Source organism: Notamacropus eugenii, chromosome 4 (genome assembly GCF_028372415.1).
Source record: "Notamacropus eugenii isolate mMacEug1 chromosome 4, mMacEug1.pri_v2, whole genome shotgun sequence".
In the NCBI taxonomy this organism is placed as follows: Eukaryota; Metazoa; Chordata; class Mammalia; order Diprotodontia; family Macropodidae; genus Notamacropus; species Notamacropus eugenii.
The window spans coordinates 355,520,846-356,561,139 of NC_092875.1; the positions used below are offsets into that span (position 1 = coordinate 355,520,846).

The 1,040,294-nt window shown below is 35.6% G+C and overlaps 4 protein-coding genes, 2 long non-coding RNA genes and 2 pseudogenes across 12 annotated transcripts; 2 read left to right on the forward strand and 6 right to left on the reverse strand.

Moving 5' to 3' along the window:
• Nucleotides 1-76,122: 76,122 nt before the first annotated feature.
• On the reverse strand, nucleotides 76,123-77,112 carry LOC140502574 (E3 ubiquitin-protein ligase RING2 pseudogene; annotated as a pseudogene).
• A 55,741-nt stretch (nucleotides 77,113-132,853) lies between these two features.
• LOC140498509 (uncharacterized) lies at nucleotides 132,854-137,975 on the reverse strand. Its single transcript, XR_011965118.1, has 3 exons — nucleotides 137,798-137,975; nucleotides 135,531-135,609; nucleotides 132,854-133,822 (listed from the first exon to the last, which is right to left on the reverse strand). It is a non-coding gene; the product is annotated as an uncharacterized lncRNA (long non-coding RNA).
• Nucleotides 137,976-323,331: 185,356 nt separating this feature from the next.
• LOC140498510 (uncharacterized) lies at nucleotides 323,332-362,553 on the reverse strand. The gene is made up of 3 exons (XR_011965119.1): nucleotides 362,473-362,553; nucleotides 341,634-341,693; nucleotides 323,332-323,590 (listed from the first exon to the last, which is right to left on the reverse strand). It is a non-coding gene; the product is annotated as an uncharacterized lncRNA (long non-coding RNA).
• A 25,746-nt stretch (nucleotides 362,554-388,299) lies between these two features.
• On the forward strand, nucleotides 388,300-912,175 carry ADCY2 (adenylate cyclase 2). Its single transcript, XM_072605397.1, has 25 exons — nucleotides 388,300-388,545; nucleotides 410,308-410,505; nucleotides 553,077-553,238; nucleotides 664,645-664,794; nucleotides 778,269-778,417; nucleotides 783,811-783,922; nucleotides 785,761-785,888; nucleotides 795,197-795,355; nucleotides 795,985-796,117; nucleotides 797,211-797,387; nucleotides 798,956-798,999; nucleotides 801,449-801,529; nucleotides 810,425-810,494; nucleotides 813,447-813,544; nucleotides 821,598-821,682; nucleotides 836,876-837,013; nucleotides 848,480-848,596; nucleotides 855,641-855,810; nucleotides 865,605-865,689; nucleotides 869,810-869,968; nucleotides 887,393-887,539; nucleotides 889,934-890,041; nucleotides 902,353-902,467; nucleotides 905,737-905,861; nucleotides 911,337-912,175. The coding sequence occupies exons 1-25, from the start codon at nucleotides 388,300-388,302 to the stop codon at nucleotides 911,487-911,489; spliced, it is 3,309 nt and encodes a 1,102-aa protein (XP_072461498.1). The 3' UTR covers nucleotides 911,490-912,175.
• On the reverse strand, nucleotides 709,139-712,679 carry LOC140501596 (protein diaphanous homolog 3 pseudogene; annotated as a pseudogene).
• A 7,516-nt stretch (nucleotides 912,176-919,691) lies between the features above and the next one.
• On the reverse strand, nucleotides 919,692-943,930 carry CFAP90 (cilia and flagella associated protein 90). The gene is made up of 3 exons (XM_072605398.1): nucleotides 943,545-943,930; nucleotides 922,753-922,869; nucleotides 919,692-920,248 (listed from the first exon to the last, which is right to left on the reverse strand). The coding sequence occupies exons 1-3, from the start codon at nucleotides 943,692-943,694 to the stop codon at nucleotides 920,069-920,071; spliced, it is 447 nt and encodes a 148-aa protein (XP_072461499.1). The 5' UTR covers nucleotides 943,695-943,930; the 3' UTR covers nucleotides 919,692-920,068.
• Nucleotides 943,931-951,589: 7,659 nt separating this feature from the next.
• On the reverse strand, nucleotides 951,590-965,360 carry FASTKD3 (FAST kinase domains 3). Of its 6 annotated transcripts, none has more exons than XM_072605402.1 (8): nucleotides 965,223-965,360; nucleotides 962,751-964,228; nucleotides 959,957-960,042; nucleotides 959,752-959,805; nucleotides 957,896-958,070; nucleotides 956,418-956,487; nucleotides 955,213-955,327; nucleotides 951,590-952,015 (listed from the first exon to the last, which is right to left on the reverse strand). In XM_072605402.1, exons 2-8 carry the CDS (start codon nucleotides 964,183-964,185, stop codon nucleotides 951,920-951,922), a joined length of 2,031 nt encoding a protein of 676 aa, XP_072461503.1. In that variant the 5' UTR covers nucleotides 964,186-964,228; nucleotides 965,223-965,360; the 3' UTR covers nucleotides 951,590-951,919. The 6 variants fall into 6 exon arrangements, with proteins under 6 accessions (XP_072461503.1, XP_072461504.1, XP_072461505.1 ...); XM_072605403.1 differs by lacking the exon at nucleotides 965,223-965,360 and adding an exon at nucleotides 964,975-965,090; XM_072605404.1 differs by lacking the exon at nucleotides 959,752-959,805.
• On the forward strand, nucleotides 965,328-1,008,013 carry MTRR (5-methyltetrahydrofolate-homocysteine methyltransferase reductase). Of its 2 annotated transcripts, none has more exons than XM_072605400.1 (15): nucleotides 965,328-965,418; nucleotides 966,808-966,962; nucleotides 971,219-971,372; nucleotides 976,044-976,161; nucleotides 977,687-978,062; nucleotides 984,336-984,458; nucleotides 985,031-985,184; nucleotides 986,479-986,567; nucleotides 988,260-988,440; nucleotides 995,144-995,186; nucleotides 996,396-996,576; nucleotides 998,671-998,789; nucleotides 1,005,233-1,005,325; nucleotides 1,005,423-1,005,605; nucleotides 1,007,798-1,008,013. In XM_072605400.1, exons 2-15 carry the CDS (start codon nucleotides 966,834-966,836, stop codon nucleotides 1,007,940-1,007,942), a joined length of 2,088 nt encoding a protein of 695 aa, XP_072461501.1. In that variant the 5' UTR covers nucleotides 965,328-965,418; nucleotides 966,808-966,833; the 3' UTR covers nucleotides 1,007,943-1,008,013. The 2 variants fall into 2 exon arrangements, with proteins under 2 accessions (XP_072461501.1, XP_072461502.1); XM_072605401.1 differs by lacking the exon at nucleotides 965,328-965,418 and adding an exon at nucleotides 965,946-965,964.
• Nucleotides 1,008,014-1,040,294: the final 32,281 nt, after the last annotated feature.

Below are 1,040,294 nucleotides of genomic sequence, written 5' to 3' on the forward strand. Positions count from 1 at the left end.
TTAACAAATATAACATCATAAAAAGGAAAACGCTGCATGTTGATGGGGCTATAGGAAAACAGATAAACTAATGCAATGATGGTGGACCAGTGAATTTACTCAGATATTCTGCAAACCAATTCAGAATTACCCCCCCAAAGTCTTAAGTGTATATACCCTTTGACTCAATACCCAAAGAGATCCTAGAGGAAATATACTCAAACGTAGAGAAATGCTTATAGCAGTTCTTTTTTGTAACAGCACAGACTTAGAAACTAAAGGGGGTTCCCATCAGCTGAACAATTCATGGTATATGGATGCAATGGTGCATTATATAAAGGAATGAAAAGAAAAACCTGCAAAACCTTTTTATGAATTGATGCACAATGAAATCAGTAGGACCAGGGCAATAATTTGTAAGATAATATCAATTGAAGATAAATTTGAAAGGTTTACAAACTCTCATCAATACAGTGACCAACTGAGATTCCAGAGAAACAATGATGTTTTCTTGAATATGCATATTTGTTGCAAAGGTTTTTCTTTTTCTTTTTTTTTCCATAGGGAGGAGAGAAGGTGGGAGGGAGAGAAAGATAAGTGCTTTCTAATAAAAGAGTTCAAGGAGTTAATAATGAATGAACTAATGGGAAGTCAAATATACCATAGGTACTCAATAAATGTTGAATAAAGTTGGGTCAGTTTTATTTCACTATTTTCCATTAGCTTTATAGGAGGGAGAAGGAATCGATAGTTTAGAAATTGATATTATAATGGAAATAGAGGGAGTGTGTGTGTGAGGGGTTGGGGAGGAGTTTGAATGATTGATAACATAGTGGAAATAGCACTCACTCCAGAGTATGAAGTAATCTACGTTCAAATTCCACCTTGGACAAGTCATATTATCTCCCTGGGATTCTAACTGCTCACCTGTAAAATGAGGACTTAAACTGGATATTCTCTGAGGCCCTGTCTAGCTCTAGATCTATGACTCAATGATTCTCTAAACTTGAGTATTATGTTCTTGAAACTAGTACAAATAGATCTGAGCCAAAAGAATTCAAATTTAGAATAAAAAGATCTAAATTGGAGTTTTGTATCTGCTGGCTGCTTATTGATTTGTGCGATCATTGGTGAGTTAGTTAATGTATCTTTGCCTCAGTTGCCTTATCTGTAAAAAGAGACTTAGTGGATAGAGCATTAGCCCTAGAGTCAAGAGGACCTCAGTTCAAATCCAGCCTCAGACACTTCCTAGCTGTGTGACCCTGGGTAAGTCACTTAATCCTAGTTGCCTCAAAAGAAGAGAGAAAGAAGGAATAATAATGATATTACCTGAACTACATAACCGTGTAGATTGTTATAAGAATCGATTCAGCTATTATGTAGATAGCACTTTACAAGCTACAAGATATGAACATCTGTTGTACTGTTATTGTTATTCACTTGTTCTCATCTAATTCAATAATATTTAGATAGTCCTGGGGTAGGTCATCAATTTTGCTATGTTTTTTTCTTTTTAAGGCTTTTGGGGGGGTCAATTGTATATGTGGATAAAATGACTGCATTTTGTAATGGATTCCGTATTATTAGTATTACAATTACTCATGCTATTACCTTTTCGCATGGGCATTTCTTCCTCTTCTGTGATGTTTTGTGCCAAAAGATTGGTTTCAGTTTTGTCATTAAATTTTGTCATTAAAATAGAACAGAGAGTTCCTGCTTCTTGGTGCCCCGTTCTTGAACTTTCTAATCTTACTTGCTTCAATTGCTATCTCTTTCCAATGTGCAACAGAAGAAGGGATTCCCTAACTATTCTTTCCTGGATTTCTTCCAAAATGAGTTTTAAATAAATTAACATCTAACACTATCATCAATCATTAAGTACAATTTAAGCTTGTACTTATTTCATAAATGTTCATACTTTATCTAAGGTTCTCATCTCCATGCTTAAACTGTTCCTTTTGTGGCCATTTAAATGCATAAGGAAAGATCAATCTTGTCAAAACCTCATTTCAATTTTTATCCTGAATTATTATGGCTGTGGTGATACGCAAATCTGAGGCTTCCTGGGGAATAAAATGAGATCTATCTATCAGAGCCTGAAATTAACCCAGGGTTACCTCTGTATGCATTTGAGTACTTAATGTTTTCTCTATTTTCTTTATCTCTACCCTAAAGATAATTAATTACCTGACTCAGAGTTATTTATATATTAGTAGATCCCCCAAGACCATTGTATTCTGCCTACATTGGTTTGATTTTAGATTGTCATGCTTTAGAATGGAAATGTGTGTGTGTACTTTGCTGTAGATGATCTAACATTTGAATGAGAAAATGAAATTCATTATTTTTATAATCACTTCCACTTTATTGTGAAATCTGTTGGGAAGAGGGTATTACATGAGGTCATTCAGTCAATGAATATTAAAGGCAGAATTTGAACCTGAGTCCTTTGACACCATAGTCAATACTTTTCCCCTTATAACATCAAATCATGATTTGTACTCCTCCAAATAAAGCCAATTCAAACGAACTATGCATATCATGTGAGTATATAGTGTTTAATTCCATTCTATATAAAATAGAGAAAGAATAAAGGCTGAGGTGAAGTTTTGGTTAAAATAATTTATTTTCTCCAGATGGGACTTTTTTGACTATAGATTATTTAACTATAGGAACAGCCAATTCTATTTAATCCTATGGAAATATTACTGATTCAATGCAAAAGTAAGAATAAAACTTTTCATGCAAAACACATTTGTGCCATTACATTTAATTGAGGAAAAACCTACCTAATCTAAATTTCATATAAATGTGTCCATACTTTGCATACACATATACACACAAGCTCATACATGCATATATACATATATGTACATATTTTGTATGTGTGTGTACAAATATACACATTAATATGGAAATATATGCATACATATTTGTGCCTTAGAATTATTCCTTTACAATATAAACATGTGATCATAAAGTGAGGAGACAAAGATTCATTTTCTGAGCCTTATGGAAATAATTTTCAGAAATTTATAGTAAGGAGGGGTAGTATAGTATGGTAGCGAACAGTCCTATAAGCTAGGAAGATTTGAGTTCAATTCTCCTTTGACACATGCTCTCTAGACAAATCAGTAATCTCTCTGTGCTCTAGGTTACTAGCAGAGGAAAGGTTATTGCCAGTAATGTCTTAGTATACACTTTTCACTAAACATTTATACAAAAGTAAGGTCACTGTGTCCCAGCATCGGAAAGATATGCAACAAGGACAGACTGACACTTAGTTTCTCTAGCTTTATCATCCATCATCTCCATCTGGAAAGGTATCTGAACATCAGGACAGAAAATGGTAGGTCAAGTAGTCTTCAGAAATTCAGCAAGTTTAAGGACTCTAGACTCCACATGCCACATGGTTGGGGCTTCTTATGTCTTTATTAGATGATCAGGATACTGTGTCAGAAAAGTCAGGCCAATCAGATCCCAGGGGAGGAGAGACTTCTCTTAGATAAATCCTTGCCATTTTGTGGGTGGGAGGAAATAGGCTGCTGTCAGGGAGAGAGTGGTCCTGCCACAGTAACTATTTCATACTATGAGTGGGAGAGAAGGTGCTTTCTTGCACAAGAAGACAGTTTTCTCACTTGGGAGTTCCTCATAGCAGTGAAATCCAGTCCTTATTTTTACTTACTACATAATCATATTAGATCATATCTGTTTGATTTCCCACATAGATTTTTTAAGATATTCAAGAAGCTTTTTTTGTAGTCTCTACCATGCCTAGCATAGTACCAAGGATAATTATGTACTTAATTCATGTTGAGTTTCACCTTTCTCCCAAGTTCCCATTTCCTCCATCTATGGAAAATACTATCTGTCATACCTAAGGTTTTACATTATAACAATTGTCAGTATGTATTATTTGACTAAAAATTGTTGATTTGATGATCTCTTGATTTTTGGAGAAATACCAATGTCACACTCAAATTTAATCAATGAAGTAGTCAATAAGTATTTATTAAGTGTTGAAGTGTTGGCAACATATCAGACACTATGCTGAACAGTGGGGGTACAAAGAAAGGCAGAAGATGGTGAGCTCCAAATCTAATGGGGGAGAAAATTACACAAATATATATAAGCATGGCATTTGCAAGATAAATAGGAAAAAACTGAGGAATGTCTTTAGAATTAAGAGGGCTTGATTAAGGCTTCCTTTAGAAGGTCAAATTTTATTTGTGACTTGGAAGAAATGAGGGACATAAAGAAGTGGAGAAAAGCATTGCAGTCATGAGGGACAGACAGGGAAAATGTCCAAAGCTGAGAGATGGATTACCTTGTTCTTGGAACAGCAAAGAGTCCAGTTTCACTGGATCAGTGTGTGGAGTGTGTGTGGGTGTGTGTGTGTGTGTGTGTGTGTGTGTGTGTGTGTGTGTGTGTGTGTGTGTGTGTGTGTGTGTAGCCTAAAAACATGCTGGGAAGGGGTGCTGGATTGTAAAGGACTTTGAACACCAAACATTGGATATTATGTTTGGCCCTGTTTAGGGGTGGGGAGACAGAGCTTATTGACTTTAAGGGGAATATGGTGGACTTGTGCATTACAAAAATCTCTATTGGCTGAATGACAAATGGTCTATGGTGGGGAGAGATTTGCAGCAGGCAAACTAATCAGCAGTCTATTGCAATAGGCAGGCATAAGGTAATGAGGGACATTATCAGATTTAGTTGAAGATTTATTTCATCATTTTTCCTGCTACATAAATTGAACTGCCAGGTCTCCAATTTCAAAGACAATCTTCGTTCCCCACAAAACACACAATCCAATCTTTTCTTTAGAAATATAGAAGTAATACATTGACAATTCTAGTTCTAAGTAGGCACTGCAAATTAACATTTTTACTAGCATTGCCTTTTCCTTTAAACACAATTTTTTAATGTGATAGGTCTCTCTTTTAAACTTATCCTCTCTTTGTGGGGAAAAAAACAAACAAACAAAAATCTTTGAAATCGACATTGCCTTCTTCACCAAAGTAATTTCTCTTCAATTCTGTTTGTTGTTGAATTGGGTTCTAGTTATTTGTGTCAGTGTTCTTTGATCTTTGACAACAAGGTTTTTCTTTTCTTTTCTTTTTTTTCCCACTAGGTAGTATTAAATATCCACATAGAGATTTCACTAAGTTTCATTCTTGGTTCACAACCCAGTGGAATGATTATGCCAATTCTAGAGCACATGGGCTCAACATGCAGAATCAAAAAAATGGCTTTTGTTCATTTGGCTGGATGTTACACTTTTCTTTAGCTGCCATTGCTTGAAATATATGACTAGCCTTAGGAGATGTACAGTACAGGCCCACTGTGCCTCCTTGTATACTATTATCTACTAAGTACAAATACATATGTATGGTAGTCTTGAAAAGGAAAACAGTCACAAAAAGGCAAAAATGTAGCCTTTGAAGGAGGAGGGAAGATGGGAGAAGCAGACCCTCTGCTTTGCTTCTGTGAAATAGATGGAGTGGTAATTATTCCTAAGCTGGTTCTACTTATGTAATAATATATCAGTCATTAAGCATTCATTAAGTACCTATTTTGTTCCAGGCATAGTGTTAAGCATCAGGGTCACAAAAAGAGGCAGAAGACAGTTCCTGGCTTCAAGGAACTTATGATCTAATAACAATAGCCCACCTTTACATACTCTTTTAAGGCTTGAAAACTGACTCGCTATAATGGTACTTTAAAATGGGGAGATTTTTCATATTCGTTAATAGGCCCATGTGGCCTGCCTGGGTTACATGGAAGCTTGTGGTAGGAGGAGTTTGCTGAATGGTTGGAATAGAAAGAGGCAGAGCTAGAGCTAGAGCAGAGCTGAGAAGTAATTAGTCCTGAGAGCAGTCAGAGCTGGGAGGATGCAGGCAGCTGGTTAGTGTAAGTGAAAGAGCTGGTTTGTGGGAAGCCTAGCAGGGGAAGGCTTGGGGATGGTGCTGTTCTCTGCATTGTTTTTGTGTATAGATTGTTGTTACTATGATGGATTTGGCTTTCTGGTGTCTGAATAAATGTTTTGGTTCTGTCTTCCATGTGGAGAGTCTGTGGTATTTTGAGATTCGGAATTGCTCTGGGATATTCATGGCCATTGTAGCTGCTGTGCATATCATATTGTTGCTACACTTGCATTATCTTATCTTATTTGATCCTCACAACATTGTCATATACATTGTGTTATTATCCTCAATTTAGAAGTGAAGAAACTGAGTATGAGAGAGGTTATGGGATTTGTTTATGTTCACACAGCTATTAAGAGCCTGAAATAGGGTTCGAACTGGGTTTTTCCCGCCACTTGACAGCTGAGATGTCCTCTGTACTTACAGGTGTATATGAACCTATAGCCAGATCTGAGAACTGATGTAATTAGCTATTCCCTAAGAATAGGTCTGTGTATAAATAAAAGTACTCCTTTAATTAGGTAGATTCTTTTGATTCAAAACATTGCATGCCTGGCAGTGGGGATCAGCTATAGAGATTCAATATGATTTTCTAGTTGCTTCAATTTTAGTTAATAGATCAGCCTTTAGATATGTCATATACAACTTTGACAAGAATAGCAAGTCAATGATTTTCTTCCATGTCAGAAAACATGCATTCAGTAAGTGCTTACTGTGCCATAGGAACTATGCTAAGTGCTAAGGGTACATAGAAAGGCAAAAACAATTCCCAAGGGTATAATGTCATTTTCATTTCACATTTGAAAATGAAATTATCAGTTATAAGATGTTATTCAAGAATTATTGTAATATGAAAAATTTATTAATGAATATGAACATATTCTTTATCAACATAAAAAGTATATGTCCTTGCTTTTTGTTTAATGCACTGAGAATAACAGTTTTTCAAAGCTAGAAGTCTTGGTCACTCTCCAGTTCAATTCATAAGCAAGGAAAGATTTCCACTGTAACATGGTAGATAAGTGGTCATTCAGTCTTTACTCAGAGACCTTCAGTGAAGAAGACTCTCCTGAGGCATCCTATTCCATTTTGAGAGAGCTTTAATTGTCAGGAAATTTATCTTGACAACAAATCAAAATTTATCTTTTGCAGAGGTTGTGAATCTGCAAACTTGTAAATCTGTATCTGTTTCTATATATTTATTATTTATCTATATATTAAGATAGAGATGGAGATGATAGATAACTGTATTCAATTTTTTGTAATGTTATATACTTTGTTATTTGCATATAAAAACATTATTCTGAGAAAGTTTCCATAGAATATCTCCAGACAGCCGAAGGAATCCATGACAAAAAATATTCATTACTTTACCCAAATTTTATAGTATACATCCATTTACCCTGTGAGGACAAACGGAACAAGTCTTATCCCTCTTAGTTAAACATTATTAAAATAGCTAGATATTAAGGACTTGACAATAATTATCGTGTACCTCTTAGAGTCAAAGGTGGAGAACCTGCAACCTCGAGGCCACATGTGTCCCTTTAGGTCCTTGAGGGTTCCTTCGACAGAATCCAGACTTCACAGAACAAATCTCCTTAATAAAAGGATTGTAGGTGTTCTGTAGAGCCTAGAAGAAGCTTTTCTTCTTCTTGAATATCTTTATATATATATACAGTCTTTAATAATGTACTCCCTGATTTTCCCTATAGTTTGCAAATTTCACTTTCTTCTCTTTTTGAAAAATTGAGAGAGCTTTTGCTCTTTTAAATAGCATGGCTTTTCTCTCAGTCTCCAGAATCCTTCCAATATTACTTACAGCAACCCCATAGTCACTTTTAGTATCTGAGGAAGTTCTGGTTCAGATGACTTGACTTCATCAAGGATAGCTGAGTGATTTTTTTTTTTTATTATCTCCTGTAATCAAAAGCTGTTACCGGTAGACTGCACAGTACTTTACTTTAGGTTCTGATCTTAAGATACGATGACATGCACTAAAACAAACAATAGGAAATTAAGTTTTATTACTACAAATAGCCCAAGTTAGCATTCTAGGAATTTCTATGCTGCTTCCCCTGGCACTCCCAGGTAAGCATATCAATTTTAAGTTACATTCCTTATGTTAGGTCATGTGGTAGTCATGGAAGGGGCTGGGGAGAATCTTCCTCAGTTTCCACACATCTCCTTTATATTTAGGGGTATTAATTATTAATTTTTTCTTTTGTTTTTATTCCCTCCCCCAGAAAACATTCTTCTCAAATAAAAATTGTGAAACTCTATCTTATGTCCGTCATCTGTTATCATTGTCCCATTTACCTCCTCACTGGCTCTATATTTTCTTTCATTTTCCTCTTTTTCAAAAGCCAATTATAAAATCTTCATTACTGTCCTTAGCTTTTCTCAGTTCATTCTATGATTTATTATTCTTAAATTTAATCTTACAAGTTCCTAGAATGCTTTTTGCTTGTTCATTCTGAACATAACTGCTTTTTCTTCATTTCTGACACTCACTTATCTCCTGGATGACACACATTTTCCAAACTAGATATGAATAGCGACATGAATCATTGACATGAGATTCTAAACACCAGCTTCATGGAGAATTTTGTTGAATCCTTTGGCAAGATAGAAAGCATATATAATCATACACATATGAGTATACAAAAGACTTTTTTTAATTTACTGGGAAATAGATCTGCTGATTAGGGATAGGACAGAAATTATGAACTTGCCAGAAAGTCATTGAGTCTATGACTAAAAAGGCAGGTGAATTTCCAAAGGCTACATGCAGATCCATTTAGTTACAACTCAATACTAGTATATTGTCCTCCAAGTCAGGCAATGTTTCAAACAATTTTTTGTTAGATGAGTCAATCACTCAATATACATTTATCAATTGCCTACTATATAATAGACATTTTACTAAACACTGGAGGTTCAATGAAAGGCAAATGAAAGTTTCTACTTTCAAGGAATTTGCAGTATAATGGGAGAGAAAATGTGAAAACAATATATAATCACTACACACACATGTTACCAAATATACATATACATGAGTATATTTATATATACAATTTTACCTATACTGTATCTGTTATATTCTATATATATACATATATTAAAGATAATATACCATATACCCACTATATACATAAGATTTATATTTGTCTTATATATTTTATATATGTATACATACAAGATATATATGTATATATGTGTATATATAGGTACATACCTATATATATATTTTATATATATATATATGTATATATGATAAATTATCAGTAGAAGGAAATGACTAGAACGAAAAGGGATCAGGACAGACTTCTCACAGAAAATGGTATTTAACTGAGTATTGAGGGAAGTTGTGATGTTACGTTGGATCCTGGAAGTGATAGAGATCCATTGGTATGAATTAAATAGGGAGAACATGATCAGATACGTACTTTAGGAAGAAGAATTTGACAGTTGAATGGAAGATAAAAAGGACTGGAGAGAGACTTGAGGTAGGAGACTAACCAAGAGAATATCACAATAGTTCAGGTGTGAGGTGATAAGGGTCTGCAAAAGGTTGAAAAGAGTGTCAAAAGACAAAAGGAGACCTATCTGAGACTTATTTAAAAAGGTAAAATTGATAGATCTTGGTAATTGATTGCATTTGGTGAAAGCAGTAAAAGATAGTGAAGAGCTGAGGATGACACCAAGTTATAAGCCTGGATGACTGGGAGTATGGTGGTACCTTGGCAATAATAGGGAAGTTAGGAAGCAAGATGATTTCTTGGATAAAGATAAGTTAAATTTTGGACACTTTAAGTTTATGATGTCTATAGGACAACCATGTTGAGATATTTGAAAGGCAGTTGAGATTATAGAGTTTAGAAAAGAAGTTAGATCTGGATAAGTAGATCTGAGAATCATCTAAGATTATAATTGGGAATAATAGAATTGATTAGTCACAAGTGAAATAGTATACAGGGAAAAGAGGGCTCAGAACAGAGTCCTGGAAAACACTCTCCTTTTTTATGGTCATGTTCTGCATAAAGATTTAGCAAAGGAGATTGAGACTAATGGTGAGAGTAGAGTGAGATAGAACAATGTCAGTGAAACCTAGAAAAAAAGATATGAAAGAGAAGAGGATGGTTAACAGTGTAAGTAGCTACAGAGAAGTCAAGAAAGATGAGGATTACAAAAAGGCCATTTGATTTAACAGTTAAGATACTTGTTGAGACATTCAGTTGAATGATGAGGTCAGAAGTCATGCTGTAGAGATTGAAAAAGGGACTGACAAGAAAGGAAGTGGAGCTATCAATTATAAATGGCCTTCTCAAGGAGTTGAGTCACAGAACAGAGCAGAGATATAGGATGATATGTAGGGAGAATGGATAGATCAAGTGAAGGTTTTTTTTTTTTTGGGGGGAAGACATGGGTGTGTTTGTAGGTAGTAGAGGAAAAGCCAGTTGATAAAGAGAGTTTGTCAGTAAGTGAGAAGATGAGAGCATTGGAAGGGTCAATGTGCTAGAGAAGATGAGATAGAATTATATGACTTGTGTATATATGGTCATTTACTTTGGCAAAGAGAGTGTCTAACTCATTATGTGAGACAGGACTGAAGGAGGAGAGAGCAACAGAAGGCATTTGTCTGGGTGACATGAGATGAGGAGGAGAGGAGAAGACTCTTTCACTGAACAGTCTTCTTTTTTTAAAAGTGACATATGAGTAAAGGTTCTTATCTGAGAGGGTGATGGGAAAGGGAGAGCCAGGGGAGATTTGATAGAAATGAAAGAGTTTGGAAAGACTTTTGTGTTGAGTGGTGTAGTAAGTTAATTAAGAACATGTAAAAGGATTGACTTACTTCCGTGAGATTGTGACATACATTTGTAATGGATCCCAGTCAGCATAATATCCTGATTTCTCTCCAGCTTCCTTCCGAGGAATGTTTGTAGGAGTGAAAGCAATCAGTGGAGTGAGTAATGCAAAATTAAGTCTTGGTAGGGCAAATTTGGACCATCGTCCTAGACACTATAGACAATATATGAAAAATATAATGAGCTATTGTCCTCAAAGAGATAGCAATCTACCCTGCTGGATTGTTAGGACCAAATGAGATGTATGAAAAGCAAAATAAGCAGTACAAGTAAAACAATTTATGAGAATATATAATTAAATGCTAAATTGTATGATATAAATGCTAAATGTAGTATTGCAAAGAAGGGGAAGATAAATGAGGGCTAGTTTATCCAGAAAAAAAGCTTTCTAAAGAGACAGTCTGGGCCTGAACAACAAATAAGTTTGGGATTTTAAGAGTAGAATAAAGAAAAGACATTTCAAAGTATGGGAGCAACATAAGCAGAGGCACAGAGGGAATGTATAATAAGTGGGGGGAGGTTCCAGGATATAGAAAAGAATAGCCTGTCTAGTGTTAATACAAGACAAAGAAGATAGGGAAACAAGACTGGCGATGTACAGTGGACACACTTCAGGGAGCGCTTTTAAAGTCAAACTGAGTATGTTATATTTGACTTGGTGGGTAGTAAGGAGACTAAGAATATTTTGCACATGAGACTAGTGTGATAAAATATTATTTAAGGAATATTATTTTGATGCTATGTTTACATATAATATTTGTTCTAGTGCTGTTTCTGGTTAGTGATATTTTAGGGGGTGGCATGGTGGAGTGGATGGAGGGCCTGCTTTGGAATCAGTAAGATGAATTTGCTACACATTTACTAGTTGTGTGATCATGGGCAAATAATTTGGACTCTCAGTCAGGAAAATTTAAGAAATTGTAGTGGAAGTTCTCTATACTAACAAAATAACAGCTACAGACTTTTGTCCTCAAACTTTATTGTTCAAATAATTTTCATAATTTCATATCATTGATTGCGAACTCTCTTGCTATTGCTAATATAATTTAGAGTGACCCCCCCCTTTCTTTTTCAGTGATGTCTGCCATATTTATTCAGTTTTGGAAATCACTTTTTTTTCTTTTTAAACCAAATAGGCATCATGTGTAAAAGTGGTTTAATAAAAAAGGTGTTTTTCAAAATGAATAATTGTAATAACTCTCTCCACTGCCAACAAAATGCATCGCCACTTATATAAGTGGAGAGTTAATCTAATGTCTGGATACTTCAATTGCTGATTCAGGTAAGCTATCCCATGGATCCAATCAATTGTTCCATTTTAGTTCAACAAAATCAATCATTGAATCCTTTAACAGAAGGAAAAAAATAGGTACTTAGTTACATACCAACACAGTCTTTTCATTTCTAGAGTGCAAAATGTCACCTCAACAGGCTGCTGTTAATAGAATGTTTTAATCATCAACTCTATTACCTTTCTTTCACTACATACATATCTCTATCATTAACATCTAGTAACTCTTTCAGAATAAGTGAAAAATTCCCCATGGGTGGAAGAATTATTTCCCACAGCAGGACAATCTATATATTTTCACTTCTAGCCCTCCCTCCACCCTGGAGGACTACCTATATATACTTCATTATTCCTGGATCTATTTTTCAAGATTGTCAAGTTACTCCAAGGAGGCAATTGAGGCTTTTGTAAATGTTTCATTTTCCTTCTGACTTATCACATTTTTTTCAGTGATTTTCCCTCTCACATTTTTCTTTTAAACCATATTTATCCATCAGCTATTTTTCTCTCTAAGTTTAGCCTTTCCTTAGACCCATTCCCCAGAAAAAAAACATAATTTTTTTTGACATTACTCACTTTGGTGCCAATGGTTTTCATTCTTCATGTCATTTCCCCTCACCAACTCTGAATAGTTTTGTTAGCCTCACTTCCTATTTACACGGAGTACTAGTAAGAGGAAAAATACAAACTTCATTAGTAACTTCTGTTCTCCCAGGTTGGACAATGAGGTAATAATAATGATTGCAATGACATAGCTGGGTCAGCTCTGACAGTTTCAAAAGGACTGTGATTTGATTAGTTGTACTAAAGCTGTCAGGATTGTTCCTTCTTTGTTCCATTAAAAAAAAGGGATGGGGAGAGTTAGACTAAAAAGTCATAGGACCAACTTTTACCATTTCAGTCATACCAAAGGATGTCCTTAAGAGAGATTGATTTCCTTGGAAGAGAAGTGTCTTTTAAATGGAAGGTATTTGTATTTTATTTTGTTCCTCTTAAAAGGCTCTGAATTTTCATCTAAAGTGAAAAGCTATTTATTTGTCATTGTAACAAGTGTTCATATGCTAGGGCTGTATTAGTTGCTTGCTAATTGTTGCGAAAGGCTATGAATTTACTTTTTTTTTTCATTTTTGATACTAGTAATTTGTTTTTCTTTTTTATTTTTAAAAAAATCAAATTTACCAATGACATCTATTTTATTGTTTTTTCATAAAATCATCTCCCAGTTTCATTTATTTATTTATTTATTTTTCATATTTTTTTTAAACACAGTTTATAATTAAGTAAAACAATTCAAACTTTTGGTCAGGTGATATTTCTTTTTAAAGCATTTACAATATGGACCACAAAAGAATTTTTTTAAACATTAACCAACTGAGACACAAATAATATTAAGTTGCTAACTTCACAAGATCTTGACCTAATTGGCTCCACAGTATTGCTAAGAATTAAAGGACTCTAACTTATTGTTGTTGATCTAAAGTTATATGTCTAATAGCTTAATTTTAGACTTAACCTCAGATGTTCCCCTACCAATAATCTATAATTGAATAGATCTGGTATTAAGCTTGCAAACCTTTTGGCTATAGGAAACTGCCACCAAGAGTAGGGACATTGCAGGGATACAATATCTCCCCTACTTCATGTCAGTTCCAGGCAGGATTAGATTATCCACTTGCATTCAGTCAGGCTTAAGGTCTGGCAGGTGTCAGTGGGGAAATTGAGTCAGGAGAATCCTACCTCAGCCCAGGCTGAACAGACACTCTCCCACTCTTCCCATGAGATTACCTTTTGCAGTTCATACCAGCATCTCACCAGCTTACTGACATCATAGGTTGGAGGCTCAGATCGCCTTTCTTGCTACCCGTACCTGGAGTTAGACTCAGGAGAACAGTCACTTAATAGTCCTATAGCATCTAAAAATGGCAAGTTCCAATAACCAGGTTTCAAATATGATTATAATTTTCACTTTGGCTAAGGATCATCTTTTGAGGCAAGTCTTAAGTTGCTTACATGCCTTTCTATATATGTTCTAGTTCCTGATTAAATGGCAATCATTAAATCAAATTTACCATTAAAACCTTAACTTTTCCAACAATGCCAAATTTTACCCAAGGCTACCTTCCTCTAGGAAATTTAGACTGAAATTCTTTTCCCCAAACTAAAGATGTCATTGATTTATTCTCAGTAATTAGTTCAGTCAATTGTTTTGATACTAATTGCTTTTACCTCACTTTGTAACATGTCCAATTTTTCTCCCCATCACTCCCATCCCCCTGCTTCCTAATACCTTGCATTCTGATTACTCCTTCCCTCAATGTATCCTCCCTTCTATTGCACCCCACCCTTCCCTTATCCCCATCTTCTCTTTTTTCTTGTAGAGCAAGAAAAATTTCTATACCCCATTCCCTGTAGTTCTTATTTCCCAATTATATGCAATAAAAATTCTCAACATTCGTTTCTAATACTTTGAATTCCAACTTCTCTCCCTCCTCCCCTCCCTCCCCAGCCCCACTGAGAAAGGAAACAATTCAATACATACTAAATATGTGTTCTTTTGCAAAAGACTTCCATAATAGTCATGTTGTGTAGTACTAACTATATTGCCTCTGTACTATTCTGTTCCCCCTCATTTTTTCCCCTAAAATTGACCTTGTCCCTTCTCAAAAGTGTTTATTTCTAGTGACTCCCTTCTCCCATTTGCCCTCCCTTCTAATAATCCCTTCACCCCACTTGTCACCTCTTCTCCTTCTTTCCTGTGGTGTGATATAAATTTTCATATCAGATTTAGTGAGCATGTTATTCCCTCCTTCAGCCACATGTGGAGAGAGTAGCTTTATTCCCCCCCCCCTTCTCCCTTATCTCCTCCATTGAACAAGATTTTTCTTGTCTCTTTTATGAGTTATAGCCTGCCCGTTTCCATTTCTCCCTTTCTCTTCCTGGAATTTTCCTCCTTCATCCCTTAATTTTTTAATTTTGTTTTATTTTTTTTGTGTGGATATCATCTCTTCTGATATAACACACCCTGTACTCTCTATCTATATGTGTGTGTGTGTATGTACAATCACTCTATCTACCCAAATACTGAGAAAAGTTTCAAGAATTAAAAATATTTTCTTTCCATGTAGTAATGTAAACAGTTCACTGTAGAGAGTTTTTTATGATTTTTCTTTCCTGTTTACCATTACATGCTTTTTTTGATTCTTGTCTTGGGAAGTCAAATTTTTCTATACAGATCTGGTCTTTTTCTCAACAAAAATGATTTAAAGTCATATATATCATTGAATGACCATTTTTTCCCTTGAAGTATTATGCTCAGATTTGCTGGATAGGTGATTCTTAGTTTCAATCCTAGTTCCTTTGACTTCTGAAATATCCCACTCCAAGCCCTTGGATCCCTTAATGTTGAAGCTGCCAGATCATGTGTTACCCGGATTGTATTTCCACAGTACTCAAATAGTTTCTTTCTATCTGCTTGCAGTATTTTCTCTTTGATCTGGGAACTCTGAAATTTGCCTGCAATAGTTCTAGGAGTTTCTCTGTTAGGGTCTTTTTCAGGAGGTGATCAGTGGATTCTTTCCATATTAATCTTGCTCTCTGATTCTAGAACATCAGGGCAGTTTTCCTTGATAATTTCATGGAAGATAATGTCTAGGCTCTTTTTTGATCATGGTTCTCAGATAGTCCTATAATTTTTAAATTATTTCTCCTGGATCTATTTTCCAGGTCAGTTGTTTTTCCAAGGAGTTGTTTCATATTATCTTCTATTTTTTCAAATTTTTGGTTTTGTTTACTAACTGTTTGACTTAACTCATAGACATTCACTTCCCTGAACTCAATTCTGTCTTTCAACGAATTATTTTGTTCAGTGAGCTTTTGAACCTTCTCCTCCATTTGGCTAATTCTGCTTTTTAAAACTTCCTTCTCCTCATTGGCTTTTTGGACCTCTTTTTCCAGTTGAGTTAACCTCTTTTTAAAGCTGTTATTTTCTTCAGCATTTTTTTGGTTCTCCTTTAATAAGCTGCTAACTTGTTTTTTAAGGTCTTCTATTGCCTGAGCCCAGTTTAAGTTCCCTTTGGAGGCAGGGGCCTTGACTTCCTCCAGCAGGATGCCTTGTTTTTCCTCATCTGAAAGGATGGGGGGAGACACCTGTTCCCCAAGAAAGTAATCTTTTATGGTCTTTTTTCCCCCTACTTTGGGCATTTTCCCAGTCAGTTATTTGACTTCTGAGTTTCTTCTCCACAACCATCTGGCCTCCAGTTCTGCCAAGCTAGCACTTGAGGACCAAGATTCAGATGAGCTACTCCCAAGCCTCAGGGGCTTTTGGAGGGGGCAGGGCTGTTATTTAGTGTGAGATTAAGATCAGCTGCTCAGGTGGGGGCAGGGCTGCCATACAGGGCTCAGTTCCCTCAGGGGCTTTCTGATGAGGCCTTCAACAATGGATGTAGGCTACTACCTGCTTTGGGAGCCCTGTCTGCTGCTGCCTCTACTTCTGCAACCTGAGGAGGCCCGAGTTAGGGGGACACCCTGCTCCCCTCTTGGCTAATTGAAAAGACCCTCTCAGTGACCTTTGGCTCCTGTGGGTTGAGGGATCTGTGCTGCTGCTGGAGATTCTGTCCCTGAAGCCTGCTAGGATCTGCTCATTTTGGTGGTACACGGCCAAGGCAGGGCTGGGCTCTGCTCAGCCTTTGGTGAGTGACAGACCTTTCCCATCAGTCTTTCAGGTCTCACTGGAACAGAAATCTTCTCCAGTCCATTGTTCTGTGGCTTCTGCTACCCTAGAATTTGTTGAGAGTTCTTCTTTATAAGTATTTTATGGGCTGTGGGGTAAGAGCTAAGCATATGTGCTTCTTTCTACTCTGCCATCTTGGCTTCTCCCCTCCCAATTTTATTCATTAAATCAATGGTTTTCTTGTTTTTAACTTCATCAATATATTTTTTAATTTTCAGGATTTTCAATTTGGTGTTTATTTGAGGATTTTTAATTTATTCTTTTTTTCTAGCTTTGTAGCTTTTTTAGCTTTGTTCTAGTTGCTTGGCAATTCATTGATCCATTCTATCTTTTTTTTTTTTTATTGGTTCAAGCATTTAGAGATAGAAACTTTCTCTTACTTATTGCTTTCACTACATCCCATAAATATTGATATATTGTCTCATTGTTCTCATTCTCTTTAAGAAGATTATCTATTGTTTCTATGAGTCATTCCTTTGTCTACCCATTCTTTGGGATTCAACTATTTAGTTTCCAATTAATTTTTTATTTATGTTTTCAGAGCTCTTTATTGGATATAATTTTATTGCATTGTGATCTGAATAGGATGCATTTAACATTTCTGCTTTTCTGCATTTATTGTATGGTTTTCATGTCCTAACACTTGGTAAGTTTTTGTGTAGGTGCCATGGAGGAAAAGGTATATTCTTTTCTATTTCTATTCAGTTTTTTTCAGAGGTCTATCATATCTAACTTTTCTAAAATTCTATTCACCTCCTTAACTTCTTTCCTGTTTATTTTTTCATCAAATGTTTTAAGTTCTGAGATGGGAAGACTGAAATCCTCCACAAATACAGTTTTGTTCTTTCCTCCAGTAATTCATTGAACTTTTAAAAATGAATTTCTGTGCTATACTATTTGGTACATATGTGTTTAATATTTACATTGATTCATCATCTGTAGCATCTTTAAGTAAGACAGTTACCTTGCTTATCTGTTTTAATTAATTCTGTTTTTTTTTATTTTTCCTTGTCTGAGATTATGATTGCTACCCCTGGATTTTTTGGTTAAGATAAAGTATAATAGATTCTGTGCCAGCCTCTTACCTCTACTCTGTGTGTCTCTTCTTCAAGTGTGTTTCTTGCAAGCAACATTCTGTTGGATTCTGGTTTTTAATCCCCTCTGCTATCTGCTTCCATTTTATGGGTGAGTTCATACCATTCACATTCACAGTTATAATTACCAAATGTATGATTTATCTCCATCCTTTTTCCCGTTATTTAAGCCTCCCTCAAAAGTTTTTTGATTGTATCCCCAGAGCTTATTAGATTTCCTGGAGCATAGTAGGTATTTAATAAATGATTGTTAATTAACATAAAGGAAGGTCCCATAACTTTAGTAATTCTCACTGTAGGTATTTTAAGTGTCAACATGGATAAGACTCACACAGCACAAGAGATTGTGGATTATGTGTTATTTGCATGAATAGGAAGATGTCTTCATCAGTGAGATCAGAAGATCTTTTAAGTATTGAAGTCCACAGAGATAGTGGCTGAGGTAAAGAAACTTCCTCTATTCATGTAGATCAACACAGTCTCTTTAACTCAGAGTTTTGAAGAAATGTTTAAAGCACTGAAACACACTTGTCTAGAATTGCACAGACAGTCTGTATCAAAGACAAGTCTTGAACCCCAGTCTCTCTGGGTCTGGGTCTTGGCTTTCTACATACTGTGCCATTTTTTTAAAGTGAAAATTACCCAACCACCTTACATTTAAGACCGACAGAATACAAATTTAGTTTATTTGGATAGTTTATTTTTTCAATTTAGCATTCCAAAAGTTGAATAAAGTCAAATTTAAAAAATAATGCAGACTGGTTGTAAAATCAGACAGTCAGGATGCTGAATCATAACCATTTCACAACATTAAATTATACACTATAGAGGTACTTTCTGTTTCCACCATTCATTGTCATTTTCATCAATGATAGTGCCAGCTTTCCAAATTAATGAGTTAAAACCATCCATCTGACACATACCATCTATTGGAAGATTGAAATTGCCTCTGAGAGTTGGGATGAGGAATTAGATTGCACAACACTGAGGTTGTTGTAGCAGTCAGCTACTGGGAGATGAAATCTTCTCAATTTAGAAAAAAAATTCTGGGTAGGCTCTGCATATAGTATGAATGCCAAGTATTTATTAGTGCCCAATAATAGAACACAGAAGAGGGGAACCACACCTAATGTTAAAGGGAAAATCATTGCTCATCTGGATCTGAGAAATTGAGTAGGAGGCATGATGAAGAAAAATACATCTTGTTAATAGAGAAGATGATTTAATTATAGAAACTTGATTGCTTCAGTAAGGAAAATTTCTAAGACCAAGTAAAGACAGAGAGAAATGATGCAGAAGACTCAACATTATATTCTAACCCTTTCCTTATCTGAGATCTTATGGGTTTTAATTTTGGAAAATTGAATAAAAATGGTCATACAAAGTTACATTATGGGAAATAAGACTCTTTGATTATGTTGATAAATAGGAGGCTACAAGAAGCTAGAGAAGGTGTAAAAGGAGTAAGGAGAGGAAAAGAAAATCATACTAGCTATCTGTAGGGATTTCTGGTCCTCAGGGATCTCTACCTCAAAGATGCCATACTTTCTGTTCTCTATCTCAGCAATCACTATTGCCCTCTCTCCCAAACAAACTTATAGTTAACTACTTTGAATTTATTAAAATATAATTTCTATATGTATTCCATTTATATTTAGGTTGTTATCTTCGGAGTAAGTTCCTTGAGAGTAGGTATTATTTCATTCTTTGTTGTTTTATCCCGTGTCCTGAATAGTGCCTAGTGCATTATGAATACTTGTTGATGAATTCTTTTCTGCCTGGGCTAGTGGCTCTTTAGCAGGTAGAAGCACATTCTCTTATCCAAGAAATTTAGTAGCAAAATGATGTGAAGGCAGTTGCATGATAAATAGAACCCAATCCAAGGCCAAGGGAAGTCCAATCAACATTTGGGGATGAGTTAATCATTCATAGTAGGACTGATAATATCTATTGAGTTCTACAATTTTCTGGATATTTTTGCAAGATCTAACCTACTGAATAAACTTTGCAAATGCAACTTTTCATGGGGCTCTGCTTCTTTTCTCCTTTAACAAATTTATTCTGTTTTAAGAGAAACTCTTTTGACACTCAATTTGCAATTAAATCTAACTACTACTCTTAGTCTTTTTCTTCTCTTTTATGAGATCTCCATTGGATATGATTAGCTTTCAGATTGTAAAAGTGGGCTTGTTCACCATATTAGACTCTACATGTAATTCATACCCATGTAGTTCAAAAGTGCTATTTCTACATATCAGAGCTCAGCTTTTTAAGTTTACCCTAAACACTGATGTGCTCTTAATTCTCAAATCAGCCCACTTAAAATTTTATTGGGTATTGTGGACTGTTGTTGGTTTCTTTATGTTCCCCAGGGAAACATTTAGCTACACATATATTTAGAATATTGTCTACTGGAAAAAACATCATTGATTTCATCCACATTAGCTCCCTACTGTTACCAGTTTCTGCCTTTATATTTTAATTATATGCAATCTTCTAATGATGTCTAAACTTTTAAGAGGCTTTGTGATATACTATATGAAGGAATTCTCACAGATTTCACGTTTGCTATTTTTCCTTTTTAATCAGCATAAAATGACAGCGTTTGTAAGGTGTTACGTGCTTATAATACATTTTTCAAGATTTTTCCCCTTAAAATACCCTATTTAACCATCCTACAAACTGAGACTGATATTCATGAATAATTACAATTTATGCTTTAGGGTGTTCCTACCAAAATTTAAATATTTGTACATATATTGCGTATATACTTATATGATATACATGTTATATGTGTATGTTTATAGAAACTTTATACAAAGTATTCACGAGTTTAATACTTTGATTCTTAGTTAAGTACAAAAGTAGCATGAATTTTAAGGTAAGGGGCTTTAAAAAAACTGCCAAAATCAGTCTTCAGTTGGGAAAGTTAGGAAGGGTTCTAATCAGTGTTTTAAATATATTTTCTCCTGTGTTCAATTTGTACATCCTGGTCAATAAAAAATAACATTCAGAAACACTGGACTAGTTAACTCTCTGTATGCATATAGCATCTGTAGAACAGATAGGGTAGACTATGGTACAGAGGACGAGGACAGGAGGGAAGGGGCAGAGAGTTTTAGATTTTGCCCTAGGTACATTAAGATTTCTATACCAAGGTGATTTTTTTTTTAACCTCAAAGCTGTCTTGAAGACTGATTCAACCTCCTTAGACCTTTTCTTGTTGTTTTGTTTTCTTTTGTATATGAATTATTTCCTCTTTAAAAAAAAAAAAAACAACAAAACTTGTCCCAGTGAATTTTTTTCATGTAACAAAGAAAAACAGATTTACACATAGCCAACTAACACAGCAACCATATCTGACAATGTGTATTTGTCTTCACAAATATATTCTCCGTGTCAGAGAAGTATATTTCTTATAGTTTTCCAGGACCAAGCTTGTATATTACATTTAAGCAGTTGAACTCTTTTTTTTAATGTTATCCCTTAAGTTATTATAGTAGTCATGTATATTGTCTTCAATCTGCTTTCCTCACTCTGCATCACTTCATAAAATTCTTTTCATATTTCTATGAATTTCTCACATTACTGATTTAATTTCTTCTTGGTCTCTTATGCTTTGATTAGTCCAGCCAATGAACTTACTTTCTCTTTTTCACTAGAGTAAGGACCTAGATTGGAATTCTTAAACTTTTATGTGCTGTGGATCTCTGGTCAGCTCATGAAGCCTATGGGCCCCTTCCCAGAATGATGTTTATAAATTTCTAAAATAAAAATAGGTGGGACAGCAAGAGAAAATCAATTATACTGGAATAGTTATCAAAATAGATTTTTAAAAAAAAAAATCCAAACATTTCTGTGAAGGATGGATCCAAGAGGGGAGAGACTTAAGGATAGGAAACCAATTAGAAAACTGTAGCTGAACAGACAAAAAATGATGAGGACCTGAGCTTGGGTGGTGGTTCTGTGAGTGGAAAGAAGAGGATATAGACAAGAGATGTCATGAAAGTAGAATCAACAAGACCTGATAACTAATTGGATATATATGATGAGAGGGAGTAAGAAGTCAAGGATAAAGTGACTGTGAAACTGGGTGATTGAGAAGATGGGAGAGGTCTCAAAAGTTACTCAATTTTGAAAGAGAGATTATGTTTTAAGGAAAAGATATGGATTTCTGTCTTGAACATGTTGAGTTTGAGATATTCATGGTTCTTCTAGGTCATTAAGAAATTGTTCAGGATTGGTGATGTCAATTTTATCAGAACAAATCAAGAGCAATAATGGGAGAAAATAATGTGTTGAATGAATAATTGAATGAATGAAAATATGATATTTTGTACTAATCATACTTAACTTGTCCTAAAAGGACACACAAAATGTTAACAGCTCCTGGAAGAAGAATTTCCACCTGAGTTAAGGTTGGGGGTAGATGAAAGAGGAAATGAGACATTTCTACTAAAGAAAAGTTTTCAGGATTGAAATAATAAAGGCACAAAGAAAATGAGAAAATATTTTGATGAGGAAGAAAAGAGGAAGTTATCAAAAGAGACTTATGGGTACAAAGCCAATTCAACAACCAGCTTCATATTCTTAAGGTATGAATAGAAAATGGAAGTGGGGACGTGTAGGAGAATGAGTAAAAAATTATGCCAGAGTCCTAAAATAATAATGTCAGGAGTATGAAAGAAGACTGAATTGAAGAAGATATTATTTATAGTTTCCCCCTTAGTAAATTGATAACTTGGTAATTCCCAAGTTTCTGTCCTAGGTCATTTTCTCTCCTCTCTTTGTATTCTTTCAGGTGTAACATTGTCTATTGAGATTACACACAGACGCAGACACACAGACACACACGCACACATACAAAACTTAAAACAATTCATATACATCAAAGAATGAAATGGCCCTGAGGGAGATAAAACCGTCTTGGGCCTGGTATTTGAAATACATACTTACCGTAATTATAAAATGTATGGTACATGTGTATGTGTGTATGTATGTAGTACATATATATATGTGTGTGTATGTATATGTATGCTTCCCTGTTATATGTTTATATGTGTATAAATATATGTGTACATGTATGTATACACACATACATATGCATATACATAAACATGCATATATACTCATATGCATACCATCCCACACTCTATCTCTACCTACCTATCTATCTATCTATCTATCTATCTATCTATCTATCTATCTATCTATCTATCTGTCTGTCTGTCTATCTGTCTATCCATCCATCCATCCATCCACCTATCCATCTATCCATCTATCTATCTATCATGTATCTATCTATCTATCATCTATCATCTATCATCTCCAACCCTAGTCTCTCCTCTGAACTCCAGTTTTGCATTACAAGTTACCTATTGGATATTTCAAACAGTATTTCCCAAAGACACCTCAAACTAAATATATTCAAGATTGAACTCACTATTTTATTTATTTATTTATTTGACATTCATTTTAACAAAATTTTGGGTTCCAAATTTTCTCCCCTTTTATCCCCTCCTCCCCAAACACCAAGCATTCTAATTGCCCCTATGACCAATCTGCTCTCTCTTCTATCATCCTTCTCTGCCCTTCTCTCCATCTTCTCTTTTGTCCTGTAGGGCTAGATAACTTTCTGTACCCCTTTACCTGTATTTCTTATTTCCTAGTGGCAAGAACATTACTCGACAGTTGTTCCTAACACTTTGAGTTCCAACTTCTTTACCTCCCTCCCTCCCCACCTCTTCCCTTTGAAAGGGAAGCAATTCAATATAGACCAAATCTGTGTAGTTTTGCAAATGACTTCCATAATAGTTGTGTTGTATAAGATTAACTATATTTCCCTCCATTCTATCCTGCCTCCAATTACTTCTATTCTCTCTTTTGATCTTGTCCCTCCCCGTGAGTGTCGACCTGAAATTGCTCCCTCCTCCCCATGCCCTCCCTTCTATCACACCCCCCACCCTGCTTATCCCCTTATCCCCCACTTTCCTGTATTGTAAGATAGGTTGTCATACCAAAATGAGTGTGCATTTTATTCTTTCCTTTAGTGGAATGTGATGAGAGTAAACTTCATGTTTTTCTCTCACCTCTCCTCTTTATCCCTCCACTAATGAGTCTTTTGCTTGCCTCTTTTAATGAGAGATAATTTGCCCCATTCCATTTCTCCCTTTCTTCTCCCAATATATTTCTCTCTCACTGCTTGATTTCATTTTTTTTTAAGATATGCTCCCATCCTCTTCAATTCACTCTGTGCACTCTGTCTCTATGTGTGTGTGCGTGTGTGCATGTGTGTGTGTGTAATCCCACCCAGTACCCAGATACTGAAAAGTTTCAAGAGTTACAAATATTGTCTTTCCATGTAGGAATGTAAACAGTTCAACTTTAGTAAGTGCCTTATGACTTCTCTTTGCTGTTCACCTTTTCATGGTTCTCTTCATTCTTGTGTTTGAAAGTCAAATTTTCTTTTCAGCTCTGGTCTTTTCATCAAGAATGCTTGAAAGTCCTCTATTTCATTGAAAGACCAATATTTCCCTGCAGTATTATACTCAGTTTTGCTGGGTAGGTGATTCTTGGTTTTAGTCCTAGTTCCTTTGACTTCTGGAATATCCTATTCCACGCCCTTCGATCCCTTAATGTAGAAGCGGCTAGATGTTGTATTATCCTGATTGTTTTTTCACAGTACTTGAATTGTTTCTTTCTAGCTGCTTGCAATATTTTCTCCTTGACCTGGGAACTCTGGAATTTGGCCACAATGTTCCTAGGAGTTTCTCTTTTTGGATCTCTTTCAGGCGGTGTACTGTGGATTTCTTGAATACTTATTTTGCCCTCTGGTTCCAGAATCTCAGGGCAGTTTTCCTTGATAATTTCATGAAAGATCATGTCTAGGCTCTTTTTTTGATCATGGCTTTCAGGTAGTCCCATAATTTTTAAATTGTCTCTCCTGGATCTCTTTTCTAGGTCAGTTGTTTTTCCAATGAGATATTTCACATTATCTTCCATTTTTTCATTCTTTTGGTTTTGTTTTGTGATTTCTTGGTTTCTCATAAAGTCATTAGCCTCCATCTGTTCCATTCTAATTTTGAAAGAACTATTTTCTTCAGTGAGCTTTTGAATCTCTTTTTCCATTTGGCTAATTCTGCTTTTGAAAGCATTCTTCTCCTCATTGGCTTTTTGAACCTCTTTTGCCAATTGAGTTAGCCTATTTTCAAGGTGTTATTTTCTTCAGCATTTTTTTGGGTCTCCTTTAGCAGGGTGCTGACTTGCTGTTCATGCTTTGACTGCATGTCTCTCATTTCTCTTCCCAGCTTTTCCTCCACCTCTCTCACTTCATTTTCAAAATTCTTTTTGAGCTCTTCCATGGCCTGAGCCCATTGAGTGGGCTGGGATACAGAAGCCTTGACTTCTGTGTCTTTGCCTGATGGTAAGCATTGTTCTTCCTCATCAGAAAGGAAGGGAGGAAATGCCTGTTCTCCAAGAAAGTAACCTTCTATAATCTTATTTCTTTTCCCTTTTCTGGGCATTTTCCCAGCCAGTGACTTGACCTCTGAATATTCTCCTCACACCCACATCGCCTCCTGATCCGCCCAGCCAGCACTTGGGGTCTGAGATTCAAATGCTGATTCCCAGCCTCAGGGCTTTTGGTGGGGGCGGGGCTTCTATTCAGTGTGAGATTAAGTTCAGGTGCTCATGTGGGGGCAGGGCCGCCTCTCAGTCTCAGTTCCCTCAGGGGGTTTATGCAGAGACCTTTAACAATGGATCCAGGCTCCTGCCTGCTTGGGGAGCCCTGGTCTGCCACTGTCTCAGCTGCTGCCTCCCTTGGGGGCCTGAGTTATGGGGGCACCCCACTCCCCTCTGTACCCAAAGAGACCCTCTCACTGACCCCCGTCACCTGTTGGTGGAGGGACCCACGTGGCCACTGGAGATCCCGTCCCTGAAGCCCACTTGGCTCTCAGTACCGCGGGCGCGGCAGGGCTGTGCTTGGCTCCCAGTCCTGGCACCCAGTCCGCGGCACGAAATACCTTTTGCGAGAAGTTTGCAGGTCCCTCTGGAACAGAAATCTCCTTTGCTCTACTGTTCTGTGGCCTCTACTGCTCCAGAATTCGCCGTGAGTTCCTTTTTACAGATGTTCTATGGGTTGTGGGTTCGGAGCTATGTGTATGTGCGTCTTTCTACTCAGCCATCTTGGCTCTGCCCCTGACCTCACTATTTTTCCTCTTCAATGTGCCCCTCTTTCAAATGTTTGTATTTTCTGTGGAAAGTGTCAATATGTTTGCAGTGTAATGGGATTATAAATCAGCATTGTCCTCAGCTCTAGACTTTTCCTCAAATATTCATACAGATGCCAAATCTTGCTGTTTCTTCTTCCAACACATCTCTTCCATCCAACTTTTTCTTTCTGCTCACACCCTGCTATGGATAATAGTCCTCTCCCTGGTCTCAATGATTCAGGCAAACTGACCTGTTCTTGGTTTATCTCATGCATTTACATTTTTAATCTCCATGTGTTTGCACTTGCCATCCTCAATGTCTGGCATACATCCCCTCTTTACCTCTGCTCTTAGAATATTTTTCTTCCTTCAGCATGTTGCTTAAGTACCAATTATTATGCAAAGCTTTTCCTGAAGCCCCTAGTTACTAATATCCCCCATCTCAAACTATCTTTTCATGGAAAAGAGTGAAAGATCAAAAACAACTACAGCTTAAGGAATGTGGGATAATGATAATGATGGATATTTAGAAGGCAGAAATGCTTCTTTATTTTATTTCTATGCTCTTCGAATCAGAAAAGGATAGAACACCAATAGCTAATGGGAAATTGCAGCTGAATATAATGATGGCAATACTTACATTACTTTGAAGAGTTTAAGTCCCTACACCCAGAGTTCTAAAAGAATGAACACATGTGATTGCTGAGCTACTGTTATTAGTCTTTTAAAAACAGTAGGAATTTTTTTCAGAAGTAGGCTCAGAGAAGACCAAATGGCCTGATTTGCAATAAAAGGAGCATTGTGGAATCTGCAGATTATATCATCTTATTTCAATTTCTCTCAGAAACAGAAAATGTATTAATAAAGGATTCTTAATATGTTCCTAGAAAAGGAAAATAGTGATCAAAAAGGCTAACAGGACGTTATCAAGAGCAAATCATAACAGATTAGCCTCATTTCTTTTGGATAGGGTCACCAGATTGGTGCATTACAGAAATGTTGTTCACTTAAGTTTTATTGAAATATTTAACAACATCTTTCATCTTACTCCTGTGGATAAGGTTATGAATAGACCAATCAAGAGTAAATTAGGTAGATTTGGAATTGAATGGTGTGCCATCACCAAAGGAGATGCCATGCTCTATGAGCAAAACAGAATTGAAGTAGCTCAAAAGAAATGTGAAATGTGCAAATCTAGGGAATCCACCACATATGTTCACATGAACTCTTTGTTCCCAACCATTCTGAGATGATATACAGTCAGTCACACTGTAATTTGAGTCTCTTCAATCATGAAGGACAAAAGTCAACTAGGTAGATTTGGAGATGTTTGAATCTCCCAACACAAAGTCTATAGTGAATTACCCCAGGATTCCATCTTGGTTCTGCACTCTTTAGTACTTTTATGCATGGCTTGGATAAAGGCACAAGTAGGACATTTATTGAATTTCAACAGAGGCAGTGTAAAATCTTCCTCTTGAGTTAAAAAAAAAATAAAGGTCAGATTTACAACATGGTTGAGAAGTAGCTAAAACGCAATTGAACTGAAAAGATCAGGGATTTATAGTATACTGTCACTTAGTAATTTATGCAGTAACAGACTTGGCTGCCTGAATTGGGGAGAGGGTAGGCATCTTACACTTCATTAAGAGGAGTATAGTATTCTGGACCACTGCAATTCCACTGTCATTTGTTCCAGTTATTACATTTGGGAGTCATGTTCAGCTCTGGGAACCACATTTTAGTAAGCGCATAGATTATATGAAGAGTATCCAGGGGAGTTCAAAGAAGGGCTTTCAGGATCATGACATACACAAACTAATTGAAAGAATAAGAAATATTGGGGGCAGAGCCAAGATGGCGAAGTGAAAGCAACGACTCACCCAAGCTCCTGGAAAAACTCCTCTGGATATCTCTGGGGGGAGAGTCTGACCAGACTTTGGAGGTATAGAATCCAGTGGGTGACGAACTTTGATGGATTCGGAGCCCAGGTTGGACTGGAGGGTCCACGGGAGGGATCTGTTCCACAGGGGTAAGACCCCGGCACACAGCGCAGTGGGTCGGCGCGACAGGGCGGAGGGGACCTGAGGGGCCCGAGAGTGGCCGAGCCGAAGAGAGCTGCTGAGCACCAGATATCAGTGCAGCAGCCCTTAAAACCTTCAGCCTGAAGACTGGACTTCGGTGGGTCAGCTACTTGAACTTCCAGGAGTTGGGATGGCGGAGTGATCAGTAAGTGCTCTCTCCTCCCCCCTGATGACCGTGAGGGAACCATAAAATTCTTCCCCTGATTAATCCTGGATCAGCGGGAACAGTAGAAGGAGGCGGGTGGTCTCACAACACCAGAGGCTGGAAAAGTGGCAAGGGGGGATTCTTCCTACTGTGGCGGAGGCGATCTGGAGGGACAGACAACCCAGGGCAGAGAAAATTCGCACTGAGACCCAGGCAAGCCTCAGAGCCGGGAGACAAGCCCCAGGAGGGGCGGGAACACGCATTAACTTCTAGGCGTACGCCAGCCCTCCAGGGGAAAAGGGAAGACAATAAGGAAGCTGGGATCACCATGCCCTGACCTTGCCTTTGCCTCAAGTCAGCTGAGGAGATCTCCTGAGACCAGACCACCCCTCCCACACACCTAACAAGCTAACCCCAGGGTTGATCTGGGAAACAACAACAACAACAAAAAAAAAAGCCTGCTTTCAGCCTAGACACACAACAGCCCAACTTAAAAGATCTGTATCTTCTGACTGAAAGAACCAAAAGCTACAACACTCAGCCAACATCATGAATCGGAAAAAGCAGACGAAAAGTGAAAAAACCATAGAATCTTTCTATGGGGATAAGGACCAAAACACAAACACCAAAGAGGTCAGAGCTGAGACTGTACTTCCATCTGAAACCTCAGATGGGACTATGAATTTCTTGCAAGCACAACTAGATTACCTGGAACATCTGAAGAAGAATATAAAAGAAAAACTGGCCAATGATTTTAACATTATAAAAAAAGAATTCACTGATGAGAACATCACTCTGAAAAAGAAAATTGAAGAAATGGAAAAGGAAGTTCAAAAATTAACTGGAGAGAATAACTCCCTAAAAGGAAGAGTTAATCAAACGGAAAAGGAAACCCAAAACCTAATTGGGAAAATTGAACAGATGGAAAAGGAAACCCAAAACCTAACTGGGAAAATTGGTCGAATGGAAAAAGAAATACAAAAATTAAATGGAGAAAATAGCTCCTTAAAGGGAAAAATTGGTCAGATGGAAAAGGAAATGCAAAAGCTAACGGAAGAAAACAATACGATGAAGATTAGAATTGGGTAAGTAGAAACTAATGACTCAATGAGGCAACAAGAATCAGTCAAACAAAATCTAAAGAATGAAAAGATAGAAGAAAATGTAAAATATTTAATTGGAAAAACAACTGACCTGGAAAATAGATCCAGGAGAGAAAATTTAAGAATTATTGGCCTGCCAGAAACCCATGATGAAGAAAAGAGTCTGGACAACATCTTCCAGGAAATCATCAAGGAAAACTGTCCAGAAGTACTAGACTCAGAGGGCAAAATAGTCATCGAAAGAATCCACCGTTCCCCTCCCGAAAGGGATCCCAAACTCAAAACCCCAAGAAATATCATTGCCAAATTCCAGAGCTATCAAGTGAAGGAGAAAATACTACAAGCAGCCAGAAAGAAACAATTCAAATATCAAGGACACACAGTCAGGATCACACAGGACCTTGCAGCTTCTACATTAAAAGATCGAAAGAACTGGAACCCAATATTCCGTAAGGCAAAGGAGTTGGGACTTCAACCAAGGATCAACTACCCAGCAAAGTTCAGCATAACATTTCAGGCAAGGAGAAAGTCATTCAACGAAATAAGGGATTTCCAGAGCTTCCTGACCAAAACACCAGAACTCAATAGACAATTTGATCTTCAAATGCAAGTCTCCAGAGAATCATAAAAAGGTAAACAGAGGGGAAAAAACAAAAACAAAAACTTGCTACTCAATTAGGGCAAACTGTTTACCTCCCTATAAGGGAAGATGATACCTGTTAATCTTGAGAACTGTGCAGCTATTATGATAAAAGGGATATATGTAGAGGGAACGGGCATAAAGTAAATGATGTCATGTCAAAAATATGATTTAAGTATGAGAAGGGAATGTAATAGGAGGTGTGGAAAGGGGTAAGCAGAAAATAACAAATTATATCACAGGAAGAAGTACAAAACTATAGTAGAGGGAAGGAGGGGAGGGAGATGAGCATTGTTTGAGAGGTACTCTCATCTGATTTGTTCAAAGGAGGGAACAATAATCTTAAGTAGATAATCCTAACTAGCTCTATAGGTAGTAGGAGGGGAAGGGGGAAGAAAGGGGAGGGTGGCTAAAAGGGAGGAAAGAAGCAATAAGAGTAAAGGGGAGTAAAAGGGAGGGGGGCTAAAAGAAGGAGGGGAAGGCTGCAGGAGGAGGGGGAGAAAAGTGAATACTATTGAGGAGGGGAAGGGAGACGGGAGAGCTAAAAGAACAAATGGTGGGAAAGAGGTTGGAGGGAAATACACAGATTGTAATCATAACTGTGAATGTGAATGGAATGAACTCTCCCATAAAACGGAGATGGATAGCAGAATGGATTAAAAGCCATAATCCAACAATATGCTGCTTACAAGAAATACATTTGAAATGGGGGGGTACACATAGGATAAAGGTCAAAGGATGGAGCAGAATATATTGTGCTTCAGCTCATGTAAGAAAGTCAGGAGTAGCAATCCTAATCTCAGACAAAGCAAAAGCAGAAATAGATGTAATCAAAAGGGATAAGGATGTAAACTATATCCTGCTAAAAGGCACCATAGACAATGAAGCAATATCATTACTAAACATGTATGCTCCAAGTGGTATAGCATCCAGATTCTTAGAGGAGAGGTTGGGGGAGTTGAAGGAAGAAATTGATAGCAAAACTATACTAGTGGAGGACCTCAACCTCTCCCTCTCTGAACTCGATAAATCCAACCTCAAAATAAACAAGAAAGAGGTTAAGGAGGTAAATAAAACTCTGGATAAGGTAGATATGATAGATCTTTGGAGAAAATTAAATGGTAATAGAAAGGAATATACCTTTTTCTCAGCAGTACTGGAACATTTACAAAAATTGACCATGTACTAGGACATAAAAATCTCACAATCCAGTGCAGAAAGGTAGAGATAATCAATGCATCCTTTTCAGATCATAATGCATTAAAAATTACATGTAATAAAAGGCCATGGAAAGAGAAACCAAAAATCAATTGGAAACTAAATAATCTAATTCTAAAGAAGGGTTGGGTTAAAGAAGAAATCATAGAAACAATCAACAATTTCATTCAAGAGAATGACAATAGTGAGACAACATACCAAAACTTATGGGATACTGCAAAAGCAGTTATTAGCGGAAGTTTTATATCTTTGAATGCTTACATAAATAAAATAGAGAAAGAGGAGATCAATGACTTGGGCTTGCAGTTGAAAAAGCTAGAAAAAGAACAAATTGAAAATCACCAAGTAAATACCAAATTAGAAATACTGAAAACCAAAGGAGAGATTAATAAAATTGAAATTAAGAAAACTATTGAATTAATAAATAAAACCAATAGTTGGTTTTATGAAAAAACTAATAAAATTGATAAACCTTTGGTCAATCTGATTAAAAAAAAGAAAGAAGAAAACCAAATTACTAATATTAAAAATGAAAGGGGTGAACTCACCTCCAATGAGGAGGAAATTAAAACAATAATTAAAAACTACTTTGCCCAACTTTATGCCCACAAATTCGATAATCTAAATGAGATGGATGAATATTTTAAAAAATACAAATTGCCCAGATTAACAGAAGAGGAAGTTGAATACTTAAACAACCCCATCTCAGAAAAAGAAATTGAACAAGCCATCAATGAACTCCCTAGGAAAAAATCTCCAGGGCCAGATGGATTCACAAGTGAATTCTATCAAACATTTAAAGAACAGTTAATTCCAATACTATATAGACTATTTTTGAAAACTGGGGAAGAAGGAGTCCTCCCAAATTCTTTCTATGATACAAATATGGTTTTGATACCCAAACCAGGAAGAGACAAAACAGAGAAAGAAAATTATAGACCAATTTCCCTAATGAATATAGATGCAAAAATTTTAAATAAGATTTTAGCAAAACGAATACAGCAGCTTATCACGAGATTAAGACATTATGATCAGGTAGGATTCATACCAGGACTACAGGGCTGGTTCAATATTAGGAAAACTATTAGCATTATCAATCACATCAACAACAAAGGTAACAAAAACCACATGATTATTTCAATAGATGCAGAAAAAGCTTTTGACAAAATACAACATCCATTCCTACTAAAAACATTGGAGAACGTAGGAATAAAGGGAACTTTCCATAAAATAAAAAGCAGTATCTATCTAAAACCTTCCGCAAGCATTATATGCAATGGGGATAAGCTAGATGCATTCCCAATAAGATCAGGGATGAAACAAGGTTGTCCATTATCACCACTATTATTCAATATGGTACTAGAAATGTTAGCTGTAGCAATTAGACAAGATAAAGATATTCAAGGAATAAGAATAGCCAAAGAAGAAACTAAGTTATCACTCTTTGCAGACGATATGATGATTTACCTAGAGAATCCCAGAGATTCAAGTAAAAAATTACTTGAATTAATAAACAACTTTGGCAAAGTTGCAGGTTACAAAATAAACCCACACAAATCTTCTGCGTTCCTATATATTAGCAACAAAGTCCAACAGCAAGAGATAGAAAGAGAAATCCCATTTAAAGCTAGGGTAGACAGTATTAAATACTTAGGAGTCTACCTTATTAAGAAACTTCTAATTTGCTAAAATTATGTTTTATTGAGCATTATTTTGTAGTAGTTTTTGATTCAATCACTATTTTCATGTATTGATGGAGTGATTAAGTGTTTAAAAAGTGCTCAAAATGAACAGAGAAGCACATTAAAATGAGCCACTTTTGAATATTTTCACTGACTGAGTATAGTCACAAATGAATGTCAGTTAGGTCAAAGCAGAACAATACAGAAGAGATGACAATAGATATCTATTTTCTCCAATCTATATTTGATTCTAGGAAATTAAATTCAAGAGTGTAATTCTTGGTGGGGGGGATTGGATGGGAGAGAGCTATAATACCTCAGAGAGTCTTTTTAAAAGCAGTGACTTCCCTTCAAAAATTGTCCTTCTATGATTAATGACTATTAGGGGGAAGCTTATGGGGTGGTGGTGTTCTCTGAGTGTCTTAGCCTTGCTATACATATACCAACTGCTTTTGCTTTGAAAAATGATTTAAGTAAAAAAAAATATATATTCTTCTGACAAGCTTTACCATCCTTGCATTAAAGCCTCTTGTTTTCCAACTTAGCAAAATTTCGATGTGGGCCAGCTAAAAGCTACTTCAGGTTTGGAGAGCTTCAAGGATTAAAAATTTCTCCAAGGACATTCTCTGTCCTCTATTATTGATGGTACTCTCTCATAAGGAAGAGCTGTCAGCCAGACCTTTCTGAGGCAGTCTTTTTAATGAGAGGAATAAGTGGCCTCTTAATCTTATGTACATATGCACTTCTCAGATGAGTGCACATTGATGAATTAGATGCAAAACCATATTGGAACTGAGTAGACTCTCACCTGATCCCTGTTATTGGTGGATGTGCATATGAGAAGGGTTGGAAAGTTCATTCATTGCTGGTTCACAAAATCTTCAGTGAGTACTTACAATAAGCAAGTCACTGTGCTATGTGCTATGTGTCTTGAATGTGATACTATCAGCATAAATCTGCCATAAATTAAACAATGGCCACTGCACAAGTAGGAAACATTCTGGTGTCAATTCATGGTATGATGATTTGGGGATGTATAGAAACGTCTGTGATGTACCAGATGGGTATTTTGGTGTCATAGATAAAGGGGTAACCTGGAAGTCCACCAATTTAAATCCTGCTTCTGACACACATTGTCTGTTATGTTGTGGAAGACACTTAACTTCTTATTATCCTAAGGAAACTGAGATTATAAGTCCCACCTCCAAAAAAAATCTATATCAGAGAAGGGAATTCCTGTACTGGGAATTTTCTGATATTAAATGAAATCACAAGACTGTGAGAGAGAGGAGGGGGGAGAGAGAGACAGAGAGACAGAGACAGATAGAGACAGAAAGAGAGAGAGACAGAGAGAAAGATAAACATTTTCTGTTATACTTTATATCATACCCTTACTAGAATATCTCAAAGGTGTACACACACACATACACACACATTATATTTTTTGTATTTTATTTTTTCCAGTTACATGTAAAGACAATTTTGATAGTCATTAAAAAAAAAGAAACAACTGAGTTCCAACTTTTCTTTCTCCCTCCCTCCCCTCCCCTCCCCTCCCCTCTCCCTATGATGATAAACTATTTGACACAGACACAAACACACAGACCCACAGACACACACACACACATATATATGCACACACAAAATCATGCAAAATATATTGCTATATTAATCATGTTGTGACAGAAGAAACATACAAAAAGGGAAAAAACCATAAAAAAGAAAGTGAAAAATAATATGCTTCAATTTGCACTCAGATTCTATCAGTTCTTTCTCTGAATGTGGACAGCATTTTTCATCATGGGGCCTTTGGAATTGTCTTGAATCATTATATTGCTGAAAATGTCACTTGTAGTTGATTGTCATGCAATATTGCTGTTAATGTGTACAACATCCTCCTGGTTCTACTCATTTCACTTTGCATCAATTCATGTAAGACTTTCCAGGTTTTTCTAAAATCGGAATGCTCATCATTTCTTACAGCACAATAGTATTCCTTCCACTAAATTTCTAGTTCTTTGTCCCCACAAAAATATCTGCTATAAATATTTTTGTACAAATAGATCCTTTTCCCTTTTATTTTCTCTCTGGGATACAAACCCAGTGGTGATATTGCTGAATCAAAGGGTATGCACAACTTGGTGACCTTTGGGCAAAATTCCAGATTGCTCTCCAGAATGATTGGATCAGTTCACAACTGTACTAACATTGTATTAATGTGCCAATTTTCCTATATCTGCTCCTACATGTATCATTTTCCTTTTCTGTTATATTGGTTAATCTGATAGGTGTGAGAAAGTATCACAGAATGATTTTAATTTGCATTTCACTAATCAACACTTCAGGGATTTTATATGACTATAAATATCTTTGATTCATTTATCTGAAAAGTGCCTGTTCATAACTTTTATTGGTCATTATATTTCAGAAAGGAGATAGAGAAAACTGATGAGATTAATGGTAGAGGAGTTTATGATGATGACTTAATAACGAAGAAAGGGACTTAAAGAAGTCTTCTGAGTTGGGATTAAAAAGAACTTAATAAAAGGCAGAGTATTTGTAATTATTAGTTTTGTGCATTGTAGGTAAGGCTCTATGGTAATGGATTTTAAGCTTTGCCTCTTTACTGGGGTAAACAATAATGCCCAAGATTAAGTTAAAGTAGGAAAAAAACAGTTAGAATTAAGGAAGAAATTGTTAACCATCAGGATACTAAATAAAACTGAAGAAACTACTGAAGGAGGGCAGAAGATTTTCAAAAAAGAAAATGCAAAAACAACTCCTTTCTAGTTCTGGCCTCTGATGACCATATAGCAGAAGAGACTAGAGAAACTTAAGGGGTTGAGCTAAATAAGGAGAAAGAAATTGTTGAAGCAATGCGGAAGACTGAATTTCTGAAGAAGTCAGAGACAAAGAAGGGAAGGAGAAATTCCGAAGAACTTAGGAAAAGTTTAAGAATTTTTCAAGCTGAAGGAGAAGGGAAAGAGATGAACTCAGTCATCAGGGATCCTTCATGCTTTTTTGTGTCATAGATTCCTTTGGTAATTTGGTCAAGTCTATAGAATCCTCAGAGGAATGTTTTAAAATGCATAAGATAAAATCTAATTTACAAAGTAAATAAATTACATAGAAAAGCGATTATCTGAAAATAAACACATTTTAAATTCATGGACTTCAGGTCAAAATCCTATGTAGGAAAACTCAAATTTAGAGGAGGAAAAGAATTCACTAGAAGAACTCAAGGAAGGGATGGAATTCAAAGAGGAAAAGATAATTGGTAAGGGATGGTAAATAAGAAAAAAATAAAATAAACTGATAATATCTAAGGGGGCTAAAACTGATAAAGCACTGAACTTGGGGTAACAATTTCTTGAGTTCAAACCCTGCTCAAATATTGACTAATTGCATGATTTTGAGCAGATCATAATATCTCCAGACCTCATTTAATCTATCTTTAAAGTGCCATACTTAGACTGGATGACTTCTAAGGTCCCTTCCACCTCTAAATGTACAATTCTACCATATATTCTGAGACAAGATAATAGTTTAGTGAGATAAAAGAAAAAAAAAAGATGATTGTAGTTGTCAAGTTGCTGAGAAACTTATTAAGGAGGTTCTAAAGACAGCTAGGGATCAAGTAAGTGTGCATGGGGATGTTTTCAATCATTTAGTTTTGTGGTGGAATGTTTATATTTTAGCAGATGCAAAAAAAAAATTTCTATTCGTATTCATAGTGCAAGCTTAGTTCTCCCCTCAAAGAGGTGAAGAGACATGAGAAATACTTCTACAATTCTCCAGGATATCAAAGGAAAAAAAAACTTGTTTATTTCATTCAATAGAAAATTTATTACCGTTGAAACAACTTGTAAAACTCTGGAGAAGTGGATACCTGGTGGATATCTGCTAAATCATGAAATAAAATCTCAGCTTTCCCTCAACCCCTGACATTCTTTTTTTATACTCAAAAAGAACCTGAAGTTTTTCTAAGTACACACAAAGGCTTAAAAATAAAAGTTGTAATGAGGACTTAAATCTATGACAGAGATCTCCTCAGTTTATCAGTCCTCCCATTAAATTCTCCCTTGATGCAAATAAAAAGAATTAAGCAAAAATACTGGTACAGTTAATATGAACAATATTCAATCCTAGTAACCCCTCTGATAGAATTTAAGTACATTTCATTATCTCTTCTCTAGTTTCATTTCTTTTCAATTGCTGTTTGGGTTCCCTTTGTGATCTTTTTTATTTAAATTATTACAATCATTCTTTACATCATGCTTCTGTTTCTGTTTATTTTTCTCTGCCCAAGATCATAAAAACTTGTCATGTTTCTCTGAATTCCCTCATGTTTGTCATGTATTGCACAACAATATTTCATTACTTTCATATACTGCAGGTTTGTTGTTTTTGTTTTGTTTTATTTGTGGCAATTCACCAAACAATGGATGCTTATCTTGATACCCATTCTTTGTTCATTCCAAGAGAGATGTTCTCTATTATTTTGGCATATGTAGTATGTAATGAATCTTTTTATTCTTTGCTGTCTTTGATTTCCTTGGAATCTATGCCTAGTAGTGAGATTACTGGGTCAAGTGCAGACAGTTTAGTCCCTTGTTTTGCATAATTCTCAATTGACATCCAGCAAAGTTAGATCTCTTCACTGATCCACCAACACTGCATCACCAAGCTTGTCTTAGGGCAACATCATCAACATTAAGCTCCTAATTTGCATTGTATGATGTGCTTCAACCTGCTTTTCTCTTGCTATCAGTGATTTAGTACATATTTTCCTTTGGTAATTCATTGTTCACTTCTAATCAAATTCCCATTTCCAATCTGTCCCCTTCTCATTTCATCTTTCATACCAATATCAAAATTACCTTCCTGAGTTTGTCCCTGACCTTATTGAAACTTTCAGTGTCTCTTTACTGAACACAAGATCAAATGCAAAAATCTTAGTCTAATATTTAGTCTTTCACAACCTGGTTCCATCCAATCAATAAACATTTATTAGATGTCTACTTTGTGCCAAGTACTGTGCTACATGCTGAAGATACAAAAAAAGGGCAAAAGATGCCCTCAAAAAGCTCACGTTCGAGTGGGGCAGATAACAAGCAAATAGATATATGCCAACATTGCTGCAGGCTTCTATCCCTTTCCTCCATATTAGTTGTTCTATATTCTAACCAAAGTGGCCCAGTGTTCTGAGAAATCCTCACTCCCTGTCTTGCCTTCCTGCCTTTGCAAAGGCTATCCCCTGTTAATGAAATGCACTCTGTCCTTATTTCTCACTTTGAAAATTCCTGGCTTCCTTTAAGGATTAGCTCGTATGCAGTCTCCCATAGGATGCCCTTCTTGATTGCTTTAGTTGTAAGGCATTAGGGAATATGGCAAAATGGATAACAGTATTGGACTTTATGTCAGGGAGAGCTACCTCAGTCACAAAAGAGCTCAGGGACTATGGGCAGTTTGCTTAAGCTCCTGGAGCTTGAGATTCTTCATCTTTAAAATAATGGAACTAATAACCATAGTACTTCCCTAGCAGTGTGTTCAGTAACAAATGAAATAATTTGCATAACATTCTTTACTAAGGCACTGAATACATGCCATTAGTTATTTCTTCCTCTTCAAATAAAATGCATAAACATATATGTATCTGCTTGCATGTTTTATGCCCCAACCCCTAGTTAAACATAGCCTCCTTGAGGCCAGGAATAACATTTCATTTGTCCTTTTAATCCCCAGCACCTAGCTGAGTACCTTGCAAATAGCACAGGCTGTAAAAGTGAATGTTGGATTCAATCAGATTCAATTTTTTCTTGACATTTTTCTGGGGGTAGGTTAGCATTTTTAATTCACAATTTCTGGCTAAACAAGCAAGTTTAAAAAAGATACATGGATTTACAAACCAGTTCCTGACTTTGAAACAGCAGTGCCCTCCCTCTCCCAGCCCACAAATTATAGAATCTTCTTCTAGCTGTCCTGGAAGTCATTATATTGAGGAAATGACCTCTGTTGGGAAGGGTCCCTATCACCTTCTATACCAACTGCTACTTATCCTTATTTGGCCTAGTTGAACTAGTAAGACATCCTAAGTGAGAGAAAAGGAGAGGTGTGTCAAATAACTGGCATGCCTGAAAACTTCCTCCTCAAAGATATTCCAGGACCCTCTGCCCAAGAGCATCAGAAATAGAAGTGCTTTTTATCCCTTATCCCCAGAGAATCTGATTCCATACCAACCCTAGTGGGCATAATCTCAGGAAATAACCCTTGCAGAGAATGGGTCAGCCATGCTCAAAGCTAACTGTACCAACTGCATCATATGAGAAGGTAAGCCCAAGATCCTTGAAAAAGCCATTGCCCACCTTCATCCTTACCAGCCTTGATTTCACTCTGAGCCTGAAGACAAAATATAGGGAAGGAAACCTTGAGGAGATGAGACTTGACTAGTGCTTCTATAGATATTCCATGCCCTGCTTCTTACAACTGCAGTTAGTGAAAACCAGGAAAAGAGTGCTCATTACCAAAGTCCTTGGCATTGTCAAATGGCCCATCATCAGAATTAAATATGATTTCATAACTGGTCGTCATACCAAAGAGGACATATTATCATCTTCTTTGCTGTTGAACCCTAAGGATCTCAGAGCCTTTCCTTCCAGCTTGTATCTGAAATCTCCTTTATGTATTGATCTCTTTATTTTGTTTTCATTTTTTAAAGATAGGTGAGAGGAAAAATAAAAATATTTTTTCTTTATTTCAAAAGTAAAATAAAACTTTAAAAGAATGTGATTTCCTATATATTCCTAAAACTTAACACTGTCCTGTTTTACATAGTAAGTGTTTAACTTTTTTTATTCATGCATACACTTAAAGAAAGAAAAATTATCACATAAATTCAAACAATGGGTATTTTAAAAAGAGCTGTCCACGAACTGATTGGACATGTAGGTGGTAAAGTGGATTGAGTGCTGAGACCTGAAGTCAGGAAGATTCATCTTCCTGAGTTCAAATCAAGCCTCCAATACTTGCCTCAACTCCTTCATCTGTAAAATAAAAGGGAGAAGGAAATTGTAAACCACCCCAGAACCTTTGCCATTAAAACCCCAAATAGAGTCAAAAGAGTTGGACATAACTGAAGCAACTGTACAAAAACTATCAACTAGTTAGTAAATGCTTTACGGAATTCTATCCACATTTTAAAAATTCCACCCAAATTACATATTTTTTAAAAAATATTAGATGCATAGATTGTGTGAATAAACAGACTCATTCCTCATACTCGATCACAGAATAAGTGACTCGTGGAAATCAGCATGTAAAGGCACCTTCTTTAAATTTCTAATTCATTATTGATTCGATCACTGAGTCATCACATGGGAAAAATGAGGCAAACATATTAAGTGAGACAAAAGCACAAATGGAATGTTAGTGATAGTAATAACTTAAAAAATGGGTATGTCATTAGCATCTAATTCATTTTCTTCTAATTCTTGGATTCTGAAGAAGCACTGACTCTATGAGGTCTTGTCCAAGGGGTCACTTAGTGCATTACTGTTTGGCCTAGATTGACTTGGTACCATGCCAGGGGGCTGAGCACATTCTGCTCCACTGGTGGAACCAGCTCACTTCAGAGAATGAATAAAGCACTAGGGAAATCTGGGTCATTGATGTATATAGCCTGGGAGCCTGGAAAATCAATTAGGAGTCAGGCAGGAGAAAAAGTTAGAATTCTGAGTCCTTAGAGCATTGAGAAATAGGCAGAGGGGAAAATAAAAACGCTAGTCTAAGCAGAAGTTGGCAGAATCTAGATGTTAGTCCCTATGTGTTCAGAATGAAAAAGCAAGGTGACCAAGAGCAGCAAAGATGCAAATATCAATTCTCCAGGTAGAAAGCAAAAATAGCCTGAAATCTCAATTTTTCTTTCTTTTATGTTAAACTTGAGGCATATATGGGTTGCCCTTTAAAATGTTATTACACTGAGAAAAGGTTACATGGCCTCAGAAATAATGGTGTGTGTGTGTGTGTGTGTGTGTGTGTGTGTATGTGTGTGTGTAAGAACAGACACAGCCAATCATCTATTTGTGGCTGTTACTTTCCTATGTTAGATTTCTAGCAAAATCTAAACAATAAGTACAGGATGGAATGACAATTTGCTAGAGGCCCTTTCCTAGTCTAGGGCAAATCAATTCTGACGCTATGAAAATATTCCTATACTTGTCAAGTGTTACCCATAGATTTCTGATCTGAACTTGGCCATGTTATTGTCATTTTTCCTTGTATTTAACTAAATGCTATTTATTTGTGCCACACTTCTTTGTAAATTTTGGGAATTCCAACAGCACATATTGGTTTTAGCCTCCTACCTGGCAGTCTTTTTTTCTTTTAATTTAGTTTTATTCTAAACTTAATGAACGTTACACACTCTAGCACCACTGCGATATTCACAGTGTCTATGGAGATGGTGAATATCCTTGCACATTCTGAATCGCAGAATACCACAGACTCTCCACATAAAAGACAGGACCAAAACATTTATTCAGACACTAGAAAGCCAAATTCATCGCAGTAACAAAAATCTATATACAGCAATAATGCAGAGAATAACACATTCCCAAGCCTTCCCCCTGCTAGGCTTCCCACAAACCAACTCCATTAAACAAAATCACAAGCAAGCTCTTTCACTCATTCAAGCCAGCAGCCTGCATCCTTCCTAGCACTGACTGCTCTCAAGACTAACTTTCTCTCAGCTCTGCTTTAGCTCTTCCTCTTCCTGTGCCACTCATTAAGTAAACTCTTCCCACCACAGGCTCCATGGGACTCAAACTTCCATGTGTCCCAGGGATCTCCCCATTTAAATTACACACACGTGCACATGCACATACATACATGGGACATGTACAAACACACACATACATACACACATGAGCACACACACACACCCCCTCCAAAAAGGGCCTTTTTACATCCAGTAAAAGAGAAAAACAGGTTTGCATATGAAATTGTTCAACTCAATGTTTACTGCTTATTATTCTTTTTAAGTATTTAATAAATTTTTCCTGTAGCTTTCAAAACTATCTTGCTTTTTTTCTGTGTTTCTTTCTCATCTACCTCATGTTCTCTTCACACTTTAAAAAGATGTCTCAATAATAATGTTTTTGCTATCCTATCTCTTTCCTCCCATCCATCTCTACCTTAAAAATACAAATGAAAGCCTTGTAATTATATTTATAAATATAGTCAAGTGAAACACATTCCCACATTTTAAAGCTTTGTACTCCTCTTTAGGAATGAGAATCCAGGCCCAGCTCACCTTGTACAACATGAAGATGTAACCAGGGCCAGTCCATTTTAAACAATTTGAAGAGGCAGCTGTAGACTAGATCTGACCACAAGTGTGAGCATTCTTCACTCGTCCTGTTCAGCTGAATGCTCTGTGTAACCTTTTCAGCAGTAGAATTCATGGGCTCTCACTAGTGACAATAAAAAAGGGAGAACGATCAAACTTTTCAGATGGCACAGCCACATTACTCCTTTGTTTTCTTACTGACTGTCTATGCTCTCTTAACTGTTTCATCCCAAGCGATATGGCTTCTTTTTCATTATCTTCTTCCAATCAATGAGTAGAATTGCAAGTGCATTCCATCGCCATTATCCCAGCTGTTTGCTCATCTGTCTGATCATCCCAGTTCATGTTTCTGCAGGAGGTACCGCTATGCCTCTCTTACCTCTACATTCTCTGTGGCTCATTCTTTATCTGATGCTAGCATTATATGAGGCCAGACCAATAGCACATGGACTTCGCTGATGGGTACCTAAAATTAACATTCAAATATGGTGATAGAAACCATGAAAAAATATAGATAAAATCCCAGAGAATATATATTTGCATAGAGCTGAAAGGATTCTTAGGTGTTCATGGTCTTTTTTACCCTTTGTGGGTAAATTACGGTGATCACCATATATAATGTTACCTTTGGCAGGTAGGTGAGGGTGGTGGGTCCAGATGTAGAAGTTCCCAGATAGTTCTCTTTCTTCAAAGTAAAAAAGAATAGTCCTATATAGAGGACCCATGATTTTACTCTGTGTAAGAAGCTAAAGATCAATATTGCTTATGAAGCTCAGAGTGTTGATTTTATCACGGACAAACAGCTAGAAGGAACCTCAGGAAACATCTAGCGCAACTCCCTCATTTTACATATAAGAAAACTAAAGCCCCGAGTGGATAACTGGATTGTGCACTTAGTCACACAAAAAGGCCACTCTGGTAATATGGAGCAGACCTAGGAACCAAACCCAGATTCTCCAGCATTTTTGTAATGCACCAAAGAGAGGCATATGGCTTCTACAGGGCTATGAAAACTTTGTTCCTTTGGTGTGTCAGGATTAGGGTTTATACCCTACTTATGTAGTTCATACATGAGATCTCAGGAATTCTGCACTAAAGCCCCCCAAATTGTCTTTATGTCCTTTTTGTTCCAAAGAACTCATTGTCGGGTCCCAGATTAATCCACCTAGGATCAGCATTCACACAAACTGCCAGAGGTCCTACTCTGCAGTTTTGGGTTATAATAGTTCCTTAGTAGTGTGGAAGTAGGAGAGTTAACTCAAGTGGTCTTAGCTCCACTAAGATCCTGGTCCACAACAATCCTCTTCATCACTTTCCTGAAAATTAAAGGATTGGATTGGATTACTTCTAAGGGTCCATCTTAAAAAACATTTTATCAGTGACTTGGATAAATGTATGTGACATGAAGTTAGGAAGCATAATTAATGCATTAGATGCCAGAATCAGTTTCCATAAGGATTTTCACAGAGTAGTGTGTAGGGCTGAATTTAAGGAGATTAAATTGAATAGAGAAAAGTATTAAGTTCTATGCTTAGGTTATAAAAATCAGCTTACTCGAATAGAGGTTGGGGACAAGAGGTAAGAAGGAACAAAGACTAGTTAATGCAGAAAGGATCTAGGGAGTTTAGTGGACAATAAATTCAACAGTGTGAATTTTATGGAAGAAACTTAATGGAATCTTAGGCTGCATTAATAGAGACATAGTGTCCATAATGAAAAGGTAATAGTCACTTTGAATTCTTCCCTGGTCAGATCACATTTTGATTACTGGGTTCAGTCTGGAGCACCACATTTGAAGTGTGTTCAGTCAAAGAAGAACAGCCATAATGCTTTATGACTCTACTTTGAAAACTGAGGGATATTTAGCTCAAAATATAAAGACTTGAAAAGAATAGGATAATTGTAATTAAATATTTAAGGTTTTAACAAATAGAAAAGAGATTAGATTTGTTTTACTTGGGCTCAAAGTGCAAAACTAGGAACCATGAATTGCCGTTGCAGAAAAACTGATTTTAGACTCATACAAGGGAACATTTTCTAACATTTAGATGTATCTCAAAGTGGCATGGGTTCCTTCAGATGTTGGTGAATGGTTCTCAGTATTCAAATGAAGGTAAAGTACCACAATGGGGATGATAGAAAGGTGATGCTTCCTCAGGTACAGGTTAGCCTGAGACTACTTCGGGGTCCTGCTCAATTTTGCATATGATTCTAATATCAATAATTATTATTGATAACTGATTATTATTATTATTATTATTGACTATTATTTATTATGGACTGTCCTTGAAAATGTCCTATAGAAAGGGCTGCAACTAGTGGATTGAGAATAAAATGAAATTTATACAAAAAGTATATCTCTGCCCCCAGAATAGTTATAGCAATTGTCTAGAAGAAGCAACCTAGAATGTATTTTAGACCTCTCACTGGCATCCAGTGTGATCTTTGGGAATTCTTTTCATAAATCTGGGCAAAAAAAAATAGCTTGAGTAATGAATAATTCAGCCTGCAGGTTCTTATGAGACCAGGTTTATTGCCTCTCTTATTTAAATAAAACAGCCAGGTGGTGATATAAATAGTACCAGGCCTATAGTCAGAAAAACTCATTTTCTTGAGTTCAAATCTGGTCTCAGACATTTATTTTCTATGTGGCCCTGGGCAAGTCACTTAACCCTGTTTGCTTCAGTATCCTCAACTGTAATAGGTCCTACAAAAGGAGATGGCAAATCACTGTAGTATCTTTGCCAAGAAAACCCTCAATGGAGTCACAAAGAGTCAGATATGCCTAAAATGACTGAACAACGACATTGATCTATAGCTACTCTCTTCATATCCTTGACTAGAATGAACAATCAATAGAGAATGCTCAGGCTAGAAAGCTGAGAGAAGATATAGGTTCTAATGTCCTCCAGTGAGGCTTTAGGGACAGACGTTGTGACTTTTATTTAAAACCTAATTTATGAGGACTGAGTCCATTCAAAGAAGTTAACCCTGAGAACATTTTAACTTTTAAAATTTTGGCCACAGCAACTCATGTCAACTGTCTACTAATTTAAGAACTGATTCTATTTGTATGGATGCAGGGTGAACTCATTCTAATTAAATTATACTTTTTTTCCAATTGTTGTCCTTCATAATCAAAGAGGACCAGAATGACATCGCTATGTTGGAGTCAATGTACAGTGTGGCTGACTGTGACTGATCACACCAATATGAGCTCAGAAGTCTCTACCACAGGTTGGATAAAAATAGCCTATATGAAAATTTGAATGAGAATATGTCTAAGTTTATGCATCTCATGTTTCTTTGACACTACTGCAATTCTCCTTTGCTCATACAGCATAGTACCATCTTTGATGCAGCATGAAGTTCTATGTGGTCTTGTGCCAGTGTTTACTGTATCTCACAATCAATTCCAACATTCTTCAGAGAGACCTTGAAAGTGTCCTTGTAGAGATTCTTCTGACCTTCATGTGAGTGTGTGCCTTGAGTGTGTTGTCCATAAAATAGTCTTTTAGGCAAACATACATTTGGCATTTGAACGGTGTGGTCAACCAATCAATATGCTCTTTGCAATAGAGTTTGAATGCTTGGCAGTTCATCTTGAGAAAGGACCTCAGGGTCTGGTAGGTTATCCTGCCAGTTGATCTTCAGAATCTTACTAAGACAATTCAAATGGAAGCGATTCAGTTTTCTGGCATATTGCTGGTATACTGTCCAGGTTTCACAGGCGTAAAATGAGGTCAGCAAAACAACTCTGTAAACCTCCAATTAGTTTGGTAGACAACCTAATTCCTCTTCTCTTCCATGCTTTCCTTCATAGCCTCCCAAACACAGAGTTAGCTCTGGCAATGTGTGAATCAACCTTATCACCTATAAGGACATCCCTGGAGAGTAAACTTCCAAGGAAAGTAAACTTATTCACAGCATTTCCTGTAGCCAATGATTCTAAGTATGGATGGCGTGGTTCTGACTGGGGGAGACCCTGTTTTCTTGGTCTTAATTGTCAAGCCAAAATTATCACAAGGAGCAGAAATTTGATCCATACTCTGTTGAATCTCAGCCTCAGATACTGCAATGAGTACACAATCATCTGCATACTAAAAGCTGCAGATCAATTCTACAACTTTAGTTTTGGCTTGTAACTCTTTCAAATTAAATAATGTATTATCAGTGCGGTAGTGGACCTGGATGCTGCCTTTGTTCTCATTGAAAGTGCTTGACAACACCACTAAGAGCATCATGCTAAAAAGTGTGTGAGCCGATGCACACCTCTGCTTCACTCAACTGATGACTGTGAAAATGAGACAGCATTGTCCATCATGTAGAACCCATGCAAGCATGCTGTCATGGGATGGTGTACAATATTGATAATTCTTTTTGAAGCATCCCTAGATGACCCTAGGGCCTGCCTGAGTCAGTGACATTTACCCATTAGTGTGTGTACCAGTAAAACTGGTGCTGTAAGACTGTTGCATAACAATTTTGGCGTTCTTGCTGACATGGAATATATGGTTTTGAGTGTATGGAGTATTCTTACAGATTTTATACCAGCCTTACCTCCACATGGAGATGGCATTTCCTTTACCACTGTAACTAAGAGCAAAAGAAAGAAAATAAAAGTTGAGAGGGTCTGTGATTCCTTGTTGTTTACAGGCAATCTCAATGGTTTGCACTAAAGAAATGAGTGGAGTCATGGTTTAAAAAATTCAGAAAATCTAAAAACCATCTGCATTTGACTTTTGACTACACTTTGGTGCTCACGTTGGAATGTGGGTGTGTCAGATGTTCCTGGATTCCATGGTTCTTCAGACTAAATCATGAAACCACAACAGCACTTGGGAAGTTATCCAACATTTTAAAATTTATGTTTTGACTGGTTCTCTTCAATCTTGGGGTATTTTATAAGGGAGTTGGATTTTCTTGGAACCTTTCTTGGAATTCTGATCAAATCAGGGTTTAATCGAGACTTCAGACTACTGATGATGAAGCATAATTCCAATAGCTTGGCAGAGAAGCAATGGACTAGGCATTCAGAGTGAGTCATGAAATTTCAATTATGGGCAACCTATTTATTTGTTATGCTTGACTTTGTTTTGTTTGTTATCATGGAAGGCTTCTATTTAAACTTGAGGGTAGGAGAAGATAAATTAGTGTAGTAATAAATATACCTACCAATGCATGTTAATAACATATTAAGAAATACATAGGAGAAAATTTAAAAGGACAGAAGAGAAACCAATAAAGCAATTTTGTTATTCATATATATATATATATATGTACACATATGTATATAGGTAGATACATATTTAAATATATATTAGCTTCTTGACATGTCTCTTGCTCTTTGTATTTTGAAACATTTGTTATTAGTTATAACAATTAAATTTAAAAAAATGACAACCAATGTGTCCATAATAATATCCTTGTTGAAAGTTATGTGAAAAATACCCCTCCCCAAAATGTTCAGTTCCTTTTTTTATTTACTCCACGAATGAGATATCAAAGACCAGCTAATCCAGCACTCTCATTTTACAGATGAGGAAAATATCTCAGAGAGGGAAAGTGAGCTGCTCAAGGTCACACAACTACCAAAAGGTGGAACCACAATTAAATTATGGGTTTCTGACTCAAGCTCCAATGTTTTTAGGAATTCAGAAAGGAAGAAGGATGTATGGTTGAGCAAAATGTTACAGGATTGAGAGTCTTTCAAGAGTTAGGAAGTTCTGGCACTAGAAACTTTTAAGTTAAAATTAATGACCTCAAGACTGTAGGATGCATTGTAATACTTGTAGCCTAAACTTAAACTCACAGGCTATAGCTGGCGTCTTGGCAAAGACATCTAATGTATTTGTCTGGGCTAAGGGAAATAAGTTGACTGAATTGTGGGTAAAAGAAATAAGTGCAGAGATAGAGATTAAGTCTCACAGGTTGTGTAGTATGCAGGATGGGGAGTCAGGATGAGTGGAGTTTGAATCCTGACTCAGATACTTGATAGCTGTGTGGCCCTGGGCTTGTCACTTATTTTTTTTGTGCCTCAACTTCCTTACCTTTAAAATGGGGATAATAATCAAATTTTAAGAAGAAGAAAGGAGTACAAATGGGAATATTGGACTCTAATTCTAATTGGGTTGTGGTCCCAAAGTCAAAGTCTAAAGGGGAGGAATTCTGGAATTCTTTGGGGAGAGAGGTGAGGCATAGTAAGCATGAAACTGACCATAATTTCATCTTAGTGAACTACACCATTATTACTTTCTAAGTAGAGGCAAAGAATTAGTATCAGAAAAACTGTCCTTTCTTTTGTTTGATTGACTATTTGGTGTGGGATGTTTGTTGTGTGTTTCATACTTTCCTGGAGGAAGGTGCATTCAGATATGTTATGATAAGACTAAAAAATTATTCTTACCTATTCTTGTTGGGCTAGAGTTAGCAAAAAAAAAAATTGATGTTGTCGTAGAAAGGATAGCATTATCACTACTGTCATCATTCATTGTAATTAAACTAAGAATTAGAGATAATTAGGAGCTACTTTGATTATTAGCTCTCTATCTTGTACCCTTTAAAAAAGTATTGAGTGGGAATTCATTTTTAAAAATTTTCTTTATTATCACAACTGCAATAAGCATCCTAAATATTTGTCTGATTTTGCACCTTGAGTTCATTACCTCTCCATTAGCATGTGAATAGTGTGCTTTTTCATCAGTATTCTAGAATGGTCATTACATTTATCATATTTCTTACAGCCTTTAAAGTTGCTTATTTTTCTCCAGTCTTGTTATCATAAGTTGCTTTTCTGACACTGCTCATTTCATCCATCAGTTTATATAAGTCTTAAAAGTTATTTTAATAAAAGTACTATTGATTGTACACCATATATAGTTTCTCTAGTTTTGTCCAGTTCACTCTGTATCAGTTCAAATAAGTCTCTCTCTGATTCTGAAATCATAAATTTCCTCATTATACTCAGTAGTATTCTATCATATCCATATACTGATTTTTGTATCACCACATAAGGAGCTACTTACATATTTTTTCCCTTTTATGCTATCTTTTGGGTATAGACTTTGCAGTGATGTAAACTGTTGCAAAGCTTAGAAACATTTTGTGTATAATTCCAAATTGTTTTCCATTACGGTCATACTAACTCATAAATCCACAAACAATGCAGCAGTTTTCCCACTGTTCCTCCAACATTTGTCATATTTCCTTTTTTAAAATCTTTACCAATTTGATTGGTGTGAGTTCAAGCCTTAAATTTGCTTTAATTGCTCCAATTATTAAAGATTTGGTGCATTTTTTGTATGGCTATTGATAGCTTAGATTTCTTTCCGAGAGTAATAGTAATTCATGTTATTAAACAATTATTAACCATTAAACTGAGGAATTCTTTTTTTTACTAACATAAATTTGAATCATTTCCTTATTAAAATGTTTTGCATTTTCTTTGTCTTGGAAATAAGACTTTTATCGGTAGAATTTGCTGCAAAAATTTCCTCAGGTGATTGTTTACCTTGTAATTTTTGAATTTATATTTGAAACATTCTGGTTTTTAGTGTAGTGGGGGGTTCATTAATTTGTTCCTCAAGATCACTCGCTTATTGGTTACCTATGTTTGAATCCGTCTGCAACATGATCAGTGACTGAGAACAAGGATGTTGGATTCTTTCCAGTAGTGCCATCTCCCCCATTGTTTTCTTTAGCTTTCCTTTTCAATCTTAGCTACACCACATAATTATGTTAATCATTTTTACCTAATCTTGTTTCCTTCCTCAGTGAATTTCTTTTTTAAAAGTTTGTGTGTGTGTGCCCACGTGTGAGTTCCCTGTATATACACATTAGTCCCTTCAGATGAATCCTGTTTTTCATGTCATTAAAACTGTTTATCTGAGCTATTTTTTTCTCAATGCATTGGATCCTACTCATCTTTCTTGTCCGCTCATTGAAATTTGCTTTTCTAGAATATGAGATGTATCAGACTGTGCCTAGATTTTCTCACAACTTATTTCATAAATTCAGGAATGGAATAGTCACTTTATCCCCAACATTTCCATCATATCCACCCCAGCAAATTGTTCTTCTCTGTTCATGAGAGTCAGAACCAGACCACAATTTCTACTTGTTGGTTCCTTAGCCTTTTGAAGGATATATCATCACTGAGGCAAGTCAAGAAGTTATTTACTATAGAGAAAGAGAAAGGGGAAAAAGAGAGAGAGAGAGAGAGACAGACAGACAGACAGACAGAGACAGAGACACAGAGACAGAGACAGGGAAACAGAGAGAGACAGAGAAATACAGACACAGAGAGGTGTAAAAAGAGGTGTGGTAGGTTTGTATTGTATGTTAAGAAGATAAACTCATATAAAGTAATTTAGGAAACTGAATAGGTGGAGAGGTTGGGTGAAGGTCAAGGACTGGAAAAGCAGAAGTGTGTGTGTGTGTGTGTGTGTGTGTGTGTGTGTGTGTGTGTGTGTGTGTGTGTGTGTGTGTACTATAGGTCACTCTGACAGAAGAGAATAAGTTTGAGAGACAGATCACAAGTCTGATATAGAGGCATGATATAGTAGTGATATTGGATTTTAATTATCCATACATTTACTAAAGCAGGCTAGGTTCCTTTTGGAAGAATCTTTCCTTTTCACATAAATCATATAGATAGTTATTATACATTTTCATAAGTCTCAGGAACATATCTGTTATGTTTTGGATAAAAAAAAAATTACAAACAAAAAAATAAGACATTTTAAAAAATGTTATCAGTTTGACCAAAAAACAAAGTTACCTCATTATCCCTGAGTCAGGGAATCATCATCTATTAGAATTCTTCTTTTCTTCTGTTGTTCCTTACTGAATGTTTGCTTTACCTCCTAGATCTTGTGGCTCTTCTATATCAGTGAATCAGAAGCTTCTTTATTCTCAGAACATCAAGCTGTCTCCTCTTTAGGAAGACACTCGATGTATTTTCAAGCTTCATTTGTGCAGATATCCTTTCCCTTCCCTTTTTTGTTTGGGTACCACCATTCAATTCTCCATCATCCTGACATCTGATAAAGGTCAAGCCTCTTCTACTCCACCCCAAAACATGCTTTCCTCCCATTGAAGCTTTTCATCTGTTTCCTTTAGGAATTCTCTATCCTCACTGATAACCTGGGATATAAGGAAATATATCTCTTCTCTTTATCCTTTCCTCCATGGAGGAAATCAGGCTACCTGTGAAACAAAGAAAAAAAATTCTCCACTCTGACAGAAAAACAACGTGGCACATGCAACAAAAGTTACTGCACAATTTTCCTTCCTTTCCCTAATAGGTGGATTTTTCACCCTTCTTTCTTAAAACTACTTGTTGATGTGTATATCTCAACACTAAGCACATGGTTGAGCTTTGTATAGACAATCATTCCTTGTAAAGACTAAAACTTCTAAATGAATTTGCTCTATCCACCAATTCAATTTATATCGATTTATTTAAACTCCTATTTGACTACTTAACTTTTCTTGCTTAAATTGTCTTGTCATCTTCTTCCTCTACTTCTTGAGCCTACCTCTTCAGGTTCAATTCTATAACTTTTCCTTAATTCACTTATATCCTCCTTAATTATCCTTGATATTGATTCTCTCTGCCTAGAAATAAAAATCTGGGCATAGAGATTGTTCTTAATTTTTTAAGTTCTCTCAAATTTTGCAAAATCACTCCTGCATCACTTCAGTCTCTGATCTAATTCACTAGTACAAAACTCTCAAAGTCCCCTATATGATTTCCTTCTTCTTATTTGCCTCAAGTTCTTTCTTCTTCTTATATGTCTCCCACAATTTCTTCTCCTTGAAGAATCTGATGGAACTAAGAAATGAAGGGAAATCTGTAGTAGTCAATCTATATTTTAGCAAAGCTATCTTTACAATATGTCATACTAGAATTGTTGAGAAGATGAAGATGTGTATAATATATACAATTAGATATAATAGATACAGTTAGATGCATTCAAAAGCTGGTTGTAGAGACAGGCTAAAAGAAGAGTTGCTAATGATTAAATGCTAATGTAGTAGGTAGTCTCCAGTGGAGTACCACAGGCATCTGTGTACCTGTAACATTATTATCAATGACTAGAATAAAGACATAGATGACATATTGAACACATTTGAAAATTACCCAAATTTTGGAGGAACTATTAACATAGAGAATTACAAAGTAATTATCTAAAATAATCTTAATAAATTAGAGCACTGGGCTGAATTGTCCAAGATAAAATTCTATCAGAATAAATGAAAATCTTGCATTTCAATACAGAAAAAAAATCTTCATGAGTGTAATATTTGGAAGATATAGTTAGATACCACTTGATCTGGAAAAACATCTGCAGATTTTAGTGAACCACAAGCTCCATTTGAGTCAGCAGTGTGATATGGCAGTCAGAAAAATGAATTCTGAAGTAACAGGAGCATCACTTCCAGGAACAGGAAAATGATAGTCCCATTGAGTTTTACCCTTGTCAGACCCTATGTGCAATGTGGTGTTCACTCCTAAATTCTATGCTTTAAGAAGGACATTGGAAAGCTGTAGGATGTCCAGAGAAGAACCATCATGATCCAGTTGATTTTTTAAAATACTTACAAGAAATCCAGTTCTAAAATAATAGTAACAATAATAAGACAATGCCCCTGTTCAGTATGAGCTTCTGACCCTAATGGAGGAGATAAAACATTTAAACAGGTGAAAAAGTGTCTGTAGGATACACTGAACTTGGAATCAAATGAGCTGGGACCATAGCTTGACTCCACCAATTACTAACTGTGTGACCTTGAACAAATCATTTGCTTTCTGGCCTTTACCTTCATCAGCTGTAAAATGAGGGTGTTAAATTAGATGATGCCTAAGACTTCTTCTTGGTCTTCCATACCATGAGTATGGTTCTGATAAGGGAAGTAGTTTGTCTGATCTCCCTCTTAGATGTTACACTCCAAGAAAGCAGGAATTGGTTAGGGTTATATCTTTACATCTCTGACCCCACAGGAAATTATTCCACATAAAAAGCTTTAATGAAATCCTTGGAGAATTTCATTGAATGATACAATGATCACAAAATACAATTCTAGCCAGATAGATTTGAATGGGTGAAGGAAACAAAATGAGACTCCTTGCAAGGGAAAAAATATACTTATTGCTTCTTTATAATTGATATAATGTCAAGCATTTTCCAGTATGTAAGTGGTCACTGAACATGAAGGGTTTAAAAGATCATTTGAAAAATGTAAATGGCCGTATGAAAATAAGTAAATCACTAACAGTAAGAAAAATGGAATTTAAACCACCTTGAGGTGCACTTTATTTATTGAAAACTTACAAAGATGAGAGCCATCGGTGTGAGAATGAGTGTAGGAAGACAGGTACAAGAATGTTATGCTGATTGTGTTTCCAAGTGGTCCAACCACTCTGAATTTTCAACTTTAATGCAAGAAAACTCACTTAAGTCTCAATACTTTTGACCTAATGTTCCCAAACTGGTCATATACCTCTTAAGAAAGTAAAAAAAAATAGAAACATTGGTCTAATAGGGAAGTGTCAAATGAGATCTGCAACACTTCCAAGTGCTTAGAAACAAGGTTAAAATGTAATTGGGGAATAATTTACAAAAATATAAATAAAATAGAAGATAGATAAGGTTAAAATGCATTTTTCTAAATAAATTTGAGGATCAGCAGGGGTTCTTATATATGACTTAGTCACCCCGTTTCTATTTGAGTTTGACACCACTGGTCTGATAAATATCAGAATTTTCACAAGTATTTCACAAGTATTCTTTATGGGAGAAAGAAATTGAAAATAATATGTATGCCCATAGACTGGGAAAAAATGAAAACAAAGCTGTGGCATATTAAATTATGGAATATTGCCATACAATAAGGAATGATGAAGATGAAGAATTCTGTAAAAGTTGGGAAGATGTGTATGCATAATATGGAGTGTAATGAAGAGAACCAAGGAATCAATATCCATGAGTATTGCACAATGAAAAATTGTAAATATCACTCAAAGTAAGTTGAACTCAGTAATAATAAGAACAGTGAAAATCTTGAAGAAATAAAACATTTCTCCCCTCTTAGTTCAGATAGCTGAAGGATAATTAGAGCAAAATATTGTATGATATATTGGTTATTAATGTGTAATTGTTCTTTCTCACAAGAGGAGGTGTAATTATTCATTGATTAAGGGTGAAATAATAATGAACTAAAGCCAAGTCATCATTAAAAGATGTTTGAATGTATAAGTGCTCTATTGACTTCATAAGTAATTAATATCTTTAAATCTGGGAAAAAATTAACCTAATGTGAAATTTTTATCCAAGTAAATGATTGGATTCTTGCTTCTTAATTGGTTTTTTAATTTTAGAATTACATAATCATATTCTTATCATATTTTAAAGGAAAGGATTATGTATTCATCTGAAAAGGAAACGCATAAAGATTTTTATGGATATGTTGGATTTTTTTCCAGATGTTCATATGTATCTCCTTGAATAAAGAGGACAAGAAAAAAAGGTTAGGCCAAAAAAAATGACTGTCTATTCCTTACACCAAAAATTTGAGGGCCAATATTCTCATCACTGGAAAATAGGGACAAGAATATTCGAGCAACCGTTGCATAATAATATTGAAATAGAAACACCATTTAACTCCATCATCCACTTAACTCCTAATAGCTTATAAAGAGAAGGTCCCAAGAGACATATAAATGCACCAGTATGGAATTGCTTCATCTCCAGTTTAAATCATTCCTTCCTTCAAGATCTCATCAATAAGGCAATGGTTTAAGTACCTACAATACAAGAATAGCCATTATAAGTAGATTGAATTTGAAGGGTGCCCTTTATCCATCTCTGTCCCCCACAAAATCTTCTCAATTATTTCTGCCCTCATCATCATTATCATCACCATCTTCAGAACTCCTCATTATCAGTCACTTTCATTTAGAAAGCAATAGAAAAATATTATTTATATAGTGTCATTGTATGGTGCCTCTTAATTGAAGCTTTCCTTTAGATTTCTTCTATGAACATAATAGTATAAAATCATTTTTCATGTCAGTAATTTAGAATGTAGAAAAAGGTCCAACTATGAAGAAATGAATTTTAACACAGTGGTAGCCATAGGGCAGATATTGAGGAGGGAACATGACAGAGCAAAATTCCAGGAGGTCAGGAAAGTGAGTCTACCTAGGAAGGTTTTGTAAGCATGGGATATCCAGACAGATCTATTACTTCAGGATTTGATGCTGAAATGAAATGAAACACTCAAGAAAGATATGGTCATTTGGCAACTAAACTGATCTCTCAAAGAGATCATAAAAAAGGGGAAAAGATCTATATATGCAAAAATATTTGTAGCAACCCTTTTTTTAGAGGTAAAATATTGGAAACTGAGGGGGATGCCCATCAATTGGGGAATGACTGAGCAAGCTGTAGCATATATAATGGGATACTATCGTTCCATAAGAAACGATGGAGGCAAAATTCAGAAAAACCTGGAAAAACTTATATGAACTGATGCAAAATGAAATGAGCAGAAGCAGGAAAACATTGTCCAGGGTATCAGCGACATCATGTGATGATCAACTATGAAAGACTCAGCTCTTCTCAGAAGCACAATGATCCAAGACAAGTACAGGACAATTACAAAGAACTCACAAAATAAAATACTATCCATATCCATATCTGATAAAAGACTTATGGACTCTAAATTCAGGCCCAAGAATAATTTTTCCTTTCCTTTATTCTTTCTCATTTTTAAGTTTCCTTTATGTATATCTTCTTCTATGACTGTTTACATGATAGTATATATATATATGTATATATATGTGTGTGTGTATGCATACATACTTATATGTGTGTATGTATATACATATATATATACATGCACATACACATATATGTATATATACTTATATATAAGTATACAAGCATATTGTATATATATATACTGTATGTATATATGTATATGTATATATATATACATATACATATATACATACAGTATAAGCTATATACTGCCTACCATTTTCTAAAGAAGAGAAGGAAAGGAAGGAGAAAGTTTTGGAACTCAAAATCCTGTAAAAATGAATGTTAAAATTGTCAGTGTTAAAAATTTTCTGGATATGAAAATGGGGAAAATAAAAATCTATTTGAAATTTAAAAAAATAAGGTCATTAACAAAGTAAGGGTTTGTGTTACCATAAAAAAATTTTTGATTCATCTGAGCTGAGGTCCCCTGCCTCTGATGCCCATGGTCCTCGAAAGATCAAACACTGGGAGAAACTAGGGTTTCTTGTGACTTTTTTTTTTATATTTAGTTGACTAGGAAATCACACAACAACCTGAACTTAGTTCTCTGAGCTAATTAAATCACTGAGATAGTTTTAAGTCCTTTTAAATTAAACTAGCCTAGACCACATGGGGTGGAGGGATTTATCATTTTAGCACTGAAGGCTTCACTCTCAACATCTGACCTTACTTCCTACTGAACTAGGGAAGTTGAGGTCATTTGATATTAATTTGATATAAATTTATATAAATATAAATTTAGGTCAGTTGATATAAATTAATTTGATATAGATTCCTATAAGTCCTTCCTTTTAAACTTTTCAATTTTTTCTCACCCATTCTTCCTCCTCCTCCTCCTCCTTTTCCTTCTTCTCTTCCTCCTCCTCCTCATTCTATTTCTTTTTCTTCTCTTTCTTCTCCTTCTCCTTCTCTTCCTCTCCCTCCTCCTCCTCCTCCTCCTCCTTCTTCTCCTTCTTCTTCTTCCTTTTCTTTTCCTTCTTCTTCTTCCTCTTCTTCTTCCTCTTCTTCTTCTTCTTCTTCTTCTTCTTCTCCTTCTCCTTCTCCTTCTCCTTCTTCTCTTTTTTCTTCTTCTCTCTCTGTGCAAACATTCGTCTATGACTTGTGCCTCAATTTCCTTAGTATGTAATCATTCTCCAATGATATTTGTGTTCTCATCATACAACTGAAACAACTTTTTTTCCAATACGTTAATTAATGACCTTTCTCTTGCCAGATTTGGGGTTTTTATTTCCCTTTCCTCATTGTACTTGACTTCTGTGTAGTATTTGACACTGCTGACCACTGCTATCTAGTTTGGCTTGCATAAAACTGCATTTTTGTGGTTCTTTCCTTCCACTGAACATTTTTTCCTGCATACCTTTGCAGGCTCTTCTTCTCCTCCGTCAGTCAGGCATTCAGTCAACTTGTATTTATTAATTGACTGTTATGCGGCAAGCCCTGCGCTAAACCAAAAGTGCAGGCTTTCCCTTCTGTACTTGCTCTCAGGTTTTGTCCTGAGATGTTTTCTTTTCACATTATCTTATGTGATGATCCTATTTACTCTCTCCTTTGTAGATTTTATCTACTCCAGTGGTTTCATTTGTTACTTCTAAGCTGACAACTCCCAGATCCCCCTTTCCACAGGATATTTCTCTCTCTCTCCTCAGAAAACAAATTCTATATTTCTAGCTGCCTTCCCAACATCTCTTCCTTACCTTCCAGTAGGGCCTGGAGGCAGCTAGTGGCACAGTGTGTAAGAATACTGGTCCTGGAAACAAGAAGACCTGAGTACAAATATAGCCTCAAATACCTCCTAGCTGTGTGACTATGGGCAAGTCACTTAACCCCTATTTGCCTCAGTTTACTCAACTGTAAAATGGGGATAATAAAACAGTACCTACCTCCCAAGATGGTTGTGAGGAAAAAAAATATTACTTTTAAATCACCCTGCAGAGAACCTGTCATATGGTAGGTATTTAATAAAAAATATCATGGCAACCTCTCTAGCTCAGGCCTTCTCTCCTCCCATGCTGTAGCCATCTCCTAGCTTGTCATTTTGTTTCCAACATTTTCAATCTTTTCAATCTTTCCTTCACAACAGTGCTCAGGTAATCTTCCTTATGCATAGTTCTGATCATGTCATTTCCCCATATAACAACCTTCAGCAACTCCGGCATAAGTTGCGGGTACTGGCATTGCTAGTCTTCCAAACCTTATTCACATTTAACATTTACAGACTCATACTCTTTTAAAGTATTCTGCCTTCCAGCCAAACTGACCTACTGTCCATCTCTCATTCTTATCCTGCTAGGATTCCATTCTGTCCCTACCTTTGCTCATACTGATTCATATGCTTAGACTGGAATCCATATATCCTTACTTTTTTTCCAATTCATTCTATCTTTAAAGGCCCTACTGAGATGCGACTTTCATGATTGTCTTTCCTGATCACCAAGTTTTCCTTCCTAAATTTCTCATCGATGTTTGTTTATAACTCTTCTACAGTACTTATAATACTCTCCCTTGTATTGTAGCTAGTTGTATATATGTTCCACCCACTTCCCATCACTAGCTTATAAGTTCCCTCAAGGTAGAATCCATCATATCTATCTTTGTTTTATTAACTGATCTCTTGAATGCTTTCAACAACACAAGAAGAGAGGAATTTTAAAGTAGGGATTTTGGAAATCAAAAGCAGAATGGATGAGAGGATTACTTAAGCTTCTTGACATCAAGATAGATTCATGTAAAACTTTAGAAGATGTGACTGAAAGCTTGTTGAAGGGGATATTTAAGCAGAAAACCAAAGAATATAAAAAATGTTTTCTAAAAAAAGCAATAACACCTGGCTTAATTGAAAAGGAGAATAACATTAAAACTGCAACACTTACTTTCATTAGGTCATCTATCTAATTTCTTTCCTCTTTTAAACAAGTAGGAACATACTTGTTTTGAGGGAAGGTTTAGTGCAGCGTAGGCCTAAATAAAAGGTGAGATTGATTTTTCTCCCACAAGCAAGATCATCCTATTTTCACAGATAGACTCCAGAAGGCCCACAGTAAGAGGTGAAAGCTATTTCTATTTCTGTCCAACTCTTCCCAGAGCTAATTTTGCCCATCACAGTTTGCAATTTCAGCCAAATATCTAATGATCTGAGTAGGCTTTGGTGAAAACTTTATTACAGTCTATGACATTAGTGAACGATTAAAAAGTAAAATGCCCGCTGTGTCTTCTAAGTGTCCACTACATGTCCACAACGTAACCTGATAGCTAATATAGCAAACTAGTCCGAATGTCTGCTCTGTAACTTGAGTCATTTAATTTGAGAAGCTGCGCCCTGAGCATGGCAAGGGAATGAAGAACAGATCTGCAAAAGGAATGAAAGAGCTTAGCTGGCAAGTCCTACCATTACAATGCTGTGAAATCAGTAGCAGAGTATAGGAGGATGATAGTGATAGAATAAAAAAAATGATGTTTAGTAACAAATACTTAAATGGATCTGTAATCTCAACTGGGATTTTCCCTCTGATTACATAGCTCACAACCCATCATATGTGACTGTTGTTCATGGCTTTTAGTAAGTTTACTTTAGGGGATTCATATACTGGGGATTTTCTTCAATTTCTCTTGAAATTATAAATATGATTCTGGAGCACATAGATTCTCTGTTATCTTTCCCTCTTGTCATGTGAGCCACTCATCTTATTTTTAATTCATACTTGTTCTTATTCCTATTTTTATATGTTGCAGCCTGCACACCACAAGCCTCTCTTTGGGCTTTTGAGAAATCATCTGTTTACTTAGGAAGGCAGCATAAACTTTTTGCAAATTTTCTCTTTCAATGACAAGTTGTAAATTTATTTTAAAATATGTTTATAAATTAAGAATAAAATCATTAACAACAACTTTAAACCGATTTTGAAAAGGGAATGAATGAATGTTTCCTAGGGCCTGACTCTTATTTGATATGATGTCACCTGGATTTCAGAGTAAAAATCTTAAGTGAAGAAACCAACAGAAAAGAAATGAAAAAAGAGAAGGGATTGAGACAAGAAGGAGGAGAAAAGGAAGAGAAAAAGAAAGAAAAAGGAATAGAGAGAGGGAAAGAAAAAGAAACAAAAGATCAAGAGAAAAGAGAGAGAAAAAAAACTGAGGGGGAGAGAGGGAAAAGGGAAGAGAGAGACACAGGGAGGAGAGAAAGGGGACAAGAGAAAGGGAGACAAAGAGATGGAAGGAGGAGGTTGGAAAAAAAGCAGGAGGAGAGGAGGAAATAAATAAGAAAAACTACAAAGCTATACCAGGGAATAGTCTGGGAAAGAGGTATAAACTGCCCTGGTCAGGTTCTTTCATTTAACAAGTATTTATTAAGAACATCTTATATCACCAGCACTGTGCTAAATTCTGTAAAGCTAGAAAATACAAAGACTATAGTATTGTACAGAGTGAAAATTTCGGATTTCTGTGTTCTGGGCCTGGTTGTAGCTCACAGTAATCTGCATTCTGTTCTAAAAGAAAACCAGACCTAGTGAGAGCAAACACCAGGACTTCTCCTCTGATGACATAAAAGAAAGTGTAAGTGCTGTACGTAGCTATAAGAAGCCACTACTTGTTGTCTAATCAGAGTAGATGGAAGGGAAAAGTTACCTTTCCTGTCACTATCAACTCTTTTGCCTTCTACTAAGTTTCCACCAAGGGTTGGAGACAGAGATAGAGCATTTTCTGCATTATAAATTCTATGCCAGATTGAATTAACATTGGTTCTGTTTGGGGAAGGAATATTGTCCCCTTTGAAGGAACAGAGCAGTGTTGATTAGACATAGTCCCATTCTTTTAACAACAGAAAGTTGTCTTCTTTATACAGTTAAATACTTCATCATTGTCCCCTTATCCAAGAACAATTTTTTCTGGTTGTAACTAAGGGGTAAAGCAATATAACACCCCTTTCCAAATTGCTAGAAGGTACCAAAGTATTGAACAATAATTATATCCTTAAGAATCTGATCATGACCTCTACCATTTATTTCTAATGAGCCTGGTAGAATGCAATTTAAGGTCAGAACAATTTGTGTTTTATGAAATTAATGACTGATTTTTAAAGAGTTACAAATCCTCTACTTCATGCTAAGAAAAAGATAATCTTGTAAAGTAAGTTAATTTGCAATTTAAATAGAAGAATGAGAGGAGGCTGGGAGAGAAAGGAACCTGTATTCATAAGAGAAAAAAAAACATAAGCATTATACAGTTTATAAAGAAAAACAAAAATTTTCCAGACCTTCAAGTAAATAAATGGACAGAGCTTAATTCCCTTTTGCTTTGGAATGACAAGATAAGGTAAAGTATGCTCCCTAGAGTTTGGGGACTTTTCTAATGATATTCCAATGATAATGCATCTTCTGTGAAACTTACCTCATACAGTGGCTACGAAATGAATTTATTGGGAAACATAAATGGATAAATTTTTATTAATGTTGTTTTTAGTTAAGCATCTGGACTAGTTCATTCATATAACCAGGAAAATTGAATCTTAAAATTTTAAATCTTTTTCTTATCCAGTCGTTCAATGACTCAGCAAGCATTCATTAAATGTATCTTTGATGTAAAACATCATGCTAAAATACTTTGGTAAGATGGAAAAGAATGAAATAAAAACACAATTTATATAGTCTGATACAAAGAGAAACAGATCAGAAGAATCGAGATCTATGGCCTATACTTGGCTCTGCTATTAATGGACTGATTTATGTCAATCATGTGATGTAAAATGAGGCTATTTGGATTAGGTAAAGTTCCTTTTAGGCTAATTTCAGCATGGACTTCATTGGGTGATCACTGCGGTCTCAGACAAAATTTCTCCTCTTTCATGAAGTCTTTCCTGATTTCTACTCCAAGTAAAAGAGATAATTCTCTACTCAAATGATTCCAGAACACTTTGTTTTGGTCTTTCTTTATGCCCATTACCTTGCACTTTTAAACATATTGACTGGCTGCCACAGGAGAGAGGGTGAGTTAGCATAGCTAAAGTAAGAAACAGGAGTCTTCATGTACCAGACTGGTCAAACCCTACTTCCACCAGCACTACCACTACCTCCTTTCTGAAACAAATCGTGATAGCCCAACAGCTATACCTGAAGATCCTGGGAACAGCAATGCCAGAGGACCTCTCACCAATCTTCTCCCTGGCCAATGAACTTACTTCATTTTATCAAATGGAAAAATTTTTATAAACCACTTAACACAGTGCCTGGCATGAAGTAGGTGATTAATAAATTCTTCTTCTCTCTCCTCACCCCATTCTAACCTATCCCCATTACCATCACCTTGGGGAATAAGCATATAGAGATATAGATACATAGATAGATAGATAGATAGATAGATAGATAGATAGATAGATAGATAGATAGATAGATAGATATAGGTATATAGATATAGATATTACCTTCCCCATGAGATTATGAATTTCTTGAGAACAGGGACTGAAAAAATTATTTTATTTTAATTTATGGAATAAAATAAGCATTTCCATAACATAGTGTGATTTAAAGAAAAGATGATTGCACGTGACACTGCAGATATATTATGTACAACTTACTGTTCCTTTTAATCACGTCAATTTTATCATGTAAATTTCTTTTGTCTCTTTTTATTCCCCTGTCGAAGAGATGGCTACCATGAGACACAAATATGTGTGTTTGTGTGTGTGTGTGTATGTATGTATGTATATAAAATCATTTGCTTCTTATTTTCATTCCCAGAAACTGGTACAGTGCTTTGTGCATAGTACATACTTAAAATGCTGTTTCATTCATTTATGCTAATTTACTGCTCATTTATTGCAATAATTACCCACCTGAGCATCTCTTCTATATTTTTCCCTACTCTACTCCCTCTTGAACAACAATGAGAGATTCATGTTCCAGAGAGTAAATCTTTCTGATCATAGAATCATTGGCTATGAGCCCTGGAAAAAGACCTTATAGATCCAAGACAAGTCCATATGATTTTCCTCCTTAGAAAGTATCAGACAGCCTTCCACTCACTTTCATCATTGCCAGTATAATAGAATTCAAGTTTTTTGACCAAAAACAGTGCAGGATATAAGAGATATGTTTAAATTATAGTTCATATAGGAATACATACACCCACAACTATGAATCATAAGCTGCATGTGTGACAACCATGTGATATATGGCCATCCCAGATGTGAGTGGAATATTAGGCTGTATTAATCTCCTATTAACAGAAGAAAATGAGGGGAGATCAAATCCCTTAATCAAGTACTCAGTTCTTATTAGACAATACCTGGAGTGCTGTATTTAACTCTGAACAACAGTTTAGGAAAGATGTTGACATGCTAATGAGTATCCAACAGAGCAGAAGCAGAATATCTGGGACATTCAAAACCATGCCATCCAGGGATTGACTGGAGGAACTGGGAATGTTCAACAGTGCATCTGAGTGAAAATGGAAATTGATTTGCAGCCAGATTTGATTTATAATTCTAGATTTAATACTCATGGCTTTTATAATATTAGAGAAATCACTTAGCTTCCTGTAGATTGTTTCCTCATCTATATAATGACAGATTTGAACTAGAGAAACTATAAAGTTCCTTCTAGCTTGAAACTCTATGATTCCCTGACTTGCTGGGTGGAAGTATTTGAACAGCTGCCCTGCAGGGGAAAAAAATAAGTAAAAAATGAATTAACACTGTTTTTATTTTTTTATTTATTCATTCATATATATATATATATATATATATATATATATATATATATATATATATATATATATATATATATATATATATATATATATATATATATATATATATATATTCATCTATTTGTTCAGTTAGTTCCAGAGGATCAATTTAAGAACCAAATAGGTGTAAAATTTAGAATAGTAAATTTTGGCTTAACATAAAGGAAAAGTTCCTAATAGTTACAACTATTTAAAATGTAAATAAAATTTAGATAAAATTCATTAAATTGAGACTTAATTTTAAGAGCTTAAAATTTCCATTTAAAATTTAAATGGAAATAGTAAGTTTTTCCATCATTGAAGAGATTAACAAAAAAAAGGGTTGTACACAAAGATTTTTGACAAAAGGTTGGTTGAACCAAGTGCCCTCAGAAGTTTCTTACAATGCTTATCAAATCTCTCTAATATTGCTTTCTTCACAAGTTTAGGCCTGTCAGAAACAAAGAAAGACTTCCTGGAGCCAAGATGGAGGAGTAAACAGTAAGTCACCAAAAATCTCCCTTATTCACCTCCAAACAACCATAAAATAGTGCCCCCAAACAAATCCTGGAACAGAAGAACCAGCAAAAATAGGGGGGTAAACAATCTTTGAGCCAAAGATACTTAGAAGATCTGCAAGAAAGCTCTGTATCACTCAATTAAAAGAGAAGTGCAGTCCAGAACAGAAATACCCCAGAAAGCCAGCAGCGAGCCCCATTTCAGCAGACCAGCAGTGTATTCCAAGCCCTAGTATGGTAGAGCAGGCAAAACCAACACCAGGACCTCCCACCTGCCTCAGCATAGCCAGGAGAATAGGAAAACTTCAACTCTGAGAACCACCATTTACTTCAGGATAGCTTCTGGCAAAGAGGCAACCTCAAATTGTCAGACTCCATTACTTCAGGATAGCCCTTGGCAAAGAGGTAACCTCCAGCTGACAGATCTCCACAGCAGCCAGCATCCAGACCTCTACTGGTTTCAGGCCTCAGCACACACCAGAAACCACCACTAGAACCCCAGCTCAGCACCAGGTAAGCAGCTAGATATCTATGGCCTCCAGCAGTGCCAGCCACCTCCCACCCCACACCCTCAGCACAGCATCAGACACAAAGGTCCCTGTGGACCTCTGAGAAACATCAGTATAATACCAGGTAAACAGCTAGTGCCTTCAACTACTGGCAAAAAAAAAAATCCTGAAACAGTGCCTCTTCTATCTCAGGGCCAGACTCAAATTTAAAGAAGAAAAAAAGACCAAAAATGATGAGTAAACAACAACAACAAAAGAATATATAACATTATTATGGTGATAGGCAAGAGCAAGACAAAATTCAGAAGAGGATAATAATAGCAAAACACCTATGGGAAAAACTCCAAAGAAAAATAGGAAGTAGTGTTATACCCAGAAAAAACTCATGGAAGAGCTCCAAAAGGAGATTAAAGATCATCTAAGTGAGGTAGAAGAAAAAATGGGAAAAGAGAGTTATGCAGGAGAATTATGCAAAAAAAAAAAAAAAGTCAACAGCCTGGAAAACTGTTCAAAGAGTGTAAAATTGGCCAAACGGAAAAGGAGATATATGAATCCACTGAATAAAATATTATTGGACAAATGGAAAAGAAAATACAAAAGCTAATTGAGGAAAACAATACCTTAAAAATGAGAATTGGGCAAATGAAAACTAATGACTCTTTGAGACATCAAGAATCAATCAAAAACATTCAAAAGAATGAAAAAAATAGAAGAAAATATTAAATACCTCATGCAAAAAACAACTGACCGGAAAAATAGATGCAGGAGAGACAATACCAGAACCACTGAATATCTGAAAGTCATAATCACAAGGGTATGGACATTGTCTTTCAAGAAATCATCAAGGAAAAGTGCCCTGAGGCAAAATAGGTATTGAAAGAATCCACTGATCACCTTAAAAAAGAGATCCCAAAATAAAAATTCCAAGGAACATTATAGACAAATTTCAAGGAAATTGCTATATAAGATCAAGTAAAAAGTACTTATAAGTGGCCAGAAAGAGACAATTCAAATTTCAGGAAGCTATTATGAGGAGTACACAACACTTGGCAACTTCAACATTAGCACATCAGAAGTCATGAAACATGATATTCTGGAGGCAAAGGAGCTAGGTCTACAATCAAGAATCTCTTGCACAGAAAATTTAAGTATTAGACAAGAAGGGAAAACATGTTTTTTAATGAAATGTAAGGATTTCCAGATTTCATAAGGAAAAGAACAGAAATGAATGAAAAATTTGACCTTCAATATCAAGATCCAAGAGAAACATAAACAGCTAAAAAGAGAATACAAAGCATATGGGATTCAATAGAGTTAACTACATCTCTGTACAGGATGACCTTTGTAATTCTTAGAATTGTGTTACTAAAAGTACAAGAAGAAGGAGTATATATAGAGGCTCTGAGTATAAGGTGCATAAATTTAAGGAATAAGAAGTACACTAGGCACAGAAGGAAAGGAATAGTAGAATGAGGTATATTATTTCACATGAAGAGGTGAAAAATACCTGTTCAGTGGAGGGGAAGATGGGAGGGTGGGTGATGAGCATCATTTGAACTTATAACTTGTTGTTTACAAGAAACGCAACTGAAGCAGAGAGACATACACGGAGTAAAGGGAAGGAGCTGGAGCAGAATCTATTGTGCTTCAACTGTTTATTTTTTAAAAGCAGGGGTAACAATCCTGATCTCAGACAAAGTAAAAGCAAGAATAGATCTAATCAAAAGAGATAAGGAAGGAAATTGCATCTTGCCAAAAGTTACCAAATACAATGAATCAATACCAACATATATGTACCAATTGGAATGGCATCCAAATACTTAAATGGGGTTTTCCTTAAAATAAGTAGTATCTATCTAAAACCATCAACAAGCATTATCTGTAATGGAGATAAGCCAGAAGCTTTTCCAGTAAGATCAAGAATGAAGCAAGGATGTCCATTGTCACCCCTATTATTCAATATAATACTAGAAATTTTTGCTATAGCAATAAGAGAAGAAAATGAAATCAAAGGAATTCAATAGGTAATTAGGAAAAAAAGATCACTTTGAAGAAGATATGATGGCATACTTAGAGAATCAAATAAAATTACTTGAAATAATTAATAACTTTAGCAATGTTGCAGCATATAAAATAAACCTAGATTAATCATCAGCGTTTCTTTATATGATCAATAAAATGCAGCAGTAAAAGATAGAAAGAAAAATTCCATATAAAATAACCGTAAACGATATAAAATACCTTGGAGGATATCTGCCAAGACAAACCCAGAAAATTATAAGAACACAATTACAAAACACTTTTTACACAAATAAAATCAGATCTAAACAACTGGAAAAATATCAATCAGTCCTGGGTAGGCTGAACAAATATAATAAAAATTGCAATTCTGCCTAAACTAATTCACTTATTCAGTGCCATACTAATCAAACTACCAAAAATTATTGGATAGATCCAGAAAAAATAACCAAATTCATCTGGAAGAAAAAAAGTATCAAGAATATCAAAGGAATTAATTTTTAAAAAACACACAGAAAGGTGACCTAGCAATACCAGATCTCAAACTATAGTATAAAACAGTAATCATTGGAATAGGCTAGGTACAGAAGACATTGTAATCAACAACCACAGTAAATTGGTGTTTGGTAAATCCCAAGATCCCAGCTTTTGGGATAAGAACTCATTATTTGATAACCAAAAAAAATACTACTGAGAATGCTGGAAAATAACAGAACACAAACTAGGTATAGACCAATATTTCACACTGCATACCATGATAAGATCAAATTGGGTGCATGATTTAAACATAAAAGGTGACAACAAACAAATTAGAAGCATAAGAAATAGTCTACCTGTCAGATCTATGGAGAGGTAAAGAATTCATGACCAAGGAAAAAGTAGAGAGCATTACAAAATGTAAAATAGGTAATTTTCATTATATTAAATAAAAATATTTTTTTACAAAGAAAAACAATACAATCAGTTTTAGTAAGCTGGGAAATGATCTTTATAGTAAATGTCTCTGATAAAGGCCTCATTTTTCAAATGCTATAAATTACTTTAGTTAGAGGAATGCAAATTAAAACAACTGTGAAGTGCCACCTCACACCTGTCAAATTGGCTAATATGACAAAAAAGGAAAATGATAAATGTTGGAGAGGATGTTTGAAAATTGGGACACTGTTGCATTGTTGGTGGAATGGTGAACTGACCCAACTGGAGAGCATTTTGGAACTATGCCCAAAGGGCAAGCCAACTGTGCATACCTCTTGGATTCAGCAGTATCACTACTAGGTCTATATCCCCAAGAGATTATAACAAAGGGAATAGGACTTACATATACAAAATATTTCTAGCAGTCCTTTTTGTGGTGGTAAAACATTGGAAATTGAGGGAATGTCCATCAGTTGGGGAATGGCTGAATAAGCTGTAGTATGTGAATATAATGAAACATTGTTTTGCAATAAGAGATGATGAACAAGCATATTTCAGAAAGAAAAAGCTAGAAAGACTTATACTATCCAATACAAGGGGAAATTAACAGAACCAGGAAAACATTGAACACATTATCAGCAACATTGTTTAATGATCATCTTTGAATGACTCAGATCTTCTCAGCACCACAATTATCCAAGACAAGTACAGAGGACTTATGAAGGAAAATGTTATCCACATCCAGATAAAGAACTGATGGACTCTGAATGCAGATTGGAGCATATTTTTTTTTACTTACTTTATTCTTTTTCATGTTTTTTAAAATCTGTTTCTTATTTCACAATTGTGACTAATATAGAAATGTGTTTGACATAATAGCACATGTATCCCCTATATCAAATGCCTACGATTTTTTGGGAGAAAGGAAAGAAGGGGAGGGAAGGAGAAAAATTTGGAACTCGAAATCTTGTAAAAAATGAATGCTAATAATTGTCTTAATGTATAGTTGGGAAAAATTAAAAAAAACAATTAAAATAACAACTACTTCATGCCATTCTTTGGTAGTTTTGGAACTTCTTGCCCTGGTACACAGCTGCTCCTTGAATTGGAATCCTTAGCACAGCTTTTCCTGGATATACCTTGTGCCCAACTTACGTAGACCTCCCCTTCTGTCTCCCAATGCTGATCTGGGCTCATTTTGATATTTTTTTCTTGGATTTTCTGTCCATGACGTAATTTGGTGCATTTACTATTTCTATTTGGAGGAGATGTGAGGCAAAGATCAGTCATAATGTTTTCTTCTACTCTGTCATCTTATTTTATTCACTTTTGTATATTTTCAAATAGCTATCACAGATACTTGCATATAGTAGGCATAACAATGTATTAAATTGATGATGGGATGAATGTAGGAATATGAAGTAAAACAGATTCTACTAACCTGTGAGATGTGTAAGCACATTGAACAGTATGTCATCCAGCTTTCCTTTTTTGTTTTTATGATTCTAGATACAGCTACAAGTTTTGTTGAAAAAATCATGGAAAAATTGAGACAAAAATTGAGCTACAGAAGTTTTTTCTCCAGCAATTTGGCAGCTAGCTGTTTCATAGTATTTTCTGATAGGCTGACACGAAGCAGAAATTTGCTTTATCCCTAAGAGGAGTAGGATGTTTTCAGAGTTTTATGATTTTTACATCCCAGTATGATTAACCTATACTTGCTTATCTGTGATGCAAATGAGTTGACAGATCAAGCATAAAATCCAAATAATACTTTGCTTGCCAGACATGATACTATTTTTCCAAATTAGAGCTGTTCTGTGCAGCTCTGCTGAGCTATGTTATTTGTTTTTCAAACCCTGCGCTTTTTTGGTGAGGTGTGGATAAGCAGATTGTATTGGATCAGAATGTTAATAGGGTAGCACTAATAAAAGCAAGATCTCTCTGCAAAGCCATCTCACTGTATTGAAATGGTGGTAGCAGTCTTACAGTTTCTTACCTTTACTCATGAATACCATGAACCTCAAGGGAGAAGCTGCAACACCGGAAAGGCAATATGGTATAGTTCAAAGAGTGCAAGATTTAGTGTCTCAAAACTTGGTTTCCAAGCATGACTCTCCCAATTTTTAACTATGTGATCTTGGGCAAGTCTTTTGGCCTTTCTGAGCTTCCATTTCCTCACATGTAAAAAATGAGACTGGGTGGACTAGATGAATGGTGTCAAACTGCAATAGAAATGAGAGTCACTAAACCATAACATGTGAGTTATGTCAGTATGCTGCATATTGACTTAGAAAACCATATATGAATATAATATATATTTTATTGTGTTTTATTTTTAAACTATTTCCTAATTACATTTTAATCTGGTTTAGGCCTCACCAAAAAGTTATATGGGCCCCATGGAGTCTATGAGCCGTAAGCCTGTGATTGACCTCTGGACTAAATGACTTCAAAGATCCCTTCAGTTGTAAATACATAACCCTATGAATTTCAACTTATTCAATTGTAAATTTCTTAAATAGGGTTACAAATGATATGAACAAGAATGGCATATTCTCAGAATTTATGGAGAAATTTTGCAAGACTTCAAAAGATAGATAGAGATGTCTAGGAATTTAAGTACTGGGATAGCCTGATATGATGAATGATTGAAATTATATGCAGCAGACAATACTTTCAGGAAAAATGGAGCTCAGCATTTCCTTGTACAACAACAACAAAAAGGAACATTCTTTATATGAAATATACTAGTCCTTTGTGGAGGAATTCCTGAACTTAAGTTCTTGAGTATTGCTTGAAGGAATTGACAATGATAATCCTAGAAAGAGAAAACTCTTAGATGATACAATCCCCATTTTCAAATATTTGAAGGGCTCTTATGATGAAGAGGGTTAGGATTCCAGCTGCTTGAGAAATATATTCAGAGTATTAATAGGAGTAATACTGATGAACTTCAAAGAGACAAAATTAGACTTATAAAGGAAAGACTTTCTAACATTTGGAGCCATCCACAAGTGGATATAATGACTTCCCTCTCATTAGATTATCAAGCTGAATCATCACTTGTTAAGTAGGTTGTAAAAGACATCCTTTTTTAGATGTGGCTTAGCCTAGAAACCAGAAGTTTTTTGAAGTCCCTCCCAATTCTGCAAATCTGTAATTCTAATGTTGGAGCATTCCCTTCTTATCCTCAACATCTGTGAGTTCTGCCATCAAGACTTGGTTGGCGTTTCCAGAAAGACAATTCGCATTCTCTTCAGCAGTTTCTCTTGGTGAACAATGGCTCATGCTTCTTAGATGGGGATATTGGGGATGAAGAGTAACTACAGTCTGTGATGACTAAAGATTACAGAGTGAACTGACACACCTTTATTTTAACCTATGACCTCAGCTTTATTATCATTGTTTTCTAACAATTCAAATTAACCAGCTGTGCTACATTTCCCATTATATTCAGATATACTATTCTGGAACCAACTTTTTTTTCTCCATGCCAGTTATAAGTGTGTTTCACTTAGATGAAATAGAATTCCTGTGGACAGCAGATATCAAATGACAGATAACTTGGATTAGTTGATACACAAAGGCCCCCTTGCTACTAAATTCTATGGTCCTCTGATCATAAACATATTCCCTTATCATCTTTGACTTTTTGTTTTTAAACTCAACTGTATTTTGAAATAATTCAATTCTATAAGCATGTCCTAGGTAATTATTTTAGAGATAATCCTCTTTTTTTTGGCTCATGGGGTTCATAAGCCTCATTATGAATACAAGTGTCAAATTGGATAGATCTAACTCTCTGGGCCTGGAATCAGGAAGGTCTGAGTTCAAATATGACCTGAGTTCAAATATGATTCCTAGCTATGTGACCCTGGGTAAGTCACTTCACTTCTATCTACCTCAGTTTGCTCAACTATGAAATGGGATAATAATAGAACCTATCTCTCAGGGTTGTTCTGGGGATCAAATGAGATTACGTTTGTAAAACACATAGCATAAAGCCTGGTATATGGTAGGCACTTAATAAAGGTTTGTTCCCTTCCCTTCCCCTACTCATAATATGGATCCACCCACCTCTAATTAATTTAAACTACTATTCCATAATTGTGTTATGATTAATATAATTGACTTTTCATTGTTCCTTTTACTTGTCCTATTTGCAGTTATTCAATGAAAGTTATATTACACAAATTGAGGATTTCGGGGTTATCTCTCATATCTCTGTGGACCAACCCTATACATAGCTGGTTTATATTAGGATCTACGTGGCATACTTTTAGGGGATTACAAATTATTTCATTGAAGGGGCAGAGCCAATAGGGCAGAGTAAAAGCACATGCCTTATAGAGCTCTCCTCCCAAGCCCAGCCAAATACCTGGAAAAAATGACTGTAAACCAATTCTGCAGCTGCAAAAATGGCAGAGTGAAGCAAATCTTCAGCCCAAGACAGCTTGGAAGGTCAATGGGAAGCATATATCACATCACACCAGGAGCTGAGCACAGTCTAATATGAGCCATCCCAGCACAGATGGGACCTGAGCAGGTCTTGTGGGGACTGAATCTCTGGCACCTGTGGTGGCTTCCAGACTTCATGACCCAAAAACACTGAAGACAAATTGGAAGATCAGTGGAAAAAACCTGTGGGACCTGTGTGAGAAAGTAGAGTGGTCTGGCCCCAGCCCCAAGGTGATGGAGGGAGCAGAGGAGCCTACAGCAGCCACAGCAGCAGCAGGGTCAGCAGGGCTGTTTCTGGAGCTCTAGGCCTAGTCATTGTGGGGGAATCAAGCAGGTGACAGAACATCCTCGCATCCAGCACGGGAAAAGGAAAACTACCTTGAGAAAGAGCTCAAAAGTCAAATAAATAGCTGGGAAAATGAGAAAAAAAAACAGAAAAACAATCAAACTATAGAATCTTACTTTGGTGACATGGAAGACCAAAATACACAAAGAGAAGGAGGCAACAAAGTCAAAGCTCTTACATCCAAAGCTTCCAAGGAAAATATGAATTGGTCTCAGGCCATGGAAGAGCTCAAAAAGGATTTTGAAAATCATGCAAGAAAAGTAAAGAAAATATTGGGAAAAGAAATGAGAGTGATGCAAGAAAATCATGAAAAGCCACTTGCTGAAAAGACCCCAAAATGCTTTAAAACAGTTTAAAAAATAGACTAACCCAAATGGCAAAAGAGATCCAAAAAGCCAATGAGGAGAAGAATGCCTTAAAAAGCAGAATTGGCCAGATGGAAAAGGAGTTCCAAAAGCTCACTAAAGAAAATAATTCCTTAAAGATTAGAATGGAGCAGATGGAAGCTAATGACTTCATTAAAAATCAAGAAACTATAAAACAAAAACAAAGGAATGAAAAAATAGCAGACATTGTGAAATACCTCATTGGACAAACAACTGACCTGGTGAATAGATCCAGGAGAGACAATTTAAAAATTATTGGACTGCCTGAAAACCATGATCAAAAAAGAGCCTAGATAGCATCTTTCAAGAAAATGTTAAGGAAAAACTGCCCTGATGTTCTAGAACCAGAGGGTAAAATAGATATTGAAAAAATCCACTGATTTCCCTCCTGAAAGAGATCCCAAGTGAAAAACTCCTAGGAATATTATAGCCAAATTCCAGAGTTCCCAGGTCAAGGGGCAAATATTGCAAGTAGCCAGAAAGAAACAATTAGAGTACTGTGGAAATACAATCAGGATAGTACAAGATCTAGCAGCTTCTACATTAAGGCATCAGAGGGCCTGGAATATGATATTCCAGAGGTCTAAGGAGATAGGATTAAAATCAAGAATCACCTACCCAGCAAAACTGAGCATAATACTTTGGGAGAAAAAATGATCATTCAATGAAATAGAAGACTTTCAAGCATTCTTGATGAAACGACCAAAACTGATTAGAAAATTTAACTTTCAAACACAAGAATCAAGAGAAGGATGTAAAGGTATACAGGAAAGAGAAATCATAAAGGACTTACTAAAGTTGAACTGTTTACATTCCTACATGGAATGATCATATTTCTATCTCTTCAGACTTTTCTCAGTCTTAGGGTAGTTGGAGATATAATATACATATAGACAGAGGGCATAAGATGAGTTGAATCAGAAGAGATGATATCTAAAAAAATAAAATCAAAGGGTGAGAGAGGAATATGTTGGGAGGAGAAAGGGAAAAATCGAATGAGGCCAATTACCTCTCATGCAAAAGAGGCAAGAAAAAGGTTTCTCTTTTTTCTTTTTCTTTTTTTTTTGATTTATAAATGCTTACGTTATATTTTATAAAGGACAACAATCAATAAATTCACTATTTCTTCCACACTGACATATAAGCACACACATATATTCTCTAAACATAAACATAGTTTAAATTCACAAATACCTCTTCTGCTTTAAGACTAAAGTTCTATTAGAAATCATGCAATGGTAATTTACTTATTTAATGCAACCACTAATCTAGTATTTTTCCAACAAAACCCAAGTATTTATATCACAAAACCAAGGTTTATAGTCAGTGGACATGTATTAATATACAACTGAACATTTCACCAAAAAAAAGTACCAAATGCAAAATTTCTCTTAGTCTTGGCGGCTCCCAATTTCATGGCACATTACAAAAAAAATTGTAAAAACAGATTTTAAATATTAGAAAGAAATGGCAAAAAAGGAATTATTTAATAAAACTACTGAGTTTTCATGTAGGGCTGAAGCACTTAAAACCGACCCCAACTGTCAAAATACATGGTTAAATATTTACAAATATTAGACTTTGATTACAAGGGAAGTAGAGGATTCCTTTCCTCCTCCCAAAACCTTACGGGTTTGGTTTATCGATGTTAATAATTTTCTGTAAATACCATAACAATAAAAAGTCAGAAATATATCTGGATATGTGGCAAGAATGAGAAATAGCACAGAAACCTTTTTATTTTTGACCACCAGTACAAAACCTTGTCACTCCCAAACATCTAACACTGTACCTCATATTGCAGTAGCACCAAATGAAGAACAGCAAAGTATAGCTTCCTCTTAGGTGGCTCTATTACTCCTTTAACAAAGCATCCTGCACTCCAGCAGAGCAGAGCTCAAATTCTGACAGAGCTTAATATATTTTTCTGTGGCTCAAGAGAAGTTGCAAATTATGCTCTAACAACAACAACAACAAAAAAACAAAAAAATCCAAACCCCCAAAACAAACATGGGGGTAAAGTTAGAAAACAAAATGATAAATACAAACTTTTGAATAAAAAAGTATAGCCTTGTTTTCTTTCTGTCAGTGTCAGGCTGATCTCAAAACTTATAGCCCCAAAAAAAGGAAATGAGGGCAGCTTATTGAAATAGTACAGTATTTTTCATCAAGGTTAAAGTGTAAGTAAGTATATCCTAGAATCTCTGGTATTATAAGAGGGTTATCAAATACTATAAAAAAATGACCATCACAAGGGACTAAAAAAGATGTTTCAGCTGTGATAAAAAAAAAAAAAAGTGATCCTTTCAGTTTTACACATGAAGACTACCTATTTAGGGCTAATTTAACTACCATGCCTAGAAAGATTTTTGCAAATTTTATAACAGTGTCTCTTTATAATGCTGATTTGTGTAATTCACTAAGTATAGCAAGAGTTCTAAGGCTGGTAACAGAAGAAAAGTGAACAAATAAAATGACACTGCTTGACAGTAAAATAAGGAACATCAATTTTTAAGCAGTAGTACTAGTTAAGAAATTTAATAAAGAGAATCCCATAATACAAAAATTTAGTCATATTTATTAAGCCCTGATCTTCAGGTGAAGTAGATAAACTATTTCATCAAGGATTGTATTAAATAAATCAGATCTTTGGGAAGGAGATTGTATCCTAAATTATATATGTTCCTCAAAAAGATGCCCAATCCACAATTATACCCTTAGCTAGCAAAAATATCACCATAAACCAACCTTGACGTTCTTTAGCTTTAAAAATCTTGAGGAAAAAAACCACTAATTAAAGGTTGCCATTAAGTATGAAGACCCATTAAATCTTCCTTTGCCAGATGAGAGCCTCAAATAGATCCACTGCTTCATCAGTGAAAAGAAACAAGTTATTTAACTGTAAAAGAACACACTGGATAGCTTCATTCAGTCCCTTTGAAAAAGAAAAGCTTAAATAAAAAACAAACAAAACAGAAATTCTAATAGTGTAAACAAGTCTGGCTCAGCAAGGAAACTGAAGGAAAATCCAAAATTATGTCCATGAAAACAATGATGGTGCATCTTTAATATTAAAGAAATCAGAGCTATAAAAAAGTTCATTTTCAAAGCCATCTTTCCAAAGCATCTTTGTGCTCCTTTGTTGGTGCATAGTAAAATTCAATGGCTTTGTTCACTTTCCAGTATTTTTCACTGACCATTTTCAAGGAGAAAGAACCATTTAATACAGTGAACTGTCCATTGGCTGTAGCAGTGTAAATCCTGTACTGCTTCTCAGTGGCTGTGTCAAGGTTCATCTGCTTTGATTCTTCCTTGCTCCGAAGCTCTTCTAAAGCTAATCCCACAACTAGGTACTTGGATCGACTGTGGCATTGCCTAAAGTCTATATCTTGTCTGTGCACTGTCATCTTTCTCCATAAGAGCGGGATGAGGTCTGAAAATTAATTCAATTTCATTAGCACCATCCATTACTGGATCTATTGCCACAGTGGCATTGCTGTTATCAAGTTCTGATGTTTTGGTCCTTTTGTTCCTAGGCCCTGCTTCTTGATTACTGTGTCTTGACGCATTGCTACAATATGAACTGTCCCCATTATGCTTCACTCCACCGCCATTTTCAATCTGTTGTTTCTTGCCTGGCTGCAGCCTGTTCATGGCCTGTACCTTCAGTGCCTCTTCGATACTGTGACTGAGAACTTATTGATTGTTGCGTTTGGTGATTCTTTCCAACACTCTCTCTTGGTGAGCTTCATATTCATCACGACTTGGATAAATTTTACTGATGAGAGCGTCAAAGTTTGGATCTGGCCTTAGTGATCTTTCGGAAACCAACTTTTTCCCACAAGTAGGATATTTTTCGTTCCCACTTCTGAGGGCTGTGATGATACCGTCTGCACAGATTTTGTGGTCATGGTATTCTTCAACATATCCAAACAGATTGGGCTCATTAATTCACTATGTAGACTTCTAGGTGATACCACAATTTCCAGGCCATCAGTTATTGCTTCCTGAGTTGTTCGCTGTAATTCATATAAACTTAGTTCCTGTGTTTTGCTTAAAGGTTGAGTTCCATTTGTCTGTACAGCTTGAGACATTGCACCGCCCACCCCGAGCCTCCACGGCCTCTGCTCCCTGCAGCAGCTGTGGGGAGACGCAGAGTGAGCGAGGGGTCCAGCCTCCTCTGCACAATATGGTGAGCCTTTTTCAATGGAAAGAAAAAGAGTGGGGGAGGTGAGAGGGAAAGAGTGAATGTTACTCGCATCGTACTTGGCTTAAGGAGGAAATAACATACACACTCAATTTGGTATGAAAATATTACACTACAGGAAAGTAAGGGAGAAGGGGACAAGGTAGGGTGGGGATAGTAGGGAGGGCAAATGAGAGGAGAGAGTAATTAGAAGTAAAGACTTTGAGGAGGGACAGGGTCAAAAGAGAGAGTAGAATAAATGGGGGGCAGGTCAGAATGGAGGGAAATATAGTCCTTCATAACATGATTGCTTTGGAAGTGTTTTGCATAACTACACATATAACATACTGAATTGCTTGCCTACTCAGTGGGGATGGGAGGGAGAGGGAAGAAGGGAGAGAAGTTGGAACTTTAAGTTTTAAAAATGAATGTTAAAAATTGTTTATATATGCAGCTGGGAAATAAGATTTATAGACAATGAGTTATAGAGATCTATTTTGCCCTACGAGAAAAAAGAGGGAATGGACGTAAGGGAAGGAAGGGGTGTGATAGAAGGGAGGGAAGATTGGGGAAGCCATAATCAGAATGCATGCTGTCTTGGGGTGGATGTAGGGGAAAGATGAGGAGAATGTTTGGAAATCAAAATCTTGTGGAAGTGAATAGTTGAAACTAAAAATAAAGAAATAAATATACTTTAAGCCTACCACCCAAAAAACAAAAAACCCTCCAAAATAAAATTATTTCATTGAGGCAAAATGTTATACTTAACCAAATTCCACTAGTATTCTTCCTTAAGCATTTTCCTTGGCCAATTTTCCTTTAAAATGTACTTCTGGGAAGATTAGTACCAAAATTTTCAATCATAAGTTGCTGACTTCATTAGCTGTCCTTGACAGGTGGTGAGGAATATTAGAATGCCAAGTACCTGGGCCTGGGGCTGGAAAGGTATTATAGGAAGGCAAGTAAGAGATGTGCTTAAGGCAATGAAACAAATTTGCAATGAGTTGTCCCTTTCCTATGTAATGTTAAGGTAAGTAGAACTAACCTATAATTTCTTTTTCTTTGAGTTGATAACCTATTCAGACTCAAAAAATTTTCTGAAGATTTTTTTCTAACTATTGGGAGGATAAAATAAGACAATGCCTGCAATGTTCACCAGATTTTAACCTATTCCTTTTTGTTTCCTATAAAGAAGATTTTGACTTGACCTATTTTCCTTAGCATTTTTCCCTTTAATAATACCTTTCAAAATTAAAGCAAATGCTTGAAATTTGGCAGAAAATAGACATGAATTTACCATTTATGTATTTAATGCCTCTGATTCTTTAAAACTGGCTTTTAACATTAACTATATACATATTTATGTGTAATATACACACATGTTATATTTCATTATTATGATGATAACTAATTTTCAATTGACATGAAAAGAATATAAAGGAAAGCATTCAGAACTATAAGATTATATGATCAGTTTTTTAATGAAATTTAGGAGACCTTGAATCAATAATAAGCTTAATCAACCAGAGTCCAAACTCTGCTGCAAGGCGCAAACCTCTGCAGAACAAACAGCATTCATATCTTTGATTCAGGTACTCTATTGTGAGGTTACTATCTCTCACCAGCTATTAAGTATAGGAACCCTAGAATTCCATTCTCGGGCATAAATCTAGCCATCAGAGTCTAAGGCAAGACAAGTGTTCTGCAGCTCTTCTCTCCAGTCACTGCCTGCCGTAGACAGACACCAATGTGCTTTCAGTGCAGATCAATGGTTGCAAAGAAATATAGAAGAAAAGTCCCATATTCAAGAGATGAGTGCTTGGGGAACTGATCCACAGGTGAGCCCATACACTCGTACAGAAGGACAGGGCAGAATCATGTTCAAAAGGAGCAAAAAAAAGTTCTGCACAAGTTCCTATATTTTATAAACAAACAGAATTGCTACTCTATAATAGTCCACCAGCAAGTCTGGAAAGGGTAGGAGTTAAGAAAAAGCACTCCCATCATCAGCACTAAAATATTTCTGGTTCTGGGTTATTTTGCATCAGTGTTTTTTCTTCTTCTATGGGTAGGGCAAAAAACTGAATAATCTGGGAAATGGGTCCAGCTCTGTTGAGTCTAAGGTTAACTACAATCTATATCAGAGTCTAAGGTTAACTACAATCTATATCAGAGCCTCTGGGTCTCTCTAATAAGATGCCGCAGTTGTTAGTTGTCTCTTATGAAATCTCTAAGCCGCTGACATTCATGGTCTTTGCTTTTGTGCCAAAGAAAATACATAAATTTAGTTTACGAAGGAGCTAGCTAATTCTGATTCTCCATGTGTCTTTACAAACTATCGTCACTGAATGAAAGGTCATTAGTCTGGAAGTCATATATATTCTAAGCCTAGAGTTTACGGGGATTAACAACGTGATTCTAGCCTAGTAACTTCACTTCTGTCCATAAGTGTCTTAATCAGTGTCATTTGGAAAGTAAGATCTCTCTTAGAGTTAATAGGATCAAAGAAGTAATAGGCTAGAAGTACATTTAATTCTGCTTGTACATATGTATGTGTGTGCTTAAAACTGCACTGACTAACCCTTTGTTATTTTAAATATTTCCTTTCAATAGAGCTGACATGTTTTACTTTCTTCCTGATGAACGTCTTGAGGTGTGCCTTGTGTTCCCCGGTTCTGCGCCTTGGAAGCCCAGACCTTACAGGATCTGTATTAAGATAAAATTCCCAAAGTCTCTATACATGAGGCAGCTTTCTTGAAGATTCTAAATAGCTAGAAGTAATTAAGGAAAACAGCAACCAGTGAGAAATAAACTGACATAGAATAGCTTGGAGTCTCAGTCATTATTACTTGACCAAGCAGAATGTTCAAATGTGATCCATATCAGCTTTGCCTAGCCCCTTGGTTATTTTTATTATTATTATTAAATTTTATTTTTAACTTATGGAATAAACCAAGTACTTCCATAATGTAGTACAATAATAAAGTTGATTATACATGAAACTGCAAATCTTCTATGAACAAACTGCTATTCCTTTCCAATACAGTACACAACAAAAAGATCATGTAAATTTCTTTTTTTTCTCCCCCCACTCTAGAGATGGCTACCATTAGTCACAAGTAGATATATATATATACATATATATATACATATATACATATACACACATATATACACATACGTATATGTAAAATTATTCCATACATGCTTCTATTTTTCAATTCTTTCTCTGGACACAGTCTTTCTTCATATGTCCTTTTCAGTTAATTTAAATATTTATAATAGTCAAAATAACTTATTTTTCGAAGTCTTTCTTAAAACAGTATTATGATATACAATGCTTTCTTGGTTCTGCCCATTTCACTCTTCATATAATAAAAATATGTGCGTCTTTCCATGTTTTTCTAAAATCATTTAGCTCATCATTTCCTGTAGTACAATAGTTTTCCATTACAATCATATACTACAACTTGTTCAGCCATTCCCCAAATGATGGGGGAATCATCCATACAATTTCCAATTTTTTGCTGTCCCAGAGAGCTGCTATAAATATTTTAGAACATTTCTCTTTTTCCTATCTTAAGAAATAGACCAAGTAGTGATATTGTTGATCAAAGGGTATAGGCAGTTTAATAACATTTTGGGCATAATTCTAGATTGCTGTCCAAAATGGTCAGATCAGTTCACAATTCTGCCAAGAAAGAATTAGTATCCCAATTTTTCCACATCCCTTTCAACATTTGTCACTTTCACTATTATTCTTTTAACAAGTAGTTCATATAATCATCTAAATTTTGGTATATGAATCCTTTAAATGAAAAAAATAGTTATACCCCCTCCTGCTTAGTATCACCTAACCCCAGCTGTTTTCTACCTGCTTGTTTTCTTGCTGAGAAAATAGATGCTTAGCTATTTACTTTAGTTGCAATCTGGCATTCAAGTAAATAGATAAGAGAAAATAAGCCATAATGAAGTTAGAATTGGTTGACCTTATGTTGGTATTTTGGCATCCATAAACCTGCCTTATAGACAGAGATATATAGTTAGAGATATTTGTATGCATATATACGCATATAAGGATAGATAGATAGATAGATAGATAGATAGATAGATGATAGATAGATAGATAGTTGGATAGTTGGATAGATAGATATAAACACACATATACATGTGTTTATCACTATAGGTCATCATTGTAGATATCACTAGAGGTAAATAGCCATGGCTATTCATTGCTCATAGGGAATGAAAATCCTCAATCCTTCCTTTTTATTTCTATTCCCTCCTTTTTTCTTTCCTTTTTTCCCCTTTCCCACCCAAAGTTTTATAAATTAGATGCTGTCTCCAGAAGCTCTTTAACTAGATTCCCCCTATGAGGGACCTTTTTTTTTTTTTTTTCATTGCTTGAAAAATAAGAGGGCAAGCCCTGGGGAAGGGAGAGGAAGGGAACTGTGTAAGAAGATAAAACTAAGGTCTGGTTACTTTTTGTTTTTCCTGAGTTCCTGACTTAGTGGCTGTGAAGGCTGGAGTAGATTAGCATTTTATATCCTTTGAACTTTGAAGTCGACTCTTTTGATCTCTTAACTAGCGTTTTCATTGCATTTTATGGTTCAAGAATGTCTTGTTGTATTTTAACCCTGGAGTCCAAATCACTTGATTGGCTTAGACCTTGTCCAGAGTACTATGTTAGAATACTTTTTACCATCTTTTTCCCTGTGCTTAATTAACATCCTAGCAATCCTGCTAATTTTTTTTTTTGGTGTATGATTAGCAATCAGACACACTCCAAACTCCCAAACAGCCGAATACAAGCTGTCTATGTTTAGATAATACTTTTCTTAAATAGAAGAGGTGCTTTGATTAAATCCAAGGAAGAGTTTACATGTTTTGTCTTTCACTCCTTGCTTTGTGGAACTTTATGGACTCAAAGTATAACTTGTTATAAATAACTTTGTGTCAAGAGAGGAAAATATCCATTTGGACTTGAATACGGTGGGGAAGAAAAATACCTCTTTCAAGGAAGAATTGCTGATAACAATAATAATATTTAATTTCCATAGGATTTGAACATTTAGCACTTGCTTCACAAGAAAACACTCTAAGTCACATAGATAAATCCAAGCACTGAAAAGGTCTGATGTGTCCTCCCTTAATATATCATTGTGGTTGGGGTACATTATTCAGAAGAAGGTTATCTAGTGTTTAGAGTCAGTACATCTTCTCTTTTCCTCCTGAACTGTGCGAGGGTGGAGGTTCCACAGAGGGAAAGGCCCAATTATTTCCCAATTTTTTTCTTTGAGAAGAAGAAACACTAGGAAAACAAAAAGAAATGGTACAAAATTGTGTTATCTGTAAGTTGAAAAAGCAAATGATGAAAAAGTGAATGACTTGATCATTTGTTTATTTCTACCAATATTGGGCTGATTCTTTTTTCTGCAAAATTGGCCACTAATTTGGTGCTGCAGAAAGAAAATCACTGCGTATTTTAGTGGAAAACTTCCAGATCTTCTCTCCTTTGCCCTTCTCTTTTCTCCATGTGCATTTGTTTTTCTGACTTCTCCCTCTACAAGGGGAATATTCTACTTGGAGCTACCTTTTGAGCACATGCCAAAGTTCCCATGTATACTGAATAAAAGACAAATATCATTTGAAATAAACTGAGGATACAGTTTTCTTATTGATTCTGCATCCACCCCATTCCCCAAATGTGAGAACATATCAACAACCATTGACCTGGGTGTCTGTTCTTTGATTTATGAAAATCATTATATTGGAATCATCTATACATGAATAGAAGGTATCATTGATGGAAGTATAAATAGGAAATAAATAAATTTCCATAAATGATGTTTAGTGATTTCACAATTGATTGGAAGATTTAGAGAATATAAGATCCTTTATTTTTATAGAACAAAAGACAACCTTAAAAGTTTTTTTTTAATGTTGATGTTTTTTCACAACCTCTCTGTATCTCATCTCTACATCAAGAGAATTCAAAATTCCTTGGAAGATGTAATAGCAGAAATAACCCTGTTCAATTACCCACTGATAATGAACATTACATGAGTCGTAAAACAGTGAGATGTGTGATCAACACAATTTTCAAAGCTGAAATTGAGAAGATCCAGAAGAGACCCGTTTGAGAAAATATTGCCTGCGACAGTTGAGGACTCCTGAGTGCTTTTGTTTGAAGATGACATTAAACTAATTTCATCTAGTTCCAAGATACTACATAGCCTTCAAAGTACCTGTAATCACTCAAGAGTGTATGGTCATCATACAGGAAAGATTATATGGAGGAAGAAAGTTTATTGTCCAGATATCAACTTGCATCTGAATAGAAATTCTCGAGAACTTGTCCAACAGTATGAATATATTTGGGATAGACAATGGACTTACGAGCTGGATCCCAAGCTGAGAAGGAAAGTGGGATAGATTTGGCAAATTAAAATCAATTTTAGTAACCTTAAGCTTCTCATAATAGCAAGAGTCTCTCCAGGTAAATAAATATTGATGGATTACAGTCCGCATCATTACAGTGAACTTCTTGATAAATGAGAGCAATTATTTATTATCTAATTGAATTTTGAGGAAAGGACACAAATTAGAGATCTTAAGAAGGTAGACATGAACATATTTAAGAAATGACTATTTTGAACAATAGAAAGAGAATCTATTCTCTGGGATTTAGGAGGGAACAAGAAATAGAATAATAAAATTAGAGTGCAAAAATGAAGATAGGAAAAACAAAATTAATAAGACATAATTTAAAAAATAAGTTTTGAGGAATACATGGAACCTCTATAAAATATTGAGAAATTGGAGATCAGATGTTGAAAAATATCTAAATGCTAGAGATTCTCTAGGGAAAAATAAAACATGGGAAAGGAAAAGCTGAATATCAGACTCCAGGAAATCATACAGAATATTGCTCATAAGTATTATAGGCATGCAAATCATTAAAAGAATAAAACAAATTTCAATTTTAAATAACAAAGAAATATTTTAATTTAATATAAAAGTTATAACATTAACACGAAATCTTCCAACAACCTGGATAAAGAAAACAAAAACAATTCATAGGAGATACAATCAGAATATCACAAATTTACTCTATTACAAGAAATCAAGAGAAAAGATTAGAGAATGATATTCCCAAAACCAAAAGAAGCAAACTGACATCCAAAAGTAATATTCCTGAAAAACTGAGCCTAAACTTCAAAGTTAATGACTCAACTTTCAAGAAAAAAGGAAAAAATAAAATAAAAGAGTTAGAGGTGAGCAGGGTCCTCCAAAGTGATTAAACTATAGGAAGTTAAATACTTTCATAAAATAATCACAGACTGAGAAATGAAACGTTTATTTTCATATGTCTGGGATTTCATGACTATATAGTTGCAAGGGTTGGGCAATGTTTCTTTATGGTATTTGATTTTCCTTTTCCTTAAAGAAAACTCATAGACATTGTCAAGGGACAGTGGTATCATAGATGGTATGAGAAGGTAAAGAGAAAATAAGTGGCCTGAAGAATCTAGAAAGTAAACCAGAAAAAATCAGGAAGACAAAAAGTAGTAGAAATTAATATTTCAGGGAAAAAGTATATTTCCCTCAATAAATCAATATATAAGAGGCATGCTAATATTGGTGAATGCCTCTTGAATGAGTTATAAACCCAAGGAGATTGGAGTTGGTTAGGGTATAGAAGGAAGGGGAGTTAGAGGAAATTAGCTTACATTTATATAAGAAAAACAAATACCAGAGACTGTGTTGATATAAAAAAGGAGTTTTTTACATCTGTATATGTGGGCAAACATGTATATCATACAATATATCCAGAGTCATATGGGGTATTCCAAAAGTCTTAGTGCCACTTTAAGTTTTAATAGTTTAAAAATATATTAAGAGTTTTGTAACACCCTGTAAATAAACATCCAATATCTCTATTGCAAAGAGCTTTGCATATTTTACCTCATTTGATTCCTCACAACAGTGTGAACTATTTTGATTGTTTCCATTTTAGAGATAAGGAAACTGTATCTGGGAGAGCTTAAGTGACTTTCCCAGAGTTACATATGTAATTAGTACCTTAGGCAGGAATTTAAATGTAGGTCTTTCTGATTCCAAGCCCATTTGCCTACATATGTCTAAAGGGCTTCCGTATCTACTTATCTATCTATCTATCTATCTATCTATCTATCTATCTATCTATCTATCTTTCTTTCTATCTATCTATCTATCATCTATCTATCTATCTATTTATCTATCTATCCACACACATATATATACGTATATACATATATATGTATCTATACACATACATTTATATATACATATATGTATCTATACATATAGATACATACACATATGCATACATTTATATGTATGCATATGTGTATAGATACATATATATATATATATAGGATATAGATATAAATTAAACCTATTTAAAATAATTTGTGGAAATAAAATCAGTTTTACACAGAACCACAGAATCACACACTTTAAGAGTTAGGAAAGAACCTAGAACTGTAACTCCTACTTGTTAGTCCCTTCCATGACATACACAGTAAGTCATCATCTAATCCCTTCTTGAATAATCATAATAATAGGTATTTATAGAATATTTTACATTTTCAAGCTAATCCCATGATATACACAGTAGAGATATTTTTGTCCTATTACAGAAGGGAAAAAAGTCTCAGAGAGGGTATCAAAGGCCCATATCTAAGAGGTATTTCAAGCCATGACTCCCCCAATTCTAGGTACAATGTCTTACCATTATCACACCACCTCTTAAGAACCTCAACAGTGAAGAGCTCACTAACTTCTGAGGCAGTCAAGTTTCCTTTTGGCCACTCCTATTCATTAGGAAGGTTTTCCTTAAACTGATTTTTTTTTTCTTCTGTGACTTCTGCCCTTTGCTCCTAGTTTTGTCCCCTGGAGATAAGGCAATTTTTTTTTCTAACGCTAGTCCTTCATATATTTGAAAACACTATGTTCCTTCTATACTTCACTCCCACAGATATAAAACATGCCCAATTCCTTCAACCTCCACCAAATATTTAGCATTTTAATGAGAAGATTTTGTGTCCCCTTTTGCCTGGTTGGTCTCCACCGAAATCATTTCAGCTGGGAAACCATGGCATCCAGAATTCATAACAATACTCTACACAACAGATGTTCTATAGACAGCTATGGAACTGAATTAAAATGGATCTGATTAAATTGAGTTGAATTTATGGTAATATGATCTGGTCTGGTGTGATGTGATATGACCAGGGCAGAAGAGAGCAGACCTATGGCTATCATATTGCACATATGCAGCAAAAAAAGCACATAGGAATCCAAACAAATTGAAAATGATGTCCAGGCATACTCAATTGAAGAATAAGAAAATCAATCCAAAAATATTTCATATTTTCTAGAGGCAGAACCAGCACCTGCTAGATAGTCCAACTACTCTATCAAAACCTGAGTCTATGTGGTCATCAAAAAATTAATCAACACATGTTTATTGAATACTATGCTAGGCTGTGAGGAATACACACATACACACACAGCACAAGACCCATTTTAATTCCTTAAATAATCTAATTATATTTTTATTTTATGTTTCAATAGTCATAATTTGTTCCACTGTATATATTCAGTCCTTTTGTAAATATTCTTGAGGTTAAGGAAATAGAGGCAAGCTCCACTGTGTCCATGAATCAAATGAGCTGTACAGGTTGGGGATCTTAAAACTCCTGAAGGAGCTTGTCTTGTACTAGTACCCTGGTATTTGAACCCAAATCTTCACACTTTCAAAAAACACAAAACCCTCATTCTCCAACACATACAACACAATGACTAAATAGGAGGAAATTCAAGGCAAGCATATAGTGGTATATAACGAGGACTTCTTAGCCCTACTAAGTGCATATCACCTGTAGCTCAGGAGCCACTATGGACCCTTGGCTCATGTGGACCCATATTTAGTGTTCTGATCCCAAATCTTGGAGGCGTGACCCAAAATAGATGAAATTTTGGCTAGATCATTATTTCCTTCCTCCTTGAATTTCTCTAGAAAAATATCTAAAAAAGAGGTTAGATATACTTTCCTAAATATAAGTCACAATGACCCCCTCCCACAAAGGCACTTCTTGTGCAATATGGGTATCAGGAATGCAACTTAAAAAATTCTTTCACTTATAAGATACAAAGGACTCACCAACAAAGTGGAAATTTACAAGAAATATAAAACACTTACACAGACAAATTTATGTATATTTCCTTTACCTCTGAAAATAAAGACCCTTTGTGGGACTGCTGAAGGGAAGGCTGTAAAATCTGTATTTCTTGCCCATTCATTCCATGACTTTTGCCTGCATCTAAGGGGTGATTTTGTTGATGTCACAAACATACTATTGTGAAAATCTTGTCACATTGAATCTCTGATACCTGACATTCAAACACAGGGACACTTAAAGTTAGGATTGCCCATGACTGTAAATGTTCGTTTATTAGATTACTCATCACTAACCTATGTGTAGTAGAGGAAATTCAAAGGCAAAAAAGCAGTTAGAAATAAGGAAACTAAAGAAATTTTGTCTCAGGTTCACTTGGGCAAATATATGTGAGTCACTCTCACATGCTTCTAATAATCCTAATTAATAATAATTAATTCTATTATAAATAAATAATTCTAATCATCCTAAATAATCTAATAATAATTAATAATCCTAATAGTTCATAACACTTACACAGCACTTCTTATGTGTCAGGTACTATGCTAAGAATTTTTATAATCATTATCTTGTTTGAACCCTCACAACTACCCTGGGAGGTAGGGACTATTAATATTTTATATAAGAGAAAATTGAGGCAAACAGATTAAGTAACTTGTCCAGGGTCACACTCGTAGTATGTGTCTGAGGTTGGATTTGAACTCTGATCTTCCTAACTCCAGGACTAGCACTCTAGCCATTGCATCACTTAACTGCCCCTATTGTAAGTTACCATTGCTTCTAGGTTATAGAGGAGCAAAAAAACTTCACTCTTTTCCCTTGATCCAAGATGCTCCTTAGCCACATTAGTTTCATATCAACTACTTTGATTATATACTGATCATGTTAAAGATATTCCTCCGGACAAAATTGCAATTATAGGTCCAAATGCTGTCCAATCTGTTGTCTTCACCTGACAGAATGTATAACTAAAAATCAGAAAGCTTTAGTGACTTTCCCCAGGTTACACAGACTGCATTTGGTAGAGCCAAGATTCAAATCAGTGTCTTCTGCTTCAAAATCAAACGTTTTTCTTTCCATTACTCATTAACACTCCCTTAGGTACCTCCAAAGTATTGTGAACTGTGGAGGGCATCTCTTCATGAAATATCAGCAGTTGGTGAGGTTGGAATTACCTGCTATTATGATCACATCTTGGGAAAGGTGTCAGGTAGAAACCTTTGAATTTGGTCTTGGGAATGAGGATTGCTGAGGTGGCCCATTGATTTGGGGGACAATATTTCCTATGGCAACAGTTCAGGGAACTTGAGCTCCCATATCACAAAAATGGGCCCAAGCAGGCCAGCGCTGCTGCTCCCTGGGAAACTAATATCTCTGAATGACCTCTAGTGATAGCTTATTACCATCTTCTGGCATACTACCTATAAGTTTTACCTCCTCATTATGATTCTAGGACCACTTATACAAATAGAATCGATGATCTAGAATTATACAGCAAAAACTGAGTCTATCGTATGCCCTTAAATGCCAACTGTGGGAAGCCTGTCATTATCTTTTGGACGTAACTATGTGGGTTCAGGATTCTGAACAGTCTGTACCCTGTTGCTCTTTGTGTATTTGCCATTTCTACTAGTGTTCCATTCTATTCTTGCTAGATAATTCATAGGCTTTAGACCTGGAAAGTTTTATAAAGCAGAGCACAATGTTAAATAATCTTATATGTCCCTGTTCAAGACCTTAAAGCATACTACTCCTACAACCACCACTTCCTAGCCTTAAATGTTTCTTGGTTTCTGGGAATGATTGATATACTTAAAGAATTCTTCCTTTCTGATGTAACTATCATTAAAACTAGGATCTTGTACTTTGTATGGGTATCTGTGTATGTAAAAAGATTTTTGCTTTAGAACATCAATAGTCCCTAATAATAAGCTTCCATTCATTTTCAAGGGAAATACTTAATCAGGTAGAGTCCCATCTAACAAACCGACAACAAACTGTGGCTAATTACTAGAAAATCAAGAAAGTGTTTTTTGGTTGTTCTGTTTTCAATGAATTCTGTCTATTATGCCCTACTTGGATACCATAAACTGTACTGGTAAGAGGGGAAGGGTTGACTTTTGCTTTAACTTTCTTTTATCTAAGTTCTGAGAAATGTGTCTGGTGATGTTGGTTTCTCTTCCATGCTATTTGTCCTCAATTTCTAGTGCTAGAGGTGATCCTCCTGGGACTGAGAGTTTGAGTAATGTTGAACTTGGGGCCAGAATTGACAGGGTGGTCAGTCAGACAGTCCTGTAGTGGAAGCCCTGAGAGGTTAAGGTGCCTGGGACTTGTGCTCATGGTGTATTTTGACTTGAACTGGGATGGTGCTATATGACAACCAAACTAACCTATGAACCTTATCCTCTTCCCCTCCCCCGAGATTAAGGTAGTGAATAGGAATAAGGGGATTATTCCTTCCATTCATTGGAGATGGGGGAGAGGGAATATATGTTCATAGGGTTTTGGAAAGTAAGATATTATAAACCATTTAATTGCATTGGGAAGGCAAGATTCTGTTACCAACAAGGTTGAACTCATTTATTCACAATAAGCTTGTCCCCTTAAAAACTGGCAGTATGGAAAGGTGGAGGATGGCAGATGGCAGAGAAAAGGCAGAGACTCTTCTGAGCTCTTCTCCAAACCCCTCTGAACATCTTTAAACAATGCCATAAGAGAATTCCTGAAGTGGTGGAACGCACAAAAGGGTAGAGTGAAATAATTTTACAGTCGAAGACAATGTAGAATGTCATCAGGAAAAGTCTGTTGCACCTGGGTGAGCGTGGAGTACAGTCCAATACAACTGTGCCAGCACAGACTCAATCCTAGCAAATCAGGAGCAGGCCTTTCTTGGGAGCCACTGAGTCAGCAGCAGCAGCAGCAGTAGGAGTTGCTTCTACAACTCTCAACACACAGACAGTAAGGGGGTAGAATAAGTGGTAGAGGTCTCTTCGCTAGTACTGAGGCAAGTTTCTATTATTTTACCCATACCCGGATCTGAGTCACAGTTCTGATTCTTATTGCCTTAGCAAGGAGAAGTACTATCATGCTAGAGTTTGTGACCTTCTTCACAATTCTAGGGCAGAAATAAAGTGCTTCTGGTCACACACAGGTCAGAAGAGTAGTAAATTCACCTTTCCTCAGATCATTCCACTTTGGAAGAGCTGAAAACTTATAGTTCCCTAGAAGTATCTCTGCAAACAGCTGTGCAAAACTTCTGAAACTTGAGATAGTGCCCCTTCCACCCTGGGAGCAGAGTCCTACTTTAACAAAGAGTTAAAAGTCAAGAAATAGACTATAAAAATGAGCAAAAAACAGAAAAAACATTCAAGCCATAGAAAGTTACTATAGTGATAAGGAAGATCAAAACATACATTCTTGAGATGAGAGCCAAAATTCCAAAAGTTAAAGCCTCCAAGAAAAATATGAGTTGTCTTAGGCCACAGAAGAACTCAAAAAGAATCAAGAGTGGTAGAAGAAAAATTGAGAAAAGAAATTAGAGTGATGCAAGAAAATCATGAATAGAGTCAACAACTTGGTAAAGGAAACATACAAGAAAAATTACTGAAGAAAATATCACTTTAAAAAACATACTAGGCCAAATGGTAAAAGAGATACAAAAAGGTAATGAGTAAGAGAATGCCTTGAAAAGCAGAACTGGCAAGAGGAAAAAGGTGCAAAAATTTAGTGAAAAAAATACTCCTTAAAAGAAGAATTGGCCAAATGGAAAAGGAGGTACAGAAGTTCACTAAAGAAAATAATTCTTTTTTTTTTTTATTTAACTTTTAACATTTATTTTCACACAATTTTGGGTTACAAATTTTCTCCCCTTTTATCCCCTCCCCCCCCAGACCCAAGCTTTCTAATTGCCCCTGTGACCTATCTGCTCTCTCCTCTATCCTCCCTCCCTGCCCTTGTCTCCGTCTTCTCTTTTGTCCTGTAGGGCCAGATAGCTTTCTTGACACCTTAACCTGTATTTCTTGTTACCCAGTGGTAAGAACATTACACTTGGTCCTAACACTTTGAGTTCCAACTTCTTTAGCTCCCTCCCTCTCCACAGCTTCCCCTTGGAAGACAGGCAATTCAATATAGGCCATATCTGTTTAGTTTTGCAAATGATTTCCATATTAGTTGTGTTGTATAGGACTAACTATAATTCCCTCCATCCTATCCTGTCCCCCATTACTTCTATTTTCTTATGGTCCTTTTCCTCCCCATGAGTGTTGACCTCGTATTACATTCTCCTCCCCTACCCTCCCCTTTATCCTCCCCCCCACCCTGCTTGTGCCCCTGTCCCCCACTCTCCTGTATTATGAGATAGGTTTTCCTATCAAAATGAGTGTGCATTATATTCTTTCCTTTAGTGGAATGTGATGAGAGTAGACCTCATGTTTTTCTCTTGCCACCCCTCTTTATCCCACCACTAATAAGTCTTTTGCTTGCCTCTTTTATGAGAGATAATTTGCCTCATATAACTTCTCCCTTTCTCCTCCTAATATTTCTCTCTCACTGCTTGATTTCATTATTTTTTTAAGATATGATCCCATCCTCTTCAATTCACTCTGTGCACTCTGTCTCTATGTGTGTGTGTGCGTGTGTGCATGTGTGTGTGTGTGTGTACTCCCACCCAGTACCCATATACTGAAATGTTTCAAGAGTACAAATATTGTCTTTCCATGTAGGAATGTAAACAGTTCAACTTTAGTAAGTCCCTTATGACTTCTCTTTGCTGTTCACCTTTTCATGGTTCTCTTCATTCTTGTGTTAGAAAGTCAAATTTTCTTTCCAGCTCTGGTCTTTTCATCAGGAAAATTTGAAAGTCCTCTATTTCATTGAAAGACCATTTTTTCTCCTGAAGTATTATACTCAGTTTTGCTGGGTAGGTGATTCTTGGCTTCAGTCCTAGTTCCTTTGACTTCTGGAATATCCTATTCCATTCCCTTCTATCCCTCAATGCAGAAGGTGCCAGATCTTGTGCTATCCTGATTGTATTTCCACAATACTTAAATTGTTTCTTTCTAGCTGCTTGCAATATTTTCTCTTTCACCTGGGAATTCTGGAATTTGGCCACAATGCTCCTAGGAGTTTCTCTTTTTGGATCTCTTTCATGCGGTGTTCTGCGGATTCCTTGAATATTTATTTTGCCTTCTGGTTCTAGAATCTCAGGGCAGTTTTCCTTGATAATTTCATGGAAGATGATGTCTAGGCTCTTCTTTTGATCATGGTTTTCAGGTAGTCCCAGAATTTTTACATTGTCTCTCCTGATTCTATTTTCCAGGTCAGTTGTTTTTCCAATAAGATATTTCACATTATCTTCCATTTTTTGAATCTGCGCGGTATGTTCTGAGATATCTGTCTTTCTCATAAAGTCCTTAGCGTCCATCTGTACCATTCCAGTTTTGAAAGATTTATTTTCTTCAGTGAGCTTTTGAATCTCCTTTTCCATTTGGTTAATTCTGCTTTTGAAAGCATTCTTCTTCTCATTGGCCCCTTGCACCTCCCTTGCCAGCTGAGTTAGGCTAGTTCTCAAGGTGCCAATTTCTTCAAGATTTTTTTGGTTCTCCTTTAGCAGGGAGCTGATCTGCTTTTCATGCTTCTCCCTCATCCCTCTCATTTCCCTTCCCAGTCTTTCCTCCACCTCTCTAACTTGATTTTCAAAATTCCTCTTGAGCTCTTCCATGGCCCGAGCCCATTGGGTGGGCTGGGACACAGAATCCTCGATTTCTGTGTCTTTGCCTGATGGCAAGCATTGTTCCTCCCCATCAGGAAGGAAGGGAGGAAGTGTCTTTTCTCCGAGAAAATACCCTTCAATAGTTTTATTTCTTTTGCCTTTTCTGGGCATTCTCCCCAATCAGTGACCTGACCTCTGAATGTCCTCCTCACACCCACCTCACCTCCTGGTCCTCCCAGCCAGCATTTGGGGATTGAGATTCAAATGCTGCTTCCAGCCTTAGGATTTTTGGCGGGGGCAGGGCTGCTAATCTGTGTGAGAATTAAGTTCAGGTGGTCAGGGGCAGGGCTGCCTCTCTGGCTCAGTTCCCTCAGGGGGTTTATGCACAGACCTTCCACAATGGATCTAGGCTCCCACCCGTTTGGGGAGCCCCTGTCTGCAGCCGCCTCTCATCTTCTATCTCCTTGGGGGGCCCGAGCTATGGGGGCACCCCACTCCCCTCTCAACCCGCCAAAGAGACTCTCTCACCTACCCCCATCAGTCACCTGTTGGTGGGGGGGGCTTGTGCCGCCCCTGGAGATCCTATCTCTGGAGCCTTCTCGGATCTGTACTTCTCGGAGCTGCGGCCGCTTCCGCCGCCGCAGGTCCGGGCTGGGCTCTGCGTCTGCAGCGCGATGGACCTTTTGTGAGAGGTTTGCAGGTCCCTCTGTGGGTGGGGGGACCCGCGTGGCCGCTGGAGATCCCATCCCCCTAGCCCTCTCGGATCTTTTCCTCACGGTGTCGTGGCCGCGGCAGGGCTGCCCTCTGCTCCCCGTCCTGGCGCCCAGTCCACGGCGCGAAGGACCCCCCGCGAGAGGTTTGCAGGTCTCTCCGGAACAGAAATCTCCCTTGCTCCAATATTCCGTGGTCTCTGGGTGCAGAATTCGCCCTGGGTTGGTCCCCTCTAGCCGTTCTGTGGTTTGTGGGTTCAGAGCTATGTGTATGTGCATCTTTCTACTTCGCCATCTTGGCTCCGCCCCCCAAGAAAATAATTCTTTAAAAATTAGAATGGAACAAATGGAAGGTAATGACCTTATGAGAAATCAAGAAACAATTAAATAATACCAAAAGAATGAAAAAAAAAGGAATTCAGCATGTAACATCTCAATGGAAAAGCAACTTACCTGGGAAATAGATACAGGAGAGATAATGTAAAAATTATTGGACTATATGAAATTCATGATTAAGAAAAAAAAGCATTGATATCTCATTTCAAGAAATTTTGAAAGAAAACTGCCCTCATAATCTAGAACCAGAAGTTAAAATAGAAATTAAAAGAATCCACCAATCACCTACTGAAATTGTTCCCCAAATGAAATCTCCCAGGAATATTATAGCCACATTTCCAGAACTCCCAGGTCAAGGACAGAATATTGCAAGCACCAAAATAGACAATTCAAGTGTTGTGGTGCCATAGTCAGGATAACACAAATTGCGGCAGCTTCAACATTAAAGGATGAGAGGACTTGAGATATGATATTCCAAAGGGCAAAGGAACTAAGATTACAAGAATCACCTACCCAACAAAACAGAGTACAATCCTTCAGAGGGAAAAAGAGACATTCAATGAAATAGAAGACTTTCAAGCATTCTTGATGAAAATACCAGAGCTCTATAAAATATTGGACTTCTGGATATAAGATTAAAGAGAAGCATAAAAATGTAAACAGAAAAGGGAAATCATAAGGGGCTTAAAGTTAAACTGTTTGCATTCCATCATGGAAAGACAAGATTTGTAATTTATAAAAAATTCTCACTATGAGGGGAGTTGGGATTATATATGTATGTATGTATGTACGTATAGACAGAGGGAACAAGTGTGAGTCAAATATGAAGGGATAATATCTAAAAATTAAAATTAAGGGGTGAGAAAGAGGAACACATTGGGAGAAATGGAAAGGGATGGGTAGAATTGAATAAATTATCTCACATAAAAGAGTCAAGGAAGAGATTTAATAGTGGGTAGGAAGGTAAGGGAAATAGGGGAAGGAGTGAGTGAACCTTACTCTCATCAGAATTGGCTCAAAGAAGGAATAATATGCACATTCAGCTGGGTGTAGAACTCTATCTTACCCTGCAAGAAAGTAGGAGAGAAGGGGATAAGACAAAGGGAGTGATAAAAGGGAGGAGACATTGGGGGAGACAGTACTTAAAAACAAAACATTTCTGAGGAGGGGCAAGGTGAAAGGAAAGAAAGAATAGAATAAGCTGAGGGGGAAGAGGAGGGAGGGAAATACATTTAACAATCATAACTGTGAAAAAAATGAAGCAAGTTTTTTTGATAAAACTCCCACTTCTCAAATATATGGGGAACTGAGTCAAATTTATAAAAACAGGAGCCATTTCCCAATGGATAAATGATCAAAAGATATGAACAGGTTTCAGATGAAGTAAACAATACTACCTATATCCATATGAAAAAGTTCTCCAAATCACTGTTGATTGGAGGAAAATAAATTAAAACAATTATGATCTGCTAACTCATACCTATTACATTAGGTAGTAGGACAGAAAAGGAGACTGACAAATATTGGAAGGGATGTTGGGAAAATGAGACATTAATGCATTGTTGGTAGAATTGTGAACTGATTCAACCAATTAATTTTTTCCCAGTTACAGTTCAAGAAAAAATTTAACATTCATTTTGAGAAGATTTTGAGTTCCAAATTTTATTCCCTTACCCTGACCCTCCCATTTTCTAAAAATTGTAGTCAGTTTGATATAGTCTATACATATGCTAGCATGTAAAAATCTTTTCACATTAGTCACAGTTGTAAAAGAAAAAACAAATCAAAAGGAAAAAGAAACAAATAGAAAAAAGAATTAAGTAAATAAAAAAAAAATATGCTCCCATCTGGATTCAGATTCCATCAACTCTTTATCTGGATATGGATAGCATTTTCCTTCCTGAGTCCTATTGACTTATCTTCGATCATTGTGTTACTGAGAAGAGCTGAATCACATGCTGCTGATATTGTGAATGATGTTTTCATGGTTCTGCTCATTTCAATTTGCATCACTTCATATACGTCTTCCAAGGTTTTTCTGAAATCTTTATGTTCATTATTACTTGTTACAAAGTAGTATTCCATTACATTCATATACCACAACTTGTTCAGCCATTTCCCAAGTGATGGACATCCCCTCAATGTCCAATATTTTGCCATCACAAAAGGGCTGCTACAAATATTTTTGTACATGTAGGTTCTTTTTCCTTTTTCACAATCTTTATGGGATACAGTCATAGTTGTGGTATTGCTTGATCAAAGGTGTGGTTGCCTTTTGGGCATAGTTCCAAATTACTCTCCAGAATAGTTAGATCAGTTCATAACTAAACAGTGCATTAGTGTCCCATTTTTCCCACATCCTCTCCAACTGTGAGGGCAAGCAAAGTAGGATCTTTTACTGTTTTTGTCTATACCGAAAAGTATAATGCCTCTGAATAATGTGATTAAAGAACTTCAAAGCCCATTAATGGGCCTGCCCATTAAGGGGAGTTTGATTAGGGAAGATTTGTAGAAAGGCCCACACCTTTTGTTAATGAGGCACTAGCTCTCAAGAGTTGCGATGCTCTCTGGCTCTAAAAAAGGTATAAATACTCTGAGTTGAGGTTTTACATCTGGGCTTAGTTTTTGGAAGAAGTTTTGTGTGCCAGGTGAGACTCTGGGAAGCCAGTGAGGAGGACTTAGAAAATCCAGTTGTTGGTGCTTTCCTTTCTGGCAACTATGTTCAGACAGCTGGACCTGTCTATCGATTTGTGATATATGTATTGTTTATGTCACACAGTTTGGAAGCATTGTTTGTTGATTTCCTGAACTAAGTGAATGATAAAAGTGCTTGATTAAAGGAGATTGTTAACCTCTCAAAAGTTGCCTTTCCTAGGGGTGGAGCCAAAATGGAAGAGTAGAAAGACTGACCTGCTCTAACACTCTCCCTGTAGCCCATAAAATACCTGTAAAAAATGGCTCTAAACAGATTCTGGAGCAGCTGAAGCCTGCAACAGAGTGAAAGAGATTTCCAGCCCAAGACAGCCTGAAAGGCCAACAGGAGAGGTCTATGGCACTGGGCTCAGAGTGGAGTACAGCCCAGCCTGGGTCACGCATCAAAGACAGGAATGCAGCAGGCGTCAGGGTGCAGAATCAGAGGTAGCAGCTGTAGTTCCCAGGTTTCTCAACCGACAAACAACAAATACAGCTTCAAAGGTCAGTGAGAAAGCTCTTTCACCTGAGTGAGAGGGCTGTGTGGTCTGGCCCCAGCCCTGGCCCTGGGCAGCAGCCACTGTGGCAGCTGCATCCACTTTTGGAGCCCTCTACTTAAAGACCCTGGGGGAATTTCTCAGCTGGTTGAGTCTCAGTCCTGAGTGGTGGTTCTGTGGTAAGGAGGAACACTGGTATGATGTATCTGGTAGAGGCTCTGGAAAGGAAAAGCTACTCACAGATCCTGGGCAGAAAATAGTGCTAGTGGTTACTCCCAGAGCAGCGTGCAGTCCAGGAAAGAAGTAAACTCCTCTCCCTTGATTGTGCCACCTTGGAGGAACTGAAAACTTACAGGTTGTTAGATTATACCCTTCAATTGGCACAGGACTCCAAATTCAAGTAAATGACTGGGAAAAATGCCCCAAAAAGGAAAAAAATAAGACTATAGAAGGTTACTTTCTTGGTGAAAAGGTATTTTCTTCCATCCTTTCGATTAAGGAAAAACAATGTATACCATCAGAGGAAGATATCAAAGTCAAGATTTCTAAAATCTCCAAAATATATGCAATGTTCTCACATAATGGAAGAGCTCAAAAAATATTTTGAAAATCAAGTAAGAGAGGTGGAGTAAAAATTGGGAAGAGAAATGAGAGTAATCCAAGAAAATCATGAAAAATGAGTCAATGGCTTGCTAAAGAGAGACACAAAAAATACTGACGAAAATACTATCTTTAAAAACAGACTAATCCAAATGGCAAGAGAGGTCCAAAAAGTCAACAAGGAGAAGAATGGAAATGGAGGTTCAAAATCTCACTGAAGAAAATAGTTCTTTATAAATTAGAATGGAGCACATGGAAACAAATGACTTATGAGAAACCAAGAAATTATAAAACAAAGCCAAAAGAATGAAAAAAAAAAGAAGACAATATGAAATATCTCATTGGAAAAACAACTGACCTGGAAAGTAGATCCAGGAGAAATAATTTTAAAATTATTGGTCTACCTGAAAACCATGATAAAAAACAACAACACAAAAATGCCTAGATATCATCTTCCAAAAGTTATCAAGGAAAGCTGCCCTTATTTCTAGAACCAGAGGGTAAAACAGAAATGGAAAGAATTCACTTATCACCTCCTAAAAGAGATCCCCAAAGGAAAATTCCTAGGAATATTGTAGCAAAATTCCAGAGTTTCTAGGTCAAGGAGAAAATATTACAAGCAGCCAGAAAGAAACAATTCAAGTATTGTGGAAATACAATCAGGATAACACAGGATTTAGCAACTTCTATGCTAAGGGATAGAAGGACTTGGAATATGATATACCAGAGGTCAAAGGAGATAGCATTAAAATCAAGAATCACCTACCCATCAAAACTGAGTATAATACTTTGGGGGAAAAAATGGAATTTCAGTGAAATAGAGGACTTCCAAGCATTCTTGTTGAAAAGACCAGAGATGAATAGAAAATCTGACTCTCATATACAAGAATCAAGAGAAACATGAAAAGGTAAATGGGAAAGAGAAGCCTTAAGGAACTCGTTAAAGTTGAACTGTTTACATCCCTACATGGAAAGAAATTATTTGTAACTTGAGACCTTTTTTCAATATTAGGGTAGTTAGAGGGAATATATATATACACACATATATATGTGTGTGTGTATGTACATGTATATTATATATGTGTAGGTATGTATATGCACATGTGTGTATGTGTGCTTGTGTGTGTGTGTATATATATATATATATATATATATATATATATGTATATATATATATGCATGCACACATAGACAGAGGTCACAGGGTGAGCTGAGTATGAAAGAGAGAATACCTAAAATATAAAATTTACTGTTGATTGGAATGTACTAGGAATAAGAGAAAGGGAGAGTTAGATTGTACCAAATCATTTCACATAAAAGAGGGAAGAAAGAGCTTCTACAATGGAGGGGAAGAGGGGGGAGATGAAAGGAAATTATTGAGCCTTACTGTCATGGAATTCAACTTAAGGAGAGAATAACACATTCCATTGAATATGGAAATCTATTTTACAATGAAGGAAGGCAAGGGGAAAGGGAATAGGCATTTTTTTTGGTTTACCTCTGTTTTTCTTTCTCTGCCTTTCTTAATCTCTCTCTCTCTTCATCTTTCTTTGTCTCTGTCTCTCAGTCTCTCTGTCTCTGTGTCTGTCTGTGCGTTTGTGTGTGTGTCTCTCTCTGCCCTCTCTCTGTCTCTCTGTCTTTCTCTCATTCCCACCTCCAGTATTTCAGGAAGCAATTCAGTTTGGGTGGAACAAAACATAAAAGCCATGGTATGAAGTAAAACTGGGTAGGTAAATGGAAAATAGATCATGGTGTACAATGAAAATTTTATCCTTAAGAAAATGGGGTGCCATTGCACAATTTTTAAGTATGAATGGAAAGAGATGAAACATGCAGATATACCTTTATTATAAATGAATGAAATTGAGTTGAAATGAATTTTAGATCAGTGATCAGCAAAGTCATCTAATATTAAGCATGAAATGAGAAAATGCAGAACAGATCAAAAGATAGCCAGTTTTCATTCCAAAACAAAGAAGAGTCATTGTCTTATTGGTCCTACCACCAATGAAGCTCAGAGAACTTGGAGAACAGTGCAGAAGCTTCCATACAGCCAATGGAACTGGTGAGTCTGAAATGACTGAAACTTACTTATATTGATAAAAAGTTAATTTAATGGTCATTTAAAAAAACACAAGCTATAACATTTTGGAAAGGTCTCAACATTTTTGAGTTTGAAGTACCTTAGTTTCTGCTCAATATTGTAAATAAATGTAACTTCCATTGGCTTAAGAGACCTTTCCCCTGAATAAATGACTTGGTGAAATGAGATAATTCTCAGATGTATTGGGAGCTCCTAAAGAAAACATAGAATCCAACTCCAATAAAGAGTAGAACTTCATTAACTTTCAGCAATAGGGGTATCTTTGTTTTAAAACTCCTCACACATCCTATTCTCTTTCTTCTTGCAAGCTTTGTTTTATCAGTCTATAACGAAGGTATTGAGTGCTGGCACAGGCCCTCCCAGTGGGAGCTGAGGAAGATTTCTGTGATTCTCTAATTATCACTTTGACATCGTGCTGATTCAGTCCTTTTGCCACTGCACACAGGTGACAGAAGAAGCCCCATGTGACAAGAAACACCAGAAAAAGACACACATATGTTTGAATGCAGAGTACTCTAAGAGCAGAGATGAGTGACTCTATGTGTAAGCCATAGATTCTTACTTCATAAACTTGGGGAAAGGGGCATCTTTGGGTAACCCCATAATTAGAGAAATTCTGTGGTGATTCAACCAAGGACATCAATAACAATGATTTCTAAAACTTTCTTTTGAAAGGGATGGGTGTTATAGTGCTAACTGCATTTTTCAGACAGTTCAAAGATGTACACCTATATTCCCTGTGTCACACAGTAAACCAATGTGAAAACAGGGCTAGACTGTAGATGAAAATTTTTACCTATCAGTGGTGGTAATACCACCTACTTCTCATTTATATTGAGTTATAGTATACAAAGCATTTTATATACATTATTTCATATGATTCTCATAAACATATAAAGGGCAAGGGAAGATTTTTTTATCTATTGGTAGAGACAGTTGGGGTTAGGACAAGTCTTTGAAAGGTATATAGATGACAAAAATTGAATTTAACTTAATGAGGACTTACTAGGTCCTCATTATTATGATAATCATTGAGGGTTCAAACACAAAAATGAAATAGTACCTGCCCTCAAGGAGTTTATAGGAGAGGGAAGATAATATGAGGCACAGCAAATTGAGGAAAGGGATAATCAGAAGCAAATACTATTGTGGGAGGACAGGTCAAGGGAGAGAACGGAATAAATGGAGGGCAGGATAGGACAGAAGGAAATGTGGTCAGTCTTTTACAACATAAATATTACGGAAGTGCTTTGCATTGTTACACATGTATGACCTGTATTGAATTACTTGTTTTCTCAATGAGGGTGGAAGGAGAGGGAGGGAGAGAATATGGAACTCAAAGCTTTAAGAATGAAAGTTAAATATCATTTTAGCACGCAACTGGAAATTAAGCTATACAGGCAATGAAGTATAGAAATCTACAGGAAAGTAGAGGGGAAGGAGGATGGAAGAAGTTTGGGTAATAGAATAGGGAGGACAGACTGGAGGAAGGGGTGGATGGGGTGCATGATATCCTGAGGTGGGGGGTGGGGAGAGATGGGTAGAAAATTTGGAATTCAAATTCTTTTGGAAGTGATTGTTAAAAAATGAAAAATAAATAAAGTATATATTTTAAAAAGTTGACTTTCCTTTTAGAAAAGTAGATCAAAGAACCTGTGATAGGAGGCTCTCCAGTGTATGTTGGGGTGCTTACTGATACACCAACATTCATCACTTTCCTTTTAGGAGTGACGTGGTATTAGGGTTCTTTTAATTTGAATTTCCCTAATCAAAAGTGTTTTAGAGTGCTTCCTCATTTGCCTATGGATAATTGTGCTTTTTTTGTCTGAAAACTGCTTTTTCATATGCTTTGACAATTTGTGAATTGGATAATGGCTTGCATTCTAATAAATTTGACCCAGTTCTCTATAAATTTGAGAAATGAAGACTTTATCAGAGACACTTGCTATAAAGATTGTTTCCTGCTTTCAGCTTTCCTTTTAATTTTGGTTACATTGGTTTTGTCTGTACAAAAGCTTTTTAATTTAATAAAAATTACCTACTTCATAATTTAAAACGCTCTCTACCTCTTGTTTGGTCATGAATTCTTCCCCTCTACTCTGTCTCTCTCTGCTTCAATTGTATTTCTTGTAAACAACACACACAATATATTGTAGAATTTTTATTTTGAACCATTCTGCTATGCACTTCTGTTTTATGGGAGAGTTCTTATTTACATTCACAGTTAGTGTTACTAACTGTATTTGCCTCCATCATATTCTTCTGCCTGTTTGTCCTCTCTCATTTCACCCTTTCCCTCCTCTCTAGTAGTTTGAGTCTGCCTAGCACCTTGCTTGACCTTCCTTCATTTCTGTCAATCCACACCCTTCTTTACTTGACCTCTTCCCTCCCTACTTCCCTGTGGGATAAGATAGATTTCTACATTCAACTGATTGTGTGTAGTATTCCCTCTTTGAGCCAACACTGAGGAGAATAAGATTCAATAAATGTTCATCAACCATACTCCCATTTTCCCCTCCACTATGGTAGATTCTTTTGCACTTCTTCATGTAAAATAATTTATCCCATTCTACCACTCCCTTCAGCACCCATTGTACTCCTCTTTCTTATTCCTTTTTTATGCCACTCCCTCAAATTCACCTTATACCTATGCCCTCTATGTATATTCCTTCTAGCTATATTATTAGAGATACAATTATTAAGAATTACAAATACCATCCCATGTAGGGGTGTAAACAGTTTAGCTCTATTGAGTACTTTGTTTTCTTTTCCCTTTTTACCTCTTTATGCTTCTCTTAGGTCTTGATATTGGAAGTCAATTTTTTTTCTTTAATTCTGGTTTTCTCCTTATGAAAACTTGAAATCCTTCTATTTCATTGAATGCACTTTTTTTGCTTCATAGATTATGCTTGATTTTGCTGGTTAAGATTCTTGGTTATAGTTCTAGCTCCTTTGCGTTCTAGAATATTATTTTCCACGATCTCTGGTCCTTTAATGTTGCAGCTGCCAAGTACTGTGTAATACTGATTTTGGCTTCTCAATATTTTAATCACTTCTTTCTGGACACTTGTAGTATTTTTTCCTTGACCTGATAGTTCTGAAATCTGACTCTAATATTCTTCGGATTTTTTTGGGGAGCGGTGGGGGTGGGCGATCTTTTTCTTGAGGTGATTGGTGGATTCTTTCAATGCCTATTTTGCCCTCTGATTCCAAGACATCAAGGCAGTTTTCCTTGATAGTTTCTTGAAGCATGCAATCCAGATCCTTCTTGTGATTTTGGATTTCAGATATTCCAGTAATTCTGATATTAACTCTCCTGGATCTATTTTTCAATTACTTTTTTTCTCCATGAGGTACTTTATATTTTCTTCATTTTTTCATGCTTTTAAATTTGTTTGACTGATTTCTGATGTCTCATAGAAACAACTTCCACTCACCCAATTCTCACTTTTAAAGTGTTATTATTCCCAATTAGCTTCAGTACTTTCTTTTCCATTTGGCTAATTGTGCTCTTTAAGGAGTAATTTTCTTGAGTTGATTTTTGTATCTCCTTTTCCATGTCTGTTCTACTTTTTTAGCAGTTCTTTTCTTTTTTCAAGCTGCTGACTCTTTTTTCATGATTCTTTTGTGTCACTTTCATTTGTTTTCCTAACTTTTCCTCCACCTTTCTTATATGATTTTTAAGCTCCTCTTTGAGTTCTTCCATAAATTCTTTCTGGACTTGAGACCATTTCCTCTTTTCCTTTTGAGTTTTTCCCATAGGTGTTTTGACATTGTTGTCTTCTTCTGAGTTTGTGTCTTGGTCTTTCTTGTCACCATAATAGTTTTCTATGATCATATTATTTTTTCTTTGTTTTTTTTTTTTTTTTGCTCATCTTCTTTATGCCTTTTTCATTTATTTTACATTTGAGCTCTGATTCCAGGGTAGAAAGGACACTGTCTCAGGCTTCTTGTACCATGGGCTGCACACATAGGATGTTTACTTGGTGCTATGCTAATATTGCCTGGAGTCCCATGGGGAACCTTCATGTTTGGTGCTGTGCTGAGTGGGTGGGGATGGTGGTGACTGGGACTGCTGGAGGCTGTGGGAGTCTGGTAGCTTACCTGGTACTGAGTGGGATGTTAGTAGTGGTTTGTAGTATGTTCTGAGGCCTGGTGGGGTTTTTCTCTTTCCCCAGAGCTGTACAAAGCAGGTAGATGTCTGACCACTGCAGATGTGCTGAAAGCAAATTGTGCTCTAGTTGCTGGAAGATTCCTGTTAATTGATTCAACCATTCTTTAGATCAATTTGGAACTCTTCCCAAAAGGGCTATAAAACTCTTTAGCCTAGCAGTACCATTACTATGTCTGTATTGAAAAAGAGATAAAAAAATAAAATGGAAAAGGACCTATATATATGGAAATATTTATAGAAGTTCTTTTCTGGTGGCACAGGGATGGAAATTGGGAGGATGTCCATCAAATGGAGAATGGCTGAACAAATTTTGATATGTGAATATGATGGAATGATATTGTGCTATAAGAAACGATGAGTAGAATGCTCTCAGAAAAAACTGTACCAACTTAGCGTGAGATGACACCAAGTGAAATGTACTATGTACAAAGTAACAACATTATTGTGAGATGATCAGATGGAAATGATTTAGCTATTCTCAGCAGTATAATGATCCATGATGTGTCTGAAGGCTTTATGATGAAAAATGCTGTTTCCTCCCCCAAAGACATTATTGAATTGCAGTGTATTTAAATGATCCGCACCAGAGTCCAGTGCCTTTTTTTTCTCTTACTCTTTATGATCTGTGGAACATCCATAAATGTTTGAAACAAAATGAGGTCCTTACTTTCTAGCTGACTCAAAGATCTCAGAGCCAAGGCATTATTATGAATCATTCTCAGTAATAATTGTAAAGATGCAGTGACATGAGGATGTATACAAACACACATGTACACACAAATGTATGTATAAATGGAACAAATGATAAAGTTGAAAGAGTTTTTGATTTGAAAGAAAACAAAGAGACTGCCCCTAGAGATGATGATTTTTTCCCCAGGAAATTCTGAGGTGTCTTCATGATATGAGAAGAGAGATTTTCTGTCAATAGCTTAAATCCACACTGCAAGCAGGATGAGTATATCTAGAATGTAGGAGCCAAAAGGAGAAGAGAGAGAAATTAGGACATATTGGAAGATAATGGCTTTTTAACTACAAGTAGAGCTACAGAACGTTCAGTACCTGATAAAAATTGCCCAGGAGCCTATATCTGTTGAGATGACAAATTTATTCACTGCAAGCAATTATATTGAAAATGTAACTGTTCAGGGAAGGAAACTGTCTCTTGGGTGGAAGTCCCTCCCCAGAGAATGGGGAATACTGCAATTATTTTAAAGTTTTATTTTACAGATCCTGGAAGACTGGTATGCATTTAGAAATGTAGTTTAAATTACTGTACAGGGGCATTCTTATAATTTGTGTCTTACACTTAACTAATGCAAATCTTCATAAATAATATGAAATTTGATAGATTTAAAAATAATTGGGTAGAAATTGTATTATATTTACCTGGACATATTCTAGATTTTGTTATAGAATATTTTTTATTAGTGATATTAGATAGATGTTAGTTGACATAATATTTAATAACTACAGTGGATACTGAAGGGTGGATAATAATGTGTTTTTATGACTGTTGTTTGATAACTACTAATACTCTTTTATGGGTTTTGAATGCAGTCAATTAAAATTTCAATTATAGAGATGTATGACATTTGGGAAATACAGGAGAGAAACTTTTTTCCATATTTGACTTTGACACCTAACTTTGGAGGTAATACATTTGGTTTAGAGAGTGATTAAGTCAGTTCCAAAAGATTTCCAAAGTTTTTGTCTCTCAAGAAGACATCATGTTTCCTTTGACCCAGCAACACCAGTGCTAGGTCTGTGTCCCAAAGAGATAAAAAGGAAACACACAAGAAGGACTTGCATGTATACAAAATATTTGTACCAATTCTTTTTGTAGTGGCAAAGAATTGGAAATTGAGGGTATGTCTGTCCATCAATTAGGGAAAGTTGTGGTATCTGATTATGATAAAATAGTATTGTTGCACTGGAAGAAATGATGAGCAGCATGGTATCAGAAAAACCTGGAAAGACTTCTATGAACTAATGCAAAGTGAAGTGAGCAGAACCTGGAAACCGTTGTACGTAGTGGAAATAAAATTGTACAATGATAAATTATGAATGATTTTGCTGTTCTCAGTAATACAACAATTCAAGACAATTCCAAAGGAATTATGATGAAAAATTCTATCTTCCTCCCGAGAAAGAACTGATGGAGGCTAAATGCAGACTAACACATACCTCTTTTAAACTTCGTTTTTCTTTTCTTGCTATTTTCCTTGGTTTTCTGTTTGGTTTGTGTTTCCTTTTACACTATGGCTAAGATAGAAATATATTTTTCCATGAATGCACTTGCATAATCTATATAAAACTTCTTTGATATATGATGAGGGGATAGAGGAAAAGGGAAGGAATGAGAGAGAATTTGTAGCTCATTAAAAAAAACTGAGTGTTAAATTGTTTTACACTTAATTGGAAAAATGAATATGAGAAAAATTAAAAGAAAAGATTGTGTCTCACTGAATTTTTTTGGTGTTTGGGAATGAAAGTACTATATTTTGAGAAAACATTCACGTAGTACATAACCAGAAGTAAAGAAATTTGAACAATATGTGTTAGGATTGGAACTATAGAAAGCATGATTTATGCTTTTCCACATCCTCTATTAAGGAAGCAAAATGTTAGTCCTGCAATGTTCCTGAGGTTTCATACAGAGAATTCATTTTAAAGGTATGTTAGTGAATGGAGAGAATGTGTTTCCTCTTTCTTCATCTTGATTTTTCCATTACTTGAGAAGTTCTTCCTACTTTTCTGTACGTTAAGAAAATTGTTGAACTCTATGGTACTAAAGGTGAACTAAGTAAACTTTTGATATATTGTCTATCCTGACTGGTATCAACAATACATAAACTTAGGCAACGGAGGAAACTGAGAGGTTTCTAGCAACACTAATATAAATTTACAATGTTTTATCTTTCATTTAAATAAAGGAATACCATTTTCTCTGATTTTGCAAAGGTCAACCTTAAATTGTCCTTGTCATCAAACTGAGGAAGTGACTTTTTATTTTTTATTAGGACTAGACCCTCTTGACTTAAAAATGTATTTGTCATTTTAAAATGATTAGGACCTCTGTATGTACCATGAAACTTGGAAAAGAGAAAGTATGATTTTTGTCTACAAGGGAAGCCAAGGAATTATTTGTAGGTCACTCCAGTGACATATTAACAACACAGTCAGGGTTTCTTGCTACAGAGAGCCCATACTTAAAAATTCACCCTGGGGAGGGAGGAGGGTGGAACCAAGATGGTGGAATAGAAGGATACACATATAATAGCTCTTCCCCCACAGCCCATACCTGTAAAATACCTGTAAAAAATGACTCTCAATAAATTCTAGAGGAGCAGAAGCCGCAGAACAAGAGAATAAAAGAGATTTCCAGCCCAAGGTAACTTGGAAGGCCGACAGGAAAGTGCTATCACACTGGACATGGAGCGGAGCTCAGCCCAGGCTCGGCCATGCAGCACCAAGAGGAACAGGACTGGAACAGGCCTCAGGGGTGAAATCCCCAGCAGCAGTGGTTCTCAGATCCCTCAACCCGCAAATGCCAAAGTCAGCTTCAAAGTTCAGTGAAAAAGTTTTTTCAACTGGGTGACAAAGGAGAAGCATCCTTCCCTAGCCCTGGCCCCAGGTGGCAGCGATGGTGTGGCAACAGCATCAGCAGGAGTAACAGTACCAGCATCCATTTGTGGAGCCCTCAGCCTAAAGCCCCTGGGAGAACTTGAGCTGCTGATCTGAAGGAATTCTACTACTCACAGATTCTGGGCAGAAAAGATTTTGGTTGCTTCCAGACCAGTGTGCAGGCCAGGAGAGGAGTTTACTCTTCTCCCTTGATTGTGCCACCTTGGAGGAACTGAGAACTTACAGGTCCCCAGAATATACCCTCCTCTTGACAAAGGACATAAAAGTCAAATAACTGGCTGGGAATAAGCCCCAAAAAGAGAAAAAATAAGATGATAGAAGGTTACTTTCTTGGTGAACAGGTATTTTCTTCCATCCTTTCCAATGAGGAAGAACAATGCATACCTTCAGGGGAAGTCAAGGCTTCCAATACCACCAAAATAAATATGTAGTGGTCTAAGGCCATGGAAGACCTCAAAAAGGATTTTGAAAATCAAGTAAGACAGGTGGAGGAAAAGTTGGGAAGACAAATGAAAGTGATGTAAGAAAATCATGAAAAACAAGTCAACAGCTTGCTAAAGAAGACCCAAAAAAATGCCGAAGAAAATAACACCTTTACAAATAGGCTAACTCAATTGACAAAAGAGGTCCAAAAAGCCAATGAAGAGAAGAATGCTTTAAAAAGCAGAATTAGCAAAATGGGGGAGTTTCAAAAGTTCACTGAAGAAAGCAGTTCTTTAAAAATGAGAATGGAGATTGCAAGACCCAGAAACGCAGCACCAGCAGCATCTAGTGGGCCTGAGCAGCTGTCTCTGGGCTGCTCCCAGCCTCTCCAAAGCCGGCAAACCATTCTCTCCTCCTCCTTTTGGGAGCAGGAGCTTATGCTTCAAGTCTGGCAGGGAGGCCCTCCAGAGTGCGCTCCCTGGAGCCCCGGGGTGCTAGAATGGGTCATGAGCCTCCTGGGTGGCTTTGGCTCTTCTCCTCTTTCCCCACTACAAGCTGACAAGCCCAGGATGAAAAGCCCCCAAAGAAGAGTCAGAAGGAGAAGTACCGGCTGAAGTACCTCCAGCTGTACTCTGGCTGGGCAAGGCAACCAAGGCCACGGTGTTTGAAAATGTAGCTATTTGTGGTGAAATTGCCCACCTTGAGGAAAAGTTTATCAAAGCAAAAGAAGAAAGAAGGTATCTCCTGAAAAAACAACTTCAACTACAAACCCTGATTGAAGGGGAGACCTAGACTGTAGCAACCACCCACAGTTCTAACCTGCCTTTGAGTTATGGTGTGGCCACTTCCATGATTTCATTCAAGGAGCCAGACCTGTTACTGTATCTAACTCTGTGGTTGAAGAACCATTTGGGAAGAAACCCAAGAAAGGTTTCTGGGGACGGTCAGATCCCCCAAGGGCTGCCTGACAATGATGCAACTATGAGCTCTGAGGTCTTTCAGAGACAGGCCTTTGAAGAAGATGATGATGATCCTATTCTACGAGGATCTCTGGATCTCCCAGGGCTCCAATCTGCATCATTTGTGTCATCCTATCATGTTCCTGACGCATGAGCCCCTGCCAGCCACTCACCTGCAGCACATTAAGTCTCCATCCCAGTGCAGCTCAGCCTAGTCTTCAGACTGAATAAGGCAACAGAGACTACACCAGGCTTATCATGGTGAAATTTTTAAGTGAAGATAAAACTTAGAATGTATGAAAAGTAGCAGAATCCAGCTAGGATAATGGAAGATCTCTTGGCAATGATTTTCCCTGGTAAAAACTGTGACTGTTTTTATCTTTTGTAATAAACTTTTCTTGTCATTCCTGCTTTGTTTTCAAAATGTTGTAATTAGGGTCTCACTTTGCTTCTGTTGTTATTGCTTCTGCCTAAGGCTAAAATGAATTTCTCTCTTTTATCTAATTCATTTTGCTAAAGCCCTTGTTATAGAAAAAGATAATGATTTTGACTTAGCAAAGTTAACCAGCTTATCATTTAGTTTTGTACATGTTGATCTGAATCTTTCCTTTGGCCCAAATTGCTATTTTATTTTTATAGTAAGACTTCATTGAAAGCAAGGTCCTTGTACACATAGATGCTAGAGAAGTCTGGCCCATGATGTACAGTCAACATTTTACTTATCTTTCTTCCACTTCCCTAGAGACAGTCCTAAAGTCTGAACTTGGGCCACCCCTATCCTAGCTCTAGCTTTTTGATTCCTAGACTGCCATTCTGTTCTAGACATCACTAGGTACTGATAAGAATAGATTCCTTGGTCTTGCTGCATGAACTAACAAGCCTCCAGCCTCCACTGCCTCCTCCATATTTCTCATAGCAGTTCTATAGATTTGCCCTCTTACTAATCCTGTTAGCTAACAGCCCTTGGTGCCTGTTTATTCTGAATACCACCAAAAAAGTTGGGATACTTTTCCTATTTCTGTAGTACAATTTCTGCTAAAAATAAACATTAGGAATAAATATAGTATCCTGTCATTCATCAGACAACTTTAAATAGGACTTGCTAAAACCTGACTTGATAAGGTTTTAAGTTAACTAGTAATATAAGAAGTATCTAATCTATGGTTTGAACAGGGTGCTAGACAGAGCATTACATCTGGAATCAGAAGACCTGGGTTCAACCCAGCCTGACTTGTTACTTGTGTGACAACGTGAGAGCCTCACAATTTCTTCATTTATAAAACAAAGATATAAGGGTTATAAGGAAAATATTTTATAAATCTTAAGAAAATCACATAAATTGATATTAAAGCATAGATTCCTAATAAAATAAGGAATTATAATAAAAAAACCTAGAATAATGAAAATAACTTTATTTTTATATTCTTCTAATCCTGTCATCACCTTACTTTAGAAACATAATATACAAAAATTCAAAATTTAGAGACAGATGAAATAGTTTCACTTCAAATGTTTTCTTTAAAGCAGTTTTTGTTAAGTATTCTGCTTTCCTACAGCATTTAAATTTTAAATTTAGAATATTGCCTCCCAAACTATTTCTTGCAATGTGAATATGAAGAACTTTCATGAGAAAGCATCAATGCTAGTAATACTTTGCTATCTAAAATATTAAATCTGCTCAGTTCTGAAAAAAAATGAGAATGAAGCAGATGGAAGCTAACAACTTTATGAGAATCCAAGAAATTACCAAACAAAACCAAAAGCATGAAAAAATGGAAGATAAGGTAAAATATCTCACTGGAAAAACAACTGATCTGCAAAAGAGATCCAGAAGAGACAATTTAAAAATTATGGGACTACCAGAAAGCCATGGTCCAAAAACAGAATCTAGACATTATTTTTCATGAAATTATCAAGGAAAACTTCCCTAATATTCTAGAACCAGAGGGCAAAACAAATATTGAAAGAATCCACTGATTAGCTCCTGAAAGAGACTCAAAAAGAGAAACTCCTAGGAATATTGTAGCCAAATTCTAGAGTTCCCAGGTAAAGGAGAAAATATTACAAGTAGCTAGAAAGAAACAATTCAAGTATTGTGGAAATACAATCAGAAGAACACAGGATCTGGAAGTTTCTACATTAAGAGATTGAAGGGCTTGGAATATGATATTACAGAAGTCAAAGGAACTGGGATTAAAACCAAAAATCACCTATCCAGCAAAACTGAGTGTAATACTTCAGGGGAAAAATGGTCATTCAATGAAATAGAGGACTTTCAAGCTTTCTTGATGAAAAAAACAGAGCTGAATAGAAAATTTGACTTTCAAACACAAGAGTCAAGAGAAGCATGAAAAGGTAAAGAGGAAAGAGAAAACATAAAGGACTTTCTAAAGCTGAACTGTTTACATTCTTACATGGAAAGATAATGTTTGTAACTCTTGAGACTTTTCTCAGTATTTGGGTAGTTGGAGGGATTATACACACACACACACAGAACAGGTTGAGTTGAATAAGAAGGGATGATATCTAAAAAAATAAAATTAAGGGGTGAGAGAGGAATATATTGGGAGAAGAAAGGGAGAAATGGCATGGGGCAAATTATCACACATAAAAGAAGCAACGGAAAGCTTTTTCAATGAAGGATAAAGGGAGGAGGTAAGAGGGAAACAGTGAAGCTTACTCTCTTCACATTGGGCTTAAGTAGGGAATAAGATGCTCACTCAATTTGATATGAAAATCTATCTTACACTACAGGAAGGTAGGGGAGAAGAGGACAAATGGAGTGAGGGGGATAATAGAAGGGAGGGAAAATGGGAGAAGGGAGTAATTAGAAGTAAACGCTTTTGGGGAGGGACAAGGTCAAATGAAAGAATAGAATAAATGGGGGACAGGATAGGATGGAGGGAAATATAATTAGTCTTACATAACATGACTATTATGGAAATGTTTTTCAAAACTTCACATACATAGCCTATTTTTAATTGCTTGCCTTCTCAGTGCAGATGAAGTAGGGAGGGAGGAAGTGAGAGAAGTTGGAATTCAAAGTATTAGAAATGAATGTTGAGAATTGTTTTTGCATACAACTGGAAAATAAGAAATACAGGTAATGGGGTATAGAAATCTATCTTGCCCTACAAGAAAAGAGAGATGGGAATAAGGGGAGGGTGGGGTGTGATAGAAGGGAGGGCATATTGAGGGAAGGGGTAATCGGAATGCAAGGTGTTATGGGGTGGGGAGGGAAGAGATGAGGAGAAAATTTGGAACTCAAAATTTTGTGGAAATGAATGTTGAAAACTAAAAATAAATAAATAAACATTAAAAAAAAGGAAAAAAAAAAAGGAAAATTCACCCTGGGACATATGAGGAGAATGCAAGATTCTGCCTCAGAATATTCAAACCCTGGAAATAGACATTCAGACCACAACATTCTTCCTCGCTTCTTCCCAGCCAATAAGTGCTCTGGGAAATATACACAAAGATGCAATCATTTTGGAAACGTTTTTCTCCCTATGTAAACACAAGGAATACAAATGGGCTAAAACTTGAAAGGTTACTTAGATCTTTTTTTGTTGTTGTTCTCACTTTAAGAATGATTTAAGCTGACAAAAGACATGTTAGCTTCCTTAGTTAAATCTACCATAAATGGTAATTTTCTTTTGTCCTCCTTAAGATCCAAACTAACATTTCAGGGGTGGACCATAAGAGCTTAGCTAACCTGCCCCATTTCTTTACCAATCCTTTGTGTAGACTATGGTAGCTTCTATTGCTAACCAAAGTACTGACATGCTGCTGGAATAACAGGTAAGCTCTTGGAAGACAAATGCTATGTTTTTCTTTGTTTTTGTAAAGTTTCTCATCCTCAGCAAAACATGATGCTGCATGTAGCATTCAACAAGTAAACAGCATCAGTAATAACAGGAGCAAACTCTAGAGAATCTAAGAAGGGCAAAGATATTTTGTTGTTCTGGTTGATATCACTTGCAAATGACCTGAATGGAGTGAAAGTTATAGGAAGGCAAAGAAGAAAACACAAAGATATTCTTTGTCTTTCTCTGTCTCTGTCTCTCTCTCTCTCATAAGTCAGACAACTCAAGTCTACATTTCTCAGCCACCTGTGACTCTGTATTTCTATATAAAGCAGGTGAAACTGGGATTCATTCATATCTCTTTTGTTAATGAGATTCCCCTGTACCCCATGTTCTGTTGACCAAATGATCAAATTCATGGTAGTTGCTCCCTGGGAAGGAAAATATTTCCTGAAGCTTTGTTTATAATACAGAACAGATAAAGAGAAACCTAAGATGCTATAAATGTCACATTGCTCACTGCTCAAATTGGCTACTTCTTGATTTCTAGAAGCAATTTTAAGTTGCAAGTGTTAACAAGTAGACATATCCATGCACATCTTTCCACTCGCCGAGATCAGATGTTGTTATCTGAAAATGTCCTTAGAGTTGTTAGATATTAATTATGCAGAATGGAGACTAGCACTCACAGTGTTTGTTTGCTTACCTGCCTGTCTACCTGCCTCCCTGTGTGTCTGTCCATCTGCCTCTGATTCTGCTTCTCTTACCCTCCAACCCTCTCTGTCTGTCTCCCCTTCTTTATATGTCCCTTTGTATGTGTGTATATATGTATTTTACATATATACACACATGTGCACACATGTATACATATGTATATGTATCTACATTCATATACTTTATATACATATATACACATTTTGTTGTATTCCATTCAGCAAACCTGTTCTCTCTGAATTATTAAAGAATGTGAAGAACTGACTGTTTTCAAATTAGAGAACATGATTCATTGGAGGAGACCATCATTGTCAACCACTTATTTAGGCAGGGTCCAATTTATTTTCTGAATTTATATGAACACTTTCAAAATCATATATTGAAAAGTCCAAATAAGAGACGTTCTGTATGTAAGAACATAAGTCAAACATTGATTTTTACTGTTCTTGAAAAGATTTAATTTGAAATATTTTCAAATAGTAGAACTTCCTTTACTTTTCCTAGGAGACTGACTTTTAATCCAGTAATTCCCATTATCAGGAAACATTCATAGATATTAACCCAATTTTTAAAATCTTTTTAATGGCATTATGTTACTTATTTACAGGAATTACCCTATTAGAAGTCTGAATATGATATTCATCTTATCCATTTTCTTTTTTTGTTTGTTTTCATGCTTATGGGTATCAAAAATCCAGTGGGTGGTAACAAGATGATCTTTCTGTTTTATTTCCTTTTTTGTAGACATGGAAAGAGAAAGGCACAAATAAATGACCTCTAGCACTATAATAGATGAACCATGATTTCACTCATCTCTATTTTAGTGACTAAGATTTAACTAAAAGGCTATCAATAACAACATGCTTTTAGGGTTGGCTGGTTTCAGGGAGGCTTTATATAATGTGAGTTCTGGGGCTTACTCTTGACTAAGATTAGGAAAAAATAACGGAATTTCTTTCCACAAGTTCCCTAATAGAAGGTCCTGTGGAATACTCTCTATTTAAGGACACTTTAGGAATTAGTTGTCTAAAATAGTCCTAGGCACCCAAAGAGAATATGTACATTTAGGGTAGTTGAATTTTTGATTTTTTAATTTCTAGAAAGTCTCTAAATTATGTATGGGAAGTAGTAGCATTCCCTCAGTTTTCAGAGATCTCTGACAGTAATAGCATTGACGCAACAACTCTTTGATCTTTGTGGGTTTTTTGTTGTCACTGGAGTCTACAGGTTGGAAATAGCATCTTGATCTGAGTATCTAATACATGGAGTTGTTGAACCCTACTTACAGCCTATCAAACTGCCTCAGTTGAAGACTGTGACATTCAAGGAGACAAGTCTCAGGGAGTCTACAGAAATTCTTGGTCAAGAATATTATTGATATTTTCCAGGAAAGTAAATGGATATTTGAAGGCTTTAAAATTGTTTTTGTTTCTATTACTTGGCTTTGGTCTACCTGAAGGGTACCCAAGGGACCAACTCTACGAAATTGACTCAAGGACTAGTTGCAGAAGAATGGGCTTTTAGTATAGTAAGGTTAGTTCTCAAAAAAGATTTCTTGATAAGAGCATTGAATTGTGTATATGTATCTCAAGCACCTAGTTTAGAATCTGGAATTCAGTAAGGTACTTATTAACTACTTGCTGATTGATCACTGACTAATTGGATGGTTGAAGTACTTATTTTGACAATCCTACTTCTCATGAACATATGACTGCTTTGGATACAAATCCCATGACCTATGCCATGATTTTCCATAGTATCTATTCTTGGCATCATTAAATTAGTATCCTCCTACCATCCTCTATTTGGATCTGTCATATTTACTCTTTTTTATGTGTTGTATGTTTTTGTGTTATGCTTCTGTTTGTTTGGAGACTGGGTCACTCATGGACTCAATCCCATTGCTGATTGGCACAGGAGTTTGACCTGTGTCTTTCCAATCTGAATTGTTTCACCACTGCTTAGGCAGTCTAGTGGTCTCCTGCTTCCTGGAGTTAGCCTATCATATTGGTGTTAGACTTAGTATGGACATATACCTGGTTTAACTCACTACAGTTCAGAACTTCTGAGCTTAAATGATCTACCATCCTCAATCTCCCTAGAAACAGAGATTACAGATATGCCCTACTATGTTTATTCATGTTTACTCCTCCTACTGGAGGACTTTTCTCCACACTCCTGATTGACTATTTTAGCTAAAAGTAGTCTGTTCATCAAGTGAGGCCTTAGAAAGGATTCCTAAAATCTTCTTAAATAGGAAACATTATCTTTTGACTTTTGGGGAAAGTCATTGAAATATCTTTTCCTTTCCAACTTCCCTTCTCTAAGTGTTGAATTTGTTTTTCCTGAAGCAACAGTTATCCAGAAATAGGGGAAGCAATGGATAATCTAATTGGACTGAGAGGGCAGCTTCTGTTGCTAATGGGGCAAGACATCTTTAGTCCAAATGTGAACTACACTTTTAAAAAAGGACAACATCTCCTAAGTAATCATCAGTTCTTTAGTAGAGTGAATTTGGTAAGCTGCAAAATATAATTTTGCATTAAACCCTCAGTGAATGTTGAAGAGTCATTGGGAAAAAGGACTATAATTACAAGGAGCTTGAACAGAAGGGAAAAAAAAAACATAAAATAGAGTTGCACAAGACTTTTTCCTTCTTTTGGGGGAAGGAGAATATTTTTTCTTCTGTAGTGGTAAAAGAAGTAAACATTTGAAAAAAATTATTCCTTTGACTCCCTGCCAAAGTCTAGAATTCTCTCCAAACTTGTCTCTATATGTTTACTCTTTTATTTTTTTCTCTACAATTTTCTTCTATTCTTCTCTAGTTCATCTCTGCTTGCTTTTGATTTAGTAGACCCAAAATGCTAACGTTAAGGAAACTGGCTCTATGCATGAGTAAGAGTTATAAAAATGTATAAATTGAATCCATCCTTATTACAATGGTTTTTTAATGTTTCTAGGTTATCATAAAGTAGTGTATTTTCACATAGAGTCAAAAAGACCTAAGTTCAAATCTAACCTAAGACACTGACCATGGGCAAATTACTTAACCCTTTTTGTTTCAGTTTCCTCATCTGTAAAATGAGCTGGAGAAGGAAATGGCAAATCACTCCCTTACCTTTGCCAAGAGGGGATCATGAACACTTGGACATGATTGAACATCAAAAAGTGTACTTTCATTTTAATAGGAATATTTTTGATAGACATATGTATTTGTATTGAGCCAGAAACTTTACATGGTGTTATAAGTGATTTTAAGTAGCTTTAACCTACTAAAACTTAAAATTTAAGAATTAAAGCTTGGAAAAACTCAAAACTGAAGACTTTTAGGGCACCTGGTATATTTCTTTCACTTTGGGGATGATCATAACAAAGCTATGTCTATTTTTAAATGAAATTTTATCAGTTTGGAATTCTAGTGGGAACTTTCTAAAAGATCCCAGTGAGGACTAGTTGAGATAGACAGTCAAATGAACCCTGAAATTCTTTCCGGGAGCAGTATTGACTATAATCTTTTTCTTTCTGAGGCTAAAGTGAAGACCAAAAGCTTCTGTTTTCTTTTTTGTTAACCGTCAAACCCAGTGCCCCATGGGATTACAACACTGAAGAATTTAGCACATTTATACTCATGAACCTTTCTCCAGAAACTCAGGCTAATTTGGGGGCAAATTTTCAGTTAGTTGGAATACTTTTATGGAAAGATGACCTTTTATTCTGAGGAAAAGTAACTTTGGTCTGGTGAAAATAAGTTGAGAAATGGTGGTGGTGAGTCTAAAAGTTTCCATAACAGTTCAGAGGCCTTCTAGTTAAAAAAAAAAACCATTCTTTTTGTTAACCCATGTTGATATTATTTTCTTTTGTGGAGCTTAATCACTTTTGAAACTGTGGATTTCTTATTGGGTTTCTCATTTGGTTCTTCAAGACAGTGAAGAACAGAAGGCATTCTCTTTGCTTAAAGAGCATATTCAGGTCACCAAACATTATCTGATTTCTGACTATCAATGTAGATCTTAAACAAACAAGTATTTCATTTTTAAAATTGAATCAATATATGCCTTATTAAAGAGGTTATTTCCTGGCTACTTCTTAAAGAGGCCTATTCACTGAATGGGCATTACCTCACCCTAAGTGAGTTCCTGAATAGATCTTGACCAAAAAGGACCAAGGTCTCCTACTGCGTCCTGGGTCATCTCCAGTCATCCTGATGAATATCTGGTCACTGGATTCAGATGACTCCGGAGGGGATGTGAGACAGGTCATCTTACATAGCCCTCCCTCACTCAAAACAAAGTCAAGTGTAAGTCATATCATTATTTCTCTGATGGCATGGTGTTCTTCATCAACGAAAGATGAACACAACAGATTAATTACAAAATATTTTATAATGATCAAGGAAAACAAGCTTAAAATATTCAATGACTTTCTCAAATTCCTGACATACCTTCTAAATGTTTGTACAAAGGTAGAATTCCTTTTATTTTCAGATTAGGAAACCTACAACCAGTTGGTATTGTCTCTTGACACTGCATGATATAGTGAGAAGAACTCTGGAACGGAGTAAAATGACTTGAAGACCCAGCTCTTCCAATACCTAGCTATGTAACCTTGAGAGATTAATTCCTTTGAATTTCAATTTCTTTATGCATAAAATCAGTAATATCAATATTGCTGATACCTACCTCATGGAATTTTTGCATAAATGAAAGAAATAGTGCATGTCAAAAGTTTTGTGATTATATAATTACACAAAATGTAGCCTATTTTTATACTTAGAGGCATCTGAGTGTCTCAGTAGAGAGAGGACTGGGCCCCTAGTCAGGAAGACGGGAGTTTAAACTTGACTTCAGACACTTATTAGCTGTGTAACCCTTGGCAAAACACTTCATCTCTGTCTGTCTCTGTTTCTTCAACTTTAAAATGGGAATAACAATAGTACCTAACTCCACAAATTGCTGTGAGGATCAAATGGTATATTTGTAAAATGCTTAGCAGAGTGCCTGGCATATAGTGGAGAAGAGCTTAAAATACTTCTTTCCTTTTTTGTTTTAAAACTTGACCTAGCCCTGCCTTAGGATTTATCATTTATAGTGTAGAGTAACTTCGTAGGCCATTCAGTTCAACCTTCTCATTTTATAGATGAGAACAGAGTCCCAGAGACCTTATGTAACTGACCAACTTATCACAGGTCATCGGTAAGGCCAGGGGCTATCATTTGCCCTTTGTTATAAACCTAGCACTTACCCTTGTAACTGGCACATGCTTAATTAATATTTATTGATTGATTGATTGAAATAATGGAGGCAGTGTTTGATACCAGATGTTCTGCCTCTGAAATCAGTGTTTTTTTCCATTCCAGTATATTGCTTTCTCCCTCTAATGCAACAGACTTAGACATTTCACATGAAATGAATTGGATAAAGCATTTTAAAAGACTTTTATCCATACCGCAAATGAAGGACACCATGCACAGTTTTCACTCTAAAAAGTTAGACAATAAAAAAATCCATTAAAATGATGGTGGAAAAATCTTTTTTCATTGTGGATGAGAAAAGCAGAGAATCTCTTTTAGACATCTCAGAATTATAGTCACAGAACTTGGGATCTTTCATCTCTGTCACCAAGGAAATTCTTAATTAAATTTCTGGAATCTTTACAAATAACAAGTAGTTACCAGTCCCTGAGGTTCAATGTATGTCAGAGAGCAAAGTTTTTATCCACATTTCCCCTTCTGATTGCTTTACTAATATGTAGCACACTCAGATATTATTTTAGTTCAATAAGTGACTTGTTTAGTGAAAACTTTTCACAATTACTCATTCAATATTGCAGCTAAGCATATGATACCAGTTAAGAGAAGAGGAAAGTCCAGAAAATAAGAAATTCAGTTCTTTTCCAACCCTGTCTACCCCAACAAGAATGAACACTAAACATACATCCATAAGTAGTTTTATCAATATACAAAAGATGGAGAGACTAATATTTGTTCACTTTCCATTCAATATGAATTTGAAATTCACTTAGGGATCACATCTAGGATTTATAGGAATGATATAACTTACCAAAGGTCCCAATTAGAATGTAACAGTGCTATGACTCAAGTCTGTCTTCATATCTCACATTCCAAGCTCTATTACACTATGCTGACACCATATTTGCTTCAATATGTCAATGGATCTGGGATGGCATCTATGTACTATTCCCTTTCCTAGTGTTGATCACTATCTCTTTATGCTCCTTAATACTGTGAAATTCTTGTCAAAGTAGTCCTCTAACGCCTTCGTAGAGCATCTGCCCAACATGACCTAGAGCCTTTCTTTTAAACCTCTAGACATGGTATTGAAAGGAGGTAAGAGCAGAATGAGATGGAAAATCCCCTCCCTTTCCTGCTCAGTTTATGTAAACTGGATAGTTAAGTGTATTAACAAGGTGTTTACAGTATATAAACAGAGGTGAAGTATGTTAACAAGGTGTTATATCCTGCTATCCTTTTATATTCTTGCCAGAATCCAAAGGGGCAATAGCTTTTGGTATCGAAAAATGAAATATTTTTAGTAGTGATGGTACTTGTTGAGAGGCACACACCCCTTTTGACAAGTGGAGAGTCAGTTGTAGAGAGTCTGAGACACAGGGAACAGAGAAACACACTAGAGAGACACTGATCCAGGGAGGCAGGCTCTCAGTAACAGAAGCAAGGAACACGACCTCTAAAGCAACAGAGAGTTGGCCCTATCAGTCAAAACCTTTCTGCAGAAATGATCAGCCCTTGGTATCTCAGATAAGCAATGTACTGGGTACATCCATTGCACTAAGTGGAAGGTTTTGTAAGGACTTTCCTAGAAGAGAAAATACATCAGTCTTTCAGCACCATAATTGTTAGTTAGTGACTTAGGGTCACTTGGTGTTTTTCTTTATTTTATGAGGTATTATGGTCAAATTGTTTATCAACATGTATCCCCCTACTGATGATGAGCCTGTCTATTCATAGCAAGGCCCATTAGACATTTTCATTTCCTATTTGTATGCCTCTCTACCACTGTACTCTGGGTAGGCCCATTTTTCCATTGATACTAGGTGTACTTTGGGAGCATGTCACCAATTTATGGGGAGAATATTTTTATAGCTTCTGATTTTGGTATGTCATTTTAATAGGTAATGTTGTATCCTTGAGTTAATTGTGTCTAGTGACTGAATGCTAATGGCACAATTAGAGGGGTGGTTTTATGAATACATTTCCACTAGGTTGTGAGACTAGCTGTTCATTTACATACTTCACCCTTATACCTGTGAGGATCAAGTAGGAGGAAGTAGAACTGAGAGGGTGCTCTGTATAAATAACAAAGAATTGTCCTTCAGCTGTGATTCATAATTTTTTAAATTTGTTTTATTTCATTTTTATTTTTGAATTTTCTCTCCAATTCTCTCCTCACTTTCCCTCTTTCATCATTTGTGAAAGCAAAATCCTTTAAAATATATAGTAAATCAAAACAAATTCCTGCATTAGCAAGGCCCAAATCTCTCTCTCTCTCTCTCTCTCTCTCTCTCTGTCTCTGTCTCTGTCTCTCTCTGTCTCTTTCTCTGTCTCTCTCTTTTTGTCTCTCTGTCTCTGTCTCCTGTCTCTCTCTGTCTCTGTCTCTGTCTCTCTCTCTCTCTCTCCCTCTCTCTCTCTCTCTCTCTCTTCCTGTAGTAAATAATTAAATAATTTCATATGTCTTCAGATTTTTCTATGAAACTTCCCTCTTCCTTTACACACATATACCGTAACATGTTCAGTCACTTCCTAAATGATAAATGCCCTCTTCAGTTTTCAATTCTTTGATATCACAAAAGAGCTGCTATGAATGTTTTCATACATATAAGTCCTGTTCCTCTTTCTTTGATCCCTTTGTAGTATAGACCCAGTAGTGGTATCAATGGGTCAAAAGATATGCACAGATTAATAATAAAACTACTTTTTGAGTGCAAGTTTCAAGTTGTTTTCCAGAATAGTTAGACGTTTATAGCTCTACCAACAATACATAAATATACCTGATTTCCCCCCCAAATTTGTCATTTTCCTTTAGTGCAAACTACTAATCTGATGAATGTGAGGTCCTATCCAGAGATGAGTTAGTTTACTTATCTAAATATTAATGATTCAGAACTTTTTTATAGGACTATTTTTTTTGCAGCATATATATTTCTTCCTCTGAAAAGTACTTTTGAAGATTTATCAGTCAAAGAATGTATCCCTCACTCTCACTACATAACAAACCCATCTTATTTGCCAGTCACGAATTTCTCAAAAGATACATTCAACCCCATTTCTTCTGATAATGTATTGTCATTTCTGTTTTCTACTTCCAACAACAATAAATTGAGAGTCCTGCAGTAAAGAAGTCCCTTCTCTAAACCTTAGCTTTGTACACTGAGATTTAATGGTGGATGAAGCAAATTCCATAATACTGTGATACTAATTATCTAAAAATTAGAAAGTAATGGTGAAAATATTAATTATGTAGATTAAACTTAAAAGTACGTCATGTGTGTATTTCCCCCCAGGGAGTCAGTTCTTATACATTTATCAACACATCTCTGAGTCTAAAACCAAAAGGACCCTATGTAACTTCTTAATGGCAAGGAGATAGTCCTGAAATTTCAGTTACTACAACAGGAGACCATATTCTGGAAAGGGTTCAAGAAGAATCTCAGAGTAGAGAAGGAAGTGGTAAACTGCTCCAGTAACTTTGCCAAGAAAAGTGAATAGACAGTCTTGACCTGCAAGTTGGACAGGACTAAACAACCAAACCACAGCAAGTGTTTGAGAAGCAAAGTTTGCTTCCTGAGCACCAGCCTTGTTAAGTATAAAGAGGCTCATCCTCAATAGAAGGCTACATGGTTTGACCATGATAACTCATAAAATAAAGAAAAACCACCAAATGACCTTAAGGCCTCTATGATGCCCTTCTGCTTCTTACAGTTATTGTGGCAAAGTGACCGGAAACTATCAGCATGTATACATGCAAATATATGTGTATATATATATATATATATATATATATATATATATATATATATATATATATATATATATATATATATATATATATGTATATATATGTATGTATGTATGTATGTATGTATGTATGTATGTGTGTCTATGTGAGTGTGCATTTGTCTAGATAGATCACAAAATGTGATATTATAAATATTTTGGGCTGGTTACAACCTTCCTTTCTGTATTTGATACTCTTGAGCATAAGTCCAATAAATCTTTTGAGTCAAAAGATGATCAGTTTGGCCACTTTTCTATAATAACTCTCACTTGATTTCCAGAACAGTTGGAAATTTCTAGATTAATTCCATCAAAAGTCTATTTGTGTGGTAGTCTTCCCAGAGACCTTCCAATGTTGATGAATTCCATATTTTGCCATTTCTGCCTACTTATTCGATATGAGGCAAACTTCAGAATTATTTTAACTTGTTTTCCTCTTTTTGTTATTGATTGGAATTATTTTTTTTCATGTGGTTGTTGATAGTCTGCAATTTTTCTTTTGAAAACCATTTGATTATGTCCTTGGATCAATTAACTACTGGGAAATAGCTCTTGATTTTAAATATTTGTGTCAATTCTCTGTATGTTTTTTATATAATTCCCCTTGATTTAGAGCTCCAAGAAACACCACCATATCGCACATATACATGCACTGCACCCTCACATTTCCCTATACATTCTGTCCTTGGGATTACTCTTATTGGCCTTTTAAAGTAGCATACTTAATCAAGTTGTTTTTTGTTTGTTTGTTTTTTGTTTTTTAATAACTGGCCATGGTTCAAAATTTAGCTTCATTTGAAGCATTGCCTACCAACTCCTGGTGCTCTGTAGTGTACTTTATTTTAAGGTTCCTAATGTTTCCGATGTAATATTGAGTATGAGAAAGATTTTCTCCTGGCGCTTTAATAATGTGACCCATTAGGATCAAACGTACTTCCTTTCTTGGAACATGGATTTGCTTTGTTATTGGGTTGTTTATCTTCCCCCCCACCCAATCCTCACCAAAAAACTCCCCAGAGACATTTAATTGGGTTGCACAGCTCAATACAAAGCATGTTCCTTTCTCCCTTTGGGGCCACCATTAAACACAACATGTACTATATTGATGGAGATGAAATCTAGAAAACCTGTTGACTTGAAGATTAGCTTTTAATAACACCTACAGCCATTTTCTGTACTTCCTAAGTACACTAAGCAGGCAGAAAAATGCCTCTAGCTATGACAGAATGGAACAAAAGCATCTCAGCTGGATAGGTTCAGTTCCAGCTGGTCCTGACTTGTCCATTTTTTATTGCCCTGGGAAGAAAAAAAGATCAGAAACTTTTTTCCTATTATTATTATTCTTAAAAAGAAAACATGAATGTAGTTATGCTGTATATGAGCAATAAAAATATCAGTATAATTATTATTTCATTTTAAAATGAGATACAGTTTTGTTTCTTAAGTCAGGATAAGGATGACATTCCTCTCTTTTCAGTTAGTGTCTACAAAATAGCCTTAAATCCAACATGCACATCAAATGTCATTTTTATTATTGTCCCATCTCCAAAACATTGGCAAAAGTGGTGGTACTATTTTGTCAGGCTTCTTTTATTGTAGTTATAAAAACTTATGGTTCAAATAAGTCATGAATGTTTGTGACTTCTTAATGATTTAGGCATGTTTTGGGTTTGAAAGTTTCAATACTTATCTCCAGAGACCCAGTTTTGAGCAATCATTCTCCTGTTCAGTCAATAACATGAACATATCTATATTCATAAACAAAATGTTATGTGAGATATTGGAATACAGCTGAGTGAGGCATACATAGTCCCTCTCTCAAAGAGCTTGCCTAGTAGTATTGGAGATAAACTATATCAGATAGTCAGTGGGAAAACATTTATTAAGCTCTAAGTGCCAGACAGCATAGGAAGAACTCTAGTGCATGCCACTCAGTGAAATAAGGAGCTTTGCAAATTAATAAGGAGAGAATACTTGTGACTGAGACTTTCAGATAATGTTATATTGAGGAGGTGGTATCTGAGCCAGAATTTGAAGGACTGATAAGATTTATGTAGATATAAACTTAGACCTAGAGCAGGGAAATGTTTTAGAGCCTCATATGTTGTCCTTGTTGATAAGATGGAGATATGTGAACTAGATAATCATATAGCTAGGCAATTTACTAACTGGTTATATAGCAACACCCTTAATAGATATTAATCGTTTGATATCATTTTGGAAGGAGGTATTCAACCAAATGTCTGCAGAAAGGAATTTGTATTTTACCATTTTAAAAAAATTGATCATGCTTGTCAGATTTTCAGATGACACAAATCTGGGAGAGAGAAGTAACTCAGAAGATAATAAAATCATGATCCTCAAAGATCATGACAGACTAGAATGTTAGATTGATTCTAGGCATTTAAATAGTATAGTGCATACAGCAGTAGACATGGAGTCAGAAAGAAATAAGTTCAAATCTAGCTTTAGACTACAACCCCAGGCAAATCATTTACTCTCTTTTAGCCTCAGTTTCTTCAACTATAAAATGAGGACATAACAGCACTTACCTCCTTACTTCAGATAATATTTGTAAAGCATTTAGCCCAATATCTGGAACATTGTAGTTATTATATAAATTCTGGTTATTATTATTAAAATGAAATGTATTGGGGGTGAACAAAAAGTCTAACAAGTTAAAAATCAACACAAATATAATATAGAATAAACACAACTAGACAGTAGATCCTTTGAAAATGATCTGGTCTTTTTAGCAGCATACAAACTAAGTATGAAGTAATGTTGTCATCTAAAGTCACATTATAAGAGGCATAGTATCAGACAGCAGAGAGGTGGTGATAATTCTGTGAAAATCTGCCCTGGGCAAACCACTTTTGAAGTGTTATATTTCAAGAATGACCTTGATAAAGCAGAATTATGCACAGAGGAAGTCAATGATGGTGTAGGACTGCCTCAAGATCACCTGGAGGAATTAGGGGTGTTTAGCCTAAAGAGAAGATTTGAGCATAGTATGGCAGCTGCTTTCAAGGATTTGAGAGCTGTTTTGTTGAGAAGGTATTCTTCCACTTGTCTATGGAGAGGTTGAGGGGTCTGGAACTTACAAGCAATATGATAATTTGCACAGAGAAATTTGGGTTCAATATAGGCATAAACCTCCTGAAATCAGAACTCTTTAAATATAGAATGGGCTGCCTCAGGAAGTAGTAAGCTACCCTTCATTGGAGGTCTTTAAAAAATGCTTAATGTCTACTTGTTGGGTGGCTTGAAGAGGGGAAGCTTGTTCAGGTGTATATTGGAGTAGATGACCTTTGAGATGGTTTCTATTCAATCTAGGATTGGGGGATTCCATGTGTGATAGAAAAAAAGCATTCTACATAAATGATTCCCTCTTTGACCCCTTCTGAGTCTTTACTTTTCATCCTCAAAATGGTGGAAGAAGCCATGACAAGAATTTTTTTCAGTGAAAAACAAAATGAAGCAATTTCAGTCCCCTTGCCCCACCAACTCACTCAAAACTAAATTAAGGAGAATCAAACATGTAATAGGTAGAACAAATCAAAAATATCAATCACTTCTCTGGATGGGATTATTCAAATTATTTAAACACTTTCTTATATTCTTTGGAAATGGAACTTTTGCTCCTTAAAAGCTGAAGTCCAAGTAAGGACAAATAATATGGAACTTTGTTCTTTTTTTTTTAACAGTAGAGAAAATGTTCATGCATGAGTTCATGAGTCAGCCCACAGAAATTGTAATCTGACGCTCCACTGGGTGAAAATGACCTTAAATTTTTAAAGTTCAGAACAATGGGTCACAAATTCTGATAGGACTGCTGAAGTTACATTTAATAAACATTAAGTGTGAAGCACTATGGTAAATCCTTTGGGATACAGATGCAATAATGGGACTCTTTCCCCGAGGAACTTTCTTTCTAAAAGGAGATGACAACACATATAAAGGAGTTTTGACAAGGAAGGACTAAATAGATTAAGGTGTTATATAAATGATGCTCTTGATCCTTTTAAGGGCTATTCCAATATTGATTTGATTGTAGTTTCAGAGTTGGAAAAAAGATGAGGGGACAGGAAGGATGGTGAAGAGATGGCCAGAGAGAATGTCAGAAGTTGGTCTTGTTTGATTATAACAAACTAATTTTTAGTTTGAGCCTACTGTATTGATACAACCCAGGCATTTTGTGAATATTAAGAATTTGTGGCTTGTAACTGCTGGAATGTTGCAGTCATGTTTCATTGTTTTGTGCCAATGGCCCAGATTTTTTGAAGCTTATGCCAAAGCAACAGAGGCCCTGGAAAGCACTGCCATGGTGAAAAGGATATGAGTCCCTCCCTGTGAAAGATTCTTTAGACATTCTGAGGCCCAGCCAAGTTAAACATGGAAAGACTTCACAAGTAGGCTGGTTACTTATTGATGAGTTGGTCATGGTTGAATAGGGCATCAAGAAATTAAAGAATGACCCTTGGTCATGTATGCCCCATTCCACTTCTGTGATGATGGAAGAGTGGCAGAAAAGGAGACAAAGAGAGGGCTAACTATCTTGTAAACTATTTATAAATATTAACTGTTGGTATTAAAATTGAGATATTCTTGTACAATGGATTGATGAGTATTGTGCATAATAGAATAGGAATTCTGTGTGTGTGTGTGTGTGTGTGATGGACACAATGGGAAGTCTGGTTAAGCCTCTGGAACACTTCTCATGATAATTATTTTAAATAATTGAAAGAAACTTATTTTAAACTAAATCTCCATATTGCTATCATCTGGAAGATTGGTGTCAGAGTGGATACAGCGCTAGACCAGGAGGCACGAAGACTTCAGACACTTCCAAGCTATGTGATCCTAGGCATGTCACTTAATTTCTGACTACCTCAAATTCTTCACCTGTAAAATGAGAACCTATCTCATAGTGCTATTGTAAGGACTAATTAAGATAATGCCTCTATTTTTCTTTTCTTCCTGCCTGTCTCATCTCTGTCTTTTTCTCTCTCTGTCTCTGTGCCTACTTGCTTCTTCCTCTATCTCAATATTCTCTCTCTCACTCTCTCTCTCTTTGTTTTTCTCATTCTCTCCCTCCATCTCTTTCCTTCTCAATAGGTACTGCTTAGAAAGAAGCAGGATAACATAGTTGAGGCCACACATGTAGGAAATGAACTCCCCAAACAAACCCTAAATCCAACCCCTTCCAGCTATTTTTCTCACTGAGTATCTTTATGCTACTACTTCTTTGTGAATCTAAATATGTATGATCTGATAACCCTTCCTCCCCAAAATTATACCCTTTCATTGAAGAGTAGTCTTCACTGTGTTCTCTTCAGTACAAGACATGGAAAATAAGTGGGTTTGGATATGAAAGCCATTTTACTACGTGGTTGGTGGTCGTGAGATACAAACAATATACAGAAGGATAATCACAAGCATAATCTTATTATTTGGCAAACATTAGAACAATAAGGATGATTTTAACTGTCTCCTAGTGTCTTCCTAGTACACCCTTATGCCTATTCCAAATGACAAGTAATTCTCACAGCTCCTTTGGCCACAAAAGAAGCAAGATTCTTTCAGCATGGTCTCTAAGTACACTTTTTAGTCCTAAGTTGGCAGAAATGTTCCAGGAGTCATCCAAAAAACCACATACTCTGCTGTTTCACTAGGTTGTCCATAAAATTGCCCTATGTTAGACTTTTGGGAAAATAATTCAGGGAATACAATAAAGCATAGAAGAAAAAGCACTCGACTAGGAGTCAGGACTTGGGGTCTTGTAATACTACTAACATTAATTGGATGTGGGAACTTCAGAATAGTTATTATTAGACATCTAGGTGTCTCTTTTTTTCTTGCTAGCACATAACATCTCTAGGTCTCGATTTACTCCTCTTTAAAATGAAGGAACTGGGCTCATTCAATGTTTACTAATTATAATCTGTGGTCAAATTTTTACCAGTCCTCAAACGTATGCTATTAAAGATTCTTACTACTGAAATCTAAAAGAAGCAAACATTAAAATCAGTGACTCTTTTTGATTTTCCTACCCAGTTACCTCTTTCTATCCCATTCCCCTATCCCCACCCCTAGCCCAGACAATAAGAGCCTATACTGAGGTTTCAGAGGTAAGAGTGCTCTTCAGGGGAAAAAATGCTGCCTTACTTTTTATTTCACAGTATGGTTTGGATCCAAAAGCAATGCACAATCTGACAGTCATGCTTGAAAACTTATGTTTCTATGAAATATCTGAATGACTTCTGTGAAACATCATTCATTCATCTAAGTGAATTATTTCTGTGTTTGAATGGATTCTCAGTGTGCTCGTGAATGGATTTCTCTAATTATCATACATTTCTTTATATCTCTTCCTTCTTTTCTGCTAATGCACCAGCTCATTTTGAATGGCCTAGGACTCACATACATTCATGGATTTACACTTAATTGTCCAGTTCATTCTAGATTTTATCACAGTATACACATCAGCATTAAAAGGTGCAGCTCGGTGAAAATGGATACAGTGCCATGCCTGGAGTCAGGGATATTAATCTTTGTGAGTTCAAGCCTGGCCTTAGACATTACCTATCTGTTTGACCTAGGGCAAGTCAATTACCCCTGTTTATTTCAGTTTCCTCATCTTCAAAACGAGTCAGAGAAAAAACATGGCAAACTACTCCAGTATCTTTACCAAGAACACCCAAAATGGGGTCATGAAGAGCAGGACACTCCTGAAAATGACATTTTAAAAAATGGTTTTTTGGTTGACTACTCCAAACTCAGTGGACTCTAGTTACTCTCAGAGAACCTAGGGTGGTTTTAGGGAAGCTGAACCATACCTATCTGTGAATGTTTTCAGTGTAGAACCCCTCTGTCCTTTCTCATATCTGGTCCTCTCATGCCCAGAAATGCCATCTTACTCTTAGGCAATTTCACACACAGATAAATTCTGGAAACCCGATGAAATAACCACTGAAGAAATGCAGTGAAAAGGGTTGTAACTCAGTTGATTTCATCTTGGAAAATCAGTCACTACATTATTTTATATTAACATAAAAATCTCCCTTTGAGGGCAAAAGAAAAGAAAGAAATTACCGACTCTCCCTTAATTTCTGGTGCTTTCATTTTTCTCCAGACCTGAGTTACTTATTAGAAATACAATGAATGAGGACGCAGGAATTTTATTTATGTACTTTATTTGAGTCTTTCATATTTGTTCTAAATAGGGCCTGATCAGACAGTGGTTGAAATATCACAGGGAAGCTTGTTGGCTTCCCAGTAGCAAATGCGATTTCTGGGACTAAGTGTACTTTCCCTGACAAACACGAGGTTATTTGATCTCCACTTGCCGGATGGAAAGGCTGTTTTGTAGAGAAAATAAATCTCTTGAAATTGGCTTTGACCAGTAAACTGGAACCAAGCAAGCTTATATATTTTTTCTTTTTTGTAATCTGACTACCATAATTACACCCATTATCTTGCACTTGTGGGTGAAGTTGGGTGAAGTAGCAGAACTTTCAGAAATGCTCTTGTGTTAGGCAAAACTTAGAAAATATCAACCATCCTCCCTGTCCCTGAATTTTATTTGCACTTGGTTCTTGCACATATGCAAGAAATACTTTCCTCCTGTGCACACCTGATTCTCATTATCTTTGGGAGCCGTGCATACATCTGATTTCTAATGTTAATTCTGGTCATTTATTCAATTCTAAAGGGAAAACAACCTTGTCATACTGCCAGCATCATGTGACATCAGGAATGAGATGATCAGTTTAGAGCTCTAAGACACCTTAGAGATCAACTGGTACAATCATTGTAAAGACATATTTTTTTTCAATCCAGCAAGCATTTATAAGGGCCTACTCTGTACCTGGCACTGGTTACTGAAGATACAAAGACAAAAATTGAAAACAGACCTGCTTCAAGGATCTCATAATCTACTAGGTAGCCATGGAAATGGTATTCCATGGAGGGGTTACCATTGGAGAAGGGGTATTGGTTTTGTAGAAGCTGAGAAAGGAATTATAGTCCTTTGTTAAATAGCATGTGCATTCCTCTGGACCTTCTCCTCCTCACCATGAGGGGATGCTGTGCCAAAGGATTGCCTCCCCTACCGTGAACAATATCCCACCAGTAGATCCTAAAAGGATAGAAGCAGCCCTTTGATTCATTTTCTTTCATTTGTCCAGGAAGTAGAGGCCCAGAAAGTCTTTTTCTTGTATTTTTTTTCCATGATAGCGGGAAAGATATCCATTCACTGCATCTATACAGCATTCACTAGGTCACCATGCATTTATTAAGTACTTACTATCTTTCAGGTATAAGGCTAAGGGATATAAATAAAGGTAAAAAGGATGGTTACTGCCCTCAAGGAGCTTATATTTTACTAAAGGAAACAGAATTTCAACATATCAAATACATACAGTGTAAATGAGAGGTGATCTTGGGGGGTGGGGGAGGCATTGAGGTAATTATGTAAGTGTGTGCTAGTAAAGGCTTCTAATAGAAGTCAGGATTTGGAACCATCCTTTCAGGAATTCTGGGAAACTAGGAAGCAAAGGTCAGTAGGGACAACATTTGTTGTGTGGAAGGAACAACAAGAAGGCCAATGATGCACGTAGGTGATGCACTTGATCTGCCCAGGGAAACCTGATCCTGGACCATCCCTGGATGCTTTCATTTTTTCCTGCAGGTGATTAAACAGAAAACAAAAGAGATGAACTTCTGGAACATGGCTAATTAGGGAGTTCACGAGTTACTGGGTTCTTCAGTTAAAATTGCCTGAAAGAAATTGGAATTTTCTATAAAAACACCATTCTCAGAGAAGTTGACCACCAGCATCATTATGAGCCCAAGTCATGCCTTGGTTTGTCAATTGATTTGGTCCTTGACCGAGTTATTCAGAAGAGACAGAGCAAAAGAAAAAATGAAGTAGCTGCATAATCCTACAAATTACTTTGTATTTTGGTGTTTTAAGTATTAGCCTCTGGGAAGAGTATAATATAAATTATTACAGGTTACTATTTAATGATTTAAGTTTCTATTCACATGTACTTTTATCTTTTAAGTGTTTCTTTTGTTTGAAGGAAATAAATAGCTCCCATATAGCTAATCTATATTAACACCATTCTAATCTCTTTTTGGAAGATGACTTGAATCAAATTTAAGCTTTAAATGATTTTCCCTGAGTCTCTGGGATAGGGATATAAAGAGCTAAACATAGTGAAAAAGAGCCTGGTCCTTGTATTTAAATGCTAGCCTCCCCCAGGGCCTGAACCCAGTGGGTTCATGAATTAAGAGCTGGGGTTGCATAGGAGGAGAGGATATCCCCTGGCCAAGGTGTCTTCAATAAGGTGATTAAAAATACATCTAAAAACCATAAAAGAATATTGGGGAGAAAGCAAACTATATAATAGGATTAGGAAGAGCTTCCTGCAGGAGGTGATCTCTGAACTGAGCCTTGACCAATCAAATGCTTTATGTAGGTGAGTTTTGCTGTCACACAGAGAACACAAAAGAAGGTGAGGTGAAACAAGCCTGGAAAGGGTAACTGGAGGCAGACTATGTAAGGTTTCAAATGCCGAAGAGGGGAACTCAGAATCTTGTTACAGAAACACAAGGGAATCCTTGAATTGCTATGAGCAGGGTAGTCATAGGCGGATCTGTGAGTTTAGGAATACCCCTTTGGCATCTATGTGAAGGATGAGTTAGATAAAGGAAGAGGTTTAGGTGAGGAGGCTCTTAGAAATAGTTCAGGTGAGAAGTACTGATGGCTTAAACTAAAACTATGGCCATGTGAAGTAGGGGTAGAACTAAAAAGGAGAAAATATGGGAGACGAATCTGGAAATTAAGGATAATGAAGAATAAAGAGTAATTGAGGATAGTGAACATGAGTGGCTAGAAGGAGGATAAAATTCTTTATAGAAACAGAACATTTAGGAATATTTTTATTATGAGAAGAAATGAATACTTTAAGATGATTAGAAATTGAAGCATTGGCATAGCATATAGATATGACATTACTATGTTTGACTATTTTGTATTGGTGTACAAGGTTCCATCAATACTATATTTTATTGTTATCAAGTAAGGACTAGAATCATTTTCACTACCAAACTGCTTTCTTTTTGAGCAGACAATGAGCTGTTAGTGACTGAATCACCTCTTCCAAATGGTTCAATAATTCCATATCCAGCTACAGGCTTGCCATAATACATGGTCATCTAGTGATATGAATTCAGAAGTGTTACAAAAGAATCCCACCTCCCTCACTGGCTAACTTATGAAATTTCACCCTTAGAATTTTTTTCTTCATCAATAAAGCTTAGATTCTTGTTAACATGTATGTATCTCTGTGAGGTATGAGACTTTAGACTGTTCTTAATCCTTTATTCCATACTGTAGAAGAGTGTTAAACATTTTTCCTGACGTTATGTTTTGAGAAGACATTGAATGCCCTGTGTTAAAAAATTTAACATCTACTAATTAAACATCTATTATGCCAGGTATAGAACAGCCATAACCATAGAAGGTTTAAAATGTAGTCCTGCCCTCTAGGAGCTTATAGTCTAACTTATAGCCACTAGGCAAGGAGATATGTGAGACATGACTATTTAAGCAAGTAATGTATAAATACCAGCAACATCTGTGGAGGGCAGGAGTGGGATATCAGAGCAAGGGAGCAGAATTTGAAGATGATAGCCACTTATGACAAATATGGCCTATCACTTGATTTTGTCTAGAGTTGATCCTAGCTTACATCACAAACCACATCACTTTTTCTCCTGTGTTCCTCCTTGACTAAACTAAAATGGAAACCACATTCAAAAAGGACAAAATGTGCATAGTACCAGATGACATGCAACTAAGTTATGAAGACAGGATCAGGCTGGGTATTCTGCACTCTTTCCAAATCCTTGAATAGCCTACTTTATCTCATTCCCATAGTTTCAGGGGGGATTGCTCCCTCCTCTCTCTGAAGCTTGGGAGGCCTGTAAAGGGCAAAAAGAACATGTTAGAATTAGCTTGAATTCTGGTGCGGCTCCTTGGCAAACCCCCTGTTCATGATGGCTAGTTACTAAAGGCTGGATGCACTGCTCTGTCACACAGAAGCTTCCACAATTGGATGTTATTTAGGCCACAGTTAAGATAAATTGGTTTTTCCTGTGTTTTTCATCTGTTATTTGACTCTACTATTCAATCTTGCTCTCCCTTGGATATTTTGTGTTTGAAATCCTAACCTGGGACCAAAATATTTCTTAAGTTGGCAAATTAAGCAAAATAGTCAAACTTAAGAGTATTTTAGTCCTCAAGTGGAATCAGATGGAATAATGCCTGTTCTTTATCCTAAAGTACTTTCTGAAGGAATCAATGGCTAAGATAGATGAAATCTTTATTTCCTCTTTATTCTCCCAATACATGTAAAGCTGTCTCAGTTCACCAATTAGGAGATCCTACTTCCCTTCTACACAACCCCATCCTACCAGATGAACTCCTCTAATCTGGTCCTCATTCCTCTCTCTGAAACTTTAGGAAAACCAGTGTTATAAAAGATATTCCTTATGATATGAGAATTAAATATAGTAATATTCCACTACAGAATTCATAAATTAGGGAAATGTTTCATATTAATTCTGACCTTCAGCAAGTCACTTAGCTTGTTTCCTCATCCGTAAAATGAGAGTAATACTACTTTCATTATATACTCCACAGGGTTGTTCTAAGGCTCAAAAAAGATAATAAATATGAAAGGACTTCAAAAACTATGAGGTATTATGTACATAAGAATTATTTATTGCTAAAATACATACATATATGCATCTTATATCTTAGTTCCCCAAGTAATCAGATCTCTTAAAAATATCCCATTACAACATAAATCTGCTATTACTTCATTTATACATGTGGTAGCTATTCTTCTAATGCTGAGTCAACTTCTTGGTCATTGCATAAAATCTCACATTCAGAGTACTGACAACTTAAATCATTTTTAAACGTGGTCTAAGAATTGTGCGATTCTTAGAAAACTTTACCCTTTCTACCACACCCCTTCCTAAAAAAAATATCATAAGCTGCTACTCTAATCTTTCTCTAAAAATATTGAAAATCTCCTGAAGACTTAAAATGGCTCAAAGGAATAAGACCTGAACCATTTCTTGGTGGCCTAATTACAAAACTTAACAAATGAGGGGTTAGGAGTTCTTACTTCAGGCTCTTGCCTGGTGGACCAACATGGCCAACACAGAGACCAACAAGTTGTGCCCAACTAAATAAATTCTGTTTCCTCACTGAATATCTCTTCCTTGCTATGGCTGAGTAAATTTCCATTTATAAACTCTTAGATGTTTTGTAAGTTCTAAACATGAAGCAATAGGTCAACCTGAATCAGCCCTAGTTTATAATAACTCCATTTCATTGTTAGTAAAATTTTATTGATATCTTATATTTTCACATTACCAAAATTTCTCCCTGTATCCTTAAACCTAACCCCCTCCAAAAAGTCATCACATAGAATACAATTTTCAAAAGAAAAAAAAATAAAGGCAAAAGAGGAAAAAAAACCTCATAACCAAACCAACCAATAAAACAAATAAACAAAAATTAAAGCAAAACTGATCGACACATCAAAAAAAAATAAAAAGACTGGAAAAAAATACAGTATCTCATGTCTACAAAACTCCTTTCTCTGCAAAGACCTACCTCTTTGAGGCATGTCCTCTCATTTGTCTTCTTTGGGGTTATGCCATTTTCTTCTCCAGCTTACTTTACAGATGAGGAACTGGAGAAAACAAGGTTAAATGGTTGCCCAGGGTCACATAGCTAGTAAGTGTCTGAGGCCATATTTGTACTCAGGAAGATGAGTCTTCCTGATTTGAGGCCAGGTGCTCTCTCTACTGTGCCACCTACCTGCATCTACCCAGAGCACTAGAGCTATATATAATACCTAGACTGTCCCTCGCTTTTGGCTGACTCTGACTCTGTAAATGATTAAGTCCTTTTCTAATCATATTCTGGTGAGAATTTCATAGATTTCGACCCTGAACCAATCTTAGAGATAATCTAGGCCAGTAGTATCAAACTCATATGGAAATGGGGTCTAGTAATCCATATTTAAGGATTCCTGGAGGCCACACATAAAGTTAGTTTTAAATGTAATGATATCTGTGCTTTATTGGATTTTATTTATTTTGTCAAATAATTCCCAATTGTATTTTAATGTTCTAGAGAACTACAAATTAATCTGATCTATGTTATATTGCATTTTTATTTCCCAATTACATTTTAATCTGTTTCCCTTATGTACTTTGTGAGCTGCAGATGGCCAGTGAGTTTCACATTTCTTTCTAAAGCACTGAGAATGGCTTGTCCAGGGTTACACAATCAATATGTCAGAGGTTACACTTAAACTGACATTTTCTTGACTCTCAATATGGTTTTCTAACTACTGCTTCATATGACTCTCCTACATAGAAAAGTACGAATGAATACAAGATAGTTAAAAATAAGGTAATTTGGGAGGGAGGCCAGTAACATTTGAACAGTGTCATGAAGGAAAGAGAGGACTTCCAAGAGCTTTGGGTATGGAGGAGGTGAATTTCAGGCAGAGGTGACAGATGGCAGATGGAAAACCATGTGAGAAGAACAGAGAGAATGTCAGTTTGATTGGACCCTCACGTGGCAGAAGGGGAGCAATGTATGATGGGGGTTGGCAAGAGAGATTGGAACTTGGTTCTGAATATCTCCTTTTCCCATGTATTTACTTACTATGGCATTTTAAATTGTTGCCTGCACATAACTTCATTCTTTCAGCCCAGAACAAGTTGTTCATGCCTAAAAGCCAATGCTTTTCACAAGGTAGTGGTTAAAGGATCTATAAAATTTAAAGAGAGGAGCAGGATGCTTGCTTGCTGCAGAACATTTGAAAATAGAGTTCAATAGAAACTGATTGACATTTTAGTTTATGGTTTTCTTTTCAGTCCTTTTGTCATTGTTCTTCTTTAGACTTTTACCCTGGAATAACAAATCTAAAAATAATATATTACTTTGCAGACTTATTTTGTGACTAATTCTAAGATATTACTGGGAGCAGAAAATTCTTACCCCACTTTAAATACCTTAGTGATCTGCAGGCTTATTGGTGGAAGAGTCTGCTCAGCAGATATCAATCTCAAACCCTTTATGGCTTTGTAAATAGACTTTTCTATTTGTTATGACCAAAAATATTCATCAGCTGGTGTCCAACTTTTTGATAAGCTTCTCCAAAACTAGATTCTCTCTCTGATATCCAGGCCACTTTTATAGGACTTGAGAGGGTTTACATTCTATGACACTTAGCCTTTTAAGAATGTAACAGCAGCATGGCCATGCCATGATGAGGCATTCAGGCAGGATTTCAGTAGTGATTCCTTTAACTAATCTGGACATGACAGCTCCCTATATAATTATTCTGATTCCTTCTGAGAGAGAATTATATTTACCCAATATCAAAATGTCTGATTTTTTAATTACCTACCTGTCCTCAGGGGGAAAAATAGTGTTATGTAAATAAATAATTTAGCAATCAACTCCTTTTCCTCTTGAGCCCTGACTTTAGTTTTTGTCCCAAAGTAACTGTAACAATGCCTTAGGAATGAATGCTCTGCAGTATGGATAATATGTGAGCCTTCAATTCCACCTCATCTTCCCCTCTAGCATCAACCACATTTAATTCCTTGACTTTTGAGCACAAAGACCTAAAGTTTCATGACTTGCATGAATATGAGGCCATATTTTTCTCATCTTTTAGTATTAGACAGAAGGCCTGGAATAACACCCCTTTATAGAATGTAAGCTCTTTGAAGGAAGGAAAGAGGGAAGGGACTGTCTTCTTTGCTTATATTTATATTCCATAGCATTGTGTCTGGTACATAATAAATTCTTGGTAAATGTTCTCATTTATTTTTTCTCTCTCTCATCTAGCTACTTACCTACATGTATATTCATATGTGTGTGTATACACATATACATGAAAAGCATCTTCTTATCACTTGGGGTGAGGAGTCTGAAGTGATTAATTTTTCAAGGAATACTCTCTGTAAGTTGTAGAAAAATTACTGATCTGATTTGGTTGAGCCAGTTTTCTCATACCTTTCACTAATGAAACCATCAGTCCTTGTAGAGAGAAAAAAGTCAAATAACAAAAGCATGAAAATATATGAGGATAGGGCAGAAAGGAAGAAGACAACATTTCATAACCAGACCTAAAGTTACCTCCAGTTCACCTACCTCACAGAATTTTATAGTTGCCCTGCCACTATCACGATTATAGCTCAGTTGAAATAGCCTTTTAGAATTTATAAGTAACTAGATTCAATTATCAATTTTTATCCTTTCAAAAAGATTGTAAGGTATAGGACAGATATCATTTTCCCCATTTTAAAGATGAGGAAATTGAAACTTAAGAATTATAGATTTATCTCTGGAAGATACGTTAAAAGACATTTAGCTTAATTTCTTCATTTTACAAATAAGGAAACTGAGGTCCAGAAAGATTAAATGGTTTGCCCAAAGTCACATAAATATAGCCATGAGAAGTCCTTTAACTCCAGAGTCAATGCTTTTTTTCATTCTGCCACTTTGACCCCTAGGGAGTTCAAAGTCATTTAACCAGTAAGAAAAAGACTATATATTGTATCCACATTTTCTGATTCTACATCCAATGGTTTTGGGGTTTTTTTAGCTCTCCCATGCTATCTATTTAACACTGACTGTGGGGTGTTGGGAAGTCAGTCATGGCAGCACCCCTGAGGACTGCGGCTGTGAATGATTTCCAAGGTATAATCACGTAGTGGAATGAACTCTATTTATTCAGCAACAAACTAATCATTGTTCAGTAAAGTAAAGGATAACATTCATAGCAACATCCTGAAGGAAATATCGTTTTATATATATATATATATATATATATCACATAACAATAGCAGCATCTTTAATCAATTTCAAGTATCGAACTCCTTGTTCAAAATACATCTTCCACCCCTAGGTCATAGTAATAACAATAATAACAATAACAATAACGGTGTCCAAGTAAAGTCCTCTCTCATCTTGACTCCAGGCTGACTTCCACACCCTGCAGTTCCTCCTCTGGGGGCCAACCACTCCCAGCTTTTGCCTGGCTCCACAGGCAGACAGTCTCTGCTCCTGGGACCTGTTCTACTCTACACTCTTCCTTCTTTTACCTGACAGCAAGCTCCAGGGGCTCCTGTCCACAGCTTCTGTTTCTAGAAAAATAAGGCCTAACAGGCTTATAGCAATATTTATACACATTACCAGCACCTTCATCTCAATTCACTCATAAAGACCAATAGACAGGGCTGAAAAATCGACACAGATCGAGACAGGACTTTGACATCAGAAACATTCTTTCTATTAGGCCTCCCCACAGGCAAGTTCCCCTAGCCTGCTCACAGTTGCTTCTCTCTGAGCTCTGCTTCTGATTGCTCTCTCTCTCCAATTATATATATATGTATATAGATATATATGCACTGTTTCTAATCAAAAATTCTTGATTGATTGGCTAAAACTCAAACAACAAAAACTCCTACTTGCTTGACATTATGGGTGTAAATAATCTCTTACCCTCGATGGATCTCCCCCAAAGGTGTCAGTTCACATTAATTCAAGTCTATCAAGTTAAATTTAATGTCAGGAGTCAGTGCTAGATGAAGTTCACACTGTTCCCTTATCTTAAATTCCATCCACCCTTCTCCATGCCTTTGCACAGACTGTTCTCTGTCACAACTTACCCTTCACATTCCTGGATCATTCACTTTCCTCATCTCTGTCTCTTATAACTTTAACTCCTTTCAATGCTCAAATTATCTTCCAATAAGTGCAATGGATGGTGCGATGAATAGAGTACCTGGCATGGAGTCAGCGGGGTGTGAGTTTAAATCTGGCCTCAGGCACTTCTGAGCTCTGTGACTTTGGGTAGGTCACTTAACCTCTGTCTGCCTCAGTTTCCTAACTGTAAAATGGGTATAACATTAACTACCTACCCCCACTCCCAGGATTGTTATGAGGATCAAATGAGATACAGCTCAAATGAAATAAAGCACTTAGCACACTTCCTGGCACCTGATAGATGCTACGTAAATGCTTGTTTCTTGACTTCCAAATGTTACAAAACACATTTCTCCAGAGATTACTGCTAACTTAAATATGTATATGTGTGTATGTGTATTTGTACAATATGTTTCCCATCTCTCAATAAACTTTCAGTTATTTCACATCATGGCTTATTTCTTTTTCAGTATTTACAAGCCTATATCTAGCCCATAGTCAGGTCCATGATCTTCTCTCTCTCTCTCTCTCTCTCTCTCTCTCTCTCTCTCTCTCTCTCTCTCTCTCTCTCTCTCTCTCTCTCTCTCTCTCTCTGTCTCCTTTCTCTTTTCTGTTTGTTTTCTTGTTGTTATTCACTTATTTATGTATTCATTCATTCTTTTTCTTAATTTGCTTATCAACTTTTTTTAACCACATCTATGATTTCATGAATATAGAGAATTCCCATTCAGGAAAACCTAAAACCTAACAATGCAGATCAGGACCTATTCTGCAACTTACAGTTTTAGACAGTACCACAGGACATATACTGGTTAAGCAATGCCAAAGAACTTCTCTCCAGAGACATCTCAGTCTTACTAAACATTCATTGAGTGGAACTGAACTGGAATGAACTGGGGTGTTAGAGTTAGGCTTGCCAAGAATACGACTCCCAGCCATGCTTGGGCAAACAAGATTGCTCTGCACCTTAGCTTTTCATGACTTTCCATCTGACTCTCTTGGAACTTCTGGACTTCTTTTACTCCAGTCCCATGAATTTGTTAATGGTAGTGACCTGTTCCTCTGAGCGTGTCATGCCTTCTGAGCACAATGCCCAGCATATATCAGGCACTTAATAATCTTTTCCTTAGTTCAACTAAATTTCTACAACTAAAAATTGGGGGGGGGGGAGGTTGTTTTGTTTTGTTTTTAAGAGCAAAGGACCTTTAGCTTGTACTTGAGAGTACTTGATCTTTCTCCATCCTCCATTCCTCTCCCTCACATATCGTGCCTTCATTGCCCTGGTGAGACAATTTCCTGATCACACCAGGAACCCCATTCTTTCCACCATCCACAGCAGCAGCAAGCTCATGCACTAAAGATCTGACCAGAATATTGTAACTAAAAAATTAAAAGGAACAAAACACAGCAACAAATATGGTGGGCAGTAGAAGGGTGAGCTATGTGAAAAACTCTACAAATGAAATTAAAAACTAAATATATCTTTTCTTAGTATAGGTTACTTCTGAAGGGAAATGCTTTTGGGTTACTTACTGCTTATTGGAATAGTAGATTGTCTGCTCCATCCCCAAATCTATTTCCAAGTCTTAGTTTCTATTTTGGATCCTATAGTTCAGAGGCTCTTAACTTAGAATCTAGAAGCTTTCTTTTCCATTATATTTTAATTTGGTTTCCTTTATAATCCTACATATTTTATGCATTTAAAAACAAAAACCTGAGAAGAAATCCATAAATTTTACCAGATTACTACAGAGGCCCACAACTCAGAGAAAGCTGAGAACCCCTTTGTGTTCAGGTTAAGCTAAAGCTGCTACTGGTAATGTGAGACCTGTCCTGATCCCAGGAATCCAAGACAAAGAAGGCACTTTCCTATCTGATCATTAACTACTGCTTCCCCAAGTTACAAGGCATTCAGCAGTGGCTTTCTAATCACTTCCTTATAGTTCCCTGGGAAGTCTATTTCTTTCCCTCCATATGCTGCTACTTAACCTATTTCTCTTGGTTTTATTCGATTTCTCTGGGTCATGTTCACTAACCCGCTATTAAGAATCATTCTACCCCTTGGTTAAACCATTGCTCCAAATTAACATTTTGGCTTTGGCTCCTGAGTAGCTAAGTGGCCTAGAGAGAAGGACCCTTGGAGCAGCAGGCCTGATTTATGCTAGTGACCTATCTAAGACAAAAGCAGACTTCCTGTCTCTTTCTATTTCAAAGCCTGTGCTAGTTACATATGTTGCCTTCCTCTCCTTGAGGGCAAAGAATATTTTACTTTTTTATCTTTTTATCAACATTGTTTAATATATTCTTATGGACTAATAAAATGCTCTCCACTTTAATTAACACTGCATATTCAGATACATAGTCATTCTAACCTCCATATTCCTTGGTGATTTAGAGCATTCTGATCAGATATGTTTGTATGATATTTACAGGTTTAATTCAGAATATAAATCTCTTACATTGATAAGGAAGGAAATTGGCATCAAACTAGGGCTTATTATGTGCCAGAGCTTTTACTAAGCATTGGGGATATAAAAACAATAAAATAAACAAACAAAAAGAGACCTGCCCACAAAGAGCTTACTTCAGAAAGGAGAAAGGCAACATCCGAGAGACAGCTGATGGGAGGGAGGGGAAGCAGCACAGAATGGGCTTTTGAAATCTATTAACCTAAGAGGGCAGCTAGCTGGTGCAGTAGATAGAGTGCCAGACCTGATGCCAAGAAGATTCATCTTTGTGAGTTAAAGTTGGGGCCTCAGATACTTACTAGTTGTATGATCCTGCACAAGTCATTTGATCCTGTTTACCTGGATTTCCTTACCTATAAAATGAACCGGAGAAGGAAATAGTAAATGACTCTAGTGTCTTTGCCAAGAAAATCCCAAATGGGATCATAAAGAATCAGACATGACTAAAGTGACTGAACTCCAGCAACTGACAAAATCAAGAGAGGAGAAGGGAATTGAAATCTGCCCAACTGAGCCACTCTGCAAAATGGAGGTCATAGATGGAACTCACTAATGGGAGAAGGGGGCTAGTGTTATGAAGCGATATTTCAGGTAAGAAGGGAACAGCTCAAGCAAGTGCTAGACACAAAGAAAATTCAATGCGATTGCAGATAAGGAATGATTTTGTCTGTAAAGTCAGGAGCAAAACAGGGAGGGTAATGAAGAGAAATCATATTAGAAAAATCACTTGGGGCACCAAGAGCATTATTGCAGCTGCAATTACGATTAACTCATAGCATTTCTAGGTCATAGTGTCTCATATGACAGGAAGGTCTTTCCTTCACAAGTACACATTATGCCAATACTAACTACACTGTAACTATGCTTTTAAAGCCAGAACTTTGCAATTTGGATTGGAAAAGACAATGGAAAGGATAAATTAGGGACAATTTGTACCCCTTTGCAATCAATCCATCAATTATTCAATATTTTAAAAATATCTTCTGTGGAATAAGCATAGTGCTACTTGCTAGAGGTACCAATATAAAAGTTATTGCCTTTAGGAAATGTGTCAATTAATTAGTCAGCCAATTAATAAGCATTTCTTAGATGTGATACTAAGTACTGTTTATGATGCTAGGAGATGGGGACACAAAGATAGAAAGTGAGAATAGTCTCTGACCACAGGAATTGCCAGTCTAGCAATTTTATTAGGATACTTACAACATATAAGTAGTAAATACAGTCCTCCCTCACTCAAAACAAAGTCAAGTGCAAGTCATGTCATCATTTCTCTGATGGCACAGTCTTCTTCGGCAATGAAGGACGAACACACACACAGTAAATATATGACATATAAAATAAATACACAGTGATTTGGGTGAGGGGACCCATTAACAACTGGAAGAGTTGACCTGGAAGCTCTGTGAAGTATGGCTTGGCAAGGACAGAAATCAGAGTAGGGGGACCAGTTAGAAGGCCATTTCAAAAGTCTAGGAAAAAAGAGGCATGAGGACCTACTCTAGAGTAGTGATAGTATGAGTGGAGAAAGGACTGGTTGTGAGGCATAGGAAGCAGGACCAATTTTTAAAGTGGAAACCAAAATTAAAGTCATCTAAAGCAGAATGAGATCTCTTCTTGCCAGAATTCCCCCTTTCAAAGTACTGATTACATTTTATTTTATTTGTTCAGATTTTTAAAGAAAGGAAGGTTTGGACACAAACATCCTCTTCCCCACTGCTTCATTTTAACTAAAAATGTGGACCATAGGATCCTATATATAAAGCTGGGAGATCAGAGACAGTCCATGCTTATTTCACTCCACAAACATTACCATAACTTCAAAAAGTGTATCCCTATTAAATGAAAATGGCAATCGCTTGTCTTTTTCTTTATTAATTTGTCAACATAAGAGAACATTGATTTCTGATTGTCCAGAACACAATGCACAGCAGAAACAGTAACCCTAAAACTTAAAAGCAAACAGTTGAGTTTGCAAGGCCTGACAATGATTCACTATATAATGACAGAAAATCCTCTAAGCACAGGGCAACGTCTGGATTTCAGGCTTTGGGCATGACCATGTCTGTGTGATGGGCTCCTCTGTAGCTTCTCCTCTTGCTCCATTCCAGTTGATTTTTTTTTTTGTAAATAACTTGATTTTAGCTTTGTACTTTTATTAAAAATAGAAATTGATTTGGAGCCAATTTCATAAAATGGTTGGGGTTTACTCAATACTTTTGCCCTACAGAATAACAAGTCCTGTTGACATCACAGGCAACTATCATTGGATCTGCCCACAGGTCTCACACATTACCACATACAAATTCTCATTCACATATTTTCATACTCTCCAGCACATAGCCTCTCCATCTCTTTTCGTCTCATGTTCTTTGCTCTCATTCTTATTTTGAACAACTGGGCAATGTAGTGGGTAGAGGTCTGAATTTGGAGTCAGCAAGATCTGACTTCAAGTCCTATCTCAGATACCTCCTAGTTATCTGACTCTGGGTAAATTACTGTGTTGGTCTTAGTTCCCTTTTCTGTAAAATGAAGAAAATAGCACTGACCCCACAGGATTGGTGTGATAATCAAAACATGTAAAGCACATCGTGAACCTTAAAGTATGATACAAACTGAATGCTACCATTATACCTGTACTCTGCCTCTCAAGGTACATGACCCTGACCACGATTTCATTCTGTAAAGTCTGTGGATGGAGTTTGTCTATGTATGTGAAGGCTACATGAAACTACAAGTTCATACTCTTTTTGCCTTCCATTGATATCCACTATATTTTATTCCCAGAATATAATGAAAAGAACTATGGAACAAAATATTACTTTTGGCTGATCTATGAGACCTTTCTAAGAAATAATATTGAGGGCAAAAATAGGAGAGAATTTTTTTTAAAGAGAATGTTACGATAATAGCATGCTGATTCAAGGACACAGTGTGACCTCCTACTTTAATCATTCTTGGGCATGGAGGTTGTAGGGGGCGTTTCTTCTTCCATTACTTGGAGTTTCATTCACTTCGGTGACTCAGAAATGTCAGTAGGAGGCAAGGTAAAAGTAATATCCTTCATGCTCTTCCTTTGTGTCTTATTGCTTCTGCTTCTTTCTTCTCTGTTTTCTTACGTAGGAGCTAAGGTGTGCCAAGAGGTCAGGCTACAAACATAACGTTAAGTGTCACTATGATAATGTGGAACAATTGCAATATCAATGTTTTTATTTAGATTATTCAGATTTTTAATGTTATGGTTGTGATTTTATTTTTGTAATCATAAAATGCCAATGAGGCTTTATCTGTCCATTTGAATCTCAAGTTTTAACCAACGTAGTTAGTTTATGAATCATTTTTAAAGCAGAGCCAGGAAATAACCACATTGGATTGGTAAGATCTTCTTTAGAACAAGACCCAGAATGACTTCAGGTTTAATTTTTTTTTTTTTTAATTTTCACGAACTAGGACTAAATGATCTCCTTAAGTTCCTTCTTAACTAGTGTTCTGCCCAATGCTTATTCATGGCCCCCATATAAAACCAAACACTCAAATGAAAAACGAAAAGCAAATGAAAATCCATATTTTGGTCAATCTTATTTTTCATTTTTAAGTTGGATTTCACCTACTGAGGAAACTAACTTCTAGTTTTTCTATATGAATAACTTAATTTAAAAAATGGGTTTAAGATATTTTAAAGATAATTCCAGCTAAGAGACTTAAATATTTAAACCTAGGTTCTTTTGGGAAACCCTCTCTATCCCTTTTCTTCTCTCTCCCAGAAAGCCATTCTATACAATATTTTTAAATGAGAAAAAAACAGCACATCTCATCAATATACAAAGGAAAAAATCCAAAAATGTATGCAATGTTCTACAACAGTTCTATAACAGTGGTGTCAAATGGCTCTAGGAAATAATATATTGACTTAGAAAGTCATATATATATATATATTAAGAATCTGTTTTTTTCTTTGAAAACAAAATGTTAATACTATTAGATAATTTGATTTAAAAAGAGGAAAATCATGTTACTTGTATCAAAAAATGAAATTTCACAACTAATGGAGAACAAAAGGCTATTACTACAAACTATTTTTTCCAATTATATACCAAAGAAATTCACCACTTATATTGCTTAAAAGAGTATATAAAAATATAGAATAACAAGATACAAAGAGTTTAGACAACCAAGTCTCAAAGAAAGAAATTGAATAATATGAACTTCAAAAGAATAAAAGTAATAAATGAATTTCAAAAGAAAAATAAATCCAGAACCAAATAGATTCACAAGTCAATTCTATCCAAGGGTAATTAATTCTGATTTTTCTTTAAATGCTTATAATAATAACAAATCAAACGATCCCATGAAAATCCTTCTATGATACAGATGTGGATTGGATACATGAATCAAGGAGAGTCAAATTAGAAAAAGAAAACTACAGATAATGTCCTGGATGAATATTGATGCCAAAAATGTTAAAGTATTAGCAACAAAACTAAAGTAGCATATTATAAAAGCAAGCATCCCGACATACACTGGAGAGTGTGATATACAGGTTCTTAGACCTGTTTTTCTAAAAGAAAAGCAACTTTTGAGGGATCAACAATTACTTTAATCAAGCACATTTTAGTTTAGGGGAAAAATCAACATCCTGATCTTAAGAGAAAATATAGAGAAACACAGATCAACAGACAGGGCTCCCAACTGTCTGACCATAAGCAATACATGTGTCACAGATCAGCAGACAAATCCCACTGTCTGACCACACACATAAAGTTACCAGAGAGAGAATCACCAACTTCTGGGTTTTCAAAGGGGGCTCCTTAGCGGCTGCCCAGAGTCTTTTCTGGCCAGACAAACACTTCCAATGATTAAGCTCCAAAGTAAAACCCCTCTGAGAGTATTTATGCACTTTTCAGAGTCAGAGGGCTTCACAACCCTTGAGATTCAATGCCTCATTAGAAAATTAATAAAAGGTGTGGGACTCCCTTAATCAAACTTCCCTTAATGGGCAGGCTCAATAATGTATGGGAAAGATATTTGACTTTCATTAACATTATACATATTACAAATATTTGATGCTATGACTAAATTATATTTCTATGAGGAATACAGGATTGGTTTAATATTAGGAAATCTATAAACCTACTTAACCATATTAATAATGATTGACAAAAATCATATGATTATCCATAAATGCAATAAAAACTTTGAAAAAAATACAACACCCATTTATGTTAAAAAGGCTAGAAAACATAAGAATACATTGACCTTTCCTTAAAATGATGAATGGATTGTAGCTAAAACCAAGAATTAGCATTATTTATATTTGAAATAATTCAGAATCCCTACCAAAAAAATGAGAGACAAATAAAGATGTCCACTGGCACCACTTCTATTTGACATAGTACTAGAAGTAGCTTGGTGGTACATTGGATACAATGTTGGGTCTAGAGTGAGGAAGACTTGACTTTCAATATGGCCTCAGATACTTACTATCTAACTGATGCTGGGGAAGTGACTTAACCAATGTCTCCATCAGTTTCCTCATCTATAAAATGGGCATCATAATAGCACCTACCTCATGTTGTTGTGAGAATCAAACGAGATAATAATTGCAAAGTGCTCAGTCACTATCATATAAATATTAACTCAGCTATTATTACTTGAAATGTTGGCAAAAGAAATAAGATGAGAAAAGCACCTTAGAGAATAAGGATAGGTAAAGAAGAAACACATTTTTCACTTTTGCAGATATCATGGGATAATTAAAGAACCCTAAAGATTTAACTAAAACAATAACTTCAGCAAATTTGTAGTATACATTGTAAATCTTCATAAATTAATAAGCATGTGTATATAATAGCAACTCCCCCAGTAAAATGAAGAAATAAATTCCATTTAAAATACCTCCAGAATGTACAAAGTACTTTGAAGTTCACCAAACCAATACACAAATGCAATGTAAAAATGGCAACAATTACAATCCAAAAATACAGACCTAAATAATTGGGAAAGCATTAATTGCTTATTGTACTGAAGAGTCAATCTAATAAATGACAAATCTACCTAAATTAATTTACTTATATCATACCATATTTTATAAAAAAAAGAAAAAATAAAATAAAATTCATATAAAGGCAAAAATATCAAGAATCAAAATGAAAATAATGAAAATAAAAGAAGAAATGAAGGGGGTCTAGCAGGATCAGATCTCAAATTATGCCATAAAGCTGTAATTCTCAAAATAATCTGGCACTGGTTACCAAATACAGAGATTGATTAGTGAAACAGAAGAGGATCACAATATACAGAAGGAAACAAATCTAGTAGCCTAATGGCCAATAAACCAAAATAGCTACTAGGAAAAAGACATTATTTTACAAAAAAAAAAAAAAGTCACTTTGGAAATTAGACACCAGAAAGAAATTAAATTTAGACTAACACCACACACAAAATGCTAAGACCAATGCTGAATGGCTACATGACAGATATATAATATATCAAATCACAAAGAAATTAGAGAAGGTTGGAAAAAAGTTATCTATCACATCTATGGATAAAAGAATCATTTGTGAAGAAACAAGGAATGTAGAGGTTCACAGAACATAATATGCATTGTTTCAGTGACATAAAATCAAAAAGGTTTTGCATATAAAAATTCAATATACTTAAAAAGTCCTTTATTTCATTAAATAATACCCCTCTCGCAAAGGATTATACCCAGTTTTGTTGTGTAGGTTATCCTAGGTTGTAACTCCAGCTCTTTTTTGCTACAGCATTTCATTTTCCAAACTCTCTGCTCCTTTAACATGGAAGCTGCTAAATCTTATGTGACCCTGACTGTGGCTCCATGAGATTTGAAACATTTCTTTCTGGCTGCTTGTAATGTCTTCTCCTTAACCTGGAAGTTCTGGAATTTGGCTATGATACTCCTAGGAGTTTTAATTGCGGGATTTCTTTCTGGAAGTGATTGGTGGATTATTTCAATTTCTGTTTTACACTCAGGATTCAAGATACCAGGGTAGGTTTTCTTGATTAATGAAATATGATGTCTAGGCTCTTTTTTTTTACTCCAACAATTCTTAAGTTATCTCTTCTCTCTTTACTAGGTCAGTCATTTTTCCAATGAAATATTTCATATCTTCTATTTTTCAATTCTTTTGACTTTAATTATTACTTTATGCCTTTAGGACTTAGCTTCCACTTCCTCAATTCTAATTTGAGGAATTATTTTCTTCAGTGAATTTCCATAACTCTTTTTCCATTTGTCCAGTTCTGCCTTTTAAGTGTTAATTTCTTCAGTATTTTTAGTGTCTCTTTTACTAAGCTGTTGACTCTCTTTTCATAATTTTCCTGCATCACTCTTATTTTTTTCCCAGTTTTCATCTAATTCTCTTATTTGAGTTTTAAAATCTTTTTTTGAGATTTTCCAATTCTCCTTGAATCTGTGTCCAATCCAGTTTGTTTTTCTTCCTTTGAGGCTTTGCTTGTAGCTATTTTGACATTGGTGTCTTCTTCTGTCTTCCTGCTACCATCGTAGTTTTTTATATTGATGTTCTCTTTTGTTGTCTGCTTATTTTTCCAGCCTATTTCTTGACTTTTAAATTTGACTTAAAATTGGGTTTTGCTCCTGGGGTGGAAGGGGCACTATCCCAAGGGGGTCTGTAGGTTTTCAGTGCTTTCAAGGTGGTATGATCCAAGAAGACTGTGATCACTGCTCTCCTGGCTTGTGTTCTGGTGTTTATCCAACATGGGACTTTGCTCCCCTGTAGTCACAAGGGTTAATGCTCCTCTTGGCTGTGGAGTTGTGACCAGGTTCTTTGAACTTCTACAGGCACATGCAAATACTCCTTTATGCCTTGGAACTTAGACTAGGGTACCTATTCCTTTATAAGTCACCACAAACACTCTTCACCCTTGGAATGTGACCAGGTCCCAACTCCCTCACAGAAGTAAGTACTAGTGCTATTCTTGGTCCTGAAACTGTGTGTTCTCCTGTGGTTACAAGCACTAGTGTTACTTTCCACCTTGTACCTGAGACCAGACACCTTGATCCCCTGCAGATGCAAATGTGGATTCTTCTCTTCACCTTGGAACTTTAACCTAGAACTATGAGTGGACAATGCAACAAGGTCCTACACTGAATGCCAGCAGAGGGTCCCTTGTAATCACTTTCTGAGCAGTCGTCTGATCCTTCCCATCTCTGATCTGACAGTTCCTGAAGATGCTGCTACCACTGTCATAACTGTCTCCAAAGTCTGGGGCTAGTGTTATCTCCTTATGTAATATATTCTGGGCCAACCCTCACCCTGATGTCACAGACCTCTCCTGATAACCTCCTAAGGTGTCTTGGGCTAGAAAAATGTCTCATCCCAAATTTTTGTTGGCACTGCCACTCCAGAATTTGATTTGAAGCATTATTTTAAAGTTCCTTGGAGTTCAGCTGAGTTGCTGCCTGCACTCCGCCATCTTGGTTCCAACTCCCTAGGCAGTTCTCAAAAGAAGTAACCCAGAAGTATCTTAGCCATATGAAAAAATGTTTGAAATCATTAACAATTAGAGAAACAACAATTAAAGAAATTCTGAGATCCCATCTCATACCAATTAAATTGCCAAAAAAGGAAAATGACAAATGTTGAAGGCCTGGGGGAAAAGAGACACATGTTGGACATATGAAGGGATAGAACTTTTCTGGAAAGCAGTTTGTATTGATACATAAAATATTCCTAAACAGGACTTGCCCTTAGACCCAGTTATAACACTGCTAGTGCTATGTCCCAAAGAGAGAAGAGTGGAAAAGCCTCTATGTGTACAACAATATTCATAAAAGTTCTTTCTATGATGACAAAAGAAAAATCCAGAAAACCGTAAACTTAGGGAGCTGTTCATCAATTAGGGAATGGCTGAATAAGTTGTGTTATGTGACTATGATGCAATACTGCTGTGCTCTAAGAAATAAGAAAAAGATCAGTTGAAAGAAATATTCAACTACTTTGTAGGAACTGATGCAAAGTGAGCAGAACCCGAACAATATACATTATAACATCAATATAATAAAAGTGACCAGCTTTGAATATTTTTTAAATGATGAAAATGAAATGAGAATAAGAAAAATGTATATAATAACAAATTGTAAAAACAAACAACTTTAAAAATTATAAAACCTATGTCTTGTAGACATAGTCAATCCAGTGACTATTTGTGATTTCAGAGATGATAAAACATGTTGTCCATCTCCTTACAGAAAGGTGATGGATTCAGCGGAAAGAATGAGACAAATATTTTTTGAGCTTGACTAATTAGGGAATTTGTTTTTCTTAATTATGCATATTTGTTTTAAGGGAATTTATTTTTCTTTCCTTTATCCCAGTGGAGTAGAAATTATAGGAAGAAAAATTATATTTCCCTTAACTGAAATATTTTAAAAAATAAAAAGACATTAACTATCAACAAAATTCAGATTAAACACAATAAATGATGCAATGACACTAACTTGTTAAGGCTGAGATGCAATCTTCCTTTCTTTTACTAAAGAGACACATGTACCAGCATACAAAGTCACTCTTTAGTGTCATTTTGCTTGTCTCCAGAAAATGGTTGTCCTCACTTGTTAAATACAATTTTATCAATATCACTGACACATTAAAAAAAATAAATCATGAGAAGCAAAAGGAAATACAACAAATCTGAGATTTTATGTCATTCCATGCAATTTGTCAATGATAAATGATGAGAATAGTCAATGTTAGAGGGTTTGGGGGATGATTTATATACTGAAGAACTCTTGGTGGAGCTAAGTAGTCATATCAGTCTTGATATCAATTGGTAATGATGCGAAAAAAATTGGAAAATACCCCAAAGGAGGTAAAAGAGAAGTAAAAGTCCAAAATAAACTCTTTGTGGTTAGAAAAAAAATTAGAAACAAAATAATTGTTCATTAATTGGGGAGGGGTTAAAATTGAGTAGTGCATTAAAAATGTACAATAAGAAGTGATAACTTCAAGGAATTCACAGAAATGAGAAAGATTTGTAAAAAGTAATGAAAAGCAAAGTAAGCAGAACCAAATTAAAATATACACAATATTTGCAACAAAGTAAATGAAAAACTCACTGAAACTAAACAATTTTCAGTAACTAAAAAGAGTATGGTTCACGGAAAGAGATGATGAAAGATTATTCCCTCTTTATCACAAAACTCGGGGGACTACTGGAGTAGAACACTCTATACTTTGCCAGAAAAGGTGACTATATCTGGTGCTTTTTTTTTAATATGTCAAAAGTAAGGGTTCAGTTTGGGGCAAAGTAGGTTTTTACATTAAAAAATGAGAATGAGATAAAAATGAAAAAGAATCAAATATTTTAAAATAAAACTTTTCTAAATATTTTGGCAATAGAACACAATGAAACAAAAGACAAGGCTGAGGAAATATGTAGCTCTTTTTAAATATTTGAAGATTTTTTAATTTTTTATATAGTTTCCTTTGCTAAGAATTAGGTATGTTCTTTACCATTTCAGAAGGCCAATGAGTAGAAATTAATTAGAGAAATATTTCAGGAAAATATAAGAATGTCCCAATAATTAGAGCTCTCAATAGTGAAAATATTTTCTCCTTCAGCTATTAAGTGATAACATGGAGATATTTAAGAAGAGACTGTATAACTGCCTATCAAAAATACTATGGACAAAACATCTTGCATTGGATAGGTGGTATTACTAGGTATACCCTAGAATCCTTTCAAGTTCTAACACTTTCAGTCCTCTGAAGAACTATTAGTCTACTGTCAACTTTGATTGGGTTCATATGGCCATTTCAGGATAGATATTCCTATATTCACAGGGCAGTTTTCTAAATCTATACCTTTATATATTTTTTTATTCCAGTGACAGGATTTTCAGGCATGTAGGATATTTGTTGGACTTCATATATAAAGCAAAAATAGATGTGGGAACCACTAGGAAGGTAACCTTATAACTAAGTCTACCCTAAGTAGAAGAAAAAAATACCTTTCATTTTTATTTTGCATAGTAGATCAAAAGTAAGGGAATGATTTAGGTCAGTATCATTAAAATTCTAGTAACCTCAGGGGTAATATTCTAAAGGAAAAATTAGTTCTCTTACATTCATCATGGAAATTTCCACTTGATTTCTCTTATATAACAATAGCTAGAGTTAATGATATATTATGTACTGATTCCCCATTCTCAAAATTTTTTCACCTACTAAAGTATCAGGGAAGGGGAGAAAAACTTCTCAACTTTTATAAAATAATGCATTAGGATAGAACTTTATTCAGTATAGCATATATACTATGTGCTCTTATCAGTAATTTTTCTCCAGTGTATTTTTTACCCTAAAGCCCCTAAATATGTCAATGAAAACCAAAAAAATAAAATAACCTAAAAATCCATCATATTTTCAAACATTTACATAGTTCTCAGAAACCACCCACATGGATTCTTTGAAAACTATCCCAAGTTTGAGGTTCTAGGTGGTACAATGTTCAATCAATGTAGCTTACAAACTCCTAATAATGTAAACATGTCTATAAGTAGGTTCAACTTGGCCGTGATTTCCAAAGTATCTGTATTGAACTACTGGAGAGCAAAATCATCCCCTTGAGTCTTTAGAGGTATGAGAAGTAAATGGAGATCCATATGGAAAAAAAAAGAAAAATGATAAAAGAGATTTCATGTGAATGTGACATTTCTGCTTTGATAAATTAATAACCCTTTAGGTTAAGATCCCAAACATAATCTGTCCCATCTGGACTGATATTTACCCCTCTCGTTTTCTGTATTTCTCTGGGGAGAATCCAAAAGAGAGGAAAAAAAGTCATTTTGGTTAATCCCTGAAGCATGAAGTAGAAAGTAATGCTTTATGTTTTTATATGTAAATGTCTAGATACTGTCCTTGTGCATTCTCAAAATATGTAATGAAACCAATTTTGGGAGTGTATATCTGAGCCAAGTTCTTCCTATGTTAGAGAATTCAAATTATTGCCAAATTGCTTTTGGATGTAAAGGTTTCTGCTGAGAGAAACCTCCCTTGATACTTTGAAAGAAATGAATTAGCTGGTGTTGGTTCATGTTTAAGAAATGAATCAGCCTATGAAAGGAGTTTCATGGGGATTTTAACCACTTTGATCCTTTCTGATGTGCTTATTTATCTAAGAGTGGGATTTCAACCGTAGCTACAGAGTTAAGGAATGTGTGAGCTGGGGAGACAAATGCAGCAGGCTTCCTTTCCAAAAGCAAAAGCTGCTTTTATCTTTACTATTGGAGACACTGAGCTTCAAAGCAACTGGTAAATTTACAACCCTTAGACCATCAGGCCCACAGTCCTCCTAACATTGGGGGAGAGAAGAACCACTTTTCTCTTACATTTCATCATTCATTCAAAGGCTTGAATCTCAGAAAGGTCTATTTTTGAAGTGTCCAGAGATACTTCCTTAGCAATAGGTTAAACCAAAAGCTATAAGAAAAGAGGAAGACAGATCTGTTTGGAGTGGCAAAGCTACTGAATAAAGAAGCTCTTGGGAACTTTGGAGAGTTGCTTTCCTTCCCTCAGCTGATGAAGCAGCATTTTTCATACGGTAGTTTCATACATATAGCATACCAATCCCACACTATCCCTAGCTTTTCTCTAATTCTTCATTTTCTATACGAAGCATAATTTCATGTCGGTGAAAATACAACCATTGTTACAAAGGATTATTTGTATCTTAATGTTCTCTTTCAATTTCTAAATCATTTACAATAAAAGCATGTACAATAGTTGTATGCAGATTGACATATGCTAAGATGCAGAAGAAATATTCTCAGACCTATAGGACTTTTGCAGTCCTCTTATACCTTACTGCCTGAGATGTATTCTATGATCCGGTGACCTTTACTATTCCTATCGCAGGACTCTCTGTCTCTTACCTGTCATTTTCACCTACTCTCTTCCATTCCTGGAATTGTCTCCTTCATCTTAGTCTCCTGGCCTCCATGGAATCCTTCAAGTCCCAGCTAAAATCCCACTTTCTGTAACAATCCTTTCTTCATTCTCCTTAATACTAGTACCTTTTGTCTTTTGATTACTTCCAGTTTATCCTGTACATATCTTGTTTATACATAATCATTTTCATGCTATCTCCCCCAAGAAACTGTGAGCCCCTTGAACATAGGGGCTTTTGTTTTGACTCCATTTGTATCTTCAATGCTTAGTGCACTGCCTAGTACAGAGTAGGTGCTTAATAAATGATTTTTGGATGTCTAACCTCTTTCTCAAGTGCTTATTCAGAGTCCATTGTCTCAAATTTTATATATAACTCTAATATGTTTTGTTATCTTGTTTCATATTCTGATTATCTTGGTTTTCTGCTTAAAATAAAACTTTAGTCACGTGGAAAGTTCTTTTTATTTTGTGTATGGAAAGGCCCATACCGCAACAATGCTAAGTAAAGCATTACTATGAGTTTGAATGGATAAAACCATTATTGAATATAAAATTTTAAATATGTTTAGAAGACAATTAATGTGCATAATGTACACTTAAACAGAAAAAAAAATAGCAGTGATCACCCTCTGAGACAACCATCATATGAAAATGAAAGAGAAAAGGATACCATAAAGCTTCTCTAAAAAGCAAGTCTAGTCTTCTCAGAAAGAACTGTGCTTAGTTCAGAAGAGGATGTAAGCCTTACTGATGATTAAAGTTTTCTGTGTCTATATGTTTTACCAAATAATGGAACATGCCTAATGTTACACTTGATACACAATATGCTTTGGTGCCTGTTAGGGAGAGAGGTGAAAAGACTTCGAGGTAGATGTGGATGCTAATTCCTCAGAATGACTGAGTTTTCAAGGAGGAAGTAATAGACTCTATTCTGCATCATGGTTAGGAAGCTTGAAAATGTAGATTAGCAAAAGATTAATCAACATGCCACAGTCCTCAGCCATGAAAGTCTAGGATGCTTTGAGAGTGGTACAATGTTCTTTCCCTGCATAATTCCAGAGAATTCTAAGTAAATTCCTGGGAAAGGTATGTATAGATCAACTTTTTTCCCCAAAAGTTTCATCAAAGACCCAATGATGACCTAGGACAAATTAATTTTAACTCTCTGAACCTCATCTATGACTGTAAAATTTTAGTTCATGAGATCCTACTTATTCACCTTTCAAAACTGGCAAAATGTGGGCTATGTGTCTGTCTACAGCCAGTTTTTGCCTATTCTATTCCGAATTATAAGAGGAAACAGTCACTTCCCTGTGAGTTTCCTATCATTTCCACCCCCAGAAAGTAGGTCCTTCTTGTTAGTTAGAATCAGATACAGAACAGAATTCTCCTTTGCTATTTCTTCTCCCTTTTAAAGAATGAAATTATCATTAGAGCAGGTACAGAAGTTATTATCTACTATGCTTTTGGCAGAGAGCTTCAGCATATGCTTAGATAATTTAAATCCCTCATTACCAATAAAATGTCTCTGTGCCAAGTTTTTGATCTGTTTCTCAAACCACTCATCCATTTTCTCTGTAGGCCAGGTCTGCACATAATCTAATGGCAAAATTACTTATGTCTCTTCCTAGACTTATCTTCACTCCTATGCTTTACACCATATTCCCAGTTTCTGGTTGCTGGATTCCAGTGTAATGTGGCAAGGAGTGCTATAAGTGAGGTTTAGGCAAAATTCCCCTGCTGTAGAGGTCTCACACCTTTCACCAGGCCTGGCTTATTCCCTATAAACTCTCCTAATGCTATCAGGTCCTTTGAGAGAGACTACAACCACTACAGAGTTATATTTAAACTTTCTCAGAGTCCCAAAGTGAGGAGAAATACACTTCCCATATTCACCATTTTATTCTAAAATTCTAAAATTTACACTTTAACTCCATCCCATTCACAAGATGATGTACCCTACATAATATTTACATAGCCCACTAACTTGTAATAATGTCACTTTAGATATCTCATAAGAATAATTTATTGAATCAGATAAATGAAGTAATAATATTACAGATACAGACAGAGTAAAACAAAGGCTTAAATAATAAGCCTCATCTCAATTCAGACAGGGGTTCAAGTTTAGTTTTTTGAAAAAGTTGATTTTCTTGATGACTCTTTTTCCTTCATTGCTGTTACTTTCTATCGTAGAGAAAGACACAGACAGGTTTGGTAGATATATTTAAGCAGTTTTCTCTCTCCTATTTTTTTTTAAATTTTAAGTGCTTTTACTTTAAGTTTTCAAGGTATTAGGAAAATACATTCTCCTTGTTCGGAGCACTAAATTCCTGGCCAGGTACTCTAAGTACTTTATTTTAGACCATCCCTAGAAGTCCAAATCCATTCATCACACAGCATCCCCTTTGCTAGTTGTTCCTGCCCCAAATTTATTTTACGTTCCAAAATTTCTTGCCTTCAGTGGGAAGTTTAGGAAAATACAACCGGTAATCCTATGATCTATTTCTTGCTTATGATTTATTGCTTGAAGGATCCTAGGCAGTATTTCCAAAGATAGATATTTTTGCCCTGTGGCTAGTAGTCATTCATTTTAATAAGCATTGAGAGCTTCTTTGTTGTTTTGGATACATGACCAGGAAGAAAACAGAACTTGCTACTGTTTTTTTTATCGTATCTAGAAATAGGAGTCTCAGCCACTGTTGCTGTCCAAAGACCACTGAACACCCTTGTCCATCCATCTGCTGTTGCCATTCACTCTGAGCTTAGAAATGTTCAGTCAATGATAAAAATAAACTGCTACAGACGACCAAATGGGCTGAGCAGGATGAGAGATACTATAACATGGAAGCCTGCATGAAGTCTGTAACTGAGCAAGAAGCTGGATTGTCCAATAAAGAGAAGAGTCTGTGGCTTACAAAAATGTCATAGGGGCTCAAAGGTCATCTTAGACGGTCATTTCAAGTACTGAGCAAAAGACAGAAGGTGCTGGAAAAAAAAAGTTAGAAGATGACCTGGGAATAGAGAGAAAAAATAAAACTAAACTAAGATATCTATAATGATGTGCTGTCCCTATTGGAAAAGCTCTGGATTCTTAATGTTTCAGTCAGAACACAAAGTTTTCTGCTTGAAAATGAAAGGAGGCTGAGATTGCTGCTGAAAAAAATAATGGGTCAATCACAAAAATCGTATCAAGAAGCATTTGAAATCAACAAAAAAGGAGATGCCACCAACACATACTGTGAGATGGGTCTGACTTCAATCTTCTCTGTGTTCTATGATGATGTCCTGAACTCCCCAGGAGAAAGCTTGCTCGCTTAAAAAGCCAGCTTTGGAAGAAGCCATTGTTGAACTTGATACAGTAAGCAAAAAATCATTCAAAAACAGTACAGTAATAATGTAACTACAAAGAGACAACAGCATTATGGACATTGAACACCCAAAGAGATTAAACTGTAGCAGGAGGAGGGAAGGATTAACTAGCCTTCTACCTTTTTTCTGCCGTGTTCTAAAATTTACACAGTAGAGCATTTGTCATCCATTCTGCCCTACAAATAGTTTTTGTTTATGATTTATGACAGGTTTATAGTGCTTCTATTTGGATTTTTATATTTCCCATGTGGTTTTTAGGTTTAATATTAGGGGAGTAGAGCTAGTTACCATTGGGGGAGTTACTTGCTTTTATCTGAGGTGCCCAATATGGGAATGTGGAATTTTTATACATGGCGGGAAGAGGGAGGGGAAGTTGGAGGCAGGTAGGATAATTGGTTCTCAACCACAGGTGTAGTTCTTGTGAGGATTGGAGCACTTATGGTTATGGCAGAAAGAGATATTCCACATAATTGAAGGTCTTTCTATGTATATCTATATATACATTCTAAACATGTGCACTTTTATGATTGCAGTTGCAAAAGTGTTCCCTAAGATAAAGTTTTAATTCAATCAATTTATTCTGGAGAAGGGTAGAAGCAGTTCACATTTCATTATTGGTAGAGTTACCTGCTTTCCACTTTCATTATTTTTACTACACTCATTTTATTTGTATTTGAAGAGTTCAGCAACCTAAGAACAAATGTTCAACTAAAGATGCAATAAAAATGAATTATTTGATATTCATAAGGTCACTGTATATCAAGTATAGTAGTAAAACATTCTTTTTTGCTTTTGTGATTTTTTGTTGGTACTTGCTTAGTATGTATGTACGTAGTTAAAAGGAAAATAAGAAAATTGAGATGATTCCTTTGTTGAATGTCATGAAATTTTCATAAACAACCTAAGCATAATTGTTAAGAAAGTGTATATTAAGTTGACGTAAGTAGACTAAAAGTTTTCTGAATGGAAAAAAGAAAAGTAACATCAGTCTCAGAGCTCTTCATCTAAGCAAGCAATCACCTATCACACTACTGTTTTACTTGTTTCAAATTTGCGTATTAGTTCCAAGTGTACAGTTGTCTCTTTCATTTTTTTTCTTCTTCTGTGTAACATTTTTCATACTCCAAACATCATAAGGGTCAAGTTTCTTCTGTGTCATTTCAGCTCCTTCTCCTCCTCCTTTCTCTTCTTCTTGTTCCTCTTCTTTCTCTTCTTTTTTCTTCTCCTCCTCTTCCTGCTCTTCCTCATCTTCTTCTTCTTCTTCTTCTTCTTCTTCTTCTTCTTCTTCTTGTTCTTCTTGTTCTTCTTCTTCTTCTTCTTCTTTCTCCTCCTCCTCCTCTTCTTTTCAAGGAACACTTCTTAATATCTGTTAGTCTGGAGTATGTCTAGAATGTGGACAAAAGGCTATCATGGAGGCCTTTCATCTTCTCTCAAGTATAGCAATCAACTCACACTAGGAAACTAACTGGTAATCACCTGGCTATGTAAATTACAAACATCTAACTCTTGATGAAAGATGCTGAATATTTGTCCCATGTTCCATATGAGTTGAGAATTTCAGTTATCCTTTTAGAATCACTCATAAATACTTACAGCACATCTCCTAAAAAGCATATAAAAACTTTTATTCCTTTTCTCACCACTTAACAATTTGATGGCTAAGTCCAACTTTATTTCCTCTTTTTTCAGTTCCATGGCTGGAATGCTCTGACTCCTCACCTCTGATATTTAGAATCATTGGATTCCTTTAAGACTCAGCTTTAGTGACACCTCAGTCTTCAAGAAGCCTTTTTTTTTTAAGGTTTCTGAATTTGCTGTGCTTTCCACCTACTCTATATGTATGCAGGGTATGTACATGCATATGTGTGTGCATGTATGTGTGTGTGTATGAGTATTTGTTGTCTCCACATTTGGATACAAGCACTTGGAAGACAAGCAATGTTTTTGCTTTTTCTTTGTATCATGAGTACTTAGTATATTCCCCAGCACATAGTAAACACTTAATAAATTATGTTTGTTTGATTGATTTTACTCAACAGTTTCCTTCCTTTTCCTCTATAAGCTCTTATACTCCAGTTTATATGTTATTAGGGTGATTGGAACATGTTCACAGATACAAAGTGTATAGAGATACATAGTATGTACAAAATAAATACACAGTGATTAGGTAAGGAGACACAATAACAAATGGGAGAGTCAAAAAAGACCTCTTGACAAAGGTGGCACTTAGACTGAGCTTTGAAGGGAATCCAAAGTGCCAAAGGATAGAGATAAGATGGAAGAGCATGCCAAGTATGAGCGACAGGTTTTGCAAAGACATGGAGGTGAGAGACCAATGTTGTGTATGGGGAAAAACAAGTCGGATATTTTGGTTGGAGTATAGAGTATGTGAGGTTGCCATATGGTTAAGAGCCAGTATGTGCCTCTTCCACTGCTTTTGTAGAACTTGGTTCAAGCATCTAGAGTCTAAGATTGAGAACCCAAACAGTCTTCTGCTCCTATCATCTCTTGGGCTGTGATCTTCTTCCCACTAGGATGGAAATGGGGATGGCTGGATGGTCCCTAATGAATCAATATTCAAGTCGTTTCTTCCCCCACCCCCCACCTTAAATTCAAAAATTCACTCTCAAAAATCTAGTCTCTGACAAGTTCTCAGAAAAGGGGAAATGACAAAAAAGTCATTACACAAAGAGGCAGTTTCTTCTACATCATTCTGCCCTATGATTATCTGAACCAAGGAATGCCCGCTTCCTTTGCATTGAACTGATGGTGATTCAAATAGGCATATAATGTTAATTATATTAATGAGAGTTAAAGATCTTTCTCACCCATTAATGGGCCTGCCCATTAAGGGAAGCTTGATTAGGGGAGATTTATTTTGTAGGAAAGCCCACATCTTTTGCTGATTTCCAAAAAGGCACTGGTTTTCAAGGGTTGTGATGCCCGCTGACTGAAAAGTGTACATATACTCTGAAGTGAGGTTTTCTTTTGGGGTTTGCCTATTGGAAGTGTTTGTTTGGCCAGATGAGACTCTGAGTAGCCACCAAGGAGTCCCCCTCCATCTTTGAAAACCCAGATATTGGTGCTTCTCTCTCTAGTAACTATGCATTGCTTATGGCCAGACAGTTGGAAGCCCTGTCTATTGTGTTTATTTCCCTGTTTGTACTCTCTCTGAAATTCAGGGTGCTGACTTTTTCCCCTCTGCTAAGTGAATGATATATGTGCTTGATTAAAATAGATTGTTGATCTCTCAAAAGTTACTTCTCCTTTAGAGAAGCAGCTCTAAGAACCTGTGCAGCAGGCCCTCCTGTATATGCCTCCTGTACATGCCAGAGTCCTTGCTATTACAAGGCATTGCCAAACACCTCATATAAAGATGTAAAATACATCTCACTAAGATTCACTGGTCTGTAAGATTATCTGGTTGATCAGAGAACTATCTTGAACAATTTGTTAAACCTCCCAAATTAGACTATAGGCAATGTTCCTTAGGAACATCGTGGCAAGAAGACTAAACTACAAATGTGTTCTTTTTGGATAGAAAAATTGAAAAAAAATTTGAAAACGATCAATAAGCATAAAAACTGCTATTTTAAGTAGAAGGTCCTAGAAAAATCATTTTTACTTAGGTTTTGAACCATATACTAGCTTCTTCTATTTTCTCATCCTCTTACTTCTATTGTCATTGTTACTTCTAATTGCAGATTTTGTATTTTACATTAGCAGGACATAATGCTTTGCTTTTAATGTAGGAAGTTGAAATGTGTCATAGATAGTTTTCTACAAAAATTAAACTTTTAATGTATAGACATAAAAAAAATCTAAGGGTCAAAAGCAAATTAAAATATTGGAGAGTTGATCTCTTGCTAGTGTAAGATAGCAGATAATGTTTCTAATTATCTTTATAGCTCTAAGTCTATCCTCCAGTTCCTTATTACATATCAGAGGATGATTTCTTCCTTGAAAGCCTTTGTATTTTTTTTTTTTAGAGAAACAAACTCAAATTTAAAAGGAGTACATGAATTCAAAATTTTCAAGCATTGTAGATATTCAACACTGACTCTTGCTTTTGGAGGTACAAAACCCATATGCCTTATTCATATTTTAAAAGAGTAGTTTTAGGATTGGAATTAGGAAAATTTGTATTCAGATCTCTCTGTAATGTTTAGCTACGTGATCTCGAACAGATCACTTACCCTCTATGTGTTTCAGACAACCCTTTAGGATCCATACCTCTAATTCATAGATCGGTTACCTATTGTCTCATCAGTAGGAATTCATTTATTGATAGTTTCACTTACCAGGAAAATGACAGATCTTTTGCACATACAAGTAATAACAATAGCTGACATTGTTACAGCATTTTCTATTCCATTCCATTGAAGTCAGCAAGCATTTATCAAACTCCTATTATATGACATGCACTTTTTGATGCACTGGGGATAAAGAGATACAAATTGAAATAGTCTTTGCCCTCAAAGAGCTTCAATTCCATTATTTAAAATTGACGAAGAATTTGATATAAACTATTCTACTTGATCTCCACAGCAATACTAATGAGATAGGTATTTTTTAGAGGTCAGAAGGCTTAACCGATGATTTCATTGTTTTGGGAAAATCTTAGTGATTGAAACTCCTATTTAGTCAACAAACATTTCTTAAATAACTTCTGTGTGCCAGGCACTATGCTAAAGCTCCAGATGCAAAGAAAGGGTGGGGAGAAGTCCTTTTCTCAATGCATATCTGTAACTGTTCTGCAGCTTATACTTTTAAAGGATTGCTGTGGGCACTGAGAGTTTAAGTCACTTGCCCAGGATCACATAGCCAGTATAGTTCAAAGGCAATACTTGATCCCAGGTCTTCCTGACTCCAGAAGTCAGCTTTTCATTCTGTTACAATACCTCGTCAAGGCAAGTATTTCAAGAAATATTTTTTCCATTTTACAAATCATAAAACTGAGGCTAAGATGAGGTCATGAGTCATTCATGATCATGTAGTTAGTATGCATCAAAGGCTTGGTTTCAAACTTAGACACTCTCTCCCTTATGCCATGGTTCATCAAAAAGGTGCCAGGAACTTGGAATTAATTAATATTTGTTGATGGGTAGCTGATACTCCTTATGTGCTTTAGATACATATTGTGTCATTATACTTTTGTCATACAGTTATTCCCCAAACGTTTGCCACTATGCTCTGAGTTCTCTTTCTACAGCCACACATAAACCAATGTCCAACAGGCAACTGGTGATGTGTGCCTGAAATTGAGGTGTGACACTGGCTCTGCATAGACAATTGGGAATCATCCACTCAACACTAGGAAAGTAAAAATTTCTCACTCTTTCCTTTGGCTTTTTATTAAACCCTCCTCTTGTTCTTTTTATTAACTTTGGGAGAAAATACAGTTTTCTCTACATTTATTGAAAGCAAAAATGGAAGCAAAGAATTTGAATGAAAAGTTTTTTAAAATCACAATTGCTTGCTTAATTTTCAATGAATGTGATCTTAAAGTATTATTAAAAGCATATTAAAATTACAACTATGTTATCTCTTCTACCATAAATCTGATAGTTATGATAGGAAGAATTTGACTTTAGAAGAAAAATGTTTCCAATTATATTTCAGTGAATGAATCAACTTTGAAATGTCATTGTTCCTAGGAATGTACTGGAACCAAAGGTAGTCATGGGCACAATGTCTGATTTCTAATGTAGCCAGTACAGGTCAAGTAAAAAACTGTCACACAGATATTTGAATTATTGATGGTAAATAATGGCACTGATGAAAAATCTTTTTATTATATATACATTAAAAAATTTCTTCATGAAACAACTGTTCTAGAGTGATCTATTCATTAAAAAGGTGATGGATCTTTTTGTTTTTGTTCAATAAGCTCTGGCCTTGAGAAAGGCTGTATTCAGGACTCACCAGGGAATATCATTGAATGAGTCTCACATATAACTGACTGAATCCTTTCCTATTTGAGAAGAGAGGGATAGATTTGAACCAGGCATGGATAAAATAAACTGGTGCAAACATCCAAATTGTATAAGCAATCAGAGTTTTGTGACCTCAGGTAATGATCTCAGAGCTAAAAGGGGCAGAGATTTGAAGGGGAAAAGCAGTAGCTGAAAAGGAAATAGAGGTCATTATCAGGGATTATGAATCAGGGAGCTGTGAGGGCAGGAGGCAAAAGCAATGGGGCAGAATCTGTCAAAACTGGGATTATAATCTGATTAAAGGAGCCAAGGTGTTGGTTCAAGAGTCAAGAATTAGATACTCAGTAACTTCTCTTCACTCTAGGTGAAAGCTTAACACAACTCAATGGGTTTATATTATATAAATGTCGATCACTATCAAAACCTGAGTTTGGAAAGGGCATTAAGATCAAAATTTGTATTTACCATCAGTGAACTGGAATAAAATTCTCTGTTGTATTTTATTTTTTATTGGACACTAACCTTTGTTTAGCAAGTTTTTTTTTTCTTTCTAAGAAAAATGAGGAAATGCTCTAGATTAAGCTCTAGTTCAGAGACTTGCACATAGTTATTTTCTGCATGGATAAATATTATGTAAGTAATTTTTGCAACATGCTTAAAAACTAATTATTTGAATGGCCAGGACAGTAGCCACAGTGGAGCTTCTGCCCAATCTCAACTGAATTTTCCACAGATCTGAGAATTACTGTGCATCTCTGTAAATGTCTAACCCAACCAAAGCCTTCTTGTTTCTGGATCGTGGGCGAAGCTTCATCCTGGGTGTGCCTGAAGAAGCAGAGGGGAGATTTCAAAAAAAAAAAAATCATAGAATGAGTAAATGCAGATTGTTGGTGGGTATATAAACCTCAGAACCAAAAGAACTACTTTATGTTACTACCTCCATTGCCACCTGCCTCTCATACACTTATACACAATAATTTTTAAGATCTCTCATGGATTTTCTGAAGTAGTCCTAATTCAATGCAACTGAAAACTCTCCAAAGTCCAAACAAAATAAAGTATCCTCATTTATTAAGCTCTGTCAAACTCAGAGAAAAACTTAGGCAAGCCTGAAAAAAAGAAAACTAATAAATCCTAGGACTGCTGATGGTGTGACCTAAAAGCACTTGCTTTAAAAGCCCATGTTTAATTAAATAGCACTGTTTCTTGAACAGAGTCCAGGTATGAGGGAAGAAAATCTGCCTAAAATCCACTTAAAGTTATTTTATGATGAACAAAGTTTCTGCTTGATGCACTAGATATCTCTAAGCATTGTTGTATGAATAAAAGTTTTCTTTTAGTTTTAATGGTCTCATACTCTTAACTGAACATGTCAAATGTTAAAAGCCTGAGGGTTATTGTTCTGATGAAAATCTACCTCATTTATCATGGCAATTAGTGACCAAAGAGAAGGATGTGAACCCATAATTTTATTTTATTGTTTGCTACCAGACAGAAAAGAGTCTAACTCTGTCCATGGTTACCTTTGTGGAGTGGCAAAAGGCACAAAATTGGAACTGCTCACATGTCTGCACATATGAAAGGGCCCTCATTTATTTTTCTTGAAATAAAATGGCATATGATCTGTCACATTCCAACCAGTCTGAATTTATCATGTTTTCCTTATGTTTCTACTGAACAAAGAAAAGAAACCTCACAAGACTGACATTTGACTATGCTCTGTATGCAATATAAGTAGATAATCTTTAAGAAATAGTAATTTAAAGTAAAACAATGCAATGAGTAAATTATCCTGATATACTCTTAATCTAGTAGAATTGTTAAAGTTAATTATATATGTGAATTTGCAAAAAATCTGGGATTTTTTCATTTTAGTCATTCCTAGTATAGTGATTCCCTCCAATACAAATTGTTAAAAATTCTCAGTATTTACCAGATTTATGTTAGAGAGTTGCAGAAGGCACATGAAAGTCAAATGACTTTCCCAGGATCACAAAGCTAAAAAATGTCACTGTTGGAATTTGATGCAACTTATTTCTGATTCTAAGCCAGTCTTTTATCCTCTGTTTTGCACTGTCTGTCACACACTAAGACACAGGGCAGTTGTAGCTATCCCATATGATTTATCTGTTCAAGAGCATTATCATTGTTGATAAAGGGATTGAAATATCATGCATACTGTTACCACTTACAGACAAGAAGTTTTAACCAGGAAATGGGCTTAAAATTGTATAGAATTTAGTGTTTATATTATTATGATTGGTGGAAAACATAAATCTTGACCTCTGGTACATCACAGGGCAGGAGTCTATGTATTCCATAACGTAGTCTAGCAGAGCCTTTACTAATATATGCTACCCTAGTTCCCACCATTTGACAATTAAGATGCTCCTCAGGACTCTATTCCAATATGGGCATCATGCTTATTTTAAATAAAAGTCATTTAGAATCTAAAAGAGAAGTTATTAAAAGGTGAAGCATGATATATACTGTGGAAAATTCAAAAAAGAAAAAAGCAGCCAATATTTTAAAAATTTTATCAGTCATGTTCTAGATATAACTAAATCTGAACCGAGGAGCAGAGATCATTGTACAAGGTAATCAGTATATCACACTTGTTACTCTAGAGAAATTGTATGCGTGAAAAACAAATTTAAGAGAGAAATAAAGCTGGTCTTACCATAAGAAATATTAGAGATATTTAATACACTTCCCAGTCACTTGAGGTTGGAGTGTGTGTGTGAGAAGAGTGGGATTGAGGCAACTGTCACACATACTCAAAAAATAGCTATCATCATCATCATCATCACCACCACTACCAAGAATTTCATCACCACCACCATCATCATCATCATTGTCATCATCATTATCATCAGAGATACATGACCTAGGTGGGTCACTGGTCTGATCCAATAGGCAGTTCTTAGCATCTTATATCCATGACTGCTTTAATCAGCAGAAACATGTATAGTAATAAGTAACCCACCATCACCTGCAACAGCATTTCCCTTTGTTTGGTTAGTTCTAATTATTAGGAAGCTTTTCCTTAAAATAGTCAAATCTGCATCTATAGGGTCAGTCAAAAATCAAACAGAGAAAACAGAAGCTACAAAATAACAGAGTGAAAGACAGCCTGGAAGGCTGATAGGAAAGGCTTATTGCACGCTGGGCTCAGAGCCGAGTGCAGCCCAGCTTTGGCTGCACGGCTTGGTAGGGACAGGACTGGAGAAGGCTTCAAAGAAGCAGAATCAAGGGTAGTAGCTGTGGTTCCAAGATTTTTCACCCCACAAATGCCAAAAACAGCTTCAAAGTTCAGTGAGAAAGCTCTTTCACCTGGGTGAGAAGGGAGCAGGATCTGGCTCTAGCCTTGGCCCCAGGTGGTGGAAGCATCCATTTTGGGAACCCTCAGCCTAAAGACCATGGCAGAATTGAGCAACTGATCTGGGTCTCAGCCCTGAGTGGTGGCCCCTGGGGTGAGAAGGAGCACTGGCATGGTGGAGCTGGTAGAGGCTCTGGAGAGGGTATTCTACACCCAGATCCTGGGCAGAAAAGCTAGTTGTTGCTCCCAGACAAGAGCACAGGTCAGGAGAGGAGTAAACTCCTCTCCCTTAATTGTGCCACCTTGAAGGAACTGAGAACTTACAGGTCATTAGAGTATACTCTCCACCTGACAAAGGACTCAAACTCAAAATTCAAGTAACTGCTTGGGAAAATGCCCCAAAAAGGGAAAAAATAAGACTATAGAAGGTTGTTTTCTTGATGAAAAGATATTTTCTTTCATCCTTTTGGATGAGGAAGAACAATGCATACCATCAGAAAAAAACATAAAAGTTAAGACTTCTGCATCCAAAATTGCCAAATATGAAATGTTCTCAGACCATGGAAGAGCTCAAAAAGAACTTTGAAAATCAAGTAAGAGAGGTGGAGGAAAAATTGAGAAGAGAAATGAGAGCAATGCAAGAAAATCATGAAAAGAAAGTCAACAGTTTGGTAAAGGAGACCTAAAAAAATGTTTGAGAAAATAACACCTTTAAAAATAGGCTAACTAAAATGACAAAAGAGGTCCAAAAAGCCAATGAGAAGAAGAATGCTTTAAAAATCAGAATTAGCCAAATAGAAAAGGAGGTTCAAAAGTTCACTGAAGAAAATAATTCTTTAAAAACTAGGATGGAGCAGATGGAAGCTAATGACTTTTTGAGAAACTAAGAAATTACAAAACAAAACCAAAAGCATGAAAAAATAGCAGACAATGTGAAATATCTCATTGTGAAAACAACTGACCTGGAAAATAGATTCAGGAGAGACAATTTAAAAGTTATGGGACTACCTGAAAACCATGATCAAAAAATGAGCCTAGACATCATCTTTCATGAAATTATCAAGGAAAACTGCCCTGAGATTCTAGAACCACAGGGCAAAATAAATTTTGAAAGAATCCACTGATCACCTCCTGAAAGAAATCCAAAAAGAAAACCTCTGAGGAATATTGTAGTCAAATTCCAGAGTGCCTGGGTCAAGATAAAAATATTTCAAGCAACCAGAAAGAAACAATTTGAGTATTGTGGAAATACAATCAGAATAATGCAAGATCTAGCAGCTTTTACTTTAAGGGATTGAAGGGCTTGGAATATGATATTCCAGAAGTCAAAGGAACTAGGATTAAAACCAAGAATCACCTACCCAGCAAAACTGAGTATTAAAACCTTCAGGGGAAAAAATGGTCATTTAATGAAATAGTGGATTTTCAAGTACTTTTGATGAAAAGACCAGAGCTGAATAGAAAATCTGACTTTCCAACACAAAAATAGAAGAATGAAAAGGTAAGCAGGAAAGAGAATTTACTAAAGTAGAATTGTTTACATTCGTACATGGAAAGCTAATATTTGTAACTCTTGAAACTTTTCTCAATATTTGGGTAATTGGAGGGATTATACACACACACACACATATATACACACACATATACATACATATATAGACTTGTATGTACATGTATACATACATACATACATACATATAGTATAGACAGGGGACACAGAGTGGGTTGAATAGGAAGGGATGATATCTCAATATATATATGTATATATATACATGCACATTATGTATATATATACATATATATGTATATGTAATTAAGGGGTGAGAGAGGAAAATATTTTGAGGAGAAAGGGACAAATGGAATGGGGCAAATTATCTTTCTTAAAAGAGGCAAGAAAAAGCTTTTTCAATGGAGTGGAAGGGGGGGAGGTGAAAGGGAAAAAGTGAGGCCTACTCTCATCACATTTGGCTTAAGGAGGGAATAACATGTACACTCAAATTGGTATGAAAATCTATCTTACACTGCAGGAAAGTTGGGGAGAAGGGGATAAGCAGGGTAGGTGGGGATGATGGAAGGGAGGGCAAATGGGAGGAGGGAGCAATTAGAAGTAACACTCTTGGGGAGGGACAAGATCAAAACAGAGAATAGAATAAATGGGGAGTCAGGATAGGATGAAGGGAAATATGGTTAGTCTTTCACTACATGACTATTATGGAAGTCTTTAGCAAAACTACATATGTATAACCTATATTGAATGGCTTGCCTTCTCAGTGGGGATGGGTGGGGAGGGAGGAAGGGAGAGAAGTTAAAACTCAAAGTTTTAGGAACCAATGTTGATAATTGTTTTGGCATGTAACTGGGAAATAAGAAATACAGGTAATGGGATACAGAAATCTATCTTGCTCTACAAGAAATGAGAGAAGATGGGGATAAGGGAAGGGAGGGGTGTGATGGAAGGGAGGGCAGACTGGGGAAGGAGTAATCAGAATGTATGGTATTTTGGAGTGGGAGGAGGGGAGAGATGGGGAGAAAATTTGGAACTCAAAATCTTGTGGAAATGAATGTTGAAAACTAAAAATAATTTAATTAAAAAATACAACAAAATAAATTTTTAAAATTAAAAAAAAATATCATGAAGCAGAGAAAGCATACTCTCTTCCAAATAACAGACCTTTGGACACTTGAAGACAACTGTCATTTCCCACGCAGTCTGATCTCCTTTGCTTTCTTCATCCTTTTCTCCTTCGCTGGAATGATCCCAAGTCTCATAACTCTCCTGGCCAGCGCACTGCAGAGCTGTTCCAAGCTGTCAAAGCCCATCCTAAATTCTGGTGCCCAGAATGAATCCTTTTAACTTCTCTAGGTCATCTTTAAAATAGAGAATTGTACTCTCTAAGCTCAGCTTTCTATCTGCTTCTGATGCAAGGGAGTATCCACAAAATTCCTGGGAGCTCTAAGTCAAAAACCAGGAATGTAATCCAGCAAATAACAGAGACAAAACCTCTTTCTCTAGGTTGGACATTATTTCTCTGGGCTTATCTCTATTGTATTCTTCAGAGAAGAACAAAAAGATTTAGAATTGGAAAAACTGGAGTACCCAGAACCCCAAAATTGTTGGTAATTATTTTGGAAATAACTATTGTCTATTCTATACCTAGCTGCAGAGGTTGAAAATTTGAGAAATATTTTGAGTGCTCACAATGTACACCACCATCATCAACCACAGTAGTGAAAACAAGGAATTATGAAGTGCTTATATGACAGATATTGTGCTAAGCACAGGATATAAAGAAAAACAAAAATATGCCCTCTTCTTAAGGAGTTTACAATCCAAAGAGGGGAAAGATATGCAAATAACTGCATACAAAGTAGATACATACAGGAAAAAATGAATATATTTCAAAGATAAAGGAACAGAATTAAAGGGGGACTGGAAATTTTTCTTGTACAAAATAGAATACTAGTTGAGACTTGAAGAAAGTCAGGAAAGCCAAAAGACAGAAAGAAGGAGAAAACTCCAGATCTGGGGGACAAGCAGAGAGCACAACAGAAGGCTCATGTAGTGTTTGGTTGAAACTTTGGTGTGGGAACATTGAGGGATATGGGAACAAGGAATTAGGTGATGAGTATGGGGAATTTGGGTTTGGAAGATGATCTATAGGGGTTTGAAATCACTGAGATGTGAAGGATAAATAGACATTTACAAAGAAATATAATGTTATGATAAAGTAATCTGAAGAGGGCAGCTAGATGGTGCGGTGGATAGAGTTCTGGACTTGTAGTCACGAAGACTCCTCTTCCTTCAGGCCTCAGACGCTTACTTGTTGTCTGACCCTGGGAAAGTTATTTAACCCTCTTTGCCACAGTTTCCTCACCTGTAAAATGAGCTGGAGAAGGAAATGGAAAACCACTCCAGTCAAAAGGGATCATGGAGAGTCAGACATGATTTAAAAACAACTAACCAACCACCACAACAACGATGTAACACGAGATTAAGAGAAATGAAGCAATTTAACCTTGGCCTTCAACAAACTAATCCCAGAATTTAGACTGGGGGTTGTCATTCTTCTAGTTCTATTACCTACATTTATCAACTTAGCTGCTTGACCTCTCTTTTTTTTTTTCCTATAACTCAGCAGAAATTGAGTCCAACACCACCCTTACTCTTGACAATCCTTACAGCATTCCTGATATACTTCAAAGAGGAATGTAAACCCATATGATAATTTAGCTTTCAGCATCTCTTGTATCATTGACATGGTAGTATATGTCAGTTACCTCTAGACAATTGCTTAGTTTACTTTGTTTTGTGGGGATTTTAAAAGTGATAGCTTTTGGTTCTTTAGCATAACAACGTTTGATTAGAAAGAAAACTAAATTTATTTTTCACACCTTGTATACTTCTTGAAGAGTATGTCAGACAACAATGTCCTAATCAGCTAATTGTAATTTGCTATTGAGATGCTGTAATAATAGCCTATATATTCAGAGATGTAAGGTTTAGAACACATACACATATATGCATGTTTCCACAAGAATCAATATTCCTGTTTTAGAAATGAAGGAAACTGGGACAAAAGAAGCAGAGACTCAGAAAGGCTAAATACCTTGTGCATGGTCATTGAGGTAGTTTACATTGGAGGTAGAATTTGAGTCTATATCAGGCTTGGTTTGAGTCCAAAACTTGTCTATTATGTCATGATACCAGGCACTGTGCAATATTTTTATTTGTCTGGGAGACTTCATGGGACTTAAATGAGTGACAGAAATGGAGAAATTATCCAAAATTTTTTAAGGTGTAAATATAAATCTAGGAATCACTATAAAGCCTGAGGACCTCAATGCCCTTAGTAAATCAAGTACCTGAGTTACACAGCAATACACTAGGTTAAAGCTCATTGTTAGATGAGGCAAACTGAAAAGGCCTAGTTTCATAGTAATTCTACCCTTGGGAGTACACTTCTGAAATACATGGATGGTTCAGGATTATATCCCCCCTTAGAATTCTTTAACAATCAACTGGCATAAGCATTCCAGTCCTGTGCTAGTCTCCTGTGTAGCTCTCGGAGATGTTTGCATGCTCTCATGGACATAAGGAAATACACATGCATGGGTTTCTCGAGAAATGACTTTATAAAAAGTCCGACTAATCCTATGAAACACAATTTATAATAGAATAATAGAACACACTCAAACACAGGGACCCGTTGCTTCCAATGGAAGGAATAGGGAACCAGAGTATTTCAGTTCACAATCAGCCACCAACTATTGAAATGATCTCTACATTTTTGGAAAATCCCCCTTCATCTTTCCTTCTTTCTTCTATGGCTAGAGTGGAGAAAGTCTTCTTCTTCAGCTCTGCTTCCAAGTCTTGCTCCCAGCACCAGTCCCCCTGCTTGCTATGGACTTTAAAGCTCCATGGCCTTCTTTGGGAAGCACTGAATCCTTTCTCTACTTGTATTTTTTCCTATGCTTTATCATAGAGACTTCTTTTAGTGCTACCTCAGTTTCAAAGCAGGTGATATTTCCTTGTCTCAGGAGATGAATGAATAACTTTAAACCCTCAAATTCTACATGATTTCAAGCCATTTTTCTGCTCCTCTAGAGGAGGTATTTTATGAATATCAGACCCTAAATATAAAGATTGGTAACAAAGATAGAATTTCTATATTTGAGCTTATAGCTTGATTAGATAGTAAAGATGTCAAACTATTTTTAGACAATTGTTAAACTTTGTGTTTTTGTAAAGATAAACTATCCTTCCTATATCATCAGATCATTAGCTAAGAGCTGGCTCAATCCAATACACACATATTTTTAAATTTTATGTTTTCCTTAGAGTATTGAACTCTTCTTATTAGGATATAGTGGTGATGCGGTACTTGGGTACATGTGCTTCTAAAATCACATTTTTCTCAAAATAGTATCTCAGACAGTTTCTCCCCAGCCCAAGGACACAGCCTGCCTCAGCAAAAGCCATTATCTTCCCTCTTGCTTCAGTAGCCACTTGCACCTATGTAACTTAATAGTCTGAGCCAGCTTTGTTTTGACTGAGTTGGCTGTGTGCTGGGTGATGACATTTACTACTCACTGACCAATCATTACATATCCTAGATTTAGACATATGCATACTCCCTTACATTTATCTTATCTAACAAGACACTGATGAGAGCAGCCTGGTATTCCTTAGTCAGTCTTGACTGCTAGTTGACTTAGTGACATTTCAGGCCTAAAACCACACCTCTATGTAACCCTCCCCCTCTTGGGTTATTTCTTAATGAGCTCTGAGTAGTAAATACCAAAAATCCATGTTTCTTTAAGAACTAATCTTTCCTTAATCACTCCCTAAACCCATCCTGAATCACCTAGTTAGCCTATTTGACATATTTTACTATAGAATATCCTATATAAACTTTATGTGTACCCCTCTAAGGTTGCAGGTTCCCTAAGAACTCTTGCCTGCTGAAAAGTGTAATAAATCTTTACCTTGACCTCAAGAATGCTTGAGTCCATGAATTCATTCCAGGTGACCGGCCCCTGCACTCTGGTCTTTGCAGGGGTCTCCCACCACCCCCTTCCAATCTTCATCAGTGGGACCATTTTGGGTTACTTAGAAAAAATATATGGTTTACTTGAGAGTTGCTTTTATCAACAATGTATAGATAAGATAGAATGAAAGATTATTGGAAGTACGAGGCACACAGAAGGACAAAATCCTTCCAAGTCTGGTTCTTGCTTATTTTTCTAATGTTGCTTCACATTATTCTCTTTCACATTATTGCTGTTTCTGTCAGGGAAAGAACTATTTTTATTTATTTAATTAAATATTTCTCAATTACATATAACAAAATTTTAAACAATCTGTTTTTTTTTTTATTTTGAGTTCTAATTTCTCTCCTTTTCTCCTATTCTCCTCCCTTCTTGTGAAGGTAAGCATTTTATCTTGATTATACATGTAAGACCATGTAAGGCATGTCTCCATATTAGTCATGTTGCAAAAGAAAACCCAAATAAAATAAAACAATAAAAAGTTAAAAAGTAGGCTTCATCTGCACTCACAGTTCATCAGTTCTCTCTCTTGAGATGGATAGCATTTTTTTTCATCCAAAGGAAAACAAAGTTTATTAAAGATTCCTCATTTTGGGTTGACTCTTAAGATGTCTTACCATTTGTGACACTTGTATTGACAAGAGGGCCAGAACAATCTGAGTGCCTTCATGGAAGCAAGAAAGATCATACATATATATGTGTGTGTGTGTATGTGTATGTGTGTGTATATATATGTGTGTGCGTGTGTATGTGTATGTGTGTGTGTATGTGTATGTGTGTGTATATATATGTGTGTGTGTATGTGTATGTGTGTGTGTGTATGTGTATGTGTGTGTATATATATGTGTGTGCGTGTGTATGTGTATGTGTGTGTGTGTGTATGTGTATGTGTGTGTATATATATGTGTGTGTGTGTATGTGTATGTGTGTGTGTGTGTATGTGTATGTGTGTGTATATATATGTGTGTGTGTATGTGTATGTGTGTGTGTGTGTGTGTGTGTGTGTGTATGTATCTATATCCTATGTACAAGACTGTGGGAGGGATCTGGGAGTGGACAAAACTACTAGACAGTAGTTTGGGGTGATGGGAGGAGGGATTTAGAGAGGTCTTGAGGAGGAGTCTAAGGAGGGTCTTGATGGGCCTGGGCTGAGTAGAGGTAAGAACGTAGAGAAAGTGGGATTTTTATGTGATCAAGGGTGGGAAACTGCTGGAGGCAATAGGGAGATAACTGACAATAAAGGGCTGGGGGGGGTCAGGGCGTTAAGGGTACTTTATACAATCAAGGATGGGAAGCAACCAGAGACAATCTGGAGGAAATAGACAATGGAGGACCAGACTATGTTAAGGGTAACAGGTTTGTGTATAAAAAGTCACATTAAGTGGGAATGTTCAAGGAGAGTTCAAGGGGATTCCTAGAGTCTGTACCCCATCATTCCTCCCTCAAACAAATTCTTTTCGGTAAGGGGCAAAGGCCTTGGCTGCTGAAACTGTTTCCTTCTGGCAAGGTTCATAGAGCTGTCCCTGCCTCTCTGGGTCCTGTTCAAGGGGTGCATAGCCTGAGTTTTCCTCTGGAAGTTTATGGCTTCAGTTGTACAGGAGACAAATCTGGCAAGGAGGTTAAGCAAACAAGGACCCAACAGGCACTAAAGGAGTGTGGAAAAAAGACAATTTCCCTGGCATTAGACAATTTCCTTTGGAGGGAATTAAAGATGACTATGGCAAGATCAAAGCATAAAAGGGCGTGGTTGATTGGGAGTTTTTACTGTCAGATATCCCATTTCTTTCCAAATTTCTCCGTGGACATGTAGAACATGGAGAGCATATTTTGAGTCAGTAAAACCTTTTGCTCTTATTTTCCCTTAGCTCTAGGGTTCTGTTGGGCTTATAGCAGACTGTCTGTTGGGCGTCTGTCGGGCTGCTATAGCAGCCGCAGAGGCTAATTGTTTTGAAAAATAGGCAACTGGCCTAGTATCAAGTCCTAAGGACTGGGTTAGGACTCCCAAAGCCTGTCCTTTCCTTTCATCAACATACAGAGCAAATGGGTCAATTTAGTTTTCAAAGTGTCAAGCCTGGTCAGGGCTCTACCCCAGAAGGAGTGAATAGCCTTGAATAGCAATTAATGGCTGCTGTCCCTCCCAGGCCTTGGGCTTAATTGGATATAGACTGTGATGGGGGAACACTTCAGAATCTAGGAGGTTAACAATGGCTTGGGTGTCAGAATTAACTGGCCCAGGAATTCCCTGATCTGAAGCAATTGGCTAGACTGTCTCCCACACTTCTGGGGGAGCATGGGGAAGTCTCGTGAACAGAGAGAAAAGAAAGATGGGAAGTTTAGCTAGAGAAAATTTGCTCCTCAAATTCACCATCCGATCCCTTCCCAACAAGGGGGCAGGGCAAGAGGAAAACTGAAGGAGGGAATGTTCATACAACAAGTCCTCAAATACACAGGGGAGGGGTTATGTCTAGAAACATCCCTTAATTTCCCCTTCCCTTTCTATGACCCTGATTGGTCAAGGTGTGAGTAGGGTCAGAGTAATTGGTTAAAACAGAGAACATAGACATGATAAAGAGGGTTGGTTACTTTCTGACTCGATTTTTGCCCAGGGCTCAGTGAGACAGAGAGAGATGGAGAAAGTAAGAGCGCTGCTAGGCTAGAGGCTTTCTCATTCTTCCAAGTCTTGAGGAAGACTGGAGGACAGAGTATTGGAAGGCAACACCTACCTCAGGGACAATCCTTCCTCCAGTGTCCAGTCTGATCACATGGACACAGTTCCACAGACATTGGTTCCTGGGGTTCCCTTTGGGGGGACACCTTGGAGGGGCATTCCTTGGACCAATGACCCTCCTTGTGGCATCAAAAGAAAGTTTTCCCACTGCTTAAGTAGCAGGGCCTCCTCCAAGGGTGTGCCCTGGAGGGGGTACTCCTTGGATCTCTTCCTGGCCATAGCAGCAGCCAAGAATTGGGCATATTCTCTGTCTCTAGCCCTTACACTTCATTTTCTTTCCTTTGGTTCAACTAGGTCTCTGTGGTTAAAGACTCTAAAGGCTGTCTCCAATAATTAGGCCTGAGTTATTTGCAATCCCATCACCAATTTCTGCAGTTTCTTCCTTATATCTGGGTTAGACTGATTAATAAAATATTTGTGAAGGATTGCTGCCCCTTCTATAGAGTCAGAATCCAAATTTGTATATTTTTCAATAGCTTCTACTAGCCAGTCTTGAAAAAGAGCAGGGTTTTCCTTTTCTCCCTGAGTAATTTCCCTAATTTTCGAAAATGTATTTTCTTTTGAAGTGCAGTTTTTAGGCCTTCTATCAGGTAAATTATCATATGATCTCTCTTTCCACTATCCTCACTCTTTTGATAATCCCATTCTGCATCAATAGGGTGAACAGCAGCTGTTCCAGGGGGATATTTTGTGGGGTCATTGCTAGCCAAATGATCCCCAAACTTTTGGTCTTGTTCCCAGATTCTCCTGTTCTTCTCAGTGCCACAAAATGTGGAGAAGAAGATATGCGAATCACCCCAAGAAAGCTTGAATTGTAGAGCTATGTCCCTAAAACCCTCAGTAAGTATCTCCCCAGTTTCTTTTTAACCTGAATGAGGTGTGAGATGGAGAATGGGATATGCTCTCTAATTGTCCCACTAGGCTAGGCAGACACTTCCCTCAGGGGAAGGCTCTGTGAGGACCTAGACTTGGGAAGAGAAATAGAAAATCTCACTTCTTGTAAGGGAGGAGCTGGAGAATGCTTGCAAGGCCAGGAGATCCTGCTGGTGAGGGGAAAGATCAGCAGGCACCTAAGGAGGGTAAGAGGTCAGACATGGAGATACCTCAGAGACTGCTGTGGTGGTGGGTCCTGAGGACTGAGTGAGTGTCACCTCAGGGGGAGGGCTACAGAGGTAGGAACCTTAGCAAGACTGGTAGCTGGAGCTCTGGAAATTGGGGTGGGGCAGGAACTGGGGAGATGGTGGGAATGGAGGCTGGAGGTAAGGTAAAGCCCTGGGGGCCATAAGAAAGAAGGCATTTAATTGGTCCCCATTTTCACTTTGTGGGGAGGCTCTAGCTACAAACATCTTACAATCTTTCCTGAGAATAAGATTCTGAGAGACCTTGATGGAGGTCAATATGTAGGAAACTTCTATCCATTTTCCTTCTCAACAACAGTATAATTCTAACGGCAAGACAGTATTAATTTGTAAGTAGTTCCAAGTTGTTCTCCAAAATTTTTGTACTAGTTCACAATTTAGGCAACAATGCATTAGTGTTCCAATTTTCAATCACCTCCAGGATTTGTGAGTTTCCTTTTCTGTCATGTTTGCCAATCTGATAGATCTGAGGTGCTATGTTAGAGTTGTTTTAAATGCATTTCTCTAATCACTAGCAATTGAGGGAAAAATGTTTCACTTGGCTATTGATAATGGTAATATCTTCATCTGAAGGTTACCTGTTCATATCATTTGGCCATTTATCAAATGAGAAATGGCTCTTACTATGAATAATTTTGTCACAGTTCCATATATATTTGAGAAATGAGGACTTCATCAGAGAAACTTACTGCAAAAGATTTTCCAAGTTTCCTGTTTTTCTTCTAATTTTGGCTGCATAGCTTTGTGCAAAGCTTTTTGTTAGTTTTATGTAATTAAAATTATCTGTTTTACTCCCTGTAATAATCTCTATCTCTTGTTGTAACATGAACTCTTCTCTTGTTCATAGATCTGACAGGTACATTTTCCATACTCCCTTATATGTAAATCATTTATTCATTTTGACCCCATCTCAGAATGTGGTGCTTGCAATTATAAAATATTAGATTACTATGGTCATTTACTACTGTATATCCAATTTAGTCCACTGATACACAAACATTATTTCTTAGCCAGTATCAATTTGTAATATAGTTTGAAATCCAGAACTGCTAGCCATCTTTCTTCACAGTACCGTACCAATCAAACTACTCAAAAATTATATTATAAAGAAAATTAAAAAATCTGGAAGAAGAAAAGGTCAAGAATATCAGGGGAATCAATTTTTAAAAGTTTGAAAGAAGGTGACCTAGTAGTATCAGATTTTAAACTATATTATAAAGCAGAAATCATGAAAACAATCTGGTTAAGAAAGAGAGTGCTATATCAGTAGAATAGATTGGCTAGAAAATGCACAGTACTAAATGCCCTTACTAGTTTAATTTTTAAAAACTTAAATTCTAAGCTTTGGGGCAAAAACATCATTTGACAAAAAAAATTATTGGGAAAAACTGTAAAGTAGTTTTGCATAAATTAAGCATAAACCATCATCTCATATTGTATACCAAGAAAAGGACAAAATGGGTAAATGATTTAAACATACAGGGCAATATCATAAGTAAATTAAGGGGACATGGAAAAATTTATCCGAAAGATCTATGGATAAGGGAAGATTTTATGACCAAACAGAAAATAGAGAGCATGAAATTGGAAGAGAAGAAATAGACAATTTTAATTGTAGGAAATTAACAATGTTTTGCTTAAGCAAAATTAATGTGGCCAAAATTAGATAGAAAACAGGAAACTGGGAAAAATCTACAGAAAAAGTTTCTATGATGAGTTTCACTTCTCAAATATCTGTTTCCTATATACTTGTAAATTTGTAAAAAATAATAGCCATTCCGCAATTAATAAATAGTCAAAGGATTCAAATAGGTAATTTTCAGAAGTCAAAACTATCTGTAGCAACATGAAAAAATTTTCTCAAACACCATTGACTTGAGAAATGCAAATTAAAACAACAATGAGATATCATCTCACAACTATCAGATTGTCTAACATGGCAGAAAAAGAAAATGATAAATACTGTAAGGGATATGGAAAAATAGATACACTAATGCAATGTGAATAGAATTGTGAACTGGTCCAACCATTGTGGAGAACAGTTTGGAACTATTCCCATAGTACTGCAAACTCTGTATACCCTTTGAATCTAGCAATGCCACTGCTATGGCTGTATCCCAAAGAGATCAAAGGAAAGAAAAAATATGCTAATGTTGAAAAACATTTATAGTAGTTCCTTTTGCAGTGACAAAAGAAATGGAAATTGAAGAAATATCCATCAATTGGGGAAGAGCTGAAGGAGTTGTATCATAGGATTTTATATGATTGTGTAGAGAGATAATTGTACTGTCAGGATGATTTCAGAAAATTTATGAGCTGCTACAGAGTGAAGTGAGCAGAACCTAGAGAGCTTTGTACATAATAAGAGTAACATAATTGTAATGATAATGAACTGTGAAAGACTTAGCTATATTATCATTACAGTGATCCAAGAACATTCCAAAGGACTCATGATAAAAATGTCATACACTTCCAGACAGAATACTGATGAATTCTGAGCAGAGACTGAAGCATACATTTTTCATTTTTTTCCTTGATTTTTCTTTCAGCATGGCTTGTAAATATATTTTGCAGGACTGCACATGTTATGATTGACATCATATTGCTTGACTTCTCAATGTGTGTTGGAGGGGGGCATTAGGAAGGAAAAGTATTTGTAACTCAAAAAATTGTAAATGAATGTTAAAAATCAATCAACAGATGGAAAATTTAAAAAAAAGAGAGAAGCAACACCAGGTTACTGCCCTTATTTTTATCCTAATTAGTGCTTACTATAAGGCCTGGCACATAATAAGCACAATAAATGCTTGTTGACTGACTAGTACTTGCTTCTTTCTATATTAAGTACCTTTTGGCAAGGGACCCTATTTTGTTTTTCATAGAAGCAAGACATGAGCCATTTTAAATCTTTAAGTTTTTTCTTCTGAATTTGGGGGGATTTGTGATACTAGCTTTGGAGGAGAGGCAGAATGAGCCAAGGAGTATCAAGGAAAATAGGACTGATCCCCTCATTTGAGGTCAGCTCAGAGCCAGGTTACCCATGTAGTAGAGGAGTGCACTGGGGGCATGGATAAGAGCAGATAAACGTATTGATTAGATTAATTTGAGGCTTGAACTGAACCAAACAATGAAGAAGTAATCAGAAGCAACTCTATTAGGTTGATGAATCCTCAAAACCCCCAGTTTTCATTTTCTCCCATAATTTCAAAATAAATCTGGGTCTAAACTGAGTTAGAGACATTCAACCTTTTCCTTTTTGGTGTTATTCTTCCCTTCTGTTCCTACTTCCCATCCTTCTCTACCTTGTCTATGTTATTTTTTTTTCCTTTTCTCTTAATCTTTTCTGTTCAAGTCAAGATGATAAAAAATGTGACCAGGATTTAATGAGAAGGATCTTTTTGGGTGACTCATAACATAGGTCTGGAGGCAATTCCAGATGATAAATTACTCTCAATGTCTTGAGCAATGACATGAGAGTTGAAATGAGTCTTTCCAAAGTGACTGCTTTGGGAGAGAAGGTTCATTTTGATTTTTAAGTTATGGAACTTAAAATCAATCTCCTTATTTGATAGTCAGATCCTGTATATTTCCTTATTCTCTCTCCTCTCCTCAAACATGATAACTTATTGATTACTTCATATGACCATTTGCCTTTGTTTACCATTTTGTATTATCAACAGAGGGATTATTGCATGTTCTTAGAACCACTGGATAAAAGAAGTTAGTTGTCAGCTTTCCAGCTGTTTCATAAGCAATGCTATTTCCCTTTGGCATCATCAGACTTAGTAAAACTGCAAAAAGACACTTGTATGACAATAATTCTCACTGTTGCAAACATAGGCCAGTGCAAATAGACATAAACACCAAGGATATTCCTTTTCTTTGTACTCTGGACCTATACCTCATTAAAAGTCTCCAGAAAAACAACTCACCACATGTGAGTCCCTTTGTGTATAATAATACCTCTACACCTATGTGTATGCGCATGCACATATGTGTGCACATGTGCTTATCATGGAAGGAGGCTAAAAATGAGTGGCAGGGGGAAGTTATGGTTATTAGAGAACCTTATAGTAGTTGTAGTGGTCTTCAAAGAAAGGAAAGATCAGGGTTGTTTCAGATAAGGTATTTGGGGGTCTTTTCTATTTCTGTATCCTTATCCATCTCTGTAAACCATTCCCTGGGATTGATAGGAACTTTCAATAAAAAACCCAACATTCTAATACCCCATCACTCCCCATTACAAAAAAAATTAAAGCTGACATGTTGTGTTTCACTAATCCTATTCCTTCCAGTCCCATTAAAATTCCCATTCATGTGACCTATAATTAGTCCCATCCAACAGACTTTTCTGCTGTACCATAACTATAGTTGTACCTTAATAACTTAACTTATCAGGAACATTCCCTTCTTCTCTTTTCCCTGGAATTGGTATTTGAAAAAGAAGAAACCTCCCCAACCTCAAGAGTCTTTTTTTCTATTGGTTCCCACCAAGGGTAGTTATCTACTGTCACATTAATCTTACCACATTACCCTAGATGCAATTCTTGGAGCAGCTATTTTCTTTTCTTCCTGGAGGACTGAATCAAGGAATGGCTAGGACTGACAAATTATTCTGCCCACAGACACTAGGGAAAGAACAGACATATCCTGGAGTCCAGTGATTACTTAAGTAGAATCTCTATGGTAAGGGAAGAAAAAGGGAAGTGACCAACTCCACTCTGTATCAAGGACAAAGTTTATGTATCATAAAGTCTCCTTTCTTATCTCCTCACCTCAAATATTTCTTCTTTCATGGAGTGACCATAGAAATATTTGATCTTATAATAAATGTTTATTGATTGATTTACATAAACCCACTTATTATTTTCATTTGTACAAATTTTTACCTATTTATGTCCTACCACTACGTACAATAAAAACAGTTATGCATGCTACAAAGTCTTACTCAGATGCCTCCTTTTCATAGCTTGGTGTAGTGTTGGACCTTGAATCAGGAAGACCTATGTTTGACTCCAACATCAAATTTACTAGATTGTGTTCACTGACAAGTCACTTACCTCTTGGTCTCAGTTTCCTCATCTGTAAACTGATGGAGTCAAACTCAATGATGACTAAATTTCTTTCCAGGTCTACAGTTATGACCTTCAAATACTAAGACCCTGAATTCTGTAAAGCCTTGTTAACATTCTTACATATGTTTCTCTTCAGATTTTATAATTCTGAAAGGTTTCTGATCAAATGGCAGTAAAACTATGTGGGCATTCTGAGTACAGAGAAATTCATGACTGGTAAGCTGACCACTTGGTAATCAGTTCTTTTGCCATGGCAGCTCAAGAAACAAAGACAAAATATACAGTAGTCCTCTAATTTTTATGACCCCTTCTACTTCCATACTGACAATGGCAGAATTTTAAAAAGAGGTAAGAAGATTCTAGGCAGTTTTTAAATAGTCTATAATGTTGTATTTGCCTTTTTGGTACGTGAGAGAAGGGATCTTTGCCAGTGACCATGAAGTATAAGAACTGAATCATATTGATCTTAGCGTTCTACCTATGAATGAAGTCAGAAGAAAAAAGACAATGGCAGCTATACAGAAGGATAGCTCACAGGTTCTCCTTGGAGAAGCAAATAAAGAAGGCGGTAATGTTAATTTTATCATGTGTCCAAAATGGGAAAAATACATCATTTCATGGGACATTTGGTCATCTTATATTACCATGGATATCAAAGACAAACAAAAATAAGTATAATGGGATTGTGTATTCTCAGTACCTTTCAGCTATGTTCCTGAAATATGATCTGCTGTAAATATTATTTATGAATTCCTGCTCATTCTTTTTCATTCCTCCATCATAAATTCTTACAGTACACAGATATGTTTATTCTCTCAGGAAGTAAAATGGTGTGATTCAATTAGAAGAGCACTAGATGTAGGGTCAGAGGAAGTGGGTTTAAATATTACCTCTGTGACTATGAGCAAATCAAGGAATCTTTCTTACTTTCCCTCATCTATAGAATCAGGGCATTCAGTTAGATGGCCTCTGAGTTCCCTTATAAACCTATGATACCATAGTATTATAAGCTTTAGAAGAATTGAGAATATAGGCATATGTTGACGTAGTTATTGATACTATCTCATTCACTTTTTTAGTTTAATATAATTTATTTATTTTCAGTTTTCAACATTCACTTTAATAAAATTTTGAATTAAAAATTTTCTCCCCATTTCTTCCCTCCTCCCACCTCAGGATAGTGTGCACCCCAACCACCCCTTTCCCCAATCTTCTTACCCTTCTATCACCTCCCTTCTCCCATTCCCCTGCTGTCTATTTTCCTGTACGGCAAGATAGATTTCTATACCCCATTGCCTCTACATCTTATTTCCCAGTTGCATGCAAAAACAATTTTTAACATTCACTGTTAAAACTTTGAGTTCCACATTCTCTTTTTTTTTCCCTCCTCACCCACGCTCATTGAGAAAATAAATAACTTGATGTAAATCATACATGTGTAGCCATGCAAAACACTTCCATAACAATCATGTTGTGAAAGACTAATTACATTTCCCTCTGTCTTATTCTGCCCTGCTCTCCCTTGACCTGTTCCCCCACAAGAGTGTTTGCTTCTGATTACTCCTTCTTCCAATCAGCTATTCCTTTTATTATCTTCCCTCTCCTATTATTTTCCTCCCTGGCTTCCTGCAGAGTGAGATAGATTCCCATACCCAATTGAGTGTGAGTCATTACCTGATCAAGCCAAGTCTCATGAGAGTAAGGCTCACTTATTACTTCTCACTTGCCCACTTTTTTCCTCCATTATAAAAGCTCTTTCTTCCCTCTTTTATGAGATGATTTACTACAGCCTGCCTTTCCCTTTCTCTTTCTCCCAGTACATACTTTTCAACACTTGATTTTATTTTTAGGTATCCTCCCTTCATATTCAGCTCACCCTGTGACCTCTGTCTCTGTCTCTCTCTGACTCTCTCTCTCTCTCTCTCTCTCTCTCTCTCTCTCTCTCTCTATATATATATATATATATATATATATACACATACATATATACTGACACATATGTACTATATTCATAATCACATATATAAATACATATTATAAATATATAAATATATAAATGTATTTATGTATGTGCATATGTATATAAGTAAATTTACATATGTGTGTATATGTACTCCCTCTAACTACCCTAATAATGAAAAAGGTCTCATGAGTTACAAATAACATCTTTCCATGTAGGAATGTAAACAGTTCAACTTTGATGAGTCTGTTATAACTTCTCTTTCCTGCTTACCTTTTCATGTTTCTCTTGATTCTTTTAGCAAAAGTCAAATTTTGTATTCATCTCTAGTCTTTTCAACAAGAATGTTTGGAAGTCCTTTATTTCATTGAAATTCCATTTTTTTTCCTCTGAAGTACTATACTCAGTTTTGCTGGGTAGGTGATTCTTGGTTTCAATCCTAGCTCCTTTCACCTCTGGAATGTCATATTCCAAGCCCTTCTATCCCTTAGTGTGGAAGCTGCTAAATCCTGTGTTATCCTGATTGTGTTTCCAAAATACTTGAATTGTTTCTTTCTAGCTGCTTGTAATGTTTTCTCCTTGGCTTGGAAACTTTGGAATTTGGCTACAATATTCCTAGGAGATTTACTTTTGGGATCTTTTTCAAGAGATGATCAGTGAATTCTTTCCATTTCTATTTTACCCTCTGATTCTACAATATCAGGGCAATTTTCTTTGATAATTTCTTGAAAGATGATATCTAGGCTCTTTTTTGATATGATTTTCAGGTAGACCAATAATTTTTATATGATCTCTCCTGGATCCATTTTTCAGATCAGTAGTTTTTCCAATGAGATATTTCACATTGTCTTCTATTTTTTCATTCTTTTGGTTTTGTTTTGTAATTTTTTTGGTTTCTCATGAAGTTATTATCTTCCATTTGTTCCATTCTAATGTTTAAGGAATTATTTTCTTCAGTGAACTTTTGGACTTCCTTTTTCATTTTGCCAGTTCTACTTTTTAAGGCATTCTTATCCTCATTGGCTTTTTGGACCACTTTTGCCATTTGTGTTAGTCTATTTTTAAAGGTGTCATTTTCTTCAGCATTTTTGAGTCTCCTTTAGCAAGCTGTTGACTCAATTTTCATGATTTTCTTGTATTACTCTCATTTTTCTTCCCAATTTTCCCTCTACTTCTCTTTCTTGATTTTCAAAATCCTTTTTGAGTTCTTCCATGACCTGACATCATTTTATATTTTTCTTGGAGGCTTTTGGTGTTTGAGCCTTGACCTTGCTATCTTTTTCTGGTTGTATGCTTTGATCTTCCTCATTATAAGAAAAGGCTTTTTCATCAAGAAAGTAGCCTTCTATAGTCTTATTTTCCCCCTTTTTGTCATTTTCCCACCCAATTACTTGACTTTTGAGCTCTTTTTTTTTTTAAGTGGAGGATGTACTGCCCCAAGTTTCAGAGATTTTGTTCAGCCGTTTTCAAAGATATCTCTTGGTACCTATAAATCTTCAGTTTCTCCAAAGTGGTATGATTGAAGGAGAGGTGTTTACTCCTCTCCTGGCCTGTGCTCTGGTTTCTAAGTAACCAAAAGTACTCTTTTCTTCCCTGAAACTCTGTATAGGATTTCCTCTCCACAGCTGCTACCAGCTCCACCAAGTAAGCACTACTCTTCACCCCAGGACCACCACCCAGGACTGAGATCCAGATCAGCCATTCAATTTCCCCACCATCTATATGCTGAAAGCTCCAGAAGCAGCATGCTGCTGTGGCAGTGGCTGCTGTGGCAGTAGCTGCTGTTTCCTTGGATCTGGGGCTAGGGTGGTATTACATTCCTCTCTCACTCAGGTGAGAGAACTTTGAAGATGTCTTTGGTCTTGCTGTGTTGAGTAGTCTTAAAAACACTACAGCTTCCAGTGATTCAGCACCCTGAGACTTGCTTTCAGTGTTGTCTGCTGGGCTGCACTCTATTCAAAGTCAGTGTAATAGACACTTTCTGTTGACCTTCCAGTTTGTCTTCAACTGGAAATCTGTTTTGATCTATCATTTCATGGCTTCTGCTTCTCCAGAATTTTTAATGGGTATTTTGAGGGGTTTGGGGGCACAGCTCAGGCAAGACACTGCTTCTACTCCACCACCTTGGCTACACCACTATCTCATTCCTCTTTAAGTTAAAATAAGGTATAGTCCCTTCCACCACGTGTTTAGTCCCCTTCTGTGAGATATTTTAAGAATAAATTTAACATTATCTAAAAAATTGTATTATCTCTGGAATGGACCTCTTCCATAAGTACCTGATCTCATTCAAATGTTTTCTCTGTCTTTGTTTTCTTTAATGGCATGTCTACATGGAGAATATTGGGAAATATGATGCCAGAGTCTAAATATGGCAGCTTCACTATAATTTATTTTTTAAAATTTATTTGTTTTGAATTTTCAACAATCACATAAGTTTTAAATTTTCTCCCCCTTTCTCCCCCCAACCTCCCTGAGATGGCATGCAATCTTATACACATTCTACACATACATTCTTATTAAACACATTTTCATATTAGTCATGTTGCACAGAAGAATTAAAACTAATGGGAGAAACCATGAAAAAAATCAAACCAAAACAAAACATAATACAAGAGAAAATAGTCTTCTTCATTGTGTGTTCTGATTCTATAGTTCTTTCTCTGCATGTGGATGACATTTTGCTACAAGAGTTCTTTGGGAATGTTTTAGCTTCTTGCACTGCAGATAAGGGCTAAGTCTATCAAAAATATTCCTTGTACACTGTAGCTATTACTGTGCATAATATTCTCCTGATTCTTCTCATTTCACTCAACATCAATTCATATAAGCCTTTCCAAGTTTTTCCTGAAGTCTGCCTGTTCATCCTTTCTTATAGCACAATAGTATTCCATTACATTTATATATATCATAACTTGTTCAATCATTCCCCAATTGATGAGCATTCCCTCCATTTATGGTTCTTGGCCATCACTTAAAGAGCTGCTATAAATATTTTTGTACATATGGGACATTTTCTCATTTTTATGATCTCTTTGGGATAGAGCCCTAGAAGGGATATTGCTGGGTCAAAGTTTATTTACATTTTATAGCCCTTTGGGTATAGTTCCACATTGCTCCCCAGAATGGTTGGATCAGCTCACCAACAATGAATTAGTGTTGCAACTCTCCCACATCCTCTCCAATATTTATCATCTTCCTATTTTGTCATGTTAGCCAATCTGACAGGTATGATGTGGTATCTCAGAGTTGTTTTGATTTGCATCTCTCTAATCAATAGTGATTTAGAGCATTTAGAGCATCTGAATGTCTACAGATATCATTAGTTTCTTCCTCTGAAAACTATTTGTTCATATACTTTGACCATTTATCAGTTGGGGAATTGCTCAGGGCTTGCCCTGAGCTGTCCCCTGGAGCTTACCTCTCCAACTGCTCCAACTGCTTTACCGGTCTTCCAACGGTTCTGGCCCCCTCCTGTGGGGGAGGGGAATGACCAAACAGTTCACTCGAGGAGCTGCTTACTGCACTTTATTGCTTACCCCAATCCTCCCGACCTTCCTGTGTTCCCCCTTATATACCCTGCCGTAGCTCCTCCCATGTTCCACCCTGGAGGCAGAGCTCAGCTCTGGAAGGGGCGTTCCCAGGACCCGAAGGCAGGTTCTCACCCCCGGGCGTCTCCGGGTTCACCAGGGGGCCATGGTCTAGAGCTCGGCCCTCTACAGGGAATAACTTGTTTTCTTGTAAATTTGACTCAGTTATCTATATATTTTAGAAATGAGACCTTTATAAGAGATACTGGTTGTAAAAATTCTTTCCCAGTTTTCTGCTTCCCTCCCAATCTTGATTGCGTTGGGTTTGTTTGTGCAAAACCTTTTCAATTTAATTTAATCAAAATTTATCAATTTTGCATTTTATAATGTTCTTTATCTCTTGTTTAGTCATAAATTTCTCTATTCTCCATAAATCTGACAAATAAACTATCCCTTATTCTTCTAATTTGTTTGTAGAGTTAGACTTTATACCTAGATCATGTTCCAATTTGGACTTGATTCTTATGTGCAGTGTCAGGCATTAGTCTATGTCCAGTTTCCACCACACTGTTACCCAGTTTTCCCCACAGTTTTTGTCAAATAGTGTATTCTTATCCCAGAAGCTGGGGTCCTTGGGTTTATCAAACAGTAGATTGCTATAATCATTGACTAATGTGACTGTGTACCTAACCTATTCCACTGATCTACCCCTATATTTCTTAGCCAGTACCAAGTGGTTTTGATGATTGCTGCTTTATAAATAATCTGATATCTGGTATGCTTAGGCCACCTTCCCTAACATTTCTTTTCCTTAATTCCCTTGATAGTCTGGACCTTTTGTTGCTCCAGATGACTTTTGGTATTATGTTTTCCAACTCTAGAAAATAATTTTCTGGTACTTTGATTGGTATTTCACTGAATAAGTAAAGTAATTTAGAGAGAATTATCATTTTTATTATATTAGCTTGGGCCTACCCATGAGCAACTGATGTTTTTCCAATTATTTAGATCTGACTTTATTTGTGCAAAAAGTGTTATTTAATTGTGTTCATATAGTCCCTTGGTTTATTTTAGCAGGTAAACTCCAAAATATTTTAAACTGTGTATTGTAACTTTAAAAGCAATTTCTCTTTCTAACTTTTTCTATTGGGCTTTGTTAGTAATATATGAAAATGCAGTTGATTTATGTGGATACGTTTTGTATCTTACAACTTTGCCAAAGTTGTTTATTATTTCAGGTCGTTTTTTACTTGATTAACTTGGATTCTCTAAGTATATGATCATATCATCTGCAAAGAGTGATAGTTTGGTTTCTTCTTTGCTACTCTAATTCTTTCAGTTTCTTTTTCTTCTCTTATTGTTAAAGCTAACATTACTAGTACCACATTAAATATCAGTGGTGATAATGAACATCCTTGTTTCACCCCTGGTTTTACTGGAAATGCATCTAGCAGGTCACCATTACATATAATGCTTGCTGATGATCTTAGGTAGATACTACTTATTATTTTATTGAAGGCTCCATTTATTCCTATGCTCCACTGTGTTTTCAATAGGAATGGGTGTTGTATTTTTTCAAAAGCTTTTTCTGCATGTGTTGATATAATCATATGGTTTCTATTAGTTTTGTTGTTTATATGATCAATAATACTGATAGTTTTTCTAATACTGAACCAACCTTGCCTTTCTGGTATATATCCTACCTGATCATCATGTATTGTTCTTGTGAAAAGTTGCTATAATATTTTTGTTAATATCTTATTTAAAATTTTTGTATCTATATTCATTTCCTCAGTTGGTCTATAATTTTCTTTCTTTATTTTGGCACTTCCTTGTTTAGATATCAGAACCATATTTGTATCATAAAAAGAATTTGATAGAACTCCTTCATCAATTTTCCCAAATAGTCTATATAGTATTAGAATTGACTGTTCTTTAAATATTTGATAGAATTCACTTGTAAATCCATCTGACCCTGGAGATTTTTTCCTAGGGAGTTCATTGATGGCTTATTCAATTTCTTTTTCTGAGATGGGGTTATTTAGGTATTTTATTTCCTCTTCTGTTAATCTAAGCAATTTATATATTTTTTTAAAATATTCATTCATTTCATTAAGATTGTCAAATTTATGGACATACAGTTGGGCAAAGTGATTTCTTATTCCACTATCATTTATTGAAAAAAACATAGGTTTTGGTAGAATAAAGTGTTACTGTACAGCCTATCCTCTAATAAAGTATTTCCCATATAGTATAGCAAAGTTTAATCATACCCAGAGAGAGGAGGTCACTGATAATTTCAATTTCACTTTATTGATGGACTTACTCATAACATCATATATTTTGCTTTTGAAAACTTTTTTTTGCTATTTTGTAGATAAGTACAATTTTGTTTTTTGACAAAAATATTTTAATCACATATTTGTCTATAGCCTTGGTTTATGTAATTTTTATATACATAGATTTAATTTATTAGTTGTAAGTCTGAGTGACACAAGTGGCCTTTTCCATATGCATTATACAGTTAATTGTGATGCATGCCATGTTAAAAAAAAATACTTAATGTGAACCTAAAATTAATTCAGCTCCATGTTTCAAAAATTAGAACTTTTGCTAATTTTAAGTTCTTCAATAATTTTAGAAGAATAATAAAGTTAAGATTGTTATTAAAAGGAACATTATAAAAGGTCATCTTTAAGTTTAAATAATCAGTAGATCATAAAGCATCTACTGGGTCACTAAGCTAGTAAAATAAAATATTGTACATTGGAAGAAAGAAATATTTGAAATATTAGAAATTGACTTTTAAAATTATAAAATATATTTTCTGAGATTGTGAATAACTGCATATTATCAGGATTTTTATTCTGTGAAAGACACACCTGTACTAGAGACTTATAAAAAGCAAATACAAATGAGAAGAAAAGACAAGCTGCCAGACTGATTTTGTCTAAATGGCAGATCTGATCATATCACTCAATTATTTACTAAACTCCAATGGCTTCCTATTTACTCTCACCTTTATATTTTTCTTTTAATTTATATTTTTGTACACACTTTTTCAATGTACAGAATTATAAGTACAGGCATATGATTTTCAGTATACGTATGTAATTTATAAGTAAACATATACATTTATGTTATGTGTACACATATACATACATGAAGAGCATTGTACCCAAAATTATTGGTGGAGGTACATAATCAAAAAAGTTTAGGGATCATAAATTTAAAATAACCACTTCTAATGAATTCTTTTTTAAAATTTTTATTTAATGTTTAATTAATGTAATAAAACAAGCATTTTCATAATATAGTATAATAAAAAATGATTGCACATGATGCACATGCTGTTTCATGATGCACATGAAACTGCAAATCTATTATATACAACTTGCCATTCCTTTAAAATACATAATAAAGTTCTCATGTAAATTTATTTTTCCTCTATTTTCTCCCTCACCCATGTCCTAGAGATGGCTACCATTAAACACAAATATGCATATGTATGTAAAACTATTCTATATATACTTCTATTTATCAGTTTTTTCTCTGGATGCAGGTGTATATCTTTCTAGTTAGAGTATTTATATTAGTCAAAATGACTTAATTGCTCCAAATTGTTCTTAAAACAATATTGCTGTTACTGTATACAATATTGTCTTGGTTCTGCTCATTTTTCCTTTTCATTATTTCATGCAACTTCATTAATGTTTTTTTCTAAAAATCAATGAAATCATCATTCTTATAACACAGTAGCATTCCATCATGATCATATGCTTCCGCTTGGTATATATAATTAATTAAGTTAATTCTTCTTGCAGTCTAGAAGTTGCTTGCTTTTTAATACCCTCTGTTCTTATTTTCTAGTAGTCTGTCATTATCAGTGTTAAAATAAAAGGGGACTGCTGACGACTGGGGAGGGTATTTAATTTTGTTTCTGACAGAAATGTTGGAGAGAATGGGGTAGGATTTGAAGGATTTTGAACAGGCAATTGGATCCCTCAGGAACTAAGCCCAGAACAAGACCTGGTGATGAAGTGGAATCTAATGTTGGGCTAGACACAGGGCAAGAAAAGAGGCACTACGTAAAACTCTCACTTTTCCTGTTCATCGTCTCTATTTTGAAGCTAAGTCCTTTAGGAGGGACAGAGAAAGTCAAGAGATGATACAGAACTGGATCCAGACTTTCCTGTGACAGCATTTTTTCCCCATCCCAGAAACCTTTTCCTTTCTCAAGTTTGAAGGACAAAGGTCTTATGTTCATCAGTGAGCAACTGGGCCTCCTAAAGGAGGATTTTGGCTATAACAAGATGATGAATGGGAAATAAAGTACAGACTACATGATACAATATAAAGAATATTGGATTTAAATAAAGAATACTGGATCCAATCTTTATTTTATATATAAATAGTACACTGAATATAGAGAAGTTTTTTTTTTTTTTCAGGGATCCTAGAACTGTTCTCCAAGGCCTAGGAGTTCCCCACAAATGTTTAACACTATCTACCATGGAAGTAAGGAGTGGCAAAGAATCCAGATCTTTAAAGGAAAATTCTCCTACTATACAGTGTCCCATAGTTGCCTGTAAATCTGATCTTCTATCCATTTGATATAGCCCAAGGGCCCAGAGAGCAAGGTTTTGGATGGAAATGACAAGGAGTTCCTTCCTATTTCTGTACTTTCTGCATATTTGAGTCTGGAGAATAAGGATGACTGCTGGAGAAGGGTCATTACCCTAATCCATATTAGGAAGAACATGTTTAGATAATGTGACTGAGACAGTCCTAGCCTGCATGTTAAAAGGACTAGATTTGAATCCCTTCTCAACCACCAACTCTGGCCCCTGCTTCCTCTTTTGTAAAGTGAAGAGACTGGACAAAATGAATGTGTGGTCTCTTCAATCTACATTAGTTGATGATTATATGAATATGGTCTCTATTCAAATTAATTTCATCTTTGCCTTGTTATGATGAATGAATATTCCTCTGTGAACTTACACAAGTCACTTCTCTCCTCAGATGTCACAGTATCCTTTCACAAAAAATCAAGGACTAAATCTGAGGTCCTTAAATATTTTTGTGTTGTGGGCTTTTGGGAGAATCTAATTAAAACTAGAATGAATAGAATAGAAACTAGAATAAACAGAATAGAAACTAGAATAAAATTATTATGAATTCCTTTTCATAATAAAGGTTTTAAATACATAAAATAAAATAGATTTCTAGGGAAGCCAATTGTTTTAAAATAATGACATTATTTGCTTTTCCACTAGATCCCATAAAATATATCCTGACCCCATAGGGGTTTTGTACTACCTATGTATAGAATCTAGACAATGCCTAATGTCTATGTCAGACCTAATGTGATATTTTGAAGGGTAGAGTTGCAAAGATAATTGACTTGAAGTCCTACTTTTTTCCCCTCCCTAAAGCATCTGTTAGTTGTAAAAGTTACCATGCAACTCTACCCCTACCTAAGTAATCAGATTCCTTGGATCCCAAATTTCCATCTGTTAAAGATGGTTTAAATTGGAAACTTTTGGAAGCTACCTAGTAAGCTTTTCTTCTGTGGCTGGAAGTGGGTTTCTGTGGTCAGTGTCCTTTACAATGGTCTTGTAGTAAGTTGGAGTTTCTTATTCTCCACCACAAAGTGGTTTCCACCCCTTCTCTAAGTACGAGGCTTTTTATGCTTCTTGGCCTAGTTCCAAGTTTTAATTCTAGCCCCAGGTGCCAAACTGCCTACTCACAACTTTGATTTTTTTGATGTGTTGCTATGTCTAATGATGAGTTGCTATGTCTACGTCACCAACTGGACAGGCTGCTAATTATGCTTATGTTCATGCTCAGCAAGTCCGTCCCTTAGAAGAAAGAAAGGTTTTGTTACTAATACTAACCTCAAAGCCTTTCCATCATGAAGGATTCTGTAAGTTCTCCTATCTTGTCAGCATAGGCTTAAAGAACCTAGGCTCACTTTCATGTCATGATGAGGGATCAGATGGGTGCATTTCTTAGACTTGAAGAAAGTAAATATGAAATATGCAGCAAGTCTCCATCTTCTCTTTACATGAAAAGGTAGTAGGTCCTTCTCTTTACATAGAGGGTTACAGTGCCAGAGCCTAGGTTATGATTCTGAGATAAGTTCTATATGCATCCATTCATGCTTTGATCATATTCCTATGTTAGTATAATTCTCTGTATTTTGGCCTTCCAAAAATATAACATGTTTTGCTTCCATTAATTTTTTTTTCTTTTTTGTTAAATGGACAGCTCATGATTGCATTATGCTTAGGTATAATTGCATATGACTGGGTATGAAATGTAAATAACCAATAATATAACACGACAGTCAATTGTCACACAGACATTTAAAATGAGGCAGTTATAAATGGAACAAGCAGAAGAATCCCCTCAACTACACATAGGAGCACAAGTCAATGTAATATGACTTAGCTTTGGACTACTCAGAAACAAGAGGAGGTAGTCATACTTACATGAAGAATTAGAAATATCTTCATTCTATTCTTAGAGTTTAACTCCAGAATGCTGAGATATGAGTGGTATTGGATACTGCAATTAGTATCTGTAGTTACAAATGCAAGCAATGTTAATAATAATTCAGTCCACTTAAAACAAAATATTTCTTACATGTCTGTCTTTTCAATCAAAAAGAATAGGAATGATTACCATCTAAGAAAGCTTCATTGGCTATTCTAGACAACAAGTTGTCTTTATTAAACCTTTATGCAAACTACCGATTTCAGTGGTAACAGGTAGAGAATTGACCTTGCAGTCAGAAATCCAACATTTTATGCCAATATAGGTTTTGTGATCCTTAACAAGCCACTAACATTTTAGTGCCCAAGGCAATTCTCTCAGACTATTAACTAGCAAATGGGTCTGCATTGATGGAAGTTCTCTCTTTGAGAATTCCCCAAAACCAATAAAATCATAGCATGGATTAAAAAATCTATAACCTCAACCACATTGCCACATTTGGGAAAGATTTCTAGACCAAATAGCTACTAATTTACTATTAATGAATTCCACAAAATCAACGAAATGAAGAATCAAAATACAAGCAAGTTTTTCTGTCTATTTATCCCTTGATTAAAATTTTAAGGTACTTTGTTATAGGTAAGAAGAGAATGCAGATAGAAATAGGATATTCATTCTGGAAGGTACTTATAGGACAGAGTACAGTTTGAGAGATGGTTGAGTTGGAAATCTTTGTGGCTTGAATTTGAAAGCTGGGAGATGGGGTTTATGACTTTTAGCTTAAACATAGATCATGAATTTAGGGATAGAAAAAGGGAGGTTATCTAGACCAGTTCCCTGTTTTCAGGAAACTAGAATTCAAATAACTTGGTCAATGTCACATGGGTTATAAGTGACAGATCTGGAATTAAAACCACACTTATCCCACCTCTGAAAATATGTTCCAGTAAAAAAGAAAATAAAAACAAAAAGCAAGAAACAGAAACAAAAGGTAGGAGTCTAACCAATTAGGCATATTCTTCTTTTCAAATAGGGATATATTTGAAAAATCAGTGAACTCTGATAAAATGTCTCCTATTACTAAAGTAGCTCAGTCCATTCTTTTGCAATATTATATATTAATATTATATTATTACTATGTTAAAAATATAATCCAAGTCATTCTTTATTTTTAGTGGATCAAGAAAGAAATAAACATTTCAAATCAAACAGAAGAAAAAAATAACAAATGAACAGAATTTGAAATGAACATTTTTAAAATCTTATCAAACACTAAGCAAATTCTCAGTGTCCACAGAGCAAAAAGGAAGTATTTGAGTGTCATCATAGAAAATATACATAAAGAGCTGTGATAGAAAACAGAAATCACTACCCATGAATCAAAGGAGCAAAGTATAAAAAAGATTAAAATTCAGCCAGGTCCTATATTTTCATGGCATGTTTGGGTTTGAGAGGACAGAGAAAGTTAGCTGCATGAGATCATTTCTGTTTAGTATTTTATTTTTCCCCATTTACATGTAAAAACAATTTTAACATTCATTTTTAAAACTTTGAGTTCCAATTTCTCTTTCTCCCTCTCCCACCTCCTCATTGAGAAGGCAAGAAATTGAATATAGGTTATACAAGAATAGTCATGCAAAATGTATTTCCATATTAGTCATGTTGTGAAAGAAAACATGGCAAAAAAATTCAAACAGTTTTAAAGAGTATGCTTCAATCAGTATTCAGGCACCATCAGTTCTTTCTCTGGCAATTGATAGCATTTTTCATCATAAATCTTTGATAGTTGACTTGGATCATTGTATGGCTGAGGATAACTAAGTCATTCATAGCTGATCACCTTCCAATGTTGCTATTTGTTTGTACACAATACATGTCACTTTGCATCAGCTTCTGTGAGTCTTCTCAGGTTTTTCTGAGAGTATTCTGCTCATCATTTCTTGTTTTTGTTGTTGTTTGTTCTTCATTCTCAAAGAGGAATATGACATCAGGCAGGTGATGACATAACTTACAAGTGAATTGGATTAAAGTGAGGAAGGGCTGTGTGAAGTCATCAGCCTCACTTTCTCCTCTGCATGAAAGCTAATGACTTCATGAAAAATCAAGAAATTATAAAACAAAACCAAAAGAATGAAAAAAATTAGAAGACATTGTGAAATATCTCATTGGAAAAAAAAACTGACATGGAAAATAGATCCAGGAGAGAACATTTAAAATTATTGGACTACCTGAAAACCATGATAAAAAAAAGAGCCTAGACATCATCTTTAAGAAATTATCAAGAAACACTTCCCTGATATTGTAGGACCAGAAGGTAAAATTGATATTGAAAGAATATACCAATATCCTCATGAAAGAGATTCCAAGGGGAAAACTCCTAGGAATATTGTAGCCAAATTCCAGAGCTCCTACATTTAAGGAGAAAATATTTCAAGCAGCCAGAAAGAAACATAAGAGTATTGTGGAAATACAATCAGGAAAACACAAGATGTAGCAGGTTCTACATTAAGGGATCACAGGGTTTAGATTATGATATTCCAGGTGTCAAAGGAACTAGGGTTAAAACCAAGAATCACCTACCCAGAAAAACTGAGTATAATACTTCAGGGGAAAAATTAGAATTTCAATGAAATAGAAGATTTCCAAGCACTGTTGTTGAAAACACCAGAGTTGAGCAAAAATTTTTCTTTCAAACGCAAGAATCAAGAGAAGCATGAAAAGGTGAACAGGAAAGAGAAATCATAAGGGACATGCCAAAGTTGAACTGTTTACATTCCTAAATGGAAAAATCATACTTGTAACTCTTGAGACTTTTCACATAAACAGATGGCACAGGGTGAGTCGAGTAGGTAGGGATGATATCTAAAAATAAAATTAAGGGGAGGAGAAAAGGAAAAATGGAATGGGGCAAATTATCTCTCATAAAAGAGGCAAGAAAAAGTTTTTCAATAGAAGGGAAGAAGAGGAAAGTGAAAGCAAAAGAGTGAACCTTACTCTCATCAGATTTGGCTTAAGGAAGCAATAACATGTACACACTCAATTTGGTATGAAAATCTATCACACTCCAGGAAAGTAGGGGAAAAGGAGAAAAGTGAGGGGTTGAGGAACGATAGAAGGGAGGGCAAAAGGGAGGAGGGGTAATTAGAAGTAAAGACTTTTGAGGAGAGATAGGGTCAAAGGAGAGAATAGAATAAATGGGGGGCAGGATATGATGGAGGGAAACATAGTTGATCTTTCAAAATATGGCTGTTATGGAAGTGTTTTGCATAACTACACATATATAACCTATATTGAATTACTTGCCTTCTCAGTGGGGATGGGTGATGAGGGAGGAATGGGGAGAAGTTGGAACTCTTAAGTTTTAAAAACGAATATTAAAAATTGTTTTCACATGCAAGTAGAAAATAAGATATACAGGAAATTGGGCATAGAAATTGGTCTTGCCCTACTAAAAATAGATAGGGATAAGGGAAGGAAGGAGTATAATAGAAGTGAGGGCAGATTGGAGGAAGTGGTAACCAGAATGCATGCTGTCTTGGGTTTGGTGGAGGGGAGAGATGGCAAGAAAATTGAAACTCCAAATCTTGTGGAAGTCTCTGTTGAAAACTAAAAGTAAATTAATTCATTAAAGCAAACCAAGAGACAAAAATAATGAATCCTTTATCAGAGAAACTTGCTTCAAAAACATTTTCAGAGTTACTATTGTTAACTATATTTTCCTCAGTCCTATTTCCCTCTGTTTATTAATTCTCTATCTCCTTTCCCCTTGTCCCTCCTCAAAAGTCTTTTGTTTCTGACTACCACTCCCTCAATCTATCACCCTCCCTCTTTTCTTATCCCATTCCCTTCCTACTTTTGTATAGCGTAAGATAGATTTCTCTACCCAACTGAGTGTGTGTTATTCTCTCTTGGAGCCAATTCAGATGACAGTCACTCCGTTTTACCTCCCCAATTTGTGAGATATGTGAGATATTTTGCCATGTTCTACCTTGCCCTTTCCTTTTCTCTGAGTGCATTCTTCTCTCTCAACCCTTAATTTTATTTTATAGATATCATCCCTTCATTTTTAACTCACATCTGTGCTCTTGTCTGCATATATTCCTTCTAACTGCCCTAATAATGTGGAAGTTCAAATGAGTTGTACATATCATCATCCCATGTCGGAATCTGAATAGTTTAACCTTTTTAAGTTCTTTATGATTCTCTTTCCTTTTCACTTTTTTATGCTTCCCTTAAGTCTTATATTTGAAAGTCAAATTTGCTATTTAGTTCTGCTCTTTTCATCAAGAATGCATAAAAGTCATCTATTTCATTGAATACCCATTTTTCCCCTGAAGGATGATACTCAGTTTTGCTGGGTATGTGATTCTTTGCCCTCCTTTAGCTCCTTTAGCCTCCACAATATCATATTCTAAGCCCTCTGATCCTTTAACATAGAAGTTGCTAAATCTTGTGTTATCCTGACTGTTGCTTCATGATATGTGAATTGTTTCTTTTTGGCTACTAAAGGACTCATTTCTTTCTGTTTGTTTGCTTTAATGAATTAATTTATTTTTAGTTTTCTTATTTGATTTTCAAAACCATTTTTTATTCCTTTCATTACCTGAGATCAATTTGTAATTTTCTTGGAGATTTTGGGTGCAGGAGTTTTGACTTTGTTATGTTCTGAGTGTATGTTTTGATCTTCTTTGTCACTATAGCAACTTTCTATGGTGAGAATTTTTTTCTGTTGTTTGCTCATTTTTCCAGTCTATTTCTTGACTTTTAACTCATTGTTAAAGTGGTGTTCTGCTTCCAGACTGGAGAGCACTTTACCAGGCTTCAGAGTTTTTTGTGCATCTCTTTTCAGAGATAGTTCTTGAGTTCTGTAAGTTTTTGCTTCTTCCAAGGTGGTATGATTTAGGAGAGGAATTAATTACTTTTCTGGCCTGTGCTCTGGTCTGTGACCGCAAACATGAGTTTCTTCCCTGGAACCGTGATGACAGTCCCAGTTCCTCTGTGGTCCCTTAAACTCTGATGTACTAGTGCTCTTCCTTGCCCTGGGACTGCCACCCAGAAATGTGATCCAGTTCTGAGTATGGACAAAACAACAAAGTCCTGCCCCCAGCACCAGCAAATAGACCCTCCTAATCTCCTTTTGATCAGTAGAGTGGCACCCTTTACATCTGTGGGCTGAGAGCTCTGGAAGCAGCTACTGCCACTGCAGATTCTCAGTGGATCCCAAGACCTGTTCCTGGTTTGCTAAAGCCTGGTCTGTGCTAACACAGTCTGTATTGGACTGTGCCTCATCTCAATCTGGTGTGATAGACCTTTCCTGCTGACCTTCTAAGTTGCTTTTGGCTGGAAAATTATTTCATCTTGTCCTTTTGTAGGTTCTTCTACTCCAGAAATTGTTTTATAGCATTATTTAAAGGTGTTCAGAAGGGTTTGAGGGTGAGCTCAGGCAAGTAGCTACCTCTTCTCTACCATCTTGACTCTGCTTCTTAAATGAAACCATTTAGCAGGACTGTGTCATTAAAAAAGGAAATGTCAAAAGATGTCAGATTTTTTCTTCATTCATTTCTCATATATTTTCTATTTTTAGGGTGCCATTATTGCCTCTCCCTTGTGATATTTGTGAGTATTTTTTATATTCCATGATTAAATTTGCTTATATCTTTGAAAGTTTTCCTAACAATGTTATGTAATAAATCTTCAAATGTACTGCCACTAAATCTTGACTGGAGGTAAATCTTTGGTGGCCATCACTGAGAAGCCAAACGAGAACACATCAAGATTTCCTTGAACTAGAAGCACTGAGAAGACTAAATACGAATAAAATGCCAAAAAATTGGAGAAAATGTTTGTGTAGATTACATTTACCACAAGGCTTGAAGATTAAAAAATCCTTCCTCATTGGGAAAAATTATCTGCACTACATTTCCAATGATACTGTATGTAAGCATGAAACATGGTTACAACAAGTGAAAATGCTCTAATCAGTGGCAAAACCCTTCACATGGTAGATTTACAGTTTCTTGAAAGTCATGAAAAAGGAAGTGCATGGGAGACATCCAAATTCCACAAGCACAGGTAATACTGAGAATGGAAAAGAAAAGAAGGGTAGCCAGAGGAAGAGAAATCAAGTGACATGGACCTGGCTGTGGAATCCTCAAATTTGAAATACTGCCTGGACCATGATAATGAATACAAGTGCTGAATCCAGAAGTTTTGACATTTGTCCACCCCCAAGATCTCAGTTCTGTCTAACCTCCCATGTTTAAACTCTAAGAGTGTATTTGTATTCTAAGTTTTAATATAGTTGCATGAGTTTGAAATGATTTCTATCTAAGATCTTAATATACTAGACACACACACAAATTAAATGGGAAGTTATCTCTCTTTTCCTAGAAGAGTAGAAAATGACAATGCCTTATATATCAGTTCCAAACATGTTTGCTACATGATTCATTTTCTTTTTCTTTACCTCGCTAATTTCCTTTTCAAAGAATTCCTTTGGCTTTTGAATGTATATGTGATTAGTCGTGTTGTTACTTGTTCATTTCAGTTGTATCTTACTCTTAATGACTCTATTTGGGGATTTCTTGGTAAAGATACTGGGGTGTTTTGTCATTTCCATCTCCTGCTCATTTTACAGATGAAAACTAGAAGCAAACGTGGTTAAGTGACTTGCCCAGGGTAACACAACTTTTAAGTGTCTGAGCCCAGATCTGACATCATGAAGCTATCTTCCTTGCTCCAGGTACTGCACCACATAGTTGCATAATATGTCAAAAAGTTGTATTGCTGAAGGATTCAAGTCATGAATTTTAGTGGAAGGTGATTCAAATAGGACTCAGTTTGAATATGTTTAAGAGAGGTAATACAAATTAATTAACAAAAGGACTTAGAGTCAGTCCTCAACATTTGCTTATTTAACTTTCAGTGATTTTATTAGTAGACTCATTTTCACTTTCACATTGGCAAATGGGTACATTCATAGCTATGTGTAGCACAGAAACAAATGAGAGATGCAAGGGATGAGTTTTGGGAGCAGCTAACATCTTGCTAGGGTCTTCCCCGGCCTTGTTCATCCTGCTATTGTAACATGCCTGTGTTACATATTTTCATTGTTTGTCTTAAAAACTCAAGTTTTGTGTTGCAATCATGCCCCCAATGTGTAATGCAAGTCCTTCGGTTTATAAGCCAAAATGTGCAGAGTCAGTGATGCGACTTAATGAGAAAACAAAGGTGTTTGATAAACTTTGTGCCAGAATGTCTGAAGCTGCTGTTGATCAGCAGTGTGGTGTTAACAAACAGATGATTCCTTATACACACAAAAAAGGAGAAAAGAATTTGCCAAAAGTGTTTGTGAATCTGCTCCAGAAAGTGCTAAAATAACCTCTCAAGTGCATGATGGTAGAATTAAAGAAGAAAGAAAATGAGCTAAGTTTATGGATAAATGAGATAATAATGGTCACCCCTGTGCTCTCACCAGTGCTTGGGCTGATGAACTAGAGTCCCACCTCACCTGCCACCTGTACCTTGATGGTCCTATGTGCCCAGCATGGCACATCGCAGCAGACAGGGGAGTAGCTCAATTTGCCCAGGCCGCATCAGGTTGGCAAGAGAGGCTCCCTGGATCAAGTCTTCTCCCCAGGTGGGAGTTTGAGCTCAGATGGAAAAGACGGAGGGCACTGAGACTCAATATGAGTCATGTATTTTTAATGGGGAACAATTTAACCACTTAATCTAAAAGACGTTAGAGAAGGCAGGTTGTCATTTTCCCTTTTTTAGCTCAAGGTTCTTCTGATATGTTGAACTTGCCCTTCACTGACTTGTATTCCATTACTTATTTCTCTCTCTTGCATTTTATGGGTTAATTCATGGTTACCTTGTTAGGATAAGTACATTTTATCAGAATTAATACTTTGTCATAAAGAATTTTACACAGGTGGGGGTGGAGCCAAGATGGCGGAGTAGAAAGATGCACATACACATAGCTCCGAACCCACAACCCACAGAACGGCTAGAGGGGACCAACTCATGGTGAATTCTGCACCCAGAGGCCACGGAATATTGGAGTGAGGGAGATTTCTGTTCCGGAGAGACCTGCAAACCTCTCGCGGGGGGTCCTTCACGCTGCGGACTGGGCGCCGGGACTGGGAGCTGAGGGCAGCCCTGCAGCGGCCACGACACCGTGAGGAAAAGATCCGAGCGGGCTTCAGGGACGGGATCTCCAGCGGCCACGCGGGTCCCTCCACCCACAGAGGGACCTGCAAACCTCTCGCAAAAGGTCCATCACGCTGCAGACGCGGAGCCCAGCTCAGACCTGCTGCGGCTGCGGCTCTGAGAGGTACAGATCCGAGCAGGCTTCAGGAATGGGATCTCCAGTGGCGGCACAAGTCCCTCCACCCACAGGTGACAGGAGTCAGTGAGAGAGTCTCTTTGGCGGGTTGAGAGGGGAGTGGGGTGCCCCCATGGCTCGGCCCCCCCCCCCGGGAGATAGAACCTGAGAGGCGGCTGCAGACAGGGGCTCCCCAAGTGGGCGGGAGCCTGAATCCATTGTGGAGGGTCTGTACATAAACCCCCTGAGGGAACTGAGCCTGAGAGGCGGCCCTGCCCCAACCTGACCACCTGAACTTAATTCTCACACTGAATAGCAGCCCTGCCCCCACCAAAAGCCCTAAGGCTGGAAGCAGCATTTGAATCCCAGTCCCCAAACACTGGCTGGGAGGACCAGGAGGCGAGGTGGGTGTGAGGAGAATATTCAGAGGTCAAGTCACTGGCTGGGGAGAATGCCCAGAAAAGGGAAAAGAAATAAAACTATTGAAGGATACTTTCTTGGAGAACAGACATTTCCTCCCTTCCTTTCTGATGAGGAAGAACAATGCTTACCATCAGGCAAAGACACAGAAATCAAGGAATCTGTGTCCCAGCCCACCCAATGGGCTCAGGCCATGGAAGAGCTCAAAAAGAATTTTGAAAATCAAGTTAGAGAGGTGGAGGAAAAACTGGGAAGAGAAATGAGAGAGATGAAAGAGAAGCATGAAAAGCAGATCAGCTCCCTGCTAAAGGAGAACCAAAAAAATGTTGAAGAAATTAATACCTTGAAAACTAGCCTAACTCAATTGGCAAAAGAGGTTCAAAAAGCCAATGAGGAGAAGAATGCTTTCAAAAGCAGAATTAGCCAAATGGAAAAGGAGATTCAAAAGCTCACTGAAGAAAATAGTTCTTTCAAAACTAGAATGGCACAGATGGAGGCTAAGGACTTTGTGAGAAAGACAGATATCACAGAACATAGTGAGAAGATTGGAAAAATGGAAGATAATGTGAAATATCTTATTGGAAAAACAACTGACCTGGAAAATAGATTCAGGAGAGACAATGTAAAAATTCTGGGACTACCTGAAAACCATGATCAAAAGAAGAGCCTAGACATCATCTTCCATGAAATTATCAAGGAAAACTGCCCTGAGATTCTAGAACCAGAGGGAAAAATAAATATTCAAGGAATCCACAGAACACCGCCTGAAAGAGATCCAAAAAGAGAAACTCCTAGGAACATTGTGGCCAAATTCCAGAATTCCTAGGTGAAAGAGAAAATATTGCAAGCAGCTAGAAAGAAACAATTCAAGTATTGTAGAAATACAATCAGGATAACACAAGATCTAGCAGCCTCTACATTAAGGGATCGAAGGGAATGGAATAGGATATTCCAGAAGTCAAAGGAACTAGGACTAAAACCAAGAATCACCTACCCAGGAAAACTGAGTATAATACTTCAGGAGAAAAAATGGTCTTTCAATGAAATGGAGGATTTTCAGGTTTTCTTGATGAAAAGACCAGAGCTGAAAAGAAAATTTGACTTTCAAACACAAGAATGAAGAGAACCATGAAAAGGTGAACAGCAAAGAGAAGTCATAAGGGACTTACTAAAGTTGAACTGTTTACATTCCTACATGGAAAGACAATATTTGTAAATCTTGAAACGTTTCAGTATCTGGGTACTGGATGGGAGTACACACACACACATGCACGCACGCACACATATATAGAGACAGAGTGCACAGAGTGAATTGAAGAGGATGGGATCATATCTTAAAAAAAAAATGAAATCAAGCAGTGAGAGAGAGACGGGACAAGAGAGGAGAAAGGGAGAAATTGAATGGGGCAAATTATCTCTCATAAAAAAGGCAAGCAAAAGACTTATTAGTGGTTGGATAAAGAGGGGAGCCGAGAGAAAAACATGAGGTCTACTCTCATCACATTCCACTAAAGGAAAGAATAAAATGCACACTCATTTTGATAGGAAAACCTATCTCACAATACAGGAGAGTGGGGGACAAGGGCACAAGCAGGGTGGGGGGGAGGATAGAGGGCAGGGCATGGGGAGGAGAATGTAATCCGAGGTCGACACTCATGGGGAGGGAAAGGATCAAAAGAGAATAGAAGTAATGGGGGACAGGATAGGATGGAGGGAAATATAGTTAGTCCTATACAACACAACTAGTATGGAAATCATTTGCAAAACTACACAGATTTGGCCTATATTGAATTGCTTGTCCTCCAAAGGGAAGGTGTGGAGAGGGAGGGAGCTAAAGAAGTTGGAACTCAAAGTGTTAGGATCAATTGTAATGTTCTTACCACTAGGAAATAAGAAATACAGGTTAAGGGGTAAAGAAAGCTATCTGGCCCTACAGGACAAAAGAGAAGAGGGAGACAAGGGCAGAGAGGGATGATAGAAGAGAGAGCAGATTGGTCACAGGGGCAATTAGAATGCTTGGGTTTGGGGGAAGGAGGGGACAAAAGGGGAAAAAATTTGTAACCCAAAATTTTGTGAAAATAAATGTTAAAAGTTAAAAAAAAAGAATTTTACACGGAAAAGAATATTTTCTACAATCTTTAGTGAAAGATTACAGTTTTGGGTGGTCAAAAGAACCTAACCTCCAGTTTCCAAAAAGTTAAATGTATAAGCATTCACTTTTTGGTTTTCCTTTTTGAAGTATGTTTTTATTTGTGGCTCATTGAATTGTATCTAGTTTTCCCCACTTAACAGTTTCTTATTTTTTCCCAATTACATGTAAAATAGTTTTCAACATACATTTTTATAAGATTTTTATTTCCATTTTTTCTCCTTCCCTCCCTCCCACCACCCCTTCCCAAGATGATATAGATTATACTAGTATAATCACATTATATGACATTAGTGTGCCACATTAGTCATGTTATGAAAGAAAAACAAGAACAAAAGGGAAAAAAAACATGAGAAAGAAAAAAAACAGAAAAATTAAAATAGTATACTTCAATCTTCATGCAGACTCCATAGTTCTTTCTCTGGATGTGGATAGAATTTTCCATCATGAGTCTTTCATGATGAGCTAAGTCTGTCATAGTTGAGCACTGCATAGTGTTCCTCTTCCTGAATACAATGCTCTCCTGGTTCAGCTCACTTCATTCAGCATCAGTTCATGTAAGTCTTTCAAGGTTTTTCTGAAGTCCACCTGCTCCTCCTTTTCCTATGGAATGATAGTTTTCCACTACATTCAGATACCACAACTTTTTCAGTCATTCCCCAACTGATGGGAATCCCTTTAATTTCCAATACTTGGCCACCACAAAAAGAGATGCTATAAATATATTTGTACATGTGGGTACTTTTCCCTTTTTTGTGATCTTTTTGGGATACAGACCAAGTAGTGGTATTGCTGGATCAAAAGGTATGCAGTTTGGTTGCCCCTTGGGCATAGTTCCAAATTATTCTCCAGAATGGTTGGATTAGTTTACAACTCCACCAATAATACATTAGTGTTCCAATTTTCCCACATCTTCTCCAACATTGATCATTTTCCTTTTCTGTCATGTTAAACAATCTGATAGCTATGAAGTAGTGCCTCGGAAGTGGTACTTATTTTAATTTGCTTTTCTCTAATCAATAGTGATTTAGAGCATTTTTATATGACTATAGATAGCTTTAATTTCCTCCTTTGAAAACTGTTCATATCCTTGAATCATTTATCAATTTTGGCATGACTTGTAGTCTTATAAATAAGAATTATTTATAAGAATACAATAAGAATACAAGTTCAGTTCACTATATATTAAAAATGATGCCTTTATCAGAGACATGAGATGTAAAAACTTTTTCCCAGCTTTCTTCCTTTCTAATCTTGGTTGCATTACCTTTGTTTGCATGAAAATATTTAAAAATTTTAATGTAATCAAAATTTTCTATTTTGCATTTCATGATATTCTCAATCTCTAGTTTTGTCATAAATTCTTTCCTTCTCCATAGAGATAATAGATAAATTATTCCTTGCTCTCTTAATTTGCATGTGGTATCATCCCTTATATTTAAATCATGTACCCATACTGATCTTATCTTAGTGTAAAGTATAAGATGTTGGTCCATGTCTAGTTTCAGCCATCCTATTTTCCGGTTTTTCCAGAATTTTTTTATCAAATGCTAAGTTCTTATCCCAGAAGCTGGAGTCTTTGGTTTTATCAAACAGTAGATTACTATAGTCATTTGTTACTGTCTCGTGTGTCTTGTGTACCTAACCTATTTAATGATCCACAATTCTATTCTTTAGTTGGATAGTCTTGATGATTGGCACTTTATAATATAATTTTATAACTTGTATGACTAAAACACAGTCCTTTGCATTTTTTTCATTAATTGACTTGATATTCTTGACATTGTTTTTCTTCCAGATGAATTCTGTTATTGTTTTTCCTAGTTCTATAAAATAATTTGGTAGTTTGATTGGTATAGCACTGAATAAGTAAATTAGTTTAGGGACAATTGTCATTTTTTATTATATTAGCTAGACCTACACATAAACAATTGATATTTTTCCAGTTATTTAGATCTGACTTTGTTTTTGTGAAAAATGTTTTGCAATTGTGTTCTTATACATAGTTCCTGCATTTGTCTTGACAGATAGACTCTCAAATATTTTATGTCTACAGTAACTTTAAGTGGAATTTCTCTATCTCCTGCTATTGGATTTGTTGGTAATATATAGACATGTTCATGATTTCTGTGGGTTTATCTTATATTCTGCAACTTTACTAAAGTTGTTATTTATTTTAAATGATTCTCTAAGATTCTCTAAGCATACCATCATATCATCTGCAAAGAAGGATAGTTTTGTTTCCATGTTGCCTATTCTAATTCTTTCCATTTTTTTCTTCTTTTATTGCTGACATTTCTAGCAAAATATTGAATAATAGTGCTGAAAACAGGTATCCATGATCTTACTAGGAAAGCTTCTATTTAATTCTTATCACATATAATACTTTTTGATGGTTTTAGATAGACAGTACTTTTTATTTTAAGGAAAATTTCATTTATTTCTATGTTCTCTAGTGTTTTCTAAAAGAATGGGTGCTATATTTTGTTAAAGGGTTTTCTTTTTTCTGTCTCTATGGAGATAATCATAAGATTTCTGTTAGTTTGACATTGATATGGTCTATTATGCTGATAGTTTTTCCTAATATTGAAACAAACCTGAACTCCTGGTATAATGTGTTATCCTGGTCATCATGTACTATCCTGGTGATAAATTACTGTAATCTTCTAATATTTTATTTAATTTTTTGCAACAATACTCACTAGGGAAACTAGTCTGTAATTTTCTCCCTTTGTTTTGACTCTTCTTCATTTAAGTATCAGCATAATATTTGCGTCATAAAAAATTGATAGAGCTCCTCCTATTTTTCCTAATGATTTATATAGTATTGGAATTAATTTTTTAAATGTGTGATAGAATTCACTTGTAATCCATCTGGCCCTGGAAATTTTTTCTTAGGGAATTCATTGGTGTCTTGTTCCATTTCTTTTTCAGAAGTGAGGTGATTTAAGTATTTTATTTCCTCTTCTGTTAACCCGAGCAATTTAAAATTTTGTAAATATTCATCCATTTTACTTAAGTTATCAGATTTGTTAACATACAGTTGGGAAAAATAGCTCTTAATTATTGCTTTAATTTCTTCTTTATTGGTAGTGAATTCACACTTTTCATTTTTGATACTGGTAATTTGGTTTTCTTTTTAAATAAAAAGTTTATCTCTTCTATTGTTTTTTAATAAAACCAGCTCTTAGTTTTATTTATTAGTTCTATAGTTTTCTTACTTTCTCACTTTCAATTTTATTAATATCTCATTTTCTAAGTTGATATTTAATTGGGGATTTTTCTTTTTTTCTTTTTCTAGCTTTTAGTTGTATGTCCAATTCATTGATATCCTCTTTCTCTAATTCATTCATTTAAGCATTTAGAGATATAAAGTTTCCTCTAAGTACTGCTTTGGATGTATCCAATACATTTTGATATGTTGTCTCATTATTATCATTATCTTTGATGAACTTACTGATTGTTTATATGATTTGTTGTTTGACCCCTCGCTCTTTAGGATTAGATTATCTAGTTTCCAATTAATTTTTAACCTATCATTCCATGTCCTTTTATTAAATGCATTTTTTTTATCACATCATGATCTGAAAAGGATGCATCTAATATTTCTGCCTTTCTTCATTAGACTATGAGGGGTTTTTTTATCCTCTACTACATGGTCAATTTTTGTATAGGAGCCAACTACCACTGAGAAAAAGGTGTATTCCTTTCTATCATTGTTCAGTTTTCTCCAGAGTTCCATCATATCTAACTTCTGCAAAATTTTGTTCATCTCCTCAACTTCTTTCTTGTTTATTTTTAGTTAGAGTTATCGAGTTCTTAGGGAGAGGTAATTGAAGTCCCCCATCAGTATAGTTTCAGTGTCTACTTCTTCCTGTTATTCACTTAACTTCTCTAAGAATTTAGACGCTATAGTGCATCCTTCGTTTACCCTCCATTCCATCCCTCCCTTTTCTTTTCCCTTTCCCCTCCTACTATGTCCAACTGAGTGTGTATGTTACTCCTTTTTTGAGGCAAATCTGAGGAGAGTAAGGTTCAGTGATGCTCACCCTCTTTCTTTTTCTCTCTCTATTATAAAAGATCTTTTGCACCTCTTCATGTGATGTAATTTACCCTACTCTGTCTCCTCCTTTCTTCTTCTCCAGGTAAATCCTTTCTTTATACCCTTTAGTTTTTTTTATATCATCACATCAAAATCAACTTATACCAACACTGTGTATCTATGTATACCCCTTCTAAGTGCCTAAATAAGGAAACAGTTCTTAAGAGTTACAAGTATCATCTTCCCATGTAGAGATGTAAAAAGTTTAATGTTATTGAATAATATGGTTTTTTCTTTCCTCTTTACCTTTTTCAGCTTCTTTTTAGTCTTATATTTGAAAATCAAATTTTCTGTTCAGTTCTTGGCTTTTTTTCAGGAAAGTTTGAAAGTCCCCTATTTCATTGAATTGTCCACATTTTCTCCTGAAAGACTGTGCTCATTTTTTCTTTGGCAGTGAATTCTTCATTGTAATCTAAACTCCTTTGCTCTTCAGAAAATCATATCCAAGCCTGCTGATCCTTTAGTGTTGAAGCTGCTAAGTCCTATGTAATCCTGTTTCTCCTTGATATCTGCATTGTTTCTTTCTGACTTCTTGTAGTATTTTCTCCTTCAAATGATAATTCTAGATTTTTTTCCTCAGAAAAGAAGTCATAGAATGATAGAGTTTAGAGCCAGGATATTAGATCCTATCATGTGTCATATGAGAATATCCAAGCTCAAGTAAATAAAATGATTTATTATCAAGGTTACTCGGGAAATACATAATGGAACTACTGAGTCTCTGTCAGAGACTCGGTGATTTATTGTATTCTTTGAAAGGCTAGATGGTGGAGAAATTTCCAGTCTCCTTAAAATATTTATTATTTAATTTTCATATAATTCATCTCATCTAAACACTAAGAGAAGCCTGAAAAGCTGTAACTTGAGCTCTAGAAGAGCCTTAAAATCTGACTGCCACTGCTTCTTCTTTCCAATGAAATCATCCATTGATCACCCTAGCTTTAGTATATCACAAGGGAGGCTGGATGCTGTCTAGATGTTAGAAAGTGGCGGGAATGCCAAAAAACTTGACTGGTGGGAGTGGGTAAGAAGGTGAAATATAAGTCAGCTGCAGAGATACTGAATGACCTATTATGTCCTAGCCAAGGTTATGGCTCAGTCAAAATGATTACACAGGTAACGGAAACATTTTCCCCTGTATGTTTATCGAGCATGGTAATTAATTTTTCCGGCAAATTCTTATTAAGGTGCCTTCCTAGTTTTACATGAGGAACTGTTCCACTATTAAAAACTGGGTAAATTTTCACTGATTATCTATGTTCAGTGTCTTCCTTGTGTATTCTGTATCTTGTCCGTTCTCTTTAGCCAGGTTGGTTTTATTTACTATTTGAGATGCTCATCTTTTTTATGCCTTGGGCCTTGGTGCACATTCCTTTGCCTATAAAATTCTCTCACCACCTTTCCAGCACATCTGTTATACATTATTTTAAAATCATCCAAGTATGTCTATTTCCAGTCACCATCCCTCATAACCTCATAATACTCTGAGTGCTAGTAATGATTAACAACTTGATAGTAGACATTATCCAGTAACATTTAAGGTTTCTAAAGTGCATTACATGTATTATCTCATTTTTCCACACAATAGTTCTGGAAGGTAGGTGCTATTATATCCACTTTAAAGACAAGGAACCTGAGACTAAGAGATTTTAACTGACTGTGCAGGATCACATAACTAATGAGTGTATTTGATTTGAAGTGGGATCTTCCTAAGCCCAAGCTCAGCATTTTATTTAATATTGCCCTGTTGTGCATATCTCATTATTACCATTTATATTATTTATGATCATTTATCTCTTTACTTCTTATGCATTTTGTGTTTATTTATATAGGTTTGATTTTCTATCACCAATTACTCTGGAAAATTTATGGAAATCATGTATAAAATTTCAAGAAAATAATTATTAACAAAGAGATCAATACATGGACTACTATTCTGTTGAAAAGTAGAACTTGTTTAGTTTTTCCTTCTTTTACATTGAACCAGAATCTGCTGGCTTGAAACTTGTCCTACTTCTGCTCTCAGGGACAAAATTGAATAAATCTAATCCTTTTACTCTAAGACAGTCCTATAAATGCTTAAAGATAGCTATTATGTTCTTCTCCTTTCCCATCCCTCCACATAAGCACATATACATCTTCTCCTCTCCAGGTTAATTATACACAGTTTCTCCAACCTGTCTTAATATGGCATGATTTAAAGGCTCTTACCATCCTAGTTGCCTTCCTCAGAGTGCTCTTCAGTTTCCTCCCAAAATATAGATCCTAGAACTGAAAAAGGTCTCCAGATTAGGCTTAACTAGGACAAAGTTCCATATGGCCATCTGTTGCTACTGCTGGCATTTTCTTCCCCTTAATGCCATAGGGGACCATTTTAGCTTTGCTAATTATTATGTACCCAACTCATCCCAGCAAATACAGATAAGGAAACTAAAGTGTGAAAACTGAACTGCTCCCCTCCCTCCCATGCACCACACAGTGAATATCTGAGACCAGATTTGAAATCAGGCCCCATGATATATCCACTTTTCTACCTTGCTACCCCAAATTGCTTAAAGAATTTTCTACATCTATAAGTCCATAATGTGAGTAAATTCTTGTTGAATGAGTTGAGCATTGCACTTTTTTTCTAATATAGTATCTAGACTACTGTACAATAAATATTCAACAAATGGTATTATCGTAATTCTAGTATACATGCATATATATATATATATACTTATATGTATATATAATGGTATACAGATGGTGCCATTTTATTCATTTTAATAAATCATTCAATAATTTATAGTTAGTTCAACAACTGGGACTGGTGGCCAACTGAAAAATATGATCATAATATCAGTTTTGAGCTGGAAGAGATTTCTGATGTCATATAGACAAAGTCTCTCTTTTTGCATATGAGGAAATTGAGGCCCAGAGAAATAAAGTAATTTGTTGAACATCTCAACTGGTCAGTTTAGCATGATGCCATGGGAAGTCAACAGAAATATATGTGTGTGTGTGTGTGTGTGTGTGTGTGTGCATATATACATACCTATATTACATATAAATATGTACACACATATATAGATATATAGATATTAGAAAGTTTCTTTGCATAGTACATAGTTATAAGATAAGGTAGCATGATACTGTGCCAAGAGAACTTACTGTGCAGCTGGAGAACTTGGGATCAATTCTGATGCTTACTACTTGGGTGACTTGGACACGTCACTTAAGTCATGAGACCTCACTTGCCTCATTTATGAAATGAAGGGGACTAGACTGGTTAAGGTCTCAGGTCCTCTCCAGTTCTAGATCTATGTTTCTAAGTTTAAGAAATTTCCAATTTCTAAATTCAATTTCCATTCAAAATTGAACTACTTTCTCAGGTCCTCTCCAATTCTAGATTGATGCTTCTAAATTTTAGCAACTTATATTTGATTCAGATTTTTTATAATAATTCTCTAGCTTTTGTTCTAAACTAAAAAGTTGATTATATAGCTATTGTTTGAGATTTTTGAAAGAGAAAAAATGTCTTATAGGAGGAAAAAATACTAAAAAAGTTTGATATTCATATTTTCGGGAAGATACGATAGTGGTTTTTCACACTTTCTTCCACAGTCACATGCCTAATTTAGAGTAGCTCTTGTGGCGAGTGGAAGCTGGATTTGTTGTTAAATTCAAGGTTTTAAAAAAATCATACACCAAAGTCATTAACCAAGTGCATGAACTTTTCTCTTAAAATAAATAAACACATGGGATAAATGAGTTAATGTGGAAACTATTGTAGTAGAGATGCAGTAAGGCTTTCACATTTTTATGTGAATTTAAGGAAAATACAAGTTTGAAAACAGTGTTTTCTGACAATGCCTCAGGAAAATCTTTAGTCTGTCAAGGAATACTTTGTTTTCCCTGTACTATAATTTAATAGATTCATTACACAACCTAATCTTAGTCTCCCAAATCAGTGTTCCAAATCCCAATGCTAATATTGGACAACGAATTTAAATATTAGCATCATCGATTAAAATATAATGGCTTCCCACCACTTATAAAATACTTTCAGGAGCATATGACCTTTGATAAAAATTTTCTACAAATGAACCAGGAATAATAACAACATAGAAAGCCTTTAGTAAGTAGTATAAAAGCAAGACAGAAGAATTCTCTCATCTTAAGAAATCTTGTTGCTTGTTAATTATTCTTTTTATTATCATTAAGACAATAAAATTTTGTTGAAGTGACTTATTGTTTATAATTAGATGCCATAATTAAAACAGTTTTTACATTACCCTGGAGCTCCTTTTTTAATAAGGAGTTGTTACTTTAATGAGGACAGTGGGAGCTTTGGAAAAAATGCATTGGCTGGCTCATAGGATCCAGTTTTTCCATTAGTAGAAGTGCTTAGAATTAACTTTTAGATCCCCTAAAGATTCAGCTCTGTTAACTAAATGAGACAGACCCAACTTACAACATGAATGTAACATTTCCATAACATCTACAGATACTATCCTGTGGAATATTATATATATATATATATATATATATATATATATATATATATATATATATATATATATATATATATATATATATGTATATATATATATACATATATATAATATGGTATATACATTTTTTATATATGGTATATCAATATTAGCTTGATCTTTAGTGGTGGAGATTTAGATCAATATTTATATATCTACATCTATACACATATGTATGTATATATATATATATATGTATATGTGTGTGTCTATTTCATTTATCTTCCTAAAGCTTAAAGCTTTGAGGTCATCCACTCTGTATGCAAACACACACACACACACACACACACACTCATGCACTCACATATACACATTATATAATGAGACTTTTTAGGGCTTCAGATTCACTAGAAACAAAAACTTATATGTGTGTATCTTCATGGGTGTGAGTATAAGGAATGCTCTACTTATAAGCAAGGAAGGAAGGAAGGAAAGAAAAAATGGTGAAAAAGTCAGTCTTTGACGAAGATTCCTTTTTAATGGTCCACCACAAATATGTAAAATTTGGCAGCAACAACAAAGATCTGAATAAACCAAATTATTCCCAACCACTGAAACATCAATGAGATATGAATAAATCAACCAGTGCTAATGATCATACCCATATGCTCCACAGGAAGATGCAATTGAAGTTCCTGACAAAGACTAACCTTTATCAGGTGATAAACATGATGAGATTATTGATTTGATCAATGAACTCCCTTAAATAATCCCCTAAATTTGTATTTGCAAACACCACAACTAATAAGCAGATATACTATTACAAAACCTAAATTTAGATATCTGACAGAACAGTCATTCCCAAAGGGGCCTGTGTCTGCCTATAAGCTTTGCAGCTAAAAAGGGATAGCTCTTTTTGTGGTAGCAAAGAATCAGAAATTGAGGGGATGCCCATCATTTGTGGGTTGGCTGAACAAGTTGTGGTATAAAATTGTGATGGAATACTACTGTGCTGTAAGAAATGATGAGCAGAATACTTTCAGAAAACCTGGAAAGACTCACATGAACTGATGCAAGGTGAAATGAGCAGAACCAGGAGAACACTGTACATAGTAATAGCAATATTGTATGATGACCACCTGTAAATGACTTAACTATTCTCAGCAATACAACGATCTACAAGACAGTTTCAGAGGACTTATGGTGGAAAATGCCATCCACCTTCTGAGAAAGAACTGATGGAGACTAGAAGCATATTGAAGCCTACTTTTATTTTACTTTCTTTATTATTCCAAAGTGTTGCTTTGTTTTTGTTTTTCATGGGTTTTTTTTGTCTGCATTTTCTTTTGCAGCATGGCTAATAGAGAAAGATTTCCCATGAATGAACATGTATAATCTATTCCAAATGGCTTTCCTACTCAAAGAGGAAGAGAGGGAGAGAATTTAGAGCTCAATTTTTTTTTAAAAGAAGGAATGTTAAATATTTTTGTTTACATATAATGGAGAAAAAATAAATTAAAAATGAATAAGAAAAATATAAATTTTTGCAGCTACTAAATTCTCAGTTAGCATGATTAGAATGAATATACTGGCAGTGAGTGTGATATCTTTACACTCAGTGACAGGCATCACTGTTCTAAGTGGTTATGGTCCAGGGAGGACTATTAGTCTCAGATGAACAATTGCATCTGCACTCATGTTATGTACAAAGGTCACTCCAGATGAAGTTTGATTGGTAACGTTCCACCTTTGCTGTGACAAAATGGTATACAAACAGGGGCTGACCATCATTGCTCTCTCCTAGAGTTTTTCAACACAGAGGACCAGAGTACCATCAGATATAGTAAACAACCCACAACAAACCGACTGACCTTCCTAGAACTATTGGGAAGGGTTGCAGGTTGCTTCCTGCTAATTCAGAAAAATGTATCTTATGGCCTACTGCAGGGATTATCCTCTTGACTTTGCATCTATTCTGTGTTTCACTAGTCTTTGGTATGACAGACTTAATTTGACATCCAACAATTCTTTGCTTACTTTGGGTAGAAATTATTCATGATGACCTTGACTAACTAAGAAAATGAGACCTCCTCCAAAACCTGGTGGCCTAGAATATGAATGCAAGGCACAAAACTGGCTTAAGTTCTGATCCTATGGCATGAAAGTCTACTCTAGCAGTTCATTTCAGGTGACCAACTCAGGCCTATGGATTTCTGTGTTTCCTGATTCTCTGATGCCAATATCACATGATATTTTGAATTATATTTGTTAATTTCCCAATTTGGTCTCCAGTCCTCTTACTCCAAGCTAAGGTCCTGTTTATGTAATCATCTACATCCTTCATGCTAGCTTCAGGGAGGGTAAAATGTATTGCTTACGCATTTTTATCATTTGCTCTCTGGTGCTAAATCTTTGATACAGGATACACACCCAGTTGTTACGTCGTTCTATGGGAAAATGTGATTCACATTACTCTGAACTGTTGGGGGTTTTGGTTTCCAGGAAAGCATTGCAGCAAGTGAACTCAGCATGTACAATGGTAGTCTTATACACTGAGTTCCCTTTGTAGGTTTTATTTTGGTTTTGGTTTTTATAAGGATTAAATAAATCACCATGTCTCTAGCAATTGTCTTCCAGAACAAAACATCTTACTAAAAGACTCTGTGCAAGAGGAAAAACAAGACTGTAAAGTCTCATTTTCGAGAAATAATGCTGTTTAGAACTCAGAGTTTTAGCCTCTATGTTAATGTAATTTTCCCTTATAATTATGTTTCTTTTATAAGAAGGAAACAATAGAATATTTTTTTCTCTGCTTAATCTAGCACCTGTAAATTTCCTTTAATCACAGGCAAAGACCAAAGCTTAGTGGCTAAATTACCTGCCCCATTATGTGAAAGCTATGAGTTCAAAGGTTGTCATTTTGTTAAAATTACTATTAATTTTGAGCTTTTGGTGTGATTAGATTTCACAAGGGTAATGACTGCTGCAAAGTTCCCTTGAATTACTTTATAGCATAGGCAATATGTGGTTTGTAAGACAAAACTAAGAATTCTACTCTGCTCATAGAAAAGGGTAGATTTCGATTTTAAAGGCAATGCTTACACATGTATAATGATTTTGTAATTGTTGTGGAATTATCTCTTCCTTCTTATGTTTGTTTAATGAACTATGAAATTTGATTATCCACAAATGAATATTGTGTCATGCTATAGAGAAGAAAATACTAGATTTAGAGTCAGAACGTTTTGTGTTCATATAATAGCTTTGCTGCCTAATATTTGTAATCTTAACCAAGTCACTGAAACTGCTCTCATTTGACATCAGTTTCTACATATAAAAATGGAATTGGGACCCTCTAAGATCCTTTCCTTGCCTAAATCAATGATTTAACCAACTAATGAGTACTTTCATCCAAATGTTCAATAGAGAAGCATGTTAAGAATATTAAAAATTCATGCAGGCAGATAAACAACTGTCAACAGAACATACCTGGAAGAAAACATGTTGTCCCTTATAGGGAGATGAGCAATGGATGTGAAACAAGAAGACTTTGGTTTGATTTCAAACTCTAGTATTCCCTTTCTGTGATTGTAAGGACTTCCCATCATCGATAAAACAAATATATAACATTAGCAGCCTAGTCATAGGTAAAGAAAAACAGAGTCTCAGTGGTATACCGGTGCCTATAAAACATGAAAAGCACCAGAGAAATCTCTCCTTTGTGCCTCTTTGACCTACTGAAGATTTATGAGAAAATTCCCTGACAAAAAAAATTGCACAGACAATATGTGGAAAGATTACAGTCTGTTCCACTACACAGAGTACCTGTACCAATGAGATCAGAAACATGTACAGATTAGAGTATAAAATTAGAGGAGTAATGAGAAGCCTTCATCACCGGGCTGCTGTAAGAAAGACACCTGAGAAATGGTAATGTGCTGTGTTAACGTAAATGTGGTGATGATGTGGAGGTTCATATTATAGCTTTCTATTTTGTACTATTGACGATCACCACTTAAACGACTCGGTCCTTTGCAGCCCAGAAGGAGTTTATAAGAGTTGAACAAAGAAAAGACTAAGGGTGGGCTAAGAAAGGACAGGTGTAATATGGGATTTAGTTTTCCTTCTAGCCCATGCCCCAAGTCTATCCCTTCCCTGACCACATAGTCATCCTCAACTTGACCAAATTATTAGAGAAAGTGAAACCAAGCTTCCCTTAGCCAGGATATCAGCCAATTACTAGACTGTCCATGAGTAATTTGTATTAATGATTAGTGACTTTTGAACTCAATATGCAAATGCGTATAATTTGCAAATTATGTATGTCTCTTTGAATGAACTAAAAATAATAGTATTAATGATCTGATAACCTTTGGAGAGAGATTTTCTAACTGGTTCTAACTGGTTCAGAAGCCTCTAAATTCAAGTTTATTTTTGATGTTAAACTCTTTCTTACTCCTTATTGTCTGCTGAGTTTGGGGAAATTGATCTGCACAGTTCATGTACTTCTTTAACAGAAGGCAATATAAGAAGCCTTGGGTTCCACATTTTCAGAAATGAGCTAGGTGAAACTTCTATAGCTTCTAGCAAGTTAGTTACCAGGAGAAAAGAGCAAAGGTAATGGCTGTCTGAATGCATCATTGTGGTATCTGTTTTGTATACATTTTGATAAATGGAGGGCAGGAAAGAGGCTACTTCATTAGAACCAAAGCAAAGGCAGCGATGTTTTAATTAAAGAAAGTTTCTAAAGATCAACCCCGGTCAGCATCAACTAAGCCTTGTCTCAGTGTATTTATTTTCAAGTCCATTATTTAAAGTGAAATGGTTCTGGGGAATTGTATTTATAAAGCAAATATTTATCTATAAGAATGAAAACGTCTGCTAAGTATCAATTGTTTGGTGCAAAACTTTCCATGTGATTTCTAGAGTGATTTATGCAGTTTATGAAAGCTACCTTATGCGTTGAAAGCATTTTCTGTCCATGGTTCAAAAGTTTACACAAGAGAGTAAAGTCTATGAGGGCAGCAGACAGTTCATTTCTTATAGTTTTGGCTCTAATTCTAGCCCTTCTACTCATTACCCCGTGACCTAGGGGAAAGTCACCAATAATCTCTGATTAGTCCTAAAATAAAACAAACCTATCATGAGAAGATCCAGAAATACTGTTCCATCATACTTTTTTAATCACTCCTTGCTGTGCTTCATCTCAATGCTGGCTGCCTGGATTCTGCACAGATTGTGTCCTTCCCTCCCCACTCTCACTTTGTTGTCACCTCTAGTCTCTCCCCATTAGAATATAAGCTCAATGAGAGAAAGAACAATCTTGTTTTCTTGTTTTTCTAACCCTAATACTAAACACAGTTCCTGGCACATAATAAGAACTTAATATGTGTTCTAGCTAGCTATTTCTGAGGCTTAGTTTCTCATCTGTAAAATGAGAGGGTTGGAGAAGACAAGCTTGAAAGTTTCTTTTTGTTCTATATCTATGACACTGTTCTATCCTGTATTAGTGTTGCATCTATCATACTGTGGGAATGCAACATGTATTAATAAAAGAGGCTTCCAGTTAAGATGGCAGCATGAAAGGTCATATAGTTGTCTAACTCTCACAGATGCACTGCAGCAAAAATTTAAAGGGTAACCTGAACAAATAATTATCAAGAAATCCAAAGAGATATAAGAATATAGTCTCTTCTGCAGTTCAAGAATGCCCCAAAAGGCAGAGTACTCTGGGTCTCCTCTATCAGGAAAATAAGATCTTCTACAGATAAATAACCCAGAAACTTGGCCTCTCTGAACAGAGATCCTACAGAGGCACCTGAAATATGAAGCAAATTCTCTTTCTGAGAAGTAGAAAGCCCAAAGTTTTCCAACAGGAAAACTCTAGGGAGTTTAAAAGAAAGCCGTAATGCTTTCACCATCAACGTGAGTCACCTAGCATGTCAAACTGTAGAACTATGAGTGACATGCCCTGCAGGAACCAGAAATACACAGTACATAGAACTGTGATGCTCCACATGGTCCTCTAGTAATCTTAACCGAATGATCCAGGGAGGCCTAAAATGGACCAATGTTATGATCTAAGGTATGTGAAGGATGGTAAAAAACAACTACAGGAACATAGGAAGTTGATTTTATGACCAAAACAGACTCACCATCACCTTATTCAAAAGGGATCAATGGCATGAAGTCTCATGCCAGGAACTTAGGTTGGGTATTTGAGTAAACAGAAGAAGGAACTGTAAGCTGTAAAGATAAATTGTGAGTCAAATACGCCCAAGAGAGAAACCTATGAGAAAACTCCAAAACATCTATAACCACAGCCTTAAGTGGGAGGATGTGGAGTGGAGGGAGATAGCCAGGAGGACTATAAGAATGTCGTGAAGAAATAAAATAAGAGATAGCAAAAATGAAATTTTCATTGAAATAAGAACTCTGGGGGAATGAATCAATAGAATAAATAGCTTGTAACTGAAAGTGGAAAACCTTTCCCAGAGAAAAGACTCCTTGAAAATTAGAGGATGACAAACAAACCAATGGAAAAAAAAAAGAAATATTAGAAAAAAATCTAAAGATTGAAGATGTAGAGGACAGTGAATGTGTTATCAAAAACAAATAACCTGGGAGTTCTGTCAAGGAGAAACAATGATGACTACAACAACGATGATTACAACAGCAATGATATGATGATGATGATGATGATGATGATGATGATGATGATGATGATGATGATGATGATGGCATTTATATAATGCTTCAAAGTTTGTTTTATAAATATCATTTTATTTGATCTTTACAAAAACCCTGAGTGGTGAGTGCTATTATTATACCCATTTTCTAGATGAGTAAACTACAGGAGACATTACAAGACTTGTCCAGAGTCATATTTGATGGGGTGCTTGGGCCTCAATTCAAAGTTTCTCTCCAGCCTAATGACACAGCCTGCCCCAGCAATGACTGTAATCTCCCTTTGTGCTATAGCAGTCAGCTGCACCTGTAGAACTTCTTAGTCTAAACCAACTATGAAATGGCTGAATGAGCTGTGTGCTGGGTCATAACCACATTTACTACTCACTGATGAATTATATGTGTCCTAGACTTAGACATATTTATATTCCCTTACATTTATCTTGTCTAACAAGACATTGATGAAAGCAGCCTGGTATTCCTGAGTCAGCCCTGAATGCCAGTTGACTTAGTGATGTTTCAAGCCTAATGCCACACCTTCATGTAGCCCCATTCGCCCCTTGGGGCATTTCCTGATGAACTCTGGGTAAAATGCCTATACAGTAGATAGCAAAAGTGCATGTTCTTTAAGAAGTAAGCACTTCTTAACCACTCCTTAAATCCACCCTGAATCACCTAGTTAGCATATTTGATATGATTTACTACAGAATATCCTAAATAAACTTTACCTGTACCCCTCTAAGGTGGCAGGTTCCCTAAGAACTCTTGAGTGCTGAAAAGCATAATATGCCTTTACCTTGAACTCAAGAATGCTTGAGTCCATGAATTCATTCTAGGTGACCTGCCCCTGGTACTCCAGTCTTTGTGGGGGTCTCACTCCAACCTTTCCAGCCCTCTTCAATATAGCTATTAAGGTCCTGAATCTGTATATGAAATCAGACCTTTCTGACCATAGGACCATGGTCTATCCACTGTGTCATATAACTTCTTAGTGATAATTTAGGAATCATAGGATTCCTGAAAATTATGACTAGATTAAAACAAATAAATGCTATATCTTTGAAAAATTACATGCTATGGGAGAGAAATGACAAGTGTACTTTGAGGGACCTACATTTTTCTTTTTTTAATGTTTATTTATCTATTGTTAGTTTTCAACATTCATTTCCATAAAAGTTTGAGTTCCAAATTTTCTCCTCATCTCTCCCTTCCCCACAGTCCATAATGCCTTGCATTCTGATTGCCCCTTCCCTCAAATGCCCTCCCTTCTATCACACCCCTCCCTTCTCTTATCCCCATCTTTTCTGTTTTCTTGTAGGGCAAGATAGATTTCTATATCCCTTTATCTATATCTCTTATTTCCCAGTTGTATGCAAAAACAGTTCTCAACATTCGTTCCTAAAACTTTGAGTTCCAACTTCTTTACCTTTCTCCCTCCTCACCCATCCCCACTGAGAAGGCAAACAATTGAATATAGGCTATATATGTGTAGTTTTGCAAAAAGACTTCGATAATAGTCATGATGTGTAAGATAAACTATATTTCCCTTCATTCTACCTTGCCCCCTATTTATTCTATTATCTCTTTAGAACTTGTCCCTCCCCAAAAGTGTTTACTTCTAATTACTCCCTCCTCTCATTTGCCCTCCCTTCTGTCATCCCCCCAACCTACTTGTCCCCTTCTCCCCTACTTTCCTGTAGGGTAAGATAGATTTTCATACTAAACTGAGTGAACATGTTATTCCCTCTGTAAGCCAAATGTGAAGAGAGTAAGTTTCACTTTTGCCCTCTCACCTCCCTCCTTTACTCCTCCATTAAAAAGAATTTTCTTATCTCTTTTATGAGTTATAATTTGCCCCATTCCATTTCTCCCTTTCTCCTCCCAATATATTTCTCTCTCACCCCTTAATTTTATTTTTTTTAGAGATGTCATCCCCTCTGATTCAACTCAACCTGTGCTTTGTATGCATGTGTGTGTGTGTGTGTGTATGTGTGTGTGTGTGTATAATCTCTCCACCTACCCAAATACTGAGAAATGTCTCAAGAGTTACAAATATTATCTTTCCCTGTAGGAATGTAAACAGTTCAGCTTTAGAAAGTCCTTTGTGATTTTTCTTTCCTGCTTACCTTTTCATGCTTCTCTTCATTCTTGTGTTTGAAAGTCAAATTTTCTCTTCACTTCTGGTCTTTCCATCAAGAATATTGAAAGTCCTCTATATCATTAAATGAAGATATTTTTCCCCTTGAAGTATTATACTCAGTTTTGCTGAGTGGGTGATTCTTGGTTTTAATCTCAGTTCCTTTGATTTCTGGAATATACTATTCCAAGCCCTTTGATCCCTTAATGTGGAAGCTGCCAGATTCTGTTTATTCCTGATTGTATTTCCACAATACTCAAATTGTTTCTTTCTAGCTGCTTGCAATATTTTCTCCTTGACATGGGAACTCTGAAATTTGACCACAATATTCCTAGGAGTTTCATTTTTTGGATCTCTTTCAGGAAGTGATCAGTGGATTCCTTGAATACTTATTTTGCCCTCTGGTTCTAGAATCTCAGGGCAGTTTTCCTTGATAATTTCATGAAAGATGATGTCTAGGCTCATTTTTTGATCATGGCTTTCAGGTAGTCCCATAACTTTTAAATTGTCTCTCCTGGATCTATTTTCCAGGTCAGTTGTTTTCACAATGAGATATTTCACATTGTCTGCTATTTTTTCATGCTTTTGGTTTTGTTTTGTAATTTCTTAGTTTCTCATAAAGTCATTAGCTTCCATCTGCTCCACTCTCATTTTTAAAAAACTGTTTTCTCCAGTGAGCTTTTGAACCTCCTTTTCCATTTGGCTAATTCTGCTTTTCAAAGTCTTCTTCTTCTCATTGGCTTTTTGGACCTCTTTTTCTAATTGAGTTAACCTATTTTTCAAGGTGTTATTTTCTTCAGCATCTTTTGGGTCTCCTTTAGCAAGCTGTTGACTCCCTTTTCAAGCTCTTTCATGGCCTGAACCCACTGCATATTCATTTTGGACGTACTGGATGCAGAAGCCTTGACTTCCTCTGACTTTATTCATTGTCCTTCCTCATCATGAAAGGATAGAACTAAATACCTGTTCACCAAGAAAGTAACCTTCTATGGTCTTATTTTTTTTTCCTTTTTGGGACATGTTCACAGCCAGTTATTTGACTTCTGAATCCTTTGTCAAGAAGAGGGTCCTAATGCTCCTCCTCCCCCTGAGGACCCTGCTCAGGGCTGAGATTCAGATCAACTGCTCAAGTCCCACAGGGGCTTTAGGTTGAGTGCTTCACAGATGGTTGCTCCACCTGCCACCACCACTGCTGCTGCTTGGGTCCAGTGCTGGGGGGGACCCTGTTCCCCTCTTACCCAGTTGGGAAAGCCCTCTTGCTGACCTTTGAAGCTTTCCTTGGTGCTTGTGGGTTGAGGGATCTGACACCCTCGCTGCTGGGGATTCTGCACTGGAGGCCTATTCTGGTCCTGTTCCTTCCCAAGCTGCACAGCCAGGACTGTGCTTTACTCTGCTCAGCGTCCCATGGAATAGACCTTTCCTGTTGGTCTTCCAGGCTACCTTGGGCTGGAAATCTCTTTCACTCTGTTGTTCTGTGGCTTCTGCTGCTCTAGAATTTGTTGAGAGTCATTATTTACAGATATTTTATGGGCTGTGAGGGAAGAGCTAGAATATGTGCTTCTTTCTACTCCACCATCTTGGCTCTGCCCTAGGAGCTACATTTTTCAAGGGTCATAAAAGGAGTTAAATAAGGCAGAGATTCTGGGGGTTGTTGTTATGTTTTATTTCCTCATGAAAGGAAAGACAAAGAAAAGGGAAAGAAATTCATGAGGGATGAAATGAAGAAGAGGGAAAAAGTTTTCTCAAAATTGGGTTATGTGAGAATAATATATACTTTTGAAGGAAAGCACGGGAAGACTGAACATCAAATGAACTTCAGTCATCTGAACCAAAGAAAAAAGGAGGGTGGAGAGCACACACACACACACACACACACACACATACACATGCACACACACACACACACACACACGATATAGTGTATTGAAATTGTATCTTGTTGTGTATCCCCCAACCCCCACGTAGTAAATACCCATATAAGTAGCCACAGTTAGTTAACGATGAATGAGAAATAGGACTAAAGAATGTAAAGGGTAACAAACCTGCAACTTTCTCCAAACTGCCTCATAAATTAATTAAGGCCATGTCCAGAGACTTTGTGATAAATTAGGAAAAGTCAGCTAGGTCACAGTAATGGCGCCTTTGTCTATAAGCAATAGAGAATCTCTAGACTTATGCCATAAAATCTGAGAAAATACATTAATTTAGAAACTCTAGCTGGCACAGATAACTGACATGATATTGATATGTTAATGAGTAAACCCTAAGGTAGAACAAATAGAATTAAACTGATCCCTTCACCAGAATTCTATAAAATAGGACTCAAAAATCTTGTGTATTCTTCCACTTTTCATAGGTCCATGTTGCTCAATTGCTTCCAAACTGATTGTCAATTCATAGATTAGAATTAGTCAATAGATGCATATGAATCAATGAAGCATTTCTTGACATGAAAAGTAGTAACTAAAACCAAGAATAAACATTATCTCTCATAACAACATACATGAAGTCTTCTCAATAACAAAAGGGGTGAAGCAAGAAATTCCATTATCACTACTATTATTCAATATTGTACTAGAAATGTGAACTGCATCACTAGGACAAGAAAAAGAAATAAAGGAATAAAAATATGCAATAAGGAAAAAGAACCATCAATCTTTGACAGTGATATGATGGCATACTTAGAGAACCTTACAGAGTCAGCTAAAATAGTTTTAAAAAATTAACAAGTTTAGCAAAGTTGCATAATATAAAATAAACCCATGGGAATCATCAGTACTTCTATATACAATCAACAAAATCTATCAGGAAGAGACAGAAAGAAAAATTTAATTCAAAATAAATGCAGATAATATAAAACACTTAGGAGTGTACCTGTCAAGACAAACTCAATTAACAAAATTAAAAACAATTTTCACACAAAAAAAGATAGAATTAAACAATTGGAGAAATATTAATTGCTCATAGATGAACTGAGCCAATATAATTCAAATAGCAATTTTACCTAAATTAATTTATTTATCCAGTGCTATAGGAATAAAACTACTAAAAATATTTTATAGATCTAGAAAAAAATGACAAAATTCATCTGGAAGAATAAAAGATCAATACCAAGGGAATCAGAGAAAACAATGAGAAGGAAGGTGAGCCAAATTATATTCTGAAGGAGTAATTATCAAAACAATCGGGTACTGGCTATGAAATAAAGTAGTTGATCAATGGAATAGATTATTTAGAAAATAAATAGTAGGAATTGACCATACTAATCTACTATTTAGTAAACTCAAATATACAACTTTTGGAGGTAAGAGCTCACCACTTCACAAAAAGTAGTAGAAAAATTGGAAAGCTATTTGAGAGAAACTAGGCATAGCCCATCATCTCACACTATATACCAAAGTAAAGTCAAAATGTGTACAGGATTTAGATGTAAAAGTTGGTATTATAAAGAATTTAAGGCAACATGAAAACATTTACTTGTCAGAAATAAGAATGAGAAGAGTGTGAGACTAAACGAGACAGAAAGGATAAGTGGGAGTATGATGAGTAATTTTGATTATGTGGTATTAAAAAAATGCAAATACAAAAGCAGCCAAAATTAAAAGTTTAACAGGAAACTTAAATATATACAGCAAGTTTCTTTGATAAAAGTCCCATTCCTCAGGCATATAGGAAAATTGAGCCAAATTTAAATTTGAAAAAGTTAGGAACCATTCCTTAATTATTACATAGTGAAAGGATATGAACAGAAGTTTTCAGAGGAAGATTCAAAGTTATTGATATTCACATGAACAGTGCTATAAATCATTACTGATTAAAAAATTAAAATTAAAATGACTCTGCATATCAGACTGGCTAACCTAACAGACAAGGAAAATGATAAATGTTGAAGACGATGTGGAAAAGTTGGGACATCAATGCATTGTTGGTAGAGTTGTGGTCTGGTCCAACAATTCTGGAGTACAATTTGGAACAGACTAGAAACTTGAGCATAAACTCTTCTTTTGTCTTATTAATTAATTAATTTTTAGTTTTCAACATTCACATCCACAAGATTTTGAGTTCCAAATTTTCTCCCCATCTTGTCCCTGCACCCAACTCAAGACAGGTTGCATTCTGATTACCCCTTCCCCCAATCTGCCCTCCCTTCTATCACACCCTCCCTTCTCTTATCCCCTTTCCCTCTACTATCTTGTAAGGCAAAATAGATTTCTGTAACCCACTGCCTGTATATCTTATTTCCCAGTTGCATGTAAAAACAAGTTTTAACATTTGATTTTAAAACTTTGAGTTCCACCTTCTCTCCCTTCCTCCTCCCATTTTTACATTGAGTTGCAACTTCTTTCCCTTCCTCTCTCACCATCCATCACCATTAAGAAGGCAAGCAATTCAATATAGTTCATAAATGTGTAGTCATGAAAATCATTTCCATAACAGTCATGTTGTGAAAGAATAATTATATTTCCCTCCATCCTATCCTGTCAACCATTATTCTATTCTCTTTTTTGACCTTGCCCTTCCTCAAAGGTGTTTACTTCTAATTAGCCCCTCCTTCCATTTGCCCTCTCTTCTATCATCTTCCCACTCCCCTCTTAACCCCTTTCCCCTACTTTCTTATAGTGTAAGATAGATTTTCCAAATTCAGTGTGCATATTATTCCTTCCTTAAGCCAAATCTGATGAGAATAAATTTCAGTTATGATCTCACCTCCTTCCTCTTCTCCTCTATTGAAAAAGCTTTTTCTTACCTCTTATGTGAGAGATAATTTATCCCATTCTATTTCCCCCTTCCTCCTCCCACTATATTCCTCTCTCACCCCTTAATATTATTTTATGTATCATTCTTTCATATTCAACTCACCCTCTGTCCTTTGTATAGATAGATAGATAGAGATAGAGATTGATAGACAGAGAGAAAAATTCTATATCTGTCTATCTGTCAGTCTCTATCTCTATTTAATCCCTCCACCTACCCTAATACTGAGAAGAGTCTCAAGAGTTTCAAATAGTATCTTTCCACGTAGGAATTTAAACAGTTCAACCTTAGTAAGTCCCTTATGATTTCTCTTTCCTGTTTGCCTTTTCATGCTTCTCTTGATTCTTGTATTTGAAAGTACAATTTTCTATTCAGCTCTGGTCTTTTCATCAAGGATGTTGAAAAGTCCTCTATTTCGCTGAATGATCATTTTTCCCCTGAAGTATTACAATCATGTAATGGGTAGGTGATTGTTGGTTTTAGTCCTAGTTCCTTTGACCTCTAGAATATCATATTCCAAGCCCTTTGATCCCTTAACGTACAAGTCACTAGATCTTGTCTTATCCTGATTGTGTTTCCACAATACTTGAGTTGTTTCTTTCTGGCTGCTTGCAATATTTTCTTCTTTACCTGGGAGCTCTGGAATTTGGCTACAATATTTTTTAGGAGTTTTCCTTTTGGGATCTCTTTCAGGAGTTGATTGCCGTACTCTTTCAATATCTATTTTACACTCTTTTTCTAGAATATCAAGGTAGTTTTCCTTGACAATTCCTTGAAAGATGATGTCTAAGCTCCTGTTTTGATCATGGTTTTCAGGTAGTCCAATAATTTTTAAATTGTCTTTCCTGGATCTGTGAATGAGTAGCAGCCCCTCTCTTTTCTTCTTCTCTCCTCTCCTCTTCTATTCAGAGTACATCAAGTGAAATGTCAGGCTAGATTATCAAAAGCTAGCATTTAGTTTGCAGGGAGAAATATTGATAATCTTAAATTTGCAGATAATACCACTCTGATGGCAGAAAGTGAAGAGGAATTAAGAAGCCTCTTCATCAGAGTGAAAGAGGAGTGTATAAAAGCTGTCTTGAAGTTTAACATTAAAAAAAAAAACATCATGATATTGGCAATTGGTCTCATCACTTCCTGTCAAATAGAGGGAGGAAAAAAATGGAAGGAATGTCAGGTTTTATGTTCTTGGGCTCAGAGATTACTGCAGATGACAACTACAGCCATGAAATTAAAAGACACTTGCACCTTGGAAGGAAAACCATGGCAAAGCTGGGCAGTATACTAAAAAGCTAAGACACCACCTTTCCAAAAAACATTTATATAGTCAAAGTAATGTTGTTTCCTCCCCCCTCCCAGGCTGAGAGAGTTGGACTATAATGAAAGCTGAATGCTGCAGAACCAATGCTTTTAAATTGTGGTCCTAGAAAAGACTTTTGAAAGTCTGGTGGACAAGGGGAAGGTCAAATCAGTCAATATTTAAAGACATTAACTCAGGCCTTTTACTGAAGTGTCAAATATAAAAGCTGTAGCTTAAATACTTCAGCCACATATTAAGAGGATGAGACTCATTGGGAAAGTCACTGGTGTTAGGAAAGATAGAAGTGAAAGGAAAAGGAGACTACAGAGGATGAGATGGAGGGATAATATCTTGGAAATAATGAACATAAACTTGGATAGACTTCAAGAGATACTGATTCACAGAAGATTCTGGTGTGCTATGGACCATGGGGTCACACAGAATTGGATAAAATTGAATAACTCAACCACAACAACAGCAACAACATATTTACCCCCTTTCTATTTTCTTCTCTCTCTCTCTATCTCTCTCTCTCTCTCTCTCTCTCTCTCTCTCTCTCTCTCTCTCTCTCTCTCTCTCTCGCCCTTTCTGAAAACTCTTGCTTCTGATCACTTTTTCTTTTAGTCCATTTTCCATTTTATCACCTTCCCCTTTCTCTTATTCCCTTCCCTTCCTAATTCCATTTTTGGTAAGACAAAATTATATATCTTTGAACCCATTCCAATGAGAAACTTATTCAAGTATTGCCTGTGCATTTCTGTTCTCTTCTCCATAGTATTTTTCTTTCATGCCACTTTTATGTGAGACAATTTTCCCCATTCTACCACTCTTTTTCCCCATCTCCAAGTGCATTACCCTTTCTTACCTCTTTATAATTTTGGAATCATTCTAACATAATCTAACCACGCCCATGCTCTGTATAAATATATAGCTTCCTAAATATGTTAATAATGATAAAGTTCTTAATTAATAATGATAAGCTCTTAATCATGTTCCCATATTGAAATGAAAACAATTTAACCTCAATAAGCCTCTGATGATTTCTCTTTCACATTTACTTTTTTTATGCTTCTCTTGAGTCTTCTGTTTGAATGTCAGATTTTCTAATCAGTATTGTTTGTTTCATCAAGAATATTTGAAAGATCTCTATTTCATTGAATATGCATTTTTTTTCTCTCTGAAAGACGATGAAAAGTTTTTCTGGGTGGTTTTTTCTCAGGTTTAATCCTATCTCCTTTTCCTTTGGGGATTTCATATTCCAAGCCCTCCGCTGAAAAAAAGAAATGGAAGCTGCTAAATCTTTTCTCATCCTGACCATGGCTCAGTGGTATTTGAATGGTTTATTTTTGACTGCCTGCAATATTTTCTCCATGATCTGAGAGCTCTGAAATTTGGTTATAATATCCCTGGAAGTTTTCATTTTGGGATGTCATTTAGGAAGTGATCATTGGATTCTTTTAGTGTCTATTTTACCCTCTGGTTCTAAGATATTGGGACAGTTTTCCTTTACAATTTCTTGAAATATGTTTAAGCTATTTTGTAATCATGGTTTTCAGGTATTCCAGTAATTCTTAAATTATCTCTTCTTGATCTCTTGTCCAAATTGGTTCATTAACTAATGAAATATTACACATTTTCTTCTATTTTTCATTCTTTTGATTTTACTTTCTTGTTTCTTGACATCTCATGAAGTCATTAGGTTTCATTTTCTCTATCCTAATTTTTAAGGAATGTGTTTCTTCAGTGAGCTTTTGTAGCTCTTTCCATTCTGCTTTTTAAGGAGTTCTTTTCTTCAAGGAATTTTTGTGCCAATTGTATTGTTAAGGTGTTTTTTTTCAACATATTTTACTAAAATTATTACTTTTCTGTTACTAAGCTTAGTTCCCTTTTCATCATTTTCTTGCATCACTTTCATTTCTTTTCCCATTTTTTCTCTCACTCTTATTGCTTTCTTTACTCTTACAGGAGTTCTTGTTGGGCTTTTTCAATTTACATTCTTCTTTGAGGCTTTGCTTGTAGCTATTTTTCTTTCATTGTGTTCTCCTGAGTTTGGTTCTTGATCTACCCTAACCTGAGAGTTTCTTTCTGTGATTGTGTTCTGGTTTTGTTATTCATTCATTTTTCCACGCTGTTTCTTCACTTCGAACTTCATATTAAAGTTAGGACTTCCTTATCACCTTATCACCTGGGGTTATGACGGCATTGTTGCAAGCTTCAGACTTCTTAACATTACTATTTTTAGAACTAGTTCTTGGGCTTGGTAAGTTTTCAGGGCTTCTAAAGTGGTGTGATTTGAGGAGAGATGAGATCACCACTCCCTCTGCTTTGATCTCTATATAGGAAAGACCCCTTATTCCCTGCAGCTACAACTATATTCCTCTGTCCTGGAACTATGACCAGAGTGCCTGCTCCCTTATCACTGACCACAAGAGCTCCTCTTCACACTGGAACTTTGATCCAAAACTTTATATGGACAATAGAGTCTCCACAGTGCCTAGTCTTGCACCTAGTGTAAGCTGAGAGTCCTCTGTAATTTCTTATTACAATTGTCCCATCCTGGCCCCACTGTAGTTTCAAAACTGAGAGCTTCAGAAGCCTCTGCTGCTGTCACAGTAACATCACCGGTGTTACAGCCTTGTGCACTCTGACTAGTGTCACAGACTTCTTCTAACAATGTAAGGTATCTTAGGATGAAAAAAAATGTTTCACTCTCAATTTTCATTGGTTCTGCCACTCTAAAATTTGCTTTGAGCCATTTTTAAACTTTTCTGGATGGAAACGTTAGGAGAGTTCAGTTGGGTTGTTACTGCTACATGGTTGTATTTTTTCCATCCTCTCAAAATAATTTTCAACAGTGAAGGATAGGTCATAAAGGGGAAAAGTGGCAGGGAAGAAGAATGGATAATGATAAGCAATTAGAGTCTGAATAAAAATAACAGAGATACAACTGAGTGGAAGATGATGATTTCAATTTTGAAATGATTAATACTCATTATAATTTTTCCCATCATTTTCTCTTTCATAAAGATGGTGGGAGGAAACATAAAAAAATATTTAAGAGAAAGTGAGGTGAGAAATACAAAATTAACTGTAATATTTGTGAAAATAAATGAGATATACATACAACAGTGTGAAAACATATAAGAATGGATCAGAAAACAGACTCCAACTATATGTTCTTTACAAGACATGGATAGATAGCACAGTGGATAGAGTTCTGAGCCTGAAGTCAGGAAGTCTGAGGTCACATTTAACTTCAGACACTAGCTGTGTGTTTAATGTGTTTGACTCAGTTTCCTTATTTGTAAAATAAAGGACTAGAAGAGCATTCTATTATTATTCAAGAAGATAAAGCATTTATTAAGCACTTTTTACGTGCCTGGCTCAGTGTTAAACTCTAGGATACAAATCTAAACAATTGACAGTCCCTCTCCTCAAGAAATTTACATTTTAATGGAGGAAGACCACACATAAACAGTTACTAGGAAATTTGTGATTGGGTACATGTAGAAGTATGATAAAGAGACTGATGAAAAGAGATTAGCAGCCCTGAACCCTTCCAATATTAATTGAAACAATCTATCAGAGCCCTAGAACTCAGGGGAAAGTCAGAAGTTCTGGTTCAAAGAAAGATGAGACTTACTGGTAGCAAACATGGTTTTAAATAAGGCAATGAGGAAAAGCAGACAGTTAAAAAAAAAGTAAAGAGGGTAAATACATTATTCTTAAAGGTACTAGAAGCAATGAAATAATATCACCACTTAATATACATGCACTAAATGGTATAACATCTACAAAGAAAAACAATCTAATTATAATAAGAAAGAAAAAGCAAAGCAATAATAGCAAGTCCTTGTTATACATGCCCTCCCTTTCTAGACCTAGGCAATCTAAAAATACATAAAGAAGAAAGGACCTAAACAGTATTTTTGAAAAAAAAAATAGATAGCATGAATTTATGGATATTAATTAATAGACAGGAAAGAAATGTAAATATTTCTCAGCTATGCATAGAACCTATTGAACAAATGACAAAGGATTTAAAATTTCATAAAATGCAGAAAATAAGAAATATGAAATACATCCTTTATTGATCAAAATGTGATAAAAGTATACTCAATAAAGTGTCTCTGAAGAAATGATTTAAAGTCAAATGAAGACTAAATTTGATACTAAAGAAGTAGTGGGCACATAAATAAATTAAAATAATAATAATTCCACATGGAAAATTATAAAAATCAAAAAACATGCCAAAACTTCTGTAAAGTAGCTGGAGTAGTCCTTATGAAAAAAATTCATGTGTCTAAAACTTTCATTAACAAAAGTAAATAACTTATCAATGAGATGTGATAAATTAAAAGAAAAAGCAGTATATACTTATATATGCATATAGATACACACACACACACACACACACACACAGGGAGAGATTATTAATTGAGACCTGTTCAAGGTCAGAAAAAAAATGAAGAAATGAATGGACAATCTTGACGGAAAAACCCAATTCTAATGCTACTATCTTTGTGATTGACTTAACTTACCTGAACCTCAGTTTCTTCATCCTTAAAATAATAGCATTGGACCAGATCTACAGAACACTCCTCTGCAACAGGTCACTGTGAGCCAACTTGAGAACTGTTGATTTTGAGGCAACAAATTGCAGACTGCTCTTTGGTCTGGAATTTCTTGTATGGTATTCTTCTGTATGCTCCAGATTTCACTAGAAGTTGGAAATGAGACACTTATCTGCCCCTGGTGTTAGAGTCACACTGCTGCTCCTTGTTTCTGAACTTGCTTCTTTCAGGTCAGGGCCTGTGAATGTTTCATACAAACCCTTGGACACACATTCCCTTCTTGAGTCTGCTCTGGATCTATGACCAGGAATTGGGTGGTAAACCACAACGTTGTCAATTGACACCTATTCCCAAATCCTGTGGTGATCAGGGGACCTTCTCTTGCCCTGCTGGTACAGAGTATCTCCTTGGGTAGCAGAGGGCTCTACATTGCTGTTTCTGGTCTGACCCCAGTGTCCATACATTTCTCTCTCTCTCTATCCTAAGGTGGATGGGAATAATGACCTCTATAGCGAGTTCACAAAAATTTGTTGATTAGTTAAAAATTAGAGCTCCGTAAACTCTCTAAACTTCATGCTTCTGTTAATTATCCAAGAGTATTATTATAGCAGAGGCCGAAGACTTGACTTCAGATGAAATAGGAACAGCAATGAGTGTTTTATGATTCTGAAATTAAAGGTCTCTGAAGGAAGTAAATGTTATTTTTTTCCTTTGTATCTGCAGTATCTATCACAGTGTCTGACACATAGCAGGTCCTTAAAAAACTTGTTAATTGGTATGGAGAGAAATCATGCTTTTCTTAGCTAGCCTCTCCATTTGCATGGAGACCACACTTGTATCTCATTTAAAAGATCACGCTATACACATCTGTTGAAGAGAGATCTGGGAGAGGTGGTTCAAAATGCGAATGGATTCACTTAGACCTTCTCTGTAGCCATTGGGAGCTTTATTGACACGAAAGCAGCGGGTCTCAGATTTAGCAAGGAGCTAAGAAAAGGCAGTGATATAGGAAAAAGGTCAAACTTATATTGAATGATTTTAGGGTTTCCTTATAGGGGTTGGAGATCTAGGGTAAGTCTAGCAAGATAAAGACACAGAATGAAGAGTATGAATGACACAAGAAATAAGGAAATCCCATTCCCCAGGGTGAAGGGTGGGGACAAGGAATTGTATGATCCAGAATAAAGGGAAGTTTTGTGGTAAGGGAAGACTTTAGGGCACCTTCAGGTTAGAAAATAAACCAGGGGCTACACAAAGTCTATCTTTAATATTATTTTTAACTCTTAGGGCACTGTTCCTATCTACATCATTTCTACATGTAATACAGTGATAAACTCCCTACAGATTCAGCAAGTCCCCCAATAAACTTGATAAGATTTCACAGCATAGACCTTTGTCTGAAGACCATCTCCCATCTGCCCTGGCATACACACTGTCCCCTTGCTAAGGATAAAAGGAATTCCTCTATTTGGTACCAAGTGACAGGAATTTCTTCCAAAAAAGTTGTGAACTGGAGGAGCTTCCTTTTGGGTTTTTTCTTCTTTGGACTTTCAGACTACAGTATAGCAGAAGAAACTTGTCCCATATTTTGGGGAAATTTAGATACAAGACACCCCTAAACCAAAAAACCTCTTGGCTGAGATAGAGTACAGAGTTTAGTGAATATCTCTATGTTGTTCACATTGAATCTTGAAGAAGCAGATTTTACTAACAATCCTTCTGTTTCTTTCCCACATTCACTGGGATATTTTTTTTCTTACCTAGAAACACTCTAGACACAATTTTGAACTATTGTTTGACTTGGCACCACTAGATATAGAGGCTCCTGTTACTGAACTAGCTGAGAATGGAATCTGTCAGCTACAGCCAAGTCAAAGGCCTGAAAGTTTCTCCATTTTCTGATGATAGAAGAGAGAGAGAGAGAAAGAGACAGACAGACAGAGAGAGAGAGACAGAGGGACAGGGACAGAGAGGCAGACAGAGAAAGACAGACAGATATGGGAGAAATACAGTTAAAAAGGGAAATATATCATTTAGTTTGTTTTGTTTTACACTTTCCTCATAGCTTAATATTGAGAAGCAAAATGCAAGAGTAGCAGAGAAGTGAAGGTGATAGGGTACAAGCCTAAGTCAAGACCTTTGTCCCTTGGACTGGGAGAGTTTTGGACCCAATTTATCTGAACAACCCTGGAAAGTCTGGCCTTTGGGGGGGGGGGGAGGGCTCCTTGAATTCCCCTTCCATTTCTTCCAGCCCAGATACTCATACTTGCTATTTTATCAAAATCCTGTTGTCCAGACTATTTAGCATTCTTTTGATATTCCTCCCTTTGAGGATTCTCTTGGGGTCCAAGTGGGCCCAGCCAGGATTGTGGATTGTCTGACCTACCAACCACTTCCATCAGAATCCTCCCTGGGTTTGATCTACATTCCAGGCTGACTTCCCCTATCAAGAACATCCCTGAGACCCCAGACTACTTGGGGACACCTGGATTCCTCCCTCAGTCTTTTTCTGTATTTAGGTTCCATCTTGCCTCCATGAAGGCACTCAGGTTCAATCCAGTTCAGACTGTGTCTAGCTGAGATTCTATCTGACCTGCTTGTGAATACAAGTGTTACAAATGCTTAGACCCCTTAAGAGTCAACCCAGTATGGCAAATCTTTAATAAACTTTGTTTTTCTTTGGCTTTAAGAAAGTTTGTGTTGAATTCATTTGAGCAGAACCTGGCTTGTTGGTATTTCAGGGTGCATCCTCCCAAACCTCAACAAAGTTACCTAGGAAGTTATTCTTTAAGAGTAATTATGTACAACAGTTACCATAATGGCCAGAAAAGAACAAAGAGGGCAAGTATACTTAGACTAGTCAAAATTAGAAGAGAATTGAATGGAAAAGGATATCCAAATAGGCATTTTAAAAGCCACACAAATGGGCCATTTTGCTTAATTGGATTTCTTTCTTGTAAGAGAGGGACAATTGTAATAATGAGTATTACATAGAAAGTGACTGTGAGAAGAAAAAAAATAATCAGTAATTTTTTTAAGTCACAAAACTGTAAGCTCATTGGTGTGAAGCACTCCAATAAGACTCCATTGAATCAGAAATTTAAATCTTCTATATTTTGTATGTGGGTAAGATGACCCCCCCAGGGACCAAGTGGTACAAGTGTCAAAGGAGAGGTTTACTTAGGAAATGTTTCAAAGTCGAAATTCATAGGCCTTAGTAACAGATTGGATGTGGTAGTGAGAGATAATGAGGAGCTCAGGATTTACTTTTTTATCCTGCTTAGTTTATTTCTTTTAATTTATTGAAATATAGCTCTGAAAAGCAAGGTCTTAAAAACCCACTGCATTTTAAATGAAGTCATGTATAACTCCTCCTTAGAACCCAAAATCATTCTGGTTTTCATTGAATGGACAATAATAGACTTAACTCAAGTCTCAGTGGCCCATTGTTTGAGTTGTGTTGACTTTGAAAGAGTGTAAATAACAATTGTTTTCCATTCTGACCAAAACTCTGAGGGTGTTCCCCTACCAGAATGATATTGTTGTAGTGGTGAATTGAGCCATTTTTTGTCTCAGATCTTACCCAGTTCTTAGTCATTGAATGGGTGTAGCCTCAGACTAACAGACATGGGAAAGACCTTATATTAGAAAGGCCAATATCATTCATTGTATCCTGGTCTATAGCCAGTTGGCTTGACCTTTGTTCTTACCATTGGACCTCAATTAGGCTGAGGACTTTGCACAGGTCTGCCCAATTCATGTCCAATTCATGCACAAGTCAAGACATCACCTTCAAGATGTCATTGGTCCTCTTTGAGAACTAAGGACAATGAACAACCAACAACCACCAAAATAACAACAGAAGATAAAATCAAACTTGATAAATCAAACATGATAAAGAATTTTCCCCACCAAGTTTTCCCTTTCTTTTCCCTCAGAGGACAGGTGCAACAGGAGATGGAAGGTATGAAACGAAAGGATAAGATCCTCCTCTTTGCACTGGAGGTTGAATAGGACATAGAAACGCCTTATGCTATCAAAGATAGAAGTCATTGCTCTGGGGCAGATGGAAGATGCCAAACCTGGCACCTTGCTACTTTCCGTCAGCATTCAGCGTACATGCTGAGCATAGCTAGTATAACCTTATTTGCCTCAATTTCCTCATCTATATAATCAACTGGAGAAGAAAATAGCAAGCCATTCCAGTATATTTGCCAAGAAAACTCAAAATGGGGTCAGAAAGATTTGGACATGACTGACCGACTAAAGAAGGACAAAACTTATTGATATCTGTCAATTTCCTTGGTATGAGGTAAAACATAATTGTTTTACTTTTAATTCTTTCATTATCAATATTGTAGAAGAAATCTCTTATTTGCTACTTTGAAATTATTTCATAGGAATGGCTTGCTCCACTCAATTTAGTATGCATATCTATCTTACACTAAAGAAAAATAGGGGAGAGGGGATAAGTGAGGCGGGGGGATGATAGAAGGGAGGGCAAATGGGAGGAGGGAGTAATTAGAAGTAAACATTTTTGAGAGGGGATAAGGTCAAAAGGGAGAATAAAATAAATGGGGGCAGGATAGAATGGAGGGAAATATAGTTAGTCTTACACTGCATGACTATTATGGAAGTCTTGAATTGCTTGACTTCTCAGTGTGGATGGTTGAGGAGGGAGGAAGGGAGAGAAGTTGGAACTCAAAGTTTTAGGAATGAATGTTGAGAATTGTTTTTGCATGTAACTGGGAAAAAAGAAATACAGGTAATGGGGTATAGAAATCTATGTTGGCCTACCAGAAATGAGAGAAGAAGGGGATAAGGGAAGGGAGGGGTGTGATAGAAGGGAGGGCAGATAGGGGGAAGGGGTAATCAGAATGCATGGCATTTTTGGGGTGGGAGAGGCAAGAGAAGGGGAGAAAATTTGGAACTCAAAATTTTGTGTAAATGAATGTTGAAAACTAAAAATAAATAAATAAACATTAAAAAATGACTTGCTCATATCCTTTGACCTCTGAGGAGCTATTCTTAATGATATTTTTGTGCTTTGTCCTTTTGTATCTTAGTTATTAGATTTTAAGAGAGCATGTCATTCTTCTTTTTCCCTTGACAGTTACTCTTTTTATCAGAATTACATTAATTTTGTTTTTTTGCAAAAGTTTTTTTTATCATTAATAACTGTTCTCCTACAAATATTTGTGAAAGATATCTCCTTCAATATTCCAATTTGTCTGGTTTTGTTTTATGATTTGACCTTGAATATTTATGTTGAATATCCATTTTGAACTCATTGAACCTTGGAAATAGTCATGTTTCCAACCCAACAATCCAAACTATCACTGTGAGAAGCAGCTCCTTTGTACAAAGTAAATGTTTAATAGATGCTTCATTCATCGGCTCATAGTAGAATGAGGTGTAAGTTGCTGATCTAATCTTATTTCCTATCAAAACTTTTTCTAATTTTCCCTAAAGTTCTTATTAAATGGTTTGTATTCTTATATTTGTTGAATAATGGGCACTGTTTCATTGTTTCTGATTTTCATTCATCTAATGTGTTTTGCTCATATTTTATTTTTATTTAGCCAGTAGCAAAATACTTGGATAATTACTTGCTTTATTATATTTTGAGATCTGGAAGCACTGTTCCCTCTTCATTTCTCTTCCCTTCTCCCCACTGTTTTCCTTGAGATTCTAGACCTTTTGTTTCAAAAACTAGTTTTGTTACACATCATCTAGCTCTATTTAGTAACACTTTCACAATCTGAGTGCACTGAATTTTTAAATTAATTTCAGCAGTATTGTTATTAGATTGGCAAGATTACTGCTTGAGAAATTGATGCTCCTGCAATTATTTATATCTTCTTTTAATTCTGTAGGAGTTAAATCTTACTCGTGTCTTTTAGGTTGATAGGGAGATATTTCATATGCTTTGTAGTTATTTTAGAGAGTGTTTTGACTATCATTTTCTTTCTTTTTTATTTTTTTCTAAAAAAAAAAACCTGCTAATTTTTGTACATGTAATCATTTATGTACATATACATATATGCATGTATATATTTAGTATCCTACTGTTTTAATCCAGAACTTTTCTTTTTTTATTCTCTAAAACAGGTGTTCTTAAATATTTTTATATTTTCTCATAAATGACTTTGGCAGTCTAGGGAAGTTTCCAGATTAATTCTCAGAACAGTGTTTATTACCTACACACATAATTGAAGGGAATTCTCAATTTTGGTCATAAATTAATTATAATAAAGATGAAAAATCTTCCCATTCATGTTCCTATTTCCTTGAAATCTATCCACAGACTATCTTTAGATGCCAGATGAAGAAAACCCAGCTTTTGAGTTATATTAGTAAACTATAATGCTGTCTATAGATTAGGAAAACTCAGGATCCCATTTTCTAATGTTTATACATTAAATTTGTTTTTTCTGTCATATTGACAACATTAGCATTTCTAGATGATATAAAATAATGGTGATGAAAGTAATATACTGCTCTAGTTTACGGGAATGTTTCACACATTTCTATATGGAAAATGATTCACATTTTAGAATATTAAAAGAGTATACTCCCCTTCCCACTTTGCCTGAGTTTTAGCATAAAAGAAGGCTATATATTTGGAAGTTTTGTTTGTTTTTGAAATTTAATGGTTTTAATTCAACCAGATTAGAAGCACAGCAACCAGAGGCCTGATTCCACTGCTAGCTTTGACCTGCTTCATTTCTGATCTTGCTTGGGTCACCACTGAGGAAGCAGGCTGGTAGAACTGTGTTCCTAGAACTTCACTCTTTTGAGGTTCTGGACTGTGTGGATAACCTATTGTTGTAGCCCTACTTCATTTAAGAACTCCTAGAATCAAGATATAGACTAGAGTTAGCCTTCCCAGTGGTAGGAACTAAAAGGGTGTGGAACCACAGTTGCTAGTCTTTTACACATCTATAAACATAAGCTTATATTTTGGCTGGTTTTCTTTTAATATGATTACATGCAGTACTTTTTCCTATAATTGAACAATTTTTGCACCGCTGTTGTAAGTACAGTTTTATTTAAGTGATCAATTTACTTTGACTATATTGCTATAACATTGTTTTTTAAATACTTTTCTCTAAAATTATTGTGTTGATATTGATTAGTGATCAATATGGTTCTACATTTTTTTTCTCCTTTACCATCTCCTGGTTTAGGCATTACAAAAATATTCTTTTCCCCAAAGGGGGTTTAATAAAATGCCTTTTTTTCTCATTCTCAAATAATTTTTGTAGCATCTCTTAAAGAGTCTTTTAAGAGTTTGATATAATTTACTTGTAATTCTGGGGCTTGGAGCATAGATAAAGATAATATATTTTTATTTCCCTTTGATAGTTCATTTATGATTCAATTACTTTCAAGATTGAAATATTTAAGATTTCTGTATTTTATTTGGGTATTTTATATTATTGAAGAAAATCATGACTTATTTAAAGTTTTACTTTTGTGAAATGTTATTTTTCTTCCTGGTTCTGAAGATTTTTTTAAATTTTCTCCATTTTTCATGAATTTACAGTGATAAATTAATTTTTTAATTTTGGAAATTTTATTTTCATCTTTGCTTCTTTTCTTTTAGAAGTTTGCTATCACTTACCCATTTTGTATATACACATTAGTGTATATATGTATACATATACAATTACATGCATGCATATATCCACATACATCAACATACATATATGCATGCGTGTATGTGTGTATATGTTGAAAGGAGTTTTTTAAATAGGAAATCTATGATCCTAAAATTATCCCCAAGTATTATAGTATATTTGGGTGTTTTTGGCTTCTGTGGAATTCACGTGTTTTTTCAATGTTGCTTTTTGCTTTTATTCTTTCCAATTTTTTCCCCATTCTGAATTTCTGGATTCCAAATCCATTACTCTTCTCTTTTAGGGATTCTACTTTGGAAGAATTTTCTATCATGTGTTTTAAGTTGTCTATTCTCTGGATTGTCATATATTTCTTCATTAAATTTATTTTCCTTTTCAATTTACACCCACATCTTTTTGGTTTTTTTTTTTTCTCATTTGAGTCATTCTGGAGTTTTTTGCTGTTATTTTTTGGTCTCTATGGAATCTGAAGAACCACTTGAAGACTTTAGTCCAGGAAGCACTTTAAAAATTAGTCTGTCTGATCATTTACATTTGTTGCACTAATATACAAGATATGCCAGAAATGGTTCCAAAGATTTCATTGAAAGACTATTTTTCCCCTGAAGTATTATACTCAGTTTTCATGGGTAGAAGATTCTTGGCTTTAGTCCTAGTTCCTTTGACTTCTGGAATATCATATTCCATGCCCTTCAGTCCTTAATGTAGAAGCTGCTAGATCTTGTGTTATCCTGATTGTATTTCCACAGTGCTTGAATTGTTTCTTTCCAGCTGCTTGCAATATTTTCTCCTTGACCAGAGAATTCTGGAATTTGGCCGCAATGTTCCTAGGAGTTTCTCTTTTTGGATCTCTTTCAGGTGGTGATCAGTGGATTCCTTGAATACTTTTTTTTCCCTCTGGTTCTAGAATCTCAGGGCAGTTTTCCTTGATAATTTCATGAAAGATGATGTCTAGGCTCTTTTTCTCATCATGGCTTTCAGGTAGGCCCATAATTTTTAAATTGTCTCTCCTGGATCTATTTTCCAGGTCAGTTGTTTTTCCAATGAGATATTTCACATTATCTTCCATTTTTTCATTCTTTTGGTTTTGTTTTGTGATTTCTTGGTTTCTCATAAAGTCATTAGCCTCCATCTGTTCCATTCTAATTTTGAAAGAACTATTTTCTTCAGTGAGCTTTTGAAACTCCTTTTCCATTAGGGTAATTCTGCTTTTTAAGGCATTCTTCTCCTCATTGGCTTTTTGAACCTCTTTGGCCAACTGAGTTAGCCTATTTTTCAAGGTGTTATTTTCTTCAGCATTTTTTTGGGTCTCTTTTAGCAAGGTGTTGACCTGCTTTTCATGTTTTTCTTGCATCTCTCTCATTTCTCTTCCCAGTTTTGCCTCCACCTCTACAACTTGATTTTCAAAATCCTTTTTGAGTTCTTCCATGGCCTGAGCCCATTGAATATTTATTTTGGATGTTTGGGAAACAGAAGCCTTGACATCTATGTCTTTCCCTGATGGTAAGCATTGTTCCTTCCTCATCTGAAAGGATGGGAGGAGATAACTGTTCACCAAGAAAGTAACCTTCTATAGTCTTATTTTTTTTTCCCTTTTCTGGGCATTTTCCTAGCCAGTTACTTAACTTCTGAATTTCCTCTCCATGCCCACCTCACCTCCAGATCTGCCCAGCTAGTGCTTGGGGGCTGAGATTCAAATGTTGCTTCCCAGCCTCAGGGTTTTTGGCGGGGGTGGGGCTGCTATTCAGTGTGAGATTAAGTTCAGCTGCTTGGGTGGGAGCAGGGCTGCCTTATGGGGCTCAGTTCCCTCATGGGGTTTATGTAGAGACCTTCAACAATGGATCCAAGCTCCTGCCTGCTTTGGGAGCCCTTGTCCTCTGCTGCCTCCACTGCTGCCTTCTGAGGGGGCCTGAGTTATGGAGACACTCTGCTCCCCTCTCAGCAGGCTGAAAAGACCCTCTCACTGACCTTTGGCACCTGTGGATGGAGGGACCTGTGCAGATGCTGGAGATTCTGTTTCTGAAGCCTGCTCAGATCTCCTCCTCTCAGTGCCTTGCAGCCAAGGCAGGGCTGGGCTCTGCTCTGGGTCCCATGCATGACGGACCTTTCGCATCAGTTTTTCAGGTCTCTCTGGAACAGGAATCTCCTCTGCTCCATTGTTCTGTGGCTTCTGCTGCTCCAGAATTTGTTGGGAGTTCTTCTTTACAGGTATTTTATGGGCTGTGGGTTAGGAGCTAGCATGTGTGTATCTTTTAACTCCACCATCTTGGCTCCTCCCCCAGAAATGGTTCCAAAGATAAAGGAGCTATAGGAAAGTAAGATCCTTAATATGAATCTTATTCTTAAGACTTTGCCTTGTTTAGATGTGCTTCTCTCCTGATTATGTCATTGTAGAAATGAATTCTATAAAGTTAGCACACTTCTTCTATTTATGCCGATTAAGTTAGGGAATTGTGCTGATCATATGTATGATCACATGAACCTTAATAAAGAATTCTATAACAAGCTCTTCTCCATCAGTGAGTGACAGTGGTGACAATCTCATCTGAATTTGAAATCCACAACTTTCAATGTTAGGAAGTGGAAATGAAACTAAAAAGAACTGACAAAAAGAGCTGTTGGAGTGGAGCAACTATACACAGAACGTCATACTAAACAGCTAACTCAATTCTGGAGTGCTGAACAACTGATTCTTAAGAAAATTCCCCAAACTGGAACAATCTTAATGATTGGTGGAAAAAAGTCATATGTAATGTAACAGTAATAATGATAACAATGACAACAGAAATGTTTCAGATATGCCACTCTGGATGCCTGTTTTTCTATATTCACACAAGTTTTGTGAAAATCTATACAGTCACCTCAAATTTTAGAGAAATTTGAGATGGAAACTGACAGATCTTTGAAAACTAAATTCAATCACTATGTATTTATAGCTTATAACTTGACTGAAAATATCAGAGAAAACAATAACATTCTACTGTGTTTGTGGAGTATTAAAAGTTAGATTTAATAGAGCAAAATAGTGCTTTGAAGGTGAGCTTTGAAGAAATTTTATGAATATGATAAAATGATACTTTATACTTGGAATCATATGAAAAGAGATCATTTTAGTCTTTAAAAAATTTGGTTAGGAGGAAGGAGGAACAAAACAAGGATGTTTGCCAAACATATTTCACAGTATAGAGGAAGTTCAGTACCAAGTATAATGACAGCCTAAATGGCCAAAGCTCCTAGAAGTTCCTTTTTATAAATGAAATTCTCTTGATTGCATCATTTCCTAGAATTTGAAGAAAGTCTTAAAATGAGATCCATACTCACTCAAAAGGTTTGGTCCAATTATCTGCATAGGAAAAAAAAAACAAATAAAGCAGAACAACAAAAAATAGATAAGACTAGTTCTTGTGGAGAATAAGATATTCGCTCAGTTGGACAGCTTCTGGAGCTAGTAATTGGTACAGATAGCTTGGAGAGATATTTCAAATGAAAAGGGACAAAACTGAACAGGAGGAGGAAATTTAGCCAAATTCCCTTGGAAGACAGAAGCATGATTTTAATGAGTCTAACGTTTACCTTCTACAAAGGCCTGTATTTTAACATCAATATTGTTCTGCTAATGTTTTATGTCTGTTAGTTATGGTATACCACAATTCCTGAAGAATTCAACTTGAGGACCTTCCAAGAAACAAAGATAACAGATGTGAAAAGATTGCAGTGCATTATTATTGAAGTATAATACAATAATAATGATTGATGATAATGGTAGCATTTATATAGGACTTGAGGGTCTGCAATTGCCCATGTTATCTCATTTTACTCTCATCACAGCCCTGTGAATTAAGTATTATTAATATCCCATTTACAGATGTAGAAACTGAAACTGGCTGTTCATAGTCTAACAGCTATCTAGTAAGAATCTTGGGTAGAATTTGAACTTAGGTCTTCCTGACTACATCTAACTTAACAGTCATCCAACCAATATTGTGGAGGGTACACTAGAAAGACACAAAGAAAAAAGTCACTATCATATGATGAGAACATACAAATAGGTTGCTGTTTGCACTTCCTGAGGAAATATCCATATCACCTAAATCCTGTACATATACCACAGCACCATAGTATTAGTCTCCAAGAGTCCTGATCTAACTTTTGCCCTAAAGTAGGGCATTTGGACTAAAAAAGAGAATGATTTTGATTTCCATGTAACACCATTAATGCTCTTCTCTTCTCCCTTTATAACTCTTTATAATAACTGGGGACTATGAACTTTTTAAAAATATCATACCTATATTTCAACATAATTGTTTTCATTTTAGTTCTTCATCTTTTATTTTATTGATTTGAAAACATTATTCTGTGTAGAACTCCATAGGTTTCACCAGACCAACAAAAGGGTCCATGACTCACAAAAGGGTAGGAAAGGCTGCTCTGCTCTTTGGCCACACTCTAGATCCCTGCGTCTGAACAGATGTGTTATAAATGTGTAGATCTGATCTCAAAAGGAAGAAAGCAACAATTAATTTATTAATTTGAATTAATTTATCAGAACAAGTTTATCACTATTATTTGAAAAAACACATCAAACTTCTATGGATCTGTATTGTCATCTTCTATGAAGGGTAGTATAGTTTTCATTATGGAATGTCTAGGAAAAATGCTGTTTAACAAATGTTAGTGAAATGGGATTGAATATATGTCATTATTATAGTGTTATTTTTGGATAACAGAATAGGAACAAGTCAAGGTTGGGTGAATTCTCTTCTGTGTTGTGTTCTGTTTCTCCATTTGCCATTACTTCTTTAACAACCAGAATACAGTTGGTATGAAGCACATTGACACTATTTTGTTTCTGATATTTGTGCACCAGCTGAATAAGCAGGCTTAATGAATTAGTAATGTTGATGTCTTGATTTGGAAACCACTTTAAATAAGGTTTACAAGACCTAGGGCCAACAGGGACCTTACCAATTTTCAAATCTAATATTCTTATTTTATTGGAGAGGAAACTCAGGACTAGGGAGTTTATAACTTTACCACTACCATAAAAATAGTAAATAGCTGAGCTAGGAGCCACACCAGGTCCCCTAATTCCATTGGTGCTCCTTTTACTATACTATGTTGTCTAATTGATAAATAATAGAAATTACTATTTGCTTTGGTGATTGAAGAGTCTACCTTTTATCTTTGTAGCAGTTCCTAAAATATAATATAAGAAGGATGTTTCATACCCTGCAATCCAAATTAATATAATGTAAGGAAGTGCTGAGGCATCTGGGTGGTGTAGTAGAGGGAGTAAAGTCCCTAGAATCAGGAGGACCTGAATTCAAATCCAGCCTCAGACATTTGTGAATTGTGTGTAACCCTGTTTTCCTCAGAGTCTTCATCTGTAAAATAAGCTGGAGAAGAAAATGGCAAACCACTTCTGTATCCTTGCCAAGAAACTTCAAATAGGGTCATGGAGAGTCAGACATGAGTGAAAAGACTCAACTACTACAACAAAGCATTGTATTCCCTGAAATATTTTTAAAAAGCTATATTACAGAATAAGTCAACTGGATAGCATAGTTTCAAAGAATTCCTAGACATCTCTATTGAACTATTCAATAAAAGATATAAACTTGATGCAAAGAGAGATGTGTTTCTAGTCATGGATATAAATCAGTTGGAGAAAAGTATTTGGATTGGGCCAAGGTGTATAAAGACAAAGAATTCAAATAGAAAGGATTAAGTCTTTGGGAGACATTTGTGGAGACACAACCTTGTGCCTATAAACAGAAGACAGGAAGGAGAAGTGAGCCCAGAGAAAGTATCACACTCCCTCTTCACCCTTCGTTGGCTATGTTTTTGGAGATACCAGGTAAGAAACAAAAAAGGCAGCCAAGTAATATAGATAAGACAATTAAAACACACCAACGGAAAGAAGTTTCAAGGATCATGGCAAATTTGAGGCAATGAGAGCTGCAGCTTCAGGACTATAAGGATGTTAACACATGGACTATGCCTTCAGGGAAACTTCATGAGAATTCTAAACAAGAGACTTGGATGAAAAGCATTTCCATTCAATGAGGAGCTTTGAGTTACTTATTTGCTATTTTGCCTTCTGGTATCTGCATATTTTTATGGCATAGTATAGACCAGAAGTCGGGGGAGAATATTTTATGCCAACTGTTCTTAAATATGCCTAATTTAAATCTAATGAACCCTCATCATCTAATTGATATTAAAAGGATAATCAACAAGAAGCACACTAGTGGGGGCTTCTGAATGACAATATTAGAAACTAGTCCCTTACCTTCTAAAAGGCAGTAAATGAAAGGCAATATCTAAAGGGGGTAATTCTTAGCATCTGTGACCTTTATAACTACTAGTTCATTGATTTATCTGTCTATTCAGCAGTAAAATAAAGGCAGAGCATCTTGATGGCTAATTGACTGCCCAGAATTATAGCTGATATTGCTCTCTTCTTGAACTTGGCCCCCATCCCCTTCCTAATTTAGCAAATTATTTTGAACTGCTCCTAAAAATCCATCACTTTTCCTTTTACTGCCACTCTTCCTCCCATTGAAATTAGAGAGATCCAGCCCACAAAAGCCAGTGAGAGTTCAAGAGTAAACTTAGAAAGATTATTAAATTAGAATAATAGCTTTATAACTAGAAGATACCTTTAAAGTCATCCAGCATAACCTATACATTATGAGGAAACTGAAGCCAGAAAATGCTAAGCAATTTGCTCATTGTCACACAAGTAGTAAGTACGTGAGAAGGTACTTAAATCCAATTTTTTCCTGATTCCCAGTCCAGTAATTCTTTGTAACCCTTAGCTATTTCCTCAGTCACTCAGTTAGTCCAATACTTTAGGAAATATCCCTCTATTTACTTCTATATTCTTAGTGGAATTAATTTCAGCCATATGACACCAGTCTGCTGGAAGGAACCAAAGCCTGGTAGGTGGAAGGGAAGGTAGGAGGGGGATGTTCCCCTGTTCTCTATTTATAAAATAACTGAAAGAATGCAGAAGAGTTCTCTCTATTGTACTCATACATTCAATTTCCCATCTCCTACTTCCCTGGTAGCCTTCTGACTTTAACGAACATTTTCCATATGGAAAAGAGATTTAAAGATGAAGAGATTTAGCTTGTCTTTAAAATGTAGGGCTTTGACTAGGTGGTATCTATGTTCTTTTCTAGTATGCTCAAATTCTGTGCTATAGACAAGACCCAAATTGTTGCTCAGTATGCAGTAATTTCCTTTTAAAGGGAACCATATGGGTTCTTTTCCTCTGTGTTCTAAACAACCTTGCACACTTAGCACCTGTGGCCTTAATAACTACTTGTTGATTGGCTACTTGACTGCCTGTTCATCTATGAAAGAGGGGCAAAAGTTCTTGTTGACTGACTGCCCAGAAAAGCAATTGACATTTCATTTGCCTTGACTTTGCCCTACTTACTCCCCTTCCCAATTTGACAGATCAATTTGAGCCACTGTTAATAATCTATCAATTTTCCTTTCACTGTCATTCTTTCTCCCATGGAAGTTAACTACATTCAATACCTCAAGAGGAGAAAATATTGAGTACATCAGAGTGAATAAGCCTAAAACAGTGATTCCCACTGGGATTTGGCTTGTTTCAACTGAGGCTCTTGAAAATCTTGTTCTAACAGCAAATGTACATGTCATTCTCAGTAGAGTGAACCTTGATGAATAGAGATGAAAGCAGAAGAGCAATATCAATTGGTGAAAAGTCTGAGCATGGTACTTGAATACATTTTGAAGCAAATTTGTCACTACCATGTGTTGACAGAGAGGGATATTAAAAAACCTGTGGATGAAAAAAAATGACTTGGCAACTATTATAAGTACATGTTTTGTGTAAATAATGCACCTAAATATTTGGAAATAGCATGCTCCATTAAGAAACCTAGGAAACTCCATGTCATCAGATTCTTATCATTCTTTGTTCAGCAAGCTTTGCTTATTAGGAAAATTTTAGCTGAGCTCAATTATCTCAAGTTTTAAATTGATGGGTAAGAATTGAATGCTCTTAATTGGTCATCATTGATTTTTAACTCTAAAGATTCACTGCAATAATATATTAAGCACCTCAATTTTTGTATTTCAATTAAGAATTTATTTCCAGAAATATTTCCATATCACCTTTCTAATGAGGAAAAAAATATTTGTCAGTGTGCAGTGTTATAAAAATGTTTAACTACTCATATTTCCCTTGTAGTTAATTTCATTATTCATAATAGTCAAAATGACTTCTTAACTTAAAATTGTTCTTAAAACATTATTGCTGTTACTAACAAGGAGGATTTTTGCTAGCCAATAAAGGGAAAAAGCACTAAAATCTCTATAACTGACTTTCTATAAAATAATACAATCAAAACAATGAACGTCGTTAATTGAATACTATTCTGCACCTTTATGAAAATGATCCTAGTGACTTTACTGTTAGTGATTATGTGATCAACATTATCATTTCTTAGGATGATGAAGATGATGAATTCCATAATCTCTCTCTTCTTGCTACTTCCCTCTGGTAGCCCTCTCTCACTCAAAACAAGGTCAAGTGCAAGTCATGTCATCATTTCTCTGATGGCAAGGTCTTCTTTGGAAATGAAGGACGAACACACACTTCTCTCTGAAGTCCTACTCTCCCATGCTATTTTAACCTTTTTCTATTTTTCTTCTAAATATACTGTCTTCAAACTCTGCTCTTCTCAGAAATACTGTGGGAGTAGCAGATGGTGACTAGGCTTTTAGGCAGGTATCTTTTTAAGATTCAGAGGAGATGACTGAGTTTAGGGATTTAAGATTCTTGTTTAAAACAGGTGACATTTCTTTTTTATTTATATCAATTTTGTGGTTCCAAGAAAAAAAAAAGTTTTTTCTTGAACTTACAGCTAGCCCTTCACCTAAAAGAAAGCAAGCTAGAATTGCATAACTATCAGCAGTTCAGCATTAGTCATAATAATCCATATTTCTCATATCTTTCAGTTGTCCAGTGTTTAGAAAGTCAAAAGCCAAACGAATATTATTATGCTTTAGCAGGATCAAACAAGCGTTGATAGTAGTGATCACTTAAAATCTCATTCTTTTCTTCTTAGGTTTATCTTTGGAAACCACACTCAATCATGAATTCTTTTCTTATTTCTAGAGTGGAACCCTCTAAATGTAAAATTCAAATTACTAAATATATCAATAAATAAAAACTAAACAAAACATACTTTCTTTCCTAATGTTTTCCCACTCACATTTCTAATGTTAGAAATTTTCTGCCAAGCAAAATCATCTGGACAGTTTATAAAAGTGTTTTTAACATTTGTCTATTATGAGTAGTCAATCTCTGTTTTAGAAGTCATAATAGAAAGGTTAAAAGAAAGGGAAAAGGAAACATAATTGTGAACCAGAGGATTCATGAGACCAAAAATTAATTATTCCAAGATTTCTCTTTAGAGAAATGTGTTTTAATCATGTTTATAGAGTTCAGATATTTATAAAAGTTATTAATTGTAGCTAAATATTATAGATTTCTTATAAATGTGAATTTTAACATAACCATTGTTATACTTATCTCTTTTTCTTCAGTATTTATTTTATTTCCCTTTTCTTTAATACCCTTTTTGAGTATGCATAAAGACACAGGGAATATCTACACCACATAATCTCTCCCATAATTTCTATTAAGGAATTATACAAAATCATAAAAAACACACAAGAGTAAAATGTATGGTTGTTTTGGATATGGTCTGCTATAGAAAATTCCTAAATCAGCAGAATATTGAATCTGAAATCTGTTGAAATAGTAATTCATTACTTGAGTGCCCAGTTGATTTAAGGATATGCATTACTGAATACAAAACTAGGACTCCGAATGCTTTTGAGACTAATCAAAGTTGTGGGACATTGATGTCAAATTCTTTGAGTTTCATTTCACTCATTTATAAATTGGGAATTATAATAATTGCAGTATCTCATATCTTACATATCAAATGAGAGAATGTGCTTTGTAAATGTAAAGTGCTCTATAGATGTATGGTTTTGCTATTTGTGCGCCCAGTTATAAATGAGAAAGATAGATATGATTTATCTTTTATAAGGGTGAAAGTTAAGGATTAAAATCTACACAGTCATGGATGATTTAATGGAATACATTAAGCTTCTTCTTGGTAGTTGAACTTTTCTTAGCTATAAAAGGGTTGCCAAGATAATTTATTGTTACACTTTCTAGGTCATAGTTAGGAGTGGAAATTTGAAGGATCTTTACTGATGGAAGGTATCTCCTCTCTACGTTGTGAGCTCACTATATGCAGTCATTAGCATATGATCGTGTCTGGTATCATATGAAAAATTCAAGGGTTGTCTTGGAATGAGCTGTATCACATGATATCAATATTACATCATGAGTTCAGATTCTCTTGGAACATGAACAGGCATTTAACCAAAGAGTTCTGCTCAATGTAAGTGAATAACAACTGGATTGAAGAACTCTGATGCATTTGCCATGGGTAATTTGTTCTCTTGATCCTTTCAGAAGAAAAGTATCTCAGAAGAGAGATCACAAAGTTAAAAGAAATAATTAATTACATGAAGTTTTAAAAATAAAGTTTTTGTAGAATAAAATGATTTCCACAAGGATTTGATAGACTATTAGTGGGGAAAATATTTGCATCAAATATTTGTGACCAGGATGCTAGTGGAGACTCATATGCATTTAACAAAAACTAATAACACTAAAAATCACTCAACAATGGAGAAGTGGTCAAAAGATATAAATAAGTCATGCTCAGAAAATTTGGAAATGTTACAAACTATATACAATATTTCTCTAAATTAGTAATAATTAAAGAAACAAAAAGCAAAACATATTTGAAGTTTCACTTCACACCTAGAAAATTAACAAAAATAATAAAACAAGGCTAGATGTTGAAGAGCCATGAGGAGACAGGAGAAGTAACACACTTTTGGTAAAGCTGTGAATTGATCTGGAAAAAAAATGATGTGTCCTTCACATAATAGACTAATAATAGACTAAACAAAACTAATTTATCACACAATGTAGTGCCAAAACAATATTTACAGTGCCTACAGTGGCCACTAATATTCCAGTGCAATTGGGAATCAGGAAATACAATAGACTCTGAACATGGATGACAAAACCAAAACATTTATTCAGGCACCAAAAAACCAAACCCATCATAGAAACAAAACTCAATACACAATAACAATGCAGAGGACAACACCATCCCCAAGCCTTCCCCCTGCTAGGCTTCCCACAAACCAACTCCATTAAACAAATCACAAGCAGGTTCCCTTAAACAAACTCGCAAACATGCTCTCTCACTGACGCTATCCAGCTGTGTGCTTGCCTGCACCCTTCAGTTCTGATTGAATTCTGACCAATTTCCTCTCAGCTCTGCTCTAGCTCCACCTCTTCCTATTCCACCCTTCCTGCTCTACCCCTTCAGCAACTTCCTCATTCCACAGAGTCATGTGACTCAGACTTCCATATTATCCAGGCAGGTCATATGGGCCTATTAATGAATGGGAAAGATCTTCTCTTTTAAATTAGCATTACATATGATCCCAAGATGTTTTGTATTCATCACATAGGTCAGTGTGGCAACTGGTATCAACAGAACTTTACAAAAATATTACAGGGATCACACAAAATAAGCACATAAAACAGTATGTTAGGGTGAGGTTTGAATACAAGCATCCCAAGACTCCTCCCTCGAACAAATGGGGCCCAAAATCTTGGGGTAAAGCAGAAAAATCTCTTCTTCTATACCTTCTTCTTGCTGAGATTAAATGTAGAGCTGTCCTTGCCCCACGAGGTCCCATTTGAGTGGTCACCTCCTTAACTGGCATCCTGAGCTTGGTTGACACCAGGTCGAGGGGTGACACGTCACAGTTGTGGACAAGGGATGACATCCAGCTTAAGCAATGAGGCATCTGCAGGTGGAGGGTACTAAATATGCAGAAAACTAATCTAACAGACAAGATTAACAGACAAAAATGAAAAAAGAAACAAGGAGACAATAACCAGAAGCAAGGTAGATATAGGGTCAGCCATGCTTCTGGAGTCCATGAACTCACTATCATAGCATCATTCACTGTTATTTGCTGTTTTTTAATTTGCAGTTTTGGGGTCATCATTCTGTTTAACCCATTCATTCTTTAGGATTAGATTATTTAGTTTCCAATTAATTTTTGGTCTATCTTTCCATGGCCTTTGATTACATATAATTTTTATTGCATTAGGATCTGAGAAGGATGCATTGACTATCTCTGCCTTTCTACACTGGATTTTTATGCCCTACTACATGGTCAATTTTTGTATATGTGCCATGTACTGCTGAGGAAAAGGTATATTCCTTTCTATCCCCATTCCATTTTCTCTAGAGATATATCATATCTATCTTATCCAGAGTTTTATTCACCTCCTTAATTTCTTTCTTGTTTATTTTGAGGTTAGATTTATCAAGTTCAGATAGGGGGAGGGTGAAATCCCCTGCTAGTATAGTTTTGCTGTCTATTTCTTCCTGTAACTCCCTTGACTTCTCCTCTAAGAATCTGGATGCTATACCACTTGGAGCCTTTATGTTTAGCAATGATATTTCTTCATTGTCTATGGTGCCTTTTAGCAGGATATAATTTCCTTCCCTATCCCTTTGATTAGATCTACTTTTGCTTTTTGCTTTGTCTGAGATTAGGATGGCTATCCCTGCTTTTTTTTGCATCAGATGAAGTACAATATATTCTGCTTCAACCTTATATCCTTACCCTGTGTGTATCTCCTCATTTCAAATGTGTTTCTTGTAAACAACATATTGTTGGATTATGGTTTTTAATCCATTCTGCTATCTTTCTCTTTTTTCTTGGAGAGTTTATCCCATTCACATTCAGTTATGATTACTATCTGTGTCTTTCCATCCTCTGTCCCCCCAATTTGTGCTTTCAATTTTCCTGTCTCCCTTCCTCTCCACAATAGAGTTTTAATTTTTGACCACTGCCTCCTTCCTTCTTTCAGTCCCCTTCCTTTTACTTATCTTTTCCCTTACTACTTCTTCCCTCCCTTTTAGCTTCTCCTGCCTTCTTTCCCCCTTCCCCTCCTACTTTCTATAGAGCTAATTAGATTTCTATACTTAACTGAGTTTTCTGTTCCCTCCTTGAACCAAATCAGATGAGAGTATATCTCAAACAATGCTTATCTCCCTCCCCTCTTTCCCTCTATTGTAATTTACCTTTGTGCCTCTTCCTGTGATGTAATTTACCTTATCCTGCCTCCTCCTTTTCTTGTCTCCCATTACAATCGCTTTCAGTCTCTTAAATCATATTTTATCATCACATCATTTACTTTAAATCAACTTGCTGTGTCTATGTATATCTCTTTTACATATCATAATAAATATACAGTTCTCAAGATTAATAAGTATCATCTCCTCTTATAAGGATGTAAATGGTTTGTCTATATTGAATAGCAAGTTTTTTTTTTCACTTGTTTACCTTTCAATGTCTCTCTTGAGACTTCTGTTTGAAGATCAAATTTGAGCTCTGGCCTTTTCATCAAGAAGATCTGAAAATCCCTCTTTCATTGAATGTCCATCTCCTTGCCTGAAATATTATGCTCAACTTTGCTGGGTAATTGACCTTTTGTTGTTGTCCCAGTTTCTTTGCCTTACAGAATGTCATATTCCAATTCCTTTGATCTTTTAATGTAGAAGCTTTAAGGTCCTGTGTGATCCTGACTGTAGCTCCTTGTTATTTCAATGGTTTCATTTTGGCTGACTTCAGTATTTTCTCCTTCACCTGATAGTTCTGGAATTTGGCAATGATATTCCTTGGTATTTTTAGTTTGGGATCCCTATCAGGAGGGGAATGGTGGATTCTTTCAATGACTACTTTGCCCTTGGGATCTATGACCTCAGAGCAGTTTTCCTTGATGATTTCTTGGAAGATATTGTCCAGGGTGTTTTTTTCATCATGGCTTTCTGGTCAATTAATGATTTTTATATTTTCTCTCCTGAATCTATTTTCTAGGTCAGTTGTTTTTTCCAATTAGATATTTTACATTTTCAACTCTCTTTTCATTCTTTAGATTCTGTTTGACTGATTCTTGATGTCTCATAGAGTCGTAAGCTTCTACTTACCTGATTCTAATTTTTATCAAATAGGTTTCTTTAGTTAACTTTTGCATCACCTTTTCCATCAGTCCAATTGTTCCTTTTAAGGAGTTATTTTTTTCTAGTTAGGCTGTGTACTTCCTTTCCCATTTGTTCAATTTTCCTTTTAAATTCCTCTGTGATTTTTTTTCATATTTTTAAAATCATTGACCAGTTTTTGTTCTATTTCTCTAATGTGACTTTTAAAATTCTTCTTCAGCTCTTCCAAGAATTCTCTTTGGAGAGGGGGAGGAGCCAAGATGGGAGAGTAGAAAGATATATATATGCTAGCTCCTAACTCACAGCCCATAAAATACCTGTGGGGAAGAGCTTCCAACAAATTCTGGAGCAGCAGGGGTCACAGAGCAGTGTGGTGGAGGAGATTTCTGTTCCAGAGAGACCTGGGGAACCAACACCAAGGGTCTGTTGCACACTGGACCTGGAGCAGAGCCCAGCCCTGCCTTGGCCATGCAGTGCTGGGAGGAGAGCATCCAAGTGGGTTCCCGGGGCAGAATCTTCAGTGCCCATCCCAGTCCCTCCACCCACAGGCACCAGGGGTCAGCAAGAGGGTCTTTTCTGCTTGCTGATAGGGGAGCAGGGTGTCTCCATAACTCAGGCTCCCTCAGAAGGCAGCAGTGGAGGGAGCAGCAAACAAGGGCTCCCAAAGAAGGCAGGACCTCAGATCCATTGTTGGAGGTCTCCACATAAACCCCCTGAGGTAACTAAGCCCCGTGTGGCAGCCCTGCCCCAACCCAAGCAGCTGAACTTAATCTCACACTGAATAGCAGCTCCATCCCTGCCAAAAGCCCTGAGGCTAGGAAGCGGCATTTGAATCTCAGCCCCCAAGCACTAGCTGGGCAGATCTGGAGGTGAGGTAGGCTTGGAGAGGAAACTCAGAAGTCAAGTAACTGGCTGGGAAAATGCCCAGAAAAGGGAAAAAAAATGAGACTATAGAAGGTTACTTTCTTGGTGAACAGATATCTCCTCCCATCCTTTCAGATGAGGAAGGAACAATGTTTACCATCAGGGAAAGACATAGAAGTCAAGGCTTCCGTATCCCAAGCATCCAAAAATAAATGTTCAATGGACTCAGGCCATGGAAGAACTCAAAAAGGATTTTGAAAATCAACTTAGAGAGGTGGAGGAAAAACTTGGAAGAGAAATGAGAGAGATACAAGAAAAGCATGAAAAGCCGGTCAATACGTTGCTAAAGGAGACCCAAAAAAATGCTGAAGAAAATAACACCTTGAAAAATAGGCTAACTCAACTGGCAAAAGAGGTTCAAAAAGCCAATGAGGAGAAGAATGCTTTAAAAAGCAGAATTAGTCAAATGGAAAAGGAGATTCAAAAGCTCACTGAAGAAAATAGTTCTTTCAAAATTAGAATGGAACAGATGGAGGCTAATGACTTTATGAGAAACCAAGAAATCACAAAACAAAACCAAAAGAATGAAAAAATGGAAGAGAATGTGAAATATCTCATTGTAAAAACAACTGACTTGGAGAACAGATCCAGGAGAGACAATTTAAAAATTATGGGCCTACCTGAAAGCCATGATGAGAAAAAGAGCCTAGACATCATCTTTCATGAAATTATCAAGGAAAACTGCCCTGAGATTCTAGAACCAGAGGGAAAAATAAGTATTCAAGGAATCCACTGATCACCACCTGAAAGAGATCTGAAAAGAGAAACTCCTAGGAACATTGTGGCCAAATTCCAGAGCTCCCTGGTCAAAGAGAAAATATTGCAAGCAGCTGGAAAAAAACAATTCAAGTATTGTGGAAATACAATCAGGATAACACAAGATCTAGCAGCTTCTACATTAAGGGTTAAAAGGGCATGGAATATGATATTCCAGAAGTCAAAGGAACTAGGACTAAAACCAAGAATCACCTACCCAGCAAAACTGAGTGTAATACTTCAGGGGAAAAATTGGTCTTTCAATGAAATAGAGGACTTTCAAGCATTCTTGATGAAAAGACCAGAGCTGAAAAGAAAATATGACTTTCAAATAAAATGAAGAGAAGCATGAAAAGGTAAACAGCAAAGAGAAGTCATAATGGACTTACTAAAGTTGAACTGTTTACATTCCTACATGGAAAGACAATATTTGTAACTCTTGAAACTTTTCAGTATCTGGGGAGTTGGTGGGATTACACACACACACACACACACACACACACACACACACACACACACACTCACACACACCACAGAGTGAATTGAGTAGGATGGGATCATATCTTAAAATAATGAAATTAAGCAATGAGAGAAATATGTTGGGAGGAGAAAGGGAGAAATGGAATGGGGCAAATTGTCTCTCATAAAAGAGGCAAGCAAAAGACTTAGTGGAGGGAAAAAGAAAGGAGGTGAGAGAAAAACATGAAGTTTACTCATCACATTTGACTAAAGGAAGGAATAAAATGCACACTCATTTTGGTATGAAAACCTATCTTACAATACAGGAAAGTGGGGGAGAAGGGGATAAGGAGGGTGGGGGGGATGATTGAAGGGAGGGCAATGGGAGGAGGGAGCAATTTGAAGTCAACACTCTTGGGGAGGGACAGGATCAAAAAAGAGAATAGAAGCCGTGGGGGCCAGGATAGGATGGAGGGAAATATAGTTAGTCTTATACAACACAACTATTATGGAAGTCATTTGCAAAACTACACAGATATGACCTATATTTAATTGCTTGCCTTCCCAAAGAGAATGGGTGGGGAGGGAGGCATGAAGAGAAGTTGGAACTCAAAGTTTTAGGAACAACTATTGAGTACTATTCTTGCTACTAGGAAATAAGAAATACAGGTAATGGGGTATAGAAAGTTATCTGGCCTTACAGGACAAAAGAGAACATGGGGACAAGGGAAGGAAGGGATGATAGAAGAGAGGCCAGATTGGTGATAGGGGTCATTAGAATGCTCATGGTGTTTTGGGGTGGGGGGAGGGGACAAATGGGGAGAAAATTTGGAACCCAAAATTTTGTGAACATGAATGTTAAAAGTTAAATAAATAAATTTTAAAAAATAAATAAATAAAAAAAGAATTCACTTTGGGTTTGTGACCAGTTGATATTTCCTTCTGAAGTTTCATATGGGATTACAGTCTCAATGCTGACCTCTTTGGCATTTGTGTTTCTGTCCTCGTCCCCATAGAAAAATTCTGTGGTCTTTTCTTTTCTGCCTTTCTTCTTTCTCATAATGATCACCCTTTTCCTGACTTTTAAAGTAGATTTCTGCTTCTGGGGCACAAAGGGCTCTGTCCCACAGTTCTTGTGCCTTAAACTTGAGGCCTTGTGTGTTGTGGCCTCTGGTTCTTTCAGCTAGAAGCTAAAATTCTACAGCTTACTTGGTGCTGAGCTGGCTGGTGTTGAAAAGCAGAGACCAGGTTAGGTCTTTTTGGGTTTCCCTGCAGCTACTGGGAAGCTAATTCGCTGAGTGTGGGGGAAGGGTGGTCTGGCCACAGGAGCTCTCCTCTGCTGAGCTAGAGCATAGACAAGCTCAGCAGTTGGTGAACCCATCTGCACTAGCATCTTCCTGATTCCCTTCCTGATGTCCCTGGGACAGCTCCAGTCCTGAACTGGTCCTCTTCAGTCACAGCAAGAGGGACCCTTCTTTGCAATTTTCCTAGCCTCCCAGGCTAAGGGACTGTTTGCCTCCTCGACTGATCCCTCTGTTCCAGGATTTTTCCTGGGGAAATATTTTATGGGTCTTTCGAGGTCAACAAGGGGAGCAGTAGAGCACTTATTGATCACTCTGACATCTTGGCACCTGGAAGTTCAAGTAGGTGACTTACAGACATTTAATCTGAGGACTGATAGTCTCAGGAGCAGCTTCTGTATTTACCTGGAGTTCCACAGCTCTCAGTTACTTGGTTCCACTGGACTCTCATCCTGGGCTAATATGCCTGAGACCCTGCAGTGTGGCCACTGCCTCACACTGCTTGGGACTTCCTGTTTGGCCCTGCCACAGCGGGACTGTGCTGGTACAGACTGTGCACTATGCACTCCACCAGCCCTGCACAACAGACCCTTCCGATTAACCTTCTAGTCTGTCTTAGGCTATGAATCTGCCACAGTCTATCTCCTATTGTATTCTGCCCCTCCAAATTGTGTTCAGACTCTCTTTTTAGAGGTTTCTGAAGGAGTTTGTCTTAGTGCTTAGGTGAGTAATTGCTCTTGTTCTGCCATCTTGGCTCCACATCCTGGGATCATCATTCTGACTAGAAGTATACTTTCTTTAATCTGATCTGGGGCATGGACAATTCACCATTCTCCCTGCAAGTGTGATGAATTTGGACACAATCCTTCAAGAGGACCTGTAGGGGAAGTTCCCACTTCTCTCTTCAATCTAATATCAAGCCTCTTTCTTTAATATATTTTATATAATTCATTAGTTGGAAGGGCATCTTTTCTTCCAATCTACCCTTGATCTCAAGAGAGCAGTAAGCACTTATTTTCTTGTCAATCTATTGTGACTTTGAATCTACTAGCTATTTACTCTTCTCTCTCAAGGAAATTTATTTTTTTCACAGATTGGTGCCATCTAAGATACCACTGATTCTCCCCTCCTTTGGGTGAACAGACTCAAAATATATGTGACCTCCTACTAAGTAAAATCCTCAATTACTTCCCCAAACATTGTGGGGTACCCTGATTCTCCTGTTGTGCTTCACAGTTTTTCATTCTCCTAACTACACATCCTCCTGGACTGTATTTGAGACCCAATCAAGTCCAGCCTGTGCAAGGACTGCATTCACCTTCCTATTGCCAACTTCTTATCTCCTCCTACGAGCCACACCAACAACAAATTTTTCTTCTACCACCAAAAGAGATATGGAAAGAATACACAAATAATTCCACCTGACACTTTTTAGCTTGTTTTTCTAAAGTAAAGTCTACTATAGAAAGTTTCTCTTGAAAATCAACTAACTCCTTTTCTATCTAAGCTTTCTCCTCCAGTAGTTTGTCTCCGCTTTTACATATAATTCAATAGTTTGTTTAAAAGGCCCAGCCTCTCCTACACACCCTTGCTGTTTCTTTCCCTGGTTCTATTAGTATTCCCTGAAAACATCTTTCTAAGTTGCTGGATTCTCCCTTTTGTAGTCTTGGTTCCCAGTTTTCACAAAGTCCTATGCCTTTAGTGCATTCTCTTGCTAGGGAGAAATAAGGCAAATCCTCCCTCCTGGACGTCCGTTTCTTCCCACAAAGTCTTCCTGACTCCAAATAGAGGTTTGATATTTTGCAATTCCAACCTTGTTACCATTTGAAGGGCCAATCCAATATTCATAGCACCTGTGGTGACCATGAATATGCCAGTGTAATGCTGAATTGTGAAATACAGCAGACTCTCTACATGAAAGACAGAACCAAAACATTTATTCAGACACCAGAAAACTAAACCCATAATAGTAACAAAAATCGCTATACAATAACAATGCAGAGGACAACAATATCCCCAAGCCTTCCCCCCTGCTAGGCTTTCCACAAGCCAACCACCATTAAACAATCACAAGCAGGCTCTCTTATACAAAATCACAAATAAGCTCTCTCATTCATGTTAGCCAGAAACCTGCTTACCTGCACCCTCCAGTTCTGACTAGACTCTGACCAATTTCCTCTCAGCTCTGCTCTAGCTCCACCTCTTCCTGTTTCACCCTTCCTGCTCCTCCCCTTCAGTAAAATCTTCCTTCCAGAGACTCTTGTGACTCAGGCTTTCATGTGACCTAGGTAGGAAACATGGGCCTATTAATGAATAGTAAAGATCTTCCCATTTAAATTACCTTTACACACAGTCCAAGGCTTCAGGGTCAACTAATCTGCCTTTAATTTGTCTGGGAACAGGTTTTAGAAAGTAAGTTGTTTTTCTGCTACAAAGGTGAAATTTTATATAACTAGTAGAAAGGACATAAATGATGCTCATTTAAAAAACAGGATAATTTTGAAAATCAAGTAAAAGAAGTAGAGGAAAAATTGAGAAGAGAAATTAGAGTGAAGCAAGAAAATCATGAAAGTAAGACAACTGCTTGCTAAAAAGGGACTCAAAAATAGTGAAGAAAATAGCACCTTAAAAATAAACTAACCCAAATGGCAAAAGAGATTCAAAAAACCAACGAGGAGAAGAATGCCATAAAAGGAAGACTTGGTTAAATGGAAAAAGAGTTCCAAAAGCTCAGTGAAGAAAGTAATTCCTTAAAGATTAGAATAAAGCATATGGAAGCTAATGACTTTGTGAAAAATCAATAAAATCTAAAACAAAACCAAAAGAATGAAAAAAATAGCAGACAATGTAAAATATCTCATTGGAAAAACAGCTGACTTGGAAAATTAGATCTAGGAGAGATAATTTAAAAATTATTGAGCTACCTGAAAACTATGATTAAAAACAGAAGTCAGACATCATCTTTTAAGAAATTATCAAGGAAAACTCCCCTGGTATTCTGAAGCAAGAGGGTAAAATAGATATTGAAAGAATACATCAATCACCTCCTGAAAGAGATCCCCTAAAGAAAACTCCTAGGAATATTGCAGTCAAATTCCAGAGTTCCCAGGTCAAGGAAAAATATTGCAAGCAACCAGAGAGAAATAATTCAAGTATTATAGAAACAAAATCAGGATAATACAAGATGTAGCAGCTTGTATATTAAGGGATTGAAGGACTTGCAATATGATATTCCAGAGGTCAAAGGAGCTAGGATTAAAACCTACCCAGAAAAACTGAGTATAGCACTTCGAGGGAGAAAAGGGTCATTTAATGAAATAGAGGACTTTCAAGCACTCATGGTTAAAAGACCAGAGCTAAATAGAAAATTTTACTTTCAAATACAAGAATCAAGAGAAGCATGAAAAGGTAAACAGAAAACAGAAATCATAAGGGACTTAGTGAAGTTGAACTGTCTACATTCCTACATGGAAATAGAATACATGTAACTCTTGAGACTTTTCTTAGTATTAGTGTAGCTGGAGAGAATTTATATATATATATAGACATCGGACACAGGGTAAGTTGAATATGAAGGGATGATATCTGAAATATAAAATTATGGAGTGAGAGAGGAATATATTAGGAGAAGGAGAAAGGGGAAAATAGAATGGGGTAAATTATCTCTCACAAAAGAGGCAAAAAAAGTTTTTTTAATGGAGGGGAAGAGGGGGGAGGTGAGAGGGAAAGAGTGAACTTTACTCTCATTGGATTTGGCTTAAGGAAGGAATAATATGCACACTTAATTTGGTATGAAGGTCTATCTTACACTATAGGAAAGTATGATAGAAAGGAGAGCAAATGGGAGGAGGGGGTAATTAGAAGTAAACACTTTTGAGGAGGGACAGCGTCAAAAGAGAGCATAAAATAAATGGGGGGCAGGATAGGAAAAAGGGAAATATAGTTATTCTTTTACAACATGACTCTTCTGGAAGTGTTTTGCATGACTATATATGTATGCGCTATATTGAATTGCTTGCCTTCTCAATGGGGGTGGATGGGGAGGGAGGAAGGGAACTCCAAGTTGGAACTCCAGGTTTTAAAAATTAATCTTAAAAGTCGTTTTTATATGCAAGTGGGAAATGAAACATACAGGCAATGGGGTATAGAAAGCTATCTCCTACAAGAAAATAGAGGGGAAGGAGATGAGAGAAGGGAGGGGTGTGATAGAAGGGAGGATAGATTGGGGGAAGGGATCATCAGAATGCATTCTGTCTTAGGGAAGGGAAAGATGGAGAGAGAATTTGGAACTCAAAATCTTGTGGATATGAATATTGAAAACCAAAATTTAATTAATTAATAAAAATAATATTAAAAATAGGATATTAGAATTAGAATATATTTCTCAGTGTTTATAATGTGTGCATTACTTTTGTGGCATACTTTTGTTTATGTATACCTTTTTTTGACTTCTAACATAAAAAATGTTCAACTGGAGAATCATTGGGCTAAAATTAGAACATAAATGAATCTTGAAGTATCACCCATTTTAGTTTTCTAAAATTAAAGGAAATCTTGACTTAAAATGACGTGAAAATTCATGTTATTTCCAAAGATCTCTTAAGAATATTTCTGTTGTTATCTATAATAACTCTTTTCTAGGATGTGTCAAATCTCACTTTCAAGAATGTTTTCCTTAACAATTTTACTCATATCTTAGTTTAGGCCTATTTCAACTTGACTGGTCATAACTAGAATTTCAGAATCCTCATTAAAATCTGTATGCATATATATTATGGTCTTCTGTCAATAGATTGAGGAAGAAGTAAGTATATTTACAAAGACATCTATTCTCTCCTGAAAGCACCAATTACTAATGATATAATTATGAACAAGTCAGTCTAACTTTCTGAACCTCAAGTTCCTATCTGTAAACTTAGAAAAATAATCACTTAGTTTCTGTGAGAATTGATTGTAATAATGTACATAACAAAAATTTTAAAACCTGGAAGAATTACAAAAATGTAAGTCATTGCTATTTTTTTCCTTAGATATCTACCTTTTGGTTCTAGGGTAATCTTCATAACTCAACTTCAAATTTATTTCAGTTTTTCATGCTCTTAAATTGTAGTAGCCTAAGTTACACATATTCCTCTAAGGAATAATAATAAAGTTGAGTTTAATGGATAGATCATGGCATTTTATGATCATTTCTTTTTTTTTCACCACGTATTTATTGTTGGCTAAATTCAAAGCCCCATTTTAGGCTCCTACATGATGCAGGTATAATTAGAAACTGAACATCTGATTCTTTTAGGTTTTTATAGGGAAAATGTTAATTTTTTGGCTGATTTTGCTTTCTAGACATTCCTCCCCTTTTCCCTCAAATATAGTCATTTCTCTCTCTTTTTGTTTTTGTTGGCTGCCTTCATTTCTGTTTTACTTTTCTAATTCAAATATACTATTCTAGCATTTTATTAGTTTTTTTTAAACTACTTTTCAAATCAACAGCTAGAGATCACACTGGATAGAATGCTGGGCTTAGATTCAGGAAGATTCATCACCCTGTGTCTAAATCTGACCTCTGAAACTTATTAGCTCCTGTGATCCAGGGCAAGTCACTTAACCCCTTTTGCCTCAGTGTGCTCATCTGTAAAATAAACTGGAGAATGAAATGTCAAATCTCTCCATTATTTTTGCCAAGAAAACCCTAAAAGGGTGCAAGAAGAGTCAGACATGATTGAAACAACTGAACACAACAAACTAATCTACAAACCTAGTCATCCTTCAATATTCTGTCCCCCATGCATCCTTCACTGTTCACTTCCACATATTCCTATAAGATATCTAATACCTCCATATTTAATTTGCCTAATTTATATTACCTATTGAAGTCATTAATAAAAATTTAAAAGTCCATAGCTATCTATAGCTACAGGTCTGGGCAGAATATTATGTCTATGTCTATATCTATCTATCTATCATAGATTCCTTCCTACCAATTATTTCATCTTCCTATTAAATAGTTTTATAAGATATATTTCCTAAATATGTTGACTATTATAGCTTTTATATTGTAATAAATTGACCATTATCATATTTATTAAAAAACATAAAAAGGCAATTTAAGAACAACATATTTTTTATTTAAAAATAAATCAAAGATACTTTATATTTCTTTAATGACCAGAATAGACTATTCAATTTAATTCAATAAACAGTTATCAAGTGCCTGGTATATGCCTAGCAATGTGCCAAGTACTGGACAAGACTATATTTGCTATATATAGTTTTATTCCACAGGAATAGTGGATATCTAGAAAAGTTATGAATTTATTATATGTTTAAGGGTATTCCAGGTTTTGTTTCCAGTGCTCTATTTTTAAATACATTTAATACAAATTGAAATTGTTAATGCACAACCAAATTCTTGGAACAACTTGACTTCAATAAATAAATTCAAAACATACCTAATAAGAAGATTACTTGGTTTTTTTAGCTTTAATATTTTGAAACTCTGATTTCATTAGTGCCAGAACTCCCCAAATTGCAAATAGCAAAAACTTCAAGTCTTTTCAAGCTTTGTAATTTTATTTTTGCTATATGCTATCCATGTGACCTTGGGCAAATCATAGTTTCCTTGGCCTCGTTATCCTCATCTGTAAGGTCAGAGGATCAGATTACTGACTGTTAATATTTATGATCCTATTGGGTTTTTCCCATGATTTGATAATACAGATCTTTCCAATGAAAACAACACCTTCTTTGGCAAAATCTTGGTAGGGAGGAAGGAAATAAAGGAAGTGAAGATATGAAAGGGTAAGTATAGTACTTTTCACTTTCCATTTTTTGTCTTTTCCAGTAAATATGTACATATATGTCTTCTTTTACACAGAAAGGATGAGACAAGAGACAGATAAATTAAATGTATGGCCAGTACAAGTCCATATGATATCAGGGAGAAAAATATCATTTTTATCCACTTTGTAGATAGGGGACACTCTATGAATAGGGAGACCAGTTTCACCCAGTGCTATAGATTTTATGGAGGAAACTTTGTATCACTACAGAAATTGACACAGTTCTATTTTTTCTTTGAAGTACAGTTAGAAAACCAAGGTGTAAGTCACTCAAAGTTAAAAACCTAGTCCCAAGGGATCTTCCCGGTCTTGTTATAAATGTTACGCACCTTCATGACCAACACTCAACCAAAACTGATCCTTTGCTATTACAATCCATCTCTCATTTCGGTGCTATGCCTCATACATACATTGTAGTCTCCTTTCTTCTTCTTAGAATCCCTAGTTTCCTCTAAGAATAAGCTTAAGTATTATTATTTTCAATATAGGGTCTTTTTTCATACCCTGAGTTGCCAGTGCCTCCCTAAATTAATTATTATATATTTATTTTGCATACCTCTTTTATAAGCACTACATGGGTTTGCATCTATCTCCTTAAAATAATTTAATAACTCTTCCATTTTCATATTTATAACTCCCACATATTGCTGAGTGTCTAGGTTGATCATTAACTTCCTCTTTCTCCCAATTATTTACAAATAGTAATGAAAAACTCTAATTTCTCAAGAATTCTAGAAATAATTTGCCCAAATATTTAACTTAAATTGTTATAAAGAAAGTGATTCAACCTTCATTGAATTCATAGCAGATCAATCAACATGTATTTGTTAAGTACATACTATATGATAGGGACTGCTCTAGGCTGGGGAGATGTGAAGACACACAGGAAACATGTCTTTCCATCAATACATTTACATTTTAGTAGATGCTGCTCTGAACTTGCCATGACATGTCTAATGCCAGCACGGAAATGTAAGAGCTTTTGTTTCATACTCTATCTAATAAAAGTAATATCTATCATTCTTTAATAGAAACTCTCTTTGTCCATGAGGAACATGGATTGTGTTGCCTCTCCAAGGCAACCTAGTCACTAGAATCAAGTTCTTCCCTCTTTCTAATAGCTTTCTTCTAATTTCCATGGCATAAGACTGCTTTGTGTTATCATACCAAACTTTTGTAGTTAGATTGTATAAATTAGAGGAAAAGTTATAATCAAGGCATCTTAACTGAAGTAAACAACTAGTTTATCATGTACTTAATTTTGGATTATTTTGTTTTTATTTTCTTGCCTATGCAATGACTGGTTTATGAAAATATGGTAGTGGTCATTTACTTCAATATTGTGACAAATCCATGATGACCTCAGTGTAGATATTGCCTTGGTCAGTGGAGATCATATCCAACAATATCTTCTCAAATTGATTCTTGTCCTATATTTCCATAAATCCTCCACAGGGGATATACCCATTGCTATTTTATTATTTTGTGGATCCAAATGAGACAATGTGCTTGTCCTTCTGTTGTGCCTTTTTCCTGCTACAAAGCTGCCCATATTACTGCATCCAAGTAATTATTGGTAATCTGCTGCATCTTACTTATACTCAACATGTTTTTTATATTTATAATCTGAGTCATCTCCAGTTTTTATTCTTTTGAGATTTTTATTTTCCATAATTAAGAACCACATATTATTTCACAACACTTAGCTTTTCTTCCCCTGTTCTACTTTTGGGTTTGAATGATCATAATTTCTAAAGTTTTTTTGTATGTTGCATAATAATTCTATATTCTATCAAATGTTGCAAACTTAACAGAAACAAAGATTTTGTTTATTTGCTTTTGTTTAATTCCCAACATTCCTCTAGTTTGAAGTCCTAGTAAGAGAAATATAGCTGGGGGAGCACTGGAAAACTTTTTATACTTCATAGCCCTGATGATAAAGAATAAGGGAAAATTACAAGCCACTGCATGTTATTTTATATGGAAAGCAGAATTCCATTCAAAGATTGTATTTGTTTTTTAAATAGGACAGCAATATTTGTATGTTATATTGAGCAATATATGGCAAAATCTTATCTAACATGAATTAAGCATAATGAGAACTGATAGGAAGAAAAGAGTATTCCAGGAGCAGTTGGTAAATGGGAACAATTTTAGATGTTGTTTCCTCTACCAGTTTATCAGGTTGACCACACTCTGCCCCAAATCCCTTCGTATGTATTATCTAATTGTGAGAATATAACTATATAATATTTATTTTATTTGCATTATTACATCTTCATGTGAAAAATGCTTATAGTTTCTATAAATTTTGTAATAGGTAGGAATTGAGGTGAGAAGTGGAAGTACTATATCCCTGGAGAGGCAGGGTGTCATTGGCGACAAAATGTTGGGCTTTAGATCAGGAAAAAAGTAGGATAATAGATCTAGAGCGAAAAGAGAACACAAAGGTCTTATTGTCCAACCTCCTTACTGCTTTAATGAGAAAACTCAGGAAAGTGCCCAATGCCAAACAGCAAGAATGAGAAGAGAAATCAAGCAATTCCACTAGCCCCAACCTCCCTAGTATCAATGGTTACAGACATGCATCACCATACCCAGTTAACTCCTTCCTCTCTGAAGGCTAAATAGTTCTAAGAAAATGAGGTCCAGATTTTCACCACTCACCCTCTTGAACCTTTCCTTCTCAAGGATCTTCTACCTCAAATCTCACTGGAATAAACTCCTATCACAATCCATACCCTTTGATACACCTCAACATTCTTTCTGGGGTTCTGCTGGCTACTACCTCATTGGCAGAGTTGACATCAGAGACAATTCTAAAAATTATGAAACTTTGCAACATTTTCTTAGCACACTCACCTATGTTATATTCTTACATTCATGTGATTTGGCTCATAGCCCTATCCTAGGAGAAAGGTTTACTGAAATCCCTCTGTAACATGGGTTTAAAATAGAGAAGTTCATGGGAATAAGACCCATTCCTCCTTCACCATTGTGGTAAAGTAAATCATAGTATCACAGGTTGGACACTCTTCTACTCCCTTTGGATGTTACTGATGGTCACTGAAGCCACCTCGATGGTTGGAGCACAGATTTGGAACAGGGTGGCTCTGAAGCTACCAAAGAATCTATCTCTAACCAGGATTCAGGAGGTACAAAACTCTTACTGACTAGTATTCATTGTCCAAAAACAAATTTTGACTAACTGCCCTGGAAATTAGCAGCTCACAGAAATTCAAAGCCCAGCAGTTCCCCTGCCACTGAACAGATGCAGACAGAAAGATGTGAGTGATTTAGAATGTTTTAATCAATGGTTTTGTGTTTGCTGATTGCCCAGCTAATGTTTGCTTCTGTCTAGTGTTTGCATAAGGGAGAGAGGTTTAAGGAAACCAGGGAAGAGGGCAATTGTGGATTGATCACACCTGGTCCACTTAGAACAAAATGAAGCATGTTAGCTCCAGAAGGGAGTGGACAGGTGGCCACTATAAAGGCAGCATGCTCAAGAGCAGTAGCACTAAGAGCTGGGTTGGCAAACAAACAAATTTTCATGGCAGTCAGCAGTAGAGTTTATAGGGAAGGTTACTAAAGATCATATAACACCTAAACCTTCCTAAACGTGGAGGGAACGAACAATACCAATGATCAGTAAGAACTATGATGTGTTTGTCTTACTGCTATAGAAAGTCATCAGATAGCCATAATAATTCTCCTTGTTTAAGAGGAAGGTGAAGCGCTTAATAAATGATTTCCAGATGATTAGGAAAGATAGTCCTAATCAGATGGAATAAATGATGAATCTAATAAGCAAGATTTGGAGAGTGTAGTGGACTGAAACTATAGTCAATAATTCAATGAATAGAATATGACATGAGGGAAAGAGAAGATAGACTGAACAATTAGAACTGTTAGAGAGGCACCTATATGACACAGTGGAAGTGTTGACTCTCTGAGTTTAAATCCTGCCTCAGACACTTACTAGCTATGTGACACTAGGGACAGAATTTACTGCGTAGACAAACACTGTTGGCTCAGTTTCCTCATGAATAAAATGGGGAAAATACACCTACCTCTCAGAATTACTGTGAGGGAAAAAATGAGATAGTATATATAAAGAGCTGTATAAAGCTTAAAGTATAATAATGCTAGCAATTATTATTAATGACAACTCTTAATAATAGTGATGATGATGATGATGATGATGATAATGATGATGACAATAAGATCCTTTCCTTAGAAGTATCAGGAAAAGCAGCAGCAATTTTTTCCAGAGACCTGAACTCAGAGTCAGAAGAAACCTGAATTTGAATCCTGCCCTTGATACTAGCTATAACTATTACCTCTCACCTCTTACTCATCATCTGTAAAATGCATATAATTATAAGTAGATAAACTACTTCATAGGGTTGTGATGAGGATCAACTTAGATAAGGTATATAAAGTGCTTTATAAATCGTAAAATTTTATATAAATGTCTGTTAATCATAATAATATATTTATATGAAATTTTCAGATTTATAAAGCACAATAATGATAATGTTAATATATTATACATAAAAATGATGATAATGATGATGTTAATAGAATGAAACTATATTAACATCATCATTGTTATTATTATTATCTGGAGCTTTGAAAAAAAGAATCACTGTCTTCCTGTGTTGCATGGAATGATTTAAAAAATCTAGCTCATAAATGGAAGAAGTATTTTGAAGAAAATCTCTTATGGATCATATTATGGTGGGCAATGACTGCCTGCTGAGATAAGGTGGCATCCATGAATCATGTGGCCAACTGGAAAATATGCTGTCTAGTGAAGGCATGGATGTAAGACATCTTCACAGAATGGAAAATGAGCTGATATTCATCTAACTGTTATCCTTGTGTGGTTATGCATGTCAGGATTAGTGATATGATGAGAAGAAACTTGCAAAGGGTTTATGAATGAATTCATGAACAATGAAGATGAAGTAAAAGAAATTACCAGGAGATATGTTGTCCACCAATAAAAGTGGGTATCTTTTTTTTTATAATTAAATTTATTTATTTAACTTTTAACATTCATTTTCACAAAATTTTGGGTTACAAACTTTCTCCCCTTTTATCCCCTCCCCCCCAAACACCAAGCATTATAATTGCCCCTGTGACCAATCTGCTCTCTCTTCTATCATCCCTCTCTGCCCTTGTCTCCGTCTTCTCTTTTGTCCTGTAGGGCCAGATAGCTTTCTATACCCCTTTACCTGTATTTCTTATTTCCTAGTGGCAAGAACATTACAGTTGATCCTAACACTTTGAGTTCCAACTTCTTTACCTCCCTCCCTCTCCACCCCTTCCCTTTGGAAGGCAAGCAATTCAATATAGGCCAAATCTGTGTAGTTTTGCAAATGACTTCCATAATAGTTGTGTTGTATAGGACTAACTATATTTCCCTCCATCCTATCCTGTCCCCCATTACTTCTATTCTCTTTTGATCCTATCCCTCCCCATGAGTGTCGACCTCGAATTGCACTCTCCTCCCCATGCCTATCATCCCCCCCACCCTGCTTGTCCCCTTATCCCCCACTTTCCTGTATTGTGAGATAGGTTTTCCTACCAAAATGAGTGTGCATTTTATTCTTTCCTTTAGTGGAATGTGATGAGAGTAGACTTCATGTTTTTCTCTCACCTCCCCTCTTTATCCCTCCACTAATGAGTCTTTTGCCTGCCTCTTTTATGAGAGATAATTTGCCCCATTCAATTTCTCCCTTTCTCCTCCCAATATATTTCTCTCTCACTGCTTGATTTCATTTTTTTTTTTAAGATATGATCCCATCCTCTTCAATTCACTCTGTGCACTCTGTCTCTATGTATGTGTGTGTGTGTGCGTGTGTGTGTGTAATCCCACCCAGTACCCAGATACTGAAATGTTTCAAGAGTTACAAATATTGTCTTTCCATGTAGGAATGTAAACAGTTCAACTTTAGTAAGTCCCTTATGACTTCTCTTTGCTGTTCACCTTTTCATGGTTCTCTTCATTCTTGTGTTTGAAAGTCAAATTTTCTTTTCAGCTCTGGTCTTTTCATCAAGAATACTTGAAAATCCTCTATTTCATTGAAAGACCATTTTTTCTCCTGAAGTATTATACTCAGTTTTGCTGGGTAGGTGATTCTTGGTTTTAGTCCTAGTTCCTTTGACTTCTGGTATATCCTGTTCCATGTCCTTCGATCCCTTAATGTAGAGGCTGCTAGATCTTGTGTTATCCTGATTGTATTTCCACAATACTTGAATTGTTTCTTTCTAGCTGCTTGCAATATTTTCTCCTTGACCTGGGAACTCTGGAATTTGGCCACAATGTTCCTAGGAGTTTCTCTTTTTGGATCTCTTTCAGGTGGTGTTCTGTGGATTCCTTGAATATTTATTTTTCCCTCTGGTTCTAGAATCTCAGGGCAGTTTTCCTTGATAATTTCGTGAAAGATGATGTCTAGGCTCTTCTTTTGATCATGGCTTTCAGGTAGTCCCAAAATTTTTAAATTGTCTCTCCTGGATCTATTTTCCAGGTCAGTTGTTTTTCCAATGAGATATTTCACATTATCTCCCATTTTTCCATTCTTTTGGTTTTGTATTGTGATATCTTGCTTTCTCACAAAGTCCCTAGCCTCCATCTGTGCCATTCTAATTTTGAAAGAACTATTTTCTTCAGTGAGCTTTTGAATCTCCTTTTCCATTTGGCTAATTCTGCTTTTGAAAGCATTCTTCTCCTCATTGGCTTTTTGAACCTCTTTTGCCAATTGAGTTAGGCTAGTTTTCAAGGTGTTATTTTCTTCAACATTTTTTGGGGTCTCCTTTAGCAGGGAGCTGATCTGCTGTTCATGCTTTGACTTCAAGTCTCTCATTTCTCTTCCCAGCTTTTCCTCTACCTCTCTAACTTGATTTTCAAAATTCTTTTTGAGCTCTTCCATGGCCTGAGCCCATTGGGTGGGCTGGGACACAGAAGCCTTGATTTCTGTGTCTTTGCCTGATGGTAAGCATTGTTCTTCCTCATCAGAAAGGAAGGGAGGAAATGCCTGTTCACCAAGAAAGTAACCTTCTATAGTCTTATTTCTTTTCCCTTTTCTGGGCATTTTCCCAGCCAGTGACTTGACCTCTGAATATTCTCCTCACACTCACCTCACCTCCTGATCCTCCCAGCCAGTGTTTGGGGTCTGAGATTCAAATGCTGCTTCCAGCCTTAGGGCTTTTGGCAGGGGCAGGGCTACTATTCAGTATGAGATTATGTTCAGGTGCTGAGGTCAGGGCAGGGACGCCTGTCAGTCTCAGTTCCCTCAGGGGGTTTATGCACAGACCTTCCACAATGGATTCAGGCTCCCGCCCGCTTGGGGAGCCCTGGTCTGCAGCCACCTCTCAGCTTCTACCTCCCGGGGGGGCCTGAATTATGGGGACACCCCACTCCCCTCTCGACCCGCCAAAGAGACTCTCTCACTGACCCCCGTCACCTGTGGGTGGAGGGACTTGTGTGGCCGCTGGAGATCCCGTCCCTGAAGCCTGCTCGGATCTGTTTCTCTAGGTGCCGCGGCTGCGGCCGCAGCAGGTCTGGGCTGAGCTCTGCGTCTGCAGTGCGATGGACCTTTTGCGAGAGGTTTGCAGGTCCCTCTGTGGGTGGAGGAACCCGCGTGGCCGCTGGAGATCCCATCCCTGAAGCCCGCTCGGACCTTTTCCTCTCGGTGCCGCGGCTGTGGCAGGGCTGCACTCAGCTCCCAGTCCCGGCGCCCAGTCCGAAGCGCGAAGGACCCCCCGCGAGAGGTTTGCAGGTCTCTCCGGAACAGAAATCTCCCTCGCTCCAATGTTCCGTGGCCTCTGGGTGCAGAATTCGCCATGAGTTACTTCCCTGTAGCCGTTCTATGGGTTGTGGGTTCGGAGCTATGTGTATGTGCGTCTTTCTACTCCGTCATCTTGGCTCCGCCCCTAAAAGTGGGTATCTAAATGAAATAGTTGATAATATCTACAAAAACACAAATTTCCAAGATTAGCAGCACAGGAAAAATTGTAAAAAAAACCAAAAAAACCAAAAAAAACATAATCCTACTTTTTAAAGAGAAATTGAACAAGGCATAAATGAGCTCACGAAGAAAAAAAATCTAAATATTACAAAAACATTGGAGAAATAGATAAAGAAGTCCTACCACATTCCTTATAACACAAAAAATGGTCTTGATACCTAAATCTAGATGAGTCAAAACATAGAAAGAAAACTAGAGAGCAATTTTCAATGTTGATGTAGAAATTTGAAATGAAATTCTAATAAAGAGACAGTAGCAATATATTATAACCAGGGTGAATTTCTACCAGGAATCCAGAGCTAGATAACTGTTAAAAAAGAAACTACAAACATAATGAACCTATTGTATTAATAACAAAAGTATACGACTATTTCAAAAGATACAGTGAAATCTCCAGACAAAATATAATATACACTCTTTAAAAAAAAACAGCAGAAAGCATAGGAATAAAGAGAGTATTTCTTAAAATAATACGTAGTCTCTATCAAGCCAAGAGCAAGCATTATCTGTAATGGGGATAAACTAGAAGACTTTCCAATACGGTAAGGACTGAAGCAAGTATATCCATTACCACACTTACTTTTTCCAGTATCCTATGAAAAATGCTAGCTATTGCAAAAAGGAAAAAAAAAAGAAATCGAAGGAATTAGCATAGCCAAAACTATCACTTTTCAAAGATCATATAATAGTTGATTTAGAGAACTCTAGAAAATCAACTAAAAACCTAGTCAAAACAATTAACAACTTCAGCAAAATTTGCAGACTGTAAAACAAAATCACATACAACATTAGCACTTCTATATAGTATCAATAAAATTCACTAGGAAGAGATAGAAAGTGAAATTCCATTTAAAATCACCATATAGAGTACAAAATACTTGAGAGACTACTTACCAAGTCAGACATAGGAACTATGTGAATGAATAAAATTATAAAACACTTTTCACACAAAGAATTTTTGAAGAAATAATAGTAGCTCATGGTTAGGTCAAATCAACATAATAAAAATGTCAATATTACCAAAATCAATTTATTTATGTAGTTCCATATCAATTAAACTAACAAAGAATTAAATGATAAAGTTAGAAAAAATAAAAACAAAATTTATTTAGAGGAATAAAACATGAAGAATACCAAAAGAATCAATCTTTTAAAATGTAAGGAAATCCAGCCTACCAGTACTGGATCTCCAACATTGCTATGATATTGTAATCATCTAAACAATTCTGTAGTAGATAAGAAATAACATAGTTGATAAATGGAACACTTTAGGCATATAATATCCTGAAAACAATGGCACAATAACCTAGAATTTGCAAATTTCTAAAACCAATGGATTCCAGTTATTGGTATAAGAACTTATTGCTGGGAATATTGGAAAATAATTGGGCAGAAACTGGGTATAGACCAGCATCTCTCATTGCACATCAAGTTGAGTCCAAAACAGGCACTCAATTTAGACATAAAAGGTAATATATTCAGCAGATTAGTGGATCATAAAAAAAAAATTACATGTTAATTCTATAGATGAGGGAAGAGTTCATGACTAAATGAGACAGAAAGGTTTAGAGGAGGGAAAAAGAATAATTTTGATTACATAAAATTTTTTAAAAAAAATTTCAGAAGCAAGGCAGCTAATAACAGAAGAAAAGCAAGAAATTGAGGGAAAACGTTGGAGAAAGTTTTCCTGATAAAGTTCTCATTTTTCAAATACATAGGAAAACTGGCCACATTTATGAGAATGAGTCATTCCCCAACTTTTAAATCATCAAGGGATATCAATAGGCAATTTTCAGAGAAAAATATCAGTTATCAATAGCCTTATAAAATACTCTAAATCCAAATTCAAATGAATACAACTCTAAAGTATAACCTGAGACTCATCAGATTAGTTGGGGTGTCAGAAAAGGAAAATTAAAACCAATGGAGGGAATGGGGGGGAATCAGTACACTAAAGAATTGTTAGAGCTATAATCTACTGTCTGACCTTTCTGGAAAACAATTTGGAACTATGCCCCAAAGCTATTAAACTGTGCATAAGCTGTGATTGGACAGATCTTTTCCAAGCCACCATATCTAATTTCCTTTCAATATCTTTGGTTTTGGAGACTTGAATCATTTCAAAATCAAGATGGAATTAATTGAAGCCTGTTTTTAGAGTCCAGAGTTGTCAAAGAGTGGGCAATGGGGTAGGTTGATTTTATATTTTAAAAGTGACCCTTATTCTCTATTTGTCTTACAAACCTATCTGTTAATGTAGGTGGTAGAAATGAGATGAATCTTGGAGAAAACTTATTTTTTATATATACATGTATGTATATATGTGTATGTGTACATGTCTGTATTATGCAATTTTATATATGCAATTACATGTATAATTATATAAACATATATAAACACACATATACATATACATATATGTACATACATATATATGGTTGGTTGGTTGTTGTCCTTCGTACTCAAAGAGGACCAAAATGACATCACCATGATAAAGTGAAGTTTCAGTGTGTCTGATTGTGGCTGTTCAGAACAATATGAGCTTGGAATGCTCTACCACAAATTGGGCATAAACAATCCATGTGAATATTTGGGGGGGTTACTCCAAATTTGTGTATCCTATGTTTACTTTGTGCTGTTTCAATTCTGCTTTGCTCATGGAACACAGCACATTTTCAGATATGGGCACACCATATCGAGTGGTCCTATGCCAGTGTCTCACATGTCACACAGTCAAATCCAGACTTCTTGAGAGAGAACTTGGGAGTGTCCTTGTTTCATGTCTTCTAACCACCGTGTGATCACCTGCCCCATGTGAGTTCTCCACAAAGTAGTCTTTTTGACAAATGAACATTTTGCTTTCAAACAACATGGCCAGCCCATTCAAGTTGTGCTCTCTGAAGCATAGTTTGAATGTTTGATAGTTAGTGTGACCAAGGACTTCAGTATCTGGTTCCTTACCCTGCCAAACATTCACAGGCATACAACGATAAGGTCATCACAATGGCTCTGTAGACCTTCAGTTGTGTAGTCAGTCTAATACCTCTTCTCACCCAAACTTTTCTTCGGAGTCTCCCAAACACTGAGCTAGCTCTGGCAATACGTGAGTCAACCTCATTGGCAATGTGTATATCCTTGGAAAGTTCACTACCAAGGTAAATGAACTTATCCACAGCATTCAAAACTTCTCCATTTGTTGTAGCTGATGGTTCCATGTATGGATGGTGTGGTGGTGGCTGGTGGAGCACTTGTGTTTTCTTGGTGTTAATTATTAGGTCAAAATTAGTACATTCAGCAGAGAATTGGTTCATACCTTGTTGCATCTCAGCTTCAGAGGCTGCATTGAGCGCATAATCATCTGCAGACAGAAAATCATGCACCAACACTCCCTCCACTTTGGTCTTGACTTGTAGCCTTTTCAATTTGAAGAACTTTCCATCAGTATGGTAGTTGAACTTGATGCCATATTTATCGACATTGAAAGCATTTGATAACATGGCTGAAAACATCATGCTACAAAGCATGTGAGCAAAGACACATGCTTTCTTTCCATTGGTCACTGGGAAGGCACAAGAGCATTGTCAACTATCCAGAACCCAGGCAAACATGCCGTCATTGGGTGTGGGGTGTGTTCAGGGAGGACCAGTACCTTTGGTGTGATGGCTGTCAAACTCTTTTCAGGGTTCTTTCCTCCTTTGGTGTCCATCTGTTTCATCTATCACCTGTGGCTCCAAAAAGCTGAAGCATGAGCAACAGTCACACTCCATTAAACCATTTCAGCAGATGAACCAAACCAGGTTGAGGGTAACCAAGGGGGTTTCAAACCCATGGGAGAGTTAGTGGGGTCTCTACCCCAAACATGACTGAGAACAATTTGTTCCAACGGCCATGAAGGCAACTGAAGCAGGTGATATGGAGTGCTTACAGCTTGATTAGGCACAGAAGACACCAAGGTCATCCTCTGTATCCTGAGCCACTGCCAGTCATCTTTACTCTGTCCTGCCGCTGGACTTTGATGACTCTGGAGGAGAGAGTGAGGCTAATGACTTCTTGCAACTCTGCCTCACTTAAATCCAATTTATGCACGAATCAAAAGACATCACCCATACCATTTTAGTATTATACCTCCAAGTCCTGTGGTGATGGGCAAGTGATGCAAGTGCAGATACACTGGGAGCTGTAGTCACAACCCTGTACACAGGTGGCCCAGGTCATAGGGTCATTTCTCACTGGAAGCAGCAGTGGAACTCAGCAGCCCCCTGAGTATCTGAGCAACCTTTTAAAGATCACACTGCTCACCCCCTGGCGTGAAGCAGGGGGCTAGAAAAGGTGCCCTAAAAACTATCTGCTTACTCAACCCAATTCCCTGCAACAGACAGGGAATCTCACTATGCTGTTGAAACACAAAATAATGTACAAAATATACAAAAAAAATCTGCAAAAATTATTCCACTCATCATTGGCACATGGAATGTGTGCACGCTTATAATCAACACAAAAAATAAACTGCTCTTGTTGCAAGAGAACTCAACAGGTATTGCATCCAAATAGCAGCCCTGAGTGAAACACTCACCCAAGATTGAGAAATAAAACACATTTTATATATGTATATATATATATAATATATATACACATGTGTATAAATATGCATATGTGTGTCTATTACATCTTTAATGGGGTTTGACAGTTTATTACATTAGATTCAGTACTCATCTAGAGCACACAACCATATGCCCAACAAGATTGCCACAAAGATGTTTTCTTTCTTTAAATCTCTATGTAATCCAATTCCCATTCAAATTCACTGGAAAAGAGAGAACCTTGTGCTAAAAAGTACTTGAAAACTTACTTCAAGACTACTGGAGAGGATAACATTCCCCACTAACTCCATGACTATGTAAGCAGTGAAGTTGTTAAGCTTTGTAGAGGATAGACATTCTTCATCATTTTGACTTAGAAGCACACACACGATTCCAAACTTCCTTTCTGGAGAAAGAAAAAAGTCTTGGGCAAGCAGCAGCCATATAAAAGAGCCAGCTCTTTAATGTGTCCCATAATTTCAATGTTGCATCCCTAGAGATTCCTGCGAATTTCCTCTTAGGTAAGATCCTGGTCTCTTTCTTGGTTGAACTGAAATCTCATTGGAATCTAAAGAGATCATTCACTTACATGTTCACTAGAAAATTCTAACCTGTATAATTTCTCTAATTTTTGTTTTCTCTTTGGAGCTTTATTCACTATGACTTTATTTGTGACAGACTTTTGTGTGACTGCCATTTGGTGGGAGGAGTCAAGTTTGTGAATAGAGACTTAACCTTTTTACTTTAAGGTATAGATACCAAGAATATCATTTGAATATAAAAAAAATCCTGCTTGTAGACCAACAATATTTAGGGGGAAGAATAGGTAGAGAGATACTAATCTAGTCCAATATTCTTCTCAGTCAAAGGGGACTAGAAAAGCCAGCTTTGGAGTTCTTTCTCCTGTTCTTCTCCAGATACGGAACCTAATTTTCCCTTGGAAAACAGTAAGGAAGATTACAGAAATATCTATTAAAACCTCTCCATAAGCCCCTTTTCAACAAACCATGTAGACACATATAATCTACATAGATCATGCATACCTTATATATGAAAGGACAATGGACTTGACTCCTGTATTGTTTGTGAAGTTTTTTTTAAACAAACTTTAAATTAAGTCAGCTAGTATTTTTCATGATGTTCAATTTTCTCTTTCCTCCTTTTTAAAACATAACTACAAAATGTGGGGGAAGTGAGACAGAGATTATAAAATACTTTGTGCAATGAAATACCTTATTTTCAAAGATTGAGTAGAAATTGTATAGGATCAAAGCAGATGTCCCAATGAAAATGATCAGAGAAAAAACAGATTCATTTGAGGAATGAGGAGCCAAATGCAGCAGGAATCCTATCCAGATATTCATGACTGGTGGGATCTGATGCGACTTTGAACAATGGCACAGGCAGGGAGTCCATACACTCCTGGAGCTGGAGCCACCATTGACTTATAGTAAAGAAGTACGGATTGAAAAAGTTGTATGACCACTGTGATTTAGAGGAAAGGGTGATCTAATCTGGAGAAATATTGAAAAGGAGGGGATTCCTCTGTTACATTTGTGTGTATTGATAAAATCAGGCATTATCAGGATGAAGATTAAGCAAAGGAGACAGGGAAGGGGCAGTAATACAAGAAGAGAGCAAGCAGACAAGATTATCGTGAAAACCTAGAGATAATAAAATATCAAGGAAAAGAGGATGACTGAATGTCAGAGGCCCAAAAGAGGCCAAGAAGGTTGAGCATTGAGAAAAAGTTATTGGGTAAGACAATTAAGAGATCATTAGTAACTTGGAAAGAGTAGTTTCCTTTTAACGAAGAAGTCAAAAGCCAAAATGCAAAGAATTAAGAAGAAAGTGAGAGTAAAGTAGAAGCACTGCTTGTAGGTACCCTTCTTAACTAGTTTAGCCAAAAGAGGAGGAGATCTATAGAATAACTAGTGGGGATGGATGAATCAATTGAAGATTTTTTGAGGAAGGGTAACACGTGGGCATGTTGGTAGAAAGTAGTCAAACAGCTAATAGGTAAGACACAATTTAAATTTGGTGAGAGAATAGAGATGATAGAAGAGGTATTTTGGCGTGAAAACAAAATGGAATGGAATAAGAAAAACCTCTTCATGTGAAACAGGAATGAACAAGGAAATAATGGCATAAAGCTCTTGACTTATGCGAGACAAGGAACAAGGGAGAAAAGGGAACTTTCTGCAAATGGCATCAAATTTATCATTTAAATATGAAGTGATGTTCTTATCTGAGAGGATGAGATAGGAGGAGTTGTGGGACATTTAAAGAAGCATGAAATAGTTTGCAAGATCCATTGTGGTGAGTGGGATAGTGAATCACTTTTATTTTTGGGTCGTTTCAGCTGTGACTGACTTTCCACAAAGCCATTTGTTGTTTTCTTGACAAAAATTCTGGAGTGATTTGACATTTCTTTTGCCAGCTCATTTTACAGATGAGGAAACTGAGACTAGTAAAGTTACTAATAAGACTTACCCAAGGTCACACAGCTAGTAAATTTCTGAGGCCAGATTTCAACTCAGCAAGATGAGTTTTTCTGACTTCAGGTCCCCCACTCTAATCACTGTGCCACCTAACTGTCCTAGTGAATGAATCAGGAAGATGTAAAAGAATAGCTTTGCCATACTTTGAGCTCAGGTAAGATTATAAAGCAAATTCATAGGGTACCTGCATGTTCATCTAGGAAAAGGAAATGGGTTTCATCATCTGTCCTCTGGAACCAAGATTGGCACTTGAATTTAGTCCAAGTTTAGATATCCTTTAGTGTTGTTTCCACTTATGTTATTAAAGTTTTTGTGGGTATTTTTCTGATATTTCTACTTTCTTTGCTCTGTCTCTTCAGGCAAGTCTTCCCATATATCTCAATTTCTCATGTTCATGATTTCTGATATAAAATAATATTCAATTATGTCATAATTTCATAATTTATTATTCATTCTACAATGGGCAGCTACTTCCTCTTCTTCTTTTCATTTTCTTTTGCTGCAACTACAATTACAGTACCTTGCATATGATCAATACTTAATAGTTTAGAAAGTGAAAGAGACCAGTGAATTTTTGGCCTGGTTGTTTATAAGGAAAACAAGAAGCAATCTGTTAAGTATTTAAAAGCATCTTTATTTCCATAAGGGAATGTACAACACAGTGCACATACTTCATGAAGTGTGATTAAGAGCCTCTGTAGTAATTTGCTACATGCAATAGCCTAGGCAAGAAATTACCCAGGGGTGGACTAGTGCTGATGTTGCACAGAATTTCTCCAAGTTATTGCTCTGGCCTCACTGGACCCATTATGGAAAACAGGATGAGCAGTTTCTGAGAGTTCCTGAGAGCTCTATGTACTCATTGATGTTATTCAGGTTCACTCAGAACAGCAAGAAGAGAAAAGAAGGATGTGTTGCCTCTTGAGTTCTCCCCACCCCCAAATATTGTGTTATAGTATATCACAGAAAAAATATTGCAGCATGAAAGAGGAACTCAAATCACAAAAGAGCCATAGAAAATCTGGGGTAAGGATTTGACATTCTAGACGTCATAATTGTTAGCATTTGTTTTGTTTGGTTCAGCTTTAATTGCTTTCAGCTTGAATGTAGTTCTACCATTAATATTAATGAATTAGCTAGTAAGGTCATATCTTCTGAATGAAGCACCCAACTGAGAATTTGCAAACAAAGTAATATTTTATAAAAGCATGCATTGCCCTAAACTCAGGGTCTTTTCCTTTTCTTCTTTCTCTTTGCATAAATGTATTAGGGCAAGGGAAAGGAAAGGAATAAGCATTTATACAGCACCTACTATGTGCTTGGCACTGCCCAGGGCTTTCCAAATATCTCATTTGATGCTCATTATAACTCTGTGAGGTAGGTGCTGTTTGTATTCCCTTTTTACACTTGAAGAAATGGAGGCAAACAATTTAAATGAGCTGACCACGGTTACACAGCTAGCAAGTGTCTGAAGCCAGATTTGAACTGAGTTCTCCTTTCTTCCATACCCAGCAATCTATTCATTGTGCCACCTAGCTGATACTGCTTGTTGTTATTGTTATCAATTATTATTGTTAATGTAGTAAGGTGGGGAGACAATGAAACAGGAAAACAAACAAAACAAAAATCCCTGGCCTTGGAGATAGGGACTATGTTTTCATATGACCTCAGAAAAATCATTTAAATTCTCCAAATTTCAGCTTTATCTTCTACAAAATGAAGGGGTTGGATGATAGTAGATTTTCTCCTTAGGTGACTTTCACCACTAACATAATGTGATTATTTCCTTCTCATGAGATTTCATATTTTTCTATGAAGACATTTTTGAACTCTAGGCATCTAGCTCTTCTCTGGGTGTCCCTGAAATGGAAAAGAACTCTTCCAACCCACAGGCACAAAAGCCAATGGCCTCTTCAAACATGTTGCACCATTTGTAATAGGAGAGGCACCAGAAATATTCATTACATAAATTTTCTAAGAGTGTATGCTATATAAAGAATTTTTTCCAGGATTAAAAATATTTATCCTAGGGGGGGGAAGACCTGGGGTGGGGCACATAGTTGCTGTCTTCTTCAAGTTGTTGATTGGTAGTTATGTGGAGATAGGATTAGTCTTGTTTCACTCCAGAGAACATAACTAGAAAAAATAGGGATAGAGTTGCTAAACTGCAGACAGATGCTTAAACTGAAGAAAATCTCCCTGTCAGTAATCTACTCAAAGATGAAATGGATTTCCTTAGGAGAGAGTAGGACCATATTTTCTATATTTTTTTTATATTTTCTATTACTTGTGTGGTATAAATACTTGAGTACTTAATAAATGCTTATTGATATCTTTATTTAAAAAAAAATAGTTGACTTGGATTTTTATCTACCCAACTTTGCTAAACAAATCAACTGTTCATATCTTCTAGAATCAAAATTATGTTGAATATGTGTTGTACTTCTTTCTTTCTCTTTAATAGGAATAACATACATTGCCAAGTTGTGAAAAGTAAATACTGGACTCCTTCATTCCTTGTTATTGCTCCTCTGTCCTTGCCAATTCAGAGCCCTTAGAAGGAAGACTTATAAGAAAGGGACAAAAAGTAAAATAAACATTCATTAAAATTTTAATACTTACAGGTAAAGATAATGAATGAAAAAAATGGACTTTATGAAATCTGGCAATTCTGATTCCATGATTCATTCGATTAATGTCCTTAAGTAATTGGTAAATTTGCATTCAAACTGCATTTGGAACTATTATCAATGACAATAGTTATTATACTTTCTAATGGTAAGGAAGCCAAAGAAATCATAAATAAGATTCCACAATCAAGAAATGCCTTTTTATGGAATAGTTTTTAATTTTCTTATATGACTTTTGTTCAATAGATTTTACAAGTAGAAAATGAAATTATTTTACACCTCATCCATTCTTCCTTAACCATTTTTATATTATTGGAGAAGACTCATATAATGCCCAAAAGAGAGGCAGGAAAGTAAAACAAGACATCAATATGATTCAAAAACTGGTAAATCACCTCTTGAATAACTTACTTAACAAAACATGGTGCTAATATTAGTCAAAAGAAACCCTTATTGAACTGATCCTCTTTGTTCCCAAACCATCTCCACACTTATATTTTTGTTAATGGCTCAATTACTCTTCCAATCACCAGACTCATTTAACACTTTGCTAGGAGGCAAGTTGAAAGATAAAAAGCCTTTGAAGTTCAGTCACTAAGCTTGAGTCATTATTTCTTCATAATGTTTCTCTTATTTGTCTCTGCTCCATTCCCATTGCTACCCTCACCCAGACCTTTATTACTCTTTAAACACTTCTTCTATCTCTGACTTCTTCCCTCTTCTAAACGGCCTTGTATAACGCTATCATATTAGTGCATTTAAGAAGACTTCCTTGTTCAAGTGATTGTCATACTCAAAAGCCATCAAGTGTGCACTAGTGCCTATAGACCCATTCAAACTCCTTGTTCTAGAGGTCAATCCCTCCACAATCTGCTTTTATAGTGTATTTCCAACTCCAAACATACAAGTGATCACATGTGTTCATGAACATACACATAATGTAACACATGTGCATGCACGTATACACACACACACAGATGCCAGGCTTATGTCAACATCTATAACTTTACTCATTCTTTTCACCTCAATCATAACAGTTCCCCACACTCTATCTGTTCAAGTCATATCCAGACTTTAAGTTCCAACTAATATATTTAACTTTCTTGTTAAAGTTTCACTTAATTACTACTGCTAAAGGAATGTCAATCTTGGGTCAAATTCCTACAATACTGTGGGACTTTTGCCATAAAAAATAATTTGTGACTGTGCATTGTTTACAGTGTTCAATAATCATTGCAAAAGTAAGGTTTACATCCCAACTAAGTTATAAACTTATCAGGGTGAGGAACTACTTCTTATGTATTGAGACAGTGTGGATTCTTGGGAAAACCACAGGATTTGGAATCAGAGTGATTATTAAAGAGTGATTTTTTTGAAGGAGGGAGTATTTAAATTCTGGCTCTGATACTTGCTAGATGTATTACCTTAGGCATGTAATTTATTTTCCATAATCTTTAGTTAGTTTCCTCATCTGTAAAAAGTAAGACATAAGAATTGACTTTATAGGGTTGTTGTGGGATCAAATAAAATGATTTTTTCAAAGTGCTTTGCAAATTTATAAACAATCTAAATGCCATTTATTATTATTAAGATAATGGATGCCCATAGAACCTAGCCCAGTTTTTGGAATGCAGAGGAACAAAAACTCTTGTTGATTTGAATTTATTGAATCTATAATTTAGCCAGATATAGTCAAGTATATAATCCCCACTATTGGTAAAGATTGAAGCAGGGGAGGTCAGAGGTGGAACAAAAATGGTAAAAAAAAAGTAGGACAGACCTACTCTAGCTCTCCCCTCATGCCCTATAAATGCTTAGAGATATCTCAGAGAACAGCTGCACAAAATCTCTGAAGCCTTCGGTAGTATACCCTCCACTTGACAAACTACTCAAAAGTCAGGTCACTGGCTGGGAAAATGCCCAAAATAGGGGAAAAAATAAAACTTAGAAAGTTACTTTCTTGGTAAAAAGGTATTTTCTTCCATCCTTTCTGGTGAGGAAGAACAAAGCACACCATCAGAGGAAGACATAAAAGTCAAGGCTTGTATATCAAACCTCTAAAAACATATGCAATGGTCTCAGGCCATGGAAGAGTTCATAAAGGATTTTGAAAATCAAATAAGAGAGGTAGAGGAAAAATTGGGAAGAGAAGTGAGAGTGATGCAAGAAAATCATGAAAAGAAAATCACTAGCTTGATAAAGGAAATACCCCCAAAATACTGAAGAAAGTAACACTTTAAAAAATAGACTAACTCAAATGGCAAAAGAGGTTCAAAAAGATAATGAGGAGAAGAATGCTTTAAAAAAGCAGAATTAGACAAATGGAAAAGGAAGTTGAAAAGCTCACAGAAGAAAATAGTTCTTTAATAATTAGAATGGAGGAAATGGAAACTAATGACTTTATGAGAAACCCAGAATTTATAAAACCCAGAAATTATAAAACCAAAACCAAAAGAATGAAAAAATAGAAGACAATGTGAAATACCTCATTGGAAAAATAACTGACTTGGAAAATAGATCCAGGAGAGATAATTTTAAAATTATTGGTCTGCCTGAAAACCATGATATAAAAAGGAGCCTAGATATCATCTTCCAAGAAATTATCAAGGAAAACTGTCTTGGTATTCTAGAACCACAGGGTGAAATAAATATTGAAAGAATCCACCAATCACTTCCAGAAAGGGACCTCAAAAGGAAAACTCCTAGGAATATTGTAGGCAAATTCCAAAGTTCAAGGAGAAAATATTACAAGCAGTCAGAAAGAAATAATTAAAGTATTATGGAAACACAATCAGGATAACACAGGATTTAGCAGCTTCTACACTGAGGGACTGAAGAGCTTGGAATATGATATTCCAGAGGTCAAAGGAGGTAAGATTAAAACCAAGAATCAACTACCCAGAAAAACTGAATATAATACCTCAGGGGGAAAATGGAATTTCAATGAAATAGAGAACTTTCAAGCCTTCTTGTTGAAAAGACCAGAGCTGAATAGAAAATTTGACTTTCAAATACAAGAATCAAGAGAAACATGAAAAAGTAAATAGGAAAGAGAAGCCTTAAGGAACTCATTAAAGTTAAACTGTTTATATTCCTACATGAAAAGATGTTATCTGTAACTCATGAGACTTTTTTCAATATTAGGGTAGTTAGAGTGAATATACAGGTGTATATGTACGTATGTATATGTATATATGTGTATATATGTATGTATGTGTGTATATGTGTATAAATATGCATATATAGTACATATGTGTAGGTATGTATATGTACATGGGTATATATGTGTATGTATATATTATATGTATATACATAGACAGAGGGCACGGGGTAAGCTGAATATGAAGGGAAAATACCTAAAAAAATTAAAATTTACTGTTGAATGGAATGTACTGGGAGTAAGAGAAAGGGAGGTTAGACTGTAGCAAACCTTCTCAAATAAAAGAGGAAAGAAAGAGTTTTTGCAGTGGAGGGGTACAGGGAGGAGAAGGAAAATAAGTGAATCTTACTCTCATGGGATTTGAATTAAGGAGGGAATAACACACACTCACTTGCATATGGAAATCTATTTTACCCTGCAGGAAGGCAAGGGGACAGGGGATAGGAGAGGGAAGATAATAGAAGGGGCAGCAATTTGAGGAAAGGCGTAATCAGAAGCAAACACTATTATGGAGAACAGGTCAAGGGAAAGAATGGAATAAATGGAGGGCAAGATAGAACAGAGGGAAATGTGGTTAGTCTTTAATGACATAACTATTATGGAAGTGCTTTGCATTAATCCTCATATATGACCTATATTGAATTGCTTGTTTTCTCAATGAGGTTGGGTGGGAAAGGAGGGAAAGAATATAGAACTCAAATTTTTAAGAATGAATGTTAAAAATTGTTTTGGCATGCAACTAGAAATTAAGATATACAGGCAATGGAGTATAGAAATCTATTTTGCCCTACAGGAAAATAAAGGAGAAGGGGAATGTATGAATGGTGGGTAATAGAAGGGAGGGTAGACTAGAGGAAGAGATGGAGGGGATGCATGTTGTCCCAGGGTGGAATGTGGGGAGAGATGTGGAGAAAGTTTTGAATTCAAATTCTTGTGGAAGTGAATGTTGAGAATTGAAAAATAAATAAATAATATATTAAAAAATGAAAAAAAAAAAGATTAAAACTGATGGATCACTTGAACTCAGAAGTTCTATACTGAAGTGAGACCACAGCAAGCTAGGAAGAACTAGTCTCAAAACTGATGGTAGATATTTATCAAAACTGATGATAGCTAGCTAACCAGACAGACAGACAGACAGATGTGTGTGTACATATATATGTATGCATGTTTGTAATGTTAAGATATTAGGAGGCACCCTGTTTTCTGGACCTAATGCCCAACAAGCAGACTGTGACCCGAGCTTCCCATAACAATATTCCTTTGCACTCACCCTCTGGATGATCTCAGCCACAGCAAAGCCCCAGAATTAGGATTTGTGATTACCCTATTTCCTAGGAGATCCCTACCTGAGAGCTGGAACTACAAGATGCTCTGCAGAAGAAAGTGATCAATCACATTTCCTGACACTCTAACAATCCTGTGCGTGTAACTACTAAGTGAACCAAACCAGGTGCTGTACTCCTGTTCCCACCAAACTAATTCTAGTTCTGCACCCTGCTGAACAATCACAAGGACCTCTCAAAAATGCCTGTACATGTGGACCGACTATAAGAATTGTTTACTCAAGACCCAAGAATGACTCTGTTGGGTACTACCTTTGGGTGATTTTCATGCTTAAAAACCCTACTCCTACCACAAGTCACAAATCTTCCTTCTCAGGGGAGAGTATGGTTTGCAAACCTGTTTTCCTCAATCTAAATTGAACTGCTATTTGATTCCTGACTCACCTGCTTCTGGTCTGCTTTGTTCAGCTCCAGCCATCCACAGGTTAGAGACTGATCCCATCCAGATTACATTTGAAATTCTTTTGTCAATATATATGTATGTATACATATATTCTTTTTTAAAAAAATTTCCATTGCCTTTATAGCCAAAAGTAAGGGGTACAAGACATGGCTAATTTCTAAGTGTACTTCACATATATCAATTAATCAGTTGTCCTGCAATCACATAGACTGAAGGGTCTTGAAATGCAAAGATAGTGTGGTGGGTGAAAGATGAAATGACTGAAGAAACAAAAGTTCAATCTTATGAGCGTATCAATTTATTAAGCAACATATGCTCACCTTCAGTACTAGACCCCAGAAATGAGGAGAGACAGATTTTTATGCATTAAAAGAAATGAATCAAATAAGAACAATTAATTAAATGAAAACAATTAAACCAGGATAAAGCATTAGGTGATCTGATTTCTAATTGGAGGAAAGATTAGGGACTTTCTAAATTGGGAGGGAGAAGGCAAACAGATGCAATTCCCTGAAATCAGAAAAAAAAACAAAAACACACACACACACACACACACACACACACAAAGTAATGTCCCACTCCCTCCAAATGCCTATGAACAATCAAAGAAACAGGAAACAATAATTGATCAGTATGGGGCCAGTTGTCAGGTAAAACACATGGGTTGCTTGAGATGTATAATTGCACAGAAACTCCTTGGGTCAATCTTGGGATTTGATTGCATTTCTTATCAACATAACCTAGGTTGTTAGTTAAGGGTCTCTAAACACCGAGAGGTGGTCCAGCTTCCCAGTCAAGCAGGGCTAAATATAAAAATGCAATCAGTTTTTTTCACAATCACCACAATTCAATAGAGTTTTTTCATAAGACAGAAATTGGACTAGACCCATAAGTGAATAGAAAGGAACTGAGTTAGCTCCAGAATTGAGTCATAAAATGGAGTCAGTGTGGTTCATTCAAATTCCACTACCACTTGCTGTTCTCAATTCCCTCAATAGTCAACAGTCCTTACCCAAATGTATTGGGGGCAGTGAAGGGAGTAGAAAGCAGAGAGAGAAGGATTATTGATGAAAGTCCACTACAACATGCCAGTATTCACAACTAGAAATTAAGTACTTGCTTTGCTTTTGTTACCTGGGCACAAAATATGACCTGATATTGACATATGCTACTTGTACTAAACTCATTAATCTATTTTCTCTTAGATAGGAATTTTATAGGACTTTCACATTTTTAACTCAAAATTTATTGAAAGCAATTGATCTAAACTTTTTGTTTGTAAAGAATAAAATAACCCTTGTACTGGTAAACTGCAAGGAGACTCCTAAAGAAGTAAGGATAGTTATATGTACAAAAAATGACTAATTAAAACTCTGATCTAAACTTGCAATCATGACAACTCAAATAAGTATGTTAATTGCAAAAGCAACAGAGCTTTACTGAAATGTGGCCTTCTCTTTTTATGAAAGAGAAATTTGGGAGCTATTTGTTTGAGGTTTGGTAGGTCCATCCTTAAGTGCATTTAGAATCTAAAGCAACCCTTTTAGAACCCCCCTACCACTATTTTTTACAATAATGGCATCTGGTTGCCTCCAATGAAGTCCTACCCTACTGTCTCATCGTATCATTCAGTTCTTTCAAAGTTGTACGATCAAACGACAGGTGTTTTCTCCTCTCCTGGCCTGTGCACTGGTCTGTGAGTAACCACAAGCATTCTTTTCTGCCTTGGAGCTGTAAGGAGAAATCCTTCTCCACTGCCACCACAAGTTACACCATGCCAGCACTCCTCCTTGCCCCAGAACCGCCACCCAGAATTGCAACCCAGATCTTGGTAGGGCAAAGTAAGAGAATCCTGCCTCAGTACTGGGAAAGATATCCCTGAAATCCCCCTCTAATCAGCTGCTCACTCCCCCCGCAGTCTGTGGGCAGGTAGAAAGTTAGTTGCCCTGGGGCTTTGGCCATACTGAGCTCCTCTCTCACCCAGGTTTGACAAATCTTTCCTACTGACCTTCTAAGTTGTCATTGGTGTTTGTAGATTTAGAAGTCTAGAAATCGCCTCAGCTAACAGTGATTCAGTCCCCTGAGGCCTGCTTCTGGTTTTCTAGGGCCTTGTCTGTGCTGGCACAGTCCATGCTGCACTGTACTCTTCTTCGACACTGGTGCAACAGACCTTTCTTATCAACCTACCAAGTTCTCTTGAGCTGGAAATTCGTTTCACTCTATCATTTTGTGGGTTCTGCTGCACTAGAATTTGTTTAGAGTCATGTTTTACAAGTGTTTGGAGGGTTTTGGTAGAGAGCTCCAGCAAGTCCTTGCTTTTACCCTGCCCTTTGCTCTGCCCCTTGAGTTTTCTGGTCTATAGTTTCTCACCCTATCATGTTGCTATCTTTTTTTATTCATTCAACTAATTCTCACCTCATGATGGGATCATTTGGTATGACTGCATCTTTTTTTTCAGTTGATTTATTATCTCATTGCTTGTCTCTACTCTGTGATTAGCCTGTGGCCTCCCAGGATCATTTTTTACATACATGTACTATGCATATGAAAAATGTGTCCGTATCTCTCCAATTAAAATGTAAATTCCTTGAAGACAGAGAAAGTTTACTTTTGTCTTTTTCATGACTAGCCTTTAGGCAATGCCTGCTACATGCCATGCACTTGATTAATACTTCTTTAATAATTAATTGATACTATGAATTATTTTTTTAGAGAAAGTATTTAAAGAGGGAAGGCAGAGGCAATCATCAGAAAGAAATAAGCTATAACTATGGGAAATTTTGTTAAAAGCAGTATCAGGAAAGATACTATATTATGGGAAATGGTTCCGCAGTATGATCCAAGTCAGTGACCATGCTTATCAGACATCACAATATACATGCTCTCACTCCCCCTTCTCTTCCATAAAAAAACATAAGTACATTTCATTGTCTCTCCTCTGGGGCTAAATTGGTTAATATAATTGTTTACCTTCGTTTTATTGTTTTTGATGTATTCTTTGGTATGTTCTTTATTGTTATAGTCATGACCATATTTAAAAGTAGAGGGACTTTATTTCAATATCTTCCCTTGTTTTTTCCTGAATTTCTTATAATTATCTCTTATGATGCAGCAATATCCCTTTATATCCGTATACATCAATCTCTTTAGCCATTGAATTGTCTGATCTTGATGATTTTAGAGGCACATCCCATATAAAATTGACCTGAACAATATCATTGTACAATTATTCTATCAATAACTTATAACCAAATCCTACCAAAACAGTTCTTGAATTGTTTACTTATTTATAGGGCTGCCCTCACACAAGTGACTACCTCCTATGAAATTGTTTGTCCGCAGTTTTGTTCATAGAACCAGTTAATATATTGGACAGGTAATCTGTGTTAATTACTTTTGACATCTAAAATATTCCAAATTTTATGTAAGACCTGGGTTCAAATTTGCAAAATTCATTGATATTTCTTCAATACAATGAATAGTGATTATTTTCAGAGCAGTACTAAGGGTGAAGTGGAAAGACTGAAATATCAGAGTATAGGGACAAAAATGGAAGCCAGCTAAGTACTGTAGTTTTCCGGTGCCATTTCTATCAAGTAATAGTAAAAATAATGATAACATTTTTATTTCTGGTCATGATATCAGATAGTTCCCTTCTCTTGACCTAAAAACTCCTTGATATAATTCTCCATTCTCTTCTTAAATGACATTAAGGTGACTCTTCTCTTTGCCAAGACCAATCTCTCCTAAATGATCAAGCCAATTTAAGGCTTGTCTTCCCACCCTACACCTAATCTTTGACCTTTCCCCATTTGCTACTTCCTCATTCCTTCCCTATGCCCTTTATGCTTGCCCAACTCTCCCCAATCCTAAAACAAAACAAAACCAAAATAAAAACTGTTTGGTAGGCTCTATCAGGCTGTTAACCTATCATTCTATATCTTCCCTTGCTTTCTTAGTGAAATTACTAAGGGAGAAATGTTGTAGTAGCAATTTAAATGGCAAGATCTTTGCCATGCCTTAATAGGCCCATATGACCTGCCTGGGTCACAGAGAAGTCTGAGTGAAGGGGAACCCATGGTGGGAGGAGCTTGCTGAAGCATGGAACAGGAAAACACAGAGCTGGAGCAGAACTGTGAGGGAGTTAGTCATGAAAACAGTTAGAGCTCGGAAGGATGCAGGCAAACAGACAGCTGGCTAGTGTGAGTGAAAGAGCTTGTTTATGAATTTGGTTAAAGGAGCTGGTTTGTGGGAAGCCTAGCATGAGGGAGGCTTGGGGATGGTGCTGTCTTCTGCTTTGTTATTTACTGTGTATAGATTTTTGTTACTATGATGGATTTGGCTTTCTGCTGCTCGGATTTGACTTTCTGGTGTCGGAATAAATATTTTGGTTCTGCCTTCCACTTGGAGAGTCTGCTGTATTTCACAATTCGGAATTGTGCCAGGATATTCATGACCATTGTAGGTGCTGTAAATATCACATTGGCACTACCAATGTTGATACTTATTCCCTTTATTTCCTGACTATCTGACACAATTCATACTATTGACCAAACTCTCTTCTCTGAATTTTTATAACATGACTACTTCCTGGCTTCTTCATATTAATCAAAATGTTCTTTCTTGGTGTCCTATGTTGGCTCATCATTCTTATTATAGCACCTGCCTGTGTTTTCCTAAAATTTGTCTTATAAGATCATCCATTTAGAGTTGGAAAGACCCTTAGAAGCATTTAAGTTTAAACCCTTCATTTTAAAGATCAGGAAACCAAGACAGAGATAAAAGTTGCTTGGTATCTATTAAGTGAGGTTTTATTTGAACGTAGGTCTGCTTGATTCCAAGTTTACTTCAATATCCATTACATCACTCTCCCTCTTGAACTTTACCTCTCATCTTATTTCCTTTCCTTTTTTCTGCTTTCCTTTCACTGTCTCTTTCGGTCTGTTCCTCTATTCTTCTGTCTCTCTACCTGTTTCTCTCTTTTACACACACATAGGTAGCACCCTCTTAATTCCTATTTATCCTGTATATGATTTATTTGTATATAGTTTGCATGTTTCATCTCCCAATAGTGTGTGAGCTCCTGGAGGGCAGGGACAGGTTTATTTGCCATTCTTTGTATCCTCAGCAATTAGTCCAGTGCCTGACACGTTACAAGTTTTAAAAAATGCTTTTTAATTGACTGATAACCTTTACAATGGACATCTTCCATGCATAGAATACATTCCCTCTTCACCTCTATCTCATAGAATTTCTATCTTCCTTCAAAATGTTGCTTAAGTGCTACCACTTAAATAATGCCTTTTTCATTCCCCCCAACAACTTGAGACATACATTTGAAACTACCTTGTATTTATTCGTGCTTATTCTCTTTACATTTTTTCGTGTATACATACTTTCTATGTATAAGTACTTTTCTCCCACAATAGAATGTAAACTCATTTGTTGTAAGGATTGTTTCATTTTGGGATCCCTGACACCAGGGATTCAAACCAGCAGAGTGTTTGTCACATAGCAGTCCACGTTTTTTCCTCAATATATTTTTTATTTTATCAAATATTTTCCAATTATATGTAAAAAAAAAAATTAGCATTCTTTTTTTTCAAAACTGTGTATGCCCAAATCTCTCACTCTCTCCTACCCCTTACCCCACCTTGATAAGGTAAGCAAATTGTTATCAGTTGTACATATGTTGTTTTGCTGTTTCGGTCATATCTAACTCTTTGTGATCCTATTTGGGTGTTTTCTTGACAAAGAAACAGAAGTGGTTTTTCATTTCTTTCTGCAACTCATTGCACAGATGAGAAAACTGAGGCTAACAGGATTAAATGACTTGCCCAGGGCCCCATGTCTACTAAACATCTAAGGCCGAATTTGAGCTCAATCTTCTTGACTCAAGGCCTGAAGGTGTATCCACTGTGCCACCTAACTGCCCCAATTATACATATAAAGCCATGCAAAATATATCCCCATAATAGCCATAATAGTTACAAAAGGAAACAATAAAGAGCAAGAAAAAAAAGTTTTAAAAGTATGCTTCAATCTGCAGTCAGAGTTCATCAGTTCTCTCTCTGGATGCAGATAGCATTTCTTATCATGGATCTTTTAGAATTCTCTAGGACCATTGCTTTTTCTCAGAGATACTATGTAAGTCTTTCCCAGTTGCTAGTCCTTACAACATTGCTATTACTGTGTATAGTGTTCTCTTAGTTTGTGTTGTTATGTGTTTGTTTTGCATGTGTTGTTATGTCTTGCCAGGTTTCCTTGAAGTCATGTGACTCATCATCTCTTACAGCACAATAGTATTCCAGCACAATTTTATACCATGACTTGTTTACTCATTCCCCAATTGATGGGCATCCCTTCAGTTTCCAATTCTTTGCTACCACAAAAAGCTGATAGAAATATTTTTGTACAAATAAGCTCTTTTTCTCTTATCTCTTTGAGGTATAGATCTAATAACAGTATGGTTAGGTCAAAGTATTTGAAGTTTTAAAGCCCTTTAGGAATAGTTCCCGATTGTTCTCCAGAATGGTTGAACTAGTTCACAATCCCACTCACAGTGCATTAATGTCCTTAGTTAGTCAATCTGATAGGTATGAGGTGGTATCTCAGTTATTTTAACTTACATTTCTCAAATCAGTAGTGATTTAGAGTGTTTTTTTCTCATGATATTGATAGTCTTGATTTCTTCTTCTGAATAGTACCTGTTAATATACTTTCCTCATTTACCAATTGTAGAATAGCTTTCATTATAGTACATTTGCCTCTGTTCCCTATGTTTGAGAAATCAGGCCTTTATCAAAATTTTCCAATTTTCTATTTTCCTTTTATTTTGGGTGCCTTAGTTTTGTCCATGTAAAAGTCTTTTAATTTCATGTAATCAAAATTATCCATTTTATTGCCTGTGATCTTTATCTCTTGTTTGATCATAAACTCTCTTTTATCCATATATCTGACAGATACCTTTTCCATACTTCCCTAATTTTCCTTATATTATCCTTTATGCCTAAATAATTTGTCTATTTTTGAAGATCAAATAATATATGTAAGCCACTTTGCAAATTTTAAAGCATCTTATAATTGCAAGTTGTTAATAATTTTAATGATGGTGCTGATCCTGAAGTGCTTGTAAGAACTTGAAAAGTATTGATCCATAAAGAACAAGACATATGATTTTGGACCAAACAAAAAATGAGGAGATAAAGTTCCAGAGAAAAGAAGAGAAATAAGCCTAAGGTAACACATTAAATCATTAGCAGAAAGGGGATTCAAATTCAGTTATTCTGATTTCAAATCCAACACTCTTTGTACAGTACCACACTGGCCTCATTTCAAGTTTGCCACATTTGCTTTATTGAAAGATTTATTGACTGGTAGATGATGGAATTACAAAGATAAAATATACCTGCATTCCAATGAGCAAATTTACCAAAACCTTTCAAAATTTCCTTGTGGCCTACATGTGGATTAAGTTGATTCAAAACTGATTGAGGCAGTTTAATGTTCACTTATTGTAGTGACAGGCACATGGTAGGCATGTAATCAGTTCTTTTTTCCTTCCATCCTGAATTCAATTCTTTGGATTCAAAGCTAAATTCTATATCTAACATGCCAGACTGCTTCTAATATTGGATTCTCAGGTGTCTCTTTTTGTTTATATGAGATTGGTAACAACCTATATGATAGAACTGACACCTTTCTTATTAAAGTTTTAGATAGCAAGAAGGTTAGAAGAGCAGCTAATACATTAGATGGCAGAATCAGCATTCTAAAAGGTCTCAGTAGTTCATACTTAGTGGCATTATATAAAATTCACATGAATATGACAAAGACTGTACAAATAGACTACAAGTTATGCATAAGGAGAACATACATAGAGATTTTTGTAGATTGTCTACTCAGTGAGTCAAGAGTTATATGTCAAGCCTCTACCCTATAAACATACATACATATAATATTATACCGAATTAATGAATATTTAGTGTCCACATAAGACAAGTTTGGTATCCTATTGTTTTCTGACTTGGTCATTGTCACATATAGAATATTGTGTTCATTTAGAAGTCTGCCATTTTAAGAGAGGCACTGGTTTAGGAGCTTGGTCAGATGGAGAAGGGAAAACAGGATTGCAAGAGTACCTGGAACTCTTCTGTAAGAGGATAAGTTAAAGAACTGGGGATTTTCCATTTCTAGAGGAAAAGATTTAGGGAATATAATCCTTGTCTTGAAATCTTTGAAGAACTGTTAAATGGAAAGGAGATTCTAATTACTGCTTTTTACCTCATAAGGCAGAAATAATTAGGACCAGTGGTAGAAACAGGAGACAAATGTCAGTCATGTGTAAGGAAAAACAATTTTTAACAATTATGGATGTCTAAAAGTAGAAATTTGCTTAAGAAATGCTCTTATCTTTTTTTATTCTTCCTTTTTCTCCAACAAAGTCAAAGACCTCCCAACTGACTGGCAATAAATCTCTTTTTGTCTCATTTAACTGCTAAGCAGATTGCCTATTATTTGTCTTTGACATGACAATGTAAACAATTCTATCCAGTTGACATTGTCCAGGATGATTCCTTCTTTCCTGGTGATAGGGTCTGTAAGTAATAACAATAATGAAAACAATGTAAATCTAGAGCTGGGAGAGACCTTAGAGGCTATCTACACTAACTCTTCTTATATTATAGATTAAGGAATTGAGGATCAGAGAGCATAAGTGACTTGTCCAGAATCTCATAGGCAATAAGTGACAAAACCAGGATTTAAACTAAGATCATGTGATTATAAGTTGACTATGAGTTCACTGCTGTATTTTTTTAAGTTTCATTTTGCTTGGGTTATGTGAGGTGTGTGTGTGTGTGTGTGTGTGTGTGTGTGTGTGTGTGTGTGTGTGTAAACAGAGTTTATCATCTTGCTTGGCAATAGCCTATTTATTAGAATGAATATGTTTCTTTCTTATTTTTTATTGTTTAGTCACTAGAGTGAAGTTCCTATAATGAATGGTCACAAATCATTCCCTCTTTTCTTATTTGTAGATGAATAGTTCTTGTTGTTCAACTATGTTGAATCAACACAGTGTTCAGTCAGAAGGGTATAGCTCACCTATTCAAATAACTATTCCATTTGCTTGCCAGTGCAGCAGTGATTAAAGCTATCATCACCGAGGTGCTAGCAGCTGGGGATAACCATACATATTATTCATCAGTAGATGGTGGTTGCTGGAAACTGATTTTTCCATAGTAGGAAAATGTCTATAGTTTATTAGGTTACTGTGCCTTTTAAGAATTTCCCTTTCTCATTCATGACTCAAACAATAGCCTTATTTTGGTGCAATATAGAAATGTACCCTGGAATTTTATTTCCATTGAGACAGTAGTTCTCCATGATTCATCACCATATAGTATCACCAGAAGCATATTGGTGTTTAAAAGATGAGCTTTTGTAGCAAGTAGATTGGGATCTCAGATAATGCTGCACCATTTACAAAAGTGATTTAGCACTGTCTTCTCCCCTAGTCTATTCTGGAACCAGCTCTCTCACCATCTGTAGCACAACTGAACACATATTTACAAAGCACTTGCTTGATGACTGTCAACTGCATGTTATAATTGGAACGATGTAAGTTCCTTGTTTTTGTTTGCTTTAACCATTGTTTATTTTACTATTTATTTCTATGAGCAGTCACTCAATGCTAAATTCAAACATTCCCTAAATGAGATTGTTTCTAACAAACTTAGAAGTAATAGTATTTTTTCTTCTCTACATATTGGCAATCTAAGAGTATGAGATGTTCAATTAAAACTTTTTGTCTTTCCTGTAGACTTCAGAACATCTGATCCATTCGACATCATTTCTGGGATAATCTTTGATACTTTCTTTAGAACATATACTATTTCAGTTTCACTTGGGCCATTATTTTTTATCAATAAAGAAATTTCTTTTTCCAAAGTTTCGATCATTGAGGATCTAGAGTACAATGGTTTAGATTTTATGTTTTTATATGGTCTTTTGCCTACTTTCTTCCCATCTTACGAAATTTTTAGTGACACTTCATTTCTTTGGATTCTTTTTCTGTCAAAATTATTTCCAGCACTGGTTTTCTTTCCTCTTCTATCAAAAATATATTTTTTTCAAGTTAAACCCTTTATGGAGGAGGAAATATGAAAGAATGAGGATACAGGTGAATGTAGTGTAATTATACCCGTAATGATGTGTGACGTATACACATAATGTTAGATTGCTTTTCTTAAGATGAAAAGGTAATAGGTTAATAGACTTAAAGATGGAAAGAGGTAATCTAGATCAACTTCACATACATACACACTATACAGATGAGAAAATTTAGGCACAAGGAGGATAAGCAACTTGTCTTAACATGTTAAGCTTCAAAGATGTTTGAAGCTGACTCTCTGGATCTCCACATCTCTCTTGAAATATCATACTTTGGTGTTTGGTACTCTAACAGTACCAAGTTCATTTGGAGGTGTTCTGATTTTCTTATGTACTATTCTTATAGCACAATAACATTCTATAATAATCATATGTAACAACTTCTTCAACCACTCCCCAGTTTATGGACCTCCCCTCAATTTCCAGACTTTACTCCCACAAAAAAAGTTGCTATCAATATATTTGTACCCATAAGTCCTTTCCTTTTTCCTTTGATCTGTTTGGAAATATTGCAGTGTTATTCAGAGAGATAAAGATCTTCCTCACCCATTAATGGACCTGCCCATTAAGGGGAGTTTGATTAGAGGAGGTCCACAACTTTTGTAAATTTTCTAATAAGGTACTAGTTCCCAAGGGTTATGATTCCCTCTGGCTCTGAAAACTGTATAAATACTCTGAGGTGAGGTTTTGTTTTGGGGCTTACTTATTGGAACTGTTTGTTTGGTCAGAAGAGACTTGGACAATTGCTGAGGAACGTCTACCCGCCTTTGAAAACCCAGAGGTTGTTGCTTCTGTCTCTCGTAAATATGCATGTAAGGGTCAGACAGCTGTATCTGTCTGTTGATCTGTGATGTATATATTGCTTACATTCAGACAGCTGGAAGCCCTGTCTGTTGATTATTACTTCTTTGTATTTTCTCTGAAGTTCAGGGTTCTGACTCTTTCCCCTGAACTAAGTGAATGATATGCGTGCTTCATTAAAGTGATTGTTGACCCCCTCAAAATTTACCTTTCCTTTTAGAAAAGCAAATTTGAGAACTTGTGATAGCAGGTCATCCTAAATGTGTCAGGGGGTTCATTTTGCAAATATAGATATATTAGTTCTATTTGGGCATAGCTATAAATTGTTCTCCCGAATGGTTGGAACAGCTCACAACTCCAGCAGTCATTAATGTCTCCATTTTCCTTCTAGCATTTGTCAATTCTGATAGTTTTGAGTAAAACTGACAATCTAAAAGGTGAGTATTTTTCAAAATATATAAATTTTACAGACTAACAGAACAAGAAATAGAATACTTAAATAACACTGTATTAGAAAAAGAAATCAAATAGAACAAACATACATAAATTCCCAAAGGGAAAACAGAGGGAAGCAAGCCTACGACCAGATGGATTTCATGCAAATTCTGCTAAACATTTAAGGAACAATTTATTGCAATATGACATAAACTATTTGAAAATGAAAAGGTAATAAGGTGTCCTGCAATATTCCTTATATGACACCAAGATAGTATTAAAACACATAGGCCAATTTACTGAATGAGTAAAAAGCAAAAATTTGAAATGAAATACGAGTGAGGAGACTATAGCAATATATCACAAAGATCATATACTATACCTAGAGTGAATTTTGATCAGTAATATTAAAGCTAGCTGAACGTTAGGAAAAATATGAATGTAATTGACCATATTAATAACAAAGATAAAAAATTTTTCAGTACTTCAGAAGAATAGAAAAAGCTTTACATAAAGTAGAAGAAGCATTACTGTTAAAAAAAAAAACTATAGTAGATGGGAATAATGGAGCTTTTTCTTAAAATAAGTGGTATAAATCTAAAACCAAGAGCAAGCATATTCTATAATAGGGATAAACTAGAATCCTTTCCAATAAGATCAAGGATGAAGCAAGGACGTCTATTAGCACCTTTACTATTTAAAGTCATTCAAAAATGTAATCTATAACCCTAAGCTAAAGAAAATGTATTAAAGGAATAAGCAGATAGAACAAGGAAACCAAACTCTCTTTCTCTCTGTCTCTGTCTCTCTCTGTCTCTCTCTGTCTCTCTGTCTCTCTCTCTCTCTCTCTCTCTCTCTCTCTCTCTCTCTCTCTCTCTCGTGTGTGTGTGTGTGTGTGTGTGTGTGTGTGTGTGTGTGTGTGTGTAATTGCAAATACCATGGTAGTTTATTTGGAGAAAACTAGAAAGTCAATGATAAAACTAGTTAATATGAATAACAACTCCAACAAGGTGGCAGAATATTAAATAAACCCATACAAGTCATCTGTATTTCTATATACTACCAACAAAACCTACCAGGAACAAACAGAAAGAGAAATTCCATTTAAAATTATTAGAGACAGTATGAAATATTTTGGAGACTACCTGCCAAGACAGACACAGTAACTATTTGAACATGATTAAAGCAATCTTTTCACACAAAGACAGATTTAAATAATTAGAGAAATATCAATTGCTGGTAAGTAAGCCAAACCAATATAATGAAAATGACAATGATACCTAAAATAATTTACTTGTTTTAACAATTTAACCAAACAAAATATTACTTTATTGAGCTAGAAAAAAAATTATAATGAAATTCATTTGGAGAAACAAAAGGTTAAGAATATGAATTTTTAAGATGGGAGAGAACTTAACCTAACAATACCAGATCTCAAAGTATACTACCAAACTATAATCATTAAAAACTATTTGGTACTGGATAAAAAAAAAATTATCATCAGTGAAACAGACTAGGTAACACAAAATATATTAAACCAGGTACTGAATCAAGTGGACATAGTCACTTAGTGTTGGATATAAAGCCAAAGATATCAGGTACTTGGGCAAGAACTCACTATTCAACAAAATTTGGCTGAAGGAGAGTAGAAGTAAGTAGGCACAGACTTTTTATTTTAAACCGTGTGCCAAGATAAGCTCAAAATGGTTACATGATTTAGACATAAAGACAAAATCAAATTAGTGACAAGAAATAGGGAACATCATGAGAGGTAAAATTGATGATTTTGATTACACTTAGTGAAAAAGGATTTGCATACATACATGGGTGGACACACACACATACATCAAAACTACAAGGAAAGAAGGAAACCAGGAGAGAGAGAGAGAGAGAGAGAGAGAGAGTATATGTTTTTACATGTATGTATGTACATACATACATATACACATATATGTATATATACACACTTATATGTATACATACACACACACACATATATATACAGATAGATAGAAAGAAAGATAGATATAACAATTCTTGAGTGTTATCGTATAGTCATCATATTGGCTAACATAATTCTCACATCTATCATGGCAGCACACCTGAGGACTGCTCCTGTGAATGCATCATAATGAGCTCTCTATTTATTGAGCAACAAACTAAACATTATTCTATCAAGTAAACATAACATCCATATCAACATCTTTAAGTAAAACATTTCATATATATATATAGAGAGAGATACATACATATAGATATATAGATAGATATAGATATATACATAGATAAATATATATATAGATATGAATGTGTGTGTGTGTATACACACACACACACACACATATATACATATATATACATATATACATACATATTGTTTCTAAACAAAGACTCCCGATTGATTCAACCAAAGCAAGACTCAATCAAAGGCACGCGATTGGCTGAAACTCAAGCAGTAAAAGATCCTGCTTTGCTTGTCATTACAATAAAAGGAAAGGAAAAAGATAAATGCTAGAGGGGGTGGACAAAAATGGGTACAGGAATGCAATGGTGGTAAAACTGTGAACTGCTCCAACTATTCTGGAGAATTTGAAATTATGCCCCAAAGTCTACAAAACTATGCATACTCTTTGACTCAGCAATACTACTATAATTAGATCTGTACCTACCCCAAAGAGATTTTTTAAAAGGAAAATGATCCCTGTATCAATACAAAAATATTAATAGCAACTCTTTCTGTGGTGGCAAAGAATTAAAAATTGAGAGACTGCCTATCAGTTTGGGAATGACTAAAAAAATTGTGACATATGATTATAATGGAATAACATAAGATGCCATAAGAAATGATAAAGGCAATTCTTTTAGAAAAATGTGAGAAGACTTATATGAGCTGTTGCAAAGTAAAGTGAGTAAACCTAAGATAATACTGTGCATATTAACAGGAGTATATACAATGATGGTAAATATAAAAAGATTTAGTTACTGTGGTCAATACAATACTCTATGTCAACTCCAAAGGACTCATGAGGAAAATGCTACCAACCTCCAGAAAAATAACTGATGAGCTCAGGGTACAGACATTTTTTGCATTACATTTTTTTTTTGCTTTCTTCATGTCATGAGTCATGACAAAATATATTTTGCATGACTTCATTTGTATAACAGATATAAGATTTCTTTCCTTCTCAATGGGTGAGGAAAGGAGCTTAGATTTGAAAAACTAAAGACAAAAGCAAATTGTTGAGCAGAGAAATAATGGCCTGTCATATTTGTGGATAGCGGAAAAATTCATGACCAAACAACATAGAAGTTCATGGGAGATGATAATTTTTATTATATAAAATTAAAACAATTTTGCACAAATAAAATCAATGAAGCTAAAATAAGAAGAAAACATTAAATGGGTAAAGGACAGAAGGAAATACACAGTCAATAATCATAACTGTGAATGTGAATGGGATGAATTCTTCCATAAAACAGAAGTATATGAAAAATCAGAATCCTATAAGATGTTTTTGACAAGAATCACACTTGAAGTGGAAAGACACACACAGAGTAAAGTTAAGGAACTGGAGCAGAATTTATTATGCTTCAAGTGAAGTTAAAAAAAAAAAAAGTAGGGGTAGTAATCCTGATCTTAAAGTGAATGAAAATGGAAAGGAATATACATTTTTCCCATAGCACATGACACTTACACAAAAACTGACCATATAATAGGGAAAAAAATACCCTCAAAATCAAGTGTAGAAAGGAAGAAATATTAAATCTGTTCTTTTGGATCATAATGCAATAAAAATTGCATTGAACAAAGGGCAATGGTAATGTAGATTAAATATTATTGAAAACTAATCTAATCCTAAAGAGTAAGTGGGTCAAAAAAGAAAGCATAGAAATAATCAATAATTTCATTAAAGAAAATGACAATGATTAAACAACGTAACAAAATTTATGGTGTGCAACTAAAGCAGTATTTAGGGGAAAATTTATTTCTGTAAGTTTTTACATTAACAAAATGGAAAATGAACAAATCAATGAAATGGGCATGCAACAACAAAATAACTAGAAAATGAACAAATAAAAAATTCCCAATTAAGCACCAAATTGGAAATCCTGAAAATCAAATTTAATAAGAATAAAAGTAAAATAATAATAATAATAATAATAACTTTTGAGCTAACAAACCTAAGAACTGGTGTTATTAAAAAAAAAAAACAGTCTAACAGATAAACCACCGGTTAATTTAATTTAAAAAAGAAAGAAAGAAACCAAATATTCAGTATCAGAAAGGAAAAGAGTGAAATCACAACCAGTGAAGAAGGAACTAAAGCAACTGCTGTAATATTTTGCCTAATAATATGCCAACAAATCTGACAATATGATGTAAATGGATGAATTACCTAACTAAAAGATCAGGAAATAAAGTGTTTAAATGACCCCATCTTAGAAAAATAAATTTAATAAACCATTAAAGAACTCCCTAGGAAAAAATTCCCAAGGCCAGATGCATTCATGAGTGAATTCTACCAAACACTTAAAGAACATGTAATTCTAATAACAGATGAAGAATTTGGGAAAATAAGTGAAGAAAGAGTCCTTTAAACTCCTTTTATGACAAAATAATGGTTGATAGATAAAGAAGGATGAGCTAGAATTGAGAAAGAAAATTATGAAATAATTTCTCTAAAAATTATTGATGCAAAAAATTTGAACAAAATACTAATGAAGTGATTAAAGCAGTGCATCACAAGAATTATTCACTATGATCAGGAGGGATTTACACTAGCAATTCAGTGTTGGTTCAATATTGGGAAAACTATCGATATAATTGACCACATCAATAATAACAGCAACAGAAATCATGTGATTATCTCAATAGGTGCTTTAAAAAAAAACTTTGGTGAAATTTATTTTTAGTTTTCAATATTCAATTTGAAAAGATTTTTGCGTTCTAAATTTTCCTCCTTTCTCCAGTCTCCTCTCCCCAAGATAGAGTACAATTCAATATAGATTCTGCACATAAATTCTTATTAAAACTATTTTCACATTCATAATTTTGTATAGAAAAATCAGAATGTATAGAAAGAACTATGAGAAACAAAAAATAAAACAAAACAAAAAATAGGGCAAATAGTATGTTTCAATCTGCATTCAACTCCATAGTTCATTTTACTGGATGTGAATAGCATTTCCCATCATGAGTACTTTGGATCTTAGATCCTTGGATCCTTGCATTGCTAAGAAGAGATAACCAAGCTAATAGATCCAAGATAACAGAATAGAAAAGTACACCTACTGTAGCTCTCCCCCCATAGCCCAGGAATTGCACCAGATTCAGAGCTGAGTGCAGCCCTTGGAGAACAGCCCAGCCTTGGCCGTATGGCACCAGCAGAAATAGGACTGGAGTAGGCCTCAGGGACAGAATCCCTGGAAGCAGTTGTGGTCCTCCGATTACTCAACCCACAAATGCCAAAGACAGCTTCAAAGATCCTGGGCAGAAAAGTCTACGGTATCTCCCAGACCAGAGCACAGGCCAGGACAGGAGAAAACTCTTCCCCCTTGATTGTGCCACCTTGGAGGAACTGAGAACTTACAGATCCCCAGAGTATACCCTCCTCTTGACAAAAGACTCAAAAGTCAAGTAACTGGCTGGGAAAGTGCCCCAAAAAAGGGAAAAAAATACTTTCTTGGTGAACAGGTATTTTCTTCCATCCTTCAGATGAGGAAGAAAAATGCTTACCATCAGAGGAAGACCGGAAAGTCAAGGCTTCTGCATCCAAAACCTCAAAAATAAATATGCAATGGTCTTAGGCCATGGAAGAGCTCAAAAAGAATTTTGAAAATCAAGTAAGAGAGGTGGAGGAAAAATTGGGAAGAGAAATGAGAGCAATGCAAGAAAATCATGAAAAGTGAGTCAACAACTTTCTAAAGGAGACCCAAAAAGTGCTGAAGAAGATAAAGCCTTTAAAAATAGACTAACTCAATGGCAAAAGATGTCCAAAACACCAATGAGGAGAAGAATGTTTAAAAAAGTAGAATTAGCCAAATGGAAAAGGAGGTTCAAAAACTCACTGAAGAAAATAGTTCTTTAAAAATTAGAATGGAGCAGATGGAAGCTAATGACTTTATGGGAAACAGAAATTACAAACCAAACCAAAAGAATGAAAATATAGAAGACAATGTGAAATATCTCATTGGAAAAACAAGTGACATGGAAAATAGATCCAGGAGAGACAATTTAAAAATCATGGGACTACCTGAAAGCCATCATCAAGAAAAGAGCCTAGACATCATCTTTCATGAAATGATCAAGGAAAACTGCCCTGATATTCTAGAACCAAAGGGTAAAATAAATATTGAAAGAATCCACCTCCTGAAAGAGATCTGAAAAGAGAAACTCCTAGGAATAGTGTAGTCAAATTTCAGAGTTCCCAGGTCAAGGACAAAATATTACAAGCAGCTAGAAAGAAACAATTTGAGTATTATGGAAATGCAATTAGAATAACACAAGATCTAGTAGCTGCTACATCAAGAGATTGAAGGACTTGGAATATGATATTCCAGAAGTCAAAGGAACTAGGACTAAAAACCAAGAATCACTTACCCAGAAAAACTGAGTATAATACTTCCGGAGAAAATATAGCCATTCAATGAAATAAAGGACTTTCAAGCATTCTTGGTGAAAAGACTAGAGCTGAATAGAAAATTTGACTTTCAAACACAAGAACCAAGAGAAGTATGAAAGAGAAATCATAAGGCAATTACTAAAGTTGAACTGTTTACATTCCTACATGGAAAGATAATATTTGTGATTCTTGAAACTTTTCTCAGTATTTTGGTAGTTAGATTATACACACACACACACACACACACACACACACACACACATACATATGTATGTAGACAGAGATCACAGAGTGAGTTGAATAGGAAGGAATGCTATCTAAAAAAATAAAATTAAAGGGTAAAAAAAGGAGCATATTGCAAGGAGAAACGGAGAAATGGAATGGGGCAAATTATCTCTGATAAAAGAGGCAATAAAAAGCTTTTTCTATGGAGGGGAAAAGGGGTGAGGAAAGAAACAAAGTGAGGCTTACTCTCATTACATTTGGCATAAGTAGGGAATAACATGCACACTCAATTTGATATGAAAATCTATATTACAGTACAGGAAAGTAGGGGAGAAGGGGATAAGTGAGGTAGGGGCAGATGATAAAAAGGAGGGCAAATGGGAGAAAGGAGTAATTAGAAGTAAACACTTTTGGGGAGGGACAAGGTCAAAAGAGAATAAATGAGGAGCAAGATAGAATGGAGGGAAATATAGTTAGTCTTATACAACATGACTATTATGGAAATCTTTTGCAAAACTACACATACATAGCCTATATTGAATTACTTGCCTTGTCAGTGGGGATGGGTAGGGAGGGAGGAAGGGAGAGAAGTTGGAAGTGAAAGTTTTAGGAACAAATGTTGAGAATTGTTTTTGCATGCAACTGGGAAATAATAAATACAGGTAATGGTATATAGAAATCTATCTTGCCTTACAAGAAAAGAGAGATGATGGGGATAAGGGAAGGGAGAGGTGTGATAGAAGGAAGGGAAGATTGAGGGAAGGGGTAATTAGAATGCACAATGTTTTGGGGTGAGGGAGGGGAGACATGGGGAGAAACTTTGGAACTCAAAATTTTGTGGAAATGAATGTTGAAAACTAAAAATAAATACACATTTAATTTTTTTTTAAATGAAGGAGAGATAAGTCAATCAAAGTTAGTCATCACACATTGTGACTGTTCCTATGTACAGTGTTCTCCTGGTTTTGATCACTCCATTTAGCATCAGTTCATTCAAGTCTTTCAAGGTTTTTCTGCAGACAGCCTGCTCATCATTTCTTATAGTATCCTATCACAACAGTATCCCATCACATTCATATACCACAACTTGTTTAGCCATTCCCCATCCGATAAACATTCCCTCAATTTCCAATATTTGGCCACCACAAAAAGATGCTATAAATATTTTTGTATTTGTAGGTCCTTTTCCCTTTTTTATGATATCTTTGGGACAGAGACCTAGCAGTGGTATTGATGGATCAGAGGGCATGCACAGTTTTATAACCCTTTGGTATAGTTCCAATTGTTTTTTAGAATGGTTAGATCAGTTCACATTACACCAACAATGCATTAGTGTTCCAATTTTCCCATATCTTCTCCAACATTTATAATTTTCCTATTTTGTCATGTCAGGCAATCTGATTGATGTGATGTGGAACTTCAGAGTTGTTTTGATTTGTATTTCTATTTTGCTTATTCAGTGCCTTGATAATCAAACTACCAAAAATGTATTTTATAGAGCTGGAAAAAGTAAAAAAAAATCATCTGGAAGAACAAAGAGTAAAGAAATCAAGAATATTAATTAATAAAGATATAAAGGAAGGGAACCAAGCAATATCAGCTCTCAAACCAAATTATAAAGTATTAATCGAAGGGTAGAGCCAAGATGTCAGAGTGAGAGCAACTACTCACCTAAGCTCTTAGACAAACTCCCTCGGAAACCTCTAAAAAGAGAATCTGACCAAATTTTGGAGGTGCAGAATCCAATAGGAGTCAGACTGTGGCAGTTTCACAGCCCAGGACAGACTGGAAGATCGACAGGAAGAATCTGTTCCACAAGGGTGGAGGAGGATACAGCACATAGCACAGCTCTGCACAGCTAGCCAAGCAAGAAAGCCCCAGGAGGGTTTGAGGCAGCAACAGGGTGGCAGGATAGCAGCTCAGGGTGACAGTCAAGCAGAGCCAAGCAAGTGAGAGCCACGGAAGGAGGCCCAGGTATCTGCAGCAGCTGTGCCTGAGACTTTCAGCCCACAGATTAAATGTCTGTAAGTCTCCGACTTGAACTTCTGGTATCCAAAATGGCAGAGTGATAGGTAAATACTCTCTCCCCCTCCCTTTGTTGACCTTGAAAGAAACTTAAAATATTTTCCCCAGAAAAATCCTGGATCAGTGGGATCAGCTGAAGGGGCAAACAGTCTCTTAGCAAGTGAGGCTAGGAAAATCATTAAAGAATATTCCTCTTACTGTAGTGGAGGAACAGAACTCTTCCAGATTGCCAGAGCTCCAAGGGGGTGGAGCCTCACATTAGGACCCAGGCATGTCTCAGTGCTCCAGGGAAAGCAGGAAAACACTACAGCATCTGGGATCACCAAGCGCTAAGCTCTAGCTCAGCTGAGGAGATCTCTAGTGACCTCCCCCACACTTAACAAGTTAGCTCCAGGACTAATCCAGACAAACACAAACAGAATTCATCTTTGCTTTCTCACACCAGCCAGCTCAGCATCAAGTTCTTTAGCATCTACCTGAAGGAACCAGAGGTCACAACACACAAAAGCTCACCATCATGAGCAAGAAGCATAGGAAGAAGGAAAAGACCATAGAATCTTTCTATGGGGACAAGAACCAAAACATGAATACCAAAGAGGTCAGTATTGAGACTGTACTCCCATCTGAAGCTTCAGAAGAGACAACGAACTGCTTGCATACACAAAGAGCACTTCTGAAACAACTGAAGAAGGAAACAGAGGAAAAATGGCCAATGATTTTAAAAGTATAAAATAAAGTAGTAATCATCAAATCCCTCTGCTGCTGGTTTAAGAAATAGAGTAGTATATCAGTGGAATAGATTATGCACAGAAGACGCAGTAGTCACTGACCATTGTAACTTAGTGTTGGATAAAACCCAAGATCCTAGTTTTTGGGATAAAAACTTGCTATTTGACAAAAACTACTGGGAAAACTGGAAAACAATAGGATGTGAACTAAGGATAGATCAACACCTTATACTGTCTACCAAGATAAGGTCAATATGAATGAATGCTTTAGACATAAAGGGTGACATCATAAGCAACGTAGAAGAACAAGGAATAGTCTACATATCAGATCTATGGGAAAGGGATGAATTCATTACCATACAAGGGAGAGAACATTATAAAATGTAAAATAGATAGCTTTGTTTTTATTTAATTTAAAAGACAAACATTTGTACGAACAAAACAAAAGCAACTGAGATTAGAAGTAAAGCAGAAAGATGGGAGGCAATCTTTACAGCAAGTGTCTCTAACAAAGGCCTAATTTCTCAAAAATATAGAGCACTGAGTCAAATTTATAATACAAGTCATTCATCAATTGATAAATGGTCAAAGGTCATCTGAACAGACAGTTTTCAGATGAAGAAATCAAAACTATCTATAGATACATGAAGAAGTTTTCTAAGTCACTTTTGATTAGAGAAATACAAATTAAAACAATTCTAAGATACACTTCCCACCTAGTAGATTGAGGCATGTGACAAAAAAAAAAAAAAAGAACAATGATAAATTTTGGAGAGCATGTAGGGAAATTGGGACATTGGTGCACTGTTGGTGAAGTTGTGAACTGATCCAACCACTCTGGAGAGCAATGTGGAACTATGCCCAAAGGGAAACCAAACTGTGAGTATCCTTTGATTCAGCAATACCAATATTAGGTTTGTATCCCAAAGAGATCACCAAAAAAAAAAAAAAAAAAGGAGAAAAGGAACCACATGTGCAAAATTATTTACAGCAACTCTTTTCATGGTGACTAAATATTGGAAATTGAGGGGATGCCCTTCAATTGGGGAATAACTCAACAAGCTGTGGTATATGAATATATTTTGAATATTGAATATTATTTTGCTTTAAGAAATGCTGATCTGGCATATTTCAGAAAATCCTGGAAAGACTTGTACAAGATAATGCAAAGTGAAATGGGCAGAACCAGGAAAACATTGTGCACAGCATCAGCAGCATTGTGTGTGATCAGCTATGTGTGTGATGATCAATTATGAATGACTCAGCTCTTCTCAGCAACACAATGATCCAAGAGAAGTACAAAGGACTCATGAAGGAAAATGGTATCCCTATCCAGATAAAGAACTGATGGACTCTGAATGCTGATAGAAGTATGTTTTTTCACTTCATTCTTTCTTGTGTTTTTTCTTGTTGATCTGTTTCATCTTTCATAACTGTGACATGTATAAACTATATCAAACTGCCTACTATTTTCAGAAGAGAGTACGGGAAGGAGGGAAAGTGAATTTGGAACTGAAAATCTCATAAAAATTAATGTTAAAAATTTTTTTGACATGTAACTGGAAGAAAAATAAAATACTATTGAACTTTTGAAAATTAGGAGAAACTAGGGGAATAGGGGAAATCTTTATATTGAGTTTCTCTGATGAAAGTATCATTTCAAAGATATATAGGGAACAGATTCAAATTTATAAGAAGCAGTATCTAATTGCTAAGTAGTCAAATTATAGGAATAGACAAAAGGGGAATCCCAAGATATCAAAAGCCATATAAAAATACTCCAAATCACTAATAATTAGGGAAATGCAAATTAAACCAACTATGAGCTTCCCATCAATCTCATCAAACTGGATAAGGTGATAAAAAGGAAAAACATGATAAATTCTGGAAGGGTTGAGGTAAAATAGATGATTTAGTATACTGTTGGTAGAATTATGAATTGGTTCAAAGATTCTGGAAAGGAATTTGTAACTGTGCCCAACTAGCAACTAGCTAAAGTCTGTATATGTCTGACCCACTGATACAACTACTAGGAAGAGAGAGAGAGAGAGAGAGAGAGAGAGAGAGAGAGAGAGAGAGAGAGAGAGAGAGAGAGAGAGAGAGAGAGAGAAAGAACAAAAGAAAGGGAGAAAGAAAGGAGGGAGGGAGGGAGGAAAGATAGAAAGGAGAGAGGGAAAGAAGAAAGAAAGGAGGGAAGGAAGAAAGAATGGAGGGATAGAAGAAAGAAAAAAAAGAAAATGAAGGAAGGAAGGAAGGAGGGAAGGAAGAGATGGTTGTATTGCCCAGCTTGCAGTTCCAGTTGGATCCCCAGTGCCTATTTCTACTCACAGAGATTATGATTTCTCCTTTGTTCTTGAAGAGGACCATACCATCAGGGAGGTGATGCCATGACATGCAAGTGAGTTGGATTTAAGTGAGAGAGGGCTGTGCAAAGTCACTACCCTCACTTTCTCCTCTGGAAGCATCTGAGTTCAGTGGTGAAATATAGATCAGGAGAATTAGAGAGTGAGTGTACATGACAATTGTTTCTGTTCTGGCCAGAAACAGTGAAGGTCTTTACCTTCCAGACAGATTTTTTTCAGCTAGGTAAAGAGGTCATTCTCTGCCTTATTTCTTACCAAGCCTTAATCACTGAATGGGTATTGCCTCAGGCAAACTGAGATCTGTTAAAGACCTTAGCTTAAAAAGGTCAAGGTCTCCCACTGCATCCAGGGCCATCTCCATTTGTTCTGATCCATTTGTTCACCATTGCACCCACATGGCTCTGGAAGAGAAAGTGAGGCTAGTGCCTGCACAGTCCTCTCTCATTTAAATACAATTCACTTGCATGTCATGGCATCCCTCCCTGTTGTCATGGTCCTCTTTGAGAACAAAGGACAAATAACAACCTCTACTAGATCTATACTCCAAAGAGATAAAAAAGAAAGAGGCAAAGGATCCATGTGAATCAAAATATTTATAGCAGTTCTATTTGTAATGAAAAGAATTGGAAATTTAAGGGATGTCTATCTTTTGGGGAATGGTTGAACAAGTTATAGTATATGAATGTGATAGAATATTATTTCCCAATAAGAAATGATGAAGAAGATCATTTCAGAAAAACCTAGGAAGACTTGTATGAACTGATACATAGTGAAGTAAACAGAAACTGGAGAACAATTTATATAATACCACAATATTATAAAGATAATCAACTTTAAAGGATTCGGGAACTCTGATTAGCACAAATGTCCAACTACGATTCCAATGGACAAATGATGATATGCAATTGACCTCCATATAGATGTTGATAGACTCAGTGTAGATTGAAGTATATTTTCTTTTCATTCTTTCTTCTCTTTTTTTAGCGGGGGGGACAGTTGACATCACTAATATAGGAATTTATTTTCCGTGTCTGTACTAAGATAATATGAGATAGGGGAATAAAGGGGATGGGATCTAGCCATGTTTTACAGGATCTCTGGAAGCTCCAGGATCCCATCCAGCCCTCTCCAAGAGATACTTTGAAACTCTTCCTTAGAAGAATGGAGAATTGAGCCATGAAGTTGTTCTGTTTCATTCTTATCCGAAAGGGGAGTAACAGATCAGAATTGCATCTTCCTCCTAAATATATTTAATTTCATGGGAGAAGATTTTTTTTTTAATGTTCAAGCCACTTTTCCTGACCTTTCTACCTTTAAAGAGCAATGCCCCAAGATAATTTATGAAGGGTTGACTTCCATTCTGCTAAATGGCAGTTTCACAAGGCAATCACAACTAATGGATACAAAATAATCCTATTTTTCCAAGTAGATAGTAAACAATTAGAAAACTAGAATATGTCAAACAATAAACAGAGTGAATTAGCTCTCCCATTTTAAACAAGGTATCCCAGGTAAAGTGAATAACTATTCTCACCCAAGAGGTAATTCCTTAAAGTCTTGAGGAAAGCAAGCTGGAAATAGAGACATATTTAGAATCTAGCTACTCTCTAGCTCTCTGTAACTTTTTGAAGTCTTTTCTATTTCACCACACATCTCTCCCTAAAAAAAGCAAGGGAATATACAGTTGTCTTCTGTCAAATGTGGAAGCAAGGAAGTTCTTCATCTCTTGAGCTTTCTCTGACTTTACCTCTCATGCAGGAATGCCGCATAGATTAACCACTCTCTCCAACAATGAGAAATCATACAAACCCACCAGGTTACAACTAACGTTATGTCTAAATGTCAAATCTAATTACCATTCTATTTTATAATTGAATTTTATTTTCTGTCCAAATTCTCTCCCTCCCCCAGATCTCTTTCTCAACCATTGAAAAGGCAAGAAAAAATAGAATACATTACAAATATGTACAGACATGAAAAACAAATTCCCATATTAGCCATGGAAAAGAAAATGAGAAAAAAGGAAATAAAATAAAATACATTTCAATAAACTCTCTGATTACATCAGCTTTATGGATAATTTCATAACAAGTTTTTTTTTTTTTTTGGAATTGTGGTTAATCATTGCATTAGTCAGAGTCCCTAAATCTTTTGAAGTTGATTCCTTTATACCATTGTATTGTATAAATTGTTCTCATTGTGCTGCTCATGTCACTTTGTATCATTTCATTCAAGTAGTATGAAACCATCTCCATCATTTCTTAAAGCATAACAGTATTCCATCACATTCATATGCCATAACTTGTTCAGCCTTTCCCCAATCAATGGACAAGCCCTCAGTTTCTAATTCTTTGCTAAAACAAAAAAGAACTACAATAAAAAATGTATATGTATGGGTCCATTTCCTCTTTCTTTGATCTTTCAGCTGTATAGATCCAGTATTGGCATGAATGGATCGAAGTATATGTACTGTTTAATAGCTTTGGGAGACATTGTTCCAAATTGTTTTCCAGAATGTTTGGAGTAATTCACATTTTGGCCAACAGTGAATTAGTGTCCTTATTTCTCCATGTTCCCTCTAACACTTGTTATTTTCTAACAACTTAGTCAACCTAATAGATATGGAGGTGAGACAGAAGCTCAGATTTGTTTTAGCTCTTATTTCTTTAATTACGAGTAATTTAGATCATTTTATGTGATCTTTAATAACTGTTTTCTCCTCTGAAAATAGGATATTCATATCATTTGATTGATATGATTGATGTCAATGACATTAATTGACATCATTATGTCAATTAGTGTCATTGACATCAATCAGGAAATATCTATTACTTTTGAAAATTTGATGCAGTTCCCTATAATTTTTTTCAGAAATGAAACCTTTATCATATAAAAAATAGTTACATTTTTCTCCTATTTTCCTGCTTTTCTCCTAATTTTAAATGCTTTATTATCTTTTGTGGAAAAAACATTTTAATGTTATCATCAAAATTATGTGTTTTATATCCTGTGGACTCATTTGTCTCATTTTTAGTCATGAATTCTTCCTTTATCCATAGATATGATAATTAATTTCTTCCATGCTACACTAATTTGCTTACGACATCACCCTTTATGTTTAAATCATGTACCCATTATGGACCCAGTATGAGATACTGGTGTATGCCTAGTTTCTGCCAGGCTACTTTCTAGTTTTCCCAGCACTTTTTATCAAATAGTGAATTCTTACTCCAATGACTGGAATTTGGGGGTTTGTCAAAAACTAGGAAACTGTTCGGGCTGCTAGGTGGCACAGTAGATAGAGAGCTGGGCCTGAAGTTAAGAAGACTGATCTGATCTTCCTAAGTTTAAATCTTACATCAGACACTAGCTGTGTGACCCTGGGCAAGACATATAACACTGTTAGTCTCAATTTCTTCTTTTGTAAAATGAGTTGGAGAAGAAAACAGTAAACCACTCTAATATCTTTGCCAAGAAAGTCCCAGATGGGGTCATGAAGAGTCAGATACAACTTAAATGATTCAATAACAACAAACAAAAAGAAACTGCTAATTTGCTTCTCTGTATTGCATATCTAACCTGTTCCTTGGCTCAACCGCTCTATTACCCAGAATCAAATTGTTTTGATGCTAATAGCTATGTAATATAGTTTTAGTTCTGATACTTCTATTCTCTCCATTTCCCTATTTTAAAATTTTATTTCCTTTACATTATGAACCTTTTGTTCCTACAAACGAATTTTGTTGTCTTTTCTAGTTCCATAAAGTAATTCTTTAGTAATTTGAATTTAATGAATAAACAAATTAATTTAGGTAGAATTTGTAATATTTTTATTATATTGGCTCAAACTGTCCATGAGCAATTATTTTTCTCTAATGTTTTATGAATAAAAAACTTTTTTCTGAATTTCACGTAATCGAATTGGCTACTTTGTCTTTTATTGCTTTTCCTTGATGCAACAAGTTGGATAGAGCATGAGGCCTGAAATCAGGAAGAACTGAGTTCAAATAGAGCCTCAGACACTTCCAAACTAGGCAAGTCACAATCTCCATTTACTTCAATTACTGTAAAATGAGGAAAATAAATGATCCTTGGCTTACATGGTTGTTGTGAGTATAAAATTAGACAACGTTTGTAAAATTTTTTAAAAAGGCATGGCATATCATATAGGTGCTCTACAAATGCTTATCCTCTGCCTCTTCTCTATGTTTTGGTTAAGACTTCTCTGCACTGTGATTGCAAAAGGTACTAAATCTCATATTTTCAATTTTTTTAAGCTAGAGACTTTTATATTCACATTATATACCTATTCTCTTTATTATATGGTATAAAACTATTCTAAACTTATTTTTTTCAAAATTGTCTTTCATTTTTCCCAGTGGTTCTTTTTGAAAAATTATGAGTACTGTCCCTTTAATTATGGTCTTGGTTTTATTAAACACTAGACTATGAATTCTAATTGTTCCTCTTGCTTGCTTAGGTAGTTTGTTTTATTGATATATTTTCTATATTATAAGCTATAAGAAACACTTTTGACCATTAAAAATATGTAATATAAGAGGTTTAGTAATGGGATGCTATTTTCATTCATACAAGTTTCCTTATGAAAATTAATCTCTTTATCAGAGAATCAAATTTTCCACTTTCTTCTTAGATGCAATACTCTTTTGCTTAAGGGCTCCAAATTCTGCCCTTATTTCTTTAGTTGTTTAACATAATTCTTTTATCGCTCTTTTGGACCTTCTACTTGAAGTTCTTGTATTATCATTTCAGAATGATAAAATTTGGTGAGATACCTTCAACGTTCTCAGGAAATATGGATTCATTCCTCAGGGGATGTTTACTTCCTTTCTTTTGTTGTAAAGTATACGTTGTTGTTGCTGCTGCTGCTGCTGCTGCTGCTGCTGCACTTATTGTTTCATCATAGGTTCTTTTCCCTTTTCCCCCTCAGGGATGCTGAAAATGTCTATATACTGTCATCATCAATGTTACAATTACTATCAATATTTTGTTTCATATATACCAAATATTTCTATGCCATATCCATAGCTTTCTCCACTTCATTCCTCTTCTCTCAGACCACCAGAACTGGAAAAAATAATTGATTCTCTAGGAGTGGACAAGGGGAGACTTAGATTTCACTTTTGTTGGTCTTTTGTAAGGTTTTCTGACTTCAAATTCAAGTAATTAGATGATGGGTTATAATTTCAAAGCAAAGAGGGCATCTTAATACCTATTATTTCTTTCCTATCCTTTCCTTAGACAGGATTGCTTTATTTTTAATACTATTTCATTTTTTACCCCAGTTTCATGTCAAGAAAAATTTTAACATTCATTTTTATAAGATTTTGAGTTCCAAATTTTTCTCCTTCTGCTTCCCCTCTCTTCTAAAAATGGTAGGCAGTTTGATATAGTTTTCACATGTGCTATCATGTAAAAGTATTTCTATATTAGTCACAATTGTGAAAGATTAGATAAAAAGGAAAGTAAAAATATGAGAGAGAATAAAGTAAGTGAAAAAAACTATTTTTCAATCTGCATTCAGAGTCCATCAGTTCTTTACCTGAATATGGATAGCATTTTCCTTCATGAGTCCTCTGTATTGGTCTTGGATCATTCTGTTGCTGAGAAGAGCTGAGTGGTTCATAGTTGATCATCACAGAATGTTGTTGATACTATGTACAATGTTTTCCTGGTTCTGTTCATTTTACTGTGTATAAGTTCATTCATGTCTTTCCATGTTTCTCAGAAAGCTGCCAGTTCATCATATCTTATTACAAAATAGTATTCCATTACATTTACATACATTCATTTATACATTACATTCATATACTACAGCTTGTTCAACCATTCCCCAATTTAAAGGCATCTCCTCAATTTCCAATATTTTCCACTATGAAAAAGTGCATATGTATGTCTTTTCCCCTTTTTGTGATCTCTTTGGGATACAACCTTAGCAATGATATCACTGGATCAAAGGATATGCACGGTTTGTTGCCCTTTGAGCATTGTTGCAAATTGCTCTCCAGAGTGGCTGAGTCAGTTCTCTCTGTCACCATAATAAATTTCTATGGTCAGATTATCTTTTATTTTTTTTTCTCCTTTATTGACATTTTTTCTTTCGTCTTAATTTGAGCTCTGCACCCAGGGTGGAAGGGGCACTGTCTCAGACTTGTGTCTGAGGCTATGGATGTTGACTGTTTATCCTATGTGAGGTTCTTGGAGTACTCTCAAGTCTAGTGCTATGCTGATGGGTCGAGGTGGAAGGTGACTGGTATTACACGAGGCCATAGGAGTCTGGCACCTTATGTGGCGTTGAGCTGGGGTCCTGGTGGTGTCTGGCATGTGCTGAGGCCAGTTGGTGTATTTCTGCATTTCTGGGGCTATACTAAAGCACATGTAGTTCTGACCTACTTTCTATTCATTCGGAAAGATGCCTGTTTGCCCTGGCTGCACTGAAACACATAGAAGTCTGATCTCTGGAGGATGCCTGTTTATTTGGGGCTATGCTAAAGCACATGGTGGTTCTTAGAGCTGAAGTCTTCCCATTCTCCAGGCTATGCCTAGGTACAAGGTGGCGGAGGCAGTCCTGCTGTTGGCATTTGCTTGCTCCACAACACTGGGGCTCAGAATCTCCTGATGGTTTACTGAGATGGCACTTGTTGCTGGTTTGCTGGTTGTTTCCTGTCCAGAAATGAACTCCCCTTTCACCCAAGTGAGATGGCCCTTTCTTGCTGATCTTTCAAGTTTCCTGAGCTAAAAGATTGTTTCACCCTGTCTTTTTGCTTGTTCTGTTGTTTTAGGATTTATTTTGGGGTGCTATTTTCTGTTGGTTTGAAAGTGAATGGGGGAGAGTTATAGCAATTTACTGCTTACTCCACCATCTTGGGTCCCAAAAGCAAATATTTCTCCTAAGCAGGATATTATACATTTTGTTATTTAGTCATTTTCAGTAACGTCTGACTTTTCGTGATCCCATTTGTGCTTTTCTTGGCAAAGATTCTGGGGTGGTTTGACAGATCATTTTACAAATGAGGAAACTAAGGCAAACAGAGTCATGATTTGTACAGGATTACATAACTAGTAAGTGTCAGCCCAGATTTGAACTTAGCAAGATGAGTCTTCCTAACTCTAGGTCTATCATTTTATCTACCATGCCACCTACTTGTCCATGTTATGCATCAGATATGCTAAATAAATGGATGTGTGACCAAATCAAGGAGCTAGATAGGAAAATAAAAGTTTGAATAAAGTCAGTCATAAATGTTGTAAGCAATGGCTGGCATAGCAAAAATAATGTCATTCTCTAAACTTCTTTGTATTGGGCTTAGTTGGTGGCGGTCTTCGATGACTAGCCTGTGTTACTGAGTGATTAAGTTGTCCAAATGCCTGGTACCATTGCCTCATTCTCCATTTTCTCGTCTTGCAGTTGTGATTCCTTCATTATTATCCTCTTCAATGGGTAAATTCCCTTTCAGATAGTGTGTTCTTGTCCTATATAATCACCCTAACCTACTAGACTTTTCTTCAACTTTCCATGACCCATATTTTGGGAATCCACCTATTTCTCTCAGATCAATGTTTTTAGTTCATAGACTTATACCTAGGTCTTGCTCCAAAAGGTTTGAGGAAGAGTCCCTTGGAATACTGATGGAGAAACTTTAAGAAGTCTCATATTCCTCTTTCTATTCCAAGGCTTCCTCTTCTTTGCAAGGCTCCATATGTCTTTACTGCACCAACCTCCTCTTAATCTTCACAACATTGCCACAGGAGATAGAAGGACTTAGGGCAAGAAGATGTAGAGTGTTCCAAAATAGTAAGATGCTATTGTGTGATTATTCTGGTTATGGCTATGTTGTAATTTCAGCAGGAATTACATTTTGGCAAATTCTTTCAATTGATTGCTTCCTGTCATTGTTGCTTCTTGAATTTGGCAGTACTTTCTTGTTTATTTTGTTTTGGATTTCTTCCTTTCCTTCTGCCAGCCATTCCCTGAGTTCCCCCTAACCATTTTTTTTTTACTGTAAAAGTGCTTTATTTAGAAAGAGAATGCCTATTACATGGGGGGTGAGGTATTGGTAATATATTCAGTAGAAAGCAAGGCGCTTGAAGGCAGAGACTATTTCATTTTGTGTCTCTGCATTGCTGAAATAACTGATTATACAGTAGATACTGCACTAGCCCTGTAGTCAGGAAGACCTGAGTTCAAATGAGGACCCAGATACTTACTAATAGAACCAGGAAAACAAAATACATAAAATGGTTACAATAATAAAAATGGGAAGAATAAGAACAATTGAAGGTAAATACTGTCAAAGTATAATAACCAAACTTCACCCCAAAGAAGCGATATTATCAAGTATTTTCTCTTGGCATGTATTTTCTCTGCAAAGGGAGTAAGATAGGGGTTTCAAACACTGCATATAATGTCAGACTTGGTTAAAATTTCAGTTAATTTTGATAAGTGTCATTTCCTCTTAAATTTTGTTATAAGGAATGACTCTAAGAAAGGGATCAAGGAAGGGAATTTTGGAAAATAAAGGAGATTTCAAAATGGAAGATGACATTTTTAAATAAAATAAGAGATGAATAATAATAAAAATGTTTCTTGATCAGAAAGATAATTTCCATAGCTTCCATTAATTTTAGAGAGATGACAGAGAATGTCAAGAGGCTGGTCTTTTTTATGTTCACGGTTCAAGGGCATTTGCAAAAATGCTAGAAGCCTTGCTTCCCAAATGGGAGCTACTGCCTCCTAAAATGATTTGGGAAAGGGGGAGGGCAATAGCTTTGGGTACAACCGGGGGGCGTTAAATAAAAATGAGGGGGCAGTGGAAGCATAAGGAAAGAAGAGAAGAAAATATTGAAAAAAACATTCATATATTTCATCTGTTGTATTACAGAGTTAAAGTCATAGTGATTACATTATTTTCCAAATAAACACACAAAATGGAAGTTATAACTGATCAGTGGTCAAGTCCACCAATAGATCTTAACAAGCAAGTGTTGGCAAGCAAGCAGGTTGGGGCACTGTTGGGAAGGCCATCATGCATCAGCAGGGATATGTGCATGTAATGACTCTATTTTTTTTTTTTTACAATATGATACTATATGATTACATAACACAATGTTCTAGCACAAAAATTTCAGTGCAGGAAAAAAACCATGAATTTACAATAAATTATTAAAGATGTGTCTCATATATATATATACATATATGTAACACATATACATACATATATATACATATATATATTTGAAATGACTCAAATGTCAAAATAACATTAAAGGGTTAAAGAAAATACATTTCCAGGGGGACACTGAGCAATTATTCTTTGAAAAGGGGAGGTAGGCCAAATAAGTTTGGGAACCTCTGTGCTTGAGTATGAATCAAATGTTCATTGCTCCACCAACAGAAGGAAATACCTAATTCTACAAGTCAAGAAGTTTAATCTTTGTAGAAGTATAAATACAATGGTCTTCACATACTATGAAGAAACAGAAATATTTACCCTTCATTGTATTTGCTCTCATTATTTTCCCACCACTATCCATGCTTCGCACTTTACTCTAGAAGAATTTGTCTTTCTCTTCCCTTCCAAATGTTGAGAGAAAAACCAAGAGGGGAAATGTTTGACTTATGAAGTCAACACTGCCTCTTGCATGCACTCCACACTTTTATTGAAAACAACAGCTGCAACTGCCACAACAGGCTTCCCTGTGACCCTAATCATATCAATCAGTGAAAAGTCTTGGTGGAGTGTTTTCCTTAAGAAAATCTTAAGGCAAGACTTACTTACAGAAAATGGAGCATACTTTTTTCTCTCAAGAGTACAGACAGTAGGCTAAATCAAAGGAGCAATGCTCTCTTGTAATTTGTCTTCCACCCTCACTGATATACTGAAAGAACTTTTTCAACTCATTAATGTCCCCTAATCATCAAATCCAGTGACTGCCCCTTTCTTCCCCTCTTCATCTTGCCTGAATTCTGTGCAACTACTGACAGAAATCTTACTCCCTTCCAAGATACCATTTTCTTGTTCATACTCCTATTTTCTAACCCAGCTTCTTATCTCTGCTGTCTTCTTTTCCTCATTTGATACCCAGAAGTTCTGGGCCTCTGGCTGTCCTCCAAATGACATTTCTTGATTTCTTTATATGTACTATGTGAAAGGAGACAAGAATTATTGTGATGGTCGTAATGTTATTATGACTTTTTTTCAGATCATAGAATCAAGTTATTCTCTCAGTGCCTACCATGATAATAATCTATCTGTAGGGACACGTGTGCAAGCAATTTTATCCAATTTGACATTTATCAAGTACCTATTATGTGCAAGACACTGAGGAGTCAACGACCAACATGAAATGGTCTGTCCTCAAATACTTTCAATTCTACTAGAAAGGGCATACATAGCATTTGTGAGAGGAATAGACTTTCACTTTTCATTCTTCCTCATCTCTCACATTCAGTCTCTTATAAAGCCGTATCAGTTCTTCCTCCATAGCATCTCACACATTTATCACTGCCTTTCTCTTTCTTTTAACACTCTACATTTGTTTTTTAGTGCTCCACTAGTTTAAGCAATAGGTACCCTCACTTATATTACTGCAATATCTGGCATATAGGTTGTTTTGCCTCTACATTCTTACCCCTGCAACAAATGCTGCCTTCAGTTTCTAAACTAATCTTTCCTCACTCACAGATCAGGCCATATCTGCTGAAAAATCTTCAGTGGCTTCCTACTGCCTGTTTTATAATGCTCCAACTCATGAATGTATTATTTAATGCCTTCTAGTGAAGGTGTCAGCCTACCTTCCCAGTCTTTCTTGTACTACCATTCTATATAAGATATGTGAACTGAATAACCTGAACTCTTCTTGGTCCCTCAAACATATCCTGAATTTTCTCAGCTTCACATCACTGCTCACAGTATTACCTTTGTTTATACTATCCTTCTTTATCTATTTCATGTGTTGAATTTTTACCCTTCCTTTTAAAGCCAATAATTCATGAACAATTTCCTGATCTGTCCAGTTGTTAAAACCTCACTTCAACCTGTGTGGATAACACTTTTTTATCATTCCTTATAGTTCAGTATATGTGCAAAATCTCTACTAAATTTTAAGCTCTTTCGAGGCAGGAATCACACTTTATCTAAAATGTTTACCTTTTCCCCAGCACCTATTAAAACATTTGCCACACATAACAGACTTCTGAAATGTCCATTAAATATAATTCAATTTTAGATAAATAGCCTACCTTGCCATTGGTGGGTGGAATTGAAGGAAAAAAAGAGCAAAGTAGCTTTCTTACTTCTATTCCCAGGCATTGGTTTCCATCTCCCTTCCTTTGTGGTTATTACTTTTCTTTCTCTTATAGTCTTTCTTATTCTAGTCAAAAGAAATTTAAATAACAGTCATGAAACACGAAAACTAATTCCACATATAGATAATGCCATCTTACACTCACATTGTGATCTTCCCTTTTCTATTCCTTTTTATTGCTCTGTTTCCCTTTTAAATATTCTGAAAATCACAAACTATACTTTATATAGACTTTAATCAGAACTGACATGAGGAGAGCAGACCATGGTATTCATGTGTAAGCAGGCAGCATGATGTGGAGGGCAGAGGGCTGGCTTCAGTGTCAGGAAGATCTGGGCTCAATTTCTGCATTCATCTAGAAATAGAAACTACTTGCCTGATTTAATTCAAAGAATTTTCTTACCAAGGAGTTCTCAGTGTCAGTGAAATCACAGATTCACTCAATATCACTACTCAGTACATATTCAAAAAAGCATGAAGGGCATATAAATCTTCTCTTAATGACAGAAGAGAAGCAGCATAACGCAGTACAGATTATCAGAGTCTTTGCAGTCAGAAGACCTGACTACAGCACTGCTACATACAAATTGCGTAAAACTGTGCATGTCATTCCTCTCTGGGCCTCAGTTTTCCTATATACAAATTGGAAGTGTTGGACTAAATAACTTAATACATATATTATATATATATGTGCATGCAGATAAATACACATGTATATATGCATGCATGTATTGTATGAATATATGTATATAATGTATATATACATATGTGTATGTATATGTGTATATTTAAAATATATATATTATATTATAAACATAAATATATATGTAAAGTTATGTTCCAATGATGGGGCTCTCAAACTTTCAATAGCTATGAAAAGAATATTTATTTGCTCCCCGATCTTATTCTTTATTTCATATCCACTGATATTCCCCTGACAGAATGAGCTCCTTGAGAGCAGGGACTCTCTTTCCTATTTAGAGTCCCAGAACTTATAAAAATGTTGAGCACATTGTAAACACTTAATGAACATTTTTTTATTCATTAAGTCATTTTGATTGGTTGACATGCTCAGAAGGACTGACTGTTCAGAGAAACAGCTCGTTCTGTGGACTATAACAACATCTCTGAAATATTCCGTCCCTACCCCACTTTTTCTTTTGCAATGCTTTCTATCCCTTGGACTTCTAGAACTGTATTTCCTTTCTCCCGTTCCAATTTCCAGGAGCAGCAAGGGGGTAATTTGCAAGGGGAAGAATGCCATGGGCAGCCTGTGATTGCCAGAGGAGAATAATGGGGTAGTAATTGATCCTCCATTTCTTGACTGCCTTCCTAAAAGTTGCTGTTGAGTAATAAAAAATAAACTTCTTAAGTACAAAATGGGAGTATAGGTAAATTTGACTTATTAAGAAAAAGATCTGATGGTTTTAATAGACCCCAAGTTATCAGGGACATGATAAAATAAAAAAAGAATCCTTATATATAAAAACTAATAAAGACTCTAATATATATACACATGTGTGTGTGTGTGTTTGTGTGTGTTTTGGCCACATTAAAAAGGACAGAGTGTCTAAGAATAAGTAATTATTATCCATCTATGGTCTACCCTCATTTGACTGAATCTAAAGTGTTATATTCAAGTCTGAATATGATGTTTTAAAAATATATTAATAAGCGCCAATTACCCACTTAGAGTGCTGAAATTGGAGTCAAGAAGACCTTGGTTTAATATGTGTGTATGTATGTGTGTGTGTTTGTATATAGATATATATATGAAATTATAATATAATACATATATGTTTATTGTAGTACATTGTAAATTGTATGTACATTTATAGTGTACATATACACTATATAGACATACAGTCTACAATATGTACACATTCATACATAAAATCTAGAATGCACTTTTCTACTATTTCATATACTATTTCATATATCATGCATTGCCTATCAGTTTACAAAATTATCTAATATATTGAATCTACCTTTGATTTTATATATATCTCCATAAGATCTGAAAAGTTTTAAATACAATAAATACTAATTCAATTATGCTAAATTATACAATCAATATTTCCCAATTGCATGTAAAAATTTTATCATTATTTTCTTTTAAATTTTATTTCCAAATTCTGTTCCTCCCTGCCACCCCATGAGAAGGTTAAGGAATATGATATCAATTACATATGTGAAGTAATGCAAAACATTTCCACATTAGCCATGATGTGAAGAAATCACACACATACACACACACATACACACACACATACATACAGAAACACACCAAAAAAAGTAAAGAAAGCTTTAAAAAATTATATTTTATTCTGCACTCAAAGTTCATCAATTCTCTCACTGAAAGTGGATAGCATTTTCCATCCTGGGTTCTCCAGAATTGTCTTGGATGATTGTCTTAAACAGAGCAGCTAAGTCTTTCATAATCAATCATAATTAGAATGTTGCTATTACTGCGTACTGTGTGCTCACTTCACTCTTCAGCAGTTCACACAAGTTTCCTCAGGTTTTCTGAAACCATCCTACTTGTCATTTCCTATAGCATAATAGTGTTCCATCTGGAGAGATGACCCAGGATACACTAGGAGACCTTGGCCCCTTTAGGCCAAGGTCCATACAGTACTCACTTAGAGTGAGGTAATATCCATTCATTGAATAGGCCTATTTAAGAGGTAGCCAAGGTATGGCGCCTTTAATGAGGCAAAGAAGAAAAAGACATCAAACTGGGAGGGAAACAGCAACAGTTACTATTGATAATCACTCTTAAGCCAGGAGGGTCCAGAAGAGAGCCTTTAGGCAGGGTGCAGGGGCCCCATGGTGTCTGAGCTTCACAGTGCAGTGAGTTTAAGGTTCAGGGTCAGGGAAGGGAAGGGAAAGAAAGGGAAGGGAAGGGAAGGGAAACTAGCCAGTAAAACTCAAGTCAACTGGGCGTCTTTTGGCCATTCAAATTTACCTTCCTTTGGAAAAGAGAAGGAAGGGGAGGGGGTCACAGACAGGAGAGGAGGAGCTGAGCCTACTCACAGATTGTGTTCATCCTTTGTTGCCAAAGAAGACCATGCCATCAGAGAAATGATAACTTTTGACTTTTGACTCAATGACTTGACTTTGTTTTGAGAGGGATGACTGTGCAAGGTCACCAAACTCAGTGCATTCTGGGTCATCTCCAGTCATCCTGATGAATATTTGGTCACTGGATTTAGATGACTCTGGAGAAGAAGTGAGACTGGTGATTTCTTCAGCAGTGAATGACCAACACAATAATAGTGTTCCATCTACCACATCTTGTTTAACCATCTTCAATTTTCAATTCTTCAACACCATAAAAGTGTCTAGAAGTATAGTTATTTTCTTTGATCTCTTTGGGATATAGACTTAGTAGTGGTATTGCTGGATTAAAGGTTATGCACTGTTTTATAGCCCTTTGAACTTAGTGCCAAATCATTCTCCAGAATGGTTAGACTAATTAACAACTCCACCAAAAGTGCATTAGTCATCCCAATTTTTCCCCACACCCCCATCAGAATTTGTTATTTTCCTTTTCTGTCATGTTAACTAATCTGATAAGTGTAAACTAGTGTCTCAGAGTTGTTTGAATTTACATTTCTCTAACACAATGATTTAGAGTATTTTTTCATGTGACAATTTATAGCTTTCATTTTTTCTTAAAACTGCCTGCTCATATTCTTTGACCATTTATCAGTTGTGAAATGATTCCTGCTTTAATAAATTTGGCTCAGTTTCCTTTATATTGGAAAAATAAAGCCTTTATCACTGAAATTTATGATAAAGATTTTTTCTCAGTTTCCTGTTTTCCTTTTAATTTCACCACATTGGTTTTTTTGTGTAATTTTTTTAAATTTCACATATTTAAAATTATGTTTTACTCCTTGTAATTTTCTCTATCTCTTGTTTGATCATAAACTGTTTTCTTATCCATAGTTCCTAAAGTTACATTTTTCCATGCTTGCACTTGCTCAGTTCTAATTTTTAAGGGGTTATTTTCTTCACTATTTTTGCCTGTTTTGCCAAACTGCTAATTAGCTTTTCATAATTTTATTCTTTTGTTCTTATTTCTTAACCTATTTTATTTCCTTTACCACTCTTATTTGATTTTTAAAATTCTTTTTTTAGCTCTTTTAGGAGCTCTTGTCATTATATTCAATTCATTTTTTTAAAATTTGAGCTTTACTTTGGAGCTCTTTTGACTTCATTGTTTACTTCTGTTGTTGTGTCTTGATCTTCTCTGTCTTCATAATGATTTTTTATGGTCAGAGTTTGTTTATCTTCTTGTTGTTCTGATTTGTTCATTTTTTCAGCCCACTTCTTGCTATGAACTTTAGTTAAAGTTATCTCTAGGTACCTGAGGGGAAGGAGGTAGGGAATGGCACTGCTGTGTTGTACTGCCATTTTCAGAACTACTTATGGAGGTTTGGAAGTTTTGGGTGTTATGAAGGTGGTGTGGTTAGGAGAGAGAAGTAGTCATTGCTTCCCCAGTCTGTAGTCTGACCCTTACCTTAGACTAGCTCTCATTTTTTGTTATAAAAATATTAAGATGATTTAGAAAAGATATATTACATACAAAAATGTTTGACATTCAATAATACATATCCATAATGCACATAAGCTAAGAATCTAGACAGGATTATATGTAAAAGTAATTTTAAATCCAGACAAGAAGACACATAGACCAGACAGCAACAGTGGCAGGAAGAATTTTAAGTCTTGAATGTTGTGTAAGCATCATTGGTGGAAAACCTAAGTAGTCATATTATTTTGCTGGATTTCAAGATAACAGTCTTATATATGACCCTCATTCCTCTAGTCTTTTGTAGATGTCAGAATAAAAAAAATCCCTCTTGAGCTATTTCATTGACCTTCTCCAAAAAATGGACCCTAGTTGTACTACAGGATTTTATTGTGGAAATATCTAAGATTTTGAGTGAGCTTCTGAAGAAATTACTAAGTTACTGAAAGCTTCCTCCAGAGAGAAATATTCCACACTTTTGTCAAAGACCATGCCAGAGATTATGATTTTACCTTTACTCCAACCCATGAAGTTGTCTTTTTCTCAGAAGATGAAAAGAAAAGATTGAAAAGATTCAGCACAGAAACAGTTTGTCTTTCTCTAACGGCATTTTACATTAGAGTATTAGTTGTTATCCAGAATACTTCTCTGAAAATAAAGAAAAAAAGTACTATTAAAAATATTCTACTTAAACTCCTGAAGATTGTACTTCATAAATTAATTCAGCTAATTGAGTGTCTCAGATAATATAATGGCAAGAAGTGTTAGTAGTGACATTTTGCCTACACTAAGATAGTACTATCAGCAGCCCCTCTGTATCTTCATCTCATATGCACTTATCACACCAGCCATAGTCACAAGCTATCCACTGAGTATGCTCCTTTTAATGTACCTTGAATTTAAATAGAAAGCTCTTTTTAAAGCCATGGAAGATGTCTTTAAATTTATAGTAGTTTCACAGTGTACACAAAGACAGTAATTTACTTATTGATACTTAATAGTCTCATACAATTCCCATGATTTCCCAAGGTGACTTTCTTATACCCAGGCCAAAGTTAAAACACTAGCAAAATATAATACAAATGATAAGGAATTAAGTTGGACTAATATAAATATTCTTACATGTGGAACACATATAGGTACAGTCTATCTTCTAGTTCAACTCCACAATTATAAAAATATCTTTATTTAGGAGATAAGAACTCTCATCATTACTATGCAAAACAATAATGCCCATGAAAAGTAAGCTAGCCATTTTCATTTAATTATATAGAGGTTTATTGAGGAACTCTGTTCTAAATACTGTGTTAGTCATGGAGGACATGCCTCTGTTGGAGGACAGAGTTTACATTGTAATGGGACATGCATGCAAAAATAGAAGCCAAGACCATGTGATTTATCCATGTGAAAGTCAGTAATAAAATTTAGGACACTGAATTTAGCACAGACATTGGTAGCTGTTTCAAGAATCATATTGTTTTTGTTTAGTCTTTTTCAGTCATGTCTGACTCTTTGTAATAACTTTTGGGTTTTTTTTGGTAAAAATATAGAAACTGAGCTAAACAGGGTTAAGCGACTTGCCCAGGGTCACACAACTAATAATAATCTGAGGCCATATTAGAACTCAAGTCTTCCTGATACTATCCACTACACCACCTAGCTGCCCCAAATTGGGAGAAAGCCAAGAGTCTTGCCAATGTATTAATCCATTTCTATCATATCTTTCTATTCAGTGTTTCACTGGTAAAGTTAAGGGAAGAGGAAAGAAAGGAGTATTATTAATGTGTGGCAGGACAAAAGAGAGTCACTATGATAATATATGATAATAAGGGTGGTAATGGTTAAGCTCCTCAGGAAAACAAAAAAAATTGTGACCTATTTGTCATCATTGTTCTTCCTGCCTGACATTGCCAACCCCTACTCTAGCACAAAGACAAATATACTCTTCCTTTTGCTCTTCCACATGATAATAATGGCCATAAAATACTAATTATGATGTTTGTTCATATTTTATGTACATGAGTCTGTGTACTCTGATTCTACCATTGGAGGGGAGTGATAGCACAAAAACAGAGTGTGATATTCTCCCAAAATTTAGGGAAAGAAGACTTTAAAGAGTTTAGGGAAATAATGCTCAGCCCAAGGGGATAGGAAACACTCAAAGCTCTGATAGCATAAACAGAGTTCCACCAAGATATAATAGAAAGTACCTAAGGAGAGTTATATAGAGACTTAGAGAATTCATCCATCATCTTAGAAATTTAAAAGGCATATACAAAAGGCAAAAAGTGTTATTGCATAAATATCTGGCCTCAAAGTCAGAAAGACCTGGATTCAAATCCCAACCTTGACTCATAAGGCAATCACAATCTCCCAGGGCTCTAATCAATTGTCTAGTCAAATCCCAATGGCTACAAAGTCAGAAAATGGAGGATGAATTCCAAAGAGTGCTCCACTGTGGTGCAGTGGCAGGGGCTTACAAGGTCAACAATAAAAAAAGGCTTTTGTAAACAATGGTCAGGACAAGAGAAAGACAAAGAAGTGAGAGAGCCTTTTGCAAAGTAGATGAGTCACAGAAAACAGATGATGGAGAAGTGGTAGAATTATTCAACTTTTGTTTTCTCCCCCAAGGTGACTGATTTTTGAATGGAAGTTAAGTGATTGACAAAGTTGATTTAAAAGGACTTGGCATTCAGAATAACAGAGGACATTATAAGATAAAACCAAGCTTCCCTCACTAAGGTCATCACTAAGCCTGGATGAACTTCAGGCCAGAGTACTGAAAGAAGTGCCAGGTATGATTTCTGATGTTCTTTCACTAGGAAAGATTCTTGGAGGACTGAAGATCAGTAATATCTTGCCTCAACATTTAAAATAAAAGCATAGGGACCAGTATATGATTTCCTTGATATAAAAAATTTCTAGATACAAGAAATTTCCTCTATCAAAGCAGACCAGCAATTTCTCTGTGATGTAAAGTCTTGGAAAATTGTAGACATGGTCAGATTAAGTGATTCGCCCCCAGTCACATAGATAATATATGTCAGAAGTGGCCTAGAATCCAGATGTTCTTAGCTTCTCAGATTGATCTCTCCCCACAATGTCATGTTGCCCTTCCAAAAGACCAATGGGTTAGATCTCAACTTCTGGTAAAAATTCTAGAACATATTATTAATGTAAAAGTGAGTAAGCATTCATAAAAGGGAATGATCACAAAGAATTTCCTTGACTTCTAAAACACAGCATAGTTCTTGCCTTATTGTCTCATTTAATTGGGTTACTAGCTTAGGAGATTCTCAGGAAATTCTAACGATCCTATAGGAAATACTATATAAATTTCATCAAAGCCTTCAACAAAGTTTTTTGATAATCTCCTGATTGACAAAATGGAGACAGGTGGGTTGGCTTGATAGCACCGTGAGAGGAAGAAGTCTCTGTTCAGACCTATGCTTTTCAAAATTTTATTCGTGATCTGGATGAACAAGTCAAAGAATGGATGTCTTTTTACCTCTCCATTCTCTCAGAGATCTTTTCTACTCAAACACAACTCACTTATAATTTATATGAAGATGGCTCTGAGACATCCTTAGAAACCCAAACTTTCCCCTGATCTTCAGTCCCATATTCAGTGGAATCATAGAGTTGGAAGATACCTCAGCAGCATCATATCCAACCCATACCTGATTATGAATGCCCTCAACATCCCCTTCATGAAGTTCTCCAGCCTGTGCTCTCTAATTTCCTGTTGGACAACTTCACTTGTATGATCTTTCAGCACCTCCAATGTCTGTTAAAATGTCTTAAAACTGAATTCATTATCTCTGTCCACAAAACTGCCCCTCCTCTCATCTTCACTATTTCTGTTGATCATTGTCTCAATCAGCCAAAATCCAAACACACTCATATTTGATCCTACCTTGTACCAGTTTCTTTATCTACCACATGCATTCAGAGACCAAATTTCTTCATATCATTTCTCTTAATCAGTCTCTTCATTCCACTCATACACCAACCCTTATCATTACTCTCCAGAGCTCTTACAAATGCCTGCTAATGGCTTTACCTCCCTCCAGTATCTCTTGTTTCCAATTGATCCTTTACAAACCTGCCAAAAAAAATCTTCCTTGTGTCCAGGTTTGGTCCTGTTATTCCTTTTGTCAAAAATGTGGCTCACTATTGCTTCTAGAATGGGACTCTCCTTATCATTGTATTTGATGACCTCCACCATCTGGTTTCAACCTATCTGTCAAATAGTATTTCATGTAACTCCTCTCTACGTATTCCATACATTTGCCAAAATGAACTTCCTGCAAATTTAATATCTGGTCTCCTACCTCTGTATCTTTGCAGGCTATCATCTCCAGTGTTGAGATCATTTTATTTCATTTTGTTTTTTCCCCACGATTGCCTTTTATAATAGTTCTCTTCCTTCAAAGGTCAGGTAAGGTAAAATTTCTGTCATGAAACTTTCTTTGATTCTCCCTCAACTGTAACTTCTCTTTCTCCTTGGGTTTACAAGCTTTGTTCTCTCCTTTGCCCTTATGCTGTACACTATATTTCTCAGCTATGTTACCATATGCAAGTCATTAAATCCTCTCTTTCTCATGTTGCTCATCTGTAAAATGGGGATACTAATAGCATATACCTACCCAGTCTATTTTGAGAATAAAATGAGATAATATTTGCAAAATGTTCTTTATACTTTGAAGTACTATATAAAGACTAGTTATCATAATTTCATATTTCTAAAATTAAATATTGGAAAATATTAGCTCCTTCAAGTAGAAATTGTATGTTTATGTATATATCTATATCTATATATCTATATAATATCCAGAACAAAGGAGCTTAATAAAAGATTTCACCAAACTAAAATAATCCACCAAATATTTTGTTTAAAAAACAAACAAACAAACAAATTAATTGCTAAATTCCTGGAGAGAAGAGAAAATCAGAAAACAGTTCCCATGAACAAGACTGGGAAATTTCAGTGACCTGAAAGCTCGTTATGAGTCATCACAGTGGCATGCTCAGTGCATATCACAGTGCCTGGACTACAGCAAGTACTTAGAAAAAGATGGTTTATTGTCATTGATGGCAGTTCAAAAAGCTAATATGAGAAACTGAGTTGCACCTACTCTGTGCTGAACAAAGAAAATTATAGTTTTCCTGAACTCTGACCTGGTTGGATCATATCTGAATTACTGTGTTTGGTTCTAGGTGGCACATTACAAGAATGCAATTGATAGTTCTACTGTGAAGCATGGAGAGGAGGCCAACCATGGTGGTGAATATTGGTTGAAATAATTAGGGATATTTAACCTGGAAAAGTGAAAACTTGGTGAGAGGGTTATGATGGATCTCTTCAAGTACTTGAAAGGCTATTATTTCAATGAGTATTTGATTTATTTTTCTCATCCCCAGATAGAAGAACTAAAAGAAATGGGTGGAAGTTGCAGAAAAGCAATTTTGACTTACTATAAGATCATCTTCTTAACCATTAAAGCCATTTTAAAACAGTATCAGCTGCCTTGTAAGGTAATTCTTCCTACTGGAAATCTTCAAGTAGAAGTTCAATGACTATCAAGGATTTTAAAGAGGGGATGCTTTTAAAGATCTTGGTTGAACTGGATGACCCTTTAGGTCCCTTCCAACTCAGTCATAATGTAATATTTTCACCAAAATGAACATTTGGACCACATTTTATCACATCTTATCACTCGCTGTCCCTTTTTAGATTTGGGAGAGCAGATTTTAATGTTCCTTTTACATAATATTAAGCCTTGGTATTCTTGAGACATCCTCCATGTCAAACCTTGTCAGTACAAATTAAGCCTCAGTATTTGTCATTGGAACTTATTCCCATTTTATCACTGCATCAGGGGTTATAACCACTAGTATGTCAGAATCTCAGTTGTCCATGCAATTCTAGAAGATTTACAAAAACTTAAGCATCTGCTGGATGTTTTCTTTACAAAGCAAAAAGTAAAAAAGAGAGAAAACTTTCACACTTCCTCTTCAAGTCACCAAATCTGTCTATAAAACACATTTGCCACTGGTTTATGCATGTTTTTATCTGGGAGGTATTTGGATGGTGGGTGGGAGTGTAGGGAATTACTTTGTCCACACAGATTCTGTTGGCTAAATAGGTCTGGGAAATCTGGAACAAAGTAAGCATCTGTGTAGTTTTCTTTTTTTGTATATGACTCACCTTGGTGGCAGAGATATTTACTTTGAAGTCATTGGATATCAACTGCTCTATTTTATAATTACCAACATTCGTTATAATTATTTTTTAAAATGAGAGCACTTTGATGAATAAAAATATGATAATATTGTTATTACAGGATGCTCTAGAATTCTACTCTGCCATTTAATTTACCTTATATTCAGCACATAAATGTCTTAATAGAGGAAGATGTTTGTTTTAGACTAAAATATCTTATTAGTCAACAAAAAGCATAATGTGACTAGAAAAGTAATTTTACTTCTGAGTCTTAGTTTTTTTCAGTATAAAATGAAGATAATAATTCTACTACTTCTTTCAAGTATTGTTTGGTGAGCAAACTGCTTTGTAAATAATGAAATACCTCTTTGATGAACTGATAGTTCATACATATCCAGCCTTCTGTCATACATGAGTATTGACTATGTAACAAATTCTATGGAAGTATCTTGTTGTGGCAGGATCTATATGACTCCATAAACATAAGGAAATCCTAGTGAGGAAACCCCTCTTACAATGCCAGGCAGCACCTGATCTACATATGATAGTCTTAGATTTCTACTTAGGACACTATGAGGTTAAATGTCTTTCTCAGTGCCACAACAGAATCCAGTCTTAAACACAAATCTTCCTAACTCAGAAGGTACCACTCTATCCAATATGTCACGCTGCCTATTAGAGAATTGGTTACCTCTACATTTCTAGTAAGAGACTATTTTTATGAATAGTATCTCTCTGGAGGCAGAGCAAAGATGACAGAGAAAAGGCAGAGATTCTCCTGAGCTCTTTAAAATTCCCCTCCAAACAACTCAAAACAAATTCTGGAGCAGTGGAGGCCATAAAAGGACAGGGTGAAAATTTTTTCCAGTCCAAGAAATCTTGCAAAGTCAGTAGGAAAGATCACACTGGAGTGAGAGTGGAGCATTCCTCAGAGATGAGCACTCACAGGCCTTAGTAAAACACCTGTAGGCCTTGGCAATAACCAAGTCAATGGGGACAGTAGTGTTTTCTGGAGTTCTCAGTCCACAAGCAGTAAGGGAGTCAGACAACTGATCAAAAGATTACAAGGATTCCTTTGCAAGCGCTAGATTCAGGACTGTCTTTCATTACCCACACTTGGACCCAGGTTGCATTCCTGGGTCATGGTCCTGGATGGCAATCAGAGGATAAGGAGAAGCTCCAGCCCACCAAAGCTTGTAGCTACAGAAGAGCAGGGACCTTGATCACAGTTCCAGGGTACTCACAGACCAGGAGAGGAATCAACACAACTGAAAGCTTACAAACCCCCAGAACTATCTCTGAAAATAGCTACACAAAAAGCCTCAAGCTTGAGAGTCCCCCCTCTGCCCTAAGAGTTCAACTTTAATATAAAGTCAAAAGTCAAGAAATGGGCTGGAAAATTAAACAAGCAACAAAAAGAGAGCCTAATATAGGAAACTATTATGAAGACAGGGATGATCAAAATGCAAACTCAGAAGAAGAAAATAAAGTCAAAACTTGCTATGTCAAAAGCCTCAGAAAAAAATATGAGTTGTTCTCAGTCCTGAAAAAGGATTCCTGGAAGAGCTCAAAAACATTTTTAAAATCAAATAAGAGAGATAAAGGAAAAACTGGGAAAAGAAATGACAATGATTGTTAGGGCCCAGCTCTGGACCGTGGCCTCCTGTATGGAAAGTAGAGACACTTGGAGGTGTTAACCTGCCTACGTGGCATGCTAGCTGGTCTAGCAAGCTATGAGGTACTGGGACCAACTCAGTAACAGGGTAGGCTCCGCCTACGGGGAGGAACATGGGAGGAGCTCGGGTGCCTAAAGATATACTGGAGCATTGAGGGGATCCCCGGGGGAAGTGAATGAACAATTAAAGAGTGGACTGCTGCCAACTCGGGTGTTCTGTCTAGTTATTCCCCTCCCCCACGGGAGGGACCAGGGACGCCTGAGGACTGACAAAGACGTAGATCTTGAGGTAAGATTCCAAGCGAAGCCCAGGGAGGGAAAGTTAGTGTAGGGAGCCCGGGAGATTTAAATTAGTGAAGAAAGCCCGGGACATTTCAAATGCTAAAATAAAATCATGAAAAATAGACTTAACAGCTTAGTAAAAGATGCACAAAATATTGAAGAAAATAACACCGTAAAAAACAGAATAGTTCAAATGGTAAAAGAGGTACAAAATCAAATGAGGACAATTCCTTAACAAGCAAAATTGGCCAAATGGTTAAAGATATAAAAAAGTTCACTAAAGAGAAAAAACTCATAAAAATGCAGAACTGAGCAAATAGAAAATGAGGTATGAAGGCTCACTGAAGAAAATAATTCTTTAAAAATTAGAGTTGGACAAGTGGGAGACATCAACAATGAACAAAAATAGAACAAAATGTGAAATATCTTACTAAAAAAGACTGACCTGGAAAGGATATCAAAAAGAGATAGTTTGAGAACTATTGAACTACTTGAAAGCCATGATAAAAAAAAAAAAAAAGCATAGACATCATTTTTCAAGAAATTATTTTTTAATTTATTTTTTATTTGTTTTCAGTGTTCCACAATCACTACCATACAACCTAGATTTCTTCTTTCCCTCCCTCTTCCTCTCCTCCCACCTCCCCCCTCCCTCCCTGAGACAGCATACAGTTTTATATAGGTTCTACACATACATTTCTATTAAATACATTTTCACCATAGTCATACTGTATAGAAGAATTAAAATGAATGGGAGAAATCATATAACAAACCAAAAGGTAATACAAAAGAAAGTGATCTACTACAATCTTCAATTGAATTCCATGTTTTTTTCTCTGGATGTGGAAGGCATTTTGCCTTAAGAGACCACTGGATATTTTTTAATTCCTTGAATTGCAATGAAGTTCTAAGTCTACCAGAAAAAATCATCACACACTGTGGTTGTTGCTGTGTACAAAGTTCTCCTGGTTCTCCTCCTTTTGCTCAGCATCAAATCATATAAGTCTGTCCAGACCTTTCTGAAGTCTTCCTGTTCATCATATTTTATAGCACAATAGTATTCCATTACATTCATATACCATAATTTATTGACCATTCCCCAGTTGATGGATATCCCCTTGATTTCCAGATTTTGTCCACCACAAAGAGTGCTGCTATAAATATTTTTGTACATGTGGGACCCTTTCCCATTTTTATGATCTCTTGGGGATACAGTCCTAGAAGTACTATTGCTGGGTCAAAGGGTATGGACCTTTATGTAGTCCTTTGGGCATAGTTCCAAATTGCTCTCCAGAATGGTTGGATCAGTTCACAGCTCCATTAACAAAGAATTAGTGTTGCAACTCTCCCACATCTTCTCCAGCATTTATCATCTTCCTTTTCTGTCATGTTATCCAATCTGATAGATGTGATGTGGTATCTCAGAGTTTTTTTTTAATTTACATTTCTCTAATCAATAGTGATTTAGAGAATTTTTTCATATGAATATATTTATCTTTAATTTTCTTACTCTGAAAACTGTCTGTTCATATCCTTTTGACCATTTATCAACTAGGGAATGACTTGTATTCTTGTACATTTGATTCATTTCTCTATATATTTTAGAAATGAGGCCTTTATCACAGACACTAGATGCAAAAATTCTTTCCAGTTTTCTGCTTCCCTCCTAATCTTGCTTGCATTGGATTTGATTGTGCAAAAACTTTTCAGTTTGATGTAATCAAAATTCTCTATTTTGCACTTCATAATGCTTTCTATTTCTTCTTTAGTCAAAAATTCTTCCCTTCTACATAAATCTGATAAATACACTATTCCTTGCTCCACTAATTTGTGTATAGTGTCACTCTTTATACCCAGATCATGTATCCCTTTGGACTTTATTCTTGTGTATGGTGTCAGACATTGGTCTATGCCTACTTTCCATCACACTGTTATCCAGTTTTCCCAGCAATTTTTGTTGAACAGTGAGTTCTTATCCCAGAAGCTGGGGTCCTTGGGTTTATCAAACAGTAGCTGTGCTATATTCATCGTCTAGCCAGTACCAAGTGGTTTTGATAATTGCTGCTTTATAATATAATTTGAGATCTTGTAGAGCTAAACCACCTTCCCTAGCATTTCATTAGTTTTCTTGCTATTCTGGACCTTTTGTTCTTCCAGATGAATGTTGATATTATGTTTTCCAGCTCTAGAAAATATCTTATAATTTGATTGTTATGGCACTAAATATGTAAATTAATTTAGGTAAAATTGTTATTTTTATTGGCTCAGTCTACCCATGAGCAGCTGATGTTTTTCTACTTACTTAGATCTGACTTTATTTGTGTGAAAAGTGTTGTAATTGTGTCCATATAGTCCTGGGATTTGTTTTGGCAGGTAAACTCCCAAATATTTTATAGTGTCCACCCTAGCTTTAAAGGGGATTTCTCTTTTTATTTCTGGCTGTTAGCCTTTGTTAGTAATATATAGAAATGCAGATGTTTTGTGTGGGTTTATTTTGTAACCTACAACTTTGCCAAAGTTGTTTATTATTTCAAGTAGTATTTTTTTTTTTATCTTTCAAGAAATTGTTGAGGAAGCCTGCTGTTATATTCTAGAACTAGAGGATAAAATAGAAATTGAAAGAATCCACTAATCACCTCCTGAAAGACATCCCAAAGTGAAAACTTCGAGGAATATTATCCTGAGTTCCCACGTCAAGGAGAAAATATTGCAAGCAGCCAGAAAGAAACAATTCAGGTATTATGAAGTCACAGGCAGGATTATACAAGGCTTAGCAACTCTTGACATACTTCCTAAAAGAAACCTTACAGTGATTTTAATATATTAAGTGTTCCTTTCTGTTATATTTAGTGAAGACAACATGGAGTGAGATCTGCATCCTTTTAAAACCCTGGTCAAGTCACTTAAACTCTCTGAGCCTCAACTGCTTCATCTTCCAAATGAGAGATTGGAGCTGATGACTTCTTAGGGCCATTCTAACTTGAAATTGATGAGCCTATGATTTACTCAAATGAATTGAATAACTCAGAATAGCATAACACAGGAAAATGTTTGTCAGTTTGAAACCTAGCCAGTAGATGCTGATTAGTTAAATTCTAGTAAAGATAGAAAAGAAGCATTCATCAGAAGGGGCAAGAGTATACTTTAGATGGCCCAGAAATTTCTAGAGTTTTAGATTGTCATTGCTTTCTTTTCATGAAGATCATATACTTTCCTTTCATTTGTGGTTGTGTTCACATACAGTTGATTGCAAGTAAATCAGGCAAATTTTAAAATACAGTGCAGGAGTTGTTTATTAAAAAAAAAACAAAAAGAAAAAAAACCTTACAATGAATTTCTTTAAAAAGAGTTGCAGCCTAATTTGTCTGCTTTGTAAATCTTGGTTTGTGAATGTTGGCTGTAATGAAAATAAACCATAATTATTAACCTTCAGCACAAATCATAAAAACTAGACCAAGGTTCAGGATGCCAAGATTTACTGAAAAATTGGTTTGCTAGGTCTGACTCTCAAAACTTAGAGATAAATTTTGCAAAAAAAAATTCAATAAATTAGATGAACATCCTTTGAGAAGTATGAAGTAAAAACAAATATTTTAGTGATTATCACTTTAAATGTTGGTAGAAGGTGTCCTTTAGACTCTTGGTCTACACTGCCTTATCTCTAGTCTTTAATTCCGAAGGACAGAAACACACAACTCCATGACGAAATATGGGTAAATGTAACCTTTTAACATTTACTGTGTCTACTACATACAAGGCACTGTGCTAGACAATGAAGGATTAGAAAGAGAGGGAGGGAATAGAAAAAAGCAGACAAAAAGACAGAGAGATTGAGACAAAGAGACATAATGCTACACAAACAAATTTGGTTATCTTTGGGAAGTTGTGGAATTTTGTAGAAATTTTAATGCAATTTAACAAATTATTTAAGAACCCACTTAGGTGTGGACAAGAATAGTTATGTTTTAAAGCTCATAACATTAATCTGAACTTAAATTCTACATAAATTCCTTTTGTTTCATGAAGAAGCCTGAAATAATTCTATTTGTTATACTTTTTAAAAACTTATTCAATTTACAAAATGTATTCTCAAAGTGTTAGTGCGTACCAGCCTCTCAATCTGCCATTTTAAACTTATTCTGAGAATTTTTAACTGTGTGATCATAGAAGTTTGACCTCATGTTCTGATTCTCTATGGCCACTTCTGAGGTTGAATGTATTTTTAATAAAAACAGCATCTTCAGTGATTTTTCATATCCATAAGAATTAAATCTAGATAAAACAGTTAAGCAATTCCACTATCCCACTTGTAATTGCTTTCTCTCTCTATCTCTGCCTCTCTTTCTCTCTCTTTCCCTCTTCTGTCTTCTCCTCTCCTCTCCTTTTTCTATGTCTCATACACACACAAATGAGAATTATTGACTCAAAGTGAAAATTCTTTAACAAGCAAAGGAAGAACAATTAATCCCACGATCATTGTTTCTTTCAAATCAAACAAGACATTAGAAAAATGGATTACATTGAAGAAAAGCTTTTGTCAGGGCTATTCTGTGATGACTTGAAGGAAGGAAGAAATAAAACAAATATTTATTAAGAGCCTATTATGTGTCAGGCACTACACTAAGTCCTATTTGAATATTATCTCATTTGACCCTCACAATAACCCTGGGAGGCATCACAAGTACTTGAGTCCAGACTTGAGCTCAGATCTTCTTTACTCCAAGATGAACACTCTTATCTACTGTTCTACTTAAGTGTCTCAATGACATTTTTCATTACCAAATGATTCAGATAACAGCTCCATTCACAAGAAACACAAGCAAATACAAAGATGAAAGCGGTAGTGATTCCACAGTTACGTAAAGATAGTAGCAATGATTCCATACTTTTAATTTTTTTATACTTTGAAAAAGCACCTCTCTACTGATTATTATCATGAATTCTGACAATCAAAAAATTGCCTGATATATTTTTTCTTCCTGTAGCATATTTATGTCTCAGAAATCATACTTCAAAATGCCTGGAGTGTTTCCCATAAGTCTGAAATCCTCTGCTTGCAGATCAATAATTGAGAAAGATATAATTCAGAAAAAAATGAAATGGTTTCTTTTCAATTTGCTCCCTGGATTTAATAAGATCTATAGAACAAATTAATATGAATGTTTTTTCCTCATTGATGACAGAGGTTGTATGTATTTAATTTCCTGTATGTATCATCTAGCATTACATCTTTATAGGCATGTGTACTTAACTGCTTCTCAGTGAAGCTATTTTGTGAATCACAGAATTTTAGAGCCAAAAGAGGGGCAACATAATCAGTGTCAGTGGAAAGAACAGTGGATTAGAAACAAAAGACCTGAGTTCAAGTCCCACCTTTTCTACTTACTGCTTACGATGCTGCACAGGTCATTTATTCTCTCAGGACTTCAGTTACCTCATCCATAACCTGAAGGGGTAAGAATAAATGATCTGTAATATCTTTTCCACATCTAAATCCATCATCCCATTTTATGATTATATGAACTACTCCAAATATCAGAAAATGATACCTACTTTTAGTTTGTGGGCCCTACAAAAACACAGATTGGTCCATGTATAACCTGCAGGCCATATTTTGCCAATCCCAGAATTAGCAGTGTATGAGAGAGAAAAACTAATATTTATCAATGGAAAAATAAGATGCAAAAAGAAAAACAAATTCCTGTAAAAACTGGTATATTCATGCAAAAATAATTACCACATTGGTCATATCCTACATCTTGACTCCAATATCACTTTAACAAGAAGTGGCTAACATGATTCACCATAATTCCTCTGGAATTGTAGTTGACCATCTCATTGATCAGAGTTCTAAAGAATTTCAAAGTTATTTATTTTTTACATTATTGCTATTGTATAAACTGCTCCTGATTCTGTTCACTTCACATTGCATTAATTCAAACAAGTCTTCCAAGTTTCCCTGAAAACAGCTCTTTTGTCATTTTTAATACCATCATTTTCCATAATTTGTCCAAGCCATTCCCCAATCATTGAGCACTTCTCTACTTCTCAATTCCTTGCTATCATAAAAAGTTTTGCTACATATAATATATATATATGTATGTGTGTGTATATATATATATATTTGCATGTCTAGGTCCTTTTCCACTCACTTTGATTTCTTTGGGAATTTGACATAGTAGTAGTATCACTGGGTCAAAGCTGAATTTTTTAGTATAATTCAAAATTACTTTCCAGAACATCTGGATAAATCCTCAGTCCCAACCATATTGTGTCAATTGTTATTTTTCCCTTTTTGTCATCTTTCCCAAACTGATAAAAAAAAAAAAACAACAGAAACTTCTAGGCAAACTGGAAAGCAGTCTAGAAGAGAAATCCTTCATACCAAAACAAGTTCCCCATATCAAAAACAGCTCCAAATGTATCCATGTCTTAAATATAAAAAATGTCACATCACAAACATGTTAGGAAAACAAGGAAGAAATTCTCTTGTATATCTATGGATAGGGAAGAGTTTATGAACCAACAACAGAGAAGGAAGATTACGGAAAATAAAATGGATATTTTTATTATATTAGACAGATTTTGCACAAATAATACCAATTCAGTTAAATTAGAAAGAAAATAGTTAAGTGAGAAATATATCCAACAACTTGCTCTCTAAAAGTTTTATTTCCAATACATATAAGGACATAATTCAAATTTGTACGAATAAGTGTTACTTCTCAACTGATAAGTAGTCACAAAATATAAAAAGGCAGTTTCTTCCTTAGGGAAGAAAGGAAAGTGATCAACAGCCATATGAAAAAATGAAAGGTAATAAATAATTAGAGATTATGCAAATCACTAAATTAGAGACATGCAAATTAATCCTTATTCATTCTTCCTAATATCTCTTTTGTAAGGATCATTTCTTTTCCATTCCCACTACTACACTCTTTATCAGGCTGTTATCCTTATGCTTAGATAATTAGGAGAGTCTAAATTACTCTTCTTTCTCCAGTGTCTTTTCCTTCCTACTAATCCTTCACACAGCTAGTAAATTAATTTTTTAAATACTTCTCTGTACATATCACTTTCTGCATCAAAAAATCTTTAATGTTTTCCTGTTATCTACAGAATAAAGTCAAAATCTGGAAGTCATGGTCTTTCACAAACCTTTTGGATTCTTTTCAAGCCAGCATATAGGTAAGCATGTATTACGTGCCAGGTACTGTGCTAAGAGCTAAAATTTGCAAGAATAAATATACCTGTGTATATGTGTGTATACACACACACACACACACACACACACACATACATATGTTGGTATGTGTATACACATATTTAGTTTCATTGAAGGAAATGTTAAATTTCAGTTAATGTTAGTACAGCTAAGGACATTATATTTTCCCCATGTAAGTTCAGGTTTCCCCTGAAATCTATCCATGGAACCCTTTTCTGGATTCTCATTTTAACAACCCCTACCTTACATGCACTTGTCCTTCCCCACATTAAGGACCATGTTTGTGCCATTTACCATTGCCTAGAATTCTCTTTCTCCTCACACTTGTTAGTCTTAGGCCCACTCTTCCTTCAAGGCTTCAGTGGGTTAGCTCATAAACATTTATTAATTGCCTCACAGAGGTCCATACTAAGGTGAAAGACAGTCTCAGTTGCCAAGGAACTCACAGCTTAATGGCTTCAGTTCAAGTTTGATCTTCTCCTTGAAGGATCATTTACCCATCTCAAAGTCCACTGATTGCTTCTTCCTCTGAGTGACTTTAGCTTTTATTGTCTGTACATTTTATACTTAGCATATACTAAGCTGCATTGGTTTAGTGTGTATAGTCCACCTACTCACCTAGATCATGACTCCTTTCAAGACTACAGACATGATTTATGCACTTTCATATCATTTAGTGCTCACTCAATGTCTTAGATGTAACAGAAATACAATAAATATTTGTTTTTCTATAAATATAGCTATTGGGAAGCAAGAGCAACAGACAGGAATGGTGTCATATGACCACAACCAAAAGCATAATTTACTTTGACCCCCTTCATCTATTCACTTATTAGTTCCTAGTCTCTGCCAAGCACTATGTTAGGTTCTGGAGCTAGAAAGACAAAAATAAACAGACAAACATAGATAAAATAAAATTGAGTAAATAAATAGATAGATAAACGGATGAATGGATGGATGGATAAATGAATGGATGGAAGGATGGATGGATGGATGGATGGATGGATGGATGGATGGATAAAATAGGTCTTGCCTAAAAAGGTCTTAAAGTATATTGGAGAAAAGAACATATACCCAGAAAAATAAATACAGAATATATCCCAAGTTGTATGGAGGGAGAACACTTGCAGCTACAGGATAAGGATGGTCTTTCTATAAGAGATGAAACTTTATTGATTTTTGAAGGCAACTACAGTGTCTAAGAGGTTGAGCTGTGTAGGAGTATATTATAGAACCCTGTGCAATACAGCTTATCATCTGAAGAATTCCAGTTTCAGTGATGGGTCTCAGCCAAAAATGAGAGAATTGATTGCTTACAAGCAGGGCTGACGTTCAACAAAATGTCCAGTTACAGAAGGAATCAATATAATATAAAGATGAGTAAAATATTAGAGAGAATATTTACTTGAAGTCTTGGATCCCTTTTTTCTCATAGGAATTAGAATAATTTATGCATTTCTCATCTAAAGGTTCCTGTCTGATTACACAGAGGAAAACAAAGTCATTAAAGTTAATTACTATGTTAATAGGCAAGAGATTGGAAACACTGAAGGTTGGATAGGTCCAAATTCTGTGTCACTTTCTCTTTAGTATGTAAATGTTCAAATTAATATGGATTGCTAATCAACTTGCTTCCTAATCAAGGTGTAATCAAAATGCACAATTTATGAAAAACTTCATTTACTGTTATGGAATATATTCCTAAATGTAGCAATACACAGCTATGTGGTGATACTAATTGAGGGATATATGAAAAAAAGGCCTTATCTGGTTATCTACTCACTAACCAGTCTCACCAAGAATAACTGAACAGTAGATTGAAATTTAAAATAAATCAAATACTTTTTTATTAATTATTAGGTTGGTAATTATTTTTTAACATTTATAGCTTATAGGCATCAGCTATATCTATGTTTTAGGATTCTGAGTTTTTCTTGATTTTTTAATATCTCATCCAGCAAAAGTGTCCAAAAGATTGCATATGGTGGCACATACTTATAATTGCTGTTAGTGGGGAGATTTGAGTCAAGTTGATTATGTAAGTTTGGGGGTTCTGAACTACAATAGCTAAAAACTCATGGGGTATCTGCATGAACTCTGGCACTGATATGGTAAGACTCCAGAAGTATGGAGCCACTACTTTATCTAAGGAGAGGTAGAAAGGTTTATGTTTGAAACAGAGTGGGTTGTGGATGCTGGGACAATGAGGAATGGTGTTGGGAATATGAATAGCTATGGTGCTTTTAGCCTTAGTGAGATAGAGAGATGTAGTCTAAAAAAAATCAAGAAAGTATTATTTTTTTATATTCTTTATTTCCAATTATGGCATTATATAAATGTAAGGGAATACTAGAGTTCTGTAAGAAATGACTAAAGGGAAAATTTCAGAGAAACCTGGCTAGATTTATATGAATTAATGCAAAGTGAGCAGAATGAGAACAATTTACAAAATACCAACCACTTATAAAGAAAACAAATTTGTAAAACTTAATAACTCTCATCAACACATTACCCAATCAGAATTCCAAAGAACTGATGAAGAATGAAGAATGATGTCTTCCTTACAGAGGTGATAGACTATGTAATATGTAAAATGAAGCATATTTCTGGCAATAGTCAAGATGATAATTTGTTTTGTTTCATAAGGAATATTTTTAGAAGGGTTTTGTTCTTTTATTTCACTATGGAAGGGGGAGTTGAGAGATAAAATAAAACAAATAATTGGAGAATATACAATTTAATAATTTTAAAATAAAAGTATTTCAATCTCCATTTGTTCCAGTTCATGGCCCTTCCCCACCAAAAATTCTCCTCATCAAAGAAATGAGCATTCATTCTCTAATTGAAGGCCTCCAATGAAAGACAGCCCAATACTTTTTGGAGCAGCCATGGCTTTATTGTTGGGTAGTTTTGCCTCACAGTGAGCCTAAATTTCCTTTTATAATTCCAGTATACTGATCCTGCAGGCTTCTGCCCCTCTGGAATCAGGAACAAGAAAAATCCTTCTTCTACATGGCAGCCTTTCAAGCATTTGAACACAATTATAGTTCACTATACCTACGTGAAAATAAAGTGCTAGAGGAGGTAGTAGGGACGAGAATGAAGTGTTTGCGTATGGTAATTAATAAGAGCAACGTGTAGATAAGGACAGAAGGGAAGCAGGAGCAAAGGGCCTCCCTGAAAAGCTTTGAGGTATAGAAGATGTTGAATATAGGAATTCCTGTCAGATGAATTCTTTCTCTTAAGAGAAGTAAGAGGTTGCTCTGTTTTAAGTGTGGAACCTGGAGCATTTGTGAACTTGAGTGGAAAAGCTATAATGCAGTAACTATAGATACTGAGGTAAAAAATCAGTAAAAATAGGGTAAAAGAAACGTCACAGTAATTGAGGTTATGCCCCCCCAAAAAAATTTTAATGGATATAACAAAAGAAAACAGCTGCAAATTTTTTCCAACAAAAACTCTTAAAATCATAAAATCTTAGAGTTAGAAGGGACCTTAGAGGTCATTTAGCTCAACCTCTCATCCCATGTACTAGATTTCATGACATGAAATGAAATTTCTCTTTTAACTATATTTCATTTTGATTCATAACAGTATTCCAAATAGATAAAAACCATAATCAGATAAGACATATGGGAACATTTATCTTTTTACAAACAGCTCCAATGATCCAAAAGAAGAGTTTCTTTTTTTATTCACGCTCTTTTTAATAACATGAAAAGAAATTTTTGTGCTGAAAAGAAATGAACAAATATATTTACTTTGATTATAACCTATGTTATCTAAAATTTTTTATATATTTAGATATCATGGTCTTGTTCAATTGAGTTCCTAAGCTAAAAGAGAAAAAATACAATTGAATAGCTCTTATCATGAGAAACACTATTTAAAATTTTACTTCTCTGAGCCCTAAGATTTTATCTGTAAAATAATAGGGTTGGGATAACTTATTTAGAAGATGCTTTTTTATTCTAGTATTCTATAATTCTATCTTTCTGTCCAGGTTCATATCAAGGTAATAAACTCTTAAAAAAAAGCAAAAACATAAAATTATCATTAGGGTTTGATTTTTACATGATTAAAAAATATAAGAGAACCAGATTAGGAATCTTCCACAGATGACTGTTCTCAATCAAACAAAAGATGAAATTACAAAATATAAACTCAATAGTTTATCTCAATCAATAGTTTTGATTTTATGTCAGATTTTTAGAACCAGAATAAGAAATCAAGGCAACTAGAATAAAAAGAGAAAATGTTGATGGGGGAGGGGAGTATCTTTGCATGAAACATTCTGTTAAGGGTCTGATTTCCAAAATCTATAGTGAGCTGAAACAAAGATATGAGAGAGTCATGCCCAGTGGATAAATGGTCCAAAGATAAGACCAAACCATTCTCAAAAGGATTGCGAACTATTTACAACTACATAAAAGATTACACTGAATCATTTATAATAAGTGGAATACAAATCAAAACAATGCAGAAGTTTCAACTCACATCCAGGCAAGCATCAAAGATAAGACAAGAAAGTTAGGAATAAGTAATGTTGGAGTAGCTAAAACCATGCTAGTGCATTGTTGATGGAGCTATGGATTGGTCCAGATTTTGGAAAGCTGTTTGTGTGAGTATGTGTGTGTGTGTGTGTGTGTGTGTGTGTGTGTATGTGTGTAAAACAAAATCATTTGACCCAGAAATCCTAGGCATATGTCTTGAGGAAATCAATGCTAGAAAAAGCTTATACACAGTATACCAAAATAGGAGTACTTTTTTTCTAATAGCAAAGAAATAGAAACAAAGCCCATGCCAATCAACTGGAAAATGGATAATTTAATTGTCCTACATTAATGTAATGAGACATTACTGCCTGAAACAATGATGAATGTGATGATAATGTAGGAACACGAGGAAGGCATATATCAATTGATTCAAAGGCTGCAGAATTAGAAAAAGAAAATACAAAATAACTGAAACAATAAAAATGGAATAAATAATCAAAAATCTAAATATTGCATCATTGTAAAAACAAAAGTTTATCTCAAAGAAGATGTGAGAAAGTGTACCTTCCTCCCTTCTAAACAAGGGTAGGGAAAGATGGGTACATGATTTATATTAAAAAATACTGTCAGAATTGATTGATTGGTTGTATAGTTTCACTCATTTTTTTTTTTTCTTTTTTCCTTTTGTGTTTCAGGAAATGACTTGTATAAATGATTGTTTCATTGAAAGATTATCTCCTTATCCAGCGTAGGCTGGAAGCAAAGGGACTTTTTATGTGATCAGTCTCATTACTGATCAGCATAGGAGCTTCGATCAGCTCAGTTTTTGACTTGGGAAGGTTTGCTCTTCAAGCAATCTTCTAGTTCTTGAGGACTCACCATATTAATTCCAAAATATTAATTCAGATACCCTATCAACATGGGCCATTAAAACTTAGAAATTCTGACCTCAGAAATCTGTCAGCTTTAGATAGCTGAGAATACAGGATTACTACCTCCAGTCCCAAAGACTTTCAGTCCCAATGACTTTTCATTAGTTTGCAATTCTTTTAGCTATACCTTGTTGTATCTGAGTCAGTTACTTGATGTTTACGCTGTCTTCAGGTTATGAATTTAGGTTGTGTGAGATTAATACTAAAGGTAATGGTCTAGAAAAGGCATTATCTACCTTTTTATTCTGTACACTCCTTGGTAATCTGATGAAACCTTGGGAAAAATGTCAGAAAAATATCTTTAAATGCATGAAATAAAATACAGAGAGTTACAGATTATATTGGAATTCACTTAACAAAATATATATTAAAAATATTCATCAATCTTGGTTTGATAACTCCAGGTCTAAAAGCCTGGGGCAGTCACAATTCAAACATGAAAAAGCATAGCTTCTAATCTAAGTCTGAGACAACTTGAAAAATCTATAGGGCATAATCAGAGATCAGAAAGATTCCAAGCTATAGAATCTAAAGATCTACGACAGAAATTACTCTGAAAGCATCCACAAAGGGCATTTGCCTCCCTTTAAGATCCTATGAAGGATTCCATGTTTTTCCCTTCTTGTCCCTCTAGAAGTAGAGACTACATATATATAAGAAGAGATGAATATGTTCTCCTAGGAACTTGACCTACTGTGAATTTAACTCTGAAATTCCCCAGCTATTCACAAAGACACACTTTCTCATTTCTAATAAAATTACCACTATTCTTCCAATCACTCAGCTTTGAAAACTAGGCTCACATAAAGCTTTTCAACTCCCTCCCTAAACCCCACCTCCACATTCATTCATTATATCAGATTTCTATACCCTTCTATTCACTTGTGGTCACTATCCTGGTTCAGACTCACTTCAGCTCTAGTACAACCTCTTAAGTAGGCTCTCAGCTTCCAGGCCCTTTACCTTCTCAAATGTATCCTCTACACAGCTGCCAAAAGAACCTTCCTAAAGCAAAGTGAAGTCTTTTCTAATTCTCCAAATTGTCAGTGTTTTCTCCTACCTTAAATTATCTTGTACTTCCTTATCAGGAAATATTTTTTCTCATTTCCCCCCAACCAAATTGCTTGAGGGCAGCCACTATCTTTATTGTTAGTTTGTGTCCTCAGGGTCTGACAAAGTACCTGGTACTTAGAAGGCACTTAATAAATGTTTATTGAATTGAAGGTAATTCCATATTACTAGAGATATCTGATATAAAAACACTTCTGAAAGAAATCTGGAGCTGGTCAGAAACAAGACATGTGAAATGTGTAAAAATCCCCCCTAAAAAAGGAGAGGTCATAATCTTTCTCATAGTGTCAAAGCCTAAAGGTGATAAACATCCAACGCTAAGATGAAATGCAAGATTTCTGCCTTCTTGCTAGATTTTATCTGTTGGAGATCCTCCCAGATAAGCAGAAATGCAATTTCATGGAATTAATCTTCACTGTATGAAGATGATTGTTCTTTTCACAGTTGTAGGAAACAATCTGACCTGACTTTTGATAGCTGGTTCAGACCTTTAAACAGCAGGTAATATTAGTTCTAGAGTAACTATGGACTGCATGCTTTGGTTTGCTTTATGTAACCAACCCCTTGGTATTTAAAGAGATAGCACCTAGTATTGACTTTGCTTTCTCATTGACATTGAGGACTGTTCCCAGGAAACCCGGAGAGTCACAGCTTGACAGGAGTTCTTGTCTTTCAAAGTCTGGGGAATTTTAGTTAACTACAAATATAAGAAGAACAAATGACAAAATTTGTTTCCTAAATCCAAAAAATGATATCATCATCAATAACAACAACTCTACCAGGATGTATATTAATATAATGTTTAGTTCCTGGCAATTTAAAGCCCAATTCATTCCCACTGATCAGACAACATCTGGAATATTATATTCAATTCCAGACAAACTAGGATATATCAGAGAGTCATAACCAGGATAATATATCTGAGAATCATGTCAAACAAGTACAAATTAAAAGAAGTAGGTGCATTTACCAAGAAAAGGAGAAAATAAGGGAAGGCAGAAACACTACCTTCAAATACATCAAGGGTTAACATACTGAAGGCTGAAGAGACTTTTTTTTTTTATTTTTTGCTTCTCCCAAAGAGAAATCTTGAAGAACCAGACAAAAGTCTCAAGTTTAATATAGCAACATACTTTCTAACAATTGGAACTATGCAGCAATGGCTTGGGGTATTTTTAATAGAATGAACTATCCATCATTAAAAGTACTGAATTGTAGAAGAAACTTAATTGACCTCAGGACTGATTTAAATGAGATTTTCATACTGTATAGGAAAACTCCACAAAGACTTTCTCTAATGACCCATCTTGACATGTAGGTGACTTAGGATCAGAGACTTCATAGCTAGTGAATGGAAATAGGATAGAGTTAAGGTCATTGAATTAAATAGCATGTTTTACAGATGAGAAAACTGAGAACCAAAGAAGTTAAGTTGCCAAGAACATAGAGGAATTAAGTGGGATAATCATGAGCCTAAGTTCCCTCAATGCCAAATTCAATATTATTCCTGCTTTGTCATGGAGAAAACACACTTTTTTTAGGTTCAACAGATATTAGAAAGGTTTCAAGGACAATCCCAGTAATAGATTATGTGCCATGCAATGAGAAAGTAAAACAAAATTCTTCATTTTTATAAAACAATAAGAAATGATAAAATATGAATAGATTTGTCAAGAGGAGCAGCGGGAAAAGGCAGCCCTTGAAGAATGTATAGCCATTCCATTTCCTGCCTAATTTCCATCCAAGTTACCAAGTTGATGTTTGGGATTTCCAGTCATGTGTGATTGAGAGGCTGGTAGTATTCTGTGACAAAAGGTCTTCTATGACTGCAGAACTAGAATAATCAATGACTCAAGGGTTGCTAAGCTGAAATTGATTAGATAAATATGGAAAAAGGATGAGGTATCCTTCACCATTCTCTTTCCTGTGTGTCTTCAAAGTGGCAGGATAACTTTGAGTTACCTCTGAGAGTCAGGTAAGAAGAGAGATGGTCACATCTCCCATGTAGTCATAGTATCTGTAAACATAGAGAATGACTCTTCTCTCTCATGTTTGCCTTCCCTGATTTTGTGTTAATGAGTATTCTGAGACATCAGTATCCAAACAACCTTGTGAGTTCAGGAAATTCAGAGATCTCAGTAGGTTCCACCAGTAATCAGAACTGAACAGTGGTGGTAGCAGTAGCAATGGCCACAAGAATAGTAGTGGCATAGGTTTGCAAATGCTTTATATATGTTATTTCACTAAGGCCCCACAACAAGACTGGGTTTTAGGTACAATCACCTTCTTAGCCCATGACCAGCAGGGTTGCACCTTGGTTTGAAATTACAGGTTTGTGGCAATCTATGATATCAAGGAAAGTACAACATATACCTCTATCCTCTGCAGAACTATTTAGTTTCCACAGTCATTGTGATGGTTACAGAAGACAGAACAGAAAATTACGTGAGGCACATGGATTTTAAACGAAATATATAAACTTAGACATACATTTTTACTCTCAAAATGCAATCCTTATCTAATGGGTTAACCCTGACATTTTCACAATTGTCTGAAAGGTAAGTACAGAATCTCACCATGATTATTTTGGCTATTTTTAAAAAGTATTTAATTCAGTACAGCAAAATAGTATCTTGAATTCTCTTATTCAATAAAATGTATCCTATCTGTATATCAAAATCCTATAAAATCCTCAGAAAATGAAACAACAATGGAGAAATTTTTATAACACTTTAATTATTAGTACCAATCCAGGTATGGAACAGAGAATTCTCTGAAATTTTTTTTTAACCAAGTTTCTTGCCCTCATCTCCTCGTTCATTAATCTCTTGTACTGATTACAGAGTACAAAATAAAAGAGCGTTTTTATAGATGAGGTCTTCCAGATGTTCCTGTTTTAAATGGAAATTGTGATGATTACAACATTCCTAAGAAAATTGCAGTGTTTTAAATATGATCCATAATCACTCAGAAGAGTTCTAGTCAACTATCCTATAGAAAGTGGGAGGGTTGTAGGAGACTGTAAATGCATGAAAAGAAGAGAAAGCTTGATTCTATAATCTTCAGCATGACTGGCCTTTTTTCTCTGCTCCTGAGAACTGTTCCCCAAGATAAACTTCCTCTACTGAGTAACCAAGGCAGGGAGCTTGAACCACAGGTTGGTACAAAGCTTTATTGCTCTGACAATGTTGGGATTTCTAGCTGACACAGGAGGAGAGGAACCAGGTGATGCCCAAAACCAGGTGTGGGAGCCTACAAATCTGAGACTATCAGAGCGCAGTGATAAACTTTGCCCTAGAATAGAATACTCTAGATCTTGAAAGTATGTGGTTTCTTAGACTGAGCCTTCCTTAAGGTCCTGTAATTTATCTATCAATATATTAATCTTTAACAAGGAGCTCTTAGTTTTATGTATTAATTCCATATTACTTTTATTATTGATTGATTATTTGATTGATTTTCTTTATGCTCGGGTGGGATATTTTTATTCTGGTCATTTCTTAGTATTTAAAATGACATACTCAGTTAATCCTCTTTTTTTCTATTAATCACATTTATATTGATCAAAGAAGATGATAATGGTAAAGTAAGTGCTTTGTTTGTTTTTGTTGTTGTTTTGTTGTAAAACATACATTTTCATCCAAAGACTACCTACAAGCCATGAATTTTACTATATTTTCTTATTCTTATGATTATCTTTTAAATAAAAGTTATTATTTATATTATTTGTTCCCTTCCACTTATTATTTAGAATGTCTGTACCTACTCTTAATTGGGGTCAGCTAAACTATGTGACAACCTAAAGGTGTCAAGAAAGGTTTTTTTAAGAGCAGGTACTTAAGCAAAGACCTGAAGGGAGCTAGGAATTCAGAAAACTTTTTTATCAACAAAAGAAAATCTATTTACTAGCCATTATTCATTTTAGCTAACTTTTCTATAATTTCAATGAGTTGTACAGATCCATACATACTCTTGCTTCAGTTTCTCCTTAAGTTCAACTGCCTGTGCCTTAATAGTTGGATTTTTTTTCTTATTTATAAAATTGAAGAAATGAGGATGATAAAACTTTCCCTATATTTCTTACTGAATTGTAAAAATCAAATGAAATATTATGTCAAAACACTTTGAATTCTGAAAATTCCAGTTTTAAGACGTTGTAATTAGTGACCAGGGAACATAATTTTCTCTGGACAAAAGTATCCTGTCCATATCAATTTTCTTTTAGCCTAAAATAATCTATTTGATTTTTAACATATAATGACTTTTGAAATTTTAGAGAAAAGGAATGTTATATTCAAGTAACAAAGAAGGTGTTATACGGTGAAATGACAAAGTGCTCAACAGTTATCTATTGTATGATGGAAATTGCCAGGAACCAGTTGGTGCATGTTTATTTTTTCATCCAGAACTTCTTTTATTTACTTATTAAAGTAAATTTATTTTCATCTCTTTTTTTTTGCATTACAGAAATGGATTTAGCTGGTATTTGAGAGTAATTTGAAGAACTGAAATTGTAGAATGTCTCATTGGATAAGTGATTTCATTAAAATAGATTTTCACTCTAGTGACACAGATTGCTACTTTTTTCCACCAACATGATTCTTATCCATGGCCTCCAACTAATCCTTAATAGAGGACCTCCCATTCATCTGTAAGTCTTCTTTTAAGCTATCCAAAGGACTAGACCACTTCTTATGTGTAAATCATCGTTGGTAATATGCTTCAGCTTATCTAAATCCATATAGTGTCCCTTTGAATTTCCTTCAAAACTTTTTTGATTCTTTGGAGGTTGTGGTGGTGGATGATCCATAGACAGAGAGGAGCTTATTGACCTTTCATGATGGTTTGTAATATAGAAAAGTTTAAGCTCATTGAAAGCAATTGAAATTTTGTAGTTTTCCAAATGAAATCTGGTCCATTCTCTCCCTTCTATTCAATGGTAAGTTTAATCCATTGTTTACCTTCATTGTCTGTCCAAGTATATGCACCAATGGATCAGCACAGAGGTCAGTTGATGTAACTCTTACATTACAACAGTACAATTACAAAGAAATCAGAAACAAAGTTCTTTTTTTCACCATTATATTGTTGTTTTTAATCAGTCAATGTATAATGTTAAGGTTCCTGGTTTTCTTTTTCTCTTAAAATTTCAGAATTACCTCTTAAATGTCTTTTCCCCCATGACAAGCTTCTCCATTATTTTGGAACACTGAGAGTCATGGCTGCTCTGTTAGGCCCCTTTGCTTGACTCTGTCCCCCACAAAAAGCAATCACTAGTCCTCTGTTACGGTGTCTTTCAGTTGTTTAGTGAATAAGACAGTGTTTCTTTCTGTACCTTGTCCTTTTTAGTTTTCCCTATGAATTAAAAAATGATTCTTATGCATCATTAGGGAGATATAGTTCAACAGTCAAAAAAAGTATTGATTTGGACTCAGATGACCTGGGTTCAAATATCATCTCTGCCACTTACTACCAATGAAACTTTGGGAAAGTCAACTTCTTTTTGCATCATTTTCTTATCTGAAAATAAGGGAATTGGACTGGATATTCAATATCTTTTCCAGCTCTAAATCTCAGCTTCTATATATCTTTAGTCATCTTGTTGAGAATAAAATACTATATACCATATTTCATTCCACAATATTGTCCTACTTACCAATTTCTAGTTAAGCATGTTTTCTCCCAATCAACCCTGTATCATTAAGCTAAAACAATGTAGCCTTTTGCCAGTTCCAAATGCATTTTCTGATTCCCATAAATACAAATTGCCGTGAAAGGATAATCAAATGGTAATTAAAATGTAATGTGAGATTAATTAAATTTCTTTTATGTCTGCTGTCTATTTTTTTATAGATTCATTTCTTGATTTATTTTAGGCCTAGAATCGTTTCTTCCAGTGCTTGAAAATGTGCTAATTTCTATAGCTAATAGTTTTAAAGTATATACTTCTTTCTAATCTATGCATATAATGAGAAATACAGAAAATTTATTCATTCCAAATTTCACAGTCTGAAAATGTTGACTCTGGATGCAACTAGACTAGAATTTTTCTATAGTTGTCCTTAGCAGGTGCTTTAAAAATAATCTTTTTTTTTGCTCTAGTCAGCTGTAACATTGGCTCCACTTAAGCAGAGACATTTAAAAATAAGGCAAGAGAGATATGTATGAAAGTATTCAGATGCTAATTCAGAAAATCATAACTCTTTGTCAAATATTTAGATCCTCTAACAATAGTTAATGTTCATCTTCTACCTGAATTTACCATAGGCTTCAGACCAGACAAGATTTGAGATGTGGCCTCAGTAAGAAGAATTCTTGAAACCTTGATCCCAGCTCTAAAATGAATGGAACAGAAGATGGCAGAGTAGAAAGATGCATATACTCTAGCACTTCCCCCACAGCCTACAAAATACCTGTAAAAAATGACTCTCAACAAATTCTAGAGCATCAGAAGCCACAGAATGACAGAGTGAAAGAGATTTCCAGCCAAAGGTAACCTGGAAGGCCAAGAATAAAGGTCTATCCCACCAGAGGCTGAACAGAGCAGAGCCCAGCCCTGGCTGCACAGCACTGGGAGGAACACGACCAGTACAGGCCTCTGGGGCAGAATCCCCAGCAGGGAGGGTCCCAGATCCCTCAACCCACAAGTGACAAAGAAAGCTTCATAGGTCAGTGTGGGAGAATTTTCTCAGCTAGGCGAGAGGGGAGCAGGGTCTTCCCAGCACAGGCCCCAGGCAGAAGCAGAGGCAGGTGTAGCAGCAGCAGCAGCAGGCAGGTGGCTATGCTGGCCTCAGAAGTAGTCTGGGTCTATTGTCCAAGCAGCTCACTTTAAAGCTTCTGGGGAACTGAGTAGGGGATCTGAATCTCAGACCTCAGTGGTGGCCCCGCTCCCACCAAAAGCCACTGGGGGAATGGAGTAGCTGATCTGAACCACAGCCCTGATCAGGGTCCTGGGGGGAGGAGGAGCACTAGGACCCTCTTCTTGACAAAGGATTCAGAAGTCAAGTAACTAGCTGGGAAAATGCCCAAAAAAGGGGGAAAAAGTAAGACCATAGAAGTTTACTTTCTTGGTGAACAGGTATCTCCTTCCATCCTTTGGGATGAGGAAGAACAATGCATACTATCAGAGGAAGTTAAGGCTTCTGCCTCCAGTGCCTCTGAAATGAATATGAAATAGGCTCAGACCATAGAAGAACTTGAAAAGCGAGTTAGCAGCTTGCCAAAGGAGAACCAAAAAAATGCTCAGAAAAATAACACCTTTCAAAATAGGCTTACTGAACTGGAAAAAGAGTTGCAAAAAACCAATGAGGAGAAGAAGGCTTTAAAAAGCAGAATTAGCCAAATGGAAAAAGAGGTTCAAAAGCTCACTGAACAAAACAGTTCTTTAAAAATGAGAGTGAAGTTCAGGGAAGCTAATGACTATAAGATAAACCAAGAAATTGCAAAACAAAACCAAATTTGGGGCCAAATTTCAGAGTTCCCAGATCAAGAAGAAAGTATTGCAAGCAGCTAGAAAGAAACAATCAGGAAAACACAGGATCTGGCAGCATCTGCATTAAGGGACTGAATGGTTTAGAATAGGATATTCCAGAAGTCAAAGGAACTGGGATTAAAACCAAGAATCACCTACCCAGCAAAGCTGAGTATGATACTTCAGGGAAAAACATTTTCATTCAATGAAATAGAGGACTTTCAAGCATTCATGATGAAAAGACCAGAGCTGAATAGAAAATTTGACTTTCAAGCGCAAGAATCAAGAGAAGAATGAAAAGGTAAACAGAAAAGAGAAATCATAAAGAACTTTCTAAAGTTGAACTGTTTACATTCTTAACATTTGTAACTCTTGAGACTTTTCTCAGTATTTAGGTAGGTGGAGGGATCACACACACACACACACACACACACACACATATATATATATAGACAGAGAGTACAGGTTGGGTTGAATCAGAAGAAATGATATCCATAAAAAATAAAATAAAAAAATTAAATTAAATTAAGGGGTGAGAGAGGAAAATATTGGGAGGAGAAAGGAAGAAATGGAATGGGGCAGACTATCACTCATAAAAGAGATAAGAAAAATCTTTTTCAATGGAGGAGAAAAGAGAAGAGGTGAGAGGGGAAAAGTGAAGAGTTCACATATGGCTTAAGGAGGTAATAACATGCTCACTAAATTTAATGAAAAAGTCTATCTTACACTACAGGAAAGTAGGGGAGAAGGGGGCAAGTGGGGTGAGTGGGATGTTAGAAGGGAAGACAAATGAGAGAATAAAAAAAGGGGGGGCAGGGTAGGATGGAGGGCAATATAGTTAGTCATACAACATGAATCATGTGTATTATGGAAGTCTTTTACAAAATGACACATATATAGCCTGTATTGAATTGCTTGCCTTCTCAGTGGGGATGGATGGGGAGGGAGGGAAGGAGGGAAGATGGAATTCAAAGTATTAGAAATGAAAGTTGAGAATTGTTATTGTATATAACTAGCAAATAAGAAATAGAGGTAACGGGGTATAGAAATTTATCTTGCCATACAAGAAAAGAGAGAAGATGGGGATAAGGGAAGGGTGGGGTATGATAGAAGGGAGGGCATATTGAGGGAAGCCATAATCAGAATGAGGTGGGGGGAGGGGAGAGATGGGGATAAAATTTGGAACTCAAAATTTTGTGGAAATGAATGTCGAAATCTAAAAATAAATAAATAAAGTTGTTAAAAATCTTTAAAAAATGAAAAAAAATAAAATGAATGGAACAATAACAGGAAACAAGAGGAAGTTCCTGCAACACACAGAACACTATAATAAATATGAGAGACAACTCAAAGACCAGACCAGCAACTAAAATGTGGTTGTTTTCTTTTAAGGAGATTACAATCTAATACAGTTATAAGACATAAACAAATGTTTAGATAAAACAGAATATGGTAAGCACAATTACAAATAAAGCTACAGAGTTCTTTGGGGTACAAGGAAAGAAAGTTTATTTCCTATTAATGGGGAGGAAAGCAGAGCAGGCTTTTTGGAAGAGTTGATATTTAACTTGATCTAATAATATAGATAGACTATCAACAAATAAAGGAGGAAGAATTAGACTAATTGTATATTTAGAGAATGGTGTGAGCAGATACATAGAGGAGACATGGTAAAGGGCTGAATAGGGAGCATTGCCTGGCTGGAGCATAATTATGTGGCAGTGAGTAACATGATATAAAAAAGGATAAGCACTTTTCTCACTTCATGGGCAAAATAGTGGGAAGCCATAATAATAATGCCTCCAAAATTGTTCACATCCTTCCTAGAATGATAATGGAATATGAACAACATCCTAATATTAAATATGGTCTTCAGATAACTCAGGTATATCATACACCAATGGCCAGACAAAAGTGAAAATTGTCTCTGCTCTCCCTACACTAAAGTTGAATTATCTTTCCATGTTATTCATACCATTTTACCACACAGTCACACACTTGTGCAGGTCATTTAGATGAACAGTGCTGTCTTGTGGGTTATATAAGATTCTACCTAAACCAATATTAACTTCCCTCCAGCTCATTATTCTTTCTTAGAAGGATTGTGTACCTTCCATGTTGCCTCCTTTAAGCATTTAAAGTAGTATTTGTAAAATATTTAAATAATAAATGGAATGCATTTTATGTATTCTCTTTCACAATATTTCTACTTTGACACTTTACGTTGGTAAGCATATAACCCTTGATTCCTGAAGACTACAATAACAGAATTCAAACAGGTCTTGCCAAGTGAAAACTGTTCTGTGTCTGGTTCCAGAAAACAAAACATAACAACAACAACAAAACAAAAAAAAAACAAAAAAAAAAGCCAAAAATGTGTTGTGCGCATCTGTATCAATTTAGCTAAGAATAAAAATGATTTTTAAAGTATTTATTTTTTAGTGACAGAAATCCTTAGAGACTAGTTCCTAAGAGACATTACAATGTGTTGAGAGAAATGATTATTAATAACAAATTATTTGGGGAAATCCAAAGTTCCCTCACTTTATTTAAAACTTCAGTCTCTGAAGGTCAGCTAAACTTTTCCTCTATCTGACTCACCTCAATTTTACAAGGATTCTTTAGACCAAGGTAAATTCCATTTAATCAAATTTAGGTGGAGACAGACTCTTTTCTCTACATTATTCAAGGCTGGGGGTGGTCTGATAATAAAAATAGTTTCTCTGTCCAAGGGTGATATGATGTCACTGTCAGTCTCTCATTTTAATATTCTTTTTCTCAGTAATTGTTAAACTATCATAGTTGATTCTCACTCCTCTGCCAAAAGAAGGTGTACCTTCAGCACACCACCATAATTGCCTTTGGTCTAAAAGATATAGCCAAATGACCTTTTACTAATAAATGTATTGGCCTTATTAATAAAATAACTAAATTACCCAGACACCATGTCTCTTGACCTTTTTAATCATCACAGTATATTAATGTAAATAATACACATACTGTTGGAAAATAAGGACAGATCATTGAATTATTCAGTGAGTTCTTCTGATCTACCCTGTAAACAAAAACACTGTTAGCAACATTATTTCTTATGTGTGTTCAATGTTCTTATAGGATCATGGATTTGGTGATAGAAACAACATGATAGATTACCAAGTCACAGATTGACAGTATTTTAAGGTTGTTTGCATAGCATCTCAGGGACTATCTAAATTGGGGTTCATAACTTCAGGTCCCATTGACTTTATTTTTAAATAATTTTACAACCATATTTCAGCAAAATTGGTTCTCTTGTGATCTTACATATTTTATATTATGTATCCAAAACTATCATTCTGACAAGAGGATTCATAAGATTGGCAAAGTGGTCCATGATATAAGAAAGTTATCAACCATTTATTTAAGTCAACACATACCTACAGAAGGATTCCTGAAACGTTGTCTTCTAGACTTTGTTTCAAGCATCAAAAAGTAATGCTTTAACTCCTAGGCTACTTTTCCACCTTACAATAGTTTTAATTGTTATGAAGTTATTCCTTACATCAAGCCTAAATTTTCCTCTTTGCAATTTACTCATCATAGCTTCCATCTCACTTCTCTCTTCTAGGGTTAAGCAGAGAAAGTACAATTACTTTTCCACATAACAGTCCTTTAAATCTTTGAGGGTAGTTATCATGATCCTGCTAAATTTTCTCTTCTCCAGATTCTTTCCTATTTTCTTTAACTGATTGTTACACGGCATAAAAAGGCATTTCACCTTTGTGGGAATCATTATAGTGGCCAGAGTTTAGTTAAATCATCAAAATGTGATCTAATCAAGACAGAATGCTGACACAAAGAATAGTCATTAATAAGTCTATATCTGTTTAGAAAGAAGTCTTTAATGGAGTAACTCAGGGATCTGTCTTTGACACTATGCTATTGAATAATTTTACCAGCTATTTCAATGAGGCATAAATGACATATGTACATACATTTATATATGTATGTGTATGAAATGTGAAGATGACACAGTTCTCCCGGTTTTCATTGCTCTGGACTTTATCTTTCCCCTAGTATGCCCTACCTTATTAACCAAGAGCACATTAACCCTGGAATTCATAATTCATTAGTATCTCCAGCCCCTGAGGTCCTCCTCTTCCTCTTATTAACATAATGTAAAACAAGTACAAGTTGTATATACTACCTAAATTCTAAAGGAATTTGAGGTGGCATATAATTTAGAATTGAAAGCAGAGTTATGGGGCAGAGTCAAGTATGGCTGAGTAAAGTCAGGGTCTCACTTGAGCTCTCCTCCAAACCCCTCCAAATACATTTTTAAAATGACTCTGAACACATTGTAGAGAAGAAGAACAAATAAAAAGATGGAGTGAAACAAATTTTCAGCACAAGACAATTTACAAGGCTGGTAGGAAAGGTCTATTGCACAAGGCTAAGAGAAGAATGCAGTCCAGTTCAGGCTTCACTAGTATAGACCAGGCCCCAATAAGCCTGGAACAGGCTTCAGGGCAACTGAATTGTTGGCAGCTGCTGGGGTTTCTGGACCTCTCAGTACACAGACACCAGAGACAACTTAGAAGGTCAGAAGGAAGGTCTGTGAGGCCATGTTGTGAGTGGAGCACAGTTCAGTGCAGGCCCTGCCAGCCCAACACAGCATCAATGATACAGAAACAGGCCATGGGAGTGACTGAATCATCACTGGCAGCTGTTTCTGGGTTTTCCAGTCCACAAATGGTAAGGGGACAAACAATTCATCAAGAGGAGATTATAGGACTCTCTTTGCTAGTGTTGAGGCAGTATTCTGTTGCTTTACCCATACTCACATCAAAGTTGCAGTCCTGGGGGTCAATCCAAGGCCAAGGAACAACATTGGCATAGGAGAGCTTATAGCAGCAGTGGAGGGAGAACTTTCCTTATATTTTGAGGACAAGAAAGAGTGGTCATGGTGTCTCACAAACAAGAGCACAGGCCAGGAGAGAAGTAAAAACCTCTCCTTAGATCATACCACCTTGGAAAACCTGAAAACTTACAGGTCCCTGGAAGTACCTCTGGAAACAGCTGCACAAAATCCCTGAAGCTTGGAACAGTGCACCCTCCACCGTGGAAGCAGAGGCCTTCTTTAACAAATAGTTAAACGTCAAGTAGTAGGCTGGGAAAATGAGCAAACAATGGAAAAATAAAACTATGACTATGAACGTTACTATGGTGACAAGGAAGATCAAAACACAGAGTCAGAAGACAACAAAGTCAAAGCTCCTCCATCCAAAATCTCAAAGAAAAATATGAACTGGTCTCAGGTCATGGAAGAGCTCAAAAAGGATTTTGAAAATCAAGTAAGAGAGGTAGAAGAAAAATTAGGAAGAGAAATGAGAGTGATACAAGGAAATCATGAAAAAGTGAAGGACACACCCACCCACACACACAAATACTGAAGAAAATAATACCTTAAAAACAAACTAGGATAAATGACAAAAGAGGTCCAAAAAGCCAAGAAGAATGTCTTAAAAAGCAGAGTCAGACAAATGGAAAAAGAGGTCCAAAAACTCACTGAAGAAAATAATCCCTTCACAATTAGAATGGAGAAAATGGAAGCTAAGGATTTCAAGAGAAACTAAGAAGCAGTAAAATAAAGCAAAAAGAATGAAGAAATAAAAGACAATGTGATATACCTTAGTGTAAAAACAACTGACCTGAAAAATAGATCCCAGAGATATAATTTAAAGATTTTCAGACTACCTGAAAATCATGAGCCTAGATATCATCTTTTAAGAAATTATCTGGGGAAACTGCTCTGATATTCTCAAATCAGAGGGTAAAGTCAAATTGAAAGAATCCACTGATCACCTCCTGAATGAAATCCTGAATGAAAACAACCAGGAATATTATAGCCAAATTCCAGAGTTCCCAGGCCAAGGAGAGAAAATTGAAAGTAGTCAGAAAGAAACAAGTCAGGTATTGTGGAGTCACACTCAGGATAACAGATTTAGCAGTTTTTACATTAAAGGATTGGAGGGCTTGGAATATGATATTCCAGAGGGCAAAGGAGCTAGGATTACAAATGAGAACCATCTACTCAGCAAAACTGAGTATAATCCTTAAAGGGGAAAAAATGAATATTCAACAAGATAAAGGATTTTTACATATTCTTTATGAAAAGACCAGAGCTGAATAGAAAATTTCACTTTCAAATATAAGACTCAAGAGAAGGATAAAAGGTTCAACAGGAAACAAATTATGAGGATTTTCATAAGGTTAAACTGTTTACAATACTACATGGGAAGATGATATTTGTAACTCATTGTAGCGCCAATGTGATATTCACAGCCCCTAAGGTGACCATGAATATTCTGGCACAATTCTGAATCGTGCAATGCCACAGACTCTCCACATGGAAGGCAGAACCAAAATATTTATTCACATGCCAGAAAGCTAAATCCATCATAGTAACAGAAATCTATACACAATAACAATGCAGATTGCAACACCATCCCCAAGCCTTCACCCTTTCCATAAACCAACTCCATTAAACAAATCACAAACAGGCCTCCTTAAACAAAATCACAGACAAACTCTTTCACTCACACTAGCTAGCAGCCTGCATCCTTCCTAGCTCTGACTGCTCTCTCACTAATTTCCTCTCAGCTCTGCTCTAGCTCTGTCTCTTCCTGTCCTATGCATTCAGCAAACTTCTCCCACCACAGGCTCCATGTGTTTCAGACTCATGTGACTCAGGCTTCCATGTGACCCAGGCAAGCAAAATGGACCTATTGATGACTATGAAAGATCTCCCCATTTAAGTTACCATTGCACTCATAAGACCTTTCTCATTATTAAGGTAGTTAGAAGGAGTATATATAGACACAGGGAACAGGTGTGAGTTGAATATAAAGGGATGATATCTAAAAACTAAAATTAAAGGATAAGAGGAACGTACAAGGAGAAAAGAGAAAAGGAGGGACAGCATAAGGTAAATTATCACATATAAAAGAGGCAAGAAAAAGCTTTTACAATGCAGAGGAAGAGGGGAGAGGTGAGAAGGGCGTAAGTGAATCTTGTTCTCATCAGAATTGGCTCGAAGAGGGAATAAGATACCCAGCAAAGGGGCATAGAAATCTATCCTACCATACAGGAAAATAAAAGAGAAAGAGAATAGGGCTGGGGGGGAGGAGGGCAGTGAGAGAAGGAAAGGCAGATTGAGGAAAGGGATAGTCAGAGCAAAACACTTTTGAGCAGGGACAGGGTGAAAGTAGAGAGAGAAAATGGAATAAACAGGGAAAGAGAGAATAGGATGGAGGGAAATACAGTTAACAACAGTAAATGTGAAAAAAACTGAATCAAATTTCTCTGATAAAGACCTCATTTCTCTAACATATAGAGACCTGTGTCAAATTTATAAAAATAAGTGTCGTTCTCAATTGATAAATGATAAAAGATATAATCAATTTTCAGATAAAGTAATTAAACTCTCTATAGTCATGAAAAATATTCTAACTCACTACTGATTGGAGAAATGCAAATAAAAATAATATTGAGGTACTACCTCATACCTATTAGATTGTTTAATAGGGCAGAAAAGGTAAATGACAAATGTTGGAGGGGAAGTGGCAAAAATGAGACATTAATGTACTCTTGGTCAAGTTCTGAACTGATTCAACCATTATATAGAGCAATTTAGAACTATTCCCAAAGGGCTATAAAATCATGCATACCCTTTGACCTAACAATATTGCTTCTAGGTCTGTATCTCAAAAGACATTAGAAACAAAAAGGAAAAAGACATGTATGTACAAAAATATTTATAGTAGTTCTTTTCTGTGTGTAAAGAATTAGAAATTGAGAGAATGGACATCAGTTGGGGAATGGCTAAATAAGTTATGGTATGTAATAATGATGGAATGCTATTTTACTATAAGAAATTATTAGCAGGATGCTCTCAAAAAAACTTAATAAGACTTGCATGGATTGATGCAAAGTGAGATGTACTGAGTACAAAGTAGCAGCAATATTGTGAGATGTAGCTGTTCTCAGCAAAAATGCAAGACAATTCTGAAAAATTTAGGATGGAAAATGTATTCATCCTGAAAGAAATTGTGGCGTCTGAATACAGATTGAAGCACACTATTTTTTTTACTGTATTTTTCTTGAGGTATTTTTTTTTTTTTGGCTATGATTTCTTTCACAATATAACTATTATGGAGATGTTTTGCATGACTACACATATATAACTTACATGGAATTGCTCAGTTTCTCAACAAACAGGTGTGGGGAGGGAGAAAGGGAGAGAATTTGGAACTCAAAATAAAAAAATGTTAAAAATTGTTTTTACATGTAACTCGGGAAAAATTAAATACTAAAATACCAAAAAATTTAAAAGAAGGTCATATACACAAAAAAGGTGCTGGATTTAAAAAGTGATTGGCAATGTCTGCCTTCAAGGAGTTGTAATTCTATTAGGCAAATAGGCAAATTCAAACAAAAATTTGATAATTATGATTGTTACCTCAATGATGATGATGATTAAAATCAACAGTACCAGAAAAAAATAAGAAAGTATAGCTATTCAAAATAAAAGCACATGTGAGGACATCTAAACCAAAATTTCTTAGCTTAGATTATTTGAAAGCAATATAATGTAATATAATACAAAGCAATAACATACTATACTACCTTATATTATACTACACTATGTTATACTATGTCATATCATATCCTGTATTGTATTATATTTTGTTGTTATTTTATGTTATGTTATGTTGGATTATATTATATGGTATAGTACATTAAATTGCATTACATTATATTATGTTATGTCATATATTATACAATACTATATTACATTATGTCCTATTATATTATATTATATTATATTTTCCTCAATATCAATATTAATTTTCTTTGTAATCTTATGGACTTTATTTTACATTTAAAATATTATTCAGAAAATGCCATAAGAGTCCATGATGGCAAAAAAGTTAACAACCTGTGATCTAAAAGAAACAGATGAAGTATATGTAACAGGCACTAGAGACAAGTTTATTATACAACTGAATATTAAACATGGAGGCAGCTAGGTGATGCAGTGGATAGAATGGCAGGTCTGGAACCAGGAAGGCCTCAGTTCAAATCCTGTCTTAGTCATTTGCTAGCTGTGTGATCATTGGCAAGTCATTTAATTCTGTTTGCCTCAGTTCCTCATCAGCAAGCTGGAGAAGGAAATGGCAAACCACTCCAGTATCTTTGGGAAGAAAACCCCAAATGGGGTCATGAAGAGTTGGATTCACCTGAATGGAAACTAAATATGACCTCTAGTCACATTTAGTGCAAAGGGAAGGGATTGGAAGTGGGAAAAGTTAGAGTATGTACATATTAGACTATTACTGAATAAGTCATGTTACAAATCGGCATTGTATTCTAGAACCTTTTATTTGGGTATCTCTTCAACTAATTCCTACATATAAACATTATGTACTTATAAATGGTAAATCAGACTTTCCTTAATTACTGTAATCTGAACATGTGCTTCTTTAAAGAAATATCTAGAAAATGCATTAGGTAGCATGGTGCACTATGTGCTTCAAAGATTCTGTCCAGATCATGAATTACATCATGGTATTCATGAGAGCATGAAGGGAAAATTGTTGTGGCAAAATAATCAGCAGAATTTGGTGAAAATCATGTAGTATTAACTACTATAATATTTATTATGAGTCAACAAAAAATTATTGTGAAAAATAATGCCTCAAAAATGATAAGATACACTGCTTAACACTATGGGAAACGTATTTTTTGAGGAAAAATTAACAGTAAGACAGTGCCCACAACTGAAAGAGGCAACTCATGGTCCAGTTTTCAAAAGAGAAGGGAGACTATTTCTTCAAACTATAGATCCCTTGAAGAAATATTACACAGTTTACTAAAGGATTGATTTGTGATCAGTTGGTCAAACACAGCAATTGCTATAACAGTATTTCTCATTTTAATATGTGTTCATTAAAACCAAAATATCCTTCTCTGCTTTCACTCAAGAATTGAAGGTGGGTAGAGGGATAAAAAATATGAAATTACATATGATGTCAGATGAGGTACATGCATTGAAGAGTTTTTCTGAACCTTTTTTTTTTTCATTTCCCTAACAAGGGAAGGCTCATTTAGTAAGAAGGAAAAGGGGAAAAGTTCTACTCATAAATTAACATAATTTAAAACTGAAATTAATAGGTGAAGTGCAAAAGGAGAACAGAGGAGAATAAAAGAACATATGTCAGACCAACTATTAGAATGGTAGAACAGGAAATGCCCTACATATGCCAAACACCAGCAAGGCATTTGATAATGCCATTCTATATATCTTTGAGAACTAGATGGAAAGATAATATAAATAGTACTATTTAGGTTGAGTTGAAATTGATTAGATGATTCACCCTTAAATGAGAGCTCAAACTGATAGCTTTAGAGAAAAGACATGCTCACCTCTCAGGATTATCAATAAAATCATGACTGGAATCTGTAGCTAACTTCAGTCTAGGAAAGTGAGGCTAGAACATTGCCATTCTAATGTTTTGAAAGTATAAAGATTAAAAATGACAGACAAGAAACTTACAACATAAAAATTAAAACTACCGGGAAAAAAAGACAGAAGTCATACCTCAGAAAGTAAAGAATAATCAGTCAATGGAAAGTAATTGACCAAAGACTAGATAATCACCCATTGGAAATATTATAGAAGTAAGTTTTGCTCTAAATAGATGTTGGAATAGATTAACTTCTGGGATCCCTTGCAAGTCAGAGCCTGCATTTCCATGAGATCATGAGCAAACTATAGGACTGTTTATCATCAACATATGGCTAACAAATGAATCAAGAAATATATGATTACCAAGATATTAGCTGCCTGGTAAAGTGAATGCAATACAACATGGGCAAAAAGAGTAAGTCAAGTAGATGACTGTGTCTTTAGGTTGAGGGACACTGAAAAATCCCAACCAAAGGAGTATTTCTCATTGTGAAATCATTAAAGCCTATTCCTGTACTGCATGCCCTGGGGAAAGGGTCTTAGGCAAAATGTTCACCTCCTACTCATTACTTAGTGACTGTGCCAGCTTGATTTACATATCAAGTAAATACCAGTCACAGTTTCTGAATAATACCATCTAGACCAGAGGCTGTCACTGACTATACCTTGAAATAAGGACAATGCCAGTAGCAGAAATGAATTCACTGGAAAGCAACCATAAAGGATCAAACAGAAGAAATATTCTTTATGCCCAATAAGTGAACAGACCTTAGGTTTTCATTTCTCTTATAAGAACATTGCATCATTTCTGTTCTTCATGAAGTGTGTATGAGTCTGTGTGAGGACATAGCACTTTGAAAAATATATAGTACCTAATACCACTGTGAATCCATAGTGAATTTGTAAAGCAAATATGTAATCCTTAAAAACAGGGCTTCTTAATCTAGGGTCCATGACCTTTATTTAAAATACATTTTGATAACTATATTTCAATATAATTGGATTCCTTTGTAATCCTATTTATTTTATCTTATGCATTTTAAAACATTCTGGGAAGGGATCCACAAATAAGATTAAGAAGCCTTTCCTTAAAATGTTCATTAAAATATGAAGCTTCAGAAAGATACTATTGGCTGATAATTTCTTTATGTTTGTATAAAGATTCTATTTGTAAAGTTGGCCCATTTGATTCAAGTTATTTTTAATGCTTGGGGCATATTTACATTATTACTTGTAAAACTAGAAGAAAACAATGGAAAATAAATATGCATGTATATTGCCACCAAATAAAATATATAAAGTTCTCATAATTGGAGTCTTATTCTAAATCTTAACACATAATCGGACCTAAAGCCATTTGAACTGAATGTTTTTCTGCTATTTAAAATGACCTTTTTATCTTCATTTCATATTATGTATTCTTGTTTAAAATAAAAAAAAAATCACAGTTTATGGATGAGAATTATCTTTATTTGTTATCTGTGAGGGTCTATTCATAATAGCTGGGAGAATTCATAATTGACATTAATATAGCATTTCAGATACATAATCTCATTTGGTCCTTACAATCTTGTAAAACAGGGCAAGCATTACCATCCTCACTTTCAGAGTGCTCAGAGGCATTAAGGACTTTGTTCCATGTAGCACAGCAAGTAAACAGCAGAGCTTGGACTTAATTCCACTCCTGATTCCAAACCCAGTGCCCTTTCCACTACACCCTGGTGTCTTTCACATCACCTAGGTTAAAGAGCGATTGAATATTCATAGTCAAGCTATAATGAAATAATAAAAGAGCCAAGGTGAGAGTGTAACTTTTACCTCTGAGCCTGCTTGAGTGTGAAAATATCTAAAACATTTCCCAGTATCCATGTAAATACAACCTGTCTGGTCAGAGTTTGGACCTTATCTAAATGTGCCCATTTTAGGGTTATTTGGCTCAAAATAAAACATAAAAACTACTTTACCAAGTGAAGCCAGTTCCTTCCTCTACGATTCCTTCTCTAGTCATCCATGTCTAAGTCATTCCCTCATATAGATGTGAGGTAGGAAGGGGCATCAAGGCTTTCAGGAAACTCAAATAGTAAGAAAATTAGAATCCATTTTATGACATTGTTTTAAAGTAGAATTTTCTAATCTTATTGCAAATATAAAGAAGAATTGTAAAAAAAAGTTTCAATGTCAAATTAATATACATATAATAATGAACCACAAATATATGCAATTGTTAATAATCAATTAACAAAAGGGGATAAAACAGTTTTTTAAGCATCCTTCCATCAGTAGTATTCTATAATCATAGGATCAAAGATTTAGAGCATGGAAAGATAATCTAGATGTCATCTAGTCAAATCCCCTCATTTTATAAATAAGGAAACTGAAATGCTGAGTGTTCAAGGATATACAGACAGCAAGAAACAGAATTGGAATTGGAAACTGGAATTCCTGATCACAAATTTGGTGCTGTTTCCACTTAACTGAGACTAGAATCTTATGATTCAGATTTTTTTTGCTTTTCTAAAATAGTAAAGTACCTTGCTGACAAACTATCCTAAGTATAACTGATTTAAAAAAAAAAAAACAACAACTCCTCAGGTAACTATTTTAATAGTCTTAATGATAATGTTTTTATTTCAAATGATAGTTTTATTTTGTTAGTATGGTGAAATTTTTTCCCTTATATTGCTTTTCCCATGTATAAACTACACATTGAAAAATTATAGCCAAGAATTATTATTCATTTTTTCATTGAACAAAAATGTATTATGTCTATTCTGTGCTAGGTAATTTTTCCCAAAGTCAGTATTTTCAAATTGAAATAAACATATTTCTCCTTCAATGAGGTAGAACAGGCTTGTAAATACATGTTGATATGACCATAAAATAAAGAATTCATTACCTTTATTTTCTCTAAACGCTGTGATATTAACTCCTAGAATTGAAAATTTGGAAGAGACCTCAGATCTAGTCTAAATCCCTCCCCTGATGTGGTATATGAAATATGCTTAACATAATCCTTTGATTTTACAGATTAAGAAACCTGACTTCCTATTTATTTAGGTGATTTGCACATGATGCCAGTCATTTTATCCACATTAAATATGAATTAGATTAGTGCTACCAGAAAAATATGAACAATAAAATCCTTGACTGCAGATGGCACAGGATGTGATGAGCTATTTGCGAGATGCATTGTAAAACTGTAAATGAAGTACAATGGATGAGATGGTAGCATATTCATTTCTTTGTACATACAACATTGCAAGACAGTATGGAAGAAAGGAGATGCCTTTATCTATAGATCCACTGACAACCTCCAGTGAAGGACATGCTATTACTTCCCCAGGTAAAATCTATTCCACTTTTGATAGTTCTAATTGATAGGATTTTTTTTTCTTATCAAAGAGCTTCTTTGCAACTTCTACCCATGATTCTTGGTTTTACCCTAGAGGGAAATTGGGAGAAATCCTCATCAACTACTGTTCAAAATTCTTGAAGACAGATATTCTGCCCCACCCTGATTCTTCACTTCTCCAGCCTGTTCCTGAAACCAAGTCCATGTGATATGAACTCACCCTTCACCCTTTCAATGGTCCTACTCTGGATTATCTCCAGCTGACTGTGTCCTTAAACTGTTGTGATCAGAATAGAAGACAAAACTCCTGAAAAGTAGGGTCTAAAGATGGATTTTGTATCTGTATTCTGAGGATCATACTAGCTGATTTTATTCACTCAACAGGCATTTATTAAATGTCTATGTAGCAGATACTGATGTAGTCTTCATGAATAAAAAGACAGAAAGAAATCAACTCCTGTCCTCAAGGAATTTATATTCTATTGGAGAAAAACTATAGATAGATAGATAGGTAGATGGATAGATAGATAGATAGATAGATAGATAGATAGATAGATAGATAGATAGATGATAGATAGATAGATGATAGATAGATGATAGATAGATAGATATTTCAATATAAAATTCAAATACATTAAACACAGATTAATACCTGCTGAGCTACAAAAAGATGACTATTTCTTCCAGATCAGCTCTCAAAGATACTTATGTGCAGAAGAGTTGAATTCTATATTCATAAAAGAAGAATGCACACCAGACACATCACAGATCCTTAAAGTACTGAATATGGAATATATGACCCACATTGTATTTGGAGCTACAACGAATGTAAAGAAGAAAGGTCATCTCTACCCTCAAGGACCTTGAAACCTAATTGAGAAGACAAAATGTGTACATGTAAAAGAATAACTAAAAATACCAAGTACTGTAAGCTAAATATCAAATTAAGTGATACAGATAGTAAATTATATTAAGAGAAGAGATAGAAAGAGATGCAACATGGTGGAGATAGAAAAAGGAAGGAAGGAAGAAAGGAAGGAAGGAAGAAAAAGAAGGAAGGAAGAAAAGGAAGGAAGGAAGGAAGGAAGGAAGGAAGGAAGGAAGGAAGGAAGAAAAGGAAGGAAGGAAGGAAGTCACATGAGTGAATCAACTTATTTGAAGTTGCATGACCCAAGAACTCTCCAACTTCAGCATATTCCTAAAATCAAGAGAGCAAGGAGAGAAGCCTCGAGGTGTCGGACAGAGAATTAACTAGAACAGCCTGTTATCTTCAGACACTGTCTGTTCAGCAGCAATACCAGGGGATTTTACCCTGTAAGGCAAAAGTAAAGTGGCACCTTTACAGGTGAACATCCTGCCACAAAAGGGTTTCATACCAATGTAAGAAAAGATGCAGAGCCGTCATCAAAGTGGAGATCATTAAAAACTGTGCTTTACACTTGGAATTTGAGTCTATGGGATCAGACATATGTTTGTGTTTGGAGAGCTAAAGATGACTCTACTTTCTGATTTTAACTTTATTTCCCTTGAAATCTATTCTTTCTGAAATGCTTTGGTTATTTGATTTAAAAAAATAATTCTTACTAGCAGAGAACATCACTTTGTCCTTTGGGCAGTCCAGTCAAACTTCATGGGAGACCTATAATTCAAGCTGTGCTTTGAAGGATGGCTGGGATTTCAGAAGGTAGAGGGGAGATAAAAGGGCATACCAGGCATAGGTATCCATGTGAACAAAAGTGCAGAAGGCAGGAGAAAAGTTACTGTTGGGGGGTAAATTAATTGAGCTGAAGTTAATGATTTGTTTAGGCAAATAGAGGATGAGGCTGGAAATATCAAAAGGGACCTAACTGTGTAGAACCTTAAGGGCTAAGAAATTGGGGTTCTTTTTCTTACATGCAATGGGGAATCACTTGACATTTTTGAGTTATCACTGCCCAAGTATCTGAAATTTGTCAGTCAATATAATAGGCTTTCAATTGGTCATTGCTTTATAGCCATAAGTGTGTGCTGTCCCATTAAAAAAGTATAGAATCCAATCCTTTCGCATTTCTCAGTACTGGCATAAGCATATGGAAAGGAATAAAACTTTAATCTGTTTATCAGTCAGCAATGTTCAGTCCCATCCCCCTAAAATAGACATTCTCAAAAACAGCCCTAAGTAATTTGAATAAAAAACCCCCTTCCCAGTTTTCATCTGATAGATTTGTTGGTTGTAAGTTACTACAATTGAGGAAGTATTTGAAGATTCTGCCTAATCTCTAGGCCTATGAAGGTGCTACATGGATGGGACATTCTTCGTAGAGGCACTCCTTGAAGTGGAGACTCTTCTCATTTTTGTCTTTGTATCACCATTACCTAGCACATACCCTAGTATGTCATAGGTGCTTGATAAAGGCTTAGTGATTGATTAATTCTCTTCTCAGTCAAATATCTCCAGAGGTATGGCACAATCTCATGGCCTTCCACCGTACTAGGAGCTCTATTTTGGATGCCTTTCAGTTTAAGAATATCATTACTAAAATAGGACATGTAGAACTGAGCAAAATATTTCAGAAGTTGTCTAAGATCAACAGAGTACAGTAGCATTATCCCTTCCCATATCTGTAAAGCACTTTGCAAACTTTGGAGTACCATATAAATACCATATAAATTGTGTTCAGGGTCACAATAACATTTTGGCTGATATAGCACATTATTCCCTCGTACTAAACTTATTGTCTACTAAAAACACCAGATTTCTTCAAACAAACTGCTCTCCTACCATATTGTGAGTACTTGTGATGTTGACTTTTCTTTTAAATCTAAGCCTAAGTTTATCTTTCCAGTGGTGGATCAGCTACTGGCAGGGGAGGAGAGGAATTTCTCCTTTTACCTACCCATCATCCAGAATACATCTAGGCACCAGAGAACCTGGTAGAACAAATGCTATGGGGTTTTCTTCTACTTCAGCTTTCCTGTCAATATTTTCTCCTTCCCCTAACCTGGATGAATACTTACCTCCCCTCCATCTACACCTCTGTGAAAGGGAATCCAAAACTCTGTTCCATTTGGATCCTCAGACCCACTTATCCCTTTCCAGTGCTGCTTGTTGAGGCCTATTCAGCAATACCCCAAAAACAGATATGGATGCTAAAAGTACTTGGATAAGTAAGTAGTCACCAACAGCAATCCTGGTAAACCATGGGATTTCTTTATAATCTTCACTGCTGCCACATTCTAAGGTATTTTACTATCTGTCCTGATGCTACCTTAGTCAGCTACCTGAGCATACCATAAAGACCCTTCCTGGACTTTGGTATCAATCATGATGATACACTTAGGAATTCAATTTTTTTTTCTCTATCCCAAAGAGATTTTATGTTATACTCACGTATTAGAAAGCAAATACATAATAAAGAAAAGAAACAAAAACATATCATAAACTTAAGTATTGTAACTTAAATACAAAGTAAGAAAAAAAAGCATGTCATATGCATAGCAGAACATGAGAGGATTCAAAATATGTAACAATAAATTTTCATTTCAAGAAAGCCTGTATAAGTAACACACATTGTGTTGAGAACTGTCCATCTTTTCTTTGCTTCCTTGTAAGTTTTCTTTTATTTTCTGTTGTGCACTTTTTTACTTTGTTTTTTTTGCCCTCCCCCCTCCCCCAGAAGGCTACAATTAAATTTGGATCTCTCTCTCTCCCTCCTTCCCTCCATATGCATATAACTTATATGTGTATAATGCATATATAGACATATACTTTCCCAAACAAATTCTACTCTTATTCTTTATTTTGATGTTTGTGAATATCTCTTGTTTCCTATCCCTCTTGCCTCCTCTATTTAACTTCTAACTACAACTTTGCCATCCTGTTTCTTGCCTACACCCCTCCAAGGATCCCTCTCCTATCCTCCAAATCCTGTCAATCTAAACACCCCCCATTTACTTATTCCCTCACCCTCCTCTCTAAAGATCCCTCTCTTGTCATCTCCCCCCTCCCTGTCCCCTTATCATTTCATTTCTTTTGAATTTAGAAGACTTTTATGCCCTTCTAAATATATATACATATATATATATATATATAGTTCTCTCTTAAACCCATTCCCAATAAAAGTAAGTTACCACAACTACCAGACCTCCTCCCCCATTTAATTACTCTGTATTGATTCTTCCTCTTCCACCTCATTTGTATAAAATAATGACTCTTTTTAGCTATTTATCTTTTTCTGAATATATTGAAAACTCTATTCCAAAGGTCTAAGATGCATCTCAGGTTATATTCTAGTTCTCAAAGAGGACTGTGACATCAGGAAGGTGATACTTGCAAGTGAATTGGATTTAAGTGAGGGCAGGTTCAGCAAAGTCACTAGCCTCACTTTCTCCTCCACAGCCATCTGGACTCAGTGACAAGATATAGAGCAAAAAGACTGGAGATGACCTCAGATGAAGTGGGAGACATTGGTCTTTTTAAGCTAAGGTCTTTCCCAGGTCTGTTTGACTGAAGCAATGCCCATTCAGTGATTAAGGCTAATCAATTTATACCTGCAAAAAATTATTCAAAACCATTATGTCTCAGTGATGTCATATGGTTGCACATCATAAGATGTCATAATCTTGGAAGGATTAAAATTTAAAATAATCTAAAGAGTGATGGTAGTATGCACAGTGAGCATAAACACTCTTCAGAATATTACCAAGCAATTATCTCCATGCAAAAAGTAATATAAAGAATATGTACACACACAACAACAACAACAACAATGTAAGACTTCAAATGAAAGATTTATGGGAAGACAACATTTGTACAAAATGAAAAGGGTTGTTTTAGTGGTTACCTACCATTGTTGGAGAAAGTATCCACAGGAATGAAAACCACAGAACTATTAAAATAGCATAGTAATTTAATTGAAAAAGGAATTATATCAAATAGGATCAGAATGTGTAAGAAGTATATATTGGAAATACTAAAGAAAGCCAAGGAAGAACTTCAGTATTTTGAGTGGATCCTCTAGGAAGGATTTGTGGAAAGAGACTAAAATCATGCATATTGACAAGGCATAAAGAAATCCAGGTCTGTATCAGATAGCAAAGTGTTCATACCAATGAAATCAAGAATTCAACAATATATCAAAGGCTAAAGAATTCAAAAAATAGAAAATATCACTTTGCGATAGAATTAAAGAAATGCGGGATTCAAACTTTAAAAAAGCAAGGAAAGCTTGAGGGAAAGAGTGAGTAAAAGGCATGAGATGAAAATGATCTGGACAAATGAAATTAATTTTAAAGTAAATGGCTTGGCTTTAACACACGAATCGTGTGGTAGAAGAGTGAGAGAGATATCTGTTGGTGTAAGATGGGCTATGGATAAAGGTTCTTTAAGTAAGAAAGATAGATAGACAGAGACAGAGGAACACATACTACATGTATATACATGTGTGTATTACACATATAAAACATACATATGTATATACACACATATGTGTGTGTTTGTAGCTGCCTTTTTCTATAATCCCTAATGTTATTGTCATTGTTCAGTCACTTTCTGTCATGTCTGACTCTTTGTGACCCTATTTGAATTTTCTTGGCAAAAAATACTAGAATGGCTTGCCATTTCCTTCTCCAGCTCAGTTTACAAATGAGGGACTGAGGCAAACAGGGTGACTTGCCCAGGGTCACACAGTTAGTAAGTGTCTTAAGACTTGAACTCAGAAAGAATAGTCTTCATGATTCTAGACTTAGCACTTTATCCAATAAGTACCACCTACCTGCCCCTATATTTCCCTATAGCTTAATTAGATACAATTCTTTCATCTGAAGACATGTACTCCTTCAAAAAACAATATCTGCAATCTAACCCAGATAAAAGATATAATGGTAATCACTTTAACATGAAGGACTGTACAGCAATTTGTGGTCCTTTATGTTCTGGTACAAAAAAGAAGGTAAGATATATTGGAATAAATCAGAGATCCCAACACTCCACCTACTGGAATCCTTAGGTACAGTTGTATTGACTGCTAAAATAGGCACACAATATGCCTGAAGGCAATTAACTGAAGAGATGAGTGTTTTCATCATGCACCAGTACTGTTTTGGAAAAAAATTGTAAAGACACTTCACCAGGTATAGACAAGGGCTACGGACTGCATTTTCATCCGTGATATCGTCAGTTCCAAGTCATACAAGAATATAACTGATAGGTGGAAGACAACCGTAAAAATATGTCCCTAAACCCAGATTAGACAAAATAAGAGATGACATCAAGAAGATAATAAAATCTGAATTTATTAAATTCATTAAATTTATTTAACACAAACTTTGGAAAGTATATCTAATAATGAAATGACTGACAAAAAAAAGTACCAGCACCTCAAATGGTTTGAAAGGGAGAAGGACATACTTAGGCTATAACTCTGAGAAGCCCTTTTTGAGATTGATGGTATAAATATGCAGATCAATTATAACATTATAGAACAAAAAAAATATCAATATTGAGGAAATACAAAAGCTAAAATCTGCTACCATTGTCATGAGAGAATATATTCTCTTCCATGCTTTTGCAGGTATGAAAATATTTAAGAACTGGAACCCAGAAATATATACATACATACATACATACATATATAGGTATGTATGTATGTATCAGCCTTTAAGAAACACAGAGAAAAATTTAAAACTAAAAAAGAAGCATCCATGAGGATAGGTGCCAAACCCCACTGTGACAAAATTAGCCTGAGAGAGCTGTTGAAGTTCTGTAGAAAGGCATTAGAAGATCAGTTAGTCAGTCAAAAACATTTATTAAGCAGCTGCAATGTGCCTGGCATTGTGCTAAGCACTCTGGATACAAAGAAAGGCAAAAGAATATCTCTGCCCTCAGAGTCGGATGAGGAGACAACATGTAAATAATCATGTACAAACAAGTTATGTGTGGGACAAATTAGGAATAATAATATCTAACTGTTACATGCAGTAAATATCTTAAACATCATATTTCCTAATTAACAGAAAAGGAGTTTATATAAAGGAATTCAGTAAGCAAAAGGGTATCAGAAGTTATAGATTCCTTTATCAACAATTAGAAGCAAATCAAGAGGTTAAGAAGATACGAGTCACTATAGTACAAGAAAAAAACAAATATCAATTAAAAAATTTACTTCAGAGAACTGAAAAATCAGAAAAATAAAATACAAGTGAAAATGTCTAAAAAAGGAATGACTTTAAGTTTTTCTGGAAGGTATTCTTTCCTCAAATATTTATAAAAACTCAAAAACATTGCAAAGGGACTTCCAGGGCACAGCAAAAATGGTAGAATAGAGGAAGCATTCAGCTTCTTTCTTCAAATCAAATTCTGGAGTGGCAGAACCAACAAAAGGTTAGGGCAAGACATCCTTCTAGCCCTAAACAACTGAGGAGATTGGAAGGAGAGATCTGTGACATAGACATTGAAGGTGACCTAGAACTCACAGAGATAGTGATAGGACTAGGTGGTGGTAATAGAAATAGCAGCAACTTTGGGAACTCTCAGGTCAGAAATGGATCTGACAATTGGTCCAAAAGAGATTTCCATAGACCTGTGCAAGCATTAGATGCAGAATCTAGAAGTTGTTTGGTGACTCCACTCCTACATTTCAAATTTGTTATGAGAATCAAATGATATAATATTTGTAAAGTGAATGCCATACAGTACCTGGTATATAGTAGACACTATATAAATGGGAGCTATTATTATTTTTTTAAGTTTATCTTTTTTTCTATACTACCTCAATCTCTGAAGAAAAGAAATAGAGTAGGTTCATAGCTTAGCTTGCTTCCTGCATAAAGGAGCATAGTCCCACCAAGTTCCAAATCCAAAAGCCTCATTGAGCCTGAGTCTCCCAAGTCTCTTGACTCCTATGGGCTTCGTTGTTGTCCTGACAGTAATGTTAAGAACAAAACTTTCCTCCAAGGCCATCGTGGCTTGATTATATCTATGGGGATTCTACTGCCTGCACCTCCAACTAAAAAGGAGACAGGAAACAGGCCACAGGAAGGCCTTGCCTCCATAACAGTTCAGTTCATGGAGCCCATTTTGTGAGTGAGCTGGATTTTCACCATTTCTGAATACCACAGGATGGTATAGTAATGACTGTTCCAAGCTCATAATTTTTAAGAAGAAATCTGTTTCTAGCTGGTTGGTTGGTTCGTGTTCGTTCTTCATTGGTGAAGAGAATGACATCTCTATGTTAGAGTCAAGTTTCAATGTGTCTGATTGTGACTGATCAGACTAATACAGGCTCTGAATGCTCTACCACAGGTTGGGCACAAATAGTCCATGAGAACACCTGGGGTGGTTACTCCAAATTTGCACATCCTACATTCCCTTTGAGTTGTTTCTATTCTGCTTTGCTCATAGAGCACAGCACCTTCTCTGCTGTGGGCATGCCATGCTAAGCAATTCTGTGCCAGTGTCTCCCATGTTACACAATCAAATCCAGAGTTCTTAAGAAAGACCTTGTAGTGTCCTTGTATTGCTTCTTCTGACCACCATGTGAACACTTCCCCTGTGTGAGTTCTCCATAAAATAGTCTTTTCTGGCAAGTGTACAATTTTCATTTGAACAATGTGGGCAGCCTATCTGAGATGCACTCTTTGAAGAAGAGTTTGCATATTTGACAATTTAGTTCTAGTAAGAACCTCAGTGTCTGGTATCTTATCCTGCCAGGTGAGCTTCAGAATCTTCTTAAGATATAAAAATTATCTTAGGAAGATTCTTCAAATGAAAGGGATTCAGTTTTCCTGCATGGCACTGGTATACTGTCCAGGTTTCACAGGCTTACAACAATGAGGTTAGCACAGCAGCTTTGCAGATCTTCAGTTTGGTAGTCAGTCTAATATCTCTTTTCTCCCACACTTTCCTTTGGAGCCTCCCAAACACTGAGCTACGTCTGGCAATGTGTGTGTCAACCTCATTATCAATGTGTATATTGCTGGAAAGTACATTACCAAGGTAAGTGAACTTATCCACAGCATTCAAAACTCCATTTGCCATAACCAGTGGTTCTATGTGTGTATGGTATGGTGTCTTTCCAGCTACCTGGCCAATGAAAGCAACTATTGATTGTCACATGGTAGAGGAATTCAGATGTTTTCTCTCAGAAATATATCTCCATACTAAATGATATAGGCACGTACAACCCAGCCCCACAGGGGTGGAGAACCTGTACCTTGAAGTCACATGTGGCAGATTCCCCACCCTTGCCCTAGAACAATTAGATCGATGGGAAAAAGGAAAGGAAACACCCTTTGGAAAGGTGCTTACAATACCCTCCAAATTTTTTGACCTGGATAATTTCACAGCTGCTTTGACCTACTTAGATTTTGCTTTGGGGAACAGAGCTCTTTTTTTTTCTTTACTTTGGTAACACATAGCTTACTTCGTTAATTAAAAATTGATTACAAAAAACACATTGGAAATTATCTGAGGAGAAAGTTCCCAAACTCTGCAAGGCATATAGTGTGGTCAATTTCTCCATCTCTCTCTGATCCAGACTTGAATTCCCAACCATTCACACCACTTATAAACCATTCAAACCCAATGAGATTTCAGGGGGGGAAACTCAGTTCAATAACTTTTTTGAGTACTTGTTCTGTGCTTAGCAAAACAATTTCAATACTGCGCAATCCCTGTCCTCAATTCTTCTGATGCTCATCTAATGAAGAAAATGGCATTTCTTCTTTCCTAGCATTCCTTGACTTTCATATAAATTACTCCTCGGATTTCTATTTGTCTTATTCTGTTCATCATTATGAAAATCATAATCCTAGCACCTTTCTCTTTCTTACATGAAACCCCAAATTCCAAGGAGAAAATAATCAAGTAAAATGTTACTCCTGAGGATTATGGGAAAATGAGCTGATGGTTCCTATATGCACTGTTTCTATAGCACTTATATGGTTCATAATCAAATTTTCTTTTTTTTCTCAAATAGTACATGATTAATTTATATTCAGTTTGTGTTCTTTTTTAGAGACCAACTTCTGTGTTGCTCATACTGACCCCTTCCCCGACGTTCTTTAATTCTAATGCCTTCCATCTATAATTTCTTATTTATCCAGCATTGTCTATAGCTTACTTTGCATGAATCTGTTAACTTAGTAACTCCCTCATTAAAATGTAAGCTCCTAGAGGGCAGGGGGCTGTCTTTTGGCTCCTTTTCTATCCCTAACACATAGCATGGTGGCTGGCACATTATAGGTAGTGATTTGCTTGCAGTTCTCTGAGAGATAATGAAACCTAAGGACAGAGAAAAGAGCCTTGCCTAAGGTCACCCAGGGAGCTAGCAGTAGAACAAGTACTGGAATTACTTTAACTTGTATTAAGTTATTTGAAAATAGTTCACAGTGGAGGGAAATAGGTTGCTGGGGTAAAATGAAAGCAAATAAAAGGACATAGAAAGCAGCACATAGTTCCCACTTTTAAAGAGAAATTCCAAATCAAGCACTAAAGAAGTGTGGGGGTGTTTTTTTTTTTAAATCCTTTAGTTCTTTGTACTTTTGAAACTAAATTTTGAATATGATAATATGATTTAAAAAAAAATTCTTTTCTCTGAATTACTTGAAGGGTATCCATTTACGGGTTTCCATTATCCATTTAAAAGAGTAAATTCCTGATTCATTTCATTTACCACTCTAACCATATTTTCAATTCTGTAAAAATGTAATTTAAAGTATCTGGATATGTAAACTTAGCTCACAATACCCCTTCTGATTCAGCATGATGCTCAGGTAACAGGTCCTAAGCACACAATGTATGAAGGATAGGCTAGCTGAGTCATTGCTTTTTAGTCAGAACTTTCCCAGCCAGAGCCCAGGAAATCAATATCCTTTACAAGGCTCTGGAAGTGTTGGAAACAGTTTATCATTAACTTCCACCCACTGTTCTCACCGTCCATAAAACAGATTCTAGTCTCCCCAGTGTCTTTTGAAAAAGAACCAGTAATCAACTTGCAAATGGCACTCTTTTTTTCCAGAGACCAGCTCTCAGACATACCCTGGTGCTTCTCTCTTTAATGTGAACGAACTATCACCATACCCAACAAAACACCTGAAATCAAAACTTGATAGCAATAACATTTAAAATCCATTCCAGTTCTATTACTAAAAGAATAATTAGTAAGATCTATTAGGAGATAAGTATTTTCAAAAGTATATTAATACCTCTAAGAAGTGAAATTAATATAAATCTACTTCCTTCTTCTTTGTCAGCAACTCTGGGTATTGATTTTCTAAACAGCAGCCCAGTCTACAACTTACATGAAAGAGTTAATTTTACTTCTTAGAGTACCTGGCTGACTCTAGCAGGGTGATTTATATATTTAGAGAATCTAGTTCTATCAATTTATGAATGTTATCTGGGCACACAAAACATATTTCATGTTGATAATGAATCTGTTGACATTGTTAATACTTGATTATATAAATTTTAGTGATATATTTGCTAGAGAGAAAATTAATACACAGGAAAAGACTATGGACTGTGACAAACAATATGTTTCTGTTGGCACATGTCCCATTTTTGTTAGGTGGAAGATAGTTTTTTACTGAGCTTTTATTTGAACAATAAGAGCACTAAAGTCTTCATATTAAGTATAATGTCTGTTATTGTCTAAGGTATACTAGCTGCTTTGAGAACATAAATAAGAAACTTGTGTTATTCATTTAACAAAGTTCCTGAGTTCAAATTTTAGTGCTGTTGATGAAAATGGATAAATACGATTGCAGCCTATCATATTTGTTTTTGTTTTTGGTATAATGCCAAATAAAATGTTGTAGCAATTATCTGTTAGATTTTTTTTTATATTTTAGGCTAAATTTCTTCTACAAAACTAGGTATCACAGTGGATATAGTACCAACCCTGGAGTCAGAAAGGCCTGAGTTCAAATCTAACCTCAGACATATGCTAGCTGTGTGACCCTGGGCAATTCATTTATCCCTGTTTGCCTCAGTTTCCTCTTCTATCAAATGAACTGGAGAAGGAAATGATGAATTGCTCCAGGGTCTTTGCCAAGAAAGCCTCAAATTGGGTCATGAAGAGTCAGACAGGACAAAAATTACTAAACAAAAAATTACTTCCAACTAACTCTGCGCTTTCTGAAAAAATTCTAGTTTGAGAAGGTAGAGTCATGCTGGTCAAACATCAATAACATGAACCAGAAAGGCACCCACTCCTAATTGAATCTGAGTGTTACAGCAAGCAGGTAAGGACTCCCAAAGTCAGACTAGCCTCAGCCCCAATTTTCTGGATTCACATTGACAAGATCTGGCCTTAGTCATATATTGATGGTTCATTGCTGAATTTTCACTGAATCTTAAGAATTTTATTTTAATCTTACTGTTCAAAATGCTTGGTATGCTATAATATTTTGAATCATGTGAGTGTAACACTGCCCTCTCCTGCTGCAGGAAGGAAGATTCGGGTCCAAAGATAAAGCATCCAAGCTTTCTTTGGTTATGATGTTTTTGAATCTTCAATCACAGATAAACTGGTAAAGGGGATTTTTTTTTTTTACCATATATAATACATACATACATATATGTCCCCTTCAGGTGCTAGTATTATTCTAATTGAAGGCAGAGAAGTGAACTCCTTTTAAACTAAATCTTTGCTACACAGTTTGAATGGATAAAAATATGAATACTAGAAATTCTAGCTCTCTTAAATTCTGTAACATTAAACAAGTATTTTCCATTTCATTTTACAGTTATTTTCTGTCTGTATGCCTATCTTTCTCTGTCTCTGTTTCTCTGTGCTCTGTGCCTTCAAGAATCAATCCATTAGCTTGTGGGCAGGGAGGGGAGGTTTGCATTCACAACCCCTTGTTATGATTATTTGATACATTTATGAGTTGAACAGCCTCAACTGATACATGGTACATTAGTTCTCTGTTTTCACTTGTGTAAATAAATATATAAGACAATAAACAAAATGAACTCCCAGTAAGGAATCACAACAAAATTTAGAGAGTTGTACCAAAAAGACAGAAATGTCAGAAAAGGCACTTCTGAAAATGTCCATATAATCATGAAAGAACATCACTTTAAAAAGATTCTAACATGATAACATCATAGAACACTGTAACTGAGATGGATCTCATATGCCATTTAAGCTAACCTTAGCCCAAATATGAATTTCTTTTCACAATATCTTCCATGAGCCTGACTCTCTGCTTTTTAGATTTAAGTTCTTCTGCTTAAAAAAATGTTTGTAATTTTTTGTTTGGTCTTTTTGTTGTGATGGCATTGCATCCTGCCTGAATTTTAGCCGTGATTTTTATGCCCTCTTGGAAGTCATAAATCTAGCACCTCAACTTCCCCCGCTCCACAATTAGATGCTCCAAAAAAATGTCTTAAAACCATATGGCAGGATCCCCCAAAATATGTTTCTCGCTCAATCTCCCCCTTTCATCTCTATATTTTATAAGAATTCCCAAGATTTCAACTGGAGCCAATCTGTTCTCTTCTCTCCACATTATGTTAATTATGCAGCTTGGGATGACAGTTCACATTGCAGAAAGAGAGAGGGGCAGATGAGCAAACTTATTTACATTTTCCAAATCTTCTAAGTTCTCCCTCTCTCTCTCTCTCTCTCTCTCTCTCTCTCTCATCTAGTTGTAGTTTTGTGTATTGTTTTTGTCAGGGTAGGGAAGAGCAAAAGTACCAAAGATGTTTTCCTTGAGGAAAAGTTGAGTAAGAATGAGGAAGAATATCATATTACACAACAGAAACTCTTAGTAGGAGCAAATGTAAGAGGCTGAAAGGAAATGAAGAAGCAAGAAGAGTTGGGAATCTGAGGAATGTTAGTTGTCTAGTACTATGTACTTATCAAATGCGAGGATATATTTGAATTAACTCTCTTTCCTCTCCCAAGCCCACCCTAGCAGAAATCTCTTTATGGCCATGTCTATAGGAGTTGAGAGTGGTAATGGAATTTAGTAGATTGTTTATCAAATCATTTTTTTTTAAATGAGAGAAGAGATACATGGAAAGTTAAATGATTTGCCTAAAGTATATTAAATGGCATAAACAAGATTTAAATTCAGATTCTCTGACGCCATATCCATTGACCTTTCCTCAAAAGTAAAGCTTCACCAGCACCAACACATTACTGTAATAGAATATAGATCAGAAGCTAATCTTATTGACTGCACAACAGCTCTATTTGAAGTAGCAAACTTAATCTGCATACTTCTAATCTCTTCACTGGGGTTGAAGGAAGAAAGAAAAGAAGACAGAATCCAATCATTTGGAAAGAATATGAAGATCCTAGGGAACTGCTTTAGCAGAGCATTGAACCTGATATGATGTTTAACGGAGAGGGGGTAGATGCCATCAATTTGAATGAAACTTGATCTGACAAAACAGTTTTCCTTGGAAGTCATCAGTTTCATTAGCATGACAAACTAATTACATTTATCTTGTGTGGGGTGGCAAGGGCTTCTAGGAGTATCAAAAATCTAAATTCTGCTTATGAAGTAATGTCATTTCTGTTTCTGTCCAAAAAGGAAAAAAAAAAACCTGAGTGCTGTAAATGGATTTTGTGCTGTGTAGGACCTGCTCAGGCTGGAATAAAACCAGGTTAAGTTTTTCTTAAGGTGGAGGAAAGAAACATGCCTGCTGTTTGTGATAGAAATGGGTGGAAGACTAGAAGGATGAAGAAGAAAGAACTCATTTCTCTGCTCATGAGAAGTGGAAAGGTAGTGAACAGGGAGTCTTTCATTAGCTGAGTGATAATGTAAATAAATATTTTGTGTAAGATATAAATATGGTTTTGTCTAATAATAGGTTGCCTATTCGCCAAACTTTCCCTTCCTCCCTCACGTTATTGTGCACAGATAAAACATCACAAGGACCCAGGTGTGACATTGATAGCCCACATATAATCAACTATGCACAATTTCTTGAGATACCCCCACCCTATCTCATTTCCAATTTAAAAAATGGGTAGCTGAGCCAAAATCTAGACAATCACTGAGTTTTGCTTTCTGCTAGTCCTTAGCTATTAGCTTTCCCCGATGTCCCTACATATTAACTTAAATTCTATCCAATACAGCTTGTAATTTTACTATACTCCAGGTACCCAGTGAGTATATGAGGCCTTTTCTTCTACAAATAAGCAGACTTTCCTGTCAAATGGTGCCTAGCAATGCACACCCACTGAGGGAGAGGACTATATAGTGTGATGTTTAGATACCTGAGTCTTATTTATTAAGCAATTACCATGTATTGAGTAGAAACTATCAGGGATTTAACTTATCAGAATTCCTGCTTTCCTATTGGGAGAGTGAGTTTAGGGTCCTTGCCTTCAGAAGTTTAGTGCCCTACATACAGATACAAGATGAGAGTGTATATGTAATATGCAAGATAATTCAAAACATTATATATAGACAATTTACCAACCACTTTATGTGATAGAACCCGTTACTGCTTTGGGAATTACGGAGAGGAGAAAGATGATTGTAGATTGGAGTTGATCAGAGAAGGAATACCTGACACCCCAAAAAGCAAGTTCAGGATCTTTTTTGGGGGGGGAGGGGGCGGTGCAGAGGTAGCGGCGGTGGATTAAATGCAATCAACATCCAAAGAAATGATTTGTTTTGGACGCCAGCGTTTTCAGTCCATTCCAGTGACCTGCACGATTCTGGCAGCCTTTTCCCTGAAGATGTCTCCAGGAACTCAGACGTTCAGGCTTTGTTGTTGCCGTGTTTTTATTTTCCTTTTCCTCAGGTCTGGCTCTCTGCCTCTTGCCCCCAACTCTACGGTTTATGCTTTTTTCCAAGGTGCTTTAGCAGCGTGCTTTGAAGTGTGTTTCAAAGAACGGTTCTTGTTAGTCTCTTGCTTGGTAAAGGCTGCACTTGGAAGACGTGGCACGGGAGCCCTGGGAGGGCAGAAGTGGACGCGCCCCATCCTTCAAGTCCAGAACTGATCCTCCCTACTTCTCCAGCTCTTTTTGCATTAAGCAGGCAAGACACTTGACAGAATCATGAGTCCCTTAATAAATGATGCAGCTTTACTGAACTCCTCCGGTGAGGAGAACCTTTCGTGAAGCTAAGCTCACCCAACTGTAAATTACGCTCAAAGGAGAGCGCATACAATGAGGTTCTGTGAAGAAAAGAAAAAGATCCCCCTCTCCTTTTCTATCCATCCCCATTCTGGATCTCGTCTTTTTGTTTGTTTGTTTGTTCTGTATTTACCTAGAGGAGCTATCAACTATTTTCTCCCTCCCTCCCTAGGGCTCTCTGCCCCGCTCCCCTCAATCTTGTTGGTGGGGTGCTACACTCAAGTCTAACGATGATAAACTGTCCCAATGTCCTCTTGAGGGTGAGAACTCCCCCCACCCTCCCACCCCCGCCGCCGCCTTTCCCCAACCAGTCCAGGGAAGCGTCTCCATAGAAGCACCTCTCCCTCCTGCTCCCTTCCCTCCTCCCCTTCATCTCTCTCCTACCCCACCTCCCCTCGCTGCCAGGCGCTGACCACACCCCTCGCCGGTTGTCCACCGTCCTCGGGACGGTCCGCTGCCAGTCTGTCGGTGCTGAGGTTTGGGGGCCAGAGGCCGGGAGCTGTCAGAGCGCCCATGCGCGGAGTCAGCAGCCGCGGAGGCTGCGGGAGCGCGCAGGGGAAAGGCAGAAGGGCAGCTCCTCCAGTGTAACTCTGCTGCTGCCGCGGCGCGGGTGGTGGCAGGAGCGGCGGCGGCGACGGCAGCATCTCGCCGTCCCACAAGCAGCACCATGCTCCTAGCTGCCCGGCCACTGACCAGAGTCGGAAGGTCCCTTGTCTCCCGCCCCCCTGGCCAGAACCTCCAGGGCTGAGAGCTCATTCTCCCTGTCCACACCAGTTCTGAGAGGACTTCTCTCTTCTTTTTGGCTTTGGCATTTGAGCACCGGGCAGCCAAGTGGGAAGTGGGCTACAGAAAAAGGACTGAGGAAGCAGCTGCACAAGTCGGCGCCGGGTTCGGCCTGAGACTTGCACCGATGTGGCAAGAAGCGATGAGAAGGCGCCGCTATCTGCTGGACAGGGCAGAGGCTGCCGCGGGTGGAGGCGACAGTGGCTCCGGGGCCGGAGCTGGTGGCTGTGGTGGCCGGCTGCACAAGTCCCGGGACTGGCTCTACGAGTCCTACTACTGTATGAGCCAGCAGCACCCACTCATCGTCTTCCTGTTGCTAATTATCATGGGCGCCTGCCTAGCCCTCCTCTCCGTCTTCTTTGCTTTGGGGCTGGTAAGTCCCTTTCCTGTATCCCCGCACTCCAGCACCCCAGACCCTTACGGTCCTCTCTCCTCTTGGGTGCTATGGCTTTACCGTCCACTCCTTGCCTCTTACCCCTTCTGTAGAGTCAATCTCCTTAGACCAGACTGTCCCCGGTTGAAGCTTTTGCCTTTCAGTCTCGTCCTAGCTGAGTGTACATCTTTCCTTCTCTACTTAAATCCCCAGCCGTCCTCCCCTTCCTCTCTGGCTCCCTTTCTCTCTGCTCTCCTTGAATATTGGTCTCTCTTCCTGGCCCAGAGAAAGGCTTGTGGAAAGAAAAAAAGTTATCTTGGAAGGCATTAGACGAAAATAAAGTTGCAGAGTTTTCAGGACGACAGGACTTGCTTGTTCTGGTGCTTCTTCTCAAACACCATATTCCCATTTTACCAAGTCAGACAGCTTTGAACTTCGTGTTAGAATGGGATCAAACTCAATTGACAAATTCTTTGGGCTTGCTTCACTAATTCATTGGCTCTTAGGCTTTCCATTGGAACAATCACTATTGTGGCATTTTGTTATGTAAAAACATGACTTGAAAATGACAAAAAAAAAAAACCTTAAGTAAAAAGGAATGATAAGATTTTAGTATGGAAAGAAAAGGAAAGGTTTTTTCTTAATTTGTAATGCGCAAATAATTGATAATGAACTAATATTCAAAATAAACCATTACACAAATTTCATGAGGGGAAAGTTCATCCTCTTTACTATTTGTTTAGTGAACTTTTTAAATGTGGCTTTCAGGACTATGAGGAATATAATGCCTCGAAAAAATGATGTCAATTACCAGTTTATATTTCCAAGCAAAAATCTATAGGTCTGTACACTTGATGAATAGAAAGGGCGAGTCTGTAGAGGGCAGTAAATTCCTGTCACTGGTTCTTTTTCTTATTTACAGTTCAAAGTTTTACTCCATACAAGGATAAATACAGTATTTGTTCTAAGGCATTTATTGTTCTAAGACATATATTTGGTTACTCTATTATTTCTCTTTGTCTTTTTTCTTTCTCACTTTCTCTTTCTGTTTGCTTCTCTTCTTTCTCCTTCTGTCCCTTTTTGTGTGTCTGTTTTAGTCTTTGACCCTCCTCTTTGTTTCTGTTTGTGCTTCTCCGTTTTCTCTATCTCTTTCTGTCTCTTTCTATTCTAGGTGGTATTTTCTGAATTAACTCATGATGTTTGAAGCTCTGTCAAAGAAAAGGATACTTCTTATTTAGAAAGAAATGGGCCAACAAAGTGGTTGTTTACCTTTTATTTTTCTGTTAGGTGTAATTGAAAGCTTCCTTGGTGTTTGGAAATGTTTGGGTGTTTTTTGTTTTTTGTTTTTTTTTGAAACAGCTAGTGCTCCCTTTTTACTTATTGGTGATGCTGAACGTTTACCATTAGAGGGTTACTAGGTATTCCTTTGTGTTTGTTTGGTGAGGCAAGATAATCTATTTTATTGTCAAGATATGACACTTAGTTTCTTGGATAGGAGAAAGACAATATGACCATCAAAGCATAAGGGAGTGGATATTTTGGTATCAGTCCACACATGTGAGAACATAATAAAAAACTAAAAAAAAAAAAAAAAAAAAGACCCAACAGATCCCTACTGTCTATCTGCCTAGGGCAGTTCTTTCTGGTATTCATTCTCTAGGGTATTTTGGCCATGTTTTAAATATTTCTATTCATGGTACATTTATTTCTTTCACTGAGATATTCTTTAATCCCAGAATTAGAAAGGACCTCAAGTGGTGCTTCATTCTCTTCTTGAAAGACAGTCTTGAAAACCAAGTAGTTCTCTCTCTCTCTCTCTCTCTCTCTCTCTCTCTCTCTGCCTCTCTCCTCCTCCATGTGTGTGGTACATGTTTTACTGCCTCTAAGGGAGGAAAATCCATAACTTCCCTTACTAGCTCAACACATTAAATAGCCCTCACCTTCAGGAAGTTCCTGCTTAAATCCATTTCTAAATCCATAATGCTCATTTGTTTCCTTGTAAGTGGGAATGGAGATCAGGTGACCATCTATTTATAGCATACATGTTTAAATGTAAGTATGCAGTTGGGACTCCTTTTAATCTTGATCTTTTTCTAAATAAATATTATAATTATTTTAACATTTTATCATGGAAACTGATAAAAGGTTAATCAACTTTTTGCGTGGAAAAGCCAATCCAAGTTATTTCTTTAACTTCATTGCACTTGATTTGTGGACTGGATCACAGCACTAGAGCTGGGAGGAAATCACAGAGGGCATCTAGTTCAAAGCATTTGTCTTATAGAGGAGAAAAAGGAGGCCAGGTAACTTACTTAAAGTCATACAAGCCAAAGATAGGATTTAAATCCTGGTCCCTTCATGCCAGAGTGAGATGTGCTTTCCATTGTATCACAAGGCAAAATAATTTCTATATATCATGTTTTGTTTAACTATTATACACTTTTAAAAAATATTAGTGATAGCTTTGACAATTATTCTTTATTTAAAACCACTCATTTCTAACTTCTCATTTTTAATGCTTTCTGTTGCCTCTCCCTTTAGAATATTTGTAAAGAAACCTCAGAGCCAACGATGAGTAAAATCAAACATGGCAATACCAGCCTATTTCTTTATGGTCTGGTTCCTTTCTATGCCAATCATCATACCAATCCACCTTAGCGATCTCCTTTGTTGCAAGAACATAAGATTAAATCTACTTTGACAAATATAATTGCTCTATTTGACTACTGAAAGCAGAATCCTGAGTGAATTTTCTAACTGGATAATCAGATCAGAGAGAAACAACTCTTAAGTGCATTATTTTCTTATGCTAGACTCTTGGAAGGTGCTAAGACACTTATGGGAATTCTGTTACCTTGTGATTTTTTGTTGTTGTTAAGACGTCATATTAAACCTTATTATAACTCAAAGTCAGATGAAGTCTAGTTGGGGAGCTTCACAAGAAGAGGCAGTTTCATTTGAAGTTGTAGTGCTTTCATGGGCCTAGGATGATTTCTTTGTAAAACTGAAGCAAAGTTTGTCTTTGGAGACTTCCATCTCAGGATATTGAAATATTTCCTTTGGGATATTGCCCAGATTTCCACCTTAAAGCACTTTACTAGAATAGCTTGGCTGTGATGTAATTCAGGAGCTAAGATCTATTTTTTGCTGCCTGAAATCTTGGACTGTTTCCTTATTTTCCCCTGAATGTGTCTGATTTAGATTAACAGACTTTCATCAGGTCTTAGTAGTAGAAAAAGTCTGGCCAATTCCTTAATAAACAACTATAGTTTCATAGAATATTTGATTTAAAGCAGTCATTCTAGAATGTTTCTAGCACATAACTTTTGTCTGTGTGCACGCCTTTGCTTGTGATGCAAAATGAAATAAGTAATGAAAGAGACTATAACTTCATTTTAATTTAGCATTGTTTTAATTTTGCAGAATTCCAAAAGTATTTCACTTCATTTCAATAATCATCCCAATTTCTGATTCATAAATAATTTGGTTAAGACAATTTTCAAGTAATTATAGGTAAAATTTGCAAATAAATCTGAAGTGTAAACCACAAATCTTAATTATAATTTTTCTTGTTCCTTAAAATTAATTTGACTATTAGGATAATCTTTATTTGTTTAAAACTGTCTGAAAGTTTAAAATAATGTAAACAGAACTCATAGTTTATTCTGAATATTCAAATTAATAGACAATTTGCTCTTTACAAATGTCAATGCATTAATGCAATGAGATTGAATCTTAAGTTTTTTTCTCCATCTCCTCCTCATTCTCCTTTTTCTTACTTTTTTAAAACTTACTTTTACTTGCAGGAATGTGAATGATTTTCCACAAAACTAAAATCCTTATTTCCACATGTACATATTCATATCTTTTCTACACAGATTCAGGTTTGGAATAAAACCTTGACATGCTCTTTTGATAAAAAGATAAAATACCAACTGGACACACTTAGACTTGCTTTCAGACAAATACATTATACTAAGAGTCAGTTTATGTTCCAAATAGAGATTAGAAATATAATTTTCATGTTGACAAGATACATTTTAAACTATACTTTTTTAACACTTAAATGTTTTCTATTGCATTTCTTTTCTAAAAACCTAGAAAATAATTTATGTTTTCAGTAAATATAGGGTTGATGGAGTTTTCAAAAAGTCATTGGGTCTAGGCATAATAGAAAAATAATGAGAATACTAAGAAGTAAACTCCAAGTAATTTGGTAATCTGCCTCACCTCCACCTTAGATATTATTCCATCTTTCAAATCAATTTCTTTCTCTCCTTTTTCTCTCACATATATAGAAGATTTGGATGCAAGATAAGGTCTATCTTCTTCCTTTACAACTGCTAGATGGGATAATAATTAAATATTCACATTTGCTTTTAATATTTCATTACTAAGATGTCTCACTTTAGGGTTGTTTTTTTTTAATAGAATTAATTTGTTTTGCTTTGTTTTTTTTTAATATGAAGATTGAAACCTTATTGAAAGTATCAGTAGCTCCCAATAATAAAATTCTCTAAAAAACTATGATGTTCTTTCCGTAACAATCAGATGGATTTTCTTCCAGGTGAGTTATTGCGAGAATGAGGAAATAGAATTTTTTTTCCCAGACTCAAAGTGGGAGAGAAAAGGGAAAGACAGAGGGAGAGATGGGGGTACCATGCACAAAAATCCCTTATTGAAAAGAGTTCTATGTACAGTTACTCTTCCCTTGCTATTGTTGAGATATGAAGGCACAGGTGCATGTTCTGAGAAGTTCCACTGGGCGTGGGTAAGGGATAGGATTATGATTGTTACAGATACTTTTGTGATGCACTTTATCCAATTTTTGGAAAAAAACAGATGTGCTATTGGTTCCAACTGTGTCTCATCCATTCTCTTGCCTGAATACTTCAACTATCCTTTTTCATCTAATTGAATACTCCTTCCCTTGACACAATTTATAACCCTATTGTATCTCAAGACATAATCATGAGTGACTGTGGCTGAAAAAAGAAATGTTATTTTCCAGCTAGCTAATTGTCTGGCCAGGCCAGTCCTTGGATAACAGTTAAATACAGGTTTCCATAAGCTAGCTGGACCTGCTTAGAATTTCTTGGTATAGGTATTGATGGTATCCTCATATGTTCTACACATTGAGAAATGAAAGCTGAAATTTCTATAGATTGTTGCTTCTTAAAGAGTTAGGAGAATTGGACAGAACCACTTTGTGGTTTAAAAAATCTTGTTTTAATTAGTTTTAGAAATACTTTTGTTATACACTATTGGGGCATAAATAGGTTTATAATTGTTTACATTAATTCCATGCCTTCCTCATCTATTTTTTTTAAATTTCTGGATTGGACTTTTGTTTACATTAAAAATATACCTCAAAGCTTATCGTTGCACTTGTTCAGTTCATTCTTCCATTTTGTATATGTGTGAGGGGGTTTTGTGTGTGTGTGTGTGTGTGTGTGTTTTCAAAAATATGGTAAATATTTTCCAAAGTCATTATAGCAATTATCAACGTACCTTTGTGTTTTAGAAGGAGTATCTTCCACACCGTGTATATTCCAGTAAGATCTCCAAATAGGCTCTAAGTACAACCCAGTAATTCTCTCTAATTTAATACAACATTCACCTTATAACAATATTAAGTTAACAGTACCACAGGGGAAAATGTACCCCATTTTACTTTTAACATGACTGTGTCCATGACATTGATGTGACTTCATCAATAATTAGCAGTGACAAGAAATCCAAGGGTATAAGTTAGCATGTTTTCCATTCTATAATGAAACTATTCATTAGAAAGGGAAATTCACTGTAAGGTGGGTCTGTGTGGTGGGTCCACATCAAAGGAGATTCAATTACTGAAGTGCCAAAATAGCATCGTGTAATTACCCTAAGTATTTCAAGGGCAATGACCAATTATCTATATCTATATCTATTATTTATCTTTATAACTTCTAATTACCGTCTAATACATTTAGAACCTCAGAGGATTTTAGAGGTCATCTTATCAAACTCATTAATTTTATGTCAGGAAACTGAAGTCCAGAGAATTTAGGCAACTTCCCCAGGATCACAGATAGAAAGAGGGCAGAGTTTAGATTTGAACATAAGTCCACTGACTCTAAACATTGTATTTTTTCCAGTGCATCTTTTCATATGACACATTTTAACTGCAACTAGGCTAGTATGACTGAGGCTTTGTCCAGGGGTGCTGAAATTTTGGGGGTATGTACGTATGTATATACACACACACACACACACATATATATGTACACATAGGTATGTATACCTACATACGTATATGTCTATGTCAGCTATGAGGTATATTTTTAATGTAAACAACACACATCCTGTGTGTATGTGTATATACATATATGTGTGTGTGTCTGTGTGCATGTATATATATGCATACATATATACATATATATGTACAAATATATATTCAGTAGAAACAACTGAGCTCAGTTAACAAGAATAATTACTTTAAAATGGTCTTTCTGATCCTGGAAGTTGTTTTCAATTAAGTTCCTCAACAAACTGGACCTTCTCTAGAGCAGTAAACCAAGTGAGCTTTTCCTGTAAGTGATATTGCAGGTTCTTCTGGGATATCTGTTTTCTCTCCAAGTCACCATACTCCAATGCATGCCCATTTTTTCATGGTGTCTTAAGTTCTGAAATCTGATGTCCGTCTGTTATCCCATTCACTTAATCAGTATTCTTCTCTGTTTACCCTTTGGACCAGAAGCACTAGATATTGCAGTGCCCATAATTATATTCTGGCTGAAATTATTTGAATTGTTTTATGCGTTCTTCTTGCTTCTTGCCTAGAATATAAGTATCCTTGAGAGCAAATGTTCCATCTAATATTCTCTCATATCTTCAGTAACAAATAGCCCAGTTTCAGAAACATGGTAGATAATCATCCAATGATGATGAATTGATTGTGAGATATGTTTTCTTAAATTCCTAGCACCAATCAATTTTACTGGAGAAGAGGTTATTCATAAAGCTGCATACTACTGTGATTTGGGCTACAAAATGATAGTTATATGACTAATTTTAGAGTGTAGAGAATGGTAAATAGAGTTGTTTTACTGTTTGTGTGATAAGCATTTATGATTTTCTTGGAATAAGCAACTAATTACTGGTGAAGAAACCCTCTCCTCCAATGCAGTTAACTATCCTGCAACTTATAGTCTTAAATTGATGCCTAGGCCCCTGGAATTTAAAAGACTTTTCTGGTCACACTGCCGGTATGAGTAGGAAGTAGGATTTGAACCCAGCTTTTCTGGACTCCAAGATTTCATTGTGTATTCCATGTTGTCCCTCTGGTCTAGACCAATTGTAGCTGTTTAATAAAACAAACCTTCAGTTTTCCAGTGAAACAAGATCATCCTGAGTGTCAAAAATATTTTTAATTTCACCAATGTGAGGACTTGCTCCCTCCAGTGTGACACATTACAATCCCTCCACGTCTTAGAAAGGTGGTTTCACGAGTTTCTGAGGCCAAAAAAATCACCTTTTAATGACTGGCCTCTTGATGATAAATAGTTTTGTTTACTCTGCCAAGTCAGGTTTAACAGGTATAAAGTCATTCTCATGCAAAAAGCTCAGAACCTATCAGAATTCACTAACAGTGTTTAAAAACCCAGAATAACAAACCAGCACACTATAATAAAGTATAGTGTTTTAATGGAGACAAGAAAAGTAAATAAACGCTTATTAAACACCTACTGTTTGTCAGATACTCTGCTAAGTACCTTATACATATTATCTCATTTGATTTTCACAGCAGCTCTGGGAGTTAGGTGCTGTTTTTTTCTGCTTTTGACATTTGAGAGAACTGAGGCAGATACATGCTAAATAATTTCTACAGTATCACGTAGGTAGTGTCTAAGCCAAATCTGAACTGATGTCAGATTGAAGATGTTAGGAGATGACTGAAATTGAGAAGACATGCATTGTTTTTCAATTCTCCCCATCCAAACCTCTTCCAAAACTGTTAACAAGAAATAAAATTAATTGACTGGGGCTTGTCTCTTCTGGGGAGGAATATTGTATATCATTTTGATGTGGTACTTGGGTGCATGTGCTTGGGCCCCAATTCTAAAATCACTCACATTTCTTGCTAGCCTCAAAGTGCTTTTCTTGATATGGTAGCCAACTGCACCCGTAGAACTTATTAGTCTGAACCAGCTGTGTATTGGCTAAAAGGGCTGTGTACTGGGTGATAATGACATTTACTACTCACTGATCAATCATGTGTGTAATAGACTTAGACATGCCTATACTCCTTTACATTTGTCTTGTCTAACAAGCCATTGATGAGAGCAGCCTGGTATTCCTTAGTCAGTCTTGACCACTAGTTGACTTATTGATGTTTCAGGCCTAAAACCACACCTCCATATAGCACTACTTCCTTGGGCTATTTTCCAATGAACTCTGAGTAAAATACACAGTAGATACTAAAAGTATTTGTTCCTTTAAGAACTAAACACTGCTTAACTACTCCCTAACCTAATCCCATATTAGTTAGCATATTTGGTACATGTTTTACTATAGAATATCCTGTATTAGTTAGCATATTTGGTACATGTTTTACTATAGAATATCCTGTATAAAGTTTACTTCTACCCCATTCAAATCACAGGTTCCCTAAGAACTCTTTCCTGCTGAAAAGTGTAATAAATCTTTACCTTGACCTCAAGAATGCTTGAGTCCAAGAATTCATTCCAGGTGACCTGCCCCTGTACTCTGGTCTTTGTGAGGGTCTCAACCCCTCTTCTAGCCCTCATCAATTTGAAGTCAGTTTCAATAATTAGGAAACCAATAAGAAGGTACACAAGGAAGAAAAACAAACTATTGGGGTGAGTCACAAACTGGATAATCACTTTCTGAAAAATCAAATATTGACTGTTTATATAAGAATTTCCAATTCTATTTCAGTTGAATGAGGCACATAGCAACCTTAGTATTCCTCAAATCTATTGCTGTAAGATAATTTTATACAAATTGACTAAAAATAAGTAATTTTTTTATCTGCAGTTCATTAGTTTAGAATTTAAACATCAAACAACTGGTAATGTTGGATTTAACAGAGATTTTTTTTTTCAGCATACACCTGACTAATCTTTCACTAATCCAAACTATGCCCCAAATTTTACTGCCTTAAGAGCAAAATCATATTGCAGTGGGTAGAATGAGAAGAGAGCGGTTTTCAGGTAGATTGTTCTATTTGTATAGTACTACAAAAAAACATTTTCACACTTTCTTGTTGCTTTGTCCTAACTTCATGTTATCTCAAACAAATCTTAGATGAAAGGGAGATGTGTTCTGTGAGTATACTTGTTAGCTGCATTTTGAAGAGTCTTTAGGACTACATGCATAGAGCAAGGAAGAAAGGTAAGCACCAGAGAGTGAGACTAGCCAAGACTTCTCCTTAGAGCTTTTACATTTACCTTTATAAATGGGCTTCTTAGAGGTTCAAACAGAGATGAATTTTGTCGCCAGTACTAGATGCAGGAGGCTACATCTTCCTCTTACCTAGGTCTTTCTACCCCAACTCTTACTCACCTTTTGAATTCTTTCAAAGGGTTTGGGGATGAAGAAGAACAGAAGGAATGAGGAAGGAGGGAGATTGTCTACTGAACGACTCCATTTTTCCTACCATTTCCTAAGCTCTAAAGTGGTTTCCTGATCTGAAAGTGGAGAAGACTTCCCAGACCAACAAATTGACCAAAAAATGCATGGTAAACAATGATGCAGAAGTAGTCCCATAGGCCAAGATTTCATCAACTACGAAGTTTAAGGGGACACATGCTGAGTTTGTTCCTTGTTTTAGCAATTCCATCATTTTAAAATCCTGCCTGTTATGTTATTGTTGGTTTCTTTATTGACTTTCTTTAACTTGTTTCATTGAACTAAAATTATCATCTTTAACAAACATGAAGACTATAACAAGAAATGTTCAATCACTGATCCAGAATTCTCTTTAAAAGAATAGGACATATATAACAGGACATTTCCTTTGAAGCCAAGCATATTCAAGATTGTTAATGCAAGAAAACAAAAAAGCTCATAATGTTCACTTGATACATTTAATAAAGGGGGGGGGGGGAAATCCACTGAGTTACAAACTAAAGTATTGCACTAATCCATAAGAGAATTCCCTTTTTACATTGCTCTCCCATCATCTTAACCATTCTTAGATTAAGTAGACTGGTCTATCCTTGATGGAGATGACAAATCATTGTTCTTTATAACATGGGTACATGGTTATAAGGAACTGGAGGGAAAATTCCAAATGATTTTTCATCAGCCAGATAGGTTTTTGCATGCTACCGATAGAGTTACCTTTAAGGTGAATCAGAGCTCAAAACTCTTGTGTTTCATTCTTATGTTCTTGCCCCAGAGGATTATATTTTTTTTTCATTTCATGTGCCATTAACAAAACTATCAATATCAATGAAAGGAAAAAAAAATGAAATATTCTAAATTGTCAATGAGCTGTAGATATTACAAATGAAATAGAAAATAACAGACTCAAAATATTATTAGAACAAAATGAACAGTTTGGGCTGTGCAGGAACTGCAGAAGTCATCCAGCCTGAGAATCAAATGCAAATAAATTATTATGTAAAGAGGATGAGTGTGACTGAGAGGTTAATTAGTAGACAATACAGTGTTGAATATTAAGCCTCATTCCCTCATTGACTTACTGCAAGCCTGAGTGTGACCTTTCTGTGTGTCTATTGCCATAAAACATGGAGAATAAAACTGAAACAATGTCGTAGCTGTTAGAATGAAGTAACATACTACAGCAAAGAGGCTGAGCCAATGTTTTCAATTCCGTTTAATTTAGCAATGAACATTTATCAAGCCCAGCCTGCATAGAAAATTCTAAAAGCAAAGTGCTAGGAAGGGAATCAGAAGTCAGAGAACAGGGGGCAAGTTTTGTCATGAGAGTCTTTTGTCCTAGAGTAACCAGAGATAGAGACTTTGGCTAAGAGATGGTCTCCACTCCTGGAGCCTTGAGACTAGTAGAAGATTGTAATACATAAACAAAAGCTTTGCTAAAAATTAATTTGTAGTACGGTATATAGGTACAAATGAAGTATCATTTGATGACAAGGAAATGATAGTGAAAGTACTTTGAAAAATGCATAGGGCTATGGGCTATATGACTACCAAATTGGGGCAAGACTTTTACTATATATTTCAAGTGTCTGAAAACAGATTGCTTCTTCAAAACAGTCAATGTTTTCATTTCTGTCATTCTTCATGCTGTTGACAGCTCAGGGTCACAACTAATCATGATTTGAGCATAGAAAAAAACATTTCAGAAACAAAATATAATATAGGTCACAGATAAAGATTGAGCGTTACAAATCCAGGAAGACCTTCAAACTTATTGAGGTAAGCAAGAAAAAAGAAAAAGGATTATTGAAAATACAAAAATAGTCATCATTCTGGTAGTCAGAAAAGTCCTTGGGAGAAAGCTTTGAGAAAGGAGGCCAAAGGGAAAAAGGGATAGATGGATAAGAGGATTACAAAGAAACTGAGAAGACAGGAAAATAGTCATAAGTGAAAGAGAATGAAGAGCAGAGAAAAGCGGGGTTGTGATTGGAATTGAAAGAAAGAGAAATCAGGCGTTAGTTTTTCCACGTATTTAAGTGATCCTACATGATAATACAAATATATTTGTGGCACTTGTGCATTTTAATCCAGCTCATGAGTCATCCATGAAATGAATGTTTGTTTGTGTTTTATTATGCATTTTAAAAATATCTTTCTAAGTGCTTAGTTCCTTAGTTCCCAGGATGATAGTAAGTCTATAATAAAATATTTTGTTAAATTGAATCTTAGAGAGTTGATTGATCATTGGATAGAAATTGAAGCGAGAAATTGTAAAAAAATAAAATTAGACTACATTAATTGAATTTGTGTTAGTTGAAATCTTTATTAATTATCAGTGCTAGAAATATGGTGAGATATGGTATAGTACTATCCCAATTTTCAGAAATAAAACTGTTTGCTTTTTAATTCCCTTCTCCTACTACAAGGACTGTTTGCTAGCAAGCAAGCAAAGCGTAGACAAGACAATTAGGTAAGGTATGAAAATTGCAACTCCTCCCTGCTGTGCCCTAGTCTTACTGACCTAACTGAACCTTTGAGCCTTCACTGTACCTACCTCAAGTGAAAAGACTTACTTCTAAATAAATATGAAGGTGAATTTCTTGTCATCAAAAATATGGGTATCTCTAAAAAGTAATTTTGAGAAATGCCCTTCTTTGTACCATCTAATTTGTTACACCCTAGGTGTCCGTCTATTCCCAGTCTTGCAGTGGAATCATAATAGCAAAAACAACAGCAAAAGACAAACTCAAAACTGTAGGTAAAACAGTAGTTTAGTTCCAAGTAGCAGATGGGTGTTATAGCGTATAGAATACTGGACCTAAAGTCAGGAAGAATTATCTTCATGAGTCCAAATCTGGCCTCAGACACTTACTACTTGTGTGACCCTGGGCAAGTCACTTAACTCTATTTAACTCAGTTTCCTCTTCTGTAAAATGAGCTGGAGAAGGAAAATGAAAACTACTTCAGGATCACTTCCAAGAAAATCCCAAAATGAGGTCATGAAAAGTTAGACATGACTGAAACAACTGAATAACAACAGGAGTCCTGACATGGCAAGGAAAGTATAGCTTTAGTAGAAAGTGTCTATCCTTAGCAAAACCATGATGAGCTCTTTATTGTGTGGGTTGATTGGGTCTGAATTAAATGACAAATTCCTTGAATTCCACTGGAATGCTTTTTGTAGTGATCAACCAAGAACAATAAGATTTGAGAAATTATTTATTTTAAATGTACATGTGTACATGTGCATTTAATCATATATGTGTATTATTATTCAGGTAGTCCATTAATTATAAAATAAAATAATCTTATAATTTAGGTTTTAGGTGTCATTAAGGAAGTGAAGAAAAGGGTAGGAAAGGAAATAAGCATTTATAAATCACTTACTATGTGCCAGGCTTTATGGTAAGTTTTTGCAAATATTGTTTTATTTGATTCTTGCAATAACCCTGTGAGGTTAATGCTATTGTCATCTCCATTCTACTCTTGAGAAAATTGAGTCAGAGAGAGGTTTAGGGACTTTCCTAGGGTCACACATCTAGTGAGCATCTGAGGCTGGATTTGATATCAGGCCTTTCTGACTTTAGGCCCAGCACTCTGTTCATTGCACCAACTGGCTTCATTAGATTACAGGCAGATAGACAGACAGATAGACAGATAGATAGATAGATAGATAGATAGATAGATAGATGGATGGATGGATGGATCTGTCTCATCTCAACAACAACTGGAGGATGGAGACAACGGAGGAGGAGGAGAAAGAGAGAGATCTCTGCTCAACAACAACAACGGAGGAGGGAGGGTTGAGAAAGAGAGAGATCTCTCTCTACAAGCAAACAACGGAGGAGTGAGGTGAAAAGAGAGAGATAACAGAAAGTCAATCAATCCACAAGAATTACTTTAGCACCTACTATATGCCAGCATTCTGCTAGGTGCTAGGGATACAAAACCAATAATGAAATATTCTCTGCCATCAAGGAACTTATATTCTATTGGGGGAAATAACATGCCCATATAATAGATATAAATATTTGCATATGTAACTCATGATCTAAAGCCAATCTCCCAGCCCCTACTTATATTGGCAGGCTGAGCATGCCTGCTCCATCTCCACCCAAGAGCCCCAGGGGTAAACTTGAGGTATTTGGGACTTGTTTTTCTAACCTTCTATCAATAGTCTTCCCTCCATGATTATTGGTTGATACCAGTCACACAAACTTAGCAAAATGTATTACCTAAGTTATTATAGTTGGAACAACTGGCACTACGTCTACTTGCAAGTTCATGACATACTCTCCAACTAATATTTTATATAGATATATGTTATATCAACATATCTTTATATATAATATTTTCAGAAAACTGAGGCAGAGAGAGGGTAAAGACCTTATGGTTTACAGACCAAGAATAACAGGACTGGAAAAATAATTACATGTGTGTGTATAAATACATACACACACATATATATGTGTACAATTATATATACACATATATTTGTGTGTGCATGTGTATATATATATATATATGTGTGTGTGTGTGTGTGTGTATACTTGTCCAGATATTCCATTAATGTATATATATATTGATATATACATGTTAATGTATGTATCACATACATAGAGTATGAGAGAGAGGAAGGGACAAAGCAAGAGAGAGAGAAAGAGAGAGAGAGAGAGAGAGAGAGAGAGAGAGAGAGAAGAGAGAGAGAGAGAGAGAGAGAGAGAGAGAGAGAGAGAGAGAGAGAGAGAGAATCCATGTGGAATGGTCGAACACTTAGAAATAATATGTGGCAATGGGGTAATATATCCCTAGTTTCTGGAAATTTTTTCTGCTTCTCCTGGGATACTTATCAAGATCCCCTTGGGTAGTGTGTAGCTTTTTCCTAAACTACCTATAGAGCTCTTATTCTGATTGCCTTATAACATTCAGTCTGTCCTTTGTGAGGCTAGGTTCCAATTTTAACCACAAGCCCCTAGCCTTTTAAACAAAAATTTTACCCCTGGCATGTTGGGGTCTGAGCCCATGAAGATTGAGGGAACGTATGCTGATAAGGAACACCTGAACCAGTTATGTTGTGAAGAGCTGAAGGGGTGAGAAGAATCCTGCATTAGCCTGGTGAGTGTAGAAGCCATGGGGCAGGAAATCTCTGACTGTGGCACTTACAGGAGGCTGGAGATTTGACCTTCATTCTGAGCTACAACTGAAAATCTGGGGCAAGAGGCGTGATTTCCTATATCCCAGGGCTAGAGGTGATAACAAAAATTAATCTTTTACCACTAAAAAAATGCACAGGCTAAGGAGAAAGAATCAAACCATAGAAAGCTATCTTGGGAATAGAAATGACCAGGGTTCATCTTCAGAAGAGGATACTGAAATAAAGAAAGTGAAAGTGAGTAATATCAAATGGTCACCTGCCCAAAAAAGAATTCATAAAAGATCTTTAAAACGATTTTAAAAATCAAATGACAAAGACAGAGGAAAAACTAAAAAATAGAGAAGAATCCAAGAAAACAAGAAAGGAAAGTCAACCAATTAGAAAAGGAGATCCAGAATCTTAAGGAAAAAAATGACACCTTGAAAATTAGAGTTGGGCAAGGTGAAGCTAGTGAAATTATAAGAGATCAAGAAATAATAAAACAAAATATTAATAATGAAAAATAATAGAGAAAGTGAAACATTTTATAAGAAAAGCAAGAGATTTGGAGAATAGATGAAGAAGAGAAAATGTAAAAAATAATTGGATTAACTGAAAGTTATGGTACAAAATGAATCTTGATACAGTAATACAAGAAGTAATTAAAGAAAAATTGTCCTGAAGCATTAGAGTAAGGGGAGGGGGGGGAGGTAGAAATACAAAAAAAATTCATTGACCACCACTTAAAAGAGATCCTGTGAGGAAAACTCACAGGAATATCATAATCAAATTCTGAAACCCCCAGCTCAAGAATAAAATATTAAGAACACAGGATTACAACAGTTTAAATATGATGGAGTCACAATTAGAATTACCCAAGACCTGATAGCAAAGACATTAAAGGACTGCAGGTCTTGGAAGACAATACATTGAATATGAAAAGAACAGGGGCTCCAGCCAAAAATATCATACCCTGCAGAGTTAAGCATTATTTGTAACGAACAAAAGTGGAAATTTGATAAAATTCTCAGACTTTCTAGACCTCGTTAATAAAAATCCAGAACTTAATAGAAGATTCAATACACAAGAACCAAGAGAAACCTAAGGTATATACCAAAGACTGATTATAATGGATTCATAAAGACAGACTGTTTGCCTTTTATATATGTAAAATGGGTGTCCAAGAGTCTTATTAATAATTGGATAGTTCATAACAGATTGGGGTAAACCTGACTATGATATTAATTTTAAAAGTAAAACCATTTAAGAATAGCTAAAAAATGTAATTATTTTATACAAATCAAGTACAAGAGGAAGAATTGATACAAAGGAATTAGATGCAGAAGGAGGGCTGGTAGTTGTTGCATCAGGAATGTGTTTGTATATATTTGGAAGAATATAAAAATCTTTTAAATTCAGAGGAAAAAAAGCAGTAGAGGTATAGGGAGGAGGGAGGACAAGAGAGGGACTGGGGAAGGTGAGGAAATAGGTAAAAGAAGGGTATAGAAGGGTGTTTAGATTTATGGTAATGGGAGGATGGAGAGTATCCTTGGATGGGGGTAGGTAAGTAATAGTAGGGCAAGGTAGTAGAAGATAAATAGAGAAGGCAGGAGGAATAGAAAATGAGAGATATGCATAACCATAAAAACCAAAGATCGGGTGTAGAATAGGTTGGGGAAAAATATATGTATGTATATATGTATGTCTGCATCTATAGCTATAGAGAAACATATCTAAACTTCATTGTAGCCTTCTGAGGATGGGGGAGGGAAAAAAGAACAAAATAAAAAGTTGCACAGCAGAGAACAAAAGAACTCACAAAGAAGCAAAGAAAAGACGGACAATATTCAACACAACAAGTAATATTTATCTTACAGGCTTTCTTGAAATGAAAATATATTACTACATAATTTGAATCCTCTCATGTTCTGCTATGCACATGACATGATTTTTTTTTTCTTTTTAACTTTGTATTTAAGTTCCAATATTTAAGTTTATGATGTATTTTTGTTTCTTTTCTCTATTCTGTATTTGTGTTCTGGCATTTTGAGTTTAAAATATTTCTTTTTTAAAAAGAGACAGTTAGCAGGTTCTAATTACCGTCTGCAAAGCCTATCACCATATGATAGAAAGATCTGTTAAACTTTAGATTTGAGAGGAACTTTGGATCTTAACATTTGCTTGAAAATATGCTGAAATAACACTCCCCTTTTAAAAAAACTGAATTAGAAAAACCTTACAGAGAGTTCAACTGAAGCCACAGACTATTTGGGTTTTATTCTGCTAGAACAAACTGATAAAATATTTGTGGCCCAGTTTTGAACTGTCCTAAAAAGACTGAAGGAAAATTACCGTTGCAGCAAAAAAAACCCAAAAAAAAACAAAAAAAAAAAACACGAAAAACTGAAGACCACAGAAATCTATGAAAGGAGAGTGCTAAAATTCTGTAGAGCAGCCATTTGTTTGTATCGAGACAATTCATTACACTCTCTTTTCTCCAAAGGATAATTTTGTATAGCACTGATTCTCTGTTCAGTACCTTCTAAATGGAAGCTCGTATTATTTACAAGAAAATGCAAGAGTGAATATGGTTAAAGATGAAGAGGCAGGTAAAAAGGATAGCTTTGTGGAAAGGTCACAAAGAATGACTTCCCACCTAAAATAAGAGAGTTGTCAAACAATAAGTGAAAATGGTGAACTTTTAATTAGCCTTGCTATTAGGAGGAATACAACATTAGCAGAAAAAGCATTTGGAAAGGAAACAATTAAAATCTAAATCTAAAAGAACTATCCAGACAGACCAATGCATTAGAGGCATCATGCTAACAATTTCATTGTTTTCAATGCTTTTTAGTACATTTATTTCAGAGTACAGTGTTTCCAAAGACTAACCATTTTCCCCTTCTGTGGAACATGAGAAAAAAAAATTGGCTTTGAAAAGTGATTAACTTTGAATTGAAAAGTTTTAACTATTTTAGTATCTGTCAATTTTAGAATTATCTATTTTTTGTCCTAACATTTTAAAAGTGATAACTGTTACTAAAGATTATTTGAGAGAAAACTTTAAAAAAAAAAAAAAGCTTGTTTCTGTGTTAGCATGGCTTCATCTCTTTTCCTGTTCATTTTGGACTGTAAGGGGAAGGAGATTCAGAATCTTGCCCTCCCACATTTAAGGAAATGTCCCCAGTTAATTCTCTTAATTTTAAGAAAACACTTAATTGAACTGGCTGAGTCTAGGAACCCTTGAGAGAGAGAGACAGAGACAGAGACAGAGAGACAGAGAGACAGAGACTGAGAGACAGAGAGAGACAGAGAGAGAGAGACAGAGAGAGAGACAGAGAGGCAGAGAGAGAGAACACTCTGAACTCTTGATGAATACTCAACTGTATTTTCTTTCTGGCACATTTAAAAGCTTTTATCTCATCAAAGAGCCAACATTAGATCCCTTTCATAATTATAGCTCAAAAAGAAAATGTGGTCTAGGTTAAGGACTGCTCTTTTTTCTTGGGGAATTCTCAGTCCTTCAGTACACGATTCCTTCAGAGTAACCAATATGGACAAAGAGATGACCATACAAAATCATGGAGTCTTAGAGCTGAAAGAGATTTTAATGGTTACGTAGTTGAGGCCATATCTGATAAAGAATGTGATAGAGTATGTCCTGTATATCATGTCTGACAAATGGGCACCCAGTCTTTGTCTTAAGACATCCAGTGAGTACAACTGAAAGAGCTCAGGTCCTGGAGACAGAAGAATTGGATTCAGGTTCCAACTCTACAGCTTACTATGGTTTTGACCTTAGGCAAGTCATTTTACCTCTATGGACCTCAGCTTCCTCATCTATAAAATGAAAGAGTTGGTTATGGTGGCTTCTGAGATCACTTTCCACTTTAGATCTAGGATCTAATGAACCTCCTAAGGCATCTTTGTAGGCTTTCAGATTGTTCCAGTTCTTAAGCTTTTCCTTTAACTGTGTGTACTTTTCAAGCAACTTTCATCTTACATTATCTCAAAACTAGAAGGAATCTTAGCAATTATCTCCTCTTTTTACAGATGAGGTCACTGAAGCCTGGGAAGCTGAGTATGCCCAAGATCATAAAATGAGTTAGTAACTAACCTGGAACTTGAATCCAGCTTTCCTTACTTATAGTACAGTGATCTTACTCTTATTCCAGGCTGTTTCCTAGAATTCTAAAGAATTGTTTTTCTTCTTTTTACAAATAGGAGTTTCCTCTAGTTTTCAGAAGCAAAGCTTCAGCGTGTATTTTATACCATTTGTTCAGAAATGGCATTTGAAAACATGTTCTCCACTTAGAAAAAAGAAAGAGAAAGAATAATTTAAGGAAGAGAATGATTTTCCTTTTCATATATTTGACTATGTTGCTCAGCCATTTCAATCATGTCCAACTCTTTATGACCTATTTTGGGTTTTCTTGGCAAAGAGACTGGAGTGGTTTGTATTTTCCTTCTCCAACTCATTTTACAGATGAGGAAACTGAGGCAAACAGGGTTAAGTGAAGTGCCCAGGGTCATACTGCTGGTGTCTAAGGTCAGATTTGAACTCAGGTCTTCCTGATTCCTGGCCTGGTACTCTATCCATTGTGCCATCTAGCTGTCCCATATTTGATTATAGACTTTGCCATAACTGTTTAAGTATGTAAATTGCTAAGCTTGCCCTGTGATAAAATCATCTGTTTAACACTCTGCCTACTGAGTCACCCACCTGCTTACACAATAAGTATATTATATGTTTAAAAAAGTAATAGAAGCAACAAAGATCTCTGAAATGGAAGTTTCTTACTGATTTAGGAATATGACATGGTTGTGGGAAGAAGTGATTTTTGACAGGTTTGAGAGGAATTTAGTCAGAATTTGACCAAAGTGTTGGAGCACTTAGGGTGCAGAAGAGGTTAATATGGGGTTTGTGGTGGGCATCTACTGTCAAGTAAAGGCATTTGAATGATAATTGAGAGTCAATAGAAAACACCTAAAAAAAATATAAGTAGCAGATAACATGATATATGTAGGGATAATATTTTCTGGAAGTGATAAAGAGTATTAATTGACAAAGGTCAGAGCAAGGAGAGAAACTTAGGAAACTTCCACATTAAGGAACTACAAAAGGCAAGGGGAAGAAACAGAACCAGTGTATTGTAACAAAAAGAGCACTGAATACAAAAATCAAAGAACCTGGGTTGAAAGCAACACTATTGCTTACTGTGTGTCTTGGGGGCAAGTGACTTTTCCTTTCTAGGACTTAATAGATGACATTAAGGTGGTTCCTACATGTAAATCCTATGATCTTAAGAGGTAGGAGAATAATTAAGATCTACATTCATTTAACAAATATTAAGTTCAATGCACTGTGCTGTACGCTGATATACTTCAAAAATAATGAGAAAAGTAAGGATGACAGTAACAGTCATCTAAACAGAGAAGTATCCTAATTTTGTCTTAAATATTCTCTTCACTAAAATGAATTTTCTGAAACCAGTGATATGAACAGTATGGTATTTAGAAAAGTCTGTTGTTAAGCCACCTATAATATTACCAAAATTCTAATTCACTGATCTGATATTCTTCTCAATATTTTAAGTTTTATGAATTAAAAGGAAGGAAAGTGAGCAGGTATTTATTTAGTGCCCTCCATGTGCCAGGCACTGTGCTAGGTGCTTTACAAATATAATCTCATTTGATTCTCACAATACCTATAGATTCTATTATGAACCTCATTTTTCTGTTAAGAAATCTGAAACAAAGAGATATTCAGTAACTTTTTCAGGGTCACGCAGCTAGTAAGTGTCTGAGGCTGGAATTAATACTAAATAGCCCATACTTCAGGCCTAGCACTTTATCCATTGGGCTACCTAGTAGCATATACAAGGTTGTTAAGTATAGCACAAGAACCAAAATTTGGAATAATTATATGAAAAGATAATCAAAAGAGCTAAAAAAATGAACTACTAACAAAGTTTGAGGAAAAATACAATTGTATTTAAGCTCTACTAAACATGAAGTCCTGATCATATCACTCCACTACTGAAATCCTTGTTTTGCTACCTATGATCCATCAATTAAAATCCACTCTGTATATTCCCAATTCAGAACATCTACAATTTTGCTAGATTCCAGTTTTCCAGACTTATTTAATAGTTCTCCCCAACAATTACTTTATTCTATAGCCAAGCTTATTTCCATCCTCTAAATTTGTCCACAGTCTTTCTTTTCGAGTCTAGGTTTTTGCTCATGGTAGTCTTTGACCTGTTGGTGCCCTCTCTACCATCTTCATCCCTTAATATCCAATACTTCAAAAATATTTTTACTCTATGGTAGGCAAGAAGAGAAACCAGAAAATGAGCATGGCAGGAAATACCAGTAAAACTTTTGCAAATGATTCACAAACCCTGGGTTGCAAAAGTTGAGGAGAAAAGTAGCAAAGCAAGATGAACTAGAGTAGTTTATTCTTCTGTCTTCAATTTATGGCTATATTTCCAACTGCCATATGTCTATTCTCTTTTATCAACTTGATCACTTTGTATGGAGAGTAGCATAGTTTTATTTTTAGACCTGGTTGAGAAGCTTAAGATATTATTAAATGCAATATATAGCAGCATATTTTATACAAATGAATATTTTTCTTTAATGTAATTCTGATTCTGCTCTCCTGAATTGGGTTAGGTAGGTTTTATTTTCCTGAATTTTATACTTCTCTGTATTATTTTGAGCAAAATTACTCTCTTGATTAATTATTCAGTCTATGCATTTAGAATATATTTGCTTTTAGACTTTATAAAAAATATTTCATGTTATAATATTTATGCAGATGTTTCTCTTTCATATTAAACTTAGTTTTCAGATGTTCAAACCAGTTAACCCTTGAAAGAATAATTCTATTCCAATACTCTGTCATTACTTCTTGATTATTGGATTTTAACGGCATAAATCATTCTTGAATCCAAGTGTTTTTAAATTGCTACTTTTTTCCTTTCTTTTCTTAGGAAGTTGAAGAACATGTGGCATTTTTAATAACAGTTCCAACAGCCCTTGCTATTTTCTTCGCAATATTTATTCTTGTCTGCATTGAATCTGTATTTAAGAAGCTACTTCGCGTTTTCTCTTTGGTAATATGGGTATGCCTTGTTGCCATGGGATATTTATTCATGTGTTTTGAGGACTCCATCTTTCCTTGGGACCAGGTAAGATTTCCAATTCTTTTTTTATAATCTCTTTGTTCAATGATTGGTCATCACTTCTGCCCTTCTGCACCCTAGTCTAAACTGAATACCTCTGAAAGAGAATTACTTAAAGTAGACATCTTAGAACTAACCACGTTGATGGATAATACATTTTAATGAGACATGATTTCCAGTCAATATATCCAAAAGAGAAATAAAAACAAGATTGACAACTTAGTCACCATTACCTGAGCACAAGCCTGAGAGACAGAAGACATATTCAATATAGATTTAGGCCATCTATTTTCCTTTATACAGAAAGCTTTCTGTGGAGCTTCTGTTGTTAGCGAAGGAAAGAATTTCATAAACAAAGAGGTATTTCTGAGCTAAAAGTAGATAATAAAAATTTACCTAGGAGTTGTGATGCATAATTATAGTACTTACTACTATGGACTTGAGAGTGATGGATCACTTGAGTTTGGGAGTTCTGAGTTATAGCAGAGCTAAAGCCAATCAGGTGGCTACACTAAGTCCAGCACTAGTATGATGAGCCCTGGAAGTTGGAGAGAGGTAAACCAGGCTGCTGAAGTAAAGGTGAATTGTCTTATGTCAATAATAGAGTGGATCAAAGCCTTCATTTTGATCAGTAGTAGAGTCATGCCCATGAGTGGCTGCTGTACCTTCAGACAGGGGGAGATAGGGAGACACAAATAAAACAAAACTAAATGTAAATTATGAAATATTACCATGTATTGAAATATTTTTTCCAAGATACCTGCAGATACAATGAAGATTTTTAGTTTGTTAATTGACACACAATTTATAGATAAGAAGAATGAAAAGACTGATATACTTCCAGTTGAATGGCTGACAGGCACCTATTCCTCTTAGAGTTATTTATGTGAAGACTTTGGGAAACATTAATCATCAAGACAGTAATTAACCAGGAAGTAAGCCAAAGAGCAGAAAAAGGAAGAAAGAAAGAAAGAAAGAAAGAAAGAAAGAAAGAAAGAAAGAAAGAAAGAAAGAAAGAAAGGAAGGAAGGAAGGAAGGAAGGAAGGAAGGAAGGAAGGAAGGAAGGAAGGAAGGAAGGAAGGAAGGAAGAAAGAAAGAAAAAGAAAAAGAAAAAGAAAAAGAAAGAAAGAAATTTTAAAAATATGCTTCAATCTGTATTCAAACACCATCAATTCTTTCTCTGGTGATGGGTAGTGTGTTTCATCATAAGTCCTTCAGAGTTCTCTTAGATCTTTTTATTGCTGAGAATTGCTAATTCATACACATCTGATCATCATTCAATACTGCTGTTACTTTGTACACAACACATTTCATTTTGCATCAGCTCATGTAAGTGTTTTCAGGTTTTTCTGAGAGTATCCTGCTCACAATTTCTTATATCACAATAGTAATCCATCATAATCACATACCACAATTGGTTTAGCCATTCCCCAATTGATGGGGCGTCCTCTTAATTTCAATTTATCACCAGGAAAGAGCTGACATAAATATTTTTGTACATTTAGGTTCTTTTCCTTTTTTTTTTTTTTTGTCTCTCTTGGGATACAGACCTAGTAGTGGTCAAAGGATATGTATGGTTTTATAGCCATTTGGGCATAATTCCAAATTGATTTGCAGAATGGATGAATCAGTTCAAAACTTCACTAATAGTGCATTAATGTCTACTTTTCCACATCCTCTCCAACATTTTCATTTTCCTTTTCTGTCCTATTAGTCAATGTAATAAGTATGAGACAGTACCACAGAATTGTTTTAATTTGCATTTCTCCAATTAGTAGCGAATAAGAATAGCATTTTTTTCATATATCCATAGATAGTTTGATTACTTCAATGGAAAGCTGTTCATATCTTCTGATCAATTATCAGTTTGGGAATGGCTCTTATTTTTATAAATTTGACTCAGTTCTCTATATATTTGAGAAATAAGGACTTTATCAGAAAAAAAAAATTGCTTCTACATTTTTATCACAATTACTATTCCTAAATGTATTTCCCCCAATCCTATTCCCCTGTTTATTTCATTCTCTCCTTTCAATCTGTTCCTTCTCAAAAGTGTTTCACTTTTGACTGCTCCCTGCCCCAATCTGCCCTCCCTTCCATCATCACCCTCTTTTCTTATCTCCTTCCCCTCCTACTTTCCTGTAGAGTAAGATAAATTTTTATACCCAATAGAGTGTATATGTTATTCCCACTTTTAGTCAATTTTGATGAGAATAAGATTCACTGATTCCCCCCTTCCCCAATTTCCCCTCCATCATAAAAGTTTTTTCTTTCCTCTTTTAAGTGGGATTATTCACCCCTTAATTTTATTTTTTTTATATCATCCCTTTATATTCAACTCATACCTGTGCCTTCTATCTATATATACTCCTAACTGCCCTAATAATGAGATAGTTCTTAGGAATTACAAATATCATTTTCTCACATAAAAATGTAAACAGTTTTATCTTATTAAGCCCTTTATGATTTCTCTTTCCTGTTCATCTTTATATGTTTCTATTGAGTCTTGTATTTGAAAGTGAAATTTTCTTTTCAGCTCTGGTATTTTCATCAAGAATTCTTGAAAGTCCTCTATTTCATTTAATATTCATTTTTTTCCTTGAAGGATTATACTCAGTTTTGCTGGGTAGGTGATTTTTGGTTGTACTTCTAGCTCCTTTGTCCTCCTCCATATCATACTCTACCCTCTCTGATCCTGTAATGTGGAAGCTGCTAAATCTTGTGTTATCCTGGCTATGGCTTCCTGATACTTGAATTGTTTCTTTCTGACTGCTTGCAATATTTTCTCCTTGAACTGGGAGCTCTGTAATTTAGCTATAATATTTGTAGGAATTTTTATTTTGGTATCTTATTCAGGAGGTGATCAATATATTCTTTAAACTTCTGTTTTACCCTTGCTTCTAGCATATCAGGGCAGTTTTCTTTGATAATTTCTTGAAAGATGATGTCTAAGCTATTTTGCAATTGTGGCTTTCAGGTAGTCCAATAATTTTAAAATTATTTCTCTGGATTTTTCTAGTCAGTTGTTTTTCCAATGATATATTTTATATTGTCTTCTATTTTTTCATTCTTTTGGCTTTTGTTTTATTGTTTCTTGATTTCTCATAAAGTCATTAGATTCCATTTGCTCAGTTCTAATTTTTAAGGAATTATTTTCTTCAGTGAGCTCTTGGACCACTTTTTCCCATTCACCCAATTCTGCTTTTAAAAGTATTCTTCTCCTCATTGGTTGTTTCTTTTTTTTTGGACCACTTTTACAATTTGACCTAGTCTGTTTTTCAAAGTGTTATTTTCTTCAATATTTTTAGAGGGTCTCCTTTACCAACTTGTTGACTTGTTTTTTATGATTTTCTTACATCACTCTCATTTCTCTTCCCAATTTTTCTTCTACTTCTATTACTTGATTTTCAAAATCCTCTTTGAGCTCTGCTATGACCTAAGACCAATTCATATTTTTCTTGGAGGCTTTGGATGTAGCAGCTTTGACTTTGTTATCTTCTTTTGAGTGTGTGTTTTGATCTTCCTTGTCACAAAAGTAACATTTTATGGTCAGATATTTTCTGCTGTTTGCTAATTTTTTTCCAGCTTATTAATTACTTGACTTTTAAGTGTTTGTTAAAGTAAGACTCTACTTTCAGGGTGGGAAGTGCACCGTCCCAAGCTTCAAGGGTTTTGTGCAGTTGTTTTCAGGGATACTTCTAGGGACCTGTAAGTTTTTACTTATTCTAAGATGGTATGATCTAAGGAGAGGTGTTTATTCCTCTCTGACCTGTGCTCTAGTCTGTGAATGACTACAACCACTCTTTTTTTCCCCTGAAACTGTGAGGAGGATCCCTACTCAACTGTGGTTACAAACTCTGGTGTGCTAGTGCTCCTCCTCACCCTGGGACTGACACCCAGGACTGTGACCCAGTTCCAAATATAGATAAAACAACAGAGTCCTGCCTCAGTGCTAACAGAGAGACCACTGTAATTTTATTCTGATGGGTTATTTGACCCCCTTAACCATCTGTGGGAGGAGAGCTCCAGAAGCAACTGCTACCATTGCTGAATCAGTGGCTCCCAAGGCCTGTTCCTGGTTTGCTGGGACAGGGGCTGTGCTTGCACAGCCTGTATAGAACTGTGCTTCACTCTTACCTATGTCCAACAGATCTTTTCCGCTGACCTTCTAAGTTGTCTTTGACATCTGTGGGCTAAGAGGTCTGGAAACTGTCACTGCTGCCACTGATGCAGTCATCCCAAAGCCTGCTCCAGGTTTACTGGGACTAGGGCTGCGCTGGTGCAGCTCGCACAGGATTAAGCTCCTCTCTCACTCTGGTGCAATCTGACCTTTTAAGTTGTCCTGGGGTGGAAATTTTTTTCACTCTGTCTTTTTGTGTGTTCTACTGCTCTAAAATTTGTTTAGTCATTATTTAAAGGTATCTGGAAGGGTTTGGGGAAGAGCTCAGATGAGTTGCTGCCATAAATTCCACTATCTTGGCCTAGTTACGTTATTTCTACTGGGTATCTGTTAATCTGTGGTTGCTATATTATTCTTTGCTGCCATATGCTGGACTTCAGCTCTTCAAGCACTTCAGCCCTCTCTCCCCTGAATTCTGCTGCCATCTACTGTGATACATGGTCTCACATACTTCTCTTTGACAGAGACTGGTTAATTCTCTTTTAATGATGGGAGTGAAACCAAAATCACCCGGTTAAAAATTCAACCAAAGCTACAAGAAAGCCTCAAGATTAATTTTTTTTTTTAATTTTAGCTCGGGAAATGAGATTTCCCTCCTTCAAAAGATCCTTTCTGATTGGCATGAAGAAAAAAGTGGAGGAAAGAAAAAATGCTAGGTAAAGGAGGAAGGTCCAGAAATTTATATTCTTGTTTCACATTCCACCATTTGTTTACAATATATTCCAGTAATAAAATTGCTGTACTTTTGTGCCACATTCTGTTTAGCACACGTTACAGTTTTCCTACATGAGAAATTCAGACAATCATGGGAAGAATTGTATGAAATGTTGCTGAGTGAGGAGAAAAAAGCCACTAAAACAATATACATAATGATTCACAATACTAGAGATAATGTTTAAAGTCAGCAGAACTCAGATCACTTACAGTGACCATACAGCCGGTACAAAAGAATAGGTGATAAAGCACTTCCCCTTTCTAGGTAGAGGGGCAAAGAATTGTAAGTGTGGAATGTGGCATATGTTTTTAGAAGTGATTCCTCTGTCAGTTGGTTTTTCTTATCTTTATTTGTTCCAAGGGAGAGTTTACTGGAGATAAGAGGTGCATATCAGGAATTAATTGATGTAATTTTTTAAGAAAATATTTTTTTTTTTAAAAACCAGGATAGCTGCCATTAAGTCTATGCAGTTTATTAAGAGTGGAAGCATAGGAAGACTTTTGTTCTAGAACTATTGGTTTAGAATTATGTGTTAATTTTGATTAATTATTGCCCAAATTTGCTAGGTAATTATGATCTAGTTATCACTTAAATTCTTTTTAAGGCTGAAAACCAGAAGGAAGAAAACAACACCTTCTCTCTGATAATACACTGAAAATTTACAACTGAAAAGGAGAAAAGGAATGAGAAGAATCACCAATATCAGTCTAGTGCTGCTTCATATAGGATAGGATAAAAAAGTAATAGCATTTATTAAGTACATACTACATGTCAGGCACTGGGCTAAATGCTTTACCAAAAAAAAAAAAAATCTCGTTTCATCCTCACAAAAACCCTGGGAAACAGGTGATATTATACCTATTTTATAGTTGAGGGAACTAAGGCAGTCTGAGGTTGAGCGAGTCACTGAAGGTAACATAGCCAGAAGTATCTAAGACTGGATTGTCTTTCCCCAAATCATTTTTTTTAAAAATCAGGGAGGTATGTAATACAGTCTTGAATAGTTAAAAATTTAATTTATGTTTCAGGAGTTAAAAGGCTAAGTTTGAGTAATTTGGATAATTAATTTAGCTTTAATTAGATAGCACTATGTTCTTTTTCATTGAAGATCTTCAATCAAAGGCCAAATACTCATTTTCAGGAGATCATAAAACAGATTCCCATTCATGTATGAGTTAAATTAGATGATCTCTGGTCTTCCTTCCAATTTCGAGATTCAATAATTTCTGTTAATGTTTCATTACCTGAGTGAGATGAACAAATGATGGATAAAAGAACTTGCAAAAACAAAAGAAAAAAGCAAGTATTGACATTAAAATTTTCTTCTGTAATATTTCATTGTAGTCTGGTGCAGTACTTGAGAAAGAATGAAAAAGTTATAGAATAAAATCCTATCTATTAATATTAAAATAGAGATTGTCAGTTTACCACCAATGCCTCATTTCCTAAAATGTTAACAATGTCTGCCCAAATGAAAGTTATGCAGGATTAGAATGGGTTAGAATTAAAGTGACTTTGTGAAAGAGTCATTTTACTATAAAATAAGTTGATGGCCTATTTTTTTATAAAAATGCCATAATTTAAATAGACTTTGCTCATGAGAAAGCTGTTTTAGAATTTAAACCAATAACAAAATAAGAATGTGAATGGAGTGCTAGCTAGGTATCAAGACATAGGTTCAGATGCCAGTCCTAATGCTTGCTAATCACAGGACCCTCAGCAAATCATTTATTCTGTGTCCTTCAGACTAGAACTTTCCAATCAAATGGGAGAGGGGTTGCAATCTACATCTATGGAGAATTTTCCCTGTGTGGGTAAAGACACAGATCTTTTACATTTTAAGTAACAAATAAGTAAAAACTGATAGATTTTACTACCTCATTCCCTTGGCATTTATTCAGCCATGAGATATTTTAAGTGATTTTTTTTTCTTCAGAAAAAAATCTTTCTTCAGCTTCAAGTGAATTTAGGCATCTTCAATTGCTTACTTCAACTTTTTAAAAATAGAAAATATTTCTTAAATACGTTATTCCCTTTCCCATCTTCTAAAATAGAAGATAGCAAATATAATTTTCATACTGTTTGATACCAGCTTCATCATAACTACCCATATTATATTGCGTGTAAAATTGTAGGCCTTTGAAAGAGAACTGAGGAACAAAATACATGCCACTGGAGCAGAGGCTTTTGGGGAAGCTGTTTCTGGTATCCAGATGATTTTTTGTTCTTAGGTTCGCTCTATTCTGCAAAAGTTGAAGCTGCTGGTTGGACAGTCATAACTATTGAAGCTTTTTTCCTTCTGAAAGTTGTAAGGATTGAACCCAAATTCATAGCCTACACATAGGCAGTGTGATATGGCTGAAAAACCATGGGTAAGTCAACAAGGAAAGAATTTACACTCCATACAGAAGTTTATATTTCTATAACGGCAAGACAAAGGAAGGACACTAGAAATCTCCACCTAAAACAGAATGGCTTGGGAACAGGAAAAGTGCAGTAAAGGTGGGAAAAGGACAAAATTCCTCCAAAAGGGGAAGAGCAAGGCAGTGGCAAATGGAGCATTCTTTTACCTTGGGGCCTTCTAGACTATGAATGTAGAATGCTTATCTACATGGCCCCAAATGCACAAGCAATTTCTTGGCCTAGCACAGAGCGATTGGTCTTGACTCCTAAGGAAACACAAGGAGTCCAGCTTGGGGTACAAACAACAGATTATGTCAGCCGTGGGAGACTTCGTCTTTGACACACTCAGAGTCACGTACTTTTCTGGGTCCAGCATTCACCTCAAAAAGGAAATGCAGACTTCTGCTAGCCTTTGGAAGGACTTGTTTGCTTTTGTTTGAGGAAATTATTCAGAATATCACATGAGTATTAATTTACTGTAGGAATAACCTGGTTATCTATTGAATAAAGAGGAAGAAAGCCAAATAATGGTGTTATCATTTGGCCTCCAAGAATGCAATCATTTATAACTGAGCAATTAATCTTGTGTCATGATTTTAGAGACAAGAAACCAAAGAGAACAGGTCTGTTTTTTTAAAAAGTTTATACACAAAAAATGTGTCTTTCATGTAATGTAAGTTATGTAAATGAAACATCATAGATAAAGATGTTTGGCCAAAGATGAACTTGGCTTACGTTATATATAATGTGAAATAACTTTAACAGTGAAGTGAAAAAGTGATCTTTTTAACTTTCCTTACCATCATGTTATATTCAATTCACTAACTATGTATGAAGCCCCTACTGTTTACCCAACACTATACTAGGTGCTGAGAATAAGAGAAAAATTAAATTAACTCTGTCTCTGTCTGTCTGTCTCTTTGTCTGTCTCTGTCTCTGTCTCTGTCTCTCTCTCTCTCTCTGTTTACATTGTTGTCAGTGTTTACCACACACTCACCTTTTGTCAGTGCCTGGATAAGTCTGATCCCATTTGTACTTCTTGCAACCTTCCCTTGCTATGCTCACCCATGATGGGTAATAATTTCATTGATTATGGTCAGGATTGTTAGTGATGATCATCATTAATGACTATAAATTTATTTGTACAGTGATCTTTAGCACTTTTTCTTTGCTAAGAACTGAATGCTGAGATATTTTTATTTCTGACTAAAAATTTTTACTCAACGAATCCAAAAACTACAAAGGACATAATATAAATATATGGTACATAAACGTGTAGGTTTCTCTTTTCTCTGCCTCCATTTTCCCCTATATTTTCTTAGAGGCAGAAATTTTCTCCATATCCCAGTCTATCTTTACGAATTTTTTCTCCTAATGGCTGCAGGCATGCCCTCTACCTTCCCTCTCCCCTTTGTATTATGGAAATTTTAGAAATGCTTCTTTAGTTGGCAATGAGAGAAAAGAAGAGTTGAAAGGCATTGACTTGCAATGATCTTTTTAATGTTTTTATTAATATTTTAAAAAAATTAACAACTTTTATTTTCTCTCCTTACCAATTCTTCCCCTTTGGGGACTGGAAAGTTGTAACAAACATTTATAATCAGATTGCTATAAGCAAAGATGAAAAGAACAGATTCAGAGAAGCCTGAGGAGACTTGAATGAACTCATGCAGAATGAAGCGAGAAGATTCAGAGGAATTTCTGCAAAATCAAATCTGTTTTTTTCAACTCTCTGTAACTAGGTCAACTTTCTCGTCAGAAAAGACAAATAATCAATTAACTTATAAGGGATTTGAATGAAAAAGCATGCCCTTTGACTGGCATTGATAACACTTCACTCTGAGGGTTGTTGGAAGGAGAAAATGCTGTTTGCAAGCACTTAGCACCCTGCCTGAGAAGGCAGGAACTTAATAAATGCTAGTTTCCTTCCTTCCTCCCATTTAAGGCCCTCTACAATCTGATCAAGCCCTTTCATTCTACTCTTATTTCCCAGTTCACCCACCTATCAGAGAGACTAGAATCTCAGTTTTTTTCCAATATGATCCTGATCTGTCTTGCCAGCCCTCCCTTCATGCCTAGAACATGCTCCTTTCACAGTGATTACTGAACTATCCAGGGTTTTCCAGGAGATGGGGGGAAAGTGATTTCTAGGCTTCTTATATATGTTACTGATTCATTTTAAAGAGCAAAACTTTCACTATCATCTCAGTACTTTAGAATTTGTTGTGAATTAATCTTTACATTTAACAAGCGACTTTATGAAATACATACCTATCTTAGAGATAGTTCTGCTCCTGTCTGACTGGGAGACAGATTTAAGGATCAGTAGATTAAATAATTTGGGAAGCAAACAAAGTGTTCTTAACCTCCAGCAAGGCTGAAGGAGGAGGGGAAGACAGATTTTGGGTACAGCACCAACTTCCCAGGAAGGAATAATCCAGAGTTTAAAATATTTCCCATTAAGAGTTGCTAAGCAACATCTCACTCAGCCTCACCTGTATTTAGTATTTCAAATTTCCTTTTCTCAGCAGCAGCTAATATCAACTCCACCTACCTCATAAAATAAGGAGCAAAGTACAGACCTTCAAACCAAATAAAAACATTTTCATGGAAGAGTTTTAAGTCTTGATTTCTATATTTAGGGTAACAAAATAATGAAATATCAGCCACTTTTTCATGAGTCAGTTCTAAAATTAAATTCTTCTTCCTTAAAAATGTGTTGCAACTAACATATCTTTTCTTTCAGAGTCTCCCTCACCCTCATCGTGGACTACTTATATTCCTAAATAGATTTAATTTCTTCCCCCTCTCTCTTCTAGGCTTTCATCTTTCTCTGCTAGAAGAGTATAAGCTCCTTGAGGGCAATAATTATTTTTCATCTTTGTCTTATTATCCACAGTTCCTTGTAATCAGAAGGCCCTTAATAAGTGATTGCTGAATTTAATTACGTTTTGTGTACTCATCTCATTGTATCCCCAAAGCTCCTTAACATAGTACTTGGCATATTTTAGGTACTCAATAAATAGCATTTCAATTGTCTGACAGATTGCTACTGAAGACACTGGTGGATAACAATGCCATGCTTTATTCTTCAGTCTAACTCCTCCTAGGCAGTGGAAGCCTAATAAATGTTGGGTTGCACTCATCTTCTCCCTTCAAAGTGGTATTGGACTAAATAGCTTCACTTACTATTGTTTAATATAGTTCTTAAGAGTTCCCACAGGAGATTCTTTTAAATTTCCCTTCAGCTCTTCTTGATGTGCTTTCTACTCTTAAAAACACATGAGTAAAAAGAATTGGTGGTCATCCAGGATAAATTTATCTCCCACTAGACAATTTCTTTACTTCTGTCATGCACACTTTTCTTTGAATCATTTATCACTCAGGGAGTGTCATCAGGAAGAGATAAAAAAACCATTCCACAGATGTAATATCTATTACAGAATTTATTAAAGCTCAAATTGGTTTTCTAGCATCTGTTCAGAACAATGCTGCTCACCCTAGTGTGTAAAGAATTACTAATATTTCTAGTAGGAGAGTAACAAATGAAACTGCCTGTGAGAAGAAAGTTTACTTCCCAGATGTAAAAAAAAAAAAACCTGAAGCAAAGGGCTCATTCAATATAGTTCAAAAAACTTGGTTTACTCATATAACTGAAATCCCTAGTAGTCGTTTTTTCCTACAGAAGTGGAAGTTTTCAGGTGGATGAATCAGTCGAAATAATGTAAAGAACCTAAACGTCATTGATAGGACCAGAAAGAAGGTCTTTTCTGGTAATTACATAGAATACCCTAGTGGCATTTTTCCCTGTGGCTTCTTCTGGGGCCGACATTTTACCTTAATCCTTCAAGGTTTGTAGAAAAAGTTAAAGGCTTCCCTTAGACTACAGGGGAAAGGAAGGTTCTTGACTAAATACTCTTAAGAATTTTTAGCTAAAAGTGGAATAAGAAGACATTCCATTTTCACCCTTCATTTTACCACCTAATGGGACTTTGTTGTTATAAGACCCACAACTAAGCCTAAGTCTCACTATTAAAGAATGTTCATTTTCCCAGATGCATATCACAAAAGTTAGAACAAAGATATTAAGATATAAATAATAATATATTCTCAATACCATAGGATGGAGCCAGTTTTATCAAAATTTTCCCATTAGTACTGGTATAAAGAATTAGAACCAATAGGACACACCACAAGAAAGAAACAAGCAAAAAAAGCAAATAGTGTGCTTCAATCTGCATTCACACTCCATTGTTCTCTTTCTAGATGTGGACATCATTTTCCATTATGAGTCTTTTGGAGTTATTGTAGACCATTGCATTTCTAAGAAGAACTAAATGTACCAAAGTTAGTTATCACACAGTATTGCTGTTACTGTGTACAATATTCTGCCATTTCTGCTCATTTCATTTAGCATCCTGTAAGTCTTTCCAGGTTTTTCTGAAGTCTGCCTGCTCACCATTTTCTTGAAGAATGATAGTATTCCATTACATTCATATACCACAACTTGTTTATTCATTCCCCAATTGATGGACATCCCCTCAACTTCCAATTCCTGGCTACCACAAAAAGAACTGCTATAAATATTTTGTATCTGTGGGTCTTTTCCTTTTTTTATGATCCCTTTGGAATACACACCTAGAGGTGGTATTGTTAGATCAAAGGGTATGCACAGTTTTATAGCCCTTTGGGCATAGTTCAAAATTGCTTTCTAGAATGGTTAGATCAATTAACAACTCCCCCAACAATGCATTAGTATTTCAATTTTCCCACATCTTTTCCAACATTTATCATTTTCCTATTTTGTCATGTTAGCCAATCTGATAGACATGACGTCGTACCTCAGAGTTATTTTGAATTGCATTTCTCTAATCAATAGTGATTTAGACCATTTTTTCATATGACATTAGATATCTTTAATTTCTTCACCTGAAAACTTTCTGTTCCCTTCCTTTGACCATTTATCAATTGGGGAATGATTTGTACTCATAAATTTGACTCAGTTTTCTATACATTTTCAAAAACAGACCTTTATCAGAGATACTGGTTACAAAAAATGTTTCCCAGCTTTCTGTTTTCCTTCTAATCTTCATTGCATTAACTTTTTTCATGCAAAGCCTTTTCAATTTAATATAATCAAAATTATTCATCTTTTAATTCATAATGTTCTCTGTCTTTTGTTTGGTCACAAATTTTTCCATTCTCCATAAATCTGATGGGGAAAATATTTCTTCTTCCCCTAATTTGCATCAGCATTTATATCTAAATCATGTACCCATTTTGAGTTTATCTTGGTATAGAGTTTAAGATGTTGGTCTGTGCCTAATATCTGCCATACTATTTTCCAGTTTTCCCAGCTTTTTTAGTTAAATAGTGAATTCTTATCCAAAAAACTGGACAGACTGATGGATTCTTGACCAGACATTCATGATTTCCTATGTATAAATGTGCACCCAGTACAATTCTTCCCAGACACAATAACATGCTTCTATAAGGGAAAATGCCATATTATCGTATGTTGATAAAGGAGAAAGGAATTCCTGTTTTATAATTTATAGAGATTCCTTGAAGACTTATTTAAGAATGACTATCTTGTCTGCACCATTCATTCTTCAGGGCATGATCCTGGTCAACTAATAAGTTGCCAGCTGAAGAGCTAAATCTTTTGCTGTCCCTTTTGCCCTGAGCCAGTATTTGAGTTGAAACAGTGAATGAAAGTGACAAAAGCTATTACAGTGAAAGAATACCACTAGGTCTGCTGCCTGTCAGTCATTACATAATTAGTATGTCTATGTTTATACTTCTCCTTCCTCCTGGCCATATTCCTCCGAAGTGCTAGATGTGACATAAAATTTGCTCATCTCTTTCAAGACAGAATATTTGACTTTCAAAGGGATACCTGTACTCCATTAGCGCTGTGAGTTACTCTGTTTCCTTCTATTTGGTGACAGAGTTTCTCTGGATTTTCATTTGGTCTTATTGTGTACAGAGGATGGGAGAGTAGAAATTTACCAGAAACAATTAAAAGCACAGGAAAAAAATTAATTTAAACTCATAAGAAAGAGGATCTTTTTTTAAAAAAATAAAACTGTATTTCACCTTCATATTCTTATGTGATACTTGTTGCTGTTTTACCTTCTGTAACTCATGAAATTAATAGTAATCTTTATATGATAAAGTACAAATCCTTCTTAAGAAACATAATTTATCTGGGATACCCATGTAGTTTATGTTGCATCATATAGACATCATTCTTTGTTAGACAAAAAGTTTACAACAGGAGAAAAATCTTGCAGGACATTGTGGAACTCTGGCATGTTGGCTTTGAAGTTAGTTCTATGGTTTTATGAGTTTTCTGTCTACTCTGATAATAACATTTTATTATTTTTTTAAGTCCCATGGACAGTCAACTCTTAAAATTCAGGCACTAATCATATAATTTATGGATTATCTTAAGGTATTCAGTCTCTGTTATCCTTAACCCTCCTCCATGCCCAGTTGTGGAGCTTCTTCATTCTTTTTAGTGATTTCATCAGAAAGTAGAGAAGATAAATATGAAATGTTGAAATTCAAATTAGTGAATTTTGTGACATCACTAACTCTTCTAAACCACAGACTAAAAGAATTCTGCAATTTTCTGGATGAATAAATATATACTTTCATATATATATGTATACATATACATATATATGTACATAAAGCTAGATAGAGATAGATAGATAGATAGATGATAGATAGACAGATAGATAGATAGATAGATAGATAGATAGATAGATAGATAGATAGATAGATAGATAGATAGATGGTAGCATAATTCCACTACTTCTCTAAGCAATCCAGGACTATGGTGTTAAAGTCACTCCACTGTTCCTGGTGATTTAAAAAAATTGTTATGAAAATCCTTGAAAATCTTTTCTATTTTTCTTATGTTTCTTGTACTGCTTTCTCTTTTATCTTTAAAAGCCCTAGGTTATTAGAAACTAAATTGCATCTCTCACTAAAAGTCATGATTTTGTCCTCTATTTCTGTCTGTTTTATAACAGAAAGTTTCCCCCTTTATTTAATAAAGAGATAGTGGTCATTATGTTTATTCATTTTTCTCCATAATATTTTAACAAGTTTATCTGTTTAAACCAGTATGGTCCTGGGTTGTCATATATCTCCACTTGCCAAATTAACTTAAATGGTTACTGATCAAGGCAATTTTTAGGTTCATTTAGTCTCTTTGTATGACCAATAATTTATACCACTTTAATGCTAGTATGAAATTACATCAGTCAGTCTCTCTGTTTGTTCTATTTTCCATATCCCATTTTCATCATAAATTATGTTTTTAAAAGTCAGGATGGAGTTAAACATATACATTATATTTTTCTAACTTTTTTATTTGTTTCTCTAGTTTAGTACTAAATTTGGTCTTGTCCTCAAAAGTTGTTGACCTAATTATACATAGGCAGCTGATTCCCAAATTACCCCAACATCAGTAACCAGTGTTTCCCTATTAAAATATAATCAGTTTCATTTGGGGGAAAAATGGTGCTCACCATATTCAATGCCTTCTGTTTCTTTTCTTGAGCAAAGTATCCATGACATGTAAACCCCAGGCTTTTTTGTAGTCTACAAATTTGTTGTCTCCCTCAGTTTCCTTCCTCCTAATACACATTATTTTTTAACTATTTGTTCACCATTCTCACCTATCCTTACCTTTGCAATGAATTCACCCTGTGTCATAATATATACTGATATAATTTTAGTGTCTTCTTAAGTACTTCAAAGAATGTCTCTCCCTCTTCATTTTCTATAATAGATCCTGATGTATAAGATGTCATTATTTTCTTAATGGTCTGTTCTTCAAATTCTTATCAAAACAACTACAAAATGACCAAATATGGCAGGTAATAATATCTTTTGTTACCTTAGTACACAATAAAATTGTTTTATTTCCTTTTCACAAAGAACTTATGATCCCCTCTTGATTTTTGGTTGCCACTCCCTTCTCTTGATTTCATTTATAATGTTCCTGTTAAGATTGATATGATTCAGTTCATCTAGCAATACATTCACTCAATATTTGAATAAGGATTTCACATTTAAAATACCAACAGATAGATGAAAGTTTATCAATAGCCTAACTACCATGTGATTCTTTGCTCACTGTCCCCTTTTCTGTAACTCTACCATTGCTACTGCAGAGTCTGAAAAAGGGTCTTACACAAGTAAAGGCCATTTGGTATTTTTCTTACTGCACAGTTTGGCATGAAGCAAAAAATTATCAAGTAATTGATAACCTGCTGCTCTTGAGCCTTTTTTATAATATAATTATACCAGTTGGTTCTTGCAAAACAGACTCACTTTGCCACGGAAATCATGCTCCAAGCCTTTCTAGCTTGGGAGAAATTGCCACTACTTCCACTCCACACATATAGTGTTTAAGAACTCAAAATCACTTTCATAAATAAGAGATTAGACTAGGAATTCTGGGATAATGGAAATACTAAAGCTATTTTTCAGTATCATATCACCTTTAAAATTGGATTTCATTCCCAGGCATAGAGAACTAAGGAATAAATCTATAAAGGAATAAATATCCAACAAGCCTCCTATAAATATAGCAATAAAATTAAAATCAATAATGGAAATGTGAGCAAATTATTTGCTGGCAGAAGCTAATGTTAACATAAATAATAAATGGAACAAGCAACATGAAACAATAAAATAATTATAGCAAAGAAAATTATAATGATGAAATAACATAACCATAGTTTATGCAGCTAAAATTGCTCAGAATAAAAAGTAGATTTCTCCACAATAATAGTAATAAAAAAGGGAGACTGAAGAGCTGACCATGCAACTTAAAAATAACACACTAATGAGAATAGACATTTGCAGATGAAGAAAAGATAAATGAAATTGAAAACCAAAAGAAGACTACATTGATAAATAAAACTAATTTTAAGGATATATGCAATATGTACAACTATTACCTAATCTAATTTCATTTTAAGAGGCATAAATAACCAATTCATCAAATTAAAAATAATAAATTCATTGCAAATGAGAAGGAAATACATATTTGAATTACGTGTTATTCTAACCAGTGTACCTAATTATATGCCAAAGAAAACAGAAAACCTGAATGAAAGGAATGAATGTAAAATGCTCTAATTAATACAGAAAATAGAGTATCTGAACAATACCCATCTTAGAAAAGAAAAAGAATTAACACCTTAAAAATAAAATCTTATGTGGAAATGAATCACCATGGGATCAAATGGATTTATGAGAAAATTTTTTAAGCATGTAAAGAAAAGAATAGACCTGGTGCTACAGAAACTTAAGAAAAAGAGGTGGAGCCAAGATTGTAGAAGCACAGACCTGCTCAATTTCTCCCCCAAAGCCCTTAAAATACCTGTAAAAATGATTCTAAGCAAATTCTACAGCAGTAGAAGCCACAAAATGACAGAAATAAACAGATTTCCAGCCCAAGACAACCTGGAAAGGTGACAGGAAGATTCTATCATACCAGTTCGGAGCAGAGCACAGCCTAGTGTGGGCTGCATGCACAGACAGACTGGAGCAGGCTTCAAGGTGCTGAATCACAGGTCGCTGCTGTGGTTTCCAGATTTCTCATCCCATAAATGCCAAAGACAGCTTCAAAAGTGAGTGAGAAAGCTCTTTCATCTGGATGAGAAGGGAACATTGTTAGGCCTCAATCCCAGCCCCATCCCCAGAGTGGCTTTTGAAACTCTTGGTCTACACACCCTGGGGGAATCGAGCAGATGATATGGGTCACAGTCTTAAGTGGTGGTCCTCAGGTGAGGAGGAGCACTGGTATGGCAGATCTGGTGGCAGTAGTGGAGAGGGAATCCTATTCTCAATTATAGGATGGAAAAGAGTGCTTGCGGTTGCTCACAGACAAGAGCACAGAGCAGAAGAGGAGTAAACACCTCTCGCTTGACTATGCCACTTTAGAGAAACTGAGAACTTACAGGTCTCGAGATACGTGGAAGAACAGTTGCACAAAACCACTGAAGCCTGGAGTAGCATACCCCCGACTTGACAAAGGACTCAAAAGTCAAATAATTGGCTAGGAAAATGCCCTCAAAGAGGAAAAATAAGACTACAGAAGGTTACTTTCTTAGTGAAAGAAGTATTTTCTTCTATCCTTTCGGGTGAGAAAGAGCAAAGTATGCAATCAGAGGAAGATAGCAAGGTCAAGGCTCATACATCCAAAACCTCCAAAAAATATACACAATAGTCTCAGACCATGGAAGAGCTCAAAAAGGATTTTGAAAATCAAGTAACAAAAATAAAGAAAAATTGGGAAGAGAAATGAGAGAAAAGCAAGAAAATCATGAAACCAAAAAATCAAGTCAACAACTTGCAAAAGGAGACCCAAAAATGCTGAAGAAAATAACACCTTTAAAAATAGACTAACCCAAATGGCAAAAGAGGTCCAAAAAGCCAATAAGAAGAATGCCTTAAAAATCAGAATTGGCCAAATGAAAAAGGAGGTTCAAAAACTCACTGAAGAAAATAGTTCTTTAAAAATTAGAATGGAGCAGATGGAAACTAATGACTTTATGAGAAACCAATAAATTATAAAACAAACCAAATGAATGAAAAAAAAAAAAACAGAAGGCAGTGTGAAATATCTCATTGGAAAAAACAACTGCCCTGGAAAATAAATCCAGGAGAGTTCATTTTAAAATTATTGGTCTACCTGAAAACCATGATCAAAAAAAGAGCCTAGGCATCATCTCCCAAGAAATTATCAAGGAAAACTTCTCTGATTTTCTAGAACCAGAAAGTAAAAGAAAATTGGATAGACTTCATTGATTATCTCCTGAAAGAGACCCCAAAAGGAAAACTTCTAGGAATATCATAGCCAAATTCCAGAGTCCTGGGTCAAGGAGAAAATATTACAAACAGCCAGAAAGAAACAATTCAGGTATTGTGGAAATACAATCAGGTTAACACAAGATTTAGCAGCTTCTACACTAAGGGATCACAGGGCTTGGTCAAAGGAGATAGGATTAAAACCAAGAATCACCTACCCAGAAAAACTGAGTTTAATGTTTCAGGAGAAAAAAATGGAATTTCAATGAAATAGAAAACTTTCATCCATTCTTGTTGAAAAGACCAGAGCTGAATAGAAAATTTGATTTCCAAATATAAGAATAAAGAGAAACATGAAATGCTAAACAGAAAGAGAAGCCATAAGGGACTTATTAAAATTGAACTTTTTACATTGCTGTATGGAAAGATGATATTTGTAACTCATGAGACCTTTTTTAGTATTAGGATAGTTGGAGAGAATACATATTTATATATAGGTGTGTATGGGTGTGTGTGTGTGTATGTGTGTATGTGTGTATATACACTCTCTCTCATACACATACACACACACACAGCACAGGGTGAGCTGAATATGAAGGGAGAATACCTAAAAAATAAAATTTACTGGTGAGTGGAATGTATAAGGAGTAAGAGAAAGGGAGAGTTAGAATGTAGCAAATCATCTCACGTAAAAGAGGCAAGAAAGAGCTTCCACAATGGAGAGGAAGAGGGGAGGAGATGGAAGACAATAAGTGAGGCTTACTCTCTTGGGATTTAGCTTGAGGAGGAAATAACATACACTCAACTGGATATGGAAATCTATTTTACTCTACAGGAAAGTGTGGACAAGGGGATAGGAGAGGGAAGATAGCAGCAATAGAAGAATAATAGAACAAATTGGGGAAAGGGATAATCAGAAACAAACCCTGTTGTGGGAGGATGGGTCAAGGGAGAGAATGGAATAATGGAGGGTAGGATAGGACAGAGGGAAGTGTGGTTAGTCTTTCACAACATAGCTCTTATGGAAGTGTTTTGCATGGCTACACATGTATGGCCTCTATTGAATTGCTTGCTTTCTCAATGTGGGTGAATGGGAATGGAGGAAGGGAGAAAATATGAAACCCAAAGCTTTAATGAGTGTTAAAAATTGCTTTTGCATGTAACTGGGGAATAAGATATACAGGCAATGGAGCAGAGAAATCTATTTTGCCCTACAGGAAAATAGAGGGGAGGGGGATGTAAGAAGGAGGGAGTAATAGACAGGAAGACAGACTGGAGGAAGGGGCAGATGGGATGCATGTTGTCCTTGGCTGGGGGTGGGAAGAGATGGAGAGAAAGTTTTGAATTCAAATTCTTTGGGGAGTGAATGTTGAAAACTGAAAAATAAATAAATCATATATTAAAAAGAGAAGATAAAGACATTTTACTAAATTTTCTATGATAACTGTGGTCTATGAGATAACTGCTCAAATTAATACATGATTCAGAGAGTCTATAAACCAATACTACTAAGATATATTAATTAAAAAATACTAAATAAAAAGTTAGGAAAGAGGCTAGAGAACACATTAAAATAATTTATTTTTATCAGAATTAATTGATACTATAAATGCAAGGATGATTCAAAATTAGGAAAATTATAAAATAATGATAGTATAAACAAAAATAGCACAAAAATACATGAATAAATCAATAAATGACTTCAATAAAATATGATCCTCTTGTGCTTAAAGATGAAAAAGTATAAATCATATCTCCTCAATATGATTATAATTAAATCTCAAAAATCTCAAAAATCAAAGAGCCAAAGTTATTTATAATCAAGGAACAATTGAAATGTTTTTAATAAGATCAGGGACACTCATTATCTCCTTTATTATCTGGAAACTCTAATAACCCTAACTAACTATAGTAACTTAAAAATGCAAAAATAAGTGTAAAGATAAATGAGGCAAAATAACCTGGCTTCACATGGCTTACATAGAGAATCCTGGATAGTAACACTAATTTCATTTGGGAAATTCAAAGCTTAGCAATAGCAAGATGCAGAATGAAACTACAAAAATCAGCATTACTAGATATGATATTTCTCAAATACTCAGAAGAAAAAACTTACGAGAAATTCCTTTTGAGGTAACAATAAAATTACATTATCTAGGAATTAAAATTCCAAGACATATGTGAAATTTATATAAATCAAGCTGGAAAACTTTTTATTCTTTTAATGAAAATTTTTTAGCATTCTCATTAATATGGAAACAGACAACTTTCCTGGCTAGCATGCACTAACGTAATTTTCTTTTAAAAAAGGCCAAAGTGCTAAATAATGATTTTCTAATATAATTACTTATGCAATAATTTATTTTTAAAATTTTTTATTCATTGAAAACTTAAATACAAAGTGAGAAAAGAAAAAAAGAACATCTCCATGTACACAGTAAAACATGAGAGGATTCAATATAAAGCAATAAACATCAATTTCAAGAAAACCTACATAATAAATACTACATACTGTTTTCAAAGCCATTGTGTTTCCTTCTAGGTTTTCTTTTGCTCTCTACTGTGCATTTTTAATTTTTTTCTCACTTCTTGCCCTACCCTCCAGAAAGGTGCAATTAATTGTAAATTCACACATGCATAAATATCTATAAGCATACATGCACAGATATACACGTATACTATATACATGTATATGTATATAATATGATATTTAATATATAATTATAATTGTATAGTTAATATATAATTATAAAATATATTAATAAATTATATATACATATATATAATTTTACCTACACACAGATATTATATATACATATGTATATATATATATATATATATATATATATATATATATATGACCATACTATGCATTTGTAATGAGACTGTTAAGATTAAGACAATTCAGTTCCTCTAGCAATATGTTCACTCGATATTTGGGTAAGGATTTCACATTTAAAATAGCCACAGATAGATGCAAGTTTATCAACAGCCTAACTACTGTGTGACTGTTTACTCACTATCTCCTTTTCTGTAACTCTGCCATTGCTACTGCAGAATCTGAAAAGGGTCTTGTATAAGAAAAGGCCTTTGGTGTTTTTCTTGTTGTATAATTTGGTATGAAGCAAAAATTTATCAGCTAGTTGCTCAGCAGGAGCAGGTTAGAGATGGTATTGAATGAATAGATGAGTTAGATAAAATTTGCGTCTTTATTATATTGACTTTGCCCACCCATGAAGAATGAATATTTCTACAATTATCTAAATCTGACTTTATTTGTATGGCTCTCTGTAAGCCATGTATATTTATTTGTATGAAGTGTTTATTTGTATAAACACTTTATTTGTGTTTATGTTCATGCAGTTCCTGTTTCTGCTTTGGCAGTTATGCTCTCAGATATTTTATACTATCTAGTTATTTTAAATAGTCTAAAACAATACTGAATTATATTGGTGACACAAACTGTAGTTTCCTTATTTTCTCTATTAATTAAATCTATTTTAGCTTTAACTTTGTCTGAGATCATGAACACGACTTCCATTTTTTTCCATGATAAATTCTATGACAAACCCTTTATTTTAACTCCGTGCATATATCTCATTTTTATTATGTTTCCTGGAAGCCATGTAATTTTTTAAAAAGTTTTTTAATCCATTGTACTGTTTTTTTATATCCATTGTACTGTTTTCATTTTATGGGTAAACTCATCTCGTTCACATTCTGAATTATAAGTACTTATTCTGTATTTCCCTCCATCCTATTCTTCACTATTCTTCTTGCCCTATTCACCCTATTGTTTCTCACTTGTTCTACTTCATACCTTATCCTCCTATGCCTTAATCTACTCACATGAGTCCCTCCCTTATCCTCTCCCTCACCCTTTACCTTAATCTACCTATCTTTCTAAAAGTTTGTCCCTTATTTCGCCCCTTCCTTATTTGTAATCTATCGACCCTGTTAAAAATCCTTCACTTATCCTACCCCTTCACTGTCTCATTTATTTTTAAATTTATAAGACTTTTATACCCAACTAGATGTATGTCTTGTTTCTTCTTTAACCCATTTACAATGAGAGTAAGGTTCCAGTACTACCAGCTCCCTCCTCACTCCTTCTGTATCAGTTCTTCCTTTCATACCTCATTTGTATGAAATAGTTACTCCTTTTTATCTCTCCCTATAGTTTTATTTTTTAGTATAACTGCACAGGACAGTCCACAGAATTTTTTTTCAAATTAATCAAATAATGAAGAGTATTGATAACATTTTCATATATAAGAAGTACACAGTTTGACCTTATTGAATTCCCTATAATTTGTCTTCAACATTTACCCTATATTTCTCCTGGATGTTATATGTCAAGTTTTCCATTAAGTTTAGCTCATTTTGTCACAAATCCCTGAAAGTCTTTCAATTTTTTAAATACCTTTTTTTCATTCCAAATTATACTTAACTTTGCTGGGTAAGTTATCCTTGTTCATATTCCCAGCTTTTTTGCTTTATGAAATATAGTGTTCCAAGACTTATGGTCCTTCCACATAGAAGTTGCTAGATCTTGTGTAGTCCTTTGAGTACCTCCACAATATTTAAACATTTTTTCTTGTTTCTTACCATATTTTCCCTTTAACCTGGGAGCTCTGAAATTTGGCTATGATGTTCCATCTGGGATTTTTTTTCAGGTGGTAATCATTAGATAGCTTCTATTTCTGCTTTACCTTCTTGTTCTGGAACTTCACAGAATTTCCCTTAATAATTTCTTATAATATTGTATCAAGATTCTTTTTTCTATCAAATCTTTCAAGTAGTCCAAACTTGGACACTCTTCTCTACCCCTAAGCAAAGCTAGGGCCCCTAGCCAGGCTGTCCCACAAACCTTGCTCTCTGTGATCCCTCTGGTTAAGCAAATTTCAACTTTCCTCTGCATCTTAGAATGGAAACCAGAAACTCTGCTTTTGTGCAAGTTTCCACAGTCAACAGGATCTCCACACCTCTGCTGCTGTACTCATCAGGTGTGTGCTAGCTCCTTCTCCACACTTCACTCACCTCCACCCCTCGAGGTCAATTTTTTCCTGTAGTCTTCTCAAGTTGTTTAGGGGGACAACTGCTTTATCACAACTTTTATTTAATCCTGCTGTTCTACATTCACTTTGAGGTAATGTTCTGTCTTTATTTTTGTGGAGGAAATTTGGAGAGCCATTTTCCAACCTACTCTTCTATCTTCCCAGAATCCTCTCTCCAATAATTTAAATAAGTTAAAATAGAAAAATTCATTGAGGACTCAAAATTCTGGAACACCAGGGTATATGATTTAAAAATAAGGTGATTTGGTATGGCCAGATCCAAAAATATTCCAAAAAGCAGTAATCATCATACTAAAAAACAGCATAAGAGAGAAAACTATATCACAGTACAATAGACTAAGTAAGTAAGGCCTAGAAATAAATGTGAACAACTTCCTAGTTTTTGATAAACATAAGAATATGCATTTCTTAGGATAAAATTTTGGACTTTGAGTTTTCTTACTTGTCTAAACTTTGATAAGTAATATGTAAACATTTTGAAAAGTGAATTCATTCTATACAATGTCTCCTATCTGCCATGAAATGAAAATGAAGAATCTTTCAGTTTTCAATAACTAATAGTAGCCTTTTTCATGAGTTCTGGGAGAACGGCAGTGGACACTGAATTGAATAGGAATGGGATGATGGGTAGAATAGGATGATGGGTAGAATAAATGTGTCAAAAATATAGTCCACAATACTCTTAACATATCCTGAACCAAGATAAAACATGATTAGGACATATTTAAAAAAATAAAATTAAAACATAGATAATATTACATTTTAATATCATCAAATGCAGCTGATGGAGATCTTTATGCACATATTAGTGGCTGCCATTTCTATGTGAGTTTGAAACCATTGGAGTAGAAGGTATAGCCAAGTGAAAGGAAGGCAATGAATTGGGGTTTGTGAGAAGGTCATTTTTTCTTATCATCCTTCCTTTTCGGTGTTCTTTCTATTTTTTTTTTTCATCTTCATCAATGACAATGCTAATCATGAAAGAAGACTGTACTGTAATTGAGCTGCTATCATCTTCACAGTAACTCCTATGCTTTTATCCTTATTCTATTCTATTTTTCCAAATCAGTGAAGATAGCTATTTCTACCCCTCTCCCAATTTCAGTTTTGGCTAAATATTCAAGGTTCCATCTGTTTTAATATGTCAGTGGATAGGTGTTGAAGACCAGAGACACAGTCTGGCTGTGGTGAGGTAAGAAATATAGAGAGGGTGTATGAACCTAGAGATCAATGGAAGAAGGAATTTGCGAACAATTATAGAGATCCAAAAACTGAATGAACTCCTTTGATATTTGGTGAGGTTCTCATAAATCCAGGACTTTAGGAAACATCGGATTGTCACTTTTCTATGTTAAGTGTTCTATTGTAGAAATAAATCAACAAGTTGCTGAATAACAGGATGAGGTTGCAAAACCCTGATCTCATTTTAGCCTGATGCTTTAACTAGGCATGTATAATACTCAATCAATCAAAGGACTTTAAATAAATTTGGAAAAATTTTTGAAAGTCATTTGATGAAGTGAAAGGATGCCAGGCTAAATAAGTCTGTTCTAATTGGTCTTGGGATTTTATTATTCCCTCTGGCTCTGGTTAATTGGAATGGAAGTCTTTTTTATCAGTCAACAATAATTTATTAACAGCCTACAATGAACCAAGCGCTGTGCTATATTTTCCAGAAATTAGAGCAAGTGTGGCTTTCATGTATATTACTAAGGAAAAACTATCCTGTAGTGGGACTGAGGAAGGAGAGACATTAATTTTGGTCAAATCTTCTTCTCCTACCCTCTACTTGTGATTGGAGGGGGACTTTCCTCTTTGAATGGTCCAGAAAATATTCCTATTTTTGACCTAAATAGTGTCACTGGATTAGCTGGCAGCAATGACTACATCATTTTGGACAAAAGGACAGACTGGATGCGTAGCTATGCAAGAGACTCAACAAAAAGGTTACACCATTCTTAAGGGCTCTCCCACAATTGGGAAAAATGATACCCAGAAATCAAGAAGTATAAACCTTTTACCACATGGAATTTTTAAATTTGAGTTCACTTAACTCTAGGCATTACATGCACTTGTGCAAAAGTATGTCACACACCTTTGGGGAGAAGTTTCGTACTAACTGGTCTTATTTACTTAATTTACTTCTTTACTAAGATGTACTTTAGCAAATAACTCTCTTTCTTAAAGCTCCTTAAGCCTGACTGACTAAATGATTCTTGATTGATAATCTCTGAAGAAAGCACACTAACAGAGGTTCAAGTTAAAAGCATTAGAGGAGTATTCATAGAACTCTGAAGAGGAGATGCAGCCAAGCCCTGATAACTAGACTGTGCAGTGGAAATGGGAAATTGGTTGAAAGGCTTGCTCAGAACACATGTGTATAAGATTACCTCTCAAACATAATTTAAACTCTAAAAGTCCTCAGTATTTATATTGTGTTTAGTGAAATTCTCTTTTATATCACCTAGGCTAGTTGTAACATAATGCATTTTCATATTGTAAAACAGAAATCATATTTAGGTCAGGGTTTCAATTTCTTTTAAAATTTTCACTAAGGCAAAATGAAGACCAGCAAGATTTTTCAAACTTTCTACTCTAACTGTAATTAGAATGTCTTATCCTTTCAATTAAAATAACAATACACCATGAAGTACAGAAAACTTTAGTTGAAAGGAATGCTTATTTAAAAAAAACCAAACTTTTTTATTCTTGCCAAATATAAAAGTTATCTCTTATTTTCCATTTTCAAAGTGGATTTTCATCTAGACATAATTCCCTGATTGGGATGGAGTAATGGGAAAGTATTTATGAAGGAAGTGAAATGGAAGCATGATTTTCATGGGCTCCTGATAGATGAGATATGGGGAAGGACATCTTAGACATAGGCATCAAGAAATAAAAGGAGGCAATCTGTAAGCTCTGGGAATGGTAAACAGAGTAGTTTGACTGATCAACATGTGAATGATGAGAATATTATGAGATGATTTTGCAAAGCCATTCAGATGCAGATCATTGACTACCTTGAATTAAGGAATTTTTACTTTTTTCAATAGCCAATGGTGAACCAATGAATGATTTTTCAAAGGAAAGGAGGATAGGAGTTGGATGCATAAGGGGCTACTAAAATAATTCAGGTGAAGAGCACTGAAACTCAGTATAGTAGCAGGGAAATAGAAAAGAGATCATGAAGAAGAACATTACTGAGGAAATAAAACAATGGAGCCTTGGTGATGGATTAGAGGAGGGCAAAAGTGGTTCAAGTCAAACTATACCAATAGTTAGTCATGCACCTAAAGGATGTGTGCCATACTACAATAGGGTGAATGTGAGAAAGGGATTCTATGAAAGAAATCAACAAAAATGGGGGGGTGGGAAGGAAGACTGGAACTGTGGAATATAAGGATTAATAAAGAAAATCTCCCAATAATCATAATAAAAATGTTATTTCAGTATGATATAGGAGAAATAGAATCCACCCGGAAGACCTAGATTCTGCCATCGGCTGTATGATCAATTAGCCTCATGAACTTCGGCATATCTTCTAGCTTATTTGGACATCAATTGCTTCATCTGTTAAATGACAAGGTTGTCCAGTAAAGACTGTAGCAGAGACTAGAATGTCTCTTCTATTTCTATTTTTATAGCAACTATGTGCACTACTCTATACTATGCTTAAATAGCATAAAAAATGTCTGGTCCCTATCATTTCAGTTGCATACTGCATATCCAAATCATTCTAAATAGTAGCATCTTAAAACAAGCTTTGGGAGAGTCTTGTACTGGCAGGGAATAACCAGGATATTTACAAATCATCATTTCTACTGACACATTCAGCAGCAAGTTGATTTTTTAATGCTTATAGGCTTTGACAAGAAGCCAAAAGAAACTGTTTAAATAATCCATGTTTTGCATTTCAAAAGAAATGAGCTTAGTCAATACTTCAATGCTAATAATGCTAATAAAGAAAGATCACTCTCTGCAATTAATAAATATTTGATTTTCAGAATGAAGATATAAACAAAAGAATAGCCTGGTTTGGTGAATGTTTTCTACTATAGATCTCCACTGAGTTTTAGTGTGCTAATGAAACAATGTCTAATGTTAACAGAGGAACAATGCCAAGAAATTAATTGTTAGACAGTAATTAATTCTACAACATCATGTAGTAAAAAAAAAAATCACTGAAGCTGAAATCAGAAGACCTGGATTTGAATTCTGCCTATGTTATTTACTCTTTATGTGATGCTGCACATGTAACAAGCTCTGTGGGCTTAAGTTTCCTAATCTTTAAAGTGAAGTACTTCCCTTATGTGACTTCTAAGATCCCTAGTGGTTCTAAATCTATATTAGCTTGAAATATGTAGATAGTAGACATATACTGTAATAGACCATTGCGTAACATGGTGGGGGGTAAGAAAGGAGGAAAGGACTGAGATACATAAGTATAAGGTATATCCTGAAGGACCATATAATCTTGTTTAGAAGATAACATGAAAGTGTTAAATAATAGTACTAAAAGAAATACATGAAGATGTGATTAAATGAGTGATGGAAACACATGCTGGAGGAATTCAACGAGGGGAAAGACTACTTGAGACTGATACGATCAGGAAAATTTCATTGACCAGGTGGTGCTTGGTTATTGTCCTTCATTCTCAGAGGATCGAAATGATATCGCCATGATAAAGTGAAGTTTCAATGTGTACAACTGTGGCTGATCAGACCAATGCAAGCTCAGAATACTCTACCACTGATTGGGCACATATAGTCTGTGTGAACATTTTGGGTGGTTACTCCAAATTTGCACATCTTACATTCCCTTTGTGCCATTTCAATTCTGCTTTGCTCATAGAACACAGCACCTTTTCTGATATGGGCACACCATGCTGAGCAGTCCTATGCCAGTGTCTCCCATGTCACACAATCAAGTCCAAAGTTCTTGAGAGAGACCTTGAGAGCATCTTTGTATTATTTCTTCTGACCACCATGTGATTGCCTGCCCCGTGCAAGTTCTCCATAAAATAGTCATTTTGGCAAGCATACATTTTGCATTTCAACACCATGGCCAGCCCATCAGAGTTGCACTCTCTGAAGCATAGTTTGAATGCTTGCAAGTTTAGTTCGAGCAAAGACCTCAGTGTCTGGTACTTTATCCTGCCAGGTGATCTTCAGAATCTTCCTAAGACAATTCAAATGGAAATGATTCAGCTTCCTGGCATGGCACTGACTGACTGTACATGTTTTGCATACACACAGCAATGAGGTCAGCACAATGGCTCTGTACATCTTCAATTTGATAGTCAGTCTAATACCTCTTCTCTCCCAAACTTTTCTTTGGAACCTCCCAAACACTGAGCTAGCTCTGGCAATGCATGCATCAACCTCATTGTCAGTATGTTGGAAAGTACATCCCTGGAAAGTACACTTAAGGTAAGTGAACTTATCCACAGTATTCAAAATTTCTCCATTTGTTGTGGGTGGTGGCTGATGGAGTACCTGTGTTTTCTTGGTATTAGTTATGAGGCCAAAATTAGCACAGGCAACAGAGAATTGATCCACACTTTGTTGCATCTCAGCTTCAGAGACTGCATTGAATGCATAATCATCTGCAAACAGAAAATAGTGCACCAACACTCCCTCTACTTTGGTCTTGGCTTGTAACCTTTTCAAATTGAAGAACTTACATCAGCACAGTAGTTGACCAGGTAGAACTTGAATAAGAGCATATGCTTTTGAGGTCAGGAATAATTGATTTTTTTTACTTTTTGAAGGAAGGTCTATTGGACTTTGTCTTTGTCCCCAGTATGTAGTATAGTGCCGGATACTAATTGGATACTTAATAAAGTTACTTGAAATTACTGAACTGAGTTGACTGCTCCTTGAAACGTTAGTAATGTTTGGTTAACCAGATCAGTGGGAAGGAGGAAGGCTGTCAGAACAATCCATGATTGAGAGATTGGTTCTGCTATACATACATTTATATTATCAAATAGTAATTGTTTTAATAGGGTTATATCTGAATAAAGATGCTTAGTCAAATGGAAGTTATCAATCAATGAGCAAACATTTATTAAGTGCTCACAGCAATGCAGAGAGCCCTGTGGGAAATAGAAAGCTTAAATAAGACAAGATCCTTACTCTCGAGGAGTCTAGTGGGTAAAAGTAATTCAAGACTCATTTGAATTTATTTACTCTGAATATTAATATCAAAAACATATGCTAAGTAGTTATTTTCTGGGTACTAATCCTCCTATTAAGACAAAAAGCATGAAAGTTAAAACACAATAACTTTAAGATTGAAAATACAAAGAAGAGAACCTTTAAGAAAGTTGATAATGATTCTTTTTCTGTTTTGTACATTAGCTTGGTCCTTGATTTATGAAAACAATATGAAAAATTTGCATAAAATGTATTTGGCATCAGAAAAAACCCTGTGAAAGACATAAGATTTAGTCATGATTTATAATTACTTAATTATTAGCTAATATATAAATTGACATCCTTTTAGGGTTTTTAGGGTCCTTTTTTGACCCTGTGCAGAATATTAAACATGAGAGGTATGACAAATGGGAAATGCTACTGAAACTGACCTTTTTAGAAAAGCCTTCAGAAAGTAGTACCTGGACCATATATGCTAAAAACCTAAATGAACTCCTATGCCATAACTGTGATATCAGTAAATATTCTGTGTAATCATGTATTGCATAGTCACTAAGCAATGGCTGTTGCCTTCATTTATTTAAACAATAATAAAAACTATTGGTAAAGGAGGGAGGAATTGATGTATAGTTCCATGAATTTAGTGTTGAATTAAATGTGCCTTGGCAAAAAGCAGAGACTGTTTCTATCTAGTTTTAACATGACTATTTAGTTTATTTTCTTTTTGTTGTAAACAATTAATCCATTTAGATACTGTAGTACTAACCATTCCCAGAGCTTACTGACTGTCTTTTGTTCCCTGATGTCTATGCCTAAAATACCCTTCCCTGTATCTCATTTAGTCAGAGCTGGAGCTCATAAAGATCACGCTTACTTGTCATTTCCTACATAAACAGTTCTCTCTATTCATCCCAATCTCAGGCCCAAATAGAAGTAATTCCTCTCTTTTAAGAACTCTCACAGAGGAACTTACCCAGAGATATTTTGTGAATTTTTATATGTGCATTATTTCATTGGATTGTTTTATATGTGTATTATTTCATTAGAATGTTCACACCGACTATATGTGCCCAATCTGTGGTAGAGTATTCTGAGCTTGTATTGGTCTGATCAGCCGCAGTTGTACACACTGAAACTTCACTTTATCATGGCGATGTCATTTTGATCCTCTTTGAGAATGAAGGGCAATAACCAACCACCACCTGGTCAATGAAATTTTCCTGATTGTATCAGTCTCAAGTAGTCTTTCCCCTCACTGAATTCCTCCAGCATATGTTTCCATCACTCATTTAATCACATCTTCATGTATTTCTTTTAGTACTATTATTTAACACTTCCATGTTATCTTCTAAACAAGATTATATGGTCCTTCAGGATATACCTTATACTTATGTATCTCAACCCAATGTACATCTACATTGTAGATGTAGAGTCAGAAGACCCTTAAAACCATCTATCTCAACCTTTAATTTTAAATAGAGGAAAATGAAAGGAAATGGCATTTCACCCGTACTAGGTTGCAGGCTTATAAACTTCTTGAAGGCAAATACCAATTATTTTATCCTTTAGTGGAATCATATATAGCCCTTAAATAGCATATAATAAGTGCTTAATAACTACATATGGAATGGGATTATCCTGTGCACATTGGGAAGATAAAAGTAGGGACAATGGATAAAAGTTACAGGTATGAAGCTTTGACATCCAAAGAAGCAAATATTTTCAAAAAGGAAAATTGACCACCTCTGATTGCTTTTTAAGAGTATGAATGTGCCCAGCATAGAAGTGTTGAACCACAAGTTAGATAATCATGTCTCAGAAATGCGATATGATATGAGCAAAATAAAAAAAAATAATCAAAGTAAAGAGTGAAGATCAGATTTCGTAACTATGAACTATGATTAGGGCTAAATGAGAATCATACAGTATAGTCTAAAAATGTGCTTCAATTAGACAAATTATTATGAGGGAAATATCGTTTTAACTTTTTTAAAAACCTATTTCTGGATTTTATTTATAGAATTAATATTGAAATGTGAAAAATTTCTATGACTTTATGAGAAAAAATTCTTGGTTTTTAATTCATTTTGCTTTTTTGAATTGCCAAAAAAACCAATATAATAAAAGATTAAAAATTCTATGGATATTGATATTCTTTCACACTTGAATCTCAGTCATGTCTTTGACATATGTGTTCACAGAATAGTTATGTTACAATTAGATAATGTTTTTAACTATTTTGTCTAATGATCTATTGTATAACTAATCTAGGCTCCTATTGCAGGGGTAATTAAAATAAGAGTGTATTAATTTAATGCCAATTAATTGTTCCTGTATCTGCCTTACCTCTCTGTATGTTCACCTTAGCTTGAACAAATTATTTAAATGCAATACAATTTTAAAAGGAGTTCCTAGTGCATATGGCTAGTACTTAATAAATCCTCATCAAGCAATGAGTTGTGGTAAACATGAAAATAATTCCTTTATCTAGAGAAGTATTTTCCTTTATTTTACATATATTTTACATATATTACTGAATGTTTCCTTTTCTCCTTATTAAAAATGCAAAGAATTCCAGGACTATAGAGGAAGCAAAGAATCACCTTTGAGGATCTAAAAACTTAACAAAAAACATATAAACTTTTGAATCATACAAACGGTACTAATTAATAGTCCTCTGCATGGGGAAGAACTTGACTTTTGCAATAATTAAACCACAAAATACAAAGTCTTAGATTGCTTAATCTTAACTAAAAGAAAAAATTTGGGATAATTCTTTTGTTGTATGAGCAAGCTTTGTGTATTATAAGCTGGTTGGAGAGAGAGAGAAAATTTTGGAGATCATTAGGGTATAACTAAAAAATTATTGCATGAGGTTGTAGTTAGAGTGATTAGAGAAAGACTAACCTTGCTACTGTTTAGGGTAAAGTTCCCAGAAATGTCCCTACCTTGATGGGTTCATCCCAGGTCTAGAGTGTGGGATCATTCACCTGTGCATTTTCAAAAGCAGGATTACATCCCTTCGTCTGAGGATGACCAGGATTTGTACATTTGGTTTATAATAACAGAACTCCAAATAAATTTATTTATAAACCAGAATGACAATTGATTAATTCACAATGGAGAATTTACCTTTCTTTCAATAACTGAAGATACATGTTAGTCATTCAACTTTTTGACTTCCTGTCAAAATGGAATTATTAATTATTAATCAGAAGTTTCCTAGTGAAACAAATGGATTTCACTTGTTCTCATGACTATTTCATCAAGTCCATAGCACAGTTTTTGAATTAATTCTGTTCTAATATAAAGTACACCCTTATATTTTTTCAATCAAATAACAAGTGTTTATTAAAGCTTATTTTGCGCCAAGATTTGTTCATGTGTGCATACATTAATTCATTCAACAAAGTTATATTAACAACTCATTGTGTGCACAGCACTGTGAAAAACCCTAGAGTATGTTACAAATCTTAGATAATGTGGGGTCCTTGCTTTCACAGAGTTTAAAGTTTAAAGTTAGAGTTTAAAGGCAATGGGACCTTGATGGCAGAAGAGAAGGAAGAAATATATCAAAGTCCTCATCTAGAACTCCTTTAGAGAGATCTAGAAAATGCATAAGACACTGTCTTCAGTGAGAAATCCAAGAAAAAAAAATTACAGCAAGTCATTATTTTCCTGTACAGAAACACATTGGGATACTGAAAAACAGTAGTGAGGAAACTAAGGAAAGATTTTAGATAGGAACAGGGGAAAGAGTGGTGATGAAGGTAATAAGCACACAGATGTGATTTTAAAGTCTAGAAGAAGTCAGGGGCAACACGGGGTAGGGGGAGGAGAATAAAGGTAGGTCGGGCTCAAACCCTCTAAAAAATACAATCTCCTGGAGGAACCCACCAATGGGTAAAAAAAAAAAAAAGTAAAAGGCCAGCCAACAGGAGAAAGAATTAATTTAAGTAATTAACCAACTAAAGTTGGAATTCCCAACTTTACAGTTCATCTTAAATTAACCTTTAAGCTGTTGACTTTTTCCTAAGATATCAACATATGTACAAAGCAATATGCTAACACATCATCTATAAGAATGCAATTGTACATTTTTCTTGTACCTCAGTCCCACAGAACTTCCCCACCAACACTAGTTCAAAGAGAGCCTGCTTTTCCAAGTCGAAGAAGGGAAGAGGTATTTATTGGTACCACATAGGAATGATGTCCCTTGTGTCTTAACTAAGGAATGACATAAGGGGAAGAGATGCTTCTTAGGAGGAGGACAATGACAGATTGAGTCACAGGGAGGCAAAAGGAAAGCTTGCATGTCCACTCAGCAGAAGAGGAAAAATAGTGGCTGAACTCTTTCCATTTAAAGAGGTGCTATTTGAGAAAGTATCTCTCCTCTTCCACAACTCAATTTGTTCATCTTGACTGCTCATTTGTATTAGGTGCTTCTTCTACCCCACTCTAGGAGGTTGAGAATTTCAATGGAACCTTCATGGATTATCCTTAAGGAAAATCATTTTGGCAGCTGTGGGGAGGATGTCTGGGAAAGAGACAGGAAAAGAGTTTCAAGGAAGATGAAGTTAACTATGCTGCAGAAGCAGGTCAAGGAGACTGAAAATGAGAAATGGCTGTTTTCACTCTTGAAGGTTTAACTTGAACTGAAGTGGGAAGAGGTAGAGTATACTGCAGGATCATGTTTTTAAGTTATGCTTTCCAGACCTCTTGCAGCAATGCCACTAAAAGCTTTTATTAGACAAAAGATAGTTTTGAAATTTCTATTGCAGACAGGGAAATGGATTGATTAAAGTTAACTGTGTTATATATGTAAACCTTATAACAATGCTTTTCAACATTTAGTTATGGAAGCTGTTTAAGCCCCCTTTCCCTGAACATCATTTAAATTGGAAGTTTTTAACATTAACTTTGTATTTTGTGTGTGGATGTTGTAATCTCCTTTCTAGGTCAAATGATTGACCCTTTCTCAGAATGTTATTAAATGAATAAAAGTAAATACATAGGAGCATAAGGAAGACAATTTTTTGTGAAACAGTTGTCAAAATATGTTTTAAAAAGAACTTTATATACCTTAGATTAAGAAACTCTGTAAATGAATCACTATAAATGTAAATGATTATTCAAGACTACTTTAACCTAAACATGAAGGATTTAATCTGTTGGTTTAATTAGTCTATTCCTTACTTTATGTAGCAATTCCCATTTACATTACTGCTATAAATTCCCATTTACATTACATTCGCTCAGGATTTCTTGGGGACCCAAAACATTTAATGCAAAACACTTCTGGTAAGCACTGCTAGGTGCTTCCTAAGAAAAAAGACATATTGTAATTGCTCACATTTCAGTGGGAAAATGCATAGTGGGTACAATGCAAAGCAGAGTAGGAATAATGTAGGAAAATAAGACTGTATTCTAAGATGATGGATGAATAGCATTAAAATAATAAAAAAAATCATTAAATCATCATTCAAAAATGGTACATATGCTAAAACACAAACAGGTATCCCCAAATTTTAGGGTAGAAGTAGAAGGTAGAATTTTAGAGTTTCAAGAGTTGAAGAAGGATATCTACCCAATGCTTACCCTGAGAGAAGTGAAGGTATAAGATATGTAGGGAAAGTGTCTTTTTTAGCACATCTATAGTAGGTCAGGGGATATTCTGGTTTTGGAAGAATCACAAGATTAAGCAAGCTATATCCCTTCCTACTGCTACTTTTATCAATCACCTAACCAGGAGAACATTGAACCATTGGACACAAACAGTTATGAGCTTGTCTATCGGTTCCTTAGCAAAATCTTGTTTTTCTTTTTGTTCAATTAGAATTTACTTTTATAATTGAAGAGAAATACAGAGATCATCTGGGTCAACCCCCTCAATATACAGAGAAATTGGTAGTACAGATGTACAAGAAACAAGTAAGGAGATCTTACGGTCACACAGCTAGGAAATGATTTAGTCACAATCTGAATCATAGAGCTGGAGCCAGAAAAAGTCACTTAATCCAATTTCCTCGTTCTCCATATAAGGAAACTGAATCTGACCAAGGTTATATGACTTTCCCAAGGTCATGTATTTAGTAAGTATCAAGGACTGAATTTAAATCCAGGTTCTGTGACTTGAGCCAGTGAATGCTTTATTCCTAAATTACACAGTCCTATAACCCAAGTCTACCAGACTACTAGACCAAAACTCCATTACAGCTTGTTTTGCCCCTCAGATAGGCTTTGGGGGATTTCAAGGGCTCCTTGGTCCTCCAAGATCTCCATACCTGTTTCCTGGTACATTCCTTTAAGAAGGGGAGAAATCTTGCAATAATTAAAGTTGGCTTGAAATGAAAATTCCTGATTGACGTAATGTTTTAGCTAGTTTCCCTCACTAGTCAGTTAGCAGGATTAAATTATTAATTATTGCAATCCTATTAATCCTTGTCTGATTTCAAATGAGGGTTAAGAGAGTTGGGCCCCTGAAGTGAGAGAACAGTTTCTGCTGAAGGTAGAGTGATGCAGAAAAAGAGAAGGAAAGAGGGATGAATAAGACAAGTTTCTCTGACTTTAGGACTTTGCTTATGGTAAACACCTTTTATAGTCAATAAGGCCAAGCCATATATAAGATAAGCACTCTGGTATTTTTATTATGCAGCTGAAAGCCCAGGCAGCTCGTTCATATTGTTTGTGAAGGGTGTGTTTTATTTATTTTTCTTAACAAGTTATGTCTAATTTCTAAAGTGACTGATTATATCTAGGGAGAAGTTGACTTCCCTAGTATTTCTTGCCTACTGAATTTAATTCAATAGGTTCATTAAGATGGTTATAGATTTTGAAGTGCAGAGAAGTGGATGGATTTTGATAAAAACCTCTGGCTGTTTGAAACTTAGATTTTTATAGATAACTTATTATTTTTAATTTTTGTGTGGACTTTTCCCTCTATTCCTCTCTCCCTTCTCCCATAAAGTTGTGCTGCATATAAAAATACATACATATATATGTAAGTACATATATATATGTATATATATGTATATATGTGTGTGTGTATATATATATATACACACACATGGGGGAAGTCATTTAAAATGAAAAATACATTGAAAAAGATCTGACATTATATAAACATTCTATACCCAGGAAATCTTCACCTCTGCAAAGGATCAGTACCATAGGGGTGGGGAAGGGACAGGGTGAAGAGGTCTTCTCCTAGACCTTCACTGGAACCAAAATCTTGTTCCTTGAAATTTTTCAGCATTCATTTTCAGTTGTTCAGTGTTTATTGTTCTTTCCATTTCCATTGCTCTAAACATTGTGAATATTATTTCCATGACTCTACTTGCTTCATTTTACTTAAATCATATGTTTTGTCCTTAATTCCATTTCTGTATTTATCATGTTCATATTTTTAAATCCATGCTTACATCCCTTACATTCACATAATGCAATTTGCTAAGACATTCCCCAATTTATGGCTGTGTATTTGTTTATCATTCTTTGTAGCTTTAAAGTACTATGGAAGCTTTTTTTCTTTTTGGTCAGTGACCTCCAGAGTACATATGCTTACCTAATAGTAGAATTTTTAGGTCAAAGTGCATGGACATTTTAACCACAGCTCCACTGACTATACATTAGATTGTTGATATTTTAGCTGCCCCTCTAATGTTGACAATCTCCATATTTTGTCCTTTTCCTCAATTTGCTAGATTTGAATTAAAATTTCATATTTATTTTGATTTATATTTTTCTTATTACTGTCACTTACTATTTTTCCTATGGTTGTTAATAGTTTCTGTTTCTTTTGAGAACTGATTAGAACCACTAGAATTTTATTGACTTTTTAAGCAAACTTTCATTTCATTTAGAAGAAAGAAAAAAATGAGTCCTAACAATTTTTTCTATTTTCTCTTTTTTTGGGGGATTATTAAAATTTAAATGCTTACTTGATGTACCCTTACTGTGACATACTTTGTATGGAATCCTGATAACTCTTCTTCCATATTAGACAGTTCCAGGTTTCAGCACATACTTCCTCATGGAACAGGGTCTTGAAAAATTGATTTGCATAAACCTTTTTACCATACACTTTCACCTATAATTTGATGTAATAGTATTGAACTAAACAGACCAACTTATAGTGACATTCCACAGTGTTTCCAATTTCTTCTAAAAATAAATCTGCTCTTTGGATATTTCGGATATTAAGAGACAAGAGACAGATTCTAGTCCTGACTGACACTTAAATAACTAACAAACCATTTAAAATCTCTGGGCCTTGTCTTCTTTATCTGCTGGAAAAATAGGAAGGAAAATATTTGGCCTGTGTTTGCAATGGATGTGAAAGCACATTGAAAATATATAATGCAATACAATGGCAATAAGAGTAGTCTCTTATGCAGACATTATTGTCTGTCCATTCTGTGCTATTCTTTTCCATTTAAGAGGCTTTATAGTGAAAAAATGTGTGTATATCACAATCGCACAGTATTTATAATATGTAATAACAACATGTTATAATAGATTTTGTAATATAGTGGAAAGAGTGCTGACTCTAGAATCAGAGGAACTCAAATCCATCTCTTGATCTTTATATTGTTAGACAGGTCATTTAATTTCCCTGAGCCTCAGTTTCCTCGTGTGCAAAGTAATAGGGTAGACCAGATGGACTTTCATAGATTGAAGTCCCTTCCAATCCTACATCTATGATCCTTTGGCAGATTAACCATAGGTGGTTTGCCCAATGTGATATTGTGTCTAAAAAATATGATGTGATAAGTATTAGTGATTTCAGGACATCTAAGTGGCATAGTGAAAAGAGTACTGGATCTAGAATCAGGAAGACTCTTACTAGCTGTGGGACTCTCAGAAAGTCACTTAACTTTGTTTACCTCAGTTTCCTTATTCCTTATTATTATTTCCTTATTTATATCCTAAAATGAGCTGGAAGGAGAAGAAAATTGCAAACCACTTCAGTATCTTTGCCACGAAAACTCCAAATGGGGTCACAAAGAGTCAGCCACAATGGAAACAACTGAATAACAACAATTTGTCATTTTTGCCAAAGTGATATTGCTAAGACATATGATTGAACATATTACTCTGAATCAAGAAACACCACTGCCTCCCTATTACCTCTAGGAAAAAAAAAATAAAGACTTCTCTATTTGATTTAATGCTTGTTCTTGACTTATCACTCTTTCTATCACCTCCTATACCCAGTTTCTCTCTGAGTCCTATCAATTTTTCCCTCCACATTACCTTGACTATGTACCTCCTTCTTTCCTCTGACACTAACCTACTACACGCCTTCATTACCTTAGTCCTAGATCCTAGAACAGCCTACATGTTAGTCTCCCAACCTCAGGTGTTTCCTTGGTGATAGTTCCTTAAGTGCATGACTGACCATGTTATTCTCCTTTTCAATCAATTCCATTGTCTCCCTATCACCTGTAGGATTAAATATTAAATCATCCGTTTGGCATTCAAGGATGGCTTCCCCCTTCCTTTCTATTCTTCTTGCAGCCTACTCACCTCCAACTTACTTTGTGGTCCAGTGTCACCTGCCCCTTTACCATTCCTCAACTGGGACATTCCATCTCCCAACTGTGTAGTTTCACTGGCTGTCCCTCATGCCTGCAGTTCTTTCCCTTTTCATCTCATCTCACTTACTGGCTTCTTTGCCTTCTTCAAAGTCCTCAGTAAAATGCCACCTCCTAAAGGAAGCCTTATACAGCCCCCTCTTAATTTTAGTGACCTCCCTCTATTGATTATTTTCAGTTTAGCCTGTATATAACTTGTTTGCACATAGTTTTTTACTTGGGTCTTCCCCCTTAGATTATGAGCAACTTGAGAGCAGGGATTATCTAAAACATTTCTTTGTGTCCCCAGTATTTAGCACATCGCTTGGCACATAATAGCCCCTTAACAAATGTTCATTGTCTGACTGACTGACTTTCAAACAAGAAAGTCACTTTCCTACTCTTGCGGTTTTCTTATACTTGACTCACTCCATTAACTCTGTAACTCAGCTACATTCGTTCACTTGCTGTTTCTCATAAGGAACATTCTATCTCCAGTCTTCATGCTTCTACCCTGGCTGTCACCCCTGTGTAGAATGCTCTATATGTCCTCAGCTCCAACTACTTTAGTTTTCCTTTCTTCCTTCAAGACTCACCCCAAAAAAACCTCTTTCGACCAAGGAGACCTTTCTTGCTTCTCCCTACCCCTGCCCTGCACTCCACTCCCATCTAGTAGTACTTCCCCCTCTCTAGATACCTTCCATCTGCAATATGTGAGCTCCTTGAGAGAGGGGACTGTTTTTGCCTTCCTCTGTATCCCTGCTACTTTATAACAATGCCTAGCACATAGAAAGCACCTTAAATTCTTGGTGACTGACTATTCACATCTTTAAAGTTTGACTTGGAAATTGTCTATTTTAATAATTTCCTAATTATTCTCTGACACATCCACACTCTCCCATCTCTAATTTATTCTCCTTAGAACTGATAAAATATTCTTCCTTAATTAAAAAGATCATTTTGTGTCCCTTGCATGAAAATTCTCAGTGCCTAATTGTTTTCTGGAGAATAAAATGCAAACCCTTAACCTAGTTGTGTTCATCCTTCATTTTCAAAGAAGACCATGACATCAGAGAAATGATGACATGACTTGCACTTGTTTTGAGTGAAGGAGGGCTGTGCAAGGTCAGTTCAAATATGTTTTCATGTCATGACTGATTTGTTTTTTTAAATTTCAGAGTCATTCTCCCAGGTTCCTACCTTTCTCTCACATGTCCTTCCTATAATTAGCCAGATATATCTTCCTTATATTCCTCATGTCTCCCACTCTCCATAATACTAACATTACTCCCTTCTGAGTTACCAGAGCCTGAAACACAAGGCAGTTAAGCAGAGGAGGATTGGTGAGGAGTTAGAAAGGGGTTGGGGAGAGGGTATAATTATGTTTAGCATTATCTTCCTAAAACTGCTGGAGTAAAAGAACAAATGCAATAGGGAACATAAGACATCCCTGGCAAATGAGCAGAGCAGCTGTCAGCTATGAATGTTTCCTTTTGCAATAGATTTCCTCTGAAAGAATTCATAGCCTACATCTGAAGCACAGAGAATACCTATGAGACTTGTAGTGATGAAACTGTATCAAAAGATGAGTAATGCACAACTTTCTTAAAAGGGCCAGATATGTCAATTGATGCAAGAATTTTTAAAAATGCTATTTTACAACTTTACTATAATTTATTATAGTTTCTCCTTGATGTGAAACTCTACTTTAAATACCAATAATTAAAAGCAAATATTATAATTTTACTTTGAAATAAAAGTTTTCATCCATGGATGTATTTTTCTTACTTTTACATAAAAGTGCACTGGATTGATGCATCTTGGTATTTCAAAGAATCTTAAATTCTAGTCTTCTTCTTGGCAGAATGATGTGGGAGACTCCCTTTTCCTTTAACATATCTCAGCGTCAGAGATCAAAAGAACAAGAAAGTATTATCTTAACCTATGAGGAACTAGGGGGCAGCTAGGTAGCACAGTGTTTAGAGTATCAGGCCTGGATCTGAATGTGGCTTCAGATGCTTACTAGCTGTGTGAGCCTGCACACATCACTTAATCCTATTTGGCTCATCTATAAAATGAGCTAGAGAAGAAAATGGTAAACCACTTAAATATCTTTGTCAAGAAAACCCCAAATATGTTCATGAAGAATTCAATACAACTGAAACGACTGAGTACACACATACACACACACACACACAAACACAAAGGTAGCAAATTTTGTTACGTATTTCTAAGACCAGAAATTTAAAATATTTTGTATGAAATGCTGGTTTCATCATACATTCTGTTTCTGGGAGTTGTGGTGATAATGAGAATGTGAAGGTCATTAAAACATTAAAGTATCATGGCTGTTTTGTTGTTTTTTGAGCTTGGGATGGAGGAAATTTTAAATATCTTTGTCAGAAGGGAAAACAATAGAAATATTTTCCCTCTGAACTTAAGGGAGTTATTTCACATTATGGAAATGTCTTCACTGAATTCTTGATTCTTTTTTTATCATGTAATATTGAATATACCATGAAGAAAGGACCTTATTAAAACAGTAATCTATACTGTTACTGACTTTGCTGAGCAAAGAATTTTTGACGAGAAAAATAAAGCTAACCTCTAAATCAGAGATTGCCAAATTTTCTCAGTTCACAGTATCTTTCATGTCTTAAATGTAACAGTTTCATTTATTAAATAATTAGGTCCAAAAATTAGAATATTTATGCATTAACAGCTTAGTAACAGTTTGGAAAAAAACAGGAAATAAATTGGAAGTAAAATATTTTTATTTCTTTCTAAATAACCACAATTATCAACTAAAAGAATGTGTTTGCCTATTGGACACTGTATGACTTTTCAGACCCAAAGAACATACATTTACGATTCCACTTAGGTTTTTGCACAGACCTTGCTCTTTGTCACAGCAACTGACAAAAAAAAAAAACAAAACAGCTTTACCAAGAAATATCACAAATGAGAAAGTGAGAGTATATATATATATATATATATATATATATATATGCACACACACATATATATATATGTATGTGTATATATGCATATATACATATCCATATATGTATATATATATACACATATATATGTATATATACATATATATACATATATATGTGTATATATATAAAGTATTTTTCTGTACCCTTCAAAAAATTAAAATATTCCACTATATTCTCCGTGATTTGCAATTAAAAATTGGGCATTGAGGCCCTAAATCATGAATCTATGTCATTATTTCTAGTTAGACCAATAGATTAGGGTAGAGAACAAGTTTTGGAAATAAGAGTACTCAATTTAAGTCCTATATACAATAGTTATTAGATATGTGGCCCTGAATATGTGTTTTAACTTCTCTTGGCTTTATTTCCCTTAAAGGATATAATAATCCTTGTACTATCTACCCTACAAGATTCTGAGGAAAGAGCTTCTGGATGATTTTTTAAATGTGAGCAGTAATTTATTTATTTATGTCCGTACCTTGTAGAGGTTATCTTTAGATAAGGGGTGAAAGGCATTTACTGCTATTTAATTAAAGAGAATGCAAAATAAATAAATAAATAATGTGCTTGTTTTACAGTTTCCAAGAAGAACAGTAGTATTTTCTTTAGATTAACCTCTAAACAAAGTGGTAATTTTAAAAAATAGGCTATTTTGTCAAATGTCCCATTGGAGAAAGGCTTGATAATTCAATGGATATTCATTTGAAGTGAACAAGAGGGCACAATATTTTTAAACTAAAGGTAATTGAATAACATTTAAATTAATACATATTTTATGAAGTAAATAAGCCACTTGCTTTGATGAAGACCATGAGTAATAGTAGTTAAATTATTGTGTCTGTAAAGGTAACCAGCTCTTCAAAATATAATGAGAAAATTCTTGTACCTCCAAAACAACAAAGTTTGCACCCATCAACGGACCTAAATTTATATTCTTAATAATTTAGTTGTTGCTAAAGATAATTTCCTGAAGCAAGACAATTAGTGTAAAAGTTATGTATATATTTTGAATCATTATGACATTTGCTTTTAAAATAGCTTTCTTTAAAATAATGTTTGCAAAATTGTAGACCAAGTCAAGAAGATATTCCAGGAATAACCCTTTTAAGACTAGTGGAGTTAGGAGGAGAAAACCTATCTATTTCCATTAAATTATGCTTGTTCTTCAATTCAGGCCAGATTTTCAAGGTTTATACCCATGTGATTTAATTAGAGGATTTCTGGAGTCAAGAATGTCTAGGTTCAAATTCAGCCTCAGAAACTTTCTATCTATGTGACCCTGGGGACTAAATCTCTTTCTGACTCTGTTTCCTCAACTGTAAAATGGGGATAATAATAACATCTACCTCCCAAGGTTGTTGTGAGGATCAATTAAGATTTTATAAAGCACTTTGCACGGTGCCTGGCTTCATAAATAGGAAGTGTTTAATAAATACTTATTCCCTTCCTCCCTTTCCCACATTGAACTAGAGAGTTGGCCTCAGAAGCAATACTACCTAGGTTTTAAACCTGCCTCCAAATATGAAGAATATAATTGCTTTGTGTCCCTTGTGAAAGTTACATAGCCCCTCAGTGTTCTAGAAAATTCTCTACAATTAAAGTTGTTAAGAAGGTACTGATCTTCCTTGGTAGAATAAACTCCCTTCTTTATACTAATTCAGTCCTAGGTCCAGTCTCTTCCCTCTCCCTTAGGGAGATGAAACAGCTCAGGAGATAGATCCTGGCAAACACTTCTGCCGCAAACTTTACAATCTAATTCGGAGTGGCCTGGGGTAGTTAGGCTTTGTTGGGATTTATGCTGAATTAGAAAACACAAGTTGGAGCCTCCTGTAAATGTACCAATCAAGAAAGGGCAGAATCCACCTTTGAAAATACTGATCATGGTTAGGCTGATAAAAATAAACGTGTTGGTAGATTATTTTTTTTTGTAGCAGAAGTTGAGCTAAATAGATTCACCAGACATTCTTGCTGCTTCTGCCTAACGACTCCCTCCATATGCAACAATTCCATTGGGGAAGGAGTCCAGTCTATCCAGAGCAATGCCCTGATTGAATGTCATCTTTTCTCCCAAATATTGATGATAAAGCAACTTTTTCATATAAATTTTTTACTTCATCTAAATCATTGCTCAGAAAGTTTAACAGAGGATAGAACACTGAGGTATTGCTAGAAAACTCCCTCTGGGACAACATTGACTTCAGTTTTTAGTAAACCTAACTATATTACTGGCTAGGCAATATTTTCCTACCTTTTATACATGAATATTCCAAAAGGCTTTATATAGTGTTTTGTCTAAATCTAGGTATCCAGTTGCATTTCTCTGATCTATCTATCAGTCTAATAAGCTTGTCAATCTTGATGAATCAAATAAATGTTTTTTTTAAGTAGTGAAATATGATTTATATGCTCTAAATGACCCCATTTTGTTTCTTTGCTTTATATGTTTAGAAAAAAGCAAGATATACTGAGGAAGCTAATCAATATCCTGTAGCTTCCATTAAGTGAGCACTATATTCTTATCAAAAGGAGAGGGTCATAAATTTGATTAACTAAGCTGTTATTGAGTAATTTCTAAAGTCACAATGATAGAAGATACGATCTTGGCTCACAGCAAGCTTGCAGTCTGCAAGGGTAAACAAGATGTGCAAGAAGCAAATAGAGAACAATTCGACATGAATTTTAAGCAGAAAGGAAAATGGCAAGTGCTATAAGGGGTGTGGGAAAATAGGCTCATTAATGTACTTTTGTTGGAGTTGCAAACTGGTGTTTCTGCTTATTCCTGAGAAAAATTTGGAAGTATGCCCAAAGGGTTATAAATTGGTGCATACCCTTTGACCTAGCAATATTTCTACTAGGATTGTATCTCAAAGAGATCAAAGAAAAAGGACCAGTATGCAGACACACACACACACACACACACACACACACACATATTTTAACTCCTTTTGTGGTAGCAAAGAATTAGAAATTAAGGGGATCCTCATAAAGTGGGGAATGGCTAAACAAGTTGTGATATCGTATCGCGAAGGCAATATTCACAGCACTGATGGTGACTATGAATATGCTGAAGTAGTTCTCAGTTGCAAAGTGTAACAGACTCTCCTTATAGAAGGCAGAAGAAAAACAATTATTCAGAAAGCCAAATCTGTAATAGGAACCAAGAAATCGATAAACAATAGCATTGCAGAAGGCAACACTGTTCTCAAGCCTTTCTGTGCTAGGGTCTTCCAACAGACCAACTCCCTTAAACAAATCCACAAACAAGCTCCCCCACTCGTGCTAGTTGCTGCCTTTCCCAGGTCTGACTGCTCACTGACCAACTTTCTCTCAGCTCTGCTCCACCCTTCCTGCTCCACGATTCAGCAACTTCCTCCCACCACACACTCATGCTTCCATGTGACCCAGGCAGGTTACATGGGTCTCTTAATGAATGAGAAAGATCTTCCCAATTAAATTACAATTACATTCTTTAAATTACCATTACAGGTATATAATTGTGATGGGAGACTATTGTGTTATAAGAAATGACTAAGGGCAGAGCCAAGATGGTGGAGTAGAAAGATGCCCCTACTCTAGCTCTTCCCCCCACAGTCCATAAAATACCTGAAAAAAATGACTCTAAACAAATTCTAGAGCAGCAGAACTCACAAAACAACAGAATGAAAGAGAGTTACAGCCCAAGGTAGCCTGGAAAGCTAACAAGAAATGCCTATTGCACAGAGCCCAGAATAGAGGGCAGCCCACAGAACCCAGCCCAGCCTTGGCCACATGACACCAGCAGGACAGGAATCAGAATGGGCCTTGGGGACAGAATCCCTGGCAGCAGCTGTGGTTCTCAGATCTCTCAAACCACAAATGCCAAAGACAGCTTCAAATGTCAGTGAGAAAACTTTTTCACTGGTTGAGAAGGGAGCAGGGTCCTCCCCTAGCTCTGGCCCCAGGCAGCAGCAGCAGCAGCATCCATTTTTGGAGCCCTCTGCCTAAAGCCCCTGTGGGAAGTGAGCTACTAATCTGAGTCTCAGCCCTAAGTAGCAACTCTGGGGTGAGGAAGAGTGCTGGTGTGGCAGAGTTGGTGGAGGCTGTGGAAAGGGAATTCTACTTGGAGATCCTGGGCAGAAAAGCTTTGATACCTCCCAGACCAGAGCACAAATCAGGAGAGGAGTAAACTCTTCCCCCTTGATTGTGCCACCTTGGAGCAACTGAGAACTTACAGGCACCCATAGTATAACCCCCTCTTGACAAAGGACTCCAAAGTGAAGTAACTGGCTGGGAAAATACCCAAAAAGGGGTAAAAAATAAGAGTATAGAAGGTTAATTTCTTAGTGAACAGGTATCTTCTTCTATCCTTTTGGATGAGAAAGAACAAAGTTTACCATCAGAGGAAGACCTAAAAGTCAAGGCTTCTGCATCCAAAACCTCAAAATAAATATGCAATGGTCGCAGGCCATGGAAGAGCTCAAAAAGGATTTTGAAAATCAAGTAAGAGAGGTGGAGAAAAAATTGAGAAGAGAAATGAGAGCAATGGAAAAAATCATGAAAAGAGAATCAACAGCTTGCTAAAGGAGACCCAAAAAATGCTGAAGAAAGTAACACCTTTAAAAAGATGTGAACTCAATTGAAAAAAGAGGTCCAAAAAGCCAATGAAGAGAAGAAGGCTTTAAAAAGCCAAATTAGCCAAATGGAAAAGGAGGCTCAAAAGCTCACTGAAGAAAATAGTTCTCTAAAAATTAGAATGGAGCAAGTAGAAGATAATGACTTTATGAGAAACCAAGAGATTACAAAATAAAACCAAAAGAATGAAAAAATGGAAAATAATGTGAAATATCTCATTGGAAAAACAACTGACCTAGAATATAGATTCAGGAGAGACAATTTAAAAATTATGGTACTACCTGAAATTCATGATCAAAAAAAGAGCCTAGACTTCATCTTTTTCATGAAATTATCAAGGAAAACTACCTTTATATTCTAGAACCAGAGAACAAAATAAATATCAAAGAATCCACTGGTCATCTGCTGAAAGAGATCCAAAAAGAGAAACTCCCAGGAATATTGTAGCCCAATTCCAGAGGTCCCAGGTCAAGGAGAAAATATTGAAAGCAGCTAGAAAGAAACAATTTGATTATTTTGGAAATACAGTCAGTATATCTAGCAGCTTCTACATTAAGGGATCAAAGAGCTAGGAACATGGTATTCCAGAAGACAAAGGAACTAGGATTAAAACCATGAATCACCTACATAGCAAAACTGAATATAATACTTCAGGAAAAAAATGGTATTTCAATGAAATAGAGGACTTTGAAGCCTTCTAGATGAAAAGACCAGAGCTGAAAATAAAATTGACTTTAAAATACAAGAATCAAGAGAAGCATAAAAAGGTAAACAGGAACGAGAAATCATAAGGGACTTACTTAAGTTGAACTGTTTACACTCCTACATGGAAAGATAATATTTATAACTCTTAAAAGTTTTCTCAGTATTTGAGTAGTTGGAGGAATTATACACACACACACACACACACACACACACACACACACACACACACACACACACACACATAGACAGAGAGCACAGGGCGAGTGGAATAGGAAGGGTGGATATCTAAAAATATAATATTAAGGGGTGAGAGAGCAATATATTGGGAGGAGAAAGGGAGAAATGGAATGGGGCAAATTATCTCTCATAAAAGAGGCAAGAAAAAGCTTTTTCAGTGGGGGAAAGTTGGGAGGTGAGAGGGGAAAAGTGAAGCTTACTCTCATCACATTTGACTTAAGGAAAAATAACATGCACAGTTAATTTAGTATAAAAATCTATCTTACACTACAGGGCAGTAGGGGAGAATGAGATAAGTGGGGTGGGTGGGACGATGGATGGGAGGGCAAATGGGAGGAGGAAGCAATTAGAAGTAAAGACTTTTGGGGAGGGACAGGGTTAAAAGAGAGAATAGAATAAATGGGGGGCAGGATAGAATGGAGGGAAATATAGTTAGTCTTACACAACATGACTATTATGGAAGTCATTTACAAAACTACACATATATAGCCTATGTTGAATTTCTTGCCTTCTCAGTGGGGATGGGTGGGGAGAGAGGATGGAGGAGAAGTTGGAACTCAAAGTTTTAGGAACAAATGTTGAGAAGTGTTTTTTCATACAACTGGGAAATAAGAAGTACAGGTAATGGGGTATAGAAATTTATCTTGCCCTATTAGACAAGAAAGAAGATGAGGGGATAAGGGAAGGGAGTGGTGTGATAGAAGGAAGAACAGATTGATGGAAGGGGTAATCAGAATGCAGTTTTGGGGTGGGGGGAGATATGGGGAAAAATTTGGAACTGAAAAGTTTGTGGAAATAGATATTGAGAACTAAAAGTAAATTAATAAGCATTTTAAAAAGTAACATTAAAAAATGACTGAGAGGGGTTTCAGAAAAACCTGGGAATACTTATATGAACTGATACAAAATGAAGTGAGAAGGACCAGGAGAAGATGGTATACAACATGTATGCACAACATAATGATGATAATGGTGATGATAATGATATTAATACACTATGAAAGACAACTACTCTCATCAATAAAAGGATTCTTGACAATTTCAAAGGACTCAAGATAAAAAATCCTCCAAATTTCTCTCCCGAGTTCTCTCCAGAGAGATAACTGATGAACTCTAAGTGTACATAGAAGTTTATTTTATCACTTTCTTTGTTTTTCTTGTGTGGTTTATTTTTTTTTATCATGGCTAATATGGAAAGATATTTTGCATAACATTACATGTGTAAAAGGTATCTGTCACATTATTTGCCTTCTCGAGGGTGAAAGGAAGGCTTGTGGAAAAGATAAAAAATTTAGTTATTTTTTCAAAACACAGAATGTTTAAAGCAAATGTTGCATTTCAAAGTAAATAAATACTTTTATATCTTTTTAATTGCTAACAGGGTCCAGATAGTATGATAAGGGGAGTTTGAAAGAAAGAAGCAAATTAATGGATATCTGGGTGTAACTTAATTGAAGTATATCTCAAACATGTTTCTTCAGCTAAACCTCAAAAGAAATATAACACTTTTGGGAAAAGGGAAAAGGCATTTCTGGTCAAAGGATCCATATGTATGATTGAGGTTAAAGAGATAGAAATACTCTCAATGCATATTAGTGAAAGTTATGAGAATAGCCTGAATGAAGAGTTGTTTTAGGGAACTATGTATTTATGAGGGAGAAAAAAGTTGGATATTATAGGTGGAACCAGTTGATGGGGAAAAGGTAGGGATATATTGGATCTTGAATCCTAGGATGAGAATATTTTTATCATTTTTACATTTATCTATATGTCAGATGCTGTATTTGCTTTTGTTCCAATTTTGAGGGAAAAGACATGATGTTTTCCCCCCCTTTTTTTAACATTTTCTCTCAGTGGACTGCCATAATCAATAGAAGCAGATCTGATTCTGGGAAATCTCAGTAAGACTAGTGATTGAAACTTTGATATAGAATTTTCAAATCCTGTAATGGCAGCATTTTTTCACTTGTATTATTTCTAGAATTTTTTTTAAATGTAGCATTCCCCATTGTTCTTTGGAGATAAAGTTGTATCTCTCTTCACAGGTGAAACTATATTGACATGTTAACAAAGTAGTTGAGTATGGAAAGGTATTCTTCTTACAACTTTCCTAATGTTATTGAATTTTAAACAAATGTACAATTTTAATCCATTCCCCTCCCCCTGTGTTATCTTGAGAAGTTAATGAGACAAAGAGGGCAGATGGGGTACCTTTTCCATGTTCTTGATGCTATCTAGAAAGTTTTGGGGTTGAATGTATAAATTCTGTCATGAAAATCATCTAGTTGTGAAACATCCATAAAAACCTTTCATAATTTTTTAAACCATTGTCTCTCCTTTGGAAAAAAAAGAGGAGCATAATTCCACTACATTTACATGTTTAGCTGTGCTCTTTGCAATTCTGATGAGTAAAACTAATCAGCATGTACTGTTTCACCACTTAGAACCTGAAAAGTCTGATTGATACTCAAAATAATGAGGCAGAGGGTGGTGGAATTCATTTTATTGTTGTCTTCATATATTTCCAAGAAAGATCAAAATTTGGATTTTGTTGTTGATGAGGATGATTTGTTTCTTTGGGGTTTTGAGCATGTTTGAATCATAGTTGAAATAATATATAGAGAGGAAAAACTACAGAAAGGAAGAGAGGGAGCTCAGCAGGGAAAATAAAGGAGTAACCTTTTTCTATAGCTTTTCAAGTACTCTTATCAGGTTTTTAGAGTCCACTCTGAAACAGACATGTGGTGCTGAGAGCCCAGCAGCTTGCTAGGGGGGAGATTATCTGGATGGATGGAGTGACTTTGTGGGTTCTGCACTCCAGCAGATTTCCAGACCATCTATTTGAATAATATCCCTAAATCATTTTCAGTCACCATTGTTTTAGCAGTAAAAGTCAAGAGAAAATGAGAAAAATATGCAGGTAACTAACAAACTGTCCAGTATATTATCATTCAATTTTGCTCTTTAATCTATTGCTAGTCTTAAAATTGTCTCCATTTTTCTTCTTCATTTTTTCATTTTCACCCAGGTCTATCCTTGATCTGCATCATCTATAGAAAGAATAATCATGTAATGAAAAGGGTTCATATAGTACAAAGCATCAATTTGTAGAACCCAGCTTTAGAAAGGACAGAGGGAAAATGACAACAAAGGGCTTTTCTTGGTTGAAGGTATAGTATTAATAAAAAAAAGAAAGCATTGTATATTTTCAGCATTATAGATAGTCTATTATTGAGGTATTAGAATAATTATAAATATCATAGTATTATCTTTTGACATTTATTACTGAGTTATCATGGCTGGTTTGTTCTATAGGAGTATCTCAAATAAAAGTGTTCATAGTGAAAAGCATATGTCTCTTCAAAACCTTCATTTTACCTTTATAAATCTTTTTTATTACATATCAGTTGTTTCCTTATTCTAGACTGGAGTTTCATTCTTCTTGTATAGGTCAAAATGACTACCTACATTTCTACATAAGGATTATGCACTAGTAGTCATGAGACTATTCAAAATTCATGTTTTAAAGTGCAGAGAGGTTTTCCATAGTTTAATTGTGGTGGGGCATAGTATACATTGAAGATTTTAGCTGCTCCCCAAATATTGGCCAACAAAAAATGTTCTTTACTTTTATGTTTTAGTTGGTGCTAATATTCATATAGAAGCTTAAAGCTTACAAAATGCTTTTCTTACCACAACCCTATAAGCAGGTTAATGCAAGCATTATCATTCTCATTCTAAAGATGAAGAAACTAAAACTAGATGAAGTGATTTACCTATAGTTACATAGATTTGTAAGTGTTAGAACCAATACTTGAACTCAGATTTATTACTTCAGGGTAAGGGTTTTTATTAGAATTTGCATGCTCTTGTATATTGAGGGAAAAGAATGGGAGAAATTGTGTAACATACCATTAAAATTTCTGATATCTTCATAGATCAAAGAACTATTCCCCACAAATTGGGTCCTCAGAGCAATAATTTCCACCTTAAGTCAGTGGAATAATCTGTATGGCTGTATTTCATGGCTATACGTCTAACACATATCCATTAGTATTTTTTCATATTAACAAATAGTAGACTTAATTAGCATTTGGCAAATACATTTACTGTAATGGCATAGTAATTACTGTTATTACTAATTATTTTCCCTCAAAATTTTGGAGTTCACCTTCCCCTAAATATTCAGTTGTTAAGGGGAAGAGTTGACTTTAACTTAGAGTATGGTGTCTGTGTGTACACCAGCTTCCCATGACTAGAATAGACATAACCTCCTCCAAGGACCAGCACAATTGTCATCTACTCCTTGACTCCTTCTTCAGCCTTCCCAACTGGGAATGACCAACTCATTCCTTTCTATAGTGTTGGATCTCTGAGTTTCTTTAATATTCTCATTAATTTATTATGTAAACCTATATTGTTTAAGTTTTTGTATTTATTGGTAAGATGCCATGCATCATTTGCTATGTTGACTATTCATATTAGAAATGCAACAATTCTAACTTGAATTGAATATAAGTAGTTTTAAAATTTTCTTTTGAAAATTCTTATTTCAATGAATGTTATAAGGACAGCAAATTTAGAATTTTTTTTTTACCTTCATTATGTGCCATTTTAAATTTGTCAAAATTGAGAGTGGAATGAAATAAAATTTTTATAAAAGAAAACATTTTTGCTTTCTATAGATAACATAATTAAATATTTTGATTAAAAGTAAGACAAGAAAAATTCAAGGGTGCTGCTCCTCCTTTGTGGCTTTCTTTTCTACAAGTGTTGGTAATTACATGTATTCCTACACCTCATCTTCCTTTTCACACCACAACCCAGAATCAGTTGCTGAAAATAACCTTGTGTGGGAGAATGCCTTTATGTGCCTTTAGTTCAATGGGGTTTACTCAATGAAAGCCCAAGAACCTAAACATTGAATTTTGGCATATACAACTTATTTTGAAGCAATCATCAAAAAACAATTGGAAGAATCATAAATCTTTTGTACTAATTAATTAACAGAACTGTTTTAAAAATACTGGCATATGAAAGCTAACAATATGTCAGCTCCTCAAACTGTGATATTTAACTCAAATATTGATAATCGGTCAGATGCCAAGTTTTGATTTCTTGATTGAATAGCATGAACAATATTGTACTCATGGATAACAGAGTTAAGGTGTAGTATCTGGAATATTTTAAATCTCTTGATCTCTTCAAATCTCTGGAGAGATTTTCCGCAGTACAGAATAAACTGAAGATGGGAGAGCACAAACTCTATTACATTATTTAGTATTCAGTTAATGAGTTAGCTCTGTTAACTGACGGTTTCTCACACTTAGGGTACTTATGACAGATATTCTCAGCAGTAACCAGAATAATGTAAGTTACTGAAGTAACTTCAGAATAGCAAATAAAAAGATCTGATTAATTTTGAAAGTTCCATGTATTTTATTGTATTCTTTAAAAAAAAAATCTAGAATACATGTGCTCCAGTTTCCTACCAACCAATGAATCCTATTCTCTGTCTGAGTCAGATAGCAGAAAGTTTACTGTTTCATTTTTATATCATTTTATTTTTTTTATTTTTTATATCACATTTTTATATCACATGTATCATAATCCATATGTGGAAGAGTGATTTCCATATTTTACTATTTCACACACTGCATTAGCAGCAATGATAAAACCTTTTTCTAAATTGATTTATGATAGCCTACTTGTGGAGGAGGTAGGAGATCTAAGTTGATTTATTTATGTATCTTAGAGCTTAAAATAAAATAGCTGACTTTTCATCTTTCAAAATATATATTTGCTACTCCAAAATGACATCTAATAGATTACTGTTCTAACATGTTTCAAAGGCCAATAATTACTCTAAAATAATTTTCTTCTATTTTTTGACATATAATTTATTTATTTTTCAGATCTTAACATTCACTTCCACAAGAATTTGAATTCAAAATTTTCTCCCCATCTCTCCCCACCCCCCACTCCAGGACAGTATGTACCCCATCCACCCCTTCCTCCAGTCTGTCCTCCCTCCTATTACCCATCCTTCTTCCATTCCCCTTCCCCTCTATTTTCATGCAGGGCAAAATAGATTTCTATACTCCATTGTCTGTATAGCTTAATTTCCAGTTGCATGTTAAAACAATTTTTAACATTCATTCTTAAAACTTTGAGCTCCATATTCTCTCCCTCCCTCCCCATCCACCCTCATTTAGAAAATAAGAAATTCAATATAGGTCATACATGTGTAACAATGCAAAGCACTTCCATAATATTTATGTTGTAAAAGACTAACCACATATCCCTCTGTTCTAGCCTGCCCTTCATTTATTTCATTCTTTCTCTTTACCTGTCCTCCGACAATAGTGTTTGCTTCTGATTATCCCTTTCCCCAATTTTCTATCATTTCTATTATCTTCCCTCTCCTATTCCTTTCCCCCTTGCCTTTCTGCAAGGTAAAATAGATTTCCATGTCCAATTAAGTGTGTGTTATTCCCTCCTTAAGTCAAATCCCATGAGAGCAAGGCTCAATCATTTCCTTTTATTTCTCCCCTCTTTTCCATTGTAAAAGATCTTTCTTCCCTCTTTTATGTAAGATGATTTGCTACATTCTACCTCTCCCTTTCTCTTACTCCTAGTACATTACCTTCAATAGTAAATTTTATTTTTTTTAGGTATTGTCCCTTCCTATTCAGCTCACCCTCTGTCTATGTATGTATGTATATATATATATATGTATATATATACACACATATCTATACACATATATATACACATACACACATGTATATATACATACTTACACATATATAATGTATACATATATACATACCCATTCACACCTATCTATATATATTCCCCCTAACTACTCTAATACTGATAAAGGTCTCATGAGTTACAAATAACATCCTTCCATGGACGAATGTAAACAATTCAACTTTCATGAGTTCCTTAAGGCTTTTCTTTCCCATATATCTTTTCATGTTTCTCTTGATTCTGGTATTTGAAAGTGAAATTTTCTATTCAGCTCTGGTCTTTTCAACAAGAATGCTTGGAAATCCTCTATTTCATTGAAATTCTATTTTTTCCTTGAAGTATTATATTCAGTTTTGCTGGTAGGTGATTTTTGGTTTTAATCCTTTCTCCTTTGACCTCTGGAATATCATATTCCAAGCCTTTTGATGCCTTAATATACAAGCTGCTAAATCCTGTGTTATCCTGATTGTATTTCCACAATAATTGAATTGTTTCTTTCTGACTGCTTGTAATGTTTTCTCCTTGACCTGGGAACTGGAATTTGGCTACAATATTCCTAGGAGCTTTCCTTTTGGATTCTCTTTCAGGAGGTGATCAGTGATTTCTTTCCATTTCTATTTTACCCTCTGGTTCTAGAATATCAGGGCAGTTTTCCTGGATAATTTCTTGAAAAAGGGCTCTTTTTTATCATGATTTTAAGGTAGTTCAATAATTTTAAAATTATCTCTCTGGGTTCTATTTTCCAGGTCAGTTGTTTTTCCAATGAGATATTTCTCATCATCTATATTTTTTTATTCTTTTGGTTTTGTTTTATAATTTCTTGGTTTCTCATAAAGTCATTAGCCTCCGTCTGCTCCATTCTAATTTTTAAATAACTATTTTCTTCGGTGAGCTTTTGAACCTCTTTTTCCATTTGGCCACTTTTCCTTTTTAAGCATTCTTCTCCTCATTGACTTTTTGGACTTCTTTTGCCATTTAGGTTAGTCTATTTTTAAAGGTATTATTGTCTTCAGCATTTTTTGGATTTCCTTTAGCAAGTTGTCGACTTGCTTTTCATGATTTTTCTGCATTGCTCTCATTGCTCTTCCCAATTTTTCCTCCACCTCTCATAACTGATTTTCAAAATCCTTTTTGAACTCTTCCTAGGCCTAAGACCACTGTATATTTATTTCGGAGGTTTTGGATATAGAAGCCTTGACTTTTATGTCTTCCTCTGATGACATGCTTTGTTCTTCTTCATCCAAAAGGATGCAAGAAAATACCATTTCACCTAGAAAGTAACCTTCTATAGTAATTCCTTTTCGGGATATTTTCCAAACCACTTACTTGACTTTTGAGTCCTTTGTCAAGTGAAGGGTTTACTCTAGGAACCCATAAGTTCTCAGTTTCTCTATGGTGGCACAATCAAGGGAGAGGAGTTTATTCTTCTCCTGACCTGTGGTCTGGTCTGTGAGCAATCATACAACACTCTTTTCTGCCCTAAATCTCCGTGTAGGATTCTCTCTCTATTGCTACTACCAGCTCTACCAGGCCAGTGCTCCTCCTCTCCCCAGGAGCACCACTCAGGACTGAGACCCAAATGAGCTGCTCTATTCCCTGAGGATCTTTAGGTAGAGAGCTCCAAATGTGGTCACTGCTGCCACTTGGGGGGTTAGGCCTAGGGTCAGACTGTGCACCTCTCTCACCCAGGTGAAAGAGCTTTCTCACTGACCTTTGAAGCTGTCTTTGGCATTTGTGGGTTGAAAATTTTGGAAACTGCAGCTACTACCCATGATTCCATGCCCTAAAACAGTACTGTGTGGCATGCCAAGGCTGGGCTGAACTTCACTCTGAGTCAGCTGTGATAGACCTTTCCTGTTGGCCTTCCAGGCTGTCTTGGGCTGGAAATCTCTTTCCCTCTCATTTTGTGACTTCTTTTGCTCTAGAATTTGTTTAGAGTCATTTTTATGGCTATTTTATGGGCCATAGGGGAAGAGCTAGAGCAGGTCCATCTTTCTACTCACTCTAAAATTCTTAAGCAAATTGTATACTACATAAGATTTACATGCCCTTTGGCTCAAATTGGTTTACTGCTCTTTATTTTAGGTAGGAATTATCATGTTTCAGATGCCCTTTGTGACAATATAGGTTGTCAGTTGCTCTTTGTAGGATCATGGAATATACAAATAGCTAGTTAGTGGACAGGGAGGCACTCACCAAAATATTTCATTTGTAATTGTTAAATTTTTTAAAAGGGCAGGGATCTAAGTATTACCTTATCATCTCTAGTGGTTGGAGTTGGGGTGGAGATAGGAACTGAACCTATGATTTCATTAGAATAAAGAACTTCTGGATGGGTAAATCCTCTTACCATTTTAAGTCTGTACCTTCCTAGCAACTTATATTCTTAGAATTGCCTAGAGCAGTGATGCCAAACTCCAACAGAAACAGAGACTACTAAAGCATCCCAATGGGATACATATTAATTTTTTAAAAATGCACATTATCTATGTTGTAGCTTATTTGCATTTCTTTTGTTCAGCATTTCCCAATTACTCTTCATCTTATCTGACAGCATTCAAGAACAGGCCCCAGTTTTACATTTTTACCCTAACATACGGGGATACCAAGTTGCTTCCCCAAATTCACATAGTAGGAGAACTCAAAGTCACTATTTGAACTCAGAACTTCTTGACTTGAAGTTCATTCTGTGTTTGCTGTGTCATGTTACCTTTTGGGAGAAAGTATTTACAAATAATGTAAGTATCATGTAATGCAACACCTTTTTAAATTTTTTTTCCATCATTCTGCCATCATCACTGCAGAAGCACAAGATGGGAGGGTATATAGTTCTGAAGACGACTTTTTTGTTTGCTTATTTTTGTTATTGTTTTTGTTGTTCTTTCATTGATTGGCCTGTTCTTTCCAAAGCTACTATCATGGAGAAGATGTATTGCAGAGTTTAGGATGAAAAAGTATCCCCTTTGGATAGTGAAGTCTTTTGTATACTCCTATTTGCAATGACATTTTGCTGATTACATTAAAGTCTCCTGGATGGAATATGTAGCTACTGAAGGAATTTGTCCTAATTGTCCACAAAAGAAAATCTAAATGGAGGAAAAATATTAATTGATTAGATTATATATTTGGGAGAGGGGAAGGTGTGGTAGGAAGGAGATAGACAGTGCAAAAGCAATGTTGGGTCCAGAATTAAGCAGGAGGTGAAAAGTGGGCTGAGCTGTCTTTAGAAAATCAAAACTCTCTGTAATGACCCAAACTTTCTCTCAGAAACAAGTTCTGTGCCTTTAACATAAATAATCTAACCCTGTTCTTGTATGGCATTAAGTCAAAGAAGACCAAAAATGAGCATCACCAGGGCACAATGATGAGACAGAAGAAAGGGGTGAGCAGGTGTCAAGATGAGACAAGGTACTAGAGTAACACTATCACTGGGAAATTGTGTGACTGAAAAATTAGATGGGCTACTTTTATGCTGAGAAATAGGGTTACCAGCTTGAGTTTTCTTTGGTATCTTCTCAAAATGAGGAGAAAGTTAGGAAAGAATGTTAAAATTGTGTGTTGTTCTGTCCCCTTCTAACAACCCCCACCCATCTATTCAGTATACTAAATGTTTATAAGTAGCCAATAGAAAGGGTCAATAGTGGAAAATAAGATGGCATAGGGGAAGTTGGATGTCACATACAAACCATCCCAAATTGTCAAAGTAACATAATTTACAAATGTAATATATGTTAACCAAAATTCACATCCTGGTAATATGTGCTGAATTAGCAAAAGCTATCTAGGCAATGCCATCACAGTTCTTGGGCTTATGATGTGTAAATCCCAAACAAATTCCATACTTCTATGGTTCCAGACCATCAGTACATCAAAAGGTACTGATAACTTTGAGATGATATGGACATGTTGCTTTAAAGTTTTGCCAATAACTTTGAGATGATTTGTCTATGTTAATGAACTAATCCCAAGGTGCTACATGTAGGAGTTGGTCTATTCCCCTAAAATCCCCATGAAAATGAGACCTCAAACTCCTGCCTCCAAGCACTTTTCCATCTCCATTGAGTCCATGCTGCCCAGTGCTCCCAACTCTAATCCATGGTTACATGAGTGACATTCTCTGCCTATCCCCCTCTGCATCCTCTTCTCCCTACTACCTGATTCCCTTCACCTTCCCATACCACCTTCTTCCCCACATCATCTGCTTCTGTACCCCTTTTGGCACTTTACTTTGCACCCTCTGTGCCTTATTAAAGTATGGTTGTAGCCCCATTTTCTACTGCCATCATGGGCTTTCACAGAAAGTACCAGATTGCCTGCCCCCATTTCATAATCTCATAATTTCATAAAATAATTATCAATTCAGAAGGCCTTAGTTGACTATCTTTAGTGAACTTATGGAAGGGTCTAGAAAAAGTTGAAAAGGATGAGCAGGCATGAATTGGTTCTAAATTGCATTATTGGTGGAAACATAAAAATCAATAAGATCCATTTGAACATAATGTTGAAAGGATATATTTGAGATTATAAAATCATCTTTCTCTAATAAAATGATGCACACTTTTGATAATACTTAAGTCTATTGATGATAGATGTTATTGTATAATGGGAAAAAAGCATTTGGTTGAGATTATATAATCCAAGTTCTAGTTTCCACCACTCAAAACCTGTGATACTATGGCCCAGTCAATTATAATATTTCACAATTTTAGAGTGCTTTGAGATATACAAAGTTATTTATTCACAATAACAACATGAGGTAGGAATGTTAGGCTCACTTAACTTCTATGAGCCCCACTTTCATCATTGTCAAAATGTAGAGTTTGGACTAGATGATCCATAGGGTTTCTGGAAGCTATAATCCTATGAAACTCATGGATTTATGAACACTGTTATGCAGGTACTCTCTTTGCTAATGTAAGTAGTGATTTTTCCTCTTTTGACTCATCCCCTTCCGTTCAAATGCCTTCTCATCTTGTGGGATTTTTATCAATATCTTTCAACTTGGTGGCCTAGAAAGATCATGAGACTTAAGGACAGAAGAGACCTGGGTTCAAATTTTGCCTCTTCATCTTAGTAGACATATGACTCTTTGCATATCACTTAATTTTCCTGAACCTAGAACTTCCTTATCTGCAGAATATCTAGATTAACAACCTCATGAGATTGTTTGTGAGACTCAATTTAGTATGGCAAATCATATTGCAAATCTTAAAGACCCACCTATATAAATAACAGATACAGTTATAATCCTACCTCTGTTTTGTTTGTTTTGAATATTTCATGGATGCTGTGTAACACATAGTCTTTCTGTGTTAATTCTCTAACTACAGGATCTCTTTTTCAACATACATATCTCACATAATTCTTATATGTCATTTTATCCACTGAACAATTTAGCAAATAAATGTCCCCCTTTACAGACACAAAGAATACAAAGACAAAATCAAAACAGTCCTTGAATGTAAGTGAAAAAATATTCCTTAAATACTTACAATGTGCTAAATATTGTGGGACATAAACAGAAGAATGAGACAGAAATTGATCTGAAAAATATAATGTTATAATTAGACAAGATGATTTATGTGGGAGGGTTCTGCTATAGAAAGGTGGGAAAGACCTAAGGGTGAATCAGCAGGTAAGATGGCAAAGGCCAGGAATCTGAAAGATTTACTGGTAGGGCAGATGTTAAGACCTGGTGGTCTTCCATCTTACCAGAATGATTGTAATTAGTAGTTCCACACTTGCTCAAGAAATGTGAGTGGTGATATGGAGATGGAGTAGAGGCAATCAGGGCAAAGTGTGGTTGATGGGTTATGATGGGTTTTCTGAAGAGGGGAATAGGTCAAAGAGTATGAATAGCTGAAGAACTTTAGAATCTCTCTTTTCAGAGTAAAAGAGTGTCAGAATTCAGCTAGGAAAAAGACAAAAGAAAAGGAAGGATTTGGAGAAAGGTTGAAGGGAATGACTTCCCACAGTATGTACTCCACTGATCCAATTGAGCCCCAAGAAAATCTGGATCTAATGGCTCAGCTCTCCATAATGTTGGAGACTTTTCTTCCATCACCCTTGATGATCTTGTATTCTAATTTCTGAAAATAGTATGTGATAATTATATTTAATAGATAGAAAGTATTTGGGGGGGGGAGGAATAATACCCAGGAGAATCATGAAAGACACCTCACAGGAAGTACCGTTGATCTATGTCCTCAAAAGAATTAAAAATATCAGGAGGCCAAGATTAAGAGAGATGGCACTCTAGGCATGTGGGACAACCTGTGCAAAGGCATGGGGGGAAAGCAGGTTTTGTGTGTGTGTGTGTGTGTGTGTGTGTGTGTGTGTTTGCATGTATGTGTGTAACAGTAAGACACTTTTGTTGGAACATAGAGTACACAGGGAATTGTGTAAAATCATTCTGTAAAGATAGATTGGAGCTTGATTTTGAAGGGTTTTATATGACCAAATGTTATTTTATCCTAGAGTTAATAGGGAGCCACTGAAACTCCTCAGTCAGAGGAGTGCCCTGCATTGTTGTAATATGAATTTAGCAGCTGTATAGAGGATAGATGGAAAGAGGAATGGGGAACAATCAGAGACTTAAAAATCAATTAGAAAGTATTTGAAACACTTTTACGAAGTACAAGTCACCATTGATAATGATATAGACTACTAGAAGTCTTTGTACATTTCATATTTAATTTCTTTAAATTTTAATTCTTTTGAAATTATCTTGTTCCATGATTTACAGTCTTCTAAACTTCTCCAAATAAGTTTCTACAGTAGCTTACAGCAAGAAATCATTTACTGTCTGTGGAACTTCTTAATTTGGTCTATATTGTCATACAACTATGACAAATTACATACCTTGAAAGCTATAACAGCAGAGGTAACTTTGTTCCATAAAAATATAATTATTAATATCAAATGTGGTGTAAGATTAATAAATACATGCTCTCCAAAAGGATTTGCCACTTTTGGAAGAGAAATAATGCAGAATACAAATTGGAAAGGTATTCTAAATAGATGACGAAATATTCCACATGCTCATGTCTCTGTATGACATTGTGCTGATTGCCTCAAGTAGTCCAGGAATACTGCAAAGTGTACTGTTCGCTCTACAATCATTCAAATAAGTTCAACCATTGAGGGAAAGGAAAAAAAAGTGTAATGATAATGCCTGTGGTAAATGTTTAAAAACTAACTCTCTGGGGGAAAAAAATTAAGGATGACACACTTTCAAATTCAGTGTTCATTAATATTCTCTCCATTACTTTTTAAATGTACAGTCAAAAAAATAATAAATCACACCATGATTTGCAGTTCTGATTTTTGAGATACAAATGCTTACTATGAAAGTTAAACAGTTAGCTTCACAAGCTTTTATGAGCTTGCTTTAGCATGAACTCAGAGTGTGATGTGCAGTTGGATGAATAACTTGTAGAGAAAGTGTGTGTGTGTGTGTGTGTGTGTGTGTGTGTGTGATAAACAATGAGATGGGCTAAGAATAGAACAGAAGAGAAAAGACAACTGTTTGGGGAAATTATGAAGTTCTTTAAAAGTCTCTTGAAACAAAACCTCATCCATTTAGCACCCTTATTTTTCTTGGAATGTTCTATGGGTGACTATCGTGGAATATTATTCTCCAAAGACATGAAAGTGAAGTACACCCAAAATGTGACAGAAGCATGAACATCTAACAACACACATTAAAAACATAGAATTGCAAAGAGGAATCAGATTAAAGAATGCCATTCAAAAACGTATAGTAGAAAAATAACGTGGGAAAGTCATGCGGTGAAAGCCTGGTGTGTTGTTGTCTTCCCAACCAAGAACAAAACTCCTAATATGTTGGATGAACTTTCTGTGGTGAATATTATGGAGGACATGGACAGGAATTGAACAGGATAATCTGTAAGCAAAGATAGACTGCTAACTGTACTGTTGGAGTGAATACTCAAATCCCTCTGAGTGTTGCCACTTGGCCCTATTCATTTTCAGTCTAACATACAACAAGTCCATGAATCCTCAAAACTACTCTTTATTATATGTTGCTGGATCTTGGAGATAGTAAGATGTATCATGTTTCCCCTAATATTTTGTGGTCTGCTGAAATGTCTAGCTGCTTTTGTGTGGCTGTTTTTCAGGGTAGTATTTTTAACTGACCAGAGAAGAGATAGTTAAAATTTAAAGGTTAAGTAAGAAATCACCTTAGTTTATTTGAGAACAGAAAGTTCCACTGATGATGAACCACACAAAGAAGTGTATTCTAAACAAAGAAGAAAGCATAAGCTTACCCTTGTACAAATGCAATCTTGCATAGATTCTTAAGGTACTCCCTGTACAGCTCAATTGATGTGACGTGGAAGGGGTTCAGGTAATAGCAACTGAAATCAAGGTGATGGAGGACTCCAGACTTACTTTTAAAAATAAATTAATATTTCTTGAGTCTGGAAAAGCCAAAGGTGAGAAGGCAACTTCTCAAAGAGCATAAAAGCACAAAATTTGAATAGGGTGAATATTATTCAGTAAATCCTAGTAAACCAGAATTAATAGAACAATATTTGAAGCTAAGGGAAAACTTGGGATAATTAAAAGCAAGTTGGTCAGTCAGTGATCTAGCATTTATTATACTCTTACCATGTTTTAAGTACCTCCCTAAACACTGGAAACACAAATACAAGTAGAAGGAAATACAACATCTGCCCTAAAGGAACTTACTTTCTTTATTAAAAAAAAAACCTTAGGAAATAAAACAAGCATTTCTTTAGCTTAGTAAAATAGAACAAAAAAAGATGATTGCACATGAAATTGCAAATCTGTTATATGTAACTCATTCCTTTCAAATATATAATAAAATTATCATGTAGCTTTCTTTTTTTTTTTCTTATCCCTCCCTCCATCCCCTGCCTAAAGACAGTACTATTAGGCACAAATATATGAGTGGAGGCATGTATGTGTGTATATGTGGTATAAATGTCTATATATGTATATTTGTATGTATGTGTGTAAATCTTCTATCCATTTTATTTATCATTTGTTTTTTTCTGTATGCAGATAGCTTCTTAATTCATGTAAGAAGGCAACACATAGAAGGAAGCTGTAGAGGGTGGAAGGAACAAAATCTGTCTGGGAGCATGGTAGAGGAATTCTCAGAATCTGACCTAAAAAGGCATGAGTTATGTCTGGAATCTCCAGGAAGAGTGAGATTCTCCTTAGAGAATCCAGGAGAAATCATCCAATCAAATCGAGAGACAAGAGATGCTTTTAATTGTGAGAATTCCAGGCCTGGAGTAAGGCTACATGATGAACAAATGGAGCATGGTAGGACTTCAGATGAAGAGCTAGGACACAGTATAGGAAGTCAGAGTGCAGGAGTACAGCTTGTACCTGGCAGAGGTTTAATTGTACATTAACCAAAAGCTCTCTAATTTCCTGAGTGTCAGGAACTCCTAATGTGGGAACTCCCTAGACCAATCCATCTATAACTTAGTAGATAAGTTCCAGGGAGTGGCTTGAGGCACATAGAAGTTATGGTATTTCCAGTCTGACATAGCTGGTGTCAGAGGTGGGAATGACACATACTCTGCCTCTGGGGTATAAGTAGAAAAACAAGTAATTATGGTCAATAATGGATTATATAAAAGTTAATATTTTGAATATAAAATGAAAGAATGATATCAAACCAAAGATTTGTTAATGTTATTATCAGAGATAGCCTTTAGGTTTCTTGAAACATCAGTTTGAAATACTGTTGCTGTGATCCACAAATAAGTCATCAAACATTTATGAGCATCTACTGTATGTATGACATTGTTTCTGATAAAAGTTATAAAGCTAAACATCACATGGCCCCTGCCCCCCAAAATTTAAAATAATGATTAAATAAAATGATTTTAAAATTAATTTAAAATATTAAGAATGTACATCAAAGTAATGATATACAGCAAAGGACATATGATTAATTGTAAAATAAATGGGATTTTTATAGCATGGTATTTATCCTCCAAACTTGATATCACTGAAGTCATGACTCTGTCAAGTGCCGTCTGTCCATATAGTGTCCATATAGTACATCTAGGGTGCAAACATAGGCAACTGAGTCTTTTTTTTATTTTTCAAAATATCAGTCCTTGGATTTGAGGTATTCCTTATGCAATTAGGATTCTAAGTTTGCTTTGGTGTGCTGGTATGTCTAGAAATTAAAGAATCCAGTCAGTCTCTAATACCCGACTTCCAACTCTAAGAAAGCAAACTTTAAACCCGTTTTTAAAGAAATAATAATGTATGTTCCTAAAGTATACTTTTCCCCTTCTTTACATATTTGATTGGACAAATTATATACTCGTTCTTTGCTGACTTATTGCAAGATTTCATGCACTACTTTAGTAATGCTATATCGTAATCTTGGGGAGAGAAGGAGTGACGTATGTTTTCAGCAAGAATCATGAAAGCAATTTTGAAGTCCAGTGAATAATACATAACACTTTAATAATCAAAAGCAAAATAGGACTTATCTCAACTCCTTGGAGATCATCAACTAAGGAAATCTGGAACCCAAGTAATACATTGCTGAAATTTTGCTTTCAGGTTTGCGAAGTATTTTATATAAGTGATGCCTTTTGGAACTTTCAACAACTCTATGAAGTAGGAATCTAAAAGTCATTATCCTCATTTTATGAAGAAACGGAAGTACAGAAAAGTTCAGTGATTAAGCCTTCATTCCATAGCTAAAGTGCCAAAGGTAGAGTATGAGCTCAGGTCTTCCTTATTTCTAGTCTACAGTTCCATCCACCAGACTATGATGTCCTTCTGAATCCACCAGACTCTTGTCATGATGGGGAGATGGTGTTAAAGTGTTCTGTCATCAAATAAAAACCTAGGAACAAGTTCATGAGTTTACAGATACTGAAAGCCAGAATTCATGTTGCATGCACACATAGAGTAGATGAACCCCACAGAATTTCCCTCTTGGTCCTCCCATCCTCAGACTTTCTGTCCACTTACCTCATTTTAGATCAGAGATTAACACAACTTCATCTGAAGAGCTGTTGCTAGAGGGCAGTATAGAAAAAGTAATGTTAGGCAACATTGCCTTAAGTAAACCAATCTGAAAAAATTAAGGAAAGCAGGTACCTATTGTTTCACAGATAGAATCACAGATGAATGTAAGGCCTTGAATGCTAATGCTGATGGCATTTGCTAGCTTGCAATGAGCATTCAAACACTTGTACTATTTTGTTTTAGACTGGAGTTGTTTTTTATTATACCAATTTTAAAGTTTTCATAGTGATTCCTTTAGGACAATATCATATCATGGTGACATTACATATTTAAAACTATAATCAAATGAACATTCCAAGCCATCAAGGTTATTTGGGCAAGCCTCTTCATGTACATATTAATGGCTATTTTTCTAGATATGAGAATCAGAATCCTCATTTAGTGGGAGCCTAGCTTCTGGACTAACCCTGCAATAATTTAAGGTCACTTTGGGAAAGCAATGTATTACATATTGATAGATTTGGATCTGAAAGACATTTGAGGTCAGTTATCATCTTCATTTTACAGTTGAGGAAATTGAGGTCCTGAAAGCTTAAATGATGTCTCTGAGGTTACACAGGTAATAAGTAGTGCAGCCAAGATGTGATTCTACCTCCAGCATCTTTCCACTTCACCACAGGGCCAACCCTTTCCTTTTTTCCAACCTTGCGTAAAATCGCTCCTCACATCCTGGCTTACAGCTGTCTGACAGAACATATTCTTCTCCAAGAACAGACTCTACAATGTAAAGTAAATAAAAATAAATAAATGGATAGTGAGATAAAAAATAGCTATATAAAATTACATTTGAATCCACAAAAAAGAGAGATGCTGGCAATTTTTCATTTGCAAAATTACTTTGAATTATCATTTAAATCTTATATTTGATGGATTGATTAAATGGAAGAGAAGTAAATATCCAGGAAATAAGAAATATACAAGAATTTTATAATCCTTGGGAATTTAAGAAAAAACAAACTCAGGAGATATGTTCATAAGACTAAAGTATAAAGTTCATTGTTAAAGGCTTCTCTCTACTAAAGCTCTGAGTTATGATGACATAAAGTAGAATGTGAATAAAGAAAGATACCACACATATAAACAAGGCTATTCAATGCATAATTACAAATAGTATCAGAGCATTGTTCCCTACGCCCTCCAAATTTGAGACAGCAATGCCATGCCAACATTTCTCCCTAGACACGTAAACTTACCTTTATATATAAATAAGCATTTCAGTTGGAGAAATAAGCCATCAGTCACTTTGTAAGGTAGAGCAGGATAATTTTGTATGTGCCCTAAAGGCTCAGTAGAGTTATAAGTTTTTGTAAATGATATTGGCAGTACAAGTGATAAAGCAAAAATAATCCCATGTCCAAATTGTGTTCTTTTGTGGTCAAAAGCAAGCACGAAACTGAGAACACTTGCTCACTCATAATGTTATTTTCTTCTCTTTTTTTACTCTTTAAAATCGATCTTTATTGAAAGAATATTGGGATGGTACAAAATGAGAAAAATTGTTCAACTGAAAAAGAAAAGCAAAAGGGATAGTTAATGGAAAGTTATATAGTTTTTGTACTGTATTTGATGTCTGGCTACCTTATTTTGGTCTCCTCTTTAGGATTTAAGGCTTCAAGGTCTTGAAATTTGAAGAAAAATCCAAGAGCTAGAAAGTTTGAATTGCCTATAATAGAGACAAACTCTTACTGTGTGACCTCTTGCCAGTCATTTAAATTGCTTATGTCTTAAATAGAATCTCATTTGAAACCAGATCTTGTCTCTAAGATGTATAGTTAAATAAATATCAACCTAAAATGTTTGTTCGTTACATGTTTAGGCTCTAATCCAACTAGGAAATGACATATTTTATACAGCCTTGAAAATACATACATACCTATACTATATCAGCTTGTACAAATTATTTTACCAACCTACTCTCTTGCCAGAAGTTAAAAAGTAGGAGAAGAACAAGATCAGCATTCTTTACTACTTGCTTAGGATAAAGTACTGGTTGTCCTAGGCAAGTATTTATTCAAATGGCTGAATTCTTTACTGTGGTTTATTTAACTATTTTAACTGTGTGAATAGCAGATTGAGAATTAGGGGAAAAAGAGTGTCTATCATGGATTAGCACAAGGGGGAATTAAGAACTAATTTTGTTTACATACCTTTTAAGAACAAACAAAAGAACAAATACCTCTTTAACCTAATCTCTCCTTAAACCCAAATATGAATGAAAAATAATTTCCAAAAATTGTTGGTCACAAAGTTTGCATACAATATTTACCAACTCTCCCTCACAGATTCTTGTACATCTTTACTTTTTCTTCTTGTTAACACTGATAAAGTAACGGAACATTACACTCTACCTGTAATAAAGACCGGTTTTCCCTAACAGTGACATTCACATTAAAACCAAATCATGTAACTAAGGGCACAGGTTTGTGAGATGGTTTGCCAGAGTGCAGTCTGTGCCACTGAGACATTTCTCTTCAGAACTAGCTAAATGATACTTACTGCAGTACTTTAGATGATTTGTGATTCCGTGATTGTGGCTGACCATACCTTCTATCATATATACCTTCATGTCACAGATCATTTCTTTTGAATTGCCATAACCAAAGTACTTAATCACGTGGTATTTAGCATTCTGGTGATAAACCTCTCTGACCTTCCATAGACTGACTGGTTGCTGAATGGCAGGGACATATGAAATCATTAAAGCTACTTTATTTAAGGAGGAATACATTGCATTCTCTTTTTTGTTTATGTAAAAATAATTTCTATTAATATATTTTTATTTTATACTTCCTAAATTTTCCCTTACCTCTTCTCCTTCACAATCTTGAAAGCCAGCTCAGAAAATAAGACCTTTTCTAAAAGAAAAATCAGGTGAGATGAAAAAGGAAAAATGATCATCAGGACCAATCAATAGATATAAAAAAATCTGAAAATACATGCATTATTCCACATCTAGAGATCTCTCTTTTCTAAAATGGAATGGGGTATGATATCTTCTCTTACCTCTTCTTTGAAGCTATGCTTGTTTATCTAAACTTCATTTTCTACCAAAATGTCTTTCTTTTAGATTATTGAAGACATGACACTTGATCCACAATTGAAACCAGTTAAATTTAGTAAGACTTATTGGGGTTTTCATATATCTTTCATAGACTTGAGAAACTAGTGTTACCTTCTAGGGGCAATGAAATGTTGGAGGAGGATGCCAATAGAACAACTTATCTTTTTGGAGATTGATCCCATAATACATAATGTTTGCTTGCTTTTGAAATTTTTTAAATGAAAACACATGTAAAATATTTATTTATATCAATTCATTAACATAGTAGGAAAAAATTCTGTGGTCATATGTATCTAAATAGAAAATGAAAAGATTTGACATTCAAATCAATTGAAATCAAACTTGCCTTTTAGCACCCATTAATCAAGACAGAAGCAGACTTTCTTAAATTAATACTGAATAATAAGTAACTAATGTACCTGATTAAAAGTAAACATTTGATTGCATAGTACTTAAACATTTTTCATGCTTAAATTAGAAAGAAAACTAGCACCTATAATGTAACTCCAAAAAAGGACTAGGTTGCACCAAGGTTTAATTAACTTTATTCTCTGTTTTAGTCTAGTTTCTCTAACTACTTTTATAAACTACTTGAAGTCAAGGATGCTTCTTTTGTTTCTCTTCTAGTTCCTAGGACATTGGTGGTCACATTGTGGTATCCCAGAAGTTTCTTGTTTATTGATTGAATACAGTACCTACACAATAAAGAAATTTTTTATCTTATATAATTATGCTTTCAAAATCCATTTATGTTATGCCTCATTATATGAGCATTTAGCCTCATAAAGTACACACACTTTAATGTTCTCAAATTGAAATATTAACTTGTGACAATATTCTTTTATAGATTTTCTCAATTTTAAAGAAGGAAGAGAATGAGTCAGGTTCATTTAGGTGGATTTGGAACTGGTTATTTAAATCAAAAGAGTTATTTGGTTTTATGCCAAAATGGCATAAAAGTACCCAGGTATCTGTGCTTGGCACTGTGCTATTAACACTTTCATCCATGACTTAGATAAAGAGATAAATGGCATGCTCATTAAACTTGCAGCTGATACATAAATGAGAAGGAGAATTAACACACTGGCTGAGTCAGTATTAGATAAGATTTTGAGAGTAGAGTGAACATTGGATGAAACAAAATAAGATGAAGTTTAATAGGGACATCAAAATGGTGATGTTCAACAGGTAAATGGAAATATAGTTTGGGCAGAAGATTAGGGCAAAATATGATATTTTTGTGTCATCTTTGCAAACTAATTATTAGTTCTTCAACCTAGGGAGCTTTAGTAAATGGCAAAAGACTAGTACAAAGATGAAGAAAATTCAGTATGGCATTCATGATAAAACCCTAACTAGTTAGATTTTTGTTAACATTGCATTGTTAACAGTTAACATTGCATCTAATTTAATTAGGTTTATGTAAAACTTTACACTTATGTAAAAAAAAAGTATATGCACACTCTAGGGGAGGGGTGCATAATTATACAGAAGTGTGTCTGGAAAAAGGTTTGAGAGTTTAGTAAAACACAAGCTCAATGTGAGTAGATGATGCGGCGTGGCAGCTAATAATGAGAGTGTGATTTCAAGCTGCATTGAGAGGCATGGCTTCGGGCATAATGACATAAAAGGTCCTCTGTACTCTGTCTGAGTACTCTACAACTGGACTATTATGTTCAGTTCAGGGTGTCATATTTCTTTTCTCAACCTCAGAATCCTTGACTCTTCACTCTTCCTCCCCACTACACTGCCCATAACACATGAATACATTCAGTTGTGAAACCATGTGAATTCTACCACTGTAACATCTCAGTCATCTCTCCCCTGCTCTCCTTTCTCATGGCCATTATACTATTTCATAACGTCATTACATATTTCCTATGTGATGGCAATGACCTTTTTTGAAAAAAATATATATACATATATATAATTTTTTTTTAATTTTTGAATTCCAAATTCTCCTCCTCCATCTTGGACCTCCCTCTCCCTTTGATAAAGCAAACAGTATGATATCAATTATATATGTGAAATGATGAAAAATGCATTTCCACATTAGCAATGTAACAAAAAAGAGAGAGAAACAAAGAAAGTAAGAGAACTATACTTCAATTTTTACTCAGAATTCATTGGTTATTTGTCTGGAAATAGTATTTTTTATCATGAGACCTTTGAAATTGACTTAAAGCATAATATTGATGTGAGTAGCAAATCTTTCACAGATGATCAACATTGTAATATGACTGTTACTGAGTACAATGTTCTCTTAGATCTACTCTCTTCCCTTTCATGCATTTTCCTATGGCTTTCTGAAACTTTCCCTCTCTTTATTTCTTCTTATAACATAAAAATCATATGCCATAACTTATCCATGTATTTCCCAATTGATGAACACTCCCTCAGTTTCCAATATTACCACCATGAAAAGGGCTGTTATAAATATTTTTGCACATGTGGGTCCTTTTCCATTTTTTATGATTTCTTTGGGATACAGACCTAGTAGTGGTATTTCTACCTGCTCTCTGTGCCAAACCCCATCTTGGTGTCACAGACTACTCAGTGTTCTTAGGCTGGAAAAATGTCTCACCTTGACTTTGTGTTGACTCTGTCACTCCAAAATTTAATTTGAGGACTTATTTTAAAATTGTTTGGAGGGGAATGGTGGAGAATTTGGCTGGGTTGCTGCCTCTAACCCAACATCTTGGATCCATCCAACAATGACCTTTTCATTGATCTCTTTCTAATCTTTTACTTCTCCAAAATATTATCTAGACACTTTCCAAATTTATATAACTAAAACACAAGTCCAAACATACCACAGTCTTGCTCAAGAACTTTTAGTTCTAGTCTAGAAGACTTCAGGAAAAATAGAAAGTGCTTTGCAGGACATTTAAAGTCTTTCACAAACTGATTCTAATATATCTTTCTCATCTTAGTTCCCATTATTCTCCTTTCACATGTACATTCCAGTTATTTTTTTTTTTTACTCCTTCATACCTATCTTTCTAGCTCTCATATTCCTGCTTGTATAGAGGTTGCTCTCTTCTTTGCCCCTGAACTCCTCAGGCTTGTATTATATTTCTTCCTCACCTTCAAGCCATTCAAAAATCATGATGATTATATTCTGACCTTTCTCAATCTCTTCATCCTCCACCCATCAGAACCTAGGACTCAATCCCTGGGCTGCTGGGTTCTGATAGGTGAAGCCTTGACCTCATATTGCCTGAAGGTGGCCATCCAGACCATTTCCAAAGCATGTCTCTTGTGTCTCAATTAACTGCTTCTAGCTCACCTTTGTGCTATATGCTTCCTTTCAAACACAAGAACTTTGAAAGCAAGGACTATTTGCTTTATTTGTCTTTATATCTCCTACGACAGCATGATGCCAGCCTCATGGTAATTGTTTAATCATGGCTTGTCATTTATTCATTCATTGCTTACCTCAGCCTCTTAGACTCCCAGTTTTCTTCATGGCTCAGTTCAAGTGCCACTTCCCATGTCTCACTCTTCCCAGTTACTGGTACTGCCATGTACAGAGCTATGTAAATACTATCCATTGTTGTTATTTTAAGTAATTCTACAAGCTCAGGTAGATTCAATGCTATATCTCCTTTAAATTCAGCAAATATTTGTTAGGTACATTAATAATCGAGTTCTCCTATTTTTTACTTTTACAAGTGACTGACGCTAACTTAAGGTTTAGCCATTTAAAATCTTTTTAAAAACTTTTTCCCACTTGGTTTATGTCACCAACTGAATTCACTAAATATGCATGTATATATTTGGAATTAAAGAATAGAAGAGACAGAGGAGTGAGCCCTAAGAAAAGTCAACAACCAATAAGACACATCTTGCCTTTATGAAGCTAAGGGTAGGGGAAATGAACCAGATATGGCAAAAGTTGTAAATCAACGTAGAAAGTTTTATTTTATACAGTAACTATAAAAAAGCAATATGAGCATTCTTAGAAGGCACTGCATTTGAACTAGATGTGAGAGGTAGAATTTCAATGGGGAGAGATAAGAAATAGAGTACTCCGGGTATAGGGAATGGTGTACTCGAGTATGGAAGAATTCATTTTGAATGTGGTGAATAGGAAAAGTACTATAGAAGTGTGAGATAAAACTGAAAAGTCTGAAGCCAAACTGCAGAGATACTTGATACTAGGCTAGGAGTTTAAACATCATTCCATCCACAGGAGGAAGCCATTGAATGGTTTGACTGATGTGATAATGTCATATGAGCTATCTAGCAATGATGATGATTAATTTAGTAGTAGGCCATGATTGGAAGACAAAGAAATTTGAAGGAGAAGTTTCTTCTGTATATGAATCCTATTGAGTTAGGCAAATATATATATATATATATATATGTATATGTATGTGTGTGTGTGCATATATGTATGTATGTATGTATATATATATGTATGTATATGTATGTGTGTGTGTGTGCATATATGTATGTATGTATGTATATATATATATGTATATATATATATATATATATATATACAGAGAGAGAGAATAGTTGTAGAGAAGCCCTGATTTTGACAGATATTGAAATCCACATAAAAGCTAGCATAAAAACCAATGGTGTCCATCAGATGCCTTTCCGCAAAGGCAAGAGAATGAAAATAGACAAATTGAACTAGATATTCTAATGTGAATGGATAAATTTGAATTCATAATTTCCACTGAGGTGGCCTTTTACTTGAATATCAATATGGTTGCAGAAGGAAATTGTTAGACTCAGTTAAAAAAATATGAGGCTAGGGAGTGAGATGCTGTACAATAGAGTATCCTAGATCTGAGAGGTAGAGTTCCAACCCCAGTGTGCTAACTTGGGATCCAAGCTTTTTCCAGTATGGAACACTGAGGCATAATTGTGGTGGCAGAATCAATAGATCTTCACAATTAGATGAGGGAGGTGAGGGAGAAAATCCCCCAAATAGCAGGATTTACTTAAAAACTGGTGAAAAAAGAAATGCCATGATTTAAAAAAGAAACTGAAATAAATTTGATAACCTAATATTGTATTCTTATCTGACTTCACAGTGAAACTAAATATTTTAAAAGCAAACAAAGCTGAGTAAATTTGAACAGGACCGATAGATAGAACATATGTTGATAATAGGGGCTTTTTAAAAGGGAAATGGCTTGGCCTGACATGAATTTGAGATTGGAAATGTGTTTGCTGTGTTCAAATGAAGTGTTATATATAAAGTAACCTAGAAAAAAATTAAAATTCTTGGAGAAAGTGTAATAATAAATAACCAATATAACAATTTTTTCATATGACTGAACAGAGTATACAGCCCCTATTCCACCTTGTCGGCGTTTCAAATTCAATCATTTCAATTGACATCTGAATACAGTATTGATAATACATATCATATTTTCACTACTTTTAAAATAAAATGCTTCACAATCAAATGCAGTATATAATTTTAATTGTGTTAATATACAGTCTGTACATATTACAGAGTAGAAAAAATCTAAATCAAAATTTGGATAATAATATTCTTAGAATAATTAGACATAAATTCAGTTCAATTTAAAACAAAATATTTGAGCATTTGCTATATGAAAGACACAATGGGCACAGTGCTATGCAACTGAATATCATACGTGGAGAAGGTAGAGACCCTGCTCACAAAAAACTCGCAACATCATAAGAGAAAAGACAAAACTCATACAGGTAGAATGCGAGGGGATTTTGAAAGGGACCTACATGGATTGCTGCCACTTGAATTGAAATTTGAAATAAGAGGGATTTGAATAGATATGATTTATGAGATTTATCATAGACCTGCAGAGAAATGGAAAGGGCAGGATGACAATAGAAGGTTTAGACAAGTTCAGGTAGCTGGAATAGAAATTACATGAAGAGAGATAATAGGAGGTCAGGCTGAAGAGGTAAACCAGTGTCAAATTGCAGAAGACCCTGAAAGTCAGGTTCAGGAGTTCTGTAAGCACTGAGAAGTCACTTAAGATTTTATAATACAAGAATAGTGTTATCAAAGTGATGCATTAGGAAAATTCTTAATAGGCAGCGTTGAGAAAGATGGACTGGAGGAAGGACCAAGAAGACTTGGCAAAAGATTTTTATTATAGTGTAGGTAAAAAGAAAAAGTTTGAAAAGGTAGCAATGTTAAGAAAATTTTGTCTCTTCTTTTTTCTTTATTGAGGATATAAGAAATATAATTATGTTTGTAGGTTGAAAAGAAGTAATCTGGGGAGAATAAAAGATTGTAGATACTTCAGAGTCGGGGGGAGGTAATGATTTGACAAGAAATTTGTTTAATCTGTTTTTAGTCATGTCTGATCCTTTGTGACTCCATTTGGGGTTTTCTTGGCAAAGATACTGGAGTAGTTTGCCATTTCCTTCTCCAGTTCATTTCACAGATAAGGAAACTGAGATACAGGATTAAATGTCTTGCCCAGGATCGCACAGCTAATAAGTTGTCTGAGGCCAGATTTTTACTCAGGAAGATTTCTTCCTCACTCCAAGACTGGCACTCCATCCACTGTGCCTCCTAGCTGCACCCAGGATAACATGTACGACATGGGAAAGAATGAAACTGAGAGTAGAAGGAAGTGGTAGTTTAGTTTTGCCAAGTAAGAAAATCATTTCCTCTAAAGTACTAAATGCTATTGATGTTTTTATTTCTTGAAGTAGACTATTTTGTGACAACAGAGCACATTAAGAGCACATTAATTTTTTTCATGTGTAGAATCTCAGAATAATATAATACAGGGGATGGAAAATCAAATCCAAAGGTTTTTTTGTTGTTGTTGCTGTGGTGGTGGTGGTGGTGGTGGTGGTGTGTGTGTGTGTGTGTGTGTGTGTGTGTGTGTGTGTGTGTATGTAAACTGTAAATATATCTAAATTTATAAGTAAGCCATTGTGTCAAGCCTTCTTAAAGCAGAGCAATTCATTATATGCTGGTATTTGAATCATAAGACTATTTTCTAATATGTGACCAAAAAATTCACTACTATTCCAGGAAGTATCTAATTTTAGCTGCCTCACAGTTTATTAAATCTGTGTATAACATAAGATCCACTTCATTTATTTATAATATGAAATTCATCAGTGAAGCAGACTGGGTAGTATTACCTTCAGGATGATTATTTTTAGAGGAAAATTATTTCAATTATTTCAATTTCCCTATCTCTTTACATGAGCATTCCTTTTTCTAATTTATGAACAGTGTTAGGTTGTATTCATGTGGGTAACTGATGTACTGAAAGGTTTCAATTTATGAATTCATAAGTAATGTGAAGTCTGAGGAATGTATTTGATATACTCATCAAACGTGAATGATTTAAGCTGGCCACTGTTAAGTATTTCCCAAGTAAAATATTTTCACACAGCATGCCAGTGAAGTTACAATGAACTCTATTTTCCTTTACGTAAAAACTCAAACCAAAACATCTCACCACTTGAAAGTTTATTCTGCATGAATATAGTGCTTACAACATTCAATTTATACCTATTAGAAATTAAAGAAATGCCAAAAGTTTATAGTTTCAAAGTTGAAAAGACCCTTAAAAGCTTCTAGCCCAACACTATTGTCTTACAAGTGAACTGAGGCACAGAGATGTTAGTTGATTTGACTAATGCCACATGGGTAGCCAAGCCAGGATTTAAATCCCAGCCTTTTGACACTAAAACCTGTATAGTTAAAAAAAAAAAATTAAATATTGGTGAAGTTACTTAACCTCTGTGGACTTTAATTTCTGCATGGGTAAAATAAAAGGGACTAGATTAGATGTTCTCTAAGGTCCAGCCCAGTTATAAGAGTCTGTATATCAAAGTATTGCAACTATTATAGACAGCTGTTAGATCTATCTATAGACTATCAAATCATTGGTTGAAAGTCAAAAAAAATCAATCAATCATCTATCTTCAAATATCCATGTGGTGAAGATTTTCTTGACCTCTTGAATATCTGACCATTAAGAAGAAAAACTCTAAGTGAAACTAAATAAACAATTACTTAAAGAATTAGTAATTGATAAAAAGAGGTGCCATTCTAATGTACTAAAGGAACCAAATGCATGTGTACTTCAGTAATCCTTGAAAGGTGAAATGCAGTGGATGACAAATTGGTGAATCATAATTAGGACCTTGCTATAAGTGGACCAGGAAGATATTTTACAGTTCTTCTGAATACTGTTCCCTTCCTGCCACTGGTATTAGCAAATCCATTTTATTGTAAAGTATCCTTAAATCTGAAAATTAGACTATTTCTTACTCTACGTATATTATTTTTTAGTATCATCTTTACTTATTTCAATCTTATTTTATTTATTTGGAAAAGTTTTTTTCCCCTTTTCTTCTTCATCTCCATAGCTAGTTATGTGACATAGGGCACAGTGTGCTTGGCATGTAGTCAAGAAATCTGAGTCCAAATTCAGCTTCAAACACTTAATAGCTGTGTGATCACAGGCGAAACATTTAATCTCTCTATCTGCCTCACTTTCTGTAACTGTAAAGTGGAAATAATAATGGCACCTATCTCAACAAAGTTGTGGGTAATCAAGTGAAATAGTATTTGTAAAGTACTTAGCATAGTACCTGGTACATATAAGGTGCTTAATAAATACTTATTCCCTTGCTATACATTTTGCTTTCTTACACTCATCTTTTTCATTTCATTCATTTAAATATTTTTGTACTTAGAGAAAAAGAACTATTATCATATGGTGATGACTGACCCCAACCAACATATACAATCTCATCCAACTCAACAAACAACTCAACAAACAAGTCTGAAAATTGTATTTGCTTTCTAGGGTTTCCCTAATGCATCTGTATTTTGGGTTTTTGGTCCAGCATTGTTAGAAGTGATTCTTTACAGCATATATAGCCCAAGGAAAAGATCACATACATAGCTCAGGACCCTGGAGAGAGGAATCAGTTTATCTTTTAAGTTCATGACTTTGATGGAACAAAGTTAACAAAGTGAATGAAGATAGTAAATTATATGCTGGAATGAACAATTAAATGCCTTTAAATATTTTTTAAAATGCTTGTGATAACAAGCTAATTTAAACTCCTATTATTTGAATTACAATAAAGATGTTTCCCAAGAGCTTACAGAAGATGAGCTTTCATTTCAGTCCTCATATTCAGTAATAAAAAAATACATCAAAAATCAAACAAAGTCAAAAGAACAAAAATATTGAAGAAAATGTAAAATACCTTATAGGGGAAAAGGAACTGATTGGAAAATAGATCCAGGAGAGACAATATCAGAATTATTAGACAACTTCAAATGCTTAATCAAAAGGAGGACCTGAATTGCATGTTTCAAGAAATGATCAAGGAGAAATGCCCTGATCACTTGGAACCAGAGGACAAAATACATGTTGAATCCACTGGTCATCTCAAGAAATAGGTCTCAAAATAAAAAATCCAAAGAACATTAGAGCAAAATTTCAGAACTATCAAGTCAAAGAAAAAATACTCCAAGTATCCAGAAAGAAATAATTCAAATATCAGGGAGTCACAATCAGGATCACACAAGACTTGAAGCTACAGCATTAAAGGATCAGAGGTCATGGGACATGATATTCTGGAAGGCAAAGGAGCTAGGAACACAACCAAGAATCACTCAGCAAAATTAAGCATACTACATCAAGGGAAAAATTGGTCATTCAATGAAACAGAAGGATTTCAAGATTTCATAAGGAGAAGACCAGAACTCAACCAAAAATTGGACCTCTAATATCAGGATCCAGGAGAAGAATAAACAGGTAAAAAAGGAGATCAAAACATAAGAGATTCAATAAAGTTAAATTGTTTGCATCCCTACATGGGAAGATGATACTTGTAACTTAAAAATTGTATCACTAACAGTATATATAGAAGGAATATACATAGAAGGTATGGGTATAAGGTGTATTTGAGGGAATGACATAAAAAATATGGAATAAGAAAGAAGAGTAAAATGGATGCAAAAGGAAGAGAGAGATAGAATGGGGTAAATTACCTCACCCGAAAAGGCAAAAAAGACATATTACAGCGGAGGGGAACAAGGAGCATTGCTTGAACCTTACTCTCATCAGTATTGACTCTAAAGGGAATGTGATATATTTGTATAATGTCATCCACAAACAGAAATGCAAGAGAACTGCACCATCTATCAGGAATTACTTTTCAATTTAGAGTATGTGCTGGATATTTCTCTGATAATGTCAAAATCTTTAATAAGCATATTTCTTTCCTATAATCTCTTGATATTAACAATCAATAGGTCACTCAATAAAGTCTTTCTGCTGTCATATCTTTCAAAGAATCTTAAATATTTTGACATATGAATGACAGACACCTTGTTGGATCAGTCTTCAAAGCTGATTCAGTTTTGTTTGGTTTTTTTTAATGGTCAACAAACAACAATCACAGAAACATCTTATATTCTCTAAATCTTTCAGTTATTGTGTGATGGAAAATGTCGGGTACCAGTAACTTACTGCTTTTGAAAACTTGTCTATTTGTTTGTAGTATCATCAATAAAGCTGTCCTTGAGGTGAGTGTAGGTTATGCTCATATAGGTTTTATACTGATGGGGAAATACAAATGTGGGTCAGTAGTTCTTTATGTAACCTCAGTTACTTTTATTTTTGTAATGATAATATTTGAGGGTTTTTTTTAACCCTAACTTTCTTATCTTCTATCCTCCTCTCTTTCATATGACTTCACTACTCAGTACCTTAAAAACTGTATGCCTCTTTTGTATGTGTCTGTATATCAGCTACTGTTTTGATATTTGCATTTGCTTTTAAAAAAATCTTCATCATCCTTTATTGTTAGGTAGAATTAATATGTAATATATGGGTGTACCTGTGTTTTTGTGTGTATGTGAAGATACAAAGCAAGAAAGATTTATTCTGCCATTTCTTTTTAGCTGTTTAGTAGCATCCTTTTCACCTTTTTCATTTATCTCCTTAAGTATTCTGAGAGGACTCTCTCTCCTAAATAGTCTTGTCTTGAAGAAAATGACCATTGGGTCAGAAATTAATGCTGCTAATTCTTGGACACTTAGAGGTAAGAGAATTTCTGTAGTGTCCAATTCAGTCTAAGCTTACCCTCTTAGCCAATCAAACCTGAGTAGAATGGCAACTGATGACATCAGAGCATATGTCCAAAGAAGAGCTCTGATTACATAAAAGCAGATAACCTGAGCCACTGTTTTCTTTGCTTCATATCCATAAACTTTCACATAGCCTGTGGCACTTTATGTCAGAAATTAGGGAAGGACCAAAGAATTCTACAGTCAAAATTTTTACCCACATTAGGAAGTAATTAAATTTACTTTGCAAATTTTCTCTATGGAACTCCAAGTATGGCATTAAGAATATCAAAAGTGGAACTGATTTGAAAGGTGGAATGATAGAAGTGAGAAAAGAAAGCAAAATGCTGAATAAAACAAGTAGTACAAATTCCTGGAGCTCCCTGAGACCAAATTAAGGATTGATTGGTCCATTGCCCCATAATATAATAATACATAGATTAAAATTCTAAGGACAGATATTTAATTTTAAATTAGTTAAATTGTAAACTTTATATTTTATATTATTGTCTCGGATTGATTGAATATTCAATGAATGAAGAAAGAATTAAATTAAAACAGGACATTTTAGAATAACATTTTAATGCCAAGGATTTTTGAATACTTTGTGTCTCTTGATTGTTGATACCTCCGTACATGAGAAAGAAAGCAAAAAAAAAGAAAACAAATAGCTCTTGTCTATTTGCTCCAAAATTGAAGCAGGATATTCTGTCTATCTGCCCTTCCTTAGGTTCGGTCTTGTATTATTTCTGCTCATATCCCTCTCTGGTGTCACGTTTAACTGACTAAAATTATCTCACCTTCTATGTGGGTAGACCAAAGATGGTCACTTTCCCCTTAGTAGGATCTCACAGAGAAGGGCAAGAACAATTATGAGCCTCTGGAAACATATATAAAATGAAAAGAGAAAATGGAAAAGATCCGGCAGTTGCTAAATAAAGGATCTCCAAAGTATTATTTTATTAAATTTGAAATGATATTAATCAATGGGTCCTCACCATATTTATGGAGCAACCAGATGATACGATGAATAGAATTCCAGACCTAGAGTCAGGAGATTCATCTTCTTGAGTGTAAATCTTGTTATTTATAATTTCACGGGGTTATTTTTTTTTTACCATTTTATTATTGTTATTTTTTCAATTTGCATTATTGTCATCATTATGTATTTTGTTTCTTGGTTCTTATTGGATTGCATCAGTTCATTTAGGTCTTTTCATGCTTTTCTATATTCATAATATTGGCCATTTTTATAGCATAGTAATATTCCATTATATTCATGTACCATCTACTTTTATGGGCATCTACTTTTCTATTAAAAGGTGTTGCTATAAATATTTTATTTTTTATTTTATTTTTTTTATTTAGCTTTTAACATTCATTTTCACAAAATTTTGGGTTACAAATTTTCTCCCCTTTTCTCCCCTCCCCCCCCAAATGCCAAGCATTCTAATTGCCCCTATGACCAATCTGCTCTCTCTTCTATCATCCCTCTCTGCCCTTGTCTCTGTCTTCTCTTTTGTCCTGTAGGGCCAGATAGCTTTCTATACCCCTTTACCTGTATTTCTTATTTCCTAGTGGTAAGAACATTACAGTTGATCCTAACACTTTGAGTTCCAACTTCTTTAGCTCCCTCCCTCTCCACTCCTTCCCTTTGGAAGGCAAGCAATTCAATATAGGCCAAATCTGTGTAGTTTTGCAAATGACTTCCATAATAGTTGTGTTGTATAGGACTAACTATATTTCCCTCCATCCTATCCTGTCCCCCATTACTTCTATTCTCTTTTGATCCTATCCCTCCCCATAAGTGTTGACCTCAAATTGCACTCTCCTCCCCATGCCCTCCCTTCTATCATCCCCCCCCACTCTGCTTATCCCCTTATCCTCCACTTTCCTGTATTGTAAGATAGGTTTTCATACCAAAATGAGTAGGCATTTTATTCTTTCCTTTAGTGGAATGTGATGAGAGTAGACTTCATGTTTTTCTCTCACCTCCCCTCTTTATCCCTCCACTAATGAGTCTTTTGCTTGCTTCTTTTATGAGAGATAATTTGCCCCATTCAATTCTCCCTTTCTCCTCCCAATATCTTTCTCTCTCACTGCTTGATTTCATTTTTTTTTTAAGATATGATCCCATCCTCTTCAATTCACTCTGTGCACTCTGTCTCTATGTGTGTGTGCGTGTGTGCATGTGTGTGTGTGTAATCCCACCCAGTACCCAGATACTGAAATGTTTCAAGAGTTACAAATATTGTCTTTCCATGTAGGAATGTAAACAGTTCAACTTTAGTAAGTCCCTTATGACTTCTCTTTGCTGTTCACCTTTTCATGGTTCTCTTCATTCTTGTGTTTGGAAGTCAAATTTTCTTTTCAGCTCTGGTCTTTTCATCAAGAATGCTTGAAAATCCTCTATTTCATTGAAAGACCAATTTTTCCCCTGAAGTATTATACTCAGTTTTGCTGGGTAGGTGATTCTTGGTTTTAGTCCTAGTTCATTTGACTTCTGGAATATCCTATTCCATGCCCTTCGATCCCTTAATGTAGAAGCTGCTAGATCTTGTGTTATCCTGATTGTATTTCCACAATACTTGAATTGTTTCTTTCTAGCTGCTTGCAATATTTTCTCTTTCACCTGGGAGTTCTGGAATTTGGCCACAATGTTCTTAGGAGTTTCTCTTTTTGGATCTCTTTCATGTGGTGTTCTGTGGATTCCTTGAATATTTATTTTGCCCTCTGGTTCTAGAATCTCAGGGCAGTTTTCCTTGATAATTTCATGAAAGATGATGTCTAGGCTCTTCTTTTGATCATGGCTTTCAGGTAGTCCCATAATTTTTAAATTGTCTCTCCTGGATCTATTTTCAAGGTCAGTTGTTTTTCCAATGAGATATTTCACATTATCTTCCATTTTTCCATTCCTCTGGCTTTGTTCTGTGATTTCTTGCTTTCTCATAAAGTCCTTAGCCTCCATCTGCTCCATTCTAATTTTGAAAGAACTATTTTCTTCAGTGAGCTTTTGAATCTCCTTTTCCATTTGGCTAATTCTGCTTTTGAAAGCATTCTTCTCATTGGCTTTTTGAACCTCTTTTGCCAATTTAGTTAGGCTAGTTTTCAAGGTGTTATTTTCTTCAACATTTTTTTGGGTCTCCTTTAGCAGGGAGCTGATTTGCTGTTCATGCTTTGACTTCATGTCTCTCATTTCTCTTCCCAGCTTTTCCTCCACCTCTCTAACTTGATTTTCAAAATTCTTTTTGAGCTCTTCCATGGCCTGAGCCCATTGAGTGGGCTGGGACACAGAAGCCTTGATTTCTGTGTCTTTGCCTGATGGTAAGCATTGTTCTTCCTCATCAGAAAGGAAGGGAGGAAATGCCTGTTCCCCAAGAAAGTAACCTTCTATAGTCTTATTTCTTTTCCCTTTTCTGGGCATTTTCCCAGCCAGTGACTTGACCTCTGAATATTTTCCTCACACCCACCTCACCTCCTGATCCTCCCAGCCAGTGTTTGGGGTCTGAGATTCAAATGCTGCTTCCAGCCTCAGGGCTTTGGGCGGGGGCAGGGCTGCTATTCAGTGTGAGATTAAATTCAGATGCTCAGGTGAGGGCAGGGCTGCCTCTCAGGCTCAGTTCCCTCAGGGAGTTTATGCACAGACCTTCAACAATGGATCCAGGCTCCTGCCTGCTTGGAGAGCCCTGGTCTGCCGCTGCCCCTCAGCTTCTGTCTCCCGAGGGGGCCCGAGCCATGGGGGCACCCCACTCCCCCCTCGACCTGCCAAAGGGACTCTCTCACCGACCCCCGTCACCTGTGGGTGGAGGTACTTGTGCGGCCGCTGGAGATCCCGTCCCTGAAGCCCGCTGGGATCTGTTCCTCTCAGTGCCGCGGCCACGGCAGGGCTGTACTCAGCTCCCAGTCCCAGCGCCCAGTCCGCAGCACGAAGGACCTTTTACGAGAGGTTTGCAGGTCTCTCCGGAACAGAAATCTCCCTCGCTCCAAGGTTCTGTGGCCTCTGGGTGCAGAATTCGCCGTGAGTTACTTCTTTGTAGTTGTTCTATGGGTTGTGGGTTCGGAGCTATGTGTATGTGCGTCTTTCTACTACGCCATCTTGGCTCCGCCCCCCTGCTATAAATATTTTGATGCATATGCAATCCTTCCCTTTTGTCACTGACTTCCTTGGATATATGGATAGCAGTGGAATTCTGGATTAAAGAATACGGACATTTTAACCACTTTATTTACATGATTTGAAATTTTACTCCAGAATGAAATTATAGGTCCACAAACTATGCATTAGTGTGTCTATCTTGAAACAACCCCTCCAACACTGACCATTCCCATCTGTTTTTATCTTTGCCAATTTGCTTGGAGTGAGAAGAAATGTCAGCATCATTTTGATATTCATTTCTCTTATTTTAGTTACTTGGATAATTCTTTAATATAGTTACTTGGAGTTTTCAATTCTAAAATTGAGAACTGTTTTTTTATAAATTTTGACTATCTATTAGGGAATGAATTTTGGACTTATATTTTTCTGTTAGCTATCTGCATATCTTCCAGACCAAATACTTATGGGAGATATTTGATACAAAGATAGTTTTTATAATCAAATTCTTCTATTTATAGCTACCTTTGTCTCAACTTCTTTGGGGCACAATGCAGTGTGATCTTAATGACTTGCCACTTCCCCACAATCAGCATATTAAGACCAAGGACTCGATTACCAACCAATAATAACCCATTCACTCTTGCCACACTGAGGTGGTATCAGGCTTTGATCATACCTTTTTTTAACACTTTGACTAAGGATAAAATAGGTTCTCTGGGACTTTTATGGGGTCAAATCTCTAGCAGCACTTTACTCCTGAAAGTGATCCTTTCTGGCGGAATCTCTTCTCTTACTCAAAGTATTCTGGCCATTAGAATGTGCTGCATAAACCTTTGAGCTTTACGAACTTCATGACTTCTTAGTTTTTGCTACTTCCTAACCTCTGGCACTGTGCTAGGTAGCTTTCTTCCCACCCTGATCTCATAAGAAGAGCTTGTAGGGAGGGACAAGTGTTTACTTTAGATGCATTTTTTAATTTGATAGAAAACTTCAGAATTTCATGTAATCAGAGTTGTCTATTTTATTACTGGTAATTGCCTTTCTCTCTCTCTTTCTCTCTCTCTCTCTCTCTCTCTCTCTCTCTCTGTCTCTCTCATTTCCTACTCATAACTATGAATGATCTGCTTCTCTTCCAATTTTTCCATATTCATATTTGCACATTTCAAAATTATTTTTAGTGTCTCATCTTTTAGCTGATGTTTCTTCAGAATCCTGTTTATTCTGGTATATTTCTTTACCTCTCCCTCCTAGTAACAACAGAATAATGAGAGTTAAAGCAGGGGTCATCAATGACATGCCAATGTAAAATGTAGATTCAATTTAGTAATCTTATTTCTAAACTCTCAGAATGAATTTCATCTTCTGTCTTTTCCTGACTGTTTGCTCATCCATGATATGATTGATATTTTAAAGCTAATTTTACCATTCTGTTATCATCCATTCTTTCCAGAAGGTTAAAGCTTAGTACTGACTTTAGGGAGTCACATAGTTGCCAAGATGTTTCTCTACTAAATCCTAACCAAGTAAGTAAGGCGAGTTAGCAAAACATCTGCTAGCTGGGCTAGGGAATCCAGATTCTCACCTTTTTTTAGTGAGGGGGAAAACACAACTATGCCATAGTAAATGTCAATAGAATGAAAATGAGGATTTATCACCCTGTCTGAGTATGGGAAAAAAGAAACTTGGACAGAGAATTCTAGTCATGGTGGGATGGGGTTCATCATAAGCAGCAGTATAAGGAATAGTAATTAGATACTAGATGTCTTGATAAGGTTAATGGCTTCATCTTTGGGGTACTACTGTGACAGAAAGAAAGTATAGAAATTTCAAAATAAGAACCATAGGCTGGTGCTCTGTGAAATGCTGAGAGATATTACAATGACCTTTTGAGGGAAGGAAGGAGAATTCCAGACTTATGATTCTGGTTATACAAAACAAAACCCTAAGAGAGAAAGAGAGTTTCTGGTTAACTAATAATCAATATACTAATTAGGCTAGCCAGGAGCCAAGAAATTGATGGTAAGTAGTTTCTCTCAGTAACAAAAGAGCCCAAGGGAGCCTCTGAAAAGCCTTAAATCCCTTTTGAAAGGGAATTCCTCTGACAAGTGAAAACCAACCTTGATTGGTGGACAACTAAGGAGGAGGTGGGCTAAAAGTCTTCAGCTCCTGTTGGGAATGTGGTTTGATCATGAAACTCACCAGCTTCCAGCAATCTGTAGAGGGAAAACCATTTCCACCTAGCCCTCTCTGGCTGGTTTTCTCCTGCATGAGATGGATCACCCTAAACTCTAATGGAGGAAATCAAGGACAAGGGTTCCTTCCCTCAGGGTAAAAGCTTACTCAGAAAGAATTTTGTTTATGCTATAAAAAGAAATTAGGCCTTCTAGTTTTGTGGAATCCCACTCAAATTGAGGAATGTATGCCTCAGGGGCTAGGAAAAAATCTTATCATGCAGCCATTGTCTTCAGAGACTGACTGATCTCACTTAACAGGAGCTGAGTTTTAACAGAAATAGAAGGAAAAGGGTGGGCCACAAATTAGTAATTAATTATTAATGAAATAATATGATATTAATTTCTTTCATTGGCTTAGTGTAGAAATTCCCTCTCCCTACACACATTGGCAACTTGTCTTGGGCTTTTAAAGAGCTTAACCTGTGAATTGTTGTGACAATTTCATCAATAGTCACTCAGCTAGTTACTGCTAAAGGAACTTTAATACTAGTTTTAAAAATTTGAAGTATACATTTTGAAATCGTTATGCATTCCTTAGACTACTGAGCAAGATAGGTGGTATGCAATTAAAGTAACACAATTCTAATCTGAAAACCAAAGTAAATCAAATTTAAAGAATTGTTATAGGCAATGGAAAAGTTATGTAATCCTTTGGAAAAAATACAGGACATTCAAGTTCAATTTATTAAGAACTTACTTTTTTGCCAGATAGTGTGCTAACATCTTTGGATACAAATGCAAGTAAGCTTATCCATGTTTTTCTATAATCAATGAGCTCATCATTTCTTATACCACAGTAGGATTCCACCATGATCATATACTACATCTCTAGGATGTGGATGGGGTAGGGAGAGAGGAGAAAAGGAAAAAAAGGAAAATTACTTGATAATTTTGTTAAATATTTAAAAAGAATAGCAAGTTGTACATAATCAATTTGCAGTTTCATATGTAATCACCTTTCTTAAATTCTACTATGTTATGGAAATGCTTTTGTCATTTCTTAAATTAAAAATAAAATATAAAAGAGTTCCTTGTCATTCTAACAAAAAAATTAAAAAAGAAATTTTAAATAAGTGTAACCAAGCAAAAGGTCCCAGAAGACAATAGATAAAGCAATAGATAGTCAATAAAAAAAAAATTAAAGTAAAAAAATCCCTAGTGAAATTCTTGTAGTGTTATGGGTTAATCTTTTCTTCTAAATGGAAGTAACATGTTCTTTAGGGATACAGTATGGTAGCAAAATCTTCAGTAGACCTGGGAATTGAAGAGCCTATACCTACAGTGAATCATTGCTATCATCTGGTTTAAGTTTCATATCTGAAGTTTTTTAGTCATGTACTTTCTATCAGACTTTCTTGGTAATTTTCTTTTATAAATAGACTATGGTAGAACAAAAGCAAGTTTAATAATTTCTCTGCAGATACAGGAAATTTCTGTTTAGGAAAAATATAAGTCTTATAAATCCTCATATTTCTTTAGCATTTTATGATAACAAAGCATTTTTACATTAAAAAAATCTTATCTGGTCCTTAAATAGATAGGTTGGGTTGATAGTATAATATTATCTTTTTTTTTTTAAACACATGGGACAACTAATAATTAGAATGGTGATGTGACTTTCATAAGTTGAACAAATAATTAATGGAAGAACCAGAAAATGAACCCTGGACTTCTTACTCCAAGTTCAGTACTCTTGACACTACAGCAATCAGGTCTACAATTTTCTATATTTGCGTCATCCAAGTGTTCAATACTGCTCACATAAATGTTAAAATTTGCAATATTGTTTTGAGCATATATTAGAATATCCAATGAAATTTATTTATCTTAATATATATATATATGTTTGCATATATATATACATATATATAGATATAGATAGCTATCTATATCTATGTATATAATATATGTGTTATAGAATATATAACATATAATATATATAATATATTATATAATATATAGTTATATATATTATTTATATATATATATACTTGACCTATGAGTTAAAAGTATCAATTCAATAAACAGTTTGCTCTTTATAGTTCATCGTTTTATAAATTGCAAAGTTCTATTTCTCTACCATTTATACCTTGGTTTAAACTTTCATCATTACCATAATGTTTGGTTTCATTTTTAAAACAAAAATAATATATATTTTGAAAAACTGTTAAAAACTCAAGACAGATTTGGAGTGTTTAAAAATATTTTTAATGGATCTCATTGGATAGCATTGTTTTTTATGTTCAGAGACTGACAAAAATAGTTGGAAAATGGCAGCCTTTTCATGTATCCACCAATTCAGCTCCTAGATTCTTGATTTCCATGGAAATAAGAAGTGCCTTATTGAAAACCGAATATGTTGCTTTGAACTAAAAGTCACTTGGCTTCTCCTAGTTCAGACTAACACTATCAATTCCTTTTCTATATACATGTTAATATTACAGCAGCCTAACAGCACTGATTCTGGATACTGTAAAATCTACAGAAAATGGTTTTTAAGATAAAAGCATTGGGTGTTATTTATTATTGTATTTAGAAATGATCAGTGATCAGCATCGGTCTAAGACAGATGTCAAAGTATAAGTGTCTCTGTAGCAGAGTTGGAGTAATTTAAATGATTTTTCCCTTTAAGCAGAGACCACCTCTTTTCTTGTGCTATAAAAAGTAAATGGCACAATGGATAGAGTGCTGAGCCAGGAGTTATGAAGACCAAAGTTCAAATCTGGCCTCCGATACTTATTATGTGGCCCTGAATAAGTCATTTAACCTATCTATCTCATTTTCTTGCTCTGTAAATGAGGATATTAATATCAGCTACCTGCCAGAATTGTGAGGAACAAATGGATGATATTTGTGAAGAGATTACCAGAGTGCCTGCTACATGACAGGCATTTAAATAATTGTTGCCTGCCTGGCCCCTTTTTCTGCCATGCTAATGGAGACCACAGTAGTAGGTTCAGACCCGAGGCTAGGTAATCTCTATTCCACAGCTACAGACTTTTTAAATCTTTTTAAATCATCTTTATAATACTTTCCTCCCTAGGCTACTATGAGTTTCAAATTAGATAAAGTACTTTATTATATAAATTTCAAAAAAAATGGTAGTTATATGATGACTGTTTAACTTCTTATTCTAAATATTAAATTCACATGAGTTAGAGATTTCTAGTTCAGTCTTTTTATTAGCTGAGGAACTTAATTTTTGTTGCGTTTTTTTTCTTGTTTTTAATTACACAGAGGGCTTATTTAATCTACTCAATTTCCTCATTTTGTAAATTAAGGCAATAATTTAATCAATGCCTTCATCATTCTGAAATAAAGCCATCCTTCTTAATATTTTAAAAACCTTCTGGATCAAAGGGAAGGGAAATTAACACAGTGCCAACTATGTGCCAGGTACCATGCTAAGCAATTTATAAATATTATCTCATTTGATTCTCACAATTCCATAAAGTTCATGCTATTATGATCCTCATTTTCCTTTTGAGGAAACTGAAGCATATACAAATTAAGTGACACAGGGTCGCACAGCTGGAATTAAACCTATGTCCACCACTCTATACATTGGGCTACCTCATTGGCTATGCAGCATTCTAATGTATAGCAAAAGAACTAAAATTTGGAATGATTCTTGAAACAGAGACTGAATTTGGGGAAAACAAAATGCAATTTTATTTATGTTCTTCCAAATGTGTAGGCCTGTTCACTTTATATCACCACCCAAAACCTTTCTTGGCTTGCCATTAACCAAACAATTAAAGTCCATACTTTTTATTCCCAATTCAGAGCACTCCACAATTTTGCTATGGCTTATCTTTCTAGCTTTATTTCATAATACTTCTCTACAATTGCTCTGTGCTGTAGTCAAAGTAGAAATTTTATTATCCCACAAATCTTGTCCAGAGTTTCATTTTACATTTTTGTTTGTTTCATTTGTGGTTTTGTTTGTTTGCTTGTTTGTTATCTGGACCATTGCTCATGATATTTGTTGATCCTTCAGTGCCCTCCCTGTCACCTCCATCTCTTGACATCCAAGCCATCCTCCAAGCCTTGGTTAAATATTACCTTATTCATGACATCTTGCCTATTTGTCCAATGAAAGTTTTAACCTCTTATCTGATCCAATGACCCTATTTATACTTCTAATGCACTCCTGATGTTCTGTTTTGTAGTATATTTTCTTATCAACATGTCTAATTATTCTAGCAAAACTTTCAACACCTAGAAGTCAGAAAGAATTTATTTCTGTATCCCTATCAGGGTCTGACACAGTATACTAATATTTGTTGAATGAATGAAGTTCTTAAGGCATTTAATAAATTGGCACAGTCTTACATATGAAAGTCTAGATGACTTGGTTTAATAATCATAGTTAATATTGTATGTGTGCTTTAAAGATTATAAAATGTTTTACATCTGTGATTTTATTTGAACCCTACAACAAACTGTTGAGGTGAGTGCTACTATTATCCCCATTTTAAAGGTCATTAAAATGAAGCTGAGAATGAATAAGTGAACTTATCAGGTCACACAACAGGTGTTTTTATTTTTTAAATAATTATAGTAAGAGACTTTAATGATCCTTTTTGTTTTGAACAAATCAAAAAGAAATATGCACAGTACACACAAAAGAGATAATACAGAATTGAAAAAACTATTGGAGAAACTGGAGCTAAAAGACTTTCAAGATCTTTCAAATGGGACTGCAAAAGCATGTACACATATACACATATGCATATGTGTGTGTGTGTGTGTATATATATATGTATACATATATACAGATATATGTACACATGTATTAAAGGGGGAACAAGGTTCCCCTTTTTCTGAGACAATATTCCAGTTGAGGCTTTCCAGATTTCAAGGCCTTGCTCTATCCACCATGCCCTATGGCACATAGCTCCTTATAGTGAACACTCCAATTTTTCAAGAAGCTTCTGTTTAAGGCACTTGGAGAAGCAAAAACTCAGGAAGTGAAGTGATTTGCCCAGAGTCACATACCTGGTAAAAGTAACATAGGATCTCAGGACTCACACCCAGATCTTCTGACACTAAGGCCTTCCCATTTTGCTGCCACTGTTTTCTAAAAGTGCTTAGAACAGTTTAGTCTAAGATTTTTTTTAGTGTCTCTTTTTTCCTGGGCTATACTAGTAATATACAATGTAAACAACCAAATAATTTGGTAAGCAAAAAATTAATCTAATCCCTGCCCAGAATTATCACAAGTTCCAAATTTATTGTCTGAATTAATGAAGTTTCAGAGCAAATACAGAATACTTTATCATGATTAATATAACTACCATTAAAATTCTGTGAAGTTGGATTCCTTTAAAGTCATGCTTTTTATTTTTGCATATTTTAACAAAACCCTTCAAAATCTAAATGAGTTTCTATCTCTTTTCCACAATGTAGGTCATATTACTCATGGTACATTGTTTGTTCTGTTTTCAAAAATCCCCTTTTTTTGTCTGGGTCCCAAAGTGAGAGCTTATTATGTTGATTCCTTCCTGCAGATAACAAATTACTTGGATTCAGTGAGAAGGGAAAGATGATCCCGTTGTATTTCTCATAGAAAAGGCAATAATTCTGAGGCTTTTGATAATTTTCAAAGTGGTTTGGGGTTTTCTTTGGCTCAGTTTTATGAACTGAGAATTCTTTCATGTGTAATATTTTGCTGAAAGTGGGAATTACAAAATTCTGAAATCAGCATATTAGAGTTACATGGATTTTGCCAGGCTTACTTTGCTGAAATTCTTTCTGAGGAAAATATTTACTACTGAAGCTCAAATTTAGGAGAAATTTAAGAGGTGCTAAGTACTGATTTGAGATTGACAGATGAGTGATTGGGAGAAGAGAGGAGGCGTAGATACAGGAGTTTCAGGCTGCTAGTCTATTATTCTTGATTTCCATGTTTCTTGGTACAATTTTGAAGGTGGTGAAGTTTAACATTTAATTTAGTGCAAATGTAAAGGACTTTAGTGATGAAAATTACCACTCTCAAGGGAGAGGAATCATATTTCTGCAGGGGAGGGGTTGGGGCATGATTGGAGGTTTAATTGTTTTTGCCAAAGTAAGTGTTTCATAGAATAAAATAAGAGTAATTGAGTTTAGCTTTATTTTTTCAGTTTGTGAGGATTGTGTAATAGGAATAGCTGCCATGGCATATATCATTTCCCCCCTGACTTTATTAATTTATTTGCTTTCAGTTTTCCACAATCACTTCCATAAATTCCAATTTTTCTTCCCCTCCTTTCCTTTCCCTCTCCAATATGACATGCAATCTTATATGAGTTCTATATATATTCCTATTAAACACATTTTCACATTAATGATGTTGCATAGAAGAATTAAAATGAATGGGGGAAACCATGTCAATAACAAAACATAAGAAGGGAGAAAATAGTCACTTTATTCTGCATTCTGACTCCATAATTCTTTCTCTAAATGTAGATAGCATTTTGCTTCATGAGTCCTTTGGAAATGTTTTAGTCCTTACATTGCTGTGAAGGACTAAGTCTATCAAAAACACTCCTCTCACACTGTGGCTGTTTCTGTGTATAATGTTCTCCTGACCCTTCTCACTTCACTCAGAATCAGTTCATATAAGCCTTTCCAGGTTTTTCTGAAGTCCTCCTGTTTGTCGATTCTTATATAGCACAATAGTATTCCATTATATTCATATATCACAGCTTGTTCAACCATTCCCCAATTGATGGGCATCCCCTCAATTTCCAGTTAGCCACCACAAAAAGAGATCCTTAAATACTTTTGTACACATGGAACATATTCCAATTTTTATGATTTCTTTGAGATACAGCCCTAGAAATGGTATTGCTGGGTCAAAGGGTATGCACATTTTTATAGCCCTTTAGGTACAGTTCCAAATTGCTCTCCAGAATACTCGGACCTGCACACAACTCCACCAACAGCGCATTAGTTTTCCAACTCTCCCACATCTCCAACATTTATCATTTTCCTGTTTTGTCATGTTAGCCAATCTGAAAAGTGTGATGTGGTATCTCACTTGTTTTGATTTGCGTCTCTCTAATCAATAGTGATTTAGATCATTTTTATATGACTGTAGATAACTAATTTCTTCCTCTGAAAACTGCCTGTTCATATCCTTTGACCATTTATCAGTTGGGGAATGGATAATATTCTTGTAAATTTGACTCAGTTCTCTATATATTTTAGAAATGAAACTTTTATTACAGATACTAGTAAAAATTCTTTGCCAGTTTTCTGCTTCCCTCTTAGCCTTAGTTGCATTGGCTTTGTTTGTGCAAAAACTTTTCAATTCAATGTAATCAAAGTCATCCATTTTGCATTTTATAATGTTCTCTATGTCTTGTTTGGTCATAAATTCCTCCATTCTCCATAAATTTAACAAATAAACTATTCCTTGCTCCCCTAGTTTGTTTATAGTATCAGCATTTATACCTACATCATGTACTCATTTGAACTTTATTTGGGTACACAGTACCAGGCATTGGTCTATGCCCAGTTTCCACCACATGGTTTTTCCAGTTTTCCCAGCATATTTTGTCAAACAGTGGGTTCTTATCTGAGAAGCTAGGGTCCTTGGGTTTATAGCAGTAGACTACTATAGTTATTTTCTATATATAGTTATTGTATGTTGTGTACCTAACATATTCCACTTATCTGTCCCTCTATTTCTTAGCCAATACCGAGTGCTTTTGATGACTGCTAATTTACACTACAATTTCAGATCTATTGTGGTAAGGCCACCCTCCCTAGCATTTCTTTTTATTAATTACCTGGATATTCTGGAATTTTTGTTCTTCCAGATAAATTTTGATATTATTTTTTCTAGCTCTATAAAATAATTTTTAGTAGTTTGATTGGTATGTCAATGAATGAGTAAACTAATTTAGGTAGAAATGTAATTTTTATTATATTAGCTTGGCCTACCCACAAACAACTGATGTTTTTTTTCAATTATCTAAATCTAACTTTATTTGTGCAAAAAGTGTTTTGTAATTATGTTCATATAGTCCCTGGGTTTATTTTGGCAGATAGAATCCCAAATATTTCATAGTATCTATAGTAACTTTAAATGGAATTTCTCTTTCTATCTCTTGCTGTTGGGCTTTGTTAGTCATATGTAGAAATGCAGATGATTTGTATAGGGTTATTTTGTATCCTTCAATTTTGCTAAAGTTGTTTATTATTTCAAGTAGTTTTTTACCTGATTATCTAGGTTCTTTAAGTATAACATCATATCACCTGCAAAGAGTGATAGCTAAGTTGTTTTTTTTTTTTTGCCTATTCTAATTTCTTCTATTTCTTTGTCTTCTCTTATTCCTAAAGCTAACATTTCTAGTACCATATTGAATAACAGTGGTGAAGATGGATATCCTTGTTTCACCTCCAATCTTATTGGAAATGCATCTAGTATATCCCCCTTACATATAATGCTTGCTGATAGTTTTAGATAGACACTAATTATATTAAGGAAGGCTCCATTTATTCCTATACTCTCCAGTGTTTTCAGTAGGAAAGGTGCATTTTGTCAAAAGCTTTTTCTGCATCTATTGAGATAATCACATGATTTCTGTCAGTGTTGTTGTTGATATGATCAATTATGCTGATAGTTTTCCTAATATTGAACAAGTCCTGCATTTCTGGTATAAAATCTACCTTATAAAAATGTATTATTCTTGTGTTAAATTGCTGTAATCTTTTTGCTAATATCTTACTTAGATTTTTTGCATTTATATTAATTAGGGAAATTGGGGTATAATTTTCTTCCTCTGTTTTGGTTCTCCCCAGTTTAGGTATCAGCATCATATTTGTATCATAAAAAGAATTTGGTAGGACTCCTATCTTTTATATCTTTTGCTTTACTCATTTCAAAATGCTACGCTTAAATATTTCATTTTTTCCTTATTTTTAATAGAATAGAACATATTCAGTAGATATGCTCTATTGCTCTAATCCCCACTAGAGGGTTACTGAGAGGTCATTAGAAGACTTTCAGGGTTAAATATGACTCAGGCTCTTTGAAGGTTTTCAGACAGATATGCCAAAAAAAATCATTTCAGAGAAAGGAGTGCTATACTGTCTTAAATCTAAGATTTCTTCTGATAGCCTGAGTAAAAATAAAGGCACATCATCCTCATGAGAACTTGGGGAGCTAGAGTCCTACTCTCTTAGAACTGAGAGAGATATAAGAAAAATTTAATGCAACACCTTCATTGTATAATTAAGGAAACTGAGACCCACAGAAGCCAAATCACCTACCTAGTGTGACACATATGATTGACAGCAAAATTGAGACTAGAACCAAGGATTTTATTTTTACTATTAATTTGGTGCTCTCTCTGCTATATCTGAATACTTTCCAGTTTATCCATTTTTTTATTCTTTTTTCTTTTTATCTGTAGTCCTCCTATATAATAATCTCTTTTCTAGAGCAGGTTCAATTCTTAATCAACTGTTTAGTAGTATTGAGTCCTGCTATTAGTAAGCATGGGGCTTCTGTCACTGAAAAGAAACCTGCCAGCATTATCCTGAACTAATTTGAAGACTACTTCTATATCATGTATCATTTTGTCTTCTTTGGTGCCTTGTGTATATGGCTCCTGTTGCATCCAGGTTCAAATACAAAACTTGTCTGGTATTCAGAATCCTTCATAATCTCAACCCCTTCTCCTTTCCAAATGTTCTGACACATTATTCCAAAGCCAGCTCCATCCCAAATACTCTTTGGTCAGGTGGCATTGGCCTACCCACTGTTCCAGGAGTAAGCCACTCCATTTCTTTATTCCAAGCATTTTCTCTGGCTGATCTCAATACCTGAAGTGTTCCCATTTCTTCTCCACCAACTGGCTTCCCTGCCTTCTTTTAAGTCCAACTAAAATATGTACTTCTACAAGAAGCCTTTCCCAATCCATCTTAATTCTAGTTTCTTATTCTGATTTTTATCTCCTTTTATCTTGTATATAGCTTGTTTGTGATATTTTTTTTCTTATCATCTCCTCCATTAGACTGTGGAGTCCTTGAGGAGAATGGAGGTTCTTTGGCCTCATTGTATCCCCATCACTTAGGACAGTTCCTTAATAAATGTTTGTTGACTAACTAGTCCAAATCCATTTCTAGACTCCTCATTTTCCATTCCTTTGTGGATTGAGGAGCTGGTTTCTTGATGTCCTGTCCTCCCTTTCCTGTGGTTTTCTGATTTCTTGCTATTTCATTTGATTCTTGCCTTACTTTGTCTCCTGTTACCCATGAAGTTTAGGTGCTCCTGATTCTGACTTCTCATTTGAGTTTCCTTACTTTGGATTATGCCTTTGTTATTTCTGCTGACTCCTGATGATATGGTTTCCAAATACTATCTTTTTTGAGTACTTCTTCTGTGTCCACCTCTGACCTGCTCCTCAGAATAGAGATCCTTATCTTTGTCTTGACAGCTAAATTCTAAATATTTAATTGGGTCCATCTTATTTCTTTACTCCTAGCCTCGGTGCAATTCTCCCAGGCAAACCAGATTCCCCGTTATGTCTTCTGGAATTACCCACACATCCAACATACTACCTAGACCATTAATAAACCAAAGGAGAGTTTTCTCTCATTGTCATGTTCAGATCAAATTTATTGGATTCAAGTGGAAATTAGGACAGGACTTTTAAAAGCAACAAATCAAAAATAGGTATATGTTTCAATCCCCAGGTATTCTAGGGAGGGAACTTTGTCAAAATCTTAAATATCCCTCTCCCCTTTTAAAGATAGGCTCTAACTATCAGTAAGCAATCATACCCAAAATGCTATTATAAATTTTGTACAAAGCAGTGATGTCATTTAAATTATTTTTGGAGCACTGACTATGACACATGGGGAGCATACAATTTTTTGATAGTCTAAATATATGTTATTAATCCCCATATCTTATTTTCCGTTTTCTTTAAGGAATCTGATGGGGCTGTTATTTAGCAACATGATTTATTAAAATGTTTCTGTGAAAGGAGGGGACACGAAGAGAAGTGTTGGAACTAGGATAGCAGACCCATCTGAGTCTGATATCTTAAAAATGTCTATTTTAGTCTTGAGAACAATACTTTGTGAGCCTGCCATCTGGAAATGACTGTCACCCAAAGTGTTTCTGTTATAGGCCTTTTAAAGATTCAATTTACGTTTTTCCAAAACTCTGGGTATCAATGGTTTCCTCATTCTGTGCCTACCCATAATCCCTACCTTGTTTTGCTTTCCTGCCTTTATCCATAAATGGTTTCTTCCAATACCTGTACACAAAAATGTAACAGTGGTCCTGTTCAGTCTGAGTGAGACAGATAGATATGCCTAAACTTAGCTATAATTCTAAACTATTCAGAAATGGAAAGGTTCTAAGAAAAGTCTAATATGCCATCACATTGTGCATATGCTCATATATGTATATAACACATATATGTTTATTTTTATCTGTATTTTTTCTGCAAATGCACATGGGTGTATATGCGTACACACACACACATATATATATGTATATATATATATGTATATATATATACATATATATATACATATATATACATATATATATATATATATGTCTTACTAGTTCTCTGAGAGATGCTTTGAGCTCCTTTTTAAGTTTTTCAGTTTTTAACTTTTTAAGTTTGCTTTAATTATCTTGGCAATTGTTTGGGATATCATCACTTATATCCGCCAGTAAAGTGTCAAGAAAGTGACCTAGCCTCATTTGTCATTTCCTAGTATTTCTGATTGGGTCTATTAACTTCTAGCTTTGGATAAACTAATGAAGTAACATAGATTGAATGGCAGAAACTCTGGGCCAGTTCTAACTTCCGAAATGCTTTTTGGTAGTGATCGACAGCATCCTCAAAAATAAGTCCAGGCACTAAGAATATCTTGTAGTTCTTTGAAGCTATAAGACCAGTTAATGGATTCTGATTGCCTCATGTCACTCTGGGAAAGTTATGAAAAAAATACATAAACAAATATATAGATAGACATTTAGATGAATGGACAGAGAAGCCATCAGATAAGCTCGACAAACAGATAGATAGAACATTTATTCAAATTCTCTAAAAAGTCCTTCCATATTTTAAGAATACAAATGATTACTATGAATTAAAGAGCTAATATTTGAAATAGACCACTGATTAGAGGAGAGGGAGTAAGCATACCAATAAAATAATATATCTTTTACCTACTGAAGCACTGAATTTGAATCAAATTCATAATCTAATAGACTTGAGAGGGTTTTTAAAAATATATTACATGTACCCTTCATAATATGTTAGGGTTCTTTTTCTAATGAGTATGTCCTCATTTTATAGAAATTAATATATAGTTGTAATATTTTGATTGATATGTTTATAAGCAGACCAGTAATTTCATCAAAGAACTTCCTCTAACAATGCATGCAGCACAGTGCTTTCTCTGCATCTTTTAGCCTGAAGAGACATGTTTGAAACTATGTCTTGTCCACCATCCCAGTGTGAGAGGCAAAACCCAAGTCTTCCTGACTCCAAAGGTAGCTCCCTACTGAGCCCTCTCTGATAAAGTTCATTAATGATTATCCAGGTTTATAACTGCATCATTCAAAACAAAATTTCAAGTATAAGTGCAAGTCCTTGCTGAGAAGAGCATCTACCAACTGTTCCAACTATGACATTGTTCATAGATTATAGGTTTAAAGTTGGAAGCAGCCAACCATTTTAAGCTCTATCAAGGTGACTTGTCCAAGGTTGCTCAGGTAACAATTGACAGGGGCTGAGATTGACAATGACCTCCTCGGAATTGAAAGATGGTGCCCTTTAAACTACAACCTGACAATTATAGGAAAACATGTTCTTCTTTACAATACTTTGTTTTATTATCTTGTTTTTTCAGGGAAAATTGGAAACATCTCAGAAATTGCATTCATCATCCTCTTTCCATTTTTTGATTTATCAGAATTCTCTCATATTGCCATACAGGGAACAGAGAGGTCTAAGGAGTCTTATAGTCAACAAAACCTTAATCAAGGTCCATCTGGACTCAACTTCTCTCTTCTTTTTATCCATTTATATTCTTTGGCCCTTCTTTCTTAAATCCTGAAAAAACACATTTTAAATTTCTTGTAGTATTAACAACTAGTAGTAATCCACTGTGATAGCTATGCTCAGCTACAAATTTGTGGTCTTCTTCATCATGTTCCACGAACCTTTTCATCCTGAAAGATTGCTTCAGCCCTGGAAGTCCCACTATACCAGTACCCTTGACCCCCAGGGCCCCTCTCTCTGATTGAAGTTCCTCCAAAAAATTCCGTTTAAGGAAGGCAGCCAAGCCAACCTTCTCTTCATTTCCCACTGGACTCTACTCTTCTGGTTTTCTCTATCGTGCTTCCTAACCATCTTATTTACTTTCCAGTTTCCTTTTCTATGTTGTGTTCTCTCAGACTGCAAGCTTGTGTAGGCAGAGACTGTCTTTTTCCTTTCTTTATGTCACCATCACTTAGCACAGAGGCTGGCATATAGCAAATGCTTGAGAAATGTTTAGTGACTGAATGAATAACAATAGCTAATCTTTATAAAGTTCTTTAATCTTTGCAAAGAACTTTACATACAGCGTATTCTCAGGTTAAATCCTATCAACAACACTACAACACAGATACAAAAATTTTCATAGATGTAGCTGAAACTGAGAAAAGTTAAGTGACTTGCCCAAGATTACAGACTTGGTATGTATCCAGTATTTTGCAGTTCACAAAACTCCTTCTTCACAAGGTCCTTATGAAACAGGAGGTATTAGGGTCTATATAGGTAGGGAAATTAAATTTCAGAAGGGTAAAGGTATTTGAACAGGATGACCCATTTGCCTGGGACTTAACTCCTCTTGATTCCAAGCCAACTACTTTTTCCCAACATGTCTTGGAATATTACTAGTGGATTTTTTGTATCTCTTCTGCCATATTTTGGCCTACATCACCTCTCTTTGAGAAATTGTCAAAATTTATCTCGTAGAGGTGTCCTTTTCTTTATAAATCCATTTCACAAAATAAGAGTAGCTGTATAAGCCTATGAGAAGTTCTGCTTAGCCATCAGCACCAGTATTCATGACTTTTTGTAAATGTTAAGGCTGCCCCAAATCTCATCTGACTAGTTTTCCAGTTCTTTAGATGACTCGTTCTCTTTGCTCAGAAAATCCTGGTTTCAAAGTCCAGGCTGAACTAGACATGACCTTTAATTTTATTTATAAATTTTGTTCTGTGTGTCCTTATTTCCCCTTATCCAGAATTATTTTTAAATGCTAATCTACTTCTCCTTAGAGTTATAGTCTATGATCATTACGACCTCTTCTAACATGACTTTCTGATCTTAGATCTTCATGGGTTCTAGTGTACCTTTCATAGTTGAAAACCTACTTTGGAAAAAAATACAATTACATAATCATAGCCCCAAAATGCACATGTACATTGTGAAGTCAGAAATAGCCACACTATTGTGAAAGCTCCATGTTTCTTATTCAGAATTTAGGATTCCTGCCAAGAACTGCTGAAGTTCTCTATATTACAATGAATTTTTTATAGAAATGAATATTATACTTAATTAATGAGAAATATAGAGAATTATTTTAGAAAATTTGAAGCCCCAAAACTGAAGTATGCTCTTGTTTGTAGTAGTCTACCCTAGAACATAGTAATAAGTATACATGCACTGAAAGAAAAATATTAGAGGCATGAATTAACCAAGATTGAAAATTCAGCTTGTACCTTTTAAAATAATTTTGATTCTTTTATGTTTTTATGGGTACTAATGAATAAAATTTGTACATTTTGTTTTTGTGATATTAAATTAAATATGTGTTTCATCTGTACAGTTAAGCATCTGTTGCGATCTAAAAATAGTTCTAAGAGTTTTCATTTCTCCAAATTAGCCATTGATTTGGAATCATTCTCAATACATTATTTATCCAGTCAGTGGAAAGACCTCACATACTTCAAGAAGGAGAGTAGCTACAAAGAAGGATCTGTGAATCTGCAAGAATAATTTCCTTTCTGAGCTCTGGTCATGTATCTGCCCATTTTTTTTATAAGCTAGTTGCAGCCTACTCCACATGCCCCACTGAAACTGCAAAAGGCCCCTTTTATTGCCAACAGAGACTTTCCAAGTTTCAAACATGTAAAAGGACATGAAAGATTCTCTTTTATGGGACTAGAAATGTTAGGGGATTTCTCACTTTCTTATATTTTTGGCATTTTGGTTTTTCAATGTGATTTACAGGGCTCGGTTGCAAGGATGAGTAATGTGTTAACTCCACAGTGATATTCTTCCATTTGTAGCTGCATGTCTGTAAGAGAAGGCAAGTGACCAAGGCATTAACCTGGCTGGAGCTCGCTTCCCAACCCAACAGCTGTCCAATGTACTCAGACAAATTTGTATTTGCTAAAATGTGCCTTGTATAGCAGAACCTGTTTAAAACACTGATATCACGAAAGAAACCACAAAATGGGAAGGAGAAGGGAGGAAATGATCCAAACATTTATTAAGCACCTATCATGTTCCAGACAGTGCGTTAACTGCTTTATAAATATTATTCCAGTCATTAAGGACAAAGGACTTTAGAAATTAAAATAATAATATATACATACATATATACACATACATATGCATGTATATATATGTATGTATATATGTATGTATATACACATACACAAAGGTCATCAAGTGCTTTCTTAAAGTTATGAAGTAAATAATCTAAGAATTTTTATATCCATTTTGCAGATGAAGAAACTGAGACAGGAATGACTTATCGGTGGTCATCCAATTAGTAAGCATGTCGGGCAGTATCTGCACCCATGTTTCTTGATGCAAAGTTTGGTAAACTATTTTGCAAACACTTTCTCATTTAGCTAAAAATAACTGATTTTATAAGCAAATAATTATGCCACAGTTTTTCTTTATGTAGTTGTCCTATTTGGGGATATACAATTTGAGTTTTGGTATACCTAACACTATTCATTTGATCTGTGTTAGAACAAGAAGCATATTATACACAGATACTCTAGGGTTTGTATGTACTCCTTAGGTTTCAAGATCCCCAGAAGAAGACCAAGAATGGTAGATGGGGAGCAGAGAAAAGAGTTCTTTCTTTTATTTTCTACAATACACTTTCTTTTTTGCCCTTTCTTTGTCTTTACCATTATCTTCATCTTTGTCTTTCCCTATCTCTCTGTCTATCTCTGTTCCTCCCTCTTTCTCTCTCCTTTCTTTCTCTGGGAAACAATATATTTCTCAGGCAGGAAATAATCCATGTTGAGGGTTTGTCCATAACCACTGGTTTAAGGATAATATCTTTTAATGTGAAGAAGAGAAAAGCGTGAGGGGGTTAGGAGAAAAATATAGGCTGAAATTTCCATTTAGAGACTGTCCATAATGATCCAGAGAAATGACTAAACTATCTGTCCAAGACTTAGGAAAAAGAATAAAACTTCAAATTCGGAAAAATAGAATCTGAGAGGCAACAAAACATGCTTATACACCATAGTCTAGGTCCAAAGGTATTGCAGTAACTCACTGAGGTTAAGGAATCATGGAGGTCTAAAACCAATGTCAATGGAGGACAAAAGGAACAGGTTCAGTCTTTAAGGGTGATTCACAAATTGATGTTCTATGTGACTCATACCTCTGCCCCATGATCTTCTCTCTTGTAAAACTGATCTTTACTCATTTTACCTTTCATCTAGGTGTCCATACTTGCTTTGTAAACTACAAAGTCAGCAAGGCATGAAAGGATCAAGTTTATTTCAAATAAGAAAGAATACAAAAAGATAGTATACTCAAGGCCCTAAGTAGTTAATACTGTGACCATCTTATGAACCTTAGCTAAGAAGAAGAAAAGGAATTAGATCTTTTATTTTTGGCCATAAAGGTAGAAGTTTCAGAAAGGCAGATTTAAGGTGGATGTAAGAAAAGATTAAACAGTTGGTGCTCTTTGGAAATGGAATGGACTAATTTGGGAAGTAGTAGAGCTTACATGACAGTTCTTCATGAAAAGGCTGGACAAACACTTGTTGGCAATATGCAAAACTTAAGTTCTTGTCTAAGAGTGGGTTAGATAAGATGGTTTTGAGATGATTCCAAATTCTGTGATTTTGTGATTCCCCATTGAGCTATACAATAGTTTCAGACTATTGTATACCACTCTAGTTAAAGACTCCACAAGACTATTGTGTACCACTCTAGTTAAAGACTGCACAAGACTATTGTGTACCACTCTAGTTAAAGACTCCACAAGACTATTGTGTACCACTCTAGTTAAAGACTCCACAAGACTATTGTGTACCACTCTAGTTAAAGACTCCACAAGACTATTGTGTACCACTCTAGTTAAAGACTCCACAAGACTATTGTGTACCTCTCTAGTTAAAGACTCCACAAGACTATTGTGTACCACTCTAGTTAAAGACTCCACAAGACTATTGTGTACCACACTAGTTAAAGACTCCACAAGACTATTTATACCACTCTGGTTAAAGACTCCACAAGCAGGAAAAGATTCAGAATTGCTAAGGAGTTAGATAAGTACTATGGCATGTCCTACTTTCCTTAGGGACCTATATAAAACCATGTAATAGTTCCACTTGCGTGCCACCCTAGGATTGATCCATTCTTCCATGAAGCAAGATAAAAATATAAATTCATTGAGGATCTACCCTGAAAAACCAATAAAACTCATACTACCACAGGAAAAGGAATGTCTTGGTTTATTTTTTTTAATTTGTCTAAAACTCACATATAGACTTATTTGTATAGAAATAAATCCACTTAACATATTTTCCTGAAAGCCATTATGATATTTGATAAATTTCCCTGTGAATTTTTTTTTAATTTTGTTTTGCTTTTCATTTTTGATACTGCAACTTTCCAGCTTGTTCTCTCTTTCAGGGACTCTAATGAACATCAAGTAAAATTTTAACTCTAACAAAATAAATAAATATAAAAGGATAGATGGGGAAGGATGCCATAAGGGATGTCTTGAAGAGATGTCATGTGAAAGTGTAATTGAGTCATTCAATATGTTAAATTACAAGAACTTAGTCATCCATTGAGCAGAGCAAGTCTCTTTATATCCTCCCCTTCAATACCTATACTCCAAGGAGAAAATTACTTCCAAAGTCTTTTTCTTTTGCTTAAAAATGAATGAAAAAGACTCCTACTGTCTTACATCATTCTTCTTTTATTAAAATTCCTGCTTAGAACCTTAAACCAGTGGTACATTCTAGTGATTGTTCTCTTTCCTTCTTCACTTCCCTGTGAAAAATAGATACATAAATACTCATGCCAATGTCTTAGTGAGCTGTCTTTATGATTCCTATAAATATCATAGAGAAATTATAGCAAATATTCAAGAAATTTCCCTTAAGGTTTATTGATTTACAAAGAAAAGTGTGTCCTCAACTAATTTTAAAATCAATTTTAATTTAAGTCTAGTTTTTACATCATCTTTATTTTCCAATACATCTTTTGCTCCTCCCTCACCCAAAGAACCACCATCCCTTATCATAAATAATAAAAAAGCAACAAGAATAAAAAGCAGTTCAACAAATAATACAGTGAAAGATCACTTGTTCTTGATAGAGATTATGGATTCAAATCCCCTTCTGCTCTATACTTAATTGCTGTGTGACCTTGAGCAACTCCTTTAACCTCCTTGGTCTGTATTTCTCTTCTGTGCTTCTAGGTACTCTCTCTTCTTGGGTACTTCAAGATATTGCTGTATCATGGTTTTCTGACTACACGTGTGAACACTCCTTTCAAGGTTCCTTTTTCTGACAAATAGTCTCATCACAACCCCTAACCATGAATGTTTTTGAGGATTCATTGAGTTAGAAATCCAACTCAAGTCTGTTCCAGGAAATTCAGTGCCACATCTGTCACCAGTGCTCAGTGGACATTTTAAATTAGATTTCCAAGAGATATCTCTTAATTCAGCATGTCCAAGACATAACTTGTTTTCTTACTCCTATCTTAACCTTTTCCAAACTTCTCCATTCTTCTTAAAGTCATCATCATTCTTCCAAACTCTTAGGTTAATCACATCAGTGTCATCCTTGACTCCCTTCTCTTCCTCATTCCACATCTCTAAATCATGCATTTCTACCTCCACAACATCTCTTAAATGTTACTTCTCTTTATTTTATAGCTATAAGTGTTTAGATTAGACTCTGATAACCTCTCCCTTAAATTATTGCATTGGCATCTTAATTGGTCTCTTTACCAGAAGAATCTGCATAGATGCTAATGGAAACTTTATTAAGCATTGTTGTGTCACTCCTTTGCCCAGTAAACTCCAGTGGCTCCCTACTGCCTCTAAGATAAAATAGGAATTATTCTGTTTAGTTTTTACACTCTTTCACAACCTGGTCCCAAACAACCAGATAGTGTCATTGATAAGTCTAGATTAAGGAAGACCTAAGTTCAAATTCAGCACTAGACATTCAGTAGCTAGGTGAACCTGGGGACAGGTCACTTAACTTCAATTTACCTCTGTTTTCTCATCTGTAAAATCTTTCATAGCACCTGTTTCCCATGTGTGTTATGAGGGATCAATTGAAGTAATTGTAAAGCACTTAGTGCAATGCCTGGTATATAGTATTATACAAATGTTAACTATTATTTTTTCCAACCATGTTGTACATTACTCTTCCTCCCATTCTCTTCTATCCAGTCAAGCAGATCTTCTCTCATCTATTACAACAACAGCAAAAATAACTTAAAATAGTTATGTAGCGAAATACTTCTGGGATCTGCATGCGTAGACTTTTTAGTTTTATTAAAAATAAAACAGCATTGAAATCTTATAAACATAATTTTTTAATCTGGTGTATCATCTGCAGTACAACATGAAAGTATAGCAAATTCTAGTAAAAATAAATTTCTGCATATGTCTGAAAGTGTTTTTGAACTTCTTTATAACACTACCTTGAAGCAACTTCCTTTTATTGGTTCTCATAAATCCATTTGAAAGATATTAATTATTAACTACTTTGCTCATTTATGGAAACAGTATTCAATAATAAAGCAGAATTGTCTCATGAAGAGTCATATAGGGAAGAAATTCATAGCATCTGACAATGGGAACTCTAAGTCAAAGGAACACATGAGCCTGTGAAAGTTCATCATTGGGATTACTTTGTCATCCATTAGTGAAGCTGTTCGACTCACTCAGAGATGTTATTTTGATTTACCCTGAGGGAAAGATCTGTCATCATTCCAGCTGGAAAATTCCCACTATTCATTGCATTATTACAGAGCTTGCCATTCACAGTTAAAAACAGCTATCAACAGATTATCCCAAGATAACTGGATAATAATGAAGTTAAGCTATTGCCTCAGATTATAAACATATGCTTATCTCCTAGTGTCATGGACAGAGCAAAACTAATGACATTTTATACCACTTTGGGGGGTCTAGGACCTCATCAGTGTGAGTATTCCAAATAACAGTATAGATCACATCCTCTCCATGCTTTCTCATCCTCAAATAACGACTTGAAAATGGGGGATGAACGGTAGTGAAAAGTTTTGGAGGACACCTACTGTGTCAGCCTGAGGGACCGGGAAGATGATTTTGTCCTCCATAGTAGAGGGAAAGGCAGAAGGGGCAAGTGTTTAAGTGTCAGGTAATGAGTTCGCTTTTGGACATATGGAGTTTAAGCTGTCTATTCATTGGACTTCTAATATGAGATGTCTGAAAGGCAGTTGGAGATGAAAATCTAGAGGTTGGCGGAGAGATAGGAGAAAGATTGATAGATCTGAGAATCACCAGCCTTGGTTGTTTAGTCATTTTCCAATGATGGCCAAATCTTTGTGACCTCATCTGGGGTTTTCTTGGCAAAGATATGGAAACGTTTTGCCATTTCAGCTCATTTTACAGATGAGAAAACTGAAGTAAAAAGATTAAGTGACTTGCCCTGGGTCACACAGATAGTAAGTGTCTGAGGTCAGGTATGAACTCTGGAAAATTAGTCTTTCTGATTTCAAGCATAGCACTCTTATCTACTGAATCCACTAGATGCCAATCATCAGCATAGAGATGTAATTAAATTACATGGTAATTTAGGTAATTAAATCCATGGGAGTTGATGATACCACCAGGTAAAGTAGTATGGGGAGAGGAGAAGAGGGACTAAGACAGAACTTAACCACTCTGGTTCTCAGTTTCTTCCTCTGAAAGTGAAGAATTTGGATTAGATATTTGCTAAGAACCATTCCAGCTCATTCTATGGTGTTATTTCTTTCATATCTCAGCTACATTTAGAGATATAGCATATACACTATTTTTTCATGTCTGATAATATTTTGTTATGTAGGAGAATTTCTATGTCAGCGTGGGAAAGGGGGAGAGGGCAATGTGGTTTGTGCCTATGACTTTATTGAAAACTACCAGGGAGGCAATTTCTTCCACCAAAGCAGATAAACAACTCATTCATGAATTATAATACAGAGTGTTGCTGTATCACCAAGATGTTAAATAACCTCTATATTATTGCAGCTAATATGTGTTAATGACATAATTTGAACCCAGGCCTTCCTGACAACATGGCTGGTGTTGTATTCACTTTATCATGTGGTTTCAGATATTTAGCAGTGCAAGTAATTCATCTACATGGGAAGGGAATACGCATTTATAGAGTGCTTATATGTACTAGACATTATTCTGAGTATGTTTTACAACTGAGGAAACTGAGGAAAGCAGGTTAAATACCTTGCCTAGGGTCACATAGCTAGTGACTGAGACCAAATTTGAACTTAGGTTATCCAGACTCAAAGCCCGGCACTCTATCCATTGTGTCACCCGACTGTCTTGTATATTATTTGTATGTTGCCTAGAAGTAACACAAATTATAGTTACTATTCACACACACACAAAAAGGATACAGCTGTGAGGCACAAAAAATTGAAAGGAGGATCATTAAATTACAATAAAGATGATGGGTCTGGTATTTTTCTATGTATGATTAAGGTTAGGAGTGAGAAACTTGTAGAAAAATAATGCACATATTAATATTTCTTTCCTCTAATCATAATTCTAATTCAAATTAGTTTAACACAGTTTGGCTTGGTTTTAATGCAAATCTGAGGGAAATCATTTATGTGTTTATTTTATTAGGAGGTAGCATTCTTTTTGTGAAATGAGGGGGTTCAAAAACAAGAAGTGAAGATATTTTATTGAAGAATTACTTTTGATTAACGTGGATGAAGTCAATAGACATAAGGGAAATAAAAATTTTGTGGACAAAACACATTTTAAAGCTATTTTGATGGCTTTGCAAACACTGTCCATATTTGACAGAGTTTTGGAAATGTGGTTTGATAGATAATAAAATTAAGTAATTTCCACGGATGAAAAGGGAATCATAGATTTGTTAAGTAGTAATTGAATTGCCTGACCAATTTGAGGGAAGGGCAGGGAAGGATTAATGACCTCAAACTGCTATATATTCATTTAAAAATTCTGCAAAAAAAAAAAAAACAAACTATAAGGCTAAAAGAATGTGAAATGCCATCTAGGTCATTCTAATGTTAATTATGAAAACTATTTATATAGAAATCTTCTAGCTTGGAGGGCTTTGTTGTAGATAGAATTTCACTGTTTTGCAGTAGAATGTAGAAGAAAGAACAGACAAAGAGGTCAGGAGTTACAAATAACTTGTCCTTTTGCAACATCACTTTCCTCTTCTACAAAATGGGGCAATGAGATCTGAGTTCTTTCCTAACTCTCAAATGATTATCTAGAACAGATGGAAGGTTATTTCCTAATCTAAGATGTTGATTTACATAGGTGTTGAAAATACAAGGGCAAAATTTGACTCCAAAATAATATTTGTATTTAAGAAGATAATTTATTCATTTACTTGCTTGACTTTTCCTCATTTGAAGCACTGAGCTTTGAAAATGAATAAATAAATGTTTGAAAAACATTAAGCATGAATATTCATGAGTGAAGAAAAATAATAATACTCTTTTCCTATAACATTCTGAGATATTTTGAAGACATTTGAAATTTCTAATAACTGAAAATTCAAAGACATGTTCAAGTGCCTCAATCACCTGCAAAAAAAGTCATCCCAGCTCCCCACGTTTCGTGACTTCCTTTCTCTTGCAAGCTATGCCTTAGACTCAGAGCTTTCTTTACATAAAGGAAACAAAATGGAATTTCATTCTACCAATACTCATTAAGACTTTTTCCACTGTCTTTCCTTCTTTTCACAAGCTATACCTCATGCTGGTCCTTAGTTATGCTTGGATTGGATGTATCCAATCTTTTGCATTATCTTAAGCTTCTTTTCTTTACTTGTATCTGCTGTACATGTCCTTCAAATAGCTGAGCTCATTGTTAAGCTATGGGTGTAGCCATGCAAATGTCTAGACAGCTCAATAGTAACTATGTACTTACAGTGCAAAAAGCACTTTGATACAAATTATCTCAGTTTTTCCTCCCAATAAAATAATGTAAGTCCTAAATAGTTTTTTTTAGATGAAGAAGCTGAGGCTGAAGAATCCAGCTCTACTTCCTCCAAGTACAGTGTTCCTTTCATGACACTAACCTTATGTGTTACCCAAACAGGTAAGTGGCACAGTAAAAAGAGCACTGGGCCAGAAGTCAGAAAAATCTGAGTTCAAATCTTGCTTCAGACACTTACTAGCTGTAGGACCACCTACCAGTCACTTAACCTTTGTTTCAGATTCCTCAATTACAAATAACAGTTCCTACTTCAAATGAGATTTTTGCAAAATACTGCTAGGTGTACAGTAGGTGCTTAATAAATGTTTATTCTCTTCCCTCTCACCCCACAACAACCTGTAATATAAACTCTATGGATTCTGAGAACACAAATCTTTATGTGATTTTTTTGGGAGATTATTACCTACTTAAAGGCAGTAGTTATTCATCAGATCTCTATTATACCTATAAACACAAAACAATTACTGGTCATGTGTTGTGTCTGTATCCCTCATATACAGTAAGACTAGGTTGTTGAAATGAAGAATTCTCATTCTAGGAATTGTTGTCGTTAATGTACCACCACAGATGCGTATTCAAAGAACTTAATTGAACTGACATATTCTTATATTCACCTCGCATGCGCAATTTCTGTCTAAAGGAAGGATTAGTCTACAAGATAAGAATTTGATAATGAATTCATGTTCATGAAAATGTATGGGCATAAAACAGGAAGTTATTTATTTATTTATTCATGACTTGTTGAAGTAAAAGGAAGTAGTATGATTCAGAAACTGTCCATCAAGAGGACATGGTGTTCTTTATCTATAATAACTAGTGAAAATAATGCTTACTGGAGGAGAAAAAAAGACATGTGATATCTTTTAAATAAAAATGCCTTTGCCCAATCTTTTCTGAATAACATTACTGTTTTCTTTGAATCTGAAGAGAAAAATCAGATGATCTGCACTGATAAAGACTTGTCAGTGTAAAGTGGTTTTAGTAAAACAACTAAATGCTCACAGTTCTTATGATTTTTTTACTTATGAATGTCTTGAGTTCTGAAACTTTTCTTACATCCTTTCCTGAATAGTTTGGGATCAGGAGAAATGTCTTTTTATGCTTTAGAGGAAACGTACTCTTAGTTTTACTACTTTTTTTATGATCCTGGACAAGTCAGTTAACCTCTCTATGCCTCTGTTTTCCCAAATGCAAAGAAGGAAAATAATTGTCAATACATCACATCCATAAATGTTTTGTGGTATATAGAAGATCGATATTAGGTTATGTGAGGTCCCCCTTTTCATTGATTTCTTCTCTTTTTGCCATCATTCTCAAGCCTCTTCTATTTTGATTTGATGTTTACTCTTGCTTCTAGGGATTAAGTTCTTTCCAGTCAAAGACATTCTTCAGTCTTTCTGGTCCTAGTTGCTTTATGACTAAGGCTGCCATAATTTTTTTCTATAATATCTGAAGTTTTTCCAGATTATTGCTGCTACTGATAAAATAATAATAGGCACAGAATACTTTCAAATTTACAAAACATTTGATATATGTTATCTCAACAACCTAGGAGGTAGGTACTATCGTTATTCTCATTTTACAAATAAGGAAACTGAGGCTAAAAGAGGTTATAACCAAGGTCATATAGCTATGAAATTTCTGAGAAAGAACTTTAGCTCGGGTCTTCCTGACTCCAACACTTTTCCCACTGTGACACCTAACTGCCCTGGGAAGTCATGCCTGAAAGGGAATAGGCTCTGAAAAATTCACCCAATAATATTGATACAGTGCCATATTGTGTTACAGACAGTTGGGGTGGCAAGAGGGAAGAATTTAGACTATAGTAAAAAGACCTAAGGTCCTCTAAATACTCGCCATATGATCCTGGACATGTCTTCTAAATCCTCACAGTGTTAGATTTTTCATCTGTAAAATATAAGTAATATTGTCTGTATCATCTTCCTCACGTTTTATTGTGAGAAAACACTTTGTAAACTATAATGCACAATGCAAGTATAAGGCGTTATTAAACATTACAGCTCATTTGTGTCATCACTCCTCTACTCGAGAAAAGAATTCTTAACCTGGCATCCATGGATAGATCTCAGCAGGTCAAGGATGGATGCAAGGATTATATATATATGTGTGCCTGTGTCTGTGTGTATCTGCATGTATGTATATGTATCTCTGTACATATACATATGTACATAAGAATGTACATGTGTATATATACATCTATAAGGACATACATGTGTATGCATGTGTGTATATGCATATATGTGTATATGTATATGCATATACCCACATCCAGATGTGTGTGTATATTTGTGTACATAAGTTTTTAAATGCATTTTAAAAAGAGGATTAAATAGGAACCCAATTATATTGAAATATAGTTAACAAAATATTTTTTTTTTAAATGTGGACTCCAGGTTAAGAATTCCTGGAAGATAACTCTTAACGCTTCAAACTTGAGTTACTTGGAGAATGGTGGTACCCTCAAGAGCAAAAAGAGTTATCTGGATGAAAAAAAAGGTATAAGTTGAAAGGTGAATAGCTTGTGACATGTTAAATCTGAGTTGCCAGTAAGCCATTGAAGTGGAGATGTGCAACAGGCCATTGGAGTGCTCAGGAAATCATGTTTCTGAATGATTATATTCTTTTCAACATAGAGAGCAGTGTTGAGAGTCTCTTATTTCACTATTACTAGATATGTCCCCTTGAAGAAATCTATTAATTTCTGTGAATCCTTGTTGCCTCAAATGAAAAGAAAAAGTATGGGGAGAAGAAGACTTGTTCATAAGATGTATGCCCCTGGTATATGTTCTCTATCTTAAATATGCATTTCAAAAACCATAAAAATAGTATTATTTATTGATTTTCGATAGCTTTCTGTTCCTGTAGATTTACTGCCATACTATACTTGAGATCATTAGTCTTTTTTCTCTTACACTATTTTTACTAAAGCTGTTACTTCTCTGCCTTTAAATATGAAACATCCAAAGATGTTGGCTTCCCTTTGATTTTACCATCTATCTTTTTGATTAATGCGATCAAAGAACAATAGATGTTATTGTTTGTGCATGTGTCAGACTTTTTAGATTATTAGCAGATCTAGGTCCCTGTATTTTCAGTGAAGCTACATTTTACACATAATCTATTTTAATGTCTAATAATGTAGTCCTAGAAGAAAATATTTTCACTTTTGGCAAGATAAATTTGATACCCAAGAAATATTTTTAGCCTAAGACATTCTTGTGTAGGAAGTCATTTTCAGCAACAGCTGATCAAAATGATCCAAATGCTACTAAGCTTCCAGAAGAGGAATATGGCATTTAGGTCAGAAGGAGGTATTCCAGGAATGGAATTATTTTCATTATATAAAAAAATAAATATTTTATTACTGCTTTAAAACATACCACTATCAATTTCTGATGAACCCCACTCCTATAGAACTCTCCTTTCTAAACAAAAAAATAAAGCCAAACAAGGTAAAATGTTAACTATGCCTGACATTTTATTCTCTCTTTGTGTTTATATCCACATCGAAAAGAAGGAGATAGATTTTTACCATCAGTTCTTGCCAGTTAAAAACTGACTGCTGATAAGAATTAAGGTGTTCTTTACTGAGAATATATGGATAGTTGTTTGTTTGGCTTTTTCACAATGGAGGTTTTGCTCCTAGTTAGAACTTGTATAAATTGTTCTAAGGTCTTAGTATTATACAGTTGATTTCAAATTAATTCACTTCAACAATTCAAATAACATTTATTAAGCACTATTTAAGTACAACACCAATACTTCCAGGGCTGGAAATACAAAGGTAGGAAAGGAAAGAAAGGAAGGAAGGGAGGAAAGGCAGCAAGGAAGGAAGGAATGAAGCAAGGAAGGAAGGAAGGAAGGAAGAAGGCGTATTACCAAGGCAATATTCATAGCACTGAGGGCAATTGTGAATATGCCAGTATAGTTCCGAATCACAAAATATAACAGACTCTCCATATAGAAGGCAGAAGAAAAACATTTATTTAGACACCAGAAAGCCAAATCCATCATGGTAACCAAGAAGTCAATACACATTAGGATTGCAGGGGACAAAAGCATTCCCAAGCCTTATCCCCTGCTGGGGCCTTCCCATACACTCATGAGCCTAGCTGTGCCTGCTTACCTGTGTCCTCTCCTCCCTCCACCCTAAAGGCTTTCATCAACTTCCTCCCAGCTCTGCTCCACCCTCCCTGTTCTACCTGTTCATCAAGCTCCTCCTACCACATGTGACTCAGGCTTCCTTGGGATTTAAGTGGGTCACATGGGCCTATTAATGAATGGGAAAGATCTTACCATTTAAATTACCATTATAGAATGAAGAAAGAAAAGGAGGAAGAGAAGAAAGAAGAAAGGAAAAATGGAAAGAAGGAAAAATGAAATGAAAGAAAGGAGGAAGGAAGAAAAAAGTAAAGATGGAAAAAGGAAAAAAGAAAGGATGGAAAAAAAGATGGGATTATAGTAAGAAAAAAAGAAGGAAAACAAAGAAAAGAAAAAGAAATTATGAAAGTATCTGCCATTACAGAGCTCATATTCTATTGTGTAACAGCTTCTCCCTTTCTCTTTCCTTATCTTACCATCTTAGTTGAAATAAAATTGGGAAAAAATTATATCACTGCATAACTCATGTTCTGTTTTATTTAACATTTTTTAAAAGACTTTGAATATAATGAACTAAAACTCTTTCGTCATGGGAGAGGAAGAGGGAATCATTTTACTTCAGGAAAGAGTGCTACAAAAAATAGGTTATACAGCAGAGGAAGCCATGTGACAAGTACTCCATTTTGTGGGCATTTCAGCAAACCACAGAGGACTGGCAAAGAATACTGGAGGCAGTAAGAAAAGAAAAGGGGAAATCTAAAAGTAGACAGAAGTGGCAAATAGAGAAATATTATGGGACCCTTAGGGCTACAAATGAAAAATGACACAATATAAAGAACTTTTTGTTATGATTTTAAAGCTCAACTGCTGGAAAATTTGGGTAGACAAATATTCTCAATCAGTAATTGTCTGGAAATAGCATTTATTTTAAATACAAAGAACATTTTTATATAAATGAAGATAGACATTTCCGTCATTTAAAAATATAATCATGACTGTTTTCAACAAAGTCTATAAAGCTTTTTAAAAAAAATTTAACTAATATTTTAGAAAAATAATGTCACAGTAAATAGAATGGTAAACACACCATCATGAACATCAGTTTCTGAGTCCTTATCTCAAACTTTATTTGACCCTGGAGAAGTCACTTGTTAATCTCTCTATGTCATTGTTTTCTCATTTGTAAAATGAGGTGTAACCAAAGCACCTGTGGTATTTATTATTTTCCAAACACTCTGCTAAGCTTTGAGGATACAAAGAGAAAAAAAGATATTCCTTGCCTTCAAGGAACTCATACTCATGTCATATGTAAAAAATAAAATCAGCGTCAGGTCAGATGTCTAGGCCTAGGAGCCCTTCATGTATGTTATGTGTCTGCTCTGCAGGATGAGGAGCTTGGAGAAGACTGGTCTAGGCCCTCACCTAGTGGAGATCAGCTTAAGCTAGAACAGAGTGGGGTTCTTGAGTTCCTCCTAACAGAGGTGAGATGGAAAGAGGCACATGGTCCTTCATTCTGAAAAAGGACCAATGACATCACGAGGGTATGTCTGGGCTGAATTGGATTTAAGTGAGGCAGAGCTTCCCAAAGTTGTTAGAGTCACTCTCTCCTCCAGAATTATCTAAGTCCAGTGGTAAGTCAAAGGTTAAAAGGAGTGGTGATAGGATGGCCCAAGACTCAGTAAGTGACCTTAGCCTTTCTAAATTATGTTTTTTTCTGGTTCCCATTCCTCTGAGGCCATACCCATTAATTCACTTAAAGTTAGGTAGGACTCAAAGATGACCTATTTAACCATCACAAAGATCTAGAGGGTCTTGGAGGGACCCTCTAGAGTTTCTGGTCTGAACAGAAAACGATTTCTATTTATGCTCGTTATAAGCCATGAATACCTCAACCATGAGCCACTGAGTCTTAGGTTGGAGCTATTATTGGCCATTCCATGAAACCTAGTGTGATTTGAGTTTAAAGGAATATTCAATTAGATCCATTTAGAACACAATGGGCTTTTTTAGCTTGTTTTCTCAAAGCTATTTCAAGAAATCAAAGTAAAACAGGAAAAAGACCTCAACTAGAGAGTTGGTGTGGAATCAGAGAAGCCTGGAGCAGGAAAGAGATATAATAGTCTCACTTTATTTCATTTGTAACTGGAGCTTTCCCTTTTTTTTAAATCCATGGCAGGGGCAGAAAAAAAATACACATATTTTCCTGCATACCAAATGCAGTTTGATGTCTGATCTACTGAGTTTATCCATAAATTAAGTATTATGGGTGGACAATGATAGGTGCTCTGCAATGAACAAGTGGAGGGGTCAAGTCAATCCAGAATTGTGTAGCTCTTTTCTTTGATTCCCAATAACTTTTTCCCAAAATACTTAAAATTTTAACTTCAACAGTTTTCAGGTGATCTATTAGAATAGCAGGTCAAAGACTCCATAAATTCAAAGGAATCATAATTTCATCTAATATAAAAGAAAAGGGAACTAGTGAGGCTGGATATAAAAAATCTAAAGCATAGTACTAATGATTATATGATGTATAGAACTGTTACTCCTGAGATATTAAAATCATCAGAGAAAGGCATAGATTTTTTTATTTGGTTGTTTTTTAACTTCTATAAAAGATTTATAGAAAGACATGGATAAGATTTCATAAAGGATGAACTTCATGGAAAGGTTGGGATCTATATCAGCAAAGGGGGTACCTGAAAAGGACATTATGGATCCTCTGTATTATTGGTATTCTATTACAATAGTGATCAGGATATGCTGTGTTATACACAGGTAAAGAAAAAGAGTTGATTTTTTTTTCCATTAGAAACACTCTAATTATATTCATTGGAATATTATTGCCCTTAACATTATTAGGGCAGTAAAAAAATATTAAGCACTTCCTTGACAGTGAGATTTTCAATAGAGCTGTCCTAATTTATGTAATTTATCATGATTGTGGTATTGATTTTACTTATGTTTCCATTTAAAAAAAGATGAACTAAGCAGAATGTTTTCATTAGAGAGTTGAAGAACATTTGAAAAATAAGAAAGAAAGAAGTATTTTAATCTATTTTTAACTTTCTTTGCTAGTACCTGGAATTCTTAAGAATTTGAAAAGAAAGAACAGTGAAAGAAATTTGAAAAGAATAAAATAGACCACAATTTTAAGAAACTTAGTATGAGTTCCTTCCAAGGAATATAACAGACTTGTGAAAATAATTGAAAGATTCAAGTCAGAACTTTGATTCATAAAAACACATTATGGTAAAAGAAAAATAAATCATAGTTATAGATGGAAGTTGGAAGGAACCTCAAAGGCCATTTACTTAATCTTCTCTATATTTTTATAGAGATATTCAATAATGAGGCAAATGTACAAACAATCCCTGAGTAATGGAATCCTAGAGCTTAAAGAGCCCCAAGGTAGTAGAAAGAAAAGGGCCCATTCTGCTTAGTGTTTCTCATTGTCTCTGGGCATTTTTATATTTGTCACTTCCTTTTTGGCTTAAGGCCAGCACCATTCCTTATTAAGGTGGAATTTTCCCTCATAGAGGTCTCTGGTTTCAAATTAGGAATGGGATGGGGTGTATGAAGTGTTCAAGAGAACTACACCTCTGGTGTGCGGGTTTGCTGAGCCCTTTTCAGGGTTATTGATCTGCTTTTGGTTTTCATGTAATTAAAACAACTCTCCCCTGTGGCTCTAAGAAGCTGTAGCTGGTGCAGTGGCCACACCCTGGTAAACTATTTCAACAGAGGGCCTAAATCAGGTTGAAGGCAATTGACAAGTCTCTAGCCTATTGGATAGTTAAGGGGATGTCCACCAAAGCATGTAGAGACTTTGCCCAGAGGGATGAGTGCATGAGAACAGTTTCTTCCAATGGCCAAGAAGCAGCCAAAGTAGACTCTATGGAGGGCTTAGAGGTCGATCAGACATCTAAGATGGAAAGGTCATCCACTGCATCCAAGGTCATTGCCAGTCATCTTGACTCTTGTCCCTTCACTTGACTTTGATGACCCTGGAAGAAAGAATGAGGCTGATTACTTTGCACAACTCTGCCTCACTTAAATCCAATTCACAGGCAAGTCAAGATATCACCCATGATGTCCTAAGTCCTCTACAAAAAAGGACAAACAACAAGGATAGGATAGGGGATGGGTGGATAGGGGTAATTCTACATTCTCATAGTAGAAAATGCTAGAACTCAAAATCTAATCACAATGAAGTAGGAACCTGAATACATGCGTTCTAAACCAGTTTACCACTAATAAACTGTGGTTTTTTGAGAAGTCATTTAATTTCCCTGTTCCTTGTTCTTCTCATCTATAAGTTTAGGGAGTCAGAGTAGATAAACCAACAGGTTCTAGTTCTAACAGTCTAAGATTACATGTTTCCAACTTGGATGAATGAGTGAAACAAGAATGGAAAAGTGAATTAAATGAAGCTTCACTTTTACATGGTGCCTCTTCATCCTCTGCAGAGAATTCTAAAAATATTAATTCATGAATTTCCAAATAGTGTCAATATGTGGATTGAATTCTACCAACCAAAACCTTCAGAGTCATTGTGAAGTAGTGAGGAAATAATTACCAAACTTTGTCAAAATTTAAAAGTTCTGCTCCACGAAAAATATAATTATCCTCCTATCCTCATAGAAGAAGATCATGAAATTATACATCTGGCACTAGAAGGGGCCCCTGATGTGGTCTAATCCAAACCTCTCATTTTACAGATAAGGAAACTATGGTCCAAGACTAGTTTAGTGACTTCCCCAAAGTTACACATAGAGTAATTGGCAGAACTGTATTTGAACTGGGTCTTATATATTCTAATTCACCAGACAAGTTGAACTTCCTACCACACTGCATCCTGATAAAAATGATTGTCTTTTTATTGTGATTTTTGTCATCATCAAGCTAACTATTGTTAGCTTGTTTTCTCCAGATAGATTGGTACCAATCAGCCAATTGATATTTATTAAATAACTACTGTGTATCAGGCACTGTGCTAAGTGCTGGAAAGCTTTTAATATAGCACAGCACAGCTTGGCATTAAGGGTTGAAGAAAATGGAGTGCTGAATAATGAAAAAAGATAATGTGTGTTATGTGGTTACAAAGGTCCAAGCTTGGATCCCTTCTCTGAAACCTACTCTTTGTATAATGTTGGGAAGATTGCTTACTTGAGTGGATCTCAGTTTCTTCATCTTTAAGAGATGAATTTCTTTCTAGTTGTTGCTTCCATCACACCCTCTACTCTTTATTTCTTTTCCATAAATGACTAAACTAGAGCATTTTTGCTTTTTCATTTGGTCTGCCTTATATATCAGGCATTCCTTTTTATGTATAAGATTTAAAGTTGTAAAGTCATCAAATCCAATTTACAGACTAGAAAACTGAGTCCAAAACAGATTAAATGACTTTCTCAAACTCACATAAACAGCAAGTTATAGAGCCAGGATTTGAAATTAGGTCCTGTGACATCCAATTTAATGCTCTTTGTCGGACCACTTCTCTTCAATTTTATAGACATCATATCAGTAACTTTTCTTTTGAACACTTGTTCAATGGTATATATTTAAAGAAATCTTGCTTTTCAGCTATTCCCATGGGAACATGGAGATTCAAATTACAATATTAAATTTTTGGAGTTTTAACCCACACTGTTAGGAGTTGCCAGTTCTGTTCTGGTCCTACATATGAATGTTTCTGAAGTTTCCTTGGAAGGCAAACTGAAGAATTAAAATCTTTTGAGACTAATCAAAGTGAAGATATTTCCCTAGGTCTCAGAACAGCAATATACTGTCTGTCTCCCACCTCCTTCATGACTGTGAAATGTAGCCTTGGAGATATTTGTGAATTCCCAAAATACTGCCACTAAAACTCCCTTCTTGATTTAATATAATATCCTTATTTGAACCACTTTTAAAATAATTTTTCTGCCTGAAAATTAAATTCTGAATTTGCACCTGATGAACTTACTATGTAGAAGTAAATTGGAGATGTATAATTATGATTTATTATTAATAGTAACATCTGTGCAACACTCACTGTGTTATTATGATGGGATGTTTTCATAACCACATTATCAATGTTTTAAAGTTTCTTTTTTTAAATGTAGAAGTAGATACTTAGAAATTTTCAGAAAAATTCAAAAAGCTTAAAAAGAAAAAAATGTAGAAGTAAACATGTTTATTAATAATATATAGGCTGATTGCTTTTGTTACTATAAAGAACGCATTTAACAACTTTTTGGAGTTTTAATTATGTTTTGTAGAATTGGTACCTATATAAATACTCAAATGGATCTTTGGTCTCATTAATGCTTCTGTTTCCTAAGATCATACAAATTACAATCCATCAGACCTGACCTTCCTGTGTACTTTTTGTTAATACCCTTCTAAAAGCTCACCACAATGGATCCACCTAAAAACTCTCCTACCCCACTCCTCCTGACATTATAGCTCACCAAGGACACTGGCTATCCACTGTTTATCTCTCACTCTAATCCAACTCATCTTCTTTTTTGATCATGCATCTTGTGAAAATGTACTTTATTCTGGTACAAATAAGGTAAATAGCAACTATCAATTTAAATTTGTCCAATCTCTTCTGGTCTGCTTATTTGTTTTGTCAGCAGCCCAAAGTATAGCAGACAAAAGAAATGCAATTCTCATCTTATTCCTAGAACAATGGTCTTATCTAAAATCCCAACCTGCTGCCCTTAATGAAGCCTTTCTTAAAATAAGTAATAGTACTAATAATTTTATATGGCATTATATAACTATATAGCATTATAGAAGAACTTAGAAGCAGCCAGGTGGCACAGTAGATAGAGTACACTGGACGTGGAGTCAGAAAATCTGGAGTTTAAATCCCACTTTAGATACTTACTATGTGTGTGATCTTGGGAAAGTCACTTCACCTCTTTCTTCTTCAGTTTCCTTATCTGCAAAATGAGGCTAATAAAAATAGCACCTAACTCCCAAGACTGTTATGACAATAAAGTGAGACAATATTTGTAAAGTGCTATGCAAATTTTAAAGCACTAAATAAATGCTATTACTATAATAATTATTTTTTTTTAATTTTTTCGTAACTTTCTAATGTACCCATCTGTAGGGGACATATCCTCAACCATATTTATGAAAATATACCTTTTCCTGTCCTCTTAATATTAATTTTTATATTCAGCTGGAGATATTATTTAGAGCTTTTTGTGCTATATGGTAAGATTTTAGTCTAAGCTAATCTTTACCAAACTGAAAATAGTTTTCTCATTAGATCCTGCAAAATAGGGAATTATCTCCTCAGAAATTTATATTCTTGTGTTTATCAAACACTGAACTACTAACTTCAATTGATTTTGTTTCTTTCTCACTTAGTCATTCCCATTGATCTTTTTTTCAGTTTTTGGCCAATCTCAAATACAATTGGTTGGTTGCAATCTAGTAGTATAATTTGGGATATAGTAATACTTTCCTGCCTTCATTCCTATTTTTTCTTTATATTTCCTAAAATTCTAGATCTTTTGATACTACAAATTACCTTTGCTTAGTACTGCTTTACTACCTTTTACTAATTTACCAAAATATTCTTTACCCAATTTGATTAACAAAGCACTCCAGATCTTTCAGTGATTTAGCTAAAAATGTCATCTTAAAAGATTATTTAAATAGCCCAACTATGAGCACTGAATATCTTTCCAAATATTTCATTTTCCTTTATATCTGTGATGAGAGTCTTTTTAATTATTAGGTAATAGTGCTATCCACTGGGGAGTTTAACAAATACTTATATAGATTGTGCCTCTCCTCTTAGGAAGCACTGAGTAATTGTCCTGTTCTCTGTGTTTCTCAAAGAGTTGGCAATGTTTTATCCTTCAACTTTCCATATCTTTGCAAGAGGGCTCTGACTTGTTGGCAAGAGCTGTATGGATCTTTGGGTCTACTCAACTGAAGTTTAGTTCCGGGCCTCTACCTATGGTCAAAATCCTTCCTCCTTTCTGAACTTTGGGTTTTTCAGCATGTGCTATTCACATAACGTTGATATATTGGAGTTATCTCAAAAAGAAGCAAACAAGCATGCTTGGATACTAGATGTGCCAATTTCACTCAACACAGAATAAGGATAATTAATATTATTAATAATAATGTTAGTAACAACTACAGTAATGAATAGTTAACATTTATACAGTGTTTACCATGTGCTAGGTGGGGCAGCTAGATGGTGCAGTGAGTAGAGTACCAGTGCAGGAATCAGGAGGACCTGAGTTCAAATCTCACCTCAGACACTTGATACTCAATAGCTGTGTGACCTTGGGCAAATCACTTAACCTCAATTGCCTCATCTGGGGTCATCTCCAGTCATCCTGATGAATATCTGGTCACTGGATTCAGATGGTTCTGGAAGAGAAGTGAGGGTGGTGACCTGCACAGCCTGCCCTCATTCAAAACAAAGTCAAGTGCAAGTCATGTCATTATTTCTCTGATGGCATGGTCTTCTTTGGTAATGAAGGATGAACACACACTCTACAACAAGGATATTGCTTTACTCTCTAAGTCTGAGATCCAGGTGTTTGTGATTATTGTAGCAGAAGCTACTGAAATCACTATACAGTTGGCAAGGTGGAGGCATAAAATAACAGATTAACTTCTAGATGAAATTACTCATGAGAGTATCCATTTACTCCATTAGGACCATTGCAATTTGACTCTCTCTCTCTCTTTTTAATTTATTTATTTAACTAACTAGCTGTGTGACCTTGGGCAAGTCACTTAACCCCAATTACTTCATCCTGGGTCATCTCCAGTCATCCTGATGAATATCTGGTCACTGGATTCAGATGGCTCTGGTGAAGTGAGGCTGATGACCTGTACAGCCCTCCCTCACTCAAAACAAAGTCAAGGGCAAGTCATATCATCATTTCTCCGATGGCATGGTCTTCTTTGGCAAAGAAGGACGAGCACACACACACACACACACACACACACACACACATACACACACACACCATGTGCTAGGTATTATGGTAATTGTTGAGGGCAGAGTTGGAAGAGCAGGCTCAGATGTTCTCTGTAGCCCTTGAGAGCTTTATTTTATGTGAAAAAGCAACATGGTTCTCCTAGCAAGAAAGCTAAGTGAGACCCTAATATCTACAAGAGTTATACTTATATAGAGGTTTCAGAATGGTGACATAGCTCTAGAGACTTTTATGAAAGTTAAAGATCAGGGACAGAATGAGGAAGACAGATATCAGAACAGGAGACACAAGATGAAGGATACAAGGGAAATTTTATGACCCAGAATGAGGGGATACAAGGTCAGGATAAGCGGGAAGTTTTATGGTTTTAGGATTTAAGGACAGGGCAAGAGGACACAGGTAAAAGATTAAAGGACCTAAGGAACACAGTATAAAGAAGACAAGAGCAATTCTTTTGGTACAGGACCAAGATAAAGGGGAAAGGACTGTAGGGCACCTTCAGGTTACAGAATAAACTAGGGGCTTCACAAAGTTAACCCTTAATATTATTTTAACTCTTAGGGCACTGTTTGTATCCTCATCAGTAAGTGCTTTAGAATTGTTATTTCTTTTGATCCTTACAATGATACTGGGAAGTATGTGCATTATTATTATTCTCATTTACAAATGAGAAAATTCAAGAAGACAGAGGTAAAGTGACTTTTCCCTCAGGGTCACAAAGCTAGTATGTGAGGTTAGATTCAAATTCAGGTCTTCCTGACTCCAAAGCTATCACGTGACCCACTGTGCCACCTAGTTGCCCTAAAATCAATAAGCAAGCATTACATAATACAATGTACACCAAAAAAACCTCAACACTGATTAATAATCAGCCCTCAGTTCTTCTAGACTCTAGAAATCTCTAAACATATAACTGAGATGGATTAGGAATTCTAGGAAATATGCAGTTCAAGAATTTTTGATCAGACAAAGTAGTATAATTAGACATTTCCTACAGGATATTTGATTCAATACAGTAGAACTGTTCATTAGGTATCAATGTAAAAAAAAAATCTGGGGAATGGTTGACTAAGGACTCATGGCATGGGGAATGAAGTGGGAATCTTGTTACCTTCAGAATCTTAGTTCAATGCAGGGCACAATATATGCATCTGGATGTCTTACCCTGACAGGAAACTCCAACCTCTTCTGTTGGGGACTAGGCAATCAGAGAACAAAATGAGTGGATTGAGGAATTGACCTGGCAGGCTTCTTGCCTGCTGCCACACAATTGTTTTAGCCCTTCCTCTTTCATTTGCCTAGCCCAAGATTCCTGTTGCTGTAGTATGGTGGAGGGATAGCTATAGACTCAGGGTATTGCACTGAATTGTATTTGATTAAATATTATGTGTCTCTTGGTAGGCTAACTCACAGATAATTTATGACTTTTGTGGCATACAGATCTTTTCTTATTTTTTTAGTAGTTTCTTTTAGTATTATATAGAAATACTGGGGATTTTTATGGATTTTGCATCCTGCTACTTTATTGAAGCTATTAATCATGTCAGTTTCATTTCTCCTATTTTTTATATTTTATCAAGCCATTCATAAGAAGAAATAATTTATTTCCTCTTTCTCAAGGTTTACAATTTTAATTTTATTCTCTTCTTATTAATAGCTTGCATTCCTAGAATTATGTCAAATAATATTGCAAAGAAGGGGAATCCTTACTTTTTCTTCTTTACATATTAGAAAATCTTCACAAAAATCCTTATCTCTTGGTTTTAATTTTATTTTTTTAATATTTTTAATATTACATTTTACATTACATTTTTAATATTACATTTTAATTATTGTTATATTTATTATATTTTTATCATACTAGCAAATAAAAACATATTTTTAAATAAATAAGTGCAAGGTTCTTTTTTGAACTTCTTACTGCTTCTATTGAAATAACTGTGTTGTTTCATTGACTTCTTATGCCCTCATTTTTATATTGATTTTTTGTTGTTGGATTTGTCCTCTGTTCTCAAAGAGGCCCATGACATCAAGATGATGACATGACTTACTTTGAGTGAGGGAGGGCTTATATTGACTTTGTGCCACTAACCATAGCAGTAGCTTAAATGTTTCCTGTCTTCTCCTTCAGGTTTTCACAGGGATTCTGGACAATATTATCTTTGCTTATAGTTCATTTTGCAAATATTTCTGTTTTTGAAGTCCATTTTATGTAAAGGGCAAAGTAAAATCATTATGTGTATTTTTAAAAATAATGAATATCCACTATAAATTTTATCATGATTTTTTATAAATAATGAATATCCACTATATACAGGACTCTATGTGGAGTAATATGGAGTAAAGAGGTATTTATTGTCCGATGACTTACATCCCAATTAAGTTAATAACCATTTATCAAATCCTTACTATATGCCAGACTGTCCTAAGCACTAGGAGTATAAAATGAAAGGAACTACAGTCATTGCCCTGAAGGAGAGAAAACATACATAATTCATATTCTCAGCAATGGACTGCTCTTCTCTATGACCATATTTTCTTTGTCTATACTGATCACATTTATTAAGTGCTAATGAATTGTTTTGGTGAATACATATTGGGAGATTTTAACTACTTAACTATGACAAATCATATAAGATGTATCATTCCACTCCAATAATAGTTCTCATTTACATAAAACTTTACAGTTTGTAAGACACAGTGATTACTATCTCAGAGTTATTGTGAGGAAAATAATGTTTAACCTGTATGAAGTACTAGGTAAATGTGACCTACTACAGTTCCCATCTTACAAAAGAAGGAAGCAAAGTTCAAAGAGGTTAAGGGCTTCCAATTCCAATTCCAAAGTACTTTTCAGGTTTAGAATATAAGAAGGCTTCCTAAGGTTTAACTATACTAAAGTCTCTTTCCAACTATCAAGATTTTTTTTCATCCTTTTCCTAGTGTTTTACTCCACTAAAACAATCTTTGCTCATGTTTATCAATATTCTTTAAGTGTCATTATATAAAGAGGGAAAGTATTTAAAAAAAAAACATCAGATTTTCCCCATGTTTATCTTTTTATATCTGAACTCCAGAAGACATAGCTGGCCAATCAGCTATGGAAGTCAAAAGACTTCCTGCTTCGGATTGTCTCTCTGTGAGTCTTTCTTCTCTAACATAGTGAGGCTAGACACTCTTTTACAGGATCAGTACAAATATAAAATGTGAACTGTTAGGAGTAGTACAGTTCCTCACTAAGGAGGAATGTCAATATTGAAAGTAACACCTTCCTGAACGAAATATGCGTCTTTCTCCTCTGTCTAGTCTCAGGAGATCCAGAAACAAATACAGAATGGTATAGTACAAAAAACAAGGAAAAAAAGTGTTAGATTTTGTAAAAGAGAAATGTGTACTTAAGAGACAGCACTTTAAAAGTACCTAGCCAGCTATGGGAAGAGTAAGGCAGTTGGAAAGTTTCCCAAACAATGTCTGCCTATTAAACAACTTTGCCTTTAGGTGGCTCTGATTATAATTTTTTAGATTTGTATCAATACCTTTAATTTTACAACAGAAACCAACAGAAAAAGTAGGCAACTGAATAAACTACTTCCTATTTTGTTTATTGTAAATTGGATGCTTGTGCATGGGCACTTGGTGACTCTGTGTGTGTGTGTGTGTGTGTGTGTGTGTGTGTGTTATGTTTGTGTGTATATCTGCAGAAAATTCACTGACAAGTAAATTGATAGCACTACACATGAAACTGACAGAATAAAAATGGAAGTAGTACAAAGCAAGGATATAATTCTGAGAACCATATGAATAGGCAATGTCTTTGGGAGGCTGGACCTGGGAGTGTGAATTTAGGAATGAATTTCCAGGGAAAAATAATAAAGGATCCCATAAAATGGTGGTGTCAAACCAAAAAAGGGGACTATTACCCTATACATAAGACTCAATCACATATTGACTTAGAAAACCACATTATCTATGTTCCATAGAATTTTTTTTTAATTTTTAAAAATATGTTCCAGTTACATTTTAATCTGTTTGGGCATTACCCAGGAGTGTTGTGGGCCACATGTGTGTCTGACACCTCTGCCATGAAGGATATAGGCTATCTTAACATTCAGGTAGTATGAACACTAACCATCAGATTTCAGAGTATTTACTAGGCTTATCGTTTTGCACAAATTGGTCATCAATTGCATATTCCACTTAAAATGATCTGCCTGCCAATGGAGAACACTTTTAACTTTTTTCTAGTTTATGAACACACAGAAAGATGCCTAGAGGGGAAAAATGAACTTTTTAAAGAAAGGATTAATTGGATGAGATTATGGAATAAATATGCCAATTTCAAGGTATAACATATCAGGAGAAAAATTTAACAGATGCATTGTATGTCAAGAAATTCCACAACTTTTTAGAATTCTTTGGATGTGAGATCAGAAGGTGGAAAGAAAGAAATAGAATTTTGAGAATATCCTATAAAGAGAATATCCTGCTTTCTGAGAAGTTTTTTCTCAGAAAGATGGAAGGAATGGATTCTGTTTTATCTAATTCATTTTATGGAATTGGCATTAAGAAATATTTAATAATGACAAGGCATTTCATTTATGTAGAGATTTGCTAGAATTTGATTTTTACCATTATAGAGTAGATGATTAATTCTTAACTTTGACATAGCCATTCTTACATGTTTGGACCAAAGTTTTGGTTATTTTCCTTTTCCTTTTTTTTTCATATGTTCTTGCTGACAAATTTTTAACTCAAGTTGAAATGAATCAAAGTGACTCAAAAATATCACTGGCTTTAACACTTTTCTAACTAATAGTGAACTTGGGAGGAGATTGCTAATACAATGTCCTCTGGGGAATACTGCACTTTTTTACAGTTTTAATAATGACCTGACATGATTTTCTAATATTTTAGATGACAGAAAATTAGAAGTCATAACTAACATGTGGAAGGACAGTGTAAGGGTCCAAAAAGAGCTTAATTTATAACATTAAATCCAATCTCATAAAGACAAATTTTAAGAGAGAAAGAAATATAAATAGTAAATTTGGGGATTGAACAACAGCTTTGCTAGTCTAAGGTGAGTGAATAGTACGATTAGATAACCTCATCAATAATGCCTGTGGAGTTTGATCACACTTTAAGCTCACCATGAGTCATTGTTTGGCCACTGCCGCCAAAAGAGTTTAGGCTACAGTAAGGAAAACATAGTGAGTAGAAATAAGATGGTAATAATTCTGCTTCAATTTTTCCTGATTGGAAAATATCTGGAGTATTATTATCATTTATTTTGAATGCCAGATTTTAGGAAGGACAGGACATTGATAAGCTGGAAAGCATCTAGAAGTGGATAGATAGAATGGTGAAAAGAGTCAAGATCAAGCTATAGGAGTGAATGAAGAAGCATTTTTAAGAGGTTATTATGTGTCAAATAATATACCAGGTATGCAGATACAAATACAGAGCAAAGTAGTGCCTGCTGTTGCCCGAATATTTACATTCTAATAGTAGAGATAACACGTAGAGACTTACATAGTGGCTGTGAGGGATATTTTGGTAGCCATGTAATCTTAGATTTCTCAAGAGTATATAAAGAGAATATGGACATAATCGACTTTCTACTTTAGATTTTAGGAGAAAAGATCTCAAAATTTAGAGAAATGTAATTATAGTGCCATAAATAGAAGCCCTAAAAGGTAGAGAACAATGGGAGGTTTTTAAAATGAAATTCTAAGTAAATATGACTAACTCTGATGAGAAAGAAAAAATGCATTTTAAGAAATAAATATGAAAGTATACGTAAGAAGCTATCCAATGATCTGACAATTTTGAAGAGGCCATTTTTAAAGAATGAATGGCAAAGCATGAAACCAAGCCCAAATACAAAACAGTGTCATGAACCACTAAAATGGTGTCAGAATTTTGAATGTCAAACTGAGCTAAGACTAGATAAATATACTTATGATTTGAAAGGTGGAGAAGGAGGTTAGGCTAGTTTCAGAGCAAAAAATGAATAAGTAAAAGAATGGTGTGAAGGATTACATAATTTCAACAGATGACAGTGAAAAAATAGAACCACTCAACTCTTTTTCCTTATGCCTTCTCCACTGAGGAAAACAAATTTTAAACTGGATAAAGTGGAACTTGTATTATTCGTCTTCTTTAAAAAAAGTTTTTGTCCTTTAGTGAAGAAGACTTTATTATATCTTCCTCACATTTCATTCCCTTTTTGGAAAAAAAAAAAACCAAAAACTAAACATGCAAAGAAATGGTATTATTAAGAAGATATTAAAACCCAAGACTGGAAAGAAAATAGCATTTCTCAATGATATCAAATACCTATAACCTGATGCATTACATACTTAAAAACTAAGAGAATTGGCAGGTGTGATTGTAGAACCATGATTTAGAATATTGGGGGAAAATATATATGGAGAACAGAAATATTCCAGAATACTTGCAATGGGAAGATGTCACATTTCTGGGTGATAGTGGTAACTGCAAGAGAGAGAAGAAAGTTTGAAAGAGAGATGGTTTGAGGTAAAAGACAGTTCTGTTCAGGCATGTTTAGTATGAGATGCTTGTGGGATATCCAGTGGAAAATGAGCAATAGGCAGTTCTTGCTGCGTGTCTTAGAGCATGGGAACTGATGACATCACCAAGTGAGAGAGTTTATAAAGAGAAAGAAAGACGTTCCATGATGAAGCCTTGGGAAACACAAACATTTAGGTGATGTAACATGGATGATGTGTCAGCAAAGGCAATTAGGAAGAAACATTCAAGTACATGAAAGGAAAACTTAGAGAAGTTTCATAGATGTTCTGGAAAAAATTCCTAAATTCCTTAATTCCTGGTGAGTTATGACCTCTAAACATCCACCAAAATAAAGCCAGGTCTAGGGACAGCTGAAATAGGCAATCATCTAAGACACAAAATAAGATAATAATAGATAACAGGTTTAGTTAGAGGCCATGATTTAAATGATTTAAATATCATTTTTAAACACACACACACACACACACATATATGAAATCCACATTTAACAGGTCTCTTTTTACAAAGAAATTGCATTTGAGTATTTGATGTTTAAACCTTACCTAAGGCGTATGTGTGCCTTTTCTAAGATCCCATGACTTTATAAAAGGATGAAGAAAGGTAAATGGGAAAATGAACAAATATGAATTGGAGAAACTCGAACCTTGGACTATTATCCTCCCTTTGAAGACAGTGGACAGATTTTATCTAATAAAAAAAGGGGGCAGGAAGATATAGGGTTAGTGATACAACAAGAATAAAATATAAAGAACCACCATAAGCTGTGTATAGGACTACAAGGAAGGAAGGAAGGAAAGAAGGAAGGAAGGAAGGAAGGAAGGAAGGAAGGAAGGAAGGAAGGAAGGAAGGAAGGAAGGAAGGAAGGAAGGAAGGAAGGAAGGAAACACACATTTCCTAAATGCCTACTATGTGCCAAACACTTTGCTAAGCAATTTTTACAAATAGAAACTTTTTTATCTTAACAACCAATCAGAAACGTAGGTACTACTATTACCCCCTTTTTGCAGTAAAGGAAACTGAGGCAGACAGGATTAAGTGATTTACTCAATGTCACACAACTAGTAAGTATCTGAGGCCAGTTTTGTAAGCAGAACTTCCTAAATCTAGGTCCAGAGCTCTATTCCACTGCATCAAGGATGAATGTTGAGAAAAGAGACCTTTGATTTCACAATTGAGATAGCAATATTACTCTTAAAGAAATAGTTTTAATTAAATGATGAGGTTAGAAGCCATTTAACAAGCATTTTTTAAATGTCCACTTAATATAAACAAATAGAGATGATAGTAACTTGGGGGTTTAGTGTCAATAATTAAATATTCTGTTCCTTCAAGGACCTTGTATTTTATAGGTTCCCCTCCCTCAGAGAATATCACAACTCCCTAAACTTCCTCATCCTTGAAATCCTCACCTATGGCACTGCACCTATACTATATGTTGGATATACTCAATATGCTGGAGGCTGTCCTTAATTCATCTACTACATGAATTTCATGGTAAACAATATACATGCACAGTGTGAATATTTGTACCCTTCTGTTTTATGATGGTAAGTTTATTCCTGTGCAATCAAAACAATAAAATTGTTTAAATTATTTGGCTTCAAACTATTTTTAAAAGATGAATTGAAGAATAAGGACTAGAGCAGATGCTTCACATAGGATCTTTGAATCTTTGCCAGAATTCCTAGCCATTTCCAAATTCTTCCAGCTTATTTTTCCTTGGCAATTACTTTCAGAGGAAACCTTGTAAGATCTTGAAGAAGTTTATATTCAGAGAGCTACTCAAGGAGCACTGTGAAGCTATAAGTGATAAAGAGCATGAAAAGCATAGGCAGGTTTGTGTGTGTTTTTATGTGTGAATGTATGTGTATGTATGTGAGAGAGACTAATAGAGAGACAGAAACAGGTAGAGAGAGTATCTCTCTACTTGTCTCTGTCTGTCTGTCTGTCTGTCTGTCTCTCTCTCTCTCTCTCTCTCATTGCCTCTATTTATGCCAGATAAAGAGGCAGTGAGAGACAGAGACAGAGAGACAGAGAGATAGAGAGAGTTCACTTAGTTTGGTCATAGAATCAGAGAATTAGAGCTAGCAATGACCTTACAGATCATGTATTCCAACCCTATTGTTTTACAGATGGAAAAGTGAGACCAAGAGAAGTGAGGTGAATTTCACTAAACCACAAAAAGTAGAGAGCAGCAAAACCAGTATCTGAGTCATGTTCTTTGACTCGAAAAACAAGATTTGTCCATGCAATATATCACATTTAATACATTTTCATTTCTCCAAACTTTTTCTTTTTTCCTAATTTTTAAAATTAGTTGATTTTTAGTTTTCAACATCCACTTTCACAAGATTTTGAGTTCCAAATTTTCTCCCCATCTTTCCCTTCTCCACACTCTAAGAAAGCATGTATTCTGATTACCCCTTCCCCCAATCTGTCCTCCCTTCCATTACTACCCTTCTCTTATCTTCTTCCCTTCTATTTTCCTGTAGGGCAAGATAGATTTATATACTCCATTGTCTGTATATCTTATTTCCCAGTTGCACCTAAAACAATTTTTAACATTCCTTTTTAAAACTTTGAGTTCTACATTCTCTCCATTACTCCCTTCCCATCCTCCTCATTGAGAAAGCAAACAATTTAATGGAGGTTATACGTGTATAGTCATGCAAAAACACTTCCATAGTAGTCATGTTGTGAAAGACTTGTTGTATTTCCCTTTAGGCTATGCTGCCCCCTATTCATTCTATTCTATCATTTGACCCTGTCCTTCCTCAAAAGTGCTTGCTTCTGATTACCCCTCCCCCCATTTTGCCCTTTTCTATCATCTCCCCCTTATCCCCTTCCCCTCCTACTTTCCTGTAGTGTAAGATCGATTTCCATACCCAGTTGTGTATGTTATTCCCTCCTTCAGCCACATCTGATGGGAATAAGGTTCACTCATTCCCTCTTACCTTCCTCCTCTTTCCCTCCACTGTAAAAGTTTTTTCTTCCCTCTTGTATTCTACCTCTCCCTTTCTCTTTCTCCTAGTATGTTCTCTTCTCATCCTTTAATTATCTATATCTATATCTATATATATCTATATATCTATATCTATATCTATCTATCTATCTATCTGTATCTATATCTATATCTATCTATCTATCTATGTATATATATATATATATATATATATATATATATATATATATATATATATATATATATATATATATTCCCTCCAACTACCCTAATAACTGAGAAATATCTCAGGAGTTACAAATATCATCTTTCCACATAGAAATGTAAATAATTCAACTTTATTAAGTCCCTTATGATTGTCCTTTCCTGTTTACCTTTTCATACTTCTCTTGAGTCTTGTATTTGAAAGTCAATTGTTTTTTTCCATTTAGCTCTGGCTTCTCAAGAATGCATTAAATTCCTCTACGTCATTAAATGTCAATTCCCTCCCCCCCCCCCATTTATTACATTGTTTTGCTAGGTAGGTGAATGCTGGTTTTACTTCAGTTCCTTTGACCTTCAGAATATCATATTTCAGGTCCTCTGATCCCTTAATGTAGAAGCTACTAAATCTTGTGTTATCCTGATTGTGTTTCCACCACACTTGAATTGTGTCTTTCCAGTTGCTTCCAATATTTTCTCCTTAACCTAGTAACTCTGGAAGTTGGCTACAATATTCCTAGGAGTTTTTTTTTTTTTTTTCAAATCTCTTTCAAGATATTATCAGTGGATTCTTCCAATTTCTATTTTACCCTCTGGTTCTAGAATACCAGGGCAGTTTGCAATTAATTTCTTAAAAGGTGACATCTAGGCTCTTTTGGCATCATGGCTTTCAAATAGTCCAATAATTTTTAATTATCTCTCCTAGATCTATTTTTCAGGTCAGTGTTTTGTCCAATGAAATATTTCACATTATCTTCTACTGTTTAATTCATTTGGCTTTGTTTTATAATTTCTTGATTTGTCACAAAGTCATTAATTTCTATTTGCTCCATTCTAATTTTTAAGGAATTATTATCTTCAGTGAGCTTTTGGACCTCCTTTTCCATTTGGGTAATTCTGCTTCTTAAGGAATTCTTCTCCTCATTCACTTTTTGGATTTATTTTCCTTTCAGGTTAGTCTATTTTTTAAAGTGTCATTTTCTTCAGGCTTTTTAGGGTCTCCTTTAGCAAGCTGTTGACTTGTTTTTCATGATTTTCTTGCATTACCCTCATTTCTCTACCCAATTTTTCCTTTACTTCTTTTACTTGATTTTCAAAATTCTTTTTGAGCTTTCCCATGGTCTGAAAACATTTCATATTTTTCTTGGAGTCTTTGGAAATAGAAGCTTTGACTTTGCTGTCTTCTTCTGGTTGTATGGTTTGATCTTCCTTGTCACCAAAGTAAGATTCTATAGTCCGATTTTTTTCTCCTGTTTGCTCATTTTCCCATTCAGTTACTTGACTTTTTAACTCTTTGTTAAGCTTCTTCCAGAATGGAGAGTGCACTTTCCCAAATATCACAGGTTTTGTGCAGCTCTTTTCAGAGATATTTCTTGGGACCTATAAATTTTTAGTTTTTTCAAAGGTTATATGATCAGTGGAGACATGTTTACCACTCTCCTGGTCTGTGCTCTGGTCTGTGAGTGATGACAAGCATTCTTTTCTGCCTTGGAAGTGTGAGGAGTATTCTTTTTCCACCACTACTCCAAACTCCACCATGCCAGTGCTTCTTTTTGCCCTAGGATCACTACCCAAGACTATGACCCACATCTAAGCACAAGCAAAGCCTCAGTGACAGTAAAGAGATCCCTGCAATCCTCCTCTGATAAGTTGCTCAATTTTCCTACCATCTGTGGGCCTAGAGCTCCAGAAGCAATGACTGCTACTGCCACTACCACCCCAGGACTGGGACTGGAGCCTAACTATGCTCCTCTTTCACCCAGATCCAACAGACCTTTCTGACTGACCTTCTAAATTGTCTTTGTTGTTTGTGGGTTGAGAAGTTTGGAAACTGCCATATCTGCCAGTAATTCAGTCCCTTGAGGCCTACTCAAGGTTTGCTCAAGTCCAGTCTGTGCCACCATGGCCCATGCTAGACTGTACTCCTCTTTCAGACAAAATTTATCAGCTTACACCTTAAAGGACTGAATGTTTAAAGTATGATATTCCAGATGGCAAAGCAACTAGCATTACAACAATAATAACCTACCTAGCAATATTGGTATAAGTCTTTGGGGAGAGAAAGGATATTTCATGAAATAGAGGCCTTTCAAGCATTTCTAAGGAAAAGGCCAGAACTGAATATAAAATTTGATATTCAAACACAACACTCAAGACAAGATTAAAAATTTAAACCTGAAAGAGTAATCATAAGGGACTCAAAATTAAACTGTTTACATTCCTATATGAGAAGACAATCTATGTATCTTTTCAGAACATGGGAAGTGATCTGCATAGAAAGAAAGTATTAGTGTGTTTGGATGATCTCCAAAAAAAGGTGAGAAACAGGGATGTACTGGTAAAAAGGGGAAAGGAGAGCTGTAATGGGGAGTTTTTTATCACAAAAAAGAGACACACAAGAAAGAACTTTTATAGTGAAGGAGAAAACTGAGAGTAAGGGGTTGTGGGCAACGTTTGGACCTCACTCTCATCAGGATTAGTTCAGAGAGCGAAGAATATAAATAAGCAGTTGAGTACAGAAATATATCTTACTCCGTAGGGAAATAGTTGGGAAAGTGAAAAAGAGATATGGGGCAGGGAGGGAAACAATAAAATTTAGGTCAGATTAAGAGAGGCAGTGGCCAGAAGCAAAATAGACTTTTGAGGAGGGATAGAATAAAGAGAAAGAGAGAGATAAGGATAAACAGGAAAAAATAGAATGGAGGAAAATACACAATTACTAATCATAATGGTAAGGTGAATTGAATGAACTACCCATAAAAAAAAAGGACAGCAAAATGGATTAAAAATCAGACTCCAAAAATATGTAGTTTACAACAGAAACATTTAAAATAAAAAGACACGCTAGGGTTAAATTAAAGGGCTGGAGCAGAATCTATGATGCGTCAGCTGAACTAAAAAAAAAAGACAAGGATCTCAGTAATGATCCCAGACAGAGAAAAAAAGGTAGACCTATTTAGATGAGATAAGCAGGAAGCCACATTTTGCTAAAAGTCACCATAGATAATGAAGTAATACAAGAAAATCTACAGTGTTTCTCTAATGAAGGTCTCATTTCTCAAAGATATAAGGAAAGGAGTCAAATTCATAATACAAATCATTCCCTAATTGAAAAATGGTCAAAGGATATGAATAGGCTGTTTTCAGAAGAAGAAATCAAAGCTAGCAGTAGTCATGTTTTTTAAAAAAATGTAAATCACTTTTGATTAGACAAATGCAATTAAACAACTTTGAAGTAGCACCTCATACCTATAAAAGGTGACAAATGTTGGAGAGAATGAGGCAAAACAGGTACACTAATAACTGTTGCTGAAGTTGTGAACCAGTCCAAATCTTCTGGAGAACAATTTGCAACTATGTTCAAAAAACCTTTAAACTCTACATTATCTTTTGACCCAGCAATAGTACTACTGGGTCCATACTCCAAAGAGTTAAAAGAAAAAGGAAAACACTTTGACCATACAATGCCATTTCAACGGCTGGATCCCAAAGAGATAATACAAATGTGAAAAGGACCCACATGTACAAAAATATTTATAGCAGCTCTTTTTGTGGTGGACAAGAATTGGAAATTGAGGGGATGCCCATCAATGGAGGAACTGCTGAACAAGTTGTGGTATATGAATGTAATGGAATACTATTGTGCTAAAAGAAATGATGAGCAGGCAAACTTCAGAAAAATCTAAAAAGACTTATTTGAACTGATGCAGAGTGAAATGAACTGAAACATGAGGACACTGTACACAGTAACAACCACATTGTGCAATGACTAATTTTGATAGACTTCGCTCTTCTCAGCAATACAAGGATCTAAGACAACTCCAAGAGACTCATGATATAAAATACTATCCACATCCAGAGAAAAAACTATGGGATCTGAATGCCGATCAAGGCATACTATTTGTTCTCTCTCTCTCTCTCTCTCTCTCTCTCTCTCTCTCTCTCTCTCTCTCTCTCTCTCTCTCTCATTTTTCTTTTTTCTTTCTTGTGGTTTTTCCCATTCATTCTAGTTCTTCTTTACAACATGACTAATGTGAAAATAATGTTTAATAATGTTTAATAAAAATGTATATGTAGAGCCTTTTAGCACATTACATGCCATCTTGGGGAGGGGGAAAGAGGGAGAGAGAGAAAAGTTTATGAAAGTGAATGTTGAAAATTAAAATAAATTAAGTTAAAGAAAAAAGGAAAATATATGAACAAAAATATTTATTGCAGCTCTTTTTGTGGTGGTAAAGAATCAGAAATTTAGGGGATTTTCATCAGTTGAGGAATGGCTAAACAAGTTGAGGTATATGATTTTGATTAAGTACTATTGTGCTATAAGAAACAATGAGGGAGTAGTTTCAGAACTATGATGGCCAGACCTATATGGATTAATGCAAAGTGAAGAGAGTACTGGGAGATCATTATACACAGTAATGATCATGCTATAATGATGATCAACTGTGAAAGACTTGGATCCTCTAATCAGTGCAGTGATTCATGATAATTCCAAACAACTTATGATTTTAAAAAACGTCCTATTCACTTCCAGATAGAAAAGTAATAAACTCTGAATCCAAATTGAAGTATAATTTTCTTGTTTTCTTTTTTATCTCTTTTTTAATATGGCTAATATTGAAATATCTTTTTCATGATTTCACAAGTATAATTGAAATCATTCTGATTGCCCTGTCAGTGGGTGAGGGAGGGAAAGAATTTGAAACTCAAATTTTTAAAAGAATGTTAAAAATAAACATTTTTTTAAATAGATATTTATTGACTGAAAATATAAAAAATTAGCCTACTTTTGTCAAGGATACTATACTTATTTATGTTCAATGCCTACTTTAAAAATGTTTTCCTTTAATGTTCACTAGTAGCTGAAAATTATATGAACTGTCTCAGGCAATTTAAATTTAATAGCTCTGAAGTTGTACTGAAATCTCTCTTCATCATTTGTGCTGTAATCATGGAATAAGATGGCATCCTTCCATTGATGAAACTGATAAATCTCTTTGGCTGTTAACCAAACGGTCTGCAGCCAAACTGTCAACCTGCCAACTATCTGTATGGAGAAGATAACCATCCTTATTCTTAGTAAAATATTAGCCCTTTTCTACTTTTCTTTCTCTGTACCTTAAAAATTCAATATTTGAATAGTGAAGTAGTTCTACATCAATTTATTGACTAGACATTAACTTGAAAACTTTTAAATTGACTAAATTTATTATCTCATACCCTTGAAAGATATTGAGCTAAAATCTTATTTCATTAAGTTGTTATTTATTATCATCATTTATAGAGTCCTTTTTATTCTATAAAGGATCTTCATCAGACTAAACCCATGAGATAGGGAGTTATCATTATTGTGTCACTGGGAGAAAGGAAATAGTAGGGAGAGATCATCTGGTGTGTGAAAAAAAATAATCCACTTAAAGAGAAAAGAAGTGTTGATTCTTATCCTGGTTGTCACTCTTGCTAGCTGTGTGACCCGATAGCTGCATCATAGTATCATAAATTTAATGCTGCAAGGGACATCAGAGGCCATTAGTTCAATCTTTCAGTAAACAGATGAGAAAAATAAAGCCCACTGGAGAGAGAAGACTTGTCCAACATCGTATGCATAATAGGCATCAAAAGCAGAATTTGAGTGTTTCTGGGCTTCAGTTTTCTCCTTTCTAAAATAGAGATAATGTATTTGAAATGCAGCCCCACAAGCCTTTATTAAATGTCACAAATGATGAGGTACTATGGGTTATTGACGACACATACACAAAAGAGGACTCACCGCCTCTATTCTAAGAGAAACTAACAATTTTACAAAGTTGTTGTAAGGAAAGCACCTTGTAAACCTTAAAGTACCATGTAAATGTGAATTATGAAACTTATGTCACCAATCAGAAAACTGGAGGTTACAGAACTTCAGTGATTTGCCTAGTGTCATGTTTTTAGTAAGTATTGGAGCCAGTGACTAAAAGGCAGTTCTTCAGTCTTCAGATTTAGTACAGTTAGCCAATTTTACATTGGCATTACTCTTTTTAATAAAACAGGTATCTAAAAAAATTAAATTGCAAATAAAAGCTTCAACCTTTGAAGAATCAGCAATAACAGATAGGTGAGAGTAGCTGTACTTCATTGAAAATCCATTCCTGAATTCATTTAGTTGTTTTTATATGCAATGTTCACTGACTCTTATACATTTATATGACATATACTGTTGGTGGGTCCTACATTCCAGTCTGTAGATAGTATAGTTCATTTAAGAAACATATAAAAGCTCTTTTGATGTAATTTTATAACAAGTTCTATAAATCCGAAGGAATTATATTACTTCCCATAAGTTTTCCATTTGTAATAATTGTTCTAGTATTTCCAAGGCTTTTGTGAGGAAGTGACTTTTGTTTTAATGAGCTCTATGAAATTGGTTGCTTTTTATCATTTCTAGGTCCTTTGGTATAACATGGATGTGGAACCTGATTATGATTGAGTATGCTCCTCACATAACTGCCAAAATATTACTTCATTAGATTGTAAGCTCACTGAAGAGAGGGATTGGTTTTTGCCTCTTTTTCTGCCCTCAGCATATAGCTCAGTGTCTGGCACATAGTAGACATTTAATAAATGTTTACTGAATTGAATTAATTGAATATCATAGAGAATGGGTTTGAAAGTCACTATTAAGTTGAAGTCACTGAGCTAAGAATTTTCAGTTCCTTTCCTTCACTTATGTGATTAAACTCTTCTACCTTTATTTATACATACATATATACACTGACACAAACAGAAACATATATACACATATAATACATATATGTATGCACACACATGTATATATACACATGTAGGTATATATGTGCATATGTATATATATATGTTATATATGTGTTAACAATGTTATATTTTAATTACTCATTTTACGTCTTATTCCCAGTGTACTATAAGATCCAAGAGGACAAATACTGATTCTTGCCTAAGATCTTCTCCCACAACACAAGGCACAGTGATCGATATTCAGTTAACAAACCCAGTGAATATACTGGCCATTAGAAATTGAATTTCTACTCATTCTTTAATGCCAATTTAATATCAACTTCTTCATGAAGCTTCCATGATTCCCCAATCCCTGTTAGTAAATGTGGCAGAAACCCTTCAAAGGGGACCTTCCTCACCTTGAATCCTATATTGTGCTTTATTTTACTGCTTTCTAATGCACTAATTGTGTAATATGTATATTATACCTTAACAGTCATTACTAGCAATGTTGACATTTAAGGCAAGAAGAATTACATGTAACCTCAGATCAACTTTGTAATCCCTAATGAAAAAAATAATATAAAAAGCTAGTAAAAACAAATTCAGTTGAACAGGAGAGGAATTAGATTCTAAACTGGGCCTCAAATGGGTATTATTAACATTTGATAGTTCCTTATTAAAGGTATTATTCTTGCCAAATGCTAAGCTAAATTATTTCTGCATTTTGCAGGAGTTCATGTGCTCTCAGCATGTAAATGTAACACATTTTTAAATTTTCTTTAAAAAATTGTAGCATATTCCCTTCTACATTACAGACTCCAAGTGGGTAGGGACATTTCTGATCTAACCTTTTTATTGCCCTCAGTTTCTATAGATTGATTTTCATATAAGTTCTCAATAAATGATTACCAAATAAGAGAATGAATGAGTACAAAGAAATTAAAATGCTATATTTGTACCTTGGATGCAAACTATACTCTTGGATGAATCTGGAACTCTAAAAACTCTAGAGTCCCTGGGATGTAAGTTGTAGGTGGGAAATCTGAAGGAGCTAAATGTGACTTCCAAGGAGAAACACCCATCTCATCTTTACTGAAATAGAGGTAAGCAGGATAGATGTGTGACAATAGGGTGGGAGATGACATACAGCAAGCAGAGCAGCAGCACCAGCAGGGGGCCTTAAAGGTAACTATGGGAATGACAGTAGCAATGGCAGCTTCTGAGATTCTCAGCCCAAAGATGGGATGGGAGTCAAACTGATCAGAAAGAGATTACAGGTGGCCCTTTGCTGACTCTGGGTAGAGCTAGTGCTGACTGGGAAAGCTTTTGCCCACATGCAGTATTGTATTAGTTTCAGGGCAGAGAGGAGCACCAATGCTTGTGGCTTTAGGAGGAAAAAGCATGATTCCAGAGCCAAGAGGAACACTAGTGCCTCAGAAGAACATGCGCCCTTCTCCAGAGCACAGACCAGGAGAACAGTAACCACACTTTTCCCCAGATCACACCACCTTGGAAGCACCAAAAACTAGAACCTTAGAACTAGCTTTGCAAACAACAACATGAAAAAGTCTGAAGCCTGGAACAGTACTTCCCATCACCATTGAGCAGAGAACTAATTTAAAATAAAGTTCAATGTCCAGAAATGAGCTGGGAAAATGGGCAAATAACAGCAACAACAAACAGCAAAAATTGATCATAAGGGGCTACTTTGGTAGCAGCGAAGACCAAGACATCACCTCAGAAGAAGACAACAATGTGAAAATACATATAAGTAAACCTCGAAGAAAAGTGTTAAATGGACCCAAGCCCAACAAGGATTCCTAGAAAAAAAGAAATTCCTAAAAAGAAAGAGATAAGAGGGGTAAAGGAAAAATTGGGCATAAAAATGAGAAAGATGAAAGAAAATTATGAAAAGAGGAATAACATTAACAACTTGGGAAATGAGGAACAAAAATAATGAAGAAAAGTTTTCCTTAAAAAGCAGAATTGGCTAAATGGAAAAAAGAAGTTCAAAAACTCACTGGAAAAAAGTTCCTTAAAAACTGATATTGGGCAACTGAAAGCTAATTACTCCATGAGACATCAAGAAACAATAATACAAAGTCAAAAGAATGGGAAAAAATAAAAGAAAGGGAAACATTTCATTATAAAAAACAAATGACCTGGAAAACAGACTGAGGAGAGATAATTTAGGAATTATTAGACTATCTGAAAGCCATGACAAAAAAAAAGTCTAGATATCGTATTTCAAGATATTGTCAAGAACTGCCAAAAAGTCAAGTGCAAGTCATGTCATCATTTCTTTGATGGCATGGTCTTCTTCGACAACGAAGGAGGAACACAATATATTTGCACACGAATATGCGTACACACCGAGAAAATACATGCACACACATACATACACACAATTTTGTTGCTATGTGCTTGCCATACATTGGACATTCATTACAAGATGCCTTGATCGTCATTGAGCTAGTAGATTAGATCATCCACTGAGACTGTTTCAAAAGGGAGCTTGAGAACAAAGAAGAAGATAAGGAGCGGCTATTAAGGAAAATCTGTTAGAAAACTGAAAAAAATTAATGAAAGAATTGTTGAACAATCGAATGGGCCCACTTGAAACTAGACAATATGTCTAGTTGCTAGATAAGTGGTGAATGGCTATGAACATGGCAACATCTCTGTATACTCTTTAGTAGGAGTTGTTGTGTCATGTTGAATTACAAATATGTGAATAAGATGAATTATGACTCAAGCAATTATCTCTATCATAAGAAAATCACAGTTAATCCTGCTGATAATGAGAAATCAAGTCAAGCAAGGCAAGGGCTAGATTCTACTTATTGGAGAATTTCTCCTTTATTATATGACATATGCATATTCTTCTCAAGCTACTATGATAATAATTATTGAATCACTATTCTGATACCTGTTAAATGAAAAATATTGATTTTCTTTCTTGCATTATTAATTATAAGGCTGCTCTCAATCTATCTAGAGTTTAGGGATATTTATGTAGGATTCAAGATGCCTTTAAATTTTTATGCTTAATGACATATATGCAAATGGATTTAATAATAGCAAGATTTCTATCTTTCCAATTTATTCACTTAAATTTAGATCATAAGTGACTGTGCACAAATGTTTTACATGGAAAAGAATTCAAATTAATTATGAGCAGTCAATTAATTAGATGAAGCTATTTATGATTACCTTGGTCACAAGTTAATCAAAGGAACAGTGTTGCCATCAGGAAATGTCAAAATTTGAATAATTTAAGCTTTATCTTTTCCATTTCAAATAAGGAATGATTACTACTACTTTTAGGTGTTTAAAAATGTAATTGTTTGAATGGTTCAAAGTTCATCCATTGCTATTCAATGTTAATTAAATGAACAGGTAGAATTTTGAATTTTTGTTTGAAAAGAATGGCCAAATTTCAAATATAGATTGTAACTTTCTTCCTTTTTTTCTTTTGCAAAATATTTGAAAAGTAAATCTAACAGATTATAATGATTCTGAAACATAAGAACTTCACAAAGTATTGTTTTGCTCCAAAATAGTGGAGTCCATTATTGTTCACTTAAAACAATTGCATTTCATACTTTGATTTGAAGAATAATGATGAATTTTGAATGAGCACAGAATTTTATATTGCCTTAGGTAGCCTCATGTAGAGCATCATGAAGAAAAATGCTAGGATCTGACTCTAATGAGACCTTGACTGTTGTATTTTTTCTCCTCACAGGTATCATTTTTTTTATTCATTATCTTTGTGGTGTATACTATGCTGCCCTTCAACATGAGAGATGCCATAATTGCCAGTGTATTGACCTCTTCATCCCACACCATTGTGCTGAGCATCTGTGTCTCCACTACAGCAAGAGTAAAGGAACACTTGGTTTGGCAGGTGGGTACATGATAGAATGAACCATTGATGATTCATTGAATCTCCTGAGGACAACAGTGGGAGACGTATGACAACTTTCGTTTGAGTACACAGTACCATTTTTGTTTTCATTCTTCTATTGAATTCAACTTTCTGTAACTGAACAGCTCCATTATTTTTGGCAGTGAGTTTGAGTCTAACAGCCAATAGGTAAATCCACAACAGCAGAATCAACAGCCACTTAGCAATTAGCAGCACAGATAAAAGTTAGCATGAAAGCTAAATGCAGAAAATCTATTTTACTGATTACTGGATTATAGCATAATCCCTATGACTTAAAAAAAGCAGCCTTCTTGTCATAAATTGGATTTTAGCTCTCTTAGATTTAGAATGAAATATTGCTTATAAATGCATACACATACACCTATAGGAATCTTATCTTCCCATGCAGACACACACACACACATACACACACACACACACATGCACACTCACACACACAGAGCATTACTAATCACTATATTTCATGAGACAGTGCTTTAGACATTTCAGAATTTCAGTTACATAAAATGTTGCTAAAGAAAACAGCTTTCTAAAAAAAACATTCAGAAGGAATGTGTTCTGTTTCATTAGGAAAACAAATGCTTTTTCACAAATACTTGCATCAACGATGGGGAGTATAAGTGATTTAGAATTGTTCCTGTCTTTTTTGCCTTAATAAAATGACTTTTTTTTGTAATGCCGTTGAATGACACAAACATCAGCACACAGCAAGATGTAGTAATTTGTAAAAATAACTTTAAATATAACAAGACTGCCATGGGAAAATAGAAACTGATCTTTGGTCAGTGCAATCATTGATTTACTGCCATTGTTTATATCCTAAAGGACTCTCAGGCAAGTGAATGTGGCCTTGGATATGTACAATTAGATCTATGGAAGTTGAACAACAGAACTTGGAATTCTTGGAAATTGCATGATGGTAAACTTTTAAAATAAGGAGATCTGAATAAAATTTAAGGCTATTCATGAATGTAAATTGTCAAAAATTTTTGAGTTCTTCAACAATGGAGATATGCATTCAAAGTCTGAATGATACCTTAATGGGAAGATTGTAGAGGAAATATGTGAAACATGAAGTTTATTGTATTAATGATCTCTTTAGTCCTTTCCAGCTCTAAGCTTCTATAATCCAAAGAGATTAAAAACAATGTTCTCTATCAGATGGAAAAAAGAGGAAATCCTCATTGGTCCCCCATACTCCATCAGACCTGTGAATCTCCTCTTTTATCAGTCAAATTTCTAATATGTTGGCTAGAAGTAACCAGGCAACTACTGTTGGCACTTGCAATGTCTCAGAGTATTTTCCCTTCCTACCTCTGTACTCAGACATGTGATATGATTTTTATACTGGGTTTATTATTCCATGGATTTCTCAGTTCCCAGTAGGAGAATTAGGCTTTCTCATACTTCATTCTGCCCCCATTTTGGATTCCCAAGGAAAGTTGCTGCTTATAGAATTACTAATTATAGAACTGCTAACAGATTGTACTCTAAGGTTTTCCCGGAAAGAAAAGTTAAAAATATACTTGATGTTGTACTTGGAAAATCCTAGAGAACCAACTAAAAAAACTAGTTGAAATAATTAAAAACTTTAGCAAAGTTAAAGGATATAAATAAATGCACACAGAAATCATCAACATTTCTCTACATTGCCAACAAAGTCCAGCAGCGAAAGAAAGAAATAGAAATTCTATCTTTTTTTTATGTTCATTTATTTATTTTTAGTTTTCAACACTCATTTCCACAAAATTTTAAGTTCCAAATTTTCTCCCAGTCTCTCCCCTCCCCCAACCCCAAAACACTGTGCATTCTCATTACCCCTTTCCCCAATCTGCCCTCCCTTCTAACACCCCTCCTTTCCCCTATCCCCATCTTTTCTTTTCTCTTGTAGGTCAAGATAAATTTCTATATCCCAATACCTGTATTTCTTATTTCCCAGTTGTATTCCAAAACAATTTTTAACATTCGTTCCTAAAACTTTGAATTCTAACACCTCTTCCTTCCCCTCTCTCCACCCATCCCACTGAGAAGGCAAGCAATTCAATACGAGCTATATATGTGTAATTTTGCAAGCCACTTCCATAATAGTCATGTTGTGTAAGACTAACTATATTTCCCTCCATCCTATCCCCTATTTATTTTATTCTCTCTTTTGACCTTGTCCCTCCCTAAAAGTATTTACTTTTAATTATTCCCTCCTCCCATTTGCCCTCCTTTCCATCATTCCCTCCACCCCACTTATCCCCTTCTCCCTTACTTTCCTGTAGTGTAAGATAGATTTTCATACCAAATTGACTGTGCATGTTATTCCTTCCTTAAGTCACATGTAATGAGAGTAAGCTTCACTTTTTCCCTCTCATCTCCCACCTTTTCCACTCCATTGAAAAAGCTATTTCTTGACTCTTTTATGAGAGATAATTTGTCCCATTTTATTTCTCCTTTTCTCCTCCCAATATACTACTCTTTCATCCTTTAATTTTACTTTTCTTTAGATATGATCCATTTCTATTCAACTCACCCTGTGCTCTCTGCCTCACGTATATATACATATGTGTGTGTGTGTGTGTGTGTGTGTATAGTCTCTCCAACTACCCAAATACTGAGAAAAGTTTCAAGAGTTACAAATATTATCTTTACATGTAGAAATGTAAATAGTTCAAGTTTAGTAAGTCCCTTATGATTTCTCTTTCCTGTTTACCTTTTCATGCTTCTCTTGATTTTTGGGTTAGAAAGTCAGACTTTCTATTCAGCTCGGGTCTTTTCATCAAGAATGCTTGAAAGTCCTCTATTTCATTGAATGACCATTTTTTCCCCTGAAGTATATATTCAGTTTTGCTGGGTAGGTGATCCTTGGTTTTAGTCCTAGTTCCTTTGACTTCTGGAATATCATATTCCACGTCCTTCAATCCCTTAATGTAGATGCTGCTAGATCTTGTGTTATCCTGATTGTATTTCCACAATACTTGAATTATTTCTTTTTAGCTGCTTGCAATATTTTCTCCTTGACCTGTGAACTCTGGAATTTGGCTACGATATTCCTAGGACTTTCTCTTTTTGCTTCTGTTTCAGGAGGTGATTGGTGACTTCTTTCAATATTTATTTTACCCTCTGGTTCTAGAATATCAAGGAAGTTTTCCTTGATAATTTCATGAAAGATGATGTCTAGGTTCTCTTTTTGATCATGGCTTTCAGGTAGTCCCATAATTTTTAAATTGTCTCTCCTGGATCTATTTTCCAGGTCAGTTGTTTTTCAATGAGATATTTCACATTATCTTCCATTTTTTTCATTCTTTTGGTTTTGTTTTGTAATTTCTTGGTTTCTCATAAAGTCATTAGCTTCCATCTGTTCCATTCTAATTTTTAAAAAAACTATTTTCTTCAGTGAGCTTTTGAACTTCCTTTTCCATTTCATTAATTCTACTTTTTAAGGCATTCTTCTCCTCATTGGCTTTTTGGACCTCTTTTGCCAATTGAGTTAACCTATTTTTAAAGGTGCTATTTTCTTCAGCATTTTTTGGGTCTCCTTTAGTAAGCTGTTGATTTGCTTTTCATGATTTTCTTATATTGCTCTCATTTCTCTTCCTATTTTTTCCTCCATCTCTCTTACTTGATTTTCAAAATCCTTTCTGAGCTCTTCCACGGCCTGAGACCATTGCATATTTATTTTGGAGGCCTCTGAGGGTAAGCATTGTTCTTCCTCATCCAAAAGGATGGAAGAAAATACCTGTTCACCAAGAAAGTAACCTTTTATAGTCTTATTTTTTTCTCTTTCATAGGCATTTTCCCAGCCAGTTTCTTGACTTTTGAGTCCTTTGTCAAGAGGAGGGTATACTCTGGGGTCTGTAAGTTCTCAGGTCCTCCAAGGCTGCTCAATGACAGGAGAGAATTTTATTCCTCTTCTGGCCTGCACTCTCGTCTGGGAGCTACTAAAGCTTTTCTTCAAAGGATTTGCAAGGAGAATTCTCTTTCTAGAACCTCCACCAGCTCCACCACTCCGGCCAGCATTCTTCTCACCCCCAGCATACCACTCAGGATGGAGATGCACATCAGCAGCTCAATTCTCCAAGGGGCTTTAGGCTGAGGGCTCCAAAAGTGGATGCTGCTGCTCCTGCTGCTGCAGCTGTCACCTGGGGCTGGAGCTAGGAGAGGACCCTGCTCTCTTCTCCCCCAGGAGAAAAAGCTTTCTCACTGACCTTTGAAGCTGTCTTTGGTGTTTATGGGTAGAAGGATCTAAGATCCACCACTGCTGCTGAGGAATCTCTCCCAGAGATCTGTTCTGGTCCTATCCCTAATGTGCCACAGGGCCAAGGCTGGGCTGAGTTCCATGGGCTGCGCTCCATTCCACACCCCATGTGATAGACCTTTCCTGTCAGCCTTCCAGGCTACCTTGGGCTGTAAATCTCTTTCACTCTGTTGTTTTGTGGCTTATGCTGCTCTAGAATTTGTTTAGAATCATTTTTTATAGGTATTTTATGGGCTGTGGGAGAAGAGTTGCAGTATTTGTGTCTTTGTACTCTGCCATCTTCTAGAATTTGGGAAGAGAAATTCTATTTAAATAACTGAAGAAAATATGAAATTCTTGGGATTTTTCCTGTCTAGACAAACCCAGGAACTATATGAACAAAATTAGAAAACAATTTTCACACAAATAAGTAATATGTAAACAATTTGAAAAATATCAATTGCTTATGGGTAGACTGAATCAATAAAATAAAAATTATAATTCTGCCTAAATTAATTTACTTCTTTAGTGTCATACAGTTAAATTACCAAAAAATGCTTTCCAGAGCTAGAAAAAATAGCAAAATTCTTCTGGAAAAATAAAATCTCAAACTGTATTAATATTAATCATCAAAACAATCTGATATCGACTAAGAAATGGAGTGGCAGATCAGTGGAATAGATTGGGTACACACTGCAAAATGTTAAATAACCATAGTAATCTAGCATTTGAGAAATCCAAACATTTATCCAAAGCTTAGGCTTTTGGCACAGGAACTCACTATTTGACAAAAAGTGTTGGGAACACTGGAAACTTGCTTTTAAAGAGTGGAATGTAATATGATGATCCTATTTGTAGCATACTATGAAATTTAATTATTGATTGATTCCTATATTGATTCCTTGTTGTTTATTTGTTTGCATTATGAATTTTATGAGCAGAGTTCCTTTGTTGAAAAATTATTGTATAATTTACAGGAATTTTTAAGGAATTTCACTAATTCACAGTGATAATTTTTCAGAAAGGAAATCCATTTGAGCAATTCATAATGTAATATAATGAGTACTCTAATCACAGTTGTAACCTTCAAATGTGTTCGCTGTTAGGAGGTTTAAGGGGAATATAAGTCTTTAACCCCTGACTAGGACCTTCCTTGTGACTTTGATCCTTGAGATTTCAATTGCTGAGGTTTTTGAAAATATATTCAGAAAAAAATATTTCATTTTAATGAATCTATAAACAGCATTGCATTCGAAGATAAATTAACATATATAAAAGAGCTTGTTTTATATTTGACTATGATAGTGAATGAATAGAGACCCAAACTCTAAGCAATGTCGAAAAACTAAACAGTACCACTGTAATTCCGGATTATTATAGGAGCAGACAACAAATATAGTTTATTTTTATTGCAGTCCAATACAACATGTAGTGTCTTCCATCCATAGTTTTTAAATTTATTTTCAAAACAAGCCTGACGTGACAGCAGCTTTGAGAGGTCTATGTTACCAATACCCAGTAGGCTCATTCTCCATTTGACTGAGTTTATCACTGAAATGACTTCTTTTTGTATGTCAGTCTTGCAGTGTGTCTGATTCATTCAGCTAAGCAAAAGATGTTCTCGTTGAGGAGTCATCTGCCTTCCTCCGTTAGTCAAAGCAAGCATTGTAATCTTTTTAAATTGATTACAGACTTATTTATACTTTTTTTTTGCATTTTTTACTAATTTATTCATTTAAAGTAACTGAGCCATCTGTGATTAATTGAGATGGGTAAAATGATACTCTAGCCTTAAAATCTCTCCCTAGTTAAACTTCTGCAATCTTCAGCAAATAAACTATTGTCCTTTGGACAAAGTTCTTTGTCACAAGTGCTGAGTAGTTTTCCCCTTAATTGGGGAAGATTAAGCATTATTCATTGTCTTTTCTAAAGAGTTTCAAAAAAAATTCCTTGTGACACATTTCCCAAATGATCAAGAAATGAACATTCTTTCATACTTCCAAAAATATAGTGATACAGCTTAACAAACCAACATCTTTTTACAATTTTCACACTAGCTTGGTGTTTACAAAAGGCCTCCCCCAACTCCAAATCAGTAAAGGAAAATAAAATTGAAGTTCCCATCCCCATGCAGAGCTCCCAGAAGAACTGCCCACCCTCTGCACTGGCATTAGGAATGTGGGAATCAGCTAGAAGTCATGAATTCACCCATCAAGTCAGAAACCAAACCAGACTGGCTTGGTGCGTCCACAATAACATTGACCCACTCTCCCTGGGAGAGCGAGTAAGAGAGGAGGAGCTTGGGGACTCACCTTCTTTTGCTCTTAATGAGGAGCATCTCTGCTCTGTGCCCAGTCAGAGTCCAAGTGCTACAGTGAAACAACACTAGGTTCAGAAGGGAACTATGTTATTTATTCTTTCCTCTTCCACTAAGCATTGCTCTCACCTCACTCCTCCTGATCTCATTTTATAAAAGTGAAAGAAAAATAAACCTCCTCCTCCTCTGAGTAAAAGTTGGCTCTTCCAAGCTTTCTAAAACATGTGGTGCTCTCCACAAAGATTAAGCACATATGAAAAAGAGAAGTCACTTCACCCTCCGGTGAGAAAAAGAAAATGCCCTGAGTGAAAATTACTCCATTATATGGTTTAGCTGTAGGGTAATACTGTACAAAACATCTCCATAAAACACAGATGACTCAAAATATCACCCACTTACCCTTTGCATATATAAAGTAATCCCACTTGAAGTCCAGAAAAAGATTTCTTTTGGGTACCATAATGCACCTGAAATTTCCTCAAAGGATCGCTGCCAATGAATATCACAATCCACATAAAGTTCTTAACTTGCCCCTAAATAGCACAAGCAGATTAAAAAAAGAAAATATACTTAGAATGCACCAGAGTGTTGTAGATCTCCCAAAGTGAATTAAGTATTTGAGATTGATGGCTCAAGGTTTACGAGCCAGCTCATAAACCTTATCCTAAGAACTGGAAGTCCATAAAAAGAACAAACTATTTAGACTCTATCACAATAGTAAAAACAATTTAAGTCTGCTTAAATCCTAAACGGAAAAAAATGGACATTTATGAATTTTGTGCAGATACATAGCTGGGGGAACTTGAACACGTAGGTGGCAACGTAAACAACAGAAATAATAATAAACTAACATTTATTACTGTTTGGCCAGTAAACCAACCGTTGGCCAGGCACTATGCTAAGCACTTTACAAATAGCTTATTGGATTCTCAAAACAATCCTGTGAGGTAAGGGAACAATGACGTAATGAATAGATACAATAACAAATATAATAGGACTAAATATTCAGACAAACAAAATCTCAAAGGAATTGATCAGACTTGATGGGGAAACACCGGAACAGACTGTTCAAGTACAGTCTAATGTAAAAGCTAAAAAATGCTAATTTTTATCTAGTGAATCTCTGCAAACTAGGGTATCAAGAGTCCCATATGGAGTCCCAGTTTGGTCACTTTAAATGCATAAGGACCCCCAAGTTATCCTGGGTAATCTATCTGTCCCCCTGTTGTTCAGTTGTTTCAGTTATTTCTGACTCTTGGTAAACCCCATCTGGGGATTTCTTGGTAAAGATACTGGAATTTTCCATTTATGAGTTCTCCAACTCTTTTTACAGAGGAGAAAACTGAGGCAAACAGGATTAAGTAACTTGCCCAGGGTTACACAGTTAAGTGTCTAAGGTCATATTTGAACTCAGGGAGATAAGTTTTCCTGATTCCAGGTCCAGTACTTTTTTTACTGTGCTATCTGGCTGCTCTTATCCTTCCCCCCAGTATAGCATTAATTCCAGGACTTCTACAACTTCTTCTCATTAATACCCAGATCCTTAAAGGGCAGCTGACTACTACTATTAGGATCCCAGGGGAGAAACTTAAGGAGCCAGGTGTCTAGTACTATTACACATAATCCCCCACCAAAACCTTCTTATTAACAATCAATGAATCTAAATAGGCTTTTTAGCAAATGTGTCGACTAAAATATAATAAGCAAGAAGAGTAGTTTTTTAGTTTCACCCAAAGTCTGGGAACTTTTCCTCTGAGAAAAGTAGGTACAAACTTCAAGCAGAAAGATAAAAAAGGTACACATACAGGTCATATATAGCAAAGGTAACTAAGAATTCCTGTAAAATAATAATTATTCTGTTAGGGTGATTAAATATATTTATATCTGCTTTATATGTCTGATTAATTGATTTGAAGTTACTTGGCATTCTCTGATTAATTGTGATGAGAATGCAACACCAGCCCTAAATAATCATAACTCTCATATGACAAATACAGATGTTTAGTGCTATAATATGCAGGGGAAAGAATGATACTAGTGGAGATTTAGTGAAGTTAATTACAGAAAAAGAACGGTACAGATATATATGTGTATATGTATATGTGAACATACATACATATCACTATATCTATAACGATGTCTATCTATCTATCTATCATCTATCTATCTATCTATCTATCTATCTATCTATCTATCTATCTATCTATCTATCTATCCATCTGTGTGTGTGTAATCTTAGAGATGTTAGGGAAAGAAGCAAGGGCAAGCAGTATAACAGAAGCCCTAAAACCAGAGAGTATTCAGGAGGGAAGGCTTGTCAACCATATCAAATGCTATAGACGCATCAAGGAAAATGAGAACTGAGAAAAAGGTCTTTAGATTTTCCAATTAAGAAATTCTTGGTAACTTTAAAGAAAGAAGTTTTATTGAATAAGGAGAAGGAAAAATAGGGCAAGAACATATTCGTGAGCAGACTGGTAATGAAAATTGTAAAATGACCTTGAATTGAAGAAAGAATGATATTCAGGAGGAATACATATACCTTAGTAGAATTAAGGAAGAAAAGAAAACTGCAGAGATATAGAATAGGAAATAATTTATATTATAAGGAAATAATTTATATTGGCAGCTGATTTTAAAGACAGAAATACAGAATTGTTTAAAAAAGAGTTATTGACAAGAGGTTTGTCAGGACCATGACAAAAAATCCTTTTCCACATGGCACTCCTTCAGATATTTGAAGATAGTTGTATCATGCTGCCCATGTATCTCTTCCCCAGGCTTAGCATCTCCATTCCCTCTGATTGGTCCCTATGACATAGACTCAAGGCCCTTCATTATCTAAGTTGGCCTATTAATGCCCTTCACATACTGTGGTACTCAAAAATAAGCGTAAAACTTCCTATGTAGTGTGGTGAGGAAAGATTTCATTAGTAATATGACACATTTATTCCTACATGCTGTTGTACTCTTAACACAGTACAAAATTGCATTAGCTTTTCAACTACTACGTCCAATTAATTACTCTTGAGCTAGAACCAGGTATTTTTCAGATGAATTATCTGATTATGTCTCTTTTACTCTGTAATTGTGACACTGATTTTTTTTTCCTTCAGCAAAAGACTTCATTCATATTTATCTCCATAATATTTCATCTTTTTTTTAATTCTACCCCATATCTTTCAAGATTCTTTGGAACTTGTCATTTAGAAAGTTTATCTATCCCTCCAAGCTTTATTGAGCATATCATCTAGATGGAACCTTGGATAAAGCCTTAGGCTCAGAGTCTGGAAAAGCTGAATCAAATCTTGCCTTGGATATGGACAAGCTGTGTAACTTTGGACAAATTGTTTAGCCTCTTTGTGGTTCAGCTTCCTTAGTTCTTAAACAATGTAATTGATCATTTTGGTTTTGATTATTTCTTTTAGCCCTAAATCTCTGCCCCATTTTTGCTATTATTTAATCCATTGTTAGAAATGTTAAATAGCTTAGAGTCAAGCATATGTCTGTGATGGAATGCTGGTCCTGAAGTTAAGAAGACTCATCTTCCTGAGTTCAAATCTGACCTAGGATACTTATTAGCTCTGGGACCTTGGGCAAGTTACTTAACCCTGTTTGCCTCAGTTCCCCATCTGTAAAATGAACTGGGGAAGGAATTGGCAAATTACTCCTGTATTTTTCAAACAAAACCAAAAATGGGTGTCAGGAAGAATGATACGTGGCTAAAAAACAACTTGACAACAAGTACATTTCCATGTTGTTCTATTCTAGACACTTCCTTTCAATTTGGCATGAACTGTTAACCACGATTGTCTGATTCTGGCCAATCAAACATTTCCAAATTCAACTAATTATATTATTGTTCTGTCCCTTTTGTTCATCTTTTTATGAGCATAGTATGAAATATTTAATCAAAAGCTCAGCAGAAATCTAGGTTAACTTTATGTCTAGAGCAATCCCCTGATTTAAAAATTTAGAAACCTATAAAAAAGAGAAATAAAGTTAGTATAGTAGAAGTCATTCTTTGAGAAACCATGATGACTTTAAAGAATCACCAATTCATTTTCTAGATGTTGACTAAGCATATCTCTAATAGTATATTATAGAAATTTCCCAGGAATATAAAGCAAATTCACTGGCATAGATTTTTCAAGCTTGATTTTCTTTTCTGAAAGTATATATACATATATGCAAATATATATGCACAAATATATACACACATTGAATGTATACAAAATTCAGCATTTCTACTCCTATGTATACATACACATTTATGTGTGTAAATATGTACACAAATGGAATTTCTGTTTTGCACGTACTCAGATTACCTAAGATAGAGGTGTGAAACACCAGGAACTTGGGAAGTAGGAGGATTGCCATAGGCATGGAAATTCTGCATTGACTTGCCACATGGATGGGAATAGCCTCTTTCCAAAGCTCCCATAATTAATCACAAATATCTAGTCCTCATTTCCTGAAGGTTAAATATATTATATTTCACCCCTCCCAGAAAGTTCTCTTTTACCTTCAAGTGATTGGAGGGATGGGTCTTATCTCTACCTTTGACTCAAACCTCTCAATAACTATTTCCCCCCATTTTGTATTTCAGTAGCTTACAGTGCCGAATTTACTGTGAAAATTCCCTGTTTCCTGCTTTCCTATTAATTCTATCTGCATTGGTTTTGATTGTGCAAAATAAACCTCTTAAATTTTTAATTTCATGGAAGCAAAATTATCCATTTTACTTCCTATGATCCTCTCTATCTCTTGTTTGGATATAAACATTTCCCATATGTGACAGGTAAATTGTTCTGTGCTCCCCTAATTTACTTATGATATCACCCTTTATGAATAAATCATTTATCTGTTTTGACCTTATTTTGGTATACTGTGTGAAATATTAGTTTCTGCCAGACTGCTTTTGAATTTTCCCAGCAATTTTTTTCAAATAGTGAGTAATTACATCAACAGTTTTGGTCTTTGTATTGATCAAACATTATATTACTATGGCCACTTGCTACTATATATTGTATGCCCAATCTATTCCACCGTTCAATCACTTTAATTCTTAGCCAATAACCAAATTTTTGTATTACTACTTTGTAATGTAGTCTGAAATCTATTACCATTAGGTTATCTTCCTTCATATTTTTCTCATTGATTTCCTTGATATTCTTAACCTTTTATTCTTCCAGTAAATTTTGCTTTTTTTTTGTATCTCCTCAAAATAATTTTCTTGTAATTTGATTGTATGGCACTGACTATGAAAAATTAATTTAGATGTCATTGTCATTTTTATTATATTGTCTTGGACTACCTTTGAGCAGTTAATATTTCACCAATAATTTAGGCCTTTCTTTTATATGGAGAGTGTATTGCAATTGTATTCATATAGTCCCTTGTTTTTTCTTGGCAGGTAAATTCCCAAGTATTTTATTATGTCTCCAGTTATAGTAATGGAATTTCTCTTTTTCTCCTTTATGTGAGTTTATTTTATATCCTGCAACATTGTCCAAGTTGTTAATGATTTTGACTAGCTTTTTAGTTGGTTCTCTAGGGTTTCCTAATATAACATCTGAAAAGAGTGATAGTTTTGCATTGTGTCCTCATTGCCTATTTTTATTCCTTGAATTTTTTAAAAATTGTCATTGCTATAGCTAGCCTCTCTAATACAATATGAATTAATAGTGATGATAATGGGCGTCCTTGACTCTCCCTAATCTTTGGAATGTGTCTAGCTTCTCCCCATTATAAATAATGCTTGTCCTTAGTTTTAGATAGATACGAATCATTTTAAGGAAGGCTCCATATGTATGTATATGTGTGTGTGTGTGTGTGTGTGTGTGTGTGTGTATACATATATTCCTACTGGTTTTTTTGGTAAGAATAGGTATATTTTTCCAAAAAGCATTTTCTACATCTATCTAGATAATCATATGATTTTTGTTGTTTATCTTATTGATATGGTCAATTATATTTATTGTTTTCCAAATATTCAATCAACCCTGCATTCCTGGTATAAATCCCATGTGGTTATTTTGTAAGATTTCTGTGACCTAATAATTACTGTAATTTCATCTTCTTTGGTAGTGCATTCACCCTTTTTATTTTTTTTTTGTTATTTTATTTGTTTTCAGTGTTCTACAATCACTTCCATAAAACTTAAATTTTTTTCCCTCCCTCCTTATCTCCCTCCTCCCTCCCTGAGATGGCATTAAATACTTTTCCACTATAGTCATGTTGCATAGAAGAATTAAAATGGATGGGAGAAATCATAAAAGAAACCAAAACATAGTACAAAAGAAAATTATCTGCTTCATTCTGTGACCAAATTCCATAGATCTTTCTCTGGATGTGGAAGGCATTTTGCCTTAAAAGACCACTGGGAATTTTTTAAGTCCTTGCATTGCAATGAAGTTCTATGCGTACCAGAAAAAATCCTCGCATGCTGTGGTTGTTGCTGTGTACAAAGTTCTCCTGGATCTGCTCCTTTTGCTCAGCATTAGATCATATGAGTCTTTCCAGGTCTCTCTGAAGTCTTCCTGTTCATCATTTCTTATAGCACAATAGTATTCCATTACATTCATATACCACAATTTATTCAGCCATTCCCCAGTTGATGGGCATCCCCTTGATTCCAGTTCTTGGCCACCACAAGAGTGCTGCTATAAATATTTTTGTACATATGAGACTCTTTCCCATTTTTATGATCTCTTGGGGATACAGTCCTAGAAGCAGTATTGCTGGGTCAAAAGGTATGCACATTTTTGTAGCCTTTTGGGCTTAGTTACAAATTGCTCTCCACAAGGTTGGATCAGCTCACAGCTCCACCAATGATGAATTAGTGTTCCAACTCTCCTACATCTTCTCCAACATTTATCATCTTCCTGTTCTGTCATGTTAGCCAGTCTGATAGGTGTGATGTGGTATCTCAGAGTTGTTGTGACTTGCATCTCTCTAATCAATAGTGATTTAGAGCATTTTTTCATATGACTATAGACATCTTTAATTTCTTCCTCTGAAAACTGCCTGTTCATATCCTTTGACCATTTATCAATTGGGGAAGCTTTTTTACTTTTTATGATAGCAAATTGGTTTTCTTCTCTCTTTTTTGATCAAATTAACCAATATTTCATCAATTTTATTGTGTTTTTCATTAAATGAATTCCTAGTTTTATTTATTCAATTTTTTTAACTTTCAGTTTCAATTATCTTTATTTTGTTTTACATGATTTTCATTTTGATGTTTAAGTGAGGATACTTTATTGCTTTTTGGTTCATTTGTTTGTTTATTTTTGTTATATAACCAATTCATTGATCTCCTCTTTTTCTCTCTTATTGATGTATGCACATAGAGATGTAAATCTTCATCTGACCTCTGATTTGACTGTATCCTACATGTGGTATGTGATCACGTTGGCATTGTCTTATTGAAATTATTGATTGTTTATCTAATTTGTTATTTGATCCACTCATTCTTTAGGATTAGATTATTTAGTTTTCAGTTAATTTTTAACCTTTGTATTTGTGGCCTTTTGTTTTGGTATTATAATTTTTATTGAATCATCATCTCAAAGAGTGCATTTAACATTTTTGTTTTTCTTAACTTTTTGTGAAATTTTGTTTCTCTTAAAACATGGTCAATTTTTGTGAAGGTACTGTGTACATCTGAGAAAAAAGATATATTCCTTTCTATTTTTATTGAATTTTCTCCAGAAGCCTTTCATATCTATATTTTCTAAAATTATAATCATCACCTCAACTTCTTTCTAATTTATTTCTTGGTTAGAATTATCTGACTCTGAAAGGTAAATGTTTCATTCTTTTACTTTGTTTCATTGTTTCTTAATGTCTCCATAGTAATTAGTTCCCATTTTCCCAGTTCTAATTTTTAAGGAATTGTTTTCTTCAGTGAGATTTTGTACCTCTTTTTTTCCGTTTGACCAATTCTGATTTTGTACGGTGTTTTCTTCAGAATTATTTTGTACTTTTACTAAGCTTCATTTGTCTTTTAATACTTTTCTTGCAACATTCTCATTTCTTTTACCATTTTTTCCTCTATCACTCTTATTTGATTTTGAAAATTATTTTTATCTCTTCCAGGAAGTTTTGTTGTGCTTGTGTCCAATTCATATCTTTTCCTTGTGGTTTTGCTTGAAGCTGTTTTGATATATTTTCTTCTTTTGAGTTTGTGTTTTGATCTTTCTTGTCATCCTAGTAGCTTTTTTATGGTCAATTTCTTATTTTGTTCTTTACCTGTTTTCCTATCCTCTTTTTCTTTTACTTTGAACTTCATGTTAAAGTTTGGTTATGTTCTCAGGATGGGAGTGGAGGGCATTGTCCCTAGCATCAGGTCTTTTTGCACTGCTGTTTTCAGAGCTAATTCTAATTAGGAAGTTTGCAGTGCTCCCAAGGTGATCTAATTTGGGGAGAGGTGATATCATTATTCTCTTGGTCTGCTCTCTGGCCCTTAGAATGGGCCCCTGATCTCTTGCAGTTGCAAGAGATACTATTCCTCATGGCCCCTGATTTCTTGTGACAGCAAATTCTCCTCTCTACCTGGGAACTGTGACCCAGAAGTGAGTATGGGCAATTGGAGTCACCAGATAGCACTCTTTCCTAGGGCAGAGTCTCCCTGTAATATCTTTCAGAGCATTTGTCAGACTCTCTTACCACCTCTGGCTGTAAAGTTCCTGAAGTCACTGTTGTTAGTGTTCCTACCTCTAAGTCATACACACTACAACACCTCTCACTCCCCCACTGCCCATGCAATGTCACAGACCATATCTGTCAGGTTGTCTTTGCCTGGAAAAATTTCTCATTTCAACCTTTTACTTGTTACGCCACTCCAGAATTTAATTTAAGAAGTGTTTTTTTTCAATTGTTGGGAAGGAAACATTGGAAGAGCTCACACACTTCATTTACTCTGCCATCTAGGCTTCTCTCACTTCCCCAGATAATTTTTTTTAATTTATCTTAATGTTTAACAAAGGAATGAAAACTGCATTAGATTTGAAGATCTACATGAACTTTTCCATACTATTTTGTATAGAATTTGCCAATAAGTAATCTTTAATTCACCCAGCTTATCCCTATACTGTGTCTCCAAGACCTGAATCATTAACGCTATATATAATCAGTTCCTTTGTACCCAACTCCTGAACAAAATGATTTGTGTCCAAGATAGCACTTAATGTGATGTTTCTATCAAGTTTGTTTTTGAGACCAGTCTAAAATGTCAACTCAATTTACTTTTCATATTTCCAGATATTTATGTAGGCATATTTGTGATGTACATTTGTTATTTTTATTTATGTAGAAATAAAACTGTTTTCTAAAATTCTACAGAAGTCTCTGAGTATATTAGCCTGAAGTAAATTGCTTTGTTATGCTTTTCTGTTAGACTAAGTTTTAGAAAATATAAGGAAATTACCTTTTCCCACAGCTGCTTGAAATTTTGACTAGATTGCTAGTAATTTATTTCCATAAAAAAGTCATTTCTGTACTATTTCAGGACTAGATTTAATTTGATTTTCACATTTCAGTTTCATTTTTTAAATATCTTTTTTCACCATAGGTTTCTGAATGATCTACACATGTAATCACTTAGGTTTCCACAATTTGCTTGAAAATTTAGATGTGTCTATCATCATACTTCACTACCACCCTAAATAAAGAAGTTTCTTGGGCAATCCAGAGCTTTTAGGAATGAATAGCTTAAGTTCTCTGTGTTAGTAGATTGAATGGATTTTAATTTTAGAACTGCTAAAGTTTAAATTTAGAACTTCCTTTCATTGCTCTGATGATATATGACATTTGTTAAGATATAGGTGAGTTAATCTTAACAAATAACTAGAGAAAATTGCCAGTGGGATGTTAGCAATGAGAGTAGAATGCATAATAGTAGAAATTATTTAAGAATAATAATAATAATAAACCTTTGCAAGGTTGTTAGGGCTTAGATTTTGGAGTTAGGATAAAAAAATCATCGATTTTGTGAAACTTGCGGACAAACTAAATGCCCAATGTAATCATTTTATTTTAATTTCAATTATATTTGAAGATCATTTAAACAAAAGCACATTATTAAAAGTCAGTATTTTATTCACACATTATACATTGCTACCCTAGCATTTTAAGCTTTTAAAAGTATTTTACCTTCGTAACTTGATGACTATTTCTATTCTCATTTTACATTACTCTTCAGAGACAGCCCCATGTTGTTTTGAACAGAGAACTGACCTGAAAGCTAGGAAGGGCTTCATTAAAGTGCTGCCTCTGTCACATACTGACTCTTTGATCCTGAGCAAGTAACTTCACTTTTCATTACTCTAGGCAACTCTCACTAAGGTATAGAAAAGATGATGACCTACATTGGGGATGGAGTTCACTCAGTGAAGAGTTTCCTATGGAAGTGAAATCTCATCTGGTTCTGATCCCTTTTGTTAACTTTCCAGCCACTCCACTCGTTATCATCTTGCATTTTGAGTTCTTTTTTTTGCTATACCTTATTATGTAATCTACCACAGAGACTAGAAACCCTAGAGTTTGCAATCTATACTGTTCCCTGTCCTTTCCTAGTCATTGTACTTTGCCTGGCTTCAGTTCCAAAGAGCCTGACTTCTTAATAGTGGAAGTAGGCTCTTCATTTTTTCATTCATGGCCTCAGTACTCTCACATTTGTGTTTTGTGAACAGTTGTTAATTCTAGTAATAGTTATAATTATAACTCAAAAGTCTAAGTGGTTTCCCAAGAAAATGTGATACTTAAAAAGTAATGTGATGCACAATATATATCAATTTAAAGAAAGCAATGATAAAAGTAAGAGAATGACACCATGAATTAATAGGATGATAAACTGTATTCAATATCTAAACTTATAACAAATAGCACATTCAGTTGAAATGATTAAGTGTTGTTTGGACGTGATGTGTTTTTGCAAGACTTGTAATTGACTATGTTAAATTTCACATTGGCACTGTCTGGTCAGAAAGCTGAGATTGGATTTTTTGCTAGTACCTTTTCAATAATCCCTCTTCTATTGATACCAGTCCATTCATATCTCTTCCTTGGTATTCTTTCTCTCTTGCTGCTTATGGCAGGGCAGAGAAAGATTCAAGTTGACAATTTTTCAGATCATAGATCAATTATGAGGAAAGAAAATATACAAGACACTTGAAGATACTGGAGGGCCCAGATACAAGCATAACTAATTGAATTTATGTTGCATGTGAGAAGTAGTTCCCCACCACCATTAATATGAGATAGAGAAAGTTCATCCTCCTAACCTCGTAGAAATCAGATATTGTTACCTTAAGATCTACATCCAAGAAGGCTGTTAGCTAGAAGCTGCATCTATTTCTATGACATGTGGCACCTTGCATCATTAACTCTTAAGTAACTAATTAACAGACTCTAAGAGAAGTAGATGGCTTTTTTGCTTGGCTATAAGCCGGTTTCCCAGAAGCAGAGAGTGAATATGCTCACATATTCTGTGGGGGGAAGAGGGGAAAAGAAGGATCTCTTCCAAATACTTGGTCCTATATAAAACATTTCTGTCACTAGGAGACTGGCTCTTCATTGTCTGTTTTTTGTTGCTTCAGTTGATTTTAATTTAGTCTCTTTAAAATTATCTTATTCTTTTAGAATCCTTGAAATAAAAGAAGTGAATATATTCTTCTCCAATACATTTGAGTAGAAGCTAGTATATGTTCTGCCTAGTCTTTGCTTACTTAAAGAATTCTTTTTCTAAAAATGATTATGTTATAGGAGGAATTCTGATGGGATTTCAAGAACTCTCTGTAATTTAAGATGGATAAACTATAAAGACTACTTTTAGAGTTAGTTTCTTGTGGAAAACATGTAAAGTATGTTTAGTTTATTTTCATATTGTTTTAGAATTTTTATCTCATTCTCAAAATAATTTAAAATCCAATAATTATAGCTTCGCTAGAAAAAAGTTCACATTTTACTTTAAGTATTTTCAGTTATATATTTATATGTATATGTGCATATGTGTAACTCTTGTCCCAAACCCCAATTTATTCAAGTCATTCTCTGTTCCTTACACACACACACACACACACACACACACACACACACACACACACATACATACACATATGCACGTATACACATACATATTATAATTGGCATAGTTATGGGTATTCATCATGGTTGGATATCTGGTTATAGTTTCTCATCTCCAAGAGAGTGTTTTTCTCACAAAAATAACTAACTGTGCCTACTAACTGATTATTTAATTCATTCATACATAAATGTAGATAAATTTATGTTTCAGAATATTATCACGTAGTAAACATCTATTCATGCATATAGTAGGACCACAAATAAGGACCATGCAGAAAAAAAAAGCTACTTTGGTAATTTTACAAAAATCTGTCTTATAGATTCAGACAACATTAGGATCATGAGGACCTTTGTTGTTCAATCATATCCAACTCTTCATGACCCCATTTGGGTTTTTCTTGGCAAAGATACTGGCATGGTTTGCCATTTCCCTTCCCAACTCATTTTACAGATGAGGAACTGAGGCAAACAGGATTAAGTGACTTGCCCAGGGTCACACAGTTAGTATGTGTCTGAGGCCAGATTTAAACATAGGGCTTCCTAACTCCAGACCTGGTACTCTATCCACTTGGTCACGTAGCTGCCCCAATGAGGGAGCTATAGAATTCATCTTGTCCAACATTGTCATTTCCAAATGAGGAGAGAGAACCAGAATAGGTAAGCTATAATCTTTACAGAAACGATTAGTGTATTTTTTAATGACACATGATGAAAGAATTTTTTAGACAATTCTAATGTCAGTGATAAGATTCTTGAGTCTAAGACTAAGACTGAGTAGTAGCTGGACAGTAAGAGAAAAATCAAAAAAAACTCATCCAGTGGTTTAGAGCTGATTTTTATAGTTTCAGAATGAAATTTTGCATATCATTTAACCAAACATAATAATATTACAAGTTTTGTGAGTTGATAACTAAAATTAGTAAAGCATCAGTGCTTCATTTATGGAAGAATTAATCAAATGTCCTTTCTGTTTTATGGGAAAATTAATAACATGAGGGAGTGTCCAGTGTGTAAGAACAGCTCCAGTGAATTCAGACCCCAAAACCTTCTCAGTATAAGATTTTGCTTTGCTTTATTGATATATAGGAAAGGCAAAGCAGTATTGTTGAGGTGGGGAGGGAGACAGTAGAGAAAAGGCAAGAGGAACATTGAACTTCAAACCATATAATCTGAGCTACAATCCTAACGGGAAAATTGTTTCAACTCTCCAGGCTTCTGACTGAAATGAAGGGTTTGACTAGTTAGCTGTTGAAATCCTTTGCAACTATACTATTCTATGATCTTTTGAATCAATGCACTTGAATCCAATAGCACAACATTACACCAGGCCATGTTTGAAGCATTTCATCTCACTTCCTATCCCTCTTCTATCACTCTTCCCTGGATACCTCAACATAAACATCATGAGAGGTTATGTTCTATTACCCTTAATATCCTTTCTGTATCTATGATTCTTTAAGAAACCTTTTCAGTGTCAACAGCAACTTTATTCCTCCCCATTTTTTTATGTATTGTTTATCTCCAATATTACTGGGGATGATATCTAATCTCACTTCCTTCTGAAAGCTTTACTCCTGGATGTTTGGCAGGTGTGTGTGTTCATCCTTAGTTGCCAAAGAAGACTATGCCATCAGAGAAATAATGACATGACTTGCACTTGACTTTGTTTTGAATGAGGGCAGGCTGTGCAAGGTCACTAGCCTCATTTCTCCTCCAGAGCCATCTGGATCCAGTGACCAGATATTCATCAGGATGACTGGAGGTGGCCCAGGATGAGGCAGTTGGGGTTAAGTGATTTTCCCAAGGTCACACAGCTAGTGAGTGTGATGTGTCTGAGGTGAGATTTAAACTCAGGTCCTCCTGACTCCTGCACTGGTGCTCTATCCACTGCACTACCTAGCTGCCCTGGCAGGTGTAAAGAATTGATAAGTCATCCATGTTATATACATATTTCCCTTGATTAGATTTTGGACAAGAGAAAATGCAACTTCTAGTAATAATAATGACAGCACGCAATTGTATACTGTTTGATAATCTTCAAAGTACTGTTCTCATAGCACCTCTGTGACAAAAGCATAATCGTTTCACTAGAAAGAAATATGGAAGCCTCAAAGAAGTTAAATGCCTTTCTTATGTCCCTAAAGCCAGTAAGTGGTGGGACTACAACTAGAACTCAGGTCTTTTGAGTATTGATCCAGAGTTCTTTTTACTACAACAGAATCTAACATACCCATTGCCATTTTTATTGCATTGACTCAGCCTACCAACAAACAAGAAATATTTCTCCAATTGTTTAGATCTTACTTTATTTCTGTGAAAAGTGTTTTATAGTTGTGTTCATATAGTTTCTGGCTTTGTCTTGGCAATTAGACTTCTAAATATTTATATGTTCTACAGTTCTTTTAAATGAGATTTCCTTCTCTATATCTTGCTGATGGACTTTGTTGGTAATATTTAGAAACACTGAGGATTTATGTGGGTTTATTTTGTATCCTACAACTTTACTAAAATTGTTAACAATTTTGAGTAGTTTTTTTGTTGATTCTCTAGGACTTTCTAAGTATAAAATCATATCATTTGCAGAGTCAGAGTTTTATTTCCTCATTGCCTGTTCTAGTTCCTTTAATTTCTTTTTCTTCTCTCTATCTCTTTTTCTTCTGTACCTAACATTTCTAGTAGAATATTAAATAATGGAGCTGATAATGATCATCTTTGCTTTGCCCTTGATCTTATCGGGAAGGCTTCTAGATTATCTCCATTACAGTTAATGCTTGCTGATGGTTTTAGATATCAGTTCTTATTACTTGTCATTTTAAGGTAAATTCCATTTATTCCTATAACCTCTAGTATTTTTAATAGGAATGGGTGCTACATTTTGTCAAAGACTTTCTACATCTAGAAATCTACATGCTTTTTGTTGGTTTTGTTATTGATATGGTCAATTATATTGATAGTTTTCCTAATATTGAGCTAGCATTTCTGGTATAAATCCCACCTGGTCATTGTGTATGATCTTTATGACATATTGCTATAATCTCTTTGATGTCATTTTATTTAAGTTTTTGCATTAATATTCAGTGCGAAAATTGGTCTATATTTTCCTATCTCTATTTTGACTCCTCCTAATTTTGGTATCAGCAGCATATTTGAGTCATAAAAATAATTTAATAAGAATCCTTCATTTGTTTTTCCAAATAGTTTATATATTGGGATTAGTTCTTTAAATGTTTGGTAGAATGTGATTGGGAATTCATCTGATCCTGGGCATTTTTTCTTAGGATATTCATTAATGGTTTCTTTAATTTCTTTTTTCTAAGATTGGATTACTTAGGTATTTTATTGCTTCTGTTAATCTGGGTAATTTATATTTTTATAGATATTCATCCATTTCACTTAGATTGTCAAATTTATTGGCATATAATTGAGCAAAATAGCTCTTAATAATTGTTTTAATTTCCTCTTCATTGGTGGTGAATTCACTCCTTTCATTTTTGATACTTGTAATTTGTGTTTTTTCTGTCCTTTTTAAAAATCAGGTTAACCAATGATTTTTCTCATAAAACTAGCTTTTAGTTCTATTTAGTAGTTCATTTATAAATTTTATTAATCTCTCTTTTCATTTTCAGTACTTCCAATTTAGCATTTAATTAGAAATTTTTAATTTGTTCTTTTTCTAGCTTTTTGTTGTTGTTGTTGCATGCCCAATTCACTGATCTGCTTTTTCTCTACTTTACTGATATAAGCAATTAGAGATATAAATTTTTCCATAAGTACCACTTTGCCTGCATCCTATACATTTTGCTTTGTGTCTCATTGTTGTCATTTTCTTTAATGAAATTGTCTATTATTTCTATGATTTTTTTCTTTTGCCCACTTATTTTTTAAAATAAGATTACTTAATTTCCAATTAATTTAATGTATCTTTTGTCCATTATCTAATGTAATTTTATTGCATTATGATCTTAAAAGAGTGCATTTACTATTTCCGTTTTTCTGCATTTCATTGTGAGGTTTAGTGTCCTAATACATGGTCAGTTTTTGTGTAGGTTCCATGTACTGCTGAGAAAAAGATACATTCCTTTCTATTCCCTCACTCAATTTTCTCCAGAGATCTACTGTATCTAAGTTTTCCAGAATTTTATTCCATTCTTCAACTTCTTTTTTGTTTCTTTTCTGGTTAGAGTTATCCAATTCTGAGAAGGGGAAGCTTATTCCTCCACCCCATTAGTGTAGTTTTATTATATATTTTCTCCTGCAGCTCATTCAACTTCTTCAAAAACTGTAGCTGCTATAAAATTTGGTCCATACATGTTTAGCATTTATTTAACTTCATTGTCCATAATAACTTTCAGCAAGATGTAGTTTTCTTCCTTATCCCCTTTAATTGGATCTATTTTTTTTTTCTTTTGTGTTGTCTGAGGCCATGATTTCTCTTCCTGCTTTCTTTGCTTCAGCTGGAGCATCATAAATTCTACTCTAGCTGGTTACCTTTACCTGGTGTGTAACTCTCTTCTTCAAATGTGTTTCTTGTAAATAGCACATTGTAGGATTCGGTTTTTTAATCCATTCTGCTATCTGTTTCTATTTTATGGATGAGTTCATCCCATTTACATTTATGATTATAATGATGCATTTCCCTCCATGCAGTTTTTCCCTTGTTTATCTCCCTATCTTATCCTCTGCACTTCCCCTTCTCACGTGTTTTACTTCTGATTGCTGCCTTCCCCATTCTACCCTCCCTTTTATCAGCCCCCCTCCTCCTTCTATAATCCCCATCCCTTTTTACTTCCGTATAGGTAAGACAGATTTCTGTATCAAACTGTGTGCATGCTATTCCCTCTTTGAGCCAATTTTGATAAGAGTGAGGTTTAAGCTTTGTCCACCTCACTCCCACATTGATCTCCATTTTAATATCTCTTTCAAACCTCTTTTATGTGGAATAATTTACCCCCATTAAATTTCTCCCCTCCTTCTTCTAGTGCAATTTTATTTCTCATCTCATTATTTTGTTTTTCCAGGTATCCTCATAATCAAAGTAACTTTATATCCACACCCTGTCTATATACTACTAATTGTCATTATAATAATAAAGTTCTCGAGTTACAAATATCATCCTGCCATATAGACATAAAAACAGTTTAACCTTATTGAATTTCTTCTATTTTCTCTTTCTTGTTTCTTTTTTACCTTTTTATATTTCCTTTGCGTTTTGTATTTGAGGTCATTTTTTTTCAGCACTGATCTTTTAATTGGGAATGCTTGAAAATCCTCTCTCATTAAATGTCCATCCCCCCAAATTATATTCAGTTTTGCTGGGTGGCTGATTCTTGGTTGTAATATTTTTGATTTCTGGTATATCATATTCCAAGCTCTCTGGTTCACTGAATGTGAAAACTGCCAAACCCTGTGTAATCCTGACAGTACCTCCATGATATTTGAATTATTTTTTTCTGACTTCTTGCAGTACTTTCTTTTTGTTATGTCAGCTCTGGAATTTGACTATGATATTCCCGGGAATTTGCATTTTGGAATCTTTCAATTGGTGATAAGTGGATTCTTTCCATTTCTATTTTGCCCTCTGGTTCTAAAATATCAGGGCAGTTTTCTTTGATAATTTTTTGGAAAATATTGTCTTGGTTGTTGTTGTTTTTTTTGTTTTTTGTTTTTTTGTCATGGTTTTCAGGTAGTCCAATAATTTTGTAATTTACTATATCTTCTAGCTCTGTTTTCTAGGTCAGTTGTTTTTCTGATGAGAAATTGCACATTTTTTTCTATTTTTCTACTTTTTAATCAATTCTAATTTTTGAAGAATCATTTTCTTCAGTGAGCTTTTGTACTTCCTTTTCAATTTGACCAATTCTGGTTTTAGGGAGTTATTTTCCTTGGTAAGTTTCTGTATATCTTTCCACACTACTGACTGTTTTTCATGATCCTCTAGCATCATCTCATAATTGCATGTAACAGAGTCATAAAAAAAAAAAATTTGTGTCCAGGATTAAAGCATCCCATTGAGAAAATTCAAATATGCTGCAGAAAAGTAAAAACACTTGTGAGTTCCTCCAGAAGAACAACCAGAGTAAACGGAAAATCTGCTCTGATTAGTAATGGGTGGCCTCAATCTGCACCTGAATTCTAATTCAGGAAGGCAGTTTGTTATATTCAAAGGGATTATTCCATATGATTGGTTTTTTCCCTTAATGTATCCTTTGATTGGATCCCTCATAGAGTAGTCAAAAGGATGGTCAAAGAGTCATTGGTACCACATGGCTTTGATCCTGGAGTAAGAGGATAGTCCTCACTTACCTCCTGATGCAGTCATATATCAATTTTGATTTAATTGGTTCCAACATTTCCATTTTCAAAATAGAAATTCATGTGTTTTCCCACTTCGCATACCTGAATTCTATCGAGCCACAACTGCTTCTGAACACCCACTGCTGAATCAAAAGAATATGCTCAACATTTAATATGTAACACTTTTAAATTTGCCTACATGGTGAGAGAGGCCACATGTAGTAATGTATGGAGGGCTCTACTCAAGCCAGGCAGGCCTGGGTTCTAGTCCTGCCTCTGACATATATTAGGTTTCCATAGGAGAATCACTTAGCGTTATCTCAGTATTCCAGGCATCTCTCTAAGGCAATAAATTGAAGAGAATATTCTAACTGAAGTGACAGAAAGAATTCATATACCCTCTTGGTGAGGACATAGAGTCCCCATGGCAATGAAATCACATGGTCCTTATTCCAATGCTTTGTAGCTGGCTGGGAAGTTCTGGCACATATTCTGGCATAAAGTTCATTGCTTGAGGGTTAGTGCTTAATATTCCCCAGAGTGCTTCCCAGGAATTGTGCCAGGGAAGAGGTTGATTGGTACTTTTAAATGTCTATGTCATAGCTGGAAGCTTTCTACTGAAAACATTCCAGAAGAATTTATAACTAGAAAGGAATCTGAATTAAGGTGCATTCATTCATTTGTTCATTTATTACTTTTCACAATGTCTTCCACATAGCGATCACAAAATAAACATTTGTTGACTGACATTTTTTTTTACATTTTTCAAGCTCTCTTAATTTAGGGTATGGGGGTATATTATGTTGTTTGTTTACAACAAACCAAGACAACCAACTAGGGGAATGGAGGTGAGGATGGGAAGGAAGATGAAAGCCTCCTCAAGCTCTTGATCATCTTGATACTAAATATTTAGATTAGCTTAGTCATTTGTTTATTCAGCTGTCAAATACAATTCTCTTTGACTGAAATTGTGCCTGATGCTCATAATTCACATGAGCCTATTTAGAGGTTTTGGGGTGTGTTTTTTTTTTTCTTTTTGTTCTGGATCAATCCCCACTCTACAAAAATGGGAAGAGCTGTGGATCTTCTTTGATTTTGAAAGATTTTTCATCAGCCCTTCCAGGAGTAAGCCATTTGGTAATTCTAAAATTATCTGAGCATCTTATTCTTTAATACTAGATAGCAACCCATCTCCAAAGTATTTCCTTTCTTTGAGGTGGCTGAGAAGTTGAATAGTTAGCTGTGTTTTTGTAGTGCACATGCAATTCTTTTCTAAAAATACAAGTTAGAGAAGTGACTAAATCTCCTAAATCAACCTGTGGTCTGGAATGCCAGACTTGCAAAATGAAAGCATGTTAATGGAAATGAAAATGCATTTCCATTTATTAATGTTCTAATTAAGACATACAAACTCCTATCTATCTTTGAGAATTGGAATGTAAACTGAAATGCCATTTGTGAATTTGCTAGTGTTTCCACTGCTCAGTTTGTTAGACTTTTTTTAAAATCCTAGCTAGTGGCACAGTGAATAGAGGGCTAGGCCTAAAATCAGAAAGATCTGAATCCAAAGTTAGCCTCAGACACGTTCTAATTTTGGGTAAGTTACTTAACCTCTATTTGCCTCGGTTTCCTCATGTATAAAATAGAGATAATATTAGTGTCCACCTCCTTAACTGTGAGAATCAGAGGAGACAAGATTTCTAAAAGACATAGCACAAAGCTTAGCAGATAGTAGGCATTACATAAATATATATTCCCATCCTTTTACAGTTTATTTTTCAGGGATGATACTCAATACCCAACAAAGATCTCTGCATATTCATAGGCTTTTGCTCCATTAAGCAGATTTTTTTTTGAAGTTAGGAATAGATATGAAAAAGATAACACTTTTAGAGAAAAAATCACAAGTATAAACTACACTTAATACTTCTCCCAAAATGTTTGTCTATAGAAAGAAATTAACCTAGAAACATTGACCTCATAAATTCTAATATGATAGATTTGGGACATTAAGAAATCTTTGTAGTCCAAAAAACTACCCAGTTGCGATGGGAACTCAAATCAAAGCTCAAGTCTTAAAGATGAACTGAAAGAGTGCACAATGTGATATGATAGAAGCAATGTGTTACAATGGATACTAAAGGAATCATGAAATTAAGAAGTCTTGAGTTCAAGTTTTCCTGTTGAAAATATCAGCTATACATGGACAAGCTATTTAAAGTCTCAAAGTCTGAGATTACTTTCTAAAATTCTCAGTTACGATAGAGTTGCTGACCTGCATTGATCAAGTCCCAACATGGTCTGGAATTTCTCTTGGCCAATGAAATTGCATGTTTATTCAAGAAAAAAAGGAATGAGGGAATTGTCTTCAACACTCTATGAGTCTTCTATAGAAGAGGTGACATATAAAAGAAAAATAACTGGAAAACAATATGTGATGCTTATGACAATCGGTATGTTGTTATGATATATTGAAACATTAAAAAAACAGTGTAAGGAAAAGACTCTTATAAGTGCTGACATAAATTGATGTTTTAAAATTCTCAGGTGGCAGTTGAAAATGTTTTTCCCCTTATTTTAAAAATTACTTCTTGGTGTAAAATTCTATGAGAAATACATTGTCACTGTATATTTGTGGAAATTTTTAGAGGTGTTATAATTTTTGAATTTAAAGAGACCTTTGGAAGACTTAATGGTGCAATAGATAGAGGTAAGTTTTCTACTTACCTCACAGTTGGAAAGACCTGAATTCAAGTCTTAACTGTTCTATATAGTGATTATCTAACCAAAAGCAATTCATTTATTCCCTCCACAAGCCAAGCAGAGAAGGTTCTAATATATACTGTTAAAGAAAGTTTATAACCAAGTTTCCTATGCTATTTAAATCATTAACTCCATATCACAAAGATTACTTGCCAAATCTTCTAACTTTTCAGATCAAGAAACTGAATCTGAGGGGGGAAATGTTGGACGTAAAATCATATAGTTAAGAAATGCCAGGTCATATGACTTAGAGTTCAGTATTCTTTTAACTAAAGTATATTGTGAACTATAAGTTCAATGTGATTCAATATTGTGATGAGGCACCTACAAAAACTTAGACTAAATCAATAGATAGTGCTGAGAACAAAAAAATATAATAGTACTGGACAAATAATACGTATACATACATACATATAAGTGATGTTCACCTGGGTGCCAATTGAAAGGTGAAGAATTGGGAAACCATATGAGTGAGACTGGACGAAGTGGGTATGTTAATTAAAACCAAAGAGACATGGCAGTTATGTTCAAATATTTGAAAAGCAGTCACTTAAAAGAAGGAGAATTATGTTTTTGTAGTTCCAGAGAGCAGAGCAGAACAAGGACAAAATGATAAGAAGTGACAGAGAGGTATACATTGGCTTTCTTTGAGGAAGAGCTTAAAAATTAAGAAATACTAAAAAAATGATATTTATAGCTTCTCTTTTTATGTCACAAAGACATGAGAACTATGGGAGTACTTTACCATTGAGGAATGGCTAAACAGATTGTGACATATCATGATAATGGAATGCTATATTAGACATGAAATGACTGGTTTCAGAGAAGCTTGATATCATTCATATGAACTTATGCAGAGTAAAGTGAGAAGTAGGAAAATGACTTATACAATAAAACATAAAGATAAATGACTCTGAAGGACTGAAGAATTCTGATCAGCCAGATACCTTATTATGAGTGGAGAGGATTGATGATGAAACATGCTGATGAAATGTTCTTGACATACAATTGTTAATAGAAAATCACAGCTTTGTGACACTTACATGAAAACTGAGTTTATTACAAGAGAAATGAATATACATGTAGAACCCAAAGAGTTCACAATCCATACAGAAGTTTGTATTTTTATGACAATGCAACAAAAGAAGGAAGAAAAATACATATGTCTACCTCAAGGAGCACGGTATGAGAGGAGGAAAGGTTCAATAAAGGTAGGAAAAAAGGACAAAACACCTCCCAAAGGGGAGGGGCAAGGTGATTGCAAAAGTTGCAGTCTTTTCCCTTGGAAACTACTGGACTATGAAGATTGGATGGTTTGCTTATCTACAGAGGTCTCATCTACACAAACAATTTCCCAGTCTAAAGAAGACTGACAGGCACCTGTCTTGACTCCCAAGGACACATAAGAAGTCCAGCTTTGAATGCAAGGAACAAGTTATAACAGCTGGGGGAGGAGGGGTTTATCCTTGACACATTGAGGATCTTCTGCATACTCTGGGTCCAGTGTTTCTGGAGTATAAAGCAACTCAAACAGACAAGTTCAGGAGACCCCTTAACATTCCTCAATAAGGTGATGGACTCAGGGTTACAGAATGAGATATGTTTTTTTAGAGCTGGCCAACTTGAGAATCTGTTTTACTTGCTTGACTATCTATATTATTATAAAATTTTTATTTTCCTCTGTTTACTTTTCCTTTTTTCAACAGGGAAGACAGTGACTTGGAGTGTTTTTTGTTCAGGGAAAAAAATAATTTTATTTTAAAACTCAATTAAAAGATGTCTCCAAATGGGATGAACTGCCCTGTGCAGTCATGACTGTTATTGGAAGTTTACAAATAGAGGCTGGCTTTTAATCCAAAGTATTTCAGAAGGGATGCCCACATTTTATCCCCAAGATTCTGTAAGGCATTTTTAAGCACAAAATTGCTCTGTTCAAATATATTTTTGAGTGTTAAATGACTAAATTTTTTAAAGTTTTTATATGGAATCATCATTATGAAAGTGGAAAATGTCTCTAATAGGACATAATTTGTCACTTGGCAGAAATTTCCAAGGAAACCAGTATTGGTGAAGATAGGCCATTTATCATAGACTTACAGAGTCAAATGACTTAGAAGAATGACACCTCCCACCATTCTTCTTGAAAGGAATTCATGCTAGAGTTTTAGCCTTACTTGGTGAGAATCCTATAGTCTGTTCTTTCTCTTATTTTTGTTTTCTCACCACCATAAAGAAAGGAAGTAGAAAACTAAAAGCCAAAAGAAAGCTAGGTACAACTGACAGAGCTATTGGGAGCAGAGAAGTATTTCTCTGTAAACAAGAAAGGGCATAAGAATTTGCTCAATATGAGGAAAAGCTATTGTGCAAGCTCAATGAGAGGGAGCTTGGTAAAAGAAAAAGAACATTATTCGTTCTTTCAATCTCTGTCACTTACTACATGCTTTACCCTGGGCAGTACATTTCATCTCTGTTGGTCTTAGATTTCTCCTCAGTTAAATGAGAGAGTTGGACCAACTAGCCTTTGAAGTACCTTCCAACTCTAGAACTACTAGTGTGATACCAAGGAGGCAAATTGATACAGGTTCACTTATTCACATTTAGTAAAATTATATCTAGCTTCTGATCTTAAAACCCATTTAAGCCAATTCTCTCAATGTTTCTATGAATCTTCCTTATTGAAGAGTTCAACCTATTACATAAGTTTCTCATGTATTCCCAGCAGAACTTGGAGGTCCACGGATAAATTATAAGCAGATCACAAACAAGCAAGGGAAAAAATATATTTTATTTTTTGTAATCTAACTAAAATTTTGCATTTCTTCTATAAACATTATGCTGAAGAGTTCTATAGGCTTCTACCTGACTACCAAGAGTTTCAATAATATAAAATAGTCTAAGGAAGCCTGACAAAGGGGTTCTATGTAAAATTTCACACTATAAACCATCCTTTGCTTACTTTCTGTACCTTGAGGATGCCATTTTACAATGAGGATTCACAACCATGCAATTTAAATTGACAGGCCTTTGAATATTTTTTTTCAATTGTAGATCAAATATCAATCTGTCATGTTTGCCCAATTTATACATGATGATGAATTCATTTAATAAGTTGAATTTAATCGATTAGTTCAGTTGTATGTCACAGACTGGGCATTTTCTACTCTTTAATATTAATATGAATTTCTCTAAAGAACCTTCATTGTGTTCAGTTCTTTGGTGAAATGAGCATGATTCCATCTGTGAAGGGAAATATTTGAAGAGCAGTAAGCAATCAACCAACAAGAATTTATTAAGAACCGAATATGTACCAGGCACTGTGCCACGCTTTGAGGATAGAAAGCCAAAGTTAGTCCTTTTGCCCTCAAGGACCTTACATACTGATGGCAGTGATAGCATATAGATGTATAAGCTATGCCACCTGAATACAAAGTTGTACAGGGTCATATGTTCTCTCATTCTCTCATACATCCCTCATTCAGTTGTGTGACTCTACAGATGTATTCCATTCTTCAGGTAAAAAGCACATTGACTACTGGTCTAACTAGAAAAGGCCTCAATGTAGGCCTTAGTATGTAATGTAGCTTTTGCTAAGGCTTGAAGGAAAGCAGGGATTCTAATGGGAGCATGGAAGAAATATAGTCCAGGCATGAAGGTGAAAGATGGAGAGCCTGTATGTTGGGAATAGCAAATAGACCCATATGACAAGATCATAGAATTTACACAGGAGAGAGTAATATGTAAGAACACTGGAAAATTAGAAGGGGGTCAGTTTATGAAGAGTTTTAAAAGACAAATGGAAAAATTACTTTTGGTCTTAAAGGCAAAAGAGAATCATTATAGTTAACTGAGTAGGGAGTCAAGGAAAGGTTGTAATTGTCATACTCTAAGAAAATTACTTTGAGGAGTTGAATTGAGGATGAGTTGGAGTTGGTGTTGTCCTGGGATAGGGAAACTGTTGCAGTAGTCCAGGTGAGAGGTGATGAGTCCCAAAGTTAACATACTAACTTTGTAAATGGAAATAAAGGAATATACTCACACTCGCGTGAAGATAAAAATGGTGATATAAAAAACTCTTTTATTTAGACCTTTTGGGGGACATATGCCAGGGTAGCACCTTTGGAAAACCTATAGCTCCGTATTTAACTTACTGTATGATGGCAGTTCTCAGAAGTTTCCCAAACAAAGCTTTTTCTATGAATATCTGTCTTTTTATTAATTAATTTACTTTTGGTTTTTAATATTTACTTCCACAAGATTTTGAGTTCCAATTTTTCTCCCCATCTCCCCCCTCTGCCCACCCCAAGACAGTGTGTATTCTGATTACCCCTTCCGCCAATCTGCCCTACCTTCTATCACACCACTCCCTTCTCTTATCCCCTTCCCCTCTATTTTCTTGAAGGGCACGGCAAATTTCTGTACCCATTGCCTGTATGTGTTTTTTCCCAATTGCATGTAAAAACAATTTTTAACATTTGTTTTTAAAACTTTTGAGTTCCAACTTCTCTCCCTTCTTCTATCCCAACCCAGCCCCATTGAGAAGGCAAGCAATTTGATACAGATTATACATGTCGTAGTCATGCAAAACATTTCCACAAGTCATGTTGTGAAAGACTAACTATATTTCCCTCCATCCTATTCTGTCCCCATTTATTCTATTCTCTCTTTTGCCCCTGTCCCTCCTCAAAAATGTTTACTTCTAATTGCCTCCTCCTCCAATTTGCCCTCCATTCTATCATCCCCCTGGCCCCTGCTTATCTCCTTCCCCCTTACTTTCCTATACTGTGTGCATGTCATTCCCTCTTTAAACCAAATCTGAGGAAAGTAAAGTTCACTCTTTCCCTCTCACTTCCCCCCTTCCTCTCCATTGAAAAAGCTTTTCCTTGCCTCTTTTATGTGAGTGATAATTTACCCCATTCTATTTCTCCCTTTCTCCTCCCAATATTTTTCTCTCACCCATTAATTTTATTTTTTAGATTTCATCCATTCATATTCAACTCATCCTGTGACTTCTGTCTACCTATGTGTCTATGTATGTATCTATCTGTCTATCTATAAAATCTCTCCAATTACCCTAATACTGAGAAAATTCTCAAAAGTTACAAATATCTTTCCACACAGGAATGTAAACAGTTGAACTTTAGAAAGTCTCTCTATAACTATACCTGTTGTAAAGTCTTGTATAATTTGCTGTATACACGCAAGGTGCCTGATCTGAGGAGAGCTATCAAGGTCACATTCTGTTTTATCAAGTCAAATGATTTATTGAATTCAAGAAATAATAGTCTTTACAGGGTCATATGTTCTCTCATTCTCTCATACATCCCTCATTCAGCTGTGTGACTCTAAAGACGTATTCCATTGTTTTTAAAAAGTGCCTGCAAATTCTATGTATTCTCTGAAGCACTTTCAAAGGGGATACTGTCAATTAGACCATTCTTACAAAAACTATTATAGAGTGACAAAAAAGTACATGAGTTGGTAGTTGCTGATGTCTTCTCAGTCACATTTTGTGCAAAAATCTTTTTGTACTGTCTTGGAATCTTTTTCTCTTTAAGACATCTTGAGTATTGATTCCTGAATTTCTGAAAAGCAGTATTGTATAGTAGAAAGACAACCCACTAGGAGCAGAATGGATTTGAATCCACTGTTACCTGATTGCTTTCATTTCAGCACAGATGATTTTACCTCTTTGAGCTTCAGCTTCCTCATAATATGTTATGGTCATTGATTTCCGTCTTGTTAATTAAATCGCTCCTGGCTTGATGAAATAGAGCAAATTTTAAAAGGAGCTGAGGGGTTTGGTTCCTCTCTGTATCCATTAAAAATAAAGTTTGTGTCCCTACAAAGCTGTTATTTATGCAAAGCTCTAATCTCTGCTCTTGAAAACATGATGTACCCTTGCCATTGAGTGCAACTATGTTACTCACTCAGCAGGGTCCACTCCTAGATGTAGCATTTGGATTTTTCCCTTTGGTATCTTAGGCCATCAATACCAAATATTTACTGAGCATCTGTTTTCTAGAAGGGATTATGACTCAAAGAGGTTAAATCATTTAGGATTATCCATATAAAACATGAGGTGAGGTCTCTGTCCTCAATGAACCTGCATTATGGATGAGTCTATCACTTGCCAACAACATAACTTATACTTTCTTGATAATGTAAACATATTTCTACAATTATAAAATGCATGCAAAATAATGCACTAGTGTTTCTTGATTGTTTCACCCCTCATATCAAAAAAGAAATTGTGATTTTCACATTTCACAGTGACCAAAAAATACAAGAGGAAAAAAGAGATCCTAGTTTTTTTTTCAAGCCTCCAAAACTAATTATGGTATATTCAAAATTTCCAGTTTTAGGTAGCATGTAAGCTAGCGTAGAGAAAAAGGGAGAATTAGGAAGACAAGAAGAGGTGGGAAGTACAAATAAGAATATCATTCCTATGTAGTTTATCAAGATTTGAAAGAAACTAAGACTTTCAAAAGAATTGGCGAATCAAATTGTTTCAGCCCTTTTTACTTTCTGTACCTTAAATTTAAGCACTGAGATTACCTAAGGTTACAAGTTCCTTGACGTTAATCAAGAATGGAGGAAGCTGAAATGGAAAACTATAGGAAGATAGCTTGAGCATATGTATAAAAATCTAGTGACTTTCACAATGTAAAAATTCTTCATAAACAAAATAGGCACTGATACTTTAGGGATCCTCCAACTCATATTGCAATCCCATCTTTTATTAGATACCTTTGAACAAGAGACTGTGGTTAAAAACAACTCAGCAGCCTTCAAGAAAAAGTTTCTTAGAAATGAGCTTTTTAGAATTTAACAAAGTCGATCCTTAGATGAATGACATCTATTTCACTATTAGGTCCAAAGTTGATGATTTTTCAACTTGATAGGACCTACTAGAGTTTGTCCTCTGCTGGCAGAGTGTGTGAGAAATCATATTCCAATGCTATAATGTGGAGTGGACTTTCCTGAAGATGTGAATAAAATTGATTTTTAAATTGTGAAATTGCTTAGCAAAAAATTGTCAAAAGCTGAACAATACTATATGTATCTTTAAAATATTGACTCTGAAAAACCTGAGAGGGGAAATGAAAGCTTTTCTATCATTTTTATAGCCATCTAGCAAAGAAATAGACTCTATATTACTTTAGAATAAAAATGTTCTATATGTTTTCAGTGAATTTGGTCACATGGTATCAACGTACTCTCCAGAATTATGCTGTCACTATTGTATATTTGATTAGAGAATAAGGCAATGCAAAAATGCTCAATATATTTTTTCTCTCATGGAGTTCTCACAAACAGAAGAGTTTTATTTAATTTTTATGTTATATAATGTGAATTTAAATATGTTAAATTAATAAAATCAAATTAACCGATTTTTAGATTATAAGCCAAATTTTTAGTTTAAAAATTAATTGCATTACTTTTTAAACTACTTAATTCAAATTTATTTAAAAATATTTATCATTCTTTTGAACTAACTTTCCTTAGAGTTAATGTCTTCAAAATTAATTCAATTATATCTTGAACTCAGAATCAAGGTTTGTTTTGTTGGGTTTTGTTTTCTGCAGTTGGATCAGATCCTAATTACTAACATGTACAAGGCTAAATCTTCTCGTAATATTTTCCTGCTTTGGTATAAGGGGCTCACCATATGAATGAGTAAATGAATGCACGAAATGGTGTTAAGTGCTATTAGAGTCCAGAAATTGTGCTAGAATCTGAAGGTACAAATTCAAAAGCAAGAAAATCCGTGTCCCAGTAAGCTTACATTGCAGCAGAGGAAGACAACACAGAGAGTGTAGTAGTAGCCAAATATATGTTTTTGGTTTGGGGAATCACCAGGACTGTGAAGAGAATCATATAGTAGTAGACTGCCATGCTGTTTCAGTAGCAGTTGTAGTATTTACTTGATTTCTACTGTCAGAACAAGGACTAAGAGGTAGGAGATATGATATGTGAGCTTACAGGAGGACAGAATGTATGATGCCTAAGTAACCCATAGTTTCCTGGGCAATAATTACTAGAAAAGAGTGGTTTAAGTGAGGTTGCATTCACCTACCAATCAAGAGAACTTTGCTCCAAGGTAGAGATCTAAAACTGAGTAGATTAACCTACTTCTCCCCATCCCCATAACCTATAGAAGTTCAGGAGTGGAGATGTTACTCAATGTAGAGAACAATAGGGAACATGCAAAGGAGTCTAGGTGAGTCCCAGTTACCTGGCAAATTTTCTCTGGATGAAGTGTGGAGGATGGTTTGTATAAATGAATATATATATATTCTGAGGTCATTTATTTACACTTAAGATTTTTTTCATTCTCCCACCCACTTCTGTTAGAATAGTACAGAAGTGATACAATCTGACTCTTTCAAATTTAACAATTTCATGGTGCCCTGGGGTGAATTTTCATGGCTCTATTTCCATGTCACCTTATTTCCTAAAAAATTACTTGCCCTTCTTTAAGATACATAGTTTATTACGTTTAGGTCTAATTATAGTGAAATTTCATGTTCTTTCCTCTTTGCAAACTCCATATGTAAAAAAAGAGGAGTGGGGCTAAAAGTATTTGGCATGGATTAGAAAATCAGAAATTTTTTTGACTGAAAAATCAGGATTTTGTGATGACATCTTTTTTAGGGAAGAAGAGATTTGTAGGAGAAATCATAGGTCAGTGAAATAGGCAAACAAAAATTCTCTCTTTGTACAGTTTACAAAAATATGTTAGTAATTGGAAGTCAGCTTAAAATTCCCTCTTCTTCAGCTTGAATAGTACCAGAACTAGAACTTGGAAAGGTTGTCTTTCGTATATTTAGTGTTTAAATGTGTGCATTTTTAGTAGTAAGTAAAATACACTAAGCACTTGGCAAGGCTTTAGAAAGCAAACTTGGCTTTGCCTTGAATTTTATTTAGAAAATAATATTGTAATCATGGAGGACACAATCGGTGATCTAATTAGAGTATTCCTCTGTGTTAACATGGTATGATACTGCATAATGCCCTGGCTTTCTTCCAAAAGGTTCCTGGCAGATAGTCTCCAAAGAAAACATGCTGGATGACAGTCTTAGATGTAACATGATGAGAGTGACTAAGATAAAAATGATATTGACTACGTTGCTCTTGGCAAAGTTACTTTGGCATATAAAAATGCAATTTTTTCCCTAAAATAATATATTCACTAAAAATAGATTTAACTTCAATACCATTCAGGAAAAATTAAGCACTTTCTGTATACAATATGCTGTTGTAGGCATTCAAAATATAAAGATTGATGCTCTCTGATATATCTCCTGCTTTCAAGGAGGTTATCCTCTACTATTGCAAAAAAATATAGACAAAACTAATTAAGATACAAGAGATGGGGGTAGAGCACAGGAGAATTCCAAGTCATGTGATATGAGAAATGTAAGAAGGACAAATTCCTTTTCCTGTCAGAGGGTCACAGAAGGCTTCATGAAGGAGAAGGTTCATAAGCTGGGTACTGGAAGAAGGAAAGGGAGCTCACAGGGAAAGGGGAAAGGAGTAAAGTATTTATTCAACACCTATTTATGCTAGGCTCGGAGGTTCACAAACATTATCTCATTTTGATCTCCATAGGTGGAAATGGGCTAATGGATGAGCAAAGGAGTACAGACAAGAGAATGAAAGATGAGAATTTGTTAGTTTGGATTCAGCAGCAGATAAGGTATGGATGGTTAATGAGAGAGAGTCAAAGGAGACTCGGCAATTTAGAGCCTGGGTGAAGGAAAATGCAGCAAAGAAGTTAGATGAAGGAGTAGGATTTTGAGGGGAAATGATAAGTTCTCTTTCAGACCTGCTATATGTGAAGTGCCAGTGAAACATCCATTTGACAAAGAGAGTTGGATCTCCTCAGAGAGACTGGAGCTGCAATAAATTTAGGAGATATCTGCATAGAGATGATCACTGAACCCATGAGACTGCATGAAATTTTAAGATGTAACTTTTTAGTTACTTCAAATCTGTTTATTTATTTTGTAGAGGCATTTTGGGGTTAAGTGACACTTGCCCAGGGTCAAAGAGCTAGTAGGTGTCTGAAGGAGCATTTGAATGTAGGTCTTCCTGACTCCAAGGCAGGCGCTGTATGCACTGTTACCTAATTGCACGCACTTTTTTGTTGGTTGTGAAAACAATTAGTTAACATTCTTGTTAATTTCATACAAACTTCTCAATCAAGTAAGTCACAAAGGTTCAGCTGTTAAGAAAAATCAATTGAAGTGTAGGTAACCAGTGTATGAACAATCAACAAATCTATAGCACTATTTCTCAAAGGCCATAGTCACATGATCCCCAATGAATCTGTAACCCAAAAAGTCTGAGAGTGGCAAGTGAATCCTAATGTGCAATGATGAGAATATCCCTTTGATGAAGAAATGAAAGGACGAAACCCATCCATCCACTAGTAAAGCAGAAAGCCCTAGGAGCCTGCAGGGCTCTGGGTACTTGGATTGGAAACCTGGAGAACCCTTCCCTGAAAAACTCATGAGAAGCCTTTGGGGGTTAGGAAAAAGGTTCTGAAACGGAGTGATTTATGGTATTAGAAAATTAATGTTAGATCTGGGGAAAGAAGTAAACAGTGGGTACACTAAAGGAAGGTGGTGGAAGACCTCACACCTCAAAAAGCATTTCCATCCAGAGCCTGTAGCCTGGTATTAGGGTACAAGTTCCCATCCCCAGAGCTGCTTTAGAACATGGACCACTGGAAGGTGGAAGAAGAATTGTTCCTGGAGCCTGTCTTTCCTACCAGCAGACCCAGGAGGCGCAGAGGGCTGCAGATGGGGCTAGCAATACACTTAGAGCTGGGGTGCCCCTAAAGACTCTGCCTCAATCCCCTGGAAGGAGAAATCATGGTTTGTGTTTCCTGAAACCATGTTATGTCCTTTCAGTTACTTTACTTTAATCTTTTTTCTAAGGTTACTCCATTCCCACTGGCTCTCTTTTTCTCACCTCTGATCCCCCTTCTTGTTTGCTACTTCTCTTCCTTTAGGATTTCTTTTATTTGTCCTTTTTCTCTTTTGCTTTTATCTGGTCATGTATTTCTTTCTCCTTTTTCCCTCTCAGTCAAGTAGATGCCCCTTGCCTCTCCTGCTTTTCAGGTCATCCTATTTATTGTTTTGTGTAAATTTCATTTTTGTGCCCCATTCCAAAAAAGATTTCTCTCACTCTGTTATCCATTCTCTCTTTCTATGTACTCTAGACCTTCATTCTCTGATTCATGATCCCTATTTTTTCTGATCTCTTTCTTTTCTTTGTATTCTTTATGAAATCAAAGTTTCTGAGATATCCATTCTAGGCTTTTCTTCCACTACCTTATAGGGCTTGCTCCCTGGATTCCCCTTTTGAATTTTGCCTCATTCCCAGGACAATGACAATTGTTGAAGGTGTCAGAGAGCGTAATTCATCATAATGGGATCCACCACCACCGTATTCCTGATTATACAACTTACCACTGATATATTCCATCCTCTATTGAACTTTTTTCCCTAGATTTTCCCACAAATCACCTCTTTGTTTCTGTGTTCTCCCATTCCTCTAGATTCTAATTGCCTATAGGGGTTCGAGCTCCCCTACTTCCAATGTAAGGCAAGTAGACTTTTCAAGCACCAAATCTCTCATGCCTCATCCAGTAGAAGGTCCTCATCTCCCTTTATCGACCATCTCTCTTCATCCATGGTATAACTCATTTGCAGAACCCTTTCTCACCACCAAAGTAAAGTCTCTCTCCTCCCATTTTTAATCTTTCCCCCCTCCTCTTTCCCCACCTTACTAAGTTCTTCTCTTTATGAGACCTTAGAGGTCACCTTGCCTTCATTGCTCGCCTTCAATTTGACCCTGGTGTACCACATACTCATTTCTGTCTTTCTCTTCCTTTCCTCCCCAATTACATACCTTCCCACGTTGTAATGTAGTCCCCCACCCCTAAAGCAATAATTCACCTATAGGCAAGCTCTTGCTATGCTCTATGTTCTATCCATAATGCCCCCATATACCTCTTCACTGTTACCTCTACCAGATTTCCATCTTCACCCCTGTCTCTTTGTGTACATTTGAAAAGAAGTCTCTTACTATTTTCTCTATTATCATGGTGTAGCTGCTGTTGTCCTTGTCTGCTGCATCTATTCACACTTCCTACATTTCTATTGTTTGGGATGTTCAAGAAGAAAATAATCTCCTTCTCCTAATTCTGATTTTCTTTCTGAAACTGTTTCAAACTCTTCTTTGTTATTGACCATATATTTTTATTTCTTCATGGTTAATCTGAAATTTGTCGAATAAGTTACCATCAGCTGCATCCTGAGCTCCATTGTTCTTTGCAACATATTCTTGCATTTCTGACTCCTTTTTCAAGTGGTATGAAATAGTCTTGTATTATTTGGATGTCCTTTCCTTTGTACTTGAAAATCTTTTTTCCTAGTAGCTTACAGAATTTATTGTTTCTTAACAGAACTGTTAAATATAACCATGTGTGTTAGAATCAGCATCCTTTGCTTATTTGTTTGTTTGATTGTTTTCCTGGAGGCTATTGGTGACTTTTTTTTTAATTGGAATTTCATTTCTTAAGCTTAGAGGGTCTGAGCAATTCTTACTAATTATTTCCTTCATCACAGTGTTAAAACTTTTTGTTCTATCATGTTTTTCTGAGAGACCTATGATCCTTAGGTTGTCTCTGTGCATCCTGTCTTTGAAATCAATATATTTTGCTTGTATGATGAGGATGTTTTCTTTTAACTTTAATTTTTTGCTTCTCTTATTCTAGGTTGTGTTCAATTCTTTGTGTTTGCATCCCCAATCTGTTGTTCTCTCTCTTATTTCTTTTGTAAGAGTTTCCATTGCAGATTCCAGTTTTTTTTTTCTGTTCTGCTCATTATTTTTGCTGTACAAGACAGAAATTCTGCTCTCATAATTCTCATTTCTCTTTTAAGCCACCCAGGAAAAGCATGTTGTGAGCCCATTTTCTCCTCAAATTCTGTAGGTTCTCCCATTTCATCAAGCACTATACAATTTTCTTTTGTTTTGGAGTATTAATTCACAAATGCCTGAGCTCGTTTACTAGTCCTAGAAGTCATATTTCCTTTCTGCTGTCACTGATTTTCCTGCTGACTTATCTGTTTATATTTAAGTATTTTAAGTTTTCTTCTTCCTGAAATCTTTGGTTTTGGTTTGGTGTCACCCTCTGTTTCCTTATAACTCACTTTCTGACTCCCTCTCCTCTAACTGTGGTTTCCTTGAGGGATAAATTTCAAAGTCAGCCTTCTCCAAAACTGAACATTCATAGTTCATTGGCCTAAGTTTCTGCCCCAACTGACTTTTGAGTAGTCAGAAATGGCCCTGACTAAATGTTTTGCTCTTTCCCTCAGGCTTTAGGGAGTGCTGCACAGTCTCTCTTAGATGCAGTTTCCCTTTTCTGATCACCTGTCCATCTCCATTTGGTCCTCAGTCCTCTGACTTTGACCTGGCAGAGCAAAAGCCTGCTTCCCTAGCAGTGACAGAGCCTATTTTCTCCAGTATCAGTAATTCAGAGCTTTGAACTGATGGTGGTTCTCAGCTGCAGCCTCCAGCTGACTTTTGCTGTTGAAGAGCTTTGGTCAAAATGGTCGTTGAGGCCCAAACAAAATTCCACATCATAGATCTAGGCTCTCTACAGCACCAGAAAGTGGGAGTAGTATATAGATGTGGGTTTTGTTATAAGCTTGTGCCATGCCTCTGGGTCTGCTAATGTAGCTCTACTGCCAGTGGAGTAGAGTGTAGAGGGGTGCTAAGTGAGCTCAGGGTTAGTAAGCATCAAGTAACATTTTTTTAAGTTTTCTTTGGAATTTTGAGCGTCCTAGACCATGAAGACAGCTAACGTTGCTTCATCTTTGGCACATAATTTCTGTTTTGAAAAGATTTGAGAACTGGTAGTGATTAGAGAACATATCTAGTCATCCTCCTTGTTGTGCACATGATATAGAAGTTCTTAAATTTTAATTTTTTAAAGTGTTTCTTTTTATTTTAATATAGCAACATACTGGAAAGCAGACACAATACTTAACACAGGAAGGTCTTTTACTCAAGGACAATTAATAAGATTAATATCTAACATCCATATGGTATCTAACAGTTTGCAAAGTACTTGATGTTTGCAATCTCATTTTATCCTTACAACAATTATGCAGCATAAATTATATCATTATCTCCATTTTAGATTTGAGGAAACTGAGGCAAACAGATGTTATGTGACTTTTCCAGAGTCATAGAGTGATTGAGTGTCTGAGGTCAGTTTTGAACATGGGCCTTCCTGATGCTAGGAAATAACACTCCAGCTCCTGTGCCACTTAGCTGTTTTAACATATCACCTAGCTGTCTCAGCAACCCTGGGAAGTAAGTGCTATTATTATTTCCATTTTACAGCTGAGAAAATTAAGGCAGGAAAAGGTTGGTAAGTTTCTGAGGAAGGATTCAAATTCAGGTCTTTTTGACTTCAAGGTGAGGACTCTTTCTTTTACACCAAACTGTCTGTAATAGCAAATTATACTTTGCTAGAGAGAGCCATTCTACATCATGTCAGAGAGCTTTGACACTAATAAAAGTTTTCTTGGAAATATCAAGTTCAGGTTGTTTAAACATGATTTTGTAAAGAGTACTTTGGGAGAAAACCTCTTGAGAAGAAATCTCACAGGGCCACCTAGAAGAATTTCCATGTAAATTTCAACAATGGGATTTCTATGGGTGTCTAATGGTATTTATGTGTGGAATGGTATTATATCACCATTCAAACTCAATTATAAAAAGGTACATTATTTTAAAGTAAAAATTAGCCAACTGAATCATTTACCTTCTTCAAAGTCACTCAGTGCTAAGGCATAAAAGTCTAACTTGTGTGGATTACATAATTCTTCCCAAGCTGATTTCCTTTTATGTTACAATGAATAGTAGTGCTAACTTGTAGATTTTTGTTAAGCACGGACTTCATATTTTTGAACAATATTTTAAAAAAACAATTGCAAATTGTACTTAAAAGTCAATCTACTTTAAATACTTGGATAACAGTACCTGACTCAAGACTGCAAAGTTGTGATTTACCTTTTCATATGCTCATATGAGAGGCAGTGTGGTATAGTACAGTACTGGACTCAGAGTCAGGAAGGTCTGTCTTCAGATTTTCCCTCTGATGCATACTGGCTCTAACATCTGGAACAAATCACTTTACCTCTCTGTGCCTTAGACAAGTCTTTAGGATTGCAAATTGTAGAACCAGTATAAATGTGTGTTGATTGAGAAATGTTTCCTCACTAGAAATTCCCTATACTAATGAAAACAGAAGTACAATCCAAAACAATGTTTACTTTCAAAATGATTCCAAGAATACATGCCCCTTGGAATGTTTGAATAATGCACATTTTGAGTACTCTGCATTATAGCTGCACTTTCATAAGTGTCTTTATCAGTGTTGTAGGGGTGCCACAGAGCTTTGAGACTGTCTTAAGTATAAGTCATCCAGAGTCATGGCTTTTATTAACTTCATTAACACTTCTCTTATTAATGGCAAATACTTAATCCTAAACCATTCTCTAATCATTTCATGTTCAGTCAGTATGATAGTCTGAAATCACTCTCAGCTTTCTTCTTTAGGAAAGACTGTGAGCTCAGGCTCTGTAGTCTAGAGGACAAAGTTGGCCGTTTGCCTGGAAACCAGAAGGCACCTGTAATTTGCATAGAAATGTACTTCAAAAAATCTAAAATAAACATGCAACCATAATATTTACTTGTCCTCTTTTCTTTCTTGCTAGATGAATAGCTGCATTCACCAACAATCAAAACCTATAGTTGAACAGCTATCTCCTCACCCTGTGTTAAAGAGGAAATAATTACAGATGGTGTCTTTATATACCAGAAGGATAATCTGACCAGGGAAATAAATAATTGAAATAAATGAATTCACCCAACCTAAACTGTATAGCATTTCACACATGTAACAGTTAAAGGCTTTACTGTTAAAATCTTTCTGTGTCCTTTTAAAGCCTCCAGAGATTACTTCAGGTTGATAGTTTTTCCAATATATATGTAGCTCATTTCACATGTAAGCAGGAATCATCCAACGATCAAAAGACTTCTTATTGGTTGACTATATAACTTTCTGAGAGACATCAAATAATTAAAAGTCACTACATTGGCATAATGAATGTCACATATTAATTTGGCACTCAGCATTAATAAATGATACTGATTTGATTAGATAATTACCATTGATCGCAGTATCTACTAATTCCTGATTTTACCAAACTCAAATATGTCTTTAAAATAATCTATATTTGCTTTATAGCACAATGTAAAGCAGATGCTAACTGATTTTTCTTGGTCCAGAAATCAGAATTTGAAACTCCAGTGAGATGAAGTCTTCTACTCTACCTTTAATTCTCCACTATGTATCTCAATTTATGCTAAAAATTGTTTGGTAGTAATTTTAACTAGCACACATTTAAAATAAATTCCAGACAAGGTGAGTTATTTATTGGCCAATATAAACGTGTGTATTTTTCGCATACAGTTTTATTCAGTTTCAAAAAAATGAGTACTTCAGTGATTTTAGACACTGTAGTCTGTCAACAAGGTGATACATTGATTTGTAGAGTCCTTTTCTGAAGTTGTCACCAAAGTGTTTCATGTTCTAGAATGAAAAACCCAATCTAATGCCACAAATACTCAAGCTTACCCCACCACTTATTTTAATTGAAAATTATCACCCAATGTTTCTTCTTTGCACTGTAAGTTAACTATGCCATAGGCTGTGCCTCTAGAACAAATCACCTTAAAAGGAGGATGTGGATGATACTGTGGAGAATATAAAACAGCTAGTTGGTTTAGTTGATAATAGAGAGCTAGACCTGGAGTCAAGAAGATGTGAGTTCAAATCCAGCTTCAGACACTGTGTGATGCTGAGCAAGTCACTTATCCTCTGTTTGACTTAATCCACTGCAGAAGGAAATGGCAAACTACTCTAGTATCCTTGCCAAGAAAAACCCATGGACAATATTAGCATGCTATGATCTACAGTGTCATGAAGAGTTTGTCGCAACTGAATGACTGAACAATTGTAAAAACACTGTGCAATATCCATTTAGTACCAGTTTAAGGTTTATACTCTGTAGGTAGAAGAGAAAGATAGAGACTTTTTGTCTAAAGTAAAATTATGTCTCAAATCAATATTTCTGAGAGTCTATTATGTCATCAGTGTGGACATTCCTTTCAATCAATCAATCATTTTTTTTAATTCAGCATTCTAAGCACAGTGCTAAGCACCAGTTGATTACAGATGTTCCACAGCATAAAAGACAAATTTCATGACTTGTCTTGATATGGCATGACATGACAAGACTTGATCACTTTCTTAACTAATGCAACTCAACTACTGAGAGACAAAATGACTCCCAATAAAGGTCATAACCTGTATGTACTAGAGGTAGAACTTGCACCTAGTCCTTTTCAATATCTCCTATGGCTTGTTGCCTCTCCTATTTAAATGGTAGTAAATTATTATTTTTAGAATTTTCCATTTCCCCACTATTTAAATGCCATTCGGTGAATCTCAGGTATATATTAAGTGAGGATGTTAATAGTTATTCATTGATCAATAATTATAATTTCAGAAAGGAATTTCAGAGATCATCCAGGTATTTCGAGATTCTTTCCATAACTAGATAATTGCTCTCTAATTCTTGACTTTTAAATTTTATTTGACCACATTCTGCCTTCTCTTATGAAACATATGGCAAATGGTATTATTTCTATTTGTTTGTCGTATGCACTGTGATTTTATTACCCCAACTCTGTTGGCTGAATATAATGAGATCAGCATGAGTGTTCCAAGATTTAATTAACATTATTTCCACTATTAATAGCTTAGCAATAAATATTGAATTATTTGGGAGCAAGTTTAATATGGTTCACCACTGATAATCTGTAATTTCATACTTAACAAATTAGGTGCAATAAAATACACTTTAATTGTTTCTGAGAATTGTTTCCACATAGTAGACATGCTAGAAAACATTTTAAAAGGCCAGATACACCTCCTAACATAATCTACCCACAAACAAACCAGGTACATGTAAACACTGATTCAGTCCTTTTAGATCCATGAATGATCAGAGGCAGCCAGTCTTTCCTCCTTCATCTTTTTTGAAAATAAATTTATGCAATAAAAATGCATCACAACTCCCATCCCCATATGCCAGGGTTCAGAGTCCTTTCTTACTGAGAAGCAGTAGAATAATAGGTTGCTAATATCCAGCTTCTTTTTTGTATACTACTCATAAAGGGCATATCTATTACCTTCCTTCTAATGTGTTCAGCCTACAGATAATTTTATTAACATGCAAGTTCTTTACATATGAGTCATGTTGATTAAAAGTAACCTCATTGATTGAAAGACACATAATTGAAGGCATTTTTTCCTAAATTGTCATTCATATACATGATAATTATTTGCAGCAAAAAGAGGCAGCATAATTTTGTGAATAGATAACTTTGGAATCACCAAAGATATGGGTTCCAGTCTTCACTACAACTTATATGGGCAGTGTGACCCTAAGCAAGTGTGTTATTTAATCTCTCTGGAAACTAGGAATTTTTTTAATGATCAGAAGTAAATACCAATCTGCTTTGGTAAAAAGAATGCCAAGGAAATCACATGTCAAGAACAAGAAATATTTTCAGATTTTTCAGAGAGTTACTGTAACATCAACCTATTCTGTTTTCTGTGCCACAATTTCAGGCACAGTACTCAGTCAAAAAATACGTATTACATCTTTAAAAAATATTGTGAGAAGAACATTCGAGGTCATTTATTCTGACTCTGACCTCTACTTGAAGTATGAACACTATCTTTAATATCCCAAGCAAAAGGAGTTGTGAAATACCTCGTGTATACATGGTTCATTATAACCCCACTAAGCTGTTATAATATCAATTCATTCTATTTTTGGATGGCTTGAATTATTAGGAAATTCTTTGTTGAAAGTTCTTTTATTCTAATTTGTCTTCTTTATAGTTTCCAACTTTTGTTTCTAGTTATTCCTATGAAAACCAGAAAGAATGTGTCCTCATAAATATAAATGACAACCCTTCAAATACTTGCAGATTTCTACCATGGTTGTGTAAGCCTTCTCGGCTTAAAACCAAGAGTCTGAGAAATTAGGATTTCCCTGTGGTCAAATGCTTAGTATCTATCAAAGTTAAGAGACTTGAATTTCATTATGAATTCAAGTCTATCATTATGTCCAAGTTTCAAATCCATCACCATTTCCAAATCACGATACCTCTTCTCAAAGTAAAAAATGGTCCTTGCCCACAAGAAGCTTTATAGCTCAGTTCAGGAGGCAAACAGGTCATGAAAAATTTAGAATTGTAAGAAGTAAGGAATGTTCATTTTCATGCTAGTACCTTGGGTTAAATTATATTCCAGTGAATACCTGCCCCCATTTCCCTTCTAGTGCTATTTTGGAGGAGATAATATGCATTTTTTCATTACACATTATTTCCCTCCCAAACTCCCCCCATTTTGTGGACAAATATCGCCAACATTCATTTTGGTTAAAAGTTTTGATTAATTATGCAGTATGTGCAGTGCCTTATGGATACAAAATATGTGAGGTGAAATTATATTGTACTGTAAGCAGCTGGAACTTTCCTGAATGGTTATTATTGTTATTATATATTGTCTGGTCCAAGTTCTGTTTTTTCCCCATTTGTAAAGCTCTAAAATTCCATCACTCAATTTTTTTTTTTGTTGGTTGTTTTTCAAGTGTAATGTTCCCACTGCTAGCATTGTATTTCATAGTATAGCATTTATGTGCAGTTCAACGTAAACTTGTTCCCAAATGGCAACTCTTTTGAGACAACAACTTGTGATGCACAAGCTAGAAATTTCTCAACTAGAAATAAATAAATCCTTTAGTGCTCATTGGCTATGTGGATACTGATGTATTTTGACCAAGGAAGAGACTCTATCATAGTGAGCACATTTGTTCATGAGTTTAGATGATGCCAAACTCACAGTACAGTCAATCTTATTGAAGCAGCACTTGATGATAAGCTTTATAGTTTAATATAGGATATAGTTGATGTAAAATGAAAAGAGAAGAGGAGAATAGATTATCCCATATTTTGTTTCTTCTTTTCCTTTTTCCTGCTAGTGAAGCAAAATGACCCCAATTTGTTTAGAAATAAGAGGTAACTTAAGCTCTTAAAACTACTTAGCACCAGATGTTTGTAAGTTTCTGGAACATTACATTAACCGTGTCCTCTGTCCACCTTGTTCAATTAAGTGGCATTTTTAAACAAGCCAAATTTCATTAATTGGGTCCAATTTCTTGATGTATCATGTCTTATGAATAAAAAGCAGCTCCTCTGCCTACCCTTTCAATGTCTTCTGAAAAGGAGAAAATATTAAAGCTTCTCTCCTATTATTTTATAGAATCACAGTTTAAAGCTGGAAGGGATCACAGATAGATGCTTTATAGATCCTTACAAATGCTCAAAGTCACACATATTAAGTGGCTTAGAATCAAAATTTCAACTCAAGTCTTCTGATTCCAAAGGCAACATTCTTTCTGCTGTAATACTGTGCCTCCCTCCTTAAAAAATAAAGATAGATCAATTTTCCTTATGTCAAAGACGGAAGCTTTTAGGCTTTTACAATGCTCCAAAGTTGTGTTTTTAAACAAAGAAAAATTCTTGTAAGCCATCATTTTTCCTCTTTCTTTAAATATGCCCACACTTACTAAGAATTCAAAGCCATATTTATGGGGTATTTGTAAAAAATTCCAAGATAAAAAGTTCATCTTTAAATATTTAATTATGTAATTGAGCACAAGATCTCTTTTGGATGCTTGAGCTTGAAGAAAGCTGAAACGATTTATTCCTGAATGAAATCAAAGGAAATTCTATGAAGAGATTCAATCTACCAAAAAAGATATGAAAATGATAGTGTGTTTTTTTCACTCTGTGTCCCCTCCCTCCTTCATGATATATTTTAAAGCTCTAAAGCCAAGTGAGGGAAGGAAGGGACTAGATAGTTAGACAGATATCTGGCATTTGAACCAAAGCAGATGGAAGTCCAATTTGCCCTCAGCAGGAGATAAGGCTATCAGTAACAATATTTCTTCCACAGTTAATTAATTAATGATAAATCAATGATATTATTGATTAATTAATGATAAATATTTAGAGGCAATATGGCCATAATGGAGCTATATTTAGATTTTAGTTTTGCCAATAAGGAGTTTAACAAAACATTTAAATATCTACTTGTCTCCTTGTCTCAGTCTGATTATATCAAAGATAAATCCAAAGTTCATAAAAAAATCACATGTACTATGAACATGAATTCAAGTTTGGTATGGGAGATCATTAGAACAACCCCCTTCTGTTGTCACAAAAGTAAAAATACAGGTAACAGATGCTCCTCCCACTCCCAAAGAGCAGTAGAAGCAACACACAAATGTCTAGACATATAGAAGGGCAAATGTTACCAGACTTTGTTATATAAAATGTTCACAGAGATGATCATGTAGAGGGAAAAGTGCATGGGGGGTTATAGGTATATCCATATATGTGTATATATGCATATATGTAGAAGTGTATAATAAATGTGCATATACATATTTATGTATGCATACATATCTACATATATTGTATACATATGTGTATTTATATATAATATATGCATATCTCTATGATAGATAATATATTTTCATAGCAAAGGGTTGGACACAAGAGAGGAGAATAATTGTTACCAAACTTCATAATGTTGGATTATTTATAAACATTCTATCAGACCAAGAAATCATTACTAAGTTGTGGAGCAGTGGGAATCTGGTGAATAATGTAGGTAATAAGTCTTACTGGAATGGGGATTTTGTATAAAGGAGAACCAGAATTGAAAGTAATAGGTTTTTTTTTGAGGAAACACAATATAGTTGAAGGTTTTTCACTATGCTAAAGCTCAGAACTGACAGTGGGGGTAATATTTACAAGAAGGATGAAAAATCAGCAAATCCATACCCAGGCAAGGTTGTGTTTTTAATACCCAGATGTTTTACTTTCTTTTTTCTTCTTTTATTTTTAAACAGAAATATGCACTCATGGTATGTAATCTTGTTGACTCAGTTTGACTTCATTAGTGAGGAATGAAAGAATTGTGAAATTTAAATTTGATTGCAGATGGAAAACACAATTTTTATTTGCACAAAGTATCACAGTAATTCAGCTGTCATAAAGACAAAACACTATTCTGAAAGAAAAAAATGCAATTACTTCTATGGGAGGGAATTATAAGATAAAGCACGGTTTATGACCTTACTGTTTTTGTTCTTTCTTGCTGAAGAAAAGCTTATAATATGCCTTTAGAGGCATGGAATATGAGTTGGAAAAACTTGTAAAGGTCATCAAGTTATTACAGAGGTTTTGCATTATTTCCATTTCTGTGATTTTCTTATAAATACATTCTAATCCTTATATAATTTCTAAGTGAATTAAGTAATTGATGGCTTATAGTCAAGATAAATATAAAATTACATTCAATAAACATATCATCTTTATTTACTTTGGGTAAGGCACTATGTGATGATAAATCCAGTCAAGTTAACAAATTTGAAGTAGTACTTGATAGTGATGACCAATTGAGGCTTCATTTCTTTGTCCTTGAATACAAGTGGTAGTTGATGTAAAACTTGACGATAATAAATTCTGGTGATCTTTGCTCGGTGAGTCCCCACTCAAAATCAACGTCCTCTTAGTGCTGCAAGTTCCATCCACATTGAATTTAATCAAGCATTTGTTCTAATTCATAAAAAATACATATTAACTGACCTGATTTTGTATGTTGATTTTACTTCATTCAGAAGGGAGGAGAATGTTGCTACTGCAAGAGTGGTGGCTTAGAAAAAACTGAGGGGCTGAAGAACTGTGGGGATAAAGAGCAGAATTTGGGATTAAAAAGCAGAAGAATACATGGAATACCAAAAAATTGTGATGATATAAGGGAAATTGAGAGTTAATAAGCATAGAAGTGGGATATTTATGGATGGTGACAAGATCAAGGATATGAGCCTCTTTGCATGTGGCTGAAATGGGATGGGATACTTCATGTTATATAAGTAATAGGAGGAACTATTAAGATAAGGTCTTTGAGGGAGCATCAATTTCTATGTTTGCAGGAATCAAAGAGAAGAGAAAGACTGTAAGCCAGGCACTGAACTCATTGTGGAAAGAGAGTGTCCCAAAGGTTTTTAGAAAATACCTACCAGATTTTTGATTAGGTAATCCATATGAAATGAGTGAATTTCAAAAGGAAAAGTGGCAGTAGAGGGAGAATGTGGAAGTGGTAGTATTCCAACTCCTTGGCAGCATAGCTGTAGATAGTTTCTCTATCTGCTTAGAATATGCTACCATTTATTTCACAACATACTATTTATGATATTCTAAATATGCCCTGCAGCATAAAATACAACATATTTCATTTTTTTAAACCTTTGGTTTCTACCATTTAGATGATGTTTCTTTTCGGTAATCTTGAGAAGCTTCTCAAATCTGATTCCTGAAACCGTGACCTGTGCTATGGCTTTGTCATTCTCATAGGAATATTCACTGTGGAATTTGATTTTCAGATTGACTGGTACTTTTCCACCATGCTTATGGACATTCTGATCTCAACCACATAGACAAATTGTTAGACAAAACTGTTAAGTCAAAATATGTAATAAATCCTGTAAATATCCTTGAAAGAATCCAAAAGTGTAATTCTAGATATAATAGTGATAGCAATAACACATGACTGCAGTTAAGGTAAATATAAGTTTTAGTTCAATAAACAGATCATCCAATATGATACATGAGAGTGAATGTGTGATAGTAAACCTAATAAAGTTAAGAAGCTCCAAATAATGCTTCGCAGTACTGGCCAACTGGTTTAATTTCTTCGTGACTTAGTTTATGGTTGATGTGTAGTTCAATGATATTGTACTCTGATAATCTTTCTGTAGTATCCCATTACAACTGTGAAAAAGCAACCACATATAAGGACAAACATTAGCTAAGAAAAGACAAAATTATCTCTATTTGTTTACGTGATGGTTTATTTAGATAACAAAATATTTATACTCTCAAGAGAAATAATTAGGGGAAAAGTGTAGGAAGGAAGGGGCACTACTACTTCCAGGCCTCGAATTATATTATGAAGTAGTAATTATTAAAACTATGTGTACTTCTTAAAGAATAAAACTAACAGGACACATAACAAAGAATGAAAAAATAATTGAATTCAATAACCAAATATTCTTTAAACCTAAAAACAAAAATTACTTGGGGAAAATATCATTGTAAGAATAACTTGGGAAATTAGAAAGCAGTTTGTCAGAAATTAGGTTTAGCCCAATATCTTAGAGCATAGGATGATAAAATTTTCAGAATTTATATATGATTGGAATATGAAAGGTCATGCCATAAAAATGTGGTTATAAGAAATTCATAGCGAATAAAGTATTCATATTTTTGACCCACAAACGCTATTATTATTCTTATTTCCCAAGGAGTTAAAAAAAGAAAAGTCCCATAAGCATCAAATTGCATTGCATTACTTTTTATGACAATAGCAATTCAAGCATATATATGTATGTATGTGTGTGTGTGTGTATACATATATATTAGTAGTTCGTTGGGGGCATGTAAAATAATTCTTGCCACATAAATGTAATGTAATATTATGGCACCATAAGTAATATTGAATATGACAAATTTAGAGAAGCACAATAAAATATATGAATCTCTGCAGTGTCATTAACAGAACCAGGAAAAAACATACGCATAATGACTATAACTATGGAAGTAGAAAGAACAAAAAAAATGAGAACTGAAAGTCATGTAATTTATTATATATTTAGCAGGAATAGAAAGTAGTACATAACAGATTTGCAGTCTCATGCATAATCATCTTTTATTTCTTATTCTACTGAGTTATGGAAATGCTTGTTTTATTTCAAAATAAAATTTTTAATTTATTTTTTTAATTCTTTATTAAAGGAAAAAGTTTTCATATGAAAAAATTCTCTAAATCACTGCAAATTAGAGACATACAAAGTAAACAATGGTGAGGTAGATCTTCCATTGATTTTAGACTGGCTAATATGACAGAAAAGGAAAATGATAACTGTTGGAGGAGATGCAGAAAAATTGGGATATTTGGATTGTTGGTGGAGTTGTGAACTGATCCAACCATTCTGAAGAGCAATTTGGAGCTATGTCCAAAGGGGTATAAAATGTTGCATTTTCTTTGACCCAGCAATATCCCTACTAGGACTGTATTGCAAATAAACAAAAGGAAAAGGACCTATACAATATGTAAAATATTCATAGCAGATGTTTTTGTCATGGTAAAAGCAAAAAGCAAATGAAAGGAATGTCCATCAGTTTGGAAATGGCTGAACAAATTGTGGTATATAATTATGATGGGATACTATTGTGCTATAAGAAATAAGGAGCAAGATAGTTTCAGAAAAACCTGGGAAGACTTATATGAACTGATGAGAAGTAAAGTGAACAGAACCAGGAGAACATTCTACACAGTAAAAGTAATATTGTACTGATGATCAACTATGGATAAATTGGCTATTCTGAAAAATACAGTAGTTCAAAACATTCTGAATGACTAACCATGAAAAATGCTATCCACATCCAGAGAAAGAACTGATGGATTCTGAATGCAGATTGAATCATAATTTTTTTATTTTATTTTTCTTTTATTTCTTTCACAACATAGCTAACATGGAAATGTGTTTTGCATGATTTTGCATGTTTAAGGGATTTCATGTTCTTACCTTCACAATGGAAGGAAGGGAGAAAATTCAGCACTCAATCTTGTTATAAATGAATGTGAAAAATAAATAAATAAATAATGGTTTTAAACTTAAAAAGAGTAGTTCTCTGGATTGGGGGATGGTTTTATGGGGGGGGTTGTGGGTGTGGGTAATGTAATTAAATTTTATATATACATATATATGGTATTCAGAACTAAAAGTTATATAATAACAAGATATCAATGTTTTGTAAAAGAAAACATAATGGAGTATCTATGGAGATACTTGTTTAGTTGTAAATCATCATCTAGTAGAATTCTTTAAAGTATTGCTCTCTAAGTCTTTTTCTTGTCCAGCTAAAAATTATCTCTTCTGCCCTCCTCTTATTGCCCTCTTTGAAACTCCCCAGTCACTCTGAATGACCTTGATCATTCTTTGAGTGAAGGCTCTATGGCAGTTTTATTTTTTAATTTTTATATCCTTTGCATTAACACAATGCCTTCCAAGTAGCACATGTTTAATAAATGTACGTGAAACTGAATTGTGAGGGGGAGAGGGAGAAGTGAACCTCTCCTAGCACCACTGAATAGCAGTATTTTACTGAAAGGCACAATGGATTTGAAGGGAAGTAGCTTTGCTCTTCTACTTGCTTGATTTGTGACCCTGAGTGAGTCACAACATGGCTGAGAATCTACACATCTTCTATAAATTAAGGAACTTGAACTTAAGAATCTCTAAGCATCTTTCAGAGCTAAGCATCTAGAATACAAGGTCATCTTCTATCAGGCCACTTACCAAGTGGTCCAGAAATCTCTCTTTTCACATCTATTCCTCTCACCACCACTCCCAACACCACCTTCTCAACCTAACTCCCAGGTTGTCTTTGAGACACTGTCAATATAAACTTCTAGGAGACAATGTACTCAAATATAAAACTATCTCTAATTATATTTTCTTCATGTTCTAGACCATTCTTTTGCTTAAATATAATTTATTAAGGATAATAAATTATACTTCCTAAAAACTACTTGAGTCAGTTTTATCAGATAAATAAGATTTTTATAATAGTAGTATCAAACTTTTATTTTAGGCGTTCATAATTTGCACATTTTAAAGAAAAAAATGTACTGTATGTAGATCTGACATTAGGAGAGGAAAGGTCATCTGTCTTCATTTTGGAAATTGTACTTTTATTTAGTATTTTCCATCACAGGCATTCCCTATCCAACCCTGATAGCTAATTTTATCAAAACCAATTTTTAGGTGAACAATATTATCAGGAGAAGTTATTTCCATGGGAAAAAAAATATTACAAAAGGACAATTACCCAAATAGAATTTGAATTAGAATTCATTACCTTATGACGCTATTTCATTCTAACATATAAACTGAGACTGAACCTGTGATTTCATATATATATATGGATATACATATGGATATATATATGGATATATATAAGGATATATATATGGATATATATAAGGATATATATGGATATACATATAAGGATATATATATATATATATGAATATATATATATGTATATAAGGCTATAAGGAACTACAAGTTAGGAAACTTTCTCTACCAATGCACATTTATATACCTTCTCTGAAACATTGTCTTAGAGATTTACCTATAGCACTGAAAGATTAAATAATTGCCTGCAGTCAAATAGCCAGTATGTTAGAGGTAAAACTCAAATCCATGTCATCTTAACATTTACGACAACTCTTTATTAACTGTGCCTTGATGCCTCTATATTAATGAAATTCCGGCAAAATAACATTAAAGACAAGACAATTTTTCACTGAGGATATATTTTAGATTTGGGAAATAATTCAATTAGGCAACTGAAGTTTCTTATCTGACTTAAAATCCAGGATCAGATAAAAGTTCCAGTATTCTTAATGAATTAATGTCCATTTCTAGAAACAGATCTTTTGAGAAGACACAGAAATTGACATCTATGCAGAAATGTCTTTTCGGGCGTGATCTATACATATTCTGGTATAAAAATTTCCAGTTGTTGTTTCTGTTGCTGTTGATGGGTGGGAACTTATTTGAAGTTTAATTTAGGATGGTATCTTGTAATAAATTATATCGCAGATTGGACAGGTCAGAGAAGCAATAAGGACAATTGGTATAACCAAACATATGGAAATTATCTTTGTAAACAAAATAGCATTTTCCATTGGCCTGCTTTTCTTATTGGTGAATTGTATTTCTCAGTTTTTTTTTTTTAAATCCATTGTGGTTCTCCACCTAGCTTTTTTTACTTAGATTTGTCTTAATATTGCTCCTTCTTTGTTTCCATCTTTGACATTCAGGTGTCCTTGTGAATATTACCTTCTAAAGTAGATAGCCTTGTTTCTTCTGACTGAAAGTACACCTGAGATATTTGGCATATTATTTATGAAACACAATGAATTGTTGCATAAATCTGTGACAGAATTCACATCTGTATTCTTCAAGAGCAGTCAAACAAATCTCACTCTGTTTTGTCTAGGAAGCTTTGACCCTGATTATTTTTTTTTTTAATGAATCTTAAGAAAAGGGTGAGAGTGACCCAAAGCCTCAATAGAACAATACAACAGGGTCGCCGATGGCGCTAGCTGCTTCTCACTAAATTCTTGCCTGTGCAAGTGAACATATGATTGAAGAAAATTGCAAAGCTTTTAGACTGAGAGTGAAAAGGACCTTAGAGATCAGCGAGTAAAACACTTTTGTTTTATAGTTGAGGATGCAGAGAGGTCATGCAAGCAGTAAACATTAAAGCCAGGAGTTGATTCTAAGTGTCTGATTCCAAAGTCAATGCTCTACCATACCATGTTGCCTTTTTGTGCTTGCATACATGCACACATATATATGGGCAACTAGATGGCTCAATGGATGCACACCCAGACCTGGTCAGGAATACCTGAGTTCAAATACAGCCTCAGATACTTGCTAGTCAGATGACCCTGAGCAAGTCATTTAACCCTGTTTGCCTCAGTTTCCTCATCTGTAAAATGAACTGGAGAAGAAAATGGGAAACCACTCCAGTATCTTTGCCAAGAAAACCTCAAATGGGATCACCAAGTGTTGGATACAACTTAAACGACTGAACAACGTAATATAAGTATGTGTATATATACATATGAATAGATATAAGTATACATGCTCACATACATACACATGTCCAACTCTTTGGGACCTCCATGGATTATAGTACACCAATACTGTCCATGGAATTTTCTTGGCAAAGATTTTTTTTGCCATTTCCTTCTTTAGTGGATTAAGGCAAACAGAGGTTAAGTGACTTGTCCATGGTCACATAGTTAGTAAGTGTCTGAAGCTAAATCTGAACTTGGGTCGTTCTGACTCCGGGCCTATGGCTCTGTCCATTGAGCCTCTTAGCTAGCTGCCTCCACATATACACATATATCCACTGCAGACTGAATGTGTAAGAAGGACATTTTAAAAAATATATCCATAATAGTATTTAACCAAGTAAAATTCTCCTAAGTGGGGTCTAAAAGCTTTGGTCCTGATGTAGTTTAACTGCTGGCTGTAATTTTTAAGAACAGCCATAGAAAACCAAATGTTTAAATCAGGAGGACAAAATATTACATTTAATCTCTTACTGAGTTTTCCTTTTCTAAAAAGAAGCTAGATAACACCACTATTTAAAGTGATAAAAATAATAATAATAAAATGTAAGCATGTGTGTTGCTGAACAAAGAACCAAGAGCCGGGCTCTCCGTTCTTCCCTTTGTTGCATGTGCTTCTCTTAATGCTTGTGTTTTTATTAATTTCATAAATGTCCCCTGTTGTCTCATTCAGATATTTCAGCAGGATGTAGAGACAGAGAATCTCAATCCTAATTCTTAGTGATGGGAGGACTACTTTACTCCTAAAGCTGATCCCTCATATTGTAAGAAAATGCAAGAGTTTATCTTTCACAAAGTTGTTCTAATCAATAACTAAGAAAAAAAAGTGTTTTTCATTTGTTGAAATTAGTTACTATGTGTATTTTTCATTTTTATTTCACTCATACCTGGCACACTGCCTGACAAGTAGGTGTTTAACAAATATTTGTCTTTGGATTTAAATCAAAACGGAATTGTTTAGGAAACAATATACAATCAAACCAAACCCTGGATTAGAATTCCAGAAAGATGGTTATTTCCCTCCTGGCACTTACAGAGAACTTTTTGTGTGTCTTGTTTTATGTTCTAATCACATGTTCTTGTGCATTATACTTCTTCTGCTTTGTTTTCTGTTCATTTTTGTGTCCATGTAATCTCTCCTCTATTTAAATGTAAAGGCTTTTAGGACAGGGCAAACTCCTGTTCATATCTTCCCCACTCTGCTCTCCTGGACCTAGGAAACATTAATGATTAATGAATGTTTCTTAAATGGAATGCAATGGAGCCCCATTTCTTCCACTATCTGTTTAATTCTGGATGAGTACATTACCAGTCTTTTCCTTCCTCATCTACAGAATTACAGGGTTGAATAAGAGCATTTTGAAGGTTCTTTCTGGATCTAGTCCTATTTCTGATCGCATAACCGATAAATGATGAATGTTTAACAATTGACTCAACCATCATACGTTTTGGACTTTATTGCTACCACCAGTAAATAGAAAACATCACTGGACCCTACTTCCACTATGCTAAAGCTGAGAAACCATGTGAATGGTTGTCAAAACCAAGTTATAAACACCATGTAAAGAAAATAGTAATGGAATCTATGTAACTGACTTGTGTTTACAATTCTCATGCTAATATTTTGGAATCTTGTAGTCTGTTGCTATGTAACAACCTATCTAAACTTTACATAGCTAATGTGGAATCTTATGTCCTATTCATAATTTTTTCTCTAGTTAACATTTCCCATAATTTTCCCTTAAAAGTTAAACTATATTTTCCAATGAGTTATATAGTCTTTAATAAACTCCATCCTCGTGCCTCACACATTTTAGTTAGGTCTCCAAAAACCCACAGATCTCTCTGGCTTTAAATAGTTTTACTTCCCATGTGTCCTTTATTTCAGTCTTAAAGCTGCCTTATTTAGGTCTGTTATGGTTTAGTCATTTCCGTTCTGTCCAATTCTTTGTGACCTCATTTGGGGTTCTGTTGGCAAAGATACTAGAGTGGTTTGCCATTTCCTTCTCCAGGTCATTTTACAGATGAGGAAACTGAGGCAAACAGGGTTAAGTGACTTATCCAGAATCACACAGCTAGTAAGTGTCCAAGGCCTGATTTAAACTCAAGACTTTCTGACTCTGAACCTGGTGCTCTATCCACTATACCACCTAACTACCCATTTAGGTCTACTAGATCTATTAACTTTGGGGTAGCGGGTACCTTTTTATCCTTTAAGCCAAATTCTTTAAAATTTATCTATTCATAATAAATATTTCATAGCTCTAAACTGCTATAATTCTTCTTTTTACTTTTTCCTCCTTTACAGAATGTCAAAATCAATCTTTCCTGCAGAATCCATTTCTATAAAATATAACTATTTTCCCTAAGCAGGGATTCAGACAGAATCTCTTCCTAGCATCTCAGAAAGCACTTATACTTTATTGTCAAGTAGTTTTAGCATATTATGAAAGAAATCTTACAGAGTTCTGATAGTGGGAAGCAGCATTATGAAGCAGATACATATTCAGAGGCAGCTAGTGGTGCAGTGGGATAGAGTGCTGGGCTTGGAATCAGAAAGAACCTAGTTTAAATACAGCTTTAGACATTTGCTAGGTATTTGAACCTGAACAAGTCACTTACTTTCTGTCTGCCTCAGTTTCTTCAACTATAAAATGGGGGAAACCCTAGTACCTCCATTACAGGGTTATTGTATCAGATGAGCTAATATGTTTTGTTAAACAACAAAACAAGCGTTTAGCACGCTGCTCAGCACATATTAGGCATTCGCCTTTCCCCTCTCCTTAATAGAAATATATCCTGGCTCAAGAGACCTGGGTCCTGTTCCTAGCTCTGTGATTAATGAGTTGTATCACATTAGACAAGAATTTTAAGGTCACTAGGCCTCATCTCTTAAATGAGAGTGCTGGATTAGATAATTTTTATGGTCCTATGAGATTTCTACATTCTAAACTGGTTTCTGCTGAGTTCCTTTTTGCCTTTGTATGTTTGCTTGTGCTATTTACTGTAATTATTTTGTCTCCTTCTTTGCCTAGTGAATTTGTACCCTTTCTGTAAAAATTCAGATCAAATAGAACCTTCTTCATGAAGCCTTTCCCTGGACCAGGGTTGGGGAAACTGTAGCTTTCTAGGTTCTTAGGTGTGGCCTTTTGACTGAGTCCCAGTTTTACAGAACAATTCCTTTCATTAAGGGGATTTGTTCTATGAAGTTTGGATTCAGTCAAAGGGGCACACTTGAGGACCTAGAGGGCCTCATGTGGCCTCAAGGGCACAGATTCCCCATCCCTGCCCTGCACAGTGACAGTCTTCCCACTAGGATCTCAGAGCCCTTTGTTTTTGTACTTCTCTAATTCACACATCATGTTATAGTGTATAATTAGTTATGTCTTGCTTTTTATATAAGTTCCAAGAATGAAGGAACTTTGTATTTCCCAGACAGTGCATTTCAAACACTAAGTATTACATATGGCATGAAACAAAAATTTGGTGATACTCAAGGACAAATAAATCCTTCTTTCAAATTTATATTTCAATAGTAAATTTCTCTCATTTAGGAAGTCCAGAATATAGGTACAAAAATTTCATGCACTGAGTATAGTTCCCATGCAAAATATTGCCATGCCAATATATACTTTAAAAAAAAGAAATCCATGATTTCTAACTCCTAATAAGGAACACCCTCTACCAATGTCCTATGCAACTTATAGTCCTGAAGAGTGTCTTTTAAAATAAATGTTTAATTACTGTGCTCATTCATTAAGTTGAGGCAATTGCCTATATGTAGCAACCAAATAGACTGGCAGACAAATAGACTGGGGAAGGAGAGTGTATCTAAACGTATAATTTCTTCCATGCAGAGTTCCCATGCAAAAGTTCCCTTCCCTGAAGCCCACCAGCAACCATTTGTAACTTAGAGTGTTGGGACATTGCCTGGGGATCTTAGAGATTAATACTTGCCCAGGGTCATGTTGCAAGGATGAGTTAGGTGCAGGGAGTGAACTTCATAATTCCTGATCCAGGTCTTCCTAATTCTCTCCAAGCTATCTCATTTATTCTCTTTTTCCTTTTCCCTCTCTCTTTCTACATCGCTTTCCCCCACTTTTCCCTCTCCTTCCCATAAGGCAAATATACTTTAAAAGTCTTATGTTGTGAATGTTAATGGAGAGAAATTCTTGATTAAAAAATGAATTTGAAAGTTAAGTTGACTAGTTCTTTTGAACTCCTTTTAGATTTTTTTCTTCAAATTTTCAACATTTTTTAACATTTAGCATATATACATAGGTAAGTTAATATGTGAATATAGAACACATATGTAAACCTTTCAAATCAGGCTGCTTAATTACTGTTTGCATTAGGCACTAACAGCATTCTTCTAGCAAAGAACCAGAAGCTAGGAAAGACCAAATAACTGACTCAAGGGGTTTGCATGATTAATTTCAGTAAATATCACTCACATACAGAAAATTAAAGTACACTGATATAAATGTAATTACTGGAATTACTCCTGACAGTTACAAACTTGGTCATTTTTCCAGTGAGCTGAAAGAAAACAGATTTTTCATAGACTACTTTGTTTATGACCTCTGTATATTTATATACCAACATATCCATTAACCTTGAGAAGCTATCAATAAAGCTCTAAAAGTTTTCTTCTCTCAGAACTACCCAGATACTGATTTTTAATATCACACTTTCTCAATGCAGCCTTTTGCATTATCTCTGGATTTTTTGTGTCTCACCTCTCACCAACCCATCGGTTTTTCCTCTTTTCCCTGGTGTATCTTAAAGCAAAATGTTATTCTCTCATCCCCTTGCTTGCTTCCACCTCTGCTGCTCTAAGAGATGCCATCCATAAACTTTTGGATCTCATATAAAATATGAAGTGAGCTTTATTATTATTTTTAAAGTGAAGGAAATGAGAATGAAGAAATTATATTAGCATTTTAATAACAGGCCATTATGAACCAGCTAAATATTTGTAAATGCCATTTCTGAAAATATTTCTCAATATATATTTCTTCTTTCAATTACATCCTCGGGCTTAGCAAAACTATTTGGGCGTAGATAGAGAATCACAGATCTAGAAGAATTGAAGGATTGTCTAGTCCCTTCATTGGGGCAGCTAGGTGGTGCAGTGAATAGAGCACCAGTGTAAGAGTCAGGAAGGCCTGACTTAAAATCTCACCTCAGACACTTGACACTCACTAGCTGTGTGACCTTGGGCAAGTCACTTAGCCCCAACTGCCTCATCCTGGGTCATCTCTAGTCATCCTGATGAATATCTCGTCATTGGATTCAGATGGCTCTGGAGGAGAAGTGAGGCTGGTGACCTGAACAGCCCTCCCTCACTCAAAACAAAGTCCAGGGCAAGTCATGTCATTTCTCTGAAGGCATGGCCTTCTTCAGCAACGAAGGACAAACACACACAAGTCCCTTCATTATGATGGAATTTAGGACCTTGCTAAGCTCATACAATCTATTTAGGGGCCAGCCTTTGTCTCCCGATTCTAAACTATCTTCTCCTACTGAACAGTGGTCTGAGAAGGTGAAAAGACAATACAAATGTGGAAATAAAGCATATACGTATGAAAGCTTCATATGAGCATACTTTATAAGTGAGAATTCCTTAAAGAAGTCATACTTTATTTGTTATCTAACCAGAATGGCTGTGGCTAGATACATCACCTGAAGACAAGGGCTGGTCTTCAAGTTCCCAATTTTTAGCTTCATTTATTTTACCCTTTCCACAAGTGAAGAGAGAAAAAGAGAGAGGGAGAGATGGAGAAAGGGAGAAATTAGTTAATTCCTGAGACCTAATTACTCACTAGCACATATACTTTTCTTGGATCAGATTTTAAGCCAATCTGGGCATCCAGCCATTTTCCCTTGATTTTATCAGATGTCATTTTATCAGATACAGAAAAAGAAGCAGTGTGACACTTCTAATATAAAATATAGGCTCAGATTAGTTCTTGTCAACCTTAGTGGTTATAGTTATATTCACAACTGCCTTTGAGATCTGCCTAATAAAATATTAACTACTCTTTAAAAAGTCAACTTTAAAGTAGCTTTTTTAAAGCTTTTTTAAAACTATGCAGATTTTTTTCTTCATCTGTCCATGATAATGACAGACAGTAATAATGTGTCTGTTTAAAATGGGAGGGAGGGAAAGAAAAGCAAAAGAATAGAAAGCATTTTTTTAAAAACTGCTCCCTCTCTTTTCCCAAAGATATTTTAATGCTTAACTGCTTTCAGATAGTCTTTGATTCTTTGAGTGATTAGTGATGACAAGTTGGCATTTTTATTTTGTTTAGAGCTTTTTTTGAAACTCCCTCCACCAAAACAGTTCAGTAAATGATTCTCTGTGTAGTCAGGAGCTACTGAGAGGCTAAGCATCTAGCCTACTGTTACATTTGTTGTCTGACTCTTTGTGAACCCCTTTGGGGTCTTGTTGACAAAGATACTGGAGTGGTTTGCCATTTCCTTCCCCAGCTCATTTTACAGATGAGGAAACTGAGGCAAACAGGGTCAAGTGACTTCTCCAGGGTCACACAGCTGGTAAGTGTCTGAGGCCAGATTTCCTAGCACTTGATATCAACTATGAAACCTAACTGTCCATTGTCACATAGGTGTTGTCAAAAGTAGGACTTGAACCGAAATATTCCTTACTACAAAGATCCAGTCGTCTGTTCCGTGAAGCTCTTGGCAATTGAATTTTACTTCAGAACATGATAGAATGTTGGCACTTGACCTGAGAGCAAGGTGACTTGGATTCTAAACTTTACTCCAAGCTAACTGGCCATGTGACCTTGAGCAAATAACAAAACCTCTCTGGGCTCAAGTTTCTTCATTCAAAATGAGGAAATTGAACTTGATGATTTTTAAGTCATTTTGGCCTCCCAAACTCTAGGATCCTGTGAAAATCTCCTTCAGTTTTGAACCTCTGAATGCAAGAAAGACATTGGAGACTTTTGACAATTGCTAGCTAGCAGCTTCATGCTACATAGATAGCTGTTCTCTACTCCACCCTCATTATTTCCTAATTCACTATCCTTAAATCTTTTGCCACTGGAATACAGTACTTTGTCCATCCTCTCTACCTTTTGAAAACATAGCTAACTAGTGATCACTGATTGAGATCTAAGAAGTAAAAGAGATTGTCCATGTCTGTGTCTCTTAAACTTTTTGTGTCCTAAACCCTTTTTCCAGGCTAGTGAAGTTTATGGATCTATTCTCAAAATAAAGTTTCTCAATAAAGTGCATGGGATTAAAGAAAACTAATTATACTAAATTATACCTATAAAAATATTAAAAAAAAAAAAAACATGGACTGGGTTAAGAATTTCTGATCCAGTCTAACACAGTTATTTTACAGATGAATAAACTGGATGACCAGGTAGTTTAAGTGATTTATCCTATATCTCACCCAGCAAAGTCCATAATACTCAAATCATTTTTATTCCAAAAATAGTACCTGTTCTCTGCACAACACACATCTCAAAGTCTAGCTCTTCAGTAAGGTTTTTCTGATCATCTCTGCCAAAAGATTTCTCACTTTGGAATTCACTGATCATCTGCATCACTCTTTCAGTATTTATCATTTAGTATCTGTTCTTGTTAGTTATCTTTTATTGTGCCTGGTGTCTTATTTCCCCCAAGCAAACTGTAGGTTCCTGGAAGGTAAACATTTGTTTGCATACTTCTTTTTTTACTCTTTCAGGAGGCATTGCTTTGTAAATTATAGTTATTTAACAAATGCATTTTTTGGTATTATTCAGTTCCATAGCTACACCTTTCCAACTGTTCTTATTTGGAGTTCAGTCAGATGCTGCCTCTGATGTTCGTTGTTAAGAGTTACAATTATATGGAAGAAAAAAGTTTCTTTAACATAAAAGAGAGTGAAAGAAGAGAAGGAAATGTGTGTGGGGAAAATACATGGGTAAATAAGCTATAGACTTATGCGTGCATATGATCTGTTACAAGATTAACTTAATTAAAAAGGCAATAAAAGATGTAATAAAAGAAGAATTTTGCATAAATATGTGGCATTATAATTACTGTGCAGTTTTGTTTTGTTTTTTAATAATAAAGAATTTAGATCTCTGGACAGAACAATAGCATTTCATATTCAAGAGCTAACTCACCACCAGGTTTGCCTTTGGCTGAAGCAAAACCCCTGAAGACAGAACAGATTAAGAAATTGGAGCTACTTTAATTTTGTTGTTTACTATAAAGGAGGAAGGTCCCATAAAATGAGTGTCCCTACAGAGCAATTCAAGTAATCCATTCAGCCTTAAGTGCAAACTCATTTGCAACCTGATTCTCAGTTCTAGCCTGGTTTTAGTGGAGAACATAAAACCTTGATGATTTATGGACAGCTTTACCTCAATTCAAATATGTGGCTGTTCTGCAGAACTACCAGGAGTCCCGGAGGCTTGAGGGAAGATACTAAATCTCTGCACTAGGCCAACACCTTTCAACAGACTTAGAGAGGAAATCATCTCACAAAACTAAAGTCTTTCCCAAGTAGTTGTTGGTCTTTTTTATTTGATTCTTCTGAGGTACCTAAAAAAATAGTCATGGAAGTCCAAAAGCCAGAATGAAGAAATCTTGGCCAAAATAAAAAAAGCAGAAGGACAATTAAAAGGTTTTTTTTTTTTCCATTCTTTTCTTTTTTTTCTTTTTCAGTTATGTTCACAGCAATTTGAATGAAGTAGGGAGTAGTAAATTACTTGCAGCCATCTAATGTTATCAACCAACAGAAAAAAGTACAACTATTCAGCCCAAGTTTTTCTTTTGTCTTTCTGTCAAGAAGAATGATGGTCAAACTGTAAAGAGTGAAACAAACATGGGTAAGAGGGAATGGAAAAGCAAAAGCAGTGAGGCGATGGTACAGAACCTCCTAACTGCTTTAAGTTCATTTCCAGTTCATATGAATTACATGCTAAGCTACCCCAAAAATGTAAATATGATTAAGGAAATAATCTTTGAGGAATGGTGAAAAAATAGAAGTACCAGGGGTGAAAAAAAATATATATATGTATGTATATATATGTGTATGTATGGGTGGGTGTGGGTGTGTGTGTATCTATGTGTATATATGTATACATATATTATATATGTATGGGTACGTATGTATTTGGATATATATGCATATACACATGTGGCTCAGTAGACAGAGTGTTGGACCTTTAGTCAGGGAGACCTGAGTTCAAATCCAGCCTCAGACACTTACTAGCTGGATGACTCTGAGCAAGTTACTTAATCTGTGTTTGCCTTAATCTGTTGAAGAAGGAAATGGCAAGTCAGTATCTTTGCCAAGAAAATCCTTTGGACATCATTGTCATTCTATCGTCTGTGGGGTCATGAAGAGTCTGACACTACAGAACACAAAATGTAGAGGCATAAGTAGATTTTACAAACTTCAAGACCACTTTATATCTGGTCACAGTAGCTGACTCTGGTAATAAACCACCAAGACACCCAAGAGATCTGCTTGACCCAGCCCAGACTGACCTTTCCAGCCAAAACACACTGTCCTAAGAAGATCCAAAAAAGCTAAACTGAGCAACTCATAGTGAGTTCATGCCTCAATGCCTCACCAAAGGGTGAACCAACCTAGTTTAGCAGTAGAGATGCTCATCCTTGCCCAGTGCTGCTTCCATAGTGAAGACCCTGCCAAAATACACTAAAGGCCTTTTGGGGAGGGCCAATATTGAGGAATTCTTAGTTGCTAATGGCACATCTATTCTCTACATGTGTGTCTCAAACAGACACTTCATATGTTGTTTGTTTCCGTTCTCCTTGCTATGGACCATTCTGTGTATATTTGTCAGAGCTTTGTTAGGAATTTTTTAATATCATTCGAGTAAATGCCTTGGCTTAAGAATTGAGTCTATTGGCTAGCTGTTAAGGGTAAGTACGCTGGTAGGGGCTTGTGAACTATAGGTTAGGTGGATATCCACCCACAGCCAGGTAACTATGTGGAGTAGTGGATTAAGGCATTTGTCCTAAAATTAGAAAGATGAGTTCAAATTTGGCCTCAGACCCTTACTAGCTGAGATACTGATCAAGTCACTTAACCCTCTCTGCCTCAATTCCTTTCATAGTTCAATTGGGATTATATAGGTTTTTGTGAAAATCAAGTGAAATAATATTTATAAAGTACTTAGAACAGTGCCTAGCCCATTATATGTCCTTAAAAGGATGACAAGTTGGCCAGTCTTTAAAAAATCTTTATGCCGTATCATCCCATTATGGATTCAATCCCCCAACGTAACCTGGCAGATTGAATATCTTGAAAGATAAGATGTGGCTACATTTCTTCTGGGTTAAAAAGTTATTCCTATGGGGAAGGAAGAAAGGAATAATTATTTATTAAATATGAACTATATGAGGCACTGTGCTAAGCACTTTCAGGAGAATGATCTATGTCAATGACCCACATCAAGAGGCATGCCTCTTTTATTTTAAATCACCCCGTGTATTTGGTCCCCAAACTTCTTACTTTCCATATTACATAACCATAGATTTCGTTTTTCATTATATATATATAGGAAAACAATTTAAAAACAGTTAATGGACTAGAAATTGTGCTGTCATTAAGGCTGATGCAAAAATTAGTATGTTAAGATTGCATTTAGATGGGCTTCTCATTGTTATAGTCAAGCATTTTAAATTCCTCACTTTCTTATAGACCCTCAATAAATATCAAGTATAAAGTGATATCATTTTATCACTGTTGTTGTTGCTGGTGGTACTGCCAGCGATGAAGAGGCTAATGTGAGTTGAGTCTGTCTTCCTTAGTCATAGAAACTACCCTGTCATCATCCTAGATATAAGATACTACAACATGTAGCACTCTACAGCTCCCCTTTCCCACTCTCACCCTGATAACTCCACAGCACTAGAGACACAGGACCTTTATGCGGAAGTTTTAATCCCCTCTCCAAAATTATCCAAGGGGTAGGAAAAGGTGATAGCAATGATGCTGGAGCAGAAAAGGCTCTTCCTCTCCTCAAAGTACTTGTTTCCTTGGTCTCCTGGTTTTCCTTAGATCCATTGTTCCAATGCTCTAATTTATAGAAAGAAGCTCTAGGACTTTTGTTTTATGTCTTCCTGTTCCATTATATAACTACTTCTTTCTCCTACCCTTTTACCCCTTTCTGGGTCTTCTTGTACAGCGTTTACAAATCTGGGTTGTTTTCACTGTTGCCTAATCAAAAAATGTCTTGCCATGAATTATAAAGCATTCCTTTTCCTTCCCCATCTTCATTTATTTTCTCATTTAGTTGACTGCTTTGTTAGTAGTCTGATCCTTTCAACACTGCAGTTGACTGGATAAATCAAGAGTTTTGTTTTGTTTTTGTTTTTTTTATTACAAGCATGGCTTATTCTAACCATTTGCTTAGTTCTTTCTCTCAGCTCCTCTCCTTTTTTCTTCATTTAATTTATTATCAACTCCTGAGCATAAGTAGGGAGATGATATAAAATGCAAACCAGTACTTTTAGTTATTGATTATATTTAACCATCTGTGATTAAAAAAGTCTATAAAGTATATACATATACATGTAAATCTATATACATAACATATGAATGAATGCATACAGACAAAAATTGCACAGGATGAGTGGTATGGTTAGGTTGTTACCTGTACCTTAGAGTAAGGACTTTATTTAAGAGATCATAGATAGATGAAATAAATTAATAGGGTAAATTAAATTTGGGAACTAAAGGTAGAAAATGTATTCGTGTTGTTCTATGCTAGTAATGTTAATAGAAGTTGACTTTAAATTATAAAAACTTACAGAATTAGACATTGGTGCTATAAAACATTACCTGTACTCTATTTCATTCTATGTCTTCCCCAAATATAAATTTAGAAATCACTTGATGATTTTTCTCAAAAAAAAAATTATTCAAGCTTTTACTTGAATGATAAATTCCAAATCAAATCATGACAAATGAATGAAACCAGATGGTAAAAGTTTTAAAATCTCAATGTTGTACTTTGTCCTAGAGAATGAGTCACTAGAACTTCTTTAACAGGTGAAGGATATAGTCAGACCTGTGCCTTAGAAATAAGTTATTGTAACTGTTACTCTTATTGATAGTATATTATGATGGGGAAATGTAATATTAAAGAGAATTGAAGCCAGTGGTGAGGTAAAGATTGAATAAGAGAGAAAAATTCAAGCATTTTTGATGACAGTGATGATTAACTTAAAATACATAAACCAAAAGCTAGATATTAGAGATCATATTTAAATCCAGGCATTGCTAATATATCCTAGCTGAGACTACAGGGGCAGAACTGGAACATCTTTTGTGACTTAATTATTTTCGCCAGTTAAGGAAAACATTGTTCTTGAAATGACAAAATGGGAAGGCTGACTGGATTCTTCTTTATACTTTCACAAGCAAGGGAAAGCCATAGTGCTTTGATGACTAAGGAATAGAGAAAATCTAAGGAAGAAAAAGCTAGAAAGAAAAAAAGAAGAAATGTCACAAAAAAGTGATGGCACGTATAGTGGTGATTAGTAGGAAGGCGTCAAGTGAATGAATGACTTGGTCATCAAATAATTACATCCTTGTTTCCTTCTAGATTTTGATTTTAGGAAACCATGGTATTGAAAAGATATTGTAGTAGTTGCTACCATTAAGTATATAGGTGCGTGTGTGTGTGTGTGTGTGCGTGTGTGTATACATACACACAAAGTGTGTGCATATGCATATATATACACATACACACATACATACATACACATGCATATATACATGCATATAATTAAAATAAATGAAATATATATATACAACTTTAAAATTATATTTCAGTTGGAGGAGCAATTATACAAACATATTTCAAAAGTCTTAGTTCTATTAAAACTTAAAACTGTGCTAAGATTTTGGAACCTCTTGCATAAATTTTTTTCTTGTTTAGATGGAGAAGTTATAATGACCAGAGTCAATCGGCCCCATCCTTGCACAGATATATAAATACTTTTAGAAAGTCTCTTGTAATTGGAAATTTGTTTACTCTGTGCAGAGGTTCCTAAACTTATTTGGCTTACCACCCCCTTTAAAAAAAATTCCACCCTCTCCACCCCTGGAGCTAGGTTATGTAAAAACCCTTATTTTTATTCAATGCTCCCCTTATTGACCTGAGGCTACTACCTCCCCCTTGAATTGTCCCAGCACTCTCCCTCTCCCAGGGAGGAGTATCACCCACTTTGGCAATCTATGCTAAGTATTTTCCTATATTTTTGCAAGATTCTAATAATTCTCTATATACTTAAATTCCTCTATTGCTTAATGTAGATTTAGTTGTAGTAGAGGGTTTATGGGAGAATATGGATGCATGTAGTGGAAAGAACACAGAGTTCAGTAACAGAGAACATGTATTCATATTCTAGCTATTACTACTTACTGTGTGACCTTTAGTAAGCAATTTAATCTCTCTGGACCTCATTTTCCTTCTGTGTAAAATGAAGTGGTTGGACTAGATGAGTTCCCTAGATCCCTTCCCAAGTCCAGTTGATTTGATCCTATGTCCCTAATTATATCAATTGAAAAAGTATGGATGGGTTGAAATCTACCAAAGGAAGAAGTGTATGTACAGTCAATGAGATTGAGAAATTATTTTCTATTATATTAATAACCCATTATTAATTAGAGTCCAGGCTTCTTATTTCTTCTTTGAAAGCTTAGCCCCTGTAGAAGGTCAGTCAATATCTGAAAAACTTGACTGATTGATGATATATGTTCCTCAGTCTTGGACCAGACCCCACCCAACAAGGAGAACTTTCTTCTGTTTAGAATATAAAAAGAATCCATTCTAGGATAATTCTTGCCCCAAACAAATGAGCCCTTCTCTTTGTAATTCTCCATTAGAATTTGGGGTAAGCCAGTTCATGAAAGAGGAAACCAAGGAGAGTGGTCTGGGTAGAGATGGTTTTCAGTGTTCAACTTTCTGGAGGCAGCTAAGTTTCATGATCTGATCAAGCCACATTCTCAGCTGGAGGAACTGAAGACCTCTAACCCATCTGCTCATTAAATGTTCATCGATTAGGGTGGATTTTCACATTTCAGCGACATCCCCTTTTCCAAAAGTTTTTAAAACATTCACTGTCTCGATTGGGGGGTCTTTGATTTCCCAAAAGAAACCAATTTATTGATTACTAGCTAGCCTAATTAATAAATTTATTACAAATTACCCAGGAACTCTGTACCTTAGGGCTTTTCATTCATCACAAAATCATGAATCTATTTTGATAATGGGATAAAATAAATTAAAACCTTTTTTGTTGCTGTTGTAGAAATTTTCTCTCTTCTAAAGACAGTACTGTTGTGATAACTACGTGGTCATATTTCTCCATCAACCCTATGGCTCAAGGTCAGATCATTCTGCTACTCTCATCAGTAGCATGAAATTATTTATCACTAGTAGCAGAAATCAAGGACATTGGCATAATGGGAGTATTATAAGGAGTGATATAAAGGGATGTCGGTGGAACCTGGAAATCAATATACAAAATAACAAGAATCACAATACCTGTCAAATAGGAACATTTAATAAAAACTTACTATCTCCAACAATTCAAATTTTCCCATTAAAGCTTATTTTCCGTGGAAGCATAGATTATTTTATTTTGGTTTTGCCTTTCTCTTTACATTTCAGTTACATAGCAATGTCTAGCACCCAGTACATACTTACTTTAGAAATGCTTTTTGATTGGTAGAAACATTAGCAACAACTAAAAAGTCAAACTTTAATAATATGAAATTATAATGACCAGACTTGGCCTGAAAGAAAAGATATGAGACAGTATTTCTGCTGCCTTAGAGATGAGAGACTAAGATGATGTCAGATTTTTAAATGTATCTGTTGGTTAGTTTTATTGATTTTTTTTTGTATAATATTTCCCTTCTGGGATGTGTTAGAAAATTTAAGTGATATAAAAACAAAATATATCAATAATATTTTCTTTTAAAAGAAAATAGAAATAAATGTAATGTAACAAGCCCCTTTGCTATTTTTGTGTGAGTCACAAATGTGAGAAAATCACAGATCCATAATGGGAGCTTCACTCTACTTCTTGAAAAAGCAACCAACTTCTCCAAGAAAGAATCACACTACTAAGAAACAATACCTAGCTACTACAGGAGTAGTCATGTCAGAAACAAAAACTTCTAGAAAAAATGACTACACATAAAGTCCCCTTAATTATTTTTTCCATCAGAATTTATAATCATTCCTGAAATGTAATTGTAAAATAACATTTTTGTGGTAAACTACCAAACAAAAGTATGAAGCCTTAGAAATGGAGTTAGCTCTCCATTATAAAGACATGGAGCTATGTGATAGAAATCAATCATTATACTTCCCCTCGATTGAGCTTGTCATTTATTAAAGTCTTTTATTTAGAAGCATTTTAGTCATTTTTTTATTTATTATTCCATAAAATCTGGCTTAAAGCTTAATATAGAAAAAGAAACCTAAGATCTTGGCAACTGGTCTCCTCACTTCCTAGCAAAAAGAGGAACAAGAAATGGAAGCAGTATCAGATTTTATATTCTTGGGCTCAAAGATCACTGCAGATGTTGATGGCAGCCATGAAATTAAAAGATGCTTGCTCTTTGGAAGTGAATCTAGATGACATTCTAAAAAGCATACATCACCTTGGTAACAAAGATCCTTATGGTCTTTTCCAATAGCAATGTATGGCTGTGAGAATTGAACTAAAAGGAAAGCTGAGCACCACAGCATCAATGCTTTCAAATTGTGGTGATGATGAGGACTTTAGAGAATCCTTTGGACAGCAAGGAAATCAAATCACTTAATACTCAAATTAATTCAAACTATTCAATAGAAGATCAAATACTGAAGCTGAAATTTAATTACCTTGACCACATAATGAGAAGACTGGACTTATTGAAAATGACTCTAATGTTGGGAAGACAAAAGGAAAAAGGGACAACAGAGGATGAGATGGATAACTATTATGATAGAAACAATGAACATGAACTTGGACAGACTTTGAGAGATAGTAAAGGAAAGAAGGGCCTGGCATACTATGATACACCGGCTTATAAAGCATCAGACTTGACTGAATGACTGAACAATATCTCTCAACCTTTCATAAAACAGTTAATATAGATTAACCATCTGAAGGTTATTCAACATACCCATTTAAATAAAATTGGTAGAAGTTCCAGAAACTCATGTTACATATCCTTATGAATATAATAGTACTTAGATAATTAGTTGCATTAAAAAAAATTATTGTTTTTTTTTTCCCTGAACTTAAAACATTCTCTTTTCAGTGGTGGTATATAAATGAATTTAAGATAAAGCAATAGAGTTCTTTATTGTGATTTTCCCCTCTTTAGATTTTCCTAAAGAAGACAAAGAACACTAATTCCTTAATGTTATTTAACTGGTTTAATTCAATATTACTTTTGGCTTAATATCCTTTAAACTTAAGGAAGCCGATTTATTGACATTATTGTATGTCATTGAATTTACTACATCAAAATGAATTGTTTTATATTTATTTTTTGAAACTAGAGAGGCATCTGAATTGTGATTTAAGAGCAGAATCTGATGGGGGTTTTTTTAAACCTTATTCATTTGAACAGATAAAATTAGCCACAAAATTAACCTTAACCAAGATTTCCTTGAAATTGATGTTTGCAGAAAATGAGACTGAGGAAAAGACACACCATTTTTCACAAAATGGAAGGGGAAATTTTGATTTTAAAAGAGAGATTACCCCAAAAACCAAGTATCATAGGGCCTTAAGTCATGATAATATCTCAGCCTATCCATTTACTTTTTTTCTAAAACAGATACACTTTATTTTTACTCACAAAACAGAAAAGCAACAAAGAAGTGCTGTTAAACTTGATGTTTTCTTTAACTCCACCGAAACATTTTGAAACTGATCCTTTGGATTTGAGATGGGTTTTAGACATCTCATTACTGCATAAGGTATTGCTGTGTGTCAAATGATTTTTTGTTCTCTCCTCTCTCTATGTCTGTATTTGTCTCTGTCCCCTCCTCCCTTTCCTTCCCTGCCACCACTGAAACAGAGCCAAAAATGTTTTCATTCTGGCCCATCCTGCTGTATATAAAAGCTCCCAGGAGACTAGCAGGCTGGTGACTAACATCAGCAATGTTACAGATGGAGCCTTGAGAGTGTGTGTAATGTGTACTCTTAAATGCATAGCCTCAATTCATTCAGCCTTGGAGAGGGATTAGGTGATAGACAGGAGCCTGTGTGACTCAGCTCAGAGGGTAAAATCAAACCCTTCTGATCTCTCTGGTAAATACTGCTTCTTCCTTTGGATTTCGATTTTCTAGGTTTTTAGAATCTTCAGAATGTTTACTTAGTCCTCAAAGCTCTTAGATCATTTAGAAGCTTGTATTTATGGGAGAATTTTTTATATCTTATCTTATTTAATCACCATTACAATCTATGAGGTCAATAGTTTAGTTGGTATTTGGGGGGTTTTATAGACAAGAAAATACAGCTCAGAAGAGTGACCCTGAGTCACACAGTCTGTATACAGCAGAGCTGGAAGTGAATCCTGGGGCTTCTGTTTCTAAGGCAAAATAAAGAGCATTCCATCTATCTCCCAATGCTTTGCCTTTGCACAAGATGTCTGTGAGGACTACAATTCCCTTTCCTTGTTTCTTAGAATACTTTAGTGTCCTTCAAGGAATATCGCTAAGGGACAGTCTCCTACAGAAAGTTTTTCTGATTCCTTTAGCTATTAGTGTTCTGTGTTAATGTAGTATCCTCTAAAGAATTCAAACTTCATGACATCAGGGACTTTTTCATTATTTTCTTTTATCACAATTTCTCAGCAGAATGTTTTAAGAAATGCCAAGTAGGTAAACTTCAAATTTATTAAAGAAATATGTGTGTGTGTATTTCCATTGAATCAGTTACGAAGCCATTGCTCTTTTTCTAATACAAGTGGTCCCAAAAGTCTTAGTGCAGTTTTAAACTGTTAAAGCTGCTGATTATATAAAATTATTACTAGTAAAGCTATCAAAGTTTTAAACTGCATTATGACTTTTGGGACATCTTGTATATTTAGCTTGGTTATAGCTGATCATCTACTGTGATCAGTCTAACTGCATTTATACCATGCTTTTAACAAAAATTTTACTAACTACCCACATGACTTGTAAAAAATATGTTGACTTTTATCTTTACTGACCCTCAAAACACTTTCAATCATCTTTCTGCATGTGATATCTAAATCTATCTCTCTAACACAAACTACTCTCCTGACCTCAAAGTTGACCTTGGATGTTCTGGAGAATCTGAAAATTCTCATGTCCAAAATGACATTCACCAAACAATTTAGATTCTTAAAAAACATGTAGCAAAGTTGGAATATATCAGAAAATGAGAATTGTATCAAAAACCAAAAGTACCAATAACACACAAATAGTCATATATCCATACATCCCTATATCCATTCATCCATCCATGCACACATAGATGGATAACCACAAAGTTATTCAGAAAACAGGAGCAGGTAATAGAGGATGAATAGAAAACCATGACCTGTGTTATAAAGAATACTCTCAGAAGTTCTAAAGCTGAAATGAGGCTGCCAATGATAGCTAATGATCACAAAGGGAGCATTTCTTTCGTCCTATTAGAGAGACAAGGAGGTTCAAATAAGGGCTAATGTCGCTGCCTAAACTAGATGAAATGCTGATAACTGAAAACAGAGAGAACATGGCTATGGTCAACTCATTTCATTTGTTTTTGCTTTCCTTATCAAGAAAAATTATCTTGTTACTGGAGAGGACCAAACAAAAGTGACTAATTAGGATCTGATGCCCAAGATAATTAAAGAACTAGTAAAAGCATTTATCTACTCTGTATGCATTCAAAGCACAGAATTCCAATGAACTGTATCCTAGGATACTGAAAGGCTTGAAAAATGACAATATTGAAACATTCAGTCAATTAAAAACATTTAAGTGACTACTAAGTACAAGTCACTGTGTCAGGTCAGGGAATTTTAATATGAGACAACATGAACATATAGAGGCGTATGAAAAACACATACAAATCAAACGTGAAGTAGCCTTGGTAAGAAAAGTGCTTGTAGCTATGGGGAATATAAAGGTCCTTTGTGGAAGGTAACCCTTGATCTTTGAAAGATCCTAGCGAACTGGGGAAATTCTACTGAAAGATTAGAGGAGTAGAAAATGTTTCATTTTAAAATTAGAAAACGGAGCATTCTAACTATAGATCAATGAGCCTTCAATTCCAGGCCACACAGAAAATTATTTTATTAAAAAGAGAGTTAGTGAAAATCCGGTAAAAGCAAGAAGTGATCACAAGGAACTAGACAGCTTGGCTTCATCAAAGGCATGCCAAAAAAAAAAATTCAATCTTTTTTTTTCTTTTGGACACTCCTAAGAAATCAGTAGAAGTAATTTCTGTAGACAGTTTAATCTGTATTTTATTTTATTTTTATTTTTTTTAACAATTTTATTTAAAGTTTTTAGTTCCAAATTCTATCATTCCTTCCCCTAACCCTTCCCTAAGAGAGTAAGTAATCAGATATAAGTGATACATGTGTAATTATGTAAAACATTTCCGTATTAATCATTTTGTAGAAGACTCAAATAAAAGATGAAAAAAGTGAATGAAAATGAAAATAGCATTTTTCAGTCTGTTTTAAGTCAATATAAGTTCTTTCTCAGAAGGTGATTTTATGCTTCATCATTAGTCCTTTGGGATTGTCTTGGATCATTGTATTGCTCAGAATATCTAAGTCATTTACAATTCTTCATCAAACAAGATTGCTGTTACCAAGCACAGTGTTCTGGTTCTGTTCACATGCATCAAGTTCATGTAAGTCTTTCCATGTTTTTTCTGAAATCATCCTGCTTGTCATTTCTTATAGCACAATAATATCCCATTACAATCAAGTACCACAGCTTGTTTAACCATTCCCAAATGATGGGTATGCTTTTAATTTCCAATTCTTAGCCACCACAAAAACAGCTGCTGTAAATATTTTTATTACAAATAGGTCATTTTCCCATTTTTTGGATGTCATTTGGAATATATTTCCTCACAGTGATATTACTGGATCAAAAGGTATGCCCAGTTTGGTTGCCCCTTGACCTTAGTTCCAAATTGCACTCCAGAATGGTTGGATCAGTTTATGACTCCACCAACATTGCATTAGTGTCTCAGTTTTCCTATATTCCCTCCAACATCCAATATTTTCTTTTTGTTTTTGTCATATTAGCCACTCTGATAGGTGTCAGATTATACCTCAGAATTGTTTTAATTTGCTTTTCTCTGGTCAGTAGTGATTTAGAGCACTTTTTTCATATGACTATAGATAGTTTTGATTGATTTGAATACTGCCTGTTCATATCCTTTGACCATATATCAATTGGGAAATGACTTGTATTTTTATAAATATGACTTAGTTATCTATACATCTGAGAAATGAGGTCTTTGTAAGAAATACTTGTTGCAAATTTTTTCTGGTTTTCTAATTTCCTTGTAATTTGGTTACATTATTTTATTTGGGAAAAAACTTTTTTTAAATTTTACATAATTGAAATTATTTATTTTGTATTTTGTGATGCTCTCCATATTTTCTTTGCTCCTAAATTCTTCCCTTCTCTATAAATACAACAGATAAACAATTCCATGTTCTCTCAATTTGCTTATGGTATCACCCTTTATGTATAAATTATGCACTCATTTTGACCTTATATATGGTGTGAGATGCTGCTCTATACTTAGTTTCTGCCATAACATTTTCAAGTTTTCCTAGAAGTTTTTGTCAAATAATGAGTTTTTTCTCCAAAAGCTTGAACCTTTGGGTTTATCATATTCTACATTACTACAGTCATTTACTGTGATGTAATTTGTGCCTAATCTGTTCCACTGATCCACCTCTCTATTTCTTAGCCAGTACCAGATTGTTTTGATAATTACCTCTTTATAATACAGTTTGATATCTGGTACAACTAGACCACCTTCTTTCACATTCTTTTTGTATTGATTCCTGTCACATCCTTGAGCTTTTGTTCTTTCAGATGAATTTTGTTACTTTTTCTAGCTTTGTAAGATAATTTTTGATAGTTGGATTGGTATGGAACCAAATAAATTTAGGTAAAATTTTATTTTTATTATATTGACTCAGCTTACCTATGAGCAAGCAACGTTTTTCTAATTGTCTAGATCTGACTTTATTTCTATGAAAAGCGTTACATAGTTGTGTTCACATAGTTCTTTCGTCTGAGTTATGTTCACAGAGTTCCTTGGTTTGTCTTGTCAGGTAGACTCCAAAGTCTTCTTATATTGTCTACAATTTTATATCATCTATATCTATTTTAAATGAAATTTCTCTTTCTGTCTCTTGCTGCTGGACTTTGTTGGCAAAATACTGATGATTTATGTGTGGCTTTTCAGGAATCCTACAACTCTATTAAAGTTGATAATAATTTCAAATAGGTTTTTTTAGTTGATTCTCTAGGGTTTTCTAAGCATAACATTGTATTACATGCAAAGAATGATAGTTTTGTTTCCTTCTTGACTGTTCTAATTGCTTTAATTTCTTTTTCTTCTTTTATTGCTATAGCTAATATTTCCAGTACAATACTAAATAATAGAGGTATTTATCTAGATTTTAACAAAGCACTTGAAAAAGTCTTTCATAGTATCTAATAGACATTACGGAGACATGCTGACTAGAAAAGAGTACAATTAATTAAATTAAGAACTGGTTGAAACTCAAGAGTAGTCATTAATTGTTCAGAGTTAACTGAGGAAGTGGTCTACAGTAGAGTGCCCCAGGCATCTGTGTTTGGCTCTGTGGTGTCTGACATTTTTATCAATGACTTGAAAACAGGTATAGATAGTATCTATATCAAAACTGCAGTTGATGAAAAGCAGATTGAGATGCCTAGTATGCTGGTTGTCAGAGGAGCTGAGATGATAGTAATAACACCATTTATATAGTGTTTTCTATGTGCCAGGCACTTTGCTAAGCACTTTACAAATATTATCTCATTTAATTTTCCTAACAACTCTGCAAGGTAGGTGATGGTATTATCTCCATTTACAGTTGGGGAAACTGAGGCAGACAGTGGTTAAGTGTCTTGCCCAGGGTTGCAAAGCTAGTAAATGTCTGAAGCTGGATTTGAATTCAGATATTCCTGAATCTGAAACCAGTGCCCTACTAAACCAATCCGCCACCTAGCTTCCAATAATATCCAAAAAAATATTGACAGGTCAGGATTTATGGCCAAATTGAATAAAAATTAATTTAATATGAACAAATATAACTTTTTTCACTTGTGTTGAAATAATTCACCTTATAATTACGAAAGTGTAATTATAAGAACAGAGAGGTAGTCATATTTCCAAAAGAGATCTGTGAATTTTGGTAGACTGCTAGTTCAATATGAATCATTATTGCAATATGGCAACCTAAGCAATCTTAGACTACATTAAGATAGGTATGACATTCAGAACAAGAGAGGTGATGGTCCCACTTCACTTTTCCTGGATCAGACCAAATTTCAGGAAAAATCTTAAAAAAACAAAGTTCTTTTAGAAAAAGCAACCAAAATGGTGAAGGTCCTTCCTTGCATTTGTGCCATATGGAAATCAATTTAAGAAATTGTGAACGAGGAATCTCATAAAGAAGGGGATGTGGTTAGGGAAGGAAGTATATATGATAGCTTTCTTCAAGTATTTGAAAGAATATTATTTAAAATTGGGATTAAACTTATTCTATTTGACTCAAGTGCTCTCTTAAATATGAGAGGCAGTGTGATGTGGGGGAGAAAGCCATGGCTCAGATAATGTGTAAACTTCATATTAAATGAGTCTGTTCATCCTGTATTCCTTTTAACTCTTGGTCCTAAGCCCATTTCTATATTAATCCACACCTCCCAATATGCACAAGAGGCATTTATCTTGTTCTACATGGTTAATGGTGAGGTACAGGTGACTTGGCTGCTAGACAAATTTGTACTCTGATTCAGAGTATAACTTTCCAGCTTAATCTGTCTCTAGCTCCCCATTGTTGGGTAAGATAAGCTTATGGATATAGCAGAAGACTAATAAAATCACATATTCTAATACCTTTTGTCATTTAAAAAAATACAATCAGAAACAAAATATATGTCATATATACAAAAAAAAAATCTTTCAAACTTAAACCTACATAGTTTAGTTACATAGTTACATTTAGTTACATCTCTTGGGTTCTGTCAATCTGACCATAATTTTGGAATTTTCACCAATAGAATACCATCAGTGAAATGGTACTGACTTTGAAATATGGTTCTAGTGCCAGGAGAGTCACTGGCAAAAAAAAAAAAAATAGAGCTATTGAATGTACTGATTGCTATTGTTTGTAGAAAGTTACGTAATATAAATATAATACTGAGTCTAACCATACATTTTATTGTTATCTTCCTGCACACCCAGAAATATATTTTGTTCCTGTTTGCTTTCTGAGTAGTTGCTTAAAAAAAAACCTCAGCAAACTATTCAGCCAATTTGATGGATTACAGGTTACCTCCCTCTTCTTTTGTTTGTTTGACCGCTTATTTGGGAATTGTGAAACTCTGTCAAACAGCTTTTTATTAATTACCCACTTATTCCTAACAATTTAATATGTGGACTCTAATCTTTAAAAATAGGATACCTTTCTTTTTCAGAGCCTCCATTCCACTTCTGAATCTTTTTGGGGCCAGCACACACTCTTTTCCCTAGCAATAATTCTTTATGCTGAGCATACAACACCGCTCAAAAAAGATGAAGGAAATATCTACTGGCTAATCAACAATTCCCACCCTTCCACTCACTCTCCCCCACCACATTTTCCCAACTGGAAATATTTAGTTAGCAAAATGACCAAATTTCAATCAAGTAGAGTTGGAAGGATTATTGGAGGTCATCTTATCCAAGCCTTTAATTTTACAAATGAGTAAACTGAGGCTCTGAGATTAGGCAAGTTACTTGCCTAAGATTATATGAATTCACAAGTAGCTTCACCAGTGTTCAAACAGTGGTTTCTTAATAGCAAAATCTAATAGTATTTTCTCAATCCTCATTCTTCCTGACATTTCTGCATTCTCTGACACTAACAATTACGCTCTTCTCTTTGATTATACTTTTCCTCTAGGTTTCTGTATGGAACACTCTCTTATCCTGGTTCCCTTCTACCTGTCAGACAATTTCTTCTCTGTCTCCTTTGCTGGATCTTCATTCAGCTCACAGCTAATAAGTGCATGTTTTCCCAAAGCCTTGTCTTGTGCCTGTTTCTTTTCTCCATTTCTGTTATTTCACTTCCTGATCTTGTCAGCTCTCATAGATTCAATTATCATCTCTATGTGGACAATTGTCAAATCTATTTATGCAGCACTAACCCACCCCACCTCACCCTTACCTCTAGACTCAAATATCCAACCGCTTCCTGGACATCTCAATCTGGATGTCTCATATACATTTTATATTCAACATATCCAAAACTAACCCTCATTATCTTTTCCTGGAATGAAAAGCCACTCTCTCTTTCTATCTTGTCTATTGCTTTGGAGACCACCACCATCCATCTATTCAACAAGTCTGATTTTCATCCTCAAATCATGACATCCCCTCACATCCATTCTATCATCAAATCTTGTTGATTTTGCGTTTATAACCGCCACCAAGTTTTCCTACTTTTCTTCTCTGAAACTGCCACCACCAAGCACAGGTCATCATGCCCTTACTCCTGGACTACTTCAGTTGCCTTCTAGGTGATGTCTGTGACTTATCTCTCCCCACTCTGTCCATCCTCCATTCTCTGCCAAATTGATCACAGTGACTTTCAGTGAACTCCAGTATCCCCCCTTTACCTCCAGGATCAAATATAAAATCCTGTGTTTGGTATTAAGAGACCTCCATAACCTTGCCCATTCCTATCTCTCTAGTCTGTAGGGTAGACTCCCATATTCTGATCTAGAGATACTGGCCATTCCTCAGACAGCATACTCCATTTCCTGATTCTTTGCATTTTCACTGTCTGTCCCCCTTGCTTGTAATTCATTCCTTCCTCATTTCTACCCATGGATTCTCTGGTTCCCTTCAAATCTTTGCTAAATCTCACCTTTTGCAAGAAACTTTTCCCAAATATCTTCGTTGATTATTTCCAAGTGATCCTTTATTTTCCATGTTTGTATGTAGTTGTTTTCTTGTTGTCTTCCTTAAGGATCCTTGCGAGCAGAAGCTGTCATTTGACTTTTCTATCCCTAGAGTTTAGCACAGTGCCTGGCACATAATGGTCTCTTTATAGATGTGCATTGCCTAAATTTGTTAGTGGTCCTCTATCAAATCCAGGATTCTTTCCACTGTGTCACAAAATCTCTGACAAATATCCAAACCTACTGATGTTTCATGACATAATATTAGTTTCTTTAATCACTTTTTTATCTCCTTAGATAGAATCCATGAATAGGAATTGGGGTGGGGATGGGAACAGAAGAAGTAGAGGAGCAAAAGGGAGAAGAAAGAAGATATGCCAGTCTATACATTCCTTGGCCTCAAAGAGTGTGCCATATCCCCCATAGCCCACAGCACAGAGTTGTGTACGTAAAAACATAAAGTACATAAATGATGAACATCAACATTGGTCCTTTGAATTCCCTTAACATTTTTCTCTTCTATTTTTTGAGTACTTAAAAATTTCCCCATTCTGTCTACTACCATTTTGCATTTTTAAATCCTTTACCATGCTTCTTTTACATTCACATAATAGAATTATCAAATATTAACCTTCTTAAAGCTATAAAGCCACCTTATGGCAATTCTCTTCATCAAGACCCTGGATTCTAAAAGGCTATTTCTAGTGGCTTGCAGACTGTGGAAGGCAATAGCACAAGATTCTAACAATCAACCTATCTGTTTATAGAAAGGGTTTTCAAGAGAAGGTCGGTCTCAAGATGATGAATATTTTCAGCCACAGAAACTCATGAAAAATATCTACTGAAGTGTAGAAGCGTAGAAATTTGTATTAGTGAAAGAAATAACCATACCTGTACAGTAGAAATATTTCCAAATATGGAAGAAAACTTCTAACTTCACCAGCTCCCCTTAACATTAGCAAAATCTATACTTCATTTGATAAATCGATTATAAACTCTCAGTTCCATTTAAAACTGTCAGCAATTTCTAACTTTTGAGTTCATGACATATAAAACTGTTTCCTACATGTGGCACACTCACTGTACATAGTTCTCATCTTGTCAAATAATGTTCATTGAATGAATGATTTCACAAGAATTACCCTTACCAGAGTGAGTAACTCTGGTGAGATACTATATCATGGTAACTCTGAATTCATCAGTTCTTGTTCAAATATTATGCCAAGAAAAAAAGGAATGGAATTTGAGAGACAGATGTCATATTAAAAAGTTGCTTTTATCAAAATTTTGTGGTTTTGGTTTTGAGACTGAACACTGACATCTAACAAAGACATATGAATATAACAAAGGAAGCCTATGTTAGTAGGTCAAAGGAAAAAGCATTATCATTGTGCCCATTTCTTATCCTGTCCTAAGTCATTAAATTAGCTCAAATATAGTCAGAGAAGGGCAATTGGCGGGGGAGGAGGTAAGGAGGGAGGAAATTAAGTACCTTCTTGAAAAAAAATGTTAAGCAATTAAATTAAATGACAATTAAATACAGTTTCAAACAAGTAAGACAGTCACTAGTAAATCTCCCCAATTATACACTAGCCTTTTGGTTATTATTGTTGGTGTCATTAATTTCAGTCACATTAATCAATGCTTATTTGCTCTTTTATTTTACTAGGCTTCTTGTACCAGCACAGATACCCCCTTTGGGCATTGTGTGCGTGTGTGTCTTCCATGAATCCTAGCAATTGTAATAGAAAGGAAACATAGGTCATTCAGTATGGTTATACATGCTATAAGATTTTATTTAGGTCCTCAGGACTTAAATGCTGATTTGATAAAGTAATGAATGACAGGAGACCTGAGTAACTAGATTCACAAGAAATATTTTCATCTATAGGCTATCTGGAAAACCAGGACCTTTATATGTTCTAAACTATAAAAGAAAATTAAGTTATAATAAAATGGTCATTAGTAAAGCAAAGCACAACAAACAAAAAATCCCACTAAGTCGATCAGGTGCCCCTGGTTTGTTAGGACAGAAACCATCATTTTTAGGATATCTATAATAGCAGCAAAAAGCTATAAAGTAATTTATAAAACCTTTTCCTCATATCTTTGTGAGGCAGGTTGTGTGAATAATCTTATTACCACTTTATAAATGAGTAACTGAGACTCATCGATGTTAGTGACTTTGGGACTCCCACCTAGACCTTTTGACTTGATGTCCAATGCTCTTTTCCCCTTGTTGCTTCTCCAAAGTCCTAGGACCAGGTGTTGTCAAAAGACAAATGTGAATATTATACAGAGCAAATAATAACCTTTCTTCTTGTCACAGCTAAGGGATCACAGGAAAAGAATCAACTATTACCCCTAAAAAAATACTCTCTGTCATATGAGCAGTTTTGTTCTGTTTTTAATGAGAGGTAAATGTACTTATCTATTTTTTAATTAAGAATAGGGGACATAAAACTAATAAAATAAAATAAAAGTTCTAAAGAATTGCTTTTTATTTTACTTTATAGTCTCTTAAAGAAAATATATGAGACAAGAAGAAGAGGAGAGAGAAAAAACAGTTATAAAGAGTCAAAAAGAAAGCTATATAGAGAAATAGAGAAAGTGAGAAATATATACATACATAAAATAGAGGCACTAGTTTCAACTTAACCTGAGATTCATGAACTTAAGAAATGTTTTGATAATTGCATTTCAATATAATTGGTTTTCTTTAATACTATGTATTTTATTTTATGCATTTTAAAACACTACTCTTTGAAGGAATACATGGGCTGTAGAAAACTGCTAGACAGCTCCAGTCTCTCTCTCTCTCTCTCTCTCTCTCTCTCTCTCTCTCTCTCTCTCTCTCTCTCTCTCTCTCTCTCTCTCTCTCTCTCTCTCTCTCTCTCACACACACACACACACACACACACACACACACACACACACACACACACACGAATCTGTTCACTAGGGAAAAGTAAATGAGGAAATGTATCAGCCTATCATGTAATCAGGGATGCAAATACTCCTATATTTCTACTAATAAAAAGACAATTGCCATTTTTTCCAAATCCCTAAGAGCATCTAATATCCTGTGCAAGGAATTTGCTGGTAATTAACTGCAGAGCAAAATGCCACTGGTCAGTCAACCAGCCTGGGGGAGAAAAGGTATTGTTCATCCATGATGCCCTACTTCAGAGATCAAAAGAGCAATGAGCAAATAGCCCCAACCCTTTGACAGCACAGAACTTACTCTATATGCATCTGGAAATTGATACCGGAGAGAAAATACATAAACCCAGTGAACGAATGAGGTATTGATTATAATTTCTGAACATCAGAAAATTCGTACTGGACCAAAAGCTTAAATATGAGAATGTTTCCCCCATAATTCATAATTTATAAAGTATCAAACAATTCAGAATGTGGAGTAGTCTACTATTGAAAGGAAATGTGAAGATAGATCACTGGACTTGGAGTCAGGAAGTCAAGTTCAAATGTTACGTCAGCAGTTCAACAGCTGTGTGACCCAGAGGACATCATTTAACCTCTTTTAACCTAAATTCCTCATTTATAAAATGAGGAAGTCAGTCTATATGACCTGTAAGGGTCCCTCTATTTCTCAGCCTATGATCCGGTGATGTGTGATAGTCCGTCTCAACAACAAAAACACATTAACATCAGAGGATTCACTGTGGAGACAAAAATTGTAAATGTAATGTCACTATTAAGAAGTTTAAATCAAGGGAAAAACTCTGTGGATGAAGCTCATCCCTATCTAATTAGGCCCAATGACTACTGTAAACCTTTTTTTTATTACTCAAGTCATCTTTCTCACCCTTTGTATACAGATGACAGACTAATAAGAATACTGCAGGACACTCAGGAACTCTTTCCTCAAGTTCATTCCTCTCAAATTCTCAGTTATAATTGTCCCTCCTATTCTCCCCTTGCAGTCTGAGAAGGAAGAGGTGTATATGTATACATATACATACACACACACATATATACATATGTATGGATACATATGTACACACACACATATATACATATATACATATATATGTAACCTTTATTAAGGCTATGTTTTCTCAAGACTCAATCCTTGATGCATTCTTCTCAGACCTGCTGCAGAGCCTTCTATCCATAGTCATTTCATCTCTGTCATGCATCTCCTATATATTTTTTACAACTAGTTCTTTTACCAACTGCTTTCCAATATTCATCAGTCTCCACAATAATAAAAACTCCTAATCTCTACCCTATCTATGAACCATTTCATTTCTATTCTACCCTTCATCTCCAAAATTCTTGAATAACTTCTTATGCCTGTTTTCAAGTCTAAACATTCAGCATTACCTCAGTGCCTTATGATCTGGTTTCTGATTCAATTCTAATGATTTCTTGAAATTATTCTTCTAAAAGTCACTAGTGACTCTCCAATACAAAGGCCTTCTCTTTAGTCCTGACACTCCTTTACTTGCCTTACTTCTTTGAAGTACTTTATCACTCCTTATCTGGACTTTTAAAAAAGTTTTAATGATAAGTTTTTTAAATATCACTTTCTCTTTCCAACAATCTCCCATCTTCCTTCTCTAACAAAGAGTTTTAGTTGGTAAAACAAGGCAAAGCTTTGTCCATGTCTGACGATGTATTCATCATTACATACCTGTAGCTCATCACTTCCTTCCTGCGAGGAGGACACATATATTTCCTTGTCAGGGTTCTGTTGTTTTTCAGAGTTGCCTGCTTTACATTTCTGATCATTGTGCAATCCTTCCTCTTGCTTCTGCTTACTATGTTTTCTATCCTAGTTCATACAAGTTTTCTCAAGGTTATCTAAATTCTTCAAATTTCTTATGTCTTATGGTATAATAGCTTTCCTAAAATGTTAGAACAAGAAGGGAAAGTAAAGAGAGAAAAAAATCCTCTGATCACCATCTGAAAGAGATCCTGTGAGGAAAACCTTCAAGAATACCATAGCTAAATTTCAAAACTCCTAGCTGAAAGAGAAAATATTATAAGAAATAGTAATGTATATATATGTATTATATAATATATATAATGGCAGAGCCACAATTATAATCACACAACATCTATCAGCAACTATGCTAAAATATGGCAGGTCTTGGAACACTATATACATCAAAGAGCAAAAGAACTAGGATTATGGCTGAAAATATATTCAGCAAAGTTAGGCATAATCATGAATGAAAAAATGGATATTCAATGAATTGCTAGATTTTCAGGATTTTATTGCAAAAAATCCAGAACTTAAGAGAAAATTTTTCATACAAAATCCAAGAGAAATATAAGGTAGATATCACAGACTAATTACAAAGAACTCAATAAGGACAGATTGTTTACTTTTTATATGAGGAAATTTATAAGATTGTAATTAGTAATTGGTTAGTTTGAAAGAAAGAATGGGGTAGACTGAGTATGATGTGATCCTAAAAAATAACACTGTCAGGAAAAGGCAAAAAGAGTAATTTTCTTATACAAATGAAGTGTGAGAAGAAAAACTTATACAGAGGAATTAAGTGGGAGAAGAGGGCTGGTAATTCTGGAAACATATTCTCATAAGGAATGGCTCAAGAGGTAACAATGACTATATATAAGGGAATGGAGAGGAGGGAGGGATTTTTAAAGGTGACCCTACTAACTTCAGATCTGGGTTAAAGAGAGACTGTATCAATTTAGAAAGGAATAAGAGTCTTCTAAATTTATAAAGAAATAAGAGGGTGAGGAAATAGGATAAAGGGGGGGGGATAGAAGGGTGTCCACATTAATGAGAATGGGATAAAGAGGGAACAGATATATTTGAAAAGCTATAAAAGTCTTCTAAATTCAGATAGAAACAAGAGAACAAGGGGAAAGGTTGGGGGAGAGGATAATGGAGGGATTGTTGGAGGAGGAGGAAGTTAAGTGATAGCAGGGTAAGGTAGGGAGTTGGAGGGTAGAGTAAAGTAGAGGTGTCAGGAGAGGTAGGAAATGAGATACACATAAACATAAAATAAAGATCAGGAATGAAATTTATTAAGAAAAAAAGCAGGGGTAGTAATCAGACCAAGTGAAAGATAAAATAAATTTAATCAAAAGAGAAAAATAGAGAAACTATTATATGTCAGCTATATTAATCAATATTCTTTTAGAGTATTTAAAATAATGACAGTATAAGATTGGAATATTGCTATGGTATAGGAAATGATGAATTGGTCAATTAAGAAAAAATATAGAAAGACTTGGACTTATACACAAAGAAGTTAACCACCTTCAGAGTAACTGAGCACAAACAAGTAGAGTATGGTTTTATATAGATGCATATGTGTGTATGATTATAGATATCTACGTATATGTATGTATATATAAATGTATGTATGCATGTCTATATGCATGCAAATGTGTATGTATATGGTATGTGTGTGTTTATATATAGATATAGGTATAGATATACAGATATGTAGATATGAATGTGTATACACACAGGTAAGTATCTTCACTTAATTGTAGTCTTCTTGAGGGAGCGTGGGGAGAAAGGAGGGGAAAAAAGAACAAAGTAAAAAGGACACAGCAAAGAACAAAATAAAACCTACAAGGAAGCAAAGAAAAGATGGACAGCTCTGAACAATATTTGTAGTATTTGTTATATAGGCTTTTTTGAAATGGAAATTTATTGCTTTATATTTTGAATCCTTTCTTATGTTCTGCTGTGCATACGGCATTTTTTTCTTTTCTTATTTTGCATTTAAATTTTAGCATTTGTTTGGGTTTTTTTCTTATTTTGTATTTAAGTTTAAATTTTTTAAAATTACCAAAAAAGAAGAATTTCATATTACTCTCGTTTATGTTACTTATGATGGAGAGAGTGCTGGAGTCAGAAAGCCCTGAGTTCAAATTTGGCCTTACGCACTTACTGGCTGTTTGACCTGGGCCTGTCACTTAACCTCTATCTGTCTCATTCTCCTCAACTGTAAAATGGGGATAATAACAGTACCTACTTCCTAGGATTGTTCTGAGAACCAAATGAGATAATATGTGCAAAGTGCTTAGCACGGTACCTGGTGCTTCATAAATACTCATTTCCTCCGTATTTTCATGCATGGAGTCATGTGGGCAACATTCTAGAGAAATTGATGCATATGCAGTCTCCTAAACTCGACCTTCCATCACTTGCCTCGGTGTCTTTGAAGATTACCCCACTTGTGCAGAATATATTCACTCACCTCTGCCTCTTAGAAGTCTGCATTTCCTTCAATGCTCAGCTCAGGTGCTACAGAAAGCATCTATGGAAAGTCTTTCATTCTGTTCCCATGGGTTAAATTCTGTTCCTACTACCTTTAACTTGTATTTACTTCATTGTTTAAATGTATTATTTTCTCCCCCACAAAAAAAATCTTAATATTTTCTTGATGTCAAGGATTATTTTTGTTTGTTTGTTTGTCACATCTATCTTCCAAATCTTACAATTATGTCTCCTCCAGCATGGATCTCCTCTGGATACAAGGTGTTCTAAAAGTCTTACTGCAGGTTTTAAGTTTTAATAGTTTTTGTCATTATGAGAGGAAGATATTGGATGATCACAATCTAAAGTAAGATTTTATTTCATTGTCATTTTAAGCTGTCAAAGGTTTAAACTGTGTCATACTCTTGGGACACTCTGTACACTTGGTCCAATCCAGTTGTTTTTTTTTTCTGATTTTTTTCCCTTGTAATGTCATTTATACCTCACTTAAAATTACATCCAGGATTGTGATCTTAAAGCACAAGTATGGGGGTTCTCAGAAATACTTTTATTCTGAAGTTTAATGGCAGTCTTTCTGGCCTTTAATATTACATATTTTTTGGAAAGTAATTTTACATTTTTGAAATTTGAATTAACCTGAGTGCTTCTATCATCAACACTATTATGTTCATTTCTCTTCCTCTACAGCACTTACTTTAATAATATTTACACAGAAGAAAAAAATTGACTATTAAGAAAGATACTGAATTATTATTATTTAAAGCAACATTTCACTCCATTATCATTTTTTTCAAAAAACAATTAATTTTGGAAAAAGAAAATTGTATTTTTATTACAGCTCTAACAATATCATTAGTTAGCTCTGAAAAGCATGGAGAAAAGATTTTTGAATAATTATCTTTTTTTAACATTTGAAAGTAATGAATGATTCAGAGTCAAATCACTGAAATAAGAACTTATTGATTTAAGTTTATTTCATTTACCAGATGTGGTATCAATCTGTTCTTTGTTGTGTTGTAAAATAACAAAATTAACCTGAGGGGAGAGGTTAAATTAAGATGCTTTCATGTAATGAGAGATGCTCTACATGTGTGCATTTTTATGAGAGAGAAATAGAGTGAGGGATAGAGAGAAACAAAGACAGTGAGAGAGATTATCAGGGAGACAGTGACAGAGGGATTAGCTAGTGGTTGTTGTTTTGTAATGTAACTATGAAAAAAGAAGTAGAAAGTCCTAAATTTCTTTATTGTTCATACCATTAAAGCTGATTTGATTTTTTTCTCTTCTAACGTTTTATAATATTTCTACAATTTACCTTCTAATTATATACCCTTTAGGGTCTTTTATGTCACAATTATTTCATTACAATGTTGATTTTAATTTGTGTTTGAAATGTTTAACTCTGATCTATGTAGGAAGAGATCAGCTGGCATAGAGGAACAGATCTGATCCAAAAGTTTGGAGTTATAGTCTGAGTTCTTTGACATATTAGCCACGTAGTGCTAGGTAAAACGTTCAGCCTCTTGGAGATTCAATTTCCTCATCTGAACATATGCCAATGATTGCTAAGGTTCTTCCCCTGCAAAAAGAAAACAATAAATTCTAAATAACTTTATTTTTTATTTTTGTATTTACTTATCTGTTTGCTTGTTGTACACCTCTCCAGGAAAATGGAAAGTCCCTATAGATGCAAAGTATTTTCAGTTAACTCTTCATTACGAGCAGCTTGCACAATACTATAATATTGTAGGTGATTAAGTGGTGATTATTGAAAAAAACATGACAATGATTATCTTCCTTACAATTATGATACAATTTTTCTTGATCTTATCTTTCGCTTCCTACCTACTTAGTGAGGAGAAAATAAAAGGTGATAGAAATGTGCCATATTCATTAATCTTATCTATAGGTCTTTTATTGTTTGTTTTGGTACAAAGCATTTGTGGCCAAGGAAAATAATATTGGAGTGTGAGAGAAAATCTTCAATTATATTGCCTGGGTTCATTTCAGAATACAATTTACTCAGAACATTTTCCCTGGGGAGCTAATATAGTCTACTTTTGTACTGCATCTAACAGTAGAGTGTAGGTGGGGAGGAAAGCAAGGATCAGAAGGAGCAATTGTTTAATATTTATTCAATTATATTGGAGTTAAATGTGGCAAATAAATATGTTTGTGAAAGAAAAATCAAGTCTCATCATGTTTACATTTAAAACTTCAAAATTCTGCTAACAAATAGTCTTCTAAGGTATAAAAGAACAATTTCCTTTTTTGCTAGCAATGCATTCAAGGTTTAAGTACTTAGTACATTTTTGCATGTATATTTTAAAATATTGCACTTGGACAATGAAGATGACATACATGTGCAATTGATAGTGACACGTGGTATTTGTTAAACACCTACTATGTGCTAGGCACTGTTCTAGGTTCCAGTATACAAAATGCAATGAAGGAAACAATTTTTCCTCTCAAGGACCTTGTATTCTAATGGAAAGACAAGAAGTGCATGTGTCAGTCCAAACAAAATGAAAACAAATACAATATATACAAAATATTTAAGAATACGAGATCGTTAAGGTAGTTTGAAAAAGGGTGGCCCTGAGCACTTTAGAGGATCAGGAAAAATTTCACATAGAAAGTGATGCTTGAGATGTAACTTGAAGAGAGGGATTCTATAAGGCAGATTCTATAAGGAAGGAGCACTTTCAGAGATGGAGAATGGAGAATGGAGATGGATATGGAACGCCATTTGGAACTGTCACAGAGGGTTGGCATATCTAACTTGCCTGCTCCAAAATAGTCTTTATAGTTTGTCTTCTATAACTGTTCTTTCTTTATGACATTCCTCCATTCACAAATACTCATTTGTCCTCTGGATCAAACATACATTTTATGTTGGCTGGCTATGATTCACAGCCACCTAGCATCACTGGAATAATTTTGGTGCTAAAAAGATAGAGGTTTTTTATTCATTTTTTTTTCATTTGTGGTAAGTTATGTTAAAGATCCGTGTCATTAAAAGAGAAATAAGAAATACTTGAACTGGAATCTTCAAGGGTAATATCCTAGAAGGCAACTACCAAATTTCCCCCAGATGTCAATTATCAAAGAAACAGGATTGATAGACCAATTACCTCATAATGATAGTAAATATTATATTATATTTTACTATATCATATTTATATAATACATATATATATATTATTTGTACCTTTCTATTTGAATACTTTTATTTGGGAAATGAACCTCAGTGTTTAGGGCTAAATTGTAACAAGTATTTGAAAGCCCTCTCATCTGATGTCAAGTGACAATCAATGATAAAGTTGTATGTTGGATTCTTATGCATTGAAATTAAAAAAAAGTAGGATTAGCATTTCCACTTAAAACTTGCCAAATGCAATTGTCCAATTTGGTCTAAATGACGAAGATGTATTCATGCTTTCTATCACTATAAACTTCCCTTCTTTCTACTTCCATTTCTATGTCTTTTTTATGGCTGAGTACACTCACTTCTTATCAGTATTTCTCATTTCAGTGACTGCCTATAGAAACCCTTGAAGTGTGGAAAATAGATTCCAGGAACTTTTATTGCATTTCAGTTTATCTGGCCATAGAAAAGCCACTCTCAGGACAACCTATCAGAAGCAAGGTAGTCTTCATTGGTTTCCTCCAAAACTCTGTAGGATGTGATAGATGATCTTATAACTAATTATGTTTACCTAAAATATGAAAAATATTTTGGTATTATCTAAATAGCTATAAGAACAAAAAGCTCACATGTTTCTGACCAGAAGAAAGGTGAATGAAAGCAAAAGGAATAAAAAGAAAATACAGTTTTCTCTCAATCGGTTAATTTACATTTTAGAATCTCTAACATAGAAGGCATAAGAATTCCAAATCATATGTCAAATCTTGTCATTAATGATCTCCATATCATTATTTTGCATAATTCCTAATTTCTACTAATGCAGCCAATACCTTATTCTAGGTCCTCTTCCTCAAACTTCTCCCCATTCCAATTCATCCTCCACACAGGTGCCAAAGTGATTTCCTTTGCTTACAGAACTAACCATAACATTAGCGACTAAGCAAACTCTATTGACTCTCTATTGCCTTTTAGTATAAAATATAAACTGCTCTGTATAGCTTTTAATTCTTTACAACCTGATAGGTTGGGTATCTTTCCAGTCTCAGTTCATTATTCCTCTTCTCATTCTCTGTTTTTCAGTCAAACTGGCTTTCCGTTTCTCTCACATGACATCCCTCCCATCTTTTTGCCTTTATATTGTCAGCACTTCCCCTCCTACCCTGACCTGGAACGTATTCCCTCCTTACCTCTCTTATAAAATCCTCTTCTTCCATCACATTTCAAATTATTACCTTCTAAATTCTTTCCAGATTTCCATAACTACAAGGGCCCTCCCTCCCACACTAACTTGAATTTAACTACTTTATGTTTATTTGTATTTATTTTGTTCACATTCATTCTGCAAATGTATTTACATCTGGAGTTCTTGTCTCCTCCATTGGAGAATATAAGCTTCTTGAGAATCAAGATTATTTAATCTTATGTATCTTTATCCTTTGCTCCTACCACAGAGCCTGACCCATAATGGTTGCTTAATATTTGCTGATGGTTAGATGTTAGTCATGTGCTCTAAGTGTCTCTCATCCTCCCTAGAAATATACATATGTATGTACACATAAGTTCACACACATGTGTGCACATATGGATAGAAACTGACAACAGAGATTAGACCTGTGATTTTATCTGAATAGAGAACTCTCTGATGAGGTAACTCCCTCTACCAACGCAAGCTGGCATTCTCTCTCCTCAAGTTTTCTAGGTCACTGAAAGATTAAGTAAGTTTCCCAGTTTCACACAGCCAGTATGGGTCAGTCAGTACTTGAAACCAGAGCATGGGGACACCAAGGCCCATGCTCTGTCCAGCACACCATTCTGTCTCCCTCTTATTTGTGTGTATATGTATACATGCTACACTCCCTTTTGGCCAACCTCGAAACTACCACTCACAAGTTAGATCTGCCAAGGGATGACTATCTGGGGCTCAAAGTACTTTGTAGTTCCACATTCCTAAAACTGTAGCTTGCAAGACCCTAATATGGCGTTTACTTTGATTCTAGTTAACCAGAAAATATTAAGACATTTATTGAAATGGCAGTAAAACAGTGACAATGAAAATCTCCCCCATAAAGCCATTTCTCACCAACACTTGTAGAATCATAGGAAAGAATGGTTACACATAGAGTTCATGAGTACAGAGCTCACAAGTACACATAGGGAACATGTGGCCAAGGCACATGCAAGGAAGGGCAACTCATAGTCTGGTGTTCAGGAATGCAAGGCTGCCAGTGTCCTTGTACTCTCCCACTGACTCTGGTCTTCCAGTTTCTTCCAGATGCTACTCATCTCTGTGCCACTGTATGCTGTTTCACTCCTTGTCTGTTGTTTAGTTGATGCTGCCTCTAGCTTTAGGCTTAGCTGACATTTTGTTCTAGATCACTGCTAGGCAGTGTCAGAAAGCTGAAGCCCTTATACTAATGCCTGTAAGGAGTCATAGCTCCGGGGTCTGACATCTCCTAAGAAACATCCTAGCTTCAGTGCTAGACTGTCAGTTCTTCTTACCAGTCGAAGTGATTGTAGCTGGACTCGTGTTCCAGTAGGAACTGCCATGCCCTTCTGTTGCAAGACATCATGGATGAGGAGAAGGGAGAGTGAAATATTCCCCCTTGATGTTCTCTCCATAAAGTACAAGGAAAAAGATGAAGAGTGAACTTCTTTCCCTAGAGTTGACTTTGAGTAAGGTCAACTTGCTTTTTATTTAGACCACAAGGAATGATGCTTGACTGAACTTCATACTTAATGTCTGGACATTCCCAGTATACCTCAATTGACTTCATCCAATGGTCAGTACTCTATGATTATGTTGGATCAATTGAGGAACTTTTTATTTTGTTTCTGCATTATTTAGGTAACCTCTTCAAATTCTGTTTTGGCATCATCTAAAAAAATCCCTGAAACCTTCCTCTAAAAATATATTGTGTTCAAATACATATATGTGTATATTTGGACAGATAGAAATCAGCTTACATGGTGATAATTTCCATATTTTTCTACCTAAATACACATGTATATGGAATTTTACATGTATAATGTATAAACAATTTCCATTGTCCAAATATATACATATGTACTATATACAATTAATATATAATATATAAATACATATTCCTATACATTTGTTATACTCATGGAATTGTTTTCTCTGTACATTTGGAAATTCCATATACATGTCCATATATGTGGAAAATCATGGATGTGTGCTCTCAAAATCATATTAATAACAATTAATATTTGTATAGCATTAGGCTTTTAAAAATCCTTTAGTCACAACAGCTCAGTGTGGAGTGTTGTATAGTTATCATTGCATCCATTTTACATGTGAGAAATTTAAGGTTAAGAGACTCTAAGTGACTTAGAGACCCCTGCTCTACATTCATCCCCTTACTTTGTAAAATGAGACATTCATAGAGCAAAGACCTTAAAGGCCAACTAACCCTAAACCTCTCATTTTCCATATGAGGAAACTGAGGTTTAGAGAGATCAGCTGAGTGCGTGCACACACACAGCCAAAAATAAGATTTTCTATCAAGTTCTCTAATTCCAAATCCTGTGTCCTTTCGATGGCACCACATTGCATATGATCCAGAAACTGGTCTGAGTAAAACAATGACACATTTCTAGACACAGAGCTTCTAATTAGTATGACAGTCTCTTATTGTAGAATTGGATAGGCCTGGCTAATGACCCTTGGCAATCTCAGAATAACAGGTAGCACACCTGGCAGTTTACCTTGGGAAGATTAATTTAAGTAAAATTACTTGTCAGTGGTAGACAATGGTTTTAATGGGAAATTAGTTCCTGTCTTAATAAAAGATAGTTTAAAATGTTCTTTCTTCAGATTTGCTGAATCTTTAATATCAGCAAGGAGGTGAAGGGTACTGCTGTAACAAATTTTTTTTTTCTATTAGAAGCATTTTAATTAGATAATGAGGGCATCTACTGAATACTAATTGGAAACAGCTAATTTCTCTGAAAAAGACCAAAGACTTTAATGGATTCCAAATATTATGGCAAGCTAATCAGTAAAAACTGGAGGCTCTTCTGTCTCTGGCACAGTAACATTTCACAAGTGGTGGGTTTCCTTCTACCCTTTATTTGAATTTTTAAAAATAATTTCTAAGCCCTTGTGATATGTAAAAAAAGAATTAGACACAAATCCTGCCCTCATGAGTCTTACAGTCTAGGAGAGAAATCAAGATTGCTGAGGTTACTCTAATATGCTATTACAAATGAAATTAGAGTTAAAAGTGGTATAAAAGTGGTATAAACAGAGGCAGACTTTGAATAGTTAGTCAACTAGCACTTACTAAACACTGAAGTACCAGGCACTGTGCCAGATTCAGGATGCAAAGGAATGCGAAAGTTAGTCCTTTAAATAAGAGCTTCCAGGAGGTCCTCTAAGACTGTTAACAAAGAGTAAAAACAAATTATTTTTTTCATTAGAGGTATGTGCACTAGAGATCATTTTCCCCTTTCTCTATCTCATCTCATTATAATTTCTAAAATATCATTTCAATTTTTAAAAATTTAATTAATTTGTTTTCAGTTTTCAATAATCACTTCCAAAAGTCTTAAATTTGCTTCCCTTCCCTCCCTCCCCAAGACAGCATGCAATCTTATATGAGTTCTACAGACACATTCTTATTAAACACATTTTCACATTAGTCATGTTGCATAGAAGAATTAGAATGAATGGGAGAAACCATGAGGAAAGTCAAAACAAAACAAAACATAGCACAAGAGAAAATAGTCAGCTTCATTGTATGTTCCAATTCCATAGTTCTTTCTCTGGATGTGGATGACATTTTGCCTCAAGAGTCCTTTGGGAATGTTTTAGGTCCTTGTATGGCTGTGAAGGGCTATCAGAAACAGTCCTCAAACGTTGAGGCTATTACTGTGCATAATGTTCTCCTGGTTCCACTCATTTCACTCAGCATCTATTGTTTCTACTTTTGAGAATAGGTTTATGTCAGGATAAGAGAACTATCAGACAGACAGGAAGGTAACCAAGTTGAAAGGATAGGACAGAATCACTAATTTTATCAGTGGGTAAATAAATGCACATATATTGAATTTTCTTTTATATTACCCACAATAATTGTAGCTCTATGGTATGGTCACAGTATTAAGCACCCATATATCTGCTACCCCACCCATCTTTCTACCACTGCCATTGTTAGCCACACTATTAGAAAAGTGAATTCTGACCTCTGTACAAGTGAGCAGGGGAGAGATGTGAGGAATGATTATTAAGAATTCTGTCTTTGGTCTCCTAATACTAACTGTGGCAAGTGTCTTGAAATTGCAATTAGTCTGTGAAAGACAAAGCAGTTAAAAATTGCAGCTGTTACTCAAATCACAATCTCTTCATGTATCATGGTGTGAGGCTATGAGCCATACTCCTATGAGAAAATAGTAGTCATAATTACTGCTTTAACAATCATGCCGTCATTCTGGTTCTCCTCTAATATAGGATATCCCAAAAATCTAAGTGCAGTTTTAGACTTCAGTAACTTGAAGTAGCTAGAAGGGAGGCCTAAGAAATCTCTAGAAATATTCTGTGAGCAAACTCAAAAATGACAGTCCATTTAATCAAGCTTATAATAGTAAAAGCAAGAGAAATAAATGAGGACTGAAGATTTCAAAGAAAAACTAAGAAAGAAAAAAAACCTCAACTATATTCAGGTTGAACAGTAATAACAAATATCTTCTACTCATCTGCAACCAATTTCATCATCAGAGTTTTAATTAGCAAAAGCACTCTGCTAGGTGCTATGTTCCATACACCTGCAGACCATTAATTATATGTTCCTCCTGAAGAGTTGTCACAAGGGAGAAAAGGGATTCCATAGTAACCCCAAATTTATTTCGCTAATTTCTGCAGAAAAGTATATGAACAGAGATGTCTTTTTTTGAATAAAAATGTAAAATTATGGTAGAAAGAGTAGCCAGGATGATTAGCACCCTTTTTTCATGCACTCAAAAACTTTCCTTATATAATATTCATGATGATGAAAAAGCTATGGCTGATACACCCGGGATCCAGAAAGATACTAAATAAAAATGTCTCCTTGCTAAGTCATTATAGAGATGCCTTGCATTTCAGTAAGTGAGCAACACCTCTGAATCTTAAAGGATGCTGGTTTTCCTCTTGGCAGCAGATTTTCTGATGACTCACTGATGAATCTGTCCCATTAAAATCAATACTCTGTTTAGCAAGCCTCATCTCTTCCTATCACTGTACCCATTGAATGAACTTGGCTGGTTCCAATCACTGACAGTTTGTGAAAAAAAAAATGTGTGATGCTGAGTGATCAGGGCAAATCCAATGTTATTTTCTGTAATTGAGATTAACCAGTAAGTCAATTTTCTTGTCAGATGCTGAAAGCAGATTTAAAAAAAAATATGTCGGCATTTCTGAGAAAAGTATGTAGTAGTGAGGTATTGACAATGATGGCATAAACCACATGAATTCAGATTCCTATGAGATAAGTCATTTAGACTCCTGCAGAAGGTTTTTTCTTTTCTTATGTCTTTTTAATCACAAAGGAGGAAAAACTAGGCACTCATATTCAGTCAGTATTTTTCATAGGATAATTAGAACTTAGAGTTTTTTTAAATATTTCTGTAATTTTTCCTATTTTCTGTAGGTCTTAATTAAGTTTCCATGTATTTTGCTGTTGATTAGAATCGCAAACTGTTTGTTAGAAAGTACTTGTAGTGAGGAAGAAAGGTAATGTGCAACCATTTCATTGTAATTCTAAAAGTATTGAGTAAGCCTCTAATATATGTTTTATCTCAGGGGAGAGGAACATAGGGGAAAACAGATCCTAGTCCATGTCCAAGAGGAGTTTATGCTTTACTCAGGAGCTAGACCAGTTGCACAGATTAAGTAGGAGTCAAGGTTGTGTATGGTTTGTCCTTCGTTCTTGAAGAGGACTATGATATCAGGAATATGATGACATGACTTGTAGTTGACTTTGATTTGAGTGAGGGACAAGTGTGCAAAATCAGGAGCCTCACTTTATTCTCCAGAGCCATCTAAGTCCAGTGGCCAGATATCTATCAGGAAAACTGGAGATGGCCCAGAATGCACTGGGAGACCTTGGTCATTTTAAGCTAAGGTCTTTTCTGGTTCACACTTTGAGTGAGGCAAAGCCCATTCAGTGAATGAATATGCCTCTTTAAGAAGTGAATCAAGGGATGACTTCTTTATATGAATAAAACTGGTAGGGGAAGACCCTCAGGGTTTCTGGCCAAAAGAGAAATATTTTATATTCACTCTGAGTCAGGAGGACCCAAAAAATAAACATTAAGTGATACTTGGGCAGGGACCTATTTTTGTCCAATCAATGAGATCCAGAGTAAATTGGGTTTAAGGCTTGGTCTTTAAGAAAGAAACCTAGCCAGTAAACCCCAAGTTAACTGGGTAGCTTCTGGCCATCAAAATTTGCCTTCCTTTGGGCAGAACACTATCAGGCAGGCAGAGAGGGGAGGGGTGGGGAGAGTAGAGGAAAGGTGAAAAGAGGAGAGGGATGAGCTAAATTGCTCAACTGGAACTGGCCAGCTCTGTCCCCATTCAGGCAATTCAGATTACTCACAGATTGTGGTACAGTATGTTGTGGGCAAAAGAGAGTCCCAGATTAAGCTCACTGGGAGAATTTAGGAGAAAGCTAATTGAATCAGAGAAGGCCTTCAGAGAGAAAGTGACACCTAAGTTGAGACCTGAAGGATGATATAATGATTCTGAAACATGTGGACTCTTGATAGGAACAACATATTGATTGTTAATACAGATATGGAAGGAGAGATGACATGCCAGTTCAGTTAATATTTGATTGTCTAATTGACTGAAATATGGAATCCTTGAAGGAAAAAAAAAGTGATAAAAGTTTCAAAAGGTAAGTTGGACATCATGGAAGGAGTACCTTAAAAGTCAGATTACTGACCATGAAACAGACAGCCTTTTCTTTCTTTCTTTAGTGACAGATGCATTGCTTTCCAAAATTTTTCAAAATGTAATTACACCGTATTATTTTTAGTGAATTTCATTATCTCAGTTATTCCTATATTTGGTCACATGAACAATTTATGAATTTCTATATTTCAATTTCAGTTTTTGTATTATCAGCCACTGCTGCTTTGCTGTTTGAAATCTGCCACTTGTTTCATTATCTTCAGCATTCTTACTTTCATGCATCTTTAGCTACCGTGTCTTCTCTATTTTTTATTTTTTGTTTAATTGCATATTTGGTAAAACAGTCTAGAAATAGACTTGTCAAAGACAAGTCTAGAAATAGAAATAGCTTGTCAAAGGCTATAAATAAATTTCAATTTATTTGCAATTTATGTATTTCTGAGGATTTAAAATCTCATGTAACTACTGAGAGTGAGTGGAGTTTTATCTGAATGTTTAGGAAACTGTTCTAAAGTTATGGAAATATTTATTTTAGATGTTTACCATAAGAAGTTATAACATTGCTACTTCTGTATTGCAAGATGTACAAGCTACTGGTGGTAGTCTTAGTTATATCTGGGAAATGATTCCAGAAAGAAAACTATTTTATATTCTGGTGTTTTTAGGTACATTAAATGTCAAAAATCCAGGCTAATCAGAGGACTGCAGCTTCTCTTAATTAAAGACAATTAGTCAAAAAACATTTAATTGTTCACTATATACCAGGCATGTCTGCATTATTAATGGTTTTAAATAAGATTTTATAGCTCCATTTTAAAATATGCTGTATTGCAATAACCAATCTTGATCCCACAGAAGACTTGAAAACAATATATTTTCTATTTTCTGCAAGAAAAGTGGGAGATAAGGAATGTGAAATGGAGCAGTAAATTCTCTGATTACATTTTGTTAGGTTGGCCTTCTTTTTCAGGGGGGAAACCCCAAAATACAGCCTTTTGTAAAAAAAAGTTCATTATAATCTCTCAAATCATTTAAACAAACGATTATCAACTAACGGTCCTTAAGAGACTTGCTTCAGTGGAATATTTAATTACATAGTAACAGACAGATAAAGCATTTACTAAGCACTTAACAATTATTTGTTTCTTAAATCCTTGAAGGTTTTTAAAATCAGTGGAAATTCATCGTTTAAATATTATATTTGAAATTCTACTTCTATTGAAAACCCCTTTAGAACAGAAGGATACATTTCATCCTAGTCTAGATCTTCATCATTACAAATTCTGAATTAGGACAGCCAAAATTAATGAGATTCTACTGTATCTTGTTTGTATTGTAAAATGCATTATCAGAAGATTAGGAGATAGGCATCAGGCTAGCAAGGGTTTATTAATTTATGTGCCAGGTATTGTGCTTGGTGCTGAGGACACTAAGACAAAGGTGAATCAGGTCCTGCTCTCACAAAAAGGATGCTGTAATGCAGTAAGCTAATAGTTCAGGGAAGTTATAGGACTTTTGATTCCACTACTAACAGTGGTGAATCCACAAGTCCAAACTCAGGGTATTAGCTTCTGATCTTTTATAATGTTATGTGATATTACAAAATAAACAAAGTCACTCCTCAATCTGATATTAATAACCCATTGCTATTCTAATAACAATAATCCATTGTTTAGTAACATGACTCCCTGAGCATAAAACTTCTAGTCCAGAACAAACCCACTCCCTACATTTTATTTTTTTTTCTGGCAGACAGTGGGTTACATTTCATCACTTTCTGGTTTATCCATTCACATCCCCAAAAGATGATCATTAGGTTATTACATTGTAAAAGTAATGTTTGCTGTCTTCCACATAGCATAACAACCAAACAACAACAACAACAAAAAAAAAAAAAAACCAATAATAATTAAAAAGCATATGAAGAGTACTTTAAGATTTGCAAAGTGCTTTGAAAAAATTATCTGAGTTTATCTTCACAACAACCCCCGGAGAGAGGTACTATTCTTATGCCATTTTACAAATGGAAAAACTGAGGCTAGGAGAATTGAAATGACTTGCCCAGTCTAGCACTTAATCCATTGTGCCACCTAGCCCCTTCCTTTGAGGCAAATTTTTAAGCATTAAGACTTCTGCAACAGTATTCCTTTGAAAAACAGAGATCTAGTTGTACCATCTTATTCATTTTTCTTGACCTTTCCAGATGTCTTTGCTTCCCCCTCTAAAAAATAAACATTACCCTGTATTTATTTAGTATACATTTCACATTTAATTATATGCCTACTTGTATATTCCTTGATAGAATAAAAGTTTCTTAAGGAGCTTTCCTTAAGGAAAGAGACTGTTCCTTGGCACCTGGCATAGTGCCTGTCAGAACAAATGCCTCGTAAAACATTGTCGGATCATCAGAAATCATTGTACAGGGAATGCAGAGCAGCTGCAGCCTGCAGGCTGCTAGGTACAGGAGCCTGTACTCTCCCCTGTTCAGATGACCTCTTTAATAAAAGCAGGGGACTATCTTTCCTTTTCATGTGTATGCCCAGGCATGGGTGGCATAGTGGATAGAGATCTAGGCCTGGAGTCAAAAGACTTGAATTCAAACATTTACTAGCTGGGGGATCCCAGACAAGTTATTTAACCTCTGCTTGCTTCAGTTTCCTCAACCATAGAATGTGTTTTATCATAGGATTACTGTGAAAATCACATGAGGAAATATGTGTAAATGATGCACAGTGCTGTGTTTATTCATTTAGGTATGCAATCACACTGTTAGTAGACGGGTATACTTTTACTGTACTTTAATAGTTTAGTTGCTTTTCTCTTAAGTTTGTTTCCCTATACCTGAACCATCTTTACTAACTTAAGTGTTAATAGTTTTCCCTTCCTTATCTTTCCTTCTGTGACTACTGATGAAATGACAATATGCTAAGTAGGGAGATAATATCTTTTCTCCTACTCTATTTTTTTGTTTGTTTTTGAGAGGAGTCATGATTAATTAGACCCAACTGCTTTCTCCAAAGTAAGAATTACAGGTCTGGATCTCTGCAAGGTTAATTTAGCCCTTTAATTTTTTTAAGATCAGTTGTGTTCTTATGGACTTTAATTTTGGAGGAAATTTTATTGTCGGGATATTTGAAATCCAACATCTTCCCCTCTGTCTACATGGCTTTTAGCTGCTGAATGAAAGGTAACTGGTTTCTTGAGCAAAGAGAATGACTTTATAATCAGAAGGCTTGGATTTAAACGTAAACAATTCCTCTTTCTAGCTTCAGAACCTTGAAAAAGTCTATTAGCTTCCTCAATTTATGGGGAAGATTGTGCTGCCTATAATTCCCAAAGTAAGCATTCCATCTAGTCCAGCACATACCCTACAAAGAAGCATCACTGCAAACATACCAGATAAGCATCCCTACAATGTTCACTGCTTCTCAAAGCATCTCATACCATTTCTGGATGGTCTTAATTGTTAAGAACTTTTTCTTACATTAGGACTCAATGTTTCCTCTTAGAAACTTCCACTGATGCTTCTCATTCTGTCTTTTGTGATCAAGCAGAATAAATCTATTCCCTCTTACATCTGACAGCCTGTAATACCTTTATAGGTGTACTATGTAGATCAAATATAGAATATAATCTTTATATAAACATCAGTTCTACTGTTATCTTAGGAAGGAACAAGAAATCTTTTCAAATATCCCCTGGCAGAATGTCTTTGTATATATAACAGATACCGAGTTCTATTTTGCACCTGATTTCTTTGATACCTTAACTCAAAAACAGCTGGATCCAAACTAATGTGTAACGTATTAAAAGAAGTCTTGTGGGAGTAATAGATGCAATCTACAGATGAATCATTATCATCATTATTTCTATTGGTTTTCCTTGTAGGATGCCAAGTGCCTCTCATATTACAATTCTAAGTTTCATGCTACTAACCCCAAACTTGTCACCCAAAACAATCTGACTCCATTGTTCCAGTGCCACCTTCTTTTACCCACCTGTAATTTTCACAGATCATCAACTCAGGAGCTAATTTTGACCTATACTGATTCCTCATTAAATGGTATCAGCTAAGCTACTGTGTCTCCCATCAGTATTTAATATGATAAAGACAAGAAAGCAAGAAGACTGGGCAAGAAATCAAATTTAATTCATGGGAGTAGAAGTTTATGGTGTGTCTGCAAAAGCCTCTAGTGAAATTGCTGCTGGGATAGTGATTCCCTGGAGCTGTGTTTGTCAGATCAGTTCAGAAAATTTCTACCTGTTAATTTTCTTGCCTTAAGCAAGACTCTTATTTTATTTAAGCTGCAATTGCTGTTCATGCAATGTTACACCCTTGATCAATATTCATCATTAGATTTCTTAAAGCTATGTCAGGTTTTTCTTTCCATGTCACCTCTAACGTTACCATTAACATCTCTGCATATTTAAAGCATGCTTTATTTTACTTTTAAAACTTATGACCGAAGTCTTGTATTGTAAGGACTCAGATGTTAAAGTATCATTTTTTGTTTATTAAATGTCTGCTTTATGCAATGCACTATAGCATGTAATTAGGGCAAAACACTATTTTCTTTCTTTTAGATAATCATGGCTGTATGCAAGGGGACAGAATGAATCTAACTTAAAGCACACGTGTATGTGTGTATTATCTTCACAAAATCCAATCTCCCATGTCCCCAGAAATCGAATGGAATGAGGGCAGATATCATGAAAGGGTGGGAAGCATGGGTATAGACTTGGCAATAAAAAAGCAAAAATATGCAAATCATTGAATTTGTTTTAACTCTAGACTTACTCCATCATGTCAGTTGCAACTGTACAATGATTATGCTCAAAGTAGTGGTGAAAAATCTTTAAGGTCATACAACATTTCAACATTTCTCAAATTCTTTTAAGGTCCCCAGGTCCGTAATAACAGTCTCCCCAACAAACTGTTGGCTATTTCCCACAGAGGGCTGGTCAGGGTGGTGGGAAAAGTAAGCCTCTAGCTTAATCCTGGTGATCCCCAAGATTAGTTAAACAGAATTGGTCCTAATTTGCTTTGAAAGTATTTGGAGAGTATTAGAACTAAATTCTATCCCTAAATCTAGAATGCCTTTAGAATGACCTCCTAGGTCCTTCCCAGACTGGGAAGGATAAGAGGGTTATATTGACTCCTCTAGAAACACAATGAGTAACCCTACAGGTCCTGTCTTAATCTATGGACCTAGAGTCCCACAATGTATGCCTTACTTTATAATTCTGAAATATATAGAAGTAGTAGGGCAGCTAGGTGGCACCATAGTGAATAGAGTGCCAAACAGGGTCAGGAAAGAATCTTCTTAGCTGTGTGACCCTGGACAAGTCATTTAACCCTGTTTGCCTCAGTTTCCTCATCTGTAAAATGAACTGAAGAAGAAAATGGCAAACCACTCCAGTTTTTTTGCCAAGAAAACCCCAAATGGGGTCACAAAGCAGCAAACATAACTGAAAAACAGGGAAACAAACTCTTTAGTGGCAGCTGCCATTACTATAGAGCTTTAAAGATTGCAAAGCATTATAAATAAAGCATCTTATTTGATTCTCACAACAATCCTGACAGAGAAGCATTACAGGTATTCATTATCCCCATATTATTGATGAGTAAACTGGGATGGTTGAACAAGCTGTGGTATATATGACTGTGATGGAATACTGATGTGCTCTAAGAAACAATGAGCTTAATGCCATTAAAAAAACATGGATCAACTTGCATGAAATAAAGAAGAACAAAATGAACTGAATCAAGAGAATATTGTATATGGTAACAGCAATCTTGTTTTAAGAACAACTTTGAGCAAATAAGCCATTTTGGTTATTATAAATACCTAAATTAATTACAAAGGACATATGAAGGAAGGTGCTATCTGCATTCAGCTAAATAGCTGATAAATAGAAGTATGTATAGAATGATTTTACATATATGTACATATTTGTGTCTAATGGTAGCCATCTCTAGGGTGGAGGGGAAGAAAAAAGGGAAAAAAAGAAATTTACATGATAAATATATTATATATTTAAAAAGAATAGCAAGTTGAACATAATAGGCTTACAGTTTCATGTTCAATCCTTTTTTAGTTATATTATGTCAGAAAAGTGCTTTTTGTCTTCTATAAATTAAAAATTGAATAGTTTTTAAAATAAAAAAACAAAACACTGGCTCTCAAGACCTTTTGCTCAGGATCCATGACTATTGGCCTGGTAAATTATGACAGATTCCCGAGAGACATGGGAGTTTGCAATCTGATTCCGATTGAATAAATCCATACCAAGCATACCTGAAGGACTGATGAAATGGTAATCAAGAAAAAACTAGATGAATGAATGTTGTCTGTTCTCTGAGAATTGTTGGGAAGTTTCCTTGTACTTTGACTCCTCAACATGAGCAGCAGAAACCTTGCCTTTTACCTAAACTTTGTTTCTTCTCCAGTGCCTGGTACAGATCCTTTATTTGGTGGGTGTTTAATAAATATTTGCTGCCACTTATTTAGGTTGTTATTGAACCAGAAAATAAAAAAAATCACTTTGAAATATTCAACTCAAATACTTTAAAGCAACCGTGATGTACAAGTCACTGCACTAGGCAATGGAGACCAAAAATACATGAAGAGAGAGAGAGAGAGAGAGAGAGACCTTCCTCTGTTCTCATGGATCATAAATTCTACTGGGCATGAGGAAATTAGTTTTAAAATTCCATGGTCATTTCCTGCTTTCAGATTTATAACTCTATCATTACTTTAATACACTCTTTGGAATGGGAAATGATTAAAAAATTAATTGCTATTATAAACTTGCACGGTTATATAAGTGTCAGTTCTCTTAACCTTAAAAATGCTTCAACAAGACAAGGAAATACTAAGAAAGTTTCAAACCTGCATAAATACTTAAAAAAAATCAAAACATTGAAACTAGAATTCCTCTAAGATGCTCGGATTAGGTCATAAATGCAGAGCTGGAAAAGACCTCAGAGGCCATCTACTTCAGATCCCTTATTGTGAGAAATGTGAGAAAACTAAAGCCCAAGAGAGATAACTTACCAAGATCATATGTATGTGTGTATAGTGCATGTCAAAGACAGCATATGAACCCAATTCTTCTCACCCCAGAGCCAACGTTTTTTCCATAATACTAAAGATTTGACTGACTTTACCTAAAATGTCTTTCCTTGAAATGAAGAATGTCAACAATTTTACCTTTCTATATTTTTCCTTTAATAAAATGTGAGGCACTTTAGTGCATAGACTGCTTAATTTTTGTCTCCATATTCCCAGAACCTAACACAGTGCATAGCACAAATTAAGTCCTTCATAAATGCTGATTAATTACTATATAAAGACATAGGTGTTTGTAATATATATATACGTATGTATGCACACATACATAATTTAGATAGATATGTGTGCATATATGTCTCTGTGTATATATGTGTATATGTGTACATATACATATATCTGCAAACGCACATTTTTTTTTAACTTGAAAGCACCACCATGCCCACAAATTATGACCCCTGAGACAAAAATAGTTATAGGGGTATAGTAGTGGCACCAAATATATTTGAGCCACAAGTATAGTCAGACTCCCAGAAAGGGGAGGTTTGAGGATAAGGTGGGTGCAAAGGACAGCACAACAACAGTGACTGAGCCTCAAGGTATGTCTACTTGGAGGCAACTGTGTCATTTTATAATCTGAGATAGAAGTATGTTGTTCTCTACTATGTAAACACCCTCATTCAAATCTTGTTCAACTCATATCAGTCATAGTTGTATTGAGAAGTGACAGAAAAGAAATGTAGTCTCCCAATTACTTGATGGTAATTCATTCTTTTTTTTTCATTTTATTTTCAACTAAGAAAAAATTTTATTTCCCTCACATGGTCCCCTCACACATTGGAAACAAAAAAAGAAAAGAAAAAGAAAAGAAAGCAAAGCTTGACACCAACATGCAGAATGATGCAAAAAATTGCCACATTGACCATGTCCAAACAATAAATTTCATTCTACACCACATCAGGAGGAAGGAGGCATGCTGCATGAGAATTCTAAAATCATGGCTGGACATTGCTTTGATCAGAGTTCTTAAGGCTTTCCAAGTTTGTCTTTACAACATTATTGTTAGTAAGTAAAATGTTCTCTGATTCTGCTCATTTCATTTTGTATCAATTCATGTGAGTCTTCCCAGATTTTTCTGAAACTCTCCCTTTTTCCATATTTCATGGAATAATAGTATTCCATGACATTCATATATCATAGTAGTTATATCAGTGGGGGTAAGGGTGTGTATGCCCAGTTTAGTGACTTTGGGGGTATAGTTCCAAATGACTTTTGAGATTGGTTAGACTAATCTTTAGTCTATCAATAGGCTATTAATATACCTGTGATCTCATAGTCCTTCCAATATTTGTCATTTCCCGTTTTTGTATCAACTTTTTCAGTCTGATGGGTATGAAGTAGAACCTTGGTTCATACCTTAATTTGTATGTCTCTCTATATTATTGATTAGGAGCATCTTTAATGTTTGTTGATAGCTTGAATTTTGTCTTTTGAGAGCTATGTGTTCATATCCTTTGACCACTGAGTAATTGGAAATGCCTCTTATGCTTATAAATTTTAATCCTTAACTATACAGGAAGCAAGACCTTTATCAGAGAAACTAGCTGTAAAGTTTTTTTTTCTTAATTCCTGTTTCCTTTTTAATTTTAATTTCATTTATTTTGTTCATACAAAATATCTAGGCAATCAAAAGTATCCATTTTATTTTCTGTGATATCCTCTGTCTCTCATGTGATCATGAACTGTTCCCCGTTGATAGTTCCAAAAAGTAAATTCTTCCTTGCCCTTACTTTTATTTTATTTTTAATCATATGACATTTTATATCTCTGTCATGTATAATGACACTTCCTACTTATATAGGGCATTGTAGTAGCCCTGACTATATCCTTACCATATACCAGCAGGATAAGCACCAGCTAGGTTTTACTGATGGGACACTTTTATCCTAAATTCTGATTTTGGAGGAATTTACTCTTTAAAGTGTTTCCATTCTTTTTGAAGCTCTATGCTTTCATGTGGGCGGGGGGTGGAGAAGGCAAAAATTCATCTCCTTCCTGGAGAACTAGCATTGTTGTTTTGTCATAGAAACATGTAATAGCAGTGAAGTTTAGTATTTTGTAGTTAGAACAGGGAGGTGGGTGTGAGACAAAGGCTGCCTCTTGTTTGGGTATTCACTCCTTTCATCCCCTTACTACCTTATGCTACTGTTCTACAAAGGGTTCCACACTAACAAAGCTCACAGTGTTATTAGTACTAAGGGCTGTCACTTTCCAGCAGCAAAGGATGCCAGCATCTAATTAGCTCTGTACATCAGAGAGCTGAAACTGAATTCCTCCTTAGGGAGATACAAATCTCTTAAAAAAATAGGTGGTTAGGGAGTTCACTGGGACTTACTATTTTGACTCCAACTGCAGAAAAGGGGCTGATTTATGATCAAAGGATTTTCAGAGTCGTATAGAACCTTATAAAGGTCATCTAGTAGAAGCTCTATTTGTTGATGGGGAAATGGAAGCCCAGAGAGGTTAAGGGATATACCCAAGGTCTGTTTACTTGGGTATTAGTTAGCAGAGACTGGAGTCAAATCCAAATAGTCTGACTTTAAATTCACTGCTCTTTCCTAAATATTATGGCACCTTTTCTATCTAGCCTATTGATATATTTTTTGGACTGATTCTGTCATGTATTTTATGAGCTACTTACCCACTTACATAGACGACTGCCTCTCATTGATGATTTTCACAGCCAAAGCCCCTGAATTGGTTCTTGGCTTAAACTCAGTTTTAAAATTTTGCACTTGAAAGACACCTTGGAGATCACCAAATCAAGTGCCCTCATTTTACAAATGAGAAAACTGAGGTACAGAAAGGTAATTTGTCAAAGACCAAATGACCATTTAATGAAAGAGGTAGAAATAGAGTCTTATTCCTTGCCCAGGATTCTCCATTACATTACTTTGCTTGTTATCTAATAGTGAGCATTAATCCCTTCAATTGTGCTGACACTTCTGTTTTCAGTCTAACTATTTTTTAACTGCTAGATAGCGTTCTATTGAAGTTTTCTAGGAAATCTTAGTAGTTCAAAAGGATGTCAAAATAATTATCTTAGTAAACAAAGGAACACCAGTGAAAGGGTCCCTCAACAAATGTTGTCTGAAGATGCTAGCCACTTCTGATGAATATAGCAGTCACCAGGCAATGAGTAAACCAAGGAGTAAATAAAAATACAGTGCTTATCTCTTGGTGATTGTTGTTAGTGCTGGATTGTGACGTATTTAGCCATTCAAACCTTCCTACCTTCCCAGTGTTCTGTATAGCTTGGTGGTGCAGTAGCTAGGGTGCTGGCCCTGAAGGCAGAAAGGCCTGAGTTCAAACCTAGCCTCAGATACTTGCTAGCTCTGGGCAAGCCATTAACCTCTGTCTGCCTCAGTCTCTTCATCTGCAAAATGGGGAAAATAATATTACCTACCTCCAGAATCATTGTGAAGACATTATAAAGTACTTGGCACCTAGGAGTCACTTAATATATGTTTGTCCTTTCTTCTTCTGACACTTTATGATGGCCCACATACCCTGCAACTCATCTACACTTTCCTTGCTGTCCTTGGTATATGACAAAATATATCTCCCTATGCCATGCCTTCTGACTGGCTCTTCCTCAGGGCCAAAATGCTTTCCTTCCTCACTTTTACCTGCTGGTGCCTCTAACTTCTTTCCACATTCAGTTCAAATGCCACCTTCTACAAATGGCACCTCCACTCCTGACTAATCCATTCTTCTAGGATTACCATCCATTTTTATTATTTAGGCTATATCTTAGATACATAGTCTTTTTTCCTTTTAACATTTTATATTCTCCCTCCCCCATCTCCATGAAACCATGGGTTTCTCCAGGACAGGGAAAGTGTTTTTGCCTTTTTTTGTATCCCCAGCAATTAGCATGGAGATTGGCACATAGTAGGTGTTTAATGACTGCTTGTTATAGATGATAATGACCTATAATGGTGACTTGCACACAAGAGATTCAAGATTTGTTGATTGATGAAATTTGTCAATTGATTAAATATAATGACTTTCTTTTCATTCTTTTAGATACTAGCAAATGTTATCATTTTCATCTGTGGAAACCTGGCAGGAGCCTACCACAAGCATCTCATGGAACTGGCTCTACAGCAGACCTATCAGGATACTTGTAATTGCATTAAGTCCAGAATCAAATTGGAATTTGAAAAGCGGCAGCAGGTAACATTACTCCTTATGTTTTATGCCTCTGTTGGTATACTCATTGGAATTGTGCTGATGTGGTCATTCTCAATATAAAGGATGAGCAGTCCAGTGAGTCTGTGTTATGTATGGTTATTGTTATGTACAACCTACACCCATCACCGGTGGAATTACAAAGTGGAACACTTGGCCCCTTGTCCAATCAAGTGTAGTCCAACCATTAGAATGTATGAAGCATTTATCACCTCCCCAAAACTGTGGGAAAACAAATGGAAATAGAAAGGGAGATAATCCCTGCCCTCAGGGAGTTTACATTCTAAAGCAAAAGATAACAGGAGCTTGTGGTACAGAAAGTCCAGAGGAAAGCCTGGAGGTTCTGGGAAGAATTGCCCAGGGTATGTGAATTCCAAGGCCAAAGTAATGTTCCTGACTGAAGAGATGGAGCCTGGCAAAGGAAGTCTGGAATATAGCCTGGAAAGGAGATGTGAACTCTAGATCAGTCAAATGCTTAAGATAAATCAATCAACAAGTATTCATTGAATCCTTACAATGTATCCAGCTTTGCCAGATTCAGTGGGTGGGATACAAAGTAAGTAAGACTGAGTTCTGCTTCCTGGTAACCTCCCTGGGTTTGGTTTCCTCATCTGTAAAATGAAGGATTTAGATGAACTAGCTTCCCTGTTCCCATCTAATTCTAGATCTGTATCTTGTTCCTTCTATCCAAATGCAACGCTTGTCCACCCTAACATTGTGTTTCCTAAGGAGAAGCACTAGTCTCTTTTGACCAATAGATTTTCCCAGCGCAGGGCTCCTGATTATTTATTGGCATGAAGTTCATGGAGGGAAAAGTGACCTAGATAGTGGTGGGAGGGAGGGAAATCATAAAGTGACCAGAATAACCTTGGATCAGTTACTTTAAAAGGGCTTTAAAGTTTACCCAGTACATTATCCCCATTAGCCCATTTGATCAACCACTATGGGAGGAAGATGTTACTGGTGTTATCCCCACTTTACATAAGATAAAATTGAGGCTCAAAGAAATTATGTTTCTTTGTAGTGTAATGTAATGTAATGCTTCCTTGAGCATTGCCCAACTTACTTAGAAACGGCCATACCTGCAACTGAATGTAAATTTGTCCTGAATACAAGTCAGGTGCCTTTTTCTCTTTTTCATTATGCTATGCTGCCCTAGGTAAGTAGTGTTATCTAAATGGTGACAGAAAAGAGAATAGCAGGAAAATAATAGTAGTATTATATTATACTAATAGTCTCCTCTGACAGTATGCGTAATTGAGTGCTGAGAAACTGACATGATAAATTCCTTCTTTACAACATAATGGACTCCAGAGAACTGAACATATGTTTTGCTAGCTTTGTAATTCCCACAGCACCTACTGCAGTATGTATTCTGTATAACTGAATATTTAGGGGAAAGTATAAATGAATATGTAACTAAGATAATTACTGCTTTATAGAAAATGTGGGGAGAGGGAGAGTTGGCAGGAAGGCATGGAACTTGTTGGAGTGAGTAACTATAAACAGATTTTTTTGTATGTCAAGGCTGGAGGTGAGCACTGCATAAAATATCTCTTCTCCTCTCCTCTCCTCTCCTCTCCTCTCCTCTCCTCTCCTCTGCTCTCCTCTCCTTGATTGACAGAGCAGAGTGGCAAGCACATTCTAGCCTGGCAATGGTCTAGGACTGCTATATTCCCTCTCCACTCTATTCTCCCTCCACCAGGAATAATCTGAGTGAAATATGAACAGCAAATAAGTTAGAATTGTAGAATCAAATATCTTCATGATAGGAAAATTCACTTCAGATCATGTAATCCAACTTGTACCTGAATAGGAATCCCTACTGTAAATAATAATGGTCATTATAACAATAGCCTAAGTTATAACCCTGTCCTATTTATATTTTTATCATTGCTTCCTAGTTGTTTCATTTGTGCATGTGTTGGCAAAATTATAAGCTCTCCCACACCTTACCTCTAAAGCATCTAACAGGTATTATTGTGCACACAAGTAATGCTCAGTTAATTTTTGTTAGATGAGTGGAATAAAAGGCAAAGTGCTTATTGAATGGATAGAATTGATTGGGAACTATGATCATTCTCATGTCCTACAAAGATAATTGAAGGCAGGTGGTTGGATCTAATAAAGAAGTTCTCCTAATAGTGTTTATCCTTGGATGTTTCCTGTGACTTGTGAGATTCAAGAGGAAAGGGACTCCCAGGGGAGAGGAGAGACAGTGAGAGGATCTGATAGAACATGGCGACAGATTGAGTGGAATTAAAGAATTAAGAACTGAAGATTATCTTAAATAAACTTCTTTTTCTAGATAGCTAGAATCTTAGTGCTACCACTGGCAATGGAGAAATTGGCAAATGGTCAAGATGTCTAGTATATTTACAAATGAGCTCTGTACTTGGCACGTTGAACTTTAGGCACGGTGGGAATCTGCTGCTCATTTGATTTTCACAAGAAGCCTTTTATTGATCTCTGAGAACCCAGTCTATAAAAGAAATTAGCCCCATGGTTCTATTTAAGGCAACAACTTTCTGTGAACATTCACATTAATGTTGGTGCCATTAGCTTTTATTTCCTTCAATCAAAGTTACTTTAAAATATATTGTGGCATTGGGAGCCATCAAGCCCAGCCTTAGTATTGAAATTGTTGCTTTATTTGTTTGGGTTTTTTCCCCCACTGGACTGATCTCATGGTATTCATTTCTTTTTTGGAAACATGAACTCCATTATACAGTAATACTATACAACCCCATAGTTTTGATATGAAAAAAGGCATTTCCTATGTGTGTAGAGCCCACATAAGATTGTGTGCCATGTTGGGGAGAAAGGGGAGAAAATTTAGAACTTATGGAAGTGATTGTTGAAAACTGAAAACAAATAAATTAATAAATTTAGGGAACAAAAGAAAAAAGACATTTCAAGTGACAGCATTCTTCTACAGAAACATTTAATAACTCAAATGTAACACTATGTTCTGTGCCTGGATAGAAATGGGCTACAGAATATTATCAATAATAACCTCTGTGTGACAATTAGCATTAAAAAATCATCCAGAACATACAAGACTATGGAAGAGAGTAGGTAGGTCAGTTATATAGCAGGAGGAAGAGATAACAAATGGACAGTATGAGACGTCCCAGAGCTATTAACAGAACCAGAAGCAGGCCCCAAGTGTTTTGGGGGTAATGTGTAGGAACAATTTACTGAGACCTGAACAAGAGTCACTCAGGAAGAAACAGGAGGACATGAATGAGCTGTGCTCAAGTGCTTAACAAATGCTCATTTATGATGGTGAAAGGAATCTTAGTGACCATTTTCTGGGTCCACTGAATAATAATAATAGAATTTCTGTATTGCTTGGTTTTGCAAAGAACTATACAAATATTATATCATGTGATCCTCACAAGTCTCTGAGATATGTGCTATTATTATCATTTTCATTTCACAGATGAGGAAACAGGCTGCAAGGTGAGAAGGGACTTGCTAGGTTTACCAACTAATAAACATCTGAGTCAGTATTTGAACTCAAGTCTTCTTGACTCAAAGTCCTGTGATCTGTTCATCTGTTTTTGCCCCACTAAAGTATGGAAAGTCATTCGTTTCAGCATAAAAGTTCCCCATTAATTAAAATTTCCCTAATTAAAAAGCATACACTTTTATGGTTCATGCTTATTTATTGAATTCCAGATAATATTCAGGTCACTGACTAGACTTTAAACCATATTCCCATGAACTTAAGGGCTATAACAAATGCTCTTTCAAATCTCAGGGTTCCTCCTCAAATGAGGATAAAAAAAAAAGCTTTGGTGCCATATGTGTCCTAAAATCTGATATGTGACATGGGACAGGTCATGACATCTGTGGACCATACTATATTTAACTGTGAAATGTAACAATATGATTTCTAAAGTCCCTACCAGATCTAAAATCCCGTGATTTCTTCAGTTCTATAACCTGCCCCAGTTTACTTGCATGATTAGAGTTCCTACTCAAAGAATTGTCCAAAATCACACAAGTAACATCAAACCTGGGATTTGAATGCAGACCTTCTGATTCTTTAACAAGTGGTTCTAGGATCATAATAGAGCACAAGAAAGTGATGCAGGGCCTTTTGGAAGTATGGTCCCTGGCCATGATATGTATAACTTGATCGTATATGTAATACCATGATGCCCTGTGTTTCTGTTCCCCAACCAGTGTTTTCCAAAGTGTTCTAGAAGATCCATCCTGTAGATCCATCCATTCATACTGATGAATCTGTAGGATCCATCAGTCCTAGAAAGGAGAATGAGATGGAAAAAGAAATATGAAACATGAACAAAGTAAAATAGACAAGTGTAGGGACACTAATGACTTTTATAGAGGGCAAAGAAGCAGTAATTGATTACGTTTGTTTCACGAAAGAAGACAAGACTGAGCTATTAAAAAACCTTGAGAAAATATATCTTAAAAGTGCTTTATAAAACTTAGTGAGATGAGACCTTGCTTTCGAATTAAAATAGGTCACTGTTAATTTTGAGCTTTGGCTTTGTTTAATTTTCTTCAGTGATCCTTAGAGAGTCACAACCATCTTTTATGTACTCTGACTGTACTATGAAAGGCCCCTTGTCAGGCCTCAAGAGGTCTGCAGGTTTTTGTGACTGGAATCTGTCAGGGCCTTTAGTAAGCTGATGAGACATTGATGCAGAGCAACACAAGACCCCTCTTTCTCCACTGGTTAAGCCTGTTATACCATAGAAGACAGTCAATAAGTCCTTGTTAAAGTGATTTGAATGGAATATTGCTTTTATGCAAGAATGAAAAGCTTAGGTTGTGGATTTTTTTTCATTCTTTCAAGAGAAACTAGAAGTTCTATTTATAAACTCTCCTTTTCTGAGGTGTAACTCATAGAATTTCAAATTTTACCCGTTGTTTTCAAACTGTTAACAGCAGAAGGATAATGAACTTTATAAAAATAGCTGACATTCATATAATATTTTAAAGTTTGCAAAGTGTTTTCATATGATATACATTTTTTAAGTTTGTAAATATGAAATAGCATAGACACAAACATATCACATCAAGCTCTAGGTCTGCTGCCTCATGTAGGCAATAGACAAGACGTAGTCTTTCATTTTGGCTGCATGCAAATGGTTTTTATTATTTATTTTTGTTGTTATTATTGCTCTGATTGTGTGTGTGTGTGAGTGTGTGTGTGTGTGTGTGTGTGTGTGTGTGTGTGTGTGTGTATTGAGGGGAGGGAGTGTGAAAGATTGGGCACTTAGGTAGATGCATCAACTTGTTACCCTGGCCTATAAATGGTGCTTACTGATCAAGTAAAATAAAATATAGCCATCTCATTAGGACTATTGTCATTTGAAAAGTTCTGATTCTGGGATTGAAGAAATTCTACTAAAAGTTGCCATATCATTGCTATTGAGAACTTCTGGAGAGTATTTTGTGATGTAACTTTTTATTTTTTAGCAAACAAAATATAAACACATATGAAGTTGACCAAATAGTTGTCTGGAGTCTCATGCTTTTCATGTAAAATAAACAATAGTACATGTGTGCTCCCTAGGAAGCAGAGCCCATTTGTGAAGTAAAAATGTTACACTATACTTACTTATATTTTGATTTCTATATCCTAAATTTCTAGCAAATGGAGAAGTAAATGAAAGAACTATAACTCTTTGATCAGCAAAATAAGATGTAAATCCCCCACTTGGCCATAGTAAAAGGATTTTTCTTCTTGAATAATGAATGAGGTTCAGAGAGGATTCCAAAAATTGCTTGTTTCCAAATTTTAACTAAGTCTTAAAGCCATTTGTTACAAAAAATTCTGGCAAAATAATTCTAATTTAGAGTGGATTTTTTGCCCAAAGAAAGACAGTATTTACTGCATTACTGCAATACCTTTCTTTGCATTTTGGTATTTTGATACATTAAAGATTCTGTTTTCACAACTGCTGACACAAAAGTCTTTACCTTTTAATATCATTAAGCATTGAATCCCTACTATGTGGATTTAATACCTACACTGCACAAAGAAGTATCAGAAATACGGAGAATTATATGATATGGCCTCTGCCTTCAAAGAGTCTATACTGTAGTTGGAAAGACGGGATGAACAACTTAAAAGACAGTAAGTGTGGCAAGGTTTGAAATGAACCTCTATAATTAAAGGAAAGTGTTTGGAGCCTGGTTACATGGGTTTCTGGAAGATATAATTTTAGGGAAATACTCTCGCTCTCTTTGCTCCCTTGAAGAGATTTCGGAACTCTCCTAGGAGTGTTATTTGGAGACAAGGTGAGGATTTTAGAACTGAAAATCTTGGCAAAAGAAGTATGTATAATGATAAAGAAGTATGTATAATGAGACTCTGCAAGAGAGACTCTGAGCATAAAGAACACGCAGTGGTGAGCAACCCAAAACTCCAATGAGGATACTGACACTGTCCTCCACTGAGGCCAGTGAAACAAATGTGATCAGAGCATGAGATTATCTGATCTTTGGTGAAATGCCCCTAGGTTAAGAATTCAGGAAGCCAGTAAAGAACTGTACCCCTTTCTTTCCTTCTCCTTTTCCATTCGCTAGAACAAATGTTTAATTGCAGAGTTTTTGTTCTTTGAAGCTATGTACTTTTTACATTCATGTCAAAGTGAGTCCATTTGATGTAAGAGATGAATCATAATTTCTGTATTCTTATTTATGATGGAGGAAGGGCAAAGTTCCTGCAGTAGAGAAAAACGGGGTTTGTTACTGATATACAGAGATATAGCAAGCATTAATGTTCAAGCCTGGGTTCGAAAGTGCCAGACTGACTGGAGTCTCAGTTAAATCCAGAAAGAATCTTATAGTTCTGATTTATTAGTAACTTTGTTATACTTTCTCAGAGGCAGAAGTAAAAATGAAATTGGCTTTTTTTCATTTGCCCTAGGCTAAAATGAATCAAGCCACCATTTTGGTTTTTTGGGAGAAGACTGGGCTATTGGTTCATGTTTCTTCATTCTTTTTTTTTCTTCTCCTTTCCCAATGCATGCATAGAAAAGGTTCTCTGCAGTGGTAGAAATGAGGTCAGTGAATGGGGATCAGGAACCATCTGGTAGAAGGGGGAAAAGGTAGGACCAGACTGTGCTAGTAATACCTGTATTCCAAAGGCTTCAGCTGGTGGAGGGAATGATCTCTCACCTTCTGTCTCCAAAGACAAACTTGGCAGTCACTGGAGCTATGGAGCAACAATACAAAGCAGAATATTTTCTGTACCAAATGAATACTGTACTATAGATACTGAGTGCCACAAGAGTTGAGGAGGGACCAATCTCTGTGATTTAGGATTTTTATTAATTCTTCTGTGCAAAATTTGGTCAATTTTTTTTTTTTTTAAGTTTTGTATTTCCTTTGTGTCAAATAAAATTATAACAAAGGAGTCTTGGGTCAGGCTCTTGTCTGCTCCTGCCTAATGCCATTTTCTTCATCGTTTCTCATTCTTTTTTATTTTTTTTAATTTTTGATATAAAACAAGCATTTTCATAACATAGCACAATAAAAATAGATGATTGCACATAAAACTGCAAATCTCCTGTGCGCAATTGATATCCCTTTCAAATATACAGCAAAATTTTCATGCAAATTTCTTTTTTTCCTTCCTTCCCGTACCCTCCCCTACAGATGACTATCATTAGACACAAATAGTGCATATATACATATATGTGTGTGTACACACACATATACATATATGTATATATGCATATACACATACACACATATACATATGCATGTATGTTCTTCTACGCATACTTCAATTTGTCAGTTCTTTCTCTGGATGCAGAAAGCAATAGTTCCTCATTTCAAAGAAAATAATATAAAGTAATCTCTGTCACCAGCATGATAAATTAGAAAGGTGAGAATTTTTACTGTACAGCTATATTCACCTGCCAATTAGTATTTTATAAAATAATATATGCCTTTAAATGATCTTATTTTTAGCCTGAGTATTTTTAGAAACTCTTTTTTAAGTACTTTCAGAATTATTTCATCATATAGAGTTAAATTATTACCTAGAATAATTTTATATTTGGAGTGGAATACAGTTGAAGAATTGCAATTGAGTGACAAAAGTAGCACATTCTTTTTGTTTATACCTTAGTAAGTTAATAGTGGGTCAAAAAACCTTTTAAAAAATGCTTACTATATGCTAAACACTGTGATAAGGGCTGAGGATATGAAGAAAGGTCAAAGAAACAAATAGTTCCGGCTCTCAAAGAGCTCATAATCTAAAGGGGAGACAGCCTGCAACCTATGTATAAGCAAGATATGTGCAGGATAGACTGGAGATGGGAAAGATACTAAGATTAAGGACTGAGAAATGCTACTTGCACAAGGTGAGACTTTAATACTTGAAGGAAGCCAAGCAAGCTAGGAGGCAGGGATGAGGAAGGTATAGGACACAGACAGTGAAAATGAAGGGAGTATTGTGCACAGCAGAACAGTGTCACTGAATTATAGATTACATAATCTATGAGGGAGGGAGGGTAATGCATAAGAGGATCGAAAAATAGAATGTGATCAGGTTATGAAGGGCTTTACAAGGTAAACAAAGGATTTTATATTTGATCCTAGAGATAGTAGATATTCAATGGAGTTTTTGAATGGAGAAAAGAAAAATGGGGATGAGGAGGTGTCAACATAATCAGACCTGTCCTTAAGACAGATCACTTTGGCAGCTAAATGGAGGTTATACTGGAGTGGACAGAGACTTGAGGCAGGGAGAGCAACCAGCCAACTATTGCAATAGTCAGGCAATGAGATGTTGAAAGCCTGCACCAAGGTGATGAAAATGTCAGAAGTTGAATCAATGGGTCATGGGAACAAATTGAATAAGGATAGTGAGAGAGAATGAGGAGTCATCTTATCTAAGTTGTGTGCCTCGGTGAATGGGATGATGGTGATACTGACAGTAATAGGAAATTATAAAATGAGGAGGGTTTGGAAGTAAAATAATGAGTTTAGTTTGAGTCATGTTGAATTTAAGATGCCTACAGGACATCCAGTTTGAGATGTTTGATAAAATGTTAGAAATGTGAGATGAAATCAAGAGAGAGGTTACAGCTGGCTAAACAGATCTAAGAATCATAAGGATAGAGATGATAATTAAATCCATGGCCAGGATCTCCAAAAGTTTCTAGTGAATATAAAAATATGGATGAACATAAAATATGTCCAGGCACACAGATTCTTTAGTACATGTGACTTATGGCTAAAGTTATATTTGAATATCTAGGATTAAAAATATTATCAGACTGAAAATGGTATAGAACTTTGGGGTGGAGGGGAAGTAAAATCATAAGATCATGCAGTGACAGGATCAAAACCATTGGATAGCAGGACTGAAAGGGAACTTAGAGATGTCATATATCTACCTCAACTTCCAATAAAGAAAACTGAAACCTCAAGAGCTTATGTGGTTTGCCCATGGCAACTCACTCAGGAGGGCCAGAATTCCAGTTTCAAAACTGCTAACACAATGCTCTTTCTAATATAGCATGTTACCTTTCCAATGTGCCCAGATTTTTGCATAATATGGCCATATCATGCTATTTTCTCAGCATGTACACCTAGAACAATGTTAGTCTGAGTAAGAATTATGAGAAAGGTGGGGGGACAAAACAAATTTCCAGTAAAGCACAAATGATGAAAAAGTCCAAGGAAAATGGAACTTAGAGGGCATAAAAGAAAAACCTGAGGTAAAAAGGGAAATACTTCCCCCAATGCTGCAAAGACAATTGGGGATAGGGAAAAAGACTGAGAGATTTAATGAGGAATGAGGACTAGAAAGCTTATGGTGATTTATGGAAATCTCTAAGCTGATACAAACATACATATACACCAGAATATAAACCTAACGATTTCAGGCAGAGAAACTTTTTCTGTAGATAGGATAGAGTTAGCCATCTTGTCACCTATTCATGTAATTTTCTCAGTCCCAAACCAAGAAAAAGTGATCAGAGAAGGAAAGGAAGGAGATGAGGGTGTGGTGGTGATGTATTTTTGTTTTCCCAGTAGAGAAGCATTGCTGCCAGGTCCCAGAAAGAGGAGAAAGAAGGATGAAGGAAAGGAGATGCAGGAAAGTGGGTTGGAAGGGAGTTAGACAGCCACTCAATCCTGCCCACCCCCACTGCTTCCTGTCTTGTCCCATCATTTACAAATATCTTCCTTTCAGGTTGAATCTCTGACTGCTCCTCAGCATATGCTAAAGGTTGGAGATCACATCTTACTTTCTACATTGAAAACTCTATGACAAGTCTGATGACTACTGAATTGTCTGCCTCTTTAAAAGGATCAATCAATTTCTGAATTGAGGATAGACAGCCCTTTTGACAATGGAACACGGCTTGATCCAGCATCATCCACTGGAGCCAACTTTCCTGAAACCTGTCATTCTGGCTAGAGTTGAGGACAAGTTTTATGTCCTCCCCTCCCCCACAAACACCTCCCGTAAATAGGTAGATTATACTGTGTCTGTGGCTTTAATGATATTAAACAGGCACTGTTTGAAGAAACCAAATGCTGGGAAGCCTTTTATTTGCAGTATTTGCAGGGCCTCTTAGAAATTCTGAGCTCCCTCTGATACTCTGTTTCTGTAATCCTGAAGCTGAAAAAATATCCTCCCACAAGGAGAACTGTATCAGAAACTATTTGCAAAGTAGTAGCTCTTCAAGAGATTTTAAAATTACAAAAAAATAAATAAAACAAAATTTGATTGCAAGGTGATTACTGCTAACATTAAGAAACTTCATAATATAAGGACTTTCTCTGCGAAAAAAGGGTTTGAGTTGGTTTAAGGGAAGGAAAGACTCTAGCACTTCGAAGATTTTCATTTCATTCCTCCAGTAAGTGGGTGAAAGGATTATGCAGATGTAGCTGGCAGAATGGGGATCCAGCTAGCTGGATAACTAGCTCCTCTTCTCTTGTGTGCCTCCCTCTCCCCTTCATTCTCCTCTCCAAAGGAAGGTAAATTTGAATGGTCAAAAGATGCCCAGTTGGGTTTTTACTGCCTACTTTCCCTCCCCTTCCCTCCCCTCCTCTTCCTTCCCTTCCCTTCCTTTCCCTTCCCCCTAAAACCTACTGCACTCTGAACCTGGGACTCTACTGGGCCCCTGCCTAACAGCTTTTCTGGACCCTCCTACGTTTACATTCATTATCATTACTCACTGTTGCTGTTGCCCTCCCTGGCTGATATGTTTCTTTTTCGTGGCCTCATTAAAGAGGCCTTGCCCTGGCTACCTCTTAAACAGAGCTATTTAATGAATGGGCATTGCCTCACCCTAAGTGAGTACCTGCAAAGACCTTGGTCTTAAGGGCCCAAGGTCTCCCAGTGCATCCTGGGTCATCTCCAGTAATCCTGATGAATATCTGCTCACTGGATTCAGATGGCTCTGGAGGGGATGTGAGGCTAGTGACCTGCACAGCCCTCCCTCACTCAAAACAAAGTCAAGTCAAGTCGTGTCATCATTTCTCTGACGACATGGTCTTCTATGACAATGAAGGATGAACACAAATTAAATAGGCAGGTTTCCCACATAACAGATAGGCTGACTGAATATTATACCAGTTTTTCAAGATTATTAAGAGAATTATAGGAAGGTCTCCAGTGTACTGGAGAGATTTTCTTTGGATGAATTTATGGAAAGAAATGGATGAGAATTGAATGGGATAATAAGGCATAGATTAGTTGCAAATTGTGCTGGTCTAGGAAATATCCAACTCAAAAAAGATCTCAAAACCACCATATTTGAAATTTCATGGCTTTCCTTCTGGGATCCACTCTGACCAGGGTCAAGATTTTAAACTCAAGCTGTTAAATATCCTGAAAACTCTAGGATCAAAGCAGTGGATCCGTCATGTGACCATTCTAGCATATGCCTAAAAAGCTACCAGGTGCTACAAAATGTTATTGATACGAGTCTTGTGTACATTACAGTTTCTGCTTTCACTGATCAGTTCCCATGATATTGTGGTTGTATTAGCATTATTGTCATGAGCTGTCAGTGTGCTTTCAGTGGGAAGTACAGAAACAGGCAGTTCTTTTATTGTGAACAGCACTATTTTTATTTCAAAGATGAGCTAGAAGCATGAAATCACTGGCCTGCTAACTTAATCCAGGTATGCAGCAGAAATATGCATTTTAACTAGCCTTATATTAAAATACTCTGCTCAGAGATCCAACTGTGATGACAATATGCAAGGGTAATGAATCTTTAAAGCTATGTTAGATTTTGACATTGATGAGTACAGTAGTTAACATAATTACTATTTCAGTTCTTTGCTGGTGATTTTGTATTAACACACTGAGGGGAAAAATGTTTGGAGGAATTCTTAAGGGTGGGAGTTTGGAAGAGTGGGAAAGTATGCATTGAGATGAATGTCAACACCAGCTACCATCCTTAAAAAGGAGGCAGAATAATGATGGGCTTAAAAACAGGGCTCTGAAGATGTAGCAAATTTAAATGAGTGGGATTTCTGAAAAGTTATGAGTGGGATTTTAAATGTCTCATTGAAAAACACAGCAAAACCCTTTCATTACAGGAGTGAGACACTTACAAACTGACTTTAAATGAATCCAGAATGAGTGGAGTCTGACTCTGAGTGAGCACTGACAGCTCAGTTTATTTCTCAATTTCTTTCTTTCTCTCTCTCTCCCTCTCTGTCTCTGTCTCTCTGTCTCTCTGTCTCTCTCTCTCTCTCTCTCTCTGTCTCTCTGTCTCTCTCTCTCTGTCTCTCTGTCTCTCTCTGTCTCTGTCTCTCTCTGTCTCTGTCTCTCTGTCTCTCTCTCTCTCTCTCTGTTCTCTCTCTCTCTCTCTCTCTCTCTCTCTCTCTCTCTCTCTCTCTCTCTGTCTCTCTCTCTCTCTGTCTCCCTCTCTGTCTCTCAATAACGGAAAACTTTGAAAAAGTCCTTTTAAAATCAGACTTTCTTTTATATATCCTGCTTTTGACATTTGAACAGACATAAATTTTATTTTCCATAGAAGTAACCATGCTGCTAATTATTTTTATATTCTTTTGCCTATGATAAAACAATTACTTCAAGCTTCAGATCACATAGGAAATAAATTATAAAGTCAAAGCCCCTTAGCTCTCTAGAGAAAAATGTACTATTGGGATGCAATCTATTAAAAAACAAGTACTCCTAGAGTGGTCAAGATACCTTAAGCTCTAGCTCCTACCTTTTATGACATTTTCTCTCTTAAAAGTCTTTTATGGCCCCCTCATCTGTACAATAGGGATACTGATATTTAAATTACTTGTGTCACAGAATTAAAACTGAGGAAAGCACTTTGGAAATAATAAAACGCTATGCAAATGAGAGCTATTGTTATTAATAATAATCCATTCTTTTGTTATTAGTTTCCTTATTGCTTCTTTCTTTTGGATGTACTTCCTATCCTTGGGAGGGGCCTGATAAGGTATTAGGAAGAGCTCTGGGCCAGTAGTCAGCATTTCTGCAGTCTAGGAACAGCGGCTCTGTCACTAACTAGTTTTGTGAACTTGGGCAAAGAAAATAAAATTTCTGAGACTCATTACCACCTTTAAAGTGATAGAGTTGAGCAAGATGACCTCTGAGTTCCTACTATACATCTGATTATACATGGTTAATCCCTACCTCAATTAATGTAATCAAGGAAGACCCAGATGCCACAATTAATATAATCACACAATCAATTAATCAAGGATAATGTTTAGGATGTAATGTGTTAAACAAAATTTATCTGTACTCTGATTCCTTAAATAGCTGCAAATCCCTCTATATCTAAGAAGTATACTATGTGTTTGGCTAACCAACAAAGATAACCATACTCACTAGGGACTTGAAATAGCTGAGGGAATGTCTACTAGTGGAGGATCCCAAGTTCAAAAATTCATCAGTTTTCTACTTGTGAATATATAACTTAGTGTCTGTATCAGAGGAAAACAAGTGCATATGTTAGGAGAGGAGGAAATGAGTCCAAAGAGACTCCTTCTTAGCCCCCCACTCCAATGATAATGTAACTAGCGGACTAGATCAGTAGCAGACAGTACATTGAGTCAGGATCAGAGAGATAAACCCAGGTATCAGTAATGATAATTTAAGATTAATGGAGGTGGGAAGAAGAGTTTAAAGATCTTACCCACCTATTAAGAGGCCTCAGTACCTTTTGTTAATTTCTACTGAGGCACTGGATCAGAGGGTCCTGCCCTCTGGCTCTGAATACTGTATAACTACTCCGAGGTGAGGTTTTCTTTTGGGGCTTACTCGTGCAAGCTCTAAAGAGTCCCCCCTCCCCTTTGAAAACCCAGATGTTGGTGTTTTTCTCTCTGGTAACTATGTATAGATTGTCAGACAGTTGGAAGCCCTGTCTGTTGATCTTTGTTTTTGTTTGTACTTTCTCTGAAGTTCAAGATGCTGACTTTTCCCCCTGAACTAAGTGAATGACATATGTGCTTGATTAAAGTGATTGTTTACCCCTCAAAAGTTGCCTTCCTTTTAGAAAAGCAGACCTAAAAACGTGTAAAGCAGGCCCTCCTGCATATGCCAGGGTGCTTGTTGTTACAATACTCAGCATTGAATCAGGGAGAGAAACCAAAAGGAGAAACCATTCCTCCTGTCTGGGACATGGAAACTTCACAGCTGGAGCAAAGCTGAAAAGGCACGTGACTTTCCTAGGTTAAAAGTCTTTGATCTTTCTAAAAGAATAGGAGTACCCTGGTCAAGGATTAGCAAGTAAACCTGAAGCTAGATATGATAGAGACAACAGCTACCCATGAAGGAGCCAGCTCAAAGTAATAGCAGAGTGACCTATCCAGCACAAAAGTCATGCCCAAAAAGCTACTGCAGGAGAACTCTACAAAAAGAGAAAGAGCTTCCCATAGTGCTAAATTATTCTTTAACACATAGATATATCTGACATGTTTCTCACAATAATTCTACTCCTGTGCTCTAATTTTTAGCCCATTTTTTCCATGGTGCTGTGTGTTTTTGTGGGACAGTGGCCCCTAAAAGTTTTTTTAGGGGGACAAGCAGGGGATAAGGTGTTTTATACCAACTCTTCTTACTATGTCACCTTAGTAAATTCCTTTGCTAAAAACTAATGTTCTACTGGTGGAGAGTTAACAGCAGAGTTAACTCCAGTGTAGGTTATGAGCTACAGTGTTCGAAATACAGCCCCATAGGGCCTTCATGAGAGCCAATAGCTTCTCCTCTAGGGACTCAAACTTTAATTATAAATATGAGTTCAAGATAGCACCAGAAAGGAGTTTGAAGTATTTGAAATTATTCATTGCACAATGGAATGACTCTTAGCCAGAATAGATAGTGCAGAAAGCTTGCTATTGCTTCAAAATAAACTAAGTGTGAATGATTCAATCTCTTTCTTCATCAAGAGTTGCTTCAGAACCTTCCCATTGGTTCTATGGGGAAAAATAAGAAAGTCAGTTTGAAATTGGTATTCTATCCTTGACGCTCCTCAATAACTGTATTTTGGTCTTATTGAAGCAAAGTGAACAAAAACTGGAACTAGTTCTATACCTAGTAGCAAATTCTACCCTACCGTGGAGGTGAGATATTTTGTGCTACCAGGAGAAAATCCATCTTAATTTTTTTTAAAAGAAATCACCAGCAGCACAGTACTCATTTGATTATACTACAGTTAACATAAGTAAAACCAGGGGAGCTTGGTTGTGCAGTGGATAGAGTTCTGGGCCTGGTTTAAGGAAGACATCTTCCTGAGTTCAAATCTGGCCTCAGACACTTACTAGCTGTGTGACCATGGGTAAGTCACCTAATCCTATTTGCCTCAGTTTCTTCATATTTAAAATAAGCTGGAGAAAGAAATAGCAAACCATTACAGTAATTTTGCCAAGAAAATTCCAAATGGGGTCATGAAGAGTCAGATATGAAGTAAAACAACTGAATATCAACAATATAAGAAAAATCCAAAGATGATGATTTGCCTAGGACTAATATCTCTTGCTGAACATCCTAGCAAATGAGAAGAGAAGGGTACCTGGAGTTACAGACCTCTTTTTTTTTAACTCTTTGCTATGATAAGAAGAAATTCCTTCTATAATGGATATTAGTAACCCTAACTCTAGTTAGTAACCCATTGCGTTGTCTCTCCTAGGAGAGCCAGTTCACTGCTGGAGTATTTAGGTCTAGTCTTTGAGGAAGTTTGAAACAGCAAGTTCTTCTTCCCTCTCTTCCCATGAATAGAAGTGAGATGCAGACATGTATAAGCAATATCTGAGAGTAGTTTGCTTTTTAATAATGCCCTCCAGTCCCATAGATGGGTCCTATAGGCATGTCCAGAATGCATAATGGCCACTAGGGAAAGTAGTGTACCTAAAGTCACACTGATATTTATTGAAAATCCCACAGGATCATTGATTTTAAGTTGGATGAAAACTTAGAGACCACAGGGTTCATTCATCCCATCTCATTTTACAGATGATGAGACTGAGGCTCAAAATTAAAATTGATTTGACCATGGTCAGAGAACTAGAAAGTATTTGAACTTGTCTTTCTAATCCTTAGTCCAATTTTCAATCTACTTGTGCTATCTAGCTGCCTCTGTATCAGATAATACTCAAATAAATGCTGCTCTTTGTCTCTAGAGGGATGGAGGACAGGAATGGGAGACAGAGGAGGCACTGATGGAAAATGTATGGAGGGGAACAGGCTATGTAACGGTGAACACATTATGGCATATTTTCTAGCACTGAAAACCATCTCTCCTTTATACCATGTTTCTATTGCTTGTCTGACAGTGAGGATATAGAAACAAACAGTGTTTTATATCATTCTTTAGTGTCATTGACCTACAACTAAGAATTCATACCATCTTCAAAAATTGATTCTGATGTTCCCCCACTGTCTTGATTTTTCCATTGTAGCCATCAGTTGTCACAGTTTGAGGTACTATGTGATATTTTTTCCATTTTGAAATCAGCAGGACCCTGAACACATTACTTTGTAATAATAATGGAAAATCATCAAAAACAAAGTGAGACAGAGAAAAAGAGTGACAGAGACATAGAAAGAGAGACAGTCAAGAGAAAAGAGAGAGAGAGATAGCAAAACAGAAATGGAGACTCAGAGAAATAGAAAGAGATAAACAGAGAAACAGACAGAAGGGGAGACAGACACAGAGACAGAGATACAGAAAAACACAGAGTGAAAGAAATAGAGAGAGATTCAGACACAGGAGTTGGGTTGGGGAGGAAATGGGATAGGATAGAATATTCCACAAATAATCAGTTTCATAAGACCTCATTATTACAATTTCGTCTTCATAAAACAAAAATGTTTAAAAATGCTATACTTATCAACAACACATCCATCAGATACATGAGTGTATTGATACTCAAGACATGCAATCACTGCTTTATGCATGATCTCTCTTTCAGACAGAAGACACACATGAAATATAGAATATGGCAACTGTATTCTGCTAGTCAGTGTAAGATGCTTTTCCTTTCTATATTCCTAAAGCAAGAAAAATTTTAAAAAACCTTTAATGTTTTAGCCAATAATCCATAACTGAGAAAATGATTTTTTTCAAAAGTAACAGAAAAAAAATCAATCCCCCCCCACCAGGCTTAGTAAGAAGGCAGACTCAAAGAGAGCTCTCCAAAGACAAGTGAAAGTATGGAAGGTCTCACAAATTGATTACACCATCTGTAAAACCAATTCCAGCCAGTAACACATCTCTTCACAAGTAAAACTGCAGAAGAATGAGTCTCATGATGATTTACAAGCTAGTGGCAAGGAGTAAAATAACATACATTATATGAAGGAAAGGTCACTTCCTGAATTATACAATATAGTGCAGTGAAATGTTTCTATTATCGTCTTACAAGCAATATTTTTCCCCATCCATGTACATGAAAGCCTTAAGTAAAAGCCAAGCTTAACTATGTTTAATACATTTAAATTTCAAAATTCTACACCGTCTGAAATCCATCACACAGACTGGCATTGAGGGCATATTATATTTTTATTGCATCTTTTACCTGAGGAAAATGAAATGCTTCATAAATAGATCACTTAATGTCAGGAAATGTCTCTAGAATTACTGTTATAAATAAATACAACAACTGCACTTTCACACCAAACCTTGAGTAAGAGAAGCCAGGGTTGATAGGCGTTTGTACACTGGAATAGTCAACTCTCGGGTTCATTCACAATCATCTTGCACCTCCTGAGAAATACAGTTTCTCCAGAGACTTGCAGACCCTTCTTAGAGAGTTCAGACTAAAGCCTCATTGATTATTTATGTCATTCAGAGGAAAGGAAAAAAAACTCTTGGCACAGAAATCTGCTTCTCTAATTCCCTAAAAATGTTTTCTTGTATTCTTGTATTAATTTCCCCAGGCGTTAATCTGACCCTTGGAGGTGAGATATGACTTTCCTTTAGAACTTGCTAAGTACTTGGGCTTTAACAGTTTGGTAGAGCAACGATTCCAGCAGAATAGGTGAATGTTATACTGGTCTACATAGCATAACCTATGCTTTCTCATTAATCCTCCATACTTTATGATATGATCATTTTGATCATTTTGAATTAAAAGACTTTTGAAGAAGTCAAAAAATAATAAACAAGTCATGTAACACTTAAGATCAATGGTTTTGAACCAGTTTATAAATAGGAGCTAGAAATCTGATGATTTCTAACCCATTTTAGGCACTATTACCCACTTACAAACTACCTTACACACCAATTCAATTAATCTTCCAGGGATATGTGAAAATCTTTACATGGTATTGCCCTGCTATGACATTTCCCATCTCATGCCATTAATAGTTTCTTGTACTCAGTTCTGGTCTTTAAAAATAGCTGCAGGGTATTCACTTACTCTCCTCAGCACTGCCCTGAATACATTTCTTTTTGGTGCCTTTTGTCTTTGCAAAACTTTGAAGACTATACCATAGTAACGCGATTTGTTGTTGTTCTTATTGTGTTGCAATTTATTAGCATTATTATTAATCCGTTGAATTGGCATGGAGCTGCCTACCCAGGACTGCTGGTGATAGATTTTCAAAAAGCCTACTTCACCAACTTTCATTATTGTGCTAGAATCTAGGGTGTAAGAGGAAACTCCTTCCAAACCCTCCTTCCCAGCTCAATCCTCTTGGAACACTTTGCCCTTAACCCACTGGCCATTGCCTGAGAAATCTGGTACCTCCCAAATATCTAGGAAGGAATTACTCTTCTCGTCTAGATTGCCCCGAACGAACTTCTCTTATTTTTTAATCCTTAATTTGTGCAACCCTCTAATGTAATTCACAGTGTTCTAGCCACAGAAGTCTCTCACTGTCATCTTGCAGAGCTGAATTATATTACTTTGTCTGTTTCTAATGTTTCCATATAGAGTTACCTTTCCCTGCCTCTATGTTAAAGATATAAGACCGGAAGAGAATTAGGTACGAATTAGATGTCTACCCTGCTACTTTCTATGTCCTTGCCTGTGTCCATTTTTCTGGTCTTTAAGGACAAACAAGTGAAGCACCGTGAGGTAATTGAAAAGGAGCTCACCTGGAAGCCAGAAGGACCTGCATTCAGTTCTCACCTCCAATACAGATTGCCTTTGTGACTCTGAGCTCAGCCTCTCAGTCTTTTCAGGAAACCAGGGAACTAGGAGTTGCAAAACAGTTGCTCATCTACATTGAGAAGCATTTCCTTACAAATGAATTCCCAAATTCAGTTTTGTTTATTTTGTTTTGTTTTTCAAGATAGAACAAGAAAAACAAAACATAGGATTTAAAAGTCGTCTACAAAGTGAGAAGTCCGGTGAACTAGATGTTTCTTAAGTGGACTTAATAGCACTAATATTCTTTCTTGTGGTTATTTTTGCTCATTTTTTAAAAAGTCACCCATAATTCTGTCTTATTCCACTCAAGTTCAAACTATGTATACAAGGCTCTATTGATGTCTCTTGCATTTGTCACCTTCCATTTTTATCCATGACCATTTTCATAATGACTTTGCTTAATTGGAATTCTTCTCAGCTTTCATTAAACTGGCTTTATCCCTAACAGCTTCTCTCTATTTTATGAGGAGATAGTCTCCTGTATTTTTTTCTCCATGTGATCTTATAAAAGTTTATTGTCTAAATGTGCTTTTCTCTCAGCTGCCATATCTCTCAATTTGTCAAGTATGTCAAGAGTTTCCTCACCAATCACTTTTTAGGTTCTCGTGTCCTTTAGTCAATGCCAATGGATTTATACTGGTTAAATTTCTAAATGAAAGTATTATAGTTAGTGTCTATGGCCTTTCTGCCATTGATACTTCACTTTTCATCATCAGTAACTTGTTTAAAGAGGTAAGGATGGAACTATTTCAGTCGCATACCATTTTTTTTAAATTTTTGCCATTTGTATTCTTCCCTCTGGCTTTGTACTAACAAGCACATCTGATATTTGTTCTAATAAGTTAGTGACTATGACTATATACCTATAGGAGATATGAGAGGCTACCATATCAATAATAAGTAATTTCCATAATTTCCAGATTGTTAAAATATAAATAATTTCATTTTTGTGGGGTTATTCAGTGCTCTCTTTGTCTATTATCCTCTGATGATTTTTCTTCTTGAAAAAAGTATTCATGATATATATACATGTATGTGTGATATCTGTATAGTTCACAATTTGGCCTATCTTGTGACTTAATTTTGTTCTATATTTTTTAATGTATTTCTTGCTATCTCCACCTATTTACCCTCTCTGTATTGAATCATTGAATATTAGAGTACACATTCATTTGAAGGATCTTATCAGGTTCTCTATTTACTTTTTCTCCCTCTTCATCCTCTGCCACAAATATTGGTTCATGAGTTGTAATTAACTTTATAATGTTCTTTCTATAAGTACTTCTCAGGGGCATTACATTATAAGATAATCCCATGCTGCAAGAAACGTCTTTTCTCAACTTCTTTAATTACTTTATTTGACTTTCCAAAAGGAAACTTGAATCCTCCTCTCATTTATTTGTGACTTCCTCTTTTCTGGTTTCATGCATAGTGAAGATGTCAAAATTGACATGATCCAGTTTTTGTAGTGTGTGTCTACTTGTTAATCAATGGACAAGCATCTCGTAGAGTTTCAGTGGACAGATTAAGCTTTATAAATGATCTAAAAACTTTTACTTTTTACATGCATGTATCTGTATAGTGAGTTTGGTCCAGAAATGAAGAGGAGGAAAGTTGGCTACATTGCTTTTTAGGAAAGAACAAAACTCCTTTAATGATGCCACGTATCCCCCAGAAACAAAGATCCATCTTTCTTTTCAAAATACATTTTATTTTTACCCCAATTACATGTTTAAACAAGTTTTTATTTTTACATTTGAGTCCTTTTTTTTTTTTTGCTTTTTTGTAGGTTTTTGAGTTCCAAATTCCTTCCCTCCTTCCTTTCCCTCCCTCTTCCCTGCAGTGATAAGCAATCAAATGTGGGTTATGCATGTGCAATCATGTAAAACACTTCCATAAATATTTTGTGCAAGAAGACTTGAATAAAAGAATGAAAAAAAGAAAGAGAAAAATAGTATGCTTCAGTCAGTATTCAAAAAACTTCAGTTTTCTTTAAAGGTGAACAGTGTACTTCATCATTAGTCCTTTGGGCTTGTCTTGGATTATTGTATTGCTGAAAATAGCTAAGGCATTCACAGTTCATCATACAATATTGCTTTTCTTATGTAGAACGTTCTCCTGGTTCTGTTCACTTTACTTTGCATCAATTCATGTATTTCCAGGTTTTTCTGAAATCATCCTGCTTGTCATTTTGTCTAGCACAATAATACTCCATCACGGTCATATACTACATCTTGTGTATAATATTCCCGAAATGATGGTCATCCCTTAGATTTCAAATTTTTAGCCAGCACAAAAAGAACTGCTATAAATATTTTTGTATGAATATTTCTTTTCTCCTGTTTTGATGTCTTTGTGATGTAGACCTGGAAGTGCTATTGATAGATAAAAGGATATACATAGTTTTATAATCCTTTGAACATTAAGTCCAAAGTGCTGTACAGAATGGTTAGATCAGTTCACAACTCCACCAACAATTCATTTCTGTCCCAATTTTTCCACATCCCCTCCAACAATTATCATTTTTATGTTCTCTGATATCAGTCAATGTAATAGATGTGAGGTCTACCTCAGAGATGTTTAATTTGCATTTCTCTAATCAATAGTGATTTAGGACATTTTTATGTGACTACAGATAGCTTTGATTTCTTCTTTGTCTGCAAACTGACTGTTTATATCCTTTCACCATATATCAATTGGGGCATGACCTATATTTTTATAAATTGGACACAGTTCTCTAAATATTTGAGAAGTGAGGCCTTTATCAGAGATACTTGTAATATTTTCCCCAGTTTTCTGCTTTCTTTTTCATTTTGGTTGCATTGGTTTTGTTTGAGCAAAACTTCTTAATTTTAATAATGTTTTACATTTTATATTGTTTTTTTAATATTTTCTTTGGTCCTAAATTCCTCTTTTATACAGAGTTTGACCTACCTATTTAATATTTTAAATATTGTTTCAATTGTTTAGACCTGACTTTGAGTGTAAAGTGTTTTGTAATTGTGTTCGTATAGTTCCTGGGTTTGTCTTGGTGGGTAGGCTTGCTTGTATTACATATTGTTGACTGTTATTTTAAATAGAATTTCTCTTTCTCTTGCTGCTGCAATTAGTTGTTAAATATTGAAATACTGGTGATTCATGTGGGTTTATTTTGTATCCCACAACTTTACTAAAGGTGTATATAATTTCGAGTAGTTTTTTATTTGATTCCCTAGGTTCTCAAAGTATAACATCATCTGGAAAGATTGACTGTTTTGTTTCTTCTTTGCCGATTCTAATTCCTTTGATTTATCTTTCTTCTCTTATTATATGGCTAACATTTCTACTACAATATTAAATAGTAGAAGTGATAATGGGCATCCTTACCCTGATTGTATTGAAAAGGCTTCTAACTTGTCCTCATTACAGATAATGTTTGTTAAAGATTTTAGACAAATATTACTTATCATTTTTAAAATTAGTTACACTTATTCCTGTGCTCTCTAGTATTTCTTAATAGGAATGTGTGTTGTATTTTGTCAAAGACTTTTTTTGCATCCATTGAGATAATCATGTTATTTCTGTTGGTTTTGTTATTGATATGTTAAATTATGTTGGTCATTTTCCTAATATTGAATCAACCCTGCATTCCTGATATAAATCCCACCTGGTCATAGTGTATGATCCTTGTGATATATTGTTATATTTTTTTGCTGATATTTTATTTAAATTTTTGCATTAATATTCACTGCAGAAAATGTTCTATATTTTTCTTTCTCTGTTTCAGCTCTTCCTGATTTACGTATCAGCACCATATTTGTGATATAAAAGAAATTTGGTAGGCCTCCTTTGCCTATTTTTTCCAAGAAGTTCATATAGTATTTGGATTAATTGTTCTTTAAATTTTTAGTAGAATTCACTTGTGAATCTCTCTGGTCCTGAGGTTTTTAGTTTGTTTGCTTGTTTTTAGGAAGTTCATTGAGGGCTTGTTCAATTTTTTTTTTTCTAAGAATGGGTTATTTATTTTAATTCTTCTGTTAAGCTGGATAATTTACATTTTTGTAGATATTCATTTCATTTAGATTATTAAATTTATTGGCATATAATTGGGCAAAATAACTCTTAATAATTGTTTTAATTTCCTTTTTATTGGTGGTGAAGTCATATCTTCATTTTTGATACTGGAAATTTGACTTTCTTTTTTTGAAATCAAATTAATCAGTAGTTTATCTATTTTATTAGTTTTTTTCCATAAAACTAGATTGTAGTTTTATTTATTAGTTCAATGGTTTTCATTCATTTGATTTTGTTAATCTCTCTTTTGATTTTCAGAATTTCCAATTTGATGTTTAATTGGGGATTTTAAATTTGTTCTTTTTCTAGTTTTTTTAGTTGCACAACCAATTCACTGATTCGTTCTTTCTATATTTTATTGATGTAAGCAATTAGAAATATAATTTTTAATTTGCAATTTGCTGCCACCCATAAATTTTGTTTTGTTGTCTCATTGTTGTCATTTTCCTTGAGAAAATTACCTGTTGTTACTATGATTCGTTCTTGAATGACCCACTTGTGTTTTTAGGATTAGATTGCTTAGTCTACAATTAATTTTAATCTATCTTTTCATTGCCCATTACCAAATGTAATTTTTGCTGCATTGTGATTTTGAAAGGATGTATTTATGATTTCTTCTTTTCTACATTTGGTTGTGAGGGTTTTATGTGCTAATTTTGTGTGGGTGCCATGTACTACTGAAAAAAAAAGATATTCCTTTCTGCTCCCATTCAGTTTTCTCCAGAGATCTATCATATTTACCTTTTCCAGAAATGTATTCACCTCCTTAACTTCTTTCTTGTTTATTTTTTGGTTAGATTTATCTAGTTGTGAGAAGGGAAAGTTGAGGACCTGCACTAATATGGTTTTCTTGTCTGGTTCCTTCTGCAGTTTATTTAACTTCTAAAATTTAGATGCTATGTCATTTAGTGCATATGTATTGAGTACTGATATCACCTCATTATCTATCAGCAAGATTTGGAAAACTCACCTTTTTAAATGCCAATATCCTATTGGTGTTGTTGTGTAACTTTGTTTCATTGACTCCTGCAGTGTCTGAAAATTTAAAATGAGTATCGCTCAGAGGGCAGCTGAGAGGTTCAGTTACATTTTCAAAAAGATAAAAATGGAATTGCTTCAATTGCATACCATCTTTGACATTTGTATCATTCTATTTATTAAATTGAACTAATTTTGTCTGAACAGGCTATAACATGTAACAAAGAACTTCAGTGAAGAACTGGCATGTTAAAATTAATCAAGGAAATGTATGATTGAAAAAGATGGCCTAGTCATATGACAAAGTAACCAATGGATAGCATTTGTTATCCACTGGCATCCTTGAGATTTCAGGAAAGAGCAATGAAGGACCTCATCACATTGGGTGGGTCTCTGTGGTGAGCATATAGGAAGTCAATCAATTAATAGGTATTTAATAAGTATCCATTAAATATGCCCATTTAAAGCATTATGTACATTTTTCTTTGTGATTTTCTTGCATCACTTTTATTTCTTTTCCTAATTTTTCTCCTACTTCTTTTACTTGATTTTCAAAATCCTTTTTGAGCTCTTCCATAAGAGATCAATTCATATTTTTCTTGGAGGCTTTGGATGCAGGAGCTTTGACTTTGTTGTCTTCTTCTGAGTATGTGTTTTAATCTTCCTTGCCACCATAATAATTTTCATTAGTCAGAGGTGGTTTCTTTTCTATTGTTAGCTCATTTTTCCAACATATTAGTTGGCATTTAACTCTTTGTTAAAGTAGGAGTCTACTTCCGGGATGGTGGGTGTACTGTCCCAAGCTTCAAGAGTTTTCTGAAGCTATTTTCAGAGATATTTCTTAGGTGCCTGTAAGTTTTCAGTTCTTCCAAGGTGGTATGATCTAAGGTGTGGTGTTTACTACTCTTCTGGCCTATGGTCTGGTCTGTGAGTGACCACAAGCACTCCTTTCTGCCTGGGAACTGTGAGGAGAGTCTCTACTCTACTGGTGCCACAGGATCTGCTATGTTACTGCTCCTCCTTGCCCTGGGATTGCTACCCAGGACTGTGACTTGCATCTGAGTATGGGCAAAGCAACAGAGTTCTGCCTTGGTGCTAGAAAAAAGATCCCTGTAATCTCCTTCTGAGCAGTTGTCAGACAACCTTGCCATCTGTGGGCTGAGAGCTCATGAAGCATCCACTGCCACTGCCACTTCTGATTCATTTACTTCCAAGACCTGATCCTGTTTTACTGGGACCAGGGTTGTGTTGGCATGGCCTGTACTGGACTATGCTCCACTCTCACCCAGGTGTGACAGACCTTTCCTGATGACCTTCCAAGTTGTCTTTGGCTTTTGTGGGCTGATAGGTCTGAAAACTGTGACTACTGCTAATGATTCAGTCACTCTGAGACCTGCTCCAGGTTTACTGAGTCTAGGTCTGCTCTGGCACAGCCTGTGTTGAACTACACTCCTTTCTCACCCTGGTGAAATAGATCTTTCCTGTCCACCTTCCAAGTTGTTTTGGGCTGGAAATTTGTTTCACTCCAACTTTTTGTGGATTCAGCTGTTCTAGAATTTGTTTAGTCATTTTTAAAAGGTATTTGGAGAGGTTTAGGGAAGAGCTCAGAAGAATTCCTGCCTTTACTCTGCCATCTTGGCTTCACCTCCTGTGTGCATTTTTCCTATGAGGCCATTAAAAACAATGAGCTTTGCAGAAGTCTTTGGCAGTAAAAGGACTGGAAGCCATTTATCATGTATTGAGATATTGGGTGGATAAGGAGAAGAGAAGAAAAAATTATAGATAGACCATCCATCTTACATATTGGATCCCACTGGTCTAAAATGACTTACTCATCAGGAGCAAGAGTGGGGAACTTAAAGTTTCATGGAATAAACTAACTATCTACTTTTTGAAGACAAATTAAAAATAGAAAGGAGAAAATTGTAATTCTGAGGGAAAGACTATAAGCTTGAGTTCAAATCTTGCCTTTGATGCTTACTATCCCACATGATCATGAGTAAAGCACTTAATTAGATTTCAGTTTCTTCATCTGTAAAATTAAATTATTGGACCAGATAGTTTTTAAGGTTCTTACCAGCTCTTTAACTATGATTCTATGATCCTGTGTGAGGATACATCCAAATTAGCGAAGAAATGGTAGAAACTACTTACATACAATAATTAATTGTAAGATAAAGTACTGGACTTAGAATCAAAAAGATGTAAGTTTGAATTCTTTCTCAGATCCTTAGTAGTTGTTTGGCCTTTCTTATCTTCAGTTTTCTTATCTATACAATGAAATACCTATAAAATGAAATATCATCTATTAAAAATAAAATACCTACCTCAAAGTAGGTATCTGTGAAACTCAAATAAAATTACATAAAGAACTTTACAAAGTTTGAAGTATTTTATAAATGTTAACTTTTATTATTACTATGCCAACAATAATTTTATAAGAGGTGGACATTTTTATTATAGTTTTATAGATGAGAAAATGGGGGTTCAAAGAAATTAAGTAACTTGTCCAAAGCATAATAGCCAGTAAGTGAAGAAAATGGAACCTTGACTGAGCTCATATTTTCCAGTCAGTGTGTTACTCTTTGCACCACACTGCCCCTGCAAAAATTCCATATGGGAGAAATGTTGTTGCTTTGCTACAGAAGATCATGAAATAGCTGCTTTTTCAACCAGATCTATACACTGATAGCCAGTAATAGCAATCCAAGAAAATCAGTAATCTTTGGTTACTGAAAGAATTACCAAAATAATTTTTTATTCTTTTTTGCAGATAAGATGATGATGTCAGGAAATAAACATCCAGTGATAGATAAATAGATATAGATAATGGGGGGGAGGGAGAGGGAGAGGGAGAGAGAGAGAGAGAGAGAGAGAGAGAGAGAGAGAGATTTCCAGATAAGATAAGAATATACACACTTTCTACTGATACTTTAGAAAATTTTTGACAAATAAAAATCCCTGTGGATTAGGGAAAATTGACTTACTGTGGGATTTAAGTTTATACAAATTTATACAAGAAACAAATTTCAAGTCATGAACCCCAGTCATATAAATGTGGAAAGAGATGAATTAAAAACCATTTTGTATGATATGAGCAAACATTGATGAACGACATGATATTGCTTTAAATTTATGAAGCAAATGGTTTCTGCTGCTGCAGGCACCATGGGTGGCCTATCTTCGTTAGTCTGAGAAAAGAAAATATCTTAGAGAAGGGCCTTTTACTAAAGATTATGAGCTTAGGCAAGCAATAATGGCTTGGAAGATAAGCTACTATAACTTGTTGGAAATAAAACAAGTTCAATAAATAAGAGTAAGCTGTTATAAGTAACTTCTCTAGCTCAGCAGATGCTCTCACTGTGGTGTCCTCAGGGTCACATAACTGGTTTTGCACATAGAGAAATAGCTACAATAAAATATGGTCTTGGTCTTTACATTATTAGCCTATCCTGCTCTTCATCATTGATCCCAAATAAGAAAAAAAATGTTCTATTTGATCTCCCTTATATACAAATATCATTTTGATGACAAATAGCAAGTTATTACATGGAATTATTTATTCTGTTTCTATTTGGATACTTAGGACTTTATTAAGGACAGAGAGTACATTATTATGCCCTTCTGAATACAATATAATTTTATGGGCAAATGATCAATTTATAGAGCACCTAATTGAAATTAAAATGCACTCCACTGAATGTAGTAAATTGTACAAATTCTGAGAGGCTGTAGGTAACATAAGTGCCATTTACTAAGCACCACACTGCTAGTAATGCAGCAAAACACATTTCTGTAGAGCCAAGAATGAAATTAGTGAACCATTTCCTGTTGCTCTCTCACACATTCTCTCTCTATGTGTGAGAACAGTTTAAGTTAACAGATGCATCGCCATGATAAAGCGCCTCTGGTTTTCCATGTGGGCAAATAACATCCTCTCAAAGTTTATGCCACTGATGAAAAGTATTTTAATTTATTATTATTGTATTCATTCAAATGTATTTATCATTGTATCTCTTCTAGGGTCTCTAGTAAACAGGGCCCTTGGCAGAAGCCCTGAGTTTTCATCCTAATTCTTCCATTTAGTTCCTTAACCACGCTGAGCCTCAGGGCATAATGGTTTCCATATTGCCTATTTAGCAGATCAGATGCGAAGATTGAATGAGATTATGCACATAAATTACTTTGTAAACCTTTAAGTGATGTATAAATGCAAACTATGATTTTGCAGTTCTTTGTATAAGTGCTTCATAAATTTTTTGAATTAATTAATTAATATGCATCACTGAATCAATGTAAAGCACTGGAAGTAATTTTCTTTCAAGATTCTAGGCCATATAAGTTGCATTTTGCTAAAACTAGAAGTAAAGATTATGAAACCTACCCAAACGTACCCTAGGCACATTGTCCCAATATTAAGTCATTGCCTGGGTTTCTCAGGGTTTAAGAGGCTCCTACTATTCTGTCTTTCCCAATAAAGTAACACAAAATGGCCATGTGTTACACAGATGTCTTTCAGAATAGTCATACCTTACAAAGATTTCTACAAACACATGAAGAGTGAAATGAGCCGAACCAGGGGAACAATTTGCACAGTGATCACAGAAGCATAAAAGTCAGCAATACTGAAAGACTATAATTCTTATCAACCACTGGCCAATCATAAGTTCAGGTGACTGATACTGAAGTTTGCCTACTACCTCTTGGCAGAAAGTGATAGAGGTACAGAGTGCTAAATGCACTTTCAAACTTAGCCTATGTATAAATTTATTTTTCTTTACTGTGCTTGTTAAAGGTAGAGGGATGTTGGAGGGATCAGGTAAGGAGAGCTTTTATCTGGAAAGAGGTTAAATTACTGAAAGTGTAAAGAGTGATAGAGAAAAGGGAAAACAAGGAGAAAGCATCAATAAAACATTTATACAGAAGAAAGAAAAAAATTCAGAAAGGAATACAAAGAAACTGGGTGATTTTTATGCTGCCTTGTTAAATTAAGGTATACTTTAAAAATATATTATGATAATAATAGATAACATTTATATGATGCTTTAAGGGTTACAGACTGTTTTACTCACTTGATCCTACAATAATCCTGTGAAGCAGGTGCAATTATTAGGCCCATTTGACAGACTGGGAAACTGAGGCTAAGAAAAGCTAACTGACTTTCTCAGGGTCACAAGAAGTAAGTTTTTAATATAACAAAAATTCATAGTTTCATATGCAATTATCTTTTTTTGGTCTTCTTTGTATTGTGAAATGTTTGGATTGATGAGTGTTTATATAAATTACAATAAAAAGAAAATTAAAAGGAAAATAACCCCACTTTGCAGCAGAGATGACGGCAATAACTGACTTTTTAAATAGAACTTTAACGTGTATATTCTTTCTATACAAAATTTCATTTGATTCTTACTCAGTAAGTAGTAGAATTATTAGTCCATTTTACAGATAAGAAAACCAAGGTTTACAGAAGAAACTGTGTTTGCGAAGTGAATAAGTGCTGGAGATTCCTCTGACTCAAAGTTCAGTGCTTTTTCTACCTCACTAGTAGAAGAGTTCAGAAGCTTGTTTACAAACACAGCAATATTCTCTTACTCTGTGTCATTTTGGTTTCAGTGTTTATCATTCCTTTCATTCTTGCATGGAAACCTGTAGGCTTACTTTCTTGAACAGAGCCCTCAGAACACCTTTTTTCTTGACATTTGCTCCTTTTTATGTGTCTGGCCAATATCCTTTGGCTCATTTTCCAAGATGCAGGACTGGTGCATTGGAGTCCTACAGCTGACCCTGTGAGGGATTTAGGGAAGTTTCTTCTCTATTGCCACAGCTAGAGAGCTCCCAGTTGCTGAATTTCCTCCCCTGATAGGCACTGATGACTAATACCCCATTACCATTCAACCATATATCATCACTTAGGTGCTACAAAGGGAAATTTAGTTCAACATATATCAAGAAGAACAAACACTTTGCCCCAAACCCTTAGGAAACATTCTGCCTTTTACTACTTTGGTGTCTGGGGAGATTGAGCTCAAATTTAGCTTAATTCCTATGCAACTTTGGTCCCATTAAGTTCATATGTAAAGGCACAATTAATGCTACATAAGTCCCTATTTCTGGGCCGTAAGTGACACAGTGGTTAGAGCACTGAGCCTGGAGTCAGAAAGATCTGAGATCAAATCTGACCTCAGATACTTACTAGCTGTGTAATCCTGGGCATATCACTTAGCTCTATTTGCCTCAGTTTCCTCATCTTTAAAATTAGCTGTAGAAGTATCCTTGCCAAGAAAACCCTAAATGAGGTCACAAAAGTTGGGCATAACTGAAATGGCTGCAAGATTACATGCCCAATTTCCAGACTTTGTATTTTCTGATCTTTTGGAATACTTGTGACTAGAGGTTCCAATCTCTTCTTTTAGAATAGAAAGAACAAATTATGAGAACCACGAATTCAAGGCTAGCTCTACAGACAATCAAAAATGCTTCTGCTCCCCACTGGGTTAGCAGACTGGAACCAGTAACAGAACAGTAATAGTCTACAAGTTCCAGTCTACAGGTGGAATTGTCAGTCACTTAGTTGTGAGCTCTGCAGGCTCTCTGTTGCATGTCATGAGGACCATCCCCGAAAGTCTCCCTAGCCTATTCTTCCTTGGGAGGATGGCATCTGTCAAGCATATAAAAGCACTCTACATGTACCAGACACTCCTTACATTAAAAAAAGCCGAGGGAAGATTGTTCCTGTGAATGACCTGCTTCAGTATGACGTAGTTGCCATTATGCAAAATCAGTTATCATTTTAAGGATAATATATTCTTTTCCTATTGTTTTTCTGTTCTCAGTAAAATTATCTTCATTCTCTTGATCAATATTCTTGATTTAATAGCATTTCAAACATTATTACTTAAACCTCCTTGTCAACTTCAAGTCACTCTCTAATGAAAGTAGGGTTCAAAGAAATCTTATAAAACATCTAAACCAGACCTGCACAACTTGGCAGTAGGTAGGGGTCAAAACTGAAATAGGCTAAACTTCTTTGGGTCACAAATAGGTTTTTAGCAACTCACTCCCCAAGTAAAGGTATAATTAATGATTAAATGATTTTGCAAATAAATTATATTTCAAAAAGGAAATTTCAATTAAGATTAATTATTAGTTATTATTTAGGATTTTTATTTTTCATAAAATCACTCCTCTCAGACTAGAGACAGACTAACAATGGTTGGTTGCTGGAGGTCACATGACAAACAGGAGAGAGGGTGCAGTGGCAATCCATGTGCCATGTTACATGAAGGGCACAATAGTAACCAGTTAAATGCAGATTAAGTGGAACATGCACAAAACAGTCATCACATCTTTACTTTTTACATTCTCTGTATTTTTCACGGGTCACCCAAATTCCTTTGGTGTACTCCAAGTGGCCCACAGGCCATGTGTCATATAGACCCAACCTAAACCAATCACTTCCTTTTAAAAATAAATACACACTCACAAGGGTTAAGATATTTGTTCAAGGTCATACAGGTCATCATCATCGTCATCTTCATTTATACAGCACTTTGAGGTTTGCAAAACATTTTATAATTACCTCATTTTATCATCACAACAACCCTGGGTATTAGGTGCTAAAATTATCCTGGTTTTACAGGTGACAAAATAGAAAGACACAGAAGTTCACTCATTTGCTCAGGGTCACACAACTAATAAGTGTCTGAGACTACATCTGAATTCAGATCTCCATGTTCACTGTTTCACTGTTGTCACTGTGCCACCTTATCTCTCTGGGTAGTGACAATAAAACAGAAATCCGAACCACAGTTCTTCAACTTCAGATTCAGCTGTTTCCAGTATACAATGACTAGTGTAACCAACATATAGCTTGTCAATAGTTGCAGCAAAGTTGTAATAAACCCCTTCAGATATACTCTGGCTATTGTATTTCTGAAACTTGCCCGCATGACCCTGATCTTTGGTACTGAAACATAATAGCAGGTTTTTATTTCTTCAGTGAGACTTGAACCCAGTTTGATGAACAGCATATTACTCCAGAATGTGAGGAATGTCACTTCTAATTTGCATCATCCCATTGTTCTTCCTTGATAGGGAATGACTGGCATGTTGTAGATCTTAGGATCTTTCATTTTTCACAAATTTAGATAAGAATGACACCATGAATCTTTGGTTCTTCTGCAGTTTCTTATAGACATCCAGGGTTGTTACCATGCTGGTTGTTTGAAGATGCTGTTGAAGTCAATATTTCCAGAAAAATGAAGTCTCTGGTACAGTTTGTAGAAAATAGCCAAATAGCTATAGAAATATAAAATAAATGTAGATGTCAAAATATTTTATAGAAAATACAAAAATATAAATATATAGAAAAATAGAAATATAAAAGTAGCCAAATAGGAAACAGCACTTTCTACTACCCTGCCATTTCTGATTCCTGTACTTCGGTGAAATGATCTCTTCAATGCCAATAATTTTTTTCTTAAATACAGATAGAAATCTATTCACACCTTTTTGTTCTTGCCCATCTACACTTCTATAAATCCTCGATAGAGGGCATTGCCAACCTAATCAAAGTTTTCCTTATAGATTTCACAGGAATAGATACCCAGGCTGTCCATCCTTTGTCCTTACTAACTGACTTTACATAATGGATGCATGCGTGTATTTTATTACTCATTTATAGTCATCAAGTATATCAGTATATCCTTTCAACAGGAATTTTGATGGATAGTGAATTTGAAAAAAGGGAGAAAGTGGGATGAATTTGGGAAATTGTAGAGCACTTAAATTAATCGAATCTGAAGCTGCTTCCTAATACACATATACACTTGTGCATGCACAAATACCCAATATCCTTATAACTTCAACATTCCCCATTGATGCCATAGTGTAATTCATAGCAATTAATTAGAACATCATGAATTACAAAGAATAAAAATTGCAGGTGACCCATTAGGTCATGGTGAGAAGCACTTTCCATGAAAAGTGTGTGTGTGTTTGTTCGTGTATGTATATGTACATGTGTGAATACAATTCCTATTCATAGTATATAGTGATATATTAGCTGACTATAAAGACTCAACATCAATTAGTTTTTTAGGCCTTCTACATGTTCTGAAATTCACCAGCAGAGAAATGCTAGGGCATCATCTCAAAAATGATAGAATGATATCAATTTGAGTCCAAGGTAAACCATTCAGTATCACAGTAATACAAGTCTATGCTACAACTACTGAAGCTAAAGAGGCCAAAGTTGCCCAATTGTATGAATATCTACAATATCTTCTAGAAATAACATCCAAAAAAAGATGTTACAATCATCATAGGAGATAGGAATTCTTAAGTAGGAAATCATAAGATAACTGGAATAATAGGCAACTTTGGTCTTGTGGTACAAAATAAAGCAAGGCGGGACAAATAGTGTTTTGTCAAGATAACTCACTGGTCATAGCAAACACTTTTTAATCACCCAAAAGGTAACTCTACACATGGGTATTACCAAATGATCAATAGAAATCAGATTGATTATATATTCTGCAGCCAAGGGTGGAGAAGCTCCTACAGTCAGCTAAAACAAGACCGGGAGGAGACTATACCTTGGATCATGATTTCTTATTGCAAAATTCAGACTTAATTTGAAGAAAGTAGGGAAAACCATTAGACCATATAAATATGACTTAAATAACATCCTATATGAATATGAAATGGAGGTGATGAATAGATTTTTAAGGGATTAGATCTGGTAGACAGAGTTACTGAAAAACTATGGATAGAGGTTTGCAATATTGTATAGGAGACAACAATAAAAAAAAACAAAGAAAAAGGAGAGCAAAAAAAACCAAAACAGTTGTCTGATGAGGCTTTATAAATAGCTGAGGAAAGAAGAAATGGAGGAAGTAAAGGAGAAATGAAAAGATATACTCAACTGAATGTAGAATTCCACTAAGAAGAGATAAGATTTTCTTACATGAGAAGTGCAAAGAAATAGAAGAAAACAATATAATAGGAAAGACAAGAGATTGCTTCAAGAAAATTATAGATATCAGAAAAATGTTTCATGGGGAAAAATGGGCATTATAAATGACAAAAATGATAGAGAATTAACACAAGTACAAGAGAATAAGAAAAAGTGACAAGAATATACAGAAGAACTATATAAGAAAGCCTCTTGATGAGGATGAAAGAGGGGAATGCAAAAGCTTGCCTGGTATTTAACGTTAAAAAAAACTCACTAAAATCATGGCACTTGATCCCATTGCTTCCTGGCAGAGAAAGAAGAAGTAAAAGCAGTGTCATATTTTATATTCTTGGGCTCAAAGATCATTGCAGATGGCAACTGCAGCTATGAAATTTAAAAATGCTTTCTCCTTGGAAGGAAAGCTACAGGAAATCTGGACCCCATGCTAAAAAGCAGCAACATCACCTTACTGTAAAAGATCCATACAGTTAAAGCTACATTTTTTCCAATAGTGATAAATGACTGTGAGAGTTGGATTATAAGGAAAACTGAGTGCCATAGAATTAACACTTTGGAATTGTGATACTGAAGACTTTTCAGAGTCCAGACAGAAAGGACATTGAATTAGTCAACACTTAAAGAAATTAATTCAGACTATTATTCATTGTAAAGACAAATACTGAAGCTGAAATTTAAGTAATTTGTCCACATAATGAGAAGACAGGACTCATTGGAAAAGATATTGATGTTGGGACAGATTGAAAGCCAGAGGAAAAGATGATGGCAGAAGATGAGATGTCATAAAAATATACATAGTGTCATGGAGAAAATGAACATGAGCTTGGACAAACTTCAGAATAGTGGATTACAGAAGGACCTGGCATGCAATTAGGGTTAGGAAGAGTTGGACATGACTGAGTGACTGAATAATGCCAAAGCACCACTACCTTGGGTCTTAAAGGCCTTTTAGTCTTCATGGATACCATATTAAAATTCAATTACCCTAGGGTGGAGTACTTCCAGTGAAGCATATTGAAATATACGTAGAGTGAACAAATTGAATGTGGTATGCCTGAAAGAATTTTCTGTCCAGAGTCAAAGGTCCTGAGTTTAAATTCCCATTCTGGTACTTGAAATTTGTGTGATCTTCATCTCTCTGGGTCTCATTTATTTCATCTATAAAATGAGGGGGTTGAACTTTATCTCAGAGCTCTCTTGTGACTCTATATTTGTGAACCTTTGAATAGGTTGAGATTCACAGAATAGATTTCTCAAGGTTCTGTATGGATAGGAGATTGCATTATAGGAATTAGAGTTTGTTTGAAATTTAGAGGTACTCAAACTGTATAAAAACCATAAAACCAAAAATAAAAATAACAAAAATTCTACAAACCTGGACTCTCCAAAATATGTATAAATAATAATAGTGTATACCATTCCCACATGACACATCTCAGCCACCAGCTACATGTATATCTGGCCCCGTCAAAAGTAGCTGACTTGGCAGACATAGTCTCGTGCTGCCTGTGGAAGAGAAGAAATTGGTAGAAGGGGCTGGGAAATTGTCCCCAGAGCAGATAATGCTTTAGCCACAGTAGAGTTTTATTCTCACTCATATTTTAAACAAATGATTCTTTATATTCTATTTTAGAATTTTGTCTTCAGAAATAGCTATTATAGGGCCTTGTAAGATTAAAGGAAGATGGTCTATGCTTTAGAAAGCTAAAGTGATTGAAGAGAAAGTACATCACATAAGCGTGATACCTAGAGCTCGCTTCAGAATGAGCTATTACTCTGGCAAGTTTTTCAGTCAAGAATATAGCTACATGGGACTAGAAAGTCTCATGAAAGAATTTAAAGAATCAGTAGGTATTATAAAAATTGTGTTGTTGCCAAAAGTTTAATATATGTATAATGTTCTGTTAAAATTTATATGTATATGGATTTTCCTATATGTATTTTATGTCAGAATTGATATTAGAGTTCTTAATATCATCATTAGTCTTGTGGGATACAACTTTGTAAACAGACAAAAAGTTGCAAGGTATTGTCAGCATTTGCATTAATAGCAAATGCCTCTTTTTTGGTTATTGTTCCTAGGCTTCAACAATTTTAATAAACTTTATTTTTTTAACTTCAAAGCTTTTGTTGCACTTTAAATTTTATTTTAAACCTACTGATAACAGAATAACCTATCAAACAGATTGTCGGAAGATATGTACTATACTGTTATGTGTTAAAAATGTGTAAATCAATATATACACATATAATATATACATATACATATATGCATGCACACACGTGTATATACGTATAGATGTACGTGTGTATATGTATATACATACACACGTGTATATACATATAGATATATGTACATATATGTATATCCATACACACATTCTCATTGAGATTCTTGGATATCCTATATGGACTTGGGCAAGTTATACCTTTCTGCCTCAGTTTCCACATCTATACAATAAGGATTATTATCTACCTCTTGAATAATGACAATATCATAACACAGTATAAATGTATTGGGTTAATAATGCATTGTGTTAGTTGCAATAAATTTTCACTTTCAAAAGGAAAAATGAGTACATTGATTGCCTTGTGAAGTCTCCTAAATGAACCTTTTGTGTGAATATGCATTTTTTCTAATTCATTAGGTATATTACTGTAAACACAATCTTTTAGAACTAGCATGATATGGCTAGCTGAAGAATATTTCATATTCATAACATATAATATTTATAAATTGTGCTGGTGCTAACGTATTTCTAGAGGGTTTAAAGCCAATGCTACTCTCTACAACAGCACTTCAAGAAGTTTCCAGATGTTCATTAAAGACCTAATTTTTAAACATTCAGGTAAAAAAGCATTGTATGGAATATGTACAGTGACATTACAATTAAGAATTCTGAGAATGTTATTTCAAAGGATTTAGTGAATGCTTTATTCTTCCGCAGGGAAAGAGTTATTATTCTGTGTCAATGATGCAGTTTATTATCTAGAGAGCCAAGAAGAGGGGAGAATAACCCAAAGGAAATAGCAGCCTTGCTGGCTATAGCTGAAGGCAGGAATCCATAATACAGATACCAGGAAGAAAAATGCATTTATCTGGTTGAAGATTTTTCACTGTTTGACTTCCATTTTTGACTTTGACCAAGATGGAGGAGGGAGTAAACAATAATACCAAGGCTTGCCTACTGGTTCTTAAGCATTAGCTAGCTTGGAAATATGATTAACAGTCTTCACAGAGACACAGACAAATGAAACATTCATGTAACTTGTAACTGATAGAATCAGGGCAGTACAGCAGGATGGACCCTGTCTCCAAAGTCAGAGGACCTGAGCTCAAATCTCACCTAACAACTACTGGTATAATCTGGGCAAATTATTTAACATTCCCAGGTTTCAGTCTCTTCAACTGTATAATGCAGAGGAGGACTGGATGAATCCTAAGGTCAATTCTACCTCACAAGCAATGCTCCTCTACTCTAACCTGGGAGCTGAAGTACTTCTCTGATAGCCACAGAAAGGAAAAATACCCCTTGCAATACCTGCAAGAAATTTAGTAGATCTCTACAGGATTGATTGAAAGACATGGATAAAAATCATGAAATCATGATTCTGGCTGAGAATTAAGGTATCATCTTTTACCAAAAAAAATGTAAAAATACCAGAATGACACCACAACCTCCTTTTCCATTTAATATTAAGACTACATTGTCTTTTCTCCACAATAGAATTGTCAAGTCCCTTTGTATTGCATAAGACCTTCCAACCCGTCATCACTTTACTTATATAATGCCCTTTTCCTTTTACAACAAATTCATGTTAAGATTGTGTAGATTTTACTTTCTTCTTTCTTTGTGCTTCCTGTCAACATTTAGTTATTATGGAGAGACTGTTGGACACTATGTGATAATATTCCATATCTGCTTATTCCAAGTCTCACTTTTGTTAGAAAATTAGAGTTCTTTGATCAACATAATAAGCTATATCCTAGTGAGTCTATTTGGGATTTTGAGAGCATTTCCTCATGGAAGGAGTATCTAATGGCACCTTATTAACAAGATTAATGATCAGTCAAGGACTTTATCTGAACATCCTGATGAATTGAAAGAATAGTGAGGTTTTGATTGGGATACTTGACTATATTTTCTTATGGAAGAAATTCATATGGTCCTTGTGACTTCATGAAGCTTGGATCTTAGTGTTTAGAAGTTACCTGATCGGCTCAGACTCGTGTAGGATATACCCTGAGAGGAGTCACCCCATTGTGATATACAAGTGAATCATTAATTGCAGATAAAACCTCTCTTCCCTGTTGGGAAAGATAGATCAAGGTACTGAAGAGCTAAGCTCCTATCGGGGTGTTTGGAAAAGAGTTTCCCATGAGCTGTTAATGATTGCCTTAGAGCAGAGGCCCATATGAACTGTATGTACAATTATTCTCGTGGTTGAAGAAAAGAGTTCTAGATTCCAAATTACTGCCTCCAGTTTTGAAAAGGAAGTTACATAACCTCTTAAGCTAACGAATAGCAGGTGTAGAGAGGGGAATAATGTGGCCATAAGATAAAAATGCTTAGACTCCAGCCTCCTGGATTAGAGAGGTCAAGGGTTTCTTGAGTAGTGTTAGCCTTCACACTCAAGAAAGGGGATTCCCTGGACAGGTTCAAGTCTGGGGGTGGACTCTATAGCAACCTAAATTTCAAAAAGTATGGAAGTCAGCATTCTAGAATGAGATGGGAAATGTCCTAGGCAGCATAGTCCTTAAATCCAATTCCAGTGAGAGAAGAGGAGATTCTAGGCAGCCTCAGCCTTAGAACTGTTCTAGAAGGAGAGTTTCTGGTTAACCTCTGCTCAAAAGCCCATCAATATAGCTATCTTATATGAAAAATGGAATTTTTTGGGAAATATATGCCACTTGGAAGAAGATGATAACACATGACTCCTGCAGCTTAAAACAGTAAAGTATGTAAGTCAGAACAAGAGGGAACTAAACCAGAGACCTAGTCTTTGCCCTACATTGTGGCTGTGAGTTATTCAGATATTGCTGGTATGCTAGAAAAGGCATTTGTCTTTTTAGCAACCCTAAGTGAGTTTCCTTCCAGGAAGAATGTAAACCTCAGTGTAGCTCCATAGGGATATAAACTGCTACAAGTCTGTGGTGAAAAATGGGTTATGAATGTTGGGGAACTGCCTATCTACAAAGACCAAAAGCATTTCTCTTTAAAGGGAGTATACGACCTCAAAGCAGTACCATGAGGCTAAACGTCTACAGTTATATTCATGGTAAAGCAAAGACTCATCAGAATGTTCCACAGCTACCTTGCTATACTGACCCCAAGTCCATTTACCTTCTCAGGGTCACTTAATCCACAATGGCACTATGAGTTTATGTGTCTGTATAGGACCCTGAGAATAACTAGGTCTCAATGGAGAGGGAGAAAACCTGCACTCCACAGAAAAAGTGTGTTTTGCCACAGTAATCAAGCATTTTTGGTAGACAGATATACCTAAGGCCAGTGTGGGTTAGTGGAGAGAGTGCTGGTCTTAGAGAAGTGGGTTCAACTCTCAAGCCCTAATACTTAGCAGTTATATGAGCATGGGCTAGTCACTTTGACTCTGTACTTTCAAATAGGACTTCTGAAGTCAATGTCAGTAGTGAGAGCTCTCCCCACTGAGGAAAATCCATACTGTTCTTATATTTGGATGAAAAGAGTCAGTCTACTCCTTTATGAGCTATTCTGTTTTAGCTTCATGGTTTCATGTAATATTCTAGCTGTGAGATATGTTTTTGTTTGGAATGTGTGTGTGTGCTTGAATTTTTTTCCTTACATAAATGTAGCAGATGGTTTCTAAAGAGCACATGGCATTAGATAGCTCACTCATGAAGAATTACCAGAGTGGTTCATGGGCAGAAGTTGTGCTTCCACAATAAAGGGAAAAGAAAAAATCCTTCCACCCTAGCTTTCCCTTACTTCCAATTCTCCTGTATAAGGACACATTTTAGGTCAATTATCTTTGTTAGTATTCTAATTGCATTGCAAAGACTTTTTTTATTTTCTGGAATCTACCTATAAAACCTAAAAGATATTTTATGAATGAATGAAATATTCAAAAAATGAATGAAATATTCAATAAAGTAAAATGTTCAAAAGCACCTGAAGATGGAGCCATAATGGTGGATTAGAGATAGCAACTCAAATTAAACTCTTTCAACATTCCTCTCTAAACAACTTTAAAATAAAAACTCAATACAAATTTTGGAGTGCCAGAGTCAATATAAGAACAAGGCAAATATTTTTTTCAGCTTAAGAAAACTTAAGTGGTCCATAGGACAGGTCTGAGCAGAGGCTCATTTGGAGCATACAGATGTGGAGACAGCAGTGGCAGGTGTAACTGTAACAGAAATGGAAAGGGGGTCAGAACACTGGTCAGAAAGAGATCATGGAGGACCATTCCTAACACTGCAGACAGCTGATGCTGATTAGCAACTCTTGGCCATATGCAGTTCTGGATTGCACTTTCAGGACAGAGAGAAACATTTATGGTTAGTCACAAGGGAGCAGGGACCCTAATCACAGTTCCAGGGCCAAGAGGAGCACTAACACTTGCAGCTGCAGTAGAATAGGAGGCCTTAGCGGAGAAAGACCAGAGCACAGTCCAGGGAAGTAGTGTCCACACCTATCCCTTGCAGCCAAAACTTACAAATACACAGAATTAGCACTGAAAAGAGAAGCACAAAAGAAAGGCTTTAGCTTAGGACAATGTCATCCCAACCTTAGGTGAACAGAATGCAACTTTAATATAAAGTTCAAATTCAAGAAATATGTTGGAAAATTGACCAAACAACAATAACAAAAAAGAACCTGATCAGAAAAAATTATGAAGTGGCAGGGAAGACCAAGACAAAAACTCAGAAGACAATAAAGGCAAAACAGCTAAAACCAAAGCTTCAAATGCTATATGAAATGAAGGCAAACAAGAATTCCTGGAAGATTTAAAGAAAGAGATAAGAATGTTAGAGGAAAAATTGGAGAAAGGAAGAAGATGATAAAGGAAGGGTGGATTAAGGAAGACAGTGGTTAGAAGTAGAATAGACTTTTGAGAAGGGACAGGATAAAAAGAGGGAGAGAAGACTACACAGAATAAAATGTGATAGAGGGGAAAAACACAGTTTGTAATCATACCGCTGAATATAAATGGGATGAGTTTACATATAAAGCGGAAGCAAATAACATGGATTAGAAACCAGAATCCAACCATATGATTTTATAAGAGACACACTTGAAACAGAAAGGCACACTCATAATGGTAAAATAAAGCAATGGAGAAGAATCTAATAAGCTTCAACAGAAGTAAAAAAAGTCAGAAGTAGCAATCATGATCTCAGACAAAGCAAAAGCAGAAAGAGACTTAATTAAAAGAGATAATTAAGGAAACTACATTTTGCTTAATAAAGTACCATAAACAATGGAATGATATTTAAAAATTGTAGTTAGTTCCTTTGATATGAGCCTTATTTCTCATATATAGAGAATTGAGTCAAATTTATAGAAATAAGAGCTATACCCCACTTGATAAATGGTCAAAAGATATGAATAGAACACTCTTTGGAAGGAGAAATCAAAGCTATCTATAGTCATGAAAAAAATGCTCTAAATCACAAATGATTGGACAAATACAAATCAAAACAATTCTGAGATACCCACTTCACCCCTATTAGATCTGCTAGTATGACAGAAAAGGAAAATAATAAATGTTGGAAAAGATGTTGGAGTTGGAACACTGATGCATTGTTGGTGGAATTGTGAACTGATTCAACCATTCTGGAGAGCAATTTGGAACTATGCCCAAAGGGTTATAAAACTGCATACCCTTCGATCCAGGAATTACCACTACTAGGTCTATATCCCAAAAAATAGCTCACTCATAGAGAATTATCAGAGTGATCTGTAGGCAGAAGTTATTCTTCCACAATAAAGGGAAAAAGGAAAGTTCCTTTTACCCTCACTCTCCTCTTTCCCATACTGCTTACCATACAAATAGAAAAAGTACCCACATGTACAAAAATATTTATGATAATTCTTTTTTGTGGTGGCAAAGAATGGGAAATTTAAGGGATGCCCATCAATTGGGGAAGACTGAACAAGTTGTGATATATGAATGTAAAGAAATAGTAGTGTTCCTTAGGAAATGATGAGCAGGTGGATTTCAGAAAAACCTGGAAAGACTTACATCATCTGAAGCAAAGTGAAGTAAACAGAACCAAGAGAGCATTTTGCGCAGTAGAACAGAAACATTGTGTGATGATCAAATATGATAAACTTTGCTCTTTTCAAAAATACAATGATCCAAGACAATTCCAAAAGACCCATGATGGAAAATGCTATCTGCATATAGAGAAAGAATTGTAGAGTCTGAATGCAAATTGAAGCATACTCTTTCTCCTTTTGTGTTTTTTTCTTTATTGTGATTTTTTTTCCTTTTTACTGATTCTTCTTTCATAACATGACTAATGTACATGTATAATCTATGTCAGATTGCTTGCTCTCTTGGGGAGTGGGGAGAGAAGAGAGAAAGGAAGAAAAATTTGAACTCAAAGTCTTATAAAAATTAATGTTGAAAACTATCTTTACATGTAACTGAAAAAATAAAATACTACTAAATACAAAAAAAGAGAAGAAAAAAGCATGGCAAGACCTATATCAACTGATGCAAAGTGAAGCTGAGAAGTACCAAGGAGTCACTGTGCACAGTAACAGCAATGGTATAATGCAACACAAATGTGAAAGACTTGTCTACTCTGATTAAATCAGTGATTCAAGACAATTCTAAAGGACTCATGATGAAAAAAATGTTATCTGCCTTCAGAGTGAAAAGTAATGGACTATGAGTGTGAATTTAAGTATAACTTTCCCATTTCTCTTTTGCTTTTTTTGCAACATGGCTCATATGGAAATAAGTTTTGCCTGATTTCACATGTATAATTGATACCATTTTGCTTGCCTTATAAGTGGGTAGAGGAAGAATTGGAGGAAGGGGGAAAATTTGGAACTCAAATTTTTAAAAGAAGAGATTCCTAAACATAAGTAATATTTTTAAGCACATGCAACAACATTGAGAAAGGCCTTAAAACATTTCGAGTGCCCTATTAACATCAGGGCTAACCCAAAGGAATTAACTCTGGGCTTACTCTTCCAAATCCAACTTAACACTAGCAGATTTTGTCCTCCAGGTGAGAGTTAACTGCTCTTGCCTTCAGGCTTCTATCATAGGGTAGTTTGAAAGGGCTGCATCTAGCTATATCACTCATGAACCACCATCCAGTGTGTCCCTCCCACTCATATAAGTTAATTAATTGATATCAATTAACTTTTACCAAAGGATATTTACCAAGAAGACAGAGTAAAGACAGAAGTTAACAAAAACATTCCCCAACTACACGGCATATACTCCCTCTTGTACATATCCTGGAGAGAGTGTGCTCAGCCTTAAAGTAACCATACCAGTTGAGGCCCATGTATAGAGAATGTGTTCAGGCTTATGGCATCTTGCTCCTACTGAGTCCAGGAGCCCTTTTATCCCATTTCAAATTCTACCAGACTCACTTTTTGGCAAGATTTCAAACTGGCTTTTTTTTCCTCTTTAGTGAAAGAAGTTTATATTCTTTGAAGAGAAATTAACAGAATAGCAATGCCCCTATTTTTATAAAAATATTTTTAAAAGAAACCTATTTATTAAAACCTATCTATAAAAGTTATTGATGGTCATATAGTTTATAAATCCTGCAATATTGTTAGCTCATGATATAAAAAAATGCACAGTTGGGAAACTAGAAAATGTTAATTTTGTACTACCATCATGATTGAAAGCTAAAAAAAAGGCTTCTAGAACTGATATAAAATTTCAGCAGCAAAATTTTGGTATAAGATGTATTTGCATTGTGTACAAGCTTAAGTCATATAGTCTTCATACATTATCTCTTTGAAATGGGCTTAATGTATGCCTTTCTGTTGTGAAGAATCCAATCAACCTGAATTAAGCAATGAATATAATGTGTCTACTAGTCATTTGACATGTCTGTTTCATATTTCTGATGTTACAGTGATATAATGCAGATCACAGCTACAGAACACACACACACACACATATATATACATATACATATATGCACGTATACATTAAGAGTTCAGTTCTGGAATTGTAACTCATTGAACTGCATATAGACAGCAAACCAAATTATTTAGACCTACAGGCATATCATGTATTTTCTTTAAAAATAAACATTGTTGAATAGAGTAGTCACCCACCTGTTAACTAGAGTTTTATATATAATTCAAACTCTCTTTCCAACTATAGTAGAACAGATTGTCTACAAAAAGGCAATAAGCCCATTATAGCTTTGCACAAGGTCTCAGACATAGAGCAAAAGCATTACAGATATGAATTTTAGATAGAATTGTGATATACTTTGAAATGCATAACTATATAAAGCCAGTTGTACAAAAGTAAGGCATTTTAAAAAGTGTTACAGCCAAGTATAGTATGGCATTAGCTGCTTAATCATTTTTTCAACTGAATTCATAAAGTTTAAAGTCTTTGCCAGCATTGCCTCCCCTTCAGGAAGTGATTCGGTTTTAGAAATAGAGCCAAGGAACTCCATTTCCTTTTCTTTGATGCCTTATATGTTACAGGTGTCCTTCCCAATATCCTCGATCCTCAATGTGGATGAATGAGTGTCTTGATTATAATTAAGTTCCTTGGCAATAGGTGTTCTGGCTCAGTTAAAATTGAATGTGTGGTGGGAATGCAATTCTTTCACCAGTTGCTCCTCCTGGCTCTCATGGTTACATACTTCCAGAACAGGGCTCTGTGAGATTGGACTGAGATGCTGTCAGATATCTTTAGGCCTTGGTGTCCTTTTTCCTTCAGTTTCAGAAAGCAGCACCTGACTGCAAGGCTTCCAGCATACTATCTGTCACTCTTTGTATCATTACTCTCAGTTTTCATTTTTATCAAGTGTTTCTTTTTTTGTTGATGATGATTTTTCTCTTTCTGCTATTTCCTCGACTATTCTGGCACATTTCTTTTTTCTCTCAGCTTCTCTTCCTTTGGTGTTCTTCATTACTTGCATGAATATAGTTCCGAAGTTATTTAACATAGCTAAAAAATAATTCTTCCACAGACACCTTCTTCATGTCAATAGCCCATTAAGCTCTGTATGTTTTTTCTGTGTTTTCATGCATTCTTGAAATTTTTTGAAATTGTTCTTTTGCAGAGATCACAAAACTGGACTTCTTTCTTAGAAACTTGTCATCGTTGTCCTCAGAAGAAGGAAAGGAATCCAAATCCTTCTTAAACTGCAGAAGTTGCCTTCTGTTTTAAGTTCTCCAAGGTTTTCTGCAGAGACTTTGCTAGCTTTGTCTAGATGCTCTAAATCATTAACAAACTCAGGATATCTGGTTATTTCTCCTCACATACTTCAGCTAGAAAATGGAGCAATGTTGTTTTCTGTTCTGATGACTTTGTGTCTTTTAGTTTGCAGAGAGAGCTAAGGTTGAACCCAAAGGTCTGGGCATTCTGGGAACCTACATTCCCATAAGCAATATAAGTTCCAAAAACTTGCTGAAGCTTTTGTTATCTTGTCACAGGCTGCGCTGACAGCCATGATGTCAGGTGTGAGGCTGTTCACCTGCTCTTCAAACTGAAATTTAAAGAGAATGGCACTTAGACATGGCCATAGTCTTTTCACTGTGCTCATTACAACTGCAAATTGTTCTGGCTCACATAGGTTATTATATTCATTCTTGAATTTAGTGAATTCAGCTGCTCCTGATCTGGCAGGTGCTTTACTAAATGCTGAATCATGCACTCTCCCAATTGTGTTTAATCTACTTCCAACATCATTATTTTTATTTCTTAATGTGGCACAAGAAAAGAACCCAGAAAGATTGAAAGGTTCTAGGCAATTTTGGAATCCAGAACTTTCACTTCTTTAATTTGTTTCTTTATTGTTCTCTGTAAAACCCTTCTCTTCCTTTTTCTCTTTTCTCCAACAGCAAAACATATTTTCAAGTTTACAGAGTGAATATGTGTTCTCGCACTTTTTTTATTTGCTTTTAACCAGAAATAGTTTCCAGTCAATTCATGATGTCTGATCTTTAACCAGTTCAGTCCTATCATAGTGATTTCAGGTTTGAATTCTTTTTTTGGTTTCAATCCAAATGGCAGTGTTAATGGAGGAAAAGATAGGCGTACTTCAAGAAATCCTGGAGAAAATAGTGGAGAAAGAGTAAAACCAAATGCTATTGGCTTTCCTGGAAGTGGGGGTGGAGATGGTGGTGGTGGTCATTGTGGAGACACACCACCCAGTAGCAGGGATGGTGGTGGAGGTAATTGGTGATCAATTGACTGTGGTAAAAAAGTTTTTGAACCAGGTGGTAAAGCATTAAACTGGGATTTGAAAGTCTGTAATTCTGCTTGGAGTTCAGTGATCTCTTCTTTTTTTCTGTAATTGGGGCTGAGCTTCTTGGTGAACTGTAAATTCTTTTTTCAGATTTCCTGGGAAATTCTGATACTTTTTCTTCAACTTCTACTTTGGCTTGCTCAACACAAGCATCTACAAATTGTCTTAGATATACATCTAATTTTTGTATGTAAAATTAGAATTATTCCATCTGTATATAATACTCTCTGACATATGCATTCTTAAATTAATTTGAAACATTGTAGTCATATAAAATAATCATTTCTGATGAGCAAAAGTTGTTGAAATATAGAAAGAAATTATCTTGTGCTCTTGTTTCCTTCACTGTTTTTCATTATGTATTGTAAACATCATTCACTTCATCAGGTTCAGTTCTAAGATTCTCTAAATGATGAGAGAATTCAATAAAATCTTCTTTATTCTCATCAAACACTTTAGCTTGATATCTAGACTGTTACTTTTGAGGTAAGCAGTATTTGTTTCAATCCACAGCCACATAAACTCATTTCTGATGTGAAGTCTGAAGTCTAAGTCATCGGGAGATGTTAACAGGGACAATGATGAGTTTCATACAAGCTACTTGCAGTTGAATAGAATTTTCCTGAAGACCTTCTACAACTAAGGAAAACCTTTCAATTTTTTTCTTCTCCAGCTATAGTTAAGGCTTTTAAAACTTCTTCAAGGACATTTTCATCTTCATCAATACATATTGCAGAAAGTAATTTAACAACTTCTACCATCATGTTGGCTTGCTTGTCACCTTAGCCTCAATGACAGACATTTCTCCCATAATTCTTTCCAAACCATGCTTCCTGCATCAATCATGCATCAACACCTTCAAACTTGTACAACTTTGTGCTGATTCTTCCTTATAATTTTTTCCTGGATTTTGATATTAATCATTTTTTCCAAAATATCCAGCAATAACCCAAGACCTTCATGTGCAAAGTTTTCCACCCAGCTGATAGGGTTACTGGTCAAAGCCACCCAGAAGAAATCTCAGCATGTGACAAGTCAGTTACCATTTTCAGTTGATAGATGAATTCCTGAGGCAATGTTTGCCAGATGCTCTTGAGATATCCCACCTTAGAAGCAGTATTCATGGATTGCATGACCATTTCTTTTTTGATTCTGAAGTTCTTTTCCACAAGGCCATGGTGCCTTTTTATCTTCATTTGAATTCAAATCTCTCATCTTTTTTTTTCAAAAATTGCCAGTTCTTTCTCAGACAGTGGTCTAGGATTATTTTCCATCACTTCTGAGGATGTTGAAAGCCAATTAGTGCTTGAAGAAAATGTGTGCTTTAGGTTAATGGAGGTTAATCTCTTTTATTTCCTGGAATTCTTATGCTGGCAAATTTGTCCAAAAACTTGGCTGTTTTCTTCCTGGGATTTTCTGTGGTTTGGTGTCCTGGCCACCCAATGACCCAAGAAGTAGAATGACAAGGACAAGGACAAGGATGGTGCCCACAACCTACTCCTCTCCATCCTTCCTTAACACTGCCAGAAGAGCTGGAAAAGGTGGCGGTGGCAGCTCTGCCCCAGTGTGAGGGGAAGGTGAGGCTGCTAACCCCATGCCTACAAATCAGGCCAGAGCCAGGGGCACTGACTGACCTCATCCCTACACCCCAAAATGACTTTTTCTTGGCCAGGTTTCTTGACTGCTTTAGTGGCTCCTCACCAAGTTCAGCTTGGCTCCATATATTGGTAGCAGCTACTCTGAAGGATCTCCTATCCTTACCAGTTGCCTTGCCACCCCTCCCAAAATATTTATTTGTCTAATATCAAACAGAAAAGAGATTAAAAACTACTGGTTCCATACATTCGATGGCAAATGGTACCAACGTGGGAGATACCCCAGCCTGCCCCTCTCCCACTCAGCAGCACACAGCAATCCTTCTCACATAAGAGTTACTGTGAAAGGAAGAAAGTGAAAGAGGCTCAAAGGAGGGATGGATAAGTAATTTTACATGTAAACTCAGTTTTTACTTCATTATTAGTCCTTTTTCCCTCTGAAGCAAATTATAAAAGTCCTCTTCACCTCAGCGTTCCAGCCTCTAATTCTGTTATGACAAGAAAGCCCACCAATAAAAAATTGAAAGTAAGCATTACATGTTTATGGATATATGTCATGAAATGTAAGGGTCAATTTTTTAATGGTCTCTAATAAACTTTTTCCCCCAAGTGCTATCAAATAAAACTGAGTTGCAGTACCTCTCTGGTTACAAAAAGCATTCTTTTCATTTTGTAGGGCAGTTGCTTGGGGAATATTGTTTTGCCTATAAAGTTACTGACAGGACAAATGCATTAACAAATTATTTTTCAGCCTATAGATGAACAGTCCTCTGGCAACTCAGCAAGGACAGAATCTGTACCATCTAGTAAGATTATTTTTTTTCACATAGCTCTGAGCCATCTTCATGATTCTTGATTATGTAACTATCCAAGTAAACTGTACTCGTGTCATTGAAATCAGTCTAGCACTAAAGTTCCCTGATTCATACTGAATGTAAGCAGATCTTTTTTTAGAAGTCTGATCAAACTGCAAAAATATCTGTGATTCTTAAGACAGATGGAATGAAAGAGAAACTATCTCCTTGGATGACTCTTTCTTATTAATCAATGAATTCTGTTTCCATCAACAAAGTTCCTCCTGTACATCTGAAAATCATTCCTAGCTGCTGATATTCTATGATATATACAGGTAATACTTAAGTACCTAGCACAAAAATAAGTCCCTGACCAAATTATTTTAAGGAGAAAATAATTTTTCTGAATATTAGTATTAGCTATCTTTTAAGTCATAATTTCTTCTATTAAATATGAAAAGACAGAATAGAGTACTGGAAAAAGCCCAGTGCTTAGAGCCAGAAGTCCTGGGTTGTTATGTGAAGTTAGCAAGTCACTTTATTCTTTGAGCCTCAGTTTCCTCCTCATCCTCAGATGAGATTCCTAAATGCACTTCCTGTCTCATAGGATTGTTATAAGGAAATGACTTTGTAGATCTAAAGTTGCTATATCAACATAGGTTATAATTATTGAGTTTCAGGAAGTCATGAGTTTCTTTTTTTCCATATATAAAATCGATCGGGTCATAAAGCACATAAAGCATCAGAAAACTAGAGAGCAATCTAGGTGGGGATAATCTCTCTCCTTCCTTATAGCAGTAGACATGCAGAATGAAGTATCCATATTGTTGTACCAGTTGTGGGCAACTAGTACTAATTAAAATCTCCTTTTCATTCATTACCTATGAATTTTAACTACAAAGTTTTCTATATTGTTGTTTATAGGTTCAGAATCATCTTAAAGTTATTTGGAGAATAACAAAAAGCTTCATAAAGGGTATAGTCTAAATAGTCTACCATTTGACTAAAACTTCAGAGAATACTGGAAAATAGACTGACAGAAACTTGGCACAGATAAACATCTCACAAAATATGCCAAGATAAACTCAAATAATACAGGATTTAGGCATAATGGGTGATATCATAAGTAAATTAGTGGAACATAGAAGAAATTACCAGTCAGATCTATGGATAGGCTAAGAGCTCATGATTAAATAAAAGATAGAGAGGTTCATAAGAGGTAAAATGGTTAAGTTTATGTAAAATTAAAAAAGGTTTTGCCCAAAGAAAAATAAAAATATAATAAAAGCAGGAAACAGGAAAAACATCTTTGTGTCAAGTTTCTCTAATAAGTCCTCATTTCTCAAATATTATAAGGAACTGAGACAAATTTATAAAAATAAGAACCCTTTCACTATTGATAAGTGGTCAAGGGATATGAACAGTTTTCAGAAGGAGAAATAAAAGCTATTGATAATCATATAAAATTGTTCTAAATCATTAATAATTAAAGGAATGCACATTGTAAAAGCTTTGTGGTACCACATCATAGCCACAGAATTGACTTAAGATAACAGAATAGGAAAATGACAATTGTTGGAAGGGATATGGGAAAATAGGTACACTGAAGAATTGTTAGTGGAGAGCAATTTTGGAAATTGGAATTTGGAAAAAAAAAACTATTATATTATGCATACACTTTGACCCAAAAATATCCCTTCTAGGTCTATATGCCAAAAAGAGGAAAGAGAAAGGACCCATATGTACAAAAATATTTATAACAACTCTTTATGTGAGGGCAAGGAATGAGAACCTGAGGGGATGCCCATCAATCGGGAAATAGCTGATCAAGTTATGATATATAAATGAAAGTGAAAAATAGAATGCTTTGATTTAGACAACATCAGTTTGTTCTCTGGAAGCAGATAACTTTTCATTATGAGTCCTTTGGAATTGTGTTGTTTCATTGTACTGCTAAGACTAGCTAAGTCATTCACATCATACAATGTTAATGTCACTGTGCACGGTGTTCTGGTTCTGCTCATTTAACCTTGTATCAGTTCATACGAGGCTTTCCAGGTTTTTCTGAAATCATCCTGCTTGTCATTTCTTATAGCACAAAAATATTCTACCAGAATCATATACCACAGCTTGTTTAGCCATTGAAGATCTTTCAATTTCCAGTTCTTAATTTCAAGCCACAAGGTCTCAAAGGAGAGAGGAGAGAGAAGGTATTCCCCTTTCCTAATTCCATTAATGGCGTTCATTCTGTGGGTGAACTATGGGTGGTCTTTACTGCCTGGATGCAGTGGCAAAACAAATAATGAAGTTGTCTCAATCTGGAAGTTTTAAAAGACCTAGCCTGTTACAGCTTTGTTTCCAATCAAAGAAGGCTACTCCTATCTACTTGGTAGGGGATCATGGAGAAGCAAGATGCCTTCATGTTTGGCAACCTGGGAATATTCCAAGGATGCATAATATACTGGTTGCTTCAAAATAAGATTGAAATTTAAATCACTTTAATGAATTGGCTTGATATCTATTTTGTTCTGAAATGCTAAATAGCTTCTTTCATTTTAATTTTTTAAAGATGATGTTAAACCTGCTTCTTTTTTCTTTGTGGGGAAGAATGATAGTAGGTATTTTCAAAGATCATGAGCTAAAAGTGATTAAGTAAAACCAAAAAACAAGAAGAAAGAGTTATAGACACTTGATTTTAATATGGAAATAAAAAATGAGGTAATTTTCACAAGGTAGCACCAAACTTTTCATGGCTCCCCTTTTCCTACAAAAATCAAGAAGCAACTCCTTTTCTTCTATTACAAAATCCTTATCAGCCTTGCTCCTCAACTAGTCTAACTTTATTTCATACTCTTCCATAACACACAAGCTAACTCCCAGTGACTAATTTCCTTGTTGTTTCCCAAACATACCAATTCTGTATCTCCTTCTTTGTTCATGCTGTTCTTTTCGCCTAAAACACACTCTCTCTCTCTCTCTCTCTCTCTCTCTCTCTCTCTCTCTCTCTCTCTCTCTCTCTCTCTGTCTCTCTCTGTCTCTGTCTCTCTTTCTGTCTCTGTCTCTCTCTCTGTCCCTATCTCCCTGTCTCTGTCTCTGTCTCTGTCTCTCTGTCTCTCTCTCTCTTGCTTTCTCTCTTCTTCCACCCGGTGAACCCCTATCCTCCTTTAAAGACCCAACTCAAGCCCCAACTCCTCCACAAAGCTTTCCTGTAATACTGTAGCCCAGATTTATTTTGTTTGCCTTTGAATGACACATTCTGTACAGCAGTGCTGGTGATGATTTTTCCATCATAAGTAGCTTGTACTACTCCATCTTAGTATTAATTCCCTATCCAGGTTGTAATAAAATCAAGGGATATGTTCTGTTATTTCCTCATAAATTAGAAAAAAATGAATATTCTCTCTTTACTTAATTAGATCTGAGTCTTATTCACAGTTTATAAATTAATTAGAAAAAAAATTCTTTTCCCATATGCTTTCCTTCATCTCTCTGACTCATGCTACCTGGTCTCATAGGCTTAAGCAAACCAATGTTTACATAGGTAAACTAATGTTTACTAATGTCATTAGGAATATTAGTTCTTAATATTTAATAGTGTAACAAGCACTAGCATAACAATTTGTGTACTTCAACAATGTTTCAGCTGTGAAGAAGATTATAGCTCTATATTACCTAGAGCCCTTAAATACTACGGCTGATTCCTTAATCTAACAGTTCAATTCTTTCAAGATGGCAATCAAAGTCACTTACTCATCTCTTTAGGATATCTTCTTTACCATATACTTTTCCATAGGATGAGATAAACCCTGTTCTTTAAGGAAATATCTCTTTAAACTCTTTTTCATTGACGGTTAACTCAGACTCAAAGGAAAGAAATATACTTAGTCCATTCAGTTTCTTGACTCTCAAAGATGACAGTTAATTTCCAGAGGATAGTTAAACAACCTCGCTCCAAAAGCTCATTTGAATCTTACATACTATATTCATATATGTACAGTCTTGTACTATTTTAAATTACTTGATTTATGTCAGTTTCTTCTCGAATTATAAGCACCTGGACGCTACTACACACTATACTTTTAGCACAACATTCTTAGTACCTAACATACTACTCAACATAGTGATATAGACAGGGAAGATATCTGCTCATTTTAGTTTGCTAATTTAAAGAAAATCTACATTGTACCACATTTTGTTACGAGTTGAGACCAAAATTCAGAACTGATCTAGAAAATATTTGATTAGTTTCTATTTTCCCCCCAAATGTCATATGTTTATTTAAATGTATTTATGCAAGATTTATATGTAAATAGGCATTTGCAAGTTGTGTTAAACTTCAACTTAAAAAAAATTACCTTGAAATAACTTTGTCAGAATGAAGAATATATAAGCCTGCTATAATAAAACACCTGTTCTGAGCTTCAGTCTTTGTAATTATATAGAACACCTAATGATGCGTTGCAAGTTATTTACTCTCTTTTACAAAACGATAGTAATTATAGGGAACTTCCATAGAAGCTGTTCACATTATTAACTGCTTTGGCATTTGGCTTGAATTTACTTCTGGGAATAGAAGTGGAAAATAAAAATGACAATAGCAATTTTTTTAGATCATAACCATGCTTAGCAGATATTCTTGGCAACCTAAAATTGTTTTTTAAACTTTGGATGCTTTAAAATTTTGAACAATACACAGAACATGGTAGCCAAATGAGAGATATATAGACTAGCAGATGTATACCTACTACAGAGTAGATATATGGATGTGTGCATCAGTAAATGTACATACATACATATATATGCACACAAATATATGTTTAGTGATAGGGTTATTTCATTGATAGCACATTTACTGATATGGATGAGGTTATTTAACATATATTTATATATGCATATATATAGTAGGATGATTACAGATAATATGATCCGGTGCTCCAAATGAGGCAGAACCATGTCCTCATTCTTTCCTCCCCATTTTTCTTCCACATAGACACCAGGAATTTCAAGGGAGTTTAGAGGAAGAGGGATTGACCCAACATTTGATCACTGCAGACTGAAGTCTATATAACTTGATATGAGGCCTCGAAACTTTGAAATGATTTGGATCTCAGGGTTGTTGGAAGAGGACAGGCCCATTTGGATTAAAAGTATCAGTTTGCATTTGTATTGGGCTTGAACAAAAGATGTGCAACATTTCAACAGAAGTTACAATGAAGCAATTTCAAAATTGCTTGAAAGGTGTCTTTATCCACTATGCCTAGGAATATTTTATCTTTTTTAAATAATGAGCAAAGTATCCACGAATCCATTGACTACGAATCCCTTCTCACAAATTTCATAATGTAACACAATTAAATACTTCATTGATTCTATAAATTCATCAATGCCAGCATTCCATCCAAAGGTACACTTTTCATCCTACGTCATTCTATCCATGTCATTTAAATTCTCCGCAAGATTTCCACCTCACATACTAGAAACTCATGTGCATCAAGAGCCAAAACAAGGCAATTCAGGAGACCCAGGGAAAAGCTCAAACATGAAAAATGTTGCCTTTCATCTAGCCAGTTTGCTTCAGACTCATAATATATGCTCCAAATTCTTTTTAAAGGTGAATGTACTTCTAATATATTAAGTTTGTACTTGTAATTTTAGGATGAGATAAAATACATAATTTGAATACAATTCATTTGAATTCACTATGAGAGGACTGAAAACTTTTGCTAGGTGATGTTAACATAAGGATTGTATAATTCAAGTATACAAATCAAAATGGTGCTTCACAACTCTACATAAATAATTTCCATGACTCACATCTTCTTAGAATCACAGTCAGAAAGGACTTCAGTGACCATCTACTTAAAATCATACTAGCAGTAATCTTCTCTAAGATATTCTCAACAAGAAATTGTATGACTTACACTAAAAGATTTCTAGTTAGGGAGGATCGCTACCTCCAAAGATAACTCATTATTCTCTCTCTCTTCTATCATGAATTTAAATTAAATAGTCACTTCCATTCTTCCACAGATTTTCCTTTTTTTTATTTAGAAACAAGTTTCTTTTAATGGTTAGAATCGTCACCAGACTGCCATTTCTTCTCATTGTTTAATCCATTGTTTAAAGGATAAAATAATCAGTAAGAAAACCCAAGAATTTACCAGAAGCTTTGGTTTCAGAGTTGAGAGACTTCCACCATAAATCCAGATAACTGAAGTTCACGATCACTACTATGTCATGATTTTACTATAGGGTTATAGTCTGTTTTCCCAATCCATCATCTATTTCTGCCTTCTATGTTAACATTTCTTAGTATATTTCTAATGATGTCATCATTTCTGATTGATGTTTAGCCATTGTCTTCCACATTGCTTTCTTCCTTTTTTTATTTCCTCATAAACACATAATTTAAAAAAAATATACAGTGCTTCCAAATATTTTCTTCTGTATTCCATCAAAGTTTGGTGATATCTATGAAAACCCATTTACTTCTTTCCATTAGGATCTTTAGTTTATTTTGTGTATTTGTGAATCATCATGTAAGGCCACTGGTGTTATTCCTCTCTCCTCAGATTTTGTTTCCTATGAACAACTCTTATTATTTTTCAATAAGTAATCAATCACAAACTACATATTAGGCACCTACTTGTTTTCTAAGGACTATGCTAGATTCTGAGGATATAAAAAACAAAAATGAAGCAATCCCTACACTCAAGAAACATTCTCTCTTCCATATTTTGTTCCTTTTAGTGCTAACCTCCAAGATTATATATCAACATTTCTCTCACTTCCTAAGCCTTTTTAGTTTAAATTCCTCTTAATCATATTTTTATCTACAAGATATAAATAGATTATAGATAAATAGATGGATGGATGATATTTAGATAGATAGATAGATAGATAGATAGATAGATAGATAGATAGAAAGATGCATTTTCATAAATGTATACTCCATGTTTGGTCGAGTACATCATTCCTTCATTTTAAGCCCCGATTCAGAGATCTAAATTCTTGTTCTCAGACATTCTCTTCTTAACTAGCTGTGCATTTCTCAAATCTACCTTTATCTTCTGAATCTTTTCCCTCTAATCACTTTTAACTGATGAAAAAAACTAAACTAGAAACCTAAGGTTTTTAGTTTCTTTCCCAAGTGATGTAACTTGTAGACATACTTTCTAGGTTCTTCTAGCAATTTCATTTCTATCTGCTGGAATCACCCAAAGTAGATCCTGAATCTCATATTTGGTAAGTCTTGGGAAATTCTCCATTATAGATATATTCCATGAGGATAATAGATGTGTGTATTGTTCTTAACAAATCAGCAAATAATTACCTTACTACCATTCATTGAGAAGTCAAGAGCCACCACTACTAATCTCTTCAAATATGTGTCTTCTTCCTCTATCACTTGCTAAGCAATATTTCTCCTGATGCCATGGTTAGTTAGATCCCACTCTCATTGCTTGGAAGAAAGGAAGAAATGAAACTGTTTGCTCCTCAGAGTTCTATATATTATTTAGCTCCATGTTTTCAATGGTTCTTTTTTCCCTTTTTTTTCTATGCTCTTCCACATTCCAACATCCTACTGCGGGCAAGGATTCTTCTAAGAATCTTTAGATCTTTTTACTTTTTGTTGTTGTTTTCATATTGAACTATTTTATTTTAAGGAATAATTAATTGCTTCAGATAAGCTGGAAAACATATCTTACATAGATAGAAACATATTGCTTGTCTTCACAATCAGATATCTTTTCTTTGATATTGTGTTTTCTTTGACCCTATAATTCTTAGGATAATTTTTCAATTGTTTTTCATTCAAGTCAGATTTGAGGTAATTGAAGAGTGGATGTGTTATAAGGAAGAAGCAAGTGTAAAGTACTGTTCTAGAAATTTGATAATCCAACCATGTAGGTGTGTAGCATTGTGGCTGAAGGAGTAAAGTAAAAAAGAATGCTATTATATTTTATAGTTCCCTCAGGTGTGGCAGTTTGTCCTTTTCTAAGGTAGAGAGGAATGAGTCATTAGAAAGGAAAGAGGTAAATGTGGGTCCAAGGTTCCAGAGGAAGCAGAAAGGATTGATTTGATATAAGGTCCTTTACCTCATAACAGCAAAAAAGATCTAGTTTAGTTGTACAATATAATTTTAAATGACATGTCATATATTTAAAGTACGCAATCTAAATAAAAACCTAATGTTAGTTATAGTTTGTAATTCATGATGTTCTAATTAATTGCTATGAATTACACTATGGCATCAATGGGGAATGTTGAAGTTATAAGGATATTGGGTATTTGTGCATGGAGAGAGGGGGAAGAGCGAAGAGAGGAAAAGGGAAGAGGCGCCTTCTGTCCTGTAAGGGCCCCTCCCGCTCTAAGAGCGCCTTCGGGCTTTCCTGACCCTACTTAAGCTCTCCTGCCGCGTAGTTTGCACCTGAATACCGTGCCTGTTAGATAACAATAGGTGTGCCCAGATCCAGGCCAGTCTCGAGGGCGGGGATGCTCTCTCCCTTCACGTTCTCACGGGAAGAGGCGGAAATACACGAGATCTCACTCCTCAATTCCCTGCTGTTTCCTGGGCCTCATGAGAACTCTAAGGTTTAGAAGCTCTCACCTTTACCCGCCCGAGACTGTCCACATGGAACTGAGCTTACACCCCCAACAATAGTTAACTAACTATAACTAACATAAGGCTTTTATGTGGTTTGCACACACACACAAAAAATGTAATTTCAATATTTTGAGAAGCCCTGATTTGGTTGTACTCATATCCACATTGATCTCAATCCCTCTATGCTTTTTTAATTAATCAATCAACAAGCACTTATCAAGCTCCTATATTGTTTGGATTCTGTAAATACAAAAGAAAACACAAAAAAGTCCGTGCACTCAAAGATCTTGCATTCTATTGGTGGAAGCAACATGTTCACATAAAAATATTTACAAAACAGATATGAAATTAATACAAATGAATTTTGAAGAGGGAGGAACTAGCAGCTAAAAAGATCAGGAAAAGCTTTGTGTGGGCTGTGGCACTTGAACTGGGCTTTGAAAGACTCTAAGGATTCTAAGAGGCCCTAGTGAGCCAAGTACATTTCAGGTAAAGGAGGGAAGCTTTTGCAAAGGCATGAAGATGGAGAGGTGGAATATCATGTGGGAGAAATAACGAAAGGGTAAATGGCCAAACCATGGAGTATTAGAAGGGGAGCAGCGTGTAATAATCCTGAAGAGTTATGTTGAAGCCAGATTGAAGAGAACTTTAAGTACCAAATAAAAGAGTTTATATTTTTTAGAGGCAGCTAAGTGGCATGATGTCTAGAGCTTTGGGCCTGGAATCAAATCCTACCTCAGACACTTGCGAGGAGTGTGATCCTGGGCAAATCATTTAACTTCTGGCTACCTCAGTTTCCTTATTTGTAAAATGGGGATGATAATAGCCTCTATCTGACAGTATTATTGTGAGGATCAAATAAAATAATGCCTGTAATGCATGTAGCACTGTGTTTGGAATCAAATAGGCACTTACAAATATGTTTGCTTCCCTTCCCCATTTCATATATGAATGAGGAGTTTGTACAAATTCCATTCTACTCTACAATAATTGTAAACTTAGTATATCCATTACTATTATCCTATCCCATTTATGATCAGCCAAGCTACAACAAAAGAGTCCATTAAATTCCCCTGATTCTCCTGACCCCTGGCTGTAGTACAGTGAGCTTCTGTCAAATGTCCATGGTGCACAAACTATTTTGGATGCCTTTTTCTTTTTTTTTGCTTCATTGCCTTTTTTGTGAATTTTGCTTAAACTAGCATCTCATTAAGAGACTTCATGAGTTATAAAGTATATTGCATCATTCTAATTGTAGTAAGTGTCTTTTCAAGTTGCAGTGAAAATGATGCAATTATCCTACTTTTTTCCTGACTGACACCTTTAGAAGAAACCTTTTACATTGGTCTTTATGGGCATGCTTCTTCACTAACAAACTCACATTACATACTTTAGGTAGAATTTAACTTTAATAAAATTTAAAAGTCTATCCTAGGATTAGATATTACTTAGTAATAAACAACAATGTTCCAAGAGGATAGCAAATTTGTTTTTTAGAAAAATTAAACTTAATAGAAAATGACTGAAAGAAGAAACATATATCAGGACAGAATAATGTTTGGAGACGTACACTGAGTGCAAAAATATGTTAATATATTGGCATAATTTGAGTAAGTTATAACAGTATCATAGAAGCTTTTAGGGACAGGGAGATAAGGGGTCTCCACTGTAGTCTCAGAGTACACAAGCAGGTATAAACAAGCAAGTTATATACAGGATAAACAGGAAGTAATCAACAGAGAGAAGGCACTAGAATTACAACAGATTGGGAAAGGCTTCCTGTAGAAGGTAGAATTTTAGCTGAAACTTCAGGGAAACCAAGGAAGTTTGAGGAGGAAGAGCATTTCAGGCATTGGAGACAGCCAATGAAAATGCCCAGTGCTGAAAGGTAAAGTGTCTTCTTTGAGAAACCGAAAAGAGAAATTTGTCACTGGATAAAAGAGTGTCAGAAGGAATATAAGGCATCAGAAGACTGGAAAAGTGAGTGGGTGTGGCCTCAAGATTCCAATCTGTAACAGTTACTGAGGCAGATCTGTGAGAATGGTCACTCAATTTATTAGGGAGACTGATAGTCACTAACCAATTGGGACCAAGACCTTTTCTCAGTCAAGGACCCTGATACACAGCAGTTGAAGAATTTTATACGCCTTGGGGAGTCCCTGGGAGGTACCTTAGTCCATGGGAACTTCATTCAGAAGCATGGAAACTCCTATGATTGGCTAATGTACACAATTGGAGGTACTCCTATAATAGGCCAAGGGTGAGGTCCATCAATCACAACCACTTTGTCAGCAGGCCTTTCATAAGTCATCCTCTACAGGTCACTAACTACAGGCTGTCAATTGCAGAACATCTTAGCAGGAGCTTTCTAAAGGTTCCAAGACCCTGTCTACGACATCTCAGAGCCTGCCACAAGTCCTAAGACCCTGTCAGCAAGGTCTTAGGCCTTCCCCAATCAAACACTAGTATTTGTCCAACAGTATCCTGGGGTCCAAGGAAGTTGTGACTTTAAAGCAAAAGTCACTTAGGAATGACGGTAGTGATCCATAGGAGTGAAGAGATATTGCTGAGGCTTATGAATCTTATCTCAAGCAGATTATATTTAGAAGAGGGAGTAGTATTAATAAATCCTTAAAATTATATAACTTAATATGACTATCTGATAAATCCTATACAATTAAACTAATCATCGATGCAAGGTGAATTGATTAATCATACCTCTTCTAACAGCATTAACTAACATAACTAACTCTAACAATCCTATTCTGCTTAATTCACTAATATAGTCACTGATAACCATTAAATCAATCACAGTGAACTGAGTAAATACTGATTACATTGAGTACAAGTATCCAAATTATCTTCATGTCTGGGAGGACTATATAAAGAAAGGCTTTGAAAGTCAGAGGGTTGAATTTGATCCAGGAAGCAATCGAGAACCTCTGGAGTTTATTGAATTTGGGGATGACATGAACCAACCTGTGCTTTAGGAAAATCATTGTGATGGCTGAGTAGAGGATGTACTGAATAAGCAGACTTGTGGCAGGCAGACCAATATGTTGGTCTCTGAGACCAGAAAGGTGAAGCGACTTCCTTAAGGGCACAAAGGTAGTAAAAGCAGCACAGTTGAGGTTCCAATCATTCTACCACACCATTTTGCTTTCCTCTTTTCCTTCATCCTCAAACTCCCAGGTATATCCCAAACTTTGCCCTCCCCACCCCATGCCTTACTAAATATCACAGAGACAGACAGACACACACACACACACACACACGCGCGCACACACACACACACACATACACACACACACAACGGAACTAGCTCATACTATCTCACAAGAAGTGGTTGCTATATTCTCATGTTGAGAAATTATTGTTTTTCTGTCCTGTCCAACCCTTTCTGATCCCATTTGTGGTTTTCTTGGCAAAGATACTGAAGTGGTTTGCTATTTTCTTCTTTGGTTCATTTTCCAGATGAAGAAGCTGAGGCAAACAGGGCTAATTGACTTGCGCAGGGTCCCATAGCTAGTAAGTGTTTGAAGTCAGATTTGAACTCAGGAAGATGAAATCTTTTGGACTCCAAGCCTGGGTTCTCTATCCACTGAGCCACCTATACACCAAATACACCTATACTAGCTGTGTAGTTATACTTCAGAAATTGGCAAACACTAGAAATCAAATTAATTTATTATTTTGTTGATTGTATAGGCTTGAAAAAAGTAATGGAGAAAATATTAATAATGCAGATTAAATTTAAAATTTTATTATATATATTTTTATTTTTGAGAGCTTATTTTTAAATATTTACTATCACACAGTTGCATATGACACATATGTACATATGTGTACATTTGGGGGTACTTGCATGTATATACATGTGTGTACATATATGCGTGTGTGTATATATTGGAGAGAGAGGTATACAAAGAAAAATAGTATCAATTATTTATAATATTCCAGTTTTATGCCAGGTAAACATGATTGAAAATTGAAATCTACATTTGGGTCAATGCAATGTTTTTCATAATTTTCTTGAGATTAATTTGCATTTATATCAGCAAACTGATAATTGAGTTATTTTACTTATAAAAAGGCACTTTTGAAGACATTAAGGTGATAATCCTCTACAATTCATTCATAGTTGTAGCAATATCTTGTTTTTGCTTTATTATATAAATACTCAAATGGATTTGGGATCTCATTGATTAGAAATCCCTTTCATTGATGCAGATTTCAGTTTATTCAGAACAAATAAATAGATGTGCTTCTAACCCAGAATGTAATAAAGACATGAAAAAGGTTACACAAGAGGTGGTTAATAAGAGCTTTAAAAAGATAAATAGGTTTAACTCAATTTAACAAACACTTATTGGATACCTATTAGGTGCAAGATATCGAGCTAGGCAATAGGATACAAAAATCAAAAAAACACTTGTCCCTGCATTTAAGGAGCTTAGATTCTATTAGAGAGTTGCATGTAAGATGATAATTAAACATTAAGTAATTTAAAGGGGATAGAGCACTCCAGCTGGGGAAAATCAGGAAAGATATCATGTAAGAAATGGGACCTGAGTTGAGCTGTGATGGATGGAAATTTCAATTAAAACCATAGCTGTTTGGAAGTATATTACTAATCCATTGGAGTTGATGCCAAGTATGAAGGCACAATGTGATCACAGGGAGAGACAGTATTAGGACATGCCATGAGTCTGACTTAGTATGCTATTTCCAATCTACTCAGTTCTTTGAGTGATCTAAGGACAGCACTAAATTAATTGCCAGAAAGGGGTTGTTGCTATTGTTTTTAGCACACTTAAGACTTAGGACAGTTTCTATCATACTGAAAGACAAGGCAAAAAAATCTCAGTCTAGATATATATCCTCTTCTTGGACTGTCTACAACTAAGCTTTCTGAACCATTTAACCATTTAACATCTGGGGGTAAAAACACCAAAGGAAACTTCACTCTCTCATTTAACGGTTCATACATTTCTTTTACACACAGTAGGGCTGTTTTCATGATGAGTTCTCATAGTGAATGTTATATATATATGACTGACTAGTCAGATACGTTGAAACCTTTCTATTACTCACATACTCTGAAGCTGGACTTCATTCACAGTCATAAAGCATTTCAGAAAGTCAGGGGGGGTTCCTTAAAGCTACTTCAACTTTCCATACTGAAGAAACTCTCACGACTCTGTTTTGGTCTCATACTGGCTTGGATTTTAAATGTTTACTTTTGTCTAGGATAAATGTCATATCTCAGTGTACCACCCAGACAAAAGGGGCATCTGAAATATTACTCAGTAGTCATGTTCTTAATAGGTATTCATCTGTTTGATTTTTAAATTTAAAAAAAACTTGTTTAAGACTGCTCTAATGGGGGAAGGGAAGGGAAGGGAGGAGAATCGGCAGACTGTTTTGATAACTTTGAACTAATTTAATTTAGATTATCTACAGAGCTAAGAAGGACAAGAAAATAATGCATTTAATAAGCCACTATGTGATACTGGGTAAAATGTTAAAGCCAACTAAGCTTCAGAGGTACATAACAGTGTGTCTTCATATCCCTGAACTCAAAATGACTACTTACCCCTGTTCACTGCTGACAGGAATTTGGAAGTAAAAGGGGTAGGGGAGGAGAGGTTGAGGAAGATAGTGAGTAACAAGGTCAAGGAAGGAGAATGTGTGCTTGAACTTGATGAGACATGAATTCCTCCTCCCTTCATGCTTGATTGCTTACAGTCACATTGTACAGTATGCTGCCAGTTGGGTGGCTGGATCAGTTTACCTAGTCCTTGCTATGCATACCAATTCATACCAGCCAAAAGGACACGTTGTTATTCATGCCAAAGAGTACTGCCAGTTGTTCAGATGCCCATATCTTAATCCTTTGATCCTGGGGGTTAGGGAACGATTTTCACATTTCATATGCCTTATGCAGTTTATAGGGGTAAATTTGAAAATAGCTTCATTTGCCAAGTTATTAAATAGTCATCATTTAGAAAAAGTGATGGCAACTTATTGTATTTAAATAAAGTAAGGGTAAGCATAAAACAGAGGGTTGTTTCTTTTCATTGAAAATGCTCTTATAACTCATTTTTAGAAATTTTGAAACAGGACATAATTTCTTGGACCATAAAATACCATACTCACCGTGCCCTCCCACTACTGAAATGTAAAATGCTGAAAGTGCCCTTTTAGGGAAGGGACTTAGAAGAGTTGTCTCGACGACTAATAATGTTTTTATATCATCCCATCATGGAAACTATTCCACCGATGTAGAGAGTGGTGGAATGTCTTTTTCTCATAGAGGGAGAGGTAATTACTCAGCCCAGTGCAAGGGACTGCTAAATATGCCATGAAATGTCTAATTGGGAATTGAGTAAGAAGGAACAGCCTAAGCTCTCTTCCCCTGTTAAAAATATCAGGAGGAGCAAGTGAACATTTTGGAGAATTTCATTTTCTCTCTCCCACTGACTCTATTTACTGACAACCAGATGGACAATAAAGCAATGACACTGTAATGGCTCCCCTTTCATTATCTAACCAACCCTGATCACTCCTGTGACCCCTTCTAACACTATGCCAACTTGTCTTTCCACTACCTTAGGGAGAAATGAAAGGGATACACAAACAGGAGAGAGGATGTGACTAGCTTTTATTTATTTTTTAACCTCTTGGCAAGTTCTCCTCTGTCAATGTACTCAGTGTTCCTTCTTATAGTTAGACTCTTGAAGGAGGTGAAACACATGTGCAGTTCACTTGGATGTGTGGTTGAACTGGAGCTCAATGCCAGTGCCCACACAGCTGCTCTTGACATGATTTCTGAATACCAGGTGTCTGGTCTGGGTAGTGATCACTAGTGTAAGGCATTTAAGATTCCACAATTAATACCTTTGTTTTTTTCAATCCACTGAGACAGCCATAGAAGAGACCCAAATTCTTAGCCATTTATTCTTTCCATTTTATTTTTCAATTTGTAACCATATATTTTCTCCCTTTCCCAACATCTCCCAATATAAAAGAAAAAGAAAAATAGAACCCTTACAAAAATATTCATAGCTAAACAAACAAATCACCCCATTACCTCCAAAAGTACATATCTTACTCCGTATCTGGAGTCTATCACCTCTCTGTTTGGAAGTGGGTGACTTCATCACCAGTCCTCTGAAATCATGGTTGGATTTGCATTGATCAGAGTTCTTTCAAGGAAATTTAAAATAGAAAGACTGATAGAGTAGTAACATCAGACTGGGATGATTATCTCATGCTAAGGGAAGAAAACATTAATTAGAAATAAATTTTCACTTTGAGGTACAACCAATGACCTACCCCACCCCTAGCCTCCTGTCCCTGGCCCAGAGTACATGATTTTATACTGGATGGGTTCTGAGCCTCCCAAATAGGCACTCTTCCAGTTTTATAAAGATTGATCTCAGAGTCACTCTATAAAATCTTTCCTTATCAACTGCAACAGCAATGTAGCAATACTCAGTAGGTGCCCTGGATTGATGCCCTTTCCTGCAAACATGGGCAGCTAATCCCAAAACTGCTATTTCTTAGAAACTGAACTTTCCATTCCCTGAGTGTACTCTCTTGCTTTTTTTAACCTATTTTCTGTATATCAGATTTCCTATAGCCTATTTCACACGAGATTTATCCACTACTGAACCATACTGTATTTATATTTTTACTTCCTATGAAGGGAAACGTGTCTTGACTTTACAGGGAAAATTATATCCATTTAGAACACTATGCCTTCTGTTGAAAGCAAAGCTAAGGAGACATTCATGGGTTATATTATCCATAACAATGACTGAGACCTCTGAATACCTCAGTTTTTCTATCAGAATAAATATTTTTTTCTAACACTGATTGTTTTTAGGCCTAGATTTTTAATGCCAGCAAATTACTCAAGTGCTTCAATGAAAATGATATGCTTTAACTTTGGTGAGTGCTGCTGAGTTTTTTTATGGAGGTTGATTCCTTCTGTTTTTGAGCAGCCACTGGTTCTATTGAATTCAGTTCCAGTAAAATACTGTACAATTATTTAACTCTCCCAGAAACTATGTAATTTAAACCGAGAATTGGCAAGAATCAATGTGTCTGCTCTGTGTGTGTGCATGTGTTCATGTTCCATTTTCATTTATTCAAGAAGTTAGTATTGCCTAGACTAACTTTCTTTGTGAAATAGTTAATTGTGTTCCACCTTCCCTAAATAAGAACCAAAGGAGATTAATAAGTGGATATCAGGATGCTTGTCTACTTTTCAGTTTGTGCTGGAAACCCTTAGCATTTTGTGCTTAAAAACGCTATTTTGTGATTTCTAAGACCAACACTTGCCAATGAGTCTTTAAATATCTATGACCTTGCCCCACCTACTGTAACAATACATGAGTGGGACCAGGGTGTTTCTTTCCTAATGATGTAATAATACCTGCATGAGGTACTTGGCAAAAGAAGGTAATACTGTTTTAGTGCTGCGATTTATAATATTAAATTGTACAGATGGATAAACCATAATTGGTTTGGCCTAACAATCTACACAGGAAAATCCAAATGGATAAGTAATGTCTATTGTCCAGAGAAGACTGTGCAGTTGAATGTACAACCCACAGAACTGGTCTGTTAAAACATATATCTGGGACAGGCACTGAAAATAAAGTATGAACAGGGTCTAGAATTAAACATGACAAAGAAAGAAGCCTGGATTCTTCAGGGGGATTGCAATTCTTTCAATGAACCTTTTTAGTGAAATCAAAAATCATCTTTTTTAACATTGGTTTTTGAGTGATACAGTATACCTACATGTCATGGAATTCCCACAGTCTCCAAAGAATTGAAGCTAAGAACAGCCAAAAAATAATGGAGAAGTGTGAGTAAGCTATGATATTTTGCCAATGAGAAATTGCTTAGCTGGGGTTATGAAAAATATCAGAGAGATATATGTCTGGGGAGAAAAGAAGATGGCTTCATCGCATCAAGAAGGCCATCCAATTAGATAAACATTTATGAAGTGCCTGCTAAAACAACAAGAGGTGGTGATGGCTCCATTGGTACTCATATACTGACAAGAGACCTAGAGGGTGGGCCCTCAGTAAGTTGAATGGACCCACTGGGGCAAATCTAGGGAAAGACATTAAATTAGTAAAAATCATAAAGAATGGGCAGGTATTGATAGGATGTATTAATGGAGGAAGTACCTACATCTATGAGATCACTAAGTCATCAAATTATGTAAGTATTTGTACCAAGATACAAATTCATTTATACATGGACATGAGTAGGGAAGCAGTGTAACATGGTAGATAAAGAACCAGACACAAAGCTAGGAAGATTCCAGTTCAGATTCCACCTCTGAGACATATGGGCTGTGCGATGCTGCACTGATCACTTAACAATCAATTGGGTAGTTGTCTTCTCTGCAACTTATTGTTTTAGTGAGTCACCTAAGCCAAGTTCCAGAGAAGATAATTCCCCACATTAGTAGAAGGAATTTTCTCACCTGAGCATTCCCTCTACCGATGAAACCATGGTGTCCCTATCCCCAACTTCTGTGAACATGAAAGTATAGTAGGTACCCACCCCTCTGGAATTATGAATAAACCATAATTTATTAAACATTCTTCACTATCCTTGGTTTGAATGTCAACTAATAAAGTAGACCAAAGTAAATAAATGAACTGACTCTCATGTCAGGATCAGTTAGGACTATAAAAATATAGTGATTAAATACTTAAGCTCGTTATATAACAATATGAAAATTAGCTGAGGTATCAAGAGGCTTTTCTTCAATCCTGTACACCATGTTCTCCAAATTACCAATACTTGGCCTGGCACCAAATATCTGGTGACACTAAAGAGCAGACCTAAGAACTTAGTCCATGTTTATACAACCCTATTTGCTATGCATGATTCAATTAAATTAAACATTTTTTGAGTGGCTCCTAAGTACAAAGCATTGTGGTAAGTACTGGGGATACAGAGACCAAAAGATAACAAAGTCACTGTCTTCAAGGAACTAATAATCTAATAAAGGAGATGTGACAAATATGCAAAAACGCATGATATAATATTTTTCAGTGGTCCTATCTAATACTTACTAACAACAGAAAGGCCAAGATGAAGTAAGTTCGACAGTCACCACTAGAAATAGTAAAGAAACAATAGGCTGGGAGGGTGGAAGGAGAAATGGAATAACAAATCTTATTTACCTGAATTGTTGATCGTTTGCAGAATAAAAGAGGATAGGAAACTTGGGTTGTTGGTCATTTGGGGATTCTACCATATGATCAACTATCTGATCTTACCTTAGCTTGAAATCAGTCAACTATTTGGACAAACTACAATTGCTTTTTTCCCCTCTTTTTATGATTACTATTTTCATTAGTACTTCTAGTGGTGACTTTCATCTCCTTCCCTCTTGGTATTATGTTGTTTGTAAAAATACTAATATTGCTACTCATAAGTATTTTATCATATACACATGCATTATCAATGCATCATATGCACCGTTGGGCTTCCTTGTTGCCTTCTAAGCCAGCCTTAGTATGTCTCCAAATCCCTTGAAATCTGATCATTTTCTGCTACTTTAGGACAAGACCTATATTAGGTTTAGGAGAGGCAGCGTGTAGTACCTCTGGAGAGTTTCCAAAGTCAAGGTATTGCTTTGTGATTTGCAGGCCCATCTTGTCACCATCTTTTTTGTTACATTGACGAACTCAATGAAAACATTTTGTAGACATTTTAGCTACAACATACCCAGAGGACCTTGAAATACAAAAATCTCTTAGAAGCCTGGAAAAAAGGTAGCTCAAATCTCAAAGTAATAAAGTGACTGTGGCCAGGGGGAGCTACCGTAATTACAGCACAGCCTCTCTTTGGAAACGCAATTTAATCTTGCAAGGTCAGGAATAACTTTGTTGTGATTTCAGAACCTGAGCTTTCACAACATGGTTGGAATTGGAGGGGAGCAGGTGCCATAAAACAGTTCCAGGTAGATGGATGGATGGACAGACAGAAAGGGACTGTTTATATGACTCACTTCCAGATTTTATTCCACTGGCTGTGCACAAGACATCTTGTATCATTGATGTGGGCTCCCAAATTGATTTCTTCCATCTTCCTGCTATGAATTTTGGAAACCATTAGGTTTCTAGAGGCAGCTGGTTAAAACTCTAGGCCTGGCATCAGGAAGACCTGAGTTCAAACCTGGCCTCCAGCAATGTGACCAAGGGCAAGTCACTTCAAGTCTATTTGACTCAGTTTTCTCAACTGGAAAATGGGTATGATAATAGCACCTATCACACAGTGTTGTCATGAGGATCAAATGAGATAATATTGATAAAAAGCACTTATTATGGTGTCTGCTTATCCCCCCCCCACTTCGTTTCTAGTGCAGCCATGGATAATATTATGATTGTCATTATGAGCTAACACCAAGAATGAACTTGTCCTGACACTACACCTAGATATAGTCAGTCAATCAACAAACATTTATAAAACGGAATGTACATGGCCCTTTTGCAATATCCAAAAGTCCTGGAAGGGATTTTAGTGCCAGAAATGATTCATATGATGGGATAATGATTTATATTTTAGGGATATAAATAATTATGGAGAAGGATAATAGAAAACTTAACATCCAGGGCTTAATGATTCTCTAAGCAAGACAGGAAAAACCACGACTTCTAGCAGTTCTATTTAGCAGCACAGTGGTTTCATTTTGTGGTGGTTGTTGTTCTTTGGGTTTTGTTGGGTTTTTTTTTGATGGGGGCAACAGTCTGGAAATACTTTTGCTCTCCCTTTTCAAAGAACAAGTGTAAGAACAGCTGAAGCCTGTTTGGTTCGGCTCCTGATAGAAAAGATAACAACTGCTGCCCACCCCCATTCTGTCACTTAACCAGACTGCTGTCCATCCTGGACAAATGTGTGAACTTCATTCTGTGGACTCAGCAAATATATTCCTCTTCTTTTCTCTATTTGCCAAGATTCTGACCAACTCTCCTAGCTTCTGGTAGTTCTGGCATGACAACTGTAGTGTTTTTATTTTCCTACCATTTTTAATTTATAGCACTTCATTCATGAGTCTTTTCTTTGTTGCTTGTTCTCCTTCTCTACCTCCACTTTGCATATATTTTGAAAAAAAAAAAGGATATTCTTAAGGTTGAGAGACATGGCCAGAGATCCTAGCTGTTCAACCCAGAAAGAGTATGTAGCCAGACAGTGTCTATTTCAGAATGCTACACTCCACAGCTTACCTGAACAAAAAAAAAGCTCACAAATTTAGCACAGATTGATCAAGGTGTTACAGTGAATAGAGTGCCAACCCTAGAGTCCAGAGGACTTGAGTTCAAATATGGCCTTAGACACTTTATTAGCTGTGTGACCCTGGGCAAGTCACTTCACCCTGTTTGCCTCAGTTCCTCATCTTTAAAATGAGCTGGAGAAGGGAATGCAAACCACTCCAGTATCTTTGCCAAATACACCTGAAATATCGGTCATGAAGACTTGGACATGACTGAAAACAATTAAACATACACATCTAGCACTTAGCACAGTGCCTGGTGTAAAAATAGATAATAAATGTATATTGATTGATTCAAAAAATACAGCTGTCACAGAGAATATGCTCTGATGATCGAATCTGATTAAGAAATACCTCAGATAAAAGGGGATTTATATTTCAAGAGTTTTCTCCAGGAAGAAGCAAATTAGAAACACTAGAAAATGAGCCTCTGTACCATGATATATCTGAAGGTTACTACTAAAATGTTAGAATAATATGCCCTGCCCTATCCCACCTCCCTTTCCCCCTAAAAACAGAATCAGTAATCCCAGTCTGAACATTTGATGGACTGATAGAAGACAGACCGAGTCAATGGCAGATTCCCGTTGTACCTTTCCTTTATGAATCCTGCTCCTTTAAGTCAGCAGTGAGACTAAAGAATATGATTCAGTTCAGTTTGTATTGGCTTTGTACAAGTATTGCTCAGCATATTCATGTGTAAATTTAAGTTAAGTTGATATTAGAGGTCTGAACAAGGCATTCAGTACCCAGAGAAGTCGGGGTCAATCAATGTTCCCAAACTACTGATCTTTCTCTGTTATTATACTGTCAGTAAAAGTATTAATACTTCTATTCATGAACATTTATTAAATACCCACAAGGAACATTGTTAGATGTGAATTGTCTAGACAGATACAGCATAAACCAAACCATTGTTATTAAATATATGATAATTACACTATATTAAATAACCATGCATAGTCACATAGGTAACATCATCCCTTGAATGACCCCCAGAAGCCACCCAGTGACTTTGCTATTTCTCCCTAAAATGTGATATTTCTAGCAGTGAAACTGCTACTGTGAAAACTAGTATTCACTACTATTTCTAGCAGTGAAACCAAGACCTCACCTAAAAAATAGCATGAATTCGTTATGGTACATACATTGTATGGATTGTGTAGCCCAGATCCCATAGCTCTATTACAATTCTAGAAAGTCTGGGGAGTTTCATACTTATTGACAGAGAGATTCTGAAGGGGACCCTAGATTTTATATTGAATTGTGTCCAGTTGTCATTCAAGGAATGCAGTTTCAGTAGGTACCTCAGGATCTCAAATAGAAAAAGCCAGATTTGACTTGTTTGACCCCTTCTAAGGTTCCCTGATCTCTGAGGCAGACTCCTAGCATAAGAAATATGGAATTGGCCTGAGGCAACTATTTGGGAGATTTTTGTTTTAATAACTTTTCTGAAAGTAGGTTAGAGTTATTCCCCAATTGATAAATGTTCAGAGGATATGAACAGTAAGTTTTCCAATAAAGAAATAAAAACAATTTATAGTCACATGAAAAAAATTGCAAACTGATCCAGCCATTTTGGAGAGCCATCTGGAATTATGCCCTAAGAGTTATTAAACTGCCTATACTCTTTGAACCTTCAATACCACTACCAAGTCTATTTTCAAAGATGATTAAGGAAAAAGGAAAAGAACCTATATGTTCTAAATAAAGAACATAAAAAAGAACCTATATGTTCCTCCTATAGCAGCTCTCTTTGTGGTGTCAAAAAACTGAAGATTTCAGGGATGTCTATCAATTGGGGAATGCCTAAACAAGTTGTGGTATATGGTTGTGATGGAATACTACTGTGCTGTAAGAAATGATGAACCCAAAGATCATAGAAAAACATGGATAGACCTGCATGAAATAATGAAAAGCAAAATGAGCATCACTAAGAGAATATTGTATATAATAATAGCAATATTGTTTTAATAATTACCTTGAATAAGTTATTTTGACTGTTATAAATTAACTACAAAGGACGTATGAAGAAAGATGCTATGTGCATTCAGAGAAAGAAATGATAAATAGAAGTATGTATAGAATAATTTTACCCACACATATATGTATACATGTATATATGTACATGTGTGTATACATATGTATATACATATATGTGTATGCCTGTGTGTATATATGTGTATGTATACCTATTTTTTCCTAATAGTGGCCATCTCTAGGGTGGGAAGTGGGGATACAGTAGAAAAAAGGGAAAAAAAAGAAATATCCATGATAATTTTGCTGTATATTTGAAAGGAATAGAAAGTTATGCATAGTAGATTTGCACTTGCATGTGCAATCCATCTTTTTCATTGTAATATGTTATGGAAATGCTTGTTTTATTCTATAAATTAAAAATGAAATAAACTTCCTTAAAAAAAAAGAAAGGGTAGGCATATGTCCTCCTTATGATAGAAAGATGAGGGACTACTAGGACAGAACAAATGATTTTGGGTACCAGATATTTTTCTTAATTGTTTTTCTTTGTCTCCTGGGAGAGTTGGCTTAAGGGAAGGGAGAAGAGAAAATGAGTTAGGTGGCAATACCAAAGGCATTAATGTTCACACATATACACATAAAGTTTTACATATATACATACACATATATATATGAATGTAAAAACATGTATATATAATTATTTTTAAAGAAGGGAGATTAGAATTCTTTAGCAAAGCTCTGTTGGAGCTGGAGATTTGGAAGATAAGAGTCTGGAAACCCCCAATTACCCCGAGGATACAGCCAAGTACTTTCCCCAGATTTTGCCTTTCAGTGCAGGTGCTTTTGTGTATCTGCGTTGCCAAGAATAGACTGTTTATTTCTTTAGGCTTGAACTGGAAGTCTGCAACATTCAGTTTGCCAGAGCCTTGTAAACCAGAAATGATTCTTCAAGGTAAAACCGCACTTAATGTTTATATGGGACCATCAAATTGTGGTCATCTGAGCATTACCAAAAAAATTCTTCATAAACTCCCCTTATAAAAAAGGTTACAGGCAGAATAATGAACAAGACCAACACAAGAAAGCACAGCCACAGAATCTCTCCAAAAATCATGGGAGCTTTTCCCTTGGCTCTGGAAATGAAAAGCGCCATAGAAGATTTAACTTCTTTTAGATAAATAATGAAGCCCCAGTTCTGTTCTAATAAACTTTTGTTCCTCTTTAGCCACAATAAAAGAGTTGAAGAGTAAATGCTAGCCCTTGGTATTATGGGGATGTGATCTAGGCTAAGGGGAAAGTTGCAGGAACCATTTAAGGGACATTTATTAGCCCCTTACTATTTGGGACTGAGCAAGACTATCTTAAATAGAACTACTCTGCGTTCCAAGGTGTTGGACTCTCTTAACCCACAAGAATGCAATGCCTGAAATTGCCTATGGGGAGCAACTTGCTATTTTAGAAGTTAGTACCTTTTCAAAACTAAGATACTAAAATTATATTCAGATACTTCTAGCATATTGTGGTGTGGATGGGAGACAGTAGTGATAAAGATTACAAGGTCCCTCTAGCTAGGAATGTGCTGGTTCTCATAAGAAGGGATGGGGAAATTCTAGACCCTGACTCACAAGTCCTGAGAAGGAGCAGAAAAACCTGCTGATGTTATTGCTAGGGTGTGGTTTAGAAGAAGACAATGGCCATAACCAACCCATATGCTATTTTAAATGGCTCACCTGTCATGTTTATAACATATAATGGAATAAAACTGCCTATCCATGATCTACTACCAGGGTCTCCACATATTTTTGTAGGCCTATGAGCTAAAATTGTTTTTCACATTTTTATATTTTTATTTCATATTTCATATTTTAAATGCAATTTTTTCTAAATCTTTTCTAAAGATAATTTAAAAAAAACATTTTAAGCTACCTCACAATATGAAGACACATGGTGTTTTCAATTGGCCTGCAGACCATATTTTGTCTGATCTAGAACAAAGAACAATAAACTCAGAAGATATGACATCTGTACCCCGTTTAGTCTATTACTAATTGTATCAGTCATTGAATCACTCTGGACCCCCATTTCCACATCTAGAAATGATAATTGTTAGACTTCAATGACTCCTTAAAACCTGGTTTTCACCATTTCTGCTACACAAAAATTTCTTTATGTAAGATTCCCATGGCAGTTCCTATGGAAAGGAAGGGAGGAATTTGAAAGATATGTCAGAGAGAGTATGAGCAGGACCTGGTATCTGAGTGAATGTTGGCAAGGGTTGAAAAAAGATGACTCCAAGGTTTTGAATGTATGACTAGTAGTATTTTGGAGCCATCAATAGAACTAAGAGAAAAATCAGGTCAGATATATACCTCATGGGAGTCAAAAATGGATTTTTAGATATGAAATCTGGAGTCCAGAGAGATATCATGACTGACATGCCTAGTCCTACATGTACCAAAATTTTCATAGCAACACTTTTTGTTGGAGCAAAAAACTGAAACAAAATGGGTACAATTAATTGGGGGAATAGCTGAGCAAATTGAAGTACATGAAAAAAAATCGACTGTCATAAAGTAAGAAAAGATCAGTGGCAATGTGATGTCATGGAAAGAGAGCTAGTCTTGGAGTAAAGAAGAATGGAGTTGAAGTTCTACTAACTGTCTGACCTTGGGCAAGTTATCTATCCTGGTACCCCAAGAAATTTTGGGTTGGCCATGGAGTTGCCAATCTGCATTAGGGAGGATTTCTTCACCTAGGTTTCCCTATATTAGTGAAATCACAGGTCCAGATCAAAGAACAGGAGGAAAGAGATAAAAAGGAGAGCGAAGAGAACAGAAAAGAGAGAGAAGAGAAAGTGAAGAAGATAGGAAAGGAGAGGAGAAGTAGAGGTCAGTTCCTTCCCTATGTTCCCAGTCCATATTTTGCCTCCATACTCAGTTTTGACACCATGTCTGCCACTTTAAAGTTTAAAGTCATTTTATCATCCCTTAATCTCCTCATTATTACCAATTTACTAATCTTCAGCTCTGCAGAACCTTTATCATCTGATTCATTGGCTTTTGCTCATGGTCTACTGAGTCTCATTGAAAAATAATAAAATTAAGTTCATTTTATCTATTAAAAATTTGCCTAATTTCTAAGAGAAGAAGCCTGGGATAGAGAAGTATTCTAGACAAGACTATCAACTGCAAATAAATGAATTGTTTTCCTAGATGATTAAAATCACAGATTCAGTTCTCATCTCTACCTATCCTTATTCCCATCTGAACCATCACACTCTGTGGGCTGCATACACTGTCTGTTGAGTTGAAGTGAAATTTAAGTATGCAAAAATTTGCTTTGACAACAACATTCTAATGAAAACCATTAGTGGCAGAATGACTAATTTGATGAATTGGTTCCATGAAAATATGAACTGGGAGGGATAGCTGATAAATTAGATGACAGAGATAGAATCTCAAAAATCTCAACAATCTATAATCTCTAGGATCAAACACAAAATCCTTTGTTGTTTAAGCCTTTTATATCTGGCTCATTCCTACCTTTCCAGTCTGTGACATGGTGACACTGGCCACTTTGCTGGTCCTCAAAAAAGACCCATCTTCACTCAAATCTCAACATTTTCACTGGCTGTCTCCTATGCCTGGAACTTTCTCCTTCCTCATCTCCAGGAGGCAATTATACTAAAAGTAAGAAGGGGGAAAGGAGACTAGTGTAATTTCTTTATACTGAATACATTTTTGGTGGACTGAGTATATTTTGAAGTATTGAAAGGTAAGCCTAGTGATTAACTATTCCACTCTTTAGGGATGAATGATTTTTTAAAAATATGCCCTTCACCTGCATATTCCAAACAACCTTGAGCTAAGATTTTTGCAAATATATAACTACAGTCCTAAACTGGAGGCTGCTATCCAGTTTGATAATAATATAAAAGGAATAAATTGATGGTTACAACAGAATTTTTCTCCTCTATTGTTCATGTTAGAGCAAAGACTCTAAATTGGATGGGGAAGTTGCCTCCATCAAAGTTGTCATCCTGACTATAGTCATATTTAGTAAGTACCATGTTACGAATCAATGAAAGGGCTGATACCAGGGCTGCCGTTCTAAAAGAAAGAAGTCATCACTTACTGTATGAAATTAGATTAATATGACTGTGAGGGAAAAGCGGAAATCTCCTTTCTCACTTCTCTATTGGTTTCTGTGAAATAAAAAATTATTTTTGGCAAAAATAAAGTTAAGTACTTCAGGTCTATATGTCTGAAAGAACTAGATGGACAGGTCTGAAATCCTATAGGAAAGAGCCTTAAAAATAATTTGAAATAAAGAAAATATTGGATATATATCTCCTCTCATGCTCAAAGATTCTCTCCTTCATTTTCAATTATTTCTCAACGTTTACTTTTGTCATTTATGGACAGTATGTTTATCATGAAAATATTCTTTTCAAAATGTGTAATCTGTTATCATTCCTAATTGCCATTTAACGATGAAACTCAAAGCTAGAGATGAATGTGTTATACCCAGAGCAAAGTAGCAGCAGTGATTGTCTTTTTTTTTTAGTGTTTTTCATATCTAAGAACTTTAAATTAATCATTTCATAATCACCTAAGGATATTGGTAGGAAAATTGGCATTTCTTTATTCTCTACCTCTGTGGAGCCGTGGAGTTATGGCTTCAGGAAAAGCTGGATTGGTAAATGAGAATAGGGATAAGTAATAGAGCATGCTGATTTAGGAAGCAGGGTCCGTACAGGCTCCCAGGATGTATTCTCTTGCTGTCTATCTTTTGTCCATTTTACTAGTAGAAACTCCATAATGAGATTAATCTGCTTATAGATTCAATACATCTATTTTAAAAAAAAACCTACCTACTCTCTGAAGAGCATCTCGTTATGCATTGGATAAAAACAATTAACATCTGGCACCTGTCCTCATGGCACTCATTAGGTGAGCCAACAGGCTATTGCATGAAGAGATGCCACACCAGGATGCTGGCAGTGCCTTGGGACAGACTGTGTTGTCAACCCTGAGAACAAATGACCAAAGAGTCACAGGGGCCAAGCAGATGCTCTTAACTCTAAAGATACCAGAGAGCTCACACAGGTCATCAAAATCACAGTTAACTCTAAAAATAAAATAAAATATAACATAATTAAACCAAAGAACACAAAAGCTTTATTCTATTGGAAGAGAGAAACTAGACACATGTCCCCAGGCCCTCCCTAGTGGAAGGTTCACTTTAGTATGGACTGATCTCAATACATATACTGGTGGCTATTTAGTGAGCTATAGCCCTGACAATAGGGTAACAGCAATAATGAGGCAAGTTTGATTCATAGCAGGACTTCATGACAGGAACATGGGTTCCTGCAGTTGCTTGTCTGAGTTCAGAGACCACCTGGTGCTGGTGTGAAACAATTCTGTCATTTTACTGTGGCTAAATTCATCCAGAGGGTGAGTGCAAAGGATTATTATCATGCCAAGCTCAGGACACAACTTGCTTGCTGGGTCTTAACTCTGGAAAATAGGGTGTCTCCTGATAATAGAGAGGAGTAAAAAGAGAGGGGTGGTCTTGGCATGGGGATCCTGACAGTGTCATATGCAAGAGATGTTACTAAGATAAAATCAATAAGACTTGGCAACAGATTCTATTATGGAGATTAGAAAGTGAGGAGTCAAGATGGCGCCTACATTCTAAGTCTGTATGCTGAGAGGATGGTGGTGACCTCAACAATAAGGGGGAAGTTTGGAAAGGGGGGGCTGGAGGAAAGATAATGAGTCTAGTTTTGAACATGTTGAGTTAAGTTGTAAACAGGACATCCAGTTTGAGAAGTGTAAAAATAGGTAGTTAGAGATATGAGTATGGAGGTGAGTAGAGAGCTTAAGGCTAGATCAGTAGAATCATCAGCACAGAAATGATAATTGAAACCATGGAAGCTGATGAGGTCACCAAGTGAAATAATACAGAAGAGTGAAGAGTTCTGAGGACAGAGTCCTTGGGGACATCAACCTTGAAAGGGTATGACCTGGATGAAGATCCAGTGATTCATAAGTAGGTGGATTGGACATGTGAGGAAGAAAAAAGCACTAAAGTTAATATGGGAGACAAAGTGAATGTCAGTAACAAGGGGAATGTTCAGTATTTCAGAAATCCTGAAATCAGAAGCAGGAACAGCTTGAGTGGGAGGAGAATTATATGTCTGATTTTAGATATATTGAATTGGAGTTTTAGTAGTATTGGAAAAGATTTAGATTTAACTATGATCGACAGTAAAGTCCATCCCCACCCCTACACTATAAAAGAGGTCTTTGCCATGTAGGAAGGGCCAGAGTGTTTGGGGTCTAATAGGACAAGCAGCAGCAAATAACAACTTCTCTGTGCATGAATACAATGTGTATTCATTTGGAGTATTATTCACTTTAGAACATTTTGGTCTCAGAAAAGAAAGACAAATTACAGGGATCTGGACAGAAAGCAACCAGAATAAGGAGATATGGCAGACCTGTCATCCATAGGCAGTATACAAGTATTGCAAAGATAGTTAAACCTAAGGAAAGGGAGATTAGTCAACACAGGACAGTGGGAGCTTAGCTTTGAATAACATGATGTTATTAATAAGAAAATTTAGACTGAATATAAAAAAATATGTCTACGGTTTTTGGAGCTCTTGAAATAGAAAAGGTCACCACCCCCAAAACCCCCCAAAAGTCAGTACTCTAACACCTGGCACGACAAAACAGATTTCTGACAACATCTAAAGATGACACTTTAGGGGACTGACTTCCAATGAACAGGGAGAGGCATAAACTGTATTTGGTTTCTTGTTGGGCTTACATAGTCAGACTGGGTAGAATCTTCATGATGTCCCCACTTTTCAAGAGAGCTTTGGTGGAGATTTCCATGTGCAGCTCTCTAGACAGGGTGTGTGAGCATAGGGATTGGAGATGACAGCTCTTATAAATTCTCTATTCTAACATCAAATTTAACTTGACTGTTGACAGAATTGTTTAGTTTTATCTTGTTACCCACCACTCTCCCTAACAGTGGCATTTAATGACTGCTTTTTGAATTTAAGAAACTGCAACTCTCTTTATACTTTTTCTGTAACACTTCCTACTTCTACTTAGTTTCTTTTCTTTCTACCCATTCACCTCTAGCTAGCTTAAAAGTTATCTTAACTCTATTAGGTTGAGATGAAAAGCTAAGTCAGAATAACAGGACCTTTAAGAAGGGTGTATGTTTATATTTAACTTCTTAGCATAATAGGGTCAACAAATCAAAAACTGGGATATCCAAGGCATTTTGTGTGTGTGTGTCTGTGTGTGTGTATGTGTGTGAGTAATCCATTGCATTATAAATGGATTCCATATTCCCTTGTACATTTGAAGGGTTAAATTGTGAACAGCCTCAGCTTTCAGGAGGAGGTTTTACTTGTCTTGATTCTATACAGTTTAAAGGATTTGACTAGGAAATACAGTAACCCCATTAATATGCTAGAGAATGAAGCCTTCTAGGTTGCTCAGTCAATTCTATTTTTTCTTCAAAAAAAAACCCTACTTTATATAGCTTTGCTAAAATAAAATAAATGTGAGAAAACCACATTATGTATGCAGTTTCATTATTTCTTCTTCATGAAATCACCACCAGTATTCAGTTAGAATGACTCAAATTAATTATTTGGTTGTTGTTTAGTCTTTTTGGTCATGTCCAGAACTTTATGACCTCATTTGGGGTTTTCTTGGCAAAAGTATTGGAGTGGTTTGCCATTTTCTTCTCCAGCTCATTTTGCAAATGAGGAAGCTAAGACAAACAGAGTAAAGTTACTTAACCAGGGTCATACAGCTAGTATGTTTCTAAGGTCAGAATTGAACTCAGGTCTTCCTGTCTCCCAGCTTGGTACAGTGCCACTTAGCTGCCCAAAATTATTTGGTAGCCAAGTAATAAATGTGGATGATAAATAGGGTAAGTATTTTGGGGCACCTAAAAAGGAGATGAAATTGACAATGTCACGATGTTACTAGGTATTTAATAGCAAGATTTGAAAATACTTTTTCACTTCTTTTCACATTTGAAAATATGTGGGTCATGCATCTAATTTTTGATGACAAATTATTTTATTTGCCTAATCCCCAAATGAATACATAGCATAGAAAAACCAGTTTTAGCAATTTATTCTTTTATTGGCTTTTTAGGATAGGCCTGCTGCTGCTTTGTGTTTATACAGATGTGGGAGACTTTGACTCATCATCCTTTCTACCCACAAATCCCCCAAATCTCCTAAATCCTCATACTACATAGAATTCTCTCTCCCTTGCCACTTTGGAGAGCATGTTGCTGCCTCTGCCTGATTGAAACAAAAGAATCTGGCCACAAAGATTATTATCATGAAAACTTCTTTTCTTGCTAGGATCAGGCTGGGGAGTGTTTCTTTAACAAAATAAACAAATAAAGCTTTGCATAAAATGGCACTCTAATGACTATGGATGGAGCATGGGTTTCTTTTAGAGACCCACAGAGAGAAACAAGCTGAAAAATACTTGCCCATCACTATAACAGAAAAATAATAAATACATCTGCTGACAAACAGATGGTGCTATGTGAATAATCTTACCAACTCTTCAGAATCCTTTATGTGTGAGATAGTAGCTGAGGACTAAGATGAACTTCCCATTACATAAGACTCCAGGATAGGTACATTTATGGAATGAAGTGTTAAAGATTTGGATAATTTGAAGTTTCATGTATTTTAAATGGTAGTAATGGTTACAGTAATGGACTTGTAATCAAGAATGTCTGTGTTTAAAATGTATCTGCCTCAATTAGACAAGTAAGAAGGCCTGTTGGGTGTCAAAGAAAAAGCATAGCATTGCTTTTGCTACAGAGGTGTGCTGAAAATGGTGATTTCTTACAATAAACAAAATAATAAATCTACTGCTGATTTGTAGCATTTGTGTTTTTCTGAGGTATAAATGGTCACACTGAAGATTTAATAATCACCTCTCCTAAGCTGGTAGGGGCTGGCTCCCAAACACCCTTGCATAATTGCTGGGTCAAAGGGTATGTACAATTTAGTAACTTTTATGGCATAATTTCAAATTATTTTCCAGAATGGTTAGACAAATTTACAGATCCATCTCTAGCCTCCAGATGCTTATACTGTAAATGGGAAGACATGTACAAATATAGGCATAAAACACACACAAAGCAGATACAATGCAACTTTGGACAGAAGGCACTGGTAGGTGGCGGAATCAGGATGGGTCTCATGTAGGAAGTAGCACTTGAATTGAGTCTTAAAAGAACCTAAAACTTCCAAGAGGCAAAGATGAAGAACATTCCATGCATGCAAGAAATCTAACAGAAAAGTGCAGAGATGAAAGATGGAATGTAATGTGTCAAGAATGACAAATAGGCCAGTATACCTGGACCATAGAAGGCATGTCAGGGAATAAGATTCGAGAAATCAGGAAACAGAAGATAGAGACCAGGAAGGAAGGAAGGAAGGCACAGAGGAAGGAAAAAAGGAAGGAAGGAAGGAAGGAAGGAAGGAAGGAAGGAAGGAAGGAAGGAAGGAAGGAAGGAAGGAAGGAAAGAGAAGGGAGGAAGGAAGGAAGGAAGAAGGGAGGAGAAGGGAGGAGTTACTAAGTACCTATTATATTCTAGGCATGCTATTAAGCCCTTTACACATATTGCTTCATTTATTCTTATAACCTTGGAAGGTTATAAGGATAAATGATTATTCCTTATAACCTTGGAAGGTTATAAGGATAAATGATTATTCCCATTTTACAGTTGAAGGAAATGGAGGCAGATATAGGTTAATTGACTTGGCTAGGGTCACACAGCAAGAAAGTAGCTGAAGTTGGATTTGAACTCAGGTTTTCCTGACTCCAGACCCAGCACTCTGTACATTGAGCCACCTAGCTACCTCTAAGACCGTTAAATGTCCAACAAACAAATTTTTATTTGATCTTTGAGATAACAGAACCGTGGGAATTTATTGAATAGTTGGGTTGAAATGCTCAGACCTGTGCTTTAAGGAAATCACTGACATGTACAAGCTCTGTGAACTGGGGAACTTATACATTCCTCAAGCAACTCTCATATATTAAAATTAGCAAGTGATAAGTTCTTTGGAATGTAATTTTTAGCTGAAGTGCCTTAGGATCATAGAATTGAAGGGCAAATAAAGAATGAAACAGAAGCACAGATTGGGAGGAAGAATATTTAGGATTTGGTCATAGATCTGCCCTTAATTAGCAGGATATATGTCAACCTTTCTGTTTCATTTCTACATCTGTGTAACAAGCAATAGGGTGAAGTTAAAAACCTTCAGGGCCTCTTCAAGCTTTAACATCATGCAACTTTATTATTTTAGTTCAATTCCAACCCTGATGGAACAATCCCCTCTAAGGTATCTTTGGGAAGAGGTCATATCTAGATTCTGCTTGAACTCCAATGAGAATTATTTTAATTAGTGACTGTTCTAGATTCTTGCTATATTGCAGTTTGCTCTCGAATAAAAATCAGTGTAACAACATTTTTTTTTAAAGCTTATAACTTTAACAACATGTAATAGTATATAGAGTACTGTTCTTGGAGTCAGAAAGACTTGAGTTAGATCCTTCTAGGTTTGTGAGCAGGAACAGGTCATTTAACCTCTCTAAACTTCAGTTTTCTTACCTGCTAAGTGGGAATAACAATACTTACAGTGTTTACTCCCACACTGTTGTTGTGATAATCAAATGAAATAATATATGAAACATATTTTGCATAACTTAAGTATAAGTTGCTATTGTGGAGGAAAGGGGCAAGTTGAGGGTGTGGTTGTAGTGGTTAATATCACTGTTATTCCATTTGTACTACATGGCTATGAAACAGAAACATTTTGATCTTGGAAGAAATTAATCTTTTAACCCCAAATGCACTATACCTATGAATATATAGCACACACTTGGCAACGAGAAGTTGCATGGGTAAAGTGGAATTTAAAATAAAATATTGAGGATATGTATTATTAGAAGAGAAGAGAGTTCACTTTTATAGCAAGAATAAGGGAAAATGCTTTGGAACTCAAAATTTCAAAAAATAAATGTCAAAAAAAGTTCATGTTGGCAAATATTTAACAAAATAATTAAAAATATATTTTAAAAGTACTACAACAGTATTGTACAAAGCGCCACCCAGTAAGAAGAGTAATTAATAAAAGGGAAGGAAAAGATACAGATCTAAAAAAGAATAAGAGATAAAACTTAGAGAACCTGAGAAGCTGAAAGAGCAAGAGGTCAGGGGTAACTCTTCTTTGGAGACTTATATGGAAAATAAGGAAAGGTGTAGAGGCGTTTCAGTGGGAGAAACATAGGCAAAAATGCTAAAACCACAGAACCATAAAAACCAGGTTAGTCTTATATAGCATATTATAATTATGAACTATATTCATTTTCTCATTTATCCACAAAACAAACCTAGTGAAATATATGCAAGTCAGATTATCTACATTTTATAAATGAGAAAGACAGAAGTTCAGGTAATACCTCTAGTTTACAGAGGTTCCAAAACCTCCCAAACTACCATGCTCTTTAAAAAAAAAATTACTCAGTGTTCCCTGGAAATCTATTTTCTTTAACCCTTTAACAGTTTTTCATTTGCATCATTTTTTTAAAAAAATACATTTTTAAATGATACATCTTAAATTTAATAATTCATTGTAAGTTTGTGGTTTTTTCCCTGCATCGAAATTTTGATGATCCTGTATTGCATTGTAACCAAACTGTATCATACCGTAAGCAAATCATGAGAAGCGCATATTCCTACCAATGCATGCAGGATTCACCAACAATGTGCAACACACTTGCTAACATTTGCTTGTTAAGACCTCTAGTCAGACTTAACCATTGATCTGTTATAACGTGCATTTTCTGTGTTTATTTGGAAAATAATATAATCACTACAACCTTATCTCTGTTATACAACAGATGAAACATGTAGGAACAGTTTTCAAAATTTTCATCTCTTCTTTCCTTTTGTTTCCACAGGGCCCTTAATTTTATTCAACCCCCTGAATTGCACTCAAGGCTACAACTGACAACCCCCATCATTCTAGCACGCAACCCCAGGGGGTGGTAACACCCACATTGGGAACTTATGCTGCCTAGTACATGGAACTAACCTCCAATTTTCTGACATCCAGTTCATTGCTCTTTCCACTAACACTATCCTGTGTCCTTTTGTAGGGAATGGGCAAAACTGGGGGCAAATAAAATCACATTCTTTCAATTTGCTGATTTAGATGAGCTAGTTTTATAATTTAATTATCTTCTCAAAGGCTATAATGTTACAGGGAATCTGACAAATGCAAGAGGAAAACAGGGAAAATTAATGTTTAGTATTAATTACACAACTGAAAAATAGCTTTCTTTATCAAAGACCTCTTTTAAAAGTTCTCATTGTTCATTTTGCCTGTCGTGGATATACTGGTGACAGTATATAAATCAAACTAATTGTAACTCTTACTTAGATATGAAAAAAAATGACATGTGCATTCTTCCAAATTATGTCTTGCTCATACAAATTACTAGTTGCCCTTGTAAATCAAACAACATGTGTTCTGGATTCTGACTGTTTGAGAATTAGCTGTTGAGGAGGGAAATGAGATACTTTTGTTTGTAGCTAAACTCAAGTAGACTTTTTGTTTTATCTTAAAATAACATAGTCTTAGATTCATGGAACCTGGAATTCAAAAGGGAATGCCCTTATAGATGACCTATTATAACCTTGTTTTGCAGCTGAGGAAATAGAAGCATAGAGAAATAAAATGACTTGACGAACATTATAATGGTAGAACTGGTGGAACTTCTTTATTCAAGCCTAGATCACTGGTCTCTTATTCCAGAGTCAGGAAGAATGTGGGTCCAAGTTCTGCCTTAGATACATACTAGCCATGGATCATGGCAAGTCACCACAGTGCCCCAAGCCTCTCTACAAGAGTGGAAAGTTATAGTTATGAGTCTAAATCTGCAGAGGGAGTACTCACACCAGGAGTTTATTACACTAATCAAAGAACAGGTCTGGATTCTCTACCCTCCCATCCCCTTCCCCACTTAAATGAGTAGCAATAGGCAGGAAATTGTTTAATTATATTGCATTCAGTTAAAAACAAACAATTTCATCATGTGCCAATCATGTGTAAAGTGTTATGTTAAACACTAAAAGAGACAAATAAGATTTATTTCCTGCCCTCAAGGAGTCTACAATTTAGTAGGAGATATGAGGTATATCCACAAATCATTATAAGATAAAACAGATTCAGATGTGAGGAAAAGGCAAATGGTTATGAGAGGAGGAAGAGATAAATTAGATCGAGGGTCTGAGAGGAGGATTGTGTGTGTGTGAAGAAAGGCTGCCAGGAGGAGCCAACTTCAAAGCCCACAGGGGCTTTGAAGGGTAAGTAGGGTTTTAAGGGACAGAGTTAAGGACATGAGCTGGTGAATTTCAGACATAAGGAATTCATTGAGCAAAGATATAGTGTCAGGAAAACTTAGGGAATGTTTGGGTGAAGAGTTCAGTTTAGCTAAATTATAACAACCATGAAGAAGAAATCGGCAACCTTGATGCCCAGGACAATTCAGTTATGAAGGAGAGGTCTGGATATAGCACCTGACAGGTTTGGCAGGTAGGGTCAGCTGTAGAGAGAAGAGCTTACCTCTGGGCCCGCTATGGTGGTGAGGATGTGCTTCCTGTTTTAATGAATTGTTATTGTTTCCTCAGTGCTAAACTCAAATGTTTCTGTGTTACAGAAAGAACACAAATGTTGTCGTTGCCCTCTCAATTTCAGCACCCTGGGGCATCGGGAATGTGGTATTTCTCTCTAGTTAGGGCTTCAAAAATACTATGAAATACGCCTGTAAAGATCAGACTGAGCCAGATTAGATAGAACGATGAACATGAGGCTAGGAAGTCTCGATTTTATTTCGTAGGCAATGAGTTGCCATTTAAACTTCTAGAGCAGTAGAAATAAAGTCACAGTTGTACATTAAGAAAAACAAGCTGACCGTCAACGTGCAAAACAAATAAAATGGCTGGAGAGGGGACGTAGGTTAGGAGCATATTACAATAGGTCTGCAAGGAGGCAATTAGTGCTTGAATTAGGCTAATGGAAGCTGAAATAGAAAGGGGAAGGTGGAAACAAGATCTACATGAAGTAGAATTAACAGCATTTCTTGGTTAGAAGTAGTCTAAGATAAAGTCCCAGGTTTCCAGCATGGGTAATGGAATGGTTATGTGAAAAGATAATGGCTAAAATAATAGTGAAAAGTACGTATTGGATAAAGGAAGAAACTCATGTTTCTATATCCTACATGCTTAGTGATGGATCTACTGATAGTTATACTACCCTTTTCCATATAGCTAAAGAGACCCTGGCATAGCAGATAATAATATGACCCTGGATCCAGAAAAACCTGAGTTCAAGTTCTATTTCTGACACTTACGTCTGTGTGACTTTGGGCAAGTTATCTAACTCTCTCAGTGATCTGGGCCACTTTCTAAAATAATCAATTGCTGACAACTAGCATTTGCATAGGGATTTTCCTTACCAGGGTGTTCCCTATACCAGTGAAATCACAGGTCACTTCCTTATCCCAGTCCTTTTGAATGAAGGTTTGAATGTTGGGAACTATTGGATGTGTATTGGAACAAGTCCTATCTCTGACTTAAATTCTTTTTTTGCCACTTACTACCTTTGTGATCTTTAGCAAGTCACAAAAATACTCAGGTCTTCTTTTTCTAACTTGCAAAATGAGAGGATTGAATGAGGTGATCCCTCCAAGATCTAAATCTGGGATTCTATGTAGTTTCTGACAGTAATTAATCTTTACACTTCCATTCCTTTACTTTTTAGCAGCAATTCTCCAAATGAGCTGCATCTGACTTAATACTACAAGACAAGTTGGTTTTGATTGGTTGCAATTTAGTGTAGCATTCTACATTTATGATTCATTGATTAAGTGGTTCAGTGCGAAAGGTATATAGAGAATAAAATAATAGGTAGACAGTATGCTATTGTAGGAAGTACAAGGGATTGAGAGTAAAGAGCCTTGGGTTCTAGTCTTGACCTCTGCAATTGACTAGGTATGAAGTTGGGCAAATCACTTAACTTCTTGGTTAAACAACCAAGTTAAGGGTTTCCTTAACTGTAAAATGAATGGACTAACTCAAAGCTTTGCTAACATCCTTCTAGCTCCAAAATTCTGTGCGTCTCCTAGTTGAAAAGATCCTTAGAGTACATGTAGTTTGAAGTGCCACCTAATGTAGGGATCTCTTACAACTTTTTTTGTTTTTCTTTGTATCCTCAGTGCTCAGCATAATGCCTGACACATAGTGGGTGCCAAATACGTGCCTTTTGGTCAACTGATCCCTGATAGGTCATCATCCACATTCTGCTTAAAAACGTTTTACAAGAGAGAATTTCCTACCTCAATAAGACCACAAAATTGATTTCTATATTGTTTTAATTCTTGGAAAATATTTCCCCTTCCTGTTGAGAATCAATCTCCTTGCCTGTGACTTACACTCTCAATTTCACCTAGTTCTGCCTGTAGAACCATAAGAAATCTAATTCTTCTCCAGCATAACATTCTCTTCAAATCTTTGAAGGTAACTTTCTTGGTCTCCCCTCCTCCCCAAGTAAATTAATGTCAGGCTAAGCATCTCAGGTTTTATTTTTTTTTTCAACATATATGATATGGTTGATTTGTTCTTGTTTTCTTAATATCTTCCTAAAAATGTGACAACAAGAATTGAAGACAATCTTCATGTAGCCTACTTCTATGGAATTCCTTGCTATGGACACTATAATTACATTGAAATTATTGATTTTTTTGTCTATTAAATCAAGAGATGATTATTGAGATAGAGTAATATAAGGAAGTGTCACATGATCTGAGTCTTGAAGAATGAGTAAGAATTAGACAATTGGAGGTGAAGAAAAAGGGCATTCCTGCGGGGGAAAGAAAAATGAAAAAAACCTAAATATTCGTTATTCAAGGAATAACGAATAGATTTGTCTGGAGTAGGAATTACACATGGTACAGTGGGAAATAGGTTAGAGAGATGAGATGGGACTAGACTATGCCAGGGTTTTGAAATAAGTAGAGAAAAGAATTTGAACTTGATACGGTACTAATAAGACTTCATGTAAGTATAAGACTTACATATAAGACTTCATGTAAAAATACTCCTCTCAATTAATGTAATCAGTGTCAGGTCACAATGTAGTTTTAAATGTGTATTTAAGGTCTCTTATCAGGTATGACTCTCTTTTGCTAAAGGAGAAGGTAGATAGACTAACTACATAAGTTAACCACTCATCTTCAGACTTTAAGTAGTTGAAGGAATATTAGCAATTGACCATTTAGTGTATTAGTACCTTTATACTTTAAATATGAACCCACTTTCTCCAGGGACTTTGTCTGTGCAAAGGGAAAATTGACCCTGGTATAAAGGAATATTTTGTATTAACTATTCATATTATAACACATTATAGCTACATTTTAGTTAATATCCTTTTCTAAATTTATAATTAAATCTGATCTGCCAGTTTTCCATGAGACGTTATATATGACAGTACTAGAAACCTAGACTCTCAGGGTTACTCCTACAACCTGAGAGTACTAGAAAGCTGTTCCCTTGGAACTGTACTGCTAATGTGTATGTTGATTAACACCAAAAGGGTGGTGGTTGTTATTAGAGATGTTGGGAAGTGGTGGAAAACAGCCTGAATAAATACAATGGGATCAGATTATGGAAGCTCTGAAAGCTAATAAGTAATGTTTTCATTTAATGTGGTGAGCAATGGGGAACCATTGTACATTCATGAGCAGGGAAGTGACATAACAGCAGTGTTTATAATTAGTATGACTAAATATGATAGTTTTACCCATTAGGAAACACTCAGAAGAAACTGAAATAGTTTTTAATGCAATGGCAAAGACAAAGAACATATACCCATTGTCAGCACATCTTTTTAAACAATTTCAAAAGCTGACATATTTGGCTAATAGCATCTTTGTTGTAATATTAAAGAATTAATTAAAATCTACAGTTTTTGAGTTGAACAAGAATCATCAATACCACCTAGTGAATTAGACTTTTTTCTCAAAATATCACTTTATTAGAACCAGGGTGTTTTTTTTTTTTTTGCCTTTGTCATAAATGTTGAGCAAATTTCATTATGGGTAGCATTACACCAGCCTTTTGGCTACAGCGAATTGTTTTCAGTAAAATCACTGAAATGAGAATAAAATGATCCCATTTCTATGCATAGATCACTCAGCAATATTCCGGGAAGAGTACTGGAAAAGTCATTTAATTAATTTCATTTCTCCCCCAATAACTGTTCATCTGAAGTAAAATTATCAACAGCAGCCAATTTTAACCTCATTTTAATTTTCTTGAGAAAATAATTTAAGTTAATTTGTGTTAATATTTGAAAATATGACAATCTGTGTCAGAAACATACTTTGATTCTAAAGTAATTAACAAGGTCCTACACTGAAAAATTTTTCAAACCATCTTAAAATATACTGAGTGCAATTAATTGTGTCAGTCCCATAATAATGGTATTGTACTATTCCTTTCCTTCTTAGGACTGTACTATTTGTCTTAAGAAATACCATGGAATGAGTTAACAAAAGCAATTTTTAAAGAGAAATACATTGGAAGTAAACCTAACATCACTTCTCAATCCCAGAGCCCACTAACTAGGCTAGAGTTATGTGACCACATTTGGAAGTAAAGGTGTATAGAACCTTATAAAGCATAGTGGGCCAAAGTTGTTCCTGATTTGGAAATATCTTACAGGAAGCTAAGTAGTTCAAGAAGCAATCTTAAAAAAAGAAAACAATAAAAAGAGTAGAACTATGCTACTCAAAAGAAAAGGTCAATCTTGAGAAGTTATTGGAAAGGAGGGTTGCATCTAGAGTCAAAAAAGTCACAGGTTCAAATCCAGGTGCTGACACTTCCTAGATGTGAGAAGCTGGACAAGCCATTTCATCTCCAAGGGCCTCAAATTCCTTATCTATAAAATGGAGATAAAGTCCTAGCATCATCTGCTTCAAAGAGTGGTTGTGAAGAAAGTGTTCTGTAAACTTCAAAGTAAATTATCTAAGACCAGAATCACATTGGGTAAGGACTTCCGAATTAAATGGCCACCACCTTTGCCACAGAGTGGGCCTGACTCCTCAAAAATGCATGGAATCAACCAATCAATAAATCAATATTTATTAACTGCCTCCTAGGTGCCAGGCACTGTGCTAAGTGTTAGGAATACAGAAAGAGGCAAAAGAGAGTCCTCACTCTCCAAACACTTATAATATAATGGGGGAGACAACTTGCAAACAAATATATTTAAAGATAGATGATAGGTAGCTAGATAGGTAGATTACACAGAGATCTATCTATACAGGAAAAAGGAAATAAAAGAGAGAAAGCACTGACTGCCTGTAGGAGGTGGGATTTTAATTGGAACTTAAAGGAAATCAGGGAGATCAGTAGTTGGAGCACAGGAGAGAGAATATGATAGTCATAGAGGATAGTTAGAGAAAATGCCAGAGTATATTATTCATGGAACAACAGCCAGGAGTCCAGATAGACGAGTACAAAAGTAAGGTGTAAGAAGACTGAAAAGGTAGGAGGAGACTAGGTCTTAAAGGGCTTTGTATGACAAACAGAACATTTTGTATTTGCTACTGGAACTCCTTGAACTGCCCCTGGAGATTATTCAGTATTGGGCAGGGGAATGGGGGTACGGGGAGAGAGGAGTGATATGATCAGACCTTGGTTTCAGGAAAATGACTTTAGTGACTGAATGGAGAATGGATTCGACTGGAGAGAGACTTGAGGCAGGCAGATTTACCAGCAGGCTATTTTTTTTCACTTTTCACATTTGTAATTTATAGAATAAAACAAGCATTTCCTTAACACAGAACAATAGAAATGATGATCACACATGAAACTGAATATCTACCATGTACAACTTGCTATTTTTTTTTCAAATATACAACCAAATTATCATGTGAATTTCTTTTTTTCTTCCCTCTCCTCAAACCCCACCTGCAACCCCGCTGCCCTAGAGATGGCGACCATAAGACATAAGTAAATATATACATGTAAAATTATTTTATATATACTTCTATTTATCAGTTCTTTCTCTGGATACAGATAATATCTTAATAAGTCCTTTATAGTTAATTAGGGTATTTATAATAGTCAGAATAACTTATTCACTCAAAATCATTCTTAAAATAATATTGCTATTACAGCATAAATATTCCCTTGGTTCTGCTTATTTTTTCTTCATTATTTCATGAAAATCTTTCCATGTTTTTCTAAGATCATTGAGCTCATCATTTCTTACAGCACAGTAGTATTCCATCATAATCATACGTCATAATTTGTTCAGGCATTTGATTGGGGATTTCCAATTGATGGGAATTTTCAGTTCTTTGCCACCACAAAGAAAGCTGCTATAAACATTTTAGAACATATAGGTTCTTTCCCTTTTTCCCTAACAATCTTCAGAAATAGACCAAGTAGTGGTATCGCTGGTTCAAAAGGTATAGGTAGTTTAATAATTATTTGGGCATAATTCCAGATGGCTCTATAAATGGTTGTATCAGTTCACAATTCTACCAACAATGAATTAGTGTCCCAATTTTTCCACATTCTCTCTAACATTTGTCTCTTTCCCCCTCAATCATTTTAGCCAATCTGGTAGGTGTAAAGTACAATCTCAAGGTTGTCTTAATTTGCATTTCTTTAATCGATTATGATTTAGAGCATTTTTTTCCCTATGACTATAAATTGTTTTGGTTTCTTCATTGGAAAATTGCCTGTTTATAACCTTTGACCATTTTGTCCATTGTAGAATAACTCATATTTTTACAGATGTGACAAATTTCTGTATATATTTTAGATATGAGATCTTTATCTGAGAAGCTGTCTATAAAAATGTTTCTCAGTTTTCTACTTTCTTTCTGATCTTGGCTACATTTTTTATTTGGACAAAATCTTTTAAACTTAATGGAATCAAAATTATCCATTTTATACCCAACTTTGCTCTCTATCTCTTGTTTATTCATAAATTACTCACCTATCCATATTTCTGATAAGTTAATAATGTTCCATGTCCTACCAATTTTCATACAATATATCTCTTTGCATCTAGATCATGTATCCATTTTGACCTTATCTTGGTAATGGTATAAGATATTGGTCTATGCCCAATTTCTGACATATTCTTTCCAGTTTTTTCAACAATTTTTACCAAACATTTAGTTCTTATCCTAAAATCTTGTCAAATACAAGGTTATTCTGTTTATTCACTGCTGTAAATTGCAGACTATTGCTGTAGTCCAGGCCTGCAAGGGTGGAGGAGAGTGACAGAGGAGAGAAGGGGGCATATTGAAGAAATATTGAAATGGCTAAATCAACCCTTGGTAACAACATGGATATGTTGGAAGAGACAGTGAGAAATCAGAATGACATTTAGGTTGCCACCTGAGAGACTGGTAAGATGGTATTGCTCTCTACTGCAATTGGGAAGGTAGGTAGGGAGGTTTTATGGGAAAAGATAATGAATTCTGTTTTGGATATATTGAGATTAAGATGACTAGGCAGTTCTACACTTCCAAAACCTTCTCAAGCTTGACTGAAATAAGCCTTGATCTTGGAGCAGGTGAAGCAAGATGCCATTTTTCTAAGACCCAGTGACATTTGATTTTTGGTCTGACACGTTTTAAACATGACAATTAGTCTGTATTTTCTTTTAATGTGATTATTTTGAAAGTATTTTTATACTCACAAAATACCAAGAATATCATAGACTATACATGCACATGTGAATATTCCAGATAACCAATTCTCCATCTTTCAAAAAAAATGTGGCTGTCCATCTAATGCACTGACCATCCATTGTCCACAGAGCTCAATCCCCTGCTGATATCAGTGACTCTTTATTTGACTGCAAACCTGCTCTATTTTCATTTTAGCAGCCTAATATGGAAGTTAGTTATTTCATCATCTGCTTCTCAGTAGAAGGTGGCATCCAGGGATGTCGCCATTCTAGCAGTCAGTATAATTAGAAGTCAGCTGCATGAAGAGTACATTTTCACCCAATTTACATGAGTGAAGTGAATTAGTGACTGTGTAGCATCAGGAATGAGAACACTGCTTTGCTATTTCAAGTAATTAATATCAAAATTCGGGAGCACTTTTGAATTACAGGCAGCAAATAACAAAACCTAAAACAAGATAACAATCAGATACAATTTATGTGACCCACTTATTGAATGCCTCATTATCAATATGAAGTATCAGATTTTACGTAAATTTTGAGATACTGGAGAAACAGAAAGCTTTTGGTAAAATCAGTGTCTCCCCTTCCCCACTCTACCATTTCTGCCTAGAAAAAATATTAAAAATAAACACCCCTTAAATTACAATGCCAAATTTTAAAAAAATTCTCAAAAAACTTTCTGACATCTTCCACTTTTTAAATCAAGAAAACAATACCTTCAAGTATGTTTACCCAGTTTATCCAAGTTACCTACATCAGTTACTGGGGAAAATACCTGGAAACTTTTTCTTAGTGCAGATCTTTAATCAGTTTATGAAATGTCACTATTCCAAATTCCAATTCTCATCATTGCCATTTCCAGCCAAGGAAAGCACTGGATTTAGAGGGCTTGAGATTAAATATAATATCTGCTATTTACTCCTTATTTATGTGTCAACAGGCTAGTGACTTCACCTCCTGTATCTCTTTTCCTTTGTCTGTCAGATGAAGAATCTGGATTAGATAAACTCACAGTTCCTTCTAGTTCTACATCTACCTCTGTGATCCTGTAACCCACTGTTTCGGTTTCCAATTCTCGTCTATAGCAGAATGAAGCACTGGTTTCCACCTCAACCCCCTCATTCTTCTTCTCAGCTAGATCCACAGAATTCTTCACTTGCATTGTCAGGGTTCACTATTACTACCTAATTACCTCCATATTAAAATTCACTTATAAAGCATAAAACTGAATCATTCAAAAATCTTAGATTATATAAGCTCCCAGCTCTTAATCATCACTAGTGGAATTACCAAGTAGTTAGCATTTATATACCACTTTAAAGTTTTCAAAGAGCTTTGCAAATGTTATCTCATTTGATAAAATAGAGCCTCTGATGCCAAATGAGAAATACTGCTTTAAGCTGATTTGTGTTGTACTTCTCTCTACAAATCTGGCTAGGTTTGGAAGATGAAGTTTCCTTTCAAATAACCAGAAAAATATTCAGTCTGGTATTTGGGAGTGTATTTTTATGAAAGACAAACACTAACTACTGTGGTGGCCATGCCAGTATCGTTGATATACATATCACAGATATAACTCAGCACAAAGGACAATAGCACATTATTGAGAGATCCTTACAAAATTTCACAACCCAGGAAACTGCATCATAAGAGGAACCATGTTTATGAGATCAAATTCACAGCTTCTCATAGAAGAAAATTTGGTTGAAATTATTTTTAATCAAATCCTTGGAAAAATGTGTTCTTGCTACAGTTTTTAGCAGTGGTATCTTTATCATGAAATTGATTAGTTCCCATGCTTTATCTTAAGAGGCATGTTTCATTTTTAGGTTAGCTGCAGTAAAATAGTGTTGTCTATCCTTTTAAATTCATCTTTCCTCTATAGAATGATTTTTGTTTTGTAGAAATGGTTAATAAATCTCCTGTGAGCTGCATTAGTACCCAAGCAACCAAGTTAGCTTGTATTTGTTTGTTTTTCCTTCCATGCAGCCCTCATACTTGAGAAAATATATTCATAATGTGTGACTTAGAAGCATGAGAAGAGACTTGTTAGGACAGGGCATTGGTGTATTGATAAGCAAACATTTAAACATGCCTTTCACTAGAGAGAGAAACCTTAGTCTGTTTTCTAGTGTTAGCTACTCATTCACGTTCACATTCACACGCACACACAAAAAAAAAAAATTAAAAAAACAATAGCCACTCAAAAGTTCAGGATTATGTTCACATGAGAAACGTGTTGAGTTTTTATTTAAAAAATCCTAATTTATGCTTACAAATAACAAGGCTTCTCCAATGAGTTTCATTTCATACTAGAGTGCTGAAGATTATATTCTCCACATTTCCTGGTGTGTGGTTTGGGGCAGCTCTCTGGGTCTCAATTCCCTCATCTGCCAAACAAGAGCTATGTAACCACAAATTTCTCTTCTAACTCTAACAGAACATTTGTATATCTATAAAGTAGATTTACTCTGAAACAAGGTCTTATGAATAATGATTAGAGATTTATTGAAGAGAAATAAAAAATATTAAGTTATAAATTTGAAAACTTCTTTAAATAACCAAATCAAATGAGGATAGCACTGGTGATCTACCTTTTATAATAACTACATTTTTCTAGCAAGAAAGAAATGCATTGAAGTATGGGAATAATTCTGATACCTATGAGTCAACTTAATGACAAGTTGATTTGCCAAATAATCTCCTCAGGGAATATGTCCGAAGTACTTTTTTTTCCCCAGATGATAAATACTGTGACCTGAATTCCAAATGTGGAAGTCACATCCAGTACGTTAAGAATATAAATTAGTTGGCTGCTTTCAGATAATTTGGCAGAGTATATAGCTACATTAGTAAAAATCTGAAATAGTCATGACAGTATTAACCTTGTCAGACTGCTAATTTAGTAGAAATGTCTCATCTGTACCATAATATTTCGCATAATACTTCCAAGGGGAAAAAGAAAAAAAGAACCCTGAAAGTTACAAGGAAATCTCTTATCCTGACCGACCTAAATTCTCCCAATTCACAGTTTTGAAATCTGTAATACTGAATAGACATTGTATGCTTTATTAACTCAGATAATCAATGTAGCAGACCAAGAATGGTAAAGACTCACAGCAACAGTTCAGAGCCAATAATGTCTCTGCCTGATACCTCACAGTGTATGAGGAATTAAAGAAGTGCTACTTATATAACATCTTTTTTTGAATAAACTACTTTTATTCCTATTTTATTTTTAGCATTACTATCATCATCAATATTATCTTTAAAAAAAAAAGGATTTCATTGATATAAGGTACTTCTAGTGAGAAAGCCCCCTCTACTGATATGGCTCCTCATTGACCCTACAGTTACATTCTGGGAGAGTTTCCTGGACACCGACAAGTTAAGGCACTTCCTAGAGTCATGCAGCTAATATATGTCAGAAATGGGACTTGAACTAAGGTATTTTGACTCCAAGGTATGCTCTGGAGGTCTGCTATCTCTTTTAACGTTATTATTTGACTGTTTTATAAAACTTAATAATCCACAAAACAGTTTACAAAATGTTTACAAGACACATTTGTTCTCTCATTTGATCCCTTAAAAATAAAAACTGTAGGAGAAAGGGAGACCATGAACATGACCTCCATTTTAGAGATTAAAAAACCAAGTCATGAGGGTATTTGATGACTTGGATCTGGACCAAGCACTTGGCACAGTGGACAGATATGGTAGGCAAGTATGCCACTGACCACGAGTTGAAGAGAGAACCGAGGAGCTCATTCCTAGCAAATGAGGAGGGCAAAGGAATTTTCCACTGAAAATTTCCTGAAAAATGCAAAAATGTCAAAATATTTGTGTTTCTGCCAATGCTAAAATACAGCTATATATGTTCAAAAGAGTAATGGGTTTCCTAAGAGGAGCAGAGTATGAAGCACTAGAGGAATGTCTTAGTACTCTCCTGACTAACAGAGGAAATGAGTTTCCTTTCAAATAAATAACCTCCAAAGGAAAAGACAAAAAGGCAGAGAAGTAATAGTCTGTATTAGGAGGTTGGAGGTCAAAATAAAATGATATAGAAGCCAAGTAGGAGGACTACTGCACATTTAGCAGTTTTGTAAAAGATATGAGGTTCTTCTCATAGTGACAGGAGCTAGACCCTATGACTCTTCACATGCTCCAGAGTTTGACCATAAAGATTCTAAGTTCTCATTATGAGACAAGGCATCTAATAGTGGTGAGAAGAGATGGTGATGAGGAGGATAATGATGATGATAGTAGTGATGGTGGTGGCATCCATATACCACTGTATAGTACAAGTTTTGTAAAAGACTTTATCTATGCTTTCTTATTTGATACTCATATAAATACTACAAATACTATTATTATTATCCCCATTTTACAGATCATGAAACTAAGGCTGAATGAGGTTAAATGGCTTGCCTAGGTTAGTATCTGAGTCAGGATTCAAATTCAAGTCTTTGTGACTCCCAAGTCCCAGCCATACTCTATTCAGTGTATGACTACACTTTCCAGACTGCTGGAGTCCTCGATTCACTTAGAGCAAAGCAGATGACAAATTGCTAACTTAAGGATAATTTCCTTCTTTAAAAAGTAGAGGAATATGTAAGGGACAACTTCAGTTTTGGACATGATTTTGACCAATAAGTAGGAACTGGTTGTTAAAGTAAAAATTGTGGAAGTATTAAGAGAAAATAATCACTATATTTTAAAATTTGTGTTACATAAGGAGGGAGAACTAGGAGTAGTATGCTGTTGGCCCTATATTTAGAGAAAGTTGATGTATGAACTGTGGGCCCCAAATTTGGCAGAAACTGTGGAGTTTTAAAGGGTTCTAAAACCGTCAAGAATGAAATTCTGAAGATATGCATTGAAATGATTCATATGAGGTAGAAAAGACTGATGTTGATACACAGGGGGCTCATCAAATTACTAATTTTCAAAGACATGTAGAGATAGGAGCCAAGGAATAATGCTTAGCATGAAGAATGGAATGGTCATACAACAAAAGCACCAGAAACATTCAAGCTCAGAGCAAGGTGAGGCTGGCAATGGATTTTTTTTAAAAGTCATTTTAACTGTTTGGCGAACAGAAAGGGAAAACAAGTTAAGTATAAGATTATTATTCAGGGAAGATTGCTTGTTAACAGACCAGGGAAGAAGACAACACAGAAAAAAAGCAGTTCAGAGAGAACTGAAACTCAAGATGAGTAAAAATCATTAGGTCCACATGAAGTAAATCCCAAGGCATGCCTGTTATCCTAGGGCATGAACTCCCTCCAGCTACAATGAAAGAGAAATTGAAAGATCAATGAGATAATTCAATGACAGACTCATTCCCATTGAATTCTGAAACCAGTTGAACTCACCAGTTGAAATTACTGGTGTAAGATGTTTTTTCCTGTAGGGCAGCAATGATAATGATAACTAGGATTTATATTGTTCTTTAAAATTCGCAAAATGCTTTACAAATATTATTTTATTTTATTCTTACAACAGTCATAGGAAGTACGTGTATTATTATCCTTATTTTACCAATGAGGAAAGTGAGTCAAGCAGAAGTTAAGTAACTTGCCCAGGGTCACACAAATCATGAGTGTCTCAGGCTGGATTTGAACTCAAGTCTTCCTGGTTCCAGATCCAGCATTCTAGCCACTGTGCCACCTAGATTTCTAATATGGGACAAATAGCCACTTACAGGGTTGTGGTGAAGAGATATAGTTCACTACTACTCCAAAGAAAATGGGCAAAGAAAGAATATATTGGTGAATGACAGAGTAGCAAATAGGGTTAGAAGACAGAAACTTTGTCTGAGGACACTGACAGGACTTACAATTATTTCATCAGGTAGAAACAAGTAAGCTTACTGCACTGTAAAAATAATTAATGAAAAGTGATAGCTACCAGAAGGTACCCATTCTTCATACCCCTAGGTGAATTTTTCTCTTGCCTAGCCCTGCTTCACCTGTCAGTGGGTTACTAAGCAGAGACCCTCCCTATACTGGGATCTTAATTCATAGAAACCAATTCTCCTCCAGCATTTTGAGGAATATTTCATGCCAATTTGCCCTGGTTGTAAAAGTTTTTAGATACATCTCTGATGATAATTTTAAATATTCATTAGCAAGACCCTTCCAAATTTGAAGATGAGGAAAGTTCTTAAAGAGAAAGTGAACACTGGGTAAGAGACACGGTTTGTTAGGGAGGGATTCATTGAACTCTAGAGTAGGGCAAGTAATATATGATGTGTCACTCATCAAACATTTACTGAATAGTTACTATAAGCAAGGCATAAAGCTAGATTCTGTGAAACTACAAATCTGAATAAGACAGTCTCTGACCTTGAAGATATTATCGTCTACCAAGAGAAGTAAAATGTATGTGTACCTGACTATAATGCAAGGAAATATGAAATAAGTGTCATAACAGCGATCCAAATAAAGTTATAGGAATTTAAAAGAAAAAGAAATACTGTCCTAGGGGAATGAGCTAATGCTTCACAGAGGACATTAAAAATGCATATGAATTTAATAGGTAGAGCTGATTGAGGAGTAGAAGAATCCAGTTTGTCTGGAGAAGCAGATACATGAAAGGAATTAGTGAGTGATAAAAGGAAAACTGTAAATTAGAGTCAGATTATAGAGGACCGGCCTAAATAGACTGCAGTTATCTTGTCCACATCACGACTCTCCCCATCACGGTTTCGGTATACCACAAGTTAGCATAAGAAATTATATAGACATTTGGGGAGAGTTTTGAAGAAGCTGCAGATGACATGCAAAGGTCAGCAGATGGTACAGAAGAGGTGTAAAAACTCAGAAATGAATGAATTACATGCATCCTATTGTGTAATCTTTTAATATCATAATTCATACTTCTTCTCTGGTACAAAGGGAAAGTCAAAAAAAATTTTACATAGATTTTCTAGAGGGGGTGGGTACCATACCCCTAACCCTTGTGATGTGAAAGGGGTAACTATATATTTTATTTTCTAAGCAATGTGAATAACTGAAGAGAAACCTGGAGGTTTTAATGAGGGCTATGACCTTACTGGCAGTCAGCGTTGTATGGTGGGCAGAGTGCTGTACCTTGAGTCAAAGAAGACCTTGGTCCAAATCATGTCTCTGGTGTTTAGTAGCTGTGAGAGTGTGGAACCATGGTCAGTCAGAATTGTAAAATGGAGCTAATGATACCTGTAGGTCCCACCCTCACAGAGTTCTGAGGTTAAAATGAGATAATGAATTTAAAGCACTTTATAACTTTTAAAATGCTTTATAAATGTCAGTTAATTTATTATTTAAAATTAAAAGGGTATAGTAAGGAGACTAATTTGATAGCTGTGTGAAGTAGATAATGGAAAGAGAAAAGAAATAGGACATTTGTGAGGAGACCATTGAAATATGACCATATTACTTCTGAGTCAGAAATGATGTGGTCATGTTGAATCTTCTGTCTTAGGTTGGAACTCACACAGAAAGAAGAAAATGGGCTAACCTAGGCTGAGCCAGAAATAGACCATTTAATATTTGTGTGTGTTTGCGTGCGTGTGTGTGTGTGTGTGTGTGTGTGTGTTATATGGATGACCCACTTCTATCCAAATCAACAGAATTCTTCACTTGTCATCTGGATATTCACCATAGTGTAAGTATAATTGACAATGAAGACTTTCTATGTTCTGTCATTCTAGTCTACCACAGAAGCAGCTTAGTAAATGTTTTCAGGTTATGCATATATCTGTGGGACTTCCAAGTGGAAAGGCTAGGTTCAGACTAAATTTGTTTTTTGGTTTTTTGTGGGGTTTTGGGGGGGCTCAACATCTATCTCAGACTATCCCATTATTTGAGAAGTTTGTTGTTGTTTTTTAAATAAAAGTTGATCTTCATATTCTTTAACTGTTAGCTTGACTGTGAGATTATCAGAGATTTCTGCCTCCCTTTGGTCAAAATCTCATTAGGATCAAAATGCTACTTTTGTGAATGCTATTGCTGGAAGACTACCTTCCTGGCTAGTTTTTGTTGGATGAATGGCCATGTACATTCTAGTAGCTGGTCTAGCAGCTGTGATTCTATAATAAATAATAATCATAACATGCTGCTAGGTCGAATAGTCTAGGGCCTGTACCTACTTCCTTTCCTCTAAGGTGTTACTCTGCTTTGGGACCATGTGCATGGTCAGAATAGATTCAGTCTTGGGAACACTGTGCCCTCCAATGAGAATATTAGGATACCTTTTTCACACTCTTCTGCTCATCACAACCCCAACTCATAACCTTAGGGGAAAAACTTACTTAGGGCATGGCCCATATCTAGTATGTCTCCAAAAGGAGGGCATAGCAAGGTATGCAGTGTCCTATACAAATAAGGCATGAATCTGGTATTAATTTCCTACACACACAAAGTAGTCAGTCAATGAAAGGGCTAGGGCTTTTCTTTCTATCAGTGGTAATCTCTGATTCAGAGACTTCCCCTGGTACCATTCAGCTCTAGACAAGGGGACAAGGTCTTCAGGACACATAAGGTGACCTCCAAGCCTCAATATTTCCATCTCATGATAATTTTTCAGCCATCTCCTCTGGAAAGGAAACACAAAGAGGCAGCTTTATGCCTGGTTTCAAGATAACTTTAATTCATCTTCTCTGTCTGCCACAAAGAAGCAGTAGTCTTCAGATGGAGAAAGACTAATCCTCCCCTACTCCTCAAAGGAAGTCTCAGAACCATATGATACCACCTGGAGGGTTGAAGGAGGAGAATCAATGGGCAATAATTCCCTCTTTAAAAGTCTACTGAGTCATTGACTCTTTTTACTCAGTAGCCAATAAAGGGAGGGCTCTGTCATTCACAAAGTGCTCTTCAGTACTGAGTCACTGGCAGTAAATAAGGACTTTATCACTGAGCTAGAACACAGCAAGATCAGCTGGAATCCGAAAGAATGATTTTATGCAACACCCAGCTCCACTCTTCCTCTAGTTACTTTATGCTATTTTCAGAAAACCAGCTGGGATATATCTGGCCCATTTGTCCATATCCCCAGTTATGGAAAGTTCTATAAAAGCCTAGGGAGGCTAAAAAATTGTCGTTTCAAGTATCTCCCTCTGTGGTGGCACTAAAAAGTTTCAAAAGAACCGTTTAGTATGTATCTTCATGGTCTACATATCATTAGAGTTCTAACAGCCCACTCAGCCCAGGTCTTAGATAGCCTTAGGGAGGACCCAAGCCTACCACAGTTGATAATCCCAGCATTTTTGGATAATCAACCCCAAATGCAAACTTACACAAAATCACCAAACAAACAACATTTTACAAAGCTTGTCAGAGCTTTGCCTGCTTAATACTTAGATAGAGCCAGTCCGAACCCAAGCAAAAAAAGGACGAGAATTTTTTAAAAAAGAAAAGTCAAAATAAAACAAATAATAGAAGTGAAAAATAGAGAAAAGCCAATGGATAAAGTTTTCCTTCTTAGGGAAATCTTAATTCCAGATGAATCATCACTTCAAATACCATACAAGTTCCCCATATCTAATAGTAGTAGCAAATCACTGATGGGCCCAAGAGACCTGTGACACATACTTACTTCTGTTCTACAATACGGGGCTCCTCTGCTATGAGTCATACACATGGTCTGAACCATGCTTAGTCCTAGAGGAGAGTGTCACATCTAATGAAAACAGGGTAGCTCCCTTTCTTTGCATACTTGACATCCCAGTCTCAGAGCTCTAGGAACAATTTACTTAAAGTTTCAGTTTGCTCTCATATCAAAGAAATCCCCAAAATGGGGGAATATAGAAAAGATGCAATGAACAGTATGAATCAAGTTTGGGGCATTTGTTTAATTCCTATAAACAAAAAAAAATGCTAAGCACAAAATATTTAACATGTGCTTTAATTGTTGTTGTTCTTTCAAAACAAAATCAAGTGCAAGTCATATCATCGTTTTTCTGATGGCATGGTCTTCTTCAGCAACAAAGGGCAGTAACAACAATGCCCTGCAGGGAGCCTGATATTTAAATTTCATCAGAACCTAAAGCAGGTTGCAGGACTGCTGATTAGGCATTGCTAAACTTCCCCTCAGTTCTATACTGTCCTCTCAAAGTTCATGTCTACTAATTAGCCAGGCCAGAGATCAGTCCCCTCCTCTTGTCAATGGTTACCTTCAGAGAGAAAATTCCCATTTTAAAGATTCACTAAAGCATTGACTCTTAGTGTTCAGTGACCAAAAAAGGGGTATTGCCTCATCATCTTAGAGTATCCAAGTATTTAATCATCTGTAAGAAACCAGGGAAATTCATGATCCCATGTGTTCAACTATATTGATCGTGATTCAGAAGTATACCAGGATGTTTTGTGCACTCAACAGGCAACCTCAAATTATATTTAACACTTTAATTTCATTTCTCATCTTTCTCTCCTAAGCTGGAAAATAGTAGCATTATTAGTGGAACTAAGCTCAAATGGAAAATGGACAAGATTTTCATAGCAGAGGCTTCTTACTCTCTATTTAAGACTTATAACCAAAAGTATTATCTATCTCCAGAACTCACTTTTGTTATAACTGATTATTGACAGTGACCTAACATTAGGGAATTCAATATCATTTACCTGGAGGTAGAAGAGGTGAATGGTGATGAAGATGATGATGATGATGATGATGATGATTGATTGATGGTGGTGATAGATTTACAAAGTGCTTTCTTCCTCAGTGGCTCAGTGAGCTAATGCTTATGAAGTCTTCTGTCACTAAAACCCAATTTTTATGAGGCAGATTTTTAAATGGCCTAATTTCATAGTAATTCTGCTCTTAGAAGTATTATTAGGAAATGGCTTCTGATATTTCTCCCATTTAGAGAGCAAAACCTCTCTAATTGTGGGCTGGGAAGTTAAGACTTCAGCCTTGTCCTAGAAGAGCTCATGCTATTTTATGTGGCTCCAGAGCAGCCCCATGCCTTTATATTGTCAAGAAAAGAAGTAGGGGTAGGGAGAAGTCAAGAAAGTACACAACTGGTCATTGCTGTGTATGATAAATGATAAATACATTATTAATTTCTGTTTTTAAAAGGTTTTATTTTAATTTTTTTTTACAAAAAGACATAATTAAAAATGTGTGATGAAGTGAGGCAAGGAACAGGAAGTACGTACCAATAGTTCTTTCTGTTTGTTTTCTCTAAGCACTCAAACTATTGGAGTCAATACCTATGATAAGGTAAAATAGACTTCTATGTCTTTATTGTCCATTTGGAGGATACTTCTCTTGGTATCCCATGGTCTTGAAGAAGGAACTGGCAGATGACATTGCCAGAAGCCCAAAGTTGTACAGTTGTTCTATATATGTTTGTCTAGGGATGCAGTGTCTTTTATCCTTCCTTCAAAAGATCTTCCAAAACTCCTACTCAGATGGTAAAAAACAAAACAAAACAAAAAACTCTGTACTTATATTCAACTTTTCCAAAGCTAAGAAGAAATATAAATCCCAGGACCTTACATCTTCAATGACCATTGACTGACTGACAGTGGAAACTATTTCCAAATACTTCTTTTGAGGATTATCTCTTTGGTAATGTGGAAATTTCCTACAATCTCAACCAACTAACATAGGATAGCTATGGATTAGTTAGGGTAGTTCCTTCCCACATACCTATCTAGTGCTTGACATTCACCTAGAGAGTCAGTGGCATAGGGTAAAATCTATTCAATATTTTCTTCAAATCAGTAGTTACCTAAACTAAATTGGTACTGCTAACCAACATTTTCTCACTGAAAGTCAAGTTCCACTCTACTGAGTGCCAGTTGCCTACTTTAATAGCTTTGGTGAATATTCACCTTATTTAAAAATGTGTAATATGTAACGTGAATTTAATAAAATGTACAATAATACCTCCATAGAGTATAGCAGTACTTCTAATTTATACCCACTCCCTCTATCTATGTATATCCCTTTTAAATATCATAATAAGTACACAATTCTCAAGATTAACAAGTATTATCTTTCCTTATAGGGATGTAAACAGTTTACCTATATAGAATAACAAGTTTTTTCACCTTGTTTGCCTTTTTATGCTTCTCTTGAGACTTGTGTTTGAAGATCGAATTTTTTATTGAGTTCTAGCCTTTTCATCAGGGAGGTCTGGAAATCCCTTACTACACTGAATGTCCATCTCTTTGCCTGAAATATTATGCCCAATTTGACTGGGTAATTGATCCTTGGTTGTAGTCCTAGCCCCTTTGCCTTACAAAACATTATACTCCAATCTCTCTGATCTTTTCATGAAGAAGCTGCAAAGTCCTGTGTGATCCTGACTGTAGCTCCTCGACATTTGAATGGTTTGTTTCTGACTGCCTGAAATATTTTCTCCTCTACTTAACAGTTTTTGAATTTGGGAAAGATATTCCTTGGTGTATTCAGTTTGGGATCCCTTTCAGGAAGTTACCTGTGGATTCTTTTGATGACTATTTTGCCCTCTGTATCTAGGACCTCTGAGCAGTTTTCCTTTATGATTTCTTGGAAGATATTGTCCAGGCTCTTTTTTTTCATCATGACTTTCTGGTAGACAAATAATTACTAAATTTTCTCTCCTGGATCTATTTTCCAGGTCAGTTATTTTTCCAATGTGATATTTTGCATTTTTTTCATTCTTTAGATTCTATTTTATTGGTTCTTGATGTCTCATAGAGTCATTAGCTTCTACTTGCCAGATTCTAATTTTTATCAAATTGTTTTCTTCAGTTAGCTTTTGCATCTCCTTCTCCATTTGCCCAAGTTTTCCTTTAAGGAGTTATTTTCTCCATTTAGGTTTTGTACTTCCTTTTCCATTTGTCCAATTTTCCTTTTAAAGGAACTGTTCTCTTCAGTGAATTCTTTTTTCATATTTTTAAAATCATTAGCCATTTTTTCTCCTAATTCTCTAATTTGACTCTTAAAATCCTCCTTGAGTTCTTCCAAGAATGCTCTTTGGGCTTGAGACCAGTTCATATTTGCTTCTGGAGTTTCAGATGGCTATATAGTGTCAATGATGACCTCTTTGGTATTCATGTTTTGATCTTTGTCCCCATAGAAAGATTCTATGATTTTTCTTTTCAGGTTTGCTTCTTACTCATGATTATCATACTTTTCCTAACTTTTAAAGTGGATCTCTGCTTCTGGGGCACAGGGGGCTCTGTCCCACCATTCTTGTTCTTAGAACTTGAGGCTGTGTGTATTATGGCCTCTGGTTCTTTCAGCTAGAAGATAAAATGTTGCATCTTACCTGGTGCTGAGTTGGTTGGTGTGCCAAAGCAGAGGCCAGGTAAAGTCCTTCTGAGTTTCCCCAGAGTTACCCTGGAGCTAACTGTGTTAAGTGTGGAAGAGGGGTGGTCTGGCCACAGGAGATCTCCTTTGTTGAGCTAGACCATAGGCAAGTCCAGTGGTTGGTGAACCCTGTCTGCACTAGTGTCTTCCTGATTCCCCCGGCACACCTGGGGTCCTGGTGTTGGCAATTGCAGCCTCCACCCCCCTGGGGCTTAAGTTCTCCTCCTGGTGGGGTTGTCTGGGACAGCTCTGGTCCTGCGCTGGTCCACTTCAGCCACATAGATTTTCCTAGCTTCATGGGCTAAGAGACTGTTTACCTCTTCAACTGATCCTACTGTTCCAGGATTTTTCCTGGGAAAATATTCTATGGATTTTTCAAGGTCAACAAGGGAGGGGGGTGCCATTTGCCAATTACTCTGTTCAAGTGGATGATTTACAAACATTTAATCTGCAGACTGATAGTCTCAGGAGCAGCTGCCACAGTTACCTAGGGTTCTGCAGTTCTCTCTTGCTCATTTCCACTGGACTCCTGTCCTGGGCTGATATGTTTGAGAATCCGCAGTGCCATAGAGCAATACTTCTAAATGTATTTATTGTCACTTGGACACAACTATATACTGGTTTTGTGAATGAAGTTGTCTAAATTACCAGAATGACATGCTGAAGAAATACATATTCCTATATATAATGTATATAAACATATACATATACATATACACATACATATCTTCCTATTACAATGTAGATCTTGAAAAGAAAAAAAAACTTCATTGAGTCACGGCATGTAGAGATAGATTTAGCTTGATTCCAGCCTCCACAAATATATTTAAAGATCTTGGACAAGGCCAAAAATATACAATTGGCATCCCACTCAAATGCATAATCACAACAATATTTCAGTTTAAAGTGGAGACCATATGTGGTTCATTGCCTCCATCCACTGCAAATCAGACAGGAGTCTTGAATCAAATAATCAAGTGTTTGGGATAGTGAGATAAATAACAAGCCCTTATACATAAATGTGAGCAACATACTTGCCTCCCATGTAGGACTTCTGTATTTATGGGAAAGACGAACACATTTGAAGAAGAAACAAGGGGATGAGGAAACTGTCATGCAAAGCCAGATAGGGTTGGGAGTAGGGGCTGGGAATTCAGCCAATTCATATTTCCTCTCAGGTTATTAGTCTCACTACACATTATAAAGGTTGTTCCATACTAGGACTGCCTTCAGCACAAATTGCTGATTGCTTACCTCACATAGAATTGAACTCTATGCACTAAGTAGACAGCCTCTTATGACATGCTCTTCCTGTCTGGCTCCCTGACTTCAGAAGCTTCTCGCTCCAATCTTTGCCCTATGAGTTACAGGAGCATTCAGCAGATTGCTGATTTCCTGGATGGCACCATTGCAAACATACTCACATAACTCTCACTTCTACCCCATTTCCTTGCTTTGTGAGAAAAAAAATTCCCTGCATCCAGGAACCTTGTCTTGGAATTCAAATCCTGAGAATTCTAATCAAACATCATGGAAAACATAACAAAATGAGAAATACATTTCAATGTGCTCCTATCATACAAAAGAATAGATCTAGATCAGGGTGGGGAACAAGAGGCCGTAGGTTCCCACCCCTGATCTAGAGAAACCTGATAAAATACTGGACCTGGACTACAGTTGACCTGACTGTGAATTCCACCTCCCTTACTAGCTTTATGACAATGGGAAAGTCATTTAACTTCCCTAAACCTCAATAGGCTTATCTATCAGACAGGGATAGTGAGACCTGCATCGTCCATTTCACAAGGCTGTTGTGTGACTCAAATGAGATCCTCTGTGTTAAGTGCTTTGCAAACCTTAAAGTGTTATATAGATAGTTATTATTATTACTACTGCTGCTATTCTGATGATGATGAAGATACCTTGTAGGTAGTTAGAGATTTGAGTTTGAAACATGAAATAGAGATTGAGGCTGGAGATATAGATTTAGGAGTGATATGGATAGGGATAATTTGCATATAGGCATAGACCCAGACATGCATGTCCATACACACATACAGGCACACACACACATACACACCCACATGGTAGAAATGCCGCTAGACTATGTTAGCCAAGGACTGTCCTTCACTTCTATGCTTGTAGCCACAGTACTTAAATATAGTACCTAGAAGATTGTAGGCACTTAATAAATGCTGACTGACATTGCCATCTCTCTTGAGAATCAAGTTTTTTCTACATTACCAAAGTGAATTACATTTTAATACAAATAAGTCTGACGGAAATTCTTTTTCAATAATGTAATTTAAGTTTTAACATGCAATTCCATAAAATTTTGAATTTTAAATTTTCTCCCCCTTCCCCTCCTCTCCTCTCCCCAAGGCAGCATGCAATCCAATAGAGGGTCTACATATACATTCATATTAAACATTTTCACATTGATCATGATGTAAAGAAGAATTAGAACTAATGGGAAGAACCATGAGAAAGAAGAAACAAAACAACAAAAGAAAAGGAAAGCAAGTAGTGTGCTTTCATCTGCATTCAGACTCCAAAGTTCTTTCTCTGGATGTGGAGAACATTTTCTACTGAGTTTTGGAGATGTCTTACATCTTGTGTTTCTGAGAAGAGCTAAGTCTCTCAAGCTCAGTCATCGTACAATGTGGCAATTACTGTGTTACAATGTTCTCCTGGTTCTGCTCATTTCACTCAGCTTCAGTTCATATAAATCTTTCCAGGTTTTTCTGAAATCACCAAGCTCATCATTTCTTATCGCACAATAGTATTCCATTACATTCATATACCACAACTTGTTCAACCATTCCCCAATTGATGAACATCCCCTCAATTTCCAATTCTTTGTCACCACAAAAAGAGCTGTTATAAATATTTTTGTACATGTGGGGCTTTTTCCCATTTTTATGATCTCTTTGAGATACAGACCAAGAAGTGGCATTATGGGGTCAAAGGGTATGCACATTTATATAGATCTTTGGGCATAGTTCCAAACTGCTCCTCAGAATCTTTGGATTAGTTCACAACTCCACCAATAATGCATTAGTGTTCCGTTTTCCCACATCTTCTCCAACATTTATTGTTTTCCTGTTTTTTTTTTTCATGATTTGGGAAGATTTATTATTTGGAATTACTTAGCTAATTAATAAGTGCACTTATTTACTGATGCACTTCTGATGTTTCATTTGTCAAGAAAATAAAGATCTATATTGAAACAGCTGTTCACTAAAGAATTCATTGAGAAGTAGGAGATCATCTCAGTTGCTTATAAGGAGGTACAATTTTGAGGAGAACCATAACCTTATTGAGAATTTGGGCAGCCTTTCTTGCCATATTAGACTTCAAGGTCTTCTTCCAAATATTAAACATACCTCCTTTTCATGCTTCTCTTGATTCTTGTATTTGAAAGTCAAATTTTCTATTCAACCCTGGTTTTTTCAGCAAGAATGCTTGAAAGTCCTCTATATCATTGAAATTCCATTTTTTCCCTTCAAGTATTATATTCAGTTTTGCTAGGGAGATGATTCTTGACTTTAATCCTAGGTCCTCTGACCTCCAGAATACCATATTCCAGCCACTTTGATCCCTTAATGTAGAAGTTGCTAGATCTTGTATTATTGTGATTGTATTTCCACAATACTCAAATTGTTTCTTTCTGGCTGCTTGCAATATTTTATTCTTTACCTGGGAGCTCTGGAATTTGGCTATAATATTCCTAGGAGTTTTCCATTTAGGATCTCTTTCAAGAGGCAATTGATGAATTCTTTCAATTTCTGTTTTACCCTGTGATTCTAGAATATCAAGGCAGTTTTCCTTGATAATTTCCTGAAAGATCAAGGCTCCTTTTTTGATGAAGGCTTTCAGGTAATCCAATAATTTTTAAAATCTCTCTCCTGGATCTATTTTCCAGGTCAATGATTTTTCCAATGAGATATGTCACATTGCCCTCTATTTTTTTCATTCTTTTGGTTTCTCATAAAGTCATTATCTTCCATTTACTCCATTCAAATTTTGAAGGAATTATTTTCTTCAAGGAGCTTTTGGACCTCCTTTTCCATTTGGCCAATCCTGCTTTTTAAGGCATTCTTCTCCTCATTAGTTTTTTTTTTACCTCTTTTGCCATTTGGGTTAGTCTATTTTTTAAAGTGGTATTTTCTTCAATATTTTTTGTGTCTCCTTTTGCAAGCTGTTGACTTTTTTTTCATGATTTTCTTGTATCACTCTCATTTTTCTTCCCAATTTTTCCTCTACTTCTCTTACTTGATTTTCAAAATCCTTCTTGAGCTCTTTATAGCATGCAACCAATTCATATTTTTTGGAGGCTTTTGATGTAGGAGCTTTGACTTTGTTTTCTTCTGGTTGACTCTGCTTCCAGGAAAGGTAGGGGTGGGGGTGAGTGTATTGTCCCAGGCTTCAAGGATCTTGTATCAGTCACTCAATCCCTCACTGTCTGTGGACCTCCAGAAGCAGCTGTCCTAGCTGCTGCTTCTGCTGCCAGAACTGGCACCCCTTCATCCTCTACCCTAGGGCTGGGGCTGGATCCCAGCCAGACCAGGTCCCACAGAGTTCTCCCACTGACTTTTTATGCTGTCTTAGACATCTGTGGGTTTGCAAAGTATGGAATTCACCACAGTTCCTCAGTCCCATCAGGTCCCCTCTGACCCTTTCCATGCCAGCATGGCCTATGCCAGACTGTGCTGTGTTCTACTCTGCTCCCAGCCCAGTGGCATAGGTACCTCCCATTGATTTTCCAGGTTGTCTAGGGCACTCGTTCATTTTGTGGGTTGTGCAGCTCTAGAATTTGTTTGGAGTAATATTTTACAGGTATTTGGAACAGGGTAGAGGGTGAGCACAAGAAAGTCCCTGTTTTCACTCCACCATCTTGACTCTGCTCCCCATTTTCCTATTTTGTCAAAATAGGAAATCTGATAAGTGATCCAATAGGTGAGATGCGGTACCTCAGAGTTGTTTTGATTCGCATTTCTCTAATAAATAGAGAGTTAGAGCATTTTTTCATATGACCATAGGTAGCTTTAATTTCTTCCTCTGAAAACTGCCTGTTCATATCCTTTGACGATTTCTGAAGCAAATTCTTATAAATAGTATATATAATGCTGTGGTTCTATTGATGATTTTGGAAGCCCTGAAACCCATACACAATTAGTATTTACTATCTACTATTGAATTAATTTGAGGATCATCTGACAGAAATATTAATAAGGAAAATACTGTCACTTTTTGTAATTTTTCCTATTCATTTTTTTTTCACTAATTCAGTAAAAATCTTTAAGTATCTATTAAAAAGAAGACACTGTGCTAAGCATTGTGGAATGCATATAATAGAAGAGTTAGATGGTGAAGTTAGAAAGTTAAAATCAGAAAGAATTGAGTTTTAATCCTTCCTGAGACACTTACTAGCTACTTGTCCATGAGCAATTCAATTAACCTCTCTTTCAGTTTTCTCATCTGTAAAAAACATCATATAAAATAATAATGTATAATATGCTTAATAAGGTATAGTATAATAATATCACCTAATTCACAGAACTGTTGTGAAGATCAAATGAAATAATATGTAAAGTGTTTTGTGAAACAAAGTTCTGTATAAAATGCTAGCTATTATTGTTTACATATATGTATATATACATGCATGTGTGTATTTATGTTCATCTATACATATATATATGTATGTGTGTATATACATTATATATATACCCAGAATAAGAAGGAGTTGCTTGAAAAAGAATTTTAGATAGCTTCTCAGATAAAGGCCTCATACCTCAAATATATGAAGAACTTTGTAAAATCTATAACAATAGAAATCATTCTCTGGTTGATAAAAGGTCAAAGGATATAAACAGGCAGCTTTCCAACAAAGAGATCAGAACAATTTATAGTCATATATTTAGAATATTTTTATGCTCTAAATCATTATTGATTAGAAAAATACAAATTAAAATAATTTTGAAATATCATTTTATACCTATCACATTGGTTAAAATGATTGAAGGGGAAAGTGACAAATGTTAGAGAGGATATGGAATGTGAAATGGGGCATTAATTCAGTGTTGAGTGAATTGTGAACTGATCCAAACATTTTGGAGAACCATCTGGAATTATAAAGAGTTATTATACCTTTGACCCAGCAATACCACTACTAGATCTGTTTCCCAAAATGATAGGAAAAAAAAAGGAAAAGAATCTATATGTTCTAAAGCAGCTCTCTTTGTGGTGACAAAGAACTGGAAATTGCGGGGATGCTCATCAATTGGAGAATTAATTGCTGAACAAGTTGTGGTATATAATTGTGATGGTATACTACTATGCTATGCTATAAGAAATGATGAGCTCAACAATGTCAGATGGATAGACTTGCTACCTTTATAAGGATTGTTTTACAATGAGTTGATGACTGCCTTTCCTTAGATTGGAGTCACTGGTGGAGCTCCATAGATGAATCTTAATTATTATGGATAGTTTAGCTGTGACTGCCTTTGTGTGGAAAATAAAAAGTGGCATCTTGGCAAACTTTTACAGTAGAATAAACCATATATGTTGGTTCCCAAGTAGAGTAACAACAAGAAAAACAAAAAAACCAATGTTTTCTTTCTTAGGTTAACAGTGTTCTGGTTATATGAATGGCATTTCTGTTTCAATAATTTAAAACTCCAATTTGAAATATAATCTCCTTGAGGAAGAAACTGTGTTTTTCTTTATTCTCTGTAGAGCTGAACACATTGATGAAATTCAATAATGATAAACAATGTAATAGCCCTCTCTGCCCATGGAAAAATTATTTTTATGTGTTTTGGTTGATGGCGACCTGGATCAAGATGAGTTTTTTTTAAAATTCAGTGTTGATTTTTAGTTCCTATTTATACAATGTTAGTTATTTGAAATATCCTTAGTAGCTGTTTTTACTAATCACTACTTTGTTCTAGGAGCGTCTTCTGCTCTCTTTACTGCCTGCTCACATCGCCATGGAAATGAAAGCAGAAATCATTCAGAGGTTACAAGGACCCAAAGCAGGCCAGTTGGAAAATACAAACAATTTTCACAATCTCTACGTCAAGAGGCACACCAATGTGAGGTACTGTGCTTGTTCATGTTTGTCAGCAGAATTTGTCACACAATCTGGCCAAAGAATGAATTGATTTCCCTATGATTACATTTGGAGTCCAGATCTTAATGTTAGATCATTCATTTTTATCTGTTATTCTTATGATCCTATCCCCTGTTTTAACTATTGTTCTATGTACTGACAAAGTGAGTGTCACCTTCATGTCTGATCTCAGGGACTTTGCAGTCATAGAAAACATTCATTTGAGAGCCTCCGTACTTTCTTGGGATATCTTTCTTTCCCAATCATAATTCTACTTTTTCTTAAATGAACATTATTGAAAATTATTTAGATCCAATTTTTGAAAAGCACCTTAATAGAAACAAATTTGTGGTGAATGGAGTGCTGGATTGGAGCCAGAAAGACCTAAAGTTCAAATCCTTGTTCACCTACTTGTTATATTAGTAACAAGTACTACTATTAGTAAAAATACTATTATTACTATTTATGAATAAGTTGCCATTAATAGTTATAAATATTACTAGTAACTAATAAGCCATTTAGCTTCTCCCTGCCTTAATTTCCTCATCCATAAAATGAGTGGGTTGGATTCACTGGTCTCCAAGGCTGTAAATCCAAGGTCCTGTGCAATGTTAGCTGAGACTCTGGCAAGTGGTTACTCCCCAAAAGTCCAAAGGCAAAAATGATTGTGCTTTACGTAACTTACAAAAGCATGGCACTTTAGTCATTGACTAAAAGCAAATGAAAGCACCACTCAGCAGTCACATAAACATCAACAATATGAGTTATCAGGAACGCTCTGCTTAAGTGCTTTGAAACAGGGTAATTAATCTATATCTTGCAAAATCAAAGCAACCTTTTAAGATGCTAAATACACATTCAGTGTAATTCAAAGAGCATTTATTAATACCAGCTATGTGCCAAGAAGTAGGCCTTATCCTTAAGGAGTTTGTGGTCTACTGTAGAGAAATACGTACACAGAAGAACATTTACAACTATATAAAAAAATGACTGAATATTGGTGGGGGAGTGATAGGGTGAGGGACAATCTGGAAAGATCTCACTGTAGAAGTGTTGCTTGACCTGAGCCTTGAAGGATGCTAGGGATTCTAAGAGACAGAGATGAAGAAAGCAGACTGTTCCAGGCATGGGGAAATTCATGTGGACAGGAGAGAATACCATATATGGGGAATGTTAAGAAGGCCAGTTTGGCTGGGAAGTAGAATGCATGAGGAGAAGTATTGTGAAATCAGTCTGGACAGAACAATTGAAACCAAATTTTTAAGGGCTTTAAATGTCAATCAGAGGATTTTTTTTTTTAATCCTAGAAGCAATAGGGAACCATTGAAATTTCTTGAGCAGAAGAATCTGGTCAGATTTGTGCATTATATCAGTTTGGCTGACATGTGAAGAAAGGACTGGGGAAAGGCAAGACCAGAGAGAGGGAGACCAGTCCATCCGATAACAAGCATTTACTGAAAGCCTGTTATGTGCTAGGCACTCAGTATCCATAAATAGATAAAAATGAAAAGACCTTCTGTGACACTGGATGCTATTTAGGAGACTAGTTAGTTCATTATTACAGTAATACAGGTAAAGGGGATGAGGGTCTAAATTAGTGTGAGTATCTGTAAGTAGAGAGAAAAGAACAATTTTAAGAAATGAATATTCTTTCATATTGATTTTTTCTATACACAAACACGTCCTTTAAATGTCAAATTAGAGAATATTTTATTTGGTCTTTTAAATAATTTTCCAACAAATTAAAAAAGTTACTGACTCAGTAATCTGTTCTAGAGGTTCTGAACCGTTTGTGTGCTATGGACCTCTTTGGCAATCTAGTGAAGCCTGTAGAGCCCTTCTCACAGTAATGTTTGTAAATGTATAAGATAAAATACGTAGAATTACAAAGGAAACCAACTACAGTTATCTCTTCCACATCATGAGTGAGAGTGAAAGAGTCAGGGGCAGAGCACCCCTGCTACGCGGAAAATCTGCGTCAAATTGTTTGGCTCTCTTTTTGTACCAGAGAAGAAGTCTGATTGTTTTTCCTTTTTTCTTTTATGAAGCGTTTACAGTACTTTATTGTAAAATATGGGTTAAGTGTTTGACCACAGGCTGTCTGCTGGCCTTCACGTGTTGTCTGTGGCTTCTGCAAAACTCCCCCAAAATTCCCATTTAATTTCTTATGGTGACCCACGACATGTCAAAATCATGATGAAGAAAGTTACAACATGGAAGGGGTAACTATATATTGAAATGTAGTTATAAAATATTTTTAAGTGAGTTCATGGAGCCCAGTTTTATCCAAACAGTACTTCCTTCTCCCTGGATGGCAGGATGTGTTCCTTTAGCCTAGCTGACATCCATTTCACATCGCCATCTAGCTTCTGGGGGGAGATCTGCTCCAGGGCAGTGCTAGGCTTCATCATGGAGCAGTTTCCAGGAGCACCAGGCATATCTGGATATTCTGTTTAATTATTGCTAAATAGAATAGCTAAAGATTCTGTAGAACATTGAAAGAAGGTGACTTTGTAAAGGATAAACTAAGGGCCCTCTTACAGAAAGGAAAGACAAGCAAGATGGTCTTTGAAGACAAAAAATATATGTATCTCACTCTAGGGAACATTTTTATATGTTATAATTAAAGTTAAGAAGCTTGCAGAAATTTCTTAACACAAAGAAAACCTGATTATAGAAGATTCCAGAATAATAAGTAATGAAAGGATTAAAAACATCAGCCTGGCTAGATATTGCCAGCCCTGAAGGCATAGGATTTTACTGAAAGGCAGCATTTACAGTACCTGATAAGAGAGAATATTCAGCACACAGCTATTCTGCCTCAGATGCAGACCAAAGTTCAGCCATCACTCTCTAATCCCTATAAAGGTTTGTAAGTGACTGATAATCCACACTTGTAAAGATAAGCATAGATTTAAATGAATGGAGTCCCAGAAAAGCAAAGGTTGAGTCCCATGGCAAATATCTTTGAGTCAACATTAGCTCTGATATTCCAGGTTAAACGGAACTCTGAATGACTAAAAACAAACACAGAGAGCTGTTAAACAGCACTGGGAAATCAATGGCAGGCAGACTAAAATTTGGTGAAAATGATAACATGGATTGTGTATTTTAAAATGACTTGAAAATATATGAAATTTAAACAAATACACAGAGACATGCACAAACCAACCAAAGAGGGCAAATGGAAAGTGAATTTGTGTTCTCCAAATGTACTATACAAAGTGTGTTACTGTTCATACTGTAAGAATAAATAATGTTTACTTGCTGACTTAGGCAAAGAAGTGCATTTTACATTATTAGCGAATCCAAACCTATCTATAAAAAGTATGCTGATAAATGAGGCAGGAACTGAATGGTGGCTGTTGTTTTTTTTTTTTTCCCTGAAATATATTTTATTTTATTTATTTATAAAAAGTGTATTTATTTTTCACCTGAAATGAGCAACATACTTTTATGAAGCAACATGATAGAGGGTAGAGTTAGAAGGATTTGGGTCCATAATACTCCTCAGATACTTAATAGCTCTCTGACCTTGGGCAAGTCACTTTAAATTTCATTAAGCTTTGATTTTCCAATCTGTAAAATAGGGATAAAAAAATAGCACTTCATTGGGTGATTGTGAGAATAGAATGAGATTTTAAAGCATTACGTAAATGTAAGCTATTTATTTTCCAGTAGTTATCTAGAATCGTTAATGGCAAGTATGAGCAAAGTATGAGCAAAGTATGAGCAGAGTAAGTTAGAGTTTGGCGTGAGGGAACAGGAACAGAGTTTCCAGCCAGTGAATCCAATGGCAACACATTAGAGAATTCAGTAAATTAATTGTTTGCCAATTCACTTGAATATGAAAAATCAATGTTGATACTTAGAATAAAAGTGAGAAGACAGGCAAAGATATGCAAATGCAACTATATTGATGTTGGCCTAAAAAAATTAAGTCATATTTAATTACTCAAGTAAATGATGCTGAGCACATTATTTTACCTAATGTTCCCTTAACGTAGCAGGCTGTTGCGGGTCCTTCATTTCACTTTGTCAAGTGTAGAACTGGAATTCAAATAGGATTCTTTGGCTAAAGCAACTAGGTGAAGATGGAGGACCTTGAATTCATGTCGTGTCGTTGTCAGTCCTTCATTCTCAAAGAGGATTAATGACATCATGCGGATGATGTCTTGACTGTTTTGTGAACTGGATTTAAGTGAGGAAGAGTTATACAAAGTCGTCCGCCTCACTCTTTCCTCCAAAATCATCAGAATCTGGTGGCAAAGCAAAAGTCAAGACAGCTGGTGATGGCCCAACCCTTGAATTCATACTATATCACAATTACTTGAAGGAATTTGGACTAACTAACCTTGAGAAGAAAAATACTAGGGTTGAATCTAACAGTTCTTGTCATATATTTTAGAGTCTATCATGCAAAAAACAAAAAAAGAATGTGATATGTTCTGTTGTTCCTAGAGCACGTAACTAGGAGGGATGAGTATGCTAGAGAAATAAATACAAGGTAAAATACTAAATAAGGTATGAGCAGGAAGGTAAAGGGGACATATTCAATGGAAAAACAAATCTTTGTTTAGGAAATAAATCTTAACAGTTTAGAGCTATCTAGAAGTAGAATGAGATGCCATGATAAGTGAAAGGTTCCTCTTCACTTGTCCCTAAGATAATGTTGGATGGCTGCTTGGGAATACGGTAAAGAAAATTCCTTTATGGATATGGAATAGATGGTCTTTAATTTTATGACCTTGGGAGTCACCATTATTATAGATTTCATTGAATTGTACTTTATTCGTATAGAATGCTTCACAAACGTTAATATCTTTTATTCTCACAACAGCCTTCTGAGGCAGGTAGTGCAAATATTATTCCTGTTTACAGATAAAGCAACTGAGCCTGAGAGATTAAGTGAAAGGTCATTTAATAAATAAGAGGTAACTATGGCTCTCAGTCACAAATCCAGGGATCTTTCCACTATTCCATGTGGTCTGAGGTCTTCCTAAGTATATATTCTACTATGTCTTCGGCACAACTTATTTTTTCTGATCCCCAATAATGATTCTACAAATGTTAATGGTGTCATGACCAACAATAGATAAAATGCAAAGGTCAAACTAGAAAATTAAGCATAAAAAAGTAAGTGGTTGCTTTACATCTTTGAAAGAACACCCAACTTCAGTAAGCTCTGTTTTTGCAAAGTATTCAAAATAAGGAAGAATTCAAGACTTTTCTCAGGGAAATTATATTCACCATGTGAAATTAGTAAACTGGTGATCATTTATGGGGAAATTATTTTTTCATAATAAACTGGTGACCATTTATGGGTAAATATTTTTTCCTAATAAATATATTTTCAAGCACCAATTCCTTTATTTTGATAGCATATTATATGCTGACATTGTTGGATTCACCCGTCTGGCTAGTGACTGCTCTCCAGGAGAACTGGTGCACATGCTGAATGAACTCTTTGGAAAGTTTGATCAAATTGCTAAGGTAAGTCACTGATGGGAAAAAGTACCCTCTGCTTCATTGACTTGCTCCTGCTCCTTTTTAAAAGTTCGTCTTTTCAAATCTTTTTAGTGTTCGTCTTTTCAGAAAAATCTCTGAATCCATTTGTAAACCAACTACCTCACTATTACACTCTTTCTTCTAGAGATCTATAGCATGCCTCTGCAGTGACGAAAATCACTTTCTTAGCTAGCACAGCATGAAATTTTATTTCAGCATAAATCAACAGTGACCAGTACTAGTGCCCTGCAACAGAGTTCTGTGTTGCTTTTCATGAATTGATCCAACCTCACAGAATGACACTAAAAATGAATTGAAGTGTAAACAAAGAGTGGGGAAGGGGAAATAGGAAAGAAAATAGGGAAGGAGAAAGATTAATGGATTTCAAACCAATTCATACTTTTGGAGAAACTAGAAATTAGTTAACTACTTCTTACTTGCACATCAATAGATCAACAATATGGCTTCTTCAACCTATCTAGGACCTAGTAAATAATATGTCTTCGGACATTACTGGAAGCTTGAATGAAAAAAAGGCACATTTTGTCTTGTCATTTTAATCCAATTAAGTGCATCACAAGCAACTAAGCAGTGCAGCAAACAGAGTGCTGGATACAGAATCAGGAAGACCTGAGTTGAAACGTAGCTGTAGACACGTACTAGCTGTATGCCCTTGGCGAGTCACTTAACCTCTGTCTGTTACAGTATAGCACAGTATTACCTTTCTTTTTCAGGACTTTAGTTCTGTAGCATCTCTTCTAGAACCTACTTCCTGAACTCAGCACTCACAGGTTAGAGGCTGAGATCCTCCAGGAGATGTTGTGGGGACCAAATGAGATAATATTTGTGAAGTACTTTACGAAACTTAAAACGCTATATAAACAATTCCTTTGATTTTCTTGACCTTTTGTACTTCCAAATTAATTTTATTATTTTTCTAGCAATTCATCATTAATAATGAAATGAAAATGGAAAGTATCTCAAGCAAATGAGAGCTTAGTACCCTGAGTTTAATGCCAACTTAAAACTATGGAAAATTAATTCATTTGTTTTATTTTTATGAATTTCATATTATAGTGAGATTCATAACCTGTGTTTATAAAGTAGCAAAGGGAGACCTTATTAAGAGATAATTGTTTGCCTTCTTACACTAAGTGGTCAGGCATTGTTAAACACAGAATTTATGTTGTCTGAAGTAGACATCAAAATAAGCACTGGCTTCTACTTTTATTTTCTGAAAGAAGAAAAGAGGGCATACTGGGCAGGTTAACTCAGATTGAAGATTAAATTTAAAATAAATATGGGCTTTTTCTTTCTCCTTTTATGAGTATGTCCATCCATGTGTGTATGTATAAACTTTTATGAGGAACTCTAAGTTTCTTTCCTGGAGCCATTTTTTGCATTTTATTTGTATTATGGTAATACATGTAATAGTAGAAAGTCCTTATGTAAAGTTAGAAATGAGAAGAGGAAGGGTTGCATTGAAAACTATAGAAAGGATCAGACCAGAGTCAATTGACCAAATAGAATTTAATTCTTTTTAAAAAATGTTATATGCCAACTTCTGAGTAAGTATAGACCAGTCTAGATCATTCTGCCCACTCTCCTGCTGTCCCTTTCTCTCCTTACCTTCTTCTCCTTTTCCAAAATGGGTGAGAAACAGTAATGGAAAATCTTTCTGACTTGATTTTTTTTCTTTCACCTCAAGCATAGATGACTATATATTATTATCAGTAAGAATAAAGCCCTTTGTATTACATGAATCTAAATATCATACCAGTGTGTAAGGACTTCATGCTACTTCTATCATGTTTTTCTTTCAGGAAAATGAATGCATGAGAATCAAAATTCTAGGAGACTGCTACTATTGTGTTTCTGGCCTCCCTATATCTCTTCCAAACCATGCCAAGAATTGTGTGAAAATGGGACTAGACATGTGTGAAGCCATAAAGTAGGTGCAAAGAAAATATTTACTCTTAAAATTAAAATGACCTAAAATTTTCATCCTTGGATGTACTACTCCTTTACAATAGTTATAGGTACATTTAAAAAGTTCTGTATTATTTGTGAAAATAACAAGGCTAAAAGAAAATGCATGTTCAACAAGTAGACAATGACTAAATAAATGAGGGTCTATTAACATAATGGGATATTACTATGCCATGAAAAAATGATGAGTAGTAAGAATTCAGAGAGCCATGGGGAAAACTTCATGAAGTGATGCAGAATGAAGGAAGTTGCCCTAAAATGATGAAGCATACGATGACCACAACAGTGTTAATGAAACCAGTTTGGAGAGTTAACATTCAATGTTTGTACCACACTGCTCAAGCTCTCCTTTCTGTTAACAAGCCATAGCCCTTTTTTTCCTTAGGGAATATACTTTCTAGAATGGACTTTTTCAGTGATTGCTGGGAAGTATCTTGTATCAAAATAAAATATCCGTCTTTTTAAGAGACATGGAAGCATAAAACATTGAAGCTGAAATCTTAGGTTACTTCTAGTATCAACCATTTATGTTACATATGAGGAAAATGTTTCTATCCCTTAATACTTTTAGAAGCCAAAGAACATAACAGTAAGATGATGGGAATTAGAGCTAGATGGAACTTTAAAGAGATTGTCTCTAGTCTAAATCTTTCATTTGGCAATTAAGAAAATAGAGGTCTGCTCTGGGGGTATCACAGTTACTCGGGCGCTAGACCTGGAGTCAGTAAGACCTGAGTTCAAATTCAGCCTCAGACACTTACTAGCTGTGTGAGCTTGGGCAAGTCACTTAACTTCTGCTTGCCTAATTTTTCTCAGCTGTAAAAAGAAGATAGTATTATCACAAATCTCACTGGGTTGTTGTGAGGAATAAATGAGAAAATAAGTATGTCACTTAGCACAGTGCCTGACATATAGTAGGCAATATATAAATGCTAGCTATCATTATTATCATTATTATTTATTTGTATTATTTGATTCACTGGTCCTTTAGTGGAGGGAGCAAGGCAAAAATTTAGTTTGTTAATTATTATGACTTAGGAATAGTAATTTATAATTTTTCATATTGCTATTTTAAAGAACATAATGTACGCTTACTCAAATACTTTCACTCTAAATAGAAGTAATAATTATGTCTGTGCATCCTAGTCTTCTACATTCTTCCATTAATGATTTTTTTAAAAAAATTAAGTGAGTAAGCCACGTGTGGAGATGTCAGCATATACATGTCAATATGTGTCTATGATAGAACCATATATGAAGAGAGAGTTAGCAGGAAATAGCTTAAACTGAGGTGGAGAGTGATCGAAAGATATTTATAAATAAGGTTTTCCATCCTTTCAAGTAGACAGAATAAGACAGCTTTGGTAACGGGAGGAAGGAACAAGTGATGGTTTCAGTCTAACGGCGAATTTCTCTAATCAATACTCGTAGGGTTACAGGAGCCTTGCTTTCTAGTTTAGTGCTAATTCCCATGCCTGGCTATCAGAAAACTCGGTTCATCAGCACAATAGGAGATATAGGAGGAAATGGAAAATAAGGGAAAACCAAGAGCTGACTAGAGAAGAGGGAATGTAAACTTACTCTCTAATTGCTGTCACTAGAAGCATTTGAAAACACTTTGCTCTTTCATGAATTTAAACCTTTAATTTTCCTGAAGTCAAAATGTCTGCTTCACGCCAAAAACCAGTTTCTTGAGCAGGGATCCTGCTTTCTGGATGGAACGTGAGTGGTGTTCTTCAGTCCCAAAAGGAACTTCGGTGTGATTATTAGATCGAACAGAAAGGGAAAGCTGAGTGAAGGCAGAAGAAAGTCTTTATAATCAAGGGAATTTTTGCCCTTCAATGTCTTTTCAAAATCTGATAGGAGGGAATATTTAAAGGAGAAAATATGTAGGTAAATATTGTTTTTTTCTTATTTATTCCATAGGTTCTCCAAGGGTAATTATATTACAATTATTTCTGCATATTGATGAACTATCAGGAAAATGAAACTAGAATCCTTTCATTATATCAAACATTTCAAAAATATATTTCATATGGCTCTGATCAGAAATCTTAATGAACCAAAAAGTGGAAAATATGCCCAGGAATGTTTTTCATTGTCTCTTTAAGCCCAGTTTAAGAGAATTGTTTTCTCTGTTTGCCTGTCAGGGTACTTTAGGGTATTCTCTTACCACTGTTATCTGCCATGCTGAAAACTGATTGGGTGACATTCTTTGTGATGTGGTACTTTATACCACTACAGATTATCATCAGCAGACTTGAAAAAATTAAGATTATCTTACTGGATACTATAAACAAATTAAGGGAGCAAAGAATACTTCATCTGTAAGATTTATGGAGAATGAAGGAATGTATGACCAAACAAGAGATGGAGAACATTATGGAATGCAAAATGAATTAAATTGAAATTAAATTAAATCAATGTAATCAAATTGAATTCAACATTAAATTGAAATGTTTTTGCAAAAAAAAAAAAAAGCCAGTACAATCAAGAATAGAAGGGAAGCAAAAAACTGGGAAAGAATTTTTACAATTAGTGTCTGTGATAAAGGCCTCATTTCTGAAATATATAGAGAACTGGGTAAAATTTTCAAGAATATTATCCATTCCCCAATTGATAAATGCTCAAGGATATGAAAAGGCAGTTTTCAGAGGAATAAATTAAAGCTATCTATAGTCATATAAAAAAATACTCTGAATCACTATTGATGAGAGAGATGCACATCAAAACAATTCTGAGATACCATATTACAACTATCAGATTGACTAATATGACAAAAGAGGAAAATGATAAGTGTTGGAGAAGATGTGGGAGAGTTGGAGTACTAATTCATTGCTTTTGAAGTTGTGAACTGATCCAGCCATTCTGGAGAGCAATTTTGAACTATGCCTAAAGGAGTATAAAAATGTGTATTCCCTTTGTCCCAGCAATACCACATCTAGGGCTGTATCCCAAAGAGATAATAAAAATGGGAAAAGGACCTACGTGTATAAAAATACTTATAGGAGCTTTTTTTTGTGATGACCAACAGCTGGAAACTGAGGGAATACCCATCAATTGGGGAATAGCTGAGTAAGTTGTGGTATATGAATGTAATGGAATACTATTGTGCTATAAGAAATGATGAACATGTAGACTTCAGAAAAACCTGAAAAAATTTATTTGACTGATGCAGAGTGAACTAAGCAGAACCAGAAGAACATTGTACATAGTAACATCCACAGTGTGTGATGACTGGATTTGATAGACTTAGCCCTTCTCAACAATGCAAGGTTCTAAAACAATTCTCAAGGACTCATGATGGAAAATACTACCCACATCCAAAGAAAGAACTATGGAGTCTGAATGCAGAGCTAAGCAGATTATTTTCTTTTTGTTTTATTTTGTTTTGTCTTTTTCATGGTTCCTTCCATTCATTCTAATTCTCCTATTATACAACAGACCTAATGTGAAAATAGACTTAATAGGAATGTGTATGTAGAGTCTATATCAGATTGCATGCCCTCTTGGGAAGGGGGTAAGGGAAGGATGGGGAGAAAATTTAAAACTTACGGAAGAAAATGTTGAAAATTAAAAATAAATTAATTAACTTTAAAAACAGAAGTTATATGAAAAATTGTAAGAGAAATAAACTGGAAACCAAAAAAAAAAATTCTCTTACTGGCACAAAAGTAAAGAAATACATGAGAAATAAAAATTAGAAATTTGTGCCTGATTTATATAGCTAAATATTTTATGGATTAAATATATGTATATTCATATTTTATACCTTGTCAGCTTTCCAAAAAGATTGTGCACAGCTAGTTTATTGATATTTCTCAAAACAAGAAAGATATTTTATATTGCTATTGCAAATTTTATAAAAACGATCATATGAATTTTTGATGCAGCCATTAGGTTATGTCTGCAAGAAATAAAAACAATTGTTCCATTGAATCATCATAGTCAAGATCAGTCTACATGAAGGAATGAGATATTTGAGCAGCTGCTTTAGGAAGCTTGTTGTTTAACTAAATAGACCGGTACATTCAACCATAATAATCAGTACATTAGTCTCGCACAGACTTAATGTCTTCCCTTGGCTAGGAGCCTAATTTGGTTTTTTCTGGCAATATTTGGGTAACTGACACAGTTAAAATTTTATTTTCTCATGCATATTAAAAATAAATTGAAAGTTATATTTCTATGATAAATCTTTTAGGATTATTGCTTTAAACTGCCCAGCCTTTCAAAGAGGAAGCCCAGAAATTTCTTCACAAATTGGTCATTCACGTTTGCCTTACTCACCTAACTGGTTGAACAAACCTTGATAGTTTTTATTTTTGAAAAAAATTCTCTTGGGGAAAAATAATACTTTCTATGTGTTCTTATGAGGGATCTTTATTTCATACTAAGTGAGCCTGTTTTCTCTGTGTCAGCAAGCAGGAAGGGCAACTTTGAGTTGGTTTAATACCATTTTTAGACGTTTTTGGTTTCCCATCTAGTGACTTAGAATGCCACTACCTCCTCTTTATGCCAAGGCAATAAGCAGTTCCAATTTTCTTCATGTTTTCTCCTAAAGTGCAATTCTTACATTGTCTCTCGACTGAAGATAACAACTTAAATACAATGTGATCACATATCTTTTTTACGTATTCTTTTCATGGATATTTTACATGCATATTGAAATAATCCTAAATCCAATGCTATATTTTATTTTCTTCTTTTCTCCTTTCTTTTATGCTTTTGGTTTGTAGTGTTAGTCAAAAAGTCGTGCCATAATCATTTTTAAAAATCAATTATTTAGAATAAGAAACTTTAAAATGAGTAATGTGATATATTGACTGCTAGAATGACTGAAAGCTGGACTTAGAATCAGGAAGTCTGAAGTTCACGTTAAACATCAGACACTTGCTGTGTTATCCTGGACAAGTCACTTAACTATTCAAGCACCTTTTCTTATCTGTAAAATCGGAGTAATAATATAAATTATGCCAAAGAATTGTTGTGAGAACCAAAGGAGAAAACATGTAGAGTGGCTTTATAAACCTTAAAACATCATATAAATGCTAGCCATTATTATTGTCGCTGTTGTTATCATGTAAAATACTGAAGTTTTTAAGGAGAGTTTTCTTTGATGACGAAAGTGATGTCTGTTAGCTAGCTCTGTGATACTATCTTGCATACCTTAGTTTTTACGTTTTTCTAAAAAAGAAGTAGGGAAGGAGTGTTGTGATCTGCTATTAAGTTTCCCACATTGATAAAATCACAGTTTTGTGGGGGATTTTTCATATTAGCATGTTGTATTTATACAGAACTAGGTATTAAGGATAGGAAAAAGTAATTCTTTGTGAGGGAATTAAAATCTGTTTGCAAAGATAAGACATATAGAGCAAAAATATAAGTAATAATTTTATTCTATATGCCAAATGCATGGTACAAACAGTAAGTCCTGCAGAAGTTTTAAGAAAGAAGTAGGGTGTGTGTGTGTGTGTGTGTGTGTGTGTGTGTGTGTGTGTGTGTTATATATGCACACATACATATACACAACAATGTACATGTGTATGTTTGTGTGAGCTGCTGCGAATGGGAATGAGGAAACTCTCTCTACCAATGCAGATAGATAATCATTCTGTTACTTCTGAGTCTTAGAGAATTGCCTAGGTCATGGAAAAGATAAATTTGCCTAATTTTATAGATCTGGTGTTGGAGGCTGATTTGAACTCCTTTCTATCCATTCTGTCATGCTGGTCATATATAAGAACGTATGTAAATGTACTGTCTCTCTCCCAAGTTTTGTTAACATAATTTGTTTATAATCATTAAATTTTAAAATATCTGATTCTAAAATCTTCCCACCTCCTACCCTCCCCCCAAATCCTTACTAGCATGTGCTAAGATTGAAACTAAAGAGCAGATATAAAAGGCAGATGTTTTAGAAGACTTCCATCAAAGATGGATAGCTAAGTGGGAGGGAGACTATTCAGCTCCCCAACAGCTACTCCAGGAAAAAACTGGTTTGCACTACATCAAAAAAATCCTATAATAGAGTATGCCAGAACTGTACAAAAAGTCATCCAGAAAAACCTATAGGTAATATAAAAATAATTCCCTCAAATAAAGTGAGAACTATGTACCATGAGTAGCATGAAAGAATCTATTGCTGAAGGCAGCAAGAATATAAGAATCCCCAAGATTGGAGTAGGGAGAGACTTGGAAGCCTCAGGGACAATTCCCAGGTACCTAACACTCTCTCCTGAATCCTGAAATGCCAGAATGTACCCAAAGACTCAGCAAAATCTCAGCCATTCAGTGGGGTTTAACCAGATGTTGATGTGCTAAAAATTTAACAGTTGGCCTAAAAGCTGATTTGAGCTGGCTCTAACACACTCCTCGATTTAACCCCAAGAGTTAGAAGGTCAGCAAAGAGCCCATGGAATGCAGAGCTAGATGAAACTGGTTTGACCAATGCATTAAAAAATTCAGCAGAGGCTCAAGTGTGACCTTGGAAGAGAGCCCTAGTTTTAAGTTACTAAGTCTGAAAAGATAAATACATCAAAGAAAATGTTAAACATTATCAAATTATTACAAATAAGAAATAAGCACTTATTAAGTGCCTATTATATGCCAGGTACTATTTTAAGCATTTTCTGACATTTCATTTTTTTAATCTAATCAAATCTAACTCCATAACTGTAGACAGTGACTCAAAGGGGAAAAAATACATTATCATGTAGTACATGAATACATAGAAGAAGTGAAATAAGAGATAAAAAATTAAATAAAAACTTCAGAAGAAATAATTTTAAGGACCATAAGTTGCCTAGAAGAGTGGTAGCTCATCCAAAAACATGAACTCCCTGAAAAGAAGGATAAACCAAACAGAAATTAAAGCCTTCATGAGACAGCAAGATATATTAGAACAAAAATGAAATATCGAAAATAGAATAAAATTTAGGATATTATATATGAAAAACAAATATCCTTGAATAGATATAATTTAAAAATAACTACACTCCCTGAAAACTATCATTTTTAAAAGTCTGAATGTTATTTCAAGAAATTATAAGGTAAAACTGCTTAGATATATCAGAACCAGAGGACCAAGTAAATACAGAAAGATACACAGATCATTTCCTGAAAAGAATCCATATAACCCCCCCAAAAAATATCTTAGGGATGACATAATCAAAAATCACCTTCCACTATGTTAAACAAAAAATACTGTAAGCATTCAGAAAGAAGTTCAAATGCCAAGTGATTATAGTCAGGATCACGTAAGACCTGGCAGCTGGTACTAAACTCATTCTGTAAAGCTAGGATAATCCTATGGGATGGAGAGGGGAGGAATTAACCTCTAATGCAGTGGTTCTCAAAATTTTCTTGTCAAGATTCCTTTAAATTCTTAAAACTCAGAAGACACCAATTAGTTTTTGTTTCTGTGAGTTATATCTATCGCTATCGAGCTGAACTGCCAGGTATTCAAACTATGCTTCAGAGAGCACAACTCTGATGGGCTGGCCATGTTGTTCAAATGCAAAATGTATGCTTGCCCAAAAGACTATTTTATGAAGAACTCTCATGGAGCAGGAGATCACATGGTGACCAGAAGAAGAGATACAAGGACACTCTCAAGGTCTCTCTCAAGAACTTTGGATTTTACTGCAACATGGGAGACACTGGCACAGGATCACTCAGCATGGTGTGTCCACATAAGAAAAAGTGCTGCGCTCTTTGAGGAAAGCAGAATTGAGACAGCACAAAGTAAACACAGGATGCGCAAATTTGGGATATCCACCCCAAATATTCATGTGGATTATCTGTGCCCAACCTGTGGTAGAGCATTCCAAGCTCTTACTGGTCTGATCAACCACAGTTGGGCACACTGAAATTTCATTTTATCACGGTGATGTCATTTTGGTCCCCTTAGAAGACAAAGTAGAACACAACCAACTATATCTATCATTATTGTATTTTAAATTAAAACCTGAATTTAAAAAATATTTAATTAATTTAAAAATAACATGTAAACTCATTAGATGTTAACATAAATAACATTTTTGTAAAAATAACTACATTTTCCAAAACAAAAGTTAGTGAGAATGGCATTGTTTTGAATATTTTGTAAAACTCTTTAATGTCTAACTTAGTATAGGCTTCTCATTTCTGCCTCTGTATTCAATCTTTAAAAATATGTTGTTTTGATTGAAATATATGATGAAAATTTGAAGTAACACAGATAAGAAATTGGACAAGAAAAGATTTATTTGATTAGACAAATAATATCTGAGTATTTACATGGAAATAGTTTTTATCTTGAAGACCCCGGGTGTCCTCGTACTACCCTCTGAGAACTGCTGCTTTCATGGACTAGAGGAACTTAGAAGCAACTCAGATGAATATACCAGAACTAAATAGTAACTCTGAAATAAAAAAAAAAGAGATGAGTCCAAAGAAAACTGGAAAGAAATGACAAAGGAGATGATTTCTGGGTAGTGTGAACTGACCCAGAGTTAAGTGAGCAAAACCATGAAAACAATTTATACAAGAACGTTGTAAAGAGAAACTTTAAGAGATTTTTTTAAAAATTCTGATCAAATAAATGACCAATAATGTTTCCAGAGGATGTATGATGAAGTGTTTGGGGCAAGAAGTAAGGGGTACATGTTAGGCTTAGCAAAATGATGCCACAATGAAACAGCCATTGGAATGTTTTTGAAAAAAAAGCACAGAACAGAATAGGAGGAAAGTTCTGAAGGAAACACAAACAAGTAGAACAATTTTGAAAGTAGCATTTAGAAAGTATTTTATTTTTAAAAAAGGAGTATGAAATGGAAATAGGTGGCTACATATAAAATCCTCATTTGTATTCTGTATTTCAAAAAAAGCAGCTGATTTGGTTACTCAGGTTAATCAAAATATTTCTAATCCTTTCTCCTCCTCATACTTCTTATTTTTTTCAAAAATGATCACTGTCTATTCTTGTCCTTTAATCAAGATAATTTGTAAATTAATATGGATGCTGCTGTATTATTCTTTGCTCTTCCCTTCCTTAAAGTCCCTAGTCTCTGCCTTTTAGTTAACCTCTGTTAGAGGGAAGAATACCACATGTCCACTTTTTTGACTTCTATCAGTTGTCTCATACAACATAATCCAGTTGGTGACAGCATTATTTTTAAACTATATGAAAAAGAAATGTGATAGAATGTCAGCTGACACGATCATTGTTGGGAGATGGGAAAAGAAAGGCTATTTTATCCATTTCATACAGTTTTTTCTTCTGTTTAGGAAAGTAAGAGATGCAACTGGAGTTGATATCAACATGCGTGTGGGAGTACACTCTGGGAATGTCCTCTGTGGTGTGATTGGTTTGCAGAAGTGGCAGTATGATGTCTGGTCTCATGATGTTACACTAGCAAATCACATGGAAGCTGGTGGTGTTCCAGGGTATGGCAAATTGATTACCTCCACTACTTAAATCCTCATTCTTGACCTGGTTCTTGTTTGACAAAATCCTCACCCCCAACATATATTTATAAGTTATTAAATAGATGTGAATTATTACATTTGATGACATTTTTGGTTTAATAATTTGTCCCTTATCAAAAAGCTAAGATGGATAAAACCTTAAATTTGATTCCCAATGTTTTAATATCATTTCTCCCAAGATACTTCTTTGATCTGAGCATTGAAAAAGAAAAAAAATGCTTTGTATGTGGTTCATTGAACTTCCTGCATAAAACTTTTACATAAGTTTCATCAAAAATCTTTATGCCTGAGGTAGAATTGGATGTAACCAAAATTTTCAGTTGGCACAAAGATCCAATTTAAATCCCCTTGTTTTTGTATATGGAAGAGAGCACTTCAGCACCAGTTACTGATGCTGCTAAAATAGACATCACAAGCTGTCAGATTGGAGATACTCAGCCTTTCACTGATGTTCAGTTCCTACTTGTACCCATAGCTTTCCTTTCACCATTAAAATGGGAAAATATTTGTCAAAGTAAAAATTATTTTAACACCACACCAAGATCATTTTCATATTGTCCTGATCAGATTTAAAAATCTAATTGCAGGCGTGTTCACATTACTTCAGTCACATTAGAGCACTTGAATGGAGCTTACAAAGTAGAAGAAGGAGATGGAGATATCAGGGACCCATATCTGAAGGAACATTATGTCAAAACCTATTTTGTGATCAACCCCAAGGTCAGTATTGAGATGAATAGTCTGTGGATGATTTTGAAACTATTATTTCTAAGATAAAACTGTCAGGAAAAAAAAACAGCAGAAATGTAAAGATTTCAATAATTTTATAAGCCACTAATAAAGTCCTAGGAATATAGAAGATTCTCAACAAATATTTATGGAGTTGAGTTCAATATTTCTTCTTTGTGAGCCCATAATCTTATCTTTGTAATTTTCATAAAATTGTGTTTTATTTTTCTAACCATGTTGAGGGGGAGATACTTTGAAGTCACTGCACTTAAGCACAATCAACAAGACTAATTTGAAATCAGCACTGCGTTTTTGAAGATATACCCATTAATGGTGGCTTTGAACCATCTGTTAATCAAGCTTTATTAATTACTCACAACATATACAAATAGATAATGATGCCTTTAATAGATGGACATCTATTCATCCATCAACACTTCTTAAGAATACAAAGATAGATACAATACAGATCCTGTTCTAAAGGAACTTAAAGGGGCAGAGCTAGATATAAACTACTAGTTGCAATACAAGGGAGAATATGATTAATTTTAAATGGTGAATTTGTGTTCTGTAGAGTCTTTTAAAAAGCTAGTTTTTCAGAAATGGTCATGCCAAATTGACTAAAAATTTTTATTATTATTTTGGTGCTTGAAAGGATACTTTTCAGTTTCCTTGAAGCTTTCTTCATCTAAAACATCTAACTTCCTGAAGGTTCTAGATAAATTATATTTTACTATATCTTACTGTTGAAAGCAGACAAAGTGATTAGAAGCCGATTTACTTAAGTAAATGGAGATGTGTCTTCAGCTGGGTTTTAAAAATATATTGTATAATATATATTATATAGTATAGTATTGCATTGTATAGTATATATTGTATAGTATTGTGAAGTATAAAAGATATTAGCCAAGAAGATGGTGGAAAAGACAACTTTATTTAAGATATTCATTCTTAAAGAACTTTGTAAATTTAAGATATTCAATCTTAAAGAACTTTGTAAATGTCATTAGATATGCCATAATATATAAATGAATCTAATGCTTTGGATGTGCAATGTGCTTGCTACTTTATTTTTTGCAACTAGGGAGAAAGACGAAGTCCTCAGCACCTCTTTAGACCCAGGCATACCTTAGATGGAGCCAAGATGAGAGCATCTGTCCGCATGACCCGGTATTTGGAGTCCTGGGGAGCAGCCAAACCCTTTGCACACTTACATCACAGGGACAGCATGACGACAGAAAATGGCAAGATCAGTACCACAGTATGGACTTTTTTATGTCACTTAAAATAGCATAATTATGAGAGGAAAATATATTTTCCCAATATCAAATGTTTCACCTTTCCTTGACATGTTAACTACAGTCCATGTTAGAACATTTTTAATTTCCTTTTCCATAGTGATCATTATAGATGGATAGTTTGTGAATTAACACTAAATCCTGCATTCTATGAGTTTGGTCCTTCAGTGACTTTAGTGTCTAAATTCAAATGGTCTCAACTTTTTTATTTTTTATAATAATACTGAATCGTTTTGTTCTGAACATAGCAACTAAGTCTCAGTCTCATGCACCAAGTGGAAGGGAACCATCTCAGTAAAAGGAGCAAAAGGCATGAAGCCACTTGTGTGTAAACCACATCAGGGTACCATATTTTCATTATCAATATCAAACAATCCTCACTACCAAGAAGTGTTTCCATATACATAGCATATACATACATACATATATAAACATATATGTCAACATATACATCTATATATACCTATTTATTCACATACTGCAATTTTTGCATATCTTTTTTATATTTGCATATGTTAATAAGTCATCTGTGGACTTTCCACATTAAATTTATAGGACTAATTCAACAAGCATTTAATAATTTACTGTGTTCAAAGGATTATGCCATATGTTAGAAGCCATTTATAGCTTGTTGAATTTTCTAATATAATAAAAACAAACTCTCCATTTTTGGCATGACATCTCATACTGTCGCAGTGGCTCTTGTAGGCCAGAGTCACATTCCATGTAGAACAGCAGTCTCTTCACTGTTACACAAGAGCACTATGCTCCCCACACTTCATTTCTTGGCTTTGATGAAACTGTGGAGTGGAATTGGATAATCAGTTTCAATTGAATGATTGAGTCTGCTCACTTTGGTTTCATAAGAAGTTATAGGATTTTACTGATGAGACACAGATCTAACAAGAGATTGTCATGTTACCTTATCCCATGTGGTTCTGTTCATGTTATACTCTGTACCCTCATCTGTATTCTGTCATTTCCAAGGGCCTTTTTTCTTTTTTTCTTTAAGTCTTGTTGAACTGTTTGATAGTCAACACCCTTGTTGTCAAACCTGTTCTTTGGCAGATTTTCAAAACGTGTTATGTATTTATGTTTTATGCTTGAAAAGTATTTTCATTTTAAACAAAATCCTTTAAATATCTGTCTAACCACAAACCTAATAAAATTCCAGTCAGATTTAATCTAACCATCGCTGTAGAATTAATTGCTTGGGACAAAACCTAAAAATGACTGGATGAAATAGAAAAAGTTGTAAAACCATCCTGTTTTTTTATGATCCAGATGTTTGCAATTATGTACACAAGGCATATAGGAAATTCATTGCATTTTTCACTTTTCACTTGGCTGTCAAGGTGTTGAAAAACCATGTCATAGACAGTTTTGAAGGATGAGTCTAGTTGTCTTTAAGAACTATTTTTCAGCTACCTACAGCTTTCACTGTGAAAGCAGCTAGTTATGTGGTGTTTATGTTGTTGTTCCACAAATTATATCATAAACTATGACTAATATATATATTTTTCCCCTCTAGGATGTGCCAATGGGTCAGCATCACTTTCAGCACCGCACATTAAGGTACATCTTACCGTATCAAATAAGTATAAATGTAGTGCTCTCATATTTCTAGAAAGTACAATCCATTGTCATCATTTTAAAAAAAAAGCTGGTTCCTAAAAGAAATGAGTCTTTTGGAGTGCTTTCAGTTCTGAAAACAAAATAACTGTTTAATATCATTTCAATGAAGAAATAATATTGATAATATGCCATTATAAAAACTTCATAGGATATGTTGAATAGAACTATGTTGGAATGAATCCATAACTAATATATGCATTTCTTCCTTCTAAGATTATTGGAGATTAACTCCATTTTATTCTGTGTGTATACATACAATATATACATATATACACACCTATACAATATACAATGTATACACTATATATACACAATATATATGATATATGTACTATATTTATGTATGTGTATATGTATGTGTATAAATATGTCTCTGTGTGTGTATGTGTAGAAGAGAGAAGAGAGAGACAGAAAGAGAGAGAGAGAGAGAGAGAGAGAGAGAGAGAGAGAGAGAGAGAGAGAGAGAGAGAGAGAGAGAGAGAGAGAGAGAGAAACATAGTTATATGTTATCTCCCCCATTGGATTGTGAGCTTCTTGAGGGCAGGATTGTTTTTTGCCTTTCTTTGCCCATCACCTAACACAGTATGTCACAAGCAGTAGGCACAAAATAAATGCTTGTTGGCAGCATTTAGTCTAAAGAATCTTCTGATAGAGCAGAACCCAGTCTCATTGAATTTTCTCCCATAGAATGTAAAATACTTTAAGGCAAGTAATGTTTTATTTTTTTCTTTGTAATAAATTTAAAAATATAAAATAAAATGAAATAAAACCAATCTTATGAAAGTTTTTGCTTTAGATATATGTATGTATAGAGAGATTATTATTGTTTAGAGAAAATGGGTAGTGGTGAAAGGGAGGAAAATCTATAGATGAGGGAAAAGGGCAAAGAGAGATGGATAAGATGGTGTTCTCTAATACTATTGAAATAAATGATAAAAACATTCATAAATGTTTCATAAGAGAATAAAACAGTTTATCCATTTAATTAATAATAGTGTTGTAAAGTTGTAAATAGTGGCAAATTTTATATTAATACCTCAAGCTACACTATGAATTTTGATTCTAATTACATGACAAAATATTCATTCAGTAACCAAACATTTATTCAAGTTCCAGAGAAGCAGCACATTTATTTTCCCAGTTATCACTAGAGTCCTCACTAATACTGTCTGTCACTCAATGCATGTAAAAGTTAAGAAATGCTAATGAAAACTCTGCTTTTTAAAGGCATTCTGCTAGGGGTCTTTAGCTTAATTCAAATGAGCAATTCAAAGTCCAAGTTTTCCTGCTGTGAATCATCCACATAATAGTTGTCAATGAACACTTCAAAATAACTATAGTTATTAATTTTCATGTGTTGAGTTTTTCAAAGGACTTTATAAAAACATGCTATAATCACAAGGTTGTTTACTTCCAAGATCAGGCTATTAAATACGGGATTATTTCTGAAAAGCTTTCTCTGACTATTTGAAATTCATGCTTCTGAGTTGGGGGGGGAGGGGCGAGGAATGAGATGGGAGGTAACGGAATGGGGCAGGGGGAAGTATAGGGGGATTGGTTCGGATTTGATTTTTGATCAGCACAGAAAATTCCCATAGTCTATTGAAAATAGTTGTTTGGTAAATTAAGTGAGTTAGCCATGATATCAAAGCTAGTAAGCTTTAGCGGTAGAATTTCAAGCCAAGTCTTCCTAACTCCAAGGGTAGCTAGTCCTCTGTCCATCATGGGATACTGCCTCTCAGGTTGAGATTGAAGATATCTAAAATAAGAAATTACCTATGTAATTTCTCTGAAAACTGTACCAGTGAATAATGAATAAGACCAGTCAATCAAACTCACCCCAAATTTGTGAGAAGCATCTAATATAAAATGTTTTCCATATAAAAATTAGATTCCTCTTTATCAAATAAAGTTGTGACAAGTCAGTAAATCAGGGAAATACAAAGCTCTTATACAAGTGAGTTCTAATATGTAATCAAAACTTTTCTCAATTTGTACGTTTTCTGCAAACCTTCCAAAGTATCATCTTTCAGTTTTGTTATTTAATGTGCAACATCAATTGTTAAACCTACAATTGTGGGGCATATACTGAGACCAATTGTTTATTATTGTTGTTCAAGTCATTTGCAGTCACATTCAACTCTTTGTGATCCTATCTGGGGTTTTCTTGACAAAGATATTGGAGTGGTTTGCCATTTTCTTCTCTACTAAGACCAAAACATCCACTAAATTTAATAATCCTTGATGTTTGTACTGTGCTGATAAAATATCCTGATGATCTACAGAATTTTTTTTATGAAACTGAACAAGAGTTTTGGTATCATGTATACAAAGGCAGAATGGTTCTTCTTTAATATTAACTTCTCAATGATGCTTCTTTTTCCTCTAGAACCAAATCACAGAAGAAAAGATTTGAAGAAGAATTGAATGAAAGGATGATTCAGGCAATCGATGGAATCAATGCTCAGAAGTACGTTGCCATCTTCCTTTCTCAAGTCTGTTTACCTTTACTCTTATAGAAATTATATCCTTTTGTCTTTTTGCTGACGTTGTTATTTTTCTCATTTTTTTAAAATTTGTCCTCCATTTGTCATCACTCCTTGGGAACATCTGTCCTTACAAAGTCATATTTTGTGTATCCCATTTCCCACACTTCTCCCTTGTAAATAACATCTTACATCTTGTTTTTTTAGCGTTTTAATTTCTCCTTACAAAATATGCTTTGCTGTAAGTGTGTCACTGGCAAGATATAAGAAAAATCAACAAGTAACATTATCAGATTGATAAGGATTATTTGAAAAGTTCAAAATGGTATTCATCTGAAACCACATTTTTTAATACATGTATTTATATAGGTGGTAATATAGCCTTCAGTGGCTGACTGCAAGCCATACTATTTAGAAACTGCCGGTTCTGAGGCTAAAGAGAAGAGCAACTATAGTCAGAGAAGGGAAAAGAAAAGAAAAAAATATCAGATACATTTGTGGAGATTGAACTGGTTTGCAGCAGTTAAGATGAGGTGTTTTGTGGCAGGGGCATGAAAACAATATTTATCATATGTAACAATTTATCAAAAATTGACCAGTCCAGCAAAGTCTCATTACTCCTTACTAAATAATAAAGAGACTACATATTTGGCCAGGGTAAAAAGAATAATGTATCATTCCAAGAATTCAACCAACTTTGTGGCTTTTTTTTCGCTGTTCACCCATGTCTAACCCTTCCTATTCCCACAGATTGCCAGTCCGTCCACTATCTTCCACTGTCTCCTAAAATCTATCAGATCTCATGCTTATTATTCCCATGATACTACCTATCCTTCTCATTTTCTGATGTCCCCTTTTCCTTTTGCCTTCAATCTTTCTAATATCAGAAACTTTTCCAGTGAGTCCTGTCTTCTTATTATGTGGTCAGTGTTTAAGATTCAGCTTTAGTATTTGACCATCCACTGAATAGTTTGAATTAATTTCTTTAAGTATATATTAACTGAATTGATCTTTTTGCTGTCCAAGGGACTCTCAAAGGTCTTCTCCAGCACCACAATTCAGAAGTGTGAGTTCTATGGCACTCAGATTTCCCCACAGTCCAACTCTCATAGCCATACATTGCTACTAGGAAAACCGTAACTTGACTATACAGACCTTTGTTGGCAAGGTGATATTTCTGCTTTTAAGTATGCTGTCCAGATGTGCCATAGTTTTTCTTCCAAGGAGTAGACATCTTTTAATTTCATGGCTGCAGTTGCCATCTGCGGGCATCTTTAAGCCCAACACTGTAAAACCTGACATCACTTGTTTTTCGGGAAGTGATGGACCAGTTGCCATGATATTACTTATTTTGATGCTAAGTTTCAGGCCAGCTTTTGCACTCTCCTCTTTCCCTCTTATAAGACATCTTAATTCCCCTTAACTTTCTTCCATCAGAGTGGTACCATCTAAATATCAGAGATTATTGATATTTCTAATAACAGTCTTAATTCTGGCACTTGATTCATCCAGCCTGACATTTTACATGATGTATTTTGCCTCTGTTAAATAAATAAGGTGACAATATAATAGCCTTGTTGTATTCCTTTTCCAATCTTAAACCACCCAGTTGTTCCATGTTTGATTCTAACTGTTGTTTCTTGGCCCACATAGAGGTTACTCAGGAGAAAAATAAGATGATCTAGTACTCCCATGTCTTTGAGGACTTACACATTTTGTTGGGATCTATGCAATCAAAGGCTTTGGTTTAGTCAATGAAGCAGAAGCAGATTTTTTTTTCCTGCAACTCCTTTGCTTCCTCACTTTCTCCATAACCTACCAAATGTTGGCAATCTGGTCTCCATTTCCTCTGCCTCTTCAAAAACCAGCCTAATTTGGTAATTCTCAACTTCTATATTGCTAAAGCTTAGCTTGCAGAATCTTCAGCACAACCTTGCTGGTGTATGAAATGAGTATAATTGTTCAGTAATGTGAACCTTCTTCAGCATTGCCCTTCTTTAGACTTGAGATGTAAATTGACCTTTTCCAACCCAGTGGTAATTGCTGAGTTTTCCAGATTTGCTGGCATATTGAGTGTATCACTCACTTTAACAGCAACATCTCTAAGGATTTTAAATAGCTCAGTTGGGATTCTGTTACCTCTTCTGGCCTTTTTGTTAACAATAATTCCTAAGTCCCATTTCACTTTATTCTCCAGGATTTCTGACTCTAGATCAATAGCAGCTAATTTGTCTGTAGCATAAACTTTAAATACAAAGGTCAACTCAACATAGCAAAATTCTCAAGGCCTATACACTCCTTTCTATATAATATTTTTCAAGTTAGTTTAAATCGGAAAAGTACAAAAGAATAATTAAGTACCTGCTATCTTCAAAATTTTAATGAGAAATGTGTTAAACCTCATAAAATATACTACTGAGTGGATGCATCATCTCATACATTTGCTCTATATGGTTTCTTTGAGTCACTCAATTGCCAGAAAAAATTTTAAAAGACTGATATATATGATATGGAGGGAGGGATTTAGTCAATGAACCACAGACAAGAATAGTTCCTTCCCAGTACTGTAGAGAGTGAAAGGAAACTTCTGGAGAACATGAATATCTCCAGTTTCACTGGCTGGTTCTTTGAATATAAAAGAATAAATTAAAACTCCACAGGCAGCACAAATATGTCTTAATATACACAATGACAAGAATCTACCTCTTTAAACTTTTGGAATGTTCATACCAATTAATGTAATTCGAAAAAGAGATAAATAGTTCTTTAGTTAATATGGCTTTTCTTTATTTTTATGGTAATTGCTTTCAAAGTCTGTTTGCTTTGTTCCATTTAATATGCTAATGTATGTCAGTTAATATTTGCAAGTTACAACGTGTTCTTATTCTATAATGGATCTTTAATGTTAGAATAAATATTTAAGTTATAACTTCCCAATTAAGTCCCACAAATCAAATAGAAAAAGACATTGCACAGTCATTGAATAAGGAAAGAAAAGGCAATAAAATGGAACCTACTGTGGATATTTCTCAGATTAGGTTCAATTACTTTCTGTTATTACTGGAAGAATTTTTAACTTCTCTTGTCCTTTTACATGACTTTTCTGATTTTACTTGTGGTTTTCCCACCTGGGAATTCATGAATATCTTCTTCAGCAAGAACCTTATGCCATGTGTATAGAAGATCAAAACAGCTGCTTGAAGAGTAAGAAAGTATATTATCCAGATGTTTTATCTGCATAATACAAAGAAATAGACATTTGCAAGTACACTGTGTGAGATCACACATATTACTGATGCCAAACTCTCTACTACTACAGTTATTTACAGGGGTTTTTGACCTTCAGATAATTCTTAGCTCATATGACATTACCCTGGTCTGATTCAGAAAAATATATTTGTTAAATTGTACTCTGACACTATCCAGTTTCTATAATTACTACAGTTCAAATCCTACTACCATAAAACTCTAGGGACTGTACAAATTACTTAATTGTACTAACATTTTTTCCAAGTAATACTTGAAATAGAAGGGAGCTGTGATATAATAGAGCAGGCTGTGAAATCAAGAAAATGTGTATTCCAGTCCCACCAATGACACATACTGTCTGTGTGTCTCCAGGCAGGTCATTTAACCTCTCAGAACTTCTATTCAACAATGAAAGTGTAATTTGCAGAATAGCTGTTAATCTGCTTTGTGAGGGCTAACTTCCTTAGCTGATAGAATTCTCTACCTTAAAGAAATCACAGATTTCCCCTTCCCCCAGACAAACAAACAAAAAATAAAATGTTCAAATGGATCATTAGCTGAATTTTACACCTTTTTATTTGAAAATTTTTATGCTAATGAAATTAAATATCACAGATTTTTTGTAGCTCAAAGGTCAGAGGGTAATACGTGTATTTAACATATTATTCTTAAATCTGCACTATTGGTTGACTACAATGTCATTTTCCTCTAGTCTTCCTTTCTCTGTAATTTCTTTGATAGCTAGTTGTTGTTGTCTGTCCTTTGTTCTTGAAGAGAACCATGATTTCAGAGAGATGATGCCAAGACATGCAAGTGAATTAGAGTTAGGAGGGAAGGCAAAGTCACCAACCTTACTTTCTCCTCTGGAGCCATCTTGGTCCAGTGACCAAGATAGAGATTAGGATAACTGGAGGTGGCTCAGGATGCAGGGGAAGATCTTGGCCTTTTCAAGCCAAGGTCTTTAACATGTCTCAGGCTGACTGAGGCAATGCTCATTCAGTGATTAAGGCTTAATATGAAATGAGGCCAAGAATATCCTCTTTACCTACTCAAAAAAAGGAGGGGATCTGAGAGGGGAACACCCTCAGGGTTTCTTGCCAAAACAGAAACAGTTGCTGTTTCATTCACTCTGAGCCAATCATGGTCCAAACAACGAACAAGTAGGGCTTAGCCTGGGACCTATTGTTGGCCAATCAGTAAGAGTCAGAGTGGTTTGGGGTTCAGGCTGTTCTTTAAAAAAGAAAAAAACAAACAAAACAGATTTATTTTTACAACAGTGGACTTCTCTTTAATTGGACCTGTTTGTTTTCTATATATCTCTTCAAAGTCTTGCATTCTGTGAGTTTTCAAAAACATTTGTAATTTTAACAATAACATTTATAGAGTTCTTTAAGGTTTGTAAAGTTTTTTACATATATTGTATTATATTATCCTCATAACAGCCCTGGAAGATAGGTACTATTATTATGCCCGTTTTATCCATGAGAAAGCTGAAACAAACAGAGGTCAAGTGATTGGCCCAGAGTCACACAGCTAGTATATGAGATACAATTTAAACCCAGGTTTTTCAATTCCATGCTCAGAATTCTTTCCACTTTTTTACCTAAGTGCTTACGTTTTATAAAGTTGTTGACCAGTTGTTGTTTTTTTATGTCCTTCCCAAATGCTAAGAACCTAAGGAAACAAAGTACAAGTGCTTACTTAGAATTAAGTGACTTCTTATCAAAAGGAGAATGGAAAAGTGGTGTAGATAAACCTAAGATTGGTGTTTGTAGACTAAATCTGAAGTGGAGTCTCCTCAATGTCCCATCAACAGTTTGCCACATCAGGACAGGAATTAAAAGTGGTTTGTGTCATCATGGGGGCACTTTTTCTGTTTAAGATTATATGCAAAATTTTACTTTAAATCAAATCAAATATATTAAAAATCAAAATATATTAAATCAAACATATTAAAATATTAAAAATTAAATTATATTAAAATCATATTGTTTCAATCATATTCAGTTCAATTAAAAATATTAAATATATAAATATATATTGCAAAGCTTCTGTACTCAAATACCTTGATTTATTTTCTTGGCACACAGTAGATGCTTAATAAATTCTATTTCTTGAACACATTTTCTTTCTTGTTTCTTGCCCAGTGCTACTTTGAGCAACCTTTCTCAATTCCTAGAAGCAGGATTTGTATCATTTGAAATCATACATTTTCTTAGACAATTGAAAATATAGCAGCAAAAGGATAGCATGAATAGACATGAAACAGCAATTGTTCATGTGAGGTAAAGAGTTAGCAATTTGGAAAATATACTTAAAAGCATTTCAGATCCTAAGGGCTATTTACATATGTTATTAGTGTTACTCTGATAAAGATTTTATAGGTAAGAGAAATTAGATATATCTATTGATAGCTATTAAGCAACTAGCAAACATATGTTAAGCAGTTACTATGTGCTAGCCACTGCCTCCTGATCACCTTGTCCTGGTATTTGTTCCCAATCATTTGATACTTTTTTTCCCTTCCTTCAGATATTTATAAGAATATCCTTCAAAACCCTTTTAATTCCAGAACCTCCAGAAAGGATTCCCTTGGTTTGGTTGGTTTGGTTCAGATGTTCTTCCTTGCTTTGAGTTCCATATGGTCATATCTCTTTCTCCATTTCTGCCCTAACTGCCAGTGCCAGGGCAGAGAACTAAGGAACAGAGGGACAGGTCCCTAGAAAAGGATATTGTGTATGTGGAGGTTGTGAAGAACTCCACTGAGTCTGAGGGAAAGAGCATAGTACCCAGTTGGGGTCAGTTCAAACCAACCAAAAGTCAGTCATGGCAGAAACCTAGAGTAGTGAATCTGTGAGGAGACCAAGATAGGGAGAGATTGAAATAACCAAAGAATCCAGGAAAAAATCCCAAAGACTTTGAACATAAACACATAAGTCAACAAGGAAAACAGTAACAACAATGGGAATGAGACTTCTGGATCTAGTAAACAAGTTCAGACATCTATGAATAAATACTGAAAAATAAAGGAAAATGATCCAACACTTCATGAAACACGGGACTTTGCAGAAACTAAGGAGAACATTGAATTACAACATGCTTTTAGTAAGTGGTTTAAATACAATAAAAATTATGGGTAGAATTTATGTTCTATGCAGCAAAAATAATGAGCAGAAGACAAGATATCATATCTGGAATGGCAAGTCTCAACAAAGAATAAAAGAGAGAACAATAGATTAGGAATAGAAATAACAGAAGTGAAGGACAACCTAGAAGAGAAGCAAATAAACAATAACTTAAAAAGAAAATTTGCTCATTATGCTAGCAAAACATACTGTTCTCAATGACAAGATGAGCAGAAGCAATTTAAAGATTCTAGATCTCCCAGAAGAACACAACAGAACAAAAAATCTTATTACAATGAAGGAAATAATATGTGCTAGAATTTTGGAATGTAGAAAATAAAATTCCAAAACTAAAAATAAACAAATGAATAAAAAAAGAAAGCAAAATTCCAATGGAAACAATTTCCAGATTTCAGGGAAAAAAAACAAGTCTACAAACTTCAAAAACAATAAGTTCTATAAACCATCAGGAGAAAGACCTTCAAATACAAAGGAAAGGACATTCAGATAACACAAGTCTATTCTGTACCCCCTAGAAAAAGGAGAAGAGAATGTACAAAGAGAAATGGAATGTAGGATGTAATCCAAGGTGATCTAGCCTGCAAATCTGAGTTTAATCATACAGAACAAAAGAAGGATCATTCAATAATAAAAAAAAAAAGAGTTTGAAACATTTTTAGAAAGAAAACCTGAACTGAAGAGATTATTTATTTCTCAAACACTGAAGATAATAGAAATTCAGGAGGTGTGAATAAATGAAGTCAGCAAGGACAGAAAGAGGAACAAAGTGTCAACAGACAGACCAGTAGCAGATGTCTTTCTAAATGAGTTAGGCAGTTTCAGGACAAAATCTATTAACTATAAATAGAATCAATTAAAAGATGTTACAAAATCAATCTGATCATTTCACCCTCATTGTGTCTCTTGGGACTATTACAGTAACTTTCTTCTTGTTCTCCTAGTCTCAGCTCTCCGCCATTCCAGTCTATCCTTCATATAGCTATCAACCAGATCTTCCTAAACCCCATATCTGATCATATCAGCCTCTATTCACTGTCCTAGTAGCTCCCTGTTTTCTTTAGAATCAATATGAAAGCATCGTAAAGCCCCTCACAACACACCCTTTTCATCCCTGTGCAAGCCTCTTACAATGTACTCCCCTCAATGCACTCTGTGATGCCCTTAATCTGGCCTTGAGTTTCTCCATCTCCACCTCAGAGTATCTTCACTCTCTCCCATGCCTGAAACTGGCTCATCTCCATCTCTTAGTTTCTTTGGATTCCCTCAATTCTCACCTAAAGTCCCGTCTTCTGAAAGAAGCAATTCCCATTCCTCCTTAACGCGAGTACCTTCCCTTTATTGGTTACCTCCAATTTGCTCTGTCTCCATCATGTTTGCACATAGTAATCTTCATCTTGTTTCCCTCATTGGACTGTGAGCTCCTTGACAGCAGGGTTGTTTTTTTCTTTCTTTCTTTACATCTCTAGAGCTTAGCAAAGAGAAGGACTTCATGAGATGAAAATAAGGAGGAAGTGCATTCCAGGCTTGTGGGATGAACCAAAAAGTCACAGAGATTGAAGATGGAATGTTAGTTTGATGAATGGAATAAAAGTCATTTTGACTGAATCACAAAGTACAAGAGAGGATGTAATGTTTAAAAAGGCTTGAAACATAGTTTGAGGCCAGATGATAAAGGCCTTTAAAAGCTAACCAGAGGAGTTATATTTTTTTCCCTAGAAATAGAGAACAAATGGAATTGATTGAATAGGGGAGTGCCATTGTCATATCTGGACTTAGGAAAATCATTTTGCATTAGTGTGTTGGATGACCTGGAACAGTGAGAAACTTGAGGAAGGGAGACTAATTAGGAGGCTATTGCAACAATCTAGCTGAGAAATAATCATGTTCTGCATTGAGGTGGCATTTGTGCAAGTAAAGGGTTCAGATGTGAGGAGGTATGTTGTGGAGGTAGAATAGAACCTGCAAGCCATTTATGCTAACTGGTGGACTCATAACTGTTGTTTTGTAATGAGTGCACTGGGGAATCATTGTGTGCTGAGCAGATTCAGTAGAGAGTACTTTCTCTAGGATCCAAAGATATCCTTCATAGGAGAAAAGTTCTATGTAATTTCAATAAAGCATCAATAATGAAAATCAGAAGTGGTGATTCAAGTATTTTCAATGAACACTCCGTATCCACAATTATCGAATATATATATGTATTTATCTAGGACATGTGCTGGTAAGTACATAAATAAGAATATAACATCAGCAGCCACCCATTACACTGTCAGGATTCTATATCCAAAGTACCTCATATCTATTCCATTCAGTCTTTTTCTTTATTTCTGGCTGACATATTTTATCATTTTAAAACTTTTTTTTTTAAAGTTTAGGAGGTGGAATATGAAATTATTTGATTCTTTTTTAAAGAAGAAATAATGTTTACATATTTTCTGATGGTGATTGTGGTTTATTATGCATCTGTCTTTTTTTTATTTCCAGGCAGTGGCTCAAATCTGAAGATATTCAAAGAATTTCTCTGCTTTTCTATAACAAAACACTAGAGAAAGAAGTAAGCTATTTTCACTTTAAGCCCAACTGGTTTTTTTTTCTGAAATGTTAAAGTCATTTTTAAAAGTCTTTCTGAGGTTTCTTTTCAAGTTATTTGCATGTGGCCTTAAAACTACAGCTAAATATGTCAGAATCGTTCTTGGCTTTTCCTTTCATTCCCCCATGAATGTATTTTTGTTACCATAGGAGACCTGATTTCTTTTACTTTGCATGCCACAATCCACTCTATACTCTGTGCACATCTTGCAAATGATGTTGGCAACAGATGTTTCAGATACTTGCGTCAAGCTAAAGGACTGAGGTCAAATATATATATTTTTTAATTTTCTTAGGAAAAAAATTTAAAACAGAACATCAGTGTCTTGGTGATACATCTGTAGTGTGCCTAAAAAGTATTGGATTTAAATTGTTGTTTAAAACATGTTCTCTGTTTTGGAAAAGAAAAATAAATGTAGTTCACATTCAGCACCTTTCTTAAGAGAATTTAGAACATGTAAATTTTTAACCTTTGTTGGGTTTTATTGATTTCTAATTATGACCCCAAAATTGCAAAGTTTACCTAGCACTGATAAGTGAAATTTTCTTTATCTTTTTGCATGCCAAAATTTAGCATTTACATTCAATGGCCAGCTGAGTATTGGGAATAAGGTGTGGGGCAGGGAAATCTCCCCTCTCCTAGCTGAACTTTATTTCATTTTATCTCCTGATATCTTTTTGTTTTGTGTTGACCTAGAAAAGAGGGTAATAGGAAATCATAATTTCCATCCTTAAACCATTTAATTATAGCCTTGAATCACAAGGTTCCTATAAAGGCACAAAAGATAAAAGGTACAAAGCTCCAATGTAGTAAAACATACATTAAAATGACAATTCCTCCAAAATAATTATTCTTGCTAATTCATAGACATTGGCCAAAATTTGACATGGAATATCAGCATCTCTGCCAAAGTGTTTCACAAGAAAATATTCTTGTGTCTTTGTGATAGGAAATACCATCTTGGACTCTTCTGATCTCTGTGTTTTGACTTTTGACATTTTTACAGAAGTATTGTTATGTATATTTGTCATCACTTACAATTTGCTTAAGTAGTATTAGCCTCAAATAATTGCAATATACATGAATAATCAGGGTTTTTTAATATAATACTAGGTTAGACCCAGTTGGGTCTAATAGTTCTTGTCCTCCTTGGGAGATAGTAGTATTTTAAAACTTATTTTAACAATCATTTTACTTTTAATTCTTATGGATATCTTTTTACCAACTACTTAAGAATTTAAACAGATAAATGTGCAATCTCATGTATGTGGATTAATCATATTTAAAGAATTGTGCTAATATAGTTCCTTTATTAGCATGCAAATTCTTCTAGACTATCAATGACATTTTTCATTAAAATGTGCTAATGATACTTGGCTAGTGTATATCTATATATGTACCGCCAAATTCATATCCTAAAGTGTTAGGAGCTCTGAGGGAAGGATTCAGCTCTTAATGCCTCTTTCTAACTCTATTTCCAAGCACTCTTGCCAGATATATGAGTTAATAATGATGGTGGTTAAAAATAATGGTAAGCAGTTACGTAGAAATTCTGAAAGTTTTCAAAGCACTTTGCATACATTACCTCATTTGAGCCTCATAAAAACTCAAATTACATGAAGACACAAAAAAGACTGAGAGGAAGCTATACCAGCTTTACCTCAAGTTGATTACTCTCATATCTCCATATAAATTTCATAAGCATGTACACACATCCACCTAGAATATTGAAAAAGGAATACGTAAATGTTGCAAATTATCTTTCAAAATGCGAGATGGTAAAGTGTCTGCCAGAGTAATCACAGTGAATATTGAAAGACTGTCACAAAGATGTTTCTTATCCTGTTTGCTCTAGACAACTCATATATATATATTTAAATCTTTTAACTCCCATTGCCTGCTACACAATATAAATAGCACTAGTGAGTTTGCCCTTCCAGATAGTGTTAAAAACAATGTGCATACCCTGCTGGGGGTGGGGGGTCCTAGACAAACTGGAATTCAAAGAGCAATGCTAGGGCTGTGGACAAGTTAAATAGACCATTTTACTTTTAAAGGATCAGAAGATTCATCAAATCAAAGTACATAGCGAATATCTGTTTCTTAAACTATATTGGCTACTCCAGTACAGAGAACAGTATCTTACTCAGAGAAGGAACTCATTACTTAATTCAATCCAGTCTACTAAGTGGCATTAAAAGATACCTAGAGACAAACTTTTTTTATCTCCTTTTTTTTTTCTGAATGAATAATTTCACTAGTGTGAGAAACTTCCAGTGTAAAAAGTTCAAATTTGTCTGTCACTTATAGTATTAGAATGTTGACTGATTCATCAAAAGATTCAATGACTTTCCAGGGTGACACAGACACGATGTGTCAAGGGAAGCACTTGAAACTGGCTCCTCCTGCCTCCACACCTGGTTCGCTATCCATAAGACCATATTGCATCTCTGTATATCTATTTCCTAGATGGCGTACCAAAGTAAAAAAAAAGTCTACATACCTAAGCTTTGGGTAGAGAATTCACAAAAGAATTTGACAATTTGGGGATGATCTTTGCAGTTAACTTATTGTCCCCTAAAATCTCTTCATTTTCTCAGGCCAGTTCTTTATTCGTTCTTTCAAAAAGATATTCAGTGATATACAGGACGGACGTTGAACAGTTATAGAAAGAAGAATTAAGGCTCTCTGACATGCCTCCCTTACATTGCACAGAGGGACAACACAGGCATGACAGTTAGACTTAGATAATTAGTGTTAATTGACACTGAAGTGAACACTGTAGTTATTTTGTTTTTGTCATCATCTGTTCTTCAAGTCAGTCATGTGTACTCTAGGTACAAATTAGGCTCATGAGTTTTTGTATGCCATTTTCTCTTAAGAAACTTGTTAATGATTTCTATTTTTTTTTTCTAGTACAGAGCAACCACATTGCCTGCATTCAAGTATTATGTGACTTGTGCTTGTCTCATCTTCTTTGGCATCTTTATTGTGCAGATACTAGTATTACCAAAGTAAGTATATGTGATCGTGGCTTTTTTTTCCTTTTTATTGAAGTCTATATCTCTTTTACAGTGATCTTTTATGGATAACTCTTCGGCCCAGATTTTATCTGACAGCAGAAACTTGTATTAAGGCAATCAAATGAATATTTCAACATGACAACTGAGCATTTATTCAAAAAGCTTTATGCAAAAAGCAACAGTAGTAAAGAAGACAGAATGGACTCCATTTCTTTTGTTTTCTGGGCATATTTTTAGAGATCAGTCATCTCTTTTGATCCCCTATTGCTGGAGGGTCAACTCCAGTGAAAGTCATGTGATCATAGAGTTAGTTTATTGGTCAGTGAGTCCAGCCATTTCATTTTTCAATTTAACTGACTTGTCTGTTGTCACATGGTAAGTGAGTAAGTTCTTGAGACTGGATCTGAAGTCAGGTCTTCTTGTCTCCAAGCCTAGTGTTCCATCTACTAATTCACCCAGCTGTACAGCTAACTAAATATAGAAATAGGAAAATCTAGAGTGTTTTGGGTTTTTTTAGGGTAGACATACTCCACTACAAAAAAAAAAAAAAGGAGCAAAACCTATAGCCTATCCTGGTCACTTTCCTTCTGATCCACCAATGATGTTATGATTTCCCTCATTCACATCTCCTATTTAGCTGTGGCTATGGAGAGGGATCAGAAGTGAATCATGGAAGACAGAGAATCAATAAACTATTAGAATTCATGATACAATCTAATTTTCCTGATGATTTTTTCATTGCCACTTTGTGGCAACAATCTCTTTATGCTTTCTATTTTCTTTCCTATCTCCTCAAATGAAGTATAATATTTGAGTTCTTTTATGCCATGTGGTTCCACCTCATGTTGCTAGATGACAGAGAAGAAAAACAAACATTAAATATAGAGGTTATATTACTTCCAATAGTTGGAGACTTGTTAGAAGCTTTAAGAGAAGTTTTAGCCTCTAATTTGCTTTAATGTCAAAAACATGAAATCGGTTGGCAATGAACCACACGAAGTCCTGTCATATAATCCAACAAAGATTTTGCGCAAATTATAGATTCACACATATATGGGATTCTGCATGAGTCTTACTCCATCAACAAAGGAAAACATATACAATTGCCAAAACATTCTATAGGATTTTGGGGCATATCCTGGAAAAAAAGAAGAGTCACATTTCTAGAAATTTTGCTTCATAAACAATTTCATTCACTGGCATTACACAAGGTTATTTTGCTAATAGAGCTCTTTGTTCAATGCAGTCAATCTTTCTCTCCTTCCTCACATCTCTTATCTATATAGATCTTTGTTTTGGAAAGCAAAGAAAATTGCAAGTCATCTTAAACTTGTTGGTACAATCAATGACAGATGTGCAGTATGTACTTCTGAGGTTCTGGTATATTTGTTTTCAGGCATAAGTTAATCTGACTTGGAAGACGTGCTTCTTTAGGTGGTATTTTTTTCCCATTGTTCTGACCCATTCCTGAAGCTAATGGATAGAAGACAAGGCATTTATTGTGCTTCTTGACTTGACTTGACTAAGCATTGGCAATTTAAATATAAAAAGGGAAGGCTGCCCTCATGGAGTTTACCTTTTAATGGAAGAGACACCATATATACAGGGATCATTTTGTACAATCGAATCACAAGGAGCATGTGTTGATCCATAGAGTAATGAATTGACATATTCCAGAAGACATGGTACTATTGATTGATGATGATTGGCTAAGACAAAGAGAAGAAAAAGGGCAGGTAGAGAAGCAGTAAATTGTGCTTCATTCAGTACCATCTCTTACTCAATCAAGGACTTTCAGTGTAGGAGTTCCAAAATTGAGTAGATTTATTTCTCCAGGAAAATGGCATAGCACCAGGAAGTCAGATATGGGGAAAATTAGTTCAGGTGGGAAGAAAACAGACTGCAGAGTCAGAGAAGATGGTAAAATAGTCCAGGTGGATGGATGGCTGAAAGCTATATGAAGCAAGGTGTGGAGACTATGTAGATATATGGGCTAAGTTTTGTTATAATTGTTCAGTTGTTTCAGTCATGTCTTACTCTTCATCATGTCATTTAGAATTTTCTTGGTAAAGATACTGGAGTGGTTTGCCATTTCCTTCTCTAGTTCATTTTACAGATGAGAAAACTGAAGCAAACAGGGTTAAGTGACTTTCCCAAAGTCCCACAGCTAGTAAGTACCTGAGGACAGATTTGAACACAGGGAGATGAATCTTCCTGACTCTAGGGCTGATGGCCTATCCACAATGCAACATAGCTGTCCAAGTTATTCAATCTTCAATCAAATTTGTTTGTCAAGTCCCAGATGAGAACCCCAAAGTTGAGAAGATTAATTTCCCCAGGGATTAAAACCTGGGCTAAGAACTTTGAAAAATACTCTTAAAATCTCTTTGTTCTCATTTGTTCCTCTTTGTTCTCTTTGTGCCAAGGAAGGAATCATCACAAAATTCTTCCCAACTCCACCCCTATTCATGTTCATGCTAAAATAGTATCTGTGATTTACCTACTTTTTGTAGTGCTTATTCTGTCAATCACAGAATATTAAAACCTAAAGGCAGCTGAGAGATCATCAAATTCAAACCACTTATTTTCCAGTGGAGGAAAAGAGACTTACGTAAAGGACGTTAAAGAAGTTAGTAGCAGGTAGGACCAGGACTTGGGCTTATGACTCCAAGGTCAGTGTTCTTTTCTCAGTGCTCAACCAGCATTGTAGTCAGCAGAGAAATAAAGACAATTTGTTATCTGCTAGATCCTCTGAGTTGCTTGACTTCATGTCAAGTGCTTTGTACTTTAGGACATTTTCCATGTTTGAATTAAAACTGTTTCAACGATTAAGGTTGAATTTTCTTGGATTTTCTCAATTATCTTTCATTTAGTAACCAGGGTTGCTCTATATTCTCCTATATTAAGGGAGAATTTAAAAAGAAGATGAAAGACAGAATAAAGGAGCAGATTAGACAGAATAATATGGTTATTTTCATAAAATGAATTCAAAGACAGAAGTTTGTTGCAGATGTATTGCTTAAGTTCATAAGTTCTGAGTTTTGGTAAGGCCAAAAATAGCTTAATGTCCACTCTGAGACCAGTACCAATATGGTCAATGAAGGGACAGCAGACTAAGTAAGGCAGGGTGAAGTGGCCCAGCTCAGGAAAATGAAGCAAGTTAAGCAAGATGAAGCCTATGAGTTGGAAGTACACTTCCAGTGTGAAGAAAGAAAGAAAGAAGGAAGGAAGGAAGGAAGGAAGGAAGGAAGGAAGGAAGGAAGGAAGGAAGGAAGGAAGGAAAGATGAAAGGATGAAAAGAAATATGTTAAGGTAAATCTCTAATGGTGAAATGTTACTCATTGGCAGTCATGTGGGAGCAATATTTGTGAGCATGAGTAACTTCTTAGAACCTCTTTAATCAGTCATTTTATATAACTGTCTAACTCTGTAGGCTAGTCCTGATTTTAATATTTATATGCATGCACACCTAGTGTTCTAGGTTTCTTCTTTAAGCTTTTTTCTTTTTTTCAATTATGATGTTTATTTCTTATCAGCAATGAAAGTTATTAATGAATGGGAATTATATGGAAAAAGCAACAAATCTTCTAGGCATGAATCTAGTGTTGAATTTTGCATAACTTCACTTTTGTTCCTATCTGCCAGACTAAATAGATTATCTGAACTCATGCATGGAAAACTGTAAAAACAATTATGATTTATATTTGTTGATAAATTTTGATTAAATTTTGTGTATTTCATAAACTCAAGTTGGACTTAGAACAATTATATTACCCTTATGAAAAATGGGCATGTACTGTTATCTCCAAAGAAATGCATTCATGATTAATAAACACTCCATCTCACTTGAATTGTTTTTTTCTATTCTCAACTCATTCTTTAAGCAGTTCTTTTTCTTTGTGTGTTCTGGTTCAGACTCTGGTTAGATTAGATGTTCTCTGTGGTCTCTTCTAGCTCTGAGATGCTGTGGTATCATTTCAGATACCTTACTGTCATGACTATAATACCCCATTACTTGAAAGGATATTAATTTCTCACTTGTAGAAGGGCACAATTCTTTTCTTATGGAGTTGAGTAATAGGTAACTGTGTTATAGGTATTTGTCACATTCATACATGATGGAACCAACTTTAAATATAAAAGCACAGCTTACAGCATCAGTACAAATGAAGAACTGGACACAGTAATATTTGGAAAAAAACCTTCCAAGGTATCTTATCAGATTCAGCACGTATCTCTGGAAGCTGCTTGCATCAGAAATACCCTGTAGTTGTAATTGAAAGTTTAATCAAACTTTAATCCACTCCTCTTACCCTCCACAGGGATTCTGATTAGGCAGCTAATTGCAGTACATTCTCTTCTTATAACTAGAAAAAATATACCCTGACTGGCAATAAAAGCTGATTCTCATTTTTGCTTTTCTGCATCTTCTTAACTAAGTGAAGATAAAGGAAACTCCCTGTCCCTCAAAAAGTAATACAATCTCAGGTTAGACAGATTGTTGTCAAAACTGGAACAGATATGATAGCGAAAGAACTTAAAGTCTGTAAACTTGTACCTTAAGTATTAAAAAAAATTAAGGGAGAAATTCTTTCTCAAATGTGTTGGATTCCAGAGGAGGAGAAAAGACACCCAATTATTTTCCCCTAAGAAATAAGTTTGTCTCTTATTAATATAGCTATTTTTAGCCCATTCATGGACCGTGTTCTCTACTTGTTTCCTGTCAGCAAATTTTCTACTTTATCCTTCTCAGAGTCACCTGTTATTAATGATCAGATTGAAAATAAGCAGACAAGGGAGCACAGAATATCCTAGTCTTTAAGCAGCCCTTACTCATCCATGGGACCAATCCAGCTGATTAAAACAACAGCATCAGAAATGACTAAAGAAAGAGTATATTTTGCCTCTGGCATGACAAAGAACAATCACTTTGCTTTTCTGTAAAAGTTATCAATCTCTTGTATAATTTTTAAAAGCAGCTTTACATCCAGCGTGTCATCAAAACTGACTAATTTACATGGACATCTTGGTATGCCTAATGTACCCCAAGCTGTCATCTTTAAAGCAGACAAGATTAATGGTTCTAATGAATGGCCTTGCAACTATCACGATGTCACAAAGCATTTCTGGGTTTTTTAAAAATAGGATGTCAGTTCCTCTCATTTAAACAAGGATGCCATATGCCATGAATACTGTGATACTATACAAATGCATTTGATAAAGGTACTGAGTGTTTGACCTGCCTTAGTATCATGCCTTTAGTAGTGTAATAAACCTCTTTATATTTTTTGTTTTTTTGTTGATGCTTATTGCTTCATATCACATTTATTTTCTAATATGTGGCCCCCCCTTCCCTACCCAGTGAGTCTTACTTTACAAAAAGATTTTAAAAGAAAGAGGAAAAGGGAAGCATTTCAATGAAACTAACCAACACATTGATCATATCTGACAATATATATAATAGCTAACATTTATGGTCACTCTACTTGTGTAAAAAAAGGTGCATTTCATCAACTTTTCTCTTAGATCAAACTTGATCATTTTAATTAAAGAGTATTCAAGTTCTTTTTAAAATTTATGTTGTCATAATCTTAGTATTTTTTTCTGGATCTGCTTACTTTATTCTTTATACATTCGTAGGGATTTTAGCTCTCCTTCTTAAAATTCTTCACAGTCATCATTTCTCTGTAGTGTGGTAGTATTCCATTACATTCATTTGCCATATTTTTAAAATTCTTCCCCATTGATGAGAATTTTTCAATGCTTTCTATTCTTTCTATTCGATTCTTTGCTGTCACAAGAAGTATTTCCATGAATGTTTTGATATATGCAGGACCCTTTTTCTGTATTTAATGTCCTTAATGTATATACATAGGGAAGGATGTCTGGGTCAAAAGTTGTGAACATCTGTATAAAATACTCTTAAAAAGATTCTTTTCAAGATAAGGGAGTATCTGAAAGAATGAACAACAGTGTCATTTGGCATATTGCCTTTTAGCATGGATACAGTATAACACTAAAGTCTGAAAAGGCCTTTATTTCTTTTATTTTATTCTCACAGTAACCATGAGAGATAGATTGTATTATCTCCATTTTATATATGAGGAAACTTAGGCTAAAGGAGACTAAATGACTTTCCCAGTGTCACACAGTTAATAAGTATCTCAGGCAGAATTCAAACTCAGAACTTCCTGACTCTATCCAGCACTATCTACTATGCACCCAGCTATGTACCATGAGGCAATCTGTTTAGCCATTGTTACTCAATGAGACACATACAAAGGATCCCTTATCAGGCCCATGACTGAGATGAACAGCTTTGGAAAGGAGAATGTAAGCATTAGAAGTTCCCAACAGATCAGCCACCTCTATGAGATTGTTTAACTACTGCCAGGCCTAGAGGCCTGAGGGCTACCCGAGTCTTACCTTACCTATCACAGGTCTTCGGCTGGCCAAACCGGATAAACGTATGAGAGAAGAGACTTTCCGGAGTCGAACAAGGGTTAGGCTTTATTCAGGGTCTCGGTTACATGTGCAGGGGGAACTCTTCCTTAGGAGGGAAAGAGAAATCTCCCAAGGAGGCAAAGATCTTACAGTGAGGGAATGAAAGCAGAAGTGGAAGTGGGGAGAGAGGGGAGAGGGAAGAGCGAAGAGAGGAAAAGAGGGGCCTTCTGTCCTGTAAGGGCCCCTCAGCGCTAAGAGCGCCTTCCAGGCTTCCCTGACCCTACTTAAGCTCTCCGGCCGCGTAGTTTGCACCTGAATACCGTGCCTGTTAGATAACAATAGGTGTGCCCAGATCCGGGCCAGTCTCGAGGGCGGGGATGCTCTCTCCCATCACGTTTCTCACGGGAAGAGGCGGAAATGCACGAGATCTCACTCCTCAATTCCCTGCTGTTTCCTGGGGGGCCTCATGAGAACTCTAAGGTTTAGAAGCTCTCACCTTTACCCGCCCGAGACTGTCCACATGGAACTGAGCTTACACCCCCAACAAACTACATCTTTCTTATCAGAAAGACATTGGGAATGAATTCAAACATTTGTTGAAGTACAATATGTCTAAATTGTTAACATGTTTGTATTTGATTTGGTTCTTGAGTGATCACCCATCAAATAAGTTTTTATTGCTTAAACTATATGGGACATTATGGAAAACCCTTGGTATGTAACAAAAAAATGCAAGAGCCCATGACCTCCAGATGCCTATAATTCTTGGTGCCCCCCATTACTTCCTATTTGCTTGGTAAATATTTTCTTATGTATCTCCATGTCCTATTCTTTCCCTTCCACCCCCAAGAAATTATAACTTTATCATTTTACCTATGACTATTCCTCAGCAATGTTATAGAGTATATCTCCAATTCCCAAAATCCAGGGTCCTATAAATTGCTTCTGTCTACCTTGTTTTATGGAAAATTTTATGCTGTGGAATTTATGGAAATTTTTATACCACTGAAGTAGTTGAGTCTTTTAGGGACCTTCAGATCAAAGGTATTCCAGTAGGAGAGTGCTGCTGGAAGGATTTCTGTGACCTTTCCTATTGTGTGTGATAGAAGAAAGATGAGCAGACTCCAGGGAAGTAGAAGGGAGGTCTTTAAGGACAATGGTCTCCTTAAGAAGCAGTAGTAGCAACACCATCTTCCCTAAGCACAACAGCCAGGGCTCCATCATAAAAGAGTAAGGGAAGGCTGGATGGGAAAAGAGGTATTACCAATTCCTGAATATTAATCTTCTCTAAGTCACATGTTCATATATAGAAAACATCTCTGTGAGCATTTGCAAGAAAATATTTGAATCACAATGGCCTAGAGACACTTGATTTGAAAATGTGTGATCTCAACTTGTTTTTCATAGACACACACACACACAAACATACTCACATACTCTTAACAGATTTAGGCGTGAATTGAAGGCATATAGGTTATTCACTTAATATGTAATCCTAAAGGCCATTTAGATTAGTCTCTCATAGCAAAAAAAGATATAGAAGTAATCTTTGGGACCATGTTATCTCTATATTAACCTCACTTTTTATTGTTATTGTTAGAACATCTATTCTTGGGATTTCCTTTGGAGCTGCATTTCTATTGCTTTCCTTCATCCTTTTCATCTGTTTTGCCGGACAGCTGCTGGTAGGTACTCTTTGGTTTTAACTTATTTGGAAAAACAATATAAAGAAAAAGGAAAAAAGAAAGACCAAGGGAGGGGAGAGGGAGGGAGAGAGACAGACAGACAGACAGACAGAGAGAAAGAGAGAGAGAGAGAGAAAGAGGGAAAGAGAGGGAGAGAGAGGAAGGAAGGAAGGCCAAGGCCCTTCTTTTAACCCCTCAAAATAATATCATTTTTTAGGGAAAAAAATTATCTGTTCAGAAGATATAGCCAAAAAAGACAATAAGTATATATTATTCAATAAATAAATCCATAAAGGTTTAAAAAAAATAAGGATCAACTCAGCAAATGTAAAATTGGGCCTATTTTGTATTCATTTTTTCCTTTGGAATTATTTTATGGAAGTTTAGAATAGTTAATCATTAACTGTTGCTGATCTAATAGGTAGTTAATGGGAAATTTAAATAAATAAATAGATTATATTTATAATTATAAATATTAAAATATTCTAATTTAGTAATCATTTGACCTAAGTGAATAATCCCAAGGCTACAAATTTTAGACTAATTCATTACATGAATAAGTATTATGCATTTATATCTCTTAGCCCAAGTCAAATTCTACTGTCTCATGATTCTAGCAAAGTTAACTGGACAGAAAACATCCATAAAGACTTTTACCTCATTCATGTGTTATAGTGCAGAAAAGAGGAAATTGACATCATTGTCAACTTATACATGTGAATGTGAAATCGACTTTGTGTGAATGATGTTCCTTGCTTTTTTTTCACTTTGATTTCAAAACTGCTTTTGAACAGCAAAATGTTTGGCCCATTCATTAGTGAGACTGCTGCATGACCTACTTCTTCAATCACATTGTAAGCTTGTACAAATGCCAATATAGATTCCACTGCCATTGCTCTAAAAACAGTTTTCTTTACTGGTTGTTGGTTAGAGCTCCCTCATGTGTCTTTGTGTTGTAATATCACTTAAGTTGTTCAGAGGACGTCATTAGTTTTACCTACATTATCAACATAATTCACAGTAGTATTTTATTTTTCCTTTGATGAGAACATGTCACTCTCTGAAGAGAACTGTCAAATCAAATAGGTTGAAATAGATGATCTCTGTGGTCCCTTCCTGCTTTGAAATTCTATGTCACTATCTATAATTCCCAGGGTATGTAACCTGAGGGCTGTGAATTGTCCGCCTTTGTTACAAAACAAGCATTAGAAAATTCTTACAAAGGAAAATGTTAAATTAATGTCATGGTGGGCATTGTAGTATACTGGGCACATTTGTTATTCATTTGCATTTGACAAGCACTTAATAGATAACTACTCTGTGCCAATCGCTCAGCTAGGTGCTAGGGATGAAAAGACAAAATGTCTTTTATCTCTTGGAGTTGGGCTCACTTTCTGTAGGGTGTTACAGAATTCTGGAGCTCTTATTGAATGCATGCATGCCTCAGCTACTCCATCTGAGTTTTCAAATTGTTCCAGAAAAGGAACTGTGCCTTCTAATTCATCCAAAATATCATACTACCTGAGATATAAGCCAAATGAGCTACTAGGATGACCTAGAGTTGTAGGAAAAGTGAGTAAGGTTACATATTTGCCCTTTTCAGCAACTGTACAAGAGCTTAATATACTAAAGAATTTCATTAAAAAAAAGAAAACATAACCCTTTTTGAGTGAAAAAGCATAGAGTACCACTCATCTTCCTCACAGCTATTGGACTGATATTATGTGAAGCAACTTCAATATATTATCAGAGAAGGCACTTATCACATATATGTTCTATTACATTTAATGGGGGCTCTAAAAAAAAATCAAATCAATTGTTTCAAGTTTGCCCCGACAACAGAATATAGCCCTGTATTCCTTATCTAAAATTATTCAATCATTTTACTTTAGCATATTATAAGTATGGACCTTTAAGCTAATTTCCTCTTTCCTTTCCACTGCCTTTAATCAATTATAACAAGAAGAAAAAATAGAAGAAAATAATAATTACTCTTTGCTACAACTTTGCTGGATTTGGAGAACTAGTTTCATTCTTCAAGTTTACATGTATATGAATATATGTTATATATGTGTGTAAATAAGTGTATATGTTCTCTATGTGTGTGTGTTCTATGTATGTTCTATACATATATACTCAAAAATGCATTCTGTTTTGCCTCAGAATCTCTAATTGACTTTTGCCACTATACTTGTGTTATTGGCTCATAATATTTAACCACAGTGGCCTTTAGTCCTTCTAGTCATTTCCCTGGACCCTAGCATTCAGGAAAAAAAAGGATAAGGAGGGCTCTCATATCTTAAAAGCCAGATATTTTATTTTAATATTGTGATAGAATCAGGAAAGAGCTAGATCCCATAGGGGTTAAAACACCAGACCTGAGTCAGGAAGGCCTAATTTCAAAAACCCCCTGGGTACTAGCTCTGTGACCCTGAGAAAGTCACTTAATTCCTCTCAGCCTCAATTTCTTCATCTATGTAAGGATATTAATAGCAGTTATATCACAGTATTGCAATGATAATCAAATTAAATAACATATGTAAAGACGTTTGCAAATTTTGTGTACTATCATCCAAAAAAGATAACACTCCAAGAGTACAAATGAATAGACTACTTACCTTCTCCCCACATGAAAACAAGGATTTTAGCAAAATTCACAAGATTCATGTTTTCGTTATTTATTTATTTTATTATTTATTATTGTTTATTTACTGGAGTGATTTATTGAACTGTAGGATCTTTCCAGCCTTTGTCACGTAAGATCATTCATTAAGTCTTGTCTAGTGTTCAAATTTAATCCTTACATCGTGTTGAAAGTGAGGGGGTGGGGCGGAGAGAGATAGAATATGCAGGTTTGCAGTACAAATTGTCCCAAGAATAAGTACCATCACTATTCAAATCATTTCATTATTTGTTTCAATATATCCAAATCAAGTATAGATTTCATTCAAAATGTCAATGAGGCTCTGTATGTTATACTACCAAAAATCAATGTGGGAGATTATTTTTTATTTACATGCTACAAATATGCAACCTTGAGCACAAAGAGAATTCATTATTGCACATCCTAAATATTGAATTGCTTCCCTGACTATTTTTGTGATTTATTAAACATATGCAAGTTTTCCTCTTGTTAACATTGTTATTTATAAATATGTGTTGTACCCTACCAAGCTGACTGAAACACATGCCTTAGATTCATCCTGTACTGAATCAATATTTTATTGTACTGAGAAATTAAATTCCTAGCTCGGATCTGTTCTAGAACTAGGAAAGCCAATATTTAATAATCTTTCTTTATGAAGAAATCATAGCACTTATAAAAAGAGAAATTAAAGTACAGTTTAACAAAAAAAAAATTAAATCTACTCCCAGGCTTATGTCATCACTACACATTTTTCTTCCCAGTGTTTGATTATAATCATAGTTTTGCAGTTGAAAGGGATCTTAAAAGTCATTTAGTCCAACCTCCTCATTCCTGAGGCCCAGAGAGGTCTACTGATTTACCCAAGATCACACAGGTAATAAGTAATACAATCAAGATTTGAACTCAGGAAGTTTGACTCCAATCTAGATCTTTTCTCACTCTTCCACACTATTCTAGGGAACAAACTCATAGATGTAGACTAAAGTCCTTTATTCATATCAAACTCCATTTGAACTATAAGGAGGAGAGAAAATAAACACTGGCAAAATAGAAAAAAGTTTTCTTTTATTTTATGAAACGATTCAATCCAATTAAAAATTTCAAACAGATATTACTAAAAATGAATGAGTGGACTAATAAAAAACATCATTTATTAAGTGCCTACAATGTTTTAGGCACTGGAGATAAAACACAAAAGTAAATCTATTCCTGTCCTCAAAGGATCTAATGGGGGAAATAATAGATAGAGGGGAATTATGGCTGGAAAAGGGAATTTTTATCTGGAGAGTCATAAGAATGACAAAAGCAATCTTTGAGGGAGGAGGAGAGGGCAAGTATGAAGCAGAGCAGATGACAAGATGTCCAGAAGGAATAGATAGATGTGAAGCATGCTTTGAAGCTGGCTAGATATAATGGACAAATGTTAACCCATCAATCAAAAGAACTTAGCCCAAATCACAGTGTATTACTTTGCCTACGGCATGATTTCTAGAGGTCTGGTCAAGAGAGTACCATTTCAGATGGGGAGAGTAGGGGCAAGAGGTAATAAGATAAGGCAGATGGCCATGAAGATGAGTCCAAAACAATTCGTGTATATGTATCTATGTGTGCAGGCAGAGAGTGAGAGGGATACAAAGACAGAGAGATAGAGACAGAGAAAGAAAAAGAAAGATGGACAGAGACAGAGAGAGCCCCACCTTAGAGTCAGGAAAGCATGGATTCAAATCCTCCCTCTGACAGGCTGGCTCTGTGACCTTGAGCCAATCAAAACCTTTCAGTGTCCTAGATACCTCCTTAAGACTTATCAGTTGTGAATCAGGTGCCGGTGTGTACTGGTTAAAGAAATTTCCTCACAGGGAGTTCTGTGTATCAGTGAAAGTACAGGTCTACATCCCATTTCCATAATCACACAGGAGTTGTCTTGCCAACCATTCCCCCAGATATCTTGCTATCTATCCTGATTTTCTCACTTTCTCTCTCCTACTCCCTCTCTTCCTTTCTCCTTCCCCTCTCCCCTTCTCTCTCCATATGTATGTACACACATTATATACATTACATATAAGTATGCATATATATATATTGCTACATATATATGTGCATACATATTCCTATTGTACTGAAAATTTTCATTTAATTCCAGAGGTCTTATATGATTCATATTAAAAGCTTCATTTTCCTTCTAAACCAAGATCAATCAAACCTCTAAGCCCATGCCAATGAAGACTTACCTCTCCCTTCTCTGATCTCTTGCTGTATTCCTAGACTGTACAGGGCAAGTTAGGTTATGCTTGTGTTTATAAGCCCTCTCTCCCCAAATCAACTAAAAAGTTCTTGGGGCCAAGGACTACACAGTGTACTTTCTTTGTGTTTCCTTCAGCATATAATGATACTGGCTCAAATACTTGTTGAATTGGATATTGGCTAAACATGATACCTTTTGGATTTGTCATCCCTTCCTCAAAACATAGCTCAACTAGCAACTATTAAATGAAGCATTTCATAAACCTTCCCAATTCTTTCCTCCTCCAAAAAAAAATTTTGCATTTATGTATTTACTGTATTTATATTGTATTTCTCCTCTGATAGACTATAAACTGCTAGAAAGCAAGAACTGTTTCCATTTTTATGTTTCCAAAACCTGGCATTTATAGCCCATGCTTAATAAGTATACAATAAGGTTTCACTGTCTCCTATTACAAAAATGATAAATATAGTTTCTATGTCTACCACCTTAACATCAGACACTAATAGAAAGGGTTTCCCAGGGCTTGACTAATTTTTTTTTAAATGGAAAACTCAAATTGGCCATAACTTAATTTAAGTCAAGAGCTAAACAAAGCTGGCAGATCAGAGGGAAAATGTAAGGGCAATAGCAGGAGAGGCTGAAACTCCTCCAAGGAAGGAGGTATATTTACCCCTTGCCTATTTATAAATTCTCTTGGAGCTTGACAGTTTGCATAAATTGGTCAAAATTCCTCACCTTTGGATTTTTTTTATCTGGAATCCTTCTTACCTGTAATTTTATTTTATTTTTTTGTCTTTTGGAATCCTGCCACTAACACAATCAGCCATCCTTTACTTACATTGTGTCTGCCTTAAAAAAAAAAAAAAGTCTTCCTTCTTCAGCCTACTCATTATAGTTCTGTCCAACATGTTTTCTTTTTGTTATTATTTCAATAACAACACGAATTTGCATTTGTGCAGTTTTTTTTTAAATCATTTACGCAAGGGATTCTTAAAATAGAGTCCAAGGACTGCTGAGTGTCCCTAATATCCTTTCAAGGATCTCATGAGGTCAAAACTATTTACATATCAATATCAAGATGTTATTTGCCTATTAAAATACCCCTTTCTTTCCCAACCATATAGCTTCCTAAGGTCAAATTTTCTTTATGTATTTCAACAAAACAACAGATTGAAACAGATTGAATGCAGACACAGACATGCAAATCCAGTTTTCTATTAAACCAGACATTAAAGAGATTTGTAAAAATATTAAATGATGCCTCTCTTCTCACTAATTTTTTTTTTGTTTTGCAAGATATTACTTTTTGCAAAAAAAGTTATGTATATTAGCATTCTAAGTTAAAATGTGATGGGTTTATTATTGTCATTTTAATTAATTAATATTTTAAAATTCATCTCAGTTTCTAGCATGGTGTGTGTGTATGTATATACATATATATATAAACACATAAAATTCTTTGGGATCCTTAATAATTTTTAACAGTGTCTTTCCATTTCTATTATCACATTTATTTTCTCTAATGTGTTTTTCTGGTTCTTTATATCTCAGTCTATATCAGTTCTTACAAGTCTTCCCATTCTTCCCCAAATATTTTGTACACATCTTTTCTTATGGCTCCATTTCATTCATGTAACATGACTGATTTAATCATCATCCAATCAGTGGGCATTTATTTTGCTTCCAATTCTTTGCTACCACAAAAGGTGCTATTTTGTGTGTATGGGACCTTTCCTTATTTGGTTCCTTTGCCCATATATCTAACTCTAAATCTATGATTCCAAGACCCTAAGTAAAACACAGTTCCAATTTTCAAGGAGCTTGAAGCCCTCGGTTTGAGTCCCAGCTCTTCCATTTACTGGATATATGCCTTGGGTGAGGCACACATCATCTTCCTGAACTTCACTTTGGTCATCAGTAAAATGAGGTTAATAATGCTTGCAGCTCCCCCCTCAAAATCAATACAAACAATGCTTGCATTTTCTCTTCCCTAAGGGTCTTACTCTGTGATGTGACCCTGGGTTCCAAGAGGCTGCGGTTGCAGGGTTTGAGTTCCAACTGCCACTCTCATTCAGAAAATGTTTTGGGTACGGTCTGAGAAGCAGAGTGCATTGGTGTTCCACGGACCAGGCTAAGTGCAGAGAAATATACCACTAGTAGGTGGGCCACTAGCTTTTGAATTCTTTTGCCAAAGCAAGCCAAGAAATACCAAAAACACAAGTCGTGAGACTTGTGTAGTCTTCTGTCCCACCTATAGTGTGATGATGGCAGAGTGGTAACCCTTAGAACCACACAGTTTTTAGAACATTTATAAACATTAATTTAACTCAGAGCTATGGTGAGAATGGTGCTCTATAAAATAATTGTAAATTACGAACATTAGTATTTTAGCCTCCTCACCCCCAGCCTCTGATTGCTACTTTGTCATGGCAGAGGAGCTTGTATAACTCAATGAAACTCTGAGCTATGCTGTGCAGGGTTACCCAACATGGACATGACATATTGGAGTGGTGGTCCATTGGAGAAGGAAGTCACCTATAATCACAATGATGTGGCTACTGATCTACAGCCAGAAATCCTGGAGAGTAAAGCAAAGTGCATCTTAGGATGTATTGCTAACAATAAGGCTAGTGCAGGTGATGGAATTCCAGCTGAACTACTTAAAACCCTAAAACACAATGCTGTTAAAGCGCTGAACTCAACGTGCCAGCAAATTTGGAAAACACAACAATGACCACTGGATTGGAAAAGATCAGTTTATATCACAATCCTAAAGGGCAATGCCAAGAAATGTCCAAATTACTGAATAATTGCATTCATTTCACACACCAGCAAGGTTATGCTTAAGAATCTGCCAGCTATGCTTCAGTAATATGTGAACTGAGAATTACCTGAAGAGCAGGCTGGTTTTTAAAGAGGCAGAGGAACTAAAAATCAAATTGCTGACATTTGCGGGTTTATGGAGAAAGCCAAGGAGTTCCAGCAAAACACCTTCTCTGCTTCATTGACTAAAGTCTTTAATTGTGTGGATCACAACAAAATGTGGCCAGTCCTCAGAGATGTGAGTAATAGATTGTCTTACCTGTCTTCTGAGGAACCTGTATGCAGGCCAAAAAGGAACAGAACTAAACATGGAACAACAGATGGTTTTAAGATTGGAAAAGGAGTACAGCAAGACCATAAATATAGGAAGCTCCAAAGAAAAGGATGGGAGAAGAGGTATTGGACTAACTACTAAACTGAAGGTCTACAGAGTTGTTGTGCTGACCTTATTATTGTATGATCACATTCTGATGGCAGAGAATGAAGAAAAATTAAGAACCTTTGGATGAAGGGGGAAAAGGAGAGTGCAAAAACTGGTCTGAAGCTTAACATCAAAAAACTAAGATGATGTCAACTGCTCCCATCACTTCCTGGTAAATAGGGGGAGAAGAAATGGAAGCAGTGTCAGATTTTACATTCTTGGGCTCAAAAGATCTCTGCAGATGGTGACTGCAACCATGAAATTAAATAATGCTTGCTCCTTGGAAGGAAAGCTATGGCAAATCTGGACTGCATATGAAAAAGCAGAGATGTCACCTTGTTAACAAAGATCCATATGATCAAAGCATTGGTTTTCCCACTAGCAATTTATAGCTCTGGGAGCTGGACTGTAAGGAAAACTGAATGCCGTACACTTGGCACTTTTAAATTGTAGTGCTGGAGAAGACTTTTGAGAGTCCCTTGAACTGCAAGAAGGTCAAATCAGTCAATATTTAAAGAAATTAATTCAGACTATTCATTGACAGGTCAAATACAGAAGCAGAATCTTAAATACTTTTTGACCACATAATGAGAAAATGGGACTTACTGGAAAGAAAAAAAAACACTTTAATGTTGGGAAAGATAGAAGACAAAAGGAAGATGAAATGGATAGTGTCATGGAAACAAAGAATATGAACTTGAACAGACTTTGAGAGATAGTGAAAGACAGAAGGGCATCGTGTGCTATGGTCCATGGGATCACGAAGAATCAGACACAACTGAACAACCATATTATGATAGGAGACATGGCACAGATTTAAATAAAACTATAACATAAAATAAGCACAAGAAGATCATAAGATAAAGTTACAAAGTATAAAATTGGTCTCAGGAAGGAAAGCTCATTTCTTACTGTGTTGGGCAACATCAGGTAATGTTTGATAGATGTCTTAGCTGTGGAATTAGCTCTTGAAGATTCAACTTGTTCATCAGTTAAATGGAGATTATAAGAACACCTGCTTTCCAAGGATGTTGTGAGGATCAAAAGAGACATTTGTACAACACTTAATACAGTGCCTGGAACATAGTAGGTACTATATAAATGTTAGCTATTATTTGCAAAGCCAGGGGACAGTATGCAGAAGGAAATATATACAGAAGTTATGCCTAAGAAAAACACCTAAGTTCTTGACTTGAATTTTAGTGAAGTTTTTCTTCTTTGTTTTTCTTTGCCTGGTTGCTTTAGTTTAATGTAAAGGCTTTCCTTCCTGGTGGCATCAGAGAGTAACATAGGCCTGTGAATTGTACAATGCAATATGTACATGTGTTCATAATATATAATAAATCTGGAATGCTTCATTATTTAGCCAAATCATTAGAATTATTTCTATATTAGGTAATTATTACTTCTTAGTAATTGTGTCACATATCATTATTGCATATTTTTTCTTCAATTTTCTTCAGTGGGTCTTCAGTTGAACAATGCTGAGGGAATTAAAAAATGTAAGGGAGAAAATTATTTTAATTCCTATTATATTTAATTGTTATATTTATTTATTGTTATCATAACATATAATAAATTTAATATAATAATTTAATTAATACAATTAATTTAATTAATTATGATAAATATATAATATTTATTAATAATATTAATGGTATTGATAATATAATAATATTAATTATAATAAATATAGAATAATCAAATTAATTAACATAATTTAATAAATATAATAAATTTATGTAAATTTATTATATTTAATTAATTGCTATATTTATTGCTTCATTTCCCAATGTATTTAATTTAATTTCTAAATTCAGCTAAAAAATTTATTTAGCTACTACAATTCAGTTAGCTACCTTATAAACAAACTGGTGATGAGCCTCCCAAAACTTAGCTAAATTGATCCTCAGATAACAAGCAGTCCCTCTGCAGGCTTTTACTTGAGAACTCTGATCCAATCTGGTAACATAGGACAGAAATTCCCTTAGCTTGGCTTAATGTAGCCTTATATCTTATATATCACAAGTGACTTATCAGCATAGAATTTTAGTGGAGGTTCAACATAAAATTGTTGAATTAAGCTGCATGTTATTCTGAATAACCTTTTGAGGGAAAATTGGAAGCATTATCCTTACACTGTAGCTACTGAAGCAGAGACAAGTAACCAAATCTCTTCTCCAAGGTCAGTCAAGAACAAGTCACCCAAGTCAAACTGAAGACTTGTTTTAGAATCTCAGATTCCATCCTGATTTCCATTTGATCAACAGCCAAACATTCTCACTTACACTGGCTGGCTCTTGAAGAAAGGAAAGAGTTGAGTAAACAGGAAACTTGCTGTAACCCTATACTTGAGGCCTCTGTCATGGTACCATTACAGATGAAGACACCATTTAATGAAATTGCTTCTAACAAATCTCTGTGGAGGAGTTTCAAGACAGATCCACCTTCGTGACAAGTTCCATCTATAGTTATTTGATGTTTAAAGTCAGGTTTCATTATTCTTTTTATAACTAAAATGTCTCTAGTATTGTCATTGTGATAATATGTATTCTTTCTTTCAAGTGTTTTGTAACTAGTTCTTATTGGGGTAGTAATTCCTCTAATATTCTGTCACATATATGCTAGTACTACAATTTTAATTTATACCAAAGTAGGATAGACTACAAATTCTATTTGTACAATTAATTCATGTGAAATCAGTTTAACCAAAAAGATTAATAAAGTTTATTGAAAATTATTTTCTATACCCTCAGTAATAAAGGGGAGAAAGGGAGAAGGTGGGAATTGCATTAATTTTTTGCAAAAAAAACCCCACAACTTAAAATAGTAGTTTTTTAATAGTTTTTTTTTCTTCATCACCACTAATGGTTTTGTCCTATTCAAAATTCTTTCTCCTCCATATCCTTTCTCTTTTTATACCTTTCTTAGTTCCTTTCCTTTTCCCCCCATCCTTAGTACTATAGCCAAGTACCTATTTCTTCCATCTACCTTACTGCTCTTCTCTTTCCAGCAGTATTATAGGATCTATACATCTTTAAAATAGAATTTGACTTTGTTCATCTATTTTTGCTTTTTACAGAATTTTTTAAAATTTTGTTCTGTGTTAGTAAGAGGAAGGAAAAAAAACATGGTTTATTGCCCTGGACCTCTCATGAATAATACTGGCATTGAACATTTGGCATTATCAGACTCAAGAGACTGTGCAGGGGACACTGGTCACATGACAGCTGAACCCTGTTTTTCTGGGACCCATCCAGGACATTGAATGTGATTTATTCATGATTTTGGTAAATAAAAATATGATGAGAAAATTTTACCAGGGAATTTTTTCTATAATATCTTTTGATATAAACAGATTACTTATCAGAATCCTATACTTCTTTATTTTTTCTTAATGTGAGTAAACTAACATTTATTATGTTAGTGTTCATCTATGACTGGGAAGATAGCAAATCTACCTGTAACATATGTAGCATAATTATAATAAAGAATCTTGGAGCAGACTTTGGTTATGATCTAGTATTATCCCAAAGAATCAAAGCAAAGAAAAGAAAAAGCTTTCTACTTTTCTACATTATGTATTTGTAATAGAAAAAAAATATTTTCCCTGAATTGACCATCACATGAAAGTGATTTTTTACTCTCTATTGTAGTTATAAAATAAGCATTTTGTCCCATATTGTAAATGTTTCTTTGGGAAAATCCAAAGCACTTTATAATATTTAAATTGTTAAGCTTTGCAAGTAGATATGAGTATCTGATTTCTAATAGTTTATTAGAGTAAAAAGAAGAACCTAATCAATAAGCTGGTTCTAACTAGAATCACACTAAAATAGATTTTCTCAAACTTTCCAACCAGATATTCTATGGTTGTTAGTAGAATATCAAAATAGCTACCTATGGGGACAAAATGATTAATATGTCATTTTGTTTTAATCTCTGATGTTATATTTTAAGCATAAACTTTTGTGACATTCCAGCTACAGTAATAACCTATCATTATATGTACCATTACAATCTTTTCATATTCTTATTATTGTTAGAAGGCCTCTAACATGTTGGATGGGTAATACGACACAGAATAAAAGGGAATGGACATCTATACATCATTGTAAGAAGGTCCAATATCAATTAGATTGTAGATCAATTGAAATAGTAGTGGAATTATCATCATCATCATCATCATAAACAACATGAAATGCTCAAAAGGCATTCTGAGAGTGTACTTTAAGACTTTACATCCAAGAGAATCTGTCTGATACATTAAATAACATCCCACTAGCTAAAAGAGTTCATACAGAGTTTGATGATCCTCTACCTGTTCCTATGTATCATATGATCAAGGAAACCTAGTTAGATGTGAGAATTGTGTTAAGTCCTACTATAAAGTTAAGTGAAATTCTTGCCCCATGAGTTAATAATGTATGTATCTTAATACGTCATTTGCTTTAATGCACAGAACCTAAAAGAAATAAGGGCAAGACTCATGAGAATCAGTACTAGACTAAAAAGAAAATATGTAGCTTTCCTTTCATATTTATACCCTTTTAACTTGATTTTCATAGGATTCTGTGTTAGTAAGGAAATATTTGAGATGCTTGCCACAGATAAATGCTCTTATCCTATCTATAAAGGGTATCTCAAAAGTCTTAGCACACCTTTACACTTCAATACCGTAAATATCTTTATAAACTTAATAAGCTTGGATCGTTTAAACTGCACATTAAGACTTTTGGGTTACCCTAGATAAGGAACAGCGGAAAGAATTGAAAAGGTAAGAAGGGAAAAGAAATGCAATAAATAGATAGGGGTAATGTACTTTTTGCAGATGAACTACTTTGAGAATTATTAGTAGGGCTAACCTATAGTAGTATACATGATCAAAATATACTTAAAGAAATGGAGAATTTTGTGAAGAGATCAAAAATTAAATGTTGTCACAGTTTGTTCTCCATTTATAAAGTAATTATTTGTCTTTATTCACAAACACACAAAAATAACAAGAAATAAACTCCCAACATGCAACTACAGAGTATAAATAAAAGGAGATGGCATTTCTTACATAGTAAAAATAATGTGAATGACTGATTTTCAAAATGACTTTCTATTTCACTTTTATTAGTACCACAGTGGGATAGCCTTTGACTTGAAACAAATCAGAATCACTAGAGAAAATGTGAATTATAGTGCATCATACATATTTCTTCTTTATCCCCTCTTCTTCTGAATTCAGTGAAAAAGAAAGTTCCCTTTTGTTCTATTTTAGATTTCATTAATATATAGGTTAAAACTGAGACAGTAGGTAAACCCCCCAAAAAGAAGATTGAGATGTTATTATCAGTCCTAAACAGCAATATCTTGGGGAGTTCAAACTGTCTTTAATTTTCAAGGCACTGATTTCTCTCTATATCAGAATATCTTGTACATGTAATCATGGGTGAGGTAGGGAGCAACTTTTTGGGTTAGATGTTGATTTTCTTAACTCTTGAGACCCACAGTTAACAGCTTAGTGGCTAAAGGACTAAGGTGAGGATGAACTTCTCTCTCCTCTTTTTCTTCTTCTTCTTTTTTTCTTCATTATTATCATTATCATTAGCACCATTATTATTCCAAGACAAACCATTCCTCTCATTTTATTGAGTAGAATTCAGCTGGAAATGGCCCTTGGATAAGTTTCTTTCTGAGTCTTATGCCTTTATATTCAAGAAAAGAAATAAGTACTTATTAAGTACCTACTATGTGCCAGGCACTCTGCTAACCATGTTACCAATGTGATCTCATTTGATCCTCACAACAACCCCTGAGAGGTAGCTGCTATTATTATTTCCATAATAATTGAGGAAAATTGAGTTAAAGAGAGGCTAAATGCTTTATCCAGGGTCACACAAGTGACCAATGCCAAGACGACAAAGTGTCTTAGGCTAGATCCGAGCTCAGATCTTCCTGATTTCCAGGCCCAAAGCTCTCTTTATCCACAGTGCCACTTAGCTGTCACAGACAGAAAAAAATAGCTGCTCTTTGTAGTTAAGTAAAAGTATTAGGATATCAGCTTATCTTTTTGTAAGCTCATTGAAAGCACCTTCAGTACAATGCCAGTAGCAGACATGACAGCTGGAATCATATTCACCTCATCTTGTTCTCACATGATTTTTGATTTCTTCTACTAAGTCTCTATATTTTGAAATCTTTTGATCATCTTATAATCTTGTCATCTCTTTGGATGGGGTTCAGAAAGAAGTAGTCCAAGTACAAGTCACTTTCCTGATATTATTCTTAGACTACTGCTCAGATGGATAAAGTGAGTGCGTTCCTTTCTGGTAACTGAATAAAAGGATTGAAATGTGAGCTCATCCCTCTGGAAGGTCACTGAAAGAACCTCTGGGACATTTCCAGTGGCATACAGAACCAGAGAGATGGCATCCTTGCCATATAGTTTTTAATTTCTATGCTGGACCTCTGAGCTTTAAAACCTGATCATTCATTCTATGTAGTTTGGAGATTATCAATATTTAGTATGGTCACTATATCACTATTATCACTATGATAAGAAGAATTACCACTATTATTGTTTTTGGTGATATTATTACCTTATTAGATAGGTTCTATCACCTCCACAAATAAGCTGAATTTATAAGAAATGTTTGAAAATGGAAAATAAACCAAAAGAGGAATTTGAGTAATCAAGTGTTTTTCCTTAGATTTTAATAGATGCATTAAGAGATTTAAAAGACATTATTTCAGATGTATTTTTTCAAGATTGTATGAGAGCATCAAGTGCTTTCATAAATTTATTCTGAAACTAAGATTGTAATCCCAAATCTATTTTAGTGACTTAAATGACTTTAGCAAGTTAGTTTCTCTGAAAATGCAGCTAACTGGTCGTATGTACATATACATATTTATATATATGTACATGAACATATACATAAGTCTATGTATATATGCATATACCTACATATGTAAATCTATGTGTATCTTTCTGATTAATTAGCTATCATCCACCTGTAGAAAAATGGTCATTATATTACTCTGTTTCCTGCTCTTTTTCTCTTAGCAATGTAGCAAGAAAGCCTCTGCTTCGTTATTGTGGATTTTGAAGTCATCTGGAATAATTGCAAATCGTCCCTGGCCACGGATCACTCTCACAGTTACCACCACTACAATTATATTAACCATGGCCATCTTCAACATGGTAAGTGCCTCAACATGTATACTTTGGAGTTGATGTCACCTTAATCATTTTCTGTTTCTATCATATTTCTTAATGAATTCACAATTGAGGCCAGTTGTTTCAGTGGGGGAAATAACACCATTTTTGTTTTATGAAATTTGACTTCGACTTCCAATAAGACCATTAGAAGACAGATGAGATTATCTTCAGATAGCTCTGAGGTGAGGAAGCTTCATGGGCCACATCAGCTATTGCTATAGACCAAAGGGTAAGGAAAGACATCAGAAACTTAAGATACAGATGTTCACCCAGAAGGTCAACAGAGAGATAGTTATGAAGGTATGGTTCCAAAGAAGAGTAAAGTTGGGGTCTTCAGTAGCCTAAGTAAGGCTCTATTGCCAAATTTGATTCACTTGCTACAGAAGGGGTAACACAGGATATGGAATGTGTGTTATCTTAACTTTCCATTTCTTCCATTTGTGCTGTGCAGAAAGTGGATGCTTGATGTTGAGCTGAATTGATCTGCCACAAGGATCAGACTAAGAATATAAATAAAATTGCCAAATTAGGATCAAAAGACCACGGCAAAGAAGAGAGAGTCAGAGAGGAGTATGTGGCATGGCAGCAGCTGAGAAAATACTTACTTAATACTTACTTACTTAATCAAGGATTCCTGGGAATTTGCTGCTCTTTAAGGCCTTCTTGCTAAGCATGGCTACAGCTGTCACTGCTATCAAGAGCTGCTCTTCTGAGAAATATAGGCAAAATTTTTGCTGCCTTTGGCCCTCAAGGACCATAGGGAAAAGGTTGTCATCATGAAATCAAAAACCAGTGAGTTGCATTCGACATTTAAAAGCCTTTTACAAACTGGCTAGAACTTGTATCTGCATACACACACAGGCACAAATCCACATGCATATGCATACGCATGCACACGCGCATAGATTGAAGTATATATATATATATATATATATAATATATGCATATAATACACACATATAAAATTCATGTATTTATTATATGCAGTAATATGTACACATATATGTATATACATCTACATAGTGATACATATATGGGTCTATATATCTATATAGATATACATACAATTAATATAATATTGCATAATATAATAGAATATAAGATATATGCCATATTTATTTATCTATGGATGTGCTATATCCTTCTAGAAGAATTAAAACTCTGAGGATAGGGACATTCTCATTTTTGTGTTAGTATACCTAGTACCAGCACAATGGGCAATTAGGTGGCACACCGGGTCTGGAGTCAGGAAGACCTGAGTTCAAATCTGGCCTCAGATCCATGTTAGCTGTGAGACCCTGGACAAGTCACTTAACCCTGTTTGTCTCAGTTTCCTCATCTGTAAAATGAACTGGAGAAGGAAATGGCAAACTACTACAGTATCTTTGCCAAAAAAACTCCAAATGGGTTCATAAAGAATCAGAAATGACTGAACAACAAAACAGCAGTGATTGTGACTCAACTTGAAGAAATATTGTTAATTCAGTATAAATTTCCATCCATTTAACAAAATTGTAAAGATCTCTTCTTCTGTTCTAAGTCAATACATTTAATGGAGAGGCTACTAAAATTTGCTATTATAATCATGTATTTTAGCAATAGCTTAGCCTAGACTTTCACTGGTCCTTGATGTAGTATACTTTGAAAGCTTCAGGGAGATTATATTGCAACTCTCACTCAGGTGCAACAAGATTTCTTTGCCAAAGAATTCAGAAACTGCATTGTGAAATCTGGAGGTATTTTTAAAAGCTAAAAGTGCCTTTGGTTTTTCTTATTGAGCTATGTGATTTTCCTTTTCATGAAAGCTGGTCTCTAGTTCCAAACATTTTATGTTTGTTTCATTTTGTTTTATAATAGATGATAGCCACTCTTTTTTTTCCATGAGGACTTTTAAAATCTTTGAAACTTAGCTGTCAAGGAAGATTTCCGTGTGAATGTCTTAGTATTTTCAATAGCTATGTTCCCCAAAGTTCTGAAACTGGTTTGCAAGCTACTTACTCTGAAGTTCCATGATTTCCATATTATAATCATGAATTTCCCCAAAATAATATTAATATTGAAGATATTAACCATTATAGCAGTGCTGAATGAGGGCCAATGCATCAAGTGACCTGAAGATGGTTCAGAGAGTCTCTTAATTACATTTGTTTAAGATACAAAGCTGAATAAGATTTTAAATGTCATTAAACATAGAAATAAAATTTAATATCAGCTTCAAAAACCAGAAAAAGAGATAAAGACCAAGAAAACAGGAGACAAAAGAAGCAGCCCAGGAAGTCATCAAATGAAGTACTGTATCCTCCAGACAGTTTGTGTTCCAAGTGCATTAATGCATTTTTTTTGACATTATCATCGTAAGTTTCATTAAAATTCATTTAGTAAGTGCATTTCTGGGTAGGATGCTACATGTGGCCAAAATATTTAAACCTCAGCTTCAGGATTTGTCCTCCCAATGAGTAGTCAGAGTTAATTTCTTTAAATATTGACCAATTTGATCTACTAGCTATCCTAAGAACTATCAAAAATCATCACTAGCACGACAATTTGAAAGTGTCAGTTCTGTGGTTTTCAGTTTTCCTTATAGTCCAACTCTTAAAAGTCATACATTGCTCCTGAAAAAACCATGTTCTTCTCATTCAGGAGTTTTCAATCATGTCTGACTCTTTGTGATCCCACTTGGGGTTTTCTTGGCAAAGGTAAGGAGTGGTTTGCTATTTCTTCCTCCAGCTCATTTTATACATGAAGTAACTGGGGTAAATAGGGTTAAGTGACTTAACCAAGGTCACACAGGTAGTAAATGTCTAGGCCAGGTTTGAACTATGGAAGATGAGTCTTCCCTGACTCCAGGCCCAGCACTTTGTAACTGCAAACCATAGCTTTACCTATATGGATCTTTTTTGGCCAAGGTAATGTTTTTAGTATACTGTCAAGATTTTCCACAACTTTCCTTCCAAAGAGCAAATATCTTTAATTTCATTCTCTTAACAAGGAAGCAATTTCTGTAATTCTTCTATAATCAAGTCATTATCTCTGCCTGTAGCAGAGATACATTGTCTATCTGTGTATGCAACAGTGTTGATATGTCATATAAAGCAAGCAAAAAAAATTTTATTTTTGTTTGCATTCTAAACTGGACAATATGAAAATATGCCATGAAAATACAAATTTATCAAGCATTTGACCCAAGACTTTATAAGATACTGTCATGTAAAGAATAGGCATATGATTTTTTAAAGTTCTTGTCATAAGATCCTTTTTGCCCCTTAAGTAGCCAGTATCCATTAACCAGTTTTAATAAAAAGAAGAAAAAGAAATGAGATTATATTTGGGGAACAAAAAGATTAATTTTTTTCTAACTAAATATGTGCAGGTTAGAGAAGGAATGAATGACAGGTAACTAAATCAGTGTTTATAAATGCTTGACAAGATCAGCATTCAGGTCAGGGCTAAATCTTTTGCATAATACATAGGAGTATTTGGAGGAAAATGTATGTTGTATGGTAATAAGAATGTGTTGCAATCTTACTTCCTCACAAAACAATCTGTTGCTTGGTAAATGAGGTAAAAAGGCCTCTAGGAGAGATACGTTAAAAAAAATTTTCTTTGGAGAAAGAAATAAAAACAAATGACTTTATTTACTGAATTAGCTTCTGATGTTCTGATGCAGTCTATCAGAGCTAGGAGACCAAAGATAAACTACATTGCATGATTTTTTTCCTGTTCATGGAAACCCAGAGAGAAAAGATCATAGTCCCTCGAGAGTTGACACTTTTCCCAAAGGTGTAGCAAAGTCTATCTGTGCCATGGAATTAATGGTACTCGTCTTGGTGGGTGGTTCTCATACACTTAGTATAAACCCTTGGAGGGCAGGGACTGTTTGCCTTTAGTAGGGTCCTCAGCATCTGGCAGTGTTTAGTAGGTGTTTCATAAAGCAAATGAATTGAAATGTCAGACTTTTTAGATACTAAAATGATAGAAAATCAACATTAAGAAATATATCTAGCTGAGTAACTCCTTCTCAACTGATGTCCAATGGAGGAGAGAGACAGACAGACAGATAGACAGAGAGACTTGGAAATCAGTATTATTTCTATGTGATCCTTTGCTGAGAAACAGGTTTCAGCTTTTCAAGTTGTCTGAAATGTTGAGACATATCTGGTTAGAGGGTAAAAACAAATGCCATCATCTATACCTCAGTATGCTACAAGTACCCATCTGTCATCATCACTTACCAGGTGCTCCTTACAAGATATTCCTCTCATCAAAACAGAAAAATTGAGGATAGAGTTTAAAATCATTTGAATCTGACTCAATTCAATTCCATAAACATTTATTATATGCAAGCAACATGCTGGATTCTAGAGCTACAAAAACAATAGTCCCTGCATCAAACAAGCTTCCATCCTACTAAGGGATATACAATGTACCAGATAAGAATATAAAATAATCCGAAATGAGAGGATACGCTAAAAATGTGGGAGGTCAGGAAAGATTTGCTATAAAGGATGGCATATAAGCTAATTCTTGAAGTTAGACCAAAGATTCTAAAAGTCAAAGGTAAGAAGGAAATGGATATCAGGAATATGAAGGTACAGATACATAGGCTGTGTGAAGTCATAGTCATTCTAAATGGGCTGTGCAATGCCAAGTTCAAGAAGCAATTAGTAAGCTAATCTGACTGGCATATTGAATGATAAGGGCCTGGATCTGAAATAGTGAATTCATAACTAGAGACAAGAAAATGAGTATGAGAACAAGTATGGTGGTAGAATCCACAAGGATTCATTTCTGGTTGGGTATAGGAAAGTGTATGAGAGAAGAAAAAGACAAGGATGACACAGAGGTTGAAAATCTGCTTGATTAGAAAGACTGAAAAGAAATAGGGAATTTTGGATGGTGGAAAAAATTAGGGGAGAGTTTAAGATACCTGTGAAATAAGAAGCAGACAGTAATTGGTAATAGAGGAGAGAGTTTCAGGAGAGAGATAAAGGGTAAATATATAAATTTTGGTCTTATCTACGTCAACATGATGATTGAACGGAATGAAGCTGGGACAGAACCTTAGGAAGTACCCACAGTTAGCAAAAGGGACATTGGAAATGATGCAGCAAAGAAGTCTCAACAGGTGCAGTAGATAAGCCAGGAGAACGCTGTTCTGAAAAGCTGAGAGAGAAGAGAGAATGTAGGACAAGAAACTGTTCAACAGTGTTAAAAACTAGAGAGGTTAAAAAGATGAGGTGTGGTTTACACAGACATAATTGAACATTTATTAAGCTTATACTATTGGTTCATCTGTCTTGAGCAATTCTTAGCAATCACTAACATATTGACTCTTTTCTAAAAAATGGAACAATAATTTTTCTGCAACAGGGTACTTAGTCGATTTTTTTCCAGCTAAGTATTTGAAAGGAGAAAGGAGAATATTAGTTAGAAAAATTATCTTACTTATGAAAATTGACAAATAGCGTCTGTCAGGTCTTCACAGGAAATATGGAATTGATGACTTCAAGTTTGTTTCAGAATTTGTCTCCAAGAGAAAATGTCATGATATTTTCATTGCATTGACTTGAAAGAGATGCAATTCAACCACACTCTGCCTAATAAAAAAAATATGTATATATATATATATATGTATATATGTATATGTGTATATCTCTATTGGATTTGTTTCTGATATTCAAGTAGTACGTGTAGAATGTCAAATATCTAGATCAAAAATTTGAAAAAAAATGAAGCCATTCAATATAAATATGTTCAAATATCTACATATGGATATTTGCTGTTTTTATATGGATAGTTTAGGGTCAACCCTCAGTATTGAGAGCATTGCCACTCTTTCCTGAACATATTTATTAATGTCAAAACAAATGGTAAATAATACATTTAATAATAATTTGATAAAAATAAATAATAATTTTATACCATATTTTTCATGCTGCTTTCAAAAATTCTTTGAGAATCTTACTACAGTTTAATCATAGTTTTTGTTAAGTACAAGGAAAAAGTCTTTAACCAATCAGTTTGCAACTACCTAAAAAAAATTACTGGATAGCAATTAGCATGGCCTTGTGAAAAGCAAACTCTGCAGGACCAATTTAATTTCTTTTTGTGATATACAGTAAGGAGGCAAGGAAAGAGCAATCGCCATAATCTATCTGGACTTTTGGAAAAATGACATCTTTATAAACAGCCTAGGAATAAATGAACCAGATATTGAATGTAAATCATCGATTTTATATAATTCTTTTAAAAAGCATGATGCTGAGTTGTATTAAGTATGACATACAAAATCTTGAAAGCAATTCTACAATTCAAATCCTTATTAAAATGTCATGTGAAGTTTGGGTCTCTACATTTTTAAGGGATGTTGAAACCTGAAGACACTAAGAACAACTGAAATCATTGAAAGAATAAAGGGAGAAAAGGAATAGTGGTTTAACTGTGAAAGAAAAAAGAACACTAGATTGTTTCTTAATAACTAGGTCTAAAAATCTGACAAAATATTATTATGTATCAGGAGCTTGATCAGTAGATTAATATGGGAAAAAAGTGATAAGCCATCACACTCGTATTTTCCCAAAAGGCAAAGGCAACCTTAGAGGATTGCTGAACAATTTTTTCCATTTATCTCAGACCTTCTTTATCTGAGAAGCACACAAGGTCCAAATCAGCTGGGCATCCTAGAGACTGGACTGCAGTGCAGCCAAAGTCTGAAAATCCTTACATTACTGCCATAATTGGTATAGAACAAAAACTCTGTCACAGACAGGCCATTTTTTTTTTAACAGAGAACCTATCAGAAATAAATTTAATAATTAAATTCAAAGTATATCTGCTTAGAGAAATCCAAAGGGACAAAGACTCAAACTACTTTGGAAAATCTCCTGGATATAAACCATCTTCATTTTATAGTTTACAGAGTTCAAGAACAAAGATAAACTTTGGTAGTCAAGATTTAAGGAGGGTACAAAGTTTAGAAAACAGGGTTTAAATCATCAAAGAGAACAATATTATTAAAGCAACTTTGAGCACTTCATAGAGATTCATTTTCCTGAATTCATTCCTTCTCATTTATAGGGGAGAAGGAGGCATATTCTTAATTGTACTAAGCAAAAGTCCTTTTGTTCTTACTAAATATATTAGTCTAATCAGTTTCTGGGAAGATTCCCTCCTGGGCTGATGATTCATGTCCCTTTAGGAAATGATTAGACTTTAAAATAATAAGGAAGGACTGATTTTTCTATTCAAGGCATTGTTTCATCAGAATAAACTAAGTACCTGGAAGGTTTTCTACTCAGGTGAGACCAAGAACTTTAGACAGACTCTGAAAATATATGATTTTTGAATATTTCTAAAAGGGAATGAAGTGAGGGTTAGGGGAGTCTCATTGAAGATCCATTTCCCAGGATTAGTGGGCCTGGCTTGTATTCATGAAAGAAAATGGAAAGCTGGAGAAGGTGGCTAAGAACTCAGGTTCACTTAGGCAAATACATAGGCTTCCTGCCTATGCTAACAGCTGACCTTGCCTCTGGGGTAAGGGAAGGAAAATAATCCTTCTCTTTTCTGGAATTCCAAGAGGGATCCCAAAACTGCCAAAGCCCAAAAAGAAAGGGTGGAGTTGTTTCCCCGCTCTCTTAGACCACCAAAGGGAAAAGTTCCTCCTGACTCAGTCACCAGTCATCTTCAACACAACCTCACTGTCACAGCAACATGTGGGAATTATAGGCCAATCGAGAACTGCTTCAAGATCTCAAAGTGCTAGAATTCTTCAGTTCAGAGTCAGTGGGTATGTCTAGTTCCACAGAAAATTCTCTTTTCTTCCAAAGCTGCATGCCTTTTAATTTAATCAAGTGGATTGGGGGGACATAGTTTATTAGGTGATCCCCACTCAACCCACGCCACAATTGGAATGAGGGTAGAAATGGTTGCTTCCCAACTACATAACAGACAAAATAAGAACATGTGATTTTAAATTATAGCCAGGGTTCAATTAACTAGTCAAAAATTGAATAGACATTTGGATGCAGAGCAAGAGCCTGGGGGGCAGGGGAGGATGAGTGTAGTGTTCGAATTTTAGATGAAAAAATAGCCCTTGCTCTCTTGGAGATTTTAGTTCAACAGTGGGAATAAAACAAAAGCATAAATAACTTTAATATGAGTTAATTTTATAGATGTATCAGTAGCTTCCATAGCTTCTCCAGCAGAGATTAAATGGTTAGTTTCTTTAAAAGGGCTTTGGAATCTTGTACAGTGAGAGTTGAACAGACATTCCTTAAAGAGTCAGAGGGGAGAGTATTTTGATGTGTGAGGCATGTGTGAGAAAACAAAGAGCTTTAAGTATTATTTGTAAAGAGATTTAGTTTGAATTGTGATCCTGCCAGGCTGAAAAGAGGATAAAACAAGGTTTGTCTGACTTTTATATCATGAATAATTAAGAAGAAAATTTTTGAGAAGAGATTTTAATTGGTATCTTGTCGAAACTGAGTGGTAAGATTATATTCTAAAAATGAGGAGAAAAATTAAAGTGATGGTGAGAGGTGATCTATGATAAAACCTTCTAAATAATTATTTATATCTTTGGTATTATCTGTTACTCTGTTAATGAACCAATGACACTGGTGTTTATTTAAGTCTATGAGATTTTGGGACTTTGATACATAGAGGTTATTAACTGTTTGTGGGAAAAATTTTTTCTCCAGTTTATTTGATATTGATGATTTTTATTTATGATTTTTGGTATTTTGATTTTTGATATGTAATACAATGAGGTAGTGGTTCCAAGCTAACATTAATTAATAAGAAAGTAGTTGCAAATCTATTCATCAATAAGGAAATATAAAAACACACCCCTGGAATACCTTAGAATTTGGAATTATAAGAATCAACGTGGTAACCAGTCAAGCCAGGATGAGGGGGTGACCATGTCATGTAGGACACATGTAAATCCAAACATGCGCACACATCACATGTTAATGTATTAGGTATACAAAACTATGTGAAGTTAGACTTGGGAGAAGAAATTATTACTGACTGAGAGAGATCAGGAATGATTTCCAAGAATACGTGGCATTTGACTTGTGCTTTAAATAACTTGTGGTAACAATCAAGTCAAGAGGAGGACAAAGGATGTTCACAGCAGACCGACATCAAATCAAGTCAACAAGAATTTTTTTTTTTGCTAATTAACTAATTTATTTTTAACATTCATTTAAAAAAATATTTCTAAATTTTCTTTCGTCATTCCCCCACTCACTGAGAAAGTAAGCAACGTGGTATCAGTTATACAAGTGAAGTCATTCAAAGCATTATTTGCATATTAGCCATACAATAAGATTATATTAACCACCTACTATGTGCCTCTAGGGATACAAAGGAAAGCAAATGACAGAAAGACCTCCTAGAAGAGGCAGGATCTTGGAAGAAACTTGGAAGCAGAAATTAGGAAGGAGAGAATCCCAGGCATGATGAACAGCCACTCAAAATGCCTGGATTTGGAAGATGGAGTATCTTGTTTAAGGAACAACAAGGAAGTAGATCACAAAGAGTCTTTGGGATTCAGACTCCAGTCCAGTTGGGAAGGCATGAAACATTGTGAGGAAGAGAAAAATATGATCTTAGACTAGAAAATTAGAGTAGACTCCAGAATTTCTAAAGTTACAACTCATACTATGTTTTATAAATTGGATTCCATTTGTTACAATAAACTCCAGCCAAAATACAATTTTAAAAATACCATATTGCTCTTTAGTATGTGGAAGGAAAAAAAAGGGAAAAACAGAGCCTCAGTCATTTTTTTTTTTGCTTCTTCCCTTTTTACATGGTGATATGATTAAGAATTTGATGCTATGCTTTTAATATCTAGAACGTCTTGTCTTGTAATTCCCCAAAGTAAAGCATTTTCCTTGATCTTGTCAGTCCTTGATACATTATTATATAAATGGATTATATTCTGCTCCACCAAAAGCAGTATTTATAAAATATTGAACTCATAATTTTTGCCAAGAAATTTCTCCATTCCTTCCCATCTGATTTAAGGTTTTTGTTTTTCCCCTCTCGTGGCTTCTGCAATAGCAGTTGAACAGTGATGGTAATGTTTTTGATCAATTCTGCAGTAGCAGATCAATAAAACTCTCAAGCTTCTTTGATTTTTTAAATTAGTATTTTTCTGCATTTCCTTAAGTGATATGAAGGTTGAAAATGCTCTATTCAGAATCTCAGTGCATTATCCCAAACATGGTAAATAACCATACTTACTTTCTAACTGATATTTGTTGGATTTAGCCCAAAAGTAGATAATATTTAAATATCTAAGGGAGCATCTACCACAAGAGTAAATCAAGGTAACGGAATAAATGAGAAGATGGAAAAACTTTCAATTTTAAATTCTAATAGTATAAGATTTGACTATATACCAGGACATTCTTTCTAGAGTAATAAATAAAATTAAAATCTTTGAAGTAGAGATAATGAGAGTCAAGATTTTGGGGAAGCTTTAAACCTAACCATTTTGGTGACAATGACTCTTACTATAGATCAGTGACTAATTTTGTCCCTAGACAGAAGCTAAAACCTCCTCAGCTTCACTTTCCCTCGTGAAAGTAGAGATTGGTATACTCTATGGCTTCTAGATAGATTATCACTTTTATTCAGAATGCTAATAGAGCAAATAACCATGAAAGGGACCAATTATCCTCATTTCCTCAAGATCATGTTACATTGGATATATCTGCCTTTCCAGTATTCTAGAGGATGTCTTTCTAAGAATTTTGCTATTTTTAATATAATAGTCTATACTTTCTCCATCCTACATGACTAAGAGAATTCCTAATTTATAAAATAATGGAAATGTAATATGATATTGGCATCAGTGATCCTAAACTAACAGTGAGCAAAATGATTTGACATTTTGCTCATTAATTTGATGTATTTTTTATCATAGATTTTAAAATGCTGATTGACTCATTTAAATCAGAGTCTGAAATAAGATCATTGAAAGTTCTGCAGGATACTTTGCTAAGGCTCTGATCTTTTTTATTGTAATTGTAATTTCTATTTAATCCCCCCCAAAAAAGAGACCCAGTATCAAATAGCATCAGCCCTGACATTTTTGCACTTTTAAATAAATATTTAGCTAAGAAATATCCCCAGGCTTGCAAAAGGACAAGTATCCTTAATATTAATCTATTTATTTTAGGGTTGTGATTAGATTCTTAGCTAAGCAATCATTCATCTTTCATTATAACAGAAAATTTCAGAAAGTTCCAGATGGAAAGCTATTGGTTTATTTAAAGTTAAAAGGCACACATCTGTCAACAAAAGCAATTCAATTTTTCCTTTGCCACTAAGGAAACAATGGGTAATGAATGAGTGAGAATTCACCCTCCTGAGTTTCCTTTCTTGATCTAGCTTATACTAATAATACACTGTAAAATTGTTTTCCCCTCACAGTTTTTCCTGAATGATATAGAGACAATGCTCCCCTCAGATTTCAACGCATCAAATTCAAGTTTACCTGACTCAACTAACCACACTTCTCAGAATACACAGAAGTATTTTTTCCTGCCGGTAAGTATATTTTATTTCTTCTTATATTGTATTATGCTTCACTCTACACTCATTAGGTTGTATCCATGTACTAGTAAGTAGCATTGAAGCTACAGTAAGAATACCATTTTAGCTTAGGAGGAAATAAATATATCACAAAAGATTATGCATAGGTATCAGATTTTGGGGTTTGATGATCTGTAAATTGTCTTTAAACTCAAACAAGCAATGACTAATACCTTTGTAAAATGGTAACCTCATCAAGGAAGATCTTTCAAGTGAAATCTATTAGAGTAACATTTACAAATACATAATGTAAAAGGACCAGCTTAATGCTACTTCATGAAAGCTAATGAATTTGAGTTTAAATATCAGAAGTTTTGGTTTTCAATTGTGGCTGAAAAATGGACATCACAGTATCTCTGACATCTTTAACTTGGGAATAAGAACCTTACTTAGACCACAGAATGACTGTGAGCAAAAAAACAAGCAAAAAAAAAAAAAAAACCAAACACTTCATTAACTTTAAATATGAACTCTTATTTCATTTTCCTCTTCCCAGAGCAGTTGTCTCTGCCAATTGTTTCTACCTCTGTATGATTTAGCATTTAATTATAAGATACTTCTTGGTGTTGTTCATGAGTACTAGCTTAGTACAGAGGAGAGATCCTGGATTTGAAGTCAGAAGAGACACATTCACTTGCTAACTCTAACCTTAGCTCTGTGACTGTGGGCAAGTCACTGGCCTCCCTGAGTCTTAGTTTCTTGCTCTGTAAAATGGGGATAATAAAACCCTTGGTACCTTCCTTAAACTTTTGTAGACTCAGAGTCAAAAAGTATCATTCGGTCCAACTCCTCCATTTCACAGATGAAGAAATCGAGGTTACAAAGATTAAGTGACTTATCTAAGGTCACACAGGCAGTAAGTAGAAGAGCTGGGATTTAAAGTCAGTCCCCCAGCTACTAAACCCAGCTTTTTTTTCCATGTATGTGAAGCTTCTCACAACCCTTTAAAGTCGAATAAAAATATTAGCTATCATTATCCATTTACTGGTTTATTTGCCAATTGTTCTATGTAGCAGTCTTTTTTTTTGTCAACTTAGCATGTAACCTTCTTGAGGGCAGGGACCATATCTTACAGCTTTTCTGTATTCCTCCCAGCTCTAGACACTTTCTTATAAACATACCCTCAATATTTTTTTCTAGCTGATTCCTTTTAACCAGCAACTTGAACACTTTGTGTTTCAATTTTTACACTTGTTATCATAGCCTCTTAAGTAAAGAGGTCCTTCAAATGTTAAAGAATACATGATCTCATTGATATAAGCATTTTCTATACAAATACATTTCCTTCTATGAATCCTTCCGAAAGGACTAAACCAATATGCTGAAGCCCTTCCTGTAGACCTTTTTTGGGGGGGTACAGGGGTATATTTCATGATTATCAAAGCAATATTTGAGCTGTCCATTTGTTATGGCTCAGTATCACTACATAACCAGCCCAACCTCCTTTTCCAGTTGTATGTGGCCTTGATGTGCTGAAGACCATTTAAATTTATTGAGTCTTTCCATTAACCTTTGATTCACCTGTAGCTTTGATTCTTCTGAAATCAGGTTGTTTCATGATTCATAGCTATGGTACTAAAGAGAACAAGCATAAATAGTTTGCTAGTTAAACATTTTTCTCCTGGAAATGGTTTATAACAGAAGAGAGATATTAAACACTTCATTTTAAGTACTGACCATTTGTACAAAAAGCCTGAGATTATCCTCTGCAGTGTACCTCCTCTCTCCCCCATGTATCTTTTTTAAACATTCACATAGTGGTTTTTGGGATATTAATTCTCTCTTGGCTCTCCTATTTGTCTGCCAATTTTTCAGTCTCCTTTGCTGGGTTATTATAAATGTCCCACCCTTTAACTCTGGCCACTATTCTTTTCTTTTTCTATATTCTCTCACCTCTCTGCCTTTGTACTGGATGTCTTGCCTCCCTGAACCAAAATCATTCCTCAACCCTACCTCTTAAAATACTGAGCTTCCTTCAAGGCTTAAGTCAGGGCTTCTCTTTCATAGTAATCTTCTGTGGATCCCCAGTTGCTATTTTCTATCCTCAAATTATAATACATTTCCTTATCTGTGTAATTTCTACATAGAATTTATATTCACAGAATGTATACTCTTAGAAGTCAAGGGATATATTTTATCTATCCTTTCCCATTACCTAGGATGGTGACATTCACGTAGAACATTGTTGAACTGAACATACACAAATCCAATGTAGGAAACTATTATAATATAGTAGAAAGAACCCGCAACTTGGAGTTAGGAACTAGGGTTCCAGTCCTGGTTTCAGCATTTATTCTCTACAGGATCATAAACCACTTAGCATCTGAACTCAGTTTTCTCACCTATAAAAGTTAGGTAATATTATACTTGCACTATGTACCACACAGAGTAGTTGAAGGAAGGATACAAGCATTTATTAAGCACCTACTATATCCTAAAGTGTTTACAAATGTCATCTTGTTTGAGCCTCACAACAACCCTGTGAAGTACATGCTATTATTGTTCTCAGCTGAGGAAATGGAGGTAAATCAAGGTTAAGTAATTTGACTGAGGTCATCCAGCAAGTAAGTAATATCTGAGGCCAGAATTGAATGTAGGTCTTTCTTGACTCCCAGCTGAGCATTCTGTGTGGTATACTATTTAGCTGCCTCTGGTTGAGGCTGAACTGCTATCCAAACCTTAAGGTGCTATACAAATTTACAAACTATCTGGAACTGGTATTACATCTTTGTGATTTAATGTATAAATTCTACTTCTTAATTATTTATTTTTACTGATTTACTTATTACCTGTGTGACCTTGGGAACATAACTGAACCTCCCTAATCCTCATTTTCCTCCATAAAGTGGAATAGTTAGCCTCTGAGGTCCTACAATTCTTTGACCATCCTTATCAAATATTTGGTTTTGAGTAGTGAGCATGATCATACTTATCTTGCTAGAAGAAGTATGAGACCCCTCATAGGCTATCTTGATGATCAGACACACAAAAAGATCACATATAATGATCCAGAGCTTAGACTGATACTTTGCACAGAATAACTACTCAATAAACATTTGTTGAATTGTGTGATATTAGATGTGATGATAAAATTCTAAATGATCAACCCTGGATGTAAGCCTGAAATCAGGACAAGGACCAACTCTGATATCCTGATCAAACCCTGAGATTAAAAAAAAAAAAAAAGAGTGAGTAATGCCGTACTTGAAGGACACTTTGACTCCCATTAGAGAAATGGTTACCTGATCTGTGCTAATTTCTTTCTTTTCAAGAACTTTAGCAGCATGCCTATATAACCACAGCAAGGAAACTTGCAATTAGCTTCTAGCCCTGCATTAAAATGAAAATATTCCTATATTGTCATTAACTTTTAAAAGAAAAAGGCAGCTTGATTGGCAACACACATTTCGAAATTGCTCCAGCTAATACTTTTAGATGAAATTTGGCAGAATTTGATTGTTATTACTTAACGAAATTCTATATTCATCTATGACCTCATTTTAAATGAAAGCAAAAGATTAGAGGGCCAAGTTGAGGGGAGAAATGGGAATGAGAGGGAGAGCAATGGGGAATATGGAAATCCAAGTTCAAATTTATTTTGTTTTAATAGTAATACAAAAAAATCTTTTAACTGATTCATTTTCCAAAGTGGTAGCTGTCCCAATCTGTTGTAGCCACTTTGGACTTCTCATGAATTAGGCAGAGTAAGCCAGTGATGGTGAAAGTAGTGAATTTTTATTATGGGAAAATTATGGTGTTATTTACTCCTTATATGGCAGAATCCCCAAATTTCAGGGCAAAAGATTGGTCAAATGCAATATATTGTAGCCTATGTGAATCAAATACAAGAGTTTTCTGTACAATGTGGTAGATAAGTGGTCCAAACTTCACTTGAAGATACCCAGTCTCCAAGTGGCCCAAACTTTGCTTGAAGAAGCTACTACCTCCTGAGGCAACCCAGTCTGCTTTCAGATAGCCTTAATTGTTAAGGATTTGGGCACATTCTTTAACTTCACCAGACCTTCGTTACTTTTTCTACATAATGAGGGACTTGGGTTAGAGCTAGCCTTAAATCTTTATGATAAGTAAATTAGTTTTCAAAAATCATCCAAAATGAACCTCTATGTTTGAAAAATTTCTGGCACCTCATAACAGGTGAAAGAGACATTTTTAAAAACAAGGACATTCCTGGAGTCTTCCAATTCTTCCATACTTCCCAGTAATTGGCCACCTGCTCTGACTTTTCAAAAGGTCAGCCTTATTCACAAGTTTTCCTCATAATATAATTCAGAACTGTACAAACATAAGGAAGGATGGAAAGAAGTACACCACCTTGCCACTCCTTTTCAAGAGCTAAATCGTTTTTTTTGAATGCTCAGAAAATTTCATAATGAGACTTTGGTTATATTCTTTGCTCTCTCTCATATCAGGGCAGTGGTAAGTGTAAGGGGTGACTTTGGCTTAAGACATCTCAGCTTGTCTACATTTTTAATTCAATTGGTGGGACATATATTTATTTCCTGATAGGAAGTTCCACTTATCTTTAAGAAAGCTTTTTACTGAGGAAGAGCATTCAGTCTGACTTTTCTCACCTAAAAATTGAGAAAAATAGTCTTACATGAGTACTCTTCCTCATATACCAGATACTTCCTTTTGTGAAATCATTGTAAAGAACCATGGATGAGAAAGACTTATGGTTTAATATCTTTGTTATATGGTTACAATAAAGTGCAAGATACATAAGTGATGAAGAGGAGTTCAGGAATTAGAAAAAAGGATTTCTTTGTTCAGGCTTAAAGATTATATTATGCAATAAATATTTTAGACATCCATAATTTCATGTTTACTATTTTATGTTGAAAATTTCCACTAGCAATGAATTTTTCCCCCAGAGCTAATTTTCTTTCACTTTGTACAGAGCAATAGGTTGTGAATAGAATAGCTAGACCATGGATAGTAATGTGATAGAGGATCCTACCCTATCTTACTAAAGAGACCTTTGCTTCTGGAGTTTTTAGTTATTAGAATTTAGTTTCAAAAAAAAAAAAACTTATTGAAAAAGAGCATTTCTTGTGCTTGTGCAGTTTTGGTATAAGACTAATAATAACCTATGTCCTACCAGAACTAGATTATTATCAATATCCCACCAGAACCAAAGAGATTGAGTATGAGAGAGAAAGGGAAGGTAATAGTGGGGACAAACTGATAGGCAAGGTATATATAACCGATATTTCCTTTAAAGTCTTACACAGAGTCCTCAATTAAGAAAGTAGAGATGGGGGGGGGAGTTGTTTTAGAGAGAATAGGAGGTGAGTTAGACAGAGAATCAATTTAAGGAGTAGGAGAAGAGTTGCCTTACTGAAATGAAGGTCCTGCTAAGACTTGAGACCAAGTATTTCTGACTCCAAGGGCAGCTCTGCGTCCACCATTCTAGACTCCTTCTCTTCAGTATGTTTCTTACTGAAACTAAATTGACTTGGTATGTAGTTATTGGTGATACTGTGTTGTTTTTTTTAAAGAACCCAGGTAATATTTTTGGAATTAATGAAAAAAATTCCACAAAATTAGATTTCTTTCGTTTTTTCCCATCAAATAAATGTTCAATAGTAAAACCAAAACTAATCTAAAAGAATCACTTAGTAATTAAGTATAACAATTATATTTAAAGTGTTTCAAATATATATTTTATTAAATAATTATAAGTAATTTGATAAACTCTTGATCTAAGACTTCACCGTATTTTAAAGTACCTTAAAAGAAACAACTCTTTACTATGTGAGTAAATGGGATAGACAGTATTACAAATTACAGTATTTGTAGTATTACAAATAATGAATTAAGAAGCTGGACACCCAGGCTCTTCCCACCACTACCAATTTGCTCCTTTATTTTCAAAGACTCAGGTACCATCTCCTCCACAAAACCTTCTGTGATCATCTCAGTTAAGAGTTTTCTCTCCTTCCTCAGTTTTCCTTGAACCATACTTCTTGACTTATATTGTGTGTTGTATCCCCCCGTTGAATGCCAGTTCCATAATAGCAGAGACTGTTTCAGCTTTGGCTTTGTATCCCCAACTCATAGACCAGTGTCTTGTAAATAACAGGAGGTTGATAATAGTAAGTAATAATAAATTCATAAGTAATAATGATAAATAAATAAATGTTTATTGAATCAAGTATTGCTTTATACTTGATTATACTTGTATACTTAATACACACTCAATACTACTTGCCATCAAATATTTAGAAATACTTTGGTCAAAGACACTATTTTTTAAAAATCTCATTAATTGCCTTGTAAAAGATTACATAAAGACTAAGAAAATCCATATAGAGAGATACTGTGGGATAATGCTTAGAGCCAGAGCCTAGACTCAGGATATATCTGGGTTCTACTCCTTCCCTTGTCACATACTGTCCATGTGACTCTAGGCAAGTTGCTTTACCTCCCACTGTCCCAGATAACTCTAACATTAGAAGAAATTAGAATTGTCCATCACTAGACCTAGAGGGATTTCCCTATACCAGTGAAACCACTGTCTTCTACCCAAAACAAATAAAACAACACACAGTTTAACTGATTTTCAAGCTGCATTTGGTGTCAGAATAAATTTTCTGGGTATAATAATGGTTCTTATGATTTCTAATTTGAAATATTTTTCCATTTCAATTACATAGGAAGCATCCTGAGGCAGATCAAAACTCTTAAAGGAGTCCTTGAAATGTCAACATTTCCACAGTCTTTAGGGCAGGCATCATTTAGTTGCACTACTAGAAGACCCACCATTCAGGTTAGACCAGATATGAACTAGTCTCTGGAGATTGAGGGATGAAACGTTATTGAAAGAGATATTTGTTTTGTGTTAATCTTTGATATGAGTTTTAGCTACATGAGGTTTGGAAGTTGACAGTATAGTGTTGGTGGTGGAATTGAGTTGGTTCTTCTGATTTCTCAGATCAGATTCTAAATAAGTTTCTTGTTTTTCCCCCCATGTTCCAGTACTTCATTTACAGCTGCATTCTGGGCTTGATATCTTGTTCTGTTTTCCTGCGGATAAACTATGAATTGAAAATGATGATCATGCTAGTTGCACTCGTGGGTTACAATATCATCTTCTTACATACTCATGCCTCTATACTTGATGACTACAGTAACATTGTCATTAAAAGGTGGGTTGTTTTCTATTTACATAAAATCTTTTCATTGGTAAATAGTAAAAAAAAAAAAGAGTAGTGAGAAAATTCAAAACAGGAAGATGATTGTTATTATTCCATTGTTATAATGTGGCAATTATGGAAATTGAGAATATCCTTGAAAATTATTTATGAGAGTTTTTACATAGTAATTACAGCAGTGGAACTAAAAGGAAATTATTGGAAGCGAAAGTTTGCATAGATGTTTGTTACCATATGACCCAAAATACATCTGTATAACTGTCATGTTATTAATTTGAGTTATGATTTAGTATTGGACATCATGATTTGAAGAGAAGAGATTTCCTACATTGTGCTAAGGTTGAATGATAAAATATATAATTGATTTCTATACTAGAGAATTTGGGGGGAGGGGAATTGGACTTCATTAATTCTTGCTGGTCTTAATATTGTTCCTGAAAGTTGCATTAGAAAATTATCTATTTTTACTTATAATTTCATATATGCTTATTTATCTAATTACTAAATTTTGTTCTTATTGGAAGAATTATCCTCATTAGGAAGTACATTATGTACCACAATTTGTTTAATCAATTCCCCATTGGATGGGCCTCTACTTTGTTTCCAGTTCTTTGTTACAGTCAAATATGCACTTATAAATATTTTGGCACATCTGGGATCCTTTTGTCAATGATCTCTTTGAGTATATATGCTTAGCAGTGGAATCCCTGACTCAGAGTATTTTCCTCATTGTGAGTTGCTTTAAAGAATTGTTTTACCAGTTTGCACTCCACCAATTTTCAGTCAGTCAATAGACATTTAGCAAGTGACCACAATGTGCCAGGCACTGAGTTGGAGATCCACATAAAAAATAAAAATAAAGACAACACATAAAACAAAGCTGAAAAGTGAGAGGTGAGGAGAGATACCTGACACAAGAGGCATGTTGGAGAATTCCAACGACGTCCAAGAGCAGTGTAGCTTGTGGAAAATGTGGAGGAAAATTGTTCTAAGCCTCCTCTTAAAATAAAAGACCCTAGGGGCCGTCACTATACTCTCTAGTCAGAGGGTCCAATTAGAGGAGCAAAGAGTACTGATGAGATATGAGTACCTGACAGATTAAATCTTGTCAGATAATAAGATTTCCCAGTGATGAGTTTCCTAGGGAAGGAAGGTATGACAAAGTGTCAAATAAGTTCAAAAATAAGGTGGGAAATGATATCAATGCATCCATCTTTCTACAGGTTAAGTTTCTACAATTCCTCCGATACTACTCCTTTTTTCTGGTCATCTTTGCCAAATTGCTGAGTGTGAGATGAAACCTAAGAATTATGGATGATTTAGTACTAGGAAACATGCCTAGGGAAGAAGAGATTTGAATTTCTCTTATTTTTAATGGTTTGAAGTACTCTTTCATGCCATAATTAATTCTACTGGCTTTTGTTCTTCTTCTTCTTGTACTCTGCTTCTCTGCTTCTGTTTTTGTTTTTGTTATTTTTCTAGCTAAATTTATTTGTCTCATATTACTGAACAAGAAAATTGTATTTATGTTAGTTTTAAACTTGGTCTTTAGAAGATGGTGAGCATGCCCTACCAGGCTCTAATAATAACAAGCATCTCTGGAATGAGAAACAATGTACTATGGTACCTAGAATACTAGCTTTAAGATAGAAAGGCAGGAGCTCAAGTCTCAGTCTTTGATCTTTTCTAGCTGTTTGACCGTGATAAGTCTTTGAATCTCAGGAAACTTTAATACTTAGATTTATACTTTAGACAAGTTGAAGGCTCTACATCAAGAAATTCAAAGAGCTGAATCTCTCTTCTGAGAAGGATCAGAATCATTGCCTTCAATATGTTATATTAGTTATTTCCTTAACAATTAATTATTTAGGTACCAATTCAATCCAATAAGCATTAATAAATATCTATTTTGTGCCACGTACTGGTGATACTAATAAGAAAAAGAGAGAGCCACTGCCCTCAAAAAGCTTACAATAAAATGGGGGAAGACAAAGTATAAAAGAAAACTGAAAAGTATGAGAGTGGCCCAAGGGGCATGCTGTTCTATGGAGTGGAAGCCATGTAGAATTGATGATGGAGAGTGGAGTTACCAAAAAGGTGGTAAGCTTTCTATAAAGGAAGATTTTAGAAGGAGTTTAGTGCCCTATCCTCCAGTCTTCCAATCAGAGGGGAAAGACAACAAAGCATGATTTGAGAAAGTATAGCATATCCAAACCTGAATAAGATTTTCTTCACAAATAAGAGCAAATTTGGGGAATCTAAGCTAAAGAGAATATATTATCTCAAATAATTTTCATGATAGTAAAGGAAATATCACAAAACTCATCTGGTTCACCCCACCTCATTTTACATATGAAGAAACTGAGACCCAAAAGAAGTTAAGTGACTTGCCCAAGATCACAAAGCTGTAACCAAAAGAGCTAGTATTTTATCCCAGGTCCTCTGGTTCAAAATTGGATGCATTTTCCACTTCTTCAAATTCAACCAAAAGTCAAGCAATTCTTTAAAACTATATGAAAATCAGCCATTATATGATTATAAATTCTGTCTTGGTATAATTCTTAGGTTTTACTACTTAAAATATTGTGTAGAGATGTGCATTTCTCTACATTGTGAACAGAGGTGAAATGTTCTTCCACCAAAACATTTTCCATAGGATTTTTTTTTCTTTTATGCACTGGAATCAAATTTAGACCAAAAGTGAAGTGGATTAAATTTTCTTTCTCCTATTCTATTTTCAGTGAGAGACATGGAGTTGTTGCATGCAGTCTTTAATGTTAGATTAAGTGGAAGGATAGAAGGAAACCCTCTAGGTTATTTTAAGATAATAAGAGTAATAGTTAATATTTATATAGTGTCTACCATGTGCCAGGCACTGAGCTAAGTACTTTGTCTCATTTGATAAATAAATGTCTTTTTCAATTTTCTTTCCAATATTTCCACATTTCCCAATGTTCTAAAGATGGTAAGCTTAAACAAATGACTGAACATTGATTCTTTAGTCAATATTTTCAATCCCAGGTTTTCAAAAGAGTAAGAATATTCTGTCTTCCATTCTATAAAATTCAATTATTTATAATAAAATTACATATTGTACATATGCAAGTGTAATATATTTACCTAAGATTTTACGGTTTAACAAGTGCTTTTCTTATACTAACATAAAATTAGTATTGAAAACGTTTTGCTCCCATTTTACAGGTGAGGAAATAAGGCACAGAGAAATTAAGTGCTTTGTCCAGGGCCATTGATTAACAGAGAGTACAGTGATGTTCTGAGTCCAGGTTATCTGAATTGGAGGAATTGAAACCCAGTTGTTATGATTCCAAGTCCAGGGCAAATTATACTACAATATGCTACTTCCAGTTGGTGACAGTGAATTCTTTAACTATTTGTAATTAAATTAAATTAATTTTATGAATTATGAGCAAACATCAGGGCAAGAAATAAAAATTTCTCATAAACTTTAAACATATTAGGAAAAACCAAGATGTTTGTTTCCTGTGTTATAGAAAGAAATCTAGTATTAAATTCCTAAATAAAGCATTGTCATCTATCATTACTCAGGTGCACATGAATCTATGATGTGTTCTGAATTTCCATTTATTAGATTTAAAGATCATGAATATGGTATAAATCTGAAGCAAAATAAGAAAATTAGATTGAGAAATTTCTGACGGGGAGAAAATGACTTCCAGAGAGTGGGTTGAGTACTTTGGGAGACACATAATCTCTCTAAATAGCATCACCAGGAACACTAGAGTAGATATTTACTAATAATACCTGGAATTTTACAGCACTCCAAATTTTCTTCTTGGGGCTTTATCATTATCGTTCTGTTTCTGTCCTCAAACCATCTCAGTGAGGTATACTGAACCAGTATTATTTATAGATTTGGAACTACGTAGGGGACCGAGGCACAGAAGGGCCAAATGATTTGCCCTTATTCTAGAAAATGAGTTCATGATAGATACAAAAGAGGAATCCATTTCTTTTGCTTCCTACTTCTGTTCCCTTTTCTCTTAAAAAAAAGCTTCTCAACCTAGAGTATATGAACCTTGTTTTTTTTTCAAATAGTATGATAACTATTCAAAGTAATTTCCTTCAGAATCCTATGTATTATATACATTGAAAAGAGTTCTTCTGAGAAAGGGTCCATGGGTTTCACCAGACTGTCAAAGAGGTCCAAAAAAGGGCAAAAACCCCCATTTGTAGTTTCCCTTTTTTTGTTTTTGAATAAATGAGGGAGATTTTATCAAATACTTTTTTCTTTGTCTATTAATATAATGTTGTGTGATGTTTATGTTGATAACATGTCATTGATCAGGGTTCCTTGATCAACTCCCCACTATGTATTTTCATTATGATTATGTTCATTGTTAATCTATCTATCATCAATCGATTTATATCTCCAACTTGGTAATAATGAATAAGTTTTGAGACAATGTTTTGGTCTCTTTGCTAATATTTTATTTTAAACATTTTAATTAATAATCACTAGTGATCTGGCCAAATGTAAAAGTATTTTATTGGGGGGGAGGGTTGTGAGTTATTTTCATGTTTTGTTTATTTACCTAAAATAAATCAAACTTCACTAACATTGATAGCTTAAAATAAATGACAGAGATTTTCACAGTAGAAGTTTGTAGCCAGCACCTGACCTCTACAAGCTTCACATTACTTATATGTCATGTAATATGTAGAATAAAGCTGTATTCTTGCAATAATTTCATTTTTAGGAAATTAATTCTTATTTTACCTACATAAAATAAAAAAGGACATAGCAGAGTATTCTTGAAGTTCTATGGATTGTTCACTTTTTTTCTCTCTCTCTGTCCTTCTCTACAACCTAGGGAAAGGATCATCCTTGCCCTACCTGAGAAGTTTATTTTTAGGCTCAAGTATTTTAAGTATTTAATCTATTTTCTCACTTCCATTTTGTACTAAAACTCTTGAAACCAAGGGTCAAGTTCATTCAGTTTCAGTATTTTTAGCTTTCTTAGCTAAATCATAAAGTATAATCATGGTGTGTGCTACTGTAGGGATATATACCATTCAAAATTCCAAAGAGAAATATTCTCCAAGATACAGGTTAGAGATGGGAAGGACTTCAAAGAGCATAGGATCATAGGCCAAATAAACTTAGATGTTGAAAGGGCCACAGAAATCGTCTATTTCAATCTTTGCACTTTACAACTCAGGAAAATAATGTCAGCGAGGTGAAATCACTTGCCCTGAACTATATAAGTATGTGTTAGATCTTAAATACTCAGACCCAGGTCTAGAGTTCATTTGAAGATGTTTGGCTAATACTTTTTTTTAAGTTAGAAATCTTATCTCTTCCATTACATTAAAACACATTACAGATATGCTTAGCTATCCCAAATATAACAGCGATAGCTAATCTTTAGATAACATTTTCTGTGACATAGGCAATGTGCTAAGCACTTTACATTTATTATCTCACTTGATTCCCACAACAATTCTGGGAAATTATATGGTTTGTCCTTCATTCTTGAAGAGGATAATGACCCTTTGGGAAATAACTGCTAATATTATCTCTAATTGACAGATGAGGAACCAAAGGCAAACAGAGATTAAGTGACTTATCCAGAGTCACACAGTTACTAAATGGCTGAGGTTAGATTTGAACTGAAGTCTTCCTGACTCCAGGCCTGATGCTATATCCAATGTATCACTATATTCTCTTACGGTTGGGAAAGACAGCTTTCAAATACAAAAGTTAGAACAGATGATTAAAATAGATTATATTTACTTTTTAAAAAATAGAAGGTTTTCATATAATAGATGAAGCAACATAGTACTCTAGGAGGCAGCAATTGACAAAGTCTCATGGGTTTTTTTTTTAGAAAAGATAGTGTGTTGATGGTGAGATGATAGTATAATTATTTGGATTAAGAAATATTTGAAAACCTGGGTTCAAAGAATACCATTAATAATTCAAAGACAACTTGGAAGGAAGTCTCCAGTGAATTATTTGGCCCAGTGGTACTTAGCATTTTATCAGTAACTTAGATAAAGGTATAGATGATAGCATGTTTATCAGAGATTCAGAAATCACCACTAGCACAATGGATTTGAATTTGAAATCAGAATTTGAAAAGAACCTGATAGATATACCAAGTAAGGTAAAATTTAAGAAGGATAAGTTTAACATTTTACGTTTGGATTCTACAGATCATCCTCATAAGTTTAAATTGAAGGAGGCATAGTAGACAACAGTTCAATCCGAAAATAATCTAGGGGTTTATAGTGGACTATAAGCATAATATGAAGCAACAGTAAGTTATGTTAGCCCACAAAAACCTACTACAATACAATATTTGGCTGGCTGAAGAGAGGCATAATGTATAGGGGTAAGAAGGCAATAGAAACAGAGTTTCTGCCCTGGTCAGAACTTGTCTGGAGTGTTATGTCCAGTTTTAGGTGCCACATTTTAGGGACATTGGTAAGCAGTAGAATCTACTGAGGAGTGCAACCAGTATGATGAAGGTTCTCAATTTCATACCATATGAGCATCTTTTGAAGGAGCTGAGGATGTTCATTCTGGCAAAGAGAAAACTTGGATGGTTTTCTTCAAATATTTGAAGGGATCTCACGTGGGAGACGGAAAAATTTGTTCTGTTTGACAATGGCAAAATAAGGGCATAAGAAGAAGAAATAGAATGAAGTTGAACAGACAAATTGTAAGTTTGAAGTAAAAAACACTCTCACTCCATAATGAGCTATTCACATAAACTTTTAGAAACTTAGTCTCTTCATGTGCAAAATGGGGATAATAATATCTGTACTGCCCTACAGGGTTATTGTAAGAAAAATGATTTGCAAACCTTAAAGGACTCTATGACCAAGTTATTCCTGGATTATCTACAATTCCTTTGAACTCTATGATCTAACTACCTTAGTCAAAATTTAAATATATCCCTTCCCTGTTGGGAAGCTATAAATACATTATTTAAGTAAGTATTATTTGGCAAAAGTTCACATTTAATAATAATAACTTATATGTATAAAGCACTACTGTCACTTGCTTATAGTTGTGATGCTATCAGATTCCAGATCTCAGATAAAAAACATCTAAAGTTATCATATCTTTATGCTTAGAAAGCCCATGTAAGCTCTAAAGATCCTTATCTCAATGTCTATTCTCACTGACAAGTCTCAACTTACACAGCAAAGCTACACTCCCATCCCTACCACCCCACCCCCTGACTCCTGAGTTGTAGGTGTACCCTTGGAGGATTCAGGAATAATTCTCTAATGCTATCAACTAGAGCTTCTGCCAGTTTATTTTTCTGACTACTCAAGATTATCAGTTTAGGACAATTTAGTCAGTCAACCTTAAGTAGTTCCAGAGAGAGGTATTTACTAAGATGATACTATAAGACTGGTTCAATACAAAAGATCCCTCCAAAAGTCTATGATACATTGTCTTAAAAGTACATATAGAGTCTAGAGGAAAGTGGGTTCAGGCTTAAGGAAATATGTGACAAAGGGGTTAACTTATAACTTCTGGTTGTTGCCACTCTTTTTATTCATCTGGGGCTGAAAAAGTTCATCTCAAGCATAGTGAATCTGTCTTTTCTCTCCTTGGCTTCTTATACAGATTCTATTACAATCTTTGCTTTCCTGGGGCAACAATACTGATGGGAAAATATGAAATCCAAAATCTTCCATAATTGTATAAACTCACAACTTCTCATTCTAACTAAAGTCAAGGGAGGACCAGGAAGTGTCAATGGAAACTTGGTCAGGGCCAAAGTCAAATCTTCTTCCTTCCTTCCTTGCTAGCTCTTACTCAAGATGTTTTCCTGGAAAGGTTCACCTTTCTTTCCTGTTCATCACTAGCTGGAACTCTCTAATTAAAACTAACTCAATACTTATACACAGGACCTAAAGGATGTAAAGAAATCCCTCAGCCAATTGAAACATACTATTTTGGCATCATTCTTTTTAATCCAATTGCTTTCATCAAAGACTTTTCACACAATCTAAAGCCTATGAAAGAAAATGATTGATTACGCATTTTAATCACTTACTTTAAGATAGGATAACTTGATTACTATCAATCAACTCTACTTTTATAGTTAATACTCAAAAGAGAAAATTATGAACCCCATGAAGATTTGTGATAGTAAGTTATTTTTCAATGACAGTCAAAAAGATCTGGTTTCACACTTGTTGACTGCTAAATATAGCACTTCAAAGTTGTGAGAATTAGATTTACTAAGAGAAGAGGTATTAAACAAGTACCCACTACAACCTTGGGCACTCATGGTAGAAAAAGCATGTAGACCATGGCAAAAATCTTCCCAATCTAGCAAGGAAATTTCCAGAGTACATTATAAAATAATGAAACCAAGGACATGTCCTTGCTTCTCTTCTCCTGAATCCTTTTTGTATTCTCTTAATCTATTATCTTTTCCCCTACCTTTCACCTGGCTTCCTATAGTTTTCAATTCATGTAACTCACTATCACTTTTTGTCACTCTTCTATCACAATTATTGAAAAATAAGAGAACATGTATAGCTTTAAAAGGAACAATACCTTTTAAGTTTTGTATTTCCTTTTTTTTCTATTTTTGGAAACTGGGTTTTCCTATCTCTCCCAGGTTGGAAATGCACCACTCATTCATTAGCCCAATCCCAATATTGATGGTATAGAAGCTTTAGCCTGCTCTGCTTTTCTGACCTGGGTTAGTTTACTCACCTTTAGACAGTTTGCTGACTCCATATTCCCTGAGACTCACTACATTGATGCCTGGTTCAGTACAATCAACTTTAACCTTACTCTAGCTAAGAACTCCTGAGCTCAAGCAATCCAGCAGCCTCAGCCACTCTAGAATGAAGAATTTCATGATATATTGAATGACTTAGTCATTTTTGACTGTTGCAAATACCCAAATTAACTACAAAAGACATATGAAGGAAGACCTTATCTGTTTCCAAAGAAATAATTGATAACTAGAAGTGTGGATAAAATGATTACACACACACACACACACACACACACACACAAAGATGTGTGTATACATATTTGTATCTAATGGTAGACATGGGAAAGAGGAGGAAAGAAAAAAAAGAAATTGACATAATTACTTTTTTATATATTTAAAAGGAATAGCAAGTTGTACATAATTGATTTCAGTTTCATGTGCAATTATCATTTTTTAATTAGGATATGTTATAGAAATGACTTTTTAGCCCACCAATTAAAAATAAAATACATAAAAATTTTAAAAACCAAGCATGTGCCATCATGTCCTGCTCAAAGAATCTTTTAGCTAATATCAAGCCTTTTAAAAAAAAAAAAAAACAGAAATCTGTGTATGTCAATAAATAGGAAATTAAAGCAAATTCATTGCAATATAATGAATGAAATCAATGACACCAAAGCTGTATGATGTTTGCTTATGTGCAATATCTTATTGCCCCTAATATAGACTGTATGCTCCATAAGACAGGAAGAATATCTCATATATCTTTGCTCTTGTTCCTGGTCCCCCAAACTCCAACACTTACTATATCAACAGAGGGGATATTTGCTGGAATTAAATAACAGAAATGTTAACATTCTCCTTACAACAGATTAGCAAATACTGTTTCTTTTGGATAGATTAACTGGAATACTAGTCTTACTGCAGTTTCTCTCGGAGTAGGAACAAATCACACAAGTAATTCTTAATCTGAATCCTAAAATAGTTATAAATATGCACATAAGTGTGCACAAATAATTTATCTATCTGTATTTTGTTTTTGTTATATAGACCAGGCATTTGGAAAGACCTAAAGACCATGGGTTCTGTATCTCTCTTTATATTCTTCGTCACATTACTGGTTCTGGGGAGACAGGTAAGAAGTATGTTATTTCTACTAATGAGGATTTTTGTATGTACCTATGTCTTTATTTTCATGCAACCACATCTGGAAACTACATGTGTCAAAGAGAGAGGACGCAGCCCATAATGACAAGGTCCGGAAAAACAACTTGAAGGGTAAATGCTCTCAACTCTTTGACAAGAAAAGGAAGTCAAATTATGTTCTTTTAGTTCCACTTAAGCCTTAAAATAGCAAGTCGTCTTCTGAACCCATTTTTTTTTTTAAAAAAAAGTCTATAATGTTAAAAAAAAAAATGAGACGATTTAGGGGGGAAAAGTGTCCTTTGAAACATAGAATTTTTCCTTTTATTTTGAAATACATATTTGAGGTGTATTGCTGTCACTGTTTTTCTTGTTATTTTTAATGTTGGATGTTTGCAAGCAGGACGTTTAACCTAAAAGAAAGAAGACTTAGAAGCATGATCATAGATAGGCTTTAGTATTTGAATGGTTGTCACGTAGAAGAGGGATTAGACTTCCTCTCAGAGAGCAAAACTAGAAGCAACGGATAAAGATGGAAAGAAACAAGTTTCCATTTGGTGCAAAGAAAACTTTGCTAATAATTTAAGTCAGTACAATGTGGAACGGGGCACTTCGGGGGGTTGTAGGTTCCCCCTCACTAGAAGTTTTTGTTGTTGTTGTTTTGAGGCAATCAAGGTTAAGTGACTTGCTCAGGGTCACACAGATAATAAACATCTGAGGTCAAATTGAACCTCTCTGGGCCGGTGCTCTCTATCTTTGCTACCTAATTGCCTCTCACTAGAGAAAACATTACAGAGTAGATTTTTGCTTAGGTGGAAAATAGAGCACTTGAACTCTTGAGTCTCTTTCAATGACGAAATTCTGTGATTCCTTCCAAAAATTCCCTGCCCCAATACTTTATTGTGCTATGGAAATGGCCCTGAGTTGTGGAAGGTTATTCTGGTAGGGTGCCATCTCTGGCAGGTCCTTCCAAGCTAGAGTCTTAGTGCATCATACCTGCTGTCCACATCCATACTAAATGAGGAGACGTTCATTCCCATGGTTTTTGGCCACAACAACTCACCCCTATTGAAATTGACTAACCATCCACAGGGATCTAAAATCATAGGTCCTTGGGCTATTAAGATAATGACCATCCCATAAGACTCAAATAACTGGTCTATGCTTTAAAGAAGTTAAAAATAACTATGATATATAATATAGTTAGGTACTTGCTAGTGTAATATTCATACACATGGTCCCTAAGGAATAAGCCAAGATAATATACTACCTAAAAAATTAACACCTACAAAAAAATTCCTGACACCTGTTTAAAGAATTTCTGATAGAATTTCCAGACAGAATCTAACCCAGGGCCTATTTTTTTTAATAATAATTTTGTTTTCTGTTTTAAGTAGCAAAGGATGGTAGAAAGACCTGAATTCAGAGTTAGAAAAGCTGGATTCAGTTCCCGGCCCTGATATTTATTTTCTGAGTGGTCTCAATAAAATCTTAACAACTGTTTGCCTCAGTTTCCTCATATGTAAAATAGTTATAATAATACTTCACCAACTACCTCATTATTGTGAAGAAAGTGCTTTGTAAATGTAAAAGCTCTATTAAAAAAGTCAGTTATTATAATGATTATTTTCCTAGATACCAGATGTTCCAATATACTTAATGCGTTCAATAAATAATGTCGATTTGTTTGAACACAATTGTTTCTAGAAGCCGATGATAGTATTCTTCTCTCTATTTCCTTCTCAAATGTAAACATGTTGCAAACTTTTGCACTTTTCAGAATAAAATTTTCAAATAAAATTAGTATTCATGTCATCAAAATGATCATGTTTTCTAATTTGTTTTTTAATTTGCACAGTGCAGTTATTTGGGAACTTAATTATTTATTTATTGCTATCCTATAGTGCATTTTGCCTTAAGGTGGATCTTTTCCATCACCATTCTTCTTGAAATATAGAGGGGGAAAAAAGCAACATACATTTACTGCCTGAGTAAATTAGTATTTTTCTCTTATTACTTTAAGGAAAATAAATTTTTAAATTGGAATTTAAAATATGTACTGGACACAAAACGGAATTAAATTGTCCTTTCTGCAGTGATCAGTTTTAAAAAAATGTTTACAAATTCACTGCAATTTTAGGTCACCAAAATAAGGTTTTTACTTATTGTTTAACACAGAGGTAAAGAAGGGAAATCCCTTTTAATGGCCTGCCCTTTCTCCTTTCCCAGGGTCATACCATGTTCCTAATTTTCTTCTTTATTGCTTATAAAGGAAACCATGTTTTCTAATTAATTTCCCTTCAAAGTCTAAATCCAGTGATCCTGTGACCTTACCCTTGCAATACAGCTTCATAAATATTATCTCCATTCCCTCAGATGTGAAGCCCTCACTTTATATTCATGGCCATTTTTCTTCCTTGGATGGGTACACACTGGGGACAAATAAAACATTTGACAAGCTGAGTGATTGGAAAAGAGTTTAAAAGTCACTTTTTGCATGTGATAATAGGAGCCTCTAATCTTATTATCACTTGTGTAAGCATTCAAAAGAAAATTCTGACTGGTACCAACATTTATATTTCATGGGACTTGTAGCCTTTTACAAAACAACCAAAAAACAACAACAACAAAAGATTAACAATAATAAATTTGTCAATAAAAGCATGAAGTCTATCTGCATAACAATTGTTAAGAAAAATTCTGGAGTTAATCTATCATGTACTGTTCATCTAAGCTCTATATAAACATACTGTACATGGCCAATAGTTTGAGGTTGTCACATTGAATGGTCACTTGAAAAGGTTTCATTTTCTGTGTGAAGTGAATTGTGTGGTTATTAGTCTCCTTTTGAGTATACACCTGTGTCTGCTCATATGCCCAAACAGCTGTTTGTTTACTAGGTGTTTGACTGAATTGTCCATTTGTTTAATAACCGGACTCATTTTTCAAGGCAGCGTTTTGTTCTAATAAATGCATGGCTTGATTCCTGTGGGAAATAGTCTATATTTTCAGGAGGGGAAGGTGGTGAAGAAGATTTCAAGAATGACTGAGTTTTAAAATAAACATAGTTTTAAATCTCCATTTGAAATGTTCCCTGAAAATTCCCCAGTACATGATGTGAATCTGAATTATACCAGATGAAGATGAATACATCTGAGTCTACTTATGTAGGCCAAAGTAGACATAACTTATAACTGGCAACCTTTCTCCTCACTTTGAAAATAAGGGATCTTTATTTCTCATTTGTGGACTAGACCCTTTGTTTGTTATTTATTCTCTTTTGAGATGTTGCTGATATCTTCAGTCAACCCAGAAAAAAGACTGCTGTATGCTCATCTGTATTTGTTTGTCAAATAAATGTCTATTGTGCCAAAGGTGCACCCTCTCTATTAGGCTTTTCTGTTCAAAATAGACTCAATTAATCATCATTTGTTACTTTCCTTAATTTGTATCAAACATGATAAATCACAATGATGAAAGCTAAAAGTCTCTAGGTGGGAAGTGGAACATCCACACAGATTTATTTAAAAGATGTGCTTTATTGGAAGTACTTTTGGATTTGTCCAGAGTCTGCCTCTTTAATTCTAATGACAATACACTTTATTTGTCAAAGAAAAAAGTAACTGTGTAGAAAATGTTTTCTTTCATCCATATTGCATTATGAAGTGCAATAAAGTTAGTTTTCCCTGCTAGATGCAATGTAATTTTAATTGAATATATATCAAAATAAATTTGCATAAAAATATACTTTCTCATTACCATTCAAATCTGCCTAAAAAAGCACAGTTTGATATTGCCTATTCAGCTGAATAATACTCACTAGAGAAAAATGATTGTGATTTTTCTAACCTTAAATGCAATTCAAAAATTAACATTATGGGTAAATCGTGGCAAAAGAGTATGGTGTCACATATATGTTTAAACTTCCATAACAGCTGTTATCTTTGGGTAACAGCTTTTTTTCTCAGTGCCATATTGAAGGCATTTTTTTTTCATAACAGAAAGCTTTTTAGGGAGGGTGAACTATACTATATTTTATCTCTTTAAAACCTATTCGCTCTAGCAGGACAAGATGCCTATTGTTTCTTTACCTCTGTGTCCTCTTGTAACAGAATGAATATTACTGTAGGTTAGACTTCCTATGGAAGAACAAGTTTAATAGAGAGCGTGAGGAGATTGAAACCATGGAGAACCTGAATCGCGTCCTGCTGGAAAACGTGCTCCCTGCCCATGTGGCTGAACACTTCTTGGCCAGAAACTTGAAGAACGAGGTCAGATGTTCTCTGCTAACCCAAAATGGTCATGTGTGGGGTCATAGTCAGACTTTCCAGCAGAAAATGTAAATGGGGACCAAGGGGAAGGAGAAATACTAGACAATCACAAGTTTTTATTTCCATTCTATGGTGCAGTCAAAAGAAATATAGACTTGGAGTCAGGGACCTGGGTTCCAATTTTCTGACATTTACTGGTGGTATAATTTCAAGAAAGTCACCTAACCTATGTGAGTCTCAGCTTCTTCAATTGTAAAATATCCTATTTGCATTACCTTTTACACACCAGTGCTATCAGGAAATCTTGTTACAATCCTTACGGCACTAAAGACAAAGGGTCTGGGAATACAGCTGGATTCTAGGACCTTAGGTCTAGAAGGTACTGTGAAGTATCATCCAGTTCAATCTTCTACCAGCCTGAATGGGGAACCCAAGTAGAGACCTGCTTTTGTTTTCATGTCTCTAAGAATCTGGATTAAAGTGAAAAAAAAAATCTAGTCAAACATCCAGATTTTGATTCCAGCTGATTCCTAAGATCTGGATGTTTGACTGGATGTTTCTGTTTTCAGTTGGATATTGTGCTCTAAAGATACTCCTTGAGAATAATTCATCACTGTCCTCTGAGTTTTTTACACATGCCTAAAACATCATTGAGATATGTTTCATATTTCTTTTCTTCAAGTAATGCACCTAATATTTCTTCCTTCATCTCATTCCATCCCTAGTAATTGTCTCAGATTAACCTGAAAAATGTGGAATATTGATCACTTTCTTGACCTAACTCATCTTGCTAACTCCATGTCTGTTCTTACTACTGTTACTACAATTGGGACCTGACTAGTATAAAGACATAACTAGTACAAAGTCTTTGCTGTTTCACTAACAAACATCAACCAAGGTCTATCTGTGTACTATGAAGATTGTCCTGGTGATGCTACGTGACAGTGAATCCCTCAAGCAGCAAGCATTTATTAAGCACCTATTATGTATCAGGTGCTGAGCAAGGCACTGGAGATTTTAAAGGAAGCTAGCCCCAAGTTTTCCAAATCAAAATTTTAAATGATTCTAAAGATATTATAAAAATACATGTAGGGATGGGTAGTTTACAGTTTATTACTAATGATTATTTGTATGTAAACAGAAATGGTTAAAAGACATGAAAGACATAGATGGACGTAGAAAAGGAAATGGGTGGGTCCATCTGGACAGCAAGAGGGACCAATTTTATTCCAGACACATTTATTGTTTGCTATGTGCCAGGCACCATGTTAACCACCAGGGCTACCAAGGCATTCTCTCTGTCTCTTTCTCTCTTCTGTCTCTATGTCTCCCTCTCCCTGTATTTATGTATGTATGTACATAAACACACAGATGTACACACACACACACATGCACACACATATGTATATATACACATACACATATTTATGTGTATACATACACGTATATACATATGCATACATGCTGGGGGAGAGAGAGAGGGAGAGAGTTCCCTTTCTAAGGAACTTGAGTCTGTGTAGTTAAGTGGTGTTTCTCTAGAGAATTCAAAGAATCTAAAAATTTCCAGAGACTTTTTTTGTAATCATTAGTAGAAAGGAAAATGGCCTAAGTATTACATATATATATCAGATGTTTCAGTACCAAACTTACACAAAAAACAAAAGCGTTCCACTTGTCAAGGAAATTCAGCCTCTTGTTCGAGAAAGCATAGGAATTGTTGAAGGTTATCCAACTACTTAAGATAGGAATTATTCCTTCTGAATAGTTACAGGAGGTTTTCAATTTTGCCATTAAATTGTTAGTAATAGAAGGCTTACCCTTAAAAAGAAATAATGGAACCAAATCAGGTCTCAGAGATCAGAGGCAGTGTCATGCAGTGGGCAGAACACTGGATTTGGCCCCCAAATTCCACCTCCAATACTTATTACCTTTGTGACTTTGGACAAGACACTTTCCTATAGGCCTCAATTCTACAAAATGAGAAATTATGACTTGATACTCTTTAAAGTACCTTCCAGCTTTATGTCCTGTGAATGTAGAACAAGAGATTATTGCCCTTCTCTCATTACTTAATGCTCGGTTCCATGTTATAGAAAATCCAAGGGTCATACGTGTCTAGTGTGCTTTCTGTTACTTAATACAGAAACATGTGCATGCAAAACCTTAAAAATTATTTATCATACCTTATTATCATAAAGTCACACTCTATGTCCATCGTAGAGAAGAATTCAGGACTCAGATGTATAGAACAGTAAAAACTAGGGGAAAATAATATTTCCAACACCTCTTAGCTAGGCTCAGTGACCCAAGGATGTACACATACCCTTGTAGAAATGGGCTATTGGCTTCATTCATTTTTTCTTTTCTTTTTTTTTTAAAATTTATTTATTTAACTTCTAACATTCATTTTCACAAAATTTTGGGTTCCAAATTTTCTCCCCATTTGTCCCCTCCCCCCACCCCAAAACACCGAGCATTCTAATTGTCCCTATCACCAATCTGCTCTCTCTTCTATCATCCCTCTCTGCCCTTGTCTCCATCTTATCTTTTGTCCTGTAGGACCAAATAACTTTCTATACCCCTTTACCTGTATTTCTTATTTCCTAGTGGCAAGAACAGTACTCAACAGTTCTTCCTAACACTTTGAGTTCCAACTTCTTTTCCTCCCCCCTCCCCACCCCTTCCCTTTCGAAGGCAAGCAATTCAATATAGGTCAAATCTGTGTAGTTTTGCAAACAACTTCCATAGTAGTTGCGTTGTATAAGACTAACTATATTTCCCTCCATCCTATCCTGCCCCCAATTACTTCTATTCTCTCTTTTGATCCTGTCCGTCCCCATGAGTGTCGACCTCAGATTGCACTCTCCTCCCCATGCCCTCCCTTCCTGCTTATCGCCTTATTCCCTACTTTCCTGTATTGTAAGATAGGTTTTCATACCAAAATGAGTGTGCATTTTATTCCTTCTTTTAGTGGAATGTGATGAGAGTAAACTTCATGTTTTTCTCTCACCTCCCCTCTTTATCCCTCCACTAATAAGTCTTTTGCTTTCCTCTTTTATGAGAGATAATTTGCCCCATTCCATTTCTCCCTTTGTCCTCCCAATATATTTCTCTCTCACTGCTTGATTTCATTTTTTTAAGACATGATCCCATCCTCTTCAATTCACTCTGTGCCCTCTGTGTGTGTGTGTATGTGTGGGTGTGCGTGTGCATGTGTGTGTGTGTAATCCCACCCAGTACCCAGATACTGAATAGTTTCAAGAGTTACAAATATTGTCTTTCCGTGTAGGAATGTAAACAGTTCAACTTTTGTAAGTCCCTTATGACTTCTCTTTGCTGTTTACCTTTTCATGCTTCTCTTCACTCTTGTGTTTGAAAGTCAAATTTTCTTTTCAGCTCTGGTCTTTTCATCAAGAATGCTGGAAAGTCCTCTATTTCATTGAAAGACCAATTTTTCTCCTGGAGTATTATACTCAGTTTTGCTGGGTAGGTGATTCTTGGTTTTAGTCCTAGTTCCTTTGACTTCTGGAATATCCTATTCCATGCCCTTCAATCCCTTAATGTAGAAGCTGCTAAATCTTGTGTTATCCTGATTGTATTTCCACAATACTTGAATTGTTTCTTTCTAGCTGCTTGCAATATTTTCTCCTTGACCAGGGAACTCTGGAATTTGGCCACAATGTTCCTAGGAGTTTCTCTTTTTGGATCTCTTTCAGGAGGGGATCGTTGGATTCCTTGAATACTTATTTTGCCCTCTGGTTCTAGAATCTCAGGGCAGTTTTCTTTGATAATTTCATGAAAGATGATGTCTAGGCTCTTTTTTTGATCATGGCTTTCAGGTAGTCCCATAATTTTTAAATTGTCTCTCTTGGATCTCATTTCCAGGTCAGTTGTTTTTCCAATGAGATATTTCACATCATCTTCCATTTTTTCATTCTTTTGGGGTTTTTTTGTGATTTCTTGGTTTCTCATAAAGTCATTAGCCTCCATCTGTTCCATTCTAATTTTAAAAGAACTATTTTCTTCAGTGAGCTTTTGAACCTCCTTTTCCATTTGGCTAATTCTGCTTTTGAAAGCATTCTTCTCCTCATTGGCTTTTTGAACCTCTTTTGCCAATTGAGTTAGCCTATTTTTCAAGGTGTTATTTTCTTCAACATTTTTTTGGGTCTCCTTTAGCAGGGTGTTTACTTGTTTTTCATGCTTTGCTTGCATGTCTCTCATTACTCTTCCCAGTTTTTCCTCCACCTCTCTAACTTGATATTCAAAATCCTTTTTGAGCTCTTCCATGGCCTGAGCCCATTGGGTGGGCTGGGATACAGAAGCCTTGACTTCTGCGTCTTTCCCTGATGGTAAGCATTGTTCTTCCTCATCAGAAAGGAAGGGAGGAAATACCTGTTCACCAAGAAAGTAACCTTCTATAGTCTTATTTTTTTTCCCTTTTCTGGGCATTTTCCCAGAAAGTGACTTGACTCTGAATATTCTCTTCACACCCACTTTGCCTCCAGATCCACCCACAGATTCAAATGCTGCTTCCCAGCCTCAGGGCTTTGGGCAGGGTTGGGGCTGCTATTCAGTGTGGGATTAAGTTCAGGTGCTCAGGTGGGGGCAGGGCCACCTCACAGGCTCAGTTCCCTCAGGGGGTTTATGCAGAGACCTTCAACAATGGATCGGAGCACCTGCCCGCTTGGGGAGCCCTGGTCTGCTCCTGCCTCTGCTGCTGCCTCCCGAGGGGGCCTGAGTTATGGGGGGACCCCACTCCCCTCTCAACCCACCAAAGAGACCCTCTCACCAACTCTTGTCACCTGTGGGTGGAGGGACCCACACAGCCGCTGGAGATTCAGTCCATGAAGCCTGCTCGGATCTGCTCCCCTTGGCACCACACGGCCAGGGCAGGGCTGCGCTCTGCTCCAGGTCCGGGGTGTGACGGACCTTTCACAGCAGGTTTTCTGGGCTCTCTGGAACAGAGATCTCTTCCGCTCTGTTGTTCTGTGGCTTCTGCTGCTCCAGAATTTGTTGGGAGTTCTTTTTTATAGATATTTTATGGGCTGTGGGTTTGGAGCTAGAGTATGTGTGTCTTTCTACTCTGTCATCTTGGCTCTGCCCCCTTCACTCATTTTTTCATAAAAATAATACCTTGAAAGATAATAATAGCTTAATTTTTGTAGCATTTTAAAGTTTGTAAAGTGATTTCTATATCCTGTTTCGTTTGATCCTTATAACAACCCTATTGGGGAAGTAATATTATCATCCCCATTTGACAGAGGAAGAATTGAGGATGAAAGAGGTTAAGTGAAATGTCCAGGATCACATAGGCAATGTGTCTGAGGAAGGACTCGGACTCAAGTTTTCCTAACTGCAAGTCAAGTGCCTTATCAAGATGCCTTAATAAAGCTATTTTTTCTAAAGATGTTGAAGAATATGAAAGTTCCAGTGAAAACAAACTCCCTGTGGGTGATTTTCCATCTTTTTAGGTAAACATTTTTCTGCTCCATTTTAAGAACATCCCCACCCCTTCCTTATATTTTCAGTCAGTGACTCCCACCACTTTAGGAGCCTCTTTTGTACTCCTTTCCTGATCAGGAATTTTATCCCATACCACAGTGAAGATCAAATGAGCAGTCTCTTTGTGATATTTCTTTGTAGGAAACAAATGGAATTAAGCTGATAACTGAGTAGGATGAGTTGTCTCCCAGGAGCACTTGATAAAGGAAAGAAAAGCTCTTTTTTAGTTCAGATGCTTTCCCTTCTATATACATAATGTGATACATCCCTCATCCACAATCTGCTTATACTTTTCCAGTGGAATACTTTAAAAACTCTTTGATCCTTAATAAAATACTTTGAGGCTTAATGTCTCCACCAACACAGAAGACAAATCCTCAACAATTTTGAAAATTGCTGTGGCTAAAACATTTCCTCTGGAAAATGATGGCAAACAAAAATGTAAAGTCTCCTTTTTAAATGTAATCTCTAGAATAATTTTCCTTTGCTGATAGTTTTATATGCAACAAAAACTTCAGCTGTACCTCACCATGGGAAACCGTTCTAATCTCTTTTTCTGGAATTCACCTGTCATCCAAATATATTTCTGAATATGCCTAGCAGGTAGTATTGCAAAAAGATTAATAACAGCTCAAGGAACAGGTTATTTTTTTTTTTTAATACTAACTAAGAATAGTAGTTTTAAGTTCTATAATGGCTAAATCTGGAATAGGCTCTATGGTTGGTCAAAATGGCCTTCTTGCCATTCTCACATATGACAGTCCAGCTCTTGTCACCAAGGCCTCAAAATCACTCTCTACTTTTTCACTTAGAATCTCTTGTGTCATTCAAAATTTAGATCAAAAATTGTATTATGCATAAAGTCTTTCTTGATCTCCATAGCAGCTAGTACCTTTCTCCACCAAATTACATTATAATTCTTTGCTTTTCCTAACAGAGCATATTTCCTAATAGAGCATAAGGTTTTTAAGGGCAAAAACTTTTTTCTCTTTCTTTTTCTCCTCAGTCTAGCATAGTAGCAGAGAGTTTGTAGTCACTTAATAAATACGTGTTGATTGATCTATCTTAAGAAAAGGTGGCTTTAGTTAAAAGTTCAATGAAGTAATTACATCATGAACTTCACTGTGTTACTAAAAGCACTGTTTGAAATCAGGCATTTGGAATAGCAAGCATGGACTAAGCAGACTGGGATATTAAATCAACAAGATACCACTTTGTAATGATTTTTCCACCCTTTGTTTCTTAGGCCACTGGGTTCCATCTTAAGGGCTCCAACAAATCATTCATCACAATAGTATTTTTCCTTTATTCCGTTAATGTATAACATAAGAGGTATAGCCTTAGCAACTACATGAGCCACCCCTGTAAATGTGGAACTCTTGAAGCCTGGAAAAAGCTCAGAGATCCAATCCTGTATTTGTAGCCTCTGTTTAGCATTATATTTGGTCAGGGGATATATCCAGGATATTTTGAGAGACCTCCAAAGAGTTATTGTGCACATCAATATAGAATGGCTCTGCTTTAACTAAATCCTTAAACTTGCTAGAGTAGTAGATTTCTATCAGGAAAGGAGGAAACAGTGAAGGTCACTGTCAGACATCTAGGTTTTTTATAACCTGTAAAAGCCAAGAGATGGCATGTCTTGTTTATAGAATAACAAAGAGGCCAATGTCACTTGGATCAAAGTGTATATGACAGGGACTAAAATATAAGAATACTTGAAAAGTAGGAGGGGGTTAGGTTATAAAGGGCTTTGAAAGCCAAACAGCAGATTTGTATTTGATCCTGAAGTTTATTGTATAGGGAGTAACACAGACCTGAGTTCTAAGAAAATCATTTTCATGGCTGAATGAGGATTAATTGAAGTGGAGAGAGACTTAGGACAGGCAGATCCACCAGCATACTATTGCAACAGGGCAGGCATGAGGTGATGAGGGACCGTAAACAATTCTTATTCCACGAGATCTCCATGAGGATATATTTAACATGCTGAAGATCGTCTTGTTCTTTTAGTATCGCTGAAGTTCCAGTTTTCACAATGTGACTGAGTCTAGTCCATTTCAAGAAATACATGTCTTTATGACAAATTATCATTGTAAACATGCCGTATCTTTCTTAATTTTATCATATATTTTCTCAGATTCTATCCACCCTAAACTCCTCTATTCAATTATTGGTTCAGCTTATTTATTGTCCATCCACATTGCCTACTAAAAGTATACATATTCATGGACTAATTTCAAAGCTTATCCGTCTAGTTAAATGGCATAGTATAGTGGAATGGGTTTTAATCAATTTATTTTTCACATATGAATGGTTGAATAGATATTTCTTTTAGAGCTGTGAAAAACTGAATGTTGTGGCTGAAAATGCATGAAAGAAAAGAGAGACTTGAAGTGAAGATGACATTGTGAAAGACTGTAGAGAAACCCATGTTTCCCCATTAACCCTAGCAATTATATAACAAAAGTCTCAAAAAGACTGATAATAAAAAAATATAAAATGAAAAAGGAGTAAGCATCTCCATCCAGTCTGGAACTGTACAGAAAGACATCTAGAAGAAGGCAAAGACTGGTAAAGGGTTCAAACTAGATCACATAAGCATAAAAGCAGCAGAAGTTTGAGGAGGACAGGGATCAGAAAACTAACCCAAGCGCTGGCAACCAGATCATAGACTAACAGAAGCAGAGAGCAGAAGGGAGACAGAGTAAACACTCATGAACAGAACTAGAGCTAGCTATTGCCCTGAAGAGGATTGTTGCAGTCTAGTGACATTGTCAGTACTTGTGCTACCAATTTATATGCTGGCATTGATCTGTGAGAACAGAACCAGAGAACAGGATATTGCTAAAGAAAAGAGAGCCTGGATATAGATTCCTCAGACCACTGAGATTCTCGGAGAAAGGCAGAGCCAACTTGGTACCTGGACATCTGGATTCTGCAGGAAGCCTTGACCAACTAAATTTCAGAATTCTACTGGAGGTTGTTAGAGCTCCAACAAAGGACAAAACCAACTCCTAATTAAGGATCATTCAAAGTGAAGGACAAACAGACCCCCTGAGGATAGATCCTACTGTGGATAATCAGAAGAGTGGGAAAGTGAGAGATTGAGAAAAAAAAAGGTAGGATTTCATATTACCTACCCCATTCAGATTGACAGTGGTTCAGTTACTGGCAGAAAACTATAGACTACAAAAAGAAAGGGAAAGGAACAATTGAGACCCACCCAACATATACAAGAGTGACAAAAGGGACTGAGTTGAGCAAAGAATCTTCAAATCAAGAGTTGAAGTAGAAAATATGAGTAGCCAGAAAATAGGAACACAATGAAGAAATAATGTGGGTTAAGAGAAGCCCAGAAGAAGAGAACCACCTAACAACAAATGTAAGCAGAACTTAAGGGGACGTGGTGGGTATCCTTGGCTACAAAGACAAGAAGAGTGGGTGGAAGAATTCAAGCATGGTATGAAAATCTCTGTAAAGAAGAATCAATCCCCAAAATGAAAATACACAGGAATGTCAGTGTCAAAATGTAGAGCTTCCAGGTAAAAAAAAAATACTGTATAAACAACAGAGAAAGAAAGTGTAAGAATCAAAGACCATAGTCAAGATCACATAAGACTTAATAGCAATGACTCTAAAAGAGGGGAGAGATGGAATACTATCTTCCAAAAGGCAAAAGATAAGGGCCTATAACCAAGAATAACTTACTCTGCCAAACTGAGTATAATCATGCATGAAGAAAAATAGACCTTTAACTTTCAAACATTCCTGAAGAAAAGTCCAGGGCTCAGCAGAAACTTAGAAATGTAAACACAGGAATCAAGAGAAACCTAGAAAGGAAAATACATTTGAGCAACTGGAAAGGTCTAAACAATAAATTATACATTTACATATGGGAAGAAAAGTCAAGTGTCCCTTCAGAATTCCAAGTTTATCAGGCATCACAGTGGGAGCTAAATAAGACGTATGGCCTGGATGTGGTTTTGTTGTGGTTTGTTGGTTTTAAGAGAGGAAAGGAAAGAGAGAAAATGAAATATACTAAAAAAAATGAGAAGGAAAGAATGTACTATTTTGTATGGAGTGCAGAAGAAGAGTATTGATCTCATGACTTTACTCTTATCTGAACTGGGGAGAAGAAGATTAAGAAGAGTTTGGAATAGAAATATATTTAAGTCACTAGGGATATTGGAGGAGACTACAAAAGGAGATGATAGATATAAGAGGTAGAGTCACCAGCAAAACAGATTTCATTGGAGAGTTCATCATAAAAGGTGATTAAAAAAAGAGAAATGAAGTGTAAGGACCAGAGATGAGGGCCAGAGACTGGTGAAGAAGGGAGGGAAAAAGGTGTAATAGCAAACCACTTTAATTATAGATTACAGTGCTTATCAGATTCCATCTTTCTCTGCCTCCTTTTTCATAAAAAGGAGGCTAGGAGGAAAAACAAAGACTAAGTGTAAGAGGATATAATGGAGGGAAATATTCAATTAATAACAGTAATGTAGAATATGAAACTCTATGAAGTTATTAATAATCTCTTAATTGCTAAATTTAATGGCTTTTTCTCAATCGTCATTCTTCTTGCTCTCTGTTCAGTCTTTGACAGTATCTTCGCATTCTTCTCCTTCATACTCTTTATAAGTTTTTGTGACACCACTGTCTCTTGTTTCTCCTCCTACCTATGTGTCTGCTCTTTCTCAGACTCTTTTTATGAATCTTCATCCAAGTCATATCAGCTAACTGTGGGTGTCCCATAGGACTCTGTCCCAGGCCCTCTTCTCTTCCTCTGTATTACTTCACTTGTTTGTCTTATTGACTATCATGATTTTAATTATCATCTCTATGCTGATGATTTGCAGATCCACTTATCCTGCCCTAACTTCTCTTCTGATCTCCAGACTGACATCTCCAACTGCCTGTTGGACAGCAGGAACTTGATGTCCTGCAAACATCTTAAATTCAACATGTCCAAAACTGAATTTATTATTAAACCCCCAACCATCTCTCTTTCTAACTTCCCTATTCCTGTGAAAGACAGCACCATTCTGCCAATTACCCAGCTTCACAAACCAGGTATCACTCTCAGTTCTTTATCCTCCCACCCCATCCCACTCCACATCCAATCTTTTTCCAAGGTCTGTCTATTTTACCTTTATAATATCTCTCATATACATCCATTTCTCTGCTTTGACACTGCTACTCTAGTACAAGCTCTCATCACCTCACACTTGAACTATTACAATATTCTGCTGTTTGTTTTTCCTGCCTTATGTCTCTTCCCACCCCAATCCATCCTCCAATCTGCTGTCAAATTGATCTTCCTAAAGTGCAAATCAGATTATACCACTACTACCATTCCCCCTCAATAAACTTCAGCAGCATTCTGTTACCTCCAGGATTAAATACAGTTCTCTTACACTTTATGTACCTTTTACCACCATGGACTCAGCAGTCCAATGACAGTGGCATTCTTTCTGTTCTTTAAAAAAGGCACTCCATCTCCCAAATCTAGACATTTTCTCTGCCTGTCTCCCATGATTGGATTTTCTCCCTCCTGTCTCTGCCTTCTGACTTCCTTGGCTTCCTTCAAGTCCCAGCTGAAATCCCACCTTCTACAGGAAGCCTTTTCTAATCCCCCTTAATTCTAATATCTTCTCACTATTGATTACCTCCCATTTAGGCGCATAACTTGTTTGTACACAGTCATTTGCATGTTCTCTCCCCCATAAGACTGTGAATTGTCTTTTGCCTTTCTTTTCATTGCCAGCATTCACCACAGTGACTGGTCCGCAGTAGGTATTTAATAAATGTTCAGTCAATGAATGAATGACTGGGATGAACTTATCTATAAAACAGAGGACAGCAGCAGAATCCAACAATATGTTCTTTATAGGAAATACACCTGAAACAAAGATTTACTTCCGTGTGGAACAGGATTTGTGCTTCAGGCAAATATCAAGAAGCAGGGGTGACCATCGTGATCTCAAACAGGGTAAAAGTTGATTTGGTTAAAAGAGACAAACATTTAAACTATATTATGTTTAGTTTGGCTTTAGAAACTTAATAGCTTTGTGACCCTGGGCAAGTCACTTCAACTCTGACAGCCTCAGTTTTCTCTACCATAAAATGTGGATAATAACACATACCTCTCACATTTGTTGAGAATCAGCTAAGATATTTGTTAAGTATTTAGCACAATGCCTGACACATTCTATATGTTTTAAAAACACTTATTTCATTCTTTCCTTCCTCAAGGAAATAAGAGGTGGAGGGGTGGACTAGATGACTCTTGCAGGCTCTTTTGACTCTAGATCTGTAATTCTTAATGAGACTTCAATATTTTGAATTTTTCTTTCTTCAAGTACTTTGAAATGAAAGAAATGATTGGTCAGTACACTAGAAGACCAGAAGTCTGGGCCTGATGGGAAGGAAGTATCCTTGATAATATCAAGGAGTTACTTCAGCACACGTCCCTGCAGAAAGACCTTAGGCAGATATGGAAAGATTCCAGCCTTCAAAGAAGCAGGATTTGGATAGGAGAGGTTGGGATGCTAAAACTGAGATGCTAATTGTAACATAATATGTCCACTTATTGTCTTTCTCTCCATCACCCATTCCTTTTCCTCCTTTTTCCTCTTTTTCTCCTACAATTTTTCCCATTCTGAAGCCTTTTCTGCTAGTCTTATTTAACCTTTTTTTACATAGTGTAAACATTGGGGTGGAGGATTACTTCCAAGTTGATATCCCTCTTTTATTAGGGAAGCGGGAGGCAGCTTCACAGCACTCTCAGACAGGGAAATTCTCCATAGCTCCTACTTTACAGGTAGGTACCGTATTAATGCAGGCACCCTACGCTGGGTTAAATGGATGCCTTCAGCAAGCTATTTTTAGGCTACAGAATTAATGTAGAATGATCATTCCAAAACCCATTTCAAATATAACTGTAGAACACTCCTTCTAATCCATTTTGAATGAACTCTCAGGCAGAATTCTCAGCCTTGACATTATGCTGCCTGAGCTAATCTATTCGCATGTGGGCTTCACCAAAAACAGAGGAAGAAAAGACCTTGGTATCATTTAGTGTGTTTTTCATTAAGTTTGCTTCATTAGTATGCTGCAATGTTGCACAATTTCTGAAGTGAGATATGACACCCCATCCCTAAACAGAGAGAAAATTAGTTTGAACTAGCTTAAACTCATTTCATATTGTAATGAGTACTATAACAGATTATAGGTGGCATAGTATCAGACCTGGAGTCAGGAAGACTCGTTTTCCTGAGTTCAAATCTAGCTTCAGACACTAGCTGCTTGACCTTAGGCAAGTCACTTAACCCTGTTTGCCTCAGTTCCTCATTTGCAAAATAAAAGGCAAACCACTCCAGTATTTTTGCCAAGAAAAACCCAAATAGAGTCACAAAGAGTCAGATGTGAGTGAAAAACAACTGAATAACAATATTCATTTTTGTAAGATTTTGAGTTCCAAATTTTCTCCTTCCATCCTTCCCTTCTCCCCTCCCCAAAATGGCAAGTAATCTGATATAGGTTATACATGTGCAATCATGTTAAACATATTTCCATATTAGTCATGTTGTGAAAGAAGAATCAGAATAAAAGGGGAAAACCACAAGAAAGAAAAAGAAACAAAAACAACAACAAAGTGAAAATAGTATGCTTCAATCTGCATTCAGACAGTATAGCTTTTGTTCTGGATGTGGATGGGATTTCCATCATGAGTCTTTTGGAACTGTCTTATTGCTGAGAAAAGCTAGGTTATTCTTCACAGCTGATCACACACAATGTTGCTGTTTCCGTACAAAGTTCTCCTGGTTCTGCTCATTTCACTCAGTTGACTATTCCTTGAGTCAGGTAGGGACTGCTTCAAAATTTCATTACTTCAACATTTCCAATAGCATTCTGAGAATATTCCAATAAGTATATACTCTTCCATACTTGAACAGAGCTTTTACTAATTCAGTATTAACACTCACCAACTATGTTGATATAAGAAATATCAATTTTCCTTTGGAAAAGAAATTCATTTTCTTGGAAATGCTTTTTAAGTTTTTTAATTTAAAAAATAAGAGCATTTGATTCAGCCTTTTCCATTAGCCAAATACATTTAAATAGTAGGTGATTCAGTAATAATATTAATGGTTAAAGTTTATAACTGTTACTTAAGTTTTTATTCTCTACAGTGCAACTTAATTGAAAGTTCTTTTCAACACACTTTTAAAAATTTCCACCTAGGTTATCTGGGTCTGCATCAAAACACCTTCTGCCTTCATCCTCACCTGTTCCCTGTCATCAGCAGGTTCAGGACTCATAAAACATCTGTTCCTACAAGAGCTGTTCTAACCATTTGCACCATGTGAAACCTTTTTTGTATGGCCTGTACTACTACAGCCTGTTGTGCTGTGGCAGGAACATTTATAAAGAGTCCCTGGAACAAACATCACAAATAGCTTTCATCAGATTTTGAAAAGACCTCATTTTGTCATCCAGTCCGTATTCCTGCCAAAGTCCCCAGGTGGTATTGCTTAAGTGTGACTCTAGGCCAGGGTACTTCATTCCATAACAGCTGAGGCTTGATCAAAATAGGCGGCAGATGTCACCATAGACATCAATGTGATACTCTGCAAGCAAACAGTACCACCCTTAGCCACTATAATAGCTCTTTAAATTGATACAGAATGGATTATTCAATGGTGTCATCACTCTAGCTTGTAAACAGTTCTTCTGGACTCTCAGCATATAAATGCCAAGTTAACTCTGAATATCAGATCTGGCTCAACTGATTCTGCATTTTATTTCTTAATGGATCATATTCTCCTCTGTGCCTAAATTATCACTAAGTAGAGGGAGGGAAAGTGACTCATTAGGGCCCCCAAATGGTTTGGTCCTGCAGGGGACCCATCCAAAGCATGCCAACAAGTTATAGAATCACTGGGCACAAAGACCAATTACCTCATGCTGGTGGCTCTGTGACTTGACAGGACCCCATAGTCAAAGAATATGATAAAATTGCCTTGGAATCAAAAGGCTTGAAGGATCACAGTACAAGTTCAACTATGAACTAATTCTTCAATATTGGTGAAGTATAATGCTACTACTAATAATAACATTTATATTTTAAGATTTATACTATAAGATTTATGAATTGATTTCCTTATAGCAATCCTGTGGGACAGATAAGAAAGATATGGTTATTGTCATCTGTGAAATGAAATTCCCAAGGTCTCTTCTAGAGCTGACATCTTATTATTCTATTTTTTATAGGGGCCAGTGCTCTATCCCTAGCTGCCCCTCTACTCTTCTACATGAGTGTGTATTCACTGGCCATGGAATGCCACTAATTCTTACCCATTGATTCTAGAGAAACAGAAATATTGTTGGAAGGGGTACATAAAGTAACCAGCCACCTTCTTTGAAATATGAAGGGATTGGAGTAACAAGAAAGAGTTTTTAATGTTGTTTACTGAATAGAAACACAATAATTCCATAAAATCATATTTTAATGGTTCATAAGGGTCACTCTTTGTGACAAAGCAAGTCATGTATATAACAGCAAGTGAAGGTTTAAGGTTTCCAGTGGATAATAAGAAACAAAAGTCAGAATTTTCCAGTTTTGTCCAGGACACCCAGATGTTTTGTCCTAAATTTCTTTAACGACCATTCACTTCCTTTCCCCATTCTAACCGTTCTGGGATGGTCGTTCAGGCCCAGGTGATCTATTTGATCAGTAGAATGGAATAGTGTGTTCATTTTAGAATCAAGTCAATATCAGAAATTTGCAGAATCCACTAGAATTTTTGGTAAAGTTTCAAACCTTACAAGGGATCTCTGATAAAGTCCAGAGGAGCTGTGAGGAATCTAGACTGAGTTTCTTTTTTTTTTTTTTAACAGCTCCTTTCCTTGCCCTATCAAAACACACACACACACACACACACACACACACACACACACACACACACACACACACATGAGTTTCTATGGGATATCATGATTCCTTGCTCTTTACTTCCATAGGACACATCCTGATGTCCAATATGGCCTCATATGGCACTAATCTCTGAACTGAAGACCCAGAATCATCACAGATTACTCCCAAATGGTGCTTACTATGGTAACTGTGCCCACACTAGAACACTGCATCAATTGTCCCACGGACATACAAGACACCCTGGGTGGAAACACCCCTAACACACACCACCTGCTCTCCTGATTCCCTTCCCATAAGACCAGACTCACCCACAGAGCACACTAACATACCTACAGAAGAAAATAAGTCCAACGCATTCATACTGCCTGAAAGTAGAGACCCTCTTACCTTCTCCTTACTGTCACATTTCATGTCATCTTCCCATAGGTACAGAGTAAAGGCTAATTAGGAAACATCAGCAATGCTTAAATTTCTTTTTCTCCAGAGGCAGCTAGGTAGAACAATGGATAGAATTCTGGGCCTGGAGTAATCCAGATTCAGACACTCGGTGACCTCGAGCAAGACTCTTAACCTCTGTTTGGTTCTCTCAAATATAAAATGAAGATGATAACAGCATTAGTTAGTTTTATACATGTTTAATAATTTACAAGAGCACTTAATAGACATTATTTCATTCAGTGCTCACAGCAACCCTCTGGGGTAAATAGAGGACATAGTATTGTCCCCATTCTATAGATTAATAATCAGAGGTCAGTGGCTTGATCAGATAACACAACTATTGAAGTGACAAAGCCAAGGCTGAAGCCCATGTCTCCTGCCCTCCCCCAGTGCCCTTTCTATTTAATAGTCACTCTGAGGATACAGAAGGAAGTCTTTGTTGTGTTGTACCAGGTTGTGTTCTGTCCCAGGAGCCCTTGATCCTGAGGTATCCATCCTGCCATCAGAACACCAGAGCACTTTTATAGTGGCTCTATTGGAACCCATTCTCCTCAGCAAGAGGGAAATTGAGCTTTACCTTAAACTTTGAAGGGGTTTATTAAAACTTTGAAGAGAGTTTTATTATTTATAGAAAAATAAATAAAGCAGTTGGTTTGTGTGTTTGGAGAACTCTGTTTTTTCAGCTTGCATGTAGCAACAAGTAGAGTACAACACTCAACTTTGTGCTCCATGGATTTAAATCTAAGTTCAGGTGGAATCCAAAGACCAGGGTTCAAGTCTTGACTACCATTTATGACCTTAGATATTTATTATAATAATAATAATAAGCATTTATATCAATTTTAAGGCTTGGAAAATGTTATCTCATTTGATTTGCACAACTTTGTCAGGTAAGTGCCATTGTTATCTCCATTTTACAAACTAGGAAACTGAGACTGAGAGAGAGGATAAGTGACTTGCTCAGTGTTACATAGATAGCAAGGGTATGAAGCAGGATTTTAACTCAAATCTTCAGGATTCCAAGTTCAATACTCTATCTACTATACCACCTAGTAGCCTAAATTCCCTTCCACCACATTCGTCTGCTTCACAACCTCTGAAAGTTCTTATGAAGAATATATTTACAGAGAAGCCTTTGTAAGGACAAGTTATAAATAAAATATTATAGCTACAAGTCATTATATGTAGTTATTGATCAAGGACTTTGGTAAACACTTATTTAAAACAAAAAGTAGCAATGTCAGACATAGTACAAAGAAGTAACTTGATATGTCACTCTATTGCAGATGAAATTCATTTGTAAAATTGACAAGGAATTTAACTCTTAAAAATGTAACCAGAATTAATTTACAAATAAACAAGTGTCATTTTGACTAAAAGATAATATTTTCCTTTTCCTTGTAGAAATCTTATCCAGTCTTAAGCATAATGATCTTGCTTGATCAAATGGGATGGTCTAAGAAAACACTTGCATTTAAAACTTTTTATGCTTTATGAAATATTTTCTGATTTACTAGTCTTGTTTTTCTTCTCTTTCACAGGACTTGTATCACCAGTCCTATGACTGTGTCTGTGTCATGTTTGCCTCTATTCCGGATTTCAAAGAATTTTATACAGAATCAGATGTCAACAAAGAAGGCTTGGAGTGTCTCAGACTCCTGAATGAGATCATTGCTGACTTTGATGATGTAAGTACTATTGTATGTGGGAAATGAACTGTGTGGATACAACAGGGGAACTTATCATTTCATCTTGGGACTTTTGTGACATAAGGAATTAGAATTATATTTTAAATAAAATCAATAGGTTTGGAGTGAAATTCCACTACTGTGGAATTTCTGGTGATCAGCATTGTAGTCTCCTGCTGGCAGTGATTGGTGTCGTCTATTAATCTAAATTTAGCCGTACTGTTGTGACAGGAAATAGATGTTATCATCAGTTAATAGGATTATCGTAATACATCATCAAAAATTGTCATAGAAAGAATGTTACATATATTCTAAATGCCAGTGAAATTTCTAGAAAGGTATGAAGCTCAAGGAAAATTTTCTGATGGTGGCTTTATATGTAAAAAAGATCATAAACATTTTTCACTTTAGGCAATTCTCTGATCAGGATGCATATGCAAAAATGATTAAGTGATTTGTTGGATTCCATCTTGAAGCCTATATGCAGAACTACCATGTGTTCTTTAAAATAAAAGTATAATGCTCCTTAACTCATCTTTTTATTGCAGAAGGTACAGTGCATGCTTCCTTTCTACAAGGGTATGGATTTTAGAATTCAAAATGTCACGTGTTCTTTGTTAACATTCACTACATTATCTGAATATGAGAAAAAAAACAATGTTTTCTGTGTCCATATGCAGATTCTTTGGTTTCAAGAATATTGTTGATACACTATTATGACCATATATAAAATGGGAAAAATGTAACATTCATTGGTATATACTATCTAGTAAATTTTCGTATGAAATGATATATTTAGTTAGCAAATCTTCCTTGATCATCACTCTCCCTTTTTCCCCCAGATGTCATACATATCTACTTTCTTTTTCCATCATTGGGAAACTAGCCTTGGAAAATTTTAGTCGTAGTAACAGAACCCAACCTATTTTATAGGATCTTCTTTGGGAACCAAATATGCTTAATATCGTAATAAGTACATGGCAGTATTCAGTGGACTATGTAATATAGTGAGAAACCATGGAACAGTGTATGTCCTTCTCTTCCTTAGTTGGCTTAAACTCTACCCTGATGCCATGAAATTCATAGTGAACAGTATGGTGCTTGTAGGGTACAGGATTTGAACTCAGGTCTTCCTGACTCCAAGTCCAACAAGGTATTCATTGTGCCACCCAGCTAAAGCCAAGAGAGATTAAATGGCTTTCCGAACATCACACTGCTAAAAAATGACAGAGCTGGAATTCAGATTCTAGTCCTATGACTCCAAATTCAATATTCTTTCCATATTCCATTCTTTATATAGATAGAGATATACAGAGAGAAATGTAGATTTAGATAAAGATAGGCACATGTAGTCTCTCTAGAGCATGGGCAGATTTAGTGCTAGCAATATAAAAATGAATATTTCCTCTATAGAATGCAAATTATATTCAATTATGTTGCCTATAATTCTATTAAGAGTCTAATACTTGTTCCCAAGGCTTCTTACAGTGAGGATAATTGGATAAAGTGAAGGATAAAGGGGATAGAGAAGGGGACATACTCCATTTCTTCTCTTGGCATATTTAATTCTATTCTCCCATTTCTGAACAGAAGTAAAGCATGTCATATCCCATCCTATTTTGCTTTCTTCTCTCCCTCTCCTTCCCTACTTTTTTCACTTTTCCTTCTGATTCCACTTATCTCCCTCTTCCTTAAACTATGTTCTTACTTCAACTACTTTATATTACATTATTCTGACTACATGGGAGAGCTAGGTAGTTCAATGGATAGAATCCTAGACCTGAAGTCAGGAGGATTCATCCTCCAGAGTTCAAATCTGACCTCAGACACTTAGTAGCTGTGTGGCCTTGGGCAAATCATTTAACTCTGTTTGCCTCAGTTCTTCATCTGTAAAATGAACTGGAGAAGGAAATGGCAAATCACTATAGTATCTTTGCCAATAAAACCTCAAATGGGGTCAGGAAGAGTCAATATGACTGAAATGAATAAACACCAAAATTCTGACTACATGCATAATGATCAACTGTTGCATGTAAATTTTTTATTTATGCAAAGCACTACATTTTTAAGAAAGTCAGTAATGGTATTTCTAACCAAGAGTCATGAAAGTTACTTAGAGCTGTCATTAACTGGCTTCAGTATTCATTTTGATTCCATGACTACCAAATTCTGAAAAATATTTCATGTCAATTTGAAAGCAACTACTATAATTCTTTCCAAGAACACACTCCTCATGAAATGTAATCTATTAAACTATTCCCCCTTACTAAGGTGAAGGCCTAAGATAAATAAAGAGCAGCCAAAATCAAGTTCACCTTGCCATGAACTGGGTAGTTAGAACTTGGGTCTACGCAAGCCTGATTAATTGAATAACTCTTATTTATTTCTTCATAGTTGCTGTCCAAACCAAAATTTAGTGGAGTCGAAAAGATCAAGACCATTGGAAGCACTTACATGGCAGCCACAGGACTGAGTGCCACCCCCAGCCAAGAACACACACAGGTACAGCACAAGTATAAACAACGTGATGGCAAAAGTGTTTGTATGTGTGCTCTTTGTGTTCTTTCAAAAGAATTAGAGCATGTCAGGACAAACCCTAATAACACAGAAACCAGACTCCTAAGGTTGTGTTTATACAACTGACTGTCATTCGCTTTGTCAAGTTGATAAATACCCAGATGCGTAAGACTGTTCTGCTTTCTTCTCATGGCCAATTTGGCACTCTCCATGGTCTCAAGAACACTCTAGATAGGGAAAATCTACCTTTTCCGTGAAGTCTTTCCTGAGTCTGTTGTTACTAGTACCTCCCTCCAAATACACTGTATCTATTTTGTATATACTTAGATATGTGCAGAAATTGCTTCACTATTGTCTTTGTAGACTACTTAGCTTGCAGTGGCTGACCCACAGTAGGTGCTTAGTAAATGCTTGTTCATCTCTTCCTCCTCTTGCCTTTTTTCTTTATACACTCTCCTTTAATTGTATCACTGGCTCTCAAGGTTTCAACTCTCACATCTATACAGATGACTATCAAATCTGTATCTTCAGCTCCAATCTCTCTCTAGTTCCAGTTTCACATTTGTAATTGCCTGCTAGACATTCCCACTGGATATCATTTCAAATTTAATATATTTAAACTGATCCTCATCTTGCCTACAAAATTAACTGTCCCTAATGCGTTTCTACCTTCTATCCATTTCCTTATTCTCTTTGTTACTGAGGTTAAATCTCAAAGTGTCCTTTTTTTCCTCCCTTTCCACAATCTCATAGTCATCATTCTTCACTGTCTAGGGCCCTTTTGCACCTACCTAGATGACTTCAACATTTGTCTTGTGTTTTTTCTCTCCACCTTATCTCCTGAGATTGTTGGCAAGTTCAGCATACATAGTAATGATCCCTTTGACAATCTGAGATAACTTTCCTCATCTCACTTGAGTGGCTAGTTGGTAAGGCCACACCCTGGATTATATCTTATTATATCAGTATCTTCAATCATTGCTGCTTTGCCTCCAAAATCTTAAGCTTCGTGCACCCTCTATACAAACTTGGCAACTGCCCCCACTGCTTCTTATGATTTCACAATGAACTCTATCCCCCTGACCCATTTTACTTCACTCAGTAAATTGACCCCCATGTGGTTTCACTTGATTCCCTACCCAGCCTAGTCTTTAAAGTCAACTCTTGTCCTTATCAATACTCCTTTGTATCTTAGTCTGTCCACAGTGCCCATTCTGCTGATCTCCAGTCCTGCATAACCAACACATATACCTATATTCATGTGTATAGAATACAAGTCGCCTTTGCCACTATACCCAGTCCACACTCTATGCATATTCACACCCAAACTTTATGCTTTCTTGCCACAAAGCATTACTCAGGAGGGTTACTATGTCATGCTACCAAATATAAATTCAAATATAACTATTAAACCAAATATCAACAGCCTACCCAGTAACCAAATGCCAATGTCCCATCTGAAGATTCAGCAGGAATAGTCCCTGTAGGAATTCAGCGACCCTTCTCTAACTGCCTCAGCCAGTTCACTGCCAGTATGCCAATGGCATACAAGATGCTGATGGTTTTGGGGGCAGACCGCATTCTCAGAGAACTCATTCTCCCCATATCAGTTCCCATTTCCTAGCTCCCATCCTGTAGCAATTTCTCACCTTCCTATTCCTACCGCTCTAAGAGCTAACCCAGTTTTGTTATGCGTCAACTCTTGGATCCACTCCTTCCCTTTCTAATAGTTGCTGATCAGAGACCATTTTCATTACTGCCCAGAGTCTTCCAGGACTAACCATATATCTTGCAGATTTTCCCTCTATAACCCTTAGGACTTTCCATGTGCCCTGAACATGAACCCTCCTCTATGCGTTGCCTCACAATTCAAATGTGAACTCCTTGAAAGTAGGGACTGTCTTGCTTTCCCATTTGTATTGCTAATGCTTAGCACACTTTTTAGTATAGGGTAAGCATTAATTGATCAAGACCTTCTTCTCTATCCCCAAGCTCCAGACTTTCCTCAGCCTCACCATTAATTAATGGTCTTGTGCCCTACTAAGAAGAATGAAGCTATTAGGCATGAGATTCCTAAACTGCCTCCTCCTCTATCTTAAAATATATCTTTAGACATATGCATAATGTTCACACTTCCCTTAAGTCTCAGAAGAAAAATGATCTTCCTAAGGTTAACAAAGCTTTTGGAATTAGGGTAGATCCTTAATCTACCCCTAAATTTGATATCAAGTTTGTGATACCTACTCTGATGGCTGTAAAGAATATTCTGCTCATGGTAAATTTCAGCTCAGTGTACTATGTCCCCAAAGGGAAGAAGAGAAATATAAGTCAAATACAGCATGTTGGCAAAAGTCAAGTAGTTATATCAAGCACTAATTACAATTAGTGCTTGATATAACTACTTGATATAGATGAAAGATAAGTGTTTAATGTCCATTGATCTGGGGAACTGCTTATCCAATAACAAGGAAGCCAGAGGTGGGCAAACATAGGGGATAGTATCACAATGGATGATCAGTCTGGACCTACCAATGGAAAGAGCAATGAGATTATGGAGGCTCAGGGAAGGACAAAACAGCATAGCCTCTGGTCTTAGGGTCAAAGAGCCTGATGTCAATTTAGGACAATAGATAAATAAGACAATTTGACTACAAATGGCCTATCCAGACAAATTCTTGAAGTAGGTGTGTTTCTTCTGCACATTGTCATTTTCTCTTCAGAGCAGGGCACATCAGAAACTTTAGATCCTTGTCAAAGCCATAGCTCCAGGGAGACAACTGAGAAGGAAAAATAATTGGAAGTAATATACACAATATAAAGGGAAGCATAAATCTGAAAAAAAAAAACTTCATCTTCCCCCCTCCCCCCCCAAAAAAATTAAGCCAATTACTATTACCTTTAAGTCAAGGATTCTTCTATTTCAATGAGTGCATGAATTTGGATGGGGAAAATCTATACATGCACACACACACCTCTATTTTCCCTAGTCTCTGACTTCAAATTGTCTTCAATTATGCATTTTCTAACAACAAAAGGTAAAACACTATTTTAAAAGAGCTCCATAGGTTTCATCATCAAAAGGATCCATGATACAAAACCATTAAGAACCTCATACTCTAAGCAGTCATATAGGGAACACAGAGCACAATGACAATGAGTCCCATTTTATTGGTAAGTTAAAATTAAAAAGCTTATATAAACAAACAACTTTTTAATCTTTGTAGTATATGTTTTAAAATCTCACAGGAAAGTAAAAGGAATATAACAAATATTTCAAATAGTTATGAAACTATTTTTAATGGTATTTTCTTCTTCCTTTAACTTGCCTATTGCTTTCTTACTGTAGAGAGAGCTTTGGAAAATAAGAATTTTTTAAATTAAAAAATTTTTAAGGTATGGTAGAGAAAAAACAAAGTTTAGAAACAGATTGATGACAACAATGGAATTGTGTGAATGTTTTATAATTATGTGATTTTTGTGACTGTACTATCTGAAATATAATTTTTATCAATATTTATGAAAATGTAAAGCCTTATTTTACTTTAGGGAAATGTGGAGGAAGGGAAGATAATTTTTTTTTCTTTTACATATTGAGTTTGAAGAGTCAATGAAATATCCATTTGGATATATTTAACAAGTGGTTGGCACTGCTGGACTAAAGTTCTGGTAAAAGATGAGAAAGAGAGAGAGAGAGAAAGAGAGACAGAGAGAGAGAGACAGAGGGGGGAGGGGAAGGAAGGAAGTTATGCACACATACATATATGTGAGAATCATTTGCATGGAGATGATAATGTAACTCATGGAAGCAGCTAAGATGAGCAAGGGAGAGAGTATAGAGAGGAGAAATGAGTTTGGGAATTTGGGGAGACACTCCTACTTAAGGGGATGGGAAATGGAGAGGAAATATGATATCATAGATAGAGCACTTGACTTAGAATCAAGAGTTCTTGGACTAAAATCCTACTTCTGGTACTTTGAGATATGTGACCATGGGACTGTCACTTAATCCCTTATTTTCCTCATCTATAGAACTGGGGTTACAGTAACTATAATACCTAGTTCATGGTATTGCTCTGAGACTCAAGCTAATATATGAAAAGAAAGAGCTTTACAAACTTTCAAGTACTTGATACATGACAGTGATGCATCAGCAAAGGAATCTGCAAAATAGAGCTGTCAGACAGGAAATCACAGGTTCCTAATGCATTGACACATACATGAACAATTACCTTGATAAAAGTCATTGGAAGTAGACTTGGACTTTGATTTTTGATGCCTGGCAATAACATCAGATGTATGATCATGAGCGGTTTTTTAAACTTCTTTCCCTATTTCCTTTAATCTGTAAATTGGGAATGATAATATTTTCATTATGTCCCTCACAGAGTGGCAAGGTTCAAGGTGATCTATTATAAGTAAAGCATTTTATAAACTTTAAGGTGTGACGTCAGCTACTCTTACTGTTGCTATCATCATTGTGAGATTCCCTGTGAAGGACATAAACTAAGTTCTACAGGAGTTTACAAAGGATAGGAGATATCACATTTAACTGGGGTGGCCAAACTTTAAGGAAAAAAATATAATAAAAGAAGATGTGGCCATTTGAGTTGGGTCTTGAAGTAAGAGTAGGAATTTAGTTTTAGATGGAGGATAAATCATTCAAGGCCTCTATAATCTGATACCAACTTGCCTTTTCAACATCATTTCTTTACTTCCCTTCCCATAATCTGTACCAGCCAAATAGCTCACAGTTACATAAACATGCCCCATGCTTTCTCATCCTTGTATTTTTGTGGATAACATTGCCTAAGAGCTTTCCTGTTTTTCTTTCTGTACTGTCAGAAGCCCAAATATGCTGAGTTAAAAAAAAGTGATGGGAAATCAGAAGACACTGTGGATGACTGAAGAGTGACAGATTACAGACTTGGAATTTTCATAGGGTTTAGTCAGTTTTACAGGCGACTTCCAGAAAAGGGGCATGACTTTCCCAAGATCACATAGGGAGAAAGGAGCAAAGTTTGGCTTCAAAGGCATGTCCTGAGACTCCAGATTATTGTTTTTTAGGGTTTTTTTTGTTTCTTTCTAATAAAGCAACAGGGTTGACAATAGGGAAGCACTGAAGATTTTTTGGTTGGAGGAGGGACAGAATAAAAGCCCTGCTGGAAAGAGACTAATTTGGTGACTGTAAAACTGGTCAGAGTACTCAAACAGGAAAACCACTTAAGCTACAGTAATAGCCTTCATTCAAGATTATAAGGGCCTGAACTAAGTTGATGGCAATAGGTATGCAAAGGAAGGAATAAATGGAAAGACTGTAAAGCAACAATTAAATGTCTTTGGTGACTGATTGGATGTTGGAGCGTAGGTGAGAGAAGAATACAAATCATTACATACCTATTGAATTGAATTATCTTCTTCCTTGGTCTGAAAATTGGATTGCTGAACCACTCAATTGAATTCTTACTTTTGAAATTGAGCCACATTCTGCCTTTATCTTTAACTTCTCTGAACTTTTACTGTAAAAAGAAGAAGAAGAAGAAGAAGAAGATCCTCCCTACCCATCTCAGAGGAGTGTGGTAAAGATTAAATGAGATCATGGAAGTAAAGTATTTGGTTATGTTGTAAAGCATCTATTTGCGCTGAGTTACTACTGTTTCAATTGCTGTTAACAATGAGATCTCTGAAACCTTCCTTTTCAATTGAAAGTCATAAAAAAATGGGAAGATGAGAAATCTTTGAGAACAAACTGAGCATGTTTGAGGGTTTTCTTTTTTTTTTAGACAGGAGTCTCAATTTGGGTTATGCCCTCTGAGGTTCCTTCCAACTCACAGGTTCTGTGAGTCAAGGATCATTTGTTGCACGTTTGTCAGAAAGGAAATATTTTGTTGTGTTTTATTTTTTCCCTATAATGAAATTGTTCTTCCTAATGGTGGCACAGCTGTAATTTTCCTGCAAAGTATATTTGTTATACAGCCTTTTGCTTGTTGGTTTAACAGCTTGTGTTTCTAGTTAAAGAACAAATAGTTTTACTTCTAGCTGCACATACCTTCATGAAATGTTTTCCCTCTAAGCTTAGCAACAATAATGCCTATAATAGAAAAGCTTTCCATGTGTAAGGATGTTCCCAGCAAATTTTTGTTTATGCTTTTGGTTGAAAGCAACTTTTCATTTTTAAGTTATTCATTAAAAGTAGAAAAATTCTCTTTCAATAGGATTCTGATTTCAAGGACTACAAGTGCTACGTCCTGTTTCTTCTGTGCGAAATGGAAGCTTTTCTTCCAGGCCCCAGAATGTAGGCCTCGCCTCACGTAAATAATAGATAGCATTTATATAGCACTTCAGGGTTGTTCAAAGCACTGTGATCTTCACAAAACTCTGGGAGGTAGGTGCTATCACTATCCCTATTTTACATAGGAGAAAACTGAAAGGTTAAGTGACTTGCCTCGGGTCACAAGTAGGATTTGAACTCAAGACCTCTAATTTTTTTATTGCTCTGTGAATTTTTTCATCTTACTGAAAATATTTTTCCCTGGTTCAACTATTTTAAATCAAGAAAAAAAGACGACTCATAAATCTTAGGTATCTGTCGATCAATAAACATTTATTAAGTATCTACTATGTGCCAGATACTACATTAAGCCATAAGAACACAAAAAAAGAAACAAAAAGCATTCCTGCTCTCAAGGAGCTTACAATTTATATATACAAAGCAAATTATATACAGGATAAATAAGAGGTCATTAACAGAGGGAAGGTATTAGAATTAAGAAGAGCTAGGGAATGCTTCCAATAATAGATGGGATTTTAATAAGGACTTAAAGAAAACCAGGGAGATCCATAGGTATAACAGAGGAGGAAGAGCCTTCCAGGCATGGGGGATAGTCAGAGAAAATGCTCAGAACTGACGAGTGTCTTGTTTGTGGAACAACATAGGAGACAAATGTCACCGAACCAAAGAGTATATGTGAGGGACTAAGGTGTAAGAAGTCTAGAAAGTTAGAAGGAAATTTCTAAGGAAGGTTTTTGAATACTAAAGAAAGCATTTTGTATTTAATCCTGGAAGAAATGGGGAGTCACTGCAGTTTACTGAGAAAGAGAGTAACATGATTAAAGTTTTAAGAAAATCATTTTAGTGGCTGAATGGAAGTTGATTGGAGTGGAAGATGGATATATTGGAGGATTTTGATATAGGCAGACCCACCAGCAGACTATTATAATAATCCAGGAGTGAAGTGCTAAGGACCTTCAGTAGTGTGATGGAAGTGTTGGAGGAGAGAAGATTTGAGAGGCTTTGCAAAGGTGAAATCCACAGACCTTGGTGACAGATTGGATATTGGGAGAGGAGAGTAAAATGAGAGTGAGAAGTCCAGGATGACTCCTAGACTGAGAGCTTGAGGGACTGGGAGGATGGTGTTACCTTCTATTATAACAGGGAAAGGAGAAGGGCAGGCAGGCAGGTTTAGAGGAAAAGATAAAGAATTCTGTTTTATACATAATGAGTTTAAGATGTTTACCAGACGTCAAGTTCAAGATGTCTAAAAGGCAATTGGAGATCAGCAGAGAATTTGGGGAAGGATAGATAGAACTGAGAATCATTGGTATAGAGATGACAATGAAATCTTGGAAGCTGATGAGGTCACCAAGTGAAGCAATATAGTGGGAGAAGAGAAGATGACCCAGGATAGAACCCTGGGGGATACCTACAGTTAGAGATTGTGATTTGGAAGAGGATCAAGCAAAGGAGACAGAGAAGGAGCCATCAGATAGGTAGGAGGAATACCAGGAAAGAGTGGTGCAAGAATCCAGGAGCAGAGAGGGATCAACAGTGTCAAAGGGAACAGAGAAGTCAAGGAGAATGAGGACTGGGATAAGTCCACTGGATCCATAGATCATTAGTAACTTTGGAGAGGGCAGTTTCAGTGGAATGATAAGGTCAGAAGTTAGATTGTAAGGGGTTAAGAAGGGAGCGAGAGGAGAGAAAATGGAGAGACCTATTGTAGGTGGCCTTTTCAAGGAGTTTACCTACACATGACAGAAGAGATATAGGTTGATTGTTAGAAGGATTAAGTGAATTTTTTTTTCAGGATACAGGAGACATGGAGTGTTTACCAGCAATAGAGAATGAGCAAGTACATGGAGAGAGATTGAAAATAAGTGAGAGAGTGAGGACTGACAAAGAGGGCACTCCTATGGGTAGATAGGATGGAATGGGATTTTAAATGACCTCAACTTTTTCTGTAAAATATGAAGCAGGGTTCTTAACTGAGAGAGTGCAGTCAGGGAGAGCCATAAGAGATTTGAGAAAAGATGAAAAGGTTTTAAATGACCACCGTGGAGAGTGGGATAGGGGTTTAATCAGGGAGGTATAGTGAGTACATCCTTCATTGCCGAAGAAGACCATGCCATAAGAAAACTAATGACATGACTTGCACTTGACTTTGTTTTGAGTGAGGGAAGGCTGTGTAGGTCATCAGCCTCACTTCTCCTCCAGAGCCATCTGAATCCAGTGACCAGATATTCATCAGGATGACTGGAGATGACCCAGGATAAGGCAATTAGGGTTAAGTGACTTGCCCAAGGTCACACAGCTAGTGAGTATCAAGTGTCTGAGGTGAGATTTGAACTCAGGTCCTCCTGACTCCTGCACTGGTACTCTATCCACTGCACCACCTTGCTGCCCTGGGAGGTATAGTAGGATTGTCTAGCTACAATGAGTCCCAGTTTGGTTCTACAACATAAATTTATAGTTGATCCACTCACAATGGCTGCATGATTTTCTCTATCCTTTTCAATAGACTGTGTGTAGGATTGAAGGCATAAAATGGTGGAATGATCCAAGGCTGAGGCTTGGCCAAGCGTAATCCCCAATATCATAAGAGGGCTAGGGATTCAAGAGAAGAAAACAGTGTAAAGTTGAATTGGTTCACCAAGTGATCAAGATGGAGAGAAAAATAGAGTGGCTAGTGCAGGGGCAATGGTCAGCAGGTTCTGATGGAGAATATTTTCTCTAAATCCTGCTCTTTTTTAAATTATTACCCTATTTCTTCTCCTTTCACTGGCCTTCTGTAGAATAAGTTGTCTATGACCACTGTCCTGGCTTCCTCTCATTTCTTCATTAGTCCCCTTAATATGGCTTATATCCACTCCACTTAACCAACTCTCTCTTCTCTTAAACTCATCGTTGACCTACTTCTTACCAATTCTTTTTGGTCACTTTGTAACAGAAACTCTCTGCTCCTTGGGCCACAGTGACAACATGATATTTTAGTTCTCATTCTCTCAGACTATCCTATTCCTGCTTCCTTCATAGTCTCTTCTTCTTCCTTTCACAAAATATATTTCTCTTACCCTGAACTAACTATGGAAGTTCTGGCATTTTACCAGCACTTCCATGTCTTCAACTATCATTACTACATGGATCAATCACTCTCTTTTCTGAACTCCCTCAGAAGCACCATTATCTTGGATATTAATCTTATATGGTTTGGTGCTATTATTTAAATGCTTCATTTAGGTATATATTTCAATTTTTTAATACATGATTTCTATATTCTTTACTTCTTTTGCATCCCGTAAAACTTTCAGCAAAGTGTACCTGAGTAATGAATGTTACCTGAAAGATATTAAGTACATAAGACTAGGGATAGGGACTAGATTTGTAGTTTGATTCGTAGAGGGAACACCCAAGTAAAAAAAACAAAAAACAAAAAACACCCTCCCTGGAGTCAGAAGACCTAAGTGGAAATCTGACCTCAAACACTGACCAGATGCATGACCCTGGGCAAGTCACTTAACCTCCAGTCTCTCTCAGTTTCTTCAAATGTAAAATGGGGATAATAATAACACTTGCTTCCCAGAGTTGTTATGAACATCAAATGAGATCATACTGTAAAGCTTTTAGCAGTGCCTGGTACATAGAAGGTGCTTAAATATTTATTTTCTTCCTTCTGCCACCCCCTCCCCAATCAATGCCAATTGATACCTTCTCTGCACCTCTATTAAAGAGTAGCATAGAATACAGGGAGGATAGCTGCCTTGCCCAGTGTCACTGAGCTAGTATGTTTCAGAGATGGGACTTGGGCCCAGATCAGGCTGCTGATCTATCCACTGTGCCACATCATTTAATTGTGAAGCCTTGTCCCCATTCTAAGCAAGAAAATTATGGCAAGTAAAGTCTAAGTTCACCTCTGAGCACAAGACAGAAAGGTGTGTGTGTGTGTGTGTGTGTGTGTGTGTGTGTGTGTGTGTGTGTGTGTGTGTGTGTATTTTGTGCTATTTTTTTTTAACCATAAGGAAAGAAAATTCACTATGGATTTGGTGGCCATATTTTAAGAATTGAAAATAAGAACACATTTTCAAAACAGTATTTCTGAATGAAACATCCCTACTTAATTTCAAGTGTCACTGGTTACATTCTCTGGATCTGATATGACTGTACTTCCATATCCATATTGTTGAAGAAACAAGCCTTGTTTTTAGAATCATACCTGTCAATTAATCATTTATTTCTTCACAAGCATTTTGCTTAGAGATGTTCTTGTTCTTCACTTCAATTTCAATCACTCTTACACACAGATAGGATCAAATCACTTACAGACTCTAGAAATGTTCTAGGGTGCTACTTTGGGTTAAATATCTACCTGTGGGATGTTAAAAAATAGAAGAAAGCAAGTTGTCTCAAGCACCTTCTTGATATCTACATAAGAATGTGTAGGACAGTGATCTCAAGAACCTCTGGATGTACATTTTAAATTGTACGTTAGACTAAAACAAGTAGCTTTTACTTTTTGGTTGATTAAGTGGCTCCCCATTCTAATTATGCTATACATATACTCTAAAGCTGATTAAAAATTAAGAAAATTGAGGCATCATGGTATCCTCAGAAGAAAGCAACCTCCCTTCTCCCCAGTACAGCTTTAGGATTTCATTACAGTTCATGCATGAAAGGATTTGGGGGAGGCTTCAGGAAAAGTATGGAATACCTTTTAAGAAAGACAATCATCCAGTTGAATTGTACAGGAGTTAAAAAATATCCTAGGGCACTTCTTAATGAACTTGTAATGACATTGCCCCTCAGTAGAGCCATTCCCTAGAAATGACATGAGATTTCAATTAGGCAGGAAACTTAAACTCCCATGGGACTCATGAATGGGCAGTTAGAAAAAGCACTTTCCAATATTGCCTTGCAACTGAATATGAGCATCTGGGTCTGTCACATAGGTATCTTTTGCAGGGTTTGTAAGTCATTAATTTAGGGTGAGAAGAGACCATAGAGGTCCCCTAGTCCCAATTTGATAGCCATATTCAAATGAATAATAATAGTGTACTTTTCCATGGCTAGATTTGTATCCTTCATAGAAAAGAAATTATAGTGAAAGAATATTATGGAAGCAGGAAAGGCCTGGGCTGGACCTACAATTTCATTGGTATAGGGATCTCCTGGATGAGGAAACTCCGTACAAGTTGACACCTTTAATGTAATTTGAAGTCTTTAAGAGCTTCCTAAAACACTCAGAGATTAAGTGACTTCCTGAGGGTCACATAACCAGGATGTGATAGAGGTGAGGCTTGAACACAAGTCTCCCTGACTCTCTATCCACTAAGCTAATGCTAGTCAGAATTGTCTAAATCTTACAAACTTAAATTCTATTAAATCAAAAGGATGAATACTGTTTATGAAGTCCCTGTAATTTATCCTAAATGTTAGTTTTGCATATGCATTTATACTAGGCAGTGTAGACAACATACTGACTTTAATTATCTAAAATTTGGTGAAGGATTGACGTTGAACGTGTTTGAGTGGTTCAGGAAGTTATCTTGAGGGCTGTCCCAGTCAGTAGAAACCAAACACGAATTGCCAATATACTTTTAGCAAGAGGTCATGCAAACTTCTAGATTACGTAAGGGAAGAGAAGTACTCAAGATTGGGTTGGAAGGATGGCGTAGGGAGGACAGTGAGAGGAGAGTAGTGGATTTTCTCGATGAACCCTCCCTACCCCAACAGATATGAACTCTGTTCACCCCAAAGAATTTTTTTTTGCCCCTTCTGGAATTTAGAGTCTCTCCTTTTCCTTACCCTAGGAAATGCCATAAGACAGAAAGGATCCTTCATACCAAGAAAGGGTTTTAAAGTTCTTAGTAGGACAGACTTAAATATAATGGGATACACCACAGAGTTTTGTTTCTGAACCATTTTCATGTTTGTTTTTTCTGATTGGCGTGCAGTCTTGGGCATCAACAGAGGATACTCTGAGTCATTCTCCAACTAGCCTTTGTACATATTTTTCTCCCTTCAGGAGCCTGAACGCCAGTACATGCACATTGGCACCATGGTGGAGTTTGCTTTTGCCCTAGCAGCTAAATTGGATGTAATCAACAAACATTCCTTCAATGACTTCAAGTTGCGAGTGGGTATGTTTTGGAAAAGGTCTAAGTACTTTCTGATATCTTTTTGAAAATAAATAAGAAGGACAATCTTGTATGCTAGGTAGGCTCAAAGACCTGGAGCAGGTCAAATGCAAACAGCTGTAGCCTTGAAACTAGCCTAGATTGCACACAGAAAGGCCCAGTCCCCGTTCTAGGATCCATAACTCAAAAGAAAATTAATCATGATTCCAAAGGTTAAGCTAGATTCTCACCATTTCATAGTTTATCAGGAGGTATTCCAAAAAGAAAGTAGTCCAGCTTCTTTATAAATAGGAAAGGCAAATTGTTTTTCCTTCTTAAAAACAAAGAAAATGAATGTATTGTCTTGCATATCAATCCTTTATAGTTTCATAACATTCAGTCGCTTTCACCCAAGTGATCTCATTTTTTTAACCTCCATTTTTTTAAATAACTTTGATTTTGATAAGAATAAGGATCTAAAAGGTGCCCAAATATCTATTGCCTCTCCTAAAGTTTAAAAACCAGTTCTACTGAAAAGAAGGATCAATATCTTAGAGAACCTCCTTGTGAGCCTAATTTTCCCCTGTTTTTCTCATTTCCCATAATTTAAAAAATCTGATATTTGCAGGGAACAGCTGATCCTTATCTGGTTTTATTCACTTTATTTATTTATTTACTTTTATTCATGTCCTGAATCCAGTAACACATAGGAAGTTCAGGCTCTTCTAGGCAGGTAGAGAAAAGGATGGCATTCAGGAACATAAAGCAGAAAATTTGCTTTATAATTTTCTTGTATAATGTTCAGTTAATTTGTATCATTCTTTGCATTGTATAGGTAGTGTGATGATAGAGCATTCACAGTTTTGTTTTGGCTCTATCATCTTCTTGCCCCATTCTCCTTCTAGTTCACCTTATTCCTGGTAACTTACCCAGACCCCATAATACTTTTAGAGCTACTTTCTTAGGAGAAAGGAGACAACTCTCATTTGATGAGATAAAGTAGTCAGATTTTCCCCTTCATTTACCTAAACCCCTCCCTTCCCCTTCCTTATGAATATACAGTGTCCTCATGGATTCAATCAATATAATAGGGAGAGAATTGGACTCCGTGGTCCATACCCTACTCACTACTGCCATGCAAACTCCTACCCTTTGGGTTATGATTCCCCAAATCCCACAGAAATGACTAATTACAGAGTAGGGCAAGTTGGTAGATCAGATAAAGGGCATACACACATGCATATATACAATGGTTTAATTTTATTGGATAATCTAGGATTTTTGTAATATACTACTAGTTTCATATTGCCTATGACTTAGACCATGCCATTTTCCAATGAACTGCCAATAAAACACTAGAACAAGAGAACAGGTCAATTTGAAAACCATCAAGCCATTTTTCAAGCTGTGAATTCAATGGAATTCATTCCCAATTACCTTTAAGTATAATAAAATTTGAGAACTTACGTTATAATTACAAACCCATCCAGCAAACCCATCTCTCCTGCACCTACCCCATCCTCTTCTTTCTGCAAAACTGTTGATCTACTCTTGTGCCTAGTCAATACCACCATCTAGTGGTCAATCCTGGGTACTGAAAATGCCTCCATGGATGAGACAGCTTTCCTCCAAGCAAATAAAAAAAGCTTGGAGCTGAATTCTCCTCCCAAACCTCCTCTTTTGTATATCAAACAGGGCAGTTAATCTGTTAATCAAGAATCACAGGTCAACCGAGCTCTTTCTCAAAGTGGAAACTATCCCCATTGCCAGCAGAATGGCAGGTCAGGAGGGGCTACCTCTGGGAGCTGTAGAGTTACTGAGTGCGGTCACTATGCTGCCAGAATGAGCTGATGGAAGCAGAGACCTCAAACTACTCAACAGAACTACAGCCCAGGGTCCCTAGGCCTGATGGCCATTTAGAATTGCTTGTTAAAGTGGAAGAAAAATCACTTCTGACTTCTGGAGCAGAAATATATGTTTGAAAAGTCATTTTCTACGAGAACAAGGTGTTATTTGCTTCCAGTTGTCGTTGAGAACCTAGAGGTTTTATGGATGAATGTGTTTTATAACTTGACTTCCCAAAACTGTAAGATTGGCTTTAAAAGTGTACCTACATGGTACCTCAACAACCATTTTTGTCTTCATCGTACTAGGTTTTTTTTTCTCCCCCAAAGCAACAAATCTTTCATTAAAACAAGCCAAGATAAGTAGGGAAAAGTCCAAATACTCTAGTTTAAGATCACTGTCCACTGTAATTTAAAAACTTCTTCATTTGGAGGGGTAGAAGAAGAGCCCATACTTTGCAATGACAGAAGCACCCAGTGGGTCAGAGAGGCCCAGCTAACATGGGAGCCTGAGCCTGAAGTACATCCTGCCTGTATACATGCACCTTGCTTGTAAATTTCATGTAAGTATCAGCCAATGTGCCAAAGTCAAAAGTAAATGCTACCTGTGTACTTAACGGAGGCTGACAAAGATGTAATTGTTTCTGACTAGGAAAACACCATCAGCCATACCTACTAGCATATGTCTATTTATCCCAAGAATAAAAGAAATTGCGACAGGTCTAAAGAAAATCAGGTAGCTAAACTAAAGAACAATTTAAAAATTATATTTCTTCTTCAACTTTTTGGAGAGGTTTTCACCTTAGGGTGGGCAGAGGAAGAAGATAGTTAAAACTCCTGAAAGAATCTTTGTTATATTTGATCCACTGACAAAATAAGGCAAATTGGGGGTAAATGGAGCTCATAGCTTCATGAGGCGTGAATATTTTGAGAACTGATGACACTGTTAGTTTAACCCTGAATGCTGTTCTGCACACCCCCAATTTTCTTTCACTAAGGGCAGTCTAAGAGAGTGCTTTTCTTTAGAAATTAGTGATTAATTTTGTCTGTATTATACAATTCCACCCAGAAAACCCCACCATACAAAGACAGTTCTGCAATTCCCGCTCTTTCTTCTATTTGCTTGGCTGAATCAAAAACTACCCAAAGCATTTTTACCCAGTTCTTTTCACTCCATTCTCTCTCTCCTTTCTCTGCTCCTCCGGGTTCCTAACAAAAATGTTAAATTTACCTCTTTCCTCTTACTTCTTCCTGGCATAATCCTATTCACGTATTCAGTAAAAAGCTACTAATTCCTCATTTTACTAACTGTGTCCTCTAATATGCATAGCAAGAGTACATAACTTCTATCCCAGTCCTATCAAAAATTAGTCTCATAAAGATGTCACTTATTAGAAACCGCTGATGAAATTGTTAAGGCCTTGTTAATTAGAATCTGATGTTTCACAGGTATTAACCATGGTCCTGTAATAGCTGGTGTAATTGGAGCGCAGAAACCTCAGTATGACATCTGGGGCAACACAGTAAATGTGGCCAGCAGGATGGACAGCACTGGAGTCTTAGATAAAATACAGGTATTTCAATTCAGGTTTATATCATTTGTCTTTCTCATGTGCTTAGAAACAATGAGTTGGGAACTGCCACAAAGCATAATGGTGTGAAGATTAATACAGGATAAGATATAAACACTGAAGAACATTCATTAATATCTGCAGTTTTTCTCAAAAAGGCTAGGTAGGTTAGTCATGTCAGCAAAGAAGCATTTATGAAGAACCTTCCATGAGCCAGGCTCCATGCTAAACATTGGGAAGATAAACACAGGCAGATGTTATCTGACCTCAAGGAGCTTACATTTGAAAGACTACACTTAAAAGTAGCCATAAAATGAGGGAAGACTACGTAAAGGTATCTCACCCAGGGACATTGTAAGGAAAGTCTGGGAGAGTCTGGAGTGCATCCTGAAAAAAGAGGAAGACATGGCTGACTTGTGCACCTTCCTTCATGGAGTTTCTGGGAGAAACCAGTCATTTGGAAGAACAGGTCACAGGGATAAAGGGGTGTTACAATAAGCAAAAACTTATTTCCACTAGCAAATTTAAATGAGATGTCTTACTAATAAAGTCCACAAAGCAACAAAGGTTTTCAGATGTCAAGAGTTGGGTTTCAATAAAGAGAAAGAAACTAAAGGTACTAGTCATGTTCCTTATACTTGCTTCTCTTAGAAACATAGAAAAGACTTTTAAAGTTATTTAATATCCAAACCATGCCCAAAGTGTGAACCTGCTTTACAATATCTCCATCAAATGATTATCTAGCCTTTCTTTGAAGATCTTCAGTACTGGAAAACTCACTGTTTCCCAAGGAACTTCTTTTCAATTTTGGACATCTAAGTTTTAGGAAATTCTTCCTTATATTCAGCCAAAATCTCACTCACTGTGGTCAGCCAACTCCCTACAGTGGCCAGTCAGAAGAAATTTAATCATTTTTCCAAATGACAATGCTATAAATAGTTAAATACAGGGATGGTAGGTTGTTTAGTTAGCTATTAAATGAAAATAAATTAATTTTAAAAAAAACTGTTGATGAAGCAATCCAGTTGAAGTATTTACTTGGGAGTGAGGCCAGACACCTGAAATGAATGATGAAATCCTTTAAGTAAGGAAGACAGAATGATAAAACAGAAATATGAATGGTTCTCAAGCCAGAGAAGCTTGGTTTAAGTCCATTTTCCATACTCATTATTTGGATGATCTCTTCCTTACCCTGAGCCTAAACTTCGTAATCTGCAATATAAAAAAAAGATAGATTAGACAGGCTTTGAGGTCCTTTTCACATCTAGAAATCTGATCCTAAGTTACATTTTTTATGTTGAATTCTTGTTTAATTCATTGTCAAAGACAAAAGTGTTACAGTATTTTTCCCATGCTAGGATAGTTTTATATCTTATACCTGTCAGGATAAGCATTCTTTCGTTTAGGAACTACAAATGCAAATAATGTGATCACCTAATTCCTAAGCAGTAGATATAGGAAGGTGCATTGCTCCCTTTTGGGGTGTCTTTAGACACTGACCAAAACCCTCTAATCAGGAAAGCACTTTAAAGATATGACACAAACTATAAATCTTTCATATGTAAGTATAAAGTCATGATGACCTTATTATTTTTATGAAAAAAATAAGATATTTAATCCATCTAGTACCTATTTGCCACTCTGACTCAGGTACCGATATGCTATCTTTCCATGTTTTTATACACCCAAAATTCAGCTTTTACAAATAGTAATATAAATAATAAGCTCAAATTGTAATGATAATAATAACTAGATTTGTAATATTTCTTTAAGGTTTTCAGAACATTTTATATATGTTATCTCATTTAATCCTCATAACTACTCTGTGAGCTACTATTATCTCCCATTTTTCATGTAAGGAAACTGAGGCAGAGGGGTAAATAACTTGCCCAGGATCATACAGTTAAGTATAAGGGACAGGATTCAAAAGTCTTCTTGCCTCCTGGCTCAACATTTTATCTACTCTGCCTTCTGGCTGTATAGTGATTTTCCCAGCATTCTTGAGAGAGATGGTCTGCCCTTGCATCTCAGGCTATAGGACTGCCCCTAATTGGGAATATAAAATATAAATTAAGACAAAATAAATTATTAATATACATCAGAATTTCAAAAGATGTGATTTTTTCCCATGAAGCTGGTCCCTCTTTTAATCCAGATCAAATCCCTCCCACACTTTAGTAGATGGTATGCATGAGTTGCTATGGCCAAATGAGTTGATAATTATATTATGAAATTATGAAATGAAGGTAGGCATGCCTAGTTCTTGGGTAAAGACCACAACTGGCAGAAAGAAATGGAGCAGCAGTTATACCTTACTTAAACAGAGAGCATATGGGGACAAATAGCTTATAAAGGGAGAAATAAGTGATGAAAGAGGTACAGAGGTAAATGGCAGGCTCAGGATGGGGGAATGGGAGATGAAGGAAGGCATTGTGAGAAAGAGGATGGGAATGAGGAGAGAAAGAAAATAACACTCACATAACTGTGGTTTAGATTTGGGATCACTCAGCAGCATGGGCTCTATGGAGATGAAAGAGTGCTCAGGAGACAGGAGTTTGAGGACTCATTTTTATAGGATTTGGGGGGAAACTGACCAAATCCTCTCTGTGCAACCTTGGGGTAGCTCATTAACATATCCAGATCATCTCAAAGATATCAGTAAAATGTCAAAGTCATATTGTCATTTTCAGTAAGTACCTTCTTGGTGTTCTGCTGGTCTGGAGCAGCATAGGTCTGAATTTAGTCTGCAATTTACATATCATAGGATTAGAACCTTGACAAGCTGTGCCTAGATGATTTCCCCCAATTTGGCTCATATAAACGGGATGTGAGTTTTAGTCAATATATGATACAATTTATAAATTATGTTCCTTTGATCTCTGGGACAGTTTGTACTTGATTTCCAGATTCCCCTTTGCAGTCTTATTTCCTGCTATTTCCCCTTTATAATGGGACAATAGCAGGAAATAAACTCCATAAACTCACCACACTGATAGGAAGAGGGGAGAGGGGAACAGAAAAAGATACAATTTTAACACACCAGAAAAAAAAAAATCCTTACCTGGCATTCAACCTTCTGGTGATGTGCCTCTCTAAAGTTAGCCAGGGTGACCTTAGACCTTCAGACATGGCTCATCAATAGATTCATAGTTGAAGTCTTTCCACCTTCATAGAATTTACCAGAGTCACGTCCACACCAGAATGAAGAATTGAAATAGGACTTCTGCTGAAATCTCTATTAACATAAGACTGATAGATCTGTTGATTATATGATTTTAGAGAACTTAGAGCTCATCTAATACTTGAGACTACCCTTTCTTCCTCAACATTTTTGCCTCTTTTGGCTTCTGAGTCACCCTATTTTCTAAATTCTTTCTTACCTCTAAAGTCACTCAGTCTCTGTGACCATCATCGGTTTTTCATTCTGTTCCTGACCCCTTGTTCCTTGAGATACTGTTCTTGACCCCTTACATTATTTCAGCCAAATCATTGACTGGCATGACCTCAGCTTTCCTGTAGGCACAAATGACTCCCCAAACTCTACCTCTAGACCTGACTTCTCTTCCAAGATCCAGAGCTTAATCTTTAACTACTTGTATGAGTCCCCACCTAGACATCACACCTGCTCCTCAGACTTGACATATACAAAAGCAATCACTATATTTCTCCCAAAGCCTGTTCCTCTTCTGCTGTCACTATCTCAGTGGGTTCACCATTTTTCCTGTCTTCCATATGTTTAAAACCTTGAGTTGATGTTTCAGTCTTCCCTGTCATATTCAGTTACCAATTCCCATTATTCTACCTCCACAATATTTCTCACATATTTAGAATTTGATGGAGACTAAAATTAAAGAAAAAATGATTGAAGAGAATGTCAAGTTTGTGAGACTTTAGTGACTGGGAATGTATTGACAGGAATAAAAAAGTGAGGAAAATTAGGAAGCTAAAAGGCAAGATGATGAGCTTGGCCTTGGACAGATTAAGCTGGAATTGACAGCCATATGTATTAATAAAAAGATCCAGGTAGCAGAGATAAGGGCTGGGTTCAAGTTTAACCAAAAGTTTGTCTGTTTGTGTGCTTGTTTTTCCTCACAGCTGCAAGCCAGGCAAGAGGTCTTTGCCTTAAGGTCATTTGTAATTTCAAAAGCAGTCTGAGTCCTTAGTGAATTAGTGAACTTTGGAGATAGAAAGGTTCCTAGAAACTTTCTAGTCGTGGAATCATCTTTTATAGATGAGGAATCCAAGCCCTATAAAGGTCAGGTGACTTGCTCCAGGGCATGTGAGTGGTGCCAGGAATAGGATTTCCAGATATCCTTAGGTATTCCAATCCAGGTATCCTAAATCCACAATCAGCTCTTTCCACAGTCCAACTCCTTTATTTTGTAGCTACAGAAACTGACGCCCAGAGGCAGAAAAGAATGCTGAATGAGGAGTCAAATCTGCTATGTGTGACTATGTGCAAGTTATTTTACTTCTCTGGGTCGTAGTTTCTTTATTTGTAAAATTAGGATATCATGACAGATAACATCTGAGATCCCCATCCAGGTCTAAATCTATAATTCCATTATCCTAAATGACTTGCCCCAAATCACAGCACTAATTAGTCACAGAGCCAACAATAGATCCCAGGTCAATAACACTTGGTCCAATGCTCTTTTACTAGACTATTCTACCTTTTAATTATTTAAAGGAATTTCTGTCTTCCCTCAGATCTACTCACTGCACACAACTGCTTCAGAATGTTGCTTATTCTTCTAATAAGATATAGCCTTAATACTTCGTCATAATCACATTCCAAAATGATACTACTGGTGATCTTGGTGGGTCTTCCAGGGCTGCACTGATTCAGAAATTGATCAAGAACTTTTGATCAAGTCAAAGGACCTCAGCTCAAATGTCATTTATTTCCTATGTGACCTTGGTCCTTTGTTTCCTCATCTGCAAAATGAAGGGTTTGGACTAGATAGCGTCTGAGATTCCTTCTAGGTCTAAGTCTATAATGCTATGATAACTGGGACAGGTTCAGGCTTCATAATTGCAAAGTAGCATAGAAAGTGGTATTTAGTTTGGTCTAGAAATGCTACGTGTAGCATGACAAATCCCCCTTGGTATAAGAGGTTGAATTCTTAAGTTTTGCTCTGTAGAACAACAGAAGGCTTATCTTTAAAAATCAAATTGGGATTTTGGAGTATTTCTGACTGGCAAATGAATAATAAATTTATTAATGACTGCATTCATGACAGTCACTGGCAAGTGTCTTTCTTAGGAAAATGATTGTGTATCCATAAGTATACACTACATATGCACTTATAAATAATGTGTGTATATACACATATGAACTCATATCTGTGTATTTACATATGCATATATTGATGTGTACATATACACAAACTTAATGGGGAGGAAGCAGATTTTGAGACATGATTCACTTTTTCCAGTCTGTCTATACTAATTAGGCTTTTAAAACTTCTATTTCAGGTCACTGAGGAGACAAATATTGTCCTGCAGACACTAGGATACATGTGCACTTGCAGAGGAATAATCAATGTGAAAGGAAAAGGTGAACTGAAGACATATTTTGTACATACAGAAATGGCAAGGTCCCTTTCCCAGGCAAATGTGGCATCCTGAAGAATTAGGCCTGGATTTGTCAAAATATAACCTCTTTTCAGGAAAGTGTCCCACACTTTCTGAAGGCATTTCTGTTCCCCTGATTTGAATGTGTGTGCTATTTTCTGCTATCTGGAATTTGTGCAGAAGAGTCTGCATGTCCCAGTGGCTCACACATTTCTTTTCTAACATGCTGGGACACTTGCAGTGAATACCAAGGGACTGGATGACCGTACTGCCATTTGCACTGTGTTTACTCTTGAGCAGAGAAAAGACTGAAAATCAGGAGAAACGAAGAAAAGAATGAAAGGACTTACAATATTAGAAGGAAAACAAACAAAACAATTCTAAAGGCAATAAAACTAGGGGGTGTATAATATTTTCTGGTGCATGTTATTTTCTGGAAAATACAGTAGCTCCCCAACCGCATCCACTAGTCTTATATTAAAATACACAGTATTTGTAAATAAGTTGATTCTGTCCCTCCATATTAGTTTAAATGTCTTCACCTATGTGTCTCATAACCAGTGGCAGCCTGCAGGCACTCTGTGATGCTGCCAGTGATGGCTTTCTAGAACCACCTTGGATCCCATAGCCAGTGAGTCCTTACCACACAGGACCAGTTTTGTACAAAATACATCATGTTTTGAAGTCATTGTCTTTTGTAAGGTTAATTCATTAAAAATTTATATGTACTTTGTCTTGTACCTTGTGTCTTTCTCCACGCACCTCTTTTTTTTCTCTCTTCCCTGATATAACCTAAGGACACAGTTCTCCCCAGCTGTTCTCCTTCTGACATACTGACAACACATTTGAGGAAGAACTCCCTGAGCATCAGGAAGATGTGGTTTTCTTGATCAATTCTAGAATCAGTCTTGTTTGGCCTCCCCATCACTTTCAGGTATGAATGACCTAGAAAGATGAAGCTCAATGGAGGAAAAGCACCTTGGACACCTGCTGCAGGATGCTGTGACCGGACATCATGTCTAGTCTGATTCCCAAAGTACTTGGGCAGATCCAGATCAAGTATGACCTAAGCTATATGTTGTCAGGAAGCTAGATGGGGATTATGATGCTCAAATACGCATATCCTTTTCTGTACATATATTATACCCACACGTACATGTACATATACATACATCTTGTATGTTTATGTTCATATATATGTTTTATATTCCTATATATTGATTCATCCATGTAGATAAACATGCATACATTTGAGAAGTTACATGTTGTACAGTCTTGGTGTCACACTGCTTCCAACAGGTGTATATATATATCTATATGTGTACACACACATATGTGTGTATGTTTTTAATTGGGCCTGTTATTTCATTGGGGTAGAGAACTATAATAGGGAAGTTTTCTATATCAGTGTTGCAGGCCAGTAACTGTTCTACAAATTCTAGTTAGAGAGACAGTGACAGAGAAAGAAAAACAAGAGAAACACAAACACACAGAAAAAGGAGACAGAAAGGACAGAGAATTAGAAAGAATATATATATATAATACATATATATATACAGACAGACACACACATATATGTATGCATATATGTATGAGTCTGTATGCACACAAATATTTTTAATGAAAAGTGGAATAAAAAAATCACCACTTTTTATCCAGACAAGGTTTGTGCATGCTTTTTTATCACTTATTTGGTCTAATTAAATAAAAGAAATGGAAAAATATTTCTTGCTATCTTATAACAGTATTATTTTCCCATTACACATTTCTGACAAACATCAGAAAAATCCATGAAATATATCCCTTACAGCACTGGTCCCTCTGTTCTTTGCTAAATACCTAAGAATGGCCATAAAAGTCTTGTTTATAGATTTCCCCAGTAGGATTTCCTAGGTTTAAAACTGGACCATCTGTTGGAGTGATGAATTGCTATTCTGCCGGCTGGCTTCCCTGAGAGCCTGGTCTAACACCCATCAAAACAGTCTGGTAGGAGATGCTGTAATATGAGGTAATGGAAAAGAGGTCATTTGGGAGGCCATCTACCATAGGAACTTTAACCTCATAAAGGTTAAACTTGGCTGTATACCAATGGTAGAACAATATTAGTAAATAGATAAAAAATATCTTGTGTATTTCTTATGCTTTAAAATTAGACTTTTGGTAATAGGAGTTGACTGACTTTTCAAAATCACTATTGCTAGCTTTATAAAACCATACGTCATTATTGGCTTAATTATCTTAGAGAACAACAATAAATTTCCCAGGGCTCTATTTCTGAGACTTGAATGAAAAAAATTAAAAAAAAAAAACAACTTTTATTAAGTGCTTGCAATGTGCCAAGCACTGGATTTATAAATAGAAAAGGTAAGGCAATCTTGAAGAAGCTCACACTTTCATTGGAAGAAATAGCACATAAAAGGAAGGTTAGTTGTAGAATAGATGGAAAGGCCTAGAAGTCCTAATGGTTCAGTAATATGGCAGATGGCAAGGCCAGGGTCCCATCAAGAAGTCGGACGATTGTGCCAGAGGTCTACAAGCATAGAAGCTGGCTAAATAGTAAGGCTGGTGGTCGTCCAAGCCACCTGAAAGGAATCGGTGACTCCCATTCCACTCAAGCTATGCGAACAATCAAGCATGGGTTCTAGGTGGCCTGAATCAGGGGAGAGGCAAGGAGGGAAAGGGGTGCCTCACGGTAGTTTGGATGTGGTATACTGGTATGCTCTTAGACAAGATGTGAAAAATAATCACAAAATCTCATAGAAATTGAACATTAACCATTGATAGTAAATCACTATTAGTGCTCATTTACTCAGTGAAACTCATTAAAACCACCCTTGATAGTATGAGGACCTTTCTCGAACCATGGGATCAAAGAATAATAAATTTGGAGCTGCGCAGGACTTTAAAGCTTATTTAGTCCAAACCATTCATTTTATACATATTTTATTTTATCAAATTATATTGAATTTTAATTTTACAAATGAGTAAATTATGACCCAGAGAAGTTAAGGACATGTTCAAAGTACTTCATGTTGGAGGTGCCAATGTTACGATTTAAACTCACCTCAGGTTCCAAATCCATGGCTTCTGACTATATAACACAGTTTGTTGAGGACATATGCATTTCCTCAGTGTACAAAAGGAGGTTTATGTTCACATTATAGCCAATTTTAGGAGGCTGAAATTATTTTATTTGTGATTGTCTCAGTCCCTTGATTAAAATTCTTCTTGCCACCCACACCCAGCCATAGCAGCAAAGGTACCTAGTCTAGTTCTATTTTTTTGATACAACATTTTGAATATTCAGATTACTTATTCATTTTTAACTTATTGCATATATCCTCTGGTGAGTGCAAACTTATGGCTTTTTATGTATGGCCAATATTCCCACTAATTTTCAGTTTCTGAATGGTGCAACCTGTGTCTTCTGTTTTCATAACATTTTGTAGACAAGGGTTTTGAATAAGCATCATTGACTAACTGGTGACGGTTTGGTAGACTGAAACAAAATTAGTGTGTCTGAAGATTTTAGCCTATCTCTACAAGAACTTTAATGTGATTTTGTATATTTGTTACTTTTGAGGTTGTATCTATGCAAGATCAGAATGCATTTCCTTTCCTTGTCAGTCCTGCACCCTGCCGCAAAATAAAGAAATGATATGATAAAAATATCTTTTAAAGTCCTCTGTAATTTAAGCCTTACCATATAAAAATTAATAAGGACCCATCATTCTTACCAATAGTGTAAAAGGCAACCTTTCCACACGTTCACATCTTGTGTAAATAATAACCATACTCAAATGGATATGCAATCTGATCATTACAGGAGTTCTCTCACATTATGCCAATCACACCCCATCTATACCTGCTCATCTTGTGCAATTCTTGTCTAGGTCCTCCCATGAAAACAGCAGAGAAGGTCTATCCAAAGTCCTGAAGGCCTTCTTTTCTCCTGACATTGCAAGGGTATAGTGGAGAATGTTGCCTGTCCAACTGTCATTCTTTGTAACATAATCAGCACATCTTTATTTCCTATGATAAGATTCATCTTTTATTCCTCCTCCCTGGAGTTTCTTGTTAATTCTATCTTCTAGCCTGCTTATGCCCACTTGGCACCTCTCCATTGACCTTTTTATGATGCCTATTTTTAATTTGCTATCAATATTTATATTCTTTATCTCACTGCCATCAAGTAATATAAGCAAAATGTCAGTTTCAAAAAGCCTTTGTTTTCATGGGAAACTGAGGATCTGTGAGGAAATTTGCAGTTTCCTGAAAGCAAACATGCCTGTTCTCGTCCTAAGAAATTCTGGGCCCTATTTTGTCCTTTGCCTCTCACTGACACACATAATGACCAACAAACTCTCCAAATGTCCATCAAATGCATGTTGAAACCTGGGCAATAAATATTCTTCATTCACTTTGTCTTTCCTGTGTGCACTGAAAAGTCAGATTCTTTTGCATGATTACTGATCTCTTCTAGAAGACTGTGCTGTGTGTGTCCTGGAGACTGATTCGAGCAGCTTATTTTTCTCTTCAAACTGGGACATCTGGAAGATCTCACTATCCATAGGGAATTTCTCCTTGATCTGAATTCTACAGTAGAGCTCCTACATCACAGTGATGAATATTTCTGACAAGCACACCTGATTTATGATTTGCCTATTTATTATCAGAGGTATACTGAAAAGTTATTTCCGTTATGCATTCCAAGAATCATGAATGATCCTAATGTATGGATGGGTGATATTTTTCTGTAAGAGAGCCAATAAGGTGATGTTTTGTTCTGCTGGAATTTTTTTTGGTGGGTGGAGGGCAGTAATCAACAAACTAAGCATTTTCAGTTAACTATAGGACAGCAAATATGTGATGCATTGTCAGTTGCAATTTATGAAAGTTTAGTTGTTCCTTACTAACAGGCTTCTTGAAAGTACCATGATGCACAGGGAGATTGACTCATAAGGATTTTGTACACATGGGAGAGTAGACGTATACAGTCAGTAGTTAACCATTATTGTCTTGGTCTTTTTTTTTTTCAGTGTTAACAAGGTCTGTGATTAGTTGTGGGTTTGGTTTTGTTTGTTTGTTTGGTTGTTTTTCTTGCCATGCCTTTGGTATCCTGGCCTTCTTCAGATATCCTGTATATTAGTCGCTCAGTGCCTTGACAATTGTTACCTCCAGTCTAGTCTGTGTGTGTGTATATGCGTGTGTGTATTCTTGGTCTCATCCAGTTGCTTTTCTTTAGTTTCACTTTGTATATTTGGCCATATTTTCCTAAAAATCCTCCATAGAGGATGGGGGTTCTCTCAATAAGTGGGGGACTTCCTCTAGATTTCTTAAAATATTAGGAGGACATGGAATTTAAGAACACCTCAAAACAAATTGATGTACTTGGTACTAATTTTATTTACATTACACAGAGAAACAAGCAGGCTAGTCATGTGTTATCTTTCAATCGTAATGTGACTGGCTGACTTTTCCTTTTCTAGGCACACATTTCTTTGATTGGTCTCTTTCAAACATCTTCTTGATTCCTTTAAAATTGTGTTTCCTACATTGTGGATCTCCTCTATATATACTTAGTATAAACCAGCTATATACTTCATATCTTTGTTTTTTTTGTGGTGTGTGTGTGTGCGTGTGTGTGTGTGTGTAATTACTATTTATTCCTATAACACATTAGAGACTAATGTGAGACTCCAAAAATTATGAGTTCATTACCCTTGGAGCTAAGAGTATTGTTTAGAATTCTTTACAGATCTTTTCCACTCTTGTCCTGCTTAAAGTTTTTATCTTAAATGCTCTTTAGATGTTCTCGCAATTCCACCAATTGTTCATTTGTCCCTCCATGAAGAATCAATGAGCCATCTTTCCATTTAGATATGATCTCCTTTCATAAAAGAGTTTCATTTGTAGTAACAATATTATACTGTCAAAATTCAGGTAACATCTCTTCAATCACTAGAAAAAGTTAATGCAGCTATGGTAACAATGGCTAAGTTAATATGGATGGACAGCCTAAAAATATCATGATTCTTAGCACCATAACCACTTTTCCACAGCCACTATGTAGAAGGTGTCCACTCAATACTGAAGGCCATTTGCTACCATGTCAATCTTTGCATAAACTTGTTTTTTCCCTCTACTGCTTCTCATTGTTTTGCAATCTATCACCCTTCTTTTTAGTTTTACAATTACACTTCAAACTATTGTTTTCTTTGAATGCTGTATCTTTCCTCTGTCCCAAATGTTTGCTGATTGAAGTTGTTTTTACACTCTTTTGGCCTCCTCGTTGTTGTCCACTTCTTTTTTGATATTGATCTTTTCATGTCAGTTGTCTGACTATACGCAACTAATTCAGCAGTAACTTCTGAATCAGCAACTCTCATTTCCTTTCTAAAATATAATCAATTTTATGTTTTTGTGATGTCATTCAATACTCACTATTTTTTGAAATTCCCCCTCTCTCTTCTTGAAGAAAGTATGATCTTTGGTGAGAGACTTCTGTATGGGCAACAAGCCTTTGACTTTTCATTTATTTCTGAAGCATGTTTTCTAATATTTTCTCATTATTCTCTTTTATGCATACTTTTGCACTGAAAGGTTATCAAGTATGTATGTGCTTATCTGATTTTGAGAGTTTTCTCAAATTCATATAACTTTTCTGCCTCCTCATATTCTAGAACAGATATTGGTACAAAATTGCAATTATCTCCATGGTATGTTTTTTCCAAAACATCATCATGAACACAATAATACAAGATGATCAAATATCCCATACAATTTTTCTGTTTACCTTTGTATACATGATAAAACCAATTCCACCAATTTATGTCTCTCAATGGAGAGACATGAGCCATCTTTCCATATATTGACAATGTTATACAGATAATATTTAGTTCCTCTGGTAGAATGTCTCCTACATCACTAGAGTAAGATATTATAATTATTGTTACAAGTTAATATGTATAGATGACCTAAAAACAGCATGATTCTTAGAACCCTAGACAGCTTTTTCCTAGCACTCTTCTTACAGTCACTGCAAAACTGGAAGGTAGGCACATAAGATTGAAGACAATTTGCTAACTTTTTTTGTTATAGGGGTTGCTATGGACAACATAGGTATCAATATAGTAGCCAGCCTACCTCGGAATGGGTCCCTTCATCCTTCATAGCCTGGTTGCAAGGAAGCAGGCATAGATAATCATTAAGACCATACTTTAAGTTCTTCTAATTTGGCAGAACCTACCAATGCTTTTCCTCCATTGGCATTGCCTTCAAAAATGTAGGGTCATGTCCACGCCACAGAGACACATCAGAGGAGGGCTTTGTGGAGGAGGCTGATTTTATATCAGTCAACTTCAAAATATAATTTGTGACTAAATTACTATAATTAATCATCCTTTTCTTTGAAGAGTAAAGTATCACTTAAGAAATTAATGACTTTCTTGGTAATTATGATTGAGGGGACAATTAACAGACATAAATCTCTACAGCTCAAGCTCAAAGTGCTTAAAGGATACTCTCAAAGGAATTCAGAATAAATTGTGCTATGCTGTTTTCAAAATCAAAAGGCAACTACATAGACAAGGCCTTTGGGGATGAATAAAGGAGTATTTCTGTGGTTACTTAACTTTGAAATAACTGCCAATTTAGTAGCATAGTTTCTTTGATAATTCTATTCATACATTCACAGCAATAAGCCTAATGATGGGAAAGTCAGAATTAAATTTAATTATGTCACTTACCTAAGTGGTTAAACTGTAATAAACTAAGTCATATTAAGTAAAGGATATTAATTCCAAGGGACCACATTAAGTGAATTGCCTTTGACATGAATAATTTTATAATTATCTTCCAAATCAGAAATTTTAAATCATCTCTATAGTAAAATTATATTTTAATATTGCATATACATGGGTGCTTCAAAAATGAAAACAATCCAAATATACTATCATGCAAGTACATTGTAAAGAAAAACTTCAGTTCCTTCCTTCTAAACAACAAGCTCTAAATTACTGGTAGACTTATACTGCCTTTTCCCATAACCCCTTTTTTTGTGTGTGATGATTTGGTTGCTGTTTGTTAAGAGTAAAAGCAAACTAGAACTGCCCTGGAATTTGGAAAAATACTGGGGAAAAAAGGGGTTGAGTATTCAGGGTTGGTTTTGTTTTGTTTTCTTTTTGCCTATTGCAGAAGATGAATTCCCTAGAAACACTCTAAAATTATATTTTCCAAGAAAAGAAATCAAAGAAATTCATCACAACAGATGAAAAACATTTTATTAGGTTACTTTTGGACTTATGATAGGAAAATAGTATGTCATTTAATCAAAATAATTTTGACATAAAATATATTAACTACAAAACGTGCTTTAGAAATTTTGCACCAGGTCCTCAAACTATGCAAAAAAATGGTTAATAAGTAAAAATTTTCAGATGCTCTCAAAATATTTAGCCAAGTAGTCATGACAACTATCATATTACAACTATAGTCCTAGTAGACTTATTTCTAAAAAATATAATTGAAGGTAAAAACTAAATCAACCTTTGCCGGTCCTTTTAACCTCACCCTTTCTATGCCTATACATTTCCACTTCACTTCAGCTGGTGCAACGTGTTATATCAACAACATTAGGATGGAGCAATGTGCCCAAAACCAGGTTCTTCCATGCAAGTGATGGAATTCTTCCGGTAGAACTCCGCCTTCACATGGTTAACTCTCACGTGCTCTCTGTTCATCTCTTCCACAGGCTTATATATATGTCTTCCATAAAGAGAAGATGTCAATACTCCAATAGGTCTTTCCCATTCCTATTGAAAATTGAAGACATTTTATACGTCATATACTGACTAAAATCAGAATGACCCATGATCATGTCCATCCTATTATTTCTTGTTGTAGTAATAACTTCTGTCAGGATTGTACAAGGTCATAATGTTTAGGGTCAAGCAGGCCTGTTTATTTATTGTGGAAAAGAATGATATGGCCCATTACCATCATCATGTACAACCCTTGAAAAAATCTTTAGGGGAAGCAAGAGGAGCATTAAAAAAGTGTAAAAATCCATTGAATGATTAATTTCTCATAAATCTCTATAATACATGAGACAATGGGAAAATAATGGCATTCCCAAACTGACAAAAATCATAATTTGGTTGTGCCTTTTTAAAAAGGTAAAAGACAAAGGAAATCTAGATCACACCTGAGCCCTTCCTGTCCACAGGATCATAGATTTAGAGCTGAAAGGAACCTCTGAGATCTTATGGTCCAATGGCTTCCATCTACAGATTAAAAAGAAAACCCTGAAATCCAGAGATGTGAATAACTTTACCCATGGTAATCCTAGAAAATAAACAGTAGAACAAGGATTGAATCCATGTTCTCCAACTTTATAGCCCATATTTGTTCTATTGTAGATTATTGCTATATAGATACATGCAAATACATGTAAAACATATTGCAATGCTTCAATGATTCCCAATTTTGTTGATATGAGTCCTTCCTCCATCAGTGCAGAAAGCAGCACTTCAACTTAGTAGTTGATGTAGCCAAAATCTATATTACCCCACTGCCTCTCCAAATCCAATTAAACTGGACTTAGGATGACAGCATTGCAGTCCACTGCCAAGTCCATATTCAAGAAACCTTTTGCATTCATGGTAACTTCACCTATTCTGTAGGAATCCTTTACATAACTAGTCATTTGCATGTTGCCTCATATTGTCTTCCTCATTAAAATTAAATGGGAAACAGATAAAATAGAAAACAAAAAATACTATAAAAATTATGAAAGTAAAAAAGTGAATCTTTGAAAAGAGTAATACAACAAATAAAACTTTAACCTAATCAAAAACAAAAAAGGGAAAAATCAAATGGACAAAATTGAAAAAAGAAAGGCACAACAAATGACAAAGAAATAAAAAGAATATCAACCTCCTATATACATTAATATACCAGCAAAACTAAGAACTAAAAAAAGAATAGATGATAACCTACAAAAATATAAAATGTCTACATTAACAGAAAATGGAAGAAAGATCTTAAACAATCCAGTCTCAGAAAAGGAAACTGAACAAGCCCCAAAGTAAATGCCAAAGGAAAAAAAAAATAAACCTGGATCTAAGTGGATTTGCATGTGAATTCTATCAATGTTTAAAGAGCAATCAATAATTATGCTGAACCAACTGTTCTTAAAATTTAAGATGCAAAAACTCAACTAAATTTCTTTCACGAGATAAAAATGGACCTGATACTATTAAGGAGGGATTAAGCAAAGAAAAAGCATTAATGAACACTTTAGATTTTGAAACAAAGTCTATGTAAAAGTCTAAGAGAAAGATTACAGAAACATATCCACACAATTGTTCATTATGACCATGTCCAAATTATACCAATTCAAATTAAACCAGGATGGTTCCACAGTTGGAAAACAATGAATATAAATTATCAAAACATCCCAAAAAAGTTTTATATTAAGAGATGCAGAAAATCTTTTGATAAAGTACAATACTCATATATAGTAAAATGTCACAAAGCATAGGCACAGAATGTCTATTTTTAATTTGATAAAGGTACATATGTAAAATGAAAAGCTAGAATTATTTGTAATGGGAGAATATTAGATGATCTCTTATTAAAGGCAAGAGTAAAGCAAGAATGCCTTCTTCTTGCTATTATTTCACATCATTCTAGTATTGTTAACAATGACAATAAGAGAAGAGAAATATGTTGGGAAAGAATCAACAAGTATCTATTTGATAGACAATATGATTCCTCATTTAGAAAATCCTAGAGAAATAGCAAAGAAATTAAATGAGCCAATTAATATCTTCAGTAAAGTACACACACACACACACACACACACACACACACACACACACACACACACACACACACTTGAATCCTTGTTGTCATAAGGGTCTTTGTAGCTCTATATTTCAATGATTGTTGTGACCTTGGTAGCCAAAGTATATAATAGCCATTTGTAGAACGTTCTTTCAAAACATTATCTACAAGAAACAAACCACTTTCAAAGGAGGAGCCAGTTGAAATATAAACAATATCCTATTATAAAAAAAAAAAGACACCACTAATGGTTATTCTAAATAAAATACTGAGACATAAAAGAACATGGGGTATGTCACACTTTCCAGTACACATACAGATGTATGATAACTGCTGGAATCCTGCTATATAAAGAAACCTGTACATCAAGTTTAGTTTTTTGTTATTACAAAATTAACATTAATTGAATGTATCATTTCTTTTAACTTTCTTTAAAAAGAACATGACCACAGTCATGTGTAAATGTTACCTCCTCATTAACTTTGAGTCCTATACTTTTGGCATGCTCTCGATCATCTCGGTGCAAGTATTGATTGTAATCCAGAGGTCTTTTAAAAATGCAATCAAATATGGAAACAACTCCTGTCTTAAAATAAAGAGAAAAAAATTAATTTCCTGATTTGAAAATTACACACAAGTTACAATGTGTTCTAACTAGGAGATTTTATGATTAATGTCATATAATGTCATCTTATAACTCAGAAATCAATCCTAGTGTACTCCAGCATCAATATTTTTTTTTTAATGATTGAGACTTGTTTTATTATCCATCAAATTGACAAAGATGAATATGTAAATATGCTCTTTTTTCTAATAACTTATTTAAAATTTTTTTAAATTTATATATTTAAGTTTCCAACATTCATTTCCACAAAATTTTGAGTTCCAAACTTTCTTTCCATCTCTCCCCTCCTCCCACCCCAAAACTCTGATTATTCTAATTACCCCTATTAGCAATCTGCCCTCTCTTCTAATATCCCTCCCTTCTCTTATCCCCATCTTCCCTTTTGTCCTGTAGGGCAAGATAAATTTCTATACCCCATTATTGGTATTTCTTATTTCCTAGTTGTATGCAACAATAATACTCAGCAGTTGTTCCTAAAACTTTGAGTTCCAACTTCTCTTCCTTCCTCCCTCCCCACCTATCCCCACTTGGAAGGCAAGTAATACAATATAGGCCATATATGTGTAGTTTTGCAAATGACTTCCATAATAATCATGTGGTGTAAGACTATATTTCCTCCATCATATCCTGCCCCCCATTTCTTCTATTCTCTTTTTTGACCTTGTCCCTCCCCAAGAGTGTTGACTTCTAATTGCTCCCTCCCCCCATTGCCCTCCCTCTTCCATCATATACCCCCCACCCTGCTTATCCCCTTCTCCCCCACTTTCCTATACTGTAAGATAGGTTTTCATACCAAAATGAGTGTACATTTTATTCCTTCCTTGAGTCGAATGTGATGAGAGTAAACTTCATGTTTTCTCTCTCACCTCTCCCCTTTCTCCCTCCACTGAAAAGTCTTTTACTTGCCTCTTTTATGAGAAATAATTTGCACCATTCCTCTCACCTCTTAATTTCTTTATTTTAGATATGATCCTATCCTATTCAACTCACCCTGTGCTGTGTGTGTGTGTCTGTGTGTGTGTGTGTGTGTGTGTGTGTGCATAATCGCATCAACTATCCAGATACTGAAAAAAGTTTCAAGAGTTACAAATATTATCTTTCCATGCAGGAATGTAAACAGTTCAACTTCAGTAAGTTCCTCATGTTTTCTCTTTCCTGTTTACCTTTTCATGCTTCTCTTTATTCTTGTGTTTGAAAGTCAAATTTCTTTTCAGCTCTGGTCTTTTCATCAAGAATGCTTGAAAGTCCTCTATTTCATTGAAAGACCATTTTCCCCCTGAAGTATTATACTCAGTTTTGCTGGGTAGGTGATTCTTGGTTTTAGTCCTAGTTCCTTTGACTTCTGGAATATCCTATTCCATGCCCTTCGATCCCTTAATGTAGAAGCTGCTAGATTTTGTGTTATCCTGATTGTATTTCCATAACACTCAAATTGTTTCTTTCTAGCTGCTTGCAATATTTTCTCCTTGACCTAGGAACTCTGGAATTTGGCTACAATGTTCCTAGGAGTTTCTCTTTGTGGATCTCTTTCAGGAGGTGATCAGTGGATTCTTTCAATATTTATTTTGCTCCCTGGTTCTAGAAAACCAGGGCAGTTTTCCTTGATAGTTTCATGAAACATGATGTCTAGCCTCTTTTTTTGGTCATGGCTTTCAGGTAGTCCCTTAATTTTTAAATTGTCTCTCCTGGATCTATTTTCCAGGTCAATTGTTTTTCCAATGAGATATTTCACATTATCTTCCATTTTTTCATTCTTTTGGTTTTGTTTTGTGATTTCTTGGTTTCTCATAAAGTCATTAGCCTCCATCTGTTCCATTCTAATTTTTAAAGAACTATTTTCTTCAGTGAGCTTTTGAACCTCCTTTTCCATTTGGCTAATTCTGCTTTTGAAAGCATTCTTCTCCTCATTGGCTTTTTGAACCTCTTTTGCCAATTGAGTTAACCTATTTTTAAAGGTGTTATTTTCTTCAGTATTTTTTGGGTCTCCTTTAGCAAGTTGTTGACTCACTTTTCATGGTTTTCTTGCATCTCTCTCATTTCTCTTCCCACTTTTTCCTCCACCTCTCTTACTTGATTTTCAAAATCCTTTCTAAGCTCTTCCATGGCCTGAGAACATTGAATATTTATTTTGGATGTTTGGGATCCAGAAGCCTTGATTATTATGTTTTTCCCTGATCTTAGGTATTGTTCTTCCTCATCTGAAAGGATGGGAGAAGGTATCTGTTCACTAAGAAAGTAACCTTCTATAGTCTTATTTTTTCCCCTTTTTTGGGCATTTTCCAACCAGTTCCTTGACTTTTGGATCCTTTGTCAAGAGTAGGGTATACTCTGGGGATCTGTAAGATCTCAGTTCCTCCTAGGTGGTACAATCAAGTGTGTACACTGGTCTGGAAGCAAGCCGAAATTTTTGTGCCCAGCATCTTAGTAAAGTTTCCTCTTCACAACCACCTCACCTCCAGTTCTGCTAAGCCAGCACTGGTGGCTGAGATTCAGATAAGCTGTGGGGGTAGGGCTGCCCTTCATTGTGAGATAAAGATCAGCTGCTCAAATCCCCAGGTGTATTAGGTGGGGGCAGGGCTGCTACATAGGGCTAAGGTAAGAATCAACTGCTCAGTGCCCCCAGAGGTTTTATGATCCAACAATGGATGTGGGCTGCTGTAGGGGCTGCTGTGGAAGCTGCTGCTGCCTGCCTGATGCATCCTCTCTGGCTGCTGCCTGAGGCTGGAGCTATGGGAAGGCCCTTTTCCCTTCTTGGCCAGCTGAAAAAAACCCTGTCATTGACCTTTGGCACCTGTGAGTTGAGGGATCTGGCAATTGCTGCTCCAGTGACTGGGGATTCCACCCCCAATGCCTGCTCTCATCCTCCTTCCAGAGCCACCGGGCTAGGCTCCACTCTGAATCTCGTGCAATGTTTCCCATTGGCCTTTCAAGTCACTTTGGGCTGGAAATCTCCTCCACTCTGTTCTGTGGCTTCCGCTTCTCTAGAACTTGTTGAGAGTCTTTCTTCACAGGTATTTTATGGGCTATGGGGGAAGAACTAGTATTTGTTTGTGTTTCTACTCCACCATCTTGGCTCTGCCCTCCCCAGCATCAATATTTTAAAGAATGTTCCCCTATGTTATCCACCTCCAGAGAAAGAACTGACAGAGTTTGAATGCAGATCAAAACATACTATCTTTCACTTTATTTTATGGGGGGTTTTTTTGGTCTATGTTTTCTTTCACAACATGCCTAATATGGAAGTATGTTTTACATGATTGAACACATATAACATGTCAACTTGCTTACCATCTCAGGAAAGGGGAGAGGAGGGAGTAAGAGAATCTGGGACTCAAGATTTTAAAATAAGAATGTTAAAATTGTTTTCACATGTAATTAGAACAATATCATTCCAAAAAAAAGATAAAAAAGAATGTTCCACAAATTTGCTAGTGCTTTTCATGATGTTTAATATTTTCAGATGCAGAGTAGATTTCTGGCTGAAATGAGGGCTAAATCTTAGAACAGGGTAGCACCTGAAATGATTGTAAAGACCCATATAACAGCAAAGATTTAAATAGGAGTGTGTGTATGTGTGTGTGTGTGTGTGTGTGTGTGTGTGTACTTTACTGAAGCTATTAATTGGCTCAATTAGCTTATTTGCTATTTCTCTAGAGTTTTCTAAACGAAGAATCATGTTGTCTATCAAAGTGATACTTGTTTATTCTTTCCCAGTATATTTTTATGACAGTCCATAAACAACCTTCTTTTCTCTTTTTCCTTCCATTCTGTCTCCTCCTTTTTTTCAGTTCAAATATGTTTCTCTTTTAATCATAAATTATCATCTGTCAGATTTCCCATCATGCTGTCTCCCCTTTTCTCTTTTCCCTTCTTTTTATTCTCTCTAAATTTTGCCTTGTTTCTTGATTGTCTTAGCACAGTCTAAGACATCAAAGATATCTATGATCAGTTTCACTCTGTCTTATTCTTGGAGCTACCAGGGTTAATGACATGGGGATTAAAGATGCATACTCTGCCCTCATTAAATACAATTTGAGCTGGATTTGAGCCACAGCTAAAAAGGTCTTTTAGACAACTTTATAAACATGCATCTCTGAATTATTTGAAGAGGTGACATTAATAATAAAGAGCTCTGACACTGAATCTGCGTCATGTTTGATACCTCAATCTCTCTCAATTCACATATCCAAACGGTTGCCAAATATAATTATTCGCTTTACAACACCTCTTGTATATATCCCCTTCTCTCCACTGCTCACATAGACCACTCCAAGCTAATATCCTTTTCATCATTCTGTTGGACCTCTGACTGGTCTACCCATCTAAAATGTCTCCCCTTTCCAGTTGATCCATCAGGGGATGCCTAAAAATTCTTTTCTCAAAGAACCCAAAGGTTCTGAATATCTCCAGGAAGTGCTGAACCAAAGTATGATGCAAGGACAGATTATATGGAGGGTAAATCTTATACTGCTTGGCCAGGCTGTCCTGTAAAGAGAGACAACTAATGAGATCCCTTCATTCCTTCTCCTTGGACAGGGGCAATTATATGGTGGGATATTTACTCATTGTACACGTCCCTACCACTACGACTACTTCTCTATGGATTGAAAGGCATTTTTTTTACCTTTAATTTAAAAGTTTACTTTGATTCTTATGTCTGAAAATGTGATCAAGATATTGAACAAGAGAAACACTAAGTTCTGTTCTAAGTCTCCATAAGGGGTGGGGTTGGGTGGGGAAGACACAAAGACAGAGAGAAAAGGAGGAGGAGAAGGAAAAGAAGAACAAGAAGAAAGAGGAGGAGAAGATGATGATGAAGAAGATGATGATGGAGGAGGAAGAGAATGAGGATGAAGAGAAGGAGGAGGAAAGGCAAAGGGAAGGAGAGGGAGCTACATTATTTATCCTAGAGAGACAAAAGATTTGGTTTGAACTACATCAGGGGCTTGCAAATTATTTTACAACTTCTGAATGAGAAGGAAGAGCAGTATTGAACTATTATAAACCGGCAATGAATTCAGGATTCATATACCTCAGGATTAAAATCACAAGATGTTTACAAATTACAAATAGAAAATCACAAGAACACTAAAACTAAGAGGGAACAAAGGAAATCATTTTCCTATCACATTCCATTTTCTTGACTGTGCCTAAAATGCCAATTTTTTTAAAGCAAATCATGCCCAGAAGTGCGAAGAAGTGGGCAGCTCAGAAAGGGAAAACCACACCCCTTTAAAGGAATGAACTGCTAAGGGAATTGTACTGAATCCAGTTGTGCGAGCATGCTCAATGGGGCCCTTGGCTCTGTGAATGAAAGCTCAACCTGGTGGGTTTACCAGTGCTACCTCCTACCTATATATACATTTTGTGTATAATTATATATGTACCTGTTTGTCTCCCTCATTAGAATGTGAGGTCTTTGAAGGCAGGGATTATTTTCCTTTTGTCTTTGTGTAACACTAATACTCAACCTAGTGACATATATTGTAGACAAAACATGCTTTTTGAATGATTGATTAAATGAATAATTGAATAGCTTGTGCTTCTTTTCTTGCATTCCATTTTTCTCTTTATTCCATGGTCTATTTGACTTGGCTTACATGTGTAGGCACATCTCAGATTTCCTGGGAGAATCTCAATTTCAAGAAAGAAAATAAAAATGACTTCTGGTAAAGATTTGCCAAACTACACATGATCAATTTTGGGTCTGTTGAGTATAATAAGCATAGTTTATATATGTGTATATATACACACACACGTATACATATGTATATATATATATATATACACACACATACACAATACATGCACACACATATATATACACACACATATATGCGTATATATGTGTATAGATATATACACATATATCCTATAGCATGATATACTATGTATTTCTATTCCCTGGGTCTGTTGAGTATAATAAGACTAGTTTATGTGTATATATACATATATACACACACACACACACACACACACACACACATATATATACACACACACGTCTATATGTATGTGTATACACACATATATACACACATATTCACACACGTATATATGCGTATATATGTCTGTATATATCTATAGATACATACACATATATCCTATAGCATGGTATACTATGTATTCCTATTCCCTGGCAACTGAGCAGGGGACTGACAGGTGCAGACTAAGTGTACAAGAATGAAATAGAGAAAATGAAGGGCAAAATCCCAAAGAGAAGGCCAAAGTGGAGAGGACCAGGGCCGAGAAGTGGCTTGAGAAGCTCCACGTCTGCCCACACTGCAGTTTTCCCCACTTATATAAAGTTGTCAGTTTGTGCCTTGCTACTGGATTTGTGTCCGACTCCTGTTGGATCTTTTGTGATAAATGTTTATTATTAAAATATTTTTTGGTTGCCTTGACTCCTGGAAGGTGAACTGCATCTTACTCTAGAAATGAAGTTCAGAGATTCTGAAAAGGCCAAAACACTTTCTTTTTCAAATTTTTGAGGGGAATGTAAGAACCGCAGGAAAGTATTAATTCATAAGACTTTCAAATACAAACTTTGGTCTATTAGAATCTAGAGCCGTTGTCAGTCACAGGTTATGGACTTCTCCATTTTTCTGTTAGATCTACCTTGTGTTGACTGATGACAGGAAGAACTTTGGATTGTGCCACTGATCCTACCTGCTCCAGAGGTCATTTTGCTAAACCATGCAAAATAAATCAATAGGAATTACCATGCACTCATCTTTCAGATGGAACTCTAACTGAATGGATGTTAGCTAATTAGACCACTTCTAGTTATCTTCTTTCCCTAATAATGCTCCATCCCCTACCAGCCTCCTGCTCTACGCAGTCAGAATACTAGTAAATACTCAGAGACGGACCCCTAATAAGACTCATCTGAACACTAATTTTCATTCAGGGAGCCTGCTGATATCAAGGAAAGGCCCTAGTTATCCTCTTACCCTGTCAACATGCTGGGTCACACAGAATACAAGCGCCCTCAAGACTTACCCATATAATGATTCATTCATACAGTCATTCATTCACCCTGGTGAGGTGATGGAGAAACAGATAATCTGCAGACTACTCAGTATATTTAGGTGTCTGTAAGATAGAATTTTAATCTTAGAGCTCAATTGACTTTAGAGATCATTCGGACTAACACCTTCAATTTACAAATCAACAAAATAAGGTGCTGGGAGATTAAGTAACTTAATCAAGGTCACAGAATCAGAGTCTGGACTAGAATAGTCTAGGGTTCTTTCCACTATATCAAGCTGAAAAAATGTTGAACAGATGTATAACACCATTAATATGCTCATCTCCTTCTGTTAATATATAATGTTTCCTGGACATTAGTCTAGGGCTTGTCCTGTCTATTAGCCATCCCAAAATGGAACAAGTTTCCTTAAGAGGGGTTGAGTTCCTCCTCCTTGGAGGCTTTCAAGCAGAGCTTACACAAGCACTTGTTGAGTATATTAGAGGGGCAATCTTTTTGACTTTAGGCTGGATTACATGGCTACTTAATTCCCTTCCAACTTTCAAATTCTATTATTCTGTGACATGTAAATGGAAAGTTTCTTAAGGAATATGGGGAACTAACTAAACAAGTCTGTAGGAGTAGGGAAAGAACTAGGGAGAAAAGGGTGTGCCCCATACCTGGACCATGACTCTCAACAAGTCTCAGTTTCCTCATCTGTAAAATAAGCTGGAGAAGAAAACAGCAAACCACTCCAGTATCTTTGCCAAGAAAACCCCCAAAGGGGTCAGACAAGACTGAAAATGATGAAACAAGAACATGCCTGGAATGTTTTCCTTTCTCATCTCTGCCTCCTGGCCTTTCTGGTTTCCTTCAAGTTGCAGTTAAAATCTCACCTTCTATAGGAAGCATTTTCTAATCCCTAAAAATTTCCACTAATTGTAGTGCCTTCCCTCTGTTGATGTTTTCCTATATATCCTATAGAGATCTTGTTTGTACAGACTGGTTTTCTTACTGCCGTCTTCATTAGACTGTGAGTGCCTCAAGGGCAAGGACTCCCATTTGTTTTTCTTTGTATCCCTAGTACTTAGCATGGTGCTAACACTTACTAGGCATTTAATAAATTCTTGTTGACTGATTGACAGAAGTGGTAGATGAGAAACAGAGGGAATGATCTATGGGGCAAGGAAAATTAAGCAGATAAGATGTCACAAAAGAGCAATATGAAACCTAAGAGTTGTGTGTGGCATATGGAGTCAGGTATTGTTGAGCACACCTTACATACTAAATAAAAGTAAAGGACCATCTGAAGTCTTTGTTTTAGAACCAGCTGAAAATATAACCTCCTTCCTTTGTCAATCTGCTCTCCCTTGTTGGGAAAGGATTCTCTAAATTGCGCCAATTTGCAATATTCCAGCGATGGATGCCTTTCCTACTACTGGGTTCAGTTGTTCAATTTATGTCCAACTCTATGATACTCCATTTGGGATTTTCTTGGCAAAGATACCGGAGTGGTTTGCCATTCCCTTCTCCAGCTCATTTTACAAATTTTACATAAGACAAACAGGGTCAGGTGACTTGTCCAGGATCACATAGCTAGTAAGTGTCTGAGGCCAAATTTGAATTCAGCAGGATGAGTCTTCCTGACTCTAGGTCTGGTACTCTGTGCACTATGGCACCACTTAGCTGCCGAATGGGACCATAGCTAAGCCATATGAATTAAGCAATATGAATCTGCTCAGACAAGATCTGATAAATACCGGGATGAGAACTGAATTTAAGGACAGAGATCTCAGATTCAAATTCTTGATCTGATACTTGGTCTGTGTCTGACTCTGGAAAGTCATGTCACATTTCTTTACTAGAATTTCCTCCTCTGTAAAACTGAGGAGTTTGACTAGATGCTTTACAAGGCCTCTGTCAGTTCCAAATCCTATGCTTCTTCATGTCATCACCACCATCATCATCATCATCGTCATCATCTCTGGCATTTATACAGCACTATGTGCCAGGCACTATGTTAAGCACTTTACAATTATTATCTCATTATAACCTTCCAACAACTATAGGAGGTAGGTGCTGTTATTACCCCCATTTTACAGATGAGGAAAATGTGGTTTAAAAAATAAGTGAAGTGATTTGCTAGTATCTGAGGCCAGAGTTGAACTTAGGTCTTCTTGACTCCAAACCTGGCACTCCACTGTACCATCTGTGTGACATCCTGGTGTAAAACTAGCCAGTTCTTCTGAGGTTATTCATTGAGTATTATAATAGGTCTTGAGATTGGAGGAAATAATAATATTGCTTGTATTTTTATTCTTTGGAGTATTAATTTTGCTGTGTTCATGTGTTCATTTTAACGTTTCTTACTTTTTATACATTCCAAGCCAAAATATCTTTATCCATAGAATGTCTGAAAAATACTTAGGTTTCTATAGTCCGGCACATAGTATAACACAGCCCTTGTTTCCATAAGTCCAGATATTCAGGTGATCAAGTCATGGTCCCTGAAATCAGTTATTCAGTGTCAGTCTCATATAAGATTTCATTAGCCCTTAAGGCAAAAGTTAGTCTTGTTCTCCAGCACCAGATTTAGAAAGATTTCCACTGCCATGGAAAGGATGTCCTAAGAAATTTCCATCACCATAAGTGGTTTCAATGATTGTGAGTTTGACATTCCCCTCTTCCTCCCTGAATTCTTATAATCTGTGCCTTTCCTGTGCAAAGCTTCAATATAATAGCCTAATTGCTTAAATACCCTAGTCCATCATTGGCATGTATTTTGCCCTGTGCTTCTATAATGTGGCTTTTAAATCATCTTTTGGTTATTTATTATCAATTTCAGCAAGAGGGAAAAAAAAATCACATTTCCCATAAGCTTACTCGTTTTTTATCCAGCTCTCTAGCTCTCTGGAGTCACTTTCATTATGGTACATCATACTATAATGAATTTTGTGATCACTCAAAAAAAAATGCAAATTCATTCAAGTGGAGGCTCATCTAAGATTGTAGCTATCATCCTGGCAATGCCTTCAGTTGAATTATTGGTTTCTCCACTGTTCTTAGCCTCTATTACTGATTCCTTTATTCTTTTCTACCTACTTGGTTTTGAGTAAAAAAATAGCAAAAACTAATCTAGATTTAAATGATTTTATGAAACACCCTTGACCAGTTATAGCCAATAACTTCCAAAATGTCTATTTCTGATTCTTGTAACTTTATTGCTATTCTGCTATTAAATTGTCTCAATGGATTTTTCTCTGCTTTAAAGTGTTCAGGTATTTGTACTTGCCGCATAAAGTAAATGATTTTTTAAAAAAGGAACAGGAAATCAAAACCATTTCTTTTGCCCTCTTGAGATCTCCCTCACATGTTTTATGTATTTATTGTTCTAGTTTAAAATGACATTCCAATTTTTATCCTACTTGTCAGCTCTACCATCAGTCTACTTTCCAGCAATGTCCTTGGTTTTGACATTGAGTTGTATACCTTCTGCAGTTAGGTCTGTATTGTAAGACGGGTAGAAAGACCTTCCAAGACGCCCTGCATAGTACCACATACAGAAAAACTGAAAAAAAGTATTTGAAAGTTTCCAAGTATAGAGTAATCAACTTTGAATCAATGGAACAAAGAAACTAGAAAATATATCAGGAGTATTTGGAACCTAAGAGAATTTGCATGGGGACAGATGTGCCTTCCAAGAAAGATATCCTCAGGATTAAACCAGGTTTTAGAGGAAAAAACAAATTAAGCTGGTAAAATTCTTGGTGATGATTCCTTTCTTTAAAATAGCTTTTGGAACTTCTAGCTATCTCATTTACCATCTCCTCCCACTCCCATCCTGGTTCCTGTAATGGCAATGTAAATGGGAAGATCTTTCCCATTCATTAATAGGTCCATGTGACCTACCCAGGTCACATGGAAGCATAAGTCACATAAATTTGAGTCACATGAAGACTGTGGTGGGAGGGGTTTGCTGAAGGGGTGGGGCCAGAAGGAATATGAAGAGGTGGAGCTAGAGCAGAGCTGAGAGGAAATTTGGTGAGAGCAGTCAGAGCTCCTTCTTTGCTCTCCTACTCCCTAGACATAAATGGCTGTTCACCAATGGGGTATGTATCTAGATGCATTTAAGCCACAGCCTTTCACTTCTCTCTCTAAGTCTGGTCTGTCTACTTGCCTCTTTCTCTTAATGTGAGACTGGGTATCCCCATAACTCTCAGGCTGAAAGGATATTCATAGGCCTTAATCTACTGTTAACTGCACAGGAGCTTTAACCTGCTGTGTTTCTGATCTGGGATGGTTTGCTCCTCCTTATGTAACCTAGTGGTCCCCTGCTGCCAGGGTCTTGCCATCCTAGAATTAGATTTAGTGTGAACACCTGATCACTTTGGGCACTACTCAAGTTCAGAACTTCCAAACTCAAGTGATTCACCAGCATCAGTCTCTTTGGTAGCAAGTGTACATTCTAGGCTCTAGTCATCCTGGTATTAAAATGACTTAGAAGTCATTTAGGACACATAAATTCCATCTTCAAAAATACCTATACAAGTGATCATCAATTAAGGAATCAGTAAACATTTCAAACATCCATCTTCCACTCAAAATTCTCCAGTGGCAAGAAGTTCAGGAGTGCTCAGTGGAGCGCCTTCCTTTTTTGAATTGTTAGAAAGCATTTCTTGAGCCAAAATTGTTCTCCCTATAACTTTCATCTAACAAAGGAAAGGTACTTATATTTAAGATTTCTTTTAAAACAAACTCTGTGGAGACTAGAAAAGTTACTGGTGGTCTGGACTTTGACATTTGCCTCAGCATGATAGCTAGTACTGTTTTGTACATTATGAATGTTTAATCAAATGTTATTAACTGAATGTCATAAATGTCGCCCTAGCCCCCAAATCCTGAGTCATGCTTTAAAAAAGTTTTAACTGCCTTTTGTTTTTTAATCCAGTCAGCTTTCTGATATACTTTCCTCTCATAGAACCCTCTCTTATAACAACAGTTAAGAAAAACTGACTGACACAATACATGTAACATTCTATGTCAGTGGCCACCCACCTCTCTAGTTAGTTAATAAGTATTTTTAAGTGTCAATTATGTGTTAGATACTAATGTGTTTTATCATCTTACTTCTGAGACTTAAGTCTAGGCGGGGACTTAGTTTTAAAACTTTGAAAATTCCCATGATGATCTAAAATATATACCTCCAGTTCATGAGGCTTTTTTAATCTGGCTCATCAATATTGTGATCATAATGGTAAATCTCTTTTCTTTTATTCCAGGTATGTGAAGTTTCCAATGAATGTGAAGTTTAACAAAATAGTTTCAGTGCCCTCATGTTAATCCAAATCTTTCTGCTGCAGTAGGATTCCACCTTATCCAGGGATACTATCATGGCTCACAGGACATAGAGATGCTCAGATACTCTCTACTTGCTGTTTGAGAAAATGTTCCTGTGCTGGAGCACTTGGAGGTATTTATTGTCAAAAATGTCAATCCAAGGCAGAAGAATTCCTTTGATAGAAATAGGTAAGTTCCATACAACAATCTTAACGAGTTTTTTTCCCTTATTATATTCTTCTTTTTTTTGGCAGAAAGTTAGAGCAGCATCCAACTTTTTCCACAGAGTAGTTAAGAATGCACTGACCTCCTTCACATCTTGTTTCCATTCAGGAAGGTTTACATCTCAAGAGAACAGGACATTTCCAAGACATTCCACTCAAATACCTCTTCACTATTCTGTCTGCTCAAAATGCCAGCAACAGTAACTCTGGAGGGGGGCACATCCAAATGGCTTTTGTTTTTTTCTTAAACATCTGTCCTCATAACATGTATTCCAAGAAGGAGAGTAGAACTTACAGGTTATGAGCCTTGAGCTAATTACTTCTTGTCTCCATTGTTGTATATGACTCAAGTCCCTTGAGCCACCTCATTAGTCCAAATGCATAGTGCAGCAAATCTTTTAGATTTTGTGGGGGTCTATATGTCCAAGAAGAGATTTGTCAAGAAAGGAGGCCAGCTTATTTGAAAAAGTTCAAGATTTCTCTTTTTGAAAATGGGCAAATTGTCCCTGGTCTATCAGTCTCCTTAAGAAATAAGGTAGTTGATAGCACAGGATTCTGTGACTTAGACTACTGCTCACAGAAGAACTAGAGAGCCAATCATCATATATAATGGAGAACAGCAAAATCATGAATAATATCATATTGTGGAGAAGTCAAATCAACTTTTATTTGGTTGAGGGTCCAATAGTTTGTTGTTTCCCACCCACCCACCCACCCAAATGTACTTTCTTAATTATACTTCACTTTGGCTGATATAGAAATTATTATACATTCTCTGAACTTGGCAGATTTGGTGAAAGAAAGTTGAAGCTATATCTAAGGACAAGGAAAGGGATAAACTCCTGTTTAAAGTAATACTCAATGGATTTATGATCATTAATTTGGATGTTCCCTCCAAAGATTCAGATCATAATCCATTCAAGCCTGCCCACATTGTGTGACTCTTGTTTATGTCCTCCCATAAATTGGGGCTCATTCAACTTGCTAGGGATCTTCCTCACTCTTTTCTGACTATGTGAGACCAGTGTGGCATTTAAGCTACATGCCTCTCTCTTACCATATGAATCAGTTCATTTTCTCTTCCTATCACATTTTCTGTTGATAATATATTTTACTCCTTCCTATTATTCATAATTCCTCATTAGTTTTATGATGTGGCCTGCTTACATTCATAATATGCTTATTTATTTCTGTGTTATAAGGGCAGCTAGGTGGCCCAGTGGATCAATGGAGCTCCTTCCATTTTGAATATGTTAGCAACATGTTTGGAACATGTCAGGTCTGGAGTTAGGAAGACTCATCTTCCTTAGTTCAAATTCTGCCTCAGATACTAACTGTGACTCTGAGCAACTCACTTAACTCTATTTGCCTCAGTTTCCTTATCTGTAAAAAGAGCCAGGGAAGGAAATGGCAAACCATTCCTGTATCTTTGCCAAGAAAACCCCAAATGGGATCAAAAAGAGTTGGACACAACTGAACAACAATAACTGTTACATCCATTAACAATTTTTTGGACATTAACATGTTCTATATACCACAGCTAAATAGCTCCCCCAATAGAATAATATCATTGTACATGTATAGCCTATATCAGATCGTATGCTTTCTTGGGGAGGGGTAAGAAGAGGGAAAAGAAAAAAATTAGAACTTAAATCTTATAAAAGTGAATGTTGAAAACTAAAAGTAAATTTTAAAAAAGAAAAAAAGATGGAATTATTAAAGCAGCTTTCAAATTCCTGAAGGCCATCTAACCAGCAGTATCAATTTATACAACTACATATAAAAAGACAATTAACAACCATAATAACCATTTAGATAGGATGGTACGATTTACAAAACACTTTGACACAACAATTGTTTCACTTGATATGGAGTATTAAGTTCATTTAGAAATGGGCAACTCAAGTGTCAGGGATCTTGAAGCAGGTAAGCTTAATTCCCACTGTTTCCATTTAGAAGAATCCAGCTATATCACATCCACTCTAGGGTCAAGTTTAAAATCAAGTTTTTATCAGGAAGAAAATACCTCCAGGTTGCCTTTATAATGAGGAAAGCATAACTGTTAAACTCTTTGAAAGTTCAGGACTTTTTAATCATAACTCCCCACCCCACCCCCTACACTCCATCCTCCCAACCCACCCAGCTCGTTAAGATTTTATTCAAATGCTCTTCAAGTGTATATTCTCCTGGGCTCTGCTTTTCCATTTCAGTAGCATGGAAATCACATAAGGCAGAAGGGGAGTAATTCAAAAACATTATTGAACTGAATCACTTTTGATGCTGCTAGAAGAGTTTTCATAGAAAATGCACCAAGAGCTACAGTTCCCTAGGGATGCCTGCAATTCATTCCACAGGAGTTCATCACTTCCCAGCTGATGGCTTCAAAATGCTGATTTTATTCTGAGTTTCAAGGGCGCACACAAACATTTTTTTATAATCTAACAAATCTATATACTAACTTTGTAGACTCCTTGGGTGTCCAAATGCTTTAGAAGATTAGTAGTGACATACAACGATTCATTTTCAGGCCACTAGATAAAAACTCATACAATCTGTTCATAAGCAGATGTTTGTTCTCCTCTTATGGCAAGGAAAGTCGAGTGGGAAAGAAATGTCTATACTTGGTCCCACCTCTAATAAAATGGAACAGAAGGATTTTCATGATAATAAGGTACTTGCATTTTAAGATTTCTTAGCTTAAAAAATGGTTCTTCATCTCTTTTTCTTTTTAATAGAGATGGGGGATTGTGGGTATGGTATATCTCACTTGCCATCAGACACAACTGACGTGTTGTTTGGTTTTGTGGAACTGCTTTTTAAAAACTTTTTATAATTTAAATTTTAACTGATAATTCACTGCCGACATTACACATATCAGTTACTGTAAGGTGCTGTGCTATAATGAAGCTATCAGGGAACACTGTTTTCCCTAAAACTAACTGCCCCCAGAAAGCTGTCCTTTTTGAGTTATTTTTTTTAAATTTTATTTTTGTGGCATTTATTATCTCTCCTTCCAAGGACCTCTTCCAATAGAATAAGAAAAAAACCAATCCTCACAATAAATATATGTAATCCAACAAACAAATTACCATTCTGGCCACGTAGAAATATTTACATCTTCTTATAAATTAGCTATCTAGCAGGAGATGGATGCAGTGATTCATCTACATTCCACTGGACTGGCCAGATTTGAACTCAGGAAAGGTCCAGCACTCACTCTATCCACTGGGTCACTTAGCTGCCCTAATCATACGCTAATGATATTGGAGTATATTTATACTTTGAGATGATTATTGCTCATAATAACATTAATATGTACATAAAGTATTGTAAGGTTTGTATTGCACTTTATTCATAGCAATGCTTAGCTCCTGCTAGAGCCTCCATTAAGGAAGATTTGCCCAGGCCATATTCACAGGCCAGGTATCTTCATCTTCACTTTCTTCCTCTGCCCCCAAACCCAACTTTCAGCTTCCTTTTATTAGTTATTCTTCCCATTAGAATATAAGCTTCTTGAGAATAGGAGCCATTTTTTTCTTCCTACTTTTTTTTTTTAATTTAAGACAGTACTTGATGCATAACAAATGCCAGTTGATTATCTTTTCCATTTTACAAATGGGGAAAATGAAACTTAAAGTATTTCAGTAGCATGGCCCAGTGACAGAGTCAAGAAAGCATGAGGGCCAGGAATAAACTGAGGTGTCTTGATACCTGTTGCTATAGTAAGACCAGTGTTCTAGACATTACACTAAGTTGCTTGAGGACAAAGACTATCCATGCCTTTATTCCTATTTTATGCCTAGAGCCTAGTAATAGGTCCTGCACATAGTAGGTACTTTTTAGATGTTTGCTTAATTCAAGTGAACGCATAGACGAATCTGGATTGTATGTAATGCAGTTCAATAGCTCAAGATGATGCTTAAAACAGCTTATTATTTTTTCAAGTAATAGACATGTTAATTCTGTCCCACTACTCCTCACAAATTGAGCAAATTTTTAAAAATACTAAAAAATAAAGCCCTCAATATAGTTGCATGATCAGCAAAACAAATTTCTTCATTGGCCATGTCCAAAAATAAGATTCTCTGCATTTCAGTTTATCATCTGTCAGGAAGGAAGAGGTGTGTTTTATTTTTATTCCTTGAGACTCAGAGTTTATCAATGCATTAACCCAAGTTCTACAATCTTTTAAAGTTGTTCTTATCTATAGCATTATTATTATTATATACATTATTCTGCTCACTTCCTCAGTTTCTGTTCATTTCCTTTTGAATCACTTCATACAGGTCTTCCCCATTTCCTCTGTAACTGTCCATTTCATTGTTTCTTATTGGACAAAAATATTCCTTTCCATTCCCATACTACAGTTTGTTTAGCTATTCTCCAACAAGAGGATACTCCCTTAGTTTCTAGTTTGGGTTTACCACAAAAAGTTGCTATAAATATTTTTATGCATAGAGATCCTTTCCCACTTTCTTTGATTTCTTTGGGGGATGGGTCTCATAGTGACATGGCTGGGTCAAGGGGTATATGCAAAATTTGATAACTTTTTCGACTAAGTTTCAAAAGTGCTTTTCAGAATGACCAGACCAATTCACCATTTTAACTAACAATACATTAGTGTGCCTGTTTTCCACAGGTCATCCACTATTTCTCATCTTCGTCTTTTGTTATCTTTGCCAATCTGATGGATGTGAGGTAGAACTTTAAATCTTTGTTACTAAGTATCCCTTGCTAAGTAGGAGAAAGGAAAGAAAAACATTTGGAACTGCAAGTGATATGAAGATAAAGATATCAAAAAATACGATTTTAAATGAAACACAAACAAGAACTGATATTACAATATTTCTTCCATCTTTGATAGGGGATTAAATTTATGTTTATGGAATTTGGAGACAATCAGTCATTTCAATAATCATGTTGTTACATTATTATGAAATCAGCACTCTATCCTAAATATTTAGAAAGTTGTATTACCAAATGATGGAGTGATAAGACACTACAGATACAAGTACACAGAAGCACAGAAAAATGGAGCAGTTTAGACGTTTCCAGAGGAATAAGATCTTGTAGCAAACAGGATGAGAGCAAAGGTACCAGCATGATACCACTTGTTAGTCTGTGAGGGAATATGGTGTTGGGACAGTGGGAAAGAGTGATGGCTTTGGAGATGGAGGACCTGAGTTCAGGTTCCAAGAGGGCCACTTACTACCTGTGTGACCTCAGACAAATCACTTAACCACTCCACCATCAGTTTACTCATCTGTAAAAAGGGGGCCTGGACTAAATGACTTCTGAGGTTCCTTCTAGCTCTAAACCTATAAAACTATGAATGATAATCTCTTATCCTCAGTAAAATTAGGGTAATTCTTAGACTGTCTCATAGGCTTTTGTGAGAAAGTGCTCTGTAAACTATAAAGTGCTATACAAATATCGACAATTATTTGATCACACTGTTTCTGTCCACTGGAATTGTACCATTTGTGGGTCGCTTAGGTGGGAGGAGAGGAAAAATAGATTTTTGTGCTGGATCTTGAAGGAAAGGAGGAATAACCTTCTTCCTCCTCAGGAATTACAATTCCTGACTTTTCCCCCACGCTTACCTATTCATTTTGTTTCTTAGCAGTAAGAGTGAGGACAAATTAGGAGGGAAGGGGCCATGGCGGAGGGGGAAAGAGTGCTGTGTGGAGGGACCCATTCTCAGATTTGCTTAATTAATGTCAATATTTAACAAATATTACTGAGCAGTAAGATGATTATTATGTAGGTCTACAATAACCATAGTTAATGTATCAGTTATGAGAATCCACAATTTGCTGTGCACTTTGGAGTACACAAAAAAAACTGATGACTTACCTTCAATAAGATTAAGGAAATGAAACATTATCAAACAAAACAATGGAATGAAAGGAGCAGCTTTAGCCTGAGGCCCCTCATGGGCACAGTGGATTGGGCTTGCAGGCAAACAAGACTTGAGCTTGACTTCCTGCCTCTGACACTAGCTGTGTGACCCTGAGTAAATCACCTACCCTTCCTGAGTCTCAGGAATAGAAGAGAGATAGAATTTGGAGATATGGGTAGAATGAGAGTACTGGCATTAAAGGGGGTCGATGAGTACTAGAGTAATCAGAAGAAGCTCTGTAGGAGGTGGGACTCAAGAAGGACCTGGAAGGTAGGATTTGAACGAGTAGAGAAGGCATTTCAGACAAGGGCAATGACAGAAGTGAAGGGGACTAGGCAGTAACATGCATGCCCTTTCCAAAGAAAAACAGAGACCCACCTGACTAGAGCAGGAGGCATGAAATTTGGAAGTAAGGTTGGGCCCTGAAAGCCAGACAGAGCAATGAATACTTGATTTAGTAGAGAATCAGAAGTTAGAATAAGAAGAAAACCACATCTATGCACTACCTTAGTATCACATCCTAAATTGTGATGGCATGCGGAAAACTACACATTGGAATAGTTGTTAGTCCTTCTAGGCTGAAGTGAAATTAGAAAGGTATTTTTATTCTGGTTCCAGCATTTAGCACAATGCCTGGAAGCCAGTAGGTGTTTAATAAATGTTTACTGGATTGGATCAGAAAAGAATGAAAAACATCTTGTTGTACTTTGCTCAGGTCAGGATGCTGTTTTAAGTTTTGAACATGAATTTTAAGTAAGACATTGACAAGGTGGAGGGTCCAGAAAAGGGTGACCATGGGGACAAAGGGCTTAGAAATCATTCCATAGTAAGGATGGTTGAAGGACCCTTGAGATGAGTCAGGAGAATCATTGTACCTGTCTTTAAGTATATGAAAAGCTGCCTTTTGGAAGACAGGTGGTCCATGTTGGGCTTGGTACCAGAGGACAGAATTAGAAGGAATGACGTGGCAGAGATGCAAATTTAGGGTTAAAGTAAGGAAAAATACTTCTTAATATTTAGAGCTATCCACAAGTGGAAGGGTATCTTGGAAATCAGTATGTTTTTCTTCATTAGAGATCTTCAGGCAAAGACTGAATGATGGCTTGGAGATTTTATAGAGAGATTCTTGTTCAGGCAAGAGTTTGGTCAGATTGCCTAGGAAGGTCCTTCTAGCCTGAGACTCTGTGGTTCCTGTTGCTATATGTTTTTCCATCTGAGGTTACAGATGCATTTTGCATGGGACTTAAGGATGATACTTCTGTAATTAAAAAAGCCTTGACTAAAATCCTGGCTCTGCCATTGGATATCTATGAGACCTTGGGCAAAGCATTAAACCTCTGGTCTCAGATTCCTCATCAGGAAAATGGGAGGGAGGGGGGAATGCCTTAGTCTAGATGACTTCTAAGTTCTAGCTCTATGAGATGATGAATTCTCTTAGCCCATACTCCCCTCTATACAATAGATATCATAACTGCCCTACCTAAATCACAGGACTGTGGGATGGAAAGCACTTTGGAAATTTTAACAAGCAAACATGTAAATGAGATCCAACATTATTTTAATAGAAGAACTTCATTTTAGAGGTTGGCATAGTAATTACTGCTAAATATGTAGTACCAAACTACCACTGAACTGCCACCAATGTACCATTTAAGTACATAAAAAGATACCAAATGGTTTTATATATATATATATGTGTGTGTGTGTGTGTGTGTGTGTGTGTGTGTGTGCATACATACATATATATGAGTGTATCTTTATATATTAAGCATTGCAGATATATATATGTGTATATATACATACCTACATCTATACACACCATGCATACACACACATGTATATATGTATATGTGTGCATGTGCATATACACACATATGTGCATATGTATGAATACATATACACATATACATACACACACATACATATAATTCTTATTAGGAAGGCAACATGATGCTGGGAAAGGCATCCTGGAGAAAACGGGATTTTATCTGAATCTTAATGGCAGCCAGGAGGCAGGGGTGAGAAGGGAGGTCATTCCAGGCATAGAGCCAAGTAAAAAGGCACAGAGTTGAGTAAAGAAATCCACATTTGTAATGGGGATGGGTTGAAGCAACAAGCAGGAGAGGTCACTCACTCTTAAGAGCTGTGCTGTCCCTACCCCCAATAAACCAAAGCTCTGCCTCCGTGGTCTAGGCTGACTTACCTTGCCTTCCCGGTAGAAGTAGCTGTGCTCCTTGGGGCCCAGGCGCCGGGGAGGGACGTAGCCGTAAGCCGACAAAGCAGAGACCGGCGGAGACTTGGGTTTCACTCTTAGTTTGTCCTCGGTAACCTCCTCCTCCTCCTCCTCCGCCATGCCTCCTGCCTTCGCAGACGTCCACTCCCCAGCAGCAGGAGGAATCGGAAAGGCTTGTGCGTTCCTGAGTTGCCAGGCAACTGGCACAAAGTAGCATTCCAAAGGGGCAGGCGCACAATGGGAGCGGAATGCTCTGAGCTCCTTCCCTCTGTCCTACAAGCGCTCCCCTCTTGGCTGCGTAGAGCTGGAAAGGACCCCAGAGCCGTCTAGTCTAGGGTAACCCTGTTATTTTACACATGAGGAGGGTGAGGCTCTTAGAGGTAGGGGGCTTGCACAAGGTTACACGGGTACAAAGCGTTAGTGGAATTTGAACTCAGTTTTTTGATTCTACAACAAGTTTTACTGTTTTCACAAGCACGGTATAGAGTACTTTCATTTTATAAATAGGATGCCTCTTCCTTTTCCTCTCACCTTGAGGTCTGTTGCTGTCAGGTTATGAGCACCAGTTTCAAACTCAAAATCTTATCCTTTCCCATTTATTTTTTCTCAGCATTTCTGATTACTGAAACAGGCTGAGGGTGAAGAGGATGCTAAAATTATTGTTGTTAGCTGTGTCCAACTCTTAGTGACCCCATTTGGGGTTTTCTTGGCAAAGATACTGGAGTGGTTTGCCATTTCCTTCTTCAGCTCATTTTACAGTAGAGGAAACTGAGGCAAACAGAGGTAAGTAACTTGCCTATGGTCACATAGCTAGTAAATATCTGAGGCTGGATTTGAACTCAGGGAGATGAATCTTCCTGACTACTGGTCTGACGCTCTATCCACCTCCCCACTAGCTGCCTCATTAAAATTATTAGTGCTTGGTTAATTGGAACACAGATGATACCTTATTCTGTCAGAGCAGTGGGTTCAGTGGACCCTGTGTCCATCTCTAAGATACCTTATAGTATTTAGACCTGCAAAAGGCCTTAAGAAATTATCTAATTCACCTTCACCTTGTGTAGTATAGTGAGAGAACATTAGATTTGGAGTCATTAAACTTGGATTCCTATCTAAGTTCTCCTATGTAGAATTACCCTCTGTCACTGAGAAAGTAATTTAACTCCTCTGGACCCTCAATTTCCTTATCTGTAACCACGAGGAAGGTAGGGAGGATTATCTATAAGGTCCCTTCCAATTCTAAAACCTATGCTTGTTTTACAGGAAGAAAATGGTGTCCACAGGGATTAAATCTAAAACAGGGTTCCCTCTCACCGCAGTGTGAATTTAAGGTGATACTAATGGAAATCAAGGTCACAAAAGGTCAAAGTCCCATTGTATTCTGAACACTGCACATTCACTGGCATAGACAAACCAGAGGGAATCCAAGGGAGGTCTGTAGCACATGAAGGATATCATAGCCTAGGTGAGTTGAAGGGGTTCTAGGGTTACAGAGGTAGACTTAGGTCACCTAGGCTCACCCTTTTATTTTAAAGATGATGAAATTAATGCTCAGGGAGCATTAATTAATGAAATGACTTGCCTAAAGTCATGATGTAGCAAAGCTGTAGAATGAGGATTTGAACCCAGGTGGTGACCCCAAATTCAGCCCATGTTCCCCACCCCATACTGCCTTGTCTTGTGGCTACAGCACTTTTCTGGCCTGCTGCACAGCTCCTAACCAGACATTTGCTGAAACTCTGCCTCCAAAGCTGGCCTTTATTGCATCTCTGCTTTAGCTATCAGTCAGCGCAGGGAAGCAGCTTCTCTCACACTGCCTCTGGCTTCCCCGAATGCCTTGTAACCTACCCTGCTTGCTTCTACTGCTGCATTTGGCTAGATCATTTCTCTTTTAAGTGATTAAGTGCCATATTAAGTTATTACAATTTTAAAGAGTCAGACTTCTGTCTGGTAACTCTTGATATCCTTTAGTCTGTCTTTCCATCTGCCTCACAGTTCTATGGAGATGGTACCAAAAGGCCCCTGGAGAGGTCCACCTTCCTCACCTTTTTTCAGAGGGTCCTCAGCTTTGTTTACTTGGCCAGAGTAGAGTGGCTTTCTTTCACCTCTAGTGCCCTGCTTCTGCTGATTATTTCCCTGTTCTCCCATAGAAAGCTCAATTGTAAATAGTTGCCTGCATGTTGTATTCTCCATTAGACTGTGAGGAATTTGAGGACTGTCTTTTACTTTTCTTTGCATTCTAAGCACTTAGCACTGTGACTGGCACATAGTAGGTCCTTAATGAGTTAATTAGAATGGCACAGATGGAGGCTAAGGACTTTATGAGAAAGCAAGAAATCACAGAACAAAGCCAGAAGAATGGAAAAATGGAAGATAATGTGAAATATCTCATTGGAAAAACAATTGACCTGGAAAATAGATCCAGGAGAGACAATTTAAAAATTATGGGACTACCTGAAAGCCATGATCAAAAGAAGAGCCTAGACATCATCTTTCATGAAATTATCAAGGAAAACTGCCCTGAGATTCTAGAACCTGAGGGCAAAATAAATATTCAAGGAATCCACAGAACACCGCCTGAAAGAGATCGAAAAAGAGAAACTCCTAGGAACATTGTGGCCAAATTCCAGAGTTCCCAGGTCAAGGTGAAAATATTGCAAGCAGCTAGAAAGAAACAATTCAAGTATTGTGGAAATACAATCAGGATAACAAAAGATCTAGCAGCCTCTACATTAAGGGATCGAAGGGCATGGAATAGGATATTCCAGAAGTCAAAGGAACTAGGACTAAAACCAAGAATCACCTACCCAGCAAAACTGAGTATAATACTTCAGGGGAAAAATTGGTCTTTCAATGAAATAGAGGACTTTCAAGCATTCTTGATGAAAAGACCAGAGCTGAAAAGAAAATTTGACTTTCAAACACAAGAATGAAGAGAACCATGAAAAGGTGAACAGCAAAGAGAAGTCATAAGGGACTTACAAAAGTTGAACTGTTTACATTTCTACATGGAAAGACAATATTTGTAACTCTTGAAACATTTCAGTATCTGGGTACTGGGTGGGATTACACACACACACATGCACACACGCACACATACATAGAGACAGAGTGCACAGAGTGAATTGAAGAGGATGGGATTATATCTTTAAAAAAATGAAATCAAGCAGTGAGAGAGAAATATATTGGGAGGAGAAAGGGAGAAATTGAATGGGGCAAATTATCTCTCATAAAAGAGGCAAGCAAAAGACTCATTAGTGGAGGGATAAAGAGGGGAGGTGAGAGAAAAACATGAAGTCTACTCTCATCACATTCCACTAAAGGAAAGAATAAAATGCACACTCATTTTGGTATGAAAACCTATCTTACAATACAGGAAAGTGGGGGATAAGGGGATAAGCGGGGGGGGGTATGATAGAAGGGAGGGCATGGGGAGGAGAGTGCAATTTGAGGTCGACACTCATGGGGAGGGATAAGATCAAAAGAGAATGGAAGTAATGGGGGACAGGATAGGATGGAGGGAAATATAGTTAGTCCTATACAACACAACTATTATGGAAGTCATTTGCAAAACTACACAGATTTGGCCTATATTGAATTGCTTGCCTTCCAAAGGGAAGGGGTGGAGAGGGAGGGAGGTAAAGAAGTTGGAACTCAAAGTGTTAGGATCAACTGTCGAATAATGTTCTTGCCACTAGGAAATAAGAAATACAGGTAAAAGGGTATAGAAAGCTATCTGGCCCTACAGGACAAAAGAGAAGACGGAGATAAGGGCAGAGAGGGATGATAGAAGAGAGAGCAGATTGGTCATAGGGGCAATTAGAATGCTTGGTGTTTGGGGGGGGGGGGGATAAAAGGGGAGAAAATTTGTAACCCAAAATTTTGTGAAAATGAATGTTAAAAGTTAAATAAATAAATTTAATTATATAAAAAAAGGTATTTTGATTTACCATAAAAGGTAAGAATTCTCAATTTTTCAAAATACCTACAAGAATAAATTACATCCTTTTTAAACACTTTGTATGGTACTAAGAAAGCTGTGAAAGCTCACAAGGTTTATATCAATTAGTCTCTGCTTTCCACTTATTCATATTTTACCATACTCAAATTCTGGGAAATGATAATTTTGGCATTGGAACTTATTTTTGATAGGTAAAAAGGTTTTAAAGGAAAGGCACATTATTTGCATAAATAACCATAGTGCGTTAGATTTGCCCACATTTAGTGAAATGTAAAATCTGACAGCGTCTTGTTCTCTCAGGAGCAGAACGAATGCCTCTCAGCAAGTGTTTTATAGGAAAGAAAGCTTCATGCTAACAGAAATAGTTGTATAAAAGCGACTGGAAATGAATTGTGGTTTTTTTTGTTTGTTTTTTTTAACAGCTTAGAGCATTCAGACATTTTCTTTCAACTGCCTAAGATTCTTTGTTTCATTCAGTCATTTAAGTAACATTTTGCACCTATCAAGTGCAAAGCATTCTTGTTAGGTTCTGAGAAGTACTACAGAAATGAATAAAATTCAGATTCTACTTAGAGGACCTTACAATCTAGGAGAAATGACAAGTATGCAAATAGCTAGCAATTATGCAATAATTTAATGTGTGTAAAGTGTTTTTTGAGCCTCACAGCAACCCTGTGAGGCAGGGGTTATGATTATCATCTCCATTAGACAGTTGAGGAAACTGAGGATGAGAGAGGTTAAGTGACTTGCCCAAGGTCACACTCTTAGTAAGTGTCTGAAACAGGATTTAAATTCAGGTCTTCTTGACTTCCAGTCCCAAGTTCTATCAACCTGGCTACCTAATAGCTTAAATGTAATACAAAAAGTATGATATTACATCAATAAAGCACAACTATGACTCGGCGGCCATTTCTGACCAAAGAGTGGAAGGAAAGCTTGTTGAATAGGGCTATCACATTCCTCCTAAGTCTTCTGAAGGACAGACCTCTCTCATAGTGGTCTGTTACATTCCTGATAATACAGCAGGAAAAGAAGTGGTTTGTTAAGTCAGAAAACCGAAATTCAAATATCAGCTTTGCTACATCTTTAACCTTGGGCCAATAATTTCACCTGTCACAGCTTCAGCTTCCTCATCTGTAAAATGAGAATCATGATATGCTTTTGAGGCCCCACAACTATTCTGATTACCTCCTCAGGACACACTCCAGATTGTCAATACCTTCCCCAAAATATGGAGTCCAGAACTAAGCCAGAATACATGTAAATTAACTAGAGCGGGATTAGTCCTAGAGTTGTGAAATAAATTTTAAATTTTGCACCTGAAATCAGAGTTAAAGGGGACAGAAAGTACCAGAGCAATTTATACCTAAATGGGTTAACTTCCATTTTAAGACAGATCTGAAACAATAAGGACAGAGTTCTAAATTTTGGATCAAGGTAATGGAAAAATGGCACTTGATTTAAAAAAAAAATGTATCTGTAACTTTACACTGAGTCAACTTTTAAACAACAGCACCACCTGCTGTTTCAAGAAACAATAGGACGTTTTAATTTGCTAAGTGTTTTGAAGGAATCTATGCCGTTTCTGGTATGCTTCAGTTCAGTTTTATGAGCTGGCTGCATCTCTTGCTTTTTTTTTGTTTAGTTCTAAGAGTAATGTATTGAATATACACCATTAATTAAAGAATGTTTCATGTTTTATAAGCTTAAATTATGGTCCATTTGTTCAAAATGTTATTATAGAATTAACTTTCTTTTCTGTAGAAAAACTGAATATTTTTGATACTTCTTCAGCAAGAAGCTACAGCTATTGAATGTTCACCATTTAATTATCAAAATGTGTTGTCATAAGAAAATGCACCTCCTTCCTTTATAGAATACAAAGTAGTGAACCACGGGTATGAAATGTTGCATGGCCTATCAAAGTGTTGTTGATTTTCTTGTTCTGGTTTATAAGAAGTGGCAGGTCTGACCACATACCCCAAACCAAGACCCAGGCCTGGCTGTCAAACCAACATCCTCTGACAGCTCAAGGAACCACAATGTCTCTCCCCATTTCATTAGCCACCCAGGTGAAGGAAGAGGCCTAGGCCCTGACTGGCTTTCTCTGTAAAACCTCTTGGGACACTGTGGGCTTCTCCCCAATCTGCCACCCAGTATTACCTCAATGGCTTCTCTTGTGTCTTTTCCCCATCCCTATAGTAATTAATCAGTGGCTATTTAGAAGAAAATTTTCCCTCCCCCTTCACGTCCCATCCATCCTCCTTTACCACTATGCCCACTAGAATTCTCATTCCATAGCAAACAAATTTCTCTTCATTGTAGACCTCTTTTTCTCATTAGTGCAGAGACCTGGCTCTCCTCTGATTACAATGCATCCCTGGCTAGAGGGGGAGTGATGATATTCCTTGCTCCTTATTGTCACTCCGCAGACTCTTCCCTTGCTTCCTTCACTTAGTAGCCTTTTCTCTTTTGAATTCCACACAACTAAAATTTTCCTCCCAAATTGGCAGCTGTAGTATATTAACCCTCCTAGGACATTTTTCATGTTTCAAGGAGATTAGAATCTGACTTTTCTTCTCTCAACTCATGCCCTTATACTCAAGGACTTTATATTCATGTAGTTGTTCTATCAGTCTCTAACCTCCCAATTTACTAGACCTTCTTAAGTCCCACTTCAGACCAACTCCTTCACTTAACGTCAGTCACACATAACAATGGCTGCACACTACATCTAGCCATGAGTAGGAAGTCTGACATTCCTCTGTGACTCCACTTCTCCCTATGCTTCCTCCAACATGTACTACCCTCTTAGGCCATCACTCTGGCTCTTACTTCACTCACCTCTCTCCACTCTCATCAACAACCGTGCCGTCCCTGGCACATGTTCCCTTTTCCTGGCATTGCTCTTTTGTCAGACCTAAGCTCTGGATTACTCTTCACCATGAGAAGTTAAATGTAGAAAGAGGAAATCCCACAACCAGATGTGTTATTAACCCTCAACAAGTGCCTTGATGCAGCACTGACATTTACTCCTCTAACTGATTAGCCTCAAGAAGTTATTCCAAACTTTTTTTTTAAAATCCCTCTATCCTCCTTCAATTCTTTATTTTAGTAAGAAAAAAATGAGCCCACTCTACATGTGCTCTCTTCTTTCATTCTTTTCATCTCCCACTCTCTCCTCTTTCTGTCAGTCTCTGACAAGGTGGCTCTTCTCTACAGCCAGGCCAAATCTTCTACATGTGCACTTGATCCCCTTCCCTCCCATCCTCTCTAGCACACTGTCCTCTAATTTTCCTCTCCCCACAAACATCTTCCCCATCAATTTGTTTACTACCCAGTGCTTTCATAAGATGCTCTCTCCCCCATTTTTAAAAAACAAAACAAAAAACCCTAAACAAAAAAAAAAACAAACCACTTTACCAAATGCTACCATACCCTCAAACCATCATTGTAAAGATATCCTCTTGGCCAAACCCCTTGAAAAAATTGTCACTGCCTAAAATTCCTTTCCCCTTACATAACCTTTTGTGATTTGATTTCTAACCTCATCACTTAACTGAAACTATTCTCTCAAAAGTTACCAGTGATCTCTTACTTGCCAAATCTGATGGTCTTTTTGAGTTCTCATTCTTCTGGATCAGTATATCAGTGAGTGGAACATTTCTTAAATGAAAAAACCTAATGACCTTGAAGAAGATTAAATATTCTCTCCAATCAAAAGAAATACTACAAATACGTTCTAGGTCACATCACAGAAAGGTTATTCTGCAAAGAAAAAGTACTGGTTCAGGCAGATGTCATTCCCCTTTGTCTCTCTCCATACAAATGCTTCCAACCAGAAGTGTTGCTGCCTTAAACGGCAGAGGAATTTTCATCAAAACTGAAGGGTAATAACTGCTGGTAGATGGGCCCTTTTATGCCCTAAACAACTGGGAAGTGATGTCAATAGTTCTAGGCCTCAGATTCCCTGTCTTTAAAAGGAAAACGAGCTGATCTAAATAGCAGGGACCCTAGTACTCCTACCACAAAAGCAAAAAACAAAAAAACATTGTTTTCATTATACTTCTTTAGTTTATTCTAAAAATCAAGCCAACATAGTACCAAAAAAAAAAAAAACCCAAAAAAATCCCCCCCAAAAAAGCAAAACATGATCTCAGAGCTACATTACAAAGAATATTCTAAATTATCAAGTCACATTGTGGCAACACAGAGAAGTCCTAAATCCTTAGTAATTAGTGAACTGTTGATAAATATAAACTTTAATAAATTTGCTCAGAAAAATATACAAACTGTTAGGTGTGTGTGTGTTCATACCAGTCACAACCAGAATGCAAATTCTTTTGACCACTTTAATTATGAAGTCAATATTCCAATCTTATCTTCAATGAAATCTGTAGCTGTGAGGGAATAATTTTTTCTTTAAATATTTCACTAGTTCACGTCTTGACTGGAGAATCTCAACTTCATGATATGGAATCTGTTAGAAAAATAAATAGATATTTGACCAAAAATTATTCCATTTAGAGGGTGTGAATGTGACAAGATTCAAATAGCAATGTTTTTAGACATCAGACAATCAATTAATGTTTGCGGGTGAATGCCCCCTTCTTCCCACGGTAGCAGCAAGCACCCCAGCATACACAGGAGGGTCAGCTACACAGGTTTTTAGATCTGCTTTTCTAAAAGGAAAGTAACTTTTGAAGGTTCAACAATCTTCTTTAATTACACTCACCAGTAGAGAAAATACAAGCAGAGAAACAAAGACCAAGAGACAGGGCTTCTAACTATCTGACCATAAGCAGAGTAGAGTGTGTGTGTGTCTGTGTATCAGAGATCAACAAACAGATCCGACTGTCCCACCATCACATACATACATACATACATACATACATACATACATACATACATACATAGTTACCAGAGACAGAAGCGTCAACATCTGACTTTTCAAAGGTGGGGTGGAGGTGGGGGCTCTTTAAAGGTCACCCAGAGTCTCATCTGGCAGACAAACCTCCCACAGCGTAAACCCCAAAAGCAAAACCTGACTTCAGAGTATATAGAGAGCCAGAAGGCCTCACAACTCACATGGTTCAGTGCCTAATTACCATAAGGTATGAAAGCCTTCAAGCAAGCAAACCTCCCCATAAGCAAACTTTCCCTTTAAACACGTTCCTCCCACAATGGGCTCCATTTCAGGCCTATTTATGGGCGGGATAAGATCTTTAATTCTCATTACACCCACTTATACAGCTACCACCATAGTTCAGGCCCTCAATACCACTTCACCTTAATTACTGAAAAAGCCTAATCTCCCTGTTTCGAGTCTGACCACCTTAATCCATCCTATATGCTGCTGCCAAAGTAATTTTCCACGTGACTCCCCTACTCAATCAACTCCAGTGGCCTAATATATAGGCTCAAAGCCTGTTTAGTTTTCAAAGACCTTGACAAACTTGTCCCAACTTCTGTTTTCCAGTGTCATACTTCCCTTCCTTCACTCTGCCACTCAGCTAAACTGGCCTTATCTCTGTTCCTCATATGAAATATCTTATCTCCTGTCTCTGCCCCTTTCTAATGGCTCACTCATGTTTGGAAGGGACTCTCTCCTCACCTCTACCCTCAAAGAATCCTTGCTTCCTTTATGGTGCAGCTGAAAGCATCATCCAAATGAAGCATTTCCTGATAATTCCAATTGCTAGTACCTTTCTTCCCAAACTACTTAGTATTTAGCTACTATCACTCTTTATGTGTGCATCCTCAGCAGCTGGCAGAGAGTGTCCTACCCATTGTAGATGAGTGATAAAGCTTGTTAATTGATATGTGCAAAGTACCATGGGAGTTTTAAGCATGAAATATGGTCCCTTCCTTCAAGAAATTTACAATTAGTTGTGAATGTAACACTTCGTTCTGGGTTGGTCAAAAAAGGCTTGATAGAAACTGATTAGGTACTTGAAGGACAAAGAAAATTGAGATATACAGACAGAAAAAAGGACAGAAGTCCAGGTGGGAAGCACTGAATTTAGAAGGACAGCATGATCAAAGGCAGGAGAGTATAAGGCAAATTCTGAGCATAATAAGACTAGTATGCCATTCAATTCAATAGGCATTTTTAAAGCAACCGTTAGATCCCAGGTACTGGGGATATAAAGCCAAAAAACAACCATCCTTCCCCTCAAGGCATTTATGTTCTTCCACAGAAGGCAAGGACATAGGGCCTAAGAAATGGATAGGGTCTGAGCCCATAGTTTGGTTCCATTAGTATAAGGAAATGCCTTCTGCCAGTGGAGATCAGCAACTTCTCTGCAACTCACTGTTTAAAGACTTGCCTGAGCACTGAAAAGTTAAGAAGTTACTTGCCTAGGGTCACACAACCAGTATGTGCCTGAGATGGGGCATGAACTCAGCTCTTCTTGGCTCTGAGGACAGACAGACTCACTATACAGAGGAAAATAAAAGTAATTTTGAGGTGGGGGAAGCACTAACACCTGAAAGATCAAGGAAGACTTTTATAGGAAGTGGCCTGAGTTGTGCTTTAAAAGAAGCCAGGGTTCCTATGAGGTAGTGCTGAGTAGGAAGAACATTACAGACACAGATGGCCTAGAGTATGAGGGAGAGTGAAGGGGAGCAGCAAGTAAAGCTAAAATGAAGTAGATATTGAGGAAAGAACAGTAGTGCAAGATAGGACTGGAAAATAGGGTTGGGGCCTGACTGTGGAGCACTTTGAAGACTAAAGTTGAGGAATCTATCTTTTTGCAAAATGTTATGTTAAATGTTCTTTATTATGCGAGTTATTCTTCTATGGACAATGAATAATTATAACATGATGGAGAGTATTTTAGGAAGGAAAATGTGGAATGGAAAGGACACAGGACAAAACAGAATGGAGAGATGCAGAGAAATTATTAGGAGGTTCTATTAATGACACAGAAAGACTAAAAAGGTCAGGAACCTACTCGAGCCTATATTTCAGTGGACAGATGTTGATCCTCATCAACGAGTATACACTACAGACATTCAGGATATTATTTGGCAGTTCTTGTAAAATATATTTAAAAAAATAAGTATGGTTATACATATTAAGAGGGAGTAAGGTTTAATAGTTTTTAATGGCTCTAATGGTTACTTTGATCTACTTAATTTCAGAAAAATTCACAGAAAGAAATGATATTGCATAGAATTTCAACCTTCTCTGTAGTCGAATTTTGAGGCTGAAAAAGATGATAGTACAGAGAATGCTACTAACTAGCTCTACTTCTGTAAACCTCTATCTGTGTAAATTCTAACATTTAAGAAAATGATAAATTAGGGATGATTATTTATATAATAAAAGGTTTATGTATAGGGTTCATTTTCACCTACGTTTAAATACTGTGGGAAAAGATATATTAACAGCCACAACATTTTTACAAGTAAAAATTGTTTAGATATGGAAAGATTTCATAAAATTATAATATAATCAAGGAGAAAATGTAATTCAACACAAATTCAATTTGTACAACATTCACAAATAAAACTTCATCTGTATTTATCTAAAACTAATTACTTAGGGTAGTTGAATGTCCCCCTATTAGAAGTGACTTTTTTGGGTCAGTAGGGAGATCTATTTAATGTTATCAATAATATAATCTTAAATTAAGAATGAACTTTTTGTAGCAAAAATATGTTAAATTGTACCTGTATAACTTCATAACCAAGTAACTGTAGGTGTCTTTGCTTAATAGCTTCTTTTCCTAGTAAGTGGTGGCTATTCAAACAAAATCTTTTTTGATCATCAAGGCAAAGAGCTAATCTGTACATAAAACAAATATGACAGTTAACTTTTTAAAATACCAACAGATTGCTTGTAATACTATGAATTTCTAATCACAATTAAATAAAAATATCATTTTAGAACTGTGGTAAAATAGCAGATCAAAAGCTATGTGAGATCTTGTATCACCAAAAGCTAAGTTGGAATAATTATATTTTTGGTTTTCCCTTAATAACAATAATAGTTAATAATTGTTAGTATTTATGCAATGCTCACTACGTCCCAGACAGTGTGCTAAGCACTTTATTTATCTCATTTGATCCCCACAACCATCCAGGATATAGGTGGTATTATTATCCCTATTTTACAGTTGAGGAAACTGAGGCAAACAAGTGAAGTGAATTGTCCAGGGTCCCACAGCTACTAAGTATCTGGGGCAAGGTTTGAACTCAAGTCTTTGAACTCCAGGCCTGGTGCTGTACACACAGGCAACCTAGCTGCCTCCCAACTTTTTAGCAAACATTCATCAGTGTTCATTATTTAAGCAATTAAACTGCCAGTTTATACTGGGATGTAGATGTTGCTATAGTATTTTGAAAATACATCATTAGGAACTTAAAATTTAAGTTTCCTGAAGACTGGGACTGTTCAGGTTTTGATTTCCCACAGCCTTATGGTGTTCAACACATAACAGACACTTAATGTTTAATGATTTTAAGCAATATTCTGTAATGTATAGTGGCTTTTACTACCTGTGATGGTTAAAATAGAGTACCTATTAGCTAAGTATGAAGAAAACAGAAGAGCCAAGACTGTTGATATGTAATACTAGCTCTTCATTAATTGGCTATGCGACTTTAACTTTTGGAACCTTAATTTCTATGTCTACAAAATGAAGGGGCTCGACTAGATATGACCTTTGAGATACCATTTACCTCAAAGATTCTCTGAGATCTGATTAGAAAAAAATATTGATAGAGAGGTAAGTATTTTTTTTGAAAAAATTCACAAAAAGCATAAGATATCAAGACATCAAGTATATTATCATGAGAATCTTTTTAAGGAAAAGATATGTGGCAACTTGCCTTTATAATTCTCATCATGTAAACAACATAATGCTTTTCTGTACCTTTTATACACATCTTCATCACTTGTAAATGGTAATACAAATCCTTCTTCATCTACTTTAATCTCAATATCTGAGTGACAGAAAAAAGGAAAACATCTTCATATATATACATACGTATGTATGTATATATATGTGCATATATATGTATACCATTACAAATAATATTTTATTTGTGCTATTTTTCAGTCTTCCAAATTACATTGATGGTTTTAAAAACTATGACCATAACCAAGGAATATTCAAATTTCGATATAACATTGATCCAATAAGTCAACTCTACAAAAATTATATGGATCCCATTAAAAAATCCAGCTTATTATTTAACAAAACCAAAAAGTATCAAATTTCTTGAAGCAAATTCAGACACTTGTGGGCTACTGGATCCTAAGCAAATCATTTAACCTCTTACAAACATTAAAATGCTTTATAAATGTAAGTTTTCTATTCTAATTTAAATAGGCTTAGCAACACTAAAGCAAGTAGTACAAATCTTAGGTTTTGAGGATTGTGGTTAGATTTGTATTAACACTTTCTTTCTCCCCATTACAAATCTAACAGGACACACTCAAATGAGTCCAGTGAGGGAGTTCAAAGAGTGGTTTTAACTTGGGATTTTTTTGTTGCAAAGAGAGCCCAGTATAAAAACTCTCTCCATTCTACTAATCCAGAATGGAAATCTGAAACCAGTAATATATATTCAGTTGCAAGATCTAAACTATCTACCTGATTCTGAGGCCAGCTCTCCCTCTACTATTCCAAGGGCCTTGGATTTTAGATGAAGATTTGAAAAATAAACAAAGTAGTATACTTCTTATGATGGGCACTTACCATAGTATATTTACTAGCCCCTAAAGATATCCTGTACCAGAACTTCTAGTGAATAGGAAATGTAGGGGTTGATGAATTCAAAAGTCACTTCCAGGTTTAAATCTATCTATAATCCTATAACGATAGGTATACTTCAGATAATGTTGTCCCAATTCTGTCATTAACAGATTATCACCCAAACCTAATGTAACATTATGAAATGCACTATTCAGTCTCTGATTTATATTATCAACTATACCCTGAAGCATCCTTCTATGTCATGTGCTGTAGTAACACATTCGTGTAGACCTAATTCTCTTCTTGATTACAGATCCTCAGGCTTCATGGCACCACTGGAAGTTTTTACATTTCCTGTCCTTGTGGTGCAATGTACATGTTATTTCATGCCACAGTGTGAAGCAAACTACTTTCTGTAGGCTAAGATACCCTTCAAGGAAAGAGCCCCTCAGAATAGCAGCATTGTTCACCTGCTTGATGTTTTCTTTTCCTTCTCTCAAAACCTTTCTCACTGTTAATTTTTTATTATGCATTTTCCCCCACTCTGATGTAATTCCTTTAGGAGAGTTTAAATTTATTGTAGTTCTATATGTGGTGTCTATTATAAAATAGTATTATCGAAATCTCAAAAAGGTAATAAATTTTTAGCTTACCTACTGTGTAACAATAGGGTGTTGAGACTTTTGAAGCAAAATATATTTTTGCTTTTAAAAGGTCAATTAGTCCAACTGTAACAGTTTTATAAAATTGAAGATCTACGGGGCTCTCCAGGAGATAAGGTGGAATGAGAAATGATTTCACTTGATACTGTGGAAGCAGTTTAGGACCCTATAAATTATAAACATAAGACAAATAAAATATATGGCAAACCTTTTTAAATTAGTGAAGAACTTGAATAAAATAGTGTACTGCTTTTGAAAAAGAGTGAATCTTCCAGAATAAAAGTGTGATGCTCATTTGCAGAGATGCCTCACTAAAAAGAATACCATAATTATTCCTAATAAATATTAACTGAATTATAATAGATGAAGAATATTAAGTTTGATGCCTTTTGTTTTAATAACATCTTTATTTCATTACCCTTCCCACCTTCCCCTACCCAGCAAATTTTCCCTTTCAGCAGATAATCATCTAGAGGCAAGTCTAGAGAATAAGACAGAAGATCTAAATGGGCAATGTCAGTTTGGATGTGTACTAGTTAACACACACACGCACACCTTTTTTAGCCTTATTTCACATTGTTTCTCTTCATTCACTCTACACTACATGTAAAAGTTGCCATTAGCTGTTCCCCTCAATTGCTTTTCCAACTTCTTCTGTTCTGAGGCATTTTACTATGTCCAGGCTTCAGTCTCTCTCTGTCTCCTTCTCACACCTACCCCCTTCATTTACCTTGTGATTACTTATCTTTGTGTAAGGAGCTTGTCCCCAAATGAATGTAAGATTGAATGTCCTTGAAGACACTCTCATTTCTGTCTCTATACTGTCAAAGCCTAACAATGTGCCTCCCTTAAATATAATTGTTTTATAAAGGTATATGGAACTGAATTTCACTTTAGCATGACTACAAATTAATGACACTGAATTTCTTTAGTCTTGTAAACTAACTCTGAAGACTCAAGAGCTTCAAAAGTGGCAGCAGTGCTGGATTAAGTACATACAAGCTTCCCAGAGTGTCAATATTGAATACTTGGTATGCTGGTACAAAAAGTCAGTTTCATTATTTTAGTCACTTCTTATAGGTGCATCCATTCCACCATATTTGGTGAGAGAAACAAGTCCTAACATCTCTTCAAGTTAAGCGTGCATAACTAAAATCATATATGATTCTCAAAGCTTATACTATTTTCTGCTTGCCCTGGAAACTCTGAAATTTAGCTACAATATTCCTAGTAGTTATCTTTTTGGGATCTCTTTCACGAGGTGATCAGTGGACTCTTTCCATTTCTATTTTCCCCTTTGGTTCAAGAACATCAGGGCAGTATTCCTGGCCGTTGGAACAAATTGTTCTTAACCCATACATTCCACCAGGGGAAGTCTTCACTTGCTTGAGGCAGATATCCCCCTAACTCACCGAAGGGCTTGAGACCCCTTGGTTACCCTCAACCTGGTTTAGCCCATCTGCCAAAACAGTTTTGGGGACAGGAGGGTTGACGGCTGTGCATGCTACAGCTTCTTGGAGCCACAGGTAAGAGCTGAATAGAACAGGTAGACACCAAAAGTGGAAAGCACTTGAAGTCCTGAAAAGGGCTCAGCAGCCATCACACCCGAGGTACTAATCTTCTCTGAACACACCCTACACATGTAACATCAAATTTTTAACATATCAAATAGACATCTACGGATTCAACATTCATCAGAACTATCACATAAAGATTCTTGTAATACTCACTGGATATCTCTATGGTTATTTAGAACTACTGAGCTAAGATATTTTTAAAGACACAGTGAAAGAAAAAGGGCTGTTTAGCTTAGAGAAGAAAAGGGCTAAGGAATGATAATCACTGACCTCAAGTGTAAAAAAAGTTCTCATGGGAAGAATGTTAGAGCATTTGTATCTTTTCTGTATACAAAAAAAAAAATCAATTGGAAATGAACTTAAAGCAAAAGAAACTTGCAAGACATAAAAAAAAAAAAAGTAGTGTTTAATCACCAGGGCAACAAAATACTAAGACAATGTAATAGGTCGCCAAGGAAAAAGCAAAATTTCCTACCTTATAGAAGGGACACTCCAAGACGACTGTTAAATAAATTTGAGTCAGCTGGGCCAGACTTGATCTATTTAAATCCAATTCCTGGGCTGAAATGAAAGTCATCAAAAGCCAAAGTATTTTTAAGAGTTCTAAAGAAGTCAAAACTAAGAAATGGAGACTGATGAAGGTATACACAATCACTTATTGTAAAATATGACTAATGTATTTTTATGAGGTTAAACCGAGAATGGCCTATGTAGCTTTTCCTTTCAATCATGTTACTTCTAAGCAATAAAGTTCTGGGTTCTAATTCTTTTCTTCATAAAAGTCACAAAAGAATTAATGTCACTATACATAATTTTCATTACTTACAGTGTCATACCACCCAACACTATTGGGACAACCTCACAAAGAAATAGTCTGCAATCATAACTCATGTTAATATAGTTCCTTATGGTTTTTAAAGCACTTTCCTTAAACAACTCTGAGAAGTAGGTACTGCAAGTATTGTTATGCCTGTTTTGCTAAAAGCTCCAAGCAATTAATAGACTTGTCCAAGGGTTATGGACCTAGTGAACTTGAAAGCAGAAATGCAACTCAGGTCTTTGCTGATTTCAAGGTCAGCACTTTTTCCACTACACTTCATTGCCTTTCATTACAATATGCTGACTTGTGATTTCCACACACTAGTAGTAGATCTAAAAACATTACTCTCTCCCTGTGCAAAAAAGATTCACTAACTCCCTATTGCAAACAAGATAAACTTCAGTTTATCTGGCTTCAGTTTACTTTGCAGACTAATTTGACAATGCTCACCTTCATTCAGCAAATATTCCAGCCTAAAGTTTTGATATCTATTTCCTGAAGCTGACATACTATCACTTAAATTTGTGCATTCTTGAAGGCCATCCTCTGCCATGGGAAGATGCCTCTTCCCTTCATCATCTCTAACTTTCAAAGTTTCTTTACCTTCAAGGTTCAACTTAGATGTCACCTCCTCCAACAAGCTGTCCCTGATTTCACCGACTAAATGTTATCGCACATCTCAAATTTTCTTAGGGCATTGACAGTTTTTCTTAACACCCACTATTCCCTACTTGTAACATACTTATCCAGGCAACTGTCTTCTTTCACCCAAATTAGAACAGAAACCCCTCTCTGGTGCCCAGCACGGTGCCTTGTATCTAGCCAGCACTTGAGGTTTGCTGAACTGATCTTATAAATGAATGGAAAAAGTCTATAAAGGAAAAACTTGTCCCTTCTTGCAACAGTTTTAAAATGTTATTGTGGCTATTATTTTTCCTGGGAACACTGTATGCATTCTACAAACTGTATGCAGAATGTGGAAATGCTGTGTGATTTTGACACAAGGCCAAAAATCAATATGCTATACATAAAGTTTATTTTGAATAGGATATAATATCTTTCATCTCTTGATCACATAATCTTTCCATCCTGCCATGCCTCATGCCATCCTTTAGTATTTTAAAATTTGTCTGTAGCATGGTGATACAAATGAAATTGATTTGCATGAGATATCAGACTGGGATTTTAGAGACACTATGATACATCTCCTCACATTCAGATGAATAAAAGAACACTGGAATCAGAGAACCTGGTTTCAATGCTGGCTTTTAATTAAAGTTTTAGGCTTGTAGCCCCAATTACTTTTTAGATAATTTGAAACAGACAACAGACATTTCAAACTCAGTAAGTCCAAAACAATTTACTTTCCCCATAAACCCTCTCCTCTTTCAAACTTTCTTATTACTATCTTCACAGTCATAACCACCTCAGTCTTCCTCTACTTCTCTGTCTCACCTTCACTCCTATCATTTATCAACTTGTGTCCTTTCTCTCCACTCACACAACCACCATCCTATTGAAAATCCCTTATCATCTCATGCCTGGATTACTACAATATTCTCATTGGTCTCCCTGACTCAAATTTCTCCCCACTTCAATACATCCTGCACTTGGCTGACAAAGTGACTTTCCTAAAAGCAGAGATCTGACCATATTAACCATATTATTTAATAAACTCCAGTGGTTCCCTATTGCCAAGATCAAATATTAGATCCTCAGCTTGACATTTAAATAAAGCCCTTCACAACCTAGCCCTTTCCAACCTTTCTATTCCTCTTGAAGTACTCCACAATTCAGCAACACTGCCTTCTTGTTATCCCTTATATATGCCACTCCATTTTCAAAGTCCATGCCTTTTCTCTAATTCTCTAATTTATTAATTCTCTCCAAGCTCTCCTTCCTCACCTCAGTCTCCTGGATCCCCTCAAGACTTAGCTTATATCTCACCTTCTGCAGGAATCCTTTCCCAGTCTTCTTCACCATTCTAGTCTCTCTCTTCTAGGATTACCTCATTTGCACTGTATATATGTCCTAGGTACATTTAGTTGCATGTTTTCTCTCCTACTAGAATGTGAGCCTTCCTTTGTATCCCCAGTACTTATTATCACAGTGATTGGCACATATCAAGTACTTCATAAAGGCTTGTTGACTGCTACTTACTACTACTGTGACTTATGGCAAATCCTTAGAACTTACTTGTCTTGATTTTCTTTTCTGTAAAATGGGAGAGCACATCTAAGGTCTTTTTTACCGTAGAACGTTAGGCCCAAATGTCTCAAATACCAAGGCTCAATAAAAGAATGGAATATACATATGGAACCTGAAGAGTACCACCAACTTAAGAAAGATAAATCCTTGCCCAATTCAAAACCTTTCTGAACTGCACCTTTCCGCACCAAAAGCTAACAAGGCTCCTCATGATGGAAGAAGTTATCTGTGAGTAACTTACCTTGTAATTTCTGAAGAAAATATGGGCTAAATAACTTTGCCACATAATTGACTGGGTGGCGTCCAATCAGGGTGCATGAATGGAGAAGATTCAACAGGGTTTGAGGAGGAAAATATTTAAAGCGAGTTCTTATTGTATTTTCAAGCTTCCTAAAAAAGAATGCAGCATTTGGGGGCACATAATTGAGTTTCCCAAATGTTACAATCAAGTGAGAAACCTGGACAGGGGAAAATGTTTCAGCCTGGTAAACAAAACTTTCTGCTACTGCATCAAAGATAGGTTTTGAAAGAATCAATTTTTTATTGCAGTACTGCATGACTTTGCTGATAGATTCAGGATGCATAGTGAGAGAACATGTGGAAACACGTTGCTCAAGGGCTTGTGTGAAAAATTTGTCAGTGTAACCAAAGTGTATGAAACCCTCTAAGACTTTTCCTAGCTCTTCACTGGTAAAATGAGAGACAAATCTTATTGAATGTATACAGAGCTTTACAACCAAAGGAAAAGCTCTAGTTTGGTTGAGAACCACCAAGGCATTCAGTATTTGGCTTGTGATTTTAGGACTAAATTTGTAAACTAATGAAATACAGAGGTTGTTTAACTGATCCAAAAAGTCCTGATGCTGAACTGTTTCTCCAAAAGCAGCTTGAAGCAATGTATAAATTGCTACCATCTCCTCAGGTGTACATTCTTGCAATTTTTTACCTTGAAGCTGAAGTATAATCTCCTTTAGCATTGCACAATTTGAGTTTTGGAGTTCAATCATACATTTGCCAAGAATACAAAGATTATGAATTGTCAAGTGACCCTGCTGAAGTCGATTCTGGCACTCTGTCACTAGATTTACTAGTAAATTACTCTGGGGTTCCACATGTAATTCCATCAAAGCTTGCAAAGCAGTCACCAGACTAGTATCTGAAAGATTTGTGGACTCATATTCAAACTGAAAGCATAATGCTCTGAAGACTTCACTCTCCAAGACTGTCTTTGGAATTTTTTGGTCACCTTCCTCCCGTTCCACTTCAGAGACCCGATACAAAGCTGCTGCCGCCATAGTATCTGACAAGGTTTCCAATGTGCTTACAAATTTTAACACCTGTTCAGATGAAGTGAAAGTATTTAGGTCCTTATAAAACCTGTGATCATCCACATGACTATTATTTTGTTCAAACCTGTCCCATGCTGCTGTTTGGAAAAGCACAGACCCACCAACTGGGTGAAGTTTACTCCCTTTTTCTGAGTGATACTTCCTATAGCATGCATGATGAAAATAGTCTCTGAATTGTTCTAGTTGCAGGGAAAAACACCTGTGACACGTGATTTTTCTGCCCTTCTTGTTATAAGGGCTCAAATATTTTCTTAGACATGCCAAAATTCTGCAAGTTTGAAGGCCAGATGAATAAAAATGAGACCTGGGTAAAGTGATCAAGGCCATATGTGATGATGGAATAGGATCAGCTGCCCATCTTGAATACAGCCTAGAATAAAAACAGGAAAATAAAACTTTACTTTTATTTTCTCAGAAACATCCACATAGCCACAAAACAAATCACTCAATATTTATGATACTGAGAATTCTGCAAGAGGGGAAATAGTGTGGCAATAAAATTGAATATACAGTCTAAATGAAATCATAGTAGCTGACACGGAATGGCACTTTGAGCCTTGCAAAGTACCTTGCGAGTCATTACCTCACTTGATCCTCTCGACAACTCTGCGTGGCATGCAATATAGGGGCCTTAGTACAAATGAGAAAACAGGCCAAAAGGCTTGCCCAGGGTCACATAACAGTGTGGGTGAGGGCAGGCACGGTTTCACTTTTTGTACTTCCAGTACCTAGCCCAGAACCTACCTAGGAGGCTTAATAGGCGCTTTGTGATCAAAATGGCAGAATTTGCACGTGGGTTTGTTTCCCTGACTCCAGACCCACCTCTCTGTTCCCTACACCACGGCTGCCTTTAAAGAATCAATGAATTAATTCCACCCCAACTTCTCCTAAGTTTCAAAGTGACCCAATTTCGGATAAATCAATGTGAAACTTAAAGCATGAGGCAGGTATATGCAGATCAAAGCTCTTCCACCGGGGAAGGTGCTGACTTGCTCTGGACTCCAGACTAAAGCAGGGTGAGGGAGGAGGAAATGGGAAACCAAAGCGTGGGCTTTAAGAGGGAGCGAAGAGAAAGGCCCACTCGGTCACGCAGTGACCTCATGCGGAGCACCCCACCGTCACAACCACTCCTCCGTGTCATCTTTAAAGGGTTGAACTCAGAAAATCCGAACACATGCGCATGCGCACTGGCCCTCTGATGGCCCTTCCGCCAGGCCCCTCCCTTTAATCCCGACCTGCCTTGCTTCACATACTAGGAATGAGAGATTGGAATGGGACGTACGAAGAAAGTTTCATTGCGGAAAACTACATTTCCCACAAGGCAAAGAGAATGCCTACAAGTCCCACTGTGCCCCCTGTCTTACCTTTGCCCTAACTGCGGTCTCTCCAACAGACAGATCTAGAGGTTCGCCTTTCCCTCGGTCAAAAGCTCACCGGCGTACGAGAGGCCTGGGCATGCGCACTCTGTAGTTACTCCAAGCAGGACGCCCTTTACAACACCAGCGAGCTGGGTGCTGCAAGAAGCCGGAACCAAGTGAGGCCGACACCCCGGAATGCCTCGTGAGTGTTTCCTGGTGAAGTAGTGTGGGAGAAAGAGGGGGGTCGCAGCAGTAGCTCCGGGGCTCAAGAGAGAGTTAGACCCATTCAGAAAGCGGTCTTGCCCGTGACCTCTGGGTCGTTCGGCGGACACGTGCTGTGCTCCGATGGCCGGCCGTGTGCTCAGTGGGATGAAACTCAGCTGCCGCGGACGCGAGGGCCCCGAATAGGGGTGCGGTAGGTCGGGAGGCCGGACTGAGCGAGCTCTGGAGCTTCGGGAGTGCTCAAGAAGTTCGGGCTCAGCGCCAGCGAGGAAGGCGGGCTCCCCGTGGAACCCTTTTCGAAGTGGGCAACCCAGAGGCATCGTGGGAAAGAGTGGCATTCCCGTGGCCTTGTGGGAAACGTAGTTTTCCGAGTTGTCTCTGGCTACCCTCCCCCCAAGCTTTCCACTCTATTTTGAATGTGGCTCCCCTGTGCCCCTTAATATTGATCACCTCTACCTGCTGCTTAGAGACCCATAGCTAAAGATCTAAGTTATGCTGGCCAGAAATTCAGTCAGATCCAATTGATGTAAGGATAATTCTCACAGTTATATGCCTCAAACAACACTTAACCTGAAAACTGGCCCCTTCTGATAAATCATTTATTGTTTCCATGTCCCTTTGATGGCTTACAGACACTTGGTGGGGTGTGGGACCTGTCTTTTTCTGTTCACTCACCCCCTCTCAACTGGAAAGTTCCTGATTTTGCCCGCAATTAGAAATCAATATCCTGGTTAATTGTTTTCTTCTAACTAACTGGTTTTATGTGATTAATTATTTTTAATGCATGAAAGTCCCTGTGTTTGGGGTCCATGCCTAACCTCAGGAGTATGGTCCTGTTTTATTGGGTAATTGCCATGCATTGCTTAATAAATCGATGTGCGTGGGTTTTTGAACCTTTGTTTCCTAGTCATTTCATCATTCACCTGTCACACAGATTAGGAACTGAGGCAAACAGGGTTAAGTGACTTGCCCAGGGTCACACAGTAAGTGTCTGAGACCTGATGTCAGCTCATGCAGATGAGTCTTCTGGATCAAGCCTAGTATTCATCTTGGGAAAAGAACTGGATCTGGGGTCAAAAACCTGGGTCCTCTTTGTCCCTTCTGTGGTGTTGGAAAAATTGCTCTAGACCTCTTGGTCTCACATTTTTGTGTAAAATGAAGTACTGAACAATGGGATCAATAAAATCTCTCCCAACCCTCAAATTCCATGATTTCTAAAAATGAATTCAAATATAAACCATTTGAACTTATTTTTTGTATTATACATGAATGTTTTGTACTTTTTGACAAACATAGACTTTCAGTAGTTTGTCATCTGCTGTTGGTTTGTGAAAAAAAATTGAATCTGCTTTGTTTTTCCTTTCTGCAGTGTAGTTGACATGTTAACATGAAACAATGAGGAGGTTTTTGTTGCTTTATGCTACACAGTGTGGACAGGCAAAAGCCATAGCAGAGGAAATAAGTGAGAAAGCTGGCGCACATGGATTTTTTGCAGATCTTCACTGTTTGAGTGAATCTGACAAGGTGAGAGATCATCACCCAGTAACTTTACTTAGATAGGTGAGTGAGGAAAAACCCAAGTGTCCTGCTTCCCAGCATGTTTTGTTTACCAGTCTACTGCCTGTATCCTTACTTTTGAAGATCATGGGAAACAACATTAAATTTATAATAAATTGACATTTTAGAAGGCTACATTCCCAAGAAGTTTTAGAATATACTTTGTTAAGAAAAACAAAACAACAGAAAAAAGGTACTTGTATGTGTGTGTGTGTTTGTGTGTGTGTGTGTGTTTGTGTGTGTATCTGTATCTATATTTAGATAGATAATTGCTATTTCAGTTGTTTTTCATCCAAATGGACATGGAAGGTCATTAATTTCCTAGTCCATGGTAGTAAAGAACAAACGCTTTAGCAAGTTGAGATAAAGAAATCTTAATTTTATTACTTTTCAAAAAACTTTTTTAGTATCCAGTTTTATGTGTTTCAAAAACAATAAATAAACTTGGAGGGGAAGGGAAATTCTTTGTAACAATTTGAGATAACTAGAGACAGTGGATTGTACCTTTTGTAATGTATAGCTTCCTAATATTTTTTAAAAGGGGAGAACTTAATGGATTCTGCTTTTGTAAAAAGCAATAAATGCTGGATTTTGAACTTCTTTAAATTTTTCTGTTCATATTATAGGTATTAACTTAAGAACTTTATCCCATTTTGTAACAGTTAACTTTGATGAAATACAGATGTAATTACCTAAAACCTTTTAGATAGACATTTTTATAGGAAAATTTCAGCTGTCAGAATTCTTAGATACTAAGTTCTTCTGACTAGCCAAATTTCCTTAACCAGACCTTTTAATTTTTATCTTTTTTTCTCCCTTTTAACGTAAATCTTTCAAAAGTAACTTTTAGTCTTCCTTGCCTTTTTGTGTTATGCCATCAATGGCCCTGGATTGAAGTCTCACAAACCCACTAGATAGTAGCAATGCCCAGTGCTTTCAAGGGCTCTTGCAGTGTTTCAACTGGTAACTCTGTGGGCAGCTTTCAGAGAGCTGATATACAGCACTGCATTTATGCATCAGAACGCTTGCAAACATTAGTTTTGATGAAAACGATGGGGAATTTCAGACTACTAAATGAAAATACAAGAACTCCCCAAGCAAGGGAAGGATATCAGCAGGATTGTTTGTCTCTAAGAAGACAGCATTTAACTTGATCAGAAGTAAAATATAAATGAAGCTTAGAGAGATCCAGGATTCTTGGCTCAGTAAGGGGGCAGATGAAATTCATTTTACACTGGTAGTATCAATCCAAAGTACTTCTATGACGCACTAAAAGCTGTTTGTAGGCCAAAGACCTATGATGCATCTCAACTCTTTAGTGCTGATGAAGCCACACTGATCAGTGGAAAGGACACGATCATGTAGAGATGGACTGAACACTTCTATATTGTTCTCATTAGGTTCCTCTCCTGTGGCAAAGTTCCTGGTGTTGATTCTAAGGCAGAGGGTTCCAGTGCTCATAGAAGAGCTTACTGAAATCTTTCAGGTTATATGGCAAAAAAAGATTATCTCCCAGGAGATCAAGGATGCCTCCATGGTCCATCTCTATGAAGGAAATAGGTTATCCTGTGACAATAAAAAAGGGGTCTCTTTCCTAGTCATTGTTGGCAAGACTGTTGCCAGAGTCCTTAATTAGCTGATCTTTCACCTGGAAGCTGGTCATTTACCCAAGAGTAAGTGCAGCTTCAGAAAGATTTGAGGAATGCTTGATATGGTATTTGCCAAGAGGAGAACAGAGGTCTGCACACAATATTGGTCAATCTGACCAAGGCCTTTGTTACTGGCAGTTGTGAGGACTTGTGGAAGATCTTGGCAAAATTTGGTTGCCTGGAGAAGTTCGTCAGTTTCATTCACCCGTTTCTTGACAGCATACTTTAATGGGTTCTGGATAATGGACAGTGTTTTTATGCTTTCCCTAGTCACCTGGGGAGTGAAGCAGAGCAGTGTGCTTGTTCCCATGCTTTTTAGCATGATTTCAGTGATGTTACTAGAAACCTTCAACATGGACAAAAATGGTATCAAGGTCAGCTGATGGTGAATTATTTAGCTTGAAAAAGCTACAGGCCAAGACCATAGTGGATGGAGAGTTGCTACAAAACGTTTTGTTTGCAGGTGATTGTGCACTCAGTGCAGTCTCTGAGGCTGAGATGCAATTCAGTATGGATTGTTTCTTTGCTGATTGTGCTAGTTTTGCCCTGACAATTAATACCCAGAAAACAGAGGTTTTCCACTAGCCAGCACCTTATCATCCATACATGGAACCATTGGTTATAACAAATGGGGAAATTTTGAATGCTGTGGATAAGTTCACTTGCCTTATACTTTTCAGGAATATATATAGATGATGAGGTTGATGCATGCATTGCCAAAGCTAACTTAGCATTTGGGAGGCTCTGAAAGAGTGTGTGAAGAAAGAGGTATTACACTGCTTACCAGATGGAAGGTCTATAGAACCATTGCGCTGATCTCATTGTTGTATGCCTGTGAAACCAGGACAGTCTGCCAACACTGTGCCACGAAACTGAATTGATTCCATTTGAATTGTCTTACGAAGGTTCTGAAAATCACTTTGTGAGATAAGGTACTGCTAACTGAGGTCCTTATTTGAGCTGAACTGCCATGCACTCAAACTACTGCATAGAGTTCAATTCCGATGGGCTGGCTGGCCCCGGTGTCTGAACGTTGAACATCCGTTTGTCTGAAAAGCTGTTTTGCAAAGAGCTCACACAAGGCAAGCTCTTGTCAGAAGCAGAGGTCAGAAGAAGCAATACGAGGATGCTCACAAGGTCTCTCTGAAGAACTGTGGTATCATTTGTAAGACATGGGAGACAGTGGCACAGAACCTTCCAGTATGATGTGCCCTCATCAAGGAAGGTACTGTGTCCTATGAACAAAGCAGAATACAGTATGTCATAAGAAACGTGAGATGCACTCAGTCATCTTCCAAAATGGACTGTTTGTGCCCAACCTGTGGGGGAGCCTTCTGAGTTTATGCTGGTTTGATCAACCACAGTCAGGCATACTGTACATTGATCCTCATATAGTGATGTCATTTTGTTCACTTTGAGAACAAAGGGCAACAATCAGTGGCACTGGATTGAAATCCCCCAAATCCACTACAAAGTAGAGAGGCCTCGTGCTTTCTTTTTTTTTCTTTTTTAATTATTAATTTTTATGTTTTCAGTTTTCAACAATCACTTCCATAAGTCTTAAATTTTCTCCCCTTCCCCCCTCCCCCCTCCCGAGACAGCATTCAGTCTTATATGGGTTCTACACATACATTCTTATTAAACACACCCTGTGCTTTTAAGGGCTATTGCAGTGTTTCAGCAGGTGATTCTTTCCTTTCCCTCATTCCTCGTCTTTCCCACTCCCTCAATCTTGTTTTCTTATTTTGAGAGTTTTTATCAGACTTTGTTGCCTGATCCTTCCGTTCAGAAATGGATCTTCATGTCCTAGTTTGTTTTATGTTTATATCATGTCTCCCCAATTACATTATAAGCTGCATGAAGACAAAGACCATACCTTATGTACTTTTGTCTCCTTCTGACTAGCACAGTGCTTCTCACATAATAGTAAATGTTTGTTTAATTGAATGGTCTGCTGTTCTCATGGCTATAGTCATACAATCCCTGTAGAAAGTTTTATGCGCCATTGTTAGTGGAACAAAAACGTTCATAAATGAGAAATGTAAATAAATGTAATATTACTATTTTATGACTTAGGGTATTTGAGCAAGTGAGGAAGGAGGATAATTTTGTGTGATTAAGTATGGGAAGATTGTGATTATTATGGACTGACCAGAAATAATGTTCTAAACTCTTCTAGCCTCCTTTGACATTTTATATCTTTAGTAGATCTATTCTTAAATTCTACCTTATAAAAAAAATTGTGCTATCAGAGAAACACACTTGAAAATATTATTTGAGTGTTTCATCCCTTGTGATATAGAATTCCTGAAATACAAAACAATAGGTAGGAGAAAGTCTTTTAACTTCATAATGACTTGTTATTGAGTGCTCTTACTTAATAGCTGTTTGAGCATCATCCCATGCATTACTGATTTTTAGAAGCAGAGAAGGTATGGCTAATACCTTTGTGTATGTAAAATAAAAAGTGTGACAGAACCAAGGAAAAAACTGTTGAAGCAGATTCTTTAGTCTGATAGTTATAAAAGTATAAACATCCTAAATTTTACTAAAGGAATATCCTTGTGTTTTTAGTATGATTTAAAAGCAGAAAGAGATCCACTTGTTGTCGTTGTTTCCACGACTGGCACTGGAGATCCACCGGATACAGCAATCAAGTTTGTGAAGAAAATTAGAGACAAAACTCTGCCACCTGATTTCTTCTCACATCTGCGGTATGGATTACTGGGTAATGAGAGATCATTTCCTCTTGAGTCATTGTACTAACACTAATTTCAAGACGAATATAAAAGCAAAGCCTATAATTCTGTATTTTGAAAAGGTTGAACACAAAAACTGAAGAAAATTTATTTTTCTAGGCTAATCTAAATTAGTTTTTTTCTTATACTTGGAGAAAAAAGTTGAAGGGTATATTGATTTAAAACTGCTATCCAAGTGAAATATTTAGTATGAAATTTCAATTTGGAACTTGTGTTTTGGTGTTCATAATTACCAAACCATTACCACCTGGATGTTTTTCATAAATAAAAATGTCCCTTAAAGGGAGATAGCAGTACTGTGTGGTTCATTAATATTTTTATATTTAGTCACGGACTTAGCATCCAGAAACCAACGATTTGCATGTATTGGAAGCTTAATGAAGGTTTAAATTAAATTATTCTTACCTTCTTGACAATTGGGTGGGGGTGGAACACGCAAGTGTGATCTTTGTGGGAAAAGTCCCTCTATTCTAAAATAATTCCTTTATTTATGCAATTGAGCTGTGTTCAGATATTCTTCTCTGCAATGTGCAAACTAATGGTGAAGAGAAACCTTTCAGAAAGGGGACCTAACTCAGTCTCGGGAGCCATATTCTTCAGTCAATTACACAGGCCTAGTTAAGTAGACAGGAGTGTCTAAGAGGAGAAAATGATTGAGCTATGTCGTCCTAAATGCTCCTAGCCAGCTCACTGGAGCCTGTATGTACATCGATTATGCGTACTTTCAGGTTAGTCTGTAAAGTGATAATGCAGAGGAATTACTGGGCAGCAGTAGCTGTTTTAGCTCATAAACCCCAAGAAAGGTAACATACTTACAAAGCTTGCTTTGGTTGGTGCTTATCATATTCTCAAGCATGACTTAGTGCTTTTCAAGGATGACAGGAGCTCTGCTTGAAGTTCCCACTGAAGAGTTCAAATTTTTTCATTTAGAACTTTGTCTTATGGAGCAGATCTGGAGAAGAATAATTGCATTTAGACAAATCATGATGAACAAAAAAAAATTTGTCTTTCCCTCAAGTTCCTAACAACAGTAGCAACAGTAAGTTTTAAAATGACTCGGATTTCATGGAAAATAACTGAAGGAATCACTTTCAGAGCTAAACCCAACTTAACAAGCAAATGACACTACTTATGAAGACAATTTAAAAAGCCAAATAACTTAATGCAAACTGAATCGAGACAAAGAACTACCATGCTATAAATTTTAGTGGGACTTTGCCTTTCCCACTCAGAACTTACCCTACCACAAGAAAATGTAAAAAGAAATTAGAGTCCCTGGGGTGTTACTCCATCTCTGTTTGACAGACGGAAAGAAGATAAGGTCATAAGTTCCCATTCCACGAGTGGTTTTCCAAAAGGGTGTTCCCCATGTCAATATAAACTTAATAAGATCTCTCATTCTGTTAAGCAGTATTAACACCTTATTAAATTGGATAAAAACTTTTTTCAAATCTTTCTCAATCTCCTGTGCTGGATCATCATCTCTCTCCCACTCACTAATTGTTCCAAAGACTTTGTCCATGGGCATCATATCTCTGGTTCTTTGATAATCCCATTAGCCCCCCTGGGTTCAGTTATCATCTCTGTACAGATGACTTCCAGTGTATGTTATCCAATCTTAGTCTCTTTTCTGAACTCTACCCCACATTACCCAAATGCTTATAGTAGTCAGGGATTCTTAACCTGATATCCATGAATTTACTTTATTAAAATTTTGATCATTTCAGTATGATTGATTTTGTTCGTTATCCTCTTTTAAAAACATTAATCTGAGAAGGGGTCCATAGGTTTCACAGGACTGCGAAAGGGGTCCATGACACAAGAAAAGTTAAGAACCCCTGAATGTATGTTCCTTAAGTATCTCAAAATCAACATATCTAGATTTCCTCAGTTCTCTTAGGAGTACTATCATCCTTCTAGTCACCCAGCTTTGCAGCCCTGCGTTGATCCTTACATTTCCCTCACTCTCACTGCTCACATCCAGTAAGTTGAAAAGTCTCTGCCAAAAAAAAAAAAAAAAAAAAAAAAAGTAGATTCTGTCTCCACAACTTCTTTCATGTTTGACTCTTTTTCTCCATTCACGTGGTCTCTACTCTACCTTTTGGATGGACTATAAAACAGCTCCCTTGTTTCCGGTAATTCTCCATTCTAACTCTTATCATACATCTGTCAGATTCATATTTCTAAAGCATAGCTTGGCTCATTCTACTCCCCTATTCAGAAGTCTTCCATGGCCCTAGTATTTAAAACCCTTAAGTATCTAGCTCCCATGGACAATTCTAGTCATCTTTAATCCTCTTTCAGTCAAACTGGCATGCTAGCTGTCCCCACATAGGCCACTCTGTCTCCTACCTCCTTGTCTTTGCCTAAGTTTGGAATGTGCCTGTATGGAATGTACTTCCTCCTGACTTCTGCCTAATAAATATTTGGAAACTTGAATTTAATTCATATACATTTATCAGGATCTCCATGCCAAGATAACCCTTCTCTTTTTACTCTTCTGTTGGGAGACCCTGCTGTTTCCCAGAGCTAAGGCCCAGCAAGCAGGCCCTTCCCTGAGCTTGGCAGAACAACAGTCTTTTCCCCTCACCCTCTGTCTGAAGTCAGCCGCAGCAAAATCCCAGAACTGTTTCACAGCAGCACCTGTAGTATTCCTTTTCCTTCATGAAGCCCCATTGTGAATCAAACTTATCTCGTTGTTGCTGTTACCCCTCATTGTCAGGGCTACAGCTCATAGTCCTGCATAGCTGTTGGTATGTATGTTGAGTTTTGCCCCCATTAAAGTGGGACCCCACCACATATGTCTAGTTTCCCTACTCCAGTGGCATAAAGAAAGCTTTTTGCATGTGACCATTATTAGCTCTTTGGTTTTATTTGGTTATTTCAGAGTTAACTGTGGTTGCCATAGCTTGTGTGAGTTCTCTGGTATTTTTAGAGTTAACAGCAATTACATAACCTCTTTGACTCTTCGGTCTTTTGTTGACACATTTTTTTAATTGGTGCATTTTTAGTCACTGTCATTTTCAGATACATCCATTCCCATTCTCTTCCCAAGGCATCCCTTGTTTTTTTGTTCATGCAAAAGCTTTTTAGTTTCATGTCATTGAAATTGTCTGTTTTACCTTTTGTGGCTTACCATTATCTGTTGTTTAATTAAAAACTCTCAGGAGTCTGAGCTCTATCTTCTAACTGTTCTATGGTATCACATTTTAAGATTCAGGTCACAGGACTATGTTGAACTTACTGTCTGACAGGGAATGTTTTTCCCCTGTGTAATTTATATTCTTGAGTTTATTGAATGCTTATTGAATTCATTTGTTTTTGAATTCTCTCGTTTTAACTAGTACCAAATAGTTTGGATGGCTGTTACATCTTTCCAGTATAATTTAAAGTCTGGGAGTACTATTTTTCCCTTCATTGTTATGTTTTATTTTCCTTGTGATTCCATACATTTTGTTCCTCCAGATGAATTTTGTCATTTTGTCTAGCTCTATAAAGGAGTTAATTGGTAGTTTGGCATACAACAGGGGTGAGGAACATGGAGCTTCAAGGCCACATGTGGCCCTCTAGGTCCTCAAGTATGGCCTTTTGACTGAATGCAAACTTCACAGCACAAATTCCTTAATAAAAGGATTTGTTCTGTAAAACTTGGACTCATTCAAAAGGCTGAACCCAAGGACCTGGAAGGCCACGGGTAACCCCCCCCTGGCATAGCACTAAATCTATAAATTAACTTGGGCAGTATTGGCAAGACTCTACCATGAGCACTTAATCTTCTAATTATAGAAGACATTTTTATAAAGGTGTTTTATAATTGTATTTACCTAAGTGCTGAGTGTGCTATGATAGACTGATACCTAGTTAATATTGTGCATTTTTTAGTTCTTTCAAATTTCTTTTTCTACTATTTCTTTCACTGTTTTGTTGCTGCTATGTGGAAATGCTGATGACTTTGGTGGATTTATTTTGTGTCTCACTGCATTATTGGAAGTTACGTAGTAGCTTAAACAAAATTTTTTTTGCCTACATTTGGCTTTAGTTTCTTTTTCTTGCCTTAGTCCTTGCATTTTTGGAACTGTCAAATTATAATGGGGAAAAAGTTCATCCTTGTCCTTATTGAGGAAGTTTTTAGTATTTACTTATTGTAAATGCTAGCTTTTGGTTTTAGCTATGTAGTTTTTATATTAAAAATGTACTTTATGTGCTTGTGCTTTGTAGCATTTTTAGTATAAATAAATATATATTGTCAAAGGTTTTTCCTGCATCCATTGTTATAATCATACGGTTTCAAATTTTCCTTTTATATCCATTAATTTAATAATGTACCATTTTTGCATCCGTAGAATAAATCCACCTTAGTCTCTGAATAAATTTTTTTTTGTATAATATTTTATTTTAAAGTTTTGCATCAGTCTTCAGTAATGAAATTGCTGTTTTGTTTTCCTCTTGTTTAGATAAAGGAATATCTTCAGCTCATAAAAGGACTTTGATAGAATATTTTCTTTCCCAGTTTTTGAAAATAATTTGATAGCATATGTATTAATTTATATTTAAATATTTGGTAGAAATTCACTAAAATTTAGAGAGTAGCTCTTTAAATATTTCACATTGCATGCTAATTATTCATTCTGATTTTTTAGGTCTGGGTGATTCTGAATACACCTACTTCTGTAATGGTGGAAAAATAATTGATAAACGACTTCAAGAACTTGGTGCTCAACATTTCTATAAAACTGGGCATGCAGATGATTGTGTAGGGTAAGATGATTTTTATCTGTCCATATTTATTTTAATCATAAATGACAGAAGGAAATATTTTTATTAAATAGTGTAATACTGACTCGTTTTTCAAAGCCGCCAAAAGCGCATTTCTCCACTTACTTAAATCCTGTTGATCACTTTTTCATCATTTTCAGTAACTGATATTTTTATACATAAGACCGTTTAACATTACAGTGATCTCTCTTCCCTTCCTCCCCCTTCCCTGTGACTGACTCCTTCAACTATCAGCCCTCTTTCATCAATCAGTCTGTAAGCATTGATTAAGTACCACCTATGTGCTAGGGTTACTGTAATGAACCCTGGTAGTCTACTTCCTTTGTAAGTATCCGGATTGGATTTATACTTCTCTATTTGGTCTAAATTCAAATATTCATTTTTGCATAAACCTGATTACGACTTTGACACTGGTGTCCTAGATAAACCTCTTTATTCTTATATCTGTTTCCAAAACAGTTTTATCAGCATATCTCCTGGTTCATGTTATTCTCAAAACCCTCTCTGTCCTTAACCACAAATCTAAATATAAACATTCCTTTCTTTGTATTTCAGCCTAACCATTTTACTGCCATTCTACCCTTTCCCTGAAAAAATTAAAACATCTCAAAGAAGTTACCCCTGATGCTTCACCTAATTTCAAAGTTCCCAATACTGTGCACGTCAATAGGTCTTTTTAGTTCATTTATGTATTTATTTATTTGCTGAAGCAATGTTTTTTAAGTTTTGTCTTCCCAAAAAGTTCAGTGACAGAAGTGATGGATAATCAGACTTTATGCCATATGCCTTATGAACATTATGTCAGTGATGAGACAGATGTCTTTAATGTGCCCATTTTCCAAGTAAGAAACTGTTCTTGCATAGTCAGTTAACATCATTCATTAGCACTTATGTTGTTGCTTGTTTTAAAATATTACAGATCTTTTAGAGGTGATATTTCTGAAGTACTGACATTGACATTCTCTTTTGTGAGTATGCCTAGGCATTCCTATTGCAATGAGTTACCCATAAATAGCTTAAGTTTTTTTTTCCTTTAAAGTAATAGTTGATTTAGAGAGGCATTGTGAATTGGATTAAGTTCTTGACTTAGGAAGACCTGGGTTCATATCACATCTGACACTAATTCTCTGATTGTGGACAATCACTTGACCTTAATTTTTCTGAACACTAGCTAACTTTCTGAGACTCCCTCCCAGTGGAGGGAGTTCCTGCACTGACTAAATCTCACGCCTTTTATTTATTGATGGGAATAGTTAACTAAGCATCTCTTGAAGGAGTCTTGTATTTTCCAAAACATTTCTCCTTTGGGTTCCTAGTATATTTCTGCAACTTGAGAAAAGAGATTTTATGTTTATAAGATTTCATTTAAATAAATTTTCATTGGTGTTATTTATCATGAGAGTTTGTCAAGTTCTGTTAGTTATGTCCAGTTCATATGTATCCATTCAATAGAATGTGAATCTATCTTTGTGTTTGATGTGTCTTTTTCTCTGTAATGATTTTGCAGTTTAGAACTTGTTGTTGAACCATGGATTGATGGACTTTGGACTGCCCTCAACAAACAGTTTGCGTCAAGTGAAGGAAAAGCAAATATGACCAGTGATATCAGTACCATACCTGACGTCTCCTTACAGACTGATGGAGTTAAGCCAGAAATATTACCCATTGACTCACAAATTGCACTTCTCAAATTGGATGACCCAGGGAGAAAAGTTTCTGAGACTTCAACACCAAATATCACCAGTGTTCATTCAGGAACTTTAATTGAGGATTTTGAGCCCTCACTTACCCAGTCAATACCATCCCTTTCACAGTCTGCTCTTAACATTCCAACATTACCTCCAGAATATTTAGATGTCCAGTTTCAGGAGCCCCTTAGCCAGGTAAGAAATGTGGCTCTGATGTGTTACAGATTTAACTACAAATTAATTACGAATGATATGAAGGAAGACACTATATGTAATCAAAGAAATCACTGAGAAATAGAAATTTGTATAGAATGGTTTTACATATCTACATAGTTGTATCTAATGGTAGCCATTTCTAAGATAAGGCAGGGTAGTGGAAGATAAGGAAAGAAAAAAAAGTTACATGATAGATTGATTATATATTTAAAAGGAATAATAAGTTGTACATGGTAGTTTTGCAGTTCCATGTGCAATTATCTTTTTTTCTATTCTGTTGTGTTATGGAAATGCTTGTTTTATTTCTTAAGTTCAGAATAAAATAGATTAAATTTGAAAAAGAAAATTCTGGTGGCTGGATGGTTGTATAACATTAAATTAGTTGTATTGATGCTATTAAATGCCTGAAAAATAATTAGTAATTACATTAACTGCCATCTATGTAAATCTTCTAATTCCATTTGTTACTCTTAACATTTGTGATAAAATATCATAAAATTTCTTTACAGATATTTATTTTGCTAGTAAGATTAATTCCATAGCTCAAGTTGGAAGGATAATAGTGCTCTTAGTAAAAAATTGGAAATTCAGATGAGAGGAGACTTTGGAGCAAAAGTATGTGAAACGAAGAGAAAAAGGAGAAGTTAGTGTCGAATGTTGTTTCAGTTTTGAAGTTTTAAGGAAAGAAAAGTACAATTTTCGTTCACAGGGAATATATTTAGTTCTAATTAATTGATGATAAAACCAGGGAACGGTAAGATGTGTGTCATCTATCTGACCATCTGTCTGTCTCTTTAACTCTCTCTCAATCTACCTGGGTCCCTTTTGCTCTAATTTGGCCCATATAGGTTTTAACCAGGAACTGGTTAAGTCCATTAAGGTTTTACAGAACCATTTTGATGTCCTTTCCACATGGGACTTATCTAGGGTAAGCATACCCTATATTCTTTAAGTACACAATTATGATTCATTTAAATAAAGATACATAGAGGGATTGCTGTATTTCTTTTGGTAATTAGTGATTATATCAATGAATTCATTAGTTCTCTGACTGGTTACTTTTCTACACATATTTAGAATTGGCAATCACTACTGTATAGAGGATAAGTAAAATAATCAAAGGGCTATTTTTTCATTATTAAATTTTATTTTTAATTTATGGAATAAAACAAGCATTTCCATAACAAAGTATAGTAAAAAAAGACAATTGCACATGAAACCACAAATCTACTATGTATTAGTTGATATTCCTTTCAAATATACAACAAAATTTTTATGTAAATTCCTTTTTTTCTTCCCTCCAACACCCCCTTGCCCTAGAGATGGCTGCCATTAGACACAAATAGATATGCACATGTAAAATTATTCTATACATACTCCTGTTTGTCATTTCTTTGTCTGGCAGCAGAGAGCATCTTTCTTCATATGTCCTTTATAGTTAATTTGGGTATTTGTAATAGCTAAAATAACTTATTCGTTCAAAGTCATTCTTAAAACAATATAACTGTTACTGTGTACAATGTTCTCTCAGTTCTGCTCATTTCACTCCTCATTATTCCATGCAGATCTTTCCATGTCTTTCTAAAATCAATGAGCTCCTCATTTCTCATAGCACGATGGTATTCTATCACAATCATACATCACAACTTTTTCCACCATTCCCCAAATGATGGATATCTCCTCAGTCTCCAATTCTTTGCCACCACAAAGAGAGCTGCTGTAAACATTTCGTTACATTATAGGTTCTTTTCCTTTTTCCCTAATTATCTTTGGAAATAGACGAAGTAGTGATATTGCTAGGTTAGTAACTCTTTGGGCATAATTTGAGATTTCTCTCTAAAATGGTTGGATCCATTCAGAATTCCACTAATAATGATTTAGTGTCCCAATTTTTCCACATCCCTCCAGCATTTATCACTTCCCCCCTTCTATTATTTTAACTATCTGGTGGGTATAAAATGATATCTCAAGGTCATTTTAATTTGCATTTCTGTAATCAATAATGATTTAGAGCATTTTTTCATGTGACTAAATTGTTTTGATTTCTTCATCGGAAAACTGCGTGTTAATATCCTTTGACCATTTATCAGTTGGGGAATGACTCGTGTTCTTATAGATTTGGCAAGAGTTCTTGATATGTGTGAGATATGAGACATTTATCTGATAAATTTTCTATAATAGTATTTTCCTAATTTTCTGCTTTCCTTCTGATCTTGGTTATATTTGTTTTATTTGTACAAAAACTTTTTAATCAAAATTATCCATTTTACATCTAAAGTCATTCTCTGGTTCCTTTTTTACACATACTTAGAATTGGCAATCATTACTGTATAGGTAATAACTAAAATATCTCTATATCTTGTTCATAAATTATTCACCTATCCATAAGTCTGTTAAATAATGTTCCATGTTCTGATTTTCTTGTGAAATCTCTCTTTACATTTAGGTGATGTATCCATTTTGGTAAATGGTGTGAAGATACTGGTCTATACCTAGTTTCTGGCATACTGTTTTCCAGTTTTCCCAGCAATTTTTACCAAATAATGAATTCTTATCCTAAAATCTTAACTATTTACATTTGTCAGACGTAAGATTGTTATATTTATTTTCTGCTGTATATTGTACGTCAGCTCTATTCCATTGATCTGCCTTTCTATTTCTTAGCCAGTACAGATAGTTTGGATAATTACTGCCTTATAATATAGTTTAAGGTTTGGTACTGCTAAGCCTCCTTCCTTTACTTTTTTTTTCATTGTTTCCTTTGATGTCCTTGACTTTTTACTTTTCCAAGTAAATTTTGTTAATGTTTTTTCCTAATTTGGTAAAAAAAAAAAAAAAGATGGCAATTTAATTGGGATGGCACTGAGTATATAAATTAGTTTTAACAATTAATATTTCTCCAATTATTTAAATCTCACTTTATTTGTATAATTTTTTTTTCATAATTTTGTTTATCTAGTTCCTGGGTTTGTTTTAACAAGAGTACTCCCAGGTATTTTATACTGTCTAGAGTTATTTTAAATTGAGTATTTTTTACTGTCTCTTCTTGCAGAGTTTTGTTTGTGAAACATAGGAATGCTGATGATTTATGTGGATTTATAGCAGGATATAAGCATCCTGCTACTTTAGTAGAAGTATTAATTGTTTCAAATAACTTTTTAATTGAGTCTTTGGGATTTTCCAAGTATATGAACATATTGCCTGCAAAAAGAGATAGTTTCTTTGCCTCATTCCCTGTTCTGATTCTGTTTCATTTTCTTTTTTTATTGCCATTGCTAGGATTTCCAATATAATATTGAATAATATTGGTGACAGTGGTCATCCTTGTTTCACACCTGATCTTACTAAAAAATTTTCTAATTTATTCCCATCACAAATAACTGTTGATGGTGGTTTTAGATAAGTGCTTTTTGTCAATTTAAGGAAAAATTCCATTTATACCAATACTTTCAATTGTTTTTAATAAAAGTGAGTGTTGAACTTTATCAGAAGCCTTTTCTGCATCTATTGATATAATCATTTTTTACTTGTACTATTGATGTAACCAATTATGTTAATGGTTTTCCTTGTATTAAATCATCCCTGCATTCTTGATATAAATCTCACTTGATCATAATGTATAATCTTTGTAATATATTGTAATATATATTTCCTTTTTCTGTTTTGTTCTTCCTGATTTAAGTATCACTAATATTTTTATTTCATAAAAGGAATTTCATGGGATCCCTTCTTATTATTTAAAATAATGTATTTATTATTCAAATTATGTGATCTTTAAATGTTTATAAATCCATCTGGTCCTGGTACTTTTCTCTGAAGAATCTCATTTATGGTCTATTCAGTTTTTTTTTTCTTTTTGTCTCTTTTTTTAATGAAGTACAAGCAAAAGAAAGGCAAAAAAAAAATTAACAGAAGGTAGAAGTACACATTCTGCTTTTAAAATTCTTGACAATTTTATGATGTGTCACAGGTACAAAGGACTTAGGAAACAACATAAATTAGGCCATCATGGAACTGATACGTAAGAAGACTTGAAAGTTCTTGTACACATGTAGTTGGAGTCCTTGTCATTGCTATCCTACACTTGTAACAATATCTGGAAACACTTTACTTTTTATTCCAGTTTATTAAGATCTACATACTAGCTTCTCTAGTCAGAAATATATAGGATGTTCTTTTTTTTAAAAAATGTATTTTATTTTTAATTTATGGAATAAAACAAGCATTTCCATAGTATGGAATAATAAAAAAGATGATTGCACATGAAGCTGCAAATAATTGATGTACATCTTGCTATCCCTTTTAAATATGTAATAAAGTTATCATGTAAATATTCTTAAAACAACATTGCTGTTACTGTAGCAACGGTCACTTGCTTCTGCTCACTTCATTCTTCACCATTTCATGCAAGTTTTTCCATGTCTTTCTAAGATCATGGAGTTCATAATTTCTTATAGTGGTATTCCATCTGAACCATATGCCACTTGTTCAGCCATTCCCCAGCAGATGACTATCCCTGCTATTCCCTTTTCTTTGCCACCACAAAGTGAGCTGCTTTAAACATCCATTCACGTTCAAAGGTAGAACTATTTGTGAATTTCCCTGCATCTTAGTTTTTACTCACTACTTTCCTTTTCAGCCTCTCTTTTACCCTATCCCTGTTACCTTATCTTCTCTCTTTACCCTCTTATTCCTTAATTTATCCTCGCCTCTAAAAGTCCCTCCCTTGTTTTCACTCCGCCCTCCTAATTTTAATCTACATTCCCTTCTAAAAGGCCCTCCCATAGCATATTCCCTGGTTTTCTCACCTCTCTACACTTTCAGAAGACTTGTCCACCTTCCAGGTAAGGTTCCAACATTACCAGCCCTTTACTCCCACCTGCTGCCTCTGTATTTCTTCCTTTTATGACCCATTTTTATAATATAGTTGCTCTGTTTTACCTTTTCCTACCCAGTTTTGGTTTTTAGAATCATCCCATCACATACAACTAAGCCCCAACTTTTTTTTAAAACTATCTTAGTAATGATGACAGTTTTAAGAATACTGATAACATTTTCATATATATAATATGTAAACAGTTTGACCTTAATGAGTGCCTTATAATTAATCTTTGTTATTTTCCTTATATTTCTTCTGGATCTTTTATTGAGTTTTCCATTGAGTTCTGATCTTTTTGTTACAGATACCTGAAAGAACTTAAGTTCATCAGATGTCCATTTATTTTCATTCAGGATTATACTCAACTGTGCTGGGCAAGTTATTCTTGAATGGAACCCCAGCTCCTTTGCTCTTTGAAATAATATTCCAAGACCTATGGTCTTTTAGAGTGGAAGCTGCTAGATCTTGTGAAATCTTTACTGTATTTCAGCAGTATTTTTCTGTCTTGTTGCTTGCAATAGTTTTTCCCTAACCTGGGAGCTTTGAAACTTGGCTATGATATTCCTGTTAAGATTTCCTCTTGGGATATCTTTCAGGTTGTGAATGGTAGATTTTTTTTTTCCTGTTTCTACTTTATTTTCCTGTTCTAGAACCTCAGGGGAATTTTCCTTAATAATTTCTTGTTAATATATATATCCAGATTCTTTTCTTGATCACAAATTTCAGGTAGTCCAACAATTTTCATATTGTCTCTCCTCTATCTGTTCTCCAAAGCAGTTTTCTAATGAGATGCTTCAGATTCTCTATTTTTTTTTCTAGTTTTATCATTTCTTGGTGTCTTAAAACATCATTTGATTCCTCTTGCCCTATTTTAGTTTTTAGTGAATTATTTTTTCCTTAAGATTTTCTATCCCTTTTTTCCAGTTGATTAACTTTCTTTTCATAGTTTTCTTTGATTGCTTAATTTTTTTCTTAATTTTTACTTGATCTCTCTTATTTTGGTTTTTAAATTCCTTTTTAAGTTCTTCTAAGAACTCTTTGGGCTTGTGACCATTTCATGTTGTTCTGTAGGGGAGGAGTGGCTTTTTTACCGCACTGTTTTCTTCTGAATATGAACCCAGATCTTCTTTTATACCAAAGTAGTTACCTATAATCAGGTTCTGTTTTGAAAGAATTTCATGACAGCATGACTTCAGTTTTTCTAAAGTGGAGAATGGTAACTTGTAGGGTTATCCCTGTCATTTCCCTCAGGGAAATGATGAAATGACTGCAGAGTGTTAAAATCATTTGGATAAAAGTCCATATGTAAATGAATAATATTCTCATACGTTTCATTGTTGTCATATTTCATCAGATAAAAATTCTCTTTCCAGGAGCAACACCAAGTATCTTTTTCTCCAGGGGATACAGTTTTCCAGGTTCCCATTTCAAAGGCCATTCAGCTTACTAAGAAGGATGCCATAAAAACCACTCTGCTGTTGGAACTGGACATTTCAGTGAGTGGATGACTTTACCTTTTCCTTTCATTTCTGGTAATTTCATGTTAAGACAACTTGAGAAGCAAATGAAATGATCAGCTGGTGCTTTTTTGCTCTTTTTGCTTATATTATTCTGAGAGGGAGGCCTGTGATGGCATTGGGAAGGGAGACAATCCTGAAGAACATAAGATGTGAGTTCAGAAGATGAGCATTTCTGTTCCTCCTTTGTTACTTTCTAGCAGTGATACTTTGGACAAATCACATAGGCTTTTAAGTCCTGCTTCCTCCATCTATAAAATGGAGATTGCCGAACTAGCTTTCATATAGAAACATTAAGAAAATCTTTATTTCACCTAATTCAATGTTTGCCTAAATTTAGAAACATTTTATATAGATAAATAGGTGATCATATATTTTTGTTGCAAAGCTTAATAAAGTTACACTTATCTGAGTTTATTGCGACTTTAAAATTCTTTTAGCAGAATGAAAAAAGTTTTTTTCACCTCTAACCTTTTAAATAAAAATGGTTATATGCTTAGCTTTCCACCACAATCTAAACTCTTTTACTTATTGGTTTTATATTTATCCAGAATACAACATTTTCCTACCAGCCTGGAGATTCCTTCAATATCATCTGTCCTAATGATGCTTCAGAGGTACAAGAATTACTTCAGAGACTACAGCTTTCAGAGAAAAGAGAACATTCTGTTTTATTGAAAATTAAAGAAAACAATAAAAAGAAAGGTACAGGACTCTTGTTCATTAGGAATTTGGAATGATGCTGTTTAGTCTGGTCACTGCAGAAAGAAGTGAGAGAGAGTAAATGGAAATTTATATTCCTTGAGTTTTCTGGGGAAATTATGAAAAATGTGAGGATCATTTTGGGTCTCATCACATTTGGATGGCCTACATAGTTAAAAATGCAAGTAGATCAAGTTACCTGAGAATAGATACATGGATATGTGTAGCCTTCACCCTTTTTGTTGTATTCTATTGGAAATGAAGGGTCATTTTATTGAGCTAGTTTTGTACTTTAAAAAATACTATGGCATACTATTGTACTAAAAGATGACTGCTAGGTTGTTAGTTTTCATACAGATACACGTGAATATGTCTTGATTAGAAGGAGCTGATTATCTTGTCTGATTCAGGCATTTGCTGCTTCCTTTTTTGCTGTCCATCCTGTGATTTGTACTGTTGGTCATCATTTGTATGTGAATATAAGGGCAGAGGAAAAAAAAAGAATTGAAATATTATAATTCTAGTTTTAATTAGTAGTTTCAACGGGTATTGGTGAAAGAGTATAGTACTTTATACGTAATGGCAGTCAATACAGATTTGTTTACTTGAATCACATAAAAATGGTAAAACTAAAGATGAAAATTACTAGTTTAGAGAAAGCCTGTGTCCATTTTCTTTTCTTTTTTTTCTTCTTTTATTGGCAGATTTGGGTTGAAATACTTCTTTTTTTCCCCTCTGTATTTATGTAGATCTTTTCACCTGAGAAGATCATAGCATCATAATGAAAAAGTTTGTCTTTTAGCAGGGTTGTGAGATTTTCTGTCAGGACATTGAAAACATACAATTATATGATTTTCGGAAAATTGGCTTAATTTTTTTTTTATATTTCACATATGTATACATATACACATATACATGATTGTACATACATGTGTATATATATGTATACATATACACATATACATGATTATACATACATGTGTGTATATGTATGTGTGTTTCAAATGAGAGGATATAGAATGTGCTTTTTCAGTACTTCATGGTTAAATTTCAGTTCAATATCATATTTTTTCTTTTTGATGAACTTTATCTCTCTATTGTATTCACTTTGGGAGTATTTTCTGACTGAAAAATTTTATGTCCTTATAATATTATGCACAATGAATAGCAGCAGTGATATTAAATAAAAATATTTATAGTATTCATTTATTCGTGAATTAAAATATTCATTTCCCTCTTCTTTATGTCATGTCTTGAATGCCTGCGGGATTCATCTTTCTATCCTTTATTCTTAAAGGAGCAGCCATACCACCGCACATTCCTGAAAAGGTCTCTCTAGAGTTCCTTCTTACATGGTGTCTTGAAATAAGAGCAGTTCCTAAAAAGGTATTATCTTCCTTACTTCTTTGCACTTTAGTATTTAAATTCATTACATATCCCTTGGCACTACTTAGGGTAGAAAATGTCTGAAGAACATAATCAGTTTTTGACAATGATCTACTGTAGTTAAAATATTTATTGTGTTAACCCAGTAAGTGAAAGCAATTTTTTATATTGATTGGCAATTCTAAGAGTCCATGTTTTTTCCCTTTTTTAACCACCTTTTCAGAAAATAATAACCAGCGGTTATTAAGCATTTAGATATAATGCCTTATGAAAACTTGTTGATGAATCATTTCTTTAGACAAAATTGGAAATATTTTTTAGCAGAAAATAAAGTGTTTTTTTTTTTAATTGCAAGATCCACTAGATGTCAGTATTTTATAACATCTTATTGGGAAGATTACCTTTAGTTGAGTTCTCTTGCTACCCTGCTTTAAGTGACAGTATTGATATAACATACAAAACTACATTTTGCCAGATGTCTCTCAATAGCAAGAAAAAGTAAGTCATGCTGTGGTTACAGAGTACTCCCAATACTAATATATCTTTTTTCCTTTCCATCTTGTTCAATTTACATTATATAATTAGCAAGCCCAAATGACCACGTTCTCATGAAGTTCATCATCAAATGTAACATGAGTCGAACTAGAGTATTCACTATGTACAAAATATTTTTGTCATATATTTATATATATATATAATATATGTATAACACCTATAGCACTTCTGTGCTAGAAACATTTCTCCCATTTGAGGGGACATGTGGCAAATGTTCAGTGATTATATTTTTTCCTTATGAAAATCTCATTTACACATTTTTTTGCAAAGAACATGACTAAACTTTTTAAACAAAAAATTCTGTACCCTATTTGTGGCCCATATTGCCAGACTCAAGTTGCTCTGTCATTTGTGAGTCTTCAGTGTACTTATATCCTAGTGACTTTTTTAGCTCAGCATGCTTTGAATCTTTTGTGAAGTCTTATAATAGGCTTTGAATAAAAGATTCAAACTCAGATAGCAGTCTTCCTTGTCATTATACCTCTCTCACCCCACAAAAAAATTAAAATTTGATACTAAATGAAACATCCAAGGTATATTATCTAGGGGAGCTGTTCAGGGGAGGTGGGAAGTTCCTTATCCTTAGTGAAAATGTTTGAGAATGGAATTGAAGTGCAGCTGAACTGTTGCAGTGGTTTGAACTTGAATATGTACAAGAAGCCCCATGGTCTGCTTTGGCCACTTCTTGCTTTTCCTGTTCTTTACATTGGAGAGTCAGGTGTAGTTTACTCAGGGGGCAACTGGGTTATGGAGGCATAATGTGGATGCTGGATTAACTCAAATATAAGTATCATGTTTATACTAAAGCTTGAATTACTAATAATGAAGATGTAATTCAAAACTTACCACTGGACCTTCAAATCCTGTTTAACTTGATGGACAATTTGCATTGTGTTTTGCATTCAAATTTTGTAACCTCGCAGGTTACTTCAGGCTGTGGCCAGAAATTAGGAGATAAAAATTGAATTTTCCTAGCAGAGAGTGAATTGTATCTTCCTTTAGGCATTCTTGCTGGCTATCCAGCTCATTTTTGGATAATTGGGCACATTTTCACATAAATAACAAATGAGCTACCATGACAATCTAAACCTCAGAGGATACCTTCATTAAAAATCTCTCTCTTTTCCCCTACCACAGGCATTTTTGCGAGCCCTTGTAGAATATACCAGTGATAGTGCCGAGAAGCGAAGGTTACAAGAGCTTTGCAGCAAACAAGGGGCCTCTGACTATAATAATTTCATACGAGACTCTTATGTCAGCTTGTTAGACTTACTCCATGCTTTTCCAACTTGCAGGCCGCCTCTTAGTGTCCTGCTAGGTAAGTAGTTACTTTTGGTTTAATTGGTTTAGATATCCGAAATTTCACATACTATACGTCTAGGCCCTTTTTGAAGAAAGGGAAAATTACTGTTCAGTTACTTCTTAGTCCTTAAAAGTTTCAAGAGCCATAATTAGAAAATGTTAGAAATGATAACCATCAAGAAAAAATCCTTGTAGTTTATTTCAAAATACTCAGTACCCAAGGGAAAAATAGCCTCTTAAAAGTGAAAAGACTATGGGAAGAAAAAAGTCTCCATTTTTCTTCCAGTTTAATATAGCAATATTTTTCTTTTATGAAAAGTCTCAATTTTTGATGAGTTTGAATTGTTAAATATTCATGAGCCTTTTTATTTTACCAATTTTCTACAAAGTCCTCTTTGTTAGTCAGACCTTCACAAACATTTTAACAAGTAGTCTTTTCCAAAAGTATACAGAATTAAGCTTAATTTATCAAGAATATGAGTGTTGTATGTCTAGCACTAGATATGTGAAATAACTTCTCATTGAAAGAACAATTGACCTGGAAAATAGACCAAAGAGAGATAAATTTAAAAAGAGCGTAGACATCATCTTCCAAGAAATTATCAAGAAAAACTGCCCTGATAGTCTAGAAGCAGAGAGTAAAATATAAATGTAGGTGTATATAGATATGTATGTGTCTGTGTGTGTGTTTAGTTATATGTCTAACACTCTAGACTAATGTTAGGCGCTCTGTGAGATTAAATACAGACACAAATACTTGTCTTCAGGGAGTTAAAATCTCATGCATTTGTTAAGTTAAAAAAAAAAAAAGGTAGTCTTAGTATAGCATATTTTTGATCCAAAAGTGGACATTGATTTTGAACCAAAGGGTAAAACTAGGGTCCATAACATTTCTCTAGTTTACAAGACACTCTTGGACTTTATATTATATTATGAAGGTGAAATTATTGTCTCATGAACATAGCTATCACATTATCATGATTACTAAAAATTTTAACTTATTAATATTCTGAGAGACTGAAAGCTCACCCTAGCCCAATATCTGTAGTTAACTTTATTTGCCTTGAGGTGGAAATCCTTATACTGAGTAGTACAGACCAGTACTTTGAATCTGTTTAATGTATAATATAGATATATAGTTACCATATATTCTGTATGAAAAATCAGAATATGTGATGTAGTAAAGGATATTGCTGCAAAGCTATTTTTAAAAGCATAGATGTATATATTTCTCAATTTTAGGGCTTCCCTAGAAGTGATCAGTATAAATAAAGGGTAATCAGATATAAAATATTAAAAGTATTGGAAAAGAGCTTATCATCTCATTTTATAAAAACTGGGAGAGATAAAAGGATATGATTTTAAACAGAAAATTGGGGTACTATTTATTTATATAAGCTTTGTTAGAGTTGTTATTACTTTAAAATAATTACTAATTACTCCTAGTTTAAAATTATAGCTTAGTAGCCATATTGAAAAATCTGAACTTCCCCTGTTGTAGCGGGAGAAGCTATAGACAACCAGCTATAGACAATTCAATTTTCAATTGTTGTACTTGAGCTTCCTGACTTCCTAAGTGATCTTTCTTTTTTTTTACATTCCACTCAACAGTAAATTTCATTTTTTAGCTATTTTCCTTTCATATTCAGCTCACCTTGTGCCCTGTCTATGTATATGTACGTGTTTGTGTGTGTATGCACATACACAAACACATACATATCCATATACGCCTACATTTATATTTTATTCTCTGCTTCTAGAATATCAGGGCAGTTTTCCTTGATAATTTCTTGGAAGATGATGTCTAGGCTCTTTTTTAAGTTATCTCTCTTTGGTCTATTTTCCAGGTCAATTGTTCTTCCAATGAGGAGTTATTTCACATTGTCTTCTATTTTTTTCATTCTTTTGCTTTTATTTTATGATTTCTTGATTTCTCATAAAGTCATTAGCTTCCGTCTTCTCCATTATAATTTGTAAAGAACTATTTTCTTCAGTGAGCTTTTGGACCTCTTTTTCCATTTGACTAATTCTTCTTTTTAAGGCATTCTTCTCATTGGCATTTCGGACCTCTTTTGCCATTTGACTTAGTCTATTTTTAAAGGTGTTATTTTCTTCAGCAGTTTTTTGACTTGTTTTTCATGATTTTATTGCATTGCTTCTCTTCCCAATTTTTCTTCCACTTCTCTTACTTGATTTTCAAAGCCCTTTTTGAGCTCTTTGATGTCCTGAAACCACTGCGTATTTTTTTGGGAGACTTTGAATGTAGGAGCCTTGACCTTGACCTTCCTTTAGTTATATGCTTTGATCTTCCTCCTCTGAAAGGATGGAAGAAAATACCTTTTCACCAAGAAAGTAACCTTCTCTAGTCTTATTTTTTTCCCCTTGACTTTTTTTCCCAGCCTTGACTTTTGAGTCCTTGTCAAGCTTCAAAGGTTTTGTGCAGCTATTCTCTGAGATATCTCTTGGTACCTGTAAATTTTTGGTTCCTCCAAAGGAAGGGAGAGGTGTTTACTCCTCTCCTGACCTATTCTCTGGTCTGTGAAAAACCAGAAGCACTCTTTTCTGCCCTGGAACTGTGAGTAGGATTCCCTCTCTATAGCCTCCACCAGCTCTGCCATGCCAGTGCTTCTCCTCACCTCAGGACTGCCACTCAGGACTGCGACACAGATCAGCCACTCAGTTCCCCCAAGGTCTGTAGGCAGAGAGCTCCAGAAGTGACTGCTGCTTCATCAGTGGCTGCAGCCACCCTGGAGCCATTGGCTAGGGTCCATCTAAGCTCCCCTCTCACCCAGGTGAAAGAACTTTCTCACTGACCTTTGAAGCTGTCTTTGGCATTTGTGGCTTGAGAAATCTGGAAACCACAGCAGCTGCCTGTGATTCAGCACTCTAAAACCTGCTCCAGTCCTGTCTGTGCAGTGTGGTCAAGGCTGGGCTTTGCTGTGCTCTGAGCAGTTCAACAGACATTTCCTGTCAGCCATCCAGGTTGTCTTGGGCTAGAAATCTCATTCACTCTGTCATTTTGTGGCTTCTGCTGTTCTAGAATTTTTTTAGTCATTTTTTACAGGTGTTTTCAGGACCTTAGGGAGAGAGCTAGAGCAGGTCCATGCTTCTACTCTACCATCTTAGCTCCACCCCCCTTTCTAAGTGATTCTTAACCAGAAGAGAAACCTTATTTTATTTTCTTCTGTGGCTCTCAACCTGAGGAATCACAGACAGCATTTAACACCTTCTTCAGTGTGGAACCTGAATGGGAAGCAGCAGAGAGAGGAAATAAGGGATTTCCCTGCCATTCCCCTCTCAATATTTTTTGATACCTCTAAGTTTCATTTATAAACACAGCTTTACAGCATGTACAATGCTTTTATGTGCATAAATCATTCTAGCCTCACCACCTTTATGAACCAGGACTGATGGTAACATCCCTTAGCATCCTTACTTTACTGATGAGGAAATGGCTTTAAAAAGGTTAGATGTCTAGTCCCCTGGCAAATAGCTAGTAACTGTCAGAGGTGGATTCAAAACCAGACCTTTCTAGTGCAAGTAGTCTATCTACTAGGACACTGCCCCTCATTTCTTCCTGTTTCTCCATTTTTTGTCAAGATCTCTCTACAATTAGACAGATGGGTCAGACAGCTTGTTAACGTGAACTATCTTTTAAGGGAAAAAAGGAGTTTCCATTTTGCTTCTAAATAACATTTAAAAAATATAAAATGTAATAAAAGTATTTTTAAAAGAATTTCTTTATAGTCATGCTTTTCTGGCTCATATTGCTGATTAAGCACTTAGCTACTAAAAAATGAAGAGTAACATGAATTTCACAGTTATTAACAAATTGGCAATTTTTAGTCAGCGATGTTACCATTAGAGTACACAATTCAATAAAAATTGGCCAATATCTTACATTTTTGTCTCTTACATTCATTGTATTTCTGTTGATAAGAGCTGGTATTTTTTTCCTTTTTCTTGTGATATACTGACTTATCTTTATCTTATTTGTATAGCTTTTTGGTTTAGTCAACTGCATTCACTTTTTTGTTTTGTTTAAAAAGAAAATACCAGTTTTAATATTTGAGAAATATTTCAGTCTCAACATTTTTCTCTTAAGTTTCATGCCTTTAACATTAACTTAGATGCCGCTGTTTTCCTTATCCCATTTATACAGTTAGTTGCCAAATCTTTGCTTTTTCACCACTACAGCAGCCTCTTGCATCTGACCCCTTCTCTCTTTTCCTCCACCATCACCTTCCAGTCTACATTACTTCTTCCCTAGACTATTGCAATGACATATTAATTGATTTTCCTGCCTCAGGTTTCTAAACAACCTACATTCAAAGCCTCCCAAAAAAATATACAGTGATCTCAGGCTGTGGAAGAGTTCAACTCAAGTTGCAATTCTAACCTATCCTCCACTCCACTGCTAAAGTGATTTTCCTTAATCCAATTATTCTGTGTTGCTTTTTGGAAGAATTATAAACTCTTATTTGTCTTTAAAGCCAACCTGGTTCCCCCCTTATCTCTCATGCATTATTTCTTTTCCCATATTCTTTGATCCAGTCAAACTGGTCTTCTCTTTTTTCCTCACACATGATTCTCCATCTCCTGTCTTTACACATTTAGACTATCCATTCCTCATGCCTGGAATATACAGTTCCCTCATCTCTACTTTACAAGCACCCCTTACCACCTGCAATATGAAATTCAGGCGGCATCTTCTTCATGAAGACTCTCCTTATCCCCTCAACTTCTAGTGATCCCTCCTTGTTGTTGTATTCGTCCTTCATTTTTGAAGAGCACCATGACATCAGAGAAGTGATGACATGACTTGCACTTGACTTTGTTTTAAGTGAGAGAGGGCTGTGCAAGGTCACCAGCCTCGCTTTCTCCTCCTGAGCCATCTGGTTCCAGCGACCAGATATTCTTCAGGAGATCTTGGCCTTAGGCTAAGGTCTTTTCAGATGCTCACTTGATGCCCCATTCAATGATAGACTTCTTCAACTACCGTGCAATACATATACGTTTATATATACGTACTTATGTAATCTATATACATACACACACATGCACACACATATATATATATTTATATATGTACATGTTTTTTCTATTGATGGTATATGAAGTCCTTAAGAATAGAAATTGTTTGTATTTATATACTAAGCATTTAGCAAAGTGCTTGTCAGATAATAGACATCTAATAAATGTTTGATTAATTGTACTTTTGTGAGTGAAAAATTTTGGGGAGTGGAACAAAGAATAGAACAGATTAGGTGACATCCTGATTAGTTGCATTGTTGAGGTGTGGGGAACAGTATGATTAGCTGGAAGTTGGGAATAGGGGCTAGTGACATCTCCCTCCTTCCCTCCTATGATGAAGAAGTGTTGGTTGTTTGTCTACCTGTAAGATGGTGATCCTGGCTTCTTTGGATAGCAAACCAGACTTTCTTGAAGGATAGCTGGTGTGGTGTAATGATAATAGGCCTTATTCCCTTGTGGCAAACCACATCCCCTTAGGTTAGCAGAATTCCTTGAGGCAAGAATTAGAACAGTGATAAGGAAGAGGACTGGATTTCTAAACAACCCCATTACAGGCTCTCTGAATTCTAAACTAAGTTCAGAGGCATAGAACCCTTGGGTAGTTACAGGACAAAATCAATTGACTGTAAATAGGACAAGTCAGAAAATGATACAGGATCAATTTTAATCTTCTCAGTACCATAGTGAAACAGTGTTCTCAACCTGAAACTAATGCAGTACTCAGATTTTATGTCCTTGGTTCACATTTTTCAGTAATTCCTGTAGGGATATAATTTCCCCAATTAGGGTGACTAAGGGTAAGATATTGCTAACTTTGGACTCCTAATGCATGCCAGTCCAATTCCCCCAGTGTTACATTTCCTGGGCCTGACTGGTTCCCCACTAATGTGGAGTGGAAAGAGTAGCAGCATCCAGACTAACTTAGTTTCTCTTAGATTTTATATTAGGGATGAGGAGAGGAAAGGGGGAAGGATGGATGAGCTTCTGTGGTGTTGTCCTCATTCACTACCTTATGCTATATACATTTAGACCTTTGGCTATCATACTTGGTTGATTGTGTGGAAATGGGCTTTGTTATTAACCTTAGAGGTTATCACATTTAGTACGTATCCATGTCAAGATTTGTCTTTCCCTCAGGTATCTTTTACGTCGTTGTGCTTCTTGTGGTGACATCATACATGATGAAAAACGACACCTACCTTGAGTCACTTTGTGTTAGGGTGCAAAATTATAGTCCAAGTATATCCTACTTCTGATGACTTTCATCAGGTGTTTTCAAAAGCATCATGTAGGAAATGCATGATTAAAAAAGGAGGTGAGTTGGTCATGTCATGACAACAGTGTATAAAAGTCATACTAGACCTCTTTGGCACATAATCTTACCACTGTCATTGAATAAAAGGGGAACCAGTACCAGGTCACTGTGTGCTGCATTGTGATCTTTGTAGGCTGAGAAGAACACAGTGTTTCGCTGTCATATAGACCATGGATGGAAGGATGTTTAATGTAATTTCTCAGGAGGAATTTCTTGAGGGCTTAGACAAGAGTTTTATAGAATGAGATTAGTCAATCAGCAAATATCAATTATTGTCTTCTCTTGTAGGAGATATTGATGTGAATAAGATCGCTGTTTCTTTTTAGTATTGAAGAAACTGTTTTATTGTCGATAACTTTTTTTTTTATAGAACATCTTCCCAAGCTTCGAGCCAGACCATATTCTTGTGCAAGGTACTGTATTTACATAAAATAGCACTATTCTTCTAAAGAGTATATCATAACCTTCAAATGTTGCATAAGTAAAAACATTTAAATTAAAATTCATTTTATCAAATGTTGAGTGCTTCATCCATGTTAGAGACTATACTTGGTGCTCTGTGTGCTAAAATATAAAGACACTTTTTTTAAAGGCATCTTCAGCCTAGTTTCAGATATCCACGAGGTCCTCATTATTAATAGCATGAAGATCAGACCCCACAACCTGATACTCTCTTGTAATCTTTAATCTTCTACTGCTTTGAGAAATGAGTAAACAATAGGAACCATTTAACTGAAAATAGGTTTTTTTCTTACCTGTTTCTTCTTCTTTGACTTCTAAAACATTGGTTGGGGATGCAGGGAAAGAACAATATAGAGAGTACACATTTACTTTGGTTTTATGAAAAGGGACCATTTCATCTCATGCCTTTTTCTAGTGATTCTATTTTGAACATTTTTGTTTTGTTTTGTTTTTCAAATATCAGTAGTCTCAGTAAAGGGGAAGAGTTCACTATTTCATGAGGCCCTGTAACACTGATATGTTAAAAACAGTCCTAGTAAGTTCTGAATCATTTTTCATGTAGTTTCTTTTTTGTATTTAATTTTATTTATTTTATTCTGAACTTACGAAATAAAGCAAGCATTTCCATAATAGTAGAGTAGGAAAAAAAAGATGATTGCACATGAAACTGCAAATGTTTTACATACAACTGCTGTTACTTTCAAATTTATAATAAAGTTATCATGTAACTTTTTTCCCCTTTTTCTTCTCTCCCCTCCCACTCCTCTCCCCTCGAGACAGCTATCATTAGACACAAATGTGTGTGTGTGTATAAAACTATTCTATACATATTTCCATTTGTCAGTTCTTTCTCTGGCTGCAGATAGCATCTTCATAAGTCCTTTGTAGTTAATTTGAGAATTTATAATAGTCAAAATAACCGTGCAAGTAAGTTTTCATAAATATCAAATCATGAAAACCAGATGATTGGAAATCTTTCTGAATGTTATCAGTAGGGATAAAAAGTCTTTTAGGAAAGCAGTATATATTTTCATTCATAGAGAGCAGACAGGTAAATAAGAGCCCATAAGTAAATATTACCCCCCAAATGAAACTCTTGGTTTTCTATATAGTAGTCCATATATGGAACTGATGATTTTCTGCTGTCTGTATCTTTGCAGCTCCTGTTTATTTCACCCAGGGAAACTTCATTTTGCATTTAACATTGTAGAGTTTCTGTCCAGTTTGGAACCTGTGACTTTGCGAAAAGGAGTATGTACGGGCTGGCTGTCCTTAATGGTTGACTCATTACTTCAGGGAAATGGAAAGGAAGGAAAAGATGTTGAAGCTGGGTTTCCAGAGGTACTTAAAATACTCTAAGGTTTTGTCATCCTTAAAAGAATTATTCCTAGCGTCAGGAAAAGATTCCTTTTTTATTCTACATTGTTCTCTTCAGATTCTGAAAATGAAAACTTTTAAATTTCATATTTTGATAATGAAAATATAAAATATGTATTTGAAATGTGCATTCTTTATTGTTATCAAAATCTTTGTTTTAAAGAAAGTTATGTGTTTATTTGAATACCAGCTATTCTGAGTGCAGAAGAACCTTGTTGTTATATTTTATGCACGTTCTCTGAGTCTTACTTTTCTCCCTGGAAAACAAATTTCACATAGTGTAGTTTGTTTTTCTGCTTTTCTCTGTCTTGTATAGTCTTAGAAAGTCTTAGAAAGAGTTTGAATTTTTTTTCCGTCAGAAATTGTTTCAGGAAGAGCAGAATACTTCCTATAACAATAGAGGCTTTCATCTTTTTCCCTCCATCAGTGACCCTATTTTCCCTTCCCCCCTTATCCCTAACACACCCAGACTTAAGTTATAACTTAAGTTAAACTTTTAGACATTCTTATATAAATACTAGAGATGACTATTGTCTTCATAAGGATGTTAGACTGTGGTTTTGTTACTACTTCTTTTCCCCATCTGTTACAAAAAACACTGAAGAAAATAGCTTATTTCATTTATCCACAAATTACATCTGCTCCCTGGCCTTTGTGATGAGTTTATACATGGTCATGTGACCCAATGAAAAAATCTTAAGTACATCTTGTATGGTGGGCTGCTGGTCATTGGTCATTTCTCATGCTTATTATAAAGCTCTCAGTGTATTTCTTGTCCTTATGAGATGTGATTTCTAGTTTTGTCTCATGACTTTTTTACTTTCTATAAAGTACTTGAATTGGAAAGTGTTTAACCTTTGGGGAGAAATTGAAAGGCTTCTTGTGTAGATGTGAGAATGCTTGGGGATGACAGCTGCTGGATCATGATGCCTCTCACCTCCATCTTCTATTTTCTGGACATACTGCCTTTATTAGGGAGGAATTTTACAGTATATTTTTGTCCCCAAAGAAATTGTTCCATCATGTACACTCATAAGACTTTCAAGTTTATTAGGTTGAAATGATAGGAATATGAGAATTCGTGCTTCTCTTATTAAAAGAAATGGCTGGAGTACTGATCCTGAAAGTTTTAACTTAATTCCTGATATCTGTCCTTACAAATGTAAAAAGTGAAGAGGAATTGTAAAATCAGAGTCCTACCAGACATAATGGTCTTTAGGGAGAAAAAAAATGAAAAACATGCTATTTTATTAGGCTGCCCCCACAGTGCAGAAAAGGAAAGGAAGAAATTAGTATAGACATTTTTGAAAACAAGAATTTTAATGGGCTTACCAACCATTCCGGTTCCTTATTGTGATGTATAAGTCCAGTCTCAGTTTAGTGTTTACAAATTTTTAAGATAATTTTTCACATAAAGTGCATAGACATTGGCATATATTAAAATGTCTTTAGTTAACTGCATTTTTTGAAATTAAGAAGTCAGTGCTTGGATTTGACAGTGAATTTCGCATTACTAACGAATTAACAAGTGTATTTTCTCTGGATTAAGGACAAAAAGTAAAGACAGCTTCACATGTTTTAGGCAGAAGCTTCTAATGATGTTCTGTAACACCAATGAAAAAGATAATCAGTCTCTACAGTATAACACACACTCATACATATATGTATATTTTTCATTTTCTCTGTGACCTTGAGTTTCCTACTCAAATACATTTTTATACTCTATCTTGTAAAGAAAAAAGTTTCATAAATCTTTTGTACTCAGTCAGTACCTTTTCTCTACTTAAAAATGTAGCTTATTCTCATTTTAAAAACACAGTTGGGATTTAAAATGAAAAATAGAAAAGCCTTCCAGCTTCATTTTTATATGTCTATTTTCTTTCATTGTGATGAATTTGTTCATGGTTTCACTAAGGTTGAGGCTATTGTTTTATTCAGAGGTGGTTCTTGAGAAAAATGTACTTTCAGATTTCATCACCTATTGTTGCTCTGGACTTCCTATTTCTCCCCCTCAGAGATATTCTTTCAGTCTTGTAATTGCATTTCTTAATTTTTCAGATCTCCATTTTCCCTCATACCACAAACTCTTTCCGATTACCCAATGACACTTCAGTACCCATTATAATGATTGGTCCTGGAACTGGCATTGCACCTTTTATTGGTTTCCTACAGCATAGGTATGTTCTACCTTATTTGATATTCAAAGAGCAAACGTTTTTGATTAATGGGAAAAACTATTGTCTTGTAGTACAGGGTAGAACTTTGATAGGGACCTTTAGTTTTATTTCCTGGCTAACTTTCTTGGCAGTTTTTAATGACATCGTACTTCAAAACTTTGAGAAAAATTTTTGATTCATAAAGTATTAGGGTATAAAGTAAATACTAATAATTTAAAAGGATAGCAGCTATTCAGATTATATTGCAGAATTTCCAATCATGAATGTGTATATAGAATTTTATTTTATGAATGAGCAACGTTGATTTACTTTGCCAGCATGTTGGTTTTATCCATGCATTTCAAATGTTTTTTATTCTGGTATGATAGTGATGGTCAGTGCCCCTTTTCAGATACTTTTTCACGTTACAGAATTCAAGAAATTATCTCTAGGATCCTTAACACTATTTATAAAGGGTACCTGGATGAGATGCCATTATTTCAGAAACTTCATGAAGAAATATACCATTAATCGTTTTCAAAAGTTTCATTAACAGTATCTAAACAGAACTATCTGACGTTGAAAGCTATTAATAGTACTTACTTCTGTATCTGAAATAACTCCTACGTACTGTGTATAGCTCATATACAAATGGAATGGTTGTCTTTAGAACACCGAGGTAGCTTGGTATAGTGGGTAGAGAGTTTTCCTAGGAATTAAGAAGTTAAATTCATATTTCTAACCCATATTGGCTGTGTATCCCTTGGAAATTCAGAAAAAATTTCTGCCATCCAAATCAACCTAGAGTACCACACATTGACATTATCTGTGTTGTATTGTATTTTTATTTGTCTTGTTAAACATTTCCCAATTACATTTTGATCTGATTCAGGCTATACTCAGGAGACTCCTGAGGTAGACAACCAAGTTTCAGAGAATGTACTTTGGATTGGTACAGGGACTTTCTGAATCTGGGAGTTCTCAGTACCAGTGAAATCACATATCCTCTCTATGCTTTCTTTTTTTTAAGAGGTTCAGAAATATAAGATTTACAAGTAAAACATCTTTTTAATTGTGTTTGCCTCAGTTATGATATATTAAATTCTTGATTTTCTGCAGTTAGACTGTTTCCAACAAATTTTTAATCCCAGAATAACGTCCCCCTGCCACCCAGCATTTTACCTGCCTCATTCCACTATTATTAGGGATATAAGGACATAAAAGTATTAACCTAAGTAATTCATAGTTAAGAAAGGAGTAGCAAGAGTAAATTTACCTATTCCTCTTCCTTGTACTTTTCCTCTCCTTATCCCTGCCCCCTAACCCACCAGCAAACTACAAAAAAACTTCAAAGCCAATATAATTTTTGGATTATCTGTTCCAGTGTTGATTTAATTCCTTCAGTAGGATTAATTGAAAACTAACTCCAGTTGTACTCTTTTTGTAAATATTCCGCCAATTTATGAATTAATGTGAACTTACAGTGGGCTGTAAGTAATGATATTTTACATTGTGCTGTTGTGCAAAGATGATGTTTGGGCCTTTTCCAAAATGAATTCTATTTCTCATTTTATTTGAAATTAAATAGTGGCTCTTGGTGTCTTAAATATCACACAGACATCGTGCAGCTTTCAAAATAAACGAGCGAAGTTGAAGGCAGCGTCTTTTTGATGTTTTTCACACAATGAACAGCCTCGAGTTTCTATAAGCAAGAAGTCTTCTCTTAAAGAAGTGAAAGAAAATTTCAAACTCAGTATATTGTGCTGGCTCTTGATAATCCATGACTTGCTTTTCTTTATTATTCTTTGCATAATGCTGAAAATTTGATACTTATATTTAGCAGATAATCAATACCATTCATGTTCTCTGGAACATAGCTTTATTTTTCAGCCTTAAAAAGAAATTGTATATCCAGTTGATTCATGATAAAATTTCAAATTGTAGCTCACTGCTTAATTCTCTTGCAGTTGTTTAAGACAGTTGTACATCTGAACTATGACACTGATAATCAGTAAGCCCACTTCTCTTTCATTTATTATGACCCGAAATCACTTTCTGAAATATTTTCAATAAAATAGTTTTAATACTGATTCCCTTCATGGATCACTGTAATGCTAGAATTTTATTTCACAGAAATACCATCCAAAGGTTATTACACTTAAAACAAAAGTTTTTGAGCTAAGAAGGGGGAAAATTGTATAGTTCTTTGGGACAGCATAAGGGAGTTTAATGGAAAGACAAATATACTTTTTCTTTCTGCTTCTTTTGAGAAGATGTGTGAAATAATATAAGAAAGGATTTCTTTTCAGTGATTCTTTTGGACTCCAGATTTTTTTCATTTCTTTGAGATTCATTATGTTAAATCTTAAATCATAGTTGCAGGCTAGTAGTTTAACCTCAAGTTGAAGTTTGAGCCCCAAATTCAAATACTACTGAAAGAAAGAACCCAAGAGTTTGAAATGTTCAATATTCTTTTAATAAAATAAGCCAGTGGACATTTACTATGAGATGTAAGGCTTTGTGCAGATACTGCAGAGGAAAAATCCTTACCAGGACTTTATGTTCTAACTTGATATATAAGCAGAAGATGAAGCTTACGGAAGGTGCACTGCCAAATCATTGCGTGTGTATGCCCCATGTGTATGTATGCGTACCTATACATGTGTACACATGTATATGTGCCTGTATGGTAGAAATAATTCATAAAATGATAACAGTAGCAATAGCAACTAACTACTGTGTGCCAGTGCTTTATACATATTTCCTTATCTGATCCTCAAAAGAACTGGGAGGTAGGTTCTGTTATTATCTTCATTTTACAGATGAGGAAACAGAAGCAAGTAGCTTAAATGACTTGCCCAGGATCACATAGCTAATAAGTGTCTGAAATCAAATTTGAACTCGGGCCTTTCTGATTCCAAGACCAGCGTTGTGCCCACTGTACTCTCTGTGTGTATTTATACACATATTCATACGTTCATACTTATAACACAGACTCACTCTGATGAACCAGGACTCTAAGCTGTCTGTGCAATTGTGTTGTCACAGTCTGGTCAGTAATAATTAATGATGATCTCTTCCTCCTGAGCAGCTAGATTGCATGGTGTCTAGAGCACTGGCCCTGGAGGCAGGAAAACCTCAAGTTCAAATCTAGTCTCAGATACTTAGTAGCTGTGTGACCTTGGGCAAGTCCCTTAACCTTTTGCCTCAGTTTCTTCATCTGTAAATGAAACTGGAGGAGAAAATGGCAAACTCTTCTAGTTTCTCTGCCAAGAAAACCCAAAATGGAATCATGAAGAGTTGGACATGACTGAAACGACTGAACAAGTTCCTATTATATTGTGGATATGAGACCTTTATCAGAAAAATTTGTTGCGAAATTCTTTTCCCCACTTATATATTTCTTCTCTGATTTTAACTGTTTTTTGTGTAAAAACTTATAAATTTTATGTAATCAAAATTGTCCAATTTTCCTTCCGTGAACCTTTCTATCCTTCAGAGGCAGTGAACTTCTCCCCTCTTCATAGCTCCAAGAGATAATTTCTTTCTTATTCTTTAATTTATGATGTCACCCTTTATGTTGGTATGTATGTAGTTGCTGCTACATTAACTGTCCAGTTTTGCCAGCAGTTTTTGTGAAATAGTGATTCCTTAGCCTAATTGCTGAGACCTCTGGGTTTGTCAAACTATTCTGTAGTACAGTCTTTTGTTTCTGTATGCTGTTTATCCAATACATTCCATTGATTGATTTATTTTTGGGCCAGTATCAAATCATTTTGATCATTACTGTTTTGTGTTTTAAGATCTGATATTGCTAAGCCTCCTTTCCCTAGTTTTTTTCTCATTATTTCCTCTGAGATTCTTGACCTTTTGTTCCATCAGATGAATTTCATTATTTTTTTTCTAGCCTGATGAAATAATGCATTAGTAGTTTAATTAGTTTGGCATTGAATAAGTAAATTAACTTATTAATTTAATAGTCATTTTTATTAACATTGGCATGACTTGCTCATGAGCAATTCATATTTCTCTTGTTTTTTAGGTTTGTCTATTTCTGTATAGAGTGTTTTGCTGTTACATTTATATAATTCCAGGATGTGTCTTGTATTGTAGCTTATGTAGTTATTTTGAGTGGAATTTCTCTTCTGTATTTATTTTTTATTTTGCTAAATTATTCATCGTTTCAATCTTTAGATGACTCTTCAGGGTTATTTAGGTAGACTCTCCTATCATCTGTAGATGGCAGTAGGTTTATTTCCTCTTTGCTGCTGTTTTATTCCCTTGATTTTTTTTTTCTTGCATCATTGTTATACCTAGCATTTCCAGTATTAGGTAGTATGTAGTAGTATAATAGGAATCCTTGCTTGCCTTCTAATCTTATTGGTAAAAAATGTCCTACATTTCTCCATTATGTGTTTGTTTGCTTTTAATTTTAGATGCTATTTGCTGTATTATATGTACTTTTTAGTTTCTAGTGTTTTTAACAGAAACAGATGTTGGACTTTGGCATCTGTTGACATAATGATGTGTTTTAAAATTATTTTTGTTGTTAATATTACGTATTGTGTTTAGTTTTTCTTCTGTTGAAACCCAGCCTCCATGACGAGCATAACCCAACCTGTCTGTGGCATCTCTTAAATATGATTTTGTGTCCTGTTTGCCAGTAATTTTTGTGTCAGCTTTTTTTTAGATATTTAGTCTACAGTTTTCCTTCGCTTTTAGCTGTTTCTGGTTTAGGAATCAAAACCGTATTTGTATCATGGAAAGCATTTGGAAAAGTCTTTGCAAACAGTTTGCATGATATTGGAGTTAACTGTTCTTTGAATGTTTGATAGAATTAATTCATATGTAAACACATCTGATCCTTTATAATTCATTTATGACTTGGCTGATTTTTTTTTTGATGTTAGATTATTCAAATTTATTTCATCTGTTAATCTCAGTATTTTACATTTGTCTTTATCCATTTCATCTAAGTTTGGTTTTTAGTGGGCATATAATTGAGAAGAATATCTAGTAATTTTCAGTATTTTCTCTTCATTTGCTCTGAATTTTCATCTTCATTTTTATATAAACAATTTATTTTATTCTTTTTAAATTACTAACTAAAATTATTATTAGTGTTTCCACCTCCCCCCAATTTTATTTATCTTATCTTTGATTTTCAGAGTTTTTATCTTGTTTTTTTTTATTTGGGAGGGTTGGTTTGTTGCTTTTTTAAAAGGTTTTGAGAGGTGTTTTATTTTTTCTTTGGTTACATGCCCAGCTCATTGATTTGTTCTTTCTCTCTTTCATGGATGAAAATTTTTAGAGATATAAATTTTCCCCTGATCCTGATTCAAGCCAATTAATTATTAGTTTAGGCTTGGTGTTAGATAAAAATAGTCAAGGAAGGGAAGTTTACATAGCCATGGCATATTTAGCCAGCGTCTGGCCTGTAGGTCCGGCTGTGATGACTCCCGTAATCTTAGGGGATACATCAGGTTTGAAGGGCCAGTCACCTTGTGGATAGAACTTTTTATGCCCTTAGGTGACTAGAAAGGCAACACTAAAAAGCTGTAGTCGTCCAACTGAATTGAGCCCCATCTCATCTTAAGGACAGCTTCCTTGCCCTTTAGGGAAAGAACTGATGAAATTGGAAGAAGAGAGAAATGACTTTGATGGATAGCAGTTTTATCACATTTCCATCCCTTGGGGCCAAGTTTGATACAAATTTTGGGTAAATTTAGATAACCTGGCCTGACTCAATTTAATTGCCCATGTTTTACTTCCTAATTTTTTTTTTTCTGATTATGGTTTCCAATTAAGTGAAAATTTTTTCCTTCATTTATTTTTCTTTTCTCATACTTTTTTGACTAATGAAGAGAGTCTTGCATTTCATAGACTGAATCTTAGTATTTTTGAGTATATTAACTATGTGTTATATTTTCATTTGTAGGATAGGCACAAAATTCAAGTTGGCTTTTATAGTATTAGATGTTAAAACAAACAGTAAATTATAAAATTTTACATTAAGGTATTTGCTTTTTTAAGTTATTATGACTAGAAATTTGTTTCTTAAAAGTTGTCAAACATTAAGGAGATGGGAATATGAAATGTTATGGAAAAATCTATTATTTCACGCAGTTTTCAAATTCTTTGTTTAGTAACCTAGTTAATCCTAGTTAATTATGTGTTTAGAAATTATATATTTATGCTTTTTTTTTCAAATTAGATTTACATAATGCTTTTCTTTGAAAAGTGAGAAGCTCTGTTTAGGCCTTATGATATCAGCTATCGTGATCAGGCTGTGAACATTCAAAAAGTTAGTTAAATGATTCGTATTCAAGGTATAACAAGCATGAAATAGAAAAGAAACAATTTAAAAACCAATCAGCATTGCTTTATAGTGTTGTTTAACAGCAGAGAAATTTGGCTTTTACATTATTTCAATATTATTTTACATTATTTTATTTTTCATTTAGAGAAAAGATCCAGGAACAGCATCCAGATGGAAATTTTGGAGCCATGTGGCTATTTTTTGGCTGCAGACACAAGGATAGAGATTATTTATTCAGGTATTCCATAGTATTTTACAACTGACCATAGACTAATACAACATCTTACGTCAGCCTTTTACAAACTAGCTAACCTTATCTCTGTATTATATTTCAGAGAAGACCTAAACCATTTCCTTAAAAATGGAATTTTAACTCATCTGAAAGTCTGCTTCTCAAGAGATGTTCCTGTGAATGGGGAAGATAATCCACCAAAATATGTGCAAGATAATATTCGCCTTTATTCCCAGCAGGTCACAAGAATTCTTCTCCAGGAAAAGGGTTATGTCTATGTGTGTGGGTGAGTGGATTTGACACTTTAGTACATTAAGTAGGAAAAAGAAATGAATAGTTCTGTAAACAGATAGCTTTTAGTATTTATTAATTTGGTCATGTAATGAAAAAATACTTTCTCAAGTACAAAAACAGTATTAAAATTACATTCAAACATAGTTTTTAAACTTAGAATTTGATACTTAACCTTTGTGACATAGTAGAGAGAAAGCTGGCCTTGTGGTTGGAGAGAACTGGTTTCAAGACCCACCCCTGATACTTTCTGGCTGTAAAGCAAGTCATTTAAACTCTTAGGGCACCAGGCACCTAACTAAAACAGTTTCAGAGAAGGTGCCAGTATTACCAGCCAGAAGTTCCCTACACCAGTGGAGCTACACACACAAAATGTCTTTGATAGAAGATGGTGATGAAGATTAACTTTGCTGTATATAAACTAGTCTAGCTTATGTTATTAAACCAGCCTGAGGAATATATACAAAGTCTTACATTGTACATGAATTATTCGCCAATGTTAGGAAGGAAATTACCTTCTTTCCCTCCTCTTTAATGCAGAGTATTTGTGAGTAAACTGACAAACCTAGAATTTCTTTTCTTAAACAGTTATATCTTTTTTTTAGTTCTGTGCCAGGATCCTTTGGTGGAAATCCTAGTAATTATCCTTAAATGCAATGACTATTTTGATTTAACTCATTGATATTATGGAAGTAGATAAGATTTAGTGCTAACAAAAACAGTTTTATGTCATAGGATGCTCATTTAGAGCACATAACTATTAAGTGGTTAAAAGCCTCTATTAAAATGGTATAAATTTTCACCTCATTCTTCCAAATAAGGACATCTAATTTAGGAATGTTAATATTTAATTTTAGTACTTCTCGTGTTGCATAAAAGAAACTTAAGTTTTCATCATTGTATGACTAGTTTGTTAACTTTATGATGCTGTCAGGGATTTTACGTTTAGTCCTAGTGCACCATTGTTGAGATCTGCACTTTAAGAATATCATTTTGACAACTGGGTGAAAATACAGAGTAGGGCAGGACCTCAGAATCACCTGAACAGAACACATCACTAGAGAACTCTCTGGCTGACACTAATTAAGGTTGATTCAACCCCTGTACAGCTGATCAACCAGTTATAAATCCAGGCTGGTGAGTGGGAGAGATTTGTGGCATAGTCCCAGTGTGAAATAAATAGGACCTGCAGCAGAGTGGTGCGGTCAGAATAAAGAAGGGGAAGAAGAAAATTATTACAAAGCTACAACTACCAGGCTTTGGCAACAAATTGAATATGAGAATGAAGAGTCCACAATTAAATCTGGGTTGCAAGTTAATAATAATATATATACCCTACTTAAACAGGATAGTTGTGAAAGTTATGCATGAAGAATTTGTAACCACTGAGTACTATATAAATGTATGATCACAGTTACTATAGATCATAGTGATACAGTATAAAAACTGTTAGAGTGATAGCTATACCTTAAACTCTAACCATAGCAGGTTAGATGGTAGCTGCTCTGGTAACATAATTTGACCTGGCAGCTATGAATAGCCATTCTGAACATACTCAGTGTAAGTTCTACCATGATAGACCCTGTTGTAAAATGCCCATATCAGTTTTAATCATTACATAATGGTCAGATCCAAATTATGAAACAAAAGAATGTTTTTGATAAAGTTACAATACTGGTTAACCAGGGCAAATATGCATAGTATGTCTGGATTTTGGCAGAATATTTTATAGCTTCTTGGAAGACGAGATGGAGAAGTGTGAACTATACCAGCGATGTCAAACTCAGATAGAAACAGATCCCTGCCAGCCACATGTTGACTTAGAAAACCACAGATTAGCATCATCTATGTTGTTCTACACGTATTTTGTTAAACATTTCCCAATTACATTTGCCATGGTTCAGGCCATATTTGGGGATTTTGTGGGGCTGCTGGCCATGAATTTGACATCTCTCAACTATACAGTAAGTGGATTTATAACTGGTTGATCAGCTGTACAGGGGTTGAATCAGCCTTAATTAGTGTCAGCCAGAGAGTTCTCTAGTGATGTGTTCTGTTCCGGTGATTCTGAGGTCCTGCCCTGCTCTGTATCTGAGATTCTGCCGCCCGCCTTGGTTAGGTAACTGCTAAATTTGCCGTACTTGTTAATAAAGTATCACATCCAACCAAGATGTTCTTCTTCTCCAGAGATGCAAAAGGAATGGCGAAGGGCGTGAGTGACGCGCTCGTGGAGGTCTTCAGCAAAGAGACTGGGGTTGAGAAGTTGGGAGCCATGAGAATGTTGGCTACCTTACGAGAAGAAAAACGATATCTACAAGACATTTGGTCTTAAGATGTGTTTTGCCTGTGTTTGAAAGACTCTCAGATCTTTTGAGCTGAAAATACTAGAGTGCTTTTTCCCTATTTTCATACTCAGTGCCAGTTATTTTAGTTTCTGTATTTCCTGGTAGGACGTTGGTGTGAAAAATTTACCATTGCAGGAAGCCCTTATTTAAGATTTTGAGTAACTTACTACTGCCTACTCACTTGTACTTCTAGGATGTTTTTGCTGTTGAGCGGGGTCAAACTCAAATAGAAACAGTAGCCACTAATGCTGCGTGCATAAGGATCTCTATGGACTGCATATTGACTTAGTTTTAAAAATGTAATAATATTTATGTTTTATTGTATTTTTATTTTGTTTAATATTCCCCAGTTATGTTTTAATCTGGTTCAGGCTGCACTCTGAAGGGTTATGAGCCACATTTTGGGCTCTTCTGCCTTTTGGGCGTTTTCTGCACTTCTGGTTGATGGTGTGTGTTGTGGCTTCATTGGTTGCCAACTTTTCCTAAATACAGGGTGAGTTTTCCTTGTTAAAATAGACTGGAAAGTATGGGAAAAAGGTAAAAGACAACTAACATATGGATAGGACTTTCTCCCCATGTAGTTAGAACCAAACAAACATTTTAAAAAATGAAAGCTTTTAAGGGGAATTCTTCAACTATCCCAAACATTTTGTAATTAAATATACTTTCCTTTGCTTCAGGATTTCTAGAAACTATGTGTTAAAATGAGCAGAGTAGCCACATCAGTGATTTGGGCAGTAGTGTTGAATTAATCCTTATTATATTTTTGTCAATTTATATTGCCCAAATTTTTTGATAAGTACAGGATTTTTGTACAAGGTAACATATTTTATATTTCTAGAAATGTTTAATATTTTCAAGTTAATATCATTTAATTGAAACAATTTACATTTTCATGTTTTATTTATCAGATGATTAACATTGCCAAAGATTTACAGAGAAAGAACATTTTTAGCATTTATATATATTTCCATTTGCATGTCGTATATCTGTGTAGATATAGAATATATGTGTACATTTTACATGCTATATAATAATATGTAATACGTATTATGCTACATATACATATATATATATGTGTGAGTGTGTGTGTGTGTGTATGTATGAAATGCCTCTAAAAGATCCATGTAGCCATTTTTTATCATAGGGGTACAGTTGAATCCATGTTATATGCCAATCATTTTGTCAGACTTATACATAGTGTGTGTCTATGTACACACATATGTCTGTATGTCTGTCTATACTATTTATCTATATACTATATGGATATCTATATATAATATCGTTAAATTTCAGAGAACATCCAAAATATTGTCATAGTACATCTTGTTATTATTTTGTGATCTGCTGTATGTATTTCTGAAGAAAAAATGCACATTCATTTGAGTGAGAATATGGTATAGAACTTCTATGATTGAACTTGATGCTTACCAGTACTCTTTAGATTTCTCTACTTTACTACTAATTTAGTATATCTTAGTCTCATTTCTGGCATCTGTTTTAGACAGATTTTTAAAAAAATAAAGATGGAAAAGCTCTAACTAATGTTTAAGGTCCAAGTAGAATTGTCACTTTTGATAAATTCTCCTCCACAGATTCCTATTCTCATATAATCAAGTTTAATTTGGAAGGAATTTACTGCTGTAGCTATAGCTATCATATCATTCTCCAGAAAAACTTTTTAAAGGGTTGTCTAATTAGCCTTTGCCATGTTATGTGACAAACAAAGGTAAACTGAGGCACAAAGTTCCAAACACGATTCATTTCTTAGCAGAGCTAGCAGTTGCCAATCTAATGTTCCTCAGTAGCCAAGGATATACCAAGGGGTTTACAGAGAACATTTTTAAAAAATTAATAAATTTATTTTTAATTTTCAACATTTATGTCCACAAGAGTTTGAGTTCCAAATTTTCTCCCCATCTCTCTCCTCCCCCTACCCCAATATGGCTTACCCCCATCCTTTTCCCTCCCAGTCTGCCCTCCGTCTATCTCACCACCCCCTCCCCTTTCCCCTTTCTTGTAGGGCAAGATAGATTTCTGTACCCCATTGCTTACATATCTAATTTGGCAGTTGCATGTAAAAACAATTTTTAACATTTGTTTTTAAAACTTTGAGTTCCAAATTCTCTTCCTTCTTCCCTTCCCACCTACCATCATTGAGAAGGCAAGCAATTCATTATGTTATAAAAATGTTTAATTACGCAAAACACTTCCATAATAATCATGTTGTGAAAGACTAACTATATCTCCCTCCATCCTATCCTGCCCCCCCACTTATTCTGTTTTCAAGTTCTGACTAGCCCACTTCTCTGATCTGCCTTCCCTTCTGTCATCCACCCTTCCTGTTCCCTCCCCCCTTACTTTCCTGTGGGATGATACCCAATTGAGTGTGTATGTTATTCCCTTCTTAAGCTAAATCTGGTGAGAGTAAGGCTCACTCATACTCTCTCACCTCCTCTATCTTGCTGTGAAACCTTTTTCTTGCCTTTTTATATGGGAGATAATTTACCCCATTCTATCTCTCTCTTCCTCTCAATATATTCCTCTTTCATCCCTTAATTTTGTTTTTTAGATATCATCCCTTCATATTCAGCTCTATCTGTCTGTCCATCTATATTTCCTTCAGCTACCCCAATACTAAGCAAGGTTTCATGAATGACAAATATCACTTTTCCATGTAGGAATGTAAACAGTTGAACTTTAGTAAGTCCCTTATGATTCTCTTTCCTGTTTACCTTTTCATGCTTCTCTTGATTCTTACATCTGAAAGGCAGATTGTCTATTCAGCTCTGATATTTTCATCAAGAATGCTTGAAAGTTCTCTGTTTCATTGAAATTCCATTTTTTCTTCTGAAATATTTGTACGCAAGTTTTGCTGAAGAGGTGATTCTTGTTTTTAATCCTAGCTTCTCTGATCTCCATAATACTATATTCCAAGCCCTTCAATCCCTTAAATGTAGAAGCTGCTAGATCTTGTGTTACCCTGATTGTATTTCTTTCTGGCTGCTTGCAATATTTTCTCCTTTACCTGGGAACTCTGGAATTTGGCTGCAATATTTCCAGGAGTTTTGCTTTTGGGATGGCTTTCCAGAGGCAATCAGTGGATTCTTCCCATTTCTATTTTACCCTCTGGTTCTAGAATATCAGGGCAGTTTTTCCTTGATAATTTCTTGAAAGGTGATGTCTAAGCTCTTTTTTTGAAAATGGCTTTCCAATAGACAAATTATTTTTACATTATCTCTCCTGGATCTATTTTCCAGGTCATTTGTTTTTCTAATTAGATATTTCACATTGTCTTCTATTTTTTTCATTTTTTTGGTTTTGTTTTATGGTTTCTTGATTTTTCATATAGTCATTAGCTTCCATCTGCTCCATTCTAATCTTTAAGGAATTATTTTCTTGAGTGAGCTTTTGGACCTCCTTTTCCATTTGGCTGATCCTACTTTTTAAGGCATTCTTCTCATTGGCTTTTTGCACATCTTTGCCATTTGGCTTAGTATATTTTTTAAAGTGTTATTTTCTTCAGTATTTGTTAGAACTCTTTTAGAAGCTGTTGACTCGTTTCCATAATTTTCTTGGATCACTCTCATTTCTCTTCCCAATTTTTCCTCTACTTCTCTTACTTAATTTTCAAAATCCTTTTTGAACCTTTCCATGGCCTGTGATCAGTTCATATTTTTCTGGGAAGCTTTTGATATAGGAGCTTTGCCTTTGTTTTCTTCTGATTGTATGTTTTGTTCTTCGTCACCAAAGTAAGATTCTGTAGTCTGACTTTTTTTCCTCTGTTTGCTCATGTTCCCAGATGAATACTTGACTTTCTAACTCTTTGTCAAGGGAGGCCTCTGCTTCTAGAGGTGGTGGGGTGAATGTGCTGTCCCAGACTTAAGGGTTTTGTGTCAACTGCTGGATGCTTGATTCCCACTGTGGACACAGAGCTCCAGAAGTTGCTGCTGCCTCTGCTGCAGGCACTACCTCCTCTGCCCTAGGGCTGATGCCAGACCCCAGCAGGACCATGGACCTCTCCAACTCAGGTCCAACAGAGTTTTCCCACTGACCTTGTATGTTGTCTGTTGGTATTTGTGGGTTGAGAAATCTGGAAACCACCACAGCTGCCAGTGATTCAGTACCCTGAAGCCTGCTTGGGTCCTGTCTATGCTGGCACAGCCCACACTGGACTACGCTCTGCTTTGTTCCCAGCCCACTGCTATAGATGCTTCCTGTCAACCTTCCAGGCTGTCTGGGGCTTGAGATTTGTTTTGGGTTTTGCTCTTCTAGAATTTTTTTAGAGTCATTTTTTACAGGTACTTGCAAGGGTTTGAAGGGAGAGCTCAAGCAGGCCCCTGCTTTTACTCCACCATCTTGAGAGCATTTTTATAGTCAACAAAGAGAAAGTAATAAAAATTTTACATATGTGTATGTATACATGAGATTAATTAATATTTATGATATTAATGCACATTCATAATATTTACAGGAATATGGAAGTATAACAGGAATAGGGGAATAGATCATTTGTAACATTAGGGCTTTAGGCATTCCCAGCTCCATGTGACTTTAAATCAAAGCCTAACTTTTTTGTCTTGGGTATCCATAATTAATGAAGCAATTCATTGAATACTATGAGAATGTCATGGGATATTTTGTATGTTTTTGTGAGTCTAAGTGAGAACTTACAAACAGGTAAACTAACACTGAGAGAAGGGGAAGGTTTGTAAAACTGGACCTAGGCTCACAAGAGGGTAGGAAGTTAAACTCTTAACAACTTACTAATAAAAATTAGCTTAATAAAGTTTAATAATACATAACAAGCATTAGCTAAAGCTCTAGTTTGATTATATAGATTGAGCACAATTCCTAGTTTGCATTTCTCAGCCATAGAATGAAAAAATAATTTCTTGAGTCATTCTTGTATTTAAACATAATGGCATTATTTTTCTCATTTCTATCAATTCTATCTTGATTTTAAAAAAATGTCTAGTGTACAATCTAGCAAAACAACTAGTGACTTTTAAAAATGACTTTACTATGAATTTACTTTGAAAGATCTAGACAGTCATCCCTCGATGGACAAGCTCAAAAGGATATGAATAAACATTTCTCAAAAAAAATTTTGTTAACTGTTTGAATGAATGTTGTTCCAAATCACTAAAATGAAGAGAAGTGCAACTCAGAACAACCCTTGTAATTTTGTCTTGTCCCCTGCAAATCGACAAAGATGATAAAGAATGTAACTGTTGGAGTAGTTGTGGAAAGACTAGCACACAAATACCTTGTGAGAGGTGTGAACTGAGCAAGACAATCTGGAATTTGGAATTAGGGGAAAAGTGACTAAAACATCCATATATTTTGACCCATCAATGGGCACCTATACTAAAGTCAATGAAAAAACACCCTATGTGCACCAAACTATTTATACCAGTGTATTTTTTTCATATTCTCCAAGAACTAGAATTAATGGACATGTTCATCAGCTGAGGTTGTGGATAAAGTGGTAGGATCAGGAAGCCCTGGGTTCAGGTAGTGCCTCAGGCACTTAATGTATGACTCCAAGGAAGCCATTAAGCTCTGCTGTGCCTTAGTTTCCTCAACTACCTCCTAATAGCTTTAATGGCCTCTTTATTCTAGCCCCAAATCGATGATCCTGTAATTATGTTATTATACATGAATAGTAGAATATTGTGGTGTAAGAAATGATGGATACAAAGAAATGGGGACTTACATAAACAAAGTGAAGTAAGCAGAACTAAGAAAACAATATGCACAATAACCACAATCAAGTAAACAGGAGAAAAAAACAGCAACAAAACCAAGTGATTCAGAATTTTAATGACCAAACTTGATGCCCCGAAAGACATAAGAAAACCCTTCCTGCTCCACTGCAGAGATGAGGGACTGGTTTTGGAACAATGATTATAATGTAAGACTTTTTTTCCCCCTGTATCATGGTTGGTGAATTTTTCCCCCTCTTTGCTTTGGAAGTTGACTATGGAAGAGGGAAATTGTCTTAGGAAATGTAGGTAATATATAATATCAATAAAATATTTTTAAAATACAATTGGCTGTCTTTATAATCTTGTGTATTTTATTCATGCATCTAAGAACATTCTGAAGAAGAATCCTTGGGTTTCATTACACTGCCAGAAGGATCTATGACACAATAAAGTTTTGAAACCTCTGCTTAATGGCAAGAAGAGGTGAGGAGTGTAAAGGTACATTTATGTGACAGACAAATTTTGCTTTCTAAAGTGAAACGTCTAACATCCTCAATTTGATGCATAAGAGTTTCAGGAAAGGGCTCAAATGAACTTGAGTAGTTTGTGATGGTTAAATATTAGACATTATAAATTGCTTTAAGTTATTCGTTAGCACCTCTTTTTCTGAAAATACAGTCGTAGAGAGAGAGGAGCTATTAAACTATGTTCTCCTATTCATGAGAATAATGCTTTTGGAATTTTGAATTAGAAAAAGGCATTATTTCACAAACGTAGAGCAGAGTTCTTAACCTGCAAACTTGGTTTATTGTTTTTTTCCTTTGGGAGAGCTGTGAACTAATCAAGACAATCAGGAACTTGGAATTAGGGGGAAGTGACTAAAACATCCATATCCTTTGACCCAGAGATTCCACCAAAGGGTATCTATGTTAAAGTCAATGAAGAAAAGGCCCCATGTGCACCAAAATATTGATTCCACTGTTGTTTTTTTCATATTCTTCAAGAACTAGAATTGATGTATATGTCCGTCAATTGAGGAATTAAAAGCCTGTTGTAATGGATAAAGTGATAGACATAGAATCAGGAAGACAACAAAATTGATTTGTAATTTGATATATTTTATGCATTTAAATGCATTTTGGGGAGTTCATAGGCTTCCACAGACATTCAGAGCTTTGGGTCCACAAAAGTAGTTGAGAACCCCTTTTTAGGCAGCTAGGTAGCTTAGTATATTGAATACTGGCCTGGAGTCAGGGAGACCTGAGTTAACTCTAACCTCAGACACTAGCTGCATGACCTTGAGCAAGTCACTTAACCTCTTTCATCAATTGTAAAATGGGAATAATAATAGCACTTACCTTGCAGGGTTGTTATGAGATCAAATGATAATATATGTAAAAATTTTTTGCAGAGTGTGTTCCTGACATGTAGTAGGTGCCCTCTCCCTCTCCTCTTATAGAATAATACATTTCCATTATAGATGCTGATATTTTTAACATTCCTTTTTTAAAAACTTAAAGTTCCTAATTCTCTTCCTCCAGCCTCTTCCCCTCCCATTGAGAAAGTGAGCAATATATCAATTGTACATGTGAAATATTTGCATTGTCATGTTGCAAAACAAAACAAAAATAAAGAGAAAAAATAGACTCCAATCTGTTTTCAGAGTTCTTCAGTTCTCTAGAAGCAGATGGTATTTTTATCAGAACTCTTCTCCAATTGTCTTGATCAGAGTAGTTAAGACTTTAATGGTTGATAATCCTTACAGTGTTGATGTGACTGTTCATGGTGCTCTGGTTCTGTTCACTTCCCTTTGCATCAGTCATATACATCTAACCAGGCTTTTTTTTCTGAAACTATCCTGCTTGTCATTCCTTGTCATAAAAATACTATTCCAGTACAATCATACCAAATTTGTTCAGCTGTTCCCCAAACTGATGGGCATCCCCTCAATTTCCAGTGCTTTGCTACTGCAAAAAATAAATAAAAGCTCTGTAAATATTTTTGGACCGGTAAGTCTTTTTCCCTTTTCTTTGTTTGAGATACAGACCTAGTAGTCATATTGCTGGGTCCAAGGGTATACCTAGTTTTAGAGTGCTTTGGCCATACTTTCAAATTGTTCTCCAGAATGGTTAAACCAGTTCATAACTCCACTATCAGTGCCTTTCCACTCATCCTGCCCCTTTCCTCCCCTTGGCATTTGCCATTTTCCTTTTCTCTTGACTAATCAGTTGTGACATGCTACCTCAGTTGTTTTAATTTGCATATCTAATCAATAGTGATTTAGAGCATTTTTATTCTATGAGACTATTGATAGCTTTTATTCATCTGAAACTGCCTTTTCATATCTTTTGACCATTTATCATTTGGAGAACGTCTTTTTTTTTTTTTTTTATAAATTTGGCTCAGTTTTGTATATATTTTGGAAATAAGCCTTTTATCAGAGAAACTTGTAAATCCCCCTCCCACTCTTGTTTCCTGCTTTTCATCTAATTTTGTCTGCATTGATTTTATTTGTGCAAAACCTAATTTTCATGTAATCAAAATTATCTATTCTACTTCTTGCAGTTCCTCTTATTTGATTATAAATAAGCTTCCCTTATGCATAGATCTGATAGGTAATTTTTTCCATGTTCCCCTAATTTATGTATAATTCACCCTATATGTCTAAATCTTTTAACTATTTGGACCCTATTTGGGGAACAATGTGAGATATTGGTGTATACCTAATTATTGCCAAACTACTTTCCAGTTTTCCCAGCAGTTTTTGGCAAATGCTGAGTTCTTGCCCCAAAAGCTTGGATCTTTAGATTTATCGAGAACTGTATTACTATGATCATTTACTATTCTGTACCTAATCTATTTCACTGATCCACCAGTCTGTTTCTTAGCCAGGACCAGATTGTAGTGATTACTGGTTTGTAGTATGGTTTGAAGTCTGGCAGTGGTAGGCTGCTTTCCATCACATTTTTTTCTTGGATTCCCTTGATATTCTTGAACTTTTGTTCTTCCAGATGAATACTTTCAGTTTTTTTCTAGCTCTATAAAATAATTCTTTGGTAGCTTGATTGTGTTCATCCTTCGTTGCTGAGGAAGAACATGGCATCAGAGAAATGATGACATGACTTGCACTTGACTTTGTTTTGAGTGAGGGAGGGCTGAATAAGTAAATTAATATAGGTAGAACTATCATTTTTATTACATTTTCTCAACCTATCAGTTGTTTAGATCTGTCTTTATTTGTATGAAAAATGTTTTGTTCAGAATTCTGTTTGTATTATCCCTGACTTTGTCTTGGCAGGTGGATTCCCAAGTATTTTATATTGTCTGCAGTTATTTTGAATGGAAATTCTTTTTTTATCTCTCCCTCTGGGTTTTGTTGATAATATATAAGCATGCTGATGATTTCTGTGGATTTATTTCATATCCTGCTTAAGTTATTAATTGTTTCAACTAGATTTTTAGTTGATTCTCTAGGTTTCTCTAAGTATATCATCATATCTTCAGCAGTGATAGTTTTGTTTCCTCATTGCCTTTTTTATTCCTTCATTTTCTTTTTGTCTTATTGTTATTTCTAGGACTTTAATACATTATTCAATAACAATGGTGATAATATCAGTATATTCTTGCTTCACCCCTGATTTTATTGGAAAGGCTTCTAGTTTATCCCCATTACAGATAATGCTTGCTCTTGATTTTAAGTAGTCTAATTCATTAATCTACTCCTTCTCTTTTTTATTAATGTATGTATGAAGAGAGAGAAAATTTCTCCTGAGAACTGCTTTGGCTCCATAAAAGAAATTTTGATATGCGATCTTGGCATTTTCTTTAATGATATTATTGATTGCTTCTATGATTTGTTCTTTGATTCATTTGGATTAGATTATTTAGTTCTCATTTAAATTTTAGTCTGTGCTTCCACAGCCCTTTGTTGAATATAGTTTTAACTACATTATGGCCTGAAATGATATTACTAGTATGGTCTAAAAAAGTAATTCTACTTTTTCTGGAAGTAGTATTTATGAAGTTTTTATGCACTAGTAAATGTACCATATACATCTGGAAAAAAAAAAAAGGTATTCCCCTTTTTATTCTCATTAATTTTTTCTCAGAAGTTTGCCATATGCAAAATTCTATTCATCTCCTTAATTTTCTTATTTATTTTATGATTAGATTTATCTAGCTTTGAAAGGGCAAAATTGAGGTCCCCAGGATAGTTTTACTGCCTTTTTCCTCCTGGAACTCATTTAACTTTTTCCTTTAAGAATTTGGATGTGCTGCTATTTGGTTCATATATGTTAATTATATTAGCACCTTCTAGCAAAATGTAGCTTCTCTGCTTATCTCTTTTGATTAGGTCACTTGTGCTTTTGCTTTGTCTAAAATCATGATTGCTACCCCTGGCTTTTTTATTTCAACTGAAGCATAATGGATTCTCCTCTAGCCCTTTATTGTGACCCTGTGTATCTGTTTTAAATGTGCTGGTTATAAACAGCATATTGTTGAATATTGTTTTCTAATCTATTCTGTTCTCCAGTTTTCCATTTTATGAGTGAGTTAATCCCATTCACATTCAGTTATGATTTCTAACTACACATTTCCCTCCATCCTGTTTTTCTCTTTCTTTCTGCCTCTCCCTCTCCCTCCCTCCCCTGTACCTCCTGAAAATTCTCCTTGCTTCCCAACCTGCATCCCTTCATCTACCCCTTATCTCTGCCCCTTCTTTTCTGTTTTACCCTAACCTTGTTGCTTTCCTGTTGGATAAAATTGGTTTCTATACTCAACTAAGTATATATGTATACTTTTTCCTTCTTTGAAGTAATTCAGATGAGAGTGAGGTTCAAGGGTTTCTCATCCCATCCCCATTTTCCACTCCACTGTCAAAACTCTTCTTTGCATGCCTCTTTTATATAAGATAATTTTGTTCATTTTTCTTCTCCCTTGCCCCTCCTTCCAGTCTTAATCAGAGGCTGAGTTCTGTTTTGCTTGAGGTACTGGAAATTTCTTAATGCCTACATTCTGTGTACCCTATAATTCTGGTATTTTACATGGTGCAAAAATATATTACACGTGTAGTGTTTGGGATATAGTGGAGTTTTGTTTTTCCCTATTGGAGTTTCGAAAATGAACCAGGTTCTTTGGTGAGCCTCAGTTTCCTCAACTGTGAAGTTTTGGTGATACTATCAGTCCTACATAATGATAACAGTGTTGTGAGGACATGGGAAAATACTTTTGAAAGCTATAAAACAATAGTAGCACCCCATGGTAGCATAGAACTGGAAAGAAAATGACCTCATCAATTAATGAGTGGCTGAAAAAACTGTTGCATATGATCATAGATTCAGTGCTGGAAGAGACCATATGAATACTGGAACATTGTTTTGTTGTAAGGAATTACATGAGAAATTCAGAGAAACATGGGAAGATTTGTATGAATTGATGCAGAACCATAAGACTAGAACTTGTAATGATTGTAACAATTGTAAATGAAAAGATCAAGAAAGGGAAGTCAAACTGAGTGACTGAAAAACCACTTATGGTTTCAGAAAACAGATGATGAAATGGAATTTCCCCCTCATAGGAAGTCCTTAAGGAACTACTGTGGCAGAATACATTAGCAGAAATAGTCACTCTATCGGGTATATTTGCTTAATAATTGTAAGGAGAGGAGGATTCAACTCAGAAATGACTGTGATATTAAGAGAAAATACATCAATAATTTTTTAAAATTAAAATATATTTTAAAATAATTATGTAGAAATGTCAGTATGAAAGTATCAATAGTAGATTTTATGCTTGTGGAAGAAATGACCTCCTTTATTTTTTCCTGTTGGACCTAGCCCATTGCAGAAAACTGGGCCAAAGGCTGTTGGGGAACAACAGTGATGAGCCTGTGCATGATTCAATAGATGACCACACAGAGGACTTGTTACAGTGAAGTGTGAGTAGTCTAGGAACAAAGCAAGAGGCAGAAACCTGGCTCTTAGTTCAGAGATCTAGTTCTATGCCTCTTCTGTGTCTGAAGATGGGATACCAAAATCACATGGAAATGCTCATACAGCATTTTAGTTCTTCATAGCCTTGCTGTCACTGAAATAAGTTGTATTTCCAAAGTTTTTCTTTGAGGGACAATAGAGAGAAGGATTGGATCTTTGATTTCATTGGCATGGTGAATTCTTACAGGTTGAAACATATTCTACCAATGAAAATCAGCACCCTTTGGGCAACTTTTAACCCTAGGAATGTTATAGGAGAGTACTGAAAGTTTAAGTGAGATGCCCAGGGTAACACATCTAGTATGTGTTAGGGTTGGGAATTGAATCCAGGCCTTTTTGACTTCAAGGGTAGTTTTCCACTGTCTAACTATACATTCCTCTAAATCACATCTATAATTTATTTAGATTAGATCAGATTTCTTTACTTTCATTATTCCAGGCATAGACAATTGAGAAGTAAAATTAAAAATTCAAAACTGAGCCCACTCATAGTTTACTTTTTATGTACAAAAATGCGTCTTTTAAAATTTAATTCACTTATTTCACTTACATTGACTCTGTCCTAGACACACACGTGCACGCGCACACACACACACACACACACACACACACACACACACTCTCATGGAAAATGCTAAGGTTGTCCTTTTAAATGAATGACATAATCATGAGTAATGTATATGTATATATATATGCACACATGTTTACGTATATATGTAAAGTATATGTGTGTATAAATGTATATGTATGTGTGTACATCTATTTTTCTATCTATCTAGCCATTTATCTATCATCTATCTATCCACATACTGTATTCAGGGGTGTACTATAGCCATCTTTAACCAGCTTATAAGAACCCATCCTTAAAATTTCATTATGAACATTTATTTACACCTCAAAAATAACAATTACTTCAAATAAGGGTTTGGTTTATTGCTTTGTTAATTGACTAGACTTAAGAAAAAAAGTATTAATAATGCAGATTAAGTTTAAAAGTGGGTGTACATATTTTTTTCCTTCAGGGCCTAGTTGTTAAGATACTTACCAGCCTTGCTACTATCATGGTTTGCACAAGAAAGGAGTTAAATAAGCGTGATTAGATTGACATGATTTAGAACAGAAGTGTGATTGTCTGACTTGTGATATAAATTAGTGCCCTATGATAAAATTGTTGTCATACTTGAACAAGTCCCTTCTCCTACTACCAAAAAGAGGGTGGTTTTCTTTCAACAAAAAACTACATATTAGGGTAGAGGTAGGGGAGAAAGGAAGAAAAGAATTTGTATGATTTGTTGGCTCTCTTCCTTATCTTTCACTACTCTATATCTTCTTTTTTATCATTTTATTTTACTCATTTAATCTTCCCATTGGCTTTAATTAAATTTTCCTAAGGCTCATAAGCTTTCTCACCAAATAGATTATACTTCAACTTTATCTTTAATCAGCTGGATGGTTATAATGCAAATTCTTAGAAGGGTGCATGACCTAATAAATCTGAACTTTAAATTCTTAGCTTTAATTATAGCAATTCTGAGACTTTAAAGTTGTTTTGTCTTTTGATTTGTACTTTGCCAGAGTTGAGTATTCGCCTTTCCATTTTTTATTGAAATACTCTAGAGTTCACTTAGGTTTGCACAGCCTTAAAATAGTACTTCCTTTGATCCTTTCCCCCCCTGCTTGGTAGGAAGGAAGTGCTTTTTTCCCCCCTGTTTGAAGACAGTTCTCTGTTGAATTTGTCATTTACTCATTAATTTTTAAAATATTTTTTGAGCACTTCACTAGAATTGAGGCAGTGTGTAGGGTATAATGGGTCATAGTTAAAAAGTGTTTTATAATTTACAAAGAATTTTGATCACAAACACCCTGTGAAGTAGAATGTGCAGATAGTATTATCCCAGTTTTACAGATGAGAAAACTAAGGCTTAGATTTTAAGTGATTTGCCCAAGTTGATGTAGACTGTGAGTAACAGAATCTTAGCTTGAGCTCAAGTCTACTGGGTCCAGGTCTACTGAGTCCAAGTCTACTGCTCATTCTACTTTGTCACATTACCTTTATTTTTTTATTTATATTTTCAGTTGCAAATTCTCTCCTTCCTTCTAGCCATTGAGGAGACAACTCAATGCCTGTTATTATACATGTGAATTATACATGTGAAGTCATGCAAAACATACTTCCATATTATGCTACCTTTCTAAAAAAAATATTGAATAAGTTCTATTTCCCTTGAAGGAGCTTGTAGTCAGCATTTTAGTATAAGGAATTAATCAGGAGTACCTAATTAATTTTATGTGCTTACAGTGAGGTAGGCCATTGTTTGGAACTTCTCTCTATGAATGGTGTAGATGTGCCCATTGGTACTTCTCACTGAACTCTCACTTCCCTGATGAGAAATTGCATTTCAATGATTGAGGATGATTTGGTTGACTCTGGTTGTGAGTTGGAGCCACCACTTTGTTCTGTCTCTATAAAAGGCATCAAACACATCTACATTGGACTTTTGGAGAGAGAGAACTAGAGAGAACTGAGAATGGAGACCTGACAGCAGACTTTGGCCTCAGTGTAGGGATGGGGTGGGAGATGGGGATGGTAAGGATGGCTAATCCCAGCCAGTGTTCCCATTTCAGGACTAGCTGACCGTTCCCCACTCAACCCTGAGGCTTCTTGGACTAAGAGATGACAGCAGTCAGGACATATTTTGAGTAGTAAGAGACACTATACTTTGGTCTTGAAAAGGAAGTAGTTTAACCTCTCAGAGATGGCAGCAAAGAAAATAAAAGCTATGTGGCAAAGTGGAGAGAGTTCTTGATGCCTGGCTTTCTGGAGTAGTGTCTAGATTTCATCAATTCCATCTCTCTGGAAGATTGTCAAGAATTCCTGAACTGAACTCTGGAGCTAGAAGAGCAGCTAAGGACAAGAGCCTCGAAATAGAGAAACCAAAGGATTTAGATTTTAACCCACGCTTCTATCATGACTTATTCAGATCATAGAAATGTGATATATAAAAATTCCAGAGACATAGTTTCTGTGTAATTAATTGTTTTATTAATAATACTAGCATGTTAATAAAAAAGGCCGGTGTCACTTTCAAATGCCAAAGACATGGCCATAGCTTATACACCCTTGGAAGAGCAGTTGTTCCTGAGAATGACAATCAACTCTGGTTAACAATTAATTAGAGAATGAAGATTACAATGAGAAATGGGCTATATTACAATCAATGTCTTAAGGTATGGTGACACTGAGCACCTAAATCTTGGTCAAAGAGACTTATTAATTTCCATATCACCTATCTGACAAAAGGGAGAATCAACATTTTCCCAAACTTGTCTGAGTAAACACAATGGACAGGAATCCACCATTTTGCCTAAACTTGGAATTTTTTTTACTGTCTTTGATTAGATCTTGGCCTGGGTAAATCTTTGCCCAAGATTTCCCACAGTGGTTGATTTCTGGGTGAGGAAGTAGAAGAGGAGAAAAACCTTGGCCGCAATACAACAATTAGTTATTAAAAGCAAGAGAGAAGTACTTATTTCTCTCACAAGTCTCATGGGAAAGGAATCGCCTCTTTAGTTATGCCAAATTTATTTCCCTTCTGCAAAAATTCAAGGCTCTTTGAACAGCACTGTAAGGCCAGAGACCTAGATGACCCACATCCAACATTTAACCAGAACTGGTCTGTGTAACCTGAGAATTTGGAGCATTAGACAACATTGCATTAGAGTTAGGAGAGACCTTAAAGTTAAGTCTACCAACCTTCGGCAAAGAAGGACGAACACACACCAACTTCACTTTAAATGAGAAAACCAGAGCCAGAGAGGTTGACTTGCTCAAAGTCAAGTAGTGAGTGACTGAACAACAGATGTGATACATACACATATGCCTATGCTAGCTGGCACTTACGTACTTCTTTACATAAATTATCTCATTTGAACCTCACAGCAGCCCTGTAAGATAAGTGCCAAGTTATTCCCTTTTTACAGATAAGGAAATGAGTCTCAGAGAGGTTAAAAGACATGTCCATGGTCATACAAGTGTCAAAGGTCAAGTCTTCCAGATGCCAAACCCAGTACTAGCACATCAACTCTTTCACACTGCTCTTGATACTGTGATAATATACTTAAAATATCCTTGAATTATTATCACTGCACTCGTAAATTGTATTTATAACATAAAATACAGTTCCGTTTTCCAGTGGAATAGGATCAGCATGTAAGTTAAGATTACTTTGTGATATTGTTTTCATTAAGATTTATTTCTAAAGCATTAACCTTTATTTAAAATTTTAAGTTTAAAAATAGGTCAACATCCATGAAACTGGAAGATAAAAATTAGTCTTACTCCTACCACCCACCCCTTTATTTGCACCATCATAAAAGTTGGATGAAGCTAACCTGCTATGATGTACTCAAACTTCCACATGGGTGGGCACCTGGGCTTAGTGCTAAAGGCTGGCCCTGGTTAGTAAAAGGTAGATAATTTTCTCAGTGAGTCCAATTATACCCCAGTGTATGAATTTACAAGTGTAGAAGTTGCTTGTTAGTTCCATAGCAACCTCATCAATTTAGATAATTCTAATGTCTTTTACCAATATGATAAACCTTCCCCACTTGAACTGGAACATTAACTCAAATGCTAATAAGTTCCATGTAACTTACACTGATGATAAATCAGTTCTTCTAGGCTTTCACTAACATTTTATTTAATGCTAACATTTTTCTTTTTAAATGTACTTGGTTGACATTTCAAGGAAATTCAAATATTTCTTTTGACATCCACTACATTATCATAACAATAGACCCTAGTGGGATTTCTCAGGTTAGGTAAATTTTTATACTTAAAAACAGAGGATTTTGCTTTTTTCTTTTTATATAATAGGAGAATGTTACAGGAGGAGTAAGCTGAAGAAAATTAAATATCCTTTGTTACATTTGATCTTTCTGCCTTCAGTTTTTGATGTGGATGTGGGTTTTGGTATGGGTATGTGTGGGATGTGTTGATGGGGTAACAGTAAAAAATCCTTCAGTGAGTGTGAGTGTGTGCATATACACACATATATACAAGGATACATACACATACTTATTGTGTATATATATATGCAATAAATATAAACTTTTGTATATAATAAATGTAACATATGTCTGTGATGTTAGGTTATTAGTAAAAATTCTTGAGTATGTGTGCATATATGTTGCACTATATATACACACACTTATTGCATACATATAATAAATGTAAACATTTATGTATTATGAATGTAAGCATGTCTATAAGTGTGTGTCTTGTATACACATATACATGAATATACATTTATGTGTATATACATATACACACATATACATATATGATTTTTGGATCCATTCTATTTAACAAAAAATATTCTCTCTGGAAATAAACTAGAAATTTTTACTATCAGTTCATATCATAATCCTCAAATCAAATTACAAAATTATCCTGGGGAAGAAGAAAATCATAAATCAGAGTTACTAATTGGAGGGGGAAGGGAAATTTTAATGGTTAAATTAATATCATAGAGTTCTTACTTGTTGTTTTCTCTCAGAATACTTTTCCTCATGCCCCTTAAGGTAAAGGAAACTTCTGCAAACTAGGTCCAATCAGAAGTGGATCCAAATTGTCATGACTCGCGTAGAGTGCCATGCATTAGAGATGAGGGGCAGAGACTTAGACGCTTCCTAATTGACACTTGTGCAGCCATGGATACTGACCCTGTCCAAGGGATCCTACAAAGCTTTCAGCCAGATTGTTCGTCTTTGAACGTTTTTAAAAGCAAACACTTTCTCCAGGATTCCATTAAGCTGTAATTCTGTGTTTTATTTTGTTCCCTTTTGCTTCTTAGAGTTTAGTTTATAAAGACAATATACAACACAATTCCTCATGGTTATTGACTGAGACATTAGCTCTTCCTATCCATCATTAATGGCAACAGCAACCATTTTTATTTTCCCAGAAGGTAGAGGGCATTCTGAAATGAAGTCTGACAGAGAGGAAAGAGAAGAGAGGAGCATTGGTCCCTAAGTCCAAAAGAACTGGCTTCAAGTCTGGCCTTTACACTTACTAGTTTTGTGACCATGAGCAACTCATTGAGCTTCTCTGTTAGACATTTTCCTCATCACCTAGAAGACAAGATGGTTGTGAGGCTAAAATAAGATAATACATATAAAGCACTTTGTAAACCTTAAAGCTCTATAAAAATGTCAGATTAACAGCACAAAGAGATACGTCTGATCTGAACATTCTTGTCATAATGTTCCTGTAGCAAATGAGCAGAAGGAAGGTATTTGGAAAATAAAATGGTGTATTAGTGATAGATATATTATTTGTGTTTCATATCTATATATATATATATATATGCATACCTACATGATCTTTATATATAGCTATATTAATAGTAACTGGCTTTAAGATTTACAGTTTGAATCCAATAGGAGCTGTTTCATAACCTTTAGAAAAATATGTGTGTATACATATACATATATATGCATATAAAATACATTATATTTGCATGTGTATATACTTGTATATGTAGACAGACACATATATAATAACATTTTAATAAATTACCCTGGAGAAAAAGAAGCAGCCCAATGAATAGAGTGCTGGACCTGGAGTCAGGAAGACTCATCTCCCTGAGTTCAAATCTGACCTCAAACACTTCCTAGCTGCATGACCCTGGGCAAGTCACTTAACCCTGTTTGCTTCAGTTTCCTCATCTGTAAAATGAAGTAGAGAGGGAAATCTCTCAAGCATCTTTGCCAAGAAAACTCCAAACGGGGTCATGAAGAGTCAGACGCAATTGAATGAGAGAGAGAGAGAGAGAGAGAGAGAGAGATTCTGAAGAGGGAAAAGTGAAAAAAAGTTATTACTGTAAAATTAATATCTGAGTTTCTAATTATTTTCTCTCAAAGTACCTGGTTACTCTTGATGTAAAGGGAATAATGTACTGTGTGTGTGTGTTTAGGGAATGTAGCCCACTGGTCATTAAGAGGAAGTAGAGCAAATGTTGTTCCTTCCATGAACTCCATTCAGCCATTTCATTTTTGTTCTTGAAATGCTTTGCATGAGTCAAGGCTAAATCGTGGGGGCATAATACAGTTGACAGAATCTCCTCTCTATATTTGCAGTTTTGCTAAGAACTCCCAAGATGATTTGCAAGAACCAGGACTGGCAACTAGAGGAATGATAAAAGTAAAATGAAATTTTTTGACCATAATTCAAATGAACGTTTAGACTGGAAGGATTTAAGTGACAGCAATGCCAAAAAGTAAAAAAAACAAAAAAAACAAAAACAAAACCAAACAACAGATTTAAATGTAAAGGGTTTTTCTAGTTAGCTGACTGGGCTCTGGAATCACAAAAGAGCTGAAATTGCCCTGGATCTCTGTGCTAAAGGCCGATGCTGCTGCAGTTGCTCCGCAGCAGAAATGCCAGCAGATGTCAGCAGATGCTCGGCAGAAGAGGCAGCTTTGCAGCCTGATGACAACAGTTCTGTTGGAGAGCAAACAGCAGTCTTGTTGGAAGAGAAGGAACTCCACCACCTTACTAAGCTGAATTCCCCTGCATAGATGTGCTCTTGTAAGTTCTCAGCCACAAGTTTGCCCTTCATGTATCTCTTATCCCTCTGGTGGTATAGTAACCTATGGCCATAAGGAGGGCTGCTAGACAGAGCCAATTATTAAATTTTCAAGGTAACCATTTATACTTTAAAATTTAGCAATCTCTGAAAATTAGGGCTGAATTTATTTTGTGGATTATTTAGACTTAAGAAAGTAATGGAGAAAGTATTAATAATTCAAATTAAACTTTAAAATATGTCTTGCTTACATATTTTTCCCCCTAAAATTGTTGTCGTTAAACATTTACTAGCATACTCCTGCCTGAAAATGGATTGTAATCCTTTTATATGGGGACGAATCTTTGTCATTTTCTATTGTGTTGTTCTACTTAATTAAATGTGTTTTGTTTCGTTTTTGCTTGAATGTCGTCCTCTTGTCTTTTGGTAGAAGAAATACATTGGTGGAATCTCTTGAGATTCTGAATACTGAATGTACGCTGGCTCACAGTGTTACTCAACTGGGGGTCCCAGATGATGGTGATCCCAGATGCTCCATATGCATATAATAAATTTCCTGTAAGATGTAAATGGTTTTGTACTTTGTGGATTAAACACACACACACAAACTCACTCTTTTTTTGTTTGTTTTATTTTCAGGATTCTAGACCAATACAGAAGTGGAACCTCAGGAAATTTAGTAGATCATAAAACAAGAGAAGTATTATCAATAATTATTAGAATTGTGTATTTTCTGACATGAGGGATCTGCAAAGTCAGAGCCAACATTGTTTTTCAAGTGTCCCCATTGAGCCATTTCGTTTGGAGGGAGATTGTGGCTCTCCTCTACCTACCCTCATGTACAATTTGCCTTGCAGTAGTAGTGTGGCATCCAGATGCTGTTCTAATATATTCATGGATGAAATGCCTGCTGCTGCCTCTGGCATTCTGTTTTCCATACAGATTACCTTCTGTATAAAGAAATATTTCTTAGATTCCCTTAAGGTCCCATCAGTTCCCATCACTGACTTTCTTTTGTTTTTGCCACTCACCTTTTCATACAATTTTAAAATATCAGATATTTTTTTCTCTCCCAAATATTTTGCTCTTTGACTATTACCCCTTTTCTTCCAGGACCCTTTGCCACTGTTGTTTGCTAGTTAGGGTCCTTTTTTGAATTTTAATGAATAAATTTTATTGATATATATTTTACATTGATTATATTTCTCCTATATCCCTCCCCTCTCTCTCTCCTGGAGAGCTATGCCATGTAATAAATTTTGAAAAAAAAATTTAAAGAAAATTTAAAGAGAAAGAAGAGACAAAGTAACCAATGAAATGAATCAACACATTGAAAAAAATATGCGCTGATTCACATCTTTGGACTTCCTACCCCTGCAAAGGCTGTGGAAAGAAGAATCTTCTATTATCTCTTCTTTGGGGCCATGTTTGTTCTTTGTAATTTTGTAATATTCACTTTCAATTATCAGATTTTTGGGTAGTTTTTCTTTCCATTTACATTATTGCAGTCATTTTGTATATAATTCTCTTAGCTCTGCTTACTTCATTCAATTCATGTGAACCTTTCCATGCTTCTCTATATTCATGATGTTTCAGTTATTTCCCATCGAAATCCAGGAGCACAGAGGGATGAGAATATCTTAGGTTTGCTTTGGACTTATAGCCACACCTGCATGGAAAACAATTATGTGACCTAAGAAAGTTTTGCTTAATTGAACTTTTTTTGTCTGTCATATATACATATATACACATATGTGAATGTGTGTATATATATATATATACACATATATATATATATAAAATAAAGAATTTATGGTAAAAAAAAAACCTTATTTCTTGCAGCATAGTAATATTCTATTCCATGTATGTGCCACAGTTTGTTTAGCCACTGTTTTCAGTTCAGTTATTTGCTACCAAAAGAAGTACTATTATAATTACTTTGGTGTGTGTGGAGCCTTTCTTTTTTTTTTAATTCATTATTAAATATAGTATAAAATATTGTTCCAAGCCTAATTTCTGCCAAAAAACTCTTCCATTTTTCCAACAATTTATATAAAATAGTGAGAATTTTCCTACGCAATTTATGTTGTTGAATGTATCAAACACTGGGTTACTGAGTTTCATTATGTCTGATCCTACCTTGTCTGGTGTATTCCATTGATTTGTTTTTTTTAATAGGCTCCAAATGGCTTTGATAACTGCTGCTTTATAATAGTTTGAGGCCTAGAGATGTAATTCTCCAATTATTGTCCTACTCTTTTCATTATTTCCCTTCATGATTTAGATCATCTGCTCCTTCAAATGAATTTATTATTTAAGTTCTACAAATCCCTGTGTTAATTTAACTGGAATAGAATTATTAAAATGGTAAATTAACTTTGATAGTATTAACATCTTTATTATTTTGGAATGGCTTAGCCATGAGCACTGAATCTTCCTTAAGCTTTTAAAACTGTTTGTTTGTTTGTTTGTTTTTTAATTTCTTTAAGGAACACTATGTAATTGAATCTATACAAGTATTTTGTGTATTTTATTACATTGACGCCAAGTATTTTATGAATTTTATAATTATTCAGAATAGAATTTCCCCTTTTTTATTGCCTCTTGGCTTTTGTTAGTATTATGCAGTAGTGGTGCCAACATCAAATAGAAAATGGACCACTAATCTGTATGTGGGGATCCCCACAGACAGCATACTGACAGTTTTAAAGTGTGATATTATCTGTTGTATCATATTTTATATATCTGGTTAAATATTTTCTAATTACATTTTAACCTGGTTCCACTGTACTCAGAAGTGTTGTGGGGCACATGTGGCTAGTGGGCTGCATGCTTGATGTCTATTACAAAGGGATGCTATTGTTTTTTGTGGGTTTGCTTTGTAGCTTGCAAATTTGCTGAAGTTGTTTCAGTCACTGTCTTTATAGATTTCCTGGGATTTTCTAAGTAAACTACCAGGTAACAAATATAGATCCTTACTTTCTTGATTTTCAATTTTTGTGGAATGAAAAGGGACACCATCTGATGTCGAACACTTCACATAGTGCTCCTCCCTGTTTGTTCCATCGCATTTGTCTGTTTTCCTTCTTGGATTTCGACCTCAATACAATCTTTATAAACATAAATATACATATCTACATGCACAGTTCCTAACAAATAGCTTATTATCTTGATATCAAGAAGCTTAATTCCATTTTACTGTTCTGGCTTTATCTATTTATCATTATCAATGTTTTTACTTGGTTTAGCCCCTCTGTGAAGAATTCTCAGCAGACAGGCTAAACCAAGTTTAGAGTAAATGACAGGACTCAAACACATTGGTTAGTTAGGAGCATGTCTATTCCAAGCATGTAAAGACTTTCCCTGGTAGGATGGGCAGATGAGAACAATTTTTTGCAACAGCCATGAATGTGGGTGAGACAAGCTATGTGGAGTGCTTAGAATTTGGTCAGATATTGAAGACGCCAAGACTATCTACTCTATCTCAGATTATCTCCAGTCATCTTGCCAGTAGATCTGGATGACTCTGGAAAAGAGAGCGAAGTTGAAATTCGTATTCTGCCTCACTTAAATTCCATTCACACCTAAATCATGACATCAACCCATGATATCTTTGGTCCTTTCCAAAGGCTGACCAGCACCATCAAACTTGAGGATAGGTGGTAATCAAAGCTTTAGAAAAGACTGGCTCAAAGGTATCCCTTGCTAATCCTAAAAATTCATTATAATCAATAGTTAAAACTTCCACTAAAGCAGATTTCTTAACTTGGGATCTGTGAATTTAAAAAGAAATTATAACTATTTCAATGTAGTTGATTTCATTTGAATAGGTATATCTCTATGTATGTTTTAATGCATTTAATAAATACAAGATAATTTAGGGGAAGGCACTGATGGCTGGGAAAGGGAGAAGGGCCAGAAGGTGTCAAGTTGAGCCTTGGAGGAAACAGGGGTAAGAAGGGAGGTGAGGATGAAGTATCTTCTTGACATAGGGTTTTCTAGGTTAGTAGAAACAATTGGCTATAAGTGATGAAGTACCACAAAGAAGGTCAGTTTGGCTGAACTCTGTGATGTGTGGGAAGGAAGGCAATGTGTAATAAGACTGGAAAGGTTGAGTAGGACCAGTGTGCCAATGCCTTTAAATGTCAACCTCAATACATCTGACTTTTCATTTTTCCTTCACCATTTCACCCCAAAGAAGAGGCACTAATGAGCAAGGAAGTACCTTATTTCACTGCATAATCATCACAGATTTTATGTCACATTTTTTTGCAGAAAAGTGTATATGACCATTATGTGAAACTTTTTAAAAAATTGCGCCAGTATGACTTAACAATCATTTATTACTAAACTGTCTTTGGTGCAAGACTAGGATGCACAGAATACTTGTAAATATACGTTAAATTTGAATACTGACAATGCACATGTGCTGAGAATTCTAGGCTTGCAGCTCCTGATGCATGAGAGATAAATGTGTGTCAATATGCCACTGGTAAATACATTGCTGCTCTGTTTACCTTTTAAGCAGCATGACTGATGAACAGAATTATACTATGCAATGATTATGTGATGAACGGTTACAAACCAATTTTTGGACTGAAAAAACAAGGTGTGATGATTATTCGGTGTGAGGATTATTCAGTGAAATACAGTAATTAGATTTTGCATGAAGATCTGGGACAACATTTTTTTTTGGTTATACTTGGCTCTTTGTTTTCCTCGAATTGACCTGGCCATTCAGTTCTTCCTTGCCCTCTTTTTCCTCTTCCTCTCATTTCTCCTTTTTTCCTCTTTTTCTTTCTCCATCTTCTCCTCTTTCTCATTATCATCATGTCATATCTGTAGCACTTTACAATGCTATAAGATAGTACAACCATTACTATTACTATTTTACAGGGTGGGTTGTGCAAGGTCACCAACCTCACTTTCTTCTCCTGAGCCAACTGTGTCCAATGGCCTGATATTCATCAGGACTACTGGAGATGGCCCAGGATGCAATGTGAGACCTTGGCCCTTTCAGGCTGAGGTCTTATCACATTCTCACTTTGAGTGAGATGCACCCATTCAGTGAGTAAGCTTTTTTAAGCAGTTACTCAAGGGATGGCTCGTTTAATCCCAAAAGAACAAAAAATCAAACTGGGAGGGGAAGACCCTCAAGGTTCCTGGGTAAAAGAGAAGCAGTTACTAGTTAGTAATTACATTCACTGTGTGGTAGGTGGGTGGGGACTTGTTGTCCAGTCTATGAGCTCCAGAGTGAATTGGGTTTTAGACATGGTTTTTGAGCAAGAATTCTAGCCAGTAAACCCAAAAGATAAAAGTTTTTGGCAGCTTTTGGCCCTACTTCTAATTAGCAGAAGAGCTAAGATTCAAACCCAAGTCTTCCAGTTCCTGGTCCAGAGCTCTTTCTATTAGACTTCTGTGTTATACATATTCATATAGGAATATGAATAGATACATGAAGCTGAAAACATGACCCAACTCTTTTAACACATTATTTTTCACGGTCACATTAATTAGAGACATGATTCTACTATCTTTGTTGTATTCAGGCAGGGTCACACAGCTAATAAGTGTCTGAGGCTGGATTTGAACTCAGATCTTACTGACTCTAGGCACTGGGCCATCCAACTACATCCAGTATCTGGGAACTGGATGAACAATGAGAAGCAATCTAGAGAGGGGGAAAGTGAGTGAGATAAACTGAAAAGGCACATTTAGTTTCTCTGGTTCTCAGTTTCCTCATCTATAAAATGAGAGGTTTGGACTAGATGACCTCTAAGGTCTCTTCTAGCTTAAAATATCTGCTTTTGTGATCTGTGTCAGAATTCTGATTTTCTAAGTGGGGACAACAAAAAGCCCAGAGCTGAGATCTGGACATAAGAATTATTTGTGAGGCCATTAGATGTCACTCTATAGCAGAGCCAGTGAACTGGCAACTTACTCCTCATTCCATCCTTCAAGGAAGGGGCTAGAATGGAATCCTCCTAGACTACATCTTTCTCCATTCTTCAGGAGGCTCTGAGGGAGAACTTCTTCCTCTAATCACAGACTATAGGGTCATTTCCTTTCATTGAGGGAAGAGACTGTCCCCAAAACATTCTAGTTTCAAGCAACCCAGATATCTAGAGATCTATTAGAAAAACTCTGGGTTTTTCAACGGTTACGGCTTCACAAAGATTTTTCTTTTCTTCTAGTGGATGGAGCTGCTTACACACATATAGATTTTAGTACAGAGTATTAATGAAATTATCTAGCTTGCATCCTCTGGTCAGAGAGGAAATGTCTTGTACTTTTAGACAGAGAGGCATGTAGGTTCTACAGTGGATAGAGTGCTGGGCCTAAAGTGAGGAAAACTCATCTTCCTGAGTTTAAATATGGCTGCAGACACCTATTAGCTGTGTGACCCTAGGCAAGTCACTTAACCCTTTTGTCTCAGTTTCCTTGAAAGTAAAAATATTTGGAGAAGAAAATGGCAAACCACTCCAGTATCCTTGCCAAGAAAACTCCAAATGGGATCATGAAGAGTCAGACACAACTTAGACGACTGAACAACAATATTAGACACAGAGTAAGTAGAATCTTGGCCCTATCTTATACTTCTAGATTTTAGCTAGTCTCTGTGTTTTCTGTTAACTCCCTTTGTACTTCCCCGATGACCAGATAAGCCATCCATGACATTTCAAGGTCAAAATACTGTTTCACGTGAAAGGAAACTGAATCAAAATAAAAGAATCAATTTTAAGCATAAAATACATAAAATCACAAAATACATAGATCAGAAATGAGACCCAGTTGTTCCCAACTAATTGAGATGAACAGGGAGCATGATATTTGGGAGCTTTCCCTACTGGTATTATGAGGGTGATCACTTGTCTTAGTCTGAAGCCCTTCTGATTCCTAGAGCAGCATCTGTCCTTGAAACCTTCCCAATCCTAATACTGGACTGAATATAGCAAAGGCATCCCATGCGACCTTATCAATCTCAATGGAAAGGCCACTCAGCTCCCATGACATCTTCTAGTCTCTATCTCTTTTCATTCTGATTCCTCCTGACCTCTCCTACCACTATGTTTATTTATTTTTTTTTTTAAAAATATGTTGTATAGACTTTTAAGTTTAGATCTCTGTCACAGTCATATTCAGTCAAGTCATAAGCCACAGAAGTGAACATTAATCTATCAAGGCTATGAGTTTCCCAGTCCAAATCTATCAATCATCTTTACCATTAGTTTTTCAGAAATTTTGTGGAATGGAGAAATCTTTGTCCTTCCCCAAACTCCTTCCTATAGGGCTTATTATAATATATTTGGCATTTACCATTACTGATTGATTATATTATTTGATTTTTTTTCCCATACAAGTGTATCCTGTCTCTCCATCTAAATCATAAGCCCCTTCAAGGGCAGGAACTGTGCTGGGTTTTTTTTGTGTTTGTTTTTGTCTCTTTTAATTGTACGCTAAACCTGTTGCATATTTCAAAACATAAAACAAACAAAATTCCTCATTTATTAAATATCTAGGGTAAAGACATAGACAATTTAATAGAGGACATAGACAATTTAAGTATAACAAGTTCTCGGCTCAGTGTCTTTCAAATGATAGGCACTCATTGCTTGATTAACATTAATTGATTTATAGAACGGGTAGACTTGAATAATTTTCCCTAGCTATAATATGACTTCTTGCATACCATTGTCCTCAAAACGAAAAAAAATCATTTTGAGGTATGCTCAATGACTAGAATATTGTATTCAGTGAATTTCTTCATAGTACTTTGGTATCAGTCAGGCAATTTTACAAAGGGCCATCAGGTCTTTGGATGTAACATAAATAAAAGAAAAAAGTATGAAACAGAGAGAAACACTAGAAGAATGTTGTCTCATCAATCTTTGCTTTCCTTAATTGTGTCCATTTTTCCTTCCACTTTTTCATAGGTGCATGGTTTGAGTTTTTATTTTTCTAGCTGCTTGTTTGCAGTACTCTCTTTCTTGACCTCACTGCATCCATTTTTCTCTCCTCTACTATTTGTCCTCCACAATATTTAAGAATGCAAGGTTGACTATATCAGTACTTTTTTCAAGGACTGGCTCCTGATTGCTTTTCAGACAAAAAGCAAACTCCTCTGCCTGGCATTTTAAAATCCTTATTTATTTGAATCCAGTCTAACTTTGCAGGATGATTAGATATGATTCTCCTCTCCAGCCAGGATGGCATACTGACTGTTCCTCATACATGAGAATCCATCTCCTGTCTTCATGCCTTTGCACAAGCTCCCTGTTATGCTTAAAATGCTCCCCCACTTTTTTATTGGGTCTTTCCCCTTCTTTTTTCCATCCCACGCAGTTCCTGGCAAGGCTCAACTAAAGAGCCATTTCCTTCAACAAGATTTTCCTAATTCTTCTGTGTAGTAATGATTTACCCACTGCCAAATTACTATGTATCTATTGGAGTAAATATATGTGTATTTGTATGTATATGCTTATGTATATGCATATGTATGTATGCAGACCCATAAATACATGTATACATTATAGATGTATATGCATGTAAATTAAGTATCTGTACATGTGGGTGCATATGAATATATACATGCATATAGTATATATAACATACATGTATATATATACATCTGTATATGTGTTTATATACACACACATATGTGCAAGAATTTAGTAAGTACTTACTGCATGATACTAGGCACTGTGCTAGGCACTGAGGATTCAAATTAAACAATTAGGCTAAGTGCCTAGCATATGGTAAGTGCTTACAAAATTTTTAAAATGATTCTGTATATTATAGAACATCATATTTATAATAGAATAATCATATTCATCCTAAACATTTATCGAACATCTATTATGTATAAGATAAATAAGGTGCAGCATGATCAGCGAAAAGGACACTAGACTTGGAATCATGAGGACCTGGATTTGATTCCAGATGAGACACTTATTATCTGTTAGACCTTGGGCTAGTGCATTAACTTCCTTATGCTTCAGTTTCCTCATCTATAAAATGAGGGAATTAGACTTTATGGCCTCTTGAGGTCCTCTCTAGCTCAAAATCCATGGAGATTCAAAGAATTAGAGGAGACTGTCCCTAAACTTGCAAAACAGCGGTCAGCAATATTCTCCCACTTGGCACTCCAGCTCTGTCCGAGACTCCTGGAATTCTAAGTGGTCATTGTTCCCCACAACTATCCTGACCCAGGCCCATCACAGTACTACACCCAGGGCATCTTCATGCATGCTATAGTTTGCTCTTCCAAACCCAGCCACCCCCACTTTCTGATTCTGGCTCTGGGGAAAGTAATCAGCACTAACATTTTTGGAAAGGAATCAACAGGCTTTATTCACTATCCCTGTGACTTCCCTGACCAAAATACTGTGTCCTGGCTACTACTCTCCATGTGTTTTTATCTAATGCGGTATTTTAGAGGGCAGGGACTACCTTCCTTTTTTGTTTTTATTTGCTCAGTGCTTGGAACATAGTAGGTGCTTAATAAATGCTCATTCATTCTGATCTATTCTTAAAGATATTTGGTTTACTTCAAATTTATGAATGGAGATCAAATATATATGTGTTGTCTTCTTCACACAAATATATGTGTTTATATGCATGTATGCTTATGTACATAAATAAAAAATCTCATCAGATATAAGCTACAATTTGGGTATTAAACACAAAGTTATATGAGCACTTGATCAGTACAATGAAAGATTGTACTGTCTAGACTGGAAATTATATGTTGAGATTAGCACACATCTTGGCAGGTGGACATGATACAATTTCACTTAATAAACTTATTTATTCTAGGAAAAAATCCTCATAGCTCATTCAGAACAAAATACTTAAATGAGTTATCCAAATTCTGAATTATATAGATTTTAAAATATCTGTAATCAACAAAATTCCTTAGAAGAATTTTCCATGCCATTTAAAAAAAAATAAATATGATTGGACTTAAAATTAAAAGATAGTTTTGATTCAGCATAAAAGATTTTTTTAAGAACCCTGTCCAACTTGACTTTTTTTGTCTTGTTTGGTGTTGAATCATTTCTGACTCTTCATGATCCTGCATTAGGTTTTCTCAGCAAAGATACTGGAGTGGTTTGCTATTTTCTTTTCCAGTGGATTAAGACAGACAGAGGTTAAGTGACTTGCCCAGGTTCACACAGTTATTGAGTGTCTGAAGCCAAATTTGAACTGAAGTCTTCCTGACTCCATGTTCCCCCCTCCATCCCTCCCTTCCCCTCCCCGCCCCTGGCCCCACGCTAACCACTGACCAATCTAACTGCCTAGGTACATTATTTACCTCCAAGAATACCCCACTGATCTAAACAAGTACACAACAAAACCTCTTTCTGAGATAGAAAGTGGGGATTTAGTTGAAAAAGAAAGAAAGAAAAAAAAAATATGTGGGAAGGGAGTGTTGTTTGTTTAATTTTCTAACCTTTGTTGGTCTGAAGTCCTTAAAAACTTTTTCTAGAAGATAACTTTTTTCCTAAGATGTTCTTAGAAGTTACTTAATGAATGTTCCCACCACTCTCTTTGAATGCAGCTAATGCCCTTTCCCAGCTGGGGACTCTCATTTTAATGAGACAATATTGTATTTCTAAGCAGGAGGCCTCACTTTGAAAGAGCGTTTGACTAAGAGTTTCAATCCCCTCTGGAAGCTAGAAAAATCAGAGGTGCTCAGTGCTGCTTTCAAGCAAGTCTTATTGACTCAGAAATTGTTGGGTCTAAACGAATCAAAACAAAAAGAAAAAAATGATTTTGTAATCTGACCAGCTTTGAGAAAAACATTTATGTTAAAAGGGATTTTTGCCCCAAACTTTTAATTTTTAGAGATAATGGAAGTACTCAAATTATGAGGTCTCTTACAAGTCACTATCTCGTCAATTTTCTCACGATACATTGAATTGTCTCTGCACTTTACACATAATATGCCCTTTGTTGCTTTGAATAGCAATACATTTCCGATTCTGCAAATCTGTTACATTGTAACTTTTTCTTAGTATATTCCTGAAAGATAAGTAGAAATGGGCATGCTGGAATCAACTCTAGCTTAGGAGAAATACTTATTTAATTTTTAATATGAGTATATCCACTTCTAACACTATAAGTCAGAGATAGCTATATTGTTTTGCTGATTATTGAGACTTAAGAAAATGAGGGAGAAAATGTTTATAACATTGAATAAATTTAAAAGTCTGGTGGAAGTACATTTTCCCCCTCCAGAATCAGTTATTAAGCATTTATCATGATTTCCTAGTGTGGGGGTGATAAGTATATGCAACTAAACCCAATGCTGAGGAGACATGGATGGGACTTACTTAAGGTCTTTCCATGTCTGTGACACTCACAGATCAGATGGTTTGGGGACTTAACATCAATTTTATGGTTTCGAGCTTGAATTACAGTATATTTCTTTATATGATACTCAATTTTTCAGTGATTCAAGAATGTTCTTGAACTAGTGATATATGTATATATTTATCAATTATGTATAGCAAGTGAGGGATCACCAGTCCTTCCTCTTACACTTACTGATCTAGTGACCCTGAGTACATTCGGTGACTTAGGCAACTCTTAAGGCTGTAAGCTACAGATTTAGTATTGTTCTGCCTTAATGGGGAGTTTCCTCATTGGGAGCTCCTTATATCAATGAAATCACAAGTTCACAGCCCCATTCCCCATGTGTGATTTCATTGGTATAGGAGTTCCCAGTGAATACTCAGGGTAATAAGATCAATATATGTTAGAGGCAGGATCAGAACCCAGGTCTTCCTGATTTTAGGGTTGCCTCTCTGTACACTATGAATCACTACCTCTGTGATTTATTACTTGCTAAACATCATTGACATACTTATTTTTAAGATCATATGCATCCTTAATAATTTTTTTATACCACTTTCCCCCTGTAAAACAACAGTGACTTGAGCATTAGCATTAGACTTTGACTCAGGAAGACTTGAGTTCAAATCTTTCCTTAGACACTAACTGTATTACCCTGGGCAAATCACTTAATCTCTCTCAGACTCAAATTCCTCGTCTATAAAATGGGATAATAATAGTACCTATTTAATAATTATAATAATACACAAGACAGCATTCATATAGCACCTAACATGTGCCAGGCACTGTGCTAAAAGCTTTACAAATATTATCTTGTTTGAGCCTTGCAACAATTCTAAGGAGTCCTAGTATTACTCGCATTTTACAGAGGAGAAAATTGAGGCAAAAAGAGGTTAAGTGACTTACCCAAAGTCACATATCTAGTAAATGCCTGAGGCTAGATTTGAAATCAGGTCTTCCAGACTTCAGGAACATTGCTCTATTCAGAGGGTTTTGGTGAGATAAGATAAGATAGCATGTAAAACCTTCTGTAAACCTTACAGTACTATAAAAGTGCTAGCTATTAATGTTATTTTTATTATTTTATTTTATTATGCATTGTATTCTGTTGTCTGAACTTTTTATTGTTCTGAGAGCATGATGTTCTATAATTCAGAGACATTTAGCATCAGTTATAGAATATTGGCATTAAAAAAGATGGGCTTTGGTGACAGTGAGTACCTTGGGCTCATTGAAAATTATATATATGGGTTAATACACAGCACTCGGGGAAATTAGAATCAAGAAAAATGTAAGACAAGTTTAATTATTAAAAGAGTAACTGATTTATAACCATTTTTGAATAATTTCAATTTTTAAAAGTTGCTATTTTGGAGAAAACAAATGAACAAATTACTTAACAAATTTTAATTTCCACACAAACGTTGCTTGTGCCCTTCATGTTCGAATGCAGTAAGCAGTATAATGCAATGATTTATTTGTGCTATGAGTCTACCCTGTCTGGTGGCTGTGGTGGTGGATAATGAATTGTGGCCTATCATTTGACTCAAATAGAGCTTCATTTATGTATTTTGAATCAAAGAATGACTATTGTCCTCAGTAAGTTTGCTATTAGTTTGTGCTTTTTGAATTTCTTCTTGAAGAAAATATTTATGTTACACAGACATGAAACTTCTGCTTAGTGTGCA

Coding starts and splice junctions, on each gene's coding strand:
- FASTKD3 (XM_072605402.1), bottom strand. CDS start 964,185: ATGGCCTTGATCACTTTACCCAGGTCTCATTTTTATTCATCTGGCCTT. Junction 960,043..962,750: donor TTTTCTTCAGAAATTACAAG/GTAAGTTACTCA, acceptor CTTTCATTTCAG/CCCAGGAATTGGATTTAAAT. Junction 958,071..959,751: donor GAACTTTTTTTACACTTGAG/GTCAGTGATTAT, acceptor TATAATTTATAG/GGTCCTAAACTGCTTCCACA.
- CFAP90 (XM_072605398.1), bottom strand. CDS start 943,694: ATGGCGGAGGAGGAGGAGGAGGAGGTTACCGAGGACAAACTAAGAGTG. Junction 922,870..943,544: donor ACTTCTACCGGGAAGGCAAG/GTAAGTCAGCCT, acceptor CTTTATTTTAAG/ACAGGAGTTGTTTCCATATT. Junction 920,249..922,752: donor GACTCAAAGTTAATGAGGAG/GTAACATTTACA, acceptor AATTTTCAATAG/GAATGGGAAAGACCTATTGG.
- MTRR (XM_072605400.1), top strand. CDS start 966,834: ATGAGGAGGTTTTTGTTGCTTTATGCTACACAGTGTGGACAGGCAAAA. Junction 1,005,326..1,005,422: donor GATAGAGATTATTTATTCAG/GTATTCCATAGT, acceptor ATTATATTTCAG/AGAAGACCTAAACCATTTCC. Junction 1,005,606..1,007,797: donor GGTTATGTCTATGTGTGTGG/GTGAGTGGATTT, acceptor CTTCTTCTCCAG/AGATGCAAAAGGAATGGCGA.
- ADCY2 (XM_072605397.1), top strand. CDS start 388,300: ATGTGGCAAGAAGCGATGAGAAGGCGCCGCTATCTGCTGGACAGGGCA. Junction 795,356..795,984: donor GAAGCTGGTGGTGTTCCAGG/GTATGGCAAATT, acceptor ATCTAATTGCAG/GCGTGTTCACATTACTTCAG. Junction 902,468..905,736: donor TGACTTCAAGTTGCGAGTGG/GTATGTTTTGGA, acceptor GATGTTTCACAG/GTATTAACCATGGTCCTGTA.